This window comes from Phaenicophaeus curvirostris, chromosome 3 (genome assembly GCF_032191515.1).
Source record: "Phaenicophaeus curvirostris isolate KB17595 chromosome 3, BPBGC_Pcur_1.0, whole genome shotgun sequence".
Lineage (NCBI taxonomy): Eukaryota > Metazoa > Chordata > Aves > Cuculiformes > Cuculidae > Phaenicophaeus > Phaenicophaeus curvirostris.
Window position 1 is genome coordinate 47,795,038 of NC_091394.1, and position 1,147,826 is coordinate 48,942,863.

A 1,147,826-nucleotide genomic window follows, 5' to 3' on the forward strand; every position below is an offset into this window, starting at 1 on the left:
TGCACTGAGCAGACCTTTGACCAGCACCCACAGCAGAAACATACTTATGCCTTTTCCCTTTAATCTGATGGTAAGCCAGTCACCTAAAAAAAATGACAATTGCCATGACAACCTCGTTCACAATCATCTTCTCTTCCCTATGCTTTCATACTTAGCAGGAAGGCTTTTACAGCCCTTCTTCTGTGCTGCTGCTCGGCCACTGGTGTTACAGGAGGAGATAGCTGCTATCACTTGATTCATCAGGATCCATTTCGATATCTGTTGGAAAAACATGACGTGACAGGCTTTCTCACATTTGGGTCTCTTCGGCAGGCCAGCACCCTTCTCAGTACCATGAGCGGGTCCTCTATTTCTCTGTGAGTCACACACCTGATCTGCAGCAAGACAAATGGACAAGGAAAGAAACAAGGCTTCCTGGTAATTGTGTTTTTCATGGTTCTCTTCACTGATCCGGTAACAACATAATCATAGAAATTAGAGACAGAAAAGCTCTACTGGGGCATTGTGTTAACACTCCATCAGTTCCAGATTGCAATCTACTGAGCTGTGGCAGGTAAGTCATCACCTCCCTAGTTGTGCTCCACCCGGTGGGGGGAAACAATGCTTGAAAGGAGAGGGGAAAAAAGAGATATGTTAAAAAACAAGCTGAGCTGTGCCATTGCCACCACCTACTATGGGCAACCTCTGGTGCAGAGGCCTTCATCATATCAGCTCTGCACTGAACAATACCCATGGTGGGGTACCGGGCTTTTTCTCATTTTTAGCCAAGTAGAATGGAAGCGATTATGGATTTCACCAGCTCTATTCAAAGAGGAGAAATATTAGAGTGTTGCAGTGTCCCTGGAGAAGACAAGCACTACATGGCCCACGAGCCTCACTGCCACATTTCAAAACTGTCAAGGGTTTGAGCAAAGGGATGGACCTTGCCTGGAGTTAAAGAAAAGCAGTAGGACAAAGTATGATGAGAATGTTTTGTGGGTATCAAATGTCTCAGTGAGGTAAGATGAGTCACTTGCGCAAACAACCGTGTAAACATCTTAGTTTGGAGACGGTAACTAGGGAGACAAGATATGAAACAGCAAAAGGTAACCGCTTCCCATGTAACTAACCTATTTCCCCACTGGGAATTCCCAGTTTGTCACTTATTCCTGGCTTTTAACTAGAGAATTATCAGTCATGTCCTTAAAATACTATGGCTTATTTGTACTGGCTATCGGTGCTCAAAATTGCAATCTGGAATCACTCCATGTGAGTGTGTTCGGTGCTGGGTTCCTGCAGTCCTTGAACCAGATCGGCCCTGCTTTTGTTGCGTGTGCACCATGAAGTATGTAGCACTGAGATGTTAACGCATTGCATAAGTTGGGAAATGTTATTTGTCATCTTACAGCATGTTCTTTTTTTCTTTTATTTGGAATAAGTGTTCATAACAATAACTCACTGTGCTCCAGTAGTTTTGCCAGGTTTTAGGAAGAAAACTTTCCTACCGCCTGAAAAAAACCCAAACCAGTACTGAAACTTCTTCAATTTGTACATGCTTTTGGCAAATCATGGCTATGCCAGGCCTAAGCGGGAGAAATTGAGATTAAATCATGTACTTAAGTGTGTGTCATTCCTCATCTCTCCATAGAACAATTGACAGTGAAAGGGAAAGAATCAGTACCAGTCAGGTAGTTCACAGATGCTGCAGCAAAACTGCAATGGTGTTTTCTCATGGTATGGTACCAGAGTGAAACGAGAACTGAGAGCATGAGTCATGGTACTGAAAGTCAAAACAGGGAGTAATGCTAGTGGTCCTAGGGAAGAAGGAAAGAAGGAGGCAGGAGAAGGACTTGACAGAAGAGCCTGGATGCCACAATTAAAGCTGCAACAAGTTCATCTATGGCCAAAGTGTTTGCTGTCACAATCTGTCGTGACAGCTGAAGGGGGAGATTCCTTCCCGTCTTGGAACAACATTTCATTAGATAGCTTCTAAATACCCGACATCCCTTCCGAATCCATCAGTGCCATCATAACCATGATTTACATGATGTGTGGGGGCAGCATCAAGGAGCCCCTGGGCCCCCGGCTGAGGGCAGAGGGGATGCAAGCCCCTGGGCAACAACAGAGCTTGCATGAGGCAGGGCTTTGTCACACACTGCTGAAATGACACCAGGTCTAAAAGAACATAACCCAAAAGTAACCCAGAATAGTTCATGGTTGTTACTTCCATGAAGTACGCCTTCATAGAGGGAAAGCTGAGTTTGAAAGGGCTAGTCTTGTCTTCATCTCTGTAGCAACTGCTCTAATCCAGCATAAACCCCAGCATTGGATTTCAGTGAAGTTACACAGTTGCATTTATAGACAGAAAGGAGACTTCACCCCAGGTTAATTGCCAGCTGTGAAATTTATCCCAGGCATAAAGATGAATCTTTAGCAGCTTCAATGGAAATGTCTATGAGCTTTGGAAGAAGGGACAGGCGTCTTGGGTGGACTACAGGAGGGAAGTGAGATCATGCAGGGAAAAAATCAGGAGGGCTAAGGCTCAACTAGAAATTAGATTGGCAAAGTCTGAAAGATAATAAAAAATCTTTCTATAAATATATTAACAATAAAAGGAGGACTAGGGAGAATATACAGTCCCTATTGGATGCAGAAGGAACAACAGTGACAGGGGATGAGGAAAAGGCTGAGGTACTTAATGCCTTCTTTGCCTCAGTCTTTAATTGTAAAGAAAGTTGTTCTCTCTGTGTACAAACCCAGGAGTTAGAGGAGCAAAATGAGGCTCCCATGATCCAAGAGGAGGTGGTTAGAGACTTTCTTGCCCAGCTAGACACACACAAGTCTATGGGGCCAGATGGGATCCACCCAAGGGTATTAAAGGAGCTGGCAGGTATGTTTGCCCTTTCCATCATCTTCCAGCAGTCCTGGAAGACTCGGGAAGTCCCACTGGACTGGAGGCTGGCTGATGTTGTGCCCATCTACAAGAAGGAGGATCCAGGGAACTACAGGCCTGTCAGCCTGACCTCAGTGCCAGGGAAAGTCATGGAGCAGGTGATCTTGAGTGCTATCATGAAGCCCATGCAAGAGAATCGGGTGATCAGGCCCAGTCAACATGGGTTCACAAAAGGCAGGTCTTGCCAAACTAACCTGATCACCTTCTATGACAAAGTGACTCGGCTACTGAATGAGGGAAAGGCTGTGGATGTGGTCTTCCTGGACTTCAGTAAAGCCTTTGACACAGTTTCTCACAGCATTCTGCTTAGGAAACTGTCAGCCTCTGGCCTGGACAGGCGCACACTCTCCTGGGCGGAAAACTGGTTGGATGGCCGGGCCCAGAGAGTGGTGGGAAATGGTGTGAAATCCAGCTGGAGGCCAGTGACAAGTGGGGTTCCCCAGGGCTCAGTGCTTGGTCCAGCCCTGTTCAATGTCTTTATCAATGACCTGGATGAAGGCATCGAGTGCACCCTCAGCAAGTTTGCAGACGACACTAAGCCGGGTGGAAGTGTTGATCTGCTGGAGGGTAGGGAGGCTCTGCAAAGGGATATGAAGAGGCTGGACTGCTGAGCTGAGTCCAATGGCATGAGGTTTAACAAGGCCAAATGCCAGGTCCTGCACTTGGGGCACAACAACTCTATGCAGTGCTAGAGACTAGGAGAAGCCTGGCTGGAAAGCTGCCTGGAAGAGAAAGACCTGGGGGTGTTGGTTGACAGCCGACTGAACATGAGCCAGCAGTGTGCCCAGGTGGCCAAGAAGGCCAATGGCATCTTGGCTTGTATCAGAAACGGTGTGACCAGCAGGTCCAGGGAGGTTATTCTCCCTCTGTACTCGGCACTGGTGAGACCGCTCCTCGAATCCTGTGTTCAGTTCTGGGCCCCTCACCACAAGAAGGATGTTGAGGCTCTGGAACGAGTCCAGAGAAGAGCAACGAAGCTGGTGAAGGGGCTGGAGAACAGGCCTTATGAGGAGCGGCTGAGAGAGCTGGGGTTGTTTAGCCTTGGGAAGAGGAGGCTGAGGGGAGACCTCATTGCTCTCTATAACTACCTGAAAGGAGGTTGTGGAGAGGAGGGTGCTGGCCTCTTCTCCCAAGTGAGAGGGGACAGGACAAGAGGGAATGGCCTCAAGCTCCACCAGGGGAGGTTTAGGCTGGACATTAGGAAAAAATTTTTCACAGAAAGGGTCATTGGGCACTGGCACAGGCTGCCCAGGGAGGTGGTTGATTCACCTTTCCTGGAGGTGTTTAAGGCACGGGTGGACGAGGTGCTAAGGGGCATGGTTTAGTGGTCGATAGGAAGGGTTGGACTCGATGATCCAATGGGTCTTTTCCAACCCGGTGATTCTATGATTCTGTTTATGCTTGTCAATCTTCAAATGAACCCACATTTTAAGACACAGTCCTATGCAAGAGAATGCCGTAACCTCGCTTGCTGCCCTGACTCACCACAGTAAATACTGCTGTTATTTTAAAAATTGTAAAAACAGGGGATTTATGTCAATGAAGCTTTTTGACTGCATATAGCAAGCAGCATATTTGATAAACAGATAGCATGTATCAACCTGAAAGACTCTATGAAGTACTCCTTTGTATTATTAACCTAATGCTTCAACTGACAACAATAGGTTTCTTTTTGTTGACATCTTTCCTGGCAATAGCATCATGACAACTGCACCCTGTCTGCAAGAATGTACACGGACCTGGGAACCCAGCCATATGTTAGCAAACTGTGGTGTACTCCACGCGTTTCTCATCCGTTGCTTAATAGTCTTGTGTTTGTATACAAAAGAAAAAAAAAAAAAGCTAGTCTTTTGCAGTACCACATTCATTGTAATGATTTGTGTTGATCAGCTTCTCCCAGGCAATGCTGAGATTTCAGGTAGGAAGCAGCCCACCCTCTGTATTTGTCCTCCCTGAGCTAACACATTTCCTAGTAGAAGGCACGGGGAATAAAATCAAGAAACCAAGCCAAAACAAAGAAAACCTGTTGAAGCACACAGAGTTTTTCATTAAAGTTCAATCCAAGCAGATTTTGTTTGTCAACAGTTACACAAGGCAATAAAACAATCTCCTGAAATAATTTTAACTGGAATTAATTAATTAATTTAACTGGAAATGTTTACATGTCAAATATCATGTGTGAGCTTAATGCTAATGGTCCAAGGCTTTCCCAAGTGTCAAGAGAGCATGATGGGGGTACTGTCACAACATCCCTGTCACATGCATTAGCCATAGTCACCATTTCCAGTGTCTGCCAGCTGAGATGCCACTGTCTGTGAAACTTCCCTTGTGGTACATCCCTCACTCACACAGTAAGAGGACATTGTGTTGTAGAAGCTCTGTGTTTTCTGCTTTACCTTGCGCTGATTCCAAGTCAGAAATCCCACCAGAGCAGGGCAGATGAATCTCATTAAACACCAATAATTACACTCACCTGGGACAGAGGTTTAGCTTTCAACTCACCCAGCTTTTGTTCTGCTGCCTTTACAACTCAGCTTTCTCTGTCTCTGATTTTTTTGATACACAACAGCTCTGCTTGCACACCTCAGGAGCCAGTGTATTATATTTTCTCTGGACTTTCAGCATTATAACTGGGAGCAGAAGTTGGATCCATTTTTTTTCTTCCTCTCTCAAAAGGTCAAGGAAACTTGAAACCACAAACGTCTAATTCTTCTCTGTGTCACATTTGTGTAAGCCCAGAGGGCAACATGGCAATGGTATTTTTAGTGCTTTTTTCCCCTGTCTTCCCAATCCACCATTCTTGGCACATCTGCTGACAGCTCACACAGTAATGCATTTGCTCTCACATAGCTCTCTGTAAGAATTTGTTTCTGATGAATATCGACAGCACCTGAAAGGGTCCCAGCCACTGCAGCATAAGCGTGATAACCAGAGCACTGGATGAGCCTGGGGCCCTATCACAATACTTGGTCTCATCGTGAGTTTTCTGATTATGATGCTGCATGGTCGCATTACACAGTCATGAATGGTTATTTTTAATTTTAAATATCATAAGAAGGTATTCAGTGTGATTTAATGTCCCTGTTAGCATGCCTCCAAAGCCCCAACTAGAGAAGCTGGGCTTGGCTCACCACTGTGCAAATATTTATGGTTTCTGTCTTGCAGTGTTTACAGTCCAAGAAGGAGCCCTGCACTGGTTCTCTGCTATGATTTTGTTATTTATCTTGGAAATTAATTATATTATTTAAAGCACCATATATTAGTCTGTTCTTTCTTTTGCCACCACTGGGAGAGCAATTACTTTACAAAGAGCTGTGAAGGCAAAGTCCTATACCTGAAGACTTTCATCCTGACCAAGAATTAGTGTTTTGATATAAACCCAAGAACTAATACCTTTTTTTTCAGCAGCTGTAGTGTACTGTAATAAAATATGATCTCATAGTTCCCAAACAGTTGCCAGGTAACAGTGATTCAGCACTCACAGGGCAAGGCATCAGTTTGCTACTCCTGAATGGGGACACACTGTCAGGTAAATTCACTCGAAGCCTTAATGGAAGAGGCTGCATCCAAAGCTGTCCCACTGATAAGACAAAGACATGTGGTAATGCCTGTGGAGAAACTCACAGTGGGAGTCAGATAAGTTAACATTACACATGTATATAGTGTGAGCAGACACTATAGGAATGAATTTTGGCCCAATACCTAGCATGTACGGCAGCTGCAAGTACTCTGCAGAGGGTGCCAATGTTTGGAAAGGAAATGACAATTTTTAAGGCTGAGAATGTCCGCACTGGTGCACAGCCTGGCTATACCCTTCCTCCAGGTGAGGGTAAAGCCTCTGCAAGGGAGTCAGAAACTGCGCTGCTCCCTCGGATTACGGCCAAGCGCCACTGCCATCCATCATGAGAGCATAACTCCTTCAGAGTTCAAAGGCAAAGTTGCAAAAGACTTGTTATTCCTCAGAGTGCTCTGAAGATTTATGTACTGTCACCTACACAGGCAGTGGGAGATGTTTACTGGTCTCCCATGTCAGCTGAGCTCAGAGTGCAGTAATGTGATTACAACACTTGCATACTCAGAAATGCTTTCTGTCTCCTTACATCTCCTCATCTGATCTCCAGGACAGCTCACCATTGTTAAAAATAAATAAATAAATTCAATACAACACCCAGATCCAAACCAACTGAGGTGTGGGCCCAGAAGCATCTCTAGCATCCTCCTTTTCCCCTGCTATTACTGCCCTCAATTCCATAAATTATATCTGTTCTTCCCACAAGCCTTACCTCATCTGGGAGCAGGGAGAGGCTTAGCGGTTTCACCCACAGGCAAGGTTATACCTGCTAATGTGGGAGCTCACGTGAAAGGATGGCCTCACACCACAACACCATCATGTCACCTCCCACAGCACTTCAACAAGAGCCAGAAACTGAGACTTGAGCTCTCGACCTCTCACAGCTCTCCCACTGCTCCACATGGGGAAGCCCGTACCTTTTCATTGCTGCTTCCACCGCCCTACACGCGACGCCTCAGGGCTGCCACTAGCGCTTCCATCAGCGCTGTGTAAATACCATTGCACCATTTCTCCACACGGTGTAATAATAGTGCAGTCCTCATTCCCAGATCCCGGGAGCAATGGCATGGGCACTGAGCAGGCAACTACAGACAGTGTCCCAAGGTCTGGTTAATGTTTCAGCACTTGTCCATCACAGGTTGCACTTTGAGCCATTTATGGCACGTTCGTGGTGATCCTGGTGTTTATAGGTTTGTTTCCACTAATCGGTTGGGTGACTTTGCTTTTCTAAGAGGAAGTTGACACCACAAAACTCATGTCATGTCAAAGCACCTGATCTCCAATCACACCAGTGAAAAAAATGGTAAGTGCTCTGCTATCAGCGTAATCTTGATTTCCATAGACCAGGATTTTTTGCATGTGAGAAAAGGTTGTGGCACCGCCAAACACTCTGTGAACAGCCGACAGTGCAAAGTTCTTGTTTCCTTTGTAGTGAAAAAGTTCAGGGCCGGATTCTGATTATCACAAGGAGTAGTAAAGTACACAGAGCAGAGATCAGGCATTGGGTAAGAATTATCACTGAGGTGAAAAAAACAAACAGAAACAGCGAAACAGACTCATGCTCAACCGAGGCAGTGCTGCCCCACATTCTAGTGCGTGCAGCCCTGTACCTACACGGCACATGTGCTTCACGAGAAATGCCAGGCCATGCTCTAGATGCAGCATGGTCTTCCCTGGCACAGTTGCCAGTGGAGTCCTGCCAGGGTGGCTGAGTGATTCAGAGATTATCCTGCCCTTTTGACAGCTTTCTTCAACATGTAAATTAAAGTAAATCAGGTGAAGTACCAAAGTCCAGTGTCATGTCACTTGGCTGACATACCAAAAGACAGACAAAAAAAAGGGGGGGAGGGGAAAAAAGGAAAAAAGTAAAAGAAGGGAGAAGTGATCAAAGGAGCTTCATTTTTACTTTTCAGAAGGATCGGTTACCTTGAGCCAATGTTTGGATGTAAAGTGCAGTTGTTTTGAATGTGGTGATGGATGTCCTCCCACACTACACCCAACCTGCCTCTTTACAAGGGTTTGAGCATTCTTTTACAAGTCTGAGAAAGAGGAAAATTCACACTTTATACAGAATTTAAGTCCTGCCTGTCAGTTTCCCAGCTGCGGGATGCTCCCCCCACTGTGTTGTTGCTGCCCTGCCTTGGTTGGGCTCTGGCACAGCCTTAGCTACCCTCAAGGTTCCCAAATAAATACTTTAGTCTCATACTGTCCCAAATAAATTGTTTAGTCTCTTACCATCAGATTCACCCACCCCTGTGCAAATATCCCCCAATCAGCAAAACTCATGGGGATTTAGAGGCAAAACATGAACACTGCAGCCGCTGTGGCTGTTTGGAGAAAAATGCAGCCAAAGGACCCAGCTCGCAGACTGTGCTCGTAAATGCCACCAGCGTACATGAGAAGAAATCTGGAAAAAAGTCTGGGCTCCAAGCTTGCACAACTGGGCAGCAAGCAGTAGAAGCCGTGGGAACTGGCAGCATGGTGACACAGGAGAGCATCAGGACTCCCCAACTATTCAGCTGCAATCCAGAAACTGAATGCTGCAGCAAGAGGCTTCTTCCCCAATTCTCCAGCCCTGCAAAACATTCCCTCTCCTAGACATTTGCATAAGCCTGTGTACGTTTCCTGCAGTCCTTGGCCAGCAGACAGAGTTGTGGTTCAGCAATTCCAGGGATCAAAGGCAGACTACGATCCTATTGCCGGAACAGTTAAGTTTTTCTAAGTGGGGGCTTTTTAGATATAGTTTCTTAAAGATCAAACTCTGAGGTATCCAAGGGAAGTGGGTTTGGACAAACCACATTGCTGAGGAGCAGGAAGGATTGTTTATCCTTTTCCTTACACATAACCAAAAGGTTTGTCAGGGCTTTCTCAAAACCTGTAGCTCTTGCTCCAGTGCTGACTGGTAGCAGTTTAAAATCCCCACGGTGGGTCTGCCAGGCTGCCTTTCAGCCGGGGATTTCCTAGGGCAGGAAGCGCTTCCCACGGGAAAGGAGAGCCAGCCAGCTCTTCCTTCAGTGGCGAAAAGAGCCAAGGCACTGAGGGCCAGGCTGTGGCTTTTACAAGCGCCTCTGGTGCGATTTCCTCGGTCTCCATCCAGGCCCCTGGCAGCTGGAGAGGAAGCAGCGTGTAATTAGCCCCAGGTGGAAGGAACACTTCCAGCTCTGTAATGGCAGCTCCCTGCACCCCGTGAAGGGAGCTGGAGGCGCTGGGGGAGGCACCTGGGGCAGCCCACTTCAGCCAGCAGATGCAGAAGGTGGCTGGGGTAAGGTGAATATGAAAAGCAAATCTTCAGGGAGGCAGAGGATCAGAAATCAAGCTCCCTCCAAGTTCAAAAGCCATCACAGAGTGGCAGGGTATTGCCACTGACAAGTTGCTTCTGCCAAGCGGGAAGAGTCTTGCTAACATAGACTCCCTTCCTTGCTCCTCCAACCTTCTGGAAGGAAACCTGAGGTTCTGTGTCACTGCATTTGGAAGGAAAGGAAATGAAATTTCTCATAGTGGAAATACTTGTTGTTTATCAGTGTAAGTAAGAAAGAAAAATATTGTCGTTCCCCCCCCATGTGCACTGCTTATTTAAATTCAAGTTGCCACATCAGAGAAAGCCCAGGTAGGAGTGCTGGCTGTTGGCATGCTCTCCAGCCGAGCTTTGCATACTACCCTCCCTGAGACTACGAGCACTCCACTGCACAACTCCCATGCCTATGTAGGGTAGATTAGCAAGACATTGCAGGACTAAGTGAGAACTCTTATGCAGAGAGCTGTGTGCCCACATCCCCACCACCTCCTCCTTAGGGTCCAAAAAGACAGAAGGGATGCCACTCTCCTTTCAGAGGGAGACTGGGACATTTCCCCCCAAGTGTCACAGATACAGTAGGTGGGAAATAAGATCCAGTGTCTCTCAGGACCCAGAGCACATCTATTATTTTACTAACCAGGCAATGAAGGAGGCCTTCTGCACCAAAGCAGCCTCCAGAAACTCAGGGACAGCCACCAAGGCCCGGTCAGCTGGCAAGTCTTGACAGGCAAAGAGATTAAGTTGGCTGAAGCTGCTTGTGGTAGGACAGAGAGAGCAGGGCATCAAGGAGACCGAGTTTGGCAGAAAGAGGGAAGCGGACGGTCGGGAAGCTTTACAACAGACAGTATGTATTTTGCAGATGTAAATCTATAAACTTTCATAGGAATTTTTTTCCATGTATCACCAGCTAAGGAAGAAAGACTTTTGAGGAAGCCCTTGGAGAAAGTTGGCAACACCTCACTGGAAATACCTTGGCTGAACACAAGCCAACTGAATTTAACATGAAGAATGAGTTACAGCAGCAACTGCCTAAGTAGTATTTAATATGATAACCTGAAATAACCTTTCAGTAAGGATTAGCAGAGGAATGTCTGCTTCACACCTCCCTGGTGGGACATCCGCCTGGGGAAGGCCTGTGGCAGCAGAGCCAGGACTGCATGCTGAAACCAGAGACACCATCAACCCAAAAGTAAAACAATCCCTCCATTTTTATAAACACCTGATGGATTTTATTATTAATTGCTTTTATTTTCATCTCATCTCTTACCCTGTCACAGCAGGGAAAGCAGAAGTTAGAGAAGAGATGAGCAATCTGTACAGAGAAGATATGCTTTCTCTCATGAAGAGAAGTTGATTTGTTTGCATCAGAGCAATATTTGTCGTTGTGGTTAGTTTAGCGGGTTAGCAAGGATCAGATGACTTCCAAAACAGTACAAAACTAGTCAAAATAATCTCTAACCTAGTTAAATGGACTATGCATGGTATTATGTAAGCACTCTCAAGGCAAACAGGGAGAGGGATGACACAGAGAGTTCAAACAGGGAATGAGACCAGAAGTACAAAAGAAAACAAAATAAGACATTCAGCACAAGGTCAGGCAATTGGAACATCACAGGCTAGAAAAGGAAGTGAAATTACAGGCTCTGGCAAAATAGCTGAATGCTTACTCAGGAAAATCACAAAACTGTTGTGATCCTTACCATGAGTTCTGTGTCTGCTATCCAGAACAATTTCTAAGACAAGCTACACGAATTCATAAAAGCAAGCTGGCAGATTTAGACTAGACATTAGGAAGAATTTCTTCACTACAAGAGTGGTGGGAACTGTACTGGGTTGCCTAGGGAACTTGTGGCTGCCCCATCCCTGGAGGTGTTTAAGGCCAGGTTGGATGGGGCCTTGGGCAGCCAGATCTAGTGGGATGTCCCTGCCCATGGCAGGGGGTTGGAGTTGGATGATCTTTAAGGTCCCTTCAAACCCTAACTATTGTATGATTCTATGATTCCATTCTATGACATCATGTTCTTCCCACAATCAGTCAAGACATTGCTGCATGTGTGTCATGTTGTTACACACCTACTGGCAGAGCTTATTGCCTGGAGCAGGCACGGGATCAGCTGCAATTAGGAAAAGTGGCCACAGCCCTGGACTGTGGTACCAGAGAAGTTCTCCAAGAATAAACAGGGTTAGATAGTTGTCAACTGTACTCTATCAACCCATCCTCACAAGCTGCCACCTGCCCCAGTTAAGTCACTAATTCAAAGCACTGCTACCTTTGTGCATCTTTATAAGTTTATTATACATCAGCATAAGCAGCTGAAAGATCAACATTCTGTTTGTCAGTGGAAGCACACAAAATTTGGCAGAAACCTGGCTATCCAGTGGAACAGGGATTAGCTGGAAGGCAGATGTGACTTATTCATGTTTGCATCAGCTTCAGGAACTGTGATTCAGGTTACGCAGTGAGGCAGCATTGCAGTGCTACAAAAGGCTGTGTAGTTCATCTGTTGGTATCAAGCTAGCTTTGTCTGCAAGCCTGTGTAGCAGGACTTGTAACACTTGCCCATTTCAGTCCCAGACCTAACGCCTCAGAACTGAAAGCATTAGAAAGCTTCAGAAAGAAAATGGAATTTTAAGGCAAGTAAAGCCAGTTTCAAAGGGAAAGGTGAGGAAAATGACTAAATGGCCATAGCTTTGTGCAGTCAGCAGGAACACATGCAAAGTTCAGATAAAGTAGTCTGAGTTTTGGCTTTGTAGTACTACTAGCATCTCTTTGTGATTTTCTGTTTCTGCTCCAGACACTCATTGTCATGATAGGGACAGGAATAGACACTGAACCACATCGAGCACACGTGGATGCAATTATTATGTCTGGAACAGCAACAGCTTTAAGTGACGTTTTGCTAGGGAGAGTGGCTAATGTAATCTTCAGTCTGAACACTGGAACTCGTGGGGGAAGAGCCTGCTGAACCAGTGAAACAGGATAAAGACATAACTGCTCCAGCAACTGGTGAACAAGAGACTTAAAACAAGTAGTGTCCTGAAAAGTGAACATGCCCTGTACTCATGCCAGTAATCCTCTATGGCAAAAGCCAAGAGGCTTGCAAAACTACAAGATACCAAGAAGAGGAGGAAAAAAACCCAAACCCAAATGAGCTAAAGGACTAGGAAACATACCAGGAAGAGGTTTTAAGCATAACAAGAAAACTGCACAACTTGCTGTGAGAAAAACAACAAAAGAAAACAGACTTTGACAGGCAGCACACAGTTAACTGCAAATGGCCTAAATACCATAGGTACAAAAGTGACACTTAACAGGGTCACAGTGTGCCAGGGCCTCCAGCTGCACTGCACCTTCTGCTGGCTGGGCTTCCCTCCTCTTCAAGGAGAAAATCGTGATCATTCCCCACCACTCTCTTTGCCCTGTTACTGCTTACTTTTTCCTGCCACCTGTTTTCCAGTGAGCTTGTTGCCAGCATCCCTAAGCCTAAGCAGCAGCATCCCACCAGCCACAGAGCCAGTATCACCTGGGAGCTTGTAGACAAGCTGCACTGCCCTCCCAAAGCAAGTCATCCTAGCTTCCTGCTCTCCCTGGGCCCCTTCCCTCCCCCATACAAGGCCAGCTGTTACTGCTCCAACGGTTTTATAGACGTGTACGTTGACCTCTTGGCAGAAGCCAGGAGACATGTGGAATACAACACCTCCCCCCCAACAAGCAGTGAGACACCACCCTCCCCACGCACACAGACAGCAACACCAGGCTCAAGCTTCCCCCCACTATTGTAATTATTTTTGCTCTGCACGGAGATTTATCACATGCAGCTGCCACAAGTTGTTTACAAGACACAAAAGCCATGAAAACAAGGTTGACGAAGTCTGCGTGTCTGAGCTGTTTTCCCTGGCATAGATTCGTCATACTTGTTAGCTCACTTAGGCCCTGGCTGGCTGTGCGGTCTCCAGTAATGCTCAGCAATGCCTTCCCGTCATCATCAGAGTCAATCCAAGTCTGTGCTTTCAGTCAGAGGTTGGGTTTTGACAGAGCTGCCTTGCAATTAGGTGCATCACTGTGGCGAGAAGAGTGAAACTCCCCATGTTCTCTTTGTTTCTTCTGCTTTTTTTTTTTTTTAATACTCTGTGCTAAAAACATTTCCAGAACTAAACTTTTCTTTTGTTCTATCGGGGATGAGTGACCAGCACATGAAGCTTTTGGTTTGTTAGTAGAACTCCCACTTAGTAGATCCTAGATGCCCTACATCTACCTACCTTTAATAGTTGTATCTGGAGTTCTTCAGGTTTCTGCTCTGAAAGAACAGATTCAGGTAAACTTCAATAGCCCGCACCAAAACTATCAGTGCTAGATTACAGGAAAGCAGAAATTCCCTTTTGACATTATTTTAGTGGGTACTCAGTATGAGTCATTTTCTTCCTCCAAGTTAAATAACACCTCAGGGTAGGGAAAATCTTGCACACTCTGTCAGCTGCTACCCAGCCTAAGGTGTTTGGCTTGTGGTGACAGCTGAACATTTAGGTATAACCGTAACATAACTAATAATTTTTTTTTATAAAAAAGAAAAAAATTGGCCTCAAGCAAACCAGGTCACAAGTGAAGTCCCCAGGGTACGTCAGTCAGCAAAATGGAAATGCAGTGCTCATCACAGGGGCAGGACTTTGGTGCTCAGTTACACTAATGCCATTTTGTGTGGCATAATAGTAAATGAAAACAGCGCAGACACCACAGGCTTTTACTTTCAATGAAAACTGTTAACCTGAATGGCAACAGCTTTCTTCCTCATCGTATTTTCATTTTCATTACTGCAGCTGTTCTAGTGGAATTACAGAACTGGTCAGCTCAGCAAGCAAAGCTCAAAAAGTTTATTTTTTTAAACTTGCTGATTTTTATTATTTTTAAAGGCAGAGTAATTAAGAGTAAAGATCACTTAAAAATGCCCTTTAATGATGCCTCACTTTTTCTCTACACGACAGCACACCAACAACCTGCTTTGAAAAAAAAAAAAATTGAACAACTCAAATCAAACAATGCAAACATATTTGCATGAGTTTTTTTTACTTTATCAGTGCTCGACGCATGGGCGTAAGGAGTGTTGCAATAAAGTTCCTTCCTGTGTGTGGACAAGGAAGCAGCTTCCAAACCTTTACCAAACATGACACTTCAGTGTCTAGCACCCTTTGAGAACAAGCATCTATTCCACAAGAGGATGTCTTGACCAACTTTTCCCTCAACACTGACCTCACAGTTACACAGAAGTGTATTTCTATTTTATAATTAGCCATTTAAAAAAAACCCAAACCAACAAACAATTAAAAAAAAGCATACATAGGTCTCCCAGGAAAAAAATACCTAGAAGAATAAATACATCGTGTCTAAAGAGACAAGACACAAAGCTTTTGCTGGACTCGCATGATATTCCTTGAAGAAAAAGTATAGAGCTATCTCTTGCTATGCTGAAAATTATTTGTTCTAGTTTTATTTCAATAAATGTTTTAAAAAATAATTCCATATTCATACAGTACATTAACACATAACTTGTGTTACTAAAGCTGATACAGACATTTTAGAGTACTATTTGCCCTGTTTTTTCAAATATAATCATTGATTTTAAACTTGAAGGTTAAAGAAAGGCAGAAGTTCAGTAGAATTCCAGAGTACTCCAGAGAACGATTTAAGAGCATTTCCAACAATTAAAAAAGATAAAAGTCACAGCATACAAAAATGTACGCACATTGCACTCTTCTACTCATAACATTCTTACATTCATTAGCTCTCCTGCTCCACATACCCCTCCCCCAGCCTCCCAAACAGACAATTGGTTTGTTTTTAAGGATTAGCCGGAACTGATTTTCCCCCTAGAGGTCTCTTATTTCACTGTTGTTGGAAGGATAAGGGTGGGCAACTCACATTCGAGTTGAAATGTGAACTGCAAGTCCTGACATTTTTCAGTAACAAGTAATTTCGATAGCAAATTCCTCTCTGAAAGGTAACTTGAATTCTGTTAGCCAGAATACACCCAAATGCAACAGGGATCTCTTTTAAATCTTAGTCAATCACCTGTTTAAGTATCTCACCAAGGCCTAGCTCCCAGAACTCATATTTAATCCCAATGCAGTCTCTTCTGATTCAGTCTACTAGAATTAATGAGTCACAACCTTGTCATTGCTAGTCCAAGAAGAGTTACAGTGGGAGACCTCATCCTCCCCCCATCAAAATTTGTTACCTGTGATGCCTAGGAGCTGTATCACAAAGACCTGAAAAGAACCTCTTCCAGCCTCCTCATTTCATCTTCAGGAGAACTTCCCCATGGGCTGTCACAACTCCCACCTCTGAAGTATTTCTAGGAGCCAAAAGCTGGAACTCTTAGAGACGCCCAAGATATACCCTTGACATAGCTCCCTTTTTGGCCCCTTTAAAAAATTTTCAACACAGTCAGGTACTTCTGGCCCACTTTTCTGCATTCCTTCAGACATCTGGTTAACAACAACTGCTAGCATGGCTTTCTAAACTAAACGGAAGTCCGTACAAGCTCAATATTTCTCACTTGCATTAATTTCAAGAGTAAAGCTGTGTTTTCTGCCAAGTTTGTATTCAACAAAATACTCTATGCACCCATTTTTAAAGAAAATATTTTATTACATTATGGGGAACAAAAACATAATCATCCAAAGTTTGTATTGTTAAAAAAATTGAAAATTTATTTTAGACAGTGTGTCGGTATATTCTGTTCCGCATGGGAATGATAAGACAACTCTATAGCATTACTAGATATTGCACAGTCTGAAAGAAACAAAAACAAATCACATGATCTTGGGAACCATCTCACATTATGAAAAACCTACAAAGAAAACATTAAAAAAAAACAAACCCACACAATCCTTTCTACAGTAGCTTTAAGTTTATAATTCTTGGAATGACCATATTCCACTGAAGACCATCTCAGTGACAGGAAGCTTCATTTCAGCAATCCTTTGTGCAAATAAGATTAATAAAAAAAATAATAATAATGCAGTGAAGTCTTTTGATATCATGTGGGTGGCAATAACCACACAGGTGTTAGATCCCTGCCTGGAAAAAAAAAATGGGAAAGAAGGAGGGGGTCTAGGCCATAAGTTTTGCCTGCAACTCCATCTCTGCCGCCCTCTTGAGTGCAACATCCACCAGTAGCTGAAATCCACTAAAATCCTGGTTAAGGTCTGGTGGGGTTGGAGGAGGAGTGTTAAAGAGCCCACTCTGTACATTTGCAGCAGGTCCCAGTTTTGATGCGTCCTCGTGGTAGGAGAGAGAGTTGTCTGTGAAGCTGTTGGCTGGGGGCTGCTGTGGGTCTGTTGTCTGCCCTACATCAGCTGGCTGGCAGAAGTGGAGAGGGCCATCTTTCAACACAGTCACAGTTGTGTGGCAAATCACTGATGGCCGAGCCAGGACTGATCCCGGGGAAGCCGGCTTGGCAGAGGGCACAGTCTTGCCAAGTGGTGCGGCAGCAGGAAGGAAAGCAGCCTCCTCCAGCAGGGGAATGTAGTTCTTTGTGCCGATGGAAGACTCCACTAGGCTACCCTCCGGAAGCTTGGTCCCTCGCCGCGAGATAGTGAATTGATTTGGGTCTTTGCCGTCCTTCCTCAGCATGTCAGGTAAAAGCCTGCGTCGTGCATTGATAAACCAGTTGCAGACCTGGGAATATAACGACAACTTAATTTCTACCTTCATTCATTTCCAGCTATGTGCCCATTAGTCATTGAGTCAGATTAATGAATCCCTCCAAGCAGTTTCCTTAACTGCAGAACAAAAGAGAGACCTACTGACAAGTTTTGACATGCCTGGCAAAGGCCCTTCCCTTGTCCGGGCTCTACCCCCAGCTCCTGCAACCGCTCCCGACAACCGGGACATCTGAAGACTGCTTGGCCAAACAGAGAGAAGTTTAGCTTTTAACTCTGCACACACATTAACCTATTAGCTATTGTTCCCTAGCTCAGGTTAATTAACAACAGGAAAACCTTTTCTCTCTGAACAGAGCCACTCCTCCCACAAATAGTTACTGATTTTCCTTGTTCAACTGACTGTGTCGACAGACATAACATGAATTACCTCATTGAAGTTTGTCCTTGTTTAAATATCAAACCAGTTTCCTGGGTGATACAGGATAGTTTATAGTTTAACGTCTTTTTTCTGTTTACTACATCAAGGAGGTTTTCTTATGATGTTACATTAAGGAAATTTTACTTTACAGCCAATTACAAAATTTGTACTAATGAATTCATCTGGAAAAACAAAGCCCAGAAGCCAACAGGAATGCTCTTTAGCACCTCTCAAAACCAAACCAGGGTTTACCCAAGTTCTCATGCAGCCACCTTCCCATGAAGCTTCCCAGGTTGTTCCACTGATCTTAATGGAAGTCATCAAACACATAATTATATATGTGCATGCTCTACAGGCACGAACCCCAAGCTGCAGTTTTAGAAGTAAAGAGCTATATGTTAAGCTGCCTATATATCACCATAAAACCTCTGTTGACAAATAAATACCTTCTTCTCACAATATATTGCCTTATACAGGCACTTTATTTCTTTTGGGCCCCAATTCTGCAAAAATTAGCATGCATACTCAATTTCATTACTGTCTGTTCTCCCAGGGAAGTAATTTTATTCCCAATAAACAAAGATCATCATAACACACAATTAATTTGTATTTCTCCTTACAAGTGCCATCAGAAGGAGAGCAGGTAACAAGAAAAAAGGAAATCTCACATGCAGTATAAACATTTGTACTGGTGACTAGACCATAGTTAAAAAAAAAAAAAAAGAAAGAAGACAGCTCCCTTGGAAGCAAGAACTATTTTTTCTAATACCTGTAGTGTGGACAGGTGTGTTTGTCGGGATAACAGTGCTTTTTCTTGCTCTGAAGGATAAGCATTGTATCGGTGCTCATATAGCCAGTCCCGAAGAATCTGCACAGATTCCTTGGGCAGGTTCCCGCGTCTCCTCCGTTTGCCTGAGCCAGCAGATGAGGAAAGATCCAGTGGGACATCCATAGTGTCATCATCCTCTGTTTCACTGCCTGATACTGCAACTACACCTGCAATTATAAGAAGACAAGAACAATCAGCCTTCTAAATCCGCAAAATACTCAGCTCCAGCATTCTATTGGTTCAGACACTTCAATATATTAACTCTCTATACTACAAACCATGGTAAAGCCTCCTATAAAGGAGATCTGTCCTGTAGTGTTAACTTGTCAAGCTGTAGTTCTTCTGTCAGCTGAACAAGAAGTAGCACCAATGACCCATTCCTAGGGGAATCCTTCTCTGCAAACACTTACGTTCTTGTTCCCCTGGCAACCTTTCATCTACTGCATGTTATCAGATAGATAATGCCAATATTATCCAAATTTGCTTGCCATGGTATGCAACACTTTTCTTCAAGGACAACTATCCAGTGGTTGGGCAAAAGGTCAATACCCAGGAACTTACAAATCCAGCTCAAGCAATTGGTTATTTAATTACTTCTTAAAATGCTGATGTTTTCCTCCTGAGAGGGATAGCTTATAGATTGTATAAATTAATACCTTATTCCAATCTATTAACAAAAACTAATAGAAGAGAAAAATTGTGTCTGCCCTCTCCCCCAACTGGATTTTCACTTAGAAAGAAAAAAAGTGCAGGAAAAGGAAAGAACCAGGTGCCTAACTCATGCAAGAGTCCCTCAGGTTATCAGAAGAGGGACTTCTGCAATTTAATTGCACTTCTGTATTGAAGAACCATAATCACTTAATGTTTGGGTGGGTTTGTTTTAAAGGTACAACTTTGCATCCTGATTGCTTTTATAACTTCATAGTTTTCATTTTGTATTTCAATTTGTGTGTTCTATGCTACACTTACTACAAAGGCTCCAGATTTACAAGTTAACTGCTTACTTTTTTCCTCCAACACAAAGGAAGGAACAGATATCAAAATTTGGTTATCCCTTCTTATATACACAAGACTACAAGAAACAAAGCTATGGTATGTAAATAATAATAATTAAAAAATTGAACAAAATAAAAAACAACCAAAAATACCAATCACTTATTCAAAGTTCAGAAGACTACAATTTGATTCCTTTGGTAGGATATAAAAGTCACTGAGGAAACAACAAGTACTGTAAAACAAAGAAAACCATGCTTGAAATACTCACCAGGTTAACCTCATGAAAAATTTTAGGAAGCTTACAATATATATAAATCCAAATAAAATACCGTCAATTTTCAACTACTACGATTAAATACTAATTTAGAGTGAAATTATACTGGCTTTCAAAAGCATTTTCTAGAAATTAGAGAAGGAAAACAAGGCCTTAGTCTTTCTGCATTTTGAATTTGGAGGTGGGGGGAGACAACTTGCCCATTCATAACATCTAAACTAAAACAATAGTAAAACAAGTTTAAAAAGTACATTGTTTATGCAGGCAACCACCCATAGCTCAAAAACTCTGTAAGGAAACAAAGTCAGCCCTAAAATATGAGAAGTGTGTCCACGGAAGTATAAAACTACATATATAAAGCTATAGTTATGTCCATAAGTAAAGGAACAGTAGGAACTAACATGACATAACAGGTTGAGGGGACACCTCTCCCCACACTTTCAGCTAAAGCTGAAATGGTGAATTATTCTTTGCCCTATTTATGAACAGCTCCAATATCCTTACATTTAGCTTAAATTGTCCAAATTTCAGTGCATATTTTGACATGCAAGCATTCCCAGCAGGATGATCAATCTACAATTTGTCTGGCGTAGTTACTTTAGTAACTTACTCAGTATTGTTTTCATTCTCCCAACTGCTGATTCATGTAACTGACAAACACCAAACTGACACACCAAATTTTTCCTCTTGATGATTAGCTACATAAATTATCCAGTCATGGAACATGAACAATAGGACAATATTTAAATAGCCAACACAAGATAAACTCCAGATTATGTAAACACGTTCTCAATTCATGTAGAAAGTACATCAAGTTTGCTTTAAAATGATTCCAAGCAAACTGCTTTATAGCTGTCATAGCCTTACAGGAAGCACTGTCATGCTTGCAACCTAACCTGAGAACATGCCTTGCACAATGGACTCCTGGAGCCACGAGGAGCACTTCTTGGAACAAAGATCCTGCACAGACAACACAATGGCTCTGCAAAGTAGCTTGTCCCTTTTAAACTGAATTTAAAAACTAGCTAAAACTAGCCTATGCAATTCAGCCGATGTTTTCAAGCCTGCTGCTCTTGTTTGTCAGAATCCAGAAGCGTTGCAGCACTTCAGTGGGCTGGGGTTTTTTTTGTTTGTTTTTAAATGTAATAGGCAGCAAGACAAGACCTTGGAAAACAGGGAGAGGCAAACAGTGAGGGCTGGAAATGAGAGGGAAGAGAAGCCAAAGAAACTACCGCTGTGAGAAAGTTATGTGTCTAATGGTTTGCGAGCTGTTTTTACATGGGCATGCGAAGAGTCCTCCAGACACACACCACCCCACCTGGAGCAAATTCTCCAAGACCTAACACAAAGCTGAGACACCACAGGAGCCTCTCTAAATTTAAGAAAACTGACCTGACAGCAAAACTTCTCCTACAACTATTCCATTTTCTCACTGCAAAAAGTGACAAAATACTGCTGGAAAACCAGCAGCACAAAATCGTTTCTCTGTTTCACCAACACAATCTTTTGGTAAAGTAAAAGTTGCCGTCTGGCTAACCGTAACCTACCTAGCAAGAAATGAGTCAACAGCGGAGCCTGCCCTTTGACCCACTCGCTTAGTGTGTCATATTAACTGACACAGTAAGTTAGTGACACAAAGCAGGTTTTGGTTAGGCAGGAAACCCAGCGTAGTACAACTCCTCATTTAAATGAGCTCATTTAAATAGACTATCAGCCGTCTGAACTTGTGGCAGTCTGAACTTGTGGCAGATCTTCCCAGCACAGTTCAGAGCGAGCAGCAACAGGAAGTCATGGCTAGAAATCTCACACTACCCCTACTTTTTTATACTAGAGCAGGAGCCACGTTGTTGCTGTCAAGGCTGTGTTTTCATTAAAGCATTCCTGCTGATTACAACCCAGCTCTGTTTTTCCGTTTTGTTAGTAATCAGGCTATTCGCTGCTGGTTTCCTGTTTTAAACAGGGCCCAACTGAAAAGGCTTCTGGCCAGGCTCCACGACTGGACCATTGGCTTACTTTTATTTACACTCAGAATAAAGGCTTGTGGACACGAGGAGTAGCCCCAGCTGACCTACTAATTTATTTTGCCTTAGAAGTAGGCTAGTGCCATGCTATTTTACATCTCCTCCTAAATACGTTTAACCTAGACAGGAAAAAAAAAAAAACAACAACCCTGCTTTTACAGGACTATATTAAAGCAGCAAGAGTTCGTTCACAGAGCGGTCTGAGAAACAACACAAAATCCCAGCTATGCACTCCTGCCATCACGACTTAGATGAGCCGCCCAGGCTATTAATGACCTAAGAACTACATGATCAGCACACCTTCTTATAAATTACTTTATCATCCTGGCTCCCCAGCTGAAGTCATATACATGATTGAAGGCACTGTTGCATTGTATCACAGCCCAAAGACTTTACAAGTCCTTCCATAATCAGCTCAGAGAAGATTACACCTAGGACCTGGAGTCTGAGCTCAACACCCAACCGTTAACAGCTTGAAACAACAGGAGTAAAAAGTACAGTGATGACTAAAGTTGATTTCAAAATAAACTACTGCTACTTCAGAAGGCATGCTGAAATACTTTGAGGGGGAGCACAAAGCATTTAAAGAGGCAGAGACACAAGAAATGGAAGCTAAGAAAATGAAACATTTAGGCTGAGTATCAGGAGAAAAAAACCCACAACTATCCCATTGTGTCGAGGAAGAGCTTCACCGAGGAAGTGTAAGAAGCCAATTGTTATTCAAAACAGGACAAAGTATACCACACGGACAATCTCTGCCCTCCAGAACAGGGGATGGACAAAAACCACCTTTAGGAAAACCTCCCACCCCTTAGGGTTCTCTGACTTTTTTTTTTTTTTTAGCTGGAATTATTTATTTTTTACGAGCACAGATAAACAGTATCAGTTCCCATCTAATGCCCCGATCCTGTTGTAACCAAGTTCAGTAAGATTCCTCACATGTATAAACTTGAGCACATGCCTGTGTCTTTGTGAGATTGTATTCTAAATCAGCTAATTAACGTGAATGTGTTCAGTGTGATTGCTATCACGTTATTATTTATAAGTAAAACTATCCACAGAGGGGTCCTCGGGGTTTTAGTCCACAGGCTGTTAGCTAAACACACAACCCCCCCCAACCGAAAAAAAAAACCAACCAACAAAGAAATCCAACACAAAAAAACCTAACAAAAACGTAATGTGAATTTTAAAACCACCAACAGAAATGTATTAGTTTAAAATGATTCATAAGTAATCAAGAACTACAAAAAGGGAATTTCCACAGTGAAAAAAAACAACAAAAAACACACCGAAGTTTTTTCTCTGAATAGATTTCATAAATGAGGAACCAGCTTATTTGTTTCCTCTGGATTTCACAGCTTGAGCTCTATCCCTTATATTTTTTTTCTTTAAACTTTTTTTTTTCCCCCCTAGGACTACAAGCAAGAAATCTGCTACAAAGTCACTCTTTGCAACTTTTTGAATGAGCCTCAAACGCCAGGAGGTCACAAATAACTACAAGCCCAACCTTTAACGAAACAAAAAAGACACCGTAGCCCTAACATCTTTTTAAAAGTTTCCGTCTTTGTCTCCTCACCTTTAAATTTCTGGCACGCAAACCCCAGGCCCACGGCCCCTCTCAAAAGTTCTCCCTCCCGCCTGTCACCTTTCATTGTTTCCATTGTTTCAGCCCAGGACTTGCAATCCTCAAAGCAGATCTGTCCCCTTCTCTCTCTCACACACGTACAACACACAAAAAGCCCTACACACGCGTACCTAGAAACTACGTCAGCGTTTTTCACACGCGTTTATTTCGGGGGTGGCAAGGAAACAGTTGAAAGTGCAGGGAGTTTGGTATTTCACCAACCAGCAGCTGCCCTCGGGGAGAGAAGTCTGAACAATGGAAGCAACAGCAGACAGGAAACCAGCTCACCACTGCTGTGCAAATAGGGAGCATAGGAATGTCCTAAAAATAACTCGGCTAAATTAATTCGGTTAAACCATTAAAAAAAAAAAAGAAAGAAAAGAAAAAAAAAACACCCAAACCAACCCCCCTGCTTGCAATAAGGTTAAGATTATCTCAGCCTAAGACGACTGAAACACTTTAAAGCCCGTGCTGTCATTATCTCTAGGCACTGGCGGCTGAGCTTGGTATGCAGCACATGTTGTAATTTAAAAATCCGTGCAGTTCGCTCGCAGGCTGAAACGCGCCCAGCGCGTCTGATCCTGCGGGAACTCGGGATCCTTCGCTTCTAAACACCAGCCTGCCTGCTGTTTAAACTTCGTCTTTTTGCCTTAATTCCCTTTGTGTGTGCTCCTTTCAGATGAGCAGCACGTCCGCGGCTCCTTACGAGGGCTACAAACCATATTAGTACATCATGTTTCCAGCCGCCCAATGATTTCACGAACTCCATATGCGTTAATTGCTCCAAGGATTTAACAATGAGCGAGTCTGCTCTACTAGAGCCGCAGGAATGCGTAGTAGGGGAAAACCAGCACAACTCTGGAGTACTGAACATGCGCACTGCTCCCCTCTAACCCTCCACTTGGGATAATTTAATGGTCTTGGAATGCAAAACACCCTTCATCCCCACTACCGACCGGTAAATCGTGACTGAAAAGATGGTGCTTTCCTATAAACTTCTTCCCAGCCTGCACAAGGTGCTACCTGTGAAAGCGCGGTCTGCGCTTTTGTGGCCGAGTTCTCATTTAAAGGTATTTAAAGGTTCTCAAAGCACCAAAAGCGCCAGGAGTAACAACCCTCCGACCGCAAAGTTTGCGTGCCCGTGGCGAACAAAGAGGGGCCAGCCCCCCGCTCGGGGATGCGGGCAGCCCCGCTTTCTCTGCCCCCAGGCTGGGAAAACGACCCGCACCCTCCCCCCTCCCGGTACCGCGCGGTTCGGCGGGGAAAAGCGACAAAAAGCGTTTTAATGGAGGGCAAGGGGGAAGAGGCAGGACAGAGGGAGCGAAAACAAAACTTCGCAGGGGCACAAAGCGGGCGGCTGGACGTGTTTTTTGACAGGGAGCCAGCGGCGCAGAGAGGCGCCTGCTCCAAACAACAATCCCGCATGTTTCGTCTGGGAGCGCAGCATCCACTGCCATCTCGGCCGGGGCAGAAGGAAAACAAGAGCCCGTCTGGCTCGGCAACAGCCTCACCCCCACCCCGCTCCCCGAGTTCTCCCGCAAGCCGTTCCCGCAGGGAGAGGCGAGGCGAGGGCACCCCCCTTTCCCCGACGCGACTACCTTTTTTACTTTTCATCTTGATGGCCAGAACTGAGCCGCTGCCGCCGCCGGACACCCCGCGCACCAACCCAAGTTTCTGCAATTCTGCCGGACGCTGCTCCCCTTTTAAACTCGGCGAGGAGGACGACGGAGAAGAAGCGGCAGCGGCGGAGCCGGGCGCCCAGCGCTGCTGTCAGCGGGAGCCGCGGGGCTCAGCCTCCCGGGGGGTTTTCTGGAGCGGCCGCCGCCGGGGTGGGCTTCCCTCCCCCCGTCCCTTTGTTCCCTCCTGCCGGCGATTGGCCCGGGCTCGTTAAAGTGAGGGAAGGCTCGGGAGGAAAAGGTGCACGAGCGTCCGCCCTCCCCCACCTCCCCGCAGTGAGTACGGGAGAGCCGCTGAGCGCCCGCACCCGCCGCCGCTGCCTCCTCCTCCTCGTCCTCCTCTCTCCTCCCCTCCCGGGCCGCTGTCAGGCGGGAGGGGAGGGCCGGAGGGAGGGGTGCGTGCCCGTACCCGCTCGCTCACACACAACAGCGGCGCGGGGGGGGGGAGATTTCCGTGCCTGCCGCTCCCTCGCCTTTCTTCCAGGCAGACGTTTGATCATTAAACTGGAAGGAGAAGAGGGGGAGGGGAGGGGTAAGATTTTGACAGCTGCCCTTGACTAGCCTCCTCCTGTTGCTGCCGGATGAACCACCCACTCCTGCGCCTGAATAGAGAGGAGAAGAAAGGGGAGGCAGCGCGGTCGGCAGGAGATGGACCGGCGGGGGCTGCCTCCCCCCCAGCCGCGGGGAAGGGGAACCCCGTTTCTGGGGTTATTTTTGCATCGGTTCGTAAAGGTTGTTTTTTTATCTCCCCCTCCCCCTGCTCCAGCCCGATGGATTTGTCTGCAGCACATGGCTCATAGCTGTAAAAAAAGAGAGAAGTCTCACAGCTTGACTCATCCCTCTTAGGCGAGCACGTGTTGCAGCAACAGTTTATTTTCCTCCGGAATGAGAAACGCAAGAACTTGCGAGCCAGCTCCTTGGCGGAGGGCTCGCTCCGGCTTCCCACCGAGCTGGAGAAGGCAGGAGGGAGGAGACCCTTCCCTTGAAATCGGCCCGGCGCCCCCCACCCCACCCCAGACAAAGCGAGGGGCCCCGCGCCCCAAGGTTTTGGCGTTGGGAAAAAAAATAAATCACAGGATCGCTAGGTTGAAGAAAGAGATCGTCAAGCCCAACCGTACCTGTCCACTACTAAATCATATCCCTCAGCACTGCATCTACCCATCTTTTAAACACCTCCAGGGATGGTGACTCAACCACCTCCCTGGGCAGCCTGTGCCAGTGCCCGGTAAACCTTTCGGTGAGGAAATTTTTCCTCATGTCCAATCTGAACCTCCCCTGGCACAACTTGAGGCCATTCCCTCTCGTCCTGTCACTTGGGACAAGAAAGCAAACCTGCCATGCCTTGAAACACACGTGTGGGCACCGTGCGCATTTTCCCTGCGCGGGAGCGTGTTTGTGTATTGCTGCTGCTGCACCACGTGCTGCGCTGTGCAGGGCTGAGAATCGAAAGCTTTAAGTGGCTGACGAAAGAGTCATAGAACGGTTTGCGTTGGAAGGAACCTTAAAGATCATCCAGTTTCAACCCCTCTGCCATGGGCAGGGACACCTCCCACTGGATCAGGCTGCCCCAGGCCCATCCAACCTGGCCTTGAACACCTCCAGGGATGGGGCAGCCACAGCTTCCCTGGGCAACCTGTGCCAGTGCTTCACCACTCTTATAATGAAGAAATTCCTCCTTATGTCTAGTCTAAATCTGCCCCTTTCCAGTTTATACCTACTGCCTCCAGTCCTATCACTACAAGCCTTTGTGAACAGTCCCTCTCCAGCTTTCTTGTAGCCCCTTTCAGGTACTGGAAAAGCTTTAGAAAACAGTGATCTTTATGGTGTTGCTGCTGCTCAAAGCATAAAAAATGACTGGGATTCCCCCCCCCCCCCCCATTATTGCCTTTCAACGTTTCAAAAATGTTTTCTCAAAGCCCCATCCAACCTGGCCCAGGACACTTCTAGGGAGGAAGCATCCACAACTTCTCTTTGGGCAACCTGTGCCAGTGCATCACCGCTGTCATCGTGAAGAATTTCTTCCTAATGTCTGATGTAAATCTTCCCCCCTCCAATTTAAAGCCATTCCCCCTCGTCCTATCACTCCATGCCCTTATGAAGGGTCCCTTCCCAGCTTTCCTGCAGTCCCTTCAAGTAATGGACGACTGCTCTAACGTCTCCCCAGAGGCTTCTCCAGGCTAAACCCCAACTCTCCCAGCCTGTCCTCATAGTGGAGCTGCTCCAGCCCTCAGATCATCTTCTCTGGACCAGTTAATAATGAATTCCTACAGCGGAGAAGGGATCCTTCCTCCCCCCACTCTTCCCCACGCAGTCAGTGCACTGCGAAAGGAAGCAACAGCGTTTTTTAACAGCAAATCCTCTTTATTACTCTATTTACATGGCATAATTACAGCGGCCTCGCTAGAGATACAACAGCTGTTACATCCTGAACAGGGGATGAGTGCGGGGGGGTTGGACAGACATGACACACTGGTGAGTCATGTCAGTTCAACCAGGCACCAGGGTTTTGGTCACCCCCTTCTCCCCCCTCTTGTTTGTGTCTCACTTGGATTCGTGCCCAAGCAGGGCTGACAGAGAGCTCCTCGGTACCACTCTGTACAGCGGCAGCTCGGGAGGACGAGGCTGGTGTTTTCCATGTGAGAAAAAGTCAGCTGTGTCTCCGAGGGACTGTAGACTCAGAGGGTGTTGGAAGTCCTGCTTCCCAGCTGTGAGGGCTGCCTCTTCACCTTGGTGTTTTGAGCGTCCCGGCACGGTCATGCCAAAAGAGTAATTACAGGAAGTTAACAAAAGACACGTCAGGGATTTGAAGAAATTTCCCTCTCTCACCATCAACCAAACTGCCTCACGCTTCTCATTGTGCGTGGGACAGCCAGCAACCTTGTGAAACAAGTGCTTCTCTCTCCTTTCTCTCTCTCTCCTTCCCCCTCTCTCTTCCCTCCCTCCCTCCCTCTCTCCCTCCCTCTCTTTCTCTCTTTCCTCCCTTCCTCCTCTTCTTTGGATTCTTTTTTGTTTGTTTGTTTTTCGTTGAGGCTTGTTTGTCTTGGGTTTTTTGAGTGGATTTTTTGGCGGGAGGGTGTTTTTTTTTTGGCAAGATCACCCTTAGGAAGGGAAGAAATGAAGCTTTGCTTTCACACTGGGCTCAGGCTTGTTTTAAGAGCGTTAGGAACAGCCTTTCTGGCTATGCTGGAACTTTTGCTCCTAGGAATTTTCTCAAAGGATGCTAGGGGAAAACTGATTTTGACTTAGGGCAGCAGCTTTAGCTAGTAGGAACAGGGAGTGGACCACTGGGTGTTCATTCTTAGGTCCCTTGGTACAAAATGCACAGAGAGGCAATTTTTTGAACAAAGTTACTCCATGAATGTGGGTATGGAGAGGTATATCCATAACTGGGACCAGTGGGAAGGACAGAATGGGCCCATGCAGTGCACCTTGCAGTTGGCGGGTGTAATACCTTGGATCTGTCTATAATTCTGGCCATCTTTACCACTTGAGGACTCTTGGTATGTGTTCAAGTTAGTACAGTGGATAAACTTTGTGGAAAAAGTAGGATAGCTGGAAGGAAACTGCTGCAAACGTTTCTTGTTAGTAAAGCCTCAACACACCTGAAACATAATTGTATCTAAAGAGAGAGCAGGTCATCTTTTTTTCTCTTCTGTCCTGAGCTCAAATCTAAGAAACAGAACAACTTGATTTTACAATGAATGCAGTAACCCGGTGGCTCATAAGTTGATGATGGATGTTTGTGTCGGCTGCTTCATGCAGGCAGGGGTAGATACGTTAAACAATGCATAGCTTCTCACAGTATTTCTTTCCCCTTTGCATGTTGGTGAGGCTGTGTTTCTTAGCATTACTTAATCTGCTACAGCTGCATCAGCACTAATCATCACATCTCACAAGCGGTTCACACTGCTCACTGAGCCACTTTGGCATCTGTGCAGCTCCTTAGTTAAGTAGTGGTATAAACGTGCAGCAGGATTCATCTGTGCCAACAGCTTTGAAGAGCTTGGTTTAGTCAGAACAAGTTCAGCTCTGTCTGGACCCATCTACATAGACATGCTGTAAGTATTTGAAAATTTGGATTACAAGAAGGAAGAGGAATAAAACTGGAGGGGCTAGATTTTGAATTGCTCAATGATTGACTATATCAGAGGTTTGTCAATGTTCTGTGGTCATGCACTCGTGTGTCTGTCCTGTTATACTGCCACATGTGATATCTTGCACAAGTAATTGTGTCGTACTTTACAAGTGCTGGGAGATTGTCTTACAACGAACCAAAGTCTCCAAGGCCATGCTTTGGGCACAGAAACTGTTAAAGGAAGTACTCTGGAAAATTGGGACCTAGTCATTTCAGGCCTGTAGATGTTTGTTATCTTAGTCTGTTTGTTCCAGTTTCCCATTTATAAACAGGAGTATTATATTTTCCCCCACTTTATAGGATTTTAAGAAAATAACTACATGGATTTTTGTGAAATGCTTAGATGCCTTTGAAATGTTTGTGAGAAAATTTATTTCCTTATATTCAGAACAGAATTAACCAATTCACAGTGATTTAAGCTAGTCATACCTTCAGCAATGAGACTAAAGTATTGTAACAAATAATTGTTCTTCCAGTGAGTAAATCTGTCCTATGCATGGAAAAACAGGAATCGCTACTGTGGGTCACGCCCTTTCTTTACCTTTCCTTATCCATGACATTGACTAGTCTCAGATGTGTCGGAGGAAAAGGAGAGGCTACACAAGGTAGATGTGAGGTAATATTTTCCCAGAGATATCCCAGACACTGGAGCAATAGTTTAATGTAACTTCAAATCTTGTTACTGAGATAGCTGGATGGTCTTTATGCTTGTATAAATGTTTAATATCTCTATAGCATCAAAACTGTAATGGTAGTGGCAGTGCAACATGCTGAGTTGTGAATTACATAAAAATGCTTTTACTTTTTTTTCTTATCTCTTTATTTCATTCAATATCTTCTTGTGATTTGAGACAATGAAAACAGAAGTTCCTGTTTTTTCCTTTTCTGTACCATTCATTAGTTTACATACTTCCATCATGTCTGCTTTCCGAGATTAAATTTTTTTACTCTTCTCAATCTCTTTTCCTATACAAATTGCTCCCTGCTTTTGATCGTTGCCTTGCTTCTCCCCCAAGTCTGTTTAGTCCTACAATATTGCATTTGTCAGTAAAGGTGACTTACGCCGCATGCCGTATCCGAAGCAAGGTTATGCCTCTGATTAAAATATATATGTACTTGATACCACTCCATGACCTAGTTCTTACGGAATCCAGCATGTTAGGCTTTATCTTTGGCTGCTGCTACATACTGAGCACGGGGCTCTATCAGCTTTGGAGTTTTTATAGCTTGTTTGAAGTTTCTCTTGATTTCATGTTTGTCTCAGTGCTGAATTGCTTCTGTCATTGCATTGTTCATACATGTAACAGAAGTAACAATGAAGTTACTCATGTATTTTCCTTTTCTCAAATATATTTTTGATAGCTGCAGGCTCTTGTCACCTCACTATTCTTTACCTGTCCCTATTTCTTCCTCTCTCACTGGCCTGAGTTAGTATATTAAGAACACTGGACAGAGTATAGGACCTGGAAGCACCCTGCTGTTAACCTTTAGTCATAATAAATCCCAACAATTTGATCTTACACTTTGATTGTCTTGCTCCAACAAGATATTAATTCATGACAGTAATTTACCTTTGTCCCCTAGTACCTTCATAGTTTCTCCAGTAGCTTCTCACATAAAAGCTTGTCAAAAATCTTTTGGAAATCTAAATTATGCCAACCAGCTGCACTCACATAATTATAGCTCACTTTGGCACCTTTATGCAAGGGCAAAAAAAGGTAAGTTAAAGTAGTGAAGACAATCCAAAGGTTTCTGAACTTCTGCATAATAGACTGTTTTTCACTTCTTTTACGTAGGCATTCGTGTGCTTGTGGAAGATCAAACAAGAACAAAAAGCCCAGGAGTTCCTTATCCAGAAGCATACTTACTCCTGTCTGGTGTAGCATCAGGTTTGCAGATTCTCAGTATGGACTTCAGTATAGACTCAAGGTAACGGGCAGTAGTTATTTTTCCTGATGATCAGCCAATGGAGTGATCTGTGCTTGCCACTCAGGTTTCCAGACATCTAATGGCAAAGAGGAACAATGGCTTCTCTACAAGATTCTGGTGTCAAGTCTCTCTCTGGAGAGTCTTCTCGGTGACAGGTCTTGCTTCCTTATCTCCACATGGTCCTCCCTCATGTCAGTGCCTCAGTATAAGAGCATATGGAACTAGAATGTTACGATTAGTGTAGGGGCAACTTAAGTAAGTACAGTAATGTTAGTTATGATTATAAGAACATGCAGAAACTTCCTAAGTGGCATAATCATGCTTCGAGACTAAAAGCTGTGTGACTACTCTGGAGAGTGGGTTTATGAAACTTGCATTAGTGTAAAAGTAATTTCTTCTCCATGGTTTGAAGTCAGGCCACTGTGTAAAATTTTAAATACAAAAAGTGAATTATAGGTTTAATCTTGTTTGGAGTAATGGTGTTCACTTTCAAGTTTTAGCTTAAAATAAATGTACAAGTTTGACAAGGAACAGACCTCATGTATTCCTTTCATCTATGCAGAAATTATAATTTTTGTCCACTGCTGGTGCATCTCATAACCACTTTGCCCTCTTGTCTAAGGGTAGGGGGTGAAGGGGAGTCAGCTCTGGCTCCATTTTATTTTGTGGCACACAAATGAGGGTATCAAAATCAGCATGACAAATGACGTGATCCTTCATAGCCTCAGTTTAGCTCAAGAACTTGAAGCATTCAAGGAAAGCATCCCTCTCCTGAAATTTGAAACTGTGGGTGCAATTTTGTAATTTATGTAATCAGGTTTTGCTTATCTGTAAGAAGTTAAGCAAGTAAAGCAGGTATGGCTGACCAAAAATTCATGTGGTTTTAGGGGGTTTTGTTTTCTTTTTTGTTTTAGTCATTGGATGACTAACTTATTTTTACCACAGGCCAGTTAGCAGGAGGTTTACTGCGAGGCTCCTAAGCAAGAGTGACCTTGCTTAGCTGACCTTGTCTAACTAAATACTAGAATGTCTCTCTCTGCTTAAGGTTTTGCATCAGCAAACTATAGCTAATTGTACAAAATCACCTTGTAAAGCAACAAAAACAAAGCCTAAGTGATGTCCATGCTTCGTAACATTCTGCCTTGAAAAAGCTATCGCTTAATTTAAATAATTCTTTCATAATAGTTGCTTCTGCACATTTTTATTATGTTTAGTGTAGCATACTCTAAATAAAAAAGAAAATGTATTGAACATTTTAGAATAGTTAGCTGAAAGGGACCTGCAACAATCTGCCCAACTGCATCCTTTAGAGCTACTACTGTCTTTTCCTGAAATTGGAATGGAAAGCACTAAAACATTCAAGATACAAAAATCTCAAAACAGTAAATAGAAAAATTACTCTCTGAAATTCCTGCTTTAAGGATTAAGCAGTTCCATTTTAGAAATTGTGCTTATGGCACTAATTGGTAACTTAACGATCAGCCAAGTGTTTGGTTGAGTCTACTCTAAAACATTGTCTCCGAAGTTATTTTTGTCCTTACAAGACAACGTTAAATTTGACTTGCAGAAGGACAAAAAATGTAATTGTAGTGAATGAAATATATGACTTACTGTTATATTAAATTTTATTTGGTATCACAATAAACAGTTTTCTTTGTAAGAAAAACTTAACTTGGAATACTTGTTGTGACTGTGAACTGAGGAAGTGATGGCACCACATCTTAGTAATTTGGAAAATAGAAAGTTCTTGCTAAAGATGCACTGTTAGCATTCCCTGTCATTGAGGTGGAAGGCTTATGTAGGAGATAAGTGCCTTCTGTGGCTGCAAGTTTTCACTACCTTTTTAGAAGAATATAAACGGGGTTGTTATTTATTAGGTGTAACAGTAGAGGGAAAGCTATTGAGATGTATAACCTTATGTCCAACAAAGATTGAAAAGGATGCAGACTAGTTAAAAAATAGTGGGATTTTATGGTGGGCCACAATTAAATACTGTATATTCAGTTTAGAAAAGCTTTCGCTGCTGTCTGTGTTCCTGCTCTGAGTATATGCTTTATCTTCAAAGTCATTAGCTTTGTACATTTATGGGTATTGTATCCACATTATTTTTGCTGCTGTGATTGTTTTATTAGTCTTTAATATTACACAATTTAAAATTAATACTTAAATTATTCTGCTACCTGTAATTTCCATATATTTAAGTGCAAACAGAATATCTTTCAATATTATATATAGATGTGTCACAGAGATTTTGAGTGATTAGTACTGAGCACTTGTAGACATAGTACACAGCTGAAAAGACTTGGTGCCTGCTTGAAACTAGCCATAAGGAGAAAATTTGCAGAATTAGGGACTACTGTGTCTGTCTTCCAGGTGATGCTCGTGAGCTAATGCTTTCACCTGGGTGGAGTCATGGAAAGGATGTTTGATGACTAAAGAAAAGGGTTAAGTTTTCACTGCTGCAAGAGGTGTGTAAGGTTTTTAAAGTGACAGGTAATGGGTGTTGGCTACCTTTCTATAAAATCCTAGACACAGCCTGAGGCTCTAGTCTTCTGAAGGCAAATGCATGTTGTGATGACTTGGGACTGTGCCTGTCTGCACTTACGATTTCAGGCAGTAAACTTGCATGTGGATCATCATATTAGGAGACAATGAGCACTATAGTCTATGGAAATTCATTTCACCATGGGTTTGTTTTTTGTTGTTTTTTTTTTTTGGGGGGGTGGAGGATCACAGCAATTGGGTGGAGGCTTCTGCTCTCTCATCCTCAGCACTTCTGTACTAGAGAAAATAAGTCAGGTGTCAGTGCTTGGTTTTAAAGCCAAAATCCTGGAGGTTTGAAGATGGGGAGGATTTAGCAGGGGAGAGAAACAGGAACGCACGCTACTTGTGTTCAGTAACGCTGACCTTTCTTAGTCTGCATAAGGCTCTCTGCTCTTTATGTAGTGCGCTCTTCTTGTGCATGATTATCAAGCCCAGCACTACTTAGGAGAGCCTTCTGTTTGGATGTGTAAGATCCAGCCTGATGTAGGGGAAGGGCTACTGCTCACTGAGAGAAACAGCCCAATTTAACCAAACAAGAGCCATACAACCAAGAAAAACCCAACCTAGACACCATGAGAAAAGTGCAACAGAGCTTTTTATAGAAAAGTATTTTGTCTAGATCAGGGTAGTTCTCGTGAATGCTGAAGTAAAATGATGTCGTGTCCAGAACTGTAATCTTCAGGTTATTTCTTGTACTGTGATGTGTTGGTGAAGGGTAGAGCATCCCCAGGAATGTTTTTTCAGAACACTGCACTTAAACATATGGGTATTCTGGGCAGTCCATAAGCAGCTTGATACAACTAGTGTGTTTTGTGAAGACCTAACCTCTTTTTGTGACGTCTTAACTTCTGTAAAGTGAATGCCATTATGTCAGGCAGTCCCTAAAACTGTGTGTGTTCTAAGCAATTACTTTTGTAAGATTTAGGTATTCAGATGTTTTTAGAGAGAAAATGCTCAAACCATCCTTCACACAAATATTTTCATGATAGTCTTCATGGTTTTAATCAACTTCACAAGTCTTTAAAATATAGTCATTTAGGATTGGGGGGAATGTTGAAAAATAATGGGGACATTCTCGGTACTTCAGTCTACTCAGTGGCCTGCATAATTAGCTAGGTGATAAGAGTCCTGGCTAATGGTTCTTTGTCTTGCAACAGGCAGAGCCACACTGTTCTTTCAAGAGAAGTGGGAGATAACTGCCCTGGGAGCTCCAGGAAAATGCATTAGGAGCAGTGAAGGTACAAGGAGCTGAGCTTGGATCCTCAGTGTAAAGTATGTTAATAGCCTGACTGCAAGCAACCTTGGATTGAATACTAAACTTATAGAGTGGAGATTTCATGCCTTGATGAAAAGGGGTCTCGGGACACTTAAGGAAGAAATAAAACTAGATGAAAAAAAAAGTATCCTTATGGAGCAAATGTTAGTGTTTACACAGCTGTTAATCATCTGTTAACTATTAAAATGCTAAAATCTATGTCCCTCCTCTCTCTCTTGCAGTTAAGAGGCATAGTAAGAGCTACACATCCCTATACCAGCAAATACCAGAATCTCTTGTATTCACCCACCTCTGCACCCCTTACAAGGTGTAAGAAAACCTGACAAGCCTAAGTATAGTCATTAATCTCCCGAGGAGCTAGAATTGAATCACCTGGATGCTAACAGTCTTATGCAGGATCATCAGCTGTTCAGAGATAAAACTCAGGTGTGGAGCTGTTTGATTAACTGGTTAGCCCTGAAAAGTGTAACAGGCCGTGGTAAGTTTGAATTACTTTCAGTGTTTGTGTTGAATTGTTTACAACTTTACAAAGTGCTAATTGTCTGTCTTACCTGTGTGTAGTTAAGGCAGATGATTGACATCTGTTTCAATCTCTTGCAAGTCTGCCTGCAGTCACAAAATATAAACAAGCTGCATAGAGCTAAGTCCTGGCTAGAATTTCTATCTTTAAATAATGTTAGTTGAAAATTGAGTAACTTCCCCTTTGAAGATGGAATCTTTTAACCTTAAATGTGAAATGAAAAGATTGAAAGTTTCAAATGTAACATGCTTAACTCATGCGAAAATAAAGAAGTACGCAGCCATGCATGATTATGTGATGTGGTTAGCAGGAGCTGTGTTGTGATGAGCCGTGCTGGCCAAGAGGGCAGTAGAGCAACAGCTGCTTTTGGTGAATCTAATTTCTTGTCCTGGAATAAAGAGCCTTTTAGTCAACAGTGATAACTGGATAGACACTGCATTATGTTTGATGTACAACAGTGAAATGAATGTGGAATCTTGGGCCAAAGTGGTATTAATTACTTACACTCACTGAGAGCTTGGAAGATTTTTGGGGAAAAGGGGGAGTTCACGCTATGCATAGGTTTACAATCTGTGTTCCAGTTACAGAAGCTGGAAAAGCTGAAATAAATGTAGCTCTTTTTTGTTGTTGTTTTTGTCTGGTTCCCTAACACACACTGAACCATGTTTGAAAGAGAGAGGTAAGGATTACGTAACAGACAGTACTTATTGCTTAATAACGAATATAGTGGTGGTGTCATCTTCCAAAACATAATTTCTTACATTACTTGTTTTTTAGGAGTGGAATGTCTTTACATTGTATAAAGGTTTGAATTCTGACAGCTATTATTCATTCAGAATGTGTTAAATGATATTGTAATACACAGTATTTCTGTTAAATGCAGAAATTTAAATAAAGCTTATTCTATGCTGTGGAGAGAAAACTCTGAGAGAACACAGCTGCTTTCTTAGAATACCTTACTCTTTCTTACTTTATTTTGTAGTAATTCAGTTTGTGTCAATAGTCTTAGTATGGACACATGAACATTGCTAAGAAACCAAAAAGTTAATTTAATGCGTATGTTTAAGATGAGAAGAATAATATCACAGAGTGCATTTATCTAACCTTATTTTGCTGCCTCATGTTAATATGCAGAGCACTCTAGATATGTTCTGTTCTATAAGTATGGATGTGTCCTGGGCTTACGAATATATATATGCTTACAAACATACATATGTGCAATGTAATAACCTATCCCGATCATCACAGTTGCTGTAAGTCTTAGAAGAAAACACATAGCTGAGAACATTAAATGCTGTTCGCATACATCCCTGTATCTATATGTGTGTAAATATTCACACAGTGCTATTAGTTATGTAACTCTGATTTGTGACAACGGCACTTTATTGATGTTCCTTGTTGTTTCACATTATTATTATTATTATTATTACTGCTACAGATTGAAGACATTATTTTGCAAATTTAGTAACAATATTTTTGGAAGGCTTAGTGAACGGAATGCTAGCAGAAATTATCATTCTGTTGTGTGTGTTGCGCCAGCATCTGCTGGGAAATATGGTGCCTCTGTAAAAGTCCTTGGTAGACTGGCCAAAATTTAAGTCCTGACCAAGTGACACGTATCATACTATCTTTCACTCTCAAAGCCAACTTCAGAATTTCATGTCCACATAATACAGTGTTGTGCATGACAACTGTGAAGGAAGTCATGCTGCTAATGATTTTCAGCAGTGCACTTTCCCTGAAGTGGCCAAACAACTTGTTAACCGCTGTTCCAGAAATACAGTGTCCCTGTCAGAAACGTCCATTATATCTCAAAAGAGTAAAATTCTGTTCAAATCAGATAAGGTTTCTGGGTGGCCCAGTGTTAGGAGTAGCTTAAGGCAGCAGAAAGGTAGGCAGGTGTTAGTGAAGACAGATAAACACAAGACCACCAGGGACTACAGACTGCATGGACAAGTAAGATTCTTTGAGTGGGGGGCTCAGCATTACTAGTGTTCAGAATTTGGAAGTGACACTTTGGTTTACTTCAGATTTATAAAAAAAAACTTCCATGGACTTCAGTGAGGTAAGGTGCTATAACTTTTAGCTCTGCTAGCATTCAAAGATGCTGCACTTCTCAGTAATTTAATTTCTGCAGTATGAATGGACCTGATCAGCAAGTTAATATAGTGTAACTTGCTTTGACAGAGCCAGAGGGAGATATAAAGGAGATATACTGGAGACAGGAGAATGAGACATGCTGCAGAAGAAACAGTGAGGCTGCCCATTAATGCCTGGTGATGGCATATTGTTCTTTGCTGTCAATCTGTTGACTCATGTACACTTCAAAAGAGCTCTCAAGGGAGCCAGTTATACGAGTCACTGCCTGATGCATTGTAAATCATGGCAGTGCATTTTTTCTGTTGTGATGGGCCTTGAGTGTGCCTAATGATGTTTTGAAACATCATCTTATGCTATTGGAACTGGGAGATTTCTGTTGAAAGTGGGACAGTGGGATAGGGAAAACCTATCACGGATGTGATCACTCAGAGCCATTTCTGGCTTGGCTGGTCGTCTGTTCTTTAATATCATGTACTGCTCCTGTTCAAAGCTAAGAAAAAGGCAGAAACGATGAGCTTCATGTGATTTGAATAGAGGTGAAACTGAAAACTTAAGACGTTCAGTCTCCATGGCCTGTCTCAGAGAAGTTGAATTGCTAAGACTTGGTCAGCGAACAGGACAAAGGCTTCAGAGGGGTAGGGCAGGAGTTGGTGCTGCCAGGTGCTGCTTTGGCATGGAATTTTGTCTTAGGAACAAACGAGTGCTTCTCTAAGGAGCAGACCTCAAAGGGTACCCAATGAAACTGAATGAACCTTGAAATGTTGCAAACGAAACATTATAGAAGAACTGGGCCTGGGCTTTTAGCCAGGGTTCCTAAGGAAAGCAGGCTTACACAATTATGTTGCCCTTGTTTGCTGCTCTGCCTGGATTCCTCAGTAACTTTGGAAGTTGTAGGACAGTTTCAGACAAATATTACACAAATCAGAACTCTTAAATGTGCTTTCTTCTTGATTAAAATGATTGAGTGCGTAAAAGCCTGAATCTTTCCACAGAAAGAAAGGCTTTGACAAGAATTCAGTTATGTTTTTTAGTGATAAACCCACAAGGGGGATATTTTGAATGCCCCAAGCACAAGACAAAAGGCTGTCACAGTTTGCATCTTAGTTGAAATAGGATAATACAAACGTGTGACACAAAGGTGCAGGTAAACATGAGAAGCATTTCATTCTCTGTGAAACTGTGGGCCTTTTAAAAACTTGATGGATCATTTGTGTTTTTAAAGCTAAAGTTAGGCTGCTTACAGTTACAAACCCACAAGCCTAACTAGGTGATTTCGCAGATGATGAGTGACTCATAAACACAAATTTGATGTCTACTTTATTTATCTAAAAAAAAAAAAAAATCCAAACCGACAAACCCAACAACAACCCAAATCAACCAAATGCGAAAAATTATCCATCACTTCAAAAGAAGTATTTATCTTGGTCAAGTTAATTTTGTGCAAAGATGTTAAACCAACAGCTTGGCTTGTTTGTCCCTAGTCAGAATTCAATTCCTAGAGTCGAGCACAAAGTCGTCAATAGATCACCAGTGGAATTTAAGAAAAGGATAACTGATGATGAGGCTTTTAATTCAATTGCTAATAACAAAATGATACCTTCACCTATGTTGTTGGAAGTATTTCTTTTTCTTGAATAAGTAATGGAAATTAGTTATCTCTTAAACTAGTTGAAGCAGTAGCAGTTCCTATAAATTCAAAGCACAGAACTGCCTATGTAAAGACTTGCAGATCAAAGAGGATATGGTTACAAAGCATTAAAACAAACTGTAATATCCAAGTTGGAGATTGTCTAGGAACCTTTGGTGCTGGCAATTCATGAGCTCCCAGAGCTACACGGGTTTGCCTCTTTCTTTGGTGCTAAGAAAAGAGGAAATCCCCCTTGTTTTGGAAGTGCTAAGGAGATAACTTTAATTTTTTTTTAAATTAACAGGAGTGAATGATTGCAAGGCAGTTAGGCTGTTCAGCTTCTTGTCTTGCTTCACAAAACCTAAGAAGGTTATTTTAGGTGTCCTTACATCATACAGTGATGTCACTATTTCCAGTACTTACTCTGAGGACAGAATGGGTTCTGACCTTTGACTCCCAGTTTACTAACTCATACTTTCATGGCTATCAGAGCTTGTAGAGCTGATGATCCCATTTTGTCAATAGCAGTGATCATAGCAGTTACAGCTTGAAAAAGGCCACGTCCATTCATAAAGACACAACATAAGCAGTAGTGTGGACACTACCTCTTGGATTTTAATCTGTTTCTAGGCTTTGCCTGGTATTTGCTGTGCCAAATTTCTATGCTTGCACTTAATAATTTACAAAACTCTTGAAATACATCTTAAGTATGTGGGTAGCTGTCATTAGAATAGGGAAATTAAGAGTCAAGGGACCTGATTTCAATATCTGATGCTGAAGGACTTGGCACAGGGAACCAGTGGTGGTCTTTTCCATATCTGTAAAACCAGAACGGCTTTTACTGCTGGGCAAATATTGGATGCAAATATGCTTCCTTTGCCTTCATGTAAAGTCATTATATGTGCTTGATATGTTTTAGGCATTGCAATATTGCAGGATGGCAGTTCAGCCAACCAGGCAGCTCAGAAGTTATACTGCAGCAATGAAATGGTGCTCAGTATGAGTAGTTACACAAGGAAGTGCCTCATTGGGTAGACAGAGCTCGGATTAATCGGGGCTCCTCTACTTGCCACTTGGGCCTTAATGAAGGGTTAAGGGCTGAAAAAAAACCTGTAAAGCACTACCCAGCCACTGAGGAATAGAAGGAGGAGATGTGTGGAGGTCTTTAAGGGAGGAGCAAGGAGTGATGAGTTCCTGGGCTTAGTGGTTTGCAGACTTGCTACCAAGAAGATTGTATTGGAAGCCAAAACATATTTGGATGCCTCAGGGAGTTTGTGGGCACAGGTTTTACTTGTCCTAGGAAATGGATATTTACTTTGGATGGTGGGATAATGTGGGTGTGCATAGAGTTTTGAGTTTGCTACCTATTGTCAATTGTAAGTCAGTGATCTCTCTGCTGATGTACCTTCACTAATGTGGTTAAGTTATGCTTTATTGGAATGGTTTCACAGGCAGTAGCAAATGTAGACTCTGCTGCAGAGACAAGACTAGAACTTCTTTTTATGATTGTGCTCTGTTCCTCCTCTGAGTCAGATAGGGATGTCCTAGCCAAAAAAGCCTATTCTTATCTAAGCTGTGGCTTCCTAGAGTAGTATATCAGGGGAACTGAACTAGCAATGAATTACATATCTGAATTGTAGCAAGGCAGGTGCTGTCTTGTCAAATGTGTGCCAAAAGCTCCAGTGTCAACAGTGAGGGTGAATGATGTAATGGCACCCTACAGCCAGAACCATCCTGAGATCATGAGCTCATTTCATGTTAAATAATGATCAGTTGGAAAATAGTTCGTTGTCATTAGTAATCTGCCAACAGATTTACTACTTAATTTTCTTTTGAAAGTGGCAAGGAGATTGAAGCAGCTCTTGCTGGCAGAGCCTTTGTTCAGCCAAAACCACCAAATCAGATCTGACCTAAAAGTAATATTTGACTGTGTGTAGAATGATCATCTAAAAACCCGGTCCAGATGTAAAGATTGGAGCAGGAAAAAGGAGTGGGAGCCAATAAGCTGTTAGGGAGGGAGTTTTGGCAAGGATTCCCATGTGCTACTTATATCTTTAGCTGTATTTTCAATCTCTTCTAGCTGTTACAGTGAATGATAAGCTTGGGAGACCTCAGAATTCTCTAGATTTTCATGAGGAGCTTGGGTAATTCTCTTTTTAGAAAATATTACACTTTTTTAAAGTAATAATATTGTACAGAGATGGATGTAAGATAAAGATAAGTGGTGAATTTTATAGGTTTGGGAAAGAAATTGCCTCTCCCTTCCCTGTGTTTATATGGCTCACTAGGTCTCTAGGTTAGTGGTATGGTGGAAAAATATTATTTCCTCCTTTTTCCCCCCTTTTCCTCCCTTGGTACTATTTCCTCTCTTGCTACTGTTTCTCTATTGCTATTAATTGTTTGAAGAACATCTGCTTTATAACAAGTATACTTGTCACTGCTGTTTACGCTATAAAAAGGAAAGAATGAATTAGAGTGTAAAGTAATGTTATACATTATGGCTTTGGTGTTTGTTGTTGGGGTTTGGTTTTGTTTTTTAAGTCTCAGGTTATTTTTCAAGGGCACGGAGGCTTCTTCTAACCTATGTACATGTTGTTTCTCTACTACTGAAATATCAGTGCTAAGCAATTGCCAAAATCTTTTTCATTTTTCTTTTTATCTTCACTTGGCCTTCACTGACTTTGAAGTTTGGTTCAGGTCAAATTGTACATTTATCTTCTTAAGCATCTGAAGTGATAACCTCAGTTTGTCCTTTAGATCCTGAAAGCTTACATTTCTGTTCAGCTTTAAGTCAGCTCTCCATGGGCTGTACCGAAATTATTAGAGGTATCGAGTGACTGATTTTTAATGAAAAATAAGAAGCGTGCATCAAGCATTGCACAGACTTTGTGAGAATGTGTCTTAGGTTAAAAGCTCTTGAATTTTGCTGCCACTGTCACTGGTTTCTAACAAAATCTGATTTATAGACATAAAAACAGGGGCCTTGAAAGCTGCCAGTCCAGTAAGAACAATTCATTAATTAGCACTTCTTTGCTCATGATTATGAGCAATATAACGTTATGTCTTGGAATTTCCTTTTTGCTCCCAGAGAACCTAATCTGTATAATACATCTGTATCTCTACATATGTTTATCTGTACCGGGGTAAAAAAGTGTTATATGCACTTTACAGAACTATATACTTCATAAAGGTTTATGTTTACTGCATTGAGATCACATAATCTGTCAGGCAGATTTCTATCATCATTCTACTGGAGAATTTTGCACTCTCCAAAATGGAGAATGAATTAGGACATCCATTTTGGACTGCGAGCTGCCTTCCCAGAAATAAGTTTTAGACATCTTAGACAACAGCCATGATAGGACAGGTTTTGTTTTGATCTCAGAACTGCCAGAATAGACCCTAGAATTAGAGAGTTCTGGATTATTTTTTTTAATTTTTATTTTTTGCTTTGCTTTTACAGAAGGGAACCAGCATGGGTGATAGACCTGCTGCTTCTCAACAGGAATGCGTAATGAAGAGAGCTTGTTTGGCAGAAGAGATGGGTGGGAGGCAGACCTGGATCGTCTGTGAACAGGAGCACTTGGAGAGAGAGGAAACAGGAAAATCTTTGCCTTGGAATGCTGACAAAACTTGGACTGCTATGGAGGCAAGGCCAAGCTTTACAGAATTTTGGGACGCTGCAGTACTTCTTAATAGTAAAGCAATTGGTTGAGAAATGCCTTTGTTAAGGCTAAGTACCACGTGGTTTGGGTTGGGTTTCTTTTGTGTGTGTGTGAGAGTATGCCGTGGGGTTTGAAACTTGAATTACAACACTGAGGAGGGGTTCTGAGAAAATATAAGAAGGTTACTGAATGGAAAGGGGAGCCTTGGATACTTAAGTCTGCTGTTCACAGCTCTGTGATAGATAGAAACAGCCCAAGTCAGTTTAAAGAGAGTTAGCTTTGGATTCATCTGACTCTCCCCACAGGTTAGTGGTTATTCCAGGCCTGTGGGCTCAGCCTTAGGTTTCAATGAAGACTTGTAGCAGTCTTTGATCCTGTGGCTCTTGATGTCCTGAATTTTCAGGAGAGCAGAAGTTGCAGAAATGGATGCTGTTGTCTTCCACTAAAGATTTTGGGCACTTCTAGCCTGGCTGCATTCATAGAATGAGAACAGTGTGATGCTGTGGCTCTTTGTGAGTCCTCATATGCCACGTTATTGTGTGCAAGTCGTGATCCCTACATAAGAACAGGAGATAGAGACTCTTACAGGGGAGTTGCATCAAAATGTTAACATTACAGTGCCTATATTTAGGTACTGTATGTTCTTATTTAGTGCCTTACTAAAAGGTGACGTATGCATCCTGCGTAATGAGCACTGAGAACGCAATGGACCTGTTCCTAATCTGATAGTATTTTAAAATGATTTGAACTTTGATACCGGTGAAATTATTACTCACAATTTTTAATTCTCTGATGCAGAAGAATTAGGTTCTTGTTTTCTCTAACTGTGGTCAGACCTTGACACTGGTTGTAGTCTTCCCTTGCTCTGGTATCTTCACCTCCAGGTGATAGCACTGAAATACTTTTGAAGCTTAATTGTAATGCAGCTTTTTTAGTATCTGCTACTAAGATAGAGAAGTAACTGGCAAAGTTCAGGTCTGTTAAGAATCACTCCCTTTTTCTGTAATTAATAGAATGCCTTCACAGACACAGCCAGACATACAAACTCAGTGCTAAAGAATTATGATAAGGCTATAATGATAATGAACTAATTTGCAACAGCTGAGTACTTCCTTCATAAACTTTTATTTCACCTTTTAAGAAAAAAAAGTGAAAAAGGTAGGAGGAAAGCATAGAAATGGAAAATTTTTACTGAAAATAATTACATTAGCTTTTCTGAGATGTGTTTTGTGTACGGAACTGGGACTGGAGATCTCGGACTTCATCTGGAGTATTGAGGACCTTATCTGGAGTATTGTGTCCAGTTCTGGAATCTGCAGCATAAGAAGGACATGGAACTGCTGGAACGGGTCCAGAGGAGGGCTACAAAGATGATCAGAGGGCTGGAGCACCTCCTGTATGAGGACAGACTGAAAGAGTTGGCGTTGTTCAGCCTGGAGAAGATCTTATAGAGACCTCCCAGTACCTGAAGAGGGCCTTCAAGAAAGCTGAGGAGGGACTTTTTACAAAAGCTTGTAGTGATAGGACTAGAGGCAATGTGTATAAACTGGAGAGGGGCAGAGTTAGACTAGACATAAGGAAGAATTTCTTCACTATGAGAGTGATGAGACACTGGCACAGGTTGCCCAGGGAAGCTGTGGATGCCCCATCCCTGGAGGTGTTCAAGGCCAGGTTGGATGGGGCCTTGGGCAGCCTCATCTAGTGGGAGGTGTCCCTGCCCATGTCCCTGCAGGGGCGTTGGAACTGGATGATCTTTAAGGTCCTTTCCAACCCTAACTACTCTATGATTCTGTGATCTGGCAAAAGGTGACACATTTGAATTTATTTGCTCAGAGGGTCACTGCATGTTAACTATGTCGTAGTAACTGCCAGTGCTTATGTGCTATCAGGCTATAAGTAGCCTAAGGTAACATGTGTTAGTGTGAACTTCCAGGAAAAAGGTTTAAGCTAAATTGTTCAGTCTCCTTTTGATAAGCTAAAAGCAGCTTCATACTATGTTCCTGTAGCACCCTGCAAAGTGTCATGATTAAGCTATACATAATGATCCTGAGGTGGAACTGTGCTGCTAAAATAATTTAAACTTGGATCAGCAATATTTTTTGTTTGGTTCCAGCATAGTTTGTTTTCAAAATAGTGGGGTAAATGAGGAAAGTTTTTGTTTAATTTAGTTATCCCATTAGAAAGAGTGATTATGCAATTTTAAAAGTATTTTGGGATGAGTGACCTGGAATCTTAGTGCTGGTCATCCCTGCATTCACTGAAGTGGAAAGTCTAGCTTTGTAAATGGCATTTGTTTTACTGGGCAGTCAGCCCTGGCTTAATCCGTAACACTGACTCTGTCCAAGGAAGGCTTGGTCTGAATTTACTTTAAGGAATGAATACACACTATGAAATGCTTGCATTCTACGTCCTGTCCCTTCATTCATACCAAGTGGGAAGCCAGACCAGCTCTTGACTGGCTGCCCTACGTGAAAGAAACAGCATAGGGAATGCTGAGTCATGTCAGATCTCAACCTAGTGGGACACAGTTTTTGTGTGATGTTGCTGGAACAGTTTAGCCCTTTCCAATCAAACAAAAAAACGGGTCTAAACTGACTGTTATTATCCACCCGCTACCCCTCATGTTTGTTTGTATCCACATATGTTTGTTTACAGAAAGCTGTTTGCATTGTGCTTAGAAACATTTCATATGCCTTGTGATCAACTCTCACCTACAGGTCATTTGATAAAAATCAGTGATCCAGAGGTCTAGGTCAAACATGCTTTTGTGCGGCACAGAATTTTATCCTTGATCTGTGACCCAGAGATCATATTGAAAAAGGCTGTGATTTAGAAGAACTAAAACTGGGTGAAGTTGATTTTGATGTTTTCCAGAGGAAGAATTCACTGTTTCAGGAGTTTGTACCCAACATGGCAGGAGAGAGGAAAGAAAAAAAAAAAAATTATATTTTCAGACTATCTTGTTGGTTCGCTTCTGCTTGAATTTAAACACACTGAGCTTCTAGAGAGTTTTGTTGTTTACACTCTGCCCGTCCCCCTTAACGAACTTTGTCAAGGATGCAGTTTGTCTTGGTGACTGTTAAAAGACATGCTCCTTGTCTTTAGTCTGCTATATATTTTTTCAGTTTCTATTCAGACCATCAGGTCACTCTATTTAAAATCTTTTTTTGAAGGACTACTGTTTTTCCAAATCACTACATTGAGCTGGCTGTGCAAACAGGAGAGTGAACCAGAATAGCTGTGGTTTCCAGTATCATGAGGACTGTTCAAGTCCTCCTTAAGGCTTAAGGTTGTAATCTTTCTCTCTGTGTCATCATCCTCTCCTGTAGCTCTTTCCCAACCAGACCGTGGAAACTTTTTTTTTTAAGCTATGATCTTTAAATCTGGCGAGTCATTCAAAGGTAATGCCAGTCATTAGTTAGAACAAGCGTATGCTGCTTAGTCGTGAAGTCGTTCTCATCCTAAGGGAATGTTCCAGCTCCCAGATTCCTGCTGCTCTGTAAGAGATCTCTTCCAGTTTCTTGTAACTAAATATTTATCAAGTCAGAGAGAGAGAATGACTTCCTCTCTCACTCAGCTGCCTTGTCATTGAGTGTGGTTCATATCTTTGCTTTAATGGATATGTAGTTATTTCATACTAAGCTATATAAAAAGATATTTAAACAACTTACTTAATGGAAACTTACCTAAGAACAGCCTGTGTTACACAGAGTTGTAGACCCCTGGGTTAAAGTCCAATTTAAGGTCCCGAAACAATGTCTTCCATGGTAGTTGTAAATACTATAAACACTAAGCTAATATGAGAAGATAAGTGCTAAACATGGTGAGGAGGGAGGAACAGCTTGTTTTAGCTTTTGTAAGCACTATGTATAATTTAGGGGTGTTTGGAGCTGACTGAAGTGATGCTGAGATGGGTTTGAGGACAACAAATAATGAAAGTGTACCTATCTGCAGGGTTAGAAAGCAGTTTTTGCTTATAGTGGCCTTAGTTATCTGGTATCACTTGGTGTTGGAGCTTTTTCTCTCTGTTTACATGTTGTTTACATGTTGTTGGAGTTGCTGATACAGGCAGGGATTAGTTATATGTGTCCCAGTATTGTCATTTTCAAATGAAAACCAAAAAAAGTAAAATGGTTCTTGAAGCATTCATGAAAGTGTCCCAGCGTCTCAGGGAATAAATAGATCTAAATAACAATATGTAGGGTTTTAGGTTCTTGTTCCTAAAAAAAAAAAAAAACAAACCCATAACACTTATTCTTGTTCCTAGATACTTTTTGATTCATTTGAAAATGTGACTGGAGAAAAGGCTGCCTGACTGCATTTCAACTAAAGGTATAATCATAGTAAGCTTGAGGGAATACCACCTACCCCTTCCTCTTCAAAAAGAATACTTTAACAGTTGAGCTTTTTGCTCTCAGGTGCATTTTCATAGATTCTGGAAGTTGGGAAAATATGTAGGCTTTGCAGCATGGACAGAAGATCAATAAAGCAATTGCTTTATTTCAGTCTTGGTAGGCAGGGGAAAGCCGAGCAACTTTTTGGATAAAACTACCAGCTGTATTCGCTTGCTGCACAGGGCAGTACAACCTGATGGATCCAAGGGCAGCACAGGGCTCTGTAGAACAAAACCAAATGCTTAAATTCAGTCTGCTAATAAACAAGTAACCCATGCAGATTCAAAGCACAAACCTTTGATGCCTGTGAAAACTATGTTCCCTGTAACTAAGGAACTGCCCAATTCTGCAATAGTTGCAGTGTCTGGATATGTTTAAAATGCAATGTGACATGAAGGAAAAGGAAGAATAGTTTGGGGATAGTACTTTCATATACCATACTATGCATAACTGTTAAATTAATATCAAGTATAATTTAATTCCAGGGCTTAGTTTGCTCAGTTAACTGGGGTAAATGTAAAGTGGATTTAGTGACATTGTTTCAGACTTGTGTTGAATTAAATCAGGATGTGAAATCAGGATGTGGCCTAAACCATAGCAAGTACAACAGATTTTTCCACAGTTCTCTTTTCAGCTCTTATTTCAGTTTATGCTGACAAATATTGCATGTTTTCTCTACTTGTCCTTTTTTGCACACTTGTTTTGAAAAAAGTATGGTTGATGACTTAATAATTTGAGTTTGAGGTTTCTTTGCCTTGTTCCCGCAACAGCAGAGTAACATTAGGACAGGATTGGGATATATAACTACACGTAAAAATAAGAACATAAATTAGTTTGGTCACTCTTTTGGGGAGGTACTGCATGCTGCTCCTTGATGTGTTTATGAATAATAATATATCACAGTTCCTAACAGGAAGGCTCCCCACATCAATGCCTTCCTTCTGACGGCACCATGGGGTCTGTAGCACTGCACAGGGTTGTTGTGCCCCAAGTGCAGGACCCGGCATTTGGCCTTGTTAAACCTCATGCCATTGGTCTCAGCCCAGCGGTCCAGCCTCTTCAGATCCCTTTGCAGAGCCTCCCTACCCTCCAGCAGATCCACACTTCCACCCAGCTTAGTGTCGTCCGCAAACTTGCTAAGGGTGCACTTGATGCCTTCATCCAGGTCATTGATAAAGACACTGAACAGGGCTGGACCCAGCCCTGAGCCCTGGGGAACCCCACTTGTCACTGGCCTCCAGCTGGAGTTAACTCCATTTACCACCACTCTCTGGGCCCGGCCATCCAACCAGTTTTCCAACCAGGAGCGTGTGCACCTCTCCAGGCCAGTGGCAGCCAGTTTCCTAAGCAGAATCTTACAAACAGCGTGACACCCCTGCTCTACAGAACTGGGGAGAGGTCTATGGCTCAGCTAGAGCCAGGACTGCCATGCGGGAACGCCTCACACAGCCTGACTGAAGGAGAGTCTGTACCTCCTGGTGGAGGGAGAAAGTCTGGGAGAAACCTGCATAGCCAGGGCTTCTGCATCCTCTGGCAGACTGAGCTCTCCTCCACCAAGTAGTGGTCTTGTCAGTGGTTCCTCCTCTGTGGGAAAGGCAAAGCAGAGTGGCATCTCAACAAGGAGAATCTTCTTCACCTGCCAGAGGGGTGGGAGAGTAACAGGGGCCTGAACCTATGAATTCATGTAAGCAAGACAGTTCCTAGAGGCATGGCTCAGCTCTACAGATATACATTGGATGTTTGACCTGGTGAGCATGAAAGGTCTTAGCTTCCCTGGTGAGACGCTTTGTGTGCAGTGGCAATGTAGAAGGTTCTTCCAGAGCAGCCAAAACAAAAAATCCAGCAGCATCCCATTTGATATGTGTGTCCCCTTCGTCCAGCACACACAGCTCCACCACTGAAAGCAACCTTGTCAGCAGCTCACCATGTGAGGTGAGTCTAGTCCAATGGCATCATTGCAACAGATTTAAGACTTTATTTCTCTTGAGTTCCCCGTTCTCTATTTGGGTCTTCCCCAATATGCAAGGCAGCAGCCTTCAGGGTGCAAGGTGAAGCTTATGACCACCATGCCTTGTCTGACTAGGGAAGGGAGGGCAGTTTTGGCAGTGTGAGGGCTATGCCAGCAGGCTGGTGAGGCAGCACTGAAGGAGAGCTCAGGCTCCACGCAGAAGAGGACTCCTGATTTAGTGTGTCCTTATATAACAGATGCAGAGTATCCTCAGATCAGAAAGTGGCACTTAAAATATACAGATCCCTTACAATATACAGATCCCAAGTACCAGATTTGATATAGCTGTTTCAATTTCAAGTTCTGTGTGAAAAAATTTGGTTTTCTTAAAGAACCCTAATCTGTTTAATGAGATAATTAGCTGCCCACCACCAACAGGATTTTGATGTAAAACATATAAATAAAGGTTGTGGTAGAAGTGTTTGCCTAGGTTCAGAATGCTAGTTTCGGATAATGGCAGCTTAATATATTGAAGAAATTTTGCCCGGGAGTGCTCAATGCATTCAGGACTACCTTGGTACTCTGCATTGTTAACCAAGTGTCTGTGGAAAGAGAAGCAAATTCTGTATTCAGTACCTTGGCCTTTGCTGTTCAATGCATCTAGCAACATTAATGTTTACCTTTTACATTATTTTCTCTGTTTTGGAAATGCATATAAGTACTCATAGCTATAAGATCACATTAATTTTATCAGGAGATCCAGTTTGTCAAATCCTGCAATTCGACTGTTGCCATGGTCGTGACTTATACTCAAAGAGGAGATTTTGGCAATGTCATGCAATAGGACTCCAGTGAGATTGGCCAAATATATAGTAGATGAGGCCTTGAACTGAAGAGACTTAGTGAGCCAGAGAGATTTGGTGACATTTTTTATGGAGCATGTATAAGAGAATGACTAAGGACCCAAACCCTGTATAAGGTTTATATTTCCATATAAGTATGGAAATAAAAAGAGAAAACTCTGCTTATAATCTGACCAATGGGAACAGTCCGGGTTTGAGTGACCATTTTGCCAACTCTTTTTCTAATGTTCAGATACCTGCAACAAAATAAATGGTATTCTACATTTCTGTCATCTACAACGTCTGTGGATTAAAGAACAGCAGTAACACTGATGGCAACAAAGTACTACTAGTCTGAGATAGAAATAAGTTTTAAACAAATTTGAGCTCAGACCACAAATGGGACATCTCAAGTGCGTGAACTTGGAGTTTAAATTGAGATCTGCAAATAATTTCAGCTATATGGCTTTTGCTCCACATATTCTAACAACGTGCTTGCTGCAACAATAGTGCTGTGCAATAATTACTTGCAAAAATAACTTATCTCTCTGTTCACATTCATCAGTCATCATTAAAGGGCTCGTGTAGCATTAAATGCAAGTCTGATTTTAAAGGGATGGTTGCAATGAGAAAAGATACTGGGTTAACATCTGAATAAACAGGAGGAGATGATCCATGAGTGATTGATCAAGATTATTTTCACCCATCATTATTTTAATGTGCAAGTCAAAAGTTTTCTTAGTAAAGAGAGAGAGCTTTGGAGGATGACTGGACTTGTAGTGAAATGTCAGTTTAATATTTGACTAAGCAGAAAAGCCTTGTTTTGTGTTTGGAGGGGGATAGCTTAAACAGCAAACTATTTTGCTGCTACTGTTCCACTCAGGCAGACTTTCAAAATGTAATCAAAGCCATATCCATCATATAGCATCTTTACCCTGTTCTTGCAAGAAACTATTTCTATGTAAATCAAATGTTTTTCTTTCTAATCAGAAAGAGCTCTGTGATGTCCAGGGGGCACCCAGCCAGAAACCTTTCAGTTTTAATCACACCTCCTGTGTGACTTTTTTTGCTTGTTTCCCTTCTCTGAAGGGCAGCAATAGCTGCCTACATAAATTCTCGTCTTTCAGGCTGAGACCTCATTCTCATCTGAAATATGGAAGGGAGCAGGGAGCCTGCAGAGTCCCTTGGGTCCAATATTTGGTTAGTCACTGAGGAGGGAGGAGGAGTTGCCCTGTTGAAGCCCCACTATGTCAGGTCCTCTGTGTATGAATGTGACAGCACCTGATTCGGATTCAGGTGCCACTTCGCTATTACTGTTTTCTGGACTTGGATACATATTTTGGGAGTATGGGAAGATTTCTTCCTGCATGTGTCCCCTGGATCTACCTGCCATCTAGGTCCTCAGCCACCTTCAGCATTTTCCTCACTGATTTTAGCATTTGTCCTCTCATGAGCCCTGCTAGTTTACTCAGTAGCTACTGATGTCTGCTGTAGGACCTTACTGGTAGTACAGGTCCCTGCCTCTGAAAGCCCATGCAGGATATCAAAGCAGTGGTAACTGGCCCAAAGTCCTGGTCTTAATCATGCAATGATGTTGCAACACACCCTTTGACAGCAAAACCTATCCACGGGAAACTATTTTGTGTAGCAAGTATTTGCCCTGCCTGTTACTTTTAGGTTATCATTTTACCTTGTAGGGTCACTTTCAGGGTAAGAATGAATCTGCATGAGTAAGGATGACAAATGGCTTCAAAAAATTCAAGCAGTAATGCAAGAGAATATTAAGAAACAGGGTAGTGTCATCCCTGCCAGGTAAGTCTGTCACCTCGTCTCAGTAGTTGCAGGAGTCTGCAGCTGATTCCCAGGTCACCTGCCCTGGCCACAGCCCATGAGGCGTGCTTACCAGATCCCTCCCCAGGAACTGTGCCCGATGCAGCACTGCTGATCATGATTGTTGCCTCTCACAGTGCCAAACCATGAGTTTCACAAGCTGTTCTTCCATCCCTCCGTCTCTCTCTTCATCTGCTGGTACCCTTAATTTGACAACGCCCCCCTTTCCGCCCTTAACTTTCTGACCATCTATCCTCTGCCCCAGGGACAGCACACAGAGGACAGTGCTCATTAGAGGGAAAAGAGGAGGCTTGATCTAGATACATTTTCTAGGTGGAAAAAACAGAAGGGCATAGAAGAAAATAAAGTTTTAGACTGATGGTGTTACTTAACTTTATTTTTTGTGCATGTTAGTCGTAAACACATCTGAACAGATTGTGCCAGCCATACAGACAGCAAAACTTTTGGTTTCCAGGAATTTTCCTACTTTTGCTTTGAAATGGCTGTCAGAGTTCTGGGGTTACATTGTTAAACCTGACCACAGAGGAGTGGAATAAATGCAAACTTTTGATTTCCACGTGAAATATTAAGTAAACTTCTCAATGGAGCAACTCAGCAGAATTGACATGTGGTTTGATCTGAATTTCCTCTGTGGTTTCTTTTGTCTCACTCTGATTACACTCCATGCAGTCAGCTCTATTCTTGCCCTTGCTGGGAATTGCCCTCTTGCTTGTCTCCCAAAACTGAAGACAAAGTATCTATGCCTGGGCTCATCTACCCAAGGCTCCTTTTACTCTGTATGCTTTTCCATCATCTCATCACTCAGAAAATGACCAGTCAGTGCCTTTCTGAACATACTGTTCCTGTTCCAGCCATATTTCACCGCCTTGTTCCACACCTTGCTAACCTTTCTCCTCTAGCCATTATGAAAGTGAACAGTTATATATTTGGCCTATTGGTACCTCCTTTCATGAACAGAAACTTTCTCCATGCCTTAAGATATCACAGCACAAAGTAATTTGGGATTCTCAAGTAGAAAAGACCAAGATAATAGCTTTCCTCATCTGCCACACAATCTGATGCTGTGCTATTCTACAGTGCTCTCAGCCGCACACTAATTTCTGTCACTCGCTGCTATCAGGAGACGCTAATAATCCCAATTCCCTTTTCCATACCAGTAACTTTCACCTCTCTATTTAGCTTGTCTTCCCCATTTGGCCTTTTTACTGAGCCACATGCAAAGAATTTTGATGTGTTAATCTAAATTCTCTTCTTCCTTCAAAAGCCTCCCATCAACTTCTAATACTACTAGTTTGCCTCCTTCTGACTTTTACCAGTAGGCTCTTATGCCTTCACGTAACTTCAGAAACTCCCGTGTGACATTTGCTCTGCGCTCTCCGTCATCACTATTATTGCCCGTTGCCCAGATTTCCAGAGCTTGTTCTGTAGTGGGAGCCCCTCTGTACTCTCCCTTGATCAATTGCTCCTTTCATGTAGACAGCCTGACTGCTTCCTGTTGAATCTCAAAAGCTCCCTTTTCAGTGAACAAATAATGAAAGCACCTTTGTTTAATCTTTCTAGTTTTTTTCACCAAATATAGTTAAAACTAATTTTAACCTTTTTAAATCTTTCACAGTAGGTAATTAGTAAAAGCATTACTAATGCTTTCTCTTGATAGTTTTTATGTGTTCTTGAACTTGGTACCACCTTGTATACTAATTATTGCTTGAGTACTAGTCATGCAGTCATCTTCCCCATTAGGATACCTAATTCCCTTAGTTCACAGTGATTTCCTTTTAAAGCCATAACTTGTCTTCCATGATCCTGGAAAGGTTGTATCAGACTGTGATATTTGGTCCTAATTCTTTCTCCTCTGCAAACATGTCAGCTTGCACCAAGAAATATTTCAGTTGGGTGTATTCTTACTGCTTGGACTGGAGCAGGAGCTGTAAGCAGATTATCTTGCGCTTTTCTGTGGATTCACAGAGCTTAGATAGAAACTGGGACTAGAAGGTATGGAATGTGGCAGAGGCTAACATTGCTGAAATTGTGTTAGAAACCTGAGAAAAGGCAGGCTTTTACAGAAATGCGTCTCTAGAAGGGGAATGTGCTGACTGCATAGCACCAAAGCTAAGAGCAGGTTGTCTTGGGATACAGCAGATGTGCAAAGGGCTGCCTAGGTCAGACAGCTGAAAATGGACTTACTTGGAGTACGGAATAGGCTCAGTGTACTGATTCCAGGCAATTTAAAAGATGGAGAGTCGCAAACAAGCAGGCTTGTTGCATAACTTAAACATACATCAGAGAATGAACCACTGGATCAATGCCTTGCCACTGATGGAACCACAGATGTGGGGCCAGAACCAGTTCACTTTCATGACTTGCCATACCCATGCTACTTTTGCCAGGATCTGGGCTAGGGGTAGACAAATTCTGCCACAGTACACTGCAAAAACATTGAGAGAGCTACACAGCTTACTCCAATATTACAAACCTTAAGAACCACAACTGGAAAACACGGGACAGGGTGCATGTAGGACTTCACTCATGCAGGCACTTGTACACCCCCTTTGCCTTCCCACTAGTGCTTGACCATTATCCTGTCATTCTCCCTTGTGGTAAACTAATGCAATGGGAGTGTACTGAAGGTGTCCCTGTTTCAAATGAATCCCATAGCAGAGAGGCACTCGGTGTTGCTGAGGGCATGGAAAAGCAGCATAATTTAAAGGCATGGAACCCTGTGTGTTGGCATGTTTGGACTGTGGCATAGCAGGTCTGCTGAGAGGGAGCTAAAAATTGGCAAGGCTGCTGTCTGAGGTTAGGGTTGGGTAGGAGCCTGAGCAGAAGCAGGCATAATCTGTACACAGACATGGTATGTTCCTTTGTGCTACCCCCTCTCCCTCTACCTTTTTCAGTTATTTAGGCTTGACAAATGCCAGTCCTCTAAATTGGGCTTAAAACTTGAGATATTGCTTCTCATGCTTTGGTACTGAAGACTATTCTAGGAGTCTGAGGAGATCTTCAACGATTTCCACATCACAGGCCTAGGCTCTAGGTCTTTGGACGTCTTTCTATTAAATGTTTAAGGACTGTCTGAAGAGGGGGCAGGTCAAGAGAGAGAATGCTTTAGTGTTGTATATTGCAGGTGCTTTACCAGGAATAGTAGGTCCAGATTTGTTCTGTGACCTTTCCCCTACTGGAAGAGTTTTTGATGTGCAGTTGCTTCCTGCGTTACACTGCAAGGGAGTTCTTCCCTTGCCTGCACACACCTCAACCTTATCAGCTATTAGTTATAGTCATGATGGAGGTTACACTTACACTCCACTGGAAGTGTAGTAGAGGAAATTAAATGGAGGTCAGAAAAGAGCATCTTTCGGTCAAGCTCCCATTGTCTGTGTGTTCCCAAAACCTACAGGAATTCACCAGCTAGAAGTCTAGACCCACGTGGAAGAGGAGAGTTTATCTAGCCTCTTTCCCTTCTTGCAGAACACACAACCCAAACCTAATCAACAGAAAATCAGGAAGACAGCACCCTAACTCTGCATTTCCATTGAATCCAGATAGAACAATTGCCCTATTTAAAAAAAAGGAAGAAAAAAAGGTTCCTTGTGCCCAGGATAATTTGATATTAACACGTCAGTTTTTGCATTCCCATCCACCCTCCTGGTAGCCCCATTTAACTGGGGCTTATGTGCAATGAACTCTTGATAGCCTGAGATCATGCTGCTGTCCTGGGATTTTATTCTTAGGATGAGGACCTGTTAAGTGTTCCTTTTCACTAATATAATTTTCTGCCCACAGAATCATACTATCTATTCATACATGAGACCTTTGCAAATGAGAATAATGTATTCCTAGAAAGAGTATATATTTAAAATGCAATAATCCTTAATAACTCAGACTCTAAACTAGCAATTGCCATAATGACCAATGCAGCATATGAAATCCCACCTCCCTGTTTGCGTCTGTAGTTCACGAGTACCATATCAAACAAAAAGACAAAATTCTGTACACAAAAATGAGACCAATATCAGCCATCATATTAGGAAGGGAAGCCTCTTAATTAGACTAAAAGAAATGCCAATAATAAGGATATGAACAAAGTAGAAAAGGAGGTGGAAAAAAGAAAATAATTTTGAATCCACTTTTACAGTTCACTAAGAAGGGCATTTCCTAGAAGGGAAGGTAGGGCTGGTGTCTTCTGAGGAATTCTTTACTTTGAACAAAATTCACAAGCTGTACTGGGCATTGCACTGAAGAAGCCCAATGTCAAGTTCTTCAGGAACTTCTGAGTTGCAGAGCCAGGTATATATGCTTTCTTTTTTCTGTCTTCCCTTGTGCTCCCATGAATCTGGCTGTCCTTTAAAAGGGCAGGTTCAACAGGAAGAGTAGGAAAAGAGCCTTGGTGTAAGAGCCTTGAGCCTTCTCAGGCTCAAAAGAAAATCGCATCCGGGTCTCTACTTGTTGTATGTAAGCTCTAGATACTGAGCTGGAATGCAAAAGGCATGAATCTCACCACTTGTGATTTTGCATGAGATGCCACTGGGCTGTTCTTCACTAAATGCTGTCCACCCTTGCTAAACATGTTCAGCATACAATTGCTGGACTCAGGCTGTGGAGGAGTGGGACAGAAGTTAGACCCAAAGACATGATCACATTGTAGACCACATGTGGCTTTAGGCTGGAAATAACAATGACGCTGTTCAGCTCAGCCTAAAACACAAGATAGTTGTGAGTCTTCTAGAAAAAAAAAATAATAAAAGGCCTCTCCAGACAATCAGGCATGTAACCAATCAGGACAAGAAAAGTACAGTTTACTCTGTTTAGAGTTCAAAGCCTCAGTTCAGTATGGATTGAAACCTGGAAGTTTTAAATTCCTTTGCAAAACCTGTGTGCCCATGCACATGGGACACTGGTAGATGATGAAGTCATTTGTTACGTTAGTTATCTCGTGTTCTCAAAAACAGAACTTCCTTTCAAGCACTTTAGGATGGAAACAGATCTTCACTTGTTAAAAAGTGAATTGCAGGCACAGAGCCAAAACTTGCCTGTCAAACTTGTATGGGTACTGGGTTTGCATGTATGGATGTAGTCTAGGATTTGGCCAATACAGCTTGTTCCAGTCCCAGGTGTTTTAAATGGCACTGACATGCTGCACTCCAGCTAGCCATTAGTGCAGGGACTGAGAGTGTCTTGACAGTAAAACATCAATAAAATGCAGTTGGGTTCAGTTCCTGGGCTTATAAAACCAGTCTTGCTGAGGCTTCGGCACTACTTTCACCTATGTGATTCATGCTTACAAAGCCACCTGCAGCTGTAATTACCTGAGTTAAATGTGAGGCTCTCTGGGAACCTCTCTGAGGGTGTTCAGTAGCTCGCTGATCTGTGCTATCCTAGGAACTGACTCAGACCTCATTTCCTCTTGCTCTTCATGTCTTAGCCTGCTGACACATTTAACCCAGGCACCTCTAGCTCCATGCACACATTGGCTCTGTTCATTCAAGAACAGTGCCAAAGGAAGATTCTGACATAGAATGGGCTTCTGTTGCGAGACATAATAAAAGCTCATTTAACCCACAGTTTCTGACATCTAAATACAGCATGAGATCTCTGAGGGGCATTAGAGCTGCAAATATACCAGAGTGCAGACCTGTTGGCTGTGCAGCACAACTGACAGTAGTCAGCTAGATTACTTATTTATCTGTGTCTCGAAGGGTCAGCAGAAACTTCAGCACTTCCACAAGGAAACAAAACCTTTCTCATGCTTTATGGGAGGCTTTCCCTGGTCCTCTTCACAACACACCAATGTGCATGTCTTCTACTAAAGCAGAAAGCTACTGAAGCTGGAATCTAGCTCACTCACCTGACTGCTTGGAGGAGTGGCTCAGCTTTAGTCAGAAGCATGCAGACCATATGGTGCCCAGATGATGTTTAATAGCATTTATTTAGTGGCCTGGAGATCTGATGTTTCATTGGCTGGCAAAAGGAGCAATTTCCCTCTAAAAAACAGTTCTTGACAGGTGGCAACGCTTGCATTTGCTCTTTTGTAATACCATCCCTATGTAACTGCAGCCAAGAGCTGCATGGAGGAGCTGTGCAGGCAGTGTCACAGAATGATGATTAGCAACTTGATGACAACATAAGCCAAAATGCAAGATAAAGCACAGTGTGTAGTTAGCAAACAAGGTACAATTGTCTCCTTTTGTCATTAGGCTGTGGGATAAGAAAGTATGAGGCAGCCTTGGAATATTTTGGTTGCCACTTGTTATCTAGAACACTGCTAACAAAAAGCCACTAAATCATCCTAGCCAAAGCCAGAGCTGGAAACAATGTTCTGACAAATTACAGATGGCAGGGTGGAAGCTGCTCAAACATGGTTTTTTTTGGTTGCCTCTACTGAAAAAGTGCTTATTACTTTACCTTATGACACTATATTTTCATACACCCCTCCTCCACTCTGCTAGACACTGTACAAAGGCACAGGGAGACCTACTTACCTGTCTGGAGCTTTGGGATCACTGTGAGCATTGGCTCAGAAGCTGCTCTTCATCCAGACAATTTTCAGTGTAGTAAGAGGAAATAGGCTCAGCCAAACAGCAAAATATCTACTAAAGTCAGCTCAGGATTCTGTCTGTCTCTTTCCCAATAAAGAGGTAGCTTATTTCAGGAGTCCAAACTACTTCTGAGTATGAATTACAGGACAGACTGTCTTTGCCCAGAGTTTCTGTCTTAACTCTGCTCTTATTTATTACTTAACTTCAGTAATAGCACATGTATAAGACTGTATAAAACAAGATTGTACTGTACAAAGGGCCCCAATTAATTTAATCAATATGTCTCATGGTGTCTGGATGATTACATACAAAACGCCAGGGGCAAAAAAGCAATAAAAGCAACAAGACACTAGAAGTATTGTTCAGGTAGCTGTGTAATAATCTTAAGCAATTTAATTTTCTGTGTTGAAAGTTAATTACTTACTTTAGAGAAAGACCAATTTAATGTCTTCAGTCAACTAAGTGGCTAAGATTCATTAAAAGGAACCCATATTACACATACCTTCATGCCACATTGCTTTTCTTTCCAGGGATAAAACTTCTCACCCCCTACGCCAACCAGCTTCTGTTCCAAACAGATTTTATACAGTCCTTTTCTCCATAGCTTCTGGTAACAAAAACTTGAAACAAACCTTTGTGGACTCTGTAAGAACATGCCCAGATATCACAAGCGTTTGACATTAGCTGCATATAGCAGAGAAAGGCAAGAAGATTCCCAAGTGGAAATTTCAACTTCCACAGAGATGAAATGGGGCAAACTGTATGGGAAACCTATGAATGTGATATTGATTAGAGGCTAAAACTGAAGCAAACTCTACTTTTAAAAAGAAAGGTAACACATCCTCCCAGACAACTAAGAGCCGCAGAGTCAGGAAATGAGCCAGAATTACGTATTGGTATGTAAAGGTAAATACTGGAAACTCACATAATGTTGCTGAAATGGCCTGTTTAGGTGAGCCTAACTGAATTTTATACTGTTTCCCTGAAGAAGGAAAGCCTGTGAATAGACTTAAGGGAGGCATGGAGGGATTAGAAGGAGAAGGAATAACTAAAATAAACACACCCTAACCTGTTCATAATAACAGCATCTCCCAAATCTTTTCCTTGCTTTTATAGTCACATTAAAAACCACGAGTAGGGAACAAAAACATTCCTGCAAAGGGGTTGTGCGAGCACTAAATCTGTCCTCGGTAAGAATAACCCAGAATCAGTCACATAAGTGTAAAGTACCCTTCGAGTATGGAAAGTGGTTGTGAAAATAAGTGGCCAGCACCCCTTGTTTGATATTTGCTCTTTCCTAGCAATACTTGAGATCAGTTGTGGAAGAGGCATAATTACCAACCCTGAAAACCTGGCATCAGATAAGATCTTCCAGGCATTACTAGTAAGAAAATCAGCCAAAATAGCCTCCTGTTTTCCTAGCACACTTAACCTACTGCAATTTTGTCATGTGTTGTCCTATTGCCGTACATCCAGATATGTGCACAAGAATCTGATTTGTGCTTTCAGCCAAGAGCCTGAAATGTCTGAGGTACTGACATCCCATTCAGAGACTGCCAGTATTTCCAAAGCTGCCACTGAATTACTCCTTAATCCTGGAGCTGCTTGAATTTTTACTCATCAAAATTTGCAAAGCCTGCCTCACAGCTTATTAGCTGCTTTGAATCTTATCTCAAGGTGAGGTCCAGGGTTCGTACACAAAGTAGGGAAGGGAATGCCTTTCTTGCTTGAGGGCCTCAACCTTTAGGCATGTGTAAAGCTTGTAACAGAAGGAGCAGATGTAGATCACAGACATGTGGAAGGCATTTAAGAGCTTGCATAAAGGATGGAAGGAGGAGGGGTGAGTGGGGAACAGGGAGAGAGGGTGAAACGTTAAATATGAAACAGAACCCTGGAAGAGCTGCTGTGCCTTGCCAAAGTGAGGGGTTACCTAAAGAACTGGCTAGGCATTTATGTCCAGCTTCTGGAGAAGGCTAAAGACTGGGATCTCAACTAGAAAGTCATCTCTAATCAGCTGCACCAAGAAATACCCAAGTGCCTCAACCCCTATCTTCTCTCCTCTTGCTGCTATTTCAATCTTTACTACTTTAGATGGCTACTTAGTTACACAAATTCTGTGCCCAGAGAGTGGGACCAAAAATTCCCAGGGCAGCAGGCCATACAGGTTGCAACAGAAAAAGAGTAAAGACCAAGAACCTCTAACAAGCCTCTACCCTGTCTTCCAATTATTGTCCCATTCATGTTGCAACTTTACTCCAAATTCTGCAATAGCTGCTACCAGGTAAGGTTTCTGCTAATCACGCTGCTATAACTAGCACTTAATGGGAACAGTTTATTCTTCTCTGTTGGGGCTCAAGTAACTCATAGTCATCTTCCAGCAGGGGAATCAGAGGTTTTACAGTGTATTCCCAGCTCATCCTTTTGTGCAAGTTTGACGATTCCTTCCTCTTAGGCTTGCATGTGGTAGGATATCCTAGCTGTAACAGTGCTACTGTTCTCAGCCTCACCTAGGCAAAATGGCTGTGGGATAGATGGATGTACTGAAAAAACACCAACAACAAACACCAGCAAGACAGACGCAGTTTGTGTACTGACACATTTTACAGCAGAGAAACTAGTTATTGTTAGTTACATTCTAAGATTATATTCAATTAGTTACAAAAAAAAAAAAAGGTCAAAGTCTAAAAGAAATGTTGTCTTATGACAATTGAAAATTGCATTGCCACCTTTTAATTTTTTTAATTAGCAGAGGAGGGGGGCAGGCAATGTAGAAGGATTTGTGTTCATGGCCAAGTTCCCCTGTTTTCAAACAGGATAGCAATAACAGTATTATAACTTGTAGTTTGCACAACATATATCTCAGGTTCTAATAAATATACCATAATTTATCTCCTAAATCAGTAAAGCAACAGGCAAACAATAACCACAAGTAATTTTCTTCCACTTAATTCTCTTCCAAACATATATCACAAAGTTCACGAGCTTATCTTGCTAACATGAAATCTGTCAACTCCCCTTTTGACTGACTCCAGCCCTATAGCTTTGAAGCTTGCTAGGGCTGTGGGGCACAGAGCTGAGCAGATTTCTCAAGGAAATCTTGTGTATGGGGGGGCAGCATGCAGTGATTGTGGTCTTACTGTATCTCTTTGCAAACATTTCCAATGTCACAATGACCTGCAATTATTTGAAAAGGAAGTTCCCAGCTGCAAGTATCTTTAATTCGCAACTCTTATCTACTCAGTGAAAGAAGCCTGCTAGGACTGGTATGCATCCCTAATAAAGTTGCGTGAAAGCTTTCTATATGTGCAAATACTCAGTTTACATGACACTTCTGATCGCATGATGATTACATAGGAACTCTAGTTAGGTTTGCCTTTCATAGCTAATGAGTACTACTAAAATAATTTTTATACTTAAGCAATGGGATGCATACAGTGGAACTTGAGATGAGTCAGCAGATAGCTAAGGTTATTTGAATACCAATATAAACCATGCCTGCCGCTAGGAAGCAGCCCACAAAGGTCATACCAAGTGCCTAGTATTTAGGTGCTGCCACCATGGTGATAGGAATTCTTTTAAGACTCTTGAGTTTTCAGTCCAAGCTAAATCCAAGTCTATTTGGCATTTGGATGTTTTCTTATGAAATGCCCATTACGTGGTATCTGGATGACAGGGAAGAATGCTTGACATCATTTGCCTTGTTCACAGGGAGGCAAGCCGGCAACATTGACAGGTGCTGCTCCCTCCTCGTCTAGGCGAGTTAGGCACTAAAATTAGTAACTATTAAAAGAAGTGTACTGAGTAAGGATCTGCTGAATTTCAGCAACAAGAAATACTGGAGAGAAGGAAAGGAATCACCTCCGCTCTCTCTATTGGAGCTAGGGCTGTAACTCACAAGTAAGGACAGCATTACAAAAGTACAGCCCCCAGTACAGAGATAGTTGCTCAAGGATAGTCGAGTGCCGAGCCACAACAGCTTCCTGCAAATACCTTAAAGCAGAGTAAGGGTAGGGACAACCTTTACAATTATTACCTACACTGATGCGGAGTGAGAGGCGGATGTGAGGCCAGATACAGGATGTGCGAGACAGTTCCCTGGTGAGGCACTGCTTCTGACAAACAGCCCTGCAGAGGGGAACGTTTACAAACAGTCCTGGAGAGGAAATGGTTTATAAGCTAAAACTCATTTAGTGTTCAGCTCTGTTGCCTCTGCAACCACAGGAAACAAGCAGACCAACCCCACTTGTGAATCATACCTTTTGGGAACTTCACCTTGAAAAGGAGGCAAGTCTTTCTTCAGGTAGAATTGATCTCTTTAATCCTTTCTCCTGAGATCCCTGCCTAAGCTCCTTCATTTGCCAAAAAAAAAAAAGGAAAAATAAAAGCACAATAAGAAACACAGCTGCTTGTGATGGTTCCACCCTCCCTTATTCAATTGTTCAGTGGTTTAACATTCAGTCTGAATGTTGCAGACCTACTTTTAATTCTCTCTTCTAGCTGAGAAGATTCAAGGCCACATTGTTCTAGCCCTCCATTCAAGTGACTGAGCTACAAAACAACGGAATTAAAAAAAAAAAGAAGAAAGAAAGAAAGAAAAGAAAAAGGAGAACATCCCATCATAAATGCCTTCATGTTCTGGTGATGCACTTTAGTGAGAACACTTGAGATTCTGCAAGGCTTCTCACCGAGACTGATTTCACCAGAAATAAGAACTGCAGTTAGTATGTAAAACCAGCGTTACTGGTTCCAGGCACAGACTTGAAGGCACCTTCTGCATTAGAGGTGAGCAGGGTTTTAAAAGTTCTTTGCAGGAGAAATCCCAGGCCTCTGGATTAGCCCCCACCAAAAGTCCAGGTTTATCAGTCTCTCTGACAAGTTTGTATCAGAGCATTTAATGCCATTAAACTTGAGGGGGTAAAACAAAGATTATTCCAAAGGCATGTCTAAGAACAATAGCATTGTCGAGCTGCAGTTCAACATCGGGAACGGCATGGAGTTGCTGTACAGCAACATAGTGCTAGCCCCTAAGCAAGAACTAGGGTTTAACAATTGACATTTATTGCTATAGATAAACACCAGCTGCCTCACCCTGAGCCTCAACAGTTTAGTTCGTATCACGAGTTTTAGTCTTTCATATGTAAACAAAGTTATGCAAACATATATAAATTTGAATTTGGGGTAGTTTTTCAAAGCTAATCTTATAAAACATCGAGAATGCTTACTGAGTTCTGAGAAATGCAGGAGCAGGATACCTGGTTTGAGTTACAGAGGCAAACCTAAGTCCTTGGGAAAAACAGTCTTTTTCAAGCACACACCACGTGTTTTTGTGCATACATGACTGTAACAACGGCTCAGATACCTCTTCACTTTCTTTTGTAATAAATGAGTTTAATTAAAGAGACAAAATGCAGTGAATACCAAAACTGCAATTTGAAAAATCCCGACAAGATCAGTCCTTGTGGTAGCAGCGGAGATTCTATGAGAACTGACCGTGTTTTCCTCCGTACCAAACGAGCTCTTCAGGACTCAAAACAAAAAGCAGCGTGCTGTGAGTCACTGCAGTTCAGCTAAGTTAGTGCTAGGAGCTGTAATGCCACCTACTGATGGTCCTGGAGACTAGGCTCAAGTTCCCAGCCCGCTCCCTTCAAAGGGAGCAGCAACTGAGAAAACTTACTTTTGAAGCATTTAGATTTGTCCTCTCTGAAAGCGTTTTGAACCACCACCCCCACTCCCCCCCCGACTTTGTTTTTCAGAATCTTCCATACTTTTCTTAAGAGGCCTCTTGTTAGCATCCTGTAGTCCTTTATGTGGCCACACAGCCCCCATTCTTTGGCAAAGCTAACTGGGACTGAGGTAGGGCAAAAGCTTCAGAGCTTCTTAGAGGTACCAGTGAATGGGTTTTATGGCATTGTCCTTCGCAAAAGATGACAGTCCTGGTAGGTTTTTCATGAAAGAAAAGTGAAGCTCTAAACCAAATAATCAATGTCCTCTAATAAAATGTATGGAAAGTTCAGTTCCCAACAGCAGACCACCAAGAAACAGCAAAATGCTCTAAGTCCAATAACATTTCTTAACTTCGTATTCTAAATTCTTAAGGCATAACAATGTCATTCCTAGAAGTGACAGAAACAGCTCTGATCAGCCTTTCTCTCAAGACCAAAACACCAGAACCACAAGTATTCAGATAATGGCAGAGTTGCTTCAGAGTACTGCAACAAATCTGTTATGCATTCCACACCACAAGAACTAGACGATATAATTATGAGAAACGGAGCAAAAAGGAATGCCTCCTTCTCACATACCCAAAGGACCACTCTCAGCAGAAGCTCTTAAAAACACATTGTGTATGGTTTCATTTGGAAAGCGAGAATAACACTGTCAGAAAGAAACAAAAACAAGACACCATGCCCTCCATCTTCATCCAGACCCATTCTTGCTGTGATTTGAAAAAGCACGGGAAGAGGAAAGAAAGAAAAAAACAAATGGTTGCAACAAAATATAATGAATTCTGAATTGTCAGTCCTGCAGATGTGGTAAGAGGTATCACTCAAGCATTCTACTCACACATGGTATCTTTTTTTTTTCAGAAAGCACTAGGATTTACCATGTAAGTTTTTGAAAAGCAGCACTAACATTGTAGTCAGTGTCAAGAAATGGAGGTTCCAAGGAGGTAAAATACCCCCTCAATTACCTCCATAAGATTTAGGTTTTTTAATGTGCGGGTGTTGGACAGAAATCATTAATTTACAAAACACTAAAATCTGAAGGGTGGAAATTTATTCATTGTATGTGCTCGTAATAGTAAGTGAAGTATTTAGTTGGTACTTAGTACTTACTGGATTACAAACATCAGTATGCTTAAGTGACTTATGCTTCATTCTTAAGGCAAAAATAGGTAACAACACAACTGCTTACAGCTGCAAAAAATTTTTACAGATATGAGTAGATTAACAGCCCACTTCTAGCATGAAATTTTAATAATGTACTTAATATAGCAGTGTTTTATTTGAAAAGTTAGCATTAAAAGGTAAAATTAGCTAGGATGGGTAGCACTGGCATTTTCACCTGGGCTTCCACACTCACTGATCTTTGTCCCTAAACCTGTATCACTGTAAGCTGTTCTCTCTCCTTGCCCATTTCCAGTCTTATTACACAGGTACGGGTGTGCCTGGGCAGACCTAGAGGCCGCAGAAGAAAAAGCTGGAATGGTAAAAATGTATGCAAAAGGTCCCAACAAGAAAAGGAAAAGAAAAGATCCTGAGAAATAAAATTAACATGGGTGGAGGGAGAAGCTATCTGCAGGTATCCAGGTATTTTCTCAGTCATCCTTGTCTTTTGCTCCATGTTTCAGGATGCGCGTGAATTCAATGTAGTTGAAATTCCCCTTTTTGTCAATGGGTGCCTCTCTGTAGAGCTCATCCACCTCTTCATCTGTGAACCTGTCTCCCATTGTCGTCAACAGCTCTCGCAGGTAGTCTTCCTGAATGAACCCTAGAATGCAATGTAGAGAGAGAAACACAAAAGGGAAGCTGTTTCTTAGCTGAGTCTTCAATCGCAGCAGGATGAACATAAGACATATATGCAATTATCTAACACAGATTGCAACATAGGCACTTGCACCAAGAGTTCAAAATGCTTTCTTGATTGAATTCTAAAGAAATTCCTTGAACTGAAAGGGGAAGGCAGAGAAGTTTGATGCATTTTGTACAGATTTTTGAAGAGGGCCTGATCTGCTGTGATCTAATAATGCCTGTTTTCATGTTGATCTTCAACAGCTCAAAGTGGAAAAATAAGTTCCTGTCACTGCTCATCTTCATTACACAAGCTGTTCTCATAATTGAATTATATTTTTCTTGACTTAATTAGATATATTTGCATATCCTCTATGAACTAGTTTCCTCTGGGGACTCAGTAACCACTGGTTGACTCTTCACTGCTACACAATACTGTTGCTGGAGGCGTTTTACATGGATGCAGTGCACTGCTGGCAAGCTTCCAGGGAAATAACAGAAAAGAATTTCAGACAGGATTGAGCAAGTTAACTCAGGAGAGAACAACAATGTTTACTCCGGAGAGGTAGGGGTGGAGAAGCTAGTCAGAAAAAGATAGGATGTATTAATTTATCTATTTTATGCTAAAATATTAGATGATTTTGGAGGAAATGAACACAGATATAAAAATAAGCAGTTGATAAGTATGTTCTGTTAATTCAGTTTCAACACATGAGGAGAAGCACCAGCTGCCAAATAGTTCCAGGATTAAAAAAAGGAATGTGTACAACAACTAGATGGAAGAACGTAGGAACTGCTTAATGTTGAAATACGACCTACCGTGCCTTTAAATGCACAATAGTGGCTACATTTAAGGAAGAAATAGGTTATTGAATTTTAGTTGGAGAAATATCAGTTAACAAAATAGAGGAGGTAGGAGTATGTTCCAAAAAAAAGATATGTAAACTATGTAAAGTAGCTGGAAATAACTTGTAGACGCCCACATCAACCGATGTAGACTCAATTAGAATGTGATAAAAAAATTAAAAATTCTGCTTTGGAAAGATTTTTGAATAACTTAAGCAAACAGAGTTTATTAGAGAGATGAAACCAAATGGGAAATCAGGGGACCAAAAGGCAGACAATGAGCATGACAAATTATTATGGGGTTGGTCTGTGCTGTAGGGAAGGGAAAAAAAACCCCATTACCACGTATGCTAATTAAAACAGCATCTTATCCCAGTGCAGACAAGCCCTTGACTACTGCCTCCAAATGAAGAAGGCTAGCAGCAATTCTCTGCTTTAAAAACAGGGAGGATGTTCAGTTAGCCAGGCCTGTCTTAATTGGGTCAAATTTTGGAGCTGTTTTGTTGTGGATGTGCATGAAGAAGGGGGAAAAAATACAGGTATACAGAGTAGGCTTTCTATTTCTACAGTCCTACAGAGACCAAGTAGTGATGAGAGATGATGTAAGGGTCAGTATCCAAAAAATGCAAGGCCTTTGGTGCTGCAAGGTTAGCCTCAAGGACTTAATTGCTTCTCTCTGAAGAGCTAGGTGTCTAAACAGTGAATTAGGTTGCCAAACTAGGAATAAAGTAAAAGTTTTAGCAGCACCAAATATTAAAGCAAACAATAATCCCACTCTTCCTCACATACGGATTCAATGGAGATGGGGAGTAACAAATCAATGAAGCAAAATTTAAGATTCAGCCTGTAGTAGACAGCACAAAACAGATGACAATGCAGGATCAAAGAGCAGACAAAAGTTATAACAAATGCAGACAGATGTAACTTCTAAACTAATTTCATTGCACTACATATGATAGTAACACTGAAGCAATATACACAACTAGATTTGCAACACAGGAAATGTAACGGAAAACCAACAAGTATGACTACCTTATCCTCATCAAGAGGATCTGATTTATATTATTCTCTTTCAAAAGAACTGGGAAAAAAAGAGCAATGCTTTTGTTCATTTTTCAAAAGGAACAAACTGACAGAAACCAAATTTGAGAATAAAATGAATAAAAGGCGAGCATAACATGGGTTCTACAAAACCACCACACACGGTTTTGAAGACTGCATTTTGACTATTAAGAACCAAAAATTAATAAGCCAGCAAATGATCTATCATGTTTACTGGTTAAAATTTGAGGAAGGTGTAAGACACAAAAGAGACGGTGGAACCATTATCCTCAAACCATCCTAGGACGAGACTAAAACATTTACCAGACAGAGTCAAGAGATAATAAAATCAATCTTAACAGGACTTGGGGGCCTGAACTAGTAACTTATTGTTTACATAGACGTAGAAGGTTACTCTTCAAAAGAGCTGGTAGCACAATAATTTTCTTTATATTGTAATTCACAGGCTCTTGTTTTGATGCACACAAAAAAACCCTGTAGCACAGTGAGTCAGACTACCTGTGGAGAGAAAATAATTAACCTATTACAAAACTTCCTACTCTAGGAGATGGCAAAGAGATTTCCCTAGAGAGGGAGGAAGTCAATTAACATTTGAAAAGGCCTTACCAGCAGAAAGCCTGTTTACCTACACCTCAGCAGGAAGGGGATGCTCTTTGAAAAGGCAAAAGGTGCTAAAAATACACAGACCGAAAATAGCTGTTTGAAATGGAATAATAGCCTTTGAAAGGTTAAGAGCATGTATCCACAGGCTGGATTGAAATGTTGTGGTGGACAGTTGCGAGGAAAGTTATAGGTGCAGCAACGTCTCTGGTATAAAGGCTACATAATTCCAGCACGCACTAGTAAGATGTGTTCACAACATGTCAAAGTGCTGATATTCTGTAATTCTGCAGAATTGCCCTAAGGACTCATCCCTAGTCGCTACACACTTCTCCGGAATCTTAGCCTACATGAATAAATAAATAAAACCATAATGTCTAACTTCAAGATTACAGGCACATCCTTGAAAGCCTGATATAGTAAAAATGAACTCTGCATTTTCTTCTTCTGTCCGCCCCCACCCCTTGTTACACAAGTCAGTCCAATCGGTCATTTCTGTCTTCTAGACACCACCTATTTTTTATCTTTAGATCTTTAAGACTACAGCCCTTCCAGCAACCTAAAATCAAACTGAGCTGCAGGTGAGGGCATGACACATACCATGTGTTATCAGAGCCATAATATGCACTAGGCAAGATGAGAGTTCAAAAGACTTTACATAATCTGGACAGCCTGTCTTGAAACACTAACAGCATTGAAGAATACAGATACATCTCAGATCTGCTGCAGAGGGAGGACAAACTCAGTCATATTACAGATTTCACACCCATTACTTTTCTCAGTGCCACAGAAAATCGTGTATTACCAATTTGAATTCCCCATCATCTTAAAGCAAATGCATCTTATTTTGCACTTTGAGGAATGTACACACTGTCCACTTAAAACGCACTCCTTTAAAGTCTCACAGAAGAGCATTGCTACTAGATCTCAATATGCACACAGAACAGCTAGTTTCTCCTCTTTCTCAGTAATGAGTCAAATTCTCATGACTTGGTAGAATATGCCATCTAGAAGACTATTGTGTCACACTTCATTTATAAAGATGCAAAAATCAGCATACTATTTAGAAACCCAAGTAAGCAGCTTAAAAATACCTCCATTCCCTGCCAAGCAGTTGAGTTTCACCACATACCTGTTGCTTCTTCATCAAAGCAAGCAAAAGCATTCCTGATTACGTCTTCTGGGTCTGTGCCATTTAACTTCTCACCAAACATTGTGAGGAACATTGTGAAGTTTATGGGGCCTGGAGCCTCATTCATCATGGCATCTAGGTATTCATCTGTTGGATTCTTTCCTACAATTAAACCAATTCACATTTGGTTTAGCTTTCAAAATAAAACAAAAAGCAATCTGAATAGTGTCACACAAACTGAGACAACTCTCATAAGCTATCCCAAACTCAATATCTTTATTGTAACAGCACTAATTTGCTTGGCAACCGTAAACAGAAAAGTGACATTACCAAGGGAGGCGAGCATGTCGTGCAAGTCCTCTTTGTCAATGAAGCCATCCCTGTTCTGGTCAATCATGTTGAAGGCCTCCTTGAATTCCTGAATTTGCGACTGATCAAACATTGCAAATACATTGGAAGTGGCGCGCTGAGGGCGCTTCTTGGTGGTCTTCGTCTTTGCCTTTTTGCTAGACATGTTGCTTTTTGGACACTAAGGAGAAAGAAGTAAATATAGTAACTTCAATAAGATCAGAGTTATGACTTAGACTTCCATTTCCTTTCATCAAAATGTATTTCCCTAATCAAGAAGGAAAAAAGAGAATCAGAAAATACAGACAAATGAAAGACAGACTCCTAAATAGAAAAAGTCACTAAAAGAAGACGTAAGTTAAACGTGAATTTCAGTCCTCAAAGGGACAGCTCTTGTCTGGGATTCCTTCTTGATACATGTAGCTGCAAGAAGGGCAATAGACTGGTCTCAAGTTTAAAAGAGCAAAGTAAGGTTTTGAGAGCTGTTGATAAGCCTCTGAAAGAGCTCTGTAAGGATATGGATATGATAACTGTGTGCAATATTAGTTATCAGGAAAGAAGAATCACAGCTCAGTTCACCTGAATGAACTCTGAAGTGCCTATACTTCACACCTGACAGCATTACCAGCTCCTATTTTGTATAGTGATGGGTTTCTGACTTTGCCCTGTCTTCCATTATTTATAACACCCTAAAACTAGAAAAATACTATGCAAGCTGTATTTCTGCTCATGCCAGCAAGCTCTGCCTGTCCTCTAATTACTTTAATTTTACCTGAAATATATTTCAGATCTGACATACTTGAAAGCTGACTTCTGCTGTCTACTCCTTTAAGCAAAACAAGAAAGCAACCAATTCGCACTACTTTTGTTTTTCTGCCCAAAAAAAACTGCTCAGGAAAAGATATCTTCAACTGTAACTCTTAGTCTAACTAAGCCTGGGTCTGAACAACACAGAGCAATGGGCACACTGTTGCCCATTTCATCAGCTGCACCAGGGGAGGTTCAGGCTGGACATTAGGAAAAAATTTTTCACGGAAAGGGTCATTGGGCACTGGAACAGGCTGCCCAGGGAGGTGGTTGAGTCACCATCCCTGGAGGTGTTTAAGGGACAGGTGGACGAGGTGCTGAGAGACATGGTTTAGTGGTTGATAGGAATGGTTGGACTTGATGATCCTGGGGGTCTTTTCCAACCTAGTGATTCTATGATTCTATTCTATGATCGCTACCACTGTCATAGTTTATCTGATGCTAAGCCTGCTGATGCTTCCATCACGCATTGCTGCAGAGAAAGCTTTAAGATTTTATAAAATCGTAGAATCATTAAAGTTGGAAAAGATCATCAAATCCAACCATCAGCCCAAAACCACCGTGCCTGCTAAACCATGTCCTAAAGGGATACGTCTGCATGGGGTTTTGATACCTCCAAGGATGGAGACTTCACCACTTCCCTGGCCAGCATGTTCCAATGCTTCACCACTCTTTTGGTAAAGAAACCTTTCCTAATATCAAATCTAAGCCCTCCCCGGCACAACTTGAGGCCATTTCCTCTCGTCCTGTGCTTACTCAGCCTCAGCCGGCGGATCGCTTCTCCTCAAAGCATCTCCCAGCGGCCACTCTTCCCACATCCCCTTCCCACCCCCGAGCACCCCCCGGCCCGGCAGCGCCCCCCGGCGCGCCCCCATTCTCACCCCAAGGCCGGCTGGGGGAACCCGGCACCCAGAGGCCTCCGAAGAGAGGAAGAGGCGGCGGCAGCAGCATCCACCCCGGCGCTTCCCGGAGAAACCATCGCCCTCCCGGGCGCAGGGTGGGATCCGGCGGCAGGCGAGGCGCCCGGGCCGCGAGGCGGAGGGCGGCGAAGCGCCGAGGACGGTTTTCCCCCTTAAAGATCGCAGCCCCTCTCCTCGTTCTGCTCGGGGCGGGCGGCTCGGGGTTCCCCCGCCGCCTTTTCTCCTCCCCCGTCGGCAGCGTTGGCTCAGCCCAGGGGAAGGCGTCGCCGGTCCCGGTGTCGGCCGCCCGCCTCCTCCTGCATCCCGGGAGGGGATGGAGGGAGCCCCGGGGGCCCTCGGCCTGGGGGAGAGGCCAAATACCGAAAATGCCGGCAGGTAAACTCTCTACGACTCGTTGTGGAGTTTTAGAAAGCAAAAGCCCTTTAATCAGGCCTGAGCCACGCGAGGAAGTGCTCTCCATCAGTCATGTGCAAAGAGGCAAGAGCCGGGGACAGGATGTATTTCCCACTTACATGCATATGTATAAACTTCCCCAGAAATCTCATGCATGTTCTGTTTCTTTCCAAGGACTGCCTTTCAGGTAGTTAAAGAGAGTGATATAATCCTCAGCCCCCTCCAGGCTAAAGAATCCCAGTTCTCTCAGCCGCCTCTCCTGACACTGCAGCCCCTTCACCAGCTTCATTGCCCTCCTCTGGACACGCTCCAGCACCTCAAAGCCCTTCTTGTGCTGAGGGGCCCACAGCTGAACATAGTACTACGAGGCAATTACAACTCTTGACTAAAAAGAAAGAGGTCCTTGGAAAGGTGGCACAGGCCGTTGGGAAGGGTCACTTTGTGGTGGGTGCGAGGTGATGGGAGTCGGGAGGCGAGCCTGGTACTGGCACAAGGGGGCGGTCTGGCAATGGTGACACCGAAAATGCCATCAAATAAACTCTATAAGACTTATTTTGGAGCTTTAGTAAGAATGTATTTCCCGCTTACATACATATATATAAAATTTCCCAGAAATCTTATGCATATACTATTAGAATCATAGAATCATAGAATAGTTAGAGTTGGAAGGGACCTTAAAGATCATCTAGTTCCAACCGCCCTGCCATGGGCAGGGACATCCCACTAGATCAGGTTAGCCAAGGCCCCTCCCAACCTGCCCTGGAGCACCTCCAGGGCTGGGGCATCCACAACTTCCCTTGGAAACCTGTTCCAATGTCTCACCACTCTCACAGTGAAGAAATTCTTCCTAATGTCTATTCTAAATCTGCCCCTCTCCAGTTTATACCCATCCCCCCTCATCCTATCACCACAAGCCTTTATGAGTAGTCCCTCTCCCGCTTTCTTGTAGCCCCTTTCAGGTACTGGAAGGTCGCTATAAGATCTCCTTGGAGCCTTCCCTTCTCCAGACTGAACAAGCCCAACTTTCTCAGCCTGTCCTCATATGGAAGGTGCTCAAGCCCTTGGATCATCTTTGTAGTCCTCTCCTGTACCTGTTCCAAGAGCTCCGTATCCTTCTTATGTTGAGGATTCCAGAACTGGACACAGTAATCCAGATGAGGTCTCACAAGCGAGGAATAGAGGGGCAGAATCACCTCCCTTGACCTGCTGGCCACGCTTCCTTTGATGCAGCCCAGGATACAGTTGGCCTACTGGGCTGCAAGCACACATTGATGGCTTGTGTCAAGCTTCTCATTGACCAGCACCCCTAAGTCCTTCTCTGCAGGGCAGCTCTCAATCATGTCATCCCCCACTGTGTACTGAAATAGGGGATTGCCCCGACCCAGGTGTAGGACCTTACACTTGGCCTTGTTGAACTTCATGAAGTTCTCAGAGGCCCACTTCTCCAGCCTGTCCAGGTCCCTCTGGATGACATGCCGTCCTTCCAGTATGGCAACTACACTGCTCAGCTTGGTGTCACCTGCAGACTTGCTGAGGGTGCACTCAATCTCGCTGTCAATATCATTGATGAAGATATTAAACAGTGCACTGGTCCCAGTACAGACCCCTGAGGGATACCACTTGTCACGGAACTCCATCTGGACTTGGAGCCATTGACCACTCCTCTCTGAATTCAACCATCCAACCAGTTTCTTACCCACCATACCGTACACCCATCAAATCCATACCTCTCCAATTTAAAGAGAAAGATGTTGTGGGGGACCATGTCAAAGTCTAGGTAGATCACATCCATCGGTTTACCCGTGTCCACTGCTGCAGTTACCCCATCATAGAAAGCCACTAAGTTGTTCATACAGAATTTGCCCCTGGTGAAGCCATGCTGGCTGCCATTAATCACTTCCATGTCCTCCATGTGCTTTATCATAGCTTCTAGGAGGATCTGTTCCATGATCTTCCCAGACACAGAGGTGAGGCTGACAGGTTGGTAGTTCTCAGGGTCGTCTTTTCTGTCCTTTTTAAAAATGGGTAGAATGTTACCCTTCTTCCAGTCACTAGCCATGACTTTTCAGATATCATGGAGAGTGGCTTGGCAATCACATTGGCCAATTCCCTCAGGACTCTGGGATGCATCTCATTAGGTTCCATAGACTTATATATGTTCAGATTCCTCAGGTGGTCACAAACCTGATCCTCCTCTACTGTGGGAGGGGTTTTACTCCCCTGGTCACCATCTTGCTGTCCCATGATCCAGGAGGGGTGAGGAGAGTGGTTATCAGTGAAGACTGAGGCAAAAAAGTTGTTAAGTACCTCAGTCGTCTGTTGATACGTGATCACCATTTCCAACCATCACTGTGAGTATGTTCTCTTTGACCTTCCTCTTTTGGTTGACATATCTGTAGAAGCTGTTCTTGTTAGTCTTTACTTGCCTTGCCAAGTTCAGCTCCAGCTGCGCCTTGGCCTTCCTGACCTCATCCCTACACAACTGGGCAGTGTCCCTACACACATCCCACATTCCCTGTCCCTGCTTGCACTGCCTGTGCAGTTCCCTCTTCTTCTTTAGTTTAACTCAGCCATGCTGGTCTCTTCCCTTCCCTGCCTGATTTTCTACATGCAGGGACTGAGCGCTTTTGCACCTTATGCATCCTTGAATATTTTCCAGTTCTGTTCTGTTGTCTCGGAGGACCATGTCCCAGGGGATCCTGCTGACTAACTCTTTGAAGAGCTGGAATTCTGCTTTCCTGAAATTTAGTGTCCTGATTATACTCCTCACCTGTCCCATATCTCTCTTGACACAGTATATATCCTTCCACCAGTGCATGATCACTGCAGCCCAGGCTGCCTCCGATCCTAATATCACTGATGAGTTCACATGTATTGGTCACCATAAGGTCCAGTATTGCTCCTCCTCAAGTAGGTGTCTCTATCAGCTGGACTAAGAAATTATTCTCAATGCTAGACTAAGAAGTTATCCTCAATCCTCAAATTACTTTCCAAAGACTAATTTCAAAGTTATTATGAACTTGACAACAGTCAGATCTCTTGCTGATTTGGAGCTGGCCCCAGCTCTTAGTTTGTCCTTGCATTTGAGATGGGGATAGGCTAGAAACAGAGGTGATTATAGAAGAGGCATCTGTTCAGCACAGATCATACTTCACACAAGACGTTATCTTCAAAGAATGAAAAATGTCTGGAAAAAATACTCCTTGAAAGAAAACATGCTCTCAGAGGGACATTCTGCCTAACTTTCAAAAAAAAAAATAAAAATAGAATCACTTAGATGAAACTACTGTGGCTAAATATTCCACATTTTGTAATAGCAACTACTTCTTGTATCACCAGAAAGCTGATGACGAAGGATAAATTTCTTCACCAATAGAGTTATCAGGCACTGGAACAGGCTGCCGAAGGAGGTGGTGGAGTCCACCATCCCGGGAGGTATTTAAAAGATGCGTAGACAAATTGATCAGGGATAATGCTTAGCAGCGGGTAGGTATGGTTGGACGCAATGATCTCAAAGGTCTTTTCCAAGCAAATGATTCTATGATAAATCCAAGATGCCTTATAAATGTGTGTCTGTGATCAGGGGGGCACATGGGTCACCTCTGGGCTGGGCGATGTCATGTTCAGCTGGGCCAGAGTATGTTTCACGCTGCGAGTTTGAGAGGTGGAAACATAGTTCTGGAGGGCATCTTTGGGTCAGCAAGCTCTCCCCATCTGCTTATTTGTTATGTGTCACATCAGAGATGGAGCTTTGGTCCATATTCCTTAGGCCTATACTGGCAGCTGTGGACTTCACAGTCTCACGGTGTCATAACAGGGCAGCAAGTCGAGGGAGGAAATGAAACCTGATCGTCTGGTAATGTACTGCCTGATTTAACAAGTGTATGGTGATGTCCTTACATTCAGTTACGGGATCAGAAAAAAAATCTAGTTTGTGTTTTCAGGTCTTCTAAGCGAATACTTCAGCATGAACAAGAGTTAATTCTTCTCACAGGTATGGATCCAGCCAAGGACCCTTGGAGGATTTATGGTTGCTTATGTTTTCTTCATGAAAGCAGTGAAAAGAATAACACTATTGTTTTTCTTCATTTACAAATGCAGGATCTCAAAGAAGTTGATGTATGAGCTCTTTTTATTCTGCTAAGAATGGGAGCGGGGGCACTGCTTCAAATTTTAGTCCCTGACTGCTCCTGCATTTTTAAAATTGTGGAATCATAGAATAGTTTTGTGGGAAAAGACCTTTGAGATCATTAAGCCCAACTGTACTTTTCCATTATGTTTCTGAATTGAATGTTTGTTCATATATTCCATATTGGAGTCCCCTATAAATCACTTGGGCTTCAAGAAATTGTTGTTTAGACAACAAAAACATTCAGAACTATTATCAGGTGGAAATGTTATAATTTCATCATTCTTTTAACTCCTTCCATACCTTTTGTCAGTTTTGTTGGTATTCAATTGGTATCTTGGTAAATAATAACTCTCAAGAAGGAAAGGAAAAAATCAATGAACTGAAATTGCTGATACAACCAACTATATTTACAAATGTAAATGGTTTATGTTTAGGCGCTGTGCATACTGAAGTTAATATATAATCTAGAAGTTGCATTCCCAGATTTGAAGGGAGACGCTTTAATTGCTAAAAGACCAAACTTCCTTTTCCTGCTGTCACCTCAAACCAGAAGAATTATTCCATGAGGCCTGAGCATCTGGCCTAATTAGCTTCTAAGAGTACTTCTCCAATGAATTTTAATACTGCTTTTCCAAAATTTGCATCAAAATGCAAGAGGGAAAAAAATGCTGAATTGAGAGCATGATTATGGAAAAACTATTGGGGGAAAAAATCTTCTGAACTTACTAGACATAGTTTCAGTATATGTGTATGTCAGTCTTGCTTAAGAAAAGTCCCTTTCAAGCAAAATGTATAAAATTTTCCTATACTTTACATTTAAACTACTCAAATACTTCAGTGCTGTTGAAAAGCTTTCCTAAACTTGTTTTCTTTGGATCGTCTAAAAGCCTTTAAAATGATCTTTTTCATATATAAGTTCTAAGGCTGTTATAGACAGCAAACATTTTACAGTAAACCTTTTCCCTCCTGATTCTGCAAAACATTTCTTTAATTTAATTTTCTCCATACCCTCACCTCTGCTGAGTTATGATGACAGCACAAATATCTGTGATTAACTTGGTTGCTTAATGCTTGGTTGCTTAATCAGTCTGCGTTGTATGATATTTCTATATGAATCTCATTAATGTTACAGGAAGAGCTTCACTGGCTCACAGTGAACGTCTGCCTAGTCCAGTGTGCCCTATCAGTAAAGAAATGTATATTCTGCATGTGGAAAGCAGGGAGCAGTGTCATCCATCCTTTGCTGAGCTGCCATTCCCATGGACTCTGCACTGTCTGCTCCACAAAGGCAATTGCACTGAATGGGTTGGTGGCTACTTTTTGGTGGCCATGGTGCACCGCTTCATGCTGCAAGGCCAGAAAAAATACCAGGATTGTCCCCAGCACCTGCATTTGGCCATACACAACACTGAGGAGCAGAGCAGGCCTGTCAGGTTTGCTCATGCTGCAGTTTTGCTCAACATTCAGGTCTTGCTCCCTCCTAAGAAGGGGTGAACCATGAAGTGGGGGTTAAATGAGATTGTCCAAATCCCACCCTGATTTTTCAGCAAGTCAGAATTGGCCCAGAAAGTGAGCAAGGGAAAGCCCAGCAACTGTATCCTTCTCCTGCTTCATGCATTTCTAGGTGAAGCACCGATGGGATGTTTCTAGTGGCTCCTTGTATGCCTTCAACAAATAATAGATGGTGTGAGGTCTCCCCTAACAGGTCCCTGGAAGGTTTTACTTTTTGTTTTGTTTTATTTTGTTTTCCTGAGGCTTGGAATTATCAAGGTTTTTGGGGGGGAGGGGAGGGTGGTTGTTTGGTTTTTTGTTGTTTTGGGTTTTTTAAAACTCTTTCTCTGTAGTTCCTTTTCTTTTCGGAGGAGACAGAGCACTGGGTGCTTTTAGCCTATTCTTAACAGGACAGCAGCAGCAATGGCCATGTGGAGGTCTTGAGGGAAGGATAAGAACCACGGAAGCCTAATAACCTCACAGAATCCTCTCCTAACCTCTACTATGCTTAACTCCTGAAGAGACAAGCCACTCTGAGTGACTCTGATGAACTTCTTTCTTGAGCTTGCCTAACACATAGTCCTTGAGTTGATGCAAATTTAGCATCCACAATATCCTTGGCAGGCAGTTTTGGATTCCTTTGCAAGGTTTCTATTTGTTACGTGAAGAACTTCACCTTACCAATTTTGACCTTACCTGTTCCTACTTTTATTAGATGGTCTAGACTTTGTATTGGAAGAAATGCTAAGGCTGAATTGTGTGTCCCTATCTTTCATGTTACCTTTACTTCTAGAGAGCTCTTGCAAGCTCCATCAGCTGTAACAGTTTTGCTTCAGTAGTATTTCTTGTACAGAACTATTCAATACGTTTGGTCATCAAGTAAGTCTTATTTAGAAGTAAGACTGAGGATATGCATAGGTAACAAACAAAAGAGTATAAGAAAAAAAGAAGACTAATTGAAAAAGCATATTTGTGATTTTCACTTTGGATTAAGAAATAAAAATGTGTGAAAGTTGGATAGTTTTGCCAGTTAAGAGATTTTTCCAAGCACATTATTACCATTCAACAGAAGTAGCAACTGCTAATTACAGAGGTCAAGTATTGACAGCACAGTTAAATATTTCCAAATTTTGTTCTAAGTCTTTCCTAGGTCTAAGCAGTTATTTGACTGCCAGTTGCTTCATCTAGTACTTCACCTCATCCCCCTGCCTTTCCATCCCTTCTTGCCTAATTCCAACCGACATCTGTAGTCTCTGTCAAGCTATCCCAAGTGCGCTTCTGTATCAGTCAGTGTGACAGTCATTCTTTTTGTGATGCTGGGAGTGTCCCAGAGCTGTTCTGGAATTTTTCAAAAAATGGTACCAATGCTGTGATCTGAAGGGAAAATGTTTGAGAAATTGTGTGTGAATGAAGGGATTCCAAATGCATATCTTCACTTGGGTGTCCTGGAGGTCCTCAGAGTAAAACTTCTAGCTGTCTGCAAGGTATTACTTATTTTCATTCAAAGACCTCATGAATAAAAATGGTAAGTTACTACTTTCCCAGGTGGTCCCTCCCACCATGTTGATGCTGAAGCATGAAAAATAAAGACTCTGCTCTCAGAGAATGTACTGGAGGCTATAGAAGAAAGATATATTCTTTCTCCTTATTGAAAATGATGAATGGTTCTGTTTTGACTTTCTGGTAACTTGCACTGTGCATAGCTGAGGAGAAGGTGAGAACCTAAGTTCTCTAGACCATCGTATGACAACAATATGCCAACACCAAGGACAAAGCAGAGAAATGCAATGGAACACAAAATACAGTCAGTCTCTGAAGTGTTGTAGAACATAAGAAACCAAACCCACTCCAATATAATTATTTAAACCTATAGCTCGATCACTGAATGAATAGGCACTGAGATGTGTTGATGGAGTGTGGAGAGACTGGACTCAGCAGACAAGGTGCTCCTTGCATTCCCAGGTCCAGAGTCCTTCATATGTAAGAACATAGATTAAAAAAAAAATTAGAAAAGTACATCTTGAGCTGTTAATTTATGCTATGATTTTGTCCCTTGCTATCTGTTCTGTATGATAAAGACATCACTCTACTGTCCATCACTTGTTTTTTGTCCCAGCTGGTAAGTTGCAATAACTGTAATCAAATCTTTGTGGGTTTTTCTCCCTTTTGTACTAGTTTTAAAGAGAATAATTGCGAGATATATAATGATTTCACAATGTTCATAAGTGAAATGCAAAAAAAGTGTTGATAAGCCATTCTTAGCAAGAAGAGAGTGAGGCCTCAGGTCTTTCAAACACATGTAATTAATTCTGCTAAACCTAACGACATATACATGTGCATGTTAAATTAGCATTTCTGTCTATCTGACAATGTATATGTACAAATAAGGAAGAAAACGAAATGTGCTCAATGCTTGGCTGAAGGCCTAAAATGGTATTTTAAAACATACCCAGAAAACAAGAAGGAACATATTTACTCAGGTGTTTGGCATAGCTGTTATCAGTTTTCTTGTTAGCCGCTGCCTGTGCAGGTTTGGTTGGCTGGTGGAGCAATTTCAAATCAGTGTGCTTCTTCTGGGGTGGTAATATGTTGCTGGTATAAAACCCATTGCATTAAAGACGGTTAGATCACAATTAAGGAAGAAGAATTTGATAGATTAGAGGAAAACCAGTATCTGTTAGATATAATGCTAAGTCATGGCTCAAGTTACTTGAGTCTGATGCCAGCTCTATTTTAGCAAATACGAAGACAAGGCCCCATTACACCCACACACTTGAATATGCTAGACAGGGGCTGGAAATTATTGTGAAATGCTGTGTTTTAACTCCCATGGGGCTACGCCCTCAGCATTCACAAGGAAAAAACCCAAACAAAGCATAGTTCAATATTTAGTGAGGCTGTACTGACTGACACCCTAAAATAGTCGAAGTGAGGAAATTACAAATTAAGGATCAAATAAACCTTGCAAAACTGAGCAATGATAGCTTACACAAATGCTTAAATGAATGCTGCTGTCACACACCATCTGCTCCTTTAGGCACACATATTAGTCTTGACCTGCTTAATCTTGTAGTATTTGTATCTGACTTCCAAGCTTTATCAAAGTGCAAGGCTGACTTGCTAAGGAACTGAATCACAGTTCCGTGGCAGAGGAGTCTGCATGCAGCAAGCAGGTGGGGTTTTCCAGGAGGCAGTTTGATTTCCTGCTTTCCTGTTGTTTACTTGTTTCTCGGAAGCATGTAATTATTTTCCCTGAGGTTTATGACATTCATACAAACTGCATACTTAAGCCCTGTGATACAACGTCTATAATGTATGAACTGTTCTCCAGAGAATATCACACATTTAGTCTGAAAACATTCCTTGGCAGTATTTTTTCCTGTATTGCTGAAATTTGCAATACAAGTTATTTTTTTCAAGGTCTAGTGCAGGAATTTCCAAAGGGTGTGCTACCACAGCAGCCTCCTGCTCTATCTGCCCACTCCTACCTAAAATGAGGGGCCCAAGGGAACAATGCGCGTAGAGGCCCATAGGCTGCAGAGGGATACAGGAAGGGCATAGAATCATAGAATAGTTTGGGTTGGAAGGGACCACAAAGATCAGCCAGTTCCATCCCCACTGCCATGGGCAGGGACACCTCCCACCAGACCAGGCTGCCCAAGGCCCCATCCAACCTGACCTTGAACACTTCCAGGGATGGGGCAGCCACAGCTTCCCTGGGCAACCTGTGCCAGTGTCTCGCCGCTCTCATGGTGAAGAAATTCTTCCTCATGTCTTGTCTAAACCTGCCCCTCTCCAGTTTATACCCATTGCCCCTAGTCCTATCACTACAAGCATTTGTAAACAGTCCCTTCCCAGCTTTCTTGTAGCCCCCTTCAGGTACTGGAAAAACTTTAGAAAACAGTGATCTCTATGGAGTCGCTGCTGCCAAAAGCATAATAAAAATGAGCTGTGTGGAATTTTTTTCCCTGTTTCATGACTTATTCTTCAGCTGCATTTTGAAGAGTCATTTACAGATTTCTTTTTAACTCCATATTGTTTCTGTGTTCTGTAATACTGTTTCTGAGTTACTGTCATGCTAAATAAATTTTCTGAAGGAGGAGATTATCTAAAAATGACAGTAGAATTAAAAAAATTAAGTAAGCAAGCCAAAGTACGAGCACAGGTATATAGCAATGCCAGTAGCAGATTAACTGCTCGTATGTAAAATGTTTCTGATTTCTTTGTTACTCACCCATTATTTGGACTTGCATTGTCTGAATGCCTTCAGTGGTAAAAGAGCTATTCATTGCCATTGCAAATTCTCCAGGACCATATCAAATTATAGGTTAGTAACGTTCCCAATGAGAAGAGGCCACAGCCAGGAGAAACGTGACAAGATTCCAGGTATTCTCTAGCTTTCGGAACAAATGGACTGGGTGGGACACAAAGGCGTATAGCATTACCAATGTTCTGTTGCAGGATGGGGCCCCTGTATTACGTTTCATTTCTCAACATATGATAGCGATCCTAGAAACAAGCCATCTAGAAATAGTTCTTAGGTCAGCGGTGAAACAGATCCTCCCTTCAGAGCATATGGACGCCACCTCTGTGACATCAGTTAGTTGCTGAGCTAGTATATTAAGCTGACTTCATGTTGTGAAATGCCTGTTATCTGATAGCTGTGTGATAAAAGCTGGTTTAATTTGCTTAAATGCAACATAAAGGGCAGAAACGAGCATATTCTGAGCAGCTAAGATGTTGCATATTACCATTATCTCCAGCAACAGTAAGAGCAGAGGGAAAAAAAGCAGCAAGCAAGCATGTACTGGCAGCACTTCACACCAACATAGCCCTCTTTGGAGATTTCTCATGCAGCTGCAATAGCTCTTTGGCTTCAATTCGACCTTTGCGGATGTAGCCTTAGAACAGAGTAAATGGGTCATGTGAAATAAATCACTGCTTTTCAATACTGCTTTACAAGGCATTATATATCACTGTAGACATAAGACTATTAAATGTGTGCATCAGCCTATGAAAATAGTTGTTCATCTTAAGCTTAGTCTGGCACGGAGCTCGGAGACCATTATGTATGAACCTCAAGGGAGAAAAGATTAGGTTCCAAGATTTTGACTGCAAAATGCTAAGCCTAAGTCATCAAAAATCTTAAGCTGTTTCAGTGACCAAAGTTATTTTTATTTTTGGAAATGGATTATTGATGACACATCCCTGGAGCCCTCGGCACGCAACCTCAGCTGTCTGGACATTCCTCGCTGCCTAGCTACGGAATGGATCTGATGCTCTTATATGGTCTCCTAGCTGGGTCTATCAGTTTCATGGCCTTCCAGCGGTTAAGCGGTTTGTGCCCCCTTGCAGGGTAACTGGTCTCCTATATTACAATGCAGATAGTGGGGAAAACTGAACTTGGAAGGTCATCATTAGTTATATTCAAACATCCTTGGAAATTCTTTCTCAATAACACTTCTTCCAGAATAAGTATATTCACAAGTAAAACAGTTCCCTGTCCCTACCCTTCAATTCACAAAAATCACATACCACATTTCAGCTGCCTGTTCAAAGACTGAGAACAGGAGTACAGATTTTTAAGTGGACAACTTTCTCTCAAGGAGAATACCATATTCTTTTCCATAACTCATCATATTCACTATTTAAAAATTTTACTTCTTCAACACTTACTTCTAGCAAGAAAAATCAAGCTGGCTTGTCTGTCAGTTATTCAGTGTTACTTACCAGCACTCAAGATCTACTGTTCCAGCCTTTACAAACCCTTTAGCAGAAGCAAAACTCCCTACTCTTGCAGTCTTAAGTCACATGAAATAGCTCAGAGCACGGTTGCTGGATAAGGCATCACTTTAACTGTTAAGTAGCATAAAGGCCCCTTATGTAGATAAAGCTCCCTTATGTTTTTCAACTTGCAGTAGCCAAGACAATGAGACATGATCATGCTAAAACCTTTCTCTTTTCTTGGTATTTAAGACAACAGCATCAGCACAGCTGGTTTTGAATGAACAAGTCTTGCTTGCTTAAGAGTCATCTTATTGATGTAGGTAAGGAAAATGTATGACCTTTTGAATAAGCGAAGGGGGCATTAGCATGTATAGAGTTTTACCAAGTTAATTCCCAGAACTACTTTGCTCACATTCTCACGTGCAATTTAAAAGCTGCCGAACAATAAAGCTTTAAGGAGGTCTTCTGGCCACATATTGCTGTTAAGTAGCACCAGCCTGACACTTCAGCTGAGACAGATTCCTTTGCACAAACTTCCTTCAGCAGAAGGGAAAAAAATATGCCTAATTCCCACTTATTGCCAGCATAAAAGCATAGCAAATGGGTATTACAAGCTTTGACACGAAAATACTGCTATAAAAAATATCAATGGTAAAAGGAAACAAGAGCTGGGCATGTCATCTGCATAAGGATCATAAAAGTTCTCTGCTGGGCATTAGGCAGTTGCAACAATCTGCCATAACCATTTCTTTGGCTAATTTTAAAAACCTGAGATGTGTACAACTGGATTTTTAAAGACACCAGCACATGCTGCTAGGAGCATTCAGAACTGACACTGCAGGAAAATTATTAAGAAAATTAGTTTTCCAGCTTGTTTTGCAACCACAAGTAAAATACAGTTAACATATTTGGAGTTGTGAACACATAATAGAAATGTCATTCTTCACAAAAAAAAAAAACCCTGAGGTATTTTTATCTATATAGCAGTCTTTATTTCAAAATGGCATTTATTACAAAAATGTAAAAATCCAGCTAAACCAGAAAGATTGAGATTATTTTCCTGGACTATCCAAGTCCACAGATCTTTGTCCCCATGACCTCTTCCTCATAATATTTTCCCCCCTTCCAGTCTGATTACACAGGTGCAAATGTGCCTAAATGGCCTGGAATAGATAAATACATCGAGAAAGACAAAAGCTGTAAAGCTAAATGCATGCAACAGGTTCTATCAGGAAAAAAACCTCAAAAAATAAACATAAGAGTAAAAGCAGAGAGAATCCACAGGTATCCTGGTATTTGCTCAGTCATCCTTGTCTTTTGCTCCATGTTTCAGGATGCGCGTGAACTCAATGTAGTTGAAATTCCCCTTTTTGTCAATGGGTGCCTCTCTGTAGAGCTCATCCACCTCTTCATCTGTGAACCTGTCTCCCATTGTTGTCAGCAGCTCACGCAGGTAGTCTTCCTGAATGAACCCTACAACAGTGTAAGAGGACATAAGAAAAAGGTGTTTTTACATTTATCTGCTGATAGACAGATGATTATATCGATCTTTGATTTTTGTTTCAATTAGAGACCTACTACAGTCTTTGTGGCCAAATAAAACCAAGCCATTAAAGACTATTAAGACAAATGCCAAATGATTACAAGCATTCAATCAAATCACGCTTCTTAGTTAAGTTGCATGGTCTCACTATTTCAAGTAAAGGCCTTTTTATTATTTGCCTGTGTTGTTTCAAGGAATATACAAATTCGGCAGTTTACATATTCGATCTTCCCAACAGCAGGATTCTACTCCTGGTAGTAGCGAGGCCTCCTAACAACCATACGTTTTACACAAAGGGGATCTGTTTGACTACAACATACCTAATGAAAACTACTAAAATAAATAATGATGGAACTTGACTAACCAGTGTTCAACAAGTGTATGGAGCACAAGGAATTTTGAAATATTTCAAACATTAAGTTGATATTAATTCAGTGACAAAACTCACATCTACGAGACTACTTGCAAGGAATAAATTTCTGGCATTGTTTATTAAACAAGCTGCCTTATATAACTTGAGATTACTTCTACCAGCACAAGGTTTTTCTTGTGTTAATTTTCTTCTATAAGCGCAGCTTAACATAAGGAAGATGGATACAGGTTGCTGACAGAAAACAAAGTTCTTCATAAAGCACAACAGCTTTGAATACAAGGATTCCCATGACAAAAGATGTCCCAAAGCCAAATTTTAAATTTATCCTGTCTTGAACAACACCACCAAAGCATCAGAAGTTTGTAGTTTTAAGTTTCATAGTGTTTGAAAACCGCTAAAGACATATGGCATGATTATTAGTTTGCACAAATCATGATTTTGAGTTAAAAAAATCACCATCATTTCTATGAATATAAGTATTTATTATTACAAACACAAGTAGATATAATACACGTACACTGTTGTTTTATCCACATACCTGTTGCTTCTTCATCAAAGCAAGCAAAAGCATTCCTGATTACGTCTTCTGGGTCTGTGCCATTTAACTTCTCACCAAACATTGTGAGGAACATTGTGAAGTTTATGGGGCCTGGAGCCTCATTCATCATGGCATCTAGGTATTCATCTGTTGGATTCTTTCCTACAATTAAACCAATTCACATTTGGTTTAGCTTTCAAAATAAAACAAAAAGCAATCTGAATAGTGTCACACAAACTGAGACAACTCTCATAAGCTATCCCAAACTCAATATCTTTATTGTAACAGCACTAATTTGCTTGGCAACCATAAACAGAAAAGTGACATTACCAAGGGAGGCGAGCATGTCGTGCAAGTCCTCTTTGTCAATGAAGCCATCCCTGTTCTGGTCAATCATGTTGAAGGCCTCCTTGAATTCCTGAATTTGCGACTGATCAAACATTGCAAATACATTGGAAGTGGCGCGCTGAGGGCGCTTCTTGGTGGTCTTCGTCTTTGCCCTTTTGCTAGACATGTTGGCTGTTGGTTCTAAGGAGACAGAAACATATCCAAGACTTAGCCTTATTAAATGAGATTATAAGTCTTGGGGGAAAGAGATGGATAAAGGAATTCCATGTTATAAGTTAACATTCCGAATTATACATTTATCTTAATATCTCCTGTTCTGTTTTCTTTCCGTTGGACTTCATTCCCCATTAAGCACACTGTCTTTCATGATTCAGGGCCTGGCACTGTAGCCCAACAGCAGGCTACGTTAAATAATAAATCAAATCACAGTTCTTTAAAGAAGCTCAGACGGTGCTTGTACTGCTGATTCAGTGCTCTATCCGCATCTTCTGGAAATTAAGATGACTACATACTTAGCATTTTAGGAGGCATTCTTGACCTACCACGCAGAAGGAAATAGGCTACTAACCTAAAATAGTATGTAGTGGTTAAATAAATCAGGCAGTATGCTAAACTAACATTTGTGAGGAAGAAAGAAAAAGCGTTTTAGGCTCTGAATAACATTTTTCTAGAATAGTTGCTGTTAAAAGAGCAGCAGGTCTCAGAACACAGACTGACCTTGATGAGAGCCTAATGCTTTTGTGAAGATTGTTAGATGGTGTGGGAGACCTGCCAAAACCCCCCTCCTACTAGAGTGCTTTCAAATAAAGTCAACTAGAGGACTGTGCATGTTCAGAAAAAGGACATTGACTTGGTTCAAAAGCACCACGTTGCTATTCTCTTACACAGCGGAACTATTACACAATACATACACAAGCAAGCATACTCTTTTTAAAATTTGTTAATGACACAATAGTTCTAAATATCTGACAATTGCTTCTTTTAAATTATAAAACTTTTAAAACATCAACACATTCTCACAGAATCTTATGTATATATAATATAAGTATATATAATTTTATGTATTACAAGCATACCAACTTCCTTGTTTCCCTTGAGCTGTCAAATGAAGAGGTAAGACATGGCATTTTACATGTTATAACACTAATATAATCATGGTAGAAGCAAGGCTTTCAAGTTACCAGCTTCTTTTTAGCTGGCAAGATACAACTAGCGTTCAGCTATGGTTGACAGTACGAACACAAAAAGCTGAGTCATTCCCTGAAATACAGACACAAAGACCTCAACACAGCTAGTGAAGCAAAGCAAGGTAGACCCTGTTTAATGTTGTTTCTAGAAGTCTTTTACACTGCCTGTGCTTTAGTTTTATCTAATGCAAGCAATCGATCCTGCTATAATCCTTTATTATGCCCAACTTAAATGTCATGCAAACCAGATTCCTTCCATTCTTGATTTTGAATTTTATAGGAAGCGTCTGCAGGAAGTGTTCTGAAAAAGGACAAATTTAAGCTTCACCTGTAGTCACAATAAAGCCAACATTTTAAAATTAACACTAAGTATTTATTTTAAGGTTATAAAATTAGTATCTGATCAGAAATGTAATTCTAATTAAAGTCACAGCACATTTCTAACTGTTTGTAGACAGTTTGCTCAAAGGTGCTATATTTTCTGTTAGACTCCTGAAAAGCAAGACTGAAGTCACTAACTTGGATTCATCCTCACAAAAAAAAAAGGAGCAAAGTTAAGCAGAGTAACTCCCTTACATAGTCAATCAATCCAACATTCATGCAAAAAGCAGGCTTTTTTATTTTAATTAAAGGAAAGACATTTTACCTTGCTTTGTATCAGATACTTGACATGCTGTACCAAGCATCTGGATCATAAAAGGATATTCCATGGTTATGTCCTTTCCAGACTTGTCTACCAGAAGTGTTACTGATTTCCCCTGCTAATTCCACTCTTAAATCCTGCATGCATATAGAACGTTCTTCTGACGTATAAAAAACCCCATTATGTCCTGACCTAAAAATAGCCTATGAAATGTAACTGCACATCATTTGACAACACTGAAGTTCTCTTCATTGCATTCATTGACCACAAGCTATCTGAGATGTCTGGCTTCCAACAACACTTCAACAAATAAATATGAACTCCTGACATCCAGATATTTATGAAGACAGCTGACAACAAAGGTAATTTGCTTTCAAGCTGCAGTTAAGGGGTATGCCAACTTAAGTCTTTTTCTAACCTCTGTAAAAACACTCATAGAAGTTGCTGTTAAACTTGAAACTATTGATTAAAAGTTACATTATCCAGAATTGAGTAAAAAAAAAAAAAAGTTCATAACTCTTCTCTGAAATAATTCATAGATTTCAGGATACAGCCTATTCAAAGTAAACTAAAAAGTTTACTCCGCGTGTGCTGTGGGGCAGTGCTCCCAGCAAGCTACTGCCTGCAATTCTCTCAAGTATAATTCAATCCTAATTGAAAGGAGGTAACGAAAACAGACTACCGCTGACTGTAGCTACATGTGGTAGGAAGAGAGTTCGTTTCTTTCTACCTCTGTTCAGAAGACTGCCACGTCAGAATATCCGAACAGAAAAGATGAAAAGTTTGCCACTGCTTGCCTTATTATTTCCTAAGTTTCTCTAACCAGGCTTGGGAGGCAGCCATACAGAATACAGGAGGCATAAGTTGCTCACTTGAATAGACGTGTCAGCCTGCATATAGAAATATTAGGTCTCACAAAACTGTAGTGCCTTTCACCCCAAGTTTGGTGCAGCTGTGCCTGAAATGGTAAAAACCCGGCTGGCTGGCCAGGCCTGAAGAGTTCTGGTGAACAGTTGGTGGCCAGTCACAAGTGGTGTTCACCTGGTTTTGAGTATTGAGGCCAGTTCTTTATCAATGATCTGGAGGAGGGGATTGAGTTCACCCTCAGTAAGTTTGCAGATGACACCAAATTGTGTGGGAGTGTTGACCTGCTTGAGGGTAGGAAGGCTCTGCAGAGGGATCTGAACAGGCTAGATCAATGGTCTGAGGCCAACCATCTGGAGTTCGCGAAGGCTAAGCGTCAGGTCCTGCACTTGGGCCACACCAACCGCATGCAGTGCTACAGACTTGGGGAAGAGGGGCTGGAAAGCTGCTGGAGGAAAAGGACCTGGGGTGCTCATCAACAGCCAGCTGAACATTAGCCAGCAGCACACCCAGATGGCCAATAACATCCTGGCTTGTGTCAGAAACAGTGTGGCCAGCAGCAGTAGGGAAGCGATTGCCCCCCTGTACTAAGCACTGGTGAGGCTGCACCTCAAATACAGTGCTCAGTTGTTGGCCTTTCACTACAAAACAACCATTTAGGTGCTGGAGGGTGTCCAGAGAAAGACAATGAAGCTGGTGAAGGGCCTGGAGCATAAGCCTCACGAGAAGTGGCTGAGGAAACTGGGGTCTTTTAGCCCCGAGAAAAGGAGGCTGAGGGGAGACTTTATAACTTCCTACAACTACCTGAAAGAAGGTTGTAGTGAAGGAGGTGTTGGTCTCTTATCCCAAGTAAGAAGCGATAAAATGAGAGGAAATGGCCTCAAGTTGCATCAGGGAGGTTTAGATTGGATAGTAGGAAAATTTTCTTCATTAAAGGGATTGCAAGCACTAGAATAGGCTGCCCAGAGAAGTGGTGGTCACCATCCCTGGAGATATTTAAAAGGCACGTAGATGTGATGCTTAGTGACATAGTTTAGTGATAGAGTTATCAGTGCTAGGCTTGCAGTTGGACTTGATAATCTTGCTTTTATAACTGAAATAGGGCAAGTATAGGCTGAAAATGAAAGCATTTCAGGTAGATAAATAGTGAAAATACTGCACAGTAGATAGTACAAGTCACAACAGGCCAGTTTACTCTGATGTTTAATACTGCAGTGCCCCAAACGGTCTGGGCCTTGTTTTGGAAACTGTTAAAGAAACTAGTTCTAAAGTAAGATCTTGCCTGTAAGATTTACCAGAAGCCATAACCTTTATTTAGGAAGATTTTCACATATCAGGAAAAACAGTAAACTGCATCCACTGGAATGAAAGAGGTAGTAACAGCACCGTGCTGCTCTGCATTGCTTGTACATGTACATTTATTTGCTGAGTTAAGTGGTAACAATGGATATCAAGCTACAGAAGCTTAGAAAGGCATGTTACTTACCTCTGGGAAAAAGGCAAACCACAGAAGGAGACAAAACTGAGCAACTAGAGAGTTCAAGCCAGACAATAAAACATGAAGCTTTACAACCCACTAGCAGTGGTGCAACTTCGGTCTGTTTCAAGGCAGTGACTAAAAGTTACGCTTCACAAAACAGCTTTGTGTTTCAACATGTTCATAATGATTGTGGATGCCTGTCACTCAAAATTTAAAAAAACAAACAAACAACAACAAAGTAAAACACACACATTACACCCCCCCAACATAAAAAAACCCCAACACACACACAAGAAAGTCTCTACAAAACGGCAGAGTTAGAAGGGATCTTAAAGATCATCTAGTTGCAACTCCCATGCCATGGGCAGGGACACCTTCTACTACATCATGTTACTCAAAGCCTCACCCAACCCGGTCTTGAACACCTCCAGGGACAGGGCATCCACAACTTCTCTGGGCAACCTGCTCCAATGCCTCACCATCTCCACAGTAAAAAATTTCTTCCTAACATTTAATCTAAAATCTCCTTTCTTTCAGTTTAAAAGCATTACCCCTCATGCTATCACTGCACTCCCTATCTTTCCTGTAGGTCCCCCTTTAAGTACTGGAAGGCTGCTGAAACGTCTGCCCAGATCTTTCTCTTCTCTACACCGAACAACCCCATTTCCCTCAGCCTGTCCTGATACAGGAGGTGCTCCAGCCCTCTGATGATCTTCACGGCCCTCTTCTGGACTCGCTCTAACTGACCATGACCTTCCTGCGCTGAGGACTCCAGAACTGAATGCAGTACTCCAGGTGAAGTCTCATGAGAGTGAAGTAGAGGAGGAGACTCACCTCCCTCACTCTGCTGGCCATGCTTTTTTTGACGCAGCCCAGGATACAGTTGGTGTTCTGGGCTGCAAGCATATATTGCCAGCTTAGGTTGAGCTTCTCATGAGGCAGCATCCCCAAGTCCTTCTTTTCAGGGCTACTCTCAATCCACTCCCCACACAACCTGTAATTGTGCTTGGAATTGCCCCGGCCCATTTGGGAATTTCATTAAAATAAGAGCTAATAGTCACCTTCTGTTAAATCATCAAATTAAAAATTCAGCCTCAAGACTAAAACTCAGGTTTTATCTATGTACACAGCTGCAGAACCCAGCACCACCACTCATCATCATAGTCTGGGCGGTAGCAGGAAGCGATGACACAACCAAGGCACTCCAGCAGATCTGCAGCAAAGCTCAATGAAGAGCAGATCAGGCTGAAAAAAATACCTTATACAATCTCACCTAATCTTGAAAGCCATCTTAACGCACTCCTCATTAATAAGTTTTCCTGAACCCTTGTAAAGAAGTCAAACCTGCCCCAAAATTCAGTTTTTGTGACTCAACAAAGACTCTACTTGTGATACAAGAAGTAGTTATTATTACAAAAAGTTAAATATATTTTGTAATCAGCTTTTATCTCTTTGCACACCACTGATGGAGAGCACTCCTTTGTGTTGCCCAGGCCTGATAAGGGGTGCCTGCTTTCTAGAACTCCTAAACGAGTCTTAAAGAGTTTTATTTGCCGGCGTTTTCGGTATCACTTACAAGTTAAGAGAGTGGAAATCTCTACGAACTCTCAACAGCTTTGTTGCAGCCCCAATTATTTCAGAAAGTAAGCAGGGAAGAACAGGCTCACGCCCTCTCCTGCCATCTCATCCCCTCCCAACCCCGGGAGCCTTCAGACCAGCCTTTCCTTTGCTTTAACACCGGCGAGGGAACGGCTGGCGAGGGCCGATGCGGCCAGAGAGCAGCCGGTCCCCGCGACCGGGTCCCTATGACATCGGGTGCTGCTGCCTGTGCCCCCCCCCGCAACAGCCCCGGCCGCGTAGGGTGGCTCCACACCCCGTCTGGGCACGACCCCAGCCCCGCCACGGACCTCCCGGGGGCTGAGGGCCCCGCCGGCCGCCGCTATCCCACCCCTTCTCCCTCCGTCCTAGCGCTCACCGGGAGGCTGCGGGTCCTGGTCCGAGCGCGGCGGCAGCGGCGGGAGCGGCACTTCCGCCGGCGCAGAGGCAGGAAGTTGTGAGCGAAACCATCCGTGCGCAGAGGCGGGGGGGTGTTCGGCGACGAGGCTCGTAGCTATGCCGGCTCAAAACGTGCGAAAGCAGCGTACCGACGGTGGCAGTGTGTTCTTGCCTCTTCTCAGAGGTTTCTACCCTCCTCTGGATCTGTGGAGAGGGTCAAGTCAAGGGCTCTGCTGCACCACGACTCCCCCGAGGATCTGGCTGTTGGTACAGCCCGCCGTGTGGTCACCGCATTCCAGGGGCGCGGGGCGGGGGCAGCGCCGAGCCTGCCCTTAAAAGGCAATGGCGGGAGTTTCCTGTGGGGTGGGGCTGGAGCCCCATCCATCCCAACCAACACCCCCCCCCCATCCATCCCATCCATCCCAACCAACACCCCCCCCCACCCCCCCCACCCATCCCAACCAACACCCCCCCCCCCCACCCACCCCCCCCATCCATCCCAACCAACACCCCCCCCCCACCCACCCCCCCCATCCATCCCAACCAACACCCCCCCCCACCCCCCCCATCCATCCCAACCAACACCCCCCCCATCCATCCCAACCAACCCCCCCCACCCCCCCATCCATCCCAACCAACCCCCCCCACCCCCCCCATCCATCCCAACCAACCCCCCCCACCCCCCCCATCCATCCCAACCAACCCCCCCCACCCCCCCATCCATCCCAACCAACACCCCCCACCCCCCCATCCATCCCAACCAACACCCCCCACCCCCCCATCCATCCCAACCAACCCCCCCCACCCCCCCCATCCATCCCAACCAACACCCCCCACCCCCCCATCCATCCCAACCAACACCCCCCCCACCCCCCCATCCATCCCAACCAACACCCCCCACCCCCCCATCCATCCCAACCAACACCCCCCACCCCCATCCATCCCAACCAACACCCCCCACCCCCACCCCCCCATCCATCCCAACAAACACCCCCCACCCCCCCATCCATCCCAACCAACACCCCCCCCACCCCCCCATCCATCCCAACCAACACCCCCCCCACCCCCCCATCCATCCCAACCAACACTCCCCCCCCCCTCCATCCCAACCAACACCCCCCCCACCCCCCCATCCATCCCAACCAACACCCCCCCCAACCCCCATCCATCCCAACCAACATCCCCCCCAACCCCCATCCATCCCAACCAACACCCCCCACCACCCCCCCATCCATCCCAACCAACACCCCCCACCACCCCCCCATCCATCCCAACCAACACCCCCCCCATCCATCCCGACCAACCCCCCCCGAGTCCATCCCGACCAACTCCCCCCATCCATCCCCCCCCCATCCATCCCGACCAACCCCCTCCCCATCCATCCCGACCAACCCCCTCCCCATCCATCCCGACCAACCTACCCCCCCATCCATCCCTACCCAGCCTTTCCCTATCTCAAATGCAAGCTCAGACAAAAAGTGGAGTATTTTTGATTTAAGCTAAAGTTCATCCAAGTAACTGTATTCTTTGACAGTTAGACAGAATGTCCCTCTGACAGTGTTTTCTTTCAAGCAGTGCTTTCCCAGACACTGTTAATTATTCGAGGATGATAATTTCTTGTGTTAAGTATGATCTGTGCTGAACAGATGTGTCTTGGTCTATAAACGCCTCTGTTTGCAGCCTTTCCCAGTCCCAAATTCAAGGACAGACAGAGATGGAGCCAGCTCCAAATCAGCAAAAGATTTTACTGTTGTAAAGTTCATAATAATATTAAAATTAGTCATTGAAAGTAACAGAATATGCATAAGATTTCTGGGGAAGTTTATACATATGCATGTAAGTGGGAAATACATCCTGTCCCCAGCTCTTGTCTCTTTGCACATGACTGATGGAGAGCACTTCCTCGTGTTGCCCAGGCCTGATTAAAACTCCAAAACAAGTCTTATAGAGGACAAGAGGGAATGACCTCAAGCTCTGCCAGGGGAGGCTAGGGCCATCAGAAAAAAAAATTTCATGGTAAAGGGTCATTGGGCACTGAACAGGCTGCCCAGGGAGGTGGTTGAGTCACCTGCCCTGGAGATGTTTAAAGGACAGGTGGACGAGGTGCTGAGGGGCATGGTTTAGTGTTTGATAGGAATGGTTGGACTCGATGATCCAGTGGGTCTTTTCCAACCTAGTGATTCTGTGATTTGCTGGAATTTTCAATGTCACCATTGCCCTGCCACCTCCTTGTGCCAGTACCAGGCTCATCTCCTGCCTTCCATCACCTCGCACCCACCACAAAGTGACCCTTCCCAACGGCCTGTGCCACCTTTCCAAGGACCTCTTTCTTTTTAGTCAAGAGTTATAATTGCCTCGTAGTACTGTGTTCAGTTGTGGGCCCCTCAGCACAAGAAGGGCTTTGAGGTGCTGGAGCATGTCCAGAGGAGGGCAATGAAGCTGGTGAAGGGTCTGGAGCGTTACGATACGTGGCCGAGAGAACTGGGATTGTTTAACTTTGAGAAAAGGAGGCTGAGGAGAGACTTTATCACTCTCTACAACTACCTGAAAGGAGGTTGTAGTGATGTGGGTGTCAGTCTCTTCTCCCAAGTAATGAGTGATTTGACAAGAGGGAATGACTTCAAGTACCATCCATCAGCTGTGGCTTGAAACATTTTTCTCTCTGTCACCTACCTGGTAGATACGTGCATAAAGGTGCAGCTCATTAAAAGTAAGTCTTGTTTATAAATAGTTACTTACGAAGTGCCTTTCAAAGAGATCCCTGGACCCCTTGTTTAGTCTGGAGAAGAAGAGGCTTAGAAGAGATCTTCTTGCCCTCTGCAGCTACCTGAAAGAAGGTCATAGTGGGTGGTGGTCTCTTCTCTCAAGCAACAAGTGGCAGGATAAGAGGGAATGGATATGAATAGCTGCAAGGTTTAATATTTAACATAATGAGTTATACTTAATATATTGACAAACCTTGGAGGACTTTATCCTGTGCTCTAAATTACTATAGTTGAGTTTACTCATTGACCTTTCGTTAGACCATATTCTGAATAATTTCTTAATGGGAAAAGGTGTGCAACCTTTTATTTTGAGAAGTAGGGAGAAATTTTGAGACTCAGTAGACTGCAGACATCTTTAAGAAACAGAAATAGAAGTCATTGATTCATGAAGAGCAATCTTGTTTAAAAAAAATATTAATAACCTCTCATAAAAAAATGCGATTGGTTTGTAACGTTCTTCTTCATTAGGTCTCATAAAACTGGCTTAGATAGTCTAAAAGTATTCTGAGTTCTACTTTATAGATGGTGAAACTGAAGCACAGGTGGGTTCGACAATCAGTGATACATACATCCTAAAAATGCAGATGGGAGTGTAAAAGGATTTTTGGTAAGGTCAATAGTTTCAGAGTCTACCTTCAATGGGATTCGGAAGCTTGCACACTTCCAAAACTCCTATAAGCTTCCAATCTTTGGACACCTAAATAATTTATCATCTACCTTAAAGTGACTCTGCCCAGGGAGGTGGTTGAGTCACCTTCCCTGGAGGTGTTTAAAAGATGGGTGGATGAGGTGCATGGTTTAGTGATTGATAGGAATGGTAGGACTCGATGATCCTGGGGGTCTTTTCCAACCTAGTGATTCTGTGATTCTGATTCTGTGACTTACCTGCTACTTTCTCAGGGGCTAGAGGTCCCTAGAGGAGGAAGATTTAAAAGGCTGCTTTTAAATTTAGTCTTGAATATATGCTAGACTTAGGCTAATCCTTCTGGGTTGGTGTCTCTTTTGTATGTCTAGGTAGCCTTGTTGTAGTAAATACAGTATTAATGGAGCAACCCCTCTTGGCTAGCAGGCAATCTGCTCTGCAGAGGCTTGTTTGGGGAAGGGTCTGCCTTTATGGGCTTCCTTGGTCACTGACATCATCTCTCCACTAGTGCTTTCTATATACTTCTGGGGAACTTGTCACTCAATAATACCTCACTCTGCCTGTAGATCAATATTTTCCACTTACATGCAATACAATTCCTCTCCATGGAAATGATCATATTGCAATGCAGGCTGATAATGGCAGCCTAAAATTAATTATATCAAGTTACTGGTCTGCAACTAGCAGATTCCTGACCATACAGAATTAAAAGGTCAGAATGTCACATTTCTTTATCAGCATGTCTCCTCTATGAGGATACATTTAGTGGAAGAAGCATATTTTAATGAAGTACATAGTTTAATGAAGTACATAGTTTAATGAAGCTCATGCTTCATAAAAAAGCCTCAAACACCACAGTGGGACTGAGGACATACAAAGAAGCCAAAGTTGAGTACTGTCCTCAAGTAGTTGATTTACCTACTATCATATGTCAAACTTAGCACTTTGTCTAATGCTTTTCAAATGTTTTATTTTCTTTGTCTAGAAATGAAACAATTACCAAAGTAGTTAAGTAACAATAATAAAATAAAATACAATATTTAATACTTCATAACAAAGGTCAGGAAAATATATTATTTTACACTATTGAGTTATATAAACAATAGTATAGTCCGACTATTAAACAAAATAAACCAAGGAAGCTAAAATATCCTATGTTGGGGGATCCCCTACTTCCCTGGAGAGATTATTCGAATGGCTGATTTCTCTCACTGTGAAACATTTTCCTTGTGTCCGATCAGAACTTCCCCAGGATTGAGGATATCTCACTTGTACCCATTACCCTTCATCTTTTCCATATGACTCCTTGTAAAAAGAGTCTCCATCTTCCTTGTAGTCACCCTTTAAATACTGGAACATGGTGATAAGGTCTCCTCTATGCCTTCTTTTCCCAAGGCTGAACAAACCCAGTTCTCTCAGCCTTTCTTGACATGGCAGGCTTCCCAGCCCTTTGATCATCTTTGTAGACCTTCTTTGGATCCACTCCAGCCTGTTGACATATTTTTTGCATAGTGAGGACCAAAACTGAATGCAATATTCCAGGTGTGGCCTGACAAGCGCTGAGTAGAGTGGGACAATGACTTCTTTCTGCTGGTGATGCCCTTGTTGATGCAGGTCAGCATCTTGTTGCCTTTTTTTTGCTGCAGCAGCACACTGTTCACTGATATTGAAGGAGTCCTTGTTTCCACCAGGGCTCCCAGATCCTTTTCCACCAAGCTGCTCTGCAGCCAGGTAGATCCCAGCCTGTGCTGCACTCCTGGATTGTTTTCCCAGGTGCAAGACCTTACACTTACCCTTGTTGAACTTCATGAGGTTCTTGTTAGCCCACTCTGCCAGCCTATCCAGGTCTTCCTGCAGGGTGGGTCTCTCTTCTGAAGTGTCTACTTCCCCACTTGCTTTGATATCATCAGCAAACTTCATCAGGGTACACTTGATCTCATCATCCAGATCACTTATGATCTTCCTAAACAATGTGGGGCCCCCTATTGATCTCTGGGGAACCCCACTTGTGACACGCTGCCAGTTTGAGAAGGAGCTGTTTACCACCACCTTGTGGGTATGGCTTATCAGCCAGTTCCCCTCCCACCCACACAGGTTGCTTACTCAACCACAATAAATCAATTTCTCTATGAGGAAGCTGTGCAAAACCATATTGAAAGCCTTGGAGAAATACAGGTAGAAAATGTCTACCACTCACCCCACATCAACCAAGCTGGTTACTTTGTTGTAGAAGGTGACCAGGTTTGTCAGGCATGATTTGCCCCTGGTGAACCCATGGTGGCTTTTCCCAAATAAATTTGACTTGCAAGAGCCTCTAGGAGGATTCATTCCATAACTTTCCCAGGGACTGAAGAAAGACTGATGGGCCTGTAATTGCCTGGATCTTCCGTTGAGGCTTTCTTGTAGGTGATGGTGACATTCGCCTTCTTCCAGTCTTCTGGGACACTCCCTGATCTCCACAGCTTCTAAAAGATTATGGAAAGCAGCCTTAAAATGACGTCAACCATTTCTCTTAACAACGCCCTCAGGTGGATAATGTCCACTTCACTTATCTGTGGGTGAGTTATGCAGGTTGTAGAGTAATTGGGAGTGCGCAAACCTGATGCAGATACTGTGTGAGCAAACTGGGTGCAGGAACAGCACTGTCATGTTCCCACAGCATTCACTGGGTAGACTTCCAGCCCTCCCTGATTGGCAGCTGCCACATCCCTGCTCTCAGTAGCTGCATTCCTTCATTCGTTAAGCACCTATTGTAATCTTTATCCTGGCATTTTTATATGGCTTGTACTAGAGCGTTATTGTTTTTCCAAGTTATTTCTTTCCCTGACCACTGTGGATGTTGACTGTAGTACTTTATGATGCGATAACTCTTACGCTTGAGCCTTGCTCCAGGAGGAAGGTGTCTTACTAATTTACAGCAGCAATCCTCTACTTTTCCATACTGTCCTTCCAAAGCCTGGGACAGAGAGGCTCCATCCACACCTCAGCAGCGTGCCCGTCCATATCCAGTGAGTCTGGGCTCGGAGTCCATCCTCCCAGCAGCTCCCTTCTCATCCCAGTGCCTGCTTTCGGGCTCTGAGGATGATTTTCTCACCCTGGTTTCTAATTCTGACCCGGAGCTGGGCTAGTGGCTCCCGTACCGGCTGCCACCAGCGAGGGGAGCTCCTCGTTTGGGTAGGAATCGGGCGACAGGCGAGATTCGGTGGTGCCACAGACACGAGAGGACACGGAAAAATGATGTTAAGCAGATCTGGGGCTAAATCCTGCTGTGGCCTGGAAAAGGAAGGGGCAAAACTGTACGAGTGCTGCGGGCTCCGGAGTGATGCTTGGAGTGTTTCTGCATTCCTCAGATACCTGTAGCGAGCCTCCACCTGCCTTTACTGAGAGAAATCGCTGAACAGTTTACACAGACCAATTCTGCCTTGCTGTAGGAGACCCTCTGCACTCTTCAGTGCTGTTAATTGCTTCTCCCCAATCAGTAGAAACGTGAAAAAATGTCTCCAAGCTCTGGTTGCTTCAGCTTTTCCGAGAGCTTGGTTTACCATAGCTGTTAAAGCTCCGTGAAGCCTGACATCACAGTTTCACCTGTGATGAAACTCTGAGCAGCCTCTCTGGTTTCAGTACAAGCTGGGAATCGGAGCATTTGCCTTATGAAAAGCTCAAATATTTTTTTTTTCTGGTATGGAAAGCATTTTGTTTTATGGTATTGTGACCAATGTTACAAATTAAATAATGGGTACAACATCATAGTAATCAACAACACCTATGGTAAGTATGTTTTCTGCTTGTATAATAAGATTAGTCTCCTCCTTGTTTTCAGCAGAGGTACCTGTGTGAGCATGAGGAGCCAGAGATGACCTCCCACTTGAAGGAGGTTTGCAAATCTTCCTATGGATCAGGATTGAATTTACAGTAGTCTAGAAGGAAATTTTGAATAAATCTGTGATGAATAAAATTTCCAAGTGCTTGGCAAGTATAAGAAAACAAGTATTCTAGGATATGCCAAGAGCTGGAAAAAATGAGATTTGGGGTGAGTTTCATTCAAGCCTGAAAGCCAATGGAAAACTCATGTATTATGAACCCTTTTGAGTGAGAAGTGATGAAATGAACACACACACACAGCAGTGACCAAACAAACAAACATGGCAAATTAAACCCAGCTTCCTTCTCCAGCCATGCTTCTTTCTAGTCCAAGTCTACCTGGATAGCCCACAAGAACATGTTAATTTTGATGTTAGGATTAAGAATGTGCTTTCTCCCTTGTGCAGCATAGGAAAAGTAATAAGGAATCAACAAGCAGCAAGAAAAAATTATGAAAGACATAAATGCTTTTAAAATAAAGTATTTTGAAGTTTTGCTATTTTTAGGCGTATCCCCTCTGAACATTATTTGGATGATCCTCTTGCACCCAGGACTCCACTGGCTCCTTGTTGCCAGCTCTGGAAGGAAATACGATTTTTGTTGTTGATGAGCTGCGAAGACATCACAAAAGCCCTTGTTTAGAGAGCTGGCTTTGTGCTTTTTAAAAGGAAATGTCACTTTAAAAAACAAAGTATTAAGCCTCTGGCCATTTCATGCATGAAAGCAACCTTGAGATTACAAACCAGACAATGAGGTGAAATGGCATGTGTAACTTGACTCAACTTCTCTGACTGAAAGTGGGGATAAGGAAAAGCATAATCATTTTCCAAAGGCTCCACCCAAAACTGTGATCTGACTCATGGCCCTGAAGTGATAATAGTCAACAGCAGCTGATCACAAATGGTAAGGGGAATTGAAAAAACTGTTTTGCAGTCCCTCTAGATACTCACATTTTAAAAGTAGTCGTCTTGGAAGCATCTCATACTGAAGAACAGCTGCTGACAGACGATGGTCCCCCAAGCCTGTACCCCAAAAATGCTTCCTTGGAGTATCTGACATGTAATGAAATCCCCTTTTTCCCCCTTTTCATCCTCTTCTACTAATTTCAAGGAAAAGGGGAGCTCCCACTTTTCTAGCTGGAGATTTTTAAGTCCTTGTCCGGCCCTTTTCCTACCAGATTCCATTTGCCCACCAGTCACTGCTTTCTCTGTAGCGGCTGCCAGGGAACACAGCACTCTGGCTTCGTTGATGCAGGTTGGGTTTCCCACTAATTCTACACCCTCCTGTGGAGATAACCCCTTGTTAGGGCAGGGAGCGTGTGCACGAGACCAGACACTGCTCTCCTGAGCACTGCAGGCAAGCAGACTTGTTCCCCTCTTTTTCACTTCTTCATTAGCAACCCAGCAGCAAAAAAAATTAAGTGCTACACCAGGAATTTCTGGAGCTCAGCAGAAGCTGTTATTAGCCCTTTAGCAATCATTACGCAGCTGTGCTTGGTCATGAGTCCCTGCTGGTGTTAGCAAAGCAAAGGCACATATTCCCTCTGCATTTACTCTGCAAGATAGTCTAACAGTCCCTAGAAAGGTATAACAAAAGAGCAAAATTTTATGCCGATGTAGGAGGGTAAGCAGAAAATCAGCTCTGCATCAGGAAGCCACCAAGATCTTTTGCAGGGATGTTCTAAGTTGTGACCTGCACTTACAGCCGGGGCTAGAGGATCCAGATATCTGCCCACAATGACTGTTGGAGCAGAAGACACTCCTCCATTCTGAAACCCAAATGCAGGACTTATTTTTGTTGATGGAAAATGTAAAGTACTGTGGTACACTTAATAAGTTAACATTTTTCTGTAGGCAAAATCCAAGAAATCTGAGAGGCACTGTAAAATGTTCGTTGTGGTTTTGATTTTAATGACACTTTCAGACCTGCAGAAGTAATGATAAATAAATGTATTAGAAATGTGAAGCTGTCTCTGACTGGCTTGATTAAAACTGTTTCTTCATCATATATAGGTAAGCAATAGAAAATACTAGCAAAAATCTTTAAGAATAATGTTTCTAGTCCCAAAATATTGCCATCCCCCTGTGTGGATTAATTGCAAAAGTTTTTCGCCAAATCCCCGTGGAGTCTGAAACATTCAAGAAGCTCAGCCTTTACAAGTTCAGTAACCTAAAACTTTAATTCATAAAACCACAGAATTTGAAAGTACGCTTGAACTATTCAGTTTGATCCGTCCCTTGTAGCTAGCTTTAATTTTCTTAGGCCTTTGGCCAGGGCTAATGTTTAAATAAATCTCTTTTGCAAGAGCAAATACAGTAACTCTGTGGCTAAACTTCAAAGAACTGCCAGGAGGTGATAAATGGTCAACAGATGGACTCTAATTTGGACCATCTCATAGAAAATTAGGCACATCTAATGGACAAATGCTTCCACTCTGTTTTGGCATGTGACTATAAATAGTGAACAAAGATCCACCCCATATTTTCTGCTGTGCACTTTTAGTCTTTGGGCTGGCATCATCTTTATAACACAGCGAATCAAGTGAGCTCTAGATTCTACACTTTTCTAACTTTCTCTAATGACTTCCAGTGTTGTGGGTTCATATCACTGTTCTAATTATTCCTTCAAGATTATTCTGTTGTCTGTAAGAGTGTTTCTAATTAATCCAAAGACTGTATGTATATAGAGATATTAATTCTAGGGGCTATCTTACTTCTACTGGTTTTCTCATGATAGAGACAAATATTAGGAATCATATCCTTTGCGGTCAGCAGTATAGAGGGTCACGCAGAGCCGCATCTCTTGTGAAAGAGATTATGTTGGAATTACGTTAGCAGGCATTTGAAAATCGTGTACAGTACATATCTATCCATAAGGAATACAGCCCTCTGTCTGTGGTTCTCTGAATTACTGATCTAGCCTGTTTTAGTATATACAGGAGACGAGTGCTGGAAGAACTGTTATTATATTATAAGAAGTTCAAAAGCATAAAGTACCTGGACAAAAGAAGCTTTTCTGCCCCATTGCCAGCTGCATGCCAGCAACAGTGAGATCAAGTAATAAGTGTCTATGCAGACAAGGATTTTTAGAATACACTTGCCAGAACAGCTCAGAGACTCACAGAAAGGCAAAAATCAGATAGGACAAGGGGCAATGGCTATAAACGGAGAGGGGCAGATTTACACTAGACATAAGGAGGAATTCCTGCACAGTAATGCACTGTGTCTTACTTCTCTGAAGTATTTTGGGATCCTTCATGGGTATATTTCGCAGGCAATTGCTTCTCCTAGGTAAAATTACTTTTATTCCAAGATCAATTTGGTATTGAAATCTTGTTTTAAGAACTTGCGCTGAGAAGAGACTGAAACTACATAGCTTTGTGAATTGTAGAATTGGTGTCTGTTTGCTTATTACTTTAATGTTATTTTCAGTGAAATAATATTATGCTTGTATCCAACACTTGGAAAGAAAAACTAGAAAACAAATAAGTCATTGCTGTGTTTGCTAGAGATTGAGAGTATCAATATTGCTTTCAGCGGATTTCACTGGTCTATGCAAATAACCATGTGGCTGATTAGCTAGTCTGAGCTTACATTCAGAATACCGATTTATTAATTACACATGTAATTTGGAGATGCAGTGCTCTGAAGAATAATGTTATTCAGCAATTTCAGTGTGCAGATTTAAATTTAAAATGGCTAGTGCTGCCACAGCTCTGTGTTCTCACAGCTTGCAATATCTATACAACTCAGTGCTTTCAGAGTTAAAGGTGAATACCCTTGTTGTTCAGCGTCAAGTTAATCTTCCTTCATATGGGTCAATAAACTCCTGAAACCACTTCAGCTTCTGTGGATTAGTAAACACATCTTTCACAACCAATGGAAAGAGGATTTCCTTCTTCTCGTGTCTGCATTCTTCATATAGACCTGCAGCTGGAGACCTAACCATGTTTCATGCTTGTTAGTATTAAATGTTTGTAACTGTAAAGGCCTTGTAGCAGTCTAGTGGTGATGCAGCTTTAAACCTTCCTGAAGCTAGATCCAGAGATTTTCCAAATGTCATGGTTTGCTTTCTTAGGAAAAACATCCTGTCAGGCGATAGCAGCCAACTGATAGTAGGGAAACCTCCTGAGAGGCTTCCACCAGACGCATCCTTTCAAATGCTCCCAGCACAATGACTTGAGCTCTGCCACTGATTTTCCAGGGTAAGGCAAAGCTTGGAAAGCAGGAGATAGGGCCATAGCATCAAAGGTGGAAAATTCAGCAGTTAGATTGCTATGTAAAGAAATATTGTAAATCTTCCTTAGAGCCTGTTATTGTCGAAAGTCAGTCCTTGGGTTGAAGGAAAGCTTTGTAGCCAGAGGTAGATACTAGAAACTTGTGCAATGGAGCAAAATCACTTCGCCTTGCGCCATTGATAACCTACTTGATGCTAAGCGACATGAGCCAGTAACAGGAATAGTAAAATACAGAACTATTTAAACTGCAGAGGTTTTTAAAGCGGATCTGTCATCAGACCTCCAAACAGTCTGTTGTTATTGTTCTGCAAATTTCAGAGTGCTGACAATTCTGTGAGATTATCTGGAGGAGCTCAAACACCAGACTGTAGAGCCAGAAACTTGTCACTTTTTTTTTTAAAAAAAGACAAGATGTCTGCTGGAAGTACAATAGAGCAGAAAGGAAGCAGTCTAGGAGGTTCCTGGAGTGCGTGGAAGACAACTTCCTTGCACAGCTAGTGAATGAACCAACAAGGGAGGGTGCCCTCCTGGACCTGCTGTTTGTGAACAGAGAAGGCCTTGTGGGGGATGTGGCAGTAGGTGGATGCCTAGGACTAAGTGATCATGAGATGATAGGGTTTTCTGTTCTAGGACAAGTGAAGAGGGTGGTTAATAGGACAGTAGCATTAAATTTCCAGAGGGCAGACTTTGAACTGTTCAGAAGGCTGGTTGGCAAAGTCTCATGGGAGACAGTACTTAAGGGCAAGGGAGCCCATGAGGGCTGGGAGCTCTTCAAAAAGGAAATCCTAGCAGCTCAGGAGAAAGCTGTCCCCATGGCCTGGAAAAAAAAGCCGGCAGGGGAGAAAACCAGCTTGGTTGAATAGAGAGATCTTGAGTGATATCAAGAATGAGAGAAACGTTTATGGGCTCTGGAAGAGGGAACAGGCCTCTTGGGTGGACTACAGGAGGGAAGGGAGATTGTGTAGAGAAAAAATCAGAAGGGCTAAGGCTCAACTAGAAATCAGATTGGCAAAGTCTGTGAAAGATAACAAAAAATCCTTCTATAAATATATAAATAATATAAGGAGGACTAGGGAGACCATACAGTCCCTATTGGACGCAGAAGGAACAACAGTGACAGGGGATGAGGAAAAGGCTGAGGTACTTAATGCCTTCTTTGCCTCAGTCTTTAATTGTAAAGAAAGTCCTTCCATCTGTGTACAAACCCAGGAGCTAGAGGAGCAAAATGAGGCTCCCATGATCCAAGAGGAGGTGGTCAGAGCCTTGCTAGCCCGACTAGACACCCACAAGTCTATGGGGCCAGATGGGATTCACCCAAGGGTATTGAAGGAGCTGGCGGATGTGCTGGCCAAAACCCTTTCCATCATCTTCCAACAGTCCTAGAAGACTGGGGAAGTCCCACTGGACTGGAGGCTGGCTGATGTTGTGCCCATCTACAAGAAGGGTCGCAGGGAGGATCCAGGGAACTACAAGCCTGCCAGTCTGACCTCCCTGCCAGGGAAAGTCATGGAACAGGTGATCTTGAGTGCTATCATGAAGCACATGCAAGAGAACTGGGTGATCAGACCCAGTCAACACGTGTTCACAAAAGGCAGGTCTTGCCAAACTAACCTGATCGCCTTCTATGACAAAGTGACTCGGCTGCTGGATGAGGGAAAGGCTGTGGATGTGGTCTTCCTGGACTTCAGTAAAGCCTTTGACACAGTTTCTCACAGCATTCTGCTTAGGAAACTGTCAGCCTCTGGCCTGGACAGGCGCACACTCTCCTGGGTGGAAAACTGGTTGGATGGCCGGGCCCAGAGTGGTGGGAAATGGTGTGAAATCCAGCTGGAGGCCAGTGACAAGTGGGGTCCCCAGGGCTCAGTGCTTGGTCCAGCCCTGTTCAATGTCTTTGTCAATGACCTGGATGAAGGCATCGAGTGCACCCTCAGCAAGTTTGCAGACGATACTAAGCTGGGTGGAAGTGTCGATCAGCTGAAGGGTTGGGAGGCTCTGCAAAGGGATCTGAACAGGCTGGACCGCTGGGCTGAGTCCAATGGGATGAGGTTTAACAAGGCAAATGCCAGGTCCTGCACTTGGGGCACAACAACCCTATGCAGTGCTAGAGACTAGGAGAAGTCTGTCTGGAAAGCTGCCTGGAAGAGAGGTACCTGGGGGTGTTGGTTGACAGCGACCGAACATGAGCCAGCAGTGTGCCCAGGTGGCCAAGAAGGCCAATGGCATCTTGGCTTGTATCAGAAATGGTGTGACCAGCAAGTCCAGGGAGGTTATTCTCCCTCTGTATTCTGCACTGATGAGACTGCGGCTTGAATCCTGTGTGCAGTTCTGGGCCCCTCACCACAAGAAGGATGTTGAGGCTCTGGAGCGAGTCCAGAGAAGAGCAATGAAGCTGGTGAAGGGGCTGGAGAACAGGCTTTACGAGGAGCGGCTGAGAGAGCTGGGGTAGTTTAGCCTTGGGAAGAGGAGGCTGAGGGGAGACCTCATTCCTCTCTATAACTACCTGAAAGGAGGTTGTAGAGAGGAGGATGCTGGCCTCTTCTCCCAAGTGAGAGGGGACAGGACAAGAGGGAATGGCCTCAAGCTCCACCAGGGGAGATTTAGGCTGGACATCAGGAAAGAATTTTTCACAGAAAGGGTCATTGGGCACTGGAACAGGCTGCCCAAGGAGGTGGTTGATTCACCTTCCCTGGAGGTGTTCATGGCACGGGTGGACGAGGTGCTAAGGGGCATGGTTTAGTGTTTGATAGGAAGGGTTGGACTCGATGATCTGGTGGGTCTCTTCCAGCCTGGTTATTCTGTGATTCTATGATTCTATGAAAAAAAGAATCAAACTGATTCTAGAGGGGAACCTTCAAATTTGTGAGCATCTGTGGATTATGCTTCGATTTCTCAGCAGTCAGAATGGTCAAGAACTAAGACAGGTTGTGGAGAGAGGTTGTGCAGTCTGCATCGCGGGAGATTTTTCAAGACCCAATTCAACAGAGCTGTGGATAATCTCACAGCTGACTCTGCTTTAGGCTGGAGGTTCAACAAGAGTCCACCCAGGTCTCTTTCAACCTGAATTATTTTGTGACTCCGATTCTCATTGTAGATCCAAGTTGAGAAGTGCTTTACTGTATGTTGATTGTAAACTTATTACTAGAAATTATCAGCTGGACTAGCAATAAACTAGCTAGTACTCTGAGATGGAAAAAAGTATGCAAATTTCCACAAACATAAGTCTAAGTAGACGGAAATGATGGCAAAAAGATGGCCACTTGTCCTCTGTCTGGCACAACAAATCCTATATTATGAATATATGACAAGTTTCTGTAGTCCTTCACTTACACATAGGCCTGATTTTTTCCAAGAGAGATTTTTTCTACTTAAGATCAAGAATTATTTTATTGGCAATTGAATGTTTTTCCATGCATATAAATTCAATCCAATAAAAATGATAACCATTCTTTAATTTTACTGGAGACATGCAAACCAATCAGAGTAACTTAAAAGGCTTGTCTTATACTGCCACATACAATTCAGGCTCATTGGAGAAAAGTGTGATTGAAAACCACAACTGAAGTAGTGCTAGATTTAGGAATTCTGCTCGTGGTACATTGTTTTAAATAGTAAATCCCTCTGGTGTAAGGAAAATTTAGAAATCAGTGTTCCATGCAGTTAAGAAATACTAAAATCCTGTGAAAAGCAAAATGCTTGGATGAAAGAGAGGAAAAAGAGAAGAGAAGAAAATAAAGGAAGAGGACAGAAAAACAAGATAAAAAGTTCTATAAAAGTGATGAAATACAAAGTGGTGATGGTTATAGATTGGGGACATTTCCCAGATTCCTCTGGTTTGGTAAAGGGAGCTGGACCAAATTACCAAGCTGCCACAGTCATTGGATGAGTTTATGTTCTTAGAAATCAGAGAAGAATGGAAGGTTGATCACATTCTCTAGATTCATTTTTTTGATCTGGTGCTGAGAACATTTTTGTCTCAGCCTACCAGCAACACTTGACAGTTACTCATCTGTGAGAGCCTTCAGCAGGATTTCTCCAGCTCATGTTTACTTAAGGAAAGCCTGTGCCTACAAGAACGGGACCCACAGTCATGGTGAAACTCAGTTTTTCTTGTGCAAACCATTATATTGCTGCTAGAATTTTTTTTTCAGATTCTGCATGAAATTATTTTATTTGTCTGTTAGACTGATCTTTGATGTTTCTGAATATAAGACTTTTAAAAATAAAAAATATTTTAAATAAATTTCATTTATATTTGCAGTATTTCTGCCTGATTTCAAATATGGCAAGAATATAATTGTTTACGGGCCAACATTTAGAAATTATTTATTTAAAAATTAATAAATTGGGTAAAAAAAACCCCAACCATTCTTTCAAATGGAAAGAGGTCCAATTTAAAACATGTAGGCAATTCTGGTTTAGCTGAGATGGCTATGACAGGTAGCATATATAAAAGCTTTGACAGAAGAAAATAAGAACTGATGAAAAATCCACACTTATAAATACATGTTAAATGAAGCAATATTTAAAATATAAACCAACTAGAAGATGTGAGATACAGTATCTTAAATCTAAACCAGAAATTTTTGTGAAAGCACATCAGCATGTGGAAGATTTTCAACAAATGACTTGACATGGGAAACTTGAATCTCCAACTCCCACAGCTCTGCTGTGATTTATGCCAAGCAACAGTAATCATCATCAGAGTTAGAAAGAAAAAAAAAGAGCAAGAGAATATTTCTATGTAATGATTTGCATATTCTGAATAAATCTGTATTACTTGTGCCTGTCAAATTTACAGGCACATAAAAAGTAGTTTCCACACAGAGAATGAGTAATGACAAAGCATGGAAGCAACTCAAAGTAGTTGGTGTGAAACAGTACAAAGATTTTTAATTGGAAAGATTTTTAGCTCAGTTGGACAATGATTTGTTTTCAGCATCCATTTACAATGATGGAAGCACTAAACAAAAAATACTGTAGTTGAGAAACTAGGTTTGCATAGTGGGCCAGGCTGTACACTCAACAGTACTACAGCCTGTGCTTTACATAACAAAAAAGGTCCATACATTTCTTGTTTCTGCTGTGTTATGTCTTATCTCTCTCAGCCTTTTAAGATCTTATTTAAGATTTCAGAAATTGTGCTTCTGAGATACCATTTACCTGTCTGACAGCATGTAGAATGCTTACTTTACATATTTCTGAGACCAAATAAGGCATGCCAAATAGCATGGTTTAATATTTTGCCTCAGATTGTGAGAAGCAACATCAGCGTGCAGAAAGGTGAAAACTTGGAGAGAAAAAGATGAAAACTTAGGATTTAAGAACAGCACAAGAAAAAGAAAGAGAGAGAGGAGCGGGTGATCAGCGTGCATCCACATCCAAGTAGTGTGGACATACTGTGTACTAGAAGAAGTGGTGGAAAGTATAGATGTGTCATCAGACACAGGGACAGAATTAAAGCCGTATAAGCAGAGCACTGACTAAATAGCAGTCTTTGTGTAAGGTAAGTCATTTTCTTTTTTGTTATTTTCAGTGGGAGGCGGGTCTTTTTTATTATGCGTAGTTGTGATATGCCTTGTCTGGGTTTTCATAGAGCCTTGAAGACCTCAGCTTCTTGCACTGAAAAAATAATGATTTGTCCACACAGCCATTATCTAGAGATGTATCTGAGAGAGCAAACTAACTAGTTCATTTGATCTAGCTGTATAACAGCAACAGTGCTGCGATCGGGGCTGACTGAAAAATTCACCCCAAACTAATGAGCTCAGTAAAGATTGGGTGATAAGGTCCTGTGCTGAAGTTTGTATTGCCAGAGCTATGCCATCACTGACGCTGGATTTAGCTACACAAATCTAGCATGGATAAATCTATACTTTGTGATAGCTGTTATCAGGAAAAAAAGCCAGCTGCTTGTGTAGGCAGAGGAAGATCTTTTAATAGATGAAATTCACCCCCTGCTCCATCCTCCCCTGTTCTTGAAGTTACTTTCGGTACCTACTCTTACTTCCCCCACCTGCAGTCACAGAGATTTCTTTCTCTGCCAGTGAACCTGCAGTCCCTTTTCCTCCAGAGCCAGTGGGGTTAGGGCACATCTATTGCCCATATGGTGCATGTTTGCCGCTCAACATCACTGCAGCATATGCAGTGGAAATAGCAAAAAGAAGTGTAAATGACACATCTAGAGGTAACTATTTTTCACTGGTGGCATACACAAGCCACTCAACAACAGGTAGAGGATCATTTCTGAAATTTAGTATGGCTAAATGAGTTGGAGAAGATGGGTTTGCTACAGTAGGTTTCACATGTTGCCACTGCTGTTATTTAACCTTACAATGAGTTACGAGGCTTGCTTTGAGTATAAGGATGCTGGATTGTGAATCTCGGTCTTTAGAAAGCAGGCAGTGCTCCTCTGCTCCTTTCCAGTCACTGTGGGGGAAGACTTCTGCCACCTTGCTGTTGTGGTCCTGCTGAAGGAGATTTCAGAGGAAGAGGCATGGACGTGCTAACAGGACATTGACAGCTTCTGGTAGAAAGCCAGGAACAAGTTGTAGTGAGAAAAAGACAGATGGGAACTAGTAACTTTTGACAGCTATGAAGTAACCAAATCCAAATTGATTTTTCAAGAGTCAGTAAAGGTTGAGCTCCCATCTGCAGGACTAGAATTATACTGGATTCTGAAGTTTTACTATAAGCAGCTATTGCAAATCTTATTTATTGTTAAATAAAGGACTTGGTTAAACTCTTACAGCTTCTCCTATAAGTCACATGAGTTATAAGATCATAAAATAACTGATAAATAACAAATGTTAAGGTGAGACATCCTCTTGGAAAAGATATTGCAAACTTGTCCATTTTTTGCATCTTTTCCTGGGCTACCTAGTACTGACCACCATTAGTCAGGAAACTGGACTGATTTTTGCCCTGCAAATTCATATGTTCTTCAGTCTTTGAAGTGTTTTATTTTAAATGATGCTGGTCCCTTCTGTTGAGTCTCCAAAACTGAACTTGCTCAGAAACACAGGAAGCTTGTCCTACAGAATGGATGGAGAAACAAAAGTACCAGCCCACCACATAAAAGTCAGAACTGATCCATTCAAAGTTAAATATACTTCTGTCTTCATGGAATATGGCTGTACAGCAACCTAAAGCAAACAGCTATAGAAGATGTTTTACGTGACTGGAAAACTGTTCAAATAATTTAATTAACTCTCTAAATATTTATAAAACATCCCAATGGTTTTAGCTGTTGTCTGAAAATCACTTGCTGCTGCATTTTATGCTGCTCGTGCTTGAACTACTTCACACCACAGCTGGCAAATGATCACTAGAATTGTGTTTTCACCCATCAGATCCTTCTCAATTCCCTCTTTTCCTCAACCTATCTCCTTCTCTTCTTCAAATAGTAAGCTCCAATCTATCTTCCCTTTCGTATTTACCAAGTCTTTTTGCATTATGTCTGGAAGAGTTTTTCATTCATAGGAGATGCTTTAAATTTGATGGCTCTGTCCTGCAAGGAGTGTTGAATGAAACAATCAATTTGTATATTTCTGATGTAAATTTTCATCAAAACTTTGCATGGATTAATTACTGTATTGGAAATAAATTACAAGTGTGATAGCTAAAAGATCTTTTTTTCTATTAGGATATTGCCTTCCTTTCCTCTAATGGAAAAATTTGATTGATTCAAAAATATTTCATCAATCAATGTGGCAACAGGGAAAATGAAAGTTGTTATTGTGTACTGGGTGATAAATTTGTGTTAGCTATGCCTGAATGATTGTGGTAATGTTTATTGTAATACCTGAGGCAATTGCTTTATTTCAGTAGTGGCTTAAATCTGAGTGAGATGATATCTACAGTTTATTTTCTTTGCAATGAAATAGTGCAGTTAAACAAACTTTTGATAGTATGAAAAGGGAAGATAATCAGTGTAAATTCACCGGTCAAGTGTTTGGGCTTCCTGGGGGCCATGAGAGCTGTCCATAGAGTCCATCAGGGTCCCAGCAGACAAGGCCTGTCCCACCACCCCAGCTAGGAGTAAGGTAACAAGGGGGGACCTGGGCAGCTCCAGCCCTGGGCATCAGGCACATCTATTTGGCCAATCAGGCTGCCCAAGGCCCCATCCAACCTGGCCTTGAACACCTCCAGGGATGGGGCATCCACAGTTTCCCTGTGCAACCTGTGCCAGTGCCTCACCACTCTCATGGTGAAGAAATTCTTCCTTATGTCTAGTCTAAATCTGCCCCTCTCCAGTTTATATCCATTGCCCCTAGACCTATCACTATAAACCTTTGTAAATAGTCCTGCCCCAGCTTTCTTGTAACCCCTTCAGGTACTGGAAGGTTGCTATAAGTTCTCCTCAGAGCCTTATCTTCTCCAGGCTGAACAACCCCAACTCTCTCAGCCTGTTCTCATAAGGGAGGTGCTCCAGCCATCTGATCATCCTTGTAGCCCTCCTCTGGACCTGTTTCAACAGTTCCATTTCCTTCTTATGTTGAGGATTCCAGAACTGGACACAGTAATCCAGATGAGGTCTCACAAGAGAGGAATAGAGGGGCAGAATCCTTTCCCTCAAGCTGCTGGCCATGCTTCTTTTGATGCAACCCAGGATACAGTTGGCCTTCTGGGCTGTGAGTACATTGCCAGCTCATATTGAGTTTCTTATTGACCAGCACCTCCAATCCTTCTCTGCAGGGCAGCTCTCAATCACATCATCCCCCATCCTGTATTGAAATCGGGGATTGCCCTAACCCAAGTGTAAGACTTTGCACTTGGCCTTGTTGAACCTCATGAGGTTCTCACAGACCCACTTCTCTTGCCTGTCCAGGTCTCTCTGGATGACATCCTGTCCTTCCAATGTGGCAACCACACCACTCAGCTTGGTGTCATCTGCAAACTTGCTGAGGGTGCACTCGATCTCACTGTTAACATCATTGATGAAGATATTAAACAGTACACACCCCTGACTTTCAAGAAGGACTAGGTGAAGGACACCATTTGTCATAGGTCTCCATCCGGACTTCGAGCCATTGACCACTATTCTCTGAACATGACCATCCAACCAGTTTCTTATCCACCGGATAGTGGATAAGGCACTTAAAGAAATGATAAGAGTTTACTGTTGCAATATCTCTGGGAGTCTCCTATAGGCTCCTGGGGATAGGTTTTAATATGAACACAAACCTTTAAAATGTTATGAAGGAAAATAAATGCTGCCAGCAATGAATTTGTTATGGGGCACTTCCAGTTCTAAAGAGACAGTGCGGAATAAATGGTACTAATAATGGTAAGGCAAATATTTCTGTATCACAAAAAATCCATCTAGGCACCAACAGTCAATGCTGGAAAAGCTTTGGGAAAGATTTTGCTTTAAAACAAGTTTTGAAGAAAAGGTTATGAAAGATGCAGTGGGAAATGGAAATGTGGATGTAATGTGCTCAGCAAAAATAAATAATGTAGCTCATCTAGAATAAATAATGTAGCTCATCTAGAGCAAGAACAAAATCAGGAAGAACCACTCAATCTACCTATTTGTTTTTTTAATGATGTGATAAATTATTTTCCAAACAATAGAAGTCCAACTGATTGAGTCCATCTGGATTTGATATCCTAGCGCCTGGGAAACTGTTCCTTAAAATGGAGAATTTATACAAGTACAGCCAAGCCCTACAGTAGCCCAATGGGTAGACAGGCAATACCAGGTTTTGTTGAGAGGGGAAGAATTGAATGACAAATTTGAATAGAAAAGGAACAGTCTTGGGAGCAATATTTAATGCTCTTGCTGGTGATCTTATTGTCAAAAAATAGGAAGGTGGTAATGTGATTTGCTGACTGCATAACATATGCAAAGAAGTATTAGGATGTTATATAGGAGTAAGGCTTAGAGTAGTAGAGACAGAATTCAGTAGTACAAAGTGTAAGGTCATAAGATGTAAGACGTCACTAGATTGCCTCTTCTGGAAGTGACGGAGGACTGACGATATCTGAAGACATTAGTCAGCCAGGTTGACTATAAGCTGCCAATGTAGCATATGTATGAAAAAAAGGCTAATGCAATTCTGAAGTTTATCAGCTGACGTTTTTCCAGCAGAGATAGAAATATGACACAGCACAAGGGTGACGGTCTTCAGCTTCCTCTGAAGTACTGTGAATGGTTCAGGCCACCCATGGTGCAGAAAGATACTTTCAAGAAGGACTAGGTGCAGACGGGCTTTGCTAAATTTATGAAAAAATTATTTTTACGTCATTGCCTGCCAGCAGGCAGAAGGAAGGAGTGCAGATAGTCTGTCCTGTGTATGTGTTGGCAGCGAGGAAGCTGGGATCAGAGGTAGACCCGTGTAGTTGTCCTCACTGGAGACCTTTGTACATGGAAGGGTCAGTGATCTGCACAGCAGTTAACCTGAGCATGCTCAGGTCCATGTTGTGCTGTGCCAGGCTGTGCTGCAGGTGTGGCACAGTCTTCAGGCTGTGCTGCACTTGTCACTTGGCTGCAGATTTACCTTTGCCAACTAATTGCACAGAGGAGCCTACAAGCATCTCCCAGTCGGTACCAGCAATTGCGTCACCTGCGTGACTGCAAGAAGTTCTCTCATGAACATTCTTGTGAGAAAATCCTATAATAACTCAAATGACTGAAATGTAGGATCCTTTTCTGATGGGGTCTGCATGGCATGCATATGGGTTGGAGTCCTGTTTTACGCTACGCTGCTTGGGGTTCCCAGCATATAAGGTGTTGCAAGATTATCTCTATTATTTTCTTTTTATAGTGTTAGCACTAATATATTACATTTTGACTAATACCTTACAGAATCTGAGAGCTTTTCTTGCTGGGATAATAATGGACCAGCACCTCCTGATGCAAAACAAGCAGTAACATTCAGTACTCCTAGTGAAAAACTTGGACCAGTGTTGGGTCATTTCATACCTAGTTCATTTCCCCATACTTTTGCATGCTAAAAATAAAACCTGAGAAATACCTTTCTTATTTAATCTTGGTTTTCATGTAGGGCAACAATGGGAGGACTAGAATCATTGACTGGCAATGGAGGTAATGCCCTTCTGTTTACCCAACCTCCACGTCAGTAAGGAGAAACTCTCTGATGAGAGCTGCAGGAAACTTGGAATTTAATTTCTATCTGTATCAAGGAGAAAGTGGCCTTGCACTTGGTCTTCCAGGTGTGAGGCCAGACTCTAAAGCTGCAGTAGGGTGCTCCTAGTCCGTTCTGTTAAAAGTCTGACTCCATGTAAAATACATGAACTGAGAATGATGCAGAGAATAAACAGAAAGAGGGATTGACTTTATGTGGAGATTAAGACCTTCTCATGGATGAAGGAAAGTGAACACATCTCCCTTGTGTTCAATGGATTATGAACATGACTAGTTAGGATATAACGGAGAATAGTACAACTTCCTGAAGTGATTTTATCTTTTTTAGGAATCCAGTCAGAAAATGGAATCTAAGATTGAAAATTAATTCTGGAAGATGACATACATATTGAAAAACTCTGTCCACCAAGAAATGTTTTGTTATTTTATTTAGGATTCCAATCTAGTGAAAGAGATGGACTTGGATGCCTTGGAATTTGACTAATACACACAGCTAAAGGATGCTGTACCTCTCAAATCTTCAATGGACAAACAATCTAGAAAGCTATTTTCTCCACTGTGTCAGGTCCTAAGTTAATCTTCCAGCTTTCCCATTCAGAAAAACAAACTGGTTTCTGGCACTATGTAATTCTAATTAGCAGAAGACAGAACTAACATTTACAAAGGGTCTCTCTCCCAGAACCGATGTGACTAAGTATATGTGCATACACAGAGCTGCAGGGATTGTCTGACTTGCAGGGTTCCAAACAGTTTGAAACATGTACTTAAATAGGAGTTAAGCAGTTTAAAATTAGCTGTGTGTATTGTCTCATTTTAAAGCCAGATGAAATTTAAGTGCCAAAATAATGAAAGAACCCAAAAGATTTTGCTGCCACACTGTCTCCATTTTAATTACAGAATAAACAGAAGCAGCCCAGAATTTGAAAACTGGCTTAGACTTCATAGTGCCATTATACCCAGAAAAACACTGATAATGTTTAGATTTTTATATCCCACCTGTGTTCTACACAATTTTTATTGCAATAAGAGCAGAGAAACAAGATGTTTAATTGTAATTTCTTTACATCACTATAAATTTTTAAAAAACAATTTCCATGTCATTAAATCTTTTAAAATGTCAGTGCAAATGGCTCATGGTGAAGGAGTTGATTTGGAGTCTGTAATAGAATCCAGGAGTCCATCCACTGAATCTTCTACATTCTTTAATTGAAAATGTATATGATAGCCTAGATTCTATAGCTCAGGGGCACTGCCATTGGCACAGAATTCTGAAGGAAAGAAAAGGTTATATTAGAGTTCCTATTTTTCATTCTTTCTGTTACAGATTTGGCCAGTTTTCTGAGCCATGATACAGTTTCTATGACTGTACAACCTTTTGCTGGCTGTACTTTCTGTGCTTGGGATCAAAGACCAAAAGCCCGTATGGTTAACGTAGCTGAGCAGCTCCTGTTATGGGAGGTGGTGTAGCTTCACGCAGGAGGTAGTGGGTCCCCAGGGAACAAGTAGCTAGTGTGGAGAACAAAGATTTTTCAGGTGGAATCACGGCAGCGTGGTGAAGAACAAGATACTGATGAACCATTGTACAGAAAAGCCTGTGAGCTGCTGGACTCATCCAGGCCTTCTGCTGGTGATTCAGCCCATAAAGGGAAAGGTCTCAGCACAGGAGGAGGATCTGCAACCTTCTCAGTTGTGTTGCATGGTTGGTGCTATGGAAAGTGACTGAGAGGGTTAAAATTTCTGTCAATGCCAATACACAAAATAAAGTGGACTGAACATTTGTAGTGACAGTTAAATAAAAGTACAGTGCAGAGCAGAATCTGTGTTTACAATCAAGTCACAGTGTGTTCCACGTATTGGATCTCAGAGGACAGAAATTGTTCTGATATAATTCAGAACAATTCAGCTGCAGTGATTGTACATTTCTGTGCCAAAATGCTGTGACCAAAACGCAAGAAGACAGGCCCATTTAATCATCTCTAGAGGTAATATTATTTAATTTAGAAACAGAAAGTTGGATCTTAGAGCTGCATTGTTTGTATCTACTTAAATGCCTCATGATGTCATGTTCTTAATTTAGTATTTTATCTTAAATAGGATGATAAAATAACACTTTGTCAACAGAACGAAGAAAGTACATTTTTATTGAATTGTAACACATGGTATGGCTTTATAGAATTCTGATGCTAACTAATTCTCTAGAACATCTGTCATTAAGCTGAAATATCTATATAACACAGACTGTGGCTTGGCATTTAGAAAAGAGAAAGGAACTCATAAAATACCCATATTCTTGTGCCATGGCAAAGGTCAATACAGGGACTGATCTTTCCTGCTTTCTTGTTCATGACACAATACATTTTTTCTTTCCTAAATCTAATTTAACTGCAATATTTTTGAATTCAAATGCTGGTTTGATACAGAATTTATTGAAGATACTTAAAAGGGAGAACGGTCTGTTTGAAGCTGCTGTCACCATGTCTTTGCACAGAGATAGCACAGGGTATCAGTATCTGTCTCTGTCCCTCTTCAATGCTATATTTATCACCCCCCTGGCCATAAAAGGTCTGGACTGGGGCTCTGACATTCCACTGACTGCAGGCATTATTTTTATTCTGGACCTTGAAGTCCAGTCCTCACCCCTCGTCCTGACTACCTCTTTCTTTGCTGGCTTAATCATTGCTGTATTTTTCTGCTATTCATCCACCTGAGAGCTATTCCATTTGCTGCTGTTCATTTGGGCCCTGGTAAGTGTTCCTTTATGACATAAGATTTTACGTGTTCAATTATTTTTAATCTGAATCTATAATGCTGAGTTGATGGTAGCTCCCTTTATTCCTCTCAGCTCAACAGTTATTTGAGGGACTTGTGAACATGAACTGAAGACATTTGAGAGTTCAGCTGTGAAATAGAGCAAAGTAGTGCAAGGGTTCACTTATTATCAAATCAAATATCCTTGCATACTGTCACAGTACTCTCAAATTACTGTGGGCTACTAAGATACAGGTGGAATTTGTTGTGTAACCTCCTTTGGGCCTAGAGAATGTGTAAATAATCTAAATACTTTCTCATTACATAGGATGTCTTGTGATTTGTAAACCCATTGACTTAGTTGAAGGAAATGTTATCTTTTTCTCCCTGCTTACAAAAGTTTCTGGTTTTTATCTGTTTCATTAATTTCACTGATTGATGGAGTAGATCTTTAAAGAATCACACAGACTACTAAACAGCACAGGAGGTAATGCCAGTAAAATCACTTACTTTAATGTGTAGCTATGACCTATGAACAGGTACAGAACTGTCTTGTCTCTTCGATTATCATCTGGAAGGTTCAGTTCAACAGCTGCTAACATATAGCTCCAAAATCCGCATGTTCATCTAACTATGGCCACTAGTATTTTTAGGCCAAGTGTTGCAGTTACGAAATACTACACAGATCTTGAGAGAGAGCCTTGCACTCACACTGAAGGGGGCTGATTAGTGGACACAAACTAAGATGGTGTAGGTAACATGAATTTTATAAAACATAAGAGATGAGAGTCAATCTAGTAATCAGAGAGTTCTCCAGATAGGAGCGAAGTCTCCGCATGGTTCAGAGTTTCTTGTCATCTCTGCTACGGTCAGACTACTATATCCGATCAGACTAGTGTAACTAACTGATCCTGACCTGTAAGCAGTGCTTGATGTTTCAGAGGAAATATGAAACATAATTCATAGTGTGAAAAAATACTTGTAAAAGGAGTTTCCTCTTATACGACATGAGTCAGAGTTGGCCTTTGATTTGAACCTGCAGTTCCTGCCTTACTGCCTTAGTTGTTACTGCTGTCATAGACTCCTTCTCTTACTCCTGAGCATATTTTTTTGGAAGAAAAAGGTTGATTTTATACATTTTAAGCTGACCCTAAGCCCACTGCTTTTCCTTTTGCTCTGCTAAGATGGAAATGAAATGTCTCATTTAACTTCTTGATGGGCAACACATGAAGTGCTTGATACTTTTGGATCACCTTCCTTACTTTGAAACATGGAAGGTTGTGGGGATCCCTGAGCAACAGGACTAAATAGCTGCTAGCTTTGTGACTTTTGTATCCTTGATGAACGTAGCTAATGCTGCAAATAAAGCTAGTGAAGATGGAGATAACTGTAGTCATCTACAGAAAGAAAACAAGATGTTTTCATGTTCCTCCCCCTTCAGTGTGTAAAACAAGACTCATCTGTAGTCCTTAACTTTGCTCAGCAGCAACCACAATGGCTTGCAAACCCTGTATTTAACTCTGAAGAGTTGGGAGAGAAAGCAATGAAGAAAAATGGAGACGAAATCTTCTGAAACTAGGGAAATGGAGAGGAACTACTTACTACTGGAAGCCAACAAAATGAAATAAATAACAACACAAAATATTGATACATATTAGAAACAAGGATACTAGACAGAATAGTTGCATTCTTTAGCCTTAGATGAAAAAAACACACAGCAGGATAAACAAGGGAATTAAAATGAACATCAGTTTTTGCCAGAGAGAACAAAAGGCCAACACTCTTTGCCACTTCTCCCTCTTGCTCAGGTGAAAATAAATTAAATAGATAAGCTGGTCTCCTTGAACTTAGTTTCACTGTGGTCAAGATAGCAACAATTTCTTGTACATATTTAGAGACTTCTGAATGACCTTCTTAGTTTCTTGTTGACTTTCTGCAAACAAGTGATCTGCTCTGTTATCACACAAAGCGTAGTTCCTTGAGAGAGCCCTGAAATACACGAAACGTGAAACAGAGACTTTTTTTCGTAATTTGCCTTAGTGTAGGTGAGCCCTAGAGCAGTTACCAAAAACAATAGCCTGCAAGTTGTTGATTCACTATCAGAACTAAATACTAAAGAAAACATCAAGAACTGGAGTCTTGGCAGCATAAAGACCAGGAGAAAAAAAATCTTGATTTTCATGAAACCATGATTATGCTCCAGCTCTGTATTATGCTCCAGCTTTTGTATTTCATATCAAAACATCAGATAAGTAGTCTCACTAACATGAATAAAACCAGAAGCAGAACAAGTCTTCTTTTGTTGTGATTGATATTGAAACACCCAAGCAAGCACCTCTCACCACTGTTTTTTTAATCAACTTTGAACTCTTCTAAACATTCCTCCATCATGGCTGATTTCTATTCATAATCATGCACCTCTTCAGGGACAATCCTAGCCATGTTGTAAGCCTAATAATCAATGATAAAAGAAAGAAAAGCTATCATGAGAGATTTGCAAAGACAAATTTACATGTCCGAGAAGAAAATACCACTTTTAGTAACAGCAAAATAAACCAATAACAAAATAAAGATTGGATTGCCAGCTGAAAAAAAACCCAAAGGGAAATCCTTCCTGCACTCAACCCTCATCCCATTTTGAGAGGGGAACTACCTCTCATCTGATCAAATTTCCTACTATGATCAGCTGTAAGACAATCTATTTATGACTGTGCAAAGGAAAACTTAGATGGGCTATCATCTGGAGGAAGTTTCTTGATGATATTGAACGTGAAACTCTAGGTTTAAAAAAGGGTCATTTTCACTGAGGAGCATGATATTACTTTACTCATTGCACACAGATTCTATTCCTGATGAAACTCTAAAAGTATAAGCCACTTTAAATGGCTCTCTGATATCACATACAAAATAATCTATGTAATGCATGTTTACAGAGAAAAGCGGCATCCTCTCAATCTTAGTATTTTTAATACAGTGTTAAAATATTGAATGGAATATTACATTCAATCTGAAAATTGGATTACAAAAATGAATGAAAGGTTAATATATTTTTATTTCAGCTTATTCATCGTTGGAATTGCTCATGCCTTTTTAAAATAATTGATTACTTTATCCTCTCTTCTGTAATTTAACAAAAATATTTACACTAACTCTGAAGAAGAGTTAATTAAAATTTCACTAGTTCACAGTAATGAGTGGGGAAGTTGAGCAAGTAAAACTTGAATAGTTTGCAGTAACAGGGAGACCAACTACAAATGAACAGACACGATACTGTAAGGTTTTCTGCTCATGATGAACGACATGAGCATCTTGAATCTTAAATACAAACTTGTCTTAATGTCTAAAATACATCATAAAAGATATCATTAAATCAATTGCACTTCATTTTTGAAGTTTTAAGTTCTGTGTTAGTTTGTATGAAGTTGTATATTTCTTCTGTGCTAACATAAAACTTCCTTTGACAATAGTCCTTACGTTTCTTCTGTTCTCTTTCAGACACTATCCTGTTTATTTACATTCAGAAGTGTGCAGCAAAAAACAAAATTAGAAGACATCCATGATGTCTTTACCTTTCTACCAAAGACACCATGAGCATTATGACCGTGCATACCGCCATAAAGCACTGCAGTCCACTGTAAGCCAGTACCAAAAGGAAGCAAAGAGCAAATCTGCTGTCTACGCGCAAGGGTCTACAGCTTATGCTAGGGGCTCTGCAGCCTATCGCCATGCCTCTGCAGCAGACTTCAGCCTTGAATCTTCAGCAGCATACAGTCATGGCTCTTCAGCAGCATATAGTCATGGCTCTTCAGCATATGACCTGGATTCAGCAGCCTACAGCTATGGATCTACTGCCTATGATCACTCTGCTGCTCAAAGTAAAAGATCTGCTGCCTACAGTCTTGATTCTGAATCCCTCAGCAAGAGGTCAGCTGCCTACAGCCATGGATCTGAATCGATCAACAAGCTGGCTGAAGCCTACAGGCTGGGATCTGAAGCCTACAGTCTTGGGTAAGAAAATCTGTCTTTGAAACAATATTCCAAGACAAAAATGTCCAACCATCTCTCATTGAAATCAAAGGCAATATTCTTCTCCTCTTCTACAGAAATGGGCTCTGTAACTTGGCGTTAATATATTTTCCAGACACGATGTTTTCCTTTGGCTTTGGCAGTGGGAACAACAGTGGTCAGCATAGTTTGTTGGCCAAACTCATGTATAATGGCATAAGAACAGCACTGACAAGGCTAACTTGCCAGAATGATGACAAATACAAGCTTCACATTCATGCTTTGGAGTGGTTAGGCATGAGTCACCTCTCCTCCCAAGTACTTTAACCATATTAGCACGGTTGAAGCTAGTATGCAGAGCTGAGATAGCTTTTGGGTTGAGGCTGGCTCTTATCGGACCAGGTTGGGCCAGTGAAAGGACTTAGGCTATACATACAAGTTTGAGCTGACATGTCCATATATCATTACACAATTCTTCTTTGGCCTAACAAACACCTACATTTTTCGTCTGAATGATTCACGAAATTGAAATTTTCACACTGTATATTACATGAGGTGTACTATTTCCAAAGCAGGAATACCCTGAAACATTCATTTTATATTAGAAGAGCAGTTATGCTTATCTGCCATGAGTTTTCTTTAATTAAGAGAATAAATATTGCTCAAGAATTACATTAGCAGAGGACCATATATAGCATGGCTTCACATTATTTATATATCTATTTATCTCAGAAACTTACAGAAATTAGAGGAATATTAAAGTAAGATTAGAGCAGCTGTTAGCAGTAGAGGAAACAATCAACAAAACATAGCCCAAAACTTCTGCTTTCTGGTATATTAGTATAAAATTTAGAGTATTGTTAGCAGAACTGATCAAGATTTGTCCATAAGAAAATTTAAATTTTGAAAACTTAATATTCTCCAAGGATTGTGGATAAACATTGAATTTTGGCAAAACCATTGAGGGAAAGACTACTTAAACTGCAGTAAACAATACCTTGCAACTACAACCTTCGTTTGGCTTTCAGGAAGCTCAGGATCAAGTCTCTGTTTGCCAGGGTTTGTTTAGGAATTTGAACCTCAGGCTGTTAGAGCCCAGATGAATGACTTGACTACTTGACTGTCTTGGGCTGGGTAATATCCAGTCTTTGCTGTTGAAACAATTTCACTTGTGCAAATTATTAACCACTGAGTGGAGCAGCAAGAAGCTAATTTATAATCTGCTGATGAAGGGGAAGATACTGGGGAGAAGCTGGAACTGAGGATTATGTTTCCAGATTATGTTATGAAGCTGTGCCTACATGCTGTTGCTGAACCCTAACCTAAAGTCTCCTTCTTCTCATAGAAAACCGTTCCATAAGAAATAGCAACTTTACTTGAAGTTGCAAAACATGATTGTAAAAAAACCTGCTTCCAAGTCCCAGTTACAAATGCTTAAGTGACTCTGAGTTGTCAGATGAGTTTTTTCTGATACCTGTATGTTCACACTAAGAACTCTAATGTCAGCAAAGTAGTATTAAAGGAAATGGAAATGCTTAATTGGGAGGGAATTTCAAGGTTGCCTGAGGTTTTGTTTGAGATAACAGCTTTTGGTTTAAAACAGTATATTTGGTGATACTTCCAAGCTAGTCTGTAGTACAAGCATTGCCAACAGATTGATATACTATCCTGGTAGTCAGAAATAAGAATGTCTCAGCTGTAACTTCTTTTTTTTTCCTGTGATCCTATCCTTCTGCTGGAGGTTTGAAAAACTCAGTGCTGCTATGCAAGACTAGGACTCAGGAGAGTAAATCTACATGATTTAAATATCTCTTGCACAAACCTTAATTAATACATGAAAGAATATTGCTCTGAAGAATAATCTCAATATTTAACCTAATTTTATGGTTAATATATTAATATTTATATTAATATTTATTTGTTTTTTGCTGTGATTCGCAAGAGATTGAATAGAGCAAAAACCACAACTATATGGCTAAATGTATCCTAGAATCATAGAATCATAGAATAACCAGGTTGGAAGAGACCCACCGGATCATCGAGTCCAACCCTTCCTATCAAACACTAAACCATGCCCCTTAGCACCTCGTCCACCCGTGCCTTAAACACCTCCAGGGAAGGTGACTCAACCACCTCCCTGGGTAGCCTGTTCCAGTGCCCAATGACCCTTTCTGTGAAAAATTTTTTCCTAATGTCCAGCCTAAATCTCCCCTGGTGGAGCTTGAGGCCATTCCCTCTTGTCCTGTCCCCTCTCACTTGGGAGAAGAGGCCAGCACCCTCCTCTCTACAACTTCCTTTCAGGTAGTTGTAGAGAGCAATGAGGTCTCCCCTCAGCCTCCTCTTCTCCAGGCTAAACAACCCCAGCTCTCTCAGTCGCTCCTCATAAGGCCTGTTCTCCAGCCCCTTCACCAGCTTTGTTGCTCTTCTCTGGAATCACTCCAGAGCCTCAACATCCTTCTTGTGGTGAGGGGCCCAGAACTGAACACAGGATTCAAGAAGCGGTAGTGTCATTTTAAAGCAATTCTTCCCAAGTTTGTACTATTTTCCCCAGACAGCTCAAAACACTTTAAGGGGTAATGTGGAGACAAAATGTGTTACTAAAATAAATCGGGCCTGAATTGAAATGCTGTTTCTAAATGGCCTAAAGCAGTGGTGGTTGTTTGACACCTGAATGGACATGCAGACCAAAATTCAGATAAAATTCTTCAGCTATCAATTGATTGTGTATAATTGGGTTTTAATACCAAAAATACATTCAAGTATAATGGATATAGTTTTGTGGATAAACTCCATACACCCAACAGGAAAAGTATACTATTCAAATACTGAGTTTTATCCTATTTTTATCTAAAGTGGTTTCTGATAACCTTTATTATACTTGCAAAATTTATGTCTCATCCCTTTCTGTAGCCATCTTACAGAAGAGATTGTTCATAAAGCAGCAACATTGATATGCAGTGAGTGCTATGTGAGGAACCTAACATGGGAAAACAGTGCTGAAGGACTAGGGTCTAGGTAACCTGCAAGACCTTGACCTGAACCTAATTCTCTGACGTTGAAGCCTGACTTGAGTGGAAAACGTGCCCAGAATGTTTAAAGACAGTTTAAAGGAGGTACAGCTTGGTTTTCATGAGAACAAGAGATTCCCTTTGCAAGTGGGCTATCCCTTCCCCACATTTCTAGTCTTCTTCATACCACGAAAGCTTGAAGAAGTAAAAGGAGAGAAATTAAAACTGGCAAAACCAAGAAGCTTGCAGCTTTGCTGGTTACAGTTTGCCAAAGATGCAAAACCCTGGCCTCCTAAAGGGCAGCGCATCTTACTGTGTGAACGTTACTACTTCACACCTAGCCCTCTCTACCAGTTGCAGGGCCATCTCTACCCAGATTCCAGGAGAACTGGGGTGCGCTGCTTATCCCCCAGGAAGCAGGCAGAGTCTATACAGGCAAGGGCTAGCAGCTCTCTCCCAAAATCCCTTGTTGTGGACACCCGTGCTCGTCCCTCTGCCATCCTTGGGGGTGCTGGTATGGGCAGGTTGGCTCCTGTGGGAGAACCTTCTTCCCATGGCACCACTTTATCCTCCATGTGCTTCTTAGAAGCATCTTGAAGTCAGGTCTGCCAAAGCTTCTTGTAGTACTACAGGCCCATAATTAGGATGGCTGGATTAAATTTGCTTACCTCTCTTTTTGGAAGCTCAGTCATTTGCCTTTGCTCGAACTTTGACTGCTTTTCCATGTGTTATTTTCCTGGAAAGCAGCATTAGATAATCCCATTGTGTCACTGACTGGTTATTGGCCACCAAACGGGCACAAGACTTGCTTAGAGGGAAAATGCAAGTTATTGATGTGGCTCAGGCAATTGCATATATTTTGCAGGTCAGGAGAAATAGCAAAGACATGACGTAACTCAGGTGAACCAAGCAAACAGAGGAGAGGAGCCTTACTAACTTGCTATTAATTACACTGCCAGACATTAAGACTGGATGTTGTTCTGAGGAATATTGTAACCATGATCAGGACAGGGCTGAGTAAATAACACAGTTTAAGAAACATTAGAATACAGTGATCTTGAGATACCTATTGGCACTGCTTATCATAGAATCATAGAATCACCAGGTTGGAAGAGACCCACCGGATCATCAAGTCCAACCCTTCCTATCAAACACTAAACCATGCCCCTCAGTGCGTCGTCCACCCGTGCCTTAAACACCCCCAGGGAAGGTGACTCAACCACCTCCCTGGGTAGCCTGTTCCAGTGCCCAATGACCCTTTCTGTGAAAAATTTTTTCCTAATGTTCAGCCTAAACCTCCCCTGGCAGAGCTTGAGGCCATTTCCTCTTGTCCTGTCCCCTCTCACTTGGGAGAAGAGGCCAGCACCCTCCTCTCCACAACCTCCTTTCAGGTAGTTGTAGAAAGCAATGAGGTCTCCTCGGGTTTATTACAGTCAAGGGTTAAGAAAGTGGCTTCCTAACATCATAGCCAAGCATTGAAATTGTTCTAATGAGATCTGCTATGTGGAAACTATTACCCTTTAACAATTTTTTTTTTGTGGAAGCTGTGTTAGGGAAGAGCATGATTACTGCCAGTAATATTGCCTGGGCCTGTGACAAATCTGTCAGCAACCTGAAATGCATAGAGTCACCAGAGAGCACTTCTCATCTTTAGAGGCTGGCTTTACAGAGCTATCTTGTGAAAATCCTTTTTTTTCTCTCTCCTGCAACTGGATGTATCAATCCACTCTTTCCTCTTTACGATGAGTAAATTCAAACACTGCATATTAGGAAAGGAGTGTCTGCTGGAAAGAGAGCCTGGAAAATGCCTTTTGGCTAATGGAGCTCCTCCAGCAGGTACAATTGCCACAGCAGTTGTGTACACCAAATGCATCCCTGTCTGCTGTTGGAATAAAGTGGGAAAGACACATAACAAAAGTGTGCTAAGGACAAGATGCATCATTTTATAGAGGTGTCAGTGGGCTTACAGGATCCTTTTCATGAGGGGGTGGATATCTAAGGAATGGAGTATTGTGGTCCATAGGAGACATTTTCACATCTGCTGGGCTCAGACTCTCTGTGGAGGGTGGGAAACCTATCCCTTCAGGCACAGAAATAAGTGTAGTGCCAACATACTGTAGTGTATTTATGTCAGAAAACAAGACATTGAAACAAAACCTCTGGTTGAGAGTTTCAGAGGCCCTGTACAATGTTGTATTCAATTTCTCTGTTGGGTTAGAAGGAAAAGCTAAGTGCCTATCTGTTTTTTGCATATCCACAGGACAATACCCATGCCTTTAGCATTTACGGTCACCAACTGCCAGTTCAATCACTACTGAGAAACTAAGAAAATGCTGGCCTTGATATTTTAACATGCTGAAAAACATCAAGAAATGAGGACACTAAGTTTGGGTCACCAACCTTGATAAGGCAGCACAGATATTATCTGACCTGGAAAAAACAGGCGTATGCTAGCTGAGCATATCAAATGAGGCTGATAGCTGTTAAAAGGTCATGGTACTGTTCTTCCCTGTGAAACCAGAGAGCACTGATACCCTGCTCCTTCTCCTCCAGGGAGATTCTGTTCCACATATCAGGTAAAAGGTTGGAACGTTTTAAAATAAAGGGCAAGATTTTAGAATCTGGTTCAAGAAAGCAGAGGCCTCCATTGGGCTTCCTAAATAATGGTTGTAGGTTGTGTAGCACAGGAGGAAATAGTAGTAACAAAAAAGTAAAACAGGGAAGTAAACTTCTAGTGACCTATTTGTTTTCCCATGCAAAAATCTCCATTTGAATATGCATTTCTACTAGTCTGCATATAGTTCTGCCTGAAAGGATTTGAAAAAGAGTTCTACAGCTTAAATCTTAATCATCTCAGCTCTTGGATTATGCAGTGCAATTCTAAAAAAAGATTTTGGAATTACTCTGGATACTTCTCTGAAAACACCAGCTGGATGCACTAACATGGTCATGAAGCAGCTGTGAGAGAAAGTGAAAATAAAATAGAAAGCATATTGTGTCAGTGTGTTAATCCAAGTTATGCTCCTAGCTGAACTACTGGGTGCAGTTCTGATCATTGTGTCCTAACAAGCAAAAATTTGAAACTAGAAAAAGATCAGAGATCAGCAAGGAGGGTAGTGGGAGGTGTGGAATACCTTCTGCCTAGAGAAGGTAAAACACTGGGGCTCTTACCTTGGGAAAGAGACAAATGATGGCATATAATGTTAATGTAAAGAACAGTGAAAGATGTGCAGGGCGTGAACTAGGAATAATTTTTCACTATTTCTCATGCAGAGAGGCCTGTTAGCACAAAAAAAAATGATAAAGTTTCAGATTAAAAGAGGTAAAAAAAACTAACTGTAAATCTAACCCTAATCCTAATGACCCTAACTCTAACCGTAACTGTAACCCTAACACTAAACCAAACCCTAACCTTAACACTAAACCCTAACCCTAATGACCCTAACCTCTAACCCAAATCCTAACACTAACGTTAACCCATAACCCTAACCCTAAAGCCTAGCCCTAACCCTACCCCCTAAACCTAACCCTGACCCTAACCCTAAACCCTGACCCTAACCTTAATAACCCTAGCCCTAACTCTAAACCCTAACCCTGACCCTAACCCTACAGAACCTGTAGCAATCTATTCTTTCATTTTCACAGAATCACAGAATAATTAGGTTGGAAAAGACCTCCAGGATCATTGAGTCCAACCATTCCTATCAAACACTAAACCATGCCCCTCAGCCCCTCATCCACCCGTCTTTTAAATGTCTCCAGGGAAGGTGAATCAACCACCTCCCTGGGCAGCCTGTGCCAGTGCCCAGTGACACTTACTGTAATTTTTTTTTTTTCTGATGTCCAGCCTCAACCTCCCCTGGTGGAGCTTGAGGCCATTCCCTCTTGTCCTGTCCCCTCTCACTTGGGAGAAGAGGCCAGCACCCTCCTCTCTACAACCTCCTTTCAGGTAGTTGTAGAGAGCAATGAGGTCACCCCTCAGCCTCCTCTTCTTCAGGCTAAACAACCCCAGGTCTCTCAGCCGTTCCTCATAAGGCCTGTTCTCCAGCCCCTTCACCAGCTTTGTTGCTCTTTTCTGGACTTGTTCCAGAGCCTCAACATCCTTCTTGTGGTGAGGGGCCCAGAACTGAACACAGGATTCAAGAAGCAGTCTCACCAGTGCAGAGTACAGAGGGAGAATAACCTCCCTGGACTTGCTGGTCACGCCGTTTTTGATACAAGCCAAGATCCCATTGGCCTTCTTGGCCACCTGGGCACACTGCTGGCTCATGTTCAGTCGCTGTCAACCAACATCCCCAGGTCCTTCTCCTCCAGGCAGCTTTCCAGACAGACTTCTCCTAGTCTGTAGCACTGCACAGGGTTGTTGTGCCCCAAGTGCAGGACCCAGCATGTGGCCTTGTTAAACCTCATGCCATTGGTCTCAGCCCAGCGGTCCAGCCTGTTCAGATCCCTTTGCAGAGCCTCCCTACCCTCCAGCAGATCAACACTTCCACCCAGCTTAGTGTCATCCACAAACTTGCTAAGGGTGCGCTCGATGCCTTCATCCAGGTCATTGATAAAGACATTGAACAGGGCTGGACCGAGCACTGAGCCCTGGGGAACCCCACTTGTCACTGGCCTCCAGCTGGATTTCACACCATTTACCAGCACTCTGGGCCCGGCCATCCAGCCAGTTTTCCACCCAGGAGAGTGTGCGCCTGTCCAGGCCAGAGGCTGACAGTTTCCTAAGCAGAATGCTGTGAGAAACTGTGTCAAAGGCTTTACTGAAGTCCAGGAAGACCACATCCACAGCCTTTCCCTCTCAGGTGAGTCACTTTGTCATAGAAGGCGATCAGGTTCATTTGGCAAGACCTGCCTTTTGTGAACCCGTGTTGACTGGGCTTGATCACCCAGTTCTCATGCATGTGCTTCATGATAGCACTCAAGATCACCTGTTCCATGACTTTCCCTGGCACTGAGGTCAGACTGACAGGCCTGTAGTTTCCTGGATCCTCCCTGTGACCTTTCTTGTAGATGGGCACAACATCAGCCAGCCTCCAGTCCAGTGGAACTTCCCCGGTCAGCCAGGACCGCTGGAAGATGATGGAAGGGGGTTATGCAAGCATGTCTGCCAGTTCCCTCAATGCCTTGTTAATTCCCTACATGAGTGTGCAGTCTGGACCTTAACTGAAAACTAAAGTGATGTGACAGCCAAACTCTGTTTTAGGAACAAAGTGCAAGTCTGGATTTAACAGTGTTGACTATACCTGAGCTAAAATTTTCACTACATTTCACCTGTTTTTATGAAAATAGAAACTTGCTGACATTTAAACTGAAGTTTAAATGATACTGTGGTTCTTCAATCTAGAAACAACCAAGAATCAAAGAGCCTACCGAAGAGCTCACCTTAATGCCCCTTGGAAATTTGATGTCAGTCAGAGTCAAAATTCCAGGTTTGTCATTCTTTAAATTAGGAGAGGAATCAAGGTCATACGCTAAGTAAAGAACTGCAGCTCCTTCCAGGTCATAGACAATTTCTGAAAAATAGTTCAAATACTTTGGCCTTTATGGTTCCCACCATCTATTTGACAACGTGTTATCCCAATACATTTGTGCTTGACTGTAGTGACTGCACCTCATCGTTGTTCAGCCCAAGAATAAGGCCATTGCATACTCTGTTTTACTCTACCTCTTCCTTTTTATTTGACTCTGCCTGGGCTGTTTCCAAGTGTTTTCTGCTGGGATTTCTGTCTCTGAAGGTGGATCTGCCTCCCTTGGTCTCCCTGTCTGGCTGCCTGGGGCAGCACCTGGCATTAGACACCAGAGCAGAGAGTGTCTCTCTCTTGTAAACTCGGTCTGTGCCTTGGCTGACCCAGTGGTGCTCGCCATAGTAAACACTTGAATCTAGTCCTATGGTGTGTGCCAGAGCCCCTTTCTGGTTGTGCTTTTGTTTGCGTGGAAACCAGGATACAAGTGGAAGAGGAAGGAAAGAGAATGATACGAGTTTGTTTTTACCTCCTGTACCATGCACTTCTTGACTGTGGTGCTGTAGGCATGGTGACAGTGGCTTCAAAGTGGGCACCCAGGAAGCACAGAGAAGAGGGTTGCCCCACTGTGATGCTGGATGGGCTGAATACAGTTGAGTCTGATGAGGTGGGGACTAAGCAGAAAGGAAGAGAAATTCTTATTGGCTATAATAGGAGTTGTAGGGCAAAGAAGCGAGGACTGGAAAGCAGTTCTGGGAGGGGATGTGAAGTTCAGGCAAGGAACTAGATGGAGAAGGAGAAGACATGGCAGGAAAACATCCATTAAGAAAGCTAGAAAATGGGAGGTTTAACAGGCACTGGTTAGGAAGAGAAATCGCAAAAGGACAGACATAAAGAAACAGAGGAAAGAAAGAATGAAACTGAACCTGCACGATTCCACACACAGTCCACTTCGATAGATCATTAACACATATTTTAAAAATTAAGCACTTTTATGACTTGTGTTGGTGGCACCTCCAGAGCTTGGTACTTTTATAGGGCTGCAGCCTAAGGAAAACATTAGCTTAAGTATGTGTCTGTAATCTTACATTACATGTGGTTGGACTTGATGATCCAAGAGGTCTTTCCCAATCTGGTGATTCTATGATTCTGTGATTTGTAACATTCTCAGGGGCCCAGTGCTAGCATGAGTTTTGATTGTATGTGTACAGCATGCCGTGTAGAGACACCAGAATAAGCTGTCCAGGGTACAGGAAGCAGCTTAGCCTCGTTAGTGGTACATGTCTGGGCTAATGAGCCTTGCTGAATAAACGCATGCCTTAATTCTGCTCCTGTGTCTGTGCACATAAGCAGTAAGCTTATGCCTTGTAGACAAAGAAACAGACTTACACAATTTCCCTTGGCGATGTTGCGACAGAGATGAATAGACGCTTCAGAATTTTATAATAGGCTGACAGCTAATTAGGGTGTTCCAGCTGTAAGACATAGATCTCAGAGTGAGAAACATTGTGTTGCTTTCAGAAAGGGTGGGGGGAGGTATTTGGAGCTTTGTTAAAGCAGTTTGGAACTTTGTTAAAAATGAACCCAGAATGACTGCCTCAAATATGCTGCGTATCTGTGATGTGTTAAATGGCATCGCTTCACATAGCTTTCTGCTTTCAGTGGCTTGGAGTAGTAGAAGGGAACAGTAGGAACGGCAACACTGCTTACAGAACAATATGTTGTCCTGCAATTTCCATAGAAAGACTTAAAGGCTTTATTACTTTGAATATATTTGCACACCAACATTTTGGTTGGGGACCAAGCAATTTCAGGACTGTGAATTCTGGAAAAGTAGAGTTTATGAATTCAGATACAATCTTCAGAATTACTCAGTGATCTCAGTGACTTCAGGAGTTACCAAATCTTGGTGTACAAAACTTTCAAGTTCCAAACCAAGAAGCTATTAAGTGTGCATTGCTCATTCTCTCTGTATTTTTATTTAATACAAAGGGGTATCAGCATTATATCTATAATGATGAGTTTGTCTAAAGTGCATGTAGTTACGTTTTTAAGAACTCTGAAGCCAAGGCAATTAAAATTATATTTTCCGGCTTATCAAACAACACAGAATAAAAAAAATTGTAGCATTTTGATACTATTTTGGAGTGTTTCTGAACAACCCTTTTTTCCTGAATTTAGCAATATTATTTAAATTTCAGACTGAAAGATTCGAATTTAATGATTGAAGATCAATACTATAAAATGAGTCCCAAAGCAAAGAGAGCAAAACAGAATTTGGTATCTGAGGACAAAGAGAACGAAGCCATGGACTACTCAGTGCCCATATTCACAGGACGGTATGTTCATTTTTCCTTTATTTAGTATCTTATTTCTGACATTTTATTAACAAATTATAAAACAAGAAATCCATTAGGGCTTTTTACACTCTTGGATCTCAAGGTGATTGTTTACTCTTCACATGAGTGATAAAAAGACAAAGATAAGTCAACTGACCAGCAGAAAATCAGACACCAAGCATCCAGAGCCAGGACAAATGAACCTAGGACTTTGTCTGGACTTTGTTTTGAACACATTGCCAGGGCCATTTTATATGAAATTAAGGAATAATTATGATCCTGCTTACTGGAAACTGGACAAGCATGTCATCCACCTTATCTAGCTTGTTCTTTTGGTTTGAAGACTTGCTCTGTAATTGCAATGAAGCAATGTGCTACTGTTTTGTCCTGGCATATGGAATGAAGCCAAATACTTTCTCAAATCATCATAGTGATTCATATTGATCTCACGTGTTGGTGACATTTATTGCTTGGTTACTACTGATGTAATACACCTTACTGCAGCAATGTCCTCAGTAAAGCTGAATGTGAACTTTAAGTGGAAGCCAGAATCAACATGAGCAAGGAGGCTCCCTGCCCTTTTTGGGACACGGCATACTGATTTTATTAGGAATCTCTGACAGTTTGAGCACAGTCACTTGTTCAGATTAATACATACTGGAGTGTGCTGTGGAAAACTGGTTCCTTATTGGAGGCCAGGAGAAAAATTTCTTGCCTGCCTCCTGTTGAACAGAAACCTTCCTTCTTATCACCACAGTGGTTTTTTATGGGACAACTCCAAGGTGTTTCTGGGAGCCAGTGCTTTTCTGTTTACTGCTTAATCAACACCCTAACACTTCTGCATTGTGTCCATAATTGTGCTTTCATGTGAAACTGAGTTCCGTCTTCTCAGTGGAAGAAGTCACTGCTTTGGCCTTTTGAGTGTTTGTGATGCTTTTATGATGAGACCAGCAGTTTTAGTTTTTATTCATTTCCTCCCACCAAAATGGAATAATTCTTTTCTAACCCCTTGTACATTTCTGTGTCAGATTCACGACTTTTTGATCCAAACAACATTCAGAAGCCCATGCTGTTGCCTTTTTAAACCACTTCTTTTGAGTTTCAGCTATATCTTCTGCAACAGAAATACATAAATATGAATCACACAAAACTTGGGTAACGTATTATCAAGGCTTCATATTGACTCTGTGCTTCATCAAGTGTTTCTGCTTACATAGCAATAGATTTGCAAGTCACTGTCATTGGTCTGCTATGGTCTCAAGTGCAAGTATCCTCACTTTTTATTGTGTCTTGAACCTGCAAAAGTAAAATTTATACTGTTGGTCAACAGCTGAAAATCATGACAGATGGCTAGTACTCCCAGAGGATGATTGCTTTTTTTTACAGGCTCCTGTGATCTTAACAAAACATGTTAACATCTTAACAAAACATGCTAACATCTTAACATAGCTTAACAATGTTTTTTTTTATTTTACTTTTTTTGATAAAATGAATACATTAATATTTAACTCAGTATGATGGTGTATAGATTCATTTATTTGTGTCTGTGCAATACTTTGGTATTCTACCTTAAAAGTTACTGTCAGATTCTTATATCATTTTTACTATTCTTCTTCTTCTTCCTGATATTGATATCTATCCTACCTTTTGCACATGACAGCTCAGAAAGTTATGTGTGCTTTTGTGCCACTGAAATGACCCAAAAAGTATATAGTTTATTAATTTGTTAAAATTACTGAAAAGGCATACGATGATTGTTGGCATGCCCAACTCAACATAGCATGAAATGGTTGGAGCATCTGTTTTAGGCTTTTTTCTGTTGGCATCATGTTCATGACCACATGCCAAGACTGCGGAAGTTGCATGCCACATTCCTGTCAGACATTTATTTTTGTTTGAAAGATAACAGCTGAAGCCCATTGAACCATGTGCATGTTCTATGTCACTCCCAAATTCCCCTGTGAAATTGATGTGTTGTTTCCCATGGACAGATAGCTTTTACAAGGAACAGTTATTTATAAAGGTTAGTTCTCTATGGGTTCATCGGAACTGTTGCCCTTGCTGCTGGATGACCTTCAGCGCTGCATCACCATTTCCATGATTTAGTTGTAGTTCAGAGCCCTCAGATTCTGCTGTAAAAGCCTCCCTTGTTCAGATCATTCACTTCACAATTGTTGTTTGTAAACACCTAGCCTAATCCTTGCAAGATAAAATAAGGACATCCAACCAACATTATAGATAATAAAACACCTGGAGCTTGATTTAATGTCATAGGTACTAAAGCTACGGTATGTGGCATGTGGAATTATTTGCAGCCACTAATAAGCCTATGCCAAAGGACCGCAGATGACAGGTACCCTCTAAATAATATTTTGTGTTTGCCATTTGATTGTTTCTATTTGAAAAGTGTTTTCTACTGGATCCCATGAGACTTGACTGTAGATTCCATTATTAAATGGTAATGTGTGCCGTTTCTGATGCGTTCGTCATTTCAGGGGGCATGGTTCTCTGATCTGGAAAGATTATAACAGGAAGAAATGGTTAGCAAATCTAAATATTTAATACTAGTGATCAAAAGCATCTGGGGACCACTACTGCAGATGAGTAGGCTGAGTCCCATGTTAGTTTAAGGATATTCATCAGCTCCCAGAAGACACTTTATGCCTTGAAGAGTGGGTCTATACTATGAAGTTGCTGAGATTTTAACTACTGTAATTAAGGAGGAAACAATGTCAGCTTGCCTTTGAGGAAAAATGCCACTGATTCATTTAAACTGAATGTAGACAGCTAGATTCATATTAATTAAATTGAGTTTTCAAAATTGCCTTTAGAAAGCTCTGCCATATCTCTGCAGCTTCAGATGATGTGCCTAAGCGAAGGGAATCAGTTATCTCACTGATACTTTTACAGATCATCCTGTTAAAGCAACCTGAAATACCGAAAGTTCAAGGCAGAGTTTGAACATGAAGAATGACAAAGTTTTATGTCTTTAACTAAATTTTTTTAGTCTTTTGAGCAGTTTTTATGTATAATTAAGTTTACAGCACTTTCTACTGCTCTGCTGTCTTGCATCTCACTGAACTGACTTCATAGCCCAAGGATAATAGGCTGGACAGTTAATTATGGGCTTGAATCCCAATTTTCTTGAGTGTTGAGATATGCTATCAAATGCGTAATATTAGCAATCTTAACAAAAATCGAACAAAAATTCATTCTTCTAATCTTTTTACTTTATAGCAGTAGTAAGCATTTTATGATAAAATAGCAAGGCTGTGCTTGAATGCATTCTGTAAATAAACAGAGTCTACTTTATAGTGCTGCATGATCACACTTAATGACAACTTAAATAGATCTTTTCATTGTGCCATTTAATGTTACTCTGAAGTAATTAAACTCAGCATAAGGATATTAATCTTTCTCCTTAAGGTAAGGAATTCCCATTATATATGCTATACCATAGCAGCTATAGTGTCCCAACAGTGCCAAAAAATGTCTGTAATTATACTTCCGCATGTGCATATGGAATCAGGATCTGACCTATTGAGAATAATCGTTCTATGCATCTCACCCCTGTAGAAAGCCCAAGGAGGATGCTTCAAGAAAATCCTTAATCAACTTCTTGGAAACATTTGGAAGAACATCACCTTATAAACATTGCAGGATTGACTTTTCTGTGAATAAAGAGAACTTTTTGTGATATACTGTAATGTGGTTTTTTGTATAAATCACGAATGAGGACACTGTTACACAGCTACTGTTATCTCCTGCCCCTTTGATAGTGTTGCTATGAATACTGCAATCATAAGTCAATAACTGAAGATCTGTGGGTTGCCTTACAGTAATTTTATACTGATGGAGATATGAAATCACAGCACGATAATGGTTGAACTGAAAATGTGTATGCCATAGTTGTACGAAGCAGCACTGAAAACAGTCATGACTTTAGACAGTGAAATAGTCATTGCAGTACTCTTCCATGTTTCTGCTTTGAATACTTATGAGACTGTAACAGCAGAAATATATTATGAAAGAGCGCTACCCATTCTAGTTGAATAATTTGATAGAAAGTATAAACAAAAAATGTCCTCTGCATTTTCCAATGGAATTCTGCTTTCTAAAAATTCTTTCAGAGAAGTGAGTATCAGTGGGATCACAGACACAGAAGAGGAAAGAATTAAAGAAAGTGCTGCATACGTTGCCAAGAGGAATCTTTTTGCCACAGGTGAAGGAGTTGGTGTCAGCAAAGTGGCCAAGTCAACTTCCAAAGAGGAACACCATGAAAAAAAATCAAGGAAAGTAGCAATCCGGGAGTCTGCTGAGCGTGTGGCCCTGAAAAAAACGGTAAAAAAGTAGAAATGAATAACTAGGCTGCAAAGAGCATAGGTGTTTTTTGTTTGTGTTTATAACATGCCTAGCACAACAAGGCCCTGATTTACACTATGGGCAGTCACAATGGAATTACGGTAGTAAAAAACCAAAGTATTTTCAATGGAAGTATCTTTAGTGACTGAAAGTCCTGTTAACAGGGTGTTAGGTGGATAAGAAAAGACATTCAGTGCCAGAGGTAGTCACCAGGGACTCTTCTATTGTTCTTACGGTTATTGCCTGTTTTTAATACAGGCAATAGTAATTCTCCATATATGTGAAAGGGCACAAAATAAATGGTTTCATTTGCACAAAACAAGATTTATAATATACTAGGAATTTTTTTCCAGTTCTGTGGATAGCCAAGCAGTTGAAACAGTTTCCCTGTGGGCACAAAAAAATCCCATCAACAGGAAAGAATTGAGAACAGGTCTGTTAGAGATGGTATAGACACACAGTTTTGCATGAGAGCAAAGTACAGAAGACAACTGAGTTTCAGACTTACTTTGTCTTTCACTGTCTATTATAAAAAATTAAATGTGGAAAATTATTTTATTTTGAATAGCTTTAAGGAAAAAATACTTAGTAAAATCAAATATAAGTATTCTGGAAGGAGAACTTGAAGATGAAAACTCGGTTAAATATGCCTATCTGGATTTTTAAATAAAAATCGCATATTTTTTACTGCTGTTAGAAAAATAAAATGCTTTTTGCATCTTAGTTGTTTGCACTGCTGGCATTTATAATTGAATGTTTCTTTTTCAGCTAGAGGAGACCCAGGCATTCCACAAAAAGTTGAATCAAGATAAACTTTTACATCCTCCTGAGTTTGTTATTGAACCTCGTTCTCACACTGTCTGGGAAAAGCAAAATGTCAAATTTCATTGCTCAGTGGCTGGATGGCCAGCACCCCGTGTCACATGGTAAGTTTATATCTCTGTCACTGAAAGTCACCACATAACCCGATGTCGTCTCAGTGAATGGGGTATTTTTTCAGGAAAGCTACAAGTTCCAATTAGAAAAAAATCAAGTACGGAGGCTTGTCAAAATGCCTTTCAAGTCACCTTGTATAAAAAGATAGCAAAATATTAAAAGACAAAATAATACTTTGTGTAACAACAATACGAATACATCAATTATTTTTCTTCATAGATACATCCTTCATATTCTTTCTGTTTGCTGATGAAGGAAAAGTAGCAGTTTCATTCATTGTCAGTAGTATCCTTAAAATAGTGATTTCCAAATACTTTTGATTAGTCTAGAAATGTCATTAACGTCCCTGAAGCATTAAAGCCTGCTTTGGTTAAAAACTAGTGCTTGGCTTCTGAGGAGTTATAGTTCTGAATCTCCATGAAATTTCATGATGCAGGGCATTCATAGCAGACACATCATAGTTATTTGAAGTCAAAGACTGTAGATAAATCCAGGACCATCCAAATCTACTAAAAGCTTTCTATACGCTTGAATGGTCTTTGGATAAAATCTTTACTGTAACAACTCAAAAATATACTCTTAGTCATAGCAGAAGGTCTAATTTGAGACTTGGGTTAAAATTTACCCTGACTAGAATTGAATCTAGCTTAGTTAACAGTGACTTGTGAATCTCTACTCTCTCACCATTTCATGCTACATAGTTAAGTGTATGTCAAGTTGTTAAGAAAATAGGTAATAACTTTAATTTTCAAATAAAATGAGATTTGATGCTCATTTCTTAATTTGAAAGATTCTTCTAGAATGTGTATTTTTAATGTATGAATATCGCTAAATAACGAACAAAAATAAGCCTGTGTTCAGCATTAAGTATTAATTAGGAATAAGTCCTATGAAGATTCTGTTTGTGGAGACAAGAGAAAACATCTGCCATATCATATTATTAAGTAATACTCATATTTACTACTTGAATTTCTAAATGGACTCTGTGTTTATTTAGGTCTTGAAAACCTTAATCTCAGGGCTTGATAAAAAGTGCTACTAAGGTACATTAATAGGCCAGGGCTGATGTCCATGAAGTCACTTTGTCTCTCTCCTTACACAATGACAACAGGTAGTCAGGCTCTGCATGGACACATTTTTCCTATCATGTAAGAGCTGTGAGTGACCTGTTTTAACATTCCTCCTCGAGAGGCTTCCAGACAAACCCTTTGGGTCTTTTCTCAGCTGGACATAACGAACAGTCAGCTACCCTTAGAGATATAATCCAGCTCTGTAACCTGAATCCTAACCAAGAACACGAGAGCTGGGCCGTTTTAATTTCGGTTGAGATTCCACTTATCCCAAAAACCTGACATGGTTAAACTAAGAGTTCAGCTGTCTGCCTTTGCTCTCACTGTGAACCAGCCTTTCATCTAAGTGCTAAATGTGGATGGTGGAAATTAATACATCATTTTATCGTACATCTGAATTCCAAAGGGATTTCTATTTACCAAAAGCTACTAATGGAAAAAAGAGTTCACAGCCATTTCAGCAGGTGTCTTTGCTTTGAGATACAGAGCAATGCTGTCCTGAATCCATCAGCTCTCATTCAGCATTTCTAATGAAACATCAGTCGTGTATTCCAAACAGTCATTCTTTGTATAAACAATGGAAATCTTTTCATGCTATGTGGCATAAACCATAAAGCTTTGTGGACTTTCTCTAAAGAAAACCTTACTGTGTGGTGCAGCTGTTCTAACTCACTTGAAAAAAAAGCATATGGAAAACCCAGGACATTTGAAACCAGTAGCAGAAAGCATAAACTATCAGCGCATAATGACAGTTGGAGGTAGTAGTCCAACATTAGCTAATGACTTGGCTCTTCTGGAATTTGTATTTCCAAAAATAACAAGTGGTCCTTGTAGTGTATGAGCCCTATTCTTTCCATAGATTAATACAAATACACAAAAATGGAATCAATTATTTTTACTAACTTCGTAATGAAGAAAAAAGAGGTGAAAGTCTTCTCGCTGCTGGCATGTCTCAGTTAAAGCTCATTCTGCACAGCATCACATGCTACCAAATGTCTTTGCTGCTAATGGGATCTAAGGACTGTTGAACCCTTTGGTTAAAGTTAAAGAGATTATGGAGTTAAGTCCTGATTGACAGGATTTCATATTCCCTGGAAAATATTAGGAACTGATGGTGTTATTCAATTTTCTAAATTATTTTGCACACTATGTGGAGTACAAAGATGCCCAGATGTTCCCAGGCAGACAAGGCTGGGGAGCATCATTCCACAGATGAGATGAAGATTGGTGGTGAATGGATTACTCTTACTGGACCCATGGATTGTTCCTTCCTGTAAGACAGGCTAATGCAGCAGAAGTTTTGTAATCACGTCAAGCACCCCTGCAATTATTTGAAGTTCAGAATACAGTATTACCTTGCATCGAGTATCTTTGCATAGGCATGTTGCCAAAAGAAAGATCAGCATGAAAAGTGATAGTTTATGATCCTCACTCACTTTGACACTTGTAAAAATCCCAATGTACTACTGTGCCCAGGGAAATATTCTTTATTCCGCAGACCCTAGAATGCTGAATGACAATTTTCAGATTTATTGTGGATATTGCTTCATCTTGAGTCGTATTAAACTAATAATAGTCTTGGCAAAAATAAAATTGCTTATTACTGACTTGTTTGGTTTAGTGGGGCAAGTCACTGATGCCAGAACTATTCCCTTTCCTGACTGAAAATCAGGAGTTTTAAAATTTAAAATCTGAAATTAAGAAGAAAAGCTCTTTGGCTGGATATCTGTTATGACTTAAGAAGAGAAAGGTTTATTTAAACTACATCAAAGTAAGAGATGAAGATAACTTTTATCCATCATTGTTTCTATTTCCACTTCCCTTATATGTGTACCTTATGGAGCACAGGGAAAGCTGTGTTAAAGGAGGACACTATCTTAGGAAGCATACTGTCTTCATAGACCTCAGATAAATCCCACATGTGTTGGGTGCAAATCAGTGTGTAATTTTATTAGATTCCTATCACCAGTTTGTTCCAGAAAACACTCATAGTGTATACCTGTAAAGGCAGAGAAGGTTTTGGTAGCACAAGTTTTTGTCAGATACGTTACTGTACTGCACTTTACCAGAAAGATAATTTTTCTTTACTGATCTAACCCTGCCAGGGCTTCTGTTAACTTAGCTATGCAGGTAAAAAAAAGTTAACTTTCTACCTGACATTTTTGTAAATATGCAGGTTTTAAAAGTAGATCAAATAAGCAAATCAAACAAAGTATTTATGATTCCCAGCAGGTAAGTAAGCTACATAATTTTCATTGTTTGCAATTCACAGAACTCTGAAATGTTGCTCCTGCATCTCCTCCATGCCTTTACAAGTAGTAACACAAAGTTTGTGGTAATATAAACTGATTCCATTCAACACTATTTTCTCCTTTTAATTAGAATATAAAATTCACCTGGGGCAGGCCAAAGAGGAAGGGAGAGAGAGAGGTTAAGCTTTGAAAAATATGTAATGTCTTCCTAGGAGATTAGACTGAAGTTTATCTGGGAGCAACATGCAGAGACCAATGCTCTATTTCAGACATCAAGCACTTGACCTTTTGAAGTATAAACTTCTATTTGTGATGTACTGTTTCTTTGCTTTTCCATAGGTACAAAAACAATGTGCCCATCAATGTACAGGCTCACCCTGACAAATACATCATTGAAAGTCGATATGGGCTGCACTCACTGGAGATTATCGCGTAAGGAAATACTAGATAACAAATAGCTTAAGCTGAAGTGTTGCTATTGATCGAGATGAGCAAAATGTGAACATGTCTCTTGGGGATGTAAGAGATATCAAGTTTGTAGAGCTGGGGTGAATGCTTTCAACTAAATGTTGAAGCAGTTCTGGTTTTCCTCAGTAGAACATACGCAATTTACCTAAGTGAGTAATTTAGCTGAAATACTGGGACATATGAGTTGTACCTTTTCCATTTGTTTGTTGCATGAGTACAGTTAAACATGAGAAAAATCTAGTTCAGGGTAAAGTATGCATGTTAGCTGTTTTTCCAATACAGCAAGTTCTTGATACTTACTGAAAAGAGGAACAGAATGGAAATGTCCTTACTTGTACACAAGAAAGGTCTTTAACAGTATTCGTCTTCCAAACGGGAAATTTTTGCAGTCACTTTGTATTAAAAACATTGAAAATGTGAGACTTAATAATCTAATTTGACAATCAGTAGTAATCTACATTAGACAATTAAGATCCTGGGAGGTGCCCTGTGAAAAAATTTCATGATATCTACCATTTCTATGGCTTCCACATTAGGCAGCTCTCCACAGGAAGAAGTAAATTAGAGGTAATTAGAGACAACTTAGGTAAATATTTTCAATAGTTTTTTCCCCTCCTTTTCCTGTAATCTGAATTTCAAATCTGAAAGTGATATTTGAAAAGTGATATTTATTTCAAACTCTGAATTTTTAACATTCAGAAAAACTTAATGGCTACAATCAGTTCAGTGACTAGTGCGTCTGTCTCCCAAGGATTTACTTCTTCATAGATTTTACTCAGAATTCTGAGGGTTTCTTTAATCTAAAACACAGGAGAGGCTGTGACAAAGAGCAAATGGGTGCCCTGCCTAATAATTTCTATAATTTTAGATGTGATTTTGATGACACTGCTCAGTATCGGGCCTCTGCTATGAATGTTAAAGGAGAGATTTCAGCTTATGCTTCCCTTGTGGTAAAGAGTAAGTTTGCAAAATATTTCCTTCAGTTTTTTTTTGTTGAGATTCACATTACCAATTTTGGTTTTGTGGCTCAGAGAGTCTTTACCTCTTGGTGATAGTGACTGGAGTTGTTCTTTTTCTGTCTAGGGTACAAAGGAGAAATTGATGCAAGTCGTCTGTATGCGGGAGCTGCTTCCATGCCTCTGGGCTGTAAGTTGCAATATATGTTTGTTGCACATAGCCATTTACAGTTGTGACATCATGACAAATGACTAAGCAGAATATTTTGTAACATTATTCAAAAAGGAAGCAGGTCTGATTTACAAAGGTACTGAGCTCTACAAATTCAGATAGTGTTATGCTCACTTATAGGGGAAAATGGCATTGCCTTCTAGGTCTGTGGCTATTTGCTTATATAAGAAATATCCCTTTAATATTGCATTTTGTTGTGGAATAAAATCTGTCAAAGAGAGAGACACTTCATCTTTTGCAATATGTAAAACACAGCCTGGAAAAAAGCCAGGGGGTGCATGTGTGTGAGTAGAGTACTTGACTTAATCATTCTTGTCTGCTGCTATGCGATTCCATGTGTTGCAAAAATGTATATAAAAGATTAAATATCCAGAACCCAATCTGAATATTTTGGATATATCAAGGTAAAAACTGTAGTTTGTTTTACCTAGGTACCTCACATTTTGAATGATTTAAGTTATTGCGTAGATACTTCAATGATGAGAACTGTTAAGACAATTCACCCACGTATGCAATATGTGTGAAGTGCCCTGGGCTCCTGTTCGTGGAAAGCTTGACAGATGAGACATTTCTTTCATTGTAGCAGCACAAATAGAATCAGGGATATGCTGCAAAGGCATAGTAGATATAATTTATATACCAAAGCTCTGAAATAATAGAAACAGGATGTTCTACCCCATCACAAAATATAAGGCCACTAATTTCAATATAATTTGGAATTTATCACTTAGTAATGAGAAAGGAAAGTGACGATCTGACGATTCATTAATACATGAAGACTGTGAGCTACTAGTGTAGGGCAGCTGCAGAAGAGGAAAACATGACCTCAGTTTATATCAGCTGTGCTGTTTTAAGAAAAATATGGAAGACCCTGTGCCACATATGTGTAACACAAGAGTAAGACTTGTGCTTAGGATATTCTGTCTGGAACATTGTGTGATTTGGGTCACACAATATCGGAAACAATAAATCCAAGACCAAGTGCAGAAACAGGCTACTTGAATGCCTAGGCGAATGGAGAACTCATTTTATGTTGAGAGCTCCCCACCAAAGGCTTATTTAGCTTATAAAAATGAAGGTTGAGTGGGCACAAGACTACCCTGAGAAAGGAGTTAAAACGGGGGAAGAAAAGAGCCATATAAGCTAAAGATCAGCCTGACCTTAAAAAATCGTTAGTCAAAAATTGAAGATTGTTTAAGTCATAAAACAAACCATATGATAAAACGCCGGATCTGAAATTTTGGAAGTTGTGGAATAAAATTCTGCAGGAGCCTCTCCCTGATCAAATGAACTAGCTGTAAGAACTAGAGTTGTATGAGTAAAGAAATAGTTGATTCTCTGTGATAGTAAGTGATCGGATTATTTGACGCTGCAATTACTTCTGAATATTATTGGTTAATATGTATTGTTTCCATGTATATCTTAAACTTTACCTGAGCTTGAATTCATAACTATAGGATACTTCTGCTTACTACTCTCATCACAAAAGCAAAGAAAAAGTTAACAGCTAGGGTTTGGATTTTTTTCCCTTATATAGTTGGCGTTACCCCTCATGGCTATGCCTCCAGGTTTGAAATCAAATTTGTCGACAAGTTTGATGTATCTTTTGGGAGAGAAGGTGAGACAATGAGTCTGGGCTGCACAGTTGTCATCAGTCCTGATATCAAGCGCTTCAAGCCAGGCATTGAATGGTATAGAAATGGTAAGAATGTCTGACATGAAGAAATAAACTTCTTTCATGTAAATATTTACTTCTTCCAGCATATTTGAACATTTTATTTGGTCATCGCTTTCTCAGATTTCTAAACAGTAATATTGTCTCTATTTCAATTAAAAGTTTTTCAAAATTTAGTGTTTTCAAATGCAAACACAGTCAGAAAACAGACAAAGCCCTGTGAAAATGTCTTCTAAGAATATTTTCTTCCTTAAAAAAATTAAATTAGAAGTATTTCAATCAGCTCCAACATCTGTGTGGCCCATCTATGTAGCCCACGCAGCTTGTACTATTTATTTATATGCCAAGACCTTTCTTAAGCAGTTGTGCGACTGTGTTAAGCAATAGCTGTTGCCTTCTGAAGTTGTGCTTTGAAATTAAGACAAAATTGGCATGAGAACAGAATTAGCTGTAATTTATGATGGTTTTCAAAGACAGAAAATTGCATAATAAGAATGGTCTCTTGCATATTTCCAGTCTGTCTGTTCCCCATGTTAAGAATCTATTTGCCAGTACATCCAACTAGTTCTCATCATGTAATTCTCTAATTTCTAGGTGTTCTTATTACACCATCCAAATGGGTCGAGATGCACTGGAGTGGGGAGCGAGCTTCGTTAACACTGACTCATGCAAACAAGGAAGATGAAGGTCTTTACACTCTACGAGTGGTGATGGGAGACTACTATGAAGAGTACAGTAGTTATGTCTTTGTTCGAGGTAGGATGTTGTCTTCTGAATGAAATTCACTAGAGAAATGAGGAAAACACTGGCAAAAATCAGTCTCAGCCATTTTAGAACCTTCTCTTTTTCCCCCCAAAAAGAGAATAATTAATTTCTGTTAACAGATTCTAGCAATATAGTTTCTGGTGTTATCTCTGGAAAAATTGGATGCATACCCCAAGGTTTGGTGTCACATGCTAGAAGACTTCTAAACCACAGTGACATTCTGAGGAGGAAATTCAGGGTATTGATGTAACTTTGCTACTCTTTTTCAATTTCAGCCTATGAAAAGTATTGAACGTAAGTCATGAAAAGCAAACATCTATATAATAACTTAAAAATGTAATTTTGTAATCATCTTGCTTCTAGCTAAAATGCACTGTTTTGATCGAGATTTTGCATGCCATTTGTGTTCTCATTCTCCCTGATGTACAATTCAGTAAAACACACAGTAGAAGGGAAACACAAAGGTCTACACCCGGGGAAGAACAACCTCATGCAGCCGTACAGGCTGGAGGACAACTGGCTGGAAAGCAACTTTTCAGAAAAGGTTTGGAGGGTACTGGTGAACACGAAGGTGAACATAAGACACCAGTGTATCCTTGTAGCAAAGGACAGTGGCATCTTGGGCCACATTAGCAAGAGCATTACCAGCAGGCTGAGGAGGTCATCCTTCAACTCTACTCAATGCTGATGAGACTTGTCTGGAATGCTGCGTCCAGTTCTGGGCTCCTCAGTACAAGAAAGGCATGGACTCACTACAGGGAGTGAGCAAAAGGCTGTGAAGCTAATTAAGGGCTTGCAGCATCTCTCATATGAGGAAAGCCTGAGGGAGGTGGAGCTGTTCAGCCTGGAGAAGAGAAGGCTTGGGGGATTTTATCCACATGCATAAATACCTGATGAAGGGAAGTAAAGAAGACAGAGCCAGGCTCTTTTCAGTGGTGCCCAATGCCAGGACAAGAGGCAACGGACACAAATTAAAATACAGGAACCTTCATTTAAACACAAGAAAACACCTTTTTTTTACTGCAAGGGTGGCTGAGCACTGGAACAGGTTATCCAAGTAGGCTGTGAAAGTCTTCATTCTTGGAGATATCTCAAACCTGATTTGACACAGTCCTCAGCAACCAGCACTATCTGACCTCACTTTAAGCTGGGATATCACTATACAATCTCTGCATTTGTCTGTCAATCTCAACCACTCTGTGATTCTCTAAAGTAAAGCAGCAAAGTGTAGGATTAAAATGTAATTTCTCTAGGTGTTGTTTGCTTCTACCATGAAAACTTCCTTGAATTTCTGTTAGAGAAATATTTCTCCAAAAGAAGTCATGGCTAGCTAGTTGCATGCTGATTCTATATCTGTCCCAGCTGCTAAAAGCAGATGAAGTGTGAAATACTAATTCAAAACGCTCTGGAAATTCTTGGCTCAGAGACCATACCCAGAATGGCACTGTGTTGCCAAGTCCAGCAGAGCTGTGTGAGTTAACAGCCTGCTCAGAAAATACAACTCAAGCAGATGTTTTCATTACAAGAAGAGAAGGTCTACTGAAATGAGTATCTATGACAAGGAATAGGACTTGCTTTGTTTTAAATTATGCTGCCTTATGAACAAATGATCACTCTTGTTCCTGTTACATCTTCTAGTAATGCAGGTAATAACCTGACTGTGAACCCGCTAACCTTTTCACAAAAGTATCTTACTAGCCAATCCACGTGTTTGCCAAACTGTAATTAGATTAATTATATCCTGCTTTCCTAATTAAATGGTCCCTACAGTCTCAGTTGGCTAATATATTCCTTACTGCTCTTCCCAAATTGTAAGAAAAATTTTATATAAATGGCTAGCTATGGTAATTAAACAGAAGCAGTTGTATTTCTGTGTCAAGTCTAGAAATCCCAGTGTATTGATGGAAGTGAGCAATCAACTAATTGGACTCATAACTTTAGGTCTTTAGACAGGCTGCAAGAGCATATGTGACTCTTCAGCCATGGCTAAAGGTCATTATGTGTCAGCAAGCTATCAGGGATGAAATCCTAGCCTCCCTAAAGCTGATCGGTATTGTTGGTTGACCCAGCTATTTCCCAGTTTGTCTTGGAAAGAAACTTTGGTGCCTCATATTAGTCAAGTGGTAAATATGGGCAATTGACTTTCGTATCAAAATCCTTGAAGATTTCTTACTATTTTGCTATGTTAACTGGATTGCTTATTCTAGACATTATTTTTTAAAAAAAATATATCAAGTTAGCTGTAAATAGGACCTAGACTTGGTAACTGTGGCACAGCTTCAAAAGCTCCACCTGATGCTACCCTTCCTATAAGAGAAGACACAGTATAAAGGGGGGGGTGGTGGTTCTGAGGCTTACTGTTTTACTTAATGAAGCATGTTAAACACCTTTATAAGGCATTTTTTCCTGAAAGCCAAACCCACAAAGAATAGGGATTAGTGTACATTTTAATACAAAATCCTGTAGTGCTTTGAAACACTAAGACTTTTTAAGAAGGCTGGGGTTTAGATGCAATGTATGAATAATATTTATTAGCAAAATATTTTTTTCTTCAGGTATACACATCTTTCTTGTCTAAGTCAGGTCTTGTTTTGAAGCAGGAGGCTTGAAAAATGCCACATGCAGTTTACAAATTGATATTATTCTGCAGAGAAATCTCTCTCTTCTTTGTAATTCTTTCATCCAGTCGTCTGGAAAAAGTTATTTTTCTCTACACGAAAATTACCCCATCTCACAAATCAGACTTTGACTGCGTAAACAGTAAAGTTCCCCAGTGCCCAACACTGTGATCTATGTTTTAAAGCTTTAGATAAGATCCAGAAGCTGATGCTGGAGTCAAGGCCCTTTGACACCAGCAGTTCCAGATTTGTGATAAACACTTGGAAAGGAACAATATACTCATCCTTGGGAAGGTCATATTCCACAGTGATAATGTATGTGTAATATAATTAAACTTCAAAAGGTTTTGATGCCTCTGCAGTTCATAGCTAAGCAAAACCAAACACTGAAGAACTAAGTGTGGAGATAAGATATTTAATTTATTGTTGTATATACAATGTGTGAATACTTTCAATTGAGCTATTGCCTGGCTATAAGACAAGGTATCAGCTTCTTCTCCCAAGTTGAATAGCAGGTAAATATATAGTCTGCCATGTTTTTAGTTCAGCTGTGTCTCTGGCAGCTACCTATCATGTTAACAATTTTATTTAAAATGCCTGTGTGAATTACATTTACATCATACTGTAACATGTCAAGCATTTGTAAATGTGGCTAAGAGAAAACCAAAACCTTGGAAAACACTGATGATATAGAAGCAAACAATTTTTGAAGCCAGTAACAGAACTTCTTTGTTTTGGCTCAGTAAGAAGAGAGTTCAGTCCTTACAGATTAATAATTATGAAAGAACAGTGGTTTACATTTGGAAACATATGTCTCCATCCATATAGATGCTGATGCTGAAATCCCTGGAGCCCCTGGCGCACCACTGGATGTGCAGTGCTTAGATGCCAACAAAGATTATGTCATTGTCTCCTGGAAGCAGCCTGCTGTCGACGGAGGAAACCCCATCCTTGGGTATTTCATTGATAGGTCAGTGAACATGCTGGACTGGAGAATTTGTATTGCTGCACATCCTAACTCAAAACCCTAAAAGCACATTGAAAAACATGAGATATAATGGTCATTGTTATTGCCATTCTTGTTGCTGGCAGGAATAAAATTACTTTTTTTTGGTTTAGATTGGCAGGGTCTGATCTAACTTTCATGGAAATAATTACACCCTCCTTCATTTAACTAAATAGAAAGAACTCTGTAAGGCACTGAGCAGCTCAGCCTTCATGGCTTAACTTGGGGCTTGAGAGGCCTTGGGACCTTGCAGTTTGGTAGCTTATGAGATTGCCTCTTTCATCAGACAGTTTTGGCTTGTTCTGTATCAGTGTTCTCCTGCCACTTTCCAAAAAGCTATCACATAGCAGAAAGAAAAATAATATCTCAAAGGGAGTTGGATTTCTTTTATGTGCTGATGTTTTCCAAGTTCTTAGTTACACAACCTTCATGCAGATCAGACTAATGTGTTTTTCTCTGCAACAATAAGAACTGGAAATAGTTTTTAAAAATATGAAAACTGAATGTGTCACTAGTGGCAGGACTTCAGAACCTCAGAATTTAAGAAATTCTAGGACTAGACTCTGAGAAACAGCATCCCATTTTAAAACTAGGCTATTGAGGGATGTTAGCACTGAGAGTAACTGCAAGACAAATGGCATTCTGTTTTTTCTCTTGTGTTCACCACTTTTATTCTACATTTACTCCTAAATTCAAAGCTGTGTTACTGCTCTCCAGTATTCAATACTGGAGCACCCAAATAGTCAGCCAAGGTAGCCCCTAACTGCCTCACAGACCTCAGCAGGTCATCCAAGGCAGTGGGATTAGTCTATTCTAATGCTAGAGGTGAAGCTCAGGCATCCTTTGCACTAAGCAGAAACCAGAACCACAAAATTGGCTGGAACAAGACAGTAACAATTCCCAGAGAAGAGATGCTTGTATCTACCAAGAAATCTGGGCAGATACCCTAACATTCAGTTCAGCAGATATCTCAGCAGCAATAAAAAGTCTTTCCCAAACTGATAGTTCATGTTTCTATCGACCATCTTGTTGGACTCAGGGAAGTCATCTCCACAGGTCCCTGAGCTGAAGCCACTGTGTTCCCTCTCTGCTGCTAGTGATCTCTTCCTTGTGCCAGAACTCAGTATTCTGCCAGGCGTGAGGCTCTACAGCAGTGGGACTAGCACCATCCTGCTGGGTCTTGTTGCTGCAGTGGCTGCAGCCACCACATCACAGGCTCCCTTGGCAGCCCTAGCAGTGCTTAAAGCAGCGTCCAGCTGATTGCCTGACTTTAACCCCACTCACAGCCACCTGTGTGCTAGGCTAGTCACAGAATTCACAACGGAGAGGATCGTGCCCATGAAGCCCATTATTTTGCAGGATTTACAGTGGAGTGCTGTGCATGAAAGATGAGCTAGTTGCCTTCTGGCAATTTCTCAGTTCAGGAAAGAAAGGGAAGTGCAGCTGTGAGGGATTTAGTGCATGCCCAGACAGTACTTCAGCCCTTAACTCTTGGTGCAGCTGCCTTGAAGTCACCAGTATGTAACACTGCTGAGAAAACTAGTATGGACTAGCCAATGAATATGAACAGATAGGGAGCTATAAATGGGGGTGGGTGTGCTAAATTTGTATTTTCCCCTTCCCATCACCACTCTTGCTGTTTCTATTTTTCAGGTGTGAAGTTGGAACCACCCACTGGACCCAGTGCAATGAAACTCCTGTGAAGTTTGCTCGCTTTCCTGTCACTGGTCTGATTGAAGGCCGTTCCTATATTTTCCGAGTCCGAGCTGTGAACAAAGCTGGCATTAGCCTACCATCGCGGGTGTCAGAGCCCGTGGCTGCTCTGGATCCTGCTGACAGAGCCAGACTTAGAAGTAAGATGTGCTTTTTACAGGTAGCCTGAGAGGTTTAAACTCACAACTTCTTAAAAAAAAATAATAATAATAAAAAAGTATGACTATCTGCTCATAAGCCTTCAAAATCCCACTAGAGGGAGCAATGCAAAACCAAAATATTCCTTGGAGGCAGCTTTGTCTGTCTCAGTGCTCTTTGCACAAAGTCCTCTATCTGTTCAAATGGCTTTGGCTAACTGTGATGCTATGCTCCAAACTTGTAGGAAGAGTGGAAAAGTAGCTCTCCTGTAGAAAGGCACAGGGGAGCTAACTGCCTATAAAGACTTTCTTTTGTTTAGTCAACAAAAATCTGAACAGATTTTTTTGAACAGGCTCTCTCTTTGCCACAGATTACAGCGGCTGAATCTGTGCTCATGTGATGATCAAAGTCTTGGAGTAACATCAGCACAATACCCAAGTACCTAGCTAGGTAGATATTGGTGGATAACTGATCCCAAGCTCTCTGCTTTCAAGTTAACATTTTACAGGTCAAGGATGTTTTTCTTGTGTCTTGGCAATGTCCCAGACATTTTGTTTCTAAATCCAACTCTCTATCCATATGCCAAAATCATATACCTAAAATCCAGTTATTTCTACTTGTTTCTGAAGTCTTACTATTAAAAAGGTCCAGTGTGAAGGGGTATTGCAGGCAAAGCTACAGGGCTTCCATGGTCCCAGCTTGTATGTCTTATGATAGATACAGCTGCAGGCTACAGACTGCAGTCAGATGATCAAGGTTCTCATTCAAAATAAAAGCAAAAAGCTAGAGGAAGGAGGTTTGAAACTGCCAGGAAACATTGTGCTGAAATAGACACAGTGAAACCTGAAGTCTAGGGGAGGCCTTTACTTCTCAATGGGAAGTGTGGAAGCTCTCTCAGGAGATGAAGTCTGGTCTTGGTGGTCTGTTCCCATTTTATCTCCCCTTCCCATTCCCTCATGATCCTCTTTTCTCTTCACTCGCTCCTTCTCTGCTCACACCTCCAAAAGAGATCAACCAACGTAAGATGAAGCACGTGGAAGCAGAGAACAGAATTCACAAATATTATCTCTGAACGTGCATTGACATGGTTAATAGCTCAAAACATAACTGCAATAATGTGATAATATAAAGGTGCTGATAGAGCCACCCAACACATCAAGTCAACGTGTTGAGTCAGGCGGAGCCATTTCTGTTTGTGACTGTGACCAGTGATTTGAAAGCTGGTAATGTGAGCAAAAGAGGTTAAAAAGAGACAAAGAAGAGACTGCAGGAATTTGGCTGTTCCTTTAATGAGTGACCTGTTAAAGCAAACAAACAGAGTATGAAAAATAAAATTGAAGTTAATTCTCTGAAAACGATGAGCTGAGTGAGCCAAATACCTCTGCTTGTCATCTAGGTGACTTCAGTGACATTTCATGAAGGAACAGATGTTTCAGTGGATTAAATTTTCTAGCTATATTGACTGCTGAATTGCTCTCTATATGCAAACTGGTTGGCTTACAACTAGGTTTGGTAATTAGCTAGCTACATGAGCAACAGTCACAGCAGTGACAAGAAATGGAACTCATGTAAATCTTGCAAATGTTAATTTTGAACCATGAAAGAATTAGTTTTCTCATTATTTCAAAGGTCCCTGAAGTTTCCCATGTCTGTAACACCTCTAATTCTGTTTCAGGTCACCCTTCCGCTCCCTGGACTGGACAGATTATTGTCACTGAGGAAGAACCTGCAGGTAAACACAGCCCTTTTGCCTAAAAAAGTATAATGTGAAGCTGACTGAGTAATTAGGAAATCTCACAGTGAGTTCAGTGGACTTTGGCACACACCCAGAGTTCGTTGTTCTGAGAGTCACTTGACCTTAAATAACTCCCAACTTGGTTGTTGATGTGAGGTTTCATTATTCAGGACCTAAAAAATAAACACACTTAGAGTTGAAAGAAGGACATTTAAAACAAACATTTAGAAGACACTGAACTCTACATTAAAAAAAACAATATCAGATGCCAAGGTACTCCTGTACTTTAATTATGTCACTAATTCTGATACTAAATCCCAGTTCCCTTTCTTATTCATCTCTCCTGTCCTTCAGAGGGTGTTGTTCCTGGTCCACCTACAGACCTCCAAGTTATTGAAGCTACCAAGAACTATGTTGTGCTTAGCTGGAAACCTCCTGGACAGCGGGGCCATGAGGGTATCATGTACTTTGTGGAAAAGGTAAAATTAGACAAAATCAGATTAATGTTTTGTCAATCTTTTATATTTGTTTTGCCATCTCTTCTGGACTTATTTAATTTCCACCTCATACATTCAAGCTAGGGCCAGTACTAGAATTTGTATACTTGATCAAAATAACCATTATTGTAGATTAAGATAAGCTAGGAAGAGAAGAAAGATGGGAAATAGAAAAACAGATGCAGAATACATCACACACTGTAATATCCTGTCACTCCTATCTTCAAAAAGGGAAAGAAGGGGGACCCAGGAAGCTACAGGCCAGTCAGCCTCACCTCCATCCCTGGGAAGGTGATGGAACAGCTCATTCTGGATGTCATCTCCAAGCATCTGAAGGAAGATAAGGTTATCAAGAGTGGTCAACCTGGATTCACAAAGCGGAAATCATGCTTGACCAATCTGAGAGCCTTCTATGATGGCATAACTGGCTAGGTAGATGAGCAGGGAGCAGTGGATGTTGTCTACCTTGACTTCAGCAAGTCTTTGCTCATCCTTATTGGTAAGCTTAGGAAGTGTGAGTCAGATGAGTGGACACTGAGGTGAATTGAGAGCTGGATGGATGGCAGAGCTCAGAGGGTTGTGATTGGCAGGATTAGAATCTAGTTGGAAGCCTGTAGCCAACGATATTCCCAGGGGTCAGTACTGAGCCTAGTCTTGTTCAAAATTAATGACCTGCATGAGCGGACAGAGCATGCCCTCAGCAAGTTTGCTGATGCCATAAAACTGGGAGGAGCGACTGATACACTGGAAGGCTGTGCTGCCGTTCAGTGGGATCTGGACAGGATGGAAAGCGGAGTAGAAAGGAACCTAATGAAATTCAACAAAGGCAAATGAAGAATCCTGCACTTAAGAAGGAATAACCCCATGTGCCAGTACTGGTTAGGGATTGACCTGTAACAAAGTAAGTCTGCAGAGATGGACCTGAGATTCCTGGCGAACAAGAAGTTAACTATGAGCCAGCAGTGTGCCTTCATGGCCAAGGAAGCCAATGGTATCCTGGTGTGCATTAGGAAAAGTGTGGCTAGCAGGTTGAGGGAATTTATCTTCCCTCCTCTATTCTGCCCTAGTGAGGCTTCATCTGGAGTGTTGTGTCCAGTTCTGGGCTACCCAGCTCCAAAAGGACAAGGAACTACTGGAGAGAGTCCAGCAGATGGCCACAAAGGTTATTAGGAGACTGGACCATCTTCCTTGAGAGGGAAGGCTGAGAGACCTGGGTCTGTTCAGTCTAGAGAAGACAAGATTCAGGGGATCTTATCAATGCTTGTAAATATCTAAAGAGCAGGTGTCAAAAGGATGGGACCAGGCTCTTTCCAGTGGTTCCCTGCAAGAGGAGAAGGGGCAATAGGCACAAACTAGCACACCAGAAGTTCCTGTGCAATGTGCTCTAGGTGAACTTGCTTTAGCAGTGGGTTGGACTAGATGATCACCAGAGGTCACTTCCAACCCTTACAATTCTGTGATTCCATGATCCTTTTATGAACTGAGTCATTGACCTACCGAGGAATAGACAGGCCAATAAACTCAAAATTTACTTTACCAACTCAACAACAATGACAAAACTTCTTTTCTAGACCAGAATCTGTTTTATTGTCAGTGTCCTGCTTTTCTGAGATGTCTTTTTTGCATGGCTGCTAGCCTAAAAAATTCTTCACACAGTCACCCTTTTTACTTGTATCTCATGGCTCATAAACTTTTATCAATGCTTTTTCCTGTCAGTGTAGAGGTGTCATCATGGGAGACATAAAAATCTTCCCATTATGTGTTTTTCATCTCTGTTATGAAATCTGATCTAAATAAATGAGTTTCACTTAGCAACAGACTTAGAGAGAATGAATGTATGAATTCTGAGCTTCCACACAAGCAAGCTTTTTAATAACCTATTGCATACCAAGTACTGAACATTAATGTCACATAAATAAAGTTCTCCTGAGAATTTGGAATCCCTCAGAAACTAGAACCATTACTTAGAGATTATCCTTAATGTAAATCACAGGCAAAAATTAATCACGATTATTAATGATCTAAGCAATCATGGTATGTAGAGCTTCTAGCCACAGAAATAAAAACAATTTGCAAATTAATTGCACATGCTAATGTTTTTGTTCTGGAAAATGAAGGTCAGATCCTGATTAATTCTGGAAGCCACACCAAAAACATTGTCATTAATAACACAAGAGCATCTAGAAACAGTGTGATAATGTTAGAATTTTGTTCTTTGGATGATGTTGAACATTTACAGAACTTCTTTTGCAAGTGGTCCAGAATTTGAGGCAGTTAATAATAACATCACTTCCTTGTCTCGGAGAGTAATTCAGCTTTGATATATTAAAACCAGTTAGCTTTTATGTACGTTATCTGGAGTAGGAGGACATCTGGCAGATTCATAAGCTTAGAAATTGCTCCCTCTGTGGAAAGGCCTAGAAAAGAAACGTGACTTCTTTTTCTCCATAGCAGACATGTATTTGGTGGTCTGCACAGAAAGTCTTGTTGAATTAGACACTCAGCTTTCAGAGGCTTCTGTTCCAAATGCAGTTTCTGGGTTTGACTGCAGTGCATTGCTGGCACAGAGGATTGGCAAAGGGTGAACACCGAGATCCCTGTGAAGTCTCCCCGCTTCGCAGTTTTTGATTTGGCTGAAGGAAAATCCTACTGTTTCCGAGTTCGCTGTTGCAATTCAGCTGGCGTCGGTGAACCTTCAGAGGCAACTGAAGCCACTGTGGTGGACGACAAGCTTGGTAAGTGTGTGGTCGTAGGTAGTAAATTACTTCTATCATAACTTTTCAGTTTACGATGTCATTGTTTTGCCTGGAGGCAATTAGGTGCCCAGTAACTGATTCAAGTATGGAGAGTAGCCAGTGATTTATTCTCTTTAACTAAAATAGTTTCTGTTTGACTTCTTGAACCATCAATGTGTAGTCAAATGACAGAGGCAAACCAAGGGAATTAAGCCGAAAACAGCAGTGCCAAGAACTGCAAAGGCTGCAAACAGTGAAAGAAAATGAAAACTCAAGGAAGTACAAAAATGTTTTGATTTACTTAGAGCCTTTATTTAAAATAGGCCCAGACAGAGTTTAACCTTCCTTGTTTGCCAAATGAAACAAAAATGAAAAATGTAATACTTACATGAATGCATAGACTATTTCCACTGGAAGAAAAGCCAAGATGTTCACCACAGTAAAGACCAGTAGCTATGTCTACATTAGCAATTTGTTTCCAAACAGCAATGCAGATATAAATGTGGCTCCCAGATTGTCTCTGTTTACTTCAGACTGATTGGATTCTCAGTGGAGTTTGATGCTGATGAACTACATTCTTTAAGAAGAAGAGCACAACAGCTCTTCTTGAAAAACACTTTAAATGCATTTTGCTACTTAACAGGGGCATTTGTTCCTGAATTATTCTGTGGACTGCACAAAATTCTTCAGCGTGCACCTTACACATTTTCCCTTTTAGAAATCTCCAAACCATATCTCTGGTGCAGATACTCAGCACAAGGGAATGGACTAGATCTAATCTGACAGAAATGCCCATAACTATTAGCAACAGAGACGTGAGGAACTTCACCACGAAAAGCTTGAACCTACTGATCTTGTCCTGCTGTGCCAGATTATTTGATTGAAATCAGAGAAGTTTTGGGAGTTAAATCTGTATTAGTTGTGCAAATATAATAAAAAATAGAATGCCACTCTTATTTTATTTGTAAATTTTGACTGGCTGGTCAATAATTTATTTCTGTTTCTCTCCCACAGATATTCCCAAAGCTCCTGGGCGTATTATGCCAACTAGGAATACAGATACCTCAGTAGTTGTCACTTGGACAGAGCCCCCAGATGCCAAGGAGCTGGTTGGGTACTACATTGAGTCAAGTGTAGTTGGATCTGGTTGTTGGGAACCATGCAACAACAATCCAGTGAAAGACACAAGGTAATGGATTTTAAAGCATGGAAATTACGGTCACTAGTTTTTCATTTACTGGGTATATGTGCTTTGCAGCCATTTGTAGTATTAGAGTTAATTGGCCTGTGGTTATAAATACATATTTTAAACTGCAAGTCTTGTCCAAAAGATATTTATAGTTAACCTTATGCTATAAACAATTAGTCAATGGGAAGGAAACACGGATGTTTCTAGTGAAGAAAAGAGAAGCAGCTCACTAGTTTTGGCTATCTTGCAGCCTATCAGCTTGATGAAAAACAGTACAGCGAGGAATGAATGAAGTTACAAATGTGGAAAAGTTAATTGTGTAATGCTTGGAAGCAAAGTCCTTTGTTTTGAAAGACTACTGTAAACATTTCTGGACTGTGTATCTAGAATGTCAAGACGAATTGTGGACAGTATCACACTAACAATATTATTTTCTAACTGCTCTTTCACTTGCAATCATCAAGATATTAATGAACACTCCTAAATATTTGGTATAAACTCACATTTCTTACTGACATGAAATTCAGTCTCTAGAAAGGAAAAATAATCAAGATTTAAAACTTCACAAGCTAAATAAGATTCGATTTTGTTTGAATTAGGATATAATCTTCAGAATCTAAATCTGTAATTGCAGAACTTGATCTCAAGTGTATTGATGTTAATCCAGAAGCAGTACCTGCTTGTTACGACTGATCATGTTTATTTGTAATTGTTTTCCATGACAACACTCATTCCAATAAGTAAGGTTATGCTAAACACTCTTGGACCAACTTTGTTGTTCAGAAGGACATTGTAAATGCTTAGTATATCAAAAGTACTTAAAACCCTACTTGCTTGAACACAAGCATAACAATTTCCTTGAAGTATTGTTTTGTGCATTTATATTGCAACAACTGTATATTTCCTAAATTACGTACTTTCATATATACTTCTATGTTTTTTATTATGGTTACATTAGGTGTTAATGAAGTTTTGTGCTATTTGCTTGTTTTAAAATATGAAGCATGATCGTTATTCACTATAGAAATAAAGATATTGTTTTGAGTTACTATATATTGTGATGTAACTACACTGCTCAGGGTCCTGTCACTGTATTTTTAGAAAATATGATGTAAAGTGTCACAGTTGGGCACAGGCTGTCCTTTAACTCTTGGCTTTTCTGGGTGAGTCAATTGCAAAGCATTAGCTGTAGCTCATCATTTGCATTATGCAGTATATTTTGATCTTTTGAACTTTGTTTTCACACATCAGTGAAAGCATATTGTTTGATAAAGCCTAGTAGAAGAGGTAGGGAAAATTCTGAGCTGAAAATTTTGATTCAAGTTTTATTTTTTTCCCTAAAACAACATTTTGATCTGAAACGCATTTTATTTTCCACCTTATATTCACTTTCTACATCGTTGCATGATGTCAGCATTGCTAGTGCAAGACATGATATCGTGAAATAGAACAAAATAAAAGTAACATGATATAAAATACACTTAAAATGGCTGTTGAAAAATAAATGTTATTTAAAATAAAATGTTCAAAATTTGAAAACATAATTTTCCTAGATAAATTATTCCTGTCCTGGGGAAATTTTGTGTTTTCAGAGTGGAAATTTTATGACCTGTAAGTTTTTTGAATCCTGCAATTTTTCGTTTATAATTGGAAGTGAATTATGGGAGCTTGTGCTACAGGTGTTTTTTATTCATGTCATAAAAGTATTCCACGAGCAAATATAGACCTTATCTTTGCAGATTTTCATATTATTTCCATTATGAAGTACGGATTTTATACAGTAGTAGACTTAAGAAGCAAAGATTGTTGGTAAATGGTATGCCTGAAGAGACATGGTTTTAGGCATTATCTTAATTCTGTGAATGAAGTGCTTAGATACATTCTGCATTCTCTGAACTTCATTTATGTGAATGAGGTCATGGTTTATCCTCAGTTTTCAGAAGCCAGAATAAATTTTACTAAAAAAATGCTTTCTTTTCCCCATAAGCTTTTTATTTCCTTTATAATAATTTTTAAATGTTCCTTCACTGGTTTGTTTTAGATTTATTTGCCATGGGCTTACCAATGGTGAGAAGTACATTTTCAGAGTCAGAGCTGTTAATGCAGCAGGACTCAGTGAATTTTCACAGGATTCAGAGCCTATAGAAGTGCAAGCAGCCATTGGTAAGATAATTTCCATTACTCTTTTAATTACATTTTTCTTTTTTTAATTAAGTAAAGATGTTTTCAGCAACTATTTGTAACTAGCTGTTTTGTTTTACAGTACTGTCCACAAATAATAATTTATCTGTAGCACCTGTGGCCTCACAGCCTCATATTTTCACAGTAACTGCACTCTTGTAGACTGTTCACCTTCACCATCCAGTCTTCTTCAGGTGTTTCTTGTGAATCACTGTAAGACAGCACTGCCAAGTTTACTTCATAGGTATCTTGGAAAATGGAATGTCATTCCAATTCCATAATATGGTATTTAATCATCTCTGATGCCCACCATGCTATACACAGTCTGTTCCTAAGAAATTTGCTTCCATACCTAAACCTAATAATCAGTCTAATGTTTTTTGTGAATCTTATATAACACTGTGTTCTCTCTTTATTGATTAATTACTTCTGTTTGTCACTGCCTGAACTAATCCACAAAGATTAATGAGATCAATGGGCTAGAATAAATTGCATGTCTGTAACATCCTCACTCTCATTTGTATAAAAACTGCATACCTCACAATCTTGGAGAAGAGAGACGTGGCCTAGGGCAATTTTGTAAGATCATCTTGAAAGGATCAGCAATATTACTTGGAAGATCTAACACTAAAATAGCTGTATCAAATGAAGATTAATAGTAATTTTCTGTATTTCTTCTGCTCTGAAAAGCAGACATTGTTAAAAGAGCATTACTTCTGAGAAGGTTGAGAGGTATTCTATGCATTTCAGATTTTTGTGAATTCAAGCTTAACATCTTGGGCATAAAAACTATGATTTGTCATAATTTGGCTGTATTGTTCACTGCATGCTTTTCTGCATTTTGTGAATTAAATGGAGGAAAAAAAGATTGTATTCTAATGCAAAATATCTTTGCTGTTTTCTGGAAATTATAGGGGGAGGATTGCTTCATGGTGTGTGTCCTGAACTGAGTGGTAAAGCTGGTGGACTAACAGACTGCACTACCAGCTGGGAAGGCATGCATGAGTCCTCCCAGCCTATCTTTGACACAGATGCTTTGCTAAAATGCAGTGCTAAATTTAATAAAGACACACTGCCCAGTTGTTCTGAGAAACTGGGGAGTACAAGAGAAAATAACATGAGAGAAATGGTTAAGGATGCTGTCACATCTGCACCACAAAAAGTTGCTGCTAAGCAGGCAAGTAAGTCTCAACCCAGGAATCTTTTGACACTGGAAAAAGTGACAAAGAAGAAAGATACAGGTGAGAGTTAATAAAGTAAATAGATTTCTCTGCTTTGGTACACCTACTTCAAATGTTTGTAACATCTGCTCATCTGTTCCACAAGTGAACATGCTGTCCAATGATGCATCATCCAGAAGACACAATAATTACAAGCTCAACTCTGTCAAGATCATTATGCATGTAATGGTATCGAAGACCAATTTACAAACTTAGTGGCTACTGAAAATGTAACATAAATTTGTTCACTAATTTTGATTACATATTCATGTATCCAACGTACAGCATTATTTCCAATCACTTCCATAATTTGCTAGGAGTCTTCTTACTTTGTCTCTGGGCTATGTACGTGTGAAGGAAACAAAATCTGATTATGATGGTAAGCATGAAAATCTGTGTTGTGTTAGGATATATGAAGATCCTTTGTGGATTTATGCCTAAACTACAGCTTTTGTTCTGAGACACAGCACTAATGAATGTTGTGTTGTACTTATGACTGACAGCAAAATGTAATGAGGAAAAACTATCAAGTTGATAGCACATGCACAAAATCACATTTTATGTCGTCAGCACGTGAACACTCATTCTGCCTGCAAAATGTGTGGCTTGAATTTCATTTAAGTCCTGGTACTTGGCTGGTGAACTGAATTCCTCCCCACACCTCTGAAGTGACTCAAAAGGCTTGTGCAAAGTGCTGAACAAAAAACAAATTATGGGCACCTGAGACAAGCTTACACTAATATAAATCATTAAAAACGAAAGGAAATATAGATGATGTATGATTTCCATTATAAGCAGGTCTTCAATGTCACAAATAGGGCTTTTCATGTGCATGACATATTTGTCGTGGACTAACATTTCCCCACTAGATACAGATAAGGCTTCATAAGAAAATGAGTTGGGATGAAGTTAATGTTTTCTGTCTTGTTAAAAAAAAAACCAAAACAATAAAAAGAGGATGCTGCAGCAAACTTTTTAATAAGTTCCAGTAACAGACATGTTCCATTTCTGGTCAGTCTACAGTGCCTGTGATCCACACTTCCTCCCATTAAGGTAAGCTCACGTGATGGGTGCAATGATAAAACTTGCACAGTCTATGAATTTAAAAAAAAAAAAAAGAGAAAAAGAACAAGAACAGATAACCTTCATTCTTGGAAGGGAAGAATGTGGGCCTATATAAAAAATGGAACTACAACAAATACGGTATGTGTGGAAAAAAGTTTGCTTTTGGCAAAAGAAAACAAATCATTGCATCTTCAATTTTTTTACTTTTCCTGTAGTATTAGTTTTAGTTCCTCATTTCTCACAGTTTAAGGCAAGTCCAGATCACTTATGTCAGAGCTGCAATTGCAACACATTCTTTCACTATGTATCAGCTTGCTTGTTAAAAATGAAATCATCCTGAAAACTAATTCCTTTGCAGTTTGGACGTTTTCATATGGGTTATGGAAGCTTTTCTCCTGCATTACTTATTCTAACTCCAGAAACTTTCCTTGACCACATAAATGTTGTCCTAATGAGGACATGCAGGATGGGTGCCACCTGAATATGGTAATTGAATGCCAGTCTGACTATTGAAATAACGCTTCCTACTCGTATACTGTTCACATTGAAACAGCTGCTCCATCTCCACCTTATGACATCATGGTACTGGAGAGTGTTCGTGACTCTATGGTATTAGGATGGAAACAACCTAAAGCCACTGGTGGAACAGAAGTTACTGGCTACTATGTGAACTATCGTGAAGTGATTGATGGAGTTCCCGGGAAATGGATGGAGGCCAACATTAAGGCTGTCACTGAGAGGGCATACAGGGTAAGATGTTAACTTCTGTTATTGCTATGGGTGCAGATGGTGTTTCCAAAACAGGTCTCAAAGACAGATTGGGATGAATTATGCTTCAGAGTACAGGTTGCTGTTCAGAGGGGTTTATGATGATAAATTAATTTAATTCTGTTAAACTTCTCTGCAAGTTATTCGTACATTTATCTGTTAGTCTGGTACCAGCCGTCATCTATGCATGCACCAGACGTAGCCTGATTGTTTAAAAGTCATGCCCTCATGACAGATGCAATCATACTGGGCTTGGTGGGCTCGCTCAAGCGTTTGTTAGTTCTGGAACCAGCTCTGTGCCAGCTGTGTTTTGTGATCAGTTCTTGACCCAATTTAGAGATAGTGCTAGCTACAACCTCATTGAGCTGCTTTACATGTGAAAAGTTACACCAGGACTGAGTTTCACCTTGCTGTAAGGACAACTCTTGCCTCAAGTGAATTCACTCTGTGTCACAAGGCAGGTTAATATGATTGTCAAGCAATACCCTGTTCACTCCATAACTACCAAAGTGTCAATAGGAAAAGAGTTTAAAATCTGACCATGTTAAAACCAGTCCACCACTGATTAGAGGAAAATCCAAGATAGGTATCACCTTATATATAATGTCAATAATGCTTTCATCTCTTCAGGCACTTAAAATCATGGTCATGTGTTGAATAATTGCCATTGTGACTCTCTCCTAAAGCCTTAATATCAAGATAATAAGCACCATGTTATTGATTCTGCAGATTCAAGACCTGAAGGAAAACATGGTGTACCAGTTCCAGGTGGCTGCTGCTAACCTGGCTGGGGTTGGAACACCCTCCCTACCCAGCCAACCCTTCAAATGTGAAGAATGGACCATTGCTGTACCTGGTAGGTACCTGAGTGGGAGGTGGAGCCCATGGGTGGCCTGTGACTGATTATCCAGGTCCTTAGTGACTTCAGTTTCCAGAGGAGTCAACAGGCACTGAAATTCATACCAGGCTTCAATCTCCATAATTTTGATTTAGTTCATTTACAGTGACACATTAAATGATCCCCATTTAATCAGTATCATTTTACAAGCAGTTTGCATTTTCTTTGTCCTTCTTGTTTGTTTTCTGTTCCACATCTGCCACTTTGCTTCCCAGTTTAAATACCAGACAAATACCTGCCTGAGGTACAAGATAGAAAAGAATGAGGTCCTGTAACACTTATCTAAATGTATAACTTCAAGTCAGATCACTGGCCTTTTAACACATTGAAATGAATGAAAACAACTTCCATTGACTTCAATGGACTTTAGAGCAGTTCTTGAGGCTGCACGTTAGCTTAATAATTAACTTATTTCCCGGAGTTTGGAGATTATTTGTCATTTTTGTTTGTTCATGAATGTTTGATCAAGATACCGAATCTCAACAGATTTGATTGGTTTTTTGGGCTAGTCTTTTTAATAGGCATAGGTTGTATTATATCTGGTCTAGATATGATACAGATGAGCTGCATGTGTTATGTCAACTCTGGATGTACGACATGGTGTCTGGTTTTGTTTTCTGAAATGTTATGCATTAGCACAACTCCAACTTTCACTCTCACCTTTCAGGACCACCTCATGATGTCACATGCACAGAAGTTAGGAAGGACTCTTTGGTTTTGCTGTGGAAGGAACCAATTTATACTGGTCGTAGTCCCATATCTGGTTATTATGTCGATATAAAAGAAACTGAAGCAAAGGAAGAACACTGGAGGAGTGTCAATGAGAAGCCACTTCAAAAGAAATTCTTGAAGGTAAAAAGGTTAAGATTCAAATACTGATATAACAAGATAATCTTGAGGGAGCTGGTCTTTGGTAGCATCATCCTGTGCTGATCATGGCTCCGTCTAATGAAATACACAGTAGTTTATGTTATGTTGAGGATGTACATATGTAATGCGTATATAGTCAGACAAGACAGTAATTCGGAAGACAATCCGGTATAACAAGACTGAAAATAAAAGGAAGCTCTACTAAAATAAAATACCATTCTTATAATGCAGGAGGCAACCCTAGGATTTTCTGGCTCAAAGGTACCTTTTGTGCAGGTACCACTGCACAAAAGCAGACGGCACAAAAATAGGTGTGATAATGTGGCAGGTGATTCTTTTTAAAACAAAGTACCCTTTTCTCAAATTTCACAGCAAGTAAGCTCGGGCTTTTTGCACTATTATGCTACATCATTTTGTGGAATGACTTCTAAATAATGGATCAGTTGTATCTCCAATCTAGAGATATGTCTTAAGTAGGTTTGCTGTTTGTATGCTTTTCAGAATATTTGAAAAACAACCCACTTTTAAGTGTGATCCTTTCGTATATGTTTTAAAGGAATATTTACAGATGTTATAATGGCAGTATGACTCCTCAAGTCACTACAGTTAAATCTGTACAATTAAATGCCCTCCTGTTTCTAAATAGGTGTGGCTGGCACTTATTACCCTCATAACTTCATTTTTAAAAGCCAGAATTTATATTCAGCCAAAGACTAAGCTGTTTCAGAGGTCAACCTACATGACTTAAAAACATCCTTTTCCAATAACAATGCTCCTTTTGCAAAGAAATCGATGACAATAATGATGCTGTCTAAACATTAGCTATGCATACAAGGAAGGAGAAAGCCAAACATATCAGTCATGTCACTCCGGAATCAGGAAAAAAAAAAAAAAACAACAAAAAAAATGCAGAAGAAATATTTGTCAACTGGAAAAGAAGAAAAACAAAAAGAAAGGAAGTATAATTGTCAAGCATCCAGACTGAAACTGTAAGAAGTGTGAAATTGAAATCAGTGTTTTGTAACACATCATGCATGTAGTATATTTGCTTCCTCCAGATAGGTGACCTAAAAGAAGGTGTGAGCTATGTGTTTCGTGTGCGAGCAGCAAACCAGGCTGGTGTTGGGAAACCATCAGATGTCACAGATCCTGTCATAGCTGAAACACGACCAGGTTTGTTAGAAATACTTTCTGTCTTTTGTCATATTAAAACAGGTTCTTGTTTGTGCAATGTGTTTACAGAAAGGAAGCATGCAAAATGTTTGACCCTTCTCAAGTCAAACTGTTTTTACTAAGCAGGAAATGTGTTGAAGGTCATATCTCACTTCCTTATCTGGCATATTTTAAGGTCAGAACAGATTGTCTTACTATAAATACAGGTTCAGAAATATAGAAACACAAAACAGTTGTACAATTTGCGTGCACCTATAGATAAATGTGTAATCAGAGGATGCACTAAGATCAGCTCAAACAAAATGTTCTCCAGATGTACATTTTGCCCCTCCTATAGTAAACCAGATGTCCGTGTTTTATCTCTTTCCTTACTTTATGTACTGCACCTGAAGAAAGGGTAAAAGAAATAACTTCTTTCTCTTGGCTTTAAAAATGTAATGAAGTCTGTTTGGAGACCACCTCCAGCAGGAATTCAAGGGCAACTCTTTGCTGGGGTCATCCTGGAAGGCTGGCTCCGTCATGTCTACAATGCTAGCAAGAAACACCAGAACCAGTGCAGAGGCAGAATCCGTGTACCTGGAACTTCAGAAAACCCCTGAGTTCTATTTAGTTATACAGGTAACATAGATAAGTTCGATCAGAGTCAACATCTTTTTGACACTAAGTCCCTAACAGAAAACACAAGCACAGGGTTATGATTTACTCAGCTATAGACCTTTTATAGACGTGGAGCATCCTACAAGGTGGAAGAACAAGCTCCCAGATATTTTGACCCAATCTAGTATACAGTTAGTATGATGTAACAAGGTTCAGGAGTACAACCCAGCCTGGATCCACCATACACCCTATTTTCCTTTTACAAGTTCCCTTCCTTTTCCCACAGGCTGTTGTGTCTGATCCCACCTAGGAAGATTTCTAAGAGCCCTAAAAGACCCAGACTGAAGGCAGGCGGTGAGCAGGTAGTGGGCAGGCAGAGCAGTGCCAGGGGCCTGGGGCAGCTGGGCACAGGGAGAATAAGCAGCAATGCAGAGGCAAAAGCAAAAGCAGTGATTACCTGGGCAGGCAGCTCCCTACCTTGCTCAAGCCCAGGAAGCCTGGGTGTTATCTGTTCCTGCCTGGAGAAATAGTCAGGGTTTATTTGAGTTGGTATTAACTGTGAGGCATTGATTAGATGCCACCGGCAAGAATCAGTTCCCTTTCCCACCCCAGCATTATCCCAGGATCCTTTCCCTGTTTCTGACTCCCAGGTCCGTTTTATTTTTCCCATTCCTGCAGCAGCACTGGCTCAGCTCCCATAAACACCTGGTCCTAATGCCCAGGATGGTAAAAATCCTAAGAAGCCTTGCATTAGCTCTCAATGAGTCTGTAAGTCAAGAAAGTCTGAAAAAGGAGGTCTGAAGCTCAGGGTGTAAAAGAGCTAGAACACTTAGAGAGGAGATACTGGAGCAACTGCTGGTGAAGCTGGGATAGGGAAGATGGGGCTGGAAGGATTAGACGGTAAACTTAAAAGGTGTAAGATTGGGATATGAAAACAAAAAAAGGATATGCGTGTGAATGAGAAGGGCTTGGGACAGGATCTTTCAAAAAGACAGTAGCCACAATTTCAGATCTATAAGCCACTGAAGTGCTAGGGCTGTTTCCAACACCTGCAAGTGGAGCAAGGCAAAACTTAGAAACTTATTTTTGAAAACATCTTATATACAGCAACCACTTCTAAAAAGAGACTTAAACCAGTATCAGTACTAAACTTTTGGCTTTACTAATACATTTTATTTGAGAGTTAATATCTATCTTTCAGACTTATGATAAAAACTTGCTTTGATAACAGTCTTCAAGTATACTAAATAAAGGATGGGTCTTGCCATTACAATTCAAAAAAAAATCATTGTAAACTCTTGTGAAGATGATCATTATGACAAAAAAAAAAGAATTGTACAGCATTTTCAGCATTCACTCAAGCGAGGTGTATGCCCCATCTGGCAATATGAACGTAAGCAGAATATCTGGTTTACAGAACTCACTGTTAGAGAGGGAGCTATATGTCAGGATCATGGGCCTTTTGCCAGAAAGACTTGGGTTCAGAGATGTAATGTCTGAGGGATCAGAGGAAAGCCAGGGTTTGGCCCAGCAAAATCTCTGGGAACCTGAAAATGATTTACTTGTACAAATCTGGTTGACCGATATTTTGAGCTGAGATTTACAGATAAGGTATCCACCAAACTAAGCTTCTTAAAAGTGTTAAGTAGGGACAAACGGCTTATTTTAAAAAATTATTTCAGACAACAGTCCCTTGGGCAGGCTCCCACCTTTGTCACCCAAACTACACAAATCCCCAGAACATAACATTTTTTAAAATTACCACAGATCTTTTGGTCTTGACCAACTAATGTTGCCTTTATTAACAATTTGGATGGAAAAAAAGGTATTGTCAGGCCTCTCTAAACAATTCCTGCTGGAATGTTGCTTTTGGCAAATGTATGAAATTGCCAGACAACTGAGCTTTCTAACCAAAGAATGCAAGTAAATAATACCCCGAATTAAAATATTTGCTTTAATATAAGAGGCACCAGTGACATGTAAACATAATGATGTGAAACTTTCCATCCACCTTCTCTTATTTGAAAATCATATTTAATTTTTACAGTTATCTTTTAAAAATTAAATTACAACCCTAACACCCCAAAATAAATACAAACCATGTTACTTTTGAGCTCTAACTTTGTCTTTAGACTAAAGCATTCCGGTGTGTGTGGATTTCACAGCAAGCAGAGGAAATCCAAGAGCAGACTGTGGTTCTTTCCCTTTGCTACTCTTGGTCCTTATGCACCTTGGTGCAAAGCAAAATTAAATTCTGATCCTGCATCTATCACTTGAGAAGGGCCTGAACCTCAGAAATTAATGAAACCCTGTCCCATTCAACTTTTCTGTCTAGCTGTATTGAAGATGATGCAATTAACCCTGGTATTTTGAAGCTGCCTGCTTTATCTTCATGGCATTGCTTTCCCTTCATTTCAATAAAACATTCAGTTAAATGGAGATTTGATATGACATCTAAGTATTCTGTTTCTTATGATGACTTTAAAAAATATGTTGAAACCACCAAACTATCTATAAAAGGAAAATTAAGATTGCTACTACAATGGCAGCAACTTTGGTTTCACTTTGTAGGGGGAATCCTCTGGTCAGTAATTTAAAAAGTGGGGGTTTTTTTACTCATAGAGGTAATATTAGAGGTAAATGCCATCATCACTTCTGGAAATAAATGCTATGTATTGCTATTATAATAAGAAACCTTTGAAACAAATACAAAAGATTCTCTCCTTGAAATGGACCTTCTGGCTGTAATTCTTTGCATATAAGCTGCCATCAAAAGATTCATATGCTAATGACCTACACGAAACTAAACACTAACGAAATGTCAAGTGACGAATTTGCATGTAATAAATTAAAGTATAAAAAAAGTTGCAAATAGGCTGCTGCCTAATAAATTCTTGTAGACCATACGACTTCATTTATCACATTCTGGTACTTAATATGCACCATTACTGCAAGAGCTGGTAAATAACAGTAACAAAATGGGAATATTAAGCTTGTCTTTTATTAAATGGTTATGGCAAATTATAAAGACTGAGCAAGCTGTGTGTCAGCAAGCTGTCCTTACAGGAGCTACTCAGGGCTAGACAGAACGTGTACAGTATTAGGATGATGAAACACAGAAATCTCCTTGTATACTTGAAGCTCATTAAGAATTATGCTGAAAATAAAGCATTTAATTTCAGTGCCGGGAATACGGCTCTTGTCTTGAAGGTACAATACTTTGTGGAGAAAGTGTGTCATTAGCATTCTGGGCAGCCCAGAATTGTCCTAAGCTAAGTAATATGAGTGCTCTATGCAGACACGAGATCAAGCTCAGAGCTCTTCAGAAAAGGAGGCTGGATGTTCTCCAGCAACTTTCAGTGCATGCACTCTGCCTGACATTCTCAGACAAGTTGTTGAAATGAAAGTTAATGCCACAGATGATGAGCTTGCCAAGCTGCCCAAATGCTTCACAGGGTGTGAGGGGGCAGGATAGAGGAACCTTCAGTTTTCTGATCTGGGATTCACCCCGGGGTCTTTTAAAGGACAAACTGGGTCACCTGATCCAGCTCAAGGACTGTAGGTACTGGCAAAACAGGGTGGGCAACTTAAGCAGCTAACTGGAAATATTCACTCCCTTTGTGGGCCCTGGATTAATTCCACAGACAGCAGCAGGGCTGGATGCCAAGCACAGCAATTAAAATAACCTCCCAGAGTGAAGCCAAAGTCACTGAAAATGTGCCTCAGTTGCACAAGTGAGTTCTGGTGGGACAACTCAATTGTTTCCTCTTCTACCTCTTCAAAAACCTGCATTTGCACATGGTATTCCATTTAGAGCTCTTATTTTATTAAGGAATAATAAATTCATGCTGCATAATGAAAGCTCTTACTACCCCTTACCACTGAAAATACTGCTATTTAGTATTTCAAACATTTAATGGATTTAGAAGCTTGCTTTCTTTTTTGCAACTTTCAGATTTTTCCAAAATAAATATTACAACTCTTGTGTTCTTAGACTTGCTCAAATAAACCAGTTGACTTATGATGCTCTTTAATCTGTTTGTTATTTTTATGGATTAGAATACAAACTATATCTGTGAATCAAAGACTGAGGATGCCAGTGTTTGCAGCAATTTATGTCATGACTGAGAAAACAGTGAGGATAATCTACCTTATTATTATATCTATATAAATGTATTTGCTGGCTTCTCTGGGAAAGTGGAATTGCCTTGTTCTGGTCTTTCAGGAACCAAGGAAATGGTGGTTGATGTGGATGACAACGGAGTCATTTCATTGAACTTTGAATGTGATCAGATGTCTCCAAACTCCAAGTTTGTTTGGTCCAAGAACTATGAACCAATTGAGGATGATTCTCGACTGAACATCGATACCAAAGGCGGAAAGTAAGAACCATCAGGGGTAGTAACGCTCTCATGTTTTAGATATCTAGGCTGGTCACAGAAATCCAACCTTTTCCATGTATGATTTCAGTAAGAGTTATATCTGCCTCTGTTGCTGGAAGGCTACTTTATGAGCATGGTGTTCTCCAGCAAGTCTATATGCAGTGGACTTCACAGCTCTCACAGAAAGAGTGAGGCCTCCTATTCAGGCAACTGAGTTATGTTTGGGCATAGGGAGAGAAAATCTGTGCTCTGTCAGCTTGTAGTCAGCCAGGCAAATTATTATTATTCCTATTTTAAATCTCCAAAGGATAAAATTATCTGGCTGCTTGCAAAATGCTTTTACCATGTAGCACTGCTGCAATCTTTAGGGATGTTGGAGTAAGCAGGACTCTCCTAAAGGTATCACCATGGCCTGATCTGGTAATGTCTATAATGCTCTGCAAACATACTCTATTTCTTCAGGCTTTCAACAGAAAGGATGAAATGGAAAATGCTCTTTTTGTTATCAAAGCCCTACAGAAAGAAAGAGTGGCTTGCCATGCTCTTGGTGTAGCATGTGAAAATGCACTCACTCTGTACTTGCAGCATCCATTCATGCCCATCAAAGACTTTACAACATGTTTTTAAGCATGCTTGAGTTAGCTGTCTCCAGTTCTTTTGGCACTATCTGTCTTCTGGCACTCTCATCATCTCCATTCATACCACACATGGAACCACATATGGATCTACCGTGGTTTATACTGGCCAGAGCCCTGCATTTGCCCGTTCACTAAGAGCAAAAGCTAATACAAGGCTATTTTTATCTGGTATTACAGACATAAAGGAGAGATTTGGTTCAGATTGGTCTCTTCTTTTCATCAAAATGTATTTCTTTTCCCCTAAAGGTCAAAAGCTACCTTTAAGGATCTTGGAGAAGATGATTTGGGAATTTACTCTTGTATTGTCACAGACACTGATGGGGTTTCATCAAGTCACACAATTGATGAGGAAGGTAGACACAATGTCTATTAAGCATGCCTGTTTTGCTTTCACATCTGTTTTTCCCTGCTGCTGTCTCTCTCAGATCCGTAAGTCATGCAAAACTTATATTATTTCTTTTATTTCTTTTGCAGAAATGAAACGCCTACTTGCTCTGAGCCACGAACGCAAATTCCCAAGTAAGTGAACCAAACATGTCTGTAGCTCCTGCCTCCTTACCATGAGGTAGGGAAGTCACCATAGTAATTTAAAGTGAAAGTAGTTTTGAATTGAAATTTTAAGATTCCTTTGCCCCCTTCTTCCAGTAGTTTTGTGTATTACTGATGTTCTTCCTGATCTGTTGCAGGCTATTGGTCTGGGCGTATAGTGAGTCAATATAACAGTTGGAAAATTAGTATTCCATTGGCTTTGTTTCTTCTGCAGAACAGCCTTTATACTTAGCATACCTAACATGATTTGAAAACCTCAGTTTGAAAAATTCTCTACTTACTCCAACTGTAGTGAGTATAAGTTAAATATAAGGTTAACAAAGCAGACAACTGTACTAAACTCAGCTGTAATGCAACGTAATACAGATTTTTTTCTGCTGAAATTCATTCCCTTCCTATTCCCTGCAACACTTGACAATGTGAACATCTTTCCTTCTGCTTGGGATGGCATTTTTGTCAGCTCCAAAGGCCTCCCATACCTTTGTGTGCCCAAGCATCCCTTTATTTACTCCTGCTCCTCCTGGTTGTTTTATGTTTATTGTATCTTCATGATGAAAGATAGTCATAACAAAACCTTCCTGTCATTGTACATCCATACTTGCCCCAGTTCTTCTCTTCTGAGTGCTCTTCCACCCTCTATGTTCATAACTAATGTCACAAAAAAACCTCCTCAGGACACAGACCGTTTCTTCTGCATGTCAGGTAACCATACACTTCTAGTTGTGCATGAACTAGGAAACACAAGCAAAAAGGGAGATCGCTGCAGAATGTATCCTCAAGGAGGAAACTGTCTTACTTGCTTTGGCCTCTCTAGGCCCTGCGGACATCACAAAAAAATTACAAATAGGGGTTAATATGCAGGTGGTTATGGGTTTGAGGCTAGAAAAACTCCTATGGACCCACACAAAACTTCAGTAATATCTCCAAATAATCTCTTTGAGGATTACTCAAATTCTCTAAGAAAATAATTACTCTATTCTGTTCTGGTTGCTAGGCATTTCTGATCAAACGTAAGCTTTTGCATGTTGCTATGTTTGTGGCTCTGAACTGCACTTAATTGTAACTTCTGCTTACAAATATCTGCAGCCAGTAACTCCATGGGAAAATGGGTTGCTTGAATAATACCGCCTTACAGAATGCAACTACGTATGGGTGCAATAGTGTATTGGTGTTACTAAAATAGATCTGTCCAATTCTTCCATTGAGCAACTGCCCAAGGACTCCTTCTCAAGTGACCGTGGTAATTTGTGATGCTATACAAATAGAGTGTAAAACCTTCTAAGTGAAATGGCTGGAAAATGCCTAAAGTAGCTGTCAGTTGGTGCTTATTGAAATATTTTAAAAGAAGACTTTTGTTCCTGGAGTACTGTATCACAGATCTGCCCAGTTCCTTCGAGCTGAGGAGAGAACAGATTTTTCCCAAAATAGAATCATTTTGCATCCTTTCAACCCTTTACTAAACAGCTTCTGAGATACTTTCCTCTCTTCCATGTTAGACTAAGATATTCATAGTTAATTACATGCAAATCAAGTGGGAGTTTAAAATTGCTGACAGTGAGACAAAAGCAGTGCAGCCTGATGTCTATTCACACCCTCTCTCTCTTGCTTTCACTGGCTCCTGTAGCACTTCAGATGCTTTGGTTTGACAAATTGCACGAGACCTGAGATTTCTTTTGTTTCTTAGAAGCTAAGTGATGTGCTGGGTGAGGAAGCTTCACATGGACCACGTGCACTGCTGGGGCATGCTCCTATGGAGTTGTTCTTTGCCCTGCTCCCTTGCAGTAACACCGTCCCTCCAGCCTTCAGGCTCTCCTCTGTCTGGTTAAGCCCATGTCTTTTTTATAATTCTCTTTTTTCCTGTGATTCTTGCCTCACCTCCCAGAAGCCTTATTTTCACAAGAGACAGGCCCTGCACTGCTTAGGCACCAAAGGCAGATATGCAGGTTTGGGGGGTGTAGGTGCAGGGAAAGGGTGAGTGTAGGAAAAGACACGAGGGGTCCTCACCCCCTAACTTTGTTTGGCAGTCAGTGGGATGGCAGCTTTGCTCCAGAAGGCACCCCAACCATTTAGGATGGTGCAAACAGAAATATGAGAGAAATTAGACACTACCTCAGTCCCAATCCTTTCCTTCTGTAGCTGGGCCTTTGCATACACCGAGTAGAGTGGGTAGGGTAGGGTAGGATGAGGTGGGGTAGAATAGAATAGAATAGAATAGAATAGAATAGAATAGAATAGAATAGAATAGAATAGAATAGAATAGAATAGAATAGAATAGAATAGAATAGAATAGAATAGAATAGAATAGAATAGAATATTTTCAGTTGGAAGGGAAAAACAACCCTGTCTTGGGATCTGCCTGGAGGGAGGTGAATCTTCACTCTATCACCAGACTACATCATTAAACATTTTACAATGTGTTTATACACTGTCCTCAGCTGTTCCATGTTCCACCCTTGCAATGCACAGCACACTGCTGTGAAAGTGGAGACTGGGGTACGGTTCACACACAGCACTTGTACTCCCTAAAGTACATATTTGAGTATCCACTAAGGTAGCTAAAAATGATGACCAATATCCCCCAAAATTAGAGTCTAAATGCTCATGTTTAATGTTGCTGATTAAGGTATTTTAACAAAAAAATACAGTGAAAGTAAGCTGAGGACTTCTACAAAAAAGAACAAGGAAAACCAACGGAAAAAAAAAAAAGATTAAAACAACCTGCAGTATCATTTACATGATTTTTTTTCCAGCTTATACAAAGAATTGGTCTATACATGGGGGATTTCCTTTATTCATAGGTAAACAAAGTGTGTTGGAGATTGTGGGTATGTTGTAATACTTAGTGAATTCTGGGAGATGGAGGTACATCCAGCAAAGGATCAAGGTGCTTACAAAAATCTCCCAACCTGCAGTTCAGCAGCTGACTTTCAGATCTGGCTTCAGGCTTGAGGTTTAAGGTTAACAAAGAAGTGAACTATAGTAAACTGAGCTGTCGTGATGTACATATACGGAATTTTCCTGCTGAAATTAATTCCCTCCCTCTTTCCTATAACACTTGACAATATGAACATTCTTCCTTCTGCTTGGGATGGTGTTTTTGTCACCTCCACAGACATCCCATACCTTTGTGATATCTTGGTAGTAGCCCAACTGGTGCTGAGGGATTTCACTGTCTTACAGTATCATTGTTAAGCAACTCATTAAACATGGGTCTGTGCCATACAGACTCACAGTGTACTGCAGAGATACTTGCAATTCAAATTTTGAAATAGATTTAGCCTTGTATTAGAATGGAGGGCACCAGCGTAACTCAAAACACTTCCAGTCTGTACAGACCTAGTGACTGAAGGATCTAAAGATTAAATCCTGTCTGTTGTTCTGTGTGTATAAGGTGAGAGGCATTCTGTCTGTATGGTGAAGAGCTACCATAAGCTAGCTACTTTGCATACAGTATGTGAATATGTAAGGAAGAAATGGCTTTCTGATTACAGAAGAAAATTGTTGTTGGGGCACAGGCAAAGTATATGCTTCACTCTTTTCTTCCTTCTTTGTAGCTGTCCCACTTGTCTCTGAGTTGGCAGTGGAAATTTTGGAAAAAGGAGAAGTGAGATTCTGGTTGCAAGCTGAAAAACTGTCTGGCAATGCAAAAGCCAACTTTGTATTTAACGATAAAGAGATTTTCAATGGAGAGGTAAACCTTTTAATTGCTTACATGTGTTTGAAATGTAATGAGTATCAATGAGTATCAATGAGTATCAATGAGTATCAATGAGTATCAATGTCTCTGTCTCCAATACACTTCCAACTACTGTTCGATACTAATGAATTTTCATAAGAAATAACATATGTCACTGAAAGCATCATTACAAAGGTTTTGTCCATAGTTCTGAGCTGCAGCTGAATTCTCCTGAATGCAGTTTACAAAATGGAGTTAAATTACTTCCTGCCACCTTTGTGACTAGCACATGTTCTGCTAACTGGTGGGGACCATAGGAGTTCCTCAAATAAGGTAGTCGAGGTAAGCAATTACTGCGGTCCTCAAGGAATCACTGCAGTAGCCCAGATTCATCCTGTCTCCTTCATCTACGGCCCTAGCATACCCCTGTGCTCAGCTGTCACCTCCCTTTGCTGGAGGAATTTACTACACCAAGGAAAAATTCCCAAGTGGTTGTTTCCAACAGCAGAACTGGTTACTCCCAACGCCATGACATGGAAAGCTTTTGTTGCAACATCGATATCAGGTAGAAGGCACTGATGGAGCATTCTATGCAAAACCTTATAGAAGTATAATCATCCTCAAAGAAAGAGTTATTCAGAAGAGATGCAAATCTAAACCTTTCTAATAAAGAACATGATAGTTGCCGTACGACAGGAATGTGACACATTTGTATAGCATCAGTAAATAGACTTCATCATTAACAGATTCTTTATTTATTTGACTTTACATTTAGAGCTGGAGCTAGACATAATATGAATCTGAATAAAGAAAACGAAATCTAACCTAAAGATATGATATAACATTTGACAAATATTTTCTGACTCTGCTGTCCATTAAATGTCATTTTGCTTTCCATTCCTGAAGAAATATAAAATGAAAGTGGACCAGAAGACCGGCCTTGTTGAAATGATTATGGATAAACTTGAGGACAAAGATGAAGGGACTTACACTTTCCAGCTGCAGGATGGAAAAGCAACCAATCAATCCAGCCTTGTCCTCATTGGTGATGGTAAGATAATCTGCATTGCACCGTAGCTGGAAAAATTATACCAAGGCTACTTCAGTTGTTGTCTTCATTTTCCACTGTTTTCAATGCAAATAGATGTGTTTTTTCATATTACAGTTCTTGCCTTCCTCATATAGGACAGGGCATGTGTGTGATCTTTTTAAAGTACTGGAAGGAAAGGGAATTTTTATAGACATGTAAAATATTGCAATCTATCATGGTTTACTTTTCTATGGATGGAATAAAAATTTCCCATGTGCAAAGACCACTCAGGTGGCAACACATAGCTACACATCTTAGAGCTCAAGCAGCTTGCTGATTGTGCTGCTAGTCATTTGCCTTCCTACCAAGAGTGGAAAGTAGCTGTATGATTTAGGATTACACTTCATCAGACATGACAAATTAAAATACTGATGACTGCATGCAGCTAGGAAAGTTGGGTTAGATGTAGTTAGCTTCTGACACTTCAAAATGTTCAGTGAAAACCTGTCCCTATGGCAGGATTCTCATTGACCTCCAATGAACAGAGTTGCACCTAACTGTTATAGTGACATTCAGTACCACATAAATAGCACATAATGTTTAACCTCAATATTTCTCGTTGGTTTTAATTCCTAGTATTCAAGAAGCTGCAGGATGAAGCAAACTTCCAGAAAAAAGAATGGCACAGGAAACAAGGTGATAATATGGATATTTATAAGAATCACATATGCGTTAGCTTTGCATTTATAAATGTTAACTTGAAATAAATGCTTTTGTTTTGTTATATAGCTGCTTAACTTTTGAAGGGGAAATAGGGAAAAGCAAACCACACTAAAATTTATCAGTAATTTTGTCAAGAAAAATACATTTGTCTTTGGTTTTGTATCATGAATACCATGTATGTGATTCTTAAAAATATATCTGTAATTTTAAACAGGTCCTCATTTTGTGGATAAACTGGGATGGGAAGTTACTGATGACTGTAACGTGATGTTGAAATGTAAGGTAAGGTGCAAGGAAAACATCGAGTACAATGTTCAAAGCACTTTGACCCATGACTACTTAGACAGTGAACATAGGAAGGAACTGAAGACATGCCCTTTGTGTACTCACAACTGCATATTGGATAGCAACAGAGCCTCTGAAGACTAATCATGCTAGGGTGACCGCTCACTGCATGTAACAAAATACCTTGGAAAACAGATTGAACTTTATACTTCAGGTCTGTCAGACACCCACCTAGGAAAAGGCACCTGAACAGGAATGACAAGTCTTTGTGAATCCTGGGGCTTACCCATTTTTGGCCAGTTCATGTTTGTAGAAATCCACTGGACAGGACTCACTGGTTCCCTGGGCTCCTTGAGGCTACTGGCAGTCTCTTTCCCTCTCTTTTCATCACTGTTGTATTCCCTCTTGCATCCCTCATTTTAAAATGGAGACCTGCAATAATTCACTGCAATCAAGTTTTAAAGCTTGCTGCTTTTTTATTTAACAGACTAATCCATGCAACACTAAGTTCCCCTGCTTGAACGAAGAGAATAATTGTGATGTGGTTTTCATCCATTTTAGGTGGCTAATATTAAGAAGGAAACACACATTGTATGGTACAAAGATGACAGGCAGATAATGGTGGATGAAGAACATGACTTTAAAGATGGTGTGTGTACTCTGCTGATATCTGAGGTGAGTGACTGTCCTTGTTAGCCCCCAGCTGAAGTTAGTGCTAAGAATTCAGATGAATGATACATTCTAATCTGATATCTCAGCAGAATAATAAAACAGGAAATGGGTTTTAAGAATGGAAAAACTTGCGAGGCATCTGTGTTTTAGCTAAAGCAAATGTCTATCTATAACTGCTCATTCAGACTTTCAGGAAATTATAACAGAAAAGATAAAAAGCTGGTCACTTCCTTCTCATGTTAACAACAGAATGAGACCACATTTATATTTTGAATGGCATTTGGAAAGTGTTTGTCGTTCAGGCTTTCAGAGGACCACTCATGCAGACTCACCAGAGAGGTCAGGTCCCTACTCAGCCTTGCTGCAGACCAGGGGTGTGACCTCCAGTCACCACTTCATATCTCTTCTCTTGGTGCTTTGGCTGAGGAAGAGAAGAAGTGTTAGGGCTCCCTGGGGCCACAGGCTTCTCCACAGCTGCCGGCCAGGACCTCCCAGCCAGTCTGCCCCACTGCTCCAGCCAGGAGCAGAGCAGCCAGTGGGGGGACATGGGGGCAGTCCCAGCCCCAGGCATCAGGCACATCCCTGGGCACAGGGACAGGACATCAGCTGGATTGGGCTTGGTCATCTGGAGAGGAGAAGGCTCCCCGGAGACCTTATAGCAACCTTCCAGTACCTGAAGGGGGCTACAAGAAAGCTGGCGAGGGACTTTTTACAAAGGCTTGTAGTGATAAGATGAAGGGGAATGTTTACAAACTGGAGGGGGCAGATTCAGACTAGACATAAGGAGGAATTTCTTCACAATGAGGGTGGTGAGACACTGGCACAGGTTGCCCAGACCTGTGAAGATGACCCATCGCTGGAGGTATTCAAGGCCAGGTTGGATGGGGCCTTGGGCAGCCTGATCTAGTGGGATGTCAGGGGGGTTGGAATTGGATGATCTTTAAGGTGCCTTCCAACCCAAACTATTCTATGATTCTATTCCATCACTGAGTAGTAAAATCTAGGTTTTTCTACATTAACTGTTGTGAAAACTGGTTTTATTGTTACAATACTGCAGTTTTCTAAGAAAGATGCTGGCACTTACGAAGTCATACTGAAGGACGACAGAGGAAAGGACTCCAGTGAGCTAAAGCTTAATGACACAGGTCAGAGCCACTTTCTGCATGCTGTCAGCCACACCAACTGAGAGCCTCACTGCTTGCCTGCAAGCAGGCTTGGGGTAATACAGACAACTATGTGTGTCACCTTCCTGTGGCTTTGCTTCTCCTGTGTATAAGATCATCTCATTACAAAACCTGAGATTTTTCAGTTCAACTAATATTGAATACAGCTTATTGCATCTGGGTTTGGTACAAATTTGGGAGAATACAATGACTAATGCTAAGCAAAATGAAAACAGGTTTCCCCGGGGGCCATCAGAAATGTAAGTCAACCAGTATAGAAAGAAATTCTAGAACTAGTTAATTTTAAAATATTTCACATTTTTATTATGTTTAGCCATTCATTTATTTAGGGGCCTTCCCATTCATTTTGAATACTGTATTTTTAAAGTTTCACTTATGTCTCCAAGCAAGTGGAGAATATTTATCCATTAGAATGTATATAGATGGGTTAGCATTCCAACTGAATAGTGTCATTTGTGGGTGAAAAAAAACATAATACAGTTTTGTTCAGCTGCAGCAGTATTCACCAAGGCTGCTGTTAAATATATTGTGAAAATCATGGAATAACAGGATATATTTCTGCATTACTTAGATTTCTCATATGCTTTATAAAGTAGGTCTGATTCATTTTTCCAAACCTACTGGGGAGAAAATTTCAAAGACAGTACTTGTCCTTTTATTGGCTGTGCTTGATCTGCAGACACAGATTCTTAGTCTCTGGATTTTATTTCCACAGCTTTTGCAGATCTGATGAATGAAGTGTGCAGAAGGATTGGTAAGCACTTAATTCTCTTCTCGAATGAATAACTCATTGTGACACTCAGTGAATGGCTGCATGGCTGCATAAAACCATGTGCTTTTCTTTCAGCTTTATCTGCAACAGACCTGAAAATCCAGAGCACAGCTGAGGGTATCAGACTGTACTCCTATGTTAATTATTATGTTGAAGATCTGAGAGTAGGCTGGGTGCACAAGTAAGTATACAAAAGCTTAGCAAAAGTCAGTGCAATTTTGTTTTCATAAACTCAGAGGGAATATGAGAGAGACAAAACACAGGTTTCTTTTCATCTCTCATGAGTCCTTCTCACATATGTGGTAGTTTCAGCAAATTACACCCATGTGAAACCCGTATGAGAGTTAGATGTTGGTAATGCAGGGTCCCCCTGGTGTTGCCCTTTGTGAGACAGATAGTCTTGTGCCATGGGATGCTGTCAGGGCCAGGTTGCCTCAGCACACTTCCCACCTAATCGATGGGAACTGCATCTTTCCCTGAGTCAATTTTAAGCAGTGATGCAAATAAAACCTGAGAGACTGATAAGGATTACAAGAGGACAGTACTGCAGTTCAGAGATACCTAGCCTGGACGTCTGCTTGTCTACAAACTGCAACTCACATGAACTGGGACAAGTGGGCATGTCCTCTTAAAGCACGGGTTCGTGTTTTGGAGGCAAAGTAAGTTCCAGCGTGTGTTCAAGGCAGTAAAATCAGATGTTCTTCCTGTGAGCGTTACAAACCTAACTAAGACAGAAGAACTGAGATTTTTATAAAGAATGTGAATGCCCAGCTTCCTGTAAAATTAATGGGATTTGCATATCAAAATCCATGAGACAGCTTTGAATTCTGAGCCAGCACAAACAGAATGTGCTGGAAAACTCAGAGAAGTAAACAACTTAATTTTATTTAATAGTAGTAATAGATCTGAATCGCTTCAAATCTGTCATTACTATTCTTGGTGCTTCACTTCCTGCGGACATGGTAGTAGTTAGTCTTTAGGATGGAATTTGAATTACTGATCTCTCAGTAAAACTCATGTAAACAAGGCACAGGATGTGCTGTAGCTGTCTGGCTGTAATTACTGACAACGATGCCAACCAGCAACACTGTCAGAAAAATGAAAGCAGTTTGAGGTTATCCTGTTTCTGAGCACCCATGAGTATCACCATGAGTCCTAAACATTTACAAACTGGAAGTGAATATGAAGTGTTCTATGTTTCTATCTCTCTTTTTTTCTCTCTCTATTTAATTTTTAGAAGCTAACTTAATTTTGATGCACATAAAATTAATCTACTAAAAATGTTCTTTGACCCTTTAGTATATTCAAAGCTATCAATTTAAAGATAAAAAGAAAATGAGTAGCTTATTTGACAGCTATCTTTTGCCTCATCCAGGGCAATTAACTGCCTAGATAGGAAGAAAAGAAATTGATATTTTTCTGGAAGACGATATACTTCTGTCAATGTATGTTTAACTGTAAATACCAAAGCACAGCAGAGTATCAGAAAACACTTCAATGAGGCAAACACCATTTTGGACAGAAGTGGGGGGGATTTGTAGGTACAGCCCTGTATTGTTTTGTTTTGCCCAAGCAGAAATAAACTTATACTAAGAAGAGTACATGAATGTTTGAGGATGCATGGATTACCATTCAGAGATTCGAGTTTTAAATCTGTATAACTCTTCTATGGCTCAGGTCATAGGCTAAGATGCACAATTTTACTGTAAGCTTTGAGAAGAGCTAAACTTAAACAGGGAAAGATTGTTGTTTCAGTCTGCCCTGTTGGTCCACAGCTCTATTAAGAATTTTACTTCAAAAGTTTCAAGATATGGTGGTATACTTTGGAAATCAATTAGCAACAGAAGACATAATCAGTGACTCATGATGAACAAATCCCATTTACACTCCAGCAAAACAAAAGGATAACATTGTTGTGTATTTTTCAGTGATACCCAGATTAGGTTTACAGACCGAGTGAAGACTGGTGTCACTGGGGAGCAGATCTGGTTGCAGATCAATGAACCAACTCCACAGGACAAAGGAAAATACACAATGGAACTCTTTGATGGTAAAACAGGACACAAAAAGACAGTGGATCTTTCTGGACAAGGTAGGCCATTCCCTCTTAATATTATCCATATGTGCGCATTACCCTGTGGCTGGGGAGGAGCCTCTATAGCAGGATCTTGCTCAGACCTGTTACTTTTGGGGTTGTAGGGGCTTTGTGTGTATCCAGCAGCCTGGCAGTGTTGTAAGGGCAGTGCAATTTATTTTCCCCAACCTTGGGTCATCAATTGCGAACAGCTTTTTCCTATTCCAAATACCTGCTTGCAGTTTGCCTGCTAAGATGCCAGCCCAGTTTCCGAGCTATCTTACGAAGTCTCTTGTGTTGCTGGCATTGATTGGCAGTTTTAAATACAAGCTGTAGCACTGAATGCCTTCTGTATCTCTGCCTTCCAAGTAATATTTAAAGGAGGAAGTGAGGGACAAGTTTGTTCTGCTATTTTCCTACTGCATTTCTTTCATAGATATAATAAAGGTCCTTATTCTTCAGAGTTGTCAAGACTGGTCCCTTCCATCAGCATGATGAGGACTGTTAGAGCAACAGCTAAATTTATTTGGATTGACTGTTGGATGGTTTTACTTTGAGAGACCTCTCAGATCCTAGGGAACAGATTAACTCCTTCCAAACTGCTGAGTTTCCATTCCCAGGTTTTCCCATCCTTAAAGCTTTATTTTGGGTCTACAAGACCTGTGTAAGGGCAATAACCTTATAATCATCTCCATATTCCTCCTTCTCTACTCTATCCCCACTTTCTGAGAAAAGAGACTTTTTTCAGTAGTTTGTTGTTTGGTTTTTTCATGGCCATCAGTGTAATGCTTCCGAGCAGATGTGAAAAGCACTTGGTGAAACCAGAGTTCTTGTATTTCATAAGTCAGTAGTCTCCAAAGTGGGCTGCATGCAAGAACATCCAAGGGAGTAGGGGGAAAAATAGAAAAACTGTAGTAGTACATCTATGTAATTTTATAAATAAATAAATATATATTAGGGGTGCATGCAAAAAAAAAAAATTACTGATACGGGTGCACAATCAGAACAGTTTGGTAGACCACTGCTCTAAGCTATAAATTAGGTGGCCTCTTGTGGGTTTTCAGCCTATTGCTCTCCTGCATCCACCCACTGATATTTCTTTAGTGATGTCTACATTTTAAATTTATTTCTACATTTTAAATTTAAAGTTGTGATGACTTATCTCTGAACCTACCTTTAAAATCAACTTTTCTCTTTACAAAGCATTTGATGAAGCCTTTGCTGAGTTCCAAAGATTAAAGTAAGTATTATACCGTCTAAATATACTAATGGTAGCCATAAAATAATAACAGTATTTGTTTGTTTTGTGCTGGAGTTAAATATATCCTATGAAAAAAATACTAGTCCTAAAGAAGCTTGTAGGAATTTTGCATGTGACTTCTTTAGAGTAACTCTTATATAACAGGTAAGGAAAAAAAAGCAGTATTTCCAAATGATGATAGATAATTTTCCTAACGTGTTAAAGACAGATAAAAAAGATAAGCAATTTTTTCAACCACTCTAAGTAAACCTTAACTGAAATTGGATTTCTCTTTGATTCTTTCAACTCCAGACAAGCTGCTATTGCAGAGAAAAGTAAGTGGTCCTTTATTTACATTGGTTGCAATAATGCATTCATGAAGGCTTCCTACTCTCCAGGAAGGGTGCATGTTGGGAAAGAGAGGGCATACATACAGGTGCATGTGCATGCACTCATCCTAAAAGGAGTTTGTCCCTATACTAAGGAGAAGCAAGAAGCTTTTAGTGATTTAAAGTTGGTTTTCATTACAGCTAATCACAATATAGTTTCGAGTTATGTTGATTTTTTCCCATCTAAGCTCCTATTCTCATTCCCAGTTAGCCTTCTTTAAAAATTAGCTTTATAACTGAGATCTCTCATGCATGTTCTCTGCACAAAATAACTTTGTTTTCAAAGATGGAGGAAATTACTTGGATAGTTTTGAGCTATCTAAAATGTCAGCTGTCTCTGCTCTACATAGAGAAATGGCGTAAGAAAGCAATGACAGCTTTTGCATTGCTTAAAAACAGATCACTGAATCTCCTCATACGTTTGCCTGTGTGTCAATCCCAATACAGCAACTAAACCAAATGTATTAAATACTCAACAAATGAGTTTTTAGAATTCAACTTGAATTATTAAGCTAAATATTCTCCCTATTGAAGAAAAATCCAGGGAATCGTAGAATCGCTAGATTGGAAAAGACCTTTGAGATCATCAAGCCCAACCATACCTTTCCACTACTATATCAGATCCCTATGCACTTCATCTACCCATCTTTTAAATACCTCCAGGAATGGTGATTCAGCCACCTCCCTGGGCAGCCTGTGCTCAATAACCCTTTTGGTGAAGGAATTTTTCTTCATGTCCAACACGAGACTCCCCAGTCCAACTTGAGGCCGTTCTCTCTCATCCTGTCACTTATCACTTGGGAAAAAACTTAACATCAAAAAAGCTCTCCCATGGCAGAAGACTTTCAGACCTGTATAAAAATAAGGGCAGAACTGGCATTTGAAATATTTTTGGAGAAAAATGTGTAGAGAGATCTGAGGTAACTCCTCCTGGACATATACTCCAAATAGAGCAAGGCTTGGATATGTACAGTGATCGCTACATGTCCCAGGTGAGACAATGTGAAGGCATCAATAACAGCCTTGCCCTGGGCATTTAATTTCTAACACTGGACTATTCATGAGGGTCTGGCATGTTAACTGACGTAACACAGTCCTATTCCTGGCCTCTTAAGACTGTTATCTCTGTGCTGCAGAGCACATCTTTTGCAGAGTATATTAGAGATAAACGTTCTGTAGAGTCATTTCCTTCCTCTGGTAGACTCCACCAAGGCTTACTTTGAACAAAATCCATATTCCAGAATAAGTGCACTAAAGCCTGCATCTGATCAATTTGTATTTATGTAAGATTCCCATGAGACGTTGAAATTAAAATAGACCAGATACTGATCTAATTTACATCCAGATACATACAAAGCAGTGGAATTTCAGTCCTGTCACTGAGACTGTATTTGTATTTAGACCAAAACCTAATGTCTACCACTTCGTTAGCTGTTATTCATTCCCTTTTGGAAATATGGTTGCTTTAGTTTACAACACTAAAATGTCAGAACACCAAATCTCAAAAACACAAGGGTTTTTTTGGTGTATTCAAAAGTAACACCAAATTGATGGCAAAATCTGCAGGACACAGCACATGTACTTTAATTCCCCTCTGTAAATGATTGACACCAGCTATTAACACTTTTTTGCTGTGAATTCAACAGTATTTTAGCATCCAAATGGTGTGCTAAAAATGCCGAATAGTTCTTTGCTAGCACAGATATTGGAGACAAGTTGTACATAAATAAGATAAAAGGAAAGATCTAGAGGGGGAACAGAATCTGGGATACGGTTGATTTTGAGACACTGAATAAAAATACCCTTATTTGTTTCCAGATCGTGCACGGGTACTTGGAGGTTTGCCCGATGTTGTCACCATCCAGGAGGGCAAGGTACAGTAAATTAACTGAAGCTTTGTGCAACAGCCCAAGAGCTTGAATGCCTTTCAATGACAGGAAAACAATCACCTTTTTTTTAAAGATCCCATCTTTAAAATCTGCTGCATTATTTATTCATCCCCTGCCTTCTGTACATAATTCAACAGTTTTGCACAGATGGGTTTATGTATTCAGGGCAGTGTCTTTTCTTAAGAATTAGATAAAAGTGAGATGACAATGTGAGTAGAGACTAAAACTCCTTATAGAACCAGTTCTTTAAAAATTCACGCGCAAGTCTCATAGTTAGATTTGGGTTTTTTGTAACAGGGTATCAGGGAAGTTTAATTCCGTTTTTTTATAAGATAGGTAGTCATTCTATGTCTTTTGCAGTCAACTTCCTTTCAATGGGGCAAGATAGTCACACCTGTCAAGGCTGGATTTTAAATGGTGTATAAGTAATAAATGATAACAACTTAATTCTCATCCAGACAAAAGAAGAAACTTTTCTGTATTTCATCAGTGTAAATAGGGAGGAAGTCAAAAGAAGTCACTGGTGTTATAGTGGATTATATTAGCAGTGCTTAGCCACAAAATTATTGTAAGGCATTCGCAGAGGAACATGGCTACATTGATGCATAAGCACAGAACAGATGACCCAGAAATTCAGTTCTCAGTCTTGCAGCCTTTTCTCAGCATGCTGCTTCTACAAGTTACTGTATAATAGTACTGAAACAAGAAATGCCTGCCCTCCACTTCCCACTGGTCTGCCACTAGCTGGTTCCTCTTCACAGTATGGGTGAATATTGAAATAGGGCATGTGAATGTCATTGGAAATCTGTAAGATGACAACTACAGTAAGGCAGCGTCCTGATATTTCTGGCTCTGTCTAGCAGCAGGTCAGCTGGGTTAAAAGTATTTGGTTATAACCTGAGTAGGAGTGCTAAGAATCTAAAATTTTATTCTGAATCACTTAACAGTGCAAGATACAGCATAGCCAACAGACAGTGAACTGCAGCGCTTCTGGGGAAATCAAGAATGCTGGCATTGCAAAATGAGTTAATATTTGATTAAACCATTCGTTAAAGGATTTAGCAGTTTAGGAGATGCTGTAGAATTAAGAAGCACTCATATGAGCATTGAAACTGTGGGTAGAAGACACAAAGAAATCGAATAAATTTGCACCTTCTCAGTTAATAGTGCTTGTGTTTGGAGACAAGATTCCTGTACTGCTTTAGCAGGGGATAAATTTGGGTAGTTATTATCAGTTTTAGGCTTTCTGCCAAAAGAGAGCTGATATGAAGTTGAGTATGAGCTCTCTAAAGCAAAATGTGTATAGTTTACAAAAAGGGAGTTTGTAAAAAGTCGGTTGCAAAATCTTACCCAGACACACATTGTCCTTGAGAGCAAGGGCATCTGTAATGTTTGAGTAAGTGACTGAAAAACTCCCAGAACTTGAGACAAATATCCTTGACCTTCTGTTTCTGTATTCAGCAGATGATCATTTTGAGAAACAGAGTAGGACACAGAGCAATCGGGGAAAAAAGTACTTGCTTGGGTGGTGTTGGCTCATCTGTCTACTGTTTGCGTATGTGCTGGAGAGAGGGCAATGCAGTTCTCTGTTGTGTAATTCATGCAAATTGCACAGTCATCAAGGATTTTGAAAAACAGTAAATGAGGTAGCAACCACAAACTTTGATTCTGAATACAAATGTAGCCATAACTAGAGAGATATATGAACAGATTTGTATCCCTAGAGTGAACTACCAAGCATATGTATGTCTTTAACTTAAATTTAACACCGTGACTGTGATGCTATTTATTAGCTTTTACATGTGAGCTGAAGGATATGTGTGAGAACGAACTAACCAGGGTTTACCCTGTGTTAATCAAATAGCATTCCAGACAGCCTAAGAGGCTTCCACTGATAGACAGAAATGCTCCTCAGCAGTGTGATATAGTTGGAAAAGGATAAGTATCTGTTCATACTAGGGAGGAATTTGACCTGACAGAGAATAGTAGCATAAGTTTTGTGTACAGCCAACAAAATCAACCTAAGCAGCTGTTTGAATGAAGGCCCATCAGTGAGTAACAGGTTTTCTTTTTAAAAGGAGAAGCCTAGGATTCTGACAGACAGACACTTTACAACCTAAAAGAAACATATTGCATCCTTCTGCCCACCAGCTCCCCATTCTACCCTTCTGCCAGGGGCAGGTGTCCTCCCAGATAGGCTGGAATAAGGGAGCAGGTTCCCATGATTAGCTGTTTCTATTAATTCACTGGTATCTTAGCACAAACCACCCATGACAAGAAGTTTGTGCTATATGCAAGAGGAATGGCAACACCTGAGATACAATGACCCATTTCCCTCTGCCAGCTGTACCACCCTAGTCATGATAATCTGCAGTGAAAGGCAGAAGAGGTAGGGGAGACACAAAGGGTCTTGCACCTGCTGCCAAGCTCACATTCCTTGATGCCAGACTTATGTCCAGGCATATGGGAGCTTCCATGTGGAGCTCTGAAATACTGACATACAGTTCAAGGAGATGGGGTTTTAGTTACACAGAATTTTTCAAATACTTCACATTTCCTGACAGGTTTCATTCACTTACCACAACATCTAGACAGGTTTCCAGTCCTTCCTCCACTTCTTCAACAATCATCAGGGCCAGATAACTACTGGAAAAGTGGTGTTAACTTGAAGGAGAAAGATGCCTCTTCTTCTCATGAGGAGAGGACACATTTTTTACCAGGATGAGAATTTCAGATTGAATGAATCATTATAATCAGGGGGTTTTGTGACCAGTAAAGATACACATTAACTTATGAACATATGAGCAAAAGCAATCTCCTGCCCAAAGAACAGAAAAACTGAAACAGATAGATGCAGTCACAGCAGGTGGTCACTTCTCCTTGGCTAAGCTGCTCCATTATTATGGAATTACTTTCCAGAAAACCACAGATCTCACCATCTACATAGTGGATGATGGGACACATCTCTGCACATTAGTAGCTGGAAAATAATAAGAGTCGGGAAGATAAAGAAGAGCAGAGATGTCAAAACAGGAACTCGTGATGCAAGTGTGAGCAAAATGCAGCTATTTTAAGGAATTATTTAGAAGAAAAAAGAAAGACTAATCAGTGCTGCTTGAATCTCTTTGATTTAAAGAGTACTGGCACCACTTCAAACACCTGAGGTTTGAATGATGCCACTAATAGAGCTGTTTAGACCTGGACATCAGCTCATTATCATCTTGGAGTGGCAGCTCAGGCCACTCAGTGGTGGTCTCTTGCTTGCTAGAGAATCAGAAGACAGTAAAGAAACGCTGAGTACCTGGAGGGACCTATATGCAAAGCCTGGCTGAGGCTGAGGGCATGTTTATATTGAGAGCGATAAGGAAGAGGGGAAAATGTAAAACCTCGTTTGCCTCTTGTTTTTTCAAAAGATAGGCTTATATAACAATCAAAACCACATTCACATTCACAGCAGTGGGCCACAAGAGAAGGCAGTCAACAACCCCACAGAGTCACCAGCTGTAGGTGCTGCAGGAAATCAGATAGAGGCCATTTCCACTATGCCACAACCACCTCTCACTTGGAATCTGCCTTCCTTTCAGTACCAAGAATTACGTGTTGTTGATGGAGGAAAGACTTCCCCCTCCCTTTTGTTCTCATTTTAATCTTTAAGGGATGTGGGATTTATTTGAATTTTATTTTGTTGTTTGGTGTACGAAACTTTCATTTCTGTAGAGGTATCAATTTTTTTCTGTCTGCTTGTTTCAACAGCCTTCTGGGTATCTGTCTTCTGTCCCATCTTCCACCATCACACTAACAGATAAGAAGCAGAGAAGTGAAGGGAAGGTTGCCTGTTAAATAGATTTCGCAGTGAATTTTTATCATGACAGCCTATAGGGCCAACAATGTTGAATGCTCTTCAGTTGTCTCTATTTTTGACATATTTTTATCAAGGCCCTTTAAAAAAAAATGAAAGGGAAACTTGATTGCAGTCAAGTGGAAGCTTACCCCTTCCTTAGGCACCACATTCCTAAAGAACCACTGAAGATCATTTTCCCTGCAGTAAAAATCCTTCAGTTTCCATTGAAAAAAAAAAAAAAAAACAACTTAAAAACATCTACTTTGAATAACTTTTTAAGTTTGGACCAAGGTACTATTTACTACTTAGCCACAAATGGATTCCTTCCCAAGTAAAAGTCCAGAGAAAGGCCTAAGGACCATTGAAGTTTCCTAAGAACATTTTTAACATTTGAGTCTGTGAGATGTTCATTTCTACAAATTACTTTGAGACTATTCCCATGGCATTGTGACTAGAGAAGGGGATAAGTTATATGCATTGCTGTTTTCCAAACACAAATTTCTCAGCTGACAACAAAAAAAAAAGGAGGCCTGAACATTGTGCGCACAATTGACTCACCTGCCTACAGAAAGTATCCAACTGCCAGTGTTCTCACCAATGACTGATTCTCTGATAATGAAGATACTTCTTTCAGTCTGATAGGACTGAATTAAGTCCTTAGAAACATTAGTAACATCAAAGGGAAATACTTACATGAACACCAAAGTAAGTGTAAAGCCTCTATTGACTTCAGTTAAAAATAGCTTTACCGAAGTGTGTAAAACAATTCAAGTCTGTTGGAAGAGCTGTCAGGGCACAATTTAAAAAGATCCTGATTTAAACAAAATATTCCAGGAACCCTTCGTTCTTAGTTATTTAAGCAGGCAGGCATACTTTACTTCTGTGGCAGATAAATAGTGAGCTTAAAGCAAACAAATCCATCTGATGGTTCCTTAGATTCTCATCTCAGGTCTAACACACAAGTGCAGATAATATCTAATTATATATTAAACAATATGCATGGAGAAAGCTCTAGTAATGATTATGAGAGTAGAGAAGGAGGTCCATAAAATATTGAAAGGTTTTAATGGAGTTTTTTATTCCACTGACTTCCTTCTTTCCCTTTGCAATACAGAAGACTGACAAAAATTATTGATTGCTGCTGATGATATACATCCATTTACTAAAAGCAGAAAGCTCAATAGGAGGCTGGAACATTTGGACAGTCAGGCATCAAAAACCACAGCAAACATTTACTGACTCTTACTTGTAATTCCTTTTGCATTTTTTTCTATAGGCGCTTAATCTTTCCTGCACTGTTTGGGGAGATCCGACTCCAGAGGTCTCATGGCTGAAGAATGAAAAGTCATTTGTATCAGATGCTAATTGCATCCTGAAATACGAATCTGGGAAAAAAGTCAGTTTTACCATTTCTACTGTGTCTACACTGGACTCTGGGAAATACAGCCTTGTAGTGAAGAACAAGTATGGCACAGAGACCAGCGATGTCACTGTAAGTGTGTTCATACCTGAGGAAGAGAGACAGTCTGAGCAGGAGGAAAAGAAAGAAGATAAGAAAACAAGAGCATGAATTTAAGACTAGGAAGTAGAAGTATGAGGGAGACTTTGGATGATAGACTGACATAATGTGTGTGTGTAAATGGCTTTCTGCTTTAGCAGGCAGCCTTGGATTTTTCCATTAATATCACTTTTGCTTCTAGTATACTTAACTGTGCCAGGGAAAACAGGGCCTTTCCTAAATACTTTCTTACTGCTAACTTCACAGAACCTGTTTGCAACCTCTTCATCCAGGCTAAATGCATTCTGGCTGTAAACGCAGGTCCACCATTTGACCCTCTTCCTGGAGCATTTGACCATACAACAAAAATAGAAAGAATGAAGAATAATTTTAGTGGAGGCAAATGATAAGGTAGATGGAAAGATGATCGAGGCATTTTTGAGCAGGAGTTTAGATTTGTTCCAACTTTGTAAAGTAGCATAGATGGAATGTGTTAGAGAATTAAATCATAGAGAATTTAGTGCCGATTTTGTCTACATTAAGGCCCCTTTGTGTTGCTGTGTTAATTTAGAGAGGCCTTAATATGGGTGTAATTTACATCCATACATATTGTTTAATCTGCCCGTTTGGGGTAAAAGTACTGTAACATAAATGAAATCAGGCTAAGGAGGCCAGAATACTAATGCATGTGTGTCCACAAAATTCTATGAACTCTCCTCTGTGTTCACAAATAAATGGAATTCACTTCTTTGCTTCTATCACAAGCTTGTTGCACTGTGTCTTCTTTAACTAGTTACAGCTCTGGTAGTTGTGCACTGTATCTTAGTATCTTAATGCTTTCACTACTGTAATTACTTCTAGCTGCCATTTAGATCCCTGTTAATCTTCACTTCATTGTTCATGACAAAACCCACAATGGCATCTCTTCACACCTTTCTGACCAGACCTTCACTGCTTCACATGTGAACGCAACAAGGTATTTTTGCAAATTCAGGCACAGTAGTAATCTCATGCAATTCAAGGGACCTGCTCGTGAGTTTTGATTTAAGGGTGTCAGGTAAGTATTTTGTTAGACTGAGACCTCAGTTAATTCATCCAAACTTAATGCTGGAGATCAGAAGTAGCATATTTTGTCAAGATCTTTTAAAGGTACAAAAAAAAAAAAATCTTATCTGGAACATAGAAAAAAAATATGGTTTTTTTTCAGACAATACTGTTTCAGACAAAAAAAATTGGTCCAGATCTTTGAATACATTTATGTATTTATGGATTTAAAACTCCCTGTCATGTATTTTACAACAATGCTTCTGATTATTATGTACATATATGTCCATCCTGCTGGTATATACATGTGATAGATATCATATGTATGATATATAAATGCAGTATTCTCTCTCTCACTCGCGCGCGCGCACACACACCCCCCCCATATATATATATGATCAGAAGGAGTTATCAGCCCAATTGCTAACTAGGAGAACAATGTGCCTTATTAATCTCTTTTCATCACCAGTCTCACAATAGTACAGTTCTTCATATAAAAATGTAAAGAACTAACATATGTATTTGCAGTATGAGCATAATCTCTGTGCACCTTTCACACACTTTCTCTTGTCATTTTTAGCTACTGTGAGTACAGATGTAGTGCTGTTTCCCAGGCACTCATTTTGCTGCAGTAATGACATTTCTGTGAGGATGCCACTAGTAAGTGCTGTACATTTAAGGCTCACATAAACCCTTGTGTTTTACTGCCAGCTAATGCTAAAGTTGAAGTGGAGGCATGAGGGAATTCTTAATGGCTCAGATGACAATAGATTCAACACAATTATCAATGATGAAAATGGCAATTTTTGCAATTTTTAATTGTTATTTTTTATCACTTTCTATAAAAGGCTAATGATTATGATCTTAATCATTAAAAAAAGTCCAGATTTAGATCAGCTCAATGACCTACCAAAACACATAAGCATGTGCTTAACTTTATGCATGAATAGTACCACTGGTTTCAAGTAACACGTTAAGTTCATCTGATATAAATCTGGGTTTCCTCCAGAACAGGTTTCACATCACAGGAATTTTAAACCTGAAATTATATAAAACTAATGTGTTTTCAGCTTTTCACATAAACAGTGTATGCATTCACACAGTCTTATCTCCTGAAAAAGATAAATCTCAAGTATCAAACTTAATGACATTATTGCAATTTTAAGGTTTAAGCGTACATTAATGTATATTAATGCCCACTTAACGTACTAATGTACATTAATGAATCAACATCTGTTATTTAAAAAGTTCAGACGATTCAGTCACAACAGCTGCATATCAGACAAAGGAAAACAACTTATTTTATAGATTTCAAAATATAAGCATGACAATATGTGTAATTTGAGATATAGCAAGCTTTCTGAGGTTAAAGAACTAATCCCAGATTAAATAATGATTTTGCTTAGTATGACATGAAGCCAATTCAAGGATGATAAGCAGGGCACTCCATCTTGGTCCTAGGACATACACCTTGAAAACAAGTGTCACACACCTCTTCAGTCCTCCAGAGTGCAAACAATAATACAGCTTACTCTTTGCAATACCTGATAACTGATGTTTATTACTTAGCATTACCATGTTTTCAATAATGATTGCATTTGAGCAACAGTTTATTTCTACTGCCTAATCTTCAACAATCTGTTCTCATGCCTCCTTCCTTTTGGCAGATTCTACTTCTCTTTGCTTTGGAAGATATATACGTCCCTGAAAGACAGAGTAACAGTTGCTTCTTAGTGCATTGCTGCCAGTGGTTCAGTTATGATTGTTTTAAACTGAATTTGTGATGCATCCACATTTCTTGCTTGCGCACTTTTTGTTCTTGCTTTGCTTCAGGTAATCGTGATTTCTGTGTCAGGACAGACTGACACAGTCCAAGGACACAATCAAAATAATGTAACTGTATCTAAAAAGAAAAAAACAATGACAGCAAGCAAACCGAATGATGGAGAAAAGAAAGGTAAGAGCACTTTCACATTTTCTTCTACTCCAACGAAAAAATTGTTAACTATTATGCAGTCAATAGTCTTTGCCAATCAATATTTCATAGGTCCCAAACAATCAAGTTTTCCATATGTATGCCTTTAATCAACAACAAATACAAAGCATGACTTGCCAGGTTTTAAATCACCTTTCCACTGGGCTATGAGTTCTTGGCTCACTGAGCTGGTGAAAGTTTTTTGAGTAATAATAAAAACTTTCAAATTTCTGAAAGCAGAGGAAAAACCTCCCAAGCCTGTATATACATACAGAAGGTGTTATTTTCCAAAGCGAGACTCATTTCAGCAGGTAGGCATTTAATACTTAAATAAAAAAAAGACCTTGCTAATTAAGGGACCCTAAATGCCAAAGTGTTTTAGAAACCCCTGATTGTGGAGCTGCTATTTGAAATGAATCAATTATTCTCTCTCAGTTTTATGTCTATATTGAATGGTAAAGTTGAAATTATAAGTGACCATTTTTTGGTCCAAATTAGATAATGAATGGAAAATTAAAACCTCCCTGGTGGTTCAGCAATCTTGCATATTACAGGTTTTTACTGTTCTTTTAGACCCTCACTACATAATTGGTACTTGGACATTGATTTATTCTTCTCAATTACAACTTCTTCATGTAGAGTATGTTAGCCCCAAGTAAGGCTTGAATTCCAACATTATAAGAACATTTGTTTTACATATTTTTGTCTAAGTATTTTTTCTTCGTATACAGGTTGTATGCATATTACATAATTGCTGAGAGATAACTTCATAATCTTATCCCCTCACCTTTCTGCTCCTAAGGCAAGAACAAATTATTAACAACATTTCTATCCTCTCTTGCCTTACCGGTACGGGTAAACTAGACATTTTTGAGCAGTCCTGTAAATTATAAGACTTATGTGAGAAACCATTACTTACATCCATAAATATTTTGCAGGTTCAATCCCTTAGTCTTTTCAATTTGAGGCCATAAAGGTTTGGGCTTGCTTTGAGGTCTGTGATCATAGAATTACAGAATCATAGAATCACCAGGTTGGAAAAGACTCATCAGATCATCGAGTCCAACCATTCCTATCAAATACTAAACCATGCCCCTCAGCGCCTTGCCCACCCGTCCCTTAAACATCCCCAGGGAAAGTGACTCAACCACCTCCCTGGGCAGCCTGTGCCAGTGCCCAGTGACCTGTTCTGTGAAAAAATTTTTCCTAATTTTCAGCCTGAACCTCCCCTGGTGTAGCCTGAGGCCAAGAGGCCAGCTCCCTCCTCTCCACAACCTCCTTTCAGGTAGTTATAGAGAGCAATGAGGTCTCCCCTCAGCCTCCTCTTCCCAAGGCTAAACAACCCCAGCTCTCTGAGCCGTTCCTCATAAGACCTGTTCTCCAGCCCCCTCACAAGCTTCATTGCTCTTCTCTGGACTCGCTCCAGAGCCTCAACATCCTTCTTGTGGTGAGGGGCCCAGAACTGAACACAGGATTCAAGAAGCAGTCTCACCAGTGCCGAGTACAAAGGGAGAACAACCTCCCTGGACCTACTGGTCACGCTGTTTCTGATCCAAGCCAAGATGCCATTGGCCTTCTTGGCACACTGCTGGCTCATGTTCAGTCGCTGTCAACCAACACCCCCAGGTCCTTCTCCTCCAGGCAGCTCTCAAGCTAGGCTTCTCCTAGCCTGTAGCACTGCACAGGGTTGTTGTGCCCCAAGTGCAGGACCCGGCACTTGGCCTTGTTAAACCTCATGCCATTGGTCTCAGCCCAGCAGTCCAGCCTGTTCAGATCCCTTTGCAGAGCCTCCCTACCCTCCGTTAGATCCACGCTTCCACCCAGCTTAGTATCATCTGCAAACTTGCTAAGGGTGCACTCAATGCCTTCATCCAGGTCATTGATAAAGACATTGAACAGGGCTTGACCCAGCACTGAGCCCTGGGGAACCCCACTTGTCACTGGCCTCCAGCTGGATTTAACGCCATTAACCACCACTCTCTCGGCCCGGCCATCCAACTAGTTTTCCACCCAGGAGAGTGATGTTATTTGTAATACTGAATGTCTTTATAAGGGTATGGGAAGAGGAAAAGAACCTGATCAGGTCATAACAGTGTGAAAGAAAAATCTTACTCTACATACTTCTGTCTGGCTGAGCATAGTAAATATAAGAGAAATTTTGTTACTTCTCCTAAATCAGATTTTATTAAGCCACATATAGAAGAAGTTATTGCTACAGAAGAGACACCTGATCCACGTGAAATCCCCCCTGTGGAAACTGAAAGAGTTACAAAAAACAACCAGCTAGCAGCAAAGAAGACTGATGAGAAGGCAACAGGAGCAGAAATGGTTTCTCAGCCCACAGAAAGCATGGATAGGCAGGGAAAGAAACCACTGGAGAAAAAGCCTTGAGTAAACCCTGCTGTTGTTAAATGAAGAATGTGGTCTTGTTATAATCAGGATCATAAGTTTAAGCCAAGATTTAATGACTAGCCATGATATTTTAACACAGAAGTTTATTAATGTTTTCTTTTATATAACATTTGTAATACTTCACAACTTTACGTATATAGTAGATGGGCACTTTTGTCTCCATACCAAATCAGTTCCACTGTAGTCACTTCTAAATATCTTAATACTGATCCTTTTACTTACAAGGTGATTTACTAAAAAATGTCCATGATAAGAGGTTAAGATAAGACAAGGGATCTTAAGATAGGAAGAGGGAAGATCTCCAGAAACACAACTACCTCCTATGGATGCAGGAGGGCATAAGCGGGTTTCCTTTTGAACCAAATTTCTTTCATGTATACCTGTTTCATTAGGTTGATCAGGATGACATTTGGCCATTTCTCATTACTGAGACTCACATGACTGCCCTTCAGTCCTTTCCGCTTCACTAATCCCTTCCTGGCCTTGGTGAGGTACTATGTATATAGTATTAACGCAAAGTATCAGCTGCACCATATGCTCATTTCTCTCCATCCTTTTTACTACAGCAATCATATTTCTGCTTCCAAGACTTGTTAAACACACTATCCTCCTTCTCCTCAGTGACTCAGCCCAATGCTTTCCTTTCTTTCCATCACTCAGACCAGACCCACTGGTTTCCCAAAAGAGAGTGTAGCTTCATGGTCAGTGTAAGTGAAGAATAAACATAAGCCCAGAATCCCTGCTTTAAATCATTACTGTGTCTATTCACATTTATTACTGTGTTTATTCCCATGTTTTTGTACTGAGGACATAAGAAAATATGACTCTTTTGTGGATGCTTAAGATAACTTGGAAGAAGCAGAGTTCAAACTGAAAAACAAATGAATGAAAACAAAGCTCAGAATTTATTTTGTTAGTATGCAAGCTAAGTTCAACTTGTAAGTGACCAGCAATTATTAAATACAAGAAATAAAATTAAGATATTTAAATTACTAAATATTTTATTGATTTCAACTCATATAAGGCTCAGTCATATTATATTGTCTTTTTACAGATGGATTATTGATGAAAGATTAATGATCTCTGCTGATATTTCTGGGGTGTTAGATCTGTGACAAACGCAGAAATACTGAAAACACAAGAAATATGTTTCTTCTTAGGAATCGATATATACAGAATTGTTAGCATGAGAAAACAAAAAATCTTAAGAGCATGTAAATGTGTAACACCTGAGACACTGGTGCTTCTGATGGAAAGAAATACATTTTCTTCCAGGAGAATTCCAACAGGGTTCTACTAAACTCTTTTTAAAAGAAACAGAAAGACTCCTGCTGGATGAAATACTATTTAGAGAGCTTAGATGGAGGTAGTTTAAATAATAACATTTTTGTAAAGAAGGTAAAGGATTTGAATAATTTGGAGGGTCCATTCTGAGTGACAGAAAGATGTTGCATGCAACAGAGAAAAAAAATTACGCAAATCAAAATATTGAATGCTACATAAAAAAGTGGTGAGAGAAACTTAGCATATAGGCAGAACTACAACTAAAATCATCCTATTAGACTTAGGTACTGTTTGACACATAGACCTTCATTCAGTTCTACACCTATGTATTATAGTTAAATGAGTAGAAAACTGGAGTAGCCCAGCAGTGAATGCTGAAAGCACAGGATCCATACAGAAAAGCAATAAGCAGCACTTCCATGGTAGGAGACATTTTAAATGAGAACCCTAATGCCTGTAGTTTCTCAGGCAACTATTACAGAAAACAGTAAATATCTACAGATGTGTGATTACAACATCCTACCAGAGAGTTACATTCTGGCCTTTCAAAACATTACAAAGCTGCAGGTTGTTTCACACAACTTCTAACTGCTCTTTGCCATGGCAATTGTTTTCAACCTGCCTTATCTCTCTAAAAATCCATCACTTCTTACAGCTCCTTTGGGTTGGGAATCTATCTCCCACAAATATCAGCAGCAGTGTGTAAGTTATATATAGAACACATTGTACCACTGAGAGCCTGATCCAATTCCTTCAAAATGCCGCAGGGGTCTTTTCATTAGTTTTAACAGAAAACAAGCTGGATCTGAGACGAAAGTTCTAAAAATGCCCCAAATCTCGGATTACAAAGCTCATTTTACTCACCGTGAAGCCAATGGTGGATTTGTCTTTTGTGCTATTGCAGCAGAATCAGGTCTTAGCCTTATGCTGAAAGAAAAATCAGTCTTTTCCTGATACTTCAATTAAAATCTACAGGAAATACTTCTGAAAATTTAAACAAAAAAGCCCTAGGGTTTTCTGTTGTTAAATTTGTATGGTTCCTCAAAAAGCTGGAAATGCAATTACATCAGTATTGTTTGACTGGAAACTATTTGCCATCTAGAAGCACAGTGTTGTTATGCGTGGTTAATGAAATACAGAAATAAAAGATATCAAAGATTAAAAATAAAACTGTTCTTTTCCATTGTTATTATTTAACTTGTAGTTGTTCACAAATGTATAACAAAATGGTCAAAATTAATAATAACAGAATTGTCGAGTGTATTCAAGTTTATTATGTCACCATGGTTGAATAATTTTTTTATTGCAGTCTAAATGTATTGTTTATATTCTCTTCTGCATGATAACTATTAACAATTGTTTCAGTCTCTGTCCATTACGTAATTATAGAATGCAAATTATTTCTGAAGCAACAGAATCTCCTATCAAACACACAGACCACGTGACTGTATTTAAAATCAAACACTGGTTGCAATATTTACCTGAAGTGCCACTTCTGGATAGTATCTTCTTTCTCACCTACATATTCTATTCCAACACATATACATATTGAATTTGTAACACCACTATAAATTCATATTCTTCTGTTACAACTATATTTAACAGCGTGGTAAAGTGCTGCATCAAGATATATCGCTTAAGCACCTCCCAAATTTACAACGGGTGATTTTGAAGATGAAAAGGTGTGAAAAATAGGCCTTTCCTTCCACTGTCTTAAAGGTATTGTGATTTCAGGTGTCCCTGAGTTCTTCTGATAAATGGTGCTGGATCTGTTAGAGAATTATTGAGGAAGATCTGTCCATGATCTGAGACTAACAAACCATAATTGCATAATTCATGAAGCCATAATCTTGGAAACAGCTAGTCACAAAGTGAGATCATCCTTAACACATCACAAGGTAGACCTCAGCTCTGTATCCTTGAACAGTAATGATTAAGCGAACAAATGAACCATACTCTATTTAAGTTGCACTTAAACTGGCCAGATCTGAAACAAATCTTTCCACACAAGTTTTCTTGTGTTGTTAAAAGCATAGTATGTTTTAAGAACTGAAGTAAAATATTGTCCAGAGAAAAGAGTAACAAAAGCTGTAAAGAGAAAAACATTAGAGAAACTGCTCTGTTCCACAAGGGCTTCTGGAATTAAAGGTACCATGAGAGAGACAGTGAAAGGATGAGACCAACGGCAAGGAGAGGAAAGAAGGCACCAGATCTGGCTAAAAACTTCTGCTGACTTTTCCCTTTGTCTCACTTCCCATTTCATTATGTGAGTTGTCTTTCCTGTAATCTTTTTCCTTCTGCCTTTTCAAATGCAACACTTTCCTTCCCTCTTTCCCCACCATTTACTGTTTCATCACTCACTAACAGGGGCAGAATAAAACCTCCTACTTGCTTAGGCTGTGATTTTGGCAAGGATAAGGAACCTCTTAATAGTAAGCCTGGAACCCCATCACATCTATTATCAGAAGGTGGTTTATGAAACACATGCTTATGATTGACAAAGAATGGAGAAATATTGCTCACATGAAACTTGATCTCAGTGTGCTGACATAACCAAACATCCTAAACCTACAAACAAACCCATCAACTACAGTGGAGCTGTGTTTAAATACTTTGGAGTCTCAGGCTATAGCCAAGGCGCAGCCCTGAATCCCTGCCACTAGCTTTCCCCATTTTTTTCCAATTGTTAAATGAGATCTAAAAGATAAACAAAACTAATTTGTTACATGCTGTCATAATGTCATTCTGATCCCAGAGAAGTTATTGAAACACTCCCGGGGGGACATGCAAGCCATGACTAAGAAGCAGAAATAAAGAGTCCCTTGGGTTTATGGGTAAAGATATAACAGAACGAGTCTAAAAAAAACAACTTAAAAAAAAAAAGGTTTAAGGATATCCTGACTGCTGTAAGATGAGCATGTGGGTGGTGGTAGGTAAAGAATAAACGACTGCTCCAAACAACATTCTGGATGTTGAATGTGCGTAAAAAAAGGGCAAAATGACATAACAAAGTTTTATCACCAACATAAGCTTTTTTTGCAGTGTGCAGCCAAAGACATTGTTTTTTTAACCGCTGTAGCAACTAAGCAAAAGGCCATTTTTTTTCTTTCAGCCACAAATGTCAGCAACATGTTGAGCACTCAGGGACCAATAAAAGCTAGGAGTTGATTCTACGTGCTTATACCTACACCTCTCTACTACCCACAGAACCACAAATTTCCTGAGACTTCAACAAAGCCATGCCTAGCACTCTTTATCTTCCTTGACCTGTGATTTACCCCGACACTGTATCCTAAGCTGCTGGAGGTGGTTCATTCTTTTTTGCCTAGCCCTAAGCAGACTACCTCTCTCATACACTATCACTGCTAGACATGACCTAGCAATGGAAAAGCTGGAGAGCCACTGATATAGGTATAGCATTAGGTAACACGCTTTCAGATTATTTCCTCTCCACCAAACAAACAAAGAAAATTAAAGCAGTTGCTCTCATCATGCTCCCCCAGTCCCTGATGGGGAAAATAATAGTGACATTTGTGGTGAAAAGGAAAAATAAACATAAATGAGGTGGCAGGTTTTCTGTGGCCTGGAGGCCCTGGTTTAACTACTAGTGAGTTATGGCTCAATAAGAACCACAAATCACGCATAGATGTACAGAGATCCTATCTACACCACTACAGGGTGTAACTCCACACAACGAGAACGGAAACAACTCTCACTTGACACTGATGTGGAAAATGCAGACCATTTTCACAGCTTGTCTGTAATCTTCTGTGTTTAAGCACACAAAAGTAGAGAATGCAAAACAAAAATACAGAGGGCTGTATTCCTGCAGCCTTCTGACTGTCGGGAGGCAATAATTCTGGAATGGAAGAGATTACCTAAAGGGAAAACACTGTGTTTTCAAATACTTTTTAATCAGAAGCATCTATTCCAGGTCTGAAATAGAAAAGTAAGACTTTCAATTTGTTACCCACCTTCAAACAAAGATTTTTCTGCCAGCAAAGAAGCTGGCCTGCTTTTTGGTTAGGGTTTATTTTATAATAGGATCTAGCTTAAAATTGACATTTGAGGACATACTGATAGATCTAACCCCCACGCCTTATCTCCATGTGAAGAGGTCTGTTTGGCATTGGAAAGAAGAATCCCCTCAACTCAAAAAAATCACTTTTTACTATGATCAGCAAAGATAAGATCACAGGAATGCAAGGAAAAATATTCCGTCCGAGCAACCGCTGATGTGTTTACCCTCACAAACTAAGCAACTAAGATGTGAAGTAAGGAACTTGCTACAGCACAGGGAAATGATCTATTAGCCAAAGTGCACACTGCGTGTTTGTGACAGATGTTGTGCTACCAAGGCTAGGTAATTATTATGACATTATATGCAAATAGGAGGCGTCTTCAGAAAATTACTGCAGCTTAAATATGGTTGTACTGAAGAGTGGAAAACTGCTGTATTAGTCTATGCTGCATCTGTGATCCCGAGTCCTGGAAAGTGTTCCAAAATTGATTCAGAATTTCTGACATGACAATAACATCATCAGAATGGGCAGGCATGAAATCTAACTTTTCTTTCTTTTTACATGTGTACAATACAGTCGCGCTATCCATGTAATTCTGTGTTTGTGTCTTCTTCCACAAATTGCTTTCTTTAAAACAAAACAGCCTGCATGTTGTGCAGGGATTGACTTTTTTTAGTTCCATGCTCAAAGGGATTTAAAAATGTTATTTGCAAATAAGCAAACTCACTGACTATAATCTTTTAGGCAGCTTGTCCCAGGAGGTACAGATGAATAAACAGATCTTATCTCTTTGTAGGACTGGTACAAAAGATGGTGAAGCATCTTTTCAGAGGCGCATGGATTATCACAGTAAACTCTATATTCACTGCTTTGCATGCTAGCATGTCTTGTTGCCAGTTGCACTGAATATTCTGTTAACTAGCCTTACATGACAATCATAGAAAACCTATGTGAGAGCCCAAAATGGCTTTAACACGAAGTGATATTAGAAAAAAAAAACCACCTAGCTAGTGTAAGAAACACTTATTTACTGGTAAAATATTGAAAACGACGAAGTCCTTGAAGCAAAGACAATAATATTTTTATTTTACAATTCAGTGCTGAATCAGATGACCTAAAAAAAGGCATCCCATCTTACAAAAGCAGTGGGTATACAGACTAGTTTTAGACAAAGAACTGTGTAAATTCTCAGTGTTCTTTTCTTTTGTTTGTTTGTTTAGATTATCCAGCCATGTCTGGAGACTTTCTTCAGGTTACCTCCTGACCTAAACCAACTATACCTTACAAGACAACAAAGCACATCAATAAATTCTCGCAGCCCTGAGACAGGTTATCTCCTGAGCTAAAACAGCCATGTCTTACAAGACAGATTTATACGATGATATAGTTAAACATACAAACCAGCTGTAGCAAAATTTATCAATTAATTCTCACACTAGCCTCGTGTGAGAACTTGTCAACAGGTTGGCACATGAGAAAGTAAACGTAGACAAGCACAGTAAAATAAAGAACACGGATAGTGATAAAACATTGAACTGTGAAACCTAAACTATTTCCAATTACGCTACTTCTTTTTTCTTTTCCATTTTTTATACTACAAGTTGTTTGAGGCGAGACTGTTACTCTGTTTTAGTCCATATTACGTCCCAGTATCTTCTGTGGCCTCTGGGCAACAGTGTGAGTCAAGTAAATAATAACACGGAATCAAAGCAACTTCAGCGAGCAGTGGGGTGAATCACAAGAGCCACGGGCAACAAAGCTGCTGACCTGAAATACGTACCCGGCCTGCTGGACATGTTTTGATTTTGCAATTCTACTCTTAAATGTGAAAAAAAAAAAAAAAAAAAAAAGAATAAGAATTCTTTTCCAGCCTCCTCTGGGCTTACTGGTAACTTTCAAAGGAAGGATGCGATGGCAGATGCGTAAAGGGGCAAACACCCTGAACGCGGAGGGAGTTTCTCGTGGAACGCCCCCGTCACCAGGTGTTAATTCCAAGACAGAGCTCAGACTGCGGCTAAAAACAGCTACGGAGAGCGCTTTTTCCTGCTGATCCACTCGGGAAACGGGCGGGGACCGCGGTAAGCAGCCGCGATGCGTCACCCAAGCCGCAATGGCCCCGCGCTTCCCGTGCCCCTCTGTGCCCCCTTCGCTGTCACCTCCCGCCTCTCCGTGCCCCTACCCACCCCACTCCGCTGCCGCCTCCCGCCCCGCCGCGCCCCTTCCCCGCCGGCCCCCGCCCCGCTGCCGCCCCCACTCCCCTCACAGCCCGCCGGGCTCTACGCGCCGAGCCGTCACGTGACCGAGGAGCGGGGCGGGGCCGCGCCGCTGAGCTGGCGCGCGCTCGCTCTCTCCCCGCCTCCCCCCCCCCCGCCCCGGCCCGGCCGCCGGGCTGGCGCAGTTCGCGTTCGAGCCGAGCGGGGCTGCTCCCCGCCATTCATCCTCCGTCCGCCCGTCCCGCCTCGGCCGGCGCCGGCCCTGACGGGGCCCGGTCCAGGTAAGCGAGAAATGTGGGAAAGAGGAAGAAGAAGGAGGAGGAGGAGGAGGCAGAGGTAGAGGGGGCGCTGCCGCCGCCGAGTCGGCGCTGGTGTGCCGGGGGGAATCGCCCGGCCCTGACCCTGGCGGCCGGGGGACCGGGATGGATCCGGGCAGGGGCTGCCCCTCTGCCTGCCCTGTGCGGGGAAAAGGGGAAACATCCCTTCCCCATCCCCTTGCTGCCAGTTGACCTGGATAGACTGGGGGCGAGGGGCTGCATCTCTGCCTGTCCTATGGGAAGGGGGGGAAGGGGAAACATCCCGTCTCTGTCCCCTGGCTGCCAGGTGTCCTGGATGCATCAGGGCAGGGGGCTGCTCCTCTACGTGCCCTGTGTTGGGGGGGGGAGGGGAAGCATCCTTTCCCTGACTCCTGGCTGCCAAGGTGTCCTGGGTAGGGGAAGGGGAAACGTCCCTTCCCCATCCCCTTGCTGCCAGTTGGCCTGGATAGATTGCGGGTGAGGGGCTGCACCTCTGCCCGCCCTGTGCAGGGGGGAGGGGAAGCATTCGTTCCCTGTCTCCTGTCTGCCAGGTGTCTTGGATGGATCAGGGCAGGGGGCTGCATCGCTTTTCTTTGTGGGGGGGAGGGGAAACATCCCTTCCCTGTCTTTTGGCTGCCAGGTGTCCTGGATGCATCAGGGCAAGAGGCTGCTCCTCTGCGTGCCCTGTGTTGGGGGGGGGAGGGGAAACATCCCTTCCCTGTATCCTGGCTGCCAAGGTGTCCTGGGTAGATCAGGGGCAGGGGGAAAGGGGAAACATCCCTTTCCTCATCCTCTTGCTGTCAGTTGACCTGGATAGATTGGGGGCGAGGGGCTGCACCTCAGCCCGCCCTGTGCGGGCGGGGTGGGAAACATCCCTTCCCTGTCCCCTGGCTGCCAGGTGTCCTGGATGGATCAAGGCAGAGGACTGCGTCTCTGCCCTGTACAGGGGGAAAGGGAAGCGTCCCTTCCCCGTCCCCTGGCTGTGGGGTGCCCTGCGTAGACGGGGGCGGGCTGGCTGCGCCTCTGCCTGCCCTGCCGGCCGGCACTGGGCGAGCCCCGGCGCTGCCTTGGGCTGCCGGGAGGGCGGTTTAGCGGTTTCAAACTGCGCATTTTCTGCCAAGGCTTGGCGGTGCGACTCTTAAAATGTTAAAAATCGCGATACGTGCCTTGCTGACCGTGCTCCTTCCGTTTTACGGGTGTGCGTCTCTTAAACTCGGGTGTTGACTCGCGTGCCTGCGGGGCACTCCTCCTTTGTGTTTTCTTTTTATCCCGGCTGGTGTAGGGACTGTGAAGTGTTAATCGCTGGAAGTACATTGTCTGCATTTTTTGTGTGTGTGTGTGTATGTACTTGAGTTTTGGCCAAGTTCACGTCTAACTTAATTTGTGAACTGCATTTTTCCTCTCGTTAAGTGGTTACTGAATACGTGTACCAGACACCACTGATTTTTAGTAGAGCAAAAGGATATGCTGTGTAAACGTCTGCATTTCCATTCAGCAAAGTGATGTAGTCGGTGTATCTATGTATTGTCTGCACTTTGTATGTCTGATTATTTTTCCCCACAGAAAATTGCGTTGTTGTTACACAAAAGAATTTTTTAGCCATATCTCATAATGGTATTTGGTATTATTTAGGATACTGTCAGAGGAGAAGATAGTATCCTACAGAACTCGGTTATTTGGGGGTTTTGTTTGGTTTTTATACCTCATAATAGTATTTCTCAGGACAATTTTGAATACTGAGCTCTTAATGTTTGCGAATAATATTGAAAGAGGAAAAATGTATAGTGTTCTTCACATTTTAAGAATGTACAGCTGTACACTACTCAGAATGAAAAGTCATAAGGCACAAAATGCCTTCACTTTGTGCTACTGAAAGTGTGGGCATGTCAGTCACTTAGGAGACAGGTAACTATTGTTTGTATGCATGCTAGGCAACTAGTTCCAGGCAGGACCATCAGTTATGCATTCTCTCTTAGACCCTGCTATAGCTTCTTTGCATCTCGGTAAACGATTCTGCCATCTCCTACCAAAATCAAGGAAGAACCCTTTTCTTGAGGAATAACTAGATAGTGCTGGAAGGTACTTGTAGGCAATTCTGTATTAATTCTTCAGTTTGTAGCATAACTTTTCAGTTAAGCGCATTAAAATGTTTCAGTATTCTAATGTCATGTTAAAAGGGTGGTGTTTGAACTTGTCTTAGTACTCAGCCTTTTGGTTTGTTACAAAGTTAACTTTAGTTCTTTGCTATTGTTTACTTGGATGACATGCATGTAAAATGTTCCAGTTCTGCAGTGGAGAGAACTTTTTGTCCTCCTTCCTACTTCCAACAACATCTCTTTGCTGTATTGCAGAGTCACGATCAATTATGGGGAAATAAAACCCGCATTTATTGCACTTGACACCTCCTTATGCAAGTTAAGGTCCAGAATAGCCCTTCTTGCATTACGTGCTCTAAGACTTTGACTCTGCCCCAAAAGAACTTGCAATCTAGATCAGAGAAGCTGAAAGGATCTTGTCCAAAGCCACATTGGGAACCTCTGTCAAAGCTAGAGGTTAAGTTGCTTGCATTACTCTCTTCCTTGAAGATGCTCACTCACATGGTTAATACTTCAGTTCAGGAATTTTCTTCTTTTCCAGTTTTCTATGTGTAAAATGCAAGATCACAGCTTATAGGAAAGCAGTTCTCCAAGGTCTGCGTATGATCATCCAATATCTGTGCTGAATTAGTAAGCTACTTTTGGGGGTGCTGGGTTTTCTGTTTTTCATTTGTGATATGTTTTTATGGTCATGTTTTGTTTGGTTGGTTGTTTTTTATTGGTTTTGTGAAATAGCTTTGGCTTATGTATAAAGTAACTTTTAATCATTGTTTATATCATGAATTGCAAATATGTTATACATGATTGTTTGTAAAGAGATGAAAAGACACCTTCTGGTGTGAGATTCGGTTCTGCATGTTACACATACTCACAGTAAAAAAGCTCTCAGGCTGATAGAAAACAGTCAATATATTTGTGAATTCAGGTCTAAAGCTTTAGATGCTTTAGATGTCCTCTTCCCATACTGGGCAAATTCTGAGAACACAACAGAGTAGCGTGCTGTATCCTAGTGATTTTAGCATCTGGCGATGTTGATTAGTACTCTTTATGAATCTTTGATCTCACTGGAGTTGCATTTTAAGATTCTGTAGTAATATAAAGATGTCATCTTTGTAAATATCTCTGTTATATAGGTAGGCACATAGTTTTTAAAATTATAAATAAAATTATCCTCTTCAAGTGTAGTAAAAATGTTGCTACTGTTCCAAAGAATGTTTTGCTTATAAATGACTTTTTTTAAATTTCACCTAGCTGCCATCTCATCTTGGTTGTTACAAACACTCTAGTATGTAGTAACATAAATGCTTACATTCCAGTTTGTGCATGCAAGCTGATTTAATATGAAACTGTCGTGCCAAGATTGTGTTTAAGGACAGAGCTTAAAAAACCAGGGGTTTAAAAAAAAATTGATAGAAATTTTTTTTTCTTGTGTTTTTATTTCAAGGGAATTTCCAAGTAAAGGGTACAAGCTTCCCCTTCCTAGTTAAGTATTTTATTAACGGTTTGTTTCAGTTTTACAGTAATGTAATTTGACAATGTGCATTAACTGCTTAAGTCACTCTTTTCCAAAACTTGCTCATTGCTGCTGTCTGTACTGAGTGAACAGTTCAAGTTTTTAATCGAGGAACCAGTCTGAAACAGTGCTTAAGTTCAATACCAGAAGTTTAAATACGTAAAGTAATAATAAAGTCTCTGGTGTACCAAGTGACATCTTTTGTGTAGGTCTGTGTGGCTGAAGCCAGCGTATGCTAAGCCAGTCTTAGACCACAGGCCAGGTCTTTAGGTTTACTTGTCTTTTTTTAGTCTGTGTAACTGTCTTCTCAGGAAATGTGCTTCCTCTGAATTGATGGCTATGAAAGGCCTTTTAAAGGAAACATGTAAAGGATTCTTTGCAAAATTCTTTCAGAGATGCTTCCAATAATGAATTGCAGCTGAGGTTGTCATAAACGGAAGTAATTCTCTCTCCCTTGGTTAACAATAGAATTTAGTTTGTGATGTGAACTGAAATACTGTGATAAACCACCCCTCCCGAATTTAGTGGTGGCTTAAAGCTGTTCTTTCCCCAAATGTGTGCATATTAACTCAAAGAAGAAATCTGTGAGGCTGTGTTACAGGTTTGTTGTGCCTCATATAGACAGTGCAGACATGCTGTTGTGTGCAAGGGGTGAACAGATAAATCCTTCAGACAGATGTGATCTCTGTGCTTATTAAAACTCAGTAATGCAAGTAGATTGTATATGGTGAATAAGTAAGTGTATGCTACTTTGCTCAGCTATATCTAATTTTCCCCCTCCCAACATCTCGTGCTATGAATAACTGTGTGGAAATTCTGTAAGACTAGTACTTGTACTGGTTTGAGGGTTTTTCTAGTAAAATAGCAAAATATTTATGCAAATCAAATTTATGTATGTTATTCTATTTTCGGTACATGTTTATTAGCCCAACAATATGGAGGGTCTACCAAGTAAAAAAAAGGTTTATTGTTTATATACACTATATTTAGAACTATTTGTGCATTTCATGGAATAAATATTTTTCTGATCCTTCTTGTCAGCCTGAGGATATGTACTAGTCTAAATCATTATTCAAATTATTCACTGCTAATAGATTAGGATGCATTTCATGCTTAAAGACATGACTGTGTTCTTTTGCTTTGACTCTTAAATCCTGGAAGGCTGCAAGAAAGTATAAATACATCTGAGGCAGATCAGTGCCTGGAATGCAGCTTTTCTTAAATGAAGAAAATAGAAAGATAAGGGCTTGTTCAATAGGGAAAAGTTTAGTGCTTTCTAGAAACATGCAAGAAAATCTTCATCTGATTTCTGTCATCTCGTGTAAAAATGACATGGATGGGATTTCTATTCAGAAATCTTGGGTTCTGTGGTGTGTGTCTAGAAATAATTTCAGCCAGGGATGATGTGCCTGTAGAAGAGTCTCTGCTGCTGGAAATACGTGTGTGAAGTGTGGCAGGCACTTACGTGGGATGTGGTCATGCACAGTCCAAAGGACTCTTGTATTAGCCAGTAATTTTTTTTCAGTTCCTTGTAGGAAGTTAAGGTCTTCATGTACATAAGAACTTTTTGTGTGCATGTCACCTAAGCTTTTGATCGAACCAATCATTTTAACAGTAAAACTCACTTCACAGACCCTTAAAGTGTCTAACTGAAGTTCCAGTAAAGTAAACAGAAAAAAAAAAAGTAACTTAAAAAAAATGCTCAAATTAATACGAGGAAAGATGCTATAATACCAGAAATGGATGATTCATAGAGAGCATACATATATAACTGTTGACACATTACAGAAGGGCCAAGTCCAAGTAAACTGCTGATTTCTTTTCTTGCTATCTTTGTTTCTCTTAGAGATGAAAAAAAAAAAAAAACGTAAGCTGCACTGAAAATTATTCTAATGTGGATGACTCTTGACTCTACCTCACAGGAGACCTTGAAGAAATTGAATTTATTGTCTTGCATCATAGATAAAAAAACCTACATGTTTGATTTTATTAATTTTTAACGATCAACTTAGCAGGCAATGCATTGCTTTTGAATCACTGGTGTTTCTCCGAGGTCTGTTAACTGTTTGGATTCTTGTATCGTGTGATTGTTACTTGTGATGGAGGGGTGGACTGTTTTTATTTTTTAAATGGCTGAGAATTGCAGGTGAAAGTAGGTAACACTGCTCTTCAGTCTTTTGCAGCATTTTTAGCAGAACTTGATCTATAGTTGCACATAACTTTGCTAAAATGGTAAACTTCATTCCAAGTTATGTATTAGCAACCTTCAGCCTTTATACAGAAAATTTTAGTAAGTATATTTATTTTTAATACGTTAAACTTAGTGGTGTGTTTCCACTCTACTAGAGGAAAAAGTTTAGCTTTTTTCAAAAAATTCTGTCTCTTTTTAGAAGGCATCTGAGGCAGATGGTCTTTATTCAGTATGTTTTCTGCTATTCATGTGTAAATTTATTTTAATTCGGCAGTTATTAGCCTTTGAATTAAGTTTAAAAGTCCATATTGAGAATGGATAGTCTTTTGCAGTTGAAAGTAACAAAGATGATATATTGAACGTATTTTATCACAAGCTGTAATGCGCAGAGCTTTGTTTTCAGTTTCAGTAAGCAAATGCTTCAGACCAGGACTAGGATCAAAAAACTGAGCACAAGAAAGTGTTTTCAATCACAGTCTGATTTTTGCAGTCTCTGTAGGAGAAATGGGAACTCTTCCACTTTGTTATATCTGATAAACCAAGTGTAAAAAGTGCATGAAAATAAAGGAGAGGTGGAATTTAGGAATCTGAGTTGAGATGTGAGGTGAAAAGACCCTTTTCCAATGTCAGGATGGGGTATGAGACTGAGAACTGTGGAAACTGAAAGCTATGAAGGAGGCATATTGGATGTGAAGAAAAGTTGTCCCATACTTGCTGTATCTATTAGGCTATGTTAATTAGAGAAGGATTTGTCTCATTAATTCATTTTAGCAATTTGATCTGGATCTCTCAGTGAATTGTGATTGTGTACTGATAGAAGCTGGTGTCTATGTTTCTGTGCCCTTCTTTCCAGAACTTAGAATGACGTGTACTGATGAAAGCCGGGGAGACATCCTATGGCTGTGTTCTGGCAATGCTTGTTCTGCACTTTCTCTTTAGTACAATCAAATCACTTAAATGCGATTTTAACAGACAATCAGGCTATTTTTTTTTTTCTGTAATGACCATCTGGGATATGTAAATGTAATTAGCAGCTACAGATGCAGCCTATGGAAGCAATGTTTTGAATATACAAAGAGGTAAAATAATGGAGGGAACCTTTGCAAAGTCCAGGTTTTAACTATGCTAAAACCCACTGCATTTTTAATTCCTAATCTCCTGGCCTGAGTTTCCCATTGCAGTATTACGTCTCTGGGATGCTGTAAAACTAAACTGATGTGATTGAATACTAACTATAGAAAAATACTATTAAAAAATGGAACCGTAGTTCCCATCAGGGATTTTGACTAATGAGCAGCGGGTTAAGAGGTGTAGAACCACAAAGAGCAGGGGGGAAAAAAACCCAAACAAAACATATGATGATGACTGATCTTTGTCAGCATTATTAGCTTGCATGAGGCTAGTGGAAAAACTTCTATATGCTTTCTGAGGCTAAACCACAGTAAAATCTATCTACACCAAAGAGCTGGATTAAAGTTGCATGAAAAACATTGCTTCTAACACTTCCTAATCTGGGGTATTTGCTTTTCAAAACTAAAGCTAATTTTGCCAGGTAAATTGAGGTAAATAACATGAACTTATTGAGAGGGAATTATATTTTATTTACCTTACTAATGCTGAGAAATAAAAGACAAGGAGGCTTACTAAATGTGCAAAGCTGATTACTGGGATAAACATTACCTTACTGCCTGTGTAGTGACTTCAGTTTTATCTGTTTTCTAGAAAGGGCTATCTTCTAAAACACTTGCAGAAGCTTTGGAGAAAATAATGTCAATCTGAAATACTGAACAATATTGAAATAGAATAGATAGAACAGAAAACTGTACACAATAAAAATAGCTAAAGCTGAGGCAAAAGTGTTTCACAAGTAGCACTGTCTTACAAAATTGGTTTATATTCTGCTCATAACCCTGTAGTGTTTACTGTATTTCAGTGGAACACACATGATAAAGGAATAACAAGCAGAGGAAAATTTATTGTGTCTAGTAATTCTTAATATCCTACAAAACCACTTGTCATATCTGCTGACAAAACCAGTAATTTTTCCTGTGAAGAGCCATATGAAATGTGACCTCATTCAGTGCGTGGAAAAGTGCTCAGGGATGGTAGCAGCTTATTGTAACCTTACTGCAGATACAGCAGTCCTTACGCTGTTTAGGAGTTCATCAAGACTGATATAGTTTTGGTCGTGTGTGTAGTTTAATTATTTGGAAACCTACAAGACATTTGACTGAATCGAATGATGAGATTCACTACTACAGTTCCTCAGCTATTTCACCTAGCCATGATACTATTTAGATAAGTAATGACATTTCAAAATTCCTCAGATCAAAAATTAATTCTTATCAGTCATGGAACTAGCTGTACAATTAGCTTATATGCATTGTCCACACACCCAAATTATACTGCTTTAACAATTCAGTTTAAAGAAAGTAGGAAAGATTCTTCAGGGAAAAAAATGTTTATTTTGGTGTGTTTTGTTTTCTGTGGCTTAGTATAAACTTGACACCAGGACAATTGTCACTTTACCATTACAAAACAGTTTCAAAGAGTGGGGGAAATAGACCACAAATACTAGACCCTGAAATGTTGACAGATTTGTCCTTTGAGATGTGGCAAGCTGAAGCATCAGTGGAGGGAGCAGGCACGTGGAGTGGCAGCAGGTGTTCTTGAATTTTTTGTGCAGCTGGTCGAGTTAGGACTTTGAATGCTGCTTTGACTGTTGCAACAGTGGGTGAAAAGTCTCCAAGTGAGCTAATGCAGACTTTGCTTAAGAATCATTAACTAAATCCCTGATTCTCTTCATGGGAGCTTCAGCTACAGTCACGTGACCTGATGTAAAACAAGATCATTACCTATCAGTGCAAACATATGTCAAAGTCTGCCCATGTTATTACTTATCTCGAAGAGTGCAAGGGGGCTGTGACATTTCAAGCAAAGCCAATTGGTTTGGAAGTTTCTGTGTGAGCTTTCTTAAAGAAGTACTTCCTTTTTAACGACAATATTGTGTGGGAAAGTGTACCACACATTTTTCTCTAAGAGACCAGAAGATTTACATAATTCTGCTTCTGTGGAAAGAGAAGAAATGCTGATACAATATTCTGCTATGTCTGTAAGCGTTGCATTTACCTGTACTGTGCAAAGTTAGTTTCCTGTTTTCTGAGATGCGTTTCTCGGAAGAGGATGGTTTTGAAGATGACTTCAATAGAAATGTGGCTGTCCATGCAAAGGTTCCTTCTGGAATCTTGGTGAGTTTGACGGATTTATTGCTAATTATGGATATGTGATTTCCTATTAGCCTAGGTAAAATATATAAAAATTGATTGTGTATCCTTAATATTAGGTGGAAGACTAAACCTCAATTAAAATCTTTACTTGGGAGCAGAGATGGTTTTGTTTGCTTGTTTTTGCTGAGTAGACCTGATACTACAGTGGTCGTGTTTCACATGGTCATTTTTCTACTCCCCTATCTCTTCAGGGTACAAAGTAGAAACTAGTAAAATGCATCACAAAGATTTTCTCTGGTTAAACAAAGCTCCTGCCTGATAAATATAGGCATGGTGAGGTAAATGAAGGGAAGCCATTACTATGCATGTTATTTATTTTATTTTTCTACCTGATCTCTTGAAACCAGTGCAACTTCTCCATTGTTTACATCATGTAGCATTACACTATATTTTAATCCTCTAAATGTATCTTAAAATAGATGAGATTTATAAATATCTACTCTCTTATAAGCTGAGATCTACATTTAAGTAATTTGTTTTTGCAGTGATAGTTGAGGTTCATGCCCACTAAAGCTGTCTCTTTCTAGAGTAATCTGATAACTTGCCTTTAACTAACTTGCCCTCTTCTTTTTGTTGTTGAACTGGGCATTTGTAGTGTTTGTGTTCATATGGGTGCACCCGTGTAGAAGACGTTGGCTTTGAGAACACAAAACCCACAGTTTGCCTTTACTAGAGCAGTACTAGTATTAGCTTGTCTTGTCCATCAGACTTTTGATCTTGATTGCAGAACTGGGAATTGGCGCGGTTTTTAGATTCTTACAGCAGGTTATGAAGGATACTACTCTCCACTATTCTCTGCTTTCAGGACAGATATGTTTCACCAATGTTTCCTAAACATGAAATAGAGTATTATTGAGGAAACGCTTTGTCTTACTGTTTATTCTGTGATCAGGCTATTTCTATTGCAATTACAAGAATTAACACAATACTGTTTTACATTGTTCCTTTCTATACTCAAATACACTACAGATCACCACAACTTTTCCAGCAATACAGAATAAAACTTAAAGGAAAACCAAAAGAACAACCCCAAAAACTTAAAATTTTGATCATAAATGTGGGTGTGCTATGAGCTACAGAAATATAACTGAAATCTATAAAACAGAAGTTTCATTACAGGAAAGCAAGAATGTATGTAAAATAGATGAATGCATGAATGCTGAGGTCTTGGGATTTTTTGGTGGTTTTCTGTGGTTTGACAAGGTCAGTTGGCATGTATGTGAGGACAACTAGGTTATTTATCAACTGAACTCAAATCTTAGCAGTTCGTGTGAAATTCCTGACGTCTTACTTAAAGTTGCTGTTTAAATGATTGGAGTATTCCTTGCTGATGTTCACTTCTTAAGTCCTATTCACTGAAATTAAATAAATGGAATGAAGAGTCTATTTAGGACTTCTGTTCCTGATTGTGCCAAACACTTCTAACAAATTCAGTCTCCTTGGTGACATGAAATCAAGTTTTCTTTGTGAGCCAGTACCACAGACTCCTCTTGGAAGTGGCAAAGGTGAATGATAATGACTATATATTAGAGATTTTTTTCTAAGATTGAGAATAAAGATGACCGTCATTGTAGGGGAAAACTAATTGGTTAAACAGTAAAGCTGAGATGTTACCTTTCTGTGAGGTTACAATTCCATGAGATACAGGAAATATTTTGCTTGTCAAAACCAAGATGTTCAGTTCTCTCTCCCAGCGTTTTGTTTTTCCACTTCTGAAGTGCTGCCGTGTTCCTCATGACTCTCTGGTGTTGGTCATGTTCTTCTTTGTGAGCTAATCTAGTTTACTAACCCACTGAAACAAACAAGAACAACAGAAGAATGGCTAAATTTCTGCCAGCTGTGTCAGTGTGCTAGAATCAGCTCATTAAGGGGGCCAGATGAGGGAAGGTTGAAGTGACACCTCTCCTTTTAGCAGTTGTGCGCTATTATTTCATTAGCAAGCAGTCAATTTTATAGTTGTATGTGAAACTACTTAGAGGTGAAACTGAATTTTATTAATCACTTATGTTGATAGGGAGTCCATTTTGCTTATCTCATTAATCACTCCATGACAGTCTGTTCTTTTTGTCTTTGACAATATTGAACAAAAGCTATGGGAGAAAATTCTCTAGCATGTTGCCTAGCATAGTAATTCTGTGAATCATTTCAAAACAGTTTTAAATCTGAATTGGAAAAGCTCTTTCTTCCTTTTTAAGTCTCCTGGAAAGGAAGGACATTTAATTATTTATTTATTTATTTTCAAAAATTTGAATGTGGTTGGGTAGTTATGTTAGACTTGAGAAGGCTGAGATGGCGAAAAATACTTCTGTGGCTGCTTTCAGTCTCTGAAGGTAGTTCTAGATTTCCTACATATCTACAATTATATTGGTACCCCGTGTTACTGTAAGGAAGACTTTGAAGGCCCGATAGAGGAAATAATTGATTAATTACCTACATAATGAAAGCAGTATCAAGAGGAAGACTTTTGTTTAAAGGGATTAAGAAAAATCCTAAACCTTGTTCAGAGGCGGATAAAAATACATCAAGAAAGACAAAGAAATACACTGTAGACTTTTTTTCTTAGCAATATCCCTGAAGTTATTTAAAAGATGGGTAGATGAGGTGCTCAGGAACATGGTATAGTGGCAGATAGGAATGGTTGGACTTGATGATCCAAGAGGTCTTTTCCAACCTGATGATTCTATAATTCTGTGCTTCTATATTATCCCAAAATAGAGTTTTACAATTTAAACTCCACAAATTCACTGCTGTGTGGTTTGTTTGTTTGCAGTGGCTCTTTATTCTCCCAAATACTACACTTCAGAGGGAAGCAATTGCTCGGATATATTTGAAATGAGCTTGTAGCAGTGTTTCAGCTGGGAAGCAGAAGAGGACAGAATGCGGAAGGGTTGCATTTTAATTTCCATTAGACTGTCTTCTCATTTTCCCCTCACCTTTCAGTTAAATCTTAGATGTTCTGAGAAATCTTTGGGCTTTATTTCTTATTAGTAGTCATAGTTCACACTGTATTCTTTGTCTGGAAGTCCTGCAGTCATTGATAGTGTTTTTAATGGATTAGATAGAATATTTGATAAGTGATTGTATGTATCGTTGTTTATCTTTGTATTTCTTCTTTCTTTACAGTTTGACTATAGCATGATCTTACTGTGTGCATCTTCCTTTCTTTGTGCATCTGTTAAGAACAGAATACAGTCTCATCTAGTAAGATTCCTTCAACTAGACTACATATTGTTCTTTCTAATTTCTGGTTTAAGGAGTATGAATAGCCACAAAACCATGTAAAATATTTGTTTTCTCTTTACTGAAACTTTGTGAAACCTGTGGGAAGTAGTGGGTAGGTCTTTATACCTGAAATAATACAGTGCAGAGTGTGCAAACTTGGATAAGTCTTGCTATTCACGTGTGAAACTGTAGTACTTGGAATTCAGTGTTTGTTCTTTGGCTGTAATTTCTGTGGAAACTGATTGATAGACGGTAGTCTTCTGCTTCTCGTAGACAAATGTGTTCAGGACAAGGTCATATTGCTAGGTTTGTGTTTTTGCAGAGTAGATTTTACTTCAGCAGCTGTTTTAAGTATAGCTATGAGTTTCATCAAACTGTTCAGAGAATTAATCATAACTATATAGGTGGTACTTATTGTAGTTTTATTTAGGCAGAAGTTAATGGGAGAGTCTTAGTAACTTTGAACGTCTGCCCTCAGCTGCCACAGGTGGAAGTCTTACTTGCCTCAGTTTTAACTACTGAGGGCAGTGGCAATGCTGTTCAAGAAGGGTTATGACAAGTTCATGATTTTTATGTTGCAAGAGACTTTAGTACTTGTTTTAGGGCAAATAAATTCACTGGTGGTGTGCTTTCCTTTTATAGGAAGAAAACTGGATTTCTTCCGTGTTTATTTTCTCTACACTGAACTCGGGCTCCCCTGTCTCCCATTAAAACTACAACTGATAATTTCTTTAAGGTGTCTCAGACATTAAGATGTAGAGCTGTAAAAAAAGTTACATGTAGTACATTCTGCATACCTTCTGACTTTAAGATGGTTTTGTATGCTTAGGTACAGTTATCTCCATTTTCAATAGAGGATCAATTGTATTAAATAAACAAGCAGTTTTGAGAGTTTTGTCTTTAGCTTATCTGAGTAATTGAGCATTACTTGAATCTAGGCTTTGAAGTGTAAAAATGTTCTGCTTCAAAATTTACTTGAACGTAAGATTATTTATATACTTGAAAGTTAATAAGCTATGAAGAACAGGTCTTACAACTCTGGAGACTGTTAGTAATATAAGATTTGGCTCAAAATTCTTTTGACTCTTGAAGATGTCTGTGTAAAGCTTGTTACAATAATCAGAGTAATTGATAAATAACATTGCACATCTCTCTTCACAGAAAGGGTTGTCAAGCGCTGGAACGGGCTGCCCAGGGAGGTAGTTGAATCACCATCCCTGGAGGTGTTTAAAAGGCGGTTAGATGAGATGCTTGGGGACATGATTTAGTAGTAGACAGGTTCAGTTGGAGTGATCTCTAGGGTCTTTTCCAACCCTATGATTCTATGACTATATTTAGATGTTTTAAAAAAACATATTTTAAAAAAATCTCTTAAAGTTTTAAAAATTTGTTTACTACTTTTTTTTATTTTTCTTTTTCTCCCTTAGTCTCAGACTATGAACTACGTAGGACAACTTGCAGGACAAGTCCTGGGTACTGTGAAGGAGCTGTACAAAGGCATTAATCAGGCTACCCTTTCAGGATGTATTGATGTCATTGTGGTCCGGCAACAGGATGGTACTTACCAGTGTTCTCCTTTTCATGTCCGATTTGGGAAGCTTGGTGTATTGCGCTCTAAAGAAAAAGTGGTAAGTTCAGAAAGTGGGCCAAAACAAAGTTTTGAATACCAATGCATTCCCTTCCTCACCCCCCTCCTTCCCCAGCCCCCACACACCCAGTTAGCAGGCTGATTTAGTACAGAGCAGTTTCTTATATGTGCTATACAGAGTGATAGTTTGGAATGCAAAGCAGAACTTCCTCTAGTAATTTAAGAACTCTGCAAAAATACTGAAAGAAAAGGTTTGACAGCTCATGAGCTATTAGTCTTAAAATGTGTGCATGGCTGTTTATTTACTTCAGGTATGCTGGGAAAGAAATGCTTAATGCCGTTTAACTCTCCATCTTGAATATGAGTATTCGTATCATAATACTAGTTATATGGCTTGGGGTGTAATTTTTCCTTTCTATCAGCAGGAAACTAGTGCATTAGTAATGTATGTATTGGGTATCTTGTAGCAATTACATTATTTAACTTAGTCTCCTTCTGAACTGTACATAACCTGAAATGCCGCTGCCATTTTCTACAGTAAGACAAGTGCACTGTGTTTCTATATGACATGCATTAAATATTTTATAATTAGCTAGGCTTAACTGCAATTATACAGGTACCATTAGATAACCAGATTTACTGAAAAGTAAGGTAATTTTATCTGAATATTGAACATATATTGTTTGGGAAAATTTGGAATAAAACTTAACTGGATGCCCAAGATTTCACAGAGGAGGAAGTAAAATTGTTCTGGGTTGGTTTGTTTTTTTTCTTTTATGACATACATGTGGAAAAGGGTAATCTCTCCCTCTTGTGCATTGTAATTTAAATTAAAGTAGCTTTTTATGAGAATAAAAACATTCTTCCTGGGGTGAAAGCATTGTGGTTGCAGAAGGGTTATGAACATGTGTCATATCCCCATAAACAGGAAAATTTGAAACAAGATTAACTGAGTTGCAGAAATAATTGTGACAGATCTCTATCCTATTGATACAAAGCTTGCCTTAAGAAGGCTTCCAGTTTGTCATCTTGAACTTGTGGTATTCTGAACTCAGATTTGTACTAGGCCCCAATTCAGGCTCAGCTTTAAACTTACGAATATGAATAGTCTCAGTCATTGATCTTTGTTCCAGAAAACAAAGACTAAATCAATTGTTTATGTTCCTAGCTCTCCTAATTAGCTGAACAAGATTCAGCCTTCAGATGGTTTGGGTTTCTTTTTTCCAATTTAGTGTTAGGTTCTGTTAGGACTGAGATATATTGCATTTTGCAGGTTAACAAAATAAAGGTCCTGATTATAGCAGATTTCTTTGAAAAAGCAGAGGGAGGAGAAAGAGGATTTTACAATGGAACAGTGTTTTCTCTCTGAGTGAACTGGGCCTTGAGATTAGTGCTTTCCCCTATGACAAATTATTTGTATTAAATTGTCTCATTTCACAGATTGATATAGAAATTAATGGTGATGCTGTTGATCTTCATATGAAACTTGGTGACAATGGAGAAGCTTTCTTTGTACAAGAAACCGAGGAGGAAAATGTAAGGGCTTTGTGCTTCATGACGGTTACAGTGCAGTATTAAGAGAATAACGTGTTAAAAAGCATAATATGTTGTGGACAATATTGTGACTTTTATGAAAGCTGGATTTTTTTTTTTGTCTGAATTTTAACATAACTTACATATGCTGCCAAGATGCTTGGTGTTTTGGGCAATGCGGCTACCAATTATAATTAAGTAACTAATTAAATTTTTAATATTATTAGAGCATTATTTGAAAGAATTGTTGAATTTTTTACCTTGTTTTAGTATATTCATTCTTGTTGATTGCAGTTATACAAATTGCAGTGCCTTATAATAATTGCTGTCTTAAGTTCTTACAGGTTGTGTTACTGGCCTCTGTACTAACAAAGACTGTCAGTTTCAGCATATTTTTAGGTTGTCTTATAAATTTTAGCACAGTTTTTCACAATTTTATCTATGAAACTTCCACCAGTTAACTTGAGAATTGTTTTTATGTTCTGCAGTAATTAATTTCTACATAACCTCTTGCAGCTTGAAGTTAATGAGCTTCTAAAAAAACAAGAATAGTGGTTAATTTTTAGTCTGATTTCCTAAGGATGTGGGACTTACATAATCACAATATTTGCCTTTGAGCTTTGGTTTTGGTCACTTTTGAATCTGTTGTTTCTAAAAGTTTTAATGGAAATAGTCAGAGAGAAAAAAAATTCTTAGTGAAGTAAAAGTGTAATTTCCCATTGCTGTTAGGAATTGGAGTCTTTCAAGGAAATAAGCTTGATCCATGTTTTAGTTTATGGTACCACTTGTTTACTGTGAGCAACTGGAGAAAGTTCTCATTTTGAAAGAAGCTGAGTATAATTCAAAGTGGAAGGAGAAAATAAGGATTAAGACCCTAAAAAATGGATTGTGGTAGGGATTCGTAACACTTGAGGGGTAGTAAGGTTGGGTTCTGTTTTAGCGTACATCATGACTAAAATCAAAACTGAAAGCAGATTTTTTATAGAAGTAGGCAATGTCAGCTGTTGGTGGGAACTGATCAGTCTTAAGATGTTCAGAAATCAAGGGTGATGACCACTGAATTTGTCCCCAGTACAGTGTTTTAATGGAGCTATTGCGCTTGTTTAGTATATTTTAATTTGTAACAAGAGTGCCTTATTTGTACGTAATGTGTTCTGGAAAGCTGGTAGTTCATGCTGAAACTATAGATTTAATAATTAGTCAAATTGAATAATATTTTTCTTAGGAAAAAGTTCCTGCATACTTGGCAACATCTCCAATACCAACTGAGGACCAGTTTTTTAAAGACACTGACAATCATTTGAAGTCAGGCGAAAATGAGAGGACATGTACAAACTCAGAAATCCCACACTCATTGGAAACGGAAACTGTGTTCACCCCAGGTTCTGTGAAAAAGAAAAAAAGAAGAAGAAAGAAATACAAACAAGATAGCAGGAAGGAGGATCAGATCTCTTCTACTGGGACGGAAGAGATTTTTGAAATGGAAATAAGCTCAGATGATGAAAGAAACGTTCAACCCCTAAGGTAAACTATCAAATACTTGCCAACTGCTTTCACTGTTACCACTGGACACTTCAATGGCAACTTGTACCATTCCTCTATGCAAGTAATGCATAAGTTTCAGTAGGCTATAGGTAGACTTTTCCTCAAACAAACAAAACTCCAAACCATTATCTTTCACACCTTTACAGAATCCTTCCAAGTTTGGCCATTTCATTTGAACTTGAAATCCAGTTAAGCCTATTCTTGTAAAGAAACGTTGTCATGATCTATGATGTGACTGAGAAAGTTTCAGTGTAATTTCTCAGAATGGTCTTTTAGTGTATTTGGTAACCTCTAGATAAAATGCAGCATGTGATGCCTGAATTTGACTTCTCTGTAACTCAAAGGTGTACATTGGTAATTGAAAACTACATAAATGAATGCTTCGTATGTTAGTAAAGAGACTTCTTCACATTTATGTAGTCACTAAGGAGGATTGAGGGTGGGGAATCAGGCCTGTATTTTGAAGTGGATGAACTATTAATAAAGTGGAGCTTGTGGTAAAGCGGTAGCACGTACTCATAAGCTGAAGAAGTTTATATGATTAGTAGGAAAAATTACAGGAGTAAATGAAAGCTGTCAAGCATATAAATGCTTAAAGTCCAGGAAAGGCCTGCTCAATTTTTGTGGAAATTTCTTAGGCTGCTTAGTATAAGTGGACTAACTTTTACACAAAGCTAGCTACTTTATTGGACAGCATTTCTGTTAAATATAGTACTCTCTGAGTAAATTCAAGATCCGGTGTAGGGATTGGAAGAATGATTTAGTGTAGGAGAAAAAAGTACAACTGAAAAGCCTCCTTTGGTGTAGGGTCTGCAAGGGAGTCTCAAATTTAATAACTACCAGTCAAAAATGATTAGTGCAACAGAAAAACGTTGAACTTAACCTATGACCAGTAAAACACAACAAACAAAATTTGGATTTTATAGATTTCTAGAATGTTTGAGGTTTTCTTAGTTCACTTGCCTTCTTTTTTCATTGTCATTTTTTACGTTAAGGAAAAGTCCTTTTGATATTCGCTCTTTGTTGAAGTCTGGGAACTGATGTTTTGTTTGGTTTGAGATTTTTCGTTTGCTCCTTTTTTCCGGTTTAAGAAAAGCAAAGTGAGAGCATTAAGACAAAAATAACCTGTCACAGTGAGGCTGTCAAAAATAAAAATAACCATGAAGTACAGGAAGAAAGAAGATATAAACCATGCATTGTTTATTCTTTATTTAATAAATTATTACAAATGTATGAAGAATTCGGGAATGTCATGCTGACAAGGGCTTTTTCACCCAGTGTTTTAGAATTCAAATTGCTGTTCTAGCATTTATCTTAGTTTGACTATAGATTAATAAAAAAACTGTAGCTTTGACTGAAATGTCAAATTTTTCGTCATTGCTGAACAGACCGTGGTATGTCCATAAAGGTTACTCTGTTTTTTTTTTTTCGCAACCTTCGTAATGACAGATTGAAAAGACTTTTTATTTGTAAACCACATTTTTTTTAAAAATATATAACAGTATAGACAGAAACAGACATAGAAATGCACTCTCAGTCAGAGAAGAGCGTTATGATGTGTAAGGAAGAAGATTTTTTAAAAGAATGCAGTTTTCTTGTGAACAGCAAGTAAATGCAGGACTGAAAAAATACATTGTCATAATGAAAGCCCAGAAGACAGTAGGTTTGTGGCTATGTATCTGTTAGTGGAGTTCATATGCAGTCATTCCAGTGGGCTAGTAAGGCACAAATTAAAAAGCTTTGCTATAGGCATAGACAGTTTTTGCTCAACTGAAGATAAGGTGGTGAGAAAAACACTTCTTAACTTCTGTTTTCACATGTATGTAGGATGATACCAGCTGTAAGATGATACCAGAGAGTTTGTTTGGTTTGGCGTTTTTTTTGTTGTTTTGGGGTTTTTTTTTTAGTTATAAATGTTTTTTTAGGTATTACTTTTACTACACATAGCTTCAGATTTGAAATTGACACCGGGAAAGGAAAAGGGAGACTGATGTTCCAACAGGAAGGTCAAAAATTCAGACACAGGCACCAGGATGTAATGTCTTATCTAGTTCTATTCTTGTAAAGTGGAAAACAAGCAGTTTCCTGTTCCTTGGGAAAATCCATTTCCCAGAGCTTATGTAACTTAAAAAAAAGAAGATATCCTTTGTCTTTTCAAGCTATTATTTACATATGTTATTAGTGCTTGTCTTACCTAAGATAATACCAGGAGAGCTGAGATTAATATATACACTCAGAAATAGAGGACATTATTTCTCCTGTGCTAAAAATGTTAAAGTAGTTATCTGTCTCTAAAATCTTCTATATATATATTTAGACCATGTATAAAGTGGATAAGGATGAAAAATGGTAGCACTGTTTATAAATGTTGCGAAGTAAATAGCTTAGAACTGCTAGTGCAACTCAATTATAAGTTGATGCATACTGATTTTTTACCCTCTTATTTTCAGTAGTTTGACAGCATTTGCATTTTTAACCTTCAAAATTATCCACTTAGGGATGAAATTTGATTTTTTGATGCTTTATATGAGCTCAGTTGCTAATTCCCAGTGAATAAAATCTGTTCAATAGCACCTGTGTGTCATTGCAGCCCCCTCTGAAGGCATAACATTAAAGACCTCTCTGTAATACTTGTAAAATTTATTTAATTGGTCAATTCCATTGTCTTTAATTGTTCAGTACCTTTATCCTCTTTTGGAGTTACTTAGCACTGGATACTAAGATGGTATGAAATGTACTTACATCACAGCTTGGTTTATGAATACAGAGGATGTGCAGTCTCTGCAGCTCTCATCTCAAGTCAAGCTGTCATCATCTGGTTTCATGAGAATAATACTGCTGAATAAGAAGTGGAACTATTAAGACGTTTTTAGGGTTCAGTATTTAATGCAGTCTAGACTGTCATCCAAATGAAAGACTTGTGCAAATGTGGTAGATCACTGTGACTATGTAAGATCTAATGGGCTCTATTAACTAAGTGTGTAAGTTCTAAATATTTATGTATTTTAATAGAAAACGTTAAAATCTTTCCTTTTCTCTCTCCATAAGACAAATGAGCTGCAGCATTACAAAACAAGTCGAATGCAACCATGTTGCTATGGAAGAAAATTACTTTTTCTTTCTTCTTTCATAATAATGGCTTAAAATAATTTGTACTGCATTTTACACTCAAATTTCAGGCTTATTTTGTATTCCGTCCTCTGTATAATCATGATGACCTTGGTCTAACCTCAAACCAAGTTAGCTGTATCTCAAGAATGCCTATTTTTTTCAGCTTAAAAGGGACTGTTTACAATACAGTGCATGCCTGCTCAGTGGGTCTTGCTGTTGATTGTTTGGAGGTTTTTCTGTTACAGATACTGAGTAGACTTGCCCAGTACAAAACAAACTCTGCTGTTTAGAAAAGTACAGTACTCCAGCTGCTTGTAATTCATATAAATTTGTAAACTCTTGGGTAAACCATGTGGCTAATACCTACCCCTGTTTCCTTAATTTGTGAAATGTGCAGTTGTAAAGTGCATTGTCAAAACTACCTATTCTGTTTAACTTTTCCAGTGATCCTAAGGTTTACATGGTAAATGTTATGTGGAAATCTTCTGTTAATCTTTGGGTTTTGATAATATTAGCTGGCTGTACAGAGTAATATCATTTATGATATTCTGACTTCTTCCAAATAAACTTTCTGTGTGTCAAGAATAATAGATTTTTTAAAATTGCAATATTTTCAGTAATAATAATAGTTATATGCTTTTTAAGTTATATAAAGGTGTGTTGCAAACAATGAACTTTTTAAGCTATACATTCCTCTCTTCATTTGGGATTTTAATAACAGAAGTAACTTTTCTAACTTAATTAATAATGCAGATATCTTATAGCTGTCTTTGTCTCCTACATCTCCCCAGAGGATCCTCAAATTCATCACCAAAGGGCGAAGAACAAAAAGAATCTTTGCTTTATCACTCGAAGGATCGTTACCCCTTATCTGATGGAGAGTGGTCCCCTCTGGAGAAGTAAGTCACCTTGTAATGTTGTCATGTGTATACAGATGAATAATTATTAAGAGGTATTATGTCCTTTTTCAAATGAAAAAAACCTATTTATTACTAAAATTCAGTATTAAAGAAAGAAATTACAGTTACTAAGGTTTCCTTAGGTTGAGAAGGACATGGAAAATGAATGTGTTTGTATGATTCACCCTAGCATAAGGAATGCTTGATTTGATATAAGGCAGAAGTGCCGAGTATGTAAGTTAGCTTTTGACAGATGAAGTAGTGCAAATTACTGGAGATAAAGCTTGATCCTAAACTTGAGATGTACTTTATTTCAGAACAGAGGATTTGATAGTTACTGGAATTCTGTTGTCTCTGTTGGAGTGTTAGCATGAATAGATCACTATTACAAGCATTGGCCTTCTGACTAAAGGCTTCTTCCTGAGAATGGTAATGGAAAACTTAAACTTCAGGGCAAGTGAAACAGGCTTAGGTTCTCAAAGCCCTGAGCTATTCAGTCTTTTGCAAGTACTGCTGAATATTAAAAATCAGGCTTAGAAACAAGTTAATGTGTGTGCATGGTTTCCACTTGACTTGTGATATAACCAGAACAAATTATTTTGCGCACAGTGAAAATGAGTTTGTTTCCTGTGAAAACAAGTATGTATGTGTATTGTTAAAGGAGAACTAGGCAGGAGGGAGTCTCTAAATGGTTTCCTTTTTGTGTCCCTGGATGATAAAAGCTTGAAGTTGACAATGTGATAATGAATTGCTACTGTAGACCTGTTGGATTTTATGGTGTCCCTCAGAGTAATATGAGAGTTTTTTACTGTCTGGATTGTGATCCAGTATGTGTACTGTCTATTTTTATAGTCTGAATTGTGATCAGTTTATTTTTATGTGATATTACAAAACTGGATGCACAAACATGCAGAAAGTTTCAAATATGATATGGCATTAAATAAACCATTTTTGCAGGAATTTTGTAAGGGGAAAAAAAATTCTATAAATTAAATACCTCTAAGAGTTACTGTAAAATTTTCAGTACTAAAGCATAGAATAGCCCAGCTGATCCAACCTCTCATTTGAAAGATTAGATAAATTATCTAGCACCCTATCCAGTCACAACTTGAAAATCTGTGATGGGGACGGTGTCCTTGGGAAAGTTCCAGTGAATGGTTATTCTCACTGTAAAAAATTTTTCTTTCACCAAGATGAAATCTCTTCCAGTGCAAGAAGTGCAAAGACAACTCTTAAGTCCTGCACCTGGGATGACATATCCAAAGAACCCAGTAAAGGCTTGCATCTGTGTTGCTGGGGACCAGCCTTCCTGAAAGGGACCTGGGAGCAGCAGGCTGAATGTGACTGAGCAGAGCACTGTTGCAGCAATAGAGGGAAATTGGATACTGGGCTGCATCTGCAGGGATGTCACTAGCAGTGATGGCGATACGATCATCCCACTCTACTCAGCGCTGGTCAGGCCACTCTTGGAGTGCTGTGTCCAGTTCTGGTCCTTACAATTAAAATTCAAATAATTAGCTGTATACATGAAACCACAACAAGTCACCAAAATACTCTTTGAAAGTCAAAATGTAGAAAGAGCAGCATTTCTATAATAATCCATATAAATAATTGCCCTATTCAAGGTAAAATTGACCTGGGCTTGTCCCAACACTAACTGCTGCTTCAAAACAATCTCTTGTGTTTCCTTTCTTCCCTAAGATCAAAAGTAATCTTGGCTAAAGTAAACTTCAGAAGTTTTTTTTCTGATTTATGGATAGCAACTACTGTAGGGAAAATAGAATGGAACTTTAAAAGGTCGTGTAGTCTGAACACATGAAGGAAGTTTTCAGGGAGTCTCCCTTCCCTCTCCAAAGTTATCGTAATGTCATTTTCCCTGCAACAGGAGTTGGTGTTGTTTCATGCATTTGTGAGTTAAGTTTGCAGGACTTTTATTATTCAAGTCTTGGCATACCAATCTTAAATGCTGTATTTTTACAGAGAGAAGGGAAGTAAAGCTGATTTCAGCCTTGCTTTTAGATAAACTTCTGTTCTGTTTTCTTTGAAAAATGGAGCCTGGGCTGAGGGGAGAGCTATACCTACACTGCAGATGTAGTGGAGGAACCTGTGTAGGGTGATTGCTGTGTAAGTCCTTTAATGTGATTTTGGTTTTAACCTAGTTTCTCACTGTCTGAAAACCCTGCTGGGCTTCTTGCCATGTCACCAAATAATTGAAGCTCTGTTAAACTGTAGAAAACTCTACCAACAGTAGCTGCACAACAAATGCATTTTAAACACTGTAGGTTTTTTTTCTTTTCTTTTTTTTTTGTTCTTGTTGATTTGCTAGCCCTTTCTCTGAGCCAGTCTGCCCTAAAAGTGATTCAGAACTGGAAGTTAAGCCTGCTGAGAGCTTGTTCAGATCTGAATCTCACATGGAATGGACATGGGGAGGATTTCCAGAATCAACCAAGGTAAATTTATTTATTATCTCTGATTTTTGGCGTATCTAAAATTGTGCTCTAGGAGAGAACTGGGAGTCTCGCTGCTTTCAGATTAATTCAGCTGAAGTAGGAAAGTAGCACCCCCTTGTGGCTGGCTGGTAGTCGAATTTCTTGAGTTCAAAAGCTGGTAAGAAAAGTAACTCTCTAAAACCTAGCAGTAAAAGTCTGAAAACTTTGATGTTTTAGTTAGACACTGCAGATGGCAACTTTATAGAATTCCTTTATTTTAGTCTAAGTTTCAGGTCATCCCAGAGGAACTGTGGCCTTAATAGTGTTAATTTGATAGCTGGTCATAGAAGCCCTGGTGTGTCTGTGTTTATGCTTTTTTCTTGCCATGGTTTGGTCAAGGTAGCATTTCTTCTTTGCCAGTTTCTTTACTGGACTTGTAAATAAGCCAGTATGAAGCTTCTGTTGCAGGGAAATTTGCTAATAAGGAAGTTGTTTTATGTTGCTAAAGACGTGTAAATTCTTACTGGGTTTACTTGTGACAGGGACCTGTACCGTGGGTATGATTTTAGTGTTTAGACCAGATTAAAACAAATCTGAAGTGGAAGGATTGACTAGAGTCTTGTTTTTCAGATAAGCAAGAAAGAGAAACTGGAACATCTCAGAACGGCTACCATTACTCCATCAGAGAAGACTCATTTTAGGGTCATCCTCAGCTCTGATGAAGTTGATGATGATGATGATGTGAAAGATTCTGTCTGTACAGTGCTGAAACCTGAGCCACGAACTCATCCTCTGCTTAAGCAGATGGATGTTAAAGATTCTCTTGCTTCTGCAATCATAGAGCCACAAGATTCGTTGCCTTTAGATGCTGATCATCATTCCAGACTGTTGGTGGACCCTTTATCAGAAACAAAGCCAGCAGCAAAAGTTGATTCTCCTTCAAAAAAGAAAGGTATATATAATAAAGCTGTTGATTCTTTCCTTCAGTGTGATCTTGCCAAATTTGAGGCCACAGTAGAAAAAGTATGAATACACCTTTTGATTTTTTCTGTTTTAAAGTCTTACCTGAATAAAACTGTAATTAAACCCTTGGATTTATAAATGCTACAAGTAAGTCCGAATCTTCCACAGTTGTGTTGATATCTAAAGTGTCTGGATAGCTTCATCTTAGTAATCTTTATTGTTAAAATTAACAGGGGTGCACAAGCGAAGTCATCATCAGGGGCCTGACGATATTTACTTGGATGACCTAAAGGCTTTGGAACCTGAAGTTGCAGCACTCTACTTTCCCAAAAGGTGATTTGAAATTAAGTTTCTATGGATCTAGCGTTATCTTACAGTTGCATTTTGTGAGTTATTACATGTATGATTTAGGTGTTCATTGAGCTAGTTCTGATAAAGAGAACTGGTCTTCAGGTTTCTAAGTTTTTGTGGAGTAGTTAGTACTGATGTCATTATGAAAATCTGATTTTGTTTTGGCCAGAAACACTTACAGATCATGTGGGAGGTCATTACTGAAAGTTTTCATTTTTGTGGAACCTGAATGTTTTGCAAATATAGAGGAGGTTTAAACTGCACACTCTTACTGCACCAAAACTTTATTTTGCTGTGTTGCTAGCTCTAGATAAGCACACATCACTTTATTTTTTTCGCATGCCCTGTATATCCTGTACAACTTTTTTTTAATATCAAAAAGACTTAAAAAATCTGATTATCTTTATGCAAGGCAGCTCTGTCTCAAAATTTACTTTGTTGTTTATTTTAGGAGTTTTTTATGCAATCAAAGCATTTTATATTCCTAAAATACTCCCCAAAAGAATAACTGTCTAGTAACAGCTTTGTAAAAGCCCAGCTTAATAAGGAAGAAGCGTCTATTGGTTTACGTTAAAACTAAAATTGCAAATTTTTGAGTACTTTCTTATTAGCTTATTTGAGTTCAAGGTAATAATTCTAACCTTAGATGACAATGTGATATTTTTTGTTTCAAAGGCCCCCTTTCTTTTCTATTGTACTTCTTCCAAACACATGGTGTTCAAAAAACATCAGGCAATGTCTGTTTCTTTTTTCCTTTTCTTCTTATTATGTGGCTTTCTGGTAAAGATTTTGAGGAGCATAGCATTGTTCTGTGCCAACAGAAGGATCTTTTCCTTGTGAAAATCCAATTTTCTTGCAAGCAAGAGAAATGTAATTACTTCCCAATTTAGCTGAATGACAGGTGAACTGGAAACTGTCCATCTTCCAGTATTATAAAGGGCTGGGGGGGGTGTTTGTGTCTGTTTCTTTGGTTGATTTGAAATTTATGTTGTAAATGCAACAGCAGGATGATTTAGGGGTTTTTTGAGTAACCATATGGTGTGTTCTGTAGCCTAAAATCTATATATTTTATTGCAAGTTAAATACTTACGGGAAATGTGGACTTCTTTTCTTTAGTGATTCTGATCCGGGCTTCAGGCAGTGGACAGAGTCAGATACCCTTTCTGGTTCCCAGTCACCCCAATCAGTAGGAAGTGCTGCTGCTGATAGTGGTACAGAGTGCATGTCTGATTCTGCTATGGACTTGCCTGATGTTACACTTTCACTTTGTGGCGGTCTCAATGAAAATGGAGAGATTTCTAAAGGTATGTGAAAGACTAAAACATAAACAGTAATAAAACTCAGAGAGCTTAACAAATGAAGTGGCTTGAATGCTCTGATTACTACCTTGAAAGGCTTTGCTTATTATTATGCTTATGTTGAAAAGGGAATGGATAATCTTTCGTTTTCTAAAATTGTCAAGCCTTTGCCAAGCAGAGATAGCAGAATCTAACTTCAAATTAATCAAGAGTAGTTGATGTCTTGAGAAGCTTTCAGTCTGTTTTTTTGCACTACCTATTGCATATCTGACGCCCCACTGTGGCTTGTCTGCAAATACTTGCTTTGTCCTATATACATTTTCACAATTTGTATTGTTTCCAATTGCCTGATACTTTCTTCTTAAATGGTTAAAAAAATTTCGACTATTGTGTTGGACTATCTTTTCTCAGTCTCTTTTCCTATCCTAAATGTTTGCTAACCTTTACCTTTTTTTACCAGCTGATTCTTCGCTCAACACTCTGATTCTAACGCTAAAGTTGTATGCATTTTTGAAGGATCTTCTAGGAGCACATAATTTTCATGCCCACATGCTGCAGCATTTTTAGTATTATGTTTTAGTCATCCAGTCTCTAATGCAGCAAATGAAATTTAAATGCTTATTAATAAAGTCTCAGAACAGCTCTTTTGGTAATGTGATAGTAATATTGGATATATTTGAAAAAAATACATTTTCCTTGCAGGGGTCTTACACTAAATTATGAATTCCTGCAAACCTGTAGTCACGACAATGCTATTAATAGTTGGTGATTTAAAAAACCCTTAAAAGCTGACATGCTTTACTCTCTGCTTTCAGTGTAGTTTGTAGGCCCCTTACCTACCATAATTTTAAAGAAAACTTACTTAGGCAAACATAGCTCTCTTTTTTTTTTTTCCAGCCTGCAAACTGAATTAGTTCCTACCTCCTTCTTATCCTTGCTCTTCTAATTTCTTAATTCTTACTACTGTTACTGTTAAAGTGACTAGTATGAGGCTTTCCCTGTTACGAAGGAGGCAGTCACAAGACTCTTTACAGATACACCATATTAGCATATCTTGCGTGATGCTGTAAGATCAACAAGGCTCTGAAATGACAAGAAAGCGTTTTCAGACATCTTGGGATTTTGTATTATTGTTTTGAATTAAAATCTGCTTCTGTTGCAGAAAAATTCATGGAACATATTATTACTTATCATGAATTTGCTGAAAACCCTGGACTCATAGACAATCCTAATTTGGTTATAAGGATTTATAACAGGTAAACTCCTTTTCTGTCGTGTAATTAGGGCATAGAAGATCTCAGTTAAAATCTGTCCTTTAAAGTGACTGCATTTCTCAACTTCCATTGCAATATGTGGTTTTGATGGATCTGTTTCTCAAAGAGAGTGATTTTGAACTGAAGATTTGCTTTAAATTTAGCTTTAACTGCAGTAAGATTTTTTTTTCAGTAATTGCCACTGTTGTTGAATTATATATATTAAAGTAACTTTGCAGAGAACTTTAATATTAGTTGTTGGCAGCAAATACATATTTTCATCCACAAAAAGACAGTTTGCACACTGATACTTACTTGCCTCTAGTCAGGTTTTCTAATATTTTATCAATAATATGTTTTAAAACAGGTATTACAACTGGGCATTGGCTGCACCAATGATTCTGAGTTTGCAGGTGTTTCAGAAGAGTTTGCCCAAGGTAAATCAATACATTTATGATTTTGTATGTAGTGACAAATGATTATCTCTGTTTTTGTATACACATTAAAATTATGCCCATTTTTTCAGGCTACTGTTGAGTCTTGGGTCAAAGAAAAGATGCCAAAGAAGTCTGGCAGGTGGTGGTTCTGGCGCAAGAGAGAAAGCATGACTAAACAGGTAACTGAGAACTATTCTGATTATTTTTTTTTTAATCTCTTAGCTGTTAAATGAAAAGAAAAATGTAATCTATCAAGTGCCTCAGAATATTGCTCATGTAGCTCTGTGTCACCGATTGCCAGCTGAGGGCTACTCGGTGTTGCAGTAGCGGTATCTCCTTCTGTATATTCTTAAGCAGCACATCTTTATTTCCTGTTATGCGTTGTTTTAAGAAATATTATTATATTCATCTGTTACACAATATTCTTAAAATTCTTTGATCTAAGCTGTAAGTACTTGTCAGAGCTACCCTTAAGTCTCATCAGTAATATTTTAGAAACAGATACACAAATAAGTAGGTGTTGTGTTGCATAATAGATGTTATGCTGAGGCACACCACTTTAGACTAAAGCAAACTTTCTAAACTTTGAGTATGTGCCTTAAATGTACTTTCCGCTCAAAAAAGTGAATTTTATCAGCTTAGAGGCTTAAAGCTAAATTTATCACATTAAACTAGTAGTTCTCAACTTCTGACATAGAGAGTTCTGTTTCCTGAAATAATAAAAAGCTTTAATGGATCATTTATTCATAAACATCCTTTTGTTAAATATTTTACCAAATGAAGGATTCTAAGGCTTTATATATTTAATGTACTATATTGATAGCTATTTGCTTAACTCAACTATGCATTCACGTTGATCAGTTTAAAATGCTTAGAATGTCCATGTGTTTCTTATTATCATGTTGCTTTAGATACCAGAGGCAAAAGAGGGGAAAACTGAGACACAAAGAACAAACGAACTGCCAGCAACGATAAAAGAACAGGTTAATAGTAGGTGTGTTCCTGTCTGAAGACTATTTTGTGGACTGATTAGTGTCCATTTCTATTTTTTTCTTTTTTTAATTTGCATGAAGAATTAGTAGGAATTTACTGTGGAAGAAACATTTTCCTCTAAGCTACTGAAGAGGAACCATGTGTTTGGCAAACAATTCGGCAAAATAATGTGGCAGCAAACTTTGTAGGAACTAAGAGTACAGTAGTTATTTCCTAAATCCTATTGTGTTTACTTCTTAAATTGTAACATAACTGACAGAACAAGACAGACATATGTGGTACGCTTTATCAGTGGGCTAGTGGTATTGTTTCTGAGATACTTTTTGTCATTCTTTTTTGGTTTTTTTGTAAAAGCCTAATATTATGTGAGTGATTTAAACCATGTGCATTTTTTGTAACATTAAATAATTAAACAATAAAATGGTTTTAATTACAGTGCACAAATTGCCCAAGATTGTGGTTGAAAACTAGCAGTATTTAGCACAAAACTGGCCTAGTGTAGGTAACTTATTATGCATAGTCGTATTCTCCCATGATTATAGGAAGATACTTGTACATGTAATTGTTGTCTTAAAGATTAAGAAACTAAATATATTGTGATTGAAAACTTCAGAGAAATTAAATGCTGCTTTTAACCTTGAAATCTCTAATCAGCAGAGAAATAAGTGTGTGAAAAACCTTAAAAGGTGAGGTACTCTTAGCTTTTAACTACAGTTTAAATTACATAGTAGCCGTGGCAGCCTTTTTAAGAAACAAAGCACTGTTAACTCATTCAATGTTCCTTTTCATCTACAGTTTACCTAATTCATCAACACAGTACTAGAGATCACTTGACACTGTCTCTTTACTAAACTGATCATGTGCGGAGCCATCTAGTAATAGGAGTATTTAGAGCTCCACCAATATTAGCACGTTACCAGTCTTGTTTGCTTATTAGCATCTACTGGCTTTATCTGGGCATTCACTAGACCATGGACTTGGTTAATCCATGCTATCAGACTAGTGGAAAATCCTCAGCGTAAGCAGAAATTACTCTTGCATAAGAATCTTACACCATTAAAGAAGAGTTTTCTGTAGTTTATATTTATTCTGGTTAATGTCATGCTAGACCTCCAGAAGATGATTCTTCTAGTGATGAAGCATCACAGGAGTTGAAGGAATCCCTGAAAATAGATTCTGCCCCAGTAGACCATCCAACCCATGGGAACATTACATCTTACAAGAAGTCTCTTAGACTGTCTTCGGACCAAATAGTAAGTGGTATGCCTTCTATGTGCATAGGGAGCTTCAGAATTCCACTCTGTTTAATTTTGTTAGTCTTTTTCTGCTTTTTAGAAACCACATCTAAGTACATTTCACAAAGTAAAAAATTATCTTCGGATTACTTGCTAGTTGGAAAAAGGAATGGGGAAATTTAAAACTTAGAAAGGAATCAAGTATTTTCTAGTGCTGGTATGGGCAGCTGCAGGGAATTTTTTTTTTCTGTTATGTTTTTTAGGAATCTGTTTGAATAAAAAAATAATTTCTTAGAAAGTTCTATGATTAAACTTCTACATTAAGATTTAAAAGAAACCTGATATTGTTGGCTTCTGCAGTTTGGATGTCCTGGGATCTTAACAGGCTAGTACTGTACACTAAGTTGATATGCAGTTTATTCATGACATTCTGACTTGCAGGCTAGTTCTGCTACTGTCTAAATATATGGTGTTCATCACAGAAGCATTTTGAGGAAAGCATCCACTAAGTTGAAAATACTATTGTATACTATATGAAACAGAACTCCCTGTTCGCTAGTACCGTAAGTCTGCTGTTATAGCAAGAATTAAAGTAGCTGAGAATGAAATGTCTTATTACTCGTGCAATCAGTGTTGCTGTATGCAGATACAGGAGCTATGGACAAACACATTACCCAGACTACAAAACAGACTTTACCAGCAAAACTGTACCAGTGTTAAACAGTGGTTCATTTTTTAATGAGTTAATCAAAATAGATGAGGAAGAATATACAAGCCATTTTCTATAGCTTGTTCATGATTCTAAAAATTGTATAGAAAGGGCAACTTATATTTTCAATTATTTTATTTATCCTAAAGGCAAAGTTGAAGCTCAGAGATGGCCCTAATGATGTTGTGTTTAGTATTACAACCCAGTATCAAGGGACTTGCCGTTGTGCAGGAACAATATACCTCTGGAACTGGAATGACAAAATCATCATATCAGACATTGATGGAACAATAACCAAGTAAGTATTGTTGGGTTTTTTTTCTTTTCTGTAATATTTTTATTTTGCTTTGTTGATCTTATTCTGCTTTCCAAAATAAGAATAAAGTATTCTTAAATCAAATTGCTTTGAGGGATATTCACTAGCAGTTATGGAAAGCACTTGTTTCTTTGATCTTAATTTATATTTGCATTTACAGCAAACTAGAAAATGTCTTAAAAGAACAAGACAGAGGTGGTGTTTATTGTATGACTACTGCCCTTTCAGTTAGATGACTGCAGGTTTAGGAGCCGTAGGTTAACCTGGAAACTAACTTGTGCTTTATGGCCCCACTGATAGCTCTGTCTGGAGTATTTACTAATTTTCTTTTGAAGTAATTAGGACCTTCTATTTCTATAAATACTCATAAATTTTATGTTCATTAGTGGTTGTCTTTAACAAAACTGATATACTTAGTATCAGCTGTTTCCGACTTTGCTTTTAGGTCTGATGCTTTAGGACAGATTCTCCCTCAGTTTGGCAAGGACTGGACTCATCAGGGCATTGCAAAACTCTACCATTCCATAAATGAGTGAGTATGTAATCTGTGCCACAAGTTGGGTTTTCTGGAATTTGGCTATTAATGGGCAGATAATTGGATTGTTGTTGAGAATTCTGCAATTTGTTATAATTTGTTGGTCCAGGTGTTGGTAAGTGAGTTACTTCTGTCATTCACAAACAAAACTAAGTTCCTTCCCCGGATGTGTGCATTTACAGGAATGGAAGCCACCACTTTTGCTAGTTCCACTCAAATGTTAGATTCTGCATTTTAGTTTTAAAAAACAATGTGTAATATTGTTGTTAACAGAGAAGAGCATCATAATAACAATAATTTCTCAGTCATGTCCATTTCCACCAGCTCAGGTTGATCACAAAGCCCATTATAAACATGGTATAGTCCAAGTTCAGCCCTAAAAATAGTGTCCTTCCAATGCATTGTGTTTTAATGTATTTGCTGCTGAATTCAAGTGAATACACTTTAAGATAGGTTTTCTGCAGAACGTGAAATCTAATTTACAACTTGCTATGCTAAAATGGGAAGTTTGGTGGGCTGGCCCAAGTTTTCTGTCATTTTGTGCTTCTGACATAAGCTGATGCAGTTCAGTAAAACAATAAAGTGATTTAGTAAAACAGCAATTTCCCCTTCCTCTCGCTGGGTTAGTCAACTGAACATGCGCACCTTGTGGTCTGCAAGAACCTGTAGAAACAGCCTATATGACTACAGAAGGGGAGGGAGGAAGGAGAGGAAAGATGACTTCCCTATTGCAGCAGTGATGAGGTGTTTGCTTAGTTCAGAAGTGGTGTGAACCACACCCTTACAAATGTACTGTTCACCTGAGAGATGTATAGCTTTATAATATTTATCCAGTAACTTTGGGCAGAATAAATCTGCGTTTGTTTTCCTCTCCTTTCAGATTTGGTCCATTGTTTAGCAAACTATTTTCAAAAAATATAGTGATGCCAGAGACACTTGCTACTGAGGATCGCAAGACAATCAACTGTTAAATACTTCACGATCCACTTAAAATAGTTGGCTTTTATATTTATTTTTAAGCGTAGTAGTCTTTCTTCACTGAAAATCTTTGGGGTCTTGGAATCTTTTGTTGACCTTTGCTGTGTTAAATAGAGGTAAACTTTGTCTGTAGCCCCTTGCAGTCCACAGGACATACAAAACAAAGTTGAGGCTATTCAGTGCATAACAGAAGACTAGTTCTGGAATTACAGGTTGAATGAGGTCTTTGAAAATACATATAAATACTCAAGCCTTTTGTGTATGCAGTAACTACGTACAAATCTGTATAAAAAGTGAACGTACAAAGTCTTCAGCAAAAATTTAGGGGCTTGATGAGTGATTCTTATTCTCAGTTGTTCACTCTACGCTGCAAATTCTGCTAACAACCTGAAAGAAAACCTCACGTCCAAGAGAGATCTGGTATCCAATATTATGTGATACAGATAATTTAAATAATTGCTGTCTTCCTACAGCTGAGCTGAAAGAAGCTGGATAAAACCAATACAGCATTTATTTAAACGCGATCTTGTCCATGTAATTGTGTAATCTGAGTGTTACCATCCCTGTTCTTTATGCATTTCCTGTTTCTCAGCTTTGAGTTGTGTATTCAAACTACTATATTGCTTGCAGATTTTTTAGAAGTGCAACGGTCTTTTCCTTGTGTATGTGTGGAGCACTGCAATGAGTAAATACCTGAACCGGTGCCTCTGGACATGGCTATAACTGTGTACTTACATTTGCCAAGAAACTCTTCAGCTGGAGTGGGAACTAAGTTGATAATTCTTTTCTAGAAATGGCTACAAGTTTCTGTACTGTTCTGCCCGTGCCATTGGGATGGCAGATATGACCAGAGGATACCTCCACTGGGTGAATGACAAAGGAACAATTCTTCCCAGGGGCCCTCTCATGTTGTCCCCCAGCAGTTTATTTTCTGCCTTTCATAGGTAAGCATGTGGGATTTCACATATCCATCCCCTCATATCAGAGAATTTGGCATGCTGACTATTACAGCTGTAACCAAACATTCCACTTTGTGCTAGATTTGCTGCTGAGACTTGATGTCCCTCTAGTGATAATTTATAAGCTATTTGTTCTGGCTGAATTTCACTTTTTTTTGTATACTTGCATTTCTGTGAGCGTGTTAAAAGTGGCTACAAAACACAAAATCAGTCATAGATCAGCTCACCTTTCCTTTTCTTCATCACTATAGTCCATGACTGATTACTATTAGGTTCTGTTTATATCAGTACAAGTTTATCTTTTCAAGTGTAGCCACAAGAATTTTAGTGCAGTGCTATTACAGAAGATAGAGGGAAAAGAAAACAAGCTGGGGAATATAGACTGTCATACTAAATGATCTTCTGGTGTTGGGAGTGTTCCCTGTGTGACTACTTAAAAAGCAACGTTCAGTTTAACTGTGGTTCAACTTGGCTGATCTTTTGAACTATCCGTAGTCTGTATGTTCAAGAGAGGAAGAGCTTATAGTAGAAAAGTCTTTTTTGTTTTGCTTGGTTTTTTTAGTAAAAAGGGCTGATTAATGGCTTACAATGACAGCAACTTCCATTAAGATCACTAATAGATCTTCTATACACTTTTGTCAGAGACATCATTTTAACAAGCTTATGTATACTTGATTAGGGCTTCTGATTCAGATAGTAGTCTCCAGAAAAAGCAGTTCATAAACTGCCTTCACAACTCAGAATTTCATCCTATTTACTTAGCCTACACACAGGTTATTCACCTGTTTGGTTTTTTTACTATGGATGACGGAAAACAGTGGATGTTTTATGGTTTTATTCTCTCTTGTATCATTCCTGGAAAACTACTGACCAATGTCTATATAACTACGAACAGTAGCAGAAGGAAGCAACGAGAATATAAATATCAGATAAATGGGGGAAGGAGGATGCCCTCTACCAAATCATGGTTTAGAATTTGACTGTTGAAATTTTATTTTAGGGAAGTAATAGAAAAGAAGCCTGAAAAATTCAAAATCGAATGTTTGAATGATATCAAGAATTTATTTGCTCCCAGTAAACAGCCTTTCTATGCTGCTTTTGGAAACAGGCCCAATGTAAGTCTTCCCCTTTCTAATTGCAGGGTTAAAATGCATGAAGTACTTGAGAAGCAAAAGAAATCTATGTTTCTTTTTCTGTCTATTTAAATTTGAATAAGGCAATGGGACACTGGTGCTTTTATGGGCTTGCTCAGGAAAAAACTCATGCATGTACCTTAAATAAAGGCTGGTAGAACTACTTGTATGAGAAGGGTTACAAAGATGTGTTAATATCCTCAGGATTTTGTTAAATATTTGCTACCTTTCCATGTTGTCTTTCAGCATTTTGGACAGCTTTATAACCAAAAGGTATTAATGCAGTGCTCCTCAGTCTTGAATCCCTTTTCTTATCATATGGATCCTGTATTTTCTCTGCAGCTCAATGCTATCATAATTGAGCTAGAGAGAGATATGGTATTGTAAGAGAAATACTGTCACAAGGAATGGTATTATGTGGTGTAGACATTGTGTGGGTTTGTGGTCCCATGCTTGAGAACAGGAGTAAGACCTATGGGGGGTGGGAGGAATTTGTATGTGTTTTGGGTTTTGTTGTTTTGATTTTTAGCTGCTCTATGGGGGGACATTTAAGGGGCAGTTTTACTGTACCCTTTTTGGATCAGCTTTTCTTATTCTTTCAATAAATTGTTTTATATCATATTCCATAAGGAAATGCTGAAGCATGTGCTTTTGTTCATGTTTTTTTGCAGGATGTGTATGCCTACATACAAGTGGGAGTTCCAGACTGCAGAATATTTACTGTGAATCCAAAGGGTGAACTGATCCAAGAACGGACTAAGGGAAACAAATCTTCGTAAGATCACTTTTGTTACTTCAGCTAAAGAAAGCACTTAGGAATGAGATTACAAAAGAATGGAATTCGTGACAATGATGATTTGATCTCCTATTACATACATCAAGTGAAGTTCTTATTTGCCAGAGATTTACAGCTTTGGATATTTGACTGAAACTTTACTTTTTGATAAGTAAACTGGCAAAATAAAATTTGAAGATTGCTTCAGCCTCATTTGGCTATAGTTTTCTGGTCTATACTTCTAAAGCTCCTTTTTGGCTGCAGTTGAGCAGTTACTAGACTTTTAAATAACAATTTTTTTTCTTTTTTTTTTTTTTAGGTATTACAGACTAAGTGAGCTTGTGGAACATGTGTTTCCATTGCTTAATAAAGAACAGAGTTCTGCATTTCCATGCCCAGAATTCAGCTCTTTTTGCTATTGGAGAGAGCCTCTTCCTGACCTTAACATGGACGACCTGGCCTGAAAAGTACTTCTCACCTGGAGATGGAATTTCATATTCAGCTACTCAACTTCATTTTAAATGTGAAGAGCTTCCTTAATGAAGATGCTAATTCCTATATTGGTACCATAAGTCTTACTAAGGAAATTGCTTAACTCTGTTGGTTTAAAATAAGGAAAATGCAAAGCTACTGTTTATTTTTTGGAGAGGTGGGAGGTGTTTTTCTCCATATGTTTGTTTCTTTATTGCTTGTCTCTATATACCTGTTCTAAGGCACTTGAGATTGGCCTGTCATTGATGTTCATGGTACCTAAGTACTTCAGGGCAACTAAATGCTGAGGTAAACTATGACTTTGCATTTTCATCAAAACAGACCTTATTGTAAACATAGATTTATTTTTTTTTACTAGTCTTAATAGTAGATTTTTCTAAAATGAAGCCAAAAAGTGTATGGAAACTGCCAAATAGAGTATCAGATCAATTAATGAAAAATGTGGTCTATGTTCAGATGGGCACGTAGATTATCTTTTAAATGAGCCAGAACCTAAGACCAGTGTGCTCTTTCTCAGCTAAAATACAGAAAATGTGTAGACATTACTAGCCTGACTGACTCTGATGACATAAAATCTCTCTTTAAATGTGAATATGCGTTTTGTCACACATACAAGACTGTGCTTGTACAATTCTTGCTCAAACTAACGCTGCTTATTCCTTTTTTTTTCTTACATGCAATGTTTAAACTCTTTCACGAGCTTGTTAAAATGAAAGTTGTCTTCACATACTCACACGGCTTTTGTTGTTTTCAGGCTGCGCTATGTCATGTTTAATTTTCAAGAAAAGCCTTGAACATTTCTGTAAGAGCTGAGGAGCTGGCATTTTTATTTACTTTTTCAACACAGAGATGATGCATATTTGTGTGCTGTGTAGGCCAGTAAAATGTATGTACAGATCATATTCAGGGAATTGTAATACTAAATAGAATATGTATTTAATTTTTTAATTGTCCACTGCAGATCTTTCCAGAATTCCGTATTGCAGGTTTTCAGTAGCTGGGAGGAAACGCAGCTCAATAGTGAGATTCCAGGTTTGAGAATGGTTAAATGCTGCAGAGCAGAATAAAGCTTTCTTATTCTTTTTATTTTTTTTAACATTTTAGGTTATTCATAAACTTCATGCTGGTCATACCTCAGGTTCAGATCAGAGCCTGTGAACAAATTGCATTCCAAGTCTAGTGTTTATCCACTGTAAAAGCAGCTAATATTTCTTTCTCCAAAAACACTTGAAGGCAGTTTTGCTTCTTAAGTTGAGTTAGTGCTTTTAACCTCCTTTGGACAAATCTATGTTGAGAATGTATTATTCCACCAGCCCAGAGGGCTTAAGGAGTGCAGTCATTTAAAACATCATTTAAATATCAGTCACTTGAACATCAGTCCTGGGCTTTGTGGGCACAGTGTCTTTTCTGTCACTCCTTAAGCAAGCTTCTGGAGCCATGCATTTAAGATTCTACCAGGGACCATCTGGAATTTCCATGAGGCTCCAGGGCGAGCTCTCCTCTATACACACTGTACACAGTTCCCAGCGGGACCAGGGAAGTAAGAGTGATCTTTAGATAACATTTGTACGGCTATCTGCTGCCATGCCTGCACCAGGGCTGCTGTTCTCAGAGACAGCTTGGACTGACCCTTCTGCTTTAGCTTACTTGGGCTGAATGTAGGAAAGGAGCTCTCTTTGTTTCACTACCAGTAAGAGAGTACATTTAGAGGACTTTATCCTCCCTTCTCTCCCCCCTGCCCCCAACCCTCAAGAATATTTTTGTTGTATCAGGCTGAGTAGTCTTAACCCACAGTTCTGATGTAATGCCAGCAAATGCCAGACAATTGTTGAACTGCTGGGATGGTAATCACTGTATAAATGAAATTTTTTTCCCCTCCCCTTATAAAACCAGTGTATTCCTGTGTTTATACAATGTTAAATAATGAGTGGGGGCAAGCAAAATCAACACGGAACCTATCTTTCAAAGCAGGGGGTTGACAGTGGGAAAGAAAACATGCCTATATGTCATAATGTACCGTGTAAGTGAATTGAAACGCATCCTTGTTTTTGTACACTGAGGACAACTCTTACTGTGACTGTTCCAGCAAATTCTTGGTCCTGTCACTAATCCAGTCAGTGTTCAAATGGATTTCACAGGATTCAACTCAAAGGATATTTTGCTCTTACTGCTTTTTTTTTTTTCCTGTCAGAAGCTTGTAAACATAATTACTTTTTTTTTTGTTTTGCTTACCTTTTATTCCATAGCTTTCATTAGAAACTGACACTTTCATAATCACCAAGTGCTTTGAATATCAATGGGATTTGAACATTTAAGTCCATTAAATACTTTTAAGTAAATAAGTAAGAATCCAACATAAGAAAGTATTTTAAGTACGGGATGAAATATTCTGTCTAGAAGGGAGTGAAGCCGCCTCTCTTAAAACAGTCCTTTGTGGATATCAAAATTTTCTCTGCCATGCTTAACTTATTCTTGGTGGTTCTGGTATTACACAGGTTTTCTAAAAATAAAAGCACTCCATGAAACTGGAGTGGGTTTCTCAATTGGACAGATTGTTACCAAGCTTTGGCTCTGTTTTTCTTGGTTGATTTTTTTTTTCTTTTGCTTGGTGATTTTTTTCTTCTCTTCAGTTCCATTCATCTTTTCAGTTTATCATAAAGATAAGCTGTGGATTTTAAGGTGGGAACCTCAGTAAACGAGCAGTGTGGAAAGTGAGTACCAGGTGTATCCCCAAATGCATATAATTTAAGCTGGTATAGATATGGGGGTTGTGTGGTTGTAGAGAGGGCCTCATTCTGGTGACCTCTTATTCTGCATTATAGGGATGTCCAAAAAGTTGCTTAGTTAAAAATATTTATTTTTTGTTCTGTAACAGCTACAGTTTTGATATTTGTTTTTCAACAAAATGTAAAATTGTTCTTGAGAATTTCTGATATGAGTAGGCTGGGTGGTGGTGGTGGTTTGTTTTTCTACATTTGGCTTCTCGGATTGCTAACCCTGTTTAGGGGCAGAATGTGGGGGGCACCCGATTACATACCATTGTAAATTGGACTGCTGGGCACTTTACTGACTCTAGAAAAGACATCTCGGTACTATCAAACTGTAGGCTTGTGCTGCAATATTAATATGAAGTGGGTTAAATAAGAATTGTGTGTTAGCCTGTCTTTTGTTACCTTAGTTGAGAGACGTGGCCTGAAACTTATGTTTGAGAACAAGTTGTGCTATACCTATTTCAAATTAGCACAAGCTAAATCATTCTTTCTGTGAAAGAGGAACTTCTAAGTGTATGTGTAGGCACATGCACACCCCTGTTAAGACTGTGTTGTTGAAGATGCAGATCCTCTTAGCATTGGAACCATGTCAGAGGCTGAGTCATTGATACCTATCTGGGAATAAAGAAGGAACATTGCAATTCAAAACTTGTTAGTGGCTTGGACATTTCCCATTTCTGTAATGATTTAAAGATCAGTAATTTGTGGTACACATTTCTGGATATATATATTTTTTTTTTTACTGTACTGAGCATGTTTGTACTTCAGAAGGTTGGTTGTTCATCCCTAACAGCGTACAATTGCATGTGCAGTCTTGGCTCATGTATCCTTAGCTTCTTGTTATTGGTATCCTCCTAAAACTTTTGTTTTCAACTGGAAAAGTTTTAACACTTGTCAACTCCATTATGGAACTTCTGAAGCAAACTCTGAATCTGCTTATGGTAAAGACAAAGGAGATGAGATTTCATGTTAATATTTTATACAAGTCTTCTGAAAATGCCATCATATGAATGAATGAGAGTTGTCTAGATGACCGTAATGCATTCATAATGAAACATATAGTGAATTTGAGATGCCTTTAAAGTGTCACTTTTGCCTGAAGAAGTTTTAGTTTCCAAAGTTAAAATCTGGTGAATAGAATTGAGTTGGTTTGGATTTTTTTTACAGTGTTAATTACTTCCAGATGAAAGTTGAAACGCTGGTTTATTTTGAGGGTGGGAAAACTCTCTTCAATAATTTGTTTCATTTTTATGTTGAAGATGCAGAATACTTGATTGTTAAACAACTCAATCACTAATAAGGTAGTGTGTAAAATCGTCAAATCTGTGATCATAAGAATACAGTGGTTTTTGTTAAGACTGGATTATCTTGGGTACAGTAACCCACACTTCAGTGCAATGTTTATTGATGTTCAGAGCAATGTTATCACAATAAAAAAAACTTAAACTAAAATCTCTCTTCACTTTCTCCTGGGGAATTCTGCTCTTGTATTGCTCATTTAGTAAGTGTGGGATTATTTAAAATGTATTCATATTTTACATGGAGTTCATGTTGCTCTTGTAAGGACTAGGATATATTTGCTTTCTCTCTCAGTCAGTTTACTTCTTTTTGGAATATTTATACAACTTATAAGTAATTACTGTCATCAAACTTGCACCATGTGCCAGCACCAATATTGAGTTTTATCTATAATCACAGAATCACAGAACAACCAGGTTGGAAGAGACCCACCGGATCATCGAGTCCGACCGTAATGAAAAGCAGTCACACATTAATACTATAGAATATCGGGTACACATGCAGGACTTGGGAATACACAAGCTGCTTTGAAGAAAATCTCGCAACGGCATAGTTGAAGCACTTGCAAATCTGCCCTAATTTGGAGTTGTACACTAACTCCATCTAAGTTTACTTTTTCCTTTCCAGGCAGCGTATTGTCTTCCAGGACAGCTGTTAAATTGTTCGAGGAAGTTACTGTGAGACCATTGTGAAAAAGGGGCCCCAGGCTTTCAGTAGAAATTTGCTCCTCCTCATCCCTTGCTGGCTTTGGTAAATGCAACTAACAAGCAGCCTACTTCAGAAAATCCAGCTGTTTCAGTCACATCTAAAAGTATGATGGATCTGCTGCATGAAAGTGTAAATGCCTTTTGATCCTTGTGCAGGGTGTCATTTGTGTTGCTGCCCCGAGCACCTACTGGCTCCCCTTGTGCCCAGACACAGAGCTTACTGACAAAGAGTTCCATCATCTCCAGCGTTCTGTCTAGCTTTCCCCTGTGATTCTGCTTGTGCACTGCACCCTTTTCTTCACACCCAGGACACTCCACTACTCCCCACACACCCCCTTCACTGCCCATCTTTCACCTTTAGGCCTCGGTACCGCTTTGTGTGCAGTGAGTGACTGCCAGTGCAAGCAATGGAAAGGTGGTTTGTCCCATTTATGCTGCAAAAACATTTCTAAGCTGGCATTGTTTCTTCTGTGTTCATCTTACCCTAATGGACTCCTGCTGGACCAATCTCATTCTTGGTGGATGGATTTTTCTGTCTTAAACGTGTAAAGAGCAGAATCACAGTTTCCAAGAATGGGCACTTTCCTGTGTGTGCAGGGCACCGTTCTAGAGTTACACCATGCAGTTAGTGCACCAAGGGCCCTGGGAAGCTGCATGTGCAGCTCTGCCCCATTTTGATTGGGAAGCACGTGTGTGTTCCCACTTTTTCAATTGCCAACCAAGGTTCCAGACCAGTGGTGAACTATGAGTCAGCTGGCTGCCTGGAAGGGTTTTCTGGGCGGATGTCCTGCATGTGGCATGGGAAGAAGGGGGATGCTTTAGGAGCTTCAGGAGGTTTTGCAGTTGGGCTTAATAAGGGCTATGTCAGGGGTGGCTACTTCTGTGCAACATGTTTTCTAAGCATGAGGATACTCACTGCTTTTTTTGCTTCTCCCTTCACCTTAGACAAATTAATCAAACCTGCGGTGACATTCATATCCCGTACTGGAGACACCCAAGGCCCCTCTAATCGTGTGCGGCTGTAGCACAGAACAGCAGAAAGACTCCAGTGCTGTAACCTGTGTAGGAATTTTGTCCATGGCTAAAGTGCTTGCTGGGACTGAGGCCCCAGCCTGGTGAGTGGTGGGATGGCCTCCCTACCAAAAGGCTGTGGCAGCAGCATGGCTCAGGGGGAGCAAATGTTAAGCTGCATGAGTGAGGACTTGCATTAATGACTTCTACAGGTCATGCTTTACACAGAGTGCAATTAACTGTGCATTGGGATAATTACAAGCAATGTTAAGCCACCTCCCTAAGAGTGCTACAAAAGCCATTGCTTATAGGGCAGTACATGAGATAATACTGTTTTGACTAAACATTCACATTTAGTCTGAATTCTGCTACACAGACTGGGTGGCTGGCAGTCTCTACCCCAGCACTGAGAGCTGGTGCATTTCTTTTCTTCATAGTAATTTCTGTTGTTCCAGTCTTTCCCTGCCTTCTTTTACTACTTTCTACCTTGATGTTCTCAAATCTTGCGTTCCCCACTTCTGATGATGCATTATCTGTAAGTGCTCTGGTGAAAATAAGCAACAAATCCTGAACTGTTCAACTAGAACGGGCTGAAGGGCAGGGCTCCAGAGGTTGTGGTGAATGGGACAACATCTGGCTGGTGACCAGTCACCAGCAGGGCCCTCGGGGTTCAATTCTAGGGTCAATTCTGTTTGATAAATTTATCAATGGTCTGGATGCAGGAGTTGAATGCACCGTTAGCAAGTTTGCTGCTGACACCCAACTGGCAGGTGCTGTTGGCTCTCTTGAGGGACAAGAGGCCTTGTAGAGGGATATAGATAGATTAGTCATAGCGCAATGCTCCAATAACTAACAAGTCAAAATGCAACTGAGATGGAGTAAAGCTGGACAGAAGTGTAAATTAGGAGATGAGTGGCTAGAGTGCAGCCCTGCCAAAAGGGATCTGGGGGTGCTGGTCAGCAGCAGGCTCAATAGGAGTCAACAGTGTGCCCCAAGGACAGCCAAGAGGACAAATCACACCCTAGGGTGCATCAAACACAACTCAACCAGTAGGTCAAGAGGTGATTATTCCACTGTATTCAGTGTTGAAGTGGTGTCGCCTTGAGTACTGTGTGCAGTGTTGGGCCTCACAACTTATGAAGGATGTGAAAGTCCTTGAATGCTGCCAGAGGAGGGCAATAAAGCCAGCGAAAGGGCTGGAAGGCATGTCCTGTGAAGACCAGCTAAGGACTTTAGCCTTGTCTAGATTGGGGAGGAGACCAAGAGGCAACCTCATTGCTCTCTACAGCTTCCTGAGGAGGGGAAGTCGAGATGGAGGTGCTCATCTCCTTGCTATCCAGTGACAGGACATGTGGGAATGGTTCAAAGCTGTGCCAGAGGAGGTTTCGACTGGATGTTAGGAAGCATTTCTTTAACGAAAAGGTTGGACCAACACTGGAAGAAGCTTCCTAGAGACATGGTCAATGGCCCCCAAGGTGTTCAAGAGGCATTTGGACAATGCCCTTAATAACATACTTCAACTTTTTGTCAGCTGTGAGGTGGTTAGGCAGGTGGACTAGATGATCGTTGTAGGTTCCTTCCAGCTGAAATCCTATCCTTTCCCTATCCTTGTCCTTATCCTATCCGCCAAAAATCAGAGCACTGAATGGGCAGCTGAGACAGACGAGAACTGCGTTGGCAGAAATTCTGTGCGCCACAAAGTCTATGTAACAGTGCTCGGCAGTGAATAAACCCTTAAAATATACATGCAAGCTGGTGGAGAGCAAAACTTTCAGCTTACGGTGATGTTGTGTTCACTGGAAAGCAAAAGAGCATCAAGACATCACACAACAGGTAGGCTTTATTTGGACTTATCTGCAGTTGTTTTCCATCACACATTTTTCATGTTCCTGGATATTTCTCTCTCTCTTTCTCCATGAATATATGTATACACATGCACATGTAAAGCATACTTTTAAATATGCTGGTCTTTCTTTGATGAAAAATATAGTAATGTTCCTTTTTTCACACTCAAGATAGCAAAATGGATAAATGCCAAAACCTGCTTATGTAGTAACATGTTACAAGATGTTCTTTGAAGTCTCCCATATGCACAGAACTGGCAGAGCCCTTCTTCTGCATCTTGGCTCAAGTCTGCAGGGTACAATTGCAGGAGGTTTGGTGCTGGCTTGAGTGCAAGTCTGTCTTGCGATGACAGGACACAGCCTCAAGTATTCCTGGTAACCTGACAATTTGAACTCTATGCCATTACCTGGGAGCAATGAGCAGCCAAAGTGTACCTGCTGATCCAGTCTCAGTGGAGTGCTTACTCCTCCTGTCTCCACACTGAGTCTATAAATGCGTTTGTAGTTTTGGTGAAATAGATCTGTATCCACTACTGGGCCATAACATAAAGACATACTTATCCAGCAGATGAAACTCACTTCCAAACGCATGATGTATCCTCAGGAAACAATTCAATCCTGATTTGAATTTCTTGGTTGCAGATGGGGAGACCTTTACCTCACATTCCCAGTGCATTTTAAAGCTGCATTTGGTGGTGAGGGGCATTTTGTTTCAAGTTGTCTTCCTAAGCTTTCCACTTACAGCTTGCTCTCTGTTTCCTTGACTGTTGGTTATTATTCTTAACTGGCTGTTTGGCTTCACCAAGCTGACTGGAGTCTCTCAGCCAAACTGTACAAAGTTGCTGCAAGGAACCTGGTGTACCTTGAAAGGATACATGGTGGAGTATGACAGAAAATCCTCATTGATTTGAGTGGTCAGTATAGAAATGTCTCCACTGTCTCTTCAGTCTTAATAACAAATTAAAATAATGAGGTAGTTTTTGATACATGTAGTGGTGGAAATTGCCATTCCTATTTTGCTCCAGGCTTTCCTGGGGATTTGATTGATTTCTATGTTGCTTTGTTGCCTTTCCTTATAGCTGCTCTAGGATATACTTTCCATGTTTGGCCAGAGTGCAGTTTCTCTGGTTGCTGGCAATACTGGCTCATCTTTAGATGTTCTGCTTCTAATGACCTGGCTGTGGGAATTTACCTGTCACACAAGTGATGCTGCCTTGGCGATTCCATTGGTTTTGATGTCTGTGCAGTCCCTAAGGAACCACCGTGCCCTGTGCCTGGCTAAGGTGCTGTCCTACACACATCTATTCAGCATCACCTGGTACAGTCTGGTTTTCTTCCTGTTTTGATGTCAAATGGTAGCACCTGGCACAACAGAAACTGTTTTGCCTAAGAAACTCAAAATCCTCATACACTGCTACAAAGCTGCCTACAAAGCAGATTTAAAAAGTAGTCCTGTGATCTATGAAACAGGCAGCATACCTATGTTAGAGCTCCCACCTACTGGATTATTTTTTTTCAAGGCTTTCTTGGTTAACATGTTTTTATTTGAGCTCAGGGATGCTCTTGGATGTGGTAGTCAAGTCATGAACCCACTGAGTGAAATGCTCCTTTCCTTGGCATTTCCTTGTTCTGTTGCTGATTCTCACTGAAGATGTAAATGCTCAGTCAGTGGGCTCAGGGTATTCTGGAGCAGGCTCCTTGCTTTTGAAGCCAGGCTGTTCTGTATGAAACAAACCCTCAGCAGGCCCATGAATGCATCTGTGCTTGGGTCTCTTCCAGCTGCTGCTTTAATGAATGTTTTATCAGATAAACTCACTGGATCAGAGACTGGAACTCCCGTTCCCCCTGCCTTTTGCTATTCAGGGACTACAGCACTATGGTCTTCCCAGCTGGGTGAATAATCCTGGAGCCTTGTAAGCTCCAGGAAAACAACCCCGTCTGGAGAAACTGAGCCACCTACCCTGATTACAGCAATTACCAATGAAGTGGAAATTAAGGGTCAAGTCTCTCTCTACAAAAGGCAGGAATCTAAGGCAGAGGTTCCTTGTCAAAGGTCATAACTTTAGCCACTGTGTTGCTAGAGATGCCGGATAGGTATCCGTAAAAGTTCTAAAAGGTGTCCTCGAAATACACCACTGAGATTGGGTCTTGCTATGACATGGTTCACAGAGTGCTTTACACATGTATACAAATATCAGTTATGCTGCACTATGAAGGCTCAAACAGTCTCAGCATCAGCAGTAACATATCCTGGGTACAAGAAGAAACTTTCTGGTAGAAGACAGTGCTGTCCCATTAGTAGGATGGGGTTTGATGATATAACTTTTGCAACTCTAGCACTAAACTTGCATCACCAATTCCTAAAAATGTCTCACTGAGAGGGGGAAAAATAAGAGAAAGGTAGTGTTTGCCAGCTAGGTCTCCCTAAGCACTCAGCTCATTTTGTTTATTTCCATGAGTCATTTTTAGAACAGGCAACAATAATCTAGCAATACTTGAGTCATACATCGGCTGGAGCCAGCTTCTTGGAGAACACAGCTTTCTTGAGGAGAGTGAAAAATGTTCTAAAAGGAACAGTCAGTGCTTCTCCAGCTTTCGTACATCATGAGAAATTATGTTTAAAAAAAAAAAAAGTGGTTGATGCAATTGGCTTTTTGAAAACACAGAAAAAAATCTTTCCTGCTTGTCCCTTCAGTTCTCAGACCTAGAAAAGCATAGGAGAGAAAGGGGCTGTTGATTTAGGACAAAAGAAAATTAGCTGCTCCCTTGAACAAGCTCATGGTTGCTAACTGCATGCTAATGCCTCGTGCTGCAGCACAGGTCAAGACAGGTGTGCAAGGAAATGAGACAGGGGTGGCTCCCTTTATCAAGCTGTGAAGTGCAAGTTGATTCTCTATCTTTGACTACCTACTAACAGCTGCTTAAAGAAAAAGCCTTCTTGCTACAAAATATATCCAATCCTGGCTTCTGCTTATCAGTAATACCATCATTTCTGAAAAATCAGGCACCAAGATATCTGCCTAAACCAGGTGCTTTACAAATCCACTCAAAATTTCCTTCCTGTGCTCACAACTCCCCCAGTGCAATCCTGGCAATCCCGGCTGCACAGGGACTGATTAAGAATTTCTCTGTGGAGAGAGAGCTTTTTCCACCTGCTTCTCTCAAAAGCAGCTCATCTTCCAGGATGTGATAGTTTGTTGTGGGAAGGTCCCATCTCATCGCCTAGAAACGGAGTTATTAGGGAGTATCTATTCCAAAACTAAGCAACAAAGGCATAAGTCTTCATCTGACCTCCTCAGATGGGAAGGGCTTCAGCTAAACATGCTGTGCTCCTTACAGCACGGGGAGTTCTTCCTTCACCTAAAGGACTTGTTTGTTCTGAGGCTATAAACAGCTGTCCTAGATTTGTAAGGAGGAAAACATACTGCACAAACCAGTACGATAAATACAGATCTATGCATCATGAACAGAATATTAAAAAAATCTATTTCTATCAGGTGACAGCTGAACAGCCCTGCTTTTATTGAAGCACAGATAGATTTTTTTTTTCAGCCACAAGAGAGAGCAAAATGCTAACTCTACAGAGCCAAAACATCATTTTGGTTACCTTCACTGAAAAGTGGCTAGTATGAGAAATAAACTGGTTGACTCAAATGCATTTATCTGTTTAAGCTAAGAACGTTGCTTCACCCATATAAACAGATGCTGAGGTAAAACAAACCTCACTCAAAAGCACAGATGCAGGAGACTGTTAAAATAAAGACCTAGTGCAGCTCATTGGTTTGTGCATTTGACAGTATTGGCCATTTTCCTCTTATCAAAAGTTTTTTCTCTGATTTGCCTTCTACAGTGCAACAAAGAAGAAATCTTCCTTTCTAATGCAAATACTGTAGGAATGCCAGAAGCAAACTTTGAAGAAGCTTTTAAGCTTTTCAAAATTACCATTTGTTCTAGCTAAGCACAGATTATTCAGACTTTTCTGACCTGTTTATTCATTTCAAGCAGCAAGCTTTAATATCAAAAGCATCACACTTAACTGATCATCTTTTTTTAGTGTATCAATTGACAATAATTGTTCTAACTCTTTTAGTCGTAGCAACTGCACCTTACACTTGCATCTGCCCAGTGGAAAGCTGAGGCGAGGTAAGTTTCTCCCTGCACAGCTGCTTCCACTTGACTGGAATGAGTCACTCATCTTGTCTCTTAGCACAGTTTGGCCCTTAAAGGAAAAAAAGGAAACTGATGCAGGTAAGTATTATTTTGCTTTGCACCACCATGGTTAGCAACTGCATTGCAACAAATTGTTTATGTGAATGTTCTAGACCCAACATATTATTTAATAACACAAGCACTATGAAGTCATCAACCATGTCCAATACAACTTCACTTTCTTGCCCCTACTTGACTGAAAACATGAACGTAGCTGACAACGACTGTAAACTTTAGCAAAGATGTAAACATTGATACACTAGGGAGAATGTGATAAACTAGGGAGAAGACTGCAACGGCAATTTAATAACGAACAGAGAGAGTGCAGTGGAGAAGTATCTATTGAGAACATATTTGGTTTTTAAACAGATGTTCCGCTTGTACAGGGAAGGAGCTGCTCCTTCGGAAGGAGCTGATTTAGCTACAGAAACATGTCTTTTGTAGCTACCTCTGGAAACAGGGGACAAGGAAAAGGTCTCAGTATAGGCTATAAACCCATTGCTGAAATCAAATATATAAACTGAATATATTAAAGCTTTGAATTTTATTACACTAATTTCTTCTGAATATCTTACCCTTCTTTCCTCTTCAAGGTAAACCTAAACATGAGAAATAGAAGGATAAAGGAGAACTCCACTAAATGTAGAGTACATTTCGTCAGAGTCTGTGTAGGCCAGCTTGCCTCCTGTTACAACAACGTTTACTTCATCTCCAGCTTTGAGGTGAAGAACAAGGTGGAATGTCCCAGGACCACCACAGGTCTGTTTCCCAGAGTAGGGTTTGTGGTATTCCAGCAGTTCCCTTCTGTACCCAGCTGTGTGGAGCTGAGCCACACTTGCATTGGAGACAGACAGCACTGCTTCTACATACTCATCCCTCTCTGGGGCCAGCACGGCGGTGATCAGGTAGCGCCCTTCATACGGTGATGTGAAAATACCTGCAGACGAGAGACAAGCTGAGCTTTTCTGAGTTATTTGAAACGGAGAGACTTGAGTGCTCTAAGCATGACGACAAACGTAACTGATATTGGTCACCCACTGCTTTGTACAGCCTGGGCAGCTGACCAGCTGACAAAATTCATCAAGGCAAAGGATCGCTGCTTTTGTGTTAGAGCTCACCAGTTCTTCAGGAAATAAGGAGGTTGTGTCGACATTTGGAAACCCCCTGGCCTAAGCAGCTGACATCACTCAGAGCTAGGTGAGAGGCAGCCACATGCTGTGCACATCCCCAGAAAGTTAAGGCACACCTAACGCCCAAGTGGTGTTATACTCTTCTTGAGAAGGAGGCAGGCAGCAGTCACCATTATAGGAGAGGCAGGATGTATCACCTCCCTCCCTCCCCTCCCCGCGGTGACCAGCTGGCTGAGCTCCAGTGAAGTGGGTTAGCAAGGAATCTCAGTGCTATTACCTGGGCTGAGCTGAGCTGAGGTGGGGTGAGAAGCGCAACCATCTGTGCTGGCAGAGCAGAGGTAGGGGTGAGTTGGGCCTCTGTATTACTGGGTAGATGTGGAAAACCAGCAGTGGCAAAGTGTGTGCCTGTCCACATCCACATGAAGCTTTTAGCCCTGCTTGTTTAGTTCAGGTGGACTTGTTTGTTCAATGCACCAGCAAGTCCCGAGTTAGCATCAAACACTGGTAATGCATGCTATTGCCCATCTGGCATCTCTGCAGGTCCGTTCTTTGGCTCTTACCTGTATTGGGGTTATAATAGTCCCCATCATTCACAAGCACTTTGTTAAAGTGAACCACGCCAACATCGCTAGAGAAAGGCTTCCGCGTGAGGCCAGCAGAAAATGATACCAGTGAGGCCGCAGGAGCAGCAGGTCCTAAAATGGGTAACAATGAGTCAGAGTCACATCAAAATGACAACAGAGCCTTTCCCTGTGATGGTTTGTAATCCAGTGCCTCTGTCACAACTTGGACTAACCCAGTCACTCGAGGAATGCCAGAATTAGCAGAATATGTATTGCTGGCTCAGGTCCCAGGTGTCTCACCATAAAATTTACTGAGCACCATAAAATTCTCCCCTTGGCCACAGCCTCCCTTTTTTTTCTCTCCTTCTAAGGAAAAGGTATATTGTTTGTAAATGCTGTCAGTGGAAATCCTCCCAACCCTCAGTTCAATATTTCTCCTGTCACAGACCATTTTCAGGACTGAAGCTGCCCTTGGGCATGTCCGCTCTCTGTCCCTATCACAATGGCAACAGAAGTGATAATGTGTATAGCTCGTGCTAGCTTTTCTTGTCATGCTCAGCAGCTGTGCACAGCTTAGATATACTTAAAAGTTGCCCTTAGTTGCGCTTTCTGTTCTGTCCAAGTTAGGATCCACATCTTCATCATGCTGTTTCACCCCTGCTCCTTCTTCTGCCTCCCTTAAAATACTTGGTTTTCTCTTCCTCTCAATCTGAAACACCCACCAGCAAACAATGTTCAATTCAGGGATTATATTCCTTAAAAATTTAAGTTAAAAAGTAACAAAACTTCACCTAAAATGCGGACACCCAATTGCTCTGCTATCCTTTTTCATTTTCTGAATAACTTGGCATGGTGGGGTGGGAGGGGAAGGCAAGAGGAAGCCATGCCTGCAGCTTCAGAAATGGCAAAGAACTATCTTGATTTCCCTCAAGGGCTAGTAACCAGCTGCCTCGTATCTTTGGAAATCTCTTTATTCAGTATTTTGTTTCATGTTCAGAAAATGGACGGAAGCCCTTTTTCATTACTCCTACCTGCCAGTGTGCCTGCGAGTGCTCCTGTGAGCTAAGATGAGGTTATTTGAAAGGACCAAAATTAATTGCAGGAAGTCTATTTAAACAGTTTCTGGAAACCTCCCCCTCCTTAACACCATGCTGCTTACAGAAAGCATCTCTTTGTATTCTCAGCTTACTCTGAGACTCAAATGCACCTCAACTAACTTCTTGTTGTCTCACCATTCTGGTTTGAACTCACTTGGAAAGGTTTCTGCCCTCTGCAGTCATACTGCACAGACTGCAGAAACTATTTGCTGCCTACCCAGAAACTCTGTCCTCTCTGTTTGCAGGAGCTACGATTCTGCTTGGGTTGGTGTTGTCTAGACAAGGGAGCAACTCCTACCCTGGCTCACCACACTTCCTTCAAGATTCCCCTTCACTAATTGCTAGAATATTTATTAGCATTTGCTGCTGAAATTGCCTCAGGTCTGCAGTGCGGTTTGGCACACCATCTGTGTTTGCCCAAAGGAGAAATCTTAAACCCCTCTAAATATCCTGTAGATAGGTTTAGGGGGCTATATAAGAAGGCGCAAGAAAGATGCAATGTGTTTATGCTCTTTTCCCCTCCTCCCTGCTTCCAGCTGTAAATGTGCCTGTTTGCAACTTTCACAAGTCCAACCGACAGCTCTCAGGAGTGTTTTTGCAGAACATTTCACAGATGTGAACCACCTTCTCTTACATGATTACACTTGCAAACACTCTTCTTCATGCAAAGACCAAAGTTCAGCTTCTCTAGGCCAAGGTCCAGCCTTGGAAACTGCTTTCACTTAAGCAGTTAGCGTTGTGGAATTATAAAAATCAGGAAGTTTTAATGCATTTAAAAGCTGAGAACCCCATGCACAGCTCTGATGAAGAAACTGCTAGGCAGTCAAAAAAAATTTTACAAAAGATTCAACCACGGTTTTACTGCTTCTGGGGGAGGAAAAACTCTTTGACTGAAGGTGTGTTCAAGAAGTTTTCAAAAAATACATATATATATGTAAGAAGGAGCAGGTATGCATTTTCATGGTAATCTAAACTAGTATAATGCATTCTGGGGAGTCAAAAGTCCACAGAATATACATAGCTGGCCTTTGTTACGTTACTTCTGTAATACTTCAACCCATCTGCTAGTTGTATTTCTAGTTCTCCATCTCTCTTGCCTTCTGAGCACAGCACATGCCTCCCACAGAGCCCAAAGGCCTGAAGGAGAAAAAGATGAAGAAAAAAAAAATCAAGTACTACAAAGTAGTGCATAGCACAAGCATTTTCTATCAAAATGAAAAGAGAAAAAACAATAAAGTGTGATAGTGCTGCTGACAATTACTCAGCAACTGGAATGAGGACTCTTCAAGAATCTACACAGAAAAAAGATCATAAGTATGTAATGCATATGCCAGTTTGCACTTATGACTCCTTTGCATGGGGCAAGAGTGGGGAGGTTATGTCATATTTCCTCTGCTTGGCCAACACTCCCAGAGCTAAGCAAGGGCAAAATGCATAATTTCAGTTAGAGAAAATGGAATGAAAGTATCAACAATTTATCACCTCTCTGATTTTTTTTTTTTTTAACTCTTCAGTTTGACACATCTCATTTTCAGGAACATTCCCTCTGCCTATGGGATAGCCATGCAGCACAGCACAGTGCCACACTGATTTCCATAAGACAATGCTCAGTGAAGCTGGGCCCATTAGCTCTGCTCCGCTAAGTCACAGTGCTTCTGGTGTGGATAACTCACTCAGTGGGTTATGAAGACACAGCTGCTTTTCTCCCGAGTCTGTTAGTGACAGTTCATTCTGCTCTTGAAACTCCTTCTTTTCACATCCCAGCAAGAGAAGGTTTGCCCTAGCACTTACACACTTACACCTACTGCTCCTTACACAAATAACTGTCTCTTACCCTGTCAGGATGCTTCTGTGAATTGCACTGTTCTTACATGCAAACAGCAGCAAAGCACGACCACTGGTGTGACTGCAGGGGATCACATCCTTTACCTCAAAGGCAGCAAACATGCTTTCCCCTGCGCTAGAGTTATGCGTAGTAATGAGAATACTGCTCCCTGTCCAATGATCAAAAAGAACTAAACACACAGCAGAACCCATCACAAGCATGGCAGGGGAACTTACGTATTCAGTATTCTCTTTCTTCAAATCAAGGACCACTTACAACAACAAAAATCTTACTTTACAATAAACCTCATGCCTTTAAATCTGACACGTCCTACAGGCTTGCTGCCTAGAGTCACACAAAGAAAGTAAAGACGGTTGAGTATCAGACAAGTAAGAAGAATTAAAAAGCCCAGATGAAAATTAGCCTTTTCTATGCACAGCAGTGTTCATACAGTGGCAGGGCTCACCACCTCAGCTCCCTTGAGAGAGGAGCGACCATCCTCCATTGGAGCTGCACGGTTAAGGACACAAGCAACACTGCAGACTGCACGAAGAGGGAGGGTGAGCAAGACAGTTTGTGCCATCAGTGACTTTTTTTTTCACTGTGACCCTCTCTGTATGCTAATTAGAACATCCGGATCTTCTTCTTGGTTCTGTCCTTGCCTAGTTATATGACCTGGGATCGTACAAGCATTTTCTCATCAGTTCCCATATCAGTTCATCAGCTAATTTATTACTTTGGTCTCCGCAATTTTCTTTGCTCTGGCAAACAAAAATTCTCATAACTGTAAAATTGCCATGCTTCAGTAACATTTGCCGCTGATGGTTCTTTAAACAGCAATTGGTTTAACTCTTTCTGTATTAAAAGGGATAAGGTGGATTCTCTTAGGTTCTGATACTCAGTTCACCATTGTCATCAACACCTTGCCTGTGAAAATAGAGCTAATATGTTACATTGTGTCTCATACACTCTCATAAATACTTCTGAGTCCTTGAGGCTCTTTACTTACAAAATTATATTGTAAGATGCATGCAAACAAGATAGCTAATGAATCTGAACAACTAAGGGCATTCTTCAGTATTGGAAGTATGCAAATTGTGCCTCAGCATTCAAGAAGAGCACTGAAGTGGGCTAGTTTAGTCCCAGAGGACGGAATTGGAGCCTTCAACTTCTTCCTGAGCAGTGCTTTTATATAACAGAAGCTATTGAGGAAGAGAAATGAAAGGGAGCACTCAGAAGGCAAATTTAATAATACAGGCTGCTTATTTTAGGAATTATAGTACAAGAAGCTCTGATCTTCCTCCAAATCTGAATTTCAGTGCCACAAAATGTACTGGGTGAAGACTGGCAAAGACATCCTAAAACTATGGTCCTGAACAAATTAGATATTAAGGATCCCTTGATGCCTTATTTAAGCATTAATTTCCTCCACCAATAAGCCAAAAATCTTCCCTTTCCCGGCTGTTAATTTCTAGATCATTAGAATCGGCTGAATTCTGCCCCAGAATGCTCTCTTTCTTCGCTGTTTATAAGCAGACACTGATGATTAGGGACAGTTGGTGTACATGCTTTAACACCACAGAAGTCTAACAGCTATTTGCACTGTACTTACCTCTTTGTTTTCTATGACTACCTGACATCAGGGTTTGCAAGGCATTTTGGGGAAATTATAGGACAGATCAGCAGGAATATCTTATCCTTTAGACAGGTCTTGAAGGGCATGAATCAGGAAAAGGAGCTCCTTGGTCAAGGCTACCTCTCTCTGGATCCCTGGCTGATATCATTTCTTACATGTTCCACCAAGCAGCAAACAAGCGAGCTGCCTGCCACATCCTGCCTTTTCAACTCTATTAAAATGCACCTACTGTTTCACATAATTTTATTAAAACACTGCTATCTATAAATGGCAATAGGCTGTACAAAGTGGAAGAAAACCCCCAGGAAATCCATTTATCACAGAAATCTAGACACCTATATTGGCTTTGCTGGCATCAAGACAAATGAACATTTCTTTACTTCTCATCCTCTTCCAGAAGCCTTTTGCTGTTTGTTCTTACCAGGATAATCCTCAAATGCAAAAAGATTGCTTTAAGGCTACGACAGATTTTTAATTAGAAAGTAAAACTATCAGCATTACGGTATGATGTCTTTACTAATTTTTTCTATCAGTCCCCAGATCAGCTTTTGGGCTGTGTACCCGTGATATTTTTAGGGTCATCAAACTAAGTCCCAGGGGTACGATTTTGGATGCCATAAAGCCCTGATGTTTTATTTTCCTTTATTTCTCATATTTCCTCAAACAAATTCAGATGAAATCATTCTTTTGAAGAGGGTGTGGTAATATTTGCTTTGATCTCAGATACCATTCCCCAAGGTTTGATAATATCTGAGTACGAGGTAGGGCAGACAGCTCCCAATCAATGTATTTATCAAGCATGTCCCACACAAGATTTATACCTGTTTTTTCATACAAATCCATAAATGAACAGTGATATTAAGAGTTATAAAAAATAAAATAACACCACCAAACCAGGAAAATTGCATTTCCAATCATTTTAAACTGTGGTTGTCAGTGGGAGCACTCCTGCTTTCACTGAAGTCAGGAAAGCGAGACCTTGTGATCTTAACAAAGCTAGAAACTCCCTCATGAGGAAGACCAATTCATGCACTAGCTCAGATATCAACAGTGTTTCAAGATCTTAGTTTTGGCCTTATACATATTGTATTAAAGAAATACTAAAATTATCAGAAGGAAATATATAATTTTTCATTTAAAAAGGAAAAAAGGTCAGTACTGAAATTTTCTAATCAAAGGCGAAACTATTTATATTTAAAAAACACCATCAAAGTAAGTAACAATAATCCAAAACTAATTACTTTTCAAAACCCTCATATTTTCAAAGGACGTAGATTATAGTTTAACGCTTTGGTATAAGATAAAACTGTCAAATGTTCACTAAGCTTAAATATTAAAAATGAACACTTTGTTCTCTCAACTGTGACTTCCCAGAGACTGAAATGAAGAATAAGTACCCATGTAAAAAATCTAGGAAACAACTGCCTTACCTTGTGAGTCTGTGGTAGGAGGGGATAACTTTGGATATCCTATAAAGGAAAAGCAGTATGTGTAACATGGTACATAATGGAGTCCACTATGATAAAATATCGCTGCAGTCTTCTAAAATGCATCCTTTGTTACCAAACAGCAACCTACAAAACTAGCTACCAAATAATATCGCTCATGAAGTGTTCAGTTATCATTAAATTGAGGTGATCATGGCAAAGGAAACCAAATTCTTACTATAGAGCACTAAATTCACTGGCAAGCATTATGGTGACAAAGAAATAACTTAAGTTTCCATAGTGGCAAAGACTGCTGTAGTTACCAAGGATTTTACATCATTCCTGTTGAACTCATGCTTTGTGCCGTCTTTGCAAAGGCAACAAAACTGGCACTGAATGTGTCTCCTCTATTTCTTTAGCCAGCCAGAGGCTGCAAAGGCTCATTCACAAATCATCTCTGCCCTAAACCCATTCCCAACAGCAATAGCTATTACAATAAGCACCCACAAAAGGCTGAAAGGTGGCTGGTAAAGAGCAGCAGATCCCAGTGTCACCCCTTCAGCCAGACCTAGCATATCCATTGCTCTTAGATGGGAGTGATCCACCATTAGTTTGGTTCTCTCACCTGGTGCTCCAGCATACCCTTCAGCAATGGGCATGGTACTTTGTCCTGCCTGACCATCCACGCTTCTAAGCCGCCCTCTTCCTGACATTAAAACGGTGCCAGGAGGACCTGCCTCTCCAGCCTCCAGGATTATTCCAGTTGTTCCAGGCAGCAACGGCACAACTCCTGACCCTGGCAGTGCTGGGCGTGGAAGGGGTCTCAGCTGTGGTGGCTGCAGTGGGGGTCTCTGTCGTGGAGGTTGTACCCTCGGCCTTGATGGCAGTAGGGATATGCCAGGTTGGGGCTGCAGAGGTGGTCTCGGTGGCAACGGTTGCCGTGGTACTTCTGATTGCCCTTTGAAAACATGGAAGAAGAGGAAAGATACCGAATTATTTATCTAAAGCAGTATACAAAATTGCATATTTTTGTAAAAAAAAGTGCTTTTATATTAAACAGGACTCAGTTTGAGGCCACCTTTACCCTCAGACCCAAGACTGCACTGGCAAAACTCTCTTCCACTCTTGCAGTACTACAGGCCCCCCTCTTTCCCAACCTGTGACACAGGGAAGGGTGTGAAGACAGCCTGGAGACAGGACAAGTGGCAGTCAAAATACCCCATGAACATTCCAGCTTTGACTTCCAGGAGGCAGTATCACACCTACAGTGCCTTCATCTCCATTGCATGCTCTCTCTCTATGTTCACTTCCATTCTCTTGAACCCCTTCCACCCATTGCTCCTTCTTTTGACTCTGTATTCACACAAAACCTAGCACAAGGCAGTCTTATTCCTATCTGACCCTTTAGCACTACCATGAAGAAAAATACCAGCTGCAAAAAAACCTGAGAAAATGAACATCTACTTACAGAATTTTTCCCTACTTTGAAAAGCAATGACTTCAAAAATTCCAAATACTCCCTTTACTAACATTTTCTGACAACAAAGACAGAACCCTAGCATATAAAATACCAGAAAATCCTTTATTATGTAAAGTGAAAAGATATCATTAAAAGACTTTTCCAGTAGGGCAGCCAACACATATGACATCAGGGCTTAACAGCACTGACATAGTTACATTTGTGTATCTGATCCATTTCTAAGCCGTTCACAGGAATTACAGCTTATTCATAAAAATGAAGTCCTACGTGACATATAAGGATGCAATGTCCTCCTAAGAATGAAGTTGAATTACATTTACATGAAGAACAGGAATTTACAAATGTGTAGATTTCAGCAGATGCAATGACAGCTTTTACACAGAATAATTAGAATTCCATTGTAAATAAACATTAGTATTGGTTATTTTGGTTGTATTTTGAGACTAAAGCATGGCTCTAGGTGCAGGTATAGAAGAAAACTTCTGGGGAAATGGACAAACATCCCCTTGCAAATTCACCTGATTGATAGATCTTGTCACCACCAGAGATGCTGACGGTGGTCCACAGTGGAGACCAGTGCTCTGAGGTCTCAATGATGAGAATGAAGCACTTCAATTCATCACAGTCCAAAATCAGCCTGGGTAAACTCAGCAGTGCCTAGGCCTAAAACAAACTGCTGTGCTCAGAAGTAGACATGGTGTGAAGTCCCTGGCTCTGCTGCGCAGCTGGGGACCCCCCGGAGGGCCTTACACTGAACCTTTGGGTGAGAGCTTACGACCAAGTCATGCAAGTACTGACCGTGATGCATAGTCAGCATCCAGACCGTGTCACTGGCAACCCACATGCTGTTTCGTGACTACTCAGCACCTGCACTTCATCCTTGTGAATCTCATTTCTTGTTTTCAGTCTCATGCAAAGCACACATAAGCCTTCCAGAGTACTAGGACACTGTCTGCAGTCATAGTTTTGCACCACCTGCATTCATTTACTAGATATTCTTGCTAGAAAAAACAATCTTCCTGAGCTTTGCTGGCTGACTTAAACTGTCATGAGAATTGAAACTTATACAAGCAACACACCACAAAGCTGGACTGAAGCTCACTCAGAAACTCTATCCACAAGGCAGAGGACTAAGGAGCGAAATGTTCACTTTACACAGATTAAAACTAATTAAAATTAATACTTTTGTCTGCTTGCTTTTCCAAACCTTTAAATAACCATCAACAGATCAAATCCTGTATCCTGTGCAAACTACTTCCTTGCAGCATTAATACAGCAATATTCAGAATTATCCAACTACATCTCAATAAAGCTAAAACCCAAACTACTTGCCTATAGCTCAACTTAAAGAGTCAGTAGTCAGAAACGCGTGGGTTGAGAGGGATCTGGTCTGCTGACTTTGCCAACCTTTTTGGCCTTTCTGCTCAGATGCATCATAGCAAGACAAAGTACCAATCACGACATAAAGATGGTAACTCTGGAGCCACCCTACCCTGATATTGAATTCCATAACATGCATTTTCAGTTCACAAGACAATGAGAAAATGATCACCCAATGAAGGCTGGGCTGAATCTAGCTGGATCTGCTTCAGCTTTGCTGAGTAGCAGACAAAACAGAAACCTTCCCATCTATTTGGGAAGGCAAAGAGCAGAGCTGGGATCATTACAAAGTTGAGAGCAGTAACACGGCCCTCAGCAGCAGTGTCCTTGCTGCTCCAGTTGTTGTCAATAACTGACAACTTAGTTACCACGTTAGACAACAGCTTCTGCTCTCAGATGCCCATCTGCAACTGAACAGAAGGCAAGGCTTCCCTTAGTGGTTGAAAATAAGAATGCTTTGGTTCCCCTCCTCCTCTTAAAAATATTTTATTTTATTAAGCTTGTTCAACAATACAGCTTTAACCTGCCACTTATTTCACTGAAGGAGGAATGATTTGCTGGGAAGGAAGATGAACAATGACCTGGATACATGAGGCAGGTGGGACTTTAGGATGCGTCTGTTTCTAGGATCATTCTGCCCTGATCACACTCTACTCATCCCTCAAAACACGCAGAAACAAAGTACATAAAAAAAAACTAGTAAAGGAGTCTGTGACTGCAATCAAAAGAAGCCCAAAAGCCCTGATTTGAATTTTCTAATAGAGACACAAAAGGGATTTGACAATTATGCCACAAAGTACCGTTTTGCACGTGTTTATAAAGAGCCTAGAGTAATTGACTATATGACTCTCCCTTATTTGTGCTACAACACTAAGATTGTATGTTGCCCTTTATCCATGTTATAATGTAGACAATACATTTGGTTTCCTAAATCATAACTTCAGGAGGCAACATTTAGCTATTGCTTTCTAAACCCTGCTACAGAGAAGATTATCAGCAGAATTAAAGTTCAGGTCAAATAACCAAAGCGGACAGCACACCCAGTGCATTAACTGGCTGCAAGACCACACTTCTGACTTCCAGAAAACTTCATCAATCTATAGGAATAAGTTAAAAGAGACCACTAACTTTAACAACACTTTCAGTTTTATGTCATTTGAAGAGCAAAGGTTCCTGCAGAGATACTCAGAGCACAATAAGAACAACAAATTACCCTGGGAGACATGGAGCTGGTGGCATTTACCACTCAAGGTCAACAAAGAGTTGCTGGATTGCACACCTTGGCAAGCACATCATGTGTGGTCCTCCATGAGCTTAGAGCAGACCACCACATGCCCTCACCCCAACGTTGTGTGCAACAAACGGCAAGATGCTGTCCTACCTTCACCAGAAATTATAACAAATACAATATGGGACCAGCCTCTAGGTCTGTACATTACACAGCATCATTCACTAACCTGGCTTAGCAGTCTGGACTGAGACACTTCAAAACCTTCAACAAAAAATTCAGAAGAAAACACAGCCATATTCATAAAATAAGGGTCATTTAACTTTGCTGAGATTTACAGTGTGTCGCATTTCCACTCCCTGATAAGATTTTATATTGTGTTTTTTTGCAACATATCCTTGCCTTACTGCCCTCCAAAACTGATTTTAGTGTCAAACTGTTTCTGTTTCAGCCTTTCCAAAGTCAAATGACATAATCTGAAAGCTACGATATGCTGGCAAATAGTGTGTAAGAAACAAATACAGCCAGGACAGAAAGTCTTCTTTCCAAATTATGTCAGTATCAGAGACAATGCTGCAGATTATGGACGTAAAAGCAGTTAAAGCCATACCCAATTCACATAACAGCATTCTCAAACTACTTCAAAAAAGATTCTTTTCCCAAAATCTTTCTGCAAGTCCAGCCATCAAAATCTTCTTAGACTGTTGTGCCAGACAGCATTATTGTAATCGGAAACATTTGGGGATTTAAGTGTGTGCTTCACGAATCCTTCAGAGGCACCCTACAGCAGCAAGGGATGCTCAGAGTGCCTGCACCCCAGGACCAGCAGCAGCATCCTTCCCCAGGCTTTAACATCCAATAACAGATGGAGAGCTCTACCCTGAAATGGCATTATTTAATGGGAACTCAGGGGCACTGAGGCTTTTCAATGCTTTCCAGCTTTGTAATAGGGGCTGATAAATATAACCCATGAGGCCATTTGAACATGTGCTATAAATAGCAGGAGAAAGATTACTGTATGTAACTTGGACTTTTCTCCAATGTTGGTCCCTAGTGCAAATTTATTTTGGACAAGATGGATGAGAAATAGGATTACATAGATACATCATACTGCATTCTAATGGGGACTGGGTCTCCTTTCCAAGATTTAGGGATGAAAGTCCTAACCCTGTCGAATTTAAGTCAAGATTTCACCAAAAGAAATACCTGAGAATTACGGACCCCCTGCATTTTCCTCCACTTCTTCCTTTAAAGGAAGAGAAATGTATTTTTCTTAATTTCACACAAAAGCTTCTCATATCAGAAGGCTCTTTTTGTGCCAAATACTGAAATACATTTAGTTTTAAACAATTAAACACTCAGAACAAAGCCATCTATCACAGGCTTTCGAGTCTCCACCTTGGGATTAAGAAGGATACTCTTCCCAGCAGAAACTACTTTCAGACCTTTCATGAAACACAACTTGTCCAATCAAGCAAGAGCACTCACAGTCCAGCATTTTATCTGCCCAAGCCACCACCAACTGCAAGAGTCCACAGGCTCTTCTCTCAGCCAGGACCTCTTCTGGTTTAGGGCCAGACACAGAAATTGGCCTCTTATTTATCTCACACATGCACAGAATTAAAACCAGAAGCATCAACCAACTGAAGAGTGCAGTTTCGAAACAGTCTCCAGTTACTGTGCTTCAGGAACAGAAACAGGAACTCAGCTTCCTTCTGTAAATTTCAGCTTTCTCAGACAAACAGTCTGTGGCTGAAATTTGGGGCAAGAACTGCAGAGGGAACTAAGTGGCAATTGGCAAGGCCCCTAAATCTTCATGGCAAGGTTCACCAACATGTTGAGGTTACCATTTCATAGCTTTCTGAGCCAATGAGCCAAAGGGAATGTGTGTTTGCCTCCTAGCCATTCTAATGCAAACTATAAACCACCTGTGCAGGTAGATTTGCGCTAACATGTTGGACTACTAACAGAGGTGGCTGAGGTGTGAAAACAACGCCAGCTGGGGTGTGCACCTATTGCCAACTTCCCAGCTACATTGTGGGAATGAAAACTTCTGGGACAGCTACAAAGCAGAAGTTTTACATTGCCACACCAAGATACGCCACAGCTTGTTTGCCAAAGTCTGATATCAAAGTGTTGGTGCTGAATTATAATCACTAATTCATAGTAAGAAAAAAAAAAACTTACAGGGAATCTTACTTATCATAAATTTGAATTCCCTTGACTTCGCTTTCCTCCATTTACTTCTCAATTTCCCCCAAGGAATCAAGAATAATTTCACCAACAAAATAAAATAAACAAAACAAAATATCAAATTAACTGGAATAATACCCACTGATAAGTATTACTTAAAACTCACTTTAAACTTACTGTCCAAAAATATTTGTTTTCCCATTGCCTTTATTCTGGCTCAAAGTAAACATGAAAGCATATAAGACTTCTTTTTTTTTTTGTGAGAATATTTTTTTAATAGCACTCAAGTCCTCTATGGCATTCTAGAGCAAAGAGCCAGAATTAGAATCATTGTAAAAACAAAGTAGAAATTGCATAACATTACATTTTTCCTCCCTAGTTCAGTTCCTTTATAAATGATTCAGAAAAGAAAGCGAGTTGGAAAACAAACAAAACCATTAAATAAAGCAAAACCTTACTTGTGTCAGACTGAGATTTCATCATGCCTTCAATGTCCGTGGTGATTTTGGAGACCTGACTATAAAACTGTTGAACAGAATTTTTGAGGCCAGAAATATCAGTGGAATGAGATGCTATAGTTCCATTTATTTCACGGATGCAGTTCCATAAACTGCTCACGTGTTTATTCAGACCATCTTTTATATTCTGCAAGCTACCCGAGACTGAGTCCAGCTTGCCACAAACTTTTTCAACATGTGAGACTCTGCTCTCAACATCTGAAACACCCTCCTGGATACCTTGGGTTTTTTCTTTGCACTTGCTAAGATCATTCAGGATATGGTCATTCAATTGTTCTAGTCTCTCTTTAATGTCACCACAGCAATTATCACTGGGATGAGCAGTTTGATTTGCAAATGTCCTCTGCATTTGATCAATTTTCCGGAAGACACCTCGTTGTGTTTTTCTACAGGTAGAATTGACACCCAGAAGCTGCTCCTTGCAGCTATTCAGACCATCTTGAAGATTCTTCACATCTTTATCCATGACATTGAGACTATACCGGAATACACGTACATCTCTCTGCATCTTCTGGATGTCACGATGGTTACCCTTAATTAAGTCGAGTTTCTCATTAAAAGAGCTATTTAGGGACTGCAGGAGAACAGAGTTATTCTCTGTTTTCAAAAGCAAGTGATTATATTTGTTGTTACAATTTTCTAGCTCTTTCTGAAGGTCCTCCGTACCTTGTGGTGCAGATTGACATTTCTGCCCACAGAGGTGTTCAAGCAACAGTAGTTTGTTCTTCAGGAAATTCATCTCTGCAGTGAATTGCTCATTTGCAAATCCTGCATCACTGGGCAAGATCGTCCCAGGATTAATAAACATTCCATCTGGGTCTGTGGTATTAGCGATCTCTAAAATAGTGCCTCCTAGTCTATCTTCTAGAGCCCGTAGCTTCTGATCAAACAAGTCTCTCAGCTCATCCACCTCAGCAGCTATAGCACCACGGAGAGTTTCCTCAACATAAAAGCAGTGTTCTTCAGCGTTTCGTTCTGTAACATTCATCCTCGCATCTATCTCCTCCAGCCTCTCACCAAACATGTCTTCAAGATCTGGAGTTGACAATCGACTGATTTCATTATCTATTCTGACATTCAAGATCCTATGTGCTTCCGCAACTCTGTCAATCTTCTTATCTAAATCTTTCATCTGTTCGACAAAGTCATTTCTCTCACCTTCCTTGCAACAACTAGACTTGTTTGATGGAATCTGAGTTCGGAGAGTATTTATTTCTTTTCTCAAGTCATTCTCTTTTCCTTTTATAACATCAATAATTCCTAAACAGTTATTTTCATTGTCATCACACTGCTGCTGGATATCCTGCAGTTTATATTCACAAGAGTTCTTCAGATCTGCCATTTTTTTTTCAAATCCTTCCAGTATTTCCTGTCTGAGGGACTCAAATTTTGAGTCTATATACTCCTTATATATATTGTCACTGGGCATTGTTATTGTAGGTCCCTGTGCTGCCTCCTGCAGTTGTTTTAATTGTCCTTCATAGCCTTTTACTTTTCCGTTCAGTTCCTCCAGCTTGTCATTCCTCATCTTCAAGGCTTCTTTGACCTCAGCTAGCTCAGACTTTATATCTTCCATTTCAAAATCTATAAAAGGGTCTTTTTGATCTTTACTGCTATGGAGTCCAGGCAAATGAATAGTGTCTGTTTCGCCACCAACCGCACTATCGGGCTCTGGGCGATCATAAAGGTTGTTTAGCCAAGTGACCAACATCTTACTAGCATCTTCTTGGACAGTCAACTTTAGGTTTTCGTTCACACCTGCCACGGAGGACTGAAGTTCAAGCACTGATCGTGTAAGTCGAAACAATTCATCCTCAAGAAACTGCATTCTCTTCTCATATGGTGGAGGTTCTGGTGCTTCTGTTGGTTCAGTATCTGTTTAATGGAAACAACATCAAAGTCTGGATGTAAATATTCCAAGTGGTATCTGTTTTAATCAGCTGAGTCTAATTTCACATTTCTTTAAAGAAAAGCAGAACCCCCCTTCTTGTTCAGCAATGAATCTAAGCTATAGCATATATAACAAATCATTATAGATTCATATATATCACAACACAATTACCATAAAGCCACTGCATCTCCTATAACAATAATTTGGGAGGTGCTGCTCCTGAGTTCCCATTGAAAACTTCAGTGCAAATAATTTGTGTGCCTAAAATAGGTTTGTGCTCCAGTATTTTGCTGAACTGGGGTCCAAATGCATATACTAGAAGTGTTTCTGCAAAATATTCCAGTTATCACACCTGCTTCAAAAAGATCTATTTATAGGACACATATTTAAGTGGGCAAGAAAAAATGTACATAAAAGCATAAGCTTTACATATGAGATTAAAGTAACATCAGCGCTATTCTCTTTGAATGAAAAAAGTAAAAGTAGACTTCTAGCTGCAATGTACTTTTTACCTAGCACAAATCATTTAATGAATATGAAATCATGCTTCCAATCCATCTGTCAATGGCAGCACCTCATTTGGAGGGCCACGTACAATTCAAGATGTTAAGTTTCAAGCAAAATGTATGACAATTATAGAAATAGAGAAGAAAGAAAGAAACATTACCAGAGCTCATGACGTATAAACTGCAGGAAAAGGCAAAGTAATTTGCTATTTAGGCTAGAGTGGAGGAGAATGAGAAGTGATATTTTGAGAGGTATCTGCAAACTGGTAAGGAATAAACCATCTCTATATCTGCTACTGATGGGGCAGGGGAAGAAGACTGGGCTTCAGCTGAAGCAAGTGAAGGTGAGGCTTGATAGCTGTACATAAAGTGAAATGCTAGAAGACATTGTCCACATGAAGAGCAGAATTTCTACCACCGAAGGCTGGACAGACATTGTTGATCCTACCTAGAGGATGGATAAACAGACCCCTTAAGATCTGTATAGCCCTTTTTTCTGGATTTCTCAGCAACAAGGCTCTAGTAAGTCAAGATACTCAGTATGAATGCAAACAATCATCTAATATGAATCAAACTTGCAGATCATAATTTTTTTTAGTTTAACAACCATTTAACACCACTTTAACGTGTAGATCCATAAGATCATATTTATTTACTTTCACTCCCATTAATCTTTGCCATTAGACACAGTGGAGTAAACTCTATACATATATCATGTATATTCCTAACAGTGATTTTGCATGGAAGCTTTTATGCAATTCATAATCCAAAGACATTTGCACAGTTAAGGCAAACTATTACAATCATTAAAAGAAGCCCCACACAAAAATCAACTTAAGGAGCTGAAACAAAGAAGAATATATACTTCTTTAAATATAATAGAAAACAGATGCACAGGTTGCTAGTATTAGAATAATTATTTCAGATGACAAGTAAACAACCATGGATAAGAAAAGTTCCGTGACAAATGTTGACTATATTGTTTTGGAGTGGTGTTAGTAGTTAAATCTTCAGTGAAAAGAATTTTAGCACTAGTTCTAAGCTAGGCATGCTAGACATACAGAACAACACTGAGATAGGGTCTGAAAGGCATGCAGTTGGAATTTTTCTTAATTTTAAACTGGATTTCAGCTTAGAGACATTGGAAAGAAGGTAGGAAGTCACAAATCTACTCTTCAAAACTAGCAGGGTGGCCAGTTCCTTTGATAATAAAAAAGTATGCACACACAGAGTGTAGATACTACACACACATTGGTCTATCTTTGCACTAAATTACAGTTCCTTTAGGGTCAGGGCAAAAAGAAAATCTCTAGACGTAAGCAGTGTGCAAGTTACTTAAAAATATCACTTTGTTTTATTATCATCTTTTGGAAATAATATTTTAGGTGGGCTAACAAAATATTTTAAAAACTTACTTTTAAAGCAGGTATATAATCCATAGGCCTGGTTTAAACCCATATATTCAGCCCCAATCCATTTCACTACACAAAAAACACAAGTGGAAATCTGACCGAGTGCTTGCTATACGTGGCACTAATCTCCAAAGGTGCCAGGAAAAGTCCTTCAGAAGGAAACATCTGCTCCCATTTTGTTAATGCAGAAAAGGCATAATACTTCAGCAACAGCACTCCTCTTACCCCTTCAGAAGACACTATCTTATACCAACATCATTCATTCTTTAAGGTAGTTTTTAAGCAACTGAGGCTTGTAATTCCCTTATTGCTTCATTTTAAGGCAGGCAATCTAACATGAATCTGTAAAATCTGCACAAACCCTTGAACAAACAAAACACTGTAAAACTGCTAGGTAGCCTATATATTGTTAAAATCTGTACTGTTCTTTTTTTGTTGTAATAATAGTTAAAATATTCCCGCTCAAATACATTTTTTTCCTTTTTCTGAATATTGAAGAAACCACAAAAAAGCCTCTTTATTACAAATTCTTACAAAAAAAACCCCAACTATAACACAAAGATTTTCCTGAACCACGAGTAGCCAGCTGGCATTTATGGCCAGTGTTCTACACACACCCCTCTGTTATTCTTCAGGAAATTCTCTGTATCAAGACTGTTATTGCCTGGCTGTTATTTTTCCACCAAACAGCATCTTCCATATGGATTTTGTACCTGCCAGTAGTTGAGTTTAATAGAAACCATAAAGGTTCTTACACTTAAAAGACAAAACAGAAAACCAGACATGATCATGCGCATGAAAATTCAAAAAAAAGTTACCCAAGCCTTTCTTCACAACAGCTTTTGCTGGTGTTGTAGGACGACGAGCAGGGTTTGGCTTTTCTGCTGGGCCTTCTTTGCAATCTTCCCCTCTGTACCCAGGACAACATCGCCATTCCAGCTCTGTTACTATCTTATATGCAACTCTGTACCGAGGTCTGAAACTTGTTCGGTATCTGCCAAAACAGAAAGCATTTTAAACGATCTATAACCTAATTGACTATTTAGATTAAAGCTAAACTTTCAACATTTTTTTTAAAATGAAAATAATTTAATTTCACATATGCTTCATTTTCTCCTTCAGACATCGAATGAACAAATGTTTCTGTCTGGGTTTTAAAGTTACTTATGCTCAACACAATCATGCCAGGGAGAGCAAATACAACCAGAGCAGCACGGGGTTTCATGTATGAGCAGTGGGAATATGTGTTGTGGGAAGCAAAGGTTCATCTCATCAGACACTGTTGAGTGTAAAAGTGATTGCCAGTGTATTACTCCATAAATTAAAAAACTTTTTCTTCTGCTTTTCCTCACAAACCCACCCACAGGGCGGTGCTGGCAGCAACTCTTCCAGACATCAAAAAATGTTCCTGCCTTCTTTGTCCCACTTATCTTTCTACAGACTCCACTTAAACCCTTCCTCAGAATTTGAATGTATGGAGCAGTCAAAGCTAGGAGGGACATTCCAGGGAAGGACAAAATGCTGAAAGCATGAGTCAGATAAGGACATGAAAGAAGGAGTCAGATGAAAGTCTGTGACTAACGAACAAATCAACTATTTCCTACTTCAATGCTCCAATTAAGTTGAAGAGGATCTTGCAGACAAACCTCCACACACATTATGTACATAAAACCTTAGGTTTCCATGATTAATGACTCAAAAGTTAATAAATGGCAAACTGATTCTGGTTGGACAATTTTCTTTAACCATAGCCTTCTTCCCTAACTTTCCTTCAGAACACATACCGCAAGTTCAGCTGCAGTCTGGCACTATGGTATCCCACCAGACCATATACAGAGGCTGTACTTTTTTATAATAATTAAATCAATTTAAAGTACAGTTCATTTTGAGTTGAGAGATGAAGTAAATAAATAAAACAGGGATTTATCACCTGAGCTCTACAAATTAGTAGCAAACATACTGCAGTAGAAGCAAAAGTATTAGCCCAACTTCTCATGTGAATTCTTCTCTCTGAATAAAACCACCACCATACTATTAACCTCCTTATCACACCTGCAGACCTTTTTTCCTTAAGACTTATTTCAGATTAGAACAACAGTTCGCATCCATTAATGAATGACAGACTCACTTCAGAGCTGAGATGTCCTTAAAGTAGCAATACCGTCCGAAGAAATACAGGATGGCAGAAGGAACTCAACAGGAGGTCCTGCAATGGATCACATTTGTAGCCTGGCTGAGCTCACAGGCAGTGTACTTTGGGACAGAGAGAATACCATGCAGAATGGGCACCAGAAACAGCCATGTGATCACAGGAAAAAAACCCAACCCACCACAAAAACCCTACATGTTTCATCAAAGTAAACATTTTTGGTATTAATATGCAGAAATCATTATTGTCTGAAAATAATCAGTTGCAAGCTACCAGATGGAAAGAGTTAAATCTTACACTAACTGTGAAACAGTTTCTCTGGAAAGTCACAAAACAAGAGCCTAACCCTTACCCTTCAAAGCTTCTCTTGCCATTGCCTGCAAATAATTGCTGAAATAATTCTGTGTTTTTTTACTCAGCATCCAGGTCACCTTCAGAGACATAGTTTTCATATTATGTCCGACATCTGACAGGCATTAACCATTTTGGTAAGCTGCTGAGAAAACTTGGGGCAAGGGGAAGGTTTCGAAGCCTTAACTGTGAACTTGTTTCTTTTCCAACCATATCTTTCTCAATTCTGCTACAGTATATTCTAATTTTTGCATTTCAGGACACACTCTTCGGCATAATTACTTTATCTATGACCTCTCTTTTAAGAGGAGAAAGTTACTTCAACTAGAGACAATGTCCTATTTTTCCAGCTGTCTGAGTGTGAAAGTTTTATTCCAATATGCCTCCTTGAATTCCCTTCTCCTGTGAATCTTCACAGGCAGGTAGGGGCAGGCTAGGCTGTAACTCTATTATTAGGTGCTCATAACTGAAGTGGTTTGTTGTGGCTGTCAGCTTTTCAGTTTCTGACCAAGACCAAGTAAACTCAGAGAGGGTTTCCAATCCTTTTTTACCTTCACAATGACATATATGAAACAGCTGTAGACCGCACTCCAGTTCATAATTTCTTATACAATTTTCACCAAAACATCTGCTGAATCCTGTTTACAAATGTAAAATACAGACAGCCCCAAGGTCAAGTGTTTTAAAAATTAAATAGAGGAGTTTAATGTAGAGGGCACCATTGGGAAGGAAAACATCCTGGCCACCCAGGAACTTCCTTTTCCATCTCCTTTATCTGAAGCACTATACTACACATCATGTAGGTGATTTGGGTTTGATTCCTTTCCTTCCAACTAGCTGCCAGAGTCAGAGGAGTGAGAGGATTAGCTGGACGCTTTAGTGTTTTGAAGTGGTTTGAGAGTCACTACAACCTCTCTCACAACTACCACATTACTGAAATGCAAACTTTGAACTTCCAGATCAATTTTCACATGCCAGAAATGGTTGTACATACTTTTCTCTGACTTCCATAAAACACTACACAACTCGAAACTTTGTGTGTGTTCCTCTCTATTCTTTTGGAATCAAACTCCTTCCTGAATGTTGCAGCATTAAGACACATTTCTCTACTTTTTCCCAACAAAGTTTTAAGAATATAGCTGAAACAAATTTTATAAAAGGATAAGAACAACTTTTATGCAAATCATGCACATCTTTGCTCATATTACAGAACAAGGATTTTCCTTGTACCATTTCTGCCATTCTTATCATGCTTTTGACAAGTCTCTCTTTGCATACTTTCTCTGTAGTCATGTTCATCAATGTAGACACCTCCAGACAACTTCAACATTCAGAAAAAAATAAATCACAAGACAAAGCCAAAATACAAAAGAAGACTATAAACAAATTAAAAGAAACCAAGCTTAGTATTTTTCATATGGGTAAATTATAAAACTTTTTCAATCTCCATTTTAAAAATAAAAAATAAGGAAGTCCAGCATTCTCATTCCTTTTCATTTCATAGTTTCACAATCCTAATAGGCATTAAATGTTTTAATATGATTTAATATAAAAATCAGTTGAAAAATTAGTCATTCCAAATTATGAAATACAAACACTGCCTATCTACAACTTTTAAAATGCTGTAGCAGTCTACTCCTTACAAATTCTTCCAAGTATTACAGCTCAAGCAAAAACGCAACTTGGATCTGTTTTGATTTCAGCTGTGGCACATCAAATACAGACTAACCTGAACCACAGTTCTCCTAGAGCAAAAATAAGCTAGAATCGAAAAGCTTCAAAATCTGAGAACAACTTTCATATCTTACATCTTTACCTGTGGTAACGAGACGTCTATACTTAGAGATGGCTCAGAAATTCAGTTGAGATTTACTTAGCAGAACTATTGCCCCCCTAAACTGCCAGCCCAGCTAAACAAATCACACACAGAGTCCCATTTACTTCAGCAATGCTTGTCACATAAGGCTGGGAAAAAGCAACTTGCCCCAACATTTTTCTAATATTAAAGTTCCTGAAAGATCACAGCTTCATTGCTACAGCTTCCCTACTGATTATATGCTTCATACACACTTGTGGAAGTTGCCTGTGCAAAGAATTGTGTTACAGTGCCAGCACCATCCATATGCGTTGAGAAATAATAGTCACCAGCACGCATCCAGACCAAGGGAGTTTTTCAATCATACGGATTTTTTTAAAGCCAGAACTTTGCTCACTTAGAGGATTTCAGTGGAGGAGCTGGAGACTTCCAGGATTTTGAGAGGATACAACAGTCTAACAACATTGAACACAATCATATTTGTGGTTACAGTTCTAACAAAACAAAACATTAGGGACCACATCCAGAATTTGTGGTTCTACATATTTTAATGAAATAGGACTGGAAGGTACTAGAATACACAGATCAAATATGTCTTTCTTTACATTTGCTGTATTCTGACTCCAACTGCTCATAGTCACAGCAAATATAGAATAAAATTTGCTTCTCTATGCAGCTGAGTAGAGTTATGTGGTTGGAACATATCATGCCCAGGTTTCACATCTTTTATCTTGTGTTAATCCTTATGAAGTTACCTAGTGAGACAATTTGGTCAAAATAATCCTTATGAAGTTACCTAGTGAGACAATTTGGTCAAAAGCATTCATAAAAGCTTTATAAATCTCTTAGAGAATTGAGGCCCCACTCTAATACCTGTATATGCTGGAATGTAATTAAAAAATATTAAAACATTAAATCTTCCTTCATTAGACTTGGATTTCTGTTACGCAAGTAAGTGTTCGTAAAGACAATTATTTTCACAAGTGTCTCAAAGAAAACAAAAAAAATATCTTATGTGGTTAAAAGCTGAACACAATACATCTGTATTTATTGTGCTGAGTCATCCCATCATCTTGTAGACTTCCAGACTAAGATGATAAGTCATATCCTTTTGGTAAATTGAACTAAATACTATAAATTAAATAATTCTTTTTAAAAGCACGAATAAAGGGTAACTTCAACAGTCTCTAATCTTTCTTTGCCACAGAGAAAGTAAGAACAGCTAGTGTTTAGGAGTCTTTCCACAACAGCTACCAACAGCTACTATAGTCACCATGAACTCAACATACTGACCAAATGAGAAAACATGTTCAGAACGCTAATGACAATTTCCACTTTAAATATCTAAGTATTTTACAGTTGAAGTAAATACATACAGTGCAGCAATAGCATTCAAATATTCTTCCTCTTTGAGAGAAAACTATTTTATTAGGGAAAACGCTTAATTAAAAATTCACATTTGCTGCAAATGCTAGACATTTTGACTAGGGAACAAGCTATAATTTTCTCATGGTGCTAAACCACAGAAGGAAGCAGTTAGCACTGATATTTGGAATGTCACCTAAGACTGATAAAACAAATCAGAAACATTTGGATGAAGTTGTGGGAAAACATATGGCTCACTTCTGTAACTAGATATTAACATACAACCTTTAGGGAAATGCATGGAGATAAGTGCCACCACATCCTCACTTTGAGGAAGAGACTGCAGAATCAGCATATGTTTCTACATAAGCAGAGTATAAAGTGTTTATTCTGAGCACAAAACTTCGAGGTCGGTCCAAAATACTGTAGTCATTGGAACAGGTCCCATAACTTCAGTCTGCAAATCATAGTTGTATTGAATAGAAGACAACAATTCTTAACTACTTAGTAGTTTTACCCACCGTAAACCTATTCTTCATAAATCATATAGTCTGCTTTTGCATGTCCCAGTCATCCAAATCTCCAATTTATTGCAACAAGAGGCACATAGACACACACATCCCCCAAATACCACCTAGAAGATATAATTAAATGCAATCATATTTTGACCAATCACTCTTTTTTCTTGTAGGCTGCAAAGGTTTCTGCTGAAAGTATACCTAGGTCAGCCATTCATACCCCACTGTTACTAAACCAGAACCAGATTATCGCAGGTTTTCTGTATCCCAGGAGTGCAGGCATAATTGCAAGCAATTGAAATAGTGAACATCAGGTGCCTATTGTGTAGGTATGGAGAGGTGCTAGTTGTCTGTATTTCCATTATGGCCAACAGAAATATAGTCAGTACAGCCCGTAGAGTTGAAACAGGGATACATCTCATCCTAAAGACATTATTTACATCCGATTACCTAAAGAGCACATTGGACACCATTGACTTGCAGTTGAGTTGCTGCTACTGCAGATGTCCAAGTTCCCATGCTCACATTCATCCCTCTATACAGCAGACAACACCACAGGGCTTCATTTGTAGTTCCATGCAAAATCTCAAGAAGTGTCAGTGTCCATCAACTATATGGTTAATTTTGATGTCATACATCTCAGTTAGACTTTTTCTATCTAAAAAACGAGATTAAAAATACAATTTTCATTCTCATAAGAGAAATGTTTCTTCTTGGGAAGAAACAATCAAGGGACTGCACACTTTGAAACATGCCCCCATGTCTCATACTAATGGTTTATTTTTCCAAGGATGTGTTGTTTGTGTGTGTGTGTATGGATATATATATATGTACCTCCATATACGTCCCCCATTTCTCTCTCTCCCTTAGCCATCAAGGATTGTACTCTTAAAAAGATGACCACGGAAGTCCAGTAGGGATTGCCCAAAAAGTAAGTTTCAGGTTCAAAATTCTAGTACTTTTAATGATCATGATTTACCACTCCTTAAAGCTAAGTAGGCATTGTCTTCTAATGAGCAGAGAAACCTCCACATCAGATGCATTTACATAACTTAGAGCCACAAGACAAGGCTCAAAGCAGAGCTTCCTTCTTGGAATTTAAAAACTTGAATAATCTCACGTGGTTGCTTCCTTCCATGTTGTCACAAGATAAACTGATGCCAGTTAGCCACATGACAGACCAACAATAAGCCACTAAAAGCCCACTAAATAAAATCATAGGAGAACTCTGAAAATATAGTGCTTTCAAAAGGATTTCAGAAAGAAACTGCAGAGCAGCACAGTGATGTAACCTAAAAATGATGGAGCCGGAAGGGATTTTGCAACAGGTAATGTGTTAACAACATCTGTACCCTCTTCCAGCAGCACAGACCAAATTTCTTACATTATGCCACTGGAAAAGTTAAGTGAGGATGCAGATCACTGCTCCTGAAAAAGTTGCCTGAGAAACTGAGCTCCACTAGTATCTTTTCTGCTTCTCTGCTCATGACACATGTTTGTTTCTAGGATCATTCCAAGAAATATTTAGTGCTGACAGAATATTTGAAAACATACACAGCACAGATAACCAATACTTTTATGAATGCAAGAGCTAACCTGTGGGATTAACTGGGACCTCAACTTTCAGAATAAAATGCAGCATTGTTTTGCAAGCTGATACTTTTCAAGACACTAGGTCAAAAGTGAAGCAGAGGGCTGAAGAAAGATGAGATGTGAATGCAAAAAAGAAGTCAAATGGGAGTAATAATCTTCAATGTATAAAACTGGCACTGCCCATTTTCTAATGGGGCAGAATGTTCCTTGGTTATTTGGGTGATACAAGACAAAATAGACCTTAAAAAGACCTGCAGTTCCCAAAAATTAACAATTTGTTGTTTTGGCAACAGTTTAGTGCTTAACTAAAGAAGAGGCCCCAGACCTCTAGACCACACATTTCTCAAATAAAAACGTAAAAGCAGCATTTATAACTACATTATCATGAACTGATGAACAGTTTGTGATTTTTTGAATTATTGCAACAAACTCAAATGATGTGAAATGAAAATTTCCCGTTTGGGTCACAGAAGAGAAAGATCCTGTTGCATTCAGTACACAGAGGCAGAGATACACAATTTCAAGCACAAGGAGACAGCCAGGAAAGTTTACCACACCCAGCAGGCGCTCAAAGATTTTCAAACAAGCACTCCAGGAAACTGAAGTATGTTCTGAAGGTTTTTAAGTTTTCAATGCACAGCCCCTTAGGCTAGCCTCCCTGTGTAGTCAGCTAGCTGGAGCCTGTACAAAGAAATTCTGCTTCATACAAAATGCACTAAGTAGGAAAAAAAATCCTACAGACCTTTTTAGATACGCGAAGGGGAAACATTAAACAGCCCTCATTTTCCCTTCAAGATTTTGTGCATCATGCACGTTTTTCTTATGAGATATACATTGCGAGAAGCCAGCGGCAAATACAGGCTCTGATTCGTGCTGACTCGCATATCTTAGGTTTTATCCTGCCTGGTGCTGAGCACTCTGACGCTGTTCTGTATGCTTAATATCTAGCAAGCAAACACTCTCAGAGAAAACTACATTGAGACTGTTGAAGGGCTGAAAACTACATATGGACTTCCTACACAATCCTAGTCTGGGGCTGATGTGCTCCACCCAGGTTTTTCAAGGGCTGCAAGAGAATTGTAAACCGATGAAGCCATTTAACTAATAAATATTGAACACTGCTTACTAAAGCTGTGTGTTACTAATAAGTAGGCATCTATGCCAATATGACTGCAGAAAACTAGCAGAAACAGTCTCTAAAGTTATTTCAGCCTTTTACTTTAAATCCTCCTCTTGGCAATGATTAAAATCGTGATTAGTTTGGCAGCAGGCTTACTTACGGTCATTTGAAAGTATTAAATGACATGAAGTTGGAAAATATTGCTCAATGAGAGATTTGGAGAGGCTTGCTAATTCAGCTGTAGTGATTCATTCATCATTTTCTTGACCATTTTCTAAGTATGCGCAACCTAGTGAAATAATGAGTTTGCTTATCGTACATTTATCATTAGTCTAAAGATGAGAAGCTCACACTAAATCATGAAATCCACTTCCCACAAGCTAAGGACAGGTGACCCGCCTTGTTACATACTTGAGCACACAAATACCTTTACACACATGAGCAGAATTAATGGGGTCTGGTATTTGAATTAGGGGATCTGATAAAACATCCTTTCTTCAAGTCCCTGGGCAACATGATCTAACTTTCAAGCTAGCTCTGCTGTTAGCTGGGGGCTGTGAGGGTATTATATGACCTTCAGAGGTTCCTCCTAATCTGTTTTTTTTTCTATTTGATTTACTACCTCATTCAGGGGGATTCCATTTGCCAGTTCAGTAGCAAAGGTAGAAAGTCAGAAAACATCCTTCTCCTTCAGCCACCTCATTTCACTTCAAACTTTAAAATTAAGGTCTTACTAGCAAGATCAGTTTTGCCTCAAAATGCTGGGCCATAAATTGGAGCACCTGTGGTACAGTCAGGTGTCCCAACATACTCTACAGTACAAGAGGCGAAACAAACAACTGGAATAACAACATCCTTCCCTGAAGTGGCTACATTGAGCAGAGCATGTCCAAATGAAACCACAGCCCTAAAAAGTGTGTAGGATCTAGCCAGAAGGGTGATACATTTTGCTTTTACAATCAGCCAATGCTATTAGTTACAAATTGCTAATAATGCTAATTAAGTTACTAACCAATTCATAAGAAAGCTAGGAAAGGAAATCCACAACAAAAGAAGTGGGGAAGGGTCAGTTATTTATGAAGCAGTATTAAATTTCAAAAGACACAAGTTGTCTTTAGTGGGTAAAAACACTAATATTTTTGTATAAGCATCTTTCAGTCCAGTGACCCACTAATAACAAAGTTCCTCACTCCTTTGCTAGTTACAGTTTTAAGAAAAATAAATCAGGAGCCCTTCATACTTCAAAGGGAATAAACTTCAAAGGGCCCTTCTGTTTTTTCTTTCTGCTCCTTCTCTTCCTATCTCTTTAGCAGCCACACTTCAACGCACATTTATCCTTGACACCTTAATCAGCCAAAGTATTCACTAACTTTTCTGTGAGGAAATGCACTATTGAGCCCAAATACCTATAAAACACTCAAATAATGAAGTAATAATTTCCTGAATTTCAACTTAACATATCAGGAAATAAACTCTGTAGTCAAACTGCAGTTACAGTTAACACTCCTAGAAGTGCAGTCATTCTAACAGTGACAGTGGGGTCAGATAAATGATATTTTAATAGGCCTAAAGGGTAGACAAAAAGGGTTCATGCATGCATATGATTTTTAGGCTTAATCACCAGAGTCTTCTCTTTCTGAAAAATATCAAATAATTTAAAAAATCAGTGCTGTTGTAATCCGTATCTGCAGTACACACTCTCTTGTGAATGTGAAGAACATGTGGAACTCAGGAGTACACTGTGTTTAAGGAACTGAAATGCTCCCTTATAAAATGCAGTGACCTTTTAATTTAAGTAATTGTCATGCATAACCTAGACTGTACCTAAAGATTAGAAGGGCTCTTTAAACCTAGTCTCAAACTGATTTAAATAAAACAGTAAATCCACTGACTGACAAAAAAAAAAAGCCCCCATACTACTTAAGTACTAATAAAACTCATATATCTATGATACTGTTCACAAACTCTTTGTTTGACATGGATCACACAGTCCCCACTATCTGCAGTAAAACGAGCTCTTAGATGAACCACGGTATCAGAAGGAGACTACACAGGGACTGTAGTTTATTCCAATGAATATCTCCTATTTAGTTCATTGTTAACTTCTGTGTGTAAGAGTATAAAGGAAAAAAGAGAATAATTTCAGAAAAGTCCTCACAGTAATTTCTTTGTTGCTTTTCTAGCTCTTTCCTGTCCTATTTTTGTCCACATTAGCTAAAAATGTATAAACACATTTCGTTATTCAGACTGCTACTCCTACTGAATTAAACAATACTTTTCACAAGAATGAAATACCCTTGTTCCCAGGGGGTGGCAGGATTTGAACCGTGTATTTCAAATGCATTGGATTAGTTCCTTTATTACTCTGCGACTAAAACAACACATGTACCAGCAACAGATAGAAAAATAAAAGTCACAGCCTATAAACAGAGAGTTTTGAACAACATTTCAAGATTTTGATATTCCAGCTGCTTTCAGTGTTAATCAGCTGGTGTTTTAATAGGTACTTAAAAAAATTTTATGTTAAGAATAAAGAATTATTTTGCTGTCGTCGTTAGGGTTATGAAGAAAGTAACAGAAATGCAAACTGAGGAAACGAAGGCTTACGATAAGTATCTAATTCCATTCTCAAAAGAACAAAAAAGCCTCATGAGATTGGCCACCGCAAGCGAGACCAAGTGTCTGTTTAGCTCCATATTCTCTCTCTGGCAGCCGCCAACTCCAGATGTTTAGGAGAAGCACAAGGACAGACAATGCCATTTCACAGAACCACAGAGTAATCTGGAAGGGATGAGATCTCTGGAGGTCATCCAGTCCAGACCCGGCTCAAGCTGGGCTTTCCCTTCTGACTCCTGCCAAGCTTCTCACCCATTCAAGCAGTTCCCGGTTCAGGAATTTCCTGAGCTAGAAGCAATGCATTTGCACTTTCTTCATTATCTGATAGCAGACAGTCCAAGAAAATCCTGATTTACCGCCTCCGAAATTCCTTATCTTAATGCTTGGTGATTTATGTGTCCAAAGAGATCAGTTTCAACCCCTCCTCACTCCTCCGTAGCTCCATTACTGAGACTCCACACCACAGAGGGCACACCCCATTACACAGCCCATAAGCTCAGTCAGAAGTCAAAATAGAGCATTTTGACACTCCAAAGAGAAACACGGGAAATTACACAAGACAGTGTTATTCAGCTGTCTGCTGCCTTTGTTATTTCCCTCAAATTCCAGTATTTATATATTTTGTTACAGAAAAGCTTTTTTTTTTTTTAACAAAAATACCAACCCAAACAAACAGAAAACAGAGCATTTGAATACCAAACTCCCAACACCTACTGTCACAGACCCCAGGGTGGCATCATCATCAATGTCTGCTATTTCAGCAGCACCCAGGACCTAGCAGCCTCACTGTTTCATGCCAAAATAAAAGCTAGTTATTCTTTGTTGTAATAGAATCCTCATCATCACCTTAGTCCAACTCTCAGCCTCATCCCACGAAAACCTATGTGTGTTCTTCCACTGATTTCTGGGGGAGGTGAAATGGTTTTACAGAGTGCTTGTCACCTACAGCTTTCAAACAGAAGTGAACAAATATGACTGCTTTCCAAGTGGAGAAACTGAGGAAAGCGGATTTGCCCGAGTTTAGCCAGAAAATAAGTGAGACCCAGCTGTTCCCTGACTCCGGCTGTACCTGTGGGCTCACGCAGCCTTGCTACAGCACACCTGGCTGTAGGTGGTTTACAGACTACCACACGATTACACTCAACAGCATGAAGCCTAAAATAAAACAATTAACTTTGTATTATCCCCTCTAACAATCTCTGCACTGGCTGCTCTCCCTGCTGGACAACTGACAGGGATATGCAGAGTGTTCAGCGTGCTGGCTCACGTCCCTGGTTCTCCCTTGCCGTTATGCATCCATCCAGCTACACAGAGTAACCATAAAACCGGTTTCGAGCACCGCTGCACCCAGGCAAACCTGGACCACGGTTGCGCAGGTGGGCTCCTAACAGGTGCTGGTGTGTATGGGAAGTATCCTGCATGTTTCCCACCTCCGTGCCAAGCATACCACAGGTTTTGAGCGCCACGGCACCTTGGCAAACCCAGACCAGAGCTGTGCAGGTGTGCTCCCTGCAGGTGCCGGCATTCCCGCGCGCTTTACCACCTGCGTGCCAGCCAAGCCGACAAGGTGTGCCGGTGCAGCTCGTTTCCCGCTGCGCGCAGCGGACTGGCTGTCCAGACCAACAATGCGCTCAATCTGGCTCCAATTAGCTTCGGCAGCCTTGTGTTTGCAGTGGGAGGGAGCGCTTTGTTCGGGGTGGCTGTGCTGGGGAGCAGAGGGCGATACGCGTCCTCCTGCTTTTGCTCGGTGGGTGCCACGCACGGAGCGAGCGCAGCAGCTGCCGAAGCTTCTCCATCGGGGCTTGGCCAAGCGGGTGTCCAAGCACACACACGCTCCCCCTTTTCCCGAGGTCGCCTCCTCAGCTACTTACACCGGGGTGGGCTGACACGGGAACTGGTTCCAGGCGCACTTGTACTGGGCCTGGACGTAGCTCTCCGTCCCGTCCAGTACCGAGCAGCTCACGTTCTTGTTCACGATGTAAGCGCACCAGTTCCTAGAGGGAGACGGGAGAGACGACAGCGCTCAGGGGCGCGCGGTAGCGGGGGGATCCACGCTCGCCCCATCCCGTCTCCGCATCCCTCGGGGCTCCCACGCCGGCTGCCCCCGCTCGCCCCATCCCGTCCCCGCTCGCCCCATCCCGTCCCCGCTCGCCCCATCCCGCCCCGCTCGGCTCCGTTCCCCCGGGGGGCGGGCGGCGCTCACTTGCTGCGGGCGCCGGGGCGGCTGTAGCGCAGGTGCGGGCTGGCGAGGCTGAGCCCGGCGCCCAGGGCGAGGAGCAGCGGCAGCGCCCAGCCCGAGCGGGCGGCGAAGCCCGGGCACGGCTCCATGCGTCCTCGGCCGGCTCCCTCCGTCCCTCTGTCCGTCCCGCCCGCCCCCGGCTCCCTCCCTGACGCAAGGGCTCCCACCCCGTTCCCGCCCCCCGCCGGCCCCGGCGCCGCTCCCCGCCGCCCCGGCCCCGGCCCCGCGGAGGGATCGGCCCCGGTGGGGCCGCGGGACCCTGCGGGCCGGGCTGGAATCACGGGGTCGTAAAATCGGAGTATCGCTGAATCGTGGAACCATTGACCCGTAGAATCGGAGAGTCGTAAATTCTCGGCATCATTGAGTCATAGAATCATAGAATGGTTTGGGGTTGGAAGGGACCTTAAAGACCACTCCAGCCCCTCTGCCATGGGCAGGGACATCCCACTCAATCAGGCTGCTCCAAGGCCCCATCCAAGCTGGCCTTGAACACCTCCAGGGATGGGGCAGCCACAGCTTCCCTGGGCAACCTGTGCCAGTGCGTCACCACTCTCCTCATGAAGAAATTCTTCCTTATATTTAGTCTAAATGTGCCCCTCTCCAGTTTATACCCATTGCCCCTCATCCTATCACCACAAACCTTTATGAACAGTCCCTCTCCAGCTTTCTTGTAGCCCCTTTCAGGTACTGGAAGGACACTCCAAGATCTCCTCGGAGCCTGCTCTTCTCCAGTCTGAAGAAGCCCAACTCTCTCAGCCTGTCCTCGTATGGGTGGTGCTCCAGCACCATAGAATCATTGGATCATAGAATGGTAAAATCCTATAATAATTAAATAATTTAATCATAGAATCATCAAATCATCGAATAATTGAATCATTTAATAGTAAAATCATAGAATCATAAAATAGAGTCATTGAATCATATATTATAGAATCATAAAGTCACAGAGGCACTGAATCCTAGAATTGTAAAATCATAGAATAATCGAATCATCAAATTCTAAAACCATGGAATCATTGAATAGTAAAATCATAGAATCATTGAATCATAGAATAATAGAACCAAAATTATGGAGTCACTGAATCCTAGAATCGTAAAATCATAGAATCATTGAATCATGAAGTTTGGAAACGACCTCAGAGATCATCCTGTCTACCCATCAGCCCAACACCACTGTGCTTACTAAACCGTGTCCTAAAGTACCATGCTTTTGGAAGACCTCCAAGGATAGAGGCTCAACCACTTTCCCTATTGAGAGGAGGAGGCTGGGCCCCTGGGAAGGAGTGGGGTCCAGACCACGGGGAGGCCCCTCTATCCTCCTCAGCCCCTGCAATTTTGGAAGGATTGCTTTGTATTCAGGCAAAACTGAAGAAATCATTGAGACCAGGGCAGGGCAGGCTGCTCCCACTGGAGGGAAGGAAGGGAAGGGAAAGAGCTGTGCTTGGGCAGAGGTTGGGTGGGAGATTTGGGAACATTGCTGCCTGCTGCTGCTGAGCCTGAGCAGTCCCTGCCCTGCCCACGTACTCCCAAGCCTCCCATGGCCACTGCAGTCACTCGGGCTTTCTAGGTCTCATGTGCAGGCAAAGCAGGCAGGAGGCTGGGTTCTTTCTTCTGGTGCAGGCAGTGTCCTGTCTGAGCTGAACCTGCTCCTTGTGCTCTGCTGGAACTGGCAGGTTTCATCTGCAAGTTGTACAGTTGGTCTCGCTCAAAGCCTTCACTTGGTCTCTGAGCCTGATAGGGAAATAAGCTTTAAATGCTGAGGTCAAGATTATGCTTTCAGACTGCTTTTTTAGTGCTCATTTCACTGGGCATGTACGCTAAAGCTTTCTGCCCCCAAGAGAAACATGTCCCACTACACATGCATAGCAACACTTTGCTGATGATAAGCAAGAATAAGAAACTCTGAGATTGTTATTGTTGCTTCAGTCTGTTCTGTTTTACTTTGGAAAAAATGGCATCCTCCTTAATGCTCCACAACTGATTTGGAGAGGGTAGCACCTCACTGTCTAAGAAATTGTGCTTCAGGCAAAGGTTAAACAATTTGCTGTGCCACTGTTTACATTCGCAGGGGCGTGCCATTCAGGCGTCATTATTTATGCCGGCAGAAATTATTTGGAGTTTCTCCAGCCTGAAGAAAGCAAGCCTACAGTTCAGTCCCTAAAAAGCAATGAAGGCTCTTTCTTCTTATTTCCCTCCTCATCCAGTCAAGGAACTCATGAAGTTGGTCCTTTTCCAAAAGTGATGAGCAACATGGAAGCGCTGTATGTTATCCCACAAAAGGAAACTCGTTAATAAAAGAAATGCTGAGGTCATGCCTATCATGAGAATGACTGCATAGTACAAAGATTAATAGGCTTTTTAAACTAAAATGAGCATGAAGCAACAGTGTGTTTCCATATGCAAAACGTTTGCATATATTTGGGTGAAAGGAGATCTGATGTGCCATAAGGGCACACATCTAACCTGTGAGCCACAGAACTGATTGCATGATCAAACAGCATGGAACACTCTCAGAAGAGTCATTACAGCCTTTGCTTGCCCCATGGATATGGGAGATAATGAGTAAGGATCTGTCTGTAGCCTCAGGACTTCTCTGAATGTTTGTTCACTCAAAAACTGTTCAAGAAAGTCTCTTAATTTCTGATATAGAAGAGTTGTCCATGTACTGTCTGGATCAACTACTTTGTAAATATTATGAAACAGGACTTTGATACTTTTTGCTGCCATTACTTTAAAAGGGTATGTGAGACTTCTTCCACTGCAAAGCACAGTGTACTTCCGAGTTTGTTTCACTTAAAATAAATGAAAACAGTGAAAAGCAAACTACAGGACCATTTGCTTCTGCTTGCTGAAACCAGAGCTATGTGGGAACTTGAATGCAAGTGCTATTGCAGGGAGTGAAGTTTTACGTGTGACTGCATGATGGCCCAATGAGGAGTGGCAGCAGGGGATGACTTGTGCTGAAAAGTATTGAGCTGAATAGAAATAGATGAATTTGGGCAGATGCATGGAGCTGACCTCAACTCCTCTGATATTCACACTGGGCCTATGATATCAGCTGATTCAACAACAAGCAGTAGAGAAATTAGGCTTTGCCAGGAGAATCTTCAGCTCAGGTGCTCACTGAACATGTGGTCTGAGCTCTGCTCATGGCTGCATTTTTTCTATGGGTGTAACTAGTTTTATTTCAGAGTGTAAATATGAAGGTTAATCATATTTTCAAGGAGACAGCAATGCTCACAATTTATTTTTCTGTGCTGTATACTATCATCTCTGAAATTCACAGAAATCCCAAGACAGATGATTCTTACAGTCCATGGAAAGCCACCCTCCACCCTCCCTTCCAAATGGAGCATGTGTTCTGCGAGTGTGCTGAGGAGGGCTTCGATGGCTGGTGAGGTCAGTGCACTTATCCTTGGGAGGTGGAGATCACAGACGTGAGTCCATAAATGCCTTTAAAATTGTTTTAAAGTTCTTGTTTCTTTACTAAGCAGTCTGGCTGTGTTTTCAGCATCAAGATCAACCACACTTTCATACTTCGTAACAGGATAATGATGGGGAAACAAACAGAGCTAAGTGCAAGGGTCTGTCAGAGAGGTGCATAGAGCAGGCAGGAAGAATAAATAACTAAACCATTATCAGACTATTTACTGCAGAACACCAAAAGGCAGATGGGTCGTTGATTATGTGGTACATGGAGAGGAAGTGATGTTCTTCCTGCAGTTTACCTGTTTTGCTTATCAGCTCTTTCTGCAGATGTCAGAAATAATTGATTTGTGAATTCTGGGTTCCCTTTCTTCGGGTTCATCACTTCAAAAAATTGCCAAAGTAACCAGAGGTGAGTAGTTTTTGGAGAGGAGTTTTTACTCCCTTGACACTTCTCTTTATAAGAAAAAAAGGCTCTCTCTTCTAGGAATATTGTCTGTGGCACAGGAGGTCTTTCAGGTGCTTCTCCCCTGGCCATCAGACACGGGAACCCAGCCCACAGCTGTGTGTAGTCTGTCATATTTGGCACCATATTAACTTCATCCATGAGTCAAATCAGGTCACAGTGTCCCTTTGGAAAGATGAAACTGGTATCAAATGATGAAACTGAGAACAAAGAAAAATTTGAGAGGAAGCTGCAGGAAACTTCAGACTAATAGAGGAAGGCTTGGATTGAGGTGTATGACGCATGCTGGTTTGGATATACCAGGAAGAGTACTCCGTGGGGAAACAGGAGTTTGGATACTGTTTTGCAGAAACATAATGTATCTTTATCCCATTCATTTGGCCTGGTGTGTATGTCACTATGTACTAATCTCGATGTGAATATGAACATTAACATTTCAAATTCAAGTTTTGGAATGGTGTCCTCTAACTTCTTCCCTCTCAGATCAGATCGTGAACTTTTTTTGCAATATTTTAAAAAAATTACTCCCCACTGCAGGAATCAGGTTTCAGGTTTGGAATTTTTGTGTGCAATCACCTCACTAAAGCCAGCCAGACACATATTTATCTGTGAACGTTGAATGAAAATTAATGACTGAATGAAAAGTAAACACAAGGGGTGAATAAATAAACAAAGGAGAGGAGGGAGAGCAGAAGATTTTCATTCTCTTTTTACTGGATACCCACCTTGGGGGGCCATAGCAGTTACACAAATGCAAATATTTTGTTTATTCCACAAAAGAGGTTTGTAGCAGAGATCTGCTCTAGCAGCTTTGGAAAATGCAGGGAAATAGAGCATGTGGTCCTCACCAGTGCTCAGGCCGCATCTTCACCTTGCTGAAGTGCCGTATTTGTCTTTCTAGGCGCTGACAGTGTGGAGTTGTATGGGCTCTGTGGAACAGGCTCAGAGGTATTTCGGTGTATGGATGGGCAACCTGGCAAGTACAGCCTTTCTTCCTTAGTGTTATTTCCTTCTTGGGGAAAAAAAAAAGTGTGGTAAGTTTACTTATTTAAACAGAAAAACAAATCAATGTATTACCAACAGCCCAAACATTGCCCAGTTGTTGCATGCATTAAGTGTTTGTATTAAAACTGATGCTCTTTATTGTTATAGTTATGATTTTGGCTAAAGAACAAAATAAACAAAGGCCAGCCCCTGGGAACAGTTATTTGAGCACACTATTACATTCTGCTCAAGGCTTCAAGGCAGGACAGCAAAGATCGATACACATTATTCTCCACCAGGAAGAATGATCTGCCTGAGTGTTGGACTGTCATAAACCGCAAGTATGCCACATGTCTGGAGTGTCCTAACTACTCTGTACTGAATAGTCATGACAACTAAGTCATATTGATTAAGGTCCACACTGCTTCCATAGGAAAGATAAGTGCCCTTTCATATTATTTACTATATGATGGGAGAGAGCTGAATGATGTATCATCCTCTGTTACCATGGATTGTTTCCAAGCACAGCAAGTCTGGAGCCTGTGCAGAGAGAAGACAGCAGAGTATAGGATGTCAATCATAAGACAACATTTTAATGCTCTCTAAGATCTTTCGGTGAAGAGCCCGAGGCTGTCTCACACATGTGCAAAGGTAGAGGAGCGCTGGAAAGAAGATTAGAAGAGATCAGTGTTTCTTGGCAGATAGGTTAGGGATGAGGAGGTAGAGGAGGTATGGGGAAGAGGTTTCTTTTGTGTCTGCTTATCTTTGATTTGGTGGAATTGCCAAGTGACTTCAATGGAGAAGATACATAATGCTCTTTTGGTTTTTCCACAGCTACTACTGCTCTAACTTACACATACGGTAGGAGAAAGTTGGTTCATACCAGCTACATCTGCTAGCTCTGCACAGACCCTTCAAAAAACCTGCAGGCAAGTTGATGAAACATAGTTAAAGACTGGGTCTGAAACTGTATGCATTGCTTACCTTTCCTGTAAAGAGTTTCTTCTAATCTTGCTTCCAAGTATTGTCATATTGGTTTTGGTACATCACCTTTGATGATAATGCAATATTTCAGAATAAAACTGAAGGCATTAGTTATTGTGCAGTCCTTACCGCCAATACAGGGCACCTTCTAGACTTTCATGGAATGCACTGCCCTTCTTAATCTGTCTCTCACTGATTAAATACGTCAGATTTCAGTTTACACAATTGTTTAGAGAAGAGCTGGAAAGAAGAGAAAGGGAGTGGCACATGACTTTACAGCATTTGGGACAGTTGTCAACAGATTTTTAAACAATTACATTGCTCCTGATAAAAATTACATGATTTTGAAGCTTTAATTCCTTGTTCAACAGTTTATCAAGACTCCTGCTGAAGTTCCTGGTTTCTTAATGAACCAAGAAAGTTATGTGATATGAACCACAGCAGGTGTGAGTTTCTATGCAGACATTATCATCTCTGTTTAGGCATAGTAGATGTTGGTTTGCTTCAAGGAATTGGTTAAAACTTTAGTAAATCCACTTAAAATTAAAATAAGAATCTCTTCCTGAAAACAAGAGGTGGAAATTCTTGATGTTTGTAAGACCTAATACTGTTATTCACAACATTGTTCTTGCTTCCTTGGAAAAAATAACTCCTGGCTTAATTACTTCCCAATCAAAAAAAAAAAAAAAGACTGCTAGTTTTAAGGAAGCCTTCTATATTTTTTTTCTGATTCTTATCTATTTTGCATTTGAAAACAAAGTTAAATTTAGTCCCTGTTCAACTTGCATACTGCAAAGAAGATTTAGGGTTCTTAAAGAAAATTTGTGTTTCAAAATCAGCTAATCAAACACGAAAGTGCCAGGACTATTTTAGATAAGACCTCATTAGGTAAGGACCGTTGCTGCAAATATTTCATGCCTTTCTGCAATCACACTGTGTTTTTAGAAGAAGTTTTATATAGGCTGGATCATTTTTCTAATTCAGCCATTTGGACATCAAGCAATTTCTTCAGCATCTCTAGTTTCTTCCTTGTTTCTCCTTAGTAGAAGATAGTGCTCATTGTTTGTCCTGTAAATCTGATTAAAGTTACAGCAGCTTGAATAAAATACAAGAACAGAACAAAAAAAAACCCTCTTTTTTTCATCTGCCTTCCAGTCTTATATTTTCACTGGATGATAATGGTATGTGGCTGTCCTTAACCTCAGAAACTACAACTCAAACCGTATGACTGCATCTTCTGGTGAACAATGTGAAATCACAGCTCCAGGCGCTGGTGCCTGCAGCCAGTGACATTGCTCACCAGAAATGCAAAACTATGGGCAGTCTGTAGGGAGGAGAGTCCCTTTTACCAGATCACTCTCTTAATCCATCCTTAAGTCAGTTTTCTCCCCCTGCTCAGTCCCAAAGGTGCTTTTGTGTGGAACAACAACCTCCTACAAACACTGGAGGAGTGTTGTAATATTCTTATGTGCACAGACCTACTAAGGGAGCAGGAATTCCTATGGAATAGTAAGGCTATCATAATCCAGATCATAAAAATTAACATGCAGCTTATACCCAAAGGAGTTTACAGTCAAATCAGACTGCTATATTGCCTGCTTCTCAGCATACCTGCAAGCTCCAATATTGTGTCATGACAAACCATATCTTGTTTTTTTTCGTGATGTGAAAGGCAAAGGAAACTATCTTATCATTTTTTTGCAGTTGCTGTGGATTCTCTGTTAATCGTTCAAGAGTTTCAAAGCAGGTGGCAACTGTAAAAAAAAAGAATGAAGATGAAGTGAAGTGTAAGAGCCTGCACGCAAGTGTAACTGGGGATAAGACACAGAAAAGGCACTGGAGGTGAGGTGTGGAAAGAGGAGGTTGCGAGCTTTGTGGTGTAAAGTTGGGCAGCATCTTGCTCTGATCATATGCTCAAATCCTGTGAAACATCATTATTCATACATTTGCTGTGTACTTGTATTGCACTTTCTTGTACTTTGTGTGATCTAACATGGATTTCTATTAGTTGGGGCTGAGGGAAAAGTGTTTGTTCTTCCTCAGCCCCCCATATGCTACTGATCTGGCTGTAAATGTTCCGCTACTGAACCTTAAATATCTTCTGAAGGGATGAGTGGTTGTAAAGCCAAATGTACCAAGAAGCATATTAAGCTGCATTGTGTGTGTGTCTAATTGTGTGTTAATCAAACTACACAAACCATTTGTACTGAATTTCTCAGGGCTGTGGTTAAATAAATTTGTGGTAACAGTGCTCTGATTTGATCAGTTAAGCACTCTAAAGGAGCCAAGAGCAACATCTTTGAAGTAGGGAAGTACTTCCACCAGTTTTGATGGGAGTTAACAGCCCACATCTAGGTGAAAACTAGAGCTTAAGTATCCAAAATTTGTTTCAGTCAAACGTCTGCTGGATAATATCTCTGGATACCATCTATGTGCATTGTATACCTCACTCTGTTGCCTTTTCTTGAAAATCTCAGGCAAGAATCAATCGGTTAATTAAAAATATTCTTTTCTTCAGACATGCTGGGTTAAAGCAATTCCATGACTTGGACAGCGAATTTCAAGAAGAATGAACATAATTTGCATCTCTCGGACCTGGTTGATTGTTTCTTTCCAGTACCATGGAAAGTGTGTTAGTAGGTTTTAAATAAATGCCTCCTAGCAATCAATAGCCATGTAGTTAATTGCAGTTAATAGACAATGAGCAATCTTTAAATAGATATTTAAACTCTCTCATCACTGACATTTTCACTCTGCATCATAATATTCCTAGTAAGTATTTATATTTATTTATAATATTTATAAATAATGATACTTCTTTGAGTTTTAGAATGCCTCAGAGATTTCAGCAGTATCTAGATGTTATCTATGAGATGATTTCAGCTCAGTCTTGAATTTCCTTTTTCCCATCTGAGATCAAAACCCTCTGGTGACACCATTTCCTCTGATTCTTTCAGACATCCTACACTTCAGCACCTTCCTGCTGCAGGCTGTACGGATGAGAATTCTTGATCAGCCATGGACTTGTATCCTTTTTAATTTGTCTTTCATTATTAAAAGGAAATATCCATTGCCAATGCAGGGTGTCTTTTATATTATTTTGGAAGAGAAATGGCTTTAGGGATGATGGTTGAGGGAGAAGTTAAAAATTATGAATGTTGCTGGTGTGTTTCCAGTGCGGTGGACTGCAAACCAGTGGATCAAATGACTGTAATACTTTCACTGAACAATATGACTGTATGCAGTAGTGGTAAAATGAACTCATGGTTTCAGAATTTACTTGAAGAGTAAAGAAGATATGAAGAATTTATGTATAGCAGCATGTTTTCAAGAATGAACTCAGTCATGGACTCAATTCAGGGCATCTGGCATTATTTACAGCATTTGTTTTTACTTTTAGGAGTGCAGAATTTCAAGCTCGTAGAGTGTTATTTAAAATATTTTCTTAATGACAGTTAGAATTGAACCCAAACTTTAGGATGAACTCTGTCAGGAATTATTAATACACTCTGTGACTGCTGGTGTTAGGCTTTTCTTTTTATTCCCTTTAGCCATTTACAGAACAGCACCATGGGGTCATTCGTGCTCCAGGATGAGAAATGGTTAAGGAAGTAATCCTGTTGTTTTATAAGTACCTGGCAGTGATGCTAGAGGATCGGAAAAAAATCAGAACTGCATTGTTTTCAGTACTGCACAGTTGCAAGCTTTGTGCCAAGGCCTGGTCTCTACAGAGAGTTTTGCCACTTCAGTTATACTAACAGCATTAAAGCCAGAAAAAGATCTGGAGATACAGATGTGGCTGTCCTGCATAAACTGGTACAGTCTATTTCAGTTTGGGATGTGGTTAAACTCTGTGCCAGATGGAATTCCCTGTATTCCAGTAATAGCAGCACCCACGCTAAGTCTTGTAGTCCAGCTGTGATTGGGATGGAGAGGGAGGCAGTGGGAAGGAAGTAGAGAAGAAGGCGTAAAGAGGTTGGATCTTTCTTTTCATGTTTTGTAGCTCCTTCTGAAAGAAATGAAAAGCTTACATTTGTCATTGCTGTTTAGAAATATATTGGCTGATGCTTCTCTCTTTTCAAATTTAATTGTGGAGAAACAGGACAATCTCTGCTGTGAGATGCTGCCTTACTTCATGGCAGCCTGTATATTCAGTTTGAACAATTTTCCAGTGTTACCAACTATAGGCCACTTAAAGGCCAACATAAGTCACACCAGCTTGTTCCTACTGTTTCCATGAAGTTTGCCATTAATAATGAAATAACATCACAGAGGCTGTAGCTGTAGACATATTTTTGAACTGCAATGGGGGAAAATAAATTATTTGAAGCTTATTAGGATGTTTCCTAATTGGAGGTAAAGGGAGTTACTGCAAATTATTAAACTGTAATTTCACTGCAAATAGTATACAGCAGAAGATCAGCATGAATTATGGGGATAGTTCTCTTTCACAGAAGAAGACATCTGTATCCAGAGCATATAAAGTAAGCCAAGTATCTAGAAACATCCACTGCCTATAATTGAAGAGGTTTAGATTAGTTCTAGATAACTCATAAGAGTCACTTCACTGGCTATCCTGAGACAGCCAAAACTTCACTGCCTTACGCATGAGTTGTCCTTTTTGCCCTCAAAGAGTGGGAATGCTCCCAAGACCTTTATTCCTGGAGAAGTCTGATCTTTACAAGTTACAATAGTGAAACCCTGATGGAGGAGGAATGTCTTATCATTCTTAGGTAATGGCATGTATTACATTTTATTACATCAGTCTTCTCTTTAAAAAAAAGCGAGGCACAAAAAACAATCTCTGCCACTATTGTGCTTCATTTGTCTTTACATTTTTTCTAGTATTGTAGCATCTCATACATTTTGCTTTTTCATTCAAGCTCCAGTTCCTGGAATTCCAGCATGATTTGAGCACTTCAGATTGTATTGCAAGAAACAGTTAGTTCTGGCATCCTTTTGCAGAGAGTAATTTGAAAACCTGACTCAAAAACATCTTACAGACTCAGAAACAAAAAGGCAAGTACAAAGAATTGTATATTTATTAAGTCTTCATTACATTTAAACCAGTCTCCTGATTTTGTTATAGCTAGATCTTTGCAGGAACTTACTGTCTTTATCCAACTGGTTTTGATTTTCAGTAGTCCTCTGGTGCTGCTCTTCTGGAGCGGGTCATGCAGGTTATCTTAAAGTACTATTTGTGATTTGGCATATTAAAGGGCAACAAAGTCTTTCACTAACTTCTCTATCTAATTATGGAATCAGAATTCTTCGTTCTTCTAACTTGCAATTTAGCCTCCTTTACAATTAATTTATTCCATTTTCCTTGTTTGTAAGATTTCTCTGGTAAAGATAATCTATCTGAGCTGAGTTATTGGTGTGAAACCTAAGAACAGGTACTTACTGTAATTTAGAGTAAAAGACACTTTCCTTTTTCTCCTCAATTCAGTCTGTGGGAAATGGGTATTTATATTTCATCTGCCCCTTAGTCTACAGACAGAACTTCATGCCTGATTCATTTCTTGGTGAATTGCAAAACTCTTCTGAGAAGAGTTCGGTCTTCATAATTGCTTCCAGGCTTTAGTGATTCTAAGTGTGAGAAGCTCAGCTTAAAATTCAAGCCTAGATCCTTTGCATGGATATACTCTTGTTTTTAGGCAGCTAAAACAAAAAAAAAAAAAGAAAAAGAAAGGACAAATTCCACAGCCAAACATTGCAACATAGGTTGGACACACATCCAGGGGTGGAAACAAAACAATCCTTTTCTGCAGACTGTCTCTAGAGTCTGGTCCTATTTTGCAATTGGCAAAAAATTACACTGACAGCAAAACCTCCCTGCTGTTAAGGACAAGGTTGGCTTGGGCTTTTTGAAGGCGAGAGGCCTCTGCAGGTTCCACCCTCCACACGAAGCGGACGCAGCCTGTGGAAGTGAGCGAGAGCAGGAAGCACAAAGTTGCTCAGGGCATGTGCTCAGATTGTCGATAATGAATAGGTTACCCACTTGTGGTTCTCGGACCACTAGCAGTCTGGCCTGCAGGGTGCTGAGAAAAGTAGGCTGTTGCTGTGAAACTGGGCATTTGCTTTTGCTTTTCCTACCAGACAGTGCATTTGATTGTACCATGCAGGGAATCAGTCTGTACAGGCTCCGTTTTAGCTGGTAAATCCTGGGAACTGTTTAAGGTGGGAAGCCTGAATTCTGGGCCCCCATGTCTGTGTTTTAAGATGTTAACATCCAGTGTGGCTGCCTGGACCTGCTGCTGAAAATACAGACTTGTGGAACATTCAAAATTGTACACACGTAAATGAATGATGGCTTCTACCTCTGGTCAAGCCATTTATCCAGTGTAGTAGAGGACTAGACTGTTGAAAAAGACAAGACCCAACTGCAGCTGCTCTCTAGTAATTGTTAGAACCTCGATTCTTTTCCTGATATTTTAAAGAAAGAAAAGGGGAGAAAGAACATTCAGTTTTAAGACCTTAATTTTGAGTACAGGCTATGAAATGATACTTCATCCAAAACAGCCAGATTTTGCAGCTATAACAGCCAATAATGAGCAGATCAAGTCTAATTGTCCTCACCATCATGTATACAAAACATGAGAATGGAAACCCAACAGGGCTTGATTCTCAGCAGTACAATAGCCAATAGCTCCCACAGAAATCTACTGCATCACTGCCTGTAGGAATTAATCCTTTTTAATCATCTCTAATTTCCATCCTGGAAGAGCCTATACCAGCAGACTTGAAATTTAGGAAAGAAAAGAAGTAATCATGTGAAGTGACATCCAGCACCTTGTCTACAACACCTTTTGGACACTTTGGCAGAGATAATCTCATAGTTCTTTCTCATTCTGAAGATTCTAGTTTTCTTTTTACTCTTTTGAGCAGAAATTTACATTCACCACTCACAAAACTTTTTCAATCTTTACTAAATGTAAAGGCAGAGGATTAGAAAACAGCTATTTTTTGAAAGGCGAGCTGGTAGAGGCAATCATGCAGATGAAATCTTTAGATGTTATGGATACTGAAATGGCATTATTTATTTTTCACTTAGGTGAATTTTAACAGGATTTGACTACTTCTGTATCTCTCTCTATGTGTAGTTAACTTTGCAAAGTGTTCCAAGAGCAATAATGGGCATTGCCTAAAATCTAAGGAATGTTCTCACAAATTTCCTTTTTTCCCAGGAATCAGTAGCACTGCTGGAAGGAGTGAAGGGAGATACACGGTCAGCATGCATGTAAAATACGGCAAATAGGTTCCAAAGACAAAGCAGATTTAAGTATCATAGTTGTGATTTGAAATTCAGAAACATTCTGAGCACTGAGAACAAAAGGATGAGGTAACAGTTAATAAACTTGCCAATTTCCAAAGTTTTAACTCTACTACAAACGTTTTGCAAAATTGTATTTTAATGCAGAACACTGAACTACTTTCTTCTTTGCCATCTCAGGAAAACAGAGTCCAGATTTCTTTCTAGTTCTTACCCCTCCAGGATGATGGCATGTTTTTCATTGTTATTTTTCACATGCAACCACTGCACATGCAGGAGAGTTTTTCAACAAAGGCAAGGCTCACATTTCAAGTACTGCCATGGGATATGTTCCATATCATCAGGTCCTCGACGTGCTACATAGATGTGTCAGCATGTCTCTATAAGGATCTGGAACAGTCAGCCTTGGCAACAGAGCCAACCAGCAAACTCTTTGACCCCAAATTCCTCTATTTCGATAATGCTATCACGAATTTGACTCAAGGTCACTTTTACTCCCTTAGATTCAGGAATCTTTATGTACAGAGAAACAGGGTAATGCTTCTTCAAGAGAAATCAATTTTGAAGTAATAAGCTGGACCCCCAAACAAATGTGTCACGAATATCCTTTGGTTTATGGTTATGCTATTTTTTTCTTATTTGCTGGGTGTAAGAGGAGCTAAAATATGAAACCGTTCTGACAGATCACTTGAAAACATGGTTGTGCTGCTCAGAAGATCCATCTGAAAAAGCAAAAAGAAAAAAAATGAGTGAAAATACAGCATTTGATTCAACATCATGAATGAGGTTTAAATTTCCTTAGAAGCATCCTGAGTATAAAAGTTGGAATATAAATAAATGTGAATAGACCATGTTAATTCCAGACCATTCTATTTGCCAAAATTCTAACAAAAGCATCCACTTTCTGTTCTTTCTCCAAGCCTGGCAGAGACCCCTCCAGACCCTGAGAGAATGCAAAGGAGTTCAAAAGTTCACTTGTTATTTGCACTTCAACACATTTGGCTGAAATAATGTTTCCAATCTTTCTTTACACCAGAAGGCACATAAATTTCCATTCTAAGATAAGAGAAAATATAGAGCACTTAATGAAAAAAAAAACCCACAACAAGAACATTTAAAATGTTTTTATGGGATTTAAGAATCTGTTTATCAGTATGTAATGAGCAACTCTTCTCCAGAACACCTGATATTTTGTATGTCAAGTGCATGAAGTATAATATATCTGCATGTACCCATGGTTTATTTCTCTTTCTCCATGCCTGCTTAACTTAATTTTCTAGTAAAATGTTGCTTACAGTTCTGAAACATTAGCATAAAAATGATTCAGACTTACAAAGCCTAGAACACGTTCCCACACTGTGGTTCAGTGGGTGGCTGAGTAACTGGGGATTAAATAGCTTTGGCTCCAAGATCCACAAAAAGCCCCACAAGGAAGATATGAAATCCATAAAAACCAGAGTGTTTTCTTTCCCATAAGAAAAATAGTTTATTGTACCACCAAACGTTGTTTAAAATTAACTCCGTCTCAATAAACTTTCAGTGACTCAGGGGAAGTTATGTGATCAAAAATGTGAAGAGAAGCGGCCCATAAAAAGTCTTTTGGAATAGACTGTTCAGCATAAGTAAGTTGAAAATTCATTGCGTTGAGGTTTTGCAACGAATAATTACTAGATTTCTGCATCCATGCTTACCTGTCTTGCTGGTGAGGTCGTTCATAAATCTGCCACAATAACTTTGTCTAACGTTGATAGATGTGTCCATCCCTCAGTTCAGACTTCATGTTCATCTCGAATACTTACCTGAGGTTTTATTTTCCAGGAGTCCAGCAGTTTCTGGTTTTCTGCTCATCTTCTCTGTGCCTTCTAATTGTAGGGAAATCCTGCCACAGAGTCATCTGTTAGTAGTCTCCATGATTGCTTCACCTGTAACCCCAAGCCACTTCACTCTTGTAAGCATCCAGCACCAGAGGACTAACAAACTGTCAGGTTTCCTTCTGGGAGATGTGAAACTTCAGGTACAAATTTCAAAGCCATTGATGTCCTTACACCTTCTCCATCGCTTACACGCTTTCCTCCTCCCTGCCACACATTTCTCCATTCAGACTTCTTTGAGGGGTCTTGTTTATGTTTGAAATATTTTTGCACCTGTAGGCAACAGAGTCTGGTAGAACAGAAGGACTCTCCCAGCATCACAAGCTTACACTTAATCTCAATTAAGAAGAAAAAGTAAAAAACCCTTTTGGCTTTGTGGAGTGTCAGAAGAGTTCAGCCCTCCTCCAGCTCTCCTGCTGGCCTCATGGTGTGTACGGAGTAAGGAAGAGGACAAGAATGGTCAAACCAGGCTCGATGCTCTGATGCTGACTCCCAGATAAGCTCAGTTCTGCAGGTAGATAAAATCTCCATCCAGAGACCAGCTGGATAAATCAGTCTTGGTCTGACCACCCACTTTCAGAGGGATTTTTTTCCTTCCAGGCTGTGCATGACAATAAACTGCCTTTGGCATCTGAAGGCTCTCTACTCAGAATGTAATTACAAACTTCAAAACAATGGTTAAAATGCCAATGAAGGACGTGATTACTTGCAAGCTTGCACATGTCTGTCTAACAACTCATTGCAACAGCAACACACCATAACTCAGTAACTGATCTAACCCATCCCCATTTTTACCACAGTGTTGCTGCAGTTTAACTCAACCAGCTTTGCTGTGTAGCTTCAGGTCAATTCAGGCACAGATGACAAAAGGCAGCTCCTTGTAGCTAACTTATCTGCCAAAATCACCATTTGCAACAGGAGCAGGCTCAAGGTCAGCTTGTGAGGCTTCTTGCATGTGTACAAGCCTTCAATATGCTTCCACTTCAGCAGCTCTGCTGTGATTTCCCCTCACTGTGCTAGCTCTGTCCTACAATTGCCCCAGGACTCTGCTGAAGAAAAGAAGTTCTTGAGCAACTAGTAGAATGGCCTCCTCCATTGTTTTGGAAGAATTCTTTTCACTGCACTCCTCAGGCTGTCATGAATCTTCCTTCCTCTTGCACAACCAGCTCTTCCAGCCTGAGCAGAACTGAACCTGCGATCCGTATCTTCCAACAGAGCAGTTGTTAATTTAGGTCGGTATTATACCTGAACAAACGCACGTGTAAAACATCCTATGAATTGAAAAAGACGAAGTCTTGAAAGCAAGACAAAGCTGGAGCATGCCAGTTCATCTTGCCTGTTTCTTATGAAACAGTCCTTAATTAAACACTAATTTTACAATGTAGCCATTTCATTTCTCTGCTATATTGTGGATCTAGTTGTAAGAACATGCTAAAACCAGAAGCTTTATGTGATATGAAATATTTATTTTCACTACCTCTTTACCAGAGAAAGTTAACTTTAAGTCTTCTGGGATAATTTCCACTAAACACAGTAGTAACAACTTTTAATTCAATATCTCAGTTTTTTATTCAGTAACTTTTTAAGCCATCAATTTTTTTTGGTGAAAAATAATGAATGAGAGGTACACACAGTTAGTTAATTAGTTCACCATTCTTCCAAACTTTTAAGAATATTGGGGAAAATAAAGTAATTTTCCTGATGTATAAATTAAGCTTTGATGCAACTATTTGTGTATTTCTTGCATCATACAGTTTACTTGAGCTGCCACAGTTATAGGATGAGGGATAAAGAGGGAGAAGAGAACAGGAAATCAAAGTCCACTAGATGTCCTTCAGCAACTGGAATGTAACATTGCTTTGCTAAAAACAGTGAGTATTATGCAGTGCAGGTAAAAATGATTGGACTGAAATACTAGATAAAAAAAAAGCAACTTACATAACTTGTTCTTATGTAAGACTGTGATAAATAGTTCTGTGGTTGTAAATTAGTTTCAACTTTGGCAAACTGAAGGAAGGTCTATTCTTTGTGGCACATTTCTGTTTCAAACTACATGTGCACTCAATTTTGTGCATACAAACAGGGCCTAAATATTGTAGTCATAAACAGCTAGCTGCTAGCACACTATAAAATAATTACACACAAAGCAGTGAGTGGGATTTCTTTACAGTCCTCATAAATACTCAGTCCTATAAAAACTAACAGGAGTTGTAAGAACTCATTAACAGACAGTAAACATACAGTAAAAATTGCAGAATGAGTATTTTTGCAAATGGAAGGTGCTTATTGTTTGCCTCCAACAGCTTGAATATTTGCCTTAGTCTTATATACACGTTGGTTTAAAATACGGTTGCATTCAGTTTACGTGCACACATTTTTATGCAAGTTTTATTTGCTAAGCTAAGACTGCTCTATTCCTTGAAACCATTTAATTGCAGAGAAAACAGGCTACACAGGCAGAGATTATCTGTGTAGCTGAAGTATGTGTAGTCATTGCAGTAGCTCTGTTGCAATTTTATGCATTTCCGCAGTCACAGTGGGTGTGGAAGAGCCTGTTAATGGAAATACCATATAATAGTAGAGGAATTATATGAATACATATGTATCTTTGTGTGAGTATGCACATACACATGTCTTTTTTGTAAAACAGAAATCATTCCTGTTGCTGAAGCCTGGGGAGATGATCTGGTGTGGCAGGAATGTCAAAATCACTGGATACACCCTTTCCAGCAATAGGAAGGAAGGGAGGCTAACGGCTAGTTTAAACTGAAAGATACTGTTACTGCTACCATCAGTAAAACATGTTTGCAGTTCCCAGAGGATAGGCAAAGAGACTATTTAAAAACAAAATACTAGAAATAATATGGGCTGCTATGGAAGACTGCATCCTGGCAGGTGAAGAGGAGTTGACTGTTCCAATGGTGGTTGCCTCAGTGGAAGTGATTATGGTTGCTATGTGCTAATGAAATACGATTTTATCCAGCTTTGTTTTCTAAATATAGAAAAAAAAAACCCTGGGAGCAGAATTTATTAGGAGAAAATGTTGATGTATGAAAGCAGATGACATTTTAATGACAGATCCTTATTAATGCTTTATTAAGTGTCAATAAAATGGATACTACTACAACTGCAGCCAAATTCTATAATCACAGAAGTCTTTGAATAAGAAACCCTGTTCCATTGGCTGGGAAAAAGAGATGAAAAACACATTTAAGAACAATGTCAATGCCTTTGTTGCTATCACATGGGGGCTAAAAAAGAAAGAAAAGTACATTTGAAGAATCAGAAAATACAGACTGTGATAAAGGATGATGATGGTATCAGTAAAAAAATGATTGTTAGAATTAACAACAAACTGACTCCTGAAATGGTGTAGTTTTTGCCTGAACAATTAGTGTTTATTTTTAATGAATCTTCAAAGACACGAGCAGTGTCAAGTAAAATGGAGTTCTTTGATTGCTGTACCTGTATCAAACAGGTAAACTCACTTCAAGTGCTCATAACGTGAGTTGTGTGTCATTCACCATGAAGGGCAACAGAGTTTGTTTCCCTTCCCCCTTGCTCCAACTGAACTACTGGATCTAGAACCACACAGCAAAAGGGATGGAAGAATAATTGCAAAATGTACCTGTAGACACTGCATCCCTGACAAAACACATTACAACAAGCACTATCTCTTACTATTGTGAGTAACTGACAGTATGGACCATTCATCAATGGTATCTGTGAATATTTTGACCAGTTTAGTTGAAAGGGAGTTCAGAATAGCAACACAAACTTAGCTTAATTTTCTATGCACCTGCATTGGAGGCTTCAGAGCAGAACATCCAGCAATTACACTGCTCCCTTCTCACAAAGTGTCTCAATGGACATTTCGAATGGGTGCGCTTTTCATCCAGGCTACTGATGTAGCGATAGCACAGCATCATCCTGCAAACGGTTTCCTGCCTCACGGTTACTGCTCTGCCTTCCTTTTGCTCTCCAGGGCATCATCCTTTCTTCCTTCCCCCTCGCCGCTCTTTTCTTGAACTGGAGCCCTAACCTCAGAGAGGGCCTGGAGGAGGCAGAATTAAGTCATAGATGAAATACATGTAGCTGGAGAAGAACTGGCGAAGACGGCAATACTGGGATGGTAGAGTTGTGGAGCTGGGCCATAATACTGATGGGGAGCCTGTAACAAAAGTGGTTTGCAAAGGAATGACTTGTCACTGACCAACGTCACTGACCAACATCACTGACCTGATGCGGGTAGTCTCTGCATCCTTCCTGCTTGCTAGAGGAGGAAGGACAGAAAGCACAGAAGTATACACCAGCAGAGCTCAAGCACTGACTCAAGCCATAGTCCTTTATCGTTAAAAGAAAAAAAAGGCTTGCCATTAACACTTTCTCCTCTGCTGAAGCGAGGGATACTGGGAAGAAGGAAAGTACAGTTGCTGTCACAAGCCCAGGCATGTGACCTATATTAGGTTTCATCTTGATAAAACTTTTGCCAGAGGTTCCCTGTCCTACAGAACGCAGCGGCTCACACCAGAGAGGTGCAGCTCCCCATCTCAGTTTGTTGAAGTGGCAGGTGCTCTATCTTCACTGATGAGCCCAGCAGAAAACATGATTATACTGGGGTCTGATGGACAAAGAGCAGTAAAAGCCACAAGCTGGGGAAAGGTCTCAGGTCTTTCAGTGGGGGATATCTGATCTACCTTTTCAGCAGGAACAGCAGGAAAACTGCTGTGAGGCAGGGGTACAGAGCCCACTGTGTGGAGTGTGGTCACTTGGCACAGCAATGGGCCACCTACTCAGCTTCTGACAGGGCACAGCAAGAGGCCTTTGCACGCTAGTGCCCACTGTAGATACCACCCCACACTGGGACAGCAGCACCAGGCAAGTGGCTCTTGGAGTCCCCTTGGAGAAAAAAAGGGAAGCAGTGAAGTCTGCAGGGCACATTCCCGTCCCCATTGCCCGGCTAGCAGTGCTTCCTCTGCGCTCTGCTTCCCTTCTATGAGCTGAAGCAAAGAAACCCAACTTGCTCTGGCTACCTGCACCCAAGAAAAGCTGCCTGCGTGGAAGAAACCCTGTCCTGCCTGTCTCCCAGCTGCTGGTGCCTCCTGGGGCCGAAGGGACACCCTGCAAGCCTCACTCTGTGGCTGGTGCCACTGGTTCCAGCCCAGTCAGGGCCCAACCTGATGTGCCTGCAGTCCACTCCTCCACCCCATCCCCATCCAGCCCTGCTCAGCAGCTACTCCATCCCCCTGCAGTGGTGTGACAGGCAGCAGCCCTTCTACCTAGAGCTGCTCCCAGCCTCCATCAGAAACCAGCTCTGGATCAAGCCCATGAGCTGGCCCAGGCCCCAGCCAGGACTACTTCCTCTTTTATTTCCTGCATCAGTCTTCATCTGCCCCTCATAAAATCAGCCAGGATAAACATACACACCAGAGTATTTTTGATGCCTAATTTGTTCACTGAGTAAAGACAAAAATGGTTACTTACCTTCAGATCTTGAGTGTTATGTCAGGACCACATCAGCTACCCTAAAGAGCTATGCACAGCAGTAACTTGTACTGTAATAACCTGCAATCAATCTGCTGACAATTCCTGAAAATTCCCTGGTGAATATTCCTGAAGTCTCCAATTGATGTTGCACAACTCTAGAAGCCATCCTTAATTTCCTGTTTGCTTCTTTCAGCAGGGAGATACACGAGATGACACTCGACAAGGCAAGAGATGAATTTGAAAAAGAAAAATTTCTGCTAGAAATTTTTGCTAGTCTCTAATCAAATAAGATTTGAGGTCATCCAGAGGCTGGAGGTTAAGGCCAGGCAAGCCAACTAAATCATTGTTTTTAATTTTCTTAAAGCTGGAGATGTCCTTATAAAGTAAAATTCTGCCCAGGTATCTACAGTTTCCCAACATGATTATTTTACCTCCAGCTTAAGTCTCCATTTCCAACTCTTAAAAAGCATACACTCAGTCCAGTTGCAAGGATTCTTCTTTTTTCTTTACAATAATACCCTTCTGTTGCAGTTACATTTTTGGTGTCAAGGACCAGTTTTTCATCTGCTTAAGCAGCAAGGTTCTCTTATGAGGGGTGTGACAACAGAGATGTTGAAAAGTGGCTAGCATTGGTAAAATATATCTCATTTGCCTGATCCATAAAACAGCCTCCTAGTAAAGCTGTTAACACTTTTCATGCTCACAAGTCACTGCTTTGTTTCTTCCATTGGCTGTCTGAAGGAGATACGAATTCCCATGTCAACACCTTGGAAATAGCCTTAGATACTGGCTTGTTGTTAGCTGTCTAATGACTTCACAAATGCCTGTGGTTAGATCTCAGTATATCACTGCTCCAGCCCTCTCCTTTAAATGGATATTACCTTGATATCTCATTGATCGAAAAAGAGCAGTCCAGAAAGTCCTCTTCCCCAGGACAGCCGGGGATGCTTTTTAAATGAAAATCTCTTTACATGGCACTATCTGTTGACCAACTTACAATCAATTATACTGGCAGAGCTTTGTATCAAGCAGTTTTATTGAAAAGTCTGATTTTTTTTCATAAATAAAAAAGGATATATTTTTAACTTTTTCACACATGAACATAAAAACTATGAAAGCTTTTAGAAATGAAAACTAACCATACAAAAATTAGGCTATCAATGTTAAATGCTTAAATCAGTATAAAAATCTTCATAGCAATGGGTAATACAACATGAATATTTCCTTTAATTGAATGTATTCACATTTTCAATACATAGCTATTTTCAGCAAGTCCCATCAGTCTATGCCTTTCTCTTTCGTGGAGTTCCATTAAGTTCTGAGGTGGCTATGTGCAGCAGTTGTTGTTGCTGTTGCTTCTTTGGGAGAGGGGGGATCCATTCTTCTGGGCTAAACAAAACCAGAGCACAGTAGCTTAAAAACAAAGTCCTTTATCTATATACGTATCTCAAAATATATAATTATATATAAGTCTATTTTTTATTTTTATACCTACTTGATATAATTGATGCAAAAGTACAGAGCTCCCACTAGTATAAATATTATAAACCCCATATCTGTGCAGAGCTTCTTACTTTTGCAATTATTTTGTTAGAATTAGGAATAGGATCAGGTTGATATTGGATAGTTTAAATAGAGAACGACTTGATTTCTACATGTGGCTAAAACCCCTAAAATAATATCAAATAATATTGAATATAATAATAATATAAAATATAAATAATAGAGACACATAGTAGTATGCTGAAAACTCATTTGGAGATTTACAGAACACAAATGAGTAAGATTTAAATAATTTCAAAAATATGACCATGGTTCAGCAGAGACAATGATGCACTTATGAGAACAGACACGAGAAATGCGAAAGTTAATTCCATGCAATTTTAAAGATACAGAGTTACAGATTCTGCTGGTTTTATTTTGTGTGTACAATTGTTCATTAACCATAGAGGCAATGTAGAAGTAGATAAACAGGTAAAGAGATAAATAATTGTGTTAAATAATTTACCACCATCTCACCTCAGACATTTACTTGGAAGGAGTTATGTAAGAATGATTTTTTTTCCTCTGTTCTGAGAGAAAAATTCCTTCTCTGTTCATCTGCCCAGCATTTGACACTGAACTTTAAAGAGTTTACAGACCAAGCACTCTCAAATAATTCTGGGGTTGAGTGTATCAGAAAATAGGGGGAATATGAATACAAGAAGATACCAATCAATCAGTTAATAAAGAACTAGCATTAGAATTAAGAAGCAAATCTTTATATCAAGCTTAAATAATGGCAGGAACTTCAGAGGAAATAGGAATGATCTTGAAAAAAAAAAAATCAGCCTTACACAAGTTCTACTCATTGCTGGAAATACTTCCCATACAAAAAAACCCAAACTAGTTCTTGCTTTGAATTCAGGATTTGGGAAAGTAATGGGTAGATTCAGAACAGACTCACCTACACAATTTTTTTACTATCTCTCTTCGCATTCTTTTGGCAGGGAGGGGGGTGTCAGACATATCTAACATTATAGGCTCAAGTATTGATTCAGTGGTTTTATCTGATGGAGTCATACCTATGAGAAAGTTGCAAGTAAAAACAAATTTAAAAAATATTAATCCTATTGGTTATAAATACCAGTAGTGTTAAACCTTTGAAGTAAGGCTTTAGACGTGCGATGCCATAAATTTTATAGCTATCTTATTATCTGAAACTGAGTTAAAAGATGACAGGTAAAAACACTTGCTCTATTTACAGTTGTCACAGAGTAAATGTTGAGTTTTTAAATATATTCTGAAATACCATAAATTATTTGACAGGAACATAAAAATCATTTCTAACAAACAAATGCACAGTCATTTCAAAGAGAATTTCAACATTCTCTACCACTGGGCCAGCTAGATTATTTAACTATTAATCTCACATTAGTGAGACCATAGTTTCATATTCACAGGACACTAACTGACCACATTTTTATTATCATCTGAACACATTACAGTTGCTGGCCTAGGCAACATCCACAGCATCATGCTACATATGGTTTCCTTAAAATGAGACGTCTCTGAGCTCTTAAAATTAACAATCTTCCTTCATAATCTGAACTTGTTAGCTTGCAAGATTAGAGTACATCTGGAAGCAGTTAACAGTTCTCCTCCTGTAGGACACCAGAGGTATAACACTATAACCTACCCAATTTTTGTTCGATGAGTTTGAGGTTTTTCTCTTGTTCGGCAAGTTCCATTTTTTTCTTTTGCATTTCTGGAGTGTTAAGTGACTGCAATTGTAAATCAAGGTCTTTATTCACATTATCAAGTTTCACCAATGCTGCACGGTATTGCTGAAGAAGATCTAATTGAAGAATAAAATAATTAAACACAGAACAGTAAGTAGTCATTTTCAGTTAAAAGGCTACCTAATACCATCCAGACTACATATAAGATTCGCAAGAAAATATATCTTTCATGACCACTACTGGAAAAATCCACCCCAACTTATAATGGACCAGTAGCTCTTCTTAAAATAACTACAAACTGAAAAAAAAAAAAAAAATCACATCCAGCATTTTGATTTCTCTTTTCCTTTTAAGCCCATATCTTAGATCACAGTAAATCACTAGTGAACTCTGAAAACGATGTGGCAAACAGGTATTTCTTTACACATCTTGCCTCTGTGTGCTCCAAACTGAATTCTTTACCTTTGATGACATTATGTGTGCTTGTAGTATGTTTTGCTTTTACTGCTACAAAGCGGAAGCTTTTATCACTGACTTGAATTGTAGTCCACCTTGTGGAACAAGAGAACATTTACTGAATTTCACATTGTCTTACTTACGCAAATTTAAAGCAGACAGCAGTAGCCTCAGGTAACCACATGTGTATTTTGCTGACAAACTTTGTTCCTCTTTTAAAATATAAGACGACAAATTTTTCTTAGTCCAAGTATTGAATAAGTGTGTCAGGTAATAATGAAAGGCTTCAAGCATGTTAGCCCAGGTTCATTCATTTTACTGTGCTGCAAGTATGGGGCAGCTTGCACAAAGCTTAACTGAACACTAGATTGCTTTATATTTACCAAAGGGTGAAAGCATTCACAGTTACTGCAGACTGACAAAAGGCAAAGCAAATTCTTAGTACAACTTATTTTAGAAGTACCATGTCAGTGTAATCACAGTTTATGTAACTACTTTAATTTTATGTAACGAACACAGAAGAGCAGCAAATCACAACTAATATTAAGGCTGAAATTTAATTCACAAGTCTTGTGTAATGAGGTGCTGTCCTTTATATGGAATTTCACTATTATTTTCCTATAAATGTCTAATAACTATCCAAGTGAAATAAAAACATACTCTTTTCTACCATGACTGTTCCTGTATTAAATTACAGACAAGATCAGTTTCATTCACATGGGTAATAATTGAGTTCAACAGCTGGAAGTATGTTGATAGGCAACTATAAAGTGTGTTAAACTCAGCATATTTCAGCCTGTAGCTGAAATGCTTTCTATATTTTTCTTCCATGTAATATATTTTTACTGAAATATCTAGGAAATATCTTTTTAGCCTTTTTTGTCTCTCAACTGGTCAATGTTAAGTAGTTTGCCTGTATATAAGGCTACTCCATAGAATCATAGAATCATCAGGTTGGAAGAGACCCACTGGATCATCAAGTCCAACCATTCCTATCAAACACTAAACCATGCCCCTCAGCACCTTGTCCACTCATCCCCTAAACACCTCCAGGGAAGGTGAATCAACCACCTCCCTGGGCAGCCTGTGCCAGTGCCCAATGACCCTTTCTGTGAAGAATTTTTTCCTAATGTTCAGCCTAAACCTCCCCTGGCGGAGCTTGAGGCCATTTCCTCTTGTCCTGTCCCCTGTCACTTGGGAGAAGAGGCCAGCACCCTCCTCTCCACAACCTCCTTTCAGGTAGTTATTTATAGAGAGCAATGAGGTCTCCCCTCAGCCTCCTCTTCTCCAGGCTAAACAACCCCAGCTCTCTCAGCCACTCCACATATGACCTGTTCTCCAGCTTTGTTGCTCTTCTCTGGACTCGCTCCAGAGCCTCAACATCCTTCTTGTGGTGAGGGGCCCAGAACTGAACACAGGATTCAAGGAGCGGTCTCACCTGTGCCAGTAAGTATGTGTTTTCTTTCTCTTGTTTGCCCCTCACCCCTCTCCACTGCATATTTCTAGGAATACCGTTATGGAAAAACTTCATGGCCTTTCTTTTGAAAATCAAGTATTTAAGAACAACCTTATTTGTAAGTAACAATTTTCAATATCTTACAAATCAGCCAGATCAGCTGTTACATGTCAGAAGCTGCCATCTTTTAACTTAATTTAGAACCTTTGTTTTTAAAGGAAGAGTCAATGCACATAATGAAATGTAAGTGATCCCACAGGAAATGTAAGGTATCATGGTCTTAGGGAAATAATGTAGAAAGTTTGTGCAACATGATTTTTTTTTTTTTCCTACCAATGCTTCGTGTAGATTACGTGCACAGTAAGTATCTCTATGTTGTATGGTGTATCCATACGAGAAAAACCTGAAACTTCTACTATTCAAGGATGCCAGAATTCAATCATCTCACGTCTGCTGTTTTAATGATTACCACTCCTTATACTCTTTAATAAGATTAAAGGGGAAATATCTTGTAATTATTATTTTTTCCTTCAGGAAATTTAACAGTTATGGCTTTTAAGATAAGGGAAATTCACAGATAGGACATTGTGCAGGTCATCTTTCTTAAATTATCATTATGCTAAAGTGAAGTTTTCTTTTTTATATTACATAAGAGAAAAATGAACATAGGCAAGCAATATAATTTTGAAAGTTCTGTATTTCCATGACTTCATTCACCTACCTATCTGTCCAGAGAAAGCATAGTAAAGTTTCGGCATGGGTGCTCCAAATACCATTCCTCTGAGTTTGTCCATTGGAGGAGCTTTATTCTGAAGGCCTCCAAATTTTCCATTGCTGCGAATCCTGTCTCCTTCTCTAGTCAGCAAAGTAGGGCAGTATGTAATTTTTACAACCTACACAGGTATAAAAAGTGATACTAAAAATTAGTAACTTTTTATATATTACGAAATTACATTTAATGACTTTTGCTTTCAAGTAATAGAATACATATATTAAAATGAAACAGTACTGACAATAATTGTGAAAACTAAATTTGGGGTGTTTTCTTGTGTCCTCAGATTTTCACAGAAGTCTAGGGACAGAATTTTGACCTATACTAGGAAAAAGCTAATTATCAACATATACTTTGTAGCAGTATATGTTGATAAATGAAAGCATTGCTAAAAAAATGTGAGCGCTTATTCAATTATTTGATGAAATTAGGGGTTTTTTTTTAAATGCACAAGATTTAATGCATCTAAAATCCAAGAGATCTATTTCTTATTAGCATATTCAATAAAACTTCCACATAGTTTATAAAATTTACTTCTGGTGGGTGACTGAAACAAATGGGGTAACAGACTAAATAACTGAAATGACCTAGACCTCATTTTGAGAAATGACTGCATATACAAACTCCTTTGCCTGAACTGACACAGAGGGTCGTTTCCTGACACTGATTAACAACTAAGATCTCACTCACCTCTCTCTTCTGTTTGATTCTGCAGTAATAAAATATATTTTTTTTTGATGAAAGAGACATATATATTCTTCACAACTGAAAAATGTTTTGTTCACTTGATGGACGCTTGAGATGGTTATTAACACATAATGGAAATTACACTATTAATGACTATATCCATATATCTGAGACACTGTTTGGGAACACTCAAAACAGGCCTCATTTGCAGTTTAACAGCCAGCAGAAGCCAACAGAGAAAGGAATGGAATCGCAGAGCAAAAGAATCGGTCAATTCCAGAGCACAGAGCAGGAAATCTGTGCTGCACTGACTGGGGAAGAATGAAACAGGCAACCAATTTTACATGCCACCTGAGCTTCCATGTTAACTTGTTCTCTTGAGAACAACCCTGCAGTACAATATCTTATCCTTCTAGAGAGGGAAAAAATAAGGATATCCAGTCCCAAGAAATTAAAGTTTAATCAGTACAGTTCATCCTTATGCTCAGTCATTATTTCACTACTAACAACCTCATAAGCTGAAACAGAAAGTGCTCAGTGCAGGACTTCCTCAGAGACCTTATTTGCTAAAATGTGTCCCATTGAATCTAAATAAAATGGGTCAGAAAAAGGTCTAGCAAAGTTTCATATCAAGATCTTAGTTATTATAATGGATTTGAAATTTCACCATGTACCTCAAAGTCCAGTGTTTTATTATACATACAGGGACTAGGAAAGTACTGAAGAATTCGAATTGAACACAGCAAAATTAAAAATATTTGTGCTTAAAAACGTGGCACCATGCTTCATGGCAACATTCACGTAATGGAATTCATTGAATGGAGGTAATTTTGTCAGTGCCAATAATAAAGATTTCATTTATTGTTAAGTGCATTGAGACTTACAAACAATAAGCACTCTTATAGCTAGTGTATCATTAATCTTAGCAATCATTCTAGGTTTATAACATATTTAATATGTAGCTATGCAATATATTTGTTTTAAAAAAATATCAAGAATAATAGAAACGTACCTCTTTTCTGTAATGGTTGGCAGCATCCAAGTTATCTATAATGATAGTGTCACCCAAGAGCATCCCAAACACTGAAAAATGTAATTTTTTTACCATGAAATTTCTCTGTAACAAAATAGCCTGAGTTTTGAAAAATCAGTTCTGAGGCATCATTATTACAGCTTTTTGGATAAATGTAAGGGGAGTAGCATGCCCATTATCTTTTTCCAATGAATTTTTGTTTGGAGATAGAAATAAACATGTAATTTTGTGTTTTCATCAAATAATTCACAAAGAAAAAAATTAGTATGTTTAATTGTGTTATGTCATAATTTACCAAAGTATTCTCTTGATATCTTACATTTACAAAGAAACACATAAAATCCCAAGTTTCAGGAAATGATATAAATGATAATTTTTTAAGTCCTCTTTGAATAGTGTTCTCAGTTTCTGAATATTCAATACATTATTATCAAAGGAAAAAACCATTCACAGGCTGATGATCCAACTGAGTTTAAGACTTTTTTTCTTCTGCTAATAAAAGACTGCTTTGTACAAAGTCTAACTTAATGTAGCCTTGCCAGTCTGAGCATACATAAATCTCTGCATTATACATTTTTTGAGAGGAATAGGACTGGAAAAACAGCTTAACAAAAGCAGTAACTTCTGCAGTATGAAAACACAAAACTAGTATTACAACTGTCAGTTTCTTCTTATGTGACCCTGGGATCAAGATAATGCTGAGGTAATTTAAAACAGGAAAAACCTCCACTATATGAGGAATCAAAAATAAGACAAGTAGAAGACAGTGGTCATTGCTGAATTTTTCACAACTGTCATTTGCAAGCACTTAACACTAAGTCATCCTCTTTTTATGAGGAGACCTCACAAGGGAAGTGCACTGGTATTTGCAAATGTCTCAGAATGGATTACGATTTGTGAGGCTTCTGTATTTCATTTATTAAAAAAGAAAGAAGTTATGAAAAATTTCTTTAATATCATTTACCTATTTGACAATGCTCTACATTATCTGGGAAGGTCAACAAATCTCTGGCAAATACCGGATTTCCAATAGGTCTGAAGAAGACTTTTCCATTTCTTAAGTGAGGCAAAGGCCTAGTAAAGAAAGGGGAGAGTGAGGGAGAAGAGGAGAAAGAATCAATTTGTCTTTATTTTATTATTGCTTCTGACCATCTAGTCAGAAGCCCACAACTGACTGAATGGATCTTAATGCTTCCACATTAGGTGCTAAATGACCCCAACACTATTTGAAATGTCAGTTATTCTAAAGATATTTTTATAAAACACTAAGTTGTAACAAGACACATGTCCAACAAATTAATATGGACAAGTTTAATACACTATATTATAAAACCTGAGATTTTGACCCTTGTAAATACACCTGCACATCAGATCGTTTCTAAAAATCTCTTTATGATATTAGCTGTCACCTTTATAAGCAAATTATTTTCAAACACAGAATTATTGTATTTTCCTTTATCTTCCAGGAAACCAAACCAGCAGAATGAATTTCTATTACTGTTTCATGGAATGTGCTCTGGAATTAGATTTTTTTAAAAAGTTACAATTTGATTTTAAGCACTAAAATTATTTAAAAGAAGTTCCTAGGAAACACATAAAAGTGAAAAAAAATAGTAAATTGCCCTCTCTTTTTAACAGAATGCCTTATTAAATAAAGAACAATAAACTGCAGTTAAAGATATAAAGCTACGATTTCAGCATTCCAAGTGATATTACTGTTGTTATAATTACAAACTCAGAAATTTTATATTTCAAATACTTTATAAGAGTAAAGTTTAAAACAAATGAGACATAAAGAGAAAGGACATAATACAAATGCAGAAGTTTCCCTACCTGTTCCAATCAGGGAGTGTCTTCTTGTAAATAGAATCAAGAGGTAACACCTGTTGTCGACCTTGAGTTTCATCAAAAATAGAACGAGCGGCTTCAGTAGTCAGTGTGACTACACAGTCCATGTCACTTGCCAAATGCCAAGAGATAACTTTTGCTGCTTCATTATCTTCAATTTGCGCTAAATGTGCGATCTGTGTCACAGAAGTCAAAACAGTCAAAATAGATGCCAAGACCACCTCCCCTTTTCATACTAATCACAATCATCCTGCAACTTCAATCAGACATTTAATTCTCCCGTTGATGGCTCTGTTACTGACTTCCAGGAACCCACAAAACTAATCTGAAGGTTCTCTGAGAGGAACTCACCTTGCCTAAAATATCCTGGTTGCATTTTGGATAGTTTGGGAGGGTACAAGTTCGCCTTGGCTGTTTCATTACTCCTTCTTGATCCAACATCTTTTGTTTTATAAGAGAATCCACATACTGAAGCTAAAAATAAAAACTGAAAGTTAGCAAGCATATATCATTGGGAAGAACTGCAGAGGCAGTTACTTAATGTGATTTCAATTAAGCTCCTAACAAAAAAACATTCAACAATTTGGAAGAGACTCTTAGTATATTGGAGAGCCACTGCATATAATCTCAGAAGACAGCAAAACGAGGCAAACTGCAATTGTGGACATGATTTTTTTTTTATACAACCTTTTGTTTTTTAAGACTTCAGAAAGCTTTTCACAAATAGCTTCCAGAGCCTGATTAAAGCCAAAACTGAGGAAAGTTTAAAGCAGCAGGAAAAGACAATCACAAATGTACAAGAATAAACCATTTTAGAAAGAAACTTTGTCCAGGCCTGAAAAATCTATCCAGCAGGGGGAACTCGAGTATCATGATTGCAGATGTGTATGACTTGTAATTAGACTGTAACACTTGTTTTTATTTATCTAAAGACAACTACATGTTTACACTTGTTTGTTCAAAAATATTAGTAGTTTGAAAATTTTCTTTAAAAAGTTTCTTTAAAACATAATTGGATCTTTATGGGAAATTAGCAATGGGGTACATTGCCCTGAATCTTTCAAACTTACTTTTACATCACCTTTGTCTGTACCATATAAAATTCCCTAATTCTCTGAAAAGAGTTGTTTTCCTTTGTCTACTTATGTCAGACTACATCCAGTGTATATTGATCAGCCTTCAAAAATCCAATATGAAAATTAGCAGTAGCAGTAATAAAACTGGTAATCATAGCAAAAAGACAAAAACAAGATGAGGACATAAAGGAGAATTTTTTCTTATTTCTCTAGCAGCTTTGTAAACAGATAGTCATATTAGCAAAACAGTAAAAAAATAAATTAGCTTAGCACTGATTCACAAAATTTCCTCATGGTTTCAATTTTCAGAGTTTCGCTAACAGGTGTTGGTGTATATACCAGTGTGATTTAATAATGCTATATAATGATGATAATTTCATATTAAGATGTTATGGAGTTTATTAAGAAATAACCCATACTGTGTTTGTCTGTGGTAATTCAATTTGATGTTTTTTCAGTTCATTCTTCAGGTGAATTTCTCGTGCTTCAGCTTCTTTAACCTGACCTGAAAACAACAAAACAAACAAAGAGGAAAGGGAACATTAGAAAGCAATGGAACACTTCTTACAGAATCTCTTACAACTTTGCAGAATTATGCCACCTATAGCTGATCTTATCTACTTCACAATTTCAGCATAGAATATAAGATTTGTCGACAGAGATCTTGTGATCTGCCCAGCTTTTAAACAACTTCAGCAGCTGCCACCTCTTTCAACTTCAGGAAGCAATGCAGCCAGTCCTTATATTGGTCTGAGGATGCACGCTCTTTTTAATTTTCATCCTCAATTCTCTTTCCAAATGGTTCTTCAAACAGCAAAACGACAATACAGAAGGAAAGAGTGGTAGCTAGCACTATCCTCTTTTGTCTCTTACATGGGACATCACTTTCTGGACGTTATTTCCTCAACTCTCATATCTAAACTGAAACAATTTTGAAAAGAAATGTGTAAATAGGTGAGCTGCTTTCCACTCTATTCAAATAGGTTTATATTTGGAAATGTTATTTAAGCATAAAGTATAACGCTGTGCTCCATCTTATTCTCCAGAGACGTGCAAAAATCTGCAAATAAGAAACAAAACTGTTTGCCTTTCACAATGGAATATGTCATGGACACATGCAGTAAACACGTAACAGAAACACTAAAAATACAAGAAACAGCAGAATCTTCTAATTCCAGCACGTTTTACTTCTATTTAGTGATTACTTAAAATAAAAATTCAAAATGCATCTACTAAAGCAAACCTTTTGATCAGTCAGGATAATTGAAACAAAAAATAACGCAAAGAAAACACGTCTTCATTTCCCCCATGCCCATAAGTAATTGCCTGCTCTGCTGTTTAACAGGCTTTATACACGATTACATTTGCTGAAGAACATAGAGATAGTTACTAGCTACACAATACTTTTGAATAATGTACATAGGGTAAAATGTGTGAGGGAAAAGTAGCATTTTGAAAATGAAAAAATAACTTTTTGAAAGAGGATTATCTACAGTTCACTCCCTAAAATTGTTTCTAGATAACTGTTTTATTTCCAGATGGATAAGCATTCACACTTCCATTGCAAAGATAGGAGTGCAAGGCAGTCATGGGAAAAAAAGAGTAAGGCCACCAACTTCAATGATTTATTCCTCATTTTGATAGTTCTGACATAAGACGTGCTATCTCAAGTCAAAGCCCTTCATTGGTAGGTCCATCCAAATAACTAGATGCTTCCCTGCTAATGCAAAGATATACTTCCTTATGCCCCCCTCTAACTACTGTATCCCATGATTTCTATACTGATTTTTCTCCTCCTCTCTCTATAGTGTCAAAATTATTAAAGGAAAAAATCCCTTCATTCCAAGAAATTTAATTATATATTCGACTGAACTTACATTTCATTTCATTTACGAGCTGATTAGTAGTATCAAACCAATTTCTGTAAACACCTATGGACTGAGATAATTGGTCTCTCTCCTTCGTAAGTGTTGCCATCTGTTGCTGCTTCTTGAAATCTATAGAAATAAATACAGATATTTTTAAAAGAAAATATAACAACATTGTTGGTTTAAACATCAACGAAAATCTGTTAAGCTATTACACAGTTCTAAAAAAGTATTATGTACCTAAAAATAACTGGTTCTAAGGAAAAGCAAGCATTTTCGAGTAATTTAAACATACCATTGTAAAACATGAATGACAGACGGTACGGTTCCAAAGGTTTTTTCAAAGCTGGTAGATCTGGTTCAAATACAAGAATATATTCAGTACTATCTCTTCCAGGACTGTTTTCAGCCAGCACTAGATTCTAATAAAACAAACAAACATACATAAGTTTAAGTTCACATTTAAGGTTATACACAAAATAAAATAAGCATTCTTCAAACACTAAACCTTATAAGACACCTAACACATGAGGTCAATACAATATCACTACAGCTTTAAGTACTGCCTTTGAAATGCCTTTTATACCTAATAAAAAGATGCAAAATACAAAGATTTAACATAACTATTTTATTATTTAAGTATTAAGATTGTCATTTTACCTGTTTAGAGGGTCTTATTATTTTTGCCTCTATACTTTATTTAAGAGACATACGCTCAGAAAAAACTTTCTCTGGACTGCCCATAAGCAAGACTTCCTGAGATGTACTTCATTCAGCATATGAACAAATGCAAGCGTAACGTTAAAAAGGAAGACCCAATGCATAAGACAGATAAGGAAAAACAAACCATTCCCAGTGCTGAGTTAAAGTTACTGCTGTTACCATGGAAGTAGACAGCAGGTCCCAAATGAATGAACAATATATATCCCGATGTTAACATTTGACACCCCATTTCTCATCAATTTCTTATTGAAAAGACATATTAATTCCTTCACCTTTCATTAAAAACACAGGAAATACTATAAACCCATAAAGAATGGTAAACAGAAATAAAATTAGTATAGGTAATATCTAAATGTGCTGTTACTTTGGGAAAGGTATCATGCATAAAATGAATAATGCTTATAATAAAACTCATACTGTTTCCACCTTTAATATGTAGAAATTGCTACTCAACTGGCCAAATCAAGAGAGAAGTGGTTGCAGCCTAAAAGAAGAGATAGATATATAACCTTCAAAGATAGTCTTCATGGCTTTCAAGAATATTGCAGCTACAAAATTATCAGGAGAAGTCTGATATCCTTAGAAAATTTATACCAATAAAAATCTAAACATTTTCCTTTGTTAAACAAGTTTGGTATGCCTGAACCTCCGTGTAAGGCTAAACATGTCAGCTTATCAGCTTCACTACATTGATGCTAATTACACACAATTATATTTATAAACAAGATGGACAATTTCAAGATACCTTAAAAAAACCCTAGCGTGTCCCCTCCCCACTCCACTCCTAATTATATGAAAAGCAGAGTGCATAACAATCAACAAATCCTTTCCACATGAGTTTTCTGAGTTGCCTAAAGTCAGAGAACTTCATATAAACTAGACAACTTAAAACTGTCCACAGAGAGGAAGAGTTCACTGCAATAGAATTACTCCTAATGGAAGACTAGGGAACACACGTTACTGTCAAAAGCAGTAGGATCTCATCAGGTCACAGTAATAAGAAAGTAGAATGTACCCCACTCCTTCCACTCCACACCAAACCAGGAACATATAACTAAAAATAGAAAGCATCTGCTTACAAAAAAAAAAATCCAAGCCAACAAAAAACCCCGCATATATGCCCCTTCCCTTACATAGGTTGTTAGCTTAGTCACTGAAGCAAGATTGTGGTGTTCAGGTCACAATGGCTAAAAACCAGGTTACTAGTACATGGAGATAAAACAATTGTTATTTCTGCATCAGTGAGGAGTCTGAGAAATTAGTAATTTTATTTGAACTGCTAAGAGTCCACTCTATAGGGTTATTATTCCCTCAATGCTTCTTTCCACCCTATCTGCCCACTAAAATGTGTTTGCAAATCAATTAATTTATTACTCCTGAAACACAGCTGGGGAACAGAAACCTACAGTGCACCATAAATCAATTACTATATAGATTTTATCCTATACCTCTATTTAGTCTATGAATTTTATTTTTCTAGTTTGTTTTTTTTATGCACATTTTGACACTTTTCTTTACGGATCAGAATAGAACAGAGTTTAACAAATTGTTCAGTAAAAAGTGTTTCCCATGTTTAGATATCTGTCCTTGACTGTTAACAACACAGAATTTTTTATGCTGTCATTAAGTTTCATCTACGTAGTTCCATAAAAGCAGCTGATATACTGAATAAAATATATTATGAATAAGTTTCTATGTGGGATCTGTAGATTTTAATGATTCTATTTGAGTTTTATTGCCAGAGATTCAAACTGAAACAGGGCAAGCACTTTTAATAGTAAAGGGTACTATCGACTCAAAGCATAAAGAGAAGTGGTAGTTTTATATTTAATTCTTCAAATGAGGATAGGATGCCTTTCTGCAAAGTTTATGTAAACCTAGTTAGCTTGACAAAATGTAAAGAGCACTTGTTAAAATTTAATTACATATCTACGAAGAGGTCAGACTAAATGATAGTAAGGTATTATAGTCAGGTAGTATTACAGATAAAAATGTAAATTATCACTAATATTAATGGCTTAACAACAAAGTGGTGAAGCGCTATTTACATGTAAAATTCAAATTAGGAAAAGATCCTGGATGCCTCTGTGTCCCACTCCCTAACCTGGTTTTAGAATGTAGTTGCAAACTTCCCTCACTCGGTAAGGATAACCAACTTAAAGAATGTCTTTCCTTCAAGTTTTCCGAAAATCAGCAACTAAACAGAGAAGTAATTTATCTACTCATCAGTAAGGGAAGGCTACAACACACACTAAACCTCTACAAAACACAACAAGGTTTAAGATCAGCTTTGAAACCGTAGAAAAATAGGCTCCATTGCTCATGGAGCTAACTATGTATTTCAGTCGCACTTACAATTTCAGCTGATCCTCTGGCAAATGGAAACTCAACTGTACTGACTTTCCCATTAAACTGTGGGATCTCTATATCCTCTTCATTGGGGCTCTTAATTTTTGCTATTATTCTGCCAACTAGATCCATCCCAGTGCGGTTGTTGAATTCATCCTGTAAGTAAAAGATAAAAATTTAGTTTGGAGCATGAAATGAAGTAATACATTTATATATTGTACTAGGTTTGCAAGGCAAGGTGCTGGCAGCGGGTGCTGCAGGGTGGCCTCTGCAAGGAGTGGCTGGGGCTGTCCTGTGCTGGACACGGCAGCCGCCAGTTGGCTCCAACCAGTCCTCTGCAGGGCATGTTTGGGCTGCTCTGCCAAGGCAGCATTTCCTCTGGGAAAATATATTTAAGGAAGTGCAAAAATGCAAAGGAAAAGGAGAAGGGAAAAAAAGAGAAACAGCAGAGGGAACACCAAGGCCGGAGAAAAAGGAGTAGAGGGGAGGTGCTACAGGCACCAGAGCAGAGATTCCCCTGGAGCCTGTGGGGAGATCACAATGAAGCAGGTATTTCCCTGCAGTCCATAAAAGACTATAACGGCAGAACAGACAGCTACACAGGCGCCTATGGAGGACTCCACTGCAGGGCAAGGACTGTAGCCTGTGAAGAGGGCTCATGCTGCAGCAGTTCACGAAGGACTGCAGCTCATGGAGACACCCATCTAAAACCAGCGAAACTCGGAGAAGGAAGAAGCAGCAGAGAGCAGCTGTTACGGATTGACCACAACCCCCATCCCTCTGCATTGCTTGGGGAAGGGTAGAGAAGTATGGAGAAAAGCTGAGCCTGGGAAAGAGCGAGGCAGAAGGTGGTGTTTTACTTCTTTTGTCTTTGTTTCTCGTTACCCAAATCTATTTTAAGTGGTGATAAATTAAACTTATTCTCCACAAGTCCACAGCAGTAACTGGTTAAGTCATATTCCAGCACCCCATGAACGTTCAAAGTTTAGGAAACCTTATATTTCCTAATGCAAGATTTCGAAGAGAAACTGTCTCCTGGAATAAAAATTACTGAGAGAAACAACTGCTGTATATATAAGTGTTTTCCCACTAGAAACTGATCTTGAAACATTCTTTTCCTATGGCAAAAAAAGAAATGGGTTTCAATTGAGATGCCTGACAGCAAGGATTGTGGGCTTTCATTTTGGTCACGTGTATCTAAATAAAACAAGATAACCCTCTCATATACTAGAAATCACTGATATATGTATTTTTCCTGAAGTTAAACTGCAAAGCGACAGCAGCAGTGCCTTACTGCAAAATTCAGCATATTTTTAGCAGTGGTATATTTCCCTAATTATGATCTTTTATTAAAGTATAGTTACCATTATATGGAGGTATAAATCCTTGACCAGTGTACGGCTAGTAAGGGATCGTACATTGGAAACTGCTGGAGTAGCTGGTGAAGGATCAGGTAACAAGCGTACAGGGTCATTAGGTACAACTTCAACTATAATCTAGCAGAAAAAGGAGGAAGAATAAAATGAAGTAAAACAAAACAAAATAAAATAAAGACTGATATAATTCACTGTGATTCACTTGCACACATTCGTTGCTCAGAAAATACCGAAATAAATGAATATGAAAATTACTGACAATCTTGAAATAAATTAGCATGACCATAGAATAGTTCTAATAGGTTGCAATTATGCGGCCCTGTTATTCCACCAGAATTCTGTGTAGTTACAAAAGCTAATGAAAACATAATCTGAAATCAACAGTTTGAAACAAGTAACTATCAAAAATAATATATTTTTTGCAAAGATTGCAAGTGAAAGCATTTGCATTCTGAATTTACAAAGTATTATATTTCTCCCAGATGATTCTGTATTACATGTTTGTCGCTGCATGGAATTAATTATAGCTTCAAACCTGGTCACTGCTGAGTGTATTTGTCTTATCCATTGCAAAGGTAAACTGGATACTGTAAGTGCCCACTCTCTCTGGAACCACTTTATCCCTAAATAATCAAAAACAAAACCCAAGCAAAAGCAAGTTAATACTGAAGTGACAAGTATGTAAGCAAGCAAACAACTGAAATTCTGAGTACTCCCCCCAGTCTAGTTAAGAGTACCTTGTAAAGGCACAATGTATTTTAGTACTCCTCCATAAAACTCCTTCAGCAAGAACACTATGAATGTTTCTCAAAAAATAGTGTAAGACTACTGGAAGCTTGGTTGAGGAAAGTCGCCACCAAGAGTTTGTCTCTTACAAGTTGAAAGAACATTTTTCATGGCCTTATCAGGTATCTGCAAGCCTACCTCATTTCACTTTCCATTCAATGAATTTTCATAAAGCTACTGAAACAAAACCTAGAAATGTTTATATCTGCAACAACAACTTCTTTCCAAATTTAATCACTTGGCTTGAATTTGCATTAAATCTGAGTAGCTAATTCCTTCTCTTACTCAGAAAGTGTACACAAGTCCAAGTTGGGTAACTTGAACCAGTGGCCAAGGTTGAGTATAGCGAGACAGAAAAGAACCAGAGTGCAGGCTACTGGCAAAGAACCTCTAATATCAAAATAAGAAGGGAAGACAGATGTCTGCACTTCTGCTGCTATAAACAGAACTTTACCTAGCAAGGAAGGCCAAATAGCATCCAGATACTGATGCAGTGTTTACCAAGGGATAGCAGTGACTTACAAATACTTAAGATATTTTTGAGGAAATGCAAACAGTCTCTGTCAAAACTGAGACATTACTCTAAGAGGATGACTTGTAGGACTCTATGATACTAATTCTATAACATATTGTTATTATCAAAATCTAACACTCGTTTCTATTTCAAACTATGATCCTTGAGGTCCCTTCCCACCCAAACTATTCTATGATTCTATGTATTTTATACAGTAAGTTGCATCAGTAATTATAAAATAAATGCTGCTATACCTGAAATAAAAGAAGCCATCTTCCTTGTCATCCTTCACTTTACTACAGCTAAATGTTGCAACCTGAAAAGATGCATAAAATTTAACGCAATATACAGAAAATTAAAGTACCTTACTTGTAATATGCTATGAAGTCTTAATACTTTGCAGTACCAATAGCACATATTATTCAATGAGATCACCTGTAATTTAGACACTAGTTTCATATTCTTAATTCTCAAACTTTTCTTTGCAAAATACCGGGTGGCAACTTTTAATAGTTTCCCTGCTATAAGTGAGCTTCTGCAGAGCAGTAGTAATTTTGTCCTTTCTATAGTCTTGACATTTGAACAGTCTGACAACTTGTAACAGCATAGATACTGATAAACAAATACGACAGCTATGTAATACTTGTTATTTAAAATCTATAACAGAATACTGATGTAACTTAAGAAAATTTTCCATTGCAAATGTTTGTTCTATGCCAGCATTTTGAAACCCATTTTAAAAATGCATTTTGATGACTTACATCAATTGGTATCCTAGTTCCGCTGCTCTGTGTTTCCCACATTTTCATAGAAATTCGTGCTGGATTAATATTTCTAATAATGTTGTCATCTTCAGAAAGAACACTAACCATAAAATCTGTAGAATGAAAGACGACATTTTTTTAAGATTATTTTTATTCAGAAGTAAGATGACCAAACTCCATGAATTTCTGTGTCTCTGGATCTCCCTCATACCTAGAGGAAAACCACACAAAACCTGCATTCCAAATAGAATACAAATGATAAAAAAAAATGAAACCAGAAATGGAAAAATCTTCTCTCCCATGCCCTGTAATTTGACAATCCTTAGGAAAAACCCCACCTAGTCTATCCAATGGCTCCTTTTAAAAAAGGCCTCAAATTTCAGGTCTCCTTTCCCAGATTATCAGTCTTATCAAAATGGCAAGCCAGGCCTTCTTGCTTTCAGGAAAGAAAAATCATTTGCTAGTTAAGTGTCTGATTTCTTCCTTCAAGGATAGGAGATGCAGATCTCCCTCTTCCTTCAAAATTGTTTTAGACATTGAAACAGAATCACTGAATGTGCTGAGTTTGAAGGGATCCACGAGGATCACCGAGTCCAGCTCCCGTCACTGCATAGGACAACCCCCAAACTCACACCATGTGTCTTAGGGTGTTGTCCAAATGCTTCTTGAATATAGTCAGGGTTGGTGCCTGTTTCAGTGCTCCACCACCCTCTGGGCAAAGAACTTCTTCCTAATATCCAATCTAAACCTCCCCTGGCACGTCTTCCTGACACTCCCTTGGGTCCTATCATTGGCCATCAGAGAGAAAAGCTCAGTGCCTGCTCCTCTTCCTTCCCTTGTGAAGAAGCTGTAGACTGTGATGAGGTCTCTCCTCAGTCTCTTCTCCAGATAAACAGACCAAGTGACTTTTAGCCACTCCTCACACGGCTTCCCCTCTAAACCCTTCACCAACTTTGTGGTTCTTCTCTGAACACTCCCCAGTAGCTTGATATCCTTTTCATACTGTGGTGCCCTGAACTACTGGATAGAAAGGTGGAGTTGGAAAGAAACTGTTCCAACAGCACTCCCACTTTCCCATCTATTAGCCACACTGTGACAAAAAGCTATGAATCTAAAGCTGGCTATGAATCATACTCTGGCTATGAATCTAAAGCTGAGTTTGGCTACTTTTTAGAGACTAATGTCATATATTCTGTTAGAAGCAGGATATAGGGACACAATTCACTCCTTCATTTGCTATTGACTGTCCAGGGAGGTTATTCTCCCTCTGTACTCGGCACTGGTGAGACCGCTCCTCGAATCCTGTGTTCAGTTCTGGGCCTCTCACCACAAGAAGGATGTTGTGGCTCTGGAGCGAGTCCAGAGAAGAGCAACGAAGCTGGTGAAGGGGCTGGAGAACAGGCCTTATGAGGAGTGGCTGAGAGAGCTGGGGTTGTTTAGCCTGGAGAAGGGGAGGCTGAGGGGAGACCTCATTGCTCTCTACAACTACCTGAAAGGAGGTTGTAGAGAGGAGGGTGCTGGCCTCTTCTCCCAAGAGGGAATGGCCTCAAGCTCCACCAGGGGAGGTTTAGGCTGAACATTAGGAAAACATTTTTCACAGGAAGGGTCACTGGGCACTGGAACAGGCTGCCCAGGGAGGTGGTTGAGTCACCTTCCCTGGAGGTGTTTAAGGCATGAGGTGCTAAGGGGCACGGTTTAGTGTTTGATAGGAATGGTTGGACTCGATGATCCAGTGGGTCTCTTCCAACCTGGTGATTCTATGATTCAGCAGGCAAAATATCATGCTTGTCATTTTTAATTTTGATCTGAAAAATTTAGCTTTTCCTATATATTCCATAGGAAGTTTAGTGGTCTGAAGAAAATGGAATCCAAACTAGAATAAAGCTATCCTTCTTCCAGCTGAAAATGTGAACCAATCACTTCGACGCTAAAATTACAAGTGGATTTCACGCATGCAATTGAAGCTGTACTGCTCATGTAGAACTGAACTTTGCACTTTAAGGAAGGACTGGGCTGTGATACAAAATTCAGGCATGACTTCCTTCAAGATTACAGTGCCAGTCCTCAGGTGTACCTGAGTGCCCCAGTAAGTCCAATAATTAGGACGGTAATTAAATATGAGGCTTTAAATAAGGAATTCAATATTTGATTTAATATCACAGTTTAATGCCATGGATACTATGTTATCTGCTGAAAAAAATGTTTCAGTTCTCTTCCTCTTTCAAGACCTGGTTTATTTATACTACACATTATATTTGAAAAATGGCTTTTTCGCAGACAGGCTGGAGCTAGATAATCATTAAAGGTCCCTTCCAACCCAAACCACTCTGTGATTCTATAATACTACAGTATGCTTCCTGTAGGCAAAACAAATACCTTGTGAATTTAGTTATGTTCAAAGCACTGAATGGAGTATTTTAAAGAACAAAAAAACCTCATCCATAAAAATGTTGGCTCATCAAGTTACTACAGCATAACTATTATATTTGAATATGAACCTTCTTTGGTCAATAAACAAGCTTCCATACCACAGACCTCATATTTGTGGAAGGTATTTTGCTTCTCAACTCCCGGTATTAAACTTAAATCCTTTTTGTTCTAAATTTGGAGTAAATGTTGCAAGTATTTCATACAAGCTTGGGATACAACAAATGGATTTGTATGAAGCAGAGTTTCTCATTATTTTCCACCTCTGAGAGATGTTTGTCACATTTACAATGGAGTACAGCGAATAAGTGGGAAAAAATCAGATGCTTGTGCTGAAATCACACCGTGAAACAGCAACAGAACTGAAAACACTCCTTAGAGAGACAACTTCTTTGGTTTTAAGTCCACCTAAAGGCATGGGAAAGACAAAAGCATAGGAAGGAGTGTCACGTAACAGCTTGCTTTAGAAGCCTTTGGATAAAGAACTTGCCAAAAACTCTGCAAGAAACCAAGTACTCTTTATCAGCAGGATCACTTCCCTTCGCACAATTGTTGACTCCTTCGAACACATGTGCAAGGCACCACCTTCCACTGCAAAAGTCATGTGGCTCCCAACGTGCTTCCATTTCTACATTTATCTATGTACCAACTTATTTATGTTCTTTATATTCCTTCTAACAATGGCCCAATACTGAAAACATATCTACTGATCAATAGTTCCCCTGACCTCTCCTGAAACTTTTGAAAACTGCATAAAATTTGCCAACTTAATTTACTCCTTTCAAATAAAGGCAAAGGCAAATCGTATTAGCATATCAGAGCTAGTAACTTATAAATTATTTCAGGCATGAAATCACTAATTCTTCAGTGGATACCATTCAGCATAGGAAATTTGTTAGTATTTACTTCATCAAATAGGTATAAAAATCATCTGCTGAAGACTCAAATGTGTTTTTTAAATTTTTTTGTCTTTTTTTAAAACCATGTATGGGATTGAATGGGAATAAAAAAAAAAAAAAGCTTGGAAATTGCCTTGCACTCCTTCACTGGTCCCACTGACAAAATACAGCAGGCTTCCAAAGTCTCAAGTGTTTTTTGGTATTAATTACAATAAATTGTTACTGAAGTATTTTTTTGCCTTCCTTAATATGGTATTCTATTTAAAGTGACAGAATCTACTTGTTTTCTATTTAACTTATTTAGACAGAACTGCAGCTTTAGGAGGATTGAAAATAGTGTTACTGCAAATTAGACATGAAAATTTTCTGGAAGAAGGGCTACTAAATTTCTAGACCTCACTGGCAAATTCAGAATTCTATCTGCCATGGTTATTGTGAAGACAACTTATTTCCTGATTAGTGGAATAAGACAGTATAAGTCTCATTCATGTCAAAAGTTTCCTTATAGGAACAAGTAGATCTTTCAAATGCCGTCTTGCTTTTAGCAAAAGACGTTTCCTCATGGTCATAACTTGCTTTTCTTTATTTGCTTTCCTTATTGAGAATACTACTGGGATATAACAAGAAACACTGGTTTTTCTTTTATGACGCAGAAGCCTTAGTTGGAAAGCAAAGATCAGCCTGTTTTGAAAGAATATAGCAAAAAAGAAGTGTCCCTGGCGTACTTCTGATCATTTTTTGCTTCTCTTGGCTCACAGTTGGCCTATAGTTTCACAGCTACCTGCTTTGTAACTATTCCACAGAAAATGACATGAAGGAAAACATGCATGAACTAGCTCAGATCATCTTTTGGGAAGATCCAAAACTGAAATATGGTATTTCACTAAGGACAGAGAAGAGATTCTGAACTTCTGCCATGTATAGACAAATAAATCAAATCATTTTGAACAAATAAATAAGAGGTCTTTTGAAATGCTTTCCAAAGATGATGCACGTATCTTTTCTCTTCAAGCATTACTGAAGCACTTCTGGCTGTTACAAAGAACAGAGACAAAACTGACTGGAAAAAAGGTAGAGAAAATAGACCAGGAGACACATCAAAATAGTTTTTCAGAGGTTTACAAAGCTTGAGTGATGGGTTTCCACCAAAGATTCTTTATACTTACCAGGGAAGGTACCTCCTGCTGGAAAAAAAGTATTTTTGTCATATTTAACATTCAAGCAGACAGGTTTCTCAGGATCAGGCAGGACATTTAATGTGATTACAGGACAATCTAATGCAGTCTTGTTGTATAGGGCTTTAAGCTGCAAAGTGTGTTCTCCCCTGAAATATAAATCAAGCATAAATACTTTTATAAAATATCTTTTCTGAAATGACAACTTTCAACAGACTTCAAGTCTGAATCACGTACATAACAGCATAGTAAAAAAAAAAATCTAAAAGTTATCAGTAGTAAAGGGAAGAAAAAAATGCATATGTCAATGCAAAGTCAGACAAGTAAAATCGTAAGTTTAAGATAACTGCTTATTAAATTTAATTTTACGTTAATACTCATTAGCTAGATGTTTCATTGCCTCTCTGTAAGACACTAGCAACTACAGCTTTAAGTTGCAGAAGACAGTAAGGTTTGCTTCTAAAGAGCCTTCTGCTTTGGCAGTTTCCAAAGAGTGAATCTGCATACAACTCACATCTAACAAAGTGCATTCTAAGTATTTAATGACTTCATTGCTATAGAATAATCCTTTATTTAAACAGTACTAAAAACCCAGAATTTAAGTCTCCAAACAGAACTGGGAATATTATATTTAACAGCATAGAGGCTGTACTCCCCATCCAGTTTCGATTATGCTATAAAACGTACAATGATACTATTGAGCACACCTGTTTCTAACCTCCAGTAAAATATTGATAACTAATAATCATCATCCTTCTACCAAGACTCAGGCATCACAAATAAATGGTAGTGCTCGGTTTAAAATAGATTTTCTTCCAAACGTAAAGCAATATTATGGGTCAAATCTGCAGATATGAATGCAAAAATATTAACCACTATGAAATACCTCAAAAGTTTAAGAACAAGGACTTATTGCTAGCTTCTAAGCTACCTAAAGGCAACCTAGCCTTGTGAGAAAAGCTCAGGGTTACAGTGAGTGGGTAGTAGAACTGTGAAGGTGAGTAGGATATAACATTATGAATTTGAAAAGTCAGATGGGACACAGTAAGGTGAGCCAGTGACTAATGTGAAAAAGGAGGAGCCACAGGGCACATATCTGCAGGAAATGAGACTTCATTACTTCTATTACAAATAAGTAAAAATGAATACATATATTTAAAAATTTTTGGAGACTTTACTAAATTCTCTAAAACACTGGCTAGCACCCAGAGGAAGAGGGGTTTCAACACTCTTAAAAACATGCTCTTATTCTGAAAGCATAGTGTCTGGATTTGGTCACTCAAAGCTTGTACATTTCAAACATTAAGTGGTTTGTAATACCACTTGCACTAGGTACAGGTTGACAATTATCAGCTGTATTTTACCATGGCCAGAAAACACAGGATTCAGAAAATTAGAGCAAAAGCTTCTCAAAACAACAAAAGAAACAGCTACTGAATTTTATTTAGTTAAGCAATTAATTTCTTAAAGCTCACTATCTGGTCTTCCCCCAGCATATAAATAATAAACATTTGACCTTAGCTACAGATTAATTCTTCATAGGTACTTTATGAAATGTGCAGCTTAAATACATCTAAGTAAGCAATATCTCAGAATTCCATGTTTTCCAAATACAGTTTTCACTACTTACCGAGGTGCATGAATACTAATAACTCCCAGGTTAGCCCTACCACCTTCATCTGTTTTATGCTGCTGGTTTGAAGGAACAACCTGTCAAAAAAAATATTTTTTTTATTCTCTCAATAACACAGAAGGAGTATCAAGTCTTAAAATAAAATGTGTATCTCATTTGCCTGCACACTCTCTTCCCATTTGTGCAATAGCTTTTTAGTATTTTTGCACTCTAAATTAGGGAAAGATATACCATTAAGAATACAATATTAAGAATACAATATTAAGAGGTTTCAGAATTTTCTCTGTCAGTTTTTGAAGACAATAACTTTATCTGAACAAGGATATTTTTGATAATTAATATGTTCAAACACTTTGTTAATGTTATTTCTTTAATTGCTACTGATGCTATCATGTCATCCACTGCACATGTTAATCTGAGTATATTTTCAGATTCTAAAACCTTATACAAACTATTTATTCCTGTTTCTTCAGTCTTCATAGAGATTTCCAGGTAGTAAAAATTAAAGAATTATACAACTGTAGTAAAAACAACTAAGAGATCTGCATGTCTCTCCCTCTTCCCCCATTATTCACAGTGCCAAAACTGTAAGACTGCTAGACATCCTAGAGAAAAAGAGTTATGACAAACAATGAAGAACATTTCCTTATTTATCAAAACTCAATGACAAACAAGAACTAATCTCTGTACTGTAAAAAATAGCATTTAATCGAACTCTAATAGTGATAGAAAACTTCTTGTCAGTGTTGGTTTAGGATAACAACGCAAATGCCTGATATGATTCCTATTTACCTAGCATATTAAATCCATCTGATTCCAAGTCCTTTGAAGTCAATATAAATTCTATTATTGATTTAAATGAATTCTCACTGAATCCCATTGTTAGGAAGCAACTCCCCTTTAACTCACTGGTGTTCCTCAAGGTGTGTTTTCTCTGCACACTCTGTCTTTGCCGCTTTTACCTTCCTCAAACTGAAAATGAACCCTTACAATTGGCAGTACCATTAAATCATACTTGTCTTTACACATTAAGTGGCAGAACACTTATCACTTCATTTTCTATATCAACTACAACTTTTTGAAACTATGCACTCCGATGCAGCAGATACAGAATGGCTGTCCTCTTGTAGAAACAGGTGTGAATCTTAAAGAATATAATACAGTCTTAAAATAAGCTGAAGCTGTTTCTTATGCAAATGTGTGTGCACGCTACATCAGTTTTAGCTAAGAAACACCTTGTCAATGTATCAAAAGAACCTCAGACAGTAGCTTTAAAGTTTGGAGGACAGCAAAGCAAGCCATGGATATATTCTGAATTCTTCTGTAATGAACTCCTCTCTAACAAGGGAAATGAACTTTTTCATTGATGATATAATGCAACAATGTGGTGCAAATATTCTTCATTACCTGAGTCGTTTTTGACATTAAATTGCTTTTCCTTTTCTACTTCAGCACAAATTTCAGGTTGCAGACAACCTGTTTGAAATGCCAAGGCAAGACAATTCCCAAAAGAGGTTCTCAAAGATATTCATGAATACTAATCCAACATCTGTTCAGCAAATAGCAGTTGGTTGCTCTGCTAATGCATAAAACTAATTCTAAGAAATTATACTGGTGCTAAGCTCTGGGAGAGTGCACTGTAATGAATACATCATAACAATGATCCACCTTGGCTTTTAGAATACTTTCTCTTGCACACATCCCACTTGGATACAGAGCATACAGACTTTCTATGACATGGTGCTGGTCCTTTATGGAGGAGGGCATATCATCTGAAAAGACAGAGCAGCACAGCTACAGAGTGTTACCATCAAGGTTGTATGTACTCTCAAGAACAATGTAACTAGAAGCTCTGAGGAGCTGCAGGTGCCATCATATGGCAGTAGTTAAGGCAAACAAAAAAAATTCCAAACTATGAGGCAGGTTTCTATGGCAAGAGATTCAAAAGAGCTAAAAGAAAAATGTTCAACATAAAAAGAAATTTCCTTAATCTAATAAAAATAAGTAATAGGAGCACAGCTAAATTTTGGGAAAGGTGTGGCTGTGGCACAGCTCTTGGAGGTGAGCAAAAGAAAGTTCTTGTCTGTTGTGCGTTCTGAGAGAACTGAGGGGCACAAGTGATGACAAACAGAACAAAAAGGGACCAAGGCCAGTCCTGCATGAGAAAATGTCACATCCAGAGGATTAATATATCCTGTGTTGATAACGTACACATTCATTATAAAAGTCTCTGCACTGACAGTTAGGAACATCTGACAGATGCCCCCTCTTCACCCCTCCCCCCCCCCAATAACATGAACCAAAACTATAATGAATACTCTGCCAAACTCCTTTCTTTGTACAGACTAATATGCAGAACACCCAATACTCCTACTTCACACATGGAGAGGACAGTAATCACTTAAATTTGGGTTAGATTTGCATCCTATTATTTTAAATTAGTTTATATCACCAACAGTTTTCACAGGGATAAGCAAGTAGGAGGCAAACCTACATACAGACAATAAGTCATACATTCAGGAATAACCAGATAAAAATGCCAGTTTGGACCATATGGCCATTATTATTATACAGTAAATAACTTCAGATGAAATGGAGAATGGGGTGGCGTGGTGAGCATGCAGAATTTAGCAAAAGGTTCAGCGGAAAATCCGGAACGTATACTAAATACACTTGGACACTGTACTATTGGACTGTTGTATTTGTGATTGTTACAATGAAAGAGAGCTGAGCAACCTACCCTGTTTACATTACTCATTGAGACTCTATTATGAGATTAATTATTCTTTTCTGCACTTACAATATTTTATTAAATTTTCAAGAAATTTCTTGAAAAAGAAGATAATGTAGACATGACAACAGAAATTGGTGTTAAATAAAGTTCACATAATAAGGCCTACGCTTACCTTTAAGTTGCTGCTCTTTATAAGGCTGATTTTGACATTAGGTTCAGAAGATGGATTTCCCCACTGATCACACAGTTGAACTATAAGGGGCTTCTGCAATTCTCTACCATTAATCACTGCAACAGGCTGGAAAAGATACAAATGCATTCTGTTCCAGGTGTATCAGACATTCACAGCAGGTCATGAATCCCTAGAGCAATAGTGTCTGCCTTTTCCATAGCACTTACCTCCCATAAAACAGCTAGACTATTACAGAACTGTAAAACTCCATGACGTATTTCTAGAGATTTCCCATTTACATTCTCTTGTAATTACAAAATGCAATACTTGAATTGAATTGCATGGGTTACTTGTGTTGATGTGAGTAAAAGGAAGGACATGCTTCTGAAGAAGTTTATCAGTTTTCTTTTTGTAGAAAGAGCAAACCATCTAAACCTTTTATCTTCTGATATACCTTGACAGCTTTCTAGAGAATAAGTTATGATAATTCCTGCACCTTTTGGTTTATACGCCAATCTTTATTCCTGTTGTCTACTCAGAGATCTATAGTCTTTTTCCTGCTTCCACTCTCCTATTTTGCTTTCTGCTACAAATTCAGCACTATCATCTGAATAGCCAACATAAACACTGAAACATAAAAAAAACCCAAACAAATAAATGGATGGTACCAAAATCTTCATACTTTTCATTTAAGTACTGCACTACCTTCCTCACTTTCTGACTGTAAACACTTGTAAACTTAAGTAAATTTGGGACTGCCTTCTTACATTCTATACACTGAAAAATCCCAGAAACAGATAAAGAAGAGGTGAGCTGCCAACAAGTACCACCATTACTGACAGTATCTTTGCTGAAGAGCAGTGCATGAGTGTTAAGATCCAGCCCACAGTTAAGTTAAACTGAAATACATCTGCAGAAGGGCAAATGGGATAGAATAAACAGTTAAAGTGATACGATTACCTATTGTATGAAAACTGTTTCACATCTACAGTCCCATTTAAAACATGTCTATGTAGCTGTACTATAAAATACTTACTTAATTTTGTTTTTGTTATGTTACGCTGTTGGAATAAAGAATGTCTCCATAGCCGTCATACTCAGACAATTTTTGTAAGTACTAAGAAATCAGGGTTTTCAGCTCTGCATCCTGTGCTACAAAAGCCTCTATCAACAAAAGACCCACTGACTCATGACCCCATTGTGTCTTTCCAAACAATATCTGCTCAACTTACCTTTTCTAACTCTGGCCAATCCACAAACTGTAATTTAGCAGGGAATCCTGCAGTTAAATTTAGTCTTAGAAAGTCAGAAAATTCACGCCAAGCGAAGCACAATTCTTTGCTTCCAATTGCACAAGGTTTAAACCGAATACCTGTTACTCCCATTGTTAGAGTACTTTCCTATTGAGAAATATAAAGAAGATTTTATCAAGAACAAATAAGGAGAAGTACAATTTATTAATCCTTTTCAATATGATATTTTAATATTTATCCTTCTAGACACTATTTGGTGTCTTTATTGTAAGGCAGTGGACTAAAAAGCAAGCTACAAATTCTACTCCTTTTGTTAAATATAAAGGGACTTCTTGTGTAAGAAATTATCAATTTCAAACTCAAGCTTTTCTCAGGAACCTGTTTGTCAATGTATAAGTTATGTGCAACTTATCACATCCAACATATTTTAAAAGGTATAGAATGCATTTTAGATTAAACTATGACAGACAATATCAGTAGTATGTTCACAAGGTTCAGCAGTATGTTCTACAAGGTTCTTCAAAAGATCATAACACCAACTGTACCACAATAAACAAACACAAAAGAAATGACTAAAAAGAAATTAGAAGAAAAGATATAGAACAACCTAGAAACAAAGAAAACCTGACTCAAGCATGAAGTGAACTGGCCCCCATATTGTATAGCTACAGCAGTGATAAGGTTTTTAACAGATGTTGCTGTATTAATTAGAACAGGTTCATATGATTTTAATGCCTAAGCCTCTATCTTCTCACAGCTTATCAATTAGTGTTTAATTTTACTACCTTTCCGCAGTTTTGGTTCAATTCTGTGTGATGGAATTAAGAAAATTACCACACAAAGGCCACATAGGCATAAAATATATAACATCTTATAAATACCTGCCAAGTTATTTTCAAATTTGATTTGTCAAGTTCAGGCCCAGCAACTCCTAGGGAATTTACACATGCAGATGTCACTGTCTGAACCTGATTTCCATACTGATCTGTAATCATTACCTCTGTTAAAAAAAAGACGATGATTAGAATTATTACCTCAGCAGCTGCTTTAATGAAACACTATACAAGATACAGAATACAAATGTACGCAACACACACACAACACAGAGAAAACGGACATGACTATCACTGATTTCCAGAATGGCTGACATTGGAAGGGACCTCTGACGTCATCTGGTCCAACATTCCTACTGAAGCAGGGCTAATTAGAGCCAGTTGCCCAGGACCACGTCCAGACAGCTTCCAGTCATTCTCTAAGGATGAAGACTCCACAATCAATCTGAGTAACCTGTGCCAGTGTTTGGTCAAACCCACAGTGAAAAAGAAATTCCTGGTTTTCCGAGGGAACCTTCTCTGTTTCACTTCGTGCCCATTGCATCTGATCCTGTCACTGGATACCAATGGGAAGAGCCTGGCTCCATCTTCTTTATACCTAGTCCTCAGGTATTTATATACATTGGTAAGATCCTCTCACCTTGTAGGTATAAAGAGTATAAAAGCCCCCACGTCTATATACTCATAACACATATTTGTACTTCCCAATTTTTTAATACAAAAATTATTTCATGCTATAAATTTAAAAGGAAAAAAAAACCCTTAATGAAAGTTGTTTTTCAACCTGTTAGTTTGTCCTATGCACTTTTCTTTGTTCACACACAAGCTCTTAATGACCCAGAACACTAAGAATTTTTTATTTCTTACTATACAATGTAGTAACTACATACAGAAACCAAATGAGATTGAGAACATTGATCCCTAACATGCCTTTATCTTAGGTTAAAGTTAACCTTAAGATGTTTCACTTTGAAGTAGGTGCCTCTGAAATAGTCTGAATGCTGTTATGACCTGTAAGATTTCAGTAGACACAAACTAAAGAGAAATTTACAATTTAAGCTCAGTTTGATGAATATCTCAATGTACAAATTAAGGGCAAATTATATCAGAGAGTCACTCCAGAACTGTGAAATGGCAATTAGAGAAGGCTGATCATCATTTCATGAAAGAGAAATTAAGCCTGTTTTTCACATTTAAATAAGTGAAGATAATTCACTCTTGATGACACCTGTATACACAACAGGCTAATTAGGTTCAAAGAAAAAAGAAATGTATCTTACAAGAACTGAAGAATACGCACATACTCACCAACTTCACTTTGTAGTTCTTCACCCATCTGCAGTGTGTTTGGTCCTTTTAATTTACATTTAATGTGCTTGGGTTCATCAGGAAGTGGTCTGAGTCAACATATGACAATTGACTTACAAACATTCTCATGAAGGTAATCAGTCATAACATAATAGCAGGCATGATAAAGCACACAGAAGTTATCACTCATTTGTGACTGCAATTTTTTTTTATCGTTGCACATATTTAGAGGATCAAGCCTCAAGTGGACACAAATTACATAGTACCTTTGACCTCAGTCAGGTGGAGCTTTATCAGACAATGCTTACATAACAAACCACAGTAATGTTATGGATTTTACCTTATCTGTAGTAACTTGCCTACCAGCATTTTACGACAGATCAGATCATTACCCAGATAAAACAGAATTCAAGTTTGGAGTAGTTTCAATCTTGAAAAAGAACATCCCCAATACTTTTAGGCCAAACATAACATAGAACTGTCAACACATTAAAATACACCTATTCCTGTAAAACGAACTATATAAACATTAGCCCTGCTATGTACATAAAAAGCTATCACAGTTTCCCTTGCTACAAAAATATTTCCTCTCTTAACGCCCTGATTACAAGTAACATAGCTGAAAATTATTAGTTTTCCCTTAAACAAAAACCAGAGCACATTACAAAATACTGAGAAGATGAACAAACATAAAAAAAAAAAGAAAAATCAGACTTCCATCTCCTCTTCTGCTATGACAAAGTGGAAGTCATCAACCTGACTCTGCCTAACACTAGCCTCTTGAAAAATACTTCCTGGGGTGATTTTAAACAATCTCAGACTTTCCTTCCATTAACTTGATGGAGGTAAACATATGTTATGTGCTGGCTCTCCAGATATTTAAGAGTTATCTGACACTCTAAGTTATTTAGGAGTTATCCCACAAAATGTTTTTCTTTCTTCTATGTGTTCCAAGCTAAAAATTACATTGAAAGCTTTAAAAATCCAATTAGAGTGACATCGAATTATTCTATTGTACGTGTCAAAAAATTAACTCCTAAATAGTAGGTTGGTGCAAAAATAATTGCTACTTCTGGCATTGTAAAAAACTGCGATGCTTATTCTGAATTAATTTTTTTTTAACTGTGTTTGTGTAGTATGCCATTTTAAAGTATGAAATTTTCTCTACTTATTCAGGCTAATGTTTTTGTTTTCACTGTTTTCCTTTTTTTATGTCACATCGGCAAATTCTGGAATTCTCAATATAAGAAGGATATGGAGTTGTTGGAATGGGAGGGCTACAAAGATGATCAGAGGGCTCGAGCACCTTCCATATGAGGACAGGCTGAGAAGTTGGGCTTGGTCAGCCTGGAGAAGAGAAGGCTCCGAGGAGATCTTATAGCAACCTTCCAGTACCTGAAAGGAGCCTACAAGAAAGCTGCAAAGGGACTATGCATAAAGGCTTGTAGTGATAGGATGAGCGGGAACGGGTATAAACTGGCGAGGGGCAGATTTAGGCTTGATATAAGGAAGAATTTCTTCACCATGAGAGTGGTGAGGCACTGGACCAGGTTGCCCAGGAAAGCTGTGGATGCCCCAACCCTGGAGGTGTTCAAGGCCAGGTTGGATGGGGTCTTGGGCAGCCTAATCTAGTGGGATGTTCCTGCCTATGTCGGGGGGGTTGGAACTAGATGACCTTTAAGTTGCCTTCCAAACCAAATTATTCTATGATTCTATGATATCCTTCTGTGGCAGACAACAGACACTTGCTGGCCAATATTGAAGTGAATGACAAAAAACAACTCAAAAGTTTGCAGACAAACTAAATGCTGTTTATTCAACGGCTGTTTGACATTTGTACCAAATTGGAAAATCAAAAAAGCTTGACAAATGGGCGCTGCATGAGCTTGACAAATGTCAAAAAAAACAGCCATTACAAAGCCTGCTCTGCATTTCTCTTGCACAACAAAAATGATCCATTCTCTGATCACATTGTGACAAAAAATGGATTCTGTGATGTAACTGCGCAACTACTGTAGTGAGGTGAAGCACGAAAACACTTCAGAAACCAAAGTTGCATGAAAAGAAGGTTATGGTCACTGTTTGGTGGTCAGCAAATGGAATTGTCCACTATAACTGCATGAATCCTGGTGAAAACACCACAGCAGAGAAGTACTGCCAGGAAAATAGCAAAATGCATCAAGAACTGCAATGTTTACGTCCAGCATTGGTCAACTGAAAAGGACCAGTTCTTCTCCACTGACAGCACCCGAGCACGTGTCTGGCAAACGACTCAGCAAATGCTACACAAACTGGGCTACAAAACTCCACTTCACTCAGCTTACTGACCAAACCTCTTTTCCACCGATTATGATATTTTTAAGCATCTCAATAATTTCCTGCACGAGGTTTTCCACAACCATGCAGCAATTAAAAACACTTTGGAAGAATTCATCAGTTCCAGTACCTCAGAATTCTATGATACCAGAATAAAGAGACTTGTTTCTTGTTGGCAAAAATGCATAGACTCCAATGGTTATTTGATTAATAACATTTTAATCTAAGCTGAGATATGTGGCTTTAAAATTGATGGTTTAAAGCAGCAATTATTTCTGCACCAACCTAATAAAGTTCCCTGATTTGAGACTCCTTATAGATGACAAGCAAAAATGTATTAAAATATTTGGTAAATCAATTCACTGTTCTAATTCCTTTCAAGGAATTGATATGAGAGGTATCAATTCAGTCTGCTTATCTCCTCCACTTAAACCAGAAAACAATACTTAACTGAAAATCTTTGTCTCTGACAGTGCTGCATCAAAGACATCTTTTTGCAAGTATTAAGCGCCCAACATTTTAAAGAATCTTAATACTTGGTCATGTAATTTTTGTTTTTCTATTGCAGACCTGTGAAATGTTTAATTGCTGCAAATTTACTCCTGGCATCAATGTGTTGTGAACTAGTTACTTTATTTTAAACTATTAAGAACACAAGAAGAACATTAAAAAAATTTAGAATCAGATTAATCTTAAAAAACTTTATATAAAGATACAGTAAGTAGAGCTAACTGCCTAGCCTCACTAAGAGTGATTAAAGAAACAATTTTAAAGTTTAAACCATCAGTTTTGACTGAGATACTAGATGCAGGCATCTAGCATTTGGCCAGATATATACTGTCTTTAGCTTCAAATTAATAACCTTTGTAAGGGTAACAATTAACTTAATGATATTTCTCTATAGTACCCAGTGATCTTACTTCTCAGTAAAACTATTCTATAAGCTATCGTTTACTGAAGGTTTTCAAAGACAGCAAAATCTACTTCAATGTGTGTATACTTCCAAAAGTGATTATAGGGCAGGATACAAACAGATCTTGATGGAGTCTTTCACATAGGTGATGTTCTCATCCGTAAACAATGTACCCCACCCCCCCAAGCAAACCTACATTCCCTTAGTAATTTGCCAACAGCTTTCATTATTTGTGCTTCTGTAGAAAGATTTTTTTTTTTTACCGCAAAGTACAGGTCTACAATCATTTGCCAACAACATAATTCATAAAAAAAATTTCAAATGAACAAACCTGACTGTGAATGCACTCTCCAAAGACACGTGGTCATCAAGATAAGTGATTAAACAGTAACGTAAATCTTTTACTGATGTTGGTACTTTTACATCAGGTAATAATCCCTGAATCAACTGTTCTTTGTTAATTCTTGGTGTCCAGTTAACCTAAAATGAAAATGTTTTAAATTAATCAAAAGCTTTATTATTAATGACTAGCTACATGATACATTGCTTGTCATTCCAAATACTCTTAAGTAATGTACAGGCAACAGAACCATTGAACCAAAAGCCAGTGCATTTCCCAACAGCAACCAGTGCTATTTTCCCAAGTATAGAAAATCACTCTAAAAAGACTCCAAACAAAAAAACCCCACATGTGAAGTTTCCCTCTTTTATCTTGTATTAGGAAAAATCTGATTCCAAGAAATCTCACCAAAGAAGGGGCACATATTTGGCAAGGCTCTACCTTTGTAGTAGGCTCTTATGTACACAGACAGAAGGGTAAGAAAGGAAAGCGAATCTTCATGAAGGAGCATGTCTATACAAGGGTACTAAATACTGGGAAAATCCCCATCCTTACGAACCATAACTATGCTGGAATTATTTTATTGTGTTTAGGAGAAGCACTGGAAACTATTCACCTGTTTTTCATAATACTACCCTGAAGCATTATTTAACATTTCATTAAATGTCATTAGGGACATAATTTTAATAATTTTTTTTTTAAGACTGATTAAGCAGAGAGTGAAGTTCCCATTACAGTCCTGAGGAACACTATTTTGTAGCCTGATGTCTATTGATTTTAAAGAATCAACATTGTATCTCCCGCCCATATTACGCTGATGTTTACTCAAATGTACTTGCCTTGACTTTTTCTGCCATAGCTGGAGTTATGTGTATCTCCCTTTCTCCTTCATCATACATCTGAAATATAAGGTTGCGCATGGCACAACCAGCAACCCAGTGAATTTCATCCTGATGTTTAATTTGAATAGCTTTTTGTCCGTCCATACTTAAAACCTGCAGTCTTGCAACATGACTGCTAGGAAGAAGCTTAATAATCTTTTCCACTGGTGGCACATCTTTATAATTCTATAAATTGGAAAAGAAAAAGATATATAATATATTAAATATACATAGATGCATAAATATCATTCCATAATAGCCTATGGCACTACTCTGGATTACTAGGTGTGATCAGGTGTCCAAACATGAAATCAGCTTGATTTGCCAAAGTACATGGAAATAATATGCCAGATTACTTACAACTTTTAACAGATACCAGAAATGATGCTAGCTATTTAGAAAACATTTCTATTCCAAAAGCACTAAGTTATGAATTTACAAAATACTTGAGAGTAATCATAAGTATCCTTTCCTATAGGTCATCTCGCCATATTAGTATTTGTTTACACACTTTTCAGGGTAAAACACCATCAGTCTTATTTTCTCCAGAAGTGCGGCTCTCCTGACTACCAAAGAACTGGGATGCTCAACAGCATTTAAAAAAAATTCAAACTTCAAGAGCTTTAAGACTGAAACACCGCAAACACCTACTGATTTTTTTAACCTTTGAAAAAAATTATCCTTCATCACTAAAATTTTGGTGAACATGTTGTCATACAGATTCTGACTCTAAATGCTTATGCAATGAAGGAATTTTTTTCAAGAGGATCCCAGAAATAATGGAAATTTTCAACACACTTCAGGTATTTAAAAAATAAAGAATAAGAGATGAGAAGAAATAGAAAAAAAATCTTTGCCTTTTCATGATTTCCCAGAGAGGCAAAAAGGAAGACATCTGATTATCAAGCTTATGGTAACTAAAACAGTAACTTATAGGGGCTGATTCATGCAAGATTTCAGTACACTAGCAAGACAGTACAATAAGCTGTTTTCAATCTCTTTTTCATCCAAACATATCAATCAATACTTACAAGTACTTCAAACTTCGCTTTCAGCACCTGGTCTTTCTTGATATTCTGCACCTGTATAACTGATCCAGTCAAAATGTTTGTTCCTGCATTACTGCAGTCCACAGAATACACAGGAAGGTTTGGAGCACCTAAAAACTATTTAAAATATAAAATTGAACTTCATTTTTCTCTTACAGAACAACTAGGATTATTCCAGAAATGATTATTTGTACAAGTTTATATGTAAATATATGTAAATAGGATTATGTACAGAGAAATTTTGGTTTTGGTTTTCCAGAGATTTTGGTTTTCCAGAAGCCTGCAAAATCAACACCTATGTTTTTTTGCACATGATTAAGAGATGTGTGGGAGAAACTGTTTTGTATTAAAAAATAAACAGTCTCTTTTGCCATTCTGGCAATAAATTCAATGAGGCTGTTACTCCTTTACATTAATTTTCTAAAAATCACAAATTGAACAGAATTTAAACATCAAGCGCAGTGGGAAAAACATTTTTATTTGTTTGCCTGTTCTTGTTGGAAAACTGATTTCATTAGAGTTAAAAAAGTCACCTTCCTGAGTATAAAAAATAACTCTAGGTCCAAAAGGGCAACGGCATTTTACTCCTAAAAGCCCCAGGAACACCTGAAATCCTTTCTGAAATTAGATAAGTACTTGTGATAAATATTATCTAATATTAATTTTAGACACTAGACTTGCATCTTTGTCTTTAAAAAAAACCAAAACAAAACAAAGCTGTACGATGTTTATTTCCTGAACAAATTTTAGCACTGCGTACAGCAAATACGACCTAAAATACCTTGAAAACTGTAGCTAGGGCCAGGTTCTCGATTCTGAAATTTATGGAATGACACATAACGGATGAGGCAAGAGTTACAGTTATGGCTACTGAGCTACAGAAACTTCTGAAACAACCTCTTGTCACAGCTCTTGAACAAGGAAGCAAGTATCAAAATCCTTATGATACATAATAAAATGCAGTTTACCTTACACTGAACTACCAGCTTTGGCTGTGCTGTTATATTTCCTGATTCATCCAGTACTTCAGCCTGGAAGGGGAAAGCCGTACCATTTTCAATCTTTAGAATTTCAGAATCTGGTTTCACCTTCAATTGATGAGGAGGGCCTGTAAAAACACACAATTGCAGAATTGTGGTTATATTTAGACAACCTGTGAGACACTGGATTTCAGTTTTTGCTATCTCAAAATATTTTTAAAGCCAAGCTACAAAGATACTTGCAGTAAAAAATCCCAACATTTAGACTAATTCAAGAGTATTGGTTTATGCAATTCTAGACACTTGTCCTTCAATACACACCACCTACCAATCTTCTGAATTAGTTCAGTAAGGAGTAGTTAGACAAATATGGTGAACTTCAGCATACACAAGGTGTAAATACATTATAGTATAGTGCTATTTACATACTGTATAGATTCATACCAATAAAATAGAAGTTTGGAGCTTTCTCCTGATATGTTAAAACCAAAGACATTAATGTTGAGATATTTGATCAATCATGATGTGCAGCAGTTTAATTACCAAAGCCACTACAGCTACATCTTGCAGGCAAAGAAAAGCAAAAGCAAATGTTGGTATTATTTGGATAGTAAAGTGAAGCTATTTAACTAAGTTTACCCCATGGAACTTTATTTCATCAGTTTTAAGAAAAGAGAAGGTAGTAATGGATTACTACTAAAAGACAAGTTCTGAAGGAACAAAGAAGGCCATTTTTCAGAAACATCCTTTACGCATTATTCATTAAAACCTCCATTTCAAACTCACTGGTGGAAGAACAGGAAAGACAGAAATAGGTCTTATTGGGTCCTTCCTCAAAACACAGCTTTAAAAGCCAAGGCTAAGGCCCATGAGAAGGAAGAGGTTATGAAGCATCTCAACATTGCTAAAAGCAGAAGATTCTAATGAAGAAGCCTTCAGTCCAGGTAAATAACTAACCAATACATAATACAATCTTTCTCAGGTCAGCTTGTTCCACTCCATTTTCTACATGAAGCCCTAACTCCTTAGAAGATAAAGAATAATGGAATAAACTGTGCGCTACTGGCCTAACAAAGATTGAAGTACATTATTTCTCTGCAAAACGAGATGGGAAAGCCTCAAGTTTGGTAATATGGGAGGCCAAAAACCAGCCTTCAAACTATACTTTATCTCCAAAATCCAGGAAAAAACCCCCAAACACGTAACAAAGGATAATATGTATCACCCAGTATCAAGACATCCACAAAACATAAAATACTGGTAAGGCCAGTGGACTTAAAGACTTCTATGCTCCTCTTAAGGCATAGCTAACAAACAACACTAAAAATTCCAGACACAATCCCTCTGCTGGGGTAAGAAACTGAATGAGCTACTTATTCATTCACAAGATGTTTTCTACAGGAAGAACTGCACAAAGCAGATTATTACAGGTTAAAGGGCTTAACGCTGAAGAAAATCAAGAAGGTAAGAAATTCACTCATTCAGTGGTGCTAGGTTAGAAAAAGATTTAAAGTAATTTAAAAAGAAGAGAAAAATCAGTCTCAAGTTAGCAAATTCGAGCTGTTAGAAATGGCCAAGAGTGGGCTGTGAGTTTGATGTTATTCCTGAAAAGAATGACATGCCCTTAACTTTACTTAGTTTCAGTCATTGCTTGGATGAGCTAGAATATCTTGTTTTATGCCTTACTAAACATTTTGCTTTCTTGGGAGAAGAAGCATTCCATTAACAGTGTCAGAATAAAGTTCAATAGAAATTCACTAAATATTTTAAGGATACTTACCAGGCTGCAATCTTATTTTACAGGTTTGTGTGTCTTCTTTCAAACCAGGAAGAGTAACTTTCAGATTAAAGTTCTAACAAAAAGAATATTTTAAATATTAACCTTAAACAAAACCAGACCATAAATTACCTCAGTCATGTCAATTCATATATAGGTAAATTTCAGAAGTCTATCCAAAGTTTTTTGCACTGCTAGGTAAATCAGTTTGGGGTTTTTTTTTCCCCTGTAATAAAATCTGTCTTTTTCATGTTATTATCCCCAGAGATGCTCATTATAGTATTTGCATGTTAAAATACATGGTTCTGAAACCATTAAAAGCAGCTATTGTAACTTGCAGCTGCCTGCTTAGAGGATGTTTTTGTGGGGAAAAACTGGATCAGTTAAAAAAAAAAAGTAGTTTTAAATAAAGAGTCCTCGAGTTCTGTGTTCATTATTCCTTAGCTAATTGCCTGATGGAAAGCATCACAAATTATCCATCTCATCTTTGAATAAAGCCATAAGAAACACAACCACTGTAGAACTGTATCACTAAAACTACTTTTCACATTAAAATCAGAGAATGAAGCAGTCTAATCAATAATCTTAATAGCTCCAAATTCTTTTGGTTTGCTGGGCAAGAGAACAAGAAAGTGCAATGAAGCCTGGACAGGTGTATCACAACTGCAGTCATTTCAAACACTGATGGCTGGCCACACAGGTCCATGTAAGCTCTCCAGCTCTGACCAACCAGCCAACCATACCAGTCTGCCCGCAGGCCAAGCAGCAAGTACTGGCCCCACTAAATCAAACAGTGAATCATGAGAAAAGAAGAAGGCAATACATACTAAAACTACATGTTGGGGGACTGAAAAGAAAAAAAAAAAAAAGAAAGGAGAGGGGGAGAAAGGGCAGGAAGAAAATAAGGTAGGAAGTAAAACCATAGGATATCAGTATAACTGACAGCTGATACTTAATGTTAGTAAGTTGAATTATTCAGCAGATCATTCAATCAAGCTTTGTACTCATGCAGAAGACACTCCTCTTATGCTTCTCTTCTTTTAGTTTCAATATCTTTTTTGCGGTACATATTATACTTAACACTATCTTCTTTACCCTGCACTACATTCTGCCTCTAATTAATCAGTTTACATCTTTAACTTAATTTCTTTTAATCTTTCAACATCTGTGTTCTCTATAAAAGTTCTTTTCCCTTTATCTACTTTCCTTTTGCTTTCAAGTCTATACTGTAGAACTTTAAAATGGAAAAAAAAAGAAAAAAGAAATATTATTTATACTCTTTTCTTTACCCTTTTCCTGACTGTATTCTAAATGCTATAAAAGAACAGTCTTCTTGATATTGCTTACACACTTGTCTTAAAAATCTTCTCTTTGAATCCACCCACAATCAAAACATACATCTGTCCTGACTGGTTTGGGTGGAATTAAATCAATGACTACAGAAGTAAATGAAGTTTGCTTTCTCTTTCTTCTCTATAAGTGCTTCCTTCATTGATGCCTGTCATACTCTATTTCCACTTGGCACAATTATTCCTTCAACATTACTTTCCATACTTCTTTCTCCAAAAAACATTGACTATTTCTTCCATTTCTTCCTTTTTCTCTCATACACCTTCTTCTTCTAAATTCTTTCGAGAATCCCATTACTAGGTGTTTCTCTGAGATATTTTATCTGTTCTGACACCATTTCAAAATCAACTTTCAAATTGTTGATAATTTCTCCTATACTCATATTTGCTTATTTTAAACCAAGCACTGAAAATTACACTGTACTTAAGTTTTAAAATTATCTGTTGTTTTTACTCTGTTGTCCCACCGTGCTCCTTTTTGCCATTATTTTTCATTACCACCTTAAACAGTCCTTTTTGCATATAAATTAGAACCACGACTTTCAGTGCCAGTTCCTGTACTGTTTCCCACATTTTATGCAATTAAGCAATGTGAGTAAATAACACACCTTCCGTTATTATGGTATGGTATTACTTCTGTACTCTAAAATCCTTAAATGACTCTTGGTCTTTTCCCACATCAAATTTACACCTTGACACAGCCTGGCACTTTTGCCCCAACACACTTCATTTCCCATAATTCACCTCCATCTTCTGTCATTATTCTTGCCCTTCACCTTAAATTCTAAGCTTTATCTACAAAATATATTACATTCAATCCCTCCAGTTTTCAATAAGCAGGTGTATGTTTCCTCTTCTCTTTACACATCTTTCGTCCAACAACATTATTTGCTTTTTTCTAAACAACAGTTTCAAGAGTATTATCAGGTATGTTCAACTACCTCAGTTACTATGCTAGACTGCAAGACTAAATGAAAGGATTAAGATTTAGTTAGAATACTGTGTAAATATGCCATATGTATGATTTCTAAATTATTTTTTCAAATAATGAAATCTATATTTATCAGAAGCATTAAGATTTCTATATGAAAGAATCTTTTTGGTGTGTAACATATGCTGTTATTTTTATAGCAAATTATCAGCTTGACCAGGTGCTGAGGATCCATCAGTATTAGGCTGGATTTTTATGAGATATATTTGCTACAGAAGTGAAACCAGCATTTTGGAAATATCTAGGGAATCTTGAGTAGTTACCACCCATATTATCCATTACTACTCATCATCTCAACTCCAAGAATGAAATATTTCAATGTTCCCTATGCTATTTCAGTGGAAAAGCCACCAGGATGATTTGGCATAAAACAATTTCAATACCAGTTTAAAGTTAGACAAATGATTTAACATGCTTGGTACACCCTGCCAGACACCCACGTGTTGCCCAGCCCCTCCAGCTCCAGTCCCATCAGCTAACAGAGTGCGGCTGTGGGAAAGAAATTGCTCCAGGAAGAGCTGTAAGAGATCATTTGAAAATATCCCAAGAAATACCTGTAGTCATTAGTGTAAACCAAACTTAGATAACACTATGCGACAATCCATTTTACACAAACACTATTTGCTTAGAGGTTGTTTTTTAAAATATGTTACTTCAAGTTTAAATTCATCAGCCTACCTTGCCCTGGCAACTATTTACACAGCCTTTAGCAGTGACACCCTTAATGATGCACTTTGTTCCTGAAGTTATGTCTTGATACTTCAATGTCAATCCACTAGAAAAATACATATTAAACAAAACACAATCAATTTAAAAATAAACACAAAATAATTTCAGATATTCTTATGAAAATAAAAGCAAACATGCTAGTCCCAGTGTATCACTCAGAAAAACCACGAAGAATTACCGTATTAATGTCACATTAAAGACAAATAACAACAACAACACTAGTAATAATGGACATGGTTGAATTACCTAGCTTCAAGAACCGGTTTAATGCCAGCTGGCAACTGTGTTGCATGACCAAATTCATCCTGCAATTCCAAAGGAATATTAAAAGGTACTCCAACTCGAAAAGGAAGCTCCAAAAGACCCACTGAAAATTTCTCTGGTTTGCCCTCTAGGAGAAAAGATATATTTTTTTGAAGGAATTATGTGTGTTCATTGCTTTTTTCTTAATTAAGGCTGTAATTATGTAAAGTGCTTTTCAGCCTTGAAGTAAACAGGCTGTTCAGAATACTGATAACCAAACTCACGGTTTATTGATTGAACCTCTTTTTTAAAATTACACTAACATATAAACAATAGTTGCAATAGACTATGTCATAAGAAACATAATAGAACAGTCAAAAATTCACAAGTACTTTGAACACCAATATAGCACCTTAAAGTGGACAGCTTTTCTTAAACATTTAATTGCTTTAATATTGGTCAAATAAAATCAAAACATTTTTGTTCTACAACTATCTCAAAATTGAGAGATGAAGAGTAATGACAGGCATTTGAAAAAGAAATCTGAATGCATCTTTCCTATGAAATCTAGCCCTGCTAGACTGCCTCCAATTAGACACCAAAAACCGAAACAAAACAGAGCAGTACAACTGGGAACTCGTAAATCAGAGTAAATATTATGTGGAATAGAACTGTCTTGGCCAAGTAGCCTTTGAAAAAAGAAGCAATACAGTGCAATACAGAAGCAATACTAAAAATGTCCAATTATCTTTTGACTAGATGAAAAAGCAGCAACAGATAGAAAAGTTGGTTTTGGTGCCCCTTGCATTAAAAGTGCTAACTTATGAGCCCATTAGACTTTTAGAGTATATATTCCTTTCTGAAGAAATGCGTTCATTTCAGTTACTATGGCTGAAGGAACTTTTAATTGAAGGCTGCCATGGGGGGGAAGCCACAATACTATTGAAAAAGGAACTTTTATAATACAAAAATGCAACTTTGTAACTTTCAAGACTTAACTTTTTGCTTTCATAAATAGAGATAAAGAAGGAGCGGGCAAGGTTCACTAATGTATTCTTTCAGAGAAAGATATTTTGTTTTTCTTTTCTTGGAAATTCACAGAAGTATCTTGAGACTTCCACGCCAGGTTTTCAGACATAGTTTTAAATAATAACTCTTTTAAAGTAATGCCAAATATTTTTTTATGTATCATCATACAAGAATACCTCTTTCTATTCTGCCGATAATAATTTTGCAGAAGCTTTTAGAAGAATATGCTACAAAGAACTCTCTTCTGCCCAAAGGATTTGCATTCGAAGTCTCTAGACTTAGTGGAAAAATAGGAGGCTACTGGAAGTATCTATTTTTAACTGAACTTCCAGAAATAAAGGCTACCACTACCTCCCAAACTCATAATAAAAGCATCCACTGTAATATTAAATGCAAAGGAAGTAGTATTTTTTGTCTTCCCCCCTTTTTAATGCTGAAAATTACCTCTTGACTAAAGCATGAATAATTTTTAAATACAAGGAATCAAACAGAAACATTAGAAGAAAATTAGCATAACTGGAATTCTTACCTATAATAGTAAATTTAAATATTTTAGATGGTAGAGGCCTTCCTGCGTAAGTGTCTGCATTACTTTCATTCAATACTACTTGCAGTTGCAATGTGTAGTTCCCAAGTTTCTGAAGATTTTCTAATAAGAAATATAAAAACAATTAGAAAGCCAAAAAAAAGAGGTAAATTATAAATAAACTGAAAATATTGCATATGTGAACTTACCCATTTTTTTAAACCAGTATGGCCATTTGCCTCCATGTTGACTGATATGGGAAATTATTTCTTTATTTCCAGTAGGTGCTGAAAAACAAACAATTAACTACCTGCATTTAGGTTTTATGCCAAAATTCTTAACTTTTTCAAGTATTACTATAAGTCATTATTATTACTACCACTTCAAAAGACAATAAACACAAATTCAGCGTCACAACTAATCATGTTGATCACAGCCAAAAAAATTCATTCCGTACCTAATCCTATTCTAATTAAAAATTGCTAGACTCAGATATATTAAACTCAAAGCAGCAAGTTTGTGAAGTCTAATTTTATTAGCTCTATAGGTTCCCTCTCAAGTCTGAGCACTTGTAGGCTGTGCACTCCACACTGGCTACTGACCAACTTGACAAATTACCATCACAAATTTACTCAAATGAGAGCAATAGTAAAAACGTGCAGCTGACTGAAGGTATAATTGTGGAAAGAAGAAAGTTGCTTTTTTTCCCTCTTAATTATTGTATCTGTCTTTATAAAAACTTCCGTAGCATTATGACACATCCAGAAAAAGAATACACTGAAACTGTAGGGCAATTTTTCAGGGACTGCTTCTATAACCTAAGATAAATACAAGAATGAGATTTCTTGTTTGAAAACTCAAGTGGCATTAATATATTTGGTTTTCAAAATATAATTTAGAATAAATACAGAATGTGACTCCAATAAGACCACAAACAACAAAAAGAAATTTATAAAAAGATATAATGTTCTATAGCAAAGTACATGTGGTGTTACAGATCCTGTTCTTGCACCAAATTGCATCCATAACATAAGTAGCAGCTGTCAATTTTCTTATGTGTATTTCTTTGAGTGTCTAATTCTGGAACTATTGGGTTATTAAAGTAACTGTTGATATTGTTTTGTAGTAAGAGCTAATACAGTTCTCTGTATCGTTTTTTTCACCACCTTTAGTAGTTCCTAGCACTGAGAAAACAGACTTCTCATCTAAGTCCAGTTTTCCTGTTCCAGTGTCAACTGCCACCAAGTTAAATTGAGAAGTCTCTCTGTATTATGCAAGATGCACACCTGCAAGACACACTTTTCTTCTTGTATTGCCTCAATACAGACAGACAGTTTAAGGCAGAAAATTATCCAGAAATTAAGGAAGTCTAATATTTCTGTGCTTACACACACGAAAGATCACAATTACACACACGAAAGATCACAATTAACCAAATGGGATCTTAGAAGAGAACAAATGAGAAAACTCTGGCTTTAAAGTTAGGGCTGTTTTGTTCTGATATTCCTTTCTGAAAGAGGAGACAATCTCAAGAGTGGCTCTACACAAGAAAGTTATGAGGTATGTCCAAAACTGCTGTTCTTGTGGTCTCTGCGATGTAAAAGCATCCTGATGTTTAATTTGAACAACACGAAATTATATAAGTGGAGCCACATGCAAAGATTTAAAGCTTTCTTGGATAGTTCTAATTTTTTTCCTTTAGTAGATGAGATGTCCTTCAAACACTTCCTAATTAGTAGTGATTAATGAACTGCCCTCTGTTGTTTTGCTAGAAACGGTCATTAGCACTTCCTAACCACGGTGTTATTTTCTTGACAATTCCACACAAACATATTTATGAATATTACCAGCATCCCTACAATCATCAAGATATTGAAGGCTGCACTCGGTGCAAACTGTATGTACCACAAACACACAAGAAATTCAATTTTTAGAGACATGATAGGATTTTGCAAAAAAAATACAAGGCTGAGCTAAATTATTTAAATTTGGTTGGTTTTTGTCACGCAGAAACAGAAAAGGATTCTCATTCATTGTTGCTGGGGGGAAGGAGGGGAAAGGTTTGTTTATTGCCTGAAACCGTTTAGAAGCAAATACTGTTCTAGAGACAAAAAGTATCTTTTAATAACTGTATTACTAGGCACCACTGTTTGCTTCTTATATGAACGAAGTTTCCATTTATAATACATAGTAACTAAAAATCCCTAGGTCATTATGTAAATCCATAGAATATAAAGACACAGAGAAAAGCACCTGTTATTTCATTTCTAATGACATCTTAACAATAGCCATAGCCTACCTCAACTGGAGGAGTTCACTGGTGCATGGAGAGATGCATCTGAAATGCACCTCCCATTGTGGTTTACAGGAGGGAAATGGCAATATGATTGTTTGGCCAGAAAAGCAATCAACTAAGTTCATAAATAAATACTTTGGTGATAAAACCAGTTTGCTGAAGACCTCAAAAACGCTGTAAAGATGCCCCACTATTGCTACAGCACATACTTGAGTATTTTTACAGACCTATCTGCAATTTGAGTAACCAGGAGTGATTTAAAAATAATCTGAGATGGAAATGCTCATTTCTCAGCCTCACCTTAGATAAAAATACACAGGCATGACTTTGAAAAAAATTTTCTCATAACTCAACTTTCCCCGTAGACCCATCTTTCCTAGCAGCCTCCTTGCATCAACCTTAACCTGAAATTTTAGAGTGAGCCTGAGACACATAGCCTGCTGATGGCTTAGGGAAAAAAAAGCAACACATTCAAAAAAGCAAAACCAAACCACAACCTCACAGGCTTGTTCTCCTGGCAGTCCATGCTTCCCTTGGGTAGACATTTCTCTTAGACAGTCTCTTTCTCCTTATCCTACTCTTTTACTTGGTAGCCCTGACATGTTCCTGCTCCACTTAGACCCTTCAGCTTTCTCCTACTCTCAGCTCTAAAATATAACCTTATTTTCTGGTCAAACCTTATCAGTCCCACCTCTTCATGGACCAGATTAAAAAAAAATTCTCATATCACAGCTGTCTCAACAGCCCTTGATTACTTCGTCCAAAATTTGGACAAAGTGCTCCTGCCAAGGCCAGGAAAAGAAGTCTCTCACAATCTAGTTCTCCTGATATCCCACCAGACCCCTCATCTTTATCATTCCCTCAACTCTAATTCAAATGTTAATCTTGAATTGCCTTGTATAAAGCTCCCTAGTAACACAGCAGATAAGAAGTTTATCACAGCTCAACTGTCTTGGCAGACCACAGTGTATTTTGCCAGGTATTCCACTCTTAAAAATAAAAGAGAATCTTCTGGTACATCATAAGATGTTTGCTGATGGCCTTCATGGGGGTGTAACCATTTCAGTACAAATGAGAGCCTTATATTATAAAAAAAGACTAGGGGGTTGAGTTTTGACAGGTATGTCATGCTCAAACCACAAGCAGGATGTTGAAGCTCTGAAGCAAGTCCAGAGAAGAGCGACAAAGCTGGTGAAGGGGCTGGAGAACAGGCCTTATGAAGAGCGGCTGAGAGAGATGGGGTTGTTTAGCCTGGAGAAGGGGAGGCTGAGGGGAGACCTCATTGCTCTCCACAACTACCTGAAAGAAGATTGTGGAGAGGAGGGTGCTGGCCTCTTCTCCCAGGTGACAGGACAAGAGGGAATGACCTCAAGCTCCGCCAGGGGAGGTTTAGGCTGAACATTAGGAAAAAAATTCTTCACAGAAAGGGTCATTGAGCACTGGAACAGGCTGCCCAGGGAGGTGGTTGAGTCACCTTCCCTGGAGGTGTTTAAGGCACAGGTGGATGAGGTGCTGAGGGGCATGGTTTAGTGTTTGATAGGAATGGTTGGACTCGATGATCCAGTGGGTCTCTTCCAACCTGGTGATTCTATGATTCTATGAAACTCTCGCTTAAAGGACTTGTTCATTGTTCTGGTGCAGAACAGGGAGATTACACTTGTGATTCCTAAATTGACTAGAGACAGAAGTTAGGATAGGAAGCAGTAAAAAAAATTCCAAGTACAAACTTCCATCAATGAATTGGTCAGGAGATATGACATGTCTGAAGACAGACTTTTCAGTAACCAGAGGCAAAGGGCAAACTTAGTCCTATTTCTTCTAGCAACACCACCGAAAAAACACAAGAGAAACACCATGTCACTTCAAAGTCTATACATCTGTAAGTCAGTATGGTCTACCTTAGTTAAGTTTGCCAAACATTGATTCATGCCCCAGGCTATTGGCAAACACAATCTGTATTATGTGAACATGTTTTTTTTAAATTCCAACCTCTTTCTGCCCCAGTACGCTACCCTGTGCAATGGGTATGAACAGCAAACAGTCTCCATACAACAAGTGCCATTAAAATATTGTGCTTAGTCATATGACACATATATTAACTGAAGCTAAGATATTTCTATTTGCTTTCCTTTGACATGTATCACTGCAGTAACCCCAGTGCTTCAGAAAAGTATTTTTACAACTGTTACTGGATAAAGGAACTGTTTTTTTCTATTGTGTATGGAAAGAAACAAAGCAAACAAGATTTTAAGTTTCTATAAATTTCGGATGTATTTGACTGGAATTTTCCGAGAATTTAGCTTTCCAACTCTGTGTTCAACACACAAGTGAGTAATTTCAGCTGCCTCAGACAAAATGTCAATTCTTCAACAAATGCAATGTAAGAATATCAAATGGAGCACCCATAAAACAAAAATCACAAAACAGTAGTTCACAAGAAACTTTGTTCTTTTAAATTCTGAAGAGAGTTTATGACAAGCCTGGCCCCTACATTTATACAGCTCACATAAGTTGCTATGTTTACTACAGAAAGACTACCCACTTTAACCATGTTCTTATGTGCATTAAGTAGACAATCCGGAACTAATAGGCCTTCCTTGCATTTGACAGAAGATGTAATCATAAGCATTGAGACGTTAAACATGTAGCATTGAAGCGACTGTCATTTTCCTGAAATGTGGCTTTGGAGCACCATATGCTCTGATGGGACATTTCCTTAAAATTAACATCTATATCCACCTTTCAAATTCTAATATGTATTATATGCATGTTCACAAAGAAATACATTATCCATTACTAATTTTTAAAATAAAAGAGACTCAGTTAAATATACTAAAAAACTTACTATGTAAAATAACCTTGAGTTCAACCAGAAGTTTCTTTGAACCTCCGTGGCTTGTACCTGGAAGTTTTTGCATTGCTTCTCCTTTTTTATTCAAAATTTCTATTCTTAAAGCTCCTGTATTTAAAAGGAAAAATGGACTTTTAAAATATATTGTGTATAATAAGTGATTTTTTTTTAACAAGACTGCATATTTTTCAATTTATATTTTATTCTTAGTTTTGAGAACAAAAAAACATACCTATTGGTGTACCAGCAAATCTTGTTTCATTTGGCAATAACTCATCTCCTTCAGGCCATGTTACTGATAACTTGTCAGGAAGTCTAGTGTAAAAGAAAGAATGAACAGTTTAAATCAGTTTAATTTACTTTTAGTAGAATATACATAAACCTGTTTTTTTGAAAAAAAACCCAACAAAATCAAAACGAAAAAAACCCAACAACAAACAACCCCAACCCCAAAAAATTTCTTCTTGGTTTAGAGTTGCAGGGTTTTTTGTTTCTACTGAAACAGCTGACTACTATCTCATTTGGGATTAAAACTGAACTTCTGTTGTTCCCAAATAAATACTAAAACTGTTATTAGGAACTACACAAATAAATAATTACAATTCAGAGTTTACCTTGCCATTTCATCCTCTATGTATTTTTTAACAGCTTTTTCAGACACTGTTCTGTCAAGTTTTGAGATTGGAATAGTTTTCATTTCAGCATACAATGCCTGAGGTTCCTGAAAAAAAAAATTGAGTGCAGGTACAAACAACCACACTGTGATATCTCAGAGGAGAAATAGCTCTCTATCAAGGGACTAGACAAATAGATATAGACATAATGCAATATCCTAACAAATACTACCTGATAAGACTACAGGAAACTATTCTAACATTTGCTGAAATCATAATGGTTAAGAATGGCTGCACAGCAGTATTGATATCAACTGTGATACTTTACTTTATATGCAAATATAAATCAGCTCAGATCATTGATAATGAATAGTAATTTTAAGACTTTTACATTAGAACCAGTGTAACTAACCAGTTTGATTATTTCTAGATTGCCGAATCTCAAAAAACCCACTATGATTTCCAGCAGCTATTTAAAAGTGAAGTCTGACCCAGGATTATGTTTAAGGATTCCACTGGCATATTAGGTATGTGAATCTATTTTTATATTTGTCTTACCAAAGTGATTTGAACCTCTCCTCCAGTGGCAAATATATCCCCATCATGGTCTCCATACAAAAAAAACTTCTCAATACTTCCATAGAATATTGGAAGAGTCTTAACAGTTTTTACCTGTTAAGAGAAGACAACAATTAATGTCAATACATTACTTCTGCATCAAATGTATAGTATTTGCCTTTCATGGACTTCAAATGCTCTATTACAAAACAAACAAAAAGCATCAATGAGAAACTAACTTACCAGCTGTCCAGTTCTGTATGTTTTCCCATCCCACTCTATTGCAGCATACACCGTCCAAGGGCTTTGCATTCTTTTGGATGGTATATCAGGACGTGTAGTTATTCCTCTAAAGACTGTGAATTTTATCTGTTTGTCATATTTTTCATGACAGTCTTTGAGCCACAAAGCAAATTCTCTGTCAATTTTCATTCGCTGCGCCTATAAAAACATTACAAAATAAATACATATTATTAACGTATTACAAAATTACAATCTGACAACTTCAAGAGTATGAACAATTATAAGAATGCAGCAATACTGTATTCAAAAAGACTGGATTCTTCAGCCTCAAAACACTACAAAATTCTAGGAAAGCTATACTTCAAGCCAGAGAAAGTACTTCCCCCAGCATCCATTTTCCTCAGTGGAGACAGTCTTTCCACAAAACCTGTCATGTAGCAACTAGATAAAGTCATAGTTTAAGAAAACAAAACGAAAAAGACTAAAGCTTATTTTTTTCTCAGTTTTAAAGAGTCAGCTTTATTGCTCACTAAAAGAGAGAGAAGCATCTGCTACAAAGTCCTGCAAAAGTGCCCAGGTTCTTTAGAAACTGGGCAGCACCCAGTGACACAAAAAAATCAACCAATGAGTAAAGGTTTCTACACCACACACATGAAACTTTGCAAACAGAAATACTTAACAGAATAAAATGATTACCTGTCCATTGAAAATTCTTGTGAAGAGAGTATTCTTATCCTTTAACTTCAGCTCCAGATCCATGAAAGTAAGCTTGTTTGTGCTGACCTGGAACTTGTCATTGGTAAATAATGCACCAGAAATTCTGTTGTAGCATTCAATTGGTGCCAATCCTCTCTTCTTTGGAGGAGCACACCAGTCAAAACTTGAACCAAAGGAGAGAGACAAATCCTTTTTTTATAAAGACAGGTTTACACTACATAAACAGATTGTTTTACATTGTAGAAACAGATGAGCACTTACTCTTCAACAGTTGTGTATGGTATTAATCTTCCATTCCAAAAACATTCAAAAATAGGCCTTTTTCCTCTGGCACCCTTTTCTACTATAAAGCAGTCATCATCATCATCATCATCATCGTTTAATTCTTGATTAAAAAAAAGACAATCTCCATGAATAAATTTCTTTAAAATACTAATTTATATAAAATAACAGAGCCGTCTAAATTAAGGCTTATCCATTAAGTTAGAGTTACAGTAAGAGTACACACGATATCACGCCAGGTATATACAATATTAGGTTTGGGATTTTTTTCCCCATTAAGAAGTATCTAGCAGAAAAACTAAGAACAGGTAAGGAAAAATTTTGAACAGGGATCAAATAATATTACAAAAATCTACCAAATCTGAAAACTCACCAAGAACAGATAAAGCAAACTTGAAATTAAGTATTGCAGTATTCCAACGTTAGTCCTTTGAACCAAACTGCTGGCATTTCCTTACTTTCTTGAAGCAAAGATTTAACAGTCAGGAAAGTGAAAATGCTTCAGTCAGACTGCATTCTACAAGGGTTTTGATATAACACCATCTTACTTCAAAATCCAAGAGGAGATTCACACAAATGACACAATAGCCAAATTCATCCAAATGGGTGCAAACACTTCTGTTCTCCCACAACTCAAGTTAGATGATAATTTACACTTCAATTTAAATTGTTCTAGTTTCTATTTCATTAAAACATTTAGAGTAGCAGGATTGTCTATAATAGGACTAATTTCACTCACTTGATGGAAAACATGGATCATCAGGGTATGTTTCTTTATCATACAGGAAGGGATGATATCGGATGATGCCTTCCACTATACCTTCTCCTTCAACATGTGCCTTAAACTCAAAACTATCTGATGCGGTATTTATATATAATGTCTGCATGTCATCTTTGATCTCTCTAAGATTGACAATCTTTGGTATTTTTCCTTTTTCAAACATTGAAATCTGAAAAAAAACCCAACAAGTTGATTTTCCTTAGACTAAAAAAACTACAGTAAGAAGCATCTGTGACATTTACCTTAACTGCCAGCAAAACGCTTTAGTTCATACACTGCAGTGATAAACAACAGTACTTTTTTAACATTATATCACATACATATCTTAAAATGTTGCTGTAGTTCAAAATGCAAGATTAAACAGAAAGAGGCACAATATCAAATAAGTTGCCATCAAATTAGAATCTTGACTAATTCTTACCTGAATGTCAATGTTGTTGAAAGGGCTTAGGTCTTTTGTTACAGCATTAGTTTCGTTTCCTTTTGGTCCATGGATATAGTAATGATAGATATGTCTGAAATACATTTTAAGTGAAAAATAAATCTCAAAGTACAATTAAAAAATTGCACACTATAATTTAAAAAATCTAAATAAACTCTTATTTTCATTAAAATATAACTGGTTTCATCAGGAATAAAGCCAATGACTAAGCACAAAAAGTAGATAAAGGAAGTAATCCATAATTATCTGACTTGGTTGGTAGTCCACATTTAAATCAAATCTAAATCACCAACTTACGCCAGCTGCCTTGTCCACAGATGAAAGTAGTTTTTCAAGTACTGTATATGATCTTGTTGTACACCTGTAATGACAACTGCTGTGAAACTCTCTTTATCCCTTTCTTCTAATATTAGATTATGAAGAAATCTTTCATCATCGCTTGTGATGTGACTAGAGTCACATGGCTACAAAAAGAGTAAAAAAATAAGAGCAAAATAATAAGAACAAGAATGTAAACTTAATTTCCGAACTTCCACCAACTTTAAAAGGAATTAAAAAATAGAAAAGGAAAAAAATACAGAACACACAATGCAAAGTATCCAAAGGATTAATGCTCAAAATAAAACCTTCCAAATTAAAGTCAAACGTAAAATCTGACATCCCTGATCCAGTTCATTTTCAACTCACCTCATCACCATCTTTAATGTGGCACTGTGTGACATCCATGTTCTCATTCACTAAATGGAACTATTCTGTGTGCAAGACATAAGTCTTTAAGAAAACCAAGCCAGAAAAAAAAAGAGAATAGCTTTTAAATTGATAAGATGCTTTCCATAACAGAAATTGAAGTGGAAGAAACATGCTTTTGCTGTCAAAGAGAAAGGGCAAATCCCCAGTTCCAACTGAAATGTCCAGTATTGTTAAAGAGACAGAAATTCCTGATTCTATAAAATTCTGATTGTCTTTTCCTGGATGGATGTACATTACTATATGATAGTAGGTTTCTAAGCTGCATAGAAAAACAGTAGTTGATGTCACGCTTTGTGACAGACCATTGGATAATTCTTTACATTCGGTGCATCCAGAACAGAAGCTATTTTTAACACCAAGATTGAGATCTTTATAGCAATTTAAAACAATTGGTACAGCTGAGAAGGTATAATTCTCCACGCCGTAGCAAATGCAGCTTCATGTCTTGTTTTGCAGGAATACAGGCAAAAAGGAAATGCATCAAGTCAGTGAAAGAACACATCCTAGCTAACCGTAGATGGTGAAATATCTAGTCAAGGGAGTTCTGTTAAGACTCACTTTCCCCAGGAAATCAAAAAGCTCTCCTTTCCCAACATGATAATTCAAACAGTTGTGGGAAATTTAGTAAAAAAGACTGAAATTATTTAAATGCTTTCTTCTGCCCGCAGCACAGACTTTTAAACCTAAGAGTCTTGCTGATTTCATCCAAGCAAGGGGCTGTTTCTAGAACAGTGATGAGATGACAGATAATAAAGAAACACCAGAATCCTCACCTCTGTGTGATCTGAACAACGACCTAGAAGCTGCATACAGATGCTGAGCAAGTGCAATCCTGTACAACTTACAGAGCTAAAATACTACTGAAATGTTGTTCCCAAATTCTCTGGTTGCCCTCCTACTATAGTTAATGATCTACCATGACACCTTCCTGTACATTCCTAGCATTCATCTCAACAAGAAAAGTAGTATTTCCTTGTTGGTAATATTAAATGATCCAGGGAAGTGAGTGCAGAAAGGACAGGTGCTTATTATACATCAACAGAAGATAACTGGCTGAGGTGCCATTAGTACCATTTTTATTCAGTGTTCCGGCTTTGTTCTGGAATGTCTCAAGTTTGATGCTAATTTTAACTCGATTTTTCTGCAAAAGTAACTTCCTTTACCAACTTAATGCCTCAAAGATTCAATTATTCTTCTCATATTGGTGTAATTCACTACAGCTTCTATTTTTTGCTATAGGATTCCTTTTATCTCTACACTTGTTGAGCTATTCTTCTTGAGCGCTCAACATCACCTCTCTCCGCCTGGATATTTACAAGTAATTTCTTACCTCTACAGGAAATTTACTTGCAAATTTTCTTTTTCAAGCTCCATCACCTTAACCTTCATTTTATATTATCACCACAACACTTCAAACTCTTCATTGTACCACCTTCTTGAATTTTTTATGTACCTATGCCGCTTCTTCTGCTAGCTTCCTCCAACCAGGGATTATTTTCTACTTATTTTCTTACTTTTCTATGTGTCGCTCTCCCCTTTTTAACATCACATGGGTAAGGAACATGTTACTGCCCTCTACGAAAAACAGATGTTGTCTGCTTTTGTTTGCAGTTTCTGTTTCTGTGACTCTACACTCTCATCTCTACTGCATACAAATTAAAAATAAAACTTGTATGTTTCTGACAATGCAGTCCTTGTTGCAAGTCACTGAACCAAGACTGGCATAATAAACTTATTCATCTTCTGTTCCTTTCTTACTCATAACAAAGGCCTAGAATTCTGACACAACCCACAAGATACGGGCTATAATCAAGGTCTGATCTCCTTATCATACACAGTAACCACCTATGCTCATCTGCCTCCTTTGTTATATGTTTCTCTTTATCTCCTTGCTCAAAAATGCCCAAAGAACAATCAGGACTGTTCATTTTCATCTTTACCTAAACAGTTAATTCCTTTTACAAAATTTGTGAAGGATTTGTGAAACCACTCGGTTTTGTTGATCTGGCTGGACTTTCCTCTCATATGCAGCTTAGTTCTTTAAATACTTGTACATGAGCATAGTTTGTTTCCCTAAGTTATTCCTTACTACCTCAGAGAACAGACATTTTTCTTTATGATTCATACAGAACAAAACAATCGCTGTTCTTAGAAAGGTATTTTAAAATATTTTTCTTAACCTCATATGTTAAACTATAAGGTATTTCTGTCCTTTAAACTGAAGAAACAATTGCAAAAAGTCTTATGATAGCGCCTTAAAGTTTCCCATTACATCCTTTTACACTCCAGAGTGCAAATGATTAATAAGATATTAACAGATAAGTACTACAAGAATATTACATAGTGAAATCATGTAAACCTGGGAAATGCTTTCAATAAAAAAACAGAAAGCATTAAGGCTATTTACCTTTCGGTTTCGAATGAATCCACTATATATTGCTTCTTTGTTTTTCTCCTTCTTTTCAAAATCCTCTTTAGAAAGGACAAGTTCATGAACATCCTGAGAATCTGCTGGTCTGCTTATCATCTGTTTTCATTACAGAAACAGTATTTAAAATAAGATTTAAAATGAACATCATAAAATAGTTCAATGTTGTGATTAGAAGCTAGGACACTAGCAATCAGAATATGTAAAATGTTTTAAAATAGAGTTAAAGATTGACATTTACTTACTCTGGCACACTGTCCAACGAAGAATACTGCTTGTTTGCCTCCAACTCCAAAATACGAGATATCACTGTTTAAACTACGAGGCACTGGCAAAGGGCGTACATATCCTGAGTGATCACTGTGGGTAAATAAAAGTGGTTTTAATAAATTTTCTTAAGACAAATGTAATTCAAAAAAAGGAGAAACTTCTGATCTAAACAGCTTGCATTAAATTCTTCCTGCAGTCACTTTGTTCATTAATCTCTAATTTTAGACTTAATATAATCGTAACATGGAATTGTACATGCCTAAAATTCTTGATGTATTCATCTTGATAATACAGTAACTCTTTTCCTAAGTCACCCTATATGACATTTCTGTCCCTTCTAGTAAATCAAATCTTATTTAGTCATACAAGTTCAATCTCTTCATTTGAATAACTCTTGTTTATTACTATCTATGTACAACCTTTTTATGTTGAAGTTCCAATGAAACAGAAGAAACAGTTGGAAAAGAGAATCTAACAGAGAACTACTAGTCTGAAAACATTTCTCTGTTGTTAATTCTGCAACAGGGATACGGTCAATAGGTCTGTGTAGTGGTACTGTGGTAACAGCAATTATAATAGCCTTAGAAGAAGATAAAAGACAAATCCCTCCATGCTCTCCCTTTGACCATAGCAAGACATTAACTATGAAGCTTCTACAAATGAAAATGGATTACAAAGCAAGTTTGGTTTTTCTGATATCATCATTTCATAGAAACACTTTTGAGTCAAATTGGGTAATAATGCCAACTAACTATTAAACACAGTCTTGGAGAGAAACTACAAATGCCATCAGTAACTAAATTCCATGTCTTTTAAGTCAACTTTGATAGATTTAGTCTTATCTAGCTTAAGCAAATTACAGGACAAACGTTTTTAAATCATAGTAGTTCCAAACGAAAACAAGGTGTAGATAGGTATCCTGTATAATTCACAACTATCTTCACACTGAACGATATCAACCCAGAGTTTAAACCTGTAGCTTAAAAACACTGTGCATTTCTACTGTTACTAAATTAACCTACAGCAACTTCAGAAAGCAGTGAATTTCTTTACAAATTATGAGATGACCCAGAATTGCTTTTAATGCTCTTATCTCCAGCTGTTTGATAGATACTAGTCACTCTACTTGGAGATGCTTCCAATGCAAAAAAACCTCTACTTGGATATACTATCACTTTCTACTTCCCCATTACTTTTTACATTCGTTTCCCATAGGACAAATTAATCAGGATTGAGACTGTGATATTCATCTTCGCATTCACTGTCCCAGGCTTAAGGTATTTAAAAAATGACTAAAGCTCAAGAACTACAAGAAAAAAAAAAGAAAACCCAAACCCTGTATCCATTACTCCAGAAGCACAACAGACATTGAAGGCATTCCTTAATGCACTACTGAAAGGCTTACAGTTAACAGTTCAATACACTATAAGAAAAACCTCAGCAGAACACAGAATGCCCCTAACTGGATGTAGGTAAGTCAAAGACAGCTTAGTAAAGGCCATGAAAAGAAAAGAAAATATTATGATAGTATCATAATATTAGAAGAGTAGTTTGTGTTATGACGCTTCTGCTTTCTACCTACAAAAGCACGTGTTGACTTATATGCAGTCATAGAATGACAGGTTTTAGAATACAGACAGGTTTCTATACTGACAGGTGTCAGTATAGAGATGTCTTAAAATGATATTCTGTGAACCTTTGCAGAGTTTGCTAATTGTAAAAATGAATAAAACTTTCTAACCTCTCAAAGTCATCTTGTCTTGTAAACTTTGACAATCTATATACAGCCCAGTTGTTAAGCTGTTTAGAAGTCATTCCTCTTCCATTATCCATCACAGCAACAGCAGGTTTTCCTTGGGAGTCATCAAATAACTGTTTGGGGGAAAAAAATAACAGAAAACAAAGAACAAGAAGCACTGGGGCGGGGGTGCGGGGTGTGGAAAGATAATGCAAACTACATCTGAAAGAAAGTGGAATATTTGGAATATTTCTATCTTACCAATTTTATCTGTATGCTCCGAACACCAGTATTTCGGGATGTAGCTGACAGAGAATTGTCAATCAACTCAGCGAGGGCAAACGCTAAAGAAATTGTAACAAAATAACCTTATTAAAATCTTGTTCTCAAAAGACAGCACTCAGAAAACAAACACTCACAGTAGTTTCTCCTGAGCAACTAGGATAATTTCCTAAAGACAGACAAGACCCAAGCACTGTCAGAACCATAAAAATCACACAATGTCTTGGGAAAAAAAACCCCAAAATGTACATATGATTTGTTTCATCACTGAGTTTCACACATCTCTGTTAGTGGTAAGAACACAATTACTGGAAGTACCTAGGAGTAGTGATTAACAGGGTGATTACCACAAGACAAACTTGTCCTTCTCTGTGATTAAGAATGTATTTGTATGATTCGTATGAAAGTCTAAAGTATGCAAAATATGACTTTGACTTCTTAAAATATTAAGAAAAGAACTTATTGAAAAAAAAAAAGAACGTAAATGTTGCGCAACTTCCAAACCAGCAAATTATTTGTCTACATAAAGAACAAACACAAATTGTAAAAATGGTTGAAGAATGTGGTGAATGGTAAATGGTAAATACTAGCAAAGTTCTGTCAGATATCTGACAATACAAAGCAGAAATAGTCAACTAGACTACTTGCATAAATTTGTTGTTTCTACACATTAATTAGGTAAGGACTACAAGCGTTAAAGTTATGTTCTGGGTTTTTTTGTCTTTAATGAAAAACTGCATTTATTTAGGACAAAACATCATTCTGGAAAAAAATGTATCAAGTTTGGATTAATTCACTCCATTGATCAGCCATAGTGAATTGACTTTTCCATTCGGTCTGTTGGATAAGCAAGTTTTATTCCCGACAGTTTGCAAGGTGCTTACACCGGCCACATATTTCAGACATGCAAAATAAATCCCTTGAATATTGGTATGTTGTAACATCAGTGAAGTAGTTGGTATTTTCCCTCAAGTAGTTTTTGAAATATAAAAGCAATTCAGTTTCTTTGTAACTTTCTTTATTGCTAATAACATCAGCTGAGCATCAGTTATGTGACCTATACTTGTTCTTACATATCAAAGAACAACGGCCCTTCACCAACACATGAAACTGGTCAGGCATGCCCATAAGAGATGTTGCAAACAAGAAGACATCAGCTGCAGTATGCTTACAAACGCTCAAAATTGCTATGTATTTTAACAGTCAGTTCTTGTACGTAACAAACAAAGCAGACAGATAACTCAGTATAGCTGTTTTTCAAATATTAATTACTAGTATGTCGCAGAGTTTCACAAATTACCTCTCTAGGGTCTCAAAGAATGAGTATTAGTAACATAATAGAAAAAAAAAAAATCAGTATTGTCACAGATTTATTAAGATTGGAAAAGACCTCTATGACCATCCAGTCCAACCATAAGGCCAACACCACCGTGCCTGCTAAATCATGCTCTGAAGCATCACATCTACATGTTTTTTGAATGTCTCCATCTCTGGAGACTCCACTACTCCCCTAGGCAGCCTCTTCCAATGCTTCACCACTCTTTCAGTAAAGAAATTTTTCCGAATATCCAATCTAAACCTCCCATAGTGCAACTTGAGGTCATTCCCTCTCATCATTACAGAAGTGGATCTAAAAGTTATTCTGTTTGCAATCTCAATAACTGTAGTCTTCTTAAGGTTAAAGAGTTATAAGCACAAGTAGTACTAAAACTTTTGAACCATTTTAAAGGCTTTTGTGGTAGAAATATGAATACAGTACGTGCAGTACATTCAGAGCAGCAATCCTTTTCCCTGTTGCAGAGTACAGAAAAGATCAAGAACTGAATTAAAATACATATGAAAATTTTCTTACAAACTCCCAAAGCTTGTTCGCTGTCTTTTAGGGGATGATTTAAAGCACCCTAGCAAACTGCTTTTACAATAACATAAGAGAGGAAAAGTCTGCTTTATTACTAAAAAAAACCAATCAGGCTTCCAAAAGACAACACTGAAATCCCCTATCTAAATCACTTTTCTGAATCATGAATAAATATGTTTCAGGCTTTGGGGCAACAGTACACTAAGACAGAAAATTAGAAATGAACATTGGTGATGCTGCCAGACGGGCCCAAACAAAACTTCAAAATGCTTTTAAAATACAGTAAGTTGTCAAGAAACTTTGACATCTAGGCGCACAGACATTGACAGACATGATCAAAGTCTTTTCCTCTCCCATGGATATAATTCCTTCCTGTTTAAGCATTTCTGGAACAAAAATACATCTGCAATAGATGCAGCTACATAACACATTCAACCCATATCATAAAATGCAATATTTTTACAGATGGATGACAAATTTTGACCTTGATACAAAATCTCTGGATAACACATTCTGGTTTGAGGTAAAGTACAATCACTTTTCTAACTTCAACTAAGTCTCACCTAAGTAACTTCATTTTCTGAAAGTTAACTGCATGTTTTTCAGACAGTGATTCTCTTTAGAAGCAATAACACAAGGAACTAGTATACTGAAAAGCCACTGCTTATACTTACTCCTACAGAAACCAAGGCCATCCTTGAGCTGGTGAAATGCCATGAGTGAAAGAGGAGAGAAAGGATTGCACTTGCAGGGAGGGGTAAACAGGACAGGTGACCCTTAACTGACCTAGAGTATTCCATCCCATATATGTCATACTCAGTACAAAACTGAGGGATTGTGGTGAGGTTCACTCTCTCTTCTCCAATGTCCAATGTCCAAGTGAGGACCTTGTCTACCTTTTTTCCCCTCCCTAATCCGAGACATGCATTCCTGAATCCAGTTCCTAAGTCCAGCTCTCTCCTGCTGCAGTCCAGCCTGTGACCTATACCCCATGCCTGCTCTGCAGCATCTGTGGTGACATAATCATCAAAGTGGGGGCAATTTCATAGATTTGCATATATTTTATTATTTTCTTATTAATAGTATTTTCATCATTATTACTATTATTTTATTAAAGCTGTTTTATTTTTAGTTTCCAACGCACAAGTCTTTTTTCTCTCATTACCCTTTCTGGGGGGCAGGTGAGAAGGTGGGGAAGAAAGGAACTGGGACCACCACAACTGCTCATGTTTAGCTGCCAACTGAGGCCAGGCCAGGGTTAAACCATGACACATAAGAGGTTATCACTGTAGTTATGTACAGGGAAATGATCAGAACATGAAGCAACAGAAGAAGAAAACCTCTTTTATGAAGAGAAGGAAGAAAAAAAAGTCATGTGTATGAGGAACTGAAAGGAAAACTGAACATATGCATGCATTATCCTTTTTAATCTCATATTACTTTATTATTATTATTATTATTATTGATTATTATTATGAAGCCTGTTGAAAGGAAGAAAAAGATGTTTTTCTACCAAGAGAATGGTCAGCACTTCATGGAGATGAGTAGTAGCTGCAAATTCGGGAACATTTATGGGAAGTGCAGTAGTGAATGATTTCATAAAGGTCTTATGAGATGTAGCAGTTCCTTCTGACAAACCGTTTGATTACAATCCTGTTTATTATCATGAGAACAGCGTACGAGTTGGATTGCTAGGCACATACCGTGGAATTACTCCAATGTAGAGGAGTTACAGTCCTCAGTATATATTATAATACCATGTTCTTTTGAACTGTGTGGACCATAACTAGACATGTCACCAGTCCTGAATGGGATGATCACATCTCCATTTGTACTAGTAACACCCCTGGGAGTGCAGTCCAGGATCTGATTTCCCTTCGTTGCTGCAGCAGTGCTCTGCTGAGTCACGTTCAACTTGTTGTCCACCAGCACCCCCAGGTCAGCCACGCTGCTCCTCAGACACACAGATACAGGCCTGCCCCGGGGTTTTTGTTTTTGCCACTCCAGGTCCAAGACTTTGCACTTGTTTTTGTTAAGCTTCATACTGTTCCAGGTCTTTCTGTAAGATGGCTCTCCCTTTTGATGTATTGTGACAGTTTTGGCTGGGATAGAGCTCATTTTCTTCATAGTAACTGGTAAGGGGCTATGTTTCGAATTTGTGCTAAGGAAACAGTGTTGATAATGCTGAGCAGTGCTCACACAGAGTCAAGACCTCTTCTGCTTCCTACACTATCCCACCACCAAGCAGGGTGGGGGAGCACAAGAACTTGAGAGAGGTCACAGCTGAGATTGCTGACCCCAGCTGACCAAAGGGATATTCCACACCACATGACATCATGCTCAGCATAAAAAGCTGAGGGATGTTCAGAGTCATGACATTTTGTCTGCCCAAGTAAATGTCACATGCGATGGAGCCCTGCTTTCCCAGAGACGGCTGAACACCTGCCTGCAGATGGGAAGTAGTGAATTGTTTTGCTTTGCTTGCGTGCATGGCTTTTGCTTAACTTATTGAACTATCTTTATCTCAGCCCATTAGCTTTCCCACTTTTATTCTTCTGATTCTCACCCTGACCCCAGCAGCAGGGAGTTAACGAGCAGCTGTGTGGTGCTTAGTCACTGGCTGGGGTTAAACCATGACAGGTGTCCACCTCACTATCCAGTTTAGCATCATCACTGACACTGATAAAATCACAATGAAGTATCTCATTCTACTTCTTTTGTTCTTATTTCTCTTCTAGTCTCCATCCAATACCAAAACCCACAGCTTTTAACAACAAATAACTTCAGAGTTCCTTGAACCCAAGATGAGAGCGGAAGAAGAAATAATACAAAACATTTCCAAGAAAAAAAAAACAGAAAACAAACAGACAAAATAAGTACAAAAATCAAGCAGCCAGATATCAGAGTAGCCTAAGATAAGATGCTGCTAACCAGCTACATCAGCATGACGTCAGTATCCATAATCTACCTCACAGTAAGCCACAGTGCACTTACTGAAACATGACACAGGAGTGAGTGGCATGATTTCACAGTATTTCATTTTCAGCAAGCCAAACAGTAGTACTTCTTTCTAAAGATGTAACACCATAGCACAAATACAATGATGAGTTATGATATCTCCCAGCTTCACACACTTATAATCTCTAAATGAACAGCTCCACTGTTAACAATGCTTTAATATGCAACCAACAATCTTACTAACAGGAAGAGTAGCGGGAAGAAGAAAAAAAGCTCAACATAAAAAGAAAAGGAAAATGTAGGTTTGACAGACACAACCTACCCTAATCATCTAGCAATCCTTATTGACCTATACCTTTGTGGTTCTCTCTTTTACTTTGCACACCTTTGGTACTTTGTTCCTGTGTTATTATGTTCTTGGCCTTGGGGAACATATTTAATAGTTGTCCTGGATGGCTCACAACAGCTGGTTATCTACAAGAGCTACTTCCTCAAAGAACAAGAGTAGATCGTTCCAACATGCAGAAACTCAAGTAAGTTTCGCAGAAGCCCCGAACTGAAGACTAAGACTCCTGACCAAGTTCATATACTGATGGAGGACAGGGCTGCTTTCAATCCACTCATCCTCCAGACTGTATTGATACTGGGGAATGCCCTGACCCAGGTGCAGGACCTTGCACTTGGCCTTATTGAACATTGTAAGGTTCAAATTAGCCCAATTCTCAAGCCTGTGAAGGTTTCTCTGGATGGCATCCCTTCCCTCACGGGTCTAATCACTGCACCACTCAGCTTGAAATCATCCACAAACTTTCTAAGAGTACACTCAATACGGCTACGTCATTAATAATGACATCAATTAGTACTGCTCTGAAACAGACCCCTGAGGAACACCACTTATTACTGATCTCTATTTGGACATGGAGTTGTTGACTGCAAGTCTTGGGATGGACTTGAGCCAATTCCTCACCCACTGAATAATTCACCAATCTAACGCATATCTCTCCAATTTCGCTAAAAGGATGCTGTGTGAGACTGTACCAAAGGCCTTACAAAAGTAAAGATAGATGATATTAGTTGCTCCTCTCTTATCCACCAATATAGTCACTGTATCGTAGAAGGCCACTGGATTAGTCAGGCATGATTTGCTCTTGATGAAGCAATTTTGTCTGTCTCTATTCTTAGAATCATAGAATCACTAGGTTGGAAAGCAACCACTGGATCATCAAGTCCAACCATTCCCATCAATCACTAAACCATGCTCCTCAGCACCTCATCCACCTGTGCCTTAAACACCTCCAGAGAAGGTGACTCAACCACCTCCCTGATCAGCCTCTGCCAGTGCCCAATGACCCTTTCCATGAAATATTTTTTCCTGATGTCTAGCCTGAACCTCCCCTGACGGAGCTTGAGGTCATTCCCTCTTGTCCTGTCCCCTGTCACTAGGGAGAAGAGGCCAGCACCCTTCTCTCCACGACCTCGTTTCAGGTAGTTGTAGAGAGCAATGAGGTTTCCCCTCAGGCTCCTCTTCTCCAGGCTAAACAACCCCAGCTCTCTCAGCTATGTGATAGCTCATACAAAACCTGGTCGCCAAGTCCAAAGTCAGTACAGGAGACAAGAAACTGGTAATACAAATGCTGACCTGTCTCTATGACATCCACAATATTATTATCAAGACTGAAATAATTTTACTTCTAAAATATTCCAACTTCTTAAAGAGGTATTAGAGGAGGTATCTCTCTAAATCTGGATTCTTACATGGCCAGTGAATCATTTTAAAAAGAAAAATTTGTACAAAGAAAATAATTTTTCTTTTACAGCTAAGACTACTTTTTCACCAGCTGTAACTAAAAGTTAAATTGCTCTTAACCACATTATATTCACACAAGCATCATTTACATGAAATTATTTTGGCAAGTACTTACGCAAAGGATTTTGCCCTTCACTGGCATAGTACTCATACATCCCACTTTTAACAAGTGTATCATAGTGGGGCAGGAAGTCAATTCGCTCCTTGGTTGCAGAAGGCAGCATTTGATCAACTGACTGTAGCAAATACAAAGTAACTCCATCTTGAACAAGTTCGCCTGCAGAGAAGATGAAATATAAAGTATATCGAAGCATTTACTGCACCAATCAACACCTGCTTTCAAAACCAGTAAATTTTCTTAGGCGTTGACTACTCAGCCTCCTTGCAACAACATTCAATTTAAAATCTTTCCACATTTCCAAGCTTAACAATGCGAGTTTTCTTAGGTAACAGCTATTTATGTGCCATTTTTTCCTGCAGTTTACAGAATTTTCATGGAAGATAAAAAATTTCCTTGAGTAACTGTCATCATACTAATTAGCAGTTGGTAAAAACTTGTTTGTGAAAGTCAATTTGGTAATAATTCCTGGTAAGCTATTATAGGATTGCTACTTTCTGTTAATTATTACATGTCAGAGTATAAACAATCATCATGCTGTCTTTACAATCAATGTAAGAAATAGCTGTATTTACTCTGCCATCTAAGATACTTACTGAAGTTGCCTTCTGTAATTTCCTTCCTGTTCGTTGTGGTGATAACGAAGTTTTCATCAGTTGTTATGCCAAATGCCTACAAAAACTGGATGTTAGTTAGTTGTGATAACTAAATACTCCATAAAGTATTCAGATGAATTAAAAAAAAAAGCGGTCCTTCTATTCACTTTGCCACAAACCACTGAGAAGGGACTAAAGATTTTTCCTGTATTAACTAAGAACACAATTTAATTCCAGAACTTAACTTCATTTGCTTTCTCAACTTAGCTAAAACTGTCTCTACAGGAGCTGGTTTTTTTTACCTGCTTCAAATACATTGCAACAGCAATTTTAAGGAAGAATAACTGTCTTACGGTAATCACCTTGAGGGTTGAGGAACAAGACTGAACAGCTCGACTTCAGACTGCACAAATACAACACCAATAATCATGCTCCACAGTGTCCCATATTTAATTGTGGTCTTTTGAGACATTAAACCAATCAAATATGTCTTAAAGTTGTATACACATTGAAGTATCTGTTCTTCAATTATATCATACTTTTATAAAATAAGGATTCTTTTATTCTTTATCATTAAAACACTAAAGTACATTCTTCTGAATCTAAACAATCTTTGACGCTTTGCCGCCTCTGACTTTTGAATAAGTTTCTGAAGCTTTGGACGTATTATCCTCTTTTCTAGATACATTTATATTGCCTCTACATCTGCCTTCATTTTAGCATGCTGACACCCAACAATGCTTTTTAAAAAAAAAAAAAAAAGTATCTGAATTTTCTCCTGCCTTTCCAAGTCTTTGAAACTCAAGTAAAAGTCAACTCTGGCCTTGTTTAACTCCATCAGCCCCTTTAGTCCTGTGGTCACAACTCTGACAGCTGCTTTCTCTGCTTTTTGCCAGATTCTTCCCCAAAGCTCTTGCATTTCTGTAGCATCTTGCCCTCGTAATTTCCCAGAGCTCTTTCTATCTCTAGTACTCAGACTCACAAAAATATTCTTGAAATCTTGCCTAAGCTTTGTTAGAAGTCTTCATTAGTAGCCTGCTTTCCATCTTTCAGCTACCTTCTCCTTAGCTGTGATGATGTTAAAGATACAGTTAGCATCCATCAGCAAAATGAGCAAAATTCTCAAATTTCTCATAGCCCTTGGTGACAGTGAAACAAATGATGACAGAAAGAGACTTAAGAGCATGTAGAAATTATTACTTTTTAACTCTTCAGATCACTTAACCTATCACACAAATTTTCACAGTGTTGTGGTTTGAGTTAAAGTAGCATTGGCTTTTGACTCTTACCTCAGTTGCTGTAGTGTGAGAATGGATATTAAGGAGATTCGTGCCAACATGACAGGAAATGGCGGAAATTGTGAAGTTATGAATGTTTATCTTCAAGTTTAAGTGTTTGACAAAATTCGCGGTTTAACATTTGTGCAGGGTTTAGCTCTATTGGATTGTGCAGACTGGTGTTGTGTGAGGATGAGGGGGGTCTGTGTTCACGGAGCCTCAGGGAGGAGCTCTTGAGACTCCCTGGGCAGTCCAGGATGGGCCAGGTGCACTAAGGGGAAGGAACATTCTCGAAGATGGTTGTAATATTCATGAGACTAAATGCATATGCATGAGGGAACATTCTCAAAACTAAATGAACGTACATGGAGGAACATTCTCGAAGGTGACTGTAATATTCATGAGGCTAAATGAATATGCATGAGAACAAATGTATAAAAAGGTGTGGCAAGCGTGGTTTAGCGTGCGTGTTGGTAGAGGAGCTCCCTGCGCACCCAGTGCTGTATTACCCAGCTCTCCATCCCCGGATAATAAAATACTTCGCTGCTGAATTGGCCTGGCAGTGTAGTCATTTATAACATGTAGGTAACTTCATTTTCTGAAAGCTAACTGCATGTTTTTGAGACAGTGTTCTCCCCTAAAGTGATAACACAGGGCACTGGTATGCAAAAAGGCCAATGCTTATACTTAAACAAGGCCACCCTCGAGCTGGCAGAAGGGGGCTGCAAGGAGGAGGGGCAAATAGTCCAAGTGACCCTAAACTGACCAAGAATATTTCATCCCATATCCATCATACTTGGTATAAAATTAAGGTATCATGAGGGTCTTGCTCTCTTCTGCAATGGCTGAAGTCCAGTGAGGACCTCATTTGTCTGGCTGCTCCTGATCCTGCTTCCGTGTGTTCCTGAGTCGAGTTCCTGAGCCCAGTCGCCTCCCAGCTGTGGACTCATTCCCTCGTGTCTGCTCTGCAGTACAGTCATTGAGGGGTGGGGGCACAATCTCATATATTTGTATATATTTTATTACTAATTATTTCCATTGTTATCATTATCATTTCATTAAAGCTGTAGTTCTAGTTTCCAACTCATAAGTCTTTTTCCTGTCATCTCCCTCTCCCCTTTTCCCGCATGGTGAGGGGAGGAGGTGGGTACGGGATTTTGGAGGCTCAACTACACATCTTTAGCTGCCAAATTTGGCCAGGTGGAGCTAAACTGTGACACACAGCAAACCTGTGCAGGAATAAAAAACTAATTGCTCAGAGGAAGGAAAATAAGCAATAAAAAATATGGATACCAACAAACTAACACCCTATTGTGCGTTGGAGTTTAATGGTTAATATGGATTATCTGAACCAGAGAGTTGTACATTTGAAAGCACAGCTAAGCATCTTTTTCCTCCAGGTATAACTACAGTTTCCATTTTATCTACCTCCCAAAAGCTCTTGTGCTCTCAAAATCTCATGAAGAGCACCATATTTAGTTTAAGACAGCAAGAAGTTAGAATAAGGTAGTGCACGCACAAGACAGCAGCCTGCCAACCAAGCAGGGGCAGCTGCCTCCTTCTGGTCCTCTTCCCCATTCCATGGAGAGGCCTCAACTAAGCCAACCGCAAGTGCTTTGCAGGCAGAGCTATACCTTCTTTTCCTGGGCGAGTCCAGCATTACTGTATCTTCTGGCAGCAAGTACTTTCCACTTTGCTCTAAATGGCTGTCATTTCAAGATAAGCTACTAGGCAGGTTCATGAACCAAGTTCAGTAAAGTTAACTGCAGATAACCTGTTTTTCTTGCCCTTGCAGGAATTTAAGGGGCTGCATCCTTTGTAAACTTTAGTGAACTTCAAAAAGGTCTCAGTTTGAAAGTTTCTCTTATATATAAGACCTATTTGTTCTACTTCATCCTTCCCTCTGTGCTATACTCTTAGTTATGCCAGCCCTTCTCTTCCCACTGTGGCAGGGAGCATAAAGGTAGTTGTGCAATTATGTGGATGTGGTCTCCAGGAAGATGAACTGGTCACTCTTGACTAAGAGTGAACCTACAGGGTAATTTACTTTAGCAGTTGACAATGCTTCATTTGATTCTGATAAAAAGTTTAGGTTTCACTGCTGAGCCTCTTCCAGGCTAGCATTGTGTCCTTTTTCAAATAAGCACTGAAGATGCACCCAGTTCTTGACTTAGAAGATTCACGTGATAACTTGGCAGTATGTTCATAAATCTGTTGGTTATTCTTTTGCAAATTGTCCTGATACACAACCACAATCTAGCTTTTGATGTCATCAACATCTTGAAGAGTACAACAGAAGTGCTATACTCAGAAATGCCTCTGCATATTCACAGTGAAAGTATGTTTGGAAGTTACTGTGCTAAAACAGCTAAGCAGAAAGCTTTGGATTTTTTGCATACAACAGAAAAGACTTTTCGGGAAAAACAGAGACAAGGTCCAAATTAATCAACAAAGTTGAAGAAAGAAATAATAATAGTTGTTATGTTCTCTAGAAAGAGAGATAGATATGTGAAAAGACAGGGATTCCTGTAACTACTGGTTACACATGATCACTACGAGCAAAGTCAAAAACTTCGGAACAATGAACAGTTACATGTGCAGAAAAGTGAAAAAAGATACCTAAAATGTATAGAAAACTATATAAATGAAGCAAATTTTGAACAGTCTAGGAAAACAACAACAAAGAGCCATTTAAATTGTTCGCCAAGCCACACTTGGAGGCATACTGAGCATACACTGCAGGGTTTTGATACCAGAGGGTTGCAGTTGTGACCAGTGCAGGACGCCATGAACTGCCTTGAGCCAGTCAGCCAGCGCCAAATCACAGAATCACAGAATAACCAGGTTGGAAGAGACCCACCGGATCACCGAGTCCAATCGTTCGACTCACAAACATGACTCACAAACAGATGGAAACAACCCACTATATGACAAAATTTCAACTGTAAGGGCACAGTTGCTTCTAATCAAACATATTGGGGAAGAAATAGAGGAGATAAACAAGAAACCACAGAGGAAATGCATCAGAGGAGACATGGCGAAGGAGACACACTGAATGGATATACTCCATGCCAGAGCAGTGGTGACCACAAAGGTGTTGTGGCCCGTAACAGATCCATGTAAGAGCAGGTAATCTTCCCTCTCTGTCCTCCCATGATGCTGTGGCCAGTGGACAACCCATCAGAGCAGAGTAAAACCAGTGAAGAGTGTGGAGAAGGATCAGCAGCACAGGGAAATCCTGCACATGTCTTTGACCCCTAATGCCACCTGTTGCCTCATCAAAGGTACTGGCAGTGACTTAGCACTGTGCATGAGGAAAACAAGGGAAGCTTAGACCAGAAACCAGGGAAAAGTGTGACAGAAGGGGAAAGAAAGGCATTTCCCTAAGTGTTTGTTTAACTGCCTCCAAGCAATCAATAATCAAAAGTTTATGTTGAATGGCAACAAGTTAAATTAAGAAAAATTCCCAGAGTAAAGTCTGGTCTACCAGCAGCAGAGCATCAGTCATTATACCTATGAAATGATACATAAGCCAAAAAGTTGTCTCTGTCCAAAGAAAAGAAATGCATTCTTTAGAAACTAAAGGCTCAGTCTGAAGCACTGCCTATGTTTCATGGTAAATTAATAAAGTTAGCAGGTCTCAATTTGTTGGTGGTTATTCATGACATAAAATTAACATAATGCTGAAAAGTAACAGTTTGAAAAAGCCAAATAAATGCCAGATGCCCAAGAAGCTTTCAGCAGAGCACATTACAGGTATGATACATGAAAATGTGAAGAAATTGTGATCTCTCTAATCCTTAAATCTGAATCAAGAACGAAGGTTCAATTTATATACTTGCCTCAGTCACAGGCTTTATCAACTAAAAAAAAAAAACCCAAACCAAAACACAAGCCCATAAATCACAAACATCTCCTCAGCAGCTAAAACTCCTTCAAAGAGGCTTCAGTTTCCTTTCTCTTTCACATGTTGGCATAAGCACCAAAGCAAATTTTGCTGCTCTTTGATCTGAACACACGCTGTGAGGCTTAGCTGACTACTAAGCCAAATAGAACACTCAAGTCAACATACATTTCACCTCTAGATATATCAACTGCCTTAGAAAAGGTGCTAAACAACCAAATATTCAACTTTGTGTGTATACTTGCTTACAATAATATGGATAGTCTTGAGTTGGGAAGTGAAGGAGAAATAATGCAGTCTCCTTCCAGTGGCCCTCCAGACTACTACCATAAAATAATAATTGCGGGTGCTGACTTTTCAAACAAAAGGAATGGAGCAGTTTCACACATGGCAGATATAAAACAATGAAATCAATACTACAATATCTTTAGAGAAGACATTAAACTCCTTGCAACCCAAACTTTTGCAGTATAAACAGTTGTTTCCTACAGTAAACAACTTCCATATCTTTAAAATGCTTTGTCTTCTCATACAGTAACCATTGATAGCAGACAGACGAATGAAAATGATGTGAAGAACCAGTTTCAGAGCTTGGTGATACAACCAAGGTATAACAGAGAAATAACAGTTGCACAGCCACTTTCCACGAAGTGGCACCTAGCCCAGAAATAATGTTCTAGGTAAAAGAACTGTACTCCCTCTTAAAGGGGACCTGAAAGATATCCTTTAATAGTAAAGAAATCTGGCATGCACACTTCCAGTGCTGTCCTATATAGCTACTCATTTGCACAAATTTTATCTACATAGCTCAGCTGCCTAACATGATAAAAGAAAAACATATTTGAGTATTTCATACTGATCCAGGAGATGCTTTGCAGGGTCATGTTTAGGAGCACGGGTAATGAGAAGGAGGAGTTGGAAGTCGTCGTAGGGCAAGGACGCTATGATGTCATTGCCATCACGGAAACGTGGTGGGATGACTCATGTAACTGGAGTGCAGCTATGGTGGAGTACAAATTCTTCAGGCGGGATAAGAAGGGTAGGAAAGGAGGTGGGGTAGCCCTCTACGTAAGAGAGTGCTATGATACCATCAAGCTTGATTATGGTGATGAGGAGATTGAGTGCCTGTGGGTTAAAATCAGAGGAGCCCAAAAGAAGGCAGATTTTGTGATGGGAGTCTGTTACAGACCACCCAGCCAAGAAGAAGCAGATGATGAGCTCTTCTATAAACAGCTGGGGATAGTCTCTAGATCCACTCCTCTTGTTCACGTGGGAGACTTCAATCTTCCAGATATCTGCTGGAAGTACAATACAGCAGAAAGTAAGCAGTCCAGGATAACTTCCTCGAACAACTGGTGAGCAAACCGACAAGGGAAGGTGCCCTCCTGGACCTGCTGTTTGTGAACAGAGAAGGCCTTGTGGGGGATGTGGTGGTAGGAGGATGCCTGGGACAAAGTGATCACAAGATGACAGGGTTTTCAGTTCTAGGTGAGGTGAAGAGAGTGGTTAGCAGGACAGTAGCATTAAACTTCCAGAAGGCAGACTTTGGATTGTTCAGAAGGCTGGTTGACAAAGTCCCATGTGAGACAGTCCTTAAGGGCAAGGGAGCCCATGAGGGCTGGGAGCTCTTCAAAAAGGAAATCCTAGCAGCTCAGGAGAAAGCTGTCCCCATGTTCTGGAAAAAAAGCCGGCAGGGGAGAAAACCAGCTTGGTTGAACAGAGAGATCTTGAGAGATATCAAAAAGGAGAGAAATGTCTATGAGCTTTGGAAGAAGGGACAGGGGTCTTGGGTGGAGTGAGATCACGCAGGGAAAAAATCAGGAGGGCTAAGGCCCAACTAGAAATCAGATTGGCAAAGTCTGTGAAAGATACTAAAAAATCTTTCTATAAATATATTAACAATAAAAGGAAGACTAGGGAGACCATACAGTTCCTATTGGATGCAGAAGGAACAACAGTGACAGGGGATGAGGAAAAGGCTGAGGTACTTAATGCCTTCTTTGCCTCAGTCTTTAATTGTAAAGAAAGTTGTTCTCTCTGTGTACAAACCCAGGAGTCAGAGGAGCAGAATGAGGCTCCCATGATCCAACAGGAGGCGGTTAGACACTTGCTTGCCCAGCTAGACACCCACAAGTCTATGAAGCTGGATGGGATCCACCCAAGGGTATTAAAGGAGCTGTCGGATGTGCTGGCCAAACCCCTTTCCATCATCTTCCAACAGTCCTGGAAGACTGGGGAAGTCCCACTGGACTGGAGGCTGGCTGATGTTGTGCCCATCTACAAGAAGGGTCGCAGGGAGGATCCAGGGAACTACAGGCCTGTCAGTCTGGCCTCAGTGCCAGGGAAAGTCATGGAACAGGTGATCTTGAGTGCTATCATGAAGCACATGCAAGAGAACCGGGTGATCAGGCCCAGTCAACATGAGTTCACAAAAGGCAGGTCTTGCCAAACTAACCTGATCGCATTCTATGACAAAGTGACTCGGCTGCTGGATGAGGGAAAGGCTGTGGATGTGGTCTTCCTGGACTTCAGTAAAGCCTTTGACACAGTTTCTCACAGCATTCTGCTTCGGAAACTGTCAGCCTCTGGCCTGGACAGGCGCACACTCTCCTGGGTGGAAAACTGGTTGGATGGCCGGGCCGAGAGAGTGGTGGGAAATGGTGTGAAATCCAGCTGGAGGCCAGTGACAAGTGGGGTTCCCCAGGGCTCAGTGCTCGGTCCAGCCCTGTTCAAAGTCTTTATCAATGACCTGGATGAAGGCATCGAGTGCACCCTTAGCAAGTTTGCAGACGATACTAAGCTGGGTGGAAGTGTCGATCAGCTGGAGGGTAGGGAGGCACTGCAAAGGGATCTGAACAGGCTGGACCCCTGGGCTGAGTCCAATGGGATGAGGTTTAACAAGGCCAAATGCCAGGTCCTGCACTTGGGGCACAACAACCCTGTGCAGTGCTAGAGACTCAGAGAAATCTGGCTGGAAAGCTGCCTGGAGGAGAAAGACTTGGGGTGTTCGTTGGCAGCTTTCTGAACATGAGCCAGCAGTGTGCCCAGGTGGCCAAGAAGGCCAATGGCATCTTGGCTTGTATCAGAAAGGGTGTGACCAGCAGGTCCAGGGAGGTTATCCTCCCTCTGTACTCGGCACTGGTGAGACCGCTACTCGAATACTGTGTTCAGTTCTGGGCCCCTCACCACAAGAAGGATGTTGAGGCTCTGGAGCGAGTCCAGAGAAGAGCAACGAAGCTGGTGAAGGGGCTGGAGAGCAGGTCTTATGAGGAATGGCTGAGAGAGTTGGGGTTGTTTAGCCTGGAAAAGAGGAGGCTGAGGGGAAACCTCATTGCTCTCTATAACTACCTGAAAGGAAGTTGTGGAGAGGAGAGACCTGGCCTCTTCTCCCAGGTGACGGGGACAGGACGAGAAGGAATGGTCTCAAGCTCCGCCAGGGGAGGTTCAGGCTGGACATTAGGAAAAAACTTTTCACAGAAAGGGTCACTGGGCACTGGAACAGGCTGCCCAGGGAAGTGCTTGAGTCACCTTCCCTGGAGGTGTTTAAGGGGCGGGTGGATGAGGTTGTGAGGGGCATGGTTTAGTATTTAATAGGAATGGTTGGACTTGATGATCTTGTGGGTCTTTTCCAACCTGGTGATTCTATGATTCTGTGATTTGCCTGGTCATGAATTCAGGTCTCTAATAGCTTTAATTTAAAGGCAAACAACATTCCACTTCATCGTAATCTCAATAATTCAAATCTTGCTTATCAAAAGAATCTTTCTTTCTGAACTTTCATCACTTCCCTGACACGTTTTTAGCACCACAAAGTGGGGAAAGTCTGTACAAATCAGGCGAACCTATTTGTCATCATTCTCCTTAAAGTAGTTAGCTGCAACTTTCAAGATGCTAGCAATTCAGCACTTTGGAGCACAAACACCCAGAAAAGCACAAACAACATAAAAAAACTTCCAGAGGTACGAAGGTGCCAGAACGCTCTTCCAGAAGCCTATGAGAACTTGTACACTGTTGGTGTGGGAGACATCAGACATCAAACTTTCTGGACCTCAGACTGTCCAGTTTTCATTGTATCAGCGTTCACTGATCATGTCAAACCATCTGAATGCATGGCAGCTCGTTCAGGCAGAGTTAGATCCCTACACGTAACATAACGAAAGTCTGAGGTGTACACTGAAACTAGCTGTGACAGAGGCATCTCTGAACTCACAAACAGCCACCACATTATTGGAGAAGGCTTTTCTCCAAGGGAACGACCATGTGATATTCCTATTGCACAGGTTTATAAGAGCATTGACTTAATCATCCTTAACACTCCAAAACAGCCACCAGGACTGGTGATAAGGATTATGGTGTTGACACCGTAAGAAACTATACTTGGAAATTTTTCTTTCACAGGCACCAAATCCAAACACACCAAGTTCTGCTTGGCAGCACCAGACTTTTCAAACGCCATATTGCACATCTGAATGGTGTGCCTAATGGCGTTAAAGTACTGACTTCACAACGCCACTACATTTTTGAGATAAGAAAACTCTTTAGTTGTTTGTAACCAAGATCTGTCACATCTATAAGGCATGGCAAGTCTGTATAAGACATGCCAAAAGCTCTGTGAACTACTGAACACTGTGAAGCTGCATGGAAGCAGAGGTCACTGGAGTGTGCAGCATATATAGAAAAGCCATGAGAAGAATGACACTTGTTGCAAAGTAGTGTTTACCTCAGCCAATCACTTAATTATAAAAGCTAAGAAAAAAGAAGAGTTAAAGATTAACATATTTGCCCTGAATACTAAAAATATGTCCTTGCAACTTACTTGATAGGCACAGCTAAGATGTGATCCATTAAGACAAATCTTGGAGGAAATTACTTAATATTTATAAATCCTAGGAGACACGGACCTTGTGATGATGCTCTGTTAAAGAGCAAGTTGGTTCTTAGAAGGCCATGAACCCACCACAGAAACTTCTCAGAATGTTATACTGCTTGAAGTGTATCAATGTCTTTATTCCATTCAGTTACTTGTTTCACCAGGAGAGGTCTAGATTGGATATTAGAACAAAATTCTTTACCAAAAAGAGAGTTCAAGCACTGGAACAGTCTTACCAGGGAAGTGGTGAAGTCTCCATCCCTGGAGGTGTTAAAAAGATGGGTGAACATGGCACTTCCGGATATGGCTTAGTAGGCCTGGTGGTGTTGGACTGATGGCTGGACCTGATGATCTTAGAGGTCTTTTCCAACCTTAATCATTCTATGATTCTTTCAGTCTTCTGAACTTTAGGGGCACTGATCAGATCATGGGATGTGCTAACCCTCCATAGTCAAGTTACTGCTTAGTAGTAGCACTTCAATCATTTAAGTTGGAAAAGACCTTTAAGGTCATTAAGTCCAACTGTAAACCTAATACTATCAAGTCCACTACGCCGCAGATATCAGTGTATTATCTGAGTTATTATCTTGTATGATTTAAGCAATAATGGCACGGGGGGGTTATGCTGATTTCAGAAACGGGATTTTTTTTTTTTTAAGCTCTGTTCAAACATCAACTGTTGCATGCAAGGCTATGCATGTAAGCATCATAGCTTACACCAAGAGAACCCAAGTCTCCTAGGAACATGACTTCAGAAGACTATAGCTTTGAAATACAAAGCCTTTACCACAGTCAATTCTGCAAACACAACCCTTGATTCAAGAACTGGCAGCAGACGTTCCTCCCTCTTTACAGGTAGCAAGTGTTATTATACATTGTACTCCTTAAAATCTTCTAAAAATTAAAATCAAATTATCTCTGAATTCTATAGCTTTACTGCCTTAGAATTAATTAAAGCACTCTGATATTAAATTATGCTTAATCCATCTTCCCCAGTTTTTAAGTAATCAGAAATATACAGGAGAGCATACAAAATTTTTTCAGGTATCTGTCAACATAGTGAAGACATTATCTAGCTTTTCAGGAAGTTCATAGAATAAAGGAATGTCCCGAGTTGAAAGGGACTCACAAGGATTATCGAGTTCAGCTCCTGTCCCTGCACAGGACAACCCCAAAATTCACACCATAAGTCTGAGAGCATTCTCCGAATGCTTCTTGAATATTGTCAGGCTTGACACCATGACTGCTTCCCTGGGGAGCCTGTTCCAATCCTCCACCACCCATGAGTGAAGAACCTTTTCCCGTTATCCAACCTAAACCTCCCCTGGCACATCTTCCTGCCATTCCCTTGGGTCCTATCATTGGTCACCAGAGAGAAAAGCTCAGTGCCTGTTCCTCCTTTCTCCTTCCCTTGTGAGGAAACTGTAGACTGCGATGGGTTCTCCCCTCAGTCTCCTCTTCTCCAGGCTGAACAGACCAAATGACTTTAGCTGCTCCAGACTCACCTTGCCAGTCTTAGTAATTTATTATATTCCTACTACTGTTATTTTTCTGTTTGATTTCCCCAACTCCAACTGCTGAAACCAAAGCATTATGTCAGAACCGCTGTTGGAATCCCCCATTCCCAACTCCCTTCAAGGCAGTGGGAAAAGACTTGCAGACCTTGCAGAACAAGGCTGAAACTGGTCAGATTTAACCAGTAAAACTTCTTCCTGGAGGCATAATACTTTCATGGCAAAGGGCCTCCTTTTTAATTTAGTGGGACTACAATGGAGAAACCTTCCATGGCAGTATTTTTCTGAGGCATCCTTTCCTCAGAAAGGATCAACACAGAAAAGCCAACTAATTTGAAAAACAAACAAATCAATACAAAATTAAAACACTTAACTGGAATACCTTAAGCAGCAGTACAGATTCAGCACCTCTAACAAAATATGAACATGCCATTTTGAACACTGAAATAGAACTGCGCAAGCAGAAGACAGTCATGTGTGACCACTATTCCTGGTGACACTGACAACTCAAAGTTTCCATTACAGTAGAAAACCATTACATTAAAGACCATCCAGACATAACACAAACCAAGCAATTTCCTCAAAGAGTTTATATCCTTGAGAACCAAGTTCAAATTACACTGGATAAAGAAACAAAAATAGAACGTTTTATCATTCAAATGGTTTATCAAACCTCAGGGTTGATTTAGATTAGATTTTTTTTTCCTATAAGGGCGGTGAGGCACTGGAACAGGTTGCCCAGAGAAGTAGCGGATGCCCCATTCCTGAAGGCATTCAAGACCAGGTTGGACAAGGCTTTGAGGAACCTGACCTATGAAAGCCATCCCTGCCCATGGCAGAGGGGGTTGGAGCTAGATGATTTTAAAGGTCCCTTTCAACCCAAACCACTCTATGATTCTATGATCAGGTTAAACCAGTGCACGGTTCACCACTGATTTTCCTCTGTGCTTCATGAGATAAAACATAGGTGGGCAAGCTAACAACTTTATGGCATTTATTTATTTATTTATAATCCTTCAGGAAATGAAACTATGACATAAAATGGGCATTGCCTACTGGTATCACCAGCAAACTAAGGTAAACAAATTGTACATAGAAATAAACCTTAACCTCCAAGACATCACATCTATTACTCCCTTGAGAAATGAAATCATCTCAGAAAATAGGTGATGCCTACCAGTATCAACAACAAACTAAACAGCCCTTACACAGAAATCTTCACCTCGAAGAAATCATTTATAATCCTTCAGGAAACAAAGCCAGCAGAGCAAATGGGTGATACCTACTGACATCATCAACAATATAAAGTAAACAGCCCTTAGGCAGAAAGAAATCTTCACCTTCAAGAGATCATTTATAACCCTTCAGGAAACGAAACCATCACAGAAAATGGGTGATGCCTGCTAGTATCAACAACAAACTAAAGAGCCTGCACGCAGAAAGAAATCTCCACCTCCAAGTGATCATTTATCAATCCTTCAGGAAACGAAAATATCATAGAAAATGGGCGATGCCCTACTGGTATCAGCAGGAAACTAAACAGCCCTTATGCAGAAAGAAATTTTCACCGCCAAGAGACCATTTATTCATTCTTCAGGAAACGAAACCACCACAGAAAATGGGGGATGCCTGCTGGTATTACCAACAACTAAACAGCCCATATGTAGAGGGAAATTTTCAGCTCCAAGCCACCTGAAGACAGAGAGCGTTCTCATTTTGCATAACGAAAAGAATGAAAACTGAAAGGACACACGCGGCAGCAGAGAAGCAGTAAAGAAAGAGCGTATAGAAACCCTATGGCAGAGAAGCATGTGGAAAAGCCACCACTGGGGGCTTCAGTGAGGCAGCTGGAAGCCCGAAGGCGGGAAAGCAGCGGCGGCGGCCGCCGATCCCCTCCGGAGCGCTGCGCGGCGCCCTAAGCGGCCGCCGCCACTGGCCCCCGCCGCCAGGGGCCGCTCCGCCGCGCTCGCCCCGGTGCCCCGGGGAAAAAGGAGGCGCCGAGGGAGCGCGCTCAGCTTCTCCTCGACGACCGCCCGCCCGTCCCGGCGAGAAAGTTGGAGGGGAAGGGAAGCGGGCGCGGCGCCCTCGCGCCCCCCTCTCCGCCTCCCCCGCGGCCCCCGGCGGGCGTGAACGGCGCTGCCGGCCCCACCGCTGCCGCCCTCCCCCGCTACCTGGCAGATGGCGCTGCGAAAGCCGCGGTAGTTGTCCTTGCCGTAGCTGAGCACTTTCTCGTCCGGATCCGCCTGTTCCTGGCGCCGGTCGAAAAGAAAGACGGTGCGGTCGCCGCTGCCGCCAGGCGTCAGCAGCACCGGCCGGCGAGCTGCGCGGCCGCCTCCCGCCGCCGCCGCTGCCATGTTGAGAAGCCGAGGAAACGGAAACCGTCCCGCTGCGATGGCGCCGCCGATCGCCTCGCCCGCGAGCGCCCCCGCCTGGCGCGGCCCGAACCGCGGGTGGGAGCCCCGGACGGGGCGGGGCCGGGAAGGGGCGGGGCGCTGGTAGCGCGCGGCACCGAGGCGGCTGCGCCGGCGCTTGGGGGCGGAGCCACGCGAGGGGGCGGGGCCAGACGGGGCGGGGCCAGACGGGGAGCGGTAGCAGCGAGCGGCGCCGAGGCGGCTGAGCCGGCGCTTGGGGCCGCAGCCAGGAAAAGGAGGGGCGGGGCCAGGAAGGGGCGGGGCCACACGGGGCGAGGTTATAAAGGGGCGGGGCCAGGAAGGGGCGGGGCGGGGGCGCCGCCGGCGGGGGCGGATCGCGGCGGGGGTCGGTGCGATGCCGGCGTCCTGCGGAGGCGGTTCCGGGGGCGGTTCCGGGGGCGGGGCCCGGCGGGAGCGGGAGCAGCCTGGAAACGAAAGCGAACAACGAAAGCGAACCTGGGAGCTCCCGCCCCCCGCTCCGCCCCCACGTGTCGCTGCGGTGCAGCCACGTGCTCCGGCCAGGGCGGTGCCGAGGTCCTGGTGCGGGCGTCCCCTACGTTATCGTAGATTCATAGAATGATGCAGGTTGCGTAAGACCTCTCGGGTCGTGCAGTGTAACCGTCAGCCCAACACTGCTGTGCCTGCTAAGCCTTGTGCTGAAGCACCGTGTCTACCTGCTTTCTGAACACGTCCAGGGATGACGGGGGCTTCCCTGGGCAGCCTCTTCCAATGTTTCACTGCTCTTCCAGTAAAGAGTTTTTTCTAGTATCCCGTCTAAACCTCCCCTGGCACACACATTTCCTGTTGTCCTATTCATAGAATCATAGAATCATAGAATAACCATGTTGGAAGAGACCCACCGGATCATCGAGTCCAACCATTCCTATCAAGCACTAAACCATGCCCCTTAGCACCTCGTCCACCTGTGCCTTAAACACCTCCAGGGAAGGTGACTCAACCACCTCCCTGGGCAGCCTGTTCCAGTGCCTAATGACCCTTTCTGTGAAGAATTTTTTCCTAATGTCCAGCCTAAACCTTCCCTGGTGGAGCTTGAGGCCATTCCCTCTTGTCCTGTCCCCTGTTGATGCTGTGAAAAGCCATACTCAATGCCAATTTGATTATTAAGTGAGGTATCCTTCAATGCAACGTCGGGCATGCAGGGGATTGCTCCACCTAATGCGCGTTCAGCTTCCAGTACAACTCACAAAAGCTATATACAGTCACAGCACACATATTCATCCCTTTCCCTGGAACAGGTGTGTCTATTATAATCACTTCCCCGAATTTATTTGCGTAAGTTTCATCCCCTTGATGCACGCACTCTGCCCTTTCGGGGATCTTGGGCTGGGGGCTTTTGGAGGAAGGCTCGCAGTCTTTTCCACAGTGAATTTTTCAACTCTCCTTCTTGCACGTGCTCTTACACTCCTTGGGCACCTCTTCAATGTTGCACCTGGTCCCAGCTGGTTCTTCTTTCTCTTATCATTGCACTAGTCCTTTTATCTTGCTTAATTAGAGACAGTCACATTCTTTCCCATTCTTTCTAACTGCAGCCTTGTTAAAATTCCTTATGTAAGTATCCAGGCACAGGCTAGCTAAAAGTTATTATTCAAGCTAATCTTATATTTTAGTTCTAAAATCACATAAACTATACATAATATTCAAACAGGTTACTAACTTGTAACAACTAATCTCTTCCTTGCTGTCACTTGTTACCTGGGAGAAGAGACCAACACTCGCCTCACTACAAACTCCTTTCATGTAGAGAGTGTTGAGATCTTCCCTCAGCTTTCTCAAGGCTAAACGATCCCAGTTTCCTCAGCCACTGCTTATAACACTTGTGCTCCAGACCCTTCACCAGCTTCATTGCCTTCCTCTGGACACGCTCCAGCACCTCAATGTCTTTCTTGTACTGAAGGACCCCAAACTGAACACAGTATTTGAGGTGGGGCCTCACCAGAGCCGAGCACAGTGGCACGATCACTTCCCTGCTCCTCCTGGGCTGGTGAGGCAGAGCTTGGCTTCTGTCTGGGGCATGAAGTTCTAGTTCATCTCCTTAAAATACAGTAGGCAGTCAAGACCCATAAGCCGTTGTGCCTTCTTATGATGTTTAATACTTGAAATGCTTTCCTGCTCTGAAGGGAAGAGTTGGTGTATTGTCTTCAGTATTAAAAACCCCAATTTTCAATTAAAACTTAATTAAAGCTTAAAATCTAATGAGGTTCTTGGGGTTTTTTGTATGTGCAAAACCCTAATGACTTTTATATTGTGCCATCATAGCAGAATGGTAGGGCTGGAGTACCTGTAAAACTGTTATTGAAGTAAAATGATTCAACAAGTAAATACAGTCTTTGCTGTCATCAAAGAATCAGTGAAATATGCTTGTCAGGAAGCTGTCAAGATCTTGTGATTTCTCATTTGTTGCAGTGTAGGCTAATAGCTTTTTCTCCTATTATAAGCAGTAGGGACATTGTTGGGATATGCTTTATAAACAAGCTTGGAGAAAGAAATTCAATGATCACAATTTATGTGTTCAGGATTCTGGAAGGTGTAGCTTGTGTTTCTGACGGCATTAACTTGGAGAAACTGAATGTGTTCCGAGTGATCTGTGTTCCCATTATACTTGGACTTCATTCATCCCTGCTGTGTGTTGTTCTTAGGTTCTGAATTTATGCATAGCCTGTCAGTTGACCATAACGCTTTAAAAATTTTCCTCAATATTTGCTGTCATTCCTAGGGAAGTCTCTGGTCTAAGAATGCACAAATGTTGTAAGTGTAAACATTTATATTTGTAGTCACTCTTTTGAGGGTGTTTTTCATTGTCTGATACAACTGCTGGTACAGATGGAGATCTAGAAGATACACATGCCTGGACACTTTGATCTTTGACCTTCAGGCCGTCTAAAAAGATAATGCCCCTCTCCCCACAACTGGAAATTAATTACTTTCAAGGTTTCTTGGTATGAAATTGCATGTTTACTGTCCTTTCGTTAGCAGTGCTCAAGGTGAACATAAGGTGTGTGGTCTTATTAGGAGAAGACTATGAAACAAAACCAAAAAAACCCCAAACCTGTCCAAAGGAACGCAACCTGGCTTCCACGTGCTCTGTCTTGCTTGTCTAGGAAAGGTAAAAACAGGAGTGTGCAGAAGATTGCATCTGCTTCTGTCTTAATGACTCTTAGCTATGAAAAGAAAGGATTGGGTTGGCATGTAGGGCAAGTTGTAAAGCAGTGAAAATGACAAATGACAGAAAAAACCCTGTCATGCTAGAACTGAGGTTCATGCAGTTGCACTATAAGAAAGCAAATTGCGTAGTGGAACTCAGCCCTGCAGAGTTTTGTGAGAAGAGAGAACATGTGTGCTACCCAGTTAAGAAAGGAAGGATCTCTTGAGAGTTTTTATATAGGCTGTGACTCAGAGCCCCTCTAAATGATGATTTGATGAAATTTGGGAGGGCCTGTCAAACCTCATTACTGTATGAGTTTGTTAAACAGAATTTTGTTTTTCGTACATGTCAAGTATTTCTATACTTGAGACAGCACTTCCATGTTAAAATGCTAACTACTTCAGGGAAAAAAACCTTGGTGAATTATTTAATCCAATTTCAAAATGAATATGCCAAGAGGGGAAGGATGGCTCTATCTGAAATTCAGGCATTTCACTTGCATGAAAATAAGTTCCTCGTTATTCAGCCTGTCTGCAAGCTGGTTTAAAGAGTGCCTGCAGCTGCAAAGTTTTAAATCTGCACCATGAAGTCTTTTGTTATAGTAGCAGTAGAGTAACCAATTATTTGTTCATCTTGCCATTTGATATTTCAGATGATGCTCAGGAATGTGTTTCTTATGTGTGTGTGAGAATGTATTTATCATTATTTTTTCCTTGTACCTAAATTTTTCATTCAAAGAATAAATTATATGATTTCTTTGTATTAAGGGAGAACATGAATAAAGTTTCATCACTGGACATTTTTACATAGGAAATATTTTGTATACAAGCAATGAAAATGGCTCTGTCTTCACTAGAATAAAGCACACAGCCTCTCTAGTAGGGCTTGTTGCAATGGCACAGCCTAGTGAGTGATACTGGTTGCTACTCCCTATGTATGCTTTGTAGATAGAAAACTACAAATTCCAAATTATCTAACAAAAGGCACTGGTCTTCCTTTAGGTAACAAAGGTTTTATATCTAAAAGGAGGAGCCTTTGGCATGGTGCATTTAGAACTTCATAGACCTTTGACTGGCCCATTACAAAAAGTATCTTAGTGAGAACCCCTGAGGTGTGAAACAAATCAGCATCATTACTTGAACTGCTGAGGTGTGAAATGACAGTGTAATATTCAGAAATCTGTTTGAGAGACAGAAATCAAAGAATAGAAATAAACAGTGAATTGTCATCCTCACGTGCAAGCCAAGGTAGATGTGGAGAAGTGGGTTAGTAAAGTGCTGTCTGTTTGGTTGGGTTTTTTTTTAATTTACTTCTCAGTAACTTGAAAAAAAAGAGCGAGCAACATCTGTGAAACAGCATCCAGTTAATCAAGCCGAGAGAACTGTAAACACAGTCCATGGTTCTGAGGTACCCAACCAATGTGAAAACAGATTCAAATATATTTTTAGAAATTGAGGGCAACACAGGGAGAGATGGTGGAAGACAAGGCAGGACAATGAACCATTTGTTCACCCTCCTGTGATCCAAATTAACTCCGTCAGCTAGCCTTGTGGGTAAAACTCATGTAAAGTATCAGTGTTCATTGAGTACTTCATTAACAAAAATACAACGTCACATGCTCATTTAAAATCCAGTGGAAATAACAGCTCTGATGATTACCAGTAGGGTATAACTAGTTGTGGAAAGGGTGTTTAAGATGCCTGGGATTTTCAAAGTAAGAAAATAATATAGTTAAAAGCATAACAGTAGGAAAAATAATCAGAAACTTCCAGGCAGTCTTATAAAGTAAGAAGAAGGGACATGGAGTTACATTAAAAAACATGCAGAACTGATAGGAAGATATACATTTCATCAGACATTTGATTGAACTATGAAATTTTTTTACATGCTGTGAGAATTTATAATTTAATGAGTCTTAAACCATTTAAAAAAATCTTAAAATGTTCCTCACTGGTCTTCCATTATTTTACCATATTCCACACCCTTGCTCAAGAAACCACTTGTGCTGGGGCTGGCAAAGCTGGAGGTGCCCATTAGGGCTTGTGGGGTGTAGCTTGGAGTAATTTCCAGAGGCCCATCTAGGAAAAGGAATACATTTGTTTTGAATCAAATATCCCATTCATCCTGTCAGGGAATTAAACCACTCAGCCTGCCAGGCACCATCAGTAGATAGTTTCACTTGATGCATTAAGTCCTGGAGATGTTGAATGGCATCCTCTGTGCTGGCTGATCCATCAGTTATGTTGAAGTAATACATGCTTTCAAAATCAAAGCAGTATTTATGGTGTTGAAGGAGGAAATAGCCCACCATCAATCAATTTTGCAATGTTGATTGCTGTACAGCTGTTACTTACTGAGAAAAAATAGCAATAAGAAACACTGATATCAAAATCACTTAGCAGAGTATAATTGTGTAATGCAGCTACTGAGGTTGGCACATGAATGAAATGTATTCAAAAGATCTGCAGCTGTCAGTCTTTCCATCCTACAAAAGGAAGAAGAGCGAGTTACACTAAACGCCAAGTATTTACATGTTGGTCTTGTGGAAATACATCCAGGGCATGGGCATGTGGTACAAGACCACAAAGCATGATGAGCCAGCCTGTCACAGGGAAGAAAACCATGAGTATCTTCTCCTCCCAGTATGTCATGTATGTTCTTGTAAAGGTCTTGCTATGTCCTCCTTTCCTAAACAAACTTCTTGGGTCCATTTCTTTTAATGTATAGGGGTGACAGGTATGGGCGTGGGCTGATTCTTGGGTTCAGCTGGAAAGCCTCTCAGCAGGGTTTGAGTAGCTGCAGTGCCTGTCGCAGGACTTGGGTAGCAGCAGTTCCCGTTGCCGGGGTTGGAGTAGCCACGATATCTTTAAACAGTTGTTTATCCCTAAGAAAGACCTGACAGGCATTCAAGAGACCTTGCAACAGGAGCGTGCTGGCTGGGACATCCCAAGGGCATTTGAAATTCTCAGGAGTTATTGTAATTAGCCTGGAGAAGAAGGGGAAAGTGAAAGGAGAGTATCTCCCCCATGGATTATCTCTCTAAGATAAAAGGTGTAATTATTAATAGTTCCCACTAGATGGCTCCCGAAGTACGGAGACGGATTTCTGCTGCCGCTTAGCCCTGCATGCTTGTCGGTGACTACAAATACCAAATTGGTCTTAGCACCGATGATTTTACCGTACCAAAAGCCAGTGCTGCACAGCACAGTGTCCTGGTTTAGCCCCTTTTGGTCCACAGCTGAACGATAGACATTTTATCACCATGGGAAGGTAAATCGGGAAAGGAAAAGATGACCTGTAGGTTGAAATAGAAAATAATTTTGATAAAACAGTAAAACTAATATTAATACCACGCCTGGTGTTAGTAGTGATGATAATAATAATAAACAAAATATGCAAAACAAATACTCGGCACCGGCACTGAATGCGCTACAAGAACTGGACGCCAGATGGTGCACCCCATGAGCTCAGCTGGGATGTCAGTGCTCTTACGGAGAGATCGTGAAACATAGAATCATAGAATCATAGAATCGCTAGGTTGGAAAGGACCCACAGGATCATCGAGTCTAACCATTCTATTAAACACTAAATCATGCCCCTCAGAACCTCATCCACTCGTCTTTTAAACACCTCCAGGAAGGTGACTCAACCACTTCCCTGGGCAGCCTGTGCCAGTGCCCAATGACCCTTTCTGTGAAAGGTTTCTTTCTGATGTCAAGCCTGAACCTCCCCTGGCGGAGCTTGAGGCCATTCCTTCTTGTCCTGTCCCCTGCCACTTGGGAGAAGAGCCCAGCTCCCTCCTCTCCACAACCTCCTTTCAGGTAGTTGTAGAGAGCAATAAGGTCTCCCCTCAGCCTCCTCTTCTCTAGGCTAAACAACCCTAGCTCTCTCAGCTGCTCCTCGGAAGACTTGTTCTCCAGCCCCTTCACCAGCTTCCTGTTCAGTATTTCCTTTAATGTCTGGAATAATAGAGTGTAGATGTACATGGATCTGGACTCAGAGTAGCAGCTGGACCTCAAACAGCAGATCCTCAAGAGATGGCAGCCATTGAGGAAAAGGGACATTCTGAAAAGATGTCTCACTTATCTAGGGAATGTGGTGTTCCTGATGTGGAATACTTCCTTTAGTCAGTTTGTGTCAGCTGTCCCGAATTCCCTGCTCCCAGCATTATGCTCCTCATTACTTTGAAACTGCAAAAGTCCTTGCGTTCCATGGAAACAGCATTCCGTGGCTGATCACACAACTAGAAAAGAATATCTTGTCAACTTTGTTCTTACAGAACCTGAAATACTGTGGCTACTTAGAAATGTAGTTTTCTGAGAAATGTAGCTTTGTGAGAAGAAAACTGATTCTATCCAGCCCAAATCAGGCCACAGAGCAAAATTATAACCTTAACCCAACATCCAAAGGTGAGAAACGGCATATGAACATTGACAAACAGTATATATGTAAGGGGCAACACAACTCAGTGAACAAATAAAACAACGTTGTGACCAGTGACAACCAAACCAATAAAATGAATGCTTATACCATTTTTTAAAAACATGCTTTGATTAAACCTCTCGTTATCTCAGGCCTTTATGCTGGAACAGGAGCTTGAACCCTGGACCCTCAGACTGAAAGTCTGATGTTCTCCCGGCTGAGTTGTTCAAGCCTACTGCTGTTGCAGTTCAGCACTAGTCAACAGCAAAGTATCATGCAGCTGCTCACTCATTGCCACTTCACTCATCTAAGGTGCTAAGGGGCATGGTTTAGTGTTTGATAGGAATGGTTGGACTCGATGATCCGGTGGGTCTCTTCCAACGTGGTTATTCTATGATTCTATGATTCTATGATCTGCAGTGGGTTGAGGAGGAGAATTGCGAAGTAAAGGAAAACTCGTGGGTCGAGATAAAGACAGTTTAACAGGATGAAAAAGGGAAAAGATAATAATAATAACAATAATAACAATAACAACAGCAGCAACAGTAGCAATAGTAGTAATAATAATAATAATAATAATAATAATAATAATAATAATAATAATAATAATAGAAGATACAAAACAAATGATGCACAATTCAGTGCAATTTCTCACCACCCAACCATCTGAATATGAATTGCATAACCCATCTTGAGCAGTGATTGCAAATCAGCCAGCTCTTCTCTGTGGCCAACTTTCCCATTTATATACTGAGCAAGACATTCTATGGTGTCAAATATCTCTTTGGCCAGCTGTCTGGCTATGCTCCTCCTGATTTCTTGTGCATCTGCGCACTTGCAAAACATGAGAAATTGAAAAAGTTCTTAATTTCTTAGCAACAGCTAAAACCACTAGTGTACTATCAACATTATTATACTAGCTCAGCAGCTGCTTGGAAGAAAACTAACTCTGTTCCAGCTGAGCATAAGCATTACCTGGCAACAACCAAACCAATATGTATTATCAACATTATTCTTGTGCTAAATCCAAAACACACCAGCTACTGGGAAGAAAATTAACTCTATCCCATCCAAAACCAGGACACAGTGATACATACTTGTTGCTTAAGTTCCTCCAGCTATCATTACTCCATGTTTGATAACCTGATGTGGAGTAATTGCCCACACAAACTGGAGAGCTATGGCTTGTGATTTTTCCGAGTGAGCATCATTCAATCTTGGGTTCATGATGACATCTGCTCTAGATAAGGCACAGGTATTCACCAAAGATACCTGAAATTCAAGAACTCAACAATCTGATATCAATAAAATGTGTAAAATCAGAGGAGAAGTTGAGGTGCAAACCCATACAGCATTCTCAGGGGTTATTATATGAATCTTCATGTGCAGCCACACAGTCTGTTGGTGTAGACAACTCTATTTCCCCTTTAGTTAATATTCTGGAAGAGATACCATCTAGAAGAATTTCAGTCCTCACCGTATTTTGTACTGGGGATATTATACCTCTGTCAACAAATCAGACATCTTTTTTTTTGTGCTCTTCTATTAAGTCATCATAAGGGGGAGACTCCTCCACAGAGATGGGGGGATATCTGCAAGGAGAAGTTTCTCCTAGTGTGGACGTATGATTAATTGATAGAGTTCCTAGAAAAGTGGTATGTGGAGTGGTTACATGTAGTTTTCCTGACAGAAGTAGTTGCTGTAAGTAATGTTTCCATTTCCACTGTGTGGCTGTATGAACTACCCCTGCATAAGCCCTAATGGAATCATCAGTGACCGCCACCTATGAGGTATGGATGTGTGTACAGTCATGCTGTCTTGGCCTCTGATTCTTTCAGTTTCTTGTCGTGCCCAAACTAGAGCTAAAATATGTTTTTCTATTGGGATATAATGTATAGCAGAGCCTTGTAATGTCTTGGACAAAAATCCTACATGTTCTTTCTGATTTTTCAGCTCTGTCATCTGCCACAATCCCCATGAGGCTGTATCATCTAGAGCTGTTTCTTCTAATTCAAAAGGATATCCTTTTGTATAATTGTGCAGGTTCAATCAAACCATTTTTGCAGGCATCAAAGACTTCTTGTTGGTGCTTGGTCCACTGCCAAACAATCTTCTTCCTAATTAATATCTGCAGAGGGTGCATTAATAGCACCAGCTGTGGGATACAACTTTTCCAATAGCCTCAAAGACCCAGAAAGGTTTGTAATGGTTTTACTGTGGTTGGTACAGGAAATCGCTGGACTGATTGCTGTACCTTATTTAGCATTTCTGTAATCTAGCCGTGCCAGACTATTCCCAAAAATTGCACAATAGTGCTAGGGCCCTATCTTTTCTTGGATTAATTGCCCAACCTTGGTCCTGTAAATGCTCTTTCAGCAGTTCCTGAGGGGATGCAATACCGGACCTGATGGCCACCAATGCTAGTAAGCTCATCAGTGATGTCAAGACTGGAGGCAGCCTGGGCTGCATTGATCATGCATTGGTGGAGTTTAAAGTCCTGAGGGATATGGGACAGGTGAGGACTATAGTCAGGTCCCTAAATTTTAGGAAAGCAAAATTCCAGCTCTTTAAGGAGTTAGTCAGTAGGACTCCCATGGGATACAGTCTTGGGGGATGAGAGAGCAGAACAGAGCTTGCAAATATTTAAGGATGCTTTCCATAAAGTTCAAGAGCACTCAGTCCCCAGATGTGGGAAATCAGGCAGAGAAGGGAAGAGACCAGTGTGGCTGAGTCTAGACCTTCTGGTCGAACTGAAGAGCAAGAGGGAATTGCACAGGTAATGCCAGCAGGGACAGGGAACCTGGGAAGAGTGCTGCCTGGTTTTGTAGGGGGGTGAACTTGGCAAGAAAAGCAAAGGATAACTAGAAGGGCTTCTATAGTTTTTTTAAAGAAAGCATACCCCCTGATAAGCGAAAATGGTGACCTCCTATCAACAGGTGAGGAGAAGGCTGAGGTACTCAACAAAGTTTTTGCTTCGGTCTTCACTGCCAACCACTGTCCTCTCCCCTTCTGTGTCAATGAATAACAAGATAGGGACATGGGGGGTAAAGCCCCTCCCACTGTAGGGGAGGATCAGGTTCATGACCACCTGAGGAACCTGAATGTATAAGTCTGTGGGACCTGATGAGACGCATCTCAGAGTCCTGAGAGAATTGGCTGATGTGGTTGCCAAGCCACTCTCCATGGTATTGGAAGTGTCGTGGCAGTCAGGAGAGGTCTATGGTGACTGGAAGAAGGGCAGCATTGTGCCCATTTTTAAAAAGAGTAGAAAAGATGAGCCTGGGAATGATGAGCTGTCAATCTTGCCTCTGTGCCTGGGAAGGTCATGGAACAGATCCTCCTAGAAGCTATGCTAAAGCACATGGAGGACCAGGAGGTGATTCAAGACAGCTGATATGGCTTTACCAAGGGCAAGTCCTGCCTAACAGACCTAGTGGCTTTCTAAGATGGGGTGACCTCATTGATGAACACGGGAAAAGCAATGGTTGTAATCTGTCTAGACTTCTGTAAAGCCTTTGACACTGTCCCCTACAATATCCTTCTCTCTAAATTGGAGAGATGTGGATTTTGTGGGCGGACTGTTAGGCAGATCAGGAATTGGTTGCATGGTCACATTCAGAGAGTAGTGGTCAACAGCTCGATATCCAGATGGAGATCCATGACAGGTGGTGTCTCTCAGTGGTTTGTACTGGGACCAGTGCTGTTTAATATTTTCATTGATGATATTGATGTTGAGATCGAGTGCACCCTCAGCAGGTTTGCAGATGACACCAAACTGAGTGGTGTAGTTGCCACATCAGAAGGATGGGATGTCATCCAGAGGGACCTGAACAAGCTGGAGAAGTGGGCCTGTGTGAACCTCATGAGGTTCAACAAGGCCAAGTGCAAGGTTGTGCGCATGGGTTGGGGCCATCTGTGGTTCCAGTACAAAATTGTGGATGACGTGCTTGAGAGCAGCTCTGTGGAGAGGGACTTGAGGGTGCTAATTGATGAGAAGCTCAACATGAGCCAGCAATGCATGCTCGCAGCCCAGAAGGCCAGCCATATCCTGAGCTGCATCAAAAAAAGCATTGCCAACAGGTCGGGGGAGGTGATTCTCCCACTCCATTCCATTCTTGTGAGACCCCACCTGGAGTACTGTGTCCAGTTCTGGAATTCGCAGCATAGGAATGATATGGAACTGTTCGAATGGGTCCAGAGGAGGGCCACGAACATGATCAGAGGGCTGGAGTAGCTCTGCTATGAGGACAGGCTGAGAGGGTTGGCGTTATCCAGCCTGGAAAAGAGAAGGCTTTGGAGACACCTTATAGTGACCTTCCAGTACCTGAAGGGGCTACAGAAAAGCTGGGGAGGGATTTTTTACAAGGGCATGGAGTGATAGGATGGGTGGGAATGGCTTTAAATTGGAAGGAGGAGGACTTTTATTAGATGTTAGGAAGAAATTCTTCATTATGAGGGTGGTGAGATACTAGAATAGCTTGCCCAGGCAAGTTGTGGATGCTCCTTCCCTGGAAGTGGTCAAGGTCAGGTTAGATGGAGACTCTGACAGCCTGGTCCAGTGGGAGGTGTCCCTGCTTATGGCAGGGGATTTGGAACTGGATGGGCTTTAAGGTCCCTTCCAACCCAAACCATTCTATAATTCTATGATTTTATGAATTAAGTTGCTGCTTCAATTTCTTGTTGTGAATCTGCCATAATCAATAGATCGTTGATAAAATGGTAAACAATAATGCTACTCAACCATCATGCTACATCAGCTGCTATCATCTGGTGGCAAATAGAGGGACTGTGTATCCCTGAGGCAATACTTGGAAAGTTTATTGCTTTTGTTGTCAGGTAGTGCCTTCCATTGATGTGGTAGAAGAGGTGGAGGCTGGGTTTGGAGTTGGTGGTAGGTATAGGGTCTGTTGGCTTTCTTGCATAAATGTTAAGCTCTGCCATCATCAAAACCTTTCTGATGTTGTGATTCCATCTATTTCTAATTGTGGGACGTCACCTTGTACAAGGTCATTCCACATTTATTTCCTCATCACCCCTGGTGTAACTCCTTACAGGTTTGCCAGCTTTGCTTTATTCACCACCTGAACAGATGGTCCCAAAATTAAAGCCCCAATTTCCCTCAGGGTATTTGCTGAAGTACCTGCATCTCCTTTAGCATTTGTCACTGCTGTTATAATCAAGGGTTTTAGTGAGACAAGTGCTTTTCTCAAAAAATCAATCATAGAATCATAGAATGATTAAGGTTGGAAAAGACCTCTAAGATCATCAAGTCCAACTGTCAGCCCAACACCACCATGCCTACTAAACCGTGTCCCAAAGTGCCACATCTACACATTTTTTTGAACACCTCAAGGGATGGAGACTCCACCACTTCCCCAGGCAGCCTGTTCCAATGCTTGTACGCTCTTTTGGTAGATATTTTTTTCTAATATCGAATCTAAACCTTCCCCGGCACAACTTGAGGCCATTTCTTCTCATTCTATCACTCCCCTCAGCCTCCTCTTCTCCAGACTAAACAGTCCCAGTTTCCTCAGCCGCTCCTCATAAGACTTGTGCTACAGATGCTTCACCAGCTTCATTGCCCTCCTCTGGACATGCTTCAGCATCTCAATGTCTTTCTTGTACTGAAGGGCCCAAAACTGAGTACAGTGTTTGAGGTGCAGCCTCACCAGCGCTGAATATAGGGGCATGATCACTTCTTTGGTCCTGCTGGCCACACCATTTTTGCTAAAAGCCAGGATGCTGTTGGCCTTCTTGGCCATATGGGCACACTGTTGGCTCATGTTCAGCCAGCTGCCAATGAGCACCCTCGGATCTTTTTCCTCTGGGCAGCTTTCCAGACACATTTCCCCAAGCCTGCAGCATTGTGCGGGTTTGTTGTGATTGAAGTGCAGGACCCAGCATTTGATCTTGTTGAATTTCATACAGTTGGCCTCGGCACACTGATCCAGCCTGTCCAGGTCCCTCTGCAAAGCCTTCCTGCCCTCAAGCAGATCGACACTCCCTCCCAATTTGGTGTTGTCTTCAAACTTACTGAGGGTGTACTCAATCCCCTTATCATGATCACTGATAAAAATATTAAACAAGGCTGGCCCCAACACTGAACCCTGTGGAACATTGCTTGTGATTGTCTGCCAACAGGATTTAGCTCTGTTCACCACAACTCTCTGGGCTGGGACATCCAGCCAATTTTTACTCAGCAAAGAGTACACCTGTCTAAGTCACGAGCCACCAGGTTCTCTAGGAGAATGCTGTGGGAAACAGTATCAAAGGCTTCACTGAATTTTGATATTTCTTGTTTCTTCTACAGTGTCCGGATTGGATCCTGTGACCAATGCATGAGCCATGCTGATCTGCTGCACCAAATACCTTCTTCCATTGTACATCAGTCTCTGAGAGACGACACTAATTTGACAGGTTCTTCATTTGCTGTTAAAACACGTCACAAGCATCCTGCTCCAGGAGGACTCAAAATGTCCACCAGTAGGAGCTCCTTTTGTACCCATGTCAGTCTGGTGCTTGTGGTTATATATGGTCATGATGGCACTCATCAGCTGGAGTGATCGCTGAGGCAGCATCAGGGTGAGGTTTGTAACTCAAGTCACCTGTCACCTGCACCGTGCCTCAGGCTTGCTCCCTCTTGGGTACAGGTGTACCTGCCTGTGGTGTAACAGGACTAGCTAGTCCTTGTAGGTGGCAAATACTGAACTTTGCAAAAGGGAGCAGTTTGCAAACACGAGAGTTTCTACTTGAACAACGAACAACCTTATCTTGCAAGGCAGATGGATTGAGTGGTGGTCTCTCAAATCAGCTGAGTGACACCTGGGGTGAGGTGGAGGACTCGAAGCCTGATGTTGCTTCAGTTCAGAACAGAAACACCCCTCAAAGCACTTACTGAGCTCCCTGCCCTGAAGCTGTGGCAAACTGTGTCCTTGCTTCTGATGACACAAGTGGCTGTGCAAAGGGCCAGTCAACACACTCTCATTGACGTAGTCAAAGAGGTGCCAAAGGGTTTTCAAAAAGCATAAAATTGGCACTTGAAAATCCTTTTGTGGGGGAGAAAAAATGACCCCCTTACCTGAAAGATGGGTCCATGGACCTGCACCACTTCACCACTCCAATCCCTTTCTCACTTTTGAGAAGGGACATCTTTTGGGTAAGAATTGCCTGCCTCTTACTTTCTTGGATGTTCCCTAGGAAAATAACTACTAGCTCAAGTTTTGTTTTTCTGGGTTTTTTTGTTTGGTTTTTTTTTTTTTTGTTACTTCATATATATATGTGTATATATATATATTGTTATCATTAACTGGTTATAATAATGCAGCGCTATGGCAACAGGTGACTTTATCAATGGCAATCCAAACTTGTTTTTATCTGTCACTTCAATTGAATTATTTACCATCACTGCATTTTGTTGTTGTCTTTCTGACAGGCATTGTGAAACTTTCTAAACTGTGATGACAGTCTGGTTGGACTTGCTGGCAGTAAGTATTAACCCTGTGGGTGACAGTCTCTGAGGAGACTCTCACAGGTGACACCAATTCTGACTAGTGACTTAACACATGTACGTACATCCACATAATCTTTTAATCATAGTATGTTGACCAAGTCTGGGACTAGAGATGGATCCAACCACACTACTCTCTGAGGGGAAGCTTAGAAAGCAAAGGGGTCTGTCTTGGACCTCATACCTCGACAGGAGGGCATCTCTCAGCCACCTGAGAGATTCAAGGTCCACCCCTAGGGTTTTGGGGTTGGGGATACAGAGGATCCAAGACCCGTTATACTCCAGCTGAAAAGAAATAGTGACGGCATATGCAGTGGTTCAAGCTGCTTCAGAAGTGGTTGTTACTGAAGCAGAGCTCCTCTTGGCACTCAACTGGCAGTGCTGGGCTGGGTGTTCAAAGGGAACTTCTCCTTTACAAATCATGCAACTCATGCTATGTGGGGTGAATGGGTCACACTGATCCCTCAGCAGAAACTCCACTCACCCAGGAATCTTAGAAGTAATCATGGACTGGCCAGGAGGTAAATATTTCGCAATATTGCCAGAGGAGGAGGTGAAGCATGCTGAAGAGGCCCCACCATATAATGAACTACCAGAAAATGAGAAGTGATGTGCCCTGTTCACTGATGGGTCCTATTGTATTACAGGAAAATATCAAAGGTGGAAAGCTGCTGTGTGGAGTCCTACACAATGAGTTGCAGAAGCTGCTGAAGGAGAAAGCGAATTAAGCCACTCCTTTATGACTAAAGGAGTATGTGGTATGTGTGTATTAGCCACCAGCCAGAATTAGTGTGAAGGGTAGGTAATTTATTTTAAAGTGACAAACAAAAGAAAGTTCAGGATTGCCGTTGATAAATTCACTTGCTTCCTTAGTACTAGAAGATTATAACAGGATAACAATGATCATATATATGTATACATGAAGTAACAATGGAAACTTGTGTTAGTAGTTATTTTCCCAGGGAACATGCAACAAAGTAAGAGGTGTGCAATTCTTACCCAAAAGTTGTCCTTTCTGATGCATATGGGGAGAAAGGGAAGAGAAATCCAGACCCATCCACCCATCCGTCAGGCAAGGCGGTAATTTTTCTTCCCCCAAAGAAAGGATTTTCAAGTGCCAATTTTATATTTTTTGGAAACTCTTTGGCACCTCTTGCCAAGGTGGGCTACGACAATTAATATGTGTCGATTTGCTCTTGACAAGGCCATTTGTGTCAAAGGGACTCGGCAGTTCCCCATGCCTTTGGAGGTGTTCCTGTTCTGAGCTGAAGCAATGTCAAGCTATGAGACCTTCACCTCACCCCAGGTGTCATTCAGCTGATTTGAGAGACCACCACCTGCTCCATCTGTCTTGCAAAATCAGGTAGTTTGTTGTTCAAGTAGAACCGCTCCCTTTTGCAAGGTTCAGTATTTGCCATCCACAAGGGCTAGCTAGTCTGTTATGCCACACCATCGGATGGCTGGAAGATAACCTGTGCCCCGTGCCACTGCCTGGAACAGTATCCTGTGCCTTAAAAATCGAATCTTGTGGTGACACAGCGTCCCAGAAAGAACTGAGCCAGACAACAGAACTCACTTCCGAAACAGCCTCACAGACAACTGAGCCGAAGTACGTGGCATTGAGTGGGTGTATCACATACCCTGTCATGCCCTAACCTCTGGAAAAACTGAGTGACACAATGGACTGATAAAAACTAAAAGTAGAGCAACAGGTGGTGGAACTTTCAAATATTGGGATATGCATTTAGCATAAGTTGCCTAGTTAGTTAACACTAGGGGGAACCCACCAATCGAGCTGACCTTGCCCAATCAAAGCTTCCACATACCGAAGAAGGGGATAAATTCCCTGTGGGGCACGTGAAACATATGTGAGGGAAGACATTCTGGGTTATTCCTGCCTCAGGCAAAGGCAAATGCAGCTACAGGATTGCTTTTGCTCACAAGCCTAGGTACACTGGGTGATGCAGAAGGATGGGGAAGTCTGATATGATCCTCAGGGGGATTTGATATTGAGTGAGAATAGCGAATTATAAGAACTGTATGATGTTAATTACTAAACAACCTGCCATTGTATGTCATCACTACTACAGTTGCTATATGCCATATCAATGGTATTCCAGTAAGAATCACCCAAATTAATGAAGAATGAATTTTGATGAAACCAAGCAAAGTGCAGCAGTGATGGAACTAGAACTAGCTTCAGCAACTGGAGCCCAGCAACTTCCTCGAAGATCAACTTCTTCCATCTGCTGACTGTGGGTATGGGCTGCACCAGGTACACAAGCTGCAAGCTCAAGATGAATCATGCAACAATCCAATGCCACACACCATCTCACCTGGCCTGAAATATTCTCGTGACAGACAGAACTCAGAATCATGGATTCAATGGAAGTCAACAGGCATTGTAAAGGGATGACCCATAGACTAAGGGAATAATATCTCTATGCGTGTGTATCTATATCTATAATCTATATGAAAGACAGGAAAAGTGGTAGTTAATTAGTAACCGTAGGACATGGCATGATGTAGATGGTATAGAATAGGGGGTGGATAATGTCCTGGTTTTGGTTGGGATAGAGTTAATTTTCATGAGAAGCTGGTGAGGGGGATACAGCCACGGCAGCAGACCAAACCTGACCAAAGGTATATTTGATACCATACTGACATCATGCTCAGTATATAATAGGGGAGGATCTGTGGCTTGAAAGTGGAGCTTGGGAGCATGCAGGGCATTGGTTTCCAGCCAGCAAGCAGTTTGTAGTGTGCATAATTCACTTCATATATTCTTTTATTATTACTATTTTTCTCCCTGTTAAACTGTTTTTATCCCAACCCACCAGTTTTGCCTTCTTTGTTTCCAGTTCTCCCATCCCACTGTGAGGGCGAGGGAAGAGTGAGCAAGTGGCTGCAAGGATCTTTGTTGCCAGCAGGAGCTAAACTGCAACAGCCTAGCTTACCATCCAGCTTTGATCTTTTCCACAGCAAGGCGAGAATCTCAAGCGTGTTCCAAGTCTGTCACAGGTCTATCTTATCTAAATACAGATATTCTACTCATCAAGAACATAAGACTAAACAATGATTAGTATAATATGTATGTTCTTCTACACTCCATCTGCAAGTCGCTCCAGCTTGTTTAAAATCCTCTTTGCCAATCCTCTGTTGTTTTCCCACAGTCATGCAGAGATTCCGTAAACACCTATCTCAGGGATTTTGTTGTAGCACATACAAAAGAGAGCTAGGATTTAGGGAGCTTCTAGTACTCACAATAAAACACCTGTGGAATACATTCTGAATATTCAGTTAGGTGGGAAATGTGGATCTTTGATGGTTGCTGAAAGAGATCCTTAGTGATGCTGAATTGCCATTTTCTGATTTCTTGATTATTCCTTTACAATTTTATTTCTTTCAAGTTGGTGGTTTTCCTCTTATAAAACCTACACTCTTCCCAACCGTGCAGCCTCTGGCTGTAGTTTTCCCTTATTATCTTGTATGACTTTCTTATAATTTATGGCCAAACCCTTGAGAGAGGGAGAGGACAGTAAGTCATTATACAGTGTAAGTCAAGCAAAGCCCATACTTCAAATGTAATGTAATGACCCTTGTCAACTAAGACCTGGTAACTTCAGATGCTCTTTTCCAGGCAGAATAGTGAAGAACTTTCCTTTCAGCTGGATGCGGTAGTAGTTGTGCATGGCCATGCTACTGTTCAGTGTTCTAAGAAGAGCCATGGGATCTCTACTGACACAAAGTCATTCACTATTCTGAATCCTGGTATGAAAAGTGAAACACAATTCCATACATCTTGCTTGTTTCAAAATATTTATACACACTCCATCACCACCTGTCTTTCCTTCTGCTTTGGAATCTTGCCAGACTAGTAAATATTTCAGTGGAGGTGAAATTGGAGTAACAGACAACTTCCTATGCCATTTAACTCTTAGCCGTGTGCAGAGCATTCTTAAGACTAAAATGCTGATCAGATAAGACACTAACAATTAAAACTGTGACCTCATGTATGAGGTGCTAGGGAAAACACCAGAAAGACCACATATGACAAAACCTACTTGTTTTCACGAAGTTGTTGATAAGGACTTCTGGAATGGAAGGACACCAGTCAGTCAACCTGAAGACAGACATACGATCCTGTATACTTGGGGCAAATGTTGGAACTGATGAACCCTTATGAACTGGGGTTCGCAAGAGGTCCACTCTCCAGAGGGAAGTAGAGCACAATAGACCTAGCATCTGTGAGGTTTTATGTGGTACCCTATGGCTATATTAGTACCACGCTAAGTTTCAAGCATGAGGAATAATCTAGAGCATTTTCTCTTCTTGGCAATCATTACTGTCGCCCGACCTGTGGTAAGTAACAATTGCTTACTGAAAAACAACTCTGAAAAACAGACAGTAGAACAGCATGCAGACACTCTTCTGCCAGATCTTGCTGTTGTACTGATGCAAATAGACACCTGCTGGAAAAATCCTGTAAACAAATCAAGTCCTACAGAAAGAGCCTGCAAAATTATTTAAGTTTTCTCAGGCTGATTGAGCAGTCTCTGCCAATTTCCTGATACAGGACTGGAGATATCAGTGCACTTCCCCGAAATATGAAGTTGGCTAAGACATCAGTAGTCCATCATCCAGTAAGGAGACTGAAGGATATATGAGGCTTCTGCGCTCCTTCCTTAAAAAGGAATGGGTACCATCAAAAACTTTCAATGAGCACTTAAGATGTGAAACTACAATGACGATAAAATAGTCCTATGTGGTTGAGACCTTTGCAAAGAAAAAGACCTCAAAAATATATGATTCCATTATGCCAGGACCCCTTCACAGCCAAAAAATCCAGAGAAAGCAAGTGCTGAAAAAACAAGTCAATTCCCTGTTCTATACTACTGCCAAAAGAGGAAGGTTAACTGACTCAAAAGGAGATGTTAAGGTTTCCAGAATTAAACAAAACAGTAATCCCCAGATAAGGGTGAAAAGCCTTACAAGGAGTGGCTGAGGGTACTGGGGTTATTTAGCCTTGTGAAGAGGAGGCTGAGGGGAGACCTTATTGCTTTCTACAACTACCTGAAAGGAGGTTGTGGAGAGGAGGGTGCTGGCCTCTTCTCCCAAGTGGCAGGGGACAGGACAAGGGGGAATTGCCACAAGCTGCAACAGAGCAGGTTCAGACTGGAAATCAGGAAAAAAATTTCACAGAAAGGGTCATCAGGCACTGGAACAAGCTGCCCAGGGAGGTGGTCGAGTCACTATCCCTGGAGGTGTTTAAAAGATGTGTAGGCAAGGTGCTCAGGGACATGGTTTAGTTTAGATTGGAATGGTTGAACTCTGTGATCTCAGAGGTCTTTTCAACCTAGTGATACTATGATTCTATAATATATTTAGTCCCTTCAGATTCTTTGCAGTGCTCAAAATACTTAAATACCAAATAATCTATAGAGTAGACAGAGGCAAATAGTAGTCAGTACCCTTGTCCACAAAAGCTCCATTGCTTTACATAGTCACTTGGCATGAAAGACCTTGGACTTCCTTTTTACTACAGAGCATTGCTGCAGGAAGTTTCCCCTCGTCTTATTGAAAAGGGAATGCCTTCAGCCTTCTATTCCTTTGTATTTTTTCCAGAAATAAAATAAAAGTATATACATGGCAGAGCAGGAATGAGAACTCCCATTAAATGTCAAAGTACATAAAATATGAGAAGTGTTACAGAACCAGAGAAAAACAAAATTTTAACCAGCTCAGAACTAAAGACTTGCATAGACATGCAGTACTGTACATTGGTAAAACCAGTGAGAAGGGTCCAAGCAGCTTCACCCATGTCAGCTCAACAGACACTGCAAAGTTAAAAAAGTGTATTGTATGAATCTGATAAGTACTCAGAAAAGAGCCACCCATTTCTTGAAAGGAATGTGAGTTTTTGACAACAAAATTTGAAAAATAACTCCGCGGATTAGAACAAATCTATACAGAGTTTGACCATGCTTCTAGAGCATCAAGTGTTCTTTTTTATCTAGGTAAAAAAAATATATATAGAAGAATGGTCATGTAAAGGAAACAGTCCTTTCATGCTTAAAATAGGTTGGTTGGGAAGATCAAGGCTAGAGAGATACCTGCAACCATAAATCCATTGCCAAAGTAGCTTGGACCCCTGTAACTTAGATTTTTTAAAAAATCTATTTTTAAAAAGGTTAAGACAATTTTCATTCCTTTGAAATTTATAGGAAACAGATGTTTCCTATAAACATACAGTATAAACAATGTTTCCTCTGCACAATGCACATTTAACAGCAAGGATAGTCAGGGAGTTAGGTAATTAATAATTCTCTTAGCAGCAGATACTATTTCCTCCAGGAAAATCAAATTAAAAATGCTTTTTATTTCATGTTTCTATACTTGCAGTAAGAATCTAGAAACAGATTTGAGACATTTTATTGAGCATAAAACCACACAAACCTAAGGCATGTTAAGTAAACTGTACAAAAGATACACTAGCAATAACTGAGGAACTGTATTCATACAGAGCCGAAAAATTTATGGACAACTTGTCCTACTGAAATGTGAAGGTGCCAGTGGTACATTCTGATTAAGACTTTACATTCTGGTAAAAAAAAAAAGAAAGAACCAGACTCAAAACCAAGATCAGTAATTGTGTTATTGTGTTCTAGTGTGTGTTGTCTAAATTTAAAAGCCATATTTGAGAATACAAATAAAAATGACTTCAAATATCACACAGGAGCCATGTTCAAGAAATACTGAAAAATTCCTTCAATTTTAAAATGTGAGGACATTTTACCTAATAAACATTGGCCGATGTTAATCTATGTTATATTATGACATAAAAATCCCCATACTATTTTACAGAATCTATGTCAAAGCCTGAGCTGGTTTCGAAAAGTCAATTCAGTTTAACTGACAGACAGACCAATAGTTCAGCCCAATAACAAAAACACATTACCAACATTACAAATCTGGACTTTCTATTACTCAGACTACTTTAATTTCAGGATATTACATTTGCCAGCACATGAAGGAAGGTCATTATGACACTGATTGTTTAACCCATTACCATTGTGTTAGTATTAGTCCTTGGAAATTACGTTTATTTTGCTTTTGTTTACTCAGTCAGCTGACTACTCCACATGGCAAAGAACCCACAGATACTAACAAACACAAGAATAATCAGTTATAGAAACAGAGACAAACAGGTATCAGGCAGCCAAGAGAGAGCACAGCCTCTAAATAAGCACATATTTTAATGGAACATGATTATTCTGTGTTTCACAGTTTTGCTTAATAAGAAGAATATTGCTTTAGATAACAAAAAAATATTAGAAAGATCACAAAAGAAAAAAGCTTCTAAAGAGAAGAAACTGCGATTTGGTATGAAGTAGGCTGTTACAGAAGAACACTAAGAGTTTGTAAAGGTAAAATGAAAGAAGAAAGCAGAAACGCTACCCACCTGTCAGAAAACTTTCATAGCTGTCATATTAAACCTCACAAGTACAACAAAACAACAGAAAGTTAGAAGCTTAAGTAATGCCATTATTATCATCATAATATCTGAAGTAAAATATCTGAGCCAGAAGATTCACACACTTCATTAAGGAGAACTGAGTTTTATATACAAAATAAAACAAAAATAGCCTCTACAAAAATAGCCTATAATTAAAGACAATTCCTTTTTTATTTTCTGTTGGTGTTCAGATGGTCCAACTCAAGTTTCGTCTTACATCTTAGAAATGTGTTTCATTCAAATATTGTGTCTAATTATAGAATTGAGGAGTGACTTCTTTTAGCTATCAGTTGCTGAAAAATTTTGGACAGACTGCAAAGTTGTTTATATCACTGTAGATTTGAATCAGTGATATTTATCACTGAACTCTTAAAACACTCCAATACTGTTATTAGGAAATACCATCATAAACTAAACAAGACATAAAGGCTGATTTTTTTTTTTTTAACCACAAAGTTATATACAGAATAGGCAGGAAGACACAGCTTCCGCATAGCACTGAATAAAAAAGTACATGCTCAAGAGATGGGGTTACATTTTCTTCAATGTATTTGGACTGAAACTCTCTGTACACCAATTTTACTGCTACTTTCCTGAGGAAGAAAAAAAAAAAAAAATCAAATAAAGCCTGCCCTACTGGTCTAACAAGAAAATTGTAGACTAATTTGAGACCATTTTGATGTATCAAACATCAGCAAAATCTGCAATTGATTAGCTATACTGACAGAATCCACATCATCCTATTTAGAGCTATCTGCAGTACACACCTTCAAGAAGTACAGTGAGGTTTCATCATCTTGGACTATGAGCAGTTAGAGACAAAACTTTGTTTTCAAACTGACTATGTTTCTCTAGACTATTTACAAGACTACTGTGTAATTACTACTGATATTTTCAAAGAGGTTTGTATTAAAAAAAATAAGCTTACTCATGTAAGTGGGGTCCCTGGGCAGTTTCATAGAAAACTGAACAAGCAGGAGACCAAAAAACATTTACATTTGGTCTTGCTACTAAAAGAAAGGTTTGGAAAAGGACGTGCACTCTCAGGCATGTGCACTAAGTACATACCTATATTATGAAATTCACAAACTATACTCCAGAAAGGAAAGTCTAACACTTTTCTCAGCAGTCTTGCAAGTTCACAAAACCAACTAGTTATGTTAACATAGCAGTATTTCACGTTGTCAGTACCCTTCGCATTTGTGCTGTCACTTGAGGTTCCATCTTTAAGCCCACTCTGGCTTGTTATTATAATAGGGTAACTGTACACTTATCTTACTAATGTTCCAAGAAAAGCACAAATGATTTTATGATAAAGAAAAGAAGTAAATTAAGTTGTTCCTTGTTTTTCTCGTCACAGGTGTTTGGAATCACATATTGTAAATGATGTATATTATAAGGAGGAAATGTAAGCAAAGCCTTTTTTAAAAAAATGCACATATATTGTTTAATTCTTTAATGTATTTGTGCCAATAAAACAAAGGAATCTCATAAGCATTTCCTTAAATTTAAAATCAGTTTCACTGCTAGACACGCAAAGTACCCATCCTTTTAGAGGGCATCATACTGGAGCTTCAAAAATGCAAAATTTTCATCTTCACCTTTTTGGTGATTACAGACTTTCAGCCTTCTTTTTATAACTGTCTAGAATTCCAGTCAAGGTTGACAATAGCTCTTCAGACATGAATTCTTCATAGTGTCTCTCAATTTTCAGATTGTGTTCATCAAGGTATTTCTAGAAAAGGGTTACAGAAAGTTTATTAGAACTATCGCAGTTGCTATTGTACTAGATCTGCTAAAGCATATTAAGCATTCATTACACAGCTTAAGTGATTTCTGTTGAACAACTCTCTGAAAGATGACAACCAGAAGCAGATTAAACATGACAGCATGTCACTGCTTAAATTTAATGATCAATTCTGATTATTTACAGCAAAGGTTTTGTCAGCAAATTTAACTAGAATCCACAGACTTAATGCAGTAGCCCTAATTAACTGATACTTTATTGGACAGAGTAAGTTCTGATTTCCATGTGTTCAACTGCAGTTGCAAATGTCTCTAGAAAGATTTAATTCTGAATATCAAATTCTAGCTCACCTCTATAGATACTACATGAGTAGCAATAACTTCTAAAAGACGATTCAAATTATCACCAGCTTTCCTGCTCTCTTCTGTTGTTGTTTGTAAAACAACTTGATATCTAAAAAAGTAAAAGACAATCAGAAAGTCAAGTCACTAATTATAAAATTCCTGACTTCTAAAACAATCACTTCACCATGTCTGATATATAGTCATGTTTATGTACTTTTTTTTTCTATTAGTATTGACTCAAACCAAGTTAGATTTTTACATTAGTACTCAGAAGAAAAAGGACTGTATTGTGCTAACTGGTAAGAAACAAAAAATACCTTAGAGTCAGAAAAGAGGCAGAATAGCCTTTCCAGACTTCAAGCTGTAAAATGCAGTTGTCACATAGGCTTGGAAACAAACAAATTTCCTTACTACAACTGTATATATGAAAAAAATTACATGCAAAATGGGAGTTCTCATGCATCAGACAAATATTCTAGCAAAATGTTAAGTGTAGAGGAGAAACATCTTTCAACTGTGATTTTGTGAAATTAATATACTGAGATGGATACTTTCTCACTAAATAATTTTAAGTTCGGATTCAAAAAAGTGTCTTAATCCTTAAAATACATAAAACCAAAATAATCTATGCAAACAACTTGAAGTTATGGGCCTTACTGTCGTTGAAGATCATGCAATTCATTTGTGGCTTCACTGAGACCTTCATTGACACCACTCTCAAGTAATTGCTTATGCTTCTCTAACAAATCTAGTTCATTTGCACATTTTTGCTCTTCCTCTTCTGCCTCCTGCAAACATAAGGAAAGAGGAAAAAAGTAAATAAAAATAAACTGCATAACTTGGGAATAATTTTTTTTTCCCCTTCCTTTGTATTTCTTGATACTTGAATTCAGAATTCATACAAGTAACTCCAAACTTGGAACCAGAAAACCTAAGGACATTACCCCAAACCTGAAGTTTTGAGTTTTTATCTGTATCGTCTTCCACCCAAAATCAACCTAACCTTCCCTTTATTTCTCTAACCGTATTTCAAGGTCTGCATTGCAGCTCTTTTCCCTTCAAAGTTAATCTAAAAAGTTTTATTCACATACTTCAAATAGCTTAGAAAAGGAACATCATGAACAACTATTCCTAGGTTTAAAAAATAAAATCACGTTTGAGTAAAAAAATTGCTTTTCCCTTTTGCGTTCTGAAAAATGAGTATAAACTAAAAGTAATCATCTCTCTAAGGAGGATGACACTGTTGACACTATACTAAACACTATTAAATGCACAAAACCAAATGAAATTCCACCATAAACGGAACAGGCAATTCTGGTCAATTAATGAAATATCATCCTTCAAAGATAATTTAAATATTGAAATCTTATGGGTAGCATTTTAAATACTACATAAGGAATTACAAGAGTGCCTTACTATAATCATCCAGTTGCAATTGAGTATTTTATGAGCTCACCTTAAGAGAAAAGCATATGCAATAGCATAGATCAAAAACTGAATTTCATGTGACTGAAAACAAGAAACTAAATGAATTGCTTTCAGCCACCTAAGCAGGTATTAGAAATGAAACAAGCCTGTTTCATGGTGATATCACAAAAGTTTGGATTTGAAATAGCACCTATGTTAAACAGTAGCTTAATCCAAAAAGCATTTTAATCCTGAGCATCACAGACTCACCAAGACCATGCAGCTAGACCAGCCACTTAGTTGTTAATTGAGAGGGCTATGTTTTGTTGCTAAATTACAGGTAAGGAAAAGGAAAGGGACTGCTCCCTCACTGGGGAAGAAAAAGAAAGCAATAATTTTACGTCTTGAAAGTATTTGATGTGCTTTTAGTCAAATAATGTTTTCATTAGTTTTTAATGTGATTAAACATGTTTACTGAAAACTGTAAATGCATTTTTTATATAAAAACCAAACAGACAAGGCAGGTATTGTTAACTATTCCAAGCACATGCTTTGAGACATTCTGAGATCAGGAGATGATTGCTGCTGTTTTTATTACTGCTTGTAGTGGCTTATGATTTACAGGATCTGCTAAAGTGATAGCAGATTATCTCACGAGAAAGTGGAAACTGACTCACTTAAGGTAGCACTCAAATATATCTGAAAAGGATGAGAGAATCCTGCAAGAGGAATGGTAGGAGGCAAGAGCAGAGGTCCCAACAAACAAAAATGCAACATAAGAATTTATGTATAAATACAAGGATATCATTAAGGAGAACCAGTCATCAACATCTACCTTAAGCTTTTGATGGTAAAGATCATCAAGCTTTTCAGCTTCTTCTTTCAGCGTTTTCACACCGCTTTTCTTATCCACTACCATTACATTCACCTAGAATGAAAAAACAATGAAGAAAATATAATTCAAGAAAAATACCAACATATAAGCTCATGCCATTACAAACAGTATGTGGTAGACCAGAAATATTTAAACAGGGCCAGGCTGGGACAGAATAAACTTTCTTCATAGTAGGCTGTATGGTGCATTTTGGTCAAATGATACCAGCAGGTAATATTGTGATTTCTTAGTCCTAATCTTCATTAACCAACACACCTGTTCCAAAGTTTCTTCCAAAGTCATTTTCCGTTGAGTAGCATTCCTAATTTCTTCCTCTGTCTGGTTTATGATCTCCATAAGGGGAGCCTGTAATATACATACAAGAAGATCTGGCTAATGCAATTTGTTAGTTTGAGCTAGAATGTACCCCAGCACATCTTTCCCATTTTTATTCAGGCAGCTGTACCTTCCCACTACCAAATTTCCTTCCTATACTGTACTGTATGCATCACACAAACTTTTCAATGAAGTTCACGAAGGTTAAGAGACCTTCCCAACATTTCCAAAGAAATACCTTTTTTTTAGTGAGTGGCAACAGAAACATTTGGTATTGACTCTGCTTACCTTGATTTGAGTTCTGTATTTGACTAGACAACTTGGTCCTGCCTCAGGATTAAACTGAATCTCGAAGTCATGGCCTTTGGAATTCTCAGCACTTACTGGAATTAATTTCAATTTTCGAGCCAGTTTATGATATTCTGCCAGTTGCATTTCAATCTGTTCAGATGAGGAAAGGGTAAAATCGATGAAGTGAAGAGCTTACAAATGAAAAGGTCGAAGAGGTGAAGAGCTTTACAAGTGATAAGCTTTGCAAAAAGTATTCATATAACACTTTAAACAGTTTTCTGCGTTGCTCTGTACAAATATGATTCCAAGTCATGCCACAGTATGCAAGATCTGCATGCACTAACAGTCCAGCAGTCTGCATTGTTGGGATTAAATACTTGTTTATGATTCTTTCAGAATTTGCTCCACAAGTTTCTCAATGCGTATGGGTGAGACCAAATGGTGTCACCTGTGGTTCTCTCTACTCATACGACTTGTTTACCTACCTTAAGTTTTTGAGGGTTAGTTGATAGGGAAGGAAAAATATGCCTGGAAATAATACAAATGATTAAACCAATAAAAATTCATTGTGTTGATATGCCTTCTCTCATTGGTTTTGAAAGAAATTGCCACATAGCCACATATCCTAATAAGAAACTTTAACTAGAGCATATCTCTAGATGAAAATTATCAAATGCTCTATTTTCTTACTGAGTGCCACATAGAAGCAAACACCTTATTTTTTATGGTTTTATATGCTTCATACTTGCACAGTATGAGAAATTTAATTCCAAGTGCTTGATAGAGGGTAAGGCTGCCAAATGCAAAACATATTTGAAACTCTTTTTTTAGTTCACCATCCAGAAAAGCAGAAGCTTTTAAATCCCAGCACTTACAAGACCACATCTTTTCATTCTGTTTGAGGGAATTGAATTTGGCCCTTAAACTATACTGGAACCTCCACATAAAGGACTGGTCTGGCTCTAATTGCATGCAGATATTGATTCAAAGCATTAGTTCTGCATTACTTCCTTGCTATGAAATCTTAACATTAGTTTGAAATTGCTTGAATTATCAAAGTTAATTCATGCTAATGCTATCAAAGCTCTAGATACTATGTAGCAGTGAGAGATGGCAGTGGTGCAGTCTAGCTATGCCCCTTATGATGCAGAAAGAATGAAAAGAATACGTTCCCATTATGATCAAAAGAGAAAAAGGGAAAAAACTCCAAACGCTTTTCAGAGACATTGTAAACAGAAGAGATTCTTGTCGCTGTAGCCTGTTAAGACATATCTATGCAGTTGTCAGATGATTTAGAGAAGTTGGAGATAGCCCAAGTTCTAAGCTTGAACGAGGAAAACTGATAGCGACCTCCCAGTGTTGTAGGGTTTTCACATACCGCCTCTTTATTCCTAGCATATTTTATCTCTTCATTCCACAGCTGATGTTCTTCTGCTTCCACTTCCTTAGTCAGCTTGTTAATGGTTTGCTGCAATTCATTCCTCTCATGATTTATTCTCTCAACGTCCGCAACTGAGTACTTCTGGTTATCAAAGATGTGCTGGAGCCGGGCATTCTCCTGCTTCATTGCTTCTACTTCCATTTCTAAATTCCCAAAACATTTGTAACATGGATGTAAAATATCAGCCTATATAGTTAACCTGAGCTCTCTGTATTTTTAAGAATAATGAAATACAGATATTATTTACGCAAGTTTACAAACAGCTAGCAGACAAAAAATTCTCTTTATTACTAATCCATTCTGGAAATTTTATTTGTAGCAACATCATACACTAAGTATCTCACTCTGTCTTGAAGCTAAGAATTACGATTATTTTAAACGTTACTTCTAGTTTCACTATTCCATTTGTGACCAAGGCTTTCTTACCTGCTGTCTGAACTTCTTCAATTGCACCTTCCATTTTTTGATCAAGCATGGTTATATGAGATTCCAGATTAGTCAAATAAGCCTGGTATTTCTGGACATCTGCTTGAAGAGATGATTTCAGGTTCCGTAGTGTTACTCTACGATCCTAGTAAACGGATGGAAAGAACAACCACTACCATATTAATCTAAAATAATGATCTTGCTTTCCAGACAAGACAATTGGTCAACTTCAGTCGTATAAATATAAAATTAAAGAACTTTGATAAATTTTTTATCCCTGTGAGAGCTGAATCAATTTAAGCATCTTTAATAACAAAAAAAGGCTGAAAAGGTGGTTTGGACCATAATTCTTGTATTTCAGCATGTAGTATTTGATTTCCTTTAGGCATTGCATTAAGAGAGTTCTTACTTTATGACCTCAAGATGTGCCAGGGGAGGTTCAGATTGAACATTAGGAAAAATTTCTTTACCGAATGCGTTATTTCAAGCACTGGAACAGGCTGCCCAGGGAGATGGCAGAGTCACCATCCCTGGAGGTATTTAAAAGATAGGTAGATGAAAAGCTCAGTGATATGATTTAGTAGCAGACAAATACAGTTGGGCTTAATGATCTCGAAGGTCTTTTCCAACCTAGTGATTCTATGATACTACAGGTAATTCAGAACTTAGAATGGTTTGGCTTGGAAGGGACCTTAACGATCACCCAGTTCCAACCCTGCTATCATGGGCAGGGACACCTCCCACTAGACCACGCTGCTAAAGGCCCCATCCAGCCTGGCCTTGAACACTTCCAGGAAGGAGGCATCCACAACTTCTCTGCACAAAACCTGTTCCAGTACCTCATCACCTTCACAATAAAGAACCTTTTCCTTATATTGAATTTAAAACTACCTTCTTTCATTTTAGAGCCGTTACCCCTTGTCCTATAACTGTATGCCCTTGTAAAAAGCCCCCCTCCAAGCTTTCTTGGAAGACACTGCTTTAGGTACTGGAAGGCTGCTGTAAGGTCTTGCTGGAGCCTTTGGTTCTCCAGGCTAAACAACCTCAACTCTCTCAGCCTGTCTTCATAGGAGAGGTGTTCCAGCTCTCTGATCACCTTCACAGCCTGGACTCATTCTAACAAGTCCATGTCCTTCTTATGCTGGAGGCCCCCGAGCTAGATGCATTACTCTAGGTGGGATCTCACCAGAGTGGAATGGAGGGGCAGAATCATCTCCCTCAAGCTGCTGATTATGCTTCTTTTGATGCAGCCCAGGATTTGGTTAGGATCACAAAGGGCAGATAAAACTAAGGACAAGGAAAGCTGGGAATGCAAGCAGCACATTTTGCACAATAGACAGGAGTCTCGGTTTGACAGCTGCACAGCCACTAAACTATTTTTAAACTCATGAGGTATTAAAAGCAGAATCTTTTCAAACAAAATATTTTTTCCTAAAATATGTTATTAACACTGAAACCTATGCTGTCATGCCCCAAGTAGTTCTCATACCAATGCTTTTGGAAAAAGTAATGTTGAAGTTCAAAAAAAAAAAAAAGTAGTTCAAATATTTTATTACCTGCATAATATCAAACAGTGACTGAGTTACTGAAGGCTCCACAGTAAATGTACTATAATGGTATAGAGTCTGTAATAACCTGGTGTAAATAAAATCTCACAGAGCTCTGAAAATAATTTTCCATTTATTGTAATGTATCATTAGTCTCTTTGTTTAATAATGACAATAATGGTCAATAGTAGAAAATTCAACTCCACCATATAGATAAGCATAGACAATTTACTAACCGGTTCATTTTCCTTTTCTTTTTCTAGTCTTGCAATCTCTTCATGAAGTCTTTTGTTGTCAGCTACTAAACCTTCTATCTGGAATTCATCTATATTGAATAAATCCTCTGAGGGGAAAACAAAGAGAAGGTGTGTGTGGTTACAGGTTAATCTCACTGAATATCATCACCTAATCTGAATATCTGTGCTTACTGTGTTTCAGCACAGTAAAACACCTATTATCTAGGCAATTATTTTAAACTAAAAACTCAAAAAACCAACAAACCCACCAAAAAAAATCCCATTTCATTTCAAAGCAATTAGACAAAAAAACCCCAAAAGAAACAAAAAAAGAAATGACATTTTCAGTCATTTCATATAGATGCTCAAAATTACTTGTGTGATGTCAGTTTCCAAACTCTCACACAGCCCACACTACAGGATAGTGGTTGTTAGATAAGTTTCATCTGTTCAGGTTTCCCAAGGTAGCCTGATTTGTATACTCTTTTCTCATCTACCTATTTCCTTGCCTCGAGCCATCTTCGTTTACTTCCCTTGGTCTTTGCTAAACAATGGCATGATTACTTTTTCCTACTATTATCTAGTAGCATTCTAGTAGCTCATATTTCTTCTCAAGCTGATAGTTCCAGCTTGCAATGGATGCATCCTTAGTCTGGCTTTTCATAGGAGGGCACAGAACTACTTTCCTCCTTGTTCTTATATTCTGCTTGTATTTCTGTAGGTGATGAAATGAATGAGTCAAAAATAAAAAAAATAAAATTTCCATCTCCCTGAAGACAAACATAGGTGCACACCAAATCATATATGGGAACCTTCACAATAGAGTTTGGAACTCTTGCAGACTATTTTCAGAGCTGTTAGAAGCTGGACTTGCTTTCTTATCAGATGTGCATCCTCTGGTAATATTTTTCTTTGTTTAATTGTTAACTTTGTCAGACAAAACCAGGAGTTATTTGCATAGAAGGATTTTGTGCCTGAGGAACTGTATACAGCTTTTCTGTCACAAAGCCATTGAAAATGATACAGTTACACAGGGACAGCTGACAGCAAAGAATGACCCATCTATCTGTGCTAGTGACAAAAAAAGAATTAAGTATAAGTAACTGAGAGGTATTTGGGAATTTCCTATTCCATCACCTCAGATCCCTTTCACTTGTAAACTGGGCAATACTGATGCTAGGAGGAAAGAAACCAGTAACACAATTCAAAACTTCATTAAAACATGAAAACTTACTTAATTTTGACTGCACTTCTGCATCTAATTCTTCAAAAGTATCTCTCCCTTTCATGAAGTGATCATAGCACTTTACAGTGTACTCTGTGAAAAGCTGAAAACAATTAAAAAGCTTACATTTCACAGATTCAAAGGGCTGTAAAATATCAAGATAATCTAAATCTACTCAAACAATGGAATTAAGCAAACATAAAAACTATCTTTCACTGGTTTGACTGCACTGATGTAAAAACCAACTTTTTTCCATGCTTTAAACACAGAATATTAACAGATTATATCCAGGCAGAAGAAGGTATCTAGAATTCACATTAAGAAAGTTCTGAATACTTTATACATTTTTGTGCAATAACTAAAGAGGATAGTAGATACAATATTTAAGAACTTATTATCTTAAAGCTTATGATCCTCTCACGCTAGCTTATGGAAACTGCAGGTCTGTCTAACAGACCTCTTCAGTAAATATGACTACTATACTTCAGACGTGCAGATGTCAGAGAATTGATCTAGAATTAAAGAAAGGTTACCACAAACCAATTTACTGAAGACTTTAAATTATAGATCTTTCAGAAGCAATTACACCAGTATTGTAAATTTTGTTTTAACATATATATCTGTTAATAAGTACTCATTCCGTTTAAAAGCATATTTACTTGTCAGATGCCAGGTTTGTAACCTTAGTCCAAAATTCTAATTTAATTTTATTTTTGCAATTTTTTCATTAAATATTCTGGAACATCATACAACCCTTTCCAAACATCTGCTGTGACTTAACACTGAGTTATATCTGAATAATACTAATAATCTATGATAAATCAGAAAGCAAGCTGCTGGGTTTTTAACTGCCTGAATTATATTGCCACCTATTTTGTAGCTAGGAAATTAAACATTATTACCAATTTTTACATGGTAAATTGAGTAGATATCAGCAGGAGCCACCACATTTATAATTAAGTCACTGTCTTTACCCTTTACTGCTGCTAACCTTAGAAAACTCAAGTACAAATGACAAATACACTCTAGATCCTACTAAAACAATAAACAAACAATTTAATGACTCCCTTTCTCCACAAAAGGGAATAGAAACAGTAGCAGCTTAGAGAACAAGACATTTTAACTCAATATCCAGTCTCCTCCAACAGATTGGCTGTGATGCCTGCTGAGGAAACCTGTTGATGGAGCTTTTTATAAGTTGCCATACTTCCAAGGGAACTCTGAATAAAAAATTGAACAGAACATACAAATACATTTACAATTTTTGTATTATATATTTAAACTGTGGTGTTACAGCATATAACAAAACTCAGTTAAACAATTCTGATAGTTTATTTTTTACGGTACCTTGTTATGTACAATTCCATCATCTGTCTCTCCTCCCCAGTTCTGTCCATCATCAAATGATGGTGCATTTTCCCTTGTGGCAGCATATAACTGAAAGGCACACATGTACATACAAAGAGCAAGCATGAAGAACCCCATTAGTTTTCATATTTGTTTCATGTTCATTATAAGGAGCAGAGTGACATTGGATTAGGATTTCAGCAAGCAGAGCGCAATGGTTCTGTTTCAGAATGTGACTAATTACATCAGAGTAAGGAGCCTGTATTTAATTGACTAAAAGAGCAGATGAAGAGACATTAGCTGGACACTCAACACTGCCAAATTGCCTTGATAAGCCAAATGTGTCTTTTCAACATAAAGGATGGGATTTTCACGTGTACCCAATTCTGCAGTGGGGAACTTCTGTCACAGATTCCAAACTTTGCTCAGACCTGAGCTAGCAGCAACAGAGTTACAACTATTAAAAAAACAAACAAAAATCCCCACTGAAACACACCGTTCTCATCAATAATTTTTATTGACAATTCCATCCTTAGACTTCAAATATAGGAGATGGCAGATCACAGAATCACAGAATCACACAGAATCACAGAATAACCAGGTTGGAAGAGACCCACCGGATCACCGAGTCCAACCGTTCCTACCAAACACTAAACCATATCCCTCAGCACCTCGTCCACCCGTGCCTTAAACACCTCCAGGGAAGGTGACTCAACCACCTCCCTGGGCAGCCTGTTCCAGTGCCCAATGACCCTTTCTGTAAAGAATTTTTTCCTAACGTCTAGCCTAAACCTCCCCTGGCGGAGCTTGAAGCCATTCCCTCTTGTCCTGTCCCCTGTCACTTGGAAGAAGAGGCCAGCACCCTCCTCTCTACAACGTCCTTTCAAGTAGTTGTAGAGAGCAATGAGGTCACCCCTCAGCCTCCTCTTCTCCAGGCTAAACAACCCCAGCTCTCTCAGCCGCTCCTCATAAGGCCTGTTCTCCAGCCCTTTCACCAGCTTTGTTGCTCTTCTCTGGACTCTCTCCAGAGCCTCAACATCCTTCTTGTGGTGAGGGGCCCAGAACTGAACACACAAGATCTGTGCTGAAGATACATGATTATACCCATTAACTTTCACAGCTTTATGTATATGGAAGTAATATTTTTTCCTGTTTTCTTACACAACTTCACGCAGCGCACACAGTTAAATTAAGTATTATCATAATTTAACATTAAAAACTCAGTTTAAAAGCTAGCAAGAGTAATCCTAAAGGCTAGCTCAGATGGCAGGTAAGAATACCTAGCTTTTTCTTTACATAAATTTCAAACAAAGATTTTTAGAAAGCATGTAAGAGATCTGAATTGAAACTAACATCCTAGCCTGAAAAGCGGAAATATTTGGCTTAAAGACCAATGTACCTTGACACAATCAATCAACCAAACCAAAGCTGTCACAATTTGAGGCCATGTATGTGGTGCTCCCACTGTGTACATGGAGCTTTTCGACAAAGGAAAAGGGTAGCTACAAGGCAAAAGAAAATAAATTTTAATAGCCGTGACAAACAGTGATGGAAACAAAACGAGCAGCAAATTTTACATGTACATCAAGGCAAAGAAGGAAGAACAAACTCTATTGTACTTTATACTGTACATCAAGGCAGATAAACTGAGTTCTTCGAGCCCTATTTTATTCAATTATTGCAAGATTGCTTCTTGTGTTAAATGCACTTTGAAAATAGAAAAGCAGCTGACAATCAGCTTAATGTCATGCTGAATTTCTGAACAGCTGCATATCGAAGTACTAATACTACCTACAGATATGGAAAACAAAAGGCTATACTGCTAATTACAGCATCCTCTTAAAGACTTTTACAAATCAAGGAACACAGAAGTGCACGTTTTATTCCATCTTTAGACTGATAGCTGCCTAAAGTTATTTTAAGAACATAGGTCAAGAAGCTACTGATAAATTCACAGTTCTAAATAAGCACTCATAAGCCATTCAGCCTGAGAACTTCTTAAAAATTATTTAGGTCCATTTTCTAATTCTCAAAAGACAATTTGAAGAGAATTCTCGAGTTCTCAAAATAAGTCATTTTATCCAGGATTACAGTCATGACACAGCTGAGTAAAGCCTCTTGGGCACAACTCCTCTTCAACATTTCAGCTAGGTCAGCAGATTCAAGTGTTAAAACAAAAAATAACCCAAAATTTTATTAAAATATTGAATAGTGAATGGAACAGACTTATGCCTACATTTAATGAGCCCCAGTGCTTTGACAGCGACATGAGCTCAAACCTAAAGAAGAAAAATACACTTCACTTTTTTTTGATGAGCCAGTTGTTTAGTGTTTTATTTTAACCTCAGTGGTCATTTTTGATATTTCCACCCTGTTTTGAAAGCAGAATGACAGAAATTACAGGACGAATAACTTTTGACTAAATGAACTGGATCCGACATTCTGAAATAGTTTTTTAGTTCTTTGATTTTAACAGAATGAACCAGAATATTCTGTGAATCCAATAATCATAACATTGTAGTTTCAGAGTGTCACCTGAATAAAGGATAAATCTGTTTTCCCTAGCTATATCTAGTAGACTCCTTAGCTTCAAAATTTCTAGCTGTATCACATCTATTTAGCACAACAGACTAATGATAATGATCTTACCCAAGCTCTTTAAAAACTCTGGGAATTTCCTCTTCAAATTTTGAGTCAGGCAGTTCATAAGAAGGACATAGAAATCCATAGATAAAAGTGAAGATTTTTAAAAAGTCCTTAACCGATGGAGACTGCAGTGATTTCACAGAAACATTATGGGCGTAACCATTCTCAACAAGAAACTGAGAAAAAGAAACATGTCATATTAGTCACTAAATAAAATCTAAAGTTGAAACCACAAAAAAAGAAATATTTTGATTAGCATCTTTTGTGTCTAATAATGAACTTACTATAAATTAATAAGTTACCTCACAAAGCTGCTTGATACATTGTTGGATGAATGCCTTGTCATGAAGTGGCCTGGGATCCTTGATCTTTTCTGTACCAAACACACCATACTGACTGTTGCGTGAACTTCCGGCCCCACTAGTTCTAAGAGCAAAAATCAAATACAGTTCTCTTGACAATACATATAAAGAACTCCCTCAATGTCTAAGCCAAATTATGTGGGACTGTTATTGTTTTAATTTACAGTACAGAGATCTAAAGCAATCAATACCTCTTCCCAAAAAAGCTGACTTTTCTTTCTGAAGTTCCAGATGTAGGTTTACTCATACTCGGCTTCCCAAATGTACCTCTGTCCTTCCTGAGGGATTGGGATAAAGATTCACTTCATTATTTGCTCATTTAAGAAAACTATAAAAACATATATATAAGCCTAAGCATCTTTAGTACAGCAGCATCTTAGAAAAGTCAAACGATTTTAATGCATTTTCTGTCCATCATCAAAACCACTTCTGCGAGAAGCTTTATGGGTATACAATTTATACACACAGGCACCCAGCCAGGCCCTACAAAATAAATCAGAAAAAGTGTTACAACTTGAAATATGTGATGGGTATACAAATAGATTGAAGAAAGTTTTTTGCAGAACTGGAGCACTTAAGCAAATATTCTTGGCTGCAGGAAGTTTTCTTCTCACTGGTCCCATTTTTTCTATTTTAGTTGCTACTCACACACTCAAACAAACTACAGTAAATCTCTTCAGTTAGTTTTATATACCTATTCTTAGCAAAATGATTAGCAACACTTACATTTGAGGTGTTTGAAGACCCATCTTGTTGTTGTCCTGTACTCTCAGTGCCATCAAAGATTGCCGACCACTGCTTCCAGGAATAATTGAGCTTCGTCTCATTGTGACTAAACTGTAAATCACAGTCTGTCACTATTGGAAAACCCAGGATCTAGGATTATTTCCTTTTTAAACACCACAGTGAGTTCCTAAGGGGTCAGAATAAGCAAGTCAAACTGTACTTTAGACAGAGAGATAGTGATACTTTGTGATAGTATCCAGAATAACTGGGTTCTTTAAAAAAAAATAAATTGCCTGTCAGACTCCAAAACTACACAGCAGCAGCCACAGCATTACAAATTAACTATTTTATTGATGAACATGCTAGTGCTTGTTCCAAATCTACCATTTTCCCTTTATTTATATCTGATCATTTCTATCTGACAGGATCCAAAAAGAAAACATCTAATTAAGTTTTCATTCCAGTCAGCTGGGACGAGGACCACAGTAACATGACTAATTTCTAGCACTTTAACTATGCATCTATTACTTATGCACTATTTCAGAGACTGCTCATTAATTTTGCAAGCGATCGCACAGTATCACAGCACAATAACTGGAAAACTTATTCTGACATAATATCATAGCCATCTTCAGACTACACACACAAAATATATATCAAACTGGAAGTACCGAACTGTCCCCCACAGGGGCATTGAGTGGGATTTTTGAGGTAAATAGAATTAACTCTGCAAAGAAAGCCAACGTTTGCCCTCTACAGCAGATATACTTTGTTTGAGGGGTGGGCTCAAGTGACTGACTTATTACTAATTGAAAAACCTTCATTACAAACATTACCAAAACAGATTCTCAACATAAGTTATATTTCACAATCACACTTTTAGCAAGCCATGACAGAAGCTTATCTTAGCTCTGTGTCACAGGACATTTTATCCATAACCTCATTTTCTCTGGGGAAGAAGCTGCATTCTTCATTATTTTACCAGAGATCCACTGCACACAGTGTAAACCGTTTCCATAAATGTACCAGATGACAAGTTCAAGAGTGGATCTTGCTGGAGTCAAAACGGCAGCAAAAAAAGGGCTTTCCCATAGTGGAAAAGTAAGGGCTCCCCAGGGCTGGTGGGGCAGTGTGGTGCCAACAGGTGCACCTCACCACACATGGCACCCCCCTCCCTCGTTACAAGATGTAGTTGCTATTACAAAAAGTGGAATATTTAAGCTAAAGTGTATTTTTTGAAAGTTAGATAGAATGTCTAGCTTGTTAGCACGGTTTGTTTTAGACAGCTTTTTTCCAGACACTGTTTATTCTTTGAAGATAACATCTTGTTTAAAGTATATGTGCTGAACAGATGTGTCTTCTTCTGTAATCACCTCTGTTTCAAGTTTTCTCCCTAACTCAAATGCAAGGCCTGGCAGAGAGCTGGAGCCAGCTCCAAACTGGTAAGTTTTGACTGCTGTGAAGTTTCCTGAAAACATTAGTCCTTGAAAATTAGTAGAATACGTATAAGGAAAATGTATACATCTAAGGGGGAAATACGTCCTGTACCCAGCTCTTGTCTTGCTGCACATGATTGATGGACATCACTCCCTCTTGTTACCCAGGCCCGATTAAAGGGTGTTTGCTTTCTATAACTCCAAAATGAGTCTTATAGTTTATTTGCCAGCATTTTTGGTATGACACGCGTACACACACAGGCCAGCAGCAGCACCAGCAGAACCTCCAGCAGCAGCACCACCAGCAGGCGCACCACCCCCAGCAGCAGCAGCACCAGCACCCCCAGCAGCAGCAGCAGCACCACCACCCCCCCAGCAGCAGCAGCAGCACCACCACCCCCCCAGCAGCAGCAGCAGCAGCACCACCACCCCCCCCCCCAGCAGCAGCAGCAGCAGCACCACCACCCCCCCCCAGCAGCAGCAGCAGCACCACCACCCCCCCCCCCCAGCAGCAGCAGCACCACCACCACCCCCCCCCAGCAGCAGCAGCACCACCACCTGCCCAGCAGCAGCAGCAGCACCACCACCACCCCCCCAGCAGCAGCAGCACCACCTCCCCCAGCAGCAGCAGCAGCAGCACCACCACCACCACCCCCAGCACAAGCAGCAGCACCACCACCTCCCCCAGCAGCAGCAGCACTCTGAAGGCCCTCTCCCTGGACGGACCGACCGACCCACCCGCCCCCGCCCCACCCCACCGCTACCGTTAACAGCGCCGCCGCCTTCCTCCCCGTTTCAAATCCGCGCGCCGCTGACGTGACGCCGCGCAGACGTCATCGCGTAATCAGCGCAGGAGGCCGGCTAAGGCGGGAAGGGGTGCGCGCGGTGAGTGTCGTCACTTCCGATTGCCTGGTCGCTCGCTCGCCCGATCCCCCCGGAAGTTCTCGGAGAAAGAGGGAGCGTTTTGCCGTACAACAAGATGGCGGCGCCCGTGGTGAGGCGGAGCGGCGCCTGTGAGTGTCTGAGGGGCCGGCCGATTACCCACGAACCGCCTGACGCACGCGGAAGTACTTGTGGGGATAGGGGGTAGATCGTGCCGTACAACAAGATGGCGGCGCTGGAGGCTCTCTAGCTGTAAGCGTGCGAGGCGCTGCCGCGCTGTGGCGAGTGCCAGGGATAGCGACGGAGGGCAGCCCTCTCGCTCTTCGCCCCCGTAAGGGATTGGGACCGCCGTGCTGCTCCTCTCCGGTGTGCGGGGATGCGGGGCAGACCCGCGCTTCTCCGCGTGTGAGACCGCGCCTGGGCGCTGCCGCGGGGAACCGTGGGTTCGTAGCGTAGGATCGTGGAATGCTTTGCGTTGGAAGGGACCTTTACAGGTCGTCCAGGTCAACTCCCCTGCAGGAGCAGGGACGTCTTTAACTATATTGGGTTGCTCAGAGCCGCATCCAACCTGGCCTTGAATGTTTCCAGGTTTGGGACCTTCACCATCTTCCTGGGCGACCTGTGCCAGTGTTTCACTGCCCTCATTATAAAAAAAAATCAACTTGTTCCTTACATCCAGTCTTGATCTATTCTCCCTTAGTTTACAGCTGTTACCACTCCTGTCACTGCAGTCCCTGATACAAGAGCTTTTCCCTAGCTTTCCTGTAGTCCCCTTTATGTAGTGGAAGGTTACTAGAAGGTCTCTGAGCCTTCTCTTCTCTAGGCTGAACAACCCCAACTCTCTCAGCCTGATGCTGTAGGAGAGGTGCTCCAGCTCTCTCATCACATTTATGGCCCTCCTCTGGACCTGCCCCAGCAGCTCTATATTCTTGTGCTGATTGCTGTGTTTGTTTTCCTTTTAAATTTAAAAGAGTTGGCTTGTAATTCAGGTCTGTTTGATTATTTGGTTTTTTTTTCCTCTTTTCATTGTGGAGTAATGTGGATTTTTTCCTCCCATTTGTTCATTCTTCAGAAATGTATAAAGAAATGTGTAGTGAACCAAGGTGAGCTGGATGACTTAGAATACCATTCAAAGGTAAGTCTGAACAAAAATGGGTCTTGCAAATACACAGTACCTGACTGTGGGCATGTATTTAATGCAAGACGTGGTTGCAAACAACTTCTGTTCTTGTTGCTTGTTCTGCTAGAGGGAAGTTCACTTATTTTCTTACTTGCTAATAGAGTTATGTTAGATTAAGTCTATACTGTATATAGAAACTTATTTAAAACTTGCTTACTGTAAAAAGTGAAATAGGGATGAAATAGAAGCCATAATGGGGATACCAGCACAAGTCAGGAGTGTCCGCAGCGTGTACTCTATGACAGACATGGAAGTGTCTTTCAGAAGATAGCTGACAGTGATAATTTTGAAAGGTGAACTCTTAAAAAATTTCCCCCAGGAGGACTTTGCTCCAGGAGTTACGTATGATTGCCAGCTATGGTTTCAGGGAGTTGTTTTTTTCTTCTGGAAAAGCGGAGCTATGATGTCCGTGGTACATCGGCTGACATCGGGCTGGCTCGTGGATCATCTCTCGTTCATCAACGACTGTGGTTATGAAATCTGTGACTCCTTTGCGTACCCTGGTGGTGTCATTCCCAATAGTTCTGTCATATCTACTGGAGATCATCACACTACTTCTAACTTTCCTTCTGCCTCTTCATCAAGAGATGGTCCCATTCCTGATCCTGGAAATGAAATTGAAACAGAAGGTAAAAGAGCAAAGATGAGATATGTCTTTCGAGAGGAGTTCTTTGACATTTATAAGCCCCATATAGCTGCAGCTCCTGAGGAGCAGCTGTGGCAGAGATGCCCTGAGGCAAGTCTCACAGAAATAAAGGCCGACAGCAAGAGAGTGGAACACCAAGAAGGAACCAAGAGTGGCATCAGAGATTCTGTGGCTGTTGGTAAGAAGGTATGTTCTCTGTAATATTATACACTACAGTAATCCCCTGGCAAATACCACCGCGTAACATTGTCTTGCACATTTCAGTTTCCTGAGGTTATGCAGAAAAGCAGAAATTTAACACAATAGATTTCAAGTTGTATGGAAATGTAAACACTCATCAGGGGATTTGTGTGTCCCTTATATCAGTTACGTGCATCCTGTGACTCAAAAGCAATGGATTACTCATCTTCTGGTGGATGTTAGTTGTGGTCTGGTACTGAAGCTGAAAGTGTGGTAGTTGTCAAGATTGTGTAGATTAACAGGGAAGGAAGGACACTATGAATTTGTTTTCAGTTATGAAGATTGTTCAGTACTGTTCCTTATGGACCAAAAAAAATAAGAGTTGCGGATCTAAACCAACAAATGTAATCATGGAGACCTGGCTAATTTTCTCCTGTTATTGGTAAACAACACTTGGCAGCTGAACAAATACCTTCCAGTGTGGGCCTAAAGGAGGCATGAACATGAACTGTGGCATGCACTAGGTACCTTCAGGTCCCAGCTTTAAGTTTATGTACCTTGAGTATGCCTACAGCAGCCTAGGTATTTTGAGGTCACCTTTTTGCTTATTGAGCTTAAACTGCGGTAGAGAAAAAAAACAGATGGAAAGTTTCTTCTGCTTTTAAAAGAGTTGATTTGTAATTCAGTTATATTTGGTAATTTATTTTTTCATCAGGGAGTAATACAGATTTTTTTTTCCCTGTTTGTTCATTCTGCAGAAACGTAAAAGGAAATGTGTATTGAACCAAGGTGAGCTGGATGCTTTAGAATACCATTCAAAGGTAAATCCGAACAAAAAATTTATTTTGCAAGTGCATGGTACCTGATTTTGGGTGTGTATAGAGTGTAAGATATGGTTGCAAACAAATTTTGTTCTTGTAGCTTGTTCCATTAATGGGAACATCACCTCTACAGTTCTTAAATGAGTAAGTGCTTACAGAGAATACTTATGTGAAACAAACTAGATGTTAAACTGCAGCTAGAACATTTCAAAGAGCTGGAAGCTGCATTCACAAAATCTCTTTTACTGTTACCAATAACTGAGCATGTGATGAGTTGAATATTAGTTGAACAGGAGGTGGCTGATTTGATATGAACAGCTTAATCTGTTCTGAAGATCAACTCATCTTTAGCATGTCAGGACACTGTGCTGAAGATATTCAAAGCTTCTGTCACCAAATATGCTCTAAGATGTCTTGCTTCTGCTAATAAGAAAGAATTACTCCCTCTAACATTTTACATTGCCATACTGAAACATCATGAATGAATTGGAGTGCAAGTAGCCATTTAGGCTTGTGTTAGTTGCATATTGGTGAAGTTACTACTGAACTATACTGAAGCGTGTTGGTAAATCCTAGAAATGTAATCTGTGAATAATGTTTGATGTATGAGTTCTGACACAAAGAAACTTAAGACTAGCCTGATAGATTGGGAACTGGGAGTGGGAGGGGAGAGACACAGAGATGGTTATAGAACATGTTCTAACCTGTCACAGTGAGGCAAGGCTCGGCTCAATTGCTTCATTCAGTACAAGTGGGCACAAGTTCAGATAGAGACGTTTTCTTAGCCTTGGTGAATAGCAAGTTAACACGAACACAATGCACCAGCCCTCAATGCTTTCTGTGTAGGAATTTTTAGCTAATGATTCCCCCTTCCCAAAGATCAAAGCTATGCTCAAGGGAACCCATTTTTTTGTTGGTGGAAGATGTGAAAGCGAAAACAATGGAGATCCTCAACAGCCTTTCAGAAGATTATCTGCAGATTTGCTTAGAATTGTGACAGCATTATATGTAGCTTCATGTAAACTCAGAAGGAAAGTGTTTTAAAGGTGATCGTAGTTGATCTTAATTTGTTAAATAAAAAGAGTTACAGTTTTGTTTTGGTTCTTTTTTTGAGTTGGACCTTGTATCCTTACTGCTTTCCTAAATAGTGATGTGAACCTGAATAGGACCTATGCTTGCTTTATTTCCTCTGATGAAGCTGTTGGTCGTATTGGACTTTTTGTTTAATTCTTTTCCTCTTGGACTATATTTAAATTACTACATTGTTCTTATGCATGGCAACAAGCTTGTAGTAAATATGCGCAGTTTGCTGTGATACAGTGTAGAGGTCCTGCAATTGTTATTGTGAATAAGCTATGCATGTGCAGAATTGCCTTAAAGAAGAGAGCTTTGAAGTTCAACATCAAACAGAGGTTTATTAGTATGAAAACTCTTCAGCTAAAATAAAATCATTGAACAATAGGAATATGGAAAGAAATGAAGATAAGAAGTTTGATGTCTCGGAGGCCTTTGTAACTTCAGGTGATTTTTGGTGAATGTTATTATGCCCTTGGAGATTTTGAGACAATGATTTCATTTGGCAAGGATCCTTTTCCCACTCTACAGATTCAGAATGTTTTGATTTCTATTGCATTCCCTAGTCAAGTAGGTACTTGGAAAATAATTTTTTTCCCTTGTTTCTTTATGACCACACAGATCAGGAAGCTCATTTGGGAAGGCACTTTGCATTTAGTCCAAGAAGGACTCAAAAGTGGTTTTCTTCACTCCACTACTGCAGAAGTCGATTACAGGAAGAATGGTGTTCCTGGACGCATTGGATGTGGGTTGGCTGAATTATGTGAAATGGCCAAGCAGTTTCCAGCTGTGAATGAAAGTTACCATGCAGCTGTACGTGTGCTAGATGATGAAACCTCCGTTCCAGAGCAGGACCTGCTTTCTTGTGTTACAGAAAACAGCTCAAACTCTGCAAAGATAGTTGTGTTAATGGGGCAGAAGTACTTGGTGCCACCAAAAAGCAGTTTCCTTTTATCTGATATTTCATGTTTACAGCCCCTGCTGAACTGTAAGTATCTTTAAGCATTAGAGTTTAGCGCTTCTCTCTTGCCTGAGAAGGGCATTTAATGTCAAAATCACTAAGGACTCAATGAACAGATTTTAACATACAGCATTATGCTGATAGGAAATGCTGCTGCAAGCTTTCAAAGGTGTATTTCTAAATTTGTGCAAATAGTTGAGGGTTTTCAAAGGAATTTTGAGCAATTAGGAGCTCATGTCATGGGGCAATTACCCATCTCCAGGAGACTTCTTTAAAAATCTCTGCCACAGCATTTTACGTGAAGCCCAAAATATGGCAGTTGCTGAGCATGTTCTGAGCCTCTGTCAGTACAGAAGTAATGTAAAAACGTTGCATTTGGGCTAGCTGTGCTGCTGGGCCCCTGTACCACAGGATGAGGCTTTCACGTAGGTCCCTGATGCTACTGGGGTGGTGTTCCTCTAGCTTATTTTTCAGCTAGATTAGGTCATGGGAGATGTGTGAGATTCTGCACCTTAAAGCAAGGGTTCCCTTACGGATTCATCCAGTGCAGCAGCAGGCTTAAACTGTTTGTGAAACCAACCCCAGTGTCCCCCAGAGAAGATAAATTTAACAGGCTGCTGCACCCAAGCAGGAAGTGAACACCATTTTAGTAAGACCACCGTGAGCAGCAAATGTGAGTTGACTTTTCAGCTGCTGCATTTTACAGCTGAGAGTATTGGCTTAAGCCAAAATCAGAGGTAGGGAAGTGGTAGGGTTTTATAATTAACTGCTCTAAAAGTAAATCAAAATCTATTCAAGCCAGTATCCCCAGCCTTGACAGGCAATGCAGAAAGTTTTAAGCTGATGACATATGACAGGCTTCACTGTACTTCACCATTCCATTAGCTTCCAGTTTGACCATCATCATCATTAGTTACAGAATCACAGAATTGTTTAGGTTGGAAAAGACCTTTAAGATCATAGAGTCCAACCATAAACCTGTTATTATTAGCAGCAGCTAAGCTTTGTTGGACAGTCTTGTAAGACAGATGTTGCCTGTGAGCAAGAGCTGGGGATTGCTGCTCTGACACTAATCAGTAATTTCAGGTTTGTTAGTTACCTGTGCTTTCTCCCTTCTAATTAGATGTTCACTGTATTTTTTTTTTTAATCAAGAAGACATGCAGGAGAATCTTGTTATCCAAATACTGATTTTTATATCCAAAGTCTGGGTTTTAGCCAGTTACTTCTTTCAGCTTTACAGTAGAAGAAAGGTCACTGTTTTCTGAATCATAGCTGTGCATGTAGCAAGTTTGGATCCTCCCAGAGGGTTAGGGGGGCAATACAAGAAATTAATGAAAATTCTTTTTAAATAAGCAACAGTGAATATTAATATAATGTCTTGATTTCAGATTTATTTTTTAGGAAGTCTACTGTTCATTTTAATTAGTATTTTATTTCTTCCCTTTCACCTGCCAGAAGAGAAGTATTTCTTGCTGGTAGCAAGAAACTGCTTTTAGGGTCACATCTCCAATGTTAATAAAGGAATAAGAAAGCATATTTAATGGGTGCTAAATTTTAGATTGTTGTTCTTATTAGCTCTTAAATAATCAGCATCAGATTCAGTGAAGGAACAAATATGTTCTGTGGAAAGAATAAAATTGCAGAGTTTTTTGTGTATGTGTCTTATGTTCTGCAAGAACAGTAAACAGTAAACCCAGCTTCTCCTGTGAAGACTCTTTCAGTTCTCTTCCTCTTGTCCATTAGTTTCCATTTCACACGTTGGACCTAGCTGTCTGTCTCTCCTCACCTCTAGTACTGCAAAATGCATTTTTTCAGGGCTGGTTTGGAGCTCTGCATGTCCTAGTTGGCCTGCTGAAAGATAAACAGGACAGGAATCTTGTGTTCAGGGCTGTAGCCTTTCGCTCAGCTGGGTGTCTTATTCCATAGCTACTGCTAGGAAACTTGGAGAATTTTTTCATCTTTGAGACTTGTGCTCTGCTACAATTTATTTTTTTCTCTGAAAGTCCACAGGACTTGGAGTCCACTTTCTTGGAGTGATCTGACACATAAACATCCTCTCCTTAGATAATCAACCTAAAAGTCTCAGAATTATATAATTATCTGAATTAAAACAAGCATGCTAGAAGCCTTTTAGCTTCTTAATTGGAAAGAATAGAAGACAATTGTGATTTTGCTGCATAACTGGCTCTCTAAATATTGTCTGGATGTGGGTAGCTAAGCCTTTATCAGTTAATTAGTAGATTTATTTTAAAGCTAATTTACTGGTGTCTTATTTTTTTTTTTTGTAATTTCACTTACCAGACAAGAAAAAATATGATGTAATTGTGATTGATCCACCATGGGAGAATAAGTCTGTTAAAAGGAGTAACAGGTAAATTTTATAGTAAAATCAAACAAACTTCATCATCTTAGCTTACAAAGGTTAATTAACATTTTAATATACAGATTCAATCCAAGGCAAATAGACTGTAGCTTAATCTAGCAAATATTTTGGCACATGCCTACCTTCAAGTCAGGAAATGTCTTGGGGATTTCACTGAAATGGCTTGGATAATTTGCACACAAAATATTTGAAAGAGTAGTTCTTAAATTACCTAGCTGATGAGAGAATGGTAGTCCTTGAGACTTAAAAGGAGGGCCTGGAATTGGCTGCTTTATAAGGCCAAGATCACATAGATTTTAGTTTGGAATTAATAGGATTGTGTTAGCAGGCATAAAGCTAGATAGATGAAGTATTTCCAGGTCTGAGGTTCAATTTAGAAGGTTTAGGTTTTTAATATATTTTTTTTTTTAATTTGAGCTGTAGTTTGAGCTTCCGTAGGAGAGAGAAAGTGATAATGCAGCAGTAAAGTCCTCAGTCGCAGTAAGAACTTTGAGTACTTTAGTTTATGAAGTCGTTAACTTAAAATTTTATGGGCTTCTCCACCGAGTAACATCAGGCTTATGCCAGTGGAGCTGACTTGATTACCATAGAATTGTGTCTGTGTGAAAGAAGGGCAGACAGGAAATATAGCCCTGTAACTTCTGGAATAATGTCTGTAGCTTCTGAAACTTGCTATGTATACATAATTTGAAGATGCAGAGAGCAATTAGTAGATTTTACTTTGGAAGCCCTCTAGAAACCCAGAGTTAAACTCATTGAGGTATTTCTTGATAAGTTACTCAAAACTGTAGTTACTCACAAGGGTGAATTAGCCAGCAAGACCCTCTCTCTCTTAGTTCTTCCATTTTTTGCCTTTATTTTCTATCTCTGCTGTTACCTTGTTGATGGCTAATCTTCATTAAGCATTACACATCTGGGTTGTGAATATTGTTTCCTCCAGGCAGGTTAGCCCAGGCTGTTTTGGATTTTAGCATTGTTACCTGTTTCTCACTGTTGTTCTCACTGTTCATTAAATAGCTGAGAGAACTGGGTTTGTTCAGCCTTGAAAGGAGAAGGCATAGGAGAGACCTTATTTCTGTGTACCAGTACATAAAGGGTCTCTATCAAGAGGAGAGAGGCTCCATTTTTACAGGGAGTCATATGGAAAAACCACTGGCACAGGTTGCCCAGGGAAGCTGTGGCTGCCCCACCCCTGGAGGTGTTCAAGGCCAGGTTGGATGGGACCTTGGGCAGCTTGATCTAGTGGGATGGAACTAGATGACCTTTAAGGTCCCTTCTAACCCAAACTGTTCTATGATAATGGATGTAAGTTGCTTCTGGGGAGATTCTGATTGGATTCCAGAAGAAATTTTTTCATCATGAGAAGAGTTAAACATTGGAATAATCTTCCCTAGGGAAGTGGTAGATTCCTCTATGCTCAAGGCTCAGCTTAACAGGATACTAGGCCATCTAATTTAAACTGTATATCACCTAAAAAGGTTGGACCAGATGATTCTAGAGGTCCCTTCCAACCTGGCATTCTGTGATGCTATAAATTAGGGATCACTGATACCCAGATGCTGGCTGTCAGTTCCACTAGGCAATGTGCCAGTGTTTCTAATGCTGCAATGTGTATGTTCCACAAATTGCAACTCACTAAGTGTGTTGACTAGCATGATGAGATGCTAGATGGTAGAACAGGACAGAATCTGGAAAACATAATGTATTCACCGATGTGGCACACGGTTAGTTCAAAAATATGCAGAACTGTCCTGAATAACCTAGAGAACTTTTACAGTGTATGATAATATAAAATTAATGAATACCTTCTGCAAATAATTGGAGAAGTGATTACTCTTTTATGACCTTTAACTTGCCAGTCAAATTAGCATTGCCCTTGCACTTGTAAATGACTCACTTGTCATTTTCATTTGAAAGAGAGATTGCTTATTATGAAAACTGAATAATGTTACATTGATGAAAGAGCTGCTTTTCACTAAATAGCTTTGTTCTGGCATAAAGATGACAGTATTGAATTACATATGACAGTTCTTAAGTTAAATGTGGGCTTTTAGACTTCTTCAGAATCACAACTTGTAATACTTTGAGGAAGTAATAGAAATATGTAGTTATAGGTTCTGCTCAGCAAAACTTAAGTACATACACTAATGATTTTATATCAAAATCTGTCATATTTCACCACTGGGTGTCAGTCTTGATCTATTTTTACAGTGCGTGTTGTCAGGCCATAATTCTTGAAACATCTTGGCTGTGTAACTTCTTTATCCATTTGTGTTACTTTGCAATTTTTTGTATTTGTTGTATGCTAACTTGCTTTCTCACTTTACTGGCATATAGATACAGCTACTTGGATTCATGGCAAATCAAGCAGCTTCCTGTACCAGCACTAGCTGCTCCAAGTTGTCTTGTAGTCACATGGGTGACTAATAGACAGAAGCACTTACGTTTTGTTAAAGATGAACTTTATCCTCATTGGTCTGTGAAAACACTTGCTGAGTGGCACTGGGTAAAAGTAAGTTCCCAGTTTGTTTTGTTGCTTTCTTGAAGGCTGAGGGGGCTTGCACTATGGCATTTCATATTCTTATCATTTGTCTATTGATTACTATGTGCTTGCGTATTTGCAAGCTATGATATCATCAATGTCTTCCCTTTTATCAAAGAAAATGTTTCAAAAAAACATGGAAGATGTTTATATCCAGTTTTTAACTCCTTTATGTCAGATTACTAGAGCTGGAGAATTTGTGTTGCCTTTGGATTCTTTACACAAAAAGCCTTATGAAGTTCTTGTATTGGGGAAAGTTCGAGGAGGTGAAGAGGAAGCCATAAGGTATGCCAGACTATTTATGGTGAATGTCTTTTTTTGAGGCTGCTAGGATTCTCTTTGTATATATGTCGCTTGTATGTTATACAGTATAATGTCCCAGTATCTTCTCTTGGTGTTCTCTTTTGGCTAATTTTGGACCTAAAATTTTGGCTGATAAGACCTAGCATTATTAGCTTTGGGATAAAGGAGTGCCTTAGTGAGATTAAAGGACAAAACCCTGTTTGTTATATCCACCTCTGTTGGGAAACAGCATTAGATAAAACCCTTGTGGACAGGGCTTACTGTGACAAGTTCCCTCAGACCACGAGTCTTTGGCACAGGCTGATGCCATTTTGGGAATGCTGGTGTTTTTCTACACGGGAAAATGTGTAGGACTACCTTGTTTGTTCTCAGTTTCTGTGTGGCCATTGTTAACAATGTTTTGTCTAAAGCCTCAGTGATTTTTATAAACTGACCTTTTATATATTATGACTAAGCAGCATTTAACTTCCCTTAGACTTATCTGAGGTTTGGCTCTGAATGGACATAGTGTGTTACCTCCCATCTAAGTAGCTCTGTGAGACCTTTCATGTCACCTTTTGTGGTATTCACGCTTCTTTTCTTCTTCTGATTTATATGACAGGAAATCTGAAGATTTACTACCAATTCCAGAACATAAGTTAATTGTCAGTGTACCCTGCAGTCTGCATTCCCATAAACCCCCTCTTACTGGTACGTTTTTGTTGATGTGTAATGTTTCTGTAGGGCATTGGACTTGGACATCTGAAATGATGTGCCTAGGATGGGATATCCTTATGTATACAATGCCTTAGTTCCCCATATGCCAAGCAGTTTTGTTAACAGGACTTGTGCTTCCTCAGTGTTTCTGAAAATGGTATCAGGCAGTTATGGTAGACGTGCATTTTTTCAATTTGTTTTTGAAATGCTGCAGAAACAATTTAGAGATAGTGTTTGTATGAAGTTGTGCCAAATGACCTAAAGTGCCGTAGGGGACACATGCCACTTTGTGAATCTATGTAAATTAGGATATCTTCTTCTTAGTTAATAAAAGGAGAAATCTTTCTTTATTGCATCATCCTGAAAAAAATGTTTTTATTTCTGCATGGGTTGTGTATATACCTGCAGTATAGTTGTGCCTTTAAATCAAAAATCTTAATTATTTAAAAATTGTTAAAAATAGACAACAAATAAGGCATGCATACTTATTTCTGAAAAGCTGTATTTAGTTTACTGAAATTGATTCAGTGACCTCAGCCAGTCAGTTAGCGTGGGTATGAATTCAACTTCTCAGAGTTCAGTCCAAAGGATTTGAAGGTTTCTATGTGATATCTTACCTTTTACACATTGTTTTGGAGCACTCTTACTTTGACTGATTCCATCAATAGAAAATTGTACTACTTTTATTATTACAGGACCTGAGTGCTTTACAGTGCTATGGTAAGAAACATAATTAATCCCTGTCACAAAAATGGTTTCATCTTCCCTCAAGGGAATCTGTTGTAAATTGAGGTCCTGAATGGGTTTTGAAAGAAATTATTCAGGCTAATTTATATATTTCATGAATCTTTATGTGAATGCTGGGGTTTGATACTGTAGTGCAGCATTTATGTTTCTGTTTGAAAAATTAATTTGCTGTTGAGGAATATCAGTGATTTACAAGTTTTTTGTAAAAATCCCAAAGTATTGGCAGCTCCATTCAGAATTTGGTTATGGAATAAGAAGGTAGACCGAAAGACTAATTGCTGATGCTTTGACTTCAATATTATAAATGGTTATCACTTTCACAATCAGAGAGTATTCTCAAATGGCCAGTAGAGAGCAGCTGAGCCACATCCTAGGGTGATCCAAAAGAGAGTTGAACAGAAGCAGAGATTTGGTGATGGGGGAGAAGGACACTTGATGAGTTACATGCATTCTTTATGCTTTGTTTAAGTAGTAACAGAGCCAAAAATATTAGTATTTATTAATGCTGTCTGGCACTTTATTTCTTGTTACTACTGTAAAGGCTGTATGTTGGTACATATGTAGCCGCTTAATGACTGATTGTAACAGTTTATGTCTCTGGGGGGAGACAAAGATGTAAATTAAAGCAAGCCATCAAAAAGAGATGTTGGAGTTCCTACAGTGCATTTAACCATGAAATTGTGACTGTAGGGCTTTTTGGTGATGCATGTGCTGTGTTCAATGCTTAGAGCTTTAATATGTCATTGTAAATGTACTTAAGCTTCTTTATGCAAATGTGTTAAAATGAAATTTTATTACTCCTGGTTTTGATTCAAATAACAGCAGGTTTTCTTCCTAATTCAGTTCCATGTTGCTCTTAGAAATGACATAGAAGATATTGTTACACAGATGATGTGAAGTAGTGTGTAACTTCAAATACCTTTTTTCCTGTTTTATAGATTATTTTTGTTATAGCCATTTCTCCTCCAGTTTTTTTAGTATGTATGTCTATTACTATTACTTTCTGGTCCTGCTCTGTTCAGGGTTTAGACAAACTGGGCAATAAGGACCTCTACGTTGCAAACTCTTTTGAAGGATTACTATGAAGTGAGTTCAATTGGATGCTTTGTGCTTTGCGTGGCTCACAAATCAGACAGTAAAAAGCCAGCAAAGTAATTTTCAGTTTGTGTCTGATTTGCCATGTAGAATTTGCTGTCTGGGTAGCGTAAGTTCAAAAGATAAGGGGAAGCTGTTGCTTCCCAGTCTTCGAGATTGGTTGAATCTGCTAAGCATGCTTTTAAAATTTTTTCTCTTTAGGCATAGAAGTTTTTGGTGCTTAGTAAAACTGCCTTTGGTTACTGGGTTTATTGCTGTGATGGTATTTTTAATCTATGCATTTTAAGAACTAAGATGAACATTACTAATGTACTCTTAATGAAATTTTGTTACCTAAATAGTTGCTTTCTCTCCTGAAAAGCCTATCTAAAGCATAACATGATTCTATTTTGTTGTTTTATGGTGAGGGGAGAAAAAGATCCGATAAAGCCTGGACTCTGCATTAAGCTATGCAAGATCTTATGCCCATTAGAGTCAAAAAGATGTCGTACAGATGTCAGGATCTGCTCCCAGAGAGCTTATTGAAAGCTTTGGAGCTTTGCTTTCTGTAGCCTCTCCTTTATCTTCTACAGAAAAAGTGCAACCTCTTTCAACATGGGCTTACTTAGTTGATCAAGAGAATAGATTTTTGGGAGACTGTTGTTAAAATGCTGGCAGTAAATTGTGCACTGAAATCCTTAACTAAATAAAGCATGGAAAAATAACAACAAATTTTACCACTTTTTTTTATAATATGGTGGGTTTGCAGAATGGTATAAAAGCAGCTACTCATAACTGGTATCTTAATTAGTTGAACTCCTGTGACACCAATGCTCAGTGCAGCAAGTTTTCTGTAAGTATGTACATTTTCCTCTAAACTTCCCAGACTCATTTCTGCAAGTGATAGATTTGTTCAAACATTTTGCCTCTAAAAAAATCAGGTTTTTAGACTAAGATTCCTGCTGGTAGCAAAATTTTTTAGATTAAATGCTGCCTTGATGATAACCCATCTGAGACATTCTTTTGACATTTGTTGAAGATTAAGAGAAGGAGAATAGATTTATATACCATGCCAAAATACGAGAAACTCTGGAAATGGCCATTACAAAATATTTAAGAAGAATTATTGAATTGACTTGAAGCTCTGGAAAAGGTGAGGTAGGAAATGCATCTGGGGTTGGTTAACACTCAGTAGAAACTGAAGTGGATGCTCATCTTTCAGCAACAAGAGCAATCCGTGACAAGATCAGCTGGGCTCTCACACAAGAAGTCTTTGACTACCAAACTAGATTCAGAAAGTCAGGACTTGGGTTACACCAAAAAGAAAAGCATTTGCTGTCATGCTTTGATGTTTGCTGATTGGATGTAACTTTGCGTTCTGAAATGATCATATTTGAAGATATTGAGTCAAGCAACATAATGTTGGACTTAGGAGCTGTATTTTTAAGCTGTAGAAATTTAGAAATCACTGGGAGATCTGAACAAAAATGACCAAAAATACCCTTTGGAAAAGAAAATGGTTTCTTACTTTTTGTTCTTTTTTGTCCTTAGTTGTGAAATAAAAACTAAATATGTAATTTTTAGTACAGATGTTTTTCAGTCTTTCTGCCTCCTTTGTGTTGGATGCTCCTTTAGCTTTTCTCATGCCTATTTTTATATGTAGTATCTTTGTAGCTATTTTCTGAGACCTAGTGAAGAATTTGTTTGATCCAGCCACTAACTAAATGGCTCTGTATGACAAGTAAGATGTTTAACAATAAACTGTTCACAATAATATTTTTCAGGCAAAATGCAAGATCTTTTTCTATCACTCCAAGACCACCAGTCATAATTGTTGCCACAATTGATATTAATATTAGACATATTTTTATTTTGAATGAAGCAGTAAAAATACACAACTGTGAAAGAAATTTGGGATATATGTTACTGAATGAAAGAACACAGTTATATAGATGTTTCTATGGTTGCCAAGTTTGATATGGAGGAAAAAAACGTCCTTGCATTTTTATAGCCCCTGTTTAAGATGTGGAGGAAAAAGAGTGTGATCTTAATTAAGAGATTAATTAATTAATAAATAGAAATATCGCCCCTGTGTTATGCGAGTCTTTAGGAGGCATTTGGTTGATATTAGTAGAAAATTCAGAACTCTTCTATGTAGAGACCTTATTCCCTTTCTCTAAATGAAAACCAATACATCAAGGCTGTTGAAGGCCTTGACAGTATTGTTCAGAATCTCAAGGGCACTTATTTAAAGTGACTTTCTCTCTATAAATATTCCAGGTGTTTCAAACCTCTTAAATTAATTTTCTGCCTCTCTCATTTTAATGAACCATTCTGCATTTTATCCACTGACAGCACAGGGGAGGTTTTATTTATTTACTATTATTATTTGTACCTTTGTCACTGTTATCTTTTTTTTTTTTTTCTCTTGCACAGCAGTTCTGGCAGAGTTTATCAAGCCAGATGTGGAATGCTTGGAGTTGTTTGCTCGCAACCTACAGCCTGGATGGACTAGCTGGGGAAATGAGGTTTTGAAGTTTCAGCACATTGATTATTTCACTCTTCTGCAGAATGCAAACTGAGTTGGATCTGGTAGCTTAATTCTGAAATTCCACGCCTTCTCAGCAGGCTCTTGAACTTTCCTCCACTGCTGATGGTACACTCAGAGGGTAACAGAACTAAAACCACTTCAGTTATAACTCTTGAAGTGACAGGATATCTATTTAATGCTGTCTCCATTTATACAAGTTAGTCCTTTATTTTGATTATCTTGAGATATTTAAATACTGATGTTAGAGTGTAAGTCCATCCCTCGTTTTTTCAGACCTCAAGAAAATTAAGATATTTTAAAGTATCCTCTGTGCAGCTGTCAAATCTGAGCATTATAAGTGCTACAGTGTTACACTCGAAAGGTATTGTTTTTGAAGAATGAGATTGTGTTATTTTTAAAGAGTGGCCATAGAAATGAACAGTTCTGAATTACATATGTTTCCTTAAAGAAGACTGAATTTTACAAAACAGTGGATTTTTAACTAAAATAATTATGAAGGGAGTGTATCTTCCTACATGTTTATATCCATCTGTCTACCTCAGAGGAAATAGAAGGAGCAGGGCTTGTGTTAATTGGCAAATGAATTATTGACCGACCACATTCTATGCAAAATTACACTTTTGAAACAGTCAGCAATTCCATCTTTCTGTATATGGTGTTCATTCTTTTCATTCTTTGAATACCTTGGAAATGACTGTTACATTTACCTGAAATTTTAGCAGAATGTAAGTATTTTAAAAACTATCTTTCCTTATGTTCTTGGAACAAAAAAAAGCCATGCCCATGAGCTGTATTTTTCAGGTCATATAAAAATGATTTATTTATTTTTTTTTTTTAAGAATGCTACACTTTGTGTGTCCTTTGCTGCCCTTAGATTTGCTTTGAAAAATGAAAAAAATAGATTTAATGAGCCCTCTGCCACTCGGTCATTTGAAGAAGTACAGACAGAGCTCCTGGACAAGCTGGTTTTCTTGATGGCAGGCTCCTGAGTTCTGACTGTTTGTAATGGGGAACAAAATGCATCGAATACTTTTTTTACATTCATTTCCATTTTAGTAGACTGGTGAATGTTTTTAATGTACGCTTTAAATTTTAGCAGATTATTTTGTAATGATTTTTTAATAAAAATCTGTCAGTGTTTGAGTTGTCGACATGGTTTCTGTGTTACTGTTCATTTTCATGTTTTACTGAGGAAAATGCTTTTCCATTTTCGCTTCCTTTCCCTTTTTTCCCTTGTTCCCTTTTTTTTTTCCTTGTTCCCCTGTTTCTTTTTCTTTCAGTTTTACAAAACATCCCCTACCTGGAGCTTCTGAGCTCCTGGTCAGAATTCCCCTCTGCTCCCAAGATGGTCTTGTCCAGTACTAAATTGACTGTATGAGACTCAAATATGGCATAAATCATAACTGCTGTACATATTTTGTTTTTCCTTTGTTCTCTGTAAAATGGCACAAGAAATGATGATATTGTCTGCTCCACACCCACTGCTATGAATGGCTCTAGATTGTCTTTTAATTGCAAATAAAGGAAAAAGATGAAGAATGTAAGAGATTCGGAAATGACTTTTCTCCCATGAGCTAAGAAGCAGAACCCGTCTAAAGGAATGACCTTCTTCAAGCTGTTTAAGAATTGATGACCTATTTAGTCTGTTTTTTTTTTCCTATGGGTCCCTTCAAGTCACGGCCTCCTTGCACTTACTCTGTCTTGTATGCTGCTGTGCTCAGAAGCTGAGCAGCTAATTCTGGCAGCTATAATCCAATCTCCTGAGTATGGTTTGTACGTTGAGCGCATGTGCAGGCAGGCTGTAAGCTTCTGAGGCTGGAAATCAAATGTTGCAGATTGGAGTCTAAATAAATACCTAATCCTGTCATAAATAGTTATGGAATTGTGCCTTGGAGAGCTGTTTGCTGCTGTTCCAGTGCTTGGGCTATGAGGAGAACCTTGTGAACATGACAGAAGTGGTGTTCTACAGCTGCAGCCAACCTGAAACTATTTGGTTTCCTCAGAAGGAGGTTCAGCATATCTCAGTTTGTTGCTAACTCAGAAATCTCGTGATGGTATTAGCAGCTTATAGTTTCAGAGTCATCTTTTAAACATAATTATTGGCCTATTGTGCTTAATTCATAATTTAAATAGCCATTTATACTTCTCCAGCAGCCCAAAATCCCAGCTGTCCCCAAGCAGCCATCAAATCTTTCACTGTCAAGTCAGATGATTCCTCTGAGGCAGGTTCTGAAGCGTACTGAAAAATCAGTGGCAAGAGAAGCCATCTAATATAAAAGGACGATTTAAGATCCAGTTTCCTTTTACAAAAGAATAATATTACCTGTATCAATTGCTCTGTATTACTTTTGTGGTGGAAATATGCCCTCTGTTGTGTCAAGTCTTGTATGAAAAGGCAAACCTGCTCTGAAGAGTTTATAAACTTGGCAAGAAATGAAAGAACAAGGAAAAAGATAAAGCTGTAGGAATACGGTATAGTAATGAGATGTTGAGGTGAATGTGGTAAGTAGCAGCCTAGGTATGATGTGTATCTTTAGAGTTCGTGAGAAATTATTGCCCTCCCCATTTTTAAAGAGGTTTTCTTCTTTTCTTTTGGTTTGTTAAAATTCACGCATGCCAAGGAAAAATAGGTGAAGTGTCTGTTTTACTAACAACGTTGGCAAAAGGGAAGGGTTTGGTTTTTTTTTTCAATTCTAAATTATTCTTGTGGCAGTTTAGTGAAGTGAGAACTGTGATTGCTCAAGAATTTTTGGGAAGTACTTTATTTGGTACATCTGCTGTTATTTGACCAGGACAGTGATAAAATTCTTTGGCTAGGTGTTCTCCACTACTCAAGGCCTTTTAAAATTATGTTTTACTGCAGAAAGATTTCAGTTCATAAAGCAATAAGTAATTTTAAGCTGCTTCTGTATGTAGAGTACATCAAGTGACATAATCAAACTTACTTTCATGAAGCTTCAGGTTTGAGTATGATTTTGAAATGTCAAATTAGCATATGACCTTTACTTGTATTTTTAAACTTCTATAGAGTAACAAGAATTATACCAGTAAGATATGTTTTTGAGATGGTGATAGCTAGGTGAGAACTCCTATGGAAATGGGGAAGGTTTTTTTCCAAGATCAAATGTTATTAAAAAAGTGAAGTGAGTGAGGAGCTCTTGCCTCTTTATAGGATTCAGCACAGGTGGGTGTCAGCAGCAGTAAAGAGCTGACTTTGAAAATGGATTTCCAAACTATGTAAACAACTAAAATTGCAGGAAGAAAATGCTACTGTGCCATTAGAATTGTGTTCATTAGCCACAATATACCATTTAAGACTTGCCTATTGCTTGTTTTGGGTTGAATATAACAGTAAGGGAATGGGAGATGGCTAGAGAATAGCCAAGGGATGAGGTTTGTTCAAGTTGCTGAAAGAAGTTTTGTGGTGTCCCAGCTAGCAGGTATTTTCAGAGAATCATAGAATAGTTTGGGTTGGAAGGAACCTTTAGGAGTAATCCAGCCTCCCCTACAATGAACAGGGACATCTTTAACTACATCAGGTTGCTCAGAACCCCATCCAACCTGATCTTGAATATTGGGGATGGTGCTCCTAACACCTCATTGGGCAACGTGTTCCAGTGTTTGACCACCCTCACCGTAAAAAAGGTCTTCCTTTATATCTAGTCTTAATCTACCCTCTTAGTTTGAAACCACTCACCCTTGTCCTATTGCTATAAGCCCTGCTAAAAATTTTGTCCTCATCTTTCTTATAAGGACCCTTTAAGCACTAAGAGGCCACAGTAAGGTGGCCCCAGAGCCTTCTCTTCTCCAGGCTGAACAACCCCAACTCAGCCTTTCTTTACAGAAGATGTGGGCAGCCATACATTGCTTTCACATGCTCTTCAGTTCTCACCTCAATGAGGGTTGCTTTTTGCAGAGAACACAGACATGGAAAGTAGCTGGAGTTTCACAGAACCAATGTCTAAACTGCAACCCCCCAAGAAGTGTTTCCTTGATCTAGCTGTGTTATCTGGATGCACCCTTACTATGTAGGAAAGTCTCCAGGATCAGGAGGAGCCCCACTGCGCTTTGGACAGGGCCAGCCTTTATCAGTAGGAGAGGTGCATTCTGTGACCTAGTATGAATCGAGGGCTCTGCTGTTACAGGAAACATAAAATCCCTTCACTAAAACGACTAGATATTTTCCGAATGCTGATATTCTTCCAAGAATAGTGTGAAGTTAGAAAAAACAACCAGAAGGGAAAACTGGTATATGTAGATAAGTTGCTACCTATACAACAAAGTCATGGCCTTTGTCTTGTTAGGGACATGTCTTGTTTAGGGACAAAATCTCTTTTGTTGCACCAACAAACCTTGAACCTGTGGTTGTTAAACAGTTAAAAATACCCATGCTAGGAGGTGTGAGTGGAAATATTGGTTGTCAGAAGCAACTTGTGTGGGCCAGTCTAACTAGATGATCTTAAAAGATCTTTTCCAACCTAAACGATCCTGTGATAGAGACCTTTGGGAGAGGATGCTCCTGCAATGCAGTCTTCCTAAATTGGGTCTTACAGGTTGTTCCCCAGGAGAGAAGGGAGCTTCATGCAGAACAATACGATGGAAATCTCACCCAGAAAGCTGTTTCTATGGCTCAGCCATAAGTGCTCTTTGCTGTTGGAGAAGATAGTTTGGGTACTCCAAACTAAAAGGTGAAAAAGAATGAGTGCAACCCTATTTGTGGCCTGGTGGTCAGATGTGGCAGGGCATGGCAACAGAAGCTAAGTCTACATCCTGGTTTGAGAGAAGGACATGTGTAAGTCTCTGATCAGACAGCACTGAGAGGGTGACTGCTCTGCCAGTATTTTATACAGAGTTGTGTGTGCGTATTTGCATGTACATGCAAGGCTGGTCCAGCGTGAATCAGGGGTATACTGAACTTTGAATAACAACCAGAGTTGTGCATTGCTAGAGATTTAATACCTATGCATTGTTGCTTGTCAGTGCCTCAATGTTACTAATTTATGGGGAAAAAGTACTTTTTAATTTGTTAGCGATGCCCCAGTTATGCATATGGTTTAAAAGCTTGCCTGGGGATTGCATGATAAATAAAGTTTTGCTTGGGTTTTTTTCAAAGACATTGAGACTGAGAAGTGAACAGCAGAGCAGCTGCCAAGGTGGGTTCCCATGGTCCTGGCTGCATCTCTTCCAATGCAGAGAGCTGGGCAGGTGGGTGGTTTTGCTAGTCCCATGGCAGCTTTGATTTGCCTTAGTATCACTAAAATCCCATCAATGCAGCTCTAACTAGGCTGGTTCACCTTGCTGAGGCTCTCTGTGAGGATTTTCATTGCAGGCATAAAGCGGATGAAGCTATCACCTTACCAGGGTTGTTCTTTTTGGTGTATTGCAAAATTTTTAGAAAGGAAAAGAAATTAATTTTCACTTTCAAACATTTTTTATTAAACTTATTGAACTCCGATAGTGTGCTGTGGAACCTGGACTTTGGATCTGAGCCTGCCATGTGGGCTGTCCTGGGATTAAAGAGTTATGGGCCATGCTTTTTGAGGCTGAGACCCAAAATGCTTGCGGTTTCCAGGTATCCTATCTTGAAGCACTCTGGCTGCCAAACTGCAGGCAGTCCTCCACAGTGGTCCTCCCTTCTGGCTTTTTAACATTTTGCTCCAAATCAGTCCTATGCACTGTTGACATTGTGATCTTGACACTGGAATCTCAGTGTTGTTTCCTTAAGAAATGTGGGATTTTCAGTCTTTCCCTGTGATGCAAAAATTTGAAATTTCTATTACTCATTTCAGAACATTTATATATTTTAATTAGTAGTTTGCCATTTACTTAAGACAACACAAGCCTGACTTTCCATAAACTCTGTTTATTGCTCTTTGTTCTTCTTTTCTCCATTTCCATCTTCTGTTTCTCAATAGATTTGCTTCAGTCAAAAATCCATTTACAAATTAGTAACTTTATTTTGTGACATCAGGATCTCATTGGTGTTATTGGACTTGCCTTGGATTTCATGTAACAGTTGAGAAGGCTTGGCCATAAAATGGTGCAGTTTAGGAAAACCCAGTTTGAATTGATCTGTCACCTATTCTCACAATCATTTGTACATAACAGTGTAGCATGGGGCTGGAAACAAGTAGCTGGAGGTAAGGGAAGAAAGGGGCTGCTTAGTAGGTGCAAGAAACAACATCACTGAATGTGCAACCATAGCTGTCCTGAGGCATCTGATGTACCACATGCCCAGACTCTTGGAGTTGAGGATTTGAAACTGTGGCAATAGTGAAATAGGCTATCATCAGAGGGACATAAAAATATGCAAGCCAGTGTGATGAAGCTGTGATTTCTCTATGAATCCTTGTCTAGCTTAATTTGTAGGAAGGAAGATAGAAAAGAACCAGCAGCAAATAAGATAAACAGAAGTACCATAGCAGGATTGTTTTCCACAACTGGGATGTTATTTATCAGTTTTCTGGTGCTACATGTTGGATAACAAAACAATAAAGTGAGGCCTCATTTGATTCGGAGGAGAGGAGGCTGAGGGGAGACCTCATTGCTCTCTACAACTACCTGAAAGGAGGTTATAGAGAGGAGGGTGCTGGCCTCTTCTCCCAAGTGACAGGGGACAGGACAAGAGGGAATGGCCTCAAGCTCCGCCAGGGGAGGTTTAGGCTGGACATTAGGAAAAAATTCTTCACAGAAAGGGTCATTGGGCACAGGAACAGGCTGCCCAGGGAGGTGGTTGATTCGCCTTCCCTGGAGGTGTTTAAGGCACGGGTGGATGAGGTGCTAAGGGGCATGGTTTAGTGTTTGATAGGAATGGTTGGACTCGATGATCCGGTGGGTCTCTTCCAGCCTGGTTATTCTATAATTCTATGATTCTATGATTCTGTGATTCTATGATGGCCATAATGGAAATGCTAATGATGCTTCTGAATATAGGTGACATTCAGATCAGCTAGGAAGATAGTATTCATGGTTAGTGTGCTACTAATAAAATGTTATGAAGGCAAATATTTGAGTAATACTTTTTTCCCTGACATTCAATATGCACTGGCATATTTTTCCTCTCTCAGTAAGAAAATAATTTTTAAGTAAAATAGCAGTATTGCTTATCGCTAGTTGGAATACTGGGCACCCCTATGTGGTTTTCCTTTTCTTTTGTAAATAACAAACAACATCATCTGCTAAGGGAGAGGGAGGTCAGACATTCTCATGTTGTCTGTAACATTACCCCTGTTTGCCTCAGATTGAACGCTGTTGAACTGACAGTCCTGTAGGCACCAGAACTGGTGGTACATTCCTCACCTTGGCCTGTCTTAGACCTGCTCTTTTTTCCACTCTCTTTCCCTCATTAAACATCATTTCTTTAACAGTTAATATCTAAGAAACTGAGGGACTGTAAAGAGGAAATAAGAGACAAAGTGGAAACAGAATGCGTACAATTCTCTTCCCGTTATTCCACTGTATTTCAGGTCTCATAGTCTAGTCCACAGCTAGTACCACCACAATGCTCATGCTCTCTAAACCACTGTTGTGAACTAGCTCATAAGGATGTATGAGACTTTACAATCTTTGAAGATCCATCTCTTAACCTTTTTTGAGATGGTAGCATTTTTCAACATGGAAGAATCAGTGCAATTCCCCTGGCTGGCATCATTATCACCACAGATATTATATGCTGATGGTTACAGGTCAGTTGCAGAAAGTATAAATATCTAAATTTAATTTCTGACCTATTTTCCCCTATTATATTTCCATTTTTAAAAACTATTTTACTTAAAGAAGGATTCAGGTAAACAATTGCATTATTAATGCAAATTGCAAGATGAATTGCAGAAAGAGAAAAATGCCATCATTTTCCCATTCAACTAAAGGACTCAAGTATTACATGTGTTAGAAACTGAAAGAATTGCTAATAATGTAATAGGCTAAAAACATCATCAACACAGGTCATGATTTTACAGGATCATTAACTGAAGTTTGTAGCTAAATTTTACTGTTTTATTTAGCAATGTTGTCTGGTAACAGTTATATACTATTAATTTAAGAGACAGCTTATTGAAAAAAATTTTATGACGTTCTTAACTGCCTCAAATTGTTCAATGTGTGGTTTTAACTATGTGACCTTTGTATATTTCACTATTCTGTGCACTCCAGAAGTTAGGCTGTGTTCAGAAAGAAAGTATGTGTCCTTTGCTGAGGTTCATGGTTAATCTATTGGTCCATATAACTTCAAAGAGACAGTTATGACATAACAAAATATGTTTTCCCACATCAAAGTGACCCAGTCGAAACTTCCACCTAAAATTTTATGAGACCTACAGCCTAACTCATTAAAAAAACCTCAAGAGGGTTTAGATTACAAAGAGCTATTTCTGACCAACTAACGGGCAACCAAAGTTACAAAGATTTCCAAATTTTTAATAAGGTCAAAGAAGTGCAGAACATAAGAGGAATCTAAATATTATTACAATTTCCACTGTGTGATGCAGCTTACATATATATATATAACTTTTATTTTGGTCCTGTGACCTTCAAGGTTAATTGCGATAATCCTCAAAGTGAAAAATGCAACAGGAATCAACAATGTTAATATTCTTCCTAATATTATAGGAGGAAAATTTCTGTTTATATAGTGCTGAAAAGCCTCATTTAGAGAGACTGGGAACTGTCTTACACAACAATTTCATTTTGTTGATATAATCGTGGCTTTATATAGCCATTTACGTAATGACATTATAGGTCTGTAAGAGAAACAGGATTATATTATTCCATAACAAAGTTACCGAGGTTTGGTATTGTATAATGCTAATACCAAGACTCTGCTTTTACATATGATTTTCATGAGAATGCTGTTTAAAGGAAATGAATTATCCATTATCACACTGCTCTTGTTGAGGTTTTAAGCAGACCTCCAAAGCCTAGGCCTTTTGCTAACTGTCTGCTGATGATAGTTGGCAATTTTATTCCAGATCACTATGGTGAAGAAGCTTTTCTTTTAAATGAGTAGCTTGTCTGTTCTTTTCCCTGGAATACACACATAAGAAGGTAAAGGACAATAAAATGTAATATCTGTCTTTCTCACACAGACTTCTTTTCATGAGGATTTGATTTTTGTACAAAATGGCATGTTTGAAAGAAGAAGATATCCCATAATTTCAGAGAGGAATGATGGACAGTGAATAGTGGTCAGACAGTGGAACTGGTCTTCTCTGTGGAGGATATGCTTTCTTGCGGTTGATCCCTCTGTAGTGGTGAGTACTCTGCTTGGAAAGGTTGCATCAATAACGGAGGATTCACTTAAAATGAAGATGTTGCCTCTGAGTTTTTAATTCTCAGTCATAAATCTTTGCTGGAAATCTAAAAAGCGCTCTGAGTTTTTTAGATCTGATCGTTATGCAAAGCCTCTTTGCATGACAGTAGTAGCAAAAGCAAGTGCAAATAAATCCAAAGGCACTGGTAGAGTTAAGACTCCCTTTGCAGCCTGGAGATTTGAGATGATATCTGTTGTCTTCATCATTTTTTACTGTCTAGCCATTTATGAAATACTTACCCAGTGAAGATGCAATAGTTTTCATTTAAAATCTTGGTGGTAGATATTTAGACTGGGACCAGCTGTGACACTTTAGTATTTCCTGCTTTGATGAACCAGATGATGAAATAATCTAATTACCCTCCTCATGAGAAGCAATCAGAAGTATGATAGCATTCCTATGTAAGAATCAATAAAATGGCAAAATGGTAAAATCTGTCAGGGCATTTGTAACATGAATGGTTTTTTATGAAAAAAATGGAAGCCTCATGCAGATCTGATTACAGATTACTGATTACTTATCTTCCTTTATGACAACCAGACAGTGGCAAACAGTCTTGTCCGTTTAAATACTCTATGTATTTGTGGGGTTTTGAGAGAAGGAAGTATGTAAGTAAGATTTACAGATACAAGTATTTAGTTTGCTTTCTTTCAGTGGGTACTCTACATGATGACTTCATTTTTGCAAGACTTTTATTCTTTCTCACCTTTCTCCATAGCAGTTCTTGAAGGTACGTATGATAGTCCACAGCTAGTATGAACTTGGGAAGTTTCACTGAAGTTGATGAAATTGTGCTAGTTTACATGAGGGAAGCTGTAGCCCCTTGCCTAGCAGTTTCTGTTGTCCACTTTCCCCATCACTGATGATCCCTTCTGTGAATTTCTCAGCTTATTTAGAGCGTACAAAACAACAGACAGTTCTCTATAAGGCAGGCATAGTATTTTCTAAACCATCTGTGACTATTTTTTGACTCATCTTTTTCCATGTGACCACAGCCTTTTTACTCACTTCATCAGAAGTAGCTCCCTCCATGTCTTGCAGGGAAATCAAACCAAGCCATAATTAAAGGCTGCATGTGTTTATACTTAATCCTTTGTCTTGAAGGAACTGAGCTACTGCTAGCAGTCAAAGGTATTTGCAGATCACTGATTGTTGCAGGCTCATGTTACAATCTGTATTCAAATCCCACCTCCTGGAGAAATGAACTGCAGCTGCTCTCGCTATCTAACATTTTTTACATCTTTTATATCTTTTTTTTTGACCCTTAAAAAGATCGCAGACCACAGATTTAGAAATACTGAGCTAAATGTCTAGCAATTCTTGCTTCTAGGTCACGTGGTATGCTGGAGCAATGCTCTGTCCTTTATGCTAACACTTTCACCTAGAGAAATTCCCTTTTATCGTCTTGTCCTAGTATAGCTTGCTCATATTGAGATATAAATCTGTTTGGAATGAAAAAATCCAACTATTTCAGAGGCTCTCTAAAAGCAGCCAAAGTATTTGTCTGCTTGATTAAAAATATTCCAACTCTACCTAACAGAGCTCTGTGTCTGGGGAGAGCTTAATATCATATACGGTTCTTCCACCAGATGGGGATCTTCAATGCATCATTTGTCAGTACTAAGACTCTTCTTTGACATTTACAGTTGCTGTTGCCATTTCTTACCTTCTAACATTTCCAGGCAGTGAGTCTTCCAGGAGAGCCTGGGCTGTCATGGGCTGAGGCTCACTTGACTCCTCTGGGAAGTTGTTTTCCACTTTTGAATACCTCAGCTATTCATGAAAAGGCAATGCGACTTCGCTAGCCCTGAAGAGTACATCTGTCTCACTGACTCACTACGGAAATGCTGAAAACAAATATACTTGTCAGTTCCCATAGCAGTGCTTGCTTGGTTAGCTATTTTGTACAGCTGGAAGGACAAAATTAAACCTTCTCAGGAAGGTCTTTGGACAGATGAGTCAGGATAGCAGAGGCATCCAGCTTGGACAGCAGCTGAACAGGAGTAAGAGCTGGACTGCTGCATCATATGACCATTAGAGAAGGAAGCAGTAAACTGTCATGGGTGGTGTCAGACTGAATGTCTAGCACCTAGGAGAAGAAAGGGAATTGTTGTGTGTGACTAGAAGAGACGACTGGTAGCATGCAGTGAGGGAGGTTTGGAGCTCCCATTTTCATTCCCCAAAACGAAGAAATCTATATAACAGCTGAATTCCAAAATAAAGGGTCAGTATAAAGGTTAGGATTCCCAGTATAAACTTGTAATGCATGCAAGCTTGTGTTAAAAAAGGAAGTCTCCACTACTAGCCTTTAAAATATTTAATGAACTTTTCACTTATTTCTTGAAAATTTTAACCTGTGATGAAGATTGTATTTAGCTTGTGTGGTCTGAGCTCATTTCTGAGTTGTTTTCTCCTCCCAGTTTATCTTGGCAGTATGCTCAGCAGTGCAAGATGCAAAATGCTTAACCGTGTATGATGGAAAAGATCGGAAACTCAGCCTTTCAGCTGTTTTTAATTGAAGAACCACCATTCACATGGTCACTACCACGTAAGAGGCTCAGTCACGTGTTAAAGCCACTTTTTCTGGTTTAATTACTGCATCTTTGGGAGCATGATTGTACGTGAAGAATGAAAATGGAGGGACCAGAACAAGATGAGAATAGCAGAAGTGATGGTTTCAAAACATTGTCTAAAATCACACCACTTAAAGGGATGATGTTCTAATAGACAATGTTGTGGTATATTGTGGTGGTCACAGCAACTGGTTTCATGTCATACTAGACCTAGATTTACTCTATTTATTGATGCTTTCATATGATTTTGAATGTCACCAAACAGTCATCTGACTCTTGAAAATCCTTCACAGGCAAGAGTATTGTATTTCTTTAGCTCTAAACAATAAAAATGCTTAGCAGGTACAGTCGGTACTTCCTTAGTCAATTAATAGAACAGAATACTTACTTATCTCAAGAATTTTATTTTGCTTAACAGGTAATATAGCCATCAGTTGCTCATTGCCAGTCTAAGCTGAAATTTCAGTGTGCAAAGGTTTCTAAATGTGTTCAATATGTGGGAGAGGTTTTGTCTTGCCAGATAACCAAGATGGATGGACCATCTATTATTGCTTAGTTCTAATCTGACAATTGTTTACAACAACAACAACAACAAAATCACAGCAGAGAAAAAAGTCCACAGTTGAATGAAAGAAGACATGCTGGTTACTTAATGAACTGAAAGCTTATCCAGATGTCACTGCTGGTTCTTTTTCTGTATGGGGGACAGCTGTCCGTAGTCTCCTGCTTTACCTAGAATGTTCTTCTAGAAACCCTCTGTTGTGGCAAAACTGGCTGTCAACAGATGAAAAGCAGCAAGTATTAAAAACCACTGATGGTGGCACTAGAGGCCTATCCCTCTATTCTCCTCCCCCGAAAGCTAATAAAGAACATCGAAAATAGATGTTATCAGGCCATCAAGAATTAACAACATGCAGCAGATGGTAATACCTACCCTTTGCTGTGTATCTAATTTTAGCCCAAACTATTTACCGCAAGTTGTGGCAAAGGTTAAGGAATCCAGTGCTGAGGAGTGGGAAGCAAGTAGAAGCAAAATGGAGCGGAGAGGTTCTCTCTCACTTCTGGCCTTGTTTCAGGTTATAATTTGAATGTGTGTCTTTGAACACTGTGATTACTCTCAGTGCAATGAATGGTGAGCCTTCCAACCTCAAACTATCAATTGATAGTTAGAAACTAGAGCCTTCAGAATCTATGACATAAGCAAGAAACTGGAGATATATTTTATGGCTGAAATTGAACCATCTCTCTGAAGGTGTTAGGGGAAATGCAATTACGTCACACATTGCACATGTGGGATGTGCATATATGCTTATGGATGTATCTCTGTATTTTCACTTGTCACGTTTTGTCCACACCTGCTTTACTCATTTTTGTTTCCTGACACTAGCCACAGTGTGATTTAGGAGAGTAAATGCACATTGATACATGTTGGATCTGCCACTCCTGTGATGGATCATCTAGACTGAAATCATGTCTTCACTGCAGGCTTAACTCGAGCTCCCGCCTGCATTGTAATACAAATCTCTCTGTCAGCAGCACACTTAAACCTTTCACCTGGGCTTAGCTGAGCTCTGACCAGATGTTTGCTGGCCCAGAGAGGGGCACAGTCTAAAGCCAACATGGTGCTGAAAGGCAGTCTCTCAATGTCCTATTTGGCAACGCAGCCATGCTGTGCCCAGTCCACTTCAGGGAATGGCTGCAAAGTGCTGGGAGAGAATGAAATACATAGTGTTTTCTCTTCCCAAGACAAAGGGCGCCACCAGTGGGGTCAGCAGGCCCCTTAGCAGATGGGTTTGAGACCAGGTGCTCTGGTTTCTCAAGTGGAGAAGAAGCTGGTGCCACTGGTGGAAGTGTTCACCCCGAGGTCTGTAACTCCCCAGCAAGTGACAACCAGCATCTAACAGCCCCACCTCAGCACCCCTCCTCACTGTTGTTCTCCAAGGTCAGACTGTAACTGTCTTTGCTATAGACTTGGCTCACAAGTGTGCACACTCATGTCCTGCAGGGCAGGACTGTCATCTTAATACTAAGGGACTGACTAGATTGTCTATCCCGATCTGCACACTTTTATGGGCTTTTCTTGCTCAATCCCTGCTAGACGTTTTGGCCCTGGGCTTGAATTTGCCCATGAGTCTATACTGGGAAGATGCAGGGAAATTTGGAGATTAGAAGAGAGTTGAAAATGCCTGAAGTAGCACGCAAGCAATTGGAGGATATTCTCCCAAAACACTGGAAGACAAAAATCTTCCTTTGCTCTTCCTTTGAGAAGGTCATGTATAGATTTAATTTCTTTATTGTGTAATTGCCATATCACAGGCTATGTTTGCTAATGGGAAGTTCTACACAGGATGGTTAAAACGTTTCTGTGCTGTGGAGGCTTTGCGTGAACAGCACTTCACCGAGAAACAAACTGCTCTGAGTGGCACAAATGAATGAAAATGGCCTGAATCCCTGGTTCTGATACACTGTGTAACTACTGTGAGTTTTCTGTATTTTGTGCCTGGTGTGAAGTGCCTGAAAGTTATTGGGTTCTATATTTATTATTTAACAGACTTCTCCTGGGAAGAAAGCTCTGGCCTCTCTAGTTGATTCAGCTCTGTTTTTCAACAATAAAAAGCTCACAAACCTGTTGATTTTGAAAGTTACATTAACAGATAAAGGACTGTTGATTTCTTTTTAAGGTTCAGCTTTCACATTTACGGTTGGAAAGATCATTTACAAGGAATCATTTGAGGAGTTCTACCTTTTCCATTATAGATGTGCAAATTTCACATTTTTACAAATTTCACATTTTCACAAATTTCTGAGCACATTTCAACATGAATATTTTTTGAGGGATGCAAATAGTCTTTTGTGAGTAGTCAAAATCTGAAATGTTTGTCATAGTAATTAGGTAAAGTGCAATTTCTTATCTAGCCCTGAGTGAATGTAGTAGCGCTGGTGCTTACAAGGTACGCAAGAAGCCCCAGTGATGCTGGTAATTCTTATGTAAGTGCTAATGCACATGACCATTTAAGAAGGACAGTTATTAAAGTAGCATAATTTTTTACATTCCAGTATTCCCAGGGCTCAAAAAACTCTTCAGCTTGTACTTGCATAGCATTGAGTAAAACCAGTAATTACTGCTGCTACAACTGAGCTTTCTGGTTTTTTTTTTCATATTTTTTGTGTTAATACAAATAGCAAACAAAGAAAAAACTTTTAACTTTTCTTATTCCCTTGCCCCTTTAATTAAGATCTCAAGAAATTAATAACCTCTAATAAATTCTGTAAAAAAAAAAAAAGAGATCATCTGGCATTTAACTTCATAGCAAATATGGAAAACAAGAAGCATTTTTGCTTTTATCCAGCTGACTGCGTCATCCTTGGTCGATGGGCAATGAACCAGGGTCTGATCTGCTTCCTCTGCCACCTTAAACAGCAACAGGCCTTAAAAAGAGACTTCTAGCACTAATAGTGTTGAAATTAAACTTTCAGAGGATTCATTCATGTTGAAAGTTTGAATATGTTGATGTGCAAGAGGCAAATGCCCTTTCTCTAAAGGACTTTATTCTGCAGCATGCCCAGGAACTAGCAACAGCCTTGAATTAATTGAATGCGGTATATGGGAGAAGTATAACATAGCATCCAGATGCAATACAAAATATTCAAGTATTTTTTCATATGTAAGTAGTTAATTGACTGCATCGCCGTGAAGGACAATTCAAGGTTATTTTATTATCTTTAGCACAAAGCTGTATGATTACAAAATCATACAGATTTTAAGGGCAAGGTAGGCTTACCTACAACTTTGCAAATAACAGTGAATTTTTTTGCTTGTTTCTATCTTACTGTGCAGCACCTGGTGCTCAGTGAAATCCTCACTTTATTTAGTTTTTCTGCTAGGAGGAATGACAGTAAAAGAAATGTATGTGGTTTCCAAGGGCATTCATTCACATTAAAAATGGTTCATATTTAGAGTCCTGATTGCTGACCAGTCCCAACTGTTCATGTATTGTAATTTGAGCCTCTCAAAAATATGGAGGTGTTAAAGAAAGCGTATAAAAAAAATCCTACATGGAGTAAGTTTCTTTGTGTTCTCTTTCTAAATCTTTTAAACACCTTTTGCCATGACCATGAAGTCTTGAAACTTACATAAAAGCTGAGATTCTCCTGGAAAACATAACCTAAAGTTCTGGGGAATTGCTCAAATATCAGGACTTTTAATGAAATTGTGACAGCCAGATTCTCCTTTTTCTTCTACTCAAGCACCCATGTGGGCTGTACGAGACTGATGTGAAGACGAATGTGGAAGTAACACTCCATCTTACATTCCCTTTTTAAGGTCCAAATCCATGAAACCACAGAGGTCTTGCTGAGCTAGAAAATTTTGCATTTTTGGACTGGATTTCCAATTTTTTTTGTCAGCCATCAGTGCGGTGGCAGCCAATATTGCACTGGATGAGGAGCAACCTAGGGCAGCAGGTGGAGGGCTGACAGGGTGGTAGGGGGTGTGGATGATCCACCAACCTATGTCAGTCTTGTGGCACAATGATGAGGAGGGGATGAATGGGTCAATGTATGTTCAGGATAAAGTTACATCTCGTTAAAGATGTACAGCATTTCTACTGGCCAAGTGGATGGCACAAGTTTTCTGTACCTCCATTTCTGTGTAAGCAAATTACACTTGGAAAGGTATAAATTGTGTGTGTGTGTGTGTGTGTGTGTGTTTAGCTGGGGGAAATGATGTAGTGTAAAATTTATAACTGTAGCTCTAACTTAAAACGATGAGGTAGCTACAAATGGTGATATACAGTATTTGACATCTCAGTTCCTTGCTATTTAAGGCAGGCAAAAATGTTCATGAAACATCTCAAAAAGCTGGTTTCTTTTAGCAAGTGATGAACTAATCCCAGAGCATAATGACCAGGAGTTGGTTGGTGACAGAGCTCAGGGAAGAAGTGAGTAGGCTGAGGACAATCAGAGAGTGTGAGATGAGAGGGAGATGGACCACTGGAATAATACCCTATGCTCCCTGTCTCAGACCCAACAGGTGGGCTTGCCTTGTATGACAGAGGACTCTCCATCCTCTCTTCATTTAGACAAGGAGAGAAATTTAGGAGATGGAGGGGAATGGCAGTAGGTTCATGCCCAGTGCAACAGGCGTGTCTCCCCTGTGCCAACCTCAGCCTCCCAGGTCCCCTTGCACAATAGATACGAAGCTCTGCAAGTGGAACCAAACCTCAATGAGGATGATGGGTCTCACAGCCTAGAAATGTTCCCTAAGCCATCCATCAAAATGACCTCTGTTAAGAAGAGACAGGTTATTGTCATAGGGGACTCCTATGGACTCAGTGGATAAGAAACTGGTTGGAGGGTCGTATTCAGAGAGTAGCAGTCAATAGCTCAAAGTCCAGATGGAGATCCGTGACTAGTGGTGTCCCTCAGGGGTCTGTACTGGGACTGGTGCTGTTTAATATCTTCATCAGTAATATTGACAGCAAGATTGAGTGCACCCTCAGCAAGTCTGCAGATGACACCAAGCTGAGTGGTGTAGTTGCTACATCAGAAGGGCAGGATGTCATCCAGAGGGACCTGGACAGGCTGGAGAAGTGGGCCTGTGAGAACCTCATGAGGTTCAGCAAGGCCAAATGCAAGGTTACACACTGACCTGCAAGGTCAGGGCAATCCTCATTTTTCAGTACAGAATGGGAGATGACATGATTGAGAGCTGCCCTGCAGAGAAGGACTTGGGGATGCTGGTCGATGAGAAACTCGACATGAGCCAGTAGTGTGTACTTGCAGCCCAGAAGGCCAACTGTATCCTGGGCTGCATCAAAAGAATCGTGGCCAGCAGGGTGAGGGAAGTGATTCAGCCCTTCTATTCCTCTCTTGTGAGACCTCATCTGGACTAGCGTTCAGAGAGGGTTATAGGGATTATCCAAGGGCTGGAGCACCTTCCCTGTGAGGACAGGCTGAGAAAGTTGGGCTTGGTCAGCCTGGAGAAGAGAATTCTCCTAGGAGATCTTATAGCAACCTTCCAGTACCTGAAAGGGGCCTACAAGAAAGCTGGAGAGGGACTGTTCATAAAGGCTTGTGGAGATAGGACAAGGGGGAATGGGTATAAGCTGGAGAGGGGCAGATTTAGACCAGACATTAGGAAGAATTTCTTCACCATGAGAGTGGTGAGGCACTGGCACAAGTTGCCCAGGGAAGCTGTGGCTTCCCCATCCCTGGAGGTCTTTGAAGCCAGGTTGGATGGGGCCTTGGGTAACCTGATCTAGTGGGATGTCCCTGCCCATGGCAGGGGGTTGGAACTAGATGATCTTTAAGGTCCCTTCCAACTCTAACTATTCTATGATTCTATGATTCTATGAAGTTTGCTACCTTCTTGTGGCCTCGGTTAGAGATATAGAGAGAAATCTACCAACTTTGGTCAGGCTCATGAGTTGTTATCCACTGTTAATTTTCCAGTTAGGTAGTAATGAAATCCCAGTAAGAAATTTGAGAGTAATTAAAAGGGATTTCAAGGACTTGGTGAAGGATTCTGGGGCACAAGTTGTTTTCTGCTATGTTACTCCAGCTACTGGGAATAACGAGGGAATGAATAGGAAGTGCCGGAAAATAAATAACTGGCTTCGAACCTGGTGTGAGGAGCAAAACTTTTGGTTCTTTGATCATGGGTTGATGGGCTTGATGTCCAAGAATGGGGTATAACTGTCCCCAAGGTGCAAAAGGATGCTCACCAAGAAGATAGCAGGGCTCATCAATAGAGCTTTAAATTAGATGTGAAAGGGGAATGGGGCAAAACCAGACTTGATCCAAAAAAGCCTGGGAATGACACTCCAGTTTCTGAGGGATGGTGTGCTGGTGAGGAACTTTGGTCTGCCACCTCACAGGAAGTGAGGAATAGCACTTCAAATGGCATCACGGAAGGGTTAGAGAAATCAGTGAGTAGATGCTTAGGAATTAAGACTATTCCCCTTTGGAGTGTAGCAGGATCAATAACTCAACTGAAGTGCACTCAACATTGGCAATAAATAAGAGGAACTGGAAGTTATTGTAAAGCAGGAGGACTATGATATAACTGCCATCGTGGAAATGTGGTGGGATGACTCACTTAACTGGAATGCTGCTATGGATGGCTACAGACTCTTCAGGTTGGATAGGTGAGGAAGGAGAGGTGGTGGGGCGGCCCTATGTGTTGGAGAGAGTTTTGACAGTTTTGACTCATGGTGATGGTCTATGGGCAAAAATCAGATGTGCACCTAATAAGGCAGATATTGCAGCGGGAGTTTGCTCTAGGCCACCCAGCCAAGATGAGGAAGCCAATGAATTATTCTATAAGCAGCTGGGAGAAGTCTTATGATTGCTAGCCTTGTGGGAGACTTCAACTTACCAGATGTCTGCTGGAAGTATAATACAGCAGAGAAGAAACAGTCCAGGAGGTTTCTGGAGTGTATGGAAGACAACTTCCTAACGTGATTAGTGAGTGAGCCGACTAGAGAAGGTGCCCCGCTGGACTTGCTGTTTGTGAATAGAGAAGGACTTGTGGGAGATGTGACAGCTGGAGGATGCCTGAGTCATAGTGATCATGAGATGATAGAATTCTCAGTTTTAGGAGAAGCAGGGGCTGGGCGGGATGGGGTCAGTAAAACAGCTACCTTGGACTTCTGGAGGGTGGATTTTGGTTTGTTCAGGAGTCTGGTTGATAAACTTCCATGGAGGACTGTCCTTAAGGGCAAAGGAGCCCAGGAGGGCTGGGTACTCTTAAAGAAGGAATTCCTGGCAGCACAAAAGCAGGCCTTAAAGGAGGTTGTTGAGAGGTGGGTGTTGTTCTTCTCTCCCAAGAGTTAGGTGATAAGACAAGAGGGAATGGCTTCAATCTGCATCAGGGGAAATTTAGATTGGACATTAGGAAACATTTCTTCACCAAAAGGGTTATGAAGCACTGGAACAGGCTTCCCAGGAGATATTTAAAAGATGGTTAGATGAAGTGCTTAGGGATATGATTTAGTAGTGGACAAGTACAGCTGGGCTTGATGATCTCAAAGGTCTTTTCCAGCCTAATGATTCTATGATCCTATGGTTCTATTATTTTAAGCAAATTAAATACCATGAAGTTCTTAGGATGAATGTTAGATAGCAAAAACTGCCCAGGAATGAGCTTTTGGGGGCTAAAAATGGGATTTCACTTGGGAAGTAAAATGACTGTATATAATGGGTAGTTTTGTGAAGGAATTTCCATGCAGAAGTGTTACCTTATCTATCTTACCTATACATTAGATGTGGTCTGTCTGTATTTAAGACAATGAAAGAACACCTGTCTACACCTTCAGTTATACTGTTTATATCAGCTAATCTCCCTGAGTGTGATAATGTCATGGTTTCCTCTAGTATATAAAAGATTATGGATTGTATGTTTTCTTCGATGTCTTCTTTGAGTTTGATAGGAAGATATATAGAGTTACAAGAGTTTTCACATTAGTGTTGAAGAAAGTAGATGTGGGACTTAAACCCAGGAAGGAAAACCAAAATATTTTTGCAAATTAAAAGCCCTTGGCAGAGGAAAAACAGCAACCAAAACACAAACTGAGTTTTAAAAATATTTCTAATTAAAATATTTGTTTTAATACAACCAATAATACAAAAGAAATATATTTGAAATTCAAAGCAGGTTTATTACCTATAGCAGAACTTCTAGATGCTAGTTAAGGAGTTGTGATTTATAATATCCAAAATTAACCCATCTACAAAGAAGTCTATCTGTTAATAGTTCTGCTAATGCATCTGCCATTTTGGTGCTTAAGCACCATTTGCTATTTTATCTGGGATAAAAAACAACAACCAAGAACCTGTGGAGAGTTCGCATTTTTTTAGGATGTTCTAGCCCAAACTGTTTTGACACAGACACCTGCAGTAATTGCCCAGCTTGGCTAATCATTAACCATTTGTTGAATTTCGTTTCCATGACAACTTCCTGTATTATACTATCTTATAAACTCAGTTGAATTCAGCCTTCAACTTAAAACACCTAAATGTTTCTCTGAGTTGCATCTCTTGTTTCCTTGGCAACTTCCTCTCTAGTCACCCTAGGATATTTCAAGGCACCCAAGACAAATTCCATTGCATTGATCTTTTTAATGAATTTACACTGACCTACGGTATACACATTGTACCCATCTTAAAATATTAGATGACAGAATCTTCATTGATTTCATCCAAATGCTACTTCTTAGCTGAAATCCAATTACTTTGCCCCAGTGCGTACATTTTCCCCATTAAGGCTGCAAAAACAATGCTGTAAGGCGCTAGCTGTATGTATGCAGACCAATCTGAGGATTAAAAACAACTTTGCATATTAAGTGCAATACTTCTGACAGAAACAAGGACACAGTTTTCCTGCTCCAGAGTAATGTGTGATTATTAAGATAAATTCTGATGAGCAAAGGTAAATTCAGAAAAAAACCCAAAGAACCATTAACACTTTAATTCTTTCTGGTACATTCCAAATGCAGTGGTTAAAAAAAATCATGACACAAAAAAATATCCCTGATGCTAAATCTCCCTTCCCATCTCCCCCACTAATAGAAAAAGAGCTTTAACACTGATTCCACGATCACAATATATGGCAAAAATTGTAATATAGCAGGTCTTCCCTAATTCTGCACATGCTATAAATTGTGCTATCTTGCAGGAATGTAAGATGCTCAAATGTACCAGATGAATCTTGTATCTTGGTTGCAGTTTCTTCCTCTGGAGTTCCTTAAGGAAATAGTGTCTTGTTATGAGCCAGTATTTACTGTCTAAAGTGGGTAAAGACCATTTCCAACTCCTAGTATTTTTCCTTTCACACAGACCAGTCTCACAGCACAAAGAAGTGGGACTTGGATCTGAGATATTGAAATGGAAAAGCAGAAAGCAGATCAGAGCCTGAAAATCTTTTTTTTTTTTTTGAGATAAAGGGCTAAAAATCTGAGATACATGCACTTGAGTCTCATATCCATCTGGATTATTTGATTCTACCATGCTCAGTTTTCCTGGTGTATATCCATACCCCATTATTTCTAAAACTGGCTTACCTTCTTACATTGCTATCTGGACTTTGCTGACCTCAAACCTGGTTTAGCATCTTCTCATTTTTCTCATGGCTTTCTTCTACCTGATTTATTGACTATGCTTCACTCTAAACAAAAGCTAAAACCAAACCCAGACGACACAACGAGTGCACAGCTGATTTAGCCTCTGTGCAGATGACTATGGGAATATATTTACAGAAACATTAAAGTTAGCACCTGCAGCGTCCATTGCTGACATCTTTTTCAGATCTCTTCTGCAAGGGTAATTTGCTGCTTTCAGAGCTGTTTTGGAAGCTTTTGTATTTCAGCTTTGTCGATAGTTTGAATGTCTCCAGCTGCTGTTTTTCAGAAGAAGAGAGATCTGAAGTCAAGAGAGCACTCTGCAGTATCCGTGCTTGCTTCTTTGCCAGCCTTCAGCAGCATCTGCTTTTGGAACCAGAAAAAAGTTTATGTTCACGCTTACAACCTCAGAGGCTCAAGGTTTAGGAACAGGTGTTGACTCTGGTAAGATATTTCAGTCTCCTTTTTCTTAAAATTTCTTCACAAGGGTGAAATAACCCTTCTTAACATGGCAAGAACGACATCCTTTCCTGATTATGGGTGACTGAGATGAGCTGCCTCAAGCAAGAACAATTTTCTGAATATGTATGAATCTGAGGTTTTAATCTTAACCAGCCAGCCTTACCTAGGAAAGATGTCTGGGGTAGTCTCTTCTTGTGATGATCCCTTAAGTTTAGCTCCAGTCTGGTGCACATGAGATCAGAAGGAAGGGAAGAAGCAGTTTTAGGAGGAGAAGAACCATATTTTTACTGCTGTGGGAACTAGCTGTCATGGTGTCAAGAAATACTAATATTTGTGTATAGGAAATAGAATTGCTGCTGACAAAGAGATGAATGAAGGTTATTTTAAGAAAGAGAAGAGTGATTTGAAGTTAGCCTCGGTGCTGAGGAGGAACCTGAGAGGAAATTATCTACTTCAATTTTTTAAAAAGCCTGTAAAACAAACAGACCTTAACAGAGCCTTGAATCCATTAATGCTAGTTGACAAATGTGCAATACTTGAAAAAAAGATTTGAGATGTAAAGTTATATATAAAAACTTAGTAACAGTGGCTCTTTAAGAGGTAGCTGGAGGTGATTAATTCATACCCTTAAAAAAAGAATTACTGGGCTGTTTGTCTAAGCCAGAATGATCATCCCTCTATCTTGTGTCTGCTGCTTTTTTACTTACGCCTGCCAGGAAATGATCCTTTGAAGACATAATGATTTGTCTAATTTTCTGCATGTTAGAAATCTCATTAAGTATAATAAATTATTAATGCCAAAGGGATTGTGGTGGAGAGCATTTGTTGGGTCAGAGATGCAAGTGTTAAGACCTTCTGAAAAAAATTGTGTCTTTTCTATGTCCATACCAGTTTACTGGGACCCCAGGCCTGATATACTGATAGGTTTGGGTAGGATGAAAAATAGCACTTATAAAGACCAGAGTATATGATGAATGTGTAATTTCAGGCAGGCTTAAAATATTGGGCAAGTTGAATGATTTTTAAATTTCTTGTCTCTTGAGCTAAATTATGTCTTTTTTTTAAAAGAATTGCACATGCTTTTTCCAAATCTCAAATGTATTTCACAGCATTTCATAGATGACTTGCATTGCCAAGACTTGCTGTTATGCAGAATGCACTTTAATTAGGATCTTAATGGATTTCTTATGTTACCATTCAGGGTTATAATACACTGTTTTCTCTAGTGTTTTAGCCTAGTGGTAAAATATTAATATTAAATTCTTAGTAGAAACTGTTCTTTGAAAGTATTTTTTTGTTCTTGCTTTTATGAGATGAATTGTCCTCTTACACACAAATATTTCAACTTTAATGAATGTATCAATACATGATAGACTGTGATTGCTGGAAGGGACTAAAGGACTAAGTTCAGGAAATACTGCGAAAGTCTTTCCTATGATTTCAGTTGGCAGAGCCCATATTTTAAGATACTTCAGTTCTGCATTGATATTAGTTTTACAATAGGTTCTTAGTAAGCTAGGCCATTTTCTTTGTCAAAGTATATGATGCCAAGACGTATGACTAGGAAGAAGATTTCCTGAATGGGATCATGCATTTGTTTCAGTCATAGTGTAGCTCTAAGCCAGTGATACAAATGTTTCTGTGTTTGAAATAAAGGGTGTTTGTTGTACATATGGAATCAGCCTTTTGAAATCCTGTCTTACTACACCACTACTTTCAAATCACCAGCAGAACTGTGGGTATTTTTGAAGAGAAGGAACAATAGTAGCAGCAGCTTTATTTACCCTGGAGATAGCTAAAAATCCCACAGGGTTAGAGAAAGGATGCTGATCTGTACTTGTACTTTTGGTGCAAAGGAGTGTAAAATATATGGCCTTTGTTTGTTCCATTTAGTTTCCTTCCTGACATAAATTCAGGGGGATTGCCAGAAACAACAAAATTCTGCATGACATGGTGATACCTATTTTGCAGCTGGGCATGTGCCAATGGCTTGAGGGTTACATCTGCTTTGTATGTGAATAAGCACAGTATATTCATCAGAGCCTAAAATGCAGGGTTAGCCTTTATATATTTGTATAAATTATAAAGCAACTGACTAAAATATGTTTCAAAGGCTGCAGGGGGAAAGGGTATAAAGAGGAAAACTGACACCTCTTGTGTCCATCCCTTCATGTATTATTCAACATGCCTGCCACTGCCAATATTCATTGGGCTGAAATTCTTCAGGAAAAAAAAAAGATAGAGCTTTGTTTGGAAGACAAAGAACCTCACAAGTCAGATGATATTTGTCCTGAAGCTGAAAGTTCACACTCCTAGGTGTGAAGCAACATCAGAATAAAACTATATTTTAGTGCCAGCAGCACCCTCAAGTATGTGGAGTCCTTGTAATCTCTTCCAGTACTGCCCAGCTAGTGAAGTGCACCATTCACCCTCATTCCCTATTTACTTTTGATTTCACTGCGTGAGGTCTTAAAGCAGTGAAGGCATTGGAGTGCAGTTTTCAGATGATAACTGGCCTCAGAGGGCTCAGGTTTAGGCTTCTCTCATGCCTGCAAAACCAGAGGGATTTTCAGCCAAGAAGTCTGTGGTGGCTGAGGATTCTCTTCCTCCTGTATCCCTCAGTTTTGAGAGGGACCATATGAGAAGGTATGTTGAAGATGAAATGGCTGTGATCATTTCAAGTTGAGTTCTGCTCACTTAGGTCTTCTGAAAAATTTATTTAGAGACCCTCCTTGTTCTCCATCTCTTGTGCTCAGGATGGGTGCTATGGATACCTCAGGGAAAGTCTGCTCTTCAACCAAGAAGCTCAACAACATCAAATCACTTTAGTGAATTTTACTTCAGAGACAGGAAATGTAAACATTCCCTTTTTGTGTGTTTTGTTTGGTTGGTTGGTTTGTTTCTTCATTTCTTTTAAATGAAAGCATAAATCTGCCTCAACTAGTGAGGACTTCATGGAGGGAAAATGGAAAACAAATGAAATATTTTCTAATAGCATTTTTTAAGGCCAGCAACAGACAGACCAAGGGCCATGCAGTCTAACATCATGTTAACAGAGAGGGACTGAACCTCTCATTGCACTGGTGTAGTTGAGGTCAGCAGAAAGCAACACATACTTATGTATGTTCTCTTTTGTTAAAAGACTGTGACAAAAGGAAGGTCTAAGTGTCAGATTCTGTGCTTCTGTCTGTGTTAGAATGCCCCCCTAATCTTTGTCATGGCCACTGTTGGGTGTACAAATGCCCACAGTTGATTGTAAATCAGACCTCAATCACAGCTGAGACCTCAGCTTGAGACCAGCACCCCTGCCCCAGGCCCACCGTGCTTTGGAAACCTGAACAAATGGACAGATATATTCGATACAGCAGAGTCCTGCTGCCGTTAAGGCCACACACGGTATTCATTTGGAGAGGTCTATTTGAGTCTGCTATAACCTTGTCAAATATTTGCCTTCCACTTCGAAATTGTGCATGCCCATTGTCAGTCAAGGTCACCTTTTTTTTTTGTCAGGAGGTTTGAGCTGTAGCAGATCTTCTTTTCTGTGAAGAAAACCTCCCCCTAAGCCACCCATATTATTGCAGTGCTAAAAGGAAAGCCTTAGCAATTTAAACAGGAAAGTGGCTTATGATTTGGAACAGACACTGTAAATCTGATGGGAACTAAGGGACTTGAGGTGCAGGTGTGTGACCCAATAACCTGGTGAAAATCCAATTTGATTTGTCTGCTTGTAAGGGTTTTTACATCACACTTTCAAAGCAGATGTTCTTTTTCAGATGACAGAAAACCTCTTTATCTTTCAAAACAGTGATGTACCAATATTGAACAAATATGAGCTCTAGTTATGTTTGACTGAAGTACTTTTGCCATGGTCTGATCAATCCTTCCTGAAGCTCACAGAAGCCTTCCAGCTGGCTTTGCTGAACTTTACACTGTCTTTACTGCATGAGTGCAGTTTGTAAGGGAAGACTCCCAGAGGCCTTTGCTTACCTTAAATATTATTCTCCTGTTTAGATACCCCAAGACTTATTAATCCACATGACTACGATTGTCATTTTTTTAAAATCCTTGCAAAGATTATTATTTTTATAGGTATGGTAATAGGACATTTTTTTGTAGTATAACTAACAAAATTGTTGAAATTCAGTGCCTTATTTTTGCAAATACTCTTAAAAGATATTGCTGTGCTTGCTATACTTTTTATTACACAAATTAACAGCATATAAAATGATGGAGGGTATAGTTTTGTGACTCTATATGAATATTTGCTCAGTCAGGGACTGAGCAATGTAAAACTCACAGTTTTTTCTCCCCAGAAGTTGCAACTACTGATTTTTATCTGTTTCTATTACATTATTGTATTTGGAAATTATCTCTCAACTGTAAGGTAAATATAACTGTATAGTTATGAAATCCTGATGTAATAGGTGGTAGCCTGCAGTGCTGCATCTACATTCTCATGTGCCTGACAGCTCCACGTTTAACTTTCAGCAGTATTTTTTCATTTGTCTGTCTGAGGCAGATGTGGATAGGTAACTAATATTACTGCAATATATTAATGCATTTCCATAACTAGTTTCTTGTGAGGATAGATTTGGATTTAATGGGTGATTCAAGTCTTAAGTGTCTTACAAATTGCAATATATTGATTAATACTATCCTCTCAGCCAGAACTTAGTTTAACAGCCACCTGTTCCAAATAATCCAGAAATCCACAACTGGAGTAGCCTAGTGTTTAAATCAGAAAAATAAATTAAGTTAGATGAGTACACTGCAATTAAACTATCCATGTAAAAGAATATTATTGAAACTGTGGTTGGTAAAACATTTGAAAATAATTTTGAATATTTTTATGCAGGATGTATGCAGTAATTAGAATTGGCCCTTCAGGTAACCTTTCATCCAGCAGCAATATTATTTCAAAGTGGAAAAGCTGAATTATTGAATGACTTAAGGGCACAATATTTACCAGATGTAATCAAGCAGAGTTTAAGAATGAAGAACAACCATGATTTGCTTTTCTGTATAACAGTTTCCTGCAGAAAACATACAAGCTTCTAAAACTGAAATCAGAGTACGTGTGCTGGGCAGGGAAAGGTTTGCTTCCATTGGTATTCCTTAATTAAATTCTCCATGTATGGTGCACTAAAACCATAGTCACCCAGAAGGAGCAAAGAAAAGGAAAGTAAGAAAAGCATGGAATTCAATGTAACTTCTGCTGTTGCTATTGTGTTTTCCTTTGCACAGTGTTCTTGGAGACCCAACTTATCTATTTCTTAGGGAGAATCCAGCAGCAATTATCAGAGGATTATCACTTCTGAAAGAGGTACGCAGGAGTAAGAAAAATGAGTGTTAGTAGCCAGATCTTGTCTGTTTTCTTTTTAATGTGGGAATGTCAGTCAAATATAAGTAGCTCAAGAGCTGCCCAGCATTCTCACCATCACTTCTGCTATGTATCTCTGTGTCTTGGTTTGCTTTTGAATAGAAGATTTTTCTCACCTGTTGTTTTGTAAGGTGAGAAGAAAGTCAGAAGAAAATAATTACAGAGATAGTGCCCTGCCGGGCAATATCCACTTGATTTATTGAATGGGTTTGTGAGGGCTCCAATGGACCACAAATCCTTTGATGCCCGGATTTGCTGCCAGAGAACAGCATCTGAAGCAACTTTTATCTGCAATAGAAGACAACATTACTCACTTCTTTTAACAAGGTGCCTGCAACTCAAAGGGTCTGGGAAGGGCATGTCTACAAAGTTTACCCATGTCCTTGGGGTAAAGGAACAATTTGGTCTAAAGTGACTAAGCATGAATGACGAAAATTACAGGAGTAGAAACATTAAGCATTCCCTTCTTCTGTTTCATTAAAAGCACAGCAGAAAGCGGCCTGAAAACAATGTTGTAGAATTTAATTTCAAAATACTTTCCTATCTAAGTAGGATAAAGACGCAAGTGTGTGTTGTGTACGAAGCCTGCAGTAATTGGCTCAGCCCTTAAGCAGTGACTGAGTTGCCCCTTTTGGGGTCTGCAGAGCAGTGATTGACTTCCCCTTGAAGACAACCAGCCTCCCACACTTAATCTGATTATCAGGAGAAGAAGAAAAGGAGAAAGAATTGCAAGGGGAAAATAACGTTCCTCAGATACAGAGATTTCTGTATCCTTTCATGTGTTGGACTTGGTTATCTTTAATGCTGCCACCTGTGGTCCTGTTGCTAACTAGGTCCTGTTGCTAACTATTGCCCATCAAAGTTCATGCATTGTGACAGCTGTCTTGGACTGTCCCTCACCTCACAATAGAAAATGCCTTCTCCTATTATGCTATCAGCCAATTCAGAATTGTTATTGAAAATCATAACGGCCTTCCAGTACCTGAAAGGAGCATTCAAGAAAGCTGGGGAGGGACTTTTGCAAGTGCATGTAGTGATAGGACTAGGAGGGAGGAAGATTTAGCTTAGACATGAGGAAGAATTTCTTCACCATGAGAGCGGCGAGACACTGGTACAGGGAAGCTGTGGCTGCCCCATCCCTGGAGGTGTTCAAGGCTAGGTTGGATGGGGCCTTGGGCAGCTTGATCTAGTGGGAGATGTCCCTGCCCTTGGCTGGGCGTTGGAACTGGATGATCTTTAAGGTCCCTTCCAACCCAACCCATTCTATGATCCTGTGATTCTATGATCATTCTTCAGCATCTTTGTGCTTTTTCCAGAATTTCAGAAGACAAACATTGGTGCCTTTCTGCACATTTTGCAATTTGGACAGAAATCTACTTTTATATCTTTGTACCTGCAGCTCAGGAATCAAGGACATTGACAGCTATTAAAAAGTGTCTCAATGTGCAATAGAAAAGAACTCTGCTCTGACCATGAATATCCTCTTGGTATTGTTACAGAGAAGATTAAATGAAACTAAGAACATTGCCCAAAAAAAGACAAAGAGAACAGGATGCTCCAGTCAGACCCTTCACAAACGTTAGTATAGCCCTGAGACAAAAATGAAGAAAGAACATTTTTTGTTTAGACATAGATTGAAGGAGTCTGGGAGATCGAGGAGAAAGGCTCTCCCATCTGATTCTTCTTGCAGCTCCGGAATTGGGTTTTGGCCCCTATCAGAAAGAAACAGCTCTGCATCAACAGGACTGAACTCCATCCTAAGCTGCTTCTACTGGTGGAAAAGGAAAGGTGGTTAAACAGCTGCCTGGATTTCAGTAGACAATACTACCTTTTTGAATGTATATTCCTAAATACTTAAATGCAATTAAACATTTTTGGGGTATATATTTTACAATGATGCCAAGAATCAGCCTCTGGCATTATGTGAATGCAGTGGCAAAGAACTAAAGCATGGCTCCTAGTGTTGGGCAGGACTGCTATTAGATAAAACTACCCTGGCACTATGCTGCGTCTCCCTACCTCATTGCTGAGTCTCAGCTCTGAACTTTGCCTTTGACCCTTCCTATCTGGTCCTCATACAGGTGTGAAGTACATGTACAAAACTAGTTTTTCTTAGAAACATATCAGGAGCATACTGTTTTCAATTATAATATTGTGGCCCCCACCCCTTGTATAATATCTTTTTATTTTTGGCTTGCATATGATCAGTCAGTGGAACTTCACCCATAACCAATGTAATAAATCTGTCAGGAAAGCTCATTAGTTTAATTTATTCTGATTAAATACAAGGATTGTTCACTTCACTGTTTCTTCATGATTAGAATCAAGATTTCAAATATGGCCAGAAGGGAGGTTTCAACTAGTGATTCAGTCTGTAAGACAGAAAGCAGGGTTTGTATAGGAAAACATAGCTAAATATGCAAGCACAGTACGTGTTTGTGTGAATTTTAAATACAATTGAATAAGGATTTCAACATTTAACATGAAAAATTTCTAGGAGGGATTCATTTGGGGATCTGGTTTGAATACCGTTTCTTTTCCTCTCATTAGTACTGAGTTTAATGTATATCTTTTAATACGATTATGAAGAAAATAAACAGTTAATTTGTTCTGATTCAGATCTGACTGGACAAGAGAGCTGGGTTTTAGGGAAGAATTTTTGCATATTTCTTGAATGATGGAAAATATTTTCAGAAGCAAATTAACATTTTGAGGGACCTTTCACATAGTGGTTCAACTAGCAAACCATCATCTCTTCTAAAATTGCTGCTTACAGTGCCCATGACTCAGCATGTGTTTCCTAGCAGTGACACGTGTGAGTAATGATCTATTTTGTTTTCATCCATTCTCTGAACCTGTGGGTTGAATTCACTTATGGTTTTGTCCTGTCTTCCTCTTTTTTTCTCCTCCTCTTTTCCATAAAACTTTTGTAAAGTAAATTCTAGCCCCTACCTCCGCTGTGGGTGGAAGCTATCAGCAAGGCAGCTGTATGACAAGGATCACTGTTTTACCAGTTGCTTGTGCATTTCTGCAGAATAACGAAGAAAATACAGGAACTGCCAGAATGAATCAGACCCATGATATCTCTAATCCACCATCCTCCAACACCAGATATATATTCCTCTCAACCACACACATTCTCTGTACTAATTTCCTGGTTTCTCCTCCTTTGTAGAGGTCGATTTTGCATAGTCTGTGGAATTATGGAAACAAGGATGTAGAAGCAGAATACGATAAGATTTCAGTTGAAGGAGGAACATATTTCTGCGCTATTCCATCTTCATAATAAATGCATGAAAAGGGATATCTGCTAAAGCCTGAAATGTATAATGAATAGTGAACAAAACTCCTTCCACTTATAAAGCTAATTTGGGCACTTATCACCAGTAAGTGTATGAATGCAAGGTCATTCAGAAAACACAAAGCAAAAGAAGCACTGAAAGCAACTTTAGTATGGGGTTTGAGGCAAACACTTTGACCTATAAAACTCAAAGCATGTTTCCAAAGCTGAAAATAAAATTTAACCATATTTAAATAAGAGGAAAATATGCTAGAGAACAATTTAATTACTTTTTGAATGTCACTTAGTAGGACTTAAACTGAAAATGAGCAAAATTTGAAGAAATACCCGTATGGAAAGAAGGGATATATTACATTTATTATCAGATGGAGCACATGATACATAATTCATGTTGCAGAAAAGAGCTGGCAGACCAAAATCCAAGAAAATAAGAGTTTTCTGGAAAATGTCTATTTGGGAAAACTAAAATATGAAGGGCATAACTCAAATCCATGCTGAATTTTTTTTTCCTAAACTCAATTGATGTCTCTAAATACCTACTAACTTGGTGATTAGGCAACCCAGGAAAGGGCCTTCAGGTGCAAACACCTCTCCTGGCTGCTTTGGGTGGAGATTTCAGCCCATGTGTCACAGTCCAAGGAAACCAGAGGTCTGGGACAGGAATGAAGTGGCCACTGTTGCAGTGATGACTTCTGGGCAGCACAGTGCAGCATAATTGCACCAGACACCTGTGCCCTGCAGCAGTGTGTGAGCTGGGCTGCCATAGCGTATGGGGGCATGCTGCTCATCCTTCCCTGTGACCAGCTGTACTATATGTTTCTGCTTGGACTATACAACTTCGGTAGGAGGTCCTGTGTTCAGCCATCTGTCTCAGACCCTTAGGACTGGGAAACATGGTTGCATTGCCGTAGGCTTTTTATGACATGGAGCCAGGTGGCATACCTTCTACTGCCATTAAAACGCAATTCTCTTCAATGAATCCTTGCATGCATGCAGGGGCTGCCACACTAGATCATTTGCAAGTCCTGCCACCATCTGGGATTTATGTTGAGTGTTATTCAAATGATACATGATGGAGCCTCAGGAAAATAATGGCAGTGAAGAGAATGCATTTTGAATGCATTCATTGACCCTATTCCATCTGAAGAAATGCCATCATTCCCAGACACAAATTTTCTACTCCGTAGAAGAAAAAAGAATTCATTAAATTGTTTGATTATAGATTTTTTAAAAAAATAATGTTGTTAAAACATAATTTTGTGCATTAAAGTTCATTTTACAAGAAATGTTGTGAATGTATTGGTGAATTATCTTCAGGTTTGGACCCACGTATCTGACTGATTAAAGAAGGCTCGAGTTTTTCAGGCAGACTCACATGTGGTGAGGTGGTTGTTATGGCAACAATACATTTTTTATGAGTTATAATAATGACAGAGCAACATCTTTTAAATTATCAGAATTTAAAGTCACAGCTGCTTTGTTTTGTCTTCCATACAACCCTTAAAAATACTGAAATATTTTCATGACTATGTGGTGCCATCTGTATGCTTTTTTTGAGTACGTTAAAAAAACAAGGAGCTTTAAGAAGGGGCATACATTAAGTGAATAGCAACTTTAATTGTGCATCATTAATATTCCTTTTTATGTCCCCTCTGTGAATACTTTCTAGTATTTTTTTAAACAGATATGTTTCTTGTTTGCAGTGTGACAGGCTTAAGCATAGCCAAAGTTCTGGAACAATGGCTAGGTATTCCCAAAATTAATATTGCTACTACAGTAACTTTCAGTTAAGATTCAAGGTTATAGTTTTTAGGGATGCTTCTGGAAGTTTGGGAAGCAATGCACTTCAGTGACCCTCCTGACTCTCTTAGTATCCCTATTGGAAAGATTTAATCTGAGCTGTTTTTCTCACTGCAGTCTCCCAGGATGTGTTGCATGTATACCTGCTCTGAACATGACCACTGCTCTCACCAGGAGTCCTAATGATACTATAGGAGTGCAAAGACAGACTTCTTTTCCAAGAGAAGAAGGATTATAATCCTCTTCAATAGAGAAAGAACAGGAATTACATTCACACAGAACTTGCCTTTGTCGCTACTTGTATTAAGGAGAAATGTTTGGATATTTGAATTCCTTCCTTTTCCAGGATTAACCTGCCTCCTCTGATAAGTTATGCAGATGGCATATAAGTTTCCTGTTGTTCCTTTGATAGGAATGGTTGGACTCGATGATCCAGTGGGTCTCTTCCAACCTGGTTATTCTATGATTCTATGATTCTGTGATTTCATTTTTTAGGCCTAGTTGCCCTTAACACATCCAGGTCAACCACTTGAACAGGCCATCCTGCTGCTGCTATTGACCACAACAATTTTATTCCTTCAGATGATCTAGACTGTACTAAAGAGAAATCACAACTTGTAGCTTCAAATGAAACAACTTTAGTTAAGACAATTCTACAGTCAATTTCTGAGACGTTATTTTCTATTCTGGAGCATACTCCATTCACATGGAGGAGCATATGTGTTGTCTCTGCACTGAGTGTTGGACTCCTCTCCTTACAGCCTGAGGAACAAATGTTTCAGCTCAGTCCTCCTCCTTTCTACTGATATTATTAATACCAGAAAAAGGGATTGTGGAGGAATAACATAAACATGCATTAGCTGTAGAACTGTGTAGCAAAACCAGAAGTGGGATCCAAGAGGAATTTGTTCATCCCTCACTGTTAAAGAAGCCATACACTTAAACTATAAATATACAGTGTATGATGTGATTTCTATACATGTCTTGTGTGTCTAAGAAAATATTTTTCTTATTTCTGAAAATATTTGAAATCATATTTGGTCCTCTAGAACTGCAAAGCTTCTTTAACTTCTTGCTGAGATCTGCTTTAGGCCATTTGCTGACAAATGTCCCTGTATCATTGTTTCGAAACACCAAAAAGACTACTTTAAATGTTAAAAAAACCTTGGCCAAAAAGACTATGTTAAATGTTAAAAAAACCCTTGCCCATCTGTCTTATGAATACTTTTCAATGAACAAAAGGCATTTAAGTATAGAACTTGATCATAAGTAGATTGTGCTTTGTCCAGCACTGATAATTAGCTTTTCTTTTTTTTTTTCCCATTTGAAAGTGAGGTCATCCTCAGTACTCACGCTCCTCTTGGCATCTAAAGGAAAGCATTGCCCCTAAATTGAATGAGAGGAGCCTGAAAAAGATTACTTTTACAATCTGACATCAATCATCTTGTGAATGAAAAAATGTCCATGACACATTTTTATTACGGGAGCTTTTTCTTTTTTACTTTCAAACAACTACTATATCAGCACATACACTGCTTGAAAAATAAGCATTTTTGTCACTGGTTTCAAGGGACTGTCTGTCTGACTGAAGAATATCAGAAAATACTTTTCTTTATGTGTAGTTTAGAGGCTGGAACAAAACACATCTTTGCCTAGATAGTTCTGGGTTTAGATTAGTTCTCAGAACTGAATAAGAATTGTTGTAACATGCTTGAATATTTAATTTGTTAGGCATATAAATATTACAACACATACTCATGCAACATTATCAGTTTGAGATTTTTGTCTGAATCCTAGACTTTTTGAAGGAGAAGGATTGTATGGAAAATGAGACTAGGATCTGGAAAGACTGAAAAGGTTAACTTTGGAGGAACACGCCATAAATTTAGGTGCTTTCTAAATATAAAGCTCCTAAGGATTGAAAACTTGTTGAAGGACAGGATTAGATCTTTTTAAGTGCTTTTGTTCAGATGAAATAAATGATATAGAGAAGAACCGAATGCAATTTAGCAGAGAGGTGGAAGCATTGCTAGGAATAGTCATGTATGGGTGTGGAATGGAGAGTGATGGCTATACAGACACACTGCAGAGAAGGCTATTAATTATAACAGTTCACAAGCTGAATATGAGTCACTGTGCTGTGGCAAAGCAAACAGCACATTATGATGTATATAAACTAATGCACTACCCTTAAGATACATGAAGTCATACCACCCTGTAGTTTAACAACACAGACCCTGCTGCAGAGCTGAGGCTTGTGTTGGATTTAATAACAATACGAATGACAAACAAATTTAAAAAGGATATACATAAACTGTAGAACTATGCATATGTAAGGTTAACCAGATACAGACATGAAAGTTACTGAGGATTTCTGCTTTCCTACAATCTTCATTTTTTTCATCTTCCCACAGGTCACCAATTCAAAACCACAAACAGTAGGTTCAAGAAGGAAGATAAAAATCTTTTCTGCATTTGCTGTTTTTCTGAGACAGGGAATACTAAGTTGAGGAATTGACCTCAGGATGAGGAATATCCTTCTTTAACAGGGCAGTGAAATACTAAACCAGATTGTCAGGAGAAACACTGGAATCTGTCAGATTGCCTTTAAGAAGAGATTGAAGGGACATCTGTCAGGAAAGAGTTGATCCTTAGGGTGAAGAAATAACTCAGATTACATCTTCAGCTCTGTTTTATAGATTTTTGAGTATTGCAACATGCTGTTTTGACTTACAACATAACGTCTTGCACAGCCTGTACAGAGCTGACTCTATGTGTTTCAATGTTCTTCCACACCCTCTTTTTTTCTCTGATGAGTGTCAGAGCAATTAGTACAGACTGTAGCTGGTATTTTGAAAGAGTGGACCTTTCAACAAAATGATAATTGAAAAAATGACACTAAGACTTTTGCAATGACATCATGCGTTATAACTAGAATAGAATATTCCAGTATACAGGCATATCAACTTTAAACTATTCCACTTTGTCTAACCCATGGAGGCGAGTGGTTGTTGGCTGATATCAAGACTCCACATTTCTTAGTACCTAGGCATGCATAAGCACACAAGCTCCCACCCCACAGCTGGAATGCAACAAATTGCAATAAGAGCTTCTCTAGGGTGCCAAAGATGTGCCCTGACAAGTCCTTAGGATGAGTGGAAATACCTTATTTCAATTTTATCTACAGTGCCTGTCATATAGTGCCAGTCCTTTATATCTTTAGTGAACCATTCACTTACCCTCCTTGGTGATCAGTTAATCACTTCCACATCATTAATCTTGGCAGTATTATTTTGTTGATATCTCGTCAATGATTTGGACAATATTAAAAACATTGGTCTTGCACGACCTGGAGGGCCAGATGCTAATAGTTTTCTTGCAGCAGGACATACACTTCCCTTCAAAATTACCATCCTTGAAATCTCTGAGACAAAGTGTGCTGCAAAAGCAGTGAGTTGACCTCCACATTCCAGAACCAGGGATAAGGCTAATGTCCTGGGAGAAATGTGCATCCACTCTGTCAAGTGCAGGTTTTGTCTGTGTGCAGCATGAGACACCTAAATCTCTCTGGGCAAGTCTCTCAAGGTGTTGGCTTGCCTGCTTGACATCAGTCATGTGTTTGCATACTCAATAGATAACTTTAGAGGATGGCAGAAGGCTATACAGGAGCAGATCATTGCTGGTTTCTGGGATGTGTGAAAATCTTCTAAATATTTGCTAGATGGCAACAGCATCAACTGACAATTTCCACTGACTCCCTTCCAGAGCAAAGGTTTGCTCATGTGTGGTGGGAACAGATCCTCCTAGAAGCTATGCTAAAGCACATGGAGGACAGGCAAGTGATTAGTGGCAGCCAACATGGCTTCACCAAGGGCAAGTCCTGTCTGAACAAACTAATGGCTTTATACGATAGGGTAACATGGGAAAATCAATGGATATACTCTATCTGGACTTCTGTAAAGCCTTTGACACGGTCCCCTACAAAGTCCTTCTCTGGAAATTGGAGAGATATGGATTGATGGGTAGATAAGAAATTGGTTGGATGGTTGCATTCAGTAGTGGTCGATGGCTCAATGTCCAGATGGAGATCTGTGACAAGTGGTGTCCCTCAGGGATCCGTACTGGGGCCGGTGCTCTTTAATGTCTTCATCAATGATGTAGACAGTGAGATTGAGTGCACCCTCAGCAAGTCTGCAGATCACACCAAACTGAGTGGTGCAGTTACCAAACCAGAAGGACATGTCTTCCAGAGGTACCTGGACAACCTGTGGGCCTGTGAGACCCTCATGAGGTTCAACAAGGCCAAGGCAATGTCCTACACCTGGGACAGGGCAATCTGAGGTTTCAATAGAGGATGTGGGAAGATGTGATTGAGAGCAGCCCTGCAGAGAAGGACTTGGGGATGCTCATTGATGAGTAGCTTGACATGAGCTGGCAATGCCTGCTTGCAGCCCAGAAGGCCAAGTGTATTCTGGGCTGCATCAATAGAAGCATAGCAAGCGGGTCAAGGGAGGTGATTCTGCTCCTCTATTCCTCTCTTGGAAGACCTTACTGGGAGTATTGTGTCCAGTTCCGGAATCCTCAACAAAAGAAGGATATGAAACTGTTGAAACAGGTCCAAAGCAGGGCTATAAAGATGATCAGAGGGCTGGAACACCTCCCATAACAAGGACAGGCTGAAACAGTTGGGGTTGTTCAGCCTGGAGAAGAGAAGGCTCCAAGGAGATCTTATAGAGACCTTCCAGTATCTGAAGGGGGCCTACAAGAAAGCTGGGGAGGGGTTTTTCACAAGGGCATGTAGTGATAGGTTGAGGGGGAATGGCTTTAAATTGGAAGGAGGAGGTCTTAGATTAGACATTAGGAAGAAATTCTTCATGATGAGGGTGGCGAGATACCGGCACAGGTTACCGAGGCAAGTTGTGGATGCCCCATCCTTAGAAGTGTTCAAGGCCAAGTTGGATGGTGCCTTGAGCAGCCTGGTCGGATGGGAAGTGTACCTGCCCATATCAGGGGAGATGGAATTAGTTGATCTTTAAGGTCCCTTCTAACTCAAACCATTCTGTGATTCTATGATTCTATGAATGTGATGAGAAGCACCCCCAATGACTTGGCCCTTTCTTGGAGGGCAGGGGGCAAAACTTTGTCTGTGTCCGATCAGAGCTCTTTTCTTCCCCTGTTTAGCGTTCTTCTGTTATCTGTTTTTCCTCTCCATCTTTTTGATTATATCTAAAGGTACTTTACTCCAGTTCACCTTGGTGTTTGCATTTTCCTGCAAAAAAACCCCTTTCTGCTTTGATTTGTATCCCTATACTTGTTATTGTTTATACCTTATTCTCTTTTCGCGTTTTTGTTCTATTTTTGATTACCTCCTATTATTTAAGAAGATCCTGGGAAATTCAGACCATAACTTTCATTTTGTGTGGCAAAGCTCTTGTTCCTAGCTTAATATGAATAGTTTCCAATATTTTTTTGTCAATGGTGGTAATATAAATACATGGTTTAAAGGAAATATTTCTTCATGTGAATGAAGATCATATGAAAAGGATTAAAACCAAATGCTGCTCCCTATGAAAATATTAGTAAGAGACTGTTTAAAGATGGTGATACAGATCTGTTCTTCTACAGTGAGCAGGAAAACCAACTCATAATTCTACCTGATAAAAAGAATGATTACATAGATTTCTTCTTACCCAAGTTGTGTGTCAAAAGGGATTAAAATTGACTTGTCCTTATTTTCAATGTTTAGTAGTTAATAATGTCGGCTTTTTAAGTTTATCTTTTTTTGAAACCATAAATAACAAAATCTAGAATTAGCTCTCAAATTCTTGTTTCATTAGTAAAATAAAGATGCTGTCTTAGAACAACTTTTGTCAAAGAAGAATCTTCTGATGTCTGTTAAGTGAGATGGTCTAAATGCAAACGGTTTTTCAGGAAGACCATAAAGCTCTCGCAAACAAAGGATAGGGTCACAGCAGGTGATAAAACATTCTGTATTTGCTTTAGTTTTTATATACTTTTCCTGAACAACCGCAATTAAACACTAGTAGAATCAAGAGCAAATGATTTGATAACCTACCTCCAGACACAATCACTTTCTATGAGAAATCTTGCAGTAATCTTTCATTACATTGCTTATAATTGCATTCAAGTTTTGTTTTTGTTTTGACTTTTGAAGGTGGAAGATGTCTTCATACATCCTTGTATACATCTTGGCTTGTATCAGAAACGGCGTGACCAGCAGGTCCAGGGAGGTTATCCTCCCTCTGTACTCGGCACTGGTGAGACCGCTCCTCGAATCCTGTGTTCAGTTCTGGGCCCCTCACCACAAGAAGGATGTTGAGGCTCTGGAGAGAGTCCAGAGAAGAGCAACAAAGCTGGTGAAGGGGCTGGAGAACAGACCTTATGAGGAGCGGCTAAGAGAGCTGGGGTTGTTTAGCCTGGAGAAGAGGAGGCTGAGGGGAGACCTCATTGCTCTCTGCAAGTACCTGAAAGGAGGTTGTAGAGAGGAGGGTGCTGGCCTCTTCTTCCAAGTGACAGGGGACAGGACAAGGGGCAATGGCCTCAAGCTCCGCCAGGGGAGGTTTAGGCTAGACGTTAGGAAAAAATTCTTTACAGAAAAGGTCATTGGGCACTGGAACAGGCTGCCCGGGGAGGTGGTTGATTCACCTTCCCTGGAGGTGTTTAAGGCACGGGTGGATGAGGTGCTGAGGGATATGCTTTAGTGTTTGATAGGAACGGTTGGACTCGATGATCCGGTGGGTCTCTTCCAACCTGGTTATTCTGTGATTCTGTGATTCTGTGATCCTAACCCTACATGATATGGCAAGAGAAGGATGAGGAGTAACACTGAGAAACTGCTACTGCTTATAAAGGATGCCACCTTCTGGGGTTACACAGGTATGAAAGTGAGAAATTGCAGCCCATTAGGATCATTGTTCCATTGTGAGTATACAAACACTTATTTAGGTGCATAGATATGTATTCAGCCACCTATTACTGTGTGAAAACATGTCATGTTTGCAACTATCCATACATTTGGCACATCCACCGTCACTCTCTTTTCAAAACTCAAACAGGATGGTGTCTTTTTTTGTGAAGAATTTTAAATCTGTATGTATGAAGATACTAGACTTGACTGTGGACATCTGAGGTTTTCCACAGCTCTAAGGATGAGATATATGTTCATGCAAATAATCTATGTATTGTTATACCTTTGGCTGCTGTTGGGTCTGCTGTTGTCTTCCAGTCATTCCTGCCTACATCCGAAATGCTTTTTTTGAGGATGGCTGCATCTGTGCTTCAGTTATTACAACAAGCTTATACTTTCCTCCTTCCTGGTTGAGGGATAGCAGAGAGGTCCATTTTCCATTAATCTTCATTTTGACACTAGTTTTTGCAATAGTTCTGGTTATTCTAGTGGGCATGTCTGGACTGCACCATGGTGAGGCAATGGGCACCACAGCCTCAGCCTAAGATAGCCATATTATTGAGAGATCATTATACCTGCCAGCCAGTCCAGTTCAGGTCTACCCATATGACCTGAAACAATCTCTGATAGCTGTACAGATTTACTTAAGTTTGTGTGATTGACCTGAAGAGGCAACAGAGCTTCCTTAATTCTCAATGGTTTGGCTCCTCACTTCCTAGAAACCCATCATCAAGTGAAAAGAGTGAGTACATTACATGCCATGGTGCAAAACCCTCACCTGTTGATTTCATGAGATAATGGTGTGGCTGTTTGAATTGCTGAGAAAACCTGAGGAGTTTGCAGAGAAGAAGTAAGGAAAGGTGTTTTCTCATTTCCAACTTCTTTAACTAGTTCAACCAATACCTGTTTTTCTGCAATTGCTTTGGACTACACAATCATTTTGCATTTTCACTGTATTTATTCACTTAAGAAACACCTTTAGTTTTGCTTCCTTTGACATATAGCTAGATCTAAGCCTCAAAAGTCATATTCACATGTGCCACGATTTTAAGAACAGATGATTTCTGTAACTTGTCTTAAGTATAATGAAGAACAGAATCAAAAAACTCACATAGTGTATCAAAACAGATTTATATTTATTAAGTTCAAGGCCCAGTTTTTATCTTTCCTCTTGCACCACAAGAGAAACTTCAAGAGCACCACTCTTGTTCTCTTCTACCGCAAGTGCTGAAATCAGGCTCTTGAATAGTGTTTGTCTTTGGAAGATGGTCAGATGTTCTATAAACTTTGTTGGAAGAACTGTGAATACTGCTCTGTGAAGCATCAGACCTACTTTGGTGATGACCCTGGGAAAGCCTAAAATGCTACGAAGTGTGATTTTTATCAAATGTAGCATTGTGTAAATATGTATGATGCATGGTGTCAGATGAAGATTTCATGTGATCACACAAGTGATATCAGAGAAACTGTTTTTAGTGAGACTGGCCATCAAAAAATCTGGCCAACAAGTTTTTAGATATTTAATTCTGTCCTTCACTGCCATATGGTTATCCAATTAGTAATTTTACTGCTGGCTGGTGAAGGGTTGTGGGTAGCCATACAGCATCTGCACTTTCCATTGCCCAGACAAGATATTCTGAGTTTCCTGAACAGGCCTTCCATCTCATCTAACTGGTGCAGCTGAGAAAACAGGTTTAGGTACAGAGTAATGTTCCAGTGGAAGAAACAGAAACTGGCTTTTAAAGGTGCTGAGAAGAGTAGCTGAAAATCAGGTACCGATGACAAATCATGCAAATAAAAGTATGAAATACAAACACAAATCGATTGGCATAGGAAGTGTGGGTTTTTTTTCTGAAACTGAAAATGTTGTTGTTCCCAGTACACTGGAACAGTGGAACATTTGAAAACTGCTGTACTGAGAAGTGACTTGTGGTATGGAAGCTGGGATTATACTATGGTATTAGCTTTATAAGCTTATCTTTGATGATCTGTCAGCTACTGAAGCTGTGGGCAACCCAAAGGACACTTCTTGCTGACATTAGAGGCACAGAAGGGTAATTAATGAAAATCTCCAAGTGCTGAAACAATGCAGCTAATAAGGCTTTGAAATTTTGCATGCCTGGGGTCAATACAGGTTGCTTTGGCCTTCTTCAAAGAGCTAAGTAGACAAAAAGGATTAAAGCTGTAAGGAATGAGAGCACCTGACCTGAGCAGACATGAGGATTTGCCTCCCGGAGGACGAAAGAGAATGAACTAACAGTATCAGTTTTAAAAAAGGCTTTTCTATAAAACACTGGTACTACACTTTGCATCAGATCTGGCTAGTGGCTGAACAGCAATTAACACTGACAGAATTGGCTAGGGCTGAGCTAGTGTTAGATCTCCTACATCGATCATCACTGAAATCTCAAGGTAGTTCCAATTCAAAAAGTCTGTGATCTGGGAAGAGCAAATCGTGGGGCCCCATCCTTCCACTTTCCCCCAGAAGCAAGAAGGAAGATGGTCAGAACCAGGGAAGTAAGTGGGACATTCTGCACAGGCCATAGAAAGATGTGTAAAAAGACATATTTTATTAGCCTCCAGTTACTGTCTATGTGGATGACTTGTGCTACAAAATGACAATAATTTGATTGAATGTCATGATAGGAATCCATTGTAATCATAAAACTGACCATAAAAGCTACTTATGATAAAAGAAAAAGTTCAGTTAATCACTTATTAAAAAAAAAGTGTGACAGCCTTAAGATCAGGTGTTGAAAAAGTAGATGTATTTTAAGAAAAAAATGTTAGTTTTGGCATAATTTGTTAGAGTTTTCTGCAACTGATCAAGGGCAATTTACCCATAGGAAAGTGTACCATCATAACTCAAGTAGTAAAATCAAAATGGTTAATGTATGCTTGAATTCCAAATATTAGGACCTTGAATAATAGCCAAAACACATTTTTATTTCTTACAGAAGAGCACTGATTCAAGATAACAGCATAATGATGTCTCCACTGTACTCTGGTGCTCTGAAAATCCGACGGGACACAATTTTCAGTCATCGTATAACTTACAAATTCTGCTTATGTCTAAGTTGTTTCCACTCCTTTGTACCCCTTGAGAGTACTGTACAATACTGAAAACAGCCTAGGATTCCTGACAGTATGGAAGTCCTGACAGTATGGAAGTCCCAACAGCTGGTGTAGGCAGAACGTGAATTTCCTGAAATGTAAAATCATCCAAAACCATGCATCCTGGATCTCAACTCTGTTCGACTTCTTAGTAGCTAACAATATATTTGACATCAAGGTGAATTTATAAAAATAAATTTATAATTAATGTCAATGATATGCTTCACATAGTCCTCTATGCAGGCTTTTGTACCTGCCTATTATGGGTAAGAATCAGCTGGACCTGATATTATTTCCATAGTGATTTTTGATGCATTTTTGTGAAATGACAACTATTTGTAAACAGTTTGCATCATGCTGCCCTTCTGTTTCCATGGATTTTCTACTGACTGACAGAAGAGGGCCCGAGAAGAGAAACTGGAGACCTAGAAAATGTGACTTCTGTGGAAAGATGGAATAAACTTACTTTATTTACAGAGAAGACTTGTAACAGTCTTCAAGCGCATAAAGAATATCTTCAAAGTGAAGCAGCATTTTTTGTTATTGATTTTAAATTATAGATGTGGTGATCCGGTTTAGGCATTGACAAGACTTACATTCATTAAGTATATTTAAGCTCAACAATAAAATGCTTAACAGAACTGGAAAAATCTCCATTTTGAGGGGTTTAAGGAGGAGTTTATACCACACATTGCCAAGACTTCCTTAGATGATTCGGACTGGCGCAGGGGATAGACTGGGTGACTTCTCAGAGTCTTCTTGAACCCCAGGTTTATGTACCTGCGATCTTCCTCTGTGATGTCCACTGAGCAGTTATCTGTTATTGATATAAATTAATGGACTGAAGGACTCAGGGGATGTGGAGATGAAACTTTCAAACTGTTAGCAGCAGATCAATATCAGGGAAGAACTATGGTACTCCTGTTCCTATTTCTTAATGTCTTCATCTGTTCATGTCATCAAATTGCTGCTTACCACGGTGTTTAAAACTCTAAATATGAGACTAGCATGGGACTTAATGGGAGAATCTCATCAGATTTACTGAACCTGTTAGATACAATGGCTGACTTCAGGTCAATGTCATAAATAGAGAACGGCATTATGTTACCATTTTATTTTAATCTTCTGAAGAACTGAAACAAATGCATATTCAAGGCTGATTAGGCCAGCAAAATTCTTTAATTAAATGCAGCGTATAACTTTATGTTCTTTGCAATATATTTAAATGGGAACTATGTGTTCCAATGTGATTTTGTTTAAGTATATTTTAAATGCATCACTATTCATTTTAACAAAGAAAGCAGTATAGTCTCTTAGTCATTTGAGTACTTCATAATTGACAGAAAGGAGGGTAGAAATGAAGAAAACCATCATATCAGAAAGCTGACTCATCTCTTTTCACTAATGTGTAAGGATCAAGAGTACACAGAACTTGATGGAAATCTCCAGCAAAAACTTGTGGAAGAGAGAAGAAAACAAGACCTCAACTTCTTTGGGCTTGCCTGTTGACTGAAGGACTAAATAGATACTTATTAGTTTATGCAAATGACTCCACTCTATTTTCCCCAAAGGGCAGTTCATTTACATGGCAAATCTTGTGCTCAACAGACTAAATGTTCTAAGTTCACTCCATGTAGTAATTATGTACTTACCTATCTGCAAATAGTCCATGACAAATTCTAAATTGCTAGGATCCTTCAGGGGAACATGAAATGGTCAAGTTTACTCCATGTGAAATGGTCAAGTTTACTCCTGGAGCCCTTGGGAGTATTTCTGTCTCTTCTGCTTGAAATAGCAACACATCTCTGCATTGCTGAGCACCCTTTTCTTCCATCAGCTGTTACTGGAGCTCTGCACATTTTGGCAGCCCTAAGGGACTGGAATGGATTTATCAGCTTCCAATATACAGAAAAAAAAAGAATCCTACAAATAACTTCACATTTCTTGTAGCCTGTGAGCACTGGTATATTGAAAAGCCCAACTGGTATTGATTTATTTATTCAACTAAACTCCCCTAAAACGGAACCCTGGATGTATTTCCCATTTGGATGTAACACGTAACCATAATTCGCTCCCTGTGGTGTTTGGGGTTGTCTCAAAGACAACACTATTTTTTCTGGTGGGTGTCTTCCTGCCCACCCGGGTCTTCCCTCAAGAGTTAAAATTGCATAGAAAAGTTATTGATATAGTCAGCATTTCTAGCTGCAGCTAGAAAGCACGGGCTACCTCTGTCAGAAAGCCTTTGTGGCATTATAGAGTAACAATCGCTTTAGAATTTTGTAATAGTTGAAGTAATGCAAACAATTTTGTCATTTGTCATTATAATCCAATACAGCAAAACAGTTACCTTATAGGGATGAGGATGGGAAAGGCTTTGATATGATTACATCACAAGATGATAAATGAGAGCAATTTGTGTTCATTAGGAGAACAGCACCCCGAAGAGAATGCTGTTATAAATTTTGTCCTGCCCTCCCTTCCTCCACCACAAAACTGGAATTTCAGCATAGAAATAAGCAAAGACGTTCTGACAGCAACCCAGGTGTAGAAAGACAAAACCAGTGAAGACTTGCCTGCATTGAGAATTAGAAAAGTAAAACACAGGAAGATACTTAGGAAAATTTCTTAAAATACAGTTCTCCTTTCTTCAATAAAGATTATTTTTGTTTTGTTAAATATTTATCCTATGTAGAAAACAACTAACTTGTTCCTCAAGTGGATTTTGCAAATCACTCAATAAAACCATTTCATTTGATAAATGGGAACAATTTGAATTTGAATGTAAAACCTGAACACTTTAGCATATTACAAATTTAAAGGAAAAATAATATAAAAGTATTTTTATTTCTAATTTTTTTAAATCCATATATATCAATATCCCTCTAGCAATTTTGAGTTGACCAATCTGTATTTTGGGTAAGCTTCCAACCCACTCTGTAACTGAATGAATAATGAGGTCAGCAGTCAGCTCTTCCTTTCCTCTTTTTCCCATATGCATTATGGCAGCAGCAACAACAGGCTGGCACGAAATCATCTGATGGGCTTGCTTTCTGTGGCCAGGAAATTACCTACTACTCAGCCATGATACCTTAGTTTGTATCTATGTAGTCTGGATTTTAGGATTAAGATCAGTGGCATTCAGCTTTGCATCTTTATCTACAGTTAAAAAGATATTAGCAGACCTGCTTGCCTCTTTCCTCCCCTCTTTTTCTTCTCTACCCTCTTTAATAACCCCTGTGTGACACTCCCTGTGTGACCTGTGATATTTAACAAATTGCCATGCAAAAAAGCAATGCATTTGCTCATTGTGCTGATGAAGAAAAGATGAAGGCTGACCTCAAACATCTGTGTCTCCCAAATCCTTGTGGATGTGTGATCTAAAGCTGATTGAAACGATTACTGGATAGTGAATTGCCTGTGCAATTAGAAGGAAGGAGTGTGAATTGGATTGGTACTTTTGTTGAACAGTCAGCATTAATGCTCAGGGGTCTTGTGACGCTTTTCAAACCCTTATATATAGGGGTTTTCTGCTAAATCATAAGGCTTAAACATAGGACTGAAGGACTCTGTGGAGAGAGAAAATCAGGAGGGTCCAGAGCAGGTGGCAGATCTCATAAACCATTAGGTGACTCTGGTAAGACAACAAAGGGGAGCTTTCCTTCCGCCCTGTGATCTCACCAGCAGTTGAGGATGCAAAGAGAATTGACTCAGGCTCCTGTCTGGAGATAATATGAGAGGAAAAGTCCAGATATGTGTCTCTGACATGAGTGCTTGTGCTCAGGGAAGGCTATGCAGCAAACCAGTGCAGTAAAGCTGATTGAGTGCTGAAGCAAGATCTGGCATAGGACACCAAATTAAAAAGAAGTGAGAGAGCTGTAGGGTCCAGGCAGGCCTGGGGGTGCTGATCTCCTATCAAGAGAAGATGTAGGAAAGTAAAAGGAAAATATTTCTGCATGGAAACCAGGCAGCAATCTTAACTCTGCTCTTCTTTGCCTGTCCCATGGCTGGGATGATAGGAGGGAGAGCGTGGCAGGCTAAAGGAACTTGCAGCTACTGGATATTCACGTCAGCAGGTGGGCATCCTGGGAGCAGCAGAACAAAAGGACAACCTATTCTCAATCTGGATACCGAGCTTTATTTAAGATGAGATTAGAGCCTCTACCCTTCTTGATTATCTCACACACTCATTCACATCTCCTGCCTTACATCAATGCTCCCATGACATCACTTTCCCTTTCCCAAGGTAAGGTTGTTGCTGGCCCAAGAAGGTCAGATGGAAAGTCATGTCATTTCATGTTGTACCACTGCTCTCAGAGACTAGTCTTGGTCATCACTGGCTAGGAACCTTGGGCATCCTCCAGCATTTGTTTCTGTGCATTTCCCCCATCTCTAGGTCCTTTTACACTTCTAGGATCTCTCTTCCAGTCCAGAGCTTCCTCTTCTTCCCAAGACCACATTTTATGAGATCACTTCTTCAGGCTCCTCTTCTTGGGCCTTGATTTTCCCAATATGAATACTATAGATGCAGAAGACTCCTGATTAGTGGTTTTGTCTTATGTATCTTTATTAATTAGAGGATTTGGGATGTGTCAGTTTTTTAGTTCAGATGTCACCAAAATCCACAACCAGCCCATAGCATTTTCAGTAGCAAGTAGCAGGCTTGAGGATGCAGAAGTTCCACTGAGGACATTCAAACATTCCCATACATACACTCAATAATCTGCTGCCTATCAGCATTCATAATTCAAGCTGTTTTTCACCTATGAAACCAAGGTCTGAAGGTTTTGAATGATAGTGTTTGTATGTATGACTGAATATGGAGGACAGAAAAGCATTGCTATAGCTGTCCAAGTTCACATGTCTTGTTAATACTGAAATCTTGCTTCATTTCCTGAGTAAAGTCAGTACTTGAGAGCGAGACTGGGCTCATCTGTTCCAACCATGCCTGTCCATTACTAAATCATATCCCTAAGCACTTTATTTACTTGCCTTTTAAATACATCCAGGGATGGTGACTCAACCATCTCCCTGGGCAGCCTGTTCCAGTGCTTGATAACCGTTTTGGTGAAGAAATTTTTTCTAATGTCCAATCTAAACTTCCCCTGATGCAGCTTAAGGCCACTCCCTCTTGTCCTATTACCTATCACTTGGGAGAAGAGATCAACACCCACCTCTCTACAATCTCCTTTTAGGTAGCTGTAGAGGGCAATACGGGCTCCCCTCAGCCTCCTCTTCTCCAGGCTAAACAACCACAGTTTCATCATATGATTAGTTGTCTTCCTGGTGCAACAATGTTTTCAAAATGCTATTAGCTGATAAGTGTATGTTATACACTAAGGTCATATGTGCAATTCAAAAATTGTTCAACTTTAAGAAGCAGACTTAAGGAGGCAACCCATCCACTATTGACACATTTCACACAATGTATTTGAAGCTAGTAATGATGATGGTAGTCCTGTATTAATGAAATCAAACCCTTCATTGACTTGGTTGTATGACTGCAAGAATTAAATCTAGAACAAGCCTGATAAAAAATGCAGCTCTTCCAGTGCCTCCCCAATAGCTGCCAAATCGTGCAATCAGTATTTTGAGAGGTGACTCCCAATATAGAACAAACAATAAAAAAGATTCTGAGGGCAGCAGGACACTGACTTGTATTACATTATAGATCAACATGGGGTATTTACATTAAATAACATCTTAAGGAGGAGGACTTTTGAGGACAAATTTTATTTCCATTGTTATTTAAGTAATTACTGTCTCATCCTTTGCAGATTTGGAGAAGTGGGGCTGGGGAAATGATGCTGTTCCATCTAAATATCTTGGACTAGAGTGGGATAATTTGTAACATCATTACTTTTCCTTTATGCCAGACTTTGCGGACCTAGCCAAGCAAATCTGCTCTAATCTAAGCATCACTACTGGCCTAAGTTAATAAGCTCACTTTTCTATTGCCAGCAATATATTTGCTCCTAACTAAACATTGTACTAGTACCTAGCATTTTTCTGGTGTTTTCAACATCCAATATCAGTAGAACCCGCAGCCTTGTTTGCTACTTTAGTTATTGATTTAGTACCATTAGTAGTTTTTACAGTATTAGCATAGCCGTCTAGCTAAAGTACAGTTTCTGTAACATCGGCCTTTCTTCTAGCCTCTGGTAAATGGAAACTAGTTAACTTTTCCTCCATTCCCTGTCAAGCTAACCTGTTTGTGAAGATGGAGGAACAGAGAAACATCAGTGTGAAATGTCTTTAGTCAACATTGATAGCTGAAACCTGGAGAGACAGAAATTATTGGTGCCTTAGGAGAACAGGCAGTTTGTGATGGTATTTAGTTGCTTTCTGTTCTTCTTTGAAGCTGTGTCTGGAGCTCTTATTTTCATTAAATTGTTTCTTGGCTTATTTTTTCGTGCTGTAGAATAGTTAAACTTGTGTTTCCTAACTTGTTCTTACATGTAAGGAGGGGAAGGAGAGAACATTGGAACTCTGGTAATATTTCAAGGTTACTAAGACTGATGTCAAAAACATAAAAGTTGTGAACCACATCAATATGATAATCTCAGAGATGGTAATTCATTAATTTTGATATGGTGAGCTCTGTGAAAACTTGGTGGTGCTCTGGATCACACACATATGAGATGCTAGCGTCAGAGTTTGGGAAACCTATTTATTCAGGTTTGTGTAGTTTTTCATAAAACTTTAAGTCCTTCCCATACAGTTACTAAAAATATTCTTGTGTTGCTTTAAATATATTGCTGTAAAAACAGTACTATCATTTATGATACCTATGTTGTTTCAGGGTTGTTCCTGTTTTCCTTTAAGTGTTTACTGCTAGTTTTTATATCTCTTTATCCTACCTGTCATTCACATCTCTGCCTTAATCTTTCTAAACAGAGTCCTTAATATTCTTGGCATTATAAAAACATGATTTTGGAACGTGCCTTGGAGGTAGGCACATTCGGTAGTCCTCAGATATTACTACTGCTATGTCTGGCTTCAATCAAGATCCAGTAGTAATTGGCATACAGGTATTTTTTCATAGTTTTAATCCTGTATTATTATGATCTATAAGTTGATCTAAACTCCAGTAAAGATGCTTCCTACACTGATGGCAGTCTACACTGCCAAGCAGTCATCAAAAGCTGACAGGAAACTTTTACATCTTACTGCAGACAGCAATCATTTATTAACTAGTTAGATATGGAAAATGGCTTCAAGTACAACCAAGACATTCACATTCATAATTCAAGAAACTCTTTCAATTAAGAGGATGACTGAACTATGGTTTTTTTTTTGTTTGTTTGCTTGTTTGTTTTTTTTTATTTAAAAGAATATACAAGTGTTTCAGGATAAAAAATGAACTGGAAGAAGTAGTGGAACTTGAAGAAGAGTAGCGGTCAATGGCTTGAAGTATAGATGGAGATCCGTGACAAGTGGTATCCCTCAGGGGCCCCTACTGGGACTGGTGCTGTTTAATATTTTCATCAATGACACAGAGAGTGAGTGCACCCTCAGCAAATTTGCAGATGACACCAAGCTGAGTGGTGCAGTTGCCACACCAGAAGGATGGGATGTCATCCAGAGGGACCTGGACAGGCTGGAGAAGTGGGCCTGTGAGAACCTCATGAGGTTCAACAGGGCCAAATGCAAGGTCCTACACCTGCATTGGGGCGATCCCCATTTTCAGTACAGGATAGGAGATGACATGATTGAGAGCTGCCCCAAGAGCTGTCCTGAGTAGGACTTGGGGGTGCTTGACATGAGTCGGCAGTGTGTGCATGCAGCCCAGAAGGCCAACTGTATCCTGGGCTGCATCAAAAGAAGCGCGACCAGCAGGTCGAGGGAAGTGATTCTTCCCCTCTGTTCCTCTCTTGTGAGACCTCATCTGGAGTACTGTGTCATCTGCAATCCTTAGCATAAGAAGGATTTGGAGCTGTTGGAACAGGTCTAGAGGAGCTACAAAGATGATCTGAGGGCTGGAGCACCTTCCATATGAGGACAGGCTGAGAGAGTTGGGCTTGGTCAGCCTGAAGAAGACAAGGCTCCGAGGAGACCTTATAACAACCTTCCAGCACCTGAAAGGGGCCTACAAGAAAGCTGGAGAAGGACTATTCATAAAGGCTTGTGGTGATAGGATGAGGGGGAGTGGGTATAAACTGGAGAAGGGTGGATTTAGATTAGACATTAGGAAGAATTTCTTCACCATGGGAGCGGTGAGACACTGGAAGAGGTAGTACAGCAGCAGAAACCCTAGTTAGCATCTTGTCCAAAAAGAAATATTGTCAGTTAGCTGAAGGACTGACTCTGACTTTCTTACCTAGTCAGAGTAAGCAGATTCAGCGCAATTCTTCTACTACCTCTTCTGTACCTTTTATAAACTTTTATAGTCTTTCCTGTAGATTTTAAGAAAATGCTTGGATTTTTTTATCTTTACGTACTATAACTAGAGTTGAGCCAAATGTGGTTTGAGGTATAAAAGCAAAGCTTTCTTCACCCAATGCTGTGGCGAGATTATAACTGGGTCCCTCAAACACCTGGATCCTGGGCATGTCCACTGCCGAAGCCAAGGGGCAGCAAAGTAGGTCCTCACTGGTGGGGACATGACAATGCACAGGTCAGTTGAATCAGAGCCCCCTTTCACCAAATTTAGAGCATTAAAGGCTTTCAGAGGTGTCATAGGAGGCACATGTTTGAACCTCAGAGGTCAAAAGGAGAATTTCGTATTTGTGTATTGGGTTAGAAGGTGCTACAGGAGGATCAGATTCAACATTGGAGAAGAGTTTTTGTACATGAAGTTTCCAACTCTACGTCTTGTAAAAATAAGTCATAATTTGTTTTGAAAAGAGAAGAAAAAAGAAATAGTTCTATTCAGTGCTAGCTGTACAGCATTTCTGTAACATGTTATTTACCCTCTAGCAGCAGCTGGTATAAGAAGCTTCCCCTGGAGAAAGTCTTCTCCTTGGTGTTACATTCTAAGACCAAATACAGCTTAGGTGGTGGTAGAGATGAATGGAGAAAACAGTAGATTGTGATTTTAATTAGTAGTAGGCTATCTGTGCTGCACGAAATCTATATATTTAATAAATATACAGTATTCACAGTGTAAGGTAAATACAATATTTATGGTTATATACAATATAAGATAGATGGTGTTACCACCATTATCTTATTGCAGACTCAATCTCTTTCTTACCCCTTTGTTTCAAAGCCTGTTTCTGTCTGTGCTTGTGGGTTGCTGTTTATTACGTGTGTATAGTGCTCTGCACAAGTGTGTCATGACCCCTTGGGAAGCCTCAAGGATTTATTGGAATTTGTAATAAGATAGAATTAAAGTTCAAAAATAAAATCAACCAGAAACTATCCACAGAAGTGAAATGGACTAGTCCAGTTTACTAGTGCAAGATGGGAGCAATGCAGGAACTAAACACCTTAGACAGGGGAGAGTAAATTAGATTCTTTAAACTCTTTTGATTCTAATAATCTCTTTATAACACCGGCAAACCAATTTGTTAGATGGCATGATATTTACTCTGACAATGTTCCTTTAATAATCTACCCATACTTGCTGTTGCTGCTGTGGTGTCTCTGCTACTCTTAAATGTCACTGCCCCAAAAAACACCTTTGCTCCCTGTGCTGTATGGGAGATGTTGCCTCACCAAAGACCATTTGCTGCAATTTTGGCTGCAGGAAGTTCCTACAATTATGGAAGCATGAAGTTCGTGCTTCTATCCCTCTCTTTCAGAAAACAAAATGTCTTGCCTGGGGAATGGAGCAAAGCTGATCTGCATTGGAAACTTGTGGCCATGTGTCAGTAGTAGTGACCCCAGCGGTCGTCTGTCAAGAGGGCTGATGAGCCCAGTTATACAACTACTTCTTCTGTCATATCTGTCTGTGGGGTAGTAACACCTCCAGGGGTCCTGTTGGCTTTTTAAAATGGTCATGGGTTTCCTGGGGTACGGTGTCAGCTACCAGCCATCTGACCTCTTCATTCCCTAAGAAGTGTTCTACGTTCATCTGTTTGCAAACTTTAAACTATGTAGACTCTAGTTCTTATTTGTCTTATGTTCCCAGATTTTTTTTTCCAGAAATGTTTGTATACTATAGGAAGAGTTAATCTCCTGCTTCCTTTTATCCTCCACTATTTCTGAGTTTGAGTATCTTGTCTTATTACCACTGTCACTCAAGAAGAAAAACTCAGGCTGAAAAATGTAAGACAAACACAACACTCTGTATGTGACTTTACACAGAGCAAGAGTTAATCACGGAATCAATGCAATTTCAGTGTGAAATCTCATTGGAAAGGGTGTAAGACCCAGCCTTACACATACATCCCTGTAGGTAGAGCAGCATTAATTGGACTTTCCCTGTCTCAACTGGGTGACAATTGCCTCTTAAGAGCCTTCAACCTTGGGGATTGCTGCTGCTTCATGCAGTCTTGCTCTCCTTCTTTTTTTTTAGCTTTTTAGACCGTTTGATGTGTTCTTCTGGTTGTGTTTTTAAAGGTGTTGCAGATGTTTTACAGTGGGATCTCATTCATTCAGCACAGCTTACATATTTCTCATTTCTGCAGTAGCTTGACAACACAGCTGTCAGAACAAATCACTCAGCAGAGCCACCTTTTTTAATGTGCACCTCAATGTAACCATACATATGTGCACACACACTTAGAGTTTTTGTAAGTATCCCTCAACAGGCTATTAATGAAATCACAAAAGGATATGTCATAAAGCACTGAATGCAGGCCTAGGAGTAAAACAATGCCCATAGTCAGAAAATATGTCTGTTTTCATATGGGAAAGAACAGAAGGGAAAAATAGAACCTTCATCTCATGCAAATAGTAGGAATAGATCCAAACACCAGTTCAAATCAGCTGTTATGCGTGGATGACATGCATAGTGAGGGTTTTTTTCTGTTATTTTAATGAACAAAGTATTTTTAGAAAAGTGACAGATTTACAATTTATGTCATTTTTTAGGAGATTAAGGTCCCATTGTTTGAGGCATTGTAAACGCATATCATAAAAGGCAATTGCTGCTCTGCCTTGAGGACTTTACTGCCTACAGAACCAAACAAAGGGCCACAGAAGGGAAATGCAGTGTTCAAAAAGAAAAGCAGAAATGCAAACTGAGGCGAAGGGAGAAATCTTAGAATCCTATTCACATTTCAGGACTTTGGCAACAGGTGTATTTTAACATTCTCTCATCAACTCTTTTTATATGAGTTGCTAATGATTTTCTCCATCTTCCTTATTTCCCACATGAATTCTTTTGGTGATTGTTCTTTTGCAAGTTTGAGCAAATTTCTTATTACAATGTGATAATCTTCTGATGTGTAACACTTAGAAAGACTGGTCAGTAAGCTGGAAATCAGAAGTCCTGCACTAGACTGGACCAGACTTTGGTGACTGAGAAGCACCTGTGAAAATGTACCTAGATCATGCACAGTAACACCTTATAGTTCTGCAAGTTTTGTAATAACCTCTTGGAAGTCTAATGCTGAAGCTATGTAGGAGCTATCAGTTCCCCTAAATGTTTTGTCACTCCATAGGGAGTTTTTGGTACAAAGAAATCCAAACTGCTAAAGGGACCTTGTGACATTGCCAACTTTTGATTGACCAGGCCAAGACTTATACGGATCCAGGACCTTTAGAGACAAAGTATTTAAGGAAAAGAGATTTTGAAATTTGTGGGAATTTTCACAAAAAGGTATATAGAAAACCATTTGATTTCCAAGCATGGGGTCAGGAAATGCCACCATCATTCTGTTGGATCCCTGTTCCATGCAGCAATAATGCATATAGTCCCTTAGTGCTGGCTCTTTTGAGAAAATTAATGCTACTGGAAGACAATTAGGCTTGTAAATCTTTGAGTAGAGTAGGTAAAACATGGCATCTCCACCAAAAACAGTGGTAACTTGTCTGTTGAAGATGTACATTTTCGTACTGAGGGAGTGCAGCTGTTTGTCTTGATTTTGGCGGGGATAGAGTTATTTTTCTTCCCACAGCAGTTGCTGTGTTTTGAGGATAACGTTGATAACACGTTGTTTTAGTTGCTGCCAGGTAATGTTTATACTTGTCTTAGACAGAGTTAATTTTGTTCCCAGAGCTGCAGGGTTTTAGATTTCGTATGAGAGGAATGTTAGTAATACCATGATGTTTTTAGTTGTTCTGTTCTGGGCCCCGCACAACAAGAAGGATGTTGAGGCTCTGGAGCATGTCCAGAGAAGAGGGATGAAGCTGGGGAAGGGGCTGGAGAACAAGTCCTACGAGGAGCAGCTGAGGCAACTGAAGTTGTTTAGCCTGGAGAAGAGGAGGCTGAGGGGAGACCTTATTGCTCTCTGCAACTACCTGAAAGGAGGTTGTGGACAGGAGGGAGCTGGCCTCTTCTCCCAAGTGAAAAGGGAACTTCACTTTCACTTCTCCCAAGTGAAAACAGGGAAAGGGGGAATGGCCTCAAGCTCCGCCAGGGCAGGTTCAGGCTTGACATCAGGAAAAAATTTTAGATGGAAAGGGTCATTGGGCACTGGAACAGGCTGCTCAAAGAGGTGATTGAGTCACCTTCCCTAGGGGTGTTTAAAAGATGGATGGATAAGGTGCTGACGGACGTGGTTTAGTGGCAGATAGGAATGGTTGGACTCAACGATCCAGTGGATCCTTTCCAACCTAGTGATTCTATGATAAGAAATCAAGGACTTTTTCAGTTTCCCATAATTTACAGGTGTACGGGTGCCCAAGAAGCTGGGAGGAGCATAGCCAGGCAGATGACCCAAGCTGGCCAAGGAAATACTCAATGCCATATAACGTCTGAGTATATAAATGGGAAGTAGCTAGGGGCCAGAACTCACTGATCTACAAATGCTGCTTGGGACAGTTTAGACAACAGGACATTGGGTGATGAGAAACTGCGTTGCATTGTGCATCAGTTTTTTTGTATTACCATTATTATTACTACTATTATATCTTCCTTTGTCATATTAAACAGCAGCCTACAAATTTTACTTTACTTCCAAGGGGAGTGAGCAAATGGCTGAGGGATACTCAGCCAGCAGCTGAGGATAAACTATGACACTATTATCTGAAAGAAATTGATCTGTAGACAGAAAGAGTCCAGAAGAATAAAACAAAATTTGAGAAAGAAAAAAAATACAAATCCAAATCCACCAACAGCACAAGGGAATGGTCTCTCAGTAAGTTTCCTTTCTCCCTCTCTGTTAATATTACATGGATTTATTTGCTGCACTTTGTACAGTATAAGAAAGCTTGTATTATGAAATATTTTACATGTATTCTACTTTCCTCTCCCCTGCTGATAATGCCTCTCTGCTCCCTCACAAAAATTATTCAGATTATTTAAATATTTTATCTTGTATGACCTAACAGTACAGTGCAATATATGTAGATACTTCTGGGAAATGGATTTTAATATTACTTTTAGAAACACAAATTATTCATGCAGTGCAAATAAAAAGCTGGTGGAGAGCACAATCTGTGATAAAAACACTTGCCTGTTTTTTAACATTTTTCCAGTGTAGTTGGAGTTGACAGATCATCAGATGTTATTGCATTATTTATTAAATATTTAAGCGTAACTTTTAAATATTCAGTGAATACTGAGCTCACAAAATACATGGCTGACTGAAGATGCAGTGACGCTGATGACAGATTCATGCTACATATTTCTTTCCACACTACTGCAACACACAGGTTTTGTTCTTAAAGGGGCTTTTTTTCTCTTGCTCATTCTATTCTTTTGGGAACTGTGGTTTATGCTTCACTGTGTTGAGAACACAGTCCAATATTTTATGGACTGTTGTGCATGGCTTTACTATATTTAACTGTGAAGATTAGAAAACATTGAAAGAATTGCACTAGTTAATGTACCAAGCTAAACTTGAAGAAAATGTATGTTCTAGCCTAATTTATGGTTTTCTAGGGAAGAAACATGTGAAGAGCCAACAAGTTAGTGGTTGGCTAGTAGTACTTAAACAAGTAGTTTAGGACAATGAAAAAATACACAAGAAAGTAAGCAAAAGTGGAACAAGTCCTTTAGTTTAGAAATGTACTATGTTCATTCAGTTCATCCTGGCACATTGAAATTAATAGCTCACATTTCTGAGAACATAATCTCTTTAATTTAATATGGCTCCATGTTCTTTGGTGTTTTACAGCATTTGGAGATGGTGCCAGAGGAATATTTAAGAACTACTTCAATACTGTAGGAAGCCCGCGTCTCAAGACCTCTTGTTTGAGGAAGAAAGGTAAGCATTTCACTTCAGGTTTATTTCTGACACTAATATGATTTATATACTGTAACTGTCAATGTGTGACAAGCCCAAGAACTTGATAGGGAACATAAGGAAGGAGAGGCAACCAAAAACAGCAGAAGAGAAACCTTAATTTAGTAAGATTTGCTTCTTTTGTGAGTATAAGTGGTGTTGTAACCTGAGCTTCATACGGTCCATAATTCAATTCCTAATGTTGAACAGAAGGTGAGACTGTGACTGCATTGAACGGAAGAAAGCTTTAGTCTGAAACAGATGACATGCCTAATAGTGAGGCGTGTTTGAGGGATGCATGCCTACATCAAAGTTGCTTACATCAGTCACATTGAGTTACGTTCTACCAGGAAACCTTATACCTCATGACTAATACAATTAGGCATGGTGTGCTGCAGCCTGGGAAATTAAGAGCCCTGAATTTGAAGAGCCAGTTACTCTATTTAAGTGTTAGTAGAGGAGGCATTAGAGCTAACTCTCTGTATCCAAGTGATTTTTTTTTGTTTTTGTCTTGGGAACAATCAGCTTTAAATTATCTTTACCTGGCTGGCATAACCATATCAAGAATAATGAAGAAATGAACTCCCTCAGAGAGGTAATAGTCACAGCTACACAATAAAACAGTGCTGTGGGTCTTCTCTTACTATAAAATTTGCAGTTTGTGAATTGAGTCCAAAGTATCATTTCCAAGGGGTGTATGTCTAAATTAAGGAACAAGGTACTTGTGTGTATCTGAACCTCACCTTAAAGCCAGTCTTCTTCACAGCTTTTCTTTTCTTTCTGCTGAGTATCGCCAGATGTCAAGACCTTGTAGGGTGAATCTCTGTTAAAAGGTAAAAATCTCAGTGATTCATATAGATGCTTTATTAGTACAGCCTGCTTAATTTCACCTGTTGAGAGAGTCCTTGAAGTGTGGTTTACAGTACATAAACCAATCCCAGTTTAAATAAGCTCAGTGAAAATGCCTCAGTTCAAGCATCATGAAAACTTCTTTGCCTAATCATTGCTTGGAAATTGGTGGAAGGTCATTTAGACTGTGCCCCTTTAAAAAAGATGATCAAAATACAGAGAATGTCCTTAACAAGCGTCAGTCTAATAATTCTTAAAATCTCCAAAGGAGAAAATTCCTCAATCCTTTTGCATATAAATGTGTGTATCACAGTATATACTTATCATTAAAATCTGTTTTGCAGTAGCTAATCTAAATCTCCTTTGTTTAAAATCCAATTAGTTTCTTCCTGTAACATCCTTAGCAAATTTGAAAAAACTGTTAACAGCTTTTTTTCACAGAAGCTTTTCAAACATTGGAAAGAATTGATTGTACTTTCCTTTCCCTTCTCTTTCCTAAGCTGAGAAAGGCCAGCTACTTCAGCCTTTTCTCCTAAGCTGTAATTTAAAAGTCTTGTATCACTCTTTCTTTTCTCCTGGATAACAAGTTCTGGAGATGGGTCCTAAATAACACCAGCTAGGGCAAAATGATGACTTCCAGCACATTTCAGAAGTGCCAGCCCAGAGCATTTGATGATTTGATAGGACTGTTGTGCAGTGGAAGAAGAGACAAAGTCATTGCTTACTGCAGTTGCCACATCTTCTGCAGATTTACTGCCCACCTTGCCATACAGTGCTCTGTGTTTGGGCAACTGGCCTCTGGATGAATATGGGTCAGCCTGACCCAGCTGGTTCTTGACAGCCCCTGACAGGTAGATTTATGTAACTTTATTATTGTCTAAAGGCTTTCAGGCCTCCTAGTTTCTAGTATCTTGTATCTTATATCTTATAGTATCTTATAGCTTGGAGTTAGGCTGACTAGAATATTACTTCTTTACCCCTCTTTTTATATGTACGACATACTTGCCTGTCTCTAGTTCTCTGATCAGGGCTTGTTCTAATCAATCTCCTAATGATATTTGCTAATATCAGTTTGGGTAGCACTATAAGCATGAGTGAATTTGAAAAACCTGTTCCATGTTGAACAAGTCTTGGGTATTTTTAATACTTTCAAAAGCATTCCAAAATCTGTTTTATTCTGTATGTCTAATCCCTTATCAAAATTAAGCGCACTCACAATTTATATTTATTGTGAATGCAGAAGCAAAGAAGACAAAATCTATATTTCTTTAAGGCCTTCAGCAAGTTACTTCCTCTCCTTTCCTCTTTTGTTTGAGTCCATTAGCGTCTGCAGGTACTTAGAAAGTTCCTAATACAGACACTATGACCTGCTATGATGATTTCCATCTTTTTTTCCACATTGGAATGATTTACTCTGATACTTAGAATTATCGAATCACAGAATGGTTTGGGATAGAAGGGACCTTTAAAACTCATCTAATCCAACCTCCCTGCAATGACCATGGACATCTTCAACTAAATCAGGTTGCTCAGAGCCCCATCCAACCTGATCTTGAATGTTGCCATGGATAGGTCCTCTCTCACCTATCTGGGCAACCTGTTCCAGTGTTTCATTGTCCTCATAGTAAAAAATTTCTTCCTTATATTTAGTCTAAATCTTTCCTCTCTTCATTTAAAACCATTACCTCTTGTCCTATTGCAACAGACCTCACTAAAAAGTTTGTCCTCATCTTTCTTATAAGCCTCCATCTAGTACTGAAAGGCTGCCATAAGGTTTCTCCAGAGCCTTTTCTTCTCCAGGCTGAACAACTCAACTCTCTCGGGTTTTCTTCACAGGAGAGGTGTTACAATCCTCTGATCATTTTTGTGGCTCTCCTCTGGAACTGCTCCAACAGGTCAATGTCGTCCCTGTGCTGAGGGAACCAGAGCTGGACACAGTTCTCCCAGGGGGCACCAGAGCAGAGCAAAAGAATCACCTCGTTAAACTTGCTTGTTATGCTTCTTTTAGTGCATCCCAGGATATAGTTGGCTTTCTGGGCTGCAAGCACACATTGCTGGCTAATGTCCAGCCTTTGATCCACCAGTACACCCAAGTCTTTCTTGATAGGGCTGCTCTCAATCCCTTCATCCCCCAGCCTGTATTGATAGCCCTGACCCATATGCAAGACCTCGCACTTGGCCTTTTTGATCCTTATGGGCCCACTTCTCAAGCTTGTCCAGGCCCCTCTGGATGGCATCCGATCCCTTCTTGTTTGATTTTACATTCGTTTTTGGTTTTGTTTACCTGATGTGCCATATCTCTTTGGTTTTATCTCCATTTTATTTCCTGCTCCCTCAGTTGTTGATATTTACTTTTTTTGCAAGTCTATCATCTTACTTTCCTATTCTGGTCTCTTCCCGTATTTAGCCTTTTGATAGAAAGCAAACCACTCCCCAAGGCCCTGTTGCTTTTAACAGTTTGTCAATAATTATTGTATCAAAAGTGTAGCAACAATCAAAACAAGTTCTGACTTTTCCAAAAAGAACAGTATTAGCCTATTACCTACCCCCACCAAATCTGTATGTAGGTTTGCCCCTTGTAATTTTTGCCCTAACATTTTACTTTCTTTCTTTTGTCTTCCAAATACTGCGTGTTACTAGGGTCACTGCTGACACTATCCATGTATTTTGTAAACATTTCCAGACATTTCTGAGAGTCTTGATGCTAGAGTAATTGGAATCACTGTGCAGACTGACATTTTGATTTGGGTTTTTTTAATTGGAAGGCAATTGGGACTCAAGAAGGATGCAAACTGGGAGACAACATCGAAACTGAGAGTAGTCAGTGCCAGCAATCTTTGAAAGTTACTCTTGCTACCCATTCCCATCCACATGTCTCCCACTACATCCAATAGCAAGCAAGTACCTTGTCTAATTTTTCAATTCCCAACCAGCAGGTAAGGCGATGCATATGGAAAGCAGAAACTAACATCAGGAAAAACTGGCCAATGTCATGGGTCCCAGACCCATCCAGAGTCTTGAAGTGACTCTACCCAAACAATGTATTTTAAACAAACATTTTAGCAGCTCCAGATAGCCTTTGAACAACAGGAAAAGAATTTAACTGGAGCACACACTGGAACACTGAACATTTTTAGCCAGAGAAAGTTCAGGTTGAATCAGACTAGGAATAGGAGCGGGCTGCACAGAAAATGATAGGTATGCCTTTGTGAGATAGATCTTCAGCTCCAGCTTGTTCCCAGGTTGGTGACTGCATGTCTGTCTGCAATGCAGCAACTGTTATTTGCTACTCGTCCCATAGAACTCTTGCTCTGGGTCATGGGGACAGCCCTTTCTTGCCGTATGCAGGAGCTACATGTGTGCCATCTCCCTCCTTTACCCAGGAGCCTTCCAGTCCCTACCTCTGCCTCTCCTGCATACTTGCCCTGCCTGCCTTATCCTTGCTTGAGGTAGGGTGGAAGGGTTCTCCACCAAAGGGAGCTCATTAGCTTCTAGGAAAAGAGGAGTCCCTCCTTTCTGGCAGGGCAAGGAAGCTTTCCTTCCTGCTGCTTATGCACAACACTTTGGCCGAATGGATGAAGAACAAGCACTCTCCTAAGCTTAGGTGAGTGCAGGACACAAAGCAGATACTATCCATCTCATGCAGCAGCAAATATCTCTATGATTCTATGATTCTATGATCTCATGCTCATAGCAAGACAGATGTTGGTGTGCAGCTATGTACCGAGTAACAATGAATTACAGATTTAACACATTACATGAACAAGCATTCCTGTAGCGGCTGAAGCAGCACAGATGTCTTACACATCACAATGTCCCCAGACTCTCCTGCCTAGTGGCCTGTGCCAGGGTTACCTTGCTCTCCAGGTAGTTTGGAGGACACTGACTGGCTGGGCAGTGCTCACATACCGGTTGGCCAGCTGGCTGCTGCCTTCCCCCCAGTGGGTGCTCTAATTTGGTACTCACTACTGATTTTATGATGCCATTTGTCAAATTTGACTGAAAGTGGCTAGTGGGCTTAAAAAACTATTGAGGAGGAGGGACTGACAGACAGCTCAACAGATGAACAGGCAGATGGACAGAAAGTGTGAATGTTTAAACCACCCTTTCATAGGAAGTCAGTCTGAAAATAATATAAAGTGAGACAAATTATTCCTTTTTTTTCCCCCAGAGTTGTTAATCAAAATGAACAACTATGAAAACCTCTCTCTATTTTTATGGTGTTTTTTCTGCAGACAGAAAAATAACAAAAGAAAGAAACAGATACTTCAAACCAAGGTAGTGCACCAGTTTACAATGAAGCTGTTTAGTTTTCTTTGAGTTGTCACAAGTTATACCTTTGTACTGTGTGTGATCACAGTGTAAACTACTAAGAAAACTATCTCCCTTATCACTGTAGCACTTGCTACTCTACATCTGCCTGTGAGAACATCAGTGAAGCCTTGACAATGAGGCAGAGAGAAGAGGTGAGGGATGGGTGAATGATCAGGAAGTATATGGAGAGATGGTATGGAAATATAATTTAAATGGAAAACCTCAGATGCCTTGGAGGTTCAATGAAAATGTCTGTGACCTAAGAGGATGAGTTTGGTAGTCCAGCATGTAGGTAGCCTGACTGTATTCCTGTTTTAGGTATTTGTGCAGTGCCTAAAGGCCAGAAGCAGTAATTAAAATTCGTATAAAGATTCTGTCTTATCTAACAGGGCTGATTCACCAGCAGCCATGGGACCTGTCAGAGAAGACTGATGGAGAACTTTTAACAACCCAGAAGTACCCTGAGTGTTGTGTAAAGGATAAACTGAAACCTTTCATCTGAGGCAAAGGGAAATGCATTATGTACTGTGTATTCATTTTAATTGAACATTTTAATCTATGGGAGTTCTAGATCTGTTTTGAGCTCCAGGATTAAAATATCTACATTTATGAAAGATCAAGATTTATCAGATAACAAAACCCCTTTGTATTCAGCCTATGTGTTCACTTCTATGTGACTTTTTTTTTCCTCCAGTGAGTTATCCGCAATACAGTGAAGTTAGTAAAACCAGAAGACTTTTGTTTCAATATATCCTTCAGTAGCACCAGCTTAGGAGCCTGCTGCACAGCCCTAGGAGAGGTGAATGCCCCAGCTTTCTGCTTGGCAAAAATAAAGTTAGCTACACTGACCACTTGCTATATCAGACCTCTAGTATAACAATAACCATACAGAGGAAGAAGTGGTAGCACTTGGCTTTTCTTTCACGGAGATCTGTGACGATATCTATCAGCTCCATATGCATGGGATCAAACACAAGTGGAAATGGATTGCAGTAATGTAATTGATTGACACTATTGTTACACAGATCTTTCACTGGCATTTTCCGCATAACCTCTAGACTACAAAGGCTGGTCACATGTGGAAGTTGGGTGGCACAATCTTTTTACATAGCTGTATTAAAATAAAATTTACAGTCCTGCGGAAAGCTTTCGTAGGATCTAACTAAAACATAAGAGAGGAAAAAAAAAATCACTCCTGGGACTCTTTCAAAAAAATTCTCTGCTAATATATGCTGTTGCCTAGGGGAGCATTGCACCAAGGCCATCAGCCTGTCAAAGACAGCATTTATTCTGTTAAAGTTGCTCATAATTTCCTAAAGAGAGATTTTCGTCCAGTGTGTCCAGACAACTAATTCCAGCAGTATTTATTACTCAGACATTAGCTTCTTTGAATTCCACCTCTCTTTTATCATATTTCTTTCCATCTCCTTGATTTACTTTAATTTTTCTTTACCATCAACTCTTCTAATTTTTCCAAATCACTTGATGTATGGCATTTCAATAAATCTTTACTGAAAGGATTATACATACAGTGCCTCACAGATTCCTGCTGCAGTTTGCAGGGCTTTAATTTTACAAGCACAAACATGATGATGGAATGGGTCGTTGTATATCATATGCCATTGCTTCTAGGCTAGGAGACAGGGAGTGATTGACTCACTCTGCTGCAAGCTCGGAGATCTACTTAGCTCTGTTGAGAACACACTTCTCTGAATTCTTCATAGCACATAAGAAACTCAGAATTGTCTATTTAGTCATTTGTGTGGAGAAATCACGACAACAGATGACAAAGGCGACTGTAATGAATGCTTTTATTTTTTCCTTTCTTCCTTTCCTTCAGGAGTCGAATATTGCAAAAATACCACACTGATGATGAAACTTCACATTTTTACCAGCATGACCCATTTTGATCTCCTGAACTTTCAGAATAATTATAGGAAATACATAAGATTGATTCAGACACCAGTCAGAGATTTTAAGTCAGGAGGTAAAGAAGGAAAAGGTATATTGTTTTACTTACAATTTGAACATGTGGCATGTAATAATTAGTGAGAGACAATCAAGACAGAAGCTCCTGGAGGTATTTTCAGTCATTTTTCAGGCAATGTTTCGGGCCTGATGCAAAGTCTATTGACTTTATTTGAAGGAGGCTTACTGATCTCAATGACCTTTCAATCAGAAACATGCAATGTCATGGCAAGGGGGAATTGTCTAGGAGCTCCTTATGCAGATCAGCCTAATGCTGGCTCCAGAGGGGGAATTAAGAGTGGTACAAACTCAGACAAAATGTATCAGAGAGGATGATCTGGGAACAAAGAAGCATCAAATCTGGAGCTGTCCAGGAAGGGGGACAGTAAAGTAAGAAGGCAGAAGAATTTTGGTTTTCCTCATTTTTTTCCTGTCACCAGTGGTTCCTGCTAAAGGGAAAAACCTCATGCTCTTTTCTTCTTTCAGTCTCAGTCTCACTTTATTTCCCAACACGGCTTACTTCCCATCAGTCAGAAAAGGACATATTGCTGAAAGCTGGAGTAAAAGCAGAATTGTTTCTCATTTAATCCCTAGCAATGCCTACAAACTGTAAGAGAAAATGGAGTAAAAAAAGACACCAAACCAGATTTCCTTATCTATGATTGAAAGAAAAATGTTCTTATGCTTGTAAAAAAATCCCCAAAAGTAGAGATTAACTCCTGAAATGTTCAATGAAGGGAATCAATTAACATTCAGAAATTTGAAATGGAGTGTTTTAATGATGTGGTTCTTATTGCCAAGGTTTCAGAAAAATTACCCTTCATCATGAAGTTCACCCAAAACCAGGAAAAAGTCTCTTATGGAAAAAAACTACTAGAAGCACTCATTGAAGCAAGAAAAGGCTGAGTTAGCTGTCCTACAGTTTTAAAGAAAATTAATTCTGCACAACAAAAAGGGGTAGTGAAGGAAAATGGAAGTTCCTATAAAAAACTGAACAAGAAAGACTTTTCTTATGTTTTTGTCAGTGTTATTTGTTTGAGGACATATGACGCTATCCATAAACCAAACACAGTGTCCTCAAGATTTCTTTGCCCACGTTTCCACAGGCTAAGTTGTTTGAAACTGAGGCATATTTTTTAATATGTGTTTTTCTGCAATGAACTCTGCTGTATACTGTTACTGTTATTCATGTGCCATTATTGCCATTAGCCATTTACCTATTAGAGCAATTTCAGTCATAGCCTGTTATTTGATTCCCAAGCTTTGCCATCTCCTTCAGGACTCTGTTTATGGTGGCTTCATATTTCTAGCTTCCTATCCACTTTTGCTGGGAGTGGACAGTGGTCTGGGAGTGGACATTGCCCTGGGAGCCACAGGCTGGAGAGTATTAAAAGTAAATAGATTCAAAACAAGATAGATTTGGACCCAACTTGATTTTTTTGCATTGTGACACTGCTTAAGTTTCTGGTTTAATCTACTTACCCCTGCAGTCTGTGAGACCCAGCCTTTTAGATATTGAGGTTTTGGGGACAGGGAATTTCTTTTTGGCTAAACCTGTGTTAGTAAATTTAATTTGCTGAGAAATGCTCTGTGATCTGAAGTCAAACCATCAGGAAAAGGTGTAGACTCATACTTGCAAACCCTTAGCGTCCACAAGAATCCCCCTTTGGGAATGGCCCTCAGCACTCCTCATCTGTCTTGCTTTACCAGTTCAGACACAGCCACAGTATGGCAAAACCTAGGGCTTAGATTACTGCGCTCCTGTAGGTTACAGCGCTGCACACCATAGCATAAAGTGATTGACGCTATATTGTATACGAATTGCATCAAAGCCTTCTCAAATATATCTAAACATAATTTGAAAGTGTAATTAAGCACAAAGAGCCATTGCCATTATGAGAAGTAGTTGTTTCTGCATGTGTATAGATATCGTATATGCTGCTAGTAATGAGGTGTACAAAACTACTTTTGTGGCTCTCACACATCATACCCATTGATTTAAGCTGCAGTAGCTGGGGAAAAAAGGCTGGGGCTGGTAGAAGAGATTTTACAAAGTGAGTCTCATGGCTCACTTTATGGAGTGTTTTTTTTATACTTGTGCTTCTAAGTTATTTTGCATGGCTTAAAATAACAGACCTAGATTGAAGACCTTGAGTTTTAGAGCTTTCTGATGGAGAATCCTCACAGTAAATATTGGTCTGAAGCAGAAGAGAGGGACTCCCCAGAGGTTCATTTTGTGACATGATCACAAGAAAAGAGACTTCCAATTTCCTCTCACAGGTGTTGTTTTATGGACTGTGCATCTGTACTAACTTTGAGCTTTTCACATGTTACCTAGTTTGGAGGCAAGTATCACTGGGCCCTGAAGGCAACAGAGGCAGGGAAACAGGTGCTCCCTTAGGGCAGTCTAGAGACCTAGAGCCTACTTACATGGGGTCCCTTCTTCTCTGGAAGCCTTCTTCTGGAAGCCCTTTTCCTTTACCTTATGTAAGGAAAGCTAACCTTCTGAGCACTTCAGTGTTCAGACAGTGTTTAACAGCCAGCATCATGAATGCTTCCTATGCTGCTTGATAGCAGTGCAGATTTAACACAGTCTCCCAGATTTAAAATCTTCCATGGACTTTCCCGTGCCCGTCTTTCACATTTCTCTTTCCTAGCCCTTTTCCTGTCCCATTCCAGACTTTGCTGTGCCAAAGTATGGTTGCTTTTCCTTGCAGCTGAGGCTGCATGGAGCCCTCTTGTACATCACCTCAGCAGCTCACTCATATGCCACTTGTTATGAAGTCCCTGGCCGGCACATCTCTGTGGCTGCAATTGTGCCTCAGTGACTCTCAGTCTTCATTATGATTAGCTTCCAATCATCTATCTTTTTAACTTGGGAAATCAATTTAAATAAGTTTACATATCAGATAAAATGGCTCTGTGTTGCCCAAATATTAATAAATATTCATGCTCGGTTTAAGAGACAAATCTATTTGAATGAAACATACTTAAAAAAAGGCTTGAATGCAAAATTGAAACTCCGTATAGGATAATATTTTAAAGGAAAGAAAAAGAAGGAAATTCCAATGCAGAAGGCAGAGGTTTTAAAAGAATTAGGCTGTTATATAACAGAGCTAATAAAGCACAAGAAACAAATTCTTACCGTGTATTATTTTAAATGGCAATGGTGGGAGATAACGAAAATGTGTGCTGACTTGAGGAAGGATTGAAAGTTCAGAAAAGACAATAATTGACAGTGAATTTTGACCACATTGACCTAACTAATTAGTACTTCTTTCTATTCATAAAATATAAATTAAAATCAGATACTTCTTTGCCAACCCTCATCACTTCCCAGCCTGATCTGAGAAACATGCATCTGAAATTCTATTTCCCTTCCAAAACTTCAGTTTTTCTTGTTTTTTTTACACAATATTTCTAAGGAAGGCCTAGGGTATGTGCATTTGTGAAGTCAGTATTTGCAACTATAGTATGGAGAAATTAGAGCCACTGTGTCTAAAATGAGATTGCACAGAGAGGGAGAAGAGCTAATGGACCAAATCCTCTCTGACTAGTATTGTTTGTTTAAAGTCAGGCATTGGCATTTGGGACACGAAGAGAGAAAGTTTCTGCCTTTTTTTTTTAACCTTTCCTTTTGCAAGAGAAAGGTTATTGTGTAATGGAGCTCCTAGAGTTAGGCTGCAAATGGAGCAACATAAACCCTGGGGCGTTTAACTGATTTTAACTTTTTTTTTTATCCATTATTTCCACTTCCAAGATACAGTTGAAAACTTTTGGATGATCATCCAACATACACCAAAAAATTTGTTTGCACTTGGGGTGCCCCCTTCAATTTCATGAGTTCCCTGAGAGGTTTTTTTTGCTATTTTTTAAAGATTTTGACCACTTTGTCTTCGTGTACTCAATAATTATTGCATGTTTTCCTGAGGGTTTGATTATAGGATGTGTAGGGGTTTTATAGAAAGAGTGGAGGAACTACAATTCTGTAACTTTTTAGATGATCTAATTTTTTCTTTTTCCAAGGACTTGTGGAAAATTGTTCTGTAATCTGCTGAAAGTCTGTTAATGTTCTGGAACACTGAGAATGAAAGTATATGCTTTAATTATGGTATGAGAGACACCAGGAAAAACAGTTTTCCTGTTAATTTTTTGTGGTACAGAATTATGAAACAGTGATGACAAGTTGATGCAGCTGAATTTTGGGCCTAATTGGTGCAAGATTTTACCTGCAGCACTACAAGTTATCTGGGAAATTATACCTTGTTGATTTTCGTGTTTCCATTTCATGCACCTTCACATTCTGCAGTATTTTTGCTCATAAATTAAATACTAGACTTGTGTTTGTTTAGCAATTGAAACATGATTAAGAGTAAACAATTGTTTTGGGTGGCTGAGTAACCAGAGAAAATAGAGTAGACATCTTCAGGCATAGCTATGATGAAAATCCTTGTTGTCTAGAAAACTGATAAATTCAAATGAAGCTCAGCTATCATCTGCAGTCATTGTGAATTGTTACTCACAATATCACAGTTCCTATAATTTTGTAGAGCAATAGTATTGCTAAAGTAACACCATTGTGAAAGGCAAGATGAAAACTTTTTTTGGCTTGTATTTCTTTGATAATATTGACTGCCAGCTTGAGAGGGAAAATCTTGTCTATCTCTGTTGTGTCTTGCTGTAAGAACCCACCTGTGGCTGGGCAACCTGTCTGGAAATTGCTGCTGACTGGTCTAGTAGTGCTTTCCATCCAAGTCCAGAGAAATTATATTAGCTAAACTCTGGCCCAAGTTGTCTAAAACAAGCCATGGACACAGCTGCCGGTGATGAAACCTGTCTGTGTTGCATAGAATACAAGATCTGTCTCAAAGACAACCTGTGTTTTATAGTCAGGGAAGTAGATTTTTGTGCTCTGTTGCTGAGAAAGCTATGCAGAGAAACAGGTGTTACTTTAATATATTATACTAAAATCTCTAGAAGTGTGGAACCATCAGAATTTTTCAGCAGCCTCAATCTGGCATTGATTGCTCTATGATTATGATTATACATTGCATCCCAGCATGATGCAGACGGTACTGAAACCTCCCTGTGCCAAACCAGAGGTATGGAATGTTTGCTAAGTGTAGAATAGCTGTCTCCATCATCTTCCTGCATTTTCAGATTCAGCAGTGACTCCATGGAGCTGTAACAGTGCTGGGAAGCAAACACCTCTAACTCCTTGGGACAGCTTTGTGTCCCACCAGGCCCCCATGAATCTGGTTTCTTTGAGTGGGATGGCTTGCCAGGGCTTGGACATCCGATCAGACCTTTTGGGCTGGTTTCTTCCCTTTACCGCATGATGTATTTCTGTCTTTGCTAATAAGTGAATAATGGCTGTTAACGTGACCCTGGCTGAACAGCAGAAAGGTTTTTCGTTGCCTCAAGCAGCTATAGAAATATGGCATTAAAGTAACACAGAAAACTATGAACATTAAAAGTGTAAATTGATAGTCTTTATTACCCTTTCAGACAGTAATAGCAATTTTTTTAACAGCTTCTTCAGCTGGTTGGTCACATGAAGTAAAGCAATCCAAGCTAAGTAGTATTCATTTTACAAACAACAACAAAAAAATCTCAGGGAAATGGTTTGTTTACTGTTTTCAGTATCTTCACAGAACACAGCAATATTCTCACTAGAGCAGAAAGATGTAGTACTAAAACCAGAGTCAGAGACAAAAAACATTCACACTGTTCTGAATATGCATGTTGCTGTGACAGAAAAAAATATTCAAGCTAATTTTTAATTTGTAGGCATCTGTGCAAGGGTTGCTGTTGCCAAGAAAGAAAATATAATCAAAGTGTGTGCACACTTAAAGAGCATCAACAAGGAGAATGTCTTGTAGATATGAAAACAAAGCTTCTAACATCCCACTTCAATTCATAATATACAAGATCTAAAAAACAAAACTAGGAAGAGGTCTTAACTGCAGATGTACTGCTATGAATAATGAGAATAACATTGTTCATCAGTGGTTTAAACTTCCCTGCACCAAACTGACCTATGAGTACTCATGTGTCAGCATGGAGGAGCAGGTTTCAGGAGGAGCTGCAACCTGCAGCAGGAGGTGGAAAGTGCTTGAACCTGATCCACAAGAGCAGGTCATCTTGGATCTGTGCTCATTGCTCCCATTTGCTGCCACCAGATAGGCGGTATTTTTCTTTTCACTCATCCCATGTCCTTCTAGTCGGTGTCAATTTTAACTTGTTGGATCATTAGTTTGTTTGGTCACATTAGTGGTAGTTCAGTACCCACCATGTTTGTTTTCATTCTTCACCTGCTCCCAGACATGACTAAAACTCCTGTGATGCTAATAAGGACAACGGGTTGAGCTGAGTGAGACTCTGAAAGAAAATGCCTTTGAAAGTGAGTACAGGGAAGTCCAAACCGAGTGTTAGCTTGGCGATGGGGGAAAACAGGCTTCTGTAATTAGTTCTAATGAATTATAATAAAGACAGAACAATATCTCCCTAGTTTCTGGAATTGAGGGAGTAATTAAATCTGGAATAAGCCACAGCTGAAATTCTGACTTAAATGCAAAGGACTGTTTTGTGAAGGTTGAGCTATGTCAAACTGTGTAGCTGTGTTAGTGACCAAGGAAGTGGTCATTAAGTAAGCTAATACTGGCAGAAAAGGGAAAGGAATCAAATGTCATATTTCCTTTAAAATATCCTAAGAATATGTTGATATGTCTAATGTTAGTACCAAGTAAATAAGGAGAAATCATAATCCAGAATAAAACAACCAACAAAAAGGATATCTTGAAGGATATCGTTAGGTTTTCCACGGTTGAAATTTATTCCTGGTTAAGCTCCTTTATTTCTTTGGCCTGCTCAGCAAAATAATGAAGAACAGAGAATTAAGCTTTCAAAAATCCTTGGGCAAAGGCTTTCCTAAGAGGTCATTAAATGTGCTAATTATGCATAAGGCTAGATGCAAAGTTTTCCTTCTGGACTAAGGATTTTTACTGAGTTGTTGAAACTTTTGGGAACTTTGGGGGAAAACTAAAGCAATAGTTATATATTCAGTACTAACCAGAAGAAAGGCAACTTGTAGCACCTAAAGGAACTTTCTCCCTTCCTCTGATATAATTGCGTTCCATCACTGTTACATTGGGAAAATTCATTATACCTGTCCTGTAATTACATGCAGTACTTGCAATTACCAGACTCTCAATTATCAAACTTTATGTACAGCTGTATTTATCTTAGCTGAACTATACCTGTCTGAACTGGTTTTTTTTTTTTTCTTACTGATAATGTAGCTGAGGCAACATTGTTTTGGAAAACTTTAATTGTACTGCTTCTTGGTGAGTGAAAAGATGAGGAAAAAATACCCCCTTCCTCTAATTTTAGCACCCTCTTTTTTTTTTTCTGTAAAGTTTTAGATGCTTTATGCCTTGGCACCAGTAATTACATCTTGTCTTGGTGGAGTGTTCTTGTTGGTCCTATCTTCCTGATTCCTTGGGCCTGTAGAATGGAGTTGCCAGTGCTGGGTGGAAAATGCAAATGGAGTTACTTCGGCATGATTAACCTAAATAATCTTGTAAGAGTGTAGTGCTGCTATGACAACTCTACTTTTATTTTTTTTCTGGAGCACTCTAAATATATTAAATAAAACAATGTTACTACAAAATCTTGAGATACTCTCCTCCTCTTTATGAAGAGCTGTCTGGTTTTTCTTTTTATTTTCTGTTAGCTGTTCAAATTCTATACCAATTTCAGTGAGTATTGATATGTCATTTTCAGATATTCAAGGTACCCTTTCCAAAAAACAAAAACAAAGCCCTAACCAAACCTCACTGAACCCCCACTTCAAAAAGTTTAGTTGTTGGTTTTTCTTGAGTAACTTAGTTTATAAGTTTAGAGAGGATCTTTTTTTTTTTATTTTAAGAAAGCTTCTTTCACAAGTTCTTAGAAACTTAGTAAAGCTAATCAACCATATGCAGTGAATTTCTAGAGAAACGTTAACCAGAGAATTGTTGCCATGGATACTGAAACAGGTAGGTAGCCTTCTTAAAAAACAAAATTAAGAAAAAAAAAAAGCCACACACAGACACAAAACTGAACAACATAAAACAATTCGACCTCAGCTCAAAAATAAGATGCAGAAAAATTTTTCCCTTCTAAGGCAGATGTTGCAGTTACAGAAGAGGTGAAGAAATGTAAAAAGCAAAGAGGTAGTAAGGTAAGCCTTAAGGGTTGCTTCTACACCAATATGAAGATTATAACATAATCCTCACAAAAAAACCTCCGCAAACAAACCCAACGCTTCAACATATAAGTAATGAACCTATTTTTTACAAGTCCTGAGGTCCCGAGGTTTCAGGTTTGTCATTGTTGTGGGGAAACGTGCTCATGGATGCTGTTATCCAAATATAAAAGTAACTCTGAAATCTTAAAGAGTTTCCATTCATAGTTTTGCTTTTGTGTTTTATGGGTTTTCCTGCTACATTTTTTTCAAGCCATCATCAATACAAAAAAAGCAGAACAATGCACAAGAAAAGGCCTTCTGGAACCGTTTCAGTGAGAAATACATTCAAATTGCAGGTGATGCCTGAGTCCTGCATGGAGGCTCAGTTCCCACGGTTGGTGGGACTTTCACTGACAGTGGCAATGGCCAGAGTTATTTGTCACCACTTGTGGAGGGTGGGATGGGGAGAAGAGAATGATGCTCTGCTTTGGACAACCTGGTCTGAGTCAGGGCTCTTTCATGTCACCCCCCAAAAAAGCTGAGTTCCTGGAAGTCGAGTCTGCATTCACCCACTAGGAGGAAGAAATAAAAGCAGTAGAGGTGTTTTTTTTCCTGCTGACAGCCTCTAATCACAGGTGAGCCATTCGTGAGTCAGCTGGGGACCAGGCTGCTCTCATTGCGGTGGGGGCAGACAGGTTCCCTCTGTGCATTGTTGCAGGTTTCTGTAAAAGCTTTTCCCTTTTCCCCTGCTCACCTGAAGAGTTAATTAGGGAAACAACCATGTTTCTGCTTTCGGTAGCACTTAACGATCCCCAAAATGCAAATAAAGAGAGAGCTGCAGCTGTTTAAAATATTCCTGCTGCTATATTAATAAGTACAAGGGGATAAATATATGGACAGGAAGCCTCTAATTAAAGAGCAGGTTTGTGTGGCATATGTGACTCAAGAACCACTGTTGTTTGAACTCAGCTCTGGCTCAATTTTACTGCTGCCCATGATGCTGAACTTGTGTCTGAATGTTTCATACATCTGCGCTCTTTGAATCAAACAGGATGAAAATCCTTCTGATGTAAAGCTTTTAAGGCTGGTCTTTATCCTGCAAACATAAAATTGTATTTCTTGGGAAATACCACACTGTGCCATATAGTCAAGGAAGTATGGATGTGTGAGAGATACTTTCTGGGAATGAAGATAAACTGAGTTAACTTATTCTTTCCTTCCTCCATATTTGCTCTATGTCATATGAAACAAAGAACCAGACTGGGAGAAATAAAAAATATTTCTTTTTTGAACACAGGTCTTTTTCAAGAGTCACCATGGTTCTTACTAAGTGATGACAGTAACATGGCTAGTGTCCTGGGAAAGAGGTATAGTATTCCTTTTTAAAATAGAGAAATGGAAATTCAAAAAGCTGAAGTGGTACAGGAGCTTGCCTTGGGTAACTGTTTGAAAGCTTGTGCGCTATCAGACTACAAACACTATAAATCCCCTATTTTCCATATCTTGGTCTTTCTGCTCACATAAAGTATATATATAACTTTTCTAACAATGAGATAATATCAAATTCAGTCAGCCACAGGCAAGAAAAGTGAGAAAGGAAAATTTTAACTTTAGCTAATTCATCTATGAAGGCCTGGAGAAAAGGATGTCATGTTTCATCTTCTGAAAGCAAGTCTGTTACTATGACATTAAAATATCATTTCCTTTGACACTCCAGGCTAGCCTGGGAGACTTGGGTCTTAAAAGATCCACCTCCTAGGAGACATCAGCAAAATGTGAAGCTTGTCCAGGAGCCATGTGCTGGGGAACAATGGCTCCTCGCTAGGAACCTTTGAGCTGCTTTTGGCACTACTGGTGTTTACTCCCCTTGCAAGAAAAGCATCTCCCACTGGTGGGATTTACACAGACAGTTTTGTTATCCTTTCAGGGCTTTAGTATGATAACAGGGGTAGTGTGCTTGTATTTCTTCTTTTATTAGGAACAGCAGTGAGCATCTTGCCCACAATCCTTAGAGGCAGAATTGATGTGGGTGGTGAGTGTTTGGAAGTTATGCATGTGTTTCATGTTGTTCTGGGTCACAGGTACAACAATGTGGTGGATTTGCAACTGCTGTCCAGGGAAGTGGCAACTACCTGTCTTTACAGCTAAACGTAATCTACACAAGAGCTTTCTGATGTAACCTGAATTTACTGTGAAAAAGGCTGACAGCTACTGTTCTGCACAGCTTTTTGTGCTATTCCTCTTCCTGTAAGCATTCCAAAGTATTCGTTTGAATAAGAAATAAGCAGGTTTTGCCAGTGTCAAAGTTAACACTGTAGAAGCCTTTATTAAAAATAACAGTCCCATGATATGTGTACCTGCTAGTTAAGGCAGTTCCCAGAAGGCAGCTCTTAAAGGTGCTTGTATGAGAGTTGAAAGCAGGTTCCAGCAGCCACTGGGCATTGCTTGGCAGCTGCTGTCCCAGCTAGTGCTTATGCCTATTCATCCAGGCTGCAGTGCCCTGTGGCACACTGCAGCACCCAGCAGAAATTGTGGCTTGTACCTGAGCATATTGCAGTAGTGTCAATGGGATTCTCTGAGCAGGGCTTCTGCCTGGGGCATCATGCTGCACGGCTGCAGCGAAGACACTTGAGCTGCTGCTCTCTTTGGTCTTTCCATCTCCAGTGCTGCTTCACATGGTGGATGCATCTCAGCCCTCCTTTTAGAAGCCCTCCTTTTCCAGCTGTGAATCAGGAAGTATTACAGCAGATAACTAAAGTCGCTGTTGCTGAATTGTGAATAAAAAATTCCAAACAGCAGAATCTTTGAAATTTGAAGTCACAGCAAGTCATATTGAGACCATTAAAAGGACATGATATGCTAGCATAAGATGTCACTCTGTAATATAAAGTAAATAATGAAATTATAGATGCATAAAAAAATCTGAAGAAGAAGAACTAAAGCAGTCTTGTGTTATTCTCTGGAGGTTTTTCCCTTCTTATGCTGCTTTCATTCAAATTATTTCTCCTGCTACTTAACAGATTTTCTTTGGTGCTGTGAGTCTAAAATTTTATTATAAAGAAATGAAACAAAGAAAAATACATCCCTTGATGACATGACATACAGAAAAGGATAAAAAACTGCTCTGGAGATTTATTTCACTGCTGGGCTGTTAATTCAAAGCTAGTCTAACCTGTAATTACTCTTCTTGGTCCCATTCCAAAGCCCACTAAAATCCATGGAAAGGCAGGGACTGTTCTCTGAAAGGCTGAAGAGCAGTTTGATGGTTCATCTAAAATTCATGTGGTGGTGTTAATCAAAGTTTCGTGTGACAAGGGTTCAGACTGCAGTGTGGGCTCTTATCTTGTGTTGCTTGGCCAGAACCACTGGCCCATCACGTGGGCAGTGCAGATACTCACCGAGGAGGCTTTGTGGTGGGGAGCACATGCACTCCTTTCTGGGACTACCTGATGAGATATAGTCTGGGATCACTACCCCTTCTTGAAACACCGTAGAAACCGTGGAAGTGCAGGGATATATCTTTTTCTATATTGTGCCTGATCTCCCATATCTGGCACGCATTAGCTCTAGTTCTTTGGTAGGTATCAGTCCTCTTCCATCTTAGGCTGTCTGCTTACAGTGACAGAGAGCTGTGAGAACTGAAGGAGTTGCGTGAAAACAGTTTAAGGATCACTCTGGCAGGTGCTTCAAGGGGAAGGCATAAGGCACATATGACCTCTCTATGTCATTCAGGACTTTTGCCTGGAAAAATCCCCGTATTTTGATGCTATTGCAGTAGGACCAGCAATCTCCATGGCCTAGTGAGTTTGGCTTATATTTTGGAGGAATTATCACTATGGTCTTACTTCTTGTCTATTGTTTTGCTCTGCTGCAGCTTCTTAGCTCTGAGGTCAAACTCACTAAGAAGCTGCAATGAATTTTTTTCATTGCTTTGTGGACACGAGTGTCATCCCTTTTGTTGAGAAGAATGGCGTGGTTGGAAATCTGCGTTTAACTCACAAAGCATATCAACACTGCTGATATCAAACCAAGGCTGAGACCAGGCAGGAATTGATGGCTGCTCCAGCCTTGTCTCCCATATGTCCCAGAGGAAACGTCACTAAAAAGCCTCTAGACAGGGTTTCAGTAACCAGTCACCTTAAAATATTATTGCACGAGCTGATAAAAAACATCTGGTCTTGGCTGAATGTGAAATGCATGTCCTTGCTGCATCTGAATCTTCACTCCGCAGCAGGCTATCCTGCAGTCCAAGCTGATGAAGCTGCTTGGTCATATTAAATGTATGACCAGCCTTACCTGCATTGCAGGATTTTGTGTTTTAGCAGACATTTCCCTATCCTAACCTCATACAAGATGAACCTCAAAGCCATGCAGATTGAGAGTGCAAGAAAAAATATTTTCTGAGCAGACTCAGGGTTTTTGATACAGCACGTGGGAAAAAGCATCCTCACTTTTAAGTAAGGGTTAAGTACTGATCAGCTTCTGACAATGCTTGCTATGCGGAGGATTGGGCTGCTGAAGACTGGGAGTAAAAGAAGCTAATAGAGGACAAGAACTGTTACATAGTTCCATTATCCTTTCCATCAAAATTCATCTCACAAGCTTTAATGAATCAGGCTATAACATTTTATAGGCAGACAAAGACTTCAGCAAGGCTAAATAAGGAAGTTTTGAAGGGTCAGTCTTGGGGCATCTGGAGAGGCCAGTCTGGGCACTTACGTAAGACAAGATGATGAATATGTGAGCACTGAGAGCTTGTGCTGAGTCCTAGTCTTGTTTCAGGCTGTGACTTCAACGACCACTGCCTAAGTGGAATCTCTGAACATATTCTACATGTCAGTCCTGCAGTAAGAGACGGATCTCAATGGCTTTTCTCTTGAGGAGGAAGGAAATACGAATGTATGACAGCTGATATAGCAGTCACTCAACATATGTATTTTACTCCTGTTCTCATAATTTGGCACAGCCTTCTGCCTGCTGATTCTTCCTGGAGGTTTTAGACACAGAAATCTCTAAATGGAGATGAACTGAAGAAACTGTGTAGCTCCACAGGATGCATGAGCAGAAGATGCGTATGCAACCAAAGTTTCTGCTGATTCTGGTTGTCAGCAGGGGGAGCACACCAAACTTCATCCAGGATGACTCTGGAAGGCTTGCCACGAGATTTTTTTCCACTGGGTCAAGGGGAAGAAAAGGGAAAAAACCCCAATCAACCCAAACCTAACCACTGAATAAAGGCAAAGGGGTAGTTTCTGAATCCTTCAGCTACCCCAATCAACCCAAACCTAACCACTGAATAAAGGCAAAGGGGTAGTTTCTGAATCCTTCAGCTCGTCAGCTGAGCACCAACCTGATCTTCCTTTTGCTTTCTGTTCTGGCTATTTGACTATTTCTGAGTCCTAAGATGCCACCAGTGCCAAAATTAAAATGCCCATATCGAAGGGAGTGCAGGCTCTCAATCTTGGAGAAAGCTGTTACCAGTCTATCTAAGGCTGTCCTGCAAATACACAATGTAAATATTCACTCTGCCTTTGATGTGATGGGGTTAAAAATTACAATCTCATCATTATTCAGACAAAGTGTCTTTCTAATCTGCTCATGTCCATTCTTCATGGACAATATTTATTTTTCTCACATGAATCATGTTCTTCCATCCAAAGACCATACAGTCTAGCAATTTTTCACAGACACATCAAATGGCAAGAGCCAAATGCACAAGGCTTCCTCCCATACTCCCTATTACTAAATACACTTCCTTAGGCCAATTTTACTTGCCCAGGGCCTTCCTCTCCAAGTTATGCCATTCCAAGTCTGCCAGGCTTCTTCTTACTATATTATTTCCTGAAATACAGAGTGCTTTCAGTTTCCTGGCTTCCTCAGCTCTGGAATCAGTTGACATCTGTCAAGTAGTCAAATGTGTACATATTCAACAGTAATAGAAAAAAAATAAAAAAAGCAAAAAGTAAGAAAATAAAGAGGAAATATAGACTTTTTTCTTGCTCATAGATTATCCTTAAACATTTATCATAGGTACATTGTAAAAGTTAGTAAATGAAATTGCTAAGTGTAGTTAATACCTCTGTATTAACAGAAATGTGTAGATAAACCTGCTTCGGGCATAAGAATTTTACAGGAATAAAACCTACGAAATTTAATCCCACTGTAACATGTTTAACATAATAAGAATGTTTCATGTCCTAGCCATTATTAAGCAATACTGTTTCGCAAATGATAAAATAGGGTTGCTGTTCCCTTGGTTGATCCGTACAGATATGGAATTCTAAGCCAAATATTAGCTAGCTATTCATTTCAATCAGCCTGCTAAGAACTTTCCAGAGAAGACACAAGTAAATGTAAGCCTGCAGCAGTACCTAACTTCTGAGGCCCCTCAGAAGCAGTACATGGACCCTGGGAGTCCACTACCACAAGCTGAAAACCATGAAGTAAGACAGAAATACCACTAACCATGATGAATGAATTGACAAGATAGAAGTAAAAAGACAGCTATCAGCAATGCAAGAAACACCAGCCTGATTTGAGTGAGTGGTCTTAATTCAGTGGCTTCTTCCTACCTATGCTCTGTGCCAAGATTTTCAGAACATGAGATAAAATTAATCATGAGCGAATGTTCAGGGAAATTTTCGTGAAACTCCTCATTTTATGCACTGAAAATAAAAATGTTTCTCTCCATTATGTTATTCTTTCAGTGTAATGATATGTGTCCACATCACTAAAATAGCCTGAGTCTTCTAAAAGTTTTAGAGGGTTGCCGCACCTGAGCTAAGAAAAATTTTGTGGTAAATGAGTGTGACAACCCAGTCACGCACTTTAACAGGAGTTTGTTTGTGATATGTATACATTTATTATCTCTCACTTTAGGGAATGGCTTCATACTGCTACGTTTTGAGAAAGGAAAACTGGACGCCCTGTTTCAGTTTGCACTGGATGTTAGTTTATATGTAAGGCATATTTTGAAACGCTACATTAAATACCTACCATCTTTAACCTGTAGCTCAGGGACAGAAAATGCCTGACTGAGGAGAGATTTAGCCAGGATTCTGCTCTTACAATTTTCATTCAAGTCAGAAGTTACTCTTTCTGATTATTCTGTGTTTTTCCAAATATCCAAAGAAAACCACAACTGGCATGGAAAAATAGACATTTTAAATTCCATTTGCATGCATATCCCGAAATTTTCCTGTTTAAGTCTTATGACTTTATCATCCTGAGAACAAACTGTTGACCTTGGTTACCAATGCATCAAATGCGTGTGATTTGCTGAACAGAATAGTAATTCATCCTTCACTTGAAATGTTAATATTCAATCGCCTATTCAACAATTTCCGAACTACAGTTTAATAAGATAATCTGCAGTAAGGGGACATACACGCACCTTCAATTTAACTGGTTTTCTCAATTGCTTGACCTAAGCATGTCATGAAGAGTTAAAAAAATGAGAATTTCACAGATGTGTTTGTATGCATCATCTGTGCCTCAGACAAGCACATGCTAGGAATAGGAAAACATGATTTACATCTAGAGTAAAGTTAAAGTGCATTTAGTTTTTTTTAACCAGCTTGAGAGAGGTGCTGGTTTTTTTTATGCTGCCACAAAAGAGATCAATCCATGTCTTGAAGTGAGTACCTATGTGTACATCTTTTTCAGGGGAGGTGTCTGTGAAGATGAAATAGATCTTCTGCCACATTCTGCTATCACAAATCCCTAGTATCTCTCTAGCTGCTTGTGATTATATTAAAAATATTTTTCAGGTCCTAATTTTAATTGCTGCAGAGTTAGCAGTTTGTTGATGAATACATGTTGTTCAACACTTACAGAAGGAGGGTTGCACTGATCACTGATAAAAATAGATTACAGGACTTCCAGAAGATGCGATGTATCTACTGTTGAATACACACGAAAAGTATACTCTGACATCAGAAGTCATGAGACTTACAGCCTTTCAGTGCTTTTGTGATCCTCCGATTATCATGTCGTACAGAAAGTGAGCACACAAGGGGTCTGAAGATATGCTCACAGCCTGTTAGCAGAACTGTAAAGTGAAATGTACACATCCTGTTATTGTTGATGACCATGGTATCCAGTACAGTACTATTCTTAAAACTCACTTGATAGAAAAGGATCCATCTTAACACATTTAATACTACCTTTGGCTTATCTGTAGGAGCGTGTCACCTACTCTTTTAAGCAGTGAGGTTTAAGCTGCTAGACCTCTGACAATAGTATGGCACATCTTGTCTAAGGTCTTTTACCTTGAAATTTTTGAATGAGCCACTTTTGGTGAGTCTGAGGCGCAACATAATCTTTCTCTTTGAAAGATGAATAGAGTGAGATTTTGAATTTCTGTGTTACTGAGTGGCAGAACTGAGTGGTTCTGTTACTGAGTAGTTCTCTGAGTGCTATCTGCTTTTTTTTCCAGCAGGCTTCTTGAAGTGTGGAAGCAACTCAGTTTTTCAGTGAGAGCTGCAGGAATGACATCAGAGTTTGTACAATATCCAGATATGTTTTGTATTCCAGTGTTTATTGAATTCTCTCTTTTGACCAGAGAGCCTCCCTGCAAGGTTGTTGCACCTGAATATCCACTATATAATCCCCGCGAATTTCCCAGAGGCACAAGATGTGGCACAGGAGGGCACCCCCTGTCCTGTCAGCCTGCTCTACTTTACATCTAGAGGGAAAGAGAGGCATCCTTATGTGACAGCATCTTGATGTGTGTAGAGCCCTGGGCTTTTCTGAAATTATTTAAAATGCAAGGCAGGAGATGTACCTCCTTCGATTTTTATACTGCTTCAAGCACATAATAATACTCATTATAATGTAGTGTCTAAGAAGTAAAATTCCTAGGTAGTTATTTTTTAGATATCTCCTCTGAGTTCACATGCTTTATCTCAGTGTCATACTTCTACAACAGCAAAAGCAGAAATCAATTTCATCTTGCAGCCACAAGAAAGACATATTTCTTGTTCATTGTGCTGCTTATGCTAAGATAGAGTACTGGAAAGAACATATTTTAAAGATCTGGCCCTATTTGCTAGACATGACTGTACTCATACTGAAAAAGCCTTACTCTGCCAAGCAGCCTAGGTTGTTCTGGAGGTAACCAAATTAATTTTCATGATTAGGCAATATTCCTCAGTATTTAATACAATGCTTCTTGCTTAACAAGAATTTTTTCATTATAAGTGCAAACTTCTAAAGAGACAGCATTACCATTTTGATAACAGTACATAATTTTTGGACAGTTACTGCCAAGGTTGATGCTAGGAGCAGTGAAAGACTACTTTAGGGAAATTTCTTAATTTTTTTCTATTCAAAAGGGGAGAAGAGTGCTTGCACTACAATGCTGTCCATGTTCCCTCCTAAGACTCTGATGTTTCTGGTGTCTTTAGGTTGTATGTAGTGCCAGTGAGTCAATATTACTGCTGATATACTGCCTATATATTTTATGCAAAATATAATTTTATACTTAAGGTAAAATTCTGGTGTCATTTAGATTTTTTCATTTAGATAAAATTTTGAATTCTGTAACAATTCTTCCTGCAGTACTTTCTTAAAATTTTGAAAGAGTGAAAGACTTTCATTGATGACATAGATGTTTATGTCATGAGAAGAATTACATCTTTATATTTCAGAGGTTTTTTCTACATTGCTCTGCACACATACATGCAAACACACAACTGAGAAATTTTGACCATGAAAAGGAAAGGCTAGCCCCTCTACCAGAATAGAGAGTACCATTCCAGAAGTATAATAGCATTTTTTTCCTTACACTAGTTTATTTCGTTATCTGATTAAATCCTCTTGACTACAATTGTTAGTTGGGCTCCTTTGAGCAACTTTATTTCAGAATGTTTGAACTAGCACCAGGAGGAAGTAGAAATGACATTTGTAACAAAAAACATAAATGAGGAAACTCTTCCAGAGTACACACAAAGCTCTGAGGAATAATGACTGCTCCTCTCAGAAATCTAAAAATGTCATCAGTTACAGCTGGTGTAAAACAAGGTACAAGAAAGGTGGTTTTGTTTCTGTAATAAGGGTGAAAAAGGAACTGATTGAAACTGTCATGAAAGAAATTCCTTAACGGTTTGATTGGGATTTAATGTTTTCAAGGAAATCTGTGATAAACCATTGTAAATCCATTAAGAGTCAGTTGTTATAATTTATAACATAAAAACAAGAAGGAAGCTTGAGAGACTTAATTAGAGCATAATAGTGAGAGCAAAACACTTTAGGTAACATCCTGTAATTGATGTTGACACTGAAATGATTGCTTCAGACATGGCATGCTACTCAAACAGAAAATCTTGGTCTTCATAGAGAAATGCTGAAAGAAAATGAAGGAACAACTGATAAAAAAACCTCTTTAAAAACTCTGTGTAGTGTTTGATTGATAATATTTTTGTCTGTCATGTATTTGTTTATTTTTAATCCTAGACTTGTTTCTTTGTTCTTTAAGTCTTTTTGGGATCTGAACAGGCTGGACCGCTGGGCTGAGTCAAATGGCATGAGGTTTAACAAGGCCAAATACTGGGTCCTGCACTTGGGGCACAACAACCCTATGCAGTGCTACAGACTAGGAGAAGTCTGTCTAGAAAGCTGCCTGGAGGAGAGGGACCTGGGTGTGCTGTTGACAACCGACTGAATATGAGCCAGCAGTGTGCCCAGGTGGCCAAGAAGGCCAATGGCATCTTGGCTTGTATCAGAAACGGCGTGACCAGCAGGTCCAGGGAGGTTATCCTCCCTCTGTACTCGGCACTGGTGAGACCGCTCCTCAAATACTGTGTTCAGTTCTGGGCCCCTCACCACAAGAAGGATGTTGAGGCTCTGGAGAGAGTCCAGAGAAGAGCAACGAAGCTGGTGAAGGGGCTAGAGAATAGGCCTTATGAGGAGCAGCTAAGAGAGCTGGGGTTGTTTAGCCTGGAGAAGAGGAGGCTGAGGGGTGACCTCATTGCTCTCTACAACTACCTGAAAGGAGGTTGTAGAGAGGAGGGTGCTGGCCTCTTCTCCCCAGTGACAGGGGACAGGACAAGAGGGAATGGCCTCAAGCTCCGCCAGGGGAGGTTTAGGCTAGACGTAAGGAAAAAATTCTTTACAGAAAGGGTCATTGGGCACTGGAACAGGCTGCCCATGGAGGTGGTTGATTCACCTTCCCTGGAGGTGTTTAAGGCACGGGTGGATGAGGTGCTGAGGGATATGGTTTAGTGTTTGATGGGAACGGTTGGACTCGATGATCCGGTGGGTCTCTTCCAACCTGGTTATTCTGTGATTCTGTGATTCTGTGAAGTATACTTAAAGGCATTACAGTTATAAAGGCAAAACATATACTTCTTACTGAATGAGACTTTTTATCTGCGTAAATTTATGTACATGCTTAAATGCTTTGCTAGCTTCAAGCCACAAGGCAAGTTAATGCGGTCAGATGACCAATCCATTCAAACTATTGGTCTTGTTGATTATTCTTTTATGCAGAAAAACATCGGTAGATGGTATAGAATTCACTCCAGTCTCTTCAGGTGGCAGAGACTGTTAAAGAAAACAATACCCATTTTCAGAAATTAGTTTGACATTGTAAAAGTTCACCTTCACAAACTGGAAGCCAATTAGATGCACGACAACAGACAGCTACATGAAGAGACAAACCAAACTAGGTGTTTCTGAAAAGAGCAAACTTGATGGGTAGAATCTAAAAGTACTGTCTTTCACAATGGTACTGCAACAAAGAAAAAGTATACTTGGAAAACACATTTTGGTGCAAAAGCAAATACATGAAAACTCAGAATGGACTGTCTAATTTTGGTCAAAAAATCTTTAAAGGGTGACAAAGTTTTGATAAAGCCACATTATAAGCTAAAAAAGAGAGAATAATAAATGAAATGATCACTTATATTAGAGCTGGTAACATATTCCAGCAGAAGTCAAGTAATACCAATAGTGCATCAAATTCCTAACAATACAAAACCCAATGTATGAGTCCAATTACAAAATGACAGTGCAGCTTTGGGAAGTTCTGTTACCTTGCAAGGTTCCTCTGGACTTTGGAGTGTCAACCACTCCCTCTCATTTAGGATAGGTTTTTCTGGGCCCTTCTTTTTGTTTTGTCATATACATCATCAGCAAATAAATTGAACACTGTCTGCAGTTTTGATGTCTGAAGTAGATTGCTTATCACCAGCCACTAAATAGATGCTGCCCTCTTTCTACTTAATGGCTGAGTTTGCAGCCCATTTAGCAGTCTGTCCAGTCCAAGATTACACAACCACCTGCTCAGGAGGCTGTTGGAGACAATCTGAAAAACGTGATGAAAGTTGAGCCATATGACATGCACCACTCTCCCTCTGCTCTCTCCCAATCAGACTGATAAACCATGATTTGCCTTTACTAAACACATTCTGACTGTTTCTGATTACCTTTTTGTCCTCTGTGTGTTTATGGGGCTAGGGCTAAGGCTGATTAACCTATAGTTTTCTGGATTCTCTTTTTTCTTAAAGATAGGAATTTTTTTTCCTTTTTTCTCCAGTCATCAGAGACCTCACACAGTAGCCATTTTTTTCCCAGAGATAACAGACAAGGTATCTGTCATCTCTTTCAGCACCCCTAGCCCCATTTGAATATATCCAACTTCCTTACACTGTCACTAACTATCCTGCCCTTCTGCTTTCCAGACTGGACTGGTATATGAGGCATTTGGGAGCAGACTTTGTCTGTGAACACTGAGGCAAGAAAGGCATTACTATCATGAGTTTGTTTTTCCCCTTTTGTCAATGGAGCAATATTTTCTCCAAATTTTGTTCTGAGCACTCCCATGATGGAATCTCTTCCTATTACACAATATGTCTCTGTTTATTTTTAGCTTCGTTTGAGCACTGGCCTTTCTGGTATCATCCTTAAGTGCTGGAGCAATGCTTTTACATCCTCCTTTGTTGCCTGCCCTCATTTCCACTTCTTGTATGTTCTTTGCATTTTAATACATTGAGGGGCTCAGTACTCAGACAAGTAGACCTTTCATTGAAATTCCCAGTATTACTGTCCAACAACGTTTTCCTGAGATCACAGTAAGTTTTCTTTATAAAATCAAACCAACTCTCCAAGGCGCCTACCTCATTTATAGCTACTTTCCAAGTATTTCTACTTAGAAATTCCCTAACAATTCGAAGTCTGCAAGTCTAGACTCCTAACTCTGGAACTCCCCTTCCCAGGTATCCTCTGGATCCACAAGTCAGTAATTTTGTGATCAGTACAATCCAAACTGTTGTCTACAGCCACATTTGCCTTCAGTTCTTCCCTGTCTGTGAGCAACATGTAAAGTGCAACTTTAATGCTTATAACTCTGCCAGCATTTTTATTAGGAAATGATTATTGATGTCCTCTAAGAACTTCTTGGACAAAGAGTTTCAAGTAAGTTTTCTTTAAATTTGGTTGGAGTTGGCCTTCCAAAGTTATATCTTTCATCTTTCCTCATCATCCTTTTTTTTTTAAAGATGATGACACTAGTGATGTATTGGAGTGACGAAAAACTAAAGCAGCAAACCCTAAATGTAACTTTTTTTTGTTTGTTTGTTTGCCTGAAGGTCATTCCAGTCTTGGCATATGTGGGAACAATAACAAAATCCTGGGAGTCAGTAAGGTTGCCGATATTTCAAAATTCCTGCTGTCTCTGTTTACGGACTCACTATATTATATATTGTTAAGCTTGTGTGGGATACTGAGGACTGCATTCAACACAAGTAAAGATATTTCTTGCTATGGGAAGAATTAATCATAAACCCCCGCACAGATGAAAAAAAAGCTTGTCCCAGGAAAAGCTTGAGGAAGGAATTAATACAGAGGTTTCTGCAGCTTTTTTTTTTTCCTTTTCTGTTTTCCATTTTCTTAACCCTACTCTCAGACGTAGCATGGAAAGAGAGAATGTTGATACTCAGACATGGTGTGCAATCATGACAGTGATGGAAAACAGTCTTAGGAGTCTTAGGAGGGAATCGAATAAAAAGGTTTTGCTGTCTCTGTGAAAATGAAAGCAAGATAAGTAACAGACAAAAACTGAAGCAAGAAAACGAACGAAGGAAATAAATGCACTCGCATATTTCCTAGTACTGAGATGAGGAAGCTCTTTCCTGCAGGGAAATCAGATGGCTTTTTGGGTGCTGGAATAAAACAGTGCCAGGAAACAGAACATGCTATGTGGGTCTGAGTGGTGCAGGGGAATGGCTTATTACAGATCCGTACCTGTGCTGGGTAAACTGGTGTAGTTATCTGATACATGGCCAACAAGCCAATGGGCTAGTCTGGTGCTTTACATGGTTTGACTAACTCTGTGTTTGATCTAGTTGACCCAGTCAGAGAACTCTGCTCCCATCACCATCTTTCTTATGTGCTTCTGAAGCACTGTGAGTTGTGCCAAGCTACCACTCTGCTGTGCACTGCAGATATCCCATGGGAGGTTCAGGTTAGAAACACTTCTGAGGGTGCAGGCATCTCCTGGAGAGTATCAGGGAACAGATCCATTTGGAAAGAGTGTTCCAGTTTTATCCTTTAGTGATGGGGAATTATCAAGCCATTCTGACATTTCTTTTCAACACAGTCGAAATGTCTGAATTTGTAATGTCCAAAAATGTTGTGCTGCCACTTTTCCATTTGGGCTTTGTTGTGGCACTGTTTGTGTTTTGACAATCAAATGTCTCTCAATATTATTCCTGAAATTCAGAACAACAAGTAAAACCATTGTCAAGCAAATTTCTTTTGATGAACTTGCACTGAAATATTTCAGAAATCAGGCTTTACAGTAGTGCCTGAATTTCGCTCAAAACTGACATGCAGAAGGACATTTCAACTGTTGGAATCCATGAAATGTCACATCTGTTTCTCCATGAGGTCTCATTCTGACTTATCCAAGAAGAGAAGGTGTGTGTGACACTATGTTGAAAAAGTACCAGCTATTTTCTGCGAATCTTCTTCTGAAATAGAGAGAACCATTTTCTGTCAGCTCTGCCCTTTCTCCAACGAACATAGCCCTCTAGATACTAACATAAGCAGATGGTGCAGGTAGAGTAAATTCTACAGAGTCCTGTGTAAATGGTGTGCAGCTTTCAGGGCTTGTCAGGTTTCTCTTTTTTTTCACTTTTAAAGGTCGTAGGTATGTGTAAAAAAAATTTATGATGCCATTGGAGGAGTTTCATCTGTGTGTACCTGCTTAGAAAGAAGATGGTGAAACTTTTAATTAATGCAGAAGAAATATTGTACTTCTCTCCATCAGAGTTTAATGTATAAATAGGGCAGACATGCCCAGTTAACCTCAGAAGATTATTGGGATGCTCCCTGGTACCACAGGGATGGGGTCAGGAAGGCCAAGGCATGGCTAGAGATGAACTTGACAAAAGGTGCCAAAGAATAATAAGAAGGGCTTCTACACATATGTCAGCCAGAAAAGATAGGTCAAAGAAAGTGTACACCCCCTGATGAACACAACTGGCAAACTAGTACCAATGGATGAAGAAAATTCAACAACGTTTTTACCTCCATCTTCTCTGGCAAGTTCTGTTCCCACACCTCTCAAGTGAATGGACAACAAGGCAGGGACTGTAAGAGCAAAGTCCCTCCCACTGTAAGAAAAAATCAGGTTCATGACTACCTGAGGACCATGAACATACAGAGGTCTGTGAGCAGCCAGCATAGCTTCACTAGAGGCAAGTCCTGCCTAATCAACCTAGTGGCATTCTGTAATGGGGTCACCACCTCAGTGGATGCAAGAAAAGCAATGGATGTCATTTATCTGGATTTCTGTAAAGTCTTTGACACAGTGCCCTATAACAACCTTCTCTCTAAACTGGGGAGGTATGGATTTGATGGGTGGACTGTTCAGTGGATAAGGAATTGGTTGGATGGTCACATTCAGAGAGTAGTGATTGATGGTTCAATGTCTAGATGGAGATCCATGACAAGTGGTGTCCCTCAGGGGTCCGTACTGGGACAAGTGCTGTTTAATATCTTCACCAATGACACACAGAGTGAGATGGAGTGTAGCCCCAGCAAGTTTGCAGATGACACCAAGTTGAGTGCTGCAGTTGTCACACCGGAAGGATGGGATGTCATCCAGAGGGACCTGGACAAGCTGGAGAAGTGGGTCTGTGTGAACTTCATGAGGTTCAACAAGACCAAGTGCAAGATCCTACACTTGGGTTGGGGCAATGTTTGGTTTCAAAAGAGGATGGAGTATGACATCATATGGGTCATTGGACACTGGCAGAGGCTGCCCAGGGAGGTGGTTGAGTCACCTTCCCTGGAGGTGTTTAAGGCACGGGTGGACGAGGTCCTGAGAGGCATGGTTTAGGGTTTGATAGGAATGGTTGGACTTGATCCGGTGGGTCTCTTCCAAGCTGGTTATTCTATGATTCTATGATTCTACGATTCTATGACATGATTGAGAGCAGCCCTGTGGAGAAGGATTTGGGGGTGCTGATTGATGACAAGCTCAGTAGGAGGCGGCAATGTGCACTCATAGCCTAGAAGGCCAACTGTATCCTGAGCTGCACCAAAAGAAGTGTGGCCAGCAGATTCAAGGGAGCTGATTCTGCCCCTCTACTCCATTCTCGTGAGACCCCACCTGGAATATTGTGTCCAGTTCTGGAATCCCCAACATAAGAAGTATATAGAAGCATTTGAATGGGTCCAGAGGAGGGCCACAAAGTTGATCAGAGGTCTGGAGCACCTCTGCTATGAACAAAAGCTGAGAGAGTTGGGGTTGTTCAGTCTGGAGAAGAGAAGGCTTCAGGGACACCATATTGCAGCCTTTCAGTCCTTAGAAAAGGCTTGTTAGAAAGATGAGGACAAACTTTTTAGCAGGATCTGTTGTGATAGGACAGGGAGTAATGGTTTAAAGTGAAAAGAGGATAGATTTAGACTGCACATAAGGAAGACTTTTTTTTTTATGATGAGAGTGGTGAAACACTGAAACAGGTTTATCAGAGAGGTAGTAGAAGACCCATCCCTTGAAATGTTCAAGGTCAGGTTGGATGAGGCTCTGAGTAACATGATCTAGTTGAAGATGTACTTGCTTGTTGCAAGCTGGTTTGACTAGATGAGCTTTAAAGGCCTCTTCCAACCCTAACTATTCTATGAGTCTATGATTCAGTAGTGGAACACCTCAAAGGGGTTTTCGTCTAAGGAAGTGACATGACTGACAGCCTATCTGAAGAACATCTACACCAATGCGCACAGCCTGGGCAACAAACAGAAGGAGCTGGAAGCCATTGTACATCAAGAAAACTATGATATGATGGTCATCATGTAAGCATGGTGGAATGACTCACAAAACTGTAGTGCTGCCCTTTGAAATCATTAAGCCACACCATATGATACAATGTACTATAGAGCATAAGGAGGTGGTACCATCAAGCAGGAAAACTTGAGTCAACTTACTTTAAAGCTTTCTTATCTTTAGAAATGATGGCCTTTTTTGCTGGTGAAAGCTGGTTTTGCTCTGTTGACTTATTAATGTTTTGCCAGCTTAAGCCAGCTGAAGATTTACCTTTAACCAAGCACTTTTCAATGCTATCAAGCATTTCTCAATAGTCAGTTTCTGCACTAGCCATACGTCTGAATAAATGAAAATAGCTAAACCAAATAATTTTTTTCTGTAAATGGAAGCATGAGATAAAGAAATACCCATGCACCTTAGTGTGTGGTATCTCCATTTTTCTGAAGAAACTATTTCTTGATTTTTTTGGCTCATTTTATTCCCAGTCTTGAACAGGCTGTCTGACAGAGTAAGAAAAGTGAGAAGGGCTAGAGGGTATTTATTTATATGTAGGAACAAGCAATCTCTTTTTTCTAAAGGCATCAGAGCTAAACCCAAGAAATATAATAAGTCACTGATACTTATATGCATTAGGTTCACATGGGGTTATTTCCAATCTCTTTTGTATTTTCTACTCTTTTTCATCCATATGAATATCCAAGCAAAAAAAGGATGGGGTGAGGAGGACAGGTCATGCTCTGTAGCTGAAGCCAGGGAAGGACTACTCAAAATAAAAATCATGAATAACAACATCCTCCAAGTCACAGCTAGCCATTCCACCAAATGTCATTCCAGGAGAAGTAAAACCACAGCTAGCTCAACAGATACTAGCAATTACTTTCATCCTTCTCCCTTTATTTACTCTCGTATAGGACTCACTAAGCTGAGGAACAATGCTTCCATACAAGCCTTTTTGATTACCGTTCTTCCAGATCTGAATTTATTTCTCATGTCCTTTAGGACTATCAGTTTAGATTTTTCCCTTTAGTCATTTGGGCTTGTGCTTGTTTGAAGCATCCTTCTAGCTGTGAACATGGAAGTGCAGCAACCCAGTGTGACCCCTATATTGGTGGTCTCTGTTTAAAAACTCTGACACTGTAGAACTACCTAATCCAAAATCCAGAAAAGACTTCTTATTCCATGGGATGTGTATTAGCTTAGCTTGTGAAGTAGGAGGTTTAATAAGGTGCTTTTCCCCCTTTACATTACAGTCCTTTCCCCCACCTCTGTGTCAGTCCTTCATCTGAGTGTAGCAGGAAGAAATTATAAAAGGATTGTCAGGTATGATTACCTAAGCTTCTTGATTTGAAGGTGAAATATGAGTGCCTTGTTAATTAAAACTTCCAGGAGATGCCTACCTTATTTAATCTGGATGTGTCTCTTGGTAATTTAGCTCATGAATATTTTCTTCACACACCTTTCTTTTTCCCCTCCCTAGAGAAAATTAATATATTATCATATTATGGACCTGTTCCAGATTTTTAAAAAGTAAATGTATTCATTAATTTCCCTCCTGGACATTGATTTTGGCCTTACTTTGGCTTGCCTTGTTTATTTCTGCTTCTGTCTTCATATGACATTGTATTCCTCCACATTCTTATTTAGTAAAAAATAAATCTGTGGCAAGACTAAAATGTGTGAGGATAAATTAGTGATACCACTGCTCAGTAATAATGTCAACATAGCTGCTTATGACAATGTTGATCAATGACAGACCCTTCCCACTATAGTATAAGCACTTCTTTTAGCAAGATAATGCATTGTTCCAAAGCATGGGTGCTTAATATTTCTACATCACTTTTTTTACTGCTAATTTTTCAGAGTAATCTTTTGCCTAGAAAAGGTTACATTTATCACTTTTATATTTATAAGTATGAGAAAAAAGTATTCTTGCTTTTTTTTCTTCAGAATTTGTTATTATATTGATGTGGTCTTACTGAAAAATTTGAGATCTTTGAGCTGGCAAACGTATCACAGTATTTTAAGAATGTTCTGAAAGCCTAAATTTGATAGTTTGCCTAATCTTTAGAAATGCCACAGGACCCAATCTAATTGGAGACCTGAATAGCAGACAAATCAATAAATACTGTGTCACATACCTTTGATATTTCATTTTACTCAGTACCACAATAAATTACATAACACCATAAAACCAACTTTATATTTAATTTACAAATTTAATGAAAGGCAGGTTGGATTTAAGCAAAATAAGACAGTTTACATCCTCAGGCAAAAGGCTAAAGTAGCATTCAAAATGAAACCATTCTAGCTGCTGCAGCCCATGTGTACCCATAAACAAGTTACATATCCGAGAACATGACTATTTGATAGTAGAGCCCCACAAAATAATTACAGAGGAATAATTTTAGCTCCAAGGAATGTGTTCCCTAAATCTCCATAGCCTTGGGCTACTTGGGTTGTCTGTGGCTCCTGACTGCTAAATTCTAGCTGTAGTGGCAGCTTCCCTTGCACAAATTACGGCCCCTATCATTTTCTTCCAAGCTGAAATCACCAGTTAACTCTATACAGTTGTTTCATGCTCCATTTTATTCCCTTTTAAAGCAGCTGATTGCATTCCATGCTTCACAGGGCTTTGTGGGACATCTTAATTAAACAGAGATATTTTCAAGCAAGAACAATATTATTTGGTGGAATGTCTTTTTTTAACCCAGTATTCTGAAACTGGTGCAGAAACCTGGATTAATTCAAGGTAAAGGCATTTCTTGTTTTTTTTTTACTGACCTTGAATGCATTCAGAATTTTATGTGTATTACTTAGTGCCATTTTTCATTGTGAATTCCTTACCTTACTACCCAAGAACAGGTTATTCTGAAAAGGAGACCTTTCACAGCACAAATCACAGCTGAAACTGTATAGTATGATCAGCACCTACTTTCTTGGGTTGCTTTCTAAACCAGATGAAGATATATCCTAGTGACTAGATGATAATTGAAATACTCTGTTCCTCCTGCCACATGGATTTGCTTCTGCAGTAAAAGCTGCTCCTTGGAAAGAACACATTCAGGTGCACACTTGAATCTAAACAGAGCTCTTAGTACACCAAGCAATTTTGTAATATATTTAGCAATATAACCTTTCTGGTGCATTGATAATTTTTTCCCATCACTCTTTACACATATAATATAAATAGTTCCTTGTATTAGTGTCAAGAAAGAGTTCTAGGAGCAAGCACCCAATTCCTATTCTGAGTCTAGTGTTTGAACCTACAGCAGCCTCGTTGGCTGCTTTCTCCTCCTCTTGGGACCACAAATTTTGCAGGATGAGAAGGTTTTTAGAGAGAGGCACAGTCTTTCCCCAGCTGCCCTAGCAAAGCTGGTGGGCAGGATACACAGGGTAGGCTTTCAAAGGTCTTGTGTGAAAGTATAAAGGACAGGATACAGATGTTGCCAAATCAGTATCGATTAACTAAAGACAGTTGCTTGATAAAAACAGATCAATGTGTTTTTCAGGAAAACAACCTTCTCAACAAATCTATCTCTGCAGAGGTTTTTTTGGATAAAATTACAAGTTCAGTTGTCAAAATAATTGTGTTTTCATAATAGATTCTTCCAAGGGGCACAATATGATTCAAACTTACTTTTAGAAGGAAAAGGAAGAAGGTGTCATGTGAATGTGTAATAATAAAAGTTAGGTCAATTTTGCTTGTTTCCTCTATTTTGTTTCTGTTTCTACATAGTGCTTTTTGGTCCTTCCCTCACTTAGTAATACAATGATATGCTTATTCACACAGAACTTTGCCTTTTAGAAGAAATTTTCTAATTGAGGACAAGTGTTCTTGATAAATGAACTACCATAGCATGAAAGCTGAACACAACTCTCTTGCACTACATGTGTTACATCTGTTTCACGATGCTTAGCCCTGTAGGTGAAACATCTCCATCCCGCTCAGTCATGCAAACACTGGCAATCTGTTAACAACCAGGACTTTCTTCTGCTACATTTTAATGAAGACTACTAATGTTTTCCCACATCACACTTCCTTTCTTTTATCATAGAATCATAGAATCATAGAATCATAGAATCACCAGGTTAGAAAAGACCCACTGGATCATCGAGTCCAACCATTCCTATCAATCACTAAGCCATGCCCCTCAGCACCTCTTCCACCTGTCCCTTAAATGCATCCAGGGAAGTTGACTCAACCACATCCCTGGGCAGCCTGTTCCAGTGCCCAATGACCCTTTCTGTGAAGAATTTTTTCCTAATGTTCAGCCTAAACCTCTCCTGGTGGAGCTTGAGGCCAATTCTTCTCATACTGTCCCCTGTCACTTGGGAGAAGAGGCCAGGTCTCTCCTCTCCACAACTTCCTTTCAGGTAGTTGTAGAGAGCAATGAGGTCTCCCCTCAGCCTCCTCTTCTCCAGGCTAAACAACCCCAGCTCTTTCAGCCGTTCCTCATAAGGCCTGTCCTCCAGCCCCTTTGCCAGCCTCGTTGCTCTTCTCTGGACTCACTCCAGAGCCTCAACATCCTTCTTGCGGTGAGGGGCCCAGAACTGAACACAGTATTCGAGGAGCGGTCTCACCAGTGCCGAGTACAGAGGGAGAATAACCTCCCTGGACCTGCTGGTCACACCGTTTCTGATACAAGCCAAGATGCCATTGGCCTTCTTGGCCACCTGGGCACACTGCTGGCTCATGTTCAGTCGCTGTCAACAAACACCCCCAGGTCTTTCCACTCCAGGCAGCTTTCTAGCCAGACTTCTCCTAGTCTGTAGCACTGCACAGGGTTGTTGTGCCCCAAGTGCAGGACCTGGCATTTGGCCTTGTTAAACCTCATGCCATTTGACTCAGCCCAGTGGTTCAGCCTGTTCAGATCCCTTTACAGAGCCTCCCGACCCTCCATCACATCCATGCTTCCACTCAGCTTAGTATAGTCTGTAAAGACAGATACAGCAGTGCTTGTTCAGGAAGAGCCCTTTAACGATGCAGTGAATACATTTATTGAGCTTTCCTGCTTTGTTTTCTTCCCTTTCGTTAGACCAAAGAATGAATAGGTTGTAAGTATTCTTCCGTTCTGCCTGCACTGTGCTTGGGTATCCTAGCTACCAAGAAATGAAAAGTGAAAGGTCTGAAGAACAGACAACATAGCTCCTGCAACACCAAAAGAAGGTGAAAAAAAGTAAGGATTAGCATGAAAAGAGCTGCATCTGAAATTCACCAAGGAAGATGCTGATGGCATACAGGCAGCCTTAACCAAGCTGCAAACCTTCCTCACACATTTGCTGAAGAAGAGAGAGTGAGGAGATCATCACTGCAGCCTGTATCACATAGTTTTGCCTCAAATGGTATCCAAGGATTTTTGTAAGAAGCTGACAGCATCACTGTCAAATCCAGATGAGCAGTAAAAAAAAAAAAAATTAAGACCAAAGAAGCAAAACCCAAAATGGGGTTGAGTAAAAACAGTAGGATTATGTTACACATCTAAAAGTGGTAAATTTAAAATTCCCCTCAGCTGAAAGGTTATCTGCCACTGTTAACTTACGATGTGAAAGTTGGGTACCTTAGTTGATGGCACTGAGAAAGAACTAGAAGAGCATCTGAACAGTGTTCAGCATTAAAGTGGTCTCAGCATATTGTAAGCCAAATTTTCTGATATCCCTTTTGGTTTCTTACGGTGATTTCATGTCCTGGAACACAGAATGAGGTGGAAATGTAGGTTGTCTGAAGGACACACAGTGCTGTACAGCTTTACGCTACCTTGAATACTATGAAAATGAGGTAATGGAATCTCACTGCAAGCAGCAGCTGGAAGGTGAAAAAGCTCTCACAATAGTGAAGCCTAAGCTCAGGGTCTTTCATTACTGGCAGCTGTCTCACATTGGCTGAGATCAAAGTGCATGCTTGTCATTTTGATTTTGTGAAACATTCACTCTTGTCACCTACAGTCCGTTGAAATGCTACTTGCAGGCACCCATGAGAGACAGAAATCCACAAAACCATGGTCTGGAAGAATCATGCATTTTTATTGCCTTTCCAGGCTGTTACATTAACAGAAGTGGACTGCATATCACAAAAATGATTCAGACTTGAAAGAAAACAAAATGCCAGTGGTGTGGTTTCAATCTCAACAGCTCTGTCAAATACTGGATATATCAATGGAAAACATATCTACTGGAAAAGACCTAGCAGCTATCTGTAAATGTAGCCTGATATTAAAAAAGAGATTGAGAAAGCTAATAGCCATCAGTTGCTTCTTTTTGTTGTGCCCTGCTGAAAGCCTGCACAGCAGGGAGCAGAAGCCATGTAAGAGGCCAGGACTAGCTGTTCTGGCCATAATGCTTGTGTTCGGCTCTGATGATACTACTGAAAGTCTTATGCCCTCTCAGATGCCATCAGGTCTCATCATCACCCTACAAGGGACACATTGAGCTGGCAGAGTTATATTATGAGAAATTGAATTACCCACAAAGCAGAGGTCCTGAAGCACTGCGAGTTACTGCTGCATGCTCAACAGGAAGCCTCAACCCAAGTAAGCATTTCCACAGGAGAACCCTCTGTTGGGGAGCAATGGTCATCACCATTTTCTTCTCCATATCATCATCTCTCTTTCTCTCTTGCATGCACACCTGTACACACACATTCCTTTGCATTTGCAGCTGTGGAGGGATAAGGATCCGTAGGCTTAGCCAACACAACTTTTATAAGCAGATGTGGTGAAGAACTTTATCACTGTTTCTTGCTACTCACCTTGTAGAGTGTAGCAAGTAATGAGGAACTGGCATTCTTGTGGAAGTGGTTCAGACTTGGCCATTTGATCCTCAAGATGTCTAAAACCTGGACAATTTCAATAACTATCTGCTCATATCAGCTTTATACCTGTGTGCTACTCCCAGGGTCTCAAGAAGCAGAGCAGAGAATTGCTTTTGCTTGCAGCTGCTTCTTGAAATCTCCAAGATATGGCAGCCAGAAAACATTAGAAAATTTTCCTGTAGTGACCTCGATACTACCTTTTTCCTAGAAGCACTGCCAGGGAGTAGATTTCAGACATGTGCCAGTCTTGTGCTAGACCTTTGCAGAGGGGGCACTTTACTATTACCCTGTTTATGAGCCTCATTTTGCAAACCAGTACGATCTTGTGCTGTTTGCTGTTATAAGCACCTGACGAAAGTAGATTCATGTCCGAATGACTGAAACTTGTTATAAACACAGTGCAAAGCTCAGACAAAATTAACGCATCTCTTGTCTTGCACTTTTTTTCCACAGGTTTGCTGAAAACAAATGAACTTGCAGTGAAAGAGTCAATGTCCATTTTAGCAAATACTTTCTTCATGCTCGCTTTCAGCCAGTTGGTGTTTTGGCTGTAAAACTGAAGAAAAGTTATTCAGAAATGCTGTTCTAATGAGAAAAAAAGTCATTGAATTAACAATTGTCATATTGTATTTCAGATGACTTCATTGTTATCAATCCATTAAAAAGCAGGTGACTGTAGGGGACATCTGTGAGAACTGGAATTTCTGTGGACTATATGCATCTGTTCTAGGCAAACTTCCTTAAAACTGTTGTTGCTCCTGTAGTATTCAATAAAAATAATGTTACTGAAGATTGTGTTATTTTTAGTGCAATATTTTATTTTTGCTGGTTTGGTGAAGGAGTAAATAGTAAAGCAGCTTTACCAAAATTAGTTACCATAGCAATGAGTGCAAGTGGATCTTTCATATCCTTCAGTTCCTAAAAAACAACCCAAGTGCTTTTTGTTTACTGTACAACACCAATGAGAATTCTTTTGTTATCTTTTTTTTCTTGTCTTCCTGCAGGAACAGAGTTTACCCACCTGGAGCGTTAGTTAGAGAATTGTTTCTAAATAAGCAACAGGAGAAAGCATACAAAGATTTTAGGAGCTTCTAACATGTGGATGTTACAAATAAATACCAACATATCCAGGAAATTTTTTTTTATAGGAGCACTTAAAACCCCAAATGCCATAAGCGGAATTGTATCAAATAGTCACTGAATCGTCATATGGTCTCTTTAACTGCGATGTCAATAACAGAAGTACCCTACAACTCAACAGCGGAAGTGACTTCAAGTTTCTCACTGTGTGTCAGATGTGGTTACTGCACAAAGAAAAGGAGAAGAAGTGAATATGCTAGAAAACAGGTTAATTGCAGGGGCTTGTATTGTAAAAGGAATATCCTACATGTTAGCCACAGTCAAATTGAAATAGATAGCATGCTCCTTGACTTTCTTTTTTTTTAAATCAGTCCGCTATATTCCTAGGCAACCTGCTCTCTCTGGAGAACTATACATATAAAGGATAAAACCTGGTATTTTACTAAGCTGTTTTGCCTTCAAGGTTTGCTTTTGATTAATGACATAATTCCATTTCTTCAAAGGACACTATGTAAATAAGATTTGCCCTCTGACATAATGGAGTGGGGAAGGATTTAAATAATTTTAAATATCTCTGTCATTGCTGATATTTCATTGCTTTGGCTTTGTGGAAAATGTCCAGTTGAAATCTCAGGAAGTACCTGGAGTGATCAATAACAGTCAGGGACCTTGAAAAATAATGAAGAAACCAGCAAAATATCTAGCTTTGAAATACTTAGAAAATTGATTGGACACACTCATGGGACTGGAGTCATTAATAAGACATGGAGTCTTTCATCAGTCAGTCAGTCATTACGCTCCTATTGAAATATAATACGATATTTGCACAAGTACACACGAAGTTAAAATAGTTGAAGTTGGCCCTGCTGACTATAAAATCAAAGCAACACTTGTTTAACTAACAATATATGATGCTGAGTGAAAATTACCTGTAACACCAATGTTTTATTGAAAATTTGGTTATTCAGTTATGATGAATTTTTCACTATATGAAACAATCTTGTTATGCAAATTGTCCAAATATAATTCTTTCTCTCACTGAATGAGGAGGAAAAATGTTTCAATATTGTCAACCTAATTTTCCAAATTTTTAAATGTTTTGAATAAATTTAAATTTGTTTGCAAATCTTAATTCCATACCAGTTAGAAGAATTCCATATTTTCAGCTCAGTCTTCTTATCTCATTCCACATCAATTGGTAAAAGAAATAGAGAAGTCAAGGTTTCCTCCTAATTTAAAAATAAATTTTATTTTATAAGGAAAATTATTCCACTCCATAATTTTTGACTGTTCTATTTGTTGGGAGCACAGCTGGGTTTTACCCTTTATTCAAGGCTTTTTATCAGCAACCTTAAATTGCACATACCTTCTTTGGCTCAATCCTTAATTGTAATACCTGTTGTTCTCTGGGTACCCAGCCCCTGAACTGCAAGGCAAGGATAGGGAGCAGAATAAAGCTCCCATAATTCAAGAGAAAATGGTTAATGACCTGCTACTCCACTTAGACAAGGGGGGCTTAGTCTATGGGGCTGGATGTAATCCACCCACGTGTACTCAAGAAACTGGCAGATGTGCTCACCAAGCCACTTTCTATCATTTAGCATGAGTCCTGGCTAACCAGGGAGATCCCACTTGACTGCACTTTAGCAAATGTGGCACTCACCTACCAGAAGGGCTGGAAGGAGGATCCAGGGAACTACAGATCTTTTGGCCTGACCTTAGTGCCAGGGAATATCATAGAGCAGATCATCTTGTGAGCTGTTGTGCAGCATGTTCAGGATAACGAGGTGATCAGGCCCAATTAGCATGGGCTTAGGAAAGGCAGGTCCTGACAAACTAACCTGATCTCCTTCTGTGACACAGGGACCCACTTAGTGGATGAGGGAAAGAACAGGGATGTTTTCTACCTAGACATCAGTATAGCCATTGACACATTTCCCACAGCATTCTCCCAGAGAAAGTGGTTGCTCATGGCTTCCATGGGTTAACCCTTCACTAGGTGGAAACTGGCTGGATGGTCAAACCTAGAGAGAGTTGTGGTGAATGGAGTTAAATCCAATTGGTGGCCAGTCACAAGTGGTGTTCCTCAGTGTTGGGGCTGGTTCTGTTTGATATCTTCATCAATGATCCGGATGAGAGGATTAAGTGCTCCCTCAATAAGTCTGCAGACACACCAAATTGTGCAGGAGTGTTGATTGGCTTGATGGTAGGAAGGTCCTCCAGAGGGATCTGGACAGGGTGGATCAAGGGACCAGGGCCAACTGTATGGAGCTGAACAAGGCCAAGTGTCGTGTCCAGTGCTCAGGTCACAACAACCCCACACAACTTTACAGGATTGGGGATGACTGGAAAGTTCCCTTGTGAAAAAGGACTTGGAGGTATCAGTTGACAGCAAGCTGAACATGAGCTGACAGTGTGCCTAGGTGGCCAAGTAGGACAACATAATCCTGGATTGTATCAGAAATGGTGTGGCCAGCAGGCCTCGGGAAGTGATGTCCCTCTGTATTTGGTGCTGGTGAGGCTGCATCTTGAATACTGTGTTCAGTTTTGTGTCCCTCACCACAAGAAACACACTGAGGTGCTGGAACCTGTCCAAAGAAAGGCAATAAAGCTGGTGAAAGGTCTGGAGTACAAGTCTTACGATGCGTGACTGAGGGAACTGGGGCTGTGAACAACATTCCAGATGCAATGGAGCGGCTTGTTGTTGATATAAGTATTTCCATTTTTGGAAATATTTCTAATATTGCTAAAAGACTTTCTTGTTGTTAGGCCATAAAGAACAGAGATATGCATAATACGGCTCAATTTCCCCATGGTCCTATGTGCAAATGCAGAGATTCCGCTTAATTCGATTTCTCTGTGAACTATAGATTTAACCCTTGTTTTTTAATTAACTTAGGGAGATAGATGTTACAAACACGATTCTAGCTTTCCAGCATTATGCTTGCTATTAGAACAGGAGAAACATAAGTTTTTAATCAGTAACACATGTAATACCTTGTCTACCATACCTCCACAATCTCTGACTGAAACTGTTCCAAATTCTCAACACTGTTGACCTGGTGTTAGACAGATATGAAATACTACTTTTTCCTATAATGTGAGCTAAACCAAGAGGCTGAAAGTGAATGAGCCATTTACTCTTCAGGTTGGGTTAAGCACAGTATTGATTGTTTTCTTCTTCTATATGTCAGTGCTGTGCTTCCACATATATCTTTTAAATCCCAGATGTTCAGGAGCAAACACAAATAAGAAAAGCCAGGAGTTAAACTCTGGGAGCCTTGCCTTCCCCAGCATATATTGACAAAATAGGACTTTCCACTGCCATATATATCTGAGTGAACATTGATTTTGATGCCTTACCTCCTAGTGGGCTCCTTGAGGCCACTGAGCAAAAGCTCTTGCTTTTACCAGCATGACTCTATCCCCTGATAGCTGTGCTAATGAGGAATGGGAGAAGAAGGAGCACAGCTTAGAGAAAGATGTTCTTGCAAAGCCAAACATCCTGGGTTCTATTTTTAAGGAGAAATGTTATCCTTTCTTTTCCTGTTCTCTTCTCTGCTTTCCAGACTCAGGCCAAAGGCTACAAAGCAGAAGATTTGAGGTGGCTTTAGTAAGGCTAATGAAATTAGGTTTGTGTTGGCATCAGTACAGTTCCTTGCTCTGTCTTAGGCTGGACTGACAAGCTTGAAGGGAGCCTGCATAAGAAATGGGGAAAGGAATAGGAAGCTGAAGTGATGACATTGGCATTTGGGTTTTCTGAATGTCAGTGCTCAGATGAGTAAACTGCACTAAAAAAACCAGAAGCATGTTCCCTAAGCTTGTGCTTCCTTTATGACAGATGGACACAGGGGTGCTTACTGTTTTGACTTAACATATAACTTAATCTCTCACTTAGTTTGGAGAGGTCTCTGTGGTATATTTCTTCTGTTTTTTGAGGGGGAAGAATGCCACTATGGATGACAGATGTTGTGAAATCCTAGCATTGTCATGGTTATATCAGAGACAACAAAGGAACTATGGAGGCTAGCAGAGAATGACAGAGGAGGAAGTTCATGGAGTCTGGAGGAATCCCATGTTATTTAAATGGGAAGAAGTCTTACACTTATGCATGGCAAGATAGGCATAGAACTTCACCCTCAGTGGAAAGGCAGCGTCCTGGCTCCTAGAAGTAACTCTGCCAGTTGGCTATGGCAGTGCCTAAAATGTGCAGGAATCTTGACTTTTCTTTCATGAGTGAGGAATATCCTAAAAACAGTTACAATTTTGAATTATGACCCTTTACTCTCAGCAAACCAGAAAATAATTTGCTTGTAAGAGTGAATAACACCTGAGCACCATGTCTAATCTGATCCTTTTAGTTAGTACTGACACTACTGATGTTAGCAATCTAGAGATATAGCAACCCATAGAAACAGTAAACTGTCAGATAGAAACAAGCTAGTAATCCGTACTCCACATAGCAAAGTAAAGGAATTGCAAAAAAAAAAAAAAAAAATCAGTGAAGTAGATAGAAATGGATCATGGATTATGATCTGAAAAAGTTAGACAGAAATAAATATAAAAGCCCCAATTTCCTTGCTAGAACAAGGAGAAGTTCCAAAGGTGATTTTGTAAGCAATTAAAATCTTTCAGGTTCATCAAAGTGGGGAGGACAGGAGAACAGATCTGACAGTTCGTGGTGTTTGAGAGTGCTGAACAACAAAAATGTTTGTTTTGTTTCAGGATGCTCCAACACAACTTTCTGCAGAGGCCCCACATAAACTGCAGCGAGTTAGTTAAGAAGATGATGAAAGTCCCTTTAAGTTCTCACTGCTTTTTGTATGAATCTGTGAAAGTGTGCTGATCCAAAGTAGCTCAGCACAGGAATCTGTTGGTTGCCAGGTATTGTATCGATAAATTATCAGAGTCCTAACTACAAAAATCCTGTTGGCATCTCTGAGTGTCCAAATGGCAGACTCTAGGTGGAGGCCAAGTAGGGACATAGCTCAAAAAATCAAACCAAGGTAGCTTCTAGGTCTGTATGTCAGAAAAAAATTAAGCTTACTGTTGTAAAGGTTTCTACTTGTTATGAGCTCATTTTTGGTGCATTTGGTCGCATAAATAAATCACTCGATCTGATTAATCTGGTCTACAAGCAATATACAGAGACCATCACCACGCCCCAGTGACTGCAGACATAACACTGCCACACCAGTGAATAGCGAACTGCCAGTAGCTAACCAAAATACACCAACAAACTGTGCGGCCCCCACGTGAGCTAAACTATCAGTGCCTCTTGGAAAGGTAGATATAGCAGATATGGATATCCTTTTCCCCAAGAATGTGTGAAAAGAAAAATTTATCTCATTATAGTTTTTAATGTTTTTATCACTTCCATCAAGTGGCAAAAGTAGCAAATTTACTCGTTCTATCAAAAAAGAGGATTAGATTTAGTATAGGATACTACTCTTCATAGGAAGAATGTCCCTAAGATTATTGTATTACTTGTAAATGCTTATTTCTTGATTCTCTGTTGGAACATGTGTCTAAATAATTATAAATAATAAAGATGAAGGCAGTTATACTCTCTAACAAGGTTGTTTCTGTAACAATCAAGAAACAATATACTTTTTTTCCCAGGATAAATATCTACTGGTGAGTTTTCATTAGATATCTTAAGTTTCTCAAGAATGATTATATAAACTATTTCAAGTTCTGGTCTTGATTCTTGTTTTAGTAAACATTACTTTAGCATGCGGTTTGTCTTTATGAATAAGTCTAAATATCACGATTAATTTTAATTGCTGGAATTTAGATTCGCACCCTCCCTTTGTGTTTTCTATAGCTTAGTTTTGCTTGCTTTTTGTATGACATGTTTTTATTCTGTTGGTAGATACTCAGTTCCCCATAACAATCACAAACTATGTGTTTTCAAATTTTTCTTGACCTCTGCCTCTCATCCACACATACCCAGCAGAAATGTTTTTTTTCGGTGTCTCATTTAAAGTTTAGTTCATGGCACACCAGCTTATTTCTTCAAGCTTTTCTTATTCTAGCTTTTCTCTTTCTCAGTGTAACCTCAACTATCACAGTTGTCTGGTCCATGTCCAGCTGATAATTAGTAAGAGAATCAGTGTTCAGCCTGCTGCTTCAGTCTCTGGTTATAATTTGATTTTTTTTCCCGACAGGAGGATTGCTAAAATTCTCTTCCTTGCAGCTGCAATATTATCTAGAGAAGGGTATTTAAGCTTTGTCCTTTACAGGTTTATTAACTTTTTATCTGTCTCTGCTTTCATAGCACCATTCTGTTTCCTGAAAATACAGTAGGAGATAGATGCTGCTCACTTCTCAGTTTATTCCCAGGCCATATACATGTGACAAAGGCATACCATTTGCCTTTTGTAGAACTTTCTTTGAAAGTAACACTTTGGTTTTATGTTTTATCTTTGTTGTACCACCTCTGTTTACTGCAGCATCAGATAACGTGTTTGATTTGTCTTCCCATCAAAATTTTAAATCTGTTCCAATCTGCAGATATCCGTTGGTTTTAACACTGAATTTGGGTTTTCCAGGAGTCTATAGGGCTTGCAGGAAAGCTGGGTATCTCTGGTCTTATTTGGCCTGTTCCCTTTTGTGTTAGCCTCTCTCTGCTTGTGTAATGTGACCATTAGGCATTTGTGACATTTGCTGAAGAAAGCATTGATTTATGGCAAATGATTTCTTCAGTAATAATTTTTTTCAGATAAATGAATTGACACAGCAAAAGATTAATGCTAGGGAACCTGCAGGTACTAAAAGAAAGACTTAATTATTTGTAATAGATATTCAGGGTGCCCATTCACCACCTGCCTTAGTAGGCTCAGAAAGACTTCACTACATTGACAGACAGCAGGGAACTATTTCATAGGACTATAAAACAGCCATTCCTTGGGAAAATATGCAAAATTAATATCTTTCTCCTAAGCCTCTTGGGTATAATCAGATTGTCATAGTAAAAGATAAAATGAAATTTTCCCTGGATGGCAAAACCAATTCATCCCAGACACTGGCATTTAAAACTAATAAAAATTTTTACAATCTCCTATATGATGTGCTCGTCTGAATGGGGTAAACCGGCATGTTCAAAGTGTTATCTTCTACCAGATCATTTTTGGCTTGTGTAATTTTCTGTTGGGGAAATATGGAAAGACTTGTTTACACTGGGTTCAGATTATTCCCATCATGTCATTTTTAACCACAATTTTGGATCCTCAGCTTCTCTTGTCTCAGAGTGGAATTACACCAAGTTGAAGATCATGCCCTTGTGTGACTGGATTTAGGTCTCTGGCTCAGGAATCCTGGTCGACTGATGATTTAAAAGTAACCTCTAAGCTAAAAGCAGATTAGCTGGGATAATGTGAATGCAGTAGCTGAATGAGCATCTTTTCCCTGTACTGGTGAATCAGCAGGTGCTGGATGAGGCTGTGCTGTGCTCTTCAGGTACTGGCGCAAACACTGACACATTGTTTTCCTCTAGATATATTTGAATTTTTCCATTTCTTTATTATGTTCTGTGTTCTTTATCACCTCTAATCTCATCTCTAACTTCCCCCAAGGGGTTTCCTTGGGAATTTGCACCTGCTTTTACCATGGGTTACAGGCTGCTGTGAATGTATCAGGCACTGGTGCATGCTCTGTCACTTGAAGAGCCTACACTGTGAGGAACATTTGGAGAAACTCACATTCACCCCATGGTCTCCCACTTCAGGAAGCCATGGAGTAGTTCTCCCTGGGAGTACTTGAGAGTGAGTGAGCACTGTAGCAGGTGACAAGCTATGGAATCCATATTGCAGTGTTTTGGTAGTGATGTGTGACAATGGATACAATTAAACTATAAAATGGACATAAAAACACATTGAAAGAACATTATTTATAGGTCAGCCTTCATTTGTAAAACAGGTTATTTTCAAGTAGAGGTGTAGTAAGACAAAATCCAATCATCCTAAAAATAAATCTTTGCCTTGAAATCTTTCCATCTGATATTTCTGAACATGCATTTCATCCTTTCAGTCAGAAATATAATATTTTTCTCTAGCCAGCCTGTGAGTTCGAGTTCTGAACAACTTACTCCATGGATTTTAATTATGTTTTCTGGGATGCTTTTAGTGATAGCCCTCAAAGTCTAGATACTTTTCTATAGGAAATTATTGGATTTTTTTGGATTTCAACAAACATCTAACCAATTCTTAGAATATTCTTAGAATCATAGAATAACCAGGTTGGAAGAGACCCACCGGATCATCGAGTCCAACCATTCACATTTTTTCCCTAGAGGAAATTGTCTGGGCTAGGCCAGACCTCAAAACTGCCTTTTTATGCTTTAGATTTATTTCTCTATTAAGATGTAAAGGAAGGAGATTATTCCTGCAGTTCACGTGGCAGAATGATGTGGAGCATCATAAAAGTGGAACATAGGGAGGAAGAAGAGGATGTAAATGCATTGAGAGCCAGATGAAAATGTAATAGTGAAAGGGAAGTTGATGATAGGGTCAGTTTCGTGAAGAATTTGTGGTTTCATAATAGAAGACAACATGTAATATAGATCTTGAGTGCACTTATTTCAAGAAAAGGATAAAACAAGAAGCATATTTCTAAACCCATGAATACGAAAAAAATAAACAAACAAACAAACAAAAAATAAATTGGCTATTAGCACCCCTAAACGTATAAATAAATCAAAATTATCAAGCAGCACTAATGATGTGAAAATATGAAATACCCAGTTCACTAGTTAAGACCATAACATAAGACTCTTGAAAGGCTGTTCTAATAGCCTTATGGCCCCATATGTTGATATGGTACCAGTTGGGCAGTGCTATATTCTCATATCTGGATAAAAGCCCAGGTCATATCTTCTGGTAGAGGTGGGAATGTCCAAGGATGACAGTGGTGGAGAAGGAGCCACAGGATTCAATGGGAGGCCAGGAGCTGAAATGTTAAAGCACATTGCTTTTCAAATATGACTACATAAATAAGGATGATGCTTAGCTGTTGATGGACATTTCAAGACTCAATGAGGTTTACTTTTCACTGAGGTTGTCCACCTCAGTGGAATACCAGGAATTTAAGATCTTGTTTCTCAGAGTATCCTCCCTCCTGCTGCTTCTTCATTCAGTGAAGTCGCTATTTACTATTGACATTAAAATAACTTACTCGTAGCTACAAACTCAACTTCTGGCTGTTGTCAGAGTTGGAAGTTACAGAGAAATGATCATCAGTATCAAGAATTAGCAGCAGGAGTAGACAATCTCTCAAGGAACTACAATCCTAATTATATGCAAGTGTCTCTGATGATAACAGATTATAAAAAGGGGGGAAAGCTTTTCTTCTTAGCAATTACGACATTTGCAAAAAAGAAATATCCATGAGGCTTAGGTAGGCTTTCATGGCTATATTCTCTGGTCCATGCAGCTGCTTTAATTATCAATAAAGGAAATTACGCAGTTGCAAGGGGCAGGGCAGGGTGGGGGAGAAGTCTTTGTTCTACAAGGAAACATAGGATTTGTTCCCTCCAGCCATCTTTTCAAATGTTCTTGGCTTTGAAATTATGGACATATGAGACTGTTACGTACACAAAATAAATAAATTAATTTTTCTTGAATAAAATCTTGTCTCAGGGACTTGGCAGAATTAAAGCATTGTTTTCCTTCAGTGTGGGTTATGGATTTAGAAAATTCCTTTTTTAATTTTATGCACTCAATGACTTCAATCTTAAGGAGCTGATAAGTAATTTAAATAATGCACTATCTTTAGCAGAAAGAATTATTCTACTTCATCTTCATTTACATTTTTGCCTATCAGTCAATAGCTTAACACTACAGCAAATTCATAATAGCATCCTCTAGGGGCTAGTTTCTCTTCTTTGGTTGGAGTCTGCCAGCGTTCAGGGTGGCTCTTTTACCAGGGAGATCCTGAGCGAGGTTGAGCAGTAAAATGAGTAAAGCCTCATCAGGATTCCTTACACTGCTATAAATATGCAGTTATGTATATATGGTTTCTTAGAGGGATAATGAGTCAGGCTATTTATCAGCACACATCTAATCAACTGTCAAGTGCACAGAAATTTTTTTACAGCTGACTTTACTCTGATAGAAGAGCAAAAGATAGAAATAAATATAATGAATATGGAAAATATGTTTAATGTTTAGGGGATTTGTTGTACCAGAATTCCTTTATGACTACAGTGCTCTTAGAAACTGAAAATACTTATTCTACCAGAGCTGAGTATCTTAAATCATGAAGTAGTCTGTCACAAACATTGATCATTAAATCTGTAGTGTGTTTATTTCTCTGTCTACCCACTAGCCATGGATAGACAAAATCTGTATTGAGGAAAGCAGAAAACAAGACAAGTACATGAAAATAAGCAAGATAACAGTAATTTAAATAAAATAAGTGTAACGCTTATGCTGAAGTACCAGGGGAATTTTAAACATGGAATATGTGAGTATGAGTATTCACTAGTAGAAAATTAGGAAGTTGCAAAACAAATATGTGGTCTTCAGCTCCTCTTCCTGTGTTTCATTCTTTCCTTCACCTTCAATATTCTTGTCTTCTCCCAGGTCCCTCACTGACATTTTACTTTTGATCTCTTAAGAGACCAAATTTGACTTGCACCCATACATGCCAGTGCCCATATTCTCACTTGTCTGTAAACAAGAGAAATGTGCAATTTTGACCTCACTGAAGCTTTGTCAACTTATAGCTCTTGTCTGAATGTGAAGCAGAACATTGTCAAATAGTAGACTAATGTACTTGTTTGTTACTTGGTTCCACACTTTTAAAGCCTGCCTAATTCCTGATTTTTTTTCTGTTTACATACCATGGAATGACAGAATGGTTGAGGTTGGAAGATACCTCTGGAGACTGACTTCTCTGCTCAAAGCAGGGTCAGCTAAGCAGTTACTCAGGGCTGTGTTTGCCTGGGTTTTGAGTATATTAGAAGGTGGATACTCCATAAACTCTCAGGGCAACCTGTTTCAGTATTTGGTCACCTTTATTATAAAAGAAACTTTTTCTTACTTTTAAATGGAATTTCATGTATTTCAATGTATTTCTCCCCTTTGTAAATCCATGTTGATTACTCCTAATAATCTTCTTGTCCTTATTGTGTCTAGAAATGGCTTCCATGATTATTTGGTCCGTAACTTCCCAAAGGCTAAAGGTAAAGCAGACCAGCCTGTAGATCTCCCGATCTTCCCCCTTACCCCTGGGAAAGGATTAGCATTGCTTTGTTCTAGTCCTCAGGAGCCTGCCTTGATCACCATAATCTTTAAAAGATAGAAGAGAATGGCCTCACAACGGCATCAGTCAGCTCCCTCTGCACTCATGCTGCGTTTTATCAGATTCAATGTACTTGGCTATGTCCAGTTTGCTTCAGTGTTACATAAGCTGATATCTGTCCACTGGGGGTAAATATAATTTGCTTTGGACCTTTCCACTAGTCTCAGGGGTCTGGGGTCCATGAAGACTGGTCTTACTAATGAAGACCATGGTGAAAAGCTGTTGAGTATCTTGGTCTTGGTCCATATTTTTCAAGTCCCTGCCCCATTCAGAAGTGGACCCATGTTTCCTACAGTCTTCATTTTGCTGATGATATACCTGAAGAAGCCTTTCTTGTTGCTTTTCACATTCCTCACTGTATTATTCTCCAGATGGTCTTTGGCTTTCCTCACCAGATTTAAATCAACATCAACCATTCTTCATTATGGGCTCAAGCTTGTCTTGAGACTTGCTTTTACTTTAGAATTGTTGCTCTTTTTGTCATAATTAAAGATTTAGAAGTTAGTTACTTTAATTCACTTCACACTGTTACTTGGCTTAAAGAAACCAACTGCGTATGAAATTTCAAGGTGTGCTCTTACTGAACTCCTCTGAAGGCTGATTCTCTTTCAACTCATGCTCATGACTATTTCATAACTGATAATGCTGTTATCTGAACGAGGAACTTAACTGTGCTTGTGAGTGCTCTGAACTCTTGTTTGTGTTCTTCATGGTCTGAGCAGTGTGTTTCTTTTAACTCTGTAAAATGCCACCGAAGCAATCCCGGTCTGCTTTTTCGTTTTGTTACAAGGAAGTTTTATGTCTCACATTCCATTTTATTTGATGTTAACCTTGGGTCCTCCATACTTGTGGACATGTTCATTGCACAGGGAACTGAATGCATGAATGAAACACGTGAATGAAGCATTCCCCAGAGGACACAGTTGAGTATATTAGCTTGAATTGCTGCTGAAAGAGATAAGACGTGCCCCCTCCCATTTTTTTCTGCCTTAAGGTGTAGATCTCCTGGTTAAATATGAGCTCCTGCAGGTGAAAGAGCTGAATTGCTTTACAGTGGAGGATGGGAAAAGCAAAATGTAAAGCACTTGAATGTTCTGCCCACTTCCAGATGAAGCTGGGGAAAACAATAAACCCCAAGGGATAAAAGAAACATACATTCATGTCTTCTTATGGAATATAGTGTGTACAGGCTTGTTCATTTTAACTCTGAATGTAGAAAATTTCACCACTCTTGCTTATCCTGCATAGCTCTTGTAGAAGGACCATTTATTTCAAATAGCTTCTCCATGTGTGTGTACTTCTCATCAGAGGAAAACATACAGAATACTATTTGTTAGTTTACCTTGAGAAGGAAGCTTCATGTAACATTTAAGGACAAGCCACCTTTACTTCACCAAGAACTTTAAAATCTGTTATACAACAAAGAACTCTAAAATGCTTTGCGACAGGAGTTGCATATAGACTACCATTGAATGGATTTCTAAAACACAGTGCCACTTTCTGATAAAGTTCTGGGATACTGGGTAAAAGTGGAATCCAGCAAAAAACCAAAACATTGGAAATGGTGGAAGACAGTGTAATGAGACTCACTGGCACTGCCATTAGGATTAAAGTTTCGTAGCAGTGATAGCTGGTGTAATCAATCTCTAAATTTGTTTTAACCCCAAACCTCTCCAACCTTGACATAAATATTAATAAATGATTCTGTATTTTTGGAATAATTCTTAAAGAATGTAGAATCATCTACTTAAAATTCAATGCAGCCACAATATACTTATATTTATTAGTCCCATAACTAATCCAGTTTATATTAAAATCTCAAACAACAATTCACTCTCTGGATATCTTCCATTTTTTTTTTTTTAATATTGAACAAAACAAGACTTGCATAAGCCAAACAAAATAGCAATGATTTTTCTTCACGTCTGAAACAAACATTAATAGGTTAGGAAATCCAGAGGAGTTTAAAGTTCTGTGAGCTTTGCAAGCACTTGGCAAATTTGCAAGACACCTGGAGCCTCATGATGCTTTTTATTTCATAAACAAAATAAAAGGGACCAGATCTTCAGCAAACTAAATCAGTGGAGCTATGTGGCTGACAGCTTACCAATATATTTTCAAAAAGTATTCAGTGAAATGGTCTTTCCTAATCTGTAAAGACTGAGTTATGCAAAGAGCTGAGAAATCCATAGACATTCTTTTCTCTGCTACAGTTTTTGCAGTCAGAAAAAATTAATGTAACTCAAATGAGTGACCTGGCATAAAAAAATTGAGCAGTATTCTGAATATGCAGGACATCACTGTGCTGTTGGTGAAGTACACTGTGATCCACTTCCAGATTAGACCATTTGGCTTGGGTACAAGCAGATGATTCTTCTTCTCTGAGGTTTTAAATATTCGGTGCATAGCAAACACGGCTGGGGGCAGATGCCCATGTTGCAAGGAGATGCGGCAGCTGAGGACCTCAATGCCTCCCTGACTCTGTGCACTGCATGGCTGCCCAAGGCTGTGGTGATCTTAGTCCTCCCTGTCGTGCTTCGGGCAGTCAGCTGGGCTGGCTTGCACAGATGTGGAAATGGTCTCTGTCCTTTGCAGGATTTGCAGAAAGCACTTCCTGATTTCTCTCCATCACACAACCTGTAGGAGATTAACAGTTTCCCCCACATCTTCCTTGAGAAGCCAGAGCTGCTGCTCTGGGTGCTTTTCCTTATAAAGACACTCCAGGCCACCCCAAGGGCATGGAAATCTTCCCACTCATACCCTCAGAAGGTTGGCTGCTGGAACTCAGGGTCAGCTTTGTGGCTGGTGGGGGTGAAGGCAGACTCCATCTCACTGGTGATATGGGGAGAGGGTCTGTAAGGCATGATGGGAGGAACACCACCAGGGCTCACAGGAGTTGCTTCCACCTGAGCCTCTGTCATTTGGCCCTCACCAGTGCCACAGTTCCCACCTCTTCACAGCATCTGGCCATGGTCCTTGCTGAGCAGAAACTGCAGGCCCATGCCCTAGCCCAGCCTCAGCCCATTCCCATCCCGAAGGAGGAGCCCAATGTCCAGGGCTGCAGTTGCCCGTTGTGTTCCCTGACTGCCCTGCTCCTGGCTGGGGCACTTGGATGGGCCATGGCTGTCAGGCTTGGCTCCGATGAACCCAGGGAATCCTCAAAACTCCTGGATCAAAGGGACACTGAGGCTCCTGTAGTGGCCAGGTAATATTTAATACTCACCTTGAGGATGTAGCTTTCCTGATGAGCTAATAGAGGGAGTGGGCAGACAAAGTCCCAAGTATGAGTTTGAGCTAAAACTGCCATATAGACAAATTCCTAACTTTCATGGAGATTTAGATGTTTGTAATGAGGGAGTTGATGTATAACATGATGAGGACCAGGGTGAGCAAGCCCCTGTATACCTAATAAAACAAGCAAGTATACACTGCTGTCAACATCGAGACAAAGAACCTGTTTTGTTCTACAAAACAATCTGTCGTTGAGAGAAGGTGTAAAACCCTAAGCTAGGAGTATAAACCAGGATCATCCAGGACATCCAGGAGCACATTGCCATATTACTCTACTCATCTCCTTACTTTCAGGTCTTATCTAGTGAGAATAGAAAGCAATGTTAAAAAAAGGCACAAATCTGCTTTGTGAACTGCCTTTGTGCTTGTCCAGTATCTTTGTGCCAGCTAGAGAAGACCACCTAAAAGCTGCTCTAGGTTTCATGACAGGCTAGTGAAAAGAATTTTTCTGCTCCTAATTCTTTTTTTATGGCACATTGCCAGAAACAAAGACAGAAACTACCAAATAAGCCATAAAGGTGACCATTTAGGGCTCTCTGAAGTGGAGCAAGACTAAGAGACCATGTGAAACAAGATGAGATGTCACTTCTTTTGAGAGTGAGATTCAAAATGTCCACACTTTCATAAAGGTTCCCTTTGCTTGATCAATTAATTCCTGGGAGGCTCACTTCTGCAAATGGCATACGTTCTGCCACTTTTGATTGCAATCTTAGTTACTGGTCAGCCATGGAATTTCCTTGAATTGCCTTCACTCTGAGTTAAAAATTGCTGCCGGGCACCTTAACACTGCAAAAGATAAACTGGCAAATTCAAGACAGTAGGATCTTTCTCTCCCTTTTCTTCACCTAGTAAAAAAGAAAAAAAAATGTTGTTTCTGGGGGATATTTACTAAAAAGAGAAGGTCTGTGACAAGAATTGCAAAAGAAGCCTATGGCTGAATTGACATTGGAGTTACCTTAGCAAGATTTCTCCTAAGGCTGGTGTCTGTTAAGTCCTGAGTCACAGAAATATTGCTACTCCCACTGCTGGGGAACACTTGCTGGGAGCAAAGTGAGTATTGTTGTAACGGCTGCTGCCTATGCTTTGCTAAGTGAGCAGAAAAAAATTTGTCATGTGAGTTACTCCTTTGCCTTTCTCGCACCCCTAAAATGCCTTATCATGTTATGGCATATGGGCCAATTTCACATTCAATGATATCTGTATATGTCTAACTGTGATTGCCAAGGGATTCTGTTCAACAGGGTACAAAGAAGAGAATCTGACCATCTGTTTATCCTGATGTTGCAAGGAACTATGAAAATCTGCAAGGTTGTTTAGGATAAGAACAGCATAATGTGCCAGTCTGAGCACCTTTTGAAGCCTTTCAACATCCTGAAGCAAGCAGTTGTTTTAAGAATGGCATGTTCCCAGAGTTGTATTTCTTCATCTCTGTTTAACTGATAAAGGCATTCTTTGGAAAACACCAGAGAACAGGTACATATTTTCTGTCTGGTTACACTTTTACATATATTAGGACTTCCCTGAATGCATCTAGAGCAGCAGTCCTAACTGTAGGGCTCTCTGACTAGATGACTAAGGGCTGAACTGAGCTTATGGCATAGCTTTCTTAGTAAGAAGCTGTTTCCATTGAGACAGCAGTCTTCATGGGCCACTGCAAGCAAAAAAATGAATGCCACACAAACTTACAATCACTTGCTTACATAAATGAAGTACATTGTTGCTCCTCTTAAACACCTGTTGTACAACTAAGTTGGAGGTTGAAGGCAGAGCTGACTAGCTGACAGGTTCATGAGAAAAAGTCTTTCCAAATATTTTGATCTGAAAGAGCATGTTTTCTGCATGAGAGATTTTTTTAAATGTGAGAAAGTGTCTTTCCCCACCATATGTTTACTGATTACTAGCTTTTTCCGGTTAAGAAATACGCAGTTTGTAGCAAGGATGAAAGTCTCCTCTTTTACTTACAAAGCAAACACATGCACTTGTTTTTTTAGATTTATGGATTTACCATGTACAAATGATGCTATTTCATGATGAATGTTTCTTGATGGCATAACTGGAAATTGACAGATTGTCCAGAACTCATTTTGTTTGGGGAGGTTTTGGAATGTGTTTGGCAACTTAATCTTTCGCCACTGTTGGCTGTAACTGCATTGTGTGCTTAACGTATGTACAGAGGAAGAATATATTTAATCCCAGCTGACTGTAGCACTTAAAAAGTTTCTTCAGGCATTAGTTAACAGGATATTGTGTAAATGCATATGTAAATTAGACAATAGCTCTGCCAAAATATATTCCAGGATTTCGGCTCTTACCTTTATCTTTATCCCATGTGATTATGTTTGACAGTTGCCCAGTGAATCAAGCTAAGACAATCTGGAAAAAAAAGTAAAAGCAAACCCCCCGAGGTAGACTCAGCTTGTATTTTTCTACCTGTTCTTAAGGAAAGTGTGGAAGTAACTCATCTCAGCTGTAGATGATGCTTCGATTAACATGCTTATGTTTTTTTAATTCTGTTTCCCTAAGCTTGCGCTGATTCACTTAAAAAGAATATTTTGTGTTCTTAGAATGTTTACCTCAATATGCAGCAGTGTACTGTGGTGATGTTCTAATGCATTACAGTTAAAATTCTGTTCACGGACCAAACTTTTATCTTATTATGTTACTAATGTATGCTTAGAAAATACAATAGCAACTTTACAGCTTGATTTCTCTGTACCTAACTGCTTGAAATGGGTCCATGTTTAAACAGGAAAATTGTTTTCAATCACTGAAGATATCAAAGAGTGGTTGAAGTGGAAGTGTGGTCTTGACAAAGCTAGGAGCGGTACTTCCTGGAGGGAACAAGTAGTGGAGCTGGCACTAGGTCTACGTGTTTCATGGTGCAAGTAGCATTTTTCACTTTCCTAGCTATATTGTTTCTTTTCTATATAATTTCTCATGGTTGGCAAGCGATTGTGATATGCTGTGGGGACAAGAGCAGTGGGGACAAGAGCAGTTATTCCTGAAACTGCGTGGTACCTGGTTCTGCATATGGCCTGCTCTCATTTGCTGAGGATAAGTATGATTTCTCTTCTACAGGAAAGGCTTGGGAGCAATCTTGAATTAGATTTTGAACCCTTTAAATGACTGAGCAAGCTGTACCATGAAAACTAAGAATGTAATGTACTGAATGCCATGGGCTGAATTTATACTTTTGTATCAAGAACTTTATTGCTTGTTGAAAGTAAGGTTCTTTTCATCCAGACTGAGTACAGTGAGTGAATGTTGTCGCTACAGAAGACTGAGTGATGGCTGGAGGGACTTTTCTTATTTCCTTCAGAGTAGAAGTTGTTTTTGGTAGATTTACACATGTTGCAATTTTGTTTTAGTTTTTGAAGGGTCAGAGAAGCAGTGCACCAGGTAAGAAGCTGTTATCCAGAAGATCATCTCTGGGACAATTTGTAAAGCAATTTTATGTATGTGTGATTAAGTGGCATCGATCATGCTTCTATTCTAAATACAAGCAGATGAGAAAAACTAAAAGTCTGTCTTAGCTGGGCTAGAGACTCAAAGGTGTCAAAAAGTGATCAAAATGATGTGTAGTACTGAACACAGCTCTCTGTACACTGAATTTTGTGTGGTGCTTTTCTCTTCATATTGACCAAACCCCCATCACTGTTGTAGTAAAACATGTAGTATAACATTGTCTTGGATCATAAATTTTCCTGAAAATACAAGACTTAAGTCTTGTGTTCACAGAGGATTTATAGAGGAAAAGCTAAATCTATCAATAGCCTTGTGTTTTAAACAATCATCTTCACTTTCAAAATCTGTATGATAAAATTTTTATTTGTATTTTTAATCAAATGAATCTGAATATTGTCTTAAAAGAGTAAAATTGTGTGTGGCTAATGCCAGATCAGTAACTTAATGCTGAATAAAAAAAAAATCCATTTGTTCTCCTATAATATTTAGAGGAACAGACAGAAATTTCTAATTTGGTGCATGTAACATAAAATAAAATGAAGAGGAATTTTCCAAGCTTGTGACAAAAATTTTTAATCATTATGTAAATTTATGAGAAAGAAAAAGGAATATGTATTAAATAAAAAAGGATAAGCTGATGTAAGATCAGCAGTCAGGGTAAATTTGCAGATATATCAGAAATGCATAAAAATCTTGTACATCTGAAAACATCTAACTCACCACATTCCTCCCCACTCAGTCTAGGTTGTAAACACAACTCAGAAATCGAGCTGTGAGCTAGCCGTAACTGAAATCATTGTTACTTTATCAAAGACTGCAGGTCTTTAATCCTGAGACCTTTCTCTCTCCTAGAGTTGGTTTTCTGTAGACTGAGATTCAGGATAAACTAGCAGGTTCTTCTTTAGTTTGTGATTAAAAAGCTTTCTCCCCATCCCCCCCCCCCCAAACTTTCTAAAGTAATATTTTTTTCAGTTCTAATGATCTCTTGGAGCCTTTGTGAATGTTTTTAAATTTTTTTTTAATACTTTCTATTCTCAGTCTCTACTTAAGGGTCTTTACCTCTAATTAATCTTTCAATGTCAGCAACAGCAATTTATTCTTTTTGAGCCTGATTACTTTTCCTTCCTTTTTTCTCCATCCTCCAAAGCTGTGAGAGCTAGAACCCAAATTAAGTATTTTTTGTTCTGACAATAGACATGCATTTTTGAGGGAATCATTCATTTTTCTGAACTACAATTATGCTCAGACTCAGTGCCCTTAGGTTCTTAAAAGAACTCATTAGACTTGATCTTCTTTGAGATTTCTGTTTTATTCTGCTGTGCTTAGGGCCTTCTTATGGCCTTTTTCCCCTGTGCCTGTTCAGTTTTCTTTACCTTTCTCTAGAAAAAAACCCCACAACCTTAAAATGATAAACTGAGACAGCTTCCTGTTAGGAATTTTATAGAGGTTTTTTTTACATGTTATTTGATCATTAACATAAGAGTTTTACCTTCACAATAAATCTGCTATTTTTAATTTATAGATTCTTTTTTCTTGTGAACCAAGAAATTACAGAGCGATAAGTAGATTACCAGTCTGTCAGTCATGATCATTTTAATAGTCTTATATGTTTGGGGAATTGTTTGAGTTTAAAAATCTTAATATTTTGAAATTATTGCTTCTTGTATTGATTGACAGCAACTAGAGAACCTTGGCATATCTGTAACATCTTTTCTTGTTGCTTTTCAGGCTGTCTGGTTAAAATTTTCCTTGACTTTATCTCCAAATCTTTATGAAAGTTAACAAGCTAAACTGCGTGTGTATTCATCAACAGCTGCTGAATTCTGAAATTAATATTTAACTTGCTGTTCACTATACTTAGGGAAAATAAGCAGTGCCTGGATTGTAAACTTAATTACATGAATGTTGCTTTTGAAAACAGAAAGGCAATTGATCACTGTGGCAAAGAAGACAGAAGCTCATTTAAATTTTATAGCTTCTTGGAAAGCTGAGGACAGAGTCCTTATCAGGGAGTGTAGTGATGGGACAAGGAGTAATGGTTTTAGAGCTGAAAGAGGGGAGAGTCAGATTAGCTAGTAGGATAGTGATAGTGATAGATAGTGAGGGTGGTGAGGCACCAGCACAGGCTGCCCAGAGCAATCATGGATGCCTCATCCCTGGAGGTGTTCAAGGCCAAGCTGGTTGAGGCTTCAAGCAACCTGATCTAGTGGAAGGTGTCCCTGCCCATGGCAGAGGGGTTGGAGTGAGATGATCTTTAAGGTCCATTCCAACCTAAACCATTCTATGATATGATTCTATGATATTGGTTATTGTCTTTAGTGTAACATGTTGTTAAGCATTCTTTCAGACTAATACATGAACTTAGGAAAGTTTTTAACAACATCGTAAAGTAAAACTAGTAAAAGAAAATAACTAAAATAATCTAGGCTATCCTATGAAATCCCCTGTGATCCACTGAACACTTAACTTTCCTTTTGCTTTACTCTTGATTGCATATTGGAAAGGTGGTGAGATAAAAAAAGGAAATAATCTGCATAACCTTACATGAAAGACAAACTGTCTTTTATTCCTTGTGTTCTTTTATAGTCAATTCAGCAAAATATTTGCTATATTCATTATTTAGTATGAACAAAACCTACTGGCTTGTTGCTAGGATTAACCACATATATCATAAATCCATGATTTCCAAAAGATTCGTAATTCTAGGCTTTGATTCTGCACTAATACAGCACAACAGGTTATTTGACATTGCCTTCATGACAATGGGATGGAGCCCTATACTTACAAGGTAAAATAGCATGAGATCTTCCCACATCTACTTTCCAATACCCAAAAAATGGATTACATCCTTCATATCATTGAAAGATGAAAGATGCATTTAACAGTCTACTAAAAAACTGTACAGATGAAATTTCAATGTCATTTTATCCAAAATATTTATTTTCTTTCCTACAGTCATTCTCAAATGGTGGTTGAAAAATGAAATGTAATTAGTTGAACTACTGATCCCAAACACCTAAAAAATAATGAAGAAAAGTAAATCATGTTCTTTTAGAAAGAAACAGCTCTTTGAGTTCCCACATACTTATTTCTTGTGGCAGATATGTATAGGAACCTGCATGTCAGTAAAATTGAAAGTTTTAGCAATGGTAAGTCTGAAATAAAAAAAATCTACTTAATATTATTGTTTGGAAATGTTCTTAAAATATCTTCCCATGTGTATTTTATTTAGAAATGACTTTGAAAACCTTCAAGTACTCTGAATGTCAAACACCAGTTACTGTGCTGTGCCTTAACTCTTATGAGGATAAAGATGATTAAAAAAATCTGCATGGCCTATTGACTCAGACATGATAAATAAGCCCAGTGTCACTTAACACTGTTTTCTTAGTGGAGTGAGGCTTCTAATTACATGACTTGTACCAGTGTCAAACCAAGACAACAGGATTAAAAGCAAGAAACTTATGAAAGTCAATTAGTTATTAATACTTTCACCCACTCTAGAGTGTTAATCAAAATCTCTTGAGAGTCTAATGACTGCTTTAACTCCACTTTAGATGCCTCAGCCATTTTAGATATTCTCTTTCCCATTAGGCCATGTAGTTGGCAATTATATCAATGTTTAAGTGTCTATGAGTTTCACAGCCATTCCTTTAATTATGATGCTGTTACTTAAAATTATGTTCATGTCAATAAACAGACTAGGCCCTGATTTTGCAGTGAAAATTTTATATACCGAATTATCTTCTCTTTTCATTAGCTGTATAGACCTACGTCTCAGTACTTTGTAAATCAGTTTTTTTTATTTCACATTATTAGAACAAATATTTATCTGAGTTGTTTTCGTATTTTAAATTGTTCACTAAGGTTGAAGAGACATTACTGCTTTGACTATTCACTATTCTTATTTGCTGCTTATACTGGACAGTTGGTCACTTAAATGCTTTTCTGTTGTTTGCTTCACCTGATAACTCCAAAACTACAGATAAATTTTAAAATAGGCAGTTAAAAAGTTTTAGAACAAATGAAGTTTTACATTGATTTCTCAACATAACCCACTTACGAAAAACAGATAAAATGAGAAACAAATAACTCAGGTGATGTCACTCTTTTAGCTCACGCCCAATGCCCAATGTCTAATGTCACAATATCTTACAGAAACTGGACCATGGCATACTAGTACTCGGACAAGACTGCCTATACATTTTAACTTACAGCTTATAGCTTTCTTCAGTTATCATAACTTCCACTAGATTTAAGGGAAATGATGCAAGGCAATAATTTAATATGTTTTAGCTAATTTTAATATGTTTTATTATGTTTTAGCTAATTATTTATTAAGCTAATTAGCTTTATTAAGCTAATTACCTTTTGCTTATTATAATTATTTCTCCCATTGAAGGCATTTTATTAGATTATATAAACCGACGAATTACTTGTCAAAATATGCACTCTTCTTCTGAAAGGCATGTGGGAAAGCTGAGAAATCTCACATGCCCGAAGAAAGACTCAAATTAAAATCACATCAAGACCTCTCTCCACTAACCAGCTATGAATGAGGGTGAAGGAGTTCATGGGGCTTTGGAGCATCCATGGCCAAATGTGATGCCAGAGATTCCTTGTAAACTTTTGTTTACAGCAAAGGGTCTCTTCAGTGATTCCAGTCTGGCAGGCCAAGCAAGCTGGACTGAACCTTTTGGTTTTTTTGTGGTTCTGACTGTTCAATATTTTATTTTAAGATTCTTAAAATAGCTATCTTAACAGGGTAAATAAAAAAAATTCCTGCAAACCAAACATATGGCATTAAAAATAGATTATAATTTTAAAATTTGAGATGATTGTCTCATAACAACGTCTATTGTTAGACTTGTATTACCTACTATGGAGCTTTTTCTTTCTTTTTTTTTAACTCCTTAGCACTTAAAAGAGCTTGCAACGTACAGTAATGCTTTAAAGTAAATAGATGTGTAATTAAAGTAATACTTTCCCTAGGCTGTCTTTTCAGTGTTCTAATTAATATAAGAATTTAACCTATTAAACAGTCTTTGATTTAAGCTCTCTATTTACTATAAAATTATAACTGAAAGTATTTCTTATTTGAGCTGGACAAAGAACATTATCACCTTGCACGAAGGAAGAGGTAAATGAGTACAATGTGTGATTTTTCACATATTAAAAGTATCAGCAAATATGTCTTTTTCTTCAGGTAAAGAGTTTTAACAACTCATTAAATTATCCTGCCAATTTATGACTCACTATCATGGTCTTAACTGCTTATTTTACTGGATTTTATTTTTTTATTTTTTAGCTAAAATTAGAGAAGCAGAGTCATGAACCAGTCAGGCCCTTTTTTTTTTGTGTCCATTTTGCTGATCTCAGTGATGACTTCAGCAGGCTGAAGGAGGGGAGTTAACAGAAACTGATTCTTAGATGTTCTACTGTTCTTAGGAAGTTTAGAGAAGACTTTTCAGTGCTAGCAGTTGTGGAAAAGGCTCATACAAGCCTTTATGCTATTTTTACTTATTTGACAGCATTGAAGGTTGACATATCTCTTCTTGAAATGATAATGCAATGACATCAGAAACTTCTGTTACAAAAGCAGTAAGAATTATAATAAAATCAACTATCTAGTAAAATACTAGCGACATTGTAAAAAACCCAGGATGTTCAGGAATGAGAGCTGTGACCACTGACTTTCTGCTCTGCTTTCCTCACTTCCTCATTATCCCTGAGATTCAGCTGTAGACTAGAAGCCTGAAGGCAAGAACACCTTGAAAATGACACCTTAGAAAGAATGCCAGCTTGTACATGCACTCCCACCCACCAGCTGTGTAGTTTATTGCAAGGAATGGTTAAGGTGTTAATAGATTGCTGGTGATGCAGATGCAGAGATCCCTGCCCAGACAGCACAAAGTGCAGATCTCTGTGCATTGATAAATGTTCCAGTCAAAGCTGCAGGGGATGCTGCTACTCTTACTGGGGTAACCCTTTGCCGGTTTCAGTGGTGCACATCTGCTTTCAGCGTCTGCAGCCTCTGTCCATAATGCTTGCTTTAAAAGCCTCAACTTGGCCCAAAGTCTTTAGCTGCCTGATGACCAAAAGTCCCAGATCCAGCTATAACATGGCACAAATGTTTAACTTTCACCCAGACTGCTGAGAAAGAGAAACCAGAAAGAGTTGTGAGAAAGTCTGTATAGATAAAAGGAAGGTGAAATCAGGATTTTAGGTTGGGATCATTAGAAACTCAAGGATTCAAAAGGGGAAATACGGTATGAAAAAGATAAGAAATCCTAAAGAAAAAAACAAAGAGGGAATCATCTGGTTGTGAGGTCAAGCCTTTGGTACCATCTGCTTTAACAGAATTGGTGAAGACGACAGCTCAGTAATGCTGAGGATCTGTCCCTGGGGGCTGTGGCAGCTGCCTTTTCACCGACTGCCTGCCTGGCAAAGACTCCAGTGCCTTGTCAGGGCTGGTGACCACACTAAGGCTTAGCTCAGTGGCTTGGTGAATCCTAGTTATCTTTTGTGTGAACAAACCAGTAAATAATTGGTCTATACTTTTAAGTTCCATATGTCCCGGCTAAACTTGTGACTGGCTAAATGTGTCATAACTAGTTGACCCCGAAAAGGGTCTGTAACTCCTCCAGCAGTCTCTTTCATCAAATTAACTTCTTCCTTAGCAGGGCTTTGTAAGCCAGGGGACTGATAATGCCAGCTATCCGCACAATTTCAAACTGATCTGGGGGCTGTCCCCGGGGTGTAGTATGTGCAGTGCCTGGAATGGTGTTCAGTCTAAGAAGTGGGTCTAATGGGGAATGTGGCTGCACTGCAGTCAAAGGTAGCAGGGCATTTTCATGAACATGGACCCCAGAAAGGTTAGCCTCCAAATCTACCTTCTTTTTCAAGTAGGCTTCCTAGCCTTCACTGAGCTTTGTGTAACTCTACTCATACCAGGTGAGTTTGAAAAAAAACTAGGCATTTTTAAACAATCAGGACATATGAGGTAACATGGATATTCATATACCCTATGTGAACAAACAGTATGCTACAAGCAAAGAGTAATTTCTTTAGAGTAAGAGCTTTTAAGAAGAAAGCATTCAGTAATTTGTCTGTAGTTATGTCTATGCTGTATAGCATATGTCTGTCTTCCATATGGTGACTCCACATGCTCTGTGTCCTAAAGTGCTTCCACAGCAGCTGGGATGCAGGTGACAGTCTCATAATCACCAGACATTTCTGTCTTGCCTGGTATTGAGGAAAAGGTCTGTCAACTGTGGAGGACTATTTTATATTCTTCCCTCCCCCGAGTAGTGCAAGTCAGTTCTGAGCTGTTTAGTGACACCAGCACTGTTCTCTGCAGTGGCAAATTATCTGTGTCACAGCTTTGAAGCAGGTTGTATTTATGCAAGTGCTCTTTCTGTTCCTGTTTATTTTGATGGCGTTTATGCTATTGCCAAGGTGAAAGTACTTATGCTCACTTATTTTCCTTCTAGTTATCCCCTATTTATCTAGTCTACACTTTTGCAGGAAACACTAGTAACTTCTTACACAGTAACATCCCTTCCCTGACTAGATTGCATTTTCTATTCATAAAATCATTGCATATCAATGTTAGTAGATTATAAACCAGCAGCAGCTTCTTCACCACAAATACATCCAGAAAAAAGACTCTACTTGCGTAGACTGAGATAAATTCCTTCCTGGGAAATCTCACCGTCTGTGCTTCATAATCCTAAACTGTCTGATGTCTGTGAATTAAAAGGAACAAAGAGGTCAGAGCACACTCTGCAAAACACTCAGATGCCTGCTCCATTTTCTACAGAAGTCACTATTCAGCTGCCCGGTGGGTTGCAGGAAAGCAAAGGACACTCTTTTACCACCTTATTTGAAACTATCTTTTGTCTGGAATTCAGGAGTAAGCCTTTTGTTTTGTTCTGTCTTATGAAATAAGTATGAAAGAGCAAATATAAAGGTAGCCAGTGTAGTAAAATATTATTATTCAGGACAGTATAGCAGTATATGTGGAAAGCTGTTCGACTTCTGTTGTATGTTCCAAAATAGATTAAATCTAATGACATTATGGCTGGAGCAAATCTAGGATCTTTTGAGGTAAGGGAAGAAAGTGGGGAGTGAGAATGACTCTGAGTCATAGATGAGTCCTGATCTCTGAGGATGTGCATAGGCAATACTTTCATTGATCTCAGTGGAGGTCATTGCTTGCATAACAACTTCCAATCAAGCCCATTCTGAGTGCTGAGTCAGCCCAAGCCTTTCAGAGTTAGTTCTTTTATAAAGCAGTTAGCTTGGGAAGTGCGGGAAGACATTTTTATTGCTTGTAAACTTTGTGGGTTATGATGCTCTTTCCTCCCAAGACTGGTACCTAAAGAGTGATAACTTAAAAATATGCATAGGAAATTAAGCCAGAAGACACTTATTCACTTAATTCAATTTCTCACTGTTTGCAGAGAAACAGAAGCCTCCTGGCATTACAGGGGTGCTGATAGAATGTTCAAGACCGGGTTGGATGGGATTTTGAGCAACCTGGTCTGGTAGAAGGTGTCTTTGCCCATGGTATGTGAGTTGGAATTAGATGATCTTTAAGGTCCCTTCCAACCTAAACCATTCTATGATTCTATATTCCAAATAGTGTTTCATGACAAGAGTCACTGGCTAGGATTTTCTGGGCTTCTTTGCATTGACGAATGTTTTCTTTCAGCTTAAAATCTAAAAGGACATGTATTTGCCCTAGAAAAGAATATTTATGTGAGCAAAATTGCATATCAGTATACACTCCTTCCTTACAAAATCCTAACTCAGACCCACAAATACCTGAAGTTTCTTATAGGTTTATATATTTTCTGTAGGAATTTGACATGGGCTTGTATTATTTCTGTATTTACGTCCTTGATCTTTTACCTAGAAATCATCATAAGCTTCGAAGTTCATAGCTGGCGAAGTTTTACGTCTGTGGATCCTCGTGTCTGCTGTGGTTTGTATCCCACAGAAGACTGCCTGAAAAGCTGCTACACAGAATTGGTATGTTCAGCATTAACATACCTGTGAGTTGTGTATATATATATGGAAAGATGCTGCTGTTTTCTTTAATGCCGAATAAATGCTGCAGAATGGAATAAGCGTTGCACAATGTAGCGACTTCTGTGATACTCTTCTGTAACAAGAAAATGCACATGATCAATCAGTAAATTGTAGCTAGTTCTTTTACATCCATTAGAAAGGAGGGGAGTGCATATTCTCTAAGCTTCCTTCATGAATATTTAACAACAGATTAGATCATTAGGGTTTATAACTTACAAGCCATTGATCTGAATCAGATTTGCAACTGTGCTACGATGTTAAATTTATAATGGATAGAAACAGACAGTTTTCTCTTAAAGGAAAAAAGCAGGTGGGAAAAAAGGGCAAAGTCTGAATATTGATTAGGGAATTTAAAATGCAGTATAAGAATAATGACAATTTAAGAACAGTTTTTTTTTTATGGAAGATCATCCTCATAAGCAAGAGATAGAAATGATGGATACAGTCATGTTTACTATGTGAAATCAGCTGTCCAGTGTAGATGATATGCTTACAAAATCATTATGGTTGGATCCTGCTAATGCCTTCATTTCATGCCAACAATTTCAGTCACTGGCAAATTACTCGTTTCTGATTTTGCACTCTGGCAAATTATTTGCTTCTGATATGCCTATTTTTCAAACTGATTACATGCTGGTTCCATAGAGAACACATAAAAACTGTTCAATCTACTAGAACATAGACATGGACAGAAACATAACATTTGCAGAGCAGCCTTTTTTCTTTCAGAAATCTGATCTTTGAGACCGAAATATGCTTGTAGTCATGTTATGTTTACCCCAGGAGAGTATAAGAGGTCTTGCAATTTACTAAAATCACTTGTCTCCAGAAATGTTTGTATTTCAGCTGGGCTATACACCTCACAGTTTTACCTGTAAGTCTGACCTAGGTTCACACAACCTCACATGCATTTGCACTCATGTTTTTTATCTGGATATGTATAAATTTGAGTAAGAACCACTCAGGTTAGCCTGCTGCTTAAGGGCCAAATGCTTCTGCCACCCATTTTGCATGGATACAACCCTCATGTGGGTGCTGCATTATTTATTTTAAAAGTGCTCTCTGGAAGTCTGATGAAGCAAGCAAAGAGTGAGTTTAAACAATGTAAACATACCCAAGACATGTTCTTGACAAGCCATTAAGTACATTTTCTAGAGGAATGAGCGAATACAATGTCAGCAGAAAGAGACCTCCACTGAAGTAGGTCACACAACATTTGAATAAAATCCACAAGATGATTACCATGAATCTTACAAACAAGCGGTAGGTGGTTATGCAGATAATTTTTTTTTATTTTAAAAGAAAAATAAACAAAATTGCCATTTTACCAGTCTCAAGCAAAGTCCTTAGGAAGATGGAGTAATCTCTTTGAGATGCTTGTGCAGAAGTCCGCAGTGATGGCACATTCTCCCATTTGTAGATCATAAGATTGACTCTAGTATGAAGGACCCTTCTGGTGCCAGACATGATCTTCATATACAACACTTACATGACAACTCTGGAAGATACCATCATTTATGGAAGAGAGGTCTTTGTTTCCCCTTGTGTGGAAAGGACACTTTTCCCTAGCAGCTTCACTGCTGCTCCAGAGAGGGCAACCACACATGGTCTCACAGGCAAATAGGATCCTCCCTGCAGCAATTATTTCCCTTAAGCATCCTGGCCCTTTAGAAATGCTATGTGAGCTAAAATTACCTGTTCCTGTATCAAATTTAGCAGATGTTGCTGAATAGCTTATTTAGGTACTCCCTGAAGATTCATTTCTCTTTCCCTCCATTTATTTACACAGTCACCATGGGAACAAACTTTAGATAAATGCCCTCACTACCTCACCGTGCTGGGAACTGATGAATTTCCCTGCATGTCATTCAAAAGGAAAATCTGGTCTTATGAACCCATGCCTGGGTTATGATGATTCCTTAAATGTACTAAGGGCTTTAATACATATATATATATATTAATGCTTCAAGTCTATAATGCTTCTTTAGTAATTTCAGTAGGATTGTGAGCATTTGACAGGCATTTCAATGTCTTAATCAATGACCTGGATGAAGGCATTGAGTGCACCCTTAGCAAATTTGCAGATGACACTAAGCTGGATGAAGTGTTGATCTGCTGGAGGGTAAGGAGGCTCTCCAAAGGGATCTGAACAGGCTGAACTGCTGGGCTGAGACCAATGGCATGAGGTTTAACAAGGCTAAATGTCAGGTCCTGCACTTGGGGCACAACAACCCTGTGCAGTGCTAGAGACTAGGAGAAATCTGGCTTGAGAGCTGCCTGGAGGAGAAGGACCTGGGGGTGTTGGTTGACAGCAACTGAATATGAGCCAGCAGTGTGCCCAGGTGGCCAGGAAGGCCAATGGCATCTCGGTTTGTATCAGAAAGAGTGTGACCAGCAGGTCCAGGGAGGTTATTCTCCCTCTATACTTGGCACTGGTGAGACTGCACCTCGAATCCTGTGTTCAGTTCTGGGCCCCTCGCTAGAAGAAGAATGTTGAGGCTCTGGAGTGAGTCCAGAGAAGAGTGATGAAGCTGGTGAAGGGGCTGGAGAACAAGTCTTAATAGGAGCGGCTGAGAGAGCTGGGGTTGTTTAGCCTGGGGAAGAGGAGGCTGAGGGGAGATGTCATTGCTCTCTGTAAGTACCTGAAAGGAGGTTGTAGAGAGGAGGGTGCTGGCCTCGTCTCCCAAGTGACAGGGAACAGGAACGGCCTCAAGCTCCACCAGGGGAGGTTCATGCTGGACATCAGAAAGAAATTCTTCATGGAAAGGGTCATTGGGCACTGGAACAGGCTGCCCTTGAGTCATCATCCCTGGAAGTATTTAAAAGACAGGTGGATGAGGTGCTGAGGGTCATGGTTTAATGGTTGATAGGAATGGTTGAACTCGATGATGCTGTGGGTCTTTTCCAACCTAGTGATTCTGTGATTCTGTGAATGTATGTTACTGTTGCCACTACTGCCCAGGGGAAGAGGGTGGAGAATAATGAAAACTATTTAAGAAAACAGAGTTTATTCTCTTGAATTAAAATGGGAAATGGGGAAGGGAATTTGAGGCAAGTAAGCATCAGCAGGTCTCATTGCTCGTTCCTCTGTTTCTAGGTAACCCTCAGATCCTGGGGTCCTGATATTTCCAGAAGCATATCTGGCCTTAGAGATGGTGGAGGGGGAAAGCAGGTTCTGCCCCCAGAAACTCATTGTCATACAGAGAAATTACTCCATGCAAGTCACCACTACCACTCAGAATCTGGTGAGGGGAAGGAATAAATGCTTTGAAGAAGCAGAAGTACCAACAGCTGCATTAGAAAGAACACCAGGTAAATGTATTGCCAAAAAACAAGTGAATGTTCTATAAGTAGTACAGGAGCAAACTGCCTTGCCATATGGATCTTTCTAGCTCCTCTTTACCTGTTTTTATGGCATGATATTAATGCACCATGTTATAGTACGTTTTCAGTAGAAAACAATTGACAGGACTTACATACACAGATTTTTGTTGTTCTTTATGATTACTCAGTGCCCCTAAATCTTATGAAAAAATTCATTAGTAATTATTTACTTTGTCTTGCATAACAGGCATGTACCTCCCATATCAAACTACTTTCCTAAGATCCAAAAAGGGCATTAGCAACTCATTTAAAACTCAAACTGAAGCCAAACACAATTTACTCATAAGCTGACACGAAGCAGCACATTCTCTGTCAACAGTGCAGTCACAGTGTGCTCTTAATGGTGTTAGTCTTGTGTTAGTCATACAGCACCAACGTGTTTTTTCTGTAATTACCACTAAGTCTGCTGTTACAAAACCAGCATCATTCTGCCCTGTTCTAACTCCTTGACTGTAATACTTCTTCTTTTATTTCTCAAATAATCAAAGTGTAGCAAGTGACAACACAATACTGCTTTGCTGACATCCAGCCTGTTCATGCTGCACAATCAGACTCTTCTAAATCTTCCAGCAGTCACCTTGCAAATACTCAGACAGATAAATCTTCCTTGGTGCCATGTGAGAATTCATGTGCGTAGAAGAAAATGTTCTCATGGGTCACACTTGCCATTGCAACTCACTCCCTGCAACTTAATATCCTGGTGTTAGTTTTTGCAGTTCTGAAGGTGCAAGCAATGTACATTATCCCTGAATTACCAAGGAAAATCATCTGCAAGAATATTACTGCTGTAGTTTCATTAGATGCACTGGTGTTCCTGCCTTCCCTTCCCACAGAAAAAGACCGTCCAGTCTCTCATTCCTGGAGGAGGCAGCAATACAGTCTAAGTGTTTAATGGCAGCCATAGTGGCCTATATTCATGGAAGCAGGCTAAGGCATGTCCAGTGGACTCCAGGTGTTGGGGAATGGGTGAACTTGGAGTTCCTCCTGAAAGTTTGTAGACAGCAGAGTTCAATTTTGGCACCATTTCTTCCAGTAAAAGAAAAGGCTGGGGTCATTCCCTACCCCCAAGAACAAGTGGCACACAACAATATCCATTTACAGGAATAAACCTTCCCCTCTGGCCCTCAGGGTGATCTCATCCACATTATTTATTTGGAAGAGGTTATGGATCGAACTCTGTTCTGCACTGACAGTTTCAAACATATAACAAAGATGAGGAAGCTTGATTAATTTTGTCAGTGGCGCCAGTCCTGGGAGTCCATGGGGATCCCAGAAGAATAGCAGGTCTGGTAGGGTAGCAGGGATGATTTTGATAGAACTTTGCAGGACAGACACAGCTGTGGCATTAATTTTGATTCGTCTTCAAGAGCTTGTGAAAGAGACAGGGTGACACTGGAGCTTAGTGAATAAAGAAAAACTAAGTGAGAAGATAAGAATTGTTTGTTATCTTTGCATTTCATATGAACATAGGGCCTGACTGGACAAATGAAGGGTAATTATGCTCTTCCAGGACCTCAGGATGTCATGTGAAAGATATTTGATCCAGGAATGCCATCAAAATACTAAAACCTCATTCATAACAATACAAAGCACACTCTAACAAACTGCAGCTTTGCAAAAGGCCCAGGAAGCCATAACTGTGATGCACCACAGAAAAGTGGGAGAATGTCTCTCACTGCCAGTGTCATAGGTCCCTGCAACTGAAAGAGATTTATTTGTAAAGCAGAAATCACAGGTAGCAAGAGAAACTGGTTATTGCCTTGTGCTACCAGGGAAGATAAGAAAATACCAGCTGTTACAGTTATTCTGATATTGCTGCTCCCAAATCTGGCAGTCTGCTGAGCCCTGACTATGTGGAGCATCCAGGCACCTGTCAGAGGTTAATGTCATTATAAACACATAGTTTACATCCATGGCTTACTATTTTGGCTGTGTTCTTTCTCGATGGTTTAGCAAACAAAAAGGCCAAAGCCATCAAGAATGACTTCAGGGCCATTGGGAAAGTGATGGAGGGCTCTGGGGCACAAGTAGTATTCTGCTCCATCCCAATGCTAAATAGAGAGGAGCGGGAAGCCAGGAAGAAGGATTCGATTAATGCCTGGCTCCGAGCCTGGTGTGAGGAGAGGGGCTTTGGCTTCTTTGATCATGGGATGGCTCACGCACCCCCAGGCTTTCTCGCTAAGGATGGGACACGTGGGTCTCCTAGGGTAACTAAAGCCCTTGCGAGAAACCTAGCTAAGCTCATAAATTGAGCTTTAGACTAGATGTGAAGGGGGAGGGGGTTGAGCCCAGGTTAGACAGGAACGAGCCTGGATGTGGGGCACTGGTGATTGGGAGAGGGTGTGCTGGTGAGGACCACCAGTACCTCACCCCACAGAAAGTGGGGGAGAACACACCTGAGGGTGCTAAGGGAGATACGGGCACTCTGGAGCTAGCTACTCCAGTTACCAGGCAATTGGGAATGAACTCTGTTCACTCTAAGAGGGCTGAAGGCTCGGCAGCTCAGCTGAAGTGCATTTACACCAATGCACTCAGCATGGGGAATAAGAAGGAAGAGCTGGAAGCTGTTGTAGGGCAAGGAGCCTATGACGTCGTTGCCATCATGGAAATGTGGTGGGACGACTCGTATAACTGGAGTGCAGCTATGGTGGGGTACAAGCTCTTCAGGCGGGATAGGAAGGGTAGGAAAGGAGGCGGGGTAGCCCTCTTTGTAAGGGAGGACTTGGACTCCGTTGAGATGGATTGTGGCGATCAGGAGATTGAGTGCCTGTGGGTTAAAATCAGAGGAGCCCATAAGAAGGTAGATTTTGTGATGGGAGTCTGTTACAGACCACCCAGCCAAGGAGAAGCAGATGATGAGCTCTTCTATAAACAGGTGGGGTTAATCTCTAGTTCAATGCCTCTCGTTCTTGTGGGAGACTTCCATCTTCCTGATATCTGCTGGAAGTACAAGACAGCAGAAAGGAAGCAGTCTAGGAGGTTCCTGGAGTGTGTGGAAGACAACTTCCTTGCACAGCTGGTGAATGAACCAACGAGGGAGGGTGCCCTCCTGGACCTCCTGTTGGTGAACAGAGAAGGCCTTGTGGGGGATGTGGCAGTAGGTGGACGCCTAGGACTAAGTGACCATGAGATGACAGGGTTTTCTGTTCGAGGTGAAGTGAAGAGGGTTGTTAGTAGGATGGTAGCATTAAATTTCCAGAGGACAGACTTTGATCTCTTCAGAAGGCTGGTTGGTGAAGTCTCATGGGAGACAGTACTCAAGGGCAAGGGACCCCATGAGGGCTGGGAGCTCTTCAAAAAGGAAGTCCTAGCAGCTCAGGAGAAAGCCATCCCCGTGTTTCGGAAAAAAAGCCGGCAGGGGAGAAAGCCAGCTTGGTTGAATAGAGAGATCTTGAGTGATATCAAGAAGAAGAGAAATGTTTATGGACACTGGAAGAGGCGACAGGCCTCTTGGGTGGACTACAGGAGGGAAGTGAGATTGTGTAGGGAAAAAATCAGAAGGGCTAAGGCTCAGCTAGGAATCAGATTGGCCAAGTCTGTGAAAGATAACAAAAAATCTTTCTATAAATATATGAATAATAAAAGGAGGACTAGGGAGACCATACAGTCCCTATTGGACGCAGAAGGAACAACAGTGACAGGGGATGAGGAAAAGGCTGAGGTACTTAATGCCTTCTTTGCCTCAGTCTTTAGTTGTAAGGAGGGTCGTTCCGTCTGTGTACAAACCCAGGAGCTAGAGGAGCAAAATGAGGCTCCCATGATCCAAGAGGAGGTGGTCAGAGCCTTGCTAGCCTGACTAGACACCCACAAGTCTATGGTGGGGGATGGGATTCACCCAAGGGTATTGAAGGAGCTGGCGGATGTGCTGGCCAAAACCCTTTCCATCATCTTCCAACAGTCCTGGAAGACTGGGGAAGTCCCACTGGACTGGAGGCTGGCTGATGTAGTGCCCATCTACAAGAAGGGTCGCAGGGAGGATCCAGGAAACTACAGGCCTGTCAGTCTGACCTCAGTGCCAGGGAAAGTCATGGAGCAGGTGATCTTGAGTGCTATCATGAAGCACATGCAAGAGAACTGGGTGATCAGGCCCAGTCAACATGGGTTCATGAAAGGCAGGTCTTGCCAAACTAACCTGATCGCCTTCTATGACAAAGTGACTCGGCTGCTGGATGAGGGAAAGGCTGTGGATGTTGTCTTCCTGGACTTCAGTAAAGCCTTTGACACAGTTTCTCACAGCATTCTGCTTCGGAAACTGTCAGCCTCTGGCCAGGACAGGCGCACACTCTCCTGGGTGGAAAAATGGTTGGATGGCTGGGCCCAGAGAGTGGTGGGAAATGGTGTGAAATCCATCTGGAGGCCAGTGACAAGTGGGGTTCCCCAGGGCTCAGTGCTGGGTCCAGCCCTGTTCAATGTCTTTATCAATGAACTGGATGAAGGCATCGAGTGCAACCTTAGCAAGTTTGCGGACGACACTACGCTGGGTGGAAGTGTGGATCTGCTGGAGGGTAGGGAAGCTCTGCAAAGGGATCTGAACAGGCTGGACCCCTGGGCTGAGTCCAATGGCATGAGGTTTAACAAGGCCAAATGCTGGGTCCTGCACTTGGGGCACAACAACCCTGTGCAGTGCTAGAGACTAGGAGAAGTCTGTCTAGAAAGCTGCCTGGAGGAGAGGGACCTGGGGGTGTTGGTTGACATCCGACTGAACATGAGCCAGCAGTGTGCCCAGGTGGCCAAGAAGGCCAATGGGATCTTGGCTTGTATCAGAAACGGTGTGACCAGCAGGTCCAGGGAGATTATTCTCCCTCTCTACTCAGCGCTGGTGAGACCGCTCCTGGAATACTGTGTTCAGTTCTGGGCCCCTCACCACAAGAAGGATGTTGAGGCTCTGGAGTGTGTCCAGAGAAGAGCAACAAAGCTGGTGAGGGGGCTGGAGAGCAGGTCTTATGAGGAGCGGCTGAGAGAGCTGGGGTTGTTTAGCCTGGAGAAGAAGAGGCTGAGGGGAGACCTCATTGCTCTCTGCAAGTACCTGAAAGGAGGTTGTAGAGAGGAGGGTGCTGGCCTCTTCTCCCAAGTGCCAGGGGACAGGACAAGAGGGAATGGCCTCAAGCTCTGCCAGGGGAGGTTTAGGCTGGACATTAGGAAAAAATTCTTCACAGAAAGGGTCATTGGGCACTGGAACAGGCTGCCCATGGAGGTGGTTGAGTCACCTTCCCTGGAGGTGTTTAAGGCACGGGTGGATGAGGTGCTAAGGGGCATGGTTTAGTGTTTGATAGGAATGGTTGGACTCGATGATCCGGTCGGTGTCTTCCAACCTGGTGATTCTATGATTCTATGACTATTTTTAAACAAAATAAAGAAGAAACACTAGATATCTTCTAGAACTTACATAAAGGTTAAGAAGAAACTCACCACACTGAATAGGAACCAGTGTGGTGTTTTATGAGGACCCAAGAAACATCGATAGAGCTCCACTGGAAAATATTTTCTGCAGAACACACAGTGTGTTTATTTTCCTCACCCTATTTCTTAGACCACTGTTTTCAATATAAACTTGTCTGCATGCAAATAAGATGGTGATGTGCTGACAACTCTATAAAAGTTTTCATCATCTCTTATTTAGCATCTAGGAAATTTCATCTGTCTCTGCCACCTTTAAGCTATTATTTTTTGAGAAATGAGTTAAAGCATGATTCATAAAAGAGAAAAGGTACGATTTACTTCTATGTAGGCTCACTTTGTGGCTCCTATATTTCAAATAAACCCCTTTTGCTTGTCACAGTTTTACCCCAAAATCTGTACAGGTCTTGAAACCCAGGTTCATTCAACTATATTATGCTGCCCCAGCTCTCTTTAACAATCAGCATTCATTTACCTCAACAGGATTAACCAAATCCGTTATTCTCAGATAACATGCAGTTGTCCTCCTTGATCTGTTGTAAATTTCTACTTATTTTAAAAAAAATAAAAATATAAAAGCATTTTCCTGTGTTTCTCCACTTAAAAATCATGGAAGTTCTGGTGGAAAAAGAGTTTAGGGTCACTATTTGAAAAAAACACATCAACATTTACTTACAGGGAAATAAAAATCAGATGAGAAATCATCAAAGTCCTAAGTGTTACTGTTAAATGGTGAGATGGCGATTTCTGTCAGAAAGACCTGTTTGCCTTTCAGCTTGTAGAAGAGAAAAGTTTATTTTTGATTTGTTTGCCATTTCTTTGGAACATTAAAAACCAGCATACAGCTACATTTTTTAAAATCTGAGGTCAAATGATGGGTCCTGCACTTGGGTCACAACAACCCTATGCAGTGCTACAGACTAAGGGAAGAGTGGCTAGAAAACTGCCCAGAGGAGAAGGACCTGGGGATGTTGGTTGATAGCGACTGAACATGAGCCAGCAGTGTGTCCAGGTGGCCAGGAAGGCCAATGGCATCTTGGCTTATATCAGAAACAGTGTAGCCAGCAGGTCCAGGGAGGTTATTCTCTCTCTGTACTCGGCACTGGTGAGACTGCCCCTTGAATCCTGTGTTCAGTTCTGGGCCCCTCGCTAGAAGAAGGATGTTGAGGCTCTGGAGTGTGTCCAGAGAAGAGCAATGAAGCTGGTGAAGGGGCTGGAGAACAAGTCTTATGAGAAGCAGCTGAGGGAACTGGGGTGGTTTAGTCTTGAGAAGAGGAGGCTGAGGGGAGACCCCATTGCTCTCTGCAAGCACCTGAAAGGAGGTTGTAGAGTGGAGGGAGCTGGCCTCTTCTCCCAAGTGACAGGGGACAAGACAAGGGGGAATGGCCTCAAGCCCCACCAAGGGAGGTTCAGACTGGGTATCAGAAAGAATTTTTTCACGGAAAGGGTCATTGGGCACTGGAACAGGCTGCCCAGGGAAGTGGTTGAGTCACTATCCCTGGTGGTATTTGAAAGACTGGTGGATGAAGTGCTGAGGGGCATTGTTTAGTGGCAGATAGGAGTGGTTGGACTTGACGATCCAAGAGGTCTTTTCCAACCTGGTGATGGTATGATTTTTTTTTTACAGGCTTATAAACAAAGTTCTTCACCTACGGTTTGTTCACTTTTGTTGGTTTCCTTTCCTTGCAGGTCACTGTGACTGTAAATCGTGGTGCTCAGTCTCACCTCAGACTGCCTCCAAAGAGCAGGTCTGTCTCACTGCCTGCTCCCTGACCAGCTCATTCCCCTGTGGTTGTACAAACAATCCTGTAGCTGGGCAGCCAGCCGGGTCAGATTGTTCATGTGGTCCATAAACAAATGTTGGAGTTTTAATGTTTTTTAATGTGGGGTGAATTTTCAGCTATATGAGCTTTTGAAAAATACCCGATAAAAGAAATACACAGCCAGTTTTCAGTTTCACTGTTCATTATCTCCATACTGCCCTGAAACATACAAAGATCCCAAGGCTCCTTCTCACGGTCCTGGCTCTTAGCCTCTTCCTCTCCCAAAGATGGTTACATTCATGCCTACACTAAGATTGCTTTACTCCAGGACCTTAAAGTAGATGAAATTCAGGCCACACAGCCTCATGCTTTCGGAGTTTCCCATGCATTTTACTGTAGGTGCGTTTATGTTACACAGCGCAGCAACATACAGATATAACCACAAAAGCCTTGAATAAACTAGCTTTGGTCTTGACACTAGTGGTCAGCCTTGTACTTCCCGTGGACCGATTGGTCCTGCTGCAAAGCAAGATTAATTGCCTCAGACACAGTGTCAGGCTGAAACAGTTGTAATGCTTCTGTGTCCTGAGCTAACTCACCAGTATGACAGTGCTGTCTAGACACACCAGCCGGGACAGAGCTAGTTCTGGTAGTTCCGCATGATGTAAACGCTCAATTCCTGTTAGCCAAAATATAGAGCATTTACAGTGACGTATGTTGGCCACAAAATGAGGAGATGAGACTGCTGTATTAGCTCTTCCCAGAAATATGCATCCTTTCTCAGCATAGCTGTGATGACCGATGTTCCCCTCTGGCTATTTTCCCCGGGTATAGCTACAAGGCCCCAGGATAAGAGGTCAAATTTGGGAAAGAATGTTATGAAATCTTCCATTTTATTTATTTTTTTTTGTTCTCTACTACAGCTTAAACTAAATGCAAAGGAAGTGAATTATTGGTAGTGGCTAGGTTTTCCACATCAGAAAAATCACCGGACTCTTTGTCCACATGTGGAACTGGCTGAGACTCCTTTTAAATACTGAATTAGTGCAGGTTGTGCCATTTATAATTTTTATCACTGTTGTGCTTCTGCTATGAAGGTGCTAGGTCCTAAGGAGACCCTGAGAGAATTTCTACTTCCAACAAGGCTGCAGGCACTTTATTATGCTCTAGTAACAGAAAAGAAGAAAAATATGTAAAGTTTTCCTCATAATCTGTTCATTAAGTGATTTAAGCCAAAATGGAGAACAGCAGCCTTCCAAACTGTTAGTACAAACGAATCTGTATCAGTCAAATGAAGATTTGTGAACAGAGAGCACATGACATCTTTTGCAGAGACTGGAGCCAAGTCAGTGTCTTCCGTTTTGTACAATTTAGAGAGCCATGAAATAAAACTTGTCTCAGCTAAAAGGCTGTAGGAAAGTGTTGGTGTTTTCTGAGTCTGCCATTGTTCCCCCAAACCTGACATGAGAGGAAAATCTGTATATCAGTGGTTTAACTCTTAGACAAAAAATAAAAGATTCAAGTAAAAGTATACAAAATAACATATTTTCACCATCATCATGGATGCAATTTGCCAGGCTGCATTTTATTCCAAATCATAGAATAGTTTGGGTTGGAAGGGACCTTAGAGATCATCTAGTTTCAACCTCCCTGCCATGGGCAGGGACACATCCCACTAGATCAGGCTGTCCAAGGTCCTATCCGACCTGGCCTTAAACACCTTCAGGGATGAGGCAGCCACAACTTCCCTGGGGAACATGTTCCAGAGCCTCGTCACTCTCATAGTGAAGTCCAGCCTAAATTGGCTTCTCTCCAGTTTAAACCCACTACCCCTAGTCTTATCGCTATAAACCTTTGTAAACTGTCCCTCCCCAGCTTTTTTGCAGGCCCCTTTCAGGTACTGGAAGGTCACTATAAGGTCTCCTCAGAGCCTTCTCTTCTCCAGACTGAACAAGCCTAATTCCCTCAGCCTGTCTTTGTATGGGAGGTGCTCCAGCCCTCTGATCATCTTTGTAGCCCTCCTCTGGACCCGTTCCAACAATTCCATATCCTTCTTACATTGAGGATTCCAGAACTGGAAACAATACTCCAGATGAGGTCTCATAAGAGAGGAATAGAGGGGCAGAATCACCTCCCTAGACCTGCTGGCCGCAGTTCTTTAGGTGAAGCCCAGGATACAGTTGGCCCTCTGGGCTGTGAGTGCTCATTGCCAGCTCATGTTGAGCTTCTTATCCATCAGCAGCCACAGGCTCTTCTCTGCAGGGCAGCTCTTAATCACATCATGAGTTTTTCAGTTTTAAAATTATTGCTTCTGGAATGAGTTTACTAAAATCTGGACAATCTGAGAATATCTGGTAGGGGTAAAAAATTTCCTCCCAAATGTGATTTCTGGGGTAGAGGTGATCTTTTCAGTTTAAAAAATTAATTTTATGAAGACTTACTCATCTTTAATTTTCATATGACTGATCACTCTCAATACACTGTGAACTTTTGACAAGTAATTCAATATTTGCATACCTACTTAAAAGACACCAGATCAATCTCTCAATTGTGAGACAACATTTGAAAATATGATAGTGGTTTGTGTCACACATCTTGAACACCTCTCAGGTCCCAAGTGCTTGAACCATGACATTCAAAGGGTATTTTCCTGCTGAAATGTGTTAATACTTTACCATATGCAGCCACTTGTGATGAATTGCTTTGGCATTCACTGTAAGAACATTAACCAAGATGAACCCATTTGATGTTAATGTCAGTGTAATATATAGCTCCCTGGATAACCCCTGGGAGTTTAACATTCATTTAGGAAACTTTTTTTTAGAAGAGTTTTGTACTGTACTTCAATGTTTTAGAATTAGTAGACAAGCTCTTTTGGATTATATTTTTCGTGTCTACCTTAACACTGTGTTCATTTACTAATCTGCTTTTCAGGACTAAAATCTCTGTTCTCAATGGGAGGCTTGAACAGCATTTCTACAAGATACTCTAAAATCATACATGTAGATGGGAATAAGATACTCTTTTTGTTAGATAGCCTTGAACAGCTACATGCATTCCGTGGTTCATTTATCTAAAGGTCTCGCATATTACTTATCCTCTTGCTTGTATTACTGTCTTCTAAACCAAATCATATACGCCTAAGCAACAAACAGATATTTACTCCTTTCTTGGTTACTATCTGTTCCATGTTTTTTAATCTGTGTTAGTCTTTGTTGAGTCAAATGAAACACTGCTATATTTTATTTAACTTAGAGTTTGGTATATCCTTCTGGAAATGATGGAAAAGCATCTCTCCATGCTCTCCTTTCCTGCCACCACTAGAAGGTCTGATGCATTTGCTAGCATGACATGCTGTAAGGCACTGTGTATGGTGCATGGTCTGTCCTGTAAAGCAGTAACAAATTGCTCTGTGTGTGTCGCTGGATTTCTGTGAGGAGAGACTGTAAAGATTTGCCTGTGCTACCTAGGTTGTGAAGGAACAAAATTTCTGTGCTGAAGTGTAAATCATGTTCAGATTAGATGACTGTTTGCTGGACTTTTATAGCAACATCACCTTTCAGGGAAAATTGCTTGTTTATAAAGATGTTTTGTGAAAGAGCAGCTAGCCAGATTTTAATACACTCAAAGTGTTCTCTTCTCCATCAAATGTAAGGTGGTGCTAGGTCTACTACCTAATTTCATTAAAAAATATAAGAGTTTATATAATAAGATTTATTTCTCATAAGCCATACTTATTGATATGAATTATATTACCATCCATTCATTCTCCTGAATTGGTTGTTCCATCACTTAGTTGGTGATCTACACCAGGACAGATCATCTCATTTGTCCTTCTAAAAATGTAATTTTTTTCTGTCTTGTAGTTTTCTGGGACGTCCGCTGAATTCCAAGACTCTGTCCCAAATATATTGATCAGGATCTTAAAGAGAGGATTTCAATTTAACTATGGCCACCTATGAAAAAACTCTTCAGACTACTACAGTTTTAAGATGTGTTTAACATTTTCATGTGTTACTGTTGAAAAGGCATTTATGTCATCATCATGATCTGTGACATTAAAGCCATCACTTTTCCTCCTCAGACATACAGAAATGAAATGTTCACAGAACAATCTCATCTTTTCTGCATGATTATTGTTTGCTTTTATAATTTTCTTCTACTAATGGACCTGTACTCAGGGACAATGACCTCAGCGGCCCAAAGAACTGCAGTCCTAGATTTTTTTTTTTCTTTCTCAAATACGGTTGCAAGATCAAGTAAAGCAACTGACAAGTGTCTCAAGAGTCTAAGACCACTTCTAATTGGTCTTAATAATGAGATTTAAGTGTGTCTCCCTACATTCTTTGGCTTTTCCTATTAATTTTCTAGCTCCTAACTTATAATATTATTAAAAAAAAAATTCATTTATCACCCATGCTATATAGATATGTTTTCATAGTTGCTTTCATTTTTCCACTAAAATAGGTTTCAATTTTTGTTTTTGTTTTTGACCAGTGTAATATTACTTCTGGATTCAGAAACTACTGGAGAGAGTTCAGCAGAGGGCCATGAAGATGACCAGAGGGACTGAAGCATCTCTCTTATACAGAAAGGCTGAGTGAGCTCAACTTGTCTACCCTGGAAAAAAGAAGACTGAAAGGGAATCTTATCAATGCTATGGGGCAGCTGTCAAGAAAATAGGTTCAGCCTTTTCTGAACAGTGGCCAGTGACAGGACAAGGGACAACAGGTACAAATTGGAACACAGGAAGCTCCACAGTAACATGAGGAAAAACTTCTTTACATGAATGCTTGAAGAGAAATTTTGCTTCCTTTTAAAATAAATTTCCACTAACAAATGCATTTTGATTTCATCTAAGACCTAATTTTGCCATTTTCTCTTGATACCGATTCTACAGTACACAGTTAAACAAATTGTGTAAACATATTGCAAACTCTTTTCACAAATCTTTTGCATTCATTTTCCTCCCAACTTTGGGCAAGCTTTTAAAATAAAATGTTAAAATGTTCAAAAAGGAAAGATTCAATTGGAAGATTCATCATTCTGTTGGCTAAGATACTTAAGAAATACCACCAAATCAATGACTAGTACATTATGAATAGTAGAAATTCCAAACACAACACTGTAAAATAAATCCAAGACCACAGATTAGTTAAAAAAGTAAGGTCAGTTATAATTTTCAGAGATAAAGGTGTCCAATAAGTTAGTTTACCATGAAAGTATCAAATAAAGTAAAAAATCCCACTACTCCTCTTGACCAGTTATTAAGTTCTCACCTGTACCCATAAGTAAATAAGGAGAAAATAAAAAAAGAACAACCAATGTCCAATAACTTCTCTCCTTTTCTGAAGAATGCCTCCCCATAAGTGCATATATGAGGATTATAAATGATCCCACATAGGAAAACACAGAGAGAGTCCAAAAGTAAGGGTCTTTCTTTTCTTAGATATTATCAGCAGGATAAACAGCCTTCTTGTTGCATGTAATATGACTTCACCCATGTTTATTTCACAACAGGGTATAAATCCAAATTACTGTTTGGTAGAACAAATTTCTCAGATCTGTCATCATTTAGAAGGGTTATATTTCATATGGAGATGGTGGGTAGTGTAATGATCCCAAAAGAGAAATTAGGTGTCTGCCTGGGATGATTGTGGAAGCCTTTCCTTTGAAGTTTCATTCATCCACCCTTCTTCACCTCAGCCATTCTCTAAGAACCATGACAGAGATTAACAACAATCCCCTGGTCTTTGTCTGGAGATCTGTACCATAGGAAGAAGCTCAGACAAAGTCTGCTGAACTTGCTTCATAATGCACACAGCTGGCTGTGAACTTTGCACCTTCCTCAGTAGAGAAAGCGGCCAGATTTTCATTCAAAGACATACTGTGGAAAACAACAGCTGAGACTCTGCCTGTGGCAGTACTGGAGCAACAGGCTGGTAAGTTAATGATGTTCTTATGTACAGGTAAAATTCCAGCTGGCAAAATAAAGTATGCATTTGCAGTACATTACTTACGGTTCATATTTATCCTTTATTCTTTTTCTGTTTTGTGGTGGTAGTGGGTGGCAAACATTGATAACAAAGGTGTTGTCTGTGTCATTTTGCTGAAGATTTTGTTTAACTCTTCCTCTGCATTTGATAATTCATAGAATTAATTTCTATCAATACCTCTTTAGTGAATCATAAATAAGGTTTTCTTTGTTTGTTTATTTGTTTTCTCCTACAATGCCAGCTTCAGGGTTCTAGTATTTTACTGCAGTCAATTTAATCCTGCTTCTCAGTCTTCAATCCCATTGCAGAGAATTTCTAACCGGATTTTTTTTTTCACTACTGTTAGTCCTTGGTTCTACAGCCTTGGTGAAAACTTTCTTTGTGACAGGGAGTTTGAGCAAGACTACTGCTCTTTGGGCTGTCCTAATGGTCCTGGTGGTAGGGTATTCTAAAAGACCAGGTACCTTATTCAACCTCTTCCTCACCTATGGCTCCACTCTTTCTACCACACTCTAACACAAAAGCTTGCTCATGCAGAAGCTGCTGCCCCTTGTTCTGATCATGTTTCTGTTACTCCAGGTTGAAGCAAAGAAACGTGACCAGACTGTGGCACTTAAACTTTATGATCCAGTTGACACCAAAGCATGTGTGCTGTGGAGTCTCCCTTTTCTTGTAGCCGAAGTACAGTGTATGTGAGCACCTGAAGCAAATCTAATACTATGAAGACGATGAGAGCATACTGTGCGTGTGTCCTGCCCATTTCCGATCAGATTTCAGGAAAGAAAGTCTACTCCCTACACGCAGGCTCATGTCAGAGGTGAAAGTAAGGGGAGAGAAATTAAGTCAGGAGGCATAGTGGAGATTGTCGCCTGAAAAAAGGAGTAACTCAAACAGCTCTGGGTCAAAAAAATTAATTATTCCATTACATTATTTTAGTGATGGAAAGTCACAGTTCAACTTTCCTACAATGCAGCTGGCTGGCTCTGCGGGTCAAAATAAACCACTACACACTTTGGGACCCCAGCCTGTGAGCAATGCTATAGGGTGCTGCCACAGCTGCGACAACATCATTGACAATAACGATTTTGGAAGACCATAGGAGACACTCAGACCTTTTTGAAACTCACTCAGTAGTAGGTAGATTGTGTGAATGATGGATCCACAGATACCGCAGGATTTGTAGCAAAGTGCTATCTGTTGTATGAAACAAGAAAATGCCAGAATTTCAAGTCTTTTCTAAGACTATTCAAATATAAAGATGACTCTCTTCCACCTTTGAAAACTGCCTTTTCATTTATGAAAGCTAGAAATCACTTACAACTTCTGCAACCTGTGACAAGAATGGTTTGGGTTTTCTTCACATTTTTTATGCAGCTGTAACCTTTTTTGGAATAATTTGCACATGAATGCATTTGTGAGTCAGTGTGGGATGGGGTGGATGAATTTATGGCTGTAGATTTGGAGGGCATTTATGAAAAAACACATGTAAGGTGCATTCCAGAATGAGAAAAGTAATAAAACCTGATCTTACATTTAATATAAAACTACAAACTGCCTTTCTTATCACATGCTGTCAGAAATGCTGAGACAATCTAAAGGCTGGAGAGCTTTACAAGCTATGATTTTCTGTCAGTGGAATGTGTTTGCCTGTTGAGTTTTAAAGAGTTGCTTTACTTCAGGGTATTTGTCCCAAGTATTGTTCTGGGAAGCCTACACTGCAGCAGTGAGCAAATATGCCCTTTTCGTCTTTGCCTCATGGGACCTATCATCATACTCAGATATTGACCTGATCCTCTTGTTCATTTCAGATGTCACTGAAAAGCACAGTGGTTTGTGTGAAGTGGCCTTATGAAGGCATTCTATTCATTGTTGTCTTCTAGGCTCCTCTGATCCAGGTTCATTTTAACACTACTGCTGTGGGAAGGGCATTAGTTGCTCTTTCTCCAGAACTGACTTTCTGTGCATCCGTTTGTGGTGGAGAATCCACATTTTAAAAAAGAAACAACCCAAGCTGACTCATTAAATATGAAGATTATTCAAGACTTTTTTTCAGCGTTTATGGGCTGATACATGTCTCTTGACAGGAGTGATCTTGACATAATAGTATGCATTTAAGTAACTACAAATGCAAGACATGACTTCAGCCCAGGCTTTTGAAAATTTGCACTTAGAAAGACTGGAGTACATCAGCTTTCGAACAAAACCAGTTTTCAAAATAGAACTGATTCTGATTTTTTTACCTTAAACTTTAGATTACAAACTTAACAGAGAAATGCTTTTACAAAGAAATTCTTTTTTACGCTTTCGCAGAGTTGTATATAGGATTATTTCTATACAGTCTACTCTATGGAATAAAATGTTACTGTCATATCAGATAATAGATAAATAGATACAGTTTGGGTATGAAGGAGAGAGAGAGAAAACAATGGAAAAGAGAAATATGTGGTGGATAAAGCAGAAGAAAAGACAAAGTAAGAGATGCAAAAAAGGTAATTTGGACAGAAGATGTTGTCAACAAGAGGAAGGTATGAGGGCAGAGATAAATAAGCTAAGGAAAGAAATGATACTGGCTTATAACAGTCAGAGATGCAACTTTGTAGCATTTCTAGAAAAGTGAAAAACAAGTGTAAAGAAGATTATATCTAATGTACCATTCCCTGCTGTGCTGTAATCATACCTCCTGACACACTTTGGGCATTCTGAAGAAAAGAAGTATAAATACCCTTGGTAATCCATGGATTGCAAAGATAAGTACTTTGTGCCTTAGAATGCATTGAAATTTTTTTTATTTTCTGGAAAAAAATGGGAAGGGGAAGGGGGAAGGGGAAGGGGAAGGGGAAGGGGAAGGGAAAGGGAAAGGGAAAAGGAAAAGGAAAAGGAAAAGGAAAAGGAAAAGGAAAAGGAAAAGGAAAAGGAAAAGGAAAAGGAAAAGGAAAAGGAAAGGGAAAGAAAATTACACAGCTTGGAAAAGTTTCATGAGCTTTTACTCATGGGGCTGAGTGTTCCCTCTTTTCAATCAGTGTAGATACATGTTGTCACTCTGCAGAAAAGTTGAAACCATTAGCTGTTTCTGTTGTGTTACCTTAACAGCTGCCTTACAAACGTGCCTTACTTCTTACTGTGCACTCCTTACATTGTTGTTAAACATAAATATCTCTGTAATTTAAGCCCTGCCTGACATCTATTCAAAGAAAAAGAAGAGAGGGAAATCCTGAGGTGATTCAACTACCAACTTAGAGCAATCATCGTTTTGCATGCAGTCAATACTGACCTTTTACATTTGGAGAACTTGAAGAGGAAAAGAATAGCTATTTATTCCATTTTAGTTTAGCTACTAAAGTAATATACACAGTGTTTTCACTTCTTATACATGGGAAATTTCAGTGAGAAACAGGGGGGCAGTAAGTGGTTTCTGTCCTCACAGCATCTAGAAGTTATAAGATAGCAAATTTCATGTTCACTCTTTTCATGCCCAACTGCTTGATCCTTGTAGTGTAGGTGGTGTACTTGTGGACCAGAAACATGTTCTGTGGTGATTAGAAATCTTCTTATTCCAAAAACCTGTGTTAGATTGGATACTGACATGTCTTGGAACACCAAACTTGGCATTGGGGATGATGGCATCTGAAAATACACTTATAAAGAATTTTTGTATCCCAGAGAGCTTTTCAAATTTAGGCCATTGAGATCTCTGAGTGGCTTCCATGTCCCCTGTTCATTTCCTTCCTTCCTCTCAGGCACACTTAAGCATCAAAACTTAGGGACAGCTATCACAACAGACAGTTATAACAGGGTACAGAGATGTCAGCTAGATAAAGCTAATGAAAAGGAATTCTTCATTGGCTATGTTTGGCCACTTCATGACCACTTTAAATTTCCAGACCTGTGAGAAATCATCCTAGTACGATGGAGAAACCATGGTGAAGTATTTGCAAGATTATAATATATGACATGCTGCTCTCCAAATTCATTATTTGAAATTTGCTCCTCATGATCACTGGGAAAAAAATACAAAGAAATAATTTGTCTGTGATGGTCCAGATTTATTTCTCGTATGATTTTGCTATGCCAATGAAAAGACTAATTCCTATGTTAAATGCCTCTATGAAGTTATGTGAAGGATAGATTTGGCTCTAAACTTCTACTGCTAAGTTATGTTTGCAACTGAATCTTTATCAATGAAATATCAGTGAAGAAAGGATTGGCCTGAGAGCTATGGAGACAGTGCTTGTGGAAGGAGAATGTATCACAGAGCTCAACATTAACAGAAATGTCAGCATAAGTTCCTTTCTGTGAGGACACTTTACATTTTTGAGCAAAAGATTATGACATTAGGCTGTCCCTGATGTATGTAATATATACAGCACAGTCCTGTCAGGAGGAAAAGTAATGCACATGCTTCAGATATATGCTTAACTTTGAAAATAACTGTAGTAACAATTTGAAGGGAATCCAGTGACTGACCCATATGACATGGAAAGATCTAGCTTTTATTTCTTTCTCAAGTGTTTTTTGGTGGACCTCAGAAGAAGGTTAATGAATTGAACTGTTCAGGTGAATAAAATATGCATTATTCCACTCATTTTATTCCAATTTGACATTTCTTTTGTAGTATATTTTTGACTATGATATTTCTATTTTGAATTTTAAATTTTGCATTTCAGAGACACTTTGGCTCTTATTATCTCACTTTCACCAGTTCTGTAGATAAAAATGCAGCCTGCTGATCTTTCACACAACAAAGAAAGGGCAAGGGAGCCCAAGAGGGCTGGGTACTCTTCAAGAAGGAAATCCTGGCAGCTCAGGAGCAAGTCATCCCCATGTGCCAGAAAATGAGCTGGCAGTCAAAAAAACCAGCTTGGTTGAGCAGGGAGATATGGGTGGACATCAAAAAGAAAAGAAATGTCTATGAACTTTGGAAGAAGGGACAGGCATCTTGGATGGACTACAGGGAGGAAGTTGAGATCACACAAAGGAAAAATCAGGAGGATTGAAGCCCAACTAGAGATCAGATTGGCCAAGTTGGTTAAAGGTAATAAAAAATTGTTCTATAAATACATTAAGAGTAAAAGGAGGACCAGGGAGAATATTCAGTCCTTATTGGATGCAAAGGGGACAACGGTGACAAAGGATGAGGACAAGGCTGAGGAACTTAATGCCTCAGTCTTTAACAGTAAGGGAAGTTGTTCCCTGTGTGCATTTACTCAGGAGCTAAAGGAGCAGAACAAAGCTCCGATGATCCAAGAGGAAGTGATTGGAGACTTACTTGCCCAATGAGACACTCACAAATCTGTGGGGGTGGATGGGATCCACCCAAGAGTATTGAGGCAGCTGGCAGCTGTGCTGGCCAAACCCCTTTCCATCATCTTCCAACAGTCCTGGAAGACTGGGGAAGTCCCACTGGACTGGAGGCTGGCTGATGTTGTGCCCATCTACAAGAAGGGTCGCAGGGAGGATCCAGGAAACTACAGGCCTGTCAGTCTGACCTCAGTGCCAGGGAAAGTCATGGAGCAGGTGATCTTGAGTGCTATCATGAAGCACATGCAAGAGAACCGGGTGATCAGGCCCAGTCAACATGGGTTCATGCCAACATGGGTCTTGCCAAACTAAAATGATCGCCTTATATGACAAAGTGACTCGGCTGCTGGATGAGGGAAAGGCTGTGGATGTGGTCTTCCTGGACTTCAGTAAAGCCTCTGACACAGTTTCTCACAGCATTCTGCTTGAGAAACTGTCAGCCTCTGGCCTAGACAGACGCACACTCTCCTGGGTGGAAAAATGGTTGGATGGCCAGACCCAGAGAGTGGTGGGAAATGGTGTGAAATCCATCTGGAGGCCAGTGACAAGTGGGGTTCCCCAGGGCTCAGTGCTGGGTCCAGCCCTGTTCAATATCTTTATCAACGACCTGGATGAAGGCATTGAGTGCACCTTTAGCAAGTTTGCAGATGACACTAAGTTCAGTGCAAGTGTCGATCTGCTGGAGGGTAGGGAGGCTGTGCAGTGCTACAGAGTAAGGGAAGAGTGGCTAGAAAACTGCCCAGAGGAGAAGGACCTGGGGGTGTTGGTTGACAGCAACTGAACATGAGCCAGCAGTGTGCCCAGGTGGCCAAGAAGGCCAATGGCATCTTGGCTTGTATCAGAAACGGCGTGACCAGCAGGTCCAGGGAGGTTATTCTCTCTCTGTACTGGGCACTGGTGAGACTGCCCCTTGAATCCTGTGTTCAGTTCTGGGTCCCTCACTAGAAGAAGGTTGTTGAGGCTCTGGAGTGTGTCCAGAGAAGAGCAATGAAGCTGGTGAAGGGGCTGGAGAACAAGTCTTATGAGAAGCAGCTGAGGGAACTGGGGTTGTTTAGTCTTGAGAAGAGGAAACTGAGGGGAGACCTCATTGCTTTCTACAACTACCTGAAAGGAGGTTGTAGAGAGGAGGGTGCTGGCCTCTTCTCCCAAGTGACAGGGGATAAGACAAGAGGAAATGGCCTCAAGCTCCGCCAGGGGAGGTTCAGGCTGGACGTAAAAAAAAATAATAATTCACAGAAAGGGTCGTTGGACACTGGAACAGGCTGCCCAAGGAGGTGGTTGAGTCACCTTCCCTGGAGGTATTTAAAAGACAGGTGGATAAGGTGCTCAGGGACATGATTTAGTGGCAGATAGGAGTGGTTGGACTTGATGATCCAAGAGGTCTTTTCCAACCTAGTGATTCTGTGATTCTGAATTCTGAAAACACTCATATAGTACCAAGTTAAAAATGAGCATCTCCAGAATTACTTGTTATGGCTACAATTTTCATTTTCATTGTTAGTCTGCATTCAGCATCACCTTGAATGTATTTACTTACTTATAATACAATCAATGTTATACCAGAGTTTCAATAGAGTCTTATCTTCTGGGTCATATCTAAGGCAGAGTAAATGTTTACTGAATGTTTAAGGTGCATCAGAACATGGAACCAGCGTTTTTTATTCCCAGAGAAAGGCAGACAGTTAAATATATTCATTGCTATGGAAATGGAAGGGAAGGGGAGTGGAGGGCAGAGGATGTTAGAGGAGGATAAGAAAGGGAAAGACAAAAATAAAAGGCAAAGAAGGAAAGACAAAGGAAGAAAACAAGGAAGAAAGAAGAAAAGAAGAATGAGCTGGCCAAGACTAGGGGTCTTTAAAAATAAAGAGCTAAAGAAGAAATGTATAACTCAGAGTGAAAATGACAAAGATGAATCGTGTATACGTTACAGGCTAAAAGAAGCTATGCTGTCTGATTCCATAGATAGTATCTAAGAAACCTACTGCTTTTGAAGACAGAAATCATACAGGTCTGGACCTTCTGTTGGATGGAATAATAGGATAGATAAACTAGCCAGTCCCTGGCCTTTAGCATTCCAGTACTCTCATGTTGCTTGGGTGAAAGATACTGATAATAACTTCACCTCTGAGACAGGACAGTGACTTCTAATAGGCTAAAGGCTAATTAATTCCTTTGCAGCAAAGGCACGGATTTATCTTGTCATAGCCTTTGTAAAAGGGACATTTCATCTTTTTGGGATGCTCAGACACAATCAGCTGTGCAGGCTCCAATTGTCTCTCCCTAGAGGTATGATCCGTGTCTATGTGCTTCTTGCCTTTGACTTTTGTGAAAACACACTGTGTACCAATTCTTTCACTCAAAGTTGTAATAGACTCAAAGAGTAATAGACCAGCAATACAATTTTCTATTTTTGTTTTCTGCGATATCTATTTTACTGTGCTAGAACTGGTAGGGGACAGAGAAACTACAGCCCACTGTACATAACACAGTCTGTGTGCAGACCTGAGCACAGCCTTTTAACTTCCAATGATATAAATATTACTAAAGAAATCAACATTTCTGAAAGAAACACAGGTTTGTGAGAATAGGATCTAAATCCAAATAAATGCTCAAATAGAAATACCTGACCGTGGATATTGCATACTAATATAGAGGCAATCACAGGAAGGTGCTTACATGACAAAGGAGAACACTGAATATTTCATTATTCTTCATCAACATAAACAAATCCATTTCTATCAAGACACAAAGGAGTAAAAGTACTACAGTAACAGCAGTATTAGTCCTTAATCTTTTATTTCTTAGCTATGTTTCAAGGTGGCATTGACAGCTAAAAGATAGCTTCAAAACTTGCCAAGAACTTTTACCAAACAGAAGAAATACAAAAAGAAAAAGCTAACTAGACTCAGTGATAGTCCTTGTTAAGAATACAGTTTACAAGCACAGAAGAGTATACAAGTAAACTATTTTTAGTTATTTGTTTATTTTCCAAAGTAAGAAACCAGGTGATTAGCAAGAAGATTGGAAAAAGCAATATGGGAAAAAAGGAGTAAGAGAGAGAGATTGTTGTTGACCAAAGCTTGCTGGGAGGTTATGCAATGGGAATTCAAAATTTAATGTCTGTTACTGATTTATTGCAAAAGAAGAGTGGTAGAAATTTGGATTTTTTTTTTTTTCCTGAGAGACCACAAGTGCCCCAGAATTTTGAAGAGTAACTTTTCGACTGACAAAACCAGGAATATCTGTTACTGACTTTCTGACAGATCAAGAGAGGTAAGTGACCATGTATACTGTGTAGGGAAAAAAAAAGTTTATTTCATGGACTGCAACCTACAGGGCACCTGTTGATTACAGAACACCCTTAAACAGTAATTTACTAATACAGAATTTTCTGTAGGCTGTATAAGGTAATGAAATATTAGCTACAAAGCACAGATATTCATTGTGGCAGGAAAAGAATTAATCACTCACCTAAAAATTAGCGGTTGTGTAAATGCCAGAGATGATCATATGGTTATATTTGTTTTATGCAAATAAGTTGTGTTAAAAAGGAGTCAATGCAAAATTCACTCACTCCCTAGCAAGGAAATGAACTATAGTTCCGTGACAAGTGCCCAATGTCATCGTGAGACTGCTCCTTATCACTCGGATACAGTAACTGGGGGGATCTCCCTGATGAAACAAGAAAATGTCAAGTTCCTCTTGCAAGAAAAGCATGAAAGACTTGAGAAATATAGGCTGGTCATCCTAATCTCAATCCCTGGGAAGTTTACAGTGCAAATCTCCTTGGAAGTTGTACCTAAGCATATGTAGAAGACTAAAAACAAGTAGGTGATTTGGAACAGCTTACATTGGTTTACCTTGGGGAAATCATGCCTAGCCAGCCTGATCACCTGTAAGTGTTATTCTCTTTGATTTCAGTAAAGCTTTCAGCACTGACTGTCCTTATGTAAAATTGGAGAAATATAGACTAGATGGATGAACTGCAAAATGCAAGGAAAACTGGCTAGTCCCAAAACTCAAAGGGTTTTGATGAATGGTACCAGCACCAGCTGGCAGCTGGTTACAAGCAGTATTCTTCAGAGGCTACTATTGTTTAACATCTTCATGAACAAATCAGAGAGTATGACAGGATGTATCCTCAAGAAGCTTGCATGCTTCCCCCAACTAGAGGCATATGCTGGAGGAAAGGGCTACCATTCTAAGGGGCTTTGGCAGGTTGGAGAAACAGGCTGCTAGCAGTTAAGCAAAGACAAATGTGAAGTCTTCCACTAGAGGTGGAATAACCTCATGCAAGAGGACAGGTCAGAGCAGAATGGCTAGGAAGCCTATGAGTCCTAATACTCAGTTGGCTGGATATGGATCAGGAGTATGGCCTTGCAGTGATAAAGGTAACAACATATGGACGTGAAATAGCAGGAGTGTAGCTGGCAAATTGAAGGAAATTATTATTCTCCTCTGTTCAGCACCTATGACATCTCCTCTGGAGTACTGTATCCAGTTTTGGATACTCTGGCAGGAAAGGTATCGCTATATTGAAGCAAGTTCAGTGGAGGGTCACCAAGATGGTAAGGGCTAGAAAATATGATATATAAGGAAAGGCTGGGAGAATTCAGTTATGCAATCTGAAAAAGATACACATAAGGGTCTTGAACTGTCTTCATCTCCTAATGGTGGTGTCTAAAGAAAATGGAGTAAACAGACAGGAGGCAGCAGATAACAATTATATGGTAGGAACTGTCATTTAGTTGTTAGGAAAAGAGTTACAATAAGGGTAGTCAAACACTGTAACAAGTGGCTCAGAAAGGTTGTGTAAAGTCTTTCTTGAAGATTTGGAAGTTCAATTAGACAAGGCTCTACTCTAACTTTGAAGTTGGATCTTGCTTCAAAACTATCCCCATTTTAGTGGGGAGACAAGCTGGGTGATCTCCAGAAGTCACTTACAAAGAATATGATTGTAATTGTATTTATTTGCAGTTATTAAACCTGTGGCACAATCCATAACAGGATCAGTTGGAGTAGGAAATTAATTTGTTCAATCAGCTCATAAAATTCTGACATTCCGTAAGAAAAAAGACATTCAGTGGCCCATGTAGAGTTAAAAATTAATCTAACTACTTCATTTGTAAAGCAAACCTTGGAGAGAGGAGCAGGGAGAAGTGTGAACACAAACAGACATCTGGAGAGGCTGGATTGTGAAAGTCAATGTGAATGCCCAGATCCAAATTCTCTTCAATGTAAACAAACCTGAGGACGTTGAACCAGAAATTTGTCCTTATCCTTGGGGTATAGCACTGACAGCTTGACAACTGACTGATTCAGAGGCCATGAACCTTCTTCAGTCTTTTCTGGATGACATGTACAATGTGTCTCATTTCTTGTCTAGCCAAAATTATGCCAGGAGCTCTTTCCAACCCACTGGAGTGAGGCACACTGATGGCCCAGGCCCCATTCTGCTATACTGGTATGAGCTATTTAAGTATCATTACGAAGAGCCCTCAGGGAGACGTGGGTATGGAGTATTATGGTGTATATTCCTCTGATGCATATCCTTTCTGCAGCAGGAATGGTGTGCACTAAGTGCTACAGCTGATGCTCGTTTTCCAGATCTTCTCATGAAGGGCTGCACTTCTCTTCATGTCTTTTAACGTATAACCAAAAGTGTAAGGAAGTCTTGAGACCTCTTGCTCCTCACCTTCCTGGCCCTGCTGAAGTTAGTAATTGACAGCTGCAGCAGGACCAAGCTTTGCAGAGGGGCTTTTCTGAGAATGGCTTTTTTCCAGCCCTTTGTACATTCATAAGGGCAGAATACCACTGAGCAGAGTCTCCCACAAAGTCTCCTACAAAGAAATTAAACACCTGAGAAGATGCTTTTCTTAGTCTTCATTTTGTTTTTTAAAACAATTTTTTAAAAAAATTTGATCCTCATCTTTGGTTTTTGGAACAATTTTCTGCAACCCAGCAAACTATCCTGGGGTAATTTTGTATTTCATTAGCACTTTTTCTCCAGAATATTTTTTTTTATATCCTTTCTGAAGAGTCAGATAGGAACTGCAATCAAAACCAGGAGACTTGGGAGAGCTATGAGAAAAATAAGTAAATGTACAGATACACTTTCCCAAGAAAAACTTCATACAGTGGGTTTAGGGCTCCCTGAGGTAAAGATTATGTGTTTCTGCCTATTTCTACCTTACCCTGGTGTCAGAGATCACTATCAAACAATAAGAAATTTTATTTCTGTTAATGCAATATAGCCTTAAAATCTGGAATTGGATCATTCTAACAGTGACCGAGAATGAAAAATATGATAAGATACTCCTTTAAGCTGTGTGAGGCAGTTTAAAAATTGATATACCAAGGTGACTTAAGAGAAAGGTATGCTTAATATTGCCTAACACTAATCAAAAGCTGTACATGATGATGTACAGGATAGACAGTAAAGTGCCTAATATCCTAGTTTCTCCAGGAGATTTTGTCATGACCAGTCCAGCAAAGGCAACCAAAGTCAACAAAGTGACAGCAATATCTGTCAAGATTTAAAAAAATCGTAGAGTGTAGAATATCTGAAGTAGGAAGGGACCCATAAAGATCATCAAGTCCAAAAATGTCTTTTACTGTGACCTTGGCAGTGGAAACTGAGCAATCTGGTGGTTCAGAGAGTCTCACTTCCCACCATGTAAGAAAAGTACACTTAACATGGACCTCTCAAATCCCCTGCTTTCTGTGTTGTTGAGTTGCTCAACAATACATTTTACATTATATTATAGAGGGTGGTATATTAATGCTAAAAGATATTTGCAAGGAATATTGCACAGAAAAAAGCTTAAAGGATGCCTCAGAACTTTCAACATTCTTTAGAACTACTAAGAAGACTTTAAAATAGTAAGAAAAACAACACTGAATTTGAGAGTATTACTTTTTTTCTGATATTAAGATATTGCTGGAGCTGAAATGCTGTCTATGTGGGTTTATGTAGCAACATTTTTCACATGGAATCCTACCTGGATAAATTTAATCATGTAGAAAAGACTTTCCATCACTGCTTTTTTCCTTTATGTTATTCTCAGTGACTAGTATCATCTCTTTTCTTAAACGCAAAAGCTATGATGAATGGGATAATATGTGGGGAAGTAGTCTCATTCGTTGCATGGGATTTTTAACTGCACGGAGCCCATTATAACTGGCAAGAAGACTGAAGGTGAAACCCTGTTGATTGGAGAATATGCCGTTCTCGGTGATGCTCAAGTATATCACATAGTCATATAAGAGGTTTCTGTTATCTCATGAAGTGGCAACAGTAGATTAAAGCCTGACACTGAAAATACTCAGGAAAATGGCTCCTATTGCAAAACAATGAATCAGCAGATACCTGAATGTCTTGTCTCTATAGTGGAAAAAGCATGGTATAAACCATCTTAAGTCCACCATTGAGAGTCAAACAATTGCTCCCTCCCCATTGTAAACCTGATCAATGCATGACACATGGTATGAAAGAGACCAAGTTACAGTTTAATAAACCTTGTTATATCAGAGGATGTCAGGAAATGTGTTTTAGGGGCATGGACCCACATGAGAAGGGCATGGACCCACATGAGAAGTCCATGACTCATTTGGTATTCATGATACACTAACACAAAGAGTGGATGTCCTCATCTCAGAGCCTTGTTAAGATGTTTGCTGCCTCTGGCACACACAGGACAACTCCTCCATGCTGCTGTCCCTGCAGAGGAGGCTTGAGAGAGCCCTGCAGAGCACTGGGACTCCTACAGCCAGGAGAATGAGGTAGTATGATAACTATTTTAATGACTGTTTGAAAAGGATTTACTGTACTATTTACTATGTGCAGTTGTTCACACTAAATGCTACCCAACATATCCTTTCCAGTCTGTAAATAACTGGTAATCCCACAATATGAATATCGTGTATAATAAAATTCTGTAAATTCACATTTTGAAAATACAGTCAAGTTCATCAAACATTTGGTAGGACCAGATGTGCTCAAATGCAGAGACAACTTTCTCCCCTTCATACTTTGTCCTACAGACCACAGGAGGTAGTTCATGTCTGTAAGTGCCAATGAACCAAAAGACAGCATGTTAGGTGCAGACAACTCACCCCTCACTTTCAAACACATGGAATTCCCAGACCATAAGCACAAACTGGAGCAAGTATGAGTGAAAGATGCCATGACACACCCACCGGCTGCCAATCTCTCTCTGACACCAATTAACCTTTTACAGATTCAGTTATTTCTTTACCTCTTTTCTGTCCCCAAACATAAAATCAATGCCCAACTATTGCTGGAGCCTTGAGACTACCATGCCCTGGCAAACCAGAGCACCTGCCAGGAAAGTGCTATGGACCAAATGTTTTCAGAAGGAAAATGGAATAGTAATGAGCTCCAAATCTAGTTGTGAGGTTGTGTGTGATGGATGTAGATGAAGTATTGGCATATGTTTGGAAGGCCTATGTCTGATCCTGAGCTCCAGACTTTACATTATATGATCACTTTTAGCTAACTGTAGGAGAGCAGAATAGAGAAAACATAAACATAAGTAAAGATCTGAAACTTAGGAAAAAAATAAAACCAAAACAGTTGAGTGATCCTTTGGAGTCAGACTAGTGATTGAAATAGAGACAGACAAGCAATTCAATAGTTGCAGCCATAAATTTTAGTCAGAAGGGAACATCAGACAGGTAGTTTCACTTAAAAACAAGTGTTCTCAAGTCCTAAGAGACATAGCAGTGATCGTGCAACAATGCCAAATGTAATTCCGGCTACAAAGAAACTGTCATCTGCCATCAAAGCCAAATATCTGGGTAAAACGTAGAAAAAAAAAAAGTGATAAAGCTGTAAGGGAAGACACATAAAGACAAAAATAATAGAAGGGCAACAAAATAAAAAAAGAATAATATTAACTTTATAGGCCTGTCTTATTGTGTATAATAAATAATGGTAGCTGATTGCTATCAACTACCCAGGTCAATGGTTGTCCTGTACCCTATCATAGTAGATATAATAAGAACTTATATTAACACCGCTCTAAAAAATCTTGCACAAGACCAAGAATACAAATGTAAGGAAATGTCAAATGAAGATGTCCCCTGCCACCCAGACTTGGTCTTTTAGGTGAATGAATTAATGCAGAGTTTATACAATAGCACGTAATTATTCTTAGCCTCAAATCCTGGGTTCTAACTTAACAAGCCTACCTGCTGTCCTTCCTTTCCTCTCAGTGTTCGTTTAGAGCACTGCATGAGGCAAATGATTATATAATTAAAGACTGTATCAGAATGCACATGCACAAGGCCGTAAATTAATGCTGTATGGACAGCATTAATTCTGACATTTCCTAGCACTGGAGTGCTTGTCTTTGAAATCCTGCCTTTCTTCTCACATTGATTAAGCCAGAGACTTAAACATAAAAATCTAAGTGAACAAAAAATCTTAGCATTTGAAACTAATAATAATACCTGGGGTCAGAGCACAGGTTTTGCACTAGTTTTATACAATTATAAGGTAGTAAGCATTAGCAGTAGAAAGCAGAAACCGTCCAGTGTCTGTAGATGAAGGTTAGCACTGCAATGCTTCCTGGAGGGTCCCAGCTATCCACATCAAGGTTGTGGTGGGACTGGGGAAATGCTCCTTGTCTTCCTGCAGAAGCTAAGATGTAGAATGAGAGAAAATATATGTCCAGATCCCAGTTTATGTATAATATGTACTTGGGGTGCTGCCAAACACGAGACTGAGGGCACTCTAATATCCAGCATATAAGACACCACCTTTGTAAAACATTTGTTGAAGAGGAAGGTGAAATACTTTTGCCAGTTTACAGCCTTACTAGATGCATAAAATTAGAAATCTGAATCCCCAAGCTCCACTGATTTTGGAGAGAAGATCTGATAGTTATAAAGCATATCGTCAAACTTATTTGGCATATGCAATCTGGAAGACAGCAGCTCTTCATATGGAACTTTCTTTGATAACATCAGAGGCAGTTGTATTAATAGCTCTGCATAAGAGAATTTGTGAAACTTCCAATTGCCCCATTTGTAAAAGAAAAGGACTGTTACTTCTCCTCTTCCTAGTGTAAAACCATCAGTACAGACTCAGGCTGGATGGTTCATTGCGTGATCCATACAAGTCTACGTAGGGTACACATTTATAACCCATGATATCCTGCTTCTTATGAAGTCTTTAAACGAACAAGTGAAAATTGAGGATTGTGTGCTCAATGTTTCTCTACAGAATGGGCAAAACTGAACTCTGACTCTGCCCCTAGCAGGAGAAGGAAAGGGAGAGGGGAAAAGAATGGAGCTGTGACAGACCCAGGCCTAATGCTTCTGGGAGATACTATGTCTCACCCCATCCTCATTCAGATATAAACAAATTGTGAGGGTCTAGGGTTTCTATCAGGTCTAGCAGGTTACAGTCTCTGACAGCCATTCCCTTGACCTAGGATTGGACTGTGGAGAAGTAACACTGCACCAAAACCACAACATTTTAAATTCAATTTTGTTTTTTCTTTTGCCCTCAAATATAGTATCAAATCCCACTGATTTGCACTTATTTTTCAAAGTGGTTCTTATGGTCAGGTTCCATACATTTCAATATGTGTTTAGTTCTTTCAACTTAGCATGGAGAACTCCTGAAAGGGACAACTGGAACTAACTTCAACTTGAGTTTTAGCCTTAGCACATTCCTGCCAAACTGTTGAGGTGTCCTGTACAAACACAGAAAGCAACATTTTTAGTGTTGTTTTGGAGGCAAGATAGGACATTAATTTTCAAAAACTAAAGACTAAGAAAATCAGGACTTGAGAGTAAAATCACTCTCTTTACCAGACTTCTTATATATCTGTTTGCTTAGTCGCTGCTTAATCTGTCATTCTCAAAGTGCAATATCATGTAGCCCATATTCTTTTTCTCCTCAAATTCCATTTCTTTAGAAAGGCCTAAGAATGCCTGAGAAGGATTCTCTCTCTTATTGTATTTATTTTATAATCAGGCTAAAATATTTTTGTTTGTTGAAGTGAAATATGACCTTAGTGTCTGAGATTCAAAGCACACCACACCGAATGACATCGCTGTTTGCTCTGCTTTGCTAGGGTGTGCTTTCAGAGAAGAGTCATATTTATGACTGAATGGTTTGTCATCAGTTCTTTGTTGTACTTTATCTGTCAGTGAATGCTTTATGTCATACACTACACTCCATACGAAATTAGTTGCTTTTTTAAAGCTCTGTCATAACTGTCTTTCAGGGTTTTGTGAAACAGATATAGCATTCAGTCACTGAAAAGCGGTTGTCTTTATCATTCCCAGCCTTAAAGAACTTAAGCCTTTTATCTAGGCAGTCCATTTCTAATATACAAAGGACCTGTTAATAGCTGAGAAATGGTCAAATATTTCTTCTGGGTCAGCCTGGGCAGTATGGTTGCATAGGGTACACCTCAGCATTCCCATCTGTTTGAAGCTGACAAAGTGATATATCCACTGTAATTCTGAGGTAGAAAAGTGTTGAAAACTTTCATATTACAGTCTTCAAAAGAAAATGATAACTTCTAATATGTATTGATACGTTGTGAAGAGTATGAACTAATAAAGAAAACGTCTGTATAGACAGTGTACCTTTTACTTGTGTTATCATCATTGCTGCCAGCAGGGAATAGTGATTTGTTCTCAAAGTTCAAACAGTTTCATTGTAGCTTACTTCTAAATATTCCTAAAGCAACTTCATTGCTTTCTTGGAAATAATCAAGGACAGCACTGATTATTCCCTCTTTAGCTGCACAGCAGCTAACAACTGTGAGAAATATTTTTCTGTTTGTATAGCTCGAAGAAATCTCCATTTCAAACAAGCCTTTAATTGTTTTCTCAGCTGAAAGAAGTTCTAGTATGCTTTTGGCAATACAAGATTCTTTTATCCTATCAAGATGTATCATTTTAGCTATGGGGAAATGCTGGAAAACAATAGCATTTAATTTGCTATCATAAACAAGTCTTTATATGAATGGCTTTGGATAACACTACAGTATAATTTTGCTGCTTCAGACACAGCTAAACCTAATATTCTTCATATTTTCACAGTTTCATATTAACAAAAGGCTTTGAGTGTTTCGTTCTTAGCGTAGAATTCTTTTAATTAATTGTCCTGCTTCCATTCTGCTGTACATTTGACATTCAACCACGAGTAACTTGGAAAATGACAGTAAGCGTTGAGGAATTATTCCTTTCTTTACTGATCCACACTAATTACATCCTGGAAAGTGCAAGAACCCTTTTTGTTTTAGGTGATGTCATGTCTTAACAGAATGTTTTTAACACATCTGCAGCCAGAATTCTCATAGAAACCAAACTCAGACAGCTAAAATCCACAAACAATCATCACATCTGAACTAAGATCACAAACAGAATGTCTCCTTTCTGCTTCCTGTAACTTATAGAGGCAATAGTTAATCATGATATGTACACAAAATTTATAGTTTTCTGATATCTAGAATCTTTAGTATAGTGGACCTCTTGGTGGGTAGAGTATTTCTCAAAGTACATTTCACCTTAGGATGCTTTTAATTTACCAATTATAGGAAAAAAAATGAATCTAATGTTTTCTTAAAGGAGTATGTAAATAATTGGGAACTAGGAAAAAAAAATCAGTATTTTTGATTATTTAATGTCGAAACGTTGCTCTTCCATAAGTGGCACATTGACTCACAGCACCTGTAACAGCCAGATCAAAAGCATCAGCACACATGTCTCGGAGATCCAATGATTATTTTCTGCACCATGCTCAGGCCTCGTGACTGAACTGTATGTCTTCTGCTGCCCTATTATAGCCTGAGTAGATTTAAAACTAGAATGTGTTAGGAGCAATATCCCCCTCAGTAAAGACTGTCCACAAACAGAGGTGGTATTGAAGGCTTTACTCTGGCAAAAAAACCCCATTCAATATATTATTAGACTTAATTTCAAAAACCTTGAATTAAAATCAACAAAATTAAACATTCCAATTCTTAACAAAAGAATAACAAAAGCAGCTAAGCAATATTTTTTCTAAATTGTTTCCCAGCAGAAAGTCAGGGAGCAGTAAAATCAGAATTTTTTACACGTACGCATAGTTTTGCTCAAAATTATTGCTTGACAGAATAATTCTAATCAGCTCTTGTTGAGGGGTTGCCAGTATCAGAGTGCAGCACCCTAGAAATGCTAGTTTTATTAAAAATAAGCCAAACTTGGCCATTTTGCACTACTTTAAAACCCCCCAATTTGTTATAAGGACCCATTTGATCTGGTGGTGGCAGTGTGTGTCTGTGGCTGAGAGGAAGCATGAGAGGGATATTCTGAATTACCCAGGGAGAACTGTAGATTGAGAAGAATTCCTGTTAGCCACCAGGAGAAGGTTACTAATAAGCCCACTTGTCACTAACATGATGGGAGCAACTCTCATATGCTAAGATAGAAAGAGAAGAGAAGGAAAAGACTTTCCTTTGGTAGAAAATTCACAGTCTCTTCTCACCTATTGCTTTTCATTGCCTGCTCTGGGAGCTTGCTTCAGCAGTCTGTTTCCTTAAGCAATGAAAACCAGAATAATGAACTTTGCCTGAGAAAAATTACTGAAGGAGAGTTAATGAGGTTATCTGGCTTTATCCAGGTTTATTAGGCACAGCTGACCAGGGGCACAGGGTGCAAGTGCTGAGCTGCTGTCCATGTTTCAGGTGCAAGAGGGACCCTACTGGCTGAATTAGATGGGATGAAACATCTGAGTTGAGCTCTTCTGTGGATTTTGCATGTCCCTGAAGCCATTCCCCTTCAGGGTTACTGAGGACAGCCTTTAAACAGCAGGGGGCTGGCAAAATCCACAGGATGGGTTTTCTTCCTTTATTGTGAAAGTTGGGTACCTTTTCTAGGTTTAGCCTCTCAGAAATCAAACAGAAGCAAAACCAAAACACAGATGCACACAGAAGTCTGTTCTGTATATGAACTAGGAGCAGTGTTAGTGGTTAGGGAAGAGGGTTTATTACTGAACCCCTCCATTCTCTCTTTTTACCCTGTCAGACCTTGCACTGCCTCCTTGGTGCCAGCCAGTGTCCCACAGAGTCCCATGTACCCCCATACACAGAAGTGCTCCAAGAGGGATGGCAGCAGCCCTGGGCAAGTCTCAGAGAAGTTCACAGTGGTTTTCATAGAATCATAGAATAACCAGGTTGGAAGAGACACACCGGATCATCGAGTCCAACCATTCCTATCTGCTTCGTAACAACATATTTAGATGTCACATTGCTCAGACCCCACAAGATCAGGATCACATTTAAAAAAGAAGTAAAAATGCAAACTCCTAGACCTGTCAGCTCCTAGCTTTCAGAAGTCACAATTCAAGCTAGTGAAAGTGATGAGATTTGCATAAGAATCAGAAATTGTTTTGAATTTGTCTCGTTTCTTATTTTGAAGTTTTGCCTCCCCTTCTGCCAACAACCCTTCCTTCTTTTTTTGGCTTCCAGGACTGTAAAACAGTGATTCCAGCATATTTGCAAATTGATCATTGCAACAGAGGATCTAGGCAGCCACACAGAGCTGGGTTTTTTTGGTTGGTTTTTTTTTTTCCCAGGGATGTAAACTGAAGCTCTCACATAATCAAATAATTTGAGGAGCCTGTAGTTAAGAAAAAAATATGCCAAATAGTGTCAGCTGCAATAATATCAGCAAAAGAACTGTCAGTCATGACATGTGTGAGGTTATTTTGACCTCTCAAAGTATGTGCCAAGGGAATCACACTCCTGAAAGGTTGTAAGAATATACCACAGGATCTCACCTGTTTTACAGCCCTCTTTGGGCACTACTATGGACCCCCATGTTTTTCCACAGGTAGGTAGGCCAAAGGGTCCATGGCATTTGAGATTTATCTGTAAAAAACAGTCTGTGTGAGATACTTAGTCCTGCTTGAAACATAGCTTATAGCATGATTGAAAATTTGATCCAGATTCTAAAACCAGCTTTTCCCTACTATTTACTAAGTACTGGATCCTAAGCAGGCACATAAGACCCTGTCTCTGCTATGCAAAGATTTATGATAGATTAACCACTAGATAGTAATTCTCCAAGTCTGCCCTTAGGAAGCTTCCAAATTCTATTTACACATTTTTTTCTAACTCTTTTTACCCCACTTACATGAAATTTTTATGCACAATGAGTGTATTTTTCCACATTGATTTTTGTGAGTTCAGATTCCATAATATTTGAGAGGATAAAATTCTGCATCCCTCAATACAGAATCATAGAATCATAGAATAACCAGGTTGGAAGAGACCCATCGGATCATCGAGTCCAACCATTCCTATCAAACACTAAACCATGCCCCTTAGCACCTCATCCACCCGTGCCTTAAACACCTCCAGGGAAGGTGACTCAACCACCTCCCTGGGCAGCCTGTTTCAGTGCCCAATGACCCTTTCTGTAAAGAATTTTTTCCTAATGTCCAGCCTAAACCTCCCCTGGCGGATATTGAGGCCAGTCCCTCTTGTCCTGTCCCCCGTCACTTGGGAGAAGAGGCCAGCACCCTCCTCTCTACAACCTCCTTTCAGGTAGTTATAGAGAGCAATGAGGTCTCCCCTCAGCCTCCTCTTCCCAAGGCTAAACAACCCCAGCTCTCTCAGCCGCTCCTCATAAGACCTGTTCTCCAGCCCCCTCACCAGCTTTGTTGCTCTTCTCTGGACTCGTTCCAGAGCCTCAACATCCTTCTTGTGGTGAGGGGCCCAGAACTGAACACAGGATTTGAGGAGCGGTCTCACCAGTGCCGAGTACAGAGAGAGAATAACCTCCCTGGACCTGCTGGTCACACCGTTTCTGATACAAGCCAAGATGCCATTGGCCTTCTTGGCCACCTGGGCACACTGCTGGCTCATATTCAGTCGGTTGTCAACCAACACCCCCAGGTCCTTCTCCTTCGGGCAGCCTTCTAGACAGACTTCTCCTAGTCTCTAGCACTGCACAGGGTTGTTGTGCCCCAAGTGCAGGACCCGGCATCTGGCCTTCTTAAACCTCATCCCATTGGTCTCAGCCCAGTGGTCCAGCCTGTTCAGATCCCTTTGCAGAGCCTCCCGACCCTCCAGCAGATCAACACTTCCACCCAGCTTAGTGTCGTCCGCAAACTTGCTAAGGGTGCACTCAATGCCTTCATCCAGGTCATTGATAAAGACATTGAACAGGGCTGGACCCAGCACTGAGCCCTGGGGAACCCCACTTGTCACTGGCCTCCAGCTGGATTTCACATCATTTACCACCAACACTCTGAGCCCGGCCATCCAACCAGTTTTCCACCCAGGAGAGTGTGCGCCTGTCCAGCCCAGAGGCTGACAGTTTCCGAAGCAGAATGCTGTGAGAAACTCTGTCAAAGGCTTTACTGAAGTCCAGGAAGACCACATCCACAGCCTTTCCCTCATCCAGCAGCCGAGTCACTTTGTCATAGAAGGTGATCAGGTTAGTTTGGCAAGATCTGCCTTTTGTGAACCCGTGTTGACTGGGCCTGATCACCCGGTTCTCTTGCATGTGCTTCATGTTAGCACTCAAGATCACCTGCTCCATGACTTTCCCTGGCACTGAGGTCAGACTGACAGGCCTGTAATTTCCTGGATCCTCCCTGTGACCCTTCTTGTAGATGGGCACTACATCAGCCAGCCTCCAGTCCAGTGGGACTTCCCCAGTCTTCCAGGACTGTTGGAAGATGATGGAAAGGGTTTTGGCCAGCACATCCGACAGCTCCTTCAATACCCTTGGGTGAATCCCATCCCGCCCCATAGACTTGTGGGTGTCCAGTTGGGCTAGCAAGGCTCTGACCACCTCCTCTTGGATCATGGGAGCCTCATTTTGCTCCTTTAGCTCCTGGGTTTGTACACAGAGGGAACAACTTTCTTTACAACTAAAGACTGAGGCAAAGAAGGCATTAAGTACCTCAGCCTTTTCCTCATCCCCTGTCACTGTTGTTCCTTCTGCGTCCAATAGGGACTGTATGGTCTCCCTAGTCCTCCTTATATTATTCATATATTTATAGAAAGATTTTTTGTTATCTTTCACAGACTTTGCCAATCTGATTTCTAGTTGAGCCTTAGCCCTTCTAATTTTTTCTCTACACAGTCTCACTTCCCTCCTGTAGTCCTCCCAAGAGGCCTGTCCCCTCTCCCAGAGCCCATAAACATTTCTCTTCTTCTTGATATCACTCAAGATCTCTCTGTTAAACCAAGGTGGCTTTCTCTCCTGCCGGCTTTTTTTTCCAGAACATGGGGATGGATTTCTCCTGAGCTGCTAGGATTTCCTTTTTGAAGAGCTCCCAGCCCTCATGGGCTCCCTTGCCCTTAAGTACTGTCTCTCATGAGACTTTGCCAACCAGCCTTCTGAAGAGATAAAAGTCTGCCCTCTGGAAATTTAATGCTACCATCCTACTAACAACCCTCTTCACTTCACCTAGAACAGAAAACCCTATCATCTCATGGTCACTTAGTCCTAGGCGTCCACCTACTGCCACATCCCCCACAAGGCCTTCTCTGTTCACAAACAGCAGGTCCAGGAGGGCACCCTCCCTTCTAGGTTCATTCACCAGCTGTGCAAGGAAGTTGTCTTCCACACACTCCAGGAACCTCCTAGACTGCTTTCTTTCTGCTGTATTGTACTTCCAGCAGATATCAGGAAGATTGAAGTCTCCCACAAGAACGAGAGGCATTGATCTAGAGATTAACCCCACCTGTTTATAGAACAGCTCATCAGCTGCTTCTATGTTTTCTGCTTCATATGAAAAACAATATTCTTGTTCTCTTTCTTTTTTTTCCCCCAGATATTTATTCAGCTACGTGAATTAAAGAAGTGGGGTCTTGCATAAGTTGTAAGGAATTGGAAGTGCTGATCTGATGAAATACTCACTGTGCACTTGGAAAGTTTTATCTCACAATAGTCTGTAGTAATAAAACCAGCTCTGAATAGACCAATTTATAATGTGCAGAAATTATTTATTACATAGAAGTATAAATAAATCAATGAATATTTGAAAATCCTGACTACCAGGGCACATTTTCTCTCATCACAGTCACCTCAAAAATTGTTCTATATTGTTGAGGGGGCATGGAATGTAAGTATGTAAGCAGGGAGAAAGTAAAGAAAGCAAGCTTCAAAATCCAGATCTTAACAGTAGCCTGCAGCAGAGGGAAGATGACACAGAACTTGTTGATCTAAGCAACAGAGGAACCATGTGTTGCTGCAGACTCCTGAGGGGTCTGCACTCATTCCAGTGTCCATCCATTATTTGTACCTGTAGGATCCATAATCAGGGCAGCAGCAGACCAAATGTATGTAAATTTGGAGGACTTCTGGGATTATAGAGGAAGCCCAAGTTCATATCCATATAAATCAAGCTGGAACCTGGTAAAACTTCCTCCTTACAGAAATATGTTAGTTCAAGAAATAAGTATGCATTGCTGATAGGTACATTTCAGACAGAATCAGGCTAGCTATTAGCTCTCTCAGAACAACTGGCAAATTTAAAAGTTTAAAATATCCTGAAGTCTAGGTATTCTATAATGGTCTGGTCGGTACATTCTTTGCCATGCTTTACTAGCAAGAAAGATAGTCGGGGGTCTGACTGTCAAGTGATTGCATAACATTTAACTTATTTATGATCAAAACTGAAAAGGCAGGTAAACAAAAAGTAATTTCCCTTCCATTTGATTTTCTTCTACTCTAACTTGTATCTCTGGAGTTATCCATAAGCATCCATAAGCCCATGTATAGATATTCTTAGGAGGCATTCAGCAACAGCAGCTATATTTTCAGTTCATAACTTTCCTTAATAGAAATTACCTTTTGTAGGTAAACAAATCTTAAGAAGTACAGAACTAAAACTAGGTAATATTACTGTATTTTATTGACTTAACCCTCAGCTAACATATCCATTTGGTCTGAAGGAAAGGAAGCTCATTTCCACTATGATTCACATAGTGTTTCCTTACTTACTGATTTTAATTATATGACATTAAACATAAACCCCCAAAGATCCACCTGAAGATATAGATTGTCTACAGATGACAGCAGCTGAATTTGTGGCTGACCATTTCACTAGACCTGCACAGACTCACTGCCCCTCTTGGGCAGATAGACTACCTGGTTGTACTTTGGTACCCATGCAAAGATTTTTTCCAAGTTTGATATGTCCACTTCTGTTTCCAGGATCGCCAACCCCTAGTCTTAGCATTCTTCATGTTTTGTTCAACAGCCGCCATCTCTGTCTCAGCCTGGCATGATGGACTTAAATTTCTTCTCTTTATGTAGGAAGAACAGTTGGCAGGATTTAGGCATACCTGCTAGGAAGTTTGGAGCTGATCCATTTCTTCTAAGGCACCAGGGAAGAACATTCAAAACCAGCATGATTTGTAGAGTCAAATACTTGTTCCTGCTGAAGGTCACAGTGGAACAAGTCAGGTGTTTTACTGTGAATCCAGAAGTGGAAGTCTGACCCTGACTCAGCGTGAACCTAGCAGCACTTTAGGCAACACACGTATAAAAAATTTGCACTGGGCTACGGAATCAAAATGGATCTGAATCTAGTGTTGGCCATAATACTAATTTTCCTTAAGTATGTTTTTTTCATAAACTTCCTAGCTTGAGAAAGAGTTGGAAGAAAAAGAATATTCAGAATATTTTCCAAGCTGCCGAAGACTTTTAAACAAGTGAGAAATCTTGGATGGTGTGCCTGCTAAAACTTTGCTGGCTTCAACACTGTCTAGGACAGAAGAGGATCTGACTGTATCAGAAGTCAGACTGGCACTGAAAATGTCGTTGCTGTGGAGAATGATTTACTTACTTTCTGACATCTCACCACCATTCATTCACACTCATCAGTGCAAACATGCATGCAAAAAATTAATTTTGTTTTCCGGCCAGTAATACATAATTCATAGGCACATAGTGGCTCAGATTCTTTCCTTATTTATAAATATATTGACTATAGTGAAGTTACTCCAGGTTTGAAGTGATGTAAAAAAAGGAGAGGCCCAATATATATAAACTTATATATTATTTATAAGCATATCATCAGGAGTTATTGCTTTAGCTTGCTTCACGTTAATAAAAATACAATTTTACAACTTGGAAAAGTAGTTGTCTTTTTGCTTTCATTTCCTTTGGCAGGAAAAGGAAAATTATTTTAGTGCAGTTTCATATGACTAACGCTTTCAGGAGCAAAACTAACATAATAATCATTTTGGATGAGGGGGTAATGTGGAAGAGAAAACATATATTGTGCAGATAAATGTGATACATAGATTATATACACAGATTATAAGAAAAAAAAGAGAGAAATGAAAAAAAGCTAATAATAATGTTTCCATGTAATGCTCTCCTAAATTAAATTGCTCCAATCTAGTGTCTCTCATGAATCATTGTATCAGAAACTGCAACAGCTAAACTGAGATTCCTTTGCCACCCTCAGTATGAATTAAAACAGTAACTTTGCCTTTTATTCCTGAGCTTTACCATCAACATTGTCAAAGAGAAATAAAGATTTAAACATGAGAATACATCCCTGTGACTTTTAAAACAGTATTTAGATTTTGGCTTGGACAAACTCAATATAGAATACCTAAAATGTATCCTACGGAAGCAGTCTTTCTGATCAAGTTTATTTGAAATAAAATAATTTGCTTAATTTAACATGACATCAGAAATTGAAAGGATGAATCTTATCTAATTTTATGTTCAAAATGGGACACTGAAGTTCTTTTTTCTGAGTTAGGCTGAACTATGTGTCTTGCATATATATACTCTGCAGAGTATATGAATTAAGTTTACTAGAGCATGTCCTGCAGCCTGCTATTCCTGCTATTTCCCAGTCTCAGAAATTCACCATGAGTGATATTTCATGGCATTAAGACAATCTAGACATAGAAACCAAAACTGTTAAAATCACAGCATGGAATATCTTTCACCATAGTGTTGGGTTTTTTTTCATAAAGACATTTAAACACTCATAAATATTATTGGCTGAACTACTTAATCTCAGGACCAGGAAGAGTATTTGTTGCTTTTTTTTTTTAAGAAAAAAGAGTTCAGTACTTCCCTTTGGCTTCAAATTGTGAAATGAGTTACTACAAGTGTAGATTTTGAAGAAATATTAAACCAAGCTAAATAAACTTATGTTACCTTGTCTTAGCTTGTATTTGTGCCCCTGGAGCACAGTTTTCAGTTCAAAGATTTGATGTTGAAAGTGCCTCTGTTTGTCCTAATGTTGTTTCATCAGGCTCTGTATTCCTAATGAGGGGCTTGGAATCTTCCCCATTACCTCAGTGGTCCTGCAGAAAAGCCTTTACCTCTGGTTTTGGCCCAGAGCCATAAAACTTCATCAAATAAAACTCCCTTATGGACTAAGTCTTTGTTTCTTTTAAGGGATCAGGGATAAGGCAGGCTTGCAGCAAGCAGAGTTGGATGCTGCAGTGACAGGCAAATATTAATCTCTTCAACTATGTATACATGTGTTAATTAAACAGCAAATATAAATGACAGTAGAAAAACTTGTGGTATTGCATTGACTTCAGAAACACATTGAATGTCATGTTTTTCATTTGCCATAAAATAAGGTTGCCATTTTACAGTTGTCATTCTTCTCAAACAAATCTGATGAAAGGGACAGAAAACTGTTTCAACACACCTCACATCAACTCAGGAAGCAGAGTCAGAGATTAATCTCACACAGTGAAAATAATCAAAGAGATAGAAAAGCCATAGTAATTTCAAATTATGGAATGTGAAAGTTACTGGCTGCAATTCCAGTAAAAGCAATAGGCTGAACTGGTAAGATGAGTGGTCAGAAATAAAAACATTGGGTTTTTTTCACTGGGTGGCAAATTGCATAAGCATTGAACAACCTAGTTGGTATACTGAAATCCTCTTAATTTACTCGTCAGTGCTGGGCTGTATGTAAAATTGATTTTTTGGGTGCTACACTATTTGTGAAAATTAATATAACCTGGTAAATGAGTAAAGGCCAATATGTACAGGTCACTTACGTGACCATTTAGCTGTTGTATTCTCAAAGCAGATCCAGTCTAAAGATTTTTTTCAGCTGAACAGTTTGGAAGCACATTAAAAAACCCCCCAAAAGTTTGCACCATGCCAGACAACCCCATTGTTTAAGCTGAGAAGGCAGCCAGGCTCCTGGCTGCTTCTAGCTCACAGCATTTGCAAGCTGGGCAGAAAGAGGCTTACCTGAACTCCATTCAGACAGCTCATGTCAGATCTCCTTAGGCAGATCTGAAGCAGCTAGCTCTAGTGGGAATCCAGGAGATCACTGCACCATGGGTTTTATCCAGCTACAATACTGCTATACATCTCAAAAGAACTATGTGATGTCTTTGATAATACTACATAATTCTCCATGATGCCATGAAAGAAACACTGACTGACCAGCTGCTATTTCATGAATGTAAAATTCTCTGAAGCTTTTGCCTTCTTTTTCCTCTGAGAGGAAATAGCACTTCAGGCTGACAGTATCCTCAGTCAAATGCCCTCTCCTGCTTGAGAATGGCTTGGCTAAGCTGCTGCTGTCACGTCCCTGTGGGGATGTGGATAGGACTGCAGGCATGATTCGTTATGAACATAAGGAAATCTAAGGAAATTCAGAAGTGGTCTCTGCCGCCCTAGCTGTGGAGCTCAGACTACTTTGAATTGTGACATTGCATAATGGAAGCATAATACCTGATCTCCTCCAAAGACAAAAGTGCTACAGACACGCATGTATTTTTTTAATAAGAGTGGAAAGGGTTTTGCCCTTAGTTTGCTTTGCTTCAAGAACATGGAAGTATAACAAATGAAATTATTTGTTGCGTGCTGGGATCCTTACCTACAAAAGGCATAAAAGTCTTCAATGAAACTTCTGCAGGGGTTGCAAAGAGAGAATAGAAGAGAAAAAATGGCATTCATAATTTATATTTTGCTGTTGGCAACAGATGGGATGAGAGCATTGAGATGACTGTGTCTTATTTAAAATTAACATTAGTCTCGAATAACGTGCTTATTTCTGTTAGCCAATGTGCTAACATTTATTCCAAATATATAACCTACTGTTGTCAACCAGTACTCATTTTGATATACATGTATCTTATCTATGATACACGATATTCAAATACATTTCTTATTAACCTTAACATGTTCTTAATTACAACATTAAATTAATAAATTCTGCTATAATCAAGACTTTTGCTTTTCATAGAATCATAGAATCATTTGGTTTTAACATTTCTTAGCAACATGTTTATAACAGCTGAAAATACCACAACCCGAACAGAGATGTGTTAAAGTTTCCAGAGGTGGGCAATCAGACGGTTTCTTTTTTTCTTTTTTTTAATACATGTACATCTAAATAGACTCTCTTTACTTAAAAGTGCATGCTTGTGGCAGGTTACCTGCTTGTGGTTGTTGTAGGCTTTTTCAGAGATGGAATTCAGTCAAGCAGCCTTTAATCTTGATGGTTGCTAACACCAGTTTCAAAGCTACTTCGCAAAGAAGAAACTAAACCATGTAATGAGTAACAAGAGATGAGAATGTCCTATACGAGCTCAAAGCGTGTTTGCATTCATAAAGTGGCCTTTGCCTTCCCCTGGGCGCCTGAAGCTTGGCAGTGTTACATCCCTTTACAACTCTATGGGATTTAGCTTTGATACTCAAAGTTTTCAACCCTTCCAGTCCCATCAATATTCAGTGTATTCTGGTGACATGGGCAAGCTTACCTCCAGACATTATTTACAGAATAAAAATCCATGCACATGCAATTGGAAGGCTGGGGGCAACCCCAAGAAATATTGGGAAATTTCAGTTTAAAACTCCCTTTTAGACTGTATCAGCAGATCACTGAAAAAATTACCAAGCAGTAGCAACAGCAAGATGCTCAGTGAAAATCCCTGCAGAGCTTGTTTTTGTTACATAGTGTCAATTTTTCTCTTTTATCTTCCCTATTTCTGTGATCAACAGAGGGCAGTTGGGCTCCTTTCTATTTTCGGTTTCAATTAAAATTTCAAAACTGTTCTCGATTGAACTTTTGAACACACTGAAATGTGAAAGCGCCCCTGCTGTCACTAAAATGATCTTGGAATGTGGTTGCTGGGCATGAACATTTCAAAGAGAAGATGCTGGTTGCAAGTGGCTCCACCTCTGCTCTCTGCTCTGATATGCTTGTTAAAGTCTCAGGAGAACCCATTTCTTTTATGTTTTTTCTCCAAGGTAAAAACCAAATGGAGTGCTTTGATTTAACATTACTGATAAGAAAAACAAAACAAAAAAACAACCAGCAGTTTAGGTAAGAGCTATTGAACACGGCAAAAACAACAGTCCCAAAAAGGTCTGGGAGCAGAGGGCTTCAAAGGGAGAAAGCTCTGCAAAGCTTCAACTGTCTAGCTGGAAGGAGGTGTGTTTTGAGGATACTATTAAACACAAGTAATGAATATTCAAGTAATATTCAAGTAATATTCAAGTAATGAATATTCACCTTCCTGGTTTTGGTTGGGGATGAGCAGAGAGAGTCCTTTGGAATACATCTTTTCTCTCAAGCTTAGTAGAGTTTTTTAATAGGGGAGATTTCAGACCTCTAATTTGTTGCAGATAAGTATATCATACGTGGCTTTCAGCGTGCTGAATAAGGTCGTCATAGAGGTTCATTCCTCATTAGGTCAATCTGTGGGTATATATACATGATATTGCTTGTGGATACAAACATCTGACCTGTATTTTGCAATATTATTGTGATATATTTTTCTGTGGACTAGTGTATAAATTCCTTCCTAACATGCTATGGATGTGAAAGAAAAATAAAGCAATGACACAGAGCTAGGATATCACCTCACAAGTGTTAGTCACAGACTAAGATGACCATCATGTTATGGTATCAAGTGGAAAAATCATCACATCTTTAGGTGACTCCTGAAAATTCTAGAATTCCACTACATAATACTGCTTGTTATCTGAATATAAAAGATCACAGAAGAGTAAACTGTTCAAATGTTTCTTGTTGATTTGGGGCCTAACTGTGCATAAGAAATAGTACAACAAACTTTAAAAACCTGAGAGTAAAAATAGTGTGAAAAGACAATTAATCTACCACACTAAAATGTATAGAAACTAGTTTAAAAAAAAAAAAACCAGAAGCACAGTTGCAAAGATATCTTTGCCTGATATCTGCCTGATATCTGCTGGGTGTACAACACAGCAGAAAGGAAGCAGTCTAGGAGGTTCCTGGAGTGCGTGGGAGATAACTTCCTTGCACAGTTGGTGAATGAACCAACCAGGGAAGGTGCCCTCCTGGACCTCCTGTTGGTGAACAGAGAAGGCCTTGTAGGGGATGTGGCGGTAGGTGGACGCCTAGGACTAAGCGATCATGAGATTATAAAATTTTCTGTTCTAGGTGAAGTGAAGAGGGTGGTTAGCAAGACCGTAACATTAAATTTCCAGAGGGCAGACTTTGATCTCTTCAGCAGGCTGGTTGGTGAAGTCTCATGGGAGACAGTACTCAAGGGCAAGGGAGCCCAGGAGGGCTGGGAGCTCTTCAAAGGGGTGGTCCTAGCAGCTCAGGAGAAAGCCATCCCTGTGGTCCGGAAAAAAAGCCGGCAGGGGAGAAAGCCAGCTTGGTTGAATAGAGAGATCTTGAGGGATATCAAGAAGAAAAGAAATGTTTATGGCCTCTGGAAGAAGGGACAGGCCTCTTGGGTGGACTACAGGAGGGAAGTGAGATTGTGTAGGGAAAAAATCAGAAGGGCTAAGGCTCAGCTAGAAATTGGATTGGCCAAGTCAGTGAAAGATAACAAAAAATCTTTCTACAAATATATAAATAATAAAAGGCGGACTAGGGAGACCATACAGTCCCTATTGGACACAGAAGGGACAACAGTAACAGGGGATGAGGAAAAGGCTGAGGTACTTAATGCCTTCTTTGCCTCAGTCTTTAGTCGTAAGGAGGGTCGTTCCGTCTGTGTACAAACCCAGGAGCTAGAGGAGCATAATGAGGCTCCCGTGATCCAAGAGGAGGTGGTCAGAGCCTTGCTAGCCCGACTGGACAGTCACAAGTCTATGGGGCCGGACGGGATTCACCCTAGGGTACTGAAGGAGCTGGCGGATGTGCTGGCCAAACCCCTTTCCATCATCTTCCAACAGTCCTGGAAGACTGGGGAAGTCCCACTGGACTGGAGGCCGGCTGATGTTGTGCCCATCTACAAAAAGGGCCGCAGGGAGGACCCAGGAAACTACAGGCCTGTCAGTCTGACCTCAGTGCCAGGGAAAGTCATGGAACAGGTGATCTTGAGTGCTATCATGAAGCACATGCAAGAGAACCGGGTGATCAGGCCCAGTCAACATGGGTTCACAAAAGGCAGGTCTTGCCAGACTAACCTGATCGCCTTCTATGACAAAGTGACCCGGCTACTGGATGAGGGAAAGGCTGTGGATGTGGTCTTCCTGGACTTCAGCAAAGCCTTTGACACAGTTTCTCACAGCGTTCTGCTTGAGAAACTGTCAGCCTCTGGGCTGGACAGGCACACACTCTCCTGGGTGGAAAACTGGTTGGATGGCCGGGCCCAGAGAGTGGTGGTAAATGGTGTGAAATCCAGCTGGAGGCCAGTGACAAGTGGGGTTCCCCAGGGCTCAGTGCTGGGTCCAGCCCTGTTCAATGTCTTCATCAATGATCTGGATGAAGGCATCGAGTGCACCCTGAGCAAGTTTGCGGACGACACTAAGCTGGGTGGAAGTGTCGATCTGCTGGAGGGTCGGGAGGCTCTGCAAAGGGATCTGAACAGGCTGGACCGCTGGGCAGAGTCCAATGGCATGAGGTTTAACAAGGCCAAATGCCGGGTCCTGCACTTGGGGCACAACAACCCTATGCAGTGCTACAGACTGGGAGAAGTCTGTCTAGAAAGCTGCCTGGAGGAGAGGGACCTGGGTGTGTTGGTTGACAGCCGACTGAATATGAGCCAGCAGTGTGCCCAGGTGGCCAAGAAGGCCAATGGCATCTTGGCTTGTATCAGAAACGGCGTGACCAGCAGGTCCAGGGAGGTTATCCTCCCTCTGTACTCGGCACTGGTGAGACCGCTCCTCGAATACTGTGTTCAGTTCTGGGCCCCTCACCACAAGAAGGATGTTGAGGCTCTGGAGCGAGTCCAGAGAAGAGCAACAAAGCTGGTGAAAGGGCTGGAGAACAGGCCTTATGAGGAGCGGCTGAGAGAGCTGGGGTTGTTTAGCCTGGAGAAGAGGAGGCTGAGGGGTGACCTCATTGCTCTCTACAACTACTTGAAAGGACGTTGTAGAGAGGAGGGTGCTGGCCTCTTCTCCCAAGTGACAGGGGACAGGACAAGAGGGAATGGCTTCAAGCTCCGCCAGGGGAGGTTTAGGCTAGACGTTAGGAAAAAATTCTTTACAGAAAGGGTCATTGGGCACTGGAACAGGCTGCCCAGGGAGGTGGTTGAGTCACCTTCCCTGGAGGTGTTTAAGGCACGGGTGGACGAGGTGCTGAGGGATATGGTTTAGTGTTTGGTAGGAACGGTTGGACTCGGTGATCCGGTGGGTCTCTTCCAACCTGGTTATTCTGTGATTCTGTAAAGATGGGAATTGATAAAACAGAGTGAACAGCACTTAACACATTTTCAAAAGTGCTCAATTCAGGATATTAAGACAACTTCCAGAAGATGTCTAGTATCTACAGGACCTGTCTGGATAAAAGTATGATTTTAGCACATCTGAAGGGTGCCGTTGAATTAAGAATTTTATATGAAACTACGATTGTCATAGTGACAGAAAATAATTGGGTAGCAACAGTGAGGCACTTATTACAACTGATGAAATAAAGCAATGAAATGCTCTGCTTAAAAGGCTGGCTGGTAATGACCACAACCAGCTAGCAACTGAGAACCCCTGACAGCAAGAAAGGACACCTCATTCCTCCCTTAGCTATCCCCCTTAAGAAGCAGAAAGTTATCTTATACTAGATTTTTTTAAAAGTTAAATCAAACAAATTTTTGCATTTCATCCCTTTTTTGATATAGTCTCCTCTGCAGCTACAATGATACACATTGTGTGCAGCTGTGAGACAGATACCTCTACACCTTTGCATTTGTATGTTGCTAAGGATAGAGGCACTTGAATGTCATCTTACAGGTAATGTGCCAGTGCTCAAAATGTAAAAAAATGGAGACAGCTGGTACCTGAAGGAAAGCAAGGGAAAAGAAAGTTTTACCAAAGCTTGGAAAAAACCCAGGCAGTCCTGAAGTAAAGTAAGAGTGAGGTCATGCCTGTGAAGCTTACCAATGGAATCTAAAATCTTCTCCTGATAGCAGGGATCTCAGAATCATCCCCAAATCGTCGGCTTTGGTGTGTTCCCAAAGGCCTACAAGAAAAAAGCACTTACGTTACACTAAAATGCAGTGAGTGTTTCCTCTTCAGCAGCTAGAGGTACCCAGGATTTGTTTTGGTTTTTGTCTTTTTTCCTAAGTGATCCAGCAGCTTCAGAGCACCAGACACTCAAGCGCCACCTGAGTATGTGTTGCTGGGAAACAACACACTACATCTCCTTGCAGGCAGACTGTCAGGGACTAATCTAGAGAACAAAAAGTTAAACCTGAAGTGCCAGCAATAAAGTGCAAAAATTCTGCCAAATGCATGGGATGTCACGTAAATGCAATAGATGCAGGATTTTTTTTTTAAATTTCATTCTATGATAGGTGCCTGATACAAATCATTTACTCAGCAAGCAATAAAACTGTGCTTTTACAGAGTGTTTGGCTGTTCTGTTCTCAAAATGAGAATATTTACAGTCATTCTATAAGCAAGACAGAAGTGATCAAGAGCTACTAAAAAGATGAACATAATTACATGAAAGGACATGAATATTAATTTCAAACTTATTATTTTGGATTCACTAAACTAAGAGTGTGTGCACATAGCTGTTAGCTGTTTTGTTAAAAAATTTATATTTTATTCTGTGAAGGTTCTCCTGACGGTATCTTATTTAAATAGACATACCTGTTCTGAGTGTCCTTATTTGGGTTATCAATCTTGTGAACTTAAGAATGAAACCTCTTCTTTTATTTTCATCTTGCTCTACACATCTTGCTTTGTAAAATGTACTTTCTTTGTTTTTATTGCCCTAAAGGCCTCACTTGATGTCCTCAGAAGGAGCAGTAGCTGTTATGCTCAGAGGTCTTTTTCTTCTAAGTTTATTCAAACAGAAAATTCTAGATCCTCTTGCCTTCCACCAAGTATTTGCAACAGTAATTTAAAAACAGGCTTTGAAAAATAGTCAACACGCTACTGGGACTCCAATGAAGGCTTATGAACTTGACAGATTGGAATCTACCCCATGGTCTGCACAGGCTATAATTTAGTTCAGCCCTGTGCAAGCATTTCTCTTTTTGTTGAGTACAGAGCTGGAAAAGACTACCTGTAGCTTACCCTCTATGACTGCCATTTCAGTGACATAACCACGTCATCTAGAAGGGTCTATAAAACATGCAGTCAGATTGTCTTTGCACAGCAGAAGTTACAAAACATTTTCTAGTGGGTCTAGGCTACATGTCTTTATTTGCGTTTGTATATGGAATCACTTCTAGCCTGAAATTTTGCTTTGATGTTTCCATAAATGTGTCAAGAGTTAAAAAAATTATGTAGAGTAACAAAAAAGAAGGGAAGTTTTCTTTGCGTGGCTTCCTGGTTATCTCATATTGCAAAGAAATTTAAAAGAGAAAACAAACCAACCATCATTCAGATTAAGGATGCAGCAATTTCTAAGAGAAGTTTCAAATCTACACATCTGATTTGCAGTCTCTGCATTACATTAGGAAGACCTATGATACCCTTAATTCAAGAATTCTCTTTGAGAAGAGAGATGAATGAACAGAATTGCCAATCCTAACACAGAAATATAAACTTGAACTGCTAATTTAAATTTAACCAGTGTCACAAAAAAATCCAAAGAACCAAATGTGCTTGAATTTTACAGTGCTTAGCACGGTACTGCCTTTGCTGTTGTGAAGGTGCAATAAAGACTTAACTTCACATTCAATGTCGATTGCAGTAAGGAATGAGACAAGAGGCACCTGACCCCAAATGGTTCCTGTTCAATGACAGAGCTGACATGGTTTAAAGCCATCGATATTACACCAAAGCTTTCTTCAGGAAAAAGTAAATCCAAAAGCTTATCTTGTTTCCTCTGATTTGCTGTTTACAACAGCTTAGGGTCTCAAAATAGCAGCTACTGCACAATAGTAGCTACTGCTACTGCTATTGTGTTTTATACTAGTTAATAATTTAAATACATTTTAAAATATTTTAATAGACATACTAATTGGGCTGATTTCTGACCTGCAATTCGATATCTGGTTTAGATTTCAATATTGTTCACAATAAGACACCAGATCTCTCTGCTTGCATGGAGCGCTTTGGTCACATGTGGTTTTTTCCTAATGAGCTGTCAACAAGCTGTCAAATGCTGATACAAATTATAGAGGCTAGGCAGTGAAGGGTTGGTATATAGCACTAGAATCAGCAGTGTAAAATGGACTCTTCCTCACGGCTTGCAGGCATGTAATTTTACCTTCCTTGGGGAGTAGTTCTATTGCGGTCACACCGTCAGCCCTTCAAGTAGGACCTATTCATATGAATAGGTTTCCCAGGGATTTGGCATAGTATGAAATAAAATATCCCTTGCTTTTCTGTGTGCCCGTCTTCCACGTCTGTAACATTTTAATATTTTTTGTTTGCATTTTTACTGAGAGCATTCGTGCTTTTTGTAGAGAAGGGATGGGCCAATAACATTGTAGTGGCTACTCTCCAGCATGGTGCTCCATCAAGGCTCCTGCTTCAAAAAGTGTTACCCATGGCAGATAAACTGATGTATGCAGTAACATTAATATTTGCCAGCAGAAGATGAGATCCAGTATTAAAAACTACACTAGTTTTTTTTCTGAGAGGCATCTGAGCCCCCTTGTGCCAGCTGTCTAGACTCCACTGTGCATGTCAAGCCCTTATTAGAGACCTGATACTCATAACTAGATCAACAGTCAGCAAGAAAACAGAGCAGCTTAGCCTCAATCCTCATGGACTATGGACTTCATACAGTAGAACATTAATTTCTGTGAAAGCTGAAGATACTGACAGCTGTCATCTGCCTTTCCTCCAGGGCTACAACAGCTCAGAAGCTGAGATTCAGTGTTTATGTGACATAACCCACTGCCAACATTTTCCAAAGTTGGTCCTGCCCTGCACTCAAGTTTCAGAGCAAATGGTTTCCTCCTTCTGACACTGAGAGCTGAAAGTACATGTTTTCATCTATTTACACTGACTGAAATGCCTAGTCTAAAACCTCTTTCTTGGGGAGGGGGAAAAGAAGAGCAGCCTGTGGGACAGATCCTAACTGTGGTATGAAGTAACCGGGTATTACTGGAAGGCCTGTACCAGAGTATTTTGATAAATATTCACTTGAGAGAAACAAGTTACAACACTATACAACTACCCTCCTTTTCCCCTACCATGTAGATATATGCATATACTTTTTCACTTTCATAAGCTGTAATCCTAGAAGGATCAACGGTGTTACCATATTCCATTTAGGTTTCTAATGAGCAGCTCTGACCTTTATCACAAACCCCATCCCCACCCTGAAACTCCACGTTAATAAAGAGCTGATGTGAATTTGAAAAAGGATCCAATTCCCCAAAGGTTGTTAAATAGCATGTTCTAGCGCTCACTGACTGATCTCCACAGGATAATTAATTCACAGATGAGAAATGTATCTACAGTTCATTTTTGGTGGGCTGGGATAAAAAAATATGTACTACAACTAACCTTCAAGACAGTCAGTTTTGTGGAAGGATTCACAGTAGAAAAAACTTTGTTCTAACTAACAGTATTCCCAGTATGTGATCACGCATTTTAATCAGTGTCTGATTTCAAATCATTTTGTCACACTCTACCAATGACGCATTACAAATGTGCAGGACTGATCTACTGGATTGAAACAATGCTGGTCCTCTGCCATCAGCAGAGGATCTAATAATATCAAACAAGGTACATATGTTTAACAACTTGCTACTGCACAGTTTTGGAGAACAATACATTCACGCACATGCCGTGGTTTCGCATATTGATGTTGTGTGGATATGGTAACAATTGCTGGATGGGAATTTGATTTTACAGAAGATTCTTCTTCTACTAAAAGAACTCTTGGTTAAACAAATATATATAGAAGTTGAAGTTGTGCTTTGTTTACAAGTGACAGAACAATAAGCATGCTGCGCAGATTATGCCCAATGAGTGTTTGAAAGCAACTCTCTCCTTAAACATTACAGCAAAAGCAACACATTAGTGCTGGTTATGTTTATGACAGATTTTATAAAATTCTCCACATTCTGAAATGCCATTGTATTAAATCATGATATGGTCTACAGTAGAGTTACTTCAGAAACTTCTCTCTTATGGCTATTTTTAACCTCATCTTGGCACAACAGAAAATGCTGAAGTAATGCAACATATTTCTTCTATTACAATGAACGTTCCCCACTAGTATGCATTCACTGCATACAGTAAGTTCAAAAGAAATAGCCCAGAAAGGCTGGAGAGCACTATGAATGAACTGAATTCCAGATGGTGCACGTTTTTTTTTTAAATAAAAAATTATCAAGTTTAAATCAGCAAACTGTACTGCAGAGGATGTGTTTGTGTTCCAGCTGCCCACAGCATGATGAGAAAATGTCTCTGTGAATTTGCTGTAAGAGGAGAAAACAGCATCTTACAGGGAAGATTTCTAGCGAAGAACAGCAGTACCTTTGTCATTCTTTAGGGCATCTGCAAGACATAGTCTAGAATATTGCTTGCATCCCTGCTTACCCCATTCAAGAAAGCGGAATTCACAGTGTAAAAGGAGCAGATGAGAAAATGTGTCCAGGGAAGAGTGAGTGTATTTTATGAGAGATTTGAAAAACTGGATTTCATTCTAGCAAAATGAAAGCTGAGAGAGAATATGATTGCTTTCTATAAATTCATGGGGAGGGTAAACACTAGGGAAGAGCTGTTTAAACTAAAGGCAATATTGGCACAAGAACAAATGGGTATGAGCTGGCCATGAATAAATTTAAGATGGAAATTAGAGAACGGTTTGTAACCACAAGAACACTGAAGTTCTCAAACAACCTCCCAGTCTGGCGAGGAGAAATACTAACTTGTTTTAAGATGACATTTGACGCGTTTATGAAAAAAGCTATGTAATATGGAGAGGGGAGCTCAGTCACCAAAGAAATCCCTTATGTCCCACTTTCCTTTGTCCCTAGGGTGTTGTGATTGAAAAAAAAAGGTGGTTCTTTTTTTTTTTTTTCAGCTTTTACTATGGCCTCTAAGGCCTCTAACATGCTGGTTTAAATAACAGAAGGGTAAACGTTACTCACCTGGACACAGTGTGACATGATGCTGAGAAGCTCAAGGCATGTATCTACAGGGCTGGCAAGAGAATGTGATTGGTTTCAGTTGTGCACATAGGTGGTGATGGTAAAGCCCTCCCTTTGCACCCAGGGAAAGAGACATTGCTGTATCTCCTATTTCTTCCTACCCTACTGGATATATGTCCTCATACCATGGAGTGGGGCTTCTCTGAGCTCAGAGGCTGAAATTGTGGCAGGTCTTCTAGCAAACATTTCTCTTTGCAACTCTTCTTTCCATTTCAGTAAAGGTATAAAGTTTGTGCTGGAGGCCAGAAACAGGTAGAAGTATTGTCATAGCAAGCAATAATCCCACACACTACTATCAGTCCAGGTTGTGGGTGGAGGTTTTCTTCTGAGATTGTGCCACTCTAACTAGTCAAGGTTCTCACTGATTAAATGAGGATAAAGCAAATCAATATTAGTATTTAGAACTACTTTTATCCTTGGAAATGTTTACTTCTGAAACAGAGGAGTACTACAGCACCTTCTGAGCTGTAAATTGAACAGTGAATGTACTAAATAAGCTATTGAATCAAAAAGAGATTCATAGAATCACAGGGTCTTATTTTTCTGGAAAAATATCTTCTGGTTGTTGCTGTATCATTAGAACATACAACAAGAAAATGTGACTTGCTCAAAGTGTCAGTGCCATTGCATGTGTTATTTTACTTTTACCAGGAATATATGTCTATACTAAAATTATTTTACACTGTAGGCTTGGAAAAGAGAAGGAGCAGCCCATGCAGCAAACTCATTCTTAGCTAACAGTTTGTGTACCTTTACTGCATGGAAAGCAATACAACATTTTAATTAAATTTCTTAAGGTCAGTGAAATGCCATTGTTTTGACAATCAGCTGTGATCACATAAACCTTGGGGTCCAGATGGCTGGCTGTTTAATGGCAACACTGCATTGACAAATTCAGCAATTAGATAGACATTAATATTACATCCTTTCAGATTCTGAGCACAGCCTGACCTCGTCGAAGTGGGCTGGTGTCTTGCTTAATCCCTTGTGCATACTCGCAGAATGTTATCATGCTGTTGTAGTGGGTTCATCCATCAATACCACCCCGGCCTCTCAGCATGCTGAACCTTATTGAGTTTGTAAAAACAGATGTCATAACACACTGCTAGTAGAATTGTGCTGTCTTGAGGGACTGCAAAGGAAAATACCCTCTCCACACGCACGCACGACCAGACACATGCACACACACGCTGAGGGCACTGAAGTATTGTGAGAATCCTCCCCTTGCTATTCTGGACCAGGAAGGGAGGGGGAGAGAGCTGATTAGTAATTGTTCAGAGGCCTACAGGGAATCACATTAGTTAGATAAATGCAGAGCATCTCAGTGCAGACAACTGCCCTCCTTTCCTATAGTGCTGTATTCTTTATATAAAATTTGCTATTATTACTTTAAAGGCTAAAGAAAAGCCATGTTGAGAATACAGAATTACAACCTGCGTTAATCAGCAGTAGTGGTGACTTGCATGGAGTAATTTCTCTGTATGACAATGAGTTTCTGGGGGCAGAACCTGCTTTCCCCCTCCACCATCTCTAAGGCCAGATATGCTTCCGGAAATATCAGGACCCCAGGATCTGAGGGTTACCTAGAAACAGAGGAAATGGCAATGAAACCGGCTGATGCTTACTTGCTTCAAATTCCCTTCCCCATTCCCATTTTTATTCAAGAGAATAAAGTCTGTTTTCTTAAATAGTTTTCATTATTCTCCATCCTCTTCCCCTGGGCAGTAGTGGCAATAGTAAAATACACTCACAGAATCACAGAATCACTAGGTTGGAAAAGACCCACAGCATCATCAAGTTCTACCATTCCTATCAACCAGTAAACCATGACCCTCAGCACCTCATCCACCCGTCCCTTAAACATCTCCAGGGATGGTGACTCAACCACCTCCCTGGGCTGCCTGTTCCAGTGCCCAATGACCCTTTCCGCGAAAAGTATTTTTCTGATGTCCAGCCTGAACCTGCCCTGGTGGAGCTTCAGGCCATTTCCCCTTGTCCTGTTCCCCGTCACTTGGGAGAAGAGGCCAGCTCCCTCCACTTTACAACCTCCTTTCAGGTACTTGCAGAGACTGGTGTAGTCTCCCCTCAGCCTCCTCTTCTCCAGGCTAAACAACCTCAGTTCCCTCAGCCGTTCCTCATAAGGCCTGTTCTCCAGCCCCTTCCCCAGCTTTGTTGCTCTTCTCTGGACTCAACATCCCTCTTGTGGTGAGGGGCCCAGAATTGAACACAGTATTCGAGGTGCAGTCTCAACACCACCTACAAGTTTTGTTGTACTAGAGCAACTGCAAGCAAGAAACAGTTACCTTAATGTGGTTTTCCATGAGGACAGCTCTCATTCCTGTGCTTCTCTGTGGAGCAAACCTTTCCTGAATCCTACTTGGAATACCTGTCCTGTGAACAAGAAATATTCTCCCGTATTGACAATAAGATAGCATATCAGAATGTGTACTACCACCTCCTCAATGAATCAGTGGTTACTTTCTGCAATCTTCCCCTTGGAAATTAGATAGTCTGTCCTATCTTCTGCAGTTAAAATGAGCAATGCCAGTAGATTTGGTAGTTTCCCAGAACTAAGCTTCCCAAGTATCTTAGAATGTGACATTAAGAGGCCCAGCATTTGAATTTTTAAAAGACTTTGAATTATCAGGAAGGGATTCTCTTGGGAATGTTAGGCTTAATGATGCCAAAAATACTTAGCCTATTAAATGATCAGAGCATCAGGAGAAAGAATAATGTATTGATACTCTAAATATTGCAAACTAACATCCTCCATTTGTGATGAAAATGTGCACCCCAAGGATGTAATTCCATCAGAATAACAGTTTTCCTAACAATATTTAGCTATCAGATATATTTTCAGTCTTTGCTATTATTCACATTCACTTGAGATTGTCCCAAACAGGTTTCTGTCTACAATGGTCAAAATTACTTTCTGGTAGATTGCCTGATATCAATGGCAGTGGGAAGAAAGACATTTTTCCTTGAAAAAAAAAGAAAGATTTTTCAGAAAAGACTCCCCAGCCTTTATTTTGGAGCAATGACTTTGTATTCTATTGGTAACCAAACAACAAATACAGATATTAAATATCACTTCTGCAGCAGTGGAATTTTCCTTCCAGAATAATAGAACTTCATTGATCTAAATTCTAGAGCAAATGTCAATCTTGATTAATACTTATACATCTTTGATAAATATACACTAATGTGTCCATGCTTATTTATTTTAAAAACAGAGCAAATCAAACAAGTTGTTTTGCTGACAAATATATAGTTCTATTGTCCACAGTAGTAATTGGCTACTTTCTTGCCAGTCCGAAAAATATTTGCAAATCCTGAATAGCTTGTAATTATTTGTCTGATAATTTATACTAAGAGTGTGCTCTTCACTTAGCTTATTGGGACTTAAATGAACACTCAGAGGCAATGAGGAGCAAATGTGAATAATCTGAGGACAATTTCAGTTTGCAGAAAATATTCAGTAATGACTTTCACAAAACACTGACTCATAGCTAGATTTCACAAAAAAAAGTTGCTTAATTCCCTTCAAAATTAATGAGATCTGTGTGATGTTTTTTATAAAGTCTTTTATAGTCCAGAAAATGATTTTTTTTCCTGATTTCACAGAAAAGAACTGATACATTTAAACATGTTTTGTGTTATAAATTTAATTTTGAAAAGCCTGAAAGTAGCACTATGTCTCCATGAGGTAAGGCTAATTATGTGCTTTTGCCTCAGAGCAGAAATAATGGAATGAACTTTGTATATATTACAGTAGAAAAGTGTTATTTAACGTGAGAGCACTATTGAATGATAGATAACTAGTCAAGTATTTCAAGAAGAATTCAAAATCATATAGTCCTGTGAATTTTTAATGTTTATAGAAAATTTCAAGGGAATTATGAGCAATCTATATCTCAGCGTTAGTCTAATTTTTAAAGCTTTTGAGATAATTACATAATATTACATTTCAGTTTATTTCTTGTGTGTAACAGGCTTAATCCTGGATGGAGTCATAAAGTACATAAAGAGAAAGACTTAACAGTAAAAAAGATGTAACTATAATTTTAAATTACTAATGACTTTAGGCTTCCAGTGAGTTTCCGGACAGAGAATACAAACATCTTGGTTTCTTCTTCAAATGGCAAGAAAGTTCTTCACAGTGCTTTAGATGCCCTCCCAAGTTCTGTTTTAAAAAAAAAGTTAGCATTTTAAGCATGATCCATATCATTGAATCTGGGTGCCTAGCTGAACCTCTTCAGTAAAGGAGTCCATGATGAACTTGGATGAGCAGGCAGTTTACCACAATGCCCTCTACAGGCAGAATTTATGAATGTATATAGACTCAACTTGCTGTTCTCCTAGGCAATGAATCAGGATGCCATCTAAAACTGGTATTTCTCGAGAACCTCGTCGGGCCAAGTTGTGAGGCATCAGACACAATTTTGTCCATCCTTTAATCACAGCAGTATGATGTATGGGTTTAGCTCTACCTTTTCTGGTTTGAAATATAGCTTCACAAGGAATTTTCCACAAACTATGGTCCTAGATTGCAGCAATTCCATGAATAAATAGGCTTAAAAGACTCACTCCAAGGCCAGGAATCTCTCAGACACACTCTTGCCTTTCCAAACTACGAAGTCATGACTTACACTGCCATCAAGGAGGAGGATACGATAGATGTTTCCTTTTTGTTGATAAGATGAATACAAATATTCCAGTTATACATCTTCAAATTATATCTTGCCATGTTAGAAAAACCTCTATTTGTAAATAACTGGTCAATGAAAATTTTATATGAGAGAGTGTCATAAAAAGAGAAATTATTTCATTGTGTAGGATAGCTCAGCGTAAGAAAACAGACAGGCTTACTTCATTTCAGATCTGACTCTGCTCTTGTCTTCTGACAACCTCCTGGAGCTGTGTCTCCTTTGTAGGAAAGAGAAGAAGGGAAGAAAGAAGCAGGTAGCATAGTCAGAACAAAAATTGAGATATTTACTCACTGTGAAACCATGAAACTCAATATTACAAGGATGTTGTGCATGCAGTCTGAAAGCAGTTAATCAAATGAATGTAAGAAAATTGCATCAATGACTATAAAAACACAAGTTCAGACCTTTGTTCACTAAAACACAAATTAGTGGGAAATGACACAATACCTTGGTGAAAATATTAGTATGTGCTTGTCTGTTGTATGTTCTTCATGAGGCATGGGCTGCAGGCGATAGAGACAGGCTAAAGGCTGGAAGGAGCTCTGGTCTCACCCCATGTGGTCACTTTCATATTCTTAAAGGAGATTGTCACACATTTAATGAAGGAAATGTGGACTTTGGGGTAGATAACAAGAGGGATGGGACAAGAAGCAATCAGTTCACTTTGCTCTCACTCTGAGCAATTCACCCATTTCAGATGTCTCACATTTCGAATCTGGTCCATACAAAAGTTCAGACTCTGTGACTGAACAGTTCCCCTCATGCTGTTTCTGGTTCTCTGTTTCAACCATGAAGTGAGTTACAGACTACAAAAAGCTTTTTATCTGTTAAGGAGGTGAGACCTTGAAACAGGCTCCCTGCAGAAGATGCCAAATCTCATACCCTGGGAATTTTAAACCAGGTCAGAAAAACTTCTTTCAGGGAAGAACAGAGCACATTTTGTCCTGGAACAGAGAGACTGAGTAGCCTCCTTCATTTCACTGTACTTGCTATGCCCCAGAGCCCTGTTTCTTTTTAAGTCCGTAATTATTTTAGGGTAACTTTTCCCCTCTCTTTTTTTTCTACTCAGTCCTATGTCTTCACTCTTCGTAAGGCTGGGGGAGGCTGAAGGCACTGATGTAATTCAAAACCTCTACCCTGCCCCATTTGATACACAGTTTGAAGGGAACGCAGTTCACTGTACGCTATTCTTAGATTTCAATACATTATTTGATATATGATTACATAAAAGATAAACAATTAATTCAGCTTGATCCAGTTATAACTCCTTGGACTTTCAGAGATTAATTTTGCCAAGGATAAATAAAGATGCATCATACCATGATGTTCTGCTCCATTCAGCTTACTCTGAGTGCTATATGCTTTTGTGACATCCCTCACCTTATAGGCACCACAGTAGAGGAAAGACGAAGTCTCTGTTGCTCTCAGAATTCCCATGAACAAGCATTCAATGCTTTCTTTGCTTGCCGTCAGTCAAGGAAGCTGGGTCCCCTTAAAGAACCGCTGTAAAAGCCAAATCACTTTTGTTACCAGAGGTGCAGGTGTTTATAGCTGAAATCTGAAGGCAAACACATGTTACATATCTGTGATTTGAGGGCTATGCAAAGTTCTACAAATGAGGGACCATGCTTTCAGTTACACAACTAAAAGCATGTAAATAAATAAATACAGCCCTACACCAAACAGCCTCCATAAATATCAAGCTGTTCTTGGCTGTTCTCTCCTACTCTGCAAGGGGAGTCTATTGCTATTTCAAGGTGTGATGATATTCTTCTTGGAAAACATCCTGTCTCCCTGGGAAACAAGTTCAGATGTAGTCCTTGGCACTGCTGATGCAAATACCTCACTGCTATCAAAGTTACTCTCTCAAAATACACTTTGCCTTTGTACTAAGTCCTTTTCCCTCTGTTAGGTCCTTAAAGATCAGAGGCCCATAGAGGTATTTATTTAATTGTCCAAAATTCATCTGTAGTAAATGTATCTCTCACAACTCTTTCTACAAACAAGCTTAAATTCCTTCAAGGGATATGTTGTGCTCTTTCATTTTATTCTGACTCCCCATTTGGACAAAACTTTCTATGTATTTGACTAATGTTCTTAGAATGTTGTTGAAAATAAATATAATAAATCATAGAATCATAGAATCACCAGGTTGGAAGAGACCCACCGGATCATCGAGTCCAACCATTCCTATCAAACACTAAACCATGCCCCTTAGCACCTCATCCACCCGTGCCTTAAACACCGCCAGGGAAGGTGAATCAACCACCTCCCTGGGCAGCCTGTTTCAGTTCCCAATGACCCTTTCTGTGAAGAATTTTCTTCCTAATGTCCAGCCTAAACCTCCCCTGGTGGAGCTTGAGGCCATTCCCTCTTGTCCTGTCCCCCGTCACTTGGGAAAAGAGGCCAGCACCCTCCTCTCTACAACCTCCTTTCAGGTAGTTATAGAGAGCAATGAGGTCTCCCCTCAGCCTCCTCTTCCCCAGGCTAAACAACCCCAGCTCTCTCAGCCGCTTCTCGTAAGACCTGTTCTCCAGCCCCTTTGCCAGCTTTGTTGCTCTTCTCTGGACTCCCTCCAGAGCCTCAACATCCTTCTTGTGGTGAGGGGCCTAGAACTGAACACAGGATTCGCGGAGCGGTCTCACCAGTGCCGAGTACAGAGGGAGAATAACCTCCCTGGACCTGCTGGTCACACCGTTTCTGATACAAGCCAAGATGCCATTGGCCTTCTTGGCCACCTGGGCACACTGCTGGCTCACGTTCAGTCACTGTCAACCAACACCCCCAGGTCCCTCTCCTCCAGGCAGCTTTCTAGACAGACTTCTCCTAGTCTGTAGCACTGCACAGGGTTGTTGTGCCCCAAGTGCAGGACCCAGCATTTGGCCTTGTTAAACCTCATGCCATTGGACTCAGCCCAGCGGTCCAGCCTGTTCAGATCCCTTTGCAGAGCTTCCCTACCCTCCAGCAGATCAACACTTCCGCCCAGCTTAGTGTCATTCGCAAACTTGCTAAGGGTGCACTCGATGCCTTCATCCAGGTCATTGATAAAGACATTGAAAAGCTGCCATGTAGTTTGTCCTGTTTATGCAAACAGTTCTTCCCTATCACCCATATTCATCAGTGATATTACACATTGTGTTGTGCAGTCATGTTCTTTCAAAAAGCAAAATTTCTGTAGTTGATGACAGATTCTCTTCCCTGTGTCCATGATTGTAACCTTTTCTGCTCATCTTCCAGTCTGATTTCATTTCTCCTGTGCAGAATAATGACTTTCCCCTAGAAAATCAGATATTGGTCATATTTACCTAAATGAAAAAATTATTAATCCCATGGTGCATATTATCATTTTCTGTATCATTCAATATCTAGTTATTAAAAAAGCGACTTATCATTAGTTTATAGAGGATCAGGCAAAATTAAAGAGGATTCTATTCCATTAATCAAGCAAAATAACTTCTGGGAAAACAGTTGGTCTTGTGTACTTAAGTTACAATAGTCTGGCTTTTCATAGGTTTTAAAAATAAACAGGAACTGCTAAAATTATATGGATGTCAGCCAAATACAGACTGTATGGCTTTCCTTGGTACTGCCTGTGAAGAAATTATTTGTCCGCCTTCTGCAGGTTATAATCCGTTCCAATCATGATTTACAAACTAGGAGTGCCAGCAAATTTACTGTCTTCACTGGAATACTCTTGGCTCAAATGTGCATGGAGGACCATGGCTACACCTGGGGATCCAGACGGAATGCATATGCAATTATGCTGAGTTCACAAAGATCATTCTCTGGCATGGAGAGGTTTGCATAGTGACTGCAGTTATCTTGTATTTACAGTCTCCCAAGGGTTCTTTCTTGCACGATGCAGAGCAGAAAGACATTGAAGGAGGAACAAATATCTCTCTATTTTTCTCATAGTTACAGAAACACTCCTGAATGTGCAAAATAGAAATTATTCTCCTGGAGCCAACCCTTACATGAATACACAGAAAGCCAGTTTCATCATCATATTCTACTCCCTCTGGGTGTAAGGAGGTAGCGCTCATCCATGTTTCTCTAGCAGCTTTCCCAGATGCTTGAAGATCCTTGTGTTCCTCAGACTCATATCTTTCTCTTGTCTAAGCAAGCCCATATCCTGGAGCCTTTTCCTACAAGCTGTGTGTAACCTGTCACAGAATGCCCATTGCTCATCTCCAGTTTATGAAGCTCCCCAGCTTATGTGACAGGTTAGTCTCCTATCTGTCCTGTTTAGATGTTAATGCTCCATGGGTAGACAAGTTTATTTCAGTCTTTGCTGCCACTGGGGCAGCACAGTGATGTTTCTCACAGGAACATCTGTGCAGCTTAGCTGAAAGGATCTGTACGTAGCCCAATTGTCCATCCCCCAGGATGTTTGTTCAATGCCAAGAAACGTTTTTGGGGGACTTCCTGAAATAGAAGTTACACATTACTGTTTAGTAGTCTCTCAAAGATTTTTCTTCCATGGATCTGCCTCGTTGCTGTTTGAATCTGGATGAATGTGGACTTCCCACATGCCTAGAAGTAATGAGTTCAATACTATGATAACATGATATGTTGACAAACACCTCCTTTTATTTTGAAGTTGTTTCCTAGGCATATCCTTCAACCCTCTTCAAATCTGTGTTTTAAGGTGTTATGTGGAACAGTGAACAACTATTCTGTCCTTGCTTCCACCATGTCTGATGTGATTTCATTGGCTTTTATCATAGATATTATGTCCTGTCTGAAGGATCACCATTAATCCTTTCCTGCACCTAAACTTTTCTGCATTTTCACTATTCTTGTGGACTTTCTCTGCAGTGTTCTCGGTTGTGTGTACCTTTATTTAAAGCTAAACAGGATGGAGTATGACTCTAAGCTGGCACTCAGCCAGAAAAAGGAAAACCCACTGACAGGACTATTTCTGTACTTCACCTGCTGATTATTTAACAGAAAATATGTTACTGGAGCTATAGTGCACAGAATTTTGACTGGTCAGAATTTCATCTGTGTATTGCAGACACAAGGTCCAGGGAAGAGATGGCTACTACACAATTGTAACAGAAGACATGTTTGAAAAACCTGTTGCCCTGCCTGCACTGCTGAAAGTATGAAATTTTGACAAGGGAAAACATAGTCTTGTGTGACAAAGACAAACCTTTAACTCCATTTGGGAATCAAAAAATCTAAGCATCTTCTGCCAGCTAACTCTCCCTCAACACCACTGGAAATGAGGAACTTTCTGAAACTTCCTAATCTCACAAATACTCCACATGAATCTTTACAGAACAAGATATGCTATATATTACAATTATGGTATAATCAATGAAGACTTTAGAAGTAAATTGAAAAAAAGCTTGTACAATTCACTTATTCTGGTTGTGGCAGAACGTCTTCTGTGCATATGAAATAGACATGATGCAAACCCCTGAAATGCTATCAGTAACAACACTTAATTTTAGAAAGGAAAAAAACTAGGTTATGTGACTTGTAAGGAAATTGACACAAGAAATTTTATTTCATTAAATACTTTATATTTTTACGTTGCTATTATCTTATATGAAAGTAGCATTCTCTCTTAGGCAGATTGTTTTTTGGATATAAATAAAGCCACCTTGGTACTTCACATAAACCTCTTACCACAAGAGGAGCAATAAGCAAGTCCCCAAAGGGTGATAATCTCCTAGCAGTTACCTAAGTGTAATTAGAATACAATTAGCACCCACAGACTCTCTTTTAAAGACAGTATTTGGAGAATTTTGGTGTATATGGAGTGTTTAATTAAGAGAAATGGTGTATAACAGACATCAGTGCATAGCCCAGGACACTGGAGACAGCTGTGAAAACCAAGGAACAGTATGCACCATCAAGGAAACCAAATGTCAAATGAAGAATGCAAGGGCTGTTCCCCATTTTGAAGAATGACAGGCTCTGAGTATAAAGGTCAAAATGTTACAACCACAATTATGGAATGGCTAAACTGAGGGAAATGTTTCACAGTGTTTCCAAAAAGATAATTAGAATCTCCTGATGGAAATAATATGCAACAGCACAAGGTAGGAGTTTGCATGTCGGCTGTGACACTGGTAGACTGAAATGATGACAGCCCTGTGATGTGGTGGCAGAGATCAGCTGAGAGGGGAGAGCAGGGGCTGAGTGAGGGCATAGTGGCTGCCAGTGAAGTAGGCTGACAGGAGGAGGGGAGAGGATCCATGAGTTTTCTGGGGATGCAAAGGCTGTGGCTGCAAAGATGTGGTAAAGCGGCTTGGCTCCTGGCTCTGCCAGATTCAGAATCCCTGGATGATGCGAAACAAACTGGATGGCACAGTGGGTCACCAGCAACACAATGACACATCAATGACAGGGTCCCTTGGTCACTGATGCTTAGATCCAGCAGGAAAATTTTGGTCACCTCAATGTCCCTGGGAAGGCAAAACAGAGATCATCTTTTAGGTAGATTTATTAAAGGAAAGTCAGAGCTAAGTGCCATTGTTCCACATGGCTTCCTTAACTTGTCGCCTTTTGGAAAGAAAAGCATGTTTTCATGTTACCTTTTTATTAATTAGGCTTTATAAGTTTGAATTTTTCTTTGTGTTTTAATCTGATGTGATTTCATGTCACTGTTTGCACTGAGGCCTTCTTCTTTAGTGGGTTTTAGAGGAGAAATTGAGAAGATGACTGATATTTATATCATGAATGGAGTATTGCTTAGCTTAATTTTTAATGTGCTTGTTACTGTTCAGTGGGGAGCAGCTGCTGGATTTCTTTTCATTCAATTGCATTTTTAAATTTGGGAAAGGTACCTGGAAGATTGGGTTTCACTAGTTAGAAATCTGGAAAAGAAAATATGACAGGACAGAACTGAGTACTAATTACCATAACCATTTCATTAATCATTAACAATTATTTAATCAGTCATTGGTTGGTTCATCTGGATTTTAAACTGAATGATGTGAAAAAGGGATATGATCTATGTTTATTAAATCCCACAGGGTCTATGGTGGAGAAGGATGGGCCACAATGATCTGTATCTTATTCTTGTCACATGCTAGCATGCCACTCCACCACATCAAGTGGCTGAAAAATGTTGCTAGGACTTGTGAGACTAAATGTTACGTACTTACATATTTCTGTCTCTGTGAACATAGCAGAAATAGTGATGATGGTTTTTTTTAATTAGACACAACCAAAACCAACTGAATTTTGGAATCACTATTTTTGTTGTATTTTGTCATGGACTTCAGTTTTTAAAATCTGTCTTGTACTTTTAGTATGTAGATAGAATGTACATAGTACAAAAATAATAGTCTAATTAAGCTAAAGATGAAATTAGATCTGAACTGTCTTTTAACCTCATGCATGAATTATTTACATAGCAGTAGACTTACTTATTTCAGTAGGCTGCTGTAAGATTATGATATTCATAGAAAACAATCTAAAAACCTAAATTATTGCACTGGGACCTCCTCCTCCTTTATTTCTTAGCTTTTTTTTTTCTTCTCCCCACGAGGTTTATGAATATTTCAGATTCCCTTAGTAAAACCGTGATTTAACCTGTGAATTAATTTTGCTCATCTGAATTATTACATATTGACTATATAGCTTGGGCAGGGCTATTGGCATGATATTTGAGTATGCACACATATATATGACTACTGTTAGTTGAAGCTTAAAGGACAAAACCTTACAGCTAATGTAGGTGAAAAGGAGTAAAGCTAGTGAAGATAAAAAGAAGGGCAGAATGAGTGCTTAAAAAGAGGAAAAGATCTGGATAGTCACAGGAGGAGTAAACTCATTAGGAAAACACTGGAAATCTGCTGTCTGGAAGTGTTGAGGTGGGTGCTCTGCTGTCTGCACAGCAAGTGGCTTGTGACAAAGACCTCTGCAGCAGCAAAGAAGGAGAAGAGATGAGCAAAGACCTTCTCATTTGAATAACTGTTCCTGACTGCCTTTCTAAGGACTCTGTCAGAAATGTTTTTAAAAGCCTGGATTGTATTTCTAGCATGTCTGTGGATGAGATGCCTAACAATAAATCCTGATTTATAAGACAGTAGCTGAGAAGAAAATTAAGTCAGGTAAAAAAGGTTTAAAAGATTTTATTTTCTTGGCAACATAATCTGTCAATGCAGAAACGTATTCCCAGCAGGCATTAGCACATGAAGATACAGTTTATGGAACAATATACCTTTTCTTTTGTCCTTAGTGTATTTAAAGACTTTGACTTAAGCAGATGAGATTTTCTAGGTAATAATGACAGAGCTAAAACTGGGAATTAAGTGTTATTGTATCAGCTTATTTCAGCTTTTTGCAGAGTAGTGCTCACCCATGACCTCACATTTAGGCTGCATGGTCATAACCAAACACTCTGAAGGACTTAGGGATGGCAAATCTGGTGTCTTCAGTTCTCTGCATTCCTCACATTACTAATTGCTTTTTTTTCCCCTAAGTATGAAGTGATGTTGCTGCAAACATGGTGAGCTTTATTTGTCTTTCTGTATTTCATGCTTGTTATTCCAGAGACTGTTTTATTCAAGGTGACAAAGGTCAACAAAAGAGTGTAGTTTGTTGCTTACTAATGAGAACATTCTTGTCTGGACAAAATCTTGACAAAACTGTCACACCCAGTGGTCTCTGGTCCCCAGGATGCTCTCTTCAGAGCTTTTTAAACATTGACAATTAACCACATTTTATTCTATAATAACGATAATACGTATTTTATAGTGAAAGGCATTGCAAAATATTCCAATGAATTGGCTTAAATGTGTTATACAATATTTAAAGTGAAATCATCCATAATGAGAAGGCAACATCCCTCGTATCAAAACACCAGTCTCTGAGATCCTTTGCTGTGTTATGTTTTGTTAAGGGTTGCTTGCAGTTGACATTTTATTGAAAGAAACAACTGTTTGACAGAAATCCTTGGCAGAAATTCACTTTTCAAAAAAGAAAAATTCTGTGCTAAAAATGTCTTTCCAAAATAATGTTATTCACAGATCCACAGTTTTTGATGAATAGAAACAGTCAAGAAAATTTTGATTATTATTTCAATGATTTCTGGGTACTGGATTTAATTTAAATATTCATTATTTCCAATTAAAAATAATAATCTTGAAATCTGCTAGAGGGAAACAATGACTGTTTTCCCCTCTTAGTCCTGCTGTTTGCTTAATTAGAATACCAAGAGAGTGGCCATATTGGGAAAAGGGAAAAACTGACTCTTGCCCCAGGTTGAGTGTAGAGAAATAAGCCATCTTAAGCATTTATACAACAGCATTTATAGGATAAATTTTCTCCCTATCATAACATGAACTTACTGATTTTCTCCTAAGAAAGATATTTGGAGCCAGCAGAATTATGAATTGCGTGCTCAGATGTTATTTCAAGGGACTAGTTTAATTTCATGTTCCTGAAGACCTACTGAAGACTTTATTTCATTTTAGCTTACTTGCAAGTTATAGTTTAGTTTAAAAAACTAAATTGGTTGCAATAGTGTTGAGTACACAATAGAATTATTTTCATGCAAGTAAGATGAAGTTGTTGACCACTTACTTCTTCATACTGAAATCCATCTCACCTTTGTGAATAGTTTTTATTACAGAAAGGGTATTATGTGATAAGACATGCAGAAGGTAAAATTATAGTAATTAATTGTTTCCCCAGAAGAATTTCACAAAGGCAATCAACAAGATTATGAAATGTTGAACAACCTTACCTGCACAAAAGTACAGTAAATGTCACTTCCCAAGTCTTTAATATCTATTCTTGAATTTAATGTGTTCTTTGCTAACTTTTCCTAATCCATTAAAAATTAAAAAGTGTTTTTATCTGTCATACTTTCTTTTTATACATTAAAAGTTAGAGTGATCATTTTAAACTTTAAATTTGAAGAGATCATTATCCACAGACAAACAAATTTACTGTAAAATAAACATTAAAACTAAGGTAGTTCAATAGTTATTGCAATATGCAGCACAATAGAATAATTTAAATTATTTTACCTCCGTTCTCAACTATAACTTGGCATCTTCAACACGCTCCATGGTAGGTCCTCTCTTGATGCCAATTTTTGGCTGCTCTATATATGCCCAGCTTCTTAGAAATATACTAAAATGCAATGTTGGTTAGAAATGTTTTTTCTACATGGAAAATTTTGAGCATGCTAAACTTGTTAAAATGCTGCCAAAATGTTATTGTTTGGGATTTCTAGCACAGCTGCTTCATGTTCCTTTGGGGTGTGTGCATGTGTGTGTATATAGAACAGTCTTTGAAGATGGAAAGCATCTCTTCTATGGCACATCCATCTTCAAAAATTGTGATGTGAACATGTTCAAGCTGGCTCAGGAAGTATAGTGTCGTGGAAGACTAGTAGAGCACAAGTGAGTGCAAGTGAGCAGAAGAGCCTTTGAAATGTAATTTCTGGGAGGTACTGACGGTGCCTTTGTGAACAGTCTTACGTAGTTTTAGTTTTGAGACAATCACAAAACAGTATTGTGAAACTTTTTACGGACCTGGAGGGTGAGAGAAGATTATACAATAAATCAAACCCCTCAAAGCCTACTGTTTTCTCTTGAAGAACTTTTCAGTTGAAGGAATTCCAAAGTCTAATTATACCAAAAGCTAGATGACGATATATTACACAGACAGACACAGGCCATAAATAAACATCAAGGAATGCAATATAGAGCTCAATTATAGATAAAACCTTCCCAAGCATCCCTGCTGTGCATGTCCCCACACATGTATTTCTCTGCCTTATCTCTCAGGTGAATTTTCCTAGCCAAATGCACCAGGTAACAGATGTGCTCAGGTCTGTTGTGCCAACAAATTATTTAGCTGTACATCTACAAGAGGGAAAAGCTGGCTTCTAGTACAGCATAGTGAAAGATACTTTTCTGACAAAATGAACATGTGGCTTTGATGAGAGCAGGAAGGAACAGGAAAAGTGAGACAAAGTAGCTCGGTCCTTCATTGCTCCAAAGAGCTTAGTTATGTAGCAGTGCTGGAGATGAAGTGTTCAGCTTCAGTTTTCAGCTGTGGTGCCCTGATCATGCTGCTGAAAGTTTTTCCTCTATGCCTACCCTCTGCTATGCTCTCTATATCTTCTTGTCTGTGTTCATCCCTATTTCAGCAATCTCAGAGCTGCTTGCTTTCAGAAGCTGGGCATTAGCGATACACACGTATTGAGGCCTGTCGTCCTCATGTTGTCTTCTGAAGGACAGTATCAGATGTATTGAAGAAAACATGCACTTTATATAAAGATACAAACCCATATAGACAGACCTATGAATGGACTAGGGTTTCAAGAGTGGCAGCTAGGGCCAAAACATCAGTCCTTGAACTTCCCTCTGAATCTCATCCAAATCAGGGTCAAGCACTATACTCCCTTCCATCACCCGACACAAGAGCTAAATTACACTATTTTTTAGGATTTGCTGTTGGGTCCCTTAGAGCGGTCTCTGCTAAAACACAGGCTTGCAAGTCCTTTCCCTTGGAGCACTGCAACATAACGATGAATCATTCCCTATATTGCACTGTACTGAGGAATAAAGCATCACAAGGGGCAATGTTCAGATCATACATCACACCCAAGCCAATATTACACCTCTTCTCGTCTGTGAGCTCCTTTCATGGCTAACATAGCAAGGAAACCTGTGTAAGCAGGCCAGAAAGGGACTGAAGTTCCCAGTAGCTCAGTTAGAAGACTGCCACAGCAGTTGTTGACAGGTTCAGCTATGTATAGTTTTAAAGTTTCTGCAATGCGTCTGTACTCGAGACATTTTTCCAAAGCCCATCAATTCACAGGAAAGCCTCATTTCACTGCAGCAACAGGCACGGCACTCTAGTAGGAATCACTGTAAAGAGAACAACTCTGTCAGTAACTGCCTGTGGCGTATGTTCTGCATGGAAATGGGTATAAAATCTGTAGTGGAGGGGAAAGGGCATGCTTTGGGTTTCAGTGTTGAAATGTCATACATTTTCTAAACATTGCCACAGTTATGGGAGATGCTTGCTATCCGCACATATACAAGTCAGACAGTCAGGAAAATCCAGCAGGCTTTTTATACCAGGATGGCTGCTCATTTAGATGTAACAAGGTTATTGGAACTCATAAAGCAAAATGCTTTAGAAGGGAACACTTAAAAAGACTCCACTACACAAGTAGTTGCAAGCTGGTATTTTATATATGTTTTGCATGTTTATATACAGACTTTTGTTTGATCTGCCAGGCCAAATTTTGTAGTATTTTTAATTCCTAAAATGTACCACAGGTGGTGTAAGTGCAGATCATAAGACAGACTTAAGTGTAGTAACACTGGTTTTAAAAGAGCTACTAGAAATTTTATGTTTTGAATGCTACCCTTCAAAAAGACAACATTTCCTTCTAGCAGTGTCAAGAAGGGTTAAATTATTGCTGTATTGTGTTACAATGCAGATAACTGTTTAGATCATTTATGTTTCTACTTTATTGATTTTTCACGTTGCTACCACTAGAGTTTGCTACAATGCAATCAGATGACTTTAATATATTCATTTCAAATCACTGAGCAATATAGATATCAAATTTCAAACCCTTTATGTTGTAATCCCCAAATTAAAAGAAGGATTTTAATGTGTAGGGAAGGTAAATTTCAAAGTGGACATCAGATAATTATATAGAGCTGTTGTTAGGCATTTCTCAGTATTTGCTTTGAGAATCCTATTAGTCTGGACTTATGAGACAAGCTGGGAGAGACTTAGGCAGAACCATATTCCAACATATTAAGTCATTCTATTTAAATCCAATTATTTAATGAAATAAGGTATTTTTAGCTGGGCTTTTGTTTTAAAAGAGCAGGGACAAAGTTTCAACAATGTCAAAACAGCTCACTTTGACATTTTTTATGAAAGTTTTTCAGTTTTTGCTTTGCAAAAGGGTTTTCATGTGAAAAGCCTATTTTGTTTTATAGCAAGCTTACATTTTGTAATTGAGCATTGAAATAAAATTATTTGAATTCTAGAAAAAAATATCTTTTTCTGTCCCACCTCTCTGGGACATTTTTTTTCAGATGCAAATTTGAAAAGTTTGATTTCCTTTCCAACTGGAAATAAGCCACATTTTAAAATCTATAAATTACTGGCAAAGCGAAGACCTCTATCACTCACACAGCTCCTTCTGTGATGAAATTTGTGAAGTCATTAAGTGATAGCTGGCAAAAAATGAGATTATTTTCTCATGAACACTTAAGATTTACTTCTGAATCTGGATGCAATGGCTTGTGAAGTTATACACAATTTCAGTTTGGAGGGAAAGACAATAGTGAAATCAAAGACAGAAAGAAATTATTATAACAGTTTCCCACTGAGAAGGCAGCATTTTTTGAGAACTCCACCTTTCATTGATTTGTTCACTCATTTTCAATGGCTGAAACTATGGAACACATTCAGTCAGATGGTTAAGATCCTAATACAGCTTAATGACTAAGGTCAACATAGTTCTTTCTTACTTTCTTCTCTTGTAAGAGTGAAAGCACACACAGAGCACACACCTTTTTGGGCAGCTTTTGAAGGGATGTTATATGTAAAGGGAATGTTAAAATGGAAGCTTGTTCCAAGTCAGAGCATGGTAGAACCATTCCTTTTTTGCTCCTGGTTTGAAGACAGCAATGTGAAGAGTTGAGAAAAGCTGGAAAATATGAAAATTACATTGGAACAGAGGGATATATTTTCTTTATTCAATGAGCTGTTGAGCTGTCAGAGAAACTGTCCTTAAGAGTCAAACACAGGAGAAAATAAAATTGCAAAAGCTCCACACAGAAATTAGGGCTCTGTCCAGTGATGTTAGGAAGTAGCTGGAGAAGTTACTACAGGGGACTACTTTCTTCCTCTTTCTCTTATATGTGCTTTTCCCAGACTCCAGCATGCTATTCAATTTACCATGATACACAAACTTAACATTTTCATTTACTGTTACTCACAGTGCCATTGTGTCTCCTGTCCATCCTGATTCTGCTTGCCCAAGCAGACCAGAATTACACTGGTCTTCACTGCATTTTCCTTCAAAAGTTCTTTCATGCCCTACTGTCCTCAAGATCTCTCTTCAGTCTTAATGATCAGAGGGCTGGAGCACCTCCCATATGAGGACAGGCTGAGATATTTGGGGTTGTTCAACCTGGAGAAGAAAGGGCTCCAGGGAGACCTCATAGCAGCCTTCCAGTACTTAAAGGAAAGCCTACAGGAAAGATGGCAGGGGGAATAGAACTAGATAATCTTTAAGGTCCCTTCCATCTCAAACTGTTCTATGATTATATGATCAAGTCCAACCCTTAACCTAACACTGCCAAGTTCACCATTAAACCATGTCCATAAGCACCACATCTATACATCTTTGTTCTGGTTTCAGCTAAAGGAGAACATTCTTGGACTTTTCATCTAAACCTCTTTCAAAACTTCAGCTCCTGAAGCTTACCAACACAGTCTTTCAGACAGTGTCTGCCTCTAGAAGTGATAAGCCTGACAGTTATCACAAAGTTCATGGAGCACTGGTGTGTAGAGGCGACACTGCTCATACCTATTCCTATGTAAATTAAGGCCACCCTTCTGGGAGAAGGGGCAGGATAGTTGACCCAAACCTGACTAATGAAGTATTCCATGCCATACACTTTATATTCAGTAGAAAATCTTAGAGATCACGAGGGTCAACCCCTCTTCTGTGAGGACTGAGGTTTGTCTGTCTGCCTTGCCCCTGAACCCATCCACATGTTCCTGAATTCAGTTTCTGGATCCAGTTCCTGCCTACCACTTAGTCCAGTTCAGGACCATCCCCACACCTGCTCTGCAGCGTTGATGGTGATATGCAGTCATCTGGGAAGTCTGAATTGGTTTTGTATACTTGTGTATATTTTATTGTTCCCTTATTAATATTATCTTCCTTTTATTATTATTGTTTCACTAAAGCTATTTCAGTATTCCTGACCCACAAGTCTCCCTTTCTCTCATTTCTCTTTTCCCTTTTGTGTGTGGGAGGTAACTGGGACTAAAAGCTGCCCAATTTTAGTTACTGATCTGGCCAAGGTGGTGGCTAAACCAGGTTAGTCTTTTAAATACCTCCAGGGGTGGTATTTAGCACTCCCCTGGGCAGCCTGTTCCAGTTCTTGATAATGCTTTCAATTAAGAGATTTTTTTCTCTAATATTCAATCTAAATCTCCCCTGGTGCAACTTGAAGCCGTTTCCTCTCATGTAATCACTTGTTACTTGGGAGAAAAAAACAAGCACCCACCTCACTACAACCTCCTTTCAGGTATTTGCAGACAGTGATAAGGTCTCCCCTCTACCTCCTTTTCTCTAGGCTAAACAACCTCAGCTCCCTCAGCTGTTCCTCATGAGACTTGTGCTCTAGCCCGTTCACCAGCTTTGTTGTCCTTCTCTGGACATGATCCAGCACCAAAGTGTCTTTCTTGTGGTGAGGAGCCCAAAGTTGAACACAGTAGTCGAGGTTAGTTCAGTCTTTCTACATTCTTTTTTCACTATTTCTCTTTCTTCTCTGGTCATTGACCTTTATACCGTATTGATGAGGTTCTAGTGATGTAGTTTTTTATATAAATAAACTGGACCAGCTGACCTATACTATACTCCCTGGAGAACACACTTAAGTACCCTGAATATTCTGGTTATTTTATGAATTGAGGTGTAATAAACCATAATTTCAACAGCAATAAAATTAACCTCAAAGAATATCAGCTAGAAGGAAGAGGAAAGAAAATGTGTGTTTACCTCCAAAACTGAGAATCTTGTTGGATATCCAAATATTTATGCCTGAATGTCCTTTCCTGCTCTAAGCATCGCTTTCACATATATCCTAATGTGCTCTGAAAAGTATGGTGTTAGATGTATATATACATCACCAATGCTATGTTTTTTTTACAGTCATCAGAGCCGAAATGACACAATTTTACTTTTTTTTCTCCCTTTTTTCTTTTTCAGGCATATTCCACATCACTTTCTCTGTGTGCTATTTGTGTCCTACCAAGGATGTACAGAAAAAGAGACATCATTGAGACTTGCCAATGAATGTATTTAGCATTACTTAAAAATAACTGTTTCTTTTGCATGCTCCTATTTATATGACTTACAGGCTTATAAAAGGAAATAGGGCTAGAAAACAGGTTATATGAGTGAAAGAATCACATTCCTGATCCAAACAATGTAAGATGATGAAAATACTGGACTATATCTAGAAAATTTCTTCACTTAGATCATATAAAATGTTCCACAGTCCTCACGACTATGTCATCCTAACTGTGTACGTGCAAGAACACAGGCAGAACTAACTAGATCACCTCATATGATTTTTTTTTACCACATTTGCTGCGTAGGATAGCAAATGACAGCATGCTAGCAAGAGAGTTGGAGAAGTTCAGATGGTTGCTCTTTACAATGCAGAAACCCATTTTTAATTATTCCTAAAGGATGAAAGGACCATTTTGAAAGGTGACCATTGGATTTTGGAGTACTACATATTAAATGAAAGACTCACAAAGTGTTTTTTCTGAGACTGAAATGCACTAATCCATTGATGTTTCCTTTGATCACTAAAAATCAATGAGAGTACTGCTCTAAGATTTCTGTATACACATACTGGCCATATCTGATTTTACCCATTTTGTTGATGCAGATGGTTCTTTTACGTGATGTTTAAGTTTTTCTGAGATTCAGCTTGTGGGGTTTTTTTAGTGGACTTATAATGAATTTTATGCTTTAGAGTGTTGTTGACAGAAATGCACTACAGCACAATTATGTCACATGCAGAAACTTTCCTGCTCCCTATAATGTGGTTTCCATTCTCTATCTTTAAAAGTCACCTTCAGGGAAGAATTAACACTATGCTCTCTGGTCTTCACAGAGTATCTTTCTTTTTTTCTGTTTCAGCATGGTACCTATGGAAGTAATTTTGGTTATGCAAGGGTGTTCCCCTGGAAGAATTCTGGACCTCTAATTCATGGCACAGAATGCAATCTTATCTGCAAAAAAATAGGCCAAGATTGATTCAGATATTTTTATTTGTATGTGAAATGAAACTGTTAAGTGGCAGATGGGAGACATATTTAAATTGTGGTATTTCAATGCCTTCTCATGATTAGTTTTTTTACTATTAATATTTCTAGACATTTTTGATTCCAAGTTATTCTTGTTTAGAAATACAAAGATAATAAGAAATGGAAAAAAAGTTATATTATTAAAATAAAGTAGTTCAATTGAACCAGATTAATTTTTTCTAGATTTTTTTTATTTAATTACATTTTTCAAAACTTTGGATTTTTTTTGTACTCAGCATAAATTATCTTTGAAATTTCAAAATGTTTTATTAGTCTGAAAACTATTTTCATACCACTTCCAGTGCCAAATTTATGCTGTGCACATAACTCATATTTGTTTTCTGTTATTTCATAGTCTTTTTATATTTTGAAAATTTAATAATAAAAATAAAACTATATTTTCCCATTACCTTCTCTTGTTTTTAATGAAAAAAAAGGTGGTTTGGTTTTGTTTGGTTTGGGTTTTTTTTTCCCCAAAAAATCTATCAGGTTACTAACTTCTTTAGTCTATCCTATGGCTATTTCTTTCTATGGGCTCTGTCACCTTCCTCCTCATGGTACTGAGAATGCTAATGAACTGCCAAATTTACATTCTTCTCCTAATAATGTAGAGTAAATGCACAGAGGATTCTGATGCTTTAGGGCAACCTGCGCTTCATCTGGTGTTCCCAGACTGCTTCTTTTATTTCTAGTAACTGAGAACGTGATGTAACTTTCCTTGCAAATATAAAGGAAGACAACAAGAGTAGGATAATTTTTCAGCTTGGTATTCAGTATGAATGGCATCAAACTGTTCTGTCCTGGAAACCACTACAATAAAGACATGTCTTAATTACTTCAGCATATTTTTCTTCTGAAAGAGAGTAAGTCATCGCAGCCTTTTAACAGTGCAACTCAGTGCCCGTTATTAAAGAACTTGGACAATTGAGTGCCTGTTTCTTGCCCATGGCCTTTTTTCCCCCTTTCCTGGGGAAATGGGATGTTCTTGAAAGAGAAGGACTATCAGCTTTAATAAACTTGAAATAAATGCAAGAATACCTGCAAACTTTCACAACACTGCTTCACAGTGTTGTCTTCTGTCCTTACAGAATTTCTCTTCTAATTGTGTCTAATTCTGGCATAATATTTTGCGGTATTAGGACATAGCGTGACACACAAGCATACTCTGTTGGCTTATTTATGACCATCTTCAACATTTCCTAACACACTGTCTCTTGGCTGCAGATCAGTCTCTCAGATTCTGAATAAAAATAATGATCCCAAACCCTGAGAAGAGTTGCTGCAGCAGAATGATTTCCTATGACGTTTCTTTGACATTTTTTTTTTTGTAGAATTCTATAATCTTTCTTGGGTAACATGATAAAAGTCCAATACCTTGCCATGTAAAATGGACTGAAAGAATGTTGAAGGATGAAAAAAAATGAGGAAAATATCCCATGTTGACATAGGCCATTGTAATACCTTCTCACACAACCTCTACTCTTTTTTCCATTTTTGCAGGGTATAACGTATGTAATGAATTCTGGATTCATAAAGCTGGGTGTATTCCCATGGATTAAAAAAAAAATATTTAAAGGATCTAGAGATAGGAAAATAGAAAAATGGCTCAGGGAAGGGGGAAAAGCAATTTTCCTTACAATAACTTTTCAGACCCTTATAGTCTGATGAATTTTAGGATGCCTGCCACATTTTCGCTGGAAACCACCTTCAAATATAGACAAGAGGTTGTTGATTTCTACACAAAACCCTCCAACTTTTGCCATAGACTCTGCAATGCTATCCCAATTTATGTCTCAAAAGGGCTGCTGTTGAGCATAATGCTGAGTATGTAGTTCTCTAAAAAAGTCCTTAATTGTCTACTTTTTGTTGGGTTTTGTTTAGTATTCAAAACTTTGAATCTTCCATAAGAATGATGCGATATTTTACAATAAGGTTTGATACAATGACATTGGAGTAACTTCTCCATCTGTTGCAACCTTTTTGCTGCCTTCCCAGCGGACCAGCCCTGCAGCTGGCAAGGGCATCCTTCTTGGTGATGGAGCAGCAGCGATTTGAAGAAGCTGCTCTTCTCCTGCTACCATCTCACAATCCTCTCCCTTCTTCTGCAGTGTGGGGCCTGGCTGAGTTTTTTACTAGATGTTAATTAGGCTTGACTGTATGTAAGTTCATTTCCCTTCACTTCTCCGGCTTTTGTTTTTGTGCCTTTTTTTACTTTCCCTAACCTCTGCACGAGACACTTTCTCACAGTGTATGCAACAAGAAATTATTCACTTCCAAACTGACCACAGAATAACTTATTCTACTCAAAATTACAAAGCTGGTCTCTTTGGCTGTACCATCTGTTCTTAGATATGCTTGTGATTCCTAGTGATTTGCACTGAATCTGCCAATATTAGACTGTAAGTTTACTAAAGCTGGGCTTTTGTTTCCCTAGCCGATATTAATTTGAATTTGAATATGATGGCTGGAATTCATAGACAGTTCAACTTCGGGACTTTAGGATCATCTGGCTAAAGTTTCAGGCTGTTTCTTTTCTCCTAGAGGTTTTTTTGTAAAAATATGGGAAACAGAATCCTGGGAGTGTCCTAGCAGACACGCTCAGGATACAGCAATGAGAAGTGCAATGCAAGCCCAGAATTCTAAATCAAGAACTGGCTACAACATTCTGACCCTGAACAGTTTAGATAGTTCAATATGACACAGGAGTCATATTTTAAATAAGATTTTAGTGGTAATCTGCTCCCACAAAAGAAATTCTTTTTTTATTCTTGCCGGAAAGGAGAAAAATGGCAGCATTAGTCAGATTCTACAGACTATTATATTCAAAACTCCATTTTCTTTGGGCAGGCAAAGACTTGTGAATGATTTTTTTATTAGCCTCATATATAATTTTTGCATTTGATGTCACTGATGCTAAAGGACCAGCTTTGAATCTTTAGCATGACACACGCATCTTGCTAGTCAAAAAATAATATAAAACCCAAAAAAAGGAATGTATAACTTCAACGAGGAAACACAGTACTGCTAATATCACATACAGAAAGAAACAGAAAGAGAAAACATATATTTTTCCATAGCAGGCCATATCATGCAGCTTCTGCTCGAGGGAAGTTATGCCACTGTGTGGAAAGGCAAACAATCTTAAAAGCCTTGTCTGCCATGTTCAAATGAATCTGTAGTCCATGACAGTTGTGAGTTTCTTTAAATGAACTTTGTGGAGGCTATGGAGATAAGCCAAATGTTTACCTAGAAAGTATCCTGGACAGCTGGGACTGATCCCAGATGTGAAGTCTGAGTCTATTGCAAATTCATTCTGGTCAGTACATTGGGTCTCTTCACACACTGAATCACTAGGTTGGAAAAGACCCACAGCATCATCGAGTTCTACCATTCCTATCAACCACTAAACCATGCCCCTCAGCACCTCATCCACCCGTCCCTTAAACACCTCCAGGGAAGGTGACTCAGCCACCTCCCTGGGCTGCCTTTTCCAGTGCCAAATGACATTTCGGTGAAAAATTTTTTTCTGATCTCCAGCCTGAACCTGCCCTGGTGGAGCTTGAGGCCTTTCCCCCTTGTCCTGCCCCCTGTCACTTGGGAGAAGAGGCCAGCTCCCTCCTCTCTACAACCTCCTTTCAGGCAGCTGTAGAGATCAACCAGATGTTCCCTCAGCATTCTCTTCTCCAGGCTAAACAACCCCAGCTCTCTCAGCCACTCCTCATAAGACCTGCTCTCCAGCCCCTTCACCAGCTTTGTTGCTCTTCTCTGGACTCCCTCCAGAGCCTCAACATCCTTCTTGTGGTGAGGGGCCTAGAACTGAACACAGTATTTGAGGAGCGGTCTCACCAGTGCCGAGTACAGAGGGAGAATAACCTCCCTGGACCTGCTGGTCACACCGTTTCTGATACAAGCCAAGATGCCATTGGCCTTGTTGGCCACCTGGGCACACTGCTGGCTCATGGTCAGTCGGCTGTCAACCAACACCCCCAGGTCCCTCTCCTCCAGGCAGCTTTCTAGACAGACTTCTCCTAGTCTGTACCTCTGCACAGGGTTGTTGTGCCCCAAGTGCAGGACCCGGCATTTGGCCTTGTTAAATCTCATGCCATTGGCTCTGCCCAGCAGTCCAGCCTGTTCAGATCCCTTAGCAGAGCCTCCCGACCCTCCAGCAGATCGACACTTCCACCCAGCTTAGTAACTTCTGCAAACTTACTAAGGTTGCACTCAATGCCTTCATCCAGGTCATTGATAAAGACATTGAACAGGGCTGGACCCAGCACTGAGCCCTGGGGAAACCCACTTGTCACTGGCCTCCAGCTGGATTTCACACCATTTCCCACCACTCTCTGGGCCCGGCCAGCCAACCAGTTTTCCACCCAGGAGAGTGTGCGCCTGTCCAGGCCAGAGGCTGACAGATTCTCAAGCAGAATGCTGTGAGAAACTGTGTCAAAGGCTTTACTGAAGTCCAGGAAGACCACATCCACAGCCTTTCCCTCATCCAGCAGCCGAGTCACTTTGTCATAGAAGGTGATCAGGTTAGTTTGGCAAGACCTGCCTTTTGTGAACCCGTGTTGACTGGGCCTGATCACCCGGTTCTCTTGCATGTGCTTCATGATAGCACTCAAGATCACCTGTTCCATGACTTTCCCTGGCACTGAGGTCAGACTGACAGGCCTGTAGTTTCCTGGATCCTCCCTGCGACCCTTCTTGTAGATGGGCACTACATCAGCCAGCCTCCAGTCCACTGGAACTTCCCCAGTCTTCCAGGGCTGCTGGAAGATGATGGAAAGGGGTTTGGCCAGCACAGCTGCCAGCTTCCTCAATACTCTTGGGTGGATCCCATCTGCCCCCATAGACTTGTGTGTGTCTAGCTGGGCAAGTAAGTCTCTAACCACCTCCTCTTGAATTATGGGAGCTTTGTTCTGCTCCTCTAGTTCCTGGGTTTGTACACAGAGGGAACAACTTTCTTTACAATTAAAGACTGAGGCAAAGAAGGCATTAAGTACCATAGCCTTGTCCTCATTGTTTGTCACTGTAGTTCCTTTTGCATCCAATAGGGACTGAATATTCTCCCTGGTCCTCCTTTTATTGTTGATGTATTTATAGAAAGATTTTTTGTTATCTTTCACAGACTTGGCTAATCTGAGCTCTAGTTGGGCTTTAGCCCTCCTGATTTTTTTCTGTGCATGATCTCACTTCCTCCCTGTAGTCCACCCAAGATGCCTGTCCTTTCTTCCAAAGTTCATAGACATTCTTCTTCTTTTTGACGTCCCTCCAGATCTCCCTGCTGAACCAAGGCGGTTTTTTTTCCCCATCATCTCCTTTTCCAGAACCTGGAGACGGCTTCCTCCTGAGGTGCTAGGATTTCCTTTTTGAAGAACTCCCAGACCTCGTATGCTCCCTTGCCCTTAAGGACTGTCTCACACGAGACTTTGTCAACCAGCCTTCTGAACAGTCCAAGGTCTGCCCTCTGGAAGTTTAATGTGACTGTTCTGATAATCCCCCTCCTCACCTCACCTAAAACTGAAAATTCTACCATCTCAACTGAAAATTCTACCATCTCTGAGACATTAAATCATCAAAGACATGGATTGTGATTCCTGACCAATTCCAATAAAGGGAATATATGACCCAAGGAAGTGCAGGACTCCTGGAATAAGGATTCTGAGTTGTCCTTGGCTGAAAAGGAGACTCAAGGATTTCACATGCGATTGTCATATGTCGGTTTACCCTGTGGATTACCCAGTGTTGCGTGGGTGATTCAGGAATAGTATGGGGACTGTTGGCAGCACTGGAAAGTACAGTGGAAACCTTCTTTCCCTGATGCAGTTCAGGCCATATCATATGGATTCATCTTAAACTCTCAGAAGAAAAGTTCTCTGCATTTCACTCTCCTTCCAGTATGTCAGGGAGCACTGTAGCCCACTGATGCAGTCAATTGAAATGCAGCTGTCTAATCCCTACTGTAGGCAATTAGCTGGGAAAGGTGACATGGAAGGACAAGATACAATAACTTTAATGAATACTTCTTCAGACAAAAAATTTCTCAAGTCAGAAGTGATCATTATGATAATCTATTCCAAACTTCAGTAAAGCGCAGAACACAGTATTTCATTCAGATCATCCTACAATAAGACTAATACTTAACAACAGCTTCCACAAAATGTCAAAAATTAGAATTTCTTAAACATGTTCAATTCCCTAAGTTCTGAATAAGTGCATATAGAACCTCAAAGTGTGCTGTTATATTTTAGCAATGGATTTTCTCTTTGTGTTCTAGTTGAGGCTGGCGTATGCTGCTGGCGTTTTCAAGAGCATTGCCTTCCCTATCATTCAAGCCTGGCACAGGAAAATGTTATTACCCTCCTTCTCACTTCAGTTAATTTTTACAATATTTTTCTTCAATAGATAATAAATACTGTGCACACATTTAAAAAGAATTATGTCTCAATCAGGTGCAGATAATAGCCAGTTAAAACAATCCTTTTGCTCTTCTCAGTAGTCAAGACAGTACTCACCCATATGAGGAATGAAAGAAACTAAGTGAATATTCACATTCCTGACAGAGAGTTAGCATAACTTGTTAACCTAAAGTCTGGACAAAATAAAAATGCAGTAACTGTCATTTCCATACATGTTTGATAATGACTATTAAAAGGTAAGTTTCACTGATAATACTTTTGTTTCAGTTCAAGAAACTTGAATCTTGTTTCTCATTTGAGAAGTAAGATATTTTGCCATGGTTTGGATCTTTCCATTCCCTGAGTCATGATTGCCTTCAGTCTCTGGAAGAATTGTTTTGAATTAAAATTCCCACTGAAGTAGTTTGTCTTTACAACTATAGAAGTCCCTTCCTTCCTCTTACATCAAATATTTGCTCAGACAGCATTTGCTATTTGGGTTTTATTGGTAAGATACAACATATGTGCAAGTAATTGGTTGCTTTTGTTAAAAGAATACTTAATCAAAAATGTAAGTTTTTTTGTCTTCTCTGCAGAGAACAAGTTGTGCTAAACAAAGCTGCCCCTTCCATTAACCACATCATATACCAGCCTAAGATGTGTCTTTCCTTAATAATAGAATAGTAATTAAGATGAGAACCCCAGAGTTTTAGAAGTATCCAATTATCCTCTATAATATTGCACTGCATTATATTACATTTTCTCTACATTACTGTCCTGGTTTTGACTGGGATTAAGTTAATTTTCTTCCAAGTAACTTGGATTTAGTGTGAGAATAATGTTAAAAGGACAAGTTGTTTTAGTGGTTGCAAGACAATGCTTATGCTTGTCTGGGATAGAGTTAATTTTCTTTCTAGCGGCTGCCGAATTTTAGATTAACTGTGAGAAGACTGTTGATAATGCACTCATGGTGTTAGTTGTTGCCAAGAAATCATGTTTTTTTCAATTTCCAACGTTTTGCTAACGTACAGGCACAGAGCCAGGACAGCTAACCCAAAATGGCCAGTGAAATATTTCATACCATTACGCTCAGTACAAAAATGAGAATTTGGTCAGGGGGTGGGGAGGTGATCTGGGCTCCGTGTTTAGTGTTCTGTGCTCTGCTGTTGCTGCATTTGCTGTGATCTCTTCACTTGCTGCTATTGCTATACTTACTGAAATCACTACTCAGGATGGACTAATCATTGGAGAGTAAACAGCTCTATTTTAATATAGTCTATTACTACTACTACTGTTATTATTCTTTCTTAGAATCATAGAACAGTTTGGGTTGGAAGAGACCTTAAAAATCATCTAGTTCCAACTGCCCTGCAATAGGCAGGGACACCTCCCACTAGATCAGGGTGCCCAAGGTGCCATCCAACCTGACCTTGAACATCTCCAGGGATAGGGCACTCGCAACCTCCCAGGGCAACCTGTTCCAATGCCTCACCACTCTCATTGTGAAGAAATTCCTCCTTAAGTCTAGTTTAAGTCTGCTCCTCTCCAATTTACAGTCATTCCTCGTAGTCCTATCACTATATGCCTTTGTAAAAAGTCCCTCCCCAGCTCTTTTGTAGGCTGCCTTCAAGTACTCTTACTGTTCTATTTAAACTGTTTTTATCTGTACCCACTAATTTTCCTTTTCTATTCCAGTTCTCCTTCCCATCCCACCAGGTGGGGAAATACAAGAGAGTGGCTGTGTACAGTTTAGCTGCCAGCTAAAGGCTGAACTATGACAGTTCCATAGATTGTTGTCATTCTCATATGTACTTCTTTTGACTTGCCCTTCTGCAGATCTCTCAAAGTATGTACTTCATGGGTTATCTTCTGTCAATCTTTTTGTTCTCCCTGTAAAACTAATCCTAAATCTACCTATGTAAGTTGATATATTTCATTGATGTAAAGCACACTGTATTGCCTTCTCAACCCTTAGCCTTCTTTTTTTGCTACCCTTGCTGGCCTTGAGTATCCTTCTTCTTCACTTTGATTTCATGGCCTTTCAAATCCTTCTCTTGAAATACAACTTTAGTTTTTTTCCCAATTTTGTAGTTTTAGGTTTCTTCTGCTAAGTCGATGTTCAGTATTTCTAGGTGAAATTATTGTAAAAGTAGTCCTTTTTTTTTTGCATATTCTCATTGCTGTGCTTGGCCATCCTATTTACATCATATGATGATCAAGACCCATGAACAGGTGCCTAAATGTGTATTCGTAAGAAAACTGTGAACTGAAATAGCACAGTCTCATGCTCAGAAATACTAAGTCAACAGCAACTTTGCTCTGAGTAACAGTACTTGGCTTCAGATATTGGGCCTTGGTGCTTGTATACTGAGGACACGATTAATCTCACCAACATTCAGCTAAGTCATGTGTCCAGTCAATCCAGTCATCTAACCTCTGTCTGTGGTCATTGAAGAGAGAAGCTGATTACTTCATCCTAAAATAGACAGTGATTGAGAGAAGTTGTGTCTTCTTTCCTCTAGAGGGAACAACCGAAAGACATAGGTGTTTAGCTGAAATGAGATGTTTACTTGCTACTTAGCAAAACCAGATGAAGGATATCATTGCTGGTGCTGGTGCATCCGTTGCTGGTGCGGAGAAAGGGAAAGATTTCATTTCATTATAATAATGAACCTGAACTAATTCACACACATCATTTTGTCTTTTTCAGAATTTCTTCTAGTCTACTAGGGCATATCCAAATCAATTTTAGCGTCAATACTTCAGCCAGCCTATATCACCCTCACTGGGCCAAGCAAATATTTGTACTGTTTCACAATGTATATCTTAAAGGTTTGGGGTTTTTTTTTAGGATCCATGAATCTTATATACAGTCAGTAATGCAAGTTTAAGAGAAAATCTTCATAGAAAAAATATCCTTGGCATTTCCTCTGCTTCATGCAAGAGTTCAAGAGCACCCTTTCCTATAGACTTGGCATTCTTGAATAGCCATAAAAAAATCCTCTATGCAAAAATTCATGGCAGACCTTGCAAAGCAGTATGTGTACCTGAAAGTGAGCCCGGTTTATTTCACATAGTTAGCAGATTCATTGAAATTCTGTTCAGCATACATGAATTTGTCCATTTTTGCAAAGAGCAAAACACCCAGAAGTTTTTTTCTGTTATACATTACTGAAGAGTATTTTAAACACAGACATTCTGTGCATATTTGTATAATGGGACTGAGTATATTGTGTGTATTTTGACAATGAATATCTGCTAGCGAAATCTGATTTTCAAGGGTTAAATTCAAGGGTGTTCTATATTGTCTTCCACTCTGCTGCTTGTAGAATTGTGACTTCACTGCTGAGAAGGCTGCATTTGAAAAGCAGGAGAGGCAGCTGTGATACCTCCCAAGCTAGCCCAACAGACAGGCTTCTCACCCTGACAGATAAATAGATACACAGAATAAGAAGTTAACATGATAGGTTTGGATCATAGTAACCTCTTTTAATCTAAAAAACCCAATTACAGTATCTGATGCTCATAACATCATGAGTTTATAATGAAAATTGGAGATCAGAACTAAAATTAAAAGGGAAGTAATATACTCAGCGACAGAGAGCAAAAGATAAATACTCTTTAATGATTCTCAATATTTTCTGGAGACAAACGGGCCTTTAACTCTTTGATTGATAGTAATAACAACATGGAGAAAGTTTTACTTTTATTCACCCTGACTAGGAGCATTTCATATTTAGAAGCCAAGAGGCCAGAGGTAGGGATACTGCAAGGATTAAAATCCTGCAATGCCCGTCATTAACAATAACTAATGTTCTGTATACTTTAGCATATTATGGGAGTTAGGCAATGCCTGTGCCTAAACTTCCACCACGTGTACAGCTGCATGCAGGCTTGAATAGCAGAGCTTAAGCGAGCTCAACCGTGATTTGAGCTCCAAGGTTGTGCAAGAATATTGGGTTTAGAGCTGATCTTGGGAAAGCAGACCCAGAGGCCAGAGGTGCAGTTTACAAGATAGTGGAAGCCTGTGTTTAACACCTCAGTGTGCTTATATCAAAATCTCTGCATGGAAAAGTAAAGTAACCCCATTTTACCCAACACTGAGTGGCTTTGTTGTTGCAGCTGACACAAGTGGGTGGAACAGGAAGGCTGAAGGACTGGGGCTTTTGTCAAATATTTCTAAGAAAGACTAAAACGGTGGCTGGAATGAGTAACTCTTCAGAGAAAAAAATTAGCCATATTTTATATAGAGTAGTCATGGGCTGTTTTGCTTTGGTCTGAAACAGCAGGAATTCTGGGACAGGATTTTCAATGTTTCCCAACTTTAAGGGATCTGTATATGGCACAAAATACTTCGGCTGCAGAAATGGTGGATTTGATAACAAACGCTCTGTGGCGTTCAGTGGAATACCTATTTTGGCCAACATCCTCCGCTTTGAGGATTAAATAATGCTGATCACATCTCCAGAGTGATTTGACAATTTATCTTAGTTAATTGGGCTTCAGTTGAGGTTGAGGGATTTAGCTTGGCTTACTGCCTATCTAGATCAGAGGAGCCAATAAAATATCATTATAAAATAACTGTACAGTCTCCACTTTAGCTTTTGTGGAGGTCACACATGATTTGTTTTGACTTAGGTTTAGTTTCTCATAATTTTACTCTAAAAATTGATGTAACAATAACATTTAAACTTTCACAGAAAAACTGTTAGAAGAGACATCTAGACATTCTCTGTTAGTTTTGGAGGTTGACTTGTATGTTTGGGAATATTTTATATAAATAAAATAACACTTCTCCCCTTTTTCCAAAGGAAATTTTATTCATTTGTATAGTTTTAAAGTTTTACCTACATTACTCTATTTTGGAATAGGCACTTTAACCCAAATCATCCTTCCTTCTCTTTTCTTTCCATTACTCTTCCCAGTGTCTCACAACATAGACAATAACAATAGAACTGAAAATTGCTTTGCTCTACCACTCTCTCTCTCTTTTTAATGGTGATGTTTAAAACCTGTAAGTAAATTTAAAAACTTCTATGAAGAAGAAGACTAATTCATCCCATGATGATCTGCAGACTCCTATTAATTACAGAAGGTTTCCAGCTAAGAGTTAGATGATAAGAGTGACAGATTACCCGCAGGAATTTTTGAGCAATGACAGTGGTTATGATTAAGATGTTTGGGAAAGACCTTTTGCAAAAATACGTGTAACTTAATGACTGCTCAGCCTTTGTCTGTAAAAATTGTTTTGCAATGGAAAATGGGTTTTGAAAATTACCTGAATTGTTGCTCATTGAAGGAAATAATTGCTTTACTTTGTGGGACTTGCACTGTGGTTTTTCAGGCTTTTCCAGACTCCTCTGCCAGACTTCATATCCCATTCAGGTATTACCATGTCAGCATTAGCAGTGCTGCACCAGAAGTATCATGGCCAAAAGAAAAATCATAATTTCCCAATCAATGTAAATAACTCTTAAAATTTAGGATCAGAGTGTCCTTCTGATGTTAATCTGAGACACATTTGGCCTTTTGCTGAGGAAACTGAGTGCCCAGCATGCTCAGCTGGACCGCTGCATGCTCAGAAGCTCTACAAAGCCAAGGTCTTCTAGGTAAGATCTGTAGAGAAACAGGAGCTCAATGTTATATTTATAAAGCTAAAAGCACTGAAAATGTTCTTATTATTGACTTCCAAACATTCAAATTCATATTTATGTACTGAAATTAATGGTTTGATTTTCAGAGCTCTTTCTATGACCTATACTGCAGCTGATTATTGCTCAGCCCTTTTGAAAAATGAACCTTCTTATTTAGATCCTAAGGGTAGGTTTAAGACCCCAGATTATTCTCTTCTTTCTGGTATTAGCTTAAATCTGTGATTATATTAATTGTATTCATTGACAGGTGTAGGGCTGAAAAGACATCACATCTTTGGAACAAAAGGGGAACTGCTGTCTTCTGAGGGAGATTGAATAATTTCTAAAGATTCATTATGAATGATTATATTGTAAGGTCCTGCATTCACCTAGGCAGTTTTCCGTGTATCTGTCAGAGGAAGAAGTCAAATACACTGTTTGGTGAAACAAATGTGCTTTCTCTGAGGAGTTAAAAGAGATTTAGAGAGTGCATCAAGATGAATCCAAGTTTTCCTGCTGCTGCTGAAATCCTCAGTGTTCTTGGCTTCCTAGCAACACTGCCTTCCTAACTCATGACTGGAGACAGTACAGACATAGAGCAGTCTGGCATTTGTAATATAATTGACCAATCTATTGTCACTCCTTAAAAGAATGGATCTGTATCTTTTAGCAAAGCTATACAATGGCAACAGCGAGTACCAACATCATGCAAACAATATAGAAAACGATGTTTTTGGTTATGATTTGTCTATCTTGTCTGTTTTCTCTCTCTTCCTCCCTCCAAATATCTCGCATGATTCAGAGGCTGTGGTTATCATCTAGCATGTCAAAAACCACCCCTCACTTGAAAGACAAAATGCAAACGGAAAAGACTTCTTTCAGAGCACTGCTGCACCCCTCACCATCTTAGGATGCTTCACTGTATCAACCTCTGCTATTAATGAAGGAATGTGTGCTCTCACCTTCACACACTGTACCTTAGAAACCTGTTTCCCCTGTTCCCTAGGTGTCATCAACTAATAGCCTCTCTTGCTCCCTTCAAATTGCCCCATCCAGGCAAGCAACTAATTAAGGCCAGAATGTTGGAGATTAAAATAAGTTTGCTTATAGAATGTTAAAATTAATGGCCTAGAGTTAAGTTAAATTGTGATTTCCTTATTGCTTATCATGAGTGGATAGCTTGATGTGAACTTTGATTTTAACTTCAGTCATCTTTGTTAGCCAGAATAAAAAACCAAAAGACGTAAAAGGTATCTTGACCCTCAAAGATATCAAGGACTAAAACCTATGACTTAAAGGAAAAGGCCTTCAAAGGAAGCAAGAGATTGACAATAGGACCTTGATAAAGATAAGACAGGAGGATGAACATCCAGAGAATTGCACAAGAAAGGGCCTCAGGGCCAAAGCCAGACCAGAATATAAGGAAGTTGCCAGCTATAAATCTTAGAGAAAAGAAAAGAAGCGGCATGCCTGGAAGAAGGAAAGGAAGTCAAATAAAAGGCCCCAGCCTTTTAAATACCATTGGACCAGCTGCCACATGGACAGCATACAAAGAGTGCTGGAGGGGAGTGGATCTTATATTGTAAGTGTAAAATTGCCTATGGATTTCATTGTTCAGGGTATGCTCCTCCAGAGGCACTGAGCCTGGGCTGAAAATAAACCACCTCTGTGGCAGAGCCTAGGGTCCAAAATCTTCATTACAGCTGGGGTCGAAGACTGGATCCAGCTGCAGCTAGACTCCTCTCTAACTGGAAGTTTAGAAAGCAAGGGGATGCAGTTTGAACCTCACATCTCAGTGAAAGGGTCTTTTCTACAGAATAAATTTTCAGGTGCAGATTTGCTGGGAGGAAACTATTTCTTCTATACCTACTTCAGTTTTCCCCTCTCTTTACTGATGCAAAAATGAATCCTCCCATAGCCCCAGATATCTGAGATACTAGCTTGTCTCTCATATTTGAGTACAGCAACGTGATTTGAGCTGTCTTCTTCTCTCGCATCACCTTCATAACTGCACTCTCCACTGCCTCTCTAGTCTGATTATGAGAAATAAAAAAATCCAATTAATTTTTAAGGTGCAATTGGATTAGTTCATTGAGATGGATCTTATGAGAAAGCAATCTCATACATTAGACTGATGAACTGATGATGAACTTGATCACATCTGTGCTTTCCTAAACTGTGTACTTGTACAAACTTGGTTGACCACTGCTATATAGGTTAGTCCATTTTTTCAAATGAAACCAAAAAAATATTATTATTAAATCCACCTTGCTTTCCCCTGATCAAATACTAAGGCAGCCTAGCCCTGTATTCACCTTCCTTGCCCATCCCTGTCTGCCCTTGAGAGTTCTTATCTTTTAGATGTTCTTTCTTCAGATTGTACGTTCTTCAGTTCAAGGACTTTGTCTTCATGTGTTTTTGCTTCTCAATTAAAAAATGTTCATATTTCTATAGAATCATTCTTATTGCTTTTCAGATTTATATGCAATTCAGAAAGCTGCACACAACTGAAAAAAAAAAAATTTGGCAGTTGCCTTCATGCTTGAGGGCATTTTTAGCAGTTACCAGCAGTTACCGGAAGACCCTCTTGTAACTCTGAGAAGTCATATCCCCCTGTTGATTTTAGGGATAGAGATATATATGAAAGCAGTCAAGTGAAGAACAACATATGGCATGGCTTGATGTCTTTCAGGGAACTAGGTCTAGAATATTAATTCTGCAAGTGAATTTACATTCTCTGTTGCAGTCAGTTCCATTTTCATGACCAAAAGAGATAATAGGATTTCCACTTTAGGGTATTTAAGCTCCAGGCTAATCAATACTTTTAAGGTCTATACACCAGGCTATATAGGAGTGAATCTTATCCATGGTTAGGCTTTTGATAACATTCTTCATTAAGATGAATAATTTTAGCTTTACTTAGCACTGATATAGAAATTTTAAATTCCCTCATTTTTTGTGGCACTACTTCCACGATGACTTCACAGCATGACAGATATGACAATTTGTCATGTATGTTCAATGCTCATGTCTTAGTTTCTGTAACTTTAAGTATTTTGTCTTCAAGTAGAGGACACAGTTCAACTGCATATGCATATCTCTATATCTTGTGGATAGATATCTCAATCCAATATCTGTTGGAAAAACCTGTTATCTTTTGGGGTGGTTAGGGAACATCTGGACGATCATTTAATCTACAAATACCAAAGAAATTTGGTTTCATGCTGAATAGCAAGAGTGTTGTCAGACTATAAAAAATTCCCTAGAGTCCAGCTTGGTGGCAAATAGACATGAGCCATGTCTTTGAACCATGACATGGCTTAGACTGTAGCAACTTGATTGACTGTTTCCATCAGATATAATTTTCATCTTTCATGATATTCTGTTAATGAGATTTTATTACTTTTTAAAAAAACTCTATTCTTGAAGACTCATAATGGGGAGTTTCCATTCATGGGACTTTAAAGTTAGCTATGCAAGTAAGATATTACCGAAGCCATAGAGACTTCTTGCAGTAAGGTAGGTTCCCCAGGAGAAGTTAATAAGTAGGTCCTGAATGGATAATAATTGAAAATGCTGAAAATCCTGCAGTTAACTGCTCAGCTTACCTATGCTGTTTTTATGTTAACCATGATCCCGCAGCTTTTATGCCAGGATTCTAATGAAAGTTTAAATTTTATTGTTTAGAAAACAATATCATGTTAGTATGAATGAAGGTCCAGAATCATTCATTACTTTTGCTTTCATTGATTTTAAAGAGAGATTCATGACCTTGATTTTCCTTTTTTTTTTTTTGCAGAGTGATAAAACTATATGTGTAGAAGAGTAAAGAGCTTAAAATGGCAAAAAAAATTTCAAGCTATCAGTCAAAAAAAATGTACTGCAAACTCAATTTGTTACAATGTCAAAACTGAAGTCAGTTTATTGATGTTTTAAATATATCACATTAATTTAGAGTCCCAACTAATAAATAAAACAGTTGTTATTTTCATTAAAGGAGCAGTGCAAAAAGTCCAAAGATTTGACATCAAGTCTGGATAGCATGTGATGCTCCAGAGAGAGAGATGAAAACAACCTAGATTGCTGCAAAGATTACTGTCTATTGCAGAGATGACCTCTAAATGAGCATCTGGGAAAAATCTGAAACAAGATCAAGACAAAAAAGGTCAAAATTTCAAATAATAACTCTTCTAGACCTTTTGTTAATTCCTGAGCAATATTTTGTAGGGCTTTTTTAAAATGCTTTTCAAGCTTTGTCTTTTAAATGCTTTTCTACTTTGTCTTTGATCCTAATATGGTAGCTTCTTGATCAAAGTAGTATTCTAAGGTAAATGTAGTAATTGACCGTAATTGTAATAGGAGCTGGTTGCAGTGGTGACTACACTAGTACTGGTGTTGTAATCAAATAAGGAAACAGCCCAATCTTGCCTCGTTCCCTTCTGCTTTTTTCCTTCATACCTGAAATTTCTTCACATTTTTCTGTCTTTTTCTTTCTCTCAACCCCTTGTGAGGGCTTTCCTTATATCTAACTTTTCCCCCTCTCCAAAGCAACTTTGGTTTGTCTGGGATAATTATTACAAAGAAGATCACAGCTATGAAATGGCTACTTTACAGGAAACAATTAAATGGAATAGGATTCTTCAGCCTATATAACAGATATCTGAGGGAAGATATTACAAATATACGCACTTCTTTGAGTTTTTAACTGGCAAGGTGAAAAGGGATGTTCAAAATAACCAAAGGAAGGTGCCTTTCTATCACTGTATGTAACAAAATTGTGGAATTCCATAGTAATACTTGTTGCATATGCCAAAAATTTGCATGGATTCAACAACCAACTTGAAAATACCCCTGCGTGGGGAAGCTTTGGAGGCACCCAACAGCAGGCCCTGGTACCTGCAATGAGGTTATGGAGAAGGTGCAGCTGGGCTTTTCACAGTGGGACATGGTGGGATGATGAGAAACAGTGGGCACAGGCTGACACAAGTGAGATTTCAACTGGATAAGCAAACTTAATAGACAACTGGATAAAAGTAATGCCATTTCGAATGGCTATGGCAATCCTGATCGGTATTATTCTTTCTTAATTAAATCTGGACAAGTCTTTTAGGCAAGTGAATTGTCACCGATATTAATAAAGTCAAGATCATCACACCTGCAATACTGCAGTTAGCTGGATCGATGCCTTTGTGCTCTGATAGAAGCATAGTTCATCCTAGCACTAGACAGTCTAAAAATCTGAGAAAAAAAATTGGGCTAGAGTTCCATCATATCTCAAGTGGATTTGGAAACTATACTATCCAGATCTGGACTCTGTTCATCTGACCTACTGTCTGTAAATCTGCTGTCTGTAAATCTGCTGTCTGCCTCAAAACATCTGTTTTAGAAAAATAACAAGTAAATCATACACACTATGACCTCTGAAAACAAGACATCCTCCCCACCTTACTTGAAGGTAAGCTTTAATTTTTAAAGGATGGAATTTAACAGTTGAACTAAAAAGCCAATAATTAAATTTGGAGTAATAGAAGATAAGGTCTAATATTTCCAGAATGAATGCTTTTATCAGAGCAGTAGTCCTGTTATTGTTTATTTATAGATTTGAAGTGCATGCAGTGTTTCTGTAAAATGCATTGGAGATGTGAGCTGGCAGAAGGAACCCAAACTTATTCATTTAAAGGAATTCAACGGCCATACCATCCTAAGTCGGTATTTCCTTATCTAGGGAATGACATCATATGTCTTATCACATACTCCACTGTACTGAATCCAAAAGGGAACTTTCAAATTGCCATATGGAACTCTTGGGGTGGGTAAGGGATGAAGAAGAGAGAGGAGAATTTAAAGTTTAGCACTGCTTCTGTGAATTTAATCTCTTAAGAACAGTTCCCTGATGCAAAATTCTTACTGACAGAGTAACACTACACGAAGACCAGGGTGTGCTGGTTCAGTTATTTTGCTTACCATCTGCTGAAGTACATTGTTCAGTCCAAGCCCATTCCCAGAGTTTGTGCCCATCAAGAAAAAATTGACCCACTTACATGAACTCTATATCATCATGGGAAACTCGAGAAATTAAAAGATATGGGAAAAAACAGTGGCAGAAGTCATGGAGGACCAGTTTGCAATTGCTAAGTCAATCTTAAGGAAGAATGATGGCAGTCAGCATGTCTGACTAGAATCATGTTGGCCAGTGAATTCCACCCAATAATTTTTTTGGCTGAACTGAGTGAATAAGTTCAGAGAACCCCAGGAAGCTTTAGAAATGAAACAGAGATCACAGATCTTGGAAGAGATATCCAGACTTTAGAAAGTGGAGGATTTTATCCTAGTTCAGACTGAAAGATTTATGTGATCTGTACCTGAATACTTAATCCAGGCCTGTGAATGCTTATCCTTTACCCTTTCTACTCTATATCGTCCTTCAGGCAGAGTAAAATGACAGTAGATCATCTTTGGCAAATTGTATACAGGGCTCATAATTAGAAGAAAACTTCTGAACTCAAGATTGCTTCAAACCTCTCAAGCATTTTATGAGGTACTTAAAATGAGATTAAAGTAATCATCATCAATATGCCATTTTAATCTGTAAGAAAAATGGTCATGTTGTCAGTTTGATAACTATTCCCGTTGTTCAAGACTGCTCAGATTTAAATATATCCTTAGGAACCGCAAGTTCTTGCATATTTAGATGCAGGTCATCTTCGCCAAGGAAACGTTATTATTGTCACTTATAATAAAGCATTGATGGCCATTTGCAATATGTTTTATCCTCAAGTACTGAAGTAATAACAGCACAATTGTCTTACTGATGAGCAACAAAGAGCTGTATAGGAAATTTCAATTTGATTGAGACTAAAGTTTTATCAGAGAAACCAATACCCATTAAGATTCTAAACAGAAAATGTGTATAGATATGTGGACTTAAATATCTGTACTATTTCCCCACCTTCACTTAATCTGTATCTTTTAAAATTATTTTCAGTATGTATAATTAATAGCATTTCATAGATGTTCCAGGCAAGACTGAGAGCTAGGGATTACATGAATACACAGGAACATTGATTACAGCCAGAGACATGTTGATACCAAGGTTAGATGCATCCTAGGAAAAAGACTAGGTTCAGCTGTCAGTTCTCAAGGGTTGTTGTATGACTATAATTTTGCTGCATGGTAACAATACTTAACTATCTGCTGCTGAATGTGGCTTTTCTGAAGTGGAGACTTTTCCAGGGCACTCTTTCATTTGACAGAGCATTTCAGTCTTGTGTTACAAATTGGAAGTTCCACAAAATATTGAAATCCTACCTGACTCTCCTATTCTTTGTCAAACACTACTTTCTGCTCTATGTACCCTGGCTGTCAGCCAACAAGAGATTTCCTTAAAGAATGAAAAATCCTGTGCCAGCTAGATTCACCAGGTCCATGGCCTCCTTGTACTATTAAAGTGGCACAGCAGGCCTTTAAGCCTGGTGAGAAACTGGCCTTGAAACTCCAAGCAAAAGAGCAGACAGCTTCTCTACAGGACATTTTTTTTTAGCACGTGGTGGTAAAAGTCAACACTTTCTCATTGATGATAATTGTCATACTGTTTTTTTTATGGAAAGGAAATTTTGAGGAACAAATCATTTCAGAAAAAACAACTCTGAAACTAATATTAGGTGTCGTGGTGTCAGAGAAGAAATGGTGGTCAAGTATAACAAGCTTTTGTCTTCCTAGCATTGGACTACGCAAAACTGAATCCAGCTATGATCCCAGCTGCATGACTGGACATGCTGTCCATAAAACATAGCTGTGTGAAATCTTGACGCTCCTGCAAATTCTTTATCTATTCTTGAGGTAGAATGACTTTAAATGAGCACATCAAACACTTCAGTTAACACTGCTGGTCTACAAGTAGTTGTTTTGCAAGCAATTTCTTGAAAGTGTCGTTGTCAGATTGTATACTGATGTTCTGTACAATAACTTGTGTAACTGGACACATGCCAAGTCTCAAATTGAACCTATTTCTATAAGTAGCTTGTGGGATCAGCAGATTAAAAAAACTAACCAAAGTTCTGAAGTTTGGAATATGTGGCTATCCTATAATTCCTAAGGTTTGTTACTTTGTTCACTCATACACCACTTCCAACAAAAATCAAAAGCACACTGAAATCATATGGTAGAAAAGCTGACTGCACCATAGCTGCATCTCCAGGGAAAGAGAGAATACCCTGCAAAGAGGAAGGAAAGGAATGTCTATACACAGTACTGTGACTCCAGCTCAAGTCCATAGATGCCAAAGACTGGAATTACTCAAGAGTCTTTGTTACCAGCAATTTTGGAAAAGTTTTAATCACCACCTAGGTGTTAAAAGCTTGAATATCAAAGAAGAAAGGAAAATACTTAGCAATGCTCTGTGGGTTAAATGCCTTTCTGTTCTTCAGATGGCAGCCTAGATATCTGATGGGTATTAATCTAAATCCAAAGCAGCCAGAGAAGGAGGCCTATGATCAATTGTTTGATATATACCTAGAGCTATCCTGGACACCCAGGCTTCTTGTACAAGACCAGATTAATTAGATTGGGAGTGAGCATGGAATCAGTTCTTATGGCAGGAATTTGCCAAGGACTGTGGTCCTTTTCTGTTCCCACAAGAAGGTAGGAAAGTCATTTAGCCAGAATAATTGTGCCAAGCCAAATTCCATTTTAGGCCACTTTCCTCTGACTGTCATTGGCTGACGTGAATGCCTAAAATAGGAGTTGGGGAATACATATGCTTGTTCTTTGCTTAGGATTACTTTCCTTGTCTTCAGTAACCTCTGTCTTAAAGATTTCATGAGCTGGAGGTAAAGTCTTTGCATCCAAGCTAAAGGTAATGCCTCTTCTGCGCTGCACCCTTGGTAAATACATCATTACACACACACAGCCTCCGTGTCCTAATCATAAGCTGTAAGGTTGTTTGGTGTTCTGAATATATATAATTAGGTTAAATTTAGAAAATTTCCTTGCTTTTCATATCTAAAGGCTGAAGTGGTAGCTATCGCCTAAAGAATCTACTTTGTGAGGTGAATGAAATAGTCTGTTTCAGGGAGACAAAAATTATCACGTAATGAATGACTCCAGTATGTGCTATTTACCTGAGGATAAGGTGGGGATGAGAGAGGTGGGGACTTACAGCAGATTTGAAGAAGCATTCTGGCATTTTCAATTTCTGTTCTTGCCTTTCAACATTGCAAAACATTCTTTTAATGTCATCCTTCCGTGGAGGACATGATCAAACCTTGCTTGAGGATTATTGTTCATCAATTTTCACTATTCTATTGAGCGCATTGTGGTGCAAGGAACCTTATGCTGCCTTCCTTGCTCTTCTAGAAGCCCACAGACTCGCCTGTTTTTACTGTTGATGAACTTCTGATTGTCTTGCTTGCCCAAAACATGGACATGTTGCTTGGCACAACTATTTTTTTTGTAAATATCTTGCCCCTTATGCAGTTTTGCTTTTTCTCTGTTTTCCCTAATTTTGTTTATTCAACAAGCTACTCTATGATTAGCTTCTAGCTGATCATTGGACATTGAGTTAAACCAGTAGTTTAAATCATGCAGCAGACCTTGCAATAGAGCTTGAAATACAGTTATACTGGTTTTCAGTATGTATAGAACCTCTACTACATCAGGTTCTTCCTAGGCTCTCTGATCAAGTTCATGAGAAAGGGAAACTTTTATCATGATTTTAAGTGACAAGGTTTTAAAAGTTCAGTTTTGTTATTATGTCATGGTTTATAAAGATAATGTTCAACAGCTGTCACTATTTTTTCATAAATTCAGGTAGAAAATATTCAGCTGAAAGCTCCAAACACAAACCTGATTGGCTTCCCATGAGTTATCTCAAACAGACCTAAGTGAAGAAAAATCAAAGAAATGTACATAATTTTTTCTTATACTTGCTGATGTCAATCTAACAGCTACAGAGCAAGTTTGGAATAATAATCAGCTTTGTATTTGGGAAGGTTTCTTGTGCACCTTGGCACAGAAGTCCAATGTATGGAAGCCTGATGTATTTTTTTTATTGAATCCAGCACTAGGTGTTCTCATATAATTAAGTGGGAAATATTGCAACACTTCCAGCAAATTCTGTCTTAAATCTTACTGTTTCAGAGCTCTCAGAGCTAGGCTTGTTAGATTTGCTTTTAAACTTATTAATGTCATTCAAAAATAATGAGTATATTGAATTTATGTTATAAAATGTGAATAAAGTAGAAATAGGCAGGAGTTCTAATACCAATGCAACTCCTTTGCCATCAGACACATTGCCTGTGTTCTCTTTTCAGATGAGATATAAATGTGATTTATAAAGCAATGTAATAACCATGGAAGAAGAACTGTACATCTTAGGTACCTCTAATCCTCGTTGTTTTATATAGTCATTGTCTCTAACTTCTGCAATATGGTGCAGAAGTGTTTACTGAACATCCATACTAAAGGTGTGTAGACATGGAAACTAAAGAAGAAAATAATTCTTAGACTTTCTCAAAATGACATTCAGATTTTAGTTATTTCTTCATGTGATTTTGCAGTAGAGCTCCAAGACATCAGAAAACTAAATTGAGCAATATCAACCCCCCGGGAAACAAGGAAACAAGCAAACTTCACTTAGAGAAGCATATATAAAACCAGAAGTTTAGAATAAGGAATGAAAAAATTCATCTTTGATCTCCAAAGTCATGCAAGGTCAATCGAACTATAGCAAGAATACACCTCAGCTAGTAAGGACTGCAATAAAGCATTTTCACTTAGAATTAAATATTCTTCCACTCTTTAAAAAGAATAGGGAAGAATAGCATATTTTATGGAAGATGAGTCAGTTTATTGTGATCTGCTGAAGAATTACAGGGGAAGAACAGAACTAATGCTTAAATGTGCGAAGCGTAACAAATCAGTAGAATTTACAGAATTTCTCACATATACACATCAGCTTCAATGGCTGATATTTCTTCAGATACTAACTTCTGTTCTTGTCTGGACACCAATATTGTCAGAGGTAATCCCAAGCCAAGAAGAAATTTCCTCAGCAGGTTAGCTATTTCCACAACAGCCCAGCCATTTTCCACTCCAGTCTCTTTGTGTTGCAAAAATGGAGCCCAAGGGTGAATAAGGCAAAAGAAAAAGGAATGAAGCCTGCAGTGGGGACTCTAGCATTTGTACCTTAGGATGAGTTTACACCTTTATTCTTTTCTCTACTGCAAAGCATTAGCTGTTATTTTTATAGGGCTGCCCTGATGTAGAGGCAATGTGAGAGGACACGAGGCTGGCCATTATGTTTGCATCATTGGTATTACTTTCATTTAATTCTGCTTTCTGCTGATCCCTGGCATTGATTCTTTGCTTGCAGGCTGTCTTTTTTCCTTCCTTTTGTCTGTTCCTCCTTTCCACTAGCATTCCTTTCTCAGATTTCAGTTATGTTCCCTATAGTTCTTACTCTTTTTCTCAATTTTGCTCTTTTTTCACTCTTTAGCATCCCCTGCTTTGAAAACAACCACATTCTATTTGTACATTAACTCACCCTCCAGCTTCTCTAATACTGAATTCCAACTGTTACCTTTCTACCTCATCTAAAAGGGAAATAACACCACCACCACCACAGGCTTTGAAGAGAAATTATTGAAATGTATTACACTTAGACATGATCAGATTTGATCTAACAGCAACTTTATATGTCATTCAGCAACTAACTTACAATAACACGATTCCAAAGAGAAAGTCATGCAATAAAACATTACACTGAATGGGAAATGATTCAGTGAAAACATTATTCAGAGTAGGCAATTACTGAGTGAAGATATTATCCACAGCAGACAATTACTCAGTAAAAATATTATACAGTGCAGGCAAATAGTCAAGCAAACATTTGACAAGGACAGCAATTATTCAATAAACAATCATAATTGCACCCAATGGAGCACACTTGCCATAAACAGTACAAATAATTAGCAGAATCAGAGGATGTTACTGTGACTACCCGACTTTAAGCTAATTTACGTGGTAGCTAAGCTCTACAGGACAATCAGAATCTGCCAGAGAGGGACAACTTGTTTTTCCTTTTGTCTTTTCAGTTCTAGGAAGTAATATAATAGTTCTAGCAATTTTAATGAAGAAGCAAGTGTAGCTTCATCAGTTTTCCGGAGTTAGTCAGTTATTCTTTTCCAGGAATGAGCGTTACTCACAATTTCTTTCTTCAATTGCTTCTTCTGTCACACTTTTAATTCTTTGCTTTCCATCTCACTTGCTCAGTAGCTCTCAGAATTTGCTTTTCTTTTTTCCCCTTTTTTCTGCACTTGGTTTATTTTTCAAATTTCTCCAGTTCTCTGTTTTCAAAGCAGAAATTAATTGATTTTTCTTGTTGCATAAAGACATTCCACATATTTCATTTCTATTTGTAGTAAAGTTCCCACTCATGCTCTCTTTCAGAGTATCCCACCAGAAGGAAGTAGCTCTTATTGTCCTTTAGTTCAGAAATATCACTTCCTCTTGTGCTTTGCTAACTAGGTCAATTGTTCTCCCCATGCTTTTCATCTTATACACCTCTATTTCCTCTTTCAGATATTCTCAAACCCCAATCTCAACTGCTTTCCCTTGACTTAATCCAGGCATTTATCATTTACTTTTATCAGCATCTTTTGTGTCTTAACCAAATAATACTTTTTTAAACTCTTACCTTTATTTATGACTGCCTGGGTGAATACATACTTTTGTAACTTTCATCTTGCTTCATTGCTTAATGACTGGAGTTTTTAAGTGATCCATATGAGTTTCTGAGTTATTTTTGTCCATGAAAATGCTAATTCCTTTAGCACATTAGTATAATCACACTGACTCCCATGTAGTAGATTAGGATAAGTGATACCAGAATCAGGGTTCCTCAACTTAACTGTATCAATAAACAAGTATAAGTATTCTGGTCTTATTTTCAAGCAGAAATTGGCAGCAGCATTCCAAAGGTATTACTATGTTGCAACAGCAAGGCCAGCAGAATTTCAGTATAATTTGGTAAAGTGACAAACTATGCTGAAAAAAAGCACTTGCATTTGTGCAGAAAGTGCTTGCATAGGGATTTACATCACCATAGTTATGTGATATACTTTTCCCTCTAGAGCTCTGCTGGCCAGACTTTAAATGATGTAACATTAGAAGTGCCATGGGAGCGGTCCTCAAAGTGATAAAAATTCTTCCCTCATCAAAATTTAAAACTATTAAAGTCTCAGGGAAAGCTGTGCATTTGAACAGGACATTTTTCATTTGAATACACCAAGTATTTTCTACCTAACTCTTTCTGAGCTTAAAATCACCAAAGCTCAGCCAAGCAAGGTCAGAAAACTATCTTTTGGCTTGTTGCTTGATTATAATTAGAAATAAAACTATTTTTAATCAAGTAAGAAGAATAATTTATTATTTTATGAATTACCTTACATAAATTTCCAGTCTTAAAATGAGAGAAATGGAGAACAACCAAAGTCATCCTACATCTCCGTTACCCCTTCCATCATCCTTATTTAAGTCCAGCTTTCCTGAACACTTGCTTGAACCCTGTTAGCAAAGCAACTCCAAAAAAGTGGGAAGAATTTTTTGGGTCTGATTTCTTCTTATATAGCTGCCAATTGGGACCAAATTAATTCAAATAAAAAAAAAACACTTAGCAAAAATAATGAAATTACTTAAATGAAAAGACAGTAAAATATTTGTATTTTGTTCACTCTACAGCAGTCACAGCATAGGCTTCAACAAATTAATTACCAGAAACATGTTTTTCTCTCTCTTTTTTCTTCTTCAAGATTTCTTGGAACTCCTCATATTTTCACTTGTCTGAGGTCTTTTTAAGCTAATTTGTTACAAGACTTTACTCACACAACTCAGTTGACTTTAATGCATTTACAGTGCTGTAAAGTCAGAGTCAATCCTAAAAATTATTTTCATAAGTTACTTCTGCACTGATGATTTTCTGACTCTTTTTCAGCTGTGAGGAACAAAGGAAAATTTGTTAAGAAACTTCCCTAGTTTTAGTGTCAAGTAAATCAGAAGCCTGCTCTGAGTCACTTCTTCCAGTGAGAATCATTCACACCCCATTAGACAGCTACTGGATGTAGTGTTTGAATCTGACTCCTGATTCACACACCCCATTCATTTGCAAGTGATGTCTCTTGCTTTTCCTTTGGGAAACGGACATAATTTTGAACCTTATGAAGACTGGGATCATGTGAAAATTATAATAAAATATCATTCAGTCTTATATTACTCCTCAGTTAGTGACTCACAATGAAATGTCTCAAAATGTGAGCCAGAAGAGGAATGGCTTGTCCTGTGCTACAAGCTAAGCTTCCACTAAACTACTTACAAATAAGTGCTGATCTCAGGAAGTATAGGTTATAGACAGTATGAGACTGTTCTTCACCATTAAAGCACTTGTTGCTAGTTTGATTGCATTCTCACTCATTTTTTTTTGTGCCCATAGTTTATCATAAATACCTGTGGTGAGATTGCAACATTGCACTTGGCATAAAACTACCTGCCTGCAGTGCTAGATTGAGACCCAAGAGACAGTTGTTACAGCCTCAGTTTAATCAAAAGTTTTCCTTCTCACCTTGGACTGGTCACATAGGAGTAATGTCAGGGAAACAGTTTTGTAACAGGGATTTAAGAAAGCCCTTAATCTGAAAGCCATTTGTATTCAGAAAAGAGGAGTTCATATGGCAAAAGGGGGAGACCCTCAGGGTGAATAAGGCCAGTCTTATGAGAGAAGACTAAAAAGAGATTGTCCTGTTTATCCAGATAAAGAAAAGAAAAGATGGGATCTTTATCTGTATACATATACGTAAGTATACACAAAGCTTGGGGCTAGGAGAGAGGCAGGTGGGCTGAAGAAATTAGGAAGGAAAGCTACTAATACTAAAGGAAAACTGTAATGCAACACCGATAGTTCTGAAGTAATAAAGTCTACAATTAAACTAGCAGCATGTAACGAACACTCAGAGGAGCAAGTTTTCTTTCTATTAGGAGCTGTGCATGGAAGAATCACAAAGACATGATTAAATTGTAATTACCTGTGGAAGTCCAGATCAGGACTTGATTCTGCAGGGTCTCCCCTGTGCTAGTTTGCTTAAATATAAACACACACATATAAATGTTACATCATCCTCTTTTATGTTATCCTTTTCGTCTGAACTAAAGGATAGCAATAAGAATGTTAGCTTTCTTGCTTAGCATTTTCTGTTTCTGCCTCAAAGTTCCCCTTATTTCTCATTACTCTGCCAGTCTTTTCTGCTCTGTATTTGCATGTGTCACAGTTTCCATCTACACCTGTTATTGTCTTTTCACTGTGCCTGCTCTGTCCTTATGAGAGTATGACTTTGTCACTCTGTTTCTGTATTCTATCCGCTTAAATGGCAAATGCCTACAGTGTTCAAATTGCATTCTCTCCTGCTACAAAACCTTATTCTTTAAGAAAATTAAGAAATCATTCAACAGAGAAAAAGACAATATGGAGTAAGGATGTTTGCTGACATTTCAACTCCTCTGAGCTTTCCTGAAACTCACAGTGGCAACAACATCAGGAGTTCTCCAGCAGGCTGCTCTTTTTATTCACTTTTTTTGGCAATTGGGGAACATTTTTGGCACCTGTGGCTGATGCTCTGTAATCTAGATCTAGCTTTTATGTATTCTGTGGATTCTTGTTGAAGCAGTTACCAATCAAGCCCAGTGCTTTAAAACTACAGTCAGAACCTGAGAGACAGCCAAGAAAATATTCAAGTTGTCTTTAGAGCCCATTGGACAGAGTTCTCCCACAGAACGGAGAATTTGGCAGTGACAGTCTCTCTCATGGTATGGTCCCCTGAGTAATGAATGGGCCATCATGGTATAGTCATGGTACTGCTCTAGTCCCAGTGTCTTTTCTTTGGCAGTGAGTAAGATGCCAATTAACAATCAGGGCAGAGAGGTTTGCTGCAGTCCAAAGGATCTAGACCTCTGAATTCCCTTTCAATCACAATTCTGTGTTCCATTATGTGATAATACTGATGCCATTATAAAAAACAGATGCATAAATAACTACAGAAGGCTGGAAACAGAGAAGACTCAACCAACTTTTCTTAGCAATGTTACTTGTGGATACACTTGAAGTAGGCACTGGGCCCCAGCTTCTGTATAATTCCAACCCTTTTCTTTAAACTTGTTATTTAAATATTTCTAGATACCTCTCAGAATGCCCTCTCATTGTCTAGGATAAATACTAGCTCCTCCCACATAACAAAACGATATTCAGACACAAACCCAGATTAGAGCACCTTCTCTGTGGAAAAGAATACACATTTTTTCCTGATTTACCCACATCTTCGTTGTTTTTATAAGCTCACAGCCTTGACATCATCATTACCAGTTCTTTTTGGTTGTCTTCCAAGACCTAATCTCTCATAAAAGAAAAACCCACATGAGAGTGTAGCATGCCCACTTCTGCTGTTCCCTGATTATCATTGTACTTGCCTTTCCATCCCTTGGTTGGCAATGACAGCTCTACAAATTTCAAAAGACCTTTTTGAGATGGCCTAAATGATATAAATGTAATTACAATCTGCTGTTTCCAAAGAGTGTTCAGCTTTGATGGCTGCAGCTTCTATTTCATACCTGATCAATATTTTGTGCATCTAAAAACTACTCCATTTTTTCTAAGTCCTTTAGAAAGATTAATAACTTGAAAAACTGCGATCTTTATTTTCTTTTCCTTTATTGTCCTTTTACGTTGGAGACATAGCATCTTCTAAGACCACATTTAAGTTTTATTAATTAATTTAAATTCTAAAATTTGATTTGAGAGAGTAAATAAACTACCTAAATTTCTTTAATTTTTCAAAAACATAGATCCGTAAATTGTATAGCTCAAGCCAGGAAAAACAACGTGGGAATGAATATAAAGAATTGTATTTGATAACAGTTCATTTCACCTAATAAATCCTTCTAGTTGTTTTTCCAAAATCTGAACTCCATATAAGCAAGCTAGAATAAACACATGGTCCTAAAGCAGCAATCTTAGATGCATATTAATATATTGGCATATCCTACAGTTTATGTTCTACTTGACTCATTTGGGCCTGAAAGCAGCACCAGAAGAGGTCTGTGTTCCCAGAACTGGAGTCCTACCAATTCTGTCTCCAACAATGATATTATAGTATGCAGTACAATTCAATAATCTATTGTATTGTAATCTATGTACCATTATCTGTCTAACTGTGAGGGTAGAGAAGAAACACCACATGCTAGTAGCTCAAGACCTTTTTCCTTTCTAGTTTTTTCTTGTAAGACTCAAATATTTTGCAGCATCTGTGTAGGAAAATCATTTCAGGTTACACTTCTGTTACTGGTCAAACGATTTTAGGATGGTGGTCAAAACTGCCAGCTTGCCATCCTTAAAACAAGAGACAGACAGATCAATAAAGTGTGGCATTTCATTTTCTCCAGGATAATGGGGAAGTAAATTAGTCAATAATGGCATCTTGGAGGTAAATAATTCTAAATCTGCTTGTTTCATATAACCTTTTGGGATAAATGCATTTAATATCTTTATGTGGAATGCCTATTATTTATTGTATTTTTATAATCCTTCCTCTCTGAGGGCAACGGAATATTGGCAGTGCTTTGGAAATGGCATTAGAAGAGAGGATTGAAAGGTTTAAAAATCTATTTCACAGTAAAACAGAATAAATCTGTCGCCAGAATAAATACCTTTAAAGGAATTTTCACTGTTGTAAATGAAAAGCGTAGTCCAATGAACGAGAGGCCAGGGTTTGTCTTGCTAAAGGTAATCTATAATCTTACAAAACTTGGCAAATGTGAGCTGTTCTCAGTAAGCAAATGTTTTGAGGACTGAGAAGATGCATGTGTCATAGGAGATATTTCTTCATAAGAACAAGAAGACTTTTATTGTTCCTTTCCATCCTATTTGCTCAAAATATTTCCAAAACAACTTGCTAGAAACTGGAAATATTTCAAAACACAGACTTTAAATATTGTCAGATAGTTTTGTCCTAACTATGATTTTTGGTGAGACATTTGTTGGTAGAATAGCTGATAATAGGGGTACAACTTTTTAAGGAAGCAAATATGAAGTAGTAAACATCTTTATAAGTGTTTATGATAATGAAAACAAGACTTGTAATTTGATATATGACAATTTATACAAGCAGAGTTGAGTCACATAGGGCTCTTCTCAGCTGAAGATCATAAACCCCACTTCACTTGAACAAAAACGCCTGCAGAGGTTCAAAGGACAGTTTTACTTGTTGAGTATTTCCATTAAAAAAATGATACAAAATATAGAAAATTTATTGCAATGCATCATATTAGGCTCCTGTACATTACTAAACCAAATTCAGCAGTGTAGAAAATTCTGTCATAGAAACTGTTGCTGAGCCCATTGGATAGCTGTGTTTAATGCAAAAAAAAAGCTACAGTGATGCTGGAACTACGGAGTACCCCAACAAAGGTTGGGGTATAGCAGTTAATTTTTACTTTGAACATTGATTTTCCCAATGACATGCTGTACATTAATACAAGACTCTTGGTGACCTGAGTTTATTTCTTTTCATTGTGACAGTGAAGTCTGTCACATGCCCAGAGGGTAATGTAATGACCCTTAAGAGTGGCTTTGCTGCTGAAAAAGTCAATGTTACTTCACTTAATGAGAATGACTCCACCAGAAATTCCACTTTGTTCATCCTGCAAAATTACTTGCAGCTGCAGCTGTAAATACCAGCCTTCTTCAAGATTAGGTGTGTCTATTTGGCATGACAAAAGTCTGCATTGCTCTGTAGCACTCCCTCTGGTACCATCTCCACCTTTTTTCTGTCTTGTCTTCTCTGTATTGTAAGATCTGTTGGGGATGAAACTCATGTTCCTGTCTCTTTTATCCACTTTACTACCCTGCTAGCATTGACATACAGAATTTATTTTTATAGACAGGAGCATGAATCAAATCTACACGGCTGGGGATCAAACCAATAAGTAAGAATATTTATGACATCAAGAATATATTGTATGATCTATCTTAATTATATTGCCAGCAATTTTGTCAGGAACTGGTCTCACCTTTGTTCTGTAATGCACGGCTTAATTATGTGTCACTGCACAGATTGACTATAAATGATTGCAAATGCTAACTTCACCAAGACCCTGGTCATATTGGTGAAATATAGGAAACTTGTCAAGCATCTGTATGACTGCCCATAGAGCAAGAAAAATAACTCACTGTTCAAAGCTTAAATGCATTAATTTAAATCCCCACGTCCAAACTCTCATCCATACTTTGCAATATTCTGTTGTTAGTCACTAACAATATTGAACAGTGCACAACCTCAGATGAGAATTATGTGACCCTTATTTCAGGAAGGTTACTTCTCAGGCTTCAGCCCTCCAATAGGTAGTTATGGTACACTGGGTCATAAAAAAACTTTCCCTAATTTTAATGAAAACATCAGTTGAGCTGTCAAACTGTTTAACTTCTATAGAAGGTTGCCAGGGTATATTGCACAGTGTGAATTGTAAAGCTTTGGACATTTCATTCAATTTAGTTCAGTCACTGATTAACACTGACTTTAAATCCATAGGCTGAATATGCTTGTTTTCCTGATTTCTGCTGGCATCCCAGGATTTAAATTTGCTTCCATGAAGTTATTTTGGAGATTGTCATTCACAAAATGTTACCACTTCATAACATGCTGGAATAATCCTGAGAAAAGGAATGAGGCTAGATGGAAAAGAAAAGAAAAGAAAAGAAAAGAAAAGAAAAGAAAAGAAAAGAAAAGAAAAGAAAAGAAAAGAAAAGAAAAGAAAAGAAAAGAAAAGAAAAGAAAAGAAAAGAAAGGAAAAGAAAAGAAAAGAAATTAATTTTACATATTTTTAAAATAACTATTTTCTATCACATCTCATCTAAAACTATTGAACAAAAGAAAATGAACAAATAAAAAATTAGTTTCCTGAAATTCCTTGTAACAGCTGAAAAAGTTAGTGGCATTAATTTTAGTGTCATACTCTAAATTTGGATAAAGATTAAATTTATCAAAACTCAAAAATTCCCTGTCTCCAAACAACCAATTACATGTTTTTGAACAGTTTTTCAATCTAACACAGAAAATGATCACTTTTAACAGTGGGTGGAGCAGTCCCTGTTTTCCTTAGTTGCCTGTTACAGGGGCAAGTTGTAGGTAATGTAAGATTGTCTTCTTACCCGTAGTGCTTCAAAAGGAAATGAGGATTCCTTGCAAAAATAAATTAGCAGGAATTTTAACTGTGAGGCAAAGGGAAAGAGAAGATGATTCTGACAGAGTAGAAGGCCATCTGTCAAAGCAAGTTCCTTATTCAGTATGAGGAAGCTGACTCTCTTGAACTTGCACTCCTTAAGAGTCAAATAAGAGCACTACAGCCATGTAAGTTGTCAAGCAGAAAACCACCTAGTCAACTCTCTACTGCCCCTTGGTTTTTATACATGAGATATCCAGAAGTAGCATTAAAACATTCCCCCATCCTCTGCTTAGTCTGCTGTAAAGTTTATAACATCAAAAATACACAAAAGCCTCAGGGAGTTTATGATGGTTATTTTCCTCTTAGAGTGATGTTCATGGTTTCTGTGGCCTTGTGTGTTTTCTTCAACCATAACAAAATGACAGAAATATTACTGACCAGCTATAGAACTGTGGGATGAATGGTTTCATTCTGCAAGTCACATCTGTCCCTGGGTTGGAAGTTGTGAGAATAGATGACCAGAACTTCAGCGGGGCTTGAACCATGTGCTTCAGAATGGTTGTATTCTTATCAATGCTCTGTCACATGGTTGGCATTTCTTATTTTAGCAGGTAACTTATTTAATTTACCTCCAGTTTGCATATTCTAGTGTTAAAGACAAAACAATCTTAAAAAACTTTGTCTTCATGAGCACTGGGCTAAAATAATAATCTGGGAGTGGAGGCCTTTTCATTTGGTGTATTTTAGAATTTAGGACTGAAAATCTTGGAAACTAAAATCTTGCATGGAGGTATAGATCGGAGATCCTTGTGGTGTGTGATTGTTGTGTTGGTTTTGGATGGACTACTCTATGAACAAGAGGTTTGTTTGACATCTACCTGTTCCATTACCTTAAATTACTCTTAAATTAATTTTCATTGTTTTTGATGAGATAGCCACAAATTTGGTGTTGGCTTGTAGTTTTGGTGACATTCAATTGTAAAAGTCACCTGAGACTCTGTAGCAAAAGAGTTAAAATACCTAGCTACTTGACTTGAGAAAAGTAAAGTTATCAGACGTCAGTTCACAAATTTCATTTCTAGAAGTAGTGTCAGAAATAATTCAGAATGGAAGATTAAGAGGTGAAAAGACCCATGAGTAAATTGGAATAGGACATCTTTCAGTACTAATATACCTTCCAAAGACCATCTGCTGAAATTTTCAGTTAGTTTATAAGAGATGGATTTTTTCCTGTGGCATAATTTCTCCTTTACAATCAGGTTTTATTAATTTTTTTCATATCAGTTTACAAACAGAATCACCCGTCAGCATTACCTAGGAAAACTAACGCTGTTCACAGTTCTACTCCACATAATAGTACAAAAAATCTTCTTTTTTATTTTTTTTTTTTGCTAAGCAGCTGCCACATTTTGTATATTTGGTGGAAAATGAAACACAAATTCTTTTGACTGGATCTGATTAATCATGGCTTTAGGATAAATAGAATGTTATTGAAAGGGGTATCTAGGATTATACATATTCAGTTTTCAAAATTCCTACAATGCCAATTATACCAATGTAAAGGTTCAATTCAAATACACAACAAAGTTGCCTTACTAGAATTATTTTCAATAAAACCCAATTTCAAAACTTTTTAATTGCTAGGGGAAAAAAATTGCTAAATTGAAATCTGTATTATTGCAGCAAAATTAGTAGGTTGAGAAAAATATTTTATTTAATTTCTCTTTAATTTCTAGGTGAAGTTGTCATGAAGAAATTTCCTGAGGTGATTTAAGTGATTTAGTATAAACATTATTTAAAAGCTTATCCAGTGCCTTTACAATAACTTCTGTGATGAAACACTCTCAGTAAGTTTTCACTGAGATACCCATTAGAACATGTTAAAATTAGCCCAGTCTGCTGTTACCCACAAGAGCATTTTCATTAAGCAAAGCAGAATATTAGTTTTAGGGAAATAAATTGGCTTCTGACATAGAATGCTACGGATACATCTCAATTTATGTCAATATGGACTTTCATCAAAACATAATAAGTAGCTCATGTTATTCAAAACATTTCTATCTAATAAATGCTTCATACTAAGAGATCAAAGCTTCCTTTTTTGTTTTTGTCTTTAATGTCTTTAGTTTTCCAATACCTCCTCTAGCACAGAGGTGCAGAGACATTCACAATTTTCCCTTCCCAAAACACCAAGCAGTTTAAAGCATCTCAGTGTAATTAGCCTTGCAATGTCTCTGACTACAGAAATTTAGCACTGCTGTAAGGGTTCTGTACATTCTATCACAATGATTTTTTTATCAGAAATTCATGTGAATTCTACAATCCAGAGCCTGAAGCAGCTTTTTTTGGGTTTGGAAGAGAGTATAGTGACTAATTACAACATATCAGACCCTTCCATCATAGTCAAGAGACCCTAAGAAGAGAGACAGGCATTGAGGAGAAAGACCAGAGCAAATAACCAACGTTTTCTAAAGTTTTGTCATTTTTCTTTAAATGTATAACATACCATTGGGGTTTTCAGTATAAAGACTATTTTTTCATTCAAATTCTTGTTTGCAAGAGCAAAACTGAAATATTTTGGTGAACAACACATTCATTTCTTAAGATTTTTCTCTATGAGTCTAAGCACTGGCTCCTCCATCGCACTTTGAAACAAGACTCTGAAGATCTAGGAAGACTCCAAAAAGCAACAAAATGAGATTCCTAGGCAAGAGCTCTTTTTTTAGAGAATCTAAGAGGTCAGCAAACCCATATAGGGAACCTTATCTCACTCATTGCATTAAATCTTCCTACAACCACATCAAATACAAATTTACAGTCTCACTTCCAAAACTTCCTCCTCAAATTCTTTTTTTTCTGAGCCAAACTAAAGGAAAAAATCCACCCCCTCGCCTGTCTCTGTTATCTTGAGTCTTTTCAGAGAGAATGCTTCCTCTCCCCTTCTGTCCTTTCACAAGCTGAACCTGGTGCTTCCTTCACCTTTGTCAAGCATGTCCTTGTAAACTAATTCAGCAGACCTGAACCTGGACACACATTCTTCATGAATAGATTTTTTCTCATCCTTACTCTGAGCTCTTACCTTTTCTGTGTCTTGGACAGGAGAGTTAACCAACTGCTGGTTACTCTCTTGATGGATTTTTCACAGCCTATTACAAGCCTGAAATATAGTATGTCTGAAGTATGAAAATCAGATGGCCTGAAGGACTTTCATCATACAAATAATTACGGATTTAGATGACAGATTACTTAATCTAAGAGGAGATACAATTTCATTAAAGCTGCCACAGGTGGGGAGATCTCTTGAGATATACTGAATTAACATATTGTTCAAATGCTTTATGAAAGACTTCTTGGCAAAATATTAGAATTTTATAAGAAATGTGAAAAAAAAGTATTGAGCAATGCCTGTAGATTTTAAAACTATATGAACAGAACTAAAAATGGATGAAATGGGGCTCATATGAGAACTTATACTGCTGGCTGCTGTGCCAGTGCTCTGAAGATAATGAGAAGTGGGAATCAAGCTTTATTCACATAACATATCCAGGTTTCCTTTAAATTCCTTTGCAGTATGTGCAAGTGCATTATGTGGCAATTTGGGGTAGCCTGAATTTTGTGTGCAAGCTGTTTTTCTTGAGATCCTGTAGTGATGAAATTCTTCTTCTGATGTCATTCTTTCTCTTGGGAATCAGAAGACTGATCTGGAGGCATGTTTACACCTTTTCTTCTGCTCAGGAGTGCCCTTCTGCTGTGCATTTTCTGACTGCCTGCACTCATCATGCTGTGGTTCACAACACAGTGTTGCTGTGCACTTGTCAGTGATCATGAACTGGGTTAATTTCTGATGAAACTGAAATGTATGATGCTTTCCAGCAGCACTCCAGGCACAACTGGATATTCTTACCCCATGTCATTGTTTAGACCCAGCCTAGATTAATTGACCGGTGAACATAAGCAGTTAGGATCCCAGTTCCCTTCCCCTCTCCTCCAGGGAAAGGAAAATGTAGAAAAAGACTTGTGGGTTTGAAACTAAAACTAGAACAGCTTTAATGAAACAATAGTTAACTATAAGGAAAATACTATTAATAAGAAACTGATAAAATGCATACAAACATACAAAATTACACACGCACCCCTCCCATCCTCAATGACTACATCATCACAAATGCTGCAGAGCAGGCAAAGTGAAAAGTTGCCTCAGCAGCAGTAGGAAGCTGGACTCAGGAACTGAATTCAGGAACACATATATCTGGGATCAGGACAAAAAGACAGATGAGGACCTCACTGGACATCAGCCATCAAAGAAGAGGGCTTGACCTTTGCGATCTCTCCGTTTTATACTGATATATATGGAATGGAATACTCTGTTGGTCAGTTTTGGATCAACTGTCGTATGCACTCCTCCCTTTAAGTCTGTCACTTCTTAGCCCCTTTCACTCATGGCATTCTGCCAGCTTGAGGATGGCCTTGGTTTCTATAGAAATAAGTATATGCAATGGCCTTTCTGCATAACAATGTCCTGTGATATCACTTCTAGAATGAAACACTGTCTGAAAAACATGCAGTTAACTTTCTGAAAATGAATTTACTTAGATGAGGCTTAGTTGAAAATTTAGAAAACTAATTCTACTTTAGCTCAAACCAGAACATCTTGAGACAAGACTAGAGCCTGCCCAGTGTTAAAACCCAGCTCCCCACGCTGAAATCAGCACTATTTTTCTATTATAATATAGTCTAACTCTTCCATGTGATGGGATAGCTAACACTGACTTCAGAAAAGAAGTGCTGTATGTACCAGATGCAATTTTGAATTAAGCACATGAGGGCTTTTCAGGTGCTGATATGGTGGATAGTGGACTACACATAACTCAGGACAGCAAAAATGTGAAGAGGACATCAGCTTTCCCTCCTCTCCCCATTGATTCAGTTTCAGAACTTTCATACTTATTTAATAACAACTGACAAAATCAGGCCTGGTTTATCAATAGGTTCAGAAACCAGGTTCAGAACCTGGTTTATCAATACAAACACTCAAAACACACAATCACACAGAACTGTTGTCTTTACTGTTGCTTGCATGGTCATCAAGCTTTGCATTAATAGACCCAGGACTTTGTGACTGAGGACAAGGTACTAACAAACGTGAATCCTGTTATCTGTACACCACAGTTGTTATCTCTTCCAGGTACAATTATGACAATAATGGTTGCAGATACTTTTGTTCGTTCCATGTCATGGAATTAAGTGTCCTCTGTCACTTGAAAGTACTTTGTATTTAATTGCAAAGGTATTATCATTGAGAGTAAAAAGCATGCTACATGATCTACTGCACCTGATCAGTGTAAAAATCCCACAACTGTCCCTATTTACTGTCAGAAAGATACTTCTTTCTCCCTGGGAAGGTTTGAATAGCTCGTAAAACATCTTTGTCAGGTGCCAACACATTGGATAAAAACTTAAATGACTCCTCTCCTACACAGACTTGCCATATTAATTAATATTTTGCCTCCACAAGGTGGTAGAAGTGGGTAATTAATTCCACAGCAAGTAACATTTATAGTTTGATTGCTTCCCTTTTTACTCTTGTAAAGAAAAGACACATTAGTCCCTTATTTTATTCTTTTTTCTAAACATGCTAAATTTTTTTCAAAATCTCTTGTTAATGACCAGTATTTCATTTATCTCTTTCATTATGTTTTGTTGCACAGAGTTTTTAATTAAATTAATCTCATCACTGTTTCCTCAGCTTCCTTTAACGTTGACTTTTCTAGTATGCTCGCATATGTAGCTCAATTTTACTGATAAAACACGATACATAATGGCTTGAAGCCAAGGTCAAGTACCTTGAAATGAATTATGGGTAGATGTTTAAGGAAAAACTGTGTAGTGGAGCCATGAAAAGAGAGATTAGGCAAAAATTTTCAATGGGAATGACTCATTCTATAACATACTCTTCAGAACATTTCACGTTGTTGCAAATTGCCAGGGTGAAATAGTGGAAGAAAAGCACTTGTTTCCTTTGTGTTGGTGAGATTTTAACGGGCGTCTGAATTCGAACTGTCTAGTGGGAGGCCATCTTTCACTCCATGTGTTCTAGTTTCCTCACTTAGGAGCTTTAGTATTGCTCTCCACAAATACATAGTCTCTATTTTTGTACTACATTACCATATATTTGCAGTGTCTTTAGATAAACTTTTGATATCCCTATCAAGAAGAGAAGAAAGCACTATTATAGGATCTAGTTAAATTAAAAGAAAATACTTAAGTGGATGGCAGTGTTACATGTGTAATTTCAAGTCTTTTCTCATATCAATTTTACTTTATTTTAACTCTCTTATCTTTGGATTTACAATTTATATGCATGGAAGGGTAAAAGACTATTTTTTACAGATGAAATATTCATTTTTTAGCTGCATATTAGAGCTGGATATTTAATTTAAGAGTTATGTACTCGGGGCTTATCATCAAGATAAGCGTTCTTATTATGTGGCTTCTAGAGTTATTTTTTTAATATGTCTAAAGGTTTTAAATAAATAGGGCTAGATTAGGGCTGTCAATGTACAGTTGCCTAAAATTCAAGTCATTATGCACTCCTTCTCCAAAGAAACATGAATCCGGATTGCCAGTACTCTCAAAGCCAAGCCTATGATCAGGTATCAGTCTTGATCATTCTGTCTACTTTATCTTTTGAGTCAATTAGTTCATGAATAGGAAGAAAATATTCCAAGACCTGCTGAACTTAAATAGCATTTATAAGCTGAAGACAATCACTATTAAAGAATCACAGAATTGTTTAGGTTGAAAGAAGACCTTTAAGAGTATTGAATCCAACCGTAAACCCAACACTGCCAACTCCACCACTGACCCTTATCCTTAAGCACCATATCTACACATCTTTTAAATACTTCCAGGGGTGGTGCTTCAACCACTTCACTTCCCTGGGCAGCCTATTCCAGTGCTTGACAACTCTTTCAGTGAAGTACTATTTCCTGATATCTAGCCTAAACCTCCTCTGGCACAATTTGCAGCCATTTCTTCACATGACGTTCAGTATAAGCAGCATAATTCGTCAAACATGTTTACCTCTTCTGAAGTTTGAAAAAATGAAACTTCATAGTCTGGAAACATTCACTATGTATATCATGGAAAATACACGATGTAGAACTTTAAACAATACCTTTCTTGCTGCTGTTTATTAGTACTTAATGGCCACAAGATCTGAAAGAACTATTCATATTTGCTCTCATTCCAGCTGAAATAATTTTAAAAGCATTAATATTCAAATGCCTAATAATTTATGCAAGACATAATGATGGCATTTACTGCATTAAAAGTTGCTCCAAGATGTGTTGATGTTAATGGGACATTATTGGAATCAGAAATCTTGGGATCATTCTCTTTGGGTCTACTAGCAGTCTAGATACAGAATTTATTTTGACTTCCAAAGGAATTCCATGGGAAGAATCCTTGAATTTTCAAGTATAATTAGAACTTCATTAATACTTTGCAGAGCCACAGAACATTATAGTTAAGCAAATAAGAAAAAAGAAAAGCTGTTTCCTTTTCTGTTAAGGTACTTATAAACACAGCTTACATGTAAACACAGATTTGTGAACTAGAATATGGATATGAAGAGACTAGCGAGTCTGCCAGATTCTAAGCACTCTCTAAGCTGTTTTTTGTGTAGTTTCAGAAGTCCTGAATGAAAAATACTCTGTAGCTGGGAAAAAAGGATCAATTAAAAGGAATAAGTTTTCATGCCTCTTAGCCCCTGTTCAAATGGGAAGGAAAACTGTTTAAGTTAGAACAGAATGCATTTCTGTAATGAAGATGCCAGTGGAATGAAAGAACATTAAATTAAGCAAGTTCTGTTTATTTAAATTTTTAAAACACCATTCCTAAATGTTCAGCCTCCTACAAAAGTTCCTGTTGAGTGATGTTACTGGTGCTGTGTGGGTCACAGGTCTCATTTGTCTCTCCATCTGGTCTACCTTTTAAGTTGGTGCATGAGTTCAGGAAATGGGAGTGGAAACTTCTGCAAATTCTTCTGCTCTTGCAGATATATTCATTTGCTGAGTTACTCTCTGATATTTTAAACTTTGTCAGAGATTTGTATGTGTTTGGTCAATTTTTAGAACATACAGCATGTGTCTTAATCAGGGCTCTAAGCCTTATCCTAATGAAGGTACAGAAAAAAACCCCAAAGTTATTCCATAGGCACATTTAACAATATTAAAACATCACTCTAAATTCCAGGTGAGTAATGCCACCTTGACTCATAATGACCAAAAAATAATTTCATCTTGGAGACTGTAAGGGAAGTAAGATCCCAGGCTGCCTGGGTATAAATAGCAGGGAAGAATTAGAAGCATCTATCTTGACTAATGCAGGTGTCGTCTCCTAACAGTAACATTTGCAAAGACAGTGAAATACTGTTCATTTGCATCAAGGGATTTAATTAGTATTTCTTATTGTGATTGAAGAAGTGGTTTGTCCAATCTAGTGAACTTGTTTTACCTTTTAGAAAACTTGCAAACTGAATAGTAAGGACATTGTAGATAATTAATTTAAACCTGTGGCACTGCTTTTTAAGTTACTGTGTGGGCAAGAGCAAGAGGGCAGAAGCTGGTCATTGAGAAGCTGATGGAGTAAAATAATCTTTTCTTAATGACAGCAACATGGCAAATTTGTGGTAGTATCATGTGAAAACTCAGATTCAAGTACGTATCTGTTGTGTGCTTCCTGTGTTAGCTTTGGCCTTGAATAGTCTACGTAAATTTCCATTGTCTTCATGAGTATCGCAGTTCAAAACATTCCAGTCACAATGCCCCTATAAAAGTGCTTCATGAAAAAAAAACTAAACAAAAACCCCACACTCAGCTTGGACAGATCAGTCAGGGCAAACATCTTTGAAGAACGTTGGTTCCCATGAAAGGGAAAAGTCCTTAATTTCAAAATCTATTCTTATGGGATGCTTAGTGGCTTTTTACCTCATTTGTATTAAACCACGGCTGATTTTCTGTTTCAAAAGACAAGTCATTGAATAAAATCAGTTGACTACTAAAACAGTTTTGGTGAGCTTGCATGCACTATAGGCATGGACCTCCTCCATCAGTGTCATATCAATGCATTGGTTCACATACTGCTCTGAAGGCAGTGCATTTGTTGAACATAGAAACTATACAAAATGAGGAAAATATTCTCTATACAAAAGACAGCATAGGGTGATAAAAATGGAAGTCTATAAGTACAAAATGTTAATAGAAACTTACATATAGATTTCAAATATTTTTGCTATTTAATGGCTTAAAAAGCAAAGAGGAAGCATTAGGCCATCTTTTGGGAAAAAACAGCATAAACCAACCATGTTTTTAGTGGCTGTGCAATGCACTCAGATTGAGTTTTGCAAAGAGCTGCAGATAAGTTTTCCAGAGGGCTGTTTGTGAGCCCTTGCTATTGTACATGCCCAGTGTGCATTCGTTTCTGAGATTCATCCCATTTTGGACATGAGTAGTCCTGACACACTTTATATATATAATGAGGAAGAAGCTGGCTCCTAAGAAATTCAATTTATCTCCATGGAATTTGTTATAGTGTCTAACCACTATAGTCACCAGAGTAGTGTTGGAGAAGTCAAATAAATAAGTAAAATACTTATGTGTTTCTTGCATGTGTGACCAAATTGGACTTTGAAGAAAACAGTGGGCACCAGTGAAGATCTGAGAATGCAGATTTCTTCATAAAACTTTCTTCATAAAACCAGTGATTTCTTCATAAAACCAGTGATTTCTCCGAGTGCAGCATTACTGTCAGTCCTTAGAGGTCAAAATTGTCTGATGGAAATAAGCAGGGCTTTACAGTTACAGATTATTAATTTAGTTGAAAAATAAATTTGATAATGAATTTGATAATTTAAAAAGCTGTGGCATTTTTTCACAACGGCTCTAAAAATTGTCTTTTGCCACCATTGGTGCTCTCACTGAAGTCCAGTAGGGGGTGGCACTAGTTACTGGTAAAAATGGATCATCAAGTTCCTTTTAAGAATAGTCTCTTCAGTGGTTCAGCATATGAAGAAAATGAATAATTAACAAAGACTCTACTGTGAAGATACTTTTACACTGAAATGGAACCTGATGGTTTAAGTACAGAGTGACAACATTTTGTTCACTATAGCAGATTGAAAACCCTTGCCTTTGGTCAATGGTAAATTGATCAATCTTACACACAGGGGGAAAATGTCACATTTTAAACTAAATTATAGTGAATGGATGGCAAATGCATGAGTTCATTGCAATGACAAGGAATAATCCAGAAAATATCACCATTTTCTCATTAGATTTTCTCTATTTTGTGCCGTTTAAATCTAGATTGACACACTGAAATATGTAGGGTAGCTGAACCCAATAAACAATTCAATCTTTTTTTTAGTACAATACCATGAGTCTGGGAAAAAAGTGCCTGAGAAATCTAATTGAAATTGTCACTTGTTTTATTGAAGAGCAAAACTTTCTGGTTTCCTGCAGTCTAATAATGGCTTGCATGACTCTGTATTTGCAATAAAGTGTGGGATTCAGTGCAGCATTCAGATAAGGACCTGAAGAAGTACTAGAGCCAAATCTGATCAAAACTTTTCTTTAAACTGACTATGATGATGTTTTTTTTCAGTGTTTTTCCCTTCCAAAACTTTAATTTAGTTACTCACTGAGAGGACATCTTTTGCTTCACTCTAAACACCCGGTGGGAGCTTCAAAGTAGCTCTATTTTTTTCTTTGTTTAAGGTTTCTTATATCCATATATGATGCTTTATCTCCAAGTAGTTTCAACTGTGAATGTACTCCCTGCAAAGGATGTGCAATGTATTACTAGCAATTCTTAATTGCCATTAGGCTATAGTATTTCCAAGATTACATTTATGTTTTGAAAAAGAACTGGGAGATTGCAATCCTCCTGCACACCATGGAGGAAGGGAAGGAGAGAAATCTTCGTATGCCTTTCCTGAAACCAGAGTCCTTACGTAAATGTCCATGTTTACCTTAAGGTGTGTCTGAAATACTAGGAACAGAATAACTACATAAGTTAGTGCCTTAATTGCCAGTACTGCTTTGGATGCCCATTTCAGCTCCTGGGTGCCAGCCAGTGCTGTGTAGGGTTGGAGAAGATAGAAATATTTGGGAAACCCATCTGGGCAACCAAGGTCAAAAAAAGACACCGTGACATATCAAATCTGTTTAGTTGTGTTCAGAGGATTGCTATGTGCTAGATGTAGTGCCAGCATATGCCATCCACCCACAAATGCTTCTGCTACCATGACTCTTAACAACAGTCTCCTGGAAAATGAGTGGTGGGGAGATCTGCAGTAGGGCAGGAATAAAGCAACACATGTAGAACTACCTATGGGCAAGGCAGCAGATGGCAAGCAGTGTCTTCCACAAAAGGCCAAATATTGACTCTAGTACACAACAGCAGTGAGAATGATACACGTGTTACAGGTATTTGGATAATTGAATTTATTAATAATGCCACTTTTGTAATGAGCAATTTTACTTGGACAAATTCATATTAATGGCATTAACAATTAGTTTATATATTAAGATCTGGAGAACATTTCCATGTTTGTATATAATGTCCCCAATGGCAGTGGATGAAACTAATCTACATGCACATTTAAAGGAATGTCTGCATAATAAGGGGTGGGTTGTGAAGTAGCTAATATAAGTCAGGTCTAACTGGCAATACTGTTAACATACTGACTTTAGATAACTCCATAGGATAAGGGAGTATGTTAGTTTTAAGAATAAAAGAGTAACACCAGTGTGAGCAGCCCAATGTTTGTTGCATAATATTTGAGACAAGCAGATTGTGAAAAACAAGCAATGGCAACAGAAAGTCGTTGGGCACTGCATGGATTTCAATGACACAACCAAGAATCTGATTTTCCCTACCATTTCATATAACTGTAGATGCTCAGGTTATCTTCAGGGGAACACCCAAAGATGTCCAAGCCCTGAGTAAGGTTTATGCATGGTATTACTAGAATAACCTAACTCAACCAAATTCTCTCCTAGATGATGTCATCCAACCTACAGAGCACACAAACCCAGTAATTTGTAAAACTGCATTTATCTGAGATTAAAATGTTTTGGTATCCAGTTCTACTTATTCTCTGCATTATTATTTGGTTTTAAATCGCAGGAAGAGGTCCTCACATTTCCCAGTCCATGGTTACACCTGTTCATCAATCCCTCCAACATTCAAGACCTTATCTTAGACCTGTCAGGGTTATGTTTTGGACTACGACCTGTATATATTATGGCTTTGATAGGGGCTGTTATTGTGCATTAGAAGAGCTAATAAAACTGGCTAGCAGGCAAAACACAGAGTCTTCAAGTTGCTGCCTGCTGGAGCTTTCTCATCCTATATTTTCCTCTGTGTTTGCACTTGTCCTGATAAGACATCCTTCGCTCAGTGCCAGACTCCTTCCCTTCTAAACCCTCAGTTACCCTTGAGAGCTCAATCTCTCCAACTCTAAAGCTCACTAGTTGACTCCTGCCAAGCCCTCCACAAATCTCCATGTCTTTCTGATTTGATCTGCCCAGCCACCCAACAACTTCAAGTTCTCCACATTTCTGCAGTCCTTCAGTTCCTACCCATGTTTGTCCCACTGTGGCCCTGCTTTGGCTGGTCCCTGTCTGGCTGTTCTTGTTTAGCTTACCCAAAAATTCCTGCTGCCGGTCTCCCCTGTTCTCCCAAGATGACTATAACTCTTCTGCTTGGCTCTTGCACCCTACTGAAACTCTCCATCACTCTGACTCTTCCTGTAGGGTCTAGTAATGTATCCAGATATAAGCACTGCTTAACCCTAATCTATGTATGTCTAATCTATTGGCTGGGAAATATGATTTTGCTGAAGAAGAAGGAAAAAAAAAAGGAAAAATTAAAAATGGAAAAGCAAGTCAATCAAGATACACAATAGATCTATTTCTTCACAGTAGCTGTTGAAACATTACTTTGTCTTCTGGTTTTAGAAGAACTGTGTTGCTTAATAAACTATTGCAGTATGCCTTCTTTGGAGGAAAAGAGGACAGGAAACAAGCTTATGGCCACACAAAAGCTGTGACTAGCACAAATCAAGGCTATATTTTAATAAACAGTGCTGAGGAATGGTGCAAGTTCCTTTTTGTTCCCTGTGAATGCTTCGACTTTAAGGTTCCCTTCTGCATGTGTTCAAACTCGGGCAAGAAACATCACTAACAGTTTCGTTGGGCTCCTCTCCCTCAAAGTATAAAGGAAACAAAACAACAGCATGAAAAACTGGTCTTTGAAAGGGCTGTACTTCTTTCAGCAGAACTAGAAATTTTCACCTGTTTGTTAATCTGACTTATCAGCAATAGGTACTCTGGAACAGGCAGAATTGATCTTTTAATTTAGAGTCTTTTGAAAAAGGGGACTTCAAAACAGAGAATGGCAATTATGTCCACACAGAAGTGTTTTTATTAACTACAACTAATAATTTCAATACAGGATTTGGCAGGAAATGCTTGCTTTAAGAATGAATATCACTTATTCAGTGACACTCAGAAGAACGAGTAGATTTGTCAAAGCAGTATTTTATTCCAGGACAATTGAGTCATCCAGCACATAGCCAATATATTTTCTAAGAATTACGCAAGCGGCCTTAGGAAAAAAATGGAGTATCTAGGTCTTATGCATCTCAATGAAGGAAGCAGATTGTCATAACAACTTTGAAAATGCCATTCTTTCAGTCACAATTAATTTCAGCCCAGCTCAGGAGCTTCACAGAACTGAAAACCAGAAATTCAACAATAAAATTGAAGGTGATTGCTAAAGGGTACAGGTTAGGGACTCTTTCTATCTCTAAGATTGTGAATGCATGCTGCAGCAGTACAGACTCTGGGCATGAAAGAACAAAATCCAGGGAAGAGAAGAAAAAGAAGCCCAGGAAAAAATCTTAATTATTCTACATTGTGCATTGTGGTGTCTCTTTCAATAGTGTCTCTTCAAAATTAAGCTCTCAGTGTTACAACTAATTAGTTGAGGGTCTCAACTAATTAATAACAATTAACAGATGTAAAGCACATACTCAAGTGCTTTGCTGAATTGAAGCCTAAATGCTGGTAATACAATAATCCTGTGTATGAGTTGCTTACTTCTTTTTGAGTAAAAAGTTTCTTTTGTATCATTCAGAGACTTCTTTTTTTATCACAGCAAATAGTGCTTAGGATGTGTGTGGCTCTCCTGATGCAGCTAGGGCAGAGAGAACATTCTGTGGCCCAATGACCTGACAGACTAGCATATTGTCCACTTTTTAGCAAGGGCAAGTACAGAGAAGGCCTGTTCTAGTAAGGCATAGATTAATTTAGTGAATATGTGTTATTTACAAGGCAGATGAACTACACAATTAAAAACATATAAGTAATGCTGAAATCCTTTCAGACTTCTTTATTTCTATTTTTGCTTCCCTTTTTCCCTCTTTATCATGCACTGTTTCATTGCCTTTCCCTCACCCATATAATCTTAGCCTAAAGCCCAATAGTGTGCCTTAAGGGGAAGTCAGTGATTCTGCCAAGAATTTCTCCATGTAAAATCCCCTCTTCATATTGGCAAGGCTCTCAAAAAATCAGCTTTCCTCAGTTGGAGTGTTATCTGCTTTGGCTGAGAAGAGATTTTTGAAAAAAAACAAGGTGTGAAAAAATGCCACTTTTTGTTTCATTCAGGCTAGTATCATCCGTCATATGTATTGCTACTATTTATTTAGCTGGAGTGAGCAGTACTTGCAGTTTATTTCTATTTGATCTCTTTGACTTATCATTCTGCTTCCTCAGGAGTCTTTTTGCCTTTCCTCTCCATTGTGCTTCTATCTGTATGAACGACCTTTCAGCATCTATGGATACCATGATCTTCCCTGTCTTGGTTCTTCCAGGCTCAAAAAGGCAAGATAAACAAGGGAAAGGAGAAACGCTTTTGGTTCCTGACTTGCGAAAGGCATATCTTGGAAGTTTTTTCATTTTCAATACTATTGTTAGATTGAAAAAATATTATTCTTTATGAGTAAAAAACTTTCTGTTTATTAAAGAAAGCATTTCACCAGAAGATTACAAAATACCTTTCAAACCAAATTAACATAATTATCCTATTTTCATGAAACCCTGATTATTGAAAGGATTTATCTGCAGTGACTCAGCACATCTGAGGAACTGTTACTCAGGCTGAGGTATTTTTGAAAGAGGAGTCTGGCCACCATAGCTAAGAATATTAATTCTTTAAAAGATATTTCAGATATTTGTTTGTTTGGAAAATCATTCTCAGTTTTACCAGCTTCCTTATCACAGAATCACTAGGTTGCAAAAGACCTCCAGGATCATCAAGTCCAACCATTCCTATCATTCACTAAACTTTGCCCCTGAGCACCGAAAGATCATCACAGTTATCACTAAAAGATCTTCACAGTGAGAAAGAAAGGTAGAGTAGGCTTATCATAACATGGTCAAGTCCACCAAGGACTGGAAGCAAGTACAGACTACGTGGAAAGATGGTGGTTGCTACAGTAAAGAAAGTATCAATAAGAATCCCGTTGGTATGTATGGTCAAGTCATGTTGACGGTTTTTCTGCCTCTTTGAGGTGATCTCACAATGATCTGTAGTCGTTCCATTTGGCTGTATCACAAATGGACTTCAGGTGGTGTTTGTCACCACTCTTCTGTGCGTTTTGAGCACTTACATAACGTGTAGGTCTAGCTGAATTGTTCCTGCACAAGACAGTTAACCTTTATGTTAAAATACATTTGCTGTTGTGAAAATAAGTTATTTTGTAGCAACTCTTTGCTTTTAATTCCTACTCAAACTGGTGTAAATTATTTTAGTTACAGAACTTGTAATAGAAAATAAGCAACAAATAGGGATAATTGATCATCTAATAATTTGCTTCCATTTGTACCTGTATCACCTATTTTGCTGTATTGACAACTGATTTTACAGGTAAATAGTATCTTTCACAGGTAAATATCAGTACTGCCTCATAGTCATCCTGCAGCAGGGCAATAGTTGTACAAGGCAAGTTCTTTTGCATAGATGGACATTAATATCCTTACATCTGCAGCAAGAAATTTAGAGATTTAAGTCCTTTGATGTAGGAATTGGATGTTAAGTGACTTAGGTCAGTTAATTATGAAACCCTGTGAAACAGAGCAAGTAAAAGATGACAGACCTTCAACCTGTTCTACTCACTTAAAGCACAAATTTATTTCAATGTATAAATATGTGATTTTCTCTTAATAGGCACTTAAAGGCAATCAGTTAAGAGGCAGCGTCTGGGGTGTCCTAGACTCCTAAAATATTTAATTTCAACCTCTTCTTAGTTACAGCAAGAACTCCAGGACAGTACTAACACTGAAACTTCACTGGTTTGGGGTTTTTTTCCTAGTGTGGAATGATCCTCTTGCTTCATGACAAATGAGACAGTTGCTGTCCCACTACTGAACTGTATTTCTCTCAAATTCACAGACAAGAGTCACAAGATTCCAAATAAGATGAGCTGTTGTCTTCTAACTTACTTCCTTGAAATATGAAGTATCTCTCCAAGGAATTACTTTACAGTACAATGCTTTATTCCATCTGCTGAATAAAGTTGTTTTACTTTAATGCTGGTTGTCTATGCAAATCATCCTTCCAGCTGTGCCATACTGAAATGTCTGTCTTAGACACTTGTTCTGAGACTTCTATCAGCAATATTTTGCACAAATTCATGCATTCAGTAGAATATGACAAAATATTGGGATGAATATTTTTGACTCCTTTTAATAACAATCAGCAAGTTGTAGCCACAAATGTTTTCACTTAACAGCCTATACCATGCACTATGCATATGAGTGTGTAGCTATTAATGTGCATAGACATAGAAACTAGAAAGCATACATTGGCTTACAGATAATAACAGACATCACTGACTCCTGACAAAATATAGTCCTCCACAAATTATGTTGAAGCTTCCTCTCTGTTTAGACATAATATCAGAAATTTGGGATTTTATTTTCTTGGGATAAAGCCTGTCAGTCCCATAGGATATGAAAATCTAGAATAAAATATGTTTGCCCTGTAAGTTATTGTGTCCAAAGATAATCACAATGAACTTATTAAAATGTATTTAATGTTGATTCCTTCATAACATTTTCAAAAGCTGTGAAATTTAAAAATAGAAAATATTCAGGGAAAGTGTTACTGAATTTCAAATACATCTTTATGTGTGGAGTAGAAGTACAGAAGTTTGTCTTCATTAATGAGGATTTCCCAAATCTCATTAAATATCTTATCATCCTTCAGTCTATGCTAAAACATCAATAAAGCTGCACAGGTAAAACATGAGGAAAATTCTAGAAATCTTAATGTGCAAATATGTTGCCATACACCGCTGACTGCCTTACGTCAGTCAAATCAAGTAAAGGGAAGGACTGCAGAGTCTTCCTAGTCCTCTAGCAAAAGAGGACCAGAAATACTAAACTTTACCATCAAGCATATATTCAGCTTCATAAAGCACTTAAAAACTCTAAGTTAACTTCTTTAAGAAACTTTAAAGCTAACTTCCTTGAGAAAGACAGTGTTGGATGGTCTCAAATGCTTAAAAATTCTTCCTATGAAGAACAAATTATTCCTGTTCCCTGCTGGAATTTGTGGCCATAAAATAGATGAGATCTCATCTCACGGCTACAACAGTTTGAAAAATGCTACTGGAATAGAGTGAGATCCAATCTCTTCTGCCTACATGTGATTAACTGGTATTGATTGGAAAGACTTTTTTGCATGCAGATGAAAGGGAAAATAAACAAGGTACAGGTAACTGGCATTGCACTGCAAGCCAAATAAGTGTTGATATCAAGCTGGAAGTTCAAAGGGAATTTTTTATACAGGTACAGACAATTTACATTCCCACAGAGCTGAAATGAGAAAAACTCCTTTCTCAACTCTTACACACACCTTAGAATGAGGAATAGATCTCTTCTTGTAGTAATGTAAGTCAAGGTTATTTCCCTGTATTAAGAATACACTCATATTTCATAGCTAATATGCTTAGAAATACTTCAGGAAAGCTTGAAATGCATCAAACACATCAAAGCATTGGTTACTGTGGGATTGTATTTCTGTACAGGGATATAAACTACACTGCATTTTGTGCTACTGTGCAACAAGAAAACTGGAAGAGTCTCTACTTTAAAGAAATTACTTCACACTGTGGTCACTCTAATTCCTTCTATGTTGATAAAAATCCTTTGTGTATGAGGATACAAAATATGATAGCAAAATCACACAGCTTTTAAAAGCTATTAGAAAGACAGCATGAACTCAGTCAACAGCATTCTGCTTGAGAAACTGTCAGCCTCTGGCCTGGACAGGCGCACACTCTCCTGGGTGGAAAACAGGTTGGATGGCCGGGCCCAGAGAGTGGTGGGAAATGGTGTGAAATCCAGCTGGAGGCCAGTGACAGGTGGGGTTCCCCAGGGCTCAGTGCTGGGTCCAGCCCTGTTCAATGTCTTTATCAATGACCTGGATGAAGGCATCGAGTGCACCCTTAGCAATTTGCAGACGACACTACGCTGGGTGGAAGTGTTGATCTGCTGGAGGGTAGGGAGGCTCTGCAAAGGGATCTGAATAGGCTGGACCACTGGGCAGAGTCCAATGGCATGAGGTTTAACAAGGCCAAATGCCGGGTCCTGCACTTGGGGCACAACAACCCTGTGCAGTGCTACAGACTAGGAGAAGTCTGTCTAGAAAGCTGCCTGGAGGAGAGGGACCTGGGGGTGTTGGTTGACAGCCGACTGAACATGAGCCAGCAGTGTGCCCAGGTGGCCAAGAAGGCCAATGGCATCTTGGCCTCTATGAGAAACGGTGTGACCAGCAGGTTCAGGGAGGTTATTCTCCCTCTGTATTCTGCACTGGTGAGATCGCTCCTTGAATCCTGTGTTCAGTTCTGGGCCCCTCACCACAAGAAGGATGTTGAGGCTCTGGAGTGTGTCCAGAGAAGAGCAATGAAGCTGGTGAAGGGGCTGGAGAACAGGCCTTATGAGGAATGGCTGAGAGAGCTGGGGTTGTTTATCCTGGAGAAGAGGAGGCTGAGGGGAGACCTCATTGCTCTCTACAACTACCTGAAAGGAGGTTGTAGAGAGGAGGGTGCTGGCCTCTTCTGCCAAGTGACAGGGGACAGGACAAGAGGGAATGGCCTCAAGCTCTGCCAGGGGAGGTTTAGGCTGGACATTAGGAAAAAATTTTTCATGGAAAGGGTGATTTGGCACTGGAACAGGCTGCCCAGGGAGGTGGTTGATTCGCCTTCCCTGGAGGTGTTTAAGGCACGGGTGGACGAGGTGCTAAGGGGAATGGTTTAGTGTTTGATAGGAATGTTTGGACTCGATGATCCGGTGGGTCTCTTCCAGCCTGGTTATTCTGTGATTCTATGATTCTAACTGCCAGCATTGAAATGACGGGGATATTATAACTCATATCCTTGAATACCAAGGAGAAGGGAGAAATCTCATGTGTCTTTGCACCTGCACTCCCTTTGCTTCATTTCACATGCAGAAAAGCACTAGTTAAGAAATGTTGCTCTCAACTCCTATTCTGTTTCCCAGACTTTAAACACACAGACACACACACAAAAGAAAAGAAAGAGCAAACATAAAGAACAATATATTTGAAAATCAAATGGTTTCATGCATCTCTGAGGACCTAGTAGCACTGAAGCCTTTCAGGGGCATCAGATGCCTTCTAGAGTCACTGTGGTATCACAACATGTTAAGTGATATCCTAGAGTTTCAGATTTATTCCATAGATGCCAGAGGCATGTTTTTCATATAAGAAAACTTCTCCTTTCCTACTGCCATTTTTCCCATTATTTTCCATATGCAAATTTCTTTTCTGATTGCAAAGCCTCAGGACTTCTTAGGTTGTGCCCTTGATGGTCCAGACTGCAATATTTTTGGAACAGAGAAATTACTTTTCTGGATGGCGTGGTAAAATCAGCCAGAAAAACATTACTGGTACAGTCCAGAACCATGGTGCCACAATAGCCTTTCCTAACTCAACATCAATATTCACCACTTACCTCTCATTCCCTTTTTGCTTAAATAACAAAGTGATTGCAGTATTACTCTGATCCTAGCCAAAGCATAATGGGGTGAGGAAGGGAAATAGACAAATTAGTCTTGATTCTAACCAGAACAACCATCTGAACATCCTTGTTCCCTGAAAACATCCAAACCCCCAAAAAACCCCAAAACCTCAGGTTGTTTTTTTTTGTTTTTTTTTCCTAGATTCTCTCTAGGTTGTATTGTTGGAGGAGGTCATGTCCTCCTCCTGTAAAACTACACAATATTCAAATGTGTTAAACAGTTATCTGCCTTTGCATAATATTTTCCATATTGCAACATTTAGATATACTTCATGCATTATGTCTTATCCCAGACATTTTCAAGGTTATTTGTGCACAGTACTTCAGGACTTGCAAATATTTGATTTCATATGACCTGGGGGGAATCTCCTCAGGGTTTAGTACCACACATACTTTCTTACATTCAGCTGCTTTAGTCCTGGTAACAGTCTTATTTTAAGTCTAGCTTCTTCCAGATCAACCTTAAATTAATTCAAAAATTTCTATTCTTAAAAGTCAGTAATTTAGAAAAAAGGTAAGTTCAACACTTTATAAAGATATATACTTCAATCAATGGTTTTGCCATTGTCTTTAACTTTAGATTTATGCTAATCAAAATAGTGAGACTGTAGAAATAACACAATTGCAAACCAGAATGTTGTGGGAAAAAAAGCCAGTGATCATAAATTTCACAGTTGTGGAAGAGAGGATCCTGCTACAAAAAAGTACTATTCCAAAGAAAAGGACTGTAACTACAAAGTGTCATGATAATGTGTGTTTTTAATTATACCAGCAATGTTGATACATTAACAGATAATGAACAAAGATTCCAAAGACATCAATATTACTTCAAATGCAGGCTAAATATTTAATGTATGTGTTGAAAAATCAATGTAAAATTCCCTAAGCTAAAGACAAGCAAAATGTGTTAAATAGGTCTGAATGACAAAGATTGGTTAAATCTCTAATTGGAAGAACACACAAGTGAAACTAACCACATAAGTCAAAGAATAAATGAAGGAAAGGCTGTCACAGAGATTAAAGATTTATACAGCTGTTTCATCCATCTGGTGTTTAACCAAGCAAAGGCTGGTGGAGAGCATATGACTCAGATGCCTGTATTGCAGGATAACTGCCTGATTAAATGAATTTTTACATCCATCAAAGATCAGAAGACTTAAAATTAGACTTACCAAAAAAAGCCAGAAGAAATGTTTTGAGTGCACAGAGAGTTAGTAGAAGAGGAGGCACTGATTTCCAAGGCAGTTTTGGAAGGCTACAAAACAAGAGATACCAGGATGGATTTTGGACCTGCAGCCGGTGTGAAGTGCCTAACTGTTGAAATCTAGAATTTCTAATGAATTGCTCAAAAATAATGCAGCTAAAGAAAATAGAAGACTTTTGAAATGTGAAATAAAAACATGCAGTGGTGAGAGATACTTACAGATATAAAGCCACAGAGAAAATTTATTTCTTCACTGGATTTTAACAGTATATACATAAAAGTTCCCATGAATTTTGTTCAAATGAAGAAAAAATAAACTGATGTTATCACTACCTTTGGTCAAATCAGCTTTTCAAATGTTAACTTGTAAACTGCTTAACTATGCATGCTAAATCTCAGGAAAAGCTGTTGATTTAATTTAGATGCTTTTCATACACCTGAAACACCCTGATGTGCTGGTAATTGAGAAGATTAGCTTTTCACTTCTTGACTTTTCACAGAAAAGCCTTGGTGACATACACTAAGTAGACCAACAACCAGTAGGTCTCTATTTCAAGGTTGGTATTTTTGCTTTAAGCACATTCTCTCCCTAGAAGAGCATACAAAATGTGATAACAGAAACATTCAGCCCAGCCTCACACAGCAGAGAAAATGTTTTCATTTAGCTTAAGATGTCGTCTCTTGCATTTCTTTCCCATGCCTGTACTAATGAAGAACTTTGCACATTGAAACATTGTCATGACATAGTGACAGAAACCAGAGGCAGCACAATTCCAATGAGCATGATGAAAGGCAGAGACTTGGGATGACTAAGATTATCATGTTGGATATCCTCCTAACACAACTATCTATCTAGATTTACCATGAGAGAAGATATATTAAAACATTGTACTTAGATATCCCAAAGAAAAAAGAGATGAACATTTTTGTAAGTTTTCATTCAGTTCCCTCTAAACTTTTCCCCTATCTGTCACCCAGAGGTATATTGCAGCAAAAAACCTTCCAAACAATATCCAGACAAGAAAACTGAGACAACACTGTAGCGGGGGTATTTTCTTTGACTCTTCCTAATAACTTCTCTCTTGAATTTGTCACGAATTTTAACATTACACAATATCATAAAGTGCAGCTGAAAAGAGTTTAAATATGCCACATCTGATACTATGTATGCTATTTATTAAATTAACCATGGATCTATAACCCAGCCCATGCTGAGCTATATAAAACAATGTGTAAAACATTTCACTCTGTAGAAGTCCTACAGTTTAGCCTATTTACAAGACCCTTGTAATAAATGAATTGTCCTTGCTTTTCCAACTCCCTCAAAGCACACATCTTCCAAGAATTTAGGACAAACCCTCAAAGCCCCTCCTTTTACTGCAGATAACTTCACTTTGTAAATAGACAGGGTATGTAGATACACCTGCCTCCAGCCTGTGTGAGCTGGGGCCATCTTCCTTCCTTTAGACACTGACAGACTGGCCATCTAAGCCCAAATCAGTCACCCTGAGGTCACTTTATATATAGTCAATAAGAAGTCACAGGGAACTCTAGAGGGTGATCTATGTTCAATAGGTACCCAGTTCAGGTTGAGATAAGTAGTACTTTGAAAGTGGTTCTTTCATTCTGGTGATGTGGTCTCTGACTTAAATGTAAAACTTTTTGATTTCCTCTGCCTCTTTCATGTTTGCACACACCCACTGCTCCACAATGAAGGTTTTGGACTTTTCCTTTTACCATCTTTTCTTTGCATAGGGTCAGCACAAGGCCAGTGCACTTTAAAATTGCAACTCAGTACTTAAAAAGGGCTTAAAAGGAACTGCATTTGGCTGGCCCCTGCCAGGGACCTATTTCACCTATGGGATGTGATGTACAGTGTGTTCTCACACAGTTTTTCACCTGAATGACATTAAACTCCCACATGGATCATTGCACAACTATGGAGAGCAACACAGAAAGTTGTGCATAGCTGGTCACAGAGTAAATTCCTGGCTGGCTGGAATGGTGAGTGCTGAAAATGTCCCACAGACTCGTAAAGAAAACAGGCACTATTTTTATTTTTCCTCTTGTGAATAAAGTGCTGCTGCTGACCTTTGTGCCACACCAGGGAGCAGAGGTAATGAAGAGTGCTGGTAATGAGAAGGCCTTGAGGGCAAAATAGGAGACACTTAGCTAGCCATGCCACTGTTCCTCTTTGGTTTTAAATGCCCTTAAATTTACTTACAATAAGCACAAGGAATTATATGGATTTGGATTTATAATGTTTCAAAGATCAAATAAGCAAGTGAATTTGAAAGTGAGCAAAATGAGACTGTATGGATCAGACTGGTTAAAAAGCTTTGAAAAGTAATGGTTTAGTTTGCAGTGTACTCATTTCCACTATCATACTTTGTCCCAAATTACAGATAATAATACCTAGCACTGATATCATCCACTTCAAACATCCATGGAAAAGTTAAAATATGCTTTTTTCCTGACAAGTTTAATAAATGTGATAGCACACTTTCTGTAGAATATTTCCCAAAGAAAAGATATTAATAATGCAAGATGCAAAGCATACATTTGCATACACACATTCATATATATTTACACACACACATAAAAATAAGGTAATTAATGATTTCTCAAAAAAGTGAAGGGAAACTGCTGTATAGAGAAGTGGTTCTTGTAATAAGTAGAGTCAAACCATAGAAGGCACGATTTACTTAGAGCAGTTTTTAACCAGCTTTTAGGATGAAGGAGATATCAATAAAATTATGAGGGTAGGGCTGACATTTTTATTGTTCCTTATGGCTGATAAGAAGGCAGGAAGTCACACTTCAAATGACCTTAATTTGAGAATTCCTGAAGCGGGAGTGTTCGCAAAATTGTGGTAGAAATGGTCAGTTCAAGGAAAGTGTAAACTGTAGTAGCAGGAGAAAATGCAGAGCATATTGGTTCTAAGCAGATCAGTCTTTTTCTCCTAAAGAAACATTTGGGACACAATGCTTTTTGCAGTACTCATTTAGTATTATATTATCAAGGATGTATTACTAGGAGCAAAACTATTGGCAGATCAAGTGCTATCAAAGGAATGACTTATTAACACTGACGACCAGTCCCACCAGGGACCAACATCTCACACGCAACAACCGCCCATTTAGTTCTGAAAAAAATTCCCAAATATTATCAGTTTGTTCTTTGCTTCCAGTGAAAGAACGTAAAATAAGAGCGTCTGGGAAAAGGGGCTTATTTACTCCATCCCATTAGCAGCTAGAATTAATCAAGGAAGAAAAGTCTTAAAGCTGTTTTTTCTCTTTCCCATTGGATTCAGAAATGAGAAGAAAATTAAACAAAAGGAGGAAGATCATGAATCAGCCTCGAAATATGAATAATTCTGGGACCAAGTTGCTTCAGACAAAGGAAAACATAGTTCTCATTCTCACAGTTCATCCTTCATTTTCAAATATCTATCATCATCTACTGCCAAGGTAACAAGATTAAAATCTGTTTCTCCATTTGTTTTCCTGTATTGCAAGTGAGTTCAAAAGGATCACTGGGGCCAGACTGAAAATGCAGTACTCTCAGAGCATGCAAAACAACACGAGAATTTACAGGGAAGATCAGCATGAAGGCATTCATGAAATAATGTTTATTTCTGAAAGTAATGGTCAAGGAAGGAAAGAAAAGGTATCCTTTCCTCAGGCTTTTTTAAAGAGTCTTCTTCCTATTTTATCTATTCTGGAATCCTTGTTTCTTTCTCAATTTCATCCGTTTCTCTCTTTTTGCACGACAAATGCAAAAAAGTATTCTGCCTGCAAAGGATGGGCAAGACATGTTGGTCTAACATTAAACATCACTGCAGTATTCAGAGTCTGATTCCCATTTCTACCAGATTTCGTGTATGATTCTCTCTAGGTCTCAAAGGCCAGCTACGCCTTGCTTGCACACTTGTGGTAAGAGCTATCCTGCCCATTGAATTTGCAAGCTCTCTGTAGCCAAGGCCACCCTCTCACTTCATGTTGTTACCAGTAGACTCAGGGTCGTACAGCACCCCAGACCTCTAGACTTGGGCCTCTAACTATCTCTATTCTACACTCCACAAATGGTATGACATTTTTGCCAGATCTCGGGAATCTTGACCCCATATATAATATTTACTTAAAGAAACTCCTTACATCATGGTTTTGATGACCTAAGTCTCAATGACCAGGCATCATGCGAAGAAGAAACTTTTGTATTCAACTGGCATAGGAAAATCCAGCAACACAAAGGTGCAAAAATGTTCTGTGCAGGGACTGACCAGAGGTACTGAAGCAGAAGGGGAAAGTTGAGTAGATTACTAGTGGGCAGGATGGGGGATGTGCTGCCAGTGCTTTCATAACCCTGGTTGGGGGGGCTTGAGAGTCAGAAAAGAAAGAAGTACCTCCAGTTTCTTTGGCTTGCTCTACCAACCTCATGTCTGGTGTCTCTTTTCCCCACAAGTGGACAACTGGTTCTAACACCCTTCAGTCCTGGTGGTGAACCATTTTGGACAGATGAATCCAGGCCCCTGTATTGCAGCCCATCCAGGTGTGAAGTATGGGATCTCCCTTTCTGGATTGCCAAATGCATGGATCTGAGAGCATGCCCCAACAACTCGACTGGGGTGGTCAGTGTGAAGCCATATATGTCACTGCCAAATGATTACCAACATTATACACAATTTAATACCAAAGTCTGTTTAGTACCAAACTTATTCCCTGAAATGGCAAAAATCTTGGCATTAGCAGGTACCTGTCCAGCAGCTAGGCTTTACAGGAGAGTGTATGTGTGTTTTAAATTATATTAAAAGCTTCATCTTGCTTATTGTCTTTTTCATAACCATTAAAATTCAAATATTGCTTCCTTTTTTGCATTTTGGTTGGAGGTATCATTACATAAACATATTTGCATGTATGCAGGGTGGATTCTAATTATAAATGTATATTATAAATGTGTAAGTATAAATGTAGGTGGGCATGTAGATTAATTTTATCCTAAACACTGCAGATGTAAGTGTACGTTCACGTATGCATATTTATGTCCCCTATGCAAAGTTGAATAATGCTTCATATCTACGCAAATGAAAGTGCCTAACTATTGGCATATATATATGTGAATATACTTATGTGAATATATTCACAACAGAAATACCTACGATAAAATAAAAATCAAATAGCTTTTAGATGAATGGGATTATTGCTAGAAATGCTGATAATTCTGTTACATTACTTTTGATTTATGATGCTCCTATACCTGAACAAAAGAAAAGGAAAAGAGTGAATTTTATGAAAATATAACACATTTGAGCCTACAAACAAAGACGCATCACAACTTTCCTGTAATTCTATGTGTGTGAAAAATGCCAGTATTTTATTTTTATCTAAAAAGATATCAAATACTGTTATATAAAATACATTAAGCAAAGAACAACCATTTCCCCTTATTTACTTTGTTTTTCTTTACAAAAGCTGCTTTCCAGTCTGGATAACATTCTAACAATGAAAGCATGAATAAAATACAAATAATTTCAAAATGGGCTAGGGCTCCAGGGAACAGAAAAAGAACATATATAATTAAAGACTACATCATAATGTCTCCAAAAAGAACTGATTGAAACATTTTTCATAAGATTTCTTCATGCTGAGGCCAAAACATTTCACAGAAGTACAAGTGTTGAAAAGGATATTTCAGCAGGAAATTTTTTTAATCCAGATTCTCAACTCAGAAATTACCAGAGTCACAAAGTATCTAGGATATATTCTTAAGAAGAGAGCAAGAGGTATGCACTCTAGTGTGAACTCTTCCTGATCCTTCCTGCCTATGACAGCTTTTCTAACTCTGTGGTATCATGCAGATACACTAGTGGCATCTCATGCACCATACAGCTCTGCTTATGTGACAATGACGCCTATGGCTTACTGTGTGGAGCACAGGTGGAGCTAAGCGCTGTGGTGACCCAGCTTTTTAGCCTTCTGGACTACAGCTACATGAGTTAGGATTAGGTTTACCTTTGGTCAGTGCTTATTGTGTCATAATATCTTCATGGAAGAGCAGCAGCTCCAAATGTGCGTGGTTAGATTGTTTACACTAGAAAAATGGCAAGGAATAAAGGTCTTTGACCTATAGCCAAGAATCCCAGTGGGATTCCCTGGGGAAAGGAAGACATCTCATGGCAAACTGGGGACCTCTGGGAGCAAATAGCCATGGCATGTGGCAGACAGCTAGAGCACCATGATATAAGAATTTCTTGTACTTGCAAGCAAACTCAGCTAGAGTTAGAGACCATTACAAAAAAAGATGAAAAAATTAATAAATGAATAAATGGCCTACAGAACTGACAATACAAACGGACAGCAGGAGGAAATAAACTTTCTCTTTGTTACCCCTCCATAAATCACATAGAAAATAAAAGATCCTGGAGGATAACTAAATGCACAAAAACTAACTTCAAGCCCCTGACATAAACCTAACAACAAAATCTCCTATTTGTCTCACTCAAGAACTCCAAAGACTGTAACAGTTGTTTTGGATAAGCTCTCCTACATTTAAAAAAAAGTGGGATTTACAAAATTTACAAAAATTTACAGTCTTACAAACAAGTGTTTTCTCTTGGGTTTAACCATATGCTTTGTGCAGGCATTTGTGACAAAACAGAAGATCATCTCACAGAGTGCAGAGGTAGGAATATGCTTTGTGGCCCCATTTTCTGAAGTATTTCAAATACATCTTTACCAAAAGGATAAATTTTGTACACAGACACACCTGGGGAAAGACAACTGAGTTACAAAACAACAGGAAGAGATACATGACCTAACGATGTAACAAGGGAAAGGAACTGCTGCTGCAAAATATGACAATGGTGCACCATGGACTCACTGGAAAGACTAAGAACAAGTTAAGATTGCCTGTATGCTGATGTTCAACAGCTTCAATCCAGTATGCAGTTTAGGAAGCAAGGCAGTAACGTTGAATAGGTCTTTACTGCTTTGTGTTCAGCTGAAGTGTTAGGGAAAGATGGAATATCTTGAGCATAGCAAGCAGACAGACTAATGCCCCTAGAGTTCACAAAGCCAAATCACATTTCAGCGGATATTGATCTGGGGGAGATGACCCTGTTAGAAGAGGACCACCAGTGGAAATTAAAGAAATTGCTTTGCTGACTAACTTGACAGGTAGCCCAATTCGTAGGATTAAATGTTGGGTTATTACTAGCAATTCATCAAAGACTATTCCAAGGTAGCGACACTACTTTTCATATTAACTGTCATAATATCAAAAAAAAAAAGAGGACAAAGGTCAGAAGGGCATACATCAGCCATTTCTCTGATCATGGAATACCAAGAAGCTTCCAGAGAACTAAAATAAGCCTCATCCCAGCTGAGACCTGGAAATCAGACTGGATGCACGTGTAAACACAAGTGAAGTCCACAAGAAGGATACCAAAATGTAATTGCCTATGCTTTCCAAAGCTTTCAGGCAGGAAAAGTGGATCCCATCTGGGACTGCAGGCTTTTATAGGCAGCAGCAGAGACTGAAGGAAAACAATTGCATTGCTTTGTACTGTACCATGTTCAAAGAAGGAGGTGGCTCAAGACCAAGCATTGCCAGTGCTGTGGTAGGAGAGATCAAGTGCAGAAGCCAATCTGGCCATTCATAAGAGCATGGTAAAGCATGAGATCAGCTTGTTTGGCAGAGCAGAGAAGGGTGTATCCTTCATGTGCAGAGGTCCTAGCATTCACTTTGTTTACACTTTACCAGACATTGCCTAGCACAATTAATTAACAGTGAGTATGCTTTGGTTTGTGGCTCAGGCACACCTTTTATCTTTTCTTGCCTAATGTACTTAGGCATGTCTGATCTATCAAACAGTTTTGGTAGTGAATTCATGCCAAGGGCAGTACAATACTGAACAAAGGACTTCTTATTCCCTCACTTAATGATTTCTTTCTCTGTCTCCTCTCTCCTTTACTCCAATGCCATTTTTCCTCCTCTTTCCTCACTTTTCTCACTCATTAAAGTGCCAATTTATTACTGCAAGGGCATTTGCAAATATGTATAGCCATTAAATGATGACCTGATAACAGCAATAGTTAGAAGAGTCCTTCAAGAGGTGGGGTGAGGTGGAAGTGGGGGATAGGGTGTCTAAGTCACAAAAAAAGCTATTCCCTCTAGGCTTTAGCTTGGTCTCCTGAGACCTCTCTGCTTGGCTCTGTCAGCACCATCATCTCTTCAGAGCAGTTTCTCTCTGACAGATCTTTTAGGTAAGGAGCAGGATTTTTAATTGGATTCTGAAATGAAGGATGCGAACCTATGTTGTATCTATCTAACAGGCACACATCTATATGCTGGATTTTCTGTGCAGCTTTCATGCTGTTGCAGCCCTTCCTGCATGAAAACTGAACAGCAGATTTTGCTAGGTCTTGAGGTTTCACGAGCACAGTTGCTGCAGATTTTATATTATTTGTAGCTGCTTTATTTGGTTTGGAAAGCATGAATTAAATGTCTGTACTAATTATTTTAAGTTGCAGAACTTGATTTGTAAAACCTATGCATGTAAAAGTCATGCTTTGAAATTAAATTTTCAAACACTGTAGTCTGATAAAAATGAAAATGTGTCTCAAAATCATTTAATTTTGGGAGACAAAGAAATATAAAATGCAAAATTATTTCCTTTTAACCATTAGTATCTATCATATTGGTATTAGATTTATTCAAATCACTCTTTAGAAGGGGAGAAGGGTATTTCTAATGTTTTTCTTTATCTTCCTAACAAATTGAAGAGCTTTCTGCAAGATTTTGCCACACAGTGTGGTGGTTGCACTACTAATTAAAAGCTAGTTGTTTCTAAATTAACTTGTGAGTACCTACAGTGATGGAAATTGCCTCTTTAACAGTGTTATTTACTGACAAAAGCAGGTGATGACCTGCTTGTATTTCCAGAACAAGTTCATTAGTTTGTCCTAATGGCTACTGCAGATAAACACTCTGATATTTCATTATCATGCTGCCTGTGAAAGAATGAGCTAATAAAAAAAATTTAAAAAGAAAAATTAAAAGATCATAATGAAAAAAAGCCCCAGCTTTCCAGCTAACTAGGGTTTCTAGTGTGTCCAGTGTGACTCATTCTTGGCCAATAAATGCATACCTGACAACTGCCATTAATAACTATTAGACTGCTATTTGATAGGGGCTAGACATGCTTCAATATTCTCAAAATAAGATGTTATCATTCTGCAAGAGTAATGGTTCAGGCAGGAGTGGTTTCAGCCCTCTTGGTCTGACTCTTCAAACTGCCATAATTTAATCTAAATGTTCTGTCCTGCCAGGTCTTCTTATATGCAGTACAATGAAAGAGCTCAGAAGTCATCAATACAAATTTTTCTATAGAAAGTATTGGTCAAGTACATCTAGAAGTGACATTACTTGCTGGGAATACAAACATAAATCCTGGGCTAGTAAACTCATCAACACACCTCATGCTACCAAAAGACTGGACAACAACAGTAGTGCTCTGGAAAAATAAGCTTGAAAGGAGATGAATTTGCCTCTGTCAGAATTCTGCTGCATCCTCTGGTAAACAGAAATTACTTCAGAGTATTTTCAATATTATTTTTGAGAATCCTCTTCAAATTTGTTTTTTTTATTTTACTGGAATTTATAAATATATATCGATGAATGAGACTCCCCAAAAGACCTTCCCAAATTGTGTCATTGGTTTGGTTTACATAAGCTGATGGTGGGATAACACTTTTTTATAGCTGATTTAATTTTAGGGACGACCAAAGTTCTGTTCTGCCATCAATTTTAAGAGTATGTTGTTCATTTACACGTACAGAGAATTTGGCTCAGAACCTTCCTGGTCTAATGTTTTTAGGACACATTTTCTTGCCAAATGATATTGACTTCATGATTCTATTTACAAGCAAGGCTTTGCATTATTTGGGAAGAAGATTTGAAGGATTCATAGTGTTCCTCTCTTTCTTTAATATCAGCAGCTTTCCCAGACAGTTCTCGGCAATTTCTAGGGAGGGATTTTTTGCATCAGTCTCCATGTTAAAATATTTAATCAATGAACAGTGGACAGTGTAGGAAACTAAGCCAGTTCATACCTCTTCCAGTCAAGATAAAAGCATTTCCTCCCGAGTTAAAATGAGGAGAGATACAGAGCATTATTTTGTACTATGCTTTCATCAATAAATACTAGGGAAGTTTTGAAGGGTCAACTAGCAAAATCATTTTAAAAGCCATGAACATAATTTTTTTACTGCTGATAATTTAAATAAAAAAATCTTACAAGTTCTTGGCAGAATGCTATCTCAGACACCAAATTAACCCCCTTTCTTTAGCTTGCTTCCTCCTTCTGCTGTTTCCAATTTGGTACTTACGAGGTAACTACACAGTACTCTGCAGTGCTTTGTCATTGTACCTGAAGGAGGTCAGCTCTGCATGCACAGGATTCTCCAGAGTCATATGAATTGCTTCCAAACCAAAACAGGATCTCTTCGAGGAATTTTAACTTCTTCCCCCTCCTTCTGCTCAGTATCCGGCACTTGGTGGATCATCACAACCTTTCCAGTAGTCTCCAGATCACAATTTAAGAAACTCTGAGGTTTGAAGTCTTAGGATATATCCGAAACAAAATCAGAGAGTTGTGCTTTGAGGTGCTCCATGAGATTCAGACACCCAGGTGTCTAGATGAGGGAATTAGCCTTGAAATGCCAAAGTTCATTTCTTCTTATTTTTTTTGGCTGTTATTCCCATGATTGAGAGTGAGCTGGGATACTACATGCCATGCACTGGGATCTGATCCCAATCTAGCTAGACCAAATGTGTGTATGTGAACTTAGGCAGTTAGAATAACTCTTAAGACACATCAGTCATGGCCTAAGATGTCATATTTCCTCTTACGGTAGTTCCTTCATGTTAGTAGGACAAAGAAAGAAGTTTATACACTGTACCATAAATGGCCATAAGGAAAATATCAGACTTCCATTCCGCCCCATGTGTTTATCCACAATTCAGAAACCTACATCTTTAATAACTTTAGGAGGTTGGTTGAGTTTTGGGTTGTTTGTTTGTTTGGAATTAGTTTGTTTGCTTTGATTGTTTTGTGGGGTTTTTTTTGTTGTTATTATATTTTTATTTCAGCTTTGTATTCTTTCTGCTGGCTGAAATATATGTGACTTCCTCCCAAGACAAGCTATTTGGAATTGCTGATCAGAGATCTTTGTTTTGCTGCTGAGACCAGATTTTCTGCTAGGTCTATGCCGTTCTCTGTAGTGAAGCATTGGACCTCCATAGTCAGCAAGTCCTGAAGAACAGAAAAAAGAAAATCAGAAAGCCATAGAGAACAAGAATCTCCAAGGTTTCTCTGTATACAGTGCTGCTCACAAGGGAATTATGGAAGTCATGGATTTATTATTTTCTGTGGTTTAACATGACCAAAGGTGGACCGCTGTTCTTGTTCCGTGTGTGCAAGATGATATTGCCATCTTTATTACTTTGGAACTTCAGGGATTAAATTGTTTGGAATATAAGAAGAAGCAACAAGTAACTCTTTAATTAATCCCTGGTTGTCACAACATCTGGCAGAAATGAAATGAACGTTATGTTCCCCCATAGAAAAACAAAAAATCTTTTAGCTTCATTGTTTCCTTCATACCTTGGAGACTAAAGAAGAGTTAAATCCACTGTGAAATAACTGCAATGAAAGAAAGCTCTAATTGTCTCCAGTGCTGATTCACAGCCTTTGCAAGACTCTAATCAAGAGTGAAATTAGCAGTGTGAAAATAAGACAATGTTCTTTGCATTTTTTAAACTAATCTCTTTAGAACCCTCCTAAAAGATTCCTATAGCCTGCTCACTAGGGTGTATTATCTTTAAACACAAAATGGACAGAAAACACTGCTCAGACATTTAGGCCACATGCACAGTTGACAATAGTTCAACAAGCTCTAATTAGAAAGAATATTGTCATTTACATGTTTGCCTTTACAAAATCAGAACTACTGAGAGAACACATTGAAGAAATAGCTTTGATTCTGGATATAGGCTTATAATGCATCATATTAAAATTTTGAGAGAAAATGAATGACTTGCATGTCTGAGATCTATGAGAAAAGGTAGATATGGTCTGAAACAGATGTGGGTACATTCCTTTGAATTTTATTAATTTATAATGAGATTATTTACTTGTGTACTTTTCCTTATACTTATCGTTCCACCCAAGGCTTATGTTAAATCTGAAGAAACTGCAACTACATTGAGTGGAAGGAAATTAAACAAGGGCTGTAAAACACACTTCTCCTTCTATTTGTAATTCCCTCTGTCTCTTGAATTACCTCATCAACAGTACAATGTATTATACCACATTCCCAAACTCTGCTTGTCAGAGAAGGTAACAAGGTGACAACGGCAGAGTGCAGAGGGCTAGCAAGGAGCCCAAGGAAGAGGGGAATTCATATGCAGGACAGTGCTCTAAGACAGAGCAGACAAGCAGGCAGAAGCATCCCAAGCTTTTGTAGTTTTAACAAGCTCAGCTTCCAGTTGTGTCCAAATTTGCAACCATTTTTCTCCGGCTAAATATCAAGGAAATTGTTCGAAAGTGAAAACACTGTACTGGAAAATACTAATGCATATATTTTTGAAGTCTTTTTCTAGCTACACTCATGATGCAATGGTGAAGCTAGCCTCTCCATTAAATAAAGACAGAAAACATTCTTACAGGATTTAAAAACAAAATTATGGTGGATACTAAGAAAAGTAGAGAACAAGAGAGGACCTTTCTGAGGGGCACTATTAGTATAGATAAACAACACGCAACAACAGCTTTTCTGTAAATGCCAAATTTATGAAATCTATTTAAAAAGACAAACCTTAGAGAGACTTGAGGAGGAATATTTAGAGTTTCAGCTGTAATTGACTGTATCATGTTCCATTGAAGGACAGTGTTGGGTAAATTGCACAAAGAAAAGAGAAGCCATTTAAAATTGATTTTTTAAATCGACCGAAAACACAGGCTTGTGAGAACACTATCTCTAATTCTATCATCAGTAAAGGCAGCTTAACAGACTATTGCTTCCATAATGAGATAGTGTCCCACAAGGGACCAGAATAGTGATGTGCAGTTCCTTTCTGGTATTTTTTTTTAAGGTGTGGGATCCACTTTGATATATTTGGAATTTCAGATCTATTCTAAGCCTTTTCCCCATGAATTCCAGTAATTTTACTAAAAAGGCTTCAGACCAAAACCCACCATAATTCAGAAACAAAAAAATTTCACCATAGGATCACAGAATCATAGAATAACCAGGTTGGAAGAGACCCACCGGATCATCGAGTCCAACCATTCCTATCAAACACTAAACCATTCCCCTTAGCACCTCGTCCATCCCTGCCTTAAACACCTCCAGGGAAGGCGAATCAACCACCTCCCTGGGCAGCCTGTTCCAGTGCCAAATCACCCTTTCCATGAAAAATTTTTTCCTAATGTCCAGCCTAAATCTCCCCTGGTGGAACTTGAGGCCATACCCTCTTGTCCTGTCCCCCATCACTTGGGAGAAGAGGTCAGCTCCCTCTTCTCCACAACCTCCTTTCAGGTAGTTGTAGAGAGCAATGAGGTCTCCCCTCAGCCTCCTCTTCTCGAGGATAAACCACCCCAGCTCTCTCAGCCGCTCCTCATAAGGTCTGTTCTCCAGCCCCTTCACTATCTTCATCGCTCTTCTCTGGACTTGCTCCAGAGCCTCAACATCCTTCTTGTGGTGAGGGGCCCAGAACTGAACACAGGATTCAAGAAGCGGCCTCACCAGTGCTGAGTACAGAGGGACAATAACCTCCCTGAACCTGCTGGTCACGCCGTTTCTGATGGAAGCCAAGATGCCATTGGCCTTCTTGGCCACCTGGGCACATTGCTGGTTCATGTTCAGTCGGCTGTCAACCAACGCCCCCAGGTCCCTCTCCTCCAGGCAGCTTTCTAGACAGATTTCTCCTAGTCTGTAGCTGCAGAGGGTTGTAGAGAGGAGGATGCTGGCCTCTTCTCCCAAGTGACAGGGGACAGGACAAGAGGGAATGGCCTCAAGATCCGCCAGGGGAGATTTAGGCTGGACATTAGGAAAAAATTCTTCACAGAAATGGTCATTGGGCACTGGAACAGGCTGCCCAGGGAGGTGGTTGATTCACCTTCCCTGGAGGTGTTTGAGGCACGGGTAGATGAGGTGCTAAGGGTCATGGTTTAGTGTTTGATAGGAATGGTTAGACTCGATGATCCGGTGGGCCTCTTCCAACCTGGTTATTCCATGATTCTATGATTCTATAAGTGCAGAACCCGGCACTTGGCCTTGTTAAACCTCATGCCATTGGACTCAGCCCAGCGGTCCAGCCTGTTCAGATCCCTTTGCAGAGCCTCCCTACCTTAAATAAATATCCTCTTTAATTTGAAACTTTCAGTTACTTTAAAGAGTTAAAAAACTTTCAAGCTAAAAAGAGATCTCACAGCAGAAGGAATGAACACTCCATTTCATGTAAAATTCTTCCACAATAAATTTAATAAATCGCATTTTAGCATAACCTGACATTTTTTGCCTTCAAAATGGGCAGAGAACCAGAGTCAGTACTTCGTGGTGCCTTAATCCACTTTATTTATTTTGTTCTACTTTTACTTCAATCATTTTTTAGATCTACTCTTACAGACACATGCCTTCTACAAAAAAGTGATTTCTCCATAACCGTCTTTCTTCTGCCTCTGCCCTGTATGTTATGAACTCTTTGGCTGCTTTCAGTCTCTCTTGGCATAATAAAAGAAGTGTAGAAGACGATGACTTCACTGGAAGCAAGGTAGTCTGAGCCTTGGTGAAGTGTCCGATATGCATATATTATAGTGTGATCTCCTACTTTGTTAGGCACAAAGCCCATGTGAAACAGAAGTCATTATGGATGTCTTGAATACTGAAAAAGGGTTTGCTTAAGGCCTGTGAACTTGCAGGTTAAGGTGGTAATGACAGACTGTCTCTACATCTTAGGATATGGGAGTATGGGGCACTTGCAAGGCCTTGGGCTGTGTCCTGGCTCTCAGATGGGATCAGAAGTAGTGGGCATGCTGATGTCTGCTGTGCATTAGTTTGTAGCTGTGCTGCGTCGGAAAGATTCATTTCTCCAAGACTTGTGGGCAGTGTGGACCACTTCTTGAAGCACATCCTTCGCTTCCATTCTCCTTTTCATCTTCTCAGTACGGATGCTTCTCTAGAACAAAATGGAGTGAATGGCTTCCAGATACAACAGTATTATCCTTCCCTTTTATGAACTGTTTGGGAGGTGCACCATGCTCAACAAAGCTTATGTAATATTTGAATCATGTGTCTGTTAACCTTGTGTCCTCAATGGGAATTGAGATTGCTTATTACCTTGATGTCCATATTTGTATGGTTCTTTGGTCCTGGTGTCTTGCAGGAGTCAGGTGAGTCTGTATATTTAGTATAATACTGACTACTTTTCCTAGCAGGAAAGAGGATGACTTTTCAGAGTCTTTACCCTCCACCCAGCCAAACCACCCAGATCCTGTTAATGCAAGTAGAAGTAACAGAGGGATGCCTCAAGTATGTCCAACAGCAGCAGCAACTGTTTTGGCACTTGTTTGTTCTGTGCTAACCCAAAAATAAAGAAAGTATAATTTCATATAAGTTACATGCAACCTTTTCAAAAGAGCAGCCTTATTACTGAACTTTCCAAATTAGGTAGAAAAGCTTCATGCTGGCATGAAGACTGAGTCATACTGCATGCAACAGGAAACCACAGGAGGCTAGTCCCTAAGAAACTGTCTCAAAATATCAGTTCAAAAAAGCAGTCAGACTAGGCAGTGGTGTCTAAAATTTTCATTATGTAATGTTATTTTTCAACAATTCAAAGGAACAAGCATATGGACTAACAGTAGGTCATTACCTTAGTGAAAATTTAACTTCTGATATTTGCAAAATCTGGAGCCTGAAAAACATTCACTTTTCTAGTCCCAGAATGTTTTAGAAAAGTTCTAAAGATAACTTGACATTTATTTTTGTGTTTGCATCTGACAGGGATTGGATTTTGAAATCAACTACTGTAAGAACGATATTGAGAGGTAAATTATCTACCAGAAAATCTTGTTCTTGGTTTGTTGTTTGTTTGTTTTTTTTTCCAGATGACAATACACTATAAAAAAATGGAAGACTTCCTTTTCAGCTATGTTACTGAGAAATATTTACATTAACGTATTTCTACCAGGTGAACTCTGCCATGAATATCACTGAGTGTCATTCCAAGCCAAACAGTTCATAGTACTTGCTCATAACATACGTCCTTTCAGTTACTCCTCACCAAGGAAGTGGCATACTCCATAACAGAATACTTAACAGTGAAGTTATGTCTAAATGGAGACTGCACAGAATCTAGAAAATGTTTGCTAGCTCATACAGAACATTTCTCTGATACAAAACTACAGCGCAAGAAATGCTGCAAGCTAACAATTAAGGAATAGAGTAATTTCATTCATGTCTTATTTGTCTTCTCCCATGACAAGCAAATTACCATGAGATTATTGGCAAAGTATTCTTTGAATGAGAAATTTATTTTATAGTCTTGTAATTTGTTATCTTGACCTTTACATGTATTTTTGCAAACTTGATTGAAGGCAGTGTTAAGGTTCAGTAGTTTATGTAAAGTATATTTCTGTTGATGAGGCGCGAAGGATTATACGGCAGAGAAGAGCTGGCTGGATACTTTAGTGGTTCACCTCTAGTCTTTCTATTGTTTGCAATAAAAACCGGCATATTTCAGGGGAGGCTTAAAGAAATTCCATTAGTGTTCTGATATGTTAAGTGCAATTTTTTTTAACATAGTATTTATTTCAAAACTTCTTTAAAAGAAAAACAAATGGTTGTTGTAACAAGGACAAAATAATCAATCGATGTAAGTAAGTATTTCTCAGTATTTCATCTGAGAGAGATTTTCCTTTCTGTCTTATATCCTGTATTCCAGGTATCATGAATCTTTGTGCTACAATTTCAGTTGCAAAATTCTTACTTTAATGTTATTTTTCTGATTGTAACTTTATGCAAACTCAGCTTTTGGTCCCTGCTATATGACCATATGTGCTCCTGCTTCTGTCATTCTGAACTATTGCCTTTGTTTTCCATTCTTCTTTCCAAGTTTTCTTTCTCCACGATTTTCACCAAAAAAAAAACCAAACCCAAAACCAAACAGACTAAAACCCACCTCCCTAAGATCCAATGCTATGTAGTGCTAAATCTGAGCTCACCTGGATTTTAAAGAAAATTAATGTATAAAGTAAAGATTTGTCTGGACCACGTATTGAACTAAGCCCTTCATTGGTGTCAAAGGAGCCAGGGTGAGTTATCCCAGTGACTGACTCGTTCTTAATTTGATTTTTCTTATCCTTTTAGGAAATTCCAGCACTGGTAGGAGTTGAGACAGACTTTCTGGAACACTGTCTCCCTGTGAGTGTGAAAATCGGGTGTTCAATGAAACGAAAACTTCATTCTTAACTGTAAATTCATTATCACAACCACATAATAAAACCAGAAAAGCAGCTTATTATGAAATTAAAACAATTTCAATTGTGCCAGTTTCAATACAATATCAAAATGACTGAGAATGACAAATGTTTACGCTGTTGCATAAAATACAGGTCAAAAGGGTGTCTACCTTTGGTAAAAGAAAGTCAGTGTTAAATCTAACAACATTTAAATTCCCAGAAAAAAACACTAACATATTTTTTCTGGGTGTCCACTCATGTAGGTTTGTTATTAGGCCTGGAAAAAGAGTCCTTTTCTTTTTAGCTGCCTACTATTTTCACTGAAATTCTTTGGATTAGAGGTTACGTTAGTGCCAGCAATATTTATAAAAGTGTTGCTTATATTGAAATTTGACTTTTACATATTTCTGTATTGGATATTTTGAATAGTTCTCTTTTTAATTAACCATCTCTAAATTGTAATATATTTTATTATTAACAGTTTTACATACTGCATTTTCACTATAAAAGCTGACTTCCTTAAATGATGCTGCCAAACACCGACTTGAGCATGTGCTCAAGGCAGGCTTCTCCTAATGTCTCCATCATTAACACCCCAACACATGTGCAGAAACAACCTGCTGCTGAGTTCTGAAGAACCCTCACAGGAAAATCATAAACATACCTGGTAAATCAGCATATGGCAAAGACCTTTCTGCTGTCTAGACAGTGAGATCTGTCTGACAGTGAGATAACTGCAGGTAGGTGCTCAGATGATGTAGGCTGAGCTCCTTGGATATGTTGTGTGGATGGTTTGACTCTGAGCTGCAGAATACTTAAAGAAAAAGTACAGGGCATGTTTTTGTCGTGAGAGTAGAAATGCCTGGGCTCATGTTTCAGCTAACACAAGAGAATTTGCCAACAGGATAAGCTCAGGTATTTGCTAAGATGACTTTATAAGTGGTTCATAGTAGCAAATTTAATGTATTGAGAAGCTTGGGGAATGCACTAGAGCAGTGAATTAATGCAATGAGTCCCAGCTGTGCAGAAAATACTTTTAAAATTGATCACTAAGGTTGCTTGCCATTGTGAATGTAGATTCCATCAAAGTTTTGCTTTAAATGATCACTCCTTTGAAAGTATATACGATCCTTGCTTTTCCAGACAAGTTTAAAGGGTATAGTAAGTTAAGACAGAAGAAAATTAGTTGAAAATTTTTATCTGGACTTTACAGCAGTTTTGATAATGTGTCTCACTAGGGACTTAGGTGGTGACAGGCAAAGTCACATCCAGAAAGGAAACTGGGATGACCACAAGCAAAGATATCTTACTTTTCGTGCACCAGTGAGGCTGTAACGACGTTAGTCAAACGGATGTGGTATCCACTAGGAAAAATGGCTAGCTTAAAAGAAGTCAACTTTTCCTTGTGAAGAAAAGCTACGTACAGCTAAAATTATCAGGAGATTGAAGAACTATGAAATGACCCAACAAAGCTAGATAATATGGCAAACATGACAGCAGATTAAATTAAAGCATGGGAACACGGATGAGGATTAGTAATTTGCAGGACTCATATTTGTCAACAGTGTCTGAATTAACTGTAACTATGCAGGACAAAGATTTAGGCATGCAGCTTAGTGAAATCATCTGCTACAAATTAAAGAACCTCTTGATCTCTTTTAGGGAAAGGAATAAGACTGCATGAGCTCTTTATGAAACACTTACTTAGCTCTGCTTTGTGCATTGGGGCATTGCTGGTTTAATCACCTTAGATTTTCACCTGATGCATGGTGTAGGTGTCTGAGGAGGATGTGTGGAGGGAAAGGGCATTGAGGGTACAGCTGTTTGCAGTAAGATTTGCAGTCAGTTGTAGCTTTTACCAGCTTGTTTCATCCTGCTGGCTGTTCCAGTTCCCACAGCTAGACTACGTCTTTCGCAGTGTCATTGTGGTGATAATGTCTGTGAGAATTCGTGATCATATTGAAACAACCATGATAACTTCCCATCACAGAAAATCTTGACATCTGGAGGAAATACTGGCAGATAAAGACAGAAGCATAACTACAGCGACATCTGTAACAAAAGAGTCACAATTCTCTTGCACTATTACAACATAAAATAATAAAAAAGTAGTGTTCATGCTTTCTATCACTCAAATAATTTTTATTAATACCTTCTAGTTACTTCTGCAGACAAGCTGTTTTTTTCCAGTATTAGGAAATACTTGTATGAAGGTCAAAGGAACAGAGGTACAAATATGTTGTATTCTGGTTGTTCACTGACATCCGCTTTCTCAAATTTCTCTTTCATGTCACACAGCTTTGTTACCATCTTGGGAACTCACCATCATAACCTGTCATGCGGTCATAAACAAAAGAAGATAAGAATGTATTTTGCAGAGTTACTTGGATGCAGCAGGAAGAGGGTCTGACAGAGATCTAACAGCAGTCCCTGATTCTGCTCTGATTTGGGAAAGTCAAAATCAAAGTGTGCTAACCTTTTAAGTATGTTGAAAATAGGGCTAAAAGGGTCTTGTATCACAGTGAATCAGATTTTGATATATTCACCAGCATGTTCATAACCATTGACTCTTCCAGAAAGGGTGAGAGCAGAGGAAGTGCAATTACTCTTCTGCCAAATTTACATTAGTCTGAGCTTCTGCCTTTAGAGAGGGAATTCTCTGTGGGTGCACGGAAGTTTGATTGAAGTTCATTAAATCAGAAAAAGTACTTTCTTGACTGCAGGATCTGGTGCCTAAAAGTCCCAGCAGTGTAAAGCAAAGCACAATGTTTCAGTGACATTTGTGTTGCTTCTTGCCTTCATTATTATCAGTTATTCCACTCGTGTAACCTTTTATTCAGGAAAGATATGATTTTTTTTTTAATTACAAGGATGTAGTTAAATTACTTTTCATTTTGTAAACAGCAAAACAAGAAGATTTAATTATACTAACAACTTAGTAAAATTATTCTACTTTACCATGTTCCAGTGACTTAACTTACCAAATTAAAAGTGTTTGCAAATCTGCTAGAGCACCAATAAAATCAAACCTGATGCAGGCACTCCCTACAGATTATTTACTGGGAAGCTGTAAGAAAAAAACAAAACCAAACAAAACCAAACAAAACCAAACAAAACCAACCAACCAACCAAACAAAAAAAAGCCAAAAGAAAACAAGTGATTCATACAAATAGAATGGAAATAAATTACTTTGCAATCTTTCCCCCCACTTCCATTTCCTCAGTTTTACAGCAGAGAGTAGTGAAAAGAAATGTTCTGAAATAATGTGCATTTGCTTAAACAGACCTTCTAGATATTCAGAATTTTTTAGAAAAGATCATATAGCACCACAGCACCTGATTCTCTTTAATGAAATAAAGTTTGTATGTTGGGTAATACTACAACAGAGATAATATTAGAATTCCGAAAACTCGGACAAAAATTTGGGAAAGCATGTCAGTACTCAATTCTCTGTTCCCACTCCCAATGGCTTTGCTGGTATTAAAACTGTACAAGTGCCTGTTTGCCTATGTGACAGTGCCTGTTCCTCCCTAAGCCAGAGTACTAGGCTGTTGCATAAAATGAAAAAGGAATAAAGAATAGAATTGGTCAATCAGAGTGATTATACTGAAGTGATTGTCTTCCACTCACTTGCTCAAAACTTCATATTATGCTTTAGATTTTTGAAAGATTTCCATAAGATTAGGAAGGCAAGAAATATACAATTCTATGGCGTTTTTTTATGTTTTGGATGTTCCTTCTGAAAATAAAGATGAAACATACTAATCATGTAAACAAGGAGGATTTAACAACATTGTTCATTGGAAAATATTTCAGCATTTTCAAAACATGTTATTTTAATTCATTTGATCTAATGGGTTGTTAAAATATCTTTACAATATAGTTTTAAATAAAAAATGGTCCTGGCAGAATAAAATTTAAAACTGTTGTTTTAAAGTATTAATAGAAACTCCAAAAGATATTTCAAAATGTAGTAGCCATAAAGGAAGCCCAGGGAGGTGGTTGAGTCACCTTCCCTGGAGGTGTTTAAGGCACGGGTGGATGAGGTGCTGAGGGATATGGTTTAGTGTTTGATAGGAATGGTTGGACTCGATGATCCGGTAGGTCTCTTCCAACCTGGTTATTCTGTGATTCCGTGATTCTGTAAAGGAACCACCTGTATCTCTTATGAAAGGCTTTTATGTAGCACCTTTGAATTTCTGAGATCAAAAAGAGTACTTGCTAAAATTTCGCGAGTAGTTCTAGAAATAAGATGCTGGGAACTTGTATCTTCAGGCATTCAGGACCTTAATTTCTGCAGACATTTTACAAGACCACATAAAGCTTAATCTTTTTACAGACCCTATGCTCACAAGCTGATGTTCTCCACTTCGACTTTCATCAGACAACACCAAATATTTGAGCTCTCTATGCCTTGAGTCAAATGTTCAGCTATATTACTTGTGATGGTCTCGGTGAATGCAGTGCTGAGCAGCAGATTCCAGTGGTGAAAACATTTCAGGGCCCCATCATGACTCAGCTGCTGTCTCAGGTTGACATCTAGGAGAAAATAGATTTTGAAAGCATGCATTTGGGCTTACTGGAGGAGCAGAGGGTAGGGGACCAAACTTGTGAGTTTCTAAGATTAAAGCTTTAGCTCAAGCGTATGCTGGACTTGTTTCAGCCACTTCACACCAGGAACTAGGCTAAGGGAAGGACTAATACACCACATCACTGCTGAGGGGCTCTCTCCTCTCAGCCAGGCTGGATGTATCTTTACCATGGTACTATGCATCGAATTTGTTCATTTACTTCAGTCTGAGAAAATAAGAACAACACGATTAAACCTTGTAGATATTAGGTGCATGTTGTGTATTGAAACACAGATTGTTCTGGATATTGTTCAGCTCAGGCTATTAAAGAGAGATTGTTTCCCTTGAAAATGAAGCTACACTGATCCGCTGTATGATAAATATCTGGGGTAGTAGATATTTTTCAATCACTGTGCTGATGCCAGATTTTTTTGGTTTTAATTATTGGAACATTAAAGAGACAGGAAGATCTAGAAAAGAGGAACTCTGCCAAAATGTTGTTATTTGTTTGATTCCTCCTGATTATGATTGGGAATTTAAATTAATATTCATGCTGTATTTGCTCCACCACCTTTTCACTTCTAATGCATTTAAAATCAGATATGCTGGCATCTTCTGCATGAAATTGTTGCATAAATGGCCAAGATTCTCCCATCTACTTAGTCATTCAAAGGGCATAGTCTCTTTGGGGAGGGTCTGAACAATGATTTTCTCTTTCATTGGCAGAGCAAGGTCCTCCATCTCTTCTGGGATATGAATGTGACTTGTATTGGAAAGTGGCAGTTAATTTTAAACTGTCTCATTTTAAAAATCAAAGATATCGAGACATCCTAACATAGCTCGGATCATTTAGTAGTAGCACATTGAATCATAGAATCAAATAATCATAGAATGGTTTGGGTTTGAATGGACCTTAAAGATCATCTAGTTCCAACCCCCTGCCATGGACAGGGGCACATCCCGCTAGACCAGGATGCTCAAGGCCCCAGCCTGACCTTGAACACCTCCAGGAAGAGAACATTCACAACTTCCCTGGGCAACCAGTTCCAGTGCCTCACCACCCTCATCATGAAGAATTTCTTCCTAATGTCTGATCTAAATCTTCCCCCTTCCTTTTTAAAGTTATTCCTCCTCATCCTATCACTACATGCTCTAGTAAAGGTTCCTACTCAGCTTTCTTGTACACACCCTTCAGGCACTGGAAGGTCTCCCAGGAGCTTTCTCTTCTCCAGGCTGAACAACCCCAACCGTCTCTCAGCCTGTCCTTGTAGTAGAGGTTCTCCAGCTTGCTGATCAGCTTCATAGCCTTCCTCTGGACCCATTCTAACAGTTCCATACCTTTCTTATGCTGGGATTACAGAACTGGACACAGTACTCCAGGTGGGTTCTCACAAGAGTGGAATAGAAGGGGAGAATCACCGCCCTCAACCTGCTGGCCATGCTTCTATTGATACGGTTGGCCTTCTGGGCTGTGAGTGCACATTGCCAACTCATTGCTAATGACAGATACTGAAAAACTAACTGCTTGAGACAGCTTGTTAGGTCTTTTAATATAAGTCGAAGGTAAGACATAAATTAATGTAAAGGTTTTTTTGAAATCACAGAATCATTTTAGTTGGAAGGGAAATCTTGAAATCATGTGGTGCAACTTGCCTGCTCAAGCAGGGGTGGCTGGGGTAGGTTGTCTAGGATCGTGTCCAGACAGGCTTTGAGTATCTCCAAAGATGGAAATCCCACAACCTCTCTGGCAACAACTTTCAGTGTTTGAAAACTTTCACAGTCTTTGTGTGCTCAGATGGAATTTCTTTTTTTAAAAATTATTTTTACTTTATGCCCATCACCTCTTATCCTGGTCATGACTGAGAAGATTCTGGCTCCCTCATCTTCATTCCGTCCCATCAGCCATTTATACACATTGATGAGATCCCTCTGAGCCTTCTCTTTTCCAGGCTGTAAAGTCCCATCTTCCTCAGCCTCATCTGAAAGTGCTCCAGTCCCTTAAATACCTTCATGTCCCTTTGTTGGCCTTGCACTAATATGTCTATGTCTCTCTTGTACCGGGGAACCCCGAATTGGACCAAGCACTCCAGGTGTGTGCCTCCAGTACTCTCAACACTCCCTTCACAGCCTGGTGATCCTCTTTCTGATGTGGCATTGGATGGTGCTTGGTTAACTTTGCCACAGACTGCATTCAAGGTCCCCATTTCTGTATGTCGCATTGGCTTGCCATTTAATTCACTCTTTCCATGTAATAATAGATAACCTGGCTGCTTCAAAAATGACATTGAGTGATTTGAAACATTTTTTTAAGGAAGAAAAAAGTGAGGCTTTAAAGAAAGCAAGCATTCTACCATTTACCTAGCCTAAGGTTTTTTGATATCTTAATTGGACAAAAACCAGTCTGATTTTCTTCACATAAGCAGTGTTTTGAAAATTTAATGTTCAGTGCTTTGAAATGGCAAATCAGAAATCATGTAATAGCTGGTAACACTGCAGAAATTTTTCTTAGATCTCAAAGAACCTTCTCATAGTTTAAAACACTGTCTCTAGGAAATAAGAGAAACGAACTGTCAGAAGGATAACCACCTTTTAACTCATACTTTGATATTCATTATTTGAGAGATGAAGTGATTGGATCTCATGTTGAGAAATCAGTAACTGAGGCCTGCCAGTAAAATCCTCCTAAACTTTGCCTTTGTTTTGTTTTATAGGCAAAATGAGGGAAGCTTACATGAGCACCTACAATCATCTGATGAAAGTTATAGTGCACGCAGCAGGACAAATCCTCTGAAGATATGGCTTGGAACTGCATGACATGGGGATTATCTTTGCAGCCCAGTGGTCCTCAAAGTGTAGATACACTCAATAACCACAAGACTTCCCCGGTTTCTCTCTCAGGGCTCTGATTCAGAAGTATTTTCAATATCCCCCCCTCCATGTCTTCACTGTGAGTCTTGTTAAAATGCATGTACTAAAGACAATAGGCGAAGTGATCTATGAAGGTGCTTAACTTGGAAAGACACTGGAGCAACAGTGTCATTAAAAGGGACAAACAACTTCAAAGCTATGCTATTGGTATCTCTGACAGTTCTCACTAATAATTTGGGAAATTACCTAATGAATCTGAAGACATAAAATTAGAGAGATGACAGCATTTATACTCTGATCATGTACTCAGTGTCTCAGAATTTTATATAACAAAGAGCTTCCAAGTGTGAGAATGATGCAAATTATGCTTTCTCAGGATCCCAAGTGAAATGTGAGCCTAACAACAAACCGAGTTATTAGAACTTTTCCACACAGATATACTTGTTGCCATAAAAGTCAATAGTTGAAAAACTGGTACCAATGTGAGACTAGAAAAATGCTTGAATACCATGGTTGTAAACTTGTAAGAACAACTACTTCCAGTCAGTCATCTTTTCCTCAGCTTCTCAGCTCTTTTGATAGTAAGGGTCCAAGAAAAAACATAAATTCCTTTCTCTTCATGACCATCATCAAAATAAGAAAATTATTTGTCTCCATTCACTGCTCACCTGGCTGTCTAGTGTTGCGTGTAGTTGAATGCAAAAATCTGAGGTTTCAAATCATACACAGGAAATACCTTCTTGAGAAAAAGAAAACGAAGTGGAAAAAATAGAAGAAAGAAAGAAAATGATAAATACTGACCTTCTGGGGGGGTCTACCCAGGTGGGATAGGAAGGGTAGGAGAGGAGGCAGAGTAGTCCTCATTGTAAGGGAGGACTTGGACACGGTTGAGATGGATTGTGGTGATGAGGAGATTGAGTGCCTGTGGGTTAAAATCAGAGGAGCCCATAAGAAGGTAGATTTTGTGATGGAATCTGTTACAGACCACCCAGCCAAGGAGAAGCAGCTGATGAGCTCTTCTATAAACAGGTGGGGTTAATTTCTAGATCAATGCTCCTCATTCTTGTGGGAGACTTCAATCTTCCTGATATCTGCTGGAAGTACAATAGAGCAGAAAGGAAGCAGTCTAGGAGGTTCCTGGAGTGCGTGGAAGACAACTTCCTTGCACAGCTGGTGAATGAACCAACAAGGGGGGGTGCCCTCCTGGACCTGCTGTTTGTGAACAGAGAAGGCCTTGTGGGGGATGTGGCAGTAGGTGGACGCCTAGGACTAAGTGACCATGAGATGATAGGGTTTTCTGTTCTAGGTGAAGTGAAGAGGGTGGTTAGCAGGACAGTAGCATTAAATTTCCAGAGGTCAGACTTTGAACTCTTCAGAAGGCTGGTTGGCAAAATCTCGTGGGAGACAGTACTTAAGGGCAAGGGAGCCCATGAGGGCTGGGAGCTCTTCAAAAAGGAAATCCTAGCAGCTCAGGAGAAAGCCATCCCCATGTTCCAGAAAAAAAGCCTGCAGGGGAAAAAAACAGCTTGGATGAACAGAGAAATCTTGAATGATATCAAGAATAAGAGAAATGTTTATGAACACTGGAAGAGGAGACAGGCCTCTTGGGTGGACTACAGGAGGGAAGGGAGATTGTGTAGAGAAAAGATAAGGGCTAAGGCTCAACTAGAAATCAGATTGGCAAAATCTGTGAAAGATAACAAAAAATCTTTCTATAAATATATAAATAATAAAAGGAGGACTAGGGAGACCATACAGTCCCTATTGGATGCAGAAGGAACAACAGTGACAGGGGATGAGGAAAAGGCTGAGGTACTTAATGCCTTCTTTGCCTCAGTCTTTAATTGTAAAGAAAGTTGTTCCATCTGTGTACAAACCCAGGAGCTAGAGGAGCAGAATGAGGCTCCCATGATCCAAGAGGAGGTGGTCAGAGCCTTGCTAGCCTGACTAGACACTCACAAGTCTATGGGGCTGGATGGGATCCACCCATCCATGGGATCCATGAGGAAGCTGGCAGCTGTGCTGGCCAAACCCTTTCCATCATCTTCCAACAGTCCTGGAAGACTGGGGAAGTCCCACTGGACTGGAGGCTGGCTGATGTTGTGCCCATCTACAAGAAGGGTCGCAGGGAGGATCCAGGGAACTACAGGCCTGTCAGTCTGACCTCAGTGCCAGGGAAAATCATGGAGCAGGTGATCTTGAGTGCTATCATGAAGCACATGCAAGAGAACCAGGTGATCAGGCCCAGTCAACATGGGTTCACAAAAGGCAGGTCTTGCCATAATAACCTGATCACCTTCTATGACAAAGTGACTTGACTACTAGATGAGGAAAAAGCTGCGGATGTGGTCTTCCTGGACTTCAGTAAAGCCTTTGACACAGTTTCTCACAGCATTCTGCTTGAGAAACTGTCACCCTCTGGCCTGGACAGGCGCACACTCTCCTGGGTGGAAAACTGGTTGGATGGCCGGGCCCAGAGAGTGGTGGGAAATGGTGTGAAATCCATCTGGAGGTCAGTGACAAGTGGGGTTCCCCAGGGCTCAGTGCTGGGTCCAGCCCTGTTCAATGTCTTTATCAATGACCTGAATGAAGGCATTGAGTGCACCCTTAGCAAGTTTGCGGACGACACTAAGCTGGGTGGAAGTGTTGATCTGCTGGAGGGTAGGGAGGCTCTGCAAGGGGATCTGAACAGGCTGGACCACTGGGCAGAGTCCAATGGGATGAGGTTTAACAAGGCCAAATGCCGGGTCCTGCACCTGGGGCACAACAACCCTGTGCAGTGCTACAGACTAGGAGAAGTCTGTCTAGAAAGCTGCCTGGAGGAGAGGGACCTGGGGGTGTTGGTTGACAGCTGACTGAACATGAGCCAGCAGTGTGCCCAGGTGGCCAAGAAGGCCAATGGGATCTTGGCTTGTATCAGAAACGGCGTGACCAGCAGGTTCAGGGAGGTTATTCTCCCTCTCTACTCAGCACTGGTGAGACTGCTCCTTGAATCCTGTGTTCAGTTCTGGGCCCCTCACCACAAGAAGGATGTTGAGGTTCTGGAGCAAGTCCAGAGAAGGGCGATGAAGCTGGTGAAGGGGCTGGAGAACAGGCCTTATGAGGAATGGCTGAGAGAGCTGGGGTTGTTTATCCTGGAGAAGAGGAGGCTGAGGGGAGACCTCATTGCTCTCTACAACTACCTGAAAGGAGGTTGTAGAGAGGAGGGTGCTGGCCTCTTCTCCCAAGTGATGGGGGACAGGATGAGAAGGAATGGCCTCAAGCTCCACCAGGGGAGGTTTAGGCTGGACATTAGGAAAAAATTTTTCGTGTAAAGGGTGATTTGGCACTGGAACAGGCTGCCCAGGGAGGTGGTTGATTCACCTTCCCTGGAGGTGTTCAAGGTACAGGTGGATGAGATGCTGAGGGGAATGGTTTAGTGTTTGATAGGAATGGTTGGACTCAATGAGCCGGTGGATCTCAATTCACAGCAAATGATCGTTCTGGAAGTTTCTGCCATGGTGTGACAGAGAACCATAAAACAGTTGTGAATGTGATGGTGCAACTATATGGAGAATGTGTCTCTGTACAGAGATATTGGTTTAGAGCTAAAGTAGAAGTGTTGTGGTGGTGTGACATAGAGTCAAGGTGCTTATTAACTCCTTTTTCTACACCTACCTCTCCTATTGTTAGCTTAGATATTCTAGTACAGAGAACAGTGTTTGCTTACCCTTCTGAGATTTTTTACATTGCTGAGGGCACTTATACGAGTCGTTCCTTTCTATTCAGTGCAAAGAGGCAATCAAGAAACTGCAGAAAAACCCAAGTAAAGATTTCATAATTTGATCCAATTATATTATTTTCAAAATATTTTCCCTAAGGCATAGAGCTCTATATTGCCTGCTAAGGCCATGTCCTTGATCCCTGAATATTCTACTGAAATGCTATAGGTTCAGTTTGATGCCCACTTGTACAACATATGTAAGACTTTAATGTGTACTTCGACATGCACTTAGGTCAAAGCCCTGCTAAAGGAGAGGGGAAATTTTCTTCTAATTTTACTGTCTTTGGACAAAGCTTTCAACACTGTCAAAAGCTATGAGATGTTTCACTTGAAAAAATGTTTTGAAAATATATTAGACACAGTCAGTAAATATACTCGTAATGGAATAGATAAAATGAATAAAATTTGACTGGCGTAAACCAATACTGGGATTCAAATAACTAAACTTTATGAAAATGGTATAATTGTGGATAAATTGTCATTGGCAAATGTAATTTGAGGCACCAGAAATGATTGTAGCTTTTCTTTCGCCTCAAAGGGATGGATATCACCAAGATTTCCATTACCACTACTTTATTTTATAGCTTAAACTACATTTAAAATGGTGTACCATCACATGATAACAGTTCTAAAAGTCAACAGGCTATGTGTAGAATAAGATATCCCTCACTGGGAGCATAAAAGGTGGAAGCTGGCTATCCTGAGTTCCGGTTCATGGTCTCTCTTTATTAACGAACAGCTAATTGGCTTTCTATCACGGGAAATAAATTTTTTTAAAAAAAAAAACATAGCCTCAAAAATACTTGAGGCAAAGAGTAAGCCAAAAAATTGCCATAAATGCTACTATTATGAACATACATTATCTGTGGACTATGACTTGGACAGAATACATATTCACATTGCTAAAAGTAAGCAGAAATGCTTACACCCCTCTGTGGTCATCTGTTTATGAACAGGGATGTTATGGATCTCTGAAATATACTCCCTATACCCCAAAATCCACAAACCAGCAGGCTGGAGGGATGCTGGTGGAGAGAAGATGGGGAGGCTGGGGTAAACCTGGGTTTTGTACCTCACAAATGCACTATCCAGGGCAGCTGGGATAGTCCAAATTATAATTTGCTTTTGGGACTAGTTTGACTAGTCAAACTTCTATATTCTTCTCACAGACAAGGAAAAATTTCTGCTGCGAACATTTCCGGCTGGAGCATATTGCACTGCATCCCATGATCAAGACTAAGCTTTTACAAACACCTACAAAAAAATGATTAGAGTTACTATTAGACAATTTCTATCACTGTAACACCATTGATTTTCACTGGAAGTATACTGGCTATACATCAGCTGAAGAACTGGCTTGCAAATCCAATTTCTTTGCTGAGGCTATAACTATTTAGGGATAAGCTTCAAGAGAACAAATGTGTAGAAGCAACACATAAGTGGAATTTGATAAGGGCTGTATCAGCTCCTGAGACTGACAGACACCACTGTAGGGAACAATTTTATGAAGGCCAATGATGTCCACAAAACAAACTGTTCTTCTGAACATCAGGAAATAAACTCCTTTTTTATATTTATAAACTGGCAATCTCACCTATTATATGACTGGAGATGATATGACTCTAATGGAGCACAAATAACAAATGATTTGCCCCTAAAACAGTAAAGAGAATTTGTGAAAAAAAAAAAAAATTACGTATCTCAGGCTACCCCAGAAGAGTCTGTTGGATTATAACAATTACTTTGCCATGTACGTTCTCTCAGTGTAGATGCACGTACCTTGCAGGGACATCTAGGAAGCACTTTAACCATACAAAAGAATAAATGATACAAAACCAACCCTCTAATGAAACATATTCCTACTTTTTTGTTACTGCTGCTTGCACTGGTACAGACTCTAATTTTATCAAGATAAAAGGGAAGGATCCCACTGATGCCAGTGGCCTTTGAATCAGATCTACGAGAGTTGATCCAATTACAATTACTATTTTTTTCTCCATGGCTGCTCATGAAATTTGCTCCTTCAGCAATTCAGTCCTTGCCTCTGAGTACTCTGTTCACCCCTCCAATGGTGTGCCTTTTTAATATGAACAATTTTCAGTTTAAGCTTTCTCTCAAGCACTGCAGATGGAACAGGGTACCACAGCTAGGTGATGTATAGATTCCCTGTTGATTTCAAGTTGCTTACGTATTTCTGGTAGTTCCTGAGGTTTGCTTCATGAATCATGCCAGTTCAGTCTCCAGTGCTGTGAAAGAGGTCTGTGCCCTGGTAGTGGCTTATGAATAAAAGCAGAAGTTATACCTAGTGACTGGGCTGGGCACGGCAGAAGAGCATAGCCTGCAGAAAAGGCAAAATGTAGATAAAATCCAGATCAGTTCACTGTAAGAAAGGATTTCCATCAGTTTCAATGAATACTGAATCATAGCCCTATGTAATTTCAACAGAGAATCTGTTATAGTTTCCTGCAGGCATGCTGAAACCTGTTTGCAATTTGACCTATGAAACTACAGCTGGAACTGGCAGAGAAACAGGCAGGCCAAGTGTAGCATTCTTGGGTTTTCTCCTCACATCAATGTATTGTGGAATGACGTCCTGATTGGCTGAGGGGGGCTTTTCTGAAGCAAAGACAAAATAGTAGAGGCTCGGGAAGCAACAGGAAAGCATGGCTAAATGTACGAATGCCTGTCTTAAGTCAGCCTTATACTAGTCTAGACTACAGGTTGGTAGAGTAGGAATACCAGAACAGAAGTATACAGTTTTTCTTTTCTTTGTAAAACCATTTAACTTTGGGTATTTGTTGGCTGAGATACTTCCTGAGCCTGAGTTTGGTTTTGTATCTTTGCAAGCAATGGAGAAAAAAAAAAGAAAAAAAGGTGGCATAGAGAATGACAGTGACCACATACAAAAATATTGCAGGAATAAGAGCTTCAATTCAGACGATACTCAAGAAACAAGGATATGATGGCCTTATTTCCTATTCTCATCTGACCTAATCAGAACAATTTTTAGGGCTGAGAAATAAAGTCACAGTAGTGATGCCTTGCGGACTAGTTTAGGTGAAGAGTTATGAGGTTTTGAATATGCAGAAACCTCTCTTTAGTTCATAAATGGTGCCCCTCTGCATTTCTTTTTATGCCCTCTCCCCTGCCACACCCTTAACTCAGTCATTTTGAGGAGGTAGGGGAATTCTGATGTTCCTTTACTTTCCCTTTGTTTAGCTTAAAAAATGGACATGGGATGCTGCCTTGCAGTTCAACCCAGCATGATTTTAGGCTAGCGATATTCAACTACCAAATAATGTAAGATACTAAAGCGAGATTTGACATAACACAATCCACTCATTTTTCTGTTAGGACTGTCTAGTAAGTGCTTATACACATGCAACTTGATAATAATCTCCACTTTATTGATTCCAAATGACTAGCAGAAGGCGTGCTAAAATACACTTGTCTCTCAAAAAAAATCTCACAGCTGATTTGCTCCTGCAATGTATCTGCCTCTTCTGAAGAAGAATTCTTCCCTGCTCTCAGTAACTAAATGGGCCTCAGCCCATGGGCCTATATCACCCTTTTTACAGACAGAATCTTATTATTTTCTAATGTCTGAACCATCAAGAACTGATTATTGTGTTGTTCTGACTATCATTGTTACCAACAGTCATGTTGCTGTTTCTCAATGCGAGAAGATTCAGTTTTGAAGGACTGGTTTGTCGTTGTTCTCAGAATTAAACCAGAAGTCAGGTGATCAAGCCACAGTTAGAGTGAAAACATGTAATGTGGCTTTAATACAGACATTTCCAATGTTCATAAAATGCAAGTGATGTAAAGCTAGGATTTATATACATATATATCATTTTTATGAACAAAAGATATCTGCAACTAATAGAAAAGGTGTGATAGAATACTGAGGTTTTTTTCAGAGTAGCTACACGGGAAAAAGTATTTCTAGTTATTTTTTTCAATGAGTGTGTTAAATTGGTAAGTAATTATATGTTTGCACGGATTTTGTTCAGAAACCACACCAGTTACATATATGGACATGTGTGCACTTACGTCAAACATAAATGAACAATATATATAGCTAATCCATCAAGTTATGTTAGGCTAATTTCTATCACTAAATTATTTACCTCCTATATATCACTTCGCGTTTTTGCTATTTAATAAACTAATCTGAATAATCTTCCTTGGAGTTAGACTTTGAAACCTGTGCAGAAGGATCAGTCAGTAGTATCTCTTTGATCACAAGTCTCCTTAGACCTTCCACATGCTCCAATGCCACTTTTGTCAGGAGTGGTGAAAGATGAAGGTTTCACTTTCAACACCTAAGACAGTTTGAATTTGAATTTTCTATTTTAGAGTCAGATTGCAATTACTCAAACTCTCTAGAAATGAGTTATGGGGCGATAAAACCTAGGAAAAAAAAAAAAAAAGGTCATTCATTTTAGTCTAACAGTGGTGGCAGATTCAATCAGCAGTTTATTTGTTCCTTTATTAAACATTTCCATTTTTTCCACTAGTCGCATATGGGAAAATTGCCCTAAAACTGTGCAATGTCTTACTACAACCTGCTCCACCATAGTCCTATCCAAAGGGTGCAGGTGAATCCCTGCTCTGGCACCTGGAGTATCTCTTCTCCCTCCTTCTTCTCTCACCTTGGTCTTAATAACACTGATTTTCACCCTTTTTCCCTGCCCTGTTCTTCTGTCTGTGCTGCATTTTTCTCTTCCTTGAAGATATTTTCCCAGAAGTAACACCAGCCTGGCTACGGGGTTCAGCTATGGCCTGTACTCACAGACATCACCCTGCATCCTGCTGCCATCTACACCCAATACACTCTTTGACACCCCAGTATTTTTAAATAATTTTATGTATAATTTCTGTATAAGTTATTTATATATATAAAGTGCTTTTTTGAAGAGGACGTGAGGGCAAGCAGCACAGAGGAGACCTTTTTGGTTATGCAGTTCTAGCTTCTCCTCAGTTTACACCTTCAACTCAGAGAGATGCAGGGGAGACCTCAGCCATGGGATTTCACATTGCTACTGCCGCAGATGGTGATGGTATCTTCTCTCAAGGGTGCTCTGACTACATGATACACCTCCAGGAAGTGAAACATACAGAGGCAACCCTACAGCTAGATACAGGAAAACTACAGCCCTACAGGGAGCTGTATTCAGGTGCAGTACAGAGAGAATGCAAACACTGAGTGAGTGCACATGTGTCTACAAGCTTTTGTAAGGAAGTGGGTTTTGCCTCGTGCCTCTATTACAGCATGAAGCCTATTCTCTGATGTGTTCCAAGTAAAGACTGAATTTTATCTTGGCTGTGCTAAAATTACACTTTAAATATGAAGCTACATACGGTAAAGTTTCATCAAAATGCATGCTGATATGCATTCTCTAAAGGAGAACACAGTTCTCCTTCAGAACATGAAACAGGATTTCCTTTCAGTCAGGTTTACACAAAGAAACTTATTTTTCTGCCACTTTTTCTCATTAACCATTCTCCTTTTGCTAAGAAAAGCACTTGTGAAACCCTCATTCATATCAAAAAGGTAGTCAGTTCTCTTATTTCATAGAATCATAGAATCACTAGGCTGGACAAGACATTTGAGATCATCAAGCCCAAACATATCTGTACACTACTGAATCATATCCCTGAACACCCCATCTCCCATCTTTTAAACGCCTCTGGGGATGGTGACTCAACCACCTCACTGGGCAGCCCATGCCAGCGCCCAAGAACCCTTCCTAATGTCCAATCTGAACCTCCCCTGGCACAGCTTGCAGCCATTCCCTCTCATCCTATCACCTATCACTTGGGCAAAGAGACAAACGCTCAACTCTCTACAACCTCCTTTCAGATAGTTATGGACGTTTATAAGGTCTCTTCTCAGTTCTCCAGGCTAAACAGCCCCAGTTGCCTCAGCTGCTATTCATAAGACTTGTTCTCCAGCAATATCTGTGAGTGATCAGGTAATCCATAGCTTACAGTTTGCTTTGGAATGCAACAAAAATGAAAAAAATCCCTATTTTATAGAAAAGCAACCAAAATAAATTAGTGTTTGATAATTGCATATTACCGCAAACAGAACTTTAAACTTCTTTCTGTGGCATTTCTACACGTGAAAAAAAAAAAACCCAACCTGCAAACCACAGCAGAAGACCAGTGAATTTTTATGTATTTATACAATACTTTTGCAGCTAGAAGATCAGACTATGAAAGCCATGATATGAGTGTGGACTGAAAGGAAGTAGCACAGAAGGGTGACATTTATTAATTTACAGATGGTATTACTCTAGCTGGCTGAAACCATAGTAATCTGGTAAAAGACACGGAACTCCAAATGCCTGAAGCAACCCCAGATGTCACTGCATACACTCCAGGGAATATAATTTGATAATAATTTATATGGCAAATATAACACTTGTGAAATATGCCATTCAGCACCATCACTGTGCACATTCCCTAGTGAGTAATTTAAGAACATATAACATTTCAGGGCTTTGAATCAGGAAAGAGACAATAATTAGATTCCCACTTCAAATCAGGTATATGAAAGGGAAAGTTAATCAACTCAAAAAGATAATTTAGCAGATCTGAAATCTCTAATGACACTTGTAATTAGAATTAGGGCATAATTTGGGACACACATATAGTTGCTAGTTATTATGAAAATATTTTCAAACATGCTGCAGGCTCAAAGGTGAAAAAAGTTTATGCAAATCTTGACAATGAAACCTGTCAGATTCTGCATGGCTTGGTATAAATATCTGTTCTGCACAGCTATGGGCTTGCTGTTAAATATTGTGATTGGAAAATTTTCATTTGGGGCACCTGACTCCTAAACCAAATAGTTACTGCTACTGCAGCGCTCTATGGTATTTTCTGAGAAGGGATCCAATGTCTTTCTAGTTGTGTCCTTCTTGTTGTAGTGCCTATAGTTTTAAGCATCAGAATTCACAGCCCTCTCCTTAACAATTAGACTGAGGGAGGAATATCTTCTGTTCCCAATACTGTTTAGTATACTCCATGTTCAGTAGGTTAATTAACATTCAGACTTCATAGGAAAGAACTGTTTGACTGCTGCAAAGCTTAGAAAACACTTTGAAGTCCATCCAGAAGAAAAGAAAATACATTTAAGAAAACTCTTAAAGGAGTAGAATGTTTACAAAGTGAATATTCCAGCCACTAGATTAAAGCACACACCCCACAGTGCATGTCTCAGCTTGCTTCTCCCAAGAAACTAGGTTTGTTTGGTGAGTAATAATAAATTGAGGAAGATGCTTCAACACTGAGAAAAAGGGTTTGATCTAAACCTGGAAAAGAGAAAACTGAGCTGTACCTATGTCAATTCTGAATGCTGCCATCTCATAGTAGTAACTAGTGAGGCAATCATACTGACTTTTTTCTTGACTGACTTGGCCCCATTAACCAGGGCAATTGGAGTGACATTGCATTGTGCTTTCATCTCTACAGGGCTTTCAGGCTACCAGTTTCCTCATTTAGACACTATAGCATTAAAAATTTTTTATTTGTTCTGGTGCGTGAAGGACATGCTTTGGATATCCCTGACTTCAGATTTATCTCAGTTTACCTTAGGCATCTAAAAGTTAGATCAACTAATCTATCTCCTAGGCTTCCTCTGAAGTCAATGGAGAAACTGAGGATCACCAGGGGACAATTTATTCTACTTTTCTAGACAGTTAGGACAAAATGAGTCACACTTCTAAAGGTGCCCACCTTTCACCGTTGACTACAGAGGAAGTCAAGATGTTTAACTTTTAGTCAGTTTGTGAAATTAATTCCACCCACAGAGTCTACATTAGGCATTTTGATTTAAAGAAATCTTATACAGTGCTTGACCTTTGAATAGTCTTGCTTAAAGGACAGAAGTAAAAAGTTTTTTACCATATATAATTAAATCTCACCTGTAGATTATTCTTTTGTATCTAAAAAAAAAGAGGAAAGTATTTAACAAAAGAGTAAGCCAAAATGTACACCTTTGCCGAACATACAGCAGTATTTTTTAAAGGGCACTACTATAAAATGGAAAGTTTGCACCATCATCCAGTGATGTACTGATGGCAAAGCTCAATGCCATCCTTTTCCCATAAGTTTTATACTCATTAATCAATGTACAAGCTAAGGATCAAGATGGTCTCTTCACTCTTTGAAAAGTAACTTTACTAAGAAATACCAGAAGAGTGCCTTATTGTATAGCAGGTGAGCTACAAAGAGATGCAAGGATTATATTAATTCCAAGGTAGCTTCATATACAGAATTTCTTAGAATAACCTTTAATGCACTTGAAGTGCCATTGAGATGAGTAACTATCATCAAGATAAACTTCCAGAAACACAGAAAACCCAGGCAAAGAGCCCAGTCTAAATATAAAACAACACAGAGCCACCTCATGCAGTTATCTCTTGAATAGAAATCTGTTATCTTAACCTTGATCATGCAGAAATACCAGTGTATCGTTCTCATGCTTATGCAAAGTATCAAAATGATTTATTGCAGAATAAGAATTTTATTGTTTGCTTCATATACATTAGGCCTTCAGGTGATGTACATCGCTTGATGTACATCAAGTGCTTGTTTTGCAAGCGCTTATTCCTTGTTTTGCTCTAACTTGGCTTCATTCTTTTACACAGCTTATGGATCCAGAGCCAGTCCTTCCTAATATCTGCAGTTGGTTTTGAGAGATAGGAAAACATCTGCTGGTGCAATCTTTCAAAGAGTTGCCACTCTCTTGCATGATTGCTATTATAAATCAAGACCTATCTTGCCCATGGATGTTGTTATCCTGATGTGCCCTTATGCAGACAAAAGAAATGGACAAATAACTCAGGGATATTCTGTATACTGGACGTGTAAACCAATTTGGTATCTGCTAAGTGCAAATAATGTGCATCTGAGCAGCGAATGGAAACCTAAACCTAAAGTTTTGTCATGCAACTCTTTTAATGACTAGATTAGGTAGGGGAGATGCAAACGGTAAAACAGCTTATATCAATGTCATTAGGGAAATAGATTGACACATGGACAAAGATCATTACTGTGAGGTTCTGGAGATAGATCACTTACACAGGGGTGGAGAAGTCTAGACTGAGATACTTAGCCTTTTAATTTGGATATCATAAGGATATTTTATACTGACTGTGGTTTGCCATATAATGATGTACTACTTTTCCATTAGGGTTATATTTTCTATGAGGCAAACTGTCTGATATCTTCATAACTACTAAAGATGGAAGCCCATTTGTAGTTGCCAGAATTTAGTTCTGCGCTTTCTTTGCAACCATGTGCTGAAGATAATGGTTGTGTGTCTGAGGCAGAGAAACCACAAAGATAATTAGATAGGAGTGGAAAATATTCAAATCAGAAACATATAAAGTTTAATTTGACAATTTTAGAGTTTTAATACAATCTACTTCTAATTTCACAGTAATGATAAATTAATAGAACAATGTATATTAAAATAATTTTCTTCTGTGACATCTTTTTTAACATTTTGTGTTAAACCTAATAATAGGTATAGATTTTATCATAGCCAATTAATCACCCAGCAGCAGAGTTTGGGAGATAAGTTCTTCATAATTACTTATAAGATCATTATGAAAGTGAACATAAAGTTGGTTTCAAATATCAATTTTGTAAGTCAAATCACAAAGAAGAAATTTTGTTGAGACAAAAAATATTTCCTTTTTATGAAATCTAGTCACTGTCGTACTCCTTGCTAACATTTCTTTACAATCTCAAGTCTCTGTGAAGAAAAATAATTTGTTATTCTGCTGCATTTAGCTGAAATGCAGGCTTTTTATGCATAAGCATTCATTTTGAAGAATCATAGTAAGAACCACAGAAAAATAATAAGACAGAATATGTATATAGCATATGTTTACAAATACGGTGTACTGTTAAATGATGCATCCCAGGAAAATGCATTATCCAGAGTACTGATTTTTATTATGGTTTTAGATCAAATCTGATCCAAATGCTATTTACCCCATAAACCAGATCTAAACCCCAGCCATTATTCTGAACTCTTCAACTAAAACCAACCCCACTTTGGTGGTTTTCTGTATAAGATGTTTCAACTACATCATTTCTGGGTCTTATTTCAAACCAACTCTCATTTGATCCTATTAAGCGTACACTCAAGGCTTGTTCAGTTCACTTTTACCCAAAAGAAAACCCATGTGCGTGCTCCAAGGCTGCTCAACAATATGAATGAAAAGCCATCAGCAGGAAGTAGATACATTCCCAGAGCTGCGCTTCTGACTAAACGCAGGACCCAGCTGTGAATAATAATGTTGGTACCCTCTACATGCCTAATACAAACTCCGTCATCTTCCATACGTTTGATTTTAGGGTGGATTTTTGGGCTGGGATTTAGAGGTCTGAGGAAACCAAGGGTACTCTTCAGTCTCATTTTTCCCTTAGTCCTTTCCCCTTCTCTAAAAACACAACACTGGCACCTCTAATATTTAAGGATCAATGCAAAGCCACAGCCGTCTTCCAGTTCCTCTGCTACAGAAACTAGCATTAGAGAGTAATACTGGACTGGGATAAGCACTGGGGTTTCAGCATATGATAAGAAAGCAGTTGAAATATTCCACTTTGCAGAAGGTAATTTCTCCTTTCTGCCTGCACCCCATAACCACTTCTAATACAATCTTTTATTTATCTCAGGCACAAGTTGTATCTGAACAAGAAATTAAGCCATTTAGTTCTTTCTTTAACTCTTACTGTAAAGCATGTCTTTTAGCCCACAGGTCTTGTTTTTATTTTATTTTCTTGGATGCTATCTAATTAAATAATTAAAACCTCTTCTTTCTAACCTACTGAGTCTGTTACAAATGACTGATTTATTCTGTGTTACAAACAGATTTGCCTCAGCACTGATTTCTCAGCTTTGTTCTACTGAAGAATCTCTTTTATTTACAAAAAAACAGCCCAGAGATCCCTGCCATATGAGTGCTGTGGTTAGTCTTGTAAACTGCTGCTTTAGCCAGTAATCTTTATTAGGCACATACCTGCTACTGGATACTCACTGAATGCAAGGACTCTGGCAGCTAAACACTGATCTGCTGCTGCTTCTGTCACATGGAATTTGTGCTTGGTTTGTAGCTCTCGTTTCATTTGTTTTATGTCTAAACACTCATGTTTAGGGAAAGCAAAAAAGTCCTCAAGCATTCAAGAATAAGCCTTCAAAAAGTTTGTTTGCACACATAATTTCTTGGTATACAGGATCAAAAGTTTTCATTTATGCAACAATATTTAATTAAGAAAACCGTTCTGTGCAGATTAATTTTCTTAAACATTGGATAGCCACAAGTTGCAGTCTGAATTCCACTCTTTTGCTATTTCTCAACTGTAAAAAAGTAGTTTATTTATTCCTGTACTGAAGGAGAAATCCAGCATCATATATCTATAGGGAAAAATACAGTAGTTGAGAAGGCTAAATACACTAATTTCTAATGTTTAGAAGAAATGCATCTCAGTCATAACAATATTCCTGCAATATGAGGTCACAGGGAAACCAGCGATAAATACTAAATGAGGAGACACTGGTTTGTTTCATATTGTTAAACAGGTCTTGGTTACAGCTGTTGGTTCCATTCACTCACAGTTTCTTCTTTCACCTGTGAGAGATTATGTTAAAGTGCCTGTGCAGGAGGATTAAAAAAAACCCCAAACAATAAACCCAAAATGAAGGAACAAACAAAAATCTGAGCACATTTGGCATGTCTTTGTAATTGCTTTTCCCTAAACACATTTGCATTGTTCTGCCTTCTCAAGTCAGTGGCAAAATTAAGAAAAGACAAGACATAAAATGTTCTGTGTGTTCCTTGCTTAGGCTTTGAATCAGATGTATTAATGAATACTGAATTCAAGTTCCACCAAAACCAACACACTAATAAGTGAGGAAATTGCAAGTTCTTCAATAACCAGTTGTTACCAAAGTTGTATATCTGAATGGTGAGCAATTGTAACCACTACCAGTCTGCAGTCTAAAAGACAGGTGGTAGAGTCCAAAGCAGCAGAAAAAGCAACCACAGGAAGAAATCCTTACACATACATGGACCATCCATTAATGCTGAACTGAATCCAAGGCATGAGGCAGCACACGTATTTGTGAAGTAGGAGGTTCCCAAGTTCAAAGCTGATTTTCCAAAACTTTGCTCATTTAACTGTGCAGAAAAATTGGATCTTATTACTGTGCTATTAAATATTCATGGGCACTTTCAAAGATCCAGATTTTTTAGTTGAGGCAAACGTATGACTCACCCTTATGCCTGAGCCCTCTCTCATGTTTTTCTACCACTTCGGCACTATCACAACTAAGTACAACATTTTACAGATAATCATTTTGTTGACTGTAGGAAAAATATATATTTTATTCACAGGAAACATTCATATTACAAAAATATTTATTTCCTGATGTAGTTTACTCCAACAGATTTTAAGATGCTGCTGATGTTTCTGGAAGAATGCTGGTAGCATTTCTCCCTTCATGTACCCTTCTGAAAACAGCTGATTCAATTGTCATATGCTTTGTTAAGTCACAGACTATTATGATTTCTCCATGACATTTATTATAGCTTTAAAAGAGTGTTTCTTCAGAAAGTTATAATAGTGCCCTCAAGACTTGACAGCATACCCCAGAAGGTTTCCATGTAGAGATAAACAATCTGATTATTTCTGAAATACTGAGAGTCTTGCCAATTCTTACTCCCTCACTCTGTCATAGACATACTCAACTCTTTCTCATTGGAATCATTCATTCATTCATTTAGCTTAACAGTTCATAGCACAAAAGGGCAAAATAGAGTAACAACTATGAAAACGAATGTAATTCTGACTATGTGTGACACTAAAGTATACATTTAAATTTCCCCATAAAGGTCTATAATCAATGAGAATGTCATAAGAAGCATCCTATATGGAAGATTTGCCTTAATGTGTCCCATGGTTTAATTGTCTTTTTGTCACATTAAACAGGTGAGATTCTGACAGGTGACCCTCCTGATTAGTCACGAGGCTCAAGAAAGACACCCTTGCTTTCTAAATGCACCACAGAGAGAACATCTGGGTGCAGCTGGATCAATCTCTAGTCCCAGATTTGTTGACGGTTTATGGCTAACAGATTATGTGTTTTCGTGCTTAACCGTGTTTTTTGCAACAAGTCAGAACGTGATTGCATGTGAGGGTCTCCTCAGAGAGTGGTACTCACAGGCTTAGTAAGTGTAGCTTGCAGCCCAAACAGGGCAGACGCTTGCAGCAAAGCCCATAAGGGAGACAAACTCACAGTGCTGGAGGCAGTAAGTAGTTTAATTAAAGTGACAGATTAAAAAAAAATACGGGATTACTCTGATAAATTCACTGCTGCATTTTAGCACTATAAATGCTTATAAATGGTTAACAATTACATATAAAGCAAGTAACAGTAAAAACTAGAGTTAGTAGTTATTCTCCCAAGGAAACATCTGACAGAGTCAGATATTCATACCAAGACGTTCCTTCTCAGTGGAAAAAGAAAGGTCCAGGCCCATCAACCCCTCCATCATGTAAGGTGGTCATTTTTTCTTCCCCAAAGAAAAGGGGTTTCAGGTAAAAATTTTACACCTTTTGAAAAGGTTTAAAATGCCTTGGCAGGGCATGGCTAAATCAATTAATATGAGTTGACTGGCCCCTGTCAAAGCCACTTGTGTTGTCAGAAGTGGGGACTCAGCTGTTCACCACACCTTCAAGACCGGGAGCTCAGTGAGAGCTTCTGGGAATGTCTAGGATTTTTATCGGAAGTGACACCAGGCTGTGAGGCCTTTGCCCCGCTCTAGGTGCCACTTAGTTGATATAAATGTCAAGCCACCACCCAATCTATCTGTTTTATCAGATGCATTGTCCATTGCCAGCCACTCTGTTCGCCAACCACTCTCCTTTGCAAAAAACAAACTTATTTTGCCATTCACAGGACCTAATAAATCTATTATACCTCACCTTTAAATTAGAAATGTACCCTATTTCACTTAAGCCTATTTCTTCTTATTCTGTTCCCCATAGGCAATGGAGAGTGATTTTTTTTCCCCCATTTCACAGCAGTCATTAATAGATTTGAAGACTGCTGTGTGTTCTATCTTAGTCTGTTCTAAACTATAGATTTTTAGATCTAAAGTTTTATAGATCTAAGGATTTTGAGTTTTTTCCTCTAGAAACTCATAATATCTTAAGTCATTCTCCTTTTGAGTATCTGCAAAATATCAGTATTGAAAATCAGATGAGGCTACAGCTGAGCCATTACCTTTGTGTGAAGATTCAAATATACAATATGTGGCACTTCAGTTTACACAAAACGACATACTGTATGTATGTTTTTAATTAACTCATACTTTGGGTTCTCCTTCTCCTACTCTGACACACTTCTTTCCCTAAGGGTCTGGCTAAGATCCAGGGAGCTGCTTCAGGTTGTTGCAGTAGATCGACAACAGATGTTATGAGAAAGTAGAGACTACCCACACATGACAGGCAGACTTTTGGCTCCTCACTAAATGACTGATATCTGGGGAAGAGGCCCTGGAGGTCATTGCTAAACACGCACAATGAAGTTTCTCCTCACGAAGTTATAATCATTAGATATTTAATTGAGCTTTTTTCAAAGGCTTGATTTGTACTACAAAAATGATGTAAACAAGCTGAATTATACTGAAAAATTAAATCACCCTGTCTCATCCACTGCTACATACCTGTCCATGAACAGGAGCGAAGAATCATCTTATATAATTTTTCATGTATCATAAAGAAAATCTTTCTCTTGTTGGAGAATTTTCAGAAAATAGTTAACATTGTGGGTATCCTTTTTTTGGAATGCAGTATAACTTTTCTCCTGCTGGGTCTCTGAATAATTTTCTTTGTTAAGCACCTGCAAACATTTCATCTTGTATTAAACACTACAAACTACTTTCTGCAGTTCAGTTTCTTTAGTTTCTTCATGTGTTTTTGTAATTAGGTTAAATTTTGATGACACATTATGCTAAATGATCCTCAAGGCCATTCTTCCAAATTCTTGAATAGTACTTCATCAACAGCAAATCAATAAAATGCAACAGCAATACTCATTAAGTATCTTAAGGTCTTCTGGTGTTTTATTCCGTGAACCTCAGCACAATGTTGGCCTGGCAAGACAACTCTGTCCTCTCAGTTTGTATGTAACACACTAAAAAAGATGGTTTTTTTCTGCCAATTAAATAAAAATAGCACATGGGAGACTGTGAAGGAGTGGAAGTGTGTATAGAAGCAGCCAAGCAGTCGTCAAAAAGAAGCAAGTTACAGGGACTTTTTATAAGGGCATGTAGTGATAGGATGTGGGGGAATGGCTATAAATTGGAGAGGGGCAGATTTAGATTAGACATAAGAAGGAAATTCTTCATGATGAGGGTGGTGAGGCACTGGCACAGGTTGCCCAGGGAAGCTGTGGCTGCCCCATCCCTGGAGGTGTTCAAGGCCAGGTTGGTTGGGGCCTTGAGCAGCCTGACCTAGTGGGAGGTGTCCCTGCCTATTGCAGCGGGGGTTGGAATTATGTGATCTTTAAAATCCCTTCCAACTCAAACCATTCTATGATTCTATGATTTTATGAAAGCTGGGTTTGCATTCTACACTCTTGGATAAACTGTTGGGCTGGTATCCTGGTTATATTACCTGCTTGTGTATCAAATCCTCTCAAAAATAAAAGTAAGGGTCTTGTGTTTGGAGCCATGTGACACATGCTGTGACTGTGACAACAAAGCTGTATTTTTTGGCACTTGAATATATATCTTATAGAACTCATTAGCCCATAGAAAGTCCAGGGAAGCATGGCCAGCTACTGTCACAGGGTAAAGAAATACTAATACTTTAACACTACTGTATCTTCAACCATAATACAAAGCTGTGATAAAGTGCTACATAACAGAAGACACAACAGCTGACTGTGCTGTAGAAGAGTAGTTGTTCAAGTTGCCTTTAAAAGCATAGGACCAGAGGGAATGAAAAGGGTTCTGTGCTCCAGAACGTCACTGTAGTATTACTAACTACTCGGGGCTGGGGGGTCAGGTAAAAACAGGTGGAAAAACTGTAGAAATGAGCGTGCAGCGTCCCTTTCCCAAGGATCTCTTCACCTGGCATTGACATCCCAAAGTGGAAGAGAGAGCAGGGGCTATTTGGCTACATCTCTGTGAAAAAATCTTCCACTGTTGCACCTACCAATTTGATTCTTGTTCTTTCCACAGCTTGGAAGACCACACACTTAATCCTAATGGCCATGTCCCACTTTCACCTAAATTCAGCTTTACCTCATTTCAAAATGCAGGTCTGCATAATTTCAAGTGTTTGCTATCGTGTTTGTAATCTGATGGCAGTAATTAAAAACATACATTTTTTACTCTCTATCTCACAGCTGGAGCAATACTGATTTGTCCTGATGGATGGACTTATTTTGAAACAGCCCATTAAGAAGTATTTTATTGGTTATATTGGCTGCTATTCACAGCCACCTATCTTTTTTTCCTTCCTGATAAGTTGCTTCCAAGGTTGTAGAATAGTTGTGGGAAAGCCTTTGCTGTACTGTCCACGTCTTTGCACAGACTCAACCTACGACCACTGGAGAATAAACAGCTTTTTGATGTATTTACTGCAATGTGTTTTACAGTACTCAGAAGAAAAGAGATGAATAGTTTTCCTTCAATATACTCTCTTGCCTGGTATCAGAAGCTCTTCCACTTACCCTTTAATTTGCTGAGCACATGGCTTGAAGTACAGATGTAGTAGAACCCTTTCTCTTAGCACTGCAAAAGAAAAATAAACATATTCAGAAAATACCAGTGGCAGAATATTATCCTGATTTTATTTTTACTCTATTATCCCAATATGGAGAACTAAATTTTCCCTTCACTGTAGCTGAGTAGAATTGCAGTGTGTCATGGAAAGCAAATGGAAGCAAATACTTGGGTAATCCATGCATGCTGATCACTGTGCTGCTATGCTAGGTTGACACTTGCACTTCAGTGAGCTGTTTTAGGTGTAGATGCTTTAAACTGTGATGTACCTTTCCAATAAAATAAACAGCACTGCATAACTAGTGATTGCAATGTAACTCTAGCCTCAAATACACTCTTTACTCACCTTTTAAATTTTTCAGTGGAACCATGTGGTTTTAGCCAGGAATTAATTTCCTTTCCCAGTCAAGTATTTCCATAAGTGTGTATTTTAAGTGGCACAAATGATCAATTACTAGTCTACATTGGCTTTGGACATATTTTTCAAATTTCTAATGGTTTTAAACTAAAATTTGTCTTTGGCAAGTGATTAAACAATTATATTTGGAAACAAAATCTATCAAGATGATGAAGTTCAAAATTAACTGCTTAATATAAACAACGTTTTTCTATGGAATAACCATAATTTTTAAAATTCTGGATAGTAGTATAATTGCAAAGCACAATCTAGGTTCCAAGGGAGATATTTTCATTAAATAAAATTTAGAAATTCTGTATATAGTCAAACCACAGTCCAAAATGATCTGATTCATATAGCATTGTTGTGGGTAAGCCCTGATGGGCTGCTAAACCCCACATAGCCTCTCACTGACTCCATTGTTCAAGGGTTTGGCAGAAACCCAGAAAGATGAAAGTGAGAAAACTCACAGTGGAGATAAGGACAGACAATAAGTAAAGCAGAAGCTGTGCACACAAGCAAAGCAAAACAAGGAATTTGTTCATGACTGCCTGTTGGAAGGCAGGTGTTTAGACAATTTCAGGAAAGCAGGGCTCCATCACACATAACAGTGACCTCGGAAGACAAACACCATCACTTCGAATATCCCCTTCTTCCTCCCTCTCTCTCTCAGCTTTCATGCTACGCATAACATCATACAGCATGGGATATGCCTGTGGTCAGCTGCGGTCAGCTGTCCAAGCTGTGTCCCCTCCCAGCTTCTTGTGAAACCCCAGCCTCCTCACTCAGAGGGCATGGTGAGAATCAGAGAAGGTTTTGATGCTGTGTAAGCACTGCTAAGCAACAACTAGTACATTAACCCTGTTTTGGTCACAAATCAAAAACATAGCACTGTACATAAGCTACTCTGAAGAAAGCTAACTCTACCCCAGCCAAAATCAGTAAAAACGCTAAATGTTTTTAAAAACTGAATAAAAATAGAAATGTGTGGGAAAGCAGAAAGTGCGATGACTAAGAAGTTTCCCTTCTTTTTAGGGATATTTCCTAGTGGCTGTCGTTGCTTTGTGGAGTCTATCACGTAAAAGTACTTGGATGCAGGAAAATCACTTTCGTGTCTAGGAATAGAAAGCAAGTCAGTCATGATTTGCATGTGCATATCTCTCCCCACATATTAAAGCAGAATGAAGGAGGAAATTAAGAAAAACTTTGTTAGTAACTTGTTGAGACTGCAGTAACTACTGTGGTGGATGATGCGTCTAACTGAATATATCCTGGTACATACACTGGACAAACTGTTTTTCATGAAGATACTTTTATGTGGATTAATTTCAACTTGCTCTCTTTTTTCTATAGCTTAAAAAAATGGAAATACATATTTACTAGCGGATTTTCATGTGGCTCCTTATGGTCCAAGACATTTAACTATACAGATGTACCGTTTTTATTGGTGTACTTCCTCATCGTTGCTATTATCAATCTTACCCATGAAAAATGGCAAAACTCAGAGAATGAAGAATAGTACATCTGGATACTGTTGGATGTCTGGGTGTCTTAGAAGGGGGACAGATTACCTTATTCTCCCATTATTTAGATTGAGTCCCCATTCTCCTGTTATTTACCGAAGAAGTGGAGAAGAACACTTCAGATACAGACACCTCTATTTCAGATATTCAAATTGGGTCATGAGAATTAGGAGATTTTAATGAAGTGTGATCTATTTCTGATTTAATTCTCTCCTATCCAGACAGAAAGAGAAACTAAGGGACAATTATCGCTAATGTCTTTAAGGTTATTGTTTTGACGTGGGACAAGACAGTCTGTCAATCTCTGTCTTATATTCAGCATTAGGAAACCAGAAACAGAGGAACATATTTACTCTGCTTGTTTTCAGTGAAAATGGGGAGCCATTTTTTCTAGTCTCTACAGAGATCAAGGATAGACTCATTAACTTTAGCTTCATCTACAAATCACACTGACAGTCAGTAACCCACAGACAAACACTTCCCCAGTAGAGTGCCAAACTGGTCAATAATTGCCTCTCCATCTTGGCATTCTTTCTCTATTTTTGGGTAGGGATGAAGATAAACTGGCTGCTTCCTGGCAGAAATGTGACCTATCAGTCGGAACAGACTGGGAGCACCATAGTCTTGGCTCCATAAGAAAGAAATTTTCCTCTCTGCCAGGGTGTTTGAAAAGAGCCTTTTTGTCTGTCTGGATAGTTACTGTGGCTCAGAATGTTATGAAGAGTATGAGCATAAGAGTGACTAACTGATGGTGTTTTTCAAAGTGAGTTACAGAAACAACGCAGTATTATTTCTGTACTTTTCAAACTAAAATCCATCTCTTTTTACGTCAACAGAAGTTATAAACTTATCATCCTGCTCAGAAAAATTGTTCCTCTGTGTCATCTAGTAAGATTACAAAGCATTTCACATTATGAATTCTATTTTTGAAGAAAAAATATACACTTGACAAGTATGTTTCTATAGATTTCATTGATAAATATTTATAGGCGTTCATGAAAAAGCGCTCATTAAGTACCATATTTTTCAACATATTTAAAAGAATATGTATCTTACTATCTTGCAAATACATTACCATATGTTTTATTTCTGCAAGTATCTAGATGCTCTCTTTCTGCAAAACAGCAAGTGGATTCATTAGAGAACTATTCTGCATCTTAATAACTCTGATTGCTTTTCTTTCAGTTATCTAATTTTTTGCACCTGCCATGCTTCCCTCTTTAATAGTAACTTAGGCTTTGAAACATGCTTAAATTTGGAAGCACACAGAGCCTTTTTTTTAATATAAAAAGTGCTTTTTTCTTTTTGGAACCTTACATTCTATTCCACTGGATGTATATAGTGAAGTATGATATAGGGACATTATTATAATAGTGGATATGTCTGCCGTAACTGGTGCAGAATACATTATAAATCAACTTCCCTTTTAACTCTCAGGCTTCTACTCATTAAGAACCTTCTGAATAATGTCTTTCTTTTGATGGAGACCAAAGGTGTGACACTTATGTGCAAAACATTTTTCAAACATATTCCAGTGTAGAGATTCAAGTATTCTCTAGATAGATCTAGAGTCTCTACTCTTTCATACTCAAGATGCATCCTAATGAAATATTCTTCTCTCATGGGACTAGAAGTTATTAGGATTACGTCAAACATTCTCTGGCAAACATCAAAAAAGTCCAAAGAGACTTTTACTTTTGTAGTCCTCCAAGTGCTTTTTTCAATACTTTCTGTATGTACAGCGGATAGAATCATCTACCAGCCAGGGTCATACAGGTATTTAGGGTCGTATGGATAACAAAAAACTGTCATTTTATCTGTGCGTCCCAAAGTTTCAGCAGACTCTGGCACATTTGTCCTGTATTCCTGAATCAGAGCAATGTTTGTTCCACAGTATTTCAGAGAAGAGTTCAATTATATTCTGAAGCATGTATTTTTCTGGCAGTCTTAGTTTTTCATGCTCGGTGACTTCAGAATAATGTAACCTATATTCTGTAGCCTGCATGTCTGTAGTACAGAATCATAGATGGCAACATGCAAAAAACCAAGAATAAGATTAAAGAAATCCATCCAAAGAGAAAGGTGCTGACTTTTGTTGGTGTTGACGATAAAAAAAGAGATCTCCCTGAAATATCTGATTTTCCCACTTAGGCATCTAAGTAAAGTTTTACCATGCAATGAACCCACTGAGAGCCACAGTCTGAATCATCCTGGTGATGTATCCAACTCTCCTTGCTATGAGGAAGAATGAGGTGACACATGAAGCGCAGTGAATGTTCAAATCATTCACTTATCACAGGGCCAATTCTTGAATGAGCCATGCTATGGTTTTACTCACCACCTACCTGAGAAGAAATTCTGGAGCTCATGAACTTCCTCATACCTCACCCATGCCCTTCTGAAGGGAGTGAGAAGTTATCTGGAACTGAGCGACATTCTCATCTCTCCCACTCAGGCCATCAGACTTAAACCATGTTGTGTGGTTGTTTCTTTATTTCTTCAACCACTGCCTTCATACTCCTTTCATCTAAAGTCAATTTTTTAGTCATGCCTAGATGGTGGGCTATTGAGATGGAATACTCTAATAAGCTGTGTTGACTCATTTTAAGCAAATATCTATTTTCTCCTGATTCTAGTAAGGATGTCTTAAGAAGGTTGATGGCGATAAATTTTTATTAGCTTTCAGTCAACCTCGGACCAACTAATGATTTTTAAAGATGAAAATCTTAAGTGTCTGGACAATATGTGACTTGTCTCACAGTTATGAGAAAAGGGAAAATTTAAACAGCTCAGATTAGACCAAGTAAAGCATATGTGTCACAAAGCACAGTCTGTTGCATTGGATTCTTCAGGGGTGTACAAATAGGACCGTGTTCATTTCAAAGAGAAGTGTCAGCAAACAAATTGTCTTCTATTGTGTATTAGGCGCAGGCTAAAATATCTCTTACCTGTGTCTCATCACGATGAGGTTTATGTTAATTATTACAAAGATTACATGCTTAACTACTATGCGATGGTTATTAAATACAGACAGTAGAAACTATACTTCTACTTGGTTTGATTTAGGGTCATAGAAAACCAGAAAGCATTTTTTATCCTAGGTGTTCTTTTAATTCCAAGCATGCAACCATATAGCAGATACTCCTTTCAGACAGTAATTAGTAAGTAGTTAACTGATACTCAGAAGAACAGGTGATAATTCAGCAAGAAAAACATTCTCCCATCAAAATGCTTTCCACTTCATCATTGTTAAGGGGAAGTAAAAAAAGCTTGCAAAAATACCTGCATGTCAACAGCTTTCAGTGAGGATATTTAGAGTATAAAATTAGCAGCCTCTTTTTCTACATTAGATAGGTTACAGGTCAAGCAGTCTCCTTCTCCTAATTGTGTGTAGGTCTAGAATATGATTAAAGATATTGTTTCAGTAGGATAACCAAGCAATTACCAATAATCAAACTACATGTCTGTAAAATAACCTATAGCAATGCTGTACAACTTTTATAACTTTCCTTCACAGTCTGCATTGGACCATTGTGTTAGAGCTCTTTCCAACTGCTTGTGTCACCCTGAGGATACTTGCAAAGTGTTATATTTATTTGGAATGCTTTTCTTGTTATCTAGCTATATTATATGCTATAGTGATACATACATTGCTACGTACATTAATGCATAACAATACAATATATTATCAGATGCCTCGCAAGTTCAGAAGCTATCCAAGAAACTTTGGTGCTTACACTACGTGGACCAACAGCTGGACACACTGTATGGTGCCATGGTTGTCAGCTGTGTGTTGGGAACTTCTTCCAAAAGGTTTTTTTTATTAGCACTTATTTTTTGGTTGATATGAGATTTGAAAATTTTTGAAAGAGTTGCTGTGCTTATTAGAAGGGAAATTTAATAGCTTTGTAAAGGATTATAGAATGAAGATGTGGCAGTAGGAAACTGGAGTTGTGCTCTTTCTGAGTACTACCCACCAAATATGTGCAGAGGTACACTTGAAATGTATGGGTACTAAAGAAGCGAAGTGAGCATTGAAACATCTCTTTTCTGTTAAAACCCTTAATATCATCACTTCAGTCTCTTATTTTATTCCCATCCTACTTGCACGTTTATCTTTCATGCTATATGGCAGTTGGATAGTGAATATCGCAAGGAGGGGACAGCTTCTTTTTACCATGTTTCTGAAAAGCTACTCATGCACTTCAGTTCTGATTTAATATTCTTAGGCACTAACATAACACTTAATAACAGCAACATTTATCAATGAAGTGATGCAAGGGCAACCTATTTTAAAGAAAAATGTCTTTAGCACATATTTGCTCTGGGGATTTGTCCCTTTGTATCTTTTTGCTGCTTCATTAGTCTAATTTCCATATTCTACGTAATATCTTTTGACTATTGAAGCACTTAAGATTAAGACAAAAAGTTTCCACTACATTATTGGCTTTCTTTTCTACAAAATTTATGGTTATAGAAATCCATATAAGAGGTTACAGTGTTTATTTATCTAGGAAAGGAGATGGGCACAGATGTAATTTTTTCCTGTCCAGCATAACTCGCATTCTAGTAGCCTGTTATACATACTCTTGTAATTATTTTGTTATATTCAGAATTCTTATATTTAGTTTATCTATGCTACATTCCCCATTTCCAATCTTTTTAGGAATCCAACTTGCAGTAGATTTGGCAGTGTGTAGGTTTACGGTTTACTCTTAAAAGTCTTTTCCAACCTAAATGACTCTAGAATTCTGTCATGTCTTGAAGTTATTAAAACTGATGTGCTGATAGCCTAGGTTAATACATTATCATAAATATAGCCGTGGAGTTAACTATCTTTTGTAAATTTCTATAAACTTATTGGAATGTATCATTAATTTAAAAACAACTAACTGCTGTGAACAGAGATGTTTGGACTTTGAGCTAAAGGCAATTTGTTCTTGATTCAAGTGCATCCAATAATTCATTTCATTAATTCTCAGAATTTTTCAAAGTCAACAGCCTGTTAAGTGCTTGACTTCTTACTGGGAATTAAACTTTTTCCTTAAAAGTCTGAACCTGATGCTTAGAAAATAAATGTATCCATGAGAAAAAATTGTGCAGAGGTGAAAAGTAATCTCTTCTGATCAGTTTACAGTGCTTCTAACTAGCACTGACCAAAGGATAGAAGCAAGTTTCCTTTAAATCCCTCAGCTATGATACTTGTCAAATAAAGAGCAGCTTTAATTAGAATATGCTTTCCACATTAACAATATTTGTTTAAACAATAGATAAGGAAAAGAAACAATGTCTGACTAGTATTTTCTAATTTGAAGTATAAATTAAAGAATTAGGTTTCTGGATTTTGTGAGGTTTTTCCTATATCAACACCACATGTGAGACTAAACTTCCCATAGAAAACTATGAGCACCATCATCTGGAATGTGAGAACCTGGACAGTGGAGCACTTTTTTTCCTGACCCAGTGTTCATGTCCACAAAATTTTAATTTTAGTGAAACATAGAATTTTAAAATACTGCATATATTAGCTCCAAGACAGAGTAAACACTTTTCTTTAGGGATGTTAAAATGGGAAAGCCAGAAATTACCCTCTATGTCCTTTCTTTTGCATCTTCTTTCCCTTCAGCCCCAGCCTCCTCTCTTCCTGTCTGCTCCATCTGAAGTTACTGTCCTGGTCTCTGCTCCCCAGTGATCTTGTGTGGGACTGTCCATGGGTTCAAGAATCACTTCCTGGTAGTCACTAACAAAGAGAATGCTTTTAAAATAACATGCTTTCCCATATATAACTTGCACCTTATAATTCCTTCAAAAGTGCCATTCCCAGAAAATGAATTGATCTGTACCTTCAAAGAAACAACACAAAACTAGAGACGGAAATAAGGAACATTAGGATCAGGGGGCTATTTTAGCAGCAGTATGCACAAGCAGGGAAGTTATTAAAACATGGTGATGCTGTAGTAAAATGCCTGTACTTTCTCCTCCTGGGCAAGAGTTTCCTGCTCAGGTATCTAACCTACTCTATTATTTAATTCCTGTTCTTACTTGTAAAACATAACAAGAAATTTTAATGGTGAATAGTTCTTGTGATTATTTAAATGATTGCATAGAAGCAGAACATGAGACTGTATGAGTGGCTAAGGGGATCAGTAAATGAAATGTGTCCTAAGTATTTTGTACTTCAGGAAGCCATGAAGGAGAACAATAACAAGATAGTTAAATAAAAAGGGCAAATTTCTTCACAGCACTCAAAGTTTCCACTAAAACACAGAGTGATATATCTCTGGGGCCATCACTTGAGAAATGAACACAAAAGCTAGATCACTGTCGATGCAGATCTTGATAGGTCTAACATGAGAAATATACAATCTCATTTGTCATACCTTTCTATTTGATAGAATCCCTTGTACAAACAATCCTCTTTTTAGGAGGAAGACAGGAAATAGAAGATTTGTGCCAGGGGCTATTAAACTCTAAAATGTAACAGGTGCTCACCTGTTCTTCACTGCCAGCCGAAGGAATAACTGTAGTAAATGAATTAACAGAATGAGTTTTATTATGCAATTAAAACTTTAAAAAAAAGAAACATCCACCCAGCCCAATATTCAATATTAGTGATCCACTTTTCTTTTTGTTTATTATTTTATGTATTCATGACGGAAATGTAATGCCGCTGACTAATCTGCTCAAATGTAACAGTCCCTTAATACTTTTATTTCTTTATTTTTATTTATTTAATTTATTTTCAATATTTTAACTTTGATGCTCTTGATAACCATGTAACAACCAACTAATTCATAAATTGGCTGAGATATAAGGAGGTCCTGTAGTCTCAGCTTCTGGAACTGAGAACTAGGTCAAGTATTTCACTAAACGCTGTGTCTTGATGAAATAATAGACACCAAAATATTAATGAACATCCGAACTGTGTTGATATATGTTTTCTGATAGTCCCTAATTAACCAAACTACTCCCACATATGTTCTTGAAATAGTCTTCTCCAGATGCTAATTAATAAGCACAAATCTCCTCTGACAAACAGTAAGAACTTTCAAGAAAATACATCTCTGGCCTCCCATGAGACTTGAGAATTACACAGATATGTGGCCCATCAGTCTCACCCAAAAAAGGCAATTCAATGTAGATCTGAAAGAAGTGTTTTTCTACTTCTTTATCAACAGATCATTAGCAAACTCCGGTAAAGATTCTGTTATCCTTACTTGTGTGGACTAACACTGTACATAGTTTCTGATATACTTAAAAGAAACACTTCTTAATTCAAACAAAAATGCTGGTAGTTACAGGTATCTCTTATCAAAGTTAGAACAGCAGACTTTGATTGATACTTACTAACACTGAGATGATAACTTGCTTTCCTTTTGCTAATCTGAACCTGTTCATAAACACATGCCCACAGTTAGCTGATGTACTACATGAACAGACTTCGTTTAGAAACATTGGACCCCATTCTGTCTCACCAGCTGATGGCCAGAGAGAAGGTGAGTGGCTTGTGATTCAGCATTTTGGGTTATTCACACAGAGCCTTCAGATGGGGAACATACCTGAAAATGCTGGGGTTGGGAAGCATGCAAAGCTTGTTTCATGTGACACTGTAGCTGGGGTGTACCGCGCCTGCAGAAGGTTCTGGAGCCCATCAGAACAGCATCAAATCATTTCCAGCATCAACAATGAGGTACCAGAGGGATCTCAACAGCTACTCACTGGTACTCTGGAGGGTGAGGATGCCACAAGCATGGCTTCCAAGATGTGTGCAGGGGGAAAGCTATGCAGTACTTGCTAAACCCAGGCCAGTGCTGCTGTGATACCTCATTCCCTGGCAGAAGCTGACCTGTGGAGCAGAATGTGTGCCTAGGTTTTTCTACGTATGCTTTTGAATTAACAACAACAACTACTACTACTACTACTGCTATTATTATTATTATTATTATTATTATTATTATTATTCACCATTAATTGCAATATAATGATAGTGGAAAACGAGTAAAATTCACCATTCATATGAAAATGGCTGCACTGAATCAGGCCAAAGGTCCATTTACTCTCATGCTCTCTCCCTGACACTGACAAGTGCAAATGCTTGGAGCTATGTAAATGCTAGGACACATGCAGTAGATGTAAACCTCACTAGGAGCTCTTCCAGCTTATTCCAGTTTGGAACTGGCCCACTATTGCTAAGCAGCCCACTGCAAACCTACATACTCCCTACATAAAGCCTTACTGCCTACTGAGTGTGCTATTTACATCTGGATGCAAACATGAAATTTAATATTGCATATAAAATTCAACAAAAGGTATCGTCCAGAATCAACACATTTCTGACACCTATGCAGGTTTTTTTCCTTTTTTTTTTCCATGAAACTTCTAATCTTGTTCTGTTTAACTAAAGAATACGAGGCCTGTGTACTATACTTTGCCTTTAATGCAAGAAAGGGCTCTATGTCGTACTAAGTTTATGTGCAAATGTGAGATGTTGAATATCAAAGAATTTTTTTTACTGGGTCAAATATCAAATCTCTACTCACAAACAAACATTACCCTTGTTTTCCCAAAATTCATTCATGAGATCCAGTGAACTCCATTAGTCATAATCTCAGACAAGAGGATCTTTGCTACAAGAAAGAACAGGATAACACCACACACAAAGCTGCTTAACCCATTACTACAGGCAGAAAAGTTACTCAAGTACCATTTAAGTGTGTACTAGTAAATAATTGCTCTAACAAATCACAGGTAATGTCCTGGATATCATAAGAAGCTGTCACAGTACTGACATTTATTCTTAAGTATGACCAAGCTGATTAAAACCTGTCTTAAGTAAGACTCAAAGTCAAAGCTATGTTTTCCATATTGGTTTGGTACAGAATATATTAAGTATTTTTTAATCAAACAAATCGATAGATACATAGCATGTGTTTGACTAAACTATCTGATGTCTTTGAAAAAAAAATAGTAATTGAGAGTGATTAATATAATGAATTGTTATTGCTAACTGTTAAAGCAACTGCAAACAAATTTGCTACAACCAAATGTTTCATTCATGCTCTGGAAAGCCAGCTGAGTTTGAAAACAAGGAAAAAGGTTATTATTTAGGTAAGCTTCAAAAAAGTTAACTCAAGCATCCCCCAATTCAAATATACATTTGTCCTCATCTCACCTCTGAATCATCTGTTCAATCTGCCCTTTCTCCATCATGCTGTGCTGAACTGATTGCTTCAGTCGTATGAGACAGGGACCTGGGAGACAGAAATGTCTTAGCACAGTACTCTAGCCTGCTCCCATTCATAAACAGTGAAATAAAAATTATATGGAATCATAGAATAGTTTGGGTTGGAAAGGACGTTAAATATCATCTATTTCCGAAGAAGGAACTAGATATAAAAGCGTGTCAGCCTCCAGGATATAAAGAGAGGAGGATTTTCTTTTTATGAGCTTGACATACAAATAAAAATCAAAGAACAGATAGACCGGGACATTGAGAGAATGACAAGAGAGAGTGACCAAAGGCAAAAGTTTTTGAAATATTTTGAGTTACTTAGCCTTCGGGGGTTTTCTGTGCTTTTGGAAGGAAGGGACATCGCAAGGTCAAAGCATCAACACATCCCCAGCCATGAGGCTGTTCTGCAGCCAAGTCTCTTGTGAGTTCCAACTGTAGACGGAAGTTTTGTGGTCCTCGTTAGATGTGTTTCCCTTTTGCTCCAGGGGCACAGCTACATGTGAATGGTCACAGCATGGGCTCTTGAAGCCCCCAGTTGGGAGACCGTCTTTGGTTTCCAGAAAGAACTTGGTTAATGGCTGGGAAGGTGACCTTCAAAGTCTGCACAGAGAACATGTGCCTCAGGGAGCTTTCTCCTTGTCTGGCCCTCCATCCAACAAAGGAAGGAAAAGCCACCAGTCACAGTGGCCTGGGCTCAGCAGCATTGTCTGGATGAAGAAGGAAAAAAAGTGGGGTCTGTCATGGAAAGTGCTAAAGGCTTCCACAAATTCTCGCCATCTTACCACCAAAATGTCCCAGGACATTTTGATGAAGGAAGGAGAGTCTGCAGTGAGTAAATGTCTTTATTTCTTACACATTCTATCAAAGTCCTGAAAAAAACCTGCTGAATTTCTATGCCATCTTTTACATTTTTCTCTTTTAATAGGTTTATTCAGGCTACCAAAAAGTTATAATAAATAAACTGTCTTGATATCCTGTTGAGAGATTTACAAGGCCAGAAGCAAGAAAAATCAACAGCAAATACACTTCTTTATTTTTCACTTATGTGGAGACAAACCAAACTTTTAGAGTAAAGGGGGCTGGAATATCGTACAGGTCTGCTGATTGTCTTCAATTTTTCACTTGCTAGAATTCATCTGGTTCCTCCTAGTCAGGATAGTAGAAATGAGTTCCACAAAATAGATGTTTCAGTCATACAAAAGTTGTGCTTTCAGAAGGACTTTGAACAATGTGGCAAAAAGTACCTGTAGAGCACATTAGGACGTAGATAGTCCTCAGGTTAAAGGCATAAGGGTATCTCCTAGCAAGGGCATCTCTCAGGCCAGCCAGCAGGTGTTGTATAAGTAATAAAGGAAAAAGCCACTATGTCAAATATGGTCACACCAACCACCCAAACATTTCAGCCTGCACATCTCCTTCATAACTATTGACATGCAAAGGTCTAGTTGTTCATGTCAAGTATCTCCCAGGAGCTGGAAAAGAGTGATTATTCCTCTCAGTTGGGGATTTAATGATTTTGACATTAACTTGGGTTCTCTCTTCTTCTTTGAGTATTTTGTAGTCTTTAGTTTTAGATAACTGTTCCTCAGATGAATTAGAGAAAACTGCACAGTCTAGACTCCCAAAGTAGTGAAAACTCTATATTTTTAATTCAATCCACACCAACTGATGAGCCTCAGTGCTTTGAAAAGTAAAATCAAGGTTTATTCTTTTGGGTTGTTTTTATCAGATCAGTATTTATGGACTGAAATAATGTTTAGCACTTTTTACACTAACATATCTGCCTATGAAATTGATAGCTGTTGAAGCAAGTACCCCCAAACTCTAAGCAATTTATCATTAAAGTAAGGGTTTATTCTTTTTTGAAGTAAGGGTTTATTCTTTTTTTTTTCAGCTAATAAATTCCTGTTCATGCCACATGTGTGCATTTGAGGAGGCTGAGGAAACTTCTAGAGCACAAAAATAAGTCAGTGGGATGGGCTTATGGAATCTGCTTGGCAAAAAATATAATAGGTCATGAATTTGATAGATGTTAAATTATGATGAAATTCTTCTTTTCTCTCATAAAATTTAGGAGTAGCTTCTATGCCATAGAGGCAAACATAGGTGCAGAATTACAAGTATTGAGAATCTATGCCAGGAAGGTACTAGGCACTATGTCTTTAATGAAGTATTTATTGCTGTTGATGAATTTTAGTGGAAAAATTAAAAATATAATATTAAGTGGTTTTCTTTTTGCTGCAACATTCCATGAAAAGCCCACTCCTGCTGTAGAGCAAATTTCCATTAGGTTGGAGGATTTAATGTTTCTAACAATTCATGCAGCAGCAAGATTAAAAATTCAATATGAAGATTAAATAATAGTACCAAGCAACAATTGTTTGAGCGTTAATTTGCTTTATTGGCTTCACACTGACTCAAATATAAGTAGTTTCAATGTGCTATGCCAGAAAAACAAAAGCAATTATGATCCTTTATATGTCCTATGATTTCCAAAACAGAGCTTTATAATCTCAATGTTATCAAAATCTTAATAGCCTGTAAAAAATTCTTTGTTTTTCTCTTTCTCATTATCACTATAAATAAAAATAAAGTACCTGTGACAAATGTGCCCGGTGTTGTGTATTTTTTTGCTGGCTGCAAGATACATATTATCATAAAAACACATTACTAGTCCCACTCTACTAACTGAGACTTCCGATCTGTAGATTACGAGGGACATGGTTTTTATTCAGTTTCGTTATTTGGATAGTTGTTTGATGAAAACAGGTAGCATGTTCTGACATAAATAGTGTTAGAGGCTAAGAAGGAAAAAAACCCAACAAGAACAACAGAAAAATACTAAGTTCGGAATTTACATTCAGTTTAAAAGAATCCTATATGCTTAGAGAATGCGCATTTACAGGCAATGTAGCTGCAGTGGTTTCATTTAAGACACAGGTACAGGTGGCACTTCAGGAGAGTGCAGGAGAGCACCTCAGGAAAGAAAAGAAGACATCGTATTTTTCTTATGTTTATTCCAGAATATTTGTTTGAATATTTTGATGCAGTGTTTGAATGTAGGTGTGCATAAACATCTCAATGGATCATTTGACCTTTTATTATCACACTGTTTACTGCACTTCTAGATGACATTGCCTCTTTAGTACATCAGAGTTATCTTCCTATCCCCTGTGGGATAGTTGGACCACCCTGTAAAACTCCAAAATGATCCTTGAGAAATGAGTAAATGAGAAAAAAAGAATGCCTTGATAAAAACAGAAACTGTAGTATGACAAATAGCAGGAATAAATCAGGCTTTAGCTTTACGCAAATCATTTTCTTTTTATCATAGAACCACAAAAGGACTAGGAAAATATTGTCTTTGCTTACATTTGAGTAATACCATAGGAATAACTCAACCTACCCATACAGCATTGGTATTCTAAACAATTAGGAAAGACTGAAATGCTGATTTAACAAGTTAACATAAGAAAACACCTAAGTACATATCTAGCTGTAATGAAGTTATATAATTAAGCTCCCAATAAAAATGAGTATATGTGGTTGTAGGATACTTTAGAGCAGAGACTCATTTAAGTTACAAACAGTTCATATATTTAAAAGGTAGGGAAATGCTTAAGAGACTTCTGTCATCAAGAAAAATAATTACTTAAGTAGAAAAATACACTGTGGATTAGCTTTTAGGTCCAGGCACAACAGGATCTTTACTGAGGTCTGTCTCTTTGTGTTTTATATCCAGAATAATTTGGTTTTTTCTTATAATTTAATTGTGAAAGGAAAAGACAGGGATATTGACTTTTATTATGCAACTAAATGGCGGATGTGCTGGCCAAACCCCTTTCCATCATCTTCTAACAGTCCTGGAAGACTGGGGAAGTCCCACTGGACTGGAGGCTGGCTGATGTTGTGCCCATCTACAAAAAGGGCCGCAGGGAGGACCCAGGAAACTACAGGCCTGTCAGTCTGACCTCAGTGCCAGGGAAAGTCATGGAACAGGTGATCTTGAGTGCTATCATGAAGCACATGCAAGAGAACCGGGTGATCAGGCCCAGTCAACATGGGTTCACAAAAGGCAGGTCTTGCCAGACTAACCTGATCGCCTTCTATGACAAAGTGACCCGGCTACTGGATGAGGGAAAGGCTGTGGATGTGGTCTTCCTGGACTTCAGCAAAGCCTTTGACACAGTTTCTCACAGCGTTCTGCTTGAGAATCTGTCAGCCTCTGGGCTGGACAGGCGCACACTCTCCTGGGTGGAAAACTGGTTGGATGGCCGGGCCCAGAGAGTGGTGGTAAATGGTGTGAAATCCAACTGGAGGCCAGTGACAAGTGGGGTTCCCCAGGGCTCAGTGCTGGGTCCAGCCCTGTTCAATGTCTTCATCAATGACCTGGATGAAGGCATCGAGTGCACCCTCAGCAAGTTTGCGGATGACACTAAGCTGGGTGGAAGTGTCGATCTGCTGGAGGGTCGGGAGGGTCTGCAAAGGGATCTGAACAGGCTGGACTGCTGGGCAGAGTCCAATGGCATGAGGTTTAACAAGGCCAAATGCCGGGTCCTGCACTTGGGGCACAACAACCCTATGCAGTGCTACAGACTGGGAGAAGTCTGTCTAGAAAGCTGCCTGGAGGAGAGGGACCTGGGGGTGTTGGTTGACAGCCGACTGAATATGAGCCAGCAGTGTGCCCAGGTGGCCAAGAAGGCCAATGGCATCTTGGCTTGTATCAGAAACGGCGTGACCAGCAGGTCCAGGGAGGTTATCCTCCCTCTGTACTCGGCACTGGTGAGACCGCTCCTCAAATCCTGTGTTCAGTTCTGGGCCCCTCACCACAAGAAGGATGTTGAGGCTCTGGAGAGAGTCCAGAGAAGAGCAACAAAGCTGGTGAAAGGGCTGGAGAACAGGCCTTATGAGGAGCAGCTAAGAGAGCTGGGGTTGTTTAGCCTGGAGAAGAGGAGGCTGAGGGGAGACCTCATTGCTGTCTGCAACTACCTGAAAGGAGGTTGTAGAGAGGAGGGTCCTGGCCTCTTCTGCCAAGTGACAGGGGACAGGACAAGAGGGAATGGCCTCAAGCTCCGCCAGGGGAGGTTTAGGCTAGACGTTAGGAAAAAATTCTTTACAGAAAGGGTCATTGGGCACTGGAACAGGCTGCCCAGGGAGGTGGTTGAGTCACCTTCCCTGGAGGTGTTTAAGGCACGGGTGGACGAGGTGCTGAGGGATATGGTTTAGTGTTTGGTAGGAACGGTTGGACTCGATGATCCGGTGGGTCTCTTCCAACCTGGTTATTCTGTGATTCTGTGATTCTGTGATTCTGTAAATACATTTGGTGAATGCATTTTAACAGAGATTATTCAGAAATAGATTCAGAGAGTTTCAGACACCAACTTTCTAGAAGTTCTTGAGCACCATTCTTCTGAAGGACTTCTGCTTGTGACTAGAGCGTGAAACAACCTGCAAAATGCTTCTAACAAAATGTACTTGGTCTCGGAATTCAGTAAAGATTTCACCTCACTACCTGAAGAAAATTTTATTACTTGCCACACATCATCTTTGGGATGGAATATAACACCAAATAGCCAAAGAAAGAATGCATGATGTGTGCCAGTCTGCTTGACATGAAGAAGGAATGCGTACTTTCAGGGCTTAACTGGTCTTATTGCAGATTGTCCACCTAAGGCAAGAAGCTTGGGGTTAGAGGACATGTCTGTAGGGCACAGTGGGAAAAACAGGTAATATTGCTTGAATGAGAAAAGTGCTGTAAGTTACTCTTCAATATTTTTTGATAGCAATGCTGTAAATTTGGACTCCTAGTTGCCATGGTTACAAACAGACTTTGGTACTGACCAGCAATGAAAAGGTGCCCTCCAGTTATTTGTTGCCTGTTTCACACATTGCCCACTTTTCATAATGATTTATTCCAATTGCTTACCACTCCTTATACAAATATTAATTACCTTCTGGGGCTTGGTTTTTATTCTTCCCCAGACCCCACTAATAAGTCAGAACTGGAACCAGAAGTAATGTTTCACCTCATTTTTTTTTACAACAGCAATTGTCTGGATGTTAACAAGTTAACTTTGCATAAAATCTGAGGTTTATTAAAACAAAATTGCAGCCATACCAAGATACATGAGAATATTTTAATGACTTTTTTTCATTTTAGACTAATATGTAAGTATTTTTAAATAATTATTAGAAAATTAAGGTCCTTCTCCACTTTTTCAGAACTGTTTGCTAGCCTCAGTACCAACTACAGAGTACACTGACAAGATTGGAAACTAAAATGAGAGCTGACAACTATTTCCAGCTCCTAAAAATAAAATATGCAAAAGCATAAACAAGGAGAAGAAATTGAAAATGTAATTATTCCTATAGATATTGTAATAATCTGCATATTTACTGTTATCAAGGAAAGAGTACCACCAGGTTTGCATCATAAAATTAAGCATATATAGTAAGGATATAAGGTTTTGCACTACAACAGTGATGTGACTTTGAGGCCTTAACTTGGTCCCTAAACCGAACATTCCCCTTCAATTGCAAAATTCCTGTGGCTGTAGGATTGTCCTCGGTGCACTGATGTGGTTTGAGGAAGACATTCAGGATACATATTTTTAGAGAGATTTTACTGTACTGGGTGACTAAAGCTATAGAAATCGACAAGGTAACAGCAGGTCAGCTTCAAGTTAAGTGCCCCAGGAGATACTGTCTGGGTAATGTACTTCCATCTCCAGATGCAATGCAGTTTCTTCAGAAAAAAAGGGTTTCTGGCACTTATAGAGACAGGAAGAGTTATTTGATGTCCTCTGCATGTTGTCATCTTGCATATCTTCACTCACAATCCTTCAGTAGCACTCAGCATGCTATCTACTATCCTTGATTGTCTCTCAACTTCAGCAGCTGAACATCTGTCCACTGGGAAGAACAGCATTTTTAAAGCTAATCTGTATTTGCACAAGCTCTACAGAAGCTGTTTATCAAAGCTTATTTGATGCTTGAATTGCTTAGGCTGGCTGTCATTTGGTTTTTATTTTTCCTCATTTATAAGCAATATAGCAAGTATTTTTTTTAGCAGACAGATGTCTCCTCTGTACTATTATGTTTTTATGATACGCACAATAGTAAGCCTTGGTAATGTGATGGTGTCCTTACACACTTTCTAAATACTCACAAAAGATTTACATTTTCATGAAACAGCCTTTCCCTCTCCGTTTCTTCAGGTCACTGTTTCTATCACAGATCATCCTATTTGCTGGTGTAGAAGAATACAGTATGTTAAAGCTACCACTCTTGTTGGAAGGGATCACCAAAGAGTTACTGTTCCCTATGGGCCCCTGACAGAAGTTCAAAGTGAATCAGCAGAGTGTTTTTTGGTGGGAAGCATAAGGATCTCCATTCGTTGCAGTATTCATTGTGCATGTTATTGCCTGTGATTAAATGACTGTACAAGTCCTGAATGAGAAAGAGATTTTGACCCAATCTTTTGGGGAAGAAGTGGTCACTATAGAGGGAAACATGAAGCAAAGCATTTCCAGTCATGCAAGAAAGCATATCCTCAAAGTGAAAACTTTAGTTTCACATTTTGTTCTTGCTCAATATCAGTTTATACCTGTAATTATTCACTGATGCCTGTTGTCTAGATCTGGATTGTCATGCAGTGTTCTGGCTTTGGTTTTCACTTTCTTAGCATCTCCTTCTCCTCTCACCATAGCCTCAACTTCACTGCCAAATACATTTCCCTACAGTCATTACTTCTGCAAGGGTTTGCGTCTGTTCTGGCAAGTTTTCTGTCATGGTCCTTATGCCCTTCATTTGTCTGAATTGCAAACCAAGTGATTATTATTACCCCAGAAAAAACAAATAGCTTTAACATTGCCAAAGCTAGCTGGGAATGTATATGTCAGGAAGCTCACAGGACTCCTATGAAACCTCAGCTAGATTTAAAGCCATTGTTTTAGTACAGAATGTCAATGTTTCTGCCCGTCCTGTCCAAGGAATGAATATCACTATTGGAGCAGTGGGCAGCAGGTGGGCAAATGACTCACAATTGTGAGGTGCCCTGTGAAACAAAAAACAAATCTTATGTTTGCTACACAGCTTTTTGAGGTGGCTCCATAAAATTAACCATGTATTTCAGAGATGATCAGGAATAATCTGCACCTACTCCTTCAGACACATCAGTTGGCCTAGTTTTCAGTCAGTACTTGGTACTTTCTGAAAATGAGGTTTTATGAGGTAAAACAATGAGGTTTTATGAGGTAAAATGAGGTAAGCAATTTTTAAAATCTTGACCAAAGCAGCTTTGATTGATCAAAAAGGCATTATGCTGTTAATGCATGAAGATGTGTATTCCTAGTTTTTCAGATCTGCTCTTGAAATAGAAAGAACCTGAAAATAAGTGTGACTAGGTGGCCAAGAAGGCCAATGGCATCTTGGCTTGTATCAGAAACGGCGTGACCAGCAGGTCCAGGGAGGTTATCCTCCCTCTGTACTCGGCACTGGTGAGACTGCTCCTCGAATACTGTGTTCAGTTCTGGGCCCCTCACCACAAGAAGGATGTTGAGGCTCTGGAGTGGGTCCAGAGAAGAGCGATCAAGCTGGTGAAGAGGCTGGAGAAAAAATCTTACGAGGAGTGGCTGAGGGAGCTGGGGTTGTTTAGCCTTGAGAAGAGGAGGCTGAGGGGAGACCTCATTGCTCTCTATAACTACCTGAAAGGAGGTTGTAGAGAGGAGGGTGCTGGCCTCTCTTCCCAAGTGACAGGGGACAGGACAAGAGGAAATGGCCTCATGCTCTGCCAGGGGAGGTTCAAACGAGATATGAGAAAGAAATTTTTCACAGAAAGGGTCATTGGGCACTGGAACAAGCTGCCCAGGGAGGTTGTTGAGTCACCTTCCCTGGAGGTATTTAAAAGATGGGTAGACAAGATGCTCAGGGACATGGTTTATCATAGAATCATAGAATCATAGAATCATCAGGTTGGAAGAGACCCACCGGATCGAGTCCAACCATTCCTATCAAACACTAAACCATGACCCTTAGCACCTCATCCACCCGTGTCTTAAACACCTCCAGGGAAGGTGACTCAACCACCTCCCTGGGCAGCCTGTTCCAGTGCCCAATGACCCTTTCTGTGAAAATTTTTTTCCTAATGTCTAGCCTGAATCTCCCCGGCGGAGCTTGAGGCCATTTCCTCTTGTCCTGTCCCCTGTCACTTGGGAGAAGAGGAATGGTTGGACTCGATGATCCAAGAGGTCTTTTCCAACCTGGTGATTCTATGATCGTAATTCATAATTCTTTTGCAAGAGCTGTGGGATTTATGAGGGTCTACTCACTTTTGTCCAGATGTTCCCAAAATGCCAATGTCTACCCTACCCTGTATTCCCAGAGAGTGGGAGTTATTGAGATATTTCTGCTTGTCTTCCCAGAACACAGGTAGACTAACAAGTTATCAGGACCAAAGCTGATCTGTGAGGTTGCTGCTACAATAATCTTGTACATTCTGATAAATGAAAGTCTTCTGATCCCCAGTGAAGGATATGCAAAATGCTCACATCAGTGACAAGGTTGTGAAATTATCATAGGGTACACACAGAGTTGTCAGGGAATATGTTACATGCTTGCAAGTTCCCATCCCACTCAAATTCTTGATTATCTAGCTGGACCCACATGAATATGCACTGTTGCTTTCCTAAAGGAAATTTATCAGTGCGATGATTTCCTTGTATTTCTTGTGAGTTAACACTGTTATATCCTGATAGCTAAATGATTAACTCATGCCATTAATATGCTACTTGCCTAGGCTGGATGACCTTTAAAATAATACCTAGAAATTAAAACCCATTCCTTCGAAATGGAATTCTCATTGCAATGTGAGTTCAAACAATTTACACGTATAGCAGGAATTAACACACTTGTTCCTGCTACAGACTTCCCACAACATTTTAGAGAAATCTGAGTGGCCTTTTTGAAACATTTGCCTGCACTTTTTTTCCTGTCTTGGTGTTAATCAGCACACTTTTCACTGTGCAAGGAACAGCAGAGAACAAAGGTAGAAGAATAGGAACAGGGAAAAAAAAAAAGAAAACAAAACAGCACCAATATTGGGAAATCAGTCTGCTGTACACTTGAACAACTGGGAAAAAAAGAGAACATTTCAAATAAAAGTAGACTGAAAGACAATGTCAGGAAGAGTGAATAGAAAAAAATATATATGCCAACTTGAAGACTTACCTTAACATCTTTCATTTTAAATCAATCTCAATTCTTAAATGAAAAAAAGGGAATTTAATAATGATATTCTATTCATCATGGATAACAAACAGAATAATTTACAATTCAGATATCTTAGGTTTGCAGATTAGTTCTCATGGTGAGTTAGAAGGCAGTGACCAAAGCAAATTTATCATGTGAACTGATGCAAGAACGTGGTAAATCCTTCACAGTTTTCATAAATCACTGGGTTTATTGCTATACCTATTCCCCTGAACTTTTGTTCTTCCAAGCCATTTGATTCATCTCAGTCACCTTGCAGCTATTTCACAAGAAAAAAGTGCCTGAAACATCAGAGTTTCTTATGTGTGTGCATTGAGCTATGCACATACACATACATGTACACAAAGACTGATTACAATATCCCCATTGTTCATCACTCAGCCACTTGGTATTTCCAAGTTTAGACAACCACAGGCCACAGAAAAGACTACTCTGTGATCAAAATGTGGAAAACCTTGCTGGCTGCTTTCAACATCATTCGTACAGAGAAAAAGAGATTTGGATCCCCACATACATCACCAGTCACTACTGAATAGCCCAAGACTGAAGTAGACCCTTGCAAGGTTAATCTCATCCCAACTTTTTCACGAGTGGTTATTTGTGAGCAAGAGGTTCAATGTTCCAGACAACCAGAACACAGTAGAGACATAGAGGTAGAGCAGTATTTATGGGTTTAAAAGAAGGGAGGAAAAATCAATCCTGGGGTCAGACTACAAAATTTGAAAATGTGCAACCTAAAATGTATAATTTATGGCAAAGTAGCTATTTGACACCAAGCTATCCAACACATATGAACATTTTGAATATATTAAAAAGAAAGAGAACTCGGACCATGGCAGCTCAAAATTAAGCATATTTACTGTACTTTAAACTTGGCCTTTGATATTCTGTGGTGATATCTTCTAACAAGTGACTGGGGAGAGATATTTTTCTCCAAATATCAAATACTTCAATTGCTATTAATAATTATTGATTTTTTTATATAGGTAATGATTGTGGAAATCTGTGTCAATTATCTCTTCACAAATATTTCCTTGGGGGGTTAAGAGGGAATGCATGGAGCCTTCTCTTTCCTTATTTTTTCTGATCCCAAAATGCGGCTTTCCTTTTCTTCTTCTCTTCTATATTGTTCCCTTCTGTTCTCCTTCATGCAGAAGAAAGATAATAGAACTAGAGAAGAAGGAAGGAAGAAAATACAAAGAGTGAGGAAAGAAATCATAAGCTTTCCAACCAGAAAAAACAGACCATCAGAAACTGGAGATTTTTATTCAGGAGCTCTGGTTATAAAAAGGGAAATTTTCAAATCTTTCCTTCCTCTACTTACTGCCTCAGACTAACAGACCCTTTGATTTATATCACAAATAATATTTCCTAGTTTTTCTAACCTTTCTTCCCTCTACAATTATAAATCTTCAGACATCAATTACAAATTTTTAATTAAAACAACTGATCACAATAGGATTCTATGTGTCCTTTAATATTCATCCATGATCAGTAGAATCAGTGTGAATTGTTTCAATAATTTCAATAAGCCCTCCTTTCATATCCCTTTTTTGGCAAACAATCACTGCTTTTATACACTTTGTGATCAAAATGAAGCTATATTTACATCTTAATAAAGTTATGAATAAAACAGATTATAAAATCCTGCAAAGGCAGCCCTGCATTAGTTACACCTTTGCTTCCGATCTGGCAGCATGCTTAAATGGTCATGGGTTATCTACATTGAGGACTAGTAAACCAAGAAAAGACCTTAAGTCTTTGGGAAAATCTATACCAGAACAGCACTCCTCAAAGTCAAAACAAATTAATCAAACATTTTTTAATAGTGTTGAGATACACTTGAGAATTTAATCTGCTAATTCTCAAAAAAAATCAGTCCCAAAATCTTTATTAAAAATACATCTGCTTTAATTAGTTATGTAACTTCTTCATAATATCCCTCTGTACCAGAACAACATGAAACAAACGGGAGCAAGGAGCAAAAGAAATAATAAGAGGTGCTGGGACTGCAATACACTTTTGTATAATTTGGTGAGTTTCTTTGCTTGGTAATGACAAACACAGGAATAGACATTATCCAGCCAGCTGCAGCAATATGGCAAGTTACTTCATGAGGCTAAGTTTGATGTGAGTCAAAGTATAGCCACAACGAATATTCTTTCAACCCACTAATTCAAGCACAAGAAAATGCTTCAAAGAAATTTACCTTTTTGCGATTTGTAAAATAATCATTGCTTTCAGGAAGGATTTTTATTTTTAAAAAACCCATACCAACCCAAACCCTAACTAAAAAAAAATGTGCACATCATGTCATCCTTCAGTAGGGTTTTTTGTATGCTCCTTCATTATTTTCCAGCTGTTTTCTGTCTTCTGGGGTTTTTGGGGTTTTTTTTCCCCCTCCTGGACAGGAAGGAACAGTCAAGCCACAAGTAACACAGAGGAAAGATAAGTTGTTCTTTGGACATGGGGGATAAATTTTCACCTCTTTTCTCTATAGAAACAGTGTTGTGCCCCCGTGTTGCATAATTCTTTACTTTAGGTAGCCTGGCTTTTTCAAGAAGGACATGATGTAGACTAAAATGCACTGTGCTCTGATAAGCAAAGAAGCACTGATGGAAAGCATAGCAGGGTACAGCTAACTTTGAAGCAAGGACCAAGAAAGGGATTTTGCTAGCAGCATAGAAAAGGGGAAGGGATAGCCCATATTAGAGGAGGAAGCATGGTCCTCACTGGAGCGGAGGGAAGTAGCACTTGTCCCCACCACCTCTAATTATCAGTAAGTCAGACTGTGAGCACCACAAGGAATTGCTGTATGTCTGTTCTTAGTGTCTACTGGTGGGGTAATGGAATACATTGCAGCTGTGCCATTGGTACTATGGCACAGCTATAGTACTTCGTACTTTGCACTGCTCAGTCTTTAAAAATACCAGTATATGCAGTTTCGTCCCTTCTGCACTGTCACTGGGCAAACTTTCTGGAAGCATGGTTTAAGCAGTGGTTATGACCCTGAATAACCACTTCTTGACCATGTGGAGGAAAAAACATTTTGGAGTAATCTTTAGTGTTCTATTGTCATGTCACTGTTGTATTTTTGTCTTTGCTCCTTTTTTAAAATAATCTTAAAGTTATTAGTGAATTTCACACTGAAAAATTTACTCTCTGTGAAAAGCCACATCATTACATGGTGTACATTTTGAAACAAGATAGCTCGAAGAAAGTATTTCCTCCATTTCTTCTTCTGGAATAAAATTTCACATCAGTTTTGCCCCAACTTCACTAAGTTGCAAAATTATCCTAGATCTGCCTTTTTTATTTTTTCACAAGCTTCCAATTCATTAAAGTATTTGGATAAGGCACAGCTCTGCTTCAATTTCCCAGAGCCAGATGAAAAACATAAATGTGCATAGGTCACAGTTTAATCAGTTTTGGGAAAGGACCTTTCTGTGTAAGATCCTTGTTCACACTGTTGGCAGCTGGCAAAAGGCTTACACACAAATAACAATGACTCAATAGGGAGGAGATGTGCCTTTCCCTACCTGGGATTTTGTATGCAATGAACAAGCTGAGAAAATAAGCTCTTTTTTCAGTTATAATAATTATTATGTAGAATTTAAAAAAAACATGTCAAGGAAATTTTGAGGAAGGCACATTACTGTTTGGTTTGTAATTACAAGTGGTGTTGAAAACCAATACCAATAGTCAACACTCTCACCCAGTATATGCATGGCGTTGAAAACATCTGCACAAAACAAGAACATACAACAGATTGTAATAGATTGCAGGGCTTTCAACTAAGTCTACATCAGGCAATAGAATGTAGGAAACATTTTTCATTCAAGTCAGATCATTGTAATATTTATGGAATGCAGAAAATACTTAAAATTCTTGCTAGAAATCTGAAGAGGATCTCCCACTCAAAAAATTCGTATGACATAACCATTTTGCTTAAATCTCCCATGCCCTTTATAATAGCTTACTTTCACTCTCAAAGAAAAATAGGTCTTTCTGGCTAGAGTTATTCTTCATATTTCTGATAAATTGCAAACTGATTTGGCATTTACTCTGAATTAGAGATAGACATGTCAAACAGATCACTTAGAAACTGATCAAGAGCAAGGTGAAACATCAGGATGTAAAATAGAATTAATTAAAACTAGGAAATGGCTGTAGATTTTTTTCCCATGAATAATTGTGATTCTGACCGAACGAAGATGCACAAACATAAAAAAGCCATATTACATCAAATAGTTTATATCTTCATTTCATTAGGTAATGCTCTGCTCTTTAGAGGGCTCTGAGTACTTCTAAAACAAATGGCTTTGTGCACCAAGTGTAGAATTCCATACTTGACATCTCTTAGCATGTATCCTTGCTTTCCTTGAACAAGCTCTGGAGTCCTCCAACAGAACTGCTAAATGTGTCACACTCCAGCGTTAAACCACCATCCTTGAGGGCTCCATAAAAGCTAACAGTTGTTCTTCTGACTTAAAAGCTTTATGCAGTATCTGGCACCTGATTTTAGGTTGGTTTAAGGGGTCTTGGGGTCCCAGGATGGGGTCTGAAAGTTGTTACCTTGGTACGATATTTATATTAGCATTTTTGGAATATCAACAAGATACAGAAATGTAATTGTTCATGCTAAGCAAAAGGTAGTCCCATGGAGACCCTTTGTCTGCAATGGCTTTGGCAATACACATTAGCTGGATAAATAGAGCTAACAGAACCATCAGTCTACTACTTTGTGCAGGATCTGTATTCAGATAAAATAGTTGCCTTAAGCAGTTACACATATAGATATATAGATGCATGCTTATGTATGTATTATTCATATTAATATAATATGATTAAGTATTTCGGCTTTTTCTTATCCATATTTGTGGGCCCAGATGCAAGGATTCTGTTTTGGGAATTAATTTGATCTAAGCCACATTCACAATAATGATTACAATATAGAGTATTCTGCATTGTGTTAGAAAAAGGAGGGAAAAAATGGAAGGAAACGCAGATCTGTAAAAATTGAGACACCGTGGTTAACCTCTGCTGACACCTGTTTTCATTATGTTGGTTACTGAAGGAAGAGGTTGATCCTTATTTCAAACCACTGCTATACTGTAATTAAGCACAAAGGCAGTTTTGTGTTTAGGCTTCTTTCCAGCAAAACCTCCCCAGAACCTTTTCTACTAAAGATGAGCACTTTCAGCCACAGCAAGTGCAGAAGGTTTTCTCAGGATGGCATTCTGGCATGACAGCCACACCATTCACATCAAGCATAAGGAGATTGTCTAAAAGAAGTGTAACTAAGTAAATAAATATAGCTCTATTGACCCTTCAGAATACATTGTATGATGGAAGAGGAACAAAAATGCACAGTATATTGCCTTTGTGTAATTCAGGATGCCTCTCTACAGTTCACAATTCAATTCGTAGCAATGCAACATAGACTGAAAACAAGATTTGCTGTTGCTTTGCATAGTGAGCATGTTCCCCATTCATCACCCAAAAGAATTTTAATATAAAGTTCTTCTGTTTGACAGGCAACACTAAAAAAACTTACAAACATTTGTTGGGATAAAACCTTCCTGTTCACTTAAAAGTTATGGATAATCTCTAATTTATTTCTTCAAATACCAGTTAGATCATATTTTTGCGTACAATAGCTTGAATAACAGAATCAGTATTTACTTGTATGAGTATTGTTGCTTGACTGTTTGTCCGGTTCTCCTGATAACTCTCTTAGTAAAGGCTCAGAGAGCAGAAATGCCATGAGATTTAAGTGACATAGTCACTGAAATTGAGATTGAGGTGACTCATTATAACAGGCGCAAGAGACCTGGTGAGCAGTCCAAATCATGAAATAAGTTCTTAGAGTATCCACCTAATAATTTCTAGTATGAATGAATATAAGTGAAACTGGAGAAGAATAACATTAGTTTGAAAGTTGGAATCTTAATGTACCTACCCTGCAGAAAAGGAAAAGGTGTTAATGCTCCAGAAGTTGCCTATATGAAATCAGTCATTTTTCTCCCACCATAGCACTTTCTAGTCCAATTTAGAGTGTAATGCATTTCACCATGACAGACTACTACTTTGTCAGTTCTTTGTTCTTCTAATAGCTTTAGTATTTGATTTATAATATTTGCCTAGTATAAGTAAAACTGGCAGAAGGCAATTAAAATAAAGTTCTCTAAGTTTACAAGGATTTCAAGCCTAAAGCAAGCTTAATTAAAGTCAATCATGGGAAAAAAACACTTAGCCCTGCAGCCCTCCACATTTGTCAGACATGTGAATCATGGGAAAGGTTAATTAAAGTCAAATGAGGAAAAAGTAAACACTAAAAATGCTTTCTGGGGTTCATTAAATTTAAATAATTCAAAATATGTCATATTCAACTTTGTAACAGTAATCCATATACATCTTTGCCTTCTTTCCTGCAACCACAAATCTTCTGAACTTACTGAATTAACATACTTGGAAAGCCTGACTCTTAATTATGTCAGGGCTTCATGCCTCCATTTGGACAGTGAAAGGGAAGTAAATGAAATTTTTATGCCCCTTTACATTGACAGAGTAGAGTAAAACAACTTCTGTATAGAGGTGCAAAAGCAGAACATTGTTTAACTTTTTTTTTATTATTTTGCAGTCTCCTTCTCTGTATCTCTGTCCCTTGCAGGATGAAGCAGAGGAAAAAAATTTTAGGAGTCCTACTATGATACTCTAAAGAAAATCTCCTGAGTGGAAACAAAGGCAGGACTTGGATCAACAACAACAATGAAAAGAAATAAACAACAAAACAAACAAAACCACAATCACCAATGCCTACTGATTTAGTCAAACAAGTGAGAAATAAGTGAAGCAATCTCGTGAGTGAAGGACAGGAGTGCTTGAGGTGTCCTGCATGCACAAGACTTTGGGAGCAGAAGACCCCCGCTCTCCAGCACCTGTTCCCCTTGCAAGGTGGCTACTTGATGCTCCAGCTTGGACCCCTGGACTGAACTGGCATGTCAGCAGGGTCAGCACTCAAGAAACACAGAGAGAAACAGGGACTGCATCAAGTCACCTGGGACGAAACTTAAAGGAAGGCTGTTTGAAAGAAACTGGTTTGCTTAGGATTAATTCTGTGCAGAAAAGGCTGGAAGATGTGTGCCAGACAATAAGGAGAAAAGAGAGGGCTGCAGTAGTGTATGTGCTGGCCAGATAACCAGAGAAAATAAACCCCATATGAGACAGGGAATCTCATTTACTTTTTTCTTGGGGGAGGAAGGAGTATGTGAAATTGAGACCACAAGAAAAAAAAAAGTAGTTTTGCTTTGGAAATAGAAGAGAGCTGTTAGAGGGAGAAATATGCCCATTTCATGCCTTCAAGGAGACAAAAAAAAAGGAAATGTCCTAATTTCTCAGCCTATTAGAAGCATGTATCTTCTTAAGGTTTGTAAGTATCTCTTGCCCACAGGAAATTAATATCCCACCACATTTTATAAGTCAGATCTTCGTCTCCTTTTAACGAAGTTGATTCTTTTCAAAGTAAAAATATTACAAAATAATGTGATCTGGCAGTCAGCTTGGCTGATAGCTCTGGTTGCAGTGATATGCAAACAAAGTATATAGATTGCAGTTGGAACATTATTTCCTCTAAAGTGAATAGCTGTTGTTTGTATTCATCACAGCAACAAACTTTCCATGAAACATTAACTAGTATGTCTTCTACTTCCCTTTTTATTTCTTGATAACTCCTCACTTGAGTCTTTATCTGCACTGATGATAAGTCAGTCAGGACATCTTCATAAAAAAACAGGTGGGTCTTTATCTCACTTACACTAGTCCAAGTATGATCCATTTCTACAGAATTTGGCAGAACCACAGATACAGGCATTGTAAAAGTGTCTACGAGAAATCAGAAGAGGAGGAGAACTGCCCTTCATCTAGCAGAGCACCTCAAGCCTTCTTTGCCTATCACAGACAGAGCGATTTGTCATGCTTCTGTGCCATTGCATTAGAGCTGTTATTTCTGTGGAGTGGTATAAAGTCATGTGGGTTTTACCCCACAGATTATAAAGACAGGAAGGTCCATCGCTCTCTGCTCTGGGGTAATCCCTTCCACAGAACAGTGAGAACCAACATGCACTATCAAGAGACACATTCAACTGTGACTGCAATGTTTTTGCTCATGAAGAACTTACCACAACATCAACTAAAATGTTAAAATGCTTAAACACCATTATTCTTAATAAATGTCTGGTACAACTTTTCCTACTTTTACAGCTTATGATCCTCATTCCATCCTTACACAGTAGACTGACAGTAGCTGATTAAAAATCCCATATCCAGCATGGGCCTTTCATTAAATTGTAGCTGGTTACGACATCCAGCTATGGCAATCACAACTTGAAAGATATAGACATATAAAGAGAAGATTAAAATGAAAAGCCACAAATGTGATCAGAGAATTTAAAATCAGCCTTGTTGAGCTCATAGTAGTTTATTTTGTTCTGTTCTTAAACAAGTGGAGATACTTGATGAATCTGGTTGTGATACAGGCTGCCAGTGTTGGATAAAAGACATTTTACAACATTGCCATTATTGGTGTTGGAAGAATCGTGTCCCATAATAGAAATCATAAAAATTCAGCTTTATAATAAAGTAAAAATAATTATCAGTAATAACCGGGGGGGGGGCATAGACCATATTTTTAAAGCATGTACCTTTTATGCAACTCACAGAGAGGCTTTGTGACAATCTGCACAGTTCTTCTTTCTAATTGTCAATGACTCCAAATTTCAACCTTCTTTATGAACTAAGAAATCTCATCCCATTTCCTTCTCTTCTTTTTATAACCTGGCTTAAGGATGCCTTCTACTATCTCAATACTCTTATAATACTTAAGCTTTAACCTAATTATATTAATCAAGGCTTAAGGGTATCATTTAGCTAATTACAGGGGATTAGGAAAAAAATCCTGCTGTTATTATTTGTTTTTTTATCTTCCTCTGATGTTGTAGTGGTTGGCAACATCTGGACTGAAAAACAGAGCACTTACACCACTACTCTGAAGAAAATTTGTGTCCTTGATGTGTCTACGTATATACTGAAGTCTGGACAGGTCTTTCTGTTCTAGTCAGGGTGATGGAGCATGCTGTTAATTTATTATACTTCTCAACCTTCTGGTGCACCAAAAGATATAGTTTATCTGTTGGAATCATCTTGGTTTAAGGTATCTGATAATATCCTTCCCATTGCAGAAGCATTGGTCATAAACTGGACTAATTATTCACTACCTGTAACAGACATCTTTTGAAGACTGAACTGAAGACTGAACTATCTGGCTTATCTAGAAAATGTCTTTGGATTTAATGTAAAGAAGTTGGGCAACACGAATATCTTCTGAATAAACAGATCAAAAAATATGAGTTAATTGTTCCTTCCAGCCCTGAACTCAGTGTATAACTCCAACCTTCTTCTTTGTCTATGTAAATATAACATCTCATGCCATTCTCTATAAAGCATAGCTTTCAGCCCTCTATTTATTCTTACAGCTTTGATCTAAATCTCCTGTAGCTTTTTAACAACCATGTTGAATTGTTGACACCAAATTTGCTTCAGTATCCTTTTAGCGTTTTCACTGCTATCCGTAGCTGTAAGTTAATGTCTTTGCTGGTAGTTTACTGTCTAAGTGCTTGAGAAAAACGACAAAAAAATCATTAAACATTTTCTAACAGGCAGTTTCCATGAGATGGGAGGTTTGTGTAAGCTTAAGCAGGGAGGAAAGCACAGTACATTACCCACCCAAAGTCAGTGCCCAAAGGTACCTGGAGGAATACTAAATACTGTGGAGAAATACTAAACTTGAAGGGAAAAAACAGAAAGAATCTCAGAGTGAGGACCTACTTGAAAGGAACTGTCTTATCAATGAGAAATCAGGGAACACCAGCATGTTTAACACAGAGAGAAAAAATTCCAGTTTACATGTTAATAACAAAAGCAGTAGGTCTACTAAGCAACATATGCATAATGAAAGATCTCATAAAAAACAAGCAGAACCAAGAAGTATTTTTGGAAAAAGTGTCAATTCATGGAATCAAAGTGGAATGAAAAATCTGAAATACAGCAAGTTGAAAGGTATGAATATCAAAGCAGTGCAAGGTGTAATAATGTGCTGGTAAGACTTGTCATGGTTACACAGTAGTTCAGCAATGGAAAATACTGAGCAAGCAGTCCAAAGAAAAGGAATTTTTTTGTGTAATATTGACAATTTTTAGACTGTAATCAAGCTTTTTTGTTCATTAACAATTCTGAGGAGTCCTGAAGGTAAACTGAATGAAGAAAAGGGGATTGCATGAAATGATAATTCAATTGGGTGAAAGTTAATTTCCTGTTTTCCCAGGGGTTTGCAAAATTTGATAAGTCAATTCCTTCTGAGCAACCTAATTCCTGCAGCATCTCTGAAATTCTGCAACAAAATTGCTTCCATTATTTCTGAAGAAATGTAGTTCTGTGGTTTGGAACCTTTCATTCCTGTGAGTAACGCTTCCAGAAAATGCTAGTATCAGAAAAAACAGAACACCTTTAATGGCACTTTGGTTCTCCAGTAGTGACTGTTTACAGAGACCTAACTCCGGTGGCTAATTTCACTGTCCGTAAAAATCTTGCTGAGTTGGAAATACATTCCAAACTTTTTGATTGTTTGCAATATTGCACAACAATGAAATAACATATTTGCAGAATAAAAAAACAGCTATTTAAGCCAGCTCTACCTGCCAACATACAGAAGAACACATCACTGTCCATAAGATATGAGGAGTCCAGAATCTCCTGAGCAAAAGCCATGTCTATGTCGTTGCTTGTGTAGTTTTGGGAAGACAAACTACTCTCTCTTTTTCATCTGTGTCTGCCTGAGAAAATTCACATCAGGAAACAATTACACACTCTAGTACATCCACGGTGTATTTTACTAAGTGAGAAACTTTTATATATGGCTTCTATTTCCTCTTCTCCTGTACCTGCATCATTGGTAGGATGGTTCGCATGTCAGGAGAAGGGACTACTGTACTTGTGCTGCTACTACAGATAGCAAGGAGGAGGGACAGATGGGACAATTTCCACTGAGTTTGTATATCTATGTAAAGTCAGGTACTGAAATCAGCAGGGAGCTTGTTTCATGGTTGTAAACATGGCTCTTTGAACTTCCTTTGGCAGTACTTGCTCCTGAGAGTGAAGCGTGACCATGCCCTTCAGCAGTGCAGATCCTGATGTTGTTCTGCTGCTAAATAAACTCATCAGAACTATCTTTGTCTGTGCCTGTGCTCCAGCCCAGCCCAGTGGTTGCCGAGTGCTTCAGTGTATCTATTTACACATAGAATACAAAATTCAGGTCTAGAATTACAATGAAGAGGAGTTCAAACGTTAAGATTTTTCTGACTTAAAGATTTCGCTTATGTTAAGGCAACCCTTACAGATAGTGAACATGGTAATTAAACTCGCTAAGATATTTTCAGACTAACTCCATCTAACAGCTACAATCTTTCTTCATGAAGTCCATCATCTGAATAGTCTTCCAAAGCAATGATTAAATAGCATCAAAAAAGACTTATTTTATTCTACAAAACTATTTGCAATTAAAACAACAGGCTTTCTCTTTTTTTTTTTTCCTTTCTTCTGCAACAAAATTAGTATTCTGGCAGACAGGATGGTATCTTTTTTTCACCTACTTTTCCTTCCCGGTGATTACTGGAGTCAAAGAAACAGACTTTCCATTTGAACTGGGAGTACAAACAAATGTAACAAAGCATTTAAGGAGATTTAGTTATCAAACAACAATTCAATGGACTTCATGCCTGAATTCTTTCTAACCACAGCAAAAGTGCTGCCTTAGTAGATTTCAAGTACTAAATATGACAACACTACTTTTTCTGTAAACATTGTCGCATCCCTGGAGGTGTTCAAGGCCAGGTTGGATGGCGCCTTGGGTAACCTGATCTGGTGGGATATCCCTGCCCATGGCAGGTGGGTTGGAACTAGATGATCTTTAAGGTCCCTTCCAGCCCAAGCTATTGTATGATTCTATGATTTATATAAATGCACCATTAATTATATAAACTATTAGCTGAAAATTAACAACGTCTTCTCTCTGAAGTCAATTATATATAAGCAAAGGTAAAAAGTAACTGTTTGTTATGGCAGAGTAAGCATTTTTATGCAATATAAATCCTAAAAGCAGAAACTTAGAATTTTCTTTCCAACTAGATATTGCAATATTAGCTTGGAGTACAATTAGGGAAGTACATCTGGATCAGCAAATTCAACAATCTGCTTTCTTGGATGTGCCAATTTATTTTAGAAATTTAGGCACATGCTTCCTCAAGAAAGAAAATACCCATTCCAAAGAGACAAATAATGGAAGATATTGAAGTATAACACCAGTTCTTTTAAGGGAAACTATGGAGCATTTTGAAGAGGTCTGTGATTAATAAGTCGGTTACATGACTTGATACCAAAAATGTTGACAAATAAAACTCTCTACAACTCGTTTTGGAGTGTCAGAAAGCAAGCATCCTTTATCAGGCCTGGGCAACATGCAGGAATGACCTCCATCAATCATGTACAATGAGACAAAGGCTAGTTACAGAATTTATTTCCCACTTACGCATATATATAAATTTTCCCAGAGATCTTATGCATATTCTATTACTTTCCAAGGGATAATTTTAATGTTATGAAACTTTGCAACGGTCAAAACTCTTGCTAATTTGAAGGTGGCTGTAGCTCTCTGCTTGACTTTGCCTTTCCGAAGAGAGGTGATTACAGAAGAAGAGACAAAGAGACATCTGTTCAGCACAAATCATTCCTCACATAATACATTATCATTTTCAAGGAATGAACAATGTCTAGAAAACACTGTCGTAAAGAAATCTGCTATCAGAGGGACATTTTGTCTAACTTTCACAAACCACAGCAGCTTAGATAAAATGTTACTGTACTTTAGCTTAAATATTCCATATTGTATCAGGCTCTTTTTCCTCTTGTTTTCACATACTAATGACATTAAATTATAACTGTACCTCTCAAGCCAGCCCAATTGGGCTGGCTTGCATCAGCTTAAATTTGTTTTGTTATCTTACATTCTTTCATGACCAATTGCTGCATTCACTACAGGAATATATGCACTCTACCGTCACCCCAAGAAATTGTTTTAATAGGTTGTCTTTTAAAAGGTATTGCAAATGGTGAAGAGCTTGTATGATACAAAATATACGATGACCCATTATCACTGGAAGCAAAGATCATGGCCAGATTTTGAAAAGTTTCCCAGAACAAAAAGACTGAGCTACTGTCTACTGAGCAAGCAGGGTTTCGTTAGAATTCATCATTTATTAGGTAGCTCCATGGATGACATTAGCTCAGTAAAATTATGCCTGAGAGTGTGCTTTCCTTCAAATATGTCCATGCAATGCTCTAAAGACTGATTTATTTAAGGTAACATACTTCATATTAAACAAAATAAACATTAATTTGTGTTGTGTATTTAAAGACAAATATTATCTTGACAAGAGTCTCTGGTTCATGAAAATTCCAGTGTGCCTTTACTTGTAAGACATAAAAATATCTATGCCTTTGCTGGTGGCTGTTTTCCCCAAAAACAGTGCTGTCCACAGACACCCTGCCCTCTGCTTCAATTCAGAACAATTCTGTTGAGGTTGATGCCAGGAAGTACTTTTTTATACTGGTGTACATAGTAGGCACGCTGCACAGATGAATTTGTGTTGGAGTGCTGATGAAGAAAGCAAAGTATCATCTCATACATAAAGCAGCATAAGAAAAAACCCTACTATACAATAATTTGTGCCAAACCCCTAAATTCAGAAGTAATGGGTTTTTAACAGGAACACTGAGGAATCATCGAGTTCTCCATTTTCTGCTAGGTGGACTCTTTCTTCATTTACCATAATATCTAGGCTGTGAACCACACAGTAGAAAAGATTTGCATGTCATTCCTTAAGGTGTTTTACTCTGCAAGTTCTTCAAATATTGAGAAGAAAATACATAGTTTCCTTAAAAGGGCACAGTGAAGAATAAAATCATGCTTGTGGAGGATGTTGGATTCTTATTGAAACAAACCCTGCAGCTCTGGGCCAGGTCCCAGCTACAAGTCTCAGGAAGAGCTTTGTTGGAAGGAATCCTGTAGGACAACTGACAGATGTGCCAGTGCCAACGAAGCAACAAGAGGGGCAGTTTCCATAGTGATTGCAAACTTTGCTTGTGTTCTTTCTTCTTCAGTGCCAATAAGCAGTTGCTGAATTACTCCATATCACACAGTCTGCATATAAGACTTACATAAGCAGCAGCCTATGTATATAGGAGCTAAACTGACACCTGTAACACAACTTGGCTGTTTCTAGTCTCCTTATGGAAGAAAAAAAAATATTTCCTTGTATCTCTTTCTCAATATACTATTTTAAGAAACATGACACTTTTATTATTTTGGGGTTGTAAAACTTTCAAAAGTTGCAAAATAAGGTGATATATTACATGTCATGAACAGCAACAACAGAAAAATAAGCTGAAAATCTAGATACCATTGTGCATTTGGATAATAATATTGAAGATAATCAAAAGCTGTAACTGCAATATCTTGCAAACTACTGCAAGACTTTGCAGAATTCATTGCCTGTGTGTGATTATTGAATCTCAGTTTGTTTTTCTGTAATGTTCACTAAATGTTATTAGCTGTGGCTTGGTCTTTAAGCTCTGCTATCTCCCTCTTCTTTATCCTTAATCTCCTTCTGTCTTTTTTCCCTTCTTCTTAATTTATACACACATGATTATGTGCATGCTATTTCAAAGACCCATACTGAGCTAAGTCAGTATCATGCACATCAGCAGGATTATTGGAATTGAAAGAATGATCCATAATGAACTATGTGCTCAACTCCATGCATAGCATAGGTGTTATAACATAAAACTATAAACCATGGCAAGTGATGGTAGGAGATGGCAAAATACAGACATGATATAAATTATAATTGAGATTGTTCAGTTGCATTTCACAGAAAATATTCACCATGTGAAACTGAAAATACCTGTTATGCTGCCTTGTTCTATTTGAATTTATAAGAAAAAAGGATGATTTCCTGGTGCTTGAGTGTCTGAGGGCAATTTGTAGATTTAATCATCAGCTTTGTTTTCAAGAAAATTTCAATATCTAGTATCTTGTACTTCTGGAGGTTTTTTTATCTTTTTGTCTTGTTGCTCTGTGTTTGATAAATAAATGTATCAAGGCAAACTACTATTTTTTATCAGTTTGGATTTCAGAGAAAGACTTTTTGAATTTTTGAATTTCAGGGGGATTTAAGTAGAAGAATTTTCTGATTCTGGTGTTTGAAGCAAGAAGTATGGAAAATCAAGAATTCCAGATGTTCCCAATGTACATATGAGTCAGGTGATATGCAGACCTAATAACTGCAGTCACCACCATCTCAAGAGCTGCTCCATTGGCATTTGAAAGGAATGTAGCGGCTTACAGTGCCAACAAATACAAAGAGACTTCTCATAGTTTTATCTAAATCACTTCTGAAGGATAGTCCTAGGAACAGCATGCCTCAAATTTACATGCTTCCTGAAGTTGACCAGCAACATACATAAAATCTGTGTGCCAAAATATCCCCAGGAGACCCCATGAAAAGCCATCTGGGAAGTTCAGTGGGGCGACTTGATGGCACTGGAGCGTTTCTGCATGTTGTATGTGAGAATTAACTTCCCAGTTTCCTACTAGGGCAGGTGGTGAATCTGATTTTGACAGCCACTAATATACATTGAGGAAGAAGATACCTAATGGGATTGAAGGTTAGCAAAGTATAGAAAGAAAAGTGTTCACAGCTGTTGTTGCACATAAAGAGATGCACTTCATTCTGTTTTAACAAAGATTAATAGTAAATGCAACAGTGATATAACAAGATTCAGTTGCGAGGTACACCTTCTGTGATAAAGTGACTCGACTACTGAATGAGGGAAAGGCTGTGGATGTGATCTTCCTGGATTTCAGTAAAGCCTTTGACACAGTTTCTCACAGCATTCTGCTTAGGAAACTGTCAGCCTCTGGGCTGGACAGGCGCACACTCTCCTGGGTGGAAAAATGGTTGGATGGCCGGGCCCAGAGAGTGGTGGGAAATGGTGTGAAATCCAGCTGGAGGCCAGTGACAAGTGGGGTTCCCCAGGGCTCAGTGCTGGGTCCAGCCCTGTTCAATGTCTTCCTCAATGACCTGGATGAAGGCATCGAGTGCACCCTCAGCAAGTTTGCGGATGACACTAAGCTGGGTGGAAGTGTTGATCTGCTGGAGGGTAGAGAAGCTCTGCAAAGTGATCTGGACAGGCTGGACCCCTGGGCAGAGTCCAATGGCATGAGGTTTAACAAGGCCAAGTGCTGGGTCCTGCACTTGGGGCACAACAACCCCATGCAGTGCTACAGACTAGGGGAAGTCTGTCTAGAAAGCTGCCTGGAGGAGAAAGGGATATTGGTTGACAGCGACTGAACATGAGCCAGCAGTGTGCCCAGGTGGCCAAGAAGACCAATGGCATCTTGGCTTGTATCAGAAATGGCGTGACCAGAAGGTCCAGGGAGGTTATTCTCCCTCTGTACTCAGCACTGGTGAGACCGCTCCTTGAATCCTGTGTTCAGTTCTGGGCCCCTCACCACAAGAAGGATGTTGGGGCTCTGGAGTGAGTCCAGAGAAGAGCAACAAAGCTGGTGAAGGGGCTGGAGAACAGGCATTATGAGGAACAGCTGAGAGAGCTGGGGTCATTTAGCCTTGAGAAGAGGAGGCTGAGGGGAGACCTCATTGCTCTCTATAACTACCTGAAAGGAGGTTGTAGAGAGGAGGGAGCTGGCCTCTTCTCCCAAGTGACAGGGGACAGGACGAGAGGGAATGACCTCAAGCTCCACCAGGGGAGGTTTAGGCTGAACATTGGGAAAAAATTTTTTGTGGAAAGGGTCATTGTGCACTGGAACAGGCTGCCCAGGGAGGTGGTTGAGTCACCTTCCCTGGAGGTGTTTAATGCACGGGTGGACAAGGTGCTGAGAGGCATGGTTTAGTGATTGATAGGAATGGTTAGACTCAATGATCTGGTCGGTCTCTTCCAACCTGATGATTCTATGATTCTATGATTTACTACATAGAGGACCGGGTCAGACAAAAGTTGACAAGGAGACCTTTCTGTTGAGTCATGAGATTCAGAAAGGCCTTCCTTGTTTTCTAAATTCCTTCTCAGAGAGGAGTCCAAGTGTCACTGGATCCAAAATTAGCCCCAAGCTTGATCAACATTTTATAGAGGATTATGTATGCACAATTGATTCTTTATATCACTTCACTAAGATTTCAAAGTTTCAGTTCATTTATTCACAATTCACTTACCAAAGATCTGTTGGAACAAGGATTCTTTCAGCTTCCAAGGATTAACTTTAAGAGGTGTCCTTTTCAAGGGGATATCTTACCCTGCTCTGTAGGAGAGTTCAAAATACCCTTGTTTTATCCACTATTTATGGAGTAATCTGATTGACTCATAGTCAACTGCAAGTGCAAGTTTCTTTCAAATTTGGCTTGAGTCGGACACTGACCAGCACTGCAGCCAGGTGGGTGCTTTATCATAGATTAACCCTTGACTACTGTGTTGTTATCTGCTTCCCCTGAGATTACCTTGAGCTGGATGCAGCCATCACAACTACCTCTGGTGGTTATCGCTTGGTTAGGATTACCGGAAGAGGTCAAGCTGGGGTATGGAGGGACCACACCATCACCAGCCATGAACAGTAGACTTCTCAATTTCCTTTAATCCTTCTTCCAATATCTAGTTCAGGTACAGATATTTGCACTAGCAAACTGGAAAATTTTGCTACAGGTTGGGAAATCACACATTGGAAGTAAAAGAAGAAAAAATCTGAACGGATTTGTGGATGATAGAATAACTTCGAGACATACTCTCTGTCTCTGAAGAAAAAAAAAACAGATTGCAATCTTAGACTGTGAGGTGAAGCATTTTCCAGAGCAATAGAGAAAAAATTAATGCCTTCGTGTAAGGTTTTGGAAAACCTCATTCATGGCACACCTTATTCACTTTTAAAAGCCTTTTTCTCTGGCTGAAACAGGTGCATGGAGTAACTGTGATGATAGAAAGGAGAATAAAATCCTATCTTACACAAGAGAATAGAAGTGTTTAACTTTTTTAATCTAACAAAACTGAGGCTGAGAGGAGAAACTATTGCAGTCAATAAATTATCAGGATGTAAAAATTAAGGAGAGAGGACTGTACATTGGTGGTGAATTTTAGGCTGGAAACAGTAAGAGTCAACACAAAGCAAATCACAAAATAGAGAGTGTGTCTTTGTTGATCTGTGCAATATTTTTTTCCTTAAATGAAAAGATCATAACAAGCTTTGTGATAGCTTTCAAGGTTATCAGGTGAGAAAGCTCTGCTTCTACACAAGCTTTTCCTTTGCAACTTGTGATACCTTTCCCTTCAAAAAACAGATTTAGGCCATTTATGTCTGCATCTATTGCCAAGCTGCTGAATGAGGTGTTCACTAAAAATTAAATTCAGCTTAGAAATCAGTTAACTTGCTCAGGACTCAATTTCTTGAAGTATTTGTATATGGGAAATACCGTCCTGGAAGCAGGTCTAGACTTGTAACCCTTCATATAACACAGTATCTCCCAAGTTGTAATAAAGTGGAGCAGAACTCCTCTTGATTTTGTCCTTGAATTGAGTAATCACATTTTTTGATTCACAACCTAGTGCAATTTTGTTCAAAAGTCACCCCCTCTGGTACCTCATTTCCTCAGGGTATCTCTTCTTTTACTTTTTCTTATCATAACCGGGAAATAATAATATATGATGTAAATATATTACCAGTGTGGCAAATAACCCATTTACTTGTTCATTACATCCACATCTACTTACATGAAAATCACTCAGCATAGCTGGCCGCTTCCTTTTGCACTAAAGACCTACATAGTTCTAAGCTTTAATTCAGCTGATATTTACAGTGTTAGCTGATGTTAATGGCAAAGCCAAGGATAACTTGATCAGTGAGTCTGTTTTACCAATTCATCATGCACCACCTTATTCAATTTCATTAATGATTTACTGACTCACTTGGAGACTTTCCTTTTTTACAATAGTGATATAAAAGGCCAAATCTGAAAACTTCATTTCTAAAGACATTTAACAACGTTCTGGTCCTGTATTGATAAAAAAAGGAAAAAGGAAGACGTAAAATACCCCAAGCAAAACATTCAGAATAACCCACTCAAATCCACAAGCTAAGCCCTACTTACTCCTCTAAAACCTTGCAATTCTACTGGAAAAACTATGACAGTGCCTTGAGATCTAAATTTCTGCAGAACCAATATTTTAAACACAACATGACCTTTTTAATATTTCATCAAGAGAGATTCAGGCAGATCAAGAGCAGGTCAGGTTGCTAAAGTGGGCCTGCAATCACCCACACCACGCAAGGCATGCATGGAACGCACAGTGCAACAAAACACGAGGCTCCCAGCAAGCTGCAACGCTCCACGCAGCAGGAGCTGTGGGATTGTGGAGACGTCAACAGCTCATCTACCTGCACTGCCTTCTGATATCACTCTGTGCCCTGGAAGGCACCTGGGTGCAGAGGAAAGCATCCGCAGGATCGTAATCTCCTTATTTCAGCAACTGGAAAAGTCCTCCCTCATCCTCACGCTGTCTGCTAGTTTGCACGTAGAAAAGCTTTTAACAATAGAACCCAGTTGCCTTTTTTTTTTTAAATGAGTTGAGATTCTGACTCCAGGAGTGAGCCCTAGAGTATACATAGCGTAAATATTTTCCTGTTCAAAGCCCATGCAGACCTTTCAGATGTTATGGTGAGGTAGATGTTTAATCATAGATCGTTTCAGTGTTATTTTGCAGCAAATTTGCACTCAGCAGTTTAGAAATGTGTGTATTTCAGATATAGGTTAGGTGGCATACTAACACTGAGGAATTCCTTTCAAATGTAAAACTGTCTATCTTGTTCAGCATCCTCACGCTTGTAAAAGCTGTTACAAAAAACAGTGCAGAAAACTGCCATACCCTGTATTTAATGAAACGTATTAACACTTCCTCAGTGTCAGTGAAACAAGATTTTGCACAAACTTTGCAAATCAGGATATAGGGATTTTGAAAAGATGATGCAGTTTTACCTCCAGTATTGGACTTCCTTGTTGAATGCATTTGGGTTCCTCAAAAAAATAAAAAAAAAGATTAAAGTACATTATCATTATTTGCTAGGAATTTGTTCAGAAACCAGGAAGACCAGTAAAATCCTCTAGATTAGAGAAATAAAACTTAACTTTTCAACACTGTAAAATAGATAATAGGACGTCCTCAACACAGTTTTGCCCTAAAAACACTAGTGAAGAAATAAGGCTCATCCTAATATGATTCAGGAATAAGTTTTTGGTGAAAGAAAATGAACGTGGTAAGAATCCGATTACAGTATCTTCAGTAATCACAGAGAAACACAAAATAACATCCACTAGCCAGAGCTACATTGTTATTAGGTGTAGGGTTTCAAGCAAAACAGTCAATTGCTCTGATAACATTTGCTTTTTTCCTCACCCATATTTTCATGATTAAAAACCCCACCCTAAATCAAGAGAGAATTTTCAGCCCTTTCTGTACCTTTACTTCAAGACTTGTCTGTTCCTTAAGGTCAGAGTACAGAGCTCTTATTTCATCCCCTAATGCATACTTAACAGCCTCTTTGTCAGAGGGGTTGCCAAACTCTCAATAATGTTTATTTTCCCTCATCTATTCCAAACCTGATATTGCTGGAAAAGGTCACTTTACATCACAAGACAGGAAAACAAATCTGGCAGTACAGTAATCAAATACTAAGGCTTAATGTCCAACCACCACACCACTATTCACTTTCGCACAAGAGTAATAATGTAGGGTTTTATAAGATAGCAGACATCTGCATCCCACTTTAGTTACAGAAATAGGAAGCTGCTACAGAGGTGGGATGTGTAATGCTGGAATAGAGGAAAAGTGCCCTGCTTTCTGAGAAGTGGCCTCTTCATGCAGAGCATGGGCTCAGGAACATCACTTGATCCAGTCCCATACACCAATGAGTGGACATAAACTGTAAAAACACCTCTTACCAGCTAAAAAAAAAAGCTTAAAACAGGCAGCTTCACCTACTCACTGCCTAAAATGCAGTAGATGAATGGAGCTCTGAAAGGCCAAAAGTAAGCAGATTGTTGAAGGGAAAACAGAAAATGGATGCTTTCCAAAAGAAGCAGATCATACTGATGAGTTCTGAGATCTGCTGGAACAAAATCCAAAATTTGGCATGTTCTTCTTTACTACTATACATGCCTCTAAAAGCGTTACAAAAATTCCTATGTGGAAGTTTTAGTAACATAAAAGTGATGCTCTCCATTACTGTCAGCTTTACCCTTGTATTTTCTTATTTCCTTCAATATAAGGTCTCGCACTCTCATTTTGAAAGTTATTTTAACTATTACTATGATTATTTATGCTTATTTCAACTTGCAAATAAACAAACATAATCATTATGGATTTCTGTCCTGTAGCTGGCAACACTGCAATTTTTTCCAGTTCTGAGTGCCATACCAGTAACATCTAGCACACCAACCATATTCTCCTTTTCTGGAAAGACAGGTTATCATGCAGAAAAGCAGAACGTCTTGTAGAGTGCATAAAGACACTATATGTCTACAATATTGCAACACGTAATCCCTTCTCTTTGGAAATCCCTTGGAAGTGAAGACTTAAATAGTAGCAAGAAAATCTATTTTCTGTTCTTGGAACAAGACTCTCAAATAGGACATGTACCACTATCCTGAAGAACAATGGTTAAACAAAAGTGTTTGTGAAACCAACAGCTGAAAAATGTCAGGCTTTTACATGATTTTGAAAAATTTTTAAGTAATTGTGAATGTTCTTTAAAATTTATATGTCTGCTTTGTTGCTGTAGAGTAAGAGGAGGACATAAGTATTTTAAAGGAAGACTCCTGGTCCTGTAGAAGGTGAGACAGAAGTCTATCTTTTATTCCTTAGAGAAAAAAGCTTTGTAACCATGATAAACACCAGATGAGACAGCACAACTCACACAGTAAAGAATCTGAATGAACAGAAAAAATTAATCTAGACTTTTTACAGCACTGGAGACCTCATTCTCCACTGATTGTAAAGATATTCAGGCTTGTAAATCAAATTACAGGTTTTTTACACAGCTCATGCATAGTCATGTATTCACTTTCATCAAAGCAGTGGAGAACTACCTTTTGTGGATAACCATAGAGTTTCCTCCAGCTTTTTAAAAGAGTAAAATGTTTTGCAATAGGACAGCAAAAGTGATTTTGTTCATTACATTGTCACTGCATGGTCTTTCTCACCCTCTCTATACTGCTTCTACCTGGCAGGCCACTGTTTTCTCAAGGAAAAGCACTGAAAAATCACATATTATTCTTGTCTCTAAGAAAAATATGTCAGCCTGAACATAATGGCAACACGCTCAGGGATGGGCATAATGATCTCTTCAGTCTCCTTTCAAAGTCTGTCAAAATTAGAATCTTTCCATTGTATCTCATATTAAAATTTACAAGTGGTTCCAAGCAGAATGAACAGACGACTCACAAAAATATATTAATTTTTTAATTAATAAAGGAATGAAGGAAAGGAATGGCATAAGGTTACCATTAATATAATAGATTTATGTATTGATAGTGCCTAAAACATGAGCAAACTGAATTCAATTATAAAAAATGTTCCATAAACTCACAGCATCTGAGAACCACAATCAGTTTTCAGTACTCTGATCTCTCACTGATGCAAATAAGAGGAAAACAAAGTTGAAAAAAACCCCAACCCAAATAAACCCAAGGATAATATGTGAACATCAGTATTGTGTATGTTCAACCTGATTTCAGTATGAGAGTGTTTGTGGATACTGATAAACTATGCACATCATCTAATTGCAGTTTTTGGTTTCCCAGAGGAGTAAAGCTGTATGATGTTCTCTTGCATGTATCTTACTCCATACACAGATAATTTCTACAGGAGATCATTAGTTCTGCATAAACTTTATTATTGTTGCACCTGAAGCTCTTTAAAATCCTTCATGCTTGAAAGATTAATTGAGTTAGATGGGCCTGGAAATGTAAACCTTTTATATACCTCCCTAAGGCCTCTAACACTTCTTAAATCAAGACTTTCTTCCCATTATTTTAAGGACACTCAAACTTTGTTTTTCCACTTATCACTTCAGTCTAAAGAAATATCATGTATTTGTCTTTTGTTCTCCTCCATTCAGAGATAGCTAGAGAGCCCTTGGGACTTACAGGATCATTACATTTCCTTTTCCTTGGAGAAAGATTTCATGAAAATCTTTAATTTCTACCTTGTAAGGGAGGAAGCAATGTTCTTCACCAAGATTTAATTTGCAGTACTGTGGTCATCCTTAACAACATAAACTTTATCACTACAACTTATGACTAGAGGTACTTACAGCTTATTGTTTAAAGGTCTCCAGCCCTCTTTTCCAGCTTCTTTTCAGAAAAGAGACCTCCTAAAACCAACATCTTATCACCCTGTTTTTAAGACCAACTTGTCCACATATTTTCTTCACCAAATTGTATAGGGCACTGATTGTTGTGAAATCTCTTTCAAATCACTTAATTTTTGTCACAAACCTTTAAACAAACTGTGTAATAACAATTATACAGTACGGATAGTATCTGGGACAGATTCACTATCAATTTCTAAGCATTAAGGTAGATTTATGGCTGAACTGTCACAAAACACCTGGAGCATACTTATAAATTTACATGATTTTCATTTTCACATTGTCATAGGAAAGAGCTAGTTTAGTGAACGGGTCACTGCATTTAAGAATTAATCCTCTAAAATCTGGTATAAGCAGTGAAGGCGTTCCCTTCACCACTCCACACTTATCTTTCTGAAGTGCTCGTCTTCATCATTTTTCTTGTTGAATTTGATATATATATTTTAAAAATATTTCTCATCTACATTTTCAAGCACACATTCTTGCTTTGTCTCAATTATTTCTTTCTTAATGTATGCCGAATGAAACACAATGCTTCTAGCATTAGACTTCTGCAGCCAGAAAGTGTCAGGCTGTCTGTGACAGGTTGATATTCTTAATAGCTGGAGTTATTGGTACAATAAAGACTCTGGACCAATTTGCACCAACATAAATTACTGATCGCATGTATTAAAATGTTAATTTGTGTTTAATGATGGTTTTAAATGATAATTTATTTGGTTTAATATCTTATTAAAAATTTAAGAGATACATACAAAGCCATTATTTTATGCATTACCACAGATAAAAGGTAAGGAGACAAATTCAGGTAAATGTGGGTGGGTACGGACCTTATTCATCCTAGTGTCTCTCCATCCAGGCTTAGGGATTTGCCTGCCAAAAAGTGGCATACTAAAACATGAACTAATCCAAAGATCACAGATTAATATTCCTTCCTAAACACCTTCACCAAAATTGTTCTGATACCTTTAAACTGAGAAAAGTCAAATCAGTCTTCTGGAGGACTTGAAAGTGCTTTTCACAGAGACAGAAGTGGAAATGTGACACTGTCCAAAAAGGAGGACTTCTCCCTGGTATGTATCTGGCAAATAGGCCTCTCTGATACAATGAGTACTGGTCTGTTATGCTGATGATGGTGAAGAAGTAGTCAGGAAACTGTGGTGGACCTTTTGGCAAGTCACCAAGGAGTTTCTAAGATGCTGTAATTAGTGGTCCTGAATGCATTTTTGCAAATGTTAGGAGAAAGGGAGAGGACTGAAGGATAGCACAGTTTGCCATTCACTTGTCATCCCTTAAATGACTGTTAGGACAAGAATAAAGGCAGAATATCTGAAGGTTTTGGCCCAGATGGCTGAGGAAATGAAGTTTATTTTCAACAACAGAAATTAATATATATGTGAATGTAATGTCCTAAGCTCCAACACCTAGGAAGCCAAGAATATTGCTAAATGAAAGAGTCAGCAGGAAGAACATGATGGTAACTCTGTGATGACCAAGGCTGTCATAATCCAGAACAATTTGGGTTTGCATCCTAGGAATAAATAATCCCAGAATAACAGTTCTCCAGCCCCTGTTCCCTAACTTAAGAGACTGAAATATGAACAACAATGTAGCGGTGACCAGTTTGAGAAAAACTTTACCACTGATTGTCCTACAATATCCTTAATTTTCTGCTTAGATTTGCACACAGTTGTAACTAAGGGTCCAGCTTGCACATTACAGCCTTGCAGGGATAATAGTGGCTGTCTAGTCCCCACTGCTCTGCACACTGCTGTGTGATGGGTGGCCGCTGGCCAAACCAATGTGGGCAGCTCAGTGAGAACGATGGTAATGGAAGGGGTGTGTTCTCTGATACATGGGCATCACACACTTTGCTCATTATGATACTACAGAAACTGCCCCCATCAAAAGCTTAAAAAAACATGAGCATAACTAACTTATGTACATTCAGTTATATCACCGTCCTCCTTTTTATAGTTTGGTTCTGGTTTTTATATATACATATTTTCTTTGCTTATAGAAACACTATAAAAGTTCCTATTAAAAGGGAATTGATGCAGATAGCCTTACTACATTTTAAAACCTGTGAGGACTTATACAACAGTAGTAAATATTTTCTCTGTCTGTGATTTGGGGCAGCTATGTTTTATATAGCTTCTCAGTTAATCTTGACCTGACAAACACTCAAATATGGATGTTAAGGAACACATCTTTTAAAAAGAAAGCATGGTATTAAACTGTCTTGTGCAGTTCATGAAACAGCATTAACTGCATAATAAACTGTATTATACAATGATACTGTATGTATGCAAAGATAAACTATTGTGCAACTCATGAAACAGCAAAACCCAGTTCAACATCTTTAACAATAGGAGAATCTACACTAACATAGCAATATATCACTGTTTAATCTGTAATTAAATGCTGAGTAGGAAACTTAATATATATGTTATACCCATCAAACCCAATTTATTTTATTCTCACTGTATTATCCTTTTGTCTTCTTAAGACTCTAGTATTGAAAAAAGTTGAGCTTTCACTTTAATTTCAGCTTTATGAGACTTCCAATTGACTTGAACACTTAACCTGCTTTGTTTACTTCTGTGATAGGATTTCTTTTACATGATTATCTTGGACAATGGCAAAAAAGAAGGAAGCAAGGAAAATGGAGTTAGAGAGATTTCAAAGGCTACTTTTCCCTAGTCAATGTATTTTGGAAGTCTAGGTAATGAGAGGAACAAAAAGAACTGTGTTCATTTTTAGTAGACCTCCCTTAGAGCTTCATTGCCTATATTAAAATGAGGAATAAAGTACATACTTCGTAAATGACAAGCAAATGCTTGGTAGACTGTCTGAGCTCTCTAGACATCTGCCTATTACCAGAAGGGACAGATCACTATATGGCTTTATACTTGTTTATCTTTTTGTACCTGTGGGTTTGTGATGCAGAATCTCTCAAAGGTAGGGAGGTTAATAGAATACATGCGGGGTTGGTTTTTCTTCTCTTGCCATCATCTGTGAAATCAACTCTGTTAGGCAAAGTAATCCAGTAAAACAGTAGTCCAGGATAGTTTGATCAAGACTAGGTTCTTGATATTTACACAATATTTCTGCTTCGCTATACTTTACACAGCAGTTTGTGTTACTTTAGGGACCATTAGAAATCTTCACAAAGCTATTCAGTGTCTACTTTTGTATTTCTACTTTTATTTTAGTGAGAAGATAAACTGAGAGAGAGGAAAAAAAGACCTCTGTCATTTGTCTAGACAGTTCAATAGTATAGTCTAAGATGAATGATTTAAGTGAAATGAAGCTATTTCACTAAATGGGTTTTTATGCATCTTTTAGCTAATTCCAAAAGCTAAATATGAACCCCACTGCTCAGAGATTCAGTGATTTGTGACTCTGAGTCCATAAGCCAACATATGGATTAAAATGAAATATAAATATTCAGAATCACTAGAGTCACTTTAGCCCTTAAAAAAAGAATAATTTTGTTACTGGGCATAAGGGAAAAAAATTGACTTTTGATACTGCTGCTAATATCACTGGTACCTTCAGAGGAACATTCTCATGAGCAAAGTGAGACGCTTAGAGAAATGTGAGGTGTTGTCTCAGGATGTTGTGTTCTTTAATTCTTTTGCTCCTCTGTTTCTTTCTCTTCATTTTTTTTCCCAAGGCATTCCCAATTTAGCTGCCTCTGCTGACTACTACTGTGATAGTATTACACAAAACACAGAGGTCCCTAACCATTTAGAACTTTACTGATCAAAGCCAAGGTTTTAAACTCCACACTCCTAAAATCCCAAATCCCCAAAATAAAAAAGCCCACAAAAAGCAGGCAGTTTCCAATATGTATGTGTTATGTATCATAGTAAGATTCTTTGCTCTGCAGGAGAATTGTCCCTTACAGTAATTAGGTCCCAAGTCAATTTGCCCTCTTCTCTTTTCCAGAATGTATTGCATAATTACCACTTGGAAAACTGAAAAACCGTGGTCTACGGACACATTTCTCGAACAAATGAAAATGCTTACGTTTTTCTGGATGGAGCCACTGAAGAGAGCTTACCTTGACAGTGCCACAGAGGGCATAGTTCAGCAATTCACGGATACAACATCTCACCCCCATCGTGAGGATCTCTGATTCCAGAGTCTTATTTTTTACTACAGAAGCAATTTTTTTCCCTCAGAACAGAGAAGTGTCAAATAACACAGAAACAATGCAAGCAACTTATTCATGAACTCTTCACATCATCTTTAATTGGGGGATACTCATTGCAAACAACTACAGTACACCAATGTGATCATTTTGATCTCAGAGAGGCAGAGGCCTTGTACCAGTGGCTGTGATGCGTGTTTCAGAGGAAGAAGTTAGATATGACCTTCTGCCTACCACTCCTATTGACTAGCTCAAGGCAGCCCCTAATCAATATATACATTGCACTTCAGAAGCACCAAACTCTTGATTAAAGAAGGAGGCTGAGGACGTCCCACAGATGGTCTGAGTCAGCCTGTTCTGGCAATGGACAAACAGAGGAGCAATTGAGTTGACAAAAATGAGGCTCCTTTTTTCTCTGTTACTCAGAAAAAGATTTTAGGAGTAGGGAACAAGTTACAGTTCTAATGCAGATTCATGTCATACCTTTTCATACAACTTACTGTAGTGATCAATGGCTGAAGAGTCCCTTCATGTAAAAGTAGTGGAAAAAATGTCATCCTGGTGGGGCCTGGATCCCTCAACCTTCTTGATCACAGCAAAGCCATAGAAAGGCTCAACTCCCTAGGGAGGTGGACTTCCCAAAACACATGGAAACACAATTAGAATCATAGCGTTATTTACTTTGGAAAAGAAATCTGATATGCTCCAGTCCAACCGTTAACCTAATACTAACAAGTTCACTGCTAAACCGTGTCCCTACGCACCACATCTACACATACTTTACCTCCAGGGGTAGCGACTCAACCACTTCCATGGATAGCCTGTTGCGATTCTTGATAACCCTTTCATAGAAGACATTTTTCCTAATACCTAATTTAAACCTTGCCTGGTGCAACCTGAGGCCATTTCCTCTGGTCCTATCACTTGTTACTTGGGAGAAGACACCAACACCCATCTTTTTACAACTTCCTTTCTGGCAGACAGTGATAAGGCCTGTCCTCAGCCTCCTTTCTCCAGACTAAACAACTACAATTCCCTCAACTGCTCCTCATTACTCTTGCGATCTAGAGTGTTCACCAGCTTCATTGCCCTCCTTCAATTTATCTTCCGTAGAGAGGGGCTAAAATCTGGGTATGATATTTGAGGTACAGCCTTACCAATGCTGAGTACAGGGAGGCAACACTTTCCTTCTTCTGCAAGTCATGCTATTTCTGATACAAGCCAGGATGCTATTGGCCTTCTTGGCTACCTGGGCACACTGCTGGCTCATATTCAGCTGGCTATTGGCTAGCGCATCCAGGTACTTTTCCACTGGGCAGAATTCCAACCACACTTCCCCAGACCTGTAGCACTGCATGGGATTATTGTGACCCAGTGCAGGACCCAACACTTAGCTTCATTGAATCTCATACGGTTGGGCTTGTTCCATGGATCCAGCCTGTCCAGATCTCTCTCTAGTACCTTCCTTCCCTGAAGCAGTTCAACACTCCTGCCTAACTTGGTGTCGCCTGCAAACTCACTGAGGGTGCATTAAATCCTCTCATCCAGATCATTGATAAAGATATTAAACAGAACTGGCCTTAAAAGCAAGCCCTGGGGTACACCAGTTGTGACTGGCCACCAACTTGATTGAAATCCATTCATCACAACTCTCTGGGCTTGGCCAGCCAGCCAGTTTTTTAACCCAGCTAATAGTGCCTGTCCAAGCCATGAGCAGCCAGTTTTTCCAGGAGAATTCTGTGGGACACTGTGCCAAAGCTTTATTAAAGTCTAGGTAGACAACATCAACAGGTCATAGAAGGAGATCAGGGTAGTTAAGCACGACTTGCCTTTTATAAAATTTGCCTGGGCCTGATCACCTCATTGTCCCATATATGCTGTATGATGACACTCAAGATCATCTGCTCCATAACCTTCCCTGGCACCAGGGTCAGGTTGACAGGCCTATAGTTCCCTGGATTCTCCTTCTAGCCCTTCTTGTATATGAGAGTCACATTAAACCTCCAGGTTGACAAATGACGGAAGGTGGCTTAACGAGCACTTCTGCCAGCTACCTTAATATCCTTGGGTGAAACTCATCTGGTCCTATGGACTTGTGTGGATCTAAGTGGTGCAGCAGGTTGCTAATCTTCTTGGATCGGGAGGGCTTCATGCAGTTCCCAGTCCCTATCTTCCCTGCTCAGCAGACTGGACATCCCTAGAGTAATCATCCTGACTGTTAAGGACTGAGACAAAGACATTAAGTATCTCAGCTATTTCCTTGTTCTTTGTTACTGTGTTGCATGCCCCCCACAAAATATAGGATGGAGATTCTCCCCAGCCCTCCTTTTGTTGTTAATATATTTATTGTTTTTTATAGTACATCTTCTTTAGTAATTAAAAAAAAAATCAACAGGTAAAGCTACAGTATGAAAGGTGAATATCCCATGGAAACTTTTTGTCTGTCTTACAGTTGATATAGGAAAAGTGATAAGCTAATGTTCTGCAAGCAGCTTTTCCCATCAGTTCAAGTTGCTTAGTAAATCCCATTAGGTTATTTTTGACTAACATGGGAGACTCTTAATATGCTCAAACTGAAACAGGAGGTGGCTTTGCAATCAGTTCTGAGAATCATATATCTTCGTTCGACTGAAATACATTTATGGAGAGACCAGGTAACATTTTGGCCCATAAGACAAGCTGGCTTCCAGTTTCTGTTGATACACATTTCTAAATATTTTATCTTTTTGTGCCCTAAATGACTTATTTATTGGCACAAAAGGGTGCAATGTTAGATTGGTTAGGGAACTATTGCTCCTAAGTTGTTGTAAATACACAGGAAGGGCAGATAATTGTTAGAGAACAAACTGACATTAACTAAGGTGAATTAGATGTGTTAGGGCCACAGATTAAACAAGCAGAGTGGTATAAGTGCCACCAAGTTATCTGTTACCAGCAGTGCTAACAAAGAAAGCCAAGCAAAATCATGAGGTAAAAAACTCATTAGCAACTTTACATGACATATGCTGCTATGTCTTCAGGTTGAATAATTTTTCAAATAAAATAAAACCTGTATTGAAATCTGTTTCATCTTGTCTCTGTATCAATTTTAGGAATTTGAAAAAAAGAACTCTGCCGTATTTGCTGCTTAGAACAATTCATGGGTTTGTATTTCCCTTTCTTCCAATCGTTTGAGACTGCTTCACAAGGCCTTTTGCATGATAAGACCCTGAGGAAAAATATTCTCCAAGGAGCCTCTGCCTAGGTAAGTTCATAGTGCTAATTAGACCAGGGTGCCTTACTGCTGCTGCAGAAGAGCACACGCATACCATATTTTCAGCCTTTAGTATGTCAGTTCTTCCTTTGTGCTGTAGAAGTCAAACCGTCATGCTCACAGAATTAATCATGTCTAACATTTACCGGTCCATGACAGGACTTATTGCAACAAATGTCTGTTAATATGCAAATGAGGTGTCTATTGCTTCAAGCATCATCCTGTAATTACTCAGCTGTTTCTCAAGTGTGATTTATTGAATCATCAATTTATGAAGATGAAGTGGCATAACCTAATTTACTTGTTTAGCTTCTTTAATGGTTAAGGGGTAGAAATACACTTCCTGTCACTTTCACGATAGTATTTGTTAGCACTAGAAGTTGATATGGGTCATTTAATTCGTCTATGCAAATTCACTTACGGCGTGTTTTGGAATTGGTAGCTCCTCAAGAAGCTTGACCCTCAAATCTTTCCTGCAGTATTCCCACTCATGGTTTGACCATTTAGCTTGAAGACACACATTCAGAAAACAGCAGCTGTTGGCGCTAAACAAAAAGTAAATAGTTATTTTTTAAAATGGTATATTATTTAAATAATACAAAAATTTTGTAATCAGTGAGGAACAGAGTGCATTTCTTGGTTTTGTGGTGTTTCTCAACACAAAGATAAATGAACACTCTAAGTATTCTAGAGGCTGAAACAATATATATAAAAATCAAAATAACTATGCAATGAAATTTTGTTCATGACCAAAAATATGCTGAGTATCTAAGCACTTATTCCAATCACAAATGATATTTAACAATCACAAAAAAAATGCTTAATACAAGACAAAAGTCTTCATGCTTGTCTGGAACAATTTACCACAGTCAACAGAAGAGAAACACTTAAACTTTAAGGAATTTGTCACCGTAAACCTGCACTCACAAGATTAAGCTTCTTAATGTCTTCATTGCTTCCCTTATCATTTACTTCATTCCAAGAACCAGACCTTTGATTTACATAAGATCAGTTATAGCTTAAAAGGTTACTCAGTAAGAAAAGATGATGGAGTCTGGCTTTAATTTAACTAGAAGATTCATTTAAAACATATGGAGTTTTAAGAATGTAGAAAGAAACATGACTGTGGTAATTAAACCCTGTTATTGTTAAATAAAATATGAAGTTTTAAAAATATGCTTAAAATCTAGACAACTAGGTAGGATCCAGCATTTCAGCCCTCAAGTAAGGGGAATGATGATTCCTTTCTTTCTGGTACAGTATTTTAAAACTTCTGACTTCATGCAGACAGGAGAAACCCTCATTATTACACAAGACAAAGACCTTTCTTTTCAAAATGTATTGTTAAATCACCAGCTGAGTTTGATACTGAGTTTTAGTGTGTAGAAATAATGACAACCAACTGCTTAGCCATGTGCAGCGGGTGTTATCCCCTTATGAAAGGCTGGGGGAGAATTACAGGATGCCAGTTGATAATGCACATCTGAAGCAATGATCATCAAGACTGTAATGGCATGTTGACAATCTTGCTTCATAGCAAGAAATAGAAAAGTGAAATAGAAAAGTGAAATAGGAAAGTGAAATAGGAAAGTGAAATAGAAATTGAGATGTGCTGGAAGGGCTGGACAACAGGCTAATGGGCCACACAATCTCAGGGACATATGAAAAGTTGATCTGAGTTTTCCCGTGCATCCTCTTCATCCCCTCTCCCTCCCCTCGCCTTCACTCCTTTAAGTATTTTCTTCTGTCCTTTCCCAGTGACTAGGAAAGAGGTGGATCAGAGAGTTCATATCAGGGAAGCAAATCTCTAACAGGTGCCTTGGTCCCACACAGCACACTGCCTCCTTACTTAGGTCATTGTGATGCTTTGTCAAGTTACAGTGCCAGTGGAAGTGAAATGGCCAGCCTGCCTGGGCCGGTGCAAATGGGTAATGTTGTCATTTGAACATTCACCAGACCAGTTCCTAAAAGAAGAATAGAGGTGCCAGGTGAGTCTTTGCACTCCCTTCTACAGAGGGTCAGTGGGCAAGAGAAGGCTGGCAACAAGGGAGGTTGCACTTTGCTCAGTCTCTTCTTACTCAGCTCTGGTTCCCCAGACAATCTGATCCTCTTAGGAATCTGTGCCAAACTCTGAAGGACTTGCTTTTGGGTGGAAACAGCCAGAGATCCAAATGATGCTGAGATCTCCTCCAACATCTGCTGCTCAGTTAAACTCCTTCTCCCATTTACCCATAAAGTAGTATCCACCAGTACACACATGTGCAAGCACCTGGTCTCTGCTCCAGCACCCCCAGAGAGGAGGAAGCAATACCAAGGAAACGGCTCCAGTTACTGCTTCAGCCCTCCTCCCATATCGTTGCTTGGGTAGCAGGTAGTTCAGCCCTGGGAGCCATAGGACAAAAGGATGAGAGGTTTGGTGCTAACATTGTTATGTATGACTATATGCAGTGTCAGTATCTAATCATTTTGACATCCTGCAGTACCGTGGACAATTCAAATTGTGATATTCCTACAATTCCTACCATACTGTTGCCTATTATTATTCTGTTCCTAGCTTTGGCAGTGGCTTGCCTTGGGAAAATTACAAGATCTTTATGCTTCATTTTCCTCCATCAGGAAGCTAATATGATTCTAGAATTATATTACATTATAGTGCTACAGGGACATAATATGTCAAATCTTGAAGCAGAACACCTGCCTCCAAGCAGAACATTGTTGCATATAGTAATCCTTTTCTCATAGTATTTAGTGCCTCAGACATCTTGTCCCTCAAGTATAGCTACTAGACACACAAATCTAGCTTAGATGTCTCTGTATCTACAGTCATCAACCCTTCAATCCTTTTGGTTCACAAGTAGATCAAGTTGAGTGTTTGCTGTTACAGGGGACAGATAAGCCCTGAGAGTTGAAGACTTGCTCTCTGGTCATGGATGTGAGAAGGCAATCACATCTGGAATTATCTCCTCCAAGGTCAGCTTACTCACACAAAACCACAAAAACCACAGCACAGTTATGTTACTATCAAGAAAGAATTTTATTGAAGATAAACTAGCAAAAGCTAATCTGAGACTGTAAAAAATGAACTCTCACTGGATATCCTTTGCTAAGATAGTAACATCCAAGTCAACATAATTTCTGCTTGCATTATAGTCTCACCTCACTCTCCTGTAAACCTTCATCTCATCTTTTTCAGAAACTGAAGGGCTGCTAGGCCAAATGTACTATAGCAGCACTACCTGCACCCATATAGATAGATAGCAGGTTCTAAATTTCCTTAATCTACCTCATCAGAATGCCAACAGCACAATGATGAACAGTACTAGTTAACATAAAAAAAAATAAATCACTGCTTTACTTGCATAGAATACCTCTAAATGTCCTGAATGCGAAACTGAGGAGTCCCTCCCTTCTACAGTCCTAAACAATGCAGCAGATGTATGGTATAAGGGCATCTGTCTCTTCACTTCACAAGTGGTGAAGGAATTTGGATCCCACTATTACATCTGTGGGCTGTTCATCCTTATGAAATCATCTGAACAGGTGTCATGTTGTCCTAAAGAGTTTGGCTGTAGCTTGAGACCACGTAAAAAAAGAGAACAAGCTCTTTGTTGGCAGCTGATGAGTATAGACTGAAGAGGACTCCTTTTGCATGGACACCACTTTGACACTGATCACACCCAGTAAAATTCAGAGGCACTTCAACGGGGTTACTTTAAGGATATCTTTCATATGTCCTTACAACTAGAAAGTGTTTTCTCTTTGTGTTCTATTAATTCAGCTATCTCATGTTCTTTCATTCAACTATCAGTAGGTAGGAAGCACTAGGGAAGGGAAAAAAAGCTATGACTTTGTCATTCCTGAGAAAAAGACTTTTAGTTTTAGTTTAGAAATTATTCAGTTCTGTCAAGGGATCAATGTCCAACACAGAGGTGCTATAGTAGTATGACACGGTGCAGGTCTGGAAAAATACTCTGCAAAGAGAGCTTTTGAATCCTCCATATTAGACTCAAATGCACAGCCTGCCACAAATGGCAAATTAAGAAAATACAGGATAATACAACACTTGATTAATGAGAACCACAGAGTAGTGACTACAACCAATTTAAACCAGGGAATCTATGGCAGTCACATTTTTAATAATTCTAGAGACATTCAAATATTGCACAGGGAGAGAAGGCATTCAGGATCTTGTCTTTTACCTTTTAAAAAGTGAAAGTCAAAGAAAAAGATCACTTTTCCTAATAACAAGGAGAAGAAATAAGAAGTCATTCCACTTTTAAAGTAAAATAACAGGGAAATTTTCCAACTTCACTCCAGAAATAGGGAAGTAGAAAAAATTATGTCACATTACACCAACATACATGAAATAGGGACAAAATTATAATCTGAAACAGAAGAAAAGAGGATAATTTGCACTGTAAACACTCTCAGAAATTATTCCCTGTTTTCATAAGATCAGCTTTAAGCAAAGGAAACAGAATACAGAAATGCAAAAGGAGAACACAACAATCTTCCAAATGTCCCATACCCCAGGCATCCCTTCCAGGTATGTGGAATACCTAGAAGATGGTACTGAATTTGAATTAGCATCCTGCAAATCCATTAAGCTGAATACTAAGCCACAAAGCAGAGGATCAGGTCCTTAATATCTAAGATTCAACATTTCAGATCTCTTACCAAATCCAGAATTGACTGGATGTTATTAATTACTATATAAGTGTTTCACAAGATACTAAATACATGAGTAAAGGAGACTGGAATTGAATATTTGACAACCATTGAGGGGTGCTTCCTCATTTTACTCATTCTCTTTTGTCTTATTGCCACATTTCAAACAGTATTCATTTTTTATTGCAGTCATATAAATAAAACATAGTTTAATGACAGTGTCAATTCTAATGCTAACACAGAGTTCTCATCCTTTATAGATCTTGTACTCTCTCTAAAAGACAGCAGGGAATTTTAAAATCTACTATCTTAAATTTTAGCCTCACTTGAACATAAGCTTCAAAAAAAGGGTAGCTCCCTTATGCTATTCTCATATCTTGACTTTTGGAATATAGTGTGACCAAGCCCAAAAAGTTATGATGAATGGAGGTGAATCCATTTGGCAGCCAGTCACAAGAGGTGTTGTCATGGGTCAGGTTTGGGACTGATTTTGTTTAATATCTGAATGAGAGGATTTAATGCACCCTCAGTGAGTTTGCAGGCGACACCAAGTTAGGCAGGAGTGTTGAACTGCTTCAGGGAAGGAAGGTACTAGAGAGAGATCTGGACAGGCTGGATCCATGGAACAAGCCCAACTGTATGAGATTCAATGAAGCTAAGTGTTGGGTCCTGCACTGGGTCACAATAATCCCATGCAGTGCTACAGGTCTGGGGAAGTGTGGTTGGAATTCTGCCCAGTGGAAAAGTACCTGGATGCGCTAGCCAATAGCCAGCTGAATATGAGCCAGCAGTGTGCCCAGGTAGCCAAGAAGGCCAATAGCATCCTGGCTTGTATCAGAAACAGCATGGCTAGCAGGAGTAGGAAATTGTTGTCCCCCTGTACTCAACACTGCTGAGGTTGCACCTTGAATACTGTGTTCAGTTTTGGGCTCCTCAGTACAAGAAAAACACTAAGGTGCTGGAGCATGTCCAGAGAAGGGCAACAAAGCTGGTGAATGGTCTAGAGCACAAATCTTACAAGGGGAAAATGAAGGAACTACAGTTGTTTAATCTGGACAAAAGGAGGCTAAGGGGAGACCTTATCACTCTCAACAACCATCTGAAAGGAAGTTGTAGCAAGGCAGGTGTTTGTCTCTTCTCCCAGGTGATATGTGGCAGGAGAAGAGGAAGTGGCTCCAAGGGACGTTTAGGTAGTATACGAGGAAAAATATCTCCTCCAAATGGGTTATTAAGAGTTGGAACAGGCTGCCCAGAGGAGTGGTTGAGTCACCACCACTGTAGGTATTTAAAAGACATGTAGATGTGGTGCTTAGGGACATGGTTTAGTGGTGAACATGTTGGTGCTAACTTAAGGGTTGAACAGGATGTTCTGTCTTTTCCAATCTAAATAATTCTATGAAAAGCAATGTGTCCTCAGATTTTTTATTCAATTTTGACAGCCTGCTATCTCCAGGTGAATATATTTCTTGAAAGCAAAACCCTGAATTATCATCCATTCTTTCAATATTGTGTCCATAAAATTACCATAGAAACACCGTATTTTATGCAGCTTTCTCCTTCTCCCTAAAGATGGTCTTTAGAACAACTGTCTTTAACATGTTTCTCATCTACATCAGCTGTTATTAGGGTTTTTATAGTGTATCAAATTCTTCTGTGCTTACAAATTTTAGTTAAGCCTTTGTTTGAGGTAGAATTGCCCTTCTGCTTTCTGGGGAAAGATATGTAAGCTTCTACTTTAAAGTAGTTTGAGATATTTTACTGTTATTTGTCATATTGATTGGCACAGTTTTCCACAGAGATAAACTGACTCAGGGCACCTGAACTTCTGGCCCTTCTCACACTCACAAAAGAGACTCTATTTATGTGAATCACAGAACCAGTGATGCAAAGGAGTTTTCTGTCATCAGAACTTATATAATGCTCTTTTCCCTTCTCCACAGTGTGTCATGAAGGATGTAAGATACGTGAGAAGCAGAGAGCCTGAAGCACCCTTCATATAAAATTAATTGAAAAAAGGCCTGCAAAGACAAAAATCAACCATTATCTCCCAGTAAAAAAACCTGCAGATATTATCAATTTAGAGCAACTGGTTACATCAAGAACTTCATAATTATCCTATGCTTAACAAATCATCCTTTCATCTTACTGTCCAATATGACACCAGTACATATTGCAGCAAATTGCAAGAAGTATGAATGCAGATGAAAACCAGAATACAAGTGAAGGGTCAATCGCTTGAGGTTTCAACATGTTTACAAACCGCAGCACAGACAGACTTTACTATAAAGCCCACAGTTCATCCTCCAGTGTTCATTCCTCATCTCTCACTCTTTGCTTTTCTCCCTGCTGAGTTATTTCATGTCCAGTCTGGGCAAGCCTCTGTTTATGACCCAGTCACACAAAAAGACCACAGGATTGCTATCTGCTTTGAGTTAAAGAAGGCAATAGTGGACACAGACATTTTGTGTTGGCGGGAGCATCACGGAATCAAACGCAGAGATCAATATGATCAGCGAATGTTCAATTTATTACAGCCTGCATGAAGCTTTTATAGAAAAGGCAATAGTACACGTGACCGGTATGTAAATCTTTTCTTTATCATTGGTTAATATAAGCTGTCCATGCGAATACACTGATTGTCTGATTGGTTAGTATCCTCAGCAAGAATAATTGCTAGCTGAACAGTTTTGCACGTACGCCACATATACACAGGCCCAAAGTTCCTCTTTCCAACATCAGGGAGTTGTTCATTCTTGTACTCCCTTATTTCTCATGGGTATCGCTCTTCAGTTGTCCTTGGTTTGTAACTTTTTAGTCTATCAACTCATAGGCCAGATTGTTCACATACCCATTTTCCATGAGAAAGTCCTTCAATATTCCAACAATTTTGTAGTTGCAATTTCCTATTCCTATTCCTATTCCTGCCATTAGTGTCATGCCCTTATTTTCCACTACAGACATGATTCTTACCCTGTCTGTTTCTTCTTGTGGTCATCAGTGTTGCTGAAAACAATGATCAGAGGTGAACTGAAGAAGCTGAGGCCTGACAGACTGCTATCAATGTCAGCTGTACGTGTTTGGTACAAATGGTACCATATGGGATTGCCCTTCCTACAACTAGCATCCTTCACAGATTCAAATGACACCTCCTGAGTGGATCTCCTCACCACTCCTTCCACTTCATCTTTCCTTCCTGAGCTCATACCTCTTCATCACTCACACAAAGCTTTCAGGGTAGTTGTTCTAGTGAAAATTTAAAACCTGGTTTCCATGAATGCCTGGCAAAGCTTCTTCCACTTTCAGCCATCATTCCTGTGTTCATACACTGATTACACATACAGTCATGCAATTCACATATTCAGACTAATCACTAGTAGCTGTCACAGTTTTGTTGTACTAGAGAAGCACCACAGAAACCACTGGGATTCCGTGACAACTTGGCATATTTGGAAGAGTTTTGTTGTTCAGCATTGGGATACTTTGGTTTTACGGATGGTAATTGCTAAAATTATAATGCTGGTTAGCAGTGGTTGAGCTATGAATCTACAGTCATAGAAACACGAGGTTTTAATTTGCAGCAACTACAAACAAAAATTGTAATAGTTAAGCATCTTCTCTGTATACTTTACAGTAAAGAAAAGCAAAGTAATTCACCAAATTAACAGCAAATATGTAAGGTTTGTATTTTCCCTACAGTGCATACATGAGGGAATTAATCAGCAAAATAAGTGAGAAAATTTTACTTGAAGTTGCACAAAATTCATGTGTCATAGGCATACAATTCATGGACCAAATTCACATCTCTTGACTCAGCTACTTGTTCAGGTAATGAACTTGCTGCTTATTTTATAAGGAAGGTATCTGAGCATGACAATGTGAAGAAAAATACTTTTCCCTTAGAAATGATCATTGCTTCTTACACAGATACTTATTAAGTCATTAAGTGGATGGGGTTTTTTGTAAGGAGTCAACATTCTGCGTTTTGAAATACTATGACAAGATAATTGTAAATCCTAAGCATGAAACAGAAAACTGAATGTTAACCCAGCATTAAATCATTGCATATGCTAGACTGCTAACAAGCTCTATAGCATCATGACAAGGATAGATGAAACATACAATATATAATTCATCGCTTCAGTACTTACAATAAATGCGCCTTTAATCTTAAACTGTTCGTAGTAAAAACATAATGTGACAAATAATGCTATAAACTTTCATCTTCTGGGAGCATACAGATTTCAGACAAAGTTCTTAAAAAATCCATGTATTAAAATATATTTCATACAAAACATATCAATCAAGCACCAGAAAAAGAAAAAAAAAACTCAAACAAATGCATTTCTGATACTTGGTGATGTTATTCCTTAAGACTCAGGTCTTGTCAAAAGATGCAACACAGGGTTCCACGGTTGTTCAGGGTGTCAGTGAGGCCAATGGGCTACTGCATGCACCCTTAAGCAAAACCCTAACCTCTGCAAATTGACTGTATGACTGTCAATCCATGTTTATGGATTTGTCTCTACTTTCGTATGTTACCAACTGAAATGGCCACGTTTTATAGTAAGACATGAAACAACTGTTTGCTTTTCATTAAGTATCCTTGCATGAAATATTGTATCCACATGAATAGCAGCAAGATGTACAGGAAAAAAGAAAAGCAAGAACTGAAATTTCATGAATAATTACATTTTGTTTTGTTTCTACTTAAAGCTTTTTTTTACAGTAATACACAGATCTTTTCTACAATTACCTAACTTTTGGAATGAAAATAAGAGTCCCTACTATGACTTTCCAGTGTTCCGCATTTTATGCATTTGAAAACACCGGGATTTGCTTTGCAGAATTAAATGAAATAATGCAGTTAAGAGCAAGAAAATGCAATAGAGTCAGGTCTCTATAAGGGAACGCAGCAAAGGACTCATTGATGGATTTCTTTTGCCTGGCTTCATTTAAGCTGACAGGAGACCCAAGGATCAAAGGCAATACTAAATATTAATGATGCAGGAGCCTCAGAAAAAGGAGGTGACTGTCAGCAACAGAAGACAGAAAGGAACTCCGAAGGGAGTTGAAGACAGAAGCTGCAGTAGACAGTAGTTTCTTTTGCAAACTCAGAAAGGAAAGCAAACATAGCTGATGGGAGTAGGCCAAAACTCTTAGATAAAGACGAAGAGTTAGAAAAGATAGAAATATAAAACGTTTTTTATCAACTTGTTCTGTGTGAAATGTATATCTGACTGAATAAAAAAAAATCATACATTTAAAATTGTGTGAAATTAATTTGAGTGCATAAAACAAAACTTCACTTTGAAAAATCCAGAGAGATGTAGGTAGTGCAGACTCAAACCATAGGTTGCCCTACAACCTAGATATGGAAAATTGAGGTAAATCTGAAGAAAGCCTATCTTACCAAAAAGGCAAACTATATAAAAGAGAAAGATATATGTATAAAAGCCTAGATAAGAATAAAATTATAAAAATATTTCAGAGGAGAGAAAGTAGCCAGAAGTAAAGAGTTTGGGCACCTGAAAATTACAGAAAAAGGGGAGAGAAGATAGGGAAAAGAGGTTGGTTAGTAAGTAAAGATAGCAGCTGAAAGCAGATACAGGAATAAACCAGCTCCAAACAAACAAGCACACAGGGAGAGGCAAAAAGAGCAGGACTAGAGACAGAGTATCCTGACCACAGAGAAAAAGTACAGTAATTGTTGGTTTTGAGAGACGGGGTGGTGGCTTTGCATTGTGGATAGATGTCAAGACAGGGCCAAACAGATCTGACCAAATGAGGCAAACAGTAATTTTTGCATCTCCACTACATCCAGAACTGTTCTTTGCCAGTGACAAGTAGATGAGGGATGCTTAGTGAATGGACTAGAGGGAAAAAGGCATTTTTTTAGTAAGTGTATAAAAGAAAGAAGGGAGAAGCCTGGTTGTTTTCCCACATTCCACTATCACTTTATTAGTATTGAGACGTTAGGAAATTTTGTCTGAAATATTATTTTACTTGGAAATTTCTACCAGGCAAAACTGGAACTTTTCACATAAACAAGCTGTTACAGAGAGTGGCACAATTTCCAGGAAAGAGAAAAAGACAGGGTAAAAAATATTCAGAAAAGTCAGTGGGTAAATGGGTTGAACTAGATGATAATCAACCAAGATGTACAAAGCACTTTCATATTCATTTCTCCATAAATTTTCTTTAACTACTATTACCATTCTTTCTAATGATGCTCTTTTCTGAAATATGCATGTATATATGAAAGGAAAAGCTGACAATGGATATTAATCAGAAGTTACAAACTTATTAAGAATTAATAAGCAATAAAAATTTCTGGGAAAGATCTGTCTCTTGGAGCATTAAGAGCAGTGATGAAACTTTTCAGGTATATTTTACCCATTTTAAAGGGAAATTTACAACTGTCAATAATAGTGTGGAAAATTCACATTTTCCTATGGATACTTGTATCGAATATTTCATGAAAAAGCCAGATGACATATTATGAGGTAGTCTCCATTACAGCAGAAACTTCGGAAAACTTTAAATATCGGTTATACTTTTTAACATTATCATGTCAATACAGCTTTTTTTTTCTAGGAATGTTACCAGAGTCGGCTCTGGCACACTGGAATTTGACATCAGCAGGTGCTTGGGCATTGCAGGCATTTTGGTTGGTTGGAAGAAATCTGTCATTGCACCGTGCTGGTGAACAGGGGCTGTGAAAATTACTGTAGGATTATTAGTCTCACAGTGGATCCCAGACAAACTGACACAAGAAATTACACAAGAATTAACAGTGAAAGGCATTAAGAGGGGTCAGCTCAGGTTTACAGAAGGTTATTCTTTATCAGACCACAGTGGTGCTGTTATCTCTCAAGCTACGTCAATGGGGTAGGCTGCTCCTCTCAGGAGCAGTTCAGCTGCCACATCCTGAGCAGATCAGGCCTTTCGTGCCCTGAGGAGCTCTTCTCCCCTCCTACCTTCCCTGCTTCCCTCCCATCTGGAGTAGCAATCCATACATCCACGCTGGTTCCTTAAAGCAGCAGGACTGAAATCTCTCATTTCCTAGGGCCTCCTCCAGGTCCTTGTCCCAGTAGCCCTTTTTCCTTCCCACAACAAATTTTTTTCATTCCTCCCCACTCTAGTCTGCCCATAGGCCCTTCACACTTGATAAACCTCTCTTTCTTCTCAAATCAAATGGCCAGGCATCACTTCTAGGCATTTTTGTCAAAATTTGATGCAGCAAATCTGAAGTTAAGCCAGTGCCTGCACCTCAATGTCAAAACAGCAAGCAACAAATTGTAGCAAAAGTCACTTTCAAACCTGAATCTGAAAGAAATGACACAATTATGGCACAAGAGAGAATTAAATAGTATTGCCAGCAGAAAACAGCTCAACAAATCAATTGTGTTTCCTTGGATGCTGCTGTAGGTTTGCTAAGACAATAGTGCTGACATGAAAAACAGGTTCTGCAAAAGGAAAAGACTGAGTTAAAGAGACACCACTGTGTCACGATCTTATTTCATTTTAATTTGAAGCTCACACCCACCGTATTCTGAAAGGATTTTAAACCCCTTAATCTGAAGCTTGCTGAGACTTCACTATTAATGTCTGTAACCAATGTTTTAAACACAACTGAGTAAAACAAGATATGAGTTTTAGTCTATTTTACTCATGACTTTAGGTGTTCCTTGAAAAAATGTCTTGTAGGGTGTTGGCTGACATGAAAGGAGGTTTTGGGTTACATCCATGGTGTTAACATCCAGTTCTCCTGCAAATGTGCACAGAGGCTAGGGCAGTGAGGAAATTCTCCACTCAGCCATTTGGGTTCTGGTTTCACTTGACCTGTTTTTGTCTTGATAAGGTCCACATAACCACCTCAAATACCTAAGGCTGGTCACCAGTGCTTAACTCTTTAGAGCTGACCAAGCAGATGATCACCTATACAATCAGATGACAAGAGCTAGTTTACCATCTTACTCTTGGCAGCACCTTCTGCTTCCTCTTCCTCACAGACTAAAGAAGGAAAACTTCAAGTGAAAAGCCAAAAAAACCCACCCCTTCATGGTAAAAACGTAAAGCAACTCTGCTGACTATTCACTTGGGGGTTAAATGTGAAAACCTGGCCTCCTGCTGACAGAAGGAGGCCAGGTGCATACATAAAAATCAAGAGTGACAACTTTCTGCACTTTTTTTGTGCTTGTGTCTTTAGGCTCAGGTTTTAGTGCTGTTAGACCTTTTAGGAGTGTTTCTCAGAGTAATAACATACGGCCCAGGGTGAAGAGGGGTATTGGTTTTACTTTTAATCATTTATCTTATTATTTAATTAATGAAAATACAATGTAAATTTTGTTTCATAACCTGTGACAAAACAATAAAACTCTCATTCCTAAAAGCTAGTAACAAAAGCTAGTAACAAAATCCCATCTCATCACTCCTCTGGATCCAGGTTATGTGTGCATTTGTTACCTTCCAAATCCTTTTAACAATCTTACTAATGAGTATTAATATGTATAAAAGAAAGTGTAATGAAGTAATCCATATTCTAATAAATTTATTAAATTATTTATGATTATGTAAACAACTTGTTCTTTGTCATGAATATAATGAGAATATATGTTACAATATGTTGTTACCAATATAAAGTGAGTTCAACAAGAGGAAATGCAAAGTTCTATACTTGGAGAGGTACATGTTGGGGGCCATCCAGATGGAAAGCAGAATGGCAGAAAAGGACTTGAGGGTCCTGGTGGACACCAGGTTGAACATGAGCCATCAATGTGCAGAGAATGCTAATGACAGCCTGGGCTGTGTTAGGAGGAGCGTTACCAGCAGGTCAAGTGAGGAGATCCTTTGTCTCTAACCAGTAGTGGTGAGGCCGCATCTGGAGTACTGGGTCCAGTTCTGACCTCCCCATTAAAAGAGAGATATGGACATACTGGAGAGAATCCAATGAAGATGATTAAGGGACTGGAGCATCTGACATGAGGAAAGGCTAAAAGAGCTGTCACTGCTCGACTCGGAGACGAGAAGGCTCAGGGGAGATCCCATCAGTGTATACAAATACCTGAAGAGATGGTGCAAAAAGACAGAGACAGGTTCTTTTCAGTGGTGCCTAGTGACAAGATCAGAGGCAATTAGTGCAACCGGAAACACAGGAGACATTTGGAAACCATATGGACATTTTCCTGGGTAACCTACTTTACGTGGCCCTGCTTGAGCAGGGGTTTGGACAAGATGACCTCCAGAGGCCCCTTCCAAATGGAGTTATTCCATGATTCTGTGATACGGTCAGTACGACTCTTGCTGTGAAGAAACAAACTGATGTTCTCAAAACTCTTACACATTTGGAAGAAGAAAAGAAAAAAAGAGGAAGAAATCTGAACTGTAGCTCACAGTGGAAAGTTTGAAGGTGAGGGGAAAGTGAGTTGGGTCCAGGATGAGGAATTATTGTTTTCTTTCACTGCACAACACCCTCACAAAGATTTCAGTATCTTTTCAAATCTTTACTTGGGGAGATATAGCAATAAAACCTAAAATCTTTAACACAGTTCTGTGGATATAAAGGAAGATTTAACATGCAGTAGCTGAAGTGTGCTGACCTTCCACTTATGGAAGTGTGCGTTTTTGTCATACACAAAAATCAGAGAGAGTTAACTTCAAAGAAATGGTATATTTGTAGAGTTGAGTGTAGTGTCCTGACCATGCCATTGAAAATATGGTGCCTGAATTCCAGGTATGTTTCCAAAAGCCAGTACGCTCGGTGGGAGTTGTAGCTGTTTGCTTTATTTCACTTTTTGGCCTTTCAGAGGTTCACTGTAAGAAGGACTTCTCCAAACTATGTGCAATTCACAAACTACCAGTTTTAGAGAGCAAACGAGCATGCTAGTGGTACAGCCAGGGGGTGCAGGCAGATGGCAGCTCAGCAGACACCACCCACCTTTTGTCCTGGGCTGAGCAGGTTACATGCTATACATCCCATTAACAGTGTATGGTGCTGTCAGCCTATTTGTATGTAGATCTAAAGGTCTGAGGTATCTTCACCTTATGCTATTGTATCACCATATGCTGACGTTTTCCATGCAGCTGGTGCATGTTCATTCACTGAGGAGGCAACAGAGAGCTGAATCACAAGCACCCTCCAGCCACGGATAGCTTGATGCAGCAATTATGCCAGAAGTTTATTTATGTGATACTGAGATCATCATCAGCCTTTATCTACCGTACCTGAGTGTAATCAGAGATCCCAAGACAAATGTTGCCCAAGTGCTGCTCTGTAAAAAAAGTTACAAATGAAACTGATTTTTATTGGCTTGTTGGAAGTTTTTCTCAGGAAAAATTCCTTAATTTCTGGTTCCCTCAGATAATACATACCAACTCTGACAAGATTTTGTGAATACAGGCATAATTTATAACTAAATTATAATTAAGAGAGTTAAGATTTGTCTGAGAAGAATGAATTGATGGAAATGAAAATATAATTTTATCAACTGTACAAGCACAAAGCCTCTTCAAGTTACTCGTGTTATGTGTTGCCACAGATTATATTTTCATTCATTACCATTTCACCTTCTTTCTCCCTTGAATCCCTTTGTCTGGTTCCTAAGCAACCACACCAAGGCTCCTCTTCAGAGAAAGACTATATTCATGACCTCTGAATGGGATTCCTCTAGGTAGATCAGAAATGATCCTAGGAATTTCAGATGCCTGCCACAGGATCTCATCAGGAACTGAATACTTCACATTAAAAGCATAAATCAGAGACACCAAATTTAGTTCCAAAGAGGAACTAAATCCAGAGGCTTTTCCTAGATTATTCTGTTGATGTATTTGCATTGGGCGTTTAGCTATCTGCTGTAGCTTGACTTTGTGGTCTCCCAGACTAAAAATGACAAATCATTTATTTGTCATTTACTTATTAGATACGATCATAGCCACCCAGCTGAATATTAGCTGTATGGAAAGGCAATTATTTTAATGACTGTTGAGGATTATTAAAATATGTACTCCAGAGCTGTCAATGGCTGCCAGTTAGGATTTGGAATAGTTATTTTCATTCCCATGTCTCTATTTGTTATAAAAAAGTGAAATATAATATTTTCCTACCTTGTAAGCTTTCTGTTAATAAATGTCCATTAAATTGCTGATGTTTCCTAAACAAAAAATAAGATACGCATAAAAAATATATAAATGAGAAATGTCAGCAATATGATAATACTTGATCTTTTAAAATCTTTTTTTGTTTTTTGATGCACAGATTTCCTGTTAGGTAAGGGCAGGCCTATTTAATCTCCTTTTTTTCTAACTGAGATAATAATGAAATCAATTTTGTTTTGAAAAGTAAGGTACTATTGACCATGAAGTGAGAAGACAGAACCTAGCCCTCATGGTCTCTTTTTTTCTGATAGAAATATGCTATGTTCTAAATGCTAATATCAGTGTTAACACTCATGAAGAGAATCATTCCTGATTGTAAGTTTTTCCACCCTTATGGAACAAAAACACTTGTCATACTTCCACTTGGAAAGGGAAAAAAAGAAATCTTTTGCTTCCGAACATATATCCCGAAGCTCATATCAGACATCTTCAGAAATGCTTGTTGCCAGAAAGGTCTGTTCTATGATTAGTTACATCACTGCGTATTTCCAATGAATCTATCTGATTGTGATGGAGCTTCCAGAGTTTTCAACAGTGATCAGGTTGATCCAACACAGGTATATGAAAGGCAGGTCCTGCCAAACTAACCTAATCTTCTTCTATGACAAGGTGACCCACTTGATGGATGAGGGAAAGGCTGTGGATGTAGTGTACCCGGACTTCAGTAAAGCCCTTGACACAATATCTCACACTATCCTGCTTGAGAAACTGGCTGCCACTGGTCTGGATGGGCGTATCCTCTGCTGGGTTAAAAGAGAAAGTCGTGGTAAATGGAGTTAAATCCAGCTGTCAACCGGTCAAAAGTGGTGGTCCCCAGGGCTCAGTGCTGGGTCCAGTCCTGTTCAATATCTTCATTAATGACTTGGATAGGGGGATCAAATCCACCCTCAGCAAGTTTGTGGATGACACTAAACTGGGAGGAAGAGTCAATCTGTTGGAGGGTAGGGAGGCTCTGCAAAGGGATCTCTACAGGTTGGATTGATGGGCTGAGGCCAGTGGGATGAGGTTTAACAAGGCCAAGTACAGAGTCCTGTATTTGGGACAAAAAAAACCCATACAGCACTACAGACTTTGGGAAGAATGGCTTGAAAGCTGTTTGGCAGAGAAAGATCTTGGGGTGTTAGTCAACAACTGACTGAATGTGAGTCAACAGTGTGCCCAGGTGGCCAAGGAGGCCAATAGCATCTTGACTTGTATAAAAAAAAATGTGTGGCCAGCAGAACCAGGCAAGTGATTCTCCCCTTGTACTCTGTACTGGTGAGGCCACACCTTGTGTACTGTGTTCAGTTTTGGGCCCTTCACTATAAGAAAGACTTCGGGGTCCTGGATCATGTCCAGAGAAGAGAAAAAAAACTGGTGAAGGAGCTGGAAAACAAGTCTTGGGAGCAGCTGAGGGAACTGGGGTTGTTTAGCCTAGAGCAGAGAAGGCTGAGGGGAGACATTACTGCTCTCTACAACTACCTGAAGGGAGGTTGTAACAAGGTGGGTGTTGCTCTCTTCTCCCAGGTGATAGGTGATAGGACAAGAAGGAATGGCATCAAGCTGCATCAGGGGAAGTTTATGTTGGACATTAGGAAAAATTTCTTCACAGAAAGGGTTATCAAGCACTGGAACAGGCTGCCCAGGGAGGTGGTTGAGTCACCATCCCTGAAAGTGTTTAAAAGGCAGGTAGATGATTTAGTAGTAGGCAGGTACGGTTGGAGTTGATGATCTCTAAGGTCTTTTCCAACTTAATAATTCTATGATTCTTTCAGAGAAAAATACCCCTGAGACTTTAAAGGACTTCCTGTAATACCTTAGGATAAGATTTGGTCTTAAAAACCAACAGCAGTTTGCAACATGGTCCCAAACAAAGAAGAAAAATCTTGCCATTAGAAAGAAGGCATAGAAAAATTTAGAAAGAATGGGTAGGGTTTTTTAGTCATTTTCTCAATGGTGTTCCAGTAAGACACATTTTGGACTTCTGTTTTCCCTTCACTTCATGCAAGGAGATACTATATGAGACTTTGGACTAATACAGGCTAAGGAGTAGTAGCAAATGCAATTTTACCTAGTAGTGTGTGTCTTCATAGCCCTTTAGAACAACAGAGCAATAAGGAGGAAGAGTGTATCCTCTTTATTATAAGACAAGAATTCTTGATGTGTTCCTGTCAGGGTGGTTTTCAAACTGGTGGTAGGAACCACCAGTAATACCGTCTACAGTGTTTTTCTATACTATTAGTTTAAAGGGAGAACAAAAAGTCTTTTAGGCCCTGAAATTTTAATTAGAGTTTTGCTTTTGTTTTTTTTTTTTTTGTCTTGGCCCTCCACTTTTTACATTGAACGATATTTTCTTTCTCTTTTTCATCTCAAGGTCCTGAATATTCCTTGAAAAAAAAAAGACTATCCACCATTATAGGTAATATTTCTTTCCGTTATGGAGCTTCTGGTTTAGGGCTTTATCCATATTTCTCTTTCTCTTTCTGTTATTCCCTGATCAAATATTTTCTTTATTAGTCAGCTGAAGTTAGTGTTCCTGTGAACACAGCATCCAAGCCTATATACTTTTCCCTGGCTAGACAAATCAGCTCACTTCCTTTTGAAACAAATGATTTACCTCTGTAAGCAAGAGATGTTTTTCCATTGTTTCAATAGGAAACCAGTTTGAGCCATTTGTTTTCATTTTGATTTCAGTGTAATCTAGTTCCATGTGTCCTTAAATTTTCTATATGGGTAGAAAAAGCTCCAACTCAAATGCAGTCACCTCTAATTATCTATGATACTCATCTTATTTGCTTTTATAATGGCTTTCTACATGCCCTCAATATTTTGCATTTCCTGAAATATCCAAATCTGTGAAACAATGCATCTTCTGGTTTTGAGATGTTTGACTACTGTACCGTAGGATCCAGAATTGCTACTATCACTTAAGTTTCTTTTAGGTATTTCATTTTTTCGCGTTACTCTTCACAGACCTCACTGTCTAAGGAGAAACGTAAATCAGCCCATGTGGAGTACCAGATGAAGGCAGAAAGACTGCTTCATAAAGGCAAGCTATTTCTGAAATCCCTACACCACACAACATTATGCCACATTGACATTTCCTACACATCCAAATGCAACAATGCAACACTTTTTTTTATTCATGCTTAAATCAAAGTCATGCCACCTCCAAAAGTGAAGCCATTACAAGGAATCTAGACCTCATGATCTTATTAACTAGAGGAAAAGTCCTCAGGAACAAAAATACATAATGAAACTGCATTATCCTTATATCCACCACTGTGTTTTATTATTCTCATCCCTGGGTGCATAGTTTTCAAGCCCGCTTGAGCTGCATAGCAACTAACGACAGAACATGCTCCCTGGGGAAGCACAAGGATGGGAACCCAAGAGCTTTTGTGGTGTGAGGGTGCTACAGCACCCCACTTTTCTGCAGGAGACAGGTCTTCATCTCCCTAGGCTCTACCTTCAAACTCACATTCTACAGGAGACAGAAATTCAGGTTATCCCAATACCAAACCCTTGGACAATCACACCCTCATCAGTAAGGGGCACCCTCAGCACAGGAACCACACCAAACCTACCCAAGAACACCACCGTATTCATGCTACCAGTGCCTGCCTCTTCCATTTTTCTGTTCTAAATCTCCTAAAATCTGCCTAGGAACTTTTCACCTCCTGTTGCTCCAGTTCTCTTTTCTCCCTTTCATGTACCACCAAATCCATCTCTCTTGCCTATTAGGTTTCCTCGTATTGTTCAGTTGCAAATTTTGCTGCTGAGGCAAGGCTTTGGATGACCTCTTTCCTCAAGGGTTCTGTGTCTGCAGGACTAGGAAAGCTCAAAAATGTAAAAGTGATTACATTTAAATAGGGGCAGCCAGGTTCCAAAGCCAAATGTCTGTAACATATGGATAAATGTGGTATCTGTGAGAAAAAAACAAGAACAGACATTTTAGTCTCCTTAATCTCTTCCTGCTTTTGAGTGCAAATAGTTCTTTCTAATGCTCATACCAGAAATGTGGAGGAGATATCCGACTGTCTTATTTTGCTAATTTTTAACGTTAATGAGAAAAATAATCTTTTTCTCCTTGTAATAAAGTCTGCTTTAAACAGCAGATTAAAAAGGACTGCAGATGCTAAGGTTATTATGAAATTACAAGTTTATTATGAAATATGTTTTGACAATTTGCACTTTATGTAATGCCTTGTGCTATTTTATCTCTCTACTTACGTATCTGTTCTATGAATGCTTTTATTTATTTATTTGATTAAAAAAAGGTTACCTTTAAATATAGTATTCACACCTGAAGGGCTTTGATAGTTCTGATATTATTTAATTTGCATTCTATAATTCAGAAAATGGCACAATAGATTTCAAAATTAGCTAGACCTAAGGCAGAAACAGAGAGATGGCAAATCTGAAATCCAGATGCTGGATCATTTTAAATACTCAGCTCTTCTGAATCATGCTACTTTCTTTAGCTATGTAACTATCATAAGCATAACCATGCACTATCAGTCTTTGGTTAGCTAAGCAGCATTCAGCTTTCATCCAGGCAATGTTTAAGGGACAGTCAAGAAAGCTTTTTTTATAAAAGCACAATCTTGGGCAGTGATACTCGTCACTGTCCCTGTGACTAAGTTGTGAAATAAACCTGTAAATTAAGTGATGTAATGAGTGCTTGCTGGAGAAAATCCTAGCACATTTACTTAGTATGTAGCCTATCAACTTGGCTAAATTTCATGTTGGAATTCCCAGCATTTTGCCCACCAGGAGAGTCATCTATTGCATGGTTAAATGTCATCCCACTGTGTGGTCTTCACTGGTTACCAGGAAACGTAAGGGTGGCAGATACCAATTTATCCATGAAATGAACTGGATTTCCATGGTTATAGTATGTGATTTTGTCCATATAAAAAGATGTAAGGAAAGTAATACATTGCTGATAAAAAATTAATGATCCTAACCATGTGTTTTCTTCTGAGTACATGCAAGGACTTCTTAGGTGGTGTGAAATGTGTATTCCAAACAAATCTAATGAGTGCACTGTTCCCATGTTGATTAAACCTCAAGGGAGGAGATGCATGGAGCAGACAAATGGAATGCTCTAAAAATGCAGCTCCAGAAATGAGTTTGTTTTGCAAACACGAATGTGATTTTATAATGCCTTACCCTTAGAAAAGTAGAAAAGTATTATATTAAAACAATGCCTTCTTTCAAGTGGGAGATATATTTATATTATTGTCTTTATTATATATTTATCAAAATTAAAATGTCAGTTTTTAGAGGACTGGGGTGGGTAAAAACCTCATAAGCACGATCTTCTATTGGGTTTATAGCAGTCGGTTTAATATCTGATCATTTTTAGAGAGTTTGAAACTACTAGAGGGATTTTGCCTGGTCATTACAGGGGTCTAACAGCCTCAACTCCTGAGAATATTTTACAGATTTGGACAACCTCAGACGGTAATTTTCAGTTATTAGTACAAAACCAGTCCTAACTCCTGGGAAGTTCAAAGAGAGCTTGTAATGTCGGGCATGCAATATCTTTTTCTACAATCTAGAGAGGAGAAGCAATGTGACTTCATTTGTTTCAGTATTCTCATTTACTAGTGATTCGTTTGTCTCCTCCTGCATTTCCAGCACAATGCATTTTCTCTGTTTTGTTTCATTGCTTGAAACAAGTGTAGAAGTCACTTTATCCAAGCACAAAGTAACTGAGTGCCATGTTTGGCTTTTTTATATAGTATAAGCTTTTGCAATATTGCCATAGCTACACGTACAGCCCAGGAGAATAATTCTGAAAGATTTATATTTCTTAGTAGCATTAAGACCACTCTTTATTACTTCAGTCAGGCGTAGAAAACCAAAGCTTGAAACAATGAATAGACATTTTTCTTTTAATTATCTTCTCTAATAAATAAAAGCTATTAAAATCTATAGAAGTAATGTTTCAAAATATGCAAAACACCCACAGTGCTCTAAAATTTCATAGAAACAGCTGGATTTCTTCTCATTTAGTTTGGATCCCCAACTGTGTAACTTCACTGAATTCAGCAAACTTATGTAACCTCTCAGAGGAAAAATATTTAAGATCAATTTTTTTTTGTGTGATGCATGCAGCTAATACTAATAATGCAAATTTGTCAATAAAAATCCCATTTCTTTTGAAAATTCTTTAATAGAATTGAGAAAAAAAAGAAAAAATGTCCCACAGATAGGACAAAACATTCCAAAAGAATTCATAGAAAAATTTTTGGATTTTGAGGTTTCAAAGAAAAATCATGACGGAAGTTTTCACTGAATATATTTTTCTAATATTTGCTATGCTAGCAAACTCTCCTTTGAAATCTGACCACACTCATTTACATGAAAGTGCTCATTAATTTATGCAGGCTCGGCAAATATTGTTGCCAGCTTTGTGACTCAACCAAGAAAGAAAAGGGTTATGTACTAGTAGAGAAATATGTCTTTGCTGTCTTGATAAATCTTACTAGCTTAAAATTATCAGCATCTGCTTAGTAGGTTAATTTCCAGATGGCTTTAGCAATCTGCAGAGATTCTGAAAGGCATAAGTGGCAGCTGAATGACTGATAGGAAATCAATGACATTTAAGGGCAAACAGAAGTGGGAAAAGGACTAGGAGTATGTGCTGGGGAGGGATGAGTTACATCACTGGCAACTCTGGGAGCAGGAATGGGACAATCATAGATGATTGAATCAAATGCTCTGCTTGACATTTTGGTTTATTTTTTCAAAATGCAAATTTTTTGAGTGAAAAATCTATTTGGTTGTTGTTGTTATTGTTGAGGCATTGGTAACAAGTATCCCCACAACACTTAGAAACCAGAAAGCTTATATGCCCCTCAGAAGCTGAAGCACATAATCATGCCACAATAAATTGCTCCAAAGGCCAGGCCTAAGAAGGTCCAGGACAAGTCAAAGCACGCAAAATATGAGATACATATTTTGCCTTCACACTGGCAGCAATAAAAGTTGACCCCAGTCTGGACATTTGTTTGCATTTGCTGCACAAAGGGCATTAGTGAGGGTCTGTTCCTAAAGTTCAGCAAGATATTTGTGGCTTGCTGAGTGATTGCTGGGTGAAATTCTGTGATTTGTGCTGTGCAATATTCCAGATGAGTTAATCACAAACGTCACTTCTGGTCTCAAAATCTATGAATTTTTTAATAAAATAATTTAGATAAATGTGAGCTGAGGAAAAATCTTTTTGTCTCCCTTATCTTAATGACCTTATTGTCTGAAATATTTGAGGGAAATGGAGTAAGTGGAGTGCAATGATTGAAATAAATCATTGACATAACTTCAATAATATATGTGTGGGAAATGATGTGTACTGTCAGTGCTGTCACTAACTGAGGGGGTCGATAGGGACAGATGTACACACTGGTGCACTCATTTGTTTTCTCTATAGAAGTATTTTAAATGAGAAAAGCAGATAAGCAAATCATTAAAAACATTCAAATATCATTAAAATTTGGGAAAAAAGGAAGTGCTTAACACTGACTATTTTCCCTTGAACTTTCTACATTGTAAAAGATTGAATTCTATAATGTGCATGTTATTTCAAAGAGGTGATATGGCAGTTTCCATGGTAACACCACTTTTTAAAAAGCTAAAATAAAAGATGCTGCTGACCTGACCCACTGTAACAATAACTCACATGACCATGGGATTCAGGAAGATAAGGTAATCTGGAGAAAAAAAACAGCTGAAAAGAAATAAAATCCTTGAATTTCATCTCATCTTCTAAAGAAGTTTCTTCTCTCTGGTCTATCAATGAAAATAAACACATCCCACAAACACCTTCGAGAGTTGTAAGTGTATATGTATGTCTGCAGGTATTATTTTGCTGCTGATAAATAAGGATGATGTTTTCATTAAAATACATATGACATTTCAGGTAAGGATCCATCCTATTTTCAGCAAAGGTTAGGATAGCTACAGAACAGTGTGGGTCTGCGAGGGTATGTATCCCACAACAGCAGGTGACTGTTACATACTGCAAGACACAAGGGAGTTTGAGATGAGTAAGACTACAATGATAACACCAAGTTCTCCAGTTGGCCAGAAAACGCACATCACTTTCCCTTTGAGTTTAAACCATGGTGCAGAGGAGCAGAAATTAATCCCTCCCCTGTGATTAGCTCCCGGACTAAGGGCTATGTCTGGTACCAGGGAAAAGGCAACGTTGACCTCTACTGCTGATGTCTGATTGATCTTATATCCAATTCTTTCTTCCACAGCTGAACCTTTACCTGAAGGCCTGTTACCTGCCATGAGTCGAGAAGAATTTACAGTCTGTTAGTAAGCAACCTGTAAATGTTGTAAGAAAACAGTAGTCAAAAAAGTACAGGATAAAATACAGCAAAAAGCACAGTACCGTTGCCGATAACAAAGTTATTAAGGCCACATATCTAAAGATCATCTATGACGACCAGTAACAGTTGCACTAAACATTCATAGCAATCCCCAGAAATATTTCATCAAAGCTTCAAAAGCCTGTCATGGATTTACAATCAGAGACTGCTGCAGTGAAATCTGTATGACGGGGCAGCAGTCACACAGCCCCTTGAATCCCTGCCTCACTGGGGCTGCAGGCAGTCCTCCTCTCTGATCCAAGCACTTTTCCTAACTGCAGGAATCAGCAGTAAGGTTTGCTATCAAATTCAGTTAGCAAATCTTCTAAGAGTCTTTCTCTTCTGATTCATTTTGATTAAGATAATTTCTTCACATCTGTATTAACATTTCAGACCATCTTTGACCTATGATGACAGAGGAGTTATTTTACTATATAACTATATTTATACAAACGCATGCGCGCGCGCACACACACACACACAAATATGTATATGCAAGTATGCATGGAAAGATTAATTTTTCATTCATTCATTCATTCATTCATTCATTCATTCATTTTCTTCCAATTTGAAAATGAACTATGATCTGTCAAACAGATATTTTGCAATCTCCCTTCAGATTTTGTGAAATATGAAATATACATTCTCTATTATTGCAGCTGGATGGTAAAAACCTGAAGACTGCATTGATTTTAATGCTTTATAATTTAGTCTGGTTTTTTAGTACTAGACCCAGTTAATAACTGTTTATAATTCCTTGAATGTTAAACAATTGACACCCCTAGATAGTCTAGCTGCCCATTTCCAAAAATAGACAGCACACGTTTGACAGAGTTATTAAAATTTATGTAACTAAAATGAAAATACATTAAAAAAAGCAGATTGCAGTCAATGTAAAATAAAGTATCTAAAAGTTAGATCCAATGAAACAAATTATAACATGATAAGTTTTTTGTACCATAGGTAACAAAATATAAAACTCAATCTCGTATTCATATAGAGACTGGGAAGTTGCAAGGTCTTTTTAATGAACCAGTTCATTAAGAGTTTTGAAGCAAGGGACCACAGCTAGATGTTCAGCCATACAAACTTCATAAATCTCTGCCTTCCCTTTCTCCAAATGCAAGGAAAGGCATAGTGCAGTTGGTATTCTTTTTCTGCTGACAAAGTTAGTGCAGAAATTTTCATAAAGAAAAAGCTGAAATTTGTCTAAGCATTTAATTGACATATTTGTTTTGAGTCTGCCCATTTGGGACTGAAACCAGACATAACCAGAGCTTTCAACAGAGACAACATGTAAGTCAACTTGCTTAGCTGCTACAGCCTATTTTCAGCCTATTGTACACAGATGTTATTCTTTTAATGAACTTCTTCAAGTTCTTCTTTCTAGGTAGCCATAACTTCAGGTAGGTATAAGTTCTTCTTTACATTTGCTGTTATTTTTGCAAGCAGTTCTATATTTGTGGTAAGGGAACAAGAGGGTGAGGATTATTCAAGTTTTATTTTGCTTCTTGGGAGTCTTTAGAATTAAAAAAACAGACAATCCCAAATCTTAAAAAAATCAAGAAGACTTTCGAAAGCATTTGTGTTTTTTCTCAAACCCATTTAAAAAAAAATGACCATAGAACTAATTCTCTCCTGGTTTTGAGAAAAATTATCTGAGAAATAAAGTTTACAAGTTAAAAGTTACATATGAGGCTTATTTTGTGTTCTCTGATATCATCTTGCTCTCAAATATAATTTTATTTACAATCATTGCTGTCAGCAGACTTATTGTACAGTAAACATAATGTGATGCCAAATGCAGGTCCTTAGTTTGAAATATGGATGTGTTTAGTCCCAACCATAGTCATTTCCTGCCTAACCTTTGAAAAAATCTTGTATCAAGAGTACAGGTTAGTTATTGCTTTAAATATTTTCGTGAAAATCCAAGGTAGTGTCGATATTAATGGAATTATTGGAATCACTTTGAATTGTAATAAATATTGCCGAAGGAATGGCATCCAGAGCAAGAAAACACAGTGGAGTTTGTTTGTTGGCAGTTATCTGTGGTAGAGGGAAATGTCAGTTAAGTAAAAAATTCTTTTCTTTATTGATTGTTTAAGCTAGTGTGATAGAAAGTGGAAAATCAATTCTTAAGTTGTCTGGTCTGGATAAGATCTTATAGAGACTGTGGGGAAAAAATGATCTGAGAATTTTGTTGCTGAAAAAATATTCAAATAATATATTGTTTTTCTCAAACATTTAATTTTACCCAGTTTATAATTTTTATATTTGATTTTAATTTTCTTCATAAAAACTTCTGAATTAATAACATCTCTATAGTTATTCTCCCCATACACGCTTTGAAAACAAAAGCGTTTGTTATGAAATAATTTTGAAAAATATTATTATAATATTTTAATATTCTCACGTTCTATATCCCTCACCCATAATACAAGTTGGATGTGCACTGGCATATTGACCAGTGTGCTTTCCAGTAAACAAATTATTAAGCCAAACAAATTCATCTGAATGAAATTCAAACACTGCTGTAGGGGAAGTTAATTCCCAGCAGAAGAAACTTACAGAAGACTGAGGTTTTGAACATCAGCAAGAAGACAGATCACAGAGAAAACAGCAACCTACAAAACACAGAACAAGTTACTTCTCCCAAGTAACATGTGGTAGGATGAGAGGCAATAGCCTCTAGTTGCACCAGGAGAGGTTTGGATTGGATATTAGAGAAAAAAATCTTTACTGAAAGAGTGGTGAAGCATTGGAACAAGCTGCCCAGAGAAGTGGTGTAGCATCCTTCTCTTGAAGTGCTCAAAAACATGTAGATGTGTCACTTTGGGACATGGTTTAGTAGGCATGGTGATGTTGGGCTGATGGTTGGACTTTATGGTCTTAGAGGTATTTGCCAACTTTAATGATTCTACGCTTTTATGATTCTATGAAAATCTGCAAAATCAGAAAAATTTAAAGTCATAGAAATTTAGCAGGATTCTCTGATATTGCAGAAGACCATCGGCCACAGCTGGTCTTCAGGTAAGTGTAGATAATGAAACCCAACATTTCTCCAGAACACTCTCCAGTCCTTCAGCAGTTTTTGGCTGAGCCGTATGTGGTTATTTACGTAGAATAGCCTCAAAGGGCTCTTTTTCCACAAATTTCCCTGCTTTCCTTTGAAGTTACACAAATTTTATGCCAACCATATCAAACAGGAAAAACTCCCAAGCTTACCTATGAACTGTGCCACAGGTCAAACTCTTCTGTTAGTTTTGAATGCATTGTTTGTTAAGTAAACACGATTCTCTGTCATTTTATACTGAGACAGACAGTCAATAGTTTCTCTCCTTATCTCACCCTCTGTGATACAGTTTTTATAAATGTGCATAACGTTTATCCTCATCTCTTTTCCTGACTGTCAAAGTCTTTTTTTATTAACTCTTCATGAGTGTAATCCAATATTTCTTATCACCCTTGTTACCCTTCTAAACATCTCCCAGTCCTACCATACATTTATTGATGTGGGGAATCAGGTCTGTACATACCATCTGAGGCATTAGTGTGCCATAGATTTATGTGATGGATTAACAGTGTTCCCATGTTTCTCACCACTCCTTTCTAGGTTACTAGTATTGGATTAGGATGATGGAGGGATGTTACATGATAGGTATCTATGACATCTTAAATTAAATGAAAGACCAGCCACAAACTTTCCTGTTGTGTTTCCAAAAAAATGATCATGGAAAAACATTGTCACTTTTCTTTCCACTTCACAAATCCTGCCTTCATTTCATCATTGTGAGAACAACACCTTGTTAACACAATTAATACCTCCCATAAAGCAAGTCAATGGAAAGGCTGAAGTTAAGTACGGCTGCTAAAAAGTCAATACAGCTATGAAACAGTGCATTTTGCCAGAAACTGCATTTCATTATATCTGTTAAAATCTCTGAGGCAAAGTTCTTAGTTCTGAGTTTTATCCTCTGCGCACAAAGAAAATCTTATATAAGAAAATCCATTGCAATTACTGAAAGTTTGCTTAAGGTATTTGTCTTCATAAGCCTGCTTTAAAGAAAGAAAAATACTCCATTCCTACAAAGTTCAGTTGTCTCTTTGACATGGTTAATATATTCTTTTAGCCAAAACAAGAAGCAATTGAATGCAGTCCACTGTAATTTTAGATAAATATATTTCCTTTTTCTTTTTCCTCTGCCCTAAACCGTCATTTGCATGCTGCTATCTGCCTTAGTGGATCTGGAAATCATGGCTACTCTTGCTGTACTCCTCGAATTGCATGAATTTCTGGACTTTTCTGAGATCAGAGAAATTAAGAAATCTGAAGAAAAGTACAGAGGCATAAGGGGGGAAAAAAAAAGGAAAAAGAATCATTTGGAAATAAATAGTTGCAGCTTTATTCTTTTGGAAGAAATTATGTTGTTCACACACAACCCAGCAAAGTTATACATTACCAAATAAGTACTTTTGAATTACATACTTTTAGGAATTAAAATAAAGGTGCATTTAACATTTTCTGTTCTAGGCAAGGTCCTACCAGTCTGTTCATACTCTAACAATGACAAACTAAACAAGTTGCATGAACCTTAAACTCTTGAATAATTGCTCACAGGCTATATTTGGTCATGGTGAAACTGAGGGATGAGAAAAAGTGTAGATGGAAAAGATATAAAAGGAGTGTGGGAAAGACAGAACATCAGACACTGGAGGGTTGAGAACTGACAGCAATATTCAAGGTCTAAATTTGCAATTAGTTTGCAAGGAAATGAAGTAATATTTAAAATTAGCAAGGTGGGTTGCTGAGATACATGCAGAAAATAAACACTTCAGGAACTTTCAAAGAAAACACAAATTATCTTTTGATGATCTGTGTGTCCTGCAGTGTTCCCATTCTCATAGTGAAAAGAGTTTGCTGCATGATGAAAGAGCGATAGAGAAATACGTAACGTTTTCAATTGTGTTTTCCTCTCTGTTGGATATCCAAAAAAAAGCATCTGTTTAAATCTCAGATAGGATATAAAGGTTAGAATTTTTCTGAGTATTTTACAAACCTTTGAAAATGTTAGCCCACCCATTCATGTGCTATCTGGGCCGCAGGGAGCTGAAAAAGTCCTTAGGGTGTGTATGGTCCTGAATTTGAATTATCATCCATCAGCACTTTAGTGTGATACTTTTTAACAAGAGTGAAAAGGCATGGTGGTTCTGAAAGGGACTATGTGTGTTTACACTATGTCATGGAACAGACTTGATTTTTAAACATTCATTCATTTCTCTTTGCAAGGCTTTCAGTTCTCTTTGACAGTATTTTCTGAATCACAGTGAAACAATAGAAAAATCCTCATAGGCTATGAACATGTGACATGGTAGACTGCAATGCCATGTGAAAAATTATGCAGAAGTTACAGTAAAACACAAAGATTATGTTTATAGGGTTTTTTTAATTGATCGATTTTCAAAGAGGACAGAAGCAATTTTTATATTCATTAAGAAAATTCTTTCACAGCCAAAAAGGTTCTTTTTCTTTGAGAAAGAAAGGAAACTGTCACTTAATATTTTAAAATTAGTATTTTCCCCTTCCAAGTACATGTTATTCTTGATAAAAATAATGTAAGCAACACATGCATTTTCAGATAGTTATTGAGATTTGGGGATGGGGTAGTGTGCCCCCAGGAATCGGTTGCCACATCCACAAAGTCTGTGGCCTTTCCCACATCATTTTCAGGGCTAGAGAGTACAGGCAGATTGGGAATATGGATTTTTTTGATTGACTTACCTAGTGCCTAAAATGTTGATGATGATCCCTGTGAATGGTAATTCTTTCTGTGCTATGTATCTGTCCTGTTTTCAGTGTTTCTTTAACAGTTACATAGGTAAATAAGGTGGGCAACTTATCATAATGTTCTATTTTGCCATTTTTTTTCCCCCAAAATGAAATGACAAAGGTGGAGCATATTCCCTAGCATGCTAGAGTGATTTATTTCTTTCAAGTGAATGTAATAGCCCTCATCTTCCAAGGAATATGGTCACATGAAAAAGGCAGGAGGCTCCACTAGAACAAACCTGAAGCTGCAACATGTAGGAAGCAAGACAGTCTGAAATCAAAACACAATAGACAATTTTTTGTTCCTGAAAAATGAAAAACTATCAAAACAAAGATAGGCATCAGCTGCCTGATATAAAGTTGAGCAACAATATTCTTTCAGTCTTTTGAAAGGACTCTACTATCCTTTAAATTTCTTTTCCATCTGCACATCCTTTAAAGAAGGCAAGTTAACATTGTTCCTCCACTAAAAAAAAAAAACTCCATGATAAAATTTCAGGGTTCTAAAGTTTTCTGAGTTGTGTCAAAAATAAAATAAAATGTTCACTCTACTCAGAGACACCAAAAAATGTTTATTTTTAATAGAATTTCATAATTAATAAGAAAACATTTTATTTCAGAACTGGTTGAAAAAAAAAATCTAGCTGAAATAGTTCCAAATCAGTCGGCATTTCTCAGGGAAGAATCCATTCACAGAAAACCTATATATACAGGATCAGACATGTATCTTCAAGAGCTATAAATTCTTTGTCTAAAAAAACCTTCTGATAAAATTTTTAAGAGATAAATACTTATTAAAGCATTATATACAAACATATTTAAAATATATTTGAAACAAGAAAATATTGAGAATATCAAGTGTAATACCCTGGAAAAGTGCTGTATCCAAAGAAGATTGCTAGCAGAGCTGCATAGAAGGTCCTATGTACTTTTGACTCTACAGGAAATTCTAAAATGACAAATCTGCTTTGATTCCAAATGGAAATTAAAATAAAAATCAAGTCAGAATGCCCGGTATGTCCAGAGTCATGGTAGGTATCAGAGCAGAGGGGGACTTTGAGTGGAAGATTTCTGTGTTTCTCTTCTTCCAGTAGTCTATACAAGTGTTCAGCACATCCACTTCACAGCTCCCATGTATCCCAAAGGAGACACCCAGAAAGGAAGAAAAAAAATGTGAAAAATGTGACTTTATGGAAGAGATTAGGAGACAATGTAGTTGTTACTGGAGAGTTCTTTAATAGCATTAGGTACAAGGCTGCATTTCTTGTGTCAGCAGTCATGCACTGCACTCTTGCTCCTCAGATGAATGGAGTAGGCACTTTACCAGCAAAAGTCTCGTTCATTATATCAGTCTGAGTCATTCTGTAGGAAATAACCAGAATGTCACTGAATAACACAGAGTTTTCTATGAGAAAGTGTACTTGGTTGTATACTGCAGTAAACCCTCCACTAGAATCCATTTTCCTCTTCTATGTATGAATTAAAGAGGAGAAAGCACTCAAATAGGGTTTGCTAGCAACATTTAGATGGAGTACTCATTTTACTGAAAGAGCTGCACTATGTAAACCAGACTATTCAAACACTTCCAGTTTTTTCCAGTGTTGATCTTTATGTACAACTTATTTACAATTTAAATGTCTGCATTTGTTTCGTTTTTTTTTTTTGTTGACTGAAAAATTATAATTCTCCATTTTTTTTTTAATAATTATCCAATCTCTTTCCAAACACTGATTAGAAGATTTCAATAAACTTTAATGTAGTAGTCCTTAAAAATGGGAAAAAGCATGAGAGTTAAAATATTTTAAAGCAAAATACATATGTGGAACAACTGAAACAATTTGAGAGTTTGATTCAAAATGTATTTAAATTTTTTTTTTAGGTAAAAGAAATCTCAAAAGGATTCAGAGCAATTGTTGAATTTAATATGTATTAGAAGCAGAAACCAATTTGTTTCTAAAAGTATCTAAGTAATGATTATATGAGACAGGCACTTATGATACTAAGAGATCAAGATTAAAATCCCCGAAGTTCTTATTCTATGTTATGTACCCCTGGGGAAAAAATAAACTTTACCTTTTTACATGATATTTCACAGTATGCGTAATTTATATTCAAGCAGAATTAAAGGACATAATTCATCTATGGAGATTTTCTCCTCTTAGATTTTCACTTCGGTTTGAAATAAAACATTCTGCTTTTAAATTGCTTTAAACTTATTTTTACTTCTACCCAAATCCACAATTTTCAGAGCCTCATCTTTAATAACAACTGGGAAAAAATAATGTCATGTAACTGAAAGATGACCTTGAATTTAAAGGCACTAAGACCCACAACAGCAGTAATGATACTTTCAGGTGAGAAGAGTAGAGCATAACATTCAACTCTAATAGCTTGAATTCTAAATAGCAATAAGAACTATGTTGCAGCTTTTTCTCCTTGAGCTGTAACAAGTTTTTTCTATTGAAATAATACATTAATACTAAAATACAATAAGAAGAAAGTAATGAAAAGGAATGGAAATAAATCTAAAGAAATTATTTTTGTTTGTTTTGATTTTGATGGAATGGCTAGTTTCCTATGTGAGCAATTGGGGTAATGATAATAGGATTTTATCCTATGAGAGAGATTAGAGTCCTTGAAAAATCAGATTTTTTAAAAGCAATTTTTCAGAGTACATAGTAGTAGTAGCAGCTGATAGAGGACAGAGCGACAAAACCAGAGGGTATTTTTAATGTAAGCATACCTCAGAGTACAAGGGCATACCTAGAACACAAATCCCAAGAGAGCAGCACAAATTTTAGGGAGGCCTAAATATGCTCATAATGCACAGTAATTTACAAACATCCATGTGCATGCAGTTATTGCTCTGAAATACCCTCTTTAGCATACTTAAAGCACTAGTAGGAGATATTTCTCAATAGTTAGGTAAGTTTTGACCTGTATGAAGGATAGGTGGAGTAGCAGGGTCTTTTGAAGAAGTTAATCTAAGTAATGAGACTGATAGTGATGAAATATATGATGAAAATAGTTTAGTTAGTTAATAGAGTTTAGAAATGCCCAGATATTTCTATATTTTTTTCAAAGGCAAATATACTCACCAAATACAGATTATGCGAAATCAAACTACTTCCCTTGTCTTCAAACTTAACTCAACTATTAAAACTTCACTTTACTAAGCAGATTTGACATTTGTCCCTAGTAATACACTTCTCAGCAGAATTATGATTTACAATCAAAACAAAATCATTTCAATGTGGATGAATAGCAGCCGCAAAAAAAATAGTCACAGAGTGTAGATAATACATCATTATTGAAAGGTAAAGGGAGTAAGTAACTTAAATGAAAGTTATATACATACAATTTGGTCCAGGCAGTGAAAACAGGTGAGAGAGGATAAGAAAAGAGAAAGTAAGTTTGTTAATGATAGCAAAAATGCCAGCAAATAGACTCTCTAAGACTCTTTTTGGAGTTTTAGAAAGCAAGCTTTCAGGCCTGGGCAACGTGAGGGAGTGATCTACCTAAGTCATGTGAAATGAGACAAAAGCTGGTTACAGAATATATTTCCCGCTTACATGCATATGTTCAAATTTCCCCAGAAATATTATGTATATTCTGTCACTTTCCAAGGACTAAATTTAATGCTATTATGAACTTCACAACAGTCAAATCTCTTTGCTAATTTGGAGCTTTGGAGCTAGGTCTCTGCCTGACCTTGCATTTGAGATTGGGAAAGACTGCAAACAGAGGTGATTACAGAAGAAAAGACATATGTTCAGGACAGATCAGACTGAACACAAGACGTTATCCTCACCAAAGAATGAACAGTGTTTGGAAAAACACTCCTTGAAAGAAAAACATGCTATCAGAGGGACATTCTATCTAACTTTCAAAGAATACAAATACTTAGATGAAAATTAACTCTATTTTAGCTTAAATAAAAAATACTCTAATTTTTGTAATAGCAACTACTTCTTGTATCAGTAGCAGCCTACCACTAAATATAAGGTTGTCTTAAAAATGATTGTTTAATCACACTTTGTGCCCTCAGCACACATACATTAAAAAAATAATTTAATAAGAAGGCAAAGAACAAGTAGAAATCTTTCTAGTCATGAAGCGACATCCCGTGAGTTTCATGACATGTAACCTGCAGAGACTGGAAATTCTCCTTATCCAGAAGATTTTTAGAAAGTGGTTTTACAGATATAGAACTGAAGAACTACAGGGATATTTGGTTAAATCAAGACATAAAGTAAAAGTCTATTTTCCATGTTTTCCAGCACCATGTTTCTAGTTTTAATTTAAAAAATTATTAGCAAAATGAATTTATTGCTAAATTTTACTAGCAAAAAGGTCTATGATATCATACAATGTATTTTACCATCTAGTTGTATAAGGCAAAGTAGGTCCCTTGAAGCCAATAAAGATAATTTGATTTCTAATAAATGAAGATTTGATTGCAGGAATTTCTTTACTCTTAGTACAAAAAAACACTCCAAAATAAAACAAAAAAATATGCAAAATTCTGTTAAAACAAACAAACAAGCAATAAAAAACCTACCTGTTAGCCATCAAAGAAGAGAAAACAATTTTTCAGCTAAGGTAACATACAAGATCCAACAAAATATCTCTACATCAAAGACTGCTTCTGGGGTTCCTGGCAATATAAAGGAACTGTTATAAGAGGAAACCCTAAGTACTCCCTAGCAGACAAGGGTAAAAGTCCCTAGGTACTTTCTTTTGGCATAATCTATACTCACAGTAGAATCTTCTTAGACAGTCATATTTTCTAAGTAGGAATTGACCCAAACACATTGAGGTCTCAGACATCTTCTGGTTTAGGGTAATGTCCAGATATAAGCAGCTTGAAAGCTACCTTATACTCCAGCTCCTAAGCCCAGTGGATTATACAAATGAAAAAAATAATTGTAGGAATAATCTTTTAATTATTTTATTTTCATTTTCTAGAATGAAAAATTAAATCCTGAGGTGCTTGAATGTGTAAATTAATCACAGGTTTTGGATTTTTTTAATAGATTTCTATAGATTTTATGGGTTTTCCTTCTCATTTACTTCTGGAAGCTAAATGTGAAGTTCTTCCAATAGTGATGTTGAGCTGCTCATGTAATAAAATTGTTTTCCTTCCACCGTTGTGATTTTTACAAGATTTTATTCTGGAATAACACTGCCAAAGAAGCCACAATTTATATAATCTGAACGTTACTAATCAAAAGTGACGACTTTTGTAGAAATTGGCATAAATTGAAAGCAATACCTGTTTTTATGATCAGTAGTAATTAATGAGGGAAGCAATGCAGATCAACCTAACAAGATAACTATTGGATATGAAGTATTGCAAAATGCTATAGTACTGCAGGAGGTCTGGGTCAGACAAGATTTTTCATGAGCAACCACTAGAAAATGCAGACTATCTGTTTGAAAATAAACATATATGACTAGTGGTTTTAAAACAGAGAAAATTTTAACATTGAGCTTGTAACCAGAAGATGGAAAGCTGTGAAAAGATTTTCAGACAGCTTCTGAATCGTTAGGCTGGGCCCAGCTATGCGTTTATGGACAGTAATGCATGGCAGTAGCTGCCTGGGATATAGAATCATAGAATCATAGAATAACCAGGTTGGAAGAGACCCACTGGATCATCGAGTCCAACCATTCCTATCAAACACTAAACCATTCCCCTTAGCACCTTGTCCACCCATGCCTTAAACACCTCCAGGGAAACATATATATATGAAACATATAAACATATACATATAAACATATATACATACATATACATATACATATACATATACATATACATATACATATACATATACATATACATATACATATACATACATATATAAACATATAAAACAGAACAAAGGAAAAAGGAAGGCCAGTCTTGGAGCCCAAGTTCATTGGCATGTGAAACTCACTTATTTTCATTATTCAAACTCATAATGTCATTTTCACCCCAAAGTACCTGCTTTAGTGGATACGTAGTCTTAAAATGCAGCATTCTATTCAACTGGAATGCTCTGTTTGGACCAAGAAATTCAGAAACAAAAAACGTAGTGGGGAAGGATGTTAAAGTTAGCTAAGTTAGCTGAAAGTATATTCCAGGCACAAAACCTGTTAATAAATGGCATTAGTAGATGTTCACTTGGGGGGGAGGGAGGAGGAGGAGGAGAGAAATAGCATCTATAAGTTAGAAAAACATAAATCAGGAAATCAAAGTGAGTCATTGCTTAGAAGGACATAAGAAAGGCAAGAGTTGCTCTAAAAATACGTAGAAAAAGAAAAAAGAAAAGCGAGCATTGAAAGTCTTATTTGCAGGAGAACTTGTAACCAGCAAATGGCAAGAATGAGATGAGAATATTTATGGCTTAACTTGCTTCATTTCTCCTTAAATCTACAAATATATTCTACCCTGGAGTAACAATGTACTTCAAATAACAGTCAAGGAAGGTGGTGTGGCAAAGAGTATCTGGATGGAGTACAAGAAATCGGGTCTAAATTATCAACAATCTCTGTTCAGTGTATTACCTGAAAAAAGGGTCATATTTGAAGATGAAGGCAGCCAGGGAAGCATTGTTCAGTACAGTTTACAACTGATAAGCAGGAAGCTCCTACCAGAACACAACAGAGAGAGAACTGCTGCACGCCCTGACCATCCAGACTGAAAGCTGAAACGAATGCCAGCAGAAGGTCATTAAACATACTGGGACTGCAGGCATACAGTGCAGCAGGACAGAGAGTAGAGGACCAGGATGAGCTCCTCCTCCTTTGTATCACTTTTGCAGCATGCAAGCAATGGTTCTTGCTGAGCAACGACAACTTCTTACCTGCTTTGTCAGGACTCTTGTGGAAGAAAGGTTACAGCGCTGCTGATCCACTGGGTTTGATGCTGGTACATTTCTTCTCTTTTGAAAGTCATGAGTGAGCACGCTCCTCTCAGCTAATCAGCCTACCTCCTTTAGGTGTGGACTGCCCACACAGTGCCTCTCACTGCCTGTGAACTGTTGCACAATGATATGCCTATCCCAGGTTGAACAAGGACTGATAACTTATATTCTCCTATGGCAAGAAGGTTGGGAGAGGCTTGTTAACAGAAGCTAATGAGGAAATTCAGTTAAAAGGTGATTTGATACTGGTTAGAAGAAAACTGAAGAGTCGTAAGGATAGAGCCAGTCAGAAGAAGCATGAATGTTAGTGGTGCAGCAGGACATAGCTAGTGAGAGCAAAGCTGGGGCACTCTGTGAGAAACCACAGCCTGGTATTGCAGTACCGTGTTGTCACTGAGGAGTATTTAGAATGAAAACAACAGAACGAGTAGTTTTGCCTTCCTAGGTAAATAAATGCAGCCAATACTGCTCTATCAGAGCACAACACTGGAGACAGTAACACAGCCTACTGGATTTGATCTACCTTCTATATGATCTGAATGTAATGAAACAGCCATGGCAATCTTTGTTAAAAGCCAAAAGTCTAAACAGAATGTTACTGCAAACCACACATAATACAGTACCTTCTAGATGATCTCTGATTTTTTGGTCATTTCTTAACTTTCCCTGACTAGAGTGGCCATTGCACATATTTCTCTGAGCTGGTAGTGACTGTATGGGGACCCCTTCCTTTCTTAGGCAGTGAACATTATTTGCAATTCAAATCCAAAGTTCAGAGTGGGTAAAAGCAGCCCGTCAGTGCTGGAGAGATCCCCTGCAGTTCCACAGGATGTTAGATGAGAGCTTGCAGTGTCAGAGCAGAGCCAAGGGGTAACATGGGGCACAAGAGGACACTTTTAATATACTCTCTTAGAAGGTACAATGGTGACAAAATGAAGAAACTGTAACACCTGAGAGACAACAACAATATATAAGGACTGAGTGCCAACAGTTTGAGAGACGAGAAAAATAATATAGGACAACTAGACATCCTACCTGTGCAAAATAATTTGTGAAGAGATTGACAGAAGAAATCCCACTCGTTGGGTGTTGATGTATAGACTGAGCATGTTCAGTGGCAGTATTGAGTAGAAAACTGTAAAATGTTTTGAGAGAGAGAAGGAAAAGATGACTATCTCAGATAAAAACAGGGCAACGTATACAGGTGAAGGGAGAACCCAGTTACTGCTGGATTTCATCGCTGATGGATTTTGTTTGCTAACTAGGCTTTGAAAAAACAGGAAGGGATATCACTGTGCAATAGGAGAATAAAAGATTTAGTAATTAGATTTAAGAATATGTGGTGTTTCAGACAACCATGAGCCCTTTAGTCTGACTTCTGCCTTATACAGGGCTCTAGATCAAACTATGAAGGAATGAAAAATGAATGGAAAGGAAAGGGGAAATAGGATAAACTGCGGCAGACTAAAGGAGGTCAATTTGATATCTGTATGAAGAAGCTATTTAAAGATCTAGAGTAACCAGGCACACAGTATACCTAATCTATGCGAACTTCAGAGAGATATTTAAAGTAGAACACGCTGGAGAAGACAAGAGCTAGTTAAATCACAGAGCAAGTAAAAACTGGCTAACGTGAAACAGTGAGAGGTGAAAAACCTCCTAGTGACACGAATTTTGAGACACTGCCAATATCTGAGGAAGATCAGAATATTTTATGGGAATAACTGAATGATCATGAGGATTGGAAAGATAGAAATAGTTTAAATTCAAAAGTGCCATGTGCGAAAGTGCAAATCATACCTCAGTAAAAAGATGGCAAAAATGACTGCTCCAAGCTGACTCATCATCAGCTGAGAGCTAAAAATGATAAAAACTTCTGGGCAAACCAATGTATTGTTAGAAGAGCAACAATCTACCAACGTGTTGCAGCAGGAAAAAAAAAAAAAACCAAATCAAAACCCAAGGAATTTATCAGTTGCAGCATTTCCAGAGAAGTGAAAGATGTGTTAATGTCACTGCACAAAGTATTGAGGCAATTCCACCTGGAGAAGAATTCATATTTCTCATCCTTTGTAGTCATAAAAGACAAAGTCAAACTGGAATTCAGAAAAGGAATAAGTGTATCTTACCAAATGAGAACAAAGGAGCTTGCCTTATTTAGCTTAGCAAAATGAAGCTTGAAATCAAATGTGTTTTCATAAAGTGGGGTAAACACCATGGAAGCATCTAATGGTCATCATAGCAGCAGAGATAGGGGCATCAAAACACATATACAAATATCAAACACTTAGACTGTAGCTAGGGACTAGTTATAGCATGAAATGAATAAGGATGGGGCTAATAGGAAGTAGGAGAGTGAGATAATGAAATTTCCTGATGACACAAATTTTGAGGCAAGTCAATAAAACAGAGTTTAGAAATAGCCTTCTAAAATTAGGTTATAGGAATAAAAAGGAACAAAATTAAAAACCTTAATACATTTAAGATAGAACACCATGAGTTCATGAAAGAAATATTGATACAATTGACTGAGCTACCAAGAGACTGGACTAGTTTGCTTGTGTAGTTGTGTATTCCTACATTGTTTCTTTAGAAACATGTAACTGCTTGTTAAAGCCCTCAAAAAGCCACAAGTTACACTGAATTTTTAGAAACACCTGACCATCCTACATGTTTCTCTTCCGAGAAAAACAACTGAACTGCCCCAAGCCTGCTGACATATACCTAATAACTATGCAAGTGTAGAAACAAATTCATTGTGAGGAAATACATACATCTTTATTCCATCTTTTTGACAGTTATAAAAAAGTCGAAGAGGAAAATGAACCTCTTTGCCCCTCTACATTCTTGACTAGTAGGCTATAAGGAATTAGAATTCTTCCTGGTCCTTGTTAAGCATGCAACACAGCCCTGTGATTTATACCCTTTAAAAGGATTTTGCAATGAAAAATCTTTCCAGGAGCCCAAATGAAGGCCATTATGTGCTCTTAACATACAATTAATGTATGTTTTAAATTAGTGGGTCTCCTTATTAATGCTCTGCTGTTATGCTTATCTGGTGTTTCCTTACATGAAACAATGAAACAAAATAAATGAACCCTTGTTCAGCAGGAGCTGTCAAATTAGAAACGGTTACAAAGTAATAATTAGGGAAAATGGATCACGGTGTTCAGGCTTCAGCAATGATTATCCCTCTGCGGGCCATTAACAAAACCTAGTCATTGGATCTGAATGCAATTTTAATGAAGCCACAAGTAAACAAACTGCAAAATGATGTGGGCAGGAATTTGCTCACTTTATGAGGCAGACTTTCATATGATACTCCTTCCCCCTTCCCCCCCTTTTCCTAACCTTTACCATGCTGGTGATTCTGGTCAGGGAGGATTAATTTAAGATTTCTCTTACACATTTGAAAAACAGTGTTGTTTTCTAGCCCCTATAGCGTAGGTTTGATGCAATTGTATCAGTGGGCTAGGCTGTATGGTTTTTTTATTTATTTATGGAAATGTGAGAATCATAAAGGTAATCTTTAGGTGCTGTAGGAAACCTACGATTCCTCAGATGAAGTGTAGGGCTCTGGTGCAGAGCAAATTGTTATCTAATACCAGGAAGGAACCACCTCCACCAAGACACCCTTCAAGAGTGAGTGGAGTGATTTCTCCTCTTCTAATTGCCACACGTGAAGAAAATGTGGATATTCCGGCTTCCAGCGTTTGCAGAAGAACACAGGCAATTTGCTCCTTTCTCTCTCTCTCTCTCTCTCTCTCTTTTTTTTTTTTTTTTAATTAAGTTTGCAACTCTCGGCTTTTCGCTGCCCCACCTGGTGGCCATGGGAGAAGGAGAAAACCAGCAGAATATCTGCGAGTGGGCGGGGGAACCTCTCCCCGGGGCTGCTTCTTGTTTTAACACTTTCCTACAAATTAGTTAGCTTACAGGGAGCCAAAGGGACTTCGGTGCCTTTGCTTGCCTTCAGTGGATCTTGATAGTGCTCGCAAGTTTTGATAGAGCTAGTGATGCTTATTAGGTTCATTTATTTTCTTGATAAGCAGCTAAAAAGAGATAAATCCCCTGGTTCCATAAGCAGTAGTACAATCGCTTTCAATCTCTGATATTTTTTTATTTATAGACTCATAAAGCGCTTCTGTCTTTTCCTAGAAATTCCCTTTGGGGAATCTAGTGACAAATGTAAACTGGCCTCATCATATGGGCTGGAGAGCCCCACTGTTTCAGATTTGTTCATTAAATGTCTGGAATTAGAAACCATGCTCTCAAAAAAATTATATATTTTTGTAGATTTCAAGAAAAGGAGTTGAGTTGTAAAAATATTTAACATCCAGAGAACTTGGAGAAAGATGTTCCAATTACAGAGTTTTCTGTACATCACTCCGGTGAGTGCCAAAAATTTATTCTACAAAAAGGGATTCTGCAATGAAAAGTCTTTCCAGAAGCCCAAGTGAAGGCCTGTATGTGCTCCTAACATATGATTGATGCATGTTTCAAATTAGTGGGTCTCCCAATTGATGTTCTGCACCTGATGATTCCTTATACAAGTCATAACTTATTTTTAGCATTGATTGAGCCAGGCAGGCCACTCAACAGGTCCTGTGTTTCCTCTCTGGAGCATCCTCTGGCCATCACGGAGTTTACAAATCTGCCCCAGGCAGAGACTGGGGCTCGATCTGCCCCCCAGGCAAAGGCTGCACACACAGGGGGCTTACTTCTTCCTGGATACGTTCAGCAAAGTCTGCAACAGTGCAGGAAGCTGAGATTAAGTAGCCCAGGGGTCACATGCAAAGGAACCTATTCTTCTGTTTTCTTCAGATGTTTTTGAAAAGTTTTACTCTGAGGCAGAGTCACCTGTAGTTTTTGTAGATTAAGCTTATACTGTACCTTGTGATAGGAGTCCCACTTTTGGGTGGCAGATGTAAAGAGAAAACAAAACATTTCTCTTTGCATCACTTCCACTTGATTGCATTTCCACAATATTTACCTATTAAATGGGTATACAGATTTCAAACTCATAACTGCCGTTGCCCTGACTACTGCACCTCTAAAGCCCAGGTGCAATTCAGCTGATATCCCCAATACCTCCAGTTCCAGAATCACATTATGTGTTTCCCTGGATTCCTGAGCATGTTTTTCATACCACACGTGGCCAGAGCCTGTGGGTTACAAAGCCCATCTCTGTTTGGATGGTGTGTTTCAAACCTAGATTTGATAAACTACCTTGAGAAAGTGGATGACTGGACAAAAATAGGTTCAATTTAAAATTCCATAAGTGAATTAAAACTGTAAGATTGACAGAAAGTTGTAAGCTAAGACTGTGAAGCCTTCGCACATAACACAAAATTACTTTTATTGATTTATTTCCTCTACCGTTAGATTATGTTACTTTTACTTATTTTAAAAGTCAGGGTTTGGGGTTTTTTTACCTGTCCTTTTCTGCTGACTTTTTTATTTTGGTTTTTAAAAATAATACTCTTATGAGATAAACCTAAAGATCCAGTGGAAAGTGTCCCTGCCCATGCAAGGGGAGGTGGAACTACATGGTGTCTATGGTCTTTTCCAACACGAACCACTCTATGATTCTATGATCCTAATGCTATGTTGATCCCACATCAATGAAGTGGCCTTACGGAAATAACCATCTCCCTCCCACCTAATCCTTCTGCAAGTTTCTTTTACAAGAGAATAGTATAAGCACTGAGAAAGCCATAGGCTTTGCAAATGAGATGTAGATATCAAAAAACCCCAGGAGAAATGAAAATGGCATTCTGATCTTACTTTTCTGTTTAGTACCTGTCAAGAGCTTAGGCTAGTAGAAGCCACAGTCTCAGAATTTTTAAAAGGCTTTTTCCATCATTTCAATGTTAATAAAAAGACTAAAATTAAAGAGGAGAATTAGGCAAACACATTGAAATATATTCTATACTCAAATAGCCATCAAAATATACACTCTTCTCATATCACCATACGTCAAAACTAGAAGCTTTGGGACAAGTCCTCTTCTCAGCGTAAGACTGTAATGAGACCTAGCTGTGTATCAGGATCCTACGCACCTCTCTTTCCGTGTCCTTCACAGAATCACAGAATAACCAGGTTGGAAGAGACCCACCGGATCACCGAGTCCAACCGTTCCTACCTTGTTTGCACATGGTGGAAAGAAGGATAGCCAGGGGAGACAGAAGCTGCAACCAGCTCCCAACATGGTCCACTCAAGGACTATAAGCTTGTAGAAAGCTCCAGTGGCTTCCTAGAATTCAGTACTTGCACAGCCACCAGATCAAGAGTGCCCAACCCTGGCCAGAGACAAAATGTGCCTCCAGGGAATTCCCTGTCAGACCACTTGCTTCATGTGAAGTAGTATAAAAGCATATCTTACCTTATTTCAGTATCATTGGGTGGATCTATTTCCCACCACCAGATAAATAAACTTCTTGTGCTGTTGAAAATAGCTTTCTTTTTGCTATCAGTACTATATTTTCTAGAAAAAAAATGTTAAAAAGGTTGCTCAAATAAGTGTATCTGAAACTGGTGTCACACACAAATTCAACCACAAGGAACTTGTGCATATTCTTATTAAATTCCCTTTACCCATCAGGGATTCCTACACCTACAGAGAAGAGCCATTCATTGAAAGATGTAGCATTTATTTCTGACATGCTACATGACCTACTACTAAGGAAGAAAATGATGAAATTCAACAGTTCCTTTGTCAGCTGAGCAACTTCGTTCTCTTGCCATAACTTGTTATTTTGTCACTGGCCGTTTCTAGGAGATACAAAGGTGGTGCTTCAAAACACACTTTCCTTCACTTTATTTTTAAAGGAAAAGAAGCTGAAAAGATTGTTGCAACATGGGCCTGTACTGACACACTGTATCATTAAAGTTTTGTTTTGTATTGATGGATTGCTGTGTGAAAGCAAACATAAGGAAAGGTGACATGGCACAAATTCTGGTTCCTTTTTCAAATTCACTTTGCTTTTGTTTATGATTCAGTTTTGGGTAGCAACACAAGCCAACATTCCCTGCAGGAAACTTAGAACCAAAGCAGGAGCCTTGAATAAAATATTCTATGAGATTTGTTCCTGTTGCATGCTAGTCCATGCTTTCACAGTTGTCTGAAAGCAGACTTCTCTTAAAGATGTCATCGTAGGCTGCCTGTTTGTAACCACTATAAACTGTTTCCTTGAAGCTGACAGCTAAATAAACTATTTGGTATCACTGTTAACTTAAAGCCTGCTGCTGATCACCTAGTAGGAAGCAAGTCAAACGCTACATGCTGGTTTTTTTAAGTAAGAATTTCCTGCTACTGTCCTCCCTACAGCACCCATTTAGCACTGTGTACCCACAGAGCACCAGCTTAGATATCATGCTTTTTTTTATTAGTTAACTCTTTCTTGAGATACATTATTTGTGGAAGATTGTGGCCTAAGCAGACTTCATCTGCAAATGAACTCCCACTGAAACAAAGGACGATGGGGATATGAAAAGTGAGATTAATATATGGCATACAGACAATTTGCTGACAACCTGATCGATGACTTGATTGCTGCTTTGGAGGAAAAAAATGTTATAGGACTAAATTCAGAATGTAAGCCCAGAGGCTGTCTAATTTACTGTGGCTTACATCAATTCTAAGTAAAGACTGGAGGCACTGTGTGTACGTCAAACACAACTAGAACTTCCAAAATCTGGCTGCTCTTGGTTTCCTCTATCTCTACCTGACATTTTCTTAAAGTCAAGAGGTATATGTACTGGCCTTCCTGTTCATTTACTGAATTACCTAATTTCTTGCCACAGTGAGACAGCAAATTTACTGAAGGCTTGTAAAGTAAACCCAGTTGGAAAATACTCAGAGAATTATAGGAATTATAAAATAAGATTTCTTAAAATATTAATATAATTAAATTGATAATAACAAGGATTACAAAGAACTATAGAAGGGGAAACACTCAAATCAGAACCTCTTGATCAGAAAATGAGAGCTGTGCCAGTATAGGTGCTCAAAAAACCCAGAAGCACAGAGATTCAGCTACCTTAGTGATGAAGCAGCTGGACTTTAGCAAGGCTGAAACTTAGATAAAGGTCAGGGTATCATTCTCTTATATGCCTTTACACTCACTACAAGCTCCCTAAGGCTCAGGTACCATATGTGCATGGGCTTGTGAAATCCAGTGCATGGAGATGACTGTAAAAACTGCCAGTCATGCAGTGGCTGGTGCAACATGAGATGGCATCTACTGTGCCTTTCACATGCAGAAATTCTTGTAAGAGAGCTAGCAAGTTGGTCTTCCCTAGAGCAGACAGAAAAGCATTGCCTTTGCACAGAAGGCAGTATTCTCCCCTGCAAAATCTTGCCCAGACTGGAATTGTGCACTCTGCCTTCATGGTGAGTTTAAAAAAAAAAGGACTTAAAAGAAATAATAATAATATTTTTGTCTGAGGCAAAATCCCAAATCTTAAACACTCGAAAATCTCAAGATAATTACCCCATCCCTGGGGTCATTGAAAGTCAAGTCTAGGTCCAAATTCACCCGTGTAAACCAGAACTCTGCATCCATAAAACCATGAATTACAGACACAAAACCCCAGGTCAGGCATCATAGTCTGAGTCATCTGTGCTCTTATCCATTCAGCTGAAGAGAAAGGAAACTGTTCCTTAAAAAATGTTCATCACCCCCAAAGAACTGTTGTGTTCACGTTGCCAAGCAACTATACTGCATCCCTGGACCTCTGAGACCCACAGGTCAAAACCCAACGTCTACAGAAAAGTTTGAGAGTCCAGTCAGGGTTATAGTGTATGAATATGTATAAGAAAAAAAGACATAAGAGTGCACATATCTGCAGCCTTGTTTTCTGAATTAATATTCTCTATGGAGCTACTAGTATAAGATCCAGGTGTTTTTCAAAACCTCAAGACAAATACAGGCGGGTTTCACCTTCAAAGATTTTGTTATTCAATTTGCAGGTCAAGCAGATGTTTTGCAGCTACTGCAGAATTCCTGAATAGTTTGGTCTTGGCCCTCACTGACTTATTCCGGAAGGAAGTAGCACTGTTTTACACTGGTAACAGTGGATATTTTCCATTCTCTTTGGCATATTTTCTTCATGTTTCCTCTTTCTTACTGCTTTAGGTAGGGTTGTGCTGTCCTGGAAAATAAATTATTTCTGATGACAGATAGTCTAGAGTGGATTTTTCCTTTGCATTCTTCTCTGGTGACACTCATGTCTGTATCCAATGAGTAGGTAGAAGTGGAAAGAGAGATGTATGGAGATGGGCTTGCCCACTGAGCCCTGCCTCTGTCGTGCCATTCACCAGAGGAGAAACAGCAGTCAGGAAGAACACCATGGGCTGAAGGTAGGCTACAGTGGGGCTGGAGGCAGGTTACAGCAAGGGAGAGACACAAGGAAGGAACTAAGTGACATTTCAATAAATGGTTTAATTGGATCTACTCTAGAACCGCCCTTGAAGGGGTTAAATGGAAATAGGTACTGCACTGAGAAACCAATGTGAGCCCAGTGAATTTTTAAGCTAATAAATAGACATAGAATTGGAAGTCAGATGATTTAAGAGAAGGGGGAAAGAAAACTAACACATTTCTGTACTAAAGCTTCCAAAGTTTGCTCACCACTTTTATAAGCCACACAGTGAGCTTCACAAAGCAAAAAAATCACAGCAGTTTATCAGGCAGATGTTGTGCTTTTATCACAAAATCTAACCAGCAAGATGAAAGTAGGTGAGGATGGAGCAGCTGGGTAACACAGTAACATCATCTCTGTCAGCGGTGAAGCAGGATTAACCAGAGGAGTGAAGATTTGTAAGAGACCACAGTGCAGTTGGTAGAGCTGTGAATGCAAAAGTAGAAGCAATGTGGAAGCCAGTGGAGTGGTTCAAAGACAGATGTAGTCATTACTCATAGATCTCTAAAGTAACAAAAGAGAGAATAAGATTAAAGCAATGCAAGCCAGGGAGGAGGAGGAGACAATTCCTAAGGTGGAGACAGACAACAGGGGAGAAAAATTTTGTCACAGGGTCAATGAGAAAGATGTGTTTCGTTTTGCAAATCATACATGAAATCAGTTATCAAGTAACAAAGTAAAGCTTTTAAATAGTATGTTTGTAAGTTCAAACGTGATCAAATATAATCTATGGTAAAAATATAAGTTACTGAAAAGGTGATTCAAAATAATCACACAAGCACAAGAAAGCTATTAAGCCCTTGATAGCTCTGGCAAAGAGGGCAGTAAGGGCATATCCAATTTAGATTTCAAACAGTGAGAACCATCATATTTTAGACTGCATTATACACTGCCTGTGAAATGATTTATTTCATCAAGAGACTGTAGTAAGTGAGGTTGTCGTAAAATAGGGGATCACTCTCCAGAAAATGCTGCTGTCCCTACATGTGACACACCATGTTTGCACGTTTCTTACTCTTCCTTATCAATAACTTCTTGTATAATTAACCAAAATTGGTGAGGCATGTGCTCAAATTAGAAAGTTTCAAAGGCAAAAGAATTTTACTTTGGTCAGTGGTCCCTAGCCAGTATTCTCTCCAGTGAAGTGAAAGCATGTGGCAGCTGAGAGGCAGCAGCAGCCATAAAAGAGATGTCATGGTTGTTCCAGCCCTACCCAATTTTGCAAGCACTTGACTTTAACAGTGAAAGTCTATACAAACAGGCATGGTTCATGCAGCACAGTTTCTTGGCTCTGAGACCCTGTTTTCCCTTATTTTGTTCTTTCAACTCCGGATTCTCATCCTCCCTCAAATTCTCCTGCCTAAGCAGAGCACTTCAGGCAGAGGGCGGGCAGCATGGTCCTTCACACCAAGGCATGCTTGGCAAGGCTCCTCCTGAGAGGGTGTAGAGGCTCAGAAGGGCATTGCTACTGCTCTAGCATCTGAGTAGGTGGTTGACTGGAGAGCACTGATTTTGTTTGCTTTTCCTCTGTCCCTGGCATACATGCTTTCTCTTGCTTGTTGCTGAAGGAGAACCCTAAGTTTGCTGACAGAGCTGCACAGACGTTTGTGCGTTTGGTGCTCTGTTGGACTTTTGAAGAGCTGACAGGCAATGTAGTCTGGAAACTCATTGATACGTGGAGGCAAATATCTTTCAACAGGTAGAAAACTCAGAACGTTGTCACATTTACACTCAGCCTGTCTGAAAAAGTACACCATGCTGCCCATGGGGATTTCATAAAGGCATTTTATCCCCTGGAGATACTGCCCAGTGGTAAAATTACATTTTGTTTAAATTGTTGTAGTTATTTGGAGACAAGGCTTTACCATGAGAGAACATCACCAGATTGCCAGAACATTACCAGTTCCTGCAAGTAAAGCTCACATAAACTGTGTCTCTGACTACAAAGTCTGCTCAGTTAATGGTGAGTCACTCTGATCTCACTGTCAGGAACTGGCTACACAGGTGCAGCAGAAGCCACTCACGCCCCTTGTACCTCTTCTACTGACACATCACTAGTCCATTCCACCTGGGTGCCCCAAGGCACAGCTCTTCTATCCCAGAGTAATGGCCAAATGCCCAGCAGGAGCTTCTCCAATTCAGGATCCTGCCACAGAGCCTCAAGCATCTGCCTGTCCTCCTTGTGCAATACTGAAGATGCAGAGGCTGCGCTTGTACAAAAGTCCATCCGCTCTCCAAAGAAATTTCACACAATCAAATGGATTTTTGTCACTGGCTGGACAAATGCCTTGAAAATGTCAGATATAGCATAACAGTCATGGCATATCTGCAGCTGCATGCTGAGTTGAAAGCCATGCTTACTTACAAGTATGTGGTTTTGCTTTAATTCTCACTTTCTGTTATAAATTGCAGGAAGAGTGTACTGTAAGTAGCTGTAGGGAGCAAGGTCAGCACCATGAGAACAGACATCAAATATTCAAATTAATATGATTACAGAATGTCATGACTTGAGAAGGAAATTTCTGTTTTGGGGGTGTATTAGAAGTAATTCAAAGGCTTTCTGTTTCACCTCGTATGCTCCACATGTGCAGCATTTCTTGACATTTTCCTTCAGCCTTATGTCCTCTGGAGACCTGGCCAGATTTGGTGGTACAATAGGTCAGACCTGCCAACGCATGTTGGGACAACAAGGTTTCTGCACTTCCCCCTTGAAGCAAGGAGGCAGGTATAGGCGAAACTCTCTATTCATTTACAGGAAAGCTGTTCTTAAGCAAGGCTAGGCAAATCTTGCAAAACATTCAGCCTGAATATTACCACAAACGTTCAAATTATTTGCCTCCAACTGCTGTCTCATTTATCTGTTCCCCTTCTGCAAATATTCATAAAACAGAGTTTTCTGGCACAGCTATTTACAGAAATAACATGCATGAATATTCACATAGTGATAAAATTTTACATTTACAAGCACCAATATGTACACCAACACATTCATTAAACTACACAAAAAAATACTGCCATGTGACTTATCCAGCCAACTACAAATAGTCATTGCACCTCAAGTACTGGGTGTTCACAAGGTACTATAAATGAGCAGTCCAAAGAGACAAAGCCATTAACAGTTGTACAATGCACTGACTAATGCACAATTTTAATGAAATGGGATTGTAAAGTTATTTTTATTAATGACATTTATGAATTAGAGTGCTTCTGCAAATGCTGTAGCCGCAGAGGAAACTGCTATCCCACAAGTAGAGAAAGAGGTTATAGTCACAGAATAAATTGTTGTACAATATTATTGTCTGTAGTTTTGTTTTCACTTTTTAGTAGTACCTACAATGAAACCCTTTCCAATTGTCAACAGTGTTTCTTGACTTCCAGAAGGCAAAAGCCCAGTCAATTTCATGTAATATCTGAAAGCTCTGGTGCATTTTGCATGTAAAGAAGAGGGGAGAGGGGGAGTGTTAAGCTACTGTCCTCTCTGTAATCATGACACTATTTTCATATACTGAAATATCAAAAGTACACACAAAATGGGGCTAGAAATAAATACTTTTAGCACTGTATTCTTGAAGTATACATTTCCTTGAAGCAGGGCATACAAGAAACACTCCTTAAGGGCCATAAAAGTCTCAGTCCTGAAGAATGTTAACAGACACTGTGACGGGTAAGGAGATTCGGAAGCAATTTTATATACAACTCTATCATCCCTTTATTCCTTGATGCCAGCTTGATTCTCATCTGAGACACAAGTAAGAGCCTGAAATAAAAAGTACTTTCAGGGACATGTTGCAGAGGTAAAGCTTTGGGCTACTGCACTTAAAAGACCAGTTTACTGGATGAAAAGTTTTTTGGTCAATTTGTGAGGGAATATTGCAATGTAGATTCTTATAAAGTGAATATATAATAAACCTAGAGAGCTCGCATATGTATATTGAAGATAAAATGTAGTATTTGTAATACTGTCAATAAGTGTTTTTTTAAAAAAAATCTCTAAAATAGTAAAACTGCTTGTTCTTTATGAAAACTCTCCAAATATATACCTAATATAAACACCTACTGATAGTTAATAGCCATTTCCCCCTTAACCAGAGCAAAACCTCATTTTACATGGAACATACTATGATTTCCTACCACATCCATCTTTCCTTTATGAGCTTTCTTGCTCCTTCTCTCCTGAATAACTGACTGGTTTTCCCAGTTGCCAAGCCTCTTTACTCAGAACAAGCTTCTTGCAAGAGCCCTTGTCCCCTGGTAATCAGAGTACATGCTACTTTGACCCTCATTCAGCAATTCCGTACAACATTTTTAACTGCAATAATACTTCAGAAACTCCCATTTCATGTTAGCATGACATTTTCTCCAGTATTCCTTCCTCCTTTTGGAGTGAAATGGAAACTCTGGTATGTGAAGATGTAGCTCCTATTTTTCCCATGTGGATTATCCACTGAGGATAGTAGATTTGTTCCTTGGGCTTTGCACATTCTAAATTAACAAAATCTGTATCATGTTGCTACCTAATCTCATGAATTTAGTATTTGTCCATTTTGTTTGTTGTTAAGACAAGGAAAAGAGGGAGGGATTTTCTAATAGTTCATCCTGTAGAAAAGTTACATTACCATTTTACTCTCAGGGAGGTATTTTTTCACTGTATGCACAACCAATGTTGTTCTCTTCTTCACCAGATCAGCTCTAAGCTCCACCATGTTTAATCATCACAGTTGTATTTTAAACTATGTGATAGCTTTGTAACTTCTAGAGACCACAGTTAACAGGCAGGTAAGATGCTTTATAAGTTTCTCTAAGTTTAGTTTAATAAACACAAAATTCCAAGATGTCGTCAAATAAATACGGATGCCCATCTACTCTGGTATCTTTTTGAACTGGGTTTTTTTATGTTTGTTTAGCTCAGGGATTGGAGTAGTAAGTCTGGTAAAGATCAAATTGTAATGGCGAGGAACTAAGACAGCCTATAGTATTGCCTCCAGAGTGCAAGGAAACATCATTCTTTCCCACCTGAGTCCAGATACTATTTCAGGAATAAATGTCACATTGAGAATACTTTCATTTTTAATCTAGCTTCTGGGTTCTGAGAGATCACGGCTCTCACATGGATTAGGTCCCTGGTATGGCTATAAACAATTACTTCATCAATATTTACACTTTGTCAAAGTTTTACTTGTCTCTTAATTTATTTACAAGCCTCTGAAAAGTGTCTATAACCTTAAACACTCAAACCCCCAGGAGACTGATGAAAGCAAATTTAATTGGGTAGCACCATCTAAGGCTGTTTGCCAGGACTCTGTAGAACGGTCTACTGAGGTTATACATTTTGCTCTGCTGAGTCTGTCTGTCATTTAATTTATTCCTGGCATTGGGTAGACATCCAATATTGTAACAGTGCCTAGATGCCTGTAATAAACACAGGATCTCACAGGGCTGCCTAGCTTTGTGCCTTGCGCAGTGGTGACCCAGGGGCTGTGTGACAGACAGACGACTTCTACAGCAAGGTGTCAGTCTGCACTGTCGCCTACACTTCATTTAGGTCCCTTGTGATGTGACAGCTGTCCAGAAGATGTCCTATGTTTGGCCTGTGTACAGGGATGATTTCTGGAGAACACAAACTTGAGATTTGTCTCTCAACTCTGCTTTCTGCTTCAGAGACAGATTGTCATATGCCATCACTGCTTTGATCATCGTCTGCCAGGACAGAATGGGATCCACAGTGAGATCCTCTGAAGGAGAACCAGCATTTTAAACCACGTTATTCCTATTCCTGTAAAGTTTTATAATATTTGCATTAGAGCTTTGTACTTCTCAGATAATTTTTTATATTCTGATACTCAAGTAGTATTTCTTAGCTGCCCAGCTAAAAGGAGGTTTCTCAGAAAAGTATATTGTTTTCATACTTCATAAGGTCTGAAAGGAAGGAAACAATAGATTCCACATTTCAATAGCACATTGCAGTTTCGGGCATGGGGGTCTAGTTGTCTTTTGCTGTTCCTTTCTTACAGTATCCCTATTTCTTCCTTACTTCTAAGAATAAAACTTTATGTGAGACACATACTGATTTCCTTACAAGATACAGCACATTTAGCTTTTTTTCCTTTTTGTCAACTTTGTCCTTTTCGCTGAAAGCTGACTGACCTTCTTTCTTTCTTCCTTCGGTGTTTCAGAGAAGCAATTTCAGTGTCTAATCAAGCAATCCTCTATGTCTTTGTATACCTAGTGATGTACATTCATTTGATATATACTCATGGACACACAAATTACCAGATAACTCCTGTTCTGAAACAGTCCCTCAAAATATTCCAGGTCCTCTTAGCATTGTGTTCCTCCACACCAGAAAGCAGGAAGGGATTCCACAAAACTTAGACAGTTAGCAAATAACGTCATGAATAACATCAAAAATGGTTACTGCCATTTCTTCACATACATTTATTCCTGTCATTGGTGGAATGAATATCAAAAAGTTATTATGTAACTTGAGGCAAATCTCTTTACAGACTGTGACTGTTACACCAGCTTCAATACTGCCAAAACGAATCTTTCAAAAGGTACGGGAGACCCTGATTTTTATCTCTGCATAGAATTACTGACTGTCATGAACTTGAGTAAATATGAATGTTCCCTTTCCATTAACTTCTCAATTAACTACTGAAATCAGGCTAAATGGATAAAAAAAAAAAAGAAAATAGAAAAAGAAAAGATGTACTAGCGGTATATTTCTCTGAAGTTTTCCCTCTCATTTGACTGCAATCCTATCCTTCAACTACCATCATTTTCTTAGTTGTAGTTTCTTAGCAGAATATAATAATATGTAGATTAGAGACACTCTCATCAGTATCTCAGTACAGTGATACATTTATTTTGACAAAACTCATGTGAGGTCACGAAATGCCTCCTATACCCCTGATGGATGCAGAACTGAGAGACAGAGAGACTAAATGCTTTTCTCAGGTTAAAGAAATGCCTGTGGCAAAGTGGGGCACTGATCCCTTAGATTAATGCCCTTACCAGTAAAATGCCTTTCCTTTGTCACAACTGGTTGTTTGAGTAGATAATGAATCCTTGCTTACTTCTAAGAATATGCTGATGATACGAAAGATTTCCCATTTTCATTCACGCTGCTGAAAAACAACAAGAACTTAGATTTCAAGCTGCTGCATCTTGGTATGACAAGTTTGTAAAGGCAGTGAGCATCGTTTCAAGAGTCAGGACATGGTCATGACATGCCTATCAGCTTCTTTCCAAAGAAGGCACTTCGAAGAGTATTTTTATAATATGACAGGTCAGCAAAGAAGAGTCTTGCCTATGGGCATGTACAGAAGCAAAGATGCTAAATTTAGTTCTTAATAAAAAATATGAAGAAAAGGGAAAAGTATCAATGAACATACTGTGGAAAATACAGCAAAATCTGTCATTTCTGTTGCAGTTCACATCTGTTGTTAAAGTGTCCTGACATGTCATGATATATATTGACAAAAAGTGACACTTCTGTTGTTCTGTGGCATCAGCTGAAAATGAGGAAAATAATGGACTTTGCATTTAGGCTGAAAATACATTTAAGGACTAAGGATATTTCTTTACTACTTAAAATTTTATTTTTTTAAAAAAAATTCTTAGTGCAGAATCAGCACTTGGGGATTTTTTTCAGCAGGGTTATGATTTTTAGTACATTCTTTAGATAGACTGGGAGAGGAGTATGGCTATAATGGCCTGCCCAAAGCCACACTAAGTGACTCAGACTGGGTAAGGACTTAGAACCTCCTTGACTGCTAATCTATCATAACATTGCCCACAGGACCTTCATGGTAGTTTTGGTCAGAGACTAAGACTACCTCTAAATTAGCTATCACTAGTTGTTTAAACCTCATGAAAATACTGTGTAGCATTAGCACATCCACGCTGCAGTTTCCACCTCATCTTGCTAGACAAGCACCCCTAAAAAATTTTTTTTAGATTTAAGAATTTTTTAAAATATTTCTTCAATATTTTTAAGTCTACTAGGAGAATTCATACACTGTATCCTTCCAGTAAGAATATGAGACAAATTTTTAAACGGAATGTCTGAATTCTATGCATTTTAAACAGAAAAATACTGCATTTGTGAAATCCAGCTCCTGTTCTTTCAAATAGACATTCAGAACATGAGGCCATCAGACTTCATTTGATTTATAAAAGATTATTGATGTTGTAAAAACAACCTTCCTAAGTCCTCATTGACTTCAATCTAGATTGGCAAAGACACTTAGAAGTCTTGTGAAAATCAAACTGTGTAAATAGTATCATAGAATCACAAAATCATTGAATGGCTTTGGTTGGAAGGACATTAAAGATCATTTAGTTCCTGCAATGGACAGGGACATCTTGTACTACATCAGGCTGCTCATAGCTGCATCAAAGCCCATCTTGAATACCTCCAGGGATGTCCACAACTTCTCTGGGGCAGTATTCACAATGCCTTTTTTTATTTTCTGGGTATGAGACTATTCACTTGCAGAAAGACTGCAATACTTCTTACATTTAAATTATTTGCATCTGTCCCATATATTGCATATTTTTAAGCTGTTATGAGGTTTCAATCCACCATTAGAGAGGCATGTTTTCCTCTTTGATGTCTCTCACTAAAGTTATGTAATAGTATGAGAATCATTTCAGCAATATTTTCAAAAGCACTGTGTTCCAAAAATATGTAGTGGCAAAACCTAAGACTTTCTTTCTCAATAACAAAGCCTGAAACTCTACTTTTTAATAGCATAAGGTAGTAATAATCTGAGGATTATATGTTTTCCATTCAGAAACATATCAAAATTTTAAAATTCTGTGTTTTATTAAACATATTTTTTTTCCTTTTATTCAGGCTCTGAGATTTTCTTTAGTCAAGAAGTCACAAAAATGAGCAGTTTTTCCTTTCTTTTGTTGTTTTTCCCTAGTTGTCACAGGGAAAATGAGGCAAAGAAAAAAAGTGAAACTATAGGTGAAATTCTAAAACACTAAAAGAGCATGTATTCTGCTTTTAAAAAAAAACATATTTCATCACCTGGAAAATGAAGAATTCTAACACTTTGGAAGTTTTTTTGAACGGTTGATTTTTCTTTTTAATGCTACCAGATATTATTGTATTTTATATCTCATTTGTGATGAGAAGTTTGATCTTGATTTCAGGACTTTGTCCAGTATTTCAAGACCAATGCATAAACAAAGCTATGAGATTAATGACAAGGCAAGAATTGCCTAGCCAGTCCATGCTACCTTCCCTTAATTTTTTTCTGCCAAAAGAAGGGGACAACTACAGGGCAGGAGAATAAACCAACAGAAAGAAAAGCTCTAGCAGGAATACTAAGAGAGACATTAACTATATTGACGTGCATTCTTTCTTTCTTAAACTATCAATTACAGGCCCTTTTAATCAGTTTACCACAGTGTAATGTACTGTTCAGACATAGCATTCTAATGAGTGATGGGGCTTGCTGCAGTATTTGCTATGCAATCACCAGGAACAGTGGCACATCCTGACACTGAGAGAAAAAACCCTCCATAAAAATGTCAGTCAGATCAGAGACAAGTAAAATGCTTAAGTGCTTTTGTTGCCTCTGCTCTGCAGAGGTGGGAAGAGCAGAACATGCCACTGCACATCTGTATAGAGGATTTAGGTTCAGGTAGGGTCCAAGAACTGGCATTGTTTAAATATCAATAATCCACTTCTTGCTCTTCGGTATTGCAGCATTTCACACAATACAGGATCAGAGTGAACCAACTGTGTTTCTATTTTGAGACATACGCTGCTACCCACCAAACCTTACTGGGCCAAAGTTGAAGGACAAGATGGAAGTTTTTCAGCTTTACAACATGTTGCACATGGCTGCTGAATGAGATTTAGCATCTAGCATCCAACATCCCTCTTATCTTTGATCTACTGCAGGTACAGCAAAACTAACTGGTCCATCAGTTTACGACTCATAAGTGGGGTTTTGGCTCATGTAGCTCGCGCCGGAACAAAAGCTTCCCTGTAAGTGGCGATACTTGCTATGCTTATGGCTGGGGAGATGCTGAAGACAAGTGTCTGAAGCTGCCATTTAATAATGTGATGCAATTCACAACTGAAGGAAGACCACTCATTTAGGTCAACTGTTCTCAAAACTTTCTCCTTACCACGGGTGTCTGGGGTGTTCTTATTTCCATCTCGGTTTCAAAGAAAATAGATTATCTCTTGTTCCCACTGTAATAATATTGTAATAGGTGTTTTGTCCTATAATTATAATCAAAGGTCTCTTTGTTTTCACTGTTCAGCGACTTTTCTCCCATTTCACTCATGATGATATCCAGCAGTAGCAACTACCAGCAGCTATTTATACTGGCTCTGCTCTGATTTATAACACAGAATATTTCTGTAAGCATCTAAAGGTAAGTCATCCTGTAAGCACATCTAATAAGGAGGCAAGCATCACGAGTAAGTTGAGACAGCTGGAATTTTTCTGATACCAACTTAATCGACAACACCTCAAAAAGAGAAAATGGAAACATTTTGCACACCCTATTTTGGCAACTATCTCCCTTTCCCTCCCTCTGTACTCACACAAGTTTTATTTTTAAATCTGCAGGCACAGTAGTGCAATATTCATCACTATGATAGTCAGTGGCTGTGGAATGGCAATTTACACCACATTGGTGTTTTGTGGGAAGTCAACTCAACTCTTCTTTATAAGGAGCTTGCTACATTAGCAGTCTCATATTTAATATCCTTCCTGTCTATATTAATTGGTATATTTAAGATTTAATGCCATTTCTGTTGCAATGCAACCTATGCACTGTTGGTTAATTTACAACTATTTATATTCAAAACAATATTGGTGTTAAAGAAAGAAGGACAGACATACTCCATCACAAATATTTCTTGAGACATGAATATTAATGACTTTCAAATTTGGGGTTTGTTTTTTTGTTAGTGTTGCCAGTACCGGATTGTTTCTTCCCAGAAACCTTAGACTTGTTCTGTATGTGCACAAGAAATTGATTACAATATCTCAATATCTGTGGAACTTTTGCTCTCCAAAGCTGTAAATCTCAACCTGAAGCTCCCAAAATATTTTCTTCCAATGATGTTTGCATAGATACTCATGGTTGATTCAAAGCACGTTATTTGTGCTTCCAGCACAGATACCTCCAGCAGTCTCTTGAGACCACACACAGCTTCCAGGGACTACATCAGGACTTGGAGGTCCTATTTTCAGTGTTCTTTGCTGCACCTGAGTAATGTATCTATCTGACATTATCTGAGATAGGTGGTGCAAATACCATTTTAAGTTCAGAACTGGCATCAGTAGCATTGGGGTAATAACACTCCATCATTTTTGTTAGCCTAGATACATAAATAACAGATAACACACAGATACTAATTTTCAGCTGCAAATACCATGTTTACAAAGTATCTTAAGTGCTTTCTTTTATGACAAATCTCAGAAACAACAAGCTATATGGAAAGAGTTCTGTCTTCTGTGCTAATTTTGGTTCTGCTACACTTTATAATTAATCTGTAAAGCCCAATATAATGGACGCAGTTCTCTGCTACAGCCTAGAGAAGAAAAAGGGTTTATGACCTCCTAGGTCAGCCCTGTGTTGTCCAGCCTAGCAGTTGAAGACATTACCTTGCATACTTGATCCTTGATGACTGCAAAAAGAAAGGAATTGTCTGAGTCAACAATACACAGCCAGGTTTAAAGCTAACTTCAGGGGATATGGGAAAGCAAGCAAATCTGTTGAAAAGAACCTTTCTTGATGTTAAAGAAAGCTTACTGACTTATGCACCACTCCTAAGATGTAAGGAAAGTGGGTTTGCATATGGTCATTTGTAACATCACCTATTCAGCCAGATGCTGCCCTGTTAATGTGCATCAACATTGGCACATCAGTATCCACCACATCAGTGCAACAATGTGAAAGTCAGCCAGAGGAAAACAGTCAGTGCCAAGCTCTGCTAAGGCACCATCGCTGTAACAGTGACAGAGAGAAACTGAATGGATCAGCCAGAAATATCACTGTGTAAAGAAATTACCTGCATTGTTCCAAAAATACTGACCTTGTTTCAGATACAAGTATCTTTTTCTAATAAGTAAAATATTTGAAGAAAGTAGGGGTGGAGGGAAGGGAAGAGGAGGCATTATTTTTAAATAAGTAAATGTAAGGGGAGTAATGATGATGAAAAACTACTTCAACGAAGATTTTTTAATGTAAAAATATGATGCTCTGCTACTGAGATAAAAGTACGATGATCAGCTATGAAAAATGTACAGATGTTCTACATTAAATTAGTAAACTACGCCAAAGATGAGAATCAAGAAAGAAAACAGCACTTTCAGGACACCATCAAAGTCAGTAGTGAGTATTTGAATGAAGGCCAAATGCACAGTTATCACTATTGCCTTCAGATTTCACCCTGCCAGCAAAGGAGGATACCCTATGGTTCACTTTCAAGAGAAACCTACTGCAACGTTGTGCATTTTGTCTCACCCATTTTGTTCCTTTAAAGCAACATTTAAAATACTGTTTGCAATAAAGAATGAAGCTGGAAGACCTGAGTGACTCTTCTGAATAGGATTTCCAGTTGTAAATAGTGGACCTAATTCTTGTTTACACCAGTTGTCTAGCAAAAGAAGAGTCATCAGCTTGGTTTAATGTAGATTTACAATGCCTTTCGTCCTACATTTTTTTAAGTTGTAGAATATTTAGATAAACTGTTTTACCATATTTTTTGCTTTAAACACAAAAACTTGAGTTTTGGGAATAAATGGGTAGCAAGACCAAGGCATGCTGGAAGGGAGCATGTGCATGCTTCTGCAGAATGATTAAAATCATTTTATCTTCACTAAGAGAAAACAAACATTGGACATTTGAGCATATCTTAAAGCCAGAGATCATGCATGCTGTATCATGCTTCTGTAGCTTCCTCTGTGTAGACCAGCCTTATTGCTTTCAGCCCAGAATAGAGTTCTGTCTTCCCAGCTTACCAGTAAACCTTAGGCAATGTCACCAATTATTTTCATTACAGTTTGAATAATAAATGTTTATAATGAAGAAGCTATCAAAGATGTAATATGGGCAATTATGAGACCACGTACGACATCACTCATCTCCTTTTCCTGTTTCTGCATGGTGTAGATGGAGCCTATAGTTAGAGTTTTTTATTTTGTCATATAGGGTCTGAAATGAATTAAAGGTTTGGCACTTTTCACGTGTTATGCAGATATATTTCCCCTGTTACTATGTTCTTCACCACACATTAAGTGTTAGAATGCACAGCATATTGCAGGCGAGATGGGTGTTGTTTCTACAAAAATAAAAACTGTGAAATAGAGATTTTTTAATGATTTAGAATAAAGCATATTTTTGGATCATACAGATAATCTATGAGAGTCTCTTGAAAATAAAAAGGCAACAAATTCTGCTTTTTTCTTCTACTTATGCTGTAATGATTTAAATTTCTCAAAGCATATGGCAAGAATCAGAATTATCCCTTCACCACCTACTACTCATAATTTCTTGCCTACTGATTTCAGCACCTAATCTATAGTGCTAAAACCAATTAGTGATACTTCAAAGGTTTTTGCAATTGTAAATTTTGGACCACTACAGAACATTAGCACATGAGATCCTCATTATAGGCACAGATATATGTGATCTTTGATCCATGTGATAAAAGATACATTCAAAATATGTTTTCTTTGGCAAGCTCACAATCTCCTAATTGAGGAAAAAAAGCTAATTATGTAGTTCTTTGCAAGGCTGTAATCTGTTGTAATAAGGATTGTATACAAAAACTAAGTTGCAAATGAGAAAGGCTAATTTCACTTTTTTCTTTTTTTTTTGAATTTTTGCTTTCTAAAGTTGAAGAAAGTTATTTTTTACAAATGTTGTGCTCTAGTGAATGTTTTGAGGTTTCAAGGAGTTTTCTGCACAGAGCAGCCTCACCAAAGTCAACGAAACTAAGTCACTCCAGCTAAAATTAAGCACCAAAGCATAAATTAGTAAATGCTGTTTTCCTGTTGGCTGGTTCCCAGTATGCCTCTCACATTTCCATGAAGTATGTGGACTTAAAGCAAGTGATGAAATTGGTGGTGAAGGAGCATATTGTATGCTTTACTGCTCAGACTACTTGATAGGCTATTCACATTCTCCTGCCATTCCTTATCCCTCCACAAAGTCCCAACATAGTTGGATACAAAAATAACAAATGAAACATTGCCATTTGGTATTAAATCACCGGGAACTGTTATCTGTAGTTCCTTTCTTCCCCAGAGAGGTATTTTTCCATCCTTTCGAACCTGCGTCCAAGCCCAGCGAGTATCAGCCTGCATTACTTCTAGCAATGCATCAGGAGAAAAATAAAAATTGCTTGGAGGCGACAGGGAAATGTCATGGACTGAACTTGTTTAGAGTGAGGTGTGGCAACCACACTCCAAAGTGGACTAGGAGGGAGGTGGAGGCTGCAAGTTGTGACCTCTGTTTCTTCCCAAGGTGAAGAAATGGGGTCTGCTTTAGGACAAAAAAAAAAGAAGGTGAATGGAGAGGGGAAGAGAGAAAGAAGATGAAGAGAGGGACAGAAAGAATGAAAGAGGGAGGAACAGAGGGAAGAAAGACATGAAGGGAGGAGGGAAGGGAGGGGAGAGAGACCTTTCCTTCTGCCAATGAAATCTCTTAAATCCCAGATTGAGCTGTTTAGATTGGCCATTGAGACAAATATTTTAATTTCACATGATCACACTGGAATTTCAAGCATAAGTAGAAGTGATGTCTAAGCTGCAATGCTTCACAGAAAGAAATAGAAGCCCTTTGCTACAACTGTAACCCTTTGCTACAAGAGTTACAGAAATTTGTTGGAGATTTTTTTCACTCTTGAGAAAAGATTTTTCTTTTGCAGAAGATTGCCCACTACACAGTACTTTCTTTGGGATGGAGGGTCTAGACATTTCTGTTAACAAATAAGTTTGGATTCTCATTTTTTTAGCTGCTTATTTTACCAATGAAGGGAGAGCAACATGGAAAGGATAAAATTGATATATACCAAAGCCATTTCTTAACTTTTGTCCACATCAGGTTAATAATCTTTTTTTTTCAGTTCTGGAACTATAATAGTATTCTTGAAAGTAGTCTTTGAGGTACCATCAGCTATTATACAACTTGTTTTCCTAACTTCATCTCCCACAATTACTATGATTAACAACACAATATGCCTTCCATATTGCCAAATATATCTACTAGGGTTCTTTATATCTCATTGGTGTCCACAGAACACTCTCCCTGATATAATTAGGATCACCAGACTTTGAATATCACTGTTATATGCTAGTGAAGACCATAGGTAAGTCAATATTTGGATCTTTTTTTCTGGATTGCACCTCCCCATCTATTGAAACCTCCTAGTATGACTTCTGAAATATCTACAATAAAGTAAAATTTAATAATATATAATCTCTCTCCATGTCTCCTGCCAAATGACACAGAATAAATCTAATTCAAATATTATTTCTGTGGTTCAGAGGCAGACACCAATTTTTATATTCTTCCTCCTTTTTCAAGACACCCACTTCCTCTAAATTTCATTTTCTCTCTATGCAATAAAAAATGAAATAATATTGATTTATTTTTTATTTAATTGTTTCTTTTCTTAATGTGCCTATATGACATGACAGTGACTAACAGTATATGCCAAAAAACTATTACATAACACCTCTGTATTGATTTGTATAATTCTATCTCTTTACTCAAACCAAAGTTGTCTGCTTGAACATGACTGGCAAAGCAGTGTAGTTTGTGCACCTGTTTTACATTTCACTTCAATGCAGTTAATTATTTCTTAGAATAGATATCCAAAGAAACCTCTGACTTTCAGAAACCTTTCTGCGTAGTGGGCTTCCCCACCCCAGTCAAGACCCCAGATGAACGCATGGAGAGCTGCTTGCACCAAAGCCTCATGATAATCAAACATTTAAGTATTTCCGAGGATCTGAATATCAGATTGAGCCTGAATTTGGAAATGCTATGATACAGAGGACAGTGCCAATAAATACGGCATAGCTTTGGGACTTCTCCCACAGCACCTAAGCTGGGCGTGTAAACCCACACATTAAAGATCTGCTGAAAACCCTAGGATTAGCATGCTTCCCAGCTAGCTGTAGTAGAGAGCACCTAACTGAGGAAAAGGTTGCCAAATCCAGCCTTTTTCCTTGCCTGAGAGAACCGGAGCCCAAACTTCTTTCAATCCAGAAAGAATGGTCTAACAACCCTGCTGTAAAATATTTAGTTTTGTTTTCTTCTGTTGTAGAAAACTAGTTATTATACCATCACTGATGCATTACACAATGCCCTTTTGGTAAATATTCAGTAGGCAAAGGGGCAGAATAGCTGCACACCCAGTGTGAGTAGAACATTTCGGTCTCAGTGCTTCTCCTGATCCACAGGGGAGTTTTACACAGCAGACAGGGATTGTACCAAAGCACATCAGGCTAGTTTCCCAGCTGATGGGAACCATGACTTCCAGCTCTGCCTAACAAAGAAATGATTTCCAGTAGAGGATTTGCTATGTGGGGCTCCTCTTTTCTCATTCTGGTTGGGTTCTATGGGTGGAAGGAGTTCATGATGGACATGCTGAGCAGCCCAGCAAGGCTGTGCCTAATGGGTGTCACTAGGTGATAACACCAAGCCAGGTCAAGGGCTTTTCACACCTAATGTTTTGGATTTACAGCTCTGAAAAGGCAAAGAAGCAACAAGGCCATCCTGTGAATCTAGCCTGTTACTGTCAACTGGCATTTTCAAAGTCACAGTGAAAGGCAGTGGCAGATCTGGATGCTCAGGTATCCCTGCTTTTCCCTTAGTCATTACTCTCCACTGCCCAGTACCAATTCCTGCTTCTGACTCATAGGTTGTTGCTGTGGCTTGCCTGGGGACATTTTGGGATGAGATGACACAACACAGCAGATGGTACTTACACTGAAAAATATTATTAATCTTTATTGTGGTCAATAGTTCTATATAAGTATGTTGCTGTCAGATTAATTCCTTGCCATCAGAACAAAGAAAAGTGAGATCTTCTGGGCCCAAAATTACTTATAAATTGAAATGTTTATCCATTTTCAAACCATCTGCCTTACATATTCAGTTTCTGTTTCTATAAGCAGAGAATGAGGGAGAGAAAACCAATGACAAGTACCACTCATGACCACTGTAATGAAGCATTATTTAACAAAGTTAAATAGAGCATAGCTGCACTGAAGTTCCTTCTAAAACTATAGCTTGCAAACTTGGAAGGTATCCAAACTAACCTTGTGTCTTCACTTGAGAAGCTGAAATAAAAATATTTTATCTATATATATGTGTGTGTGTGTATATATATATACACACACATATATGTATACAAGTAGAAGGATCTTCATGCAAAACATATTCTAATGATAATTTATTGACACTAGTTAAATGCAAAACATCCAAATTTTGGAAAGATTCTGGTGTTCTTTGCTGCATTGCTTAATTTCCAACAGATTTCAAATGCAGCACTTTCCTTCTAATAACATATAATTATGTATATATTCCTTCCTCCTCCACAAATTCCCTCTTTATATTTAATTGTTTTTACATGATAAAATTCTCTTTAGGTAGATCTTACACATCGATTTGTCTGCTTTAATGGCAGAAACTGTCTAGGTAGATCTTAGATAGTAATTATTTTTCAACAAATTAATGGTAAAAAATGGCAAAATATATTTAAAGGATAAACACAGCAAATCTAGAATCTGGGAAGCTACAAGTGAATGATAGCTCTGAACCCAAAAAAAAAAAAAAGGAAAAAAACCCTGTAGTTTGGTTACACTGGAAGGCGAGTCACTGTTGTGCAAAATCTGAAGAAATAAGCCAAGCTTTTCATTTCAGCAAACAATGCATTCAGTCCTGTTATAAAAACAGATCTATTCCTTTTCACACAGAATACAATAGCCCACTTTTTTAAACCACAACCTTCTTTCTTCTCTGCTGTATTTCCATCAGAGGAGCCTGTCTGTTTCTAAGAATTATTTTTTCTTTAATCAGATGCAGCTGAGCCTGTTTAAATTCAATCATGTCCACAGGAAAATCTAGCAATGCCCTTTGGGAGCTAGCGAGACTGTTTGACCTGGGTATGGAGATTCCATCTGGAATACCTGCTGGGGTTTAATGTCCTCAGCCTCATCTGCCCTCCACGCCACTTTGGTTCAGCTGGTACCACTGGGCAGAGCCAGGCTCGTAGCAGCATCGCCTGGAGAGCACGTCCACAGGGGCATCACAGGGAGAGCACAGCCAGCCAGAGCCCTTCATTTGGATCTGAACTCACTTGTCCTCATTCTCTTATCTTGCCTTAGAGGAGTTATTTCTGATTTTCCCTGGTATAAGAGAGCCATCAGTCCTTATGCCAGCTGTGGCAAGGACAATTTATTATGATGGACATTTCAACCCCTTCTCCCTCAGCAGCATTTCTCAGCATTTTCTAGCATACCTTGAAAATGTAATGCAGCTGGGCTTTCCACCAGCACACATAAGCTTTACTTAATAAAGCCAAACAAACTAATCACAGACAGGAAAAAAAGGTTTTATATGCATTAGCATCTTTTCTGATCCCAAATTAGCTGTTATTTAAAATTCTTCAATGAGTGGTTTCTGTAAATATACCAGCCTGTAGCTTGCTCAGGAGAGAGTTCTATTTTTTTAATTATTATTTTTCTTGACAATTTGCTATCCATGTGGTGGGTCTGCTCCTCTGAATCACACGATTGTCTTTCTGCACAAGACTCCCTGACTTGCAGTGGGGTTTTCATCGCAGAAGAGTGTTGCCAGCACATTTATGTAAATATATGTTCACACGTTTTGTATCATTCTCCCAATGAATATTTTAAGGACAAAGCCTCTAAATAGTTACAATAAGCTATTAGGACAAGGTTACAAGTTATTAATTGGGAAAAAAAAGATCCAGAGAAAATTTTGGAATATATTGATTTACCAAAATTTATAGAATTACTCCAAAAATCAGAAAGGCTTGGGAGACACAAATGGGCCAATTTGGGTTAAAAGCCAGTTTCTTTTCTATTTTCCATTGTCAACTTGCCAAGGGGGCTTCCTGGCAGCCCTTGTGGGGCATTTGAAGGCCCCAAGGCTTATGAAAGTCACAGCCAGTGCAGACCTGAGTCTCTGAAACAGCAGCTTCCACCCTTCCCAGCCCAGACTGTGTGGCAGCTTGGAAAGGGAAAAGCCTTACGGCTACATCCCAGCTTTGGTAGGAAATGCCAAAACTGGAGAGAGGGGGCAGAGCAAGCACCGCGGCTGTGAGATGAGGATACACCAAGTTTTGAAGGAGAACGTTCTACTGCAAATCATTTCTCTCCCCAGCTGTAGTTGCAAGCTGTGTGCAATCAAATATAAAGTCATGTAGCTGGTTTGCTTGCTTCTCCCAGGCTTCTGCTGTGTTTAATCAGCGGCTCTGATGGTTCGGTGACTCCCGAGACCTGGCTCCACTCGCTCAGACCACTAGAGGGCTTGGGCTTGCTCCCGGGAAGTACTTACGTGAAACTTTTGAGAAACGTTTAGCTTTTCTTCTCTTCATTAAAAGGCTTGCCTGGATATTTGGTCAGTCCTTTGGGATAACGAACATGGGGGACCTACACCCTAATTCGGAGAGCTCTGTGTCTTTGTGGAGACCTGTCAGGCAAGACCGCTACGCACAAACTTCTTACTCTTATGATCATCATTGGGATTTAGGAGACTTTAGAAGTGATGATTTTTGTGCCTTTATCATTCCTACTGTATATCACAAGCTTAAGAAATCTGGCTTAAACTGCTGCACAGAAACACAGAGACCCTGATTTCATCCTCCACAATTAAATGTTCTGTTAATATTGTCAAACAGGTATGAGTATGGTTGTACAGATCTCCCATGCTAACCATCTAAGCAAATTAAAGTCTTCAATTCCTAAAAAAAAAAATCAATAAAACAAGGATCCTTCTCCTGAAATATCTCTACCATCAAAACAGTAGTGATCATTATCAACACAGATAAAAAAATACAATAATATTTATTTATTATTATTATAATATTTATTTAGCATTATGAAAAAATTTTTCACAGACAGGGTCATTGGGCATTGGAACAGGCTGCCCAGGGAGGTGGTTGAGTCACCTTCCCTGGAGGTGTTTAAGGCACGGGTGGACAAGGTGCTAAGGGGCATGGTTTAGTGTTTGATAGGAATGGTTGGACTCGATGATCCGGTGGGTCTCTTCCAACCTGGTTGTTCTATGATTCTATGATTCTATGATTTAAAGATCTTAATACATTTGCTAAGAGATTATTCTCTCAGTTTGTGCAATTACCTTATAACAATAGTTAAGGAGCTAAACTAATATTGCTTGTGGTATTCCAGTTCACAAGAGATATTGTAAGGATGACCTTCAATAAACATTGAAAGTACCAAAAGCAAAGCTGGGCAGTTAAGTGCTTAAATCTAGAAATGAAAAAAAAAAAAACCCTAAAATTCATCTGTGGCGCTTTTTTTGGCCACTGGTTCTCCCACGTTTTTACAGCTCTATCCTTCTTCATGCAGACTCCTCCAGTCCTTGCAGCTACAATTTTATCCTCTTTTATCCCAAGCCCAGCTGGGATCCAGAGACCACCCAGGCCTGCTCATCCCAGCTTTCTGCTCAAGTACTAGCAGCCTCTGTCTTCTCCTCTGCCTTCCTTTTTAGTACACTAGTTTCCTTGACCACCACTTTTACTGCATGGAGTGGTAACCTCCAACACTCTATGGGTCTTAGATACAGCTACTCAGCTTATTAGTCCTTGATTCTCTTCCCCAAATTCACACTTCTCAGAGTTCTAGCAAACTTGTCAATACTTATTTCTTTGCTGTTTTCTCAAAATCAGCCTCCTCATAGGTCTCGTATCTTTATTCCCTGCAAGTTCTTCAAAGCAGTTGATTATAGTCTTCCCTCCACCTCAGTTGTGCACGTATAACCTTGTTCTGCTATGGTGGGCACCCCCTTACTGTCTGAACACTGGGTGCCAAAGGAAAAGTCCTGGACTGTGCAGAAGAAACAACCTTTTTTTTCTCGGACCTTGTACTTGTCCTTACCAGATGGGGGCTACATGTGAGAACTGACTTGAAGATTTTTTTTAGACTTGGTTGAAGATGACCAGATTGTTAAAATAATGGCAAAAGTGTACAAGACTAACAAATTTCTTGCAATGAAAGCACAGAAAGTATACTGCTTCTTAAAAGAAAATGCACAAGACTTTAATGAGGAAAAATGTCCTCTATTCTTTCCTAGTTTTTAGAGAGGCTAATTTATCTGGCCTATTATTTCTAATTAGTAGGCCAACTTAGTAAGAAACAATTTAATCGTTTTTTCCGGAATGTCTACATACTAAAACATATACGTGTGCATGTACAATAGTCTGTTCAGTGATGTATACTTTTTGTACAATATTTCTGACTTGCCATTCCCCTTTCTGGCCTTATTGCTCTACTGCATCATATTTTCTTTGCCGTTTTCTTTGTCTTATCTTCATGCAGGTTCTTTTACAATGCTGGCAAGAGTCTACCAGTCCTGTCAGGTGGCCTCATGTTCTGCTTTCAAACTGTTCCTCATCTTTCACCTTTCTGTTCACTGGAGGGTTCTGTGACTCCTTTGTTAAAAGCTCCTTCTTCCCCCCTTCTCAAAGGACACAATCTACCACCATTTGCCCAGGGCACAGTAGGGCTGTAGCAATCCAGCAGAGTCAGGATGTTGGGTTGTAGCTCTTGAAGACAAGGACAGTACTACTGTTTCTCAGATATATTGAAAATATTTTGCCACTGACATTCTGTTTAATAAAATAAACGGTGTCAATATACCTTCCCTTTGCTTCCATTTCTGTAAGCTTTTGTTGCTTATATTACATAGCTAACATGCAGTACAGCATCATTTCTGCCTTTATTGGATTGAGACTCATGGCTTTTTGAACACCATATGTATATACGATGTTATAAAATTGAAAGAATAAAAACTCTTAAATTCCATGAAGGGAGATATAAGATCCAAAGCACTTATTTTCCAGTTTTACTTATTTCAGTTATTCCTGTAAGAGAACTGTACCTGGAGTGTAACACAACCAGCATGAGAGTTTAGAGGTCATCAGCAACATTTTGGCTTTCCTTTGCCTGTTGCATAACTATTTAGGTAAGTTTGTTGAGTTTTAACACATGCAGATGATGACTAATGTAAGAATATACAGATTAGATGAAGTTTCAGAATAAATTACATACTTGTATATAGACACATACAGAAAATTCTATTTGTGGAAGTGAGAACTATAGACTCTCTCTTCACCTGTTTACAGTTTGAAAAAAAAGAGTGTCTGGTGAAATGTTTGCATTTAATGGCATTTTATTCTTATTTTGATCATTATGAACGTCTTCCCTTCACTCAGTTCTTTGGCCAAATGCTTGAAACTGGCAACTGAGGACATCTGATTTTTGGGCCCACTGATTATTAATTAAATGTCAGACTTTACAAATGTCATTAATGGTTGTTTTAGCAAGACATACGTAATTCATGTATTATTCTATTTCAATCTTCCCACACTTGGTAACTGCTGAAATGCCCCTATCCCTGTTGCCAAAACTTCCACCTCTCCACTTCCTCCAGCAACTCATAAGAAGCAAACTCTATTAACATATACTTCAAAAATAAAGTGCGGTTTATATTGAATATAATATGAAAATGCAAAGCTTTGATAGTCTTGACTGCATTATTATTTGTAATCTTTAATCAATAGAATCACTCATATTATTTTACTTGCAGCTGGCAGAAATTTAGGAGGTGTGCCACAGGTTTTAAGCTTAGGTTGTTGCAGAGTGCATACCTAATTCCATCTATCTAATAAAATGTCTGCATTGTTACTAGCATCAACATGGAAGAGAGTAATTGGAAACCAAAAGGAAATAATTAAAATGGAGATTAAGAGACAAAGTCAGCAGACTTTGGTAAAGTTTTTGACACTGAGGTGGATTGACAACTGGCTGAATGGTTGAGTGCAGAGAGTGGTGATCAGTGTCATGAGGTCTGGCTGAGGGCCAGTGATTAGCAGTCTACCCCTGGGATCAATATAGGGCCCCGTCCCATTCAACATCTTCTTTAAACAAGCAATGAGGCACTGCTGAATTTGCTGCTTATAAACCAAGAAAACATGTTTTATAATGTCTAGGTTAGTGATAGCCTTGGCTTCAGTGATCAGAGTATTGTGGAGTTTGAAATTCTGCTGAACACACTGAAGGTTAGTACTAAGACAAAGATTTTAGATTTTAGAAGAGCAAACTACAGTTCACTCAAAGCTTAGTTGGGAGGGATTCTGTGGGAATATCCCATGGAGGATAAAGAAACTAGGTGGTGCTGGGATTCTTTCAAGAATGTTCTTATGGAAGCACAGGAACAGTTCATTCCCTTTGGAGCTAAGGGAAGTAGGCAGAGCAAGAGACACCCTTGCTTAGCTGCAAGCTTCTGAGTTTCTTCAAAATCAAAAGTGAAGCGCACCGGAGATGGAAAAGTAAATGGATGTCCATTGAAAACTACAAGCCAGGATGTGCAGAGAGGCAGTTAGAAAAGCAAAACTTAGCTCAAATTGAAGTTGGCCAGAGATGTCAAAAACTACAAGACAGGTTCTTCACATATGTAAACAACAAGCTGAAACAAAAGAAAAATATTGAGCTGTTGTTAAACAGGAGAGGTGAATTAGTCATCAACAATGCTGAAAAGACAGAGGTTCTCAACACTTTCTTCACCTCCATCTTTACCAGCACTGTTGGGTCCCAGGCCTTAGGAACAAAAATTCAGGTTGATTCAATTACTCTCTCACCATTAGTGAAGGAAGAGTTGGTATGTGAACTATTAAAAGAGCTTGACCCCTAAAAATCTATGGGCCATGATGTTGTCCACCCAAGGATGTTAAGAGAGCTCACTGACGTCATTGAAAAGCCAAGACTGGAAGAAGGATAATGTCACTCCTATCTACAAGAAAGATTCAGGAATTTATAGGCCCATCAGTCTTACTTCAGTCCCTGGGAAAGTTAGAATGAATCGTTCTGTGGGTTATCAGTATTCAAATGAAGCAAGTGATTGGGAAAAGCCAGTATGGTTTCACCATGGGCAAACCGTGCTTCACAAATCCAATCACCTTCAAAGTAACCTGCTCAGCTGATGTGGGATGAGCAGTGGACTTTGCTTACCTGGATTTCCCCAAGGCTTTTGATGCAGTTTCCCACAGCCTCCTTGTAGAGAAACTGCTGTGTTATGATCCGTACATGTTAAGACTGGCTGACAGTTCAACAAGATATACAAAGTCCTGCACACAAAGAACAACAGTCCCATGAACCATGCATGTTAGAGGCTTCCTTGGCTAGTAACAAGCTTGACAGAAAATGACCTAGGATATTGTTGGACCCCAAGTTGAACATGAGCTAGCAATGTGCCCTTGAAGCAAAGAAGGCCAAGGGCAGCTGCATTAGGCAAAGCACTGATGGGGCCGCACCTGGAGTGCTGTGTCCAGTTCTGGGCTTTGCAGTATTGAAGAGATCATAGAATCAGTCTTCCTCATCTTTACAAAAAGTGATGGCCTTTGGTAAACATGCTGGAGATAGTGCAGCAAAGAGCCCACTAGATGACTGGGGGACTGAAGCATCTATCCTATTCCATGAGGAAAGGCTGAGAGAGCTGGAACTTTTCAGCCTGGAGAAGAGAAGGCACAGGGGAATTTATCAATGTGTACAAAGTGCAAAGAGGGCAGAGCCAAGGCTTTTTCCAGTGGTGCCCAGTGACAGGGCCAGAGGCAATGGACACAAACTGAAACACAGGAGGTTTTCTGAAACAGTTAGGAGACACTCTTTTACCATGAGGGTGACCAAGTACTGGCACAAATGCCCAGAGATGTGGTTGAGTTTCCATTCTTGGAGGTATTCAAACCTCGTCTGAACACAGTCCTGGGCAACTGGTACTGCTTGAGCAGGGGGATTGGACCAGATGACCTCCAGAGGTCCCTCCCAACCTCAGCCATTCTGCGATCCCGTGATTCTCGGAAAATTTCAAATTACCCTCCAAATGTTGGCTTGGTTTGGTGGTAAAGACATAAAACAGAAGATATAAATACTTCCACTGGTGCCACCTCTAATGCTTCTGGCTCAGTAGCAGGGTTATTAATGCCTTAATCTGAACTGTTTATACTACAATTATATTGGGTTTTGAGTCTTCAGAAAATTATTGTAAATCAGTACATTCTTCTGTTTCACTGCTTTGAACATCTTTGATTAATAATGACTATGTAAACAATGTACTTTCCTTGTCTAAATAGCTTCAAAAGGGAGAAGTACAGTATTCTAATTCTTCTTCCCCAGAATTCACAGAACTGGTCTCTGGAGAGGTAACTGGAACCAACAGGAATTGCACTTGGAGAACTGAATGTTTCTGACAAAGCATCTGAAAAACAAAACCAAAGATTAAAAAAAAAACTCTGGCAGCCTGAAAGCCAAAACAGCTGGCATGCTATGTAGTAAAATGAAAATATTCACGTTCTTAATAATCAGTGAGGAAAATCCACCGAGGAAAAGCCATGTTCTTTTTTGCTTCACTTTTCTATTTGGGTCATCAGTTTTCATGATTCCTGCATGAGGCAACAGGCTGTCATGAAAATTGTCTGGAGACAGAGCTTTAACACAAGATATTAGAAATTCTAGGATAGGATTGAATTGTCAACGCAGATAGGCCACAGTAAATCCCTTAAGCCATGCTGGAACAGGCGAACACAAACAAGCAGCAGTGCATGAGGCTCATAGAGGTTCTGAAATTGCACTTCAGATCTTACAAGCTTATCAAGAAGTACCCAACAATTCATCCTCTCACTTTGAAATGGATATTTATCCTGCAGCTACTGTGGATCCCTGAGGCTACTTCAGCATACCATCACACAAAGAAATGAGTTGTTTATAAATAAAAAATTCAAATGCATGTTTTCAATAAAAATGTATTTAATGTGTGAATATAAAAGGGCTAAAATGCTTTTAAAAGTACTGCTTACTATTTGTTTATCAGTCCTGTGACCTTATTCTAGAATATTTTTCATAGTTGCTTTGTATCATAAATTTTAGACTACTGACTTCTACAAATACAGTCCATCCCATCCCATTCTATAATTTAGACTATTTACTTTTACAAAGGCTTTTAACTTTGGAAATCATCTGTCCAAATAGGGAGTTTGGATTTCATAGTTTTTGGATAATTTTCCTTTCCCATTTTTAAAATTCTTCAATAATAAAAACAGCTGTCAGAGAACTTGCCCAAAGCAAACAAATGCTTGTAACAGTCTGAGTTTAAAAATGTGCTGAAAGGCTACAGTAATAATTATCATTGATTTATGCATATTCCAGTGTCTGGAATGGTGTCTGGGAAACCTGGGGCAGCTATCAGCACTCCCGCCAGGCCATGTACATGCTCTGGTCACCACTTTAAAGTATCACAGATCCAACCCTCAAGCACTGTTATCAGTTGGCAGCAGGCCAAGTTGTGTTCAGCATGGCAATGCACATAATGGAGAAGGAAAAATCTTGGCAAGATACCAAATCCCAAAGTAGGCATACATGAGAGATACAAAGAGAAACAAGGAATAAAAGAAGCTGAAAGGCAGTGTAAAACTGAAGCTCATTTTAAGGGCCATTCAGGAAGCTCCTGTGGTACTTCGCAGTTCAATGGGACATTGCAAAATGTGAATTTCCCTGCAAACACCATAAGCTAGTACAGCTGCCAACAGTTGGCCAAGGCCTTTCCTGCTGCAGGAGGGAAAGGGCAGGGCAGAAGATGAGCAGCAAAGGTCTAAGAGCCAGCTCTGCTGCCACCTGTATTGTTTAGTAGATAAGGAGAGCATGCTGGCAATCACTGTTCCCAAAACTTCCTTTTCACCTCCCAAGCAATAACTGTGGCCCCACATTCTTTTGCCAACTCAGGAACTCCCTTGTGAGCAGACATCAGATGTAGAAACCCCGGGTTTCAAGCAATTTGGTTCTGCCAAATTAGGCAGCAGAGCAATAACAATTTGCTTTTCCCAGTAATCTGCTGTCCTAGCCAGGAACTGTTTTCCGGCTAGTGGCTGCACTCAGGCCCACCACAGACCCACTGCTGGGTTGTAAGGAACATTTGTATGCTTATTTAGAAACTTCCACTCCTAGGTATGGCTCACGCTACCAGCTACACGGTACTTGTTTCCAGTATAAGGTCTGGATGTTGTAAGGAAACTAGAAAAAAATCTGAAGAGCTGCTTCTTTAGTCCTATGATGACCTTCTTTATGATTTGTATTAATTACTCACTGTTTCAGAGTGCCCAGACATACTGTCTCTGAGGTTGCTCTACCCTTTGTAAGCATATGAAGAATCTTGGTTCCTTCATGAGTTGTCCGGGATTTAACTACACTACATCCCATAAAACATGGCAATGCTTGTGGAAGACATCCTTGGAACAGCTGAGTGCCTTGAGGTGTAGCTCACCTCATGAATGAACACTGCTTTGAAGCCTTCCAGATGCATTTTATTTTTAGAGAACAAACTGTGCAACTTCAGGAGGAGTAGCAATTTTGAAAAGCAGAGCAGTAATAAAGGCTAAACACAGGTAATATACAAATAAAACAAAACAAGAAATGTAGAAGAGTCAGCTCATAACTATTGTGTAAACCTTGTTGTCACAGTGCTTTTAGAAACCTCTTCCTATCTGCTTTGTATTGTCAGTGCCATTAATTGCTCATGCATTAGGAACCCAGATTTGTCACTAATAGTTGTGCTGTGGGATGCACACTCTACGATGTGCTTGCTCTGCATTCTCAGTGGGAGCACACTTCATTTATAATTCACCAAAGGGTGTTTTTTAAAGAATACTTTGGAAAAAAAATAATAAATTCAGATTACACTGCTTGTTTTTATAATCTGGTGATGGGCTTCTTACCTTTCAAAGCCTGCATTGTTTTATGTCAAGAAATCAGTCTCTTAAACATTTGTGACATGATGTGAAGCAATTAATTTAATCACTTAGCATTGCATTTCCACTTGTAGTCTTGGACTAGTGTCAAAAACATCAGAGAAAACCCTCTCCAGGGAGAAATCTATAATGAACAAGCAAATATTGTTCCATCTGAGGTGAACTTGGAAACTGACAGCTGGGGGGGCAGGGTCACAAGGAAATTAATAAAATCCCATACAGACACTGAACTTGTCATCACTTTCTTACTGTTGATATCAGAAAAGACTTGTCCAGAAAAATACAGATATTTATTCTGCAAGACAAAAGCAGAAATACATAACTACAATTCCAAAAAACCCAGAAAATAATCCAACTGACAAATACTGCAAATTTCATAGAAGGAAGCATAAAAAGCCATTAAAACTCAAAAAAAAAAAATAGAAAGTGCTGAATACTACTAGCACATTACCTTTTTAGCCACACTTTTCCCATATTGCTATATAGAAGCAACAAATGAAGCAAAGGAATGAAGAGAGGCAAAAGAACATAAAAAAGACCAAAGGCATGAAATGATAAAAGGCATGAAAGACCAAAGGTGTGAAACAGAAATAGGAGAGATCTTCCAAAAGAAGAAAGGACAGAATTCTGACCCATCAAGCATTGATTGAGCTGCACTGTTTCAGTAAAAGCTATATATGAGGTACCAGGTTTAGTAGAAGAAAGCATGAGAACAAGAAGAGATAGATTAATTTAATTTTAGAATAATAGATTGGTTGAAAATTAGGTTTCAGTGCTCCTTATCTTATTCATAAATTATCATCAAAGCAAGTTAATCCTTAGTAAATAATTTGAAAGGGGTCAGTGAGGCAGATTCACTGTGCTGGTGGTGCACTGTCCCTCTTTGCCAGAAGCAGCCAGGGGCACGCACCCAGGGCACAGTGAGACACCTCCTCCTGACACCTTTTATGTTACTTACTCAGGAGTAGCCAGCCTATCAGATTACAACACTTTTGAGATGAAGACACTCAGTTACTCTACTGAAACTCAATATGCAATAATTCATCTATTATGCTTGAGAGCTAGGATAATGCTCAGGCTGGGGATAATTTGTTTCTAATCCCACCCCCAGTGAAACCAATAGTCCACAACTTCAGGAATCAGTGTCTAGAGTCACCTTGCATGCCCCAGGGCTTGTCCCTTGTGCATTTAAATTTAGCTTGGGAGCCTCGCCAATGCATGCTGCACTCTCCTGGTGCGTATACCTGTGTTTTCTTCTGGGGAAAACCAAGGTACACCAGACTGTGAAGCAGTGTCCTACCAGTTCTTTGCCTGATAAGGCAAAGGAAAGCAGTGGGGCATGTCTGTGGTCTTAGTAGACTAAAAATGCTCCTGCATACCACAGATTAGCCATACAGTTTTGAAACAATTGTGGGAACATAGCTCAAACTGGCTTAAAAAAACAAGAGGCAGATAAAACCAATATCTTCCACATGCTAAGTTCATTAACAATTATTTCACAGCAATGACTTTGTTCTCGAAGGCATCTAAGCTGTTACCTATTTGAGGTTGTATTACCTATTTTGATGTTTAACAACTACTAGGAAATAAAGCTTTAGGTGACATCAAAAGACATGTCAACCAAAATTACATCTTTTCAGGTATTCATGTTGCTGTATTTACACTGTCATCAAACTGTTTCACTTCACACTTCACACAGAAAAGAATCAATTATTCTTACAGCTTAATTAACTAGAAACATGTCAGAATACAATGTTTGAATTTGTTTAAATCATTATATTCATTCTTATCGGGGTTTTATTTATCCTCAACATTAAAAGAGGACATTATCTCTGTAACACTTGTCTGTACTACAGAATAAGCAGGCTGCCACGGTTGCATTTGGATGAGGGCATTTCATGCTGTCTGTGTCAGAGCTCATTTTCATTTGCTGATAATTTTACAATACTTGAAAAGCTTGGGCTGAAATTTTCCAGCATGGACATCTATTTAAAAAAAAAAAATTCACATACAAATATCCGTGCACACACACAGAGTCACAGATGCCCTTGAATATTTCAGTTCTTTCAGAAAAATAGCAAGGAAGGATTACAGGAAAATACATTCTCTTGCCTAGCATAAAAAATATTTATGATCTTCCCTTCAAAACGATACACCTTGGAGTTTGTGCTTAATACATAACAAGGGGTTAACTTTCATGCTAAATTTATCACTTTTGACCTCTGCAAAAATCCTAGCTGAATATGACTTCATATTTTTAGAAAAAAACTATTTCATAAACGTAGCAGAAACATCCTAAAGAGTTTCAGATGAAAACTCCACAACAAATATCCTGTTCTGGACTAAGTAGGACATTTCCCATCTCTGGACTGTAGTGGGGCGTGCTACATATGGGGTAGGCGCAGGGAATCGGTTGCCTTCTGCCCAGGTCTGTGGGCTGGCATCACGTTCTATTTGTCTGATTACCCTCTGCCTCTTCTCTGCCCTATATACTGCACAACAGTGTAAATGTGGGCTGTGAAGCATAGGAGAGAGCTGCCTGCAGAACCCTGCCTTTATTTGTCCAAAAACAGGGAGGGGAGGGGAGGGAGGAACTGGGCGGGAGGCATGTCATAGAGAGAGGACAGTCTCCTTGCACAATGACTGTCTCCTGTCCAGGCGAATCAGCTCCTTGCATTGCCTCAGATATAATGGCAAAGAAAGGCATTTCAATTTAAGAAGTTCTTTATCCAGGGGAACCAATTTGAGCTTCTGTCATCTGATGTTCTAAAGTGCTTAGATAGATATATCAGCTGGGATTATGCTTTAAAAGTATAAAGCTCAAGTTTGAGTTGTTATTCTCTGGGAAGTTTGAGATTAGATGCCCAGACAAGGTGGATAGGGTTTGTATTCATTGCTTCAACTTCCCAGCAGTAAAACAGAGATAATACCTCACAGGAATTGTGAAAATGAGCAAGCTAATTGTTAATACATTACTAGATACATTGATTAATTATTGGGGTAATACAGTGGCAAATGCCACTGAGAAGCATGGCATGTGAGAAAATGAACGGTTCTGCTTTTACGCCAGCATGCAATTAGTATTTGGTATATTAGCTGAGAAGAGAAAGAGTATTTTGAAGACTATGAGAAAATTGGTTTTTTTGAACATAAGGTTCTGATTTAAACATCACTGCTACTGGTCTCTAAATGAGGCATTTCATCTGTGCAAAGATTTAAATGTGCTTCTGTCATCAGAGTGCAAGGCTAAATGAAGATCAGATAGACTTATTTAAGGTCAACATTTCCTGACTTCATAAGTGTTTGGGTTTGCAATGTGAACAATATCCTTAGCTCATGTGAGTGTCCTCTCCAAAAAAAAAGTCAAAACAGGTATCAGTAATATAAAATCCTCCTCTCGACAATGCTGTGTGTATTGAGGTAATAAGGTCCAAAAATATCTTAGTATCAAACACATATTACTTCCTTCTCTGTAGGATAGTCCAGTGTTTGCAATATTTAATGGAAAATAGGCATCTCGGGTACTCAAGCTCAAGAATGATTCCTAATAAAGTAATGAGAAAGCTGGATAAAAATGATCACATGATAATAGATTAATGTAAGATATTTCAGACAAATATCAAGATAAAACTTAAAAATAATCTTGATTTTAACTTCACGAATGACCATCTCCATAGAAATACAAATAGGAGTATGCAGAGTCCTCTTTAAATCTTTACATGTTTTTCTGCATTCTTGCAATTTTAGGTTTTTTCTACTCCAATTATAATTTATTTTTATTCTAAAGCACCTTGCTTGAATTCTTGTGAAATTCATGGTTACATCTTATTGAAATACTGGAAAAAAATACATGAAAATGCTGACAGTATTCCCTGACTTCCCTTTTGTGCCTGACTGCAATAAAATGAATGCTATCAAGCAGGGTTTTTCATAAGCTCTCTTCTTTTCTCTCTTGCTTTTACCACCTTGCTAGTTCCAGAACTTCTTTTCTACAGTTAAAAAATTCACTGAGTGGCAGGGTAAAGATTTGCATCATTCGCTTTGGGTATGCAGGGCTTTTAGGTATTTAACTTCAGAACTCAACTTCAAAAGTTGCAGAAAATGGCAGCATGAAAACTTTTTCCATGTAAAACATCTTACCAGTGGATATTATTTACTGCAACAGGAAAAAATGGAAAAAATTATAATACTTTTCAAACCCCCAGAAAGGTTCTAAAATATAATTTTTCACAAAATATTTTATTCTGCTCCCTTCAAAAATTGTGGCTACACAGGTACAGGTGTTTGATTCTTGCCAAGAGTAGACTGGAATGAAATATTGTCACCACCTCCACGTCCATTTCCAAGAATATTTTGTTTTCATGATAATTCTTGAAATCTGAATTTAGTATGTACAATTATAGGTAAAGTTAATACTGAGATAGAAAGTAATACGTTCATTTTAGAGGGTAAGGAGGATTTTTTTTGCCTGTGGTTGGGTCTAAGGCTTGTTACTGTATTTTTGTGAATTTCCTCAAGAATCTTCTGTGTTAGCATTTGCAATACTATATTTAATTTTTTAACTGTAATGGAAGATTAGTTTGTAAAAGCAGGTAAATGGAGATGAGGTAGGAGTAATAGGGTTATACACCCTACAAGGGAACACAGGTTGACTCTAAGAGGTAAATCATCTTGACAAGAAACCGTGTTCCATTCTGGGAATTCCTAGGAGCCTGTGTCCTCAACACTGACACCAGATTCTTCCTCTCCAATATAAATCTTGCAGATTTTGCCTATAATCAAACTAAAGTAAGTTGAGTTGAAAATCTAGAAAAGGTTGGAAAGCATACACACTAAATGAGCTTAAATTCCAGCATTATACCCATTGGCTGTCCTCTGTGAATTTCACTTTTGCAAGAGTAGAAGTTTAATGAAGAAAAGGGTATTAAAGTAGAAAAAAAACACAGACCTTGAGCAAATGGGAAGGTAAATGGAAGAGGAACTCCATGTCTGGCAAGATGTTTCTAATGCTTAGTACATTTCCAAGGGAAAAAATAAACATCTGTCTGATAAATCCTTCTAGTGACAACATTGGTGTATCAACATCTCATATGTTTGTTTCGCCTTGAAAAATATTTGCCTGAAAGCCCAAAAGATGTTCAAATGCTGACCCTCACAAAGAAGCAATCAAATTCTTAGTGCACTCAAGAATGTGTTTAATGGAAGTGAAAAAATATTTTATACACGTCTCGGGAGCAGAAACAAAAAATTGTATGTCATAAATGCAGTTTGTGTGTTTGCCTTTTACCTTCATCTGCAGTAGTTTCCATAACTTGAAGAACAAGCCAGCTCACAAATATATGTTTCAGATATCTGATGTAGATTTTGCTTAATTTTTTGGCAAGCCACCTAGCAATCTTTCAAATGCAGCAAAAGCACAGACGATAACTAATCCCACTGGGGAAAAAAATCATCAAAAAATGTCACCCAACTTGTTTTTGGTGTGACACTGGGCAAAAATAAAGGCCAGCGACTGTTGTTCCATCATTTAAGCTTGATGGAAGTCTATAAATGCACTAAATCTACTCCTGTTCCCTGCTGGTAAGGACAAGGCTTAAGGTTGTAACTACAGCAACAAATAGTGTGTACTACGCAATTCCAGTAATGCAAAATATATTAAAAGCAAAGTTAGGAATCACGTCTGTGTTTATTGGACAACAGATGTCCTAAAATACTGTTGAGTCCAGTGAGGCTATAAGAACGAAATATTTATAATTAAAAAGTAGAAATAATTTTTAAATATCCATTGGTACTTTCTTTTTTCAAAAGCTGCTGTTCATTTTATGAGTGCTTAACTACACTCTATTTGCCTTCCTTCCGTTTGCATCTCTGTATTTGCTCCTTTCAGATGGATACTTCTGTAAGCAGCATGTTTTCTTCATAAATAATTATAAATTTAAGACTTTTAAAAATGCTTCATGAAATACGTATGTGTATTTAATGCTCATGACAGGCAAAATGCTAGTTGTTTGTCAGCAAGTGGCCATCAAAAATTTTGTCCTGTGAAGAGCTGCAAAAGCTCTCTAGGATAACATGAAAAAAAGGAGAATAAATAAAGAGTGTGCACAGAGTCTTGTGAGTTATTGCAGAGTTGTACAACTGGACAAGCAGAGCAGAAAGTTGGTAGTTTATATTTACAAGCTAGGGAATTGCATGCTTACAGACAGGTACAGAAACATCTAGCCATGCTGCTTTCTAAACATGAATGTTGTTTAGAGTGTCAAGGTAAAATGAAGATGAGTTGTCTCTTCACACTGAAAACCCAAGTGATGCAGCAGTCCATCACATAGAACTATTCATCTGCCTGGAGGATGCATCTCAAATTTTTCTGCTTACCATAGTGAAGAATAAAATAATGCAATTACCACATAAGCTGTAGAAGTGGCTCATCATACATCTTACAGGAATCCCCAGTGCCTTTGGGACAGTCAAATCTTTTCGAAGAAAATGGTCTTGCAGTCTTTGGTCATAGTTGTAGCAGCAAGGAAACAGAATATCCACAAGAGACAGGAGAACTTGCACTCTTATGTACACTCAACTATGTCAAATATCCAGCTCCAGTTTACACTAAAAATCTCTTACAGCTGGGCAGGAATTGTCTAATGTAAATTACATTAAAAAGAAACAAAATACTGAAGTGCTTTTCTAAATCACCAGTCCTACAAACACTCCTTCCACTTGCCTGAATGAGATATCTCTGTTAATAGCTCAACACACACAAAAAAATGCACACATTTAAACATTGTAGGCTGTTTTGTTATTGTTGATCATTTGTCCTACCTTAGTTTTCTCTTGACATTAACATTAAATTCATTGGATGGTGGATCTAACGGTGGAAGTCAAATCTTACTTCACTTAGAGTTGCAGCAAAAGTCTCCCTTCCATTTCCCCTTCCAAGTATAACCCTATTTTAACACTAATTTATGAAACAGTAGAATTTTCACCGTGAACAGAGAGGGAAAGCCAGACACCCAATGAAATTCGCATACATCTCCTCTAACACTATTATTTTCACTTTGAAAACACTCAGACATTATTGTGACAAACAACATTGTCCCAAAACAATGATAAACATTTTAGAGCAGTTGTACTGTTAAAAAATATATAAGTGCTGCCTTTCCCATGCATGTCATCCACATAGTTTGAGTTGTTTTTCTCAGCTGCTGCACATTTATATCTGTTTCATAACACCTTTTAATTCAATGACTTCTCACACAAAAGCTCCACCAATTTCTTTACTAAGCCTCTGGAAGAGAGATCTACCAGAGAGATCATACACAGGTTCAAAAAACTGTGTATGACAGGTTTATATTTCCTGTTATTAAACCAGGACCAAATCTTATCATAAAAATAATGTTTCTATAATTATGATTTTTCCTTTTTTGGATAAAATTCTCAGAAGAAATAAGAAGTTCCCAAACCATTCATCTCTCACTAAAATCAGATTTAGATGTTAATGCTCAGGTGAAATGAAATTTATTCAAATTCAAATTAAACATGAACCAACAGAATAAATTAATTTATAGGTCTCTGTTTGCCTCTAGTGATCCATGTTGCACAATTTTCCTTTTTCATTTTTAACTTTCATCTCTTACATAGGTGCAGAAACACAATGAAGAGATTTGTTTACTTACGGATTATTGGTAAGACATTAAATAAGCCAGACGTATAAGAGATTCTTTCACAGTCTGCAGACTTTTGGCTTCTGATATTACTGAAGTATATTTGGGAAGAGTACTGCTGCATCTTTCATTTTTTCTCAAAAACTGATGAATTGTTTTGCAAAAAAAATGCCAAGGTGGCTTCTGTTTGGTTTCTACAGTTATGTAAAAGGTGTAAAAGAAAATCTTTCCCTTCAGGTTTGTGTTGAGTTTTTTTATTCTTAGTTTAGATGCATGAATTGAAGCATGGAGTTTTTTACTCTAATTTGCACAAGATGGAAAATTGGCAAGCGAGAAGGACAGAAATTTCACAATTAAGAGAATAGCCAAGTCCAGTTTTAGGAAGAATCTTGTAAGCCCTAACTGGGATATAGGAGGACTTATTTCTTTCAGACCTGTATGTACAGAAACTAGGCAGAAGGTTAGAGAGCAGAATTTGAACACATTTCCTCCCTTAGGATTTGGTTTTGATTTGTGTAGTTTCTTCTGCTTTCTATGAACTGCTTTCAGTTAGAGATTTATTGAAATTTGAAAATATTTTTTATTCTTGCTATAGAAGATTAAGGATTGTGTTGAAATATTAATTATTTTAGCTTTTCATCTGCTTTAATGGTGTCACAATTTGGAACAGCATTGATCACAGAGGTATGTGGAACTATTTTGTGGAACAACTTTTTTCTGAAAAGATTGAGGCTGTGAAACTCTTAATTCTCTTTTGTTGTTGTTACCTAAATGCTAACAACCTTTCCCTCTCTTCATTGAGCCAAATATTAAGAGTTAAAGAGAACAAAATTATAAGAAAACACTAAAGAATGAAAGAGAGAGCCATAGATATCCTACAGAAGATTATCAGATATGCAGTCGACTCGTGGGAAGGATTTACTAGCTCTAGCTCCATTTCTAAATATGTTCTGTACTAAATGAGACTTGCAAATGATCTATAAACTCCTAGTCCTTCTGAAAATAAAACAATATAAAAATATATGCCAACTCTTATTACTTGTCAGTACAATGTGTCTCTTTGCCATTATCCCTTCTTTTTCAGGGCAGGTCAAACGTTCATGGAGGCATAGATAGCTCACATGTACACTTGCCCACACAAACGGTGAAGGAAAGGAACATGAAGTTCATCATGGGGTTTTTTGCTTCTTTTTTTTCTAATTGCAAAGACAGCAAGCATGAAGGAATCTGTGCCTGTCTAAATTCATTTAAAACCATCTGCCAATAAGTTGCAGCTAAAGGGTAGAAAATTTAGTCGTGACTCAGAGGAGTTAGAAGGGAACATAGAAGCAAGAGGCTCAGGCAATAAGATGTGAAGATGTGTAACAGTTGGCTGGAAAGGGATGGGAAGCAATTAAATGAATGGGAGCCATCTATTCTTACCACACTTACACTACAGGAACCCAATAATGAAATGAACAGTTATAGCTTGCTGTACCACAACACAGAGAGGTTTTTCAGAATCGTGCACATGTTCTGCTCTTCATCCCATCTATATCTTCCATCTTCTTAGATCCAAACTATCATCATTACAAAACTCACTGCACAATAAATTTGTAGTTCTGTGCAATGATAGTTACCTGACATCAACGCTGGTTCTGAGTTATGGTGGCATCATAAACTGATTATCTTAATATAATGACTTTTCATTGCAATTATTTATCATTTATCATATCACCTCTTAAGATATTCCTTGCTATTGATCATATCAGCTTGTGCAATTTATTTTTCATGTATGTTGTCCAGATTAGAAACACATGAGGGAAAAATGCAGATAATTATTAGTATATTTTCCTCTCCAATGGGGAACATTTTGGGAGACAGAGCAACAAACACAGGGTATAAGAACATAATGAGTAAAACCTGCATAATTCAAAAGGTAGGTGCATTGTCTGAGTTCAAAGCGATTTCTACTAATTCTCCCAACTGCTTGGGATAACATTGCCTTTTCTGTGGTGAAGCTTGTGTTTTTTACTGTAGTCATAAATGGGAACACTATTAAACACAAGCTGATGCAGAAAACCCAACAACAGCTGAGCCTAAGCTGTGTTGTACAGCAGAACATTTTTGGACTACAGTACACAGGACCCTTAACTAGGATTCAAGAACTCAAGAATTCTGTTTTGGCAAAGACAGTCCCTACATGCAGGGAAAGTCACAGCATGCATGAGTCTTGTGGTGTCACTTGGTCTCAGATTTTTCATCTGAGATTTACTTTTCCCTACCACCTTTCCAAAAGCCACTGTCCTGGGAAGTTCCCTATTCTCCCAGAGTCATGGCAGATACACAGAGGAGAGGGTAGATGGCACAATACAGACTTGAATACCAACAGAGGACTTGCACCTTCTGCATTGATCTGTGTTCCTATTACACACAATTTCTCTCTGGCATTTTTGAAATGTTCTAGTCTTTCTAGAAAATCATCTTAGCTCCTTATGGTCTTATTTCTCCAACTCCTCCCTGAATTGGCAGCTGAGAGTGCAAGCTGTATGGACGTGCTTAACATTCATCTCTAGAGTGCCTGGTGCAGTGGGAAGTGGAGGGCTATCAAAACATAATGACAGAGCTAGTGATAACAATAAACTTCTCTGTAAGGGAAATTTGATTCTTATCCAAAAATTGTTCAGTGAGCGAAGAGAAGACTGACTTTTAAATTGAGAACAAAATCTCCTAGATGGTCCCTTTCAGTCTTTGTGTTGATGTAATTGCAGGAAAGCTATAATTTTACTACAAGCTTCAATAATCAAAAATGAATAACGTTTCTTCAGGTTACTGTGTTGGAACAGGACTTTGGAATTCCTTTGCAGAAGGATGTTACACGTAACTAAAAATTCCAAATATGAACTCAGATTTGAAAACAAAAAGAAATTGAATACAGAGAAGTATATTAATCACACATTTAGCATGGGTTGTTTTTTGACAAAGATTTCTAGGAATATTATGTTGTTCTGTACTCTCTTCAACCACACTTCAGTTTCAACTAGGCACTTTTTTCCCAGAAGCTGCCATTTCTCAGAAATTACATTCCAATATACTTCAAAGACAGATACATCTAGACCCTACAGTTGCATCCACCTTGAACAAAGCACTTGTCCTCCAATTCAAAACTTTCACCCAACTGCTCCTTGTGAAGAAGTCAAATGCACATGGACCAACTTGTATTATGTGATCATTCTTTAACGTCATAGCTTGATTATTTAGCATTATTATAAATACATAGGAACATAATTTTTGTAATAATATAATTAATACTACCACTTACTAATAATCAGATATTCCCTACAATTTCAAGGTAAAATAGCATGAACACTTCCTGTGCTCTATAATAGTGAAGATTCATGTAGCAAATGCTGTATTAATTTATTTGAGGGATACCTAAATTTTTAGCCAGAGAATATTTATCTAGGCAACAAGGAGATGAAGAAGATTTTAGGCAAAAGGAACCAAAAATAAATACTTAAATAAAAAACACTACTGTGACATTCTGGGTTTTATTTTTTTCAGTTTTTTCAGGACCTCATTTTCACATAGCTGGTATTCAGTGTATATATAACTTACCAGCTGGCTGATCAGGAAAAGGGCTAAGCTCTTCAAGTAACAAAGACTGTAAAACATATGCTCTAATTACAAATTTGTGTTTAAAAATCATTGATTTAAGCATGGGTTGAAGAGTCTTGATGAATTCATGCCTGAATTCGGAATAAAAACTGTGTTTCCTGAATGAAGAATTCAGCCTGAGTAGCTCTAGAAGACCTGGGACCTCCTGGTTTGAATGCCACAGCTGCAAACCTGCCACTTTTCTAGCAGTAAAAGCATCTCCATTTATTTGTAAGATTACTTCTAGACAGTGTCTGAAGTCTCCCTTTCCAGCTTTAAATTGACAAAGTGTCTAACATAGCCAGCAGATTGCTTCCTGACTTGATTTTCCACCTTGAAATTGACTACCTGAGCACTGTGAATTCTGTGGTTTCCTTTCCACCAACAAAGCTTTTCATAAAAACCAAGTAGCTACTTAAAAGCATGTGATAACTAGCAACAGCAGTACTTCACCAGCTTTTGCCTGGCTTCCTAGACTTCAGCACCGTTCCTCTTTGCAAATCAGACGTTTTGGTCTTGCAAGCAAACAGGTGCATATTGCTAGCTCCATATGCTCTGGAAACCTTGCAGGTGACTCTCAAAACAAATATATGCTACTTGCTTTTACCTTCAAGATCAGTGAGGGACATTAGACACCTTACTCTGCATCCTGCCCAGTATCTCTCTTCCATTAGCAAGATCTTTTGTCCTGCATCTGATCAGCCACCACCCACATGTCTGCTGTGGGTTTGCCACGTTTCCAAAAGGCAGCACTGTGTGCTTGCCCAAGTCCCTGGATTTGTAAGATGTCCTTTAACACTGTCAAAATTTCCTCATAATTCTCTGAAAACGCCTGTTTCAGAAACCCCAGAGCAGATCAAGTCTTGCTTTCCGGAATGATGGCCTCCTCGTTGACTAAGCTTCCCTCTTCAGACCCTCTAATATTTCCATGTGCCTGTCTTTACCTATCATTCCAAAGAGGCAACTCCATTGCCTCACTTCCCACACTACAGGTGTACCATTAAACAAGTGATGGAATAAAATAAGAAGCACAACCAACATTTCCTCTTTGTGTGACCACATTTTGAAAGACTGACTGATGTCCACTCTTGTTTCGAAATGAAGAGCAGAAGCAGTACAATCCAGAAGGCACTTTAGGAATATGAACTGTAAGTGAAAGGAGATATTTTTCTTGAGACACACATGAAAACATCTCTGTCCTGCAGAGTAGTAACAGTTAAGGAGCAATCCTGATTTCATTGTGTCCTAGTGTTCCTAATTTGGAATGTTGGCTGAGGTTAACTGGAGTTGATTTTCATTTTCAGCTAACAGAAAATTAATATGCACATGAAATTAAAGTAGAACTTTGGGAAAAGTAACACCTTGAGAAAATGGAAAATAGTTATGGGCAGTTTAAAAAAACTTAGAGGGCAATGTAATTTTTTTTTCTTTATTATTTATTTTAAATTAACTGTTTTATTTCAGTGTTTCTAAAGCATTTCCTGCTTCTTCCCGAAATTTTAATTTTTACTCTAAAATGGCTTAATCTTTACTGGACAAAAAAGGTATGATAAAAGTGTATATTTATGTAAATGTCTTTCATTTAGTCTCAAAGTGAAACACTGAAATTTTTGGACCACGGAGATTTTTTTTAAATGTTCCAAAGTTTCTGTTCTGTCCTAATTAATTTCACAGTTCTTACCAAAACAAGAAAAACATTTCTGAGCCAGCTTCATAGTTAGTCCAAACCTGAGACATCTAACTATTCCTATCCAATGTAGTGAGCCTTTGCTGCTAGTAGTTTACCTCAAATGTGGTCTTCTCCATGTGTTCTGAGCATAACTATAATTTAGAACAGACTTTATGAGCTCAGCCCAACTTTTGTGGAAGTATAGCAGTATACTTTAATCATCAGGTTTGGGATCAGGGCATAGATTTTAACAAGGCATAAGATTTATACAGGGATAAATATAGACTCTCATGAAACAAAATATGGAATATGAGAGGCTATTCAACTTATGATGAAAGATCTAGGAGCAACAGACACAGTAAGTGATTCAACCCACAGCTAAGGAGCATACCTTTTGTCTAGCATTGATTATCTCTCAGGATACAGAACCTGTACAAAAATGAGGACTTTTTCCACTTTCAAAAGATTCTCCTCCATAAAACTTGAGAACTACCTAGAAAGTGCTTATGCATGTTTTAAATGTTGGGAAAAATGTTAATGCCTAAGAGCCCATAAATATTTTAGAAATAACTCAATAAATGGAAATCCGTTTTAAAGAACTGTCTCTCAAGACACTGCCAGGAAAACAGGTATGTTGGAGTAAAAGTTATTTTATTTTATTTTATTTGGCTAAAGAGAAAAGAGAGATCAAATTAAAACATGAAGAGCAGAAAAGCGGAGTCACTTGTTGGTCTTTCTGCTTCACTACCAATTTTATCCTCATTAAATACAATGCTGAAGTTGAAGTATATCTTAGAAGGCTATTTACACAGAAAAGGAATGCTTTCTGACTGGAAATGAAAGTATTGCCACAGAAAAAAGGACAGGAGTGGAATATCAAATGTTCCATTAGTCCAAAAAGATAAAGATGTTTGTAACCACAGCTGCAGTTGGAGAAGCAAAAATGTAGTTCCCTTAAATAAGCAAAGCACAGAAATAAGAAGCGCAGAAAAAAAGTTCTTACAAAAAGGTATGCAGTTTTTCCTGGCTTCTCTAAGCATCCCAAAATAACAAATGCAATCACAGTCCTTATGATAAATGTCTACTCAGTCTAGGATAGGGAGCAGGGACATCGACTGAGAATCCCAGGTCTTAAAGCAGATGGATGGGTTGACTGCACAGCTCATGCACATTTGTTGTCACCGTATAACAGGAGAGGACCAAGGTGTACACTCTTGGTTAGCAAGGCTCTAATTGCACCTTTATAACAGTTGCTATTTATGTGTGATTTTGTGTGCATGCCAGGGTGTGCACTTATAATCACTAGACCACATTCCTCAACTAGGCTTGGACTGTAACGCAACTCACCAGAGTGAAGTTGCTGTCTAACAAGGTCATGCATGATAAATAAAAAGGCCAGACAGTTTTCATAGTGCTACCTACTATTTGTTTGGCATAAATAACGATTGCATCCTTGTTCATAGTGCAAAGGCCTATTCCAGACACCAACATAAACTCTCTTAGTGGTCAGAAACAAAATTTTCTCCTGCCTGTACATGATATTTTCATTCTAGTTTTCTGCAGTAAAAATTCATGTGACAATATGACATCACATCCTATACATTATAAGGTATCACATGCTATACTATGTATAACAAGAAAACTCTAAGTTGCGAATGCATCATTGATGTAACTCGTAGCAGAGTTGAAATTAGGAGAAATTTAGAAGCCTTCACAACCAACAGAAGTTGGAAAAAGTCTGATAAACCTCATATGTGTTATAACATGAAAGAGAGCCCTAGGCAAAGGCAGGTAAAATTGCTTTATCTAGAAAGAGGCAGCTCTCATATATCAGGCAACCCTTCATGGCTTACCTAAGTTATACTTGGAGCTGTTCCTCCTTGAACAAATACAAGAGAGCTAAAGAAAGGGACAAATTCACTCTCCTCTCCTCTGATTCCATTTCCTTCTTTGCTTTTTATTTCTTAGAAAACAGTGTACATTCTTACAAACAGAAAGCCTTTCATGTCAAGAAAAGGGCAAAACCCCTGGCAAAAGTATTGACAGGGCATTTCCTGAGACACAAAGGTATAAGATCTCACTGGTGAGTTAGAGAAGAACAAAAGTTAACCGAAGAAATCAATGACAATGGAAAATGGTAGGATTGCGAGCACCTCGAAGTTTAGAACAGTGATCTCATAAGTTGCATTCATGAGGTCCTACCCTTCAGTATAAAACTTGTAAATATCACCTGTGCTTCCTGAATCAATAAAGATTGATGCATAAAGAGATATTACTTTTTGCAAAGGAAAAAATATCCAGTAGGCAAAATGAGAGAGAAGATATTCCATTAAATTCTGCTTTAATTATTTTATCAAAACACTCACAGCCTTGAAAGCTGATCCTGCTCTATGCACATACTTAGTGACTTTTCAGAAAATATAAGAATTTTTTTGTGCAATCAAATGAAAATAGCATAGAGGTATGTTAAAAACTTCTATGAATGAGAAATACGTTTAAACAGAGGAAAAGCTATATATACAGAAACTACAGCTGGAAACTATCTATTAGCTTGTGGGTTTTCTTCATTCAAGTAATAATCCCTGTTTTAGCAAGTGTTTCCTTTGTCTGGACTTAAAATAAATCAGGGAGGAGGCCTGCTTTTCTCCTTAGAAGCTACATCTGAATCTGACAATTATATTTATGTAGTACAACACTGCTGCAGTGGAGAAACATCAATGTGGTGAGTGTACTTGGAGTCTGTACTTACAGTTCAGGTCAGATGTTGAAGTAGTAGATATCTCTGCATACTTACTGCAACTAACTTGTCAAAAGACATTATATAAGATTAGAAGTCCTTAACAAATTTCAAGATGTTCTACAATTCACCTGAAGGGTGGCTGTTTATTTTTTTTAAAAAAAAAAATTAACAACAAAGAAAACCCCACGCACTTCAAAAATTCTGTAATTAAGGTGAGATTTTTCCAAAGGATGGACAGTTATGTCTTACTAGAAGCACTAACTCAATAACACTTAGGAATTCCAAGAATAAATTGGGGGAAAACGAGATATTGGCAGATGTAAGATCCCTGGTTGTGCTAACTTTTACATTTTCATCTGTGCTGTCATACATGATTCTCTTCAGATGGAATCATAGAATCATAGAATAACCAGGTTGGAAAAGACCCACTGGATCATCGAGTCCAACCATTCCTATCAAACATTAAACCATGCCCCTTAGCACCTCGTCCACCCCTGCCTCAAACACCTCCAGGGAAGGTGAATCAACTACCACCATGGGTAGCCTGTTCCAGTGCCCAATCACCCTATCCATGAAAAATTTTTTCATAATGTCCAGCCTGAACCTCCCCTGGCGGAGCTTGAGGCCATTCCCTCTTGTCCTGTCCCCCGTCACTTGGGAGAAGAGGCCAGCACCCTCCTCTCTACAACCTCCTTTCGGGTAGTTATAGAGAGCAATGAGGTCTCCACTCAGCCTCCTCTTCTCCAGGCTAAATGACCCCAGCTCTCTCAGCTGTTCCTCATAAGGCCTGTTCTTCAGCCCCTTCACCAGCTTCATTTCTCTTCTCTGGACTTGCTCCAGAGCCTCAACATCCTTCTTGTGGTGAGGGGCCCAGAACTGAACACAGGATTCAAGGAGCGGTCTCACCAGTGCCGAGTACAGAGGGAGAATAACCTCCCTGGACCTGCTGGTCACGCCGTTTCTGATACAAGCCAAGATCCCATTGGCCTTCTTGGCCACCTGGGCACACTGCTGGCTCGTGTTCAGTCGGCTGTCAACCAACACCCCCAGGTCTTTCTCCTCCAGGGAGCTTTCTAGACAGACTTCTCCTAGTCTGTAGCACTGCACAGGGTTGTTGTGCCCCAAGTGCAGGACTCGGCATTTGGCCTTGTTAAACCTCATGCCATTGGACTCTGCCCAGCGGTCCAGCCTGTTCAGATCCCTTTGCAGAGCCTCCCTACCCTCCAGCAGATCAACACTTCCACCCAGCTTAGTGTCGTCCACAAACTTGCTAAGGGTGCACTCGATGCCTTCATCCAGGTCATTGATAAAGACATTGAACAGGGCTGGACCCAGCACTGAGCCCTGGGGAACCCCACTTGTCACTGGCCTCCAGCTGGATTTTGCACCATTTCCCACCACTCTCTGGGCCCGGCCATCCAACCAGTTTTCCACCCAGGAGAGTGTGCGCCTGTCCAGGCCACAGGCTGACAGTTTCTCAAGCAGAATGCTGTGAGAAACTGTGTCAAAGGCTTTACTGAAGTCCAGGAAGACCACATCCACAGCCTTCCCTTCATCCAGCAGCCGAGTCACTTTGTTATAGAAGGCGATCAGGTTAGTTTGGCAAGACCTGCGTTTTGTGATCCCGTGTTGACTGGGCCTGATCACCCGGTTCTCTTGCATGGGCTTCATGATAGCACTCAAGATCACCTGCTCCATGACTTTCCCTGGCACTGAGGTCAGACTGACAGGCCTGTTGTTCCCTGGGTCCTCCCTGCGACCCTTCTTGTAGATGGGCACAACATCAGCCAGCCTCCAGTCCAGTGGGACTTCCCCAGTCTTCCAGGACTGTTGGAAGATGATGGAAAGGGGTTTGGCCAGCACATCCGACAGCTCCTTCAACACCCTTCGATGAATCCCATCTGGCCCCATAGACTTGTGGGTGTCTAGTCGGGTTAGCAAGGCTCTGACCACCTCCTCTTGGATCGTGGGAGCCTCATTTTGCTCCTCTAGCTCCTGGGTTTGTACACAGACAGAACAACTTTCTTTACAATTCAAGACTGAGGCAAAGAAGGCATTAAGTACCTCAGCCTTTTCCTCATCCCCTGTCACTGTTGTTCCTTCTGCATCCAATAGGGACTGTATGGTCTCCCTAGTCCTCCCTTTATTATTTATATATTTATAGAAGGAGTTTTTGTTATCTTTCACAGATTTTGCCAATCTGATTTCTAGTTGAGCCTTAGCCCTTCTGAATTTTTCTCTACACAATCTCACTTCCCTCCTGTAGTCCACCCAAGAGGCCTGTCCCCTCTGCCAGAGTCCATAAACATTTCTCTTCTTTTTGATATCACTCAAGATCTCTCTGTTCAACCAAGCTGGTTTTTTCCCCTGTCGGCTTTTTTTCTGGAACATGGGGATGGCTTTCTCCTGAGCTGCTAGGATTTCCTTTTTGAAGAGCTCCCAGCCCTCATGGGCTCCCTTGCCCTTAAGTACTGTCTCCCATGAGACTTTGCCAACTAGCCTTCTGAAGATTTCAAAGTCTGCCCTCTGGAAATTTAATGCTACTGTCCTGCACCCTCTTCACTTCACCTAGAACAGAAAACCCTATCATCTCATGATCACTTCGTCCTAGGCATCCACCTACTGCCACATCCCCCACAAGGCCTTCTCTGTTCACAAACAGCAGGTCCAGGAGGGCACCTTCCCTTGTTGGTTCATTCACCAGCTGTGCAAGGAAGTTGTCTCCCATGCGCTCCAGGAACCTCGTAGACTGCTTTCTTTCTGCTCTATTGTACTTCCAGCAGATATCAGGAAGATTGAAGTCTCCCACAAGAACAAGAGGCATTGATCTAGAGATTAACCCCAGCTGTTTATAGAAGAGCTCATCAGCTGCTTCTCCTTGGCTGGGTGGTCTGTAACAGACTCCCATCACAAAATCTACCTTCTTGTGCGCTCCTCTGATTTTAACCAACAGGCACTCAATCTCCTCATCGCTACAATCCATCCCAATGTTGTCCAAATCCTCCCTTACAAAGAGGGCTACCCCGCCTCCTCTCCTACCCTTCCTATCTCGCCTGAAGAGTTTGTACCCCACCATAGCTGCACTCCAGTTATATGAGTCATCCCACCACGTTTCCATGATGGCAACGACATCATAGGCTCCTTGCCCTACAACAGCTTCCAGCTCTTCCTTCTTATTCCCCATGCTGCGTGCATTGGTGTAAATGCACTTAAGCTGAGCTGCCGAGCCTTCAGCCTTCTTAGAGGGAACAGAGTTCATTCCCAATTGCCTGGTAACTGGAGTAGCTAGCGCCAGAGTGCCTGTATCTCCCTTAGCACCCCAGGTGTGTTCTCCCCCACTTTCTGCGTGGTGATGTACTGGTGGTCCTCAGCAACAGCAAACCTTTCAAGTCTTCATTGGGAAATGTAAAGTAATTTTAAAATAAGAAAACAGGATTTAATATCAGCTCTTGATGCTTACTGCTTTGGTTCTTTGAAAATTATTAGCACATTAAATTGTTGGTCATGTTATTAAACTAATATTTCATTTTTATTTTGCAGTCCATGCTTTAGAAGAGCTTTATGAATTCTCAAAAGTCTTTCAGGGGCTGATTACTTCACAGGGCAGATCATACTGCCTCATTATTGTGAAAAAATGGACTATATTTGGTAAAGTATTTCTGACAACAGTTTTGCACATATTATTCGAAAACTGAAACTGAAGGAGATACTGGTTTTTTATATCTTCCTCAAAACATTTCTTCATTGCTGTCATCAACAGGCTTTGAGCTGCACAACTAATTAGTTGTACTAAAACATTCTGCCATACAAGTTACTTCACCTTCTCTTCTTGTTTGTCATCCACCTGCTACAGCTTGTGTTTTCAAACTGTGTACACTCTGAGACACAGGCTTGCACACACCGTATGTTTATGTAGCATCCACTACAATGAGGCCCCAACTTGGTTGAGCATTACCAGTGCCAATATTCATCTGAATGATTATAAACCCTAGGCCTGTGAGAGTTCTTTGTAAAACAAAAGTGCGCTGGACCAAAACATGTAAATATTTTCCCTTCCTCCATCGATGGGATCTATTTAGTTAAATGTTGCATAAATTAGCATAGGCAGCACAGTTTATAAGCCAGATGCTTTTACAAGAAATCAGAGCATCAGTTTAGAACAGAAATTTCTTTCTTGGGGGAAATCCCAAAGATTTTCTAATTACTTGTGCTTCAATGGTGAAAAATCAACATTTCTAGATATTTTTCTTCAGGTGGGATTTGAAAACAAACATGTTATTTTGGAAAACAGAAAATATTTTTACTTCTCTTAAATGGCAGCATGCATATTAAACACATGTTATGTTATTTAAAATAAAATGTTATTATATGGAAAAGTTAAATTATCACATTTTCAGTAAATCAAGCAGATATAAACACAGACTATTTTTCCAGCAAAAAATAATAATTACAAACACTCCTGTCATCAAATGTTTTGACATTTGCAATCTCCATTTCTGAGCAAGTGGCATACACATTTTATGTGCATTTGTGTTAAGCCACAGGTCCCCAAACTGCATAGCTTGTAAGATTATTATTTTTATTTGTGGGTGCTGTTACCAGGTGAGACCTGGAGTTTCTTAAGGATTACTTTAACTTGCAATAACTTTGGTTACCAAAGTGCTATAGACCAACTGAAAACTAAAGAAGCATAATCAACCTGTTATTTTCAAATTACTCTTCACAGCGATGTCTCATCTCGATAACATCCATGCAGCACAGGGAAGTAATGTATGTATAAAGTCAACATAGGCTGCAGGGCTCCCCGTGAAAAGAAATTAGCAGCAAGTCTTACTGCTAGTTTGGCCAAGTGCCCCAACAAGTGGTCCTTGTTAGTAAGGACTGCACCTGAAGATACGAATGCAAAAAGATAAATGAATTCAGCAGTTAATATGCAGACAGCTATGGTAAGTCATCTTTGCTGTACAGGCAAGACTAGATCCTTCAGTCAGCAGCTATCCCCGCTAGCTCTCTACATTAAAGGGCTATAGAGGTAAAGTGAGCTTGGATCACACTCAGACCTTGCTGCTCTTACTCCTATGTATATATACACATGCTAGATGTGACCTAAGATGTTATATTATACCTCTCTAGCTGTTTGGCTAAATGTGTGCCTCCTCTCTTCTGGAGAGACTCTTATAAATACGAGTACAAGTGCACAGGTACTACAGTGAGCAGTATTTATCATTCCATCCTATTTCTGCTCAGAAGAAGAGAACAAACTTAGCTGTGGGAAGGGAAGGGAAGGGAAGGGAAGGGAAGGGAAGGGAAGGGAAGGGAAGGGAAGGGAAGGGAAGGGAAGGGAAGGGAAGGGAAGGGAAGGGAAGGGAAGGGAAGGGAAGGGAAGGGAAGGGAAGGGAAGGGAAGGGAAGGGAAGGGAAGGGAAGGGAAGGGAAGGGAAGGGAAGGGAAGGGAAGGGAAGGGAAGGGAAGGGAAGGGAAGGGAAGGGAAGGGAAGGGAAGGGAAGGGAAGGGAAGGGAAGGGAAGGGAAGGGAAGGGAAGGGAAGGGAAGGGAAGGGAAGGGAAGGGAAGGGAAGGGAAGGGAAGGGAAGGGAAGGGAAGGGAAGGGAAGGGAAGGGAAGGGAAGGGAAGGAAGGGAAGGGAAGGGAAGGGAAGGGAAGGGAAGGGAAGGGAAGGGAAGGGAAGGGAAGGGAAGGGAAGGGAGCAGGTCCATCAGTGTGTGTAGCTGTTACTCTAATGGCTTTCACAAGAGACACTTTGTACCTTTGATGTGTGAAGTTGGATATTTAACTCACATCATGGTGACAAGTAAGAAAGCATGAGATATCTGCCACAATCCTTGTCTTTAAGGTTTTCAGAACAGGAAGGGTACAACAAACTAAAAACAATGAAACAAACAAACAAATACAATGCAGCCCTGAGCAGACAGATTGTAAATGACCTGCTATATGTGAAAGACTGCTGGAAAAGTATCTAAATGCCCTTTCACACTAGATCTGAAAATGCAAGATGTCATTTGAAAGATAAGTAGACAGAAAATCTGAACCACCAATCTGGAGTGAATCTAAGGCAAAACAGAGAAACTACTGGAAGATTCAGGATTAACCCTTGAGAAAGCAGTTATGGCTTTCAGAGTAAATAAGTTACCCAATGAAAAATGAAATTTGCAGAATATGAATCAGTCCTCTGAGGTAGATATATAAGCCAGCTAAGAAAAAAAAAGGACATCAGAGGAAAAATACTGTAAAAGCAAAGTTAGAATGCCTCAACAACAGATAGAGTTGAATGCAGTGTGGTAAACATGACGAGCCAAGGCAGTAACAAGTGTTGGAAACAGAGGTACACTCCATATGGGACTACGCTTACAAGCTCTGGCACCACACGTAAAGCATGGACACAGCGGATGACCAGAGTATTGGACAATTTTTTAGCCAAAAACTAAGGATTATAAATCTAAAAAACAACTGGACATGAACACTTAGTCTACAAGCGAAGTGGAAATATAGTGCTGGATGAAAAACCACATGCATGAAGCACAGAAGATTGGAACTTAGAAAGTATAAACAAGTAATGTAGAGAAGAAAACATTGGGTAAGAGGGGAACATACCAAACATGTTCTAAGTGTACCAGGCCCTTTGTCTTTTGCACTGTGAACTTTCAGTAGAAGTCTAAGGAATTAGATAACTTGAAAAGTTTGAGAAAGTCTTTCAGGAGACAGGACTATACTCAGCTGAAGACCGAGTGCATGTGGAGAAAGTTTTATTGAGTATTTACATTATATACATAGGTAAAACCCTGTATATGTAGCCAATATAGCAAAATTGGCCATATTTTCTTGCTTTGCAGCTCCCAGTGACACCAGCTATCTCCCATTTCATCTATAGCTGGTCTCACTGGGAGCTGCAAAACAAGAAAATATGTCCAGTTTTGCTATATTGGATATATATACAGGGCTTTACTCATGCATAGAACATAAATACTCAATAAATCCATGAAAAGGAAACATTTTTATTACCTACGGCACAAAGCCCAGCTAGTAGACTTTGCCAGATCTGTGCTGGGCCAATATGACTGTCTCTGCATTAACTTCCCTGACTTAGGAGCACAGAGGAGCTCAGTGACACCAGACTAGATCCAGACCCAGTACTCTAGGCCCCACAGCATGACAGCAAGGAAGAGGTGAGGAAGAACCACTGTGGTCCAGCTACCAGTTGTCTGAGTATCTCCTTTTAAACAGATTTGCCTAGAGATTTTCATATTTTCCACAAAAAAAAAGAAAAAAAAAGAAAGAAAAAAGACAGTTGTGTGGAAAAATAGGTGTTTGGGGTTTTGGGAGGTTTCTTTTGTTTAGGAAAGGGGGGTTTAGGTATATCTTACCTTTCAGTCAAAAAGGGGAAGTATCAGACAAAATCATCTTATACTTGCAGAGTAGACATTCCTTTGGCATTTGTGCTGTACAATAAAGTTGCTCACTCTGAGACTATGTGACTTACTGGGGTTCATGTCAGACAGACAGATAGGTTTGAAATATTTTGCCACAAACATGGCACGGTTTAGTGTTTGATAGGAATGGTTGGACTCGATGATCCGGTGGGTCTCTTCCAACCTGGTTATACCATGATTCTATGATTCTATGAAACAATGCAAGATTGTCTAGACAAAGATGCTACCTCTGGCTGAAAAACAGTGTTTGCCTGAAGATCCTTGAGATGCAGTAGAATAGTCTGGTGCTACATCAATGCACGCTTATGTCTAAAAATGAGTCAGCAGGATATGCTCTCATACTGGATTTATTTATAAAAACACAGGCAACTGATGAAACAAAGTGATTATTTGCCTTTATCTGGTATTCGTTATATTACATCTTGAATAACGCTTCCAGTTTTGGACCCCAGGACAAGAAAGATGTTGCAGAAGCTACAGGACCAGCATTGGTTAAATCTGAAGACAAGATGGCTTTAGGGGCACCCAACAGCAGCCTGGCCATATCTACCAGGAAGTTAGCAAGAATATAAAACCTTGTTACGGAGGTGCTTGGTAGATGAATGAGAGATGAGTCCCAGATTGAAAGATGGGAAGTTCCAGTTGGTTCAAGGAAACAAACTGCCAAAGGCTCTCCAAGAGCACAGCCAAGCATTGGGACAGGCTACCCAGAACGTTGTGGAATTTTTGCCATTAAGGTTTGAAGGACTTAACTCACAAAGTCCTGAGCAACCTGGTTTAAGTGCTTAAAGCAAGATGTCGGAGCAGATGACCTACTGAGGTCCCTTTTCCGGCCTCGAAGATCCCATGGAAGGTGATCTTCCAAGTACATTCTCAGAATTGGGTCATGTGTCACTCTTTATTTCCTGTTTTCTTAAGAGAGATCTGAGTGCAGAATGAGTGCATGAAGTGTGTTGCAAATTATTATGCAGAAAAAATATAATTCTGATTCCAAAATTCTAATAATGAATGGAATTAATATGTCTTGATTGTGATAGCAGAAGGACTTATGATTGTGACTCTTAGAAAATCTCCAGCTCTTTGAACAGTCAGATCACATTTTCTTTAGGAGTTAGTGTTGATTAAAGATTCTAACAGAATTGGTCAAATTCTTAAAATGTTGGACTTAAGTTCACATAGTTCATATTTTCATTTTTAAAAGCTGTATCTGGTTAGTCCATCATGCATTTTACTCTATTCTCAATTGTTTAATAATAAATGATGGAAGCAACCACAGGTCAGATTAATTAGTCTTTTTGAACATGTGCATGTGTGTGAGTGAGTGAGTGTGAGTGTGTGTGTGTGTGTGTACATTAGCATTACTGAACAGTTGTTGAGATCGAAACTGGGCTGGTTAATTAAGCCCACAACATACTTCTTTACATTGATTCAGTGCCATGCAGGTGCTCCAAGTTCAGAAATTCAAAGTTATGATAGATATCTAAGTCAGATGTGAATCAGAGAACCAAAGTTAAATGCCTGATATCCATGAAGAAAAGTAGATACTTCCATGAAAGACAATCAGAATATCATTAACTCATCTATATTAAGTTGTACAGCCCATTGGCTACCTTCTAGCTGACATTTGCCATAACCCATTTCAGAGGATGGCTAATGTTACTGCTTTACATGGCAGCAAATGCCCTAGTTAGAACAAGCCAGGAGTTTTCCAATTAAATGGAACAGGCATGAGAGCCTTCACTGGAAAAGTGCCATATACTTGATGAAAATCAGCAGGCTCAATACTATTGTTGTTTCTTTTTTTTACTCTGAAATACAGCAGGAAGCCCTTCTACACAGGCAATCAGTACACTACAATAGTAACAAAAAGACAAAAGTTATTACTATAGGCAACACGATTACATGGATAGTGGAGGACAGAGCTTTGCTAGCAGGTTATATACCCGTACCTTCCATTTCACCCAGAAATCCGTTCATGTTGATAGAACGTGTACATCTTCCATGAACTCTGGAGGGCAGATTCATTGCAGGTATCTTTAGAGGTCTACAACAAGTATGGATATATCAGAGCTTCTCTGTTAGACTCCCGGTATTGTCAGATGGGAGAAGCAGGTACCAAGAAAAATTATTCATCTGACCTGTCTCAGAGATCTGCTGAAGAATGAGATGACTCATACTTCAGCAAATTTTTTTAGTCTCCATTGATAAGAAAGGAGGTTTAAACAAGTAGCCCAGATGCAAGTAAATTCCATCCAAGAAAGGGGCTCCATGATTCTGGAATCAATAGAAGTCTTCTAATAAAAGAGACAAACAGCCTCATTCCTGCAGAAGAACCAGATTTGCAGTGTACCTGCTTCAGAGATTACAAAAAGAATAAAACCTAAAAAAAGCAGTACCACAGTACTATGATAAATATCACAAGTCATACATTTGGAAATCAAACTTCTCTGTGTTGAAGGTCCTTTTACATTGCTAAAGCCACAGGAGATGAGAAAAATAATTTCTTTTTCAGAATCTTTATATCCCTGAACCATATTCTATTAGCTTTATATCCGTGAACCTTTATTTGTCCACCAACCAGTGCAGCCCCTTCTGAGTCATATCACCTTTCCATTAATACTCAAAAGTATAACCTGGTGGCAAGTAAACAAAAAAGTATGAAAACTTCTTTGGGGCATTCTCGGCTTCTCCCTGGCATGGTTAAGTTGTCTTTCCCTTCCTACTAGTTTGTCATTGTAGATAACACTATTTTCTAAAGCCTCTCTTGAGGAGGCAATGTAAGTTGGTGAAAATCTGTCTTGTTTTCTGCCTCCTTTTCCTGCTTGTTTCCACTCCCCCCCCCCAGTTGAAAAATTTGGTTTTGTCTTTGATGGCTGTAGAAGAAAGTTAACAAACTTGATTGAGAGAAAGTGCCACAATTGAAAGAAACACATTCAGAAGTCCCTTGGTTGCCTTGACTGACTGTAAGTCTGCCAAACTGTCTCCCAGGCCCAGAGCTCAGCAGCACTTCTTGCCTAAGCCCTCTGTTCTCCTCCTGTAGTGCTCAGTTCAGGTGCAAGATTAATTCCAGCCGCACAAAGCAACCCTCAGGGTCATTGCAGCCTCAGCACCATGTAAAGATGAAGAATGGGATATTAAAGGAGTAGGTGGAGGGTGCAGGGGGAAGTACACACACTCCAGAAATAAAGGGAAGCCAAAGTGGCAGGAATGGGCAATCTGACAGAAAGCAGTGTAGTCGCAGAACCAAAACATGACACAATATGCCCAGAAAGCTTGGAGGAAAGGAAAAAAATGCCTTGACTGTCTCCATTTAAAGAAAACAGTAGCAATGCAGTCTTGAGTGTGACAGAGGAAGCACAGCAGCCATTCACATATGTCACCATTTTCCCCACAGCTGAGAGTCTAGAAAAACTGCAGGAAGTTTCTCAATATTTTCTTCTGTATCTTCTTAATGAAGAGAAATGAAGCTTTTCTAATACTGGTCACATAAGGACGAAGAAGGGTCCCCTTCTTTCTAGAGGATCAAATAAGGGAGAAAACTGCTGCCTGGTTTCTCACAAATTAGCATATGAACATGAAAATAACAATGCAAGTACTTCCAAAGGTACTTACCCTTTTTGACCTGCATGGCTAATCAACATATCGAGGCTGTGGTCACACACTCTGATCTGGCTGGAGCAGAGCCAAACGATGAAGCTGCCAGCTTCAGCTTGCTCCCAGCTCTCTGCCGCCACCACTTTTCTGGAGGTTACTGACTTGTGGACCTGGCATAACTATTCAGACAAGCACTCTCTGCTTCAGTTTAAGAAAAAAAAGCCAGATGAGATGAAATGCCATAAATATTAGGTCTTCTCTAGGCTGGACTGCTGCAGCTCAGCTGGGTCCTGAGGTGATCACCTCAGCAGTCACACCAGCAGTGCTGTGGGTCTCAAACCTTGTCTATCTCTGGTCAATGATTGTTTTTGTATGGAGAAGGGAGACCAACCCTTTCCTCCACATGCCATTGGATTCAAAGATCTCCAAGCCTCTTCCTTGACAAGACTCTCCCTACAAACTCTGTCTCTAGGGTTCTCCCACGTGATACAAAAAATCTTTCTCTGACTTTCTGCAGCCTTGGCTGTCAGCTTCTCTGGCATTTCTGCTGTCTCCAGCCTGCCCCCTCCCTGGTAGTTTATCTCACAATGCCCATCCTCCAGCAGAGCCCTCCTCCCACATAGTTCAGGTCTCTGCAGCTGCTGTGTGTTTTGAGTCATAGTTCCCACTGCTTTGGTTATCTGCTCAGTAAAGCAACTTAACTCCTTTATTGCAGGGTAGCAAAGTGCATGAGTTCTTCAGGGAAATAGTAAACTATCTGCTTCTTGCTCTGCATTGAAATAGAGGCACAGAGAATTACCATAAGATAGAACTTCAAGTAGTTCTCCAGTACAGGAGGTACAGTTGTCTGGGTTTGGGGAAGGGACACTCTGAGAAATGTGCATGGGGCATTACTGTGTTTAAGAACTCTTTTACACCCTTCCTTATGGTCTCATCCCTCAGCCACTGATGGCTAGCCTGGACTGGTTTTGGTCTTGTCTAAACTGTTGCTGTTCTGCAGCAAAACCTTGTGGCTGAAAGGCAGCCTCTGCCAAGCCTGCTGACACCCATAAAACTGCTCCCATTGATGTGCAACAAGCATGAAAAGCGCTCCCCCCAAGTCCCAGTATGTACCTTTAATGTAAGGCTCTGGCTCATGATTTCATTTTCAAATCAGACACACAGTACAATTAGAAGTGACAACGAGAGATGTATATCCTCACGGAAGTACATGCTGTTAGATATTACAGCTGATTTCTCCTCAAAATTTTCCAACACTGGTGTTTGCTGAGTTGCTTGCTATGTCCTAGTTGGTATGGTTTAACGAAGAAAACCCATACAAAACACATAGTGAATGCTTCTGTTTTTCTGACACATTTTTATCTCCTGGCCTCAGCCTATGTTCAGTGTGAGAGTCTCCATGATTGTATTGGGTTTATGTAGCAACGTTTTGGTACTAGGGTTCTACAGCGGTGACTTCCGTGAGATGCTGCTGGAAGCTTCCCCTGTGTGAAACAGAGCCAATGCCAGCCAGCTCCAAGACAGACCCACCACTGGCCAAGGCCAAGCCCATCAGTGGTGATAGTAGCACCTTTGTGATAACATATTTAAGAAGAAGGGAAAAAAATGTGCAAAGGAACATTCATCTGGAGAGAGAAGTGAGAATATGCAAGAGAAATAGCTATGCAGACACCAAGGTCAGTAAAGAAAGGAGGAGGAGGCAATGCTCCAGGCACCAGAACAATCCCTTGCAACTCATGGTGAAGACCATGGTGAGGCAGGCTGTCCCTCTGCAGCCCACAGAGGCTAACAGTGGAGCAGATATCCACCTGCAGACTGTGGATGACCCTACATCAGAGCAGGCAGATGCCCAAAGAAGTGTGTGACCCTGTCAGATGTGCATGTTGGAACAGGCTGTTGGCTCATGGGGAGAGGACAGGACCCAATATTGGAGCAGATTTGCTGGCAGGACTTGTAAACCCATGGAGGATCCATGCTGGAGCAGTCTGTTCTTCAACTTCACTCCATGGAAATGACCCACACTGGAACAGTTCATAAAGAATCATGGGAATTATTTACATTGAAGAAGTTCATGGAGGACTGTCTCCCATGGGAAGGACCTGAAGCTGGAGCAGGGGAAGAGTTTGTGTCATAGTCCTGAGGAGGAAGAAGTGGCAGAGACAGTGTGTGATGAACTGACCACAATCCCCATTCCCCATCCCTCTGCGTCACTAAGAGGGGGAACATAGAGAACTCAGGAGTAAATCTGAGGCAGGACGGCAGGAGAGGTAGGGGAAAAGGTTTTTTTTAGATTTAATCTTATTTTTCATTATTCTGCTCTGATTTGATTGGCAATAAATTAAGTTAATTTCCCCAAGCTGAGTCTGTTTCGCCCTGATCGGTAATCTCTCCCTGTCCTTATCTCGCCCCATAAGCCTTTTGTTGTATTTTCTCTTCTCTGTCTAGGTGAGGAAAGGAAGTGATAGAGCATCTTCTGTGGGCACTTAGTGTCCTGCCTGAGTCAACCCCCCACAACGATGCATCACAAGGGGCCATGGACAGAAAGTACTGGTCCTTTTATGACTGAATCTTCTGTTACGAGATTTCTTGCCCAGTTTCTCAAGTTCATATGGACACTGAGCTCTTATCAGATCTTTCAGGTTTTCTCAGAACTGAATGAAATTTTTCAGACTTCTGCAGTGCAGTCATCGTTATTCTCTGTCATTCTGTAGACCTTCTTTCGTGAATGCAGTCCTATAAAGCTGTTCACCTCTGGATCCCATTTGTTTCTATAAAGCCTATTTTCTTGAAAGGTTTCCTTGCATTGACAGCTTATAGCATTTTGTCCCTGAGACCTTTTTCATTCTGACCTGAAAACTTAATGCTCAATTTCTCTGTTTTAAATCTTTCAAGCTGTATCAATAGAACAGTCTCCCTTGCTTTCCTTGGCAGTTTTTGTAACTATTCAGCTTTGATCATTATGTGATTGCTACAAGATCAGGGCCAGTAAAACTTCAAACAACATCCAGTGGTTCAGTGATTTGAAACAGAGCTAAATCAGGGCTGTATTTTTAAATACACAGATTGTATGGATTTAATCAAGCTCAATGAATTTTACTTCTATATTTGTTTACTTTTGGTTTTATTCCACTAATCAACTCATGAAAACGTCAATAGCTAAACTTCTTATCAGTCAGGTGTAAAGATGCAAAATCAATATAATCACTTTCTTGCTATCCTTCTGTCTTAAAACAACAGGGGGTATAAACATAGTGGAAAATACAGTAGCTAGTGCAGGATTGTTTCTTTTCATGCCCTAAAAGCCTTTCTTCTTCCAACTTCTACTATCCAAATCCTACTACAAGAGTAACTTGTCCCTCTAGGGTTACCCCTAGTCCAAAGGACACAAGTAGCCACACACAGCTAGCAGTAATGTTGCATTTCTTCTAGAGAGACTCTATTCCTGTCTGGAAGAAAAGAGTGGTGATGCTCTTCAATATAACTGGGATCATTTGAGTGAAAGGGTGGCTGACCCTAGGCTAAACTAGTCAGTGTGAATGGGTACTCTCCCAAGTAAAATGTCTAGCATATTGGGCTCATCTCTAGCAACTGATTCCTGGCAGGAATCTGCAAAAATAGCACTATTCCTGATGAAATCCAGCAAAAGCATGCTCAGTCCTTCACTATGCAGATTGTTCCTGGGTAGATACCTATAGGGCAGAGAGGTCTTCATAGCCCTGCACCTTCAGTGATGTTGCTGGTATTGGTGTTTATAGTGTTCCTCAATCATGAGAAGTAGACTTGACAGAAGCCTGCGTTAGGTTTTATAGAGCACTGGGACACTATTTATTTCTTTCCTGCTAGGTAAAATCCTCCACCCACCTTTCTCCCATGTTCAGCTTGGAACAATATCTCCATTACAAACTTCACATTAATTAATTTGCTTTTGTGACACATCTAGTTTTTCATCCAATACTCGCTGTCCTTCGGTGAAATGTTTCTGACTTGGATCATCTCCAGCATTAACTTGACAGCAAGAAATCCAGATAAGCACATAATAATTTCTCATGCTTCAGATAAACCTGAATTTCAGCCTCTAAATTCAGCTAGACATCCCCACCTATTTTGTGAATCTCTTCTGGGAACATTAATCTTTTGAATGCAACCACAGTGCATAAACATTAAGCACATCTGCACCTACATGGTCTTATGTTTGCTTAGCTCATCCTCTAAAGTGTTTGTAGTGCCTGGTCTGCAGATTATGAGCATAGTAGTCTACCAAGGCAGGACAATTCCATGCTTGAAAAGTACCAGGCTGCTTTCTTGCAGGAGCCGGTATGCCTGATGCACAGGTGTCTTTTTTGAATTCTACCTGTCCTCTGAGCTTGAAACAGCCTTTGATAAGAGTAAGGCAGAATGAAAACCAGATGCAAGAGAAGCAAAGCTGCTGAGTGCTGCTAAACTTTTGGCAGCTTGTAAGGTTTCTCCTCAAGTCAGTGCTGGATGTTTGCTGAACAGAGCAAATAAACTTTACCACACACGGAGCACTTTAACTACCATTCTTCTGTGTAGAATACATATAATGCATGAGAAACACAATATCTAGTACAAGCTCTATATGTGATTTATATGAGCTGTGGCAGGTACCTTTAACACCAGAATTCAAGTTTCTGTTACAGATCTTGACATGGAAATACAAGATAATACAATGTTAGCATCAAGATCTCAGCAAGATTAAAAAATAAAATAAATATATTTGTATTTTAATATATTAATTCATGCATTTAATTGTTAATAATAGTTCTTATATTATTTTGCTTTCTAATATATCACTTAAGATACTAAGGTATTTCTTTTCTTTCATTGGATTGTACTGGGTTTTTTTCTTCATTTCAGACTTGTTCTGAAAACAGAATTTCTTTCACTGGCGGATTTTAGGTTTACCAGGTTTAATTACTCTTTAATTCTGGTTCCGTCATCTTCCACTTCTCTTTCACAAGATTATATTTTTTTCTGAGCTTCCAGTGTTATGTGGTAAAAATTTAAAAAAGAAAAAATCAAGTCCTCCTAACTAAAGTTAAGTTCAATTTGAAGGCTCAAATATTGAAAACAGATTACAACAGATGTTGTTTTATTATTGCAAAGATTCCCTATTTTTAAGGCAACAAAGAGCGCTTGGCAGGCACAACATGAACAATTTTGGAGGTATTAAGTTTGGCTGAATTGTAATTCCTCTTTATACATTAATCTGAGGGACAAGTACCCATAAAACTTCTCACAAGCCCAGGGAAGTGAGCCGTCCTGTAGAACTGACAACCATAATAGCTAGACTGACCATTTTTCCTGATGTTTTTGTCTCCTTGGAAATCTCATTGGACTCATCTACAGAGCAGTGCTAAAGCTTCCTTCATGTGCCTTCACCCCTGCTGGCTGGAATTGGAATTGTCTTGGCTATATAGTTGCATGCGGGAGACTTCTAGTTCAAGGCCATTCACAGTGCAAATAATAAATACTAATGGCAAAATAACTCTTTCTGATCAAATACCATATTGAATTTTAAGTTTTATATGACTGATCAGACTTAGGAAAATAAACCATATCCTGTTCTTCATATCAAAAGTGATAAAGGACTGTTAATCTACTATCCTTTATGCACGATGTCATTCCATTGCATTGGTTCTCCATCACAGCAATAGGTTGTATATCTAGCATCCAAGATTAGATAATTTTTCACTTAGAACCTGAATGTTTAGAAGGATATACACAACAAAATTATACTTCTCAGAAAGCACTTTTCATATACAGAGGTGATAATCCTGATTATTCCAGCACAACTGAACGTATTATTTACTTACTGCTGAAAATTCTGGAGGATAAAGAGATGATAGGGCAATTGACATTGCAAATTATGACATCTTTAACCAAGGACTCATACCTTCTTTTCTGCTCCAGAGAGAATGTAAAAGACGCAAAATCTATCTTTCAATGTAAGGTAATGTAGCGACAAGTAATTTTTTCTTTATTTAGGGGGGCTAATAGCTGGAAAATCATGCAGAAACACCTGATTCCTCACTATAATTTATTTGGCAGCTGTGTGCCTTGGGAGTACGGTTTGTTTGGGCTAGTGACACAAGCAGGATTCAGCAAGTGGGTTCATACACAGCATGAATCGATGTGCCAGAACATTCTGGCCCAAACTTGGGGTAATCTGGTTAAGTAGAGGCAAGTTTTGATCATATAGACCTTAAAATCATGGAAGAGCAGAATTTATATCTTATAATAATTCTGCACAACTGTGGAGAATTTTGGCCTTTATAAAAAAAGTTAGGCACTCTTTCTCAAATAAAAAAAAAACCAAACAAATCATGTGTAATGTAGCTGTTGAAAGAAAGGTTATTACTAATAAAAATAAAATTACTAGGGCTGCATGAGCAAACGTGGGAACAAATTCATACCCATATGGAAAGTCAGCACTACAGCTGAAAGTTTATGAAAACACCTGCATCTAAATTTTGACCTTAGACTTTTCTCCTTGTTATATTTCCCCAGACTTAGCCAAAATCTGCAAATAAACAATCCAATCAAACTGCAGGACTTCTCCAGAAATTCACTGTGTCCATCTGTTTATGCATCAGTCACAGGCAGAATCAAGTAAACAATAATACATGAAGATACAAATAATAAGACTTTACTGGAGGGAAAAAAGAAGCATAGCTTCTCATGCCAGGAATTTGGTGTGCATTCTAAAACTAGCAGTATTTTTTTCATTTATTCTAGGAGAATGAAAAAAGCAGCATCTCAGCAGGCTTTCTGTGATTTCATAACAGATACTTAATCATCTATTGTTTATACCCTTTATATTTCTTCCATAGAGCAATATTTACATAACTGTTCTTTATGCTATTATAATTTCCTCCCAGGTTAAATGTTCACAATGAAAGGAATCCCACGGAGTTTGAAAGGAGTTTCTTAATTCTGTCTGAAAATTTGTTAGCCATTACTATTAAAAAAAAAAAATTATGAGGAGATACTGAAAGATTTTGCAGGGATATTTAGGGTGAAGAATAAAATACTACAGGAACAAAATCTACAATTATGTTTAAAAGTTGCCATAGTGAATATATAGTTTTATCTCTGTACAACTAAGGATGCTACAATAAAAAGTTGAAATTGAAGAAAAGGAGGAAAAATTGTTCTTCTATTTGTTCACATAATAAATTTAACAGCAGCTGGAGTATCATTGCTGCTTTCTCTACGCAGCTGCTTTTGTCCTGCTGTTCAAGTCATTTTCAGAAGGGCTCTTTTTCTACAGTTCACCTACTGGCAGATTGTTCTTCTTCCGCATGCTGTCCAGAGATATTCTTCATTTCCCAAGAGGTTCCAGCTATTCATGCTATTCAAAGGCAGCTCAGAAGGATAGACAAACTGAAATGTTTTACCTTGGATGAAGCCAAAGCATCTAAAGTAGGAGGCAGTAAAATTCAATATTTTGCTGGTACTGAGAATGGAAAGGAGTTTTAGATGGATAGTGGGAAGAAGTCAGGAGGCTTAAGCAATGGACAGGCTTAAGGAAGAAAATGGTCATTCTCAGGCTTTTGGGGAGATTTTGTGGGATGGATTGGGATATTTTTCTTACCTGATATGCTGTTAATGGAGATATCTTCTCTTCCTCCTTCAGTACCACCCATATAGACTTCTCTTTCTTAGCACTGCAGGAACTGCCGATTCTCAGTCTAGTGTTTGAGAGACCCCCAGCCATCCTATCTTCTCAAGTCTTCTTTTTCCTCAGTTTTACTTCTTCCACTTCCCTTACATCTAAAAGAAGACTTTCTGTTCTCTGAGAAATATCTGTTTTCCTGTATCATCCACCCAGCTCACCACATTACTTCAGACCAGGACAAAATGGATTATGTCCAAATGTGAGGTTGGGACACAAACTCCAAAGTTGATGTTCCAGCTTCTTTTAAATACTGTGAAGTTTTCCTAGCAACAGCTATTGTCCTGAACATCCTGATCCCACCCTCAACTTTAGCAATAGACGACTACACAATGTGAGGACTGTTTGTTCAGATTACAAAGATATGGTATGGAAGAAATTAGCATAAGGCATACATTCAATTGATTCAAAATTGCATTTAAAGAGCAGTCAACAAATTTATATCATTACCTAGCTAGAAGAGTGCATGGATGGGTCTGTAAAGGGTCTATTCTAAGCATAGCTCCATGTCACAGTCATGTCTGCCTTGGAAGAGAGAATAACAAGTATGTTTATCACATTTGCAAGCAATGTCTCTCAAGAGAAGAGTGGTTACAAGCATTTCAAAGAATAAAAATCAGAGAAATTATCTAAAATAAATAGCACCTGAATAACCTTATGTAGGAACGGCTGACTGCATGAGTATACTCCTGTACTATATATGAGTAAAGAAACAACAGAACGGGCAGATTAGTTGCCAAAGATTATTGAGATTTTTTTCTTTTTAATCACTGTTGAAAATATAAAAAAGGCCTTAAAGTGAAGTAAAAGAATTTTAGGAAAATATTTTCCAATGGTTACTGTAGTCAGGTACTGGAATAGGTACCTCTGAAGACCAGAAACTCTCCATTACTGGAGGTGTTTAGACATTGTTTTTCCCTGTTGGCCAGAGGACAAACAAGACAACCTCTCAACATCCCTTCCAGCCCTGAAGTCCGTCATGACATAACCACACTAGAAGAAGAAAGCACAGCTTGCCACTTGTGAAATGCATCTCTATTTCATACAATAATACAGCTCAGGAGCAACTAGTTTTAATTTAAATGCTAGTGTTTCAGTTTTGTATTCTAATCAAACAGACAAAATCGATACTGAGACCATCCAATGTGGATGGTCTATAGAATCTAAAGAATAATCATCTAGAATAATCATAGAATCATCAGGTTGGAAGAGACCCACTGGATCATTGAGTCCAACCATTCCCATCAACCACTAAACCATGACCCTCAGCACCTCATCCACCTGTGCCTCAAACACCTCCAGGGAAGGTGACTCAACCACCTCCATGGGTAGCCTGTTCCAGTGCCCAATCACCCTTTCTGTGAAAAATTATTTCCTAATGTTCAGCCTAAACCTCCCCTGGTGGAGGTTCTCATCCTGTCCCCGTCACTTGGGAGAAGAGGCCAGCTCCCTCCTCTCTACAACCTCCTTTCAGGTAGTTATAGAGAGCAATGAGGTCTCCACTCAGCCTCCTCTTCTCCAGGCTAAACAACCCCAGTGCTCTCAGCCATTCCTCATAAGGCCTGTTCTCCAGCCCCTTCACCAGCTTCATTGCTCTTCTCTGGACTCGCTCCAGAGCCTCAACATCCTTCTTGTGGTGAGGGGCCCAGAACTGAACACAGGATTCAAGGAGCGGTCTCACCTGTGCTGAGTACAGAGGGAGAATAACCTCCCTGGACCTGCTGGTCACGCCGTTTCTGATACAAGCCAAGATGCCATTGGCCTTCTTGGCCACCTGGGCACACTGCTGGCTCATGTTCAGTCGGCTGTCAACCAACACGCCCAGGTCTTTCTCCTCCAGGCAGCTTTCTAGATAGACTTCTCCTAGTCTGTAGCACTGCACAGGGTTGTTGTGCCCCAAGTGCAGGACCCGGCACTTGGCCTTGTTAAACCTCATGCCATTGGTCTCAAACCAGAAGTCCAGCCTCTTCACATCCCTTTGGAGAGCCTCCCAGATCAACACTTCCACCTAGCTTAGTGAAATCTGCAAACTTGCTAAGGGTGCACTCGATGCCTTCATCCAGGTCATTGATAAAGACATTGAACAGGGCTGGACCCAGAACTGGGCCCTGGGGAACCCCACTTGTAACTGGCCTCCAGCTGGATGTAATGTAAATGGTTTTATCTACCTTAATTAAAATCACTCAAACCCTTTCAATAAATTATTTTTGTTTATCATACCAAATTTGGCATTTTTTAGTTAGCAGTCTCCATGACTTAGGCGTGGTTTGCCAGTCAGTGTGATCCAGGGACCATTGCCAATACACAGTTTGTGTGCAACTCTGTGGTTTGAAAGTTGAGAATAGTTTTTTAGACATAAGCCAGCCCATGCTAGTAGGTGTCAGTGCCCAGTAAATTAAACTTGTCTGTTAGCATTCCTTGCACATATGTTATCTATGTCTTGGCATAACCAATTGCTTCGATTTCAGCTGATATCTGTAAATGTAAATATAAAAAATTACCATCAAACAAAACAAAATATATAATGTAAAAGAAAATTTAAGTGTTGAGATTCACTACAGCAGCAAGTACAGTAATCTCCAGAGAAGCTGCCTCACCATTTCTCCTACTGCAGTTCAAAAGAAAATTTTCACAGTTTTGTTTATTTTTTAAATCACATAAATCCCACTCTTATGAAGTGCATCCATTCTCATGAAGAGATTATGACAAGCAACCATAAGCGAATCTCCTAGATCTGCCTTTAGATTGGAATGGTTTGGCCACCTGTACATAGCAGGTTTAAGGAACATTATTCAGTATCTTGCTTAACACCTATTTTTAGAAAGGCACATCAACAAAGACACCCACTGAAAGTATAAACAATAGCTCTGAGGAAATGCATGTCAATACTCAGGCTCATGAAAGAAATGTCAGCCCTCACAAGTTGGCTATATTTTCCATAGTCTTCAGGAACACTGCCAACCACACACCTAAAGCAATTGACCTCAACATGTGAGAACATCCATGAAGAGCTTAGGCTATGAAACATGCATTCCTCGGGGAAACAACCCACAGATTGGAAGTTGCACTCCGTATAACATCACTGTTCTCCACAAGGGAGAGGGAGAGGGAGAGGGAGAGGGAGAGGGAGAGGGAGAGGGAGGGAGGAAAGAGGAAGATCACCAGATCTCTGTACCCTGTTAGGACATCTAGTAACTTCTGCAGGCTTCAGATGTTCTTAAATGAGGGTGAAATAGTGTAGAATGAGAAAATGAGAGACTGACCCAGCAGTGTCTGGCACAGCCAGTGGAAAACAAGAGTTTCAGAGGAACCATAAACACTATTCTGCATTGTGTTTTTTCTCTTATATTTTAAAACTTTCCCTCTCCCCACTTTTTTCCCCACACAAAAGAGGATGTAGGAAAAGACAGGTCAGGGAATCCTGTCGTTTAAGAAAATGTATCCTTTGTATAGTAGGGGAAGAAGAATATGAGAAAAAAAACCCATGTATTTAATCTTTATTAATTTAAATTTTTTAACTAATTTATTTAATTTAATTTCTCTTTCATTCCTCTAATTGAGACACAGGTCAAAATAGCTTTATATCAGATGAGATCCTAAACCTAAATACAATTTCTAGACATTTTGTACATATTCAGAAGCATCAGAAGTCATTCATTTACAAATAATGCACAGCATTTAAATAAAAGCACCCTAACAACTACTTGCACTATCATAAAATAGGCTCTGTTTGCATATCTGAAAACCAAAGGGCATAATCCATCAAAGAAGAATAATCCTCTGTGGTGTTATAAATACAAATCAAGGGAGTATAAAACCTATGTAATGTCACAGTTTTATATGAAAACATAAATTTTATCACCAGGATCAATTTTGCTTTCAAGACACAGGTCTGTTTTGCATTGCTTGTGGATGAGCTCATTACATGCCAGGTCGACTCTAGTTTGGTCTGCAAAGGTCTCCGGCAAGCAGATTTCTAACTGTATGAGTGTCATGATGTTTTCATCTTCCTCTGGCATGAAATCTTAAAATAGCAGAAATTTCCCAGTTTGATAAAGACTGTAGGCCTCTCCAGGAAACTGTATGTTTGCTCCGCTTGTGTGGTTTCTACTGGTAGTAAATTTTCACAAAGCATAAAATCCTAGACACTCTGATGTGAATTACAGTTTGGTACAGAAGGAAGGTTTATTGACCCAAATTTATTGAAATGAATCAATCTGAATCTCCTCTTCAGAATCTGAATTTTAAAAAGTTGTATCTTTGTATGTGTCAAGTATACTACTGTACTTGTAACTTTATAGCACATAGTAATGCAAACAAATGAGAAATGTAGAATATTGATATCAGCTTTGATAGATTTGGGTTATGAGGTATTAAGGCCAGTTTTCATCCTCTTTGGGGGAGACTGAAAGTGCAGTAATAGCACAAAATCATTTATAAATTATGCAAAGCATCTCACAACATGCTTGTGTTACAACCTGCACATCAGTTTTCTCTCTTCAGAGAGACTGTTGAAAGACCACTATTCAGACTTTTTCTTCTAAAGAAAATTACCTAGATGGAAGATGAATGGTCTAATTTTCCCTGTATTACATGTCCCTTCTGAGCTTATTTAGATATGGTCTTGGCACACAGATTCCTTTCAAAAAGGTTTGCAGGTGAGAAGAAGGAAGTACCAAAAAAAGATGCACAATGAGAAGTGCTCTAGTTTCCGTGGTCTTAAGTCAATGGGACTTTGAAAATCCTGAACAAAAGCAATATATAATATGGTTAGCAAGGAAATAAGAATTTTTCTACTTGAATAACTTGGAATTTCCTACCTTTGTTTCTGTTTCACCCCATGATTCTTCAGAGTGAGGGGGAAGGACAAGGGCAAAGGCAAAAGCAATGGGAGATAGAAAGAAAAAGAAGGATTGAGGGAAGAGAAGCCTGTTCTTCATCGGGCAATAGTCCTTTCAGTTGTCAAGTTTCTGATAGGAATGTAGAGTAGGGGTTTGGCAGAGTCTGCTCTGGTAAAGGCCAAGGAAAGCAATCCAGAGGACTGAGAAGAGATCTTGTTGCATGCACCTGTAGGACCATGCCCTGTGACTAAGGCTGCTCATGTCCACACAGGGGAAAGCCATCACCCTCCCTTTATCAGAGGACTTTGATTACAGCGGGAGAAAAGGGCTCTGAGCATGGACTTGGAGCAAGAGGTCAGCAACTTCACCAAGGTCTACTTCAGCATGTCAGGTAGAACTAACCATTCTTGGTAACAGCTGGGTGTTAAGAGACTGCAACAGGAGTGGTGGTGATCAGTTACAGTGGATCTTCCCCTCTAAATTTAATCTTCTGCAACTGACACTGTTGAAAATCTCTCGTTTATGGCATCTCTGGCACCAGCAGCTGAAAACAGACAAGGAGCAAAAGCTGTTCAGCAGTTTTGAAAAAAGAGAAGGCTGGGAAAACAAATGCCCAGCAGGTAGGAAAACAAATCCATATTGATATTCAATAGTCATCCACTGAGAATGAATGCAGCATTCTAGAATTAGCAAAATAATCAAACAATGTTGAAGGGTAGAAGAGGGGCATCCAAGTGTGTGTGATTCACTTCCTACCAAATCAATCCATTTAGTTTAAATTTAAGCAATCTCCCAGTCATCAAAGTTTCACAGTATTCTAGGGGGTGGGGAAGTGGAGGTGGCTCTTATGTAACCTGCACATGCAGTACAGAAATGCACTGTGATATTTTATCTTTGCTTTCAAGGGCAAAATTCGTAAGTTTGCATAAATTCCTTTTAGAACTATGATTATTTTTAAGGTAACAACACTGCTTTGTACACCCTTAAATGGTGAAGGAGTGTTGTTGTCTGTCATTGACAGATGCATAAATTATTTAAGTCAAAAGAGAACATCAAGTGTTACTGGGAGATAAAGCATAGAGAGTGCAGAGAAAGCCTGTTGCTACTTTTCAAATTAAACTTAATGGGAAATACCTTAACACTTTTAATTGCCTTTAAATTCTACTGTCCAGTGTTTCTTACCATCTCTACCAAGAGTTGTTCATATTTCTCATCTGAAGTTTTTTCCACGTGATTTTCTGTTAGACAAAATAAATGCCTATTGTTAGAAATTTCGTCTACGAGGTAAATACTAGAATACTAAACACTCAAGCCTCCTTGTTCTTCAATAAACTTATCAGTTTGAGTTTCTTTAGTTTATCTAGGTAACATGCTTTTTCTGGAAATCAAATCACTCCTAAGTTACTTTTCTAAAGCCCATTAAACTTCTGAAAAAAAAAAAAAGGTCAGAGGCTATAACACACCAACACTCCAGAATCAGCTGAGAAATCTGCTGCAGAGTTAAAATAATCTTTTTTAATTCTCATCGACTTGTCCCTACTTCTGTTTCCATGTTACTTCTGAAATACTACTTTGTCCTGGCAGAACATGGTCTCTACTTAAATAATTTTTAGAACAACTGCTTTACCAGAGAAAGACCGTGACCTCATAAAAATTGCAAGCATTCTTCATTCTGAGAAGTTCACATTTGTCTTCGTCAAAATTAGAGATGATAGATCCTCAGAATTTTCCTATATTATTGCTATTCTTTTTTTATATCATTACATTGTATTTTTTTATTGTTTACATTAATTAAAATATAAAATATTGGCTGTCTGTAATAGAAATGCATGAACTCTATCATGCCAGGTCATATTACAGTGATATTTCGTACACTGTAATGACATAATTATTGTAGGATGCTATTTATAGAAAATCTCTTAATATGTTGAATCATTTCACTACCAGAAAGCAGGACACTTTTACAACTAAATAAAAGTTTAAACCTATCATTTTCAGTGGAAATAAACCTTATTTTAACCTGTCCTGTGGACTGCTAAGGCTTTAACACCAAAAGATAAGTAATGGCATGAATCAACAGAAATTTTGTAATTCCTTAGGACTCACTCTTGATTTTCTAAACTCCCAGTATAAGTCCTGGTACAGCAGATGGATCTCAGAATTGCTATACCTGTATACTGCTTTAGCTGAAAATTTCAAGGAATGTTGGCTGAAAACACAGGACATAATTTACCCAGCTCTTTTGCTGTCTACGTTATTGGAAGTTGAGATATACATAGCAGAGTAGAATATGTACAGGGGCTTTAGTGTATTAATGCCAACTTTTTATTGTATCCTTCACTTTAGCCTTACCCATGGGCAAAGCTAGGAAATTCCCTTCATGTGGAAAAGTAAAATGTTGATTGCTCTGAGGAGCTAGAGTTCTACCTGCTAGCAATTTTATTGGGATATTAGAAAACTCAAAACACATTGTTGGATAAGAGATAGTGTACCATTATGCTTCTTTACTAAGAACAGTCTGAGGGCAAGTAGAAAGTGCAATAATCAAGCAAATGCACCTGTTTTCAGGTTTATTACACTTAGCACAGGGGAAAACAAGAGAAAATACATAATAAAACAAGCACAAGCTCTATATTTTAATGCACTTTGCTGAAACAAGGACCAGACACAACTTCCTAGTCTTTTCTCACAAGCAGTAAAAGCTCAGTTCAGATGGCAACAAGGAGAATAAAGTACTATGAAAATTCATATTAAGTTGCCAAAGACAAAGCCAAAGGAAAAGATTTAGCTAATTAATTATGGCATGAAAAACTTGGAAAGAGACTTTCAGTGTTGCACTCCAATAAAGGTGATGAGTATGCTGTACCTACACTACATAATATTCATAGAACAGAACAAAATAGTCTTTCTCTTTTCACTTTTGTTGAAGCCAGATCCTTTCTTTATAAATGAAAGTTCGATTAGCTCTGCTTCCGTGACCTCTGTTCATTGTCCCATACTTTCAAAGCTCAATCAGCTGAATCATCTAATGAATTAGGCCATAAATATAATTGCATTGGTTTCCTCTTAACAAATCATGGGTTCACAGCTGCAATTCCGCTAAAGATTTATGTAATTAAAAATTAAACAGTCTTAAAAAAATATTTTTATTTCTAAAGCACATTCTGAAACAAGTTCACACTTTCTGATAAGAACAGAACATACTTCCATGAGTCGTAAATCCACACTTTTCAAGAAGACATTGGAATTCAAGGATTTGAAATTTGAGTGCTTTTATCAGTTCATCAGTTCAACTCTAGATTGCAGCTAAACAACAACAGGCAACTTCTCTCCAATTCATACAGTATGTCATCCTTATTTTCAAAATAACTAAAGCTATCAATTGAAGGTCATCTGTCAGCCAGTTTGAGATGAAATGTAAGGTTTCAAGTCAGACTTATCAAGGACCAAATAGCAAAAGAGGAAGGCCAGAGCAAGAAAAAACCATTATGGCACTTAGGAAGGACTAGGAGTAGATCAGAAGGAGGAAAAGGGGTAAGCTCACACTGAGTTGTGCAAAAGTAGAGGTGGGGAGAAAGCAATCTTACTCAGCTTGGCAGCTGCCAAATACCCCTCCTACAGAACCCACCTAAGACATGCACTTCTCCTTTGTTAGGTCAATGCTTGTATAAGGCAATACATCTGAGCTGGAATCGGGGGACTCTGGATGGCAGCAAAAGTGCAGGGGAGCTTTATCATCAGGGGACAATGAAGCTGTTGTGCATCTGTGGTGTGAAAATGTGGTAATGGACTTGACATAAGAATCTAATGCACCTCAATACAGGATTCACTTGGCACACATTTGTTTGTCTGTGCTTCCCCACCCTCTCCATGAGCTCTTTGCTTTGTTTTGTTTTGCTTAGTTTTGTTTTGTTTATAAATACACACACACAAAAAAATATGTGCAAAATTTAGGCCATTATTAAAGAAAAGGTATCCAGTCTGTATCTAAAGTGCAGTTGTTTGTTCTTCCAGCCTGAAACCCAGTTTCTCTGTTTTCAGTAATGCTGAATACTCAGAGGTCTATTTACTTATGCAGGTGATGTAAGAGAGAACTTTGTTTTGTTTACGTCTTTCCCGCTATTTTTAGCCTAATGATAGCTGGAATTAACTGGATTTACTGTCCTTTGAAACACTCGTATGTATCTAAATCTCCCGCAGAAAAGCATATAAAATTAAAAGCTGACAGTTCCATTGCCCTTAGCCTGTTAGTCATTCTGCATATGAATAATGACCTGTCTTTGTCCACCTTTCCAAAAACCAGGAATTGGAAAGAAACACTGCATTTGCATCAGCTCCTTCTTCTAAGGTATATTCTTACTGAGAAACTCCATATGGCAGAAAACAAAACGAGAACAATGAAAACCAGTGTTATGCAACATCTATTAAAAATCAGATGAGTCACCACACAGAAAGTTGCCAGGCTTGAAAGAAACTAAAAACCAGCTAACCTCACAATAGCAAACTCCTGAGATCTGATGGAATATTTGTTACCTTGGAAAGATGTTTCCAGAAATGGATTTGGCATTTGCCAAATCAGCGTGAAAGAGAGAGGTCAAATTTGGCTTCAGCATACTTTTGCAACACTTTTAGGGAGACAATTTGTATTCAGAACAGTGAGGAGAAGTGTCTATTTAGATATTAAATACAGCATCCACCGGGAGAGGCAAGACAAACAGGATTACTTTCTTCAGAATCACTTTTATGCAGTATGTTAATTCTCACAGAGCCAATTACTACTGAACTAAAGGATTTTTTCTGCTGGAGTTACTATAAATGGCGTGTTGCTAAAACTGAGTCGTCTTATATTGAAGCTAGGCCATGGATCTAAAATGGGATTGGAAACATTCATATAATTTTACAGAATCAGTTTTTCTTTACAAGAAAGGCTCATCTCTTTCTGAAATTTGTAGCAGTTTGTCTCTGGTTTTACCCTAAGCAGTCCCTGAGGCAGGAAACTTAAGTACTGCCTTTAGTGGGTGCAAGGGGTTGTTCATCCTCTGCTTCTCTTGAGGGCCAGGGGAGGGAAAGGAGGTTAGGGCAGGAGAAAGCAACAAGGCAAACACTTTGTAATTGGAAACATAGCAGTAAACTACAGGGTGAAGGAGAGGTGCTGTCTCCAGCCTTCCCTACTCATCTAAAGAAATTATACTAGACACAGAATATTGAATTTCTGAGAAATGTGCAAATACTAATAAATTGCACATAGTGAATAAATTGCACATTCCAGTTTTTCTGGGCTTCTACTAACTTCCTTGGACTTTGTAATAGGCAACAAAATACACAAAGCTTATCTATATCTATATTTCTGAGTGTCCGTATGGAGAACTATTCAGGAAAAGCTATTGAGGTTCCTGTCAATTTCCCCAGGCAAATATAATCCTTTGACTGTTAATATTGATTTTGAACAGCAGCTGGTGAGAGTGCTATCAGAACAGTTGAATGACAAATTAGACTTTCTTTCCCTCCCCCTCAGAAGCAAAATTAAAATGTCAAATGCAAGAGAAAACAGTGGGCATGCATTATTCTGCATCAGGAAGAGGAATATAACCATGCCAGCAATTGTCTGCATGGCTGAAATCATTGTACTCATGATATTAAGGATCCAACACTCTTTCTCAGATCTCAATGATCCTGGAAGTACACTAAAAAATAAAAGGTCATCAAGCCCTGTTTCCCTTTCAATGAGTTAATAAAATCAAGGCTGCTATTAAAAAGCTGAAAGTATAAAATATCTCTTTGAGAAATGCAGTTACTGTAACTGATCATCACAAAGGTTTTTGTCAATCCTTAAACTGTAGGATTTTCTTTTCTTCTGCCACTCATCATTACCCTTTGTCACCTCATTTGTTCTAGCCAATTTAATTCATTGATGTTTGTTGCAAAGGCCATAAAACTCTATGTGATTCTCAGTGAGTTTGAGTCAGCCTAATACATGATAAGTAAAGTCAAGATTTTTGCAACTCACTCTGTCCTTATCATGCTGTTAGAAAGGAATTGGAGAAGAAAGCTGCCAGAAGATTTTAAAAAGAAATCTAATTATGGACTTGTAAACCTTGAAATGCAAGAAAGCATGCTTATAACTTCTTTGATTTCTATTACAAAGGAATTAAAATGACATGATAAAAAAAAAGAAAAAAAGTTAATTCAAAAGAATATAAACTTTTCAGTTCATTTGATATCCTCTTAAGATGAGAGTAAACTGGAACTTCTATGAAAAACTTACCATTATTTTAAGATCTCTGTTGTAGCACTCACTAAACACTTAACATACGTGTAGAAAATCCATTAGAAGCCTGAAAACTGCTGGTGACAGGAAGAAGGGCAACATTGTGCCCATTTTGAAAAAGGGTAGAAAGGATGACCCTGGGAAACTCTAGCCTCTCAGCCTCGCCTCTGTGCCTGGGAAGATCATGGAAAAGATCCTCCTAGAAGCTATGCTAAAGCACATGGAGGGCAAGGAGGTGATTCAAGAGAGCCAGCATGCCTTCACCTAGGCAAGTTTTGTCTGGCCAACCTAATGGCTTTCTATGATGAGGTGACTGCACTAGTGGATACAGGGAAAGCAATGGATGTGTTCTATCTGGACTTCTGTAAAGCCTTTAACATGGTTCCCCAAAACATCCCTCTCTTTAAATTGTAAAGATATGTATTTGATGGGTGGACTGTTCAGTGGATAAGCAAAAATCACATTCTAAGAGCAGCGGTCAATGGCTCTACATCCAGATGCAGATCCGTGGCAAGTGTCCTGAAGAAGTCTGCACTGGGACCAGTGCTCTTTAATATTTTCATCAATGATATAGACAGTGAAATTCAGTACACAAGTTTGCAAATAACACCAAGCTGAGTGGTGCAGTTGTCACGCCAGAAGGACAGGATGTCATCCAGAGGGTCATGGACAAGCTGGGGGAATGGGCCTGTGTGGACCTCATGAGGTTCAACAAGGCCAAGTGCAAGGTCAGAGAGTTCTGCGGTTTCAATACAGGATGGGGGATGACGTGATTGAGAGCAGCCCTGTAGAGAAGGACTCAGAGGATCTAATTGGTGAGAAGCTCAACATGAATTGGCAATGTGCCCTCACAGCCCAGAAGGCCACTTGTATCCTGGGCTGCATCAAAAGAAGCACTGCTAGCAGGTCAAGGGAGGCGATTCTCCCCCTCTACTCCACTCTCGTGAGACCTGACCTGGAGTACTGTGTCCATTTCTGGAATTCCCAACATAAGAAGTATATGGAACTGTCGGAACAGGTCCAGAGGAGAGCCACAAAGATGATCAGAGGACCAGAGAACCTCTGTTATAAGGACAGGCAGAGAGAGTTGAGGTCGTTCAGACTGGGGAAGAGAAGGCTCTGGGGAGACCTTATAGTGACCTTGCAATACCTGAAAGGGGCCTACAAGAAAGCTGGAGAGGGAAGCTTTAGATTAGATAATAGGAAGAAATTCTTCATGATTAGGGTGGTAAGACACTGGAATAAGTTGCCCATAGAAGCTGTGGGCGCCCCATCCCTGGAACAGGACAGGTTGGATGGGGCTTTGAACAGTCTGGTCTAGTGGGAAGTGTCACTGCCCATGGCAAGGGGGTTTAATCTGGATGATCTTTAAGGTCCCTTCCAACCCAACCCATTCCATGACTCTGTGATTCTATGAAATGAGTTTTTCAAAATTTTGCAGGTATATGAACATCAGTTGTGGAGTATTGTTCAGTTGAAGCTTGCCGAATTTTCAAGCAGATGAACTAATTTCAAGTGAGCCCTGAAACAAATGTCTCTGCACTTGGACCTCAAAGTTTCAAAGCAAAATCATTAAAATTCTTATACAGCTACACAATGTAGAACTGCAGATATCCTTCCCTTGGATTGCCATTAGGGCAGGAGTAGGAGGCACACTAGCCCTCTCTTCCTGTAGACAGTAAATCTGTGCCTTCATTTGTGAGTGGAACACAAGAGGTCAATGCAAAGCACCGAGAAGCAGATACCTCTTTTATATGAGGTGAAAGAAAGCATCCATATACAAACGGGTCTTTCAGAGTTCTGCTTTCAGAATCAGAGATATATTCTGTTTCAGTGAGATTGATGGACCACTTATTCCAAATAACTTTATTATACACTACTGATTAATCTTTATTAAAAGCAGATAGTAGAATGAACTGCTAAGTGTATGTATTGAGATATCTTCATCTGTTATGAATAAATATTTAGGCCCAGAAGTAGTCAAAGGGGAAATAAGGAAGGAATACATGAAAAAGTACCTTCCGAGAAATAGGTCAACGGCCGAACTATTTCTTAATTAAGCCTAACTCTCCTATGACATGGGGGAGTGGTTCACTCAGCCAAAAGAAACCCTTCTATGCTATGCCAAAGCTTTTTTTCTCCTCAATTTTGCAGACAACATCTCCAGACTAACTGAACTGAGTGAAGTGCAGTACAGAAATATGACAACATCAGAATCATGACCGGAATCCATCAGGTTCAGACTAGTGAAGGGTCAATTAAATTTGCATAGTTGCCTTGATATGAAATGTACTCCAAAGGTCTACACAGACCACAGTCTTTTCTCTGACAGGGATCAGTAGGTAAGGGACAATGCCTAAACAGCATCAGAAGAGGATAAGCACAGCATGATACACCCCTGAACTACTCTCCCGCCTTCATGAAGTTGCAACTTCAGATGGATTACTCTTCCATTTATTTGTCCATTTATTTAATTTCTCTTCCTACTAGTCTAAAACTCCAAGGAGGGGATACTGGTTTCTTCAGGCATGAAACACACCATAAAAACTCTGAGAAAACATGGTACTGACAACAAATGCTAGTCACGAAGGCTGAAGTTGTGTACCCTGCAAGTCACAGAGAAATGGGAATCATGAAATCATAGAATCATAGAATCACTAGGTTGGAAAGGACCCACAAGATCATCGAGTCCAACCATTCCTATCAATCACTAAACCATACCCCTCAGCACCTCATCCACCTGTCCTTTAAACACCTCCAGGGAAGGTGAATCAACCACCTTCATGGGCAGCCTGTTCCAGTGCCCAATCACCCTTTCCATGAAAAGCCTGAACCTCTCGTGGTGGAGCTTGAGGCCATTCCCTCTTGTCCTGTCCCCTGTCACCTGGGAGAAGAGGCCAGTTCCCTGATCTCCACAACCTCCTTTCAGGTAGCTGTAGAGAGCAATAAGGTCTCCCCTCAGCCTCCTCCTCTCCAGGTTAAACAACCCCAGCTCTCTCAGCCATTCCTCATAAGGCCTGTTCTCCAGCCCCTTCACCAGCTTCGTTGCTCTTCTCTGGACTCACTCCAGAGCCTCAACATCCTTCTTGTGGTGGGGGGCCCAGAACTGAACACAGGATTCAAGGAGCGGTCTCACCAGTGCCGAGTACAGAGGGAGAATAACCTCCCTGGACCTGCTGGTCACACCGTTTCTGATACAAGCCAAGATGCCATTGGCCTTCTTGGCCACCTGGGCACACTGCTGGCTCATGTTCAGTCAGCTGTCAACCAACACGCCCAGGTCTTTCTCCTCCAGGCAGCTTTCTAGACAGACTTCTCCTAGTCTGTAGCACTGCACAGGGTTGTTGTGCCCCAAGTGCAGGACCCGGCACTTGGCCTTGTTAAACCTCATGCCATTGGTCTCAAACCAGAAGTCCAGCCTCTTCACATCCCTTTGGAGAGCCTCCCTACCCTCCAGCAGATCAACACTTCCACCTAGCTTAGTGAAATCTGCAAACTTGCTAAGGGTGCACTCGATGCCTTCATCCAGGTCATTGATAAAGACATTGAACAGGGCCCAGAACTGAACACAGTATTCGAGGTGCACTCATCCAAAGACAACTTCATTTCCTTCTTTTTTAATCTCCTCTCCTCATCTCAGGGCATTTTCTCATCTTCCTGGCACTGCGAGGGGCCAGATGCATCCCCAGCTTTGTCCAAATTTTAAAAAAGAACCCCATTAGTTTGCATCTACTTGAGGGCCAGTCACCAACTACAAGTCATTCATCTTGATTACAGCCTTCTTGTTGCAAGACTGCAAAGATAGGTTAAAGGATTTAAGCTTGTTTAGTTCAATTGAATAGTGATGTGCTAACAACCACAACGCATATAACGAGGTGCTCCAGAGAAATAAGATAATGCATTGTTTATCTTTGTGTTGTATAGGAATAGAAACACTGAGTTTAATTTGCAGCATTTCCTAGTGACAGTGAAAGTTCTGCAGTATGACACTTTGAGAAGCTGTGAAGTCTAGATTACTCAGTGTCTTTAAAAATATGTTAAACCGGCACTTGTCATAAGTAACCCAGGTACAGATGATCCTGAATTATGACAAGGATTTGGACTAGCAGCCTTCTTGCACTTTAGCCATTTCTATGATTCAGTGGTCATCTTTCACAGTGGTCTCAGCATTAAGTTTTGGTTTTGTTCAACAGCTTTCTAAAATAGGATTTAAACAATAACATGCACTTATATGGTATTACAAGGAAACTGGAATATTTCCTCTGTCTCATCCTTCTACAGCTTCAGACTTAGCTTCTTGGGTATGTAAATTGTCCTTGCTCTAAATATAACTTTAAGAAAAAAAAATCAAGCTATAGACTAAAACAAATCACAGGCTGTTCTAGTGCAGGAAATTTCTTCTTCTGTATATGAGGCCTGTTTGTGTCTCCTTCTCTCTCATATTTTGAACCCTGGGTCTCTGGAACAGGCCATACATTTTCCACCAGAGATTTCCTTTCTCTCTCATCCATTTAAAATGTTTTCAGTACCATGAATTATTTATTAATTATTCACTGAAGGAAAAGCCATTTACATTGCATTCACAAATACAACTAGCAAAAAGTAGCAAAACCATTCTGTTTAAATCATTCTTTATTCAGATAATAGCTAAATTATACTGCCTTTCTCCAGCCAGGTATTCAAATAAAAACAAGTTATAATAATCACTTTTAAACCACTGAAGGAAAAACTCTCTAATGATACATAAGTTGAATGTGCCGATGGACTTAGAAGCCTGCAATCACTTGTGTGTTCTGTTCTTTAGCTGGACAGAGGCCAGCTATAAATCTCTTGGCTCACTAATGAAAGAGACAACTTCCAGTCTCCCTTTCTGTAGGGCTATTATTTGTGATTTATGAGTATTCGGGCAATTACTAGCATTCCATAAAACTACAAGTAAGTCCCAAAAGCTGCAGAAATCAGTATAAATTTGAAAGACAAACCTTAAATTGCCAAATTAATGATTTCCTGTTTTCTGCTGGTGAGGCTGTGGGCTGAAGAGTGTCAGTCTTCTGTTGAATAACAAGCAGCCCTATTACACATGATTGCACACGGCAATTTTTTTCTCAGACAACACAAGCACTAAAAACTTTGCTTAACTAAATGAACACAGTAGAACTAACATCAAAAATTCCATCAAAAATCAAGATAGATCATTAACTGCAGAAGATGAGCAGAAGAATGGACTGTATAATCAATGGTTGTTATTCACAGTAAATTCCAATGCCTGTACCAAGTAGCTTGAGCTAAAACATCAGGATCTGTGGCATCAAAAAAAGAAAAAAAAATGTGATTTTATAGTATCATTTCAGAAGTTCAGCAATTTTTATGTCATATTTCTATACATGTTTTTCACCATACTGTTTTTTTCCAAGGTGCAAAACTTCTATCATCTATACTGTGAATTAAGTAAGTGACCACTGACAAAGGGCTGCTGAGGCACACTATTGACATCAGAAGGGCTACTAGCGGTACCCTAATCATCGTTTTTATTTGCCTATGGGAAAAGAATTTTTGCAGTTAAGCAATGCAAAGGCAGTAACTCCACACTATCAGCTGGCAGGGAGGAAAAAAATCAAACTGAAAACCATTATTATTGTGTATAAGATCCTGTGCCACAACTGCTTTCCTGTCATTGGAGATGGGGCCAGTGCAATGAGACAGCATCATGCACACTGGCCCTCGGATTATCTTTGTAGCCCTCCTCTGAACCTGTTCCAACAGTTCCATATCCTTCTTATCTTGAGGATTCCAGAAGTGGACACAGTACTCTAGATGAGGTCTCACAAGAAAGGAATAGAGGGGCAGAATCACCTCCCTCACCCTGCTGGCCATGCTTCTTTTGATGTAGCCTAGGAGACGGTTGGCCTTCTGGGCTGTGAGCACACATTGCCGGCTCATGTCGAGCTTCTCATCGACCAGAACCCCCAAGTCCTTCTCTGCAGGGCAGCTCTCAATCACGTCATCCCCCATCGTGTACTGAAATCAGGGACTGCCCTGACACAGGTGTAGGACCTTGCACTTAGCCTTATTGAATCTCATGAGGTTCTCAGAGTCCCACTTCTCCAGCCTGTCCAGGTCCCTCTGGATGACATCCCGTCCTTCTGGTGTGTCAACTATACCACTCAGCTCGGTGTCATCTGCAAACTTGCTGAGGGTGCACTCAATCTTACCATCAGTATCATTGATGAAGATAGTAAACACCACTGATCCTGGTACGGACTCCTGAGGGACACCACTGGTCACAGGTCTCCATCTGGACTTTGAGCCATTGACCACTACTCTTTGAATATGACCATCCAATCAGTTCCTTACCCACCAAAAAGTCCACCCATCAAATCCATATCTCTCCAATTTAGAGAGAGGGATGTTACGGGGGACTGCATCAAAGGCTTTATAGAACTCTGTATAGATCACATCTGTCAGTTTACCTGTCTCCACTGCTGCGGTTACCCCAACATAGAAAGTCACTAAATCAGCACAACATTATCCTTCTTCCAGTCACCAGGGACTTCTCCTGATTGCCATGACTTTTCAAATATCATCAAGAATGGCTTGGCAACCACATCTGCCAATTCCCTCAGGACTCTGGGATGCATCTCATCAGGTCTCATAGATTTATACATGTTCAGGTTCCTCAGGTGGTCATGAACCTGATCCTCCTCTGCTGTGGGAGGGGTTTACACCCCTGGTCACCATCTTGCTGTCCGATGACCCAGGAGGGGTGAGGAGAGTGGTTATCAGTGAAGACTGAGGCAAAAATGTTAAGTACCTCAGCCTTCTCCTCACCTCTTGATACAAGATCACCAATTCCAGCCATCAGTGGGGGTACATTCTCTTTAACCTTCCTCTTTTGATTGATGTGCCTGTAGAAGCCCTTCTTGTTAGTCTTTACTTCCCTTGCCGAGTTCAGCTCCAGCTGGCCTTCCTGATCTTATCCCTACACAACTGGGCAACGTCCCTATACATGTCCCAGGTTCCCATCCCTGCTTGCACCGCCTATGCAGTTCCCTCTTGTTCTTGAGTTTGACTAGCATGACCAGCAAGTCTCGACTCAGCCACGCCTGCCTTATTTTCTACATAAAGGGACTGAGTTCTCTTACACTTTACGGAAACCATCCTTAAGTATTTGCCAGCTCTGTTCTGCTCCCTTGTCCCAGAGGACCATGTCCCAGGGGATGCTACTGGGTAATTCCTTGAAGAGCTGGAAGTCTGCTTTCCTGAAATTTAGTGTCCTGGCTATACTGGCGAGGAGAAGGCTCCGAGGAGATCTTATAGTGACCTTATAGTACCTAAAAGTAGCCTACAAGAAAGCTGGAGAAGGGCTATTCATAAAGGTCCCTTCCAACCCTGTCTATTCTATGATTCTATACTCCTCACTTGTCCCAAATCCCTCTGGACCTTGAACTCCACCAGTGCATGATCACTGCAGCCCAGCTGCCACCAGTCCTAAAGTCACTGATGAGTTCGCTTGCTGACCATAAGGTCCAGTATTGCAACTCCTCAGGTGGGGGTCTCTATCAGCTGGACAAAGAAATTATCTTCAATGCACTCCATGAGTCTCCTGGATTGTCTACAGCTTGCCGTGCTACTTTTCCAGCATAAGTCGGGGTGGTTGGAGTCCCCTAGTAGGATGAGAGCTAGCGAGCGTGAAGCCTCCTGTAGCTGGAGGAAGAAGACTTCATCGGTTGGCTCTCCTTGACCTGGTGGCGTGTAGTATACGCCAACCACAAGGTTCTTGTTGATTCTTCTGGCTTTAACTTTGACCCAAAAGCTTTCAGCCTGTTCTTGGCTACTCTTCAATGACAGATCTTCATATTCTATCCCTTTCCCGAGATAGAGGGTAATGCCTCCACCCCTCCTACCTGGTCTGTCCCTTCTGAACAGCCTGTAGCCATTGAAAGCCACACTCCAGTCACGGGATTCATCCCACCACGTTTCCATGATGACAACTAGACCATAGCTTTCTAGTAGTACAGTAGCTTCCAGCTCCTCCTGCTTGTTACCCAAGCTTCGTGCATTTGTGTAACGACACTTCAGATGGGCTGCTGGTTGAATCACCTTCCCAGTGGACCCTTTATTACCTATAAGGTATTTTAGAGAAGTATCTTCCCTGACACCTGACCCCTGACACCTATTCTCCCACTGCTTGTTACAGGCTAGCTTGATGTTATCCTCCTCCCCCTTCATATGTATCAGGCAAGTAGATAAAAAACACATGGACAAAACAGTGCATTGCTGCTTCCAAAAGCAGAGTTGAACTGCAGGTTTATACTCCGTTGTGTACAAATACTGTAGGCAAAGCTATTAAACAGTCTCCTTCCTCCTAAATATTTTGCTGGTTTCAACCTATCCTTCAGGGAGCTATTTTAATTTCAAATTAATTTTCAGCATTGCTAAGATGAAGATATGTGGATTACAACAGTTGTATACAGTTTAAAACCTCAATGTTATCATCATGGGGATTTAAAATTTACTTTTTGGACAGTGCTACATTTCACTATAAAAATAAAAATTGCCAGTAATAATGTATTTTAACTAAGTGTCTTGAAATAGTGGCTTCCTATACAGGAAACTAAAGGTTAGTTCTAGCCAGTATAATCATATTCCAGTCATCTAAGCAGTAACTAGAGCACTATCTGTCTTACATAATGGAATATTTCTGACAGGTCCAGGAGAGATAATGGTAGTACTAGTCAGATAACATCAGATTCATTTATCCAACATTATTTCATTCATCTTCCACTCCTTCACTACAAATGGAGTGAAAATATGTCTATGCAATATAAAGGTTTCTAAAACAAGAAACATTGCTCACTGTATCTCCATTACTTGTGCAAAAATAAATCTCCTTGATTTATTGTTCCTGCAATTTACCCTGAAGTGACACGTCAATCTCCTTAAGTTCCTTCTAAAATTTGGCATATCTTGTAGGCTACAAAGGGAAAAATGCCTGGGGGCTCTGAAAGTTCAAAGGCTTTTTATTAACTAAAGCCATGACATAATATCTCCCAATTGAAAGCCAAGAGTCCAACTAAAGAGATCAAAAGATCATCTTGATGGAGAAAAGAAATCTATAGCATTGAATTGCATTAGCAGCAAATGTGTTTCACAACTGAATTTGGGTGGAGTTTTTCTTGGTTTATTTTTTTGGGGGCTTTGTTTTGTTTTTTTTAATGAAGCACTTTGCAAGTCTAATGGGGAAGATTGGACTGTACACTATTGCCAGCACTCTCGTGATCTTCAGAGCAAAGCAGCAAAATTAGAGCTACAGAAATGTTCCAATGTGATTTAAAAGTAATGTATTACAACTGGTGTACAACCCTTTCAATACATGACATGGTACATGTAAGCACTACATCTACACTACGATTGCAGTCCTTTTCCAGACAGTTTTCTCCACATTTCTGTTCTTGAGAGAAGAGGCATCTAGTGAAATGGAACATTTATGTTGATAAAGATATCTTTTTATAGCTGGAGCCACTGGAGAGATTTCACATAGTTTGGTTTCTCATTTCAAAAATGCCCAAGTCAATTTCGAGCCTGCTATAGATAGTTTTCTCACAAACATATAAAAAAACATGCTGCCGAGAAGTGTAATGATGGCTCCACGACAACAATATTTAGAGCTGAATTTGTGCATTGAATTATGATTAGAGTTGCTACTACTTGCTTTCACAACACTTAACAAGCATCTACACCCTATGAATATATATGTCACTGAGCCTAAGCTACGTGATGGGATGCAGACAGCAAGATGGGTACTTAAAGCAAAAGCACCAGGGATCGTGGAGAGAAGAGGAACACATGGCTTACCCTTCCTTGTCTCTTCCAACCTGGTTATTCCATGAGTCTATGAGTCTAAGTATTCCCTGGTGTTTACAAACTACAGACTTGCTTTCGTTTGGTATTTGAATGATCCCCACAATACAGAAGCCAAAAGTTGTCTCTCTTCTTCCAGCACATTAACTTCTAAAACTGTTACAGAAAGGTGAAGTATTTCAGGATGGTTCTAGCTTTCCAAAGCATCTGTTGAGCAAGAGCTCTGTAAAAGCTGCAAACAAAGCAGCTCATGGCATCTTCTCTGCTAGACTCTTGGACTCTTACCACTTTGGGACTCACTTATATATATATGTATGTCTGTAGTGGTTACCTTTCTCATTAAGACATCATTTGAGCAGCAGAACCCATGGGTAAGACACTGATGAGTTCTTGTTCTTTTCAGATCAAAATGAAGGATGTTCTGATCTGGACATTGTCTGGGCCAAGTTTCACTTAGATATATGATAACAGATAGCCCACTTACTCAAGTGCTCATCTTTAAAGCATTTTACAAATACAAATGAATTTCCAAACTCTTCAGATCTAGGTAAGTGATTTTTACAGATGGTAGAAGTGTTTGAAACATTAAAACTTTGAGCCAATAACTATCCAAACAGAAAACCTACAAATTTAAATCAGTTAGTGACTTGGAGCCTGTGCAATTAATCAGAAAGATATGCAGTCTTTGAGTGATCGACTGTAGATGAGAGCAGAAAAATCTTGCATCCAGATAACATGCTACTTGTTCACTGATACTGTCATATGATTGCCAACAAGCAAATGCAATCATGAGTAACTGCAAAAAGGAAGGCAAGCTCATAAACTGACTACATCCTAACAAGAAAAGATTCATCAGCTTGATTTAACAAATGAAAACTCCAATACAGGAAAAAGGTTGATTTTCATTATTCTCATTAAAAGGAATGATAGGACAAAACAAGTGTTTAAACTTACCCGTGAAATAAGTACATATCCAGAATAATTCAGGATAAGAAATCTGAAGGTTTCTTTAGTATAGAATATGTTCTGGTACATTACTGGGAAAGGTAGTGTTCACAGTGCAACTATCCCAGAGGCAGCAATAACTTTAATTAAATAAAAGGTACTTAAAACTAATTAATTGTAAGACCCAGAGAAATTTGAAAGTATGTGCTGAGGGCTGCCAAACTCTAAATACAGAGATGCAGACTACATAAAATATGAGCAAATTATGGTTTACCAGAACAAGACCTATGGAAGCTGGGACTGCAAAATATCACTGCTCCCAAGAGTCAGGGCATGCAAGCCCTAAGGATATGAAGTTCATCACTACTGCTAATAAAATATTTTTTAAGACTTAATTGCAATTAATAATTTTTGCCAGAGTAGTAAACATAAACTATTTAATTAGCTAGTCTCTTTCTAGTTAGTCTATTTTATGTTTGCATTTACTCTTATTAAAAAGACGCTAGCAAGTATTGAGCAAAAGTAAACCATTATAATCCAATTTGCAACGAGGATTACTCTTTTTCATTGTAAAGCTGAACTTGCATCATATCATTAACATTTTTCTACATTTCACCAATGAATAGAAGTTCACTTCTACTTCTGCACCTGAGCTAGCTGGCACAACTCTTTCACTAGGCAGATGCAAGACAGTACTCGTAGTTTTTGTGTTCCTGAGCCCTCCAAGTCTATTTGCTACAGGATTGGACTTCATGCCTGTATCTCCCTCCTTACTTACACTACCTTACTGCGGACTCTCCATACAATGCCCTTTCCTTGAAACACTCTTACCTATAGATCTGCCTTGGTCTGAGCCACTACCAGTCTTTTCTCCAGAAGACTCTGTTCATTCTTATGCCATGCTAAAGGCTTCTTGAAAAAAACCAAAAATCCAACATGCTCCTTTTGGGGGGAGTTGTTTGGGGTTCTTTTTAAGAACTAAGTAATAGAGGAAAAAGAGATAAATAGCCTATACACATAGTGCCGGTTTTGATAGTGACCTGAGTAGGCCTACTTCTCCTGATACTTTAGGCAATCTCTGTGTACCTGTTTGATATATCACAAGTAAAGCATCTCTCTGTTGAGAAGACCTTTTTGTGTCTTACCAGAGGTTTTATTGTTTTGCTCTCATTTTGTCTTTATTCTTCCCTGTGTGACGGCTTCAATTCTTTTCAGCCAAAAAGTGTTCCTGCAGGCTGCAGAAAACCATCACAGCTCAAAATCTCTGTCATTAGTCTAAAATAGTTCATACCTGTTTGTTGGTTCATTTTAAAAATGTTTTTGTCCTTGTTGACAGTTTGGCTGGAATACTATTTCTTGAGTTTTATCACTGTGTTCATGTATGAGCTTCCTGACGACCAGATTAGTTTCCACCACTCAAAAGTGCACTACTGTACTTCCAGATCTACCACAATTATTTTAGTTGGTATAGGTTTTCTGTATATGATGAGAGATATATTACTGTATTAAGCCCAGAGGTCCAAACTTTTGCACAAGCCAGTGAAAACCATTTTTAAAACCCCTTCAAAAACTCCAGAAAGGCCAGGTATGTTTCAAACAGCTCCCCAAAGGCTGATAGATCATTTTCCAAGACAAAATTAATCTCTACAGTAAACTTGCTCTTTGTGATAAGTCTATAATATGTGTTGTACTTGCAAGGGAAAGTAAATGTCACTTAATACTTTAAAGAATTGTGCTAGTAAAACTAAGGTCACTAGTCCATTCTGCACTAATGACTCTTCCTGTTTCAGCAGTCAAGGCCCATAACAATTTCATTTTTTCCACATGCTCTGGCTCATTAACGCATAAATGCAATAGATTTCTCTTGTTTCTTTCACACTCCTGAATAATAAGATTTGACAATGTGATAACAAAATTTTCCAGTTGGCATAAATACTGTAAGAAGAAATTAAGGAAGCTTCATCTGGGCCGTATTGAAGGGAATAACAGAACAGGTAAATGACCTCAATTGCTTTGTTAAACCCCTGCAGGACCCAGCTTGTGGAATTTTGAGCCCATTTAAACAATGGAAAAGAGGAAAAGAATGTTCTATGCAACTCAGACTTGGGTAGCTAGGCAGTAGTATTTTGGAGTTCTGATCACATCTTGACTGCAGTTCATGTTTTTTCTTAAACACTGGAGTTGTGAATCAGGCACCTGTCTTAATTAGAATTTATTCCAATTCTCTCAAAAAAACCCACAATTAAAATGTAATTTGTTTATTTTATTTAAAAATACTTCCCTGTTATAAAATATCTTAATTTGTTACTGGGGCATGAATTTGATAGCTACGAAAGAAATAAATAATTGAAAGTTCAGCAAGTCACTATACTTTCTTTCACTCTCCTGTTGCTTGAAGACTCGAGAAGAGTGTTAGAATTACTGGTTAATGATGGATGCATATAGTCTCATTGGTGTTTCACTTTATTGTTACTTAATGAGATTAGATGAGAAATAATTACACAAAATAGTAGTGCAACACCCAATGGGAATAAAACTGTCAGCATTTCACTAGGAATCCTAGAAATTCTCAGTTAATTCTGGTTTAAGATACCAAACCAAACACGCTTTATCAGAAAGCTAAGTTCAAATTCTTTTCTGATTTCTTTCTTTTCCTAGTATGTCCTCATGAAAAAAAATCAAAACTGATTGTGCTTGCATGTTGCAAAACCAAAAATTAATTATTTAGGCATTAATATTTGAGAAATCAATGTTACAAGCTAGGTGTTTCTTTCACTTCAGGCTTGCAAATGCTACTACAGATGCCTGTAAGTCCATTCATGCAGACTCTTAGGAAACTGCAAGAGGCATTACATCTAACGAATGAGAAAACAGGTGTAACAACATGTGCTCTAAGCAAAATGGTTTACTTATTCTTTTCAACTAACCAGGCAAGTTCTGTCTGTGTTTTTCTCCAGTTACCTAAAGACTCTGTTCTGGAAACAATTTTAAACAATTAATAAATCCAACTGAATTTGGAGGCTGTTCATAGATGAATACAACACACAGCAAAATAAATTCAATGTGTCTCCTCTTATGAATTATTCATTCTATTTTAGTTAAATTTTCCTTGAATTAAACTTTCTGTCTTTCATTGTCTTAATTCAGATGTGCATTATTAGAACAACAAGACTTTGCCTTCGGGGTGTAGTATAAACTAGGGAGGTTTTAAAAAAATTAATTGATACTAGTATCAAACTGGCATTCCTGCTGTCATATATGTGTATTTAGACATACATGAACTCTAACAACATCTCACTTGGAGTATTTCTAAAATCATCAGCTGTTATTCATCAAAAAAAAGGTTAATTTATGCAATCAGGTCACCGCAGATAAAAGGTAGTGTCAAATTCTAACAGAAACAGGTAAAAATGTTACAAATAGCATATTCATATGCTAATAGAAACTCTCTCTGAAAATATACCATTGTATGGTATATATATGCAAGGGTTGAACAGTGTCAGACTTTGATTTGAACTATCTATTTCTAGCTGAACAAACATATTATTGTAAGGACAGCCTTGTTTCCAAGTTATGCCACCAGTAAGCCTCAAAGGCAACTCAGAAGAAATGGATTGCAATAAGAATTTAAATGCAGAATGTGACCCAGCTCCCTGCCTGAAATGAATACAGGAAGATGGTCCCAATCGGTATTATTATTAGGTAACTAAGGGCAATGGAAAATGAGCTTTGAAGAGGCTTGCAGTGAGAATTATAGGACTCACCAGAAAAACCAAAAACAACAAAACTGATTCAAGACTTGATATCTCCAGGTCACAGTAGGGTTTAAATGGATGACTAGAGATGTCAGAAAGCAGGAGGACATAGCCTTTTTCCAAAATGGCTATAAGTATTAATTACAACCAGGGGAAACACATGAGAAAATTTCATTCACGGCTTCACATTAACTTTACATGAAGCATAAGGTGAGAAGAAATGTCAAGGGAAAAGGTAAAATATTTAGAGGATCTTAAAAGGTTACTATTACTGAGAGAATTACTGATACTAAGAGAAGCTGAGATGCAAATATTGCAGGTTACAGTAGCTCAGCAGCAGCCATGAAGCCCTAAGCCAGGCTTTTGTAAAAGAGATTCTTAATCTAAAATTGGATATCTTACTTAGCAGTCAGACAAGTACTGTCAGCATTGAGCAAGTGGCTAAATAAGGCAGGTTTAAGATATTTAGATCAAGATTCTCCACCTGTGTAATTAAATTGGAAAACCTGATGGAACTACAGGGATCCACATGAGCTGTGGAATTGCTATTGGATTCTATGCTTTGTCACATCTTTCTCCTGATTTGCACATAACTGTGGAGAAAGCCCTACAATTCATAGATTTAAGCCTCTGAATGAGGACTGAATAGGTCTGCTTAAAGAAAAAAATTTGACTTGCTTGTGGAGTGCAAAACACAATTATTCTTTTAAATTCCTATGTTTCAGTTACTTCTGAAGATATTTCCGCAATTTTCAGCTCTGATTCAATTTATTTTTTTAAGCATCCAGATGAGTGCCTTACTGATTTTGGATTTTAGAGAATCCCTCCAGTGATACAAGATCTGCTGTTCAGAGACAGAGAGTTTCTGTTCTGTTGCTGGGCTGTACATTGTGTGTAGCCAAACTACTATATAACCCTCACCTAACACATTTTGCTAAGCACATTCGGATAATTTTTCTTCAGAAATTTTTGAATTGTGTGAACAAACCTAGCAGCAAAATTGAGACAGGAGGTCAGTGAAGAACAAGTTTAGGACATCTTCATTTCCTGAGTTTGAAAATTCCCTTTTTCCTCCTGTACCACTTATTCAACAACAGCTCTTAAAATTAGTTAGATTTGTTTCCACAGGAGCAATCATAGACCTTGTGTATTGAGGTGTGAGGAGGTTTTATATAGCAGAATCAGTCCTGTAATATAATGCTGCAAAATGGATTATTGCTGGTGAAGGTGTGATGATACCATCAGATATCAGAAATCAGCCTCATTTTACTCATCTTAAAGGTTTAAATTAAAAGCTTAAACTATTGGATAAATGGGTCTTTGGCCACCTTCAACAGAGAAACAAAACCTGTCCTGACCATATGGAAGGCAGTATTCTCTGCTGGCTCACAGAGATCACAGATTGTTGAACCCAGTCATTCAATGATTATATATATTCACCACAAGATATTGCTTATGATAAATACCTTGCTGGAGTCTAGACAAGCTACAAAAAGCTCTCTTATATGAAAAGTTCAAGACTATGCAAGTGAAAGAATCTGGTGTCATTGTTTTCATAAAAGGGTGAATAAGGATCATAGAAACATAGAACCACAGAATCATAGAATAACCAGGTTGGAAGAGACCCACCGGATCATCGAGTCACACCATTCCTATCAAACACTAAACCATGCCCCTTAGCACCTCATCCACTCGTGCCTTGAACACCTCCAGGGAAGGTGAATCAACCACCTCCCTGGGCAGCCTGTTCCAGTGCCCAATCACCCTTTCCATGAAAAATTTTTTCCTAATGTCCAGCCTAAACCTCCCCTGGAGGAGCTTGAGGCCATTCCCTCTCATCCTGTCCCCTGTCACTTGGGAGAAGAGGCCAGCTCCCTCCTCTCTACAACCTCCTTTCAGGTAGTTTGTAGAGAGAATGAGGTCTCCCCTCAGCCTCTTCTTCACCAGGCTAAACAACCCCAGCCCTCCCAGCCGTTCCTCATAAGGCCTGTTCTCCAGCCCCTTCACCAGCTTCATTTCTCTTCTCTGGACTCGCTCCAGAGCCTCAACATCCTTCTTGTGGTGAGGGGCCCAGAACTGAACACAGGATTCAGGGAGCGGTCTCACCAGTGCCGAGTACAGAGGGAGAATAACCTCCCTGGATGACATCATTGGCACAATACATGAACACAGCAGTCACTTTTTCTGTAATACAAAGTGACAGTCAAGATAGCTCACAAGGTTTTTTTTACATTTATTTTTTGAATAGTATGTAAAGACACTTTGCCAGTATTCTGGGTAGGAAAGCAAAGTTATTAATTAATTATATATGTTCTACAGACAAAATAAAATTGGCAGTGATATTTCAGCTAGCAGAAGAGACACTAAAATGCCAGCTGCCTCTCCCTCTTTTTGGTCGGATCTTGTTTCTCTGTTTTCATTATTATAATACTTAATATTCACAAATGAACTATACCTGTTGTCGTACTTAAAAATTACATAACAATAGCTGTTCTTAAGATGTACCTGCTGCTTGATATATCTTTGACCTATGAGATAATCTCACAATTGAATCCATCCAAGGGCTTAGAAATCATAAGTGAAGTGGAAGGCTCCAAGGAGACCCTATAGCAACCTTTCAGAAGAGGGCATACAAGAAAGGTGGGGGGGTACTTTTTACAGAGTCACGTGGTGATAGGACTAGGGGAAATGGCTTTAAATTGGAGAGGGGAAGATTTAGACTAGACATAATGAGGAAGTTCTTCACAATGAGGATAGTGAGGCACTGGAACAGGTTGCCAAGGGAAGTTGTGGATGCCCTGGAAGTGCTTAAGGCCAGATTGGACAGAGCCTTGAGCAGCCTGATCTAGTGGGAGGTGACCCTGCCCACAGCAGGGATTGAAATTAGGTGATCTTTAAGGTCCCTTCCAACTCAAACCATTCTATGATTCTCTGGACAAGGCAGAATGTGCTGGAGTCTTTATTCACACTGTGCCTTCCAAGGATTTCAGCCTGGTGAGCCTGGGCCCCACGCCCAACTCAGACCGCTGATCATTCCCTTTCCATGGGAGGTAGACTGAGCTCAACACAACGTTTGTGTTGAATAGCTAATGGTGGCAATTCAGTAACCAAACAACTCTCTAATACACAGAAGAACAACAGCAGATCCCAGAGTTGTTCTTCCAGTCTTCAGGCAATATCTAGGGTACCCTAGCTGGAGGATGCTGCCAGCTGAGTTAGTTTTCGAGGGTGACCCTCAGCTACGGCCTAAATTCTATTCAGCCCTACAGCACTCCACCAGGCAGGCTGACCTGCCTCTGCCCTACTATCCAAAACTTCACAATTTAAATAAGGAAGAAACTCCACATACAACTTGCCATGTAAACTTGCCCAGCATCCCCATTTTAATGAACAGCACCTGTAGCACAGCCTCCAGTCTTCAGATAACTATGTATGCACACATTCTCAGAGCACCCAGGATTTTAATGCAAGTGAAACCATGGGCACAGGGTTTTATTGGGGGACCTATCTTACTTTCTCCTTGTAGGTCCTTAAAAATATCATCTGGATTGAACTATGAACAAATACAACAGCTATAAAACCCAGCTACCTCTTCCCTCAGGTCTTCCCTGAAGTTACTATTCCTCATAATGCCTCCTCTGGTGTCTAAAAACACAGAATGAAAAGAGTTAACCGTTGCCTAAATCCATAGTAGAAAACAGAAAGGACTGTTTGACCCAATGATCTTTCCATTCACTGCATCTAAAATGTCACTAAACTTGGACTGAGAATTCTGTTTCTATTTTTGAGAAATGCAGCTTGTGCATGGGAAGCAGAACCAGATACAAATAAGAAAAACAACATACGGGGGGCAGCTTGTTGTGCTGCTAACAGAAGAACAAAAACAGTTGGATTGAAAGGTTGTCTTGGCTTAATTCTTGAATCTAAGCCCACTGTTTCCATAGTTTGTCCACTTTGCTGTGGGCAGTCTTTCCACTGCCACCTATATCAGTTCTAGGTGTTATTATTTCCCCTAAATTTGAAAATTAACCTCTCTTGATCAGAAAGGGACAAGACACTGCTTATAACCTATGAAATCTCTGAGATGGTAGCAAAGACATAGGTCTAGATGTGGCAGCTGGCTCCTTCATTACAATCACAGTGGATCCCAGATCTAAACTTGGTGGACTCAGTTCAGATTTGGACAGACATGCACTTTTCTCTAGTAGCTATTCACTCAGTATGGATTGGGTAAGGCATAGATAATAAAGTGGGTGCAATTGCGCACACACCCAGTTCACTCTGTCTGGCATCTGTCACATCACTGAATCTGCAGCCACATCTGTCCTACGTAGTTCAAGGCACTGGTGAGATCCCACAGCTACTAAGCCAGCTCCAGCACTGGAAGCAGTATAGCATGATTAACATGCCATTATAACCACATTACTAGAGACACTGGCCCAGGCACAGACCTATAATATAGCTTTATTGCTGCCAGCCCCCAAAATGTGCTAGCAGCACTGCACTGTGCAACATTAGGCCTTGTGGTAGATACACCAAGTCCCCAGGGCAAGTCTAAGGCAGTTAAAGTAAAGCTACTTTGCTTTCATCAATGATAATTTCCACACCTGGATAACAAAAACAGTGAAACAAAATGCATGTTTTAAGATTATTGCTTGTTTTGCTGCATATTTTCTTTCATTTCAGTACTTCAACTTAATTAAATCCAGTTCATCTGCATACTTGTTTCAGTTGCATAAGCAGAGACACTGGTGATTGGCGAAAGAAAAGTAGGTACCCACCAATGCACAAACATGCATGCACACATCCACATTCCATTCCATTCCATTCCATTCCATTCCATTCCATTCCAATGGAATGTTTCAGTTGGAAGAACTTACAATGATCATCTAGTCCAACTGCCTGACAAAATCAGGGCTGACCTAGAGTTAAAGCATATTGTTAAGTGCATTGTCCAAATGCCTCTTAAACTCTTACAGGCTTGGGGCACCAACCATCATTCTAGGAAGCCTGTTCCTGTGCTTGACCACCCTCTCAGAAAAGAAACATTTCCTAATGTCCAATCTAAACCTCCTCTAATGCATCTCTGAAGCATTCACACAAGTCCTGTCACTGCATGCTAGGCATAAGAAATCAGCACCTCCCTCTCTACTTCCCCTCCTCAGGAAGCTGTAGAGACCATTGAGGTTACCCCTCAGCTTCCTCCAAATCAGACAAATCCAGAGTCCTCAGCTGCTTCTCATTGAACATGCCTTCTTCACTACTTTTGTTGGCCATATCTGGACACATTCAAGGATCTTCATATTCTTCTTAAATTGAGAGGCCCAGTACTGCACACTAATCCAGGTGAGTGTGCACTGATACTTAATATGGCAAGATAATCTGCTCTTTTGACCAGATGGTTTGATGCACCCCAGGATGTGGTTTGTCCTCTTGGCTGCCAGGGCACGCTGCTGACTCATATCGACCCTGCTGCTCACTAGCACCCCCAGATCTCTTTTAAGGGCGGCTCTCCAGCCACTCCTTTCCCAATCTATACTTCTGCCCAGTGTTAGTCCCTCCCAGGTGTAGTATCTATCATCTGGAGTTGTTAAATTTCATCCCAGCACTACAAAACCCCAGACCTACACTACAAAATCTTAGCTTCTTCCAAGTATTTCCTAGAAACTCACATGTATACAGCTTCTTTTTTGGAGGCTCTCCAAAGGGATCTGAACAGGCTGGACCTCTGGTTTGAGACCAATGGCATGAGGTTTAACAAGGCCAAATGCCGGGTCCTGCACTTGGGGCACAACAACCCTGTGCAGTACTACAGATTAGGAGAAGACTGGCTGGAAAGCTGCCTGGAGGAGAGGGACCTGGGGTTGTTGGCTGACAGCTGACTGAACATGAGCCAGCAGTGTGCCCAGGTGGCCAAGAAGACCAATGGCATCTTGGCTTGTATCAGAAATGGTGTGACCAGCAGGTCCAGGGAGGTTATTCTCCCTCTGTACTCAGCACAGGTGAGACTGCTCCTTGAATCCTGTGTTCAGTTCTGGGCCCCTCACCACAAGTAGGATGTTGAGGCTCTGGAGTGAGTCCAGAGAAGAGAAACGAAGCTGGTGAAGAGGCTGGAGAACAGGCCTTATGAGGAATGGCTGAGAGCACTGGGGTTGTTTAGCCTGGAGAAGAGGAGGCTGAGGGGAGACCTCATTGCTCTCTATAACTACCTGAAAGGAGGTTGTGGAGATCAGGGAACTGGCCTTTTCTCCCAAGTGACAGGGGACAGGACAAGAGGGAATGGCCTCAAGCTCTACCAGGAGAGGTTCAGGCTGGACATTAGGAAATTAGGAATTTTCATGGATAGGGTGATTGGGCACTGGAACAGGCTACCCATGGAGGTGGTTGATTCACCTTCCCTGGAGGTGTTTAAGGGACAGGTGGACGAGGCACTGAGGGGCACGGTTTAGTATGGGGGCATGGTTGGACTTGATGATCTTGTGGGTCTTTTCCAACCTGGTTATTCTATGATTCTATGATTCTTTATGCAGTAACCGTTAGACCGGGGCCAAGGATTCCTCACATGCAATTGGCAAGCTAGAAGAGATGGAGACATGCCTGGTCTCTTTGAGGGGCAGTACTGGAGTCAGCTCTTTCCAGCTCTGCAGAGATGGGTGTTATATGTTCCTCTGGCATGTTCTGCTCCCTGACATGGGGAGCTTGGGTAACCTGTTCTAGTGGGATGTCCCTGCCCATGGCCGGGGTGTTGGAACTAGGTGATCTTTAAGGTCTCTTCCAATCCTAACTATTCTATGATTCTATGATTCCGTGATTCCGACACCCCCCCCACCTCGCAGACATTCTAATCAAGCTCATTTTGCCAGGCAGCCCTCCTCCTCCTCACACCTGCCTGCTCAGGCACCATCCCAAGAACTTCTCTTACTGGTGGGGGTGGTGGGAACTGTCAGTTTGGCAACACAACTTTAACTATTTCTGCCCTTACTCCTTCTTTTCCTTGCTCCCTTTCTGTTTTTGTCATCCTGAGGAAAGACAACTGATATTACAGTAACCAGCATAGATGGTTTTACTTGCTGTCAGGAAAAGCTTAATTAACAAGAAACAGACAATTTTTGCATTGTCCAGAAGCCAAAACTATTCTAATTTGGAATCCAGCAAATCTGAGACCTCCAGAGTATACCAGAAATGTTGAATGGCAAAATTAGCCTTCCGCCAAAACTCCTTTACAGGCAGCAGTTCTGTACATAACTGGTCAGGGCAAATCTATTGTATTCCTAGTTTAGATTTGGTTTTCTTTTTGCCCTGTATTATAGAGATAGAAAACAGATCGATACAAGAGACACAGAACTGAACAACTTCAGTGGCCTTGGAAATATTTCCTTACGATTTTCAAAAGCTATCCTGCATGGTGCAGATATAGCTGAAATAGATGAAGAAGGGATCCCTCCTAGTCATAGATGTCAAGGGCTAAAATGCATCTTGCAGTCTCCTAATGAGACACAGAGGAAGTGTCCAGCTGGACAGGGCAGTTCACCTTTACGTAGATAGCCTGCTTGATACCTGTTGCACATCGCACTTAACTGGAAAAGGCAAGTTTCTTCTTTCTTCCGATCAGTAAAATGCAAGAATTTTCATGGGAACTTGTTCTCAGTGGGGCTTAAAAACCACATAGTCAATAATGAAAAGTGAAATTTAATAGCAATGAAATCATCCAGGTCAGAAATTATTCATCACTAGTCACAACCAAAGTGTAATGAAGAGAGGGCATCATGCATTCATTGCATGTCAAAACACCATCCCACACTTCATGCACATCCACAAAGCCTGAGATGAATCTACTATTTGCCTTTAAACAGAGATTTAAATTATTTTTACCAGATAAAGGAATGCCATTCTGAAACTGCATTACCTAGTCAAGACAAGAATCTTTTACAAAAGCAACAAGCTTACACACTAGGCACACTGACACTGGATAAGTTTCTGTGCATAACACATGAGGATCTAAGCCTAGAGATCCTTGGGTTCTGGCATTGCACAGACAAGTAATGAGTTCCTTCTAAATCAAGCAGCATATTTTTTTCTTTGTTTATTTCCATATTCATTGCAGTATTTGCCTTAGGCTTATATAATAAGATTATAGCTTGAAATTTATTGCGGCAAAGACCTCAAAATCTCTCCCTCAGCCCACTCTGAAAGTGAGACAACTTCATCAAATGTCAGGACACAGTGCACAGCACACCAGGAGCAGAGAGAAATCAATCAAACACACAGGGGCATAAGCAGTACAGTGATTACCATAACTTAATCTAAGAAGACAAATGAAAACCATCTTTCTGTACTAGTCGTGCAACAATTTGTGTTTGATTATTAGAATAGATGCAACTGAAGAGGAAAACACATTTTTAAGCCCTGGTACCTCCTCCTTCTGGAAGACTTTAACTTCTCCCAGGCCTGCTGAATTCTAAAGTCAAGTGTTTGTTACACTTTCTTTAGTTTGTATTTTGTGATTTCTCAGCTTTTAAAAGAATTGGGAAACCTTAAGTGGTTTTATTTGAATAAGCTTGCTAGTATAAAAAATAACCAAAATTAGATACTGCTACTTACTGTAACATCCGTTTGCATCCAGCATGTCTTCTTATATATCTCTGGACTTTTCTTAAGGTATAAAGAATAACTGGCCAAGAAATTGGGTCTTTTTCATTATTAAACTGTATTGCAATGACTTCTTTCTCACAATGCCATGAACTCACTCCAAAGGAGAAATTTGCATCTCACTAATAATATCTAACTAGTATCTCTACTCAATACTGAAAAAAATAACACATAAAGAAAATTTCTAAACACTTTCATAAGTCTTTCTTGAAGACCAGAGAGGCAATAGCAGCTGTGTTAAAAATGTTCTCACTTTATTAACTCAAGTCAATGTGACTTTGATTACCTCTTAGGATGTGACTAAATTCAGTCTGCAATTGACAAGAGGTTTAGGTTAAAAGATTCAGAAATTACAAAAATTTTTGTCAAAATGTGTATCTTTAATTTGCTGTGTTTTCCTTTTCATATTGACCACAAAGTTGATTTTGGGGGGCAGGGGGTTAGTTCTACTGAGATGCAAGGCAAATGCTCCGCACCTTCAATTAATGCTGTCTCTCTGACTCTAATAAAATCAATAAAGAAGCCTGCAAGGGATGATGAAGTAAGATGTGCATAGATCTGCATGAGATTTTAGCTAGATTTTGCGACAATAAACATGAACATTACCTTTCCACTGCTGTTTCCAGAGCTGTTCTTCAGAAACAGTAAATGTAGCCACACAGAAAGTTAATGAGGTCTATATACTGTAAATTCAAGCTTTTTTTTTTTTTTTAGTGGAGAATTTACTGTGTAGATAAACCCCAGAATTCATTTCCATATTTTTGGTAATTTTAAGAAGTTTAACTTGAGGATCCTGGCTTCTCAGTGTATGGAAAACCTTTTATTGCAATACATAATGGTCTCTCAAAGGACTCAAAAATCAAAAGGAAAAAAACCTGCTCCTAGTTTTTGAAGACAGAATACTCTTTAAGCTGTTGGACGCTACTAGTCTTATTCTAAAGAATTTTTGTTGTGTTGTCACAGGAAATACTGAGCAAGCAGCATGGTTCTACAGAAGAAAATGTGCGTGCAGAGACTTCAAAATATCATGAAAAACAGGATTATTCATATTGAGGAAAAAATTATGAATTGTTTAGAATTTAAGAGTTCTTTTCATTTCTCTAGGATAAAATATTTACCTGTGCAGGAAAGGAATTTCATAATTAAATAGTATGAACAGTCACAGGCAAGTGCCCAAGTATATATCCTTCCTGTCTTTTTACTAGCACAGGTAAAGGCTATCTAGCTGTTGGATACCACTGAGTAACAAGGCTGTTCAAAGAAGAGTAAACATTTTTTTTAGAAGAAATATATCATAAAACTTAATCCTACCAACACCTAAAAGTGTGTGCATGTATGCTTAGTCTTAGCAGAGATAACACTAACTCTAAACAAAGGGGAGACAAAAAAAATCAGCTACAAGGACAAAAAGATAAGAAAACAGAAACAATAGAAAGACATCCTATATAAAAGCAATAATTAAATATCCTTTATTTTTATTATCACAGTATTTATCAGCTCAAATAAAACAGCGTCCTTGTATTAATTTTAATCAGCTTCCATAAATTCTAGCTGGTTTTGTGTAGAGCAGAGTTAAGAGTTTCACAGAATCACAGAATAACCAGGTTGGAAGAGACCCACCGGATCACCGAGTCCAACCGTTCCTACCAAACACTAAACCATATCCCTCAGCACCTCGTCCACCCGTGCCTTAAACGCCTCCAGGGAAGGTGACTCAACCACCTCCCTGGGCAGCCTGTTCCAGTGGCCAATGACCCTTTCTGTAAAGAATTTTTTCCTAACGTCTAGCCTAAACCTCCCCTGGCGGAGCTTGAAGCCATTCCCTCTTGTCCTGTCCCCTGTCACTTGGGAGAAGAGGCCAGCACCCTCCTCTCTACAACCTCCTTTCAGGTAGTTATAGAGAGCAATGAGGTCACCCCTCAGCCTCCTCTTCTCCAGGCTAAACAACCCCAGCTCTCTCAGCCGCTCCTCATAAGGCCTGTTCTCCAGCCCTTTCACCAGCTTTGTTGCTCTTCTCTGGACTCTCTCCAGAGCCTCAACATCCTTCTTGTGGTGAGGGGCCCAGAACTGAACACAGTATTCGAGGAGCGGTCTCACCAATGCCGAGTACAGAGGGAGGATAACCTCCCTGGACCTGCTGGTCACGCCGTTTCTGATACAAGCCAAGATGCCATTGGCCTTCTTGGCCACCTGGGCACACTGCTGGCTCATATTCAGTCGGCTGTCAACCAACACCCCCAGGTCCCTCTCCTCCAGGCAGCTTTCTAGACAGACTTCCCCTAGTCTGTAGCACTGCACAGGGTTGTTGTGCCCCAAGTGCAGGACCCGGCATTTGGCCTTGTTAAACCTCATGCCGTTGGACTCTGCCCAGCGGTCCAGCCTGTTCAGATCCCTTAGCAGAGCCTCCCGACCCTCCAGCAGATCGACACTTCCACCCAGCTTAGTGTCGTCCGCAAACTTGCTAAGGGTGCACTCGATGCCTTCATCCAGATCATTGATGAAGACATTGAACAGGGCTGGACCCAGCACTGAGCCCTGGGGAACCCCACTTCTCACTGGCCTCCAGCTGGATTTCACACCATTTACCACCACTCTCTGGGCCCGGCCATCCAACCAGTTTTCCACCCAGGAGAGTGTGTGCCTGTCCAGCCCAGAGGCTGACAGTTTCTCAAGCAGAACGCTGTGAGAAACTGTGTCAAAGGCTTTACTGAAGTCCAGGAAGACCACATCCACAGCCTTTCCCTCATCCAGTAGCCGGGTCACTTTGTCATAGAAGGCGATCAGGTTAGTCTGGCAAGACCTGCCTTTTGTGAACCCGTGTTTACTGGGCCTGATCACCCGGTTCTCTTGCATGTGCTTCATGATAGCACTCAAGATCACCTGTTCCATGACTTTCCCTGGCACTGAGGTCAGACTGACAGGCCTGTAGTTTCCTGGGTCCTCCCTGCGGCCCTTTTTGTAGATGGGCACAACATCAGCCAGCCTCCAGTCCAGTGGGACTTCCCCAGTCTTCCAGGACTGTTGGAAGATGATGGAAAGGGGTTTGGCCAGCACATCCGCCAGCTCCTTCAGTACCCTAGGGTGAATCCCGTCCGGCCCCATAGACTTGTGACTGTCCAGTCGGGCTAGCAAGGCTCTGACCACTTCCTCTTGGATCACGGGAGCCTCATTATGCTCCTCTAGCTCCTGGGTTAGTACACAGACGGAACGACCCTCCTTACGACTAAAGACTGAGGCAAAGAAGGCATTAAGTACCTCAGCCTTTTCCTCATCCCCTGTTACTGTTGTCCCTTCTGTGTCCAATAGGGACTGTATGGTCTCCCTAGTCCGCCTTTTATTATTTATATATTTGTAGAAAGATTTTTTGTTATCTTTCACTGACTTGGCCAATCCAATTTCTAGCTGAGCCTTAGCCCTTCTGATTTTTTCCCTACACAATCTCACTTCCCTCCTGTAGTCCACCCAAGAGGCCTGTCCCTTCTTCCAGAGGCCATAAACATTTCTTTTCTTCTTGATATCCCTCAAGATCTCTCTATTCAACCAAGCTGGCTTTCTCCCCTGCCGGCTTTTTTTCCGGACCACAGGGATGGCTTTCTCCTGAGCTGCTAGGACCACCCCTTTGAAGAGCTCCCAGCCCTCCTGGGCTCCCTTGCCCTTGAGTACTGTCTCCCATGAGACTTCACCAACCAGCCTGCTGAAGAGATCAAAGTCTGCCCTCTGGAAATTTAATGTTACGGTCTTGCTAACCACCCTCTTCACTTCACCTAGAACAGAAAATTTTATAATCTCATGGTCGCTTAGTCCTAGGCGTCCACCTACCGCCACATCCCCTACAAGGCCTTCTCTGTTCACCAACAGGAGGTCCAGGAGGGCACCTTCCCTCGTTGGTTCATTCACCAACTGTGCAAGGAAGTTATCTCCCACGCACTCCAGGAACCTCCTAGACTGCTTCCTTTCTGCTGTGTTGTACACCCAGCAGATATCAGGCAGATTGAAGTCTCCCACCAGAACGAGAGGCATTGATCTAGAGATTGACCGCAGCTGTTTATAGAAGAGCTCATCAGCTGCTTCTCCTTGGTTGGGTGGTCTGTAACAGGCTCCCATCACAAAATCTACCTTCTGGTGGGCTCCTCTGATTTTGACCCACAGGCACTCAACCTCCTCATCTCCACAATCCATCTCAGTGATGTCCAAGTCCTCCCTTACAAAGAGGGCTACCCCACCTCCTCTCCTACCCTTCCTGTCCCGCCTGAAAAGCTTATACCCCACCATAGCCGTACTCCAGTTATATGAGTCATCCCACCACGTTTCCGTGATGGCAACGACATCATAGGCCCCTTGCCCTACGACAGCTTCCAGCTCTTCCTTCTTATTTCCCATGCTGCGTGCATTGGTGTAAATGCACTTCAGCTGAGCTGCCGAGCCTTCAGCCCTCCTAGAGGGAACAGGGTTCGTTCCCAACTGCCTGGTAACTAGAGTAGTTGACACCAGAGTGCCTGCATCTCCCTTAACACCCCGAGGTGTGTTCTCCCCCACTTTTTGTGCGGTGAGGTACTGGTGGTCCTCGCCCGCGCACCCTCTCCCAATCACCAATTCCCCACATCCAGGCTCGTTCCTGTCTAGCCTGGGCTCAACCCCCTCCCCCTTCACATCTAGTTTAAAGCTCAATTTATGAGCTTGGCTAGATTTCTGGCAAGGGCTTTAGCCCCCCCAGGAGACCCATGTGTCCCGCCCTTAGCGAGAAAGCCTGGGGGTGCGTGAGCCCCCCCATGATCAAAAAAGCCAAAGCCCCTCTCCTCGCACCAGGCTCGGAGCCAGGTATTAATCGAATTCTTCATCCTGGCTTCCCCCTCCTCTCTATTTAGCATTGGGATGGAGCAGAATACTACTTGTGCCCCAGAGCCCTCCATCACTTTTCCAATTGCCCTGAAGCCATTCTTGATGGCTTTGGCTTTTTTGTTTGTTAGGTCATCATTACCAGTTTGGACCACTATCAAAGGATAGTAGTCTGTTTCGTGAACCAGGGAAGGAAGTTTTCTAGCCACCTCCTTCCCAGATGCACCCGGTAAGCAGCAGACCTCTCTGTGGAGCGGGTCCGGTCTGCAAATGGGTCCCTCCGTTCCTTTTAGGAGGGAGTCCCCTACAACAATCACCCTCCTCTTCTTCTTGATGGAGGATGTTTTTATCTTTCTCTGAGAATGGTGCAGCCTAGGGAAGGATTCTAGGCTGTGGGAGCCACCATCCTCATCCTCAGGGCTGGATTCCACCTGCAGCACCTGGTTCTTGTTCGCCAGGGGGATCTGGGGCTTTGCTGTATGAGTGAGGGGAGTAGGTTTCCTTCCTCTGGCAGGAACTTGCTGCCATTCCCCATCTCTTGTTCCCCCAACCCTGCAGTTTGCAGGCAGCTCTGAGCAGGGAGGTGTCCAGGGCAGCCAAAGAAACACACTTTGTACAAAGACTGGAGTAGGTTCTGGTGCCCTTTCAGTTAAACAGGCAGTCTGCTGAGTCCTGTAGGTATGCTTTTATTGAAGAGGTATTTGGGTGGCAGGCTGTATTAGTGGCATTGCAAAATTAGTAATACATACAGTAGCTCTGGATATGAAAACTGAAGATGAAGGCTTGTGGTTATCAAGCAATACAGGAAAGAAATATAGATACAAAACTACACAGTGAGCAATACATTACAGGCTGATACAAGCAGTGACTGATTAACATACTTATTAAAATCATAACAGTTCTGGTTGTCACTCCTATTTCCACTGGAACAGGCAAAAAAGCAGTAAAAATATAAAAAAAAGTGTGCTCCGTTAGATTACACACAGAACCGGAAGCATTTCACCCATTAGGAAAGCTTCAGCTTGGAGGGTCAGAAAGGGATAAAAGTTATATTCAGTAGCAATGTCTATGCACATGCATACACACACACTCAAAAACTATGAACACAACAATTTGCACCTGCAAATGACATGAAACATATCTGATCCCAAACAGTTCTACTCATTTACAAAATTAACACATTCTCTATTTCCTCTGTACACATGTATTCTTTTACTGTATATATGAAATTTATTTTATTTGCTGCAAATTTTGTATTGCTATTTTGGTTTCCCAAGAGCAGCTTCAACAGTGCTAACAGTAATCCTTAGTTAAGCCATGCAGGTGGTAGTCTCTTCTCTAGTTTCAGCTATATGAAATCTCTCAATTTTTTATTGCTATTTTAAATCCCTGTTAACTATGCTATTAATCATGTAAAACATAAATTCCAAAAATTTTATCCAACCTTTTCCTTAGTTATTGTGGAATTCATTTTCCAGAGAGCATTATCAACTCACGTTCCACTACAGCCCACTCCTATAGATGCTAGTACTGTTTTCCATGTGAATAATCCCAGTAAAACTGTTACAACAACATACCTGAGGAGGTACCTTCAGGTGTGAACCTTGACTTCACTTTTGCTCAGTTCAGATAATCCTAATTAAACAGATACCTTCTTTTTTCATGATCACATTAATGTTGAGACCTGAATACTCCAAAACTAGTCTTTTGTCTTTTTTTTCTGACTCTTGTCTCATCTCCCTCAGATGCAGAAGCATCAGGTGTTTGAACCACAACTATCAGCACTGAGTATCGAGATATCTTCCATTTCACATTCCAGTTAATTCCAATCAAAAAATAAAATTAGTAACCTTGTCTACTATATTAGTTTTAACTTGCTGCAATAGGGCACAGAAGACTCCAGTACCTACACCAAAGTTTAAAGAACAAAAATCACCCTAATTTTGATTTGGGATGAACAGTAGACTGAGTTCCCTTTGCTCTATGCTCACTAATATTACCATCTTTAATTAATTATTAGCCACAAGATCAATTATCTGGATTGGTATTACAAGGAATTTCAAACACACTTCCTGAGGCAAGTAGCATAAGGCATAGACAGGAGTAAAGGCTGATGCGATATTAAAGGATACTGAATGGACAGGGATAGGTCATGAAATTGAGTTCATATACTTTATGAGGGATACAATTCAGCCTGAAGCCTGCTTTTCATTTAATCTCAGAATTTCAGACCTGTGCAACTACAGCATTTATTGTTTTCTTGTTTCTGGCGAAAAAGAGAATCACTAACTAAGATTAAAGAAGATGAAGAAAATATTAAAGAACAAACTGCTGAAGGGTGTAACAGAGAGCTCTTATTGTCTAAAGAAAGAAGCCAAGATTTGAGCTTATCAAGTGAATATCACAGACACTTTGTCCAGGCATAGATTTCTCATGGAGGTCTAGGAGCTGCAACTCTCACACTGGTGAGGGAACGTTTCATGTCTCAGGGAGAGAGGGAGAGAAGGAGGGAAGGAAAAGGGCAGACACAGACCCTGAAGTGCTCATGTTTCTGACCTTATTTTCCTAGACATGCCTCTGCTTTCTATCGAATAAGCAGCTTGCTACTACCACCACACAAATATTTAAAGAGACTAGGAAATGAGCAGCTTCAGTTTTTAATACTGTTCAGTGTCCCTGTGTTTTTTTCTTATTTTTTTTCCTCAAAACTATGTAGGCAGCATTATTAGATTTGAGGGTCAAAGCATTTTTCATAAGGACAAAAAATACCACACAAGATTTATGTGGAGTTTAAGTAACAACAGCAGAAAGAGATTAAGGAGCCAGCCTTTGTGCAGACCAGCAAGCAGCCTCTGCCCTCGCAGCTGGTGGGGACTGAGAGCAGCTTCTCTCCAGCATTCATCAGGGGACTCTGGACGATGCACTCAGTTCCTTCTGCCTGCCGTGGATCCCAGGGGACCACTACCATAGCTGAGGGCTGCTGATGCATTGCCCATCTCAGCCTTCTCCCACGCAGACAGAGGCCCCAGAGACTCCCTTTATGAAGATGTGAGCTTTGTGGCACATACACAGACAGCATACACTGCTGCAGGGAAAACCTGGCTTCTCAGCCTGCAGTCGCAGTAGCTTTGCACCACTACTGCTGCATGGCTCCTATTTTCTTTGGGAATCCAAGTGCAAATTCTCTATAGTGTATCCTGGAGTTCAGGTTTTCCCTCATTTCTAGCAAGTCCAGAAATAGCATATCACTGCAAGACAGCCACTTTAATGAGTTCTAGAATACATATCTATAAAAGATGTGCCCTGAGAAAACACGTAATATCAGGTTTCCACAAAACAAAACTTTTTCAAACTACGAGCTGCTATTATGCACTAGGGGAAACATTTACCCAGGTGTGCTACGGCATGTTTACTCTGGCTGTTTGAGCCAGCACAGGGACCACATCTCGAGGGAGGATCAATTAAAAACCCAACAGCAGTTTTTCAGCTACCATGAACAGTCATCAGCAAAGACAAAGAGCTCAGTCTCCAGGCCTGAGGATCCAGCAAAACACTCCACTGTGAGATACAGTGAGGAAAGTCTGCCAAGCCCCATGAGATCCCAAAAGTCCACATCATTTTCAAAAAATAAAATCTTGACTCCCAGGTCACTTGGATGTCTTTGAAACTGTCACTCTAATTTCACATAAATGATTAATTATCCAAAGTTGCATATTAACACCCAGATTTAAAAAAAAAAAAGACTTTTAAAGTGTCACTATATATTTTTAATGTGTCCTTGACACTTTAAGAAAAAGCTGTACAGAGTAAACTTTCTATTTAGATATTTTCTGATATGGTTAACATCAGAAGGATGGTATGCTTTTGATTAATCTTCTCCACATGATTACCTCCTAATAAGAGTCCTTCTATGAAACAGCTCAAATTGTAGGTGTGAATGAAAATGAAGGCTATAATCTACCACTCACACTCTATTATACAACATTTTCTTGACTCTAATTTACCCTATTTGCCAAGTCGCTATGTTTGGTGTCTTATACAGCCTACACTCAGTTCCTCAGGCTCAATTCAGAACATTCACTACACATAGCAATTAGTGTCATTTTATTATTATTATTATGAATGGCACAAAATCTAGTTTGCAGCAGGAAGCTAAGTAATTTCAGGGAGAAAGAACAGGGATGGGAGACAGGAAGTATCATCTTACTAAGCCAGCCAGAGTTACTGTTTTTCTACAGCACCAACATATACAAACACTCTAGTGCCCGTTCTTTTTTCTAAAACACAACTTTTGAAGAAGTTAGAAACAGCATTAAAACTTAGCGTTAGAAAGCTATTTAAAAAGACTCCAAAGTAAGCCCTATTACCTTCCTATAAAGAAGGCTAAATATTTTTGCCTGTAGGAACTTCAAGGGTAGATTTTAGCTCTTATATGTAACTGCTATAGCATTGAGTCACTAGAACTGCAAGTGTCCCTAGGCAGAATCTGTCCATAAGGTTTCCCTCTATATTTTTCCTCACAGATGATATGGAGCAGCAGAGTGGGGTGTTAATTACTTCAATCTGTTGACAGTTTATTTTAAGGGACAGTTACATCACGATTCAAGATCTTTACTTACATTATAATCATGATTACATCAGTTGCAATTTGCTACGCTTGTAAAATATAGCCTTATTTTATATGACTTTATTTGTGGTTTTAAGCAAAAATAACAAAAAATAGAAATAGCTTTCCCCTCAGCTTTATCTCATGTCAGTATTAACAGGGGATAATTCAATTTAAAAAAAATTCTTTATTTCGTAACCTTACCTGTAACCAAACTATCTGACTATTTAAATGTCTTTAACTTATTTATTCCTGAAATATTCTTTATAGGAAATACCTCTAACTTCCCTTATTAGAGACATAAAATTTCTGCATATGGTGACAACAGGCATTCCTAGCTCATGTTGTGAACTATGTTGAAGGCAACTCTGAGTCACAGCATCCAGTACTTATTTTAGAAATGGAAAGAGGCTGTTGATAACTGAAGGTGTTCTCTCCCTTTTGCTCTCTCTGGTGGCTCAGTATGTTTGTCAGCAGCACCAGATCTTTAATACCATGCTCTTTTGGCTGTTTTGGAGTGAGTAGGATTTAGGTGCCATCTCTTTAGCAATTCTGTATACATGTTTCTGACACAAGTAATGTACTTATCATCTGCTTAATTTTGAGTACCCTGCAGATTACATTCCTAAATGATGAAACTGGGAGAACAGAGGGGCATGACTGCCAAGTGCCATGGATCTGCAAAGGTAACGTGGCCATGCAAGATGATTGAACTTCAGAGTCCACAGAGGTTCCAAGTCTGGATAACCACATCTGGGCAAAACAGAAATTAAACAGAGACATACCACAGGAACATGATACCTGCCTAATGTCCTTTTCTTGGGATTTGATCTGTTTCTTCTCATTGCCTCTCCAATTTCTCTCTGCTCTCCAAGCTTATCTACTTCTTTTTTCTTTACCAGTGCAATTTCAGTTCCAAATTGGTTCCCTAGCTTAAAGAATACTTCCTTTTTCTCCCAGTGTTCTACACGTTTCCTCCTCTGTTCTTCTTTTCCTCTTGGGAATTTTCACTTCTTCGGTGCTATCATTTTTATACAATTTCCCTAAGTTTAGCTAACCTCCAGTAAAATAGAATCGTAGAATCATAGAATCATAGAATCATAGAATAGTTAGGGTTGGGAGAAATTAAAGATCATCTAGTTCCAACTCCCCTGCCATGGGCAGGGACATCCCACTAGATCAGGTTACCCAAGGCCCCATTCAAACTGGCCTTCAACACCTCCAGGGATGGGGCAGCCACAACTTCCCTTGGCAACCTGTTCCAGTGTCTCACCACTCTCATGGTGAAGAAATTCTTCCTAATGCCTAGTCTAAATCTTCCCTTCTCCAGTTTATACCCGTTCCCCCTCATCCTATCACCACAAGCCTTTATGAATAGTCCCTCCCCAGCTTTCTTGTAGGCCCCTTTCAGGTACTGGAAGGTCGCTATAAGATCTCCTTGGAGCCTTCTCTTCTCCAGGCTGACCAAGCCCAACTCTCTCAGCCTGTCCTCATATGGAAGGTGCTCCAGACCTCAGATCATCTTTGTAGCCCTCCTCTGAACCTGTTCCAACAGCTCCATGTCCTTCTTATCCTGAGGATTGCAGAACTGGACACAGTACTCCAGATGAGGTCTCACAAGAGAGGAGTAGAGGGGCAGAATCACTTCCCTCGACCTGCTGGCCACACTTCTTTTGATGCAGCCTAGGACAAGTTTGGCCTTCTGGGCTGCGAGTGCACATTGCCAGCTCATGTCAAGCTTTTCATCAACCAGCACCCCCAAGTCCTTCTCTGCAGGGTAACTCTCAGTCTCTTCATCCCTCATCATGTGCTGAAATTGGAGATTGCCTCAACCCGGGTGTAGGACCTTGCACTTGACCTTGTGGAACCTCATGAGGTTCTCAATGGCCAAGTTGTTTTATACAAATGATCTCCAGCTAGGAATATTTGCTGTATGAGCATGTATAAGAGTGACCTGGTGACACAGAAACTGTCCTCAAAATATCTTGTGAGATCCTTTATCAGTCTCTACTACCATACGCTGCAGGTCAGGGCAGCACTCAGAGCCCAAAAAAGCTGACCAAAAGTCACGTGCCTTTACACTGATAAGACTCCTGGACTGTTAGCTTTCTTCTCAAGAACCTATTCAGTGTTGCTTCCATTTCTGTAACTTTCCCCAGCCAACATAAGCATGAGGTGAGGGCAGTGCCTGTCCTTTTCAAAGTCATATTAACAAAAATTTTGCCTATCAGCTCAGAAGTTATGCTTTATAGTACAATATATATAGTAATAATTTTGGCAAAGCTTGATCTTTTTTCCCTCTGACTCAAAATAAAACCATCCTTTTAAATATAAATTGTAATCTTATAGAACAAACCTTTCAGCAAAGCTTTGAGACAGAGAAACCTCTCATAGAGCTAAACCTACCAAAGAAGGAATGACTCTCAGTGTCTGTCGAAACCTAATAGCTCTCTTCCTCATATGGGATCTACCCTATTTCTTTTACTAAGCCCAGCTCTGTAATAGCAGATTCTGGTGAGACAGAAGCAGCATGTCAGTGTGCAAATCCTTTGGTTAATGTTACCCCTTGGGTAAAATAATGGTATGGAAAAAGTTACATCAAGGAAATAAAATCCACGTCAGTCCACGTTTTTGTTGAAGTGGTGTAGCTATACTGGCAACAAAGTACTCACAGACATTCTCCCTATGTGAAGGTATTCTACTACCACTCATCTGATCACACTAATAAAGCAGAGATAGGTTTGTAGCATAAGCAATGGCTTTATATTGGCAGAGTGATACTCACAAAATCATAACCCTACTTAGCTCATGCATACCAGTCTACACAACACACAGGGAATATGTACCTTTACTACAAAAGTTTTACTATCTAAGGTCTCAGTCCTACAGTCTAATTTAGTCACATACACTAAAAATTTCCTTTAGTGAAGATCATGGGAGTTTTCTTTGCGATGAGGGTGACCTAGTCCCAGATAATGCAGCAAAAGCACATACTGTTAAGGGTAGCATATTTTTGTGCTCATACCTGAGGCTTCAGATCTTTCAGACATAGCCACAATTTATTCAGCAACAGACTGTTTATGGCACCTGAGACTACCATTTCATTGCTGTAGAAAACAGTAAGGTGTTCTCTCCAAGGAGTTAACAATGCTTTTGTGAAAAAATGCTGGAGACAACACAGCATCTCACTCCATCACACTGGAGATTTGGCAATCATAAGAGTGGCAAGATCAAATAGAACATCCGATTTTAATTCTCCCATTTTTTTTCCCCTGTATCCCAGGTATACAGCAGCTCCTAAGACATCTGGGAGGTCGTGAATCAACGCAGATAATCTCGTCCTTCACATGTGTAGACACGTTCTCAGTAACAGAGTGGGGAATCAGTGCAAATGAATCCATTGATTCCTTTCACAATTCAGCCGCAAACCAATTTAGTGTAAGATTTATGTGATGTTGAAAGCAGCAGTTGTAGAGAGATATAATTAGGGATGTTCCAAGTGTTTGGGAGAAAATTAAAGAGTAGAGTTTCCCTTAACCATGAGTAAAAAGGCATCAATGGAGCAATAATACTTTTATTGTCTACATAGTTCCAGTGACCTAACTGTCTTAGCTATAAATGGTCTTAAAGATCTAGTAGTCTGCAATAAAAATAATGATTACTGCAACAGGCCATGTTATCATTAGAAACAGAGAAGTTCTTTCTACTATTAAAACTGGCCACAAACATTTCGCATACATAGTGCAGTATGGAATCTTTAACATTAGAGAATCCAAAAGGTAAAGAAAGTCAATCTAATCATATTGTAAGAAGACGTGATATATGTAAAAGGAACCTACCTCAAAGCAACCCAGCACGCATCAGCAGGTGGTGATATCCTGGCAAAAACCTATGAGGTAAAAGGAAACCAAATGTTCATGCGTGTGTAGTGATTTATCCACACAGGTACGCTTTCTCGTTTCATTTAGCTCTGTAGAAATAAGGATAAATTCAAAGATCCTTTTCAAATTATTCAAATATCCTGTGGTCTTGGAAATTATGGTATGAAAATGTTTCCATTGTGGTACAGAAGCATTGTTGTGAATGAGTTTTTTCAATAAAAGTGTGACTTAACAGAGTTTAGTTAAAAAAGCAGACTCTCAATATCAGATTTTATAAAATAAATAATTTAATAGAGTGGTGCAGCAGCATGGTCACCTCCAGAGAGAGAGTCCACATAAGTGAAGAAATCCCTGAGTAATTATATCTTTGCAGACTATTTACCTGCCCCTCACATGGTGGTTCAGTCCAGTTGGGTTACTGTTGTTGATGGTCTGTGTCCTTAAAGCCTCTGTATCTTCTGATTTATTTTTGCTCTGGAGGCCCTGTTTTGACTAAGTAGGTACACATTTATAGCAGTTTTAGGTAGGAATTCACAGTTTGCGACCTAGTCCTTCAACAAGTCTAGTTATCCGTTAAATAAATAAAGCTAGGCAAATAGCGAACTAAATCACACAATAGTAACCCTATGTTATTTATTCTACTTAAATTTTTACTTATTTAAGATAAACAATTAATCCCTGCTAAAGAGAAGAGGTGTCTGGCGTGCAGTTTAGTTGCCATCCAAGGAGGATTCAAGTGGAGTTGCCAGCATTCTGTTGTCAGTAAAACGTCTCATTGTTTTGAGGAGCAAACTTGAGAGCATTCCAGCACAAGCAGATATAATTGCCATGCAGCCACACTGCCCAGCAGGGTGAATTCAAAGAAAGCTCACTTAGGCTGCCATATTTATGGGATAAATGTGGTTGACTTGTATTCAAAATTACATATGAGGCTCCTTATCAGTGTTCACCATATTACTCTGCTTCTTATGTGTTTCCTGGAGGAGTTCTCGGCCCAGCTACAGCTCAGCCTTTTGCTTCCTTTGGAGCCTGAAGCAAACTGCTTCTGGTTTGGTTAAGGAGGAGTTTGAGTCCATCTGTCACAGGCACGCAGCTGCTGCTTCTTTCTCTTCAACCCCTTAGTAGACCAAATCTCTCATTTCCTCTGGCCAGATTAGACTTGTTAAGAGCTCCATAAACTGGGACACACAGATGCATACTGATCCTTACTCTGGTCACACAAACACCTCCCCAGTCATCAGTCCAAAGCCAGCATGTAATGAGTGGGATTCACCTTCTTTCCACACCATGTTCTTCCTCACTTTCCGTATTCCAGATGGTTCCCAAGTATCTTCTCACTTACTGGACTTGCAGTCAATTAACTGTCTTTACAAAGCATTAGATCTAGACATCACATTAACTGGGCAAAATATTGCCTGCTGAAAGAATGTGTTTCTACTGAGCCATTTCTGCACAGCCCTTTCAGAAGACTTCATAAAACTGCAGGGGTCTAGGTGGCCCAATTGTAGCAAGTATTTCCTTCAGCACCTCAGGTATTTTCAGCCAAATTTTGACATACACTTTTATGCTCTTCTGTACTGTGCTTAGGTCTCTTTAAAGTTGAAAGACATGTTGGTCAGAGCTGGTAAGAAATTGATTTTGTTAGCATAGTTTAAATGTGTTTATAGGTGCAGGACTTTTTCAGACATTTTTTATGCCTGTGTACCCATTACATGCACGTAAAGATGGAAAAAGCCAATTAAATAATTGGCCTTTCCAATTAATCACATAAGAATATCACAGAAAGCATTCCTCATTTTTTTCTCTGCAAGACAATCTTTAATTTTAATGGGTTTTTTTAACTAATAGGTAAGCTAAATACCTTCACAGGTCACAGATAGCTAAAGATTGTATTTTGGCTTGCCAAAAGCATGATAAAAAGGAGTCAATGTGTCATCAGAAAACAGTCTCACCTCTCCTTGAATCATATTGTCCTTAACCCCAAGCTTCATAGTGCACAAACATAATCACAAACTACATCCATCGGCAGTTTTATATTATAATTCAAGTCACTAAAATCACTACAATAATGTAACATTAAATGTCACGAGTGATATTAAACATGAACTCTGCAAGCATTCTGGAAAGCAGCTTGAATTCTTGTCACACAAGAATACCTGATGCAAAGACAGGCCCATTACCTCACTTACAACCATATGGCATACTGCAATGCTTTAACATGAATCTGAAGCTTCTTTAAGATGAAGCTTGTAATCCTGCATACAATGAAGTAAGTTGTTAAGTATTCAATTCTGTCTTATGTTACAAAACCTTTCAGTCAAGTCTTTTTAAAAGCAAAATGAGTTTGGTTTTATGTAGCCTTACAAACAACATGACAGTTTACATATACTAAACTCCAGAAAAATGAAAGACAGCTTGTTTGTCACAGCAACCAACATTTCTTTTCCTTTACTCTCCTGAAGTCCCTAAATTCTCACTGAATATAATAACAAAATAATACTTCCAGCAAGACATACCAAAGGAAACATCTGAGATACTTTGACCTTGGTTCTGTATAGATCTTTTTTCTTTACTTTTCTGACCAACAGATCATTTCATTTTCAAAATAATCTAAAATATAAAAAAATCATTTGAAAAACAGCATTCTTTTATCAAAAATTTGAAAGCTCAGTTCTTTCTTTTGTAGGAAGAAAAAGAAAAAGAATAGGAGCTAAGTTTGAATAGCTTTTAGCAAGCCGTGCACCAGATTTAGAGCCAGTGAAACTGAATTGTTTTTATAGACTCATCCTCACTCAAAGTGTACAAAGTCCATAAAAATAGAAAAATTACATCATATTCTGCTGCATGATTCCCTCACTGTTATCTGCATTTTCATATTCACATGTCTATGAAAAATGGCATATGGGATAGGAAAACATATTCGCCTATTCACCATGAATATTGTCAGGTTAAATACATACCTTTCCCTGCCAGCACTAGTGAACCAAGTCATATAATTGGTAAGAGCAAGTAAAAAGAAATCTGACAGAACTAATTTTTGTCTTGATAACAACCTTTCAGTATGCATCTATAGCACAATAATCCATCTGATTATGCATGGAGAGTTTCACATTACCCATGCCCATTTTCTGATGTCCTTTGGTTAATGTTTGAAACATCGTGATTTCTTCATCTGTCTCTACACAAGCAGAGGATTTCCCACAAAAAATATATGATTTAGGGAGAGCTTTTAAAACTCTATCCAGAATAGCAACATCTGTGCTTATTTGCCAAACAAACATGCTATGCTCAGGTTGGCAAATTCCAGTCTCGATTGAACATGAGTTAAGATTTAGCACACAAATTATCCAGCACCATGAATGTACAGGGGAATCTTGTCAGGAGCCATCACCACTTCCTTGCTACCAATATTCACATGCAGCCCCCCATTCCCCAGGACAGGCCAAAAGCTCCATTGAGCTACCGTTGGTGCCCCCATGGCTGCAAGCCAGTCAGACCCAATCCCATCTGGCCTCAGCCCAGGCCAGGTGTGAAGATGAGCTGCAAAGGGAATGGGGCAGCCTGTAGCAGTGGTGCAGCAGCCAGCTCTTCCCTGAGGAAGCTTTTTCTGTAGAGAGGATTCTAACTAGATGCTTTGTTTTCCATTCAGCCTTTGGCAGCAGCAAAAGAGGCTGGAGGCAATCGAATACATTCTCATGAGTTGTGTTGGCCTTAGCAGTAACATTATGACATTAAAAATGTTTTTGGACTTTTCCACACATACTCTTTTTAATTTCCAGAATGCTTCAAAAACTGGAAGTATAAAGATAATATACTCAAAGTAGCTACATGTATATAACTTACACAAGTTTATAATAACTTTACAATACTGTCAGCCTTGCTTCCGTCTTCTACAGTTTTTTAATAAAAAACATAGCTTAGTGGAGTTTGACATGCCTTGCATTCGGTTTTCAAAAGGTAATATTTGATCTGCATTGTCTCATACCAACCATACTATAAAAGATAAGCAAAATGTTTTTAAATAATATTACTCTGCTCATAGTTTCATACTTTTCTCTGAGATGATCACAAATTCATATATTGTACACAAATCTCTTATTGAAAGGTGATGAAAAAGAAATTCTCATATAACATCCTACCACTTACTAGATGGATAATTCAAACGGCTCTAGACATAAGACTATCTGCAGCTTTACACAAGTTGAGTTTTATTCCCTTAGATTCCTGCACCCTTAGCAAGTTTGCAGACGACACTAAGCTGGGTGGAAGTGTTGATCTGCTGGAGGGTAGGGAGGCTCTGCAAAGGGATCTGAACAGGCTGGACCGCTGGGCAGAGTCCAATGGCATGAGGTTTAACAAGGCCAAATGCCGGGTCCTGCACTTGGGGCACAACAACCCTGTGCAGTGCTACAGACTAGGAGAAGTCTGTCTAGAAAGCTGCCTGGAGGAGAGGGACCTGGGGGTGTTGGTTGACAGCGACTGAACATGAGCCAGCAGTGTGCCCAGGTGGCCAAGAAGGCCAATGGCATCTTGGCTTGTATCAGAAACAGTGTGACCAGCAGGTCCAGGGAGGTTATTCTCCCTCTGTACTCGGCACTGGTGAGACCGCTCCTTGAATCCTGTGTTCAGTTCTGGGCCCCTCACCACAAGAAGGATGTTAAGGCTCTGGAGCGAGTCCAGAGAAGAACAACCAAGCTGGTGAGGGGGCTGGAGAGCAGGTCTTACGAGGAGCGGCTGAGAGAGCTGGGGTTGTTTAGCCTGGAGAAGAGGAGGCTGAGGGGAGACCTCATTGCTCTCTATAACTACCTGAAAGGAGGTTGTAGAGAGGAGGGTGCTGGCCTTTTCTCCCAAGTGACGGGGGACAGGACAAGAGGGAATGGCCTCAAGCTCCGCCAGGGGAGATTTAGGCTGGACATTAGGAAAAATTTTTTCACAGAAAGGGTGATTGGGCATTGGAACAGGCTGCCCAGGGGGGTGATTGAGTCACCTTCCCTGGAGGTGTTTAAAGCACGGTTGGACGAGGTGCTAAGGGGCATGGTTTAATGTTTGATAGGAATGGTTGGACTCGATGATCCGGTGGGTCTCTTCCAACCTGGTTATTGTATGATTCTATGATTTACGTGTTTGAAAGGCGAAACTTGAACAGAGAATAGACTTTACCTTCCCACTAAAACCACTATCAACTGTAACATTGCTAACAGATTGAAATCTGAGCAGTATACCAAATATGACTTAGTTTTTTATTTTGTTTTATTTTTCTGAATGTTTCAAACCCAGTGGTTTTACAGGTAAAATCTCTGGTCTTCTCTCCTTTGTCTATATGCGTGATAGACGCTTTCAGTGAGTTCACATTATCTAAACTGCCCAGACTGCAACAAACACATACTATGTTCTTTTCTTTCTTTCTAATCGGGGTCTAGTGTCTCAAACCCAACTCCCACTGAAGTAAGAGAAATGGAGCATCGCCTGGGCGCTCAGTGCCATGACCCAGGATTGGTTACTTTCCGATCTCCCACAGCAAAAGTCTTTCCACAGTGAAATATAGTTCAGCGTACCTCTTGTCTACTAAATCAACAAATGTGATTTCTAATCTGTGCTCCTAAATTTTGTCAAAAACTTTAATGCAGCTACCTCTGTAGGCTAGACTTTTTTTCTTCATTAATTAATTATGCTTTTAGATACATATTAACCTTAATTATGGGTTACCTAATCCTGTTCTCACTTAGATGTGTGCAACTAGTGTTTTAGCACATGGGTTGATAACTTTCTTTTAAACCTATATTAGAGAACTGCATGAATTCTCTTTGACAGAAACATGTTAAAGCCATATGAGGTGTGCTATCATTTCATAAAGCTTGGAGCATATCTTGATGCCTTATTTTATTCTGTTTTAATAAACATGGGGGCTTGTTGATTTAGTTCCAAAGTCAGTGTGTCGTTATAATTACATTTTCTTTTGCTTTTCAAAACATAATAGCCTTTTAGTCAACGATGTGCTATCCGTAGGTTTCATACAATGTCTTATATGGTATGAGTGCTCTGCTCCTTTTTCAATGCTGCTGGTTCATACCAGACATCTGGATATAATTCTTCATTTTCTAATAGCTCACAGCCCAGAAAAGGTTCTCGACATCACATAACAATAGGATAAACAGCTGAGTTAGTGCAGTAGTAGGAAGCATTCCAAAAAATAGAAAAAAAGGCATGTGTTACTTTAGCTGCAAAACCCTGAAAGGTACTGCGAAGACCAGGTTTTTGCAGCAAAGTTCCACATAACTGTCAATAAGAAACAAAACAGAGCTATTCCAGTGACCTGTATTCAAAATATCAGTAAATTCAAAGCATCTTCAAGAGCCCTCTTTCTGTCCTTGCTCTCTTGCCTTCCTGAAAAAATTGCCTGAGTTTAACATCTGGTTTAGCTGAACCCTACATAAATGTCCACAACACACATGGCACTTGAGTCCTACTGGTGGTGTATCACCACAGCAATGCAACACTCTGCATGTGGTGTTCCCTTTTCTGAGGGTATATATTAGGAATCTGAATGAGCCACGCAGGAACTGGTTTTGTATTAAATCATGAGACTGCTACTCTGCCTTCTTGTGGCCCTGTGTGGGTGTGTTTTAGCCTGCCAACACAACAAATTAAAACATTTCTGACTGCATATGCTTTTATTCTCCCTGTTCAGGCCACTGCAGTGTATAACCTGCTAACTTCTACTAATACAAGAGAGTTCAAAGAGAAACACAAAACAAACCAGCTGAAGCAAACTTCCTGTTCCCATAGCTCATTGGCAATAGAGCTGATCAAGAGCATTATGCAGAATAGGTGAAAAGGTAAAGCAGAAGATACAGATTGCAGTCACTTCATTTTCTTTGAGATGGTCTGGTAATTTACTGTTGCTTCGTAGACAAGTATTAGGAAGTTTCAAATGAAGTTAGAAGAGTGAGGGACCAGAAATAAAAAAAAAAAATGTAGTTCTTCATAAACTATGCATAATTAAACTCAAGAACTACTTGCCACTGTTTGTTGTGGATGTTAAGAATTTCCATAGTTCAAGAGGAGAACCATGGCCAGGGTCATGGAGAAGGAAACCTATAATTGACTTCACAGGGACTGTCTTAAGTTTCTTATATGCATGCTGCCAGAGGTGATGTATTTAGGCTAATGCACCGTATTCTAACCCACTACATCCATCCTTACATGCTTGTATATGTTTAGTTTTCTAAAAGAGATGGAGCTTACAAGTAATTATTAAATCATAGAATAACCAGTTTGGAAGAGACCCACCGGATCATTGAGCCCAACCATTCCTATCAAACACTAAACCACGCCCCTTAGCACCTCGTCCAACCGTGCCTTAAACACCTCCAGGGAAGGTGACTCAACCACCTCCCTGGGCAGCCTGTTCCAGTGCCCAATCACCCTTTCTGTGAAAAAATTTTTCCTAATGTCCAGCCTAAATCTCCCCTGGCGGAGCTTGAGGCCATTCCCTCTTGTCCTGTCCCCTGTCACTTGGGAGAAGAGGCCAGCACCCTCCTCTCTACAACCTCCTTTCAGGTAGTTATAGAGAGCAATGAGGTCTCCCCTCAGCCTCCTCTTCTCCAGGCTAAACAACCCCAGCTCTCTCAGCCGCTCCTCGTAAGACCTGCTCTCCAGCCCCCTCACCAGCTTGGTTGTTCTTCTCTGGACTCGCTCCAGAGCTTCAACATCCTTCTTGTGGTGAGGGGCCCAGAACTGAACACAGTACTCGAGATGCGGTCTCACCAGTGCCGAGTACAGAGGGAGAATAACCTCCCTGGACCTACTGGTCACACTGTTTCTGATACAAGCCAAGATGCCAATGGCCTTCTGTGCCGCCTGGGCACACTGCTGGCTCATGTTCAGTCACTGTCAACCAACACCCCCAGGTCCCTCTCCTCCAGGCAGCTTTCTAGACAGACTTCTCCTAGTCTGTAGCACTGCACAGGGTTGTTGTGCCCCAAGTGCAGGACCCGGCATTTGGCCTTGTTAAACCTCATGCCATTGGACTCAGCCCAGCGGTCCAGCCTGTTCAGATCCCCTTGCAGAGCCTCCCTACCCTCCAGCAGATCAACACTTCCACCCAGCTTAGTGTCGTCTGCAAACTTGCTAAGGGTGCACTCGATGCCTTCATCCAGATCATTGATGAAGACATTGAACAGGGCTGGACCCAGCACTGAGCCCTGGGGAACCCCACTTCTCACTGGCCTCCAGCTGGAATTCACACCATTTACCACCACTCTCTGGGCCCGGCCATCCAACCAGTTTTCCACCCAGGAGATCGTTCACCTGTCCAGGCCAGAGACTGACAGTTTCCTAAGCAGAATGCTGTGAGAAACTGTGTCAAAGGCTTTACTGAAGTCCAGGAAGACCACATCCACAGCCTTTCCCTCATCCAGCAGCCGAGTCACTTTGTCATAGAAGGCGATCAGGTTAGTTTGGCAAGACCTGCCTTTTGTGAACCCGTGTTGACTGGGCCTGATCACTCAGTTCTCTTGCATGTGCTTCATGATAGCACTCAAGATCACCTGCTCCATGACTTTCCCTGGCACTGAGGTCAGACTGACAGGCCTGTAGTTCCCTGGATCCTCCCTGCGACCCTTCTTGTAGACGGGCACAACATCAGCCAGCCTCCAGTCCAGTGGGACTTCCCCAGTCTTCCAGGACTGTTGGAAGATGATGGAAAGGGGTTTGGCCAGTACATCCGACAGCTCCTTCAATACCCTTGGATGAATCCCATCTGGCCCCATAGACTTGTGGGTGTCTGGTCGAGCTAGCAAGGCTCTGACCACTTCCTCTTGGATCACGGGAGCCTCATTTTGCTCCTCTAGCTCCTGGGTTTGTACACAGACAGAACAACTTTCTTTACAATTAAAGACTGAGGCAAAGAAGGCATTAAGTACCTCAGCCTTTTCCTCATCCCCTGTCACTGTTGTTCCTTCTGCATCCAATAGGGACTGTATGGTCTCCCTAGTCCTCCTTTTATTATTTATATATTTATAGAAGGAGTTTTTGTTATCTTTCACAGATTTTGCCAATCTGATTTCTAGTTGAGCCTTAGCCCTTCTGATTTTTTCTCTACACAATCTCCCTTCCCTCCTGTAGTCCACCCAAGAGGCCTGTCCCCTCTTCCAGAGTCCATAAACATTTCTCTTCTTTTTGATATCACTCAAGATGTCTCTGTTCAACCAAGCTGTTTTTTCCCCCTGCTGGCTTTTTTTTCTGGAACATGGGGATGGCTTTCTCCTGAGCTGCTAGGATTTCCTTTTTGAAGAGCTCCCAGCCCTCATGGGCTCCCTTGCCCTTAAGTACTGTCTCCCACGAGACTTTGCCAACCAGCCTTCTGAAGAGATCAAAGTCTGCCCTCTGGAAATTTAATGATACCATCCTACTAACCACCCTCTTCACTTTACCTAGAAAAGAAAACCCTGTCATCTCATGATCGCTTTGTCCTAGGCATCCACCTACTGCCACATCCCCCACAAGGCCTTCTCTGTTCACAAACAGCAGGTCCAGGAGAGCACCTTCCCTTGTTGGTTCATTCACCAGCTGTGCAAGGAAGTTGTCTTCCACGCACTCCAGGGTAATGCTAATTCTAACAGGCATTTTCCACTTGTGGAGCTCATGAGTCTTGGTAGTTCCTGGCTAGTGCATGGAGAATTAGGATGCCATTTTCTGGTATAAAAGAGGAATTGCATGCCTAATTTCCATGTACACTGAAATGAAAATGTACTTGTTAGAGTTTGCACATACAGACATGCTGCCAAGTGCATCAGCAGTTACTTGAGTCACAGCATCTGTTGAGTTTCTGAATCATGCTCTTAACCTTGAATGTAGTAAGATGTTGGAAACAGCTTCTGATCTGTGCTTTGACTATTATATATTTACTTACCATAGGGAGTGTGAAATACGCAACAGTCATAAGTATCTCATTAAGAGGATCCTGCTCCTCCCATCCAAGATACCTGGACCGGGACAGGAAAGAGGCTTTATTTGTTGAACAGAGTACACTGGTGCATTTACTGGTCCCCTATGCAAAGGCAGCGTTAAAGAAAGAATAATCATATTTTCCCTCCCCACACAAAACATACCAGTATACCTCTTCAACTTATCCATTAAATGATTTCAAATATGCAACCAATGTATTTTCTTAGAGGGACTTTGACAGGCTGAAGAGGTCAGCTGACAGCAATCCGGAAGGTTCAGCAAGTTCCACCCTGGGGGAGTGATAAGTCCATGAAGCAGTATAGACTAGGGGCCAACTGGCTAAAGGACAGCTTCACAGAAAAGGACTGGTAGGCCTCATGGACAACAAGTTGAACATGGGTCAGCACTATGCCCTTGTTCAGTTGGTTATTAAAAGATGTTGGTCAAATTATGGTCCTTGTTGCCCATAAAAACTGTGGAATCTCTGACCTCAATCAAAACACAGAATAATCTGCTATAAGCTGACCATGTTTTGAATGGGACAAAATGATGTCCACATCGTAGACAGCCAGAAGTGCCTTCCAACTTGAATTAAACTGTGATTCTGTTAAGTCTTTCCAATCACAATACTTTTTAATGCTCATAAATTATTTCCCATTTACAACAGAAAAGCTGCACTGCCTCCTCCCATCATAAGTCCACTAAAGTGGTACTAACAGTAAAAAAAAAAAAACTAACAAAAAATCAAAACTGACTACAATCACAAACCCTATGCATTCAGACCTTGGTGCTGTTAGTCCAGATCTGGAACAAACAGAACAAGTTTACAGTGCTGGTCCGTTTTGCCAAATATCCTACCCCCAGCAGTAGTCAGTAGCAGATGCTCAGAGAAATAGAAAGGAACCTGACTTGCATTTAACATTGGATCAAATTGGTGACTGGAACTTGCCCCCAGCCATCATATCACTGGACCTCTATGTGAGAATAACTCAAAGCATAAGAACTCCAATTCTCAGACCTGCAAATAAAAGTGAACTCAAATCTTCAGGAGGAGCTAGTGTGTTAAAATCAACTAAGACACTGGAGGGAGTAATTTCTATTAGAGAGAACTGGTAATCGTCTCTGAATTTTGTCCTTCAGTGGGTGTATGTCAGAGGCTTGGTAAAAAAATCAGGCAAAGTAGAACAGTCTACCAGAAAGATGGGGAGGGGCTCTTTATCGGGGAGTGTAGTGATAGGATGAGGGGTAATGTTTTGAGGCTGAAAGAGGGGACATTTAGATTAGATAACAGGAAGATTTTTTTTTACTATGAGGGTGGTGAGACACTGGAACAGGTTGCTTAGAGAAGCTGTGGATGCACCATCCCTGGAGGTGTGCAAGGACAGGGTGGATGAAGCTTTGAGCAACCTGATCAAAGTGGAAGGTGTCCTGCCCATGGCAGTGGATTTGGAACTAGGTGATCTTCAAGGTCCTTTACAACCCAGACTGTTCTATGGTTCTATGATATGATTCTATGAACTAATCCATTAAACACTTTCTCTGCATCTAACAACTAGTTCCAAAGATTTACTGAACCAGAAGTCACATCTGCATCACTGTGTACAAAAGCCCAATTTGCTCTATCCATTTAATTTACTTTTTAATGCTCCTAAAAAGCATCATGTCAGAGTTACATAAGTTAATTGCACATTGAGCAAGAAAATACTTTTTTCCTGCTCCTGTGTAAGAACTCCTGACTGATGATTGTGCTGGGAGTTTGCAGGCATTGTACTCTTATGAAACAACATATGCACAGGGCCTATGTAACATCTCTCAGCTCTGCACGTCTCTCCACGTCTCTCAGTCTCTGCAGAACAGTATGTCTGACAGTGTCACACTCTCCTACCCAACGTCTTTCTAAAGACAACTCTGAGTTCATGGCTTGAATCAGTATTTTACTCCACATCTGACCCAATCTAAATGAACAGGAAAGCCATGGGGAGAATGGGAAGTGTGACTGTGAATACTGCTAACTGGTATCACTGGGAAAGAGCATGTCATTAAAGCATGTTGTTATCTGCAACAACAGGTGTAAGGAGAAGCCACAGGATACTCACTTTACACTCCAGCTGGCTGCCTGAGGCATACCAAAATCAAACATGTGAATTCCGTATGAATAAAATATATTCATAAGTGTTATTTTTTTTCTGAGAGTTGTCACTTGCTATTTGATTCAGAGCAACAGCATAAACTGGAGTAAATCCATAACTGTTTTGACATGGATTAACACAGGAGGAAAGAACACAGAAAACATCTTGCTTTTTAAATGTTTGACCTCTGTTCTTAGAGAATTATACTCTCTAACTCCACATAATCTTTTAAAGTGTAAGAAGCACTGGGCTCATGCAAAAATCTAACTACACAAAACCAAAGCAAGAGCATTAGATTTAGATATAGTCTTCTCAGGATTATATATACCCTCTGGCTTAATCCCTGTGCCAAAAGGGATGATCTCTGAATTAGTGTGTCATTAAGATATGGAAGTAAGTCTATAGCACTAAGCAAAAGAACTGACATAGTTAAACCACCCATGTCTTTTCAGACCTCTCTATACATCAAGGACTAGCCACAAGGAATGTTATCCTAATGATACTGTATGTTTATTCAGTCACTATCCCATATTCCTATTTTTATGCTATCAGAGAGAAAAGAAACACTTATATTTTGCATGCAGATCTCTGTGCTCAACATTTTTTGCCACATTATGTTTTTTTGTTTAAATCCAAAAGGGACTATGAAATAATTCCTTTTACCCGTGTTCCCATTTTACAGATTTGTTCAGGAGTTAGTTCATTCAAATTAAAAAATGAAGTCTAATCCTTCCATAATTGTGTTATGTTTAAACTGTTTTCAAGAGGTTCTGTTCCTTTATGGGCTATGAATAATTCCAGTGTTCAGAGACTTTGCAGCTGTTCAAGCTGCAGCTTGTCTATGAGTAGTTTTGCCAAAATTTAGGCACACACTTATGCACATATGTACACACATAAGCAAATTCTTGACAAGCAGACTCGTAAAACATAGAAAATCAGTTTAAAAATCTATTCCTAGAAAAAAAATGTTTTGTCATGTTTGGCATGCAAGTTAATGAATTTTAAACAAATACTGAAACTGGAATAAACAAACAAACAAACAAACAAAAATCTAAGCACTTGGAAGGTTACCTCTGCTGCACTGATGTCCCCAAGACTTGCATTCTATCAGCATCTGTCCTATACTTTCAAATCTAATTTAAATCAAGTCTTCCTCCACTAGTAAGATAGGCTGTGGAGAAAGCCCTGTTCAGTGTCTTTATCAATGACCTGGATGAAGGCATTGAGTGCAGCCTTAGCAAGTTTGCAGACGACACTAAGCTGGATGGAAATGTTGATCTGCTGGAGGGTAGGGAGGCTCTGCAAAGGGATCTGAACAGGCTGGACTGCTGGGCAGAGTCCAATGGCATGAGGTTTAACAAGGCCAAATGCCGGGTCCTGCACTTGGGGCACAACAACCCTGTGCAGTGCTACAGACTAGGAGAAGTCTGTCTAGAAAGCTGCCTGGAGGAGAGGGACCTAGGGGTGCTGGTTGACAGCCGACTGAATATGAGCCAGCAGTGTGCCCAGGTGGCCAAGAAGGCCAATGGCATCTTGGCTTGTATCAGAAACAGTGTGACCAGCAGGTCCAGGGAGGTTATTCTCCCTCTGTACTCGGCACTGGTGAGACCGCTCCCTGAATCCTGTGTTCAGTTCTGGGCCCCTCACCACAAGAAGGATGTTGAGGCTCTGGAGCGAGTCCATAGAAGAGCAACAAAGCTGGTGAGGGGGCTGGAGAGCAGGTCTTACGAGGAGCGGCTGAGAGAGCTGGGGTTGTTTAGCCTGGAGAAGAGGAGGCTGAGGGGAGACCTCGTTGCTCTCTATAACTACCTGAAAGGAGGTTGTAGAGAGGAGGGTGCTGGCCTCTTCTCCCAAATGACACGGGACAAGACAAGAGGGAATGGCCTCAAGCTCTGCAAGGGGAGGTTCATGCTTGACATCAGAAAAAAATTTCACAGAAAGGGTCACTGGGCACTGGAAAAGGCTACCCAAGGAGGTGGTTGAGTCACCATCCCTGGAGGTGTTTAAGGCACGGGTGGATGAGGTGCTGACAGGCATGGTTTGATGGTTGATAGGAATGGTTGGACTTGATGATCTTGGGGGTCTTTTCCAACCTAGTGATTCTATGATTCTGTGAAATACCATTTATATGGACAAAGCAGCAGAATGGGAAAAGTAGACATAAGGATTCTTTCTAAAGACAACTTCAGCAGTTTAGAGGCAACAAATGGAGAGAAGGCCCGGTCTCTAAATTGGGCACTTCTAACTGGACTCTCATAGTTTACTGCAGCTCATTCCTACATTTTTCCTTCTCAAACCTCTCCATGACCCTAAATTTTCCCTTTCCATTCTGTACCTTATAATTCTTACATGGAAATATTTTTTCCCTTCCTGCTAGCATCCCAACTACCTTCCTGCCATCTGAACAAAAATAATACAGCATAACCAGGGTGTAAAGACTCACTAAATATAATTTAAAATTACAAAGATTACAAACTCGGAAAACCTGCCCAAAAGCAAAGTTCAGCAATGGAATTCCAATTTAATCTTTATTTCCTCACATATTTTTCAGAAACTAAGCCTGTGTACAGAATGATGCCTCACAAACATCTGATTGCAGAACAAGTTCTCCCCAACTTACTGTAGCCTAAAATTCATATGGGCTAAATATTTTCAATTGTGTAGTGAAAATACTAATCCATTGATTTTAATGCTATGCTATCATTGTAAAATGACCAGTTAGGGATAAGCTGGAGTCTTTCACCAACTAATACAGGAAGCCTCAGCTGAGGAACACTTTTTTCTTTGTGAGCTACAAGCTGAATGTCAGTCTTGGCTTCTCTGTGATTAAGGAAGAAGCTAATAGTTTGTATCTGATTGTTTGCTGCCATGGATCCATTAGGAGACTTGTTAACACTTATGATTCAGAAACATACTCCGCTATTTACATTTTTTACTGGAATTCATATTGATGGGGAATGTTGACCAATCAGTTCCTTGTGATATGCAATTGAGTTTTTTAAAAGCATGCTAAAGTATAAGTGGAACCAAAACATTGCAACCCTTTTCTTCCATCGTTCCTCTTATTGAGTGATCTCATTGTCTTGTTCCAGACAAAAAACTTGTTTTAATAAACGTTTTATTGTGTCCAGCACAAAATATTTCAAAACCTGGTTAGAGACTTCAGGTCCTCTAGCAGTATGAATAGCAAACTACAATAATATTCAGTAAATTTAGAATGTTATGTTCTGTAGGATTTATTCTTTGAAAGGAAATGTGTACCCTGAACTTTCATAAAGAAGTATTCAATGTATGAATCAATCTCTTGCCAGAAGGGAAAGAAACTAACTCATCAGAGAATCCTTACACTCAGGCTAAAACCTCAGGAGTTTCTGAAATGTAGACCCTTAAACACAGTTTGCTTTGCCTGCACAAGGTATGCAAGTCATTTAAATGTCACTCTCTCATGCCACCATATGTCACTAGGTCAGTAAAGAAGTGTCTTATAAATTATGCTAAAAATTTCTGAATGTTCCTTAGGAGATGAATCTTCTGCTTTGTGAAGGTGTGGAGTACATAAATAATGGACAAAATCCTGTTTCTTTTAGTTCCATAAATAGCTCTATTTTAAAGCATTAGAGTTATTTACTTAATATTACCGCTTCAGACAATGCAAATTAATTCTATTCTGCTGTTTTCTTTCTCCCGCTACTTTAAACAAGCTTAGACATGCTTACATGCAAATTTTTAAAAATATGTAAAGCATAATTCTCTGTAGATAATACACTCGATGGGTTGTTCAGTTTTGGGTTTATCTCTCTGCAGGATACTGCTACCTTGTTTTCATAGGTCACTGTCTTTGATTTCTGTAAGTGTTCTGCACAGTGACTGCCTTACATCAGCTATTACAATAATACCTAACAGAGAAACTAAGATCTGAGCTGTTAAAACAAGCAGCAAAATACAAGGTGCCTTGAAAACTAAGCATATTGAATATGCAGATCACAGAGGCCACTCACCCATCCATTTTAAAAGCCTGACAACAGGGACTAGGAGTATTATAGTATAATTTGGTATGCAGTGTTATCTTTGGTTGCACTTTTCTGACCCAGATATTTTCAGTGTCGTTCTTAATGGGGAAAGCTCATGGAAACAGCCAGAAGAGGTCCTCATTCATACAGTGATGTCATATTAATTTTTGTGCTTTTCCAAACTCAGATGCAATTGTTCGAGAGAGAACTTCTCAGGAATTTGGGGAAATAAGGTGGAGAAAAACAGCATGACAATATGTTTCCATAACAGAGGATATTTAGGAACTTCAGAAACTTTACTGACAGTTCATACTTAATAGGAAAGGAGTAAAACTGGCTACTACAGGGACCTAACTTAACTACAGCTTGTTCTTGAACACTGAAGGATATAGAACTTTGAAGATCTTTTGTTGAGAGAGGTTTCCTCTCATTTCCTTGCCACATTCACATTACACTGTTAGCAAGAGGGGCAGCACACAAAGAGAAAGCAGAATATACCCCTCAGGAACAGCAAACAAAATGAAATGCATCTGGAGAAAAATGCCCTTAACTCTGTGTGCAGCAGCAATGGGTTCTGAAGTTGTTATTACTGCATGTGAAAGAGTTTCAAGTTACTATAGATAGTTTCAGGGGCAGAGGGGAATAAAAATCAAACCTGGTATTCAAACAAGAGAAAAATATAAGGAAAGAAATTAATGAAAAAAAATACTATGTCACGACACAAACCTAGATGGTGCACATTTTGCATGCTGAATTCTATTCTAGTCATCCTACCTTGAAAATGGTATAGTAGGCTTCCACAACAGTAGTAAAAGGGTAATAATAATTATCAGACACAAGGAGAAAACAGTTTGTGTGAAGAGAGAGTAAAATAATACTCTCCAATTTAAAAAGCTAGTGAGAGTAACAAAATTCAAATATGAAGAATAGTAAGAAATGGATCCTCATTTGTATCTCTTATAACTACAGGACTATTTTCACGATTCAGGCTTATATTTTAAAAAAATTTAAAAGAAAATAAGGAAAAACTACTTATTCTTAATTATTATTAAGAGAGATTATGAAGAAAGAAAATCAGAAAGGCTAAAGCCCAGCTAGAACTTAGATTGGACACTTCCGTGAAAGATAATAAAAAATGTTTCTACAAATATATCAGCAACAAAAGGAAGGCCAAGGATAATCTCAGTCCTTTACTGGATGCAGGGAGAACAGTAACGACAAAGGATGAATATAAGTCTGAAGTACTTAAGGCCTTCTTTGCCTCAATCTTTAATAGTAAGGTGAGATGTTCTCTGTGTGCTTAGTCTCCTGAGCCAGAAGACAGGGAGGGGGAGCAGAACAAAGCTCCCATGATCCAAGAGGGAGTTATTAGAGACCTGAACGACCAATTAGATATTCACAAGTCTATAGGGTCAAATGGGATCTGCCCAAGGGTATTAAGGGAGCTGGTGGAGGTGCTTGTCAAACCCCTTTACATCATATACCAGCAGTCCTGCCTGACTGGGGAAGGTCCACTTGACCAAAGGCTGGTAAACGTTACGCTCATTTACAAGAGGGTAGGAGGGAGAATCCAGGTAACTACAGGCCTGTCAGTCTGACCTCGGTGCTGGGGGAAGTCACGGAACAAGTCATCTTGAGTGTCATCACACAGCACATACGAGACAATGAGGTCATCAGGCCCAGTCAACATGGGTTTTGAAAGGCAAGTCCAGCCAAACTAACCTGATCTCCTCCTATGACAAGGTGATCCACTTAATGGATGAGGGAAAAGCTGTGGATATAGTGTACTTGGACTTTAGTAAAGCCTTTGACACTGTTTCTCACAGTATTGTGCCTGAGAGACTGTTTGCCACTGGCCTGGACAGACGCACCCTCTGCTGGGTTAAAAACTGTCTGGGTAGCCAGGCCCAAAGACTTGTGGTAAATGGAATTAAATCCAGTTGGGGGCCAGTCACAAGTGGTGTTCCCCAAGGCTTTGTGCTGGGTACAGTTCTGTTCAATATCTTTATCAATGACCTGGATGAGGGAATTGAATGTACCCTTAGTAAATCCATGGATGACACTAAGCTGGGAGGAAGTGTCAATCTGCTAAAGGGTAGGGAGGCTCTACAGAGGGATCTCAACAAGTTGGATCAATGGGCTGAGACCTGTGGGATGAGGTTTATCAGGACCAAGTGCCAAGTCCTCCACTTGGGACACAACCCCATGCAGCACTACAGGCAGTGGGAAGAATGGCTAGAAAGCTGCCTGGCAGAGAGGGACCTGGGGGTGTTGGTCAACGGCTGGCTGAATATTAGCCAGCAGTGTGTCCAGGTGGCCAAGAAGGCCAATAACGTCTTGGCTTGTATCAGAAACAGTGTCGGCAGCAGGACCAGGGAAGAGATTCCACCCCTGTATTCAGCACAGGTGAGGTCACATCTCGAGTACTGTGTCCAGTATTGGGCCCCTCACTAAAAGAAAGCATTGAGGTCCTGGAATGTGTCCAGAGAAGGGAAAGAAAACTGGTGAGGGGGTTGGAGAAAAAGTCTTATGAGGAGCAGCTGAGGGAACTGGGGTTGTTTAGCCTAAAGAAAAGGAGGCTGAGGGGAGACCTTATCACTGTCTACAATTACCTGAAAGGAGGTTGTAGCGAGTTGGGTATTGGTCTCTTTTCCCAAGAGATAGGACAAGAGGGAATGGCCTCAAGTTGCACCAGGGTATAGTCAGATTAGATATTAGGAAAAATTTCTTCACCGAAAGGGTTATCAGGCACTGGAACAAGCTGCCCAGGGAGGTGGTTGAGTCACATGAATACCTGGAGGTATTTAAAAGACGGGTAGACGAGGTGCTTAGGGATATGATTTAGTAGTGGACAGGTACAGTTGGGCTTGACGATCTCAAAGGTCTTTGCTAACCTAATGATGCTATGATTTCACATAAATTACAGTGTGTGTAAATCTGGTTTGGAACACAATAGTGCCATAAGATGCCATCGATGCCAAATTTATAAAAGAGTGCCAGGAGACTCATGTAAAATAAGTCCTTCAGGGTGGATTGATGATGATATTTGAAACCAGTTCAGGCAGTCCCTGACAGCTGTTTGCTGGAACCTGGAAGGAACACAGTATTCAGTCCTTTAACACCTTTCCAAGAACCTTCACCAAAGCATCAGAATACTAGGGTAGAAAGGCCTTCAATTTGACCCAGTACAACAGTTTGTTGTCTACATAGAGCAACCCATTCTATATCTGTTGACAAAATAGCAAAAAAGCTATAAATTTGGTAGAATCCCTCTGCATGGAGCATCTCTGTCAGGTCCCATTACCTACAAAATAGAAAAGAAGAAGACAAAAAGATAAACAGAACTTAGAATAGCATGGAGGTTTGATTGGAGACACAAAACAACAATAAACTGTAACTTTCTTTGAAGATATTTTAGGTACTGGTTTGGTTCAGCAATTTTGGAGCCTTGCAACCTTCTGCCAAATACAATTGGACAGAGAGAGGTGTCTTTCTTCAGGGTTTTCTATGGATTTTTTAGCACCAAACTTATTTCCACTAATGACTAGCTGATTATTCATATTGCTTCACAGTATAGTAAGAGAAGGAGTTCCTTCTATTATTATTTGAAAGGGTATTTATCCATTCACACTGCATCAGAAGGGGGGAGGTCTGAATTCAAGCTTATTTCACAACATTCCTACTGTTAATTAATAACATCTGAGCCCCCAAATAATGATCCATTCTGCCAGACACTTGCATCTGTTTATAAACATACCTGCTAGAATGTATTCATGTACTGCACAAGCAGTGACTGTCTGACTACGTAGTACAGTTCAATAACAGAAGAAAAAATAGTAAAAATTTTTAAAAGGAGGAGAAGCTGAAAAAAACCTCTAACGTTAAGTGAGTGAATCCAACAGGCAATCAGCTGGGAAAGACAAGACTCACAAACGGTGATGTGGGATTTGTAACTGCCCAGGATTTGGTATATTTCTCAATATCTAACTATATAAATGAATAAAAGAATAGCATTTTCCTGGTGATTATTTACTCAGATCTATTTAAAAAAAAACCCTCTGGTTTTCTGCTTCTACTGAAAATATCTCGGTCCAAAACCTACCTATGTCAGTTAGTTGATTATGTATTTTTCCAATTGCTTACTCAGGTTTTGCTTCAGTATATTTAGATAATATCACTGAAATGAGAACTTTTACTTGGTCTTTGACTTATGTTGAGCTCTGTCTTGAATTATTTCAAGGAATTTTTCTCATTATTAAAAAGAAATTCAAGTTTCTCATCTTCCATTTCTAATTCTCTGCATAATTCTTCACAAGGCTCTGCATATTTCTTACTCTGACACAAAATGAGATAGTAGACTCAGAAAAGAATTTTCTCATGAGTCACCTGCTACTGTCTTGCGAAAGTCCTATATGAAAATTGAGGGCAATTTCCTGTAGAGCTCCCCTGACAGGTGGGCTCATTTGAAACTTGAACTGCAGTGATTTCTTTCTATCAGCCACCCAACTGCTTATTCATTTCTTTAAGTTGTTAAAAATCCTTACAAGAATTCAAGCTGGGATGTAAAGGGATTTTGTTCCTTATAAAGACATTAAAAAGAACTATAAATATGTCCCACAAGATTGGTAGAAAGAATTTGCTGTAACTGAGATTGACCACTACTTTTCTAAAATTCCAGGTAGCCTTTTTTTGCAGACCAAAGCAGATTCAGCACCAAGGAAAAAAAGACATTAAAAAAAAAAGCTGTCCAACAAACTTCTGCAAAGATTTTAATAAAATTTATGAAACAAATTAAATGTACACAAGAAATAATTATCATTTCTTTAAAATTAATTCCTTTCCCATTAAGAAAACTCTAAAGCTTAAGAATATCTGAATATTAAAAATTATTTCCTGAAGGCATTTTGAGAACAGAATGATAGCATGAAGAGGGAAACAAGAAAATTCTGGAGATTTCATTCAAGCTGGCAAATGCAAGCGGCGCATTACTTAAATGCTGCAATTCATGTTGTTCATTAGATAAATGAATAATCAAGTAATGACCATGCTCTTCCTGGTTGCCTACAGGAAGCTTGCTCCTGTGTTAGTTTTACTTTGCAGCAGATCAGTATTTAGCTGGCTGATACCCTGTAAAATTTGGTACAGAGGGATACATTCCACAGTCACATTAGCTCATTCATCTTATACTTCAGTGACAGAGTATCTGAAAACAAGATTTTATTTTAGTAAAAACTAGAGATAAGGCTTAGTTTTTAGCCATGCAGACAACTTCAGCTGTGCAATACAAATCGGATATCAATGAGTCAAGGAATATTTGATATTCTGAATGTAAGATATTTCAGAATACAAAATATTCTAAAATAATATCTTAAAAAATATTCACATATTTGCACGTGAGAATAAGTACATAAGCATTTGGATAAATAAGCCTTATATTTCAATTTGCAGTCAGGAAAATGGGGAAAAGTGGATCTAAAGATCACTTGCAGAGTCTGATCTATTCCCAAAGCCTCTGCAATTGTACTTTTAAAGCACAAAGCTTGATTTAAGTCTTGCTGTACTGTATTGTTTGCATTTGTTGAAGTAAAACAGAAGAGGATGGAAAATTCGGCTAAATGCTGTAGAAAAGGTTTACTCATCATCTGCAAGAGCTTTTAAAATCTCATTTTGACAAGACAGTGCACACAAACAGCATGTTGTGAAAAGAAGGAAAACAAGGAAATGCAAAAGCTGTGTACCACCATTTCCCTATGGTACCGGATGTCTTTGCCAGCAACTTAGATTTCATCACATTTTTCTAAATTAACAACTTACAAAGAGAAACTATGCTGGTCATATTAATACAAGAGTGCAGTCTATTCTCCGTTACTACAGGGGACAAATACATCTTTTATTTGCATTCAGGAAAAGCAGCTATTTCTCATTTATATGACTTACTTTTCAACTCTGATAAGACTTACTTTTAACTCTGATAATACGGCATTACAAATCTCAAAACGTTTGCTTTATTCTTAATGCAAAAATAGCTACCAAAAGTATTTAAATTATGAGGCACTACTTACATTATAGAAACTATGCTTAAAGAGGCTTTATGTAGATGGAAATATTATTTTAGCTAGTATTATGCTTTTAGCTGGTGTTGGTATTAAAGTGCTTATTACAATTAATTTAAGGGTTTTTTAAGGCATCCATCCATTGATAAAGCAATGTGTCCTACTGACTGCCATGACAGCTTTGGTAGAACAGGTACGGTGTAAAAGAGATGGTTAGTCCACAGTACTTCAGAAGATCATGCTTATTCTTCCAAACTAAAGACATTTACAGTTTTCCTGTGGAAAACTGGAGCCATGCTGGTGTCTAGAATCACACCATCCACTTTCCATACACAAAAGGTTTTTGAAAAATTACAGTTCTTCATGTACTGATTTCTTTAATGTGCAGGTAGCATAGATTTATATATTGACTAGATCCATGTATTTTCCAAGAGTTACTAAAATCAATTAAGATCAAAATTAGAAAGATGTACAGTAGGCCTCTGATTTTTCTGATTACTCCTAGCTGGATTCTTTGCCACTTGTCCAGGCCTTGCCTGAAGTGTATCACTGCAGCTTAGGTGACATGAAGTCTGAGCTAAAGCATTGCTAAGAGTTACAGCATTTGAGCTACATATGACTCATTTTTATACCCACTAGTATAACACCATGGTATTTTTATATAATTTTTGCAATGCTATATGTCACTGGGAGAAAGGGCTGGAGTACAATATCAGAAAACCAAAAACAATGAAAACCAAAATAATTGACATTGGTATTGACCACCTGGAGACATGGACTGTGAAAAAAACCCAGGATGACATTTGATGGAAGGAAATGCAACATAGTGCACTTAAACAGGAATAAACAACTATATAAAACAGAAAACAAACTTTCTCAGTAGCAGCTCTGTACCATCTTCTAACACATGAAATATTGCTACACAGAAAGAAAACGGCCTATTGCTATCATGTGGATAAATCAAGAAGCAATAGTTTTCCGCTGCTGCAAAGTCTTAGGCAAGCAATGTGGGAAAAATTTTTAACAACAAGTATGGTGAAATGCTGAACTTGATTGTCTGGGGTGATTATGGAGTCTCTCTCACTGTAGACTTTTGGGAGCAGATTAGACAAATTTCTACCAATGATGACCAAAGCAGCCGGCACTACCCTCTTTTGGAAGAGAAGAGTGGATTAAAGCCAGATCCTTCCAGCTCCTTATCTCCTAACCACATTCCAGATGTTGCAGATCTGCTAATATTACACTCCTGTCATTGAAAATGCTTGTAGCCTCCCCTCATTACCTGCATGGTGAATATGAGTATTCCCTATTCCACTGCTCAGACCATAGATGAAAATACTACACACGTCCAGACCCAGAGTAACCCTGGAGAACCCTGTAAGTTAAGTTCTTTCCATCTGATCATGAACTGCTGGTAATTACTATGACTGTGTCTTTCCCAAACAGCCACACACCTGCTTTGTAGCAGATACCTCTAGGCTGTATTTCTCAGCTGTTTTGAAGACTGTTAAAAAAAGCTTTATTAAAGACACATTATTTATAGCTGTCTTTATCTTCTCTATTTCTTGATGTCATAGAAGATAATTAGGCTGGTTTGGTATGATTTATTCTTTTCAAGAGATGCTTCCTGTTCTTGATAAATGGGTTGCTTATTTGTATTTTTCTGAGTTCAGAAGTTAAATTTATCACTGATTCTCTGGGTCCTCCTTCTCTCTTGCTTCTCAGCTTCTCTCCTCTTTTCTATAAAAAACATGATTGCAGTTGTGCTTTCTCATCTTCTAGAATCTCATCCACCCTCCATGCCATCTTGAAACAGCAGGGATGGATGGCCTCTGCTACCTCATTAAGTATTCCAGGGTGAGTTTCATCAGGCCTTGCCAATTCACAAGCATCTCTAACCTGTTTTTTCTGACACTAGTTAGAGCATTTACCCATCTGTCACTGATGTTCATTGTGTTAGCCATCTGGCCACATTTATTCTGGGTAGTGAAATTGAAGAAAAAAGGCACTTAAACACTCCAGTTTTCCCAATATCCAGACATAGTTTTGTCTTCCCGTTGGGATTTGTTCAGTACCTCCTTTTCCTAGAAATGCAATTTTTAGAGTGCTTTTTGTTCCTTCTTTCTTCTCTGTTTGTTAACTCCAGCAAGCGTTGGCATTCTCTATTTTGCTCCTATGTGCCCTAATTTTATTTTTTCTTTTTTTTTTATGAGAAACATAAGTCAATAATTTAGTGTTAAATAGTACCATAAATCAAATGAAGATATAAAAAGAAATGTTGGGTAGTTAGATTACCCCAAAACAATAGGTTTAGTAAATCAAGTTAAATAAAAGTGTCCAGGTTAACATAAAAATATTTTTCAGATCTATTTTTTTCTTTGCCAAAAAACCCAAACAATTAAACAGCAAACAAACGGAGAAATACCAGGCTTTCCCAATGGAGCTTTTTTGAAAGAACAACAATTTTTTTTTGACCATGAAACTGAGTTACATGTTGTTCATCTACCTCCAGTGGCACTGATAACCCTCAGTTCCAAAGTATAGAGGTTACTAGTAGAGAAATCAGTCTCATTTTCACATGTATGGTCATTCAGGAAAATCAATCTTTTTATGTCAGTCCATAAAACCTTGTCGCATACAGCCATGTCGACTACTGCTTGCTCAGAGTCAAAGCAAGGGACCTTTTCTGCACATTTATAATAATGGTTAATTTAGAATTTTTTAGTCTGCAGGGGCCTTATTCATCAGCACAATGCAAAACCTTCACCAGATAAGATGTCGATGGATTTTGAAGCACTTCCTTCTCAACCATAGCCAGCTTGCCAGGAACTGGCATGAGGAAGAAGAGTAATACCTTAAAAAACAGGATATTTTACAGTCATGAGTGAAGGACCAGTAATTCCTCAGCTTTTGAAAGGAAATTAGACTCAAGTACAGTAAGCAGACATGTTAAAGCCCCTTGCCCTTACTGTGGAAAGCTAGGCAGGCTAAAGGAATAATCAGAGGATTAGGAAAGTTCTTTAAGTTTGCTGAGTTCATAAATTTATTGTGTCCTAAAACATATCTCAGCCACAATATTAAGTATTCACTGAAGTGGACCATATTTTCCTTTGCATCATAAGACTTCTGAAGTCTTCAAACCATGACTGAATACCTCTGAAACAACTGCTGTTGTTTGGCCACAAGCTTCCATTCTTGATACTAGTCATGTCCTGGACTAAAATCAATGAACCTTTAAATCTATGAGTTCAAAATATATATTCCATTTTTTAAAAGTTTATGATTCAAATGCACTTTGATTTTGATGTGGGAACATACTAATGTGCCCTTACCAATGAAAAAATTACTTAGCAACAAACACAGAACAGTTTCTTCTCTAGTATTAACAAAACTTGATTCAGAGGAAATTCAGAAACATATTCATACCATCCTTCAGATCCATTCACATTTTCCGTTCCAGTGAGCAACAATGTACTTGCCTCACAGCTTCACAAGAATGATCCTTTGGGTCCTTCTGCATCTCCATCAACTTGTCCCACCAAATGTGTTGCAAGTAAGACTCACATGTATTTCTCTGAGTGTCAGGACCCTGACTATAACCCACTACCTTACAAACCATGGGGATTTGGCTGCCTCAGGTCAAGGCCACCTCTGACATGGTGCAGTTGGATCACCATGTGGCAGTTCATTGTGAAAAGAGCCCAGCGAATGCCCCCTATGGTGGCCTTCCGCACTATCACTCCCAATCTACATTAAACTCACATCCTCACCTGTGGTCTCTGCTTGAGCTTCATTGCATCTATGCCTGCGTTTGTCCATGTACTGGCTCATCTGGACCACTGACTTGCCTCTGGACCTGTTGCATTGCTAGGGACGCCCCTGGCAATTAGTGGATCTCTTGGGTGAACTTGATCACTACCTCCAGACTGCTTTGCTCTTCTTGTTTGGGCACATATCAAAAATGGATGCATACAGAGATTATATCTTGTTAACACAGCAACAGAGAACCCCACACAAAGATGGTCATAAACTCAGATCTCTGAAGCCGAATACAAGTAAATTTCACAACCATTAGCCATTTAGCCTTTACAGTTTCAGCTCAAGTCACTGTATTTTGCTAAATCACTTCCTTGAGAAGACTGTTTCATTCCTTTTTTTTTTAAATGCCAGATGTTCTTTCTGCTCTTAGAGCTTACAAAGAGGTACACACAGAGATGCGAAATGAATGGTGGTTACTTCCTGCCATGTTTGTCTCTTGGGATAAATAAGAATTCATGTCAGGGGGTGAAAAATAATCATCTCCCTCTATATGTGAGTCACCCAATTTACTGCAGCATGTATACCTCCATCCTAAATTGAAAGAGGTTATAAATGAAGAATTTTTAATATTCCTTACGTAGCTACTACATAAGATCATACACCCCTGTTTCTCAGGGGTGATGAACAGGAGAAATCAACACTAATCTTTCCCTATTAATCTTGTCATCAGACCATTCTGCTAATAGGCTGGGTTTTTTTCTCCATAGTGGAAGAGGAAAAGCAATTCTACCCTGCCTTAAGGTATAAGAAATACACGAGGCATAGATACCACATGGTGAGTTCAACTTAGTGCTACTTCAATCTGCACTAGATAACTTTGGTTCAAAAGAGAAGTTGCTTGCTTGCCTTTGTTTTAGCTTCCTCCCCAAGCCACACATGATCTTACATAGGTATTCATACTGCTTCTCATAGCAAATAGTAGGAAAAATCATATCATAAGCCCAGAACCAGGTATTGTGGCACTTGTGGGCACTTTACCACCACAGCACCAACTCCTGGGGCACAAGTGTTGATACCTCCTTTTGCAACCTCCCCAGAAACAGAGTTAGTGCAGATATATTTCTTGGCCTATGTCCACACAGAATTGCAGAACTGTTATTTGTGGTGCAAAGTAACAGCCACAGAAAGATATGTGGCATTAATTGCAGGAGGACTACTGTATGTGCCTGGACAAAATGGAGTAATACACAAAAATAACATCCTTGGTACAATTATTTCAAATGCGTCAAAGGCTTAAGCCCCAAATATCATTAACATTTTAACTATACAAATACCTGGCCCTATAAGCATGCAAATATGTTAAATGGTCACAAATCGCATATTCAATGCAAAAGAATAGAACATTTACAGGATTTCTGGGCTAGTTATCAAGTTATCAAGTCCTAATTTCTGGATAGTTATGCCAAGACAGTTATTATTTGGCAAAAGACATGCCATAGTTGGATTGTTTTACTGCCTGAACAAGGCAAGTAAGTAGTAAGTGTGAAAGAGAGATGGACTCCTTGCTGGAGAGGCCAAGGATCCTTGGCTAAGTGGAAATGTTTAAAGGAAAAGCCAAAACTTATTGAATGACTTTTCAAACTAAAGAATTTGAAAGGTTCATGATAAAAAATGGCTGAATACATTTCTGTATCAGCTGTACAAAGCTTCAACCAATATTGCACTGTATGTTATCAAATTACTGTCTGGGATAATTCCGAAAGTATGCCTTGTAAAAGGAACTTTCTCACTTACCTTGCCTGTAATTCAGGTTCAGTTCGTGTGTTTTCCATATTTCTGCTGATTTCAAGACCATCGTCTCTTTAGAGAAACTGCCAAACATAGAGGGTAAATAAAACACCGCAACAACAGCTGGAACCACAAAGAAACTCCAACATATTCCTCACTCAGAAAACCTTCTGTGAAAAACAGACCAGCACACCAAAGAAGCAGGTCCTGTTCATAAGCAACTTACATCAAAAGTTACTATTTAAGGAAAAGGGGAAAATAAAGAGGAAAAAAAAAGTGTTATTTTTAGTTTGCCTCTTTGTATCAAGAAAGGATCAGTCATCTGCTTTGTGAGGATTTTCCCGCACAGCAATATGCTTCTTTAAAAAGAAGCTTGATTGCTGCTTACTTTGCCAAAGTAAAGGTTGACCACAGGCAATCTTGGAGGTTAAGATTTTTCACCTATGCCTGCTCTGAGCAAGGTGCCCAGAGCCAGGAACCTTACACTGTGATGCAGCTCTTCAAGGTGCTTTATGTGACCTTTAGACAAATATCAATCATCTCAACCACAAAGCAAGTCTGTTGTGCTGGGAGACTAGAATATGATTAGGGCATTAAAAACACAGGCAAAGCTACAACCTCGTATGAAATTATTCCTGTATACTATTGGACAACTGTTAATGTCTGCATTTCCTTCTCTGGCTTTAGGTTCATTACTTTGCTTTGAGGTGGCACATTGGAAAACATTCTTTTAAATACAAAGTGAGAGATAAACTAGTAATTATTTATTTTCAATATTCTTGGTTTTCTACACTGAACAGTAAAATTCTAATCTAATGCTAATATAAAATGAGTGATCCATCAGAGAGGGGTTGAACATTATTTGGCAGCCAGGAATTTCAATATATTTCAAATGCTTATTTTTTAATCTTTTGTGCCTTTCCTTCTTTTGGCTTTGATCATACAGTGTAACATTCAAGGCATTGGTGTTTGAAGGAGAGAGGAGGATCTCTGGAAAGCTTAAGATTTTTAAACCAAACCAAAAACCTAGAATTCAATTACGATGCATTTTAAGCCAAGCCCCTTAAAGTAAGGCTATAAAAGTGGCTGTACTTGGTAAGACCATAGGTTCATCTAGCCCACCATGCTTCTTGCTGCAAGTGCCACATGAGAATGCTTGAGGAAGGGCATGAGAGCTAGTTAAATATATCTAGTTTTTCCTACTCAACCAATTTTTGCTCAGAAGGCTGCTGAGGTAGGTGTGGTTTCTACAGTAGTTCTCTGCAGTTTTCCCTTTATATTAACTCCTCCCATCTCCCCTAGGACACATAGAAATTAGTGGCAGAGTTCCACAGATCTCCTACCTTCTGCATGAAGAACAAACTTGTGATGTTTGTCTTGATTATGGCTTCTATGACCAGCAGATCACAGCCAGGAAGAGATAATGAACAGCAGAGTCTTCCTTGCCCTCTCCACATTCTTCTATGTTTCGTAAACCTTCACTACAACTCCCTCCCTGAAACTCATGTCTTTCCCAGAAGCAACCACTTCATTGATTTGGAAGCCATTAGATATATCTGATCATCCTTTCCATTTCTGCTCTATTTGGGGGGGGGGGAGCACAGTACTTAAGCCACAAGTAAGCCATGGATTTATACTGAGTCACAACAATAATGGTCTCAGTTTTAGGATCTGCTTCTTTCCTCATATTTCTGAAAATTTTAATTGCTTTTGACTGATACTAAGCACTGAGTTCATGTTTGCATGGAGATATGAGTCATAACCCCAAGATTTCACTCCTGGGTGATGATGGGAACTCAGAGCCCATCTTTTCATACACAAAGTTAGGATTGTTTTTCCCATGTGCATGACTTTGTATTTATCAATTTTAAGTTTTAGCTGCCTGTTACTTAATAAGTGTTCTGCTTTGTTTGAGCTATCCATTACTGTCTTCCAGCATATTCTTATTTATTGCTGTAATTGTTTCTTTGTATTTAAAAGAAATGTAATTTGTTTTTCAATAGTAATTGTGCTAGCAGTTTCACCAATACATTATTAACATGCTTTTTAATCCAATTGCAGAATAAGAAGCAACACTTTGTATTTTGAATTAGAATATTTCAGTTGCTGGGAAACAGAAACATCCTTAGAGCTAAGTTTTAAAAGTTATAAAAACTGCTAATGTCTTCACAATCTCATAATCATAGATAATAAGAAAATGTTACATGCATTTTGTCACTGTACTTTAGTTTGGAGACTGATATGAATTTTCTGAGACTCTCTTTAGCCATGACTACCTGGGAGATAAACAATATAGAACTGATATTCCATTATCTGATTTAGAATTAATTGAATGGAGTAAACAGTCAGTGATAAGTTTCCATAGGCATTAAGTAATACTAATGTTTACCTTATCAGGTTTCAGACTTAAGCTGAAAGTTGGTTTTCTTTTTGACTTGTTCCCACTCAATAGTTATAAGAATATTTCATCACAATTAATATTTATATTTAGAAAAGTAACAAATACAATTTTCTATATCAAGTCTGTGATTTTCTTTCATTTGATCATTTAACAATAAATATTATTCTTGGGCTAATACATCCCAGACTTAAACACATTGAGAATACAGCTGAAGAGGATTTTGCTAGAAAACAGTTGGCAAAATTTCAGCCACCACCAAGACAGTTATTGAGCTGTTGGGTTTTGACAGCTATATTAGTTAGTTGTGAATTAGAATTTCTGGTGTTAATACTCATGTGTATTTTAAATGTATTAAAACATATAATACCTTATTTCAAGAGAGTGAGACATTCATCTCGCTCTGCCTGTATGTCATCTTCCAAAAGAATATCAAGATAGCAAGAAGTTTCTACATTTACCTCAATCAAGCCATGATTCCACTCAAGACTGAAAAGCCTGAGAATTTTAATCTGCAGAGAAAAAGCTGAAGAAAAACTTTTTTTCTTAAATACAAGTAAAACTGCAATTGCAAGAAACTTCTAATTCTCTGTGCACTGTGCTGCAGTGCAGAAAGAACACATACTCATGGCCTAGGGGTAGATTCCACCTGCTGTTCCTAGACAGAGGACTTCTCTTTGAACCTCTTTTTGACAAAGTAAGTTCAGAGGTATATCTACATCTGAAATCGAGTCATGATGATCCAGTGGCTCTGTGGAGGGTGATGATTAACTCTGTAAGCCAGTTTTGCTATTCACCACTTGCTCGCAAGTGATCAAAAAGAAAATGCAAGAGGGGAGGGCAGGGCAGGGCAGGGCAGGGAAGGGCAGGGTATTTGGATTCAAGAACTGGAGGTATCTCTCTTCTATTTTGGTAAACAGGAGGAGGAGGAGGGCTGTAAATAAAGGAATTAATTGCTGTTAACCTTCTGAAGAGATTTAGAGACCATTCTTTCTGAGGAGACACCGTTATTTCTGGAGTGCAAAAGTCTTTGTTCATTGCTGGGGAAGAGTCTGCTATCCACTTTCGATAGGGAACTGGGCTTTGGAGTTCTTACCAGAGGTCTTTATACTCAGCGCTGTATAATATCTTTTAACCTGAGACCAGGGAAACTAGCACAAAGCAGCTATAAGAAAATTCTTCTTCCTTAGAAGAAAAGCCAGGTACAGCCTTATATGTCTGTGTAACCAGTTATAGGCCATCACACCTCATCTCCTGAGATTTGAAGAGAGGGTGAGGAAGCTGCAGCACCAAGGACAAGAAGTTGTTGTAGCACTGGAAATGCTTTAATTCTTCTGAGAATATGTCTACATGGTAAGTCCTGGCACAGCCAAAAAGTCACAGCTCCTGAGTTTTTATTAGCTCAATCTCAGAGCTGGACAAACATAGACACATACCTCTTTCTCTTTGAACAATGGCAAGAGTAACAGCCTACTGTCAATGACATACAACATAAACAGATTATTTCTAATATATTTGAATATGGAACCTGAGGAGGCTTGCCCTCTACTGTTTCAGCCTGCAAATGTCTGCATGTGATCATCCAGACATATCTGTAGCACAGGGGAGAGGACAAAGCTTACATGCTCTTCAGGACACATGTGAGTGAGGGAAAGCATCTAATTTGCAAACTTGTGGACAGGTCATGCATGGATGTCTTTTTTCATTTGTTGTAGACATGTAACTGCCAGCCAATGATGGACTAGAAAGAACAAGATGTTAGGAGAGCTGTTTAATTGACTAACTTGTTTGACAAGCTCTGGAAAAGCCATTTAACACTTGAAAAGAAAGAGAATGTGCGTATGAAGTCACATGGGTAAAACAGAGCCTAATCATCAAAAATGACCTGCAAAGTCAAACATCTTCAAAGCTGTAAGCAGTTTGGCTTTATACATGGCTTAAAATTTTTACCCAAAAAAGTCACTAAACAGATTGCAGCTACATTTAATTAAGGTTTATTGAGAGTAGATGGTCAAAGCACAGAGAGAGGAAAAAGGAATTTGGGGAAGCGCTCTTAAAGGCACTATCAGGGCATTGTGGCACCAGGGCCTGAGTGGGGTTCCTGGGGTTTTCTTGGGTCCATCAGAGCAGGTCCTAGCAGCTAGGGCACATCCCACTGCCCCAGCCAGGAGCAAGGCAGCTGGGCAGCCACAGCCCCAGGTATCAGGCACAACCCTGGGGATGGGGACAGGAGTAGGCCAGGCTGAGGTGTGGGCTGTGGATCGGCATGGTTCAGTGGGGACAATGGCAAAGCATTGCAGGGCTGTGGTAAGCAGGGATAAGCAGGGCAGGCAGAGCTTCAGGGACATGTTAGACACATGCACAAAGCCCTGGACAAATGCCTATCCTGGGCACCCAGCTGGTGAGGCCAGAGCATATTTGAAGGATGGAGGCAACTCAAGCTGTGGAGCCAATCAATCCCACCATCATTTACACCTGTCCTGCGCATTCAGTTGCTTGTGCCAACTGCTTATGCTTAGCAGTCTGTTTCCAACTGAGGGCTGTGTCATTCATCGCCACATTCAAACATGTCTTCTTCAGCTCTGCACTGACCCACTCCATCTCTCTTCAGGTCTCACTCATCCCTTCTCGTGCACAACATAAAAAGATATACAACCCACCTCAGCCACTGCGGAAACAGCTTCTGAAGTTTCCAGCTCAGCCCTGTTCCTATTGCATACTATACTGCAATATCTGTGCTTTTCTTTATTGGTGTTCTGGCCTGAACCAAAGTGGAACTAGTTTTCTAATTTTTCAGCTAAGCTTCATCTAAGTAACTTAATTTTCTGAAAGTTAACTGCATGTTTTTCAGGCAATGTTTCTCTAGGAGTGATAATACAGGGCATTAATATGCAGAAAGCCTTTGAGTATCTTTATTCCTAGAGAAACCAAGGCCATCCTCCAGATGATGGAATGCCATAAGTGAAAGGGGTGAAAAAAGGTCACACCTGCAGGGAGGAGAGGACAGGATAGGTGACCCCAAACAGATGAACTTAGTATTCCATTCCATGTATGTCATATTTAGTATAAAACTGGGAGATCGTGAAGGTCAATCTCGCTTTTTCGATGGCCAATGTCCAGTAAGGACTTCATCTTTTTGTCCTGATCATGGATCTGTGCATTCCTGAATCCAGTTCCTGAGTCCAGCTCCCTCCTGCTGCTGAGTCTAGCCCAGGACCATTTAACTGTACCTGCTCTGCAGCATGAGTGGTGTTATAGTCAACTGGAGGTGGGGGGAATTTCATATATTTGTATACGTTATATTATTTTCTTATTAATAGTATTTTCCTTATTACTTCTTTTTTATTATAGCTGTTTTAGATTTAGTTTCTTATCCACAAGTCCTGTTCCTTCATTACCCTTTCCCCTTTTCCTGGAAGGGGGAAGGGAACTGGCATCCCAGTTGCTTGTGTTTAGCTGCCAGTCAAGGTGGGCTGAGGCTTAAGTGACAATTGGTCCTTTCAGTTAACTGAGCTTTATGGAAGTGTGGTAGATCACTTCCAGTTGCTCTGTTTACTTTTAAGTAACAGAAGATGATATTTTTCCCCTAGGCATGTTTCTCTGCTATTATCAGTTATGGTCATTCCCTCCTTTGTTAGGCTCTGACTTTATTAATACATCTAAACTAACTACTGGGTTTGTGTGCATTTTAAAGCACCTTTTGGTGATTCAACTGCCCCCTTGAGCCAAAAGGGATTCAGATATTGGTAATTTTCCATAACAAATAACTTCTTAGACCGAAGTTTTTTATTGTATCATATCCTGGCAAAAGACAGCTGGGAATGCTCTTTGCACTCCCTTTTTAAAAATGAGAGGCAGAGATAACCTCACCCAGGTAAGGCAAGGCTGTGAGGCTGGCAAGCACAGGAGGCCCACGGCTGGCTGCAGCTGCTGATGTATGCATGGGGCTTCATTTTCTGGCCTGCTGGGACCCAAACTTGCCAAAATTCTTGTGAGCAGTAAAGCAGTGCTTTAGCAAGAACAGGAGTAGCAAAACTGTGGGCTTTGTTGGAATCACTCACTTTGCTTCCAACTCAGGAAAAGGGACATGTGAGCTGACCCTTAAACAAAAGCTACAAGCCTTAGGAGCTTTAACCATCTATCCAGCCTGCTTGCTTACAAGATTTCAGGGTCATTTCAAACAATTCTTCTGTCAGCGCAGTAAATCCCACACAGAAGAGCAAAAGACATTTTAAATACTGCAGAGCTGTAGCAGGCAAACTTCATATGCATTGTGAAATTTCACTTCCTTCCCTGATGAATATTTTCCTAATGATGTATTTGCAATGTAGATATAGCTTTATTTTACCCAGACAATTGGACCCGTATTCCCCAGGCAGTGATACACTACAAAAAAGAAAATACGCAACAAATATCTATTCTCTCTAGATGCGCTTTATAAATGATCTGTCACAGAGAATGAGTTGCAACCTCTTTTCAGATACGCTCATACATTCCTTTATCTCTTCTCAAGATGCATTTTAAAGAGTTGAGGAAGTTGAGGAAACATTTTAAAGATGTTTGAGTCACATTATCACCCTGTGCTGGTTTGTAGCACGCTGTGCACAAGGCTCCACGAATAGGATGTAACTGGATAGTCTGGTTTCTTTACTTGCCTTCCACAGCACTACAAGGAATCAAAAGAAGTCTTAGCAGAGCTTGAAAAAAAGTTTTATTGTTGCCTTTAGAATTCCCTTCTAAATTAAGAGCATTTTAATTCAATTTAAATGCTGCAAGAACAAGATCTGCATTGTCCACATCTGCTTCTTAAAGTAAATGAGAACTCATTCTAGGGGAAGGAGATGTGGAAGGACTGTCCTTCCTGTGCCTTCAATCCTTTACTCATTCATCACATGCTTTTCAAAGTTGAGAGAGATGGAGGAAAGTGAGTACCAGCAGTGGTTCTTTCATTGTGCTGGCAGGACTCGTCAAGACTTACTCCATAGCTGCAGTAATGGCCTTTTAGGAAAATAGCAAGTAATCAAGCTATAAATACTATATAGCATGGCATACACATGAGGAAAGAAAGGTTATGTAACCTCCACTGCTATAGTTTGGGAAACACTGTTTGACACAGAAATGTGGTGCACGGATCTTTAGGGTAGTGCTGAACTGAGACAGACTCCTCAGTCACTGTAGCTATGTTGCCCTCAAATGGGTATGACATGTAAAAAACTTGGATATCTCTGTACCTGGGGTCCACTTCTTAAAAAATTAAATGCTTTTTTTTTTTTTTTAATCTACTCAATATAGATCATTTTCCCTTTTTCATCTGCCTGCATAGAGAAAAAATATGAGCAGATAGCTAAAGTTACTTGATGAAATCTGCCTTGATGGGGCAAGAAGTTCTCTATAAGATAATAAAAATGCTATGGCTTGATGTCCATGTGACTTACTCTGAATATATAGTTCTGGAAGAGATTGCTATAGCTTGGTGCATCCTTTGCATTTCAAATTCCTTTTATAGAACATTTGCAGATAAAAGTAAAGGAAGGGAAATGAAAACAGGTAACATACTAGAGAAGCCAAAGGTTTCTTTCTGATATTTTTCCGATATTTTTCCAGGGCTCACATGCATCTTAGTAAGAATTCTTTTTTTTCTGATGGACAACATGTCCAATTGCAATTACAAAATAAAAAAATCCTAGGCATACACACAAGGATATTACGTCAGCCAGATTCCATTATCCTTTATGCTTCTGTCATAAGGATGGGTAATGTTTTCATCTTACTGACAGAAGGGAAGTAAGATGTCACACTGCTGTGTGACAGTAACCATAACAGTCATTTCTGTCTATTCTTTGCCCCCAGTTTACTGCCTCTCAAGATATTATTTTAGTCGTTTAGTCACGCAGCCTACTTATTCAGATTTCCTCTTCTCACTTTTTGTGCTGTCATATGCATACGTCAGACATGCATTCCTGACAAACTCATTGCACTCTTCAATCAGGCAAGGAAGAGAAAATGCTAGAATTCTTTGGGGAGATTTTAGGGATGAGTGAAAAAGGTCACAGGCACTGCAGAGGATCAGCAAAGAGCTGAGGATCAACACAGAGTTTCTGCCATCAGTCTGTGATTATATGCTTTGTCTCAGCTCTCATTCATCATATGTAAATACTCCTAAACTAATGGCATCACCCTGAAAGGACAAGAGAATCTGTGATTCTAAATATAACATAGCTGTGCAGTTTTTTAAATATTAAAATAATTTCTACTTATTGCCAACTTTATTTTATTTACTTTCTCCTCCACACTGGTGCTTGTGCAAATCAACACTGAACAACAAAGAATCTAATTTTTGACCCCATCAAAACAATGAGAAATTATAACTGTTGTAGGGGCATTCTACAAAAGCCCACTATAGCTACAACAATTTTGAAAGAAGCTCTTCTGAGTTAAAAAGAATGAAATGTCAATACATAATTGAATTGCAAGTTCTTCGGTTCTTGTTTCATTTCATATTTAAAGTGACACATATGATTGCATATTGGCATTATTCAAAATTTATGGGGAAAAATAATTAGTAAAATAATCAAACTCAGTATCAACTTTGAGCCATTTTTTATTCAGCTAAGATGCATCAAATGCGTTTAAAACTGTTATATAATATTTTTGGTTAAGAACAATTAGCTCTTTTTTTATACTAAACTACTCTATGCTGAGTCACCAAACTACGTTTTGATGAATAAGAAAATATATTATTATAGAAGATTTCTCCCAGGAGGCAGGAGAATACTACCTTCTACTTTACAAAGTTATTGAGTTCTTTCTTATAACTGTGATATAAAAAAAACCCAAAAAGCTATTCTAATATTTAAAACACTACAGAGTTCTACTCACACATGTCAGGTTAGAGAACAAGAAGGTCTTACCATGCATATCTGTTTTAGTAACATAAATTGCAAAGACACTCCACATACACATTCATTAATGTAGTTAGTTAGTTTGTCAGCAGAGCTGGTTCCATGGCCATGAATTGTGGGAATGTGAAGGAAATGGAAAAACAATTAACTAGTTTTCAGCACAAACACATAGACTTGGAAAAAGTTAACTATGCCATCTTCCATTTAAGTTTTGCCATTAAGAGAAAAGGGAAAAGTAAGAAAGGATGATTTCCACATAGAAGGGAAGTGACAGACACAGACCTGTACATGAAAAAGAAGCAGACTTCTTAAAATTCTTAGTGAACATGAAGGAAACAAACAGAACAGAAACATTTTCACACAACAAGCATTTGCTGATTCCACCTTCCCCAAACTTCTGGAAGTCAAGTTGCACCTTCAAACTGTCTAGTTAGAATCTTGCTTCATTTAACTTCTGTTTAATCTTGCTTCATTTAACCTCCATGCAATGAAAGTATTGGTTTCATAAGTCTAACTCCCACTGAGAAAAAGCTAGAGTAGTTATAAAAAGTTAATGCCATTAAAAATATTAACACAAGAATAGTATTAAGAAAAAAAGTCATGGAAAAATGGCAGTCAAAAAGTGTAGCCAACAGGAGCCAGAAGGGAGTTAGCTGGACTCTGGTAAGGAGACGGGAACAAAGAAACAAATCCCAGTGACTAACTGATGTCCATAGAGGCCATGTCAACAGTCAAGATCAAATTACTAAACAAAAATCAAACATGCCTCTTATAATGTCTATTAGCCCTTTGCATGTCTCCAAGAACCCAAGATTTTGCTGAAAGACCAAACCTGCCTTTCAACAGTGACTCATTACAGTGTGATGCAAAGCTCTACTGCAAGAATGTATTTCTACAACGTGACCTTCTTCCTGTTAGAAAATGCCAAGACTCAAGTAATGTGCTTGTCTGAACTTCTAAAAGAATCAAATACAAGCACATTTTCCTAATTCTGTTATTACCTTATGAGAGAGAGCTCATGTAACCAAGAAATTTACCACAATAGTGCTCGGTGGTATTTTGTAATACAGCCTCATTATTAGAGGACCAGGAGGAGGAACTTGCATAGCAAATTCTGACATTTTTTAAAAAAAATTCCAGATCAAATATCTGAAATGTTCTGGAAAACAAACTCAACTGTTTTCTACAGGATTATAGCTGACTCCCCACAGAATTATTCCATCAAAGATTTTTATCAGTTCTATTCTTAAATATGAAACGGCACCTCCTCACAGACATTCTGTGAAAGCTTTGAGCCTGAGAGCCCTTTTTTCTTATGCAATTTCTCTGGACTCTGTGCAGGTGCTTTGATTTATGCCATCTGAAATGAAATGTGAATCAAGACTAGTCCAAGTAACAACCCAGTTCCTGCAAAAATGTCTTTTCCAATTCAGTGAGTTAGCAGCCCCGATGCACACAGGGTGATCCAAAACCCATTTGGATTTTATTTGTTTGTTTCTTTCTTCCTTTCTTTCTTTCTTCCTTTCTTTCTTTCTTTCAAAAGAAGTCAAACTGTGAAAAATGTAATATGTACATTTCCTTAGTTATGTGGGATCCTGGCACATTTAAGGAAGATTTAGACTTACTCAAAACTCTTTGATCTTTAGAACTGTTGAAAGATAAATCTCCTAAAACTGATTTTACCACCTTGCTTCCTATGATGTGTGGTTTTCCATCCCCCCAGCAGCACTATTTCAAAAGCCAGGCTCTATTCAGCAAGCCAAATTCTAAACAATCAGCCCAGGTTAGCAGCAAATTACCCCTTCGGCATATCCATAGATTTAAATGGAAATTTGCATGAAGTAGTTATTATTTCTTTCATACGGGAATATCAAAATACAGCTCACTGAGATTTTCTCAAGATTACTTTCAAGTTTTTAAGATGAGCCCAACTAAGCACTTCCCTTCTGGGATTAAATTCTGTTCTGTAATAGCAGCCCTGAAATTTGTTTGTTGAACCCAATGCCTTACAGAAAAAGATAAGTTTTTCATTTTCAAACTACTTCCTATACTCTTTATAATTCACACATTCCCCAGCACAACTTTATTTCATCTTTCTACAGGTAGCATAGTAAAGGTTTTCATGTTTTTTTCCTCTGGCATCTTCTTAAATAAGTCAGATCAGTAAGGGGTGCCTACAACCCAAGTGATGTGTTACTGTTCTGAGTGCTGAAATGATCGGATTTTGGTAGGGAGGAGAAGGGTTGTTACAGTTGGTCTGTTTTGTTTGGCTTTGCCTCCTGCTGAGTAGACTCAGCACAGTTTTGGTTCTGTATGCTCATGAACAGCATGTTGGAGTGCAAGAGGAATAAAATAACAAGCCTTTTGAAATATTGGAGAATATTTCTAGCCTGCAACAGAAGCCAGTGTCAGGCAGAGGATTTCAATGTAGTTTTTGCACTTTTCACTCCCCTGCCACGTTTCCTCCTTCAGCTGGAAAATTCACATGAGATTCAGGATATTTCTCTTAACCTATCCTGTTGTCCAGTAACAGGACAGGACTCTAACTTCATCCAGCTTTTAGCCATCGTGACCTCTCTCCTCTGAGCACTGGTTCTAATCCAGAGGTAAAAGAGTATACATTGGTGGACACATCCCACAATCTAAGTAATTTAAAAATGTACATTTAACATTTATTCCATTCAGTTTTCTTTATATTTGCATCAACACAAGGAGTGTTCAAACAGTTACTACACATCTACTAAAGAGTATAGCATTGCAATGGCACTAGGCCAAGGCTAGATGATACCAAATCGTGGCTCTAGCAAACATGTGCAACATCTCCTTCATATTTGTGCTTAAATTAAAGGGTAACGGGCATGAGAGAGAGATGAAGAAGTAGCTCAGTTGTCCGATCTATGTATGTTTTGCATGAAAGCCATTCTGCTCCCATTTACAGATAACTATTTGGAGGTAATTATTCCACACACTGCCATGTTATTCCTGCCTTCGAACTCTTTGAAATACAAGTGTTGCTGTTCTTGATGCCAACCCTAGAGCTTAAGGATATGTTGCCTCTACAGAAATGAGCTGTGGTCTGTTTGCTGGAGTGTGTAAGTGGAAGGTTCTTTATCCTAGGAGAAAATTTTGTGGTGTTACCAGCATAAACAAATGCAAAAGCAAGATACTTTTATGCCTTCTTTTTTCAGACTCTATCAACGATATGTGGGAACTACTACAAAATGATCAACCAGTATTTCCTTTGAGAGGGCACTGACAAGTTATTGATTTGCTTCTACTTCTAATCTGCTTGTAGTTCTCCTAAAATGTGACGCATGAGAGGGTAAAGTGAATCAAAATAGCCAGAGGCAGATTCTCCTCAGCAGCAGGATGAAGAGAAATACATGAGAAGCTCGAAAGCCCCAGAAGCCAGAGAAGAGAGGTGTGTCAGGTGGAAATACAGAGAGAGAAGAATAGATCTGCTCAACAATGACGAACACAGACTGAGGAGAGGGGTCAGCACAGATACTTGGTCGCTTTGGGCAGGGGGAAAAATCCAAACCTGAAGAAAGGGCAAACTGGGGCCATTACTACTTGATCAAATCACAACCCTGGGAAAGCAAAGAGCAAAGTGTTACCTAAATTTAGCTGGTGAAAGGAATGGAGTGATATGCTAATTGATATGGGAAGATGGCATAGGTGACAGATAGAAGGGAGAGGAAAAGATGACGAGAGAGGGGCTGTTTTTCATGCAAGCAGGAAACAGGGGGATCTAGAAGAGATGTAGATTTGGATCATCATGGAGATTTTCAAATAATGTAGCAGTAGATTAAATCTGCCAGGCACGTTACGGAAGCGTTCACCAAAGGGCATTTGCACAAGTTTGTTGACTTGTGAGTAGTCAGGGTAATTTCATCCTTAGCTGGTAAGATGGATTTTTTTAACTTGCAGTCTGAATAACTGACTAAGCATTTCCAGATTTGGTTGTTAAACTAGTTCATGCTTCTTAGCTTCTTGAATGCTGTTACATTAAATGGATTACTAGGGAAATAAATATGGAAGCATTTCTGGAGATATAAATATCTCTAAAACTTGGAGATAGGCTTTTGAGAAGTTTGCAGCTTGCCTTAATTCAAGAGCACCGTGTGATGCAATTGACATTGCACATTGTAGATGGTACAAAAATAGTACTAATATAAAGACAATGTCAGTATTATACTTACCAAGGCAAATTCTCAAAGGCTCTAAGTTTCCCTGTACACTAATCCAGGTGCTACTCAGTTTCTGGTTGAGGCAACTGATGTTTCATCTAGGTTTGTGACAGCCTGTCTTTATAGTGCCAGAAGAGGTTCTGGTAAGTGTGTAACACTCGTTAAATAAATACATTTTATAATTAGTTAGAAGACCTGCTGTCAATACGCCTGATATCTGTGTGGCCTTTTCAAGAGATTTTCTGGGTCATACATGCCTCAGCCTTGATTGTTTTAGCTAAAAGGACAAATGAGCAGCTTGTTACTGAAAAAAATACATTTATGAACTGCATAGATAAACTTGGTAATCATGCAGCTTCTCCAACAAGGTACTAGTAGCCTAAACCCCACCTAAGCAAGATTATATGACAGTAACTCCATGAGTAAGTAACAGCAGTAGGCTGATAACTACAAATACAACCCAGTTACTATCTAGTTATAATTCCTGAAGCAACAGTTACAACCCAGTTACTATCTAGTTATAATTCCTGAAGCAACAGGCAATAAACTATGCAGAAATAAAACTTAAGTAGGCTATATGACAAATACATTCTAGCAGAAAGTTTGTCTAAAAAAATAAAGAATGGAGAAATATTTTTTGTCATTGTTTCCTGCTACCTTGAATATATCATCCTTGTTTGTAAGTGTCATTTCCAGAGGAAGAAGTGTATGCTATTTCAAACTTATTTTGTGAGCTAGACAGACAGTGGGGAAATAAAATTGCAATAACTCACTCAGAAATTCATAATTGAAGCTTTTCAAAAGCATGACTAAAAGCAAGTTATAGCATTTTCCTTAATTGGAAACTGATGGAAGCTTATGAAACACATAAGCTAAATTAAGGAAAGTCCACAAGATTTGCTGCAGGCTTCGTTTCCCCGTTCATTGTACTCTCATAGAAAGAGCTAAAGCTTCCTTCAACACAATGAGTAAGCACATGAAGAACAAAGGATTCAGGATTAATAACCTGATAGTTCATTGTATTTTTGTGATTCAGGAGAATCTTTGTGTCAAAAAAGGAGTTGTTCCATTGTTTAGCATGGCCTAAAAAACTGGTGAGAGGGCTTTTATTGTGTAAATTTCCATATGTTGTTTAGTATGCCCTTTTCAGGAATTCATTTGCTGCTTACATTCATTTATGTTTCAATCACTCATTCATATACTATGGAGTGTTATCATTCTCTCCCCACCCTCAAAGGATTGCCTTGTACCGCTAATGCAATCAATACTTCAGTCTGAGGGGATAAACTCTATCCCAGACTTCCTATTGTTTTGTGGTTGATTTGATTTTATCTCGAACTCAGGCGTATCAAGTAATTTTTTGTCATCTGTTTGACAGGTCTATTGCTGAGATTTTTTTTTTCCTTCTTCATTGTTTGGACTGGGCTTATATTAGCCCGCTATTTATTTTCATTTTCTAATTAGTGTTCAGCTGACCCAGAGTCATTTTATAGATGTGACGAGAGTTATATCTATTTCTTCTTCATTGAGCCTGTAACTAATTTAAAGTGATAGCATTGGTGCCAATCAAAGGCACTGCTGATAATATTTTAGTAACAAATATTCATAATTATCTCTCTGCATAACCTGAATTCAGATGTAATTAAATTGGCATAACTTTTAACATATGAGTCAATCTGTTTATATTGAATACTTGCAGTAAGTTGAGTTTCTAGTAAATAAGAGAAAAACAACAGAAGTGGAACCCCCACTAAAATTCTCAGCTCATATATAAGAACTGATGAAAATCACACTTAGGTACCCAACTTAATGAAAAATAAATTTTATTTCACTCTAAATCCCATACTTACATTCTAAGAAAAGGAATTGGCATGCTAAATAAGTACTGGAGGATGAGGCTGCTCTTCTGAAGCATCTTTATACACACTAAGCTGTAGTTTCTTGGTCATAAGTATACATAGTCCTTCTCATCACATACAGTGGAGTTTTTCATAACTTGTGTTAAAACAAAAAAATATCACAATAAGGCTAATTTTATTTTAATCTTATTTGGTTCACCTTGACAGGCTTGTGACTCTTTTCATCTCCTGTCTAATAAAAAACCCAGTTCATAGCAAACAGGAAGCTATAATTGTGCAAATTTACAGAATTAGGGAGGAGACACTTCAGCTATTCAGGAGAGAGAGGTCTTCCTATTCTCTGCACTTTCTAACATGTATCAGGCCTAAATAATCTAAATGTTCATAACAAGTGAGGTTTTGACACAAGATTTTTAGGACAGAATCTCACTGTGAACAAACTGGAAAGGATAAAAGCGCAGTTGCTTTTTGTTTTTGTTTAAACTGTTTATTTGTGCTTGATATCATTGTGACACAGGAACGAAAGCATTATAATTTTTTTGACAATGAAGTTTCGCAGTTCTTTTGGGGATTCCATTTTCAACAGTGCATCTCAATGTAGTTACTCTCTCTCAACTACCCTGTTTTTCCTTGAAGGCATGAGATTTTTTTTTTATTATTACTGCCCACAACAACTAAAAGGGTTTGAAATACACTTTGTTATACTGGTCTATGAAGAAGGAAAGGGATTATTTTAAATAAGCATTGGTAAGATAAGAAACACTTTTGATAATCAGACCTATCATGAAACTGCCCTAAGTCTTCTTGGTCTGAAATAACATATATATATATACAGAGAGAGAGAGAGACATATATATACACAATTCTGCGACTGAAGTTTACCTCTCAAGGTATTTATTATAAACACTAAAACAAATATGGTCACTTTCAGAAGTAAGAAAGTCAAGGTAAATATTACTTTTCAAACTGATATTTCAGAGCTTAGCATCCTGAGAAGATTTGGTTTATGTTGAAAAATATGCTTTTATTTTAAATTATTGCAGCAAAAATGTTATTGGTTATATTTCACTTTTCAAAATATAACTAAAATAGAAAAAAAATCTAAATTCTGTTTCACAGTGGTTTCAATACATGTAAAGAGCCACAGAAGATAAATTTAACCATTTATTCTACTGTTTGCTTACTGAAAGTGAAGTACTCCAGAGAGGTCTTTAAGAATACAAACACTTATTTAGATCAATTTTTTACTGTATCCAATGACATATCTGGTTTTAAATTAAAAAAACAGGAAAATATTTAGCAGTATTAAAATAAACCAACTCTTTATTTGGAAAAGGATGTAGGGTAGACCAACCGTTAAGAAACATTGCCAGACAAAGGTGAGCAAAACCTGTATTGTGGTCAGATGCAGATTATCATTTCAGTTGAAAATTGTGCATATTTTCAGTGGAAAAGAACATATGAAATCAGAAGGGGGAAAGGATGTTTTGGAAAGCAAACATTTGACTTCTGGAACTTCAGTGTGTTCCAAAGACATTTCACATTTTTGATGCAAAATATCTGTTTTCCATTGGAATTATTAAAGAGGATGTCTTAATAAACAAATGGATAATTTTGCTTCAAGACAAATAAATCTGTCTCAAGGCAGACTCTCAAAGTTACCTGCCTGCCTATGCATTCATATTTCAGTTGCAGAACCAAATGACTTATTATTTCTATAATTTTACCCACAATGGCTTTCACCGACCAAGAAGAATGAGCGACGAAAGGTGAAGAACTTGATAATGTGTATTCAAACATATTCAAAATATCCTCCATTAAGAAGAAGAGGAGCGTGATTGTTGTAGGGGACTCTCTCCTAAAAGGAACGGAGGGACCCATTTGCAGACCGGACCCGCTCCACAGAGAGGTCTGCTGCTTACTGGGGGCATCAGTGAAGGAGGTAGCTAGAAAACTTCCTTCCCTGGTCCATGAGACAGACTACTATCCTCTGATAGTAGTCCAAACTGGTAACAATGATCTAGTAAACAAGAAGAACAAAACCATCAAGAATGACTTCAGGGCCACTGGGAAAATGATGGAGGGCTCTGGGGCACAAATAGTATTCTGCTCCATCCCAAGGCTAAATAGAGAGGAGTGGGAAGTCAGGAAGAAGAATTCAATTAATGCCTGGCTCTGAGCCTGGTGTGAGGAGAGGGGCTTTGGCTTCTTTGATCATGGGGTGGCTCACGCACCCCCAGGCTTTGTTGCTAAGGATGGGACACACGTGTCTCCTAGGGGGACTAAAGCCCTTGCTAAAAACCTAGCTAAGCTCATAAATCGAACTTTAAACTAGATGTGAAGGTGGAGGGGGTTGAGCCCAGGCTAGACAGGAACGAGCCTGGACGTGGGGCAATGGTCATTCGGAGAGGGTGTGCTGGTGAGGACCACCAGTACCTCACCCCACAGAAAGTGGGGGAGAAAACACCTGAGGGTGCTAAGGGAGATACGGGCACTCTGGTGCTAGCTACTCCAGTTACCAGGCAATTGGGAATGAACTCTGTTCACTCTAAGAGGGCTGAAGGCTCGGCAGCTCAGCTGAAGTGCATTTACACCAATGCACTCAGCATGGGGAATAAGAAGGAAGAGCTGGAAGCTGTTGTAGGGCAAGGAGCCTATGATGTTGTTGCCATCATGGAAACGTGGTGGGATGACTCATATAACTGGAGTGCAGCTATGGTGGGGTACAAACTCTTCAGGCGGGACAGGAAGGGTAGGAGAGGAGGCGGGGTAGCCCTCTTTGTAAGGGAGGATTTGGACAACATTGGGATGGATTGTAGCGCTGAGGAGATTGAGTGCCTGTGGGTTAAAATCAGAGGAGCACACAAGAAGGTAGATTTTGTGATGGGAGTCTGTTACAGACCACCCAGCCAAGGAGAAGCAGCTGAAGAGCTCTTCTATAAACAGCTGGGGTTAATCTCTAGATCAATGCCTCTTGTTCTTGTGGGAGACTTTAATCTTCCTGATATCTGCTGGAAGTACAATAGAGCAGAAAGGAAGCAGTCTAGGAGGTTCCTGGAGTGCGTGGAAGACAACTTCCTTGCACAGCTGGTGAATGAACCAACAAGGTGGGGTGCCCTCCTGGACCTGTTGTTTGTGAACAGAGAAGGCCTTGTGGGGGATGTGGCAGTAGGTGGACGCCTAGGACAAAGTGATCATGAGATCACAGTGTTTTCTGTTCTAGGTGAAGTGAAGAGCGTGGTTAGTAGGACGGTAGCATTAAATTTCCAGAGGGCAGACTTTGAACTCTTCAGAAGGCTGGTCTCATGGGAGACAGTACTTAAGGGCATGGGAGCCCATGAGGGCTGGGAGCTCTTCAAAAAGGAAATCCTAGCAGCTCAGGAGAAAGCCATCCCCATGTTCCAGAAAAAAAGCCAGCAGGGGGAAAAAACAGCTTGGTTGAACAGAGAGATCTGGAGTGATGTGAAAAAGAAGAGAAATGTTTATGGGCTCTGGAAGAGGGGACAGGCCTCTTGGGTGGACTACAGGAGGGAAGGGAGATTGTGTAGAGAAAAAATCAGAAGGGCTAAGGCTCAACTAGAAATCAGATTGGCAAAATCTGTGAAAGATAACAAAAAATCCTTCTATAAATATATAAATAATAAAAGGAGGACTAGGGAGACCATACAGTCCCTATTGGATGCAGAAGGAACAACAGTGACAGGGGATGAGGAAAAGGCTGAGGTACTTAATGCCTTCTTTGCCTCAGTCTTGAATTGTAAAGAAAGTTGTTCTGTCTGTGTACAAACCCAGGAGCTAGAGGAGCAAAATGAGGCTCCCGTGATCCAAGAGGACGTGGTCAGAGCCTTGCTAGCCCAACGAGACACCAACAAGTCTATGGGGCCAGATGGGATTCATCCAAGGGTATTGAAGGAGCTGGCGGATGTGCTGGCCAAACCCCTTTCCATCATCTTCCAACAGTCCTGGAAGACTGGGGAAGTCCCACTGGACTGGAGGCTGGCTGATGTTGTGCCCATCTACAAGAAGGGTCGCAGGGAGGACCCAGGGAACTACAGGCCTGTCAGTCTGACCTCAGTGCCAGGGAAAGTCATGGAGCAGGTGATCTTGAGTGCTATCATGAAGCACATGCAAGAGAACCGGGTGATCAGGCCCAGTCAACACGGGATCACAAAACGCAGGTCTTGCCAAACTAACCTGATCGCCTTCTATGACAAAGTGACTCGGCTGCTGGATGAGGGAAAGGCCGTGGATGTGGTCTTCCTGGACTTCAGTAAAGCCTTTGACACAGTTTCTCACAGCATTCTGCTTGAGAAACTATCAGCCTCTGGCCTGGACAGGTGAACGATCTCCTGGGTGGAAAACTGGTTGGATGGCCAGGCCCAGAGAGTGGTGGTAAATGGTGTGAAATCCAGCTGGAGGCCAGTGACAGGTGGGGTTCCCCAGGGCTCAGTGCTGGGTCCAGCCCTGTTCAATGTCTTTATCAATGACCTGGATGAAGGCATCGAGTGCACCCTTAGCAAGTTTGCAGACGACACTAAGTTGGGTAGAAATGTTGATCTGCTGGAGGGTAGGGAGGCTCTTCAGAGGGATCTGAACAGGCTGGACTGCTGGGCAGAGTCCAATGGCATGAGGTTTAACAAGGCCAAATGCCGGGTCCTGCACTTGGGGCACAACAACCCTGTGCAGTGCTACAGACTAGGAGAAGTCTGTCTAGAAAACTGCCTGGAGGAGAGGGACCTGAGGGTGTTGGTTGACAGTGACTGAACATGAGCCAGCAGTGTGCCCAGGTGGCCAAGAAGGCCAATGGCATCTTGGCTTGTATCAGAAACGGTGTGACCAACAGGTCCAGGGAGGTTATTCTCCCTCTGTACTCGGCACAGGTGAGACCGCTCCTTGAATCCTGTGTTCAGTTCTGGGCCCCTCACCACAAGAAGGATGTTGAGGCTCTGGAGCGAGTCCAGAGAAGAGCAACAAAGCTGGTGAAGGGGCTGGAGAGCAGGTCTTACGAGGAATGGCTGAGAGAGCTGGGGTTGTTTAGCCTGGAGAAGAGGAGGCTGAGGGGAGATCTCATTGCTCTCTATAACTACCTGAAAGGAGGTTGTAGAGAGGAGGGTCCTGGCCTTTTCTGCCAAGTGACAGGGGACAGGACAAGAGGGAATGGCCTCAAGCTCCACCAGGGCAGATTTAGGCTGGACATTAGGAAAAAATTCTTCACAGAAAGGGTCATTGGGCACTGGAACAGGCTGCCCAGGGAGGTGTCGATTCACCTTCCCTGGAGGTGTTTAAGGCACGGGTGGATGTGGTGCTGAGGGGCATGGTTTAGTGTTTGATAGGAATGGTGTGACTCGATCATCCGGTGGGTCTCTTCCAAACTGGTTATTCTATGATTCTATATCTTCCCTTTAAAACCCGGGATTTGCTTCTCTGCTTATGAGAATGAACCACTTTTTGATGTGCTTGTCATCTAAAGGATTTTGAGGAAGTCATGATGAAAAATCTGCAGAAGTGCTGTCTTAACACAGAAATACAGCTGAGTGCATGGGCAGGTGAGCTCTGGAAACATCTGTGGGGTATCAAAGGACAATACGGGAGAACATTGCCCACAGATTTTGGCTAGTTTTCCTCCTTTAGCATCTCATTCTTGGCCTTCACTATCTGCACCTAGGGACTTCTCTGTTTCCAGTATGGCTCTTCCCTAGATACAAGAAGTACAATGTTATCAGCTTTGATACGTACAGACCACTAAGATAAAATACCAGAGAAGAGTGGGAATTTACTTTAAAATCATGCCATTTGAGCTAGTGATAGTAAAAATCTGTGGTTAAGCTTCTGGGTTACTTAGCTTGGTGGCAAAACTCCTAGCTCCAGGCGGTCTGCAGCTACAAAACTACTTCAGTTGAAAAAGTAGAAAAGGAACTTGTCTGAATACAGACTGTTGTGCATGCAGGGCAGACTTGGACTCTGAATATTAAGCTAGAATACATTATCCAATGTAAAGAAAAAAAATCCATCAGTGGCTGTCAGAATTATCTGACAAGCTTACAGCAAGAGAGAAAGTGTGAGCTAAACAAAGCTTGTTTTATTTTAAAGTAATAAAAATATTACAGGGGAGGGAAATATAATTTCTGTCCACATTTTGGAACACAATCTGCTCAATCAAAAATTAAGACACCTGTTTTGTCACTGCTATTTCCATCTTTGGACCACTCAGCCCATTTATGAATCAATTAGAGGAGAGGAAAAAAAAGCGTAGTAACATATTTTCTTCTTTCTTTGTCAGTATCTCTTAGTTTTATGATTGTGTCAAATCCTGCCATTTAGGATCTGGATTCTTTTATATATTCAGTACTTGTGATCAATGCTTTTGTGTGAAACTGTTTTCGTTTTGTGCTGCCTAGTATAATATCTGTAGCCATGCATCAGTTGTTGATGTGAATGAAGATTTACTGGAGAATACTCAAATAAGAAAAGGCTGTCATGTTGCAGTGACAAATCGAATGTGTGAAGCAATCATGTTCCTGTAAACATAAAGACTTATGTAGATACAATTTCTTTATTTACAGCAATTATATTGAAAGCTATTTCAGGGCAGCTGCTATCCAAAGAGCCTTTTCCTGTTCCCTCACATCATGGGGATGATTGCACTTTTCCTTTAAAAGAATCACGATAATCTTTTCAGATTTACTTTCAGTGTTAACTCAAATACAATGAATAAACACACTCCAAGTCATATTTGAGTACAGTACATTCTTCCCGACTTTCTCTGCTATATCAAAAAAGTAATCCAGGTGTTTCTGATGATAGGCTTGACCCACTTGTGCCAAACCAGTTCAAAACATAAAAAAGAGAGTGCTGGCCAGTGCTCAGGTTGTCTAAAAAATACTCAAAGGTCTAGTAAGGAGTTTAAAGACTTTAGATCAATGGGAATCAGTTTATTAATTATTTTGAAGTCTGGATTTGGTTTATGAGAACAATTAATTTCCACACTATACAAGTCTGTCTGTTGCAGAAATTATTATTATTCATTAATGATTTACAAGAAAGCATACAGAGAGCTAGCACTTTAAATATTCACCTGATATAAAAGCTACATGATTTTTTCTTTTTTGCAATGAATGGTTAATTACATTTGAATAATTGGACCATATGTGCTGAACTATAGGAGCACTTGATTGCAGAGCTGATTGGGACCTTCCATTTCCGAAAGCAGACATCCAAAATGCACTGCTTCACAAGGGAATGCAACTACACTAAACATTAGTTGATGTTTCTAAGGAAGCAGCTCATTTCTGCAAAATGTGGGAGATTTTTGCCTGCAGAATGTATCTAGCAAGTGCAATATGGCAGAATAAAAAAGGCGTGTCCACTGTAACCTATTCTTTATCATTCACAAGTGCTCTCAGACAATTTATCAGTTCTTAGTTACAGAAGGTTGTTTTCCTTCACAGAAGATTATTTTCCTCAAATGAAGATGACCTCTTTTCAAGCGTTTGGTTCATCCTTGTTTCATACTTCCAGCATTTTTATTCTCTTAAACTGTACATTTTTGCCTCTGGGTTGCACAAACTTTTGTATGTTCAATAAGCTAAAACAATCTAGGTTATTACTCTTGGATTACACAGTTCTGAGACCACAATGTTGCTATTGTGTCTTACCCTGGGAAATAATAAGGTTTCCGTACAATCATTGGAGCAACGGACAACTGTGTTCACAAGAGAGCAACACTTAGAATGGCCACTTAGGCTTTCAAGCTGATGTTACTGCTCTGCTGGGTCTGAGCCTTTGAAATCAAAACATATTTAGCAGTGTCCAGATCTGGTTGTGTAAAATGTGAAAATGAAAAAACAATCTGTGCTGCACTCAGACTGCAAAAGTCTCAGAAGAGAACAGATAGAAAGAAGAAAAAGGAAAAAAAATGAGGAGGAAAAAATAATGCCTTAATAGGTTTTACTGTCCATTATATTTGAGGTGAGTTGTTTAGACACACAGATTCTCATGAGTCAGTGATATGTAGCTTCTCTACAGCCTGTGGCCAGAGCTGCTAATAGATGCCCAGCAAATCTCTAAACCTAAAAGGATTTGTGGTAATCCCATGAGGGTCCCTCTCCTCCTGTCTCAGAAATTTTCTCCATCTCATATTGCATTTATTTTTGCTATAATGTTTATTTTAAAATCAAGCAACATTGCTTGTGTTTAAGTGGATCAATCCTCTGGGCAGTGTATGTGCAATAATTCACTGTAAACCTGTGGGATTATTTTAGCAACTTTGTTCAAGATAGCTGACCAGAAAATAATCATAATTAATCAGTAGATTAAGATGTACAGTAAATGTAGCCTTACAGCTTGAAAGGAAGAGAGTGATTCTGGCAAAACTAGTTAAGAGGCTCCGTAGAACTCATGGAAAATTTTCTTCAAGACTTCAGAGAGGAAGAAAGAAGGTTTAACAAGCATTCCTTGAAATATGTGTGTACCTGCTAAGACTCATCCCTTTCTGTTTGTACTTTGTTTGGTGTACTTTTCTTTTGGTGCAATGGAGTCAATAATCTTCATACAGCCCAAATGAAGAAGGCCTGAAATACTTGGAAGGTAGACCTACATGACTTGCCTCTTGGCTGGTTGTTTAAGACTTTCTTACAGACCTACATACCTACAACATTGTGTGTGAGTGAGTCATACCACTCTGTGCCTTCCTGCCAGTTGTCATATCATTTTCTTTTTCATTCTACTTCCTATATGTCACATGACAGTTGAAATACAGAACATGCACAGACTCCTTAGGACACTTTCTGACTAGCGACTTCCTTGCCTGATTTGTTACTAAGTCTTTCTAAACTGTGATTAACTTAATCTAAATTCACTGAATCTTGATAGAAAGACAATATGTCTTTAGATTTTGCAGTTGATATTTATGGAAATTGTAAAAACAGATAAAATTGCATGTTGTTTCAGACACACTAGCAAGAGGTAAAATCTGACATTCAAATGCAGATTTATTCACTTCTATTTGGTCTCGACTACACTTGTTGATTTCCCCCAATTATATGTATAAAGGAAAAAAGTAAAAGAAATATAGGATCCCTGAATTTAGTGAGCAGCAATCGTATACATTAAAGCCAAAATGCCAAAATGGTTTATTCATTAGTCAGGCCCTTTTTCATTGTAGTTGGATGGAACCTAGCAACATCTGCAGTTTCATTTGCATTCTCATATCCATTTCTACATAAAGAAAAGAGAATGAGATTTGCCATCAAGTGTCTCACACTGGGCTGTTTTGCGTTTAATATTTATGGCACTTCTAACTGCATACTATAAATAACTGGTATTTTTTTTCCAAACAAAAGCAAAAGACACTTCATCTGAAAAAAAAAAGGAGTAGTGCTAAAAGGCCTGTTTGGGACAGGTTGTGTAAATCAGCATAGTTTCACTAACTTCTACATCGGTTTTATACTAGGAAGGGTTTTTTGGCTGTTTTGACTAAGGATGTCAAATACTGTTAGAATAGCTAACATGAACAGCAAGGTGAATGATTCCAGGTTTGAATGTATTTGAGCAGTCCTTTTCCACCTACTACAAGTGGCCTGAGGAAAGGGAATGAAAAGCCATAAGACAGAGTACAGCAAATAAAACCAATAAAAGAAGCAGTATCCGTAGAATCATATTACATCCATCTTCAAAGATCTGTCAAGCCCACAGACCACTGCAGTGGCTGAAAAGCAACATTAAGCTGAGACATCAAAGACGCCCTCTACAAAGGGAAGTAGAAAAGTTTTGATTGATAAGTTTATATGAAAAACATTTTAGTTTTACTGTCATGGGTGTAATGAAATTGTCCAGTCATTGTCTTTTTCAGCTTTTATGAGATAGCTGTTCTATAAACTCTGTCATATGAAATCTTCATAAAAAACCTCTCGACATTTTATTAAAAGTCCAGATCTGGCTTCTAAAGGGAATGTAGTTTGCCCATTCAGAAAAAAATCGTCCTGAAAGCATGCACTTTGTGTATACTCTTTGGCCTTTTACCACTTGTTTACCACCTCTTGATTTTTCCCTTGGGTTAACACACAGTCGACACTTTACCCATGAACATCTTGAGAAGGAATAAGAACCTCTATTGAGGTTTTTTAATCCACATTTAACCACGTTTGCTTCTGCTTGGTATCCAACGATCATGCTTGTAAATGGCTTACTAGGAGAACCCTTGACAAACTCAGCAAAGACTGGGAGAATGACAGACAAAAATACTTTTTCATCAGAGAATCTCAATAAAAGGTACAGTGAGATGTTCAAGTGTCTGTTTTATCCTTCTTTGCTCTCTCTTATTCTTTTCCCCTTTGTGGGCAAAATTATTTCTAAATTCACCAATACTTTTTTCTGCTGTCATACATTGTTTCCATGGTGTTAAGGAAGATTGATTTTTCCCAAAAAAAAATGTACTCATTAAGAGTTAAAAGGAGATCTGCATGGTGCCAGAATGTACTGCATCTGTCTAGCATAAGGTTGTTGTGCCGTGCTCCATATCATCTGGCACTGGCCACTCAGAAAAAGGATAGTGGATTAGATGGATCATGGACGTAATCCACTTTGACAAGTTTTATGTTCTTGTGACTCAAGGAACATAATCCAGTGATTCAAAGGAGCTGGTATACTGTAGTTAAAAATACAGTGATTTGTGTTAAGTTTCCACCTGAAGCAATTTGATAAATACAGTATGTGTTGTATTTAAAGAATGTGTTACTGAGATGTGTTTTTTCAGACCTTTAAACATGATTTTGTGTATGTTTCTGCTAGGATTTTTGCTATAAGGGGAGAATGGCTAAAAGATAACCCTGCCTCCCCAGACTCATGTATTAAAATGTTTCATGGACAACAATTTTAATTACAAGGCTACATTAAAGAGAAAAACATAGGCATAAATATTTGCCTTCTGCATGATCCTGATACTGGTTTAAGACATTTATCCCTCTCCACACCTAACTCTAAGGCAGGAGAGAATCCTGGTTATTAAGACAAATGTAGAAAAGTGCCCTTTTGGTTTGTATCCTTGTATAGGTTTTCTTATTTTGCTTTTTTTATTTTTTTCTTCAAAACAGTATGTATTTATTAAGGTCACAGTCTGACCTCGCTCCTTCATTAATGGAGGAAAAACAGTGAGTGGACTCTCTCTAACCTGATAAGACATTTAGCCTGACTACAGTTTTTCATGTGCCTGATGTTTGGTGGTGCAGTGCAAACTGCACAACTGTAGTGCAGAACTGTAACTTCAGAGCAAGCACTAAGAATCTCTCTTACCCTCCACCAACCCTCCACCCTCATGACATTTCCAATCAAATAATCAAATACAACTAAGACTAGCAAACAAGTTACTGAGAGAAGGAAGATTCATCCAAAGAAGGAACAAGGAAGGACAATAAACAATCTGAGTCTTCCTCACTCCTGAGGTGTCCATTTTGTGGTTATCACAAGTAGGCATATAATAGCAGTAGTGAGAGAAAAAGATTTACTATTATTAAACAGGGTCTGCAGTAAATTCCCCTCTGCAGAGAGAAAAAAATTAACTTAAACAGCAAATCAACAACTTGTTTCTGCATGTCCCATATGAGCCATTTAACAAGCTAGATATACACAGTTTATTACTTGCGATCTGTGGGTCATGGTTGATTGTAATCCCAGCCGTAATATCTTGCAACAAGGTGTTATACAAATTGATCTAATGAATAACAGAGAAGATATGAACCAAAGCTGAGTCTCATGAACCTTATTCTCTTTTGAAACATGCTTTTTAACCAATTTTAAGGCACCCTTACATAGAAAAGCATAATGTAGGCTGCCTACCTAGAGGACAGGAACCTAACACTATAAGAACATAGTATTTTCTTCACATTTTAGATGTACACTGTTGCTGCTTCCATCATACACTGATGCAAATCACTAAAAACGTATCCATAATATTGACTGTTCACTGCCTAAGTCTTTTGCAATAACCACCAACTGCTGAATAAAGCCAGATCCAGTTTAAAGGTACAACCAGTAAAAAGATAAAAATCAAAGCCAAAAGTAGAAGTAGTAATAGGGTAGCAGGAACTTGGCAAACAAAAACAGGATTTGTAATGTTATGCAGGTGCTTGAGGATCTGTATGTAGCAGAGATAATTTGTAACTTTATAATAAAGAAAGTAGTTAACCGTCTGTCAGCTTAAAACAATAAGACTGGAATGAAGTCAAGAAAATTCATATTCATAACTAAGCTTAGGGTTTTTAAATACTAAAAATCATGCCAACAGAAGGAGAACTTAGATGTAAACAAGGCAACTCCCGATTATTGAACTTTTAAGTAGACGGTAGGGGTGTGCATAGAGATCTTTTACTATGAAATCATAATGAACCAGTAAGAAAGTGATTGTTTTAAGTGCTCAGCACCTGACTCCAAGAATCTTTGGAGGTCTTTCCTCATCCATAGAGTCACCTAAACAAAACTAGTAATGCTGCCTACAGTGGCATTACCTCACTTTTTCCGATAGCTTGATCATTATTATAGTTCTTGTTGCCCCATCTGCCCAGTTTCATTCTTGTGTACAGAACTCCAGTCTGGGATGTACCCATATGATTCCCCAGTGTCAGGAAAACAAAAAAGTAAGATTCTCCAGTTTGGGGCTCCTATTAAATTCTAACCTAATCTTCTTCAATAGCCTGACGTTTCCTGAATGGATGATTTTCAAAGATACTGTACATTCAGACTTTGCATTGATTTGCATCTAAAATTAATTTTCATTTAGAAGATTGTATTGATGCCAGCTGGGCAGAAAAAGATTGTTAAATTTGCAACACAGCCAGAAACACTTGATTTATGTGAGACAAATCAAAGGTTGAACAATTATTTAGATCCCTCTCTCACTCCCCAGTCTCCTTTTGCAATTATCAGCTTTAGCTGAACAAGCTGATGTCATACCTTCTGGATGCTCATTTTCTAAGAGCCTTGGCTTGGAAAGTGATAACCCAGCTTCATCGTACATGCTCCGGTCCCTGTTCTGTTTTTTTTTATTAACACTTGTGCATCCAGCTGGAGAACTTACCTTCTTATAGCCTTCACTCTCATGTTGATTCATCCTTTATTACACAAGTCATTTCTTTCTTGACAGGCAATCTTCTATCATTTTGTACTAATAATTCTCTAGCTAAAACATGATGCAGGAGGCAGATGAAGAATTGAGAAAACTTTGAGATGGATTATAAATTCTTTAGACTTCCTCTAATCCATCCTTTACTACAGCTTATAAGTTCTTTTGGATTCCACAATTGTATCGATGACTTAAATTTCACTGTGATTTGTAAAAGTAACACAGATATAACAGGAGAAATGCTAGGTAAAAAAAAGTCTCCTACTACCTGGTATGCTTATCTCTGATTTTTTTCACTTAAAATGTTGCTTCTGGGATCTCTTCTCATTATGTTCTTGTAGGGAAACACAGAAAGCAATACACACAAACTAGCTGGTACACATGCATGACCGCCAAGAACAGCCAGAGGCCATAGTATCTGTTTAATATAGTGTAACCTCGTATATAGTATGAAAGGGTATTATAATTTAAAAAGCTTTATGTAAACAAAGAATTCCCATTTTAGCGTATTGGGAAAGTCTCTAAGGGAATCCAGTCAGGCATCATCTTTGTCTTGTTTTAAAACCTCATTCAGCTAGCCAATCTAACTGCTAGAGGTGTTCAAAGAGACCAGTGCATTATAATTCAATATTCTTTTCTTGTCATTATCCAAGATTGCTGCTTTGTTATTCAGCCAATATATCTTATTCCTATTGCCATGCATTGAATCTTCAATGCAAAGCTAACATGCTTATATTCCAGGTCTAGAAGCTGAAGGTTGCTGCAGAAAACAATGGAACAATTTCTAATGTAATTTCACCTTCTCTTTCACCATGATAAGTAATTACATCATGATTCCTCAGCCAATAAAATTTTACCTTTTTAAAAAAAACCCAAAAACTTGTTTTTAATGCAACGTGTTTATGCAAACTGAAGAGTTCAAAGCTGGAGTTTTGATTCCTCACCCGAATTTCCCAAAATTCTTCAGGCAATAACTTCTGCAAGAGGCAACCTCCACTACTCAAGCACATCACTGCTGTATTTCAGATGTGTGAAAAAAACAGGCTGGTAAGGACTTCATTCAACAGGGAACTCATCATTAGTGAGGTAAAGGAAGTAAATATGCGTGCACACGCTGGCATTCTGAACATGAGCTGTCCTTGTTCTTGTACTACCTGTGTACCTTGTAAAAAAACCTCCTGTTCTTATTCAGTCGATAATAACTCTCTCTTAGAGGGCTCTAAGATCCCCTTGAAGGAAAAAAGTAAAATGGCTGGGTAAAAGAATTAAAATAGTCATTGTTACAGATTTGCACTGCCTAGCACTAACAGCTGAGTGTGTCACTTTGAAAAGAACGCAAACTACAAAGCCATTTTCCTGGCTATGAGTAGAATTATAAGAATGAAAACGTAAATGACAGAGTTCCCAATAACTGGAGGGTGGGTTGTCATGTCTTAAGGGCTACACTTGATTATCTGTGCCTTTTTGTCCTCCCCGTTTCCTTTCTCTTTCAGAAGAGCTGAAATAACATGGCTGCAAGAGAAAAGGAAAGAAATAAAGTTAAAGCAGTATGACTAAATTAACTGGGCAGCAGTCCAGAGAAGCTGATACGAGAGTGGGGAGACCAGAGGCTCTGATGGCTGCAGGCTCTGTGGCTGCTGAGGTAGGTGATCTATCAGCTGAACAAGACAGTTTTAATGGATGGTTTATTATGAGTTCACTGCCCACATTTTGTGAGTGGGACCAGGAAGTGCTAGCAGCGCTAATGCTCCGTTATGTCTTATGTTAGATTCAGCACGAGTGGTAGAGTGCTGGAGGTAGTCACCAGCTGGGCATGCCCTTCCCCAAAGCTGGGGTCAGACACTTTCACTTAATTGTCAGCAGATCAACACAATGAACAGAGGTATCATAAATTCTTGTCTTTAGTGCTGTTCTATTATTAGTGTTGGTAGTAAATATCCATTCAGAGAAAAGATTAGTCCACCCTAAAGGTCTTTAGAAAGCTGCTTCTGTGTACATAGCTGTTGTTTGACTGATCATGACAAGCAAGCCCTGGCTGGGCTTTCTAAATACCAAAGCATCCATAACAAGCACCATGAGGACAAACTGGTTTTGTCATAGAAATTTTTCAGCTCTCACAAGGACAGACTTGAGAAAATACACTTCATAATATTACAGCATTTTGCACTTACTATATCTCTATGCAGTGTTTTATAAAATACAGCATCTGAATACATTTGTATTTTAGTGAGACTACTACTTACACTATATTAACCCTTTTTTCCTATTTGAAATTAATATAGTTGCAGGAATGGAATTTTGCTAACACTTTTATAGTAATAACTACAAAAGTTCAGTGTGTTGAGCAACTACAGTCCTATAGTGGCCTACGTTTTGAATCAGTAACAATTTTTATTGATAGCAGGCACAAAAAGCTGCCTAAATTGCAACATACTTTCCCCTCTGTTTACAAAATCTGTAAACCTTCTTGTTCTTCTGCTTTACAAAGTGAGTTTATTTCACGCCAAATCTTAGTCAGTAATTATTTTAATAGATTAGTTGCAACCTTCTGAAAACAGAGCTAACCAATTTATTATCTTTTTCTACCCACTGTAAAAGAAGGGCCATTTTACTAGTTAAACTCTTTTCCAAAAACCTTCTTTGCAGTGGCAACTTGTTATTCCTATGCTATATAATTTCCATAGCAACACTACTTACCATGGGAAACAAAGCCCTAATTGCCTGAACTGTGTACAGTAGCTTACAAATGTTAAAAGCAAGGAAGTAACCTGTTGCAAGTAATTTTCTAAACCTATAAATCATCCTTGCAACTCCTTTTAATCCTACTGCAAAGTGCATGGTGCTGTGAGTATCCCTGTTTTTAGCAGAAAACACAAGCAATGAGACAGTATGGCTTTTCACCCACTTTCGTTTATGACATATTTCATTTCCAAAATGGCTTGCGTAACAATATATCTGCTTATTTGATCACCTTCTCAAAAACTCCTGGTTTGTGGAAACTGAGATTATTTCTTGCTAATTACTACCTTTGAAATAAAGCAGTATTAATATTAATTCCTCAGAGCAAAACTTCAGTCACATTACATCTACATCAATTCAAGCAGAAGAAATGGAATTTATTACATCCCCAGGCCTTCCTCTAACTTTTCCACTGGAGACCCTGACTTTGATCTCCCTATGTATACAGTAAAGTTAATATGTGAGCAGAACCACCATAGTGCACGCTTTGTCCAGCTAGAAAATTAGTTAACTAATTACATAGTAATTTTAGTCATTTCTTGGAATATCAGAAGTGTAGCATTGTTTTCCACTTTCTCAGTAAGTTTCTTGATGATTTTTTCTGTCTGAAGTTTCAAAGACTGCCTTTGCTCTCTATCAGCAAACAGACTGTGCATTAGGGACTAAGGATTTAGTAAGAAGAATGTTGTTAAAGTGGCCAGCTCAAAGTACACTACAACTGAAAATGCAATCCTCTGTTATATATTGAGTATTAAGTTGTCATTGTTTCCACTGCTGAAATCTCCAAACTGATGATTTGTTTCCACAACTGCTATCCAACTTGATGTCTTTGTGCCTTGTTCTGGTTTCCCAACGCATGATTAGTACTCCATGCTGAGGGTTTTTTTTCTGCTTCACAGCGGTCTCTCTTACTTCTTTTCTTTGTTTTTCCCCTATCCCTGATACCAGCCACTAACTTGCTTCCTGCTGCAATCTCAGAGAGAACAGACCAGTTGCTCCCTTCTCCATTGATTCCTTGAGCTCCTCAATCCAGTGCCAGCAGATATAAGAAGAGTCATGAAGACCTCTTTCAGATGTCATGTGTTGCTCCTCTGGCCCCTTGGTTGTAGGAATAGACTGTTCCCAAGCCATTTACAGCATTACAGGAGGTATGCAAAGGTAGATAGGGAACTTCTCACACTTAATGCATATCCACACAGGGCATGGGACAGCTCCCCAAAGCAAATGTGACTCAGAAGACATAAGGCATGGAAAATACTATGATTCATACTACACAGCAGTAGCAAAGAAGCAATATCCTCTATCACTCTTCAGACTTGAGTCACATTCAGACTCCTGGTGAAATACAAGCAAAACAAGTTTTTCCTCTTTATGATCTCCAGTGGAATCAAGCACCTGAGAATAACTTGGTAAAGGCAGGGCAGAAGAACCGCTTTTCCAAGCAGTCCAAAAGACAAAAGATTAGTGCAATGCACCTCCCACACACTGATGCCAGGATACAGAGAACTGAGGCTTGGCACACAACTTTTTACACAGCTTCTCATGATAATCAGCAGAAATAATTTAAAACTGCTTAAGTGAAAAGTAAACAGAACAAAATTAGAAGAAGTGACTGCCAGAGGGTTTAAAGAATGAACACAAGCTTTGGTTATGATAGTTCAGATTCTGAAACTATTTTTAAGCCTCACAGGCTCCCCTCTTCATTCATGTTGAATGAGTTACATTACCTTGCTTCATTTACCACTCCTTACCTCCAGGGTAGGTTTTGTTCCTTAAACAGTCTTTCTTGTAAAAAAAAAAAATCAACCAAATACTCGCAAAAACTCTGTTTTAAAATACACAGAAAACCTCAGTAGCAGCCATTCACGTCAGCAGCACTTTCTTTACCTTTGTCTAAACCAACTGCCACAACATGTTTATTTTTTGAAGGGAGTCGTTTGTCTTGCAGATGTCCAGTCAATGCCTACGTCAATAGCAAAATGTTTTCTCCAAACTCTGACATTTGTATTTCAAATACCAAGACATTCAAAATTCATTATTAATGTTCATGCACTTCCATCAGGTAACCCTTTGCTGGATGACATATCTACTGACCTCCTGTTAAGACTACCAGAGTAGTTTATTCTCTCCTTGTATTTTCTAGAAATTACTTCGGTGTTCCAGCGCATCTGAAAAAGGCAGCCTGGCTTTACCAAAGCTGTCTCATTCGCTTTCTCTTTGTATTGCTCTGTGTGCTGCAAGGCCCCAGGTAACTCCTTTTACATGGTTGTATGCCTTCCTGTGCTTGGATGGGGCTCTTGTCCATGAAGGTGTGATAAAGAGTACAGAGACTGTCATCTTAGAGTGACATTCTCTATCTCTGGCAAGAGCATGAAGAGAAAAATTGTGGGTAGGGTTAGACATAGACCAAAGAAAATGTAGACTGACAGAGAAGAGGACAACAAAGGGTGCAATACAAAGAGAGAATGCATGGCTTCTCCCTACCCAGCCCCTGCAACTCATGGAGAAAGCAGTAGGAGAGGCACACAAAGACCACTATGTCACGACCCTCCCGATTAGCCTTCTGTGGAAGTCTATGCTGGAGTAAGCTTCTGGTCAGAGAGAAGTTTTCAGCATGATGAAAAGCTGAGAATTAGAAAGCGATTTCACAAAGAGAGGATATGCATGAAACATACAGACGAAGAAGATAAATTAGTAATTGCTACATAACATGACAGTTTTTTTCAGACTTCTTTCTCTGTGAAGATCAGTAATACAGTGAAGACACAAAAGAGGATTCATATCAAATAGCTTCAACATTGTTTCTTTTTACCAAAAATCTTCTTGCCCACTTACCTACTGCACACTAAATGAGTTCCCTAAAGACCTTAGAGTAAAAGAACAAAGAGATAACTATGGACAAGCAAGTGAGCAGAACTATTATTGATATTTTATAAGGGTAAATGGAGACTCAAGGGTAAAGATCCTTTGTTATTGGTTTTCAGGGAAACAAGAGAAAAAAAAAAAAGGCAAAACAGCCTGAGACAGAGCAAGCTTCCTATTGTTTTGTTCTGCTTTGAGCAATGCCACCTTGCTGTCTCTGTGAAGTTCTACAAATTTCATCTCAGGAAAAATGAAACTAATGAAATCCAGCTCATTTTCTAACATATATGTGTATACACACACATCCCACATGTATATCACATGTGACATTACAGTGCTGGTAACAGAACAGTTATAAAACCCAGCCTAAGGGTTTGCAACCAAAGTAAAAAAAGATAAAGTATGAAGAGGATGGGATTTCACTCAGGGAAGTCCCAGAACAGATGAAGGCCAGGAGCCCATCAGGAGGAAATACATTAGATGTTTGACTACTCCTTACTCTTCTGTAAACATTCATTGAGTATTAAAAACAAGATGAGGACTAGATAGACTTTTGATTCACTCCAGTGCAGTCATTCTCTTCAAGCGAACTTTCCATCTCTGTTTCTGAGACTGTTTCTGGCTCCTTACTGCTAAGTGGCGAAAAACAGCGATTTTGAAAATGCTAAGGCAGCCCACCCTCTCTTAATTTTAGTTCAGGCAGCTACATTCAGAAATTTTAAACTTATCTGTTCATATTGGTAGACTGTTAGTTAGGATTCAATTTGCAGGTGCACAAAAGGCAAAATCAGCTTAGTGGCCTCTTGACACATCAGAAGAAACATACAGTGTACATCCTACAACATGCTTTGTGCTGCTTTCTAAAGATCAGCACACCACTCAGCTGAATACCAAAAGTCAGATTTAAAAAAAGACCTGAGGGTGAGTAGTAGGTGAGTTCTTAGTAGCAGCCAGAGAGCCAGGTTCACAGACATCAATGAGGGCTTGCTGAAAGGCAAGTCCACTACCTTCAAGAGATATTGATTTCTCTTTGTAATTCACCTTTTTTCCACATCACTGTATGATTCAGTTGTTGGTCTCACCAACATTTTCTGCTGCAATTCCCTATCACAAGCTACAGATTTCAAACAAGGAGTGAGCTGAGAAGTGATAATGAGATAAGAGTGTTCATTGTCCTTGTCCATCTCTGCTCCCTTTTATATCGAGGTACGTTTTATCACAGATAACAGTGGAGCAATTTGGTTCACTGCAGATACCACTTCTGCTCTGAACGAGACCTTCCTTTCCTTTCCCCACCCTAGCCTGACTGGCCCAACATAAAATACTTTTCAAAATCCCTGTTCCCAGCAGTAGCACCACCATAGCTGTCCTGTGTCCAAGCAACTGGCTTCATATTGCTGTTTCTCTCTGTGATCTCAGTGAAGTAGGAGTCAATTCTGCATGGCAAAGGCTGTTAGGTCAGAGAAGCAGTCTTTGACCAAGAAAGTCAATAAACTCCCCAGATTTTCTTTCCAACCAAAAACTCAGACTCTCTGAGTGAGTAGCCAGTTGTTTGATAGTGTTCCACTAAAGATTGCATAACATTTCCAAGCCATATCAAATTTCCAACATGATGAGGTCTGCAATTAGTTCTCCATATATTGTCCTGCTTTCATTACCTAAGTTTTCTGTATTTGTGCTTCCAACTACGCTTTTCTAACTTGATGTCTTAAAAAACAGCACTGTTTCAGAGAAATAATAAATAGCCTCGGGTTACAACTTTCACCCCCACAGAAACAACTCTGCAAACCTGAAGAGAACATAAGTAATTGAAATTGGTCTCTTTTAAATAAATATCTTGAATTCCGTTTTTGGGGTTTTTTTCATTTTCCAAAGGAACTTAAAAGGATAAACTGAATTGTAAAGCATGGTCTGGGGGATGAAGTACTGGAGGCAAGGCTGTGCAACTAACTACTAAGTGCTGGATAAAGGCAATATTAGATAGGACAAATGAACTTGAATGAGTCAAATGACATTTCCTCATTTGCTACAACCAACTTTCTTCCTGTGATTCAGTTGGTTGCTCAGTAAAGGTTGTGCAACCCCTTTACTGTACTTTTTTACACCAGAAATTGATATATGAGGCCACAGTGTTTTGCACCTATTTGGTGACCAATTTGGGTAAGCAATTTTAGCTACCTGCCTACTATTTGAATGAATGTTTGTGCTGCTGAAGCTTTTCAGTAACATCTTAAGGAGCAATACATAAAGCCACTCAAGAGTGTCAAGCACACCTTCAAACACCTTGTTCCACAGAGAGTTGTGTGTTCCCCAGCACCTTCATCTTCTCAAAACCATACTGTACAGCAACACACTGATAAAGTATATGGGAACTGAATTTGACAGAGGTAGCCAGGTTTGCCCAGAGATTTCACCAGCCTCCAGGAAGAATTCATAAAACCCTGGCATCCCAATTATTCAATGTATACTGCTGCTGTCATCTGGCCTGTATGTACAGTTGACTTTCCCAAGGAAAGGAATGTATATGAGGGATAGGGACAAGTGCCTACTCTGTTCTCACCTTTGCATAAATCTGGGGCCCAGTGGTTCTGAAGCTTTTTTTCTGGTTAAACGCAGCTATTTTTAGAGGACTGTGATGAAGAGAAGGGATTTGACCATGTCTGAGGAGGTTTGACAAGCTGTAATTGCTTTCTAATCTCTTAACAATAAATGCTTGAAATTATGCACAAGTTTAAGTGATTCATTGGGTTGGGGCTACAGTTTAAAATCAAGCAAATGGCTTGGAAGGATATTTCCATAGATGAGGATATCAGCCACATAAGGCTAGAATAGTCAGGCAGCAGTGCTTCAAGTTCTAGTGCACATTTGTCTGTTCAGTTTCTTACTGTTTCCCATCTAAATTTTAGAACATATTTTCAGGATTTTTTTCCCTAAATAGTTTCTCCTGTAAGCGATACCAGAAGTCCCTACCATGACATGCATATGCTTCAGTGATACATATCTTTTGTTTCCCTTTCTCTTGATTACCACATAGGCTTTTATTTTCAGTAATGCTGTTCACTCTTTCAGATGACAATAATGTAAATGGATATATGCCCTGAAAGGATAAATCAGGGTAGTGACACATAGCAGCTGATTGACAGGAACTGCTAAAGTGCTGTCATGTGGCTGGTATGTCACTTAATGATCAAATTCTTCTCCTGCCAGTAAAAATTACATTGATGGCTCATGCGGATTTTAGCCTCTCTGTAACACCATAGCTCCATTGACAGAACTTACTATGCATCTCATATGTTTAAAAAGACTGGATGAAGAAATCTCCTGCCCTTGCTCAACATCTACTCCACATTTGTCCCAGCTTTGCCTGAAGAATAACACATACCACTACTGGTCCATGGTCACATTCAGCAATTTACATGAAAACATGCAGAGAGTGGGGTCAGCCGGACACATCATAGCAATACGTGGGCCCTTCCAAATTTTTGATTGGTAAAAGATACCCAGCAGATTCCCTTTTAGAGGCACTTTTCATCACTTAACAGGACGACTAAACACAGAATCCTCACATTAGTCTGCCGTGGGTTGTTAAATAACCTTTAATTTTCATTTTGGTCCGGAAGAAAGCAACTATGATTTCATCTCACTGTCAAGACATGTTTCAAGAGCCTGGGTTAATACAAACCACAATTATGGTTATTTTTAATTGAAGGCTTCTTTCTTGGACTGAAACACTGCCTTTCTTCTTAGGTATACTAAGGAGTTTGAGATATTTTGCCTAGAATGCTCCATAATCAAATCATTGCTATAAAAAAGACTGAGTTTAAACTGGCTTCCTGATCATGACAGTATGAGTGTTTTAGTACCAAGCACACACACTGTCAGTCCAGGTCATCCTTGTCATCACTTCCTTCATTTAATGTTGCCACGTTTTGCTCTATAAAATGATCTGTGAGTTAAACTAGTTGAGGTCACGCAGACAAAAGTGTGCAAAGCTGCAGGTCTGTGCAGAAGAAAGGTGCCACCAGCAGGTGACAAGGAGCATTGTTGCCCCAAGGAGAACATGCACACCAACATGGACTTATGTGTGACAAAACTGAGGAGCTGCACTCTCCCTTCCTCTCTACATTCACAGTATTTGTGAGAGCCATATCAGAGCTTAACATGTCACCATGGAATGGAGGGAAAGAAAGCAACTTGGCAAGAGATAGTGAGGCATTTGCAGATTGCATGAACCAGTGGAGGGCTGGTAGAGTTTGAAGACAGACGGGTTGTTTCAGAGGCAGTTCCCATGCTGCTGGCATTGAGGCTGCAAGAGAGGCAGAAAAGGCAGCACCATGCAAGGCAAAAAGGCAGTGCTATGAAAGCCAGCATCCGAAGACACTGAAGGAAGGAGGAGAGGGCAGTGCTGTGGTGGCTCTGCTTTGCATATTGGGAAAAGAAGAAATCATTGATCAGCACACACAGTATCTGAAAAGCTGAGATTTGATGATACCAAAGGAAAAAACAGTGCAGAGGTGAAAGGAGAGAAAAGCATGAAAAAATGTAGTACTGAGCTAAGCAAGGCATCAGCATGTACACAGCACAGAGCATAGATAGATCTGGCAGATGGGAGATTGCAGAACTGACATGTTATTCCTATCTATTTCTGCTTACTGTGGAAATACAGTATAGTCATCAGCTAATTCTTAAGCTTGTCTGCTTATTAACTTTCCATCTAATTACATGATACAAAAATTGTAATTAACAGGATATTTATGCATTACAGATTTGTTTATTCAAGGTTCCCTACCACAAGCTGCAATGGAATTAAAAAAAATTTGAAGTAAAACATTGATTAAGAAATCCTTGGGAAATAAAGTCATGACTTCAGGGAATAAAATCCACTTCAGCAAAATTCTCAAGAGTTGGCAGTCATCAGATTTGTTAAAATCTGACTCAAATTCAATAAAGCTTTCATGAAACGAATGCACCTGTTCTGGAGCATCTGCATGCTCCCAGAAAACTTTGAGAAACATTTAGTTTAGAAGGTGTTCTGACAAATGGCCTATATTTTATCTTTCTCCCATTTTGACACATTGATATAAAAAGCAACATCTTTGCTTCCTAGAAGTTCATCTGTCTATTCTGCTGCGATTACCAAGATGAAGTCATCTTTCACAGTGATGACACTCATTTTACTAGAACTACATTTGATGCTGCAAACAACAGGGAATTAGTCACAGAAGCTGATGAACTCTTAAAAAACATAGTGCTTTTGTTCATATGCTCCCCTGTAATAAAACCATGATGGTAAAATATTCTATATGATAAGCATACAAACTGTCCTGATAAAAAGAAAAATATTTTTGACATTTTCCTGGAGGCATCCATTTTCCATCCAGTAAGTCATACAAAGATTCAAAAATAGACTATAATGTTTTGAAAAGAATATGTAATAAAATATAAGGAAATACATTCCTAAGAAAAATCAGCTTTTAAAAATCTGGTTTTGATTCAGTGCTTCAACATATGAAATACATGAGAAATAAACGATAAAAGAAAAGAAATAATAAATATTCTTTTTCAGATAAAAACATGCTTTGTTTCAATAAAGAAAAGAAAAATCTCAATCTATTCTTTCAAAATCTAGTGATTCAATGATTCTATGAAAATATGTGTTACTAGTATTTGCCCTTAAAAGGTAGGGAAGGAGATTAAAACAGCTGGATACCTGCCCCTTAGGAAAACAATCTTTGATGGCAATGCAGTAGCATACTGGCATCCCTCCCTGACCCAGCCATTTGAGGATGTTTTTCCTCGTTGCTGTGCAGGCTACCAACTTGTTGTCAGTTCCTTTCCATATTATCTGAGTTTTCCCTCACTTCAGAAAGTCAGTGCAAAGAACGTCTAGCACTTAGCAAAGCAGCCAGCCTGCAATGCAACCTGTTCTTCCTTACCAGAGATTTACAGGTATCTACCACTTTCTTGACAAACCAGCAGAGCAGTCTCCTAAAAAAGAAAGGATTTTCTCTATTTCAACCATGAGTACAGAACTTCCCTCACCTTCTCCTTCCTTTCCCCAAGCTGGCTACTGCAGACTTTCTCAGCACAACCATCCAGTCACTGGGCCTCTCTCTCACTCCTAGGGTGCTTTGTAACCCTTTCCTAACAGGTGGTCTCAGGGAGTCTGCCTCATCAAAATGTCACCTCTCTTCTCATCTGGTTTAACTTAAAGGCAATTTTTCTTCTGAAATGGATTACCCGTATAAATAAAGGTTGCATGATCAGACAACCTTTCATCAAGACTGATACAGCAAAAAGCAAAAAGATTTGTTCTGCATCAGGGCAACAGTCCTTCTCAGAAACAATAATAACCACTTTACAGAGAAATAGATGCATTCCCTCCCTATTTGTGGTGGTAAATAAGCTCTGCTGAAGCTGAAGTGGTAAATACGTTTTGAAATTTTGATGAGTACTTTCACAGCAAGTTTTAAAAATCAATCTCATTTTCTAAAGCATTGCAGACTGTTGAGTTTGTTGCCATTGAGCAAAAAAATTTAAGTGCAACAGTACTACATGGCCTCTATTATATGCTGACAATGATATTTTGACTTCAGTGCTCTCTTCATACTGTGGACAAGTACTGAGCTGTTTGCCTGTCCCATGCTAAAAGTGCATCTGAAGTTTGGAAACAAAAAGGGTCTAAACTCACTCCAAGCAAAATCTCCATTGACTTCCAAAGGTGCAAGAGAAGTCTTTATAAAAAGATCTTATAAGAATACATAAAAATCCCTCACTCCAAAACCTCTTCTATGTTCTTGAAAACTATCCAGTTATTCCACAATCCCAATCTGTTTAACAACAGGAGTAAGGACTAAATCATCTTACCAGACAGTGCCTCTCTTCATTTTTTTAAGTGCAAAGCTAAGTACCAAATAGTATCTCTGATGATAAATGGTGAGCTGAATGTGGATTTTGACCAGCAAGTTACATTCATTTTACAACTACAGGCCTCTTCAAAAGATATTTGCTCTTCTGAACAGTCAGACATGGTCCATTAGAAGCTAAACTTAGACCAGCAAATTCATGTATGACATGAAATACAGAGAGAGATCGTTTCACCACTGCAGATGGGTGGGACCATCAGCACACTGATTGAATTATCTTATATTTATATTCTTTATTAAATAGTTTCTAACTCAGCTGGATGCAGAAGAGATCTCGTCCCTTAATGACCATTCTGCAAAGCACTCTCCTCTTCCATGTGCCCTGCTGTTACAAATGAAGTCAGGGATTTCCACGCTCCCAGTTCAGTGCAGCTACTAGGTAATACATGAGAGCTGAATTTCTAGGTGAGAAATTGTGCACATAATGGGGAGATCCTTGCCCATCCAGGGGAAATTTCAAAGCCAGGCTGCTTCATCCCTTTACATGAAAAGACTGAGAGGCCTCTAATTTGCCACTTTTTCCTGCACAAGGGACTGTGCTTATGACACTATTGTAAAGTGCTGTACAGGAAACAAAAAAAAATCTGTTCCTCTTCAAAATGTGTTAATAAGCAGCTTTTGCAAAGTTTCTGAAGGAGAACTGGTAAAAGCTGGAAATCATCTTCCATAGCCCTTTCACTCCTGTTGTAACTGTCTTTACTACTGCCCCTCCTTCCTATAGTAGAAAAATCTCACTTGGAATTTTTTAGTTATCCCACTGTCACCACTAGCAACAAGAGCATATTTGGTCTGGTTAATCATTTCGGAAGAGCTGCTGCGGAGTAGCCATGAGAGGGAATTGTAAGCACAATGGTACCGGTTTGCCTGACCATGTTGTAACAGAAATCAATTGTTCCTCTTACAGAAGAGGTCTCAGATGACAAAATAACGCAAGATCTGAATGGCATCCTAGTTAGTTTATCTATCTCTGTATCTCTGTATCTCTGACAACTAACTGGGAAATTGATAATTCCGTCTAAAGAAAGAAGGCATCCACTCAGATCATCCACAGACAGTTATGTTTTTTTTCCCTATCCACCTCACAGGAATGAGGAAACCATTGCAAGATTCTTTAACATTTCCAGACAGCATGGCATTAAACTCACAGAACTGAGACTGTGCTGTGCTCTTAGGCTGTGAGCACTAGGAGATTTTCTAAATAATTTTTTTACCTGTTTTTGTTACATCGAAGCTCATTTCAGACGTTCTTCAGTCTCTGGACAGTTGGAATTTGCAAGAAAGCAGGATTAATAAGACAACTTGTAGAACATGCTGGGAGAAACCAGGGACTGCAAGAGGGAATGCAGTGGAACATTCTAACTAAGGAGAGAAAGTAGATCTGAGGATCCTCTTAACTGAACTAAATCACATCAGCAACACGTACTCTGCTAAGAAGATACAGACGGAAAAGATGAGCCCAAATTACCTTTTATCAGGTTATGTTGCAAAGCCGAGGGAGGGTATTAGGATGGTTGGAGGCTTTTGAGAGCACTGAGACCCAGTGCTAAAGCAGAACATTGCAAATGCAGCAAGCAGAATATTTCTCTCATCTGAATCTAATGAATTCACTAATCACATTGCTGTAATTTCCCTTTAAGCTATTGGTAGAATAAGTGGATATCTGGGGAGCCAGCTCTGCCTGTGGAACTGAGAACTTCTGCTGTTTATTGGTATGTGTGGGAAAGTGGTTTTCCTGGTTGCATTTATTTTCTGGCTTTAAATATTTATATTTACTTGGGGACAGTGAATACTTTTATAAATGGTAAATTGTCATTAGCCTATCTTCCTGATGTATCCCAAATTAAAACTAATGCCTTTCAGGTGGGTGCTATTAAATTAGCCTACTGCAACCTGACAAGTGTGCTCTAATCAAAAATGTATTGTCTTTTCTGCTTAGAGGATTTTTTTCTGCTTCTAGATAGAAAGATAATCCCAAGAGTAGTCCAACTGTTTTCAGATAGGTGGATTTGAGTGGACCAGAAACAAGCAGGAAATGGCCTGTCCCACTTAATTATCACAACTATTTGTATTTGAGTAGGACTCGCACTAGACAGTGTAACTCAGAGTGCTTGATTAGTAGAGTTTGCTGTCTCAACAGACAAATGAGGGGGACACAGATATTAAGATCTTACAGACAGGTGTTGCAGGACAAAGAAATAGTCTGCCATTAATAACACAATAAAAATGTGGCCAGATTAGTGTAGAATTGGGCTCTGGGGCTTTCTGATCTGAACTACAAGATAAGGTCTTTTACTTTGCCTTTTTAATTTACATACATAAAATTCAAATTGCCAGGTTTGATGCTGCAGCAGAAAAAGTGACATAAATTTTCCAGGCTTTCTAGAAGTTAAAAAACGTCTTTAGGAATGTCAACAATTATGTTCGTTAAACAGCTAAATTCCTTCCAATGCCCAAATAATCAGCTGCTCTAGAACACCAAAATGTTTTTGGGCTGCCTGAACAGGATCTCAGAGCCACAGATACTGCACCTACAGTTTACCACAATGGAAACTGAATTGGCTAGAACAATACCAGCTGGCCATAGGTTATTTTTTTTTTCTTAAATGAGGTTGTGATATTTCTGTGCATTAGAAATGACTGAAATGTGATTCAAGTGCACTTTCTTCACAAACCATTATGCATTTAAGGGGGTCCATGAGTTCATGCAGAAGAGAAGATTCTGTATTTCTGTTTCCATTTGTGGGTTGCTATATTCTTGCTTCTGTATTTTAGATATATTTACCTAGTGTTATCAAAGAAAATATTTTATAATGTGAGATGCTTCTTTGTTTGTAGTAAACAGACAAATATTCTGATTTTTTTTCACTAAATTTTATAAACAAACAAGTCAGATAGGTGTATGTTAGTATTCCCCATTCTTCAAACAGAAGAGAAAATCATCTGGAGAACTGGTTGGTTGCCAAGATTACCACAGTTTATCTAGAAAGGTAGAGATTGTTATAGAAATGGCATTCAGAACCCAGATCTGTTCTGTAACGAAAAAGGAGTTACGAGCAGCTAAAATGGAAATGGAGATGGAGAATCCATACAGGCAATACAACTAGTTTTCCATCGTTTGAAACAAACTAGACATGCCAGTCTGGAATAAGATTAGTGAAACCACCTCATAAGTGCTCTTTTGTCAAACCACTCTTTCTCAAAGACTAAATGGAATAAAAGAAAAGAAATTTCATAGTTCTTTGAGCTGGCATCACAGAAACAATGTGCAAGTGAATCTCTAACCACATTAAAAATTTGATTTTTATATATACATATGTGTGTGTATATATATATATATACTTAAACACATTCCTACAACTCTGGGAAGTCCAAATGTATGCATTTATATGCATGAAGTGGATTGATCAAAACTTTATACCTGTTAAGTGTGTGAAGCATATCAACACATGTTCAGTACAAAGTACTCATTTGCTAGACAATATACCCATCAATTCATTTTCACTCCAAGAAAAAATAACTATTTTACTAAAAGTGAGGTTTTTTCAAATATTTTATTATGATCTATTGAATTTCTAATCTTTTCTTGATGTGGTGCATCAAGAAATCATGTGTGTTACATCTTTGGTAACACATACCATTAATCTAGTTCTGTTGTTGTTTTCTTAGTTAGTGTGATTAATAATAAAGTATCTTGGAGATAACTAGGTAAAGGTAATGGTAGGTTTTGGCTTTGAATATTTTAACAAACAAATAATGCAACAGCCTTGTCTTGCTGATCTGAACTAATGAAAACTGGGAGGCCTTCTGGGAACTACTACATTTTGCAAAATGCAAAGGGAACAAGCAAAATTAGCCATACTAGTGCTTCATAATATATGCCATGTTCATTTATTTTTTATTAATATATGTCAAATTATGTGCAAACATTACATAATATATTACTGGAATCCATAAAAAACATGGAGGTTATCGTGAAAGCAAATTAGGAATCTTATACACATATGTTCTTGCTGTAATTTCTCACCAAGAAAATGGCACAAAAAGAAAAGAAAAAGGCAGAGAGATCCCTGAGGTCATCAATTTAGTAAGTAAGAAACAGCAAAATGTAAAGTGGTCATGCAGTACATCAGCCTGCAAGTCACCACAACATGAAGCAAATATGGAGTCAGATAATTCCTGCAGCTGTGCAGTGAAAGGGCAAGAGGAAAGAGTTACAAGCTGCAGTAAGGAAAAATCAAAGTAAACATAAGTAAAAAAATAATTGCACAATGATTGATCAAGCACTGCAACATGTTTCTCAGGAAGGCTGCAGAATTCCCATCACTGGCATTTGCAAGACTCACATGGATAAAACCCTAGTCTGAATTTGATATTTTCCCTGGTTTAATGAGGAAGCTGTGCTAGATGACCTACAGAGTTCACCTAACCTAAAGTGTTTTGTGAGTCTACGAAAAAATAAAATCTATAGGTCAAAAAGAGATTTTTCACCTCAGAAAATGAGACTGGGCACAACGACATTACTGCTGGATTATTTTCAAGTGAAAATAATAAATCAGAAAACTGAATGATTGATGGATCTCCTCTGTCTGGTGACCAGTGACAGGACATGCGGAAACGAAATTAAGCTGCAACAGGGAAATTTCCAATTGGATATTAGGAAAAGGTTCTTCACTGAGAAGGTGTTCAGTCACTGGAGCAGGCTTCACAGGTAAGTAGTAATGGCACCAAGCCCATGAGAGTTCAAGGAGCATCTGGGCAATGCTCTTAGTCATGATGTTTAGTTTTAGGTAGTCTTGTGAGGAGCAGGGATTTGGACTCAGTGATCCTTGTCTTCCAGCTCAAGATATTCTATGATTCTATGTGATCCCAAAAACACTTTTATATAGAGAAAAATATCTACTATTACAAAAAGACGCTGCTGGAATGGTGGACAATCGCCACGATATGGAAAAGAAAAATAAGATTAATGAGCTAGAAATCAATGTTTTGGTGAATAAATCATCCATCACAGAAACTACCCACATCTCTGAAGTGAGTCTGGGAGAAAACTGTTTGTTCCCATCTCACTGTCTGTAGTGGGAACAAAAACCCCCAGTAAAGCCCAGTTCTCTGTCATAGACAGGAATGCAAGAAGCTTACACATGGTGTGCAGTAGTAATGTAAATATGAAAGTCCATACAATCTCTAGTCTTAACTAGCTATACAGAGTCTGCACCTGAAGATGTTCTAAATTGCCTCAGCTACTGACATCCACCAAGAATGTTGAGTACAATAAATACACTTCAGCCATGCCTTTCTTTCTGTTGTCAAAGTCTAGACAAAAGGGAGATCATCTCTGGACTGGCATCACACCTAATGATTGCCTGCAGATACACTGTGAACTGGCAGTGAGTTAGCTGCTACTGCTATGCAAAAGGCCTACTCATCAGTCTTGCAGCTTTTTTTGTTCAAGGATGAAGGTTAACTGCTTGAATGAAAAAGAATTAAGATCGTGTTAATAAATATTTCTCAGATCAGACTATTGGCAATTGGTGGTTTATAAGACACCAGAAAATGATCTTCGAAAAAAATTGAAAAATAAGCAAGATCCCTCTACAATGTTCCCAAACAGGTAAAGAAAGCAATTTATCATGGAAGTAATAAATGAACATGTAAAATAACTTTTCAACTCAATTGAAAATGAAACATCTTGCAGTAATGTTGCACAAGGTCATCGCGTTCTTCCTTTCCCTAGACAACATAGGTAGCCCTGGAACAAAAAAAGAAATGAGAAACTTTGATTAAGGTAGTCCTCATAAGGCATGATTTCAGATTGGGATTTCTGAAGTGAGATCAGTGGCTCATACTTACTCCACAGCAGAGACTTTGCAAACTGAGGCAGTTGAGCTTCTTCCAGCTGGCATCCCAGCACTGTCCTGACTGCTGGCCTTCTCCTTCTCTGCATTTTCAGAATCTAGCACAGAGAAAAGACAAGCTACTGACGGCATATTTGCAAATCTCTTTGACTGAAAGCACGGACCTTTCCCCTTTCTTGCTGCCAGTTCAGACAATTGGTAACAGGGAGATAACTGTCTTATTTCTTGAAGGTCCTTCAGAAACCAGTCCAACATGAAACAAAAATGAATGGCCCCATTATTCTAAGGGGCATAATTTTAAAAATACCAGGAATGCTTTTCTTAGTAACTGCAAATTCAATTTTAGTACTCTGAATGGCAACAGGCTTTGAGGAGCAATCATACTGCAAGCCAGAGTTTGCCACATCCAAGACAATCACAAGTGCTCTTTATTTCTCTGGTTGCTCAATAATATTAGACATTGTTAAAAAGGAGATATTGCATTGTAAAAATTGAGCCCTAGAGACAGCACCTACTTAAAAATAAACAGAAAAACTAGCACTGCAATGTACCATGTCAGAGTATAGACTGTCACCAAATCCAGAAATCCTAATATTCTCATTTACTATGTTCTTTCTACTGTGCTGTTTACAGGATCCTGAACACAGGATCTTGAACACACAAATAAAACCAGTAAGATCAATAATCAAAGGAAGGATTATAAATTTGGGGTTTGTAATAATGCCCCTATCTTACTGCTAAAAGAATAGTGGTAACTTCATTTCATTTTTGCACAGGATCATGAATTTCACCTTAGCATCTCAGGTTACTTTATAAGAAACTCCACCCCAGAGCAGTTGACATGCTGCTATGAATCCTTTCTGGTATTGAGCACACCAACACTCTTTGCTATAATTAGGCTAAAAACAAATCTACAGAGAAAGCTTGTAACCCTGTGCTGCATCTGAGGTATAATGCCACCTTCACTGTTTGTTAACGAGCCATGCTTGCCCCACCAGAGACAAATAGTACAGTCACTAATCTCATGTTTCTAAACATGTATGTTAATTAATATGTAAAGCCTCTAGTTACTTGGAAGCCATTTCCCCTTATTACCTTCTTTAAATCCAAACACATAGCTGTGTTTCACGACTTCTTAGTTAAATGACAGACCTGTCATTAATTTATAAAGCAATTACTTGTCCACTGATTTTAGTGAAAGCAAAAAACATACCATGCACCTGAAACGGAGAAAGAAATAAGACTGAAGATTCTTAACTATTCATATTTGCCTCTGCCTTTTTAATAGACATCCTCTCTCCCACGAGATCAGGGATCAACAACTACTTATGTACTTAGTCCTTGGCTTTGGCATTAAAACCTTCCCCATCAAGCACTGTCTTAGTAATGTTTTTTCTATTATAAAGAATAAAAATAACAATGAAATGAAAGATTAGACACATATGACATTCAGTGATCGCAAAGAATGAGACAGTAAAAAAAGATGCATTAAAAAGATATTACTTCTTTATGCTTACTTTTTTGTTCCAAGCATAAGATGCTTTCTCCTTTACATTCTGATTGTGTTTTGTGACAATCATTATTCAGGGAATGAAGCATTTTAATGACTTAAAAATTAATTTGGTGGTCTCAGCTCAGCATCCAGTGAACACATGGCTACATCAAAAAAAAAGAAAGCACAGTAATTGGCAGTCTCATTGGCATTCACATCACAGAAGCCAGGATCTCCATATATTTTAAAGCCAGAAGTGATCATTGGGATCATCTAGTCTGATAGGTCATGGGACCTCCCTGAATTAATTAATGCTTCATATCTCAATAGCTGTGATAGACCTGGAGAATGGTCTTAAAAAAACATCCAATCTCAATTTTAAATCTTCCAATAATGGGAAATCCACTGTAAATCTTGTTTAGTTATTCTAGACGCTGATGATATGCACTGTTAAAAAAAAAAAGTGAATCTTATTTTTACTCTGAATTTTTTACCACACATTTTAAACTTGTCTAACATGGTACACCTTGGTTTAATATAGTGGAGTATCCTCCTAACAAAGAATTTGTCACCTCCTATTTTTTTGTTAAATTGTTAATATTAGATTGTTAGTTGTTCAATGTTAGAATATTACCAACTCTGTGTTTTCAAGGAGTATAATTAGAGGTAGCTAGGCATTGCATATGCAACCAATAAAATAACTGCATTTTCCAATAGATTGAGTTAATAGGGATTCACTCGAATTAAAACCTTGGTGTTTTAATGAAAAGATAAAGGCTTTCTTGGGAAAGATCTATGCTTTGATTCACGTTCAAGCCACAGTAGCAGCACAGTTCTTAAGAGACCACCAGCAGAAGTGAGGCTGTTGAACACTCCAGGAGCCCTCAAGAGGACCAAGGTATGAAGCATATAATAGGAAAGCATACTAGTGGGTCAAGGTCTCTCAGTGCGTAAATGGTGCATTTGTGCTCTAATTAAAGCACTGCCCTTTCTTTCACTCTTTTTCGGTTATTAGAGATGTAGGTGTACCTGCAATATGTTAGGGTAGAACTCTGACCTGTTTAGCACTGATTAGAAACAGTTTACTCCAAGCAGACTAAACAACAGTTTAGTCTATTTGATCAACTGAAATTTTGGGAGACTGTTGATTTGGGGATTTTTTTTCAGATACATAAGCTCCTTTTCCCTACAAGTTCAAAGAGAAGAAAAAGGACATTGAACAGCTGGTTACAAGCATGGTTCCTTACTGTTAGAATACTCTTTTTAATAGGTGCTTTAAGTACTTAATAGCTTGGAATAAATCTATAACGTTTTGTTTGCCATTATGATTGCTGACAACTAAAATATACAGCTCTGGCAAAGTAGTTCCCTCTCCAGAAAAGAATGCCTCTGCCTCTGATACTACCAAACACTCCACTTAATTTGTTATCCTTCATTTAGATGGTGATTCTATCGCAGCATCTAACAAGGAGAAGATATTGCACAGTAATAGTGAGTGGCTAGAACAGCTGCTTGATCAAGATATTATTGAATTACACATACTAAGGATACAGCTGGACAGTGAAAACTAATGCTTTCACTAGGTGATGAAATTCTGTTCTGTAGTCTCTTAATACAGAGTGTGTCTAAATAAAGATTAAAAGAAGAAATAAGGACCATAACACATTAAAGGCACTGAGGCATTTCTATTCTGATATTTTTATTCAGAACAAGATTACCTGTCTTATTATCTTCACGACACTTTATGACCACTTAATTGAGCCAGCTACAGATCTGCTAGTTGTCCCAATTAGGCGAAATCTTCAGTACAACAGATATCAAGTGGAGCTATTCAAAGCTCCTGCAAGGCCATTACAAACTCAACACAAGCCATATAAGGGCATCCATAAATGCTAAACTTTTAGAGCCAAGTCCCTCTTTCTCTCTAACAAGAGCTGTAAAACAGGATTTCATAAGGTATATGGCGCTCTGGCAGGGCCTTTGTAATGCATGGCAGGAAACTGGTTAGCTGCACTGGCAATGTAGCTGATGGTGAGAAGCTGGCAGCAACTCTTTGCAGAGCATGGCGGTGAGCACTGCAAGTCCATGTTGATCCCCAGTCCCTCAGCTGCCCCAGGCTCCCAGAAAAGCAGCCCTGAGCTGCTGCCAAACCTGCTACAAGCCCACATCTGGCATATGGGCTGCCCACAAAGGAGTACCCGGGGGCCCCACTGACACAGCATGGCATGCAGATGATATTTGGGGTCCAACAGCAGTTTTGGAAGTCCTTTGGGACTCTCTATTTTAATTACAAAATTAATCCTGAATAGCCAGTGAAGCCAAGGGATAATCCTCGATCAAAGCCAGGAAAGACAACTGGATCAGCCCCAATACAGGCAACGAACACAATCAAAATCATAATTAATTTAGAACAACAGGGCTCAGCAAATAGACATGGATTTCAGTGCAGGAACTCATATGCTCAACCTCTAGTTAGCAGTTATGCAAAAGACCTTTTCTGCAGTGCAGGCCATGCTGCCCCACCTCTAGCTCCCTTGTCCCTTGCCAGACGAGACAACATTTCCAAAACCCAGCACATTTTGCTGCCAGAGAAAGCCTCAAACATCCTGATGTCATCTGGAAGAAAGGCAACCCATTCAGAAGTAATCAGAGAAGCCCTCCCCGCCCCCGAAAATAGAGGGGGAGAGAAAGAAAGGAGGGGGAGAAGGACATTACATTTTATGCAAAAATGGGAGAAGGTAAAAGATGAATAAACTAAAGAGAAATCACTTGAGCCTTACTGCTGGATCTCTCCTCAACATTTAGTTTTGGCCCCAGGGACTTCATTTTTAAATATTTGAAGGGAAAAAACATAAATGCTGTAGAATAATACAAGTTAGGATGAGCTTTTCCACAGATTAAAGATGTGTTTCCTGTGTTTACTTACTCTTAATTCAAGAAGAGTAGAAAAAATCTCTATATACAGTCTGAATATTTATTCAGTAACAATTTTTATATGTTATATTTAAATATACATATACATGCACACACATACACACAAAGGATCTGTGATCACCACTACCAAAAGCTTTTAAGTACACACTGACTGCACAGCCTTCTGGAAGCCCGACCTGGTTACCCAGGGAAAGACACACAGCAGGGTTTCTTTTAATGCACTTAGGACAAGCCTTCAGACATGACATCTGAATTTCATCCAGACAATAGCTTACATGCACACTCCTAGAGATGGCTAATTGACCAAATGAAACAATGGAATCTAACTCCCTAGTTTCCACAGGATAGAATATATGGGAGTGTAAGTACAACTGCCGAAATGTTTTGAGAGACATATGGCAACCTCGCCCAACTGCATTGTAACTACCAAAAAAATTGGATCTCTACTTTAAGTTCAAATCCTGCTTCCTTACTGTCTTTCTTTGTCCCCATGTAGTCATTTACACCTTTGCAAAATGAATGGAAAACACTACCAAGTGAGAATGAGAACAATTTATCATTCCTTTCTACAGTGACTGCAAAGTAGGGAGAAAGGCACTGAAATTATCAGGTTCAAGAGAGACTGCAAATTCAAACAAATACATTTGTACTACTCATTTTCAAAGGAAATGAAACACAAAATTGTAGCCTAATGCAACGTTAATATTCCAAATACACCCTCCACCAGAAAATACATAATTTTACCACCCTTTCTAGCCACAGCATAGTTACCCTTTGGGCATATAAATAAATGCCCTGAACAACATTGAAGTTCACTACAGTCATGCACACACAAAATAGGCTTAAATAGCAAGAAAACATCATTATTAGAGTTGATGAGTTTATACACAAATTAGTGTTATATATATTCTTCGGTAACGTTAGCACACAACACTAAAAAAAAAGGAATGGTGTTTGAATCACAGTTTCAGTAATATTAAAAAAATTAGAGCAACAGTAACAGAAAGCTTAACTGGTACATAGAAAGTCACATATTATCCCATATTGACACAACTGTTGCAGGAAGCTTTTTTTTCCGTACACTTTCTGTAACCATGAGGATGACCTAAGGCTGAATTATATCTTTGAATACAGTGATACAGGGTCTGGGCTTTTAAACAATAATATAAATAATAAGCATCAGACCTTTGAAATCACATACGTTATGTCACAAGAACAAAAGTCACATTTACATGAACAGGTAATAATATTTGAAGTACAGATGCTTCACATCAAGTACATGAACCTCTGTTTAAATACATAAAAATGTAACAGGATTTTACAAGCTGCTAAGCATATTCATATCAGAGCTATAGACTGTTTTACAATGTTCATCTACATTAGATATAGGATAACTCAAACAGAATATATTGAGAAGAGATCCAGTGGTAAGGCTCAATTGCTTTCTCCTGGGCTTATTTCTATTTTAACTTCTCCCATTTTTGCATTAGAATAATAGAGTAATACAACTATTGAGTTTAGGTGTTAAATGTGCTTAGATTTATTTGCATTTTTAATTAAATTTTCACTTTCTGTGGAGAACTTTCCACACATCAGAGAATGTAAGATATCAAACTTTGAATTTTTTTCTCTAAGGATACATAATTATTTCAGGACTAAAAAGAATGACAATGATATAACAGGATTTAAATATGCCTACCATCTTTTTGTAAAAACAAAAGAAAAAATCCTCCCACAAATAATCTCTTATAGATTACATCCCTTTATTTCTACTTAATTTAAAGAGCCAGATCCAAAAGAGAAGCATTTTTATAGAATTTAATGTAAAATATCAGCTCAATAAATAAAATAAAATAAAATAAAATAAAATAAAATAAAATAAAATAAAATAAAATAAAATATTTACTAGCAGAAAGGTTTCTGCATTTATATATAATTCTGTTAGGCAGATTTTCGAAATACTATCCTCTTATTTTACCAAACATTGTACATAAGTAATAAAAAGGTTGGGGTTTGTTCATAAAACTGCATAAGTGTCTGTATATTTACAGGTAGTTAATTGCGGAAGTAATACCAACAGTGCCACTTGCTGTACTTATAGCAAGGGGATCATTAAATTCATCTCTCTCGTATGCAAGGAAATCAGTCTCCCATCACCTAAGAAAGACTTATTTTCAGAAGATTGGCTGTGGCCTTTAAAGCTCTATTTAGAGCTCCTTCCCCACGGACTGCCACGCTTATCTTGAGGTGTTTCATACAGGAGTGTTAAAGGTGCATTAAAGAGAGGAACAAACTGACTAAAAGGTCATGATAGTAATATGGATATACAGATACATCAATAACCTTATTTTTTTCTTTCATTTTAATGAAGATTCTATTCTTGGTCTATTTTTTTGTGGAATTTTTTTATGAAAGTAAGTCTACTTAGAAGCTTTTAAACAATAAAAATTTATCCCTGATTTTTTCACTTCTTTGTCTTTAAATAGTGTTCAAACTGAGCCAAACTGATACAAAAAGGCCTTGATTTCCTATTTATGTCATAACAATAGATTTCAAAATGGAGTTTCTTTCACAGTAAGTACATAGTCCGCCTACTGATTTGTTCAACAGTGCCAGGAAATGCATTACAGACAACAAAAACCAGTACCCTCTCATTGGAAGTGTTGCTTGACTCCCCTTAATTTTACTCTCAGGAGATTTACCTGTGTCCCCAAAACTTCTAGTATACCTAGAAGGTGCTGGATAGTCCCAGCAAAATAAATCCAGCCAGCTTAGCATTGGAGAAGACAAGGTGGCAGCCTGGCATACTAAAATTGCTGGAAGTTAGAAGAGAAACATATATATTTAGTATTTTTGTTTAACAAGGTGGTAAAGCCTTTTGGGAGGAGGGGGGGTGGAGAGCCGGGGTGGAAAAGCAACTTGGCTTCAGTCAGCCCAAGCTGACTTTGTTTAAAGTTGAACTTTTAAGTCCTGGGGTTGGCTGGCACCGTGTGGTTGTACTCTCAAGGAAAGGCTAAGAGGATGAAACATACAGAGTTCTCTCCAAGACAGCTATATGTTGCAATAAGTGAGAGTGGGAATTAATTATTTAGGAAGGTATCAGCAGTATGAACAATGGTAATGGAGCAGAATTGAAGGGAAGCTACAAGGAGGTAGTGTGTGGTGGATTCGTTGGAAACTCCAGGCTCCATCAATTTCTTTAGTGGAAATGAGAAGAACTCATGAGTTGAGCTTTAATTAGCATTTTCACATCATTTTCAAACTTCAAAAATTAGCATTTTATGATTACAATTTCAATTACAATTGAACAATTACGGTTGTGCAACTACATTTAAAGCCAACAGAGGAGGGAATAACCATATAGTGACTGTTAGTATCCTCTTCATATGAAATCCCAAAGGTTTGTGCTCTTCCAGAAAATTGTCAAAGCTACAAAATTATTTCATACAAATATAGAACACCTTGTAATCAACTGTATTCCTAGCATATGGCAAAAGTGTCTAAATTAGGTGCTTTCTAGGTTACCATAAATACAAATCTAAAGGGCAACTACTGAAGAGAACATTTCCTATATGATTATCAGGTATAAGATACCACAAAAGCCTGCTGAACAAATCAAAGTGAAATGATAAATAAGCCTTTTCTTAGCCTTGTTTATTTGAGTTGGATTGTTCAGAAAAAATGAAATACTAAATTAAACTAGAGTTCAGAGAAGGAAGATGGCAAAATTCTTTCTTTATACACATGCAAGAGAACATGTCAACATATTTTAATAGTTTAGATTTAAAAAACTGCCTACGCGGTTTCTTCTACACCAGCTTACATTGTAGTATCTGTCCATCAAATATATATATGTGTGTTTGCATGTGTGTATTTTAATTTTAAAATTCTTCTATGAAGTAGGGAAGCATAATTCAGTTCTTATGGATCACTGAGGTGCAGAGAAATTGTGTAAGATACAGAACGTCACAAAGGTTGTATGCGGGAAAGTGAGGATATCAACCAAAACCCAGTTTTATCAACCTCAGAACTCACAGAGTAGGGATATCAAACTCATTTTAATTTAACAACTCCAAGCATTTCATATTTTTATCATGTATAGCTATCTATTTGTCTTCAGCTTTTGAAATTCCAATGTGTTTTTGCATTGCACTTTTAATACTCAAATGAAGAGCTTAGAAATAACGTTTTTGAAATTAGGAAGTGTACATTTTTATGAAATGTATTAATATTTACATTTTCCATTACAATTTCAGTGGCTGAACCATTAAGAAACACATCAGCGAATATGATAGTCCAAATGTCACCGATAATGGTGATACTGTGTCTCTTGTTTTATCTTTTCCTGTATTTTTTTGTCTTAAAAGTGTTTTCTTATTTAGTTCTCAACTATTCAAAGACCAATTTTTAACCACCATTTTTGTCACAATGCTTTATATACACCACCTGACTCACTTTGGTGTTGTGTATATGACCAAGAAATCCTCGCAATTGCATCCTTACGAGAGATGAAAACAATAATCACTCTTTTCCTCCTGAAATCTATAAAATTGGAAATTCTGGAGCATAGAAACCATTTATGGAGATGAAATTACTCCTTTGGATTTCTGCCATTCACTAATAGGTATTATTTCACCACATTTTAGTGTGCTCAAACAACATTTCTTGTGTGAAATTTAACACTTGGTAAACAGAATGGTATATAGTCTTGAGAGTTTTTCTAGAGGCTCACCAACCCAACACCACTGTAGCCCACACCAGGGGGAGAAGTGCAGAGCTTATCTCCAAGACAGTATAAAAGGGACCTGTAGAAACAGCCTCACTTGAATCAAGGGATCATCTGAACCCCTTAAATAGCTCCTTTGTTAGAACTAACAATAATTTTTTTTTTTTCTGAGCATAGGTGTGGAGCAGGTATGACTGTGCATAAGCAGTCTTGCATTACATTTCCATGGCAGCTTCACCTCATGCATCTATTCATCTTGTCCATTCTGGCATTTGATCCAGACATAATGCTAAAATAACCGGGAACTTTATCCATTTTGCTGTATTACTAGAAAAAGATTGCCTGTGGAATTTCAAACCTTTGCACTTGTTCCCTGCGCAAACAATCTCTCTCCTTACACAAAGGTGGGCTACTTTGCTTTAAGCATAATGTGATGTGTGCAAGGGAGCAGGTTTAGGTCTCTTGCTTATATCCAAAAAATTATTTTGCCTTAGGCAACTTTCAACACATGTTGCAGGTTTCCTATTCCACTGAGAGTCAAAATACTGGTGATTTTTTCCTCCATGCAGCAGAATATCTGTCAGCTTCAACTCTTCAGCTGTAGATTATGGTAAAGCTGACATTTTCTCAAGAAATAGCAGCAATTGTCCTGATAAGCAGTATCCTTAGGAAATCTCATTCTTGGGAGTTAAATTATATGTGGTCTTCTGCACGTGAATGCAATGGAATAGGCTGATCAGTGCATTAAGAGGACCCTAAAGAGACTAAGAAAACAGGCAGCAAGACAAAACTGGTAAGGGAACGCAAAGAAAAGCTTTGCACAGTTTTTAGTCCCATTCTTTCTCAAATATTTTGATAAATTGCAAAGAATATACAAAGTGTAACAAGAATCACTGAAATGACTGAATGAAATTCAGTCAATTGAGGTGCTAAGAGGCATGGTTTAGTGTTTGACAGGAATGGTTGGACTCGATGATCCGGTGGGTCTCTTCCAACCTGGTTATCCTATGATTCTATGATTCTATGATTCTATGATTCTATGATTCTATGAAATGAGTTATCTCTGTAGTCTTTCAAAACTCTTCAGGAGTCTTACAGACCTGAAGGAGCATTAAACGTCAAAGATCTAACATTTTTTTCCAGCTATGTCATATTATTTGCTCTAATAAAAAAATACTATTTATTCTTATGTTGTATAATGTAGGGATAATATTAATGGCAACATAAAGGTAAAAATATTTTGCTGTTGAGCAATCTTCCTTTTCAAAGTACCTTCCTAACAAGTGAAAATGAATATACATATGACCATTTGTTTCTATGTACAAGTTGATTAAAGACTTTGTCTGTTTGCAAAAATTAAAGCATCTTCAGGCTAGAGGAACCCATGCTGTTTTTCCACTTTCTCTGGGTGAAAAATTCATTTATTTTACGATGTGCTTCCCATTACCTGAATATCCCTGCTTAGAAATTGTACACATTACAGAGAGGGTTCCCAGTCTGTCGCTGAACTGAGAAGAAAGTTGACTGATGTTACAATTTTGTAGTGATAGCACAGACTTAACCAGCACTCAAGAAGTGCAAACACATATGTCAGAGTCAAGAAAAGAATGAGAAGCTGACAAAGCCGAACAGAACCTTATTTTGGAGTCCTAGGTCTGACAAAGGGAACTATTAACTTCAACAGAGAATATTTCTCTATCAAGGACACAGCAGGACTTGGCTGTAACTTCTTAACGTGTCTTCAGCTGCTTGTCTTTTTAAGGAGAAGCAACAAAGAATAAATTGCTACACATATTTTGGACTGTATTCCACTTAATGACATTTTCATTATATTGTTTATGTTTTATTTTTAGAGAAACTGGTCACCACTGAACTGACAGAGCAGCTGCTCTGAAAAAAATAAAACAGTAGATTTTCAATGAAAGGGAATAAATTTTTCAGCTTCCTCTTCCCCACCACGTAAGCATCCATTTTTGTAGCAAGAAACGCTTTGTCCATTCTTTCCAGCAGCTAGCCACTCAGGATGCTGGACCAGGGGCTGAAAGTGGAACTATACCTTACAAATAGCTGTCAAGTATGTTGATTTCTGTCTTGAAGGACATCTTCCATACACAGGCAATCTATGGTACCTTCACAATCTGGCAAAGAGAAAGGAAATAGTCCCCCTGGTTGTAATGGTTTGACTTGTAACTGCAGATACTGGAGAGGAGGGGGAGCTGAATCATGCACATTAAAAACATGTTTGTATACGTCACTCTAAAAGGACAGGAAGGAGAGCCACATCCCTGCACAACCCAGACAAGGCTGTATGCAGTGGCTTCTAGGCATAGCTCTTAAGAATTTTGTGAAATCTCGATATGGTCAAAAATTATCAAGATTTCCTTTCTGAAATAATCCAAATTACTATAAGAGGTCCTGTAAGAGGTCCTTCTTCTCATTGTTATAAATTATTACCATCATTGCTATTGCCACCATAACTACTACTACACTATTGTATTGCCATTAAAAATAGTAGTGTGATATTGTTGCTGTCTTTATTGGTTTGATGAGATTCTTCTGACCTAGACTCTTCAGCTCAGGCTCTAGAGATTACTCTTCTGCCACAATGAGAAAATTACACACATTGCTGGTGCTCACTAGTAAAAGCAGTAGGGAACTCAAAGTGGGAGCCCACCAAGGTTGAAATCAGTAAGTGCCTCTAACACACAGCATGCCATGTTCTGCTGTGTCTGCATCCCAGATAGGCTGACAAGCTGATGCTCCTTCTTCTATCACAGGTAGTTACAACACAGCTGCTGTTACATCTGCTTTGGACTGAGGTAAGCACGGGACTTAACCTGGGTTACTTTGTGCAGTTTCAGGGGGTTGGCTCTAAAAGAAATGCTTTTACAGCTAAATGCTGTAGAGGAAGAAAAAACAGCAGTTTCCTTGTTCTCCAACTTCTTATGTTCCTTCAAAACTCTTTTTACTTTTTTTTTTAAAAGAATAAGAGAGAGATCCAGTGTTTGGAAGGGCAGAATTTAAAGAGATGTCATACATTTGTTTCTGAAAGTCATACGTAATGTTTCTATTCATAGATATTCACACAATTTAGAAGGTGTGAAATAAATACCCCATATTTCCACCATAAAGAGGACAAATTAAAATAGTTTAGTCTGATTATTTTTGCTATGAAATGTTTTAAAAAAATGAAAGCTTTCTTCTGATTTTTTCATCTATTTCTGTTTGTTTTCCACAAATCAAAAGGAATGTATGATAAACTTGCAGGTCCCTGTTTCACTGAATTCTTTTTTTGCATTTTGCATAACCTCTCCATGTAGATCCAGAAATAGCCTGATTAGAGGTAACTGTTTTCCCTAATTTAGAGACTTAAGGGCCTATGGATTAGCTCTTGAGATAAAGAAAATAATGATTTTCTCTCCCAACTACAGAATAAAAATATTCCTTCATTTTATTCTTCTTTTATCTTCCTCTTCCCTACACCCTTCAAAATTCATAACCCTGCAGAGGTCCTGTTTATTTTGTTATGGGTTTTTTAGTGTCAGTCCTTAAATTTTCATTTTCAGCATCCAGCAGCAACAGGCCGTAGGCACAGCCAAGGCTGATTGCCCACCCATCAGAATTCAGGCAACTCTGCTCTTCTGTTGAAGGGATGGATTTCAGGTGCACATTAAGGGAGCGCTCTTACATAAAAGTGCATTTAACCAAGTACATAGTATGGGTCAAATAATGAATTTAAACTGACTTTTTTTCTTAACATGAAGGCAACATCCCCTCATTCAATTTACACTTTAAGTATTAAAAAAAATCGGAAATTTCCTCTATTTGTGTATCTTCACTGCTTAAACAGGCACTTTAACATAATGACACGCAGAGTTCTATACTGCTGAACTCACCCTTTTGACAACATAAATAAAAAGTAACACTTCGCTTTATGAAACCTTACAGATATGATTTGGTCAGCTTTCTGATATTATTTAGGGCAAACAAATTGCACACAAAGCCACTAGAGGCAGTTTTTACCTTCCTCTCATGCCCTTCAACTCTGTTCTTGACATCATACAGAATAAAGGAATCTGTTTATAGCACAAACTGCAGTAACAAAAACCAGACGCTGAGTATCTGGGATACAATCTGCATGTGAGGACGTAAGAGTTATAAGCTAAATTTAAGCAGAGGTACCATTGCAGTGGGTGATTAGATACTTCCTGTGTATTGCCTAGCAAGACATCCAATGGATTACGGGCATCCAGTGGTAGCAAAGCCTCTAAATGCAAAAGTGCAAGCAAGTCATCAGACACTTGCAATTAAACCCAAATCGAGAGCAAGACCTGAGATCCAGCACTCCATCCACAACTGCATTCTGGATTACAAGTAAGTCAGCAGAGCTAACTGCATTGCTGCACCAACAAAATAGGCCTGTGCTAGTTGGAGACTTAGAGAGTTCTATATATGCCCTAGGTACACAAGTAGATACATTCAAACATCTCACGTGTACTACTTTTAAAGTAATTACTCACTCCATAGAGACTTCTATATTTTCATTAATAGTAAAATGACTGGCCATACTATAAATGGGTTGTATAAAGGCTATATTGTACTAGATTCCTAAATAGATCCTAAAACAACCTGAACAACTCAGCTTTAAACATTTCTTTAAAGGGATGTGGCCTTTGATATTAAACTTTGATCATGAACAGGGTATAAATGACTCTGATATCTACCAGAAGGTAGTCTTTCAAACCATCAGAACACTAACCTAGCTAATATTCATCAAATCCCGACTACAAGAAATGTCTAGAGAAAACTGAAAGGAAAACTAATGCCTGTCAGGCAACATATGAGCAGTGCTGACTCACTGTTACACAGAATTTCATAATTTTCATCTCTAGTGAGTTACTTATGTGTATTTCTGTTCAGTGACTTCATGAAAAGCGTATTAGTATGTTTAAAGGATTTTTGGTCTTTCTAGCCAGCGAAGAACAAAGATTTAGATTTCCCATGAAGAGGGAAAACTGCATTTTGGCTTATTTATGTCATGCTTCTTTACGTCACCCAACGCAGGATACTGTTCTTTCTTAAGTATTCACTTTAAGTATTTCCATTCACAAATGTGTATAGATAAAGTATTTATGACTTTGCTACAAACTGCTCTGCTAGATATCCTGCTTGGACCCTGGCACTGCCCAGAAAGTACAAAGCAAAAGAGGTCCAAAGGAACTAACTGGAAATATCTCTTTTCTCTGTCTGGCCTTCTGCCTTGCTCCATTCTGTTCACTGAAAGCAGTCACATTCCTTCAGATTATGGCAAGGAAAGGCTGGCAAAAAGACCAAAACCTAGGTACCCAGTTTCACTTTTTCATGGAAATGAGGTAAGGAATTTTGAGTGAAATATTACCTTTGAAGGATCTGTTATGTTATTTGACATTTTATTTGTTTTGACCAGCTGATATCTTTTATCAGTATTTCTGTATTGACCTTAATCTCTTTTCCATGGGTTTTGAGATATAAGTAGGTACTTTTCAAAGGAAGCTGATATCTAAAGGCAAATTCTGGAACTTCTAAGAACAGAAACTCATTAATTTGATAAACAATACCTAGAAACAGGTGTTGTCTGACTATTTGTTTCAATCATTCAGGAGTACACAACCATCCAGCACTTCTCAGAACAGGTAGATCTGCAAGCCACAGAGGAGTCATGTTCACATCCATAAAACTGGTGCACACTACCACAAATCTGAAGAAAAACATCTCAGGATGAGGTGTAATAGCACATCTCAAACAGGCAAAACATCTTGTGGAATTGACTTGCTAGTGAAAAATGCTCTGTTCTCAGTTTTCAGCATTTAAAAATTCTTGGAATATTGGACTTCATTCAAAATTTCTGTTTGAAGAAGCTTCTTGATATATTTTAATTCCATTAGGAAAACAAATTGGATGTTACTAATAAAGTCTTTTGAAAGGGCCAAGATTCAAATTAAATTATTCAAAATTCTAAGTGAGGAGTTTGACTGAAAAGAAAATTCTTTTTTTGTCTGGGGCAGGGATAGTTAATTTGTTCATTTGTTTGGGTTTTTGAGGACTTGGATTTTTGTCCTGACTTCAGAGCTCCAGCTCTTGTGACCAAAATAAATGAAATCAAAACCTGTCCTCTAAGTCCAGAATCTGTCAAGTTAGACAAGATATCTACTTTTTTCCACTTAAAAATAGAAAGCAGAACACTGAAATATTCACTGTGGTGCAGGCATGTGTCCAAAAAACAAGGAGCTGCATTGATTAAAACCACTGCAAGCTGAAGTGTTCCTTTTGATTTGCCAGCATTCAAAAATGTTCCAGGTGAGCATTTAGACCCTATGGCTGCACAAGGAAATTTATTATCATTCATACAGAGACCTCACCAGCACCTTTCCATCATCGAATGAGATAGAAGCTGGGTTTATTAGTGGCCCTGTTCACCAAATATATTCTCCCAGGTGACAATGTCTTCAAAATTGCTATCACTGTGCAGAAATTATTTCAGAGTTGGAAATGGGAGGCAGATAGTGGAACAAGAGCTTGAAACAAAAGCAGGTGAAAAAGAAACATTCAAACAGAGTTTCAGCCTTTTTTAGCAAGTCTATTTATACTTCACCATATCCTTTGAAAACATAAAATTCTAGTCCTAATTTATTAATGGAATGTGCCAGCACCAAGTTATTTTTAAATTTAGAATATAAAAGGCCTTCATGAACTAGAGCGAGCAGGCAGCATCTGACATGAGTCTCAGAGCTAGTGTGAAATTTACTTTTAAATTGCTGCTGCCTTTCCAAAAATTATGCACCGTGAGCATGTGGCTTCACTCATGTTAGCTTTTTCTTTAATTAGAAAACAGAACCGCAGGAAGTAGCACATAGAAAAGATCTTGCCCTTGCTTGGCTGTAAATAATCCTCTCAGTTTATTTCAGAATTTTCTTCCCAGTTAAATACAAGTTGTCAAAGGAATGTGATCTTGAAAAAAAAAAATCAGAAATTTAAAGATATTTGTAAATACAAAAGGCAAATATTTTTTCTTTTTATTTTTTATAAATTTCCCATCCTCTTTCTTCCTTTACAGCAAATAGGAAGTGAGGGCTGAAGGAAACTGAAGCAAAGGAAATAGAGAGGATTCCTTTAGTTCCTGGGGATTTTTTTTCTCTTAAAAGCAATGAAGAAGGATATTCTTCCTTAGATGCATTCCTCAAAAGGACCTTGCAGGTCTGCCTTCAACCAGCATAAATTATTTGCCCTTTTAGTTATAAAGTGTTGACTTTTTCCAATGACTGTCCTCCTTGCAGCTTTATAAGGCCATTAGAGACATGCATTTGAGCATTTTAGGGAATGGCTAGACACAGCAAATGATTTTCCATAAATAATTTATTTAATAACCTTAAAATTCTCAGTGTTCCTGTAAGAAGTGCCCGTCACGGAGGAATGCTGGTAAAAGATGGCAGCTCTCTTCCCTGGTCCTACAAACAGACCCAGGGCCCCCTCCACAATCCACAGAGAACCTGCTACAGGATTCTCCTGGGATTTGTTCCTCTGTTGTCTCAGTTATCGGGAACTTTCCTAATAACTTGAATAGAAACCGAACAAGAGCCTTCCTGATCTTCTTTGCCTTTTGAGAATAAAAGGGAAAACTGCATTGCCATATAAGAAAAACTCCTTAAGCATGAGTCAACTCTGGGACAAAAAGTGTGGCATCTAAACGTTTGGTCTCACAAGGTCCTCAAAGAAGCATTGCTATTGTAAAAATAAAAACTTACAAAACTAAATCATGGAAATTTTTGTGGAGGTTCTGGAAATGCTTTTTATACTCTATCTTCATATTTCCAGAATTTAGTACACATAAAAGTGGGCTTGGAGTTGCTTTGGAGTAGATGAAACAACTTTATTAGTTTTCATTAGGTCTAGGTTAAATAAACCTGAACTTTATATACTTGTTTATGTGAAATATTAAACCTTCTCTAAGCTAAGTCTTTGACAAAAGAAGATGTATCTGTGTTTTGATACATAAAACATGCATTTGAAACATTATTGCATATGAGGACTTTTACTGAGCAAGTTCAATATATATTGAACATATTGAGTTTCCATACACAGTCTGTAACCTCTAAAAGAACAAATTCCTACTATATTAGCTTTCTTGCATCTGTCAGTCAAGCATCTGAAGGGTCCTTGAGTTAGTTTTGAGGTGAGAATCTCAGATGAGTCTTTCTCCTTACCTTTGTCACTGAATTTTAAAAATAAGTTAAATAATTGATTAAGATTAAATGTAGTAGTTGCATACTAATATGCCAGCAATTGCATACTAATATGCTATCACTTTTAGCAGTGAACATGTTTAAATTATCTCACCTCAGTGGCTGATAAACAATCAATAGACTTTATTTAATAGCTGCATCTCCAGTGCTAATTGTATCCGCCTAAATGAAATTATTCTGATTGTTATTCCATGTAGTGATTTGGTGATATGAGACTTCTGAAGAGATATTATTGATTTGGGGCAACCAAGCACTATCCATTACAGCTGTGAAGACAGGAATTAAATATAAATAGTGGGCTATTATTTTGCGGATGTCTTTGTGGACAAATAGGGTAGTGGAAGCATGATAATTACAAATTTGCACTAATTTGTCTTCTTGATTCATAGGTATACGATTCCTGAAAATAAAATGAGGGCTACAAAGTAATCAAGTGAAGCTGGCAACAGATATAACCTTTTGACTCCTTTAGCAGAAAGGACAAACAATTCATGTGCTGTCAGGTTTTAAAAGGTGTTTAGACAGCTAAAAAGAACTAGTTTGGCACGTTATGAGATTCACAACAGTGCCTAAAGATTTTTGGACAGTTAGGTAGAACTTAAGAAGCAGACTAAACAAACAACAACAACAACAAAAATTCATTGTCACAGAATACATCCGCCATGCTGAATGGAACAAATGCAAAAGTTTTTTCTAAGCAGTGAAACAAAAGGTTTCAATGTAATGCGAGATGGGCCCCAGCAGATGAGTCTGAAACCTGACAAGAGGAGTATAAGAAGTAACTGGGATCTGTCCAATGGTGCCAAGACCAATGGGTTTCCCAGTCCAACCCAAAACAAAGCCGATGTTACTCACAGAAATATAACTTTGAAACAGAACAATGATCTCTGAGAGCATCTTGGATTGGTAGATAAGATTTCTGAGAATCTAACCACATTGAGATCCTTTTGTGCATTTGCCATCATGCAGAACATCTGAGGTTTTGTTTATATCTCCCTAACTCCAGCTTCAAGGGCAGGCTTGTTTGTCCTGAAGACAGTGAGCCTACAAGCACAGCTCAGGCATAACTCCAGTTTTGAATGAGTATGCAAGCTGGTAAATACATAGTCAATATATCAAAATATTTATCTAGATTGGTTGTTCATGGGCAGTAAGCAAGCTGCCTATATAGAGAGTATTTGGTTGCAAAACAGAAGGGAGGCAGAACTTGCTATGCCTACAGATATCTTGGGAGTCTTTTCTTTCAGAGTCATGTAAGTGTTAGCATACAACTCATTAAGGTAGTTATCACACCACGTTATTTAGAGCTTCACGAAAACCAACCCTTTGTAAAGTTGTAGCAATAGAAATATCGTCTAAAACCTCTTTTTAGCATTTTTTTTTATCATAAAGGAGAAAATTCTGTTGTTGTTGCATACCCCCATGCAACTTTATATCTTAACAGATCAATCATACATGAATTACCTTTGACTACTTCTAATTGCATAGACATCAACCAAAATACAAACCTCTTATGAAAATCATTGGAGTTTTGACTGATAAAGGAATTTGACATTAATCTACAGTTTTCCACACAAAAAAAAAGAAGATATTCCCAGTGGTAAAAGATAATGCCTATTACTTAGCATCACTTTACTGGAACTCAGATACTCAGATCTCTGAGTACTACAGACAGCCAATAAGCAGAGGTACTGGTACACCACTGCAACACAAAATTAGGCTAAGAATGAAAAAAAGATCACTTCAAGATTTCCTTTGGCTTAAATATAGCATGCTTCTATTCATACATGATTTTCAAACCTTTTCTTAAAAGAAAAAAGAGAGAGAGGTTTAACGCAGCTTTCCTAGTTGCAAATCTTTCCATTTTTTGGAAATAGAATTGTCTGGCTAAGATCAATGAATGTTTATGCAAAGTCTGAAAGAGTACAAACAGAAAGCACAATCCAGTTATTGTGTTGAAGGCAAAATTCTGTTATTTACTCTGTATCTTGAGGCACGTAAAAACCTTCTGCAGAATATAATGAAGCAGCTATTACACAGAAACTAATCACTGCATAAAACTTGCTGTCTGATGCCCAGTTGTGCTTCCCCTTAATGCTGATGCCATATTTTGGCACCAAATTGCAAGAATCAAGATCAGTTTGGTTTTGATATTTTGCAATGAAGGGAAGGAAACTGTGACATGCCTTTTTAATTGGGAGAGAACAGGGACAGTGGATGGAAAGGAACTGATGTTTTATTTTTTCAGGGCTACATATTGCAAGCCAAAGAGTAGACATTAATTTCTGACCTGTCTTAAGAGTAGATGCAGTTCTTACACAATTAAGCCAATACCATTGAGATAGGGAATGGGGAGCATGAACACAAATAGTGATTTTTATAAATTCCAGAGCAGAAGGATGAGATACATGAGAGGTGTATCTGCTAATACCATTGATTGTCTATATGTGACTTCATTATAGCCACAGAACAACTACTGCAGAGCCTAGGGGGGAAGGTTCTATCAAACAGATCCTCACTGCACAGCTGGTACTGCCCAGGCAGAAGAGCTTCCACCAAAATTATCACCCAGCAACTTTAGCACTGACTAGAACTGTCACTTGTTCCAGCTAAACTTTGCTGTTGTTAAAGAAATTAAACACTAAATACTCTTATCCTGGGTTGAGAACTCTGCCAAGCATTAGCCTAGTGAGAACTTTTATAACAAAATTAATTCATTTCTGGGAGCTGGGTAGAATGAGTCACACTTTACTAGTGCAGTAAGACAGAGCTGTACTCTAATCACAGATTCCCATCTGGACCATTTATTTGTGAATTTGTCTTAAAATATGAAGCCATTTGAGCCACAATTTGGGGGTTTTTTTCTGCCACATTTTACTCTTGTTCCCTCCCTGCCATTTTGCCAATAAACATACTTTTCCCCCATTTTTCACTTTTCTTTTCACCAGCAGAAAACCTCTGTACTTTCTTTATATTCTAACATTACCCAGGAGCAAACAAAAGATAAGTGTGTTTACTAATCATTGAAAAACTCAGAAGTATCTCATTTTATTAGCCATTAGTGTTACCTATCCTACATTTACTTTTTATTAACAAATGAAAGCCAGCATATAAATTCATTGCTTCAAGACACTCAGAAGTGATCTAAACTAAGGAGGATCTACCATGTAGTTCCAAGAAAAATCTGAAATAAATTGTCAATTAGAAAATTAAGTTCTATTTTTTCCTCCACTGTAAGTTTGGTTGGCAAATTTCAGTATGTGCTGGAACTTTTTAGTTAGAGTCTAATAAGGACACTAACTGTACTCAGATTATAATTTAAAAATTAATATATAATCGCAAGGGTAATATGTAAAGCTAAACAAACTCCATGCTTATCCACTAATATCTATCATAAAAGTGACAGCAACATTACAGCAGCTCAAATATAAGTGTCAATGTGCACTTAGGCTGCAAGAAAAATGTGATTTGGCCAAAAACTGCTTATCTATGTAGTGTTTGAATTAAATCAGACTAATCCAGAAAAAAAATAAGTTCTAGCAATATAAGTATTCATATGGTTAAAGGTGCTTTTTTAATTTGAGAGTTTTGAATGGGAACAAATACAGTAGATGGATAAACAAACTCAAATGGATCGTGACCTATGAACTATAATATTTGGACAGACGTAATGTTAGAATTTAGCTGACATTAAGTATCCCTTGTTACCAAATCCACTGCCGCTACCTCACAAGCAGAGAAGCTACCTCTGTTGAAAAGCTAAATAATGAAAGACAAGCTATTAAGAAGTCTTTTCTCTGATAAAATAACTCAATTATTAGGTAGCCAGTACACTAAGCAGTTATGTCATGCAAGGAAAAAGCAGGGAATAATAAAAAAAAAAAAAAGGTAAACCTGAGCTCTTTTAATTTTTTGTTGTCTAGGCAGTTTATTTCTGTGGCCTCCTTAACAGCCCCACATGCCAGTTTGAACATCTCATACATTGGTAACTGACATTCACAGCAGTGGATTAACTTATTTCTTATTCATTTCTGTGTGAGTGAGAAAGGCTTAGGAAGGAAAATATTTGATTATTCAATTGCCCAATTACTTGGTATTTAACCACCATATAAGGCTCCCAGAACAAGACGCAAGTAGCATCGCTCCGGAGTAGTAAGATACATCCTTGCACTGCAAGTGAATATGATCTAAATCCCATTTAAAAGTGATGTCCTTTGAAGGCAAGTGTACCACTGAGATTGTATTGCCAAATTACTTGATAACAAGGGATTTATAGGCATAAATAAATGCCAGCATGCATTGGTAGTGGCGCATAAGACCTGAATATCTCCTTTTATTTTAGTCTCTCTCAGGATTAAGGAAGTAAAAACAGTAATAAAGATTGGCATTAGTGATCACATAGAAAACATAATAGGCAGAAAGAGTCAAGCTTGATAGAAAAAAACTCAAGTCCCACAAATCTGTAAGAAATCTTGAACAAAGTCAGTGTACCCAAGGTGGTCCCAGTGGCAGAATATTCTCAGCTTATAAAAAAGCTCTTAACGGCATCCCTTTTCCTAGACACATTAAAATGTCATGCAATGAGAAGAAAGATCCGTCACAGGTTCACAATCGGTTAGAAGTTAGGAAGACAAAAGCTGAAAAAGAAAGTCAGCTTTCACCAGAAGAAAGTTGCACCTAGATCCTTTGAGGATCTGTGCTGCTAACTCTTCTCTTAAGGACTCAGAAATGGAAAAGATATGAAGACCGAAAGAACTACGTTTCCAAATGAAACAAGTTTTTTTCAAGATAGTCAAAACCTAACACAATGTACAGAATGATGTCACGACACTGGGTGACTTGGCAATAAAATGGCAAGCTAAATTCAGCGCTAATTAATGCAGAGTAATACACACAGGAGAAAAAAAAATCTGTGCATACAAGCAATGAGGGATTTTAAATTACTTATTACCACTTGGAGAACGATCTTGGAGTCATTTTGGACAGTTCTCAAAAAACTGACTTAGTCCTCAGCAGGAAAATTGGATGATAGCAATTAGCAGGAAAGGTGGAAAGCAAAGCTAAAAATACTGTTTTGCTGCTTTTTAAATCTATGACACAGGGACATATGTGGACAGGACATATAGATGTAGCTTTTCCTTCTTCAAGAAGATGTAGCCAACCCAGAAAAGTCACACAGAGGCTAGCAAAGATAATTATGTTGCCATAGAAGGAGAAATTAGACAAGGCCTTATCACAGACAAGAACTGATGAGTGAGTGACAGGATTGCCATATGCTGGAGGTCAGGAGCAGCATGAGTGGCTGTTCATAAGGAGAAGGTAGACAGGAGCCACTGGTGACAGGGTGGGACAATGGTCCCTCCAGCAAAGATGCAGTCCCCCAGCACCGAGACAAGGCAAACAGAGCAGGCCCTTGCAGCAGTCCCTGGTTCAACCCCTGGTCACCACCAAGCAAGTACACTTTCACAGGGGCATGTCCAAGGACAAGCAAGAAAGTCAAGTAAACAAGGCCAGGCACCCCATACCCACGTACAATTCATGTAGTTCATGCAAGGACCAAGCACCAAGGCTGGGCCAGTGAGTGAGGATAGATCAGTTGTTCAAATTGTGTCTCTTCATTTTGTCTCTTGCTGCTGGTGAAGAAATAGATCATCAACATTGAGGTACCTTACCCTGGGCATCTGTGTAACCTTGGAGATTATTAGGGAATTAATTGGCTTTAATGATCTTTGTAAATGAATCAGCAAAATTTTACATCCCAAACTTGTGTTAATATAGTGACTAAATCATTTGCGATTCGTTCCTGTCCTGATCTGTTTGAGTAAAAGATAAAATAAGCTGCCACTATTTGGCCTTCTTTGCAAAGCTGGAATCAATATTTTTAACTAAGAAAAGACTAATGAGACTAAATGAAAAATAAAAAGACTGTAAGTTAAACAAGGAATTCCAACAGCTCACTTATTTAAAAAAAAAAAAGTCATACAAATTTATTTTTTAACTGTGAGTCAACCATCAGTTCTATGAAACCACAGTGACTGGAAAATGCATTCCCCTTTCCATGCACATTGTTGGCCCAGTTGGAGGGCTTACTTACAGTGAGTAGAAAAGATATTACATTTGAGAATAGAGCTGCTATTGTTTTCAAATTTATAGACATACCTAGAGGTAACTGTAAACCATTCCAGTGATTGCCATAAGGTATCCTGAAATGACTGGCAGCCTTTCACAGCAGTTACTCAAGAGGAAGTTAAATCCCAATATAAACAGATGAACAATTATGGGAATACCAGAAGATGTTTGGAACAAATTTTCATCTGAAATTTTCTAGCAGATTTCATCTGAAATGTAGCACTGGAACGGACCTCCTGAGTTACCGAATCCAATTTCCTATTATCACTGCTAACAAAGTAAAAAACACCATGAATTTGGCAAGAGCTCTGCAATGGTAAACTGCCAGTCTCCCTGGCTTGGCTTCCAGAGGGAAAGGCATAAGCAGGTAGACAGTCATGGCTGAATTTACTGAAAATTGCTGCTGAAATGTAACAGTTTCTGTGGGACTGACAGGAAGCCAGAAGGTAAGAAGAATGTAAAGAGCTCCAGGACAGAGGCTTAAGGAATAAGAAATGTCTGCTTATAAATTAATCATGTTCCTCCTTTAAACAAAGTAACTGGTGAAAACATCTCCTGAAGAGCTTCAACTGTGTAACTTCCAGATCCTGAGGGCAGTTTCTGTCAGCAGTCTCATCTCCTGAGCCAGCCCCACACACCTTGGCACTGAATTTTAGTCCTGTACCTCTTATTGCTGAGAACAAGACTGGGTTTATATGAATCTTAAATGAAGACCAAAGTAAATTCTTACCTAGCCACCTTTGGGGAAAAATCCATTAAAATAGTTTAGACAATGGTGACCCATCCATGCAAATTTAAATCAATAGGTAGAAGTCTATAGTGAGAAGGAGTTCTTTGTAAAATATTGGACCATAAGGACTTGTTTCAGAGCAACGGGTCAATGCGACAACTTTCATCCTCAAGTGGGATTTCCCACAAGCAGTAGGGTTGCCCAAAGCTCTCCAGCCACCAGGAAATGGGAGGAAGGAAGGGAAGGAAACCTTCCTCCATGCAGAGCCACCCACCAGCATCTCTTTCAGTACGGATAGCCTGTGACAGACTCACTACATTTTCCAAGGCCATGCTAGAGAGAATCCAGTGAAGACCTGTGAAGTTGATTAAGGACTGGAGCATTCAACATATGAAGAGAGGCTGAGAGTTGGGATTGTTCAGCCTGGAGAAGAGAAGGCTTGCAGGGGGGAAATCTTATCTATATGGAGGATCCTCTTATATCCTCTTATCCATGGGGAGGTACAGTAGATGGAGCCAGGCTTCTCTCAGTAGTGCCCAATGACACGACAAGAGGCACTAGATATGAATTGCAATACAGGAGATTCCATGTAAACATAAGAAAAGGCTTTTTAGTTGAGAAGGTGGTTGAGCACTGGAAGAGGTGGCCCAGAGGTGTTGTGGAATCTCAAAATTTGACTAGGCATAGCCCGGAGAAACCTGCTGTCACTGACTGCTTTGAGCAGGGTGGTTGGACTAGACAATCTTCAGAGATGCCTTCCAGACTATTTTATTCTGTAATCCTATGTTTCTCAGATTTTTGGGTTTTTTTATAGTAACTTTCTCATGACCTGGTGATTCTTCATGTAGAATATAGAAGTAAATTGCACAGAGATACTTTGAACAGAAGAATAACCATTTGTAAGCAACCCTGAGAAATGTTTAGTGCACTTTAGAACCTATTACAGAATGGGATTTTCCTGTCCCACAGTAAGGCAGGAAAACACTGTGACCTCTACTGTACAGTCACGAGCTGCTCAGGATTTATCCACAGCTGGACCTTATAATTAGTGGTTTTATTTGCAAACATAAAACAACTCTTCTGGATCTCCCCTTGTGCCGAAAATAAATGCAGGTTGCAGAAGGCAATCTCAGGGCAGGAATTTGCCCATTTAACTTGGCACTTACGAATGTACCAAGTAATTTTATGGTTACTTCACCAAACACGTCTCAAAAAACGCAAGCCATTAACATGATCCATGTCTATCTCAGAACCCTCTCCCATTTCTCAGAAATACTTCCCTCCTTTCCTCTAACCCTGACCACACTATCAGCAGCCATCTATCACTGCCTCACTGCTCTCTGTCTCTCCAAGTGAGGCAGCAATACTTTCTGAGTCTCCACCACTCCTCCTTGCCAGGTCCATGGTGGGGAATAACCCCTTGCATTTCTTCCTGCACACTGCAGCAGCTGGGCAGCAAAGACCGCCATACCTATTCCTTTTGTGCCTCTCGTTCCCAAATGGGACAGCAGCATCTGCAAAAGGGAATCTCACTGGAGCATTTCATCCTCTGACTCTGCTATCTCACTACCAAGGAGAAATGATAGCCTGGCCCTTTGACTTGTCAGCAGGATCTGCTTCAGTGGACTGCACCCCTGAGATGTCTACCTGGTGAGTCCATCAGAACTGAGGAAACACTGAGTAGTGTGGCATTTACTGGGCAGCAATACACCTGAATATCTTCTGAACACACTGGTAACATTTTCTCAAATACTTCTTGATAGGCAAATTCCCTTCCTGAGGATGGATCTGATGATTTCACTACCTTGCAGCGCCCTTGTCCCACAGGGCATGAGACTGTCCTGAAAGGGACATCTGCTGTCTCCATCCTTCCATATAGGCTGGATGGCAGGCAGCCCTTGAGTCTCACTGGCACAGGAGTTGCCTCAGAGCTGCACTGGTGCTGTGGGGAAGAGGGGAAGTTAGCAAAACCTGAATGGCCTTCTCCTTTGAGCACAGGGCGCTAGGTAGGGAGCTACTAATTGCTGGGAGCACAGCCGAATGCCAGCTGGCAATCAGGCAAGAGGCTGAGTCTCTCTCTTACCTGCCGTGTATAATTAAAAGAAAGAAAAGGAAAAAATGTTATTACACTTTAGAAAACTCTTCAAAAGCAACAAAACTGCAATCTTATTCTGACGCTGTCTGTCACTTTCCCCCTCTGAGACAACAGGAATCAAACTTTGATCTCTATGGTAAGTCAAAGGCCAACTCAAGGTATCTGGCAAATTTAATTTGTTCTAGGGTAGAGTCTTCTCAGCTGGATTTTAATTAGCTGGTGATTTTCTTCAAATGCAAAAAGCAAAGGATACATGTCCATATCCTGCAACACAGAAATTTGCAGCACATCTTGAGAGCTTCATTGACTGGTTTGTTTTCCTCAAGCAGTGACATATTCTTCTGTTTTAATGTGGAATATACAGAAGCATAAACATAAATGGAAGTGTGTCTTATTAACTGAGGAAGAAAAGGATAATAAAAGAAACTCAGACCACGCATTTAAGGACACTATTTTTTTCTGCAGTATTGCTGTGTAAAGTAATCCTGACATCACAACACAATCAATCAAACACCATTTAGTGCAATTTGTCATAGAATCATGGATTCATAGAATCATAGAATGGATTGGGTTGTAAGGGACATCAAAGGTCATTTAGTTCCAACACCACTTCCACGGGCGGGGACACCTTCCCCTGGACTAGATTATTCAAAGCCTCATCCAACCTGCATTTGAACATTTCCAGGGATGAGGCATGTACAGCTTCTCAGGGTAACCAGTACCAATGCCTCACTACCCTCACACTAAATATTTTTTTCCTTGTATATAATGTAAATCTACCCTCTTTCAGTTTAAAGCCATTACCCCTTGTCCTACCACTACATACCTTTGTAAACAGTCCCTCTCCAGATTTCTGCTTTAGGTACTGGAAGTCCTGTGGCTTCACTAAACAACGTATTTGCTAATAGTAATGGCTAAATAATGCAAACAAAATCCCATATTGTAAATAATGTAGTGATCCACTGATGGACAGCAGTCATCTAATATATTGTTAGATAATGTGTCACCCAGACACATAATTGGTAGACTAATTAATATAACAGTTCATATATAATTTACTCAAAGAAATATGCTTAATTTCCCAGATTTAAATAAATAATTCAACTAGATGTGTTTGCTAGCAGAGAACCATGGTTCACAAATATTTTCTTGAGGTCCAAGTGAACAAGATCTTTTTATTGCATTTGAGCAGAGGCTCTTTTAAGGACTTCATAGCATACTTGCCAACTCCTTTTTTATGGAAAAAAAAAATGGCCACAAATTACAAAAGTGATAAGACCAGGTCCAGAGCCTTTGCACTTTCATTGCTTTCTCCTGCAGCTGCTCTTTTGTTTCTCAAGAGCTTGCTCAGGAGACCCCAGACACTAAACACAGGGGACTCATGCTGTTGTGCAAAGTCAGAGGGATGAGTCACAGTACAACCGGAGCTTATTGCAGAGATGCAAAGTGCCTTCTGCCTTCTTTGTCTGCAAATGAGGTTGCCATGAAGTACACAAAAAGTACACAACAAACCTCCTAACCCTGAAAAAGACAGCCATCACTTTGTGGACAGTAATTTTTCATGCTAAGAGCCTTCAGCACGTAACAGAGAAGTTATCTGCACATATTTCATACAAGAAAAGAATTCTTAAAAGTGCAATATTTTACTTGTAGATATTGCTGCTGGAGTATTAGAGGCAATATATTGCACTACCGTTTTAAAACTGGTTGATAATAAACGAGCTCAAACCTGTTCTTGCTGAAAGTGATCCCAAGCTAGAAAGGCGAATTCACCTCTGTGATTGCTTACAAGTATCGTATAAAAACCTACCCACATTTCAGCTTTACACAAAATGTTATAATGAGGAGAAATAGGAATTTATAAACAGTCAAACGTCTGGAAATTAGCATTATTTTTAATTTTAAAATAGCACATTTAAAATTAAATCTGCCCTCTTTTATCTAAGGATTTTATTTCCTTCATGTATGAGTGGATGTTGATGGCAACAGTAAAAGTCACTTGACTGTAGGTGTATTTCTTTGGAAAGATCTACTGCTGTTTCACATCATAATGGAGCAAATTTTAAAAATCACCCACCATTTTTTAAATCACCTACCATGGAAAATGCCAATGTGACTTGTTAAAGTGCAGTAAGGTTTTAGTAAGTGAGATAAACTATAAATAGGTTTACAGAAGAGCAGATTACACACTTTTAAAGCTGAATTTCACACTGCTCACTACACTTTGCCTAAGACAAAGCACATGTTACAATCCCAAAGCAGTGGTCATTGCAAATTGATGCACATTTTAACTAGAACAAGGCACTGGGTACCCATTAACTCATTTTATTTTAATTTAGCAGTAAAAGCTTTCATTATAGCCATTAGACAAGGCAGAACCTTTGGCATTAAAGTAAGAGAGAAAGCATATATAGAAATAAAATAAAAAATTAATTTACAGCATGGGGACTGGTAAGTTCATATTAACAGAACTTAAAGACTTAGTTCTAAATAATTGAATCTGAGTAATACAAATGGGAAATATATCAAAAACATTTAAAAATCTGGAGAGAATTCATTTTAGAGCTCTGTAGATTGAGCCTAATCCATGTTTTAATATATATTTTTCCAGTAATGGCTTGAGGATATAAAACCATGCTCTTTTCACAGTTGTTTGTAGTGTATTTGTAGTGATTATAATTTTCCATATTCTTGTAATGCTTGGTTGGCAAATAAGGCAGATAAATATACATGTTTACAGACACAATATTCCACCTGTTCTTTTCCTTAGTTCTGGGATTACTTCTCTTGTCTTTTCTCAAATCTTAGCTTTAAAAATATGTCTTTTAGAGAAAACCTTCTATTCACTATTTACAATGTCACTATTTAGGATTTGGAAGCACTGTGAATTTGTTACGTTAGGTAATATGAATAAAGAAATAAAATTAAGCATTCAATCTATATTAGAATTAAAAAAAAAATCCATCTGAAGCCTGGGACAGAGCAAGCTGGGTTGCCTTTTTTTTTTTTTTTTTTTTAATGTGATTCCTCTCCTGGATACTCTGTACAGCTTTAACACAAACAGACTTTGGATAACAGGGCTTGGTAATATTCTTGGGTGCTACATCTGATTTGCTGTCTGCACAGTTTCTGCCTGACCCTGGGAGTCAGAAGAGAGATGCCAAGAGACCGAAGTGGTTGTGCCTCTAAAATCCTGGTTTTTGTTCAACACAAGCACCACTCCGTGGGAAGTTCAGTACCAGGACTCAGCATGCTCAGAGTTGTCACACTGCCCCTGAGCTTGCCAGGCTGCCCAAAGCCTGGGGGATGACAGTTCTTACCCAGGCTCCAACACCCACCCAAACACTGATATGTACAAAAACACCAGATGACAGAGTCAAAGCCTGTTTCCGTATTTCTCAGACATGCTATTTTTAACAAACCAAAAGCCAGGCTCCGTACAGGTCTTTACTCTCCTTTCTGTGTCCACATGGTGCTAAGTAGTATACAGTGCAGGCTCCACTGACACATGGGAGATTTATTCTGCTAATAGAAATAGTGACTTACTGGAGGACATACTGACCTTTGCTTGTCTTGTCAGTTTAAGCTTTGCCTATCAAACAGAACATACATATGGTGTGATTCTGACATGGCAGAATCTGCAAAGAAACACATCCTTCCATCATATTCCTTCCTGAATTTAAAAACTTTAGATTTTTTAAAAGAGCGCCAAATCTAGTTCCTGTGCCAATAACTCTATTTCCATATATGTGGCCTGCGCTGTTCTTCAGAAGGATCTAAAGCCCACTTTCCCAGCAACTGAGTATTTATCATGTTCTTGCTGTGGAGTTCTCCATTTTGCTGTATTCAACGAAGTCACCAGGACTCTGCAAAGCACTGAGGTCCACCCGCACAGAACAGCTTGCGAGACTGGGGCCTGGGCGCAAACAATAGCAGTTTTCTTGGCAAGCTTGAAAGACCTTCTTGTTGGCAGATTGAGGAAACCCACGCTTCTCCTACTGCACTGCCATTGATCAGTATCAAAGAAGAGCATTAATCAAACATACAATACCATTATTTTTCCAAATTGAGGTCTCAGGTCTGTGATAAGCACTTCTCTTAACACAACATTGCACAAATATTATGCAACCACACTTCAAAACTGCTGCGTTGGGAAATTTGAATAATAATGAGTACTTTTTGGAAATATTACTCCAGTCTTGCCTCTGTCTAGTCAGGGAAGGTTGATCATGGGCAGAGTGCTACGTGCTGCATGAGTTAATTTGTCTTTTTATCTGTTTTTGGCTCATAGCTCACTTACAACTTTGTGAAAAATGACAGAGTGTCAACATCTTGCCATTAACGGGCCATGTGACAGACGCCCAGCACAGTAGGCTGAAGAGAAGCATCTGAGTCCTGAAAACTCTCCTTACTGCTAGATTTACTGATGGATGACAGAGCTCCATGGTGCTGACAAAGATGCTGCTGACCTTACTTCCAAACATGCTAGGTGGTTTGCAGTTTACAGCAGCACATTCAGGACATAAGATATGAAACTCCAGAATGTTTTTAAGGGGAGAAGGGCTGATTTTTAAATATGGAAAATCATTCGGAAGCATTGAAATCTCTGAAGATATATGTTGCTTTGTAACTCTTCCTGTGAGCTACAGAAAGAGTAAATCTCTTTTTAAAAAGTGAATCCATAGAATAGATAATCTCCATCTTTTTCCCCCACATACCACCTGTCCACTAATAGAAACTTTATTCTTAATTTGTGAAAATACTTAAACTGGCCAGATCATATTGAATATTTGAAAAGAGGATGCTTTTATAAAGGAACTTTGCTAGTACAACAGAGCACTTCTTTGGACGTTTCCTGTTAACTTCTGTTTGATTTTTAAAAATTGGTTGTTTCTTTCCACCCAGGGCAAGCAATTAACTGTTTTCAGGCTTTATAAAGTAAAAAAAAAAAACAACATAGCATTTGGTTTCCTTTTCAACCCAAATTGTTTCTGAGAAGCAAATAAATACAGCCTTCTTGCCTGTGAGGACGAGTATCAGAAAAGCAAAAGTAGGACACACAAAATAAAAGCATCACTGAGTCATAGCTACATACACAGAAAACCAAAAAGCTCATCTTGACAACTCAGAGGAGTTGTACATGTACAGTCTGTGGTGGTTTTGCATCAGCATTTTAATTCAAGATACAAATTGCTCAACCATCTCTACTCTCTACTTAATGACGCAACAGCAGAGAACACGAACTAGATTCCTTTGAGATGAGGTGACGCCAGAGACACCCTCCTGGAGGACATCTAATATACCTCAGACACAAATGGACATTCAGGCCACAGGACCAGGCTAGAGTCAGCCAAAAGGAAAATCTTTGAAAAGCATGTCATGCGGACACATAGCCCTCAGCATTACTACTCTCCACAGATCAATTTCTATTGGCCCTTGCTGAATTCAACATAATCAATGAGTCCTGAGGAGGACAGGAAAAAGCTGTGGGGTGTGTGAAGCTGTGGCTAGGTCAGGCACAACTTGCCCCCATTCTGTCCATCGGTGGGGTGCAGTGATGGCCCGCCCAACCAGTGATGGCTGTTGCAGCAAAGGAACTAAGGTAACATCAAACCTCACACCTCAAGACTGAGGGCCAGAGTTTGGAAACAGAGTAAAGAGGCTATGGTCCTAATAGTAGTTCATATGACCATAATGTCTAAGCGAATCTAAGAACCTTGACACCCAACACACCACGTAAAACATTGCAAGGCATGAAGACCTCCATCCAATAGGTTATAAACACCACAGGAATAACTAGGCAGCAGTTACAAAAGAAAAAATAAAGTGCCACTACTTCAATTCCAGAATGTACAAATTACATGTTATTTGTTAATAAACAGGAAAGCAACACAAATTATCTCAGATGCATCTTTTACCCAGATTCAAGACTAGATCTTTTGAATGTAATTTTTCCAGATAAAACTATTTTCTGCAAAGGTGTAATGTTGGTTTTGCAAGATTATTGGATCATTGGCTATGTAGAATTTCATTCCTGCGTATTAAATCTAAGTATCTTTATATGTTCCACCTGGATGCCAGAGCATTTCCATAGTTCAGAACACAAGATTTAGAAGTTTCATCAAAGCAAAGGCACCTGCTTTGGGGTTTTGAGACTTTTGTCAGACATAAAATGTTAGGATCAAAAACATTCTGAAAAAATCAGGGGAATATACGATATATTTTCATTCAGTCCAGTCAAGTAAGAATCTACTTTATGAATAAATATTCTTCAAATAATTCACTCATAGCAGAAGAAGCAAGTCTAGAAAAATAAAATAAAGGAAATCAGAAACTTAAAAAGAAACTTATTAGCATCCCTCAGAGAAAGAGACCACTGACGTCTGACTTAAGTAAAATCAAACTTCATATTAAACAATTTGCACCATTGAATTAGTTGAAAGTCTTGACTTTTCATAATAAAAGAACATGATGATAAACTGATCTTGTACATCTGTTAGACTGAGCCTTTCGTGCGATGCATCAGGAGGTGTTTTTCAGGGCAACCCATTCTGACAACATTAATCAGCAAAGCCCCTGTCAAGCCAGAAAATTTATAGAATAGAATTGCAGGATTATTATTAAACCAGACCCCCTGATACAGCAAGAACCTACCTACTGGGACTAAGGGCATGACAAGCAGCATAAGGTGTTTTTCTAGGAGGCTGTGACTTTTTCTAGTACAAATGAAATGAAGCAAAGAAAATATCTCTGGAGCCATGGAGGACTAAACTTCAGCTGAAATTAGGGGACTTTAAGCCAGAAATGGAGACCCTCAAATTATTATTTCACTAACATGGGTTGTCAGGGAACTGCTCAGTCAGTTTAGAATATATTTGCTATATTAAAATCCAATATCATTACAATTACGTGTCAAGCAGAAACAAAATAAAGTAGGCACTTTGAGATGGGCTCAGCATATGCCTTTTCATAGTTACAGGACGCTTCAATGCTAAGCTTCTTCTCCAGCTTGCAAATGTAACTTCTTGAACCCAAACATATTGATAAACAAAAACCTGTGAGAGACACCTGTGGGGAACAAGCCTCTATTTGTGAAGGGCTGAGAGGTGCAAGGGCAGTGTCACTAAGGCCTTCTGCTAAGGCTAAGCCACCATGTGTTTCATGCAGCCTCATGCTGCCCGTTCCTGAGTGTAGTTGGCAAGCCAGACAAGCCAAAGGACAATTATTTATCTTGGTCAGCTGACTGATCTTTGGGATCTTAGGCAATTCTATTCACAAATCTTGGAATTAATTGAGTAGGAATGCTCTGTTCATGTGTACTTAGAGGATTTCCAAGGAGGTACTGTGAAACACCTCCTAGTAATATTCTTAGTGATGATTACTATCAGACATATGTTGGGAAAGTGTAGTGGGTTGACCTTGGCTGGATGGCAGGTGCAAACCAAGCCACTCTCTCATTCCCTCTCCTCAGCAGGACAAGGAGGGGAAAGAACACATGGAAAAGAACACGTGGGTCACCTGGTCAAAAACACACAAAGCTATAAGTGATTTGACACCAAGGGCTTTTAAGGAAAGGTTTTCGGTTTGTCAGGGCTCTTATCACCTGGTATTCATGCAATGCAAGACCAAAATGTTATCTTAGGTGGCATAATATCTACAGTACACAAATATTACACATGTAAGTTGTTCAGACATCTCATTTACAAATAGGTAGGAAAAAATGAAGTATTTCCCGGTAAACTGACATTTCACTATACTTACTACTTTTGATAAAGTAATGAAATAATTCAGGGTACCCCTTCTATCACAGGAAATTCTAGTCTAGTTTAGAGCAAGGTATCGGTCTTTGCCAGGTCAAAGATTTCAATTTACCCAAAATGAAGCCAGTTCCTGCATATTGATTGTTCTCCCTAGCTGTAAATTATCACTGATTACTTTGAGAGCAGAAGTGCTGATAGTTTTCTGCCATCACTGACCTAACTGAAATTAAGTCTATAGTAAATTTCACATTTATAACAACTAAAATATGGCTGGAGTACCTTACTGTTTCAAAGTTGTTTTTTTTGCTTTAAAGAAAAAGCTACAAAATAAAAAATACAAATGTGAAATTCTTTTCTGGTCACCAGTGCTTTATTGAAGACAATAGATTTGTTCAAGAGTAGATTATGGAGGACTGATAATCCCATAAAATACATATATTGAATATATGTCAGTGATCTTAACCTGCAATGCTTAAGAATTTAGCATTCCTCCATGTGCGAGGCTTAAGAATGTTCATGTGGTGTGATGCGGTGGGGAGGAGGATGATTTTGAAAAGATTCAGTGATGGTAGCTTAGAGTCCAAACTGAATTACAAGCCCCCAGCACCTGCTTGTCCAGAGGAGCTCAGGACATGCAGTTACACCAAATCCGTGTTCTGCCTGGTCCAACTCCCTCAGATCTTTTCCTTCCAGACAGATTTCCACATCCTCTCAATGACAAGACGCTAGCCCTCTGTTCATCTGCTCCTCAGAGGAGTCGGCACTGATCTGGCACAAATTCTAACCTGTAGGGATTTCTTTAATAAAGAATTGGACCACCTTAATGGAGTAAAGGGAGTGAGGACTGTGTAGTTATAACTCATATTCAGCTGATTGAATGAGTACAGGCCTTTAGTTCCCAGACCTGTCAATCTGATCATTTTCACAGATCACTTTTTTCTATAGTAAGACATGTGTCCATGTCAGACCAAATAATTCTAGTGTCTCTTCTCAAGTAAAATAGGATTAAATACATCAGTATAATCAGCCAGAAATAGATTTTATTGCCCTTTTCATTTGCTGTCAAATTGTGCATGGGAAAAATAATGTGTCCAGGAAAAGAGAAATAGAGGCAAAAACAAATAGCTGAAAACTCAAACTCCATCGTGACCATATGTCAGTAGCACCTATGTTCCTAAAGTAGCTCTCATAACCTGACTCCTCCTAAAAAAAAACGGAGAAAGCAAAGAGCACAATAAAAATAAATATTTTTCTAAAGGACCTTCTGCAGGGGCGGTGGTACTAAGAAATTAAGCACATGAAGTATTAATTCATATTTTCACAATTCTTTTTCCATTCTATAGAAGAACTATGTGCAGACAGAAACAATCATCATAGAGAGAATAAGATCTCTATAAATGAATGAATAGCTATTGCTGACAAATATTGAAAAATAAATTAACATCTCAGAAGGTGACCTTTACAGCACAATCACATAGAGAAATCTATGCATAACAGAGGATGATACAAAACCCACTTCATTATCACTTCTTGGGGAAATATTTTTTAAAATCCTAAAATCTGCTTTCTTAATTCTATAAACTAATAAGTGGTGCAAACATGCAAATCTGCAGTGTACCATCTGCTGTTCACTTTCTTGAGATAGATGATTATGCCATTCTCCTGAGACATACTGAATAATGAAGTTGCATAGTGTTGCAACATATTGTTTGTGAGGTCATATCTGAGGCTTTCTTCTTTATGTAAGATGCAAAACTATAGTCACAGCAGCAAATTCCCAGACAAGACTTAGATTCAAAAACACTAACTCATTTGGATCTCACTGTATTGATTTGCTTCTTTTGCTTTCTTCTGGTTGTAGTAAAGTGCAAAAGGTACAACCAGCACTGACTGAGGTGAGGAAAATTCACTCATACTCTTTGAAATATATTGCAGAAAGAAGTTCTTTTTCATTTGACTGCTTATTTACAGTGAGAAATTTTTTATATCTAGCCTTAAAAAGGAAGATGCTGGGGGTAATATGAGCAGGGAGAACTCCATTATGAGTAGCAGAGAGCTCAGTCTCAGAGCTGCTGCCCATAATTAATGTCTTTCCGTGGCCTCCCATGAGCCTGAGGTCTGGAGCTAAAACCGGCGTAACAAGGAGGTGAAAGGAGTTTTTGACAGACAGCCTGAATACTCTTGGATTTTTTGCCATTAAAAGCTTAATTCTGTGAATGAATGTGCAGTGTTGAGAAACACAGAGTAATGTGAAAGGTAAAAATAGGGAATGTGGATCTTTTTCCTTCAGTAAATAAAAGTATTAGTAGTTTGAGGGCTTTTGTCACACCACATCTGTTGCCTTTTGAAGTGTGCCAAGTTTAAGCTGTAATCGTAAGCCGGGTCAACTGCTTTAGGTAAGTAGTGCTCAGAACAGTCAATACAGACGTGTTGGCTTATACATCCTGGAGGCTGGCCCACTACCTGTTTGCCATTGAAAGAGGTTTGGGTTAGAGGATGGCAACTGCTGACTAGAAAGATTATTGATAATAACTACTCTGAGCAATGTTCCTAGCCTAAAGCAGGAAAAACATGAAGCTGCAGCAGAAAATGTTCATCTAACCAGAATAAGCATTCAGCAAGACACCCTACCATCCATATCCATTTATTCTTAATATTGTTTTAAACTAACTCTTCAAAGTATAAAGACTTGAAATACGTGGTAGAAATTTCTTTAGTAAGGATGCATTTTTTCTTCTGTTAGGTTACCATCAAGTGGATTAATAACTTGTGCCTGTGCTTATTCCAGCCCTAACACTTCTTTTTCACAAAAAAAAAAAAATCTAATGCAGCACTTGATTCTTGGGCATCAGCAATTTGCCCTAAAACTGTAGAATTGTTAATAACCACTACTAAGGAAAAGGAAACAAAAATATCCATCAAATTTAGAGACAAAATTATTGTGCTCCTTGGAACTCCTGCCTCTAGTGGGACAGTTAGGAGAAAATAACATGCAAGGACAGTACTTTTCTCAGTACAGAATTAATTTTAATTAATAGAAATGCTTTACCAGTCAGAATATCCATAAAAAATTGCATCCCCACCGACTTTCATTTATGCTTTATTGTGGTTGAGTTTGAGCATTTTTACCTTCTCTCTCAAGTGAGAATTATAGCTGAGATTTTACCAAGATATTTAAAGGAATTAAGCTTTGCACTCCTGTTAGACAGCAGCAGGATGTGAATGTCTACATGCTCCAGGTTACTCTGAAAGTCCCATCAGTGGCTGTTGACCACAGTATTGTACTGCTGGAGCATCAGAAGAGGGCGTCTCTTGATGGTCACCCATCATTTAGCACATAGGCTGAACACTCAGACATGCTTCTGTGTCTGTGCTTGTCCTGATTGCTTTTGTGACATTCTTTTATGGGGTTGATTTCCCACAGCAAAGGGGAAAATGTCTGGAATGATACAAAATTTCATGAAGACAAGTAGCATCTACATCATGCAGAGAGGATCTTCCCTTGGAGACCTTCACATGAATTCTTGCCACAGACAAGACAGGAAACTTGTCACTTGCTCCAGGACTGCCTTACTGCACACCTGGTATTTCAAACAAGCTCAGGTTCAGCAGACTGGATTCCACGCACCATTTCTTTGGTTTAATTGTTTTCTCTTTCTCTTATTTTGGGCAGAGTTGCAGAGAACCCTCTTTGGGGACCAGCTTTCCTAAGTTACACATCATTTCAGTCATGGGATCCCCCGGGCTCAATGAAATAAAACAAACAGCTGTTTCAAGTTTTGGAGTTAATCTAAGAGTAGAAATAGAGAGTGATACTACTGACAAGATCCAGTTTAATCGAAAAGTTATAGGTAACTACTCCTACTACACAGTCTGGGTTTCTGTGTTTCTCAAAGCCTAGCCACAAAATCTAACTTTCAAAGTTATCTGTTTTATTTCTTAGATCCCAAAGTGATGCAGGTGAGGAAGGGAGAATTATAATCTTTAGAACATATCTTTATTTATAATTTTGCTCCAAATTTACCCTTGGTCTTGCACAGCATACGTGCCAGTTTAGATCACAAAGTTTAGGAGTAAGGTCCTTCTTTTTTCTTTTCCTCTGTTCAATGCCCAAAAAACCTAAGTCAACAATTTTTAGGTGTTTATTGAGTACAAGCAATTAGGCAAAGAAAACAAGGCGCTTGAAGTTATCAGCTAACACAAACTTCATTTTGGCATTCATTGTTGTTTTCTTGTTGACTTTGGAGCCATACATTTTGATGTTTAAACATGTCTAACATAGGTACATCCCCAAGGAGTCTTCTGTGAAGAAAGCCCTTGGAACACACCAGCAGCTATGGCAGTCTAGTAGAGCCCAAAGGCTTTGTCAGTCATTCCAACCAGGTGCAAGGCATAATGCCAGTGAAAATAATTTGACACAGGTTTATTATCGCAAAAAGACCATCAAAGTTGGAAAAGAAAATATTATATGCTTGGGAAACCCACTCATTTGCATACATAATCAAATGTTCAATGGGGCTTGCGAAAGTCTACATTTGAAATAGTACTAATGAAAATGCTTCTGTTCTATATTTCCTGTATGTACTTTAATTTCATTTATGAAAATTAAGGCTCAATTATGTATTTTCCTCTGCCGTTTGGTAGCCTGCCATCAAAACTCTAAGTGACATGACACACAATAGATTTATGCACCATGAAGCAGTCACAGTAGGGGTTTGGCGTATTTGTGTTTTATTTCCAGTCAAACAATACATAAGGGGCTGTCACACTAACAAGGTATATAATGATTGACTTGCTCAGCCACTCTGAGACTTTACATTGATGCAACTGAAATCTCAATAAACAGGAAATTTATATTTGAACAGCTGCTTGTTTTGAAATGCTGTGCTTTATTTGCTTCCTTTTTTGAGCAGTACATATGGTTCATTCCTATTAAATTGAAAAAAATATTTGTTCAAATTGAGCCATACTTGTACATATTAAAGTTCTTAAAGTGAGGCTTTGCTTTGTTCGTTTCCCATTTCTCGTTATTTAACATGTCATTTGGCCTTTTTTATATACATAGTTTGCAGACTGTCCTTAGCACGGTAACTAAACTCTCTAATGCTGCAACTCACTTCTGTTGGAGGCATCATAATACAAAAAAACATCAGTACAGCCATCCTGCTGTACAAAATCTATAGAAAAATATAACCATTGTGTTACTCATGGGCTCATTAGACATCACACTCACAGCCTTGTAATGGTGTCTATGATTTTTTGTCTTATGTATAAATCATAAAAAGATAAAGTCTCTGGAAAGCAGTATCAGCCCTGAAGCTTGGTTGGGTGAGTTTCAAGTGCAGAAACGCTGCCTGAAGCCCTCACCAAAGCACTCTAGAACAGATGCTGCAGGGCCGTGAAGGGTAGGACTCTCCTAGTCTTACTTGATGGATGAGTAATCATCAGTAAAAATCGACATTAAGCAATCATACATTTAAAGTAAGGCAACAATTCCATCTTCTAGCTGTGAAAAGAGTTTGATTCAGCTAATTTGTTTTTATTCTCAAATTCTGTGGCAAAAAGTCCTACTTTCTAAACAGTAGGTTTTGCACAGTACAGTTTTAATTTCTCAGACAGTAGGGGTGGATTTCTAGCTACTTGATCACGCAACCATTCGACTGAGTTTGGAAGGCATCAAAGATGCCATTTGTTCTTTATTGAGTACTTCAATCCATCTTAAAGCTGACCTGCTGGTCTAGAAACGAAACACACCAGCCATGACAATTACCATAATCTTTGCAACAAGCAGGTTATGCAGTTTCAGAACAAGGAGAAGGAGCTAGTGCCTCCATCACAAAAGATTTAACTCAGTCTATACAGGCACTTTTTGTGGTTTCATTAAATATAACAAACGAGTTTTAAAACTTGAAAGCCTTCCTGTCATTTTTCTGTGCCCCCACATTTGAACGAAACAACAGGGTTCTGTGAATAATGATCACTCAGCTGCTGAGCATTTGGCAAGTGAGGAAGCACAGGGCAAAATCCTCAGCCATGATAAATTAATACTCCCTGCTTTATATATTAGTACATGAAGTTCTGGAAGTGCAAATCTCTGAGTAAAGCAGCCACACTAGACGAAGTGAGGAGGTATATGCCACAGTTTCACCATAAAATGAGGCCCAGCAGTCAGCTTGTCATCTCCAAAAATTCTTTTATGAGAATCAAAACAGGCTCCCATACAAAGAGTTCAGGTCAGTTTGTCCCTGAGCAGTGATCTATCACTTGTATCTTTTAATTTACATAAGAATACATGGGTCGTAAATCATTTCTGTCATGTGAGATGTGCAACATTCATTGAAATTCACTGGCAGCAACTGAAGAAAATATACCTGCAACAGGCTACTAGACTAAATAGGTCTTATGGGTGAGCTTTTCTGGGTGGAGATGTGTAGATCTGTATCACCTAACATTCAATTAAAAAACAGGCCACTTTCTGATTTTATACTGGCAAAGACTGGAGAGAGGGACACATGGAAAAAAATAGCAAAGGCAGAACTAAGTACATATCGTTTCCCCTTTTGAACCTGTTGAGCTTCAGCCCACTGATCTTTTTCCTAGCACTGGATATTTCTCTTAAAGGAGGAACTCTTGGCATACATTAAAATTCCAGCAACAGGGACTTTTGGCACTGGACAGCACTGACCATAACTGTGGTTTGTTTTTTCCCTACTTGACTACTATACCTTACTATAATGTTGCTTGTATTTTACCTTGACAGCATTATGTAAGTAGATAGTTTAAAGGCAGGTCTTAATATCTTGTTTTCTATGTTACCCAGATAACACATCCTGTGCTTTTTCAGACAGGCTGCAGATAAGCAAAGTGCTTCTCTCTAAACACAGTTTGCCTCACACAAGCAATCTATAAGCAACCTACAACTGTTGTCAAACCAGCAGCAGAAGTCTCCTCATATTTTGCCAGGAGGGCAACCTTCTCATCTTCTCTAACTTTTTTGCAGATTTTCTCTTTTTATGTTTCCTTGTCTTTCAAGGTGGCCAGTGGAAGGAGTTGGCAGCACATTTCCCCCTTTCCATGCTCAAGCTGCCCTTTCTGTGCTCCCAGTCCGGAACAGAAGTTGTAATATTCAGTGACGCTTTGCACCGGCAGCTTTGCAGCCTGAGGCACAAAATTAGGTTTCTTTTGTCTTGCAGTGGAGCATATATTTGCGATCCACCATTCACCTCAAAGGCCATAGCCAAACTAGCAACAGCAGATTTAGGAGCTGCTGTGATTAAGTCAGCTGCAAAGACAAAAGAAACCAGAGCCGATCTTGTTGCTTGCCAGCGGAGCAACGAGAAATAATTAGCAGTATATTGGGATATCCCAGGGTCTCTGTGTTTATATTGATAATGGTGAATGAAACCACGACCAAGTGCCTGTTCCTTTTTCCTGCACTTCTTTTCCCTCAAGCAAGGCAGCCTCAGACAGGTGCATCCCTGGGCTTTTTCTCCCCATCTCTGCTCCTGCGGGCTAGGAGGCTGCGGGGAGCCCTGCCCTGGGGGAAGAGCTGCAGGGTGGCTGAATGCAGGCTCCCTGTGCCTCTGGGGCCACCACGAGGGAAACAGCTTGCTGAACTGGAGCCTGCAGGGATGGCCAGAGTACAGAGCAACGCTACTCGGCATATTCAGGTTCTGCATCCGTATTCAGAGGGAACAGCTGTGCTGCATTTTACAGGTGTGTTGAAAGCTATAGCACACTGAGAAAGACACGTTAGGCTTCTGCATTGCTCTTCTTGTTATCTGCACAAAAAGCCAAACCAGGGCTATTTTCTTTTGTTATAGCATGTGTAGCAGGGATGAAAAATTGCCTAGAAGCCTGTACTTAGGTTTGTCAGCCGAATGAAATATTCACTCTGATCAAAACTCAGAAATACGCAGACTCGGCTTTGGATTCCCCCCTTCCTCAAAACACAAATGTGTTGCTATAAGGCCCTGGGTTAAAATTCAGAAAAAACTTGCAGAATCCTTCCCAGAGATCTGGGGAAGGAGGGATCTTTTCTTCTTTTTCTGTACTTGCATTATCAAAGGTAACATCAAGGAAAATGATTTTGTGTGATTGCAATTTCTTTGGACAGATATATGAAGTCTGACTTGCCTTTCAGTTCTGAACAAATTGTTCCCTATATTGCTTTATGTTACAAATATCTTGGGAAGTTTGTTTAGTTGCTCTCTGGTTTTCAAATTAAAATAATAATAATAATAATATAAAAGAAAAAGCATACTTACTTGTTTAAGCCATCTTTTAATCAACAACACTGTACAAAAATTGCTTCCCTAGATAATTTAAATAATAGCACTGCAATTCTTATATACCTTTAGATACTGAATTTAATCAAATGAAATCTAGTTAATGTAGAAAAATACTTCTAAAATAGGTTTTAGTGTCTGAGGACTTACCAGAAAATCTTTGGAAATACACAAATGCAACAAAGCACATTTGATTTCAAGAAACATAGTCCTAGGAGAGCCACCCAGACTCATATACCAACGAATGCTAAATAGTCTTGTCATCTTCGGGGAAAATCATCCTTTAGATCCTACTCTGAGTAACAGCCCTATTTAAGAAGGGTATGGCCGCAACGATCAGGTCACATGGAAGTCAACAGCAATTAAATAATACTGGCCTGTGGCTATGTGGCTCAGTGTTTTCCTGAACAGGTGTGGGTTTTATCTGACCTTAAAGTGTTGCCTGACTGAGGGTTTAACGAACACTGTTAGCTCAGTCAGTAGCTGCCGTGAACCAAAATACAGCAGCAGTCTTTTAGAATTCCCTGTTTCTCAATATTCTTGATTAAGGCTAAAGAAATAAAGAACTGGTGCTTTACTCTTTGCTGACATAAAGCCTTCACTTTTACGTAATACTCTGGGAGAGGATAAAACATGCCTTTCATCCAAGGCCTCCACTGATCCACCTTTAAAAAATTCTTATTTCCATAATTATTAATTTTCCTTCTTACTTTAATATTTGTATTGTGTTGAACTCCAAATGTCTAAATCAATAGATTTTTATCTTTCAAGGAGGTGACAGAATAGGCAAAGGAGCAAAGGGCATGCCACAAAAAGTTTCTCTGCATGACAAGGTAACTGCTGAACTCTTACATTAACAGCACAGCGTGTAAAACATTTCTAGCCATCAAACTGATTCAGACATTTTTGAACTACCCCTACTAGGTAATTAAGCATTATTCTTCTACATTATAAATGGGAAGTGAAGGCCAAGAGTCCCATCTGAAGAGCTGTGAGGCTGGATGTCTCAATGATTTACTCCAACCTCCACAGAAAATCAGTGCAGAGCAGGGATTTTACGCTCATATTTCTGGCAGAAACCTAACTCCTTCATATCAGCTACTCAGGGAAGTGAGCAGCATATTTATATTTAGTCCACGGCAATCTAAATTTACTTTGCAGCCTCCTAACACTGTGAACCTACATATAGTTTAAGAGCCTGCCACAAAGGTTATCTGAAACTTCATTCACTTTTTCGTAGATAAAGCTCTGCTAGCAGATGCAGCTTTGACATAAAGCAGGCAAGAACTTCAGATATGTTTTCCTGAGTGCTTGTAAAAGAGGCCTGAAAACTTGCTGCTAGGAAGAAGGAAGGCTTGCAATTGCCTCACAGTTGCAAATCAGGGGCAATCTCATCACTTATGGTGTTACTTTCATTGATATTGGTGGAATGGCAAAGGTACAAAACCAAGGTGAGTCCAGACACAGACCCAGGCATTTTACTGGTAACTCTCAGAAAAGGATTGCAATGCAGTTGCAGCTGAGCTCTTTAATGATTCAGTACATATAAGAATATAAAATTAATAAGCTTTATAGGATGGAAAAATTACAACAAGGCTCATGTTCTCAAAAGAATTTGAGAGTTTTTACATTTTGTCCAGACTGAGATGTCTCCAGCGGTCCAGAGAATTATGAGCTTCTGTCTTATGAACAAAATCTCAATTTTTTAAACTCGCAGGTGCAAGCTCTCAAAATCAAAGTAATTTTTAAATGTCTTGGTGAAAACATAACTTCTTGATCTGCTCTTTCCTTATGCCTAAGAACCATGTCTATTTTTGTGCATGCACATATACAGATTTGTGTTTGGATATAATAAACAATAGTGTATGTTCTAGTCAACTTATAACAAGTAATAATGATATTGGAACTGTTAGAACAGCCTGTCCCTTTATATTTTAGGATTTCTTTATCGCCAGTGTGTATACAGATGGCTACTTTGCTTCAGGATCTTTTTTGTACCATGAAGCTATTGATCAGTTTGCTGTGATGGTATTGGTCATGCTAAAGCACTTAGCAGGGAAGATCATGTAAAAGTTCCTTTCTTCCAACCTATTCAGATAGAGGAAAAATTAAATATAAACTAAACTTTTGAAGGCTCCATTAAAGATTTGACCAAGTTTGAGGCGAAAGTTCAGGTCAATTCACCAATACCTCAAGCACTCCTTAGATTTTATTAGAGTAAGAAAAAAAAAAAAGGCAGGGCATATTTCTAACAGTTATAATCTAAAAGCTATAACCATCACTTAGAAAGGATGAAAGTATCCTTATAAACTAATAAATCTGTAAAATATCACACAGGGTGTAACAGATCCTCTGCTTCTGTTAACGTCTTTCCTGGAGATGGCTAGCCATGAGAAATAAATAGAAAAATAGCATTCCTCTGTTGTCATATTTTGCCCAAAAGCCTATTTACTTAATCTTTTCTTACTGCAGGAGCTGTAAAGTGAAGTTGTTTATGGCTTGTATGAAGCTCAATAAGGATGATGATTCATCACTAGAACAAATGTTTGGACATGAAAAGGGAAGATTCAAGAAGTGACGTCTGCACTAATAGAGATCCGTTTGTGAAGAGTACTGTCCTTAGCTCCACCACCAACTGACTCAGCTCACCTTTTCACTGGTGAGCAACTAACAGACCACTCAGTTCTCTTCTAGATTTTCCTGACACATGTAATGTATAGCATTCTAATGTTTCTTCACATTATTAAATTAATTAAATTTAAAGTTAATTAAATTTGTCTCAATGTGCACTCTGGCACTGACACCTACAGGCACGGACTAGCCCTATCCATGCCATTAAACTCTCCTATCCTCAAGGAGGTCAAGCTTCCTTTTGGGATTTGCTAGCTCCAGAATCACTTCATGAGTTGGCTGCAAGCTGTTATTTTCTGTGGGTCACAAGTGTGACAATCACAGGCTGTTGCAGCAATAATAATACAGACAATCGAGTGCTTGTGCCCTCAAAAGCTTGTGCCTCTCAAAAGCAAAGGCTTCAAACAGCTTCCCATTTCTGATCACCTTCGTAACAGTAAGGGTAAATCTCTCCTATGTGGTAAATAAGGGTACTATTATTAGGCACTAGCAACAGAAGGACTGGTTTAGGGTCTGGGATCATCACTTATTTGATCTTTTAACAGTGGCAAGATTTTTAAAGCAAGATATGATGAGGGACTGCCAAAAGAAAGTGTCTGATATCTGTGAGTGTGGTCTCCATGTATATCCACCACTGGACAAAGAGAACTAAACACAGAAGAAGGCAGATTCAGTGGTGTGCATGTGCTACAGCTATGGTGTTACACGTGACCAGTTTACCACCAGTGCATGGCTAGCTCTTGTCAGATGATCGGCAAAAACTGGCTCTGGGATTCACCCTAGCCTGTGTCAAGATCAAAACAAAACACAACAGTTGAATACAGGCAGAAGTTTAGACCTTCTAATTCAGTGGTGGGGAGGACGAAAGGTAGTGAGGTGTGCAAATGCAACTCAGCTGACAAGTGTTAACTCACTAATCTACAGAAATTCCATCTCTCCATGTTTTTTGCTTACATTCCCTAAGGTAAAAAGATATTAAGGGCTTTTTGAATAAGAACAATATTGAAATGCAGAAAAAGAGACATCACAGCTCACAGAGCTGACACTGTGCTTTTAATTCTCATCTACAATCAAGCCAGTTTACATAGTTTTCTGCACATGAAGAAATGGCTAACAGTACTACATGAGTTTTATTTCTTAGCTGTAGACATATAGCATTATAAACAATCCCTCAGTAAATAAGGATCACATCCACAAGAAGTCTTAAAAACTGCCTGTGAGAAATCTAGAGGAATAAACATCAAAGTAAGGTACTCTAATTAAACCTCTAATATAGCTGAAAGACAGTATGGGGAAAAAGAAAAAGAAAAAAAGCTAGATTATGAGAACACATTAGATGACTAAGGGAATTCATTCCAGCTGAAGTGAAATCTTATGCTTTTAATGGAAGAAAAAAACCTCTTAATTGGAAAATGACAGTGACACTTATCATACATAAAGTGTCTGGCTTAGCAAGTAATTTAGTGATCTCGGCTACATCATCAGATCACTAAGGATTCAGAATAACAAAGTGCTTCAGACATTACCAGTAACAAAGCTAAATTCCTAATCCGCCAAGAAGCCATGTAGCTCCTACATCTAGCGAGGTATATTTGCTATATTTCATATATATGTGTCTGAGGTGCTACACACTTGTTCTCATTTATCATTAACATACAGCTCTACAAACAAAAATATAAGAAAATAAGAGAGAGATCTATTTCAATGTTCACCTTCATCATCATTATTCTGGCATTCATAAGAATTCTGTTCCGTTTCCTTCAGTGCGTATTTTCCTCTTAATTCACAGTAACTATTGAGCTAGAGAGCACTTTTTGATTTCTTAGCCATTGACTAATGATTTAAATGAATACATTGTTCAATAATCTTAATATTTTTAAGTTCTAAGGAGCTTCTAAACATGAATGAGTATATCACAGGCTCTTGCACTATGGAGATGGCATTCTGGGGAGAATGTTGATGGGACTTCACAAAAAAACTCTTTAATCTGTATGGGCAATTTGAATTTTAGAATGAAACATAAATAATGAGTAACATTAAGCCTAACATTAAAAAATAAGCCATTCTTATCAAACAATATAATGGTAAGAGCATTATCAGAAGTATCAGAAGTTACAACTTTATTAGGAAAAAACTCTATCCCAATTACAAGTGTCACAATTATTTTCACTGTTTCTAACAATTCTAGACTTCTCTCTCTCTCTCTCCCTTCCCAGCTTTCCTCACCTATGGTCTACATCTTCAGGTACCATGTTGATAGCATACCTAATTGCTTTTGCCATAGATCAGCTTTGCTCTTCCATTTGACTGCTGGCCTGGCTTGAAAATTCCTCTCCCTGTCTTGACAAGTGAGCATCAATCATCTGCCTCCTCAGTTTAACTTGTTCCCATGTCCAGATCACAGCTGCAGAAAACACTCCTTCTCCTCTTCAATGTCTCCTTCTCCCTCCTTTCTCTGCCTTCTGTTATTACATGCTCATGAAGTTCTCCAGACCTTGCCTTTCCCCACTCTCCCTTCTTTTTCTTCCCACTTTCCCATTGCTATGTCTGTCCCCTTGACCTACAGCACCTTCTGTTTCCCCTGTTCCTGCTCTTCCCAGCCTGAGAAACACCCTCCTCTGAATTCATTTCCTTCTCCTCCCCTTCTCCTTCAATTTTCATTTGTGCTACATCCCTAGCCAAAACAAAAAAAAACTGTATCCTTCCTTACTTTAACTGAATCCCTTGTTTCCAGAGCTGACAGCTTTTTGCCACCTTTGATTCACTCCTTCAGCTGAATTCCTCTTTTTCTTTTCCTCTTGACTTCACAATTCCCAACCATACACGTGCTGCACAGAATTTCACCAACTTATCTTGAATGAAAAATGTCAGATTTTTCAAAACTCCTTCCCTTCCAAGACTTTTCTTCTACTTCTGCAAGACATGCAGGACATATAGTCTGCAATATTCATTCTAAGCAGACAAGCATCTCATCGGTTTCTTCCAAGCTTGTATTTTAATCAGCTGACACTCTTTCACTCCTTCTTTATTATTTCTACTTCTCAATTCTCTCAAGATTCTCTATCTCACAATGTAAGCATATTTAAAAAAAATAAGCCATCTTTGACTCCTCTCTCCTCTCTACTAGCCATCCTGTCCATCTTTTTTTGTCTGCAAGTGTATTCGGAAGCTTTCCCAAACAAATTCAGTCTTAAGCCCTCTTTTTTCTAACTTCTTTCCTTTGCTCTCCAGTGAAGCCACATTTTTGCCCAAGTCCTTCATGAATCATTCTTCTTAAAAGCCTGAATTAACATCCTTCGTCACCCTTTCAAACCTGCCTGCAAAACTCTTCCTCCTGGAAAACTGCTTTCCGTGGACTTTTTTTGACGTACCTCTGTCTTGATTCTCTGTTTTTCCTTCTAACCACACTTTCAGCATACCTTTCAAATGATTTTGCTCATTCTTCCCTATGGTTTTCTACAGAAGCCTTCTTCACCTTGGCTCTGTCTCTGTTTCTTTTCATGTTGTCTCCAGATAATTCATTTACAGATAATTATGCAGATAATCAAAGTCCAAATAATTTCATCTGCAAAATAAATAAATAAATAAAATGCCTGCTCCATGTTTCAGCCATCTGCTTAAGAGTGGCACGGTCATAATAGCACTTTTCATCTTTCTCTCAGTAATTTTTTTGTTTATCTCTATCACTATGGAAATACCACTGTCCTGCATCTTCTCCGGCCCTTCAGTTCCATTGCCTTGGCACAACCTTTAGGTTAATCCCCAGCTGATTCTTACTCCCCTTTTTCACATTACAGTTGTAAGTTACAAGCTTTTATTCTCATTCATAACCTAAAACACTCCCCCAGGCTCTCACCATCTCCCATCTTGACTAATATCTTCTACAAATTTGTCAAACATAACATTGCTACCTATTTCCATTCATAACACTATAGCAAAGAAAAATTTCCTAGCCTTTTGCTCTGAGCATGTGATTTCACTTTTCACAGGCTTCCCCCTCTTCATTCACACCAAACATCAGCTTCTTGTCTTCATTCTTCACAGCTTGTCTCCACAGTATTTATCATCTTTCGTGTACTATAAGTGACAGTAACATTTAACACCCATTCCCACAGCACACTTGGCAGGAACAGGCATTTTGGACCAAAACCAGAAGTGAGGTGAATTAACATCCCTTGCATGAAGCCAACAGGGTGTGCCTAAGCACCGATGGAGCCACTTATCCTATCTTTGCTGGTAAGGAAGGCAATTTACTCATCTATAACCGGAGGAGCAAAAGAAAGCTTAGTTCGTACAAGATAGAGTCAGAAGAGGCATCCCTTCTCAATCAGCCCCTCAGCAGGTGGTGGTGTATGGTGAAGACAGAGTTCAGGAGCCAGAGGCAAAAAGCCACCGGACTGACATTGGCAGCATTGGTCTGTGCCCAGTTATAAAATATCAGCAAGCCTTAAGAAGCAGCCCTAAAAAGCTAAAAATGGAAAAAACTGAAACTCAAAGATGTATTAGTGGCAGAGAGATCAAGTACATGACTCTATAACGAAGTATGCCAAACAATCTCAGATACTCAAACATAACAGCTCAGTACAACTAGCAAGCAATTTTTTTTCCAGATTCAGAGCTGAGTCAATGCTTACAACTGAAAGGGTCTTACAGAAATATTCTCTAAAGTTGTTATCATGTCGACCTCCTCATCTTTCTTTTGAACTGTCCTAAAAATAGTCACAAAAGACAGTCACCAGGCATAGATGCATAAAGTAGCTGAAAGAAAAGATACTCTGTTCATCCTACCTTGTTAGAGCTGAACTGTGCAGTGCGTGCAGCCTGTCCACCTGATTGTCCTTCCTTACTCATATGAGCACTATTCATCTGCCTGGAATTCAGTCAATGATGTGTATTTGGACAGACTTCAGGGTCCAGTTTCGAGACCACCTTCCCCTCATCCTCTAGGTTGAATGTGAAGCTTCCACGGCTATAAATGACAGCACTTGAGACTTCAGCTACCTAAACCGTAGATGCATGCATATACAAAATTATGAGAGCTAAACACTTTCATTTGACCTTGAAAATTTTCTAGTGTTAGATATGAACTATTTTCCCATTGGTTTGCCCATTAATAGCAAACTTGGCATTTGGTTTAAAAAGCCTTATATGCAGAAAAAGGCATTGCATCCAAACAGGAGTTGAACAAAACTCAAAGGTTTGTCCTCCTTCACTTGTGATGGCAATGTTTTTCATTAAATTTATTTCTGGTATGTGTATTTTTACTATATAACAGAATGGACGAAACCTAGGTTTGTCCTTATGGGGCCATGCTTTTCAAGCAGAAGAGCCCAATCTTGTTTCAGCAAGCAGTGTCCAATCAGAAGGTCAAATCAAATTGCTTATAAATCCATACTTATTAAAAAGAAGACAATGAGCACATCTCCCTAACTACATCTTCACAGAAAGCTTAGGCCCCTCTCCAGCTTCAAAAGGTGCCTTTAACAGGCTTGTACCCTGTAGAAATGGCTCCTAGAAACTCAGGTGCAGCCTGCAGCCCTGGCCAGCTGTGCCCATGCACAAAGCCAGGCTTCAGGCACTATAGCTCATGCTGGGTGGATGAGAAAAGCCCCTGCCTTTCTGTTTCTCCTGGGTGATAAGTGAAACTGCTTGCAAACAAGCAGGACTTCACACCAGCTGAATCCCGCTTCCGCAACAATATTGCAGATGCTATGGTTTTCTAAGGCCTTGCCGGTTTGACGCACTGGGTTTTTAGCTAGCTCTTCTACTTTACAGGGTGACCAGGAAGATTTATCAGCAATTTAGCATGGAGAGAAAAAAGGCAGGGGCAGTGGGCTGTCGGCATTAGACTATTAGACAAGAACACATCCCCATGGGCATAGTGCCTTCGGAAGAGTAATGGAGGGCCTCCCTGCAAAGATCCTTACAGCAATTGAGTCTGAAGAAATATGCCTCCCTCAGGACTCTTCTCACGGCTGCCAGAGTTATGAGGGCCACACACTGTCACGTTATTAATATGGTGTGTTTAATTAACACATACATGTTGTGTTGTATTTGTTTTGAAACCATACAAAACTACATGCATCGTGCAGACTCCCCGCATTAAAATGGCAAAATTAATTGAGCCTTCAGTCAGGCAGCAAGTTGTGACAGTAGCATGCTGCAGAAAAAAAAAAGGCTGAACTCGAGAGAGAGAGAGAGAAAGAGAGACAGAAATAAGTGGGAAGCTATAATAAAGAGATACTGAAGGAAGGGAAGGAGTTAACCGGCTTCTTCTTAGGACACTAAAAATTGAAGGAAGATATCAAGGCATTAACAGAGCTAACATTTCTGGAATGTAAAATAGCATTCATATTACACAGTTCAATACCATGCTCAGAATCAATATTCTCTGAAATGCAGGAGAATTTGAGAAGGTCGTTGCTTTGTGTAATCAGGGTCCTTTTGGTAGTGCCTCCCCATGGGACTCTCAGGCTGACAGTTTCTTATGGAAGGTTGACAACTTTTCTTCTTAATAAATATGAAAGTTCTTTCAGGTCAACGGCAAGATAATGGGAAAAGGAATATTTCCAGATCCCAGGTTCATTAAAAAGCCTGAAATCTACACTGAAGAGCATTGCATCACTTTCCTCACATGAGGAGGTCATGGTCAGCTGGATCGGCAGAGGTATTCTCACTAACCATTCACTCAGTAAAAGCAGAGGTGCTGCAGCATGAGGTCTTGGCTGGCCCTTCCCTCTTGATTTGATAGAGCCTGGATTTATTTCCTTAAGAGCATGGTTCAAGGTCTGCCAGCGTTTCTCTAAGGAGTTTCAGTGGACAGCCAAGTTATCACCAAGGGCCTGATTGTGATTTTATTTATCTGTTTATATTGGAAATTGCTTTACATTTATTTTCTGCAGTAGCACACACGATCTCAGAGACCTTCTAAAATTAAGAACACTTAATTAATGTGAATATGTGCTCCTCGTCTGTTTTCTTGTTTGTGCAGTTCCCAGCAGTGGGGGGTTTGTCTGTGACTGAGCTCCTAGTTGCTATGGCAATACAGGCAATAAATAAATAGTAAAAATTATACATTGGGATAAAGTATTCTGATTTTGTAAGCATGTTATCTAGAATAGTAATAACAACACTTCCTACAGTTTAGTGTTTCTGAGCAATATTTCCATACCAGGGTGCCCCAAAACACTCGTTAATGGTGCCATGCCTTATACATGCTATAAAATTATAATGTGACTCTACCACATATTGCTGAAGCTTTTTGGCAGTGCTGGACATGGCTTTGATTCCCTGTCGTCAGAGGTGTGTCTGGGAGAAAACAGAGTATCCTAGAGCCAGACGTGTCCAAACTGGTGAGTTTGCACATACGAGGGACAAGTAGTGACTTCATGGGCTTCTCTCTGTGTACAATACCATAATTTGCAATGCTTCATCCAAACAAAAACCCTTTTAAACTCCTCTGGTAGTGTAAGGAGACCAAAAATTAGCTATAATTTGCATTTATATTCACTTTAAAAAAACAATTTTATTTATCATTGAAGAAGAATTAAGCTCATCCAGCCAAGATATGATTTTACAACAGAAAGCTGTAGATCAAGTATCAAATTTGAAAGTACTGCAGAAAAATCTGAGGTGCCTGTGGATTTGTTTCTTTATTGAAACAAAATTCTATTTACTCTGATGAGAATGATATGTAAGTACATACAGAGATAAATAAAAATGTGCAGATATGTGCACATTTACCTCTCAGAAAGTGCTGCTAGGTATATTTACTGGAGCCCTGAGCAGCCTGGTCTAGTGGGAGGTAAGGCAGGGGGTTGGAATGAGATTAACTTTAAGGTCCCTTCCAAACCAAACCATCATGTGATTCTGTGATGCTTATTAAATAAGTATAAACCTTTGCTCTTGAACAGTGACAGATATACCTGAAAATACCCAGCAGTTCTGATGGTCATTGAAATGCTTAAGTATTTTTTTGCCTATTTCTAAAATAGGTGAAGAATTAAATGCAAAAAAAATCTAAAGTATAAGCATTACTGGCTTGCAAACAAGAAAGAAGGTTAAATCCACAGGGCTCACAAACAGTACAAAGACCTGATGATACTATGCAGACATAAAACAACCTAACGTTTATAAAGACAAGCCTTGAAAAATGGAGTTGACAACTCTGTATGTCTTCATTGCAATATATTTAGCTACATACAACTAAGGACCAGCAGTAACACAGCCAACAGCATATGGGAATTGTAGTTGCTTACTACTGCAAGTTTTAAAATAAAGATGACTTCTTTAAATAGTTATTAGTTACAGAAAGTGTTTCTAAAGAAATAAAGCACAGCAGTAACAATATAATAATAAATAGCTTTTCTTCAGCATTCTCCAATTTTTTTGTTTGTTTGTTTCTCATAGAAGGTCTTATCAGGGAAAAAACAGAAATTTTATTTTAAAAAAAAGCATATATTTTTCCTACCTTTTTCCAAGTCCCCTGGTTACAGAAGACTCTTCTCCAACTCACTTCTTCACACAATCAAAGAGTACCATGACTTTACAACCTAACAGGCATCCTTTGCAAGAAGACCTTACATGAAAGAAAAGTTAACTTGCAGTTTAACTGCAGTCAAAGCAACATTCTGCTTTTCTTCTTCTTTGGGGACAGCAGGTTATTAAAGATGACTCTAACTTTCTCATGGGAACGCAAGTGGCCAAACATGCAAGGGGTTGAAGGTGTGGGAAGGAGAGCGGGGAGAAGTAGGATGTGACCCCCAGCTCACTGTTTAATCACTGCCTTCTGCCTACAGCACTATCATCCCTCCTAAGTGTGCCTAGCAGATGACTTCTGGAAGAGTAAGTAGGTGGGTTAACTTCTAGACAAACGTTTGGTTGTCTCAGGACTTTAGGCAATCAAGTGGATGCCTGCCCACAGAAAACTGATGTGTGTTACCAGAACAAAGAGAGATGCCGCTGAACTTCAAACACCTGTACTGCTGAGTGGGAGGTGCACGAACACAGTGCTGCCTCAGGCACTAAGCCATCCTCTTCCCAGTGGCTCCAGCCCTCAACATCAAACCTTAGGATACACCTACCAATCAACCTGTAAGTCAGATTCATCATGACAAGTACAATGATACAGGAACAGCAGCTACCCAGGAACTTGTCCCTGCTTTCACTCAGATCAAAGAGACAAGTTGATTGTTAAGAGGAAACCTGTGTTATTTATATTTATGAAGCCTAAAAGTCAAGATCTAAAATAGGATCTTTGCAGTCTGTGCAGAGTTCGAATAATCAATACAAGTGGTTTCTGCATTAGCTTTATGTAGCGCATAACCTGAATAGTAAGGCTAAGTTTAATTACTCTGTCTTTCCTCTTGAGCAGAGCATAGCTTACCAAAGGGTCACTCACCCTCCCTATATACCTTTGGCAAAGGCATTGGGCCACTCCTGCGGCAGTAATCCACCAAGGATTCTTCCAGATTTCCTCCTTTCTGTGCTAAAACTCCTGAGAAATTGTTCCCCAGTTCTTTTAAAAAAATGATCTGCTGGCTTTCTTCTGGGTTGGAAACATAAAAAAACCCCAGCAGCTAATCTAACATTGATGTATGTGTCACTTCTGAGCCATCTGATAGGAGTTCAGCTGTCTTTTCCATCCAGGATTAGACATTCATTACAGAAGGAAGTCCACTCTATGGGTAGCTAAGATTTTCCCATGATGATTGATATAAGGTACTCAGCAAAGTGATGGATCTGTTGACAGAAGGCAATTTGATTTTTGTGTGTCCCTCTCAGAATGGACCACACTGACGAAGCACTGCTCCTTGCCGGTACAAACCACTACCTGAAATTGTCCCTGGCCATGTTGGCTTTGTGCTGGCACCAATGGATTCAGCTGGCTGGGTCAAGTCCCGTTTCCTGGAGGTATCCTCTTGTTCTACAGTACTATTTCCCTTTTTCAGCCACAGCACAGAGCTCCTGCTGAATTCATGGAGTCCTGCTCACCTTCACTTGTGATCATTAGAGACTCTTTGCTACGGAACATGCCCTGGTGGCAGCGCAGGTGGTATGCTGTGGAAGCATCACGACATGGAATTTTTTCTCATCACAGGGGGAAGGACACAGCCTGTTATTTTTATCTTTATAAACCCATCTGGACATCTTCAGCTCACCAGATTTTTTTTCTGATTAAGGCAGCCAGACTCTAACAAACTCCTGCTGGCTTATGTCTTTTGCTATGATGCAGAGTGTCTTCATTCCAAGTGGTCAGAGAAAGGCAGCAGCATTTTCCTGCCCCTTTCACATTCTTATGACAACGATCTTGGGCTGACTGCTCTGCCTGTAAAAAGCCATTGAAAGCCAGAGTGAATGCTGCATTTGAAAGTGTTTCAGCCACGAAACCTGCAGTGGCTCTTGGTGACTTGGTGAGCTTAAAAGGAATGATGGGTATATAGCATATCTGATGATCAAATGATAGAGTACATATAACATTCTTTGCGTACCCTGAATCTTGACAGGTATTTTAGAAGTATCTCTTTTTGCCCAGGTGGTAATGCTGTAGTTTCTGTACAACTGGATGTGTATATGTATGAAAAAGAGAACTATTCAAAACAAAAACAATCCAAGTTTTTGATCAGCTGGTGAAAGTCTCACACCGGGTGAAAAACTATGTGATTTCTTTAATGTTTCAGTGTAATCACTGCAAGATCTTATGCAAGTTGCTGAATCAGATAAAGCTGGTATTCAAATATACGGCTTTGTGTTACAAAAATATACTAAAACACTGCTTGTTTTACTTGTGGTTCTACTGTAAAAAAATCGCTCCTAAATTTCAAACTCAGGCATTGGAGCAGTATGGGAAGCATAACCAAGTTATCATACAGTGCTTTCTCATGGTGCTTGTTGTAGAGGAATTGTTATAGAAACAGAAGTCAGAATGCTCACGATACATCAAAAGTAGCTGCACTGGGTATAAACACAGAGTGAAATAACTTTTAAGTCATAACAAGAAATTTTAAAAATCCCCAAACTGCAAACAAAACAGAAACAGTGGACAGAAAAAAATAGCCCCAATAATATCTGGGGTTTTTAATGAGCTGTGACTTTTCCATAGCCTGCATGTATCCTGCCTGCGAATATGTGAGAAATGATACATTGACTATAGATACTCAGAGTCTTCAGAGGCGGTTATGCATGTTAACAATGTAATTTATCAGAGAGCAAGAACATATAATGTCTAAGAAGGAAATTCATTGATAAAACAAAGTTTAAAATCAAAGTGGATGTTAAAAGGGAGCCATCAAATCAGTGGAGGTCCACCTGGTCTATTACACAGTCATTTAAAGGCAGCTTACAGAGCAGCAAGTCCTTAATCTACTGATGACCAGATGCTCATTTCAGCAAAGATGATACTTCTGCACGCCCTAATTTGTAGGCTTTTCTTAAACTGTTGGCCACCAGCAGAAACAGGCTGGTGGACTAGCCTTTGGCTTGGTCCATAGGGATGCTTTTAAATTCTTGCCATTACAGCTAAGTGGGAAAGTAGTCCTTATTCTTACAATTCAAATGCAGAGGAACCAAGTTCTTCCCCTTTGGCGCCTTCTCCTTGGTGCCTATGCCTGGTGGGCTCAGCATAGCCTATAGACACTGTCTGTTCCTGCCTCACACTGCCAAGCTGTGCACACCTGGTGCCCATGCAGGTGCATGGACAAGGCATTCTGAGCCATTTAAAGGCTATTTTTTCCATTTGGCAACTACCTATAGCAGGGGAATATAACAAAACTCTACTGGGTTGTGTCTTCACTGTGATACCAAGCATCCTAATTCCAGGCAGAAGCATTTCACTGCAGAGCCAGAGGACACATTATACCCTTTTTGTCAGTACACAACCCCAGTCATATGTATGCCTACAGGAAGAAACGTCTCCCATGCAGAGAATGACTCAGACTAGGTCAAAGCCAAGAAAGAAGGAGAGTGGAGAAATGTGAACAGTAACTCCAGTTTATAAAAGATGGCATTTATCTTATCAGAGTGACAGCTGTTCACTGTGAAGTTACAAGGAAGTATTGTGATACTGTGACTCTGAAGCCCACCCTTTAGGAACCACTGATCTGGAATATGAAAAGACTGCACATGCTGAAAAGTCATCTTTAATAAGACAGGGTCAGATTGCATTCAAGCTCACTCATGTTGAGTGGCATTTTCCTTCTGCTTGTGGCTCCACTGATATTAACACCATCGTTGGTAAAATAAGGCTGAGTAAAGCTCAGGCCAACAGTGACTGCAATTGCACCCCTGTTGTGTACTGATAATTGATAACTAACAGATTTCAATTTTTTCTATTTTTCCTTTTGTCTTAGTGTCCAGCTCTACTGGACTGTAACAACAGTGTGGAGCTTCACTGCTAGGGCTCTTGAAATGACCAGGTAATCTAACTGATTTTATGTCCCTGACGCATGGCACCTCCATCTGTGTTAAGGCTCAGGAGTGTGAGCAGCAACAAATCTCAGGCATGAAGTTGACTCTCTGTTTATAAGATTAAACAATGACTAAGCTTAGTAAAAAGCATAAACAGTGGTGTAATAAGACTGTCATTGCAGTATAACTAGAATGAAATGAAACTGTTATAAAACACAACTGCATTTTATTATAGCAAAGTGAAATGCAATCAGAAAACTGCTTCCTTTTAGTATAAATGTTCCACCTGTCTGCATACAGCATACTACACAAAGTACACGGTTTAATCACCTCTTAGCTGTGTCATGACCATTTCCTGATGCAAAACACGACAATGCATCCAACCAGCTCGGGAACCCAGAAATCATTGAACAAGCATAGTCTTTGAGAGTCTGACCAGTCTTCTTTAGTTTTGTATATTTATTAGCCAGAGGGAATCATAGACAAAATCTATAAAAGCTGTACAAAAGCAGATTAATCATTCAATTTGTATCAGAGATGGGTTGTGCCTTGTAATACCTGTCAGACTGTAGGGAGAGATGCCACAAGGGTGGAGAGGAACATACAAGACTCTAACCCATGTTGCACAAGACGAGCATCCTGGGCCTAGTGCAGAGAAGACATTGTCGTAGCCCACTGGGAAAAGCCTGGCCACAGCCTGCTTGCAGAGAAAGTGCACTGGTCTTCCCTCATTCTGGCAGCGCATTTGTTTTGAGGGGCAGCTCTCAAAGGAGAAATGAGCTGGATTTCACACAGGCTATGATGCCCCATAACCTGCATGATTCTCTTGGTTTGGCAGGAAAGTCATTGACCCACAGAACGTCTTGGAAGGAAAGAGAGCTGAAGAGAATGACTACATGTAGTTTTATGGCAGGCAGGTAGCAACAGAGGTTAGGCTGGGTGGGCTGGGTTGGGTTGATCTTGCTCAGCTTCATTTGTTTTGTTTCCTTGCAACTGGGAAACACGTCTTTGCTGAGTTATCACTTGATCAGATCTCATATTATTCATTTATGTTTTTTAATCTTAAATCTCCTGAAACAGACACGTCACAAGGTAGCATTTGCAAGCCATCAGGTAACCTGATTTTAAAAACTTCAATCAGCTCATTAAATTAAACTCCCTGATAACATGCAAGACCAGAGAACAAAGGATACATGAAAAAAATCAATAAGAAAAGAAAGGAAATTTTGAAGAAAAATTCTTCTTTTTTTTTTTTTTTTTTTCCGGAAGCACTGAGAATGTTTGAGAAAAGCAGAGATGTAGAGATGTAAAGGGAAAAACTTTGAGCCAGAAGATCCAAACTTCCCCTTGATTCTAAACTTAGCTCAGCCACTGGCCCACCGTGCAGATGACTCACTGCACTTCCTTGAACTTAAATCATTCCTCTTACAAAACTTGTTAAAGAAAGACGTCAGTGTAAATTAGATGTTGTGTCTAAGTTTAGCTATGGCCAATACATAAATATTGGATCTTTAATGTGTTATCGTTTTTGTCTGATTTAAAGTATGTGTATATACATACACATATGCCTATACATACACAACAAGGGAGAAGATTTCTTTGCCCTATTTTTACACCTTATTTTACATATATTGTTATTTTGCTGGTGACATAAGACCTCACAACTGATTGAAAGTTTAACCATTTTCAGAGCAGCCTTATTCCTACACCGCCCAAGCACTCTTCATTCTTTCAAACTGTCAGGGAAGTTTCAATCCCATCTAAGCGGTGGGAGCTGAGAGAGTACACGTTCGGCATATAACATACACGATGGCTGATTTCTTGTGACACTAATCTTCACTCCTCAGGGAAAGACAGTCATTTATTCATCACTCTTCCACTCAAAAGTAACCATTCTTCTCACCATGGAGATAAACGTCAAAACAGAGATCAGCCATAGGCTGAGTCTAATCTAATCTGTCCAAAATGAATATATATATATTTAGATCTGTTGTCAAATCTTGAATGGTAAACTCTTTAGCCTGGGCAACTATTCTCTCCATCTGCCCTCTCCACCTATAAATATGCATACCACACTGGATATACATTATCGGAGGACCATATTAACCCTAAAGAAAGGGACAGGATATGAGGCTGCCTTACCTTTCTAATATGAGAAGAGAGTCAGAGGACAAAGCCCAAGACTTTCAGAAATGTGTAACAGAAAGGAAAAAAACCATCATTTTTTGTTGAAATATCTCCACCCTTCAACACCTGTCAGAAATTAGTGGGCCTTTCAGCCTCAAGTGGTTGATCCAGCAAATGAGAAAAACAGGCTCCATCCTGGATGCTTATTTTGAGGGATTTTAGGAAGATGGCAATGGATATTCCCTTTCTTGTAAAACTGTTCATTCTCAATGCCCCTCTCCTTCTTCATTGCCATTTCCATATTGGGGATGTCAGGTGGGAGGTGTTTTTTCATGCTAGATCCTTCCCCATCCAATTATACCTGTGCAGTTCTTCATATCCTGATACTGAGATGCTGGAGGGCCCCACACAAGGACGACAAGTGAGTGCGATTTTTCTGTCCAACTTCCGTACTTCGTACTGCTATATGTCTCCATGAGATTAATTTCAAAGTGGAATATCTGAAACTCATCTCAGAGCTTGAAGAGAAAAAGGTCTTCTCTCTGTGATCCACATAAAGAAATTATACTGTTTCAGGGACCGATACGCCTATCTATCTCAGATACTTCATTCTTGAAGTTGGAAAACTCTTGTATTAATGGCAAATACAGGGTGCTTGTCTCCACTGCTTATAAATCTGCATATTTCTGGTTCTTACATATCCTTGTCCAAAACTAAATCCCATTTAGAGTCTTGAATAAACCCTATCAAAAGCCAGTGGGTTTTGGCTTGGGTCCATGTATCACAATGTACAAATTTTTAAAAAATGACATTGCTGGAGTGGACAAGAATGGATGTCAGGGGGCAGTTGAGATGATAAAACATGGTAGTTGCCCATGAAAAAAAATTGTCTCACAGAGTGAACTCAGTAAGATGAAATGACCAAGAAAGCGAATGCAACCCTTGTTAGCAATGAGCAGCACCTGAGGAGAAGAGGAAAGTCACTGCATTCCAACACATCCTCGAGGTGGGCATTGCTGGGTACTGTAAACATTCCTAGTCTCAAAAGTTTAGTGAGGGTGTTAATAAATGCAAATGGTTCAGAAATAATGCCACCTGTGAGAAACCTCCCTCGTGGTGAATGCTTAAAGATCAACCTTGCTACCTCAAAGACAGCACATAGAGAAGAGTAAATCTCTGCCTAAGACTACTACACAGAAAGGAAAATCTAGAGGCATTGGAGATTCTTCAGCAGGCTACAAATCTCTTGGACTTAAAAAAAAAAAAATGAGACAAATTGAAACAAAGAACCCAGTGCTAAACTGCCACATTTGGAACAACTTATCCAGCAAATCTGCCATTGCTGCAAGTCTCGCAATCAATACCACTGTCATACAGAATAGCTCACTCAGAAGTTAAATGCTAAATGAAGGACTCAATGAAATCCTGTGCCCTGTATTATCTAAGATAGAGTAGATGATCATGAGTCCCCTTGAGGCTTAAAAATCCATGAGGGTAGTTAAGAGTACATGTACTTCTAGAGGGTAAGCATGAAGTCCTTTAAAATTTTCAGGAATGTGCTTTCCCTGAAGGTTTTTCCTGAAGAGAAACTGAATTATTTAGGCTGGAACTAGAAATTAAGCCACAAAAGTATTAAATAACAAGCCCCCAAAACACGAAACTTCCCTCCTGATTTTCTCTTTTCTTTAACCCTAGGTGAAAATGTATGCAGCCAACAGAAGAATTTTGTTTTTTGAAGAAGGCTGAAAGATTCCAGAGGCTCATGGAGAGGAAGTCAGCATGCTCACAAGCAAATCCTACAAAAGGTAGATTCTGGCCTCTGCCAGGTTTATATCAGGGCTCGTCAGAAATTGATTCTTTCAGGCTCTTCTGGTTTTGAACGTCTATGTAGCTCTGTGACTCATGTGTGGTGGCACCATGTTCCCAAGGGCTAGAACCTAGCGCAGCCTGTCCTGCTCTGTTTAGCCTCCTTTCCTAACCAACTGGAGTTTGTCACTTTGACTTAAAGTCAGGAGGTTTTTACAATGCAAGGCTCCAAAAACATGTCTTGTCTTAGTCATTTTTGTTTCCTCAGCTGACTTTCTCCATTTCTGCTACTAGTCATATAGTAGCATACAGAACATCAGCAGTCTCCACAAAACGTGTGCTTTAAGGCTCAGTACTGCACATTTTCCCAGCGTATCATTTCAGATGGCAGTTTAAATGACTAGGAACAGAGATGATGAATTTCAGTAGAGTGAGGCTAGGACCATCCCTGTGGCATTTACAGTAGAATTTCCCTCTTCTACATATCTTCAGCAAGTGCCACGACTCAGTGAAGAAGACCAGTCCCAGGTTTATGTCCTCTACCTACCCATACCAAGAAAGTCTTCAGCTTCAATCTTTTAAGCACATTTTCAGTTTAGATGGGCAGGAAATGTAGTGTGATTGTATGTATGAGCACTGCATAATTACTGAATAAACCTAACGGCACATTTTGCTGCGTGCTGCCTTTGGAAAACAAGTGACTTGATTCTCCCATGCTATTGGACTGATAAATCACTGTCCTCTCCCCCTCCCACCAAGAGGTATTCGTTTGCATTCTTCTCTGAACCTAATCTGCATTTAACCATTAACTTTTATCTCGCCTTGCACTAACTCCTAACACACACCACCGAGACTGCCAGCTTTCTAAGCTCTCTCAGTGTTTTTCAGGTAGTCAGTAAAATGTTGTTGTCAAAATTAGCCTGGAAGGTGAATTTGTGGCAGAGGGATATAACCAGTCCAACCTGGACTTACAGTTTTGAAAAGTAAATTGCTAGGATATTGTCATTTAATTCCTGTGCTTTGTTTTTTAATTGTATGATCACAGAAGGAAATACAGCTCAGTTTAAACTAAACTGTTGTTACTTTCCAATATACTTGAGTAAAGTCCCTGAGTTACAATAAAAATAAACATAAGCAGCTATTGTTAAACTACAGTGAAGATTAAAGTTTGGTATCTTGTCCTCTGCTTTGTGCCAACAAACTACCCTGCCTGTGGATTCTTTTTGGTTTAGCCACCTACTACGCCGTAAAACCTCAGTAACTCTTTATTGTGTTGCAGTATAATTTCTTTGGGCAGCCCAGTACAATTTCAATCCAAAGGAAGATGCTGCTGTTGCCCAAGCTGGGTGACTCTGGGAAGCACTTTATGATATACAGAATACTCATTAAAAGCAGATTAGGTGAAGATCTCACCAAACATACCAATTCCTCTGAAAATAACCAGCTTCTAAGCACAGGAATTGTTAGAGGAATGGACAATAAGCACCGACTGGTTTGATTTGCATATTTTAGAGAGCATTATTGAGCTGATGTGTGTGGAACTAGGCTTTTTTTACTTTAGCAGTTCTGTTTAATTTGCTCAAACGGACAAGTAACCGTCAGTAAAAATGTTAGAGGTTCTTTGATGACAAAATGTGGAGACTTAATAAAAAGATAACCCAGGCATGAAAGTTAGAAGAGTGGTGCTTAAAAATTAACCAATTTAAAAATAAAATAAAAATAAATGAAATGCAGCTTTCGCTGTTAGGTTCTAGATTTTTCTCCCCCAAACATTAGACGAAATTGCATTGTTTACAAAAATTTATTAATACAAACTTTACACACTTTATATAACAGTTATCAAAGTCCTAGTTATAGATATCATGTGTGTAATAATACTTTGTTTAAGTTCTTTTTATATTCATTTGCACACAAAATAAGTTGTCCAAGACTAACATCTACCTAAACTATGACTGTATCTCAAATCTGCTCAAGTTTTAGTAAGGCCGTTGGCATTGGTGAACAAAAAAAATTCAAATCATACAAAGGATAATAACCTAGGCGATCACTTCATAATGCTCGCGACTAGCCACTGAACTCTAACTGATAAGGTCATAAATAAAACGTCGAGAGAGCCCTATGTCATTATACCACAGCCGACACAAAAACAGCGAACTCTGCCCACTGCCAAACAACAGAAGTAGTCACGACTAAAACGCAAGCCGATGTGTTGCAGCATCGTAGGGCTCTAAATAGCCATCCGTGAACTCGTGGCGATTTACAAGGTGAAGAGAAGGCACGAAAGCTGCAAACTGCGCCCGGTTGTGCACCCCCCGCCCCCCCCATCCCTGGGGGCCCCGGGCGGCACCGACGGGGCGGGCGGAGCTGCGGGGCGGGCGGTGCCGGCTCCGCGGCCGCCGGGCAAACCGAGCCGGCAGCGCCTGCCCCCCTCGCTCCTCCCGCTCCTCCCCGGCGGCCGGAGCCTCTGCCTGGCGGGGGAAGGAGCTTTTAACCTGCGACTGGGTGGGTTTGGTTTTGGTTTTTATTTTTTTTGGGGGGGGGGGGGGGGGGAGGGGGGAGTTGCTTTCCGACGTCTTGGATGTGGGGCTCTTTTTGTGTCTTTGGAAAGACTCTTCTAAAGTTTGTGTGGTGAGCTGGAAGGAAGCACGTACCTACGTGTCCTCCTTCGCCACCTGCCCGGGCGGAGGGACGGGGCGGGTTCGCTGCTGCGTTACTGTCCCCCGGGCGGAAGGTAAGATAGGAGTCCGTACATAGAGAGATGAGGTGAAAATGGTTTATCTCGTTAGAAACCGGACCACAGGTGAACACTACACATTCTTTTATGACAAAAGTTTGTTTTATGAAATAAATTTTACTAAGCAATAAGCCAGAATGTAGAAAAATACATTTTACCTCCAAACTCAATAAACAAGGAACAAAAACTTTCGTAGTAGTGCATAATTCTTTAGTGGTAGCTACAACAGGGGTTCCTAAACTTGTACAATAAGAGCTTGCATAAAACAGAACAAAGGAGTGAGAGAGCGTTCACAATCATTTTTAGTTTTTTTTTTTTTCCCAAAAAAAAACATAACCCAAAAAGCTGAGTCAGGTGGGCTAAACAGAGCTCGGAAAAGTGCAAAGAGAGGATGAAAGGCGGGAAGGTCTACAAGAAAAGAAAATTTAAAAAAAAAATAAATAAAAAAATAATCAAAGAAAAAGCAACTTCGACCGAAAAATGCAAAGGCGAGAACCCTGCTCTTTACACACGATGAGAAAGCATGGACAGCACTGGAGAGTAACACACTGTACTTTGCATCCAGGTCCAGTACCGAGCTGCCCGGGGCAGTTGGGTAGCGGATCGGAGGTGGGATTGCCTCGTCTTCCCTCGATCCTGCGGCTCCGGTACCGGCTCCGGTAACCGGGGGGCCGCCCCCGCTCACCTTCCCACTCTTTCCAAACGGGTCCTGTCTCTACATTCGCTTTGTTCTGCAACTCTGCCCGGCCAGCCAGAAGAGCACTGCACGGGGCTTAGTACTTACTATCCTTGCTGCTGGTTTGGGATTTAGGGGTTGGGGTTTTGGTTTGGTTTTTTTTTCTGTTTAGAGTTTTTGCTGTTTTAAACTATTTCTCCCTCCAATAGGCAACAGAGATGTGAATTTTGGATCGAGCTGTTGTTTTCCCAAGAGAATTATTCTCTAAGCTCATTGTCTGAGGAGACATTAATATAGATTACAACTGGAATCAAAGAAAGGAGGAGAAAAAAAAATCGAATTCTAGAGGCAAGGGGACGCTACCCTTCAGAGAGGCTAGTGGCAAAAGAGCCTTCCTTGAGACTCACCGGGGGAAGAATCTGCTTCACCAATTCTCACAAATCATTTTCCTCATAATCCCCTGGGAGCAGGGCATCCTTCCCTATGTACAGTAGCAAATGGTGAAAATTAATGTCTTCGACCCTGTCGTGGATAAAAATACTATCCTTTCAATTTCCGTTATAAAAATAGGAGCAATATTCAAAACAATGATTGTCCTCTTTTTCTATTTATTTTATATAAAAACATAAACAGCTCAGGCGAATTCTTGTTCTTTTGCAGGCTTTATATGAAGAATTGTTCTTTAGTATTCTTAGTAGTATTTATATATATATATTTATATATTATATATAACTTAATGATTGGTCCACAAAGTAGATCTGTGCGTTTCTCTAGTGCTTTCGTACAAAAGAAAAACAATATTATTATCAAAATATTCATTTAATGGCTTTACTTCATACATAAATACATGTTTAGATAACACAGGAGCGGTGATTGTTCAGTCAGTTTGGAAATGACTTTTGATTTTGTTTAGATTTTTTTGTTGTTGGGTCTCTCTCTCTCTCTCTCTCTCTCTCTCTCTCAGGACTTTGTGTACACAGGAGTGGCTGGTTACTCATCGCTACAAATACGCTACTCGGCGTCCTTTGTTTTTAACTCTTTGTTTATACCTTTTCCCCAGGACGGCTGCTAGGTATTTCTTGACAGCCATTTGTTTCCGGTAGCGGCTGTAGCTGTCCGTGAAGATGCCGTCTATGTGCCGCTTGGTCAGCGGTTCCGTCTCGTCTCCCAGGCCGCCGCTGGCACCGCTGCAAGCACCGAAAACCACAAGCTGCATCAGGCGGGGCCGCTCCGACCCATCCCCGCGGTGCGTTCCCGTCCCGTCCCCCATCCCCCACTCCCCTCCGCGCGGCGCAACACGTTGCGCGGAAGATGCGCGGGGGAGACAAAGGCCGCGCCCAAACCCGCTCCCGGCGCGGTGCGCGAGAGAGACAATATCTCCGCGCTATGAATTATTCATCCCGGCAGGGAAAAGATTCTCCCCCGCCTCGGGGCTTTATTAAACGTGTTGCCTTCTGACGAAGGGCGGCGGGGGGGCACCGGGGAGCCCCGCCCGGGGCTGCAGCCCAGCCCTTCTCCCGCTTCAGCCGAGCCCTCGCTCTTCGCCCCCGACACGGACCGACCGCCCGACTTCTTAATTTCAATGGGCCGATCACAAATTATACAAACATATACATATATATATACACACACATATATATATGTGCCCGAGCGTATTAAACCAAACAAATCTCTGTGAACGCCCGCGCTGACAGCCGGGAGCGGGCCGGCAGCTTGGATCGGGGAGCATCCCACTCCAACCCCACCGTCACCGCAGCCAATTCCCGGCCCCAGCCGGGGCAGCTTTGTTCCCCCCAGCCCCGGCCTCCCGATCGCCGCCGTCACGGCCGCACCGACGCCCCGCGCGGGGGGAGAGCGAGCAGAGACCCTTACCCGACCCGCTTGGCCATCAGGGAGTGCAGATATTTCCTGGCGGATAACTGGCCCAGGAGTTTCCTGTAGGCTTTGTTGAAGATCCCATCGGCGTGCCTGGGCGGAGGAGGTGGGGGGGAGACCCGCAGCTGAGCGGCGAGGCCCGGCCGCAGCCGCGGTGCGGGAGCCCGGGAGGTGGCGGGGACCGTCCCTCCCCGCGTCCCCCGGGAGCCCCGTTCCCACCCCCGGCCCTCCGCGCTCCGTTCGCTCCGGGCGGCTCCCCCGCTCCCTCCCCGCGCCGATGGAGGTAAGGCGGATTTCCCATCTTTTAGGCTTTAAATCGGGCACCGGGACGCGGGCAGCGCGGCCGTTTGTTAGGTTTCGGGGTTTATATCTTTCTTTTGGTGGCCGTTGGCTTGTTGGGCATTATTATTTTTATCTCCCGTTCGGCTCGGCCGGATCCGTTTCGCTCCCGGCTCGAAATTCCCGCCCGACACCCCGCGAGCCGCAGTCACCTCTTCTCCGGTGGGTAATACAAGGTGTACATCTCGCCGATCACAGAGGACGGATTCGCTATACCGAGGGGCTCGTGGTCGTAGGCGAAGTCCTGCAGGGTGTTCCCGTCCTCGTCGTAGATTTCATCCTCCAGCCTGGGCAACGAGAGCGGCGAAGGGAAGGAGTGAGCTCCCCGCCGCCCCGGTGCCCACCCCCCGGGAGCCCCGTCCACCTGCCCCCACCCCCGGCCTCCCCCTCCTCTGCGGGGCAGGACGCGGGGGAGGGAGCGCACCCTCCGGCAGGCGCGCTCCGAGAAAAGCCCCCCAAAAACATCCCTCCCATCGCCCCTCGGCCCCGCAGGCAGCCCCTCTCTGCCACCGCCGCTGCTTCCCGAGCCCAGGCGCACACACACACGCACACACACGCGTTTCGGTGCCAGGGGCTGGGCGGGAGCCAAGCAGCCTCCCCGGTGGGTGGGTGGGAGGCAGCCCCCGCCGCCGGGGCCGCGCCCCGCTCCTCCCCGCAGCGCCCGCCGGGACAGGCTGCGGGGAGCTTCGCCTCTTGTTTTCCGTCCCGCGGTGCCTCTGCCCTCTGAGATCTCGCCACTTTTGCGCTCCCCCCCCTCCCCCCCCCCCAGGCTCCCCCTCCCCCCCGCCGCTCTCTGCCTCCCTCTCTGCAGTCGATGTAGGTCATTGTACGTTACAGGCAGCTATTTTTGTCTGTGAGCTTTAGTGGAGGTATTAATAATAGATGCCGCTAAAGTGTTTCACTCCTGCTAATTCAGGCGCTTGAATGAAAAGAGCCGCTTTGCTGCCGGCTAATGGCCCCGCGGGCCGCCGAGCCCGCTGCCCCGCGGCCCCCCCCAGCCCGGGGAGGCGAAGGGGGCAGCTCCGAGCCAGCCCCGACGGGCTCCCGGTTCGTGCAAGGACACACCGGCCCCCTAAAAACGGGATTCTCCTCGGACAGGCTCGAGCGCTCGGCGCCGCCCACCCCTCGCAGCTGAGCCGCACGGCGGGGACCCCCGGGGGCACCCCGGCACCGCGCCCCCAGCCCAGCCCCGAGCCCGAAATCCCCCCCCGAACCCGAGCCGAACGACACGGGTCGCCCCACCGAGGCTACAAGCGGGGTGCGACCGGCGGCCGTCCGGGACCGGGGATCCTGCGACCCCAGCCGCGGCCCGGCGTGGGAAACTCGCTTTGCCCACGATTCTGGGGGTGCTCCGGCCCTGCCCGAAACACGGCGCGGTCCAAACGAGCCCGGACCTCGGGTGGCGAGGGGCGGCCCGGGCCCAGCCTTCTCTGAGCCCCGCAAGGCGACTCCGAACGGACGCGGCAAACCCAACAACCTTGTCCCGACCGCTCCCCTCCTTGAGAAGGGAGGCCGCACGCAGACAGGTAACCAGGGGAGCAGACCGAACCCCTGTCAGCTCCGGTGCTGCTCCACGAACCGTGACAGCTCTGACCCGCCCGCAGCCCGTGGCGCCCCCCGGCCCCCCCGTTCCGGACGGGCGATGCTCGCCACTCGCCCCCGGGCAACCGAAAGCCACCCAAGCCCGCGTAGGGCAGGGGGCGGGCGCGGGGGAGGTGCTGCCCCCCCCCCCCGAGACGCAGCCGGGACCCCGGCCCGCGCTGCCCAAGACGCAACGGAGCACGTCCCCCCCTCCCCTCTCCGGGGACAAGACGTGAAACGCGGCGGGATCCCGGGGAGCTGCCCCGGGGAAAGCAGCCGGGGGGGACTCCCCTCCCTGTCTGACCCTCCCGACGGCTTCTCTCTCGGGGCGGAGCGGGTGGGCGCAGAGCCGAAGTGGAACGGGGTTCGTTTCCCGACTCCCCTCCCCGTTGCCTTGCGCTTTCCTCCCAGATAACGTTCCCCCCTGCCTTCAGCAAAGCCCGGGGCAGCGAGGGCCTGGAGGGGTCCCGGCGGAGCCCCCGGGGAGGGGGACGGACCTACCTGAGCGCCGGGTACTGAAGTCCGGCCGCAGGTGAGCAGTAGACGCTGCAGTGCATTATTATGCCATAGACCAGGAGTGCTAGGATCGCTTTGCTACACATTGCCACTCTGCGCGGGAGGGAAAAGCAAAACCGCTGTCAAAAAAAGGAGAGAGGAAAAAAAAAAAAAAGGAAAAAAATACCCCACGACCCACAAAGCCCCTGTGGCCGAGCCTGCGGGGGAGGGAAGGAGCTCTGCCCCTGGGGACAAGCGCCCTGAGCAGCCGGATTCCGGCGCGGAGATGCGCGGAGATGCGCGGAGCGCTGCCGCCGCCCGCACCATCGGTGCCCGCCCGCCCCCCGCCCCGGGAGCGCTGCGGGAAGGCCCGGCAGCCACCTCGTGTCCTTACCATTAAACTCTAAACACACGGCACTAAGAGCGTTTGGCTGCGAAACTAAAAAGGCAGGTCTCTTAAAAAAAAAAAAATAGAAGAAAAAAAGAAAAGACCCCAAATGGGGAGGGGGGGGGAACAGAACTGTCTCCCAAGTTGCGGCCGAAAGGAGTTAAAACCCTCGTGGCATCGCCTTTCCGATGGGCGAAGGACCCGCGGGATGAAGAAGACACAAAAGCAGCAGTTAGTTGTTTGGTGGTTTTAGGAGAATCCACTCAAAAAAAAAAAAAAAAAAAAGGGGGAGAGGGGAAAAAAGATAAAGGGAAAAAAGTTTGCAGGTAGCAGCACAGATCTGGAGTGGAGTCTGCAAGGGAAGGGAGAAAAAGGGATGGAGCGAGATGTCGCCGGAGAAGGGAGCGCAGGGGAAGGGGGAAGAGAGCGAGCGAGCCCGGGGGGGAGCAGAGGCGGGAGCCGCGGGCTGCCTGCGTGCGATGTTGTCTTCCCCAGATCTCTCCCCTCACTGAGCGCCTTCAGCCTTCTCCTCTTCTTCTCTTCCTGCTCGGTGGCTCCAAACTTGACCAGCCTTCCGTCTGATACGCAATTAGCAACAAAACCTTTGCAAACACCCCGCTTCAGCAAGAGCCCTCTTCGTAAACATTTGCCTGCTTGTTACCTTTGAGGACGGGCAATATTGTTTGTTGCCCCCGTGGTGGTGTCCGGATTTTTATTCATGAATCAAATGCCTTTTTTTTTTTTTCCCCCCAGTCACGTAATAATCGGGTATCAGAAAAGACGTCACCACCCCAATTCCTCAAGGAACACAATTCTGTGTCGTCCTCAAAGATGAGCTTATCAGGAGTCATAAAGCTTCTCATAAACACCAACTCACACTTCCCCACAAAAAAAAACATTGGGGGAAAAAAAAACCAAAACAAACCCAAACAGCAGCACACAGAAACCCCTCACAACCCGTCCCACAGACCTAATAGGATGCTTACCACAGTCAAGTTTTACCCGCCGTGGGAAGGGACCAGGAGGCGGAGGAGGGGGGTTTGGGGTGGGATGGGGGACCCCGGACTTGAAGGACTCCCCCGCGGCTTTGCTCCGCGCCTCTCCGCGGGGCCAGATAGGCGTGCCCTGTTTTTTTCTTTTTTTTTCTTTTTTTCTCTTTTTATTTCTTTTTCTTCTCAGCAGCAACACACACACACACACCACCCCCCCACACTTTTTTTTTTTTCTTTTAGGGATTGCTAATATTGTTCTCATGACGTAAGGCTCCCCTCGGGAAACCAGCAGCCCCGCAACAGCCCCGCTTGTGCCGCAGGCGCGGATCCCACAGCCGCTGCAGCCCGGGAGCGCTCGGGGTCTGCTTCTCCGACCCCATCCCCTTGCATCCCCTCTCCGTCTTGTGCAGAGACGGAGGCGCGACAGAGAGGGAGGGGAGAGGATTGCCATGAGAAAAAAAGGGAAAAAAAAAAAAAAGAAAAAAAAGAAAAAGGGGGGGGAGAAGGGAAAAAAAAAAAAAAAGTTGATTTGCCGAAGGGACTGGGAGGGAAATCCCTTCTCTGGGGATTTCCCCGCCGCCGGGGTTATTTTCCCCTAAGTGATGCGGGGCGCGGACCCCCAGCTGCTGGGTTTGCGCTCATCTCCGCGCTCTCCTCCCTCAGCGGCCGAAAAACCATCCCTTTCATTTCCGAGAATTACCCAAAGAAATACAGGCTGCAAGGAGCCATTACTGCACATTTTAATTATTGGGATCATAAGCAGAGAGTTCAGGAAGCAGCAATAATTTAGTTCTCCTGTTTCCTATTTGAATGGCTTCGGTGTAACGTGCTTGGATGAGTTATTCGAGCCCAAATCGATTTCTCAAAAACAACAGCAACAAAAAACACGCCATACAATTAAGTTCCTATTATGGTCATTTAAGGTTTCGGTATTTTTCCGGAGATAAAGGAAATTTAACGTGAGTGAATTATTCCCGTAGAAAAAGCCACCGAGGCGATGCCGGGGCGGGGAAAAGGACTCTGGGCGCGCAGCAGGACGCTGTTATCCCGGTTATTCCTTGTCGGGAGGGTGGGAAAGGGGAGAAGGGACCGGGGTGGGACGTCCCGTCGCGGACGATCCGCGCTGGCGCTGCGCCCGCCGCTCCCCGCGCTCCGCGGCGCGGAGCGCGGGGAGCGGCGGGCGCAGCGCCAGCGCGGATCGTCCGTGTGCGGAGGGCGCCACCGCGCGGGCATCCGCGGAGCCGCTGTCGAAGGGCCAAGGGGGTGCCCCATTCTCTCCCCCCGACCCCGTTTTTGGGGGGGTTGTTCGTGGTTTCCTTTGAAAGGAAAGTGTGAGAGCAGATGTGAATGTGGATAACTTCTATTGGCAAGGCTTGAATCACTAACTCGGGCTCAAGAACAGGGAAGAACTATTCCCTCTTTCCAAAGAGACTAGAGATACAGGCAATAGATTTTACAGCTGTGGCTGTTTTCACTTTAGAAAAGCTCCTTTTGCCTACTTTTTGCTTATAACTCTTCTTCATCCCTCCTCCCCACCCCGGCTCTTCCAGATCCTTACAGAAAATTCCAGGATGCCTGAAATACTGGGCATCGGCAACGCAGAGATACAGATTACTTAAAAGAGTCCAGACCTCACGCAGCGGCCCGGTGCCACCTCTTTGTTACTGCAGACGCAGGAACGATGTCAGGACAGTTTGTGAAAAATACGGCTTCCAGGCTCTCATTTTTAGGGTGAGTGAGTAACTCGCACATGATTCATACTGATAAAAGTCTCTGAGCGTCTCAGTCTACTTCACGTAGGGTGTGTGTGCGCAATGTGAATATGTATATGATGATTCGGGTTCGGGGTAAATAACTAAAGGTTTAAATCTGATCTCCATGTATAAGTATGTTTCTAGATAACTCTGTCGTTTTAAAGCTGAGAGGGATTTCAGGTTTATAATACTTGCCTTAAAGGCAAACTCCGAAGGTAGCATCTGAAGAAAAGTAGGTTTTTCACTGGCAGAATTTCCTTCATCTTTCTCCTACCAGCTTAAATTAGACCTTTCAATTTACCTGACTATGCTATTTTAAATATCTATTTTATTAACTAGAGCGTTATAATTCTACAGGTATTCTAGGGGAGATTACATCCTCTGAGCCTTGTTAAGCCTGACTGGGACTGACTATTCTAAAACCCACTGCTGTAGGTTTAATTCCAACAAACATATTTCATATGTACTATGATGCATATCCTCTCCACTTTTCAGAAAATCCCCTTTTTTTGCATAATTATGCATATTTATACAAAAAAAAAAAAGGAGTAATCTATCAAACTATCAGGAACTTTATTGGTCCATAAAACCAGATGATATCTCATACACACTTGTGGGATGTCCAGCCACTATATTCATATTTTCTCAATATGTCCCACCTTAGCTGCATATTTTAAAAGGAACCTGAAAGACTGATGGATTCAGAATGTGTGATTTTATCATGAAAGGGCACAAGTTTTTCTGCCAGTACAGAAAAGGATTACTTTTTCTTTATAAAAGCAAACAATCCTGCCAATCCAGCATCTCTCCTCCCCACCTCCCACCCCTGCTCCATGGGTTTGTCATCTATCGTCTTATTATCTCTACCCAGACTTCCTTTCTTGTGAGGATGGCTTGTGGAACCCAATGCAGACTAGTCTGCTGATAAGTACACATCTACATCAGCTTTATGAACGTAATGCCAGCCTTCGTATTTCTCAGCTTTCCAGCCTCCTCCTCCCTGAGATTTGGCTCCTGGGAAAGATGGGCTGGTCAGAGGGGAGATTAACTCATCAATAAAGTCGCTCAGATGTGGCTGTGATCATCTGATGACAGCTAATCAGGGATTTCCTGGCAGAAGAACAGACTTTAGTAAAGCTCAATCAGTGGAAACCAGGGGTCTGCAGTCATTTCGGCACTTAAAGCTCTGACATGGCACCCACGGCACAGGCCAGAAAGGCTAGATTGCAATCAACTCAGGGGCAGAGAGCGCTGAAGTGGTTCACTCGTGGAGTTGTTTTTCTTTTATTGAACTGTCCCTTCTTGTGCTTTCTTTAAGTAAAAGCAATGAAATGTTTTGGCACAATGCAGAAAGCACACACAGCTGTGCTTTCTCATGTCTGTCGCAGACCAAAGGAGCAACGCTGTAATCCAAACAGCTTACTCACCTAGGGGTGTGCTGGGCAGGAGGTACAAACTATGGAAAAAATAGAGAGCAACAACGAGGGACAGTACTGGGACCACAACTCTCTCATGTCTTGAGAGAGGCAAACCTTGCCTGATGGCTGGGACCCTCGACAGCCCTTTTGCAGCTGACCACCAAGCATGAGCAAAGACTTTGAGGATCTTTCAGATAATGCCTTGCTGCCTTCTATCACCTAAATTATATTTCCAAGCAAATAGTTAAAAAAAAAGTTCTTAAGCAAATGCACTCTGAGGAAAAGAGCTGGGAGTTTTTTTCCTTCTCTTTTCTGAAGTGAGAAGGTAAGACAGTATTTGCCAGGGCAGCAGCGTGGGAGCATCAGGAGTGCAGTCATCCTGCTCTTGCTCCTGCTCATGGTGAGAGACAAGACCCGTGGGTTGTCAGTGTCTTGCAGGATTGCCCACACAGCAGCTCAGTGTTCAATCTTAGGTGGTGGGTGTCCTCCTCCCCCTTTTCAGTAAATGAAGCCAGATGACTACAAAAACACAGAGGCAAAGGAAGAGTCGTTCCCATCCAAACATAACAGCATGGGAAGCACTTTCTAGGTGAATGAAAGACTAAACAGTGAATTCTGTTCCACGAGGAGGTACCACCACGCTATGCATGTGACAGATAATTTACTTGGATGTCCAATAGATACATTTATAATTTCTTGTCTTTCATCCAAGTAAATTCATATTCTGCAAGAGAAGAAAAAAATTTCCTTGATGCTTTCTGGCAATGGTTCTTTGATCAATCATTTATATATGAAAAGTGGAGAAATAAATTATGAAAGGCAAACAACAACAACAAAAAAATCACCTTTTGAAGATTTAATATTCCAAAGGCATACTCTAAACTAAAGCCAGCAACCTACAATACACCACTAAAGATCTTGATAATCTGCAGGACAGAATAAAAGCCTTTAGCGCTGGCAGCAGCTCTAGGTCTATTCCCACTCTCTTTTCCATTTGGTTGGGTGTTCAGGGGAGGGTAAATCCTTAAGCAGATTGAATATACCAAGTTTTACAGAATGCTGCCAACATACAATAATTTATACTGGACAAATAATGGCTAAGATACCATTATGTTCTAGATTGCTGTAACCCATTGTGAATGGCAACTACTGGTTTTGTACCCAAATGTTACAGAATTTTGGGTACACCTTTAGAAACAGTGGGACTCCCATGTGCCTATGTCCAGAATCTAAAATCCATCTGTTGTTTTGAGGTATTGCTAATGGCATAGCTGAAGTTATTCATAGTTTAGACTTACCAGAAATAGTTGGAACAGATTAATAATGAATTAGAACACTTCTTATCATCGCAGGAGCAAGAGGGAATAAATAGAATCATCCATATTTTCTTATTACAAAACAGTGTGCAGCCTATTACCAAACGCTAATTTGGTATTGCTTGTGCTGGAAAACTGTTGAAGTGTCCCTGGCTCCTGACAGTGCAGGTTAATTCAGTCTGACGGGAGCAAGGCTGCGCAGAAGCAGGCTAGGGTGGGCAGGTGAGGGCCATCCCAACAGGGGTGAATCCCATTCTCTCAGAACTGGGTACCACTCAATAATTCCAATTAACCACGCTAAAGGCAATGGAGATGGGTCACACAGAGGCTGGTAAATATCAATCAGAAACACATATTGTGAAGAGAGAATGACAGAGTCTGTCTCATTAAGGAAAAGAGAAAAGACATTTGGTTAGGCATAGAAACCTGCCCTCAGTGGCTCGTGCATCCTGCAGTGCAGCGTGTGCCTCGTGGGGCTGCAGTCCACGCTGGCTACAGCCGAAGTTGCCATGAGCACGGGAGCCCTTCATGTGGCTTAGCTCCCCATTTTGTGTATAGTGAGTAACAGGGAGAGCTCCTGCATCTCATCGCAGCACAGGAGGGCCCCTGCTCAGCCACTTGCATAGCACCAGAAAGACAAAAAAAGTGTGGGGTGAGACCTGGGAGCTGGGTTTGCTGGTCTCTGTGCCAGAAGTTGACTGGACAGCAAACACTAGGGCCACGAGCCAGAAACTGGGTCCAGGAGCCAGCACACGCTTTTTGTTTGCTATCATAATTGGTCACACAGAGAGCAGCGGGACATTCGCACAGCGGCTGTCCCTAGCAAGGCCGTGGGTTGAATTTCTCCATCAGCAGCCTGCACTGACAGCCACTTCTCTGGCCGTGTGAGACCAGGGGCTATTTTAGCAACTGTTTGCCTTTAACTGCCAGTTTCTGGGCTTGCTGGGCTCTGAAATGTGTCATAATCAAACAGCACTAAATGAACATCTAACTGCTGACATGACCCACTGGGGGAAGTTTAAGGGCCAAAGCCTGTAACTATAAGGCAACATCGCTGTTTTTAAACATTTTTTTATTCATTTAACTCCAATAAAGTACTTGGGTCTACTTAGCCTAAAGGGAAATTGGGTGATTCTTAGTTTTTATGTTTAAAGATAGCACAAGAATTTCTTGTGTGTGGCCTTATGGCCTGATCCATCTCTATCCTCTAATAAAATGTATTTCTGTAACAGCTGAGGCAATTAATCACTTAAACAGAATTGGATTACAATCTCCGTTACTTGAAAATCTTTAAAGTCAGGCTTGCTGTCTTCCTAAAAGATCCCAAGCTATTGAGCCATCCTTTGCCCCCGCTTTATGGAAAGGTCAGACTGGATGTTTGTAATGGCCTTTTGTAATGTCAAAAATCAGTCTCTGACCCTTGTTATCCCACAGGAAAGATTCACGCTGATTTCAGACAGAACCGCACTAGATTTATTGACCTTTCTCATTAGGAATGAAGATTGCCTGCAGAAACTTCGACGTGATTTCATAACTCCAGGTATGTGTCTACTGAGCTCATTATGTAAATACAGCTGCCTTTGATCCTTTTTGCATTTCATAGGCATTTACAGGGCTCTACACAACCAGAAGTTGCTATGACATTGCAAGACTAAACCTTTTCTTTTGACCCTTAAATCTGCGTTGAGTCTCAAGAGGTAACTGGATTTGTCAACAAAGACAACACAATAATAAGTTATGATATTCTGTAGATATGTTTAAAATCCTGAAACTTTAATATTATGTTTTTTACTGTAGTGAAATGCCCTTTCCTGGGGCTTTCTTGCTACCAAACCGTAAATATATTATTGACTTTGCATATGGGCTTTCAGAAAAAAAGCTGTAAATTGCACATAATTTGGGGTGATTCTGTGACGTATTTTACTCCACAGGAAAACCAGTTTTCTTCTAATTCTCAGTAACACTTGAAATTGTACTAAAATGTATCTATTTGTTTTGCTTTAACTGTCTGAAATGAATATTTTCCTGTTGGATAAAGAACTTGACTTAGCTTCTCCATTTTAAAATCTGAGGGTGACAAGAATTTTGTCTGAAACACAATAGAGAGGAAGTATAAGCAAGGAATTATAGAAATAACATCTTATTATGTAATGCTAACAACTAAAGGTGGTTTTGGCTTTTGGATTTTGCTTTTAGTCTGATTTTTTTAATTTTTTTTTTTAATAAGTACTCCACAGGGAGATACCTTTATATGTTTCACTTACCTCTCTGGGGGAAAATGTATTTTAATCTCTTCCTAAAGAAATCCATTGTCCAATAATATTATTTATTTAAATCTCTCTTCTATGGAAAGTTAATAACTCTATTTTGAATATATCTTCTAACCTTACCCCTTCAGATCAGTTCTACAGGGACTGCTTCTGATGTACGGTTCATTTCCGTATACTCTATTTCTTTCCTTCCTTTCCTAATGTAAAATATTTTTATGTAATTATCCCAGAACCTGAACTACAAGGTAAATACTGGAATATGGGTATAAAGTTCTGTTTCTGAAAGGGAAAAATATGTGTTCAGTACTGAGAAATCTATGCTAAACCTCCCACATCATAGATTTAGGGGAAGAAAATATCTTCCTTTTCTAGATGAAAGACTGTATTTGGTCTGGTGATGAGACATCCATACTTATTGTGGGTTTTTCATATTTATGAAATATTCTACAACTATGTAGTAACTTTCATCCAAAGACACTACTACTAATCTGACAATGCTCTTATAAGGCATACATTTATTAAAATATTACATTTACTTTACACAGCACAGCATAAAATACGGTGATCGTGCATCCAGAGAAGTCTAGTATTTGGTCTCTAAGCAGAGTAATTTTAGCTGAAGAAATTCCTGTCCTGCTCCCCAAAATAGCAGTCATTGGGTGGTGGTCTCCACTAGTCCATATAGAAATCAGAATCGCTTAAATGGCAAAGAAAACTATGCCTCCAAAAAAGAATATGTACAGTGAATATCAAGAAATGTTGGTGAATTCCTGTAGTTGTTCTTAGTTTGAAGATGATTAATAACCTTGAACTAAACTAAAAATAGTTAAAAACACATTACTCATCCTCAGAGAACAAGGTAATCAAAGGAGACTTCGCAACTGAGCAAAATCTGTCTTTCAAAAGAAATCTTTCTCCATCTTTCAGTGTTGATTAGTGAACAATACTGCTAGTCATTGCACTTAGTATAACTGGTGTCTTTCCGTGATTTTCCTGGGGGAAGAAGAGGGAGTAGGGAGAGCTGAATCACAAGTTTTCCTCATTTTTCTTAATGAACAATAGTGTGCACTGCTGTTCTGAAACACAGTACCAGGTAATGTCAGCACAGTCACTGGAGTGCATTAGAAAGATGACAAAAGTCCCCAAGCATTGATCCACAAACTAAAAGCATAAATTTAATATCAGGATGTGAAGAAAATTGTGATGTCCAATGATTCCTCCTGTTTTTGAAGTCTGCATTAGGTTTAAACCTATAGTAAATAATTTCTCAGGATCATGTCTCCCCGTTTCTTTAGATTCCACAGGATGAAAGACACACCACCCCAGAATGCACGATTCATGGTTATAAAATTTAGGAATGGTTAACTGGGAATAGCACTGCAAAACATCAAATCCTTGTGGCATTCTGTGCTGTGCTACATTAGTCCTAAACCTAAACAAGCCTGCGACAGAAGGGAAGCTCATGTTAAGGAAGAAAATAGCCTCTTTGCTTCTGTTAGGTAATATAAAACTAAAAGGTCATAGAAATACTGAACTCAAATATTTTTACTAGTAAGAAATGAAGAAAACATGAAGGGGTTGTGGGTTTTGCTTTTCAGATGTTTTTGTGTAAGCAGCAAAATGGAGTGAAGTCAGCTACACCTTTTTAATTCCAGAGAGATCTGTGAGCAAAGCACTTAACAGTTGCATTCACTCACAGCTACTGACTTACTTCTGCTGAGCACTGCATGCCTGCAACTCCCAGTGAACGTATCTCTAATATCCTTACATGGCCTGGAGTCCTGCTTCGAAATGCAGCAAGTTTTAAATATGTAAATACAGCGAATGGGAGTGTTGAGCACTTTCCTTCCTCAGAACTGGACTGTTAATGGCACCTGCACAGTATCAGGTGAAGGAACTATTTATTTCGCATTATCTTACACCTTTGGGTTGTTTTCTAAATGAAATATTAAGCAAATGCAAGAGGAAAACTTTCTTGGAGTAAGAGTATTGCACTTCTCTCCCAGGGGGACCAGCAAAAGATGTACCTCTGGTGGAAACTCCTAAACATCATTTGTACAAAGCACCTGAAAGTATATCAGAAGGAAAACCCTGGCTGTGAATGAAGCAATATTGCGCAAAGAACAATAAAATTCATGTAAATGCATTTCAAAGAAGCCCTGTGATGAACTCTTTAATAATCATCCATGGTTTCTCTCTCTTCGTATCATATCCTCATCTCTCAATCTTGCTTCAGCAAAAGCTACAGCAGTACAAGATGCATCCCTTCATCCTGTCTTGTCCACCCCTAGCCAGGCATATCCTGCTAAATGTCACAGATGCTTCAGATACAATAGAGGAATCACGGACATACCAAGGAGGAGTTCATTTGTGGGAGAAAACCTCATTTGTGCTCCCACCGTCACTGAGGTGTCGGTGCAGAAGATGGCTGCAGCCTCCTGCGTCAGTGATTTTCTCATTTAGCTGGCTGTTAGGTCTGTTACAGGTTAGGTTAGAAGCGACAATATTCGAAGAGCTGGGTTGGGACTATCTGCTGCTTGTTTGGGCTCTCACCTCTGCTGCGTAAGACCTGTTGGAGCCACGTGAGCAGTGTGGCACATTCACACCAGCAGGCACTGGGGCTCCAGCTGACTTAGTCAAGGGCTTGAGGTCTTATTGTGTTTGCAAGGAGTCTTCAGATGCCACTGACCCTATAAAACAGAAAGGGGTGGCCCTCCTGTAGGGAACCTGAGCGGCAACAGGAAGGGAGGATTTGTGCAGAAGTAGATGCATGCCCAAGCTGGTATTTGTTTAAGCAGACTGAGAAATAGCCGCTCCAAGGACGCAGCAGCCCTGGCTTTTGCACACAACCATCCTGAGTCCCCATGAAACTCTGCAGGCTGGGGGAGAGCAGCACACCGTGGGAGTACCTGGCCAGATGCTACTTTATGGCAGACATTTAGCAGAGGAAGCGCAAAGCCGTCGTGCCACCTTGTGGCTGCTAAATTTCAGCTGGCACGGGGAGGGGGGAGCCACCCCTCCTTCTGCTCCACAGGCGTTCTCTTAGAATAAAAGCACTTTGCGTGCTGCAAGCCATGGGGACGTCAGTCTATCACGTTCGGGTGGGTGTGAGCCCTCATCCAGAGTGTCTCCTTCAGGCACACTGAGGAGCCTGAGTCATCCTGAGGAACACTTGGAAGAAGAAAACAGGTCTCCAAGGTGAGCAGTGCTAGGCAGGAGTGCTGATTCCGCAGGCTCTGCCTGTGAGCTGCATGGAAAATTGCCTCCTGGTCTGGGTACATGATGTTCTAAGTGAGCTCCATGGCTGGCCATGGTGAGAAAAACATTTTCTTGTTCTCTCCTAGTGCATTACGAAAACCCACTAAAAGCAGCTTTTTGCACCGCAAAACCATTTAAAAGGATTCTGTCAACACAAAAGCAAACGTTGACAGCAGTCGCCTTTAAAAGTACTTGAGTCTTCAAACTCTGAAAGACTCTTAACTTTTTTTTTTTTAATTATTTTTAATTTTCCAGACTTGGACTACTCTCAGGCTTCTGAGAAATGTGTTCTGTAACTGCATGAGTAAGAAAATGTATTGTGAGATCAATTCCCGTAACAATTTTTTAACCAATTTGTAAACATATTCTTTACAAAATTGATATTCAAATACATAGAACTTTGGCACAATAATAATATAAATTCACTGTAGGGAGAATTTGCGAGAGATATCGAGAGGAGTATGAGACCCATTAGCAGGTAGTGCCCGTGGCCCAAGTCACATCACCACGTTGTCAGTACTCTCTGCTGTATTTTCTTCCTCTTCTCCTTTACCCTTCATTCATGTGTACCAGCATCTGGCACTGGATGACAGGATGTGCAAAGATGATTTTTCTATCACAGATTTTCCTCCACTTCTGATTACTTTAAGAGGCAAGCTGCCACACAGAGAGCAATGTGCCCATCTCATATACTTCAAGTACAGTGCTGCCATTGCTGTCTCTGGGAAAACATATGGATGGGCCATCATTTTCACCCTTTTCATCTCTGAGCAATTAGAGAAGTCGTTTTTCTTAAAAAGGGGTGGGAACTCAGAGTTCTGTCTCCTGAAACTTCTCCCTTGGCTCTCATTCTGATCATCTCGTTACCGTAAAATTTGTATAAATGCTTCCTATAGAGCAATTTAAGCATAGGAATTTGCAAGTCAAAATACCCAATTACTTTATAAATTACCAGTCTTTCTTAATTTGGAGATTACTTACAGCTCTAGCCACTGCAGCACACAGTTAAGAAAGAAAAAAATAGGTGATCTTAATGCTGGTACTGCTGAGAAGGAATTGTGTGCTACACTCCATTTTTTGCACCCTGAGAAACTACTATTACAGTAGGAAGAGCTCACTGTTTTGGAATAGTACCAACCCTCAGCTTATTTTGTGTTTAAAAAGGTTTTTATTTGTTCATTCAATAGGAAGCATCAAAGATGTTAATAGCTAAAAGTTAATCACCCTGCACCAAAATATCCTGCTGCCAGAAATAATCATGCAAGTGATAAAAGCATGGGTCAGCTGTTGCTTTGCAAAGAGTTTTTAATCTCTAACAGGAAGGCAATCCATAGTTCTTATCAATAACTTGGCAATCAGAGAGTAGCCAGCCTGGTTGGACAGCTAATAAAAATGAAATTTCAGATGTTAAGAACACATTCTGTCGGCGAAGACTTTGGAGCGTTAGGCTGACAGCCAACCCTGACACCTATTAATAAGTGCAGGAACAGATCCCAAAAAGGGTTTAATGTTTTGAAGTGATACCACAAACCTGGAGGCAGTCATTGGAGAATATCCTTTCTTAATATATAGTTATAAAAAATGCAAAATACATATGAAACATACAGTACGAAACATACAGTAAGAAACTCAACTTGGATTTTTAATTTTTTTTAGTATTAAAATAATTTCTCCAAACAATAAGCGAACCCGCATAATCTCAGTGCAATGCAAACCCTCAAAAACTATACAAGGACTGCAACATCCTAACCACTGAAGAATATAAAGGATCCATGTGGAACACTTTGCATCCAAGGAACGTTAATTCTGTATCATGTGGAAACATCTAAAATAAGGACATGACTAAGTTGGCCTCTTTAAGGACTAGAAAAAGAAACAAAATGGAAAATATCCACCTTCCAGGCCTCATCCTGTGCAGTGACCTGGAAAAGAAAAACTATCGGCACCAGTAATCAAGCTTTCCTGTATTATCTTCCCAGGGGGCTAGATTACATTGTCCTAAATGTGGGCAACTGCTTGAGGTCCAAAATTCTTTACACTGTAGTTATTCCTCAGAAATCCAAGCGTAATTAGAAAAGCAGAAATAAACAGTGGTAGCCAGTATACAGTGTGGCATACAGTAAAAACAGTTCAGAGTTACCAGTCAGGAGAGGCAACAAAACAAGGCTACCAGTATGCCAGCTGTGAAGTTTATAGTTTTCAAGGCACCTTTTAGAAAAGCAGATGAAAAGTAGTACAGAAATTAGAAAAGCACTTCAGTATCACATTTGTTTCTCCCAAATGGGCAATTTTTGTAGTTATTTCCAATGCAAAAAAAAAACCGTGCAACTTCTTGAAGTACTATTCACCAGAACTCATTCTCTTCTAATCTATTTTTAAGGGAAAGTTCTAGTTTTATCTTTGCATGCATGATTTGATCAAAGGGTGCTTGAAATGTAAACTTCTGAAACCAGCAAAAGCCTTTAAGCATTCAAAGTAGGTGATTGGTTTGTTTCATTCACATGTCTAACTTCCATTACTCTAAACCAAACAAAGAGCAGCAAATGTTCTTCCAATATTAGCTTATTACAGTGAAAGACAGTTTCTCAATGTTCTCCTCACATTTTTATTCTTATTACGATCAAATCACGATGTACCAGCTAGTACAAGCAGTGTATTATGCCAGGCACTGTACGCACCTGTTTGAAACAGCTCTCGTCCAAAGGCTTTGTAATCTGAACAGAGAGGATAGACATGAGTGAAGAACTGTAGGCTCAAGAGAGATTGCTTTCCTTGTGATTAGGCAGGGAAATTAGTCTCAAAGTGGGAGATCAACTTAAAATCTCCAAGTCTACAGTTCTGCCTCTTTCACCACCTCAATATTTCTATTTTATATGGTTTAGGGGTTTAATAAGGCTTGGTCTCACTGGTGAATTCCAGCTAGAGACTACAGGGAATATTTTCTGTTAAATGCAAGTCCAACATCTCTGGCCAAATTTGTGCCTGCCAGCTAACCTGCAATATTAGTGTGGTGTTAACTACTTCACTTGTGACGTTCGCACTAGAAACAAAGGTCAAGTTGTATGACCATTTTTTCCCCTTCAACTCTGACAAACAAGCATTCCTGCTGCTTGCACTCCTGCAGGGAATTCACATACAGCACTATCATTCCTAGTTCCTCAGCCTATTGAGTACTGTTGATGTTTTGTTTCAGAGCAGACAGAAGGGTATGAAGTGATTTTTTTACCTGTGAGCTTGTAAATCCTCTCTGAGACCTTAAGGAGGAAACAACACTAAGTAATATAAGAAGAGGACAGTAAAATCCACATGAAAATTGCATATATCCTTATTTTTATAATTGCAGTGGAGGTCAGCTGGTATTAAAGATGACATGTACTTATTTGTATTTCACTTTATATGGTAATTGCACGCACTTTTTTATTACATGCTCTGGAAAAAAATACCCTTCTGTAACAATATGTTGAACCTTCATCTTAATCACATGAATTCAGTTGGAAACTGTTCTCAGAAAAGGCTGGTTAATATTTATAAAGTGCTTTAAAGATGAAAGAACAGCATACTTAACATTTTATTGCATTCATGGCATTATTTTAAGCTTAAACCTGAAGTGAACACTTCCTCCGTTGAACTGGAATCTGAACTGCAAAACTTTTTAGCAGTAAATGTTTTTCTTCACTTCTGCTGAAAGCTTCAGCCCTGAGGTGATGAAGTCACCCCGAATGCCACATGGAGAGAATGCCATTCAGTAAGCAGTGATTTTCCAGTTGGAAAGACCAAGGAAGTAATTTGTGGCCTTTTACATCTTTAATGCAGGACAGAGTTTAGTCATTTTGGACGGAGATATATTAGATGTGTCTGGGTGACTAACCTGAGGGCAATTCATTAATTAGGGAGAACATGCAGCTGCATATGGGTAAAATTAGGAAGGAAACACTTTTGCAGATACATGAATGGCAGCATCAACAGTTCCTTCTCAATACTTCTGTTTCTGCTGTCATCAAAGCTTGATATTATTCTGCAAATTGATAATTTATTTTTAGTGGTTCTGCAGGTGCCTGTGTAAGTACAGGTAGACAAAGTGTACACAACTGAAGTCCTGTTCCGAATTGCTTTTATCGAGCTCTTCATAGTTCATTTCAATTCTGTCGTGCATGGTGTTTTGGCCAAGATAAAAAGTGCAATGAATTGACATCTGAAATTTGGTTTGGAAGCTGGATGGCCTTTCTTGTGGGTTCCGGTACCCAGAGCCCGAGTGGTAAGTGGTAAGCAAAATAAAAGACAAGGCTCAACAGAAGGAGAGAGATCAGGAAATTAAAATACTTTGATGAAGCTGTAAATAACTGGTGCTGTCTCTCAATTTGCAAATTTCTGATTAATAAGAATGCTTACAGAAATTTTATTTAATCAATACTGCCAAATAATGAATGTCATTATAACAGTGACCATTTCCCTGTTCTCCCTAGAATATTATTGTTTAGATACTACAGACTGAAGGAGTTTGAAATCAGCTGTCCATAAACATGATGGAAGAGGAGGAAGGGTTGACAGTGCAGTATATTCTCATCTGAAAGATTTTTCTCTATACACTGTGCTTCAAAGATCAGACATATAATTTCCATTTGCGCTTAATTGCATTACTGACAGAAGATACTGAGAGGGGAGAAAACAAAACAGCTACGCGAGCAGAATTGCAAAATTCTCTCTTTAACATGAGAACTGAGCTCCACATGCTTTAAAAATGAAGAGTTCCCAGTTCTCATATTTAGACCACCTGGAATCTGCTTTGAGGTTCTAAAATATTAAAAAGAAAACAAATTAATATGCTGAATTTTCTATTGATATTTTGTACCTTTAAAGTTTAGTCAAGGTGTATGAAGTAAAAAGAATAAAGTCCTTAGACATCAGGTGCAGCAAGTGAAATAGTTCTCTTTATAGGCGAAGAAAGAAATGTAGCTTCATCCTATTGGACTATTCTCCCCTGAAGTGATCAGGAGCATGTCTGGTTGAGGCATTTCTTCAATCCCCCACCAGCTCAACTTTTGATTCCTGTGCCTCCCCAACCAAAAACTTTTTCAGTAAAGATGGATGGTGAAAGTTAGAAAGGCAAATAGTGAGATTGATGGTAACACTGAGAAGGAGACCCAACTGAAAGGGTATGTGTTTTAAAGGTCAGCCTCAGGGGTGTTGCCAGAGTTGGAGTTTACACAATAGACTCATTTGCCATGTATAATGAAAGGTTAATATTATTAATGTCAATATCATAAATTAGTCAGGTGTAACACAGGTTCAGACTGTCAGAGATTTAGGTGATTCCCCTGTATGGTAATAGATTTTTTTTTAATGGAATCCAGGAATTACTCTATCTGTGCAGTTTAACATTATAAGTCATCTTTTGTTCAGGACTATACATAGTTTTTGAGAAGCCTGATGTCAAAGAAACGCATGTATAAATAGACTCTCAGAAGCAGCCACCTCCCACCTAGGCATCAGGAGTACTCAGATTTTCACAGACTTGGAATTGGGTACTGGATTTATTGGAAAATCTGGACTAAGGTACTGCAAAGGTGGATTTTTAAGGTCTTGAAAATCATTATCTTTTTGCAGGTGGGTTCTTAGTTCTTTTGATAATCTGTCTTTTAGTAAGCAGCTGAAAAAAATATATAAGTTCAATGACATACAGAAGAAACAGTATGTCAGAAAAGATAAATTATAACATGTTATTAGAGAAATAATTTGTCATGGGCATGTGCTGAAAGGCTCTGAGACTTTCTTAAGCATCAGAATTGTCAGAAGTTAGCATTACTTTTTTTTTTTTACTGTTTTATCTTAATTGCACAATAAAAGCCTATAAAACACCACAGCAATATCAGCTGATATTGGAATGGAAGCTACGTATAAAATAAGATGTAAAGAACTATGAAACAGAAATGCTTAAAAGGAAATCAAACACTACTAACAAATTAATTCTGTATGTGTCTGATGAGAAAGGGCACATGGGAATTACTTATGTAAGTTGTGCACATACTTATGGGAAAACAGATGCTTGCAAACTTTAAGATAGAAAACAAAGTACAAAATCGTTCAGCTACTGAAGTTCACTACAGTTTGGATGGACCTCAGGTTAGCAATTTTGAATGTGTCAGAGTGATAAATAAAATCCTTGGCAGAATGTAAAACTGATAGCTTAAAAGAGGAATTCCTTGAGGAAATCTGAGAGGCAGAACAGATGTTCCACTTTTCAGATAAAATATGTTCAGCAAACTCATGTATCCACTGTTCAGTTGAAGAATCATCCATCCTCCATTTTCACAAGGTGAAGGAGACACTTGTTTCCTGATGAAAGTGCGTTAACAGTTACTCCTTTTTTCAATAAATATTTCATTACATAACTACAAAGAGCAACAAATGAAACCCCCGAACACAAGCTAATAGGTCCAAAGCTTAATGGTTCTTTACAAAGCAAAGGACACATGACACTTATTTCCCACACTTGCTTAAAATGATTAAGCACCACAGTTCCGGGACAAAAAGAAAAAATCTTATTCTGGTAAATTACTGTTGTGACATCAGGAAAAAAATAGACTTCTTTACAGACTAATAGGCAAGATATTTGTTTTCAAGTAAAAGTAAACAAGAAGCTTGGAGTTTAGACAATTCCCAGTTCATTTCAACTAACAAAGCCAGAGATGAGAGCAAAAAACAGTAATCGTCAGCTGACAGTATATTGAGTCTCACCTTGCTTTGCAACTCTGGAAATTTTAGAACCAAGTTTTAAGAGAGGCTCTGCTTTCACCCAGGGGACTGTATTCCTGTAGTCACGAGTGACTTTCTTCAGACCACACTTTGTAAGAGAGCGAAGGACTGTGATTCATACCCACACTAGTGGGCAGGAGGAACTGCGTCTCTGCTCTTGGCAGTTCTGATCTACGTCTTGTTACATTTTTTTTTTCACACCACAAGGGAGAATTCACTTAGAATCATAGAATTGTAGAATGGATTGGAAGGGACCTAGTAGATTATCCATTTCCAACCTCCCTGCCATGGGGAGGGACATCTTGCACTAGATCAGATTGCTCATCCAACCTGGACTTGAACACCTCCAGGAATGGGGCATCCATGACTTCTCTGGGCAACCTGTTCCAGTGCCTCACAACCCTCACAGTAAAAAAAAAATCTTCCTAATATATAAGTTATATAGTTTCACTTTTTCAGTTTCATTTAGCCAAATATTGAACCAAAAAAATTATGAGTTGCCCAAACTTCACTTTGCTTCATGAAAGAAACAGTTAAGACCCTGGGTTTGGTCTGAAGATGTCGCTTTGTCATGGCTTGTCCCCAAGATCCTGGTAAAACCTTGAAGGAAATATGACACAACTTAAACAGGCAACAGAGAGAAATATGATGGAATTCATTTCTTACTACATGAAGAACTCCCCATTTGGCATTAGTTTCATCAGTTTTTCATACAAAGACATGAGAAGGACACATCTGTGTAGCACACAGACAATTTTGAGGTGAATGTGAGTGTTGTGCCTGCAGGTGTGCCTGGGACATGTGCTGCCAAGCTGCTTGCAACTGCTGCCCCAATGTCTCGCACGTTACTGAAATGTAACCCATCTCAGACAAAATGTGGCTTTAAAGATATTTTACCAGTGTGACATTTTTCAGCCTTCCATGTCTTGTGGCACATAGAAAAAGCTTTTGAGCAAGTCTCCCTCATGTTTTCCTAAGTTGAACTGACACTGATAACTCTGCACTGAGAGGGACCACGTCTCTTCCCTGCAAAAATTGAGCTTTTTGCCTCACAAAGCATAGAGAAAGGAGGGCACTACCCATGAGACTTGTACCAAAGGATCGTATTAAATTGCTTAATCTCAAGAGCCTTAGGGTGAGCCCCCTATATCCACTAGATTTTAGCACTGGAAGTGTGACTAGTTGGAAAGGATGGAGAGGTGGGAAAGCTTAAAAATTCATGGCCCTAAGGCACCAGTAGACCTACCCATCTGAAACTCACCCTTTCAGTTACTCATGACCAAGCTACTTTTGAGCATTTTCTGGTATTTGCAAGTTTTCTTGAAAAATCTGTTTACTTAAAATGAATGATTAGGGAACCCGAGGCTACAGCAGAAGTGAGAAGCAACCGTGGACTTCAGAGAGCTTCTCTAGGTGCTTCTGCAAGGGTTGATGTCTACCCTGGCTGGCAAGACCTACATGGTGCTAGTGGGACTGGGCCAGTGTCAGTGGGTCAATGTAACGTGACTGCAGAGCCTTATTTCTGGATTTACTGACTTTCCCAAGAAGGAAGTCTACATTCTCAGGCAGAGTATGGGGCAAGCTGTGAACTGCTGTTTAGTGAAACAAGAGTGCTCTTGACCAGTTGAAAGACAGTCAAGATATAATTTTGATTTTCAGCAAATATTAGCTATGTTAGATATGTGAGGGACTTTCTAACTGGTTGAACAATGAGTCTCAGGACTAAGGGGTTGGGAAATTCTGAAGGACCTCCTTCATTTAAGGCATTTACAAATAATTTGGCAAACGTATTTGTCAGTGGCCTAGATATACTTGATGCCTTTCACCAAAGAATTAGATTAGATGATTTATTGAGGTCCTTGGCACATCAGATTTCTCTGATTTCTATTTCTACAACTGCTAAGAGCAAGATATTTTTGCACTATAGAGCTATGAACAGGATCTTGTCCATACTTCTTACACAGTAACCACATGTGTATTTTGAAGCATGAACCTCCAGTGGTAGTCCAGAAAAAAAAAACAAAAAAACCCCAAAACTTTATTTTGCTTCTGCCACTCCTAAAAGAAAGATTGGGTTTGTTACCTTCGCATTAAAACAAAATTGTGAAAAGCAGAAATTTTTGCTGGTGCTTACCTGCAGAAGAAAAAAAAAAATAAAATCCAGAGTGAGGGCTTGACTTATTCTTCTACTTAAAAGAAAAATAAAAGGAAGAAGAAATCATCTCTTGTGAAAGTGCTAATCCCAGCAGCATTGTAATAGCTGAAAAATATCTTCTTCATGTTCTCTATGCAAATAATATTTATCCACATTTAGATAATGACATTTGGGTAGAGAAGAATAGATTCCTGTGGGAATGCTTTTATGTCACATGTGGCACTTAGTTCCTGAAAACAGCAATTGATCTGTGGGGGTCAAATCTACTTAAACCGTGTTTAGTATTACCAGAAATTAGCCCCTCAATAGTCTCTTTTTCAGACAAAATACCAATAATCCGTTGGCTTCTTTTGTGTACTCACACAATACATACAATATTGCTGTTACTTTGTGGAGTTTGCATTTTTTGATTCACAATTTTGTGGGTTTTCATAGACATAAGCCCATAAAATGAATTTTCATCAAGATTAGTACAATCTGCATGGCCTCAGGCCTTCAGTTTTAACAGTATTTATGCTACATTAGCAATGGGTATTTTGTGACAAAACTGCTGTGCAGAAATTTCACTGTGATCATAATAGCTGTTTGCTATGTGTTTGAAAGGAACTGTTGGGTGTATTTGTAATTAAAGTGTTTAAGAATCACCAACAGAAAATGGCAGCTGTCAAAATCTAGGCTCTCTCCTCCTGTAAGACAAAGGTTTAGTGAGAGGAATTTGTTACAGAAACACAAATAGCGGACAGTAATAGCATTCTGCCGAGATATAAGTTTGGTACTGTGCTCTGAATTTCTAGGAGCACTCTGGTTTTTGCTTGTACAGACATTGGAGGAGTTGCACAAGATCTTACAGATGCTATAACTTTCTGTGTTTTCTTATTAAAACTGTTCTGCTTAGAACACTTGTAAAAAATTGCATACAGCCCCATGTTTGGACTGTCTGTGATGCAGGACGCTTGGAGTGAAGTCCTTAGGACTACAGGACCTAAGATTTTTAGCAAGCAGAGTGGGAGATGTAAAGGCATAAAAACTGTTGTCTCAGACCAGTGTTCCATCAAACTTGCTTGCTACCTCTGACAGTAGCTGCTAGCAAATGCCTAGGAAAGAATACAAGAACAGGGCATGCCTACATTCATAATTTCTCCTCATGCACTTGCAGCTTCTTGTTGTCTGTGGCTTAAGGATTTATTGAAATATTACCTCCTCATTCTGATGTTCTGTCCTTGTTTGACTTTTCCCTATGAATGTTTCTAATTACATTTTGAACTCTTTCATACCTTTGACTTGCATTAGATATGTGAAACGAGTTTCACAGCTTATTTGGGAGTTGTGCCTAATCAAGTGTCTATTATGGATTGGACTTTAAGATCCCCACCCATCCCCTCATCTTATTTTATAGACACCTCTATTGTGATTAGAATTTGGAAGTTCAACAATTTTCATAAACTAGAAGTTCTGCCCATTTAATCCCTTTGCTGTGATGCACTGTATACAAGGAAATGCAAAATTGCCCTCTGTGGATGACAACCAAATTCTTAATCTGCATATTATTAGCATTATTGACTTGTCCCTTAAATATAACCAGAGTACATGGCGCAGCTAGGAGACTGAATACTGCAAAAGCTGGTGCCAAGCTCCCTGCAGGGGCCTGAAGAACTGATTGCCAAGCAGGTTTAACTTAAACTACAGTTTTGCTGCTGAGGCAGATGGAAAATAACAGAGCAGATGACCTCCAGGCTTTCCACACTGATCTTGGCTACAGTCCCCTTACCAGGCAAGGAAAGAGATAACCTAATTGTTTGATCAGGCTTATTATTCTCAGTTAGCACTGTTTATGAGCAATGCCTGCTTATGAGCAAAATTCAGTCAATATTGTAGCTTTGGATATTTACATGTATATATTTACAAAATATTGGAATCATAGAATCAGAATGGTTTGGGTTGGAAGGGACCTTGAAGATCATCTAGTTCCAACTCCCCTGTCATGTGCAGGGACACCTCCCACTACACCAGACTGCCCAAGGCCCCATCCAACCTGGCCTTGAACACTTCCACGGAGGGGTCATCCACAACTTCCCTGGGCAACCCGTGTCTGTGCCTCACTACCCTCATCGTGAAGAATTTCTTCCTAATGTCTAATCAAAATCCTCCCCCCTCCAATTTAAAGTTATTCCCCCTCATCCTACCACTACATGCCCCTCTAAAAAATCCCTCCCCAGCTTTCCTGTAGTCTCTTCCGGTACTGGAATGTTGCTATAAGGCCTCTTTGGAGCCTTCTCCAGGCTGAACAATCCCAACTCTCTCAGCCTGTCCTTACAGCAGAGGTTCTCCAGCCCTCTGATCATCTTTGTAGCCCTCCTCTAGACTCATTCCAACAGTTCCATATCCTTCTTATGTTGTGGATTCCAGATCTGGACACAGTACTCCATGTGGGGTCTCACAAGAATGGAGTAGACAGAGAGAATCGCCTTCCTTGACCTGCTGGCCACGCTTCTTTTCATGCAGCCCAGGATACAGTTGTCCTTCTAGGCTGCAAGCATGCATTGCCAGCTCATGTCAAGCTTCTCACCAATGAGCACTCCCAGGTCCTTCTCTGCAGGGCTGCTCTCAATCACGTCGTCACCTATCATCTGTCGAAACCGTGGATTGCCCCAAGCCAGGTGTAGGACCTTGCACTTGACTTTGTTGAACTTCATGAGGCCCACTTCTCCAGCTTATCCAGGTCCCTCTGTATGACAACCTGTCCTTCTGATGTGACATCTGTATCCCTCAGATTGGTCTCATCTGCAAACTTGCTGAAGGTGCACTTGGTCTCACTGTGGTAATTTACACATTACTGCTGTGAAAAAAAAAGTGGACTGTTGTTATTCCACTTAAATATGATACAACATTCACCTTTGATATTTATCTTTCATCTAAATAGCTGTGTAGCGTAGAAACCAAGTAACATTATTTAGATTAGCAGAGACCATAGCAGTGTAGAAAATTGAAGTAAAATATCCTGAATCCAAGAACACATCAATAGTTTGTATTTTTGAACCAATGTAGCAACATAGCTGCAAATCTACTTTCTTGCTTAGAATGAGGCTGGGCTTGCATTGAGGTGATCAACTGCAGCATGAATACCTAAATTGCACTGGTTATAATAACATTTTACATGGAGGATTGTGTTTCTCTAGCCACTTTGCTGATCATACAACCAAAGTTCAAAGTCTGTCACCTTGAAAAGCAGGCATAGATTTTGTATTTATGTCACAAGCAACATTTTCTAGTGGATCCAAGGGTAAACACTTTTGATATTCTTTGTTTTGAGGACTTTTTTATTTAAACAACATGCTTGCAAATGCAAGATGGGTTCTGAGCATCTTTTTTTCATCTGTCCTTAGAGGTTGATGGAGAAGACTAGGAAAGGGACAATTTCACTGTTACAGAGACTATTTCACTTCACAAAGAAAGTTGCATACTGAAAAATTATATGCATTCTACATGAACAGATCCAGAAAGAAGAGGAAAAGAAAGTAATTTGGACTATCAGTGCTTGCCATTTTTATTTCCCTCCTCTGTTTAGTCCTGGACCAGCCAGAGCTACATCTCAGTTTTCACACCAGAGCAATGTGCTGTGCCTAACCTAGGCTGATAAGTCTGCCACCCTGGAGCACGTAGAGGTGTCTCTGAGACACAGGAATTCCCTTCTCACGGTTTATGAAGACTCCTTAGAAGGCCTAGAGTTGGTGTGGATCTGTCCACTGTTGGGCAGATAAGGACGAGGGTTGAAGAAGTCTTTCAGATGCGTCAGGCCATCTATTTTAATGCTAGTGCTGACTTGAAAGAAGACCATGGCCAAGAGCCACATTCAATGAAACTAAAGAAAAGCCCTCAGGCCACAACTCATCTTCTTCTGGAGTCCCTAGCACAAGCAACGTTTCAGAAGAGCCAGATTTTGAGTTGTACGGGTCTTTTGCTTTTGTCAGCCATTCGCAGCTGTTGCAGCAATCAAGAAGGCAAACACAGCAGAGACTTAAAATAATGAAAGAGCCCAGTACAAGCTTAGATCTATGTGGCCGGGGAGCAGACTTGCTGAAAGGGAACTCGGGGTCTCAGTGATCAACGAACTGAACATAACGCAGGAGAGCACCGCTGCAGAACCTAAGGCAAATCGGGTCCTGGGGCATCCACAGGAGTATTACTAGCAGAGATAGAGATATGACCATCTCATTCAGCAGAGATTAAGTTGCTCCTGGAGCGTTGTGTCCACATTTGGTCCCCACTACCCAAGAAAGGCGTGGACAGACTGGAGAGGGTCCAAAGGAGGGCCACAAAATTGATCAAAACACTGATCAACCTGCCTTATGAAGAAACATTGAAGGAGTTAGATCTTTTCTCCCCAGGGAAGAAAAGGCTTAGGGGAACTTCTTCACAGTATCCCAGTACTTGAAGGGCAGCTGCAAAGAGGACGGAAGCTCTCTTTTCAGAAGGAGCCACATGGAGAAGGCAAAGAGCAACAGGTACAAGATGCACTGGGAGAAGTTTCATCTTGATTTAAGAAAGATATTTTTTACAGCAAGAGCAATCAATCAGCAGAACAACTTCCCTGGGTATGCAGTCCCTATCAGTGGAGTTTTTCAAAATGCTATTGGACAAGGTGCTAGATAATCTCATCTAGGCTTCCTTTCCCACTATATGTTGGACCAGGTGACCTTTTGAGTTCCCTTCCATCCTGACTGTTGTGTGATTCTGTCATTTAAATCAGAGCAAGCTTACCCTGCACAAAGGGCCACAGCAAGCTCCAAGGAGATTAGAAGGACCAGCCCATGTTTTTGCCATTTCCCCAGTCTCACTCCAAGGGGAGATCTTGCCAGAGATGCCCTGGCTCCCACATGTGTATTTTGCATTCAGTTACAGAAGGGTTGTTCTCTTCTGCGGCAGTGTGTGCGGATCTGTTACAGCTGTACACTGCTGGGTCAGGTATTAATTGCTTCAGTTTTCAAGAAAGGGGTCAAAATTTAGCTTGAAAAGACAAGTAATAGTTCGTTTACAGAGCTTGTTGGGAAAATATTCTTGGGATAAATACTTTCCTGATCACTGATACATTTGCAAGCCAGCATCATTTTCTCCATAATTCCATTCAACAAAGGAGAAAGAAAAGAGAGAGAAGAGAGAGAAGTTGTGAAAATTAGGTAAAATGCCATTTTGTCACTTGTGGAAACATTCTGAGGTTTGGCACTTTTTTCTTTTTCTTTCTTTCTTTTTTTTTTCTTTTTTAAAGGACTGTTCATATAATTTTGTATTTTATGATAAAATCTAAAATATCCACATCTCAAAATGAAATATCCAGGTCAACCTGACATTAATCCTTTATGAAATACCCTTCTGCACAGAATTTGTGAAGCTGCTGGTGCTGCAGCTAATGAGGACAAGTGGCCAGTCCTTTGCCAAATAGAATTTCAATGTTCTGCAAGTCTCTGTTAATAAACTGTGACTTCATGGGGTCTGGAAGGTTATGGTTTTTTTCACTGCACACTTGCAAGAATCAGATTTGCTCACTATAGGTAATAGCAGATTGAATCATAGAATCATAGAATCACCAAGTTGGAAAAGACCCACCGGATCATCGAGTCGAATCATTCCTATCAATGACTAAACCATGCCCCTCAGCACCTCATCCACCCATCCCTTAAACACCTCCAGGGAAGGTGACTCAACCACCTCCCTGGGCAGCCTGTTCCAGTGCCCAGTGACCCTTTCTGTGAAAAATTTTTTCCTAATGTCCAGCCTAAACCTCCCCTGGCAGAGCTTGAGGCCATTCCCTCTCATCCTGCCCCCTGTCACTTGGGAGAAGAGGCCAGCACCCTCCTCTCCACAACCTCCTTTCAGGTAGTTGTAGAGAGCAATGAAGTCTCCCCTCAGACTCCACCGGGCTAAACAACTCCAGCTCTCTCAGCCATTCCTCGTAAGACCTGCTCTCCAGCCCCCTCACCAGCTTTGTTGCTCTTCTCTGGACTCGCTCCAGAGCCTCAACATCCTTCTTGTGGTGAGGGGCCCAGAACTGAACACAGGATTCGAGGAGCAGTCTCATCAGTGCCAAGTACAGAGGGAGAACAACCTCCCTGGACCTGCTGGTCACGCCGTTTCTGATACAAGCCAAGATGCCATTGGCCTTCTTGGCCACCTGGGCACACTGCTGGCTCATGTTCAGTCAGCTGTCAATCAACATTTCCAGGTCCTTCTCCTCCAGGCAGCTTTCCAGCCAGACTTCTCCTAGTCTGTAGCACTGCATAGAGTTGTTGTGCCCCAAGTGCAGGACTTGGCATTTGGCCTTGTTAAACCTCATGCCATTGGTCTCAGCCCAGCGGTCCAGCCTGTTAAGATCCCTTTGCAGAGCCTCCCTACCCTCCAGCAGATCCACACTTCCACCCAGCTTAGTGTTGTCTGCAGACTTGCTAAGGGTGCACTCAATGCCTTCATCCAGGTCATTGATAAAGACATTGAACAGGGCTGGACCCAGCACTGAGCCCTGGGGAACCCCACTTGTTACTGGCCTCCAGCGGGAGTTAACTCCATTTACCACCACTCTCTGGGCCCGGCCATCCAACCAGTTTTCCACCCAGGAGACTGTACGCCTGTCCAGGCCAGAGGCTGACAGTTTCTGAAGCAGAATGCTGTGAGAAACAAGTAGAATGCTGTGAGAAACAATCATTTGGGGACAAATGATTACTATACGGACTCATTACCAAACTGCCTAGCCTAAGACAAATTCCACTGAATGGTTTCTGTAGCCAGCTTTTGTTACCTATCTTCTAAGATTTACCTTTTGCTGCTGCTGTTGTTCCAAATTCACCAGGCATGAACACACATTATTTCTGTGCTGTCTCATAAGATTTTTAATAGCACAGCATGGCAGCTTGGTATGGTGATAGGTTTAGAATTGCACCCATACTTTTACTACTGTTAACATGTTTTCCACTGCCCCTTCACAATCCATTTATTTTTCTCATTCATCTGCTCTATCTTGTCTCATAGCTGATATTCTCTTTGAGGCAAGTACTGTCATTTTCAATGTGTATCTGAATGGGAGATACCACAGTAAAAGGCCAAGCCAGCTGAGAAATGCTTTTACATAATTTTAATTATCATCACAGACAGATACTTATTACTGATTATAAAAATGTATAAAACATCCTTGTCTTTCTGCTTCACTGTGTTGTTCTTATCTTCCTTCTTCTTGTTTTTATGTACGCTTTCTTTAGTCCTGTTGGTTTTCTAAACAGGTACCTTTACATAACAGGCTCCCTCAGTGGAACTCCCCTCTATATGTACCCAGTACAAGTGCTGGGTAACACCCCAATTCCACAAGCAGTCATAAGTGAGATTTAGGTGAATGCCTGAATCATGTTCATCTTCACAGTGCACCAAAAAAAATACTATACTGAAGTTAAAGATGAATGCACTCGCATTTGTTGTGTTTCGTTGTTTCCCAAGCTCTGTAGCATTCTGCATCAGGGCTCCAAGCTGGAGAAAGGCAGCTGCAAGCAGGCAAATATGCTGTCAGCAAGGCCATCACCTAAGCTAGGGAAACATCTGACTCCAAGCATGCTGCAGCAGATGTAGGATGCAGATCCTCCCTACACAGAAGGTTGACAGTGACCCATATGCTGCCTTCATAGCCTCAAAGCTCCTTTCTACCTCAGCTCAGCCAGTCTTCCCTAGTTCAAAAAGCTTCTTCAGACAGATGGATAACTTCCACTTCCCTTATTCCCTGGCAGTGAAAAGAAAACTAAATGCTTGGGAGGCAGTGGAAGTCTGATTACTCTCCTTCTCAGCCTTCGCCTAAGAAATGTGCTCCGCACTCTCTGTGATTTTGCTTTTTGACCACAAGATGTCTCCTGCAAACCATGGAAATAGCAAAAGGCTGTCAGATGGAGAGGTGGACACACGTTCCATGCCCAGGCCTGGCACTCAGTTTGTTTTACACCTGTCTACTAGGAAAATCAACTCAGATTCATCCCACTTGTTCCACCTATTCCAACAGCAAGAAGTCTGGAGCATGGAAAGGATTTTTTTATTCTATTTTATTTTAAGTCTCATACTAGTTTCCTATAAAAGTTTACTAATGTTATGAAAATTTCAGTCCCTATGAGGTAGTGGCAAAAAAAAAGAGCTTATCACACCAAGCAGCCTCCAGGAAACCACCTGAGAAGAGCGTGACAATGCATGTCCCATCTCCCATCTGAGAAAAGAGCCTCCCAGCAAGTATTGGTCAGCTTCGAAAAAGGGAAAATCTGCTTAGACTTCTCCTTGGAGGGACAGGCTGACTGAAACAACCTGTAGGCATTCACAGAGACGGTTTATAAATACCTTGTGTGCAATAAGAGGCTAAAAGACTGACAAACACAAGGTGCTGAGAAACAGCTGTGAAATACAACATTAACAGAAACAAGAACTTCCCTGAACTGCAGCATTTCCAGGATAGAAAGGAGCTTCAAGAACAGGCACAAATTGGTTTGTGCAAAAATAGTGAGTATCGGGCTTTTCTTTTACCAGAGCTATTTTTAAGCTTGCCTAATACTGGTTATTGCCTTGGTCCACTGTGGAATGGCTGTGTGCATAGCCTGCATTTGTTGTTCCCTCTCATGTTCAATGAGGCCCTCATGCTACATGTAGCCAATGTTTTAATTAATGCATTTCTTCATCCATACTCTAAGGCCATATAAAAAAGCAGACTTGCCCTTAGACTGCTCTGTTTCTAGTGTAGGTCCTCCTTTTAGGAATGTAATTGGCTGTAACTTGTAATGTAACTGGACTGTCCACTTTGAAGTTAGAGCTAGCCAGGATGCTTAAGAATATTTGTTTCTAAAATTTTCCATTAAAAAGAAAGGAAAAAAAGCCCAATCCTGTATTTAGAAATTCAGCACATTTATTTTATATATATATATACGTTTATTGATTTTTTTTTTCAGCTTGAAGTTCAGGGGATTTTTAAAAGAAACTTATCCTTAGAGATCTTTTGACAAAATATGTATTTTTGTGCTCATCAATTCTCTTTTGTTGGAAGAAACTCATACTGAAATGAGGTCTTAAAATTGAAAGTGTTTGTTATATTAAATGATATGCTCTTTTAAGTGTATCATTCAATTAATCTTTATAATTTATAATTGCAACTTGTAAGGCACAGAGGCATGCCAAACAGAATTAAATAATATTAATTGAATCATTCAGATTGACAGGAGTACTCCCATGATTTAAGCAAACCATAGAAATGGAGGCAGGGAGGAAACCCTGCTCTCGCGTTTACCAATGCTGTACCAGACCAACAAACCTGCACAGATTTCCGAATCAGGCTTCCCACCTGAAATCAGCATCAGGGCAGCTGTGACAGTATTTCCCCAGGCAGAAAGTTCTGTGGGGAAGGAGTCCTCAAGAATAAGTACATGTTGGGACTGGTGACCTGCAGTGTAACTCCTGAAAGCTATGCTTAAAAATAGAACCACTATAAACAGACGGGAAGATAGATTGTTCCCCCTCTTTCACAAGCCCTGAAATCTAGTATTAGAGCACCTATCCCTGAAACAGACTGCTTCTCACTTCACTTCTAAAGATGTCAAAGGGCCCCTTCCCCTTTATGCATTTGGTTTTAGCTCTACAGGACAAGCATGTCCAATACACGTAATGGTGCATTTTAAGGTAAAAGTGCCATGACGAGTGTAACCTTGGTACTTTCCAAGTTACATTCTTTTTTATTAAAGGGTATGCTCTCGTCAATAGCATTTTCTCTCACAAGCAGTTCCATTGAAGTCAGTGAGACTACTTTAAAGGCTACAGGACTCACCTGTTGGTGAATCTAAGTTGTTATCACAAAAAAGGCGAAGTGAAAACTCCTACTGGCTTTTCAATAAAGGTTTTATAAGAAATCAAAATTATACCAGGGACTATTCTGAGCTATAATGCATAAGCTGATTTGTGATCATCATGTGAAATTGAATATGTACCTCCTAGCTGTACTATTAAATATTATAGCACGAAAGAATCACTCTAAACACTTCTGTAAATTTCTGTTCTGGAAATATTGATTCAACAATTGTTTTTGAAAGTCAAATAGGATTTTCTATAAATACCAAACCAAGTTAGCCACAAAATTTGTTGTGTAAATGCACAGGCTACTGCATTCCTCTACGCAATGTGCATTATGCAGTGTATTATTTATGTATGATACTTCTTATCCATCACAGATCAATTTTAATAGGAGATATAACTTAGAATACTTAAAAAGATGGGTGAATGTGTTTTAATATCAAATTAACTGTGGAAAATATATAAATAAATTAGTAATTACCACTGTCTGAGTTCTATGGTGTTAACTGCAGGACATAATGAGAATTTAACTGAGGAATAGCCACTGTCTTCGCTAAAATTGGTAGCTAGGCCTTGAGGTGAAGTATTCTGATTTTCTCAAATCTTCCCATAGCGATGCGTCAATTCCTCAGTTTTCTTAGAGCCCATACAATTAACCATATGTGTTTGTGCATGTGTATGCATTTCCTGTACAGGACCCTGAGAACACTGGTTAATATTTGATTTACACTTTTTATACAGGTGCACATGGTTTTTCAGCTGATCTTAGCTAACAAACCTGTCATCTCACTAAAACCTTTGAACAATTCAGTGTTACTTATCAGCGGAGTCACAAACTACATTCACTCAGACCAAGCTCTAGCTTTAAATTCACCAAAATTAGTTTTGTCAACCTGATCTCCTCTCCTTCCCCAAAAATACAATAGCTGAACTCTCATTAGTGGGTCTCTGCCTTCCTTACCAGAGCTGATATAAAAAGAAGCAAACAAGAGACAAAATAATTTTTAAGCTAGTCTAATACTTCCCTTCATCTTAACATCTAGTCTTACCAGGTTCAGCAAGCAACTAAACTCTTCTGTACCAAAGTAGCAAGAAATTATGCCCTGCTGCACCTAACCTAAAATGTAACTGTAGTATTAAGTGTAAATCATTCCTTTGCCTGAAAATATCATCAGCACTTAACCTGAAGTAAACTGAGTGCTTTAGCCCTAGGTGTCCTAATCCTTACCTTTAACCATCATCCAGAAACTCATAATTGACTGCAAATGAACCATAAGTTATTTGCCAGCATGGATCATGTTTTTTCCTGTACATCTGGGAGAATCCAGCAGGAAACTGAACCCTTTGCTTCCTGTTTTCCTGAATCCAATACTAATCTCAAATCCTTGATGTAGTGCTAATTTTTTTCTATCCCAGAATAGATCAAGCTATCTAACTTTTGTTACCTTGAACTTAAATTCAGCCTGCACTTGCTTCATGCTGCATCAAAGTCCTACAGGTCTTAGAGGATCCTGAATTTTCCTGAATTCTCCTGAATTCTTCAGATCCCTGTGAACTAAATTCTAACATTTACTCAAACCCAGCCACAGTGTTTACATATATCACGGAATCACAGAATCCCTACCAATCACAAAATATCCTATCAATCCTTTCCAACACCAACCCAAACAGTGAGCTATTTTCTCCTACCAGGGTCAGTCCGCAGCTTAACTCCATGCGTCTCTTGGATCCAACAGTCCTCTGACTCTTCAGCCCTCTTAAGCCCTGGGTTAAGTCCTAACCATTTAATCAGAGCTCAGAGTTTAAGATGCAGTTGTGACTAACATCTGCATCCCCAGCTACCTTTCTGTAGCAGCCCTTTCCAGCTGAATCTTTCACTACAGCTACAGCCTTCCTTCACTGCAAGGACCTACATCCTATCCTGTCTTGTTACCCTGAAATATTACCTACCAGTGGTAGTCCCCATTCTAGCTGTAATGTTCTTGTAAGAATACACAATAACCACAGATTTTCATGCTTTCTTTTTCAAACCCCAAATCCTTATCCTAATCTTAACACTAGGCTCACAACTGACCTTCTCAGTTCACTCTGCACCCTCAGCCATTGTCCAGTTTCTGTGACAGCAAGGAATGAAGAGATTTAGCAAGATCCTGCAGCACGCATGAAGAGAAGGTCTGAGGTTACTGTGGGAAGGGACAAAGTTTAGATGTAAGGAGCTGATGATTTGGGGCCCATGATGCTGCCAGGAATACAATTAGAGCTAAAATTTACCAGCAATGCTTAGACCAATGAGTCGCATTCATTCCTGGTCCCTAGAAGCTGCATGGTGATAAGTAAGAGCTTCTGCTGGGAGGTATGAGTGATGCATGATATATTTGAGAAGGCTGTATCTAGCAGAGGATGGTTAATACTTAAGATAGGGTTTCAGAAGAAATAAGCTGAGAAGCATTTTCGCTGACTGTTGAGTTTTGCAAAGCCTAATGCCAGGAGCACCCAATTATCTTAACTGGGGCACAAATGGGAATCTATGGGAAATGTTTAAGCTGGAAGGAAGGATAGGATATTTGGTAGTATTCAGGTCACATGGAATAGAACATCAGGGTTTCTTTGTGGATTTTCCAAGGCTAGAAGGCTTGTGAAGAAGAGTGACATGGCTACAGTGAGCTTGTTTAAGTTGAGCTGGAAGAAATAGAGTACATTGCTTTGTAGATATTCTAGGACTGGGATCATGGACTCTAGTTGGAAAGGAAAGAATGTTTTTGCTTCCTTCATTTCACAAGCCCAGTACATCCTAAAGTCAACTTCTGTTTAAAGCTAGGGTTGGAAATGGCATTACATTTGGAGTGTGGGGTGAGGAGTTAGTGCCAGGGATGTGGTTGAGGTTGCATCTGATAGAGATGCTTAGGATTATAAAGTAGAGGATCAATACTAGGAGCTGAAAATGGCTTTTCATTATTTATTAGACATGCGGGAACTATTTTAGGTAGTTGAATCTGTTTGTAGATCCTTGGCTTCCAGCAGCAGTTTTTTTTAAATGAGACTGGACATGTTCTTTTCCCCAAGGGAGACTGAAATTGGCTGAAGTCATGCAGAAACATGAGGCATGGCTACGGTGGCAAATTCTGGGTACGTGATCTTGAAAGAAACTCTGATTACAGAGGACTAGGTAACATTGCAGGATTTGAGTGGGGAGGTAACCTCTACTGCAGACGCCCAGGGAAATGGGCAGGCTGGTTCAAGTACAAGGCACTGCAGTATGGGATCACAGCTGAAACGCTCAGAGTGTTATAATTAACTTTAAAGAGGGATGCAGCTGCATAAACTTCACATCCATACTTGTTCTAGAGAAGAAGCAACTCCCGTGACTGAAGCGTGATAAAAGGAGCCCTTATGAACTTGGCAGCACAAAGCAATGCACATTGAGGTCCAAGAAGTAGCTTTCCCATAAATGACGGTGCTCATAAATCTTGTTGCCCATACACTGCATGTACCTGCATGCCCCGTGGAAAGATGTAACACAATTAAAATATCAACAGTCATGACAGTACTTGACCTGTTTCTTTCCCTTTTGATAGCCCACAGAGCCCAGAGGCAGACAGGTCGTGCACACCACCCACTCCAGAGACCTGCAGTCATAGCTGCGCCTCCTGGGTCAGCCAGCACTGGTGCCAAGTTTACCACTGTTCTGCCAGAAATACATGAAGAACAGCATACAGGACAAGTGCAAATATCCAACAGATATATTAAAATGAAGCTTGAATCCTCATCTGGGGTAAAGTTACAGACTACTGACTACAGAAGCATATACCATCTGAGAATGGTGACAGGCCCTTTAAAGCACAGAACAAAAGTACAATAGAGAAGCAAATAGAAACACAAATTTTAAACATTGTGATGACTTCCGTGGAATTTCAGAGAGTGCAGAAACCCCCAACACCTGCAGAAGGTAAGGCAATGTTAGTATTGTACCAGGACTACTTAAGTGTGACTTTCAGAGCAGAATCTTGAATTCTGTTACCTCACCCAGCGGTGTATTTCACCGCTCAGTGAGATGTGCTGGCAGTGCTAGAACATGTTCAGACATAAAAATGCAAATCAACTCACCTCATTAAATCAGAGATTTAATTTGCAGAGAGCAAGACAATTCTTCCAGCTTTCCAACTCGCATCAGAGCAGTCTCTGGATTAATTCTTGGCTCTGAAAAAGAGTAGCACTACTGCAACCCATAAAAACAGCTGCTGCTTACATGGGAGTTTAGTGCACCTCAATGCTTTGTGTATCCAAATCATACAAAATTTTTCAGTATCATTTATGCAAAATTTACTTGTGGAAAGTGATATTTTCATAAATACATTGCTACTTTGGGGAAATTTTTACCCTTTTCTGAGTGAGTGTCTCTGCTTATGGAGGATGTGATGATTTACTATTTTTTTAAAAAATTAATCTTTCTGTCATTTTACCTTCATTAACAATGAAGGAGAAAAAAGAGTTTGAGGCTTTTATGCAGGAAAATTAATTTCCTGTAAATATTTTTCTCTTTATTAAGTAGAGTGAGTATGCCTCTCTCTCTCTGTGAGGCCCTGTACTGCAGAGTGGGAGCTGGACATGCCAATACACTTGCTTCATCAGCTGAAGTTCTTCCTTCCTCTGTCACCACTCCTCAGAGACCAGATTATAAATGCGTTCATGAATTTAAATGCACTTATTTTAAACAGTGTCCACAGGAGTCCCATCAAAAAAACAATATGTCGAGATCTACAAGTGTTCAGTTAAACCTTTAATATGCAGCCTAACCTATTACCTTTACAAGCGTATTTGCCTTCAAGAACAAGCAGTTTTTCCATTAGCGCGCACAGGGAGACCGACATCTGCATTCATGGATTTGCAGATGTAGAGAATGAACAGAAACTATTTTTCAGGTCCACTCTTGATACACATATTGAATTATTGTCCTTAGACTTCACTGTAAATGCACCGTTTCTATGGATATAGCCATACCAACAATGATTCTCTTGAAGAATATATTATGACAGGGATCCCCACAAAAGCAAAGGGCAGGAAGGTCTCCCAGGGTGTCTTTGAAAGCCTGCCCCACAGAGGTTTGTCTTCAAAGGCTGTCTGAGTTCAGACATTCCAAAATTACAGCTTATTTTTTTAAAGTTCTCCAGGAAGCTTTGTTGCTGTGTGGCCTCAGGACATTTCTGCTATTTGTTTTTATTTGACTTGTTCAGAGAAAATAAACCAGGCTGTTACCAGGAAACCAAAATAATCTCCTTATTAGCTTTCCACAAGAGGGTGTAGTTGCATTTTGTTAAATCCAGAGCCAACTGCAATTAATAAATGGACTGCATTATCAGCTGCCTAGCTACTGACAGAAATGACTAACAAAACAATTACAGAAAAGAAAACTCTCTTCAAAGAGGCATAAGATGAGAAAAATGTATTGAAACACACTGGATGTATTAATAAACAGCACTGTTTGTCAGATGATATTGACTAAAAAACCTAATACAATTAAAATTACCTTTCAAACCTCAGTGAGATCCATTTCTAATTTGTTTTCTTTGAGCTAGTGAAGAGCTACAAGTGCTCCAAGGGGAAGCTCTCAGCTACAAAATCCACTCTTCTACTTTAATTTTACTTCCCAGAAGAAACATCATGCAGCAGGTAGCGCATTTTCTGATTTCAGCAGCATACACATATGCGATGACCCCAGGTCCTTCAATAGCTTGCCATGCATTCACAGGAGTGAGATGAAGCTCAGAGTTTGTTTGTGGCTATTTTGCATGTCAGACTAGCAAAGGTTGTTTCTACTACTGTAGTTTTCATTAGGAAAGCACCTAATGGACCCACCATGGGGACTAGCATCCCATTGTGAAAACTGTACACACAAAGAATCATAGAATCATAGAATAGTTAAGGTTGGAAGGGATCTTAAAGATCATCTAGTTCCAACCCTTCTGCCATGGGCAGGGACATCCCACTAGGAAATTATATGAAGGAAAACAAGATATTGTTTTAGTCAAAATTAAAACTGTTAGGAGGCTGAATACTCTTGATGAAGATGACTTTAAACATCCACACAAATGGACAGATTTCTTCAGTGTTTCTCTGACAAGAACATAAAACTTGATACATGCCTGCAAGAACCAGGTAAAAGATTGCGTAACTTAGCTGACCAAAACACCCATTCACCAACAGGCATGATGCCAACGGTCATCTTCAAATACCTGTTGAGCTCCTGATTTGGTTTGTTGCTCTGATCTTCTTGCTTGGTCCCTTAAGCTCACATCACCCAAAGCTGTTCCAGTCTGCATTTCTCGGGGCCTTCTGATCAATACGGGACCCTTTGGTCTGGCACAAGTGACTGGGCACAAGTGTGGCTGAAATCTAAGAGGTGGTGATAGATATTCACAGCACTCAACACTGGCTGGTCTGTTGGGTCACTTATGTTCTTGAACTCAGTGAAGTACCCGTTTATTAATACTCAGAAAAGCATGTGATTAACTTGAGTAAAGGGCAATAACAGACTTTGTCTTCTACCCGCTATTGTCGAGATGAAGTTTGCCCTGATACAGAAGAAGCCAGGACAAAGCTTGTCACATTTAAAGCAGAAGTTGCCCTGAAAGAGAGACATTGAGGTGGTCGTCAGTTCTAAAAAGTCAATGATTGACAGCCACTTTTACAATGCCAAGACTATGAAATGGTCTGGTGATTATCCTAATTACGCATACCCTAAAAATTCAGTAAGAGTAGTACAACCGATATCTTTTGCCAAAATACTTCACTGTGTTGTTAAAAAGAGCTTTGTGCCCATTTTTTAGAACCAAATTTAGTGCTATGTTTCCAAATATTAATTAACATATTTCTGTATGTTTCTAAAGCTAAAAGTATGCTTCTAAATATGCAAGCTTTTGCTTGGTGGATAGAGATTTTTTATTTTTTTTTTAGAAAAGGCAGTGCTCAGCTTTTTAAAAATGCCCAGTCCTAGCAAAACAGTGTTGAAATCTCAGATGTGATTTTTCACCTCAAAGACCCAAGCCTTCCACCACAGCTCTTTCACATTTTCTAAACAAACAGAGTTTTCAAGGGCCTCTGTGAAACATCATATTTTAAATGTGTTGAAACATACTAAGTCGTGCCACATGGATTTCATCACATTGTGTTTGGTGTCTATGAAACACACTACCTTCATATGAAATTATTGCTGCTAGGTTTTAGTGATCCTAAGATTCTCTAGGGATAACATTTTCAAATGTGCTTGGTTTTGGCTTTAGCGCTTCCCTCTATTGCTGCTCCAGAATTTTCTGTTTGCGGCTTTTTAATAGAAAAGTAGTTTCGGTAATATTGACTTTTTTCTACAGGAAAAAGTTGGTTATGCCAAAACAATGTAATGTCCCTTTGGGAAAATAAAAAAGAATCCAAAATGTTTTGAACTGTCCAAGAAGATTTAAATGTTTTGCTTTGGGATGGTTTGTCATTATTCATCGTAAGTTTGTCATGGTTTAGGTCCCTTATTTCCCTCCATCATCTGAGATGCCTGAATATTCTACATTTTCCATCAAGAACCAGAATCCCTCCCAGCTGTGTTATGATGATACATCAAAGACATCCCAAGCCTACATTTCAAAAACAAAATATTTTGGAACCTTCCATGTTTCATTTTTCTTCCCAATTAGAAAACAAAAGCAAAAATATGGGGCAATGTAGAACAGATTCCAATTTTCAATAGGCTATTTTGAAGGAACAAGGAGTAGCATGATCAAATTCTCGTGCTTTGGAAAATCCAACTTCAACCAAAAGTGAAAGGAAAAACAAGCAGAAGAATTCAGCATGTGAGCCATGTTAATATAATCTTAAATGCCATGTATTTTTCTTTAGCTAGTGTTTTTCTTTAGCTAGTGTTTTTCTTTAGCTACATTAGTCTGCATATTAACTATTGTTGTTTCATTATCACAAGAATGATAAATGTATCTTTTTATCTTGTCATGTACAATTTAATCTGTGAGCAATGAAATACCAGCTATGGAATGTTATCTGGCTTCCACAAACTGTTAATGAAGCGTAGGAAACATAAGATAATAGTGAAATATGATGTTACTCCAGAAAATAAAACAAAGGTTTTGATATTAGATCAAAGTTTTGCAGTTCTCTGAAATAACAGGATCAATTGCTTGCATATTCAAAGAAAGAAAAAGGAGTATCTGTCAACTCTCTTTCCTAGAATAGCTCAAAATTTGGAGAAATATGTGTTGATAAAAGCTCTCCTTTCAAAAAAAAAAAAAAAGAAAAGAAAAAAGAAAAAGAAACTAAAATTATTCTTTCTACAGCGTCCGGTTCTGAATTGATGGCATTTACTTAGTTTTCCCCTGAACCATTATAGCAGCCTTTTTTTCTCCTTTTGAAGAATATGAACAAAAAGATTCTGAGCACCTGTGATGTATCGTTACTGGCATTCATTCTGGGGAGATGAAGATGGGTTCTGTTCTGCTCCTCTCCCCCTGCTGAGAGCTAGATGCCCGAGAAGCACAGTGATGAAACAGCCAGACAAATCAGGAGCCTGCAGAACAAAAAGACAGCAACTCGGAAGCAGTCTTCCTTATTTCTTCATTCCTGTCTGTTTTTCCTTTTTGAGCAAGGGTGGAGAAGGGAAGGGCCACTACCGTTTTCCCATTGTTGCTTTGTGGGAGGTCCATTCCAGCTCTGCGTTCCTACCTAATTGCAAAGAATTGTTAGCTTTGAAGACTTGGAATGGTGCATCTCCAGGCTCCTTGGCAAGTAGAACTTGTGGGAGGACATGCAGATAGAATTTTTGGAGAACTCACCTTAGACCTGCTAAGCTCCTGCATCTGAAGTAAGGCTGTCCAGAGGCTTAGTTAACACCAGGTCAGATGTGGATGAATTCTTAACACACACTGCAAAAGGCATATCCCTGACATCTGCATGGGAGACTTTCTAAATTTCAAATGCCTGCACCCAATTTGGAGGTAGAGGCGCTTCTCTATAACTCAGCTGGCAAAGTTGCCTCCTCCTAACATGAGAAAGCAGCAGTTTTTCACATTGCAGAGCAGTGAGGTAGGCAATTGCCAAGAATCTCAGCCTAAGAAGTGGAAGTTGGGTGATCAGAGGCAAATGAAAACTCTTATTAACAGTACTAATGATTGTTAACCACAGGAAAGGCTACAGGCCCTGCTTTTAATAAACCCAGGCTTCTTCCATATCTTAATGTATTTTTCAGATTTTAAAAATTATGTTCTCCGTAGGTGACTCTTCTCAAGTAGCTGTTACTTTGACTGCCTTGTTAATGACTCCCTCCCTCACCCTGGCACAGATTCTCAGAGGAGGATGGAAAAGACTGTGCCCGCTTCAGGGGACCAAGGCTGATAGTGATACAGAAACAAAAGGACATTAATTTGGAGGGGGTGGGGAACTGAGAAAGATGCATGTAGAATCAAGAAACAGCTAAATATCAGGAAAATAGGGCCATCTAGTCTTTCCTACTTCCCATCTCATCTCTTTCCTCCTTCCCATCTCATCTCTTTCCTCATCTATCAAGGCAGTGACATTGGCATTTTCTAAATTCTGAAATTTTGGAAAACTCAGACTGTTCTGGCTGCAGCTGAAATAAGTCACCGGTCAACTCTCTAATGTTATTCTGTCTTTCCTCATATCTGCATGTATGTCACTCCCTAGCAAAGCTGCATCAACATAATTTTGGGTTTAGAAAACTATTAGATGATTTAAACTATCTAAGATCATGTTGGCAGAAATGCAGAACTACAGGAAAAAAATATAGTTGTAATCATGCCAGCAGACGTGAGAGGATTGTTAACTCCAGTTGAAGGCATGGCGATGAGAAAATGGAAAGGAAACAACAGACATACTGGGCAGGCTGAAAAAAACCCCAAACCCTATACTTCTGATGGGTGTCCAGTTTTCTGAGATCTCTAAATGTATATAACAGTTATGTCCACATGTAATGGTGAATACTGCAATAGCTAACAGCCTCATTCTGATTGAAGCTCCACTCTAAGGATTTGTCTGGCATCCCAGACTGAGGGGATGATGTTCCTGGAAGTATTCCGAAAGTAATAAGCTTCATCACATTCATCTCTAAATTAAGAAGGAAGACTTTCTGGTGCCCAGGTTTGTGACAGACAATTATCCTCAAAACATTAGGGCAAAACAGTAGCATAAGGGCCCTAGCCCGGCCAATTTTGGCAGCTAAAACCAAGCAGCTGTCTCTCAAATCCCTCCCTCCCACCCCCAGGGAAAGAGGAAAGGAAAATGAGAGGAAAAAGACATACGGGTTGAAAACTGAAACTATAGCTTTAATGAAATATTAATAACAATAATAATAGTAATAATAGAAAGTAATAAAACATATACAAACATATGAGATCAAGGCCCCACCCCTCTATGACAATACATCACCACAAATACTATAGAGCAGATACAACAGAATGGGTCCATGGCTAAGAGGGAGCAGGAACTGGAATATGTAGATCTGGGATCAGGAGAAAACAGACAGATGAGGTCCTCACTGGATGTTGGCCATTGCAGAAGAGAGTAAGACCCTCATGATCTCCCATTTTTATACCGAGTATGATGTATATGGGATGGAATACTATGTTGGTCAGTTTGGAGTCACCTATTCTGTCCACCCATCCCTCCAGGTGTGGCCTTTTTTCTGCCATCTCTATGATGGCCGTGGTTCCTATAGGAATAAGTATAAGCAATGGCCTTTCTGTGCACCAGTGCCCCATGTTACCCCTTCTAGAACGGAAAACTGTCTGAAAAAAAAAGCAGCTAACTTTCAGAAATGAAGTTACTTAGATGAGACTGAGCTGAAGCTAGAAACTGACTCTAATTTAGCTCAAACCACAATACCTGGCACAGAAAATTCAGATCTGTTAAGCATTAATCCATACTAAAGAGCACTGACACAGACCTGAGGAATTTGTCCATCTTTAGTCAGGGTGAGAGCTCAAGGTAAAGGAGCATACAGAGCTTTCAGCCAGACTGAGCATAAGAGCTACCTACCCACGATGACGAGGAGAATAAGATCAGGGAATGCAGCACGGACAAGAATGATGAGGTGCATGGAGGAGAGGCTGATTATAGAAGGCTGATCCCACAGATCCACATTATGACTACATATCTAGTTGCTATGTCTTTGTAAAAAGAAAATTGTCGAATTCTGTTTCACTTGGCTTGATTTGATGAAGTTATGTATAACAGTGCCACGACAGCAAGTGTGTTCAACTACTAAAATTCAGGGTGCCCGGGAAAAGAAGGTAATTTGATGTGGAATCCCCTAGAAGTGATCCCTACATGCTGTATTAACTTGGATTTTGCAGCTTATAACATTATTAAGCATTTCTTCCATTAGTAATATCTTAGGCAGTTAGCACGAGAATAACAAAATAACTATAACCAATACACATATGTGCAAGTTTCCCAAAGTCAGCAGAAACTGCTCTTTAAACTGGCCATCAAATGAGGTCGGAAGTCTCTAAAAGGCTATGAATGACTCTAGCAGTGATACCAAAACCAAAGTCAGTTCAGGTCAGCTTTACCACACATACTTTTTTCTCCTACTGATTGCCCCTTCCCTTTCTGACTAGGAGTACATGACCCACTTTGTGAGAATGAGAGAATATGTTCCAAATCTCTCAGAAAAGCACAGTGGCCCAAGTAAATGCATTAGATTTTACCAGACGTGTGACTTCACAGCCTTCAGGGTTTTTTCAAACATGGAATTCAAACAGAAAAAAAAAAATTAATATATCTGTGCAGCTTCCAAATTCAATCATGCAAGAACTAAAGACACACGATGTGTAGCTGCTACCAAAGCAGGCTTGAATGTTAAGTGTTCATTATATATAGCACTGCCCTTGAAACAAAAGCAGTAGTTATTTTAAGTAACCATAAGCAATACTCATGTGCAATTCAAAGGAGATCGGATATAAAGAGATAAAGATTAGAGCACAGAAATACGGCTTTCATTATACAATGTAATCCAGCGTGTCTGATATAACTGGATGTGACACTAATGTAAATAGCAACAGGTTTGGAAGAACAGGTTTGGAAGTACAGGGTTTTCCAAGATAAAGTCTAGTAGGCTTTCAAAAGTAACTTTAAATAACTCCAAAACCAATATTTGAATCAATGTTTTTCAAAAAGAAACCTCCACACACTTGCTAAAGGCATAGTAGACCTAAGTAATTTGTCACGTTACACAAGATCAAACAGAAATGCTGTTTGAGAAAGAACAGAATATTTAATCTTGCAAATAGATGAGCCCACCAAACACAAAGTTCCTGGCCATTTGGAGAAGCATCTTAAGGCAAAACAGGACTTTGTGACAGAACAGTTTTGAAGTTTAACATAAAGCTGAAATAGAACACTTGCTTCAGAACAGGAGACAGTAACAGATCACACAGCAACTCAGCACTCCATTTCCTTACTGAACTACTATACTCATATGTAATTTGCATTATATCCAAGGGAGATATTTCATTTTCAAAAATCAATGATTTTATTAATAGCTCTACTTGAAGAAATTAACATGACAAAACAAAAACTACCCACTCATTTGACTAACACTTAGAATATTCAGGTTCAAAATAGCTATGCTCTGCTAAACTCGCTATTCTTAAAAATACTTACGCAAGTGCTTAAAAGTAAGCATGTGACTAATACGAATTAATTCCAAGAACAACTGCATTTTGTAATATGACCACACAGTACCATGAGCAATGGAAACTTGGCTCATGAATTTGGGGAGATGTTGTTATGAAATGCCATTATTTTCCACACTTTTAAAGAGTAAGTGATAACTAAGATGAGGCTTTGACTACCATAGTTATTTCTCAAAATGAAGGAATAAATTTAGGTCCAGCAAAACTTTTTCTTTCTTTTAAAAGAAAAAGGTGTTTGCAGGAGACCATGAACCATTACAATATTTTTCAGTTTATTCCATTTATTGGAAAACAATCCCATTAAGTGTTTCAAAAATGTCTCAATGTTTCCAGGTTACTATTGTGTGTACCATACCATGTACTGTTAAGGCTCTTCAGAAAAATCATTCCACCCATCTCCTTCAAAAATCTCAGGATACAAGTCCTGTACTCCTCAATCACAAACCAGTGAACACACATCAGTGTCTGAAATACCTTTGTCTGCCTTCCTCCATCTCTATTCCTTTGTTCCTCCTTCTTCCTTTCTGCTCTTACACCTGTATTTTCCCTTCTATCCCTAAAAATACTTAATTTGGTGTAACATGCACTTGATCCTACCAATCATTTAGTAATTTGAACAAAAAAAGGCCATTTACAATTGTAAAAATAGCCACCTTCTTTAGAAATTAATTGAAGTATGTGATAATTGTAAAAGACAGCCTACATTTAGGAAGGCATTCTCCCCTTATTAACATAAGATTATGTTAATAATCTTAAACTAAAAATGAGGGGTTGAGGGGTTAGTGAATGCCGTGCCTGTTTGAAGCAATATTTGGGAAACTGTATCCAGCAAATAGCAGCGACAAACTCCTACAGCGGTACTATCTCACACCGTATTCCAGCCATGCTAAAGCATACAAGAGCAGCTCCTCCCTCCCCTTCCCAGCCAAAGTTAAAATATTAATCTAAACAAAATGAACAAAAGGGGTGGGAAATTCCTAAAAGCAGGCACTGGCCTGAGCTGACTCTCAGTTGAAACTGGTGCCAGTTTCAGCTGATGCCTCCCAAGTGAACACTCAGCGGTGTTGGTCCACCAGCATGGCTCACAGCACACTCAGCATTGCAGCAGATTTGAGAGCACACTCAGCAACAGAAGAGCAGCAGCATCTGCAAGTCATGCCTAGGTAAATTGTGGTGACAGGTTGCAGGTTAGCTTGCAGGCAGAAGGTGGCAATGACACTCAATGTCCCCTCCAACAAAGGATTAAACGGACTGAACCACCAGCAGTTTGATGGTTTTTAGTCACCTGTTCAATGTTTCCTTATAAATATGAGGAACACTCAAGACTGTCAGGAACAAGTGCAAGACAATTTAAGCAGCAGCCAATTTTTCCACTGCAATGAAAGTATGTCTAGCCTCCAAGACTCCAGACTCAAACTCTAATCTATTCTTTCACACCCATATGGTGTGGTTCCGAGCTTGTTCTCAGTTATGAGATTGGTCATCTCCTCTTCTCCCCAACTGCTTAGCTATTTTAATCACACTGTACTTGAAATTAAGCGTGCTGGTCTCTCCACATCAACCAAAGTCAATCACTGGTGTACCCCCTGTGCTATCCATGCCTGCCAACAGCACACATGCATGTAACATAGCAAGCAGAGGCCAGGGTTAGCAGCTCAGTGCTTCAGAAACCCACTAATTCATTCCTTATATCGTTCCTAAGGAGAGAAAGCAATGATGTGATGGATTGAGAATCCCAAGGAACCTTTTGGTGCCACACATGCACAGCCAGCTGCTGGGAGAAAGGGCAGCTATGAAATCCCATCTATTTATCCCAGGACTGAAAACTTGAAGTCAAATTACAGTGACAGCTGGCAAGAGCCAATACGCCTCTAACCACAATGCTTTAGCCCAATGCTGAAAACAATCTAAAGAAAAATGAGTTAACTTTGAAACATAATGAAGATGATGACATATTTAGGTCTCGGCCTGTTTTTCAGATGTGCATGTTTCACCATTGTGCTGTAAAATTAACCACACAGCAATGTTTGCTGGTGTATATAAAAAACACAACTGATACTGGAAATGAAACTTTACTCTCACTCAAGACTGCTGCAAGCCCAGCCAGTGCCATGAAGCAGTGGCAGACCCAGAGCTCCCATGAGGCTGCAAATGCTCCTCCTCAGTTAAGAAATTCATTACCCAGGTCAATCTGTAAAACTCACTGTTGATTTCTAAGTTAAAAAACAATTCTGCACAATGTGATTTAGGCTCCTGACAGAACAGGAACATGATAAACTCCACAATAGGATTACATGAGTATGATCTACGGTAAAGCGACTCCAAATCTAAAACAATTTTGCTTTCTTGTGTTTTGTTAACTGCTTAGTGTATCTACAGTGCTGTAAAAGCAAATATATGTATTTGTTTTATCTTAAATTAGAATCATAGAATGGTTTGGGTTAAAAGGAAACATAAAGATCATCCGGTTCCAAGCTCCCTGTCATTATCAGGGACACCTTCCACTAGATCAGGTTTCTCTAAGCCTCACCCACTCTGGCCTTAAACACCTCCAAGGACCTTCCACTGCTTCTCAGGGCTACCTGTTCCAGTACCTGAGCATCCTCACAGTACAATTTTTTTCCCCAATATCTAACCTAAATCTACCCTCTTTCAGTTTAAAACCATCACCCCTCATCCTTTCACTGTATTCCTTGATAAAGAGCCCCTCCTGTAGCCCCCTTTGAGTACTGGAAGGCTGCTATAAGGTCTCCCCCGAGCCTTCACTTCTCTAGGCTGAACAACCCCAACTCTCTCAGCCTGTCGTTAAAAAAATACAAATGGCTTTACTCTGCAGCATTGCCTGGAAGATTAACTGGACATCCTGTTTCAATTTTTTTTCAAGATTAAAAATATGTTATAGTTGACTATCGTGATCAATACAATTAGTATTTTACATTCAGCCTTTGAATCAAATAAAGAGGCAAGAGACACAACTGCTACTCTAGTGCCAAATTTGACTGTTATAAAGCTGAAAACAAAGAGAAGACAATGCTGAATGAGAACTGTGGATTCACCCAAGTAAACCTTAATAACTCTGGTTGTTTTTATTTTCTTTTCTTCTGCTTCTTACTGCAGCGTGCAGCTCTGAAGGCTGGATGAATTTGATTGACCTTTCTCCTTGAAGCCCACCTTGACACACATCCCGTTTTTTTTTTTTTATTTATTTATTGAAACGCAAACCACCAGCTTCTGGAGTTGCCACGGTGGGAAACCCATCCCACAAAGCCCCACAGAGTTAGCGGGGTGCTATTTACAGGCTGGTGCTTTGTTTGCTCAGTGCTGGGACAACAGCTCACCCCTTGCTTCGGAAGGATTGTTTTGACCCAAAGGAATTCGATTTAGCAAGCCTAAGCCGCGGCCCACCCAGAAGTTATGGAATTGCTGAGGCTGGAAAAGACCTCTAGGATTATCAAGTCCAACCGTCAGCTCAACAATGAGGAGTTTTAAAGTTATTTTCTTCCGCCTTCCCCGCGCCAGGCCGAAGGGTTCTGCTGCAGGCAGCTTTCAGGTCCAGTTTTTCCATGGGGAGAGGCTTCCAGACTCATTGACCCACCGGGAAGCAGGAGAAGCAGCTCAGCACCTTGCCCCCCTCCCCTATTTAGAATCACAGAATCACGAGGTTGGAAAGGACTCACTGGATCATCGAGTCCAACCATTCCTATAAAACACGAAACCATGCCCCTCAGCACCTCGTCCACCCGTCCCTTAAGCGCCTCCAGGGAAGGTGACTCAACCACCTCCCTGGGCAGCCTGTTCCAACGCCCGATGACCCTTTTTGTGAAATATTTTTTCCTGATGTCAAGCCTGAACCTCCTCTGGCAGAGCTTGAGTCCATTCCCTCCTGCCCTGTCAATTTATCCTCACAGGGGTCCCGCGACCCAGCCCCGGGTGACTAGGACTGGAAAACCAGGACAGGGAGCTGGGGCTGCCCACGGCCGAGCCGCCGCCCGTACCTCGCCCCGAGGCCAGGGCAGGACAAGCCCCGGTCGCCCCCCCGACCCTGCGAGGAGCTGCTGTTCTGCGTCCCTCGCCCCGCCGGGAAGCGAGAGAAGCAGCTCGGCGCCTCCTCCCCTATTTATCCCCACGAGGGTCCCGCAACCCAGCCCCAGGTGACGAGGACGGGTAGTCGGGGCTGCCCGCACCTCTCCCCCGGAGCCAGGGCGGTGCAGGACCAGCCCCGCGGCTCCTCCCGGCCGCGATGCGATGCGGGGCGGGGGATACGCGGAGGAGGAGGAGCCGCCGCCGCGGCGGCGAGCGCGGCCGGAGGGGCGGGGAGTCTCCTCCTCCTTCTCCTCCTTCTCCCTCTCCTCCTCCTCCTCCGCCTCCTCCCGCAGCGAGGCTCCGGCTCCCCGCACGCACCGGAGCGCTCGGCTCCCTCCTCCTCCTCCTCCCGCTCCTCGTCCCTCCTCCTTCCTCCCCTCCCCCGTTCCCTCCCCGGGTGGCCCGGGAGGAGCGGGGGGGGCTCCCCGCGCCCTCCCCCCGCTCCTGCTCCCCCCGCCGCGCCGCCAGGAGCAGGTGAGGCCGCGGCCCCGCGTCCCGCCATGGCGCCGCCGAGCGCCGCAGGCCCGGCCGGGGCGGCCCCGCCGGGACCCCGGCCCCTTCCTCCACGGGAAGTTTCGCTGCAACTTTTCTTCCCCGGCCCCCTCCCGCGGGGTCGGGCTGGAGCCGATCGCGGCTGGGCGGGGGAAGGGTTTGAACGGGGGGCGGCGCCCCCGCTCCCGGCCCTTCGCCGGGCTCCCTCCTTCTCTCTCTCCTTCTCGGCCGGGCTCCCTCTCTCTCACCTCTCTTGCCGCCGCATTCCTTCCTTTTCCCCCTTTCCCCTTCTCCGCTCCCCTTCTCCGCTGTGCTCCCTTCCTCCCTTTCCCCTTCGCTGGGCTCCCTCCCTCCTTCCCTGCCGCCGCGTTCCCTCCTTTTCTCCTTCTCCACTGTCTCCTTCTCTCTCCCCTTCCCTGCTGTGCTCCCTCTCTCCCTCCCATTTTCCTTCTCCTCCAGGCTCCATCCCTCTCTCTCCCCTTCCCCTTCTTGGACGGGCTCTTTTTCTCCCTCCCTCTCCCCTTCTCGGCCAGACTCCCTGCCTCTCCACCTCCCTGCCACTGCATTCTCTCCTTTTCCCTCTCCCGTTCTCGGACGGCCTCCCTCCCTCTCCTTCTCTCTGCCTCCCTCCTTCTCCTTCCCCTTTTCCGACGGGCTCCCCTCCCTCTCCCCTTCCCTGTCACTGACGGCTCCCTCCCTCCCGCCTGGCTGCTGCCATCGCGGGACCCTTGCTCATTCCCTGGTGGCGGCCGTGAGCTCAGCTCCCGGGCCCAAGGCCGGAGGCTGTAAAAGGGCAAAATGCAGGAAATTGGTTTGCTTGGAATTGTTTTCTTTTTGTTTTTTCCACTCTGTGTTCTGGTTTGTATCCTTACATCGAGCAGGAACATGACTAGTGGCCTGGTCTAGTGGAAAGTGCCCCTGCCTATGGCAGGGGGTTGGACTTGGGTGATATTTAAGGTCCATTCCAACTCAAACTATTCTGCGATCCTGTGCTTTAAATTTCTGAGTCATTGATTTAAATGTTTACTTCATCAAGCTGCCTCGTCTTTCTTACGGTTAAAAAAATCAAAGTGTCTTGGACACACACAGGCTTCTGCCCCCACAGAGGCTGCACAAAACTTTTTGTGCTGCATGAAGTTGTGCATGGATCCCCTCCAGCCAAGGTCTAGCATGCCATCTTATCCATTATACAATATCTCAAATAGATGGATTTATTGTATTCATTTCAGAACGGTTCATTCCAGATGTCTGGTATGCCTATGGGTATAGTCCACTTTGCACTGGGAAAACTAGGATAGAAATACTTCTGCATCTCACATTGATAAGAAGGTGTACTCAGAAGTACCTGCTGGACTCATGGACTGCAGTGATAGGACTAGGGGGAATGGCTTTAAGCTTAAAGAGAGGAGATTTAGGATAGATATTAGGAAGGAAATCTTTCCTGTGATGGTTGTGAGGCTCTGGAACGGGTTGCCCACGGGGGGAAGTTGTGGATGCCCCATCCCTGGAGGTGTTCAGGGCCGGGTTAGATGAGGCTTTGAGCAACCTGATCTAGTGGAAGGTGTCCCTGCCCATGGCAGGTGAGGTGGAGCTAGATGATCTGTAAGGTCCCTTCTGACCCAACCCATTCTATGAATTGACCCTAAGGACGGGCTCATTGCTAATTAAAAAAAAGATTTTCGGTTTACTTAAACTGGCAGAATGTCCCAAAACCAGTTTAAAACTTAGATTGTGTAGGCAGCGAAAGTGGCTTTCTCTTCATGGACAACTGAATGAAATTTCAGACAAAAATTGACCTTTGGTCAGAAAGGCAAGATACAAAAGTTCATGTCAGAGTCTTTTGCTTTCATTTTGTATAGTATGCCCTTGAAGAGGGATTTCTGATAAAATTGCCTTGTCAGCTATACTTGCAGAATCTCTGTCATAGGTAGTATGTGTTTGTCATAACTGTGTTTCTGCAGGCTTCATAGATGCAAGAGCTGTTCCTTTCCAAATGGCAAAATCTTGCATTTCCGCTCTGGTTCTGATGTGTGTCTGTAAATTTAGCTATAGGAGATTCCTGCAGAGACACTGGCTGTGCTTTGCACAGCCGGGCTGTAGATGTTAGGTTCAGAACAAGGTAGCATTTGTGAAGGGAATAGGAGGACAGCAGTACTGGCACTGTGCTAAATTTCAAAGAAAAACTTCCAGTGATGCCAGGCGTGCGAAAGCATGACAATAGTTGGTAGTAGTGATTGGCAATAATTATCCCACAAGTTTCATTAGTTTTATTTCCTCCAGAGGTGCAGCTCAAATGCAATTGCAGTATCTGTGCCTTCAGACCCTCTAATAACTCTTCTGCCTGTTAGCTAATTTCTAACAAATTTGTCAGCAGAGGTCTTCAGGTGAGCAATTTCTACAAAATTTGTTAAATTAAGGAAGCCAGGTAGAAGAGAGTTCTTAACCTGCACACCAGAGAGTTCACATCAACACTTAACTTCATCTGGAAATTGATGCAGGAAATGAGACCTCCCTGGTTTTGCTGCTTGCAGAGCTACTGGTCCAATTTTCAATAACTTTTTAATACCTGGACCCCAATAATGCTCTGCAAAATTTGAAGAACTTTATTTGGAATGAGAGTAGTGAGCCCAAGGTAGCTTTAATCTGTATTTTGTATTGTAAAGAGAGATTTTTCAGGGGAACATTTATTACCTAACAGCAGCTCTTTGACTATGAAAGAAATGAGCGAAATTGAAAGTATTTTTAAATTGCCATGTTATTTGAAATCGCTGGGAAAATAATAAATCTTCAGTGTGCTGCATAATGCGTAAGAGAACTATTGAAAAACTGCAGTGCATAATTTAGGATTTTTATCAATATTTACGTAGCAGAGCTGAGATCTGTGCTTCTGCACCAGAAGAGATTCTTTATTTTGAGCTTTACCTACTTCCTTCAGCTCCCAAAGAAAGAAATCAGTGCTTTTTTCACTCTCATAAATGACAGCTGTCATGTGACAGTGATGTGAAAGTCTGAGGTGTGGCAAATGACAGTTTGTGGTCAAAGTGTATGAACAAAGTAAGTACATGCTTTTACTTTTCTGTGTGCGCTGTCTGCGGACAAAAGCTGTGTATTTTCAGTAGATAATTCCTTGTGCTCAAACCGTTAGTTAAAAGAAATTCTTTCCTTCATCTGTGTTCCCTGCTTGGATCTAGCTGTTCTGCCTTGTACTTTGATCACAGTTTGAGTAAGCTACCTGGATGTTAATTTAAAAATTAGTGTCAGTATTTAACACAAAGTCTACTGTAGGAATGCTTCTTTGTTCTGCGGCCTTTTTTTATCAAGCAGCCGTTCTCAGATAGGACGCGTTCCATCCATACGTACACAAGAGGGGCAGATTTAGTCTAGACATAAGGAAGAACTTCTTCAAGATGAGAGTGATTAGGCACTGGCACAGGTTGCCCAGGGAAGTTGTGGCTGCCCCATCCCTGGAGGTGCTCAAGGCCAGGTTGGATGGGGCCTTGGGCAGCCTCATTCGGTGGGAGGTGTCTCTGCCCATGGCAAGGGGATTGGAATGAGATGATCTTTAAGATCCCTTCCGTCCCAAACTATTCCATGATTCTATGAAATAGAATTCTTTATAGTGATGGATTTTGTGATGATATATATATATATTATGTTAATACAAACTGCTTTATGGTTGCTGTGTGGTTAACTTCTTTCAATCACTACGGTCCCTGGTGGCATTCAAACCAATGACTTAGAGCTGTAGGGTTCCAGATTGTATTATCAATTGCCAGGTTTTGAAGGGAAGCCTGGATGAATTCCCATGTGTGTGCTGATTTTAGTAAGGAAAAACTGATATTGAAAAGATGCTGTCTACTTACTGTAGGACAAGTTTAATTTTAGGTTTTAGAGGTCATTCTAATTGCCCTTTCCACCTATGAGGGTTTATCCTTAATGGTGCCGATGCATCAAAGCAGAAACTGGCACCGAAGCAAGTTATTAAAATGAGTGGGACTGCACCCTTAGGTAAAGTTAACATGCATGGCTGATTGCAGGATCAGAGATCAAGACGGTAGTAATGTTAATGCTAGAAATTAAGTAAGTAAATGTTATTACTTATGCATGAGTTTTGTTCCCCTTAGATTTAAACACATATTCTTTAAAAATGTAAAAGATAACTGGAAATAGTCTTTCTGTTGTCTCTTTGGGTAGGCACCTGCATAGAGCAATGGGTTTTGTGCCGTGTCCTAAAAGTCAGTGGATCAGTCGTGCTCAGCTGAAAGCAGCCCTCAGTCTGAGGGTCTCCTGCAAGGACTGCCAGCCCTGGCTTGTAACCAAGCCCCACAGCCCAGTAGGATACTGCCATAGCAATCATCAGTAAGGGGATCCAAGGCCATGTTGACTATTGTGGCCGAGGCTGAGGTTTTGTTTTGATTTTCCTGGACTGTAGTATTAGGTAATATTACAGGGTATGGCTGGAGAATGCTGAGGAAGTAATGACCACTGAAACCTCAGGCTGGCATCATGTGTATTTTAGTTTCTTGAGTACCCTAAGATGCTGCATAGGAGATTAGATAACTTTTTTGTTAACCTGGCTGTATTTTATCTTTGTATTTTTGGAAGGCAGGTGCTATTATAATAGTGTTACATGAGACTCTAATACACATCTATATTGACTGCATCTGTATCTTAAATGTTTAGTTAAATTTTGAATTCTGATGCTGCTACTTAACCTCAAATACTTAGTCTTTCAAATCTGTATTTGAAGGGGATGAAAAACTTCTGTGGCTTTAGATATGTGTTTCTGTGGCTTTCTTTACACCAGAAGGCTAGAGAAGTCTGGGAAAAACAAATGATTTTTCAGAAGTGTTGAGCCACCCCTTCAGTTAAGATTTTGGGATCAGCTAGACCAGGCTTGCAAAAGTGCATATCTTTATCTACTTCCACTGACAGTGAAGTTGACTAGACACACCCACATAAGTGAATCTTTGTAGATCAGGGTCTTTAGCTTTGTTATAGGGAAACATTCATGGCATTTTCTGGCTTTAATCAGACATTTAAAGTCAGTCTTCATATTGGAAGACTTTTGTTCAGTGGTGTTAATTTCATTTGTTTACACATGCCTAAAGCATCTTTCTAATCTTGCAAAACTAAGACAGTACTAGTGTTTTATTCATGGTGTGAATGACAGAGCATAAATGCAGACAGGTCTCAGGTATACTTGCTGGGACTGATGGCCCCATAGCAAAAGAAGGGTCTTAGTGGAAGACAGCGTTTATGTTCTGTCCTGTTCCAAATGTTTAACCATAGTTCAGGCCAACTTTTTGATGGTGCACATGAAGTTCAGCGCCAGGAATGAAAATACAGTATCTGAGCTAAAGGTTTTTTTATATTTTCAGCCATACTTAATGTCCTCATGGTTGTAAGAAAAGGCAGTGCTTGTGCAAGGTATTTAAAGAGTAATTAGAGGGTGCTATGAGTCTCTTGTGTATTGCAGTTGTATAGCATTATAACTGTTTTGGCAGTCAGCCAGGAAAAGAAGGCTTAAAACAAATTAATAGTGAACAACCCAGTTTTAATAATTTCTTTTAAGTATAGTTAGAGAACAAAGTTAATATTTGTGCTTTAAATGTGACAGAGGAAGAACAGGTCTGAGTTATGTGTATCTTCTTGCTTTTCAAGAGCATTTTATTGGAAGCTAAAATCATAACCAATACTTGTAATTGCAGAAAAATCAAAAAAGTCCCTTTAAAGTCCTGCTGTATACCTTGCTCTTCCGTTCCACACTCTTCCTTTTTCTGGTTGTTTTTGCCAGCTTAGCTTGTTCAACATAAATATTCTGTTTTGCTAGCAACAGTGCCCCAAAGTCCAGAAGCTGAAAGACTGTGCCAAGGGTAGCATGGCTACAGGCTTTCCTGGATCTTGGGCTCCCTTCCTGAGCATCCAGTATTGCCCAGCATCTCAGATGGTGGAGACCAGCGGTGAACCTCTGGTCCAACTCAGATATTTGGGCTAGATGGACTTGTGGTCTGATTGATAACAATTAGCCTTTCAAAAGGCTTAACTTATTGAATATATGTCTCAAAGGTGAGTAAGGCTGTTAAGGCTTTGGTCAAAGCATGCTCCACTGAAAACTGAATGTCTAGAAAATTTTCTCGTTTTCAAAATATACATTTCTCCAAAACTAGCATTCATTTGTCAAACTTTGGGAAAGTAAACATTAACAAAGAGCTGCAGTTGAAGAAGGAAATTTGAACATAAATACAAGAACTCTGTATTTCACAATAAGTTATCAATAAGTTTATCAATCAGTAAGTTTATCCACATCTTCCAAGTTTTTTTTCAGTTCTTTTGTATATCCTTTCTTCACTTCGATTCTGATGTTGTTTTTCTGAACATCTGCACTTTGAGATTAAAATCTTGCCTTACTGGTTTCCAAACCAAGATCTTCTGAAGCATATAAACAGGTGAAATTTGTAGTGTTTCAGTTAGAAGTTTAACAAGGTTAGTCTGCGAGAAACAGAGAATTAAGTGTGACATGTAGGTCATAAACAGTGGTCTTTTTTTGCCTAAAACTGTGGTCTTCAGACATCTTAGTTTGGTTTGTTTTTTTTTTAATCTACACCAAACCTAATAGCAAACTTCACATTTTAAAAATCTGTAAATACATAGTGTTTATAGTCATGTGAGGACTAAGCTAGGGTGAGATGTAATGGGAGGAAAGCTTATGGTGATAAAAGTGGATGCTTTGTGTCCCATTTTCCATAATTTATTGAGTTGAAAATGGAACGTACTAGCACAACGTTTTACTACTTCTGTTATTTTCATTGATACATAGTATTTACTCTTTGTGGCTAGCTACAATTCCTGTAGTTCAGTTGAAGCACTCCACATTTCCTTAGATTTGGACATAGATTGGTGCTATGAATAAGCTTCCAACAGATGTAAAGTGCATCTTATGCACTTGTAGGTAATTTCTCCTAATAGAAAATCTTGCAATACTTCAGTGACAAGTGAACCTAAAAATATGGGGGTTTTTATTTTCTATATCTTAATGTGAGTTCGTGGAAGGCTTAGAAAAGATCCATAGGGTAAAGACCATTCTCTGCTTTGTGTGATGACTAGCCTAGGTGGCTTGTGTATCATTCGTTTAAGAAGGCTGTCCCATACTGCATGGACATGGAAGACTTTCAGATTTCTTGTTTGCTAATGTTTCATCCTAACAGTGCTTCCCCTCTTTGATGCACATATTTACTAAGTAAAGCAACGCCTACTGAAAGAACAGCTGTCAT

General features: G+C 39.6%; 11 protein-coding genes and 1 long non-coding RNA gene across 23 annotated transcripts; 5 read left to right on the plus strand and 7 right to left on the minus strand.

The window, feature by feature from the left end:
• Window positions 1-16,476: 16,476 nt before the first annotated feature.
• Window positions 16,477-25,630, minus strand: TGIF1 (TGFB induced factor homeobox 1). 2 transcript variants are annotated; one of them, XM_069853889.1, is made up of 3 exons: window positions 25,221-25,630; window positions 18,648-18,874; window positions 16,477-17,473 (listed from the first exon to the last, which is right to left on the minus strand). In XM_069853889.1, the coding sequence occupies exons 1-3, from the start codon at window positions 25,234-25,236 to the stop codon at window positions 16,907-16,909; spliced, it is 810 nt and encodes a 269-aa protein (XP_069709990.1). In that variant the 5' UTR covers window positions 25,237-25,630; the 3' UTR covers window positions 16,477-16,906. The 2 variants fall into 2 exon arrangements, with proteins under 2 accessions (XP_069709990.1, XP_069709989.1); XM_069853888.1 differs by lacking the exon at window positions 25,221-25,630 and adding an exon at window positions 23,575-23,718.
• Window positions 25,631-27,869: 2,239 nt separating this feature from the next.
• Window positions 27,870-43,143, plus strand: LOC138718585 (uncharacterized). Of its 4 annotated transcripts, none has more exons than XR_011337108.1 (4): window positions 27,870-27,934; window positions 31,230-31,362; window positions 35,404-35,660; window positions 42,893-43,143. It is a non-coding gene; the product is annotated as an uncharacterized lncRNA (long non-coding RNA). The 4 variants fall into 4 exon arrangements; XR_011337109.1 differs by lacking the exon at window positions 27,870-27,934 and adding an exon at window positions 28,084-28,154; XR_011337107.1 differs by lacking the exon at window positions 27,870-27,934 and adding an exon at window positions 28,508-29,356.
• Window positions 43,144-64,991: 21,848 nt separating this feature from the next.
• LOC138719037 (myosin regulatory light chain 2, smooth muscle minor isoform-like) lies at window positions 64,992-71,946 on the minus strand. Its single transcript, XM_069853890.1, has 4 exons — window positions 71,850-71,946; window positions 70,144-70,342; window positions 69,814-69,975; window positions 64,992-66,153 (listed from the first exon to the last, which is right to left on the minus strand). The coding sequence occupies exons 2-4, from the start codon at window positions 70,325-70,327 to the stop codon at window positions 65,981-65,983; spliced, it is 519 nt and encodes a 172-aa protein (XP_069709991.1). The 5' UTR covers window positions 70,328-70,342; window positions 71,850-71,946; the 3' UTR covers window positions 64,992-65,980.
• A 12,652-nt stretch (window positions 71,947-84,598) lies between these two features.
• Window positions 84,599-92,670, minus strand: LOC138719049 (myosin regulatory light chain 2, smooth muscle minor isoform). Of its 2 annotated transcripts, none has more exons than XM_069853934.1 (4): window positions 92,583-92,670; window positions 86,416-86,613; window positions 86,086-86,247; window positions 84,599-85,104 (listed from the first exon to the last, which is right to left on the minus strand). In XM_069853934.1, the coding sequence occupies exons 2-4, from the start codon at window positions 86,597-86,599 to the stop codon at window positions 84,932-84,934; spliced, it is 519 nt and encodes a 172-aa protein (XP_069710035.1). In that variant the 5' UTR covers window positions 86,600-86,613; window positions 92,583-92,670; the 3' UTR covers window positions 84,599-84,931. The 2 variants fall into 2 exon arrangements, with proteins under 2 accessions (XP_069710035.1, XP_069710034.1); XM_069853933.1 differs by lacking the exon at window positions 92,583-92,670 and adding an exon at window positions 88,267-88,414.
• Window positions 92,671-121,466: 28,796 nt separating this feature from the next.
• Window positions 121,467-196,420, plus strand: MYOM1 (myomesin 1). Of its 3 annotated transcripts, none has more exons than XM_069853891.1 (39): window positions 121,467-121,971; window positions 132,643-132,780; window positions 136,911-137,121; window positions 137,911-138,068; window positions 141,740-141,832; window positions 142,737-142,825; window positions 142,952-143,014; window positions 144,594-144,758; window positions 145,326-145,487; window positions 148,943-149,084; window positions 150,774-150,973; window positions 152,647-152,703; window positions 153,061-153,185; window positions 155,755-155,938; window positions 156,953-157,127; window positions 159,169-159,290; window positions 160,223-160,549; window positions 162,147-162,343; window positions 163,091-163,217; window positions 163,927-164,111; window positions 165,188-165,302; window positions 170,125-170,281; window positions 171,166-171,272; window positions 171,394-171,438; window positions 175,023-175,159; window positions 176,051-176,195; window positions 176,811-176,870; window positions 177,112-177,179; window positions 177,744-177,857; window positions 178,912-178,999; window positions 179,754-179,792; window positions 179,886-179,991; window positions 181,739-181,902; window positions 183,088-183,124; window positions 183,437-183,459; window positions 185,332-185,387; window positions 190,520-190,735; window positions 193,619-193,742; window positions 195,940-196,420. In XM_069853891.1, exons 1-39 carry the CDS (start codon window positions 121,520-121,522, stop codon window positions 196,149-196,151), a joined length of 5,385 nt encoding a protein of 1,794 aa, XP_069709992.1. In that variant the 5' UTR covers window positions 121,467-121,519; the 3' UTR covers window positions 196,152-196,420. The 3 variants fall into 3 exon arrangements, with proteins under 3 accessions (XP_069709992.1, XP_069709993.1, XP_069709995.1); XM_069853892.1 differs by having other exon boundaries at window positions 160,223-160,240; XM_069853894.1 differs by lacking the exon at window positions 160,223-160,549.
• Window positions 196,421-203,869: 7,449 nt separating this feature from the next.
• Window positions 203,870-696,177, plus strand: LPIN2 (lipin 2). Of its 4 annotated transcripts, XR_011337174.1 has the most exons (21): window positions 212,735-213,035; window positions 217,724-217,924; window positions 219,325-219,420; window positions 220,643-220,941; window positions 224,865-224,972; window positions 227,299-227,422; window positions 228,032-228,353; window positions 228,598-228,697; window positions 229,832-230,019; window positions 231,176-231,269; window positions 231,634-231,703; window positions 231,793-231,882; window positions 232,615-232,697; window positions 233,805-233,949; window positions 234,790-234,938; window positions 235,402-235,488; window positions 237,261-237,413; window positions 238,429-238,543; window positions 239,233-239,336; window positions 239,656-240,415; window positions 696,165-696,177. XR_011337174.1 is itself a non-coding variant. In XM_069853930.1 (20 exons), exons 2-20 carry the CDS (start codon window positions 217,733-217,735, stop codon window positions 239,798-239,800), a joined length of 2,664 nt encoding a protein of 887 aa, XP_069710031.1. In that variant the 5' UTR covers window positions 203,870-203,972; window positions 217,724-217,732; the 3' UTR covers window positions 239,801-244,051. The 4 variants fall into 4 exon arrangements, 3 of the variants coding, with proteins under 3 accessions (XP_069710031.1, XP_069710032.1, XP_069710030.1); XM_069853930.1 differs by lacking the exons at window positions 212,735-213,035; window positions 696,165-696,177 and adding an exon at window positions 203,870-203,972 and having other exon boundaries at window positions 239,656-244,051; XM_069853929.1 differs by lacking the exon at window positions 696,165-696,177 and having other exon boundaries at window positions 239,656-244,051.
• EMILIN2 (elastin microfibril interfacer 2) lies at window positions 247,439-283,852 on the minus strand. Its single transcript, XM_069853923.1, has 8 exons — window positions 283,687-283,852; window positions 283,355-283,477; window positions 270,774-270,949; window positions 266,087-268,021; window positions 259,973-260,305; window positions 259,351-259,389; window positions 253,360-253,494; window positions 247,439-252,606 (listed from the first exon to the last, which is right to left on the minus strand). The coding sequence occupies exons 1-8, from the start codon at window positions 283,809-283,811 to the stop codon at window positions 252,269-252,271; spliced, it is 3,204 nt and encodes a 1,067-aa protein (XP_069710024.1). The 5' UTR covers window positions 283,812-283,852; the 3' UTR covers window positions 247,439-252,268.
• On the minus strand, window positions 305,258-384,243 carry SMCHD1 (structural maintenance of chromosomes flexible hinge domain containing 1). Its single transcript, XM_069853896.1, has 48 exons — window positions 384,025-384,243; window positions 370,289-370,364; window positions 369,690-369,851; window positions 362,931-363,013; window positions 362,673-362,803; window positions 360,907-361,021; window positions 360,641-360,760; window positions 357,781-357,947; window positions 357,463-357,556; window positions 357,000-357,210; window positions 356,240-356,363; window positions 355,958-356,141; window positions 355,262-355,459; window positions 355,019-355,132; window positions 354,461-354,567; window positions 354,079-354,161; window positions 353,841-353,954; window positions 348,909-348,986; window positions 348,703-348,822; window positions 347,148-347,292; window positions 346,851-346,947; window positions 343,836-343,908; window positions 342,044-342,183; window positions 341,058-341,192; window positions 339,985-340,212; window positions 339,137-339,285; window positions 335,577-335,665; window positions 334,317-334,435; window positions 333,415-333,582; window positions 332,183-332,308; window positions 329,274-329,353; window positions 327,635-327,792; window positions 323,140-323,255; window positions 322,633-322,694; window positions 321,614-321,701; window positions 321,067-321,198; window positions 319,709-319,858; window positions 316,926-317,052; window positions 316,640-316,759; window positions 315,182-315,267; window positions 314,038-314,160; window positions 313,672-313,862; window positions 312,803-312,912; window positions 311,818-311,888; window positions 310,068-310,239; window positions 307,392-307,550; window positions 306,660-306,777; window positions 305,258-305,602 (listed from the first exon to the last, which is right to left on the minus strand). The coding sequence occupies exons 1-48, from the start codon at window positions 384,205-384,207 to the stop codon at window positions 305,497-305,499; spliced, it is 6,102 nt and encodes a 2,033-aa protein (XP_069709997.1). The 5' UTR covers window positions 384,208-384,243; the 3' UTR covers window positions 305,258-305,496.
• NDC80 (NDC80 kinetochore complex component) lies at window positions 407,815-424,117 on the minus strand. The gene is made up of 17 exons (XM_069853094.1): window positions 424,028-424,117; window positions 421,828-422,014; window positions 421,293-421,379; window positions 421,042-421,165; window positions 420,743-420,915; window positions 419,493-419,595; window positions 418,094-418,183; window positions 416,756-416,849; window positions 415,522-415,628; window positions 413,739-413,883; window positions 413,250-413,455; window positions 411,869-412,021; window positions 411,521-411,610; window positions 411,206-411,298; window positions 409,621-409,751; window positions 408,970-409,072; window positions 407,815-408,607 (listed from the first exon to the last, which is right to left on the minus strand). Exons 2-17 carry the CDS (start codon window positions 421,926-421,928, stop codon window positions 408,485-408,487), a joined length of 1,923 nt encoding a protein of 640 aa, XP_069709195.1. The 5' UTR covers window positions 421,929-422,014; window positions 424,028-424,117; the 3' UTR covers window positions 407,815-408,484.
• On the plus strand, window positions 425,222-439,428 carry METTL4 (methyltransferase 4, N6-adenosine). Its single transcript, XM_069853895.1, has 9 exons — window positions 425,222-425,280; window positions 425,645-426,157; window positions 426,910-426,972; window positions 428,668-429,034; window positions 431,310-431,379; window positions 433,729-433,903; window positions 434,112-434,218; window positions 434,838-434,926; window positions 439,190-439,428. The coding sequence occupies exons 2-9, from the start codon at window positions 425,726-425,728 to the stop codon at window positions 439,333-439,335; spliced, it is 1,449 nt and encodes a 482-aa protein (XP_069709996.1). The 5' UTR covers window positions 425,222-425,280; window positions 425,645-425,725; the 3' UTR covers window positions 439,336-439,428.
• On the plus strand, window positions 611,847-614,500 carry ENOSF1 (enolase superfamily member 1; the record flags this gene model as incomplete). The annotated part of the gene is made up of 2 exons (XM_069853170.1): window positions 611,847-613,169; window positions 614,417-614,500. Coding segments are annotated over 2 exons (1,407 nt in total), but the record flags the coding sequence as incomplete, so codon positions are not given.
• A 391,968-nt stretch (window positions 696,178-1,088,145) lies between the features above and the next one.
• On the minus strand, window positions 1,088,146-1,093,343 carry ADCYAP1 (adenylate cyclase activating polypeptide 1). Of its 2 annotated transcripts, XM_069853096.1 has the most exons (5): window positions 1,093,130-1,093,343; window positions 1,091,200-1,091,334; window positions 1,090,706-1,090,801; window positions 1,089,883-1,090,020; window positions 1,088,146-1,089,314 (listed from the first exon to the last, which is right to left on the minus strand). In XM_069853096.1, the coding sequence occupies exons 1-5, from the start codon at window positions 1,093,228-1,093,230 to the stop codon at window positions 1,089,284-1,089,286; spliced, it is 501 nt and encodes a 166-aa protein (XP_069709197.1). In that variant the 5' UTR covers window positions 1,093,231-1,093,343; the 3' UTR covers window positions 1,088,146-1,089,283. The 2 variants fall into 2 exon arrangements, with proteins under 2 accessions (XP_069709197.1, XP_069709196.1); XM_069853095.1 differs by lacking the exon at window positions 1,088,146-1,089,314 and having other exon boundaries at window positions 1,089,422-1,090,020; window positions 1,093,130-1,093,323.
• Between the last annotated feature and the right edge of the window lie 54,483 nt (window positions 1,093,344-1,147,826).

Excerpts from the sequence above, each read along its gene's own strand:
- TGIF1 (XM_069853888.1), bottom strand. The coding sequence starts at position 23,659 with ATGGAAACAATGAAAGGTGACAGGCGGGAGGGAGAACTTTTGAGAGGG. Across the intron at positions 18,875-23,574 it reads TGCGTGCCAGAAATTTAAAG|GTGTAGTTGCAGTATCAGGC; the intron begins GTGAGGAGACAA and ends TTATAATTGCAG. Across the intron at positions 17,474-18,647 it reads CACACCTGTCCACACTACAG|GTCTGCAACTGGTTTATCAA; the intron begins GTATTAGAAAAA and ends TTATATTCCCAG.
- LOC138719037 (XM_069853890.1), bottom strand. The coding sequence starts at position 70,327 with ATGTCTAGCAAAAAGGCAAAGACGAAGACCACCAAGAAGCGCCCTCAG. Across the intron at positions 69,976-70,143 it reads CGACATGCTCGCCTCCCTTG|GAAAGAATCCAACAGATGAA; the intron begins GTAATGTCACTT and ends GTTTAATTGTAG. Across the intron at positions 66,154-69,813 it reads CTTTGATGAAGAAGCAACAG|GGTTCATTCAGGAAGACTAC; the intron begins GTATGTGGTGAA and ends ATTGCATTCTAG.
- LOC138719049 (XM_069853933.1), bottom strand. The coding sequence starts at position 88,330 with ATGGAATATCCTTTTATGATCCAGATGCTTGGTACAGCATGTCAAGTA. Across the intron at positions 86,248-86,415 it reads CGACATGCTCGCCTCCCTTG|GAAAGAATCCAACAGATGAA; the intron begins GTAATGTCACTT and ends GTTTAATTGTAG. Across the intron at positions 85,105-86,085 it reads CTTTGATGAAGAAGCAACAG|GGTTCATTCAGGAAGACTAC; the intron begins GTATGTGGATAA and ends ACACTGTTGTAG.
- MYOM1 (XM_069853891.1), top strand. The coding sequence starts at position 121,520 with ATGATGTCTTTACCTTTCTACCAAAGACACCATGAGCATTATGACCGT. Across the intron at positions 141,833-142,736 it reads CACTCACTGGAGATTATCGC|ATGTGATTTTGATGACACTG; the intron begins GTAAGGAAATAC and ends CTATAATTTTAG. Across the intron at positions 149,085-150,773 it reads CTTGGGTATTTCATTGATAG|GTGTGAAGTTGGAACCACCC; the intron begins GTCAGTGAACAT and ends TCTATTTTTCAG.
- LPIN2 (XM_069853929.1), top strand. The coding sequence starts at position 212,952 with ATGCGTTTCTCGGAAGAGGATGGTTTTGAAGATGACTTCAATAGAAAT. Across the intron at positions 224,973-227,298 it reads GAGTGGTCCCCTCTGGAGAA|CCCTTTCTCTGAGCCAGTCT; the intron begins GTAAGTCACCTT and ends TTGATTTGCTAG. Across the intron at positions 234,939-235,401 it reads ATTGATGGAACAATAACCAA|GTCTGATGCTTTAGGACAGA; the intron begins GTAAGTATTGTT and ends CTTTGCTTTTAG.
- EMILIN2 (XM_069853923.1), bottom strand. The coding sequence starts at position 283,811 with ATGGAGCCGTGCCCGGGCTTCGCCGCCCGCTCGGGCTGGGCGCTGCCG. Across the intron at positions 283,478-283,686 it reads CGCCCCGGCGCCCGCAGCAA|GAACTGGTGCGCTTACATCG; the intron begins GTGAGCGCCGCC and ends GTCTCCCTCTAG. Across the intron at positions 259,390-259,972 it reads AGGGTATGCTGGAGCACCAG|GATATCCAAAGTTATCCCCT; the intron begins GTGAGAGAACCA and ends TTTCCTTTATAG.
- SMCHD1 (XM_069853896.1), bottom strand. The coding sequence starts at position 384,207 with ATGGCAGCGGCGGCGGCGGGAGGCGGCCGCGCAGCTCGCCGGCCGGTG. Across the intron at positions 343,909-346,850 it reads TAAATAGTTGCCAGGGCAAG|AACTTTAATCTGAAAGTTAC; the intron begins GTAGGCTGATGA and ends TCTTTTTGTTAG. Across the intron at positions 332,309-333,414 it reads ATTGGCCAGAGTTAGAAAAG|CCTGTTGCAGTGATTAATGG; the intron begins GTAAGTTGAGCA and ends TATCTTTTCCAG.
- NDC80 (XM_069853094.1), bottom strand. The coding sequence starts at position 421,928 with ATGAGACGAAGCTCAATTATTCCTGGAAGCAGTGGTCGGCAATCTTTG. Across the intron at positions 421,166-421,292 it reads GTCAGCTTTTTTGGGAAGAG|AACTAGTGGGGCCGGAAGTT; the intron begins GTATTGATTGCT and ends TTTTGCTCTTAG. Across the intron at positions 419,596-420,742 it reads AGAGTTTTTAAAGAGCTTGG|CTACCCTTTTCCTTTGTCGA; the intron begins GTAAGATCATTA and ends TTTGCCTTGTAG.
- METTL4 (XM_069853895.1), top strand. The coding sequence starts at position 425,726 with ATGATGTCCGTGGTACATCGGCTGACATCGGGCTGGCTCGTGGATCAT. Across the intron at positions 426,158-426,909 it reads CTGTGGCTGTTGGTAAGAAG|AAACGTAAAAGGAAATGTGT; the intron begins GTATGTTCTCTG and ends TTCATTCTGCAG. Across the intron at positions 431,380-433,728 it reads TCTGTTAAAAGGAGTAACAG|ATACAGCTACTTGGATTCAT; the intron begins GTAAATTTTATA and ends ACTGGCATATAG.
- ADCYAP1 (XM_069853095.1), bottom strand. The coding sequence starts at position 1,093,230 with ATGTGTAGCAAAGCGATCCTAGCACTCCTGGTCTATGGCATAATAATG. Across the intron at positions 1,091,335-1,093,129 it reads CTTCAGTACCCGGCGCTCAG|GCTGGAGGATGAAATCTACG; the intron begins GTAGGTCCGTCC and ends CTCGTTGCCCAG. Across the intron at positions 1,090,802-1,091,199 it reads TATTACCCACCGGAGAAGAG|GCACGCCGATGGGATCTTCA; the intron begins GTGACTGCGGCT and ends TCCTCCGCCCAG.